The sequence below is a fragment of the Hyla sarda genome, chromosome 5 (assembly GCF_029499605.1).
Source record: "Hyla sarda isolate aHylSar1 chromosome 5, aHylSar1.hap1, whole genome shotgun sequence".
NCBI lineage: Eukaryota > Metazoa > Chordata > Amphibia > Anura > Hylidae > Hyla > Hyla sarda.
Window position 1 is genome coordinate 297,077,891 of NC_079193.1, and position 1,153,433 is coordinate 298,231,323.

General features: G+C 43.3%; 4 protein-coding genes and 1 long non-coding RNA gene across 10 annotated transcripts; 1 reads left to right on the forward strand and 4 right to left on the reverse strand.

Moving 5' to 3' along the window:
• Positions 1 to 1,197: 1,197 nt before the first annotated feature.
• Positions 1,198 to 194,857, reverse strand: ASPH (aspartate beta-hydroxylase). Of its 5 annotated transcripts, XM_056522027.1 has the most exons (28): positions 194,638 to 194,857; positions 182,924 to 182,973; positions 144,565 to 144,708; positions 144,188 to 144,232; positions 136,754 to 136,822; positions 113,080 to 113,148; positions 109,013 to 109,078; positions 106,939 to 106,986; positions 106,041 to 106,112; positions 104,038 to 104,550; positions 102,414 to 102,467; positions 101,374 to 101,439; positions 96,938 to 96,973; positions 94,873 to 94,899; positions 93,776 to 93,814; positions 92,457 to 92,498; positions 90,417 to 90,461; positions 56,954 to 57,039; positions 50,984 to 51,070; positions 44,081 to 44,231; positions 39,218 to 39,354; positions 37,175 to 37,273; positions 33,718 to 33,807; positions 32,849 to 32,986; positions 17,369 to 17,504; positions 14,445 to 14,536; positions 12,780 to 12,913; positions 1,198 to 2,069 (listed from the first exon to the last, which is right to left on the reverse strand). In XM_056522027.1, the coding sequence occupies exons 3-28, from the start codon at positions 144,641 to 144,643 to the stop codon at positions 1,919 to 1,921; spliced, it is 2,571 nt and encodes an 856-aa protein (XP_056378002.1). In that variant the 5' UTR covers positions 144,644 to 144,708; positions 182,924 to 182,973; positions 194,638 to 194,857; the 3' UTR covers positions 1,198 to 1,918. The 5 variants fall into 5 exon arrangements, with proteins under 5 accessions (XP_056378002.1, XP_056377999.1, XP_056378000.1 ...); XM_056522024.1 differs by lacking the exons at positions 182,924 to 182,973; positions 194,638 to 194,857 and adding an exon at positions 161,134 to 161,289; XM_056522023.1 differs by lacking the exon at positions 182,924 to 182,973 and having other exon boundaries at positions 1,201 to 2,069; positions 194,638 to 194,853.
• Positions 194,858 to 278,277: 83,420 nt separating this feature from the next.
• Positions 278,278 to 962,599, forward strand: NKAIN3 (sodium/potassium transporting ATPase interacting 3). Its single transcript, XM_056522028.1, has 6 exons — positions 278,278 to 278,674; positions 676,832 to 676,969; positions 680,291 to 680,371; positions 793,575 to 793,772; positions 879,496 to 879,556; positions 961,423 to 962,599. Exons 1-6 carry the CDS (start codon positions 278,621 to 278,623, stop codon positions 961,434 to 961,436), a joined length of 546 nt encoding a protein of 181 aa, XP_056378003.1. The 5' UTR covers positions 278,278 to 278,620; the 3' UTR covers positions 961,437 to 962,599.
• Positions 681,035 to 682,845, reverse strand: LOC130274112 (uncharacterized). The gene is made up of 3 exons (XR_008844245.1): positions 682,718 to 682,845; positions 681,284 to 681,392; positions 681,035 to 681,191 (listed from the first exon to the last, which is right to left on the reverse strand). It is a non-coding gene; the product is annotated as an uncharacterized LOC130274112 (long non-coding RNA).
• A 30,810-nt stretch (positions 962,600 to 993,409) lies between the features above and the next one.
• Positions 993,410 to 1,025,667, reverse strand: GGH (gamma-glutamyl hydrolase). The gene is made up of 9 exons (XM_056522030.1): positions 1,025,357 to 1,025,667; positions 1,015,811 to 1,015,925; positions 1,014,880 to 1,014,930; positions 1,010,941 to 1,011,025; positions 1,009,572 to 1,009,710; positions 1,004,656 to 1,004,762; positions 1,001,703 to 1,001,793; positions 998,814 to 998,951; positions 993,410 to 993,785 (listed from the first exon to the last, which is right to left on the reverse strand). The coding sequence occupies exons 1-9, from the start codon at positions 1,025,631 to 1,025,633 to the stop codon at positions 993,667 to 993,669; spliced, it is 1,122 nt and encodes a 373-aa protein (XP_056378005.1). The 5' UTR covers positions 1,025,634 to 1,025,667; the 3' UTR covers positions 993,410 to 993,666.
• A 47,450-nt stretch (positions 1,025,668 to 1,073,117) lies between these two features.
• Positions 1,073,118 to 1,126,555, reverse strand: TTPA (alpha tocopherol transfer protein). Of its 2 annotated transcripts, XR_008844246.1 has the most exons (6): positions 1,126,247 to 1,126,555; positions 1,090,177 to 1,090,330; positions 1,087,338 to 1,087,531; positions 1,083,047 to 1,083,157; positions 1,079,844 to 1,080,094; positions 1,073,118 to 1,073,445 (listed from the first exon to the last, which is right to left on the reverse strand). XR_008844246.1 is itself a non-coding variant. In XM_056522031.1 (5 exons), exons 1-5 carry the CDS (start codon positions 1,126,448 to 1,126,450, stop codon positions 1,079,900 to 1,079,902), a joined length of 858 nt encoding a protein of 285 aa, XP_056378006.1. In that variant the 5' UTR covers positions 1,126,451 to 1,126,555; the 3' UTR covers positions 1,077,473 to 1,079,899. The 2 variants fall into 2 exon arrangements, 1 of the variants encoding a protein (XP_056378006.1); XM_056522031.1 differs by lacking the exon at positions 1,073,118 to 1,073,445 and having other exon boundaries at positions 1,077,473 to 1,080,094.
• Positions 1,126,556 to 1,153,433: the final 26,878 nt, after the last annotated feature.

Sequence of the window (1,153,433 nt, forward strand, 5' to 3'; positions counted from 1 at the left end):
TTGAACTTTAATTTTTAAAGACTTTAGGAGCCTACATCTTTTAAGTGGTTTGATATCAAAAGCTTTCGTATCCTCTAATACATAAGCGCTAGTTTTAATTTTGCCCATTTTATACAGTCATTCGCCAAATGTATTAAAATGTTGACGCTATATTATTTTACAGTGTGATGCTGTATTATTTTACAGTGCCCCTACACTGCTCGTGTGGAAGTTCTCCATTAGGATCACTCTTTTAATTTTTACAAAATTTCCCATAAAACCATTCATTTCAACCATTTCTCCTCTCGATTAATAATAAATAAACATTTAGGGAGATATTTATCAAAACCTGTGTAGAGGAAGAGTGGTGCAGTTGCCTATGGCAACCAATCAGAGGCCTGTGAAAAATGAAAGAAGCAATCTGATTGGTTGCCATGGACAACGGCACCACTCTTCCTCTACACAGGTTTTCATAAATCTCCTCCTTAGGGTCTATTCACACGTACAGTATCCTGGGCAGATTTGATGCGCAGGATTTCAAGCTGTGTTCAGTTTACATTGAAATCTGCAGCAGAAAATCCTGCGCATCAAATCTACGCAGAATACTGCACGTGCAAATAGACCATGAAACAGTATTTGCAGTTCACATCACCTTAGATTCATCAATGTATAAAGAGCTTCATTACAAAGTCCATATAAAACTGAGGGTAAAGGCACTTTTACATGGCAGGATTTTGGTCCATATTTTGAATCAGCCAAAACTAGAAGTGGCACTTTTTCAAAGAAAAAGTGTAATGGAAGTTTGGACTTACTTATACTGATGTTAAATACAAAAAATACATCAGAAAGTGTCATTAAAGGAGATATCCAGTGCTAAAAAACGTATCCCCTATCCTAAGGATAGGGGATAAGTTTCAGATCCTCGGGGGCCGACCGCTGGGGCCCCCCGCGATCTCCTGTACGGCGCCCCAGCAGCCTGCGGGAAGGGGGCGTGTTGACCACTACACGAAGCGGCAGCTGACACGCCCCTTCAATACATCGCTATGGCAGAGCGCTATGGCTCTGCCATAGCGATGTATTGAGGGGGCGTGTCAGCCGCCGATTCGTGTGGTGATCGACATCCGGTATCTGTCCAGCGAGCCGGGGCCCGTACAGGAGATCGTGGGGGGGGGGCAGCGGTTGGCCCCACGCGATCTGAAAGTTTTTCAGCACTGGACTACTCCTTTAATCAAAAGTAACATCAAGAGAAAAATGCCAGTAGTACTAAAAAAAAATTCAACATTTGTAATGTTAACGATAAAATAAACTGGAGAGGTGACAGCCATTTTGTATCTGCATCAATATTTTATACGAATAAACTGCACTGTAGGGTCAGGCATTGTGGCACATAATTTTCAAGGCATCCAACGGAATTGCACCAAGTTTAGAGTGAAGCTGCACTTTCCATTATTACATTCAAGAAGTTTTAACTGTTTTATGATATGTATGTATATATATATATATATATATATATATATATAAACAAGGACTGTGCATTATTCACTATAAAACAAAACAGCACTCACAGAAAGAAAGGAAAGATAGATTCATCCATTACATAATAAGCCACAGTAAATATTGGTGGTGGGTGTCAGGGTAAGTATGAAAGGGGTGCGGCTACTTTGTACAACACGGTTTAAATACGAAATATATTTCTAGAAAACAATTATAAACAATTATAGTGGTTTTTCTTGTTTCACCAAAACAAAATAAGAGAGTGTGAAATATATGAAACTCCTTCACTTAGTCTTTATACTAACATAAATCAGTTACATCTTGTATATTAAGTATAAAAGAAATAAATCTCATACAAATAGGCAGCAATAACAAGGGGAAAAGGTGTCGGGCTGTAGACGGTAAGCCTTCTCCTTCACATATTGGACTAGATAGCCTAGATAGCCTAGATAGCTGGCAGTGTCCGCCGTTGATGCTGTGTGAGCTCCGGATGCCATACGTCCACAATAAAAATCAGGCGGTAAGAATCAGCTTTCTGCCAAACTTCATGCTCAAAAGAATCATCAAAGATGAGCACTTTGCCTTCTTCCCATGACCTGTAAAAATAATGGTGAACCTACTTAGAACATACTCAGGACATCTCCTGTTTACACTGGTGCGTATGGACATTGTAATAAGGAGGGAAGGGGAAAGAGGGGGTTCTCCTAAGAGCTGCATTAAGGTTGGTGAAGAAAAGGTTGATGGCCACTTTCCACACTATGGTACCCAAAGCCCATCTGACCAACCACCACACGTGCATGGCCCTCTCAACAGAAGTCTATGTGACTTATGAAGACGACCAAGCCAGTGATGCCCCTAGAGCTGTTCTTGGATGAAAAGGGTTACAAAATTACCATCTATCAAATGACCTCTATGTAGCCATGCCATTCCTTTGTCTAATCGGAGGCTTTATTCTGCAAAAAAACATTTTTTATCCAGTATTGAATAGTTGGAGAGGCATGGCCCAGGGTTTTTAATGGCACGCCCCTCTTGAACAACACCACAGCACCGGCCCTGTGCTCCTCCACGCATGTGTCATCTCCCACCATTATGCCACATGCTATAGGCAGAGAGTGAGCTCCCTGCCTCTATTGGTTCACGACGGCGCATACACTGAGGAGCTGTATGTTGCTCGCACAGGGCCAGTGCTGTTCAAGAGAGAAGTGGAACTGTGGACCCCCGGCCATGTCTCTCCGACTTTTCATGGAGAATTTTTTTTTTAGCATCATAATCCTCTGATTAGGCAAAAAAGATACGGCTGCATTACTGTGCTACACAGCTTTTACATACTGTGCATAGCTTTAGGTGGTAAATCCTAGGGACGGCTGCTGTATACTACAGAGGAAGTTCTTTTCTTTTTGAATTTCCATTCTGTCTGACCACAGTGCTCTCTGCTGACACCTCTGTCCATTAAAGGAACTGTCCAGAGTAGGAGCGAATTCCCATAGCAAACCTCTCCTGCTCTGGACAGTTCCTGACATGGACAGAGGTGTCAGCAGAGAGCACTGTGGTCAGACAGAAAAGAGCTATACAACTTCCTGATAAGCATGTCGTTGAGTGCAAGGATAAGGCAGACAGCTGAGGAAGGCTCCCACACCGAAACGCGTCCTTGTACTACACTATGACATAATAAATCTTCACTGTGCATTACTGGTGAGTGCTGGGTATCATCTTTCTTCTACCTGTGGCTTTACCCTACCTTGTACACCAGGGCAGATTCCACGGAAGTGCCGACATATCCCTATATTGAATCGGCATAATATGCTGACACTAGGACCGCACGGCAATGTGTTGTCTCATAGACGGCTATGCATTCCGTGCGGAGTCTGCAGAAAGAATGAACATGTTCATTCTTAATGTGGACACGGAAATTTCCATACTGGAACCATCTGGTGCTGAATTCACATCTGGTGCACAGTGCAGCAGAATCCTGTTGAATCCAATGGGACTATGCTGCAGCGGAATCTCCATGCGGAATTCTACATGAAAATTCTGAGGTGTGAACATAGCCTTAGAGTAGCTCACAAATAATGGGGATAAACACAACATTCTGAGAGGCTCGAGGTAACAGAATTTATTCAATTCCAAAATTGCCTACCCTTGACCTCTATTAAAGCCTCACAAGTTCATTACGTTCTTAAAGGGGTACTCCACTGGAAAAAAAAAAAAACATTTTAAATCAACTGATGACAGAAAGTTAAACAGATTTGTAAATTACTTCTATTAAAAATTCTTAATCCTTCTAGTACTAATAAGCTTCTGTATGCTCCACAGGAAGTTCTTTTCTTTTTGAATTTCTGTTCTGTCTGACCACAGTGCTCTTTGCTGACACCTCTGTCCGTGTCAGGAACTGTCCAGAGCAGTATAGATTTTCTATGGGGTTCCTAAAATGGATAGAGGTGTCAACAGAGACCACTGTGGTCAGACAGAAAGGAAGTTTAAAAAGAAAAGAACTTCCTGTGGAGCATACAGAAGCTTATAAATACTAGAAGGATTAAGATTTTTTAATAGAAATCATTTACAAATCTGTTTAACTTTCTGGCACCAGTTGAATAAACTAAAAAAAAGTGTTTTCCAGCGGAGTACTTTAAATGTAGTTTGTTAAAGGGTGTCCAAACTATATAAAGGTGCATTGTATGTGGAGTGTTACCAGTGGAAATATCACTAGGAGCACTTGTTATATCCTCTCTTACACATTTATACTCTTTTATAGGAACAAAAACCTGATAAACCACTAGGGCAGTGGTCTCCAACCTGCGGACCTCCAGATGTTGCAAAACTACAACTCCCAGCATGCCCGGACAGCCAACGGCTGTCCGGGCATGCAGGGAGTTGTAGTTTTGCAACATCTGGAGGTCCGCAGGTTGGAGACCACTGCACTAGGGAAATAAAAGATTAGCTGAGATAGCATGTCATTGAGTGCAAGGATTAATACAATAAAATCTCGGCCTAATTGGAAGCCTTAAAGGGGTACTCCCGTTGAAAACTGTATTTTTTTTTTTTTTTTTAATCAACTGATGCCAGAAAGTTAAACAGATTTGTAAATCACTTCTATTAAAAAAAAATCTTAATCCTTCCAGTACTTTTTAGGGGCTGTATGCTCAAGAGAAATCCAAAAAATAAATGCATTTCCTCTGATGTCATGACCATAGTGCTCTCTGCTGTCCATTTTAGGAACTGTCCAGAGCAGCATAGGTTTGCTATGGAGATTTTTTCCTGTTCTGGACAGTTCCTAAAATGGACAGCAGAGGTCAGCAGAGAGCACTGTGGTCATGACATCAGAGGAAATGCATTTCTTTTTTGGATTTCTCTTTAGTATACAGCCCCTAAAAAGTACTGGAAGCATTAAGATTTTGTAATAGAAGTGATTTACAAATCTGTTTAACTTTCTGGCAGCAGTTGATTTAAAAAATAAATAAATAAATAAGGTTTCCACGGGAGTACCCCTTTAAGGAGAGCTTTGATGCTGTCAGCAGTGTTTACTTATTCATAGGGTACATGCTTCACTTAAGCCGGCTACAACCGTGCTGGAGAAGACAGCCCTTTACACATGCATCTGCATGGCTGGCTAGACATTAGAAAATTTATTCTAATTTCTTCAGAAAATAAACTAAAATGCAGAACTCAATTTTATATATATATATATATATATATATATATATATATATATATATATATAAAGAGAATATCCACAGCACACATCCAATGGGTGAAAAATCAAAAGTGGTTTATTCCATCAAACAGAGTGTCCAGAACAACGTTTCAACCAGCTCTCCTGGTCTTTTTCAAGCTTGAAAAAGACCAGGAGAGCTGGTTGAAACGTTGTTCTGGACACTCTGTTTGATGGAATAAACCACTTTTGATTTTTCACCCATTGGATGTGTGCTGTGGATATTCTCTTTTTATCTAAAATGGATCCCTGACCCGGGTCTGGACCTGCGAGCACCATAATACATTTAATATAATTTTTTTGGATGTGCTGTTTTCCTACAACTTATATATATATATATATATATATATAAATGTAATTGTTAAGATCAAAAAAGGAAGAATTTGTCCTTCAGACCCTACTTCTCTACAGGTTATATTGTTCTCCTGTACACAAATTTGCGGGACTGACAGAACGTCTATAGCAGAGCTGTCAGATGAATGCTCATTCAGTCAACAAGTATTCTTCCCCAATGCTCATTCAGTCAACAAGTATTCTTCCCCAATGCTCATTCAGTCAACAAGTATTCTTCCCAATGCTCATTCAGTCAACAAGTATTCTTCCCCGTTCCACCACAAACACATCAATAAAAGCACATATAAGAACAGAGCACTGTGATGCCAGGCAGATACTGTTATCCTAATCTCTGTTATTACCGAGGCTCATAGATATCGTGCTGATGAATAAAAGCAGTCATCATAGAATGGGATTGTTCGGGAGCTGTATATAGTAAAATAACAGATCTGTATATAGGAGGGTGAGACATACAAATGTACAATTACAGGACATGGCCCACCACATCTGTGTCAGTTTGCTTTAGTCTGCCCAATGCTCCTTGCTTTGGTGCGTCTTAAAGGGGTACTCCGCCCCTAGACATCTTATCCCCTATCCAAAGGATAGGGGATAAGATGTCAGATCGCCGCGGTGCCGCTGCTGGGAAGCCCAGGGATCCCCGCTGCGGCACTGCGCTATCATTACAGCACAGAGCGAGTTCGCTCTGTGCGTAATGACGGGCGATACAGGGGACGGAGCCGCGTGATGTCATGGCTCCGCCCCTTGTGACATGATGGCCCGCCCCTTTCAATACAAGTCTATGGGAGGGGGCGCGGCGGTGGTCACGCCCCCTGCCATAGACTTGCATTAAGGGGACGGGCCGTGATGTCACGAGGGGCGGAGCCATGACGTCATGCGGCTTCGTCCCCTGTATCGCCCGTCATTACGCACAGAGTGAACTCGCTCTGTGCTGTAATAATAGCGCAGTGCCGCAGCGGGGATCCCCGGGCTCCCCAGCAGCGGCACCGCGGCGATCTGACATCTTATCCCCTATCCTTTGGATAGGGGATAAGATGTCTAGGGGCGGAGTACCCCTTTAAAGGGGTACTCCGGGGGAAAACCTTTTTTCTTTAAATCAACTGGCGCCAGAAAGTTAAACAGATTTGTCAATTAATTCTATAAAAAAATTCTTAATCCTTCCAGTACTTATTAGTTGCTGAATACTACAGAGGAAATTCTTAGCTTTTTGGAACAAAGTGATCTCTGCTGACATCAGGAGCACAGTGCTCTCGGATGACATCTCTGTCCATTTTAGGAACGGTCCAGAGCAGCATATGTTTGCTATGGGGATTTTCTCCTATTCTGGACAGTTCTTAACCCCTTAAGGACTCAGGGTTTTTCCGTTTTTGCACTTTCGTTTTTTCCTCCTTACCTTTTAAAAATAATAACCCTTTCAATTTTCCACCTAAAAATCCATATTATGGCTTATTTTTTGCGTCGCCAATTCTACTTTGCAGTGACATTAGTCATTTTACCCAAAAATGCACGGCGAAACGGAAGAAAAAATCATTGTGCGACAAAATCGAAAAAAACGCCATTTTGTAACTTTTGGGGGCTTCCGTTTCTACGCAGTGAATATTTCGGTAAAAATTACACCTTATCATTATTCTGTAGATCCATACGGTTAAAATGATACCCTATTTATATAGGTTTGATTTTGTCGCACTTCTGGAAAAAATCATAACTACATGCAGGAAAATTTATACGTTTAAAAATGTCATCTTCTGACCCCTATAACTTTTTTGTTTTTCCACGTACAGGGCGGTATGAGGACTCATTTTTTGCGCCGTGATCTGAAGTTTTTATTGGTATGATTTTTGTTTTGATCTGACTTTTTGATCACTTTTTATTCATTTTTTTAATGGTATAAAAAGTGACCAAAATACGCTTTTTTGGACTTTGGAATTTTTTTGCGGGTACGCCATTGACCGTGCGGTTTAATTAATTATATATTTTTATAGTTCGGACATTTACGCACGCGGTGATACCACATATGTTTATTTTTTTTACACTGTTTTATTTTTTTATGGGAAAAGGGGGGTGATTCAAACTTTTATTAGGGAAGGGGTTAAATGACCTTTATTAACACTTTTTTTAAACATTTTTTTGCAGTGTTATAGGTCCCATAGGGACCTATAACACTGCACACACTGATCTCCTATGCTGATCACTGGCGTGTATTAACACGCCTGTGATCAGCATTATCGGCGCTTGACTGCTCCTGCCTGGATCTCAGGCACGGAGCAGTCATTCGTCGATCGGACACCGAGGAGGCAGGTAAGGGCCCTCCCGGTGTCCGATCAGCTGTTCGGGACGCCGTCGGTCCCGAACAGCCCGACTGAGCAGCCGGGATACTTTCAGTTTCACTTTAGAAGCGGCGGTCAGCTTTGACCGCCGCTTCTAAAGGGTTAATACCGCACATCGCCGCGATCGGCGATGTGTGGTATTAGCCGCGGGTCCCGGCCGTTGATAAGCACCGGGACCAAAGCGATATGATGCAGGATCGCGGCGCGATCCCGCTTCATATCACGGGAGCCGGCGCAGGACGTAAATATACGTCCTGCGTCGTTAAGGGGTTAAAATGGACAGAGATGTCAGCAGAGAGCACTGTGCTCGTGATTCAGCAGAGAGCTCTGTGTTCCAAAAAGAAAAGAATTTCCTCTGTAGTATTCAGCAGCTACTAAGTACTGGAAGGATTGAGATTTTTTAATAGAAGTAATTTACAAACCTGTTTAACTTTCTGGCACCAATTGATTTAAGAAAAAAAAAAGTTTTCCACCGGAGTACCCCTTTGAAACACAAGCTTATTCTCATCTGCCACTGAAAGGCCCATAGGTTAAGTATATTACAAACTGCTAAGGGTGTTTTCCCACAATTACAAGTTATCTACTCTGCCTAGGAATTGCAAAGAATTGTAAGAACAACACTGCACAGGATCCAGTTCTGTCCTTATTATTTCTATTTACAGAGCAGATTACATAACTACAGCTACAATTGTACCTACCATTGTAGGTGTGGGGTACTGCATGTGGGGAAAAACGGGGAAGACATGCATGGCATAGATTGGGTATTGGGGACAGACATTAAATATTGTCACAGAAAGAGGCCAAACACAATGCCTATGAGGGGTGTTAAAGAGGTACTCCACAGGAAAACATAAGTCGAGTTTTTCAGCACGATTTTTCGTGCTGAAAACACCCCCCTCGGCTTATACTCGAGTGAACTCTCCACCCTCAGTGGTCTTCAACCTGCGGACCTCCAGAGGTTTCAAAACTACAACTCCCAGCAAGCCCGGGCAGCCATCGGCTTGCTGGGAGTTGCAGTTTTGAAACCTCTGGAGGTCCGCAGGTTGAAGACCACTGCGGCCTTCGACATCATCCAGCCCCCTCTCACCCCCTTTAGTTCTGTACTCTTCTCGCCTCTTCTCCGCGCTTCGGGCCCGGCCCCAGAATAGTCACGTTGCCTTGACGACGACGCAGAGGTACGTTCATTACCAACGTCCCTCTGCGTCATCGTCAAGGCAACGCCTCTATTCCGGGCCCGAAGCGCGGAGAAGAGGCGCCCCCGGTGAAGATAGCAGCCCGGAACCACTATCCCACCGGATGACCTCCCCACCGGACAGTCCTGCAGCACCGGACCAGCGCCGAGCGGAGGTGAGTACAGAACTAAAGGGGGTGAGAGGGGTCTGGATGATGTCGAAGGCCGCAGTGGTCTTCAACCTGCGGACCTCCAGAGGTTTCAAAATTACAACTCCCAGCAAGCCCAGACAGCCGATGGCTGTCCGGGCTTGCTGGGAGTTGTAGTTTTGAAACCTCTGGAGGTCCGCAGGTTGAAGACCACTGAGGGCGGAGAGTTCACAAGAGGATGATGACAAGGGGATGATGACAAGGGGATGATGAAGGGGGGTGGGGATGATGACAAGGGGATGATGACAAGGGGATGATGAAGGGGGGGTGTGGAATGATGATAGGCGGTGATGATGAAGGGGGGATGATGACAGGGTGATGATGATGAGGGTCTGGATGATGACAGGGGGGGATGATGTATTTCCCACCCTAGGCTTATACTCGAGTCAATAACTTTTCCTGGGATTTTGGGATGAAATTAGGGGCCTCGGCTTATATTCGGGTCGGCTTATACTCGAGTATATACGGTATGCAGGACTTTTCTTGCAATTCTTTACCAGCAACAATTTAATCAAAATCTACAGGTGAAAAAAGAGACTGTTTATAGAGTTTACAGTGTATTAACAATTTACCTGGATAGGTCTCTATAGGTTTAGTGGCGGAAGAGAACACGCACATGTTGGGATATACAAAAGTAAGAAGCATTGGGAATACTTCAACATACTGCCGCCTGGTATGGTGAGCCATTCTCTGTAAAAAATGTATAGTGCTACCTTCCAGAATCAGAGTTCTAGACTTTTTAACTATAGTCCAGCAAAGTCTGCAGCCCCTTTTGTTTTGCTGTAATAATAAAAAAATTGACAGACCCCAGTATAAGTCACAGGGCCCATCAAGTTTGGCATGATTCGCCACAAAACAGATGCTTATAAACTGCAGCCATGAGGCTAATGTGAACATAATCTAATATATTCAAATGTGCTTTACCAGTATTCGTCTCTTCCTCCAAAATTGGGCTTTACCAATATCGCACAAAAATTAAAACACTTGGTAGAATGTGTAGAAATATAAGTACCGTATATACTCGAGTATAAGCCGAGTGTTTCAGCACGATTTTTCATGCTGAAAACGCCCCCCTCGGCTTATACTCGAGTGAACTCTCCGCCTGTCAACCCCTTCATCAGTGGTCTTCAACCTGAGGGCTTCCAGATGTTGCAAAACTACAACTCCCAGCATGCCCGGAAAGCCATCGGCTGTCCGGGCATGCTGGGTGTTGTAGTTTTAAAACCTCTGGAGGTTCGCAGGTTGAAGACCACTGCGGCCTTCGTCATCATCCAGCCCCCCTCCCCCTTTTGATTTGTACTCACCTCCCCTCGGTGGGAAGTTAGGGTGAGCTGATCCGGGCCATCTATGCTGCAGGGACCGTCCGGTGGGGAGGGTTAGTCATTGCGGGCTGTTCATTTTAACCAGGGGGGCCTCCTCTCTGCGCTTCGGGCCCGACCCCGGAGTAGTGACGTTGCCTTGACAACGACGCACAGGGACGTTCATGCGCAACGTCCCTGTGCGTCGTCTTCAAGGCAACGTCACTAGTCCGGGCCTGAAGCGCGGAGAAGAGGCCCCCCCGGTGAAAATGGACAGCCTGCAACGACTAATCCTCCCCACCGGACGGACCAGCTCACCCTAACTGAGAACAAAACAAAAGGGGGGGGGGGGGCTGGATGATGACGAAGGCAGCAGTGGTCTTCAACCTGTGGACCTCCAGAGGTTTCAAAACTACAACACCCAGCATGCCCGGACAGCCGATGGCCACTGATGAAGGGATTGACAGGAGGTGATGATGAAGGGGGGGGGGGGATGATGACGGGGGTCTGGATGATGACGGGGGTCTGGATGATTACATGGGGGGATGTTGTATTTCCCACCCTAGGCTTATAGTCGAGTCAATAACTTTTCCTGGGTTTTTGGGGTAAAATTAGGGGCCTCGGCTTATATTCGGGTCGGCTTATACTTGAGTATATACGGTAAATAGATATGGGTAGCTCACAGAAAAAATATACGAGGTTAACTGAGATATTCTCACACCCAAAGAGAATCAATGAAGAAAAGGTTATGCAAAAAATGGATTACTCAGTCCTCAGCATAACCACTCCAAAAAAGACTGTACAGTGGATATGTGGTCTAGTATGGAAAAGAATTGTAAACTTCCAGGCCGATATAATAATTAAAATAGTTTAATACTAAAAGATTAGACAATACTAGACAATGTTAAAATTGTGAAAAATAAATCAAAAGAAATGCAGCCGCAGGGCCCTACAGCTGCTTATTAATTTACATAGAAATGATTGTATAAATGTTATCACCGATTGAACCTTGGAAAGTATAACTATATGGATAGTAGTATCTTCACTATAATCGATCATGTAAACAGTGTTTGAGTATGCATATGCTACACAATGTAACAAAATAAAAATGTAACAGAAAAACATAGCAATATGTCTAGATGAATAGTTCAAACAACTGTAGCAGTGATAGACCTGTAAAGGAAAAAAGTCCTGTCCTCTGTAGATATCAGCGTCCGCTCCGGAGGGATAGAAATAAAATTAAATTGAATAAATAATGAATGTAATGTCCAACAATGTGGATTCTGTGCGGGGGATATTGAGCACCTGTGGCAAGATGGCAAATAACTGGAAGTGTGGCCGTGTGATTCATCTGATCAGCTGACTGCCAGACACGTGACCACCCACCTGCAACATCAGACGCCGGGAGCTCGCGGCCGTGGTTCCACTTGCCGGTGCTCCAGCCATTCTTAGCTAGAGCAGAACGATCATCGGTCCGGTTCCATCGTGGAGTGGGCACATCAGTGCCTGTGTCTTTCTTTACATCCCGGCACAGCAGGTCCTCCCGGCCACACTTCCAGTTATTTGCCATCTTGCCACAGGTGGTCAATATCCCCCGCACAGAATCCACATTGTTGGACATTACATTCATTATTTATTCCATTTTATTTTATTTCTATCCCTCCGGAGCGGACGCTGATATCTACAGAGGACATGACTTTTTTCCTTTACAGGTCTATCACTGCTACAGTTGTTTGAACTATTCATCTAGACATATTGCTATGCTTTTCTGTTACATTTTTATTTTGTTACATTGTGTAGCATATGCATACTCAAACACTGTTTACATGATCGATTATAGTGAAGATACTACTATCCATATAGTTATACTTTCCAAGGTTCAATCGGTGGTAACATTTATACAATCATTTCTATGTAAATTAATACGCAGCTGTAGGGCCCTGCGGATGCATTTCTTTTGATTTATTTTTCACAATTTTAACATTGTCTCGTATTGTCTAATCTTTTAGTATTCAACAATTGTAATTATTATATTGGTCTGGAAGTTTACAATTCTTTTCCATACTAGACCACATATCCACTGTACAGTCTTTTTTGGAGTGGTTATGCTGAGGACTGAGCAATCCATTTTTTGCAGAATGTGTAGAAATACTAGAAAATATTACAGAAGCAAAGTGTAACAACAAAAATAATTACATGTACAAGATGTATTATACAGTATATGCTACTGGTGAAACATACCGGGTATCATTGGCGCATCTTATCCTGCAGCCTTGGCTTGGTATAACTAAACCCAAGTGCATCCGTAGCCTACAATTTGTTGGTCCTGTGTGAGGCCACACGTGAGTCCCTGGGTGCATTACAGAATATTTGATCTGTGGGAGATAAGGAAAAGACGTCATTAAACAAAGGAACGAGAGGACAGATGCACCTAGAGTATTATTGACAGAACACTAAATAGTCAGCAGACAAGTGAAAGTTATCCCACCCCATTACCCCCATTGCATAGTTGAATGCTCAATATATCCTATGTACCGTATATACTAATCAACCAAAAAACAATAAATAAACTAAAAATTATATACACACAACATGCATGTTAGATAGGCAACACTCATTGCCATCTATGACGGAGCTTTTCTTGTTAAAAGGGTACTCCCAATGAAAACTGTTTTATTTTTATTTTTTTTAAATCAACTGGTCCCAGAAAGTTAAACAGATTTGTAAATTACTTCTATTAAAAAAATCTTAATCTTTCCAGTACTTTTTAGGGGCTGTATACTACAGAGGAAATGCTTTTCTTTTTGGATTTCTCTTCTGTCACAACCCCAGTTCTCTCTGCTGACCTCGGCTGCCATTTTAGGAACTGTCCAGAGCAGCATATATATTTGCTATGGGGATTTTCTCCTGCTTTGCACAGTTCCTAAAATGGACAGAGAGGTCAGCAGAGAGCACTGTGATGGTGACAGAAGAGAAAACCAAAAAGAAAAGCATTTCCTCTGTAGTATACAACCCCTAAAAAGTACTGGAAGGATTAAGATTTCTTAATAGAAGTAATTTACAAATCTGTTTAACTTCTGGTACCAGTTGATTAAAAAAAAAAAAAAAAAGTTTTCCACGGGAGTACCCCTTTAAATAAACTGAGTTGTCGGAGAATCTGGGCTAAGCTTCCTTCAGTATAACCACTTTTGATTGTTATCTAAAATCCAAATCACCCAAAACTAGGAAACTACTTCTTATAACCAATAAGAAATGCTCTTCAAAATATTCACTTGTAAAAAGGGTCTACTAAGGTAAATCCACAGTTTCCCAATATATTTTGATTTTTACAACTGTCCTAGTAACAGTATGAATCCTATTTCCAACTGTTCCCTAAAAATATGTCCACAGACCGGACTACTTGTCAGCTTCTATATGTGCATTTTATAAGAAATTGAACATTTAAATTTTTTATTTAATTTTATTTTTTTACTAAACAGACTTTTACTAGATAACATGAGCACTGATGGTATTGGCATATTACTCTGGAATGAAAGGGAAGGTCACAAGAAGTATAATTTCGGCATAGCATTTGTATATCAGGGAATCACTTATATTAATTAAAGGGGTACTCCGCTGCTCAGCGTTTGGAACAAACTGTTCTGAACGCTGGAGCCGGGAACTCGTGACATCACAGCCCCGCCCCCTTGTGATGTCACGCCCCGCCCCCTCAATGCAAGTCTATGGGAGGGGGCGTGACAGCCGTCAGGGGGCAGGGTGTGACGTCATGAGGAGGCGGGGATATGACATCACGAGCTCCCGACGCCGGCTCCAGCGTTTGGAACTGTTTGTTCCAAACGCTGAGCAGCGGAGGACCCCTTTAACCTAACAAAGCCATGAACCCATTTATCAAAAACCATCCCGTACCTGTCCTCTGCGGCATCCAGTGGACTCGGGGAACCTTTCTAACAAAGCACATGTCTTAGGTGCTGCTTTACAGGACTTCTCATTTTTTCGTCCTATCACAAAGAAAAATATATTAAAATTAAATAGGAACAGTGGGAAAAACCTGCAAACATTTCTACCTTCTTCTGACATGTAAGATTACTGATGGCAAATTGGAGCAAAAAATCATATTTAGGGGGCTTAGAATTATTTCCATAAACAATGTGATTCCTGTCCGAGGACTTACCATATTTTTTGGCATTGGCATGCAGACCTATAAGAGCATGACGGCTAAAATACACAATAACATTTCCATCTTATTTTGATGTTGATTTTCAAATGTCCCATTGATTTCAACTGGAGAATCCATTGATTTCAGTCAGTAGGTAATGCAGTATAGGACCCTCAGTAGGTTCCCCTCAAATAGGGCAGGATAAACCAAAGGACAGATTCTCTCTAAATTGAATAGGCCTAATTTGCAATAGTAATGCAGGCAGGGCTGTTAAAGGAAGTCTCTGGGATAGAAAATCCTGGGCGATCTCCTGTACAGTGCCCCACTATCTTTGTACCCCATATACCACACTATACCATCAATTTTTGTGTCCCAACAGTCTTGGAGGGATCTATCCATTGTGGGTTAGTGTCGGACCAATAGTGGTGGTTTTGTTTGTTAACTTCCCCATTCACATAAAAGTTTGCTTCATCACTGAACAAAATCTTCTGCGTAAACTGAGGGTCCTGTTCCAATTTTTGTTTTGCCCATTCTGCAGCACCTGAAACTACGGATACTGGAAGCCTGTGCTAGCATTTCTCCTGTGGTGTTGCTATCAGTGTGTGAAGAGTGGGAGATGAGGGTTGCATTGACAATCCAACACAATGGGCAGCACATTGAACACAATTTATAAGTGGTCAGAAACTTGTAAATAACTCATGAAAGAATAAAGTTACGTTAAAACCAAGCACATCATTGTTTTTCTTGTGAAATTCCCAATAAGTTTGACGTGTCACATGACCCTCTTCCTATTGAAAAAACAAAAGTTGGATTCAAAATGGCCAACTTCAAAATGGCCGCCATGGTCACCACCCATCTTGAAAAGTTTCCCCCCTCACATATACTAATGTGCCACAAACAGGAAGTTAATATCACCAACCATTCCCATTTTATTAAGGTGAATCCATATAAATGGCCCACCCTGTAGTTCATAATATAGTGTCTGTACCTGTGTGTGATGGCTGGTCTCCCAATTCTTATGTGATCTTTGCCCCGATGTTCACTTTTATCAGCATACAAAATTTGTTTTGTCTCAGCTTTTCTCAGGTTGCAGTGCGGCCCAAGACATTACATCACTAGTCAGGTGTTTAAAGAGAGAGTGTCTGTGCTTCAATGGGTAGAACAACAGCTGGGAGGAGGGGGGTCATTCTCCACAGGGCTGCAGCTGTACTGCAATGGGTGGGGTGGCCGATGTGTAGGAGGAAGAAAAATGACCCCACACTTACAAACAAGGGATCCTGGGACTTGCAGAAGGAGGGAAGGAACTCCAACAGGAAAAAGCCATCTCCCAAAAAAAAAAAAAACTGCAGTGCATGATGGACTCAGCTATTTATCCCCAAGACGAGCGCATATCCTTCCTAAGCATGTTCATTACTGTCTGGCAGGTAAGTACTAAAGTCACCTTATAGTGGATAACCCCTTTAAGGGTACGTTCACACGAGCGGATCCACAGTGTATATTATGCTGCGGAACCGCCGCTGAAGGACCGCTGTATGGTGCCTTTACATGTGCCTGCTCGAAGCGGCAATCCACCGATATGAGCAGACACACTGAAGCGATGTGCGAGTCGCCGCGCATGTGCGGTGTACACTCAAACACATCGCGGCCACCCCCCCTGTTCTATGAGCTAAGCCGAGAGCTGCCGCGATGTGCGAGTATACAGTGGTCCCTCAAGTTACACAATTAATCGGTTCCAGGACGACCATTGTATGTTGAAACCATTGTATGATGAGACCTTAACTCTAAGGAAACCTGGTAATTGGTTCTAAAGATCCAAAATGTCATCCATAAATAGGAAAAAGTGAGGATTAAAGAAAAATAAGTAGATAACTAATATAGATAAAGCAAATCCTTACATATAAAAGTAAGAAAGATCTGCTGGGAGCTGTAATCACTGTCTATGTCAGTGTTTTCCAAGCAGGGAGCCTTCAGCTGTTGCAAAACTACAGCTCCCAGCATGCCCGGACAGCCAAAGGCTGTCCGGGCATGCTGGGAGCTGTAGTTTTGCAACAGCTGGGGGCACCCTGCTTGGGAAACACTGGTCTATGTAGAGGACAGGATCTTCTTCAGGGTCCTGTACAGTACATGCAATGTCCTAAAAAAGTAACATGGAGTCGCCCTCACCTGGTGTCCAAAGGAGCAGGTAACCCTGGTCCAAAGAGTAGTACAGAACATGTAATACCTTCTTGTACTGTAGGGGGCGCTACCAGACATCAGTCAGTGCATACGCTTCAGTAATACAGGTGTTTACCAGTGAATGCCCATTCTGATTGGTCAGTTCTTCCGGGTATTGACAGGTTTCACAGATCTGGACTGTCTGTAGTATTGTATGTTGAGTCTGGTTTCAACTGGGTCCAGAAAAGACCATTGTATGTTGAGTCAGGTTTCAAGTTAAAATGGTCCATAAAAGACCATTGTATGTTGAAACTATTGTATGTTGAGGCCATTGTAAGTTGAGGGATCACTGTACTGCGCATGCAGTGTGTCTGCTCGTAGCGGTGTATGTATACACTGTGGATCCGCTCGTGTGAACGTACCCTAATACAGCAGGAATCCTGGGATAGATTTGGTTGTTTTATCACCTTGTTGATAGGGCCTTCTGTATAGGTCCATAAGCATTGAACTAAAGGGTTACCTTGCTGCCACAATGTATATTGGCTCCAGTCTCCCTTTTCTCTGAGGTTTTCATCTTCAGGAACAAAAAGGCCTTTGCTTTTATCCATGACGGCAAGGCCCTCATCGCGGATCGTCTTCCAGTTGGCTTCCAAAGACTTCATGGGGGGGGAAAATGAAAAACAAGATCATTACGGTATCACACAGAACATCCCCACAAGCCTAATAAGCAGACTGATCCTTATATATAGGTGCGATCCAGTCAACTAAAAATAACAGGTGTCCAGCAGTTATCCAAGCATCAAACCTCAAAGAAGGCCTCTGCCAGCGAGGAACCCTTTCGTTATCTGGTGTTAGTGCGGATGTACAGCAGGTAACTAGATGCGGATAAGAAAACAATAGACATCTGCCTGGATGCAGTTTCCTCAGCTGGGCTCATTGGTATGCAGAACGCATCTCACCTAAGGAGAAGTCTTATCACTGCCTAGAAATATTAAAATCGCTGTAGGAGAAAGGGAAAGACCATTTACATACTTTATTGGAAAAAAAAAAGATCGGCAATATATTTCAGATCCTTGTCGCTGTAACGGAGCGCTAATCCACAAATCTAAGTGTGCCGCTTGTAATAGAGACGCTGGCATTAACCCATGTTTATGCTCCTGGGGGTGAGGAGATAGGAGGGATAACGTAGCGATGGCGTGATGGCAGTCATTTTAGGCTTACTCTCTGTAATTCTGAATACTACACTCATTCTCTTGCCAGGCTGAAATGGCTGGTTACACAGAGAAGATTGCGTTCATGGCAAGGGGGGGGGGGGTAATACGGTGTAGAGCAGTGGGGTCTGCCTTTTGGGAAGCACAATAATGATTATCTTCCTTCAGGAGCATGGCCATACCTCCAAATCTATTATTATTGTCATCTACGATATACCAAGACAGTGTTTCCAGTGCAGGGTGCCTCCAGCTGTTGCAAAACTACAACTTCCAGCATGCCCGGACAGCCAAAGGCTGTCCGGGCATGCTGGAAGTTGTAGTTTTGCAACAGCTGGAGACACCTTGGTTGGGAAATCCTGTACTAAGACCTAGTAATGTTGCCGAATTGTAGTGTTCATAGTGGACTGCCATGGTGGCATATCTATCCTATAGGGCACATGACCACCATAGGCATTATGGTTGCACCTGAATTCCATATCATGTCATAGAGGCTAACCGCGGCCATCACTACATGAAGCTTATTTGTTTAAGTGATGATTGAGTATGTTTGGCAGGGATTTCAGTGGGACCCATTCTGAGATATGCTATAAGGGTCCGAGATGCCTGTCCCCTTTGTAACCCATTGTGCGCACACAGAAATATCCAGATTTATTTGTACCCAACACACATAACTACTTCAAACCATAACTTGTAGCTTCCGGGCCCGGATGCAAAATTTGCAACAGGGCTCCATGTGCCAATTATAATACTGGTCTCTTATGGCGCAAATGTGCTTTGGGGCCCCCTTAGGAACCAGGGCTCCGGTGCAACTGCTACCTCTGCACCCCCTATAGCTACACCCCTGCTTCTAACTACCTAGACCATGCCTGAGGCTAGGGACAGAAAGCTCTAGGAACAGCAGTGGGTAGCCCTTTTTAAAGATAGAGAAAGCATTAGGAACAGCTGAGCATGCATTGTCGGCTCGTCTATGTCATTCCCTGCTACTGCACGTACTCAGTACAACTCAAATAGCAAATCTACCTATCTATCTCATATCTATCTATCTATCTATCTCATATCTATCTATCTATCTATCGCATATCTATCTATCTATGTATCTCATATATATCAATCTATCTCATATTTATCAATCTATCTATCTATCTATCTATCTATCTCATATTTATCTATCTCATATCTATCTATCATCTATCTATCTATTTCATATCTATCTATCTCATATCTATCTATCTATCATCTATCTCATATCTATCTCATATCTATCTATCTATTGCATATCTATCTATCTATGTATCTCATATATACCAATCTATCTCATATTTATCAATCTATCTCATATCTATCTATCCATCTCATATCTATCTATCTCATATTTATCTATCTCATATCTATCTATCTATATATCTCATATCTATCTCATATCTATCTATCTATCTATCTATCTATCATCTATCTATCTATTTCATATCTATCTATCTCTCTCATATCTATCTATCATCTATCATCTATCTATCTCATATCTATCTATCTATCTCATATCTATCTATCATCTATCTATCTCATATCTATCTATCTCATATCTATCATCTATCTCATATCTATCTATCTCATATCTATCTATCATCTATCTATCTCATATCTATCTATCTATCTATCTATCTCATATCTATCTATCTCTCTATCTCTCTATCTCATGTCTATCAATCTATCTATCTCATATTATCGGGGTATACCACGCACCGGCCTATAACACGCACCCTCATTTTACCAAGGATATTTTGGTAAAAAAAGTTTTTTACCCAAATATCCTTGGTAAAATGAGGGTGCATGTGTGTGCGTGTGTATACCCCGATACACTGTTTCTGACCCCGCAGAAGCCCCCAGGAAAGGCAGGGGGAGAGAGGCCGTCGCTGCCCGCTTCTCTCCCCCTGCCTTTCCTGGGGTCTAGAGCCCTGCAGCTGCCGCTTCTCTCCTGCTGGCTATCAGCGCCTGCGCCGCTTCTCTCCCCCTGGCCATAGGCGCCGGCAAGGGGGAGACGCAGGGGACGCCACACCGGAGGCCAGAAGCAGCGTGGACCCGACCCCAGCAACAGGTAATTATACAACGGGGGATGGGAGAGGCAACGGGGCAGCGGCGCCGGCAATGGGTGCCGGTGCCGCTGCCCCTTCTCTCCCCATGGCTATCGGCACCGCTGCCCCATTGCCGGCACCGCTTCTCTCCCCCTGGCTATCGGCGCCGGCAATGGGGCAGCGGCACCGATAGCCAGGGGGAGAGAAGGGGCAGCGCTGATAGCAAGGGGGAGAGAAGCGGCAGAAGCAGGGCTCTAGACCCCAGGAAAGGCAGGGGGAGAGAAGCCGGCAGGTCTCTGCACCTGCAAAAGCCGCTGCAGTTCATTGATTTAAAGCGCCCGCTTTAAATCATTGAACTGCAGCGGCTTATCGGCGTCTAACACACAGATCGACTTTAGGCTAAAAATTTTAGCATTATAGCATATAAATATAGAATTAAATGTACATGGTATAGTGTGCCACAAGTAAATACCGATCCACTGCCTCTTGGTCACAGATGAAGTAGTCATATATAGTAGCCTAAGGAGAAAAGGAGAGCGCTCCATAGCGTGAAACCGCCTTCAGGTAATCTAGTATAATAACTAGGAACTCTTACCATCGGTGGTTGCGTAACCCCACACACAACAATGGTAAGCGTGGAGGGGTAATGATGTCCAGTCTGTAGCCTTCCCAATCACAGAGCTAAAATGGAGAAAGGACTTCCAAGGGATGAATGGCTTTGAACGGCGCTGACCAGCGCCGTTCAAAGCCATTCATCCCTTGGAAGTCCTTTCTCCATGTATAGTAGCCTGGCACACGGCTGCCTTCATGGTATATAGAGAAATAGAAAAAAGAACTCCAAAGATAGCGCCATCTTTGGAGTTCTTTTCTTCTTCTTTTCTCTCTTCTTCTTTCTTTTTTCTATTTCTCCATTTACCTACCACTGGATCCGGTACCAGAGTTTCTGGTCAAGCTCCCATGGCCTGCAATTCCTAGGCTACCCGACATTCAGAGGTGATATGCATAACCTCAAGGTTACACCAGGTGAGAGTCCATAATCCAGACCCTCGCAGAATTTTCCTTGCACCCACGGGATTACACAAGGCGCTGTCCTTGCTTTTTTTTGCATCCTTTCTTATTATATTCAAGGTATATAGGTGACAGATTCATTTATACACGGTAATTGGCATGCTTTGACTGTAGATGAAAAGGCTCCGATTGTCGTCTGCGAAGTGATAGCATGACAGAGCCTTTGTCTCCAAGGAGCTAATGAGCTTTATGTTATGACAGTACTGCGTGTCCCCAAAGCAGTTTTACACCTACGCTGAACTTGGACTAACGTTCATTACTGCACAGACATACAATGAAAATGAAGGATTATAAAGAGTTCGCAAATACAAAATGTTATCCTCCAGTCACATAAACAGTCACTTCTGATGCACGGCGATAATGATAATGCTGCAAAATTCCATTTTACCACCCCTGCCTGTCATGTCACATGACATTTTATTATGAAAGTCCTAGAACAAAAAGCAATAAAAAGTGAAGAGTTTAAAAAGAACAGACATGTAAAGTCATTGTTACTGATCGTAAAACACTTATGTGAATTCAAAGGATCCCACCACTACATTGACTAGCAGCTGACTTTTCTGTAGAATAAGGGTGCGTTCACACTGAGTAATTCCTCTTGAATTCTCCGCTCCAAATTAATGCACATCTTCTCTGCCCATTGACTTTAATGTTATTTCTGCTGTCCTGTTCACATTGCGGAAATTCTGCTAGCATAATTCCGACGCTGAATTCCTTTCCGCTTGAAGAAAGAGCATGTTTATTCTTCAAGCGGAATCCACGAGCAGAATCCAATAGAAGTCAATGGTAAAAAAAAAATCCGCCCTACATCGTTTTCTAGCGGAATTCGAGCGGAATTCAAGCAGAATTCCTCTTCATTTCCCCATGGAAATTCTGCTCCAATTCCGCTTGAATTCTGCTTGATGGAGAAGGCAACAATTTCCTGACCGAACTTATTCCTCGTGAATTCCTCTTGAATTATTCCACACTAACAGTTACCGGTAGGCTGGGTTCACACTGTGGAATTTCTGGGCAGAATTTCTGCCGGAGATCGAGCCATCGGCACTAGGACCGCGCGGACTGCATTGCCATCCCCATAGGCGGCAATGCATTTCTGGGTGGATCTTTTGGGAGATCTGCTCAGAAATGCATTGACATCTATGGCGACGGCAATGTAGTCTGCACGGTCCTAGTGCCGCCGGCTTGATCTCTGGCAGAAATTCTGCCCAGAAATTCCACAGTGTGAACCCAGGCTTAAAGCCCCTTTATATGGGCTGAGTATTGGGCACATAGGTTCTCAAGGAATGCTCATTCTCATTAATTTATCCATGTAAAAATGCCTGTAATCAACCACCGAACAAGAAACGCTCGCGCCCATCAGCTGATCACATAACAGTTATCAGCCACATGTTGCCCTGTGCAGCTTACAATGATAAAGAATAAGGGCCGCACAAATGATTCTACGACCATTCTTGCAGCCAGGCCATGTAAAGTCACAGTGAACGCTGTCCGTCACTGGGATCGGCGCTTGTTATCGAGCTCCTACTGGTCTTCAGCCTTGCCATACGCAATAGAGAATGGTCAGTTCTCTCTCCCAATCCCAACATAAACACGCCTGCTCAGCTCCCAGAGTGTCCACATATTCTGAATGGGGTGGAGAGTTGTAAACTGCTGCCAGACACTTATTGCAGTGGCTTATAATCTGATAGAGAGAAGCCCTTCAATCAAGCCTGACTGACAAGAAGGGGGCACTGCAAATGTGATTGGAACCATTGCTTCCCTTCCTCCATGACTGAGGAAAACAATGAGATATCTCTGTTCTTCTCACCTGTCAGGTCCTGGGGCTGGTATGTGAGGCCCCGGGGACTTAACAGGTTCTCGTTCATGTATTTTCATGTATCTTTTATGTACCACTTAGAGCAAGATCTTGGTTGACTACTATTAGAATAATGTAATGACACAGAACATTTCTGGTCTTAAAGGGGTACTCCACTCCTGTCAGACATCTTTCATATCTATGGCCTGCTGCTCACGTCCAGGGATATTGCTGGTTAGACTGATGCTTCTTCTGATCCCAGCGTATTGACTCTTCCTTTTTTCATCATAATGCAAGTCTTAAAGGGGTACTCTGCTGCTCAGCGTTTGGAACAAACACCCTTAAAGGGGTACTCTGCTGTTCAGCGTTTGGAACAAACCATTCCGAACGCTGAAGGCAGGAGCTCGTTACATCATAACCCCGGTTATGATGTAACGAGCTCCTGCCTTCAGCGTTCGGAATGGTTTGTTCCAAACGCTGAACAGCAGAGTACCCCTTTAAGGGTGTTTGTTCCAAACGCTGAGCAGCAGAGTACCCCTTTAAGACTTGCATTGTGGGGGCGGGTGTGACGTCATGAGGGGGCGGGGCTATGATGTAACGAGCTCCCGGCTTCAGCGTTCGGAACAGTTTGTTCCAAACGCTGAGCAGCAGAGTACCCCTTTAAGGGTGTTTGTTCCAAACGCTGAGCAGCAGAGTACCCCTTTAAGGGTGTAGGGGGTCGGGTTATGGGAATTTTCCAGTAAAGCAAATAAAACTTCTTCAGAAATATTACAAAGAAGTCTAACATTTACTGTACTAACCATGACAAATGGTCGGATACTTAAGGTTATAAAATGATGATAAAAGGAAGAGTCAATACGCTGGGATCAGAAGAAGCATCCGTCTAACCAGCAATATCCCTGGACGTGAGCAGCAGGCCATAGATATGAAAGATGTCTGACAGTACCTGCTCTCTGTATGTTCTTTACAGTGACATGAGATTTGATGCAGTAAACAGGTAACAGGGTTATGCTTGGCCTCGTATCTGGAATCCATCATCAGGAAAGACAGCGCCTCATCTGTACGTTGTTATTTCCCAGCAGAAATGCTTTGATGAATTGTTTGCTAAAGGGCAACTAAAGAATAATAATGTTCATTTTGAGTGGACAATCTGAGGGCTTTTGTGCCCCATCCATTATTTCCGAGCATTTTCAACTTTCCTAAACTCTTTACACAAATTCTCTCCCATTAGAGATGGTTATGGCTGCAGGTAAACCAGTAGGATCTACATTAAAGGGGTTATCCAGGAAAAAACTTTTATATATATATATATATATATATATATATATATATATATATATGTATATATCAACTGACTCCAGAAAGTTAAACAGATTTGTAAATTACTTCTATTAAAAAATCTTAATCCTTTCAGTACTTATGAGCTGCTGAAGTTGAGTTGTTCTTTTCTATCTAAGTGCTCTCTGATGACACGTGTCTCGGGAACCGCCCAGTTTAGAAGCAAATCCCCATAGCAAACCTCTTCTACTATGTGCAGTTCCCGAGACAAGCAGAGATGTCAGCAGTGAGCACTGTTGCCAGACAGAAAACAACAACTCAACTTCAGCAGCTGATAATTATTGAAAGCATAAAGATTTTTTAATAGAAGTAATTTACAAATCTGTTTAACATTCTGGAGCAAGTTGATATATATTAAAAAAAAAGTTTTTTTTTCCTGGAATACCCCTTTAATATATATGTTAAACCACATGTTCTATGTGATTAAGTGAGATGTTTGTCACCCAAGTGGAACTTCATATATTACCTATTCTCATAGGACATGAAAACCGCATAGATGCAATGAAGGGTTTGTGGAGAGGGACAACTCCTTTAAGGATTTCACACCTAGAACCTATATCACAGCTATGAGAGTACACTGCACAATCTCATTATACATAGAAACTAGTAATAAAATATATTGAAACTCAGTGCAGTGTATCAAATGCATAGTCCCAGAACACAGAGAAGAATACTGTGAAGAAGTGACTGGCTGCTAATCAATCTGATGAATACGAAGTTGTTCATTATTCGTGGCCAATGTTTCAGAGTGATAAATGTCTATTTTACTGGTATTTTAAGGGTCTATAGAGAATGTGATAAGTATGGCGTACTACATCGTTCTCCAGCTGGCTTCCCATTGAGGCACAGAACAATACCATTCTGATTACAAAAATCTCACATTCTTGTATGAACGAATCACAGAGGGTATCATTAGACTTTTAATAGTTCAAATCTTCGACAGAGAGAGTAAATAAACGTAAGGCATTCTCTACATGGAAACAAATGGAACCTGATCACTATCTAAAACTTAACCTTTATTAATTATTAAAAGAATCAACTAATTAGACCGAAATAATTATTATATATATAAATATTAATTATTATATAAAATAAATATCTGGATCATCTAGACCAGTGCTGGCGAACCTTTTTGAGCCCAAGTGCCCAAACCGTAACGCATGGCAACTTGTTTCCCCTCAAAGTGTCAGCCCAGCAATTAAATCAGAATACTGAGGCTTTAGTTTAGAAAAAACAACTCCTACAATTGCCATAACTAATTAACATCTTTTGTTTTAAAAGAAGAACACAACAACAGAGTTCAATGACCCAAACTTGTTTTTTGTAATTGATAGTTTATAGTTCCCCCACATTAGGTTGTAGTTCCCCCACATTAGATTGGCAGCACAGTCCCCCCCCCCCCCCCATATTAGGTGTGCAGTACAGTTCCCCCACACCAGGTTGGAAGTATAGTTCCCCCACATTAGGTTGGCAGTGTAGTTCCCCCACATTAGGTTGGCAGTATAGTTCCCCCACATTAGGCTGGCAGTATAGTTCCCCCACATTAGGTTGGCAGTATAGTTTCCCATATTAGGTTAGCAATATAGTTCCCCCACATTAGGTTGGCAGTATAGTTCCCCACATTAGATTGGCAGCACAGTTCCCCCACATTAGGATGGCAGTATAAGTCCCCCCACATTAGGTGTGCAGTACAGTTCCCCCACATTAGGTTGGAAGTATAGTTCCCCCACATTAGGTTGGCAGTATAGTTCCCCCACATTAGGTTGGCAGTATAGTTCCCCCACATTAGGTTAGCAATATAGTTCCCCCACATTAGGTTGGCAGTATAGTTCCCTCACATTAGGCTGGCAGCACAGTTCCCCCACATTAGGCTGGCAGTATAACTCCCCCCACATTAGGTGTGCAGTACAGTTCACCCACATTAGTTTGGAAGTATAGTTACCCCACATTAGGCTGGCAGTATAGTTCCCCCACATTTGGTTAGCAATATAGTTCCCCCACATTAGGCTGGCAGTATAGCTTCCCCACATTAGGTTAGCAGTATAGTTCCCTCACATTAGGTTGTCAGTATAGTTCCCCCACATTAGGTTGGCAGTATAGTTCCCCCACATTAGGTTGGCAGTATAGTTCCCCCACATTAGGTGCAGTATAGTTCCCCCACATTAGGTGCAGTATAGTTCCCCCCCATTAGGTGCAGTATAGTTCCCCCACATTAGGTTGGCAGTATAGTTCCCCCACATTAGGTTGGCAGTATAGTTCCCCCCACATTAGGTGCAGTATAGCTCCCCCACATTAGGTGCACTATAGTTCCACCACAGGTGCAGTATAGTTTCCCACATTGGGTGCAGTATAGTTCCCCCAATTAGGTGCAGTACAGTTCCCCCACATTAGGTGCAGTATAGTTCCCCACATTAGGTGCAGTATAGTTCCCCCACATTAGGTTGGCAGTATAGTTCCCTCACATTAGGTTGTCAGTATAGTTCCCCCACATTAGGTTGGCAGCACAGTTCCCCCACATTAGGCTGGCAGTATAAGTCCCCCCACATTAGGTGTGCAGTACAGTTCACCCACATTAGTTTGGAAGTATAGTTACCCCACATTAGGCTGGCAGTATAGTTCCCCCACATTTGGTTAACAATATAGTTCCCCCACATTAGGCTGGCAGTATAGTTTCCCCACATTAGGTTAGCAGTATAGTTCCCTCACATTAGGTTGTCTGTATAGTTCCCCCACATTAGGTTGGCAGTATAGTTCCCCCACATTAGGTTGGCAGTATAGTTCCCCCACATTAGGTGCAGTATAGTTCCCCCACATTAGGTGCAGTATAGTTCCCCCACATTAGGTGCAGTATAGTTCCCCCACATTAGGTTGGCAGTATAGTTCCCCCACATTAGGTTGGCAGTATAGTTCCCCCCACTTTAGGTGCAGTATAGTTCCCCCACATGACGTGCAGTATAGTTCCCCCACATTAGGTATAGTATAGTTCCCCACATTAGGTGCAGTAGAGTTCCCCCACATTAGGTTGGGAGTATAGTTCCCCCCACATTAGGTTGGCAGTATAGTTCCCCCCACATTAAGTTGGCAGTATAGTTCCCCCACATTAGGTGCAGTATAGTTCCCCCACATTAGGTACAGTATAGCTCCCCCCCCATTAGGTTGGCAGTATAGTTCCCCCACATTAGGTGCAGTATAGCTCCCCCACATTAGGTGCAGTATAGTTCCACCACAGGTGCAGTATAGTTTCCCACATTGGGTGCAGTATAGTTCCCCCCATTAGGTGCAGTACAGTTCCCCCACATTAGGTGCAGTATAGTTCCCCACATTAGGTGCAGTATAGTTCCCCACATTAGGTGCAGTACAGTTCCCCACATTAGGTGCAGTATAGTTCCCCCCACATTAGGTGCAGTATATTTCCCCCACATTAGAGTCAGTATAGTTCCCCACATTATGTGCAATATTGTTCCCCACATTAGGTGCAGTATAGTTCCCCAAATTAGGTGTAGTATAGTTCCCCACATTAGGTGCAGTATAGCTCCCCCACATTAGGTGCAGTATAGTTCCCCCACATTAGGTGCAGTATAGTTCCCCCACATTAGGTGCAGTATAGTTCCCCCACATTAGGTGCAGTATAGTTCCCCCTCATTAGGTGCAGTATAGTTCCCCCACATTAGGTGCAGTATAGTTCCAAACATTCGAGTCAGTATAGTTCCCCACATTAGGTGCAATACAGTTCCCCACATTAGGTGCAGTATAGCTCCCCACATTAGGTGCAGTATAGCTCCCCCACATTAGGTGCAGTATAGCTCCCCGCATTAGGTGCAGTATAGTTCCCCCGCATTAGGTGCAGTATAGTTCCCCCACGTTAGGTACAGTATAGTTCCCCACATTAGGTTGGCAGTATAGTTCCCCCACAGACATACAGCCTTCAGCCATATACTGTGTATGGCTGGAGGCTGTATGCCTGTGTACTGCCTCACAGTTCTCCGTCCACCGCTCCTCCGGTCAGGGATCACGATCTACTGCTATTGCCTACAGGTGTTGCATGGATTTTTTTGTATGATTAATTTTTTAATAAAGCTATTATGTAAAGTCATTGTGTGCCTGGAGGAAAGTGCTTCTTTAAAACCAGGTGGTTAAGCGTTACAGTAGCTCTACAAGGATTGACACCCCACATATATTTTATGCTGCTGAGGAAAGAACCTAGGAGGTTCTGAAACGCGTCCAGCCCACATTATCATACTCTTGGGATCACTACCATCCATACTCCTGCCTCCAATATCTAAGTTTTACAGTGACTGCCACCTGTCAATCTTAATTGCTCCCAGTGCGCGCTGGAAAGACACGAGGAGAGGACCGGAACCACCATCCAAGCGGTGCAGCCGCAGCGCTGCAGTCCCCTGATTCCAGGCCCACTACAATATTCACTGCTCGTACCGGGAGACGGGCGAGTCTCCGAGCGGTCAGCTCTCCTGCTAAGAGAGCCGGCACGGAGACTGCCAGGAGGAGCCACGCGGAGATCATATACAGGTACCGGAGACATCACTGCATTAGCCGGAGAGTCCATCACGGCACCCGTGCAGCAGACGCCCGGACCGGTGAGCATACCTTATCCATTCATATCACGCAGAGCCGTGAATCATTATCTGTGCAAGCTGTATATTATTACAGAACATTCTATTCCAACTGAGACAAAGTAGCTTGGTTTGATTTGTTACTTTGGAGAACTTGTTACGTAACACTGCTGAGAAAAAATTGATTGGTATTGCTATCTCTTGCTTGAGATACCTACAAGAGACTGAATTTTCTGCTATACTAGGTGCATTGCTAGAGGCTGATTTGGAGTTTTTTTTGTCCATTGATTTTGACCATATACTTGGATGAACTGTTGTGAACTTTAGGTCAAATTTTGGTGTTGATCCACACCGACAATATTTATTTCTACTATTTATTGGAGTGATTCCAGAGGTCTTCATCATTTATGTTTTTTATGATATTTTTATATGATTGTCTAACATTTTATATATGATCCCTGTACACCTGGAAGGGCCCTGTGGGTAGCCAGTCATCAATTATTATTTGACAAATTTTTATACCATTTATTCTATTAAATAACCATTACTCCATATATCCATGACCTTGAGCCCCATTTTTTATATTTTATTATGTAAAGTCATTGTGTGCCTGGAGGAAAGTGCTTCTTTAAAACCAGGTGGTTAAGCATTACAGTAGCTCTATAAGGATTAACACCCCACAGATTTAAAAGGGGCAGTATACTGACGCACACTTGCTTAGTCCATTTCTTATTTCGGTCAGAGAAGACTACAGTGTCCTCCAACCAGCCCATGAGCAAGTTGGCATAGCTGAGGCACATGGGCTCCCCTTTTCCGTGCCCCCAAGCTAGTGGTAGAAGACCGAGTCGCCCACAAAATAATTGTGTGTGAAAATGTACGCAAGTAATTCTAGAATAACGTCATTGTGTGCCTGGAGGAAAGTGCTTCTAGTGCTAAGGTAGTATGCTACTGCTTTATGTCCAATGTCATGGAGGATTGAACGGTATAAAGCCTCTACATCAATCAAGGCCAACCAATCAACCAATGGGATTTGTCCAATTACATTTCTTCTACCTTTCAAGAGATCCATGGTATCTCTGAGATACAAAAGAAGTGCAGTAACAAATGATATCAGTCTCTGTGTCTAATTTTGTGAAAGGTAATTAACCCCCTGAAAAGATAGGTTTACATTTGAGTCCATAAAAAGCTGAGGACCTGACAAAGAGGGTGGAGCATTCAACGTGTTGTCCGGATAAATCTCTATTATTTTACTTCTATATTTTGTCTATTCATTTTGGGTATAGATAGACCAGAAGAACTGTCTCTGGACATCCAATTTTTGTCAGGCTCTTGAGGATCTTCTGGTTCCCTGCAGTTTCTCAGAGGGTTGACTTGCTCAATTTCTATCGCCAGTGCAAGGACCTTGAATTGGAGAAGGTCGGCTGGTCCTGGCATCCCTGCTTATTGTGCACCCTCTTGTTGTAAGGCGCATACTAATGTTGTGCTCACAGCACAACATAATAAGGTAAGCAAGCATTTTGCTCACCTCTAACTCAAATCACCTGGATAACCGATCTTGGAGTGCCTCTCCTGTGTTCTCTTTTATTTTGGTTTTCTACTTGATGTATGTGCATGTGTTATTAACCCCTTAAGGACGCAGCTCAATTACAGCTTAAGGACACAGCCCTTTTTGTAAATCTGACCCCTGTCACTTTATGCATTAATAACTTTGGGATGCTTTTACCTTTTTCGTGACATATTCTACTTTAACATAGTGGTAAATTTTCATCGTTACTTGCATCCTTTCTTGGTAAAAAATCCCAAAATGTCATGAAAATTTAGCATTTTTCTATCTTTGAAACTCTCTGCTTGTAAGGAAAATGGATATTCCAAATAAATTATATATTGATTCACAAATACAATATGTCTACTTTATGTTTGCATCATAAAGTTGACATGTTTTTACTTTTTGAAGACATTAGATGGTTTCACGAAAATTTCAAAATCAGAATTTTTCAGGGGCCAGTTAAGTTTGAAGTGGATTTGAGGGGCCTTTCTTTGAGAAATACCCCATAAATTACCCCATTATAGAAACTGCACCCCTCAAAGTATTTAAAATGACATTCAGAAAGTTTGTTAACCCTTTAGGTGTTTCACAAGAAGAGCAGCAAAGTGAAGGAGAAAAATGTAAATCTGCATTTTTTTTTACACTAACATGTTCTTGTAGCCCCATTTTTTTCATTTTTAAAAGTGGTATATTTTTTTTACATTTACACATCCGAATTTAACGAAAACTCGTCAAACACGTATGGGGTGTTAAGGCTCACTGTACCCCTTGTTATGTTCCTTGAGGGGTGTAGTTTCCAAAACAGTATGCAATGGGGGGGGGGATTTTTTGCCGTTCTGGCACCATAGGGGCTTCCTAAATGCGACATGCCCCCCAAAAACCATTTCAGCAAAATTTGCTTTCCAAAAACCAAATGTGACTTCCATTGTGAGCATTGTAGTGCGTACGCAGAGCACTTGACATCCACATATGGGGTATTTCCATACTCAAGAGATATGAGGTTACAAATTTTGGAAAAAAATTTTCTCCTATTACCCCTTGTAAAAATGTAAAATTTGGGGAAAAACCAGCATTTTAGTGAAAATAAAAAATATATTTACACATCCAAACTTAACAAAAAGTTGTCAAACACCTGTGGGGTGTTAAGGCTCACTGGACCCCTTGTTACATTCCCTGAGGGGTGTAGTTTCCAAAATCGTAAGCCATGCGTTTTTTTTTTTTTGCTGTTCTGGCACCATTGGGGCTTCCTAAATGTGACATGCCGCCCAAAAACCATTTCAGCAAAACTCACTCTCCAAAATCCCATTGTCGCTCCTTCCCTTCTGAGCCTTGTAGTGCACCCACAGAGCACTTGACATACACATATGAGATATTTCCTTACTCAAGAGAAATTGGGTTACAAATTTTATGGTGACTTCTCTACTTTTTACCCCTTGTAAAAATTCAAAAACTGGGTCGACAAGAACATACGGGTGTAAAAAATTAAGATTTAGAATTTTCTCCTTCACTTTGCTGCTATTCCTGTGAAACAGGAAGTGTTAACACACTTACTGAATGTCATTTTGAATACTTTGAGGGGTGCAGTTTTTATAATGGGGTCATTTATGGGGTATTTCTTATATGAAGGCCCCTCAAATCCACTTTAAAACTGAACTGGTCCCTGAAAAATTCTGATTTTGAAAATTTTGTGAAAAATTGGAAAATTGCTGCTGAACTTTGAAGCCCTCTGATGTCTTCCAAAAGTAAAAACATGTTAACTTTATGATGCAAACAGAAAGTAGACATATTGTATATGTGAATCAATAAATAATTTATTTGGAATATCCATTTTCCTTATAAGCAGAGAGCTTCAAAGTAAAAAAAAAATCCAAAATGTTCTAATTTTTCATAAAATTTGGGAATTTTTCACCAAGAAATGATGCAAGTATCAACATAATTTTACCACTAACATAAAGTAGAATATGTCACGAAAAAAACAATCTTGGAATCAGAATGAAAAGTAAAAGCATCTAAGAGTTATTAATGCTTAAAGTAACAGCGGTCAGATGTGCAAAAAATGGCCGGGTCCTTAAGGTGAAAATAGGCTGGGTCCTTAAGGGGTTAAGGACTCAGAATGCAGTGCGTTACAACCAATAAAATGCCCATTCTGATTGGTTAGTTCTTCCAGCCATTGACAGTTCGCAGATCCGGTCCTTAGTATTGTATACCGAGTTTGGTTTCAAGTTACAATGGTCCAGAAATAACCATTGTATATTGAAAAAATATAAAAGTTCTGCTAAGCAGTTGATGCATTTGCCTCTATTGTAACACATAGTGTACTGGAATCACAGAAAAAAATGACAATTGATTCTGCTATGTACGATGCCCAATAGTTTTTATAGAAATATGAATTTTAGGCTTACCCTCACTAGGTCTGAGTACCCAGTTTCTTTAGCAGTCCACCATGGCTGGGCTTTGAGTCCATCCACATTGTAAAGTGACCGCTGCCAGACAGAGGCAAAATGTCCCTTCTTGTGGCCAATCTCGTACCACGTGTATGCCTGAAAAATATTATAACATTTAAGATTTCTGAAACTCTTTTGTTAGGGATAAGCAAGAACAAGTAGAATTCTGTTGGCATTCAGGTACTTTAGAAAGACAGATGAAATTTTAAAATACTGAATGTAGCGCTGAAAGGTGGAGTCCAAAGAACTTTCGTACTGTTATTAACAACCAAATAGTGAGAAAACTACACCTAGACACAGGCAATTTTTTTGATTTCCTGGCTGTCAAAAAGTTCATAGGTACACTATTGGCAATGAATGGAGACAGTCAACTAATGGCACTGTAGGCCCATGGCTTCTTTTGGTATTACAGTCATGAGATAATGCAGTTGGCACCACTCCACCTCACATTGGAGCATGTGCATTTCAAAGGATTGGAGCCCCCGATCCATGGGCACAGCAGATCGTTTGGTGCCGGTGTACGCAAACAGAAATGTGAACAGTACCTTGTAAGGGAGAAATGACACGGCACCCGGAACACTTCTTTATTTCTGATAATGGTGCATACAAATGAGGATTCACTACACCAACAATGCGTTGGTGTAGTGCATCCTCATTGTTGGTGTAGTGCAACAGTTCCCTGTAGCACCAGTCTTAGGTTGTCCCGTAGCATGTAAATTCACATCACTTTTTATGGTGACTAAATTGTCCATTAAGTAGATGTCATGTTGCCTCAGAACGGTTGCATTATGGCAGCTGTTCACAATTTCTCTTCTATTGCACTCTACCTCTTTGTCTCCAGCTCTTTGCAGGGCATCCCCCAAGTGAAAGTAGAACCGACCATCATCAGTACCGGGCTCACCAGACAACAGGCCTTCCTGAAATATAAATATTATTGTGATTTTTTTTCCCTCCTGGCCACAGTATGACAGTAGCAGCTACATTAAAAGTATATATTATTTATCACTTAGGTGCTGCTCACCTTAACCGCTTCCCTCTTTGGCAATTTTTCATTTTATAATTTTTAGCGGCTTCCGTTTCTACGCAGTGCAAATTTCGGTAAACATTTCCCCTTATATTTATTCTCTAGGTCCATACAGTCGCAAGGATACCCAATTTATATAGGTTTTATTTTATTTTACTACAAAAAAATCATAACTACATGCATCAAAATTAATAAGTTGAAAAATGTCCTCTTCTGACCCCTATAACTTTTTTATTTTTCTGAATAAGGGGCGATATGGTAGCTAATTTTTTGTGGCATCATCTAAAGTTTTTATTGGTACCATTTTTGTTTTGATCAGACATTTTGTTCACTTTTTATAAAAATTTTTATGGTATAAAAAGTGAATAAAAATACGCTATTTTGGACTTTGGAATTTTTTTACATTTACGCCATTGACCGTGCGGTTTAATTAATTATATATTATTATTTTATAAGTTCGGACATTTACGCACGCGGCAATACCACATATGTTTATTTTTATTTACACAGTTTTTTTTTTTTAAATGGGAAAAGGCGGTGATTCTGACTTTTATTAGGGAAGGGGTTAAATCACATTTATGAACACTATGCATACACTGATCTCTTACACTGTTCACTGCCATGCAATAGGATGACATTGATCAGTGTTATCGCTAGTGAAGAGGCAGGTAGGGATCCTCCTCACGTCCTGCAAGCTGTTCGGGACCGAACAGCACCATTGAGCTAACTGGCAATTTTTAATTTCGTCTAAAGGGTCACGTCTAAAGGGTTAATGCGGGACATCAGCCCGATCGGCGATGTCCGGCATCAGCCGTGGGTTCTGGTTGCTTATAGCAAGCAGGACCCACCAGGTATGATGCGCGCTCAGCTGCTGAGCGAGCGTCATACCTCGGGAGCCGCAAATGGACGTGAATGTACGTCCATTTGCGGCAAGGGGTTAAAGGGTACTCCACTGCCCCAGCGTTTGGAACATTTTGTTCCAAACGCTGTGTGCGGGCAGCCGTCATGCCCCCTCCCATAGACTTGCATTGATGGGACGTGGCGTGACATCACGAGAGGCTTGGTCGTGTTGCCATGACCCCCGCAGACCGCACCCAGCGTTCAGAACAAAATGTTCCAAACGCTGAGGTACCTCTTTAACCCCTTAAGGACCGGGGGTTTTTCCGTTTTTGCATTTTCGTTTTTTGCTCCTTGCCTTTAAAAAATCATAACTCTTTCAATTTTGCACCTAAAAATCCATATGATGGCTTATTTTTTGCGCCACCAATTCTAATTTGTAATGACGTCAGTCATTTTGCCCAAAAATCTACGGTGAAATGGAAAAAAAAATCATTGTGCGTCAAAATTGAAAAAAAAAACCCAGTTTTGTAACTTTTGGGGGCTTCCGTTTCTACGTAGTACATTTTTCGGTAAAAATGACACCTTATCTTTATTCTGTAGGTCCATACAATTAAAATGATCCCCTACTTATATAGATTTGATTTTTTTGGACTTCTGGAAAAAATCATAACTACATGCAGGAAAATTAATACGTTTAAAATTGTCATCTTCTGACCCCTATAACTTTTTTATTTTTCTGTGTATGGGGCGGTATGAGGGCTCATTTTTTGTGCCGTGATCTGAAGTTTTTAACGGTACAATTTTTGCATTGATAGGACTTATTGATCGCTTTTTATTCATTTTTAAATGATATAAAAAGTGACCAAAAATGCACTATTTTGGACTTTGGAATTTTTTGGGAATTTCATTGACCGAGCGGTTTAATTAATGATATATGTTTATAATTCGGACATTTCCGCACGCGGTGATACCATATATGTTCATTTTATTTTTTATTTACACTGTGTTTTTTTTTTTTTATTGGAAAAGGGGGGTGATTCAAACTTTTAATAGGGGAGGAGTTAAATGATCTTTATTCACTTTTTTTTTTCACTTTTTTTTTGCAGTGTTATAGGTCCCATAGGGACCTATAACACTGCACACACTGATCTTCTATGCTGATCACTGGTTTCTCATAAGAAACCAGTGATCAACGATTCTGCCGCATGACTGCTCATGCCTGGATCTCAGGCACTGAGCAGTCATTCGGCGATCGGACAGCGAGGAGGCAGGTAGGGGCCCTCCCGCTGTCCTGTCAGCTGTTCGGGATGCCGCGATTAGCCGCGGCTATCCCGAACAGCCAGACTGAGCTAGCCGGCCACTTTCGGTTTCACTTTTAGCCGCGCGGCTCAGCTCTGAGCGCGCGGCTAAAGGGTTAATAGCGCGCGGTGCCGCGATCGGCACTGCGCGCTATTAGAGGCGGGTCCCGGCTTCACTATGACGCCGGGCCCGCCTTGATATGACGCGGGGTTACTGTGTAACCCCGCGTTATATCAGGAGAGCAGGTCCAAGGGCGTACCTGTACGCCCTTGGTCCTTAAGGGGTTAAAAAGTACCTGTCACCAAATAAACTTTTCAAAACTAGCTCAGGCTATGTTTCTTAACTTCTTTTAACACTTTTCCCACCCTTAAAAATTTTTTCAGAGCTTTAAAAAGTTGTGTATCTTACAGTTCTTCTTGCTCACATAGTAAAATCTCCCTGCAGGAGAAAGTGGCGGTTTCAAGCAGGCATGACATCACTGAAGCCTGCTGGGGGACCACTTCCGCCCTCACACCTTTGCAGTGCTGTGATGAATTAGAAGACCGCAAGCTCTATGCATGTTTCAGTGAGGCTCTATTCATCTTTCAATGAGGCTCTGTGCATGTTTCAGTGAGGCTCTGTGCAGCTGTAAATCAGGCTCAGTGCAGAGAAGCACTTCCTCAGTTTGGTCTCCAGCCAGGCCGGGAGGAGACCAAACTCACTGTATTAATTGTGGCAGGGAACAGAACAGAGCCATCTAGTGGCTGTTTTTCTTTACATTTTAAACATATTTATAGAGCATCAAGTAAAGAAAAACACTGCAACTCACCACCTTCAAGCTTGGGACTGTTCGAGCACCTGCCCGATGGGGTTAATTCCGAAGGATACGCTGTGCCTGGCCTGTCCTCTCTTGCTTATTCAGATTAAACATATTTATGTTGATAATTTTAAAATTTTGAATGGGAAAGTGTCTGCTAATTACACAAGGGACACTATATTAAAAGTTTTATTTGGTGACAGGTATTCTTTAACACTGCTGTCCTAGGCACATGCCCACAGGTGCCTAATGGCAAATACAGCCCTGTCCTAAAAAACTAAACTGTGACCAAACTTTTTTTTTTTTTTTGCAGTTAGTGGTTTACCTTTAGGTATGGAATACTTTCAATAATTTTATTTTCTGCTTTGAGGATGAACCCATAATGTACTTTGGCAAAACCATTATTGGGGTCCATTGATAAAACCTGAAAATAGAAAAGAAAACATTTACCTTAACATGCTTTCAAATTGGTCTTTTATATGAGGTTACCAACAAGTTAATCTCTGATTTAACATGTCTCTAGCTAAGACTCTGTTCACACTTGCTTCATTGTTACTGTTTAAAACAGATAAAACAATGCACAGCTGGATCCATTGCACAGTGAATACCACTGGCAATTGACAGACACCACTGAGTTACAGTCGGGTCCATTAAGTGTCAGTGGTATTAAAGGGGTATTCCAGTGAAAAACAATTTTTTCATATCAACTGCCTCCAGAAAGTTAAAATGATTTGTAAATTACTTCTAATAAAAAAATCTTAATACTTCCAGTAGGTATCAGCTGCTGAAGTTGAGTTGTTTTCTGTCTGACAACAGTGCTCTCTGCTGACACCTCTGTCTGTCTCAGGAACCGTCCAGAGCAGGATAGGTTTGCTATGGGGATTTGCTCCTACTCTGGACAGTTCCTGAGACAGACAGAGGTGTCAGCAGAGAGCACTGTGTTCAGACAGAAAAGAACAACTCAACTTCAGCAGCTGATAAGTACTGGAAGGATTAAACATTTTTAATAGAAGTTATTTACAAATCTGTTTAACTTTCTGGAGCCAGTTGATATGAAAAAAAAAAATTCGCTGGAATATTCTTTCAATTCAAATGTAAACAGAGTCTAATAACAGAGTTTAGTGCAGTGGAACAAATAAGGCTTGGCCAGAGTTGAATGTACCTATGGTCGCACTAAGCCTATATAAGTTCAAGAAGCACTCCTGATTTGTTTTGCCTTTATCATGCACAATCACTGTCCCCAGTCTAACAGCACCATTTTTTTGTATAACAGCACAGCTGCAGCTATATGTTTTACTACAGTAACTTGGTCATGTGACCCCCAGTCTGACTCTTCAAATCTTCCAGTGCTTAATGTGTCAGAGCAGGATGTCAGTTAAGGGTTCTGACTTCCTGTGAACTACATGATGACATCCTCACCTACCAGATCCCCCCCTCCCAGCTCCATCTGCTACCTTTATGGGATAAGGATGTGGCTGCATTCACACGGTGTGTTCCTTGCAACAGTTTTTATGTTTTTGCCATGATTTTCCCAAAATCACATCAGCCAAAATATATAAAAAATGCTATAAAATTCTTCCTGGGACCATGACCTAAAACACATTAATTGTGATTATAGGTCAAATCACTTTAGTCTGATGGCAATATTTCTCTCTTTTAATAAAAACATGCATAAAAACGGCATGCAGTTGACCCCAACCCATTTTTTCAGTCTTAGGAGTTAACCTGGGTGACCTCCAGCACTAGCAGTCTGACTAAACAGGTGCAATGATCAAACACCCCACCCTATGCCAGGAGATTCAAGGGAAATGTAAGCTGCATTATCAAGTAATTTCAGTAATAGATTTGCAATTAGAAATGGCTAAAAACCTTGCCTGCCACATCAGCTAAAACAGGTAAGCAGAAGGCTTATGCCAGAACATATTATTCTCTAATTATTGCCTATGCTGCACTATATAAGCAAAAAATAAAAAAACACTGATGGCCTATCCTTAGAAACTCCAATATTGTGTAATCTGAGTGGGTCTGATTCCTTGGACCCAGCAATAGGCAGAGCAATGAAGCTGTGGGGCTTCACAGTAGAGAGTAAAGTAAGGCACAAAGTCATGTCATTCACACACAGACACATGGATGAGACTATCAGGTAATGATGTCCAATAGGAGCTGATTGGTGAGGGTGCAAATGGTCACTTCCCACCCAGTCACATATTAATGGGTCACTCTATCATAAAAAAGGTGCACTTAAAATCAGTGTCTCCATTATTTAGGAGCCGTCACATCTGAAAGTAGTCTGTTGATCTATATCAAAGTCCCAACATTCTAAATGTTCTAAACATGTAAAGCACACTGGACATCATATTTGATTTACCTCTTCATATACTTCTTTGGCTTTTTGATTATCTCCAATCAGAAGGTAGCCAACACCAAGATCATTTCTGAGTGATATATCTTCAGGGTAGAGCTGTACTAACTTCTGAAGAGTAAGTATAGATCCTCGCATGCGGCCTGGGGTGTCAAAACAGAGCTGAGAAGTTCATATATAAAATAGTTTTTCTTATAAACGGAGACAGCAGGTCAGTGGTTTATTTAAAGAAACAGTGTCTTCAGAAAAGGCTTCCTGCATTATAAGTCTATATGGTCAATGTCCTATAAAAACCCTACTAGTTGTAACAACTGTGTGCACTGAAAGTGTACCTATACTTTTAAAACAATTGCATAAACCTGCATATTTTTGTTACATTAACCCTTTAGAGTGTCGACAAGATTATTTAAATGTTTTCACTGAGCCCCTAAAAGTCCTGACCATGGTGCACAACCATTTCTCACTTTCACCATTTCAGGGAAACGAAAGCCGGACTGTTTGCCAGTAGTACACACAAAGAAGACTTCCTTTTCCTTACTTGTCTGCCCAATCATAGCACAGCACCTATGCCTCTCTGCTATAGCAAGACAAAGTGCTGATTATTGGGCTGAACAGACTGGCACTGAGCTGGTGGATGACAATCCTGTAGTCTAGAGAGAGATGGGAGGGGAGATTACATTCAGGAGGCAGCATTGTGGGCATACATAGGAGCACTGGTATTTACACAAGGGACAGCTATCTTTATGGGTGGTCAAAGATGAGAAGAAAGCCTTGATTTACTTTACATGTACAGAATGGGTCCTCTGGACGTGGCAGACAGTTTCACAGATTGAAGTTATACACTCCAAGCTCTCTCCATCTCTTCTGCAGGCACCAAGACATACAGGAGGTGGGAGTGGGACTTAGCTATTGCTTTGTGCAATTAGTGATGGAGAGAGCCTGAGGTGTCTATCTGCAGTCTGTGAGTCTGTCTGAGCCTAACAAAAGGCTAATGGCCAAGACTTTAGGGCTTTTCTTCTGGCTTAAACAGCCATTATTGGTAAATGAAGTAATTTACAAATATATTAGGAATCACATACAGTATCAAATGGAGAGAAGTTGTTGGAAATCACAGAAACCATGCAAAGTTAACAATGTTATTGTTAATAAATTATAAAGCTTAAATAAGGGGGAGTGTAAAGTTTATTACTTGGCACCAAAACAAGTAAACCACTGAAAGGGTGTTGGGTTAGCAGATGAACCATAAGTATCATTTGTTCATTCCAGTATTGTTTCACTGCAGAGCAGAAGATACCATTTCATTGCTATGCATCTTAATCGCAGATCTCTCTCTGGCTGCATAAATGAGAATGGCTACAGGTGATAATGGAAATGTTTTGTTCCAGTAAGTTTGTCATTTTCATTACAGTACTGTGTTATTAATGTATGCATGGAAGGAACAGCAAGTCCACAGAGTAATCAGGCTGTGCCACTTGTCCTGTCATTGGCGTGGCGGCATGGCATAAACACTTCCCTCCAGTCTATGTCACTTGGTAATTACGGAGTTCAGAACTTCACAGCATTCGCCCCAATGAATTCTAATTTTCAATCTGTACAGAGACGGACGGTTTCATGGGCTTTTAAGTGTCCCCTAAGCTGCCACTGTAGGTACACATCACTAAAAGCAATTTACACAACTTCAATTGTTGCTGAGTATCCAGTCACTAACTATCCATGAACAGCAGTGAATAATACATGTATAATTCATGTCAATGGAGAATCACTACTGACATGTATGTAAATAATCACCAGCCTCAGAACAGTAATCAGCTATATAACCCTACAGAGGCTTCGCTCGAGACCTTCATACCAATAGTGATTGACAAGTCTCCTAGGGGGGGATCTCTGATATAGACCTGCAGATTCCCTATAAACTCCTTGGGGGAGATTTATCAAAACCTGTCCAGAGGAAAAGTTGCTGAGTTGTCCATAGCAACCAATCAGATTGTTTCTTTCATTTTGCAGAGGCCTTTTCAGAAATTAAAGAAGCGAGCTGATTGGTTGCTATGGGCAACTCAGCAACTTTTCCTCTGGACAGGTTTTGATAAATCTCCCTCCTTGTATTTAAATGAGGTTCTGCATAAGTTGCAATACAGAAGAAAGTTTTAGGCATCTGGAGTTAAAAGTGGACAAACTGGGCTGAAACAGAACCTACTGTGATCACCACTGCTGCGCTGTTCTGGTGTTGCTCTGTCCCTCTGCTTACAACTACTGGCTGGACGATCTGACCAATCAGAATAAGCATTTCACTGGTAAATCACCTGCATTACTGAAGTGCATGCACTGACTGGCTGTCTGGTAGCGCCTTCTACAGTACAGAGAGGTACTACATGTTCTGTACTATTCTTTGCTATGGTTAGCTGCTCCTTTGGACAACAGTGTAATAAAGAAAACTGTGTCCCTGTAACGGAATGTGACCCTTCGCACAGGGACACCATTTTTTGCTTTACAGCCAGCTCCCTCTCATTCCATTGCCACTACCCTCTTTCAGGGAGACAGGGACACAGTTTCTCTGCACATCTCCCACCCACCAGCGCAGCACATCCACTATCTGCCCGGTAGCTGTTGCAAGACTACAACCCTAAGCTTATCCTCACTGTAATGCTGTGGGAGTTATAGTCTTGCAACAGGAAGCAGGCCAACGGTAGATGTGCGGTACAGGTGGGTGATAGATGTGCAGGTGGGTGAAAGGCTGCGGAGCGCTCCTCTGGCTGCTCCTCACAGTCTGTCTAAGTGGCAGGAAGATAGGGAAAAACTGTGTCCCCGTCCCCCTGAGAGAGGGTACTGGGGGATGAAAGTGAGGAAGAAAGCTGTAAAGAAGAAAACTGTGTCCCTGTGCGGAGGGTCACATTCAGCTACAGGGACACATTTTTCTTCATTACACCGGCTCCACTTTACTTTTTTAGGACACTGTGTACTGTACAGGACCCTGAAGAAGCTTCTGTCCTCTACATAGACAGTGATTTACAGCTTCCGGCAGCTTTCTTACTTCAATATGTAAGGACTTTCCTTATCTGTATTAGTTATCTTAGTTTTCTTTAACCCCTTAAGGACCGGGGTTTTTTCCGTTTTTGCATTTTCGTTTTTTGCTCCTTGCCTTTAAAAAATCATAACTTTTTCAATTTTGCACCTAAAAATCCATATGATGGCTTATTTTTTGCGCCACCAATTCTACTTTGTAATGTCGTCAGGTATTTTGCCCAAAAATCTACGGTGAAACGGGAAAAAAAATCATTGTGCGACAAAATTTAAAAAAAAACGCCGTTTTGTAACTTTTGGGGGCTTCCGTTTCTACGTAGTACATTTTTCGGTAAAAATGACACCTTATCTTTATTCTGTAGGTCCATATGATTAAAATGATACCCTACTTATATAGGTTTGATTTTGTCGTACGTCTGGAAAAAATCATAACTACATGCAGGAAAATTAATACGTTTAAAATTGTCATATTCTGACCCCTATAACTTTATGGGGCGGTATCAGGGCTCATTTTTTGCGCCGTGATCTGAAGTTTTTAACGGCACCATTTTTGCATTGATAGGACTTATTGACTTTTTATTCATTTTTAAATGATATAAAAAGTGACCAAAAATGCACTATTTTGGATTTTGGAATTTTTTTGCGCGCACGCCATTGACCGAGCGGTTTAATTAATGATATATTTTTATAAATCGGACATTTCCGCACGCGGTGATACCATATATTTTATTTTTATTTACACTGTGGTTTTTTTTTTATTGGAAAAGGGGGGTGATTCAAACTTTTAATAGGGGAGGCGTTAAATGATCTTTATTCACTTTTTTTTTCCACTTTTTTTTTGCAGTGTTATAGGTTCCATAGGGACCTATAACACTGCACACACTGATCTCTTATACTGATCATTGTTATCCAATAGGGACCTATAACTCTGCACACACTGATCTTCATCATTGATCACTGGTTTCTCATAGGAAACCAGTGATCGACGATTCTGCCGCATGACTGCTCATGCCTGGATCTCAGGCACTAAGCAGTCATTCGGCGATCGGACAGCGAGGAGGCAGGTAGGGGCCCTCCCGCTGTCCTGTAAGCTGTTCGGGATGCCGCGATTAGCCGCGGCTATCCCGAACAGCCCTACTGAGCTAGCCGGCAACTTTTACTTTTGCTTTTAGCCGCGCGGCTCAGCTCTGAGCGCGCGGCTAAAGGGTTAATAGCGTGCGGCGCCACGATCGGCGCTGCGCGCTATTAGAGGCGGGTCCCGGCTTCACTATGATGCCGGGCCCGCCGTGATATGACGCGGGGTTACACAGTAGGGGCCCTCCCGCTGTCCTGTAAGCTGTTCGGGATGCCGCGATTAGCCGCGGCTATCCCGAACAGCCCTACTGAGCTAGCCGGCAACTTTTACTTTTGCTTTTAGCCGCGCGGCTCAGCTCTGAGCGCGCGGCTAAAGGGTTAATAGCGTGCGGCGCCACGATCGGCGCTGCGCGCTATTAGAGGCGGGTCCCGGCTTCACTATGACGCCGGGCCCGCCGTGATATGACGCGGGGTTACTGTGTAACCCCGCGTTATATCAGGAGAGCAGGACCAAGGACGTACCGGTACGTCCTTGGTCCTTAAGGGGTTAATCCTGACTTTTTCCTATTTTTGGATGACATTGTGGGACTTTAGAAACAATTAACAGGTTTCCATTGAGTTATGGTTTCAACATACAATGTTCTCAAAATACAATGGTTGTCCTGGAACCAATAAATACTGTATTGTAACTTAAGGGACCACTGTTAAGTGGTCCTGCCCATCTATATACAAAGAAAAATCAGATAGAATTTTCATGGCTTTTCTAAACCATCTTACCAAGAAATTGCTGGCGATTGGCTCTTCTCTTGAGTGCGAGTTTTACTAGATCTGAAGGAACATTGGACAAGCCAGTCACTTCTTCATAAGTGCCAATGGCGCGCAACAGAATCTCATTGCTCCTCATCTTCTCAGCCACGTCATCTTCAGACTGCAAGGACAATCATGGGTGGAAGGAGTTTGTTAAAAATAAAATATTATTAACCTGACATGTCTATGTTAGGCCCTATTCATATCTGTGGTATACGGTAGCAGCGGTTTATGAACAATGTTTGATGGCAATAACACTGTATGCTATGCTATTCTTGCAATCAAAAGTGACAGCTGATCGATGGGACAATGACATAAGGCTCCAAAGCAGATCTGAACAGAGCCTTATAATCTAGATATACTTTTTTTTTACTCCTGTTAGTAAAAAAATACAAAACATCAAAACAACAAAACAACATTCTTAATACGCCTTTTGTTTTTTTGAAATTCCAGCAAAAAAGGGTAATTTTTCTATTTAAGAATGTGATGACAATAAATAACCATTTGTCCATTCTTTATACTTCTGCTTTCCTCTCTATTTAACTTTCCCACTCCTCAATGATTTCTCTTTATTTCTAGTTTCATAAAATAAACATTATTTATTATGTAATGCAAAATTAGAAAAAAAAATTCCAATATACTTTCTTTATCAATCCTTCATGGCTCTTAAGATCTCTTCTTGCAGCCACTCAGTAGGATCTTTCCTTTTAATGTGGCTGTACACATTAGATCACTGTTTTCCATGCTGGGAGTTGTAGTTTTGCAACAGCTGGAGACACACTGTTTGAAAAACACTGCATTAGATTAAAGGGGAACTGACAGGTTGTTCAACTGCACTTAACCAATACACTGGGTTATCGTGAGGGTGAACAGATTTAAAATGAAGGATCACTTACACAAGATGGTCCAGTGGATTAAAAGCTATCCCTCCTGGTAGCGGCATTGCTATTCCTGCCAATCTGATACATATAATATATATAATATTATATAAATTATAATATTTATCACATGGGCGGGCATAGCTCTGTGTATAGAGTAGGCAGGGGAGCTTGGCAAGCCAGCTCCCCGCCTCCATCCCGCACAACAGTACAATACAGATACCAGGAGTACAATATACAGATACTCATTTTAAATCTGTTCCCCTGCACTATAACCCAGTGTATTGGGTTTAGTGCAGCTGAACAGCCTGTGGGTGTTCCCTTAATGTTACTCGAAGATCTCAGTAAACTTCATTGTGTTACTGTAATAATGTGAGTGGTATTACAAAAAAGTGGAATAATTTAGGAACCACATAAAAGATACTAAACCAGACGATTAATGCTGAGGTGGTGTAAGAACCCGAAGGTTTAATCTGCACTGAGGTCTTTTGTTATTCTGGTTACTGTGGAAATGCCCTGTTCTCTGGATGGTCAGCTGACCTCGTTGGCTTTTCACCTGCTTAGCTCCCTATTTAAACCCTCAGTATTCATCTAGGCGTCGCCTGTGAAAGAGCTCATACTCCTAGCTAGCGTTTGTATTGTATATTTGTATCTTGTATTACTGGCATATTTGACCCATTGGCTCTGCTCTCCGAATCCTTTCCTGTTTCTGCGATTTGGTTTTTCTGTTATCTCTTGGTACTGACTCGGCTTGTGGACTGTGACATATTGTGTGTTTGTTTAGTTATTATTTCTGTTAGTGTGTGTGTGGTTCCATACTGTGTGCTGACCTCCATCTGTATTGTAAGTATATTTTGTTGATGTTTTACTCCCTGCACTTATTCAGGCAGGGACTGTCGCAGTGGTTGTGGACCCGTCGCCTAGGGCGGGTATGCAAGTAGGCAGGGCAAGTGGGAGCAAGTGAGGTCAGGGCTTCACTATTCCCTGCCCAAACCTGACATTTTTGCAGGCCCACAAACCTGCATTTGCCTTGCTCCTGCTATGGAAGCTATGTCTGCTTTGGTAGAGCAGGACTTGACTCAGCTGATTCAGGATTTAGCTGAAAGACTTCAGCAGTGTGAGTCTTCTCTGTCACATTCAGCATCAGTTCCGACCTTGACTCAGAAACTGCAAGATCAGGAGCAGTTAATCCAGAGTTTACTAGCTAGAATCCAGGAGTTGGAGTCTGCCCGTACCCAGGTGTCATCTGGTTCTGTCCCAGTTCCAGTGGAGCCGCAAGTTAGTCTCCTGGATTATTTTTCGTGTAACCGAAAAATGTTTAAGACCTTCAGTGAAAGTTGTAAGTTATATTTTTGTGTGAGACCTTACTGAGATGGCAAGCAAAGATCTTAAAAAGGGCATGGAATTTATATAAAAAGTATATTTAAAAATAGGAAGTTAACACTGTATGAACAATAACCTATTTTGTTAAAAACCCAAATACTGCTCTAGTACACTGCCATTACAGGATATCAAAGGCAATCATAGGTTGGCTAAAAATTCTACCTTCAAAAAGCCCAACAGCTGTGAATAGACATTCGCGTACAGTTCCCATGCAGTGTTAGTTCAAGCATTTTCTATAGTAAGATAACAAAGGATTTGGTCATTGTGAGCTTGTTATGATTGCCGATGCTCGCTATATTTGCAGCAGAAGACAAGTCAGGCAAATATCGGAGATTCCCTCAACAATCAGTGATGAAGAAATTGCATTGGACGACCTTCTGAGGCTTTAGTATTCTGCCAGCCTGTCAAGCAATGACATTTTTCTAAAATAAACTTTTGTGCTACAATCCTATACAGAAGACTAAACCGCTCAGATACAAACAAATCTACATTGTGGAATATATCACCTACCCAAATCAGACTATTCAGTGAGGATGAGCCAAAAGAAGAGAATCAAACATTAGACATACCGTAATGGAAATAAACATACTACATACAGTACAATAAGCTGATAGTATGAGCTATTAGGATGTGTTTAATCTTTAAACTGCCTAGTAGGCAAATGATTTGCAGACTGGAACACATAAATTTATAATAAGTGGTTTACATACAACTGCAAGTTCAGTGATCCCTTAACTTACAATGGCCTCAGGTTACAATATTTTCTACATACAATGGTCTTTTCTGGACCATTGTAACTTGAAACCAGACTCAACATACAATGCTACAGACAGTCCAGATCTGCAAAACCTGTCATTGGCTGGAAGATCTGACCAATCAGAATGGTCATTCACTGGTAAAACCCCTGTATTACTGAAGTGCATGCACTGACTGGCTGTCTTGTAGCGCCTCCTACAGTATAGGGAGGTACTACATGTTCTGTACTACTCTTTACCTGTGCCAGGGTTAGTTACTCCTTTGGACACCAGGTGAGGGCAGCTCCATTTTACTTTTTTAAGACACTATGGGGGAGATTTATCAAAGGATTTAGACTGTTTTTTCCTGTCTAAATTTGTCGCACAGAAAGTCGCAGTCTAAATATGTGTGACTTTTCTGCGACTTTTGCTGTAGAGGATTTTTAGAACATGATGCATGCAAGTCTATTTTAGATGGAAATGCATTGGAAAATGCATTGGTGCTGAATTTATCAAGTGCGACTTTTGTGCGACAAGTCGCATCTGCCCAACATACGCTGAAATGTCAGACCATGTTGGAGCAGGTCTAAATGCAGTTTAAGCTGTAGACCCTGAAGTCTGAGCACAGAATTTATCAAGGGCTGTGAGACCTTTGATAAATTAGGAGCACAATAGACAGGAGACTACCACATACGCTGGTCTATAAGCATACCCAGAATAGACTAGATTAGTAAATGTCCCCTATGTGTACTGTACAGGACCCTGAAGAAGCTCCTGTCCTCTACATAGACAGTGATTACAGCTCCCAGCAGACCTTTATTACTTTTATATGTTAGGATTTGCTTTATCTGTATTAGTTATCTACATATTTTTCTTTAATCCTATTTTTTTCCTATCTTTGGATGACATTTTGGGGCTTCAGAACCAATTACCAAGTTTTCATAGAGTTATGGTCTGAACATAACTTAAAATGGTCATCCTGGAACCAATTAATATTGTAATTTGAGGGACCAATGTACATTGCTGCATAGTCTTACAGTGCACTGGTCATGAGACAAACTATACACGCACAAAAAGTGAAAGCCCAAACAGGTCAATGCCCACTCTGCTTTCTCTATGCTTTATTGGAACTTTTTTGTATCCAAAAAATAAAACACTGTACAGTGTTAAAGGGTAATGTGGTTCATGGAAAATGCATCCAATGTATGGGAAAAGGAAGCACAGATGGAAAGCAAGAAACACATGCTGGAATGTGGTGTTAGCAGAAAAGAATAGAAGGGACATATATTTTTTTTAGCTTAGCTTCCTAAAATAACTATGAAAACATTAATACCAAGTTATAGACCCTAGAATTATGCAATAATGTAGCAAAAGTCAGGGGTTTTTATTACTTCTATGCTTGTAGGATGGAAAAGGAAAAAAGGGCAGAAAAACTCAAAAGAATAAGGCAAAGTGAGTTTATTTACCCATGTCAAAAAAAGATCAAGTTCAATCAAAGTAATACAGTGTAGACACATAGAAGTACTTACGTCAATTAAGTGGAATAAGAACAAGGGGAAAGATGGGTTAAGGTAGATATAGGACAACTTCTAGTAGAGGCGATAGATGAAGCAGGCATGATATTGGTGGGGGTAGGTATTACTAGTGTAGGTAGATTTAGAAAATCCTCGATGTTATCATTTGTTTTGCAGCTCAACATTCTGTGCTGTTATGTCAGGTAACTTTTCAGGATTAGCTCTTGTATGTTACATGAGGAGTTGTACTAGTTCTGTTCATTAAATGAAGGACATTATAAGGCTGCACTGAGCAGCATAAGCTGTGAATCCATCACTAAAGTGAGAGTGTAAAACACTTTACTACAGCCTGCAGCACCTGTTTGTCTCTCTACCTCTGTCAGCTCCCTTCTCCTTAGATTTCTATGGGCAACATGTAACAGGATCCCTCAGTGAGCTGATTACAAAGTTTCTTATCTTTGTTTGTACAATTGATTTGTGGAAAGGAAATGCCCAGTAATGTTATCTTTGTAGCAGTCAAGGTTCCTTTTTAATATAGAACACAAAATCCCCTTCAGTGGCATAAGATTAAATTATAACATTCTGTCTGCCTGCTACTTAGTAGCCACTAGAGAGAGCCTTGGAGCACATACTTCATTCAGATTTATTATTTATTTTAATGTATCATTTGTATGAGGTAAGCTCCCTCTAGTGGTGGCAGCAGGAAGACAAAAACCTATAATGAACTCTGTATCTATGCTGTACATTTGAAGGAATGTTTTAGAAAAAATGAACTGCACAGAGTTTTAGAACTATTTAGATTTAAAAAAAAAAAATGGCATTCAAATATTGTAATGAAAAATAGGTAAAAAATCCATACTTTATTATTGCATATTAAAAAGCATACAAACATTACCACACAAGGAATGCATCACACCAGCACATTTCAAACTTTCAGTTCTTTCTCAAGGTTTGTATGCAGATTTTGACCTTTGTATGAATTATAATATGCAATGATTAACTACTTTGGCACTTGGATTTTCTCTTGAATGGGATTATGAACCAGATTTATCAAAGAATGTCTACGGTGGAGCTATTTTCCCACGTTTATTTGAGTGGTGGGTTTGACTAGCGTGCATCTTATTTATCAAGAAGGTGCAGCAGGATGATGAATTTTGCGCAGCTCTGCTGTGGTGGAAAAAGCTCTACCACATACACTTTTTCTAGACGCTTGTGAGGGAGGGAAGTAGACACTTTCCCGGGTCCTGAATTTGGCAGGTTAGGTGTTTTTACTTTCACAGAGCTGCCGGGACATTTTTACTTGCATTTTAGACGCTACAATCAAATTTGATTGCGGTATCTAAGGGGTTAAAGCCGGGCATCACTGTGATCATTGATGTCTGGTATTAGAGATGGGTCCTGGTTGTAGATAGCCACCAGGACCACCCAGCTATGACCCGCGCTCAGCTCCTGAGCACGTGTCATAGAAGGGGAGTGGGATGCTGTCGTCCACAAGAGGTTAAAATTGTGGAAGGTAGAGATTATACTCACGCCTACTGGTAGGTGGTGTAGCTTTGCGCACAAAATAGGGACTTTTTGCAAAAGTCGCAAATGATAAATACTTGACCACAGCATGGTCAAAAAGAAAAAGTTCTACGGGAAGTCAAAAAGAGTAAAACTGTCTATATCAAAAGGCGCATAAAAGTCTCAAAATATGCTGCCTGCGTCTAAACATAGACCTTGTCTAGTCAATGGCCCAGAGACAAAAATCCTACACATTTTGGTCTCGAACAGATTGGTAAATCTGGCCATTGACTTGACCAGCTCCACATACCTTAAAGGGGTACTCCACCCCTAGACATCTTATCCTCTATCCAAAGGAGAGGGGATAAGATGTCTGATCGCGGGGGCCCACCGCTGCTGGGGATACCCACTATCTCGGCTCTGGTAAACGGAGCGGCTGTCACGTCCCCTCCCATAGACTTGCATTGAGGGGCGTGGCCGTGACGTCATGAGCAGGGCGTGGCCGTAACGTCACGAGCCTCTGGAGCTGCACTCGACGCTCTCAAAGAACGCCAGGTGCAGCAGGGAGATCGCGGGGGTCCCCAGCAGCAGGACACCTTTGGATAGAGGATAAGATGTCTAGGGGCGGAGTACTCCTTTAATAGGTTAAAAATCCATACTTTGTTATTTTAAATTATAATCCATACAAAAGTTCAAAACCTGTATGCAAACCTTGAAACGCGTGGGTTTGATGCAGTCCTCGTGTGATTATTACCATTGCACTGTTGAAAGTACAGACCTGCTTGCAAGTGTTACTGGATAGGAAGCTTAGACTGTACAGACAAACTAACAAAACATTATGATTTCTATGGAATAACATACCTGAGCTTTTCCGTATCTGGCTCTTGGACTCTGGGGATATTTAGTCACCAGAAGTTCAAAAGCTTTTAAAGCGTCTTCCACCTTTCCCTGTGATCATAAAGAAGGTAACAATTACTGTCAATAATAAAAGTAAAGCACAAAGGAAAACAAGTCATATAACCACCCCGGCAAAACACACTAATAAAGCTTCATGGCAGAATAAAAGAACGAGTGGGCAGAGGCAAGTGAGCAGTGCCTGGTATACAGATGACTAAAATGACAGTGTGGTAACGGGGTGTGATGAGGGCAGATATTGTTACCCTAGGGGCAGATGGCATTAACCTCTTGTATTCGTGACACCAGGGCATGGTTTGTCCTCGATACCACCCGAAGGTATACTGCTGGATCCTGGGCTAGGCACGAGGGCAATAATGACTCTGATGCCAAGTTACGGATAACGGTAGCTTTACTGAGGGTAGACAGATGGTAAAGTCTATACAGTTCAGCCAGGGCCCATGGAGGGGTTCAGTGACTCAGAGACCTTAAGGGCTTGCTGGGACTTGTAGTAGGACTGAACAATGTAATGCAGGCAACGCTGACTTGACAGATGTCAGGGACTGACTTGACTAACGACTGACAAAGCTATGACTGTAGATTACTTGCATTTGATGGTGGCTGCAGGACTTGACTTTGAGGCCTCCAACACTCCGGACCCACACAAGGTACAACTGACCTCAGCAAAGACTTATCTCCAAAGAGAGAGAGAGCTAGCTCCACCCAGGGCTTATATGGGGGAGACTAGCAGGGAGCCCATAGGTCACTCTTGGAGTCACCTGGTCAATGGTACCTCCTGGGTAACAATCACATGACACATCACATGGTACAACTCTTAAAGCAACAAGACATTTTATAGTACATTACAATGCAGAATATATGTACAGGGGGGGGGGGGGGGGGACAAGTACAAGGGAGCCCAGGGGGCACTGAAGGGAGGCTACCGGACAGGGCAGCAAGGGTACGGGGTAACACCTCCTGTACTGGGCCACCACAACAGCCTCACAGGTGAATGCTGCAGATAAACCTCCCCGCATTACAGTCACTTGACTGCTGCTGCTAAATATGGAGCTTGATATAAAATTCACCCTGAGTTCTCCATCTCTGTACAAATCAAATTATTCCACATCACCAGAGGTGGGTTAGCGGTGTGACCTTGCATTGGTATCATTCAGAATCCCAGGTGCCGCTGAATAAACCAGTAGTGGAAGTAAAAGATATGATTTAAGCCTGCTATAAATAGAGCAATAATTCTCAGGAAAAAGTCTATTAAAACCTCAGAGCTTGGAAAGAACAGGTTACAGTTCATTTACAGAGCACAAAATACAAGAGGCATAGATTAAGTATTTATTAAGCTATACAGCATGATTTATTTACATACCGGCAATATTAAAAATACAGGAATGGGAAGCAGAGCTGCGGCACTACGACCTACACCTCTGCTGATAAAGACAATTTCCAAATAAACACATGCCCATGAATGTTCTTTTTCTATTAATGTATATGCAGGGCTGGCTCTACCTATAGGCAAAATAGGCAGCCGCCTAGGGCGCCCTCTTGAGGGGGGGCACTGCTTTGCCCACTGCAAGAAACTTAGTCGGCCAGCATCTGAACCACCTGCCCACAGCCAGCACCACTCCCACTGAACCGACATCCTGACAGCGTGCGCACAATACAATCTACTAGTGTTCTCTTTCTTGAGTCTGGTACCATCTTTGTGTAAAAATAAATAAAAATAAGTACATTCAGGGAAAAAGATGAAACATTGTCACTAGTACAGTTATTACCAAGCATGTATGTCACTGTATCCTGGAATACATTTTTGTCAGCATCCCAGAGTATAAAGCCCCTTTCAATTCGGATTTGAAAGGGGTTTTAGATTCTAAGGGAAGTAGGTAATTTGATAAGCAGAAAATTATTTTTGATATTTGGAGGGGTATATACATGGAATAGGGAATAACTAGCTGATCAGGGAGTCCAACCGCTGGGACACCCATAGGTCACAAGGACAGAGGTCAATTGCCAATTGAGGGAACGGAGCTTATTGAGTGCTCCACTTGAAAGCTCCATAGAATGAAGCCATAGCCAAGCATGCACGTTGCTGCCCTCATCACTCGGAGGGCAATGCCACTCTTCAGATGGGGTGAGGGTCCCAGTGGTCAGACACCCACCAATCGGCTAGTTATCCCATGCTCTGTGGATGTAAGACAATATTTAAAATAAAGCTGTCAACTGTAATTCACATCCAAAACTATTGTTAGATGCTGTTAGGACAATGAGACACATGGCACCTTTCACATATCTGTCTATGCTTCCATGATATAGAAACATGCTTTTATTCTATGGTGCTAAGTGTCAAAGAGGTGTCCCCAAGCCCCTGAAGTGCTGAGGGCTGTAATGGGAGCTTCCTTATTTGCCCCAACAAATTTGCAAGGAATTGCAATGGGGCAGGCAGGATGACCAGTAAGTGGTTAACACTGGTCCCAAAAGAGGACTTCCTCTTACAAACTAGGTAGAAACAAGGAGGGTGGACTCCCATTAAATGACCATGACAGCTTTTATTCTTATATGCTGGAAGGAGCAACTACCCCATCCCTTATCCCAGGCCATACTTGGGGGACAGATGCCCTATTCCAAGAACAGGAAACCAGTGAGGAAAAGTAGGTGTCTCTGCCCTTTTATCTCTGCGGGTATTCTGCCCTTGGCAGGTGGATCCTCAGTCCTGGTGCAGTCATGGGTGATGGGAAAAGGCATTTTACTTGCTCTCAGACTTATTCAATACACAAAGCCCACCTATTTCAAGCTTGTGTGCTGGGAATACTTGAGTTCTGTCTATCATTTAGGACAAGATTATGAGCAATGCTTGGGCAGGTTTATGGAGGAATGTGATTAGTTGACTGGATCTACTATGGTGGCCCTGTGATCAAGGAGACTTTGCTATGGTAGTACTTATAAGTAGAGGGGCTCTGTTATTGTGTCACTGTTACTAAAGTGTCCTGAGGGTAATGTTACAAGAAGGCACCAGCTGTAGCTGCCACATTTAAAGGCCTAAAAATAAAACACAAGAAGGCGCTCCATAGTGAAAAACCACCAGCAGATATCCCCGGTGAGGGAAAATTGTGCTTACCGCAGGTGGTTGTGTGGACACACACACAACAATGGGTTAAGTGAGTGAAGATAAGGGTTCTGTCCGAGGCCTTCCTGCTGAATGGTAACAGACAAATAGAAGACTTCTAACGGGAGCTACAAGGTAATAAATTGGCGCTGTCTGGAACAACCACAGGTAAGAAGGACAATTTATTCTAAAACAATGCAACGTGTTTCACCGCGCATGCGTGGTGAAACACGTTGCATTGTTTTAGATCAAATCGTCCTTCTTACCTGTCGTCATTCCAGCCAGTGACAATTTTTTACCCTGCAGCTCCCGTTAGAAGTCTTCTATTTGATATTTAAAGGCCCAGCAATTAATGCTGCCAGTGTTAGAAGAACCAGCAAGCTAAATATTAGTATAGCCGTAATACAGGCTATTTGGAGGGGCTGTTCAGTAGATGGGGGAACACTTCCTATGTAACCTGTTTGTACCTCTAATTCCTTGATGCCGGTATTTCATACTGTCTGACATAGTTAAGCAAGGAATATACCGTACTATTCTTACCCAGTGACAGAATGGTAGATAAAAAAGAACATTATTGCCAGAACTGTTGATATGCAAAGAGAGTAAGTGATGTATTACTTGTGTATGAGAGTGAGCACTGTGGAAATGAGAAATGCAATAACTATGACAAGATAACTCGCTCACTGCGCTGTTATTAAGCGGCACAGCTGTTGCTTGGAGAATGACACATTCAGCTGATATACTGCTGCTAAATTCAGCCTGGAGCAAAGGCCTCCATGAAGGGAAAACGAATGCAGCTTTATTTCCACTTATGTTGGCTGGGTATGACTTAGAGATGGTCAAATAGGATTACACGGTGTGCGATGTAAAGTGATCACTTAATCCAAGATCCCAGAAGAGGGAGGCTGCAGTAATGCCTTTGTTTACCTTAATGTATTCCGGAATATTCAGCAATAAATCAGTCTGCTGTATAGAGTTGTATCATGCACGATACCTGTCAAATGTTCATGCAACAAATGTCCCCCTTCTTTTTAATAAAATGGGGAAGAATTCGTTTTTGCAGGAATGAATGGGATCACTTATGTTCTTGTTGTGACGCAATATACAGAAATCTCCTGAGCGCTAACTTAGACCAACATTGGTGGATAGCTCTGGCAGATGTGTACATATGGAGGAACCCTACTTACATGAGTCCCCAAACACGTGTGCAATGTCCCTGAAGTGTCCTCAAAAGAAAAATGTACATGTATACCCCACACGAAAAGTGTACCCCTGTCCACAGCTAAAGGAATAATAAGCTGATTGGTGGGGGATCTGATTGCTGGGACCCTCAATGATCATGAAAATGGAATAAAAATGTCTTCAAAGAGAATTTAGAGCATCACAGTTGCAAGGCCAGTGCTCCATTTATTCATTGTAGGGATGAGGCATAAGCAGGCCCATCGCTACAGGACAGGCAAACCAAGCAATTGCTAGGGGCCCCGAGCTGGCCAGGGGCCCGGAGCAGAGCCGGTGCTTGCCCGTCCTGTAGTGACGGGGCAATTCCCCCCCATCACTATCAAGGACATCCCTGTGTCCCGAAAGATGTTTTCAGGACACAGGGTTGCCCCCGTTAACTCTCTGCGGCCCTGCGTTAAGTTTAAAAATGCAGGGGCCGCCGTTAGATAGCACACGCCAGGACATCACTGACGTCCAGTGCGTGCAGCCATAACAACGGAGGCGCAGAAGGCCGGAGCATCGAGGAGGAGGAAGACGTGGGCTGGCCAGCTTGGTAAGTGACCAGCGGGACGTCATCTTTGGTGTTCCGACCACCACTTCTTCGGTCACGGGAACTAATGCTATGGCCGGACCGGAGGAGTGGTGGTCGGAGCACTGAAGTGGGGAAGTACACAGGCATACAGCCTCCAGCCATATACTGTATATGGCTGGAGGCTGTATGTCTGTGGGGAACACTGCCTACCTAATGTGGGGGAACACTGCCAGCCTAATGTGGGGGAACACAACCAGCCTAATGTGGGCGAACACTGCCAGCCTAATGTGGGGGGAACACTGCCTACCTAACGTGGGGGGGGGGGGAATACTTCCAGCCTAATGTGGGGGGGGGGACTGCCTACCTAATGTGGGGGGAACACTGCCAACCTAATGTGGGGGGAACACTGCCAACCTAATGTGGGGGGACACTGCCAACCTAATGTGGGGGGAACTATGCTGCACCTAATGTGGGGGAACTCTGCTGCACCCAATGTGGGGGGGGGGAACTCTGCTGCACCCAATGTGGGGGGGGGAACTCTGCTGCACCTTATGTGGGGGGAACTCTGCTGCACCTTATGTGGGGGGAACTCTGCTGCACCTAATGTGGGGGGAACTATGCTGCCCCTAATGTGGGGGGAACTATGCTGCACCTAATGTGGGGGGGAACTCTGCTGCACCTAATCTGGGGGGGAACTCTGCTGCACCTAATGTGGGGGGGAACTCTGCTGCACCTAATTTGGGGGGTACTCTGCTGCACCTAATGTGGGGGGTACTCTGCTGCACCTAATGTGGGGGCCTCGTATGGACGTTCGCTCACGTCGCGCTCCCAGAATTCAAGGGCCGGCCCTAGAGCGTGACGTGCGTGAACATCAAGGGGGGGGGGGGGGAAGGCTACATGTCCATTTTGCTTGGGGCCCCCAAATTCCTTCAAACGGCCCTGGGCATAAGATCTGTGCAACTCTCAGAACATCCTATCAGACAGATATTCCCTTACAGTGCACCAGCAATGTTTGGCCCCATAATCCTGGTGGGGAGGTGGGTTTTGTATAAGAAATGTCATAACGACTTGCCTTTTTCCGTAGTTTTTCAGCAGCATCGAGTTCAGCCTTTATTGTTTTATCAAACTTGTTTAATAGTTTGGGCTTCTTTTTCTTGGCTGTAAAGAGACATATACAATCTATGAATCATTTCAGGTTCAACATACAAGTAATACACAGATAGCTCCATGCTTAAAGTGATCCACAATCCCATTCTGATTCATTTCTTAGTATATGTTAAATGGGATTAAAGTGTCTTTTGTCCAATACAGAGCTCCAACCCTTTTCTCAAATGCAAATATGCAGAGTTATAACATACAGTTCTGCCTGTTTGCAGTGACCACTAGAAATAGATTGTTTTATGTTCAAACAGTAAAACATTTATGTACAAACTATAAACAATGCTACAATATAACTTTCACTTGTGATATTTAAAAGATAATTATCAAAAAGAGACAAAAACAAACGGGGAGATAAATACGTACACTGCTAAAAAAATAAAAAATAAAGGGAACACTAAGATATCACATCCTATATCTGAATGAATGAACTAATCGTATGAAATACTTTCGTCTTTACATAGTTGAATGTGCTGACAACAAAATCACACAAAAAATGATCAATGGAAATCAAATTTATCAACCCATGGAGGTCTGGATATGGAGTCACACTCAAAATCAAAGTGGAAAACCACACTACAGGCTGATCCAGTCAAAATGAGGTTCAGTAGTGTGTGTGGCCTCCACGTGCCCGTATGACCTCCCTACAAGGCCTGGGCATGCTCCTGATGAGTTGGCGGATGGTCTCCTGAGGGATGTCCTCCCAGACCTGGACTAAGGAATCCGCCAGCTCCTGGACAGTCTGTGGTGCAACATGGCGTTGGTGGATAGAGCGAGACATGATGTCCCAAATGTGCTCAATTGGATTCAGGTCTGGGGAATGGGCGGGCCAGTCCATAGCATCAATGTCTTCCTCTTGCAGGAACTGCTGACACACTCCAGCAACATGAGGTCTAGCATTGTCTTGTATTAGGAGGAACCCAGGGCCAACCGCACCAGCATATGGTCTCACAAGGGGTCTGAGGATCTCATCTTGGTACCTAATGGCAGTCAGGCTACCTCTGGCAAGCACATTGAGGGCTGTGCGGCCCCCCAAAGAAATGCCACCCCAGACCATTACTGACCCACCGCCAAACCGGTCATGCTGGAGGATGTTGCAGGCAGCAGAACGTTCTCCACGTTGTCTCCAGACTCTGTCATGTCTGTCACATGCTCAGTGTGAACCTGCTTTCATCTGTGAAGAGCACAGGGTGCCAGTGGCGAATTTGCCAATCTTGGTGTTCTCTGGCAAATGCCAAACGTCCTGCACGATGTTGGGCTGCAAGCACATCCCCCACCTGTGGACGTCGGGCCCTCATACCACCCTGATGGAGTCTGATTCTGACCGTTTGAGTGGACACATGCACATTTGTGGCCTGCTGGAGGTCATTTTGCAGGGCTCTGGCAGTGCTCCTCCTGCTTCTCCTTGCACAAAGGCGGAGGTAGTGGTCCTGCTGCTGAGTTGTTGCCCTCCTACAGCCTCCTCCACGTCTAATGATGTACTGGCCTGTCTCCTGGTAGCGCCTCCATGCTCTGGACACTACGCTGACAGACACAGCAAACCTTCTTGCCACAGCTCGCATTGATGTGCCATCCTGGATGAGCTGCACTACCTGAACCACTTGTGTGGGTCATAGACTCCGTCTCATGCTACCACTAGAGTGAAAGCACCGCCAGCATTCAACAGTGACCAAAACATCAGCCAGGAAGCATAGGAACTGAGAAGTGGTCTGTGGATACCACCTGCCGAACCACTCCTTTATTGGGGATGTCTTGCTGATTGCCTATAATTTCCACCTGTTGTCTGTTCCATTTGCACAACAGCATGTGAAATTGATTGTCAATCAGCGTTGCTTCCTGAGTGGACAGTGTGATTTCACAGAAGTGTGATTGATTGGAGTTACATTGTGTTGTTTAAGTGTTCCCTTTATTTTTTTGAGCAGTGTATGATGCACCACCCTGTATGTGCACAGTGCAGACACACACTAAAATGTTCTCCATATAATATGTTCACATTGGCATCAGAGGCTCAATTCCTCCTGCATATTCTGTCAGATTTAATGATAACAAAACTGCTATTAATTTTGTCAAAAAAAATGGACACCACGGCAGAACCCGAATGGACCCCACTGTAAATCAATACCGGTAAAATTGTATCCTGTATTTTTCAAGAAAAATCTATAACCTTTACTTAAATCTATCTACACTTGTAGCCATAACAAAATAAAGGTGGAGCAAGACCCATTACTTTACAGCTCAGATGTTAAATGGGCACTGCCATAGTTACATAGTAAGTACGGTAGAAAAAAGACATGTCCATCAAGGTAAAGGTAAAAGTTATGGGTAAATGAAGGGAAGAGGATTCTATATTTATTCATGTGCATTAATAATTTTTTGTTCTAAGAATGTATCTGTCCTAGGATATGTCGTAAAGACATATCAAAAGTTTTTCTGTTTGGGTCTGAGGGTTCAGACCCCGAATGATCAAGAGAGCTGGGAGAAGTGTCAAGTGACCAGGATAGACTCATAATGTATGTCTATGGGAACATTCTGGTCTCACAGACACAGAGAGGGATGAGAAGCGTGCGGCTACGCACTTCTTGCGCTGATCATTCTTGTGATCAGTCGGTATCTGAACACTCAGACCTAACCGATAAAATCTTGTCTCTCAGACATCTAAAGGTCTTAATAAAATATGTCCAGCATCCACCTTGGGACTTGTGAATTTATTCCAGCAAAGACATTGTACAATAGCTAATGTAGAGCCCAAATTTATCAAAGAATGTCTACGGTAGAGCTATTTCCCCACGTTTATTTGGGTGGTGGGTTTGACTAGCGCGCATCTTATTTATCAAGAAGGTGCAGCAGGATGATGAATTTTGCGCAGCTCTGCTGTGGTGGGAAAAGCTCTTCAACATACACTTTTTCTAGATGCTTGTGAGGGAGGGAAGTAGACACTTTCATGGGTCCTGGATTTGGCAGGTTAGGTGTTTTTACTTACTTTCACAGAGATGCTGGGACATTTTTACTTGCATTTTGGATGCTACAATCAAATTTGATTGTTGTGTCTAAGGGGTTAAAGCCGGCATCACCGTGATCGGTGATGTCTGGCATTAGAGATGGGTCCTGGTGGCAGATAGCCGACAGGACCACCCAGCTATGACCTGCGTTCAGCTCCTGAGCGCGTCATAGAAGGGGAGTGGAACGCTGTCGTCCACAAGAGGTTGAAGGTTGAATTGCGGAAGGTAGAAATTATTCTCAAGCCTACTGGTAGGTGGTTTAGCTTTGCGCCTAAAAAAGTACCTTTGCGCACAAAATAGCGACTTTTGACAAAAGTCGCAAATGATCAAAACGTGGCCACTGCACGGTCAAAAAGAAAAAGTTCTACGGGTAGGCCAAAAGAGTGAAACTGTCTATATCAAAAGATACATAAAAGTCACTAAATATGATGCTCCCCCTATGTGTTTTTTAAGTGGATGCTGGACATATTCTGTTTAAACATTTAGAAATCTGCTGGGACTTTGTCCTCCTGGTCAGTCTGTGCATCTAACAGTCTCATTGGAACCCTTTGCATTGAATGTCCCAAGAACATGTCAACATTTTTCTTTAATGACAGGTACACTGTATTAAAGTAATGATTTAAAACTTTTTGATGAAACTGCATTTCCTCCAACTGCAAATAGTTAGCACATGTTTATTGTGTGGTCTGCAAAAACAACAACCTATCACCTTAGTACTGATAGTAGTCATTTACATATTTGTATAAATATATCCTATCCCCCCTCAGCTTTCTCTTCACCAGGGTGAATACATTTAGTTTTGACAGCCTGTTTTTATAACTAAGATCTTGCATATTTCATATTCATTTGGATGCCCTTCTGAAAACTTTGTAGTATGTGTGGGAGGTAGGAATCCCGGCAAGGGTCTCCTATCCTTCCCGTGGGTAACAATTTCGGCACTGCAGCGCTTCACCGGCGGGATGAAATTAGCAATCGGAGATAGTTCAGAGGATGGTGATAACTTTTTAGTGTATAGTCATAAAAAGAATCAGTGTCAGATGGACAACGCGTTTCGGAGGGGCTCCCTCCTTCGTTAGGTCTGCCTATTGCAAAAATATCACTCCAAGCATGCCTGGATAGTCAAAGGATGCCTGGGCATGCTGGGAGTTGTAGGTTTGCAAAAGCTATAGGCACACAGCTGAAGGCAACACAGCTGCAAACACTGTACCTCCAACTATTCCAAAACTATAAGTCCCAGCATTACAGGACTGGCAAAGAATGATACACATGAATGACATAGAAAACCACTTCTTAGCACTAAACATTTGCATTAATTTAGTAAAATGTAAGTTATACACTCACCATATTGTCTTTGGTGGTAGAGTACAGGCAATCTCCAATAATCATTGTGTGTGTGTGTGTGTGTTTACAGCATAAAACCAGAGAGGAAAGTGTTACAGAGCAGGGCTGCCAGACACCTCCAAGAGAAGTGAGTCAGCAGAGTGAGGGGGGGGGGGGGGGGAGAAGTCATCACAGTGCATGCCCCCTCCCTTTGACAAGATCAAAAAGACATTGAGCAGTTATAATATGCAATTTCTTAGTGAAATGAGATGCATAAAAATTACATGTACATGATCAGGATAAGGTACTGAGTAACATGTAACAGTTTTTTTTTTTTTTTTGGGGGGGGGGGGGGGATCTGACAGGTATGCTTTAAAGGCAGGGAGAATAACCAAGTGCTCCCCTCCCCCTCCCAGGGCAGTTAAAGGTAATGTGTCACCTAGATTTTTAGCCAGATACTGAAACATTTTTTTTGTAATCTGTTTCTACTTTCTGATTGTAAATTTTATTACATCACTACAGAGGTTGCCATGCTGCCTAGGCAATTTCTAACTGCATTAAGTAATATGCTTTACAGCAAGTCCCATGGGCATACACACAATGAACATCTACAGACTCTTTTCTTTGTATGGAGCAGGCTTGTAACCGATGAAGCGCACGCATGTGCTTGAAACGCGCATGACAGTGGAGTGATTGTTTTTACTGTGTGAAGTCTTTTGATACGGAACCAAATAAAGCTGCAAGTTTGTGTTAAGTGCCCGATCACCTTTCCTTGCTCCTGTTCTTGCTAGCACCTTGCCGGGTGCAGGTCCACGCACCACAGTCTGGAAGGTGAGCTGAACATTACATTAATTTATACCAAGCATGCTCTTTGACCTGTGCAGATGTCATTCTATGGGGAGGGGCGGCTAATCTGCTACTGTCTTTTCTGTACACTTGTGACACCTTTCGCTGTAATTCTTTACAAATCACTTTCCAGCAGCCTTCTCCTTATCATCACATACAGTACAGGAAGCCTCAGCTTAGTTGTAGGCCTAGTGGCCATTCTGAAAATGGCAGGGATTACTTTATAATATAGACAATAAAATGAAAAATTAGAAAAAATAAATAAATTAAAAGTCATAAAGAATATATTTAACATAAAAACTTGATCTAAACAATAGTTCATTGTCTGTTTACACATTCCCTGTCCATGACTTATCTAATACTAGATGAGTACCCAGCTTTGCCCGGTTTTTCCTACCTAATTGCTGTGGGGGAGGAAAAGCAACATTGGAGGAAGTACTTGTCCTCATATCCCGACCTCACATCTAATACTTATATTACGTCCTCAGGTGGGGCTGAGTTGTGATGAAGAGATTGTAGGCAGAAAATAGAAGGAGGTGTGGTTTTGTGGAAGTGGGCATGACTTGCAAACCGGACCAATGCACAAAAAAGGTAGAAAATAAAACCAGTGTGGCTTAAATGGTGGGTGTGGCTTTGTGAGATGGGGTGTGGCATGCAGAAGGGGTGTGGCCTGACTGACTAACCAGGAGATGCAGAGCAGAGCTTGGAGTAAGGTACTGGAAGTCCTATATACTTGCATGGGACCTATGACAAAAACCCCATCAACATTGTGCCATGACTGGTGAAAGCACAGATATCGCTGCTAATGTAACTTACCAAGTGCTGCGAGACTGTCTATGTGCAATATGAAATAAGGAAAATAAAGCCGGAAGAATCTTCCGGAAAAAAAATGTGAGTTATTGCAAACATTTTTTACTCACGACAAATACTGTTTAAATGTTGGCGTGCTGCTAGCACCTCTATAGCCCTACACACATGTTTACTCAGTAAAAACCCCATCATTCACATAAGGGGGTAGGTTAGGGTTAATTTGACTATCATATTTTTATTTGACATAAAAGTAACATGTGTACTAGGTTTAATCAAAATATCTCTGGGCATTTGGAAGTTATGCTTGAACATACATTTCCCAAAGACTTGCATGGGACTTTAAACAAAAACCCCGACCGTCGCAAATGAGGGTGGGTAAGGATATGTTCACACTGAGGAATTGGAGAGGAATTTCCAAGAGTAATTCCGCTCGCTTTTTCCTCTCCAATTCATTCAGCAGTGCCAAACCCCATTGATTTGAATTGAATTCCGCTCCTGTCTTCACACTGATGAATTTCCGCATGCGAAATTCCGATGATAAATTCCGTTCCGCATGAAGAACGAACATGTTCGTTCTTCATGCAAAATCCGCGTGTAAATCCCCATAGACCACAATGTTATTTTTATTTTTTTCGCCGAAAAAATAAAAAAAATTAAAAAAATTAAAAAAGGGAAATTCTAAATTGTGGGAAAGCAAAAAATATAAAAAATAAATAAAAAATAACAGTTTCCTCCTACATTTTCCACACGGAGTTCCGTGCAGGAAAAAAAAAAGGAAATTCAATGGCGGAATTTTTAAGCGAGAATTCCTCCCCAATTCTTCAGTGTTAACCTTAGGGTTAATTTTTCTACCCTGAGAGGTGCCGCCTGCATCAGAACCCCTGCTGAAGTGACAGGAGGGAACCTCTGTGTGGGGGAACTCCTGCCCACCTTATGTGGGGGCACTGCTGCCCACCTTATGTGGGGGAACTGCTGCGTACCTGGGGGACTATCTACCACTTTCCTGCCCAGCTAATATGGGGATTTACTACCATGCTAATAGGGGGGCTACCTACTATCTACATAGCTTATATAGGGGTTTTCATACAGTGGACAGCTTTCTGGCGGATTTACCTACAGGGGCAACTCTCTTCGGAGGGTCTTACCTACTCGTGTCACCTATTATTACGGTTTGGGGCATTATAAGTCATGGAAAAATGCGGAGCCTGAAATTGTTTTTTCCGACAGGTTCTGCAGAGAGGAGTCGTAGCCAGAAAAAATCATCATGATGGTCTGAGCAGGATGGAGAAGAAAAAGTATTACTTAACTCCCAGGATGCCCGGACAGAGTAGGGAGTTCGCCATTCACACTGGATGTTTGACGTTTATAAACGTCCATAAGTGGCTCCCGAGGTATGACACACGCTCAGCAGGTGAGCACGCATCATACCCGGTGGGTCTCGGTTGCTATAAGCAACCAGGACCCGTGGCTAATGCCAGACATCCACAATCGGGCTGATGTCTGGAATTAACTCTTTAGATGCGGCAATCAAAGTTGATCGCTCGTCTAAAGTGAAGGTAAAAGCTTCCCTGCAGCTCAGTCGGGCTGATCGGGACCACCACAGTGAAATCGCGATGTCCCGATCAGCTAGAATGCAATAGGAGGGTGCCTTACCTGCCTCATGCACGTCCGATCGGCGATTGATTGCTCAAAGCATGAAATCCAGGCTTGAGCAATCAATCGCCGATAACACTGATCCCTGCCATTGCAATGCAATGGCTGTGATTAGTATATTGAATTAATGTACTGTATGTTATAGTCCTCTATGGGGGCTATAACATTGCAAAAAAAAGTGAAAAAAAAAGTTAATAAAGATGATTTAACCCCCTTCCTTAATAAAAGTTTGAATTACCCCCCTTTTCCCAATAAAAAAAACTGTAAATAAAAATAAACATATGTAGTATTGCCGCGTGCGTAAATATCAGAACTATAAAAATATATAATTAATTAAACCGCCTGGTCAATGGCGTATGTGCAAAAAAATTCCAAAGTCCAAAATAGCGTATTTTTGGTCACTTTTTATACCATAAAAAATGAATAAAAAGGGATTAAAAAGTCTGATCAAAACAAAAAATACTTCAGATCATAGTGCAAAAAAATGAGCCCTCATACCGCCCTGTACATGGAAAAATAAAAAAAAGTTATAGGGGTCAGAATAGGACAATTTTAAACGTATAAATTTTACTGCATGTAGTTATGATTTTTTTTCAGAAGTAATACAAAATCCAACCTATATAAGTAGGGTATCATTTTAACCGTATGGACCTACAGAATAAAGATAATGTGTAATTTTTATCGAAAAATGTACTGTGTAGAAACGGAAGCCCCCAAAACTTACAAAATGGCATTTTCTCTTCCATTTTGCCATAGACTTTGGGGTAAAATGACTGATGTCATTAAAAATTTGAATTGGTGGCGCAATAAATAAGCCATCATATGGATTTTTAGATGCAACATTGAAAGTGTTATTTTTAGAAGGAAAAAAACAAAATGCAAAAACTGAAAAACCCTGCGTTCTTAAAGGGTTAATCTAATGTATACAGCCAATAGAGAATCTTAAAGTCACTGGATGCACAAAATAAGTTTAACAAATCCCATGCCAGTTTAATTACCATTTTGTCTCATTAAGACAATTGATAAGAATTCTTAAAGAACAGAGTAACGCTCTTTGTAATCTAATTTATTATTATTAGGCCTAATTAGCAAAAAACGTGAAAAAGCTGATAATTTCCATGTCATTAAATATTGATTTTCTTTCAGCAATGGATTAATCCAGCGCATGCTAATTTCTTCATTCCCAGTAATTCAACATTTATCTAGAATTATGTAAATAGCTCATTAGCGAGGTGTAATTAAGTGTTTAGTGGGTAATGGCTGGGATGGTAAACCTCATCCGACACACAATGTGCCAGCCAATGGATCCACCCATTCATGAAGTAGACGGCATAAACAATACACAACCCGGGTGAGAAGATGAGCAAGATGTGATTATATAATTCCCAAGACTCAAATATATAGCAAAAGCTAAACTGTCCGTTTCTAAAGGCATAACTAAAAAAAATCTCTCCATAAAATAATCTTTGTATGCATAGGTCTAGTGTATGTTTGTTGACTAGGTGCTATATGGGTACAGCCGAGAGGATAATCCTGCACAATCCACAGATAAAACCCATGCAAAATCATAGAATGTTGCCGAATCCTGTAATACCTTTTTTATTGGACTTGGGCTAGAATTACATATGTCCGGAGTACGGGATTTGAACACACAGCCTAAATCTTGACGCAACTGATGCCAACATGCATCAGTTGTGTAGCATCCGGCGTCCATTTTTCTGAACGTCGGACAGGAGATTGCAGCAAGATGCGTTCCCCTGTCCTGTGCCAGTACGGCGAGTCCAACCAACCGACGTCCAAACTGAGACACTGGATGATTTTGAACTGTCCCATTCATATTAATGGGATCAGTTTAAGCATCAGTTTCCATCCGTCGTAGGGCTGGGCGGTATGACCAAATCTGCGTATCACGGTATTTTTGTAACTTTAGGTGGTTCCACGGTATATAACGGTATTTCCACCTCCCCCCTACAAATTAACTATCAGCCCAGCGCTGTGATATTCTGCCCCCCCAACAAAAATTAATTATCAGCCCAGCGCTATTCTGCCCCCCCCCCCCCCCCCCCAAACAAAAATTTATTATCAGCACAGCGCTGCCCCCATCGGGGTAAATACTCACATGTCACCTGCTGCCCTCCCCGTGCTGTTTGTTGCCGCCACCGGCGCAGACACAAGGTAAACAAAATAAACACACATGTTCCGACGTCGGCCTTACGCTAGGGGCAGGAACGTCGGAGAGCCGTCAGCCTTTCACCGACCGCAGTGATGTTCCGTATCGGCCGCTGATAGGCTGAGCCCACTGTCATGTAAGAAGCTCTGGGCGGCTTCTTACATGACAGTGGGGTCAGCCTATCAGCGGCCGAGGTGGAACATCGCTGCGGCCGGTGATAGGCTGACGGTTGTCCGACGTTCCATACACTAGGAAGCAGATGAGGCCGGTACCGGATCAAAGGGAGGTGAGTTAAAGTTTATTTTGTTTATTTTTTGCAGCCCGGGCATAGGGATACTGCACAATATAGAGCAGTGGTCTTCAACCTGCCGACCTCCGGATGTTGCAAAACTACAACTCCCAGCATGCCCGGACAGTGCAGGGCTGATAATTAATTGGGGGGCAGAACAGCGCTCGCGGGTGACTTGTGATTAGTTCCCCGATGTGGGGCCAACGCAGCGCTGGGCTCATTCATTCATTCCCGAAGGGGAGGGGCCCAACCGGTATTGCGGTATGGGTTAAAATTCATATCATGCAGCACAAAAATGTCGGTATTCGGTATGAAAAGATGCCAAAAGACGCATATACAGTATGTAAACCCAGTCTAACAGTATTTTGTAGAGACAAGCTTTCGGAAGTTCTCCCTTTATCAAGTCAAAATCATTTCTCTTGATAAAGGGAGGACTCATGAAAGCTTGGCTCTAGAAAATACTGTCCAATAAAAAGTTCTATAAGATATTACGAGATTCTGCAGCATTCTATGATTTAGCATCTTCATCACTGGATTAAAGGGGTATTCCAGCCATAGACATCTTATCCTCTATCCAAAGAATAGGGTATAAGATGTCTGATCGCAGGGGGCCCGCGGCGATCTCCGTGCAGCACCTGCCATTCTCTGCCAGGATGCTGCTCCAGTCTCGGACACCTCCGTGTTTCCGGGACTGGAGACGTGACGTCACGCCACACCCCTTCATTAATGTCTATGGGAGGGGGTGTGACAACCGATAGGGGATAAGATGCCTATGGCCAGAATACCCCATGAATTCGCCTACTCGTAACTGCTGAAAATTCATCAAATTAAAGAATAATCTTTAAAAAATCTCATAAAAAGCTTAATTATAGAATTATTTTAAATGTAAAATTCTTAATTTTATACACTTGGATTTTATCTATGGATTATGCTAGACTATCTTCTTTTCAATGCTGTTAGGTTATGTTTACATGAAGAATATGAAATAATAGTCCAAGTTATGTAAAAAAAAATGAAGATAAAATGATAATATAGAACCATTAATGAACCATTTATTTGTTTAATGGTCCACATTTCACTGGGCATAATAAATGTGTAGATAATGATGATTACTAGCGCATCCAGCGCCTATGAGCTCGCGAGCACTGATTTATATATAGGCATATAATGTTATTGCAAGTATCTTCTGGTTATGCTGACATTGTATGCCTATATATAAATCAGTGCACGCGAGCTCATAGTAATCATCATTATTATTATCTAGATACATTATTTATGCCCAGTGAAATGTGAACTATAAATCAGAACTGACTTTTGTGCCAACATCTTTCATATATCTAGAGCATATAAGATCGTTGACCCTTAATAAAAAAAAGTTCACACACACACACTACATTTTTATTATTGTCAGCTACATTTTTATATCCCCGCCCGCCCACATAAATTGATCCCTGTTTTAAAAATTTATAAAAATGTTGTTATAAAAAAGATTTTTTCCTTCACTACTGTATCCTTTTTATTTTTTTCTGGTACCCTATGAAATTTCATTAAAAAAGGTATCTCCATCACTTTTTTGGATCGCTAAAGTCCGGAAAAAAAAAACACAGTTTTTCTTGGCGTTTTTTCACTTCCATAGACTTCTATGGGAGAAAAACGCCACGATTTTGACTAAAAAAAATCTCCAGTGGCTCAACATGCTGCGATTTTGGAAAACCACCAAGGAGCTGAAAATCGCCAAAAAATTGTGAAAAAACGGCAAAGGGATAGTAAAAAAAAAAACGCCAAAGTGAAAAACACCAAGTGGAATAAGAGTTTTGTGATTTCTCATTGATTTACAGCTAACATCTGGCAGCAGCGTTTTTTGGGCTGAAAAAAGGCCATGTGGCAGAATTGGCATCCCCCCCAAAAAAAAAAAAAAAAGTAGAAACTTAGCCTAGACTAGTCCATTTTTTACATTTTTTTTTTGCACAGTACATGCACAGTTCAGCTTATCTTTTTCTTTTTTTTTGCGCAAGATGGACTTTGAACTGGTTGGAGCACAAATGATTCCCGATGGATCCCACTGACTTGAATAGGGCCCGTCAGAAGATAATTTACAAGAGGAGAGCAGAGAAAAAAAAATAGAACATGCACTATTTTTTTCTCTGCTCAACTCGAGTCCTTCCATTGACTGACGGATGGAGCTCCCTTTATGGAAGCATGCCCACAGTGTGAACAAGCTCTAATGCTGTGATCATTTATAAAACACTTACTGTATAAAAAATATATTGAAAAAAAGTCTACTTGTGTTAAAGGGGTACTTCGCTGCTCAGCGTTTGGAACAAACTGTTCCGAACGCTGGAGCCGGGAGCTCGTGACGCCATAGCCCCGCCCCCTCAAGTCATCAAGCCCCGCCCCCTCAATGCAAATCTATGGGAGGGGACATGGCATCTATCTCGCCTCCTCCCATAGACTTGTATTGAGGGGGTGGGACGTGATGTCATGATGGGGCGGGGCTATGAAGTCACGAGCTCCCAAGGCCGGCTCCAGCGTTCGGAACAGTTTGTTCCAAACGCTGAGCAGCAGAGTGCCCTTTAATGATATCTTCTCACTGATAAGCCCACCCCCTCCTTCCCAGTGATGGGTTGAAGACCTGGCACATCTGAAAAAGAACATATCACAAATATATTGTGTGACTGGATGTGATTAATTTTTTCATCACAATGTGTGCGCGCAATTTCTGCTCAGCAACTTTTGTGGGAAAAATAAGAAAGCAACTCAAATTTACAAAGCATGAATTATGTACATGCAGGTAAAGACCGCTGAGGCCAGCAGTGTTACATGGGAAACGTATGTCATTGCAGCACTTCGGCTGCTGGGGACGCTGGAGTGGTAGCAGTGCTAAAGCAGCAGCACAAGTACAGTGTGTTTTTTTTTGTTTTGTTTTACCATGTTCCCACACAGAAGGATTTTTCTTTTAAACAGGCATTTGGATAAGGCAGACAGATTTTCCTAATTATTCTTATCAGATATGCAAAGTGCACAAAATCCTAACATTTATTTGCAATGCATATGCAAAAGGCGTAGGTGGAAGGAATAAAAAGCAGATGGATCCACTGTAGTTACAAAGCACCTGAAAAATGTTCCATAAGGAAACGGCACACAGAAAACTGGATTCCTGTGGCCACCTACTGGACACTTTAGGAACAGATTAACCCTCAGTGCCTTTTTATTAGATATGGTATTACTGTATTCTCAAATAACAATAGATAGGCTGTTTACAAATCCTAATAAACCCTGTCAATAATAAAGTGGACAATATAACCTCAGAGACAATACAATCATCAAAAGTAACCTCAAATGTAAAACTGGCGGGCACCTTTGCAGCACTTTTCTATCAGCGAATCACCTATAAGCCACTTGTAAAGTTGTTTAAAGCTAATGGTCCCCATTCACTGTTAAAATCCCCATTGGTTGTTTTAGACCCTTAAAATCAGTGATAACAAAGGGGTTGTCCACTGAAAGATAATTTATCCACCAACCACATATATGTCTGATTGTGGCAAGGGTGGGGGGGGTTCTGACTGCTGGGACCCCCTCTGATCTCCAGAGCCAGTGCCGTGGTTAGGGGATAAGACATTTTTTCCCTTAAAAGAAATTCTTTTAACAAATATTAAGGATGCACCAAGCAATTTGTTTCAGTTGGTGCTACTAATGAGTATTGCCAATCAGCCAAGCCAGACGGCATCGTAACTCGTATGACATACAGTCATGGCCGTAAATGTTGGCACCCCTGACATTTTTCCAGAAAATTAAGTATTTCTCACAGAAAAGCATTGCAGTAACACATGTTTTGCTATACACATGTTTATTCCCTTTGTGTGTATTGGAACTAAATCAAAAAAGGGAGGAAAAAAAGCAAATTGGACATAATGTCACACCAAACTCCAAAAATGGGCTGGACAAAATTATTGGCACCCTTTCAAAATTCTGAAAAGCATGTAATGCTCCTTTTTAACTCACCTGGGGCAAGTAACAGGTGTGGGTAATCGAAAAATCTCACCCGAAAGCAGATAAAAATGAGACGTTCACTTAGTCTTTGCATTGTGTGCCACACTAAGCAGGGACAACAGAAAGAGGAGAAGAGGACTGCCTGAGGACTTGAGAACCAAAATTGTGGAAAAATATCAACAATATCAAGGTTACAAGTCCATCTCCAGAGATCTAAATTTGCCTTTGTCCACAGTGCGCAACATTATCAAGAAGTTTGCAACCCCATGGCACTGTAGCTAATCTCCCTGGGCATGAAAATTGATGAAAGGTGTCAATGCAGGTTAGTCCGGATGGTGGATAAGCAGCCCCAAACTAGTTCCAAAAGATATTAAAGATGTCCTGCAGGCTCAGGGAGAATCAGTGTCAGCGCAAACTATCCAATGACATTTAAATGAAATGGCAGGAGACCCAGGAGGACCCCACTGCTGACACAGAGACCTAAAAAAGCAAGACTACATTTTGCCAAAAGAACTTGAGTAAGCCAAAATCCTTCTGGGAAAACGTCTTGTGGACAGTTGAGACCAAGATAGAGCTTTTTGGTAAAGCACATCATTCTACTGTTTACCAAAAATGAAATGAGGCCTACAAAGAACACCGTGAAATATGGTGGAGGTTCAATGATGTTTTTGGGTTGCTTTGCTGCCTCTGGCACTGGGTGCCTTGAATGTGTGCAAGGCATCATGAAATCTGAGGATGACTAACAGATTTTGTGTCACACTGTACAGCCCAGTGTTAGAAAGCTGGGTTTACATCCAAGATCAGGACAATGACCCCAAACATACGTCAAAAAGCACCCAGAAATAGATGGAAACAAAGCGCTAGAGAGTTCTGAAGTGGCCAGCAATGAGTCCAAATCTAAATCCCATTGAACACCTGTGGAGAGATCTTAAAATTGCTGTTGGGAAAAGGCGCCTTCCAATAAGAGAGACCTGGAGCAGTTTGCAAAGGAATAGTGGTGCAACATTCCAGCTGAGAGGTGTAAGGAGCTTATTGATGGTTATAGGAAGAGACTGATTTCAGTTATTTTTTCCAAAGGGTGTACAACCAAATATTAAGTTAAGGGTGCCAATAATTTTGTCCAGACCATTTTTGGAGTTTGGTGTGACATTATGTCCAATTTCCTTTTTTCCCTCCCTTTTTTTGTTTATATCCAACACACAAAGGGAATAAGCATGTGTATAGCAAAACATGTGTTCATGCAATCCTTTTCTGTGAGAAATACTTCATTTTCTTGAAAAATCTGAAGGGTGCCAATATTTACGGCCATGACTGTATGCTTTTCAACAACTCCTGGTATGGACACAACATCTCTGAAACACATTGTTATGAGCATCCGTTAGATGCAAATTTTTTTTATTAACCCCTTAACAACGTAGGACGTATATTTATGTCCTGCACTGGCTCCCGCGATATAACGCGGGGTCACACGGTGATGCCCGGTATTAACCCTTCTGACATGGCGATAAAAGTTGATCGCCGTGTCTAGTTAAAAAAAAAAGCATTCCCGGCAGCTCAGTCGGGCTGATCGGGACCACCGCAGTGTCCCATTCAGCTGTACGAACACGAGGAGGGTGCCTACATTGCAAAAAAAAAAGAGGAAAAAAAAAAAAAAGTTGATAAAGATGATTTAACCTCTCCCCTAATAAAAGTTTGAATCACCCCCCTTTTCCCATTTAAAAAAGTGTAAATAAATATAAAACATATGTGGTATCGCTGCGTGCCTAAATGTCCAAACTATAAAAATATATCATTAATTAACCCCTTAAGGACCGGGGGTTTTTCCGTTTTTGCATTTTCGTTTTTTGCTCCTTGCCTTTAAAAAATCATAACTCTTTCAATTTTGCACCTAAAAATCCATATGATGGCTTATTTTTTGCACCACCAATTCTACTTTGTAATGACGTCAGTCATTGTGCCCAAAAATCTACGGTGAAACGGGAAAAAAAATCATTGTGAGACAAAATTGAAAAAAAAAACGCCATTTTGTAACTTTTGGGGGCTTCCGTTTCTACGTAGTACATTTTTCGGTAAAAATGACACCTTACCTTTATTCTGTAGGTCCATATGATTAAAATGATACCCTACTTATACAGGTTTGAATTTGTCGCACTTCTGGAAAAAATCATAACTTCATGCATTCCGTGTATGGGGCGGTATGAGGGCTCATTTTTTGCGCCGTGATCTGAAGTTTTTAACGGTATCATTTTTGCATTGATAGGACTTATTGATCGCTTTTTATTCATTTTTTCATGATATAGAAAGTGACCAAAAATGCACTATTTTGGACTTTGGAATTTTTTTGCGCGCACGCCATTGACCGTGCGGTTTAATTAACGATATATTTTTATAATTCGGACATTTCCGCACGCGGCGATACCATTTATGTTTATTTTTATTTACACTGTGTTTTTTCTTTTATGGGAAAAGGGGGGGTGATTCAAACTTTTAATAGGGAAGGGGTTAAATGATGTTTATTCACTTTTTTTTTGCACTTTTTTTTTGCAGTGTTATAGGTCCCATAGGGACCTATAACACTGCACACACTGATCTTTTACATTGATCACTGGTTTCTCATAAGAAACCAGTGATCGATGATTCTGCCGCATGACTGCTCATGCCTGGATCTCAGGCACTGAGCAGTCATTCGGCGATCGGACAGCGAGGAGGCAGGTAGGGGCCCTCCCGCTGTCCTGTCAGCTGTTCGGGATGCCGCGATTTCACCGCGGCTATCCCGAACAGCCCACTGAGCTAGCCGGCATGCTTTCGGTTTCACTTTAGACGCGGCGTTCAACTTTGAACGCCGCGTCTAAAGGGTTAATAGCGCGCGGCACAGCGATCAATGCCGCGCGCTATTAGCCACGGGTCCCGGCCGTTGTTAGAGGCCGGGCCCGAACCGCTATGACGCGGGGCCACGCCGTGGCCCCGCGTTATAGATCGGGAGTGGACACATGACGTTCCAGTACGTCATGTGTCCTTAAGGGGTTAAACTGCACGGTCAAGGGCGTACACGTAAAAAAAATTCCAAAGTCCAAAATATCGTATTTTTGGTCACTTTTTATACCATTAAAAAAAATGAATAAAAAGCGATAAAAAAAGTTTGATCAAAACAGAAATGGTACTGATAAAAACTTCAGATCATGGTGCAAAAAAATTAGTTTCCTGCCATCCTCATATGCAGAAAAATAAAAAAGTTATAGGGGTCAGAAAAGGAAATTTTTAAACATATTCATTTTCCTGCATGTAGTTATGATTTTTTCCAGAAGTACGACAAAATCAAACCTATATAAGTTGGGTATCATTTTAATCGTATGGACCTACAGAATAAAGAGAAGGTGTCATATTTACAACAAAAAAAATGCACTGCGTGGAAAAATTTACAAAATGGTGTTTTTTTGTTTTCAATTTTGTCACACAAATTCTTTAAAAATCAGACTGTGATTTTATGTATTATTTCATAGTTGAGGTATACCTATCATGACAATTACAGGCCTCTCTCATGTTTTTAAGTGGGAGAACTTGCACAATTGGTGGCTGAATAAATACTTTTTTGCCCCACTGTCTCATATCCCTTATGATCAGTCCTTATCTAAGGCCTGGATGCAATTATTGTAAGATGGAAATCATTTGTACACATATAAACCCATAGAACTGAAAGGAACTTTCACATCAAAATGTAAATTTGTGGAGAAAATAAAACTGACGTTTCACGTGGAAGGAAAAACATACTTCATGTAAATTACTAGGCTGTTTACCATGAAACTACAAGAAATGGATCCATGTACAGTATGGTGCAATCTGTGATTATGTGTTATTTGTCATTCCACACATTTTAAGAACATAAGTGGAGAAAACAAATACATTATTCATGAAAAAAGGGTCTACCTCCTTCATTTTTCTCTCTACGAGAAAGAAAAAAACTAAAAATATCACAAGAGGATTATAAAGATAACCTGAATAGGGCAAAAATCACAAATCTTCATTTCTACTCTATGTGAACTCCTGAATATATGAAAAACTGTACTGAGAAGAGAAGCACTTGGCTGAGTGCTTCTCCCTGCTCATGCTAGTGAAGGTCTCAGCACCCAAAGGTTGACCTATCAAAACTTTTGACATGTTACTGGAACATATCAAGTTTTTTTTTTTTTTTTATGACAGTGACACTTTATGGAAGCACAGACAGATATGTGATATGTACCATGTGTCTCTTGCCTCCATGTTAAAAAGGCTTTTATGCTCCAGTGGCAAGTGTCAAAGAGTGGTTCCCAAGGCGCGGAAATGCTGAGGGCTGAAACCTCTCTGCACCCCATCCATTTGATTGATAATCTGCTGCAAGGCGAGCCATTTTAAATCTCGTACCTGGGCTGTGCATACAAATCTTGTGCAGGTGCGAGACTTTGAAACAGGGCTCTGCTTCCTGCTCACTGTCAATCAACGAGTGACAGGGATGAAAGAGGGAGCGAAAGGGTGTTCCACTATGTATAGAGAATGTCTACCTGCTATTTTCTTAATGTTTGCTGACCGAGCTCCATTTGGGCAGAGTTGTGATACAATTTACCTACAGGGACACCTGCAGTGGTCTGAGAAACTCCCCGTTTCATCATTGGTTTAGAACGTTGCTCCCTGTCCCCTACCCCCACTACTACAGCTATGCCTCTTTATATAAGCTGCTACTCACTAGAAAGTCTGTTGGCGTACCCCACCAAAATAAGCAGGATCTGGCAACTTCAATCTAATGTGTCAACCTGAAGTGATTCATATAGCTCCTCAGGTATATGTTTAATCAAAATAGCCAGGGCTATGATCATTTTTATTCCCTCACTAGGGCTTGTTTTTTTGAGGACCAATTGTACTTTGTAACCACACCTCATTTTACCATAAAATGTACGGCAAAATAGTAAAGTTTATTGTAAAACTAGCATGTTGTTAAGTTAGTGTGATTACATCAATAAACAAGGTACAAAGCTGGTTTTATTTTACTAAACTTTTTTTTTCCATATACGGGGCTGTATATGGGCTCATTTTTATTGGACGAGTGGCTTTTTTATTTATAAATGGATTAATGCAATGCTGAGGAAGGCTGTATTAGCAGATCTCATTATGACATTGCTGATGTCAGTCTATAAAGTGAGCTTAGCTCCAGCAGGACATACGTGTACAGCACGGAGCACCAAAACACAGGCGGCTGTGCCAAACATGCATGTCATGCGTTGTCAAGTGACATTTTTGAAGTAATGCAATTTACCTTTCAACAAAGGATAAGGAGTCATGCACATGAGAAGTTGTGTTATATGCTATTTTCTCCAGTTTTATGCCATGAAGGCTCCAACTCTAAATATCATTTGTACCTGAGCTAGTGAATGGAAACTATTTCCTCTGATGTCTCCTATACACACCCCAGAAAAAAAAGAAAATACTCTCTCTATAGCACTCTATTAGAAGCACAACAACATGGAGCATATTGTAGAGCAACAGTGAGCAGTGTAAGCTGTGAATCAAGCACTGGGTAAAGATTTAACACATACTAGGACTTTCAGAATATCCGTTTGAGGAACATGACTGACGTGGGGCTATTTACCAGCAATATTCATACTGGTACTACCTTTTCCTTACTTGTTTGGCCAATCATGGGAAAGCACCTACTGTACACTCTTCCCTCTTAAGCCATGACATAGTGCTGAAGAAAGTATGGTGGAAGCAGGGCTGATAAATGGCAATACTGTACTATAAATAGAATGTGAGGGTGGGGAATGGGTTGAGAAGGAGTTATTGATGCACTAAGTTTGCAAAGATCTAGGTCAGCAGAATGGAAAAACTTTAGTAGGATTTAGCAAAGGAAGAGGTTCCATCACAAAGGCCCCTAATCTAAGCAATAACTTCTTGTGATGACAAGCTAAAGGGAAGGGGATTACATTCAGGGGGTAGCACTATTTACATATTAAGAACACAGTTTTACCCAAGGGAAAGATGCCAAGAACGTTATGGGAGATAAAGAGATAACAAGAAAGCCTTTATTTACCTTTCCAGCACACAGTGTAAACCCTCTGGATCAGTGGATCCTTTGAAGGAGACAGACCGGCTTAGACTGCATGCACACAGTCTCTCTTTCCAGCAGAGCACTGGCTAAGCTCTGCTCCCACTTTCTGTACCCATCTTGCTCTCTCCGCTTCTACAGACAGATTTCCCTCCAACAACAGGCAGTGGACAGTAGACTTCCAGGAATTTTTTTCTGGGGTATGGAGTCACTTTTAGTAAATGGAGAGATTTACAAAAATGTTCGGAATCATATAGGAGTGGAATTGTTTGAATGGGCAGTGACCAGAGAACCTTAAATATTAACTACATTATGCTGTATTCCAATAATGACACACAGAACTGGTTAAATTTCTGTATTTTATTTCAGACAAAAATTACGAAAGAGGATTACTGTACATTATCTTAAAAATCCTATAAACCTCATCAAGGTTGGCAAACTTTCATAAAACACCAAGCTTTAAAAAATAAAAAAAATCAGTATGGGATAAACAAACTCCAAGTAAAAGTAATCTCACAGCATAATGCATTCCTAACATCAGCAGCAACCTATGAGTATTATCACAGACAGACAATTATTACACGCTATCATTCATTGGAAAAAGGAATCTCTATATAATGCATTAGGCAAGAATGTAAACCCCGTTTTATATTTTTTCTTTTTTTATTGAAGACATAAAAATAAGCAACTGCAAATCCTATCTTAGATCCCTCTCATAAAATATGGCTCTGTTAAAAACACATTAGTAAATTACAAAATAAAGTTGACTTCATTTTTTTTTTTTTTACAATACATAATAGAAAAAGAAAAAAAAAAAAGAAAAAATCACATCTTTGGAAGATTATTGCTCGTCCACCCTACCCTGGAGTGATACATATGGAAGTAAAGTTGCACCCTCTTTGTAAGAACATGTTTTAAGGATTATGGTCTACAGTAAGTACAGTTAAATACACAATAGTGTAGTTGGTGAGTAAACAGTTAGTGGTGAACACCCCCTTTAAATCTGCTTTAGCAGACTTGAGAGAGTATCGGGTATCTGCGTCAGCCATTATTGAGGCCAGGAAAATATGGCCTAACAAGCATCTTAGGGGTTGTGACATCATGTAGCATTTTATATTCCAAGCCTAATTTATATCCTGAAGGAACTAGGTTACTTTGCATGATTTTTCTTCCCCGGTGGAGAATTGTCTATATGAACCCACGTGCTTTTTTTGGTGCTCTACTAAAGGAGAAAAGCTTATCGCTTGAGTTTCCAAACTTGACAATCCACTCTTAACAATTGTCATGTTTTTACGGAAATAGCCCAACCAATTTAACAGCATATCCTTAAAACATATCATGGCAGTACTTCTCAAGAGGGTCTTCAATAATTGGCGAGTGGAAACCAACATCTTATAGATTATAAAAAAAGGCAAAACAAGAAATTCAGCTATTGTGCTAACTGTGACACCAAATTTAGTTTGTTCAAGTTTTAGTTTCTACAAATACCACATTTTTTAAGATCTTCATGTTCCCCTACACCTGGCAGAACATGACTGAGCCACATTTACAGGACACAATGCCAGTGTACATACATCTATAGCTTATGTTGTCCAAAATGAACATCGTGCCAATGTCCAGACATCCACAGCCCCGGGACAAGGCAATGAACCCAGAACACTTTTCACAGTTGCCAAGGAGAACGTCATCCACTTTGAAGGTCTACACTGTGCTGTTAATATTGGCTCAACGTCAGAACATAATACTCACACCATGTATGTGTCCTTTACCCCTGAGCACTGACCAGCCTGACAAAGGAAGAGATCAGTAGAAAAATACTATAAATCTGAGAATCCACCTCAGAACACAGTTGCTATATCATCAATAAGCAGTGATTGTCTATGCATAGCACAAGAAGATCCCTAAAGGTGCAATCATTTGATACTCGATCACTAGTATGAGGAAGTAGAACAAACCATGGGTCAATGTTTAGTGCAGATCACACCATTAATTCCCATGTTGTAGTGTATTATAGCCTAAATGCCATCGTAGCACACAAACACCTGTCAAAATTGTGCTAGTAAAACACAAAAACAAGAGATCACAAATTTTCCTACATAAAAACAATGAGCTTTACTTTGTTAGTGTTCCAAATAATATCCATTTAGTCATTATAAATTACACAAGCTTGCACGCAGCTCATGCAAAGCCTACAAAATGGTCTAGGTTTGTACCCACAACATAAGTTATATATTAACATCTAAAAAAAACAGACCCACTGCTTCTACCTCATAAATAGATAATTAATACGGTCCATTAAGACGGGGAGGTGGGACGAACAAATGCAACAACACAACAGAAACACACAAGAAAAACCCACAAAAGATCTTGGCTAATTGGAATGAAATTAAAATCTACAAAACAATTATCTAAAGCTTTAAAAAGATAGTCAAACATAAAAAGTGTACCCTAAATTTTTTTTAAAATAAAGTCTAATGTGATAATGTTCTCTCCCAGAGACTCAGGAACTGCTGCTTTGTAATATACTTCATGGGTTCCAATGAACCCTCTGTTCCCTTGAGAAGTATTTGGTTAGGGCTGGTCCTCTTGATGTAGGGGCTGGCTTTTTGAACTTCTTAAGTATCTGTAAAAATAAGGGGAGATCTAAATTAAAGGACCAACCAAATACATGTGAATTAATGATTTTGCTGCATCAGTCAATAAAAAATAAAAAATCATATGGCAAACGTATTTACTGATATGCCTGGATACAATGCTTGAAAAAGACTTGAGATGTGTTGGGTGTCGGCACCTTATTTGGGGTGAAACGGGACAAAAACACAATTCCAACCTCCAGCTACCATACTTGTAGAACTATTCTGAGGTCCAACACCTTGTCATGCTACTTAAAAACCTGACTCTAGCATTTTGAACAAGCCCAACAAAACTACAAAAGACCAATGTCTATTCTGCACTTGTCCACAAATCGATTGGCTGTCCCTTGGAAAACACATGTCTATACTAATAAAAAAAGAAATGTGAAAGTCAATCATAAGGGATACCTGACATGACAATTAACATAATACTAAATAATCTGGAGTCTCTTAGAATCATACTGTATAAATGTGTCATATAGTATAGTAGGATAGTAAAGTGAAAAAAATACGTAAAAATTCTGCAGCAGTTAATTCTGGATTAAGAACCCATTTAGTAATCAAATACATACGACTTGTAATCTTACTTTTAAGAAAGGCATCCGGGCCCTTTTTCAACCATTAGATAGATCTCCGTATTGACCTTTGATGAACCATATCAATAGACAAATATATTTTGCACACTTCTGCAAGGTAAGTATTGGCCCACAGGGCCCTCTCAGACTTTATGAAAAAACATAACTTCATATAAACTATACCCAGTAAGTAATAAAAAAATATTCCTCTGCCTTATTTTACATATAAAATAGCTCAGGGTAAGATGATTAACCCCTTAAGGACCAAGCCCATTTTGACCTTAAGGACCAGAGCATTTTTTGCACATCTGACCACTGTCACTTTAAGCATTAATAACTTATGAATTTGATTCAGAGATTGTTTTTCGTGACATATACTACTTTATCATAGTGGTAAATTTTTGTCGATAGTTGCATCATTTCGTCGATAGTTGCGTTCAAAAATTTCATGAAAAATTAGAAAATTTTACATTTTTCTAACTTTGAAGCTCTCTGCTTATGAGAAAATAGACATACCAAATAAATGATATATTGAATAACATATACAATATGTCTACTTTATGTTTGCATCATAAAGTTGACATGTTTTCCAAAAGTAAAAACAAAGAGCTTCAAAGTTCAGCAGCAATTTTCAAATTTTTCCCAAAATTTCTGAAGTGGACTTGAGGGGCCCCATGATACCCCATGAATGACCCTATTATAAAAATTGCACCCCTCAAAATTATATTCAGAAAGTTTGTTAACCCTTTAGGTGTTTCACAGGAATAGCAGCAACATGGAGAAAATTCAAAATCTTAATTTTTTACACTAACATGCTCTTGTAGACCCAGTTTTTGAATTTTTACAAGGGGTAAAAGGAGAAAATGTCCCCAAAAATGTGTAACCCAATTTCTCTCGAGTAAGGAAATACCTCATATGTGTATGTTAAGTGCTCTGTGGGTGCACTAGAGGGCTCAGTGACAATGGGATTTTGGAGAGTAAATTTTGCTGAAATGGTTTTTGGGGGGCATGTCGCATTTAGGAAGCCCCTATGGTTCCAGAAAAGCAAAAAAAAAAAAAAAAACCATGGCATACTATTTTGGAAACTACACTCCTCAAGGCACGTAACAAGGGGTACAGTGAGCCTTAACAACCCACAGGTGTTTAACGACCTTTCGTTAAAGTCGGATGTGTAAATTATTATTTTTTTTCCACAAAAAAATTTTTTCCCCAAATTTACTATTTTCACAAGAGGTTATAGGAGAAAATGCCCCCCAAAATTTGTAAACCCATTACATCCCATGCGTGGATATAAAGTGCTCTGTGGGCGAACTACAATGCTCACAAGAGAAGGAGCTTTTGGAGACAGAATTTGTTTGGAATGGAAGTCGGGGGCCATGCGTTTAATAAGCCCCCATGGTGCCAGAACAGTGGAACCCCCCCATGTGACCTCATTTTGGAAACTACACCCCTCACAGAATGTAATAAGGGGTGCAGTGAGCATTTAAACCCCACTGGTGTTTGACAGACTTTTGGAACAGTGGGCTGTGCATATGAAAATATTTTTTTTTTATTTTCATGGACCACTGTTGCAAAAATCAGACATCTGTGGGGTGTAAATGCTCACTGCACCCCTTATTAAATTCTGTGAGGGGTGTAGTTTCCAAAATGGCGTCAAGTGTGTGTGTGTGTGTGTGTGAGGGGGGGGAGGGGTTCCACTGTTCTGGCACCATGGGGGCTTTGTAAACGAACATGGCCTTCAATTCCAGACATATTCTCTCCAAAAGCCCAATGGCACTCCTCCTCTTGTGTGCCCGACAGTGTGCCAGCAGAGCTCTTTACATCCACATATGGGGTATTTAAATACTCAGAAGAAATGGTGTTACAAATTTTGGGGGGCTTTTTTCCTATTACCACTTGTGAAAATGAAAAATTTGGGATAGCACCAGCATTTTAGTGAAAAAATATAATTTTTTCATTTTCCACAAAAATTCTTCAAACACCTGTGCGTAGTTAAGGCTCACTATACCCTTTGTTACGTTCCTTAAGGGCTGTAGTTTCCAAAATTGGGTCACATGTGGGTGTTTTTTTTTTTGGTTATTGCAGAACCGTTGTAACGATCAGACACACCTATGCAAATCACCTCAAATGTTCACGGAGCTCTCACTCCTGAGCCTTGTTGTCTGCCCGCAGAGCATTTTACGTCCACATATGGGGTATTTCCGTACTCAAGAGAATTGCGTTAAAAATTTTGGGGGTCTTTTTTTCCCTTTTTCCTCTTGTAAAAAGTATGGGGCAACACCAACAATAACATGCTGTAGTAGACCCCAACTTTACCTTTTCATAAGGGGTGAAAGGAAAAAAAAAACTCCCAAAATTTGTTAGGCAATTTTTCCCGAGTACGGAAATATCCCATATGTGACCCTAAATTGTTGCCTTGAAATACGACAGGGCTCCGAAGTGAGAGAGCACCATGCGCATTTGAGGCCTTAATTAGGGATTTGCATAGGGGTGGACATTGGGAATCACTGGCGTCGAATGCCCCTAACAGGGTGCCTCCAGCTGTTGCAAAACTCCCAGCATGCCTGGACAGTCAATGGCTGTCTGGCAATGATGGGAGTTGTTGATTTGCAACATCTGGAGGCTCTGTTTTGGAAACCGTGTCGTACCAGATGTTTTTCATTTCTATTGGGGAGGGTGGGGGGGTGAGGGAGGGGACTGTGTAGGGGTATGTGTATATGTAGTGTTTTACTCTTTATTTTGTGCAGGTGTAGTGTAGTGTTGTGTTTTTAGGGTACATTCACATGGGCAAAGGTTCACAGCGAGTTTCCTGCTGGGAGTTTGAGCTGCAGCGGAAAATTTGCTGCATCTCAAAGTTGTAGTGAGAAACTCGCTATAAACCCCCGCCCGTGTGAATGTACTCTGTACCCATTCACATTGGATGGGGGGGGGGGGGGGGGGGGGGGGATCCTCCAGCTGTTGAAAAACTACAACTCTCAGCATGCAGTGACAGCAGAAGGGCATGCTGGGACTTGTAATTATGCAACAGCTGGAGGCATACTACTACAATTTCCAGCATGCCCTTTGGCTGTCCGTGCATGCTGGGGGTTGTAGTTATACAACAGCTGGAGGCACACTGGTTGCAAAACACAGAGTTTGTAACTTAAAGAGGTACTCCGGACTCCGGTGGAATATTTTTTTTTTTTTTTAAATAAACTGGTGCAAGAAAGTTAAACAGATTTGTAAATTACTTCTATTTAAAAATCTTAATCCTTCCAGTACATATTAGCTGCTGAATAATGCAGAGGAATTTATTTTCTTTTTGGAACACATAGCTCTCTTCTGACATCATGAGCACAGTGCTCTCTGCTGACATCTCTGTCCATTTTAGGAACTGTCCAGAGCAGCATATGTTTGCTATGGGGATTTTCTCCTACTCTGGACAGTTCTTAAAATGGACAGAGATTTCAGCAGAGAGCACTGTGGTCGTGATGTCAGCAGAGAGCTCTGTGTTCCACAAAGAAAAGAATTTACTCTGTAGTATTCAGCAGCTAATAAGTACTGGAAGGATTAAGATTTTTAATAGAAGTAATTTACAAATATGTTTAACTTTCTGGCCACAGTTAAGTTATAAAAAAAAAAAAAAAAAAAAAAGTTTTCCACCGGAGTACCCCTTTATCTGTTTCCCAACCAGTGTGCCTCCATCTTTTGCTAAACTACAACTCCCAGCATCAGTGCATGCTGGGAGTTATAGTTTTGCAACAGCTGAAGGAACACAGGATGGAAAACAGATGGGAAAGCCAAAGGCTGTCTGGGCATGCTGGGAGTTGTGGTTTTGAAACTCCTAGAAGCAGCAGTGAAGATCACTTTACTGCGATCTTCACTGCTGCCTCTGATGCCGCGGCCTCCTCCACTTGCCTGCCGCTGGTCCCCACCCCCACCCCCCGCAGCTCGCTCTCGGGGTCATCTACCCCCGCTCTGCCCGGACTTCTAGGTCTGACCTTTCACCCACCCCCCCAGTCAGCTGAGACACTGTGATTGGACCAATCACAGTGTCTCAGCTGACTGGGACCATTCACAGATGGTCCTGGGGGGACTTGCAGAAGTTGTCTGTTACCAGCGGGACTTCTGCCTGTTAACCCGTGAAAAGCCGCGCAACGCCAGGTTAACTGAATGACTTATATAAACGTCAGGATGCGCAAACTAGCATAACCTGCATTTTATATACCGGTAAGTCATTTAAGTCATTCTGCGGGAAGAGGTTAAGGAAAAAAGAAAAGAAAAAAACCTGTACTCCGACACTGCTGGTCCCTGCTGCCAATTCCCAATGCTTCTCCATTTGACACAACTGAAATGCCCATTCAGCCAATGCAAAGCTTAGGCAAGTCCCCGTTATGGTCAGTGATTGACTGATTAAGCATTTCGTTCATGTTGAGAGAAGAGTAGGAAGCACTCGGCAGCAATGTACTGGCACCAGTATGAGGATCAGTATAGTTGTTTTTTTTTTTTGTTTTGTTTTTTTTTGACATTCGGAAATGGATCAAATGTAGTCAGTGACTGGTAGACTACTGCCTACTAAACTGATCAGGCATGATGTGGTATCTATCTGCATACTTTTCTGTATGCCAATGTATACCACACACAGAGCAATTTTTATATGAATCCTGCCCTAATAAATCACTCCACAATTAATGGCAAGTACTTTGGTTTAGTTTGAAATAGTCACTGTCAGAATCCAAAACTTTCTGTCTGTTGTACATCTTGGAAAAACCTTGACTTCTCTAATATTCTTCATTAAAAAAAATGTATCTTCTTTTTACAAATCATGGCTTATTAAAAAGCCCACTAGAGGTCCCCATATCGTCCAGAGCATAATCCTGTCTAGCTGCAGCAACATCTTTGTCGCAGCCAAAGCACAGGCATGGACAAAGTTCAGGAAGTGAGAGTGGGACTAGCACTCCTCTGTGTTCACTCCTGTTCTATTAGACTGCAGCATGAAAAAAAGAGAGGAGGGGGTTACAGAGCAGCTTGCAGTGATTGGATGAAGAGACCCAGCACAGCATACTAAGGGAGGGAGTGAATGCATGGTGAATGCACAGGCTCACTGCTTGCATGGGACACACCTCTTCCTCAACAGGTGATGTCAGAATAAGTGAGCAGCAGAAAAGAGGGATTTGTGAGCTAAATACAAAAGCTAGACACATAAGACAGACATGTAAAGCATCTGCATGACCTAGTGAGTAACATGTAAGCATTATTTTGTTTCGGCAATATGACAGGTACGCTTTAAGGCATCATACGTGGCAGGTTATGCTTTTCTCATTCTTTATGCAGTATTGTCATGTCTGCCTTGGTCTGTGTTCACACACAGCCATTGGATTTGCTTGTGTGTGAACAGTTTTATGTTCCCCGGTCAGGGAATAGTTTAAGCCTTAGGCTTGCTATCCAATAGCTCCTAGGGTGTGTCTATTTAAATTCAGCCCAGTCTAGCCACTGGGCTGGTGATTGAGATCATTACATATTGACTTCCTGAGATCCTGACGTGCTGCTTTGGAGCTCTTGGTGAAACACTCTTTATTTGAACTTTTAATCTACAATTTTGCTTTAGCATGCACTTTGTATTTTCTGGTTTTAACCATGGTTAGATGGCATGCTTATAGTAGATTTTAAACTGTGTTTGTATAGTTGGTTTTAGGACTTTTATATCCTTTCTGCTATGTGTCTGTTCACACTGTGTTTTCTCTTGTATCTGTTTTCTGTGTTATTGCTCCATGGGGACATTTCTGTGTCTACTGGAGGTTCTGATCTAGATATCCCTGTTACCTGTCCATGGGGACTCCGTGTCTACTGGAGGTTTTCTGAGGGATTGCGATTTTTCCTGTCTTGTGTTCAGTGTGAACAGTGTTCTATAATTATATCCTGTTGTATCGAGGCATCCCTGTTACCTATCCATGGGACTTTGTGTCTACTGGAGGTTCTGGGGGATTATGCTATATTCCTGTCTGTTTAGACTCATCCGTTTTCCTGTCTGGTGTTTTGAACTCTATTTGTTTATTAGTTCTTTATTCAGATCTTTGGAGTTTTTGTACATGCACTTATCTTAGAGTACATGATCACTTAGCTAGTGTTTTCCTCTGTGCTTTACCATAGGTCTATAGTGTCCTCTGTGCTGCTCACTGATCTTAATCTGTTATAGAGTTCTATGTTCCTGTTATGTTTCTGGTTTGTGACCGATGGTTTATTAGTATGTGTTTTTAAACCCAGCTGTCGATCCACAGTTTAGGGTGGATGGGCAAGTAGGCAGGGAGAGCAGTTTTAGGGTCAGTTTAGGGCTCACTCTCCATGTCCCCTGGCGGTTCCCGAACAAGTATCCTTCAGACCCTTAAATACAATAATACTGCTTATCTTGTACCAAAAAGTAAAACTAACCATACTATAACCTGCCACTGTACCATCACCGGAGTTATGCTTTGGAAATGTACAATATGCCCTGCAGATAAACAATGATCACAACAAGTCCAATTCTATTTACTAGAAAATTGCAGATTTTAGATTTTTTTTCCTGATCATATCTACTAGAAAAGGTTAATTATTTGTGATAATGGCACTAAATGTTATTTGGTGAGTTCTGGATAAGAAATATAGAGAACACGCATCTACTGCATATCACATGCTTGCAGACAAACCATAAATTGGGTAATTCTCATGTACTTCTTTACAGATCGCAGGCATACTGCTATAAGTCACTTGGTTTTATTTTGGCATACAATGCTGAAGTCTGTGAGCCCCGTGTCGGCTGCTAATCCTTCCTCAGTGTAACCACATTAAGGACCTCTGGGACAGGAAGCCATGCCAAATTAGGTTTCCTTGGGGACAGACAACCTGTATTTTCGATCCTTTGGGCGAGCACCAGCCTCATTATCCATCAGAGAACAACACAGCAACGCAAAATTCATCTGTATCTCTAAGGCCCGCCAGAGACGGCGGATTTATCCCCTTGGCGACATCAGCAGATTAGTTTTAGATTCCTGCCTACAAAATACTTCAAATTGATTTAGGTTTTTAGTTTTGGAAGACATCAGAATTGCCTTCACTTACTGTATCTAATGACATACGTTGCATAATGTTCTGAGCCTGCTGTCCTTCAGGCACATTTAAAAAAAAAAAAAAAAAAAAAAGGATTTGTGGACTCCTGGGAAAAAAAGAAATCGTGCATTGTCATTTCTATGAGCAGCCACTGCTCCATGGATTATGGATTTTTCAGGGCCTTTTCATTAGAGACCACAGGTCCTCTTTAAAGGAAAACTGTCACCCATTCACCCAGACTGAACCTAATACGCCTCCAGTGCACAATTCAGTGTAGATAGTAGAGGATTCTTCAGAGGGACCAGGCGCCGAACTGCCGGTATATATTAGTCTAAGACCCCGCATCGGTCTCTTGTTCAACCACACTATATCCCGATTTATTGGGTTTAATGTGGGTTAACAGGATGACCGTTTTCCTTTAACCCCTTAAGGACCACAGGTTTTTCTGTTCTCATAACCTTTTAAAAATCATAACCCTTTACATTTTGCACCTACAAATCCATATAATGGCTTATTTCTTGTGCCACCAATTCTACTTTGCAGTGACATATATCATTTTACCCAAAAATCGACGCCAAAACGGGAAAAAAATCATTGTGCGATGAAATTGAAGAAAGTAACTTTTGGGGGCTTCCGTTTCTACACAGTACATTTTTCAGTAAAAATGACATCTAATCTTTATTCTGTAGGTCCATACGATTAAAATGATACCCTACTTATATAGGTTTGATTTTTTCGTACTTCTGGAAAAAATCATAACTACATGCAGGAAAATGTATACGTTTAAAATTGTCATCTTCTGACCCCTATAACTTTTTATTTTTCTGCGTATGGGGCGGTATGAGGGCTCATTCTTTGCGCCGTGATCTGAAGTTTTTAATCGGTACCATTTTTGTATTGATCAGACTTTTTGATCGCTTTTTATTCATTTTTTCATGATATAAAAAAAGTGACCAAAAATACGCTATTTTGGACTTTGGAATTTTTTTTGCACATAAGCCATTGACCCTGTGGTTTAATTATTGATATTTTTTATAGTTTGGACATTTACCGTACGCTCGCGGCGATACCACATATGTTTATATTTATTTCTATTTACATGTTTTTTTTTAAATGGTAAAAGGGGGGTGATTTGGACTTTTATTAGGGAAAGGGTTAAATCACATTTATTAACTTTTTTTTTTTACACTTTTTTTTTTGCAATGTTATAACCCCTATAGGGGGCTATAACATTGCATACACTGATTGCCAGCAATGTTCCCTGCAAAGCCATAGCTTTGCATTGATCAGTGTTATCGGCGGTCGATTGCTCAAGCCTGAATCTCAGGCTTGGAGCAATCAATCACTGATCGGACGTGCCGGAGGAAGGTGAGTGACCCTCCGCTCGCGTCCTATCTGATCGGGACACCGTATTTTCCCTGCGGTTGTCCCGATCAGCCCCACTGAGCAGCCGGGAAGGTTTTACGTTTGTTTTAGACAAAGTTGAACGCCACGTTTAAAAGGGTTAATAGTGTGCTGCACCGCGATCGTTGCCGCGCGCTATTAGCCCCGGGTCCCGGCTTCAGTTACATGCCAAAACCGACCCGATATGACCCAAAACCGCCTGCAATTTATAACGCGGGAACCGGCCACGGACATAAATATACGCCCATGGTCGTTAAGGAGTTAAAAGGGGATCTCAAGAAGTCATGGTTCCTGTTTATAACTGAAGCCACAACATAAGGCTGGCCTCGCAGCATGACACATACTACTGGCATTCATTGCAGCCCAGTGTCTTACAAAGTGGTCTGCCATGCAGAGCTATTCTTCTTGTTAAATCTGTCAATCTTTGATGGAAGTGCCCAAATAGATGTAAACAGTTTTCGGCTGCATATACATCATATTTGGGGCATACGGCACACGGGGCCAGCGGGAGTTTGCAAACCGGCCACTGCCGTTTACTCACCAGACACAAGCCATACTCCATTCATTTCAATGACCACGAAAAAAAGCTAGTGACTTCCTGTTGGATCATTTTTGGACCAAATATGTTTCTGTTACCAGACTGAAAATAGAGGTCTGCCGGGGTACAGCTGGAGTTCGGCAGCAGCCATGTTTTTAATTCTCCCGCCAGATACGGCTGCTGTATGCCCCAAACGTGAATGCAGACTTACATATATTTAAAAATAGCGATACATACAAAAAAATAATACAATTAGCATGAGTAGCTTACCTGTTTATTTCCACTGATCATAAGCTAAAGTGATATCCAATTTTTCCTTGTTGCAGTTGTCAGACACAATCCTAACAGCATAGTGGCCATAATGTTATAAGACTGTTTCTCCTCCATAGGATTACTGTACAAGGCCTTGTGTAAAGACTATATTACTCAGACTGTAAATAACCAGAGGATGACCTGTACAGACATGCTGAGCAGCAAAACATGCTGGGAAATCTCAGCACTCAGCAGTGCCAATTTATGGACAATCATACAGAGTTTTTCCATAGATCCACATCCCCTCTCTCTACAGCCATATAGTTAAAGGATAAAATTCTCTCTGCCTGCAGCCATCAGTACGGGGATCTCCCATTGATCTCAATGATCACTCCATCGTCAGCAAGCTTCCAAGCACCCCCTGGTGGTGCTTGACAAAAATAAAAAGTCATTTTGACAAATTTTTATTATGTTGCTAAACTGATCTCGTAAGTCAGGTAGAATGGTCAGTACATGGGTTGAAATGCAAGGTCTCATAGGTTTGTAATACAGTTTGAAAAGTAAAACAAAAATAGTGTTACTTCTCATCTGGCAATTGCTGTCAGCCATATGTCGTAATGAAGTCCAGAGTTCAGACAAAATGGACATGCTGCATAGCACATCCATAGAGAAATGGAGGGCGATGGGATAAGAGTCATCTTCAAAAAAGCAATTCACTACTTCACATCAAGCAACAGAAATCGGCAGAAAGTTTATTTACCTGCATGTTCTCCTTGCTGACTCTCCAAAGTTTCTGATTTTTGTTCTGGGGAAAAAAATTACTTTTATGAAAATCTGGGCAAATACAACACTGCATCAATAACAAAAAGCACATCTTTATATCTTAGTTCTATTAGAACACTTCTGTAGTATCGCCAACTTCCCACATTAAAAGGGGTATTCCAGGAAAAAAAATGTATATATCAACTGGCTCCAGAAAGTTAAACAGATTTGTAAATTACTTCTATTAAAAAAATCTTAATCCTACTAATAATTATCAGCTGCTGAAGTTGAGTTGTTGTTTTCTGTCTGGCAACAGTGCTCTCTGCTGACATCTCTGCTTGTCTTGGGAACTGCATAGAGTAGAAGAGGTTTGCTATGCGGATTTGCTTCTACTCTGGACAGTTCCCAAGACACGTGTCATCAGAGAGCACTTAGACAGAAAAGAACAACTCAACTTCAGCAGATCATAAGTACTGAAAGGATTAAGATTTTTTAATAGAAGTAATTTACAAATCTGTTTAACTTTCTGGAGCAGGTTGATTATATATAAGTTTTTTCCTAGATAACCCCTTTAAAATGCAGAATGCCTGTGTTCTTGTCTTTTCTGCCTCATGTACACAATGGAAAAGGAACTGCTCTGCGTGGTCTAAAAATACTGAACAAAGTAAGGTGTATAGAGAATTTACTAGTTTATTTAGTATGCAGCTTGAAAATTAAGAGGGAAAAAAAAGAAAACCGGTGGAATAAAACCAATAGAAAAGATCACTAGCACACAAGGTTAGGAATATGGAAAGTTGAAGTTAAAGAAGTTGTATGGTTTGGGCAAAACCTTTTTAATTTTAAAGATACCCCCAAACAATGCCATACTGCTCATCTGTCAGCCCCAAGTTCCATATATACAGAGCATGTCTACTTTTAGGTTATGTTCATGCATGCAGTGCCATTTTACCATATTATATATATTTAAATACATATTTGTGAATCTACTTATAAGAAATGTCGCTGGCAGCAAACAATGGGCACTAAATCAGCTCCAAATTGGTTGCTTTTGTGCTAGATCAGTCACTGTTTTAGAACCTAAAACACACACACACACTCTGGAGGATCCCTTACTATTCTAACAGGCCAGTCCAACCCTGCCACCATTTTTACAATCTCCTGAAGTAAAGCAGATAGCAATTTTTAGTAAGTGTACTAGCACCATATTTGTCACGTCATACAACCATTTAATACATTTCCAACACCACAAATTAAAGGAGTAGAAAAATTGTCCACCTACAACACCCTTGATAAACTCCCACCTATATCCTTAAAGGGGTACTCCGCACCACTAGACATCTTATCCCCTATCCAAAGGATAGGGGATAAGATGTCAGATCCCGGGATCTCGGCTTCTGCACCCACCTGTACGGCTTCCACCTCCCACCGGCAACGCTGGAGGCTCTGGATCCCGACCACAATGGCGGAAGAGCATGACGTCACACCCGCCCCCTTCATGCAAGTCTATGGGAAGTCTGTCACACCCCCACCCATAGACTTGCATTGAGGGGGCGGGGCGTGAGGTCACATGGGGCGGAGTCGTGACGTCACGCTCGTCTGCCATTGTGGTCTAGATCCGAGGCCTCCAGCGTTGCCGGTGTGAGGTGAAAGCCGTACAGGTGGGTGCAGCAGCGGGACCCCGGCAATCTGACATCTTATCCCCATCCCCTAGATGTCTAGGGGTGAGGAGTACCCCTTTAAAGGGGTCATCCAGGAATAGAAAAACTAATTTCTTTAAAAAATGGCTCCCCATCTGTCTCAAGGTTGGGTGTGGTTCTGCAGCTCAGTTCCATTGAAGTGAATGAAGCCAAGTTGTAATACCACATGCAACCTGGGGACAGATGCGGAGCTGTTTTTTGAAAGAAATTAGCTGTTTTTTTGTTTTTTTATCTGCATAACAGTTTTAAAGCAGCAGACACAGAGATGACCCACTGACCAGGATATAAAAGTGCGCAGAACACCTTTGTGTAAGAGATGACCAATTCCAAAAATGACATACCTTGCGCCCTTTCACTTGGCTTGTCGTCCACAACTGGATTTTCTGCAAAAACAAATAAAAAGTTTTAAAAGAGACATTTTAAAGATGAAAGTAGTAGCCAAAATATATCAACATGTGTAAAAGAAAAAGTGTCTGATTTTGCCCATAACAACCAATCACAGCTCAGCTTTCATATCTTAACAAGCTATTTCGAAGTGAAAGTTAAACCGTGATTGGTTGTTATGAGCAAAACCTGTTTTGGTTTTAGGCAGATTGATAAATCTGGTCCATTGTGTTTCTTTTCTACACTGGGCTATAGCTGCACACAGCGATTATCATATAGATTCCAGCTATTATTATTATTAAGCATTTCAACTGGTAGGAACATCCGAAATATATACATATATATTATATATGTACACTTATTTTACTATACTTCCATAAAAAGGAAAATGTGTGGAGTCTGACAGACCATTCAGACAAATAATTGGTAACACTAACTGGTAAGTAAGGCTAGGTTCACACTGCACTTGTGTTAACGCTCAACATATATGTTTTAAAGAACAAAAACGTATATGTCAACAGATGCTAAAACTAGATTATGCTGTATTCAATACAGAAAAAATGTGAAACGCAGTCTGAACATGGCCTAACAAAACTATCGGGACCTAAAGTTCATATGGACAAAATTGGTACAGGCATTGAGATTCTGAGACACTTCGATATACTGTGATACACTCAGGCATTTTAAAATAATCATAGTCTAAAACTACCACCAGGACCCAACAATCCCTTTCATATATATATATATATATATATATATATATATATATATATATATATGTATGTATAGGGCTGGATAGGCTGTATTACACATCAGGCATGCGCAGTGGTTCCCACAGCCACCAGAGCCAGAAAGGCTGAGCGGGCCGGGCACAGAAGTAATGGAGTGAGGTGGGAAAACCACTTTAAACAATCTAAGACTTGAATTGCATCAAACATTATTTCCGCTTGTAGTATTCGATCAGTATTTTTAGCCAAAACCAGGAGTGGGTCAAAAACGCACACAAAAAAGAAAGTTTTAGCTTTAAAGCGGACCAGTCAAAAGAATTCCAGCAGCACACCCCCAAGAAATGTGGTAAAACTCAGTGATGCTTTATTGACCCATTGTCACTTTTGACTGGATTTATCGGTCTGTGACTGGGACTGTACTTGCCTGCCTGCACCCCGGAACTACATGCTACTAACTTTTAGGGTTGTGCTGCCTACCTATTGGATTGGTACAATGCTGACCAAATACTGTGTGTGCAAGAGGCCTTAAAGTAACATTTTACCCTTACCAGGTATTTCATTCTGTTCTACTTCAACGTGCTCATGAGCTAAAAGAAAAAGCAAACCGTATTGCAGCAGGGGAATCAATACAAAGCAACGTAAGCAATGGTGAAAAGGAATTAATGAGGGTCTGCTGGAAGAGATGAGAGAGGGTGGGGTCATTTGTGAGGGTCTGGCAGGAGTTTGGAGGCATTAGAGAGGATGGGAGGTGGGTGGTGAGGCTGGAGGCATTTGGGGGGGGAGGGGTCTGGAAGCACTTGAAAGGGAGGGTTAGGTTGGATGCATTGTGTGGGGGGGGGCAGGCTGGAGGCATTGCGTGTGGGAGAGGCTAAAGGCCTCGCGTGTGGAAGAGGCTGGAGGCATTGCGTGTGGAAGAGGCTGGAGGCATTGCGCGTGTGTGTGTGTGTGTGTGTGTGCTTGACAGGCTGGAGACATTTGGGGGAAGGCTGGAGGTATTGTGTGTGGGAGAGGCTAAAGGCCTCGCGTGTGGAAGAGGCTGGAGGCATTGCGTGTGGAAAAGGCTGGAGGCATTGCGTGTGCGTGTGTGTGCGCTTGACAGGCTGGAGACATTTGGGGGAAGGCTGGAGGTATTGTATGTGTGTGCAGGAGGTTTGAAGCATTTGTGGGGATAAGGGAAGAATAATGCTGGAAAAGTGTGGAGCCTAATAACTTTGTGTTGCAGGCTTTGCAGGAAAGTATTGTGGCTGGAAGAAATAGTCATGATGGCCACGGCCAGATGGAGAATAAAAGGGAAAGTAAACAACTCTGATCAGAGAAGACATTATCTGTGTTGTTGTAATATATATATATATATATATATATATATATACACACACACACATATATATATATGCACACACACACACACACACACATATACACATACACACACAATTGTGCAGTGCTTCTTTTTAGCTGTTTTTTTATCTTATGTCGAAAATTATTCGGTAGGGGTACTCTGCAAATGTTTTTTTTCCCCCAGAGGGGCACCCCAAGCAGAAAAAGGTTGGGTAACAATGCTATATAGGAATACCCCTCTACCGCCCTTTTTCAGTATATTGAGATTTTTGGGGACGAGCACAGAGAGGTCGGCATCAATACTTACGACTCGCCGGCTCCTCATTTTGAGCTTCTGCAAAAGAAAAAAAAAAAAAGACATATTCAATGCATGTGTAAGGTGACATACGGCACTTATTCCAAAACAAAACAAAAAATATTGCTGGCCTATAGTCAAGCTAGGACAACAAAATCTCAATACCCAGCACCCCCACCCATCAGCTGTTCGCCAGAGCTGCGATATCCACAATACACAGTGAAGCAGGGTGTAGGCAGAAAGTTCAGTACATTGTGTGGTGGCTATCCTCAGGCCGATCAGCTGTCTTGCAGGGCTGCTGCGGCTGGATCAGGTAAGTATAAGTCAGCATCATCTACTAATTGGCCCATTTAAGCCACACCTATTTGTGGGGATATTAATCCCAATTGTCAATCGAGACACAAAGGGGGACATTTGTTCACAAGTTCTGAAGGCATTTTTTTTCTTCTTTAATTTTGCTTACGTGCTACATATTTATCATACTTATCATATCATACTATCACAGGGGGGTGGATACATGGAGTATATAAGCAAAACAAAAAAGTCGCAGCCGAGACTTTTGTGAGACGTTAAATTTGCTTACGTACAGGAATTTTGTACTCCAGGTCAGACCTGGAGCAGATTTGCCACTTTTTGTAAGGGGTTTGAGACTTTTTTTTGCCTACGTGCGACTTTCGCACATCATAAACACCTGACCACTGCGAAGTGAAAAGTGAAATTTACTTAGGTCAGGCTGTTTGTAACTTTTTGCTTACCCACAAAAGTCGCACAAAAAAGTGCTTAGGCGCATGTGCAACTTTTTGTGCGCCCGGAGTAAGCTCTAAAGTAAAGGCTCTAAATACCTTGATAAATGTCCCCCAGAGTGTTTAATAGGTGCCTAAATCACATTGAAAATACGGCACAAGTCGTAAAAGTTTGTAGCACAAATAGTTGGCAGCTTTATGTATGCATGGATTCCGTCACCTAGATTACAAACTCTGATCATGGCTGACACCTATTATAGCCCAGTGCCTTAAATCTGCCACCAAATTTGACATATGACCGACGGATAAAATGACAGTCTTCGTACACCCCCCTCCACAGTGTTCACCAATCTGCCTCGTTGAATCTAGAGCATGTGAAAACGGTCTGCTTTTACTGTGTAGGGCCTGTGTGTGAACAGATACCTGTCATTTCAAGTGGTCAGAGAATAAGTGATATGTCTACAATGCTAATGAAGAATTACTAGGTTCAGCAATGTTCCTTTATGTATAATTCATAGGTTTGACACCAGTTTTTTTTTTTTTACTGCGGGGCACACCTACCCCCCCCCCCCCCCCCTGTTGTCCCTGTGGATAGCAATGTGCACAGACTCCAGAAGTGTGCACTAATTTATCCCCCCCCCCCAATGGATAGCAGTGTGCACCTATTTATTCCCACCACCACCACCCCCCCATGGATAGCAGTGTGCACTAATTTATTCCCCCCCCCCCTATGGATAGCAGTGTGCACTTATTTATTCCCCCCCCCCCCCCCCCCCATGGATAGCAGTGTGCACTAATTTATTCCCCCCCCCCCCCCCATGGATAGCAGTGTGCACTAATTTATTCCCCCCCCCCCCCCCCCCATGGATAGCAGTGTGCACCTATTTATTCCCACCACCACCCCCCCCCCCCCCCATGGATAGCAGTGTGCACTAATTTATTCCCCCCCCCCTATGGATAGCAGTGTGCACTTATTTATTCCCCCCACCGTCCCCATGGATAGCAGTGTGCACTAATTCCCCCCCCCCTATGGATAGCAATGTGCACCTAACCTACTCCCCCAAGGATAGCCATGTGCACTTATTAACCCTACATGATAGCAATGTGTCTGTCCCCTCCCTAATGTCCCCTTATTGTTCACTTATTAACCTTATTTATTTGCCGACATATCGAGTTTTCACTTTGTAACTTGCACAAAATCCACAGAACATGCATTTCTAAATGAATTGCTTACTAAGGAATTGTACTTACACTACACATTATATATTGGAACACTAAGGGGCTGGCTCATATGAAAGCATCATGTTTATTACACTGACTAAAGCAATTCTTACCATTAACCTCTTCTCCGCCACCAGTGACAATTTCCTCTGTAATTAGAAAGTAAAGAAAAAAAAAATCTTATTGAAAGAGAAATATAACAAGTAGGATTGCTGAAACAACACATAGTAGTATGTAATGCCCTGATCTCATTACTAAGACAAGTTATAATAATAAGCGCAAAGACAAAAATCACAACTCAACACTTTAACAAAGCTAATTGAAACTTGGCATGGATTCCTGCAAGGTCGGCATGAAGAAAGCAGACCGTCTAAACAAGTGACTATTCCATCATCCGCACAGTGATGAGAGTCATAATAAAGCATCAGGATTATTGTAGATGTACATCAGTGTCACAGGACTACTACATGATTAAAAGTCACATACAGGGAGGTGATATCAGCAAAGTGCTCTGTGTTCCAAAAAGAAAAGAATTTCCTCTGTAATATTCAGCAGCTAATAAGTACTGGAAGGATTAAGATTTTTTAATAGAAGTAATTTACAAATCCATTTAACTTTCTGCCACCAGTTAGTTAAAAATAAAAAAAATGTTTTCCACTGGAGTACCCCTTTAACCCCTTAAGGACTGAGCCCTTTTTCACCTTAAGGACTCGGCCATTTTTTGCAATTCTGACCACATTTTTCTAACTTTGAAGCTCTCTGCTTGTAAGGAAAATGGATATTCCAAATAATTATTTTTTTTATTCACATATACAATATGTCTACTTTATGTTTGCATCATAAAGTTGACATGTTTTTGACTTTTGGAAGACACCAGAGGGCTTCAAAGTTCAGCAGCAATTTTCCAATTTTTCACAAAATTTTGAAACTCGCTTTTTTTTCAGGGACCAGTTCAGGTTTGAAGTGGATTTGAAGGGTCTTCATATTAGAAATACCCCATAAAAGACCCCATTATAAAAACTGCACCCCACAAAGTATTCAAAATGACATTCAGTCAGCGTTTTAACCCTTTAGGTGTTTCACAGGAATAGCAGCAAAGTGAAGGAGAAAATTCAAAATCTTCATTTTTTTACACTCTCATGTTCTTGTAGACCCAATTTTTGCAAGGGGTAAAAGGAGAAAATGTTTACTTCTATTTGAAACTAAATTTCTCTCGAGTAAGCACATACCTCATATGTCTATGTTAATTGTTCAGCGGGCGCAGTAGAGGGCTCAGAAGGGAAGGAGCGACAAATGGTTTTTGGGGGGCATGTCACCTTTAGGAAGCCCCTATGGTGCCAGAACAGCAAAGAAAAACACATGGCATACCATTTTGGAAACTAGACCCCTCGGGGAACGTAACAAGGGGTAAAGTGAACCTTAATACCCCACAGGTGATTCACGACTTTTGCATATGTAAAAATAAATAAAAAAATTCCCTAAAATGCTTGGTTTCCCTAAAGTTTTACATTTTTAAAAAGGGTAATAGCAGAAAATACCCCCCAAAATTTGAAGCCCAATTTCTCCCGATTCAGAAAACACCCCATATGGGGATGAAAGGTGCTCTGCTAGAGCACTACAGGTCTCAGAAGAGAAGGAGTCACATTTGGCTTTTTGAAAGCAAATTTTGCTCTGAGGGCATGCCGCATTTAGGAAGCCCCTATGGTGCCAGAACAGCAAAAAAAAAAAAAAAAAACACATGGCGTACCATTTTGGAAACTAGACCCTTCGGGGAACGTAACAAGGGGTTAAGTGAACCTTTATACCCTACAGGTGTTTCACGACTTTTGCATATGTAAAATAAAAAAAAAATGTTTTACCTAAAATGCTTATTTTCCCAAAAATTTTACATTTTTAAAAAGGGTAAAAGCAGAAAATACCCCCCAAAATTTGTAACACAATTTCTCCCGAGTACGGCGATACCCCATATGTGACCCTAAACTGTTTCCTTGAAATACGACAGGACTCCAAAGTGATAGCGCCATGCGCATTTGAGGCCTAAATTAGGGACTTGCATAGGGGTGGACATAGGGGTACTCTATGCCAGTGATTCCCAAACAGGGTGCCTCCAGCTGTTGTAAAACTCCCAGCATGCCTGGACAGTCAGTGGCTGTCTGGTAATACTGGGAGTAGTTGTTTTGCAAAGGGGAGGGGGGCTGTGTAGGGGTATGTGTATATGTAGTGTTTTTTACTTTTTATTACATTTTTTGTTAGTGTAGTGTTTTTAGGGTACAGTCACACGGGCGGGGGTACACAGTAGTTTCTCGCTGGCAGTTTGAGCTGCGGCAGAAAATTTGCCGCAGCTCAAACTTGCAGCCAGATACTTACTGTAAATCTCCGCCCATGTGAGTGTACCCTGTACGTTCACATTGGGGGGGGGAGAAAATACAGCTGTTGCAAAACTACAACTCCCAGCATGTACGGTCTATCAGTGCATGCTGGGAGTTGTAGTTTTGCAACAGCTGGAGGCACACTGGTTGTGAAACACCGAGTTTGGTAACAAACTCAGTGTTTTGCAACCAGTGTGCCTTAAGCTGTTGCAAAAGCTACAACACCCAGCATGTACGGACAGCGGAAGGGCATGCTGGGTCTTGTAGTTATGCAACAGCTGGAGGCATACTACTTTGGCTGAGGATGCTGGGGATTGTAGTTATGCAACAGCTGGAGACACACTGGTTTGCTACTTAACTCAGTGTGCCTTCAGCTGTTGCAAAACTACAACTCTCAGCAGTCACCGACAGCCAACGGGCATGCTGGGAGTTGTAGTTATGCAACCAGCAGTTGCAACCACTACAACTCCCAGCATGCACTTTAGCTGTTTGTGCAAGCTGGGAGTTGTAGTTACACAACAGCTGAAGGTACACTTTTCCATAGAAAAAATGTGCCTCCAGCTGTTGCAAAACTATAAGTCCCCAGCATGCCCATAAGGGCTTGCTGGAAGTTGTGGTGGTCTGCCTCCTGCTGTTGCATAACTACAGCTCCCAGCATGCCCTTTTTTGCAGGAGGCTGTCACTCACCTCCAACGATCCACGCCGCATCAAGTCAGTCCCCTCGTCGTCACCGCTGCTGCTCCTGGGGCCCCGATCCCAACATTGACGCCAGGGATCGGGGTCCCCAGCTCCCGGGGTGCATGTCCCCGCACCAGCTCACGTCCTCCGGAAGAGGGGCGGAGCGGGTTGCGGGAGTGACACCCGCAGCAGGCGCCCTGATTGGTCGGCCGGGAAACCAGTGCCACCTCACCCCTGCTGGCTATGCCTGTTCGGGGCCGTCAGAGACCGGAAAATAGGGCTGATCGGAGTTGTCAGCAACAGCCCCCGATCAGCCTAAAGGATAGGAGTGAGGTCGCAAAGCTGCAATCTACTCCTATCCCCCTGCCATTACTCAGAACGGAGTTCTGACCAATGGCAGCTCAGGACAGGGGGTTGCCATGGCAACCCCCGCCGTTCTGCCCGCCCCTGGATGTCGAGGGGCTCTGGAAAGAAGATGGAGGCCGTACCTGCAGGAGAAGATGCCTGGGGACCTGGGATCTTCGCTGGAGCCTGCAGGATCCTGATCAGGTAGGGAATCAACAGTGGGGGGGGGGGGGGGGGGGGGGGGGATTGAAAGTGAAAGTAAATCGATCTTTACTGTGGCAACCACTAGGGGGGCCAAACTGCAACTCCTAGCATGCCCAGAGAGCCAAAGGCTGTCTGGGCATGCTGGGAGTTGTAGTTTTGCAACATCTAGAGGGTCACAGTTTGGAGACCACTGTTACAGTGGTGCCCAAACAGTAGCCCTCCAGATGTTGCCAAACTACAACTCTCAGCATGCCTCGACTGCCCAGGCATGCTGGGAGTTGTAGTTCTGTAACATCTGTCCCTTCAGATTTAGCAATTTTCATGACATTTTTGAAAATTGTTGCTCTACTTTGAAGTCCTCTAATTTTTTCAAAACGCAAAAATATGTCCATTTTATGATGCCAACATAAAGTGGACATTTTGTGTTTGTGAAGAAAAATAAAATTTATTTGGAATATCCATTTTCCTTACAATTAGAGAGCTTCAAAGTTAGAAAAATGCTAAATTTTCTAAATTTTCATGAAATTTTGGGATTTTTCACCAAAAAAGGATGCAATTAACGCCGAAAATTTACCACCAAAATAAAGTAGAATATGTCACGAAAAAACAATCTCAGAATCAGAATATTCGGTAAAAGCGTTTTCGCGTTATTAATTTGTAAAGTGACGGTGGTCATAATTGCGAAAAAGGGCTCAGTCCTTAAGGTGAAAAAGGGCTGCGTCCTTAAGGGGTTAAGGACTCGGAAAAGGGGCCGTTTGAGTACCTCCCGCATCCTTAAGGGGTTAAAGTCTGCTGTGCTGTTCTATATAATTAAAAGACAAGCTAGAATTGTATAGGGAATGCAAATCCACTACACCAGGTAGACTTGGGGATATAATATATATCATTTTTGTTTTTTTAAGCTTTAAAAGTATAGAGGTTGTAGGCTTATATTTTACAAAATAAAAAGTTACCCGTTGTTTCTGTAGGATATTCCTCTGTTTGTTCCGGCACAATTTCCTCATCTGGTTCTGGAACATCTAGAAAGCACAAGAGAATAGAATGTTAATAAAACATAACAGAAGAGCTTTACTATTCCTTATATCTTGTAGTGGACAAATGTCTACAATTGTTTCACTGTACAGACTAGAGCCCTTCTCCGGGATTGGGATCCGGTGGGTGGGAATGAGGTTGTTGTGGGCAGAAGCAGGCAGTCTCAGAACTTAGAGGGAGTGCCACAAACCGATGGAATGGCTCACGGGGGGCTGATGGAATGGCTCACGGGGGGGCTGATGGAATGGCTCACGGGGGGGCTGATGGAATGGCTCACGGGGGGGGCTGATGGAATGGCTCACGGGGGGGCTGATGGAATGGCTCACGGGGGGCTGATGGAATGGCTCACGGGGGGGCTGATGGAATGGCTCACGGGGGGGCTGATGGAATGGCTCACGGGGGGGCTGATGGAATGGCTCACGGGGGGGGGGTCTGATGGAATGGCTCACGGGGGGGGGGTCTGATGGAATGGCTCACGGGGGGGGGGGGGTCTGATGGAATGGCTCACGGGGGGGTGGTGGTTGCTGATGGAATGGCTCACGGGGGGGCTGATGGAATGGCTCACAGGGGGGGCTGATGGAATGGCTCACGGGGGGGCTGATGGAATGGCTCCCAGGGGGGCTGATGGAATGGCTCACAGGGGGGGCTGATGGAATGGCTCACGGGGGGGCTGATGGAATGGCTCACAGGGGGGGCTGATGGAATGGCTCACGGGGGGGCTGATGGAATGGCTCACGGGGGGGCTGATGGAATGGCTCACAGAGGGGGCTGATGGAATGGCTCACGGGGGGGGGGCTGATGGAATGGCTCACGGGGGGGCTGATGGAATGGCTCACGGGGTACTATTTCTTAAAGCTGTGAAAAAATGTTTGCAGGAGCGTGAAGTATTGGTCAGAAATGGTCAGGGCTCTAGTACAGACTAAGTTTTTAAGGTGTCTACATATAATAAAAGCGTCCAAACCTTGTAATTCAGCTGGCTCTTCCTCTTCTAGCTCTGTCTGAGTATATTCATTAACTGAAAGCAAAACAGAAATATATAATAGTGTACACAAAATAATGATCTGCAACGGCAATGTAAAGCTTATGGCTAATTCAATTACTGCCAATAGGATTGTGTAATGTTTATGAAGAAAACAATACTGACATCTTGTGGTGCACTCCTAATATTCTACCATAAAATTCTGCCACATAAAAAAGGGGCTTACGTGATCCCAGTGACATTACTTTACATCAATGTACACAAAATTAACTAATAAGTGACTTCTAATGGATAAGATCCTGGTGAATTAAACAGATACTAAACCATTTCCATCTGAAGGGCTGAATATAGTGTTAGTCAATGGATAACAGAAAATTCTGAAAAATATCTGTTGGCCTTTGGCTGTCCGGGCATGATGGGAGTTGTAGTTTTTCAACTGCTGGAGGCACACTGGTTGGAAAACACGGTCGAAGAGACAAATCAAAACTATTCATAGGTCAGGGTCTGATCTTTCAGACAATGACCAATCGCTAGCTGGAGTGAGGAGAAGTGCATGCTAAACCACGTGACTATGAGTCGGTAACATAATGCAAGTCCTTGTACCATAGACAGAGGGGGGAAGCATTTAATATCATGTGATTCGCTCCCAGATAGTTTTAGTGATCGGTCTTGGTCAAAACAAACCCCAATTGATTGAGACTTTTGACATGTCTCTAGGACATATCAAAAGTTTTTGCTAATGCTGGTACAATTTAAGTGAATAAGATAATAGTTTTCCAGGAATAAACATTGATGGCCGACCCTTATGAGTGGTTGGTTAATCTTTAAAATTAACCAAAATATAAGGGGACAAACTGCAGTGAAAACTCATGTACTGACAAGTCGATCAGCTGATAGATATCAGACTAGCTGAGGTTATATTCTGCAGCAGGTCTATTCCCACTATACATATTTGATGCGCAGGATTTGAAGCTGAGTTCAGTCATTTAGGTGCACCCAGCTGCAGATTTCAATGTAAACTAAAAGACGGAACTCAGCTTCAAATCCTGCACATCAAATATGTATACGTGTGAACAGACCCTAAAGGGGTTATTCAGTTTTTTACAAAGGTACCCCCTATCCACAGGAAAGTGGGTAAGTGTATGAATACAGGGAGTCTAACCTCTGACACTTCCCCCTGCAATCTCAATAACAGGCCCTGACTCTCACCACTGAAGACATACTCCTGACAGCCCACTCAGTGAACTCTCTGGCAAAAAAAAAAGACACCCCCAGAATAGGGGATATGTTTTTGACAGCTAGAAAACCCCTTTAATCCCTGCCATGTTTACATCCCCCCCTCTTTTTTGTATGTTTTTTTTACATTTTCTATTTATTTGATTTAAATACCGTAGCTACAATTCTTCTCATAAAAATATCCTAGGAAGCCCAATGGAAAGGTAACCACTTACTCTATTGAAGTCTATAGGAACTATTGCTGCTCTTCTATCTGCCTACGTGAGGTTGTAAACAGGATGAAAATCCAGTCTATTACTTTTTCATCTCATTGAGGTCATTTTTATTTCATTATAATTATTATTTATTTTTTAACTTGCTCATAAAATACCTTCATCGTATGACTCCGTTCCATCCTCTGACGGCTCTTCTCCCGTCAAAACAGGTTCTTCATGAGTTTCATATTCCTCCCGATTTTCTGGCTCTTCGGCCTCATCCTGGGGATCTTGTTCCTCTGTTGCTATCTCTGCTTCGTAGTCTTCATCTGCTACCGGTTCTGGTGTTTCTTCTGCCTCTTCAGCAGCAAACGGCTCTGCCTCAAACTCTACATCTACAGGCTCTTCTATTTCTGTGTTCGGAGCATTCAGAAATTCAGTTTCTGTCTCCTCTACCTCTTGTTCATATACTGGCTCCGGTTCTTGATGTTCTTCCACTTCGTGTTCATCATTGTGCGTGAATGTTTCTTCCTCCACATCATCAGTAGTAGCAGCAGGTTCATGTGCCAAAACCTGCTCAGTAACTTCATCAATGACTTCCTCTTCAGCTGCGGGTTCTTCTTCAACATCCACTTGTTCCTCTACTACTTGTTCTTCTATCGCTGGTTCTTCCTCCGGCTCTTTTATTTCTAAGAGTATTACAACAGTAAATAAAGGGTTTATTTCATGTCTGGCAACAGTCACAGAACGGAAACTATTGCTAGGCATTTTAGGAAAATATGACTGACAGGGATCTTTTAAAAGCACCACTTTAAAGAATGTCTCTTAATGGTATACAGTGGTCCCTCAACATACGATGGTAAACCATTCCAAATGGACCATCGTTTGTTGAAACCATCGTATGTTGAGGGATCCGTGCAATGTAAAGTATAGGACAGCGGTCTACAACCTGCGGACCTCCAGATGTTGCAAAACTACAACTCCCAGCATGCCCGGACAGCCAACGGCTGTCCGGGCATAGTGGGAGTTGTAGTTTTGCAACATCTGGAGGTCCGCAGGTTGAAGACCATTGGCATTGGAGGTTATACTCACGTGTCCCTGCCGCTACGGACCGTCACCGCTGCCCTGGATGTTGCCTTCCATCGCTGTCGCCGTGTCCCCGACGCTCCGGCAAGGCCTCTGCTTCCCCGGCATCCCCGCTCTCCGTCGCCGCCATCACGTTGTTACGCACGCCGCTCCTATTGTATGACGGGACGGCGTGCGCAGCAACATGATGACGACGATCGAGAGCGCCGACGATGCAGGGGATCCCGAAGATGAGGCACCGGAGCCCCGAGGACAGGTAAGTGATCATCAGTGGACCACACGGGGCACCGTAAATGGCTATCCGGTGGCAGCTGAAGCAGTCTGCGCTGCCGGATAGCAGTTTATGCGATGGCCCCGATGTACAAAAGCATCGTATGTTGATGCTGCCTTCAACATGCGATGGCCACTGAGAGGCCATCGTATGTTGAAATTATCGCATGTCGGGGCCATCGTAGGTTGGGGGGTTATTGTATTGATACGTTTAGTGAGGGGTCCTAGAGGTCAGACCCCCACCAATCATGAGATTGAAAGGGCTGGTGTACTGCTGTGTGCCCTTCTGATTTATTTTCCTGTACAGCACCTTCCAGGCCACCTAACCAGCTGTGTGGAGATTTCAGCTGGCCCATATGGGGCAAGGGGCCACTGCACAGAGGGAAAGCCGACACTGGGATGCAGAGCTTAAGCAGTGGTGAATTCCCATTCATTTTCATGATTGGTGGGGGTCCCTGAGGTAAGACTGCCATGGATCAAAATTGTATGGCATACACCCTATTGATGGGAATACCCCTAAAACTCCATTGGACATAAATAACACAAAAACATGTTGCCCTACTTTCTGCATTTCTGATGTATCAACCTAAAGCTCTACTTAATGTTACAAAATAAAAAACTTGTAGTGGTGGGATATTTACTGACAAGACAGAAGCAGACAATAGATTATCGGAGACATTTTTACTAGCTACAATAGATTACCAAGGACATTTTTACTTCCACCAATGAATCAAGAGCACGAGGCACATTGTAAAATAGAACAGAGACCAACTCATGTGATATCTCATGGCATTTTACTAAACTACATTGGTTTTTATCATACCTGGTTCTGTGTGAACGGTTTCATAAACATTGGGCTCCAAAGCATCTTCTAAGGAGAATTCACTAGCTGCATCTAAGAGAAACAAAAAAAGTCTGTAAAAAGCATGTAGTCAATACCTGCATTGTGGTAATCGGGGGCACGGCACACTACTGTGTAGTAACCCCTGGTAAATAATCAGGAAAACTATTGCCCCTTAATCCCAAAAGATGTACAACCATACTGTACACTGACATAAAAAAATAATAATATTTTTGACTTCCAGTGACTACAAGAACCTTTCACCACATTCACGGAGTCTCTTGGCCTGCTGAGATGAACCTTGGTTGTGAGGTACGCCCCTCTTCTCTGCTTGGTCCTATGCTTCCCCCTATTCTCTGCCCTTTTCTCCCCTGGTTCCCCCTACTCTTCCTCCCCCCCCCCCTCTTTTCTTTTCCTCTCCCCTCTCTTCAGTCTTTCCCACCTTTTCTGCCTGACTTGTCTTAAAATTGTTGTCTTTTATTTTTTGAGCATACTTTGCTACTGTTTCTGTTTTATGCCATGTTTTTTTTCATTGGTTTTATCTTAATATGACTAGTTGCATTGTCATTGACTGTTCCCAGCGAGACGCTAACCGCACTCTGTGCCTACATGCTTGTTACTTGCCACCCCACGAAAGGATTATAACCCGCTACCACCATGTTTGTATCCTTGTCGCACTGTTTTCGCTTACCCGGGACTTTCGTGCGGAGACGCCCCCGTGGCAAGTCTTGTTTCTCAACGATATCTCGCAGTCATATTTTCTGATTATTAGTCATGGCTTTGTGAAGGTCTGTGATTGCTCTTTTGCTTTGTTATTGTATTGAAAACTTAATAAAACTTTATTTAAAAAAAAAAAAAAGGAAAAAAAATTAATATTTACCATCTTGTGTGTCATGGTCATCCAGGGCATCTTCTATGTCATACACATCTGAAAAGAATATGGATTTTTATAATTACACCCAAGGATTAGAACAGAAAGCATTTACAAAAGAGGGTGCCCCATTAAAGAGGTATTCCCTTCTGGACAATTATACCATATTAGCAGGATGGGACCTCGGGCCTGCTTGTGGCTTTCAGAAGTAGTGGTAGTAGTCGAAAACAGCCAAAGGTTGTTTTAAACAGATTACTTAACTCCCATAGAGGTTAATGGGTGGTGACTTTAAACAGTGTAACACCATTATCTAGACTGTTTCCACAACTCAATGAAAGTCACCAAACTGCATAAAACAGTTGCCTTGGCTGTTTTTGACTTCGTGACCACCTGCGGCAGAGGCAAGCATTGCGGATGGGGCTGGAAGGCCGCCAATCTCAAGATAGGTGCAGGTACCAGAAGTGGGACTGGCATCAAACATTCATGGCATATCCTGTTCATAGGTCAAAAGTGTCCAGATGGGAATTCCGGCTTTATACATCTTCTCCCCTATCCAAAGGCTGTAAGGCCCCCTCCCATAGACCTGAATGGAGGGGGCATGGCCGTGAAGTCACATCCCCGTCTCAGAGGCAGTGCCCGGCACAGAATGCCGGGGGCTGCACTGAGATCGCAGGGGTCCCCAGTGGTGGGACCCCATGTGATCATACATCTTATCCCTTATTACTTTGGATTGGGGATAAGATGTATAAAGCCGGACTACCCCTTTAAATGGAAGGAGAGAATAAGATTTGTTGCTTGTTTTGGGTAGGTGCCCAAGTATATGTTTAAACACTTGATTCTCTTTTAGTTGGATGACGTGTCTACAACCAATGCAAACTTTATATATTATCTAGCACAATGCCACCTTGAAGGATTTGTCTAGTTAGGACAACTCTAGGTTATTTGCTGGGCACATTGCACTAGGTGAATGGGTTTTGCAATATTCATCCATGCTGTTCGCTAAAGATGAGAGTCACAGCTATAGCTTTTATTGCCTAAAGAAAATACTTGGTGCATATTCATATCAATGGTTATCCTGTATGGTTTTTAGACCATTCTTGGGTTTTCCAGTAGTCAGCGTTTCCCACCCCTGATCCCCCAAGATCACATTGTCTAAATCAAATTTATAAACTTTTAACATACCGTATATGCTCGAGTATAAGCCGACCCGAATATAAGCCGAGGCCCCTAATTTCACCCCAAAACACCAGTAAAAGTTATTGACTCGACTATAAGCCTAGGGTGGGAAATACATCATCCCACCATGTCATCATCCCGTCATCATCCAGACCCTCATCATTAACACCCCCGTCATCATACCCCCCCCCTTCATCATCACCACCTGTCAATCCCTTCATCTGTGTGGTCTTCAACCTGCAGACCTCCAGATGTTGCAAAACTACAACTCCCAGCATGCCCGAACAGCTGTACGGGCATGCTGGGAGTTGTAGTTTTGCAAAATCTGGAGGTCCGCAGGTTGAAGACCACTGCGGCCTTCGTCATCGTCATTCACGCGCAGGGACATCACGGACATCTGCTGCGCCCAGACGTCCCTGTGCGTCGCCGTCAAGGCAACGTCACGAGTCCAGGGCCGGCCCGGAGCTGAGAAGAGGGCCTCCCGGTGAAGATGGACAGCCCAGAATGACTAAGCCTCCCCACTGGACGGTCCCCACAGCATAGATGGCCCGGACCAGCTCACCCTAACTTCCCACCGAGGGGAGGGGAGTAGAAAAGTAAACGGGGGTCTGAATGATGACGAAGGCTGCAGTGGTCTTCAACCTGCGGACCTCCAGATGTTTCAAAACTACAACTCCCAGCATGCCCGGACAGCCGATAGCTGTCCGGGCATGCTGGGAGTTGTAGTTTTGCAATATCTGGAGGTCCGCAGGTTGAAGACCAATGAGAAGGGATTGACAGGCGGAGAGTTCACTCGAGTATAAGCCGAGGGGGGCGTTTTCAGCACGAAAAATCGTGCTGAAAAACTCTGGTTATGCTCGAGTATATACGGTAAGTGTTTTATCAAAATAATGCTGGAATTTCTTACCATGATCAGACTGTGGGGAATCCTTTAAGGCATTTACAACATCCTCTAAATCTAGATCAGAGATTTCTGGAAGAAGAAATTACAGTAAAACAATAGAATATTCTTTCTGTAACTGAGTAACCGTGACCTTTACACAAGATTAGCGTGTCTTAATAAGGTCACCGTATATAATTACATAGACTATGTACACAACCACGCTGGATTCATTAATGTAACCATGACGCACAGGATATGAACATTTACATTTCTGCTTAGAAACCATGGAGGAAAGTTCACACAGGCTGAAGAGAGAGGAGAGAGCAGATACATGGCAGTCGGCTATAAAGACTCATAGAGACTGCAAATAGTAAGAAAAATAGAGTTCATAAAGCACATTGTGGCATCTGTACAAGCTGAAATAAGGGAGAATATTATTGTTTGCACCATATTGAGTGTAAAGTGGATATAAAAATGCTTTTTAAAGATGTCCATAAAAAAAAAACAAAAAAATTTATATATATATATAATCCAACCAGTATTGGCGCAGCACTCCAAAGTTGAAAAAAAACGTGAATTTATTCACCACTTGTAACAGACAGCAACGTTTCAGCTCAACACTAGAGCCTTTTTCAAGCATACTTGAAAAAGGCTCTAGTGTTGAGTTGAAATGTTACTGTCTGTTACATGTGGTGAATAAATTCACGTTTTTTTTCAACTTTGGAGTGCTGGGCCATCACTGGTTGGATTATCTAAACGGGTCAAGATCAGACCCAGGACGCCGGGCACCCGCATGCTTCATTTGGTGGTGCTGCAACTATCTTGGTGTATATATTAAAAATACAAATAAAAGCAGCACATCAAGCAATAATAAATCTAGGTAGATTCGGGGTGCTCGCATAGTTGGAGCCTGGGTCCACCGGTTCCTTAATCCAAATACAAAAAATAGGATGCAGCACACCACAAATTGCAATCAGGAGTGTAGGTTTATTCCATAACGTGCAGAGGACAACGTTTCGCCAGCCTCACGCTGGCTTTCTCAATATATATGGCCACAAGAGACGACCCCCCTTCCCGCAAACACTTTTTTTTTTTTAAATGGGTACTCCGCCCCTAGACATCTTATCCCCTATTCAAAGGATAGGGGATAAGATGTCTGATCGTGGGGGTCTCGCTGCTGGGGACACGCACGACCTCGGCTGCGGCACCCCAGACATCCGATGCATGGAGCAAACTTCGCTCGGATGTCTGGTAATGCGGGGGCAGAGGCTTGTGACGTCATGGTCATGCCCTGCTCGTGAGGTCACGGCCACAACCCCTCAATGCAAGTCTATGGGAGGGGGCGTGACATCCCATCGGTCAGACATAGGAGATAAGATGTCTAGGGCGGAGTACCTCTTTAAAACTGGACAAACTCTCTCAGAAACAAGATTTCTAAATCTACAACTAATCCAATTCAGGGATTCTAGGCACCTCAGCTGTTCAAAAGGGGCTATGGCACTTATTCAGCCCCTTCAATGTGTATATCAGCAGCAGGCCAGTCCATACTTGCACATACCGTACCTAATTGTAACATAGGTTCAAGTCCTGCAACATTTTCTGATCACTTGATTAGGACAACTCTCCACACTTCTGCAAATAGTATAGCGTTTGCAAGTCCTAACTGGACTGCAGCCGATATAAACAATTAAAAGTCCTGCAGGAGAGCCACAGCCTTGTCAAAAGGAGTCTGACAGCACCTATGTAATGGTATACTGAGAATAGGCCATCATTTTTTTTCAAGGCTGGATAACCCCTTCTAAGAAAAAAATTTTTGGCTTTAAAGCATCCAGCTTTTTGTTTCTGATCCTCTGCATTGCGGAAAGAAAGAAAAATGATGCATTACTTTTGTATGTATTCATTTGTATTATGTTTTTGCTTTTAACTAATCTCAATATTTTTATATCTATGATTTTACATAAAGCACTTATCACCTAATAAGCATCATAAACAGACAGGTACCATGTCTTAATGAGCCCAGAGATTTCTACCCATGTAGAGTATGGATAAAGATTGCTTCACAGAGCATCCCTCAAAAATGCCATCAAAGGAGGATTCTTTCTATGCTGCAACCAGGCTTGCTTTGTTGCAGTTGTTTTGATTAGATCAGGAATGTGGCTATGTATTCCAGTCAAAATCCTGATAGTATGGCGCAGGTGTCTTGAGGATTTCAGGTAAAAAAAACAAAAAAAAACAACAACACACAATATGAAAAAAATGCATTGGGGACACTCATTGAATAAAAAAATGGTTGTCCAGTGAATATTTTTTTTTTCTCCCTGCTAAATAATGTGCTTATATTGCCTAATAAAATCTTCCTCGTAGCCTCCGATACTAGGCCCTCCTGTCTGGAGCCAGTGGCTCTGCTTTTTCCTAGAGCTGCAGATAGTAGTGTCTGCAACCCGTGGCACTCAGCTGCTCGACAATTAGAGTCATGGCACCAGTGCGGCCAGTGATCGGAGGAGCGCCATTTTCTGATGTAACATTCAGGCTCTGGGAAGCAAAGTCCACAGGAGACTGGCCGCAGACAGGGCTTCCTTAATCTGGAGGAGAGGAGGGAGCAAGGGTGAAGAGTAAAAAGTTTTATTAGGCGGCAGGGGTACTTTAAAAAATAAAAATAAAAAAATCAACGGACAACCCGTATAAGGGCTTTCATTTATTCCCATTAAAGGGGTACTCCAGCCCTAAGACATCTTATCTCATATCCAAAGGATAGGGTATAAGATGTCTGATCGCGGAGGTCCTGCCGCTGCGGTTCCCCACAAACTTTCATGCAGCACCCACCTGTGTGAACTGCATGCCAGCACTGGGGGCTCAGAGTCTGAAGACTCATGACTACGGGGCCGGAGTATTGTGAAGTCATGACTCCGCCCCCGTGTGGCGTCACAACCCACCACCTCAATGCAAGTCTATGGGAGGGGGTGTGACGGCCTTCTCACCCCCTCCCATGGACTACCCCTTATATCCTTTAGAATACCAAAACATTTTGAACAATTGTTATTTCCAACTTTGTGGGAACAGTTTGGATTTTTCCCTTTTCTGTTCCAGCATGACTGTGCCCCAGTGCACGAAGAAAGATTGATGTGGAAGAACTTGACACAGAGCTCTGTCATTAACCCAGGCTGTGTCATTCATCATCAGTCTCTGGCCTTAAAAATGTTCTTCTGGATGAGCGAACTTACATTGATTCGATTCATCACGAACTTCGGCAGTTGCTGACTTGAACCTGAATAAATGAGTTCAGCTTTCAGGTGCTCCGGTGGGCTGGAAAAGGTGGACACAGTCCTAGGAGAGACTCTCCAGCCCACCGGAGCACCTGAAAGCTGAACTAATTTATGCAGGCTAAAGACCGCAACTGCCGAGCCGAGAAGTGCATGACGAATTGAATCACTGTAACTTTCCTCATCTCTATTCTGGATGAATGGGCAAAAATGTCCACAGGCACCCTTTGAAAGATGGACTGTAGAGTGGAAGCTGTTAAGACAGCAAAACGGGGCCAACATATTAATGCCTATGGATTTAGAGTCGGGTGCCCCAATACTTGTCGTCTATATACTATATGCATGTATATGTATGAAACATTCCCTTTACAGATTATTCAACCTTGTGGTATGGCGATACAAGTTTGGGTTAAGAGTGGAAGAAGAGGAAAGAGAGGCAGAAGCATAAGGGTACGTTCACATGAGCAGATTTACAGCGTATTTTACGCTGCGGATCCGCTGGTGAAGGCCCGCTCTATGCTGTCTTTACATGTGCCTGCTCGTAGCGGCAATACGTCGCTACGAGCAGACACACTGCGATGCAAGAGTCACAGTATACTCGCACATCGCGGGAGCTCTCTGCCTAGTTCAGAGCAGGGAGAGTGGCCGTGATGTGCAAGTATGCCGCGCACATCGCTGCAGTGTGTCTGCTCGTTGCGGCATATTGCCGCTACGAGCAGGCACATGTAAAGACAGCATAGAACGGGCCTTCACCAGCGGATCCGCAGCGTAAGATACGCTGTAAATCCGCTCGTGTCAACGTACCCTTACACTGGCCAGAATATGACTTACCGGATGCAGTTGAATCTGTCTCATCAAGGTCTTCAGAAATTTTCTCAGACACAGATCTTTCTTTCAGTCCTGCATTTTCCAGTTATAAAGTTTATTAAAATACTGACTATATGCAAAGATGAATATGAAAATAACACAAATATTTCACTTATGTTTGCTCATGTCACCAAAATCTTACTGCTGTGTTCACCAGGGAATTTTTTTAATTTTATTTTTACAGGATTATTACTTTACAGACTAAAGCAACATACAAGGCTACACTTGCCAATGGGGGCAATACAATCCTCAAAGAACTATGCCACCATCACACCTCCACTAGGAGAGCCCTAATGAGAAACAAAAATCCATAAATTCCCATTGTCTGATTTTTAAACAGTTTATTTGCAAATTATGGTGGAAAATAAGTATTTGGTCAATAACAAAAGTTAATCTCAATACTTTGTTATATACCCTTTGTTGGCAATGACAGAGGTCAAACGTTTTCTGTAAGTCTTCACAAGCTTTTCACACACTGTTGCTGGTATTTTGGCCCATTCCTCCATGCAGATCTTCTCTAGAGCAGTGATGTTTTGGTCGCTGGGCAACACGGAATCATTGTCATGCTGAAAGACCCAGCCACATTTTATCTTCAATGCCCTTGCTGATGGAAGGTTTTCACTCAAAATCTCACGATACATGGCCCCATTCATTCTTTCATTTACACCGATCAGTCCACCTGGTCCCTTGGCAGAAAAACATCCCCAAAGCATGATGTTTCCACCCCCATGCTTCACAGTGGGTATGATGTTCTTTGGATGTAACTGAGCATTTTCTCCTCCAAACACGACGAGTTGAGTTTTTACCAAAAAGTACTTTGGTTTCATCTGACCATATGACATTTTCCAAATACTCTTCTTGATCATCCAAATGCTCTCTAGCAAACTTCAGACAGGCCCGGACATGTATCGGGTTAAGCAGGGGGACACGTCTGGCACTGTAAGATTTGAGTCCCTGGCTGTGTAGTGTGTTACTGATGGTAGCCTTTGTTACTTTGGTCCCAGCTCTCCGCAGGTCATTCACTAGGTCCCCCTGTGTTGTTCTGAGAATTTTTTCTCACCGCTCTTGTGATCATTTTTACACCACAGGGTGAGCTCTTGCCTGGAGCCCCAGATCAAAGGAGATTATCAGGGGTTTTGTATGTCTTAAATTTTCTAATAATTGCTCCTACAGTGGATTTATTCACTCCAAGCTGCTTGCCTATTGCAGATTCAGTCTTTCCAGCCTGTTGCAGGTCTACAATTTTATTTCTGGTGTCCTTCCACAGCTCTTTGGTCTTGGCTAAAATGGAGTATGGAGTGTGACTGTTTGAGGTTGTGGACAGGTGTCTTTTATACTGATAACAAGTTCAAAGAGGTGCCATTAATACAGGTAACGAGCGGAGGACAGAGGAGACTCGTAAAGGAGAAGTTTCAGGTCTGTGAGAGCCAGAAATCTTGCTTGTTTGTAGGTGACCAAATACTTATTTTCCACCATAATTTGCAAATGAATTCTTTAAAAATCAGAGCATGTGACTTTATGGATTTTTTTTTCCTCATTAGTCTCTCATAGTTGAGGTATACCTATGATGAACATTACAGGCCTCTCTCATCTTTTTAAGTGGGAGAACTTTCACAATTGGTGGCTGATTAAATACTTTTTTTTACCCACTGTACTTAAAGAGATTGCATTTATGCAATTGTGTATAAAAGTATGTAGTGCAAGCATGTAGGTCATATTTGAAAATTCTTGTGCGCAGTCTGTCTAGATTTAGAGAAAATATAAAGTAACTTGTTGAATTACTGAAACACCACAGCAACATATAATAATATTAATATAGAAATAATATACAATCCTCATGGAGATGCAAAATTAGTAGATGCTCTGCTGTAATACACTTACGAACCTGTTTAGACACCTGTACAGCAGGATATTTCTGTGAACTGTTACACTGTATTTGATAGGATATGACCAGGTCTTCCGTGTGTTTTATGTCTCAGTGTTTCTTATTACGTGTCATCAGACTAAAAGCTTACTTTTGGAGAGCAACTAAAATAAACAGATCTTCCATTAGGGAAAATATGGCCTTGAGAAGTGTTGAGTTGAACCCTTACTCCAGGAAGCATCACAGTTAAAAGGAATTTAGACGACCGTTTGATTCCTGAACTAGAATAAAAATAAGAACAGTAGATTCATTTATGACTCAAGTGATTTACTTACCTCCATTCTAAACCATCAATGGCTCCTAAAACTCTAAGCATAAGCCGAATTCTGATCATCATTTTACAGATGACACCTAGCTATAAATCCACATATAATGTTGAGTAACTTTGTAAACATTTCAGTTATCTCAAACTGTCCTATAGTTCATTGTCATCTAGAACTTCAATGTAGAGTTTGTTATTATGGCTTCCATTTATCTCTGCTGGTTTGGTGCCGGTACAACGTTTGTGCTGTCTGCTCGACTTCTGAGAGTTGCAGCCTTTACAATATGCAATACAGTTTAATATATATAGTTAGGAGTATAAGGAGAAAAATTTGGATAGCGCTCACTTCCTCCGTGCAAGTGCAGTCAGTCCTCCTTCACCGTCTTTAAAGTAAATGTCCAAAAGATTCACAGCACTGGTAAAACCATTTCTTTATTGGAAAACCATTAAAAATACGTAAGCTACAAACAGGTGCACACCGGCAAGTTAGAGGTAAAAAAAAAAAAAAAACTCTCCCTTTGATGGGTTTCCGCCCGGTAGGGCGGAAACGCATCAGAGGGGGAGGTTTTCTTTACCTCTATCTTGCCGGTGTGCACCTGTTTGTATCTTAAAGATAAAGAAATGTTACCAGTGCGGTAGGGCGGAAACGCATCAGAGGGGGAGGTTTTCTTTACTTCTATCTTGCCGGTGTGCACCTGTTTGTATCTTAAAGATAAAGAAATGTTACCAGTGCGGTAGGGCGGAAACGCATCAGAGGGGGAGGTTTTCTTTACCTCTAACTTGCCGGTGTGCACCTGTTTGTATCTTAAAGATAAAGAAATGTTACCAGTGCGGTAGGGCGGAAACGCGTCAGAGGGGGAGGTTTTCTTTACCTTTAACTTGCCGGTGTGCACCTGTTTGTATCTTAAAGATAAAGAAATGTTACCAGTGCGGTAGGGCGGAAACACGTCAGAGGGGGAGGTTTTCTTTACCTTTAACTTGCCGGTGTGCATCTGTTTGTATCTTAAAGATAAAGAAATGTTACCAGTGCGGTAGGGCGGAAACACGTCAGAGGGAGAGGTTTTTTTTTTTTTTTTACCTCTAACTTGCCGGTGTGCACCTGTTTGTATCTTACGGATTTTTAATGGATTTCCAATAAAGAAATGGTTTTACCAGTGCTGTGAATCTTTTGGACATATAGTAAGGAGTATCAGTATTGGTCCAGTGATTCAAATGCAAAATCATAGGATGCAGAATCTTGTCATACCCTTCTTTATTGGACTAACCGTATTTAGTAATCCCGAAAGCTTGTCTTTACAAAATACTGTTAGTCCAATAAAAAAAAGGTATCAAAAGGTTCTGCAACATCCTATTATTTTGCATATGCATTATATATATATATATATATATATATATATATATATTATATATATTTATATTAGTCTCTGATTTAGCAAAATAAAACCCTTCTAGAATGTACTGCAATAAGTTAAATTGATGTATAGCATAAGGAGGATGAGATATATTGTGTGTCACAAAAATCTAGAGCAATCTGCAAAAACTGGCTAGAGCCATGTTCACACAGACAAGAAAATCAGCTGTTATAAGAGCCCATTGCAAGTTTAAACAATCGTATGTCAAGGTCCACTGTATAAAAATTTTAAATAAACACGGACGTAAAATGTTTATTTTTTTTTAAACTCGAAATTTAACAAAAATTGCTCATTTGGGCTACAAAAACAGCAAAGAAAAAAAAAAAGTGTGAACATAGCCTTAGAAGGCTCGCACCACATTTTCAATGTTTTTTTGTGAAATGGTTGCGGCATTGCCGAAAGTGGTGTGGTTTTGTTGCAAACACTGTGTGCTAGAAATATGCAAAAATTTGGGTGTGAAGTATGTTAAAGGGGTATTCCAGGCAAAATCTTTTTTTATATACGGTATATATCAACTGGCTCCGGAAAGTTAAACAGATTTGTAAATTACTTCTATTAAAAAATCTTAATCCTTCCAATAGTTATTAGCTTCTGAAGTTTTCTGTCTAACTGCTCAATGATGATGTCACGTCCCGGGAGCTGTGCATGATGGGAGAATATCCCCATAGGAACTGCACAGCTCCCGGGACGCGAGTCATCAGAAAGCAGTTAGACAGAAAACAACAACTCAACTTCAGAAGCTAACAACTATTGGAAGGATTAAGATTTTCTAATAGAAGTAATTTAGAAGTAATTTACAAATCTGCTCTTTCCGGAGCCAGTTGATATATAAAAAAAAAGTTTTGGCCTGGAATACCCCTGTAAGTCAACAAATAAGTGATCTAAGCTTGGACTAAACAGTCTGAGGAGGCACAGATTTTAAGACAGCCTGAGGCACTGATGAATCTATAGCATTTTAGACTGTTTGGTCTAGGTTTATACTCTAAGAAATTGCACAGTTTGTTCTTATCTGCCCCAATATTTTCCCCAATGTAAATAACTAAATAAATAGTATAAGACGAGCGATGCCCAGACGCATAAGAAAACACAAGCTTTAAAACAACTGTATTTATTGAAATCCCTAACCTTCTAGTCAGCGCTTGCAAAAAAAGTACAACCATTATCTCCGTTCCATCCTCAATATTACTATATCAGGAACTACCACTGATGTTAAGGGCATATCAGAGAACGCAAGCAAAAAAGACAAAAATAAATCTAACATTTGGCTGATAGCTGGATGTTCCTATGGAGCGCTGAAGTACCACCGAATCATTCACAAACTAATTTACAGTCCTCATTGCATTTTATAGCACATTCAATTCAGTAGTTTTACATTATTACAAATCCAAAGTACTACTTAAGCAGTCAGAGCAAAATGGTACTCTGCTATTTAACAGCTTCTGCAGAACGCTGATCTATTCCTTCTAGGCTATCTCTGGACAGAGAATCATTTTTCTTCTTCTTTTATTTTGTCCGCCCTTTTCTCAGCCTTTTTCCCTCGGTCTCCATCTGATGTTCTGCCGCTTGTAGTCCTCCTTTTTGTCTCCCTGGGTTTATCATCATCTTTTCTCCTCCTCGATTCGCTCTTCTCTACTCCTTTTTGTTCTTTTGACTCTTTGGTGGGTTTCTCCCTTGGTTGGTCTTTGCCATGATCTAGATATTTTTCTTGTACCTTTTTAAGTTGCTCTTTAATACCATCTTTAACTTGCATTGTAAAGAATAGAAAAGTCAGTTACCCGGCCATTTATCAATTTCAGTCAATTTCACAGCACATGTAACCCCACATGGAGCAAAAATATGGAATCCCTAATCTGTGTGTGTGTGTGTATATATTATATATATATAAAAAACTCAATGGCCCTCATTTACTAAAGGAGAACCGACGGTTTTTCTTGGTTAGTGCGCCCAAAATCCTACATTTTCAAAAACACTCGGAGAGTTTAATTTAACCAACAAATTGGGCGTGGTTTACTAAAAAATGGGCGTTAACCCGACAAAATGGAAAAATCACTGAGTAATTGTGAAATCACTCTGGAAAAAGTGTGATTTCTCAACTCTGAAAAACCGACAGCCCAGGGGTCGAGTGAAAATGGAAAAATTTAGTGTTTTTGAGGAAGGGACAGCTGACCATTGTGGTTCATGATTAAATTACTTGTTTTATACTTTAAAAGCATTTTTAACCCCTCAACGCTTTTATGATTAAATTATGTAATAGATTTTTTTTTTTATTTATTTATATATATATATATATATATATATATATATATATATATACACACACATATACATATATATATATATATATATATATATATATATATATATTTTTTTTTTTACTTTTGGGTTGTTAACCCATTAACAATCATGAATGTAAAGTTACATCCTTGTGCAGAGTAACTTTACTTTACTTGGTTTAATTTTTATTTTTCCAGTGCAACACTTCTTATTCCCGAGCGAGAGAATTTAATATCGTGCAACACAAAAAACCGACACATGCGACAGATTAGTAAATCACAAGGAAAAAAAACACGAGTACACTGAAAAAAAAAAAAAACCTAACCGACACTCCAGTCCAAAGTGTGTGTATGTTCCAGCATCACGTCCAAACAGCTAAAGATATTAACATGAAACTTCGCACACGTTACTTATACGTCAACAACAAACATAGGATAGGTAATTTAACCCTTACTCACCCCCATTTGCGAGGGGCGGGGTTTATGTTTAAAGTCCCATACAAGTCAATGGGAAATATATGTTACTGCATAACTTCCAAACGGCTGGAGATATTTCGATAATACTTGGTCAAGTTACTTATATGTCCACTAAAAATATAGGATACATAAATTAACTCTTAACTACCCCCATTTGTGAGGGTCGGGGTTTTTGTTTAAAGTCCAATGCAAATCTAGGGGAAATGTATGTTCTCACATAACTTCTGTACGGCTGGAGATATTCGATAATACTTGGTCACATTTTACTTATATGTCAAATAAAATATATGCTTGTTAAATTAACCCTTACCTACACCCTTATATAAAAGATGGGTTTTTATTTCAAGTCCCATACAAGTATATAGGAGTTCCAGTATCTTACTCCACAAGCTCCGCTCTGCATCTCCTAGTAAATGTGTCAGTCTGGCTTGCAAGCCACACCCACCACGCCTCATCTCACAAAGATATGCCCACTGTTTAAACCGCACCCCTTTTATTTTCTACCCTTTTTGGGCAATGGTCTGGGTTTGTAAATCACGCCCAGTCCAACAAAGCCACATCCCCTTCTGTTTTTGGCTTACAATGTCTTCATCCCAACTCAGTCCCACATGAGGACGGGACATGAGGATGGCACATGAAGTCAAAAGCTTCCTCCTTTGTTGATTTTCCTCCCCAACAAGGATTAGGAAGGAAAAACCGGGCAGCACCAGGTACTCAGCTAGTAAGACAAGACAGGAGCCCAGACACTTTACAAGAAACAGCTCTTACACACAAAAGGGTATGCTATAAAGAAAATAGATCGACATCTTACAAAACTATTGAGCCAAAAAAGTATAACAGCTCTAGTGCTCCCCTGGATAGTATGTAATTTGACGCAGGGGAGCTCTAGTATTGTCACTGAAAGGCAAAGGGGAGAGCTTACCAAATGCTCAGGACACTACACTAGCTAAGGAACACCCAATGGACACTAGCCGCAGCAACTGTGTAGGCCAGTCATTGGCTAAGCAGGTGAGTCCTGCTCTAAGCTGTTTTATCGGAATCAGGAATATGACACGAGCATGGGAGAGCAAATGAAGCCAAACAAGAGCTGCAGGGGACCAGCAGGTAGGTAAGATTATTATTATTATTTTAGTTTATTTATTTAATTTCTTATTTTTTATGGTCCAAGCAATTTAGGATTCTTTCAAAATGTTGGAATATTCAAGTATTTAAAGTTATAACAAGGTAAAGCCCCTTGATTGTACTAGATGTTCTACAATGACCTCCATATGGGGTTGTGTTATTTTTCACTCGCACACCATGCAAAAATAAAATCTGTTGACTTTATTTAACCAATGGGAGAATTGCACAGCATTATATCAACCAACCAGAAAGGGCCCAGGTACACTGAGGAAATTCAGCAAGAAAATGTCTTTACTCAATTTTCTCAGTAGAATCTAGGTCTTAAAAAAAAGAGAGGGAAAGAGGGGGAGGGGAAAGAGAGAGAAAGATCATTCTTTCGGTGGTGTAAAATTTCATTGTGTGCACTGTGCAGCAGAATTCCATTGACAGCAATGGGGTTTTGCGCCACAGATATTTCCAAGTGGAATTTTAAAACTGAATTCCGCTCAAAAATTCTGTGGTGTGAATCTAGCCCTAAAGAAATTGAGATAGATTTTGTCAGAATTTCTATGTGCAAATTTCGCTGGCATCAATCCTAATTGATGTTAATGGAAGGTCCTGATGAGGATTCTTTTCTTCGATTGACATGTCCATTCTTAAAGCAGAAAATAATCCTGGTCGGGACCTTACATTAACATCAATGGGGCATTAATTCCACGAGGATTCCAGGCAGAAATGTCACATAAAAATTCAGCTTTATTTTGCATCAAATCACCTGTGTGTAGAAGTAATTTAGTGAGGAAATTCAGCAGTGTGAATGAGCCCTTTATGTGCTCTAATTTCTGCATAGAGAAGTAGACGATTTTAGCTTTTTCTCATCATTTTTCTCGTCATTTCTTCAGTGAGAACAGACCAAGATTCCAGAAAGGAAATTTTGTGAGGAATTTCCCCACTCAGTGTGCATGGCCCCTAAAAATTACATGTCAAATAACTGATAGGACTTCACTGCTTTGTGAGTAAAATGATTCATTCATTCTTAGGCTTTATGTCATTTAGTCATAATGATTTAGTCTCCAAAGTGCCCCTATTACCTATATATGCCTGGCATGTCATTACAAAAGGTACAAAGAGTAAAACAGGATTTCTCAGATGAAAAAAAACTACAATGCAAGGTAGGTACACTTAAAAGGGGTACTCCGGTGGAAATTTTATTTCTACTTAACTGGGGCCAGAAAGTTAAACAGATTTGTAAAATACTTCTATATAAAAAATCTTAATCCTTCCAGTACTTATCAGCTGCTGTATGCTCCAGAGGAAGTTGTATAGTTCTTTCCCGTCTGACCACAGTGCTCTCTGCTGACACCTCTGTCCAGAGCAGGATAGGTTTGCTATGGGGATTTGCTCCTGCTCTGGACAGTTTCTGACATGGACAGATGTGTCAGCAGAGAGCATTGTGGTCAGACGGGAAATAACTATACAACTTCCTCTGTAGTATACAGCAGCTGATAAGTACTGGAATGATTAAGATTTTTAAATAGAAGTAATTTACAAATCTGTTTAACTTTTTGGCACCAGTTGATTTGAATTTTTATTTTTCCCCACCAGAGTACTCCTCATTAAGAGAAATAAAAATTAAACAATAGCGTTTGCTGGGACACATTGGTGCCCAGTTTTACTGCCCTTTACTAGGCACTGTACTAAGAAGAAAGAAAAAAAATACAGTTTAAAAAGGTTAGAATGAAAATTGATAATTCACTTAGGGCAAATTCACACACAAATTGGAACCGCACCCAGTTTTTACATGGCATACTTTTTTTTTATCCACAAGCATATCTGTAATAAATTTTTCTGCTCATATTTGCTACACTGTATCCATTTCATATCTGTAAATATTCTTAGATACTATGCAAAATATAATCCTCTGTGTTAAAACCGAATTCAGCAGGTTAGCGTTAGACAATCAAAACGGATGTGATTATTTTGATTGTTTGTTGACTTCCAAGTCGGCATCCGATGATGCAAGCAGCGTTTTTTGGCTTTCAATTCTGCATGGGTCCAAGAAGAACAATACAGTTGGAGGTGTTTCACTGAGCCAGGGAGGAGACAGTACTGAACATATCGCACCGACAAACAGTTGTGTGAATTAACCCTTTGTGTTTTTTTTCTGCATTCAGTAAAATCGAGATTAGCAAATAATCTTTACAAACATGCACCAACCAGCAGAACCACAAAGGATGCAAAATACCTTCTGTTTTGGTTTTTGTCTTTGTTACGCCTCCTGTTAAATCTGAGTTTAGAGTGGGAAAATATTAGAATAAAAATAGAAAAATAAAAAAAGGAATACGCCAATAGAGAAGACATAGGAAAAATAAAAAAAATCAGTCAGACTTGCCAGCAATACACCAAAAGTCTGCCACTCCAACAATGGATAAGAGCCAGTGGGGAAGCTAAAAACCAGATAAGGAAAGGCTATGGTCACACATTTTAGTGCAGACTTTTAACAGACAGAACATGCCGGCCCTAGGACCAGTTTGAAATGCGCCATCTCATAGACAGCAATGCATTTCCGTGTGAACGTCGCAGAAAGAAAAGACATGAGTGTTCTTTCTGCGGATGCCGGAATCTAAATTTCTGGCAGAGATTCTTCCATCTGAACAGTGTAGCAGAATCCCATTGAAATCAATGGGACTCTGCTGCGGCATGTCCGTGCAAAATTCTTCTGCGGAATTCTGCACGGAAATTCCATTGTGTGAACATAGCCTTAAGTCTTAGCATAACATATCCATAATTCTGCATAAGAAAATTAGGTTGCATGTGTCACTCAGACATCATAGAACATGGTCTCCATAGAGGGCAATGGGTCTCCATGTGGATTGAGCTGAAAGAATGAACATGTTCATTCTTTCTGTGGAGTCCGGAATTAGAATTTCCGTGGCAGATTTTTCTACTGCAGAAATTCTTGCTATGTTCACTGTGCAGCAGAATCCCATTAAAAACAATGAGAAAAAAAAATTTCTACTGGATTTCCTACAGAACGGACCCTTAGAGGATGGTTACTTATCGTAGCTCTTTTACTCTATAGCAAATACAAGAATCAAAGAGATGCCCCAAACTGTGTTTAATAGCTGAACATAGACTGAATTAAAGACAAAAACAAATGAAAATAAATTCTTTTAATTAATGTCGTTTTTCTCCATGTCAGTTAATGAAAAATAATGGTGATCCCCATTGATAGAATTGAAATCCAACACGGAGGGCGACAAAATAGGTTGTTCCCTGTACAATGTAGTGAAAGTATGAACAAAATGGGAAAGTTATAAAAAGTTAAACATATGGGTAGATCAAGGAAATCATAGCAATTTGAGGGTGCGTTCCCACCTGGCGTATACGCAGTGTATTTCACGCTGTGCAAAATTTATGGCAGCAGCGGGAAATATGCTGCGTATTCCTTGTTCACTATACACACAGGGCTTTCCGGCGGCAGCTCTATGCGTGTAGTGAGTTTTAGAGGCGGGGCCGTGTGTTGGTGTGACTGTGATGCGTGGCTCCGCCTCCAAAACTCACAGCATACATAGGGCTGCCACCGGAAAGCCCTGTGTGTATAGTGAGCAAGGAATACGCAATGTATTTCCCGCTGCTGCCGTAAATTTTGCGCAGCGTGAAATACACTGTGCATACGCCGCGGGGGAACGCACCCTAAAGGGGTATTCCGGGCAAAAACCTTTTATCCAAAGGATAGGGGATAAGATGTCTGATCGTGGGGGGGCCCGCCGCTGGAACCCCCCGCGATCTCCCTGCAGCACTCGCATTCTATGCGGGAGCTGCGTCTCCAGTTTCGGAAACCTCCGGGTTTCCGGGACTGGGGATGTGACGTCAATCCACGCCCCCTCCATTCATGTCTATTGTAGGGGGCGTAGAATGTGCAGAATGTGGGTGCTGCAGGAGATCATGCGGGGTCATAGCGGCGGGCCCCCCGTGATCAGTTATCTTATCCCCTATTAGGGGATAAAATGTTTTTGCCTGGAATACCCCTTTAAGTTCTAAGCAATATACCTTGAAAATAAAAGTCAGTGATTGTGACTATTAGAAATCAGCTAGGGTTGCATACAAATGCCAAATAAAAACCAACACTTAGAGCATAACAGAAAGGGGGGGGGGAGAGAAGAGGTTACAGTGGGCAAAACGGGCTAGCGCCGTAGCAGGGCGGGGGGGGGGGGGGGGAACGGGCTAGCGCCGTAGCGCCACTTGTAACTAACTAATTAGTTTATCTACACAGGGTGCCTCCAGCTGTTTCAATACTACAACTCCCAGCATGCTCTGACAGCCAATAGATGTCAGGGCAAGCTGGGAGTTGTAGTGGTGAAACAGCTGGAGGCACCCTGTGTAGATGAACTAAGGGCAGAAGTCCCCCCCAGCAGGCATCAGTGACGTGGTGCCTGCTGGGGAAGTCTGCCTGGTAGTGAGCACACTGCCAGGCAGACAAAAGTTATTTTTAATATAGTAAAAATAAAAATTAAAAGCAGTGAGGGGGTAAGGGATAGATTGGCAATAGGCAGGGACAGAAAAAAAAAATAGGATGGTGGGAGCTACCCTTTAAACTTCTGGGGGGGGGGGGGGGGGAGTGGCAAAATCCAGCAAATTGTGCAATTTTGTTACTTTGTGCTAGCACGGGGAATGATAACTTCCCACCATAAACTTATTCCTGACAACAAGAGTGCATTTAAAGGGGTATTCCAGGCAAAAACTTTTTTATATATATATATATATATATATATCAACTGGCTCCGGAAAGTTAAACAGATTTGTAAATTACTTCTATTAAAAAATCTTAATCCTTCCAATAGTTATTAGCTTCTGAAGTTTTCTGTCTAACTGCTCAATGATGATGTCACGTCCCGGGAGCTGTGCATGATGGGAAAATATCCCCATAGGAGCTGGACAGCTCCTGGGACGTGAGTCATCAGAAAGCAGTTAGATAGAAAACAGAAACTCAACTTCAGAAGCTAATAACTATTGGAAGGATTAAGATTTTTTAATAGAAGTAATTTACAAATCTGTTTAACTTTCCAGAGCCAGTTCATATATAAAAAAAAGTTTGGGCCTGGAATACCCCTTTAATACACTATTAAATTCTCACATATGAAGATCAAGCATTATTATTGGCAACCCACCCAATCATGCTGACAGCAGCGCCAATGTTTCCTGTTGCAGCAGTCAGAATAGAACAATGCTGTAAGGCAATAGTCTCCATCCTGTGGCCCTTCAGATGTTACAAAACTACAACTCCCAGCATGCCCGGACAGCCAACGGCTGGAGGGCCACAGTTTGGAGACCACTGCAGTAAGGGATAGCCCTCCCTGCAACGAGCACGCATTTGCTGCAAACAGTCTGACTTCACATACATTACTGCACCATGATACAAAAGACTAATAGAATCAGTAAGAGATGGGACCTGAAGAAATCATCATCCAGCAAGACTAAGCATGCACCATTAACAACCTGCCCGAAGGAGTTCAGGTTCTACAGCTCGAAGTAGAAATCTTATAAAGCTGCAATAAACTGCAGGGAGCCATGTAGTGCTTCAGGAAATCATTTACCCTAATATACAGAATTGTCCTGAGTATATTTCATGCTTATCCAACCAAAGCATGCAAGGATTAATAGTAATACCGAAACCATCTGCAGCAGTTATAGAAAGCCAAAGTACCTGGTGCCTTGGTAGCTTTCTCCGTTTTTGGAGACTGTGCAAATCCTGAGGTTTATAAAATAAAATGTGGTTAGAAACAGAATCTATAAAAAACAATATGGAATGTTTTGCTACTGTAACCTTATTGCACTGTTAGATGCACCATGTAAATACAGCTTAAAAAGGAGAAATCCGGCAAAAATTATATTTTGATCACAGGGGATCAGAGTGCTGGGAGGAGCGCGTGCTGCCAGTGAGGAGCGCGTGCTGCCAGTGAGGAGCGCATGCTGCCAGTGAGGAGCGCTTGCTGCCAGTGAGGAGCGCGTGCTGCCAGTGAGGAGCGCGTGCTGCCAGTGAGGATCGTGTGCTGTCTACCAGTAGATGACACGCACTCCTCACAGAAAGAGACCGAGTCCCAGCACTCTGAGCCCCCACGATCAGCTATCCTGTGGATAGGGGATACGTTTATTTTCGCCTGAATTCTCCTTTAACCACTGTATAAAAATCTCTGCATAATATCGAGTTTTAGGTTCTTTCTATCACCAGATCTCCTCTCACCATCAGCATGTTCACGGCCAACCATACATTTTCCCTGCATGAGCTCCCTGTTCTGGCTCATTGAGAAGGGTCCCAAGGAGTGGATTCCCACCCATCCCCTGATGAGCCTTTATATGACACACTGTAAGGTATGGTCTTAAAGGAGTACTCCGCTGCCCCAGCGTTTGGAACATTTTGTTCCTAATGTTTGGAGCGGGCGGCGGCGGTCGTGACGTCACGGTCACGCCCCTCGTGATATCATGCCACACCCCCTCGATGCAAGTCTATGGGAGGGGGCGTGGCGACCACCAGACAAGCCTCCCATAGACTTGCATTGAGGGGGCGTGACATGATGTCACGAGGGGCATGGCCGTGAAGTCACGACTCCCGCTGCTCACACCCAGCATTCTAAAACGAACACTGGGTGCTGCACAGAGATTGCGCCCACAATCAGACATCTTATCCCCTATCCTTTGGATGACCCCTTTAAGTGTATTCCAGTTCTCTCAGGATAGGTTTACTACCCCTGGATGCCATTCCTAAACAGATCTGAATATTACCACCCTGTATAAGATTCATTAATACAAAATCTAAAAGTGATCTGATGTTTCATTTTATACTCACAAAGAGGATCACCCACAACCCCTACGCCGTTTCGCTACCCGCTTCGCCGTTTCGCTACCCGCTTCGCCGAAACGGCGTAGGGGTTGTGGGTGATCCTCTTTTAGAGTATAACGTGGTGATTGTGGATGTCTTGTGGGAGCCTGGCTAAAAAACTCTTTCCTACTTCCCCTCAGTGGGAATGGCTTACATTGTTGCCTCTTGGTTCCCAAGCTCCCATAGTACACCTTGTGATCATCTGTTTACGCTGTCTCTATCCTCCTAGCTCTAATCATGTTAGATTTGCCTTTTCCATGTATGCACACTGTGGCAGTGATTCCACTACCTTATATGCTTTACTGATAGTGGCAATTTTCTAGGAATATATCATATTGTATCCTCACATATTTTTCTGGCTAGTGCTGATCTTACTATTTATGTATTTTATTTATTATATATGTTCAATAAAATTTGTTACTTTATTAACTTTTTTGTTTGGCGCAATTTTTGATAGGAGACCATGTCTATACCAGGCCTACAACAGGAAATGTAATCCTCCCAACCACTGGCAAGCGTGAGACGACTGTCTCAGTCTTAAACAGTAAAGATCACATGCTACAGAAAACAGGAAGTATTAACATATTGACCGCTGTAGTGGTCAGCCTAAAAAATAAAATAGGTCATGATTTCTTAAAAAAATTATTATTATTATATATTTTTTTTTTTTTTAAGAAATCATGAAAAAATAAATATCTGAAAACAACAAACAAAACTTGATTTGGATAATATGCCATTTTCTGATGATACATTCCCTTTTAACGTCGGCACATCAAGGCTACAATATTAGTTGTTGAGGTTGAGCCATTTCCTCCCAGAAACCTTCTGCAGGGAAGTGGAATCGTGCATGAAGGACATGTTTAGTTATGTTAAAGCCTTTCAGTTATCTGATGTAATTTATTCACCACAGTAATGCAAATATCAGGAACACAGATCCGGAGGAGTCAAAAAAAATAAATAAAAAAAAAAGGGAACCGATGTCTTCATAAAAAAAAAAAAAAAAACCCCTCACAAACAATATCGCTACATTTTACAGTAGATTACATCTGTTTAGTGGTCACTTACCCATTAATTAAAGGGGTTATACAGGAATAGAAAAACAGAGTTAATTTCTTTCAAAAACCGCTCCCCATCTGTCTCCAGGTTGAGTGTGGTATTACAACTTGGCTCCATTCACTTGAATGGAACGGAGCTGCAGAACCACACCCATCCAGGAGACAGACGGGGGCTTTTTTTTTTTTTTTTTTTTTAATTTTTTTTACACAAATTTAGCTCTGTTTTTCTATTCCTGGATAACCTCTTAAATATAAAACATTACATTTCACATGTATATTATACTCAAATATTGAAGGTTGTCACAGAATCCAGGGGTTCTTTTCCCTCATATGAAAAGGTTACAAGAGTGCAGAACATATAATGTGTCCACACACATTTTAAGCTTTTAATAGATGTTCTTGCACTCAACACACATCATACACAGGCACAAATACAATCCTGGACTGGTTTCATTTAAAAAATAATCCAACTCCAAATTAGAAGGGTTGTCTCGGCAAGAAACTTCTTATTAACCTTAATCGCCAAAAGGTATGGCTTCTTAAAAAGACTGAAATAACATTTCCCCAGAAATAAATATGCAGCCATGTAACACATGGATGAGACCTCCACAACTAAAGAGTTTTGTTACCGGTAGTCCTACATGGCTTACAGAAGGAGGCCCTCTGCTAAAAGAGCATATGAAAAAGAAGTATATAGAAAAAGTGTTTAGGAGTATTGCTTTACATGGGTATCAGGTGCTCACTTAGTAAAAATGCCTTCTTGTCAGCTTGGATCACACCCAAATATTTTCATATTAAAGGGATACTCCGGCCCTAAGACATCTTATCCCCTATCCAAAGGATAGGGGATAAGATGTCTGATCGTGGGGGCCCACCACTGGGAACCACCGCAAACTCACATGCAGCCCCCACCTGTGTCCACTGCACAGCGATGATCGCTCCGTGTCTGAAGGGTCACGACTACGGGGCCGGAGTATCGTGACGTCACGACTCTGCCATCATGTGCAGCGGACAAAGGTGGGTGCTGCATGCGAGATCGCAAGGGTTCCCAGAGATGGGACCCCCAAGATCAGACATCTTCTCCCCGGAGTACCCCTTTAAAGAGTTAGTCATTTCAGACATGTCAAAAGTGTAGCTCGCTCAGGGTCTCAGTCCTGGAACCCCCCCTCTGATCGTTAGGTATAGCCAGGAGAAATGTGCAGCATTATAGTCTATGGTGCCCATCTTCTGCAGTGAGGGTGAAGTGTGCAGTAGTTCGCTTTACCTGCCTATTTTAAATTATTGGAGTGTGTGTGGAGGGGGTGGGGGGGTGGGGGGAGGCATCACAGAATTGAGACCCTGATTGATTATAACTTTTGACATGTCTGACGCCAACCAATCTAGCAAATGTATAATAAAAAGTAGAAAAAATGATATAATTTCTGTGAATAGGAAAACCAATCCTCTAGTCTGCTTAAAAGCCACATTGCAAGGCAACTTCTGTGCAGATTTTTCCCCCACCTCTGATAATCCATAAAACATAAATACAATAAAAAGGTGCTGTCCAGCTGATGCCAGTGATTGGCTTAGCAGACACTTTCTTCCATAGAAACCTAACCAGAAAATGGTCAGCAGCAGGGAACGGGCACCATGAATGGTCAGCAGCAGGGAACGGGCACCATGAATGGTCAGCAGCAGGGAACGGGCACCATGAATGGGCAGCAGCAGGGGATTGCAATGAGCACAGCTTTTTCCACTTTTACAGTAACAACAACTATATTAATATAATGGGAACCTGTGCTGGTATCAGGTTGCCTATAAATGGATTGTGATATGGAGTAAATAAAGTAATTTCAAATATGTAACAAAATACATTTAGGGCAGGATCACGCACAGTGTATAGGCAGCGTATTCCAGGGTGCGCAATATCCGCTGCACAGTGGGAAATACACTGTTTATTCTCCTATGGGCAGACACACAGGGCTACCCGCGGCAGCCCTGTGTGCAGTAAGGATGGGAGACGGGTCCCTTGGGCGGTCCCGCATTCAAACCTCACTGCACACACAGTGACCGACAGAGCTTTGATCCTGCAGCATCAAATGCACAGGATACTGCATGTGTGAATAGACCCTTAAAATCTAAAAGCAAGTAACAGATTTTGACCTTAATAAGACAGACACTGACAAAATTACTATACAGAACATATTGGGAAACATTTTATTTGCATCAAAAACTTCTCTCAAAAAAAAAAAAAAAAAATATGAATAGAACCTTCACTTATAACAAAAAACAAATAGAAGAAACAGGTTTTTATTCGTACAGTTTACAGAACTCCTGGTCAACACTTAGGAAGCAGTCTTAAGACATTGAAAGTCACACAGCCAAGCAAACGTTATGACCCGAGAATTGTGCCATAAATTTGCTACAGCCAAGCAAGTGCAAGGTTAGATCGCCTGTGTTCCGGTCATTGTTGTTAGGAACAGACAAAGCTCTGCAAGCAGGGACAGTCCTTCCTTGCCAGGCGTAATGGACATATTAGAGGCTATTAGGACAGATGAAGATGGAAAAACGTTGAGTGTAACTCTACCTTAGTCTCTCTGCATTTGGTGCCTCATGGCTTTAAAGGATATGGAATGTTGCAATCTGTCAGGAAGCATGTGGCATATGCCAGTGAGAAATGGTAAAATGCCAGAAGTAACAACTTCAGTGCTTCCTACACCATGAAAGGGTCATAGTGCAAAGCATAATGGGGAAAAAAAAAATGTAAATTGATGCAAAAAACACACAAGACCTGAACTGCAGAAATCTTCTTAAGACCAACCCATACTATTATTCACTCTACTGTGTACAGAATCTGCCAAGACTCTCAGCTATGTGGGCACCACATGGCTCCTTCAATCCAGACTGTCCACTAAAGAAGTGGGAGATCCCGTATCTTGTGGCTTTACTTATGAGAGAAAAACAAAACCACAGAGAGAAATTAGTATCTGGTCTGTAAAGAGAGGTTATTGGTTCTGCAAATCCAGTATGATACAGGTCTTTTTTCCCTGAACCCCTTCGTTCTGTGACGTACCATCAACATCGTCTGAGGGATCGTTTTCTTCTTCTTCTACCATTTCAAAAGGAGTCATTACATCATAAAGAAAGGAGAGGAAGCCATAAAACCAATCAGAGCTTTCCTCTGCTAAAATATTAAGGACTTCCTCTAGAGAATCAATATTCACACTACTGCCATCTTTGGTGAGGCCTACACAAGAGTAAAGGAAAGAAAAAGGGAAAGAAAGAGAAGAGAGGAGCAGTTAAGTAGACACAAGGGCCGTGAAGAGCTGGGATGTGCAAATGGCTTCACCCACTCACTCCTCTAGGACAATGAATGTTTGACATATAGAGGAAGAGTGAACAATGGTTTGATGAAGAGTGTGGGGAGATAAGTCATGCAGATATTTAACATGCAACAAGGGAACACTCCATCCACAACAACATAAAGGAGGGGGTAAAATGCAAGCAAGGACAAGCAAAATTTAGCAAACAAATATCGTTCTTGGTCCCTTTTGGACATGGATTACTTGTAAATTCCGAATTGCCGGTGAGCTGCCTCTGCCTGTGATTGGCTGAATGAGCAATCACTAGTGCTGGACATCCCCGTCATACTAGATTTTTTAATCAAAGACTTTTTTAGAAAATACCTTTTTTAGATCTTCACAGTGATCAACCAACCAACTAAAAACACTGAAGATTTTAAGTGTACATGTCCCTCATGAAAGTACCTTTTAACTACCCGTATTTTTCGCTGTATAAGACGCACTTTTTCTTCCCCAAAACTGGGGCGGGAAAAGTTGGTGGTGGTGGCATATACACATTAAAACCGGCGGTCCCTGCGGCCATCAACGGCCGGGACCCGCGGCTAATACAGGACATCACCGATCGCGGTGATGCTCTGTATTAACCCTTCAGACGAGGCGATCAAAGCTGACCGCCGTGTCTGAAGTGAAAGTGACACTAACCCGGCTCAGTCGGGCTGTTCGGGACCACCGCGGTGAAATCGCGGCGTCCCGAACAGCTTACAGGGACACCGGGAGGGACCTTACCTGCCTCCTTGGTGTCTGCTCCGTGCCGGGATCCCCTGCATGGCCAGCGCTCTCCTTCGTCGTCATCACGTCGTCCTGTCATCCAATAGGAGCGGGGTGCATAGCGACGTGATGGAGGCGACGGAGAGCGAGGATACCGGGCAGCAGAGACGTTCCAGAGCGTCGGGGACACAGAGATGGAGGGTGACATCCAGGGCAGCGGTGACGGGTCCGGAGTGGCGGGGACACGTGAGTACTACCTCCTATACCAGTGGTCTTCAACCTGGGGACCTCCAGATGTTGCAAAACTACAACTCCCAGCATGAAGTTTTGCAAGATCTGAAGGTCCGCAGGTTGAAGACCACTGTCCTATACTTTACATTGAATTTGGTTCAGAATCTTTATTTTCTAGATTTTTATGCTTTAAAATTGGGTGCATCTTATATGCCGGAGTGTCTTATATGACGAAAAATACGGTATATTACAGATCCAATTTTTTATTTTTTTTAAACAATAAACAGCAAAAACTTTAAAAGGTGTTCAATTAAAAAAAAATCCTCGTAAGTTTCTTGTAAGACGTTGGGCTCCAACAACCATACCATTGACCCAGATATATGCTTTTGGGTCACTGAGTTTGGGGTCAAATTACCCGCAGCTGCCATCACCAATGTTAATAGTCAATACAAAATTCTGAGAGTGAATGGCTTTTTAAAGGCGAAAATGTCTCCAGAGACCATGGGATATATTTTATATGCAGTAAATTCTAAGGACATACATTTGTTTGTAGTCCACAATCGAAAAGAATATCCCTCAGAATTACTTTACATATCACCTTCAATATAAAGGTTACATCTAATGGGGGCATCTTTATATCTATTTATAAAGTGCAATTCTGAATTGTATGGTAACTTTCGCTACAAAGGGGGGATATTTATCAAAACCTGTCCAGAGGAAAAGTTGCCCACCTGCCCATAGCAACCAGATCGCCTTTCATTTTTAACAAGGCCTCTGAAAATTGAAAGAACCGATCTGATTGGTTGCTATGGGCAACTGGACAACTTTTCCTCTGCACTGGGTTTTAATAAATCTCCCCCAAAAAGTTTGATATATAGTTATCAGCAAGACACAATATAAAAAGTGTATTTTAGGTAAAATTAGGTAAGGACATCTCACATGTTATATAGAAAATTGGAAAAAGTATGTAAAAGTTACAGGGATTAGTGTTAAAGGGGTATTCCAGGCAAAAACTTTTTTTTATATATCAACTGGCTCCAGAAAGTTAAACAGATTTGTAAATTACTTCTATTAAAAAATCTTAATCCTTCCAATAGTTATTAGCTTCTGAAGTTTTCTGTCTAACTGCTCAATGATGAGGTCACGTCCCGGGAGCTGTGCATGATGGGAGAATATCCCTTGCATGATGGGAAAATATCCCCATAGGAGCTGGACAGCTCCCGGGACGTGAGTAATCAGAAAGCAGTTAGACAGAAAACAGCAACTCAACTTCAGAAGCTAATAACTATTGGAAGGATTAAGATTTATAAAAAAAAGTTTTTGCCTGGAATACCCTTAATATGACTAGTTAAAGGGGTACTCCGCTGCTCACCAAGAGCTTGTGAAGTCATAGCCCCACCCCTCATGATATCACGCCCCCTCCCATAGACTTGCATTGAGGGGTAGGGTGTGATGTCATGAGGGGGCGGGGCTATGACATCACAAGCTCCTGGTGACAACTCCAGTGTTTGCTAGAGCAGCGGACTACCCCTTTAAACAACTTTTACAAAAGAGAGTTTCAATGTTTAAAATGATTATCCCTATAGATACCTGGCATACAGAGTGTAATAAGAAAGTACAGTGTACCCAGTAATAAGGTCTCAAGGAGCGTACAATCTAATTCATGTTTTATATGACATCGGTTACATAGCCCCAAGTTCTAAGTATTATTGAACATCCAAGCGTACATAAGGTCTTATTTACTGAGCAATACAATTGAAAAGTGAATTGTTGAATTGTGGCACTGTTGACAAATGGCACCTAACAATGCTAAGTAAACAGAACAAGATGATACACCCTTCTTTTGTACAGAGATTGGCCAACTCCCCTGTTTGACTAAGGACATTACACTTTAATGCTGGAGAGCAATGAAAAGAGTTCGGCAATGAAAAGTAGGTTACATTTTAAAATCATTCAAAAGACAGCTTAGTTTTTGTGGGATTTAAAAGTATATATAAAATTTAGATTTACCGTAAGTGTTTTCGAAAGCAGAAAAATACTATAAAAACAAACAGGGATCAAAATATTTTTCAAAAAAAGATAAAAAAAAAAAAAAAAAAAAACTTTCATCCACTGGATGAATCAATGATCGCATATGCCAAGTGAATAACCAGATATATAAACAATAAATATTGTTTGAATTCGGGTAGAAAAACAGACATGGTGCACATCTACAATCTTGTATAATGATCTGATTGCTTCTCAGCATAATTTCAAAAACTAACAGGTTGTTAGTATACATTTTTGATCAAAAAGTACAAGCCCACTCGCCACGTCAAGGCCACCTAGCATAAAATGGCGCAGCACCTGGCGGCGACCACCACCGCCGCGACGCCAATGCCCACAGGGGGGAACGGCCCACCGGCAGAGCGGCCCCAATGCGACTCAAACCAGTCTATGGGCCGCACCCCCCCCCCGCAGACACGGCGCCACGGCAGCAACGGACACCGCACAGCACCACACCAGTGTGAACAGGGATGTAATAGCTCACTTACCATGCTCTCCCAGTCAGACTATTAAATATTGTTTATTTGCCATATTAACCAACTGTATACCATAAAAAGGGGTCGGCATAGGTACATTCGACTATATAAATAGGCTATTTAGTTGAATGTCCCTACCACATGATGCACTGAAATGCTTTTTGTTACGTCCTCCACATTTTTAGAAGAGATTTTGAGATGCCCATATGAACACAACCCCATCACAATTAAGGAACAATATAGGATTATGATAAAATATTGCAGTGATGGCATTTCCTTTATAGCTATATAAATCTCAAACAAATGAATTAAATATTTTTTGACCACATACAAAATACAAATTAGGACACTATTATAAAAAAAAAAAAAAATTATTTGTATTATGAGAAGGGTTACGTATACTCCGCTGAACAAACTGTTCCGAACGCTGGAGTCGGGAGCTCGTAATGTCATAACCCCGCCCCCTGATGACATCATGCCCCGCCCCCTCAATGCAAGTCTATGGGAGGGGGCGTGACAGCCCTCACGCCCCCTCCCATAGACTTGCATTGAGGGAGCGGGTCGTCACGTAATGAGGGAGCGGGGCTATGACGTCACAAGCTCCCGGCGCCGGCTCCAGCGTTCGGAACAGTTTGTTCCAAACGCTGAGCAGAGGAGTACCCCTTTAAGACTGCTCTGCAAAATTAGGCATTTCTAAAATATTATTGCATGAATTGGCCGTTATGTAAGCAGCTAAAATTTTATCATCACAAAGTCGTCTATTATAAGGACAATGGTATGAGCAAAGATACCATGAAGTGAAAAAAAAACACATTGAAAATACATAATCCAGTTCAACAGAAAGCACTGGATTCAGGAGCATATAAAAATGTATGAATAAATTAATAAATAAATAAAATCTTTCCTTCAAGACTTGTCCCTATATTCCTTTTTCCCATGTGATAAAATCTTATGTGAGTTACAGCTCATTATATAGTAAGGTGTCGATCACACACAAGTGTCATCCAATACATAGCAGGGGACCCAAACAGATGTGAAGAATTAAGAATTCTAATATGTTTAGAATTGTATTATTTTAGCAATTTATGCTTATTTTTGTTATCCAACAAAATGGAAATAATGCAGATTTATTCCCAATTCATTAAGCTGTGTCTATTCAAAGACAAAAAAAAGATGAATTCATAACAGGTGGATGGGTAAATGCATGCGTGGCGTAAAACACATAACAGGCAAACAAATTCATCTGCCAATAAAAACATACATTGCGGTATAAAATAAACTGACAATTTGTTGCTGTATTTTGTGTAGGATGCTCCTAACAGAGACATTTTATTTTAGGACATGAGCAAACATAATGAAGGCAAGCAATATAGTAAACTGCTTTCTGAACGAGGTCTGTGCAAATCAATCGACACAAACAACAAATAAAAAGTGGAAAGGTACGGTACTTGCCTAGCAAAACTTTGGCATCATCCACGTCAAAATCTCCATCGCCGTCAGCATCGTAATCGCCTAGTTTTCCTAGTTACAAAATTCAGAATGAATTTAGAATTAGCAGCAAAAGGTTTGCATTCATTTACTACTGACACAAATATAAGAAGTTATAAGAACAGAAAAAAAATGTAGAAAAAAAAAAAACAACCCAACGAATACACACACACACACACACATATACATATATATATATATATATATATATATATATATATATATATATATATATATATACATATACACACACATACACATATATCCATACTGGGCAGATTTCCATCAGCAGGATCGGGTGAATTAAACGTACTGTAGGGTCGGCTTTAATGAGGATCGCACCAGGCAAAATGTATTGATGATCTATTAGCAGGAAACGGTTTACAATATTTGATCGTTCTGGTGCCAACACCCAGCTCCCCCTTTTTATCAGCTGTTTGCCAAAACAGGAAGCAGATACCTCCGTACATTGTGATGTGGTCGTGCTGGGATAGGCTTCTTTCACACTGCTGTGGAACCCCGGAGAATAGCGGGAGGTCATGCAACAGTTTTTCTTCCCGCTACTCCCGTCAAAAAACAGCACCCGACATACCCCATAATAGTAAATGGGATCTGTCAGGACCCATTGTTTCCCCATCAAAAAGAAGGTTAAGGCACACACAAAAAAGTGTGCCTGACTGATGTTTGCCGGCGGGGCACAACGTCAGTGTGAAAGGGGCCTTACTGCACATTAGTTATCATTCACTTCAATGGGAGCCAAGCTGCAGTAACCCATAATGGCCACTACACGTTCTATCTGCTTCCTGTGCAGTTCATTGTGTAAGCAAGCACTGTGGCTCTGGCTTATTGACAGGGGTGCTGGGTGCCGGCATCCCACCATTTGATATTGAAGACCGATTATCAATACATTTTTCCCAAAAAAGCTGGCCATGGGCAGATTATTATCGAACTAATTTGCCAAAATAGCGTTTATAGTTGCCTTACAACTCTCCTCCAATGGCAGAGAAGGATCAGACAAATTGATTTCAATATGCCCAATCCTTTTGTTCTCATGGCAGATAAGCTTTCACCAGGTGTCTGGCAGCAGCCATTTCCCCTCAAACCCATACAGAACGCATGCTCGCTTGGCCAAGCTCAGTGAGCCAGCGTGTAGGAAAGTAGGAGAGATAACCGGTCAGACAAACGCTTATACAGCCAACAGCTACCTGACGTCTATAGTCCGCTTTAGGGAAATTCCGGCAGCAACCTATTAGATTGCTATGGACAAATCTTTAGTTTTTCCCTTGCCAAAGTTTTGATAGAACTCCCCTAATATCCTCATACATCCCCCAGAGTTTAGTAGGTACTAAAGATAATAATTTAGGGGTGTATAAAACGTGAGGTGAATAGAAGACATTCTAAAAGGATTATTTGCTATACTAAGATACTCCACCACAGAGGTGTAAAGCACTTTTAGTAAGGTGTAGTTTATAAGCAGTTACACTATCAGCAATGTAGTTTATGATGCAGTGTGCTATTAGAAACCACCGGGAATGCTGGTCATGTCTGCATGCTGCTGGGTTTCTTTTCAAGGAACGGGCTCCGCAACAACAATACGTACCCATAATAATACATTACAGCAGTGATTGTCAACCCGGGTGCCTCCAGCTGTTGCAACCCAGCCTCCAGCTGTAGTTTTGCAACAGCTGGAGGCTGCTCGGTTAGGAAATACTGCACTACACGTTTGTCGGGGATCAACATGCAGAACAGCATATTAGCCCCAGCATGGTATCCTTCACAAAAAGAAACACATGGACCCCCAACACCCCCTTTACATGCATCCATAGTTTACAGTGAACTATTGTTATTCCTAAAACATATTTAGATTAAGCTATATAAGGCTGGGGTTCACATTACGTTTTGGGCTTACAAAAAAAAAAAAAAAGGCATCTGCAAAAGTTTGGGCACCCTGCAGAATTTTTAGCATGCACTGCCCCCTTTGCAAAGCTGAGACCTGCCAGTGTCATGGATTGTTCTCAATAATCATCTGGGAAGACCAGGTGATGTCAATCTCAAAGGTTTTAAATGCCCAGACTCATCTGACCTTGCCCCAACAATCAGCACCATGGGTTCTTCTAAGCAGTTGTCTAGAAATCTGAAACTGAAAATAGTTGACGCTCACAAAGCTTGAGAAGGCTATAAGAAGATAGCAAAAAAGTTTTCAGATGTCAATATCCTCTGTGCAGAATGTAATTAAGAAATGGCAGTCATCAGGAACAGTGGAAGTTAAAGCAAGATCTGGAAGACCAAGAAAAATATCAGACAGAACAGCTCACAGGATTGTGAGAAAAACTATTTAAAACCCATGTTTGACTGCACAATCTCTCCAGAAAGATCTGACAGACACTGGAGTTGTGGTACACTATTCCACTATAAAAAGAGATACTTGTACAAATATTGTCTTCATGGAAGAGTCATCAGAAGAAAACCTCTTCTATGTCCTCACCACAAAAATCAGCGTTTGAACTTTGCAAATGAACATATAGACAAGCCTGATGCATTTTGGAAACCAGTTCTGTGGACTGATGAGGTTAAAATTGAATTTTTTGGCTGGAATGAGGTACGTTTGGAGAAGAAGGGGAAAATAATTTAATGAAAAGAACCTCTGTCCAACTGTTAAGCATGGGGGTGGATCAATCATGCTTAGGGGTTGTATTGCAGCCAGTGGCACAGGGAACATCTTACGAGTAGAAGGAAAAATGGATTCAATAAAATTTCAGCAAATTTGGATGCTAACTGTGAAAAAGCTGTGAAAAAGCTGAAGAGAGGATGGCTTCTACAAATGGCTAATGATCCTAAACACACCTCGAAATCCACGGGGGATTACATCAAGAGGTGTAAACTGAAGGTTTTGCCATGGCCTTCACAATCTCGTGAAATCCAACATAATTGAAAATCTATGGAGACCTTAAAAGAGCAGTGCGTGACAGACAGCCCAGAAATATCAAAGAACTGGAAGACTTTTGTAAGGAAGAATGGGCAAAGATACCTCAACCAAGAATTGAAAGACTCTTGGCTGGCTACAAAAGAAGTGTTTACAAGCTGTGATACTTGCCAAAGGTGGCAGTACAAGATATTAACTCTGCAGGGTGCCCAAACTTTTGCAGACGCCATTTTTTTTTCTGTTATTTTTTAAAGTGTAAATTATGGAAATAAAATTTAACTTTTGTTGACATAAGAATGTCTAATCTGTAATTTGAGGCCTTTTGGAGATTTTTCCCATCTTTCCTTGGCTTCTTTATCCACTTTAATAAACATTTTTACCTGGGGTGCCCAAACATTTGATCCCCACTGGAGGGATACGGGAGTGCCCGTGTTTCACTCCCCATAGCCAGATCAGGTTCAAAATGTAATTTAAACACACCCTAAGCCCACTTACCACTTAATGGTGACCTCTTCATTGGTCATAGTATGAAGTGCAGTACTGCCCACTGATCTGTGCTGCTGCAAAACAGAACGTGCAGGGGGGCAGCCCAGAAGCTCAACAGCACCCTTGCGGTTAGGGTAAGCCCCTCTGCAATGGGCTACACCAAAGAAAAAATGGCCACTACACACAACACCACCGCCAAGGGAACATATCAAGTTGTGGCCTGAAACTTAATTCAAAAGGAGGTACAGTCATGGCTGTAAATGTTGGCACCCCTTAAATTTTTCTAGAAAATGTATTTCTCACAGAAAAGGATTGCAGTAGCAAATGTTTTTGCTATACACATGTTTATTTCCTTTGTGTGTATTGGAACTAAACCAAAAAAAGGAGGGAAAAAAAAGCTAATTGGACATAATTTCACACCAAACTCCAAAAATGGGCTAGACAAAATTATTGCCACCCTTAATATTTGGTTGCAAACCCTTTGGAAAAAATAACTGAAATCAGTCACTTTCTATAACCATCAATAAGCTTCTTACACCTCTCATTCGGAATGTTGGACCACTCTTTCTTTGCAAACTGCTCCAGGTCTCTCTTATTGGAAGGGCGACTTTTCCCAACAGCAATTTAAAGAAATCTCCACAGGTGTTCAATGGGATTTAGATCTGGACTCATTGCTGGCCACTTCAGAACTCTCCAGCGCTTTGTTGCGATCCATTTCTAGGTGATGTATGTTTGGGGTTACTGGAAGACCAAAGATCTTGGATGCAAACCCAGCTTTCTGACACTGGGCTGTACAGTGTGACCCAAAATCTGTTGGTAATCCTCAGATTTCATGATGCCTTGCACACATTCAAGACAACCAGTACCAGAGGCAGCAAAACATCATTGAACATCCACCATATTTCACTGCACCATATTTCTGTTCTTTTCTTTGTAGGCCTCATTCCGTTTTCGGTAAACAGTAGAATGATGTGCTTTATTTACCAAAAAGCTCTATCTTGGTCTCATCTGTCCACAAAACGTTTTCCAAGAAGGATTTTGGCTTACTCAAGTTCATTTTGGCAAAAATGTAGCCTTGCTTTTTATGTCTCTGTGTCAGCAGTGGGGTACTCCTGGGTCTCCTGCCATAGCGTTTCATTTCATTTAAGTGTCGACTGATAGTTCGTGCTGACACTGATGCTCCCTGAGCCTTCAGAACAGCTTGAATATCTTTGGAACTTGTTTGGGGCTGCTTATCCACCATCCGACCTATCTTGCATTTACACCTTTCATCGATTTTTCTCTTCCGTCCACGCCAAGGGAGATTAGTTACAGTGCCATAGGTTGCAAACTTATTGATAATGTTGTGCACTGTGGACAAAGGCAAATCTAGATCTCTTGAGATGGACTTGTAACTTTGAGATCATTAATAGATTTCCACAATTTTGGTTCTCAAGTCATCAGTTCTAGTCTCCTCTTTCTGTTGTCCATGCTTAGTGTGGCACACACAGACACACAATGCAAAGACTAAGTGAACTGCTCTCCTTTTTATCTACTTTCAGGTGTGATTTTTATATTGCCCACACCTGTTACTTGTCCCAGGTGAGTTAAAAGGAGCAACACATGCTTGAAACAATCTTATTTTTTCCACAATTTTGAAAGGGTGCCAATAATTTTATCAAGCCCATTTTTGGAGTTTGGTGTGACATTATGTCCAATTTGCTTTTTTCCCCTCCTTTTTTGGTTTAGTTTCAATACACACAAAGGAAATAAACATGTGTATAGCAAAACATGTGTTACTGCAATCCTTTTCTGTGAGAAATACATTTTCTAGAAAAATTTCAGAGGTGCCAACATTTACGGCCATGACTGTATTTAACTAAGTTACCCCTCATTGGACTCCTGTACACCCACACTATAACCCAGTGTATTGGGTTTAGTGTGGGTGAACAGGCTGACAGTTTTCCATTAAGGCGAATAATCCCACTGCTGGACCATCTTCTTTTCAAATGGATTACAAGGCTATCCGTGCACGTCTGAGCCTGAGAGGGGCAAGAGCTGGTTTTTATATTACTATAAAACACTTACTGAAAACTTTTTTTTATTTTTCTATTTTTAAGTTACTATTGAGAGACATATTTGGAGTCTTCATCAGTGGGGTGCCGAGTGCCCAGACCCTCACCAACTGCTAAAATATATGGGGAGAAGTGCTCAACTGAGCACTGTCTTCCTACTCACTTGCAGAAAAATGGCTCTACAGGAAGTCTATAATTCAGTCATGAGAGAACAACACTTGGCTCTGCTTTACAGAAAAAAAGAACCAAATTATAAAATTTAAAATGGAATGCAGAAAATTAAACAAAAATGATGTAGTAATTTAGCTGCCATCTTGTTAGAAATGGTAAAAAAATCAAAAAAAATATTTTTGGGAGCGGAACAAAAATAAAGGTTTGGTTCTAAAGCAGGCCTGTAAGTCTACTTAAAAGGAAAAAAAAAAAGAATACAAAAAAGTACATACCGTATATACTCGAGTATAAGCCGACCCGAGTATAAGCCGAGACCCCTAATTTCAACCCAAAATCCCAGGAAAAGTTATTGACTCGAGTATAAGCCTAGGGTGGGAAATACCTCATCCCCCCCTGTCATCATCCAGACCCGTCATTAACATCCTCATCATCCCCTTGTCATCATCCCACACATCCCCCCTTCATCATCCCCTTGTCATCATCCCACACATCCCCTTATCATCCCACACATCCCCCCTTCATCATCCCCTTGTCATCATCCCACACATCCCCTTATCCCACACATCCCCCCTTCATCATCCCCTTGTCATCATCCCACACATCCCCTTGTCATCATCCCACACATCCCCTTATCATCCCACACATCCCCCCTTCATCATCCCCTTGTCATCATCCCACACATCCCCTTATCATCCCACACATCCCCCCTTCATCATCCCCTTGTAATCATCCCACACCCCCCCCCCTTCATCATCCCCACCCCCCTTCATCATCCCCACACCCCCCCCCCCCTTCATCATCCTCTTCTCATCATTCGCCCTCAGTGGTCTTCAACCTGCGGACCTCCAGAGGTTTCAAAACTACAACTCCCAGCAAGCCCGGGCAGCCATCGGCTGTCCGGGCTTGCTGGGAGTTGTAGTTTTGAAACCTCCGGAGGTCCGCAGGTTGAAGACCACTGCGGCCTTCAACATGCGGACCTCCAGAGGTTTCAAAACTACAACTCCCAGCAAGCCCGGGCAGCCATCGGCTGTCCGGGCTTGCTGGGAGTTGTAGTTTTGAAACCTCCGGAGGTCCGCAGGTTGAAGACCACTGCGGCCTTCAACATCATCCAGCCCCCTCTCACCCCCTTTAGTTCTGAGTACTCACCTCCGCTCGGCGCTGGTCCGGTCCTGCAGGGCTGTCCGGTGAGGAGGTGGTCCGGTGAGGAGGTGGTCCGGGCTGCTATCTTCACCGGGGGCGCCTCTTCTCCGCGCTTCCGGCCCGGAATAGAGCCGTTGCCTAGACAACGACGCATCTGCGTCGTTGTCAAGGCAACGTGACTATTCTGAGGCCGGGCCCGAAGCGCTTAGAAGAGGCCTCCCCGGTGAAGATAGCAGCCCGGAACACTATCCCACCGGACCACCTCCTCACCGGACAGTCCTGCAGGACCGGACCAGCGCCGAGCGGAGGTGAGTACTCAGAACTAAAGGGGGTGAGAGGGGGCTGGATGATGTTGAAGGCCGCAGTGGTCTTCAACCTGCGGACCTCCGTAGGGTTTCAAAACTACAACTCCCAGCAAGCCCGGACAGCCGATGGCTGCCCGGGCTTGCTGGGAGTTGTAGTTTTGAAACCTCTGGAGGTCCGCAGGTTGAAGACCACTGCGGGTGGGGGAGTTCACTCGAGTATAAGCCGAGGGGGGTGTTTTCAGCACGAAAAATCGTGCTGAAAAACTCGGCTTATACTCGAGTATATACGGTATATGGCGTTCTCGCTAAGCAATCCTACCTTGTAGAGCCTCTGACAAGTTATAACGGAAATCCTTTGCCTTGGCTGCATGCGTGATAAAAATATAGAAATATGTATATACAGTACATATAACCAGAGAGAAATCATCAACTTTACCTAAATATTAGATATTAAATTGTGTATTATTGCATGGGCATGCTAAATGGAATGACACATAAATAACACTAACTCCCACAGCACCAACAAACTAAGAGTAGTAAAACATTAAACATTATACACTAAAATAGTAATTTAACAATAAATCAAAATTTATATAAGTTCACTGACATGTTGGTCATTATTTTTTAAGTTCATTATCTGATAAAAAAAATAAAAATGGAAAAATGATAAAAGAACCAAATAGCCAGCAATCTTACCAAGAAATTCTTCATAGTCTACGAGGTCAAACCACACAACAGCGACTGATGTCCAAACCCCAAGCAGAGCGATAACCATGAACCAGGTGAAGAAGGAGCTGCCAGACAGGCCTCCCTTTTTCCCGTTCTTGCCATGTTTTTGGTCTGTTAAAAAAATAAAACAAAACACGTTAATAAAAACTGTTAGGATGGTCTTGTTGGGATAGAGTTCTGATTCTTTAGAATGTGCTTTTGCCGTGTTCAATGACTGTTTAATTATTGGGTAACAAATTTAACGGTGTTAAATATATATGTATGGAACAAAATAACTGAACACACAACCTATTGTAATTAAATGTAAACTTTTGATGTGTTAAAGAGACATGTAAAAAATTCGGATCAGTTTGGGTCTGAACGATCGCTAGAATGAGTCAGGAGAAGAGCCAAACATATATATATATATAAGTCAGCGAGACAAAAGTCTATGGGGTTAAAACTTTTAAACTTGGTCGTGAGGAGAGTTTTTTTTTTTTTATAGTTTTTTTGTATGTTTTTTTAAAGTCAGGTACACTTTAAACGGGTACTCCACTGGCCTGCGTGGAACTAAGTTTTCCATACGCTGTTTTCGCGCTGCGGTGTTCACGCCCCCGCCATAAACTTGCATTGAGGGAGTGTGGCTGTGATGTCACGAGGGGGCGTGGACGATCCCCGCAGCGCAAACAGCGTTCAGAACATTTAGTTCCATGCTGGCCAGTGGAGTACCCCTTTAAGTAGAACTAAAGGGGTGACTTCTCAAAACCTGTGTAGAGGATGAGTGGTGAAGTTGTCCATAGCAACCAGATTGTTTCTTCTATTTCTCGGGGGCATTTAAAAAAAATTGAAGTGGGGGCGTGGCCTGGGTGCAGAGGCGGATGGTCATGCGCTAGAGGAGCTCTGCATGCCAGCCTGGTAAAGCGACCTTTATCCAGCTTACTGCTGAACGATTCTCCGCTGCTTGGTCCCTAAACGTCTGCTCACCATGCTGGTGAAACGGCGAAAGCCTGGGCGCCATGGATCATTGACAAAAATTCAGCTTTGCCCCCAGCCCTGCTGCTTTCCAAAATGTTGCCGGCACTTCTTCATCAGCCCCGTCTCCCTGCAACCAGCCGCAGCTCTTCCTCACCAGCTGCCTGCCACAGCTCTACATCAGACCCGGAGTTACATCTCTCCCAGGTAAAGCACAACGCCGATGACCTTTCCGGTGCTGCAACTCTGCTACAGCGGGCTGATGAACAAGGAGACTTCCACAGCCATCATGATAACCGATCCTCCCCAGGGGCGTCTTCTTATTCACAGGCAAGCTCGCCATTTTCTGCCTCGCCACTACTACCACAAAGAAGGGCCTCTGCCACTCCAGACATGGAGGTAAGACAAGATGAATTACTTACCTTACTCTCCATGACAAAAGGAGACTTACTAGCTGACCTCACTGTCACTGTTCAGCAACTAACAGATGCTACAATGAAAGATATGCTACTGCAATCCACATTTCTTCATGATATGCAACAGGTGGTTAACCCCTTACAGTCTGCTGTTACTGAGCTGGGAGATAGAATGGATCATCTTGAAGTGAAATTTGGGGAATTTGCCGATTCCTACAACTCCTTTGTAGACTCTCACAATAACATATTATTACCGCCCTTAACCCCTTAAGGCCCATGGTTTTTTCCCTTTTTGCACTTTCATTTTTTCATCCTTACCTTAAAAATCCTAACTCTTTCAATGTTTGCCCCTAAAAATCCATATTATGGCTTATTTTTTGTGCCATCAATTTTACTTTGTAATGCCATCAGTCATTTTACCCAAAAATCTACGATGAAAAGGGAAAAAAAAAAAAATCATTGTGTGACAAAATTGAAAAAAAACCCCACAATTTTGTAATTTTTGGGGGATTCCGTTTCTACGTAGTACATTTTTCGCTAAATTACACCTTATCTTTATTCTGTAGGTCCATACGATTAAAATGATACCCTACTTATATAGGTTTGATTTTGTCGTACTTCTGGAAAAAAACATAACTACATGCAGGAAAATTTATATGTTTAAAATTGTTATGTTCTGACCATTATAACTTTTTTATCTTTTCACATACAGGGCGGTATGAGGGCTAATTTTTTGCGCCATAATCTGAAGTACCATTTTTGTATTGATCAAACTTTTTGATCGCTTTTTATTCATATAAACTATATATTTTTATAATTCGGACATTTCCGCATGCGGCAATACCACATACCGTATGTTTATTTTTATTTACACAGTTTTTGTTTTGTTTTTTAAATGGGAAAAGGGGGGTGATTCAAACTTTTATTAGGGAAGGGCTTAAATGATCTTTATTAACTTTTTTCCCACTAGGGGACTATAACACTGCACACACTGATGTTTTACATTGATCAATGGTTTTTCATAGGAAACCATTGATCGATGATTCTGCCGCTTGACTGCTTATGCCTGGATTTCAGGCACTGAGCAGTCATTCGGCGATCGGACACCAGGAGGCAGGTAAAGGGACCCTCCTCGAGTCCTACAGCTGTTCGGAATTCCGCGATTTCACCGCGGCGGTCTCAAACAGCCCCCTGAGCTAGCCAGGGGGTAGTTTAGTTTCACTAAAGGGTTAATAGCGCACGGCCTTGGTCCTTGACAAGTTAAAGCAAAAGTGGCAGATTTGGAGGACAGGAGCCACCGTAATAATGTAAAACTAAGTGGCATCCCTGAATCAGTGGCTCCCACTGATATCCCAGATTATGTGCGCTCCCTGCTTAAAGCTGCCCTCCCCTCATGCACACACCGAGATCTGGAAATAGACCGGGCGCAACGGATTCCACGTCCGAAACATCTGGAGGACTCTGACTCTGTTTGACATCAAGGAGCGATTGATGGAGTACACCAGGTATAATGATGGACTCCCTGCACTATTTCACCACATAACAGTGTATGCAGATCGCTCCGCAGCTACACTTCAAGCATGCAGGACAACTGCCTGTCACCACAGCTCTACACTGACCGAAAAATCCCTTTTCGCTGGGGTTTCACTGTGCACCTATTAATCCGGCATGAGGACTCTCTGCATGTAGTGCACTTCCCTGAAGAAGGAGTCTCCCTGCTCAAATCGTGGGGCATCTCATTTCCGTAACAACCCCACCAATCTCATCTGGAGAAGGACTGGTCTGTAGCTTGACTCCTTTAATGGCAGTTACACCTCTTTCCTGTCCGTGCGGGCTCTGACATGGTGGCGTTACGCCTTCAGAGTGGACACTGACCCCCATACGTGGATGGGTGATTCTAAATCCTGTGCGTTATCATTTTCCTTGGTTCTATTTATGTTTTTAGTTCTTTATGCACAAGTGATAATGTCCTCTATGTGAAATATCTGGTGCATTATCTATTTCAGTAAGACAGGCGCATGCTGGCTGGGAGGTGCGCCCTTTCTTCCTCAACTTGGTTACTATCTACTGTATGCAGCAATTTTTTTTATTTTATTTAGTAAGTCATAGTAATTACCATACCTAGCATAAATGTGAATGGCTTGAACGCTCCACACAATTGCTCGCATCTCTGGAGGGAAGCACAGTCATTGGGTTGCGATATTTTATTCGCCCAAGAGACTCCTCTTCTAGCTAAAGATGCTCACAGGATCAATCACACTGTTTATCAAAATGTCTTTCATTCTCATTTTAGCACAAAATCCAGGGGGGTTCTGATCGCTGTTCATTTGCCCAACAGGAAATCATAGCACACACGCAAGGTCGGTATGTAATTCTACGCTGCACCATCAACAACACAGGCCTAAGCATCTCTGATTGCAACTCTACCTCCTGCTTACCTTCCTCTTCACCTTCTTATGGTAAGAAGGTCTCTACGATATCTGGAGAATTCATCACACATCTGAGAGGGAATACACATTTATCTCTGGAGTTCACACCACATACTCCTGGATCGACATGTTCCTGATTGATAAGTATATCCGTGCCTCACTCCGTCAAATCCACCATCGAACCTATCAAACGGTCGGACCATGCGGCCGTAACGCTACAATTCAATGACAACACATCTTTTCCCCTTTCCTACACATGGTGTAGCAACTCATTTCTTTGGTCTCACTCCACATATGCTAAACAACTGACTACTGACCTAACCGAATACTTTGCCATAAATAGTGATTCAGTCACTGACCCCCGTCCTCCTCTGAAATTGCCACAAGGCAGTTATAAGAGGCTGTTGTATCAAGTACAGATCGATTCTGAAAAAATAGCAAATGCAGCTAATGGAAGATACTTCGAAAAATCTTCATCAAGCTGAGCAACTCAATCAATTTGCCCCTTCCTCTGCCCACACAGCTGCCGTCTCTGCCGTTTGGCGTGACTTACAATGTCTCTTACTCTCGTCTTATGAGAAATCATATCACAAACTACAAGCAAAATACTATTCCCAAAACAATAAAGCCGAAAAACTCCTTGCCAATGGTCTGAAAAAAACACCAACTTCGGTCTCAAATCCCATACTTTATGCACCCTATAACAAATGACAGTCTCTACACCCCAACAGATATTGCAAACGGGTCTAAAACATTTTTCACGCACCTTTATAACCTTCGAGACACTGTCCCCACCCGCCCGATCTTCCCACCATCACCCAGGAATACTTAACCCGATTACATCTCCCAACCTTATCTCCAGAGCAACTCTCTCACTTAAATGAACATGTTACGCTCGAAGAAGTCCTCCACACTATTAACTCATTTCCCTCAGACAAGGCCCCAGGCCCTGACGGCTTTGTTAACACTTATAAAACAATTTAGGGAATTATTGGCACCCCACCTTCGAGATTTTTGTCAGGCGGCTATTTCCCCAGGCTCCCTCCCTGCTGAAAATCTCCAAGCCACTATAGTTACCCTAAGCCGGGTAAATCACCTGACTTACCGCAAAATTACCGACATCTTTTTTAAACCAAGACATATTTTTGCAAAACGCATAGCAACCCGCCTCTCCCTGGTTCTTCCCTCGCTAATCAACATGGATCAGGCTGGGTTTGTTGCCGGATACCAAGCTTCAGACAACACTAGCTGCCTGTTGAATGTGATGTCCCACCTTGAACTAAATAATCTTCCCGCCTCGTTGGTAGCGCTGGAGGCCAAGAAGGCGTTCAATCTCCTCCAGTGGTCTTATGCTTTCTCGGTCCTCAGCCACATGGGTTTTGTCGGGGCCTTCTCTGCCTTTTACTCCTACCCATCTGCCCGTGTGCTGGCTAATAGTTCATTATCTGACCTTTTTTTGATAAACGGATCCCGACAGGGATGCCCCCTATCCCCCTTGCGGTATATATTGTCCATGGAACCTCTGGCACAACTTATCCGCTCAGATCCTAAAATTTCCGTCGTAAACATAGGTGGCAGATCTCACGTTATCTCTCTTTATGCAGACAACGCGATCCTGTCACTTACTGACCCCCTTACTTCATTACTTGTGGTGATGGACAATTTCTTGCAGTTTGGCAAACTCTCTTATTATCATCTCAACGAAATGAAAACACAAGCCCTTCCAGTTAACCTCCTTCTACATACACTAAAGTCTCTAAAAACAGCATACCCCTTTGACTGGAGGTCTGACCATCTGCAGTATTTGGGCATTATGCTCTCGTATCCACATAAATCTCTGTATGAGGCAAATTATGAACCTCTACTGACACCCATAACTGCAGAGTTCCCAGAATGGCATCTTCAGATATCTCTTGGGTTGGCAGAGTGGCATCTTTCAAGATTTTTTTTGCTTCCTAAATTTCTGTACCTCTTCCGCACCCTTCCTATCTCCCTTACTCCTACCTTTTTTTCTAAAGCTAACTCTCTCCTTTCCTCGTTGATATGGGTAGGTGGACGACCGAGACTATCCACAAGCATGCTTACCAAAACAAAATTCAATGATGGCTTGGGTTCCGCCTATTTTCTATTTTTATTACATTGCAACACCGGTTTCAATGCTAAAGGCATTGGTGGGGCAGCTCTCCCGACCTATCTTGGGTAGACATAGAAAACTCCTCCATGTCCCCTTACTTTTGCTAAAGACCTCATATCTTCCATTTTGGAAGATCTCTACCCCACATATTCATAGTTCCTTATACAGGCTTCTTACGCTGCCTGGGTTACTTATGTTAAAAACACACTACCCTCGGGCATTGCTCTCAGTGAAGACCTTCCGTTCTTCTTGCGAGCTTCGGTACCAGACCTAGATGTGAGATTTTGGATCTCACAAGGCATTACAAAACTGAAAGATCTATACTCCGACCATACCTTGAATACATTCCAAACGATATCCATAACTTACCACCTCCCTTCCACAGACTTTTACAAATACTTGCAGATCAGTCATTTTCTACATAAATTACAATTATCAAATGACCCTCTGAACTATTCAGCAATTCGGCTGTTAGCTTCCCCACTTAAAGGTCTAAAACCTTGGTATAACAACCTACTGAGGTCTAATTCTTTCACCAAATCCTATCCACTGAGACACTGGGAAAGAGATTTGGGTCTAGAATTCTCAACTGAAGATTGGCAACGGGCATTTAAAACTCTGCACGCCTCTTTTCAATGCTCCTCTCACATAGCATCTGTGTTTAAAACCACGCTGTGCTGGTATTACACCCCAGATAAATTGTCGGATATTTACCCGGGTACCTCTCACCTATGCTGACAAAGCTGTGGCTCACAAGGTTCCTTTGATCACATTTCATGGATGTGTCAGGCGGCGATCAGACCCTTCTGGACTTCTTATTAAAAATGACTGTGTGACCTCTTGGGCTGTGACCCCACTTCCGCCCCCCACCTCGCGGTCGCCGCATTCTGTCTTATTATTCATCCACCTACACACACTTCCACGTCATCTGAAATTTATTGTATAGTGTGCATCCTAGCAAAAATAGCTATAGATAGCAATTGGAAGTCCACTGATGTTCCCATTATTGATCACCTAATAGCTAAGATCAACACTACCTATTCTTAGGAAAAAGTTATGACATTGGGAGCTGGTAGTTACCAATTTTTCCAAAACCGTTGGCAGCGCTGGATTCAATCAAAACACTGCAAAGACATATAAACCTTTTCTTGCTTTCTGTCCCTGATTGTTACATACTCATACCCACTTTAGCTTCACTTGCTCAGTCTCTCACTTATCTCCAACCACATCCGAATTCACCCACTCACAATGCTAGGTTACGGACTTCCACATGACCATATTTCTCTGCGCAGATATAGTACCTCCCCTACACATAGCTTTTGCTTCCAAATAGGAAATATGACAAACTTGATATTGGTTTCGCCTTTAAGGCATAGGAAGTATGCTTACCACTATGATGTTTTACGTTGTTATCCATTATAAAGTTACCCCTTCCCTTTTTATGTTTTTCTCGGGATGCTATCATTGGTCATGTAACCTCATGACTAATCAAGAAGTGTTTATGATTTGTGTCGCCTCTCACCGAGGCTTTTCATGCTTGTATCCCTGTTATTACTTGAAAAACTTTAATATAAAACTATTTAAAAAAAATAATAATTAAAAAAAAAAAAAATGGGAGAAGCAATCTGATTGGATGCTATGGGCAACTGCACCAATCTTCCCCTACAGGTTTTGATGGGTCTCCCCCTCTGTCAGCAGTGATCGGACTGTGTAAGACAATAAGTCCAATTTTCATTACAGCAGTGTTTTCCAACCAGTATGCCTCCAGCTGCTGCAAAACTACAACTCCCAGCATGCCCAGACAGCCTTTGGCTGTCTGGGCATGCTGGGAGTTGTAGTTTTGCAACAGCTGGAGGCACACTGGTTGGGAAAGCCTGCATTACAGGGATAAAAATTAACACATCTGCATTGTTTTTCTGGAAGACAATACATCACCATATGTGGCAGTATCCCAGCTCTCACAGAGACCCAGCTTCCCTCATAACAATGCAGACAATACAAGTCCTAAACACAATGAAGCATTTCTCTCCCAGACAGCTATAGCCGACAGCAATATATGCTTTCCCACAAAGCAAGGACACCACATAACAATTCACATTACTTTTCTGTAAGCGGTAGAAGCTGTGCAAATGAAGATATTTTAAAACAACTCACAATTACACAAGGACAAAAAAAATATATATATGTTAGAATATAAACACAGATGTGCCATATAGGGGTTTCTAGGGAAAACTCGTTGATGGCCTATCCTTAACAGATCGGCGGGGGCAGACAACTGGAATCCCCGACGATCAGCTGCTCTAATCAGCAGAGATGTCTGATGTAAATTATGTATGGGGCCAGAAGCCTTAGCTCCATACACTGTATAGTGGTGGCACTGTTACTACACTATATGGGGGTGCAGCCCTTATTGAAATAAATGGGAGCAGAGCTATTGGTGGCCTATCCTGAGGCTAGGCCATTAATGGGTTTTCACTGGAAAACACCATTTAAGGGGTTTTCCCCTATAGGGTGATTTTAATAGTACGTACATGCCAGAACTGGGTATTTCCTGTTGAATTTCGTTCTCTAAACTACACATCCCATAGTTCCATAGTTTGTAAGTATGAGGTCACTTTTCCTCCCTCCCATTGTAATACAGCTGTGATCCCTTCAATGCAATACACCAGTGTTTTCTTATCAGGGTGCCTACAGCTGTTGCAAAATGATCTCTCTCACCCAGCGGTCGCTCCACCCATTGGAGCAGGACAGACTCCCTCTGATCGTCTGACTAGTGATGTCACTAGAGTAATTTTGTATGCTGTTAAAGATAAATATTGGGTCGAAAAATCACAGAATTGTGAGAAAACTGTCACACACAGGTACAGACACTATAGTATGAACTACACTAACTTTACAGCCCCTGTAGCATAGTCAAATAAAAAATAAATCCTGGAATACCCCTTTAACCTGTTAAGGACCCAGGGCGTAAACTTACGCCCTGAGTCCCGGTCCTGCGATATAACGCTGGGTCACACGGTGACCGACCCCGCATCATATCGCGGCGGGCCCGCCGCTAATAGCTGAGCCGCACGGCTAAAAACTAAAGTAAAAGTGCCCGGCTAGCTCAGGGAGCTGTTCGGGATCGCCGCGGCATCCCGAACGGCTGTAGCTCTTACCTCCCTTCCTGCAGTCCGATGACCGAATGAATGCTTCAAGCCTGAGATCCAGGCTTGAGCAATCAATCGCTGAAAACACTGATTGATCCATTCCTATGGGGATGCATCAATCAGTGTTAAAGATCAGTAAATGCAATGTTATAGCCCCCCCCCCCCCCCTGGGGGCTATAATATGGCATAAGAAAAGTGTAAAAAAAAAAAAATCATTAACCCTTTCAATTATCCCTTCCCCTAATAAAAGTGTGAATCAACCGGCATTTCCAAGAATTAAAAAAAAACTGTGTAAATAAAAATAAACATATGTGGTATCGCCGCTTGCAGAAATGTCCGAATTATAAAAAATATACTGCTTTATAAACCGCACGTTCAATGGCATACGCGCAAAAAAATTCCAAAGTCCAAAATAGCGCATTTTTGATCACTTTTTATACCACTTTTTATACCATGAATAAAAAGTGATCAAAAAGTCTGATCAGAACAAAAATGGTACCGCTAAAACGTCAGATCACGGCGCAAAAAATGAGCCCTCATAGCGCCCTGAACACAGAAAAATAAAAAGTTAAAATGACAATTTTAAACGTATACATTTTCCTGCATGTATTCATGATTTTTTCTGAAGTAATACAAAATCAAACCTATATAAGTAGGGTATCATTCTAACTGTATGGACCTACAGAATAAAGATAAGGTGCCATTTTTGCCGAAAAATGTACTGCATAAAAACGGGAGCCCCCAAAACTTATAAAGTAGTGTTTTTTCATCAATTTTGTCGCACATTGATTTTTTTTCCCGTTTCACCGTAGATTTTTGGGTAAAATGACTAATGTCATTACAAAGTATAATTAGTTAAAAAAGTGTAAAAACATACAAATCACCCAAGGTTGACAATCTGGACCCACCAGACACTCCTCATTATGCCGGATAATTACAAACATACCGACAGATGAAGGGCTGCTGGGCAGTGAGAAGGGCTGAAGGGAAGTGAGAAGAATTGAAAGATGCCCGATCATTCTAAAATCAGATTTTCAATGGATCTTTTGGAGATGATACTAACAATATTTTTTTTTTTTTTTTCGTTTTGGTGAGGATTATTATTTACAGTTACAAGGTACATCGATGGGGTCCTCAGTGGCCTCCCAGTTTTGCTAACATTTTTATGACTAAATTTGAAGAGTTATTTGTTTTCTCTTTCCCATCCAGTATCCATGATGTCACCACATGGGTAAGATATGTGGATGATGGTTTTGTGTTGTGGACAGGCCCACGTGAGGAGTTGGATGAATACGTGGAGGCATTAAATCAATGCCACAAATTAGTTGAGTTTTCGATCTCCAAAGGATCCATTATCTGGACGTAAAAGGTATATAAAGAGGGTACTACGTTGGCATCTACTCTGTATAAGAAAGAGGCTGATAGAAATAATTATTAAGACAGAGTTGTCATGCACCTCAGACATACAAAGGTATCCCTAAAAGTCAATTTATAAGAGCCTGAAGGATATGCAGTCTAGTGGAGGAGTATGTGAAAAATAAAGAAATGCTCATCAAGAAGTTAGTGGAAAGAGGATATAGGGAAGATGTAGTTAGGAGGGTAGGTGATGAAGTACAGGAGAACAGTTGAGAGGAAAAAAAGAGAAAAGGGGAAAGAAAAAAGAAATGAGGACTTTGTTTACCTGTCTACATATGATAAACATGCCCAATTAGTTAAAAATACGGTGATGAAGTATTGGGGGTTATTGAAAGACCTCCTCGTTTTATATATAAGAAAGGTAAATCTTTGGCCAATATAGTCTCGTGAGGGCAGATTTATAGAAAAAAGAAAGTATCTAAACAAATTTTTATGAAAATCGATAAAGAAAGGGACATTCCCATGTCTATCCTGCCAAAACTGCTCTAGTATTAATCCCTTAAGGACGCAGGGTTTTTTCAGTTTCTGCATTTTCGTTTTTCCTCATCACCTTCTAAAAATCATAATTCTTTAAATTTTGCACCTACAGACCCATATGAGGGCTTATTTTTTGCACCACTAATTGTACTTTATAATGACAACAATCATTTACCGTATATACTCGAGTATAAGCCGACCCGAGTATAAGCCGAGACCCCTAATTTCAACCCAAAATCCCAGGAAAAGTTATTGACTCGAGTATAAGCCTAGGGTGGGAAATACCTCATCCCCCCCTGTCATCATCCAGACCCGTCATTAACATCCTCATCATCATCCCCTTGTCATCATCCCACACATCCCCCCTTCATCATCCCCTTATCATCCCACACATCCCCCCCTTCATCATCCCCTTGTCATCATCCCACACATCCCCCCTTCATCATCCCCTTATCATCCCACACATCCCCCTTCATCATCCCCTTGTAATCATCCCACACATCCCCCCTTCATCATCCCCTTATCATCCCACACATCCCCCCTTCATCATCCCCTTATCATCCCACACATCCCCCCTTCATCATCCCCTTGTAATCATCCCACACCCCCCCTTCATCATCCCCTTGTCATCATCCCCACCCCCCTTCATCATCCCCACACCCCCCCTTCATCATCCCCACACCCCCCCTTCATCATCCTCTTCTCATCATTCGCCCTCAGTGGTCTTCAACCTGCGGACCTCCAGAGGTTTCAAAACTACAACTCCCAGCAACTACAACCTCCGCTCGGCGCTGGTCCGGTCCTGCAGGGCTGTCCGGTGAGGAGGTGGTCCAGTGGGATAGTGGTTCCGGGCTGCTATCTTCACCGGGGGCGCCTCTTCTCCGCGCTTCCGGCCCGGAATAGAGCCGTTGCCTTGACAACGACGCATCTGCGTCGTTGTCAAGGCAACGTGACTATTCTGAGGCCGGGCCCGAAGCGCTTAGAAGAGGCCTCCCCGGTGAAGATAGCAGCCCGGAACCACTATCCCACCGGACGACCTCCTCACCGGACAGCCCTGCAGGACCGGACCAGCGCCGAGCGGAGGTGAGTACTCAGAACTAAAGGGGGTGAGAGGGGGCTGGATGATGTTGAAGGCCGCAGTGGTCTTCAACCTGCGGACCTCCGGAGGTTTCAAAACTACAACTCCCAGCAAGCCCGGACAGCCGATGGCTGCCCTGGCTTGCTGGGAGTTGTAGTTTTGAAACCTCTGGAAGTCCGCAGGTTGAAGACCACTGCGGGTGGGGGAGTTCACTCGAGTATAAGCCGAGGGGGGTGTTTTCAGCACGAAAAATCGTGCTGAAAAACCCGGCTTATACTCGAGTATATACGGTAACCACAACATTTACGGCAAAAACTGAAAAAAAAATATTTGTGGGGAAAATAAATAAAAAATTTTGGAGGCTTACAATTCTATGCAGTACACTTTTCGGTAACAATGACACCTTATCTTTATTCTGTAGGTCCATACGGTTACAAGGATACCTAATTTATATAGGTTTTATTTTATTTTATTACTTTAAAAAAAATTACAACTACATGCACCAAAATTAGTATGTGTAAAATTGTCATCTTCTGACCCCTATAACTTTTTTATTTTTCCATATATGGGTATATATGAGGGCTCATTTTTTGCGCCACAGCTGTCACGCCCCTCCCATAAGCTTGCATTGAGGGGGAGGAGCGTGATGTCACACAGGGGCGGGGTCATGACATCACAATACTCCGTCCCTGTGAACGGCAGTCATCAGACCCGAAGTGAACATGCTCCGGGGGCTGATGGTAAAGGGGTGTTGCGTGAAAGATAACGGGGGTCCCCAGCGGCGGGACCCTCACCATAAGGCATCTTATCCCCTATCCTTTGGATTGGGGATAAGATGTCTTAGCACCGGAGTACACCTTTAAACAGATTTGTAAATTACTTCTATTAAATAATCTTAATCCTTCCAGTACTTAGTAGCTACTGAATACTACAGAGGAAATTATTTTCTTTTTGAAACACAGAGCTCTCTGTTGAATCACGAGCACAGTGCTCTCTGCTGATATCTCTGTCCATTTTAAGAACTGTCCAGAGTAGGAGAAAATCCCCATAGCAAACATAAGCTGCTCTGGACAGTTCCTAAAATGGACAGAGATGTCAGCAGAGCGCACTGGGCTCGTGATGTCAGCAGAGAGCTCTGTGTTCCAAAAATAAAATAATTTCCTCTGTAGTATTCAGCAGCTAATAAGTGCTGGAAGGATTAAGATTTTTAATAGAAGTAATTTACAAATCTGTTTAACTTTCTGGCACCAGTTGATTTAAAAAAAAAAAAAAAAAAAAAAAAAAAGGTTTTCCACCGGAGTACCCCTTTAACTGCAATTCTAGTAAGTATTCATGTTTTACTGCATTCTGAGACTGTTCTTTATTCACCAAGAATACAGGTCCTTCTGCTGCAAAGTATATACTCCCCTGAATGGAAATTACAACAGCAAGATCTCTACAGACTGAACAAGGCTAGAATTGAACTCGCAGCCTGCAGAACTATGATTTCTGCTCTGGAAACTCCTGGTGGGACTTAACTGTTCATCCAATTTATATCTATGTATTAAAATTGATTAAATGTGATAAGAAGCAAAACAAGTTAGGCAGTAAGCCCAAAAGAAGAGCCTGGCAAAAATGTGTATACACAGAAATGGACCAGGTGTGAACATAGCCTAAGACTTCCAGCTCTGCTTATTTTGCTGGTAACAAAGGATCGAGCCTGTTACAATCCATCCAGCCCAATTCTTATCGCCCAATCACAGACATGAATGTCCAATGGGCAGGCACTGCAAACATGAGATCATTGTTAGATTTGTGCCAAAATGTCATATCCATAGCTGTCTCTACAGTTTAGTCAGCAGTTATTGGACACCCCCCAACAAACAGATCAGCCATTGGCTACACATGTATACAAATACCTTTAATGACATTTTTTCGTTGAAAACCTGACAATTTCTGTGTTCGACCTATGAAGTTTCACATTTGGAAAAGCTCGTTTGAGCAGAATTCCAATTGACTGTACATTATTACCGAAAATTTTAACATAGAAAAAAGTCTGCAATCAAAATAAAACAAACAAAAAAAGGGGGAAAAGAAGCAGAGGTACCCAATATGGTGAAAAGCATCAGCTAGTGGGAGGGAAAAAACTAAAACGTCTCTAGGACACAACAAGAGTTTTTAAAAAACAACAGCAGCCTTTGTTGGTGTCCATTTAACCAACATTTATCAATTTCTACACTTATTGCTTTTTTTGTGCAATACGGTGCTGTACGCTGGCACTCAAACAAACAATATGCTGTGAATTCTAGTCGTAATTGCAGTATTAAAAACTAGTGACTATATGATACATTTCCCAGCCAAAGGAGAAGATTGGTCAGAACAAATAATTCTTATAAAAAATAACAATTACCAATCCTAAAAATAGCTGGGACCATTACTGCTAACTACGATGCCTACGGCTGTGCTCAGACACGGCAATTAAAGGAGATCTGTAGTGCAATAAAACTTATCCCCTATCCGAAGGCGCTGGGGCCCCCGTGGGATCTCCTGGACGGGGCCGCAGCAGTATGCTGGAAAGGGGGCACTCTGTCCCCGCATGACGGGGCGGCCGACACGGACGCTCCATGTACCCCATAGAGATACATGGAGGGGGCGTGTCTGCCGGGACTTTCTACTGGGGACGAAACTTCACTTCCTGCAGAAGTGAAGGAGATCCCGGGGGGATACATTATTTTGCACTGGAATACTCCTTTAAATAGTGGTACAGTGTTGTGGTCCCACTGAATTCACTGTAAAAAAATAAAAATAAAAAATAAATAAAAAAAGGTGCAGCTATGCTGTGATTTTGGAAAATGGTTGTAAAATATCTAACCACCGTATTTTTCGCCGTATAAGACGCACTTTTTCTTCCCCAAAACTGGGGGGGGGGGGGGGGAAAGTTGGTGCGTCTTATAAGGTGAATACACACCTATGGCGGCGGTCCCAGCGGCCATCAACGGCCGGGACCCGCGGCTAATACAGGGCATCACCGATTGTGGTGATGCCCTGCATCAACCCTTCAGATGCGGCGATCAAAGCTGACCGCCGCGTCTGAAGCGACAATAACACTAACCCGACTTCAGTCGGGCTGTTCGGGACCGCCGCGGTGAAATTGTGGTGTCCCGAACAGCTTACAGGACACCGGGAGATATCTTTCCTGCCTCCTCGGTGTCTGCTCCGTGCCAGGATCCCCTACATGGCCGGCACTCTCCTTAGTCATCATCACGTCGTCGCACACGCCGTCCCGTCATCCAATAGGAGGGGCGTGCATAGCGGCGCGCGTAGCGACGTCATGGCGGCGACGGAGAGCACCGGCCATGCAGGGGATCACGGCATGGAGCAGACACCGAGGAGGCAGGTAAGGTCCCTCCCGGGGACGCGGCGACAGCGATGGAGGGCGACATCTAGGGCAGCGGTGACGAGAGGTGACGGGTCCGGAGCGGCGGTCCTATACCAGTGGTCTTCAACCTGCGGACCTCCAGATGTTACAAAACTACAACTCCCAACATGCCTCCGGGCATGCTGGGAGTTGTAGTTTTGCAACATCTGATGGTCTGCAGGTTGAAGATAACTGTCCTATACTTTACATTGTATTTGGTTCAGTATCTTTATTTTCTAGATTTTTATCCTATAAAATTAGGTGCGTCTTATATGCCGAAAAATACGGTAAATATTGTGTGTTAACATGGTCTATGGACAACATAGTATTATTTCTTTATTAACACCCAAACTTATTAGACATCCTACAAATTGTAGCAGCCAGTAAACGCATAGGGGAAAGAAAGGTCATGTTTTGAATTTCTTCTGCCCCTTACATATAAAGAATGGTTTCCTCGCACTGCATTTTGCTGACTGATCTCAAACGCTCTCCTTTCGTGATGCTATTTTGACATAAGCAGCCAATCTGCCAACAAATGTGACACCACAAGAGACGTTCTAATTTTACTTTTCTTCTAGTCCCACATGAACTAAAGAGTATGCAAGATGTATATGAATTAATGTTATGCAAATCAGTTCTACTTATCGACAGCTGAAGATTCCTTAGTAGAAACAACTTTGATGTTCATTGCTGCACATATAGTGGTGCCCAATGCTACGGCGCAGGCTATGTCCCGGAATGTGCCCAAGGCGCGACCTATACCCTTCATACATAAACAAGAGCGCATACTGTAATAGAAGACATTCAAATGAACCTAAAACAGGTGTAACTTGTGTGTCTGGGCAAGAGGGGGGCACCGCCAAGACGACCCCTCTACATTTTTGTAAATTGTAGACAGAAGCGTTTACTCTAACTTTATCTTCTCCGACACTGAATAGGATATGTACATCAAAACTACACGTCCGTTAACTGTAATGTGTAGCACATAGTATACAACAGGCTGGTCTACTCTTATTCTCATATATTTTGTATATTTATTATATTTTAATCTAAACTGGCAAGAATACATAAATCCATAATATTACTTACCGATATCCTCAATCATTATTTCTGCAATCTTTGCCCATGAATATCAACAAAACTATTGTTTGCAAAAATTCCTCCGTTTCTTCCAACCAATAACACCCAAGACCCAAGAAGAGAACCAGTATCCCCCATCCGGTAGGGGTGAAATGGCTGTGCAAAGTTAAGGCAGCTAGATTCCCAAAACTAGACCTGCCCAGCAAAGCTGCTGAATATCTATTAATAGTCCTGCCTTCCAGAGCCAAACTCTTGCAGGCACTCATATGGAAATTCTGCGCTATGTAACAAGTCCCCTGTCTTAACTCTTGCATAACCACAGAAAAGGGCTGAGTCGGCGACATCAAGGCAAAGCATGCCCTGTCCTCCACGTACCTTGTAGTAGACGATGACAAACATGTTCTATCAGCTCCGCACCGTATAATCCATAACTATTTGGAGAGTGAATTAGAGCAGACTGCTGTACAGCTGGCTCCTGACCACATATATTCCATCAATCCATTTACTGTTGCGGTGCGTCGACTAAAGAGCAGCTGAGGAACCTGCCCAGAATTTAATGCTCTGCTGGCATTTTCTTTTGCCAGTCTAAACAATCATTCAACAATGGAAGATATTAAAGGAAAATACACACTCTTTAAGGCCAGTTTCCCCTATAATTTAGAAGGGGTATCCCAAGATTACAAATTAGGGTAGTATAACTTCACAAAATAGGGTAGTATAACTCAGGGACGTGGAAATCCTATCGCCCGACGCCCGGGACATGTCGTTTCTGGGCGCCGGGCAGGTGAATTTTTAATAGATTTAGCCCTGTATCGGGCAAGCAAAGTTGGACCGACCTCCCCCCCCCCCTTTTTTTTTTTTCATAATGACGATGTGAGGTGTGGGAGCAGATGCAGACTTGCATGGGACGGCAAAAAAAAAAAAGGGAAACCCCAAAATTTGCATTGTTTTTAATTTCACCTCACAAATAATTTTTTTTTGTTTCAGAGCATAAGTTATGGAAAAATGAAAGGTGTCATTACAAAGTATACTTTCCCGCAAAAAAAACAAGCCTCATATGGGTCTGTAGATGGAAAAATAAGAGTTATGGTATTATAGGGCAAGGAGGAAAAACTAAGTGCAGAAACTAAAGACCTTATTTTTGTACTATTTTGGTTGAATTTATTTTATCTACCAGGACAAGTGATCATCAGGGACAAGAAGATTGTGTTCCGCTTTAGTCCCTTGGACAAAGTAGTTTTTTTTTTTTTTTGTTTTTTTTTATTTCCACACCCCTGATAACTGGTACACAGATGAGGCTCCGAACACTGGGACCTTCACAGATCATAAGAACAGAGGTCAACAACCCACAAGTGAATGGTGTGGCAGCTCATGAATGGGGCATGTCGAGCAACGCACAAAGCGATGGCCGACACGCCCCCTACATGCAGCTCTATGGGAGAGCCGGAGGGTTGCAGTCAACACTCCCCATTCAGGAGGAGAGCCGGGGTCCAATACAGGAAATTACGGGGTCCCAACAGTTGGTCCCCCTCGATCTGGAACCTATCTCCTATCCTTAGGCTAGGGTAGAAGTTTTTATATCCTGAAGTTCTCCTTTAATTCACTGTAAATTGTATTATACGCTGACGTCACACTGCAGTCTGCGTATCGCCAGCCACAGCAATGTCTGCCTTGGCCAGTGATAGGCTCAGCGCACTGTCATGTACGGAGAGTGTAAAAACAAGAGAGCGCTCCATAACGTAAAACCACCCGGGTGGAAGTGGCAAAGAAATTTTTTGTTAAAGCCTCTTACCCCAGGTGGTTGTGTGAGCTCACACACTACAAAGGTCAGCGTGGGTGAGTGATAAGGCCCGCTCTGCTGCCTCCCAACCAAGCGAATAGCAGTAGGGATCGACTTCCAAGGGATGGTGGGTCTCCACGGCGCTGACCAGGGACAGACACGTCAGGTCGGTATAAAGGGATTTTATTAAAGTAATGCAACGCATTTCACCGCGCTTGTGTGGCTTCATCAACGCGTTGCATTACTTTAATAAAAATCCCTTTATACCGACCTGACATGTCTGTCCCTGGTCAGCGCCATGGAGACCCACCATCCCTTGGAAGTAGATCCTTACTACTGATGTAAGGAGAGTCGGCAGGCTCCTTACATGACAGTGCACTCAGCCTACCACCGGCCAAGGCAGGACATTGCAGTGTGACGTTCCGAGCCTAAGAAGCAGGAAGCCAAGCAGCGCCAAAGGAACGGGATGCCGATACTGGCTCAATGGGGAATGTAGGAAGGAGAGTTAAAGTTTTTTTATTTATTTATTTTTTTTAGTTTTTGCAGCCCAGGAGCAGGGAAACTTAAAAGTTTAGCACCACATTTCTCCTATAAAACAACAGGCAAAATTTTTACAGGTGACTAATTTATTAGTGGTGACTGGAGGAGTATGTGTACCAATTTCTTCCCTTTATACAGCTTCTAATTTTTTTTTTTCCACCTGGGTCACACCGACCATGCAAGAATTTCCTCTGGAGCATACAGCAGCTGATAAGTACTGGAAGGATTAAGATTTTTAAATAGAAGTATATTACAAATCTATATAACTTTTTGGCACAAGTTGTTTTAAAAAATATATAATTTTTTTTCCCCACTGGAGTACCCCTTTAAGTCTGGATGGCCTGCCACCCATCCGTGATAGTCTAGTGAAGTATTCACTGCCCTCCAGGATGTAATCACACATATTCAGGCATTATTAGGCATGACTGACAGGCCGGATTCAGCCCGAACTTATGGTGGCAAAACCCTCCTGCTGCAGTTCTAACAGTACCTGGATCATGGTAAGGTCTTGGCTGGCAGGACATGCACACTCAACCTATAACTAGCCAAAGTCTGACCCCTTATACATATGTTCTTGTGCCGCACAACCCCTTTGAGAGACTGTAGTAGTAATAGTTGACATTTGAATATTTCAGACATAAACCATTCCGCCAATGTTGTTCCTCGCAGCAAGAGCTTTATAACATGTAACACACTATGAAAGCCATGTGGAATGTGGAATCCATTACAGTCTCATGTATTTGACAGCTGTCTGAGGACAAGGACAAAAATTATTTAAACTTCCAACCACAGGCAAATCGTAAACATCACAGACCTATTCTACAAAGACAAAACTGAGAAAAAGCAAGTTGGCCAACCTGTCTGATTGAGGGGTGTTTCCAATGGTCGGATCCTGTGATCCCCTGTGGATAGGGTACAAGTTTTTCGGGTCCGATCATGCGGGTAGATTACCTGCAGAATTACTGCAGCATAATTGTTGCAGAAAATTTGCAGCAGATTTTGCTGCCATTGACTTCAATGTCCGAAGGAAAATCTGAAAATCTGCCTCTAGTGTGGATTTTCTGCTGACCCTTAGAAGTTAATGGTAGCAAAATTGCTGCGGATATTCCGCAGCAAACACGTGAAATTAATGTAGTAATTCAGTGGAAAAAAATGCTTTTAAAATCAACTGGTGCCCGAAAGTTATAAGTTATTGTAAATTACTTCTATTTAAAAATCTTAATCCTTCCAGTACTTATCAGCTTCTGTATGCTCCAGAGGAAGCACTGTGGTCAGACTGGAAAGGGCTACACAACTTCCTCTGTAGTATTTCACCAGTTGATATGAAAACATTAGTACTCCACAAGAGCAGGGCTGTGGAGTCGGTGGATAAATGTTCCAACTCCGACTCCACAGTTTTTTGTACTTCAGACTCCGACTCCTCTGTATTAATATGCAAATGTATTTATAAACCCTTACAGCTGAATCCAAGAAGCTGTTCCACCAAGTTCTTCTAAGCTCTTCTAGCAGAGAGAGGTAGGTGGGCAGAAGCTGCTGCCTTCTCCTTTTTGTGTGCTGATCTGCTGCTGAAGATAGGGCAGTGGGAGGCTCACGGAAGGGGCATTTATTATAAAACATGATTTCCCTAGTAGAATCCCATAGTCGTGTTTAAAGTTTAAGCTAACAATCAGAGTTTACAAGTTTTTATAGCCTTAGCTAAATGGCAGCAGTTTTTCCAATGGTTTACAGCTTCAGTCGAACTATTGAACCTCCATTCTCTTCTCTTATACAACAAGTGTCTCTTGTCCTGCAAAAAACATATTTACTTAAAGGGGTTATCCAGGAAATGTATTTTTTTTATATATCAACTGGCTCCAGAAAGTTAAGATTTTTTTTTAATAGAAGTAATTTAAAAATCTGTTTAATCCTTTCAGTACTTATGAGCTTCTGAAGTTAAGGTTGTTCTTTTTTGTCTAAGCGATCTCTGATGACACGTGTCTCAGGAACCACCCAGTTTAGAAGAGGTTTGCTATGGGGATTTGCTTCTAAACTGGGCGGTTCCCAAGACACGTGTCATCAGAGAGCACTTAGACAGAAAAGAACAACCTTAACTTCAGAAGCTCATAAGTACTGAAAGGATTAAGATTTTTTTTAATAGAAGTAATTTACAAATCTGTTTAACTTTCTGGAGCCAGATTTTATTTATATATATATAAAAAAAAAAAAAAAAAAATGAGGTTTTTCCTGGATAACCCCATTAATTGCTTATCAGTGAGAGGCTAGGTTACCCACGGGTTCCCTGTAACAGCAGTATGGAAAGTATAAGTATTGCCGCTCCTAATTGTGCGTTGCGTGCCATATAGTGAAGCACATGAAAAGCTTCTTCACAGTCACTTAACGTGTTCGTTTTGCGGTTACGTGAGTCACTGCATGCATTGGTCTTTATTCTTACAGTAGAGAAGTCATTAATTATAACTTTGTGAATTGGGACATTTAAACTTGCTTTTTTTTTTATTCCAATCTAAATTTAGTAGGAGTCTGAGACGATGCATTGTTTGCCGACTCGAGGTACCCAAAATTTCATCCGACTCCTCGACTCACACTCAACAGCCCTGCACAAGAGTACCCTTTAACTTCAATATGGATGTCAATCTGCAGCATTCAGTCCCTTGCAAACATACATAAACTATGGCAGTATTTTCCAAATGTGCGCCTTCAGCTGTTGCAAAACAACAACTCCCAGCATGCCCAGACAGTCAACGGCTGTCTGAGCATGTTGGGAGTTGTTGTTTTGCTACAGCTGGAAACACACTGTTTCACACCAATGAACTATGAGAACAGTATACTCCTAAAAGTATCTTTTCAAGGAGATTTCAAATATAATTATATACACACACACACACACACACACACACTATACATATATACACACACATACATACATACATACATATACACATACGCAAACCTCAAATATGAGAGATATAATGAGGGGGAAAAAAAATCCATAAAATCATTGGCTGATTTTTAAAGAATGCATTTGCAAATTATGGTGTTAAATAAGTATTTGGTCAAGAACAAAAGCTAATCTCAATACTTTGTTATATACCCTTTGTTGGTGACGACAGAGGTCAAACGTTTTCTGTAAGTCTTCACAAGGTCTTCACACACTGTTGCTGGTATTTTGGCCCATTCATCCATGCAGATCTCCTCTAGAGCAGTGATGTTTTGGGGCTGTCGATGGGCAAGATGGACTTTCAACTCCCTCCAAAGGTTTTCTATGGGGTTGAGATCTGGAGACTGGCTAGGCCACTCCGGGACCTTGAAATGCTTCTTACGAAGCCACCGCTTCGTTGGCCGGGCGGTGTGTTTGGGATCATTGTCATGCTGAAAGGCCCAGCCACATTTCATCTTCAATGCCCTTGCTGATGGAAAGAGGTTTTCACTCAAAATCTCATGATGCATGGCCCTTTTCATTCTTTCCTTTACACAGATCAGTCGCCCTGGTTCCTTTGCTGAAAAACAGCCCATAAGCATGATGTTTCCACCCCCATGCTTCACAGTAGGTATGGTGTTCTTTGGATGCAACTCCGCATTCTTTCTCCTCCAAGTATGAAGAGTTGAGTTTTTACCAAAAAGTTCTACTTTTGTTTTATCTGACCATTTGACATGCTCCCAATCCTTTTCTGAATCATCCAAATGCTCTCTAGAAAACTTTAGACAGGCCCAGACATGTACTGGCTTAAGCAGGGGGACACATCTGGCACTGCATGATTTGAGTCCCTGGCGACATAGTGTGTTACTGATGGTAGCCTTTGTTACTTTGGTTCCAACTCTCTCCAGATCATTCACTTGGTGTGTGTGTGTGTTCCCGTGTGGTTTTGGGATTTTTGCTCAACGTTCTTGTGATCATTTGAACACCACGGGGTGAGATCTTTCGTGGAGCCCAAGATCAAGGGAGATTATCAGTGGTGTTGTATGTCTTCCATTGTCTAATAATTGCTACCACATTTGATTTCTTCACACCAAGCTGCTTGCCTAGTGCAGATTCAGTCTCCCAGCCTGGTGCAGGTCTACAATTTTGTTTCTGGCATCCTTCGACAGCACTTTGGTTTCGGCAATAGTGCAGTTTGGAGTGTGACTGAGGTTGTGGACAGGTGTCTTTCATACTGATAACAAGTTCAGACAGTTGCCATTAATACAGGTAACGAGTGGAGGACAGAGGAGACTCTTAAAGAAGTAGTTACAGGTCTGGGAGAGCCAGAAATCTTGCTTGTTTGTAGGTGACCAAACATTTATTTTACCGAGGAATTTACCAATTAAATTCATTAGAAATCCTACAATGTGATTTCCTGTATTCTTTCCCCCCATTCGGTCTCTCATAGTTGAAGTGTACCTATGATGAAAATTACAGGCCTCTCTCGTCTTTTTAAGTGGGAGAACATGCACAATTGGTGGCTGACAATACTTTTTTTCACTAAGTATGTATGTGTTTATATTATACACACACACACATACATACATACATACACACACACCTCAAAAAGGGAACACTAAGATAAATCTTAGATCTGAATGAACTAATACTTTTGTTTTTACATAGTGGAATGTGTTGACAACAAAATCACACAAAAATTATCAATGGAAATCAAATTTATCAACCCATGGAGGTCTGGATATGGAGTCACACTCAAAATCTAAGTGGAAAACCACACTACAGGCTGATCCAACTTTATGTAATGTCCTTAAAACAAGTCAAAATGAGGCTCAGTAGTGTGTGTGGCCTGGACAGTCTCCAGACAGACGTGGTGTTGGTGGATGTCACAGATGTGCTCAATCAGATTCAGGTCTGCGGAAGGGTGGGCCAGTCCAAAGCATCAATGCCTTCCTCTTGCAGGAACTGCTGAGACACTCCGGCCACATGAGGTCTAGCATTGTCTTGCATTAGGAGGAACCCAGGGCCAACCGCACCAGCATATGGTCTCACAAGGGGTCTGAGGATCTCATCTCGGTATCTAATGGCAGTCAGGCTACCTCTGGCAAGTACATGGAGGGATGTGCAGCCCCCCCAAAGAAATGCCACATCACACCATTACTGACCCATCGCCAAACAGGTCGAGCTGGAGGATGTTGGGTCGAGCTGGAGGCAGTAGAACGTAGGGCTGGGCGGTATACAGATTCATACAGAAAACCAAAAATTTTTCCCTGCACAATATGAATTTTCCCCATACCGCAATACCAGTAGGGCCCCTCCTCCAATGAATGAATTATAAGCTGCAGATGAGTTGCGTTGGCGCTTTAAATGAATGAGTTTGCAGCCGACGGCGCTTTATATGAATGACTTGCCGGCCGTGGCGCTTTAAATGAATGACTTGCGGGCCGCGGCGCTGGAAACGATTAAAGGAAAACTGTCAGATATTTTCTCCCACACTATCCACAGGTACTGATGGATAGTGCGGGAGACGCTGATTAAAACGAGCCCTACCTTACCCGGATCCGCCTGGCCGTTCGCCCGCGATTGTGGTTTTATTCTATGTCTATATCTTGCTGTAACTGGCACGGGCGGGGCTTCTGCAGGTTAACTGCCACTGACGTCAGCCCGCAAGTAATTCATTTAAAGCGCAGACGGCCCGCAAGTCATTCATTTTAAAGTGCCGCGGCCTGGAGGGGGGGGGGGGTGTTCGAGAAATATAGCAGCGCCTGGGGGTCATATATGATTAGTTCCTCAGATGGGGGGGGGGGAAATACCGTGGAAACGCCATAACTTGCAAAAATACTATGATATGCATTTTTGGTCACACCGCCCACCTCTAGTAGAACATTCTCCACGGCGTCTCCAGACTCCGTCACGTCTGTCACATGTGCTCAGTATGAACCTGCTTTCATCTGTGAAGAGCACAGTGGCGAATTTGCCAATCTTGGTGTTCTCTGGCAAATGCCAAATGCCCTGCACGGTGTTGGGCTGTAAGCACATCCCCCTCCTGTGGACGTCGTGCCCTCATACCACCCCCATGGAGTCTGTTTCTGACCATTTGAGTGGACACATGCACATTTGTGGCCTGCTGGAGCTAATTTTGCAAGGCTCTGGCAGTGCTCCTCCGTCTCATGCTACCACTAGAGTGAAAGCACCGCCAGCATTCAAGTGATCAAAACATCAGCCAGGAAGCACAGGAACTGAGAAGTGGCCTGTGGTCACCACCTGCAGAACCACTCCTTTATTGGTGGTGTCTTGCTAATTGCCTATAATTTCCACCTGTTGTCTGTTCCATTGGCACAACAGCATGTGAAATTGATTGTCAATCAGTGTTGATTCCTGAGTGGACAGTGTGATTTCACAGAAGTGTCAATGACTTGGATTTACATTGTGTTGTTTAAGAGTTCCCTTTATTTTTATTGAGCAGTGTATATATATATAATACATATTCCCACACACATAGAAAATGGCAACCAGAATAAACCATCCATAACATTGCTGAAGGAATTGTGAAACAGAGTGCAGGCTGGTAGAATAAGCTTTATATCACATAGTCCCCCCCTTTACTCCATTACTTAACAGTTTTATTAATAAATAGCTTGGCAGCTCTACTTCTACTAGTTATGTCCGCTGGTAGAAATTCAGCATGCTGGGAAACTGCCTCTCTGAACAAAGAAAGCTAGGAATTCTTTGGGTTTCAGAATGCTTCTATTATGAAACAAAGCTCCATATGTTTATCGTCTTGTGGAAATCAATACCACAAAAAAGTAAGATTGAATCATACAATGCCTGCCTTCTGTGTAATTCCTTATACAGCTCGCCCCCTGCTGGTGCGCTAAAGACTGACAACAAGTGAGCCTGGCACTGAACGCATGCCCTGGTGTAACGTTACATATTACTAAACACCAACACTTGACCTGTAAACAGAATATAGACAGATATGTATACAGAGACATGAAATCACAGGAAACCCTAAATGTTACTCTGCCTTTCTACTTAACAGGTTGTTTAGGGTGACGCAGCCATCCGCCCCCGACTGTCATGAAGGGTCAGTGCGCTCGGCTCCCTGAACTAAGACGGATTATCTGTGACAGGTAGTCTGTTTAGGTGCCTCCGTTACGGAGAAAGACAACCACAACCAGACTGGAGGCATAAGATTAAAAGGCTATAAGTTTCCACTTTTGGATAATAAGGTAGTAGCTCATATACTGCAAACGTCTTTGGTTTTTGCTGCTTTGGTTCCTGGTAAAATGGGAACTATTTGAACCAAAAACCTCCTATTATCTAGGTGCACATCAGCAACCCATCAAGGCTGTTTTCCTATGTATTGTTCACCATATAAAGGGTGAAAATCTATAAAAAAAAAAAAAAAAAAAAAAAAAAGATTCTGAACCTTCAACCTGCGGACCTCCAGATGTTGCAAAACTACAACTCCCAGCAAGCCTGGACAGCCATTGGCTGTCCGGGCATGCCAGGAGTTGTAGTTTTGCAACATCTGGAGGTTCGCAGGTTGAAGACCACTGGTATAGGAGGTAATACTGACGTGTCCCTGCCGCTCTGGACCGTCACCGCTCATCACCGCCGCCCTGGATGTCGCCCTCCATCGCTATCGCCGCGTCCCCGTCGCTCCGGAACGTCTCTGCTGCCGGGTATCCTCGCTCTCCGTCGCCACCATCACGCCGCTACGCACGCCGCTCCTATTGGATGAGGGGACAGCATGCGCGACTACGTGATGACGACAAAGGAGAGCGCCGGCCATGCAGGGGATCCCGGCACGGAGCAGACACTGAGGAGACAGGTAAGGTCCCTCCCGGTGTCCTGTAAGCTGCACGGGACGCCGCGATTTCACCGCGGCGGTCCCGAACAGCCCGACTGAGCAGCCAGGTTAGTGTCACTTTCGCTTCAGACGCGGCGGTCAGCTTTGATCGTCTGAAGGGTTAATACAGGGCATCACCGCGATCGGTAATGTCCTGTATTAGCCCCGGGTCCCGGCCGTTGATGGCCGCAGGGACTGCCGCGATAGGACAGGGTTTAATGTGTATTTGCCGTACAAATACGGTATATCACCCCTTCTTTCAACAGGTCTACTGATATAAAATATTCAGTTTTTCCTTTTTTTTTTATTTTTGTTATAATTTTTTTTTTATTTTTTATTTTTATAATTATATAATTATTACCCCTTAAGGAGGACACAGTCAGATTCATTTTTGCCTCTTTGTTTTACCCTATCACCCATGACAGCACCCCTGGAGAGGACCTCCCACCGTGGGACAGGAATCCTGAAGATAAATGTAACCTCCTTCCTGTCCCACAGATAGGAGGCCTGGGATTTTTACCTTCTTTCTCCTCTGGTGAGGTGCAGGTTCCCTGTAGCCTACGGTTGTGTGGTGTCATCCGGGCAGCCCATGTCTCCTTCCGGAACTGCAACCAGTCTGTTGCAGTGTCTCCTGCCTCCCACCAACTACAGCAGCCAGGTCCTAGCTTCTCTGACCGGCATTGTGGAAGCGATGGTGACCGGTATCCGCCGAGGACCTTCGCCAGCATGTCTGAGACTGGAAAGGAAGGTGGACGTACTAAATCTGAAAGCTCCAGTCCAGTAGTTCAGCTTCTTGGTGAGACCTTTCTACGTTATGATATATATGGTCTAATGGGGGTCTGTTGTAGGTTTTGTTTTAGGGGGATAAAGACCCAGCTGAAGCCCCTAGAAAAGTTTATTCTAAGTCCCATAACTTAGAATGTTCCCAGTGTAAAAAGAAAAACAAAAAAAAAACCTTAGAGCCTTTTTACAAAAGAACCCTCTGCCAGTCATGTGTGGATATTTTAGCTGCACAGGGATCTTCTTCTTTAGCTTTAACTATTAAGAAAATGATTAAGGAATAACTTAAAAGTTATTTGGGCCTTAGGAAAAAAACTACATCTGCCCCAGTCCCGACCGCCCACTCCCCACCCAGAGTCTAGTTTGGGTGAAGAGGGAGAAATTATTTCCTCTGATGAAGAGGCTGAGGATTCAGGTAATGTTTCTTCAATTACCCGTGAAGATACTGAACAGCTTATTAAAGATATCTGCATGACTATGAACCTGGAGGATGTTAAGGAACCAGTGTCAGCGGAGGATGCCCTTTATGAGGGCTTCGGGCCTAAAGAAAGGCATACCTTTAACCTTAAATAAGAAAACATGGGAGGAAGCAGCAGGTTCCCTTAAGACCTCTGTAGCCTCTGTTTGTGTTGCCCATTCCCTTAGGGTTTGGCTATCACAATTAAAAACTCACATTGAAGACAAGACCCCTAGGCAAGACATCCTAGACACGTAGTGTGAAAATACCCTAAACAGGAAGCTAAATTTTACTCCCCGATTACTCGAGATCATCCATCAGCTGTGGACGCCTTCTCTCAATCCTGGGAGAGGGGCGTGAGGTATGCCTTCCCCCCATTCCGCTTCATTTCAAGTGTTCTGAGGACGATTCAGCAAGATCATACCCAAGTGTTACTAACAGCACCCAATCGCAGGGGATAGGAGGAGGTGGCACCCTGCCACTTCACTCCTATCCTTCAGGATGATTGGGGCTGTCTGACAGCTCCGATCATCCGTATTTTCCAGGCTATCGGGTCATCAGCAACACAATTTCAGTAGGCATCCCGGTCCAATCCATGTCCGGCTAGCAGCGGGGATCGAAATTTCCACAGGCGTACGCCCATGGTCCTTAAGTACCAGGGTGCGAGGGCGTACCCATATGCCCATGGTCCCCAACAGGTTAAAAAAATCTTAATCTTTTCAGTACTTATCAGCTGTATGCTACAGAGGAAATTCTTTTCTTTTTTTTTTCTTTTTTGTGTTGTCCACAGTGCTCTCTGCTGACACCTCTGTTTGTCTCAGGAACTGTCCAGAGCAGCATAGGTTTCCAATGGGGATTTTCTCCTGCACTGGAGAGTTCCTGATACGGCATCAGGTGTCAGCAGAGAGCACTGTGGACAAGACAAAAAAGACATTCAAAAAGGAAAGCATTTCCTCTGTCACATACAGCTGCTAAAAAGTACTGGAAGGGTAAAGATGTTTTAATAGAAGTAATTTACAAACCTGTTTAACTTTCTGGCACCAGTTGATTTACAAAAAATTTTTTCCACCAAAGTACCCCTTTAAGGGTGCCAATAATTTTGTCCAGCCCATTTTGGAGTTTGGTGTGACATTATGTCCAATTTGCTTTTATTCCTCCTTTTTTGGTTTAGTTTCAATACACACAAAGGGAATAAACATGTGTATAGCAAAATATGTGTTACTGCAATCCTTTTCTGTGAGAAATAAAATTCAGGGGTGCCAACATTTACGGCCATGACTGTGTGTGTGTATATACAATGTACATATATTGCTGCACCGACTGTGTGCGAGTGCGTTCCCTGTACTTGCTCACAGGTCGTGCCCGCTCCTGCATAGCAGCCCGGGCAGCTGCGACCTGCTACACTGTATTATATAGTATAATACAGTATATTGTAATATATAGTAAGTTGTCTGTCTGGAGAAAGACGACCCCTAGTGGCTGCAATTTTTTATAATTTTTTTCAAAGAACAAGTATCAAGTTAAAAAACAAGATATCCCTATCTGAAGGATAGGGCATATGTTTTAGCTCGAGGGGTGTCCGAGCGCTGGGGCCCCCCGCAATCTCCTGTATAGAGCCCTGGCTCTCCTATACAGTGGAACGTCACAACTCCTGACCGAAGAAGGGGCCGCCACACCACTCTAGATAATTCTATGGGAGAGACGAAGATCGTCGAGTGGCTCTCCCATAGAGCTATATGGAGGGGGCATGGTGGCCCCGGCTTTGGGCGGGGGTTGTGACGCGCCGCTGTATAGGAGAGACGGGGGTCTAAACAGGAGATCGCAGGGGGCCTCTGCACTCGGACCCCCCACGATCTAAAACTTATCCTTTTTTTTTTTTTTTTTTTTTTTTTTTAACATGATACTTGTACTTTAAAGGTAAAAGTGACTTTTTTAACAACAATCTATTTAAAAAAGTAATTTCATCATTAGGTCTACAAAATATAAATGTTAATCTACTTCTAGTCAAGCATAATTCACCCTTTAGCTCAGTCCACACCCCCCCAGACACTGCAGTCACTACAGAACCAGTGTTTACTAAAATATATAAAAAATAAATCAATCAAAGTTTCATACTGATCAGTTAAATCTAATAAAGAGAAGAGCTAAATCTTTACAAATTCTTAGAGGCTTTTCTGAATGTTTGAGTTTTGGAAGGATCAAGGGTTGCACATCTCAAACTAAGCAAATTATTAGCCCACTGTCACATGGGTCGGATACACCGTGGACTTTCAGCAGCAGATCTGGATCCGGAAAATCTTTAACATATCACAGTACCAGTATTGTGAATAAGAAATAAACACTACATGAAAATTAAAAGGGTACTCCGGTGAAAACTTATTTTTATTTTATTTTTAAATCAACTGGTGCCAGAAAGTTAAACAGATTTGTAAGTTACCGTATATACTCGAGTATAAGCCGACCCGAGTATAAGCCGAGACCCCTAATTTCAACCCAAAATCCCAGGAAAAGTTATTGACTCGAGTATAAGCCTAGGGTGGGAAATACCTCATCCCCCCCTGTCATCATCCAGACCCGTCATTAACATCCTCATCATCATCATCATCCCCTTGTCATCATCCCACACATCCCCCCTTCATCATCCCCTTATCATCCCACACATCCCCCCTTCATCATCCCCTTATCATCCCACACATCCCCCCTTCATCATCCCCTTATCATCCCACACATCCCCCCTTCATCATCCCCTTATCATCCCACACATCCCCCCTTCATCATCCCCTTATCCCACACCCCCCTTCATCATCCCCACACCCCCCCCTTCATCATCCTCTTCTCATCATTCGCCCTCAGTGGTCTTCAACCTGCGGACCTCCAGAGGTTTCAAAACTACAACTCCCAGCAAGCCCGGGCAGCCATCGGCTGTCCGGGCTTGCTGGGAGTTGTAGTTTTGAAACCTCCGGAGGTCCGCAGGTTGAAGACCACTGCGGCCTTCAACATCATCCAGCCCCCCTCTCACCCCCTTTAGTTCTGAGTACTCACCTCCGCTCGGCGCTGGTCCGGTCCTGCAGGGCTGTCCGGTGAGGAGGTGGTCCGGGCTGCTATCTTCACCGGGGGCGCCTCTTCTCCGCGCTTCCGGCCCGGAATAGAGGCGTTGCCTTGACAATGGCGCAGAAGTACGTTGGCAATGAACGCACCTCTGCGTCGTTGTCACGGCAACGTGACTATTCTGAGGCCGGGCCCGAAGCGCTTAGAAGAGGCCTCCCCGGTGAAGATAGCAGCCCGGAACCAGTATCCCACCGGACCACCTCCTCACCGGACAGTCCTGCAGGACCGGACCAGCGCCGAGCGGAGGTGAGTACTCAGAACTAAAGGGGGTGAGAGGGGGCTGGATGATGTTGAAGGCCGCAGTGGTCTTCAACCTGCGGACCTCCGGAGGTTTCAAAACTACAACTCCCAGCAAGCCCGGACAGCCGATGGCTGCCCGGGCTTGCTGGGAGTTGTAGTTTTGAAACCTCTGGAGGTCCGCAGGTTGAAGACCACTGCGGGTGGGGGAGTTCACTCGAGTATAAGCCGAGGGGGGGTGTTTTCAGCATGAAAAATCGTGCTGAAAAACTCGGCCTATACTCGAGTATATACGGTACTTCTATTAAAAAATCTTAATCCTTCCTGTACTTATTAGCTGCTGAATACTACAGTGAAAATTTGTTTGAAAGTTTGAAACACAGAGCTCTCTGCTGACATCATGAGCACAGTGTTCTCTGCTGACATCTCTGTCCATTTTAGGAACTGTCCAGAGTAAAAGGAAATCCCCATAGCAAACATATGCTGTTCTGGACAGTTCCTAAAATGGACAGAGATGTCAGCAGAGAACACTGTGCTCGTGATGTCAGCAGACAGCTCTGTATTTCAAAAAGAAAATAATTTCCGTTGTAGTATTCAGCAGCTAAGAGGTTTTCACCAGAGTACCCCTTTGATCATTGTGTCAATTTATATCACTGATTTCCTGAAGATTTCTTGCAGATTTTCTTGCATGATTTCAATGGGAAAGAGAAAAAAAATCCACCATAAGTCTACAGTGCTGGGGATTTTGCTGCAATAACTCTGTTAGGTTTAAAATCTTTTTTCTTTACAAGGGAAACTGACAGCAGGGTCACTCCCACACTATCTACCTGTATATTCTGGTTAGTTTACGTGACCCTGCTGTCAGTTTCCCATAAACTAACATTTATTTTCCATACTAAAGGTAAGGTTAGAAGAAGGGCATCTGCAGCGTATTCATGTTGCAGATGTGCCGACAGCAATCACAAGGGCGAACTGCAGCTGGGTAGCTCTGTGTGTCCGCTCATAGCAGTGAATTTCCCACAGGACATCCACTACGAGCAGACACACAGAATGACCCAGCCGCAGCAGGGAGCTCGCTTTTGTGACTGCCGTCTGCACATATACAGCATGAAATAAGCTGAGGATGCGCTCCGTGTGACCTTACCCTAAAGGTACATTCACACGTAAATAACCTGCAGCAGATTTCCCGTTTGCAGATTATGTTGCTTTCCATTCACTCCAGTGGATCTGAAGCAAATCAGCTGCAGATTATGGACATGTGAAAGTACCCTAAATCTGCAGCAAAAGAGCCACATCAAATCAATCCTAAAATCAACATAACTAGGTGCTGATCTGCCACTGCAGATTTACATGCCAGAATGCTGCAGATTTTGTGTGCATTTGGTGAGGATATTTCTGTCAGTCTAGTGTATGTTTACCCTTAGGACAGGGATGTCAAACAAATTTTCACCGAGGGCAACCTGATGGGTGCAGCACAGGGAGCGGGTGCGAGCTCCGAAATGTGTCCGGACTTCATGGCACAAATAAAATGACGTGAAGGGCCACATTTGTCCCTGGGGCCTTGAGCTTGACACATGTGCCTTAGGGTGTATTCAATCACTGTTTTTGTAGAAATCTTTACACCCTTAGGCTGGAATTCCACTTTTTTTTTTTTTTTGGTGGGGGGGGGGGGGGGGGGGGGACACACCATGTGGGTTTTAACTTTGGCGTTTCTGCAGGCAGTGATGGCCGCCATGCCCCCTCCCACAGGCTTGTATTGAGAGGGCGGGCCGTGATGTCACGATGGGCGGAGCCGTGACGTAACTATGCTCCGGTCCCTGTATTGCCCGTCATTACGCACAGAGCGAGTGTGCTCTGTGCAGTAATGATAGCGGGGTGCAACAGCGGAGATCCCGGGGGACCCCAGCAGCAGGACCCCGGCGATCTGACATCTTATCCCCTATCCTTTGGATACGGGATAAGATGTCTAGGGGCGGAGTACCCCTTTAAAGACAGATCACAGTGGGTTTCACTCCTGAGACTCAATGCGATTGTCCTATCTATTGCAGGGATGTGGAGCGGCTTTCTCCTGCACTCCGCATTTCTGCTCTGTACTCCGGCCAGCCAGTGATATGAATAGAACATCACTCCTTCATATTTCCCGCTGAGAGCTGCGATTGGCTGCAACTAGAGATGAGCGAAGTTACAGTGATTCGATTAGTCACAAAGTTCAGCTTTCAGGTGCTCCGGTGGGCTGGAGACTCTCTCCTAGGACTGTATCCACCTTTTCCAGCCCACCGGAGCACCTGAAAGATGAACTAATTTATGCAGGAAAAGTCATCAACTGTTGAGCCAAGCAGTTTGTGACGAATCGAATCACTGTAACTTCACTCATCTCTAGCTGCAACCATCCGGCCAATCCCCACTCTGGGCGGAAATTATGAATGAGTGATGTTCTATTCACATCACTGGCCGGAGTATAGTGCAGAGATGCGAGCACAGTATAGAGCCGCTCCGCATCTCTGCTATATTATGGGCGATCGCATCGGGCGATATGTATTAGTACAGGTACTACTCCCATCATGGAACATCCATGCTGGGAGTAGTAGTACTACCTTAAAAAAAAATGAAAAAAATAGAGAAAGAGAAATAAAGTGAAAACACACACACACACTATTAAAAATTGTAAATACATTTTTTCCCATCCCTACTGCATCCTTTTTTTTTCTTTTTCTTTTTTTGGTACCCAACAAATTTTTTTTTTTAAATGCCAAATGGGCCAAAAATGCAGAAAAAACGTCAGATGCAGGAAATTGCACTGGCGTTTTTTCTGGAGTTTTTTCTGTTAAAAAAAAACAAAAACAAAAAAAAAAGTGGAATCCTAGCCATAGGGTGCATTTTTTTTCCTTCAGAAAGGAGAGAATACCTACTACAAGAGCCCACTGACATAAGCCTTTAACATTGTAAGTTACCAGCAGACACTGTTATATACTGGGATATGCCTAGGCTGGTTACTGGGAGGAGCAGGTCAGGTTAGTGAGGGTTATGCAAGCTGGTAGAAACTTCTGTCTCTCTATATATACTGTCTAGCAGTGGATATAATCAGGTTTTGGAGCCAACAACACATTTCCATAGGGCTTGGCACGCCCAAGAAATGCACTGCAATATATATGTAGGATTCTGGCCTTGTCAGGAGGTTTTCAGCCTAGTCTGTCACTGAAGGTTTTGCATGGTGCCCTCTACTGGCAGGAAGTTACATATGAGCAGCCAACAACATTGCACACATCATGTTGTCATCAGTTGTATAGCCTCCGGCATCCATTTTTCTGAACGCCGGACAGGGGAACGCAGTAAGATGCATTCCCCTGTCCGGTGCCGGCCCGGTGAGTCCAATCATACGGCGTCCAAACTGAGACACCGGATGATTGTGAACTGGGACAGTTCACAATCATCCGGTGTCTCAGTTTGGACACCGTATGAAAACATGAATTAGATCAGCTCTGCTATTAGTATCCCTCCGGTGCACGCTGGAGGGAAACGCAGCTGGACAACTGATATATGTAAAAGAGGTCTGTCAGGCCCAAGGCCCGATTATGGAAACATACATGTGTTTTATAATTGCATCTGTGTATAAACTAAGATCTGGGGGGTGAGGGGTCATTCAGACGGTGTATCCTTTGTTTTTGTGTATTGCAGTCAATTGGGGCCTTTCTGCTGTTTTCCTTTTTTGAAGTCAAAGGCCCTTTGAAGCAGCAGGATGTAAGGGGTCTCTGGTCCCATATATGAGATAAGAGATGCCCCCACCTGGTGGGATCAGAGGGGAGGGGGGAATGGAGTCCCTCCAAAAAGGAGATAGATATATATTTAAAACAATGCTAGACTCAGGGTGCTCAATGCTGTGGAACAAGCTGACAAGAACATCCTAAGAACAGCTGGAACCTCACTCTCTCTCATGGACTGCTAATATCATCGTGCTGTAAGAACTTCATTTTTGCTTTCTGAACTTGTCTTGCTAAACTCTTATATATATTCTTATACTTGTATGTCATTTGTTTATTTTTATGCATAGCACAGTGATACCTTTTATCAGATTAAATGTTTAATTAATCAGCTCTGGTCTTTGATCTCTAAATATATGAGCTCACCTTTCTGAAGGCAGCTCGGGTGAAACACGTTCATCTAAGGGTTAATTTGGTGATTTGCGGGGACTAGTAGTGGATACCCATATGTCTGGCGGCTTTAACCCTTGCACCATCACACTCTCTCTAGCGTCTCGGCTGGACCCATAGGGTGTGATCGTGACAAGGTCTAACACAGTATTTTCCAAACAGTGTGGCTCCAGCTGTTGCAAACCTACAACTCCCAGCATGCCCGGACAGCCTCTGGCTGTCTGGGCATGCTGGGTGTTGTAGTTGTGCAACTACATGGACTGAATCAATAGACAGACATGCATTTCTGAGTGCCATCTGCAGAAACAATGAACTTGTTCATAGTTTCTGCAGGCACAGAAATCAGGATTTCCACTTTCCTGTGGTGGAAATTCCATCATGTGCACAGTGCGGCAGAATCCCATTGAAATCAAAAGGGACTCTGCTGCAGTGGAATTCTGTCAGAAACATTCCACTCACAAATTCCTCTGCAGCAGAGTCCCATTGATTTCAATGGGACTCTGCTGCACTGTGAACACTGTGGAATTTTGGCGTCTGCAGAAACAATAAACAGGTTCATTGTTTCTGCAGATTCCACTTGGAAATGCATTGCCAATTACTGAGAGGTCGTAGCATCGGCGGAACTTGCAAATGTGCGGCATGTCTGCCCGTGTTTTCCAGGGAGAAATTCCGCACATTTTCCTCCGTGAGAACATAGCCTAATAATACAGGCAGCTATAAAGCAACTTTGAGGACTGTGTCTACACAATAGCATTGTATATAGAGAAATGCTATTCATTCCATCACTAACCTGCCAAGACAGAACAACATTCTTTCTACTCCCAATATCCTCTGGCACTAAAACCTGTAAACAACCCTCTAAGAAATAACGCTACACTGCCTGACACCATCCCACACGCTAGGTCATCTGTGACTACATATACTTCACCTGTCCATGCTAGAGGATGCCTCACACTCAGCAGTGCTTTATCCTTTTTTATTTGTGGAGTAAATAGTTGGGGAATGAAATACGGCAATATCATGGTATTCTGATGGTGCGGCCTGTTGACTAGAACATCATTTAAAAGGAGAAGCATCATGGAAGAAAACTTATAGGGGATAAGTTTTAGGTCGCTGGGGGTCCGAGCGGTAGGGCTGTTCGGCAATCTCCAGCTCTCCCGTAGAGCTATATAGAGGGGGCGTGGAAGCCCCCACTTCGGGCGGTGGTCGTGACGCGCCACTGAGAAGGAGAACCGGGGCTACAAACAGGAGATCGCTGGGGGCCCCAGCGCTCGGACCCCCCTCTTCTTTAAAGGGGTACTCTGGTGGAAAAATATATATTTTTAACTAACTGATGCCAGAAAGTTAAAACAGATTTGTAAATTACTTCTACTTAAAAATCTTAATCCTTCCAGTATATATCAGCTGCTGTATGCTCCATAAGAGGTACAGTTCTTTGTTGTTCTTTTCTGCCTGACTACAGTGCTCTCTGCTGACAACTCTGTCCGTGTCAGGAACTGTCCAGAGCAGGAGCAAATCCTCACAGCAAACCTTTCCTGCTCTGGACAGTTTCTGACACGGACAGAGGTGTCAGCAGAGAGCACTGTGGTCAGACAGAAAATAAATTCAAAAAGAAAAGAACATCCTCTGGAGCAAACGGCAGCTGATAAGTACAGGAAGGATTAATATTTTTAAACAGAAGTAATTTACAAATCTGTTTAACTTTCTGGCACCAGTTGATTTAAAAAACTATACAAGTGACTGTTTACAGTAGTCCATGTCAAGAACATATACCTTTAATTTGCTGAAGTAAAAAAAGGTGTAGTCTGCATAAAAAGGCATACATTTGTCAAAATAAAAAATATACAAACAGGAAATGGACTTAGCTTATTCACTAGCAGATTCAATTTGGTCAGTTAAAGAAGTACTCCGGCAAAAACTAACTTCTCCCCTATCCACAGGATAATGAAAAAGTAGCTGATCGCGGGGGTCCGATCGCTGGGGCCCCCCACGTTCACCAGGACAGGACCCCAGCGCTCTCAGTAAGGAGCGTGTGTTGTCTGCCAGTAGACATAATAGGCTCCATTTATTCCTATGGGAATTCCCATAGGAATAAATGGAGCACGTGCCCGCTGCAGTACATGCTCCTTACTGAGCACCGGGTCCTGTCCTGGTGATCGTGGGGGCCCCCCCAGCAGACAGACTCCCTGTGATCAGCTGCTTATTACACAGGATAGGGGATAAGTTATTTTCCGCCAGAGATCTCCTTTAAATCGATTAGGTCTGTCGTGGTTTATACACCAACATACCTTTTTGCCAGTATCCCGACACAGATCAGCAACACAGCCCAAAGCAGTGTGGGCTAAAAATGTTTCCACATGTGAATTCACCCTCATAGTACAGAGAATATAAAAATGTAAATAAAAATTCAAATTTATACCGTTCTGTGTCACTTCAATATGAATGCATGCTGCTAGTTTGTAGAACTGCATGCACATATGTAAAGCAAATGTAGCAAATCACGGCACTAAATTCTATTGCGATTTCAAGGTGAATATGAACATTGAGCAGACATCCCATTTAAAGGGGTTTTCCAGGACTGACATAATAAATAGGGCTGGAAGCAGAAGGCTCGCTTTACTGTGTAGTGGTGATTGTGGGTTACTGCAGTGCAGCCCCCATTCATTCCATTTCCCAGATTACCCTTTTAATGCCAATATTGGTTGAATTCACTCCATTAATATGTTTAATGATCTCCATGAAGGATTTGTTTAATGATCTCCATGATTTTGTAGGCCACACAATGTGAATATGGAATAGCAAATGTAACAAAATAAAAAATTATCTATATCGGTTGCATGTTTTGTCACTCCATGCATTGTTAACCAGCAAATGCAGATGAAACACTCAAAAGATATTACAGACATCATGCAAATATCAATACAACAGAGCACACGTATGGCATCTACCAAGAGGCACAACACCGAGGCCACACAATTACCAGGCGGGTCTCTCCGTCATGACAAGTGTCTTCTGACTTGAGAACAACATCTAAAGTTGAGAGACAACCCAACAAAGGACAAAATTAACTGCACAAAATGTCATTGCGTTGTAATAAAACAGGACATACATAATGTTACTTAGATGGTTCTCTGCAGGTATTTAGATGGGTACAAAATATACGAGAAAGAAGCTCTCTGCATACAAAAAGGGCTCTAAGGTGTCCTGGGTCCACTGATACACTATAAAGGTTTTCAGGCCCTATTAAATGAGGTTATTATTAGCCAAACAGGGCAATATTTCCCAGCATAATAGGCTCAGCCATTAGCCAACGAACAGGAATTTGCAATGTGGCATCACATAGTCGACAAGATCAGCACTTGTATCAAGGCAGCATTGGGCCTGTCTAGAAGGACTCTTGGCCTCTGTCCACACTGCCCCTCCTCTCCCCAACAACAGCAGAGAAAGAACGCGCACAGTTCAGAAGAGTTCATTCTCTGCACACAAGCAGGCATGGCGGCCCTGTGATCAGAGGAATAGACAGGAATGTGGGCACCAAATGGGTACAGAATGGAACTCTGAGAACTATATGGCAAAGCACTAAATGGGGCACAACCTGGACTATGTGAATACACTCTGCCTTAAAAAGGAGTATTCCGCTTCTGAAACTGTTCCAAACGCTGGAGCCGGGAGCATGTGACATCATAGCCCCGCCCCCTCATGTCACACACCGCCCCCTCAATGCAAGTCTATGGGAGGGGGCGTGACATATGTCACGCCCCCTCCCATGGACTTGCATTGAGGGGGCGGGGTGTGATGTCATGAGGGGGCGGGACTATGATAAGAGCTCTTGGCGCCGACGCCAGCATTCGGAACAGTTTGTTCCAAACACTGAGCAGCGGAGTACCCCTTTAAGAGAAAGTACAGCACTCTGAGCACTGTTCAGCACTACTTGGCTACTAAATGGCACTATGTTGGCCAAGTAAGATCCTACTTTTGTACATTTGATACAGCAAGGTGGTTTAGAGTTGTACTCATAAAGCAGTGCCCATGATCAGAGCAAAGACATCAGGAAAGAATGCGGCAGCATCAAATCTGCTGCACAAAACCACAGCTGATGGTACATGTGAATATGCCACTAAAGGGGTTGTCTTTTTATTAGAAAAACAAACACACATGCCCAGGACACCTGCTTAAATAAAATGAAAAAAATCTATACTTACCTCACTCAGTCCTAGTAGCCTCCAGTATTGCTGCACCCCTACACTCCATTTCCTGGTGAGAAGGTCACCATGTCAAAGTGTGAGTTATTGGGCCCCAGCAACATGAAGAAGAGTTCACCAGAGACTGGGTCAGCATGAGAAATTGCTACTTGCTGGCCGCAGAGCTGTCCTGACTCCGCCAGTTATTGCTCTAGCGGCACTCTGACGTATTGACCCCTGACACCAGAAAGTGGAATCCGGTACAGAGGTAAGGGCAGTACTGCTTTTTGTTTTGTTTAAGAAGGCAGCCTGGGCACGTTTTTTTTAGAAAAACTATTGGTCGTTGGACAACCCCTTCAAGACAACACTGGAGTGGGAGGTTTAGGTCTCATGCACAAGGCAGAGGAGTGTGCACCTTAATTGTGCTGCTCCAAAGACACTCCTTGTGCCTTAATACATTATCCTCACCTAGAAAATATACCACTGTAATATGACGCTCAGATTACTCAAAATGACCGCAACATGGTATAGTGCATGAACCCTGAAGCTCTATGGCCCTCATTTACTTAGAAAATCGGGTTGTAAGTCTATGTTGCTTTCTTACCCGACTGCTTTTTCCCCCTGGTATTTATTATTATTATGTCGCATCCTGTTTGTCGCACGTGGGTTTTGTAGGTTTTGGTTTCCAACTCCTCTGAGTTGTCGGGAAAAAATCCACAACAATTCAACAAATTCGGGTTGGAAACCTTTATAAATACGTGGGAAAGCTCAGAAATGTCGGGTTACGCCCCTTTTTCAGGTTTGGGAGAATCCACATCGGGTCCGTCGGGAAAAAATGTTGCATCGTGTCGCAGACTGGCGCACGATGTCTGCCACATGGCACAGACAAAGATGCGACAAAAAAAACTGACAAAACAAGTCAGGTTTAGAATAGTAAATTAGGGCCACTATCTGATAAGTATGATAAAAACGCATTGACAATCTCATAACTAATATTATCAGAAGAATTCATCTGGAAGATCTGACACACCTTGAACCAGAATGACTCAGACGGCTGTCAGCTCTAAGCAGTTCACGTACATGACAACCATGTGAACCTTAAAGGGGTAACTCATTCAAATTTATTTTTGCTATTGCACTCCTTATGGTAAATAAAAAATATTTCTAATATACTTTGTTTAAAAAAAATGACGTTTTCTATGTTTTATTTGTGCTTAAAAAAGCTCAAGAGCACATTTTCCCCCCCATCTTATACACAGACTTAGGACCGAGGTCCAAACACAAAGTGCAGCCTGGAGTGCTGAGGGGGGCGTGTCTAGCCTCATCCAACCATAGCTCCTCTCACACTTAACTGCCATGTGCTGTTTGTTGGACCCCCACCACCGCCCCTCAGCACTCCAGGCTGCACTTCCTGTGTTTGTGCTTCGGTCCTAATTCTGTGTGTAAGATGGGGGGGGGGGGGGGGAATGTGTTCTTGAGCTTTTTTTAAGCACAAATAAAACATAGAAAACTTTATTTTTTTTAAACAAAGTATATTAGAAATCTTTTTTATTTACCATAAGGAGTACAATAGCAAAAATACATTTTAATGAGAGTGCCCATTTAGAGGGGTAGTCCAGGGTTTAAAAAAAAATAAAAAAAATAAAAATAAACTTTCCCCTTTCCACAGAATAAGTGTCTGATTGTGGGTGGGGATAGAGAGAGATTTCCCCACAGCAACCAATCACAGCTCAGCTAACAAGCTCTGGTAAAGTGAAACCTGAGCTGTGATTGGTTGCTGTGGGGAAATCACTTCACAATTTCTCTCACACAGTTTGATAAATCTGGGCCTATGTCTGCAATGTTGAAAAACTACAACTCCCAGCATGCTGGGAGTTGTAGTTTTGCAAAAGCTAAAGGCACACTGTTTAGAAAACACTGCCCGAGGGTCTATTCACACGTACAGTATTCCGTGCAGATTTGATGCGCAGGATTTCAAGCTGTGTTCAGTCAGTTTACATTAAAATCTGCGGCAGAAAATCCTGCGCATCAAATCTGAGCAGAAAACTGTACGTGTGAATAGACCATTAGGCTGCCAATACGATAGGGGAGGTTTGAGTGCAGTATAATACAACAAGAGTCCTGTTACAATACCACAAACAACCTAAGGACAGGTGTGGCGCTGTTAGCGGAAGAAAGCAACTATGGATTTCTAATCCTGGATAACATCTTTGGGGCTCGTTCACACAGGCAGATTTAATTGCAAACTCGCATTGTGCGAGCATGAATGAGGACGGGATGTGCCTGGCAGATTTTCAACAACGGAATTTCCGCCATAGACCTCATTGTAGTTAGAGATGAGTGAACTTACAGTAAATTTGATTCGTCACGAACTTCTCGGCTCGGCAGTTGATGACTTTTCCTGCGTAAATTAGTTCAGCCTTCAGGTGCTCCGGTGGGCTGGAAAAGGTGGATACATTCCTAGGAAAGAGTCTCCTAGGACTGTATCCACCTTTTCCAGCCCACTGGAGCACAGGAAAGCTGAACTAATTTATGCAGGAAAAGTCATCAACTGCTGAGCCGAGAAGTTCGTGACGAATCAAATTTACTGGAAGTTCGCTCATCTCTAATTGTAGTCAATGGGGGTCTTTCAATAACAACCCAACTGTTTAGAATTACTGAATGTTCACAGTCTATTGTAGCGTTTTCCAAACAGTGTGTCTTCAGCTGTTGCAAAACTACAACTCCCAGCGTACCCGGACAGCCTTTGGCTGTCCGGGTACGCTGGGAGTTGTAGTTTTGCAACAGCTGGAGACACACTGTTTGGAAAACACTGGTTTATTGGATTACTTACTTACTAGCCATTTCCTCACGCTTCTCTATTGGTTTTTATTTAACAATCCACTGAGGATTTCCTTTATGGGTCAATGCAAACTGTGAAACTATTGCAACCGAGTCCGCAGGGCAGGTCCCACCCAACATTGCAATTCCACCATTTATTGAGAATTCAGGGCGCAATTGTACTATTATTGCTTGTTCTATTCCACAGGGAGAGGTTAAGATAAGCAGTTTGGTCTTGGAGCTCTTCCATTAACAACATCTCACTATAAAAGGCATAGTAAATACCAGTTAGCCTACTGCCGTACCATAGATATTAGGGATCGACCGATATCGTTTTTTTAGGGCCGATACCGATAATCGGTGTAGGTTAGGGCCGATAGCCGATAACTTATACCAATATTCCGGTATAAGTTATCGGCTATTTAACCCCCTGCAACACCGCTGCAGATCATTGATTTAAAGCGGGTGCTTTAAATCAATGATCTGCAGTGGCTCTTGCGGGGCCATAGGCCGCCGCCGCCACCACCCGCTTCTCTCCCCTACTTGTCAGGGTGGTCCGGGCCATCCATCCATCGTTCCTGTAGCGTCCGGGGGCGTTCCGGGTGGTCCGGTCCGGGCTGTCCTTCTTCTGCGGCGGTCATCTTCTCCACTCCGGACAGGCTCCGGCCTAGTACGCTGCATAGACGTCGCTGCGCAGTGACGCCCGTGCGCAGCGACGCACCTGACGTCACGGCGTAGCGGCGTCTATGCAGCGTACTAGGCCGGAGCCTGCCCGGAGTGGAGAAGAAGACCGTGGGAGAAGAAGGACAGCCCGGACCGGACCACCCTCCACCCGGAACGCCCCTGGACGCTACAGGAACGATGGATGGATGGCCCGGACCACCCCCATTACGGGTAAGTTTAATTTTTTTATTGACTGGGAGGGTGGGGGAGGGGCCTGACCGGTATAGCGGTATGGGAAAAAATCCATACCGGTATACCGCCTAGCATCACGGTGGGGGGTGCGGTGGGTCGGCGGTGCGGTGCGGCGGGTCGAGGGGGTGGCGGTCGCGGTGCGGGCGGTGCGGGGCGTGGGGCATTATCGGCTTATCGGCAAGATAATTGCTGATACCGATAATGCCCAAAATCGTGATTATCGGCCGATAATATCGGCCATACCGATAATCGGTCGATCCCTAATAGATATGTGCAAAAGGGAAATCAACCTGGAAAAGGAAACACCAGTCATTAAAGCACAGGCCTTCAACATGTGGCTCTCAAGCTTTGAAACCCTCATAATGACTGTTAGGGCATGCTGGGAGTTGTAGTTTCAACACAGCTGGAGCGTAACATGTAGAAAATCTCGGCAAAGCGGGAGTCCTGATTTTTATTAATTTTTTTCGTCCTCCTTAGCCAAGAAAGAGTTAAATATGTTATTCAAAGAAGGAATGTCCTATGTTCTCTTCCAGCTCAGATTCGGCTGATTCAGCTCTTGTACATGAAGCTGTTTTGTGATGCACTGAACCACACATCACTGTATTACTGCCACCTTACTGAGTCCGGCTCTCGTTCCAACAGCGAATGACTGTGATGCCAGCGATGGAGGAAAGGGGAGTGCGGACAGGAGATGCTTTCATGTAAAATAGATGGAGAGAAGCCAGAAGGCGGTTACATGGATGTCCACCATGCTAAAATCATTCCTCAGAACCAAAGTATCTTCAAATGGCCAAAAAATTATTACCTTGTATCGCACCAAATGGAAAACATGCTGGAGAAATACATTACTTGACCATCCGATCCCTTGGTAGTGTTATTCCAAAGACCACAGGGTCCCTGCACCACTGCTTGGTCCTATCTCAAGGCTGGAAATGACCACTCAGCAAATCACTGTCTTGGTTCAATGGGTGTTTCCTGTGTGTCAGATGGGGACATCAGCGGGGCCCTGGTGAGTGTTGGAACAAGACAAGTAGAGGGATCGGGTAGAAGAATAAGGATTCTTTTTTTCTTTAAAGTGTTACTATCAGTTAAAATCTTCTCTAATGTCATCCAGACAAGTCATAAGTTTGGTCGGTCGGTGACCCAGTGCCGAGTTCCCCCTCCAAATCTCTAGATATAGCATGGAAAAGTGTGCCCAGCTCACCACCCGATTGGACCCTTTCGAGAAGACGGCTCCATAGACTCACAGTAGAGTTTGTCTCCTGCAAAGAGTCATGCAGTGAAACGCACAACAATGGGCTTCTCCTGGCTACACCTAGCGATTGGTGGGGGTCTTAACACAAAGACTGCGAACTGATCAAAACTTTTGATCAAACTGTATCTTTTTCCAGCTGATGGTGGAAACCAAACCTATTAAATCACCTTTATATTTCTTAGCCAAGTGTAAAGGAGGCGATTATGAAAGTTTGCCAATCACCATCAGCTCCAGTAAAAGTACAGTTTGCTTTTATACCCTAACAGGGTGTGTAGCTCTTGGCAGCAAATACAGTTGACAGATTCTATTTAAATGGTATTTCTTCATCATGCCGCCCATTTAAAGGAGATATCCGAGGAAATAACCTTATCCCCTATCCACAGGAAATTGAATGATTGTTTAATCACGGGGAGGTCTGACTGCTGGGACCCCGACTATTTACTCACCAGTCCACCAATTTCAGAGCCCAGTGTAAATGGCGGCCCTGCTTAGGTAATCACAGACAGGGTCCCAACTCAGCCAATGATTGGCTGAGCGGGACAGCTCTCCTGCTCATCTTTAAAAGGTGGGTGGTGAATTGCTCCGGTTATTAGTGAGTAGAGCGGAGAAACCAGCCCCATACAAGAGATTGTGGAGGGGTCCTAGCAGTTGGTTCCCATTCAGACACTTATCCCCTATTGTGGGGATCAATTTATTACCCTTGATAACCCCTTCAATGTATGCATCATGAGTTTTTTACAACATACATGTTAAATGGTGCATTTACAATCTGAGGGTCAGATGCCAATGTACACTATGGATGACTAATACCATTTGTTAGGCATCTGTCCCCCACAGTGTTTGTGGTCAGGGCTCCAAACCTGAACAGGCTGCTTGAGACTAATAAAAAAAAAAAAAATAATAAAACAACCACCACCACCACCACCACCCAACAAATAACAACAGACAACAACACCTAGTAATGCTAACAACAATAGTAATGAAGATTATAGTAATAATGATCATAAAAAACCAATGACAATTAAATATAACAATAATAACGAGCTGTACAAAAATGGTACAAAGTATGGGATGTCCCAATACTGGACATTTGCACGAGTACTTGTACCATGTATCACGGAGTTGCAGTAAGCCACCTGCACTCTCCGCATGGATCAACTCCTAAAGGACGCAGGGCGTAAGTTTACGCCCTGTGCCCACTCCCAAGCTATGCGGTGCGCTCAGCAGCTGCGCGTGTCATAGCCGGGACCCGCATTAACCTTTTAGAAGCTGCGATCAAAGTTAATCATGGCATCTAAAAGTCCTAACTACCGGATAGCTCAGGGATGCTGATCTGGATCACAGCGGGTGAAATTGCACAGGTGAAATTGCGGTGTCCCGATCAGCTGAGAGGACAGCCGAAGGTCCTTTACCATGCCGTCTGATCGTTGCTCCTTTAATGCAGCCATCCATGGCAGGCAGTGTTAAAGGAGCGCCAATAACACTGATCAACGCTACGCTATAGCATAGCATTGTTCAGTGTAAGCAATCTACAGATTGCAAATAATAGTCCCCTATTGGGACAAAAAAAAAAAATATAGTGAAAGAAATGTGAAATAAATAATACAAATACTACAAAGTTGCATGAAGATGCCAGTAAAATTGTTTGCAACAAAGTTGCAGGAAGAAATGTCACCGTATCCCCCTTGCCTAAGAGTATGTAACAGTGATCACAAACCTGTGGCCCTCCAGCTGTTGCAAAACAAAAAAAAGGCAAAAAAGCTATTGACACACAACAGGTTTTGTTGCATACAACAATAAAAGTAAACAACAAACCTAAAAGTAAACAATAAACATATTGTGAACAGGCCCTAACACGTATGCAATTGTATTGGTAAATAAGAAAAAGGTTAAATAATGTAATAGTCAATAGAAATAAAGTTCTTCCTGAACAGGAATGTGCAAAATAATGAAGCAAGAAAACCTCAGAGGTCAGAGATGGAAGTGATAAGAAGTGGATGAAGGGTGAAGGCTTGAAGCCTGGTCAATATACAATGGTGTCTATCACTTCTCCTGGTTAACCTGTAACTAGAAGGAACATGATGTCAGGAGGATCAGGACTCCGCCGCCGTCTATGTCCTCAGTCACTGAAACATCTGGATCCCGGCTTAGTGCTACCGGCTCTACTACATAGCAGGGAGGTGCAGAGCCCAGACATCTGCTTTCCCCATAACTCCTCCTCTGGTCTCTCCTAAGACCCAGAGTGACACGTGAGCAGGGCCGGAGAGCCAAATGGGAAGGATTTCCTCTCCACCTGAGGGCACAGCACTCCCATTCATTCTTTACACCTCACAGGAACGCTGGCCTCTCGCAGATCTGGAAACAATTGACCTCCTGCCTTCTAGTTGGGGCACCTTGGGAGCAGATCTGTACTATGAGTAAGTGTGAAACGTAGGCGCCACCTGGACCATCCCAGAACTTCCATAGACCTCTACAGAAAATAACCTATTGCTGGGAGAAATCTAACCCTGACCTTACAATCATTTATCTATGCGGGGCAAATTCCACATGACCATTCACCAGGCAAGACTGGCGAATGCCCCAGAGTCCATACTGCCCATGAGGCTACACATCCTACGGCCCCAAAGACCGTACTACCCACGAGGCTACACAACCTACGCCCCAAAGACCGTACTGCCCACGAGGCTACACATCCTACGGCCCCAAAGACCGTACTACCCACGAAGCTACACAACCTACGCCCCAAAGACCGTACTGCCCACGAGGCTACACATCCTACGGCCCCAAAGACCGTACTACCCACGAGGCTACACATCCTACTGCCCCAAAGACCATACTACCCACGAGGCTACACATCCTACTGCCCCAAAGACCGTACTACCCACGAAGCTACACAACCTACGCCCCAAAGACCGTACTGCCCACGAGGCTACACAACCTACGCCCCAAAGACCGTACTGCCCACGAGGCTACACATCCTACGGCCCCAAAGACCGTACTACCCACGAGGCTACACAACCTACGCCCCAAAGACCGTACTGCCCACGAGGCTACACATCCTACGGCCCCAAAGACCGTACTACCCACGAGGCTACACATCCTACTGCCCCAAAGACCGTATTACCCACGAGGCTACACATCCTACGGCCCTAAAGACCCTACTACCTATGAGGCTATACATTCTATGGCCCCAGAGACCGTACTACCCACGAGGCTACACATCCTCCTGCCCCAGAGACCGTACTACCCACGAGGCTACACATCCTACGGCCCCAGAGACCGTACTACCAACGAGGCTACACATCCTACGGCCCCAAAGACCATACTACCCACGAGGCTACACATCCTACAGCCCCAGAGACCATACTATCCCACGAGGCTACACACCCTACGGCCCCAGAGACCGTACTGCCCACGAGGCTACACATCCTACGGCCCCAAAGACCGTACTACCCACGAGGCTACACATCCTACGGCCCCAGAGACCGTACTACCCACGAGGCTACACATCCTACGGCCCCAGAGACCGTACTACCCACGAGGCTACACATCCTACGGCCCCAAAGACCATACTACCCACGAGGCTACACATCCTACGGCCCCAAAGACCATACTACCCACGAGGCTACACATCCTACGGCCCCAAAGACCATACTACCCACGAGGCTACACATCCTACGGCCCCAAAGACCATACTACCCACGGGGCTATACATCCTACAGCCCCAGAGACCGTACTACCCATGAGGCTACACATCCCACTGCTCCAGAGACCAGATCGCACACAAGGCAGCGCAGCCCGCCGCCACAGAATCCACGAAGCCCGCCACCACAGAGACCACGCAGCCTGCCGCCAGAGACCACGCAGCCCGCCACCAGAGAGACCACACAGCCCGCCGCCAGAGAGACCATCCTGCCTGCCGCCACAGAGACCACACAGCAGCTCTTATGCTCTAACCCAGATCCCTACTACGCACTATGACAACCGCACCCCTCTGCAACTTTTGCACCCCAATCCTGGAGCCTTAATCAGAGTTTCCCAACCAGTGTGATGTCCGGGCATACTGAAAGTTGTTGTTTTGTAAAAGCTAGGGGCATACTGGTTGGGAATCACCGACCTTGATTATTTTGTCATAAACACACCCCCTGCCCCTGATAGCAACCCTCTTGCAACTTTACAATTGCAAAGTGATTCATTCATTCATTTATTTCTATGGGGAAAATGTAAAGGCCAATGGGGCTGCAAAGAGAGCAAAGCAAGTTATGTAAGACCAGGTGGGATGTGTAGTATACGGGTGGGTGGATGTGTAGTATACGGGTGGGTGGATGTGTAGTATACGGGTGGGTGGATGTGTAGTATACGGGTGGGTGGATGTGTAGTATACGGGTGGGTGGATGTGTAGTATACGGGTGGGTGGATGTGTAGTATACGGGTGGGTGGATGTGTAGTATACGGGTGGGTGGATGTGTAGTATACGGGTGGGTGGATGTGTAGTATACGGGTGGGTGGATGTGTAGTATACGGGTGGGTGGATGTGTAGTATACGGGTGGGTGGATGTGTAGTATACGGGTGGGTGGATGTGTAGTATACGGGTGGGTGGGTGTGTAGTATACGGGTGGGTGGGTGTGTAGTATACGGGTGGGTGGGTGTGTAGTATACGGGTGGGTGGGTGTGTAGTATACGGGTGGGTAGGTGTGTAGTATACGGGTGGGTAGGTGTGTAGTATACGGGTGGGTAGGTGTGTAGTATACGGGTGGGTAGGTGTGTAGTATACGGGTGGGTAGGTGTGTAGTATACGGGTGGGTAGGTGTGTAGTATACGGGTGGGTAGGTGTGTAGTATACTGGTGGGTAGATGTGTAGTATACGGGTGGGTAGATGTGTAGTATACGGGTGGGTAGATGTGTAGTATACGGGTGGGTAGATGTGTAGTATACGGGTGGGTAGATGTGTAGTATACGGGTGGGTAGATGTGTAGTATACGGGTGGGTAGATGTGTAGTATACGGGTGGGTAGGTGTGTAGTATACGGGTGGGTAGATGTGTAGTATACGGGTGGGTGGATGTGTAGTATACGGGTGGGTGGGCACATGTACTACCTGACAAGTGGCAGCTTCATGTTGTACCCATACAAGAGCAACAATGTTGCAAGAAGACACTAGTGGAATTTCTTAAAACTAAAAGGAAGACATGTCATCACACCCCCCTTGCCTAAGACTATGCAACAGTGAACTGTGGCTATCCAGCTGTTGCAAAACTACAACTCCCAGCATGCACTGCCAGCCTTCGGCTGTCAGTGCATGCTGGGAGTTGTAGTTTTGCAACAGCTACTATACCAGAATTAGGATTATTGTTATGCAACCTATACATTACAGTGATGGATAGAAATGCCTTCAGTGGCAGCATTCATTTATATACGGAAGTAGTAGGACTACACATCCCATAATGCCCTGCGGCTTATGGCTCCATTTGAGAAGCTGACTATCTGGCGGCAGTGGAAGTTAGAGCCCCCCCCATTTACTGACCTCTTTTCATTGTTTTGCCTTTCTTGGGAGCCATGATTGTTTAGTGTAGGTGATAGAGGTAAAAGGAAGCGCAGGCAAGGAAGCCAACAAACAATCGCGTCTAGACACTGGGAAGTGATGCGCTGACAGCAGCCGCGGCGTCTGAATCCTGGCTTACAGAATACACCGAGCCACGCTTCGTTACGTGACCACCGTATCACCGGCACGCCTCATTTCCTGAACGACGGAGAATCCGGCCAATAGAAGCTAGAGGTAGGTGTGGTTTAGCGAGTGGACACGCCCCCTGGATACGCACGTTCACTAAGCTCTGACCCCGATAGAGCACAATAGTAGGCGTGGCTTGACCTGGAGATGTGATTTTTTTTTCTTGCGCGGTCTCGCTGCGTTCCAAGAACGTTGAACGTGGCAACATGGGGCAGATCTCGCGAGAGTTTATGGGAAACTGTGATAGACGTTCTCGCCTTATCAGTCTGGAGTATGGGGTGGGGTGGGATGAGTGAGTAGGTTGGACACGTATATAGATAGATAGATATAAATATATAGATAGATAGATAGATATAAATATATAGATAGATATAAATATATAGATAGATAGATATAAAGAGATAGATAGATATAAATATATAGATAGATAGATATAAAGAGATAGATAGATATAAATATATAGATAGATAGATAGATATAAATATATAGATAGATAGATATATAGATAGATATAAATATATAGATAGATAGATAGATATAAAGAGATAGATAGATATAAATATATAGATAGATAGATAGATATAAATATATAGATAGATAGATAGATATAAATATATAGATAGATAGATAGATATAAAGAGATAGATAGATAGATAGATATAAAGAGATGGATAGATATAAATATATAGATAGATATAAATATATAGATAGATAGATAGATATAAAGAGATAGATAGATATAAATAGATATAGATACAGTACATAGATACTGTACTATTTTTACGCACACACACATTATATACATATATATATATATATATATATATATATATATATATATATATATATAGATATGCTGTGTATGTATATATAATATATAAATATATTTTTTATATATATATATATATATATATATATATATATATCCTCAGAAAAGTGGAAGCGGCACTCCAAAGTCACATCAAATAGTGGTTTATTCACTCATCTGTGCAAGCGACGTTTCGGCTTATCAATAAAGCCTTTCTCAAGCATAAATCAACAGTGCAAAATGGTGTATATATTGGTGTATGGTATATATACACCATTTTGCACTGTTGATTTATGCTTGAGAAAGGCTTTATTGATAAGCCGAAACGTCGCTTGCACAGATGAGTGAATAAACCACTATTTGATGTGACTTTGGAGTGCCGCTTCCACTTTTCTGAGGATATTACGTTGGGGGTCGGTCTGCCCCTGAAGCTGAGCACCCAGACGGATCTAGAATCCTGCATCACGGTGCTTCTTCTTTGTTTTCCCTTTATATATATATATATATATATATATATATATATATATATATATATGCATTTAACCCCTTAAGGACCAGGCCAATTTTAATTTTTGCACTTTCGTTTTTTCCTCCTCCCTTTCTAAAAATCATAACGCTTTAAATTTTGCGCCTACAGACCCTTATGAGGTCTTGTTTTTGCGTCCCCAATTGTACTTTAATGACATCAATCATTTAATAAGAAAATCTACGGCAAAACCAAAATATTTTTTTTTTTTTGGGGGGGGGGGGGTGAAATAATACAAAAAAAGCCATTTTGTAACTTTAGGCGGACTAACGTTTCCACACAGTGCACTTTTCAGTAACATTGACACCTTATCTTTATTCTGTAGGTCCATACAGTTACAAGGATACCCAATTTATATAGGTTTTATTTTATTTTACTCCTTTAAAAAAATTATATCTACATGCACCAAAATTACTATGTTTAAAGGGGTATTCCAGGAAAAAAACTTTTTTTTATAAAAAAAAAAAAGTTAAACAGATTTGTAAATTACTTCTATTAACCCCTTCACGAAGAGTTACGTACATGTACGGCGCCGTGAAGTGTCACTTGGCGCGTAGCGACGTACATGTGCGTCACGGGGTTCCGGGGGCGCCGCGTCACCGGTAGCGGTGATCGGGCTCGGATGACTGCTGTTATCTAACAGCAGGCATCCCGGCACATCGCCAAGGGGGGTCCTGAGACCTCCCCATGACCGCGATGGGCGCAAATCGCAGGTCAATTTTGGTGACCCGGAAAATAATAGGGATCGGGGGTGTCCGAGACACCCTCGATCCCCCTGAAGGGATAGGAGTTTGGTGGCAGGGGTGCCACCCCTCCTATCCCTGCTATTGGTCGGCCGAGCAACTGACCGATAGCAGACCGGGGGAGGGGGGGTTAAAGTTCGGTTCCCCCGCTTTGCTCACCTATCGGTGTCCGGGCAAAACGGGGGAACTGTCCAGGGACCGGCGCCGAAGGTCCCTTACCTGGATCCCGGAGCGCGATCCTCCATTCGGGGATCCTCCACGTGCGGCGGCGTCAGCAATTCTTCCGGGTCCTGCCAGGCGAGTTGTTGCCTGGAAACATCCGGAGGGCCACAGTTTACAGTGGTCTCTAAACCGTGGCCCTCCAGATGTTGCAAAACTACAACTCCCAGCATGCCCAGACAGCTTTTTGCTGTTTGGGCATGCTGGGACTTGTAGTTCTGCAATATTTAGAGGGGTTCAGGTTGTAGATCACTATGCAGGGGTCTCAAACTGTAGCCCTCCAGATGTTGCATAACTACAACTCTCAGCATGCACAGACAGCAGTTTGCTGTCTGGGCATGCTGCGAGTTGTAGTTTTGCAACATCTGGAGGGCCACAGTTTTGAGACCACTGGACAGTGATTTACAACCTGAACCCCTCTAAATCTTGCAAAACTACAACTCCCAGCATTCAGGAACAGCATAAGGCTGTCTAGGCATGCTGGTAGTTGTACTTGCGTGCCTCCAGCCATTGCATAACTACATCTCCCAGCATGCCCTTCCGCAATCACTACATGCTGGGAGTTGTAGTTTTGCAATAGTTGGAGGCACACTGGTTGGAAAATACTGAGTTAGCTCATAGAACCTAACTCAAGGATTTCCAACCAGTGTGCCTCCAGCTGTTGCAAAACTACAACTCCCAGCATGCATGGTCTGTCAGTGCATGCTGGGAGTTGTAATTTTGACCCCCCTCCCATGTGAATGTACAGGCTACATTCACACTGGTGGCAGATTACAGTGAGTTCCCAGCTTCAAGTTTGAGCTGCGGCAAATTTTCCGCCGCAGCTCAAACTCCTAGCGGGAGACTCAGTGTAATCTGCCGCCAGTGTGAATGTAACCTAAAAACACTACACTAACATAAAATAAAGAGTAAAACACTAAGTATACACACGTACACTGCCCCCCCTACCACCCCCCTTCCGCAATAAAAATGAAAAACGTATTGTACGGTAGTGTTTCTAAGATGGAGCCTCCAGCTGTTGCAAAACAAATACTCCCAGCATTTTTGGACAGCAATTGACTGTCCAAGCATGCTGGGAGTTTTACAACCCTGTTTGGGAATCACTGGTGTAGAATACCCCTATGTCCACCCCTATGCAAGTCCCTAATTCAGGCCTCAAATGCGCATGGCGCTCTCACTTTGGAGCCCTGTTGTATTTCAAGGCAACAGTTTAGGGTCACATATGGGGTATCGCCGTACTCGGGAGAAATTGCCTAACAAATTTTGGGGGGCTTTTTCTCCTTTTACCCCTTATGAAAAGGAACAGTTGGGGTCTACACCAGCATGTTAGTGTAAAAAAATAAACATTTTTACACTAACATGCTGGTGTTGCCCTATACTTTTCATTTTCACAAGAGGTAAAAGGAACCCCCCCCCCCCCACAAAATTTGTAATGCAATTTCTCCCGAGTACGGGGATACCCCATATGTGGGCGCAAAGTGCTCTGGGGGCGCACAACAAGGCCCAGAAGGGAGAGTGCGCCATGTACATTTGAGGTGATTTGCACAGGGGTGGCTGATTGTTACAGCGGTTCTGACAGACGCAAAAAAAAAAAAAAAAACACACCCACATGTGACCCCATTTTGGAAACTACAACCCTCACGGAATGTAATAAGGGGTGCAGTGAGAATTTATACCCCACTGGTGTCTGACGGATCTTTGGAACAGTGGTCCGTGAAAATGAAAAATGTTGCACAGCCCACTGTTCCAAAGATCTGTCAGACACCAGTGGGGGGTAAATGCTCACTGTACCCCTTATTACATTCCGTGAGGGGTCTAGTTTCCAAAATGGTATGCCATGTGTTTTTTTTTTTTTTTTTTGCTGTCCTGGCACCATAGGGGCTTCCTAAATGCGACAGCCCCCCCCCCCCCCCCCCGCCCCCCGAGCAAAATTTGCTCTCAAAAAGCCAAATATAACTCCTTCTCTTCTGAGCATTGTAGTTCGCCCGTAGTGCACTTCAGGTCCACTTATGGGGTACCTCCATACTCAGAAGAGATGGGGTTACAAATTTTGGGGGGTCCTTTCTTCTATTAACCCTTGCAAAAATTAGATATTTGGGGGGAAACCCACATTTTAGTGAAAAAAAAATTTTTTTTTTACATATGCAAAAGTCGTGAAACACCTGTGGGGTATTAAGGCTCACTTTATCCCTTGTTATGTTCCTCAAGGGGTCTAGTTTCTAGACATGTGCAGAACCAAAAATGTTGTTTCTTTTCATTTCCTTCGTTTTCGTTTAAAAAAAAAATTGGTTCTGTGAATATTCGGAATGCTGTTAATTCGTTATATTCGGTCTTCGGATGCATAGGCTAAATTTTTTTTTCGTTTTCGGATGCATTCGTTAATAACATCGAATGCATTCGTTAATTCGGATCTTTTGTTATATCTGTAAAATTCGTTAAATTTAGCATTCGTTACTAAACGAAATGCACATTAGTTTCACTTGCTGATCCTCTTTTGTAATAAATAGCAGGTGTTACCTTAGGATTCTTGTTGTTTTCACCTTTTTTTGCAGTTTTCTCTGTGTAGGAAGGCAAGTTTTCCTCAGATAAACCCAATGAAAAAAATCTAATTCATTCCTTACATTCGGTTTACTGATAACGAATGCATTTGTTATTCGTTAACATACATTATTTGTTATGCATTATTTAACGAATGCATTCGTTAACTGTATATTCGTATTCGTTTTCTTTTTCGGAAATATTGGATTTTTTTTTCGTGCATTCGGATTGTAACGAACACGCGAAAACGGGAAAATTCGTTAAGTTTAGTATTTGTTCCGAAATGAATTGCACATGTCTACTAGTTTCCAAAATGGTATGCCATGTGGTTTTCTTTTGCTGTTCTGGCACCATAAGGGCTTCCTATATGCGACATTCCCCCGAGCAAAATTTGCTCTCAAAAAGCCAAATATGACTCCTCTTCTGAGCATTGTAGTTTGTCAGCAGTGCACTTCAGGTCCACTTATGGGGTACTTCCATACTCAGAAGAGATGGGGTTACTAATTTTGGGGGGTCTTTTCTGCTATTAACCCTTTAAAAATGTGAAATTTGGGGGAAAACCAACATTTTAGTGAAAACATTTTTTTTTTTTTTACATATGCAAAAGTCGTGAAACCCCTGTGGGGTATTAAGGCTCACTTTATTCCTTGTTATGTTCCTCAAGGGGTCTAGTTTCCAAAATGGTATGCCATGTGTTTTTTTTCTTTCTTTTGCTGTTCTGGCACCATAGGGGCTTCCTAAATGCGACATGCCCCCCAAAAACCATTTCAGAAAAACATACTCTCCAAAATCCCCTTGTCGCTCCTTCTGAGCCCTCTACTGCGCCCACCGAACACTTTACATAGACATATGAGGTATGTGCTTACTCGAGAGAAATTGGGATACAAATATACGTATACATTTTCTCCTTTTACCCCTTGTAAAAATGCATAAATTGGGTCTACAAGAACATGCGAGTGTAAAAAATGAAGATTGTGAATTTTCTCCTTCACTTTGCTGCTTTTCCTGTGAAACACCTAAAGGGTTAAAACATTTACTGAATGTCATTTTGAATACTTTGGGGGGTGCAGTTTTTATAATGGGGTATTTCTAATATGAAGACCCTTCAAATCCACTTCAAACCTAAACTGGTCCCTGAAAAATAGTGAGTTTGAAAATTTTGTGAAAAATTGGAAAATTGCTGCTGAACTTTGAAGCCCTCTGGTGTCTTCCAAAAGTAAAAACTTGTCAATTTTATGATGCAATCATAAAGTAGACATATTGTATGTTTGAATCAAAAAAATTTGGGGGGAATATCCATTTTCCTTACAAGCAGAGAGCTTCAAAGTTAGAAAAATGCAAATTTTGGGGATTTTTCACCAAGAAAGGATGCAAGTTACCACAAAAATTTACCACTATGTTAAAGTAGAATATGTCACGAAAAAACTATCTTGGAATCAAATTGATAATTAAAAGCATCCCAAAGTTATTAATGTTTAAAGTGACAGTGGTCAGATTTGCAAAAAAGGGCTTTAAAGGGGTTAAAAAATCTTAATCCTCACACGGGGCGGAGGCGTGACATCACACACTGCCGGCCCTGTAGTCGCCCGGAATCAGACCCGGAGAAAACACACTCCGGGGACTGATTACAAACGGGGTGCCGAGTGCATGATCACGGGCGTCCCCAGCTGCGGGACTCCCACGATCAGGCATCTTATCCCCTATCCTTTGGATAGGGGATAAGATGTGTAAGGACCGGAGAACCCCTTTAAGGTCCAAGCCCATTTTCACCTTAAGGACCGGAGCGTTGTTTGCTCATCTGACCACTTTCACTTTAAGCATTAATAAATCTGGAATGCTTTTACTTATAAATCTGATTCCGAGATTGTTTTTTCGGGACATATTATACTTTAACATAGTGGTAAATTTTCGCCGATACTTGCCTCATTTCTTGGTGAAAAATTCCAAAATTTCATGAAAAATTTTCTAACTGTGAAGCTCTCTGCTTGTAAGGAAAATAGACATACCAAATAAATGATATATTGATTCACATATACAATATGTCTACAGTACTTTATGTTGGGATCATAAAGTTGACATTTACTCTAAACAAAGGAAGCACTAAAAAAAGATTCCGTGTTGGAAGGGCAGATGTTGTTAACCCTTAGGGCAGATGGTTTTAACCCTTTGTGTTCATGATGCCTGGGCGTGGTTATCCTCTACACCACCCGAGTTATGGCCTCTGGTTTCTGGGCCAGGCACAGGGCAAATAATCACTCTGATGCAAGGTTACGGAACAATGGCACTTTACTGAGGCAGACAGATGTTAAAGTCTTTACAGCTCAGATCAGGCCCAAGGAGATGGTCAATGTGCTTCAGGAGGGTTGTTGGCTCCCTGGGACTTGTAGTGGACTTGGACTCAATTATGCAACCCACGCTGACTTTAGACATGACAGGCTTGACTATGCTGACTAGACTTCTCCCCTGTATTTGTGCTTACCAAGCTTTGACTTTCACCTGCAGGGGGTTCCACTGGTAATGGCTGCAAGACTAGGCCTTGGTCTCGCTCAGGAACACCAGACACTCTCAGGTCTTTATTTGACTGCAGCTCCGAACTAATCTGACTAGGCTAGCTCCTCCCAGCTATAAACAGGAGCAATTGGGAGGGGGTCCCATAGGTCACCAACAAGTCACCTGGTCACTTACACCTTCCTTGGTTACACAGGGCTTAACAACAAAGATTTAAAGGCACACATGCCTCAAAAGAATAACCAGCTTATAACATAAGACATTATTAACACTTGAAAGTCCATGACAGGGGCATGGACCCAGGGGGATAGGTGTACAGGAGGACAACTCCTGTACTGTGCCACCACACTAATACACATGAAATATGCAGACACTGAAAACATGCATGAAAATATGCTTAAAAAATGCAAATAAAAAACACTTCTAAAATACATGCATAAATGCTTAAAGGGGTACTCCACTATCTCAGCGTTTGTTAAAAAACGCTGAGTGCAGGTGTCGAGGCTGGTGACGTCACGACCACACACCCTCAATGCAAGTCTATGGGAGGGGGCGTGATGGTCACCACGCCCCTCCCATAGACATTCATTTTGGGGCGCGGGGAGTGACATCACGAGCCCTGGTGCCTGCACTCAGCGTACAGAACAAAATGTTCCGAACACTGAGGCAGTGGAGTACCCCTTTAATATTTCAGAGGTATTTATTTTTGCATTGAAATGCATGTGTAATGTTCTGCTTATATTTTTATGCCATATAAAGCTATTCTTAGATACATTGAATGTGAAAAGATGGTTACTACAATGAAGCATGGAGTAGGGGGTGTGATGGCCCGGGGAAGGGGGGTACTTTACTGGTGATTCTAATGGGGATTCATGTGATAATGACCCAAAACACAAATTCATGGGATAATGACCCAAAACACATATTCAGACTATGTAAAAGCTACTTGACAATAAAGTGTTGGTTGGAGCTCTTTGTCAGATGCCCAAGCCTTCATTTTGTTACCTCAACTAGGTAGTAATGGTTTGGGTTGAATTGGACAAGGGGGGGAATCAGGGAAAAGCAGTCATCAAGTACTCAACATACATGCATAGGATTTCTTCAAGACTTCTGGAAACAAATCCCTGGTGGCTACCTCAAAATATTAACCTGAAGGTATTACCTATTTTTTTTCTTTTTTAAAAGTTAGAGCTAGATACTGAAACATAATCTTGGTTTCTAATCTGTTTCAGTTTCGTGATTGTCGTTTATTGTATATTATTGTGGGGGCAGAGCAGAGCTATGAGCAACTGCTAATGGGAATGGTGTCATCAATACATTTGGGTCACCTTTCACTGTATCCTGTCTGTGATGGATAGGAGGACACTGTCTGGAAAGTTCTCTATACAGAAAAGAAAATGTCAGCTAGCATAAAGGGGTAGTCCAGTGGTGAAAAACTTTTTCGGTTACGTTTGAAATCGCAGGGGTTCCGACCGCTGGGGCCCCCTGCGATCTCTCTGTACGGGGGCCAGGCTCTCCGGCCAGATAGCGGGTTTCGACCTCCGCACGAAGCGGCGGCCGACACGCCCCCTCAATACATCTCTATGGCAGAGCCGGAGATTGCCAAAGGCAGCGCTTCGGCTCTGCCATAGAGTTGTATTGAGGGGGCGTGTCGGCCGCCGCTTCATGCGGAGGACGACACGCCCCCTTCCCGCAGGCTGTCGGGGCTCCGTACAGGAGATCGCAGGGGGCCCCAGCGGTCGGACCCCCCGCGATCTCAAACTTATCCCCTGTCCATAGGATAGGGGATAAGTTGTTCACCACTGGGTTCACCACTGGACTACTCCTTTAAACGGGTACTCTGGGGAACTAAACCCATAGCCCATCCTTTCCCTCTCACCAACCTATGTATTTGTCTAACTATCATTCATTAGCTATATAGAGCAGTTTCCTTCTTTCAGCTGTCACTTACATGCAGGAAGTGAAAGTAAAACATCATATTCAGGTCCTGCTTGTCTCCTCAGTGAGACCTAGGCCCCTTGCTTCAAGACAACACCACCTGATGATTTCTGTCTTGTCTAGAGCTCTGGCTTCACAGCCACACACCACCCCCTCCCCTCCCTGTGTGAGGAGATTGTGAGATTCTCAATTATAAACTGCACTTTTCCTGTGTAGATATAATCACTGACTGCTGCCAATCAGTGCACAGCATGATTTATTGCTGGAGGAAGGATATTCTGAAAGAAAAGACCTGTACACACAGCATAAGCATGCACACAGATAGGGAAAGTAGTTGGCTGGCAGCCATTATACAGAGCTGCACTGACTTCTAGAAGTTGTAGTCTGTGCTGTTAGCAAGGAAAAATTATATTTAGGAGACATCAGGGGCCAATGGAGCTGCCAAAACCACATGGATAACTACAGGGGACACAGAACAAGTATTGTGGTGGCTTTGGGGCATTTACATTTTTCTTAACTTCCCTGGAGTACTCCTTTAACCCATTCAGGACACTGGGCGGTGATCGGAGCGGGATGCCTGCTGAAATCGTTCAGCAGGAATCCCGTGTGATCACCAAGGGATCACCTGAGACTCCCCCATGTTTTGGCTATACTCTGGGTTATCATTCTGGGAACATAATTGGCATATCAGTAGGAAAATTTCAATTATCGTTTTTTACAAACTACACTTCATCCATTCCTGGAAAATAAATTTAGAGAACACCCATCTGTTCCAAAATGTCCACTTCCCCCCTATACACCTTCCATAGAGGTAGTACTTTCTGGAATGGTGTCACATGTGGGTGTTCCTTTTTTTTATTTTCCTCTGAATGTAAGTAACCGTCAGCTACTGATATGTCAGTAAGCAACATAGGCCTCAAATGCAAACGGATATATTTCCAGGCAACAATTTTGGGTGACATGTTGGCTGTTCCCAAAATGATGAAGCAGAGCATAGGGTTTGTGGCGGGCACAAGTTATAATTTTGGCAATGCCCTGGATCATCATTCTGGGTACCTAATTGGCAAATTAGGAAGAATGTCCAGCGCACACACGTATAAAACCGAGCTGCTTTATTGCATAGTTGCAATAGGAAACATCGGACACTCAGGTAACGTGACGCGTTTCGGCCAGCAAGGCCTTAGTCATGTATGACTAAGGCCTTGCTGGCCGAAACGCGTCACGTTACCTGAGTGTCCGATGTTTCCTATGGCAACTATGCAATAAAGCAGCTCGGTTTTATACGTGTGTGCGCTGGACATTCTTCCTTTCTTGCACATATTTGGACCCAGTCCTGGTCCTGTCCGTGCGCTGAAGCCTGGGGTGGAGCTGGTTCGACTTGTTTGTACCTTCTAATTGGCAAAGTAGTATGAAAATTGCAATTTTCATTTTGCACACAATGCACTTCACTCATTCCTTCACCCTATTCTTTGTTTTATTTTCCTCAGAATGTATTCTTTGTTTTATTTTCCTCAGAATGTATGTCATAGGTCTGAAATGCAAACAGACCTCTCCTGAGCCTTGTTGTGCGCCCGCCCAGTACGTTACCCCATATGTGGATGTATTTCCATTCTCAGGAGAAAAAGCCCTAAAAAATTTGTAACCCAGTTTCTCTGATTACCCCTTGTGAAAATTGGGGTGACACCTGCATTTTAGTGTAAAAAATTTATTTTTTTCTTTTAACGGTCCACTGTTCAAAAAACCTGTGAGATGTAAACACTCACTGTTCCCCTTGTTATGTTCCTTCAGGGGTGTAGTTTCAAAATTGTGGTCACTTGCTGTTGTTTTTTTTAGATTTTTTTAGATTTATTTTATAAAAATTTGGGGTAACACCAGCAATTCAGTGTAAAAATTCAAATTTTTCATTTTTACGGCCCACTGTTCAAAAAACCTGTGAGGTGTAAGTACACACTGTACGCCGTGCTACATTCCTTGAGAGGTGTAGTTTCCAAAATGGTGTCATATGTGGGGGTTTCTGCTGTTCTAGCTTCATGGGGCTTTGCAAATGCACATGGCCCCCAACTTCATTTCCAGCCAAATTCTCTCTCCAAAAGCCCAATGGCGCACCTTCCTTTCTGAGATCTGTATTGCGCCCGCAGAGCACTTTACGTCCACATATGGGGTATTTCCTTACTCGGAAAAAATTGGGCGCCAAATGGGGGGCTTTTTCTCCTATTACCCCTTGTGAAAATGAAAAATTTGAGGTAACACCAGCATTATAGTGTTAAAAATGTTATTTATAATTTTCACATCCAACTTTAACGAAAAGTCGTCAAACATCTGTGAGGTGTTAAGACTCACTATACACCTAGTTATTTTCCTTGAGGGGTGTGGTTTTCAAAATAGTGTGCCATGGGGAATTTTTGTGCTGTTCTGGCACCATGGGGGCTTTCTAAATGCGACATGCCCCCTAAAAAATTTCAGCGAAATTCTCTCTCCAAAATCCCAAAATTGCTCTCTCCCTCCTAAGCCATGTTGTGCACCCGCAGAGCACTTTACATCCACATATGAGGTAATTTCATACTCAAGAGAAATTGGCTTACAAATTTTGGGGGGCTTTTTTTTCCTTTTACCCCTTGTAAAAATGAAAAAAAAAATGGGTCTACAAGAATATGTTTGTGTAAAAATTTAGATTTTCAGTTTTCTCCTCCTTTTTGCTGTTATTCCTGTGAAACACCTAAAGGGTTCACAAACTTTCTGAATGTCATTTGGAATACTTTTGAGGGGTGCAGTTTCTATAATGGGGTAATTTATGGGGAATTTCTTACAGAAAGGACCCTTAAATCCACTTAAATTCAGATATTGAGTTCTTTGTAAAAATTTGGAAAATTGCTGCTGAACTTTGAAGCCCTATAATGTCTTCAAAAAGTAAAAACATATCAACTTTATGATGCCAACAACAGTTGTTTTTGTGAATCAATATATAATTTATTTGGCATGTCCATTTTCCTTATTACAAGCACAGAATTTCAAAGTTAGAAAAATGTTAAATTTTAAAAATGTTCATGAAATTGCACTATGAGCCAGAAGAAAGGTATGATACACAGTTTTTTTTAAAGCTCCAAAATTGTTTTTAAGGGCAGGAGGGGTGTTAGAAGTAGTTAGAGAACATAGCCTGAGGTAGTTGTGAACAGTCTATCTGGTGGCATGTACTTTTATGGTCAAAATAGGCTATAGAGTCCTTAAGGGGTTAATTTTAGTTCAAAATTTTAGGATATGTTTAAAATATAGATATTAAAAAGAAATTTATGTTTATTTTTATTTTTTTATTTGAGGTAAATGATAAGTAAATTTCTGATGATGCATTCCCGTTAGGGAGGGCCAAGCTGGTAGACAAAGGGTGACTAGTTTAAAGGATCTGAAATATAAATTGCATTACAAATTGCGGTAACTTTATAGTTCTATTTGTATCAGTTTCTTTATACAGAAAAAACATTGTTAGAATACAGAGTGGCCTATAAGAAATGAGTATAGCACAGCAAAGACCTGGGAAAAATACAACATATGTAAAGGGTTATTCTGGCTTTATACATCTTATCCCCTATCCAAAGCATAGGGGATAAGATGTATGATCGCAGGGGTCCCGCCACTGGGGACCCCTGCGATCTTGGTGCAGCCTCCGGAATTCTGTGCTGCCTTTTGGTGCTGCCTCCGAGACGGGGAAGTGATGCCAGGCCACGCTCCCTCCATTCATGTCTATGGGAGGGGGCGTGACTTGAATGGAGGGGGTGGGACCCCTGTGATCATACATCTTTTCCCCTATCCTTTGGATAGGGGATAAGGTGTATAAAGCTGGAATATCCCTTTAAGAACAGATATAATGTAAAAGTAAATCCAGAAATAGGACCAAGAACATTCAGACAGAAGACATTTTTACTAGGGAATAAGACTGATGGAAGTCATAATACTCAAGCACTGGTTGGATTTTCATACATTTCTGAATGATGTATGTTCACTGAAGACAATTTAAGGATTATGTGCAAACTCACATTCTGCTTTACTGCTCCAAACTTTAGTTTGTGCTATTCACTGTGCTTGGCTCCCTAGTCCTCTCCATACCTCTTAAAGGGGTACTCCGGCGCTAAGACATCTTATCTCCTATCCAAAGGATAGGGGATAAGATGCCTGATCACGGGGGTCCCACCGCCGGGGACCATCGTGATCTTGCACGCAGCACCCTCTTATAATCAGTCCCCGGAGCATGTTCGCTCAGGGTCTGATTACTGGCGACCGCGGGGCCGGAGCATTGTGACGTCACGGCTCCGCCCTCATGTGACATCATGCTCCGCCCCCTCAATGCAAGCCTATAGGAGGGGGCGTAACCCAAAAATGACCCCATTATAAATATTGCACCCCTTAAAGTATTCAAAATGACAGTAAATTCAGTAAGTAATTCATTAAATGTGTTAACCCTTTAGCTGTTTCACAGGAATAGCTGCAAAGGGAAGCAGAAAATTCAACATCTTCATTTTTTAGACTCGTATGTTCCTGTTGACCCATTTTTTGAATTTTTACAAGGGGTAAAAGGAGAGAAATAACCCTTAAATTTGCAACCCAATTTTAGAATAAGGAAATACCTCATATGTGGATATAAAGTGCTCTGTGGGTGCACTAGAGGGCTCAGAAGGGAAGGAGCGACAATGGGGATTTTGGAGAGTGAATCTTTCGGAAATGGTTTTTGGGGGGCCTGTCACATTTAGGAAGCCCCTATGATGCCAAAACAGCAAAGAAAAACCAACATGGCATACTATTTTGGAAACTACACCCCTCAAGGAACGTAACAAGGGGTACTGGAGCCTTAACACCCCACAAGTGTTTGACAACATTTCGTTAAAGTTGGATGTGTAAATGATATTTTTTTTTCATTAGCATGCTGTTTTTTTCCCCAAATGTTACTTTTTACAAGGGGTAATTGGAGAAAATGTCCCCCAAAATTTGTCACCCCATCTCTTCTGAGTATGGAAATACTCCATGTGTGGACGTCAAGTGCACTGCGGGCACACTACAATGCTCAGAAGAGAAGGAGTCACATTTTACTTTTGAAAAGCAAATTTTGATTAAATGGTTTTTAGGGGGCATGTCGCATTTAGGAAGCCCCTATGGTGCCAGAACAACTCCCCCCCCCCACATGGCACACTATTTTGAAACTACACCCCTCAAGGAACGTAACAAGGGATACAGTAAGCCTTAACACCCCACAGGTGTTTGACGACTTTTCGTTAAAGTCAGATGTGTAAATGAAAAAAAAAATGCAGTTTTTTTCCCAAAATTTTAATTTTTTACAAGGGGTAGTAGGAGAAAATGCCCCCCAAAATTTGTAACCCCATTTCTTCTGTGTATGGGAATACCCCATGTGTGGATGTCAAGTGCTCTGCTGGCGCACTACAATGCTCAGAAGAGGAGTGAGCTTTTGGAGAGAGAATTTGGTTGGAATGGAAGTCGGAGGCCATGTGCGTTTACAAAGTCCCCCTTGGTGCCAGAACAATAGACCCCCCCACATGTGACCCCATTTTGGAAACTGTAATAAGGGGCACAGTGAGCATTTACACCTCATTGGCGTTTAACAGATCTTTGGAACAGTGGGCTGTGCAAATGAAGAATTACATTCTCCCAGCATGCTGTTTGCTGTTCGTGCATGCTGGGAGTTGTAGTTTTGCAAGATCTAGAGGGCCACAGTTTAGAGACTACTGCACAGTGATCTCCAAACTATGGCCCTCCAGCTGTTGCAAAACTACAAATTCCAGCATGCCCAAACAGCAAACAGCTGTCTGGGCATGCTGGGAGTTGCAGTTCTGCAACATCTGGAGGGCTACAGTTTAGAGACCACTGTATAATGGTCTCCAAACTGTAGCCCTCCAGATTTTGCTAGACAACAACTCACCGACTTCCGTAGTCTGGAACATGCTGCACCAAGGAGAGGATCGCCGCCCGCCGCCACCGATTGCCACTGGTAAGGGACCTCCACTGCCGCCGCCGGTCACACTACAGTTTCCCCGTTCTGCCCTGACTAAAATGGGTAGGCAGAACTGGGGAACCGAACTTTAACCCCCCCTGCACCTTCGATCTAATATTGGTCAGTCGCTTCTGACCGACCAATAGCAGGGATATGAGGGGTGGCACCCCTGCCACCTCATTCCTAACCCTTCAGGGGGATCGGGGGTGTCTTGGACATCCCCGATCCCCCTTATTTTCCGGGTCACCGGACCCATATGACCTGGAATCGCAGCAGATTGTCGGTCTGAATTGACAAGCGATTTGCAGCGAACATGCCCCCCCCCCAGGGGTTTGCATGGGGTGCCTGCTGAACGATTTCAGCAGGCATCCCAGTCCGGTCCCCGTCCGGCGTGCAGCGGGGACCGGAATACCCACGGGCATACAGGTACACCCTGGTTCCTTAAGTACCAAGGAGCCAGGGCGTACCCATACGCCCTGGGTCTTTAAGGGTTTAATATACCATACAGATATGACCAGAAACAGGTATAATAAATCTTTATTAAACTGCTGGAAAGTTGCAGGAACATTGCAAAGTCCAAAAGATATGAATATTTACAAACAGTGTCTTCCATCCAGCGCCTGGTTTAATAAAAAAAAAAAAAAATACCCTGGAAGATCTAATTTAGTGCAGATCTTTACTTGATTAACTCTATTCAGAAATAGAAACACGTGTTCCTAAGCATTTTTTTTTTGTGACTTTGGTACTTTCTTGGGGGTACGCAGAAAGTATAAACAATCTTACTTAACCCCTTAAGGACCGGGGTTTTTTCCGTTTTTGCATTTTCGTTTTTTGCTCTTTGCCTTTAAAAAATCATAACTCTTTCAATTTTGCACCTAAAAATCCATATGATGGCTTATTTTTAGCGCCACCAATTCTACTTTGTAATGACATCAGTCATTTTGCCCAAAAATCTACGGTGAAGCGGGAAAAAAATCATTGTGCGACAAAATTGAAAAAAAAAACGCTGTTTTGTAACTTTTGGGGGCTTCCGTTTCTATGTAGTACATTTTTCGGTAAAAATGACACCTGATATGTATTCTGTAGGTCCATATGATTAAAATGATACCCTACTTATATAGGTTTGATTTTGTCGGACTTCTGGAAAAAATCATAACTACATGCAGGAAAATTAATACGTTTAAAATTGTCATCTTCTGACCCCTATAACTTTTTTATTTTTCCGTGTATGGGGCGGTATGAGGACTAATTTTTTGCGCCGTGATCTGAAGTTTTTAACGGTACCATTTTTGCATTGATAGGAGTTATTGATTTTTAAATGATATAAAAAGTGACCAAAAATGCACTATTTTGGACTCTGGAATTTTTTTGCGCGCACGCCATTGACCAAGCGGTTTAATTAATGATATATTTTTATAATTCGGACATTTCTGCACGCGGTGATACCATATATGTTTATTTTTATTTTTATTTACACTGTGTTTTTTTTTTTATTGGAAAAGGGGGGTGATTCAAACTTTTAATAGGGGAGGAGTTAAATGATCTTTATTCACTTTTTTTTTTCACTTTTTTTTTGCAGTGTTATAGGTCCCATAGGGACCTATAACACTGCACACATTGATCTTCTATGTTGATCACTGGTTTCTCATAAGAAACCAGTGATCAACGATTCTGCCGCATGACTGCTCATGCCTGGATCTCAGGCACTGAGCAGTCATTCGGCGATCGGACAGCGAGGAGGCAGGAAGGGGCCCTCCCGCTGTCCTGTCAGCTGTTCGGGATGCCGCGATTAGCCGCGGCTATCCCGAACAGCCCGACTGAGCTAGCCGGGAACTTTCACTTTCAGCCGCGCGGCTCAGCTCTGAGCGCGCGGCTAAAGGGTTAATAGCGCGCGGCGCCGCGATCGGCGCTGCACGCTATTAGAGGCGGGTCCCGGCTTCACTGTGACGCCGGGCCCGCCGTGATATGACGCGGGGTTACTGTGTAACCCCACGTTATATCAGAAGAGCAGGACCGAGGACGTACCGGTACGTCCTTGGTTCTTAAGGGGTTAAAGAGCACCTTACTTAAAGGCCTGATTTTGGAAACATACATGTGTTTTATAATTGCATCTATGTATAAACTAAGACCTGGTGGGTGAGGGGTCATTCAGACGGTGTATCCTGTGTCTTTTGTGTATTGCAGTTTATTGGGGGTCTGGCTGTGTGTTTACATCTTCTTTGAAGTCATGCACTCTGGTCCCATCATATAATCAAACAGATAAGGGGCCAGGGAGAGAGAAGACCCCCTGGTGGGATCAGAGGGTAGGGGGGAATGGAGTCTCCCTCCCAAGAAAGCAGTTATGATATATTTAAACAATGCTAGACTAAAAGTTAGGTGTTCAATGCTGTGGAACAAGCTGACAAGACCATCCTAAGAACAGCTGGAACCTCACTTTCTCTCATGGACTGCTATATCATCATGCTGTAAGAACATAATTTTTGCAAAACTGTTATATATATTCTTATACCTGTATGTCTTTTGTTTATTTTTATGCATAGCACTGTGATACCTTTTATCAGATTACATGTTTAATTAATCAGCTCTGTTATTTGATCTCTAAATATATGAGCTCCCCTTTCTGAAGGCAGCTCTGGTGGAAACACGTTTATCTGCGGGTTAATTTGGTGATTTGCTGGGACTAGTAGTGGATACCCAGAGGTCTGGCGGCTTTAACCCTTGCACCATCACACTCTCTCTAGCGTCTTGGCTGGACCGATAGGGTGTGATCGTGACAATCTTGTTAAATGCTATAATCTTTCCAGTTCACTGCCCCATCATGATAAACCACCCCCTGCCTTTATTTTTATTATTTTAGTGTTCTACCTTGATATTGCTCTGTATTTTCTGCTCAGTCTTTGTCAGAGTCATAGACTGGGAAGGGGCGCTACCCAACAAGCTGTGATATCATCTAAAGCCATACAGGGGAGAACCTCTTCCCTCACTCTGCCACACATAGCTCAGAGCAGTTCATTGTGAGATGAGCTATGATTGGCTAAGGCTGCACACAAACCCCAGCACTCCAGACTGAATTTCCTGATTTGGGACCTCTGCCAGGATAGCAGGAGTCCAAAGTCTGTGCAAGAGATAGGGGGGGATGTGAAGTAGGGAGACACCTAGTGGTAGCTTTTTTAACCCCTTAAAGGGGTATTCCAGGCAAAAACTTTTTTTATATATCAACTGGCTCCGGAAAGTTAAACAGATTTGTAAATTACTTCTAATAAAAAATCTTAATCCTTCCAATAGTTATTAGCTTCTGAAGTTTTCTGTCTAATGATGATGTCACGTCCCGGGAGCTGTGCATGATGGGAAAATATCCCCATAGAAGCTGCACAGCTCCTGGGATGTGAGTCATCAGAAAGCAGTTAGACAGAAAACAGCAACTCAACTTCAGAAACTAATAACTATTGGAAGGATTAAGATTTTTTAATAGAAGTAATTCACAAATCTGTTTAACTTTCCAGAGCCAGTTGATATATAAAAAAAAGTTTTGGCCTGGAATACCCCTTTAACCCCTTAAGGACCAGGCGTTTTTCGTTTTTTGCACTTTCTTTTTTTCTTCCTTACTTTTAAAAAATCACAACTCTTTCAATATTGCACCAAAAAATCTCTATTATGGCGTATTTTTTTTCGCCACCAATTCTACTTTGTAATGACATCAGTCATTGTACCCAACAATCTACGCCAAAACGGAAAAAAAATCATTGTGCGACAAAATTGAAAAAAAAAAAAAGCCATTTTGTAACTTTTGGGGGCTTCCGTTTCTACGTAGTACATTTTTTTGTTGCAAATGACACCTTTTCTTTATTCTCTAGGTCCATACGGTTAAAATGATACCCTACTTGTATAGGTTTGATTTTGTATTACTACTGAAAAAAAAAATCATAAATACATTTACGTTTAAAATTGTCATTTTCTGAGCCCTATAACTTTTTTTTATTTTTCAGTGTTCAGGGGGCTATGAGGGCTCATTTTGCATTGATCGGACTTTTTGATCGCTTTTTATTCATCTTTTCATGATATAAAAAGTGACCAAAAATACGCTATTTTGGACTTTGGAATTTTTTTGCGTGTACGCCATTGAACGTGCGGTTTAAAAAGGGCTATATTTTTATAATTCGGACATTTCCACATGGGCGATACCACATATGTTTATTTTTATTTTTATTTATACTGTTATTTTTTATTCTTGGAAATGCCGGGTGATTCAAACTTTTATTAGGGGAAGGGATCATTAAAAGGGTTAATGATTTTTTTACACTTTTCTTATGCAATATTATAGCTCCTATAGGTGGCTATAACAATGCATCTCAGGCTTGAAGCATTCATTCGGTGATCGGACAGCGCAGGAGAAGGTAGGAAGACCTCCTCCTGTGCTACAGCTGTTTGGGATGCTGCAATTATACCGCGGCGATCCCGAACAGCTCCCTGAGCTAGCCGGGCACTTTTACTTTTGTTTTTAGCCGCGCGGCTGAGCTTCACTATGACGCCGGGCCTGCCGCGATATGATGCAGGGTTACCGTGTAACCCTGCGTTATATCATGGGAGCGGGACTAGGGGCATAAGTTTACGCCCTTGGTCCTTAACAGGTTAAGGACCAGGCCAATTTTCAGTGTAGGACCAGGCCATTTTTTGCACATCTGACCACTGTCACTTCAAGCATTAATAACTCTGGGATGCTTTTACCTTTCATTCTGATTCCGAAATAGTTTTTTCGTGACATATTCTACTTTATGTTATTGGTAAAATTTTGTCGATACTTGCACCATTTCTTGAAAATTTGGCATTTTTCTAACTTTGAAGCTCTCTGCTTGTAAGGAAAATAAAAATTCTAAATAAATGATATATTGATTCATATATACAATATGTCTACTTTATGCTTGCATCATAAAGTTGACATGTTTTTACTTTTGGAAGACATCAGAGGGCTTCAAAGTTCAGCAGCAATTTTCCAATTTTTCACCAAATTTTCAAAATCGGAATTTTTCATGGACCAGTTCAGGTTTGAAGTGGATTTATAAAAATGACACCCCTCAAAGTATTAAAAATGACATTCAGTAAGTGTGTTAACCCTTTAGGTGTTTCACAAGAATAGCAGCAAAGTGAAGGAGAGAATTCTAAATCTTCATTTTTTACACTCTCATGTTCTTGTAGACCCAGTTTTTGAATTTTTACAAGAGTAGATCCAAAGAAAGGGCAAAATAATACCAATATATTTCAAGTCGAGTGTGTTGGTAACTAACAAGAAATCCTATATACACACTAGGACACCAATTCTATACATAAGTAATAAACTTTATTGAGAACATCATTAAATAAAAGCAATTAAAAAGGACAGTATAGCCAGACAAAAAGGAGTTGGTAAGGCAGGTAATATATCATTAGTTAGTATAAATGCAAAAATGCAAAACATGACATAGTTATTCCTAACTAAAGAGTAGGGCCACCAGTATAACAAAAATTATAAGTTACACATGCCATTCATGTAAAAATTGCACAAAAAACAACACTAACCCAAGTAAGGAGGTCACTGAATAAATGGCCTCCAGCGAGTGGTCAGGAGAAAGGGGAAAAGCAAATAATAGTGTGCAAATGGAGCACAGTATAGTAGCATTACCATGAAGCTTCCCCACTCACAGAGCACAGGCTAGGAGACATAAACAGTGTACCTACCTACACAACACCAGCACCCCAACGTCGTTTCGCCGTTTGGCTTCCTCAGGGAGTATCAAATGGCGAAACGACGAAACGACGTTGGGGTGCTGGTGTTGTGTAGGTAGGTACACTGTTTATGTCTCCTAGCCTGTGCTCTGTGAGTGGGGAAGCTTCATGGTAATGCTGCTATTCTGTGCTCCATTTGCACACTATTATTTGCTTTTCCCCTTTCTCCTGACCACTCACTGGAGGCCATTTATTCAGTGACCTCCTTACTTGGGTTAGTGTTGTTTTTTGTGCAATTTTTACATGACTGTCATGTGTAACTTATAATTTTTGTTATACTGGTGGCCCTACTCTTTAGTTAGGAATAACTATGTCATGTTTTGCATTTTTGCATTTATACTAACTAATGATATATTACCGGCCTTACCAACTCCTTTTTGTCTGGCTATACTGTCCTTTTTAATTGCTTTTATTTAATGATGTTCTCAATAAAGTTTATTACTTATGTATAGAATTGGTGTCCTAGTGTATCTAATTTTTACAAGAGGTAAAAGGAAAAAAATCCTCTCAAAATTTGTAACCCAATTTCTCTCGAGTAAGAAAAGACCTCATATGTGTATGTCAAGTGTTTGGCGGGCGCTGTAAAGGGCCCAGAAGGGAGGGAGCCACAATGGGATTTTGGAGAGTGAGTTTTTCTGAAATGGTTTTTGGGGGGCATGTCACATTTAGGAAGCCCCTATGGTGCCAGAACAGCAACAAAAAAAAAAACACATGGCATACTATTTTGGAAACTACACCCCTCAAGCAATGTAACGAGGGGTACAGGGAGCCTTAACACCTCACAGGTATTTCACGACTTTTTGTTAAATCGGATGTGTAAATGAAAAAAATTTTTTTTCACTAAAATGCGTATTTTTCCCCAAATTTTACATTTTTACAAGGGGTAATAGGAGAAAATTACCCACAAAATTTGTAACCCCATTTCTTCTGAGTATGGAAATACCCTATGTGTGGCTGTCAAGTGCTCTGCTGGCGCACTACAATGCTCAGAAGAGAAGGAGCGCCATTAAGCTTTTGAAAAGGGTATTTGTTTGAAATGGAAGTCAGGGGCTATGTGTGTTTACAAAGCCCCCCATGGTGCCAGAACAGTGGACACCCCACACATGTGACCCCATTTTGGAAACTACACCCCTCACAGAATTTAATAAGGGGTGCAGGGAGCATTTACACCCCACTGGCGTTTGACAGATCTTTGGAACAGTGGGCTGTGCAAATGAAAAATTACAATTTTCATTTTCACGGATCACTGTTCCAAAAATCTGTCAGACCCCAGTGGGGCGTAAATGCTCACTGTACCCCTTATTACATTACATGAGGGGTGTAGTTTCCAAAATGGGGTCACATGTGGGTATTTATTTTTTTGCATTTATGTCAGAACCGCTGTAAAATCAGCCACCCCTGTGCAAATCACCAATTTAGGCCTCAAATGTACATAATGCGCTCTCACTCTTGAGCCTTGTTGTGTGCCCGCCATGCGCATTTGAGGACTAAATTAGGGATTGCATAGGGGTGGACATAGGGGTATTCTACGCCAGTGATTCCCAAACAGGGTGCCTCCAGCTGTTGCTAAACTCCCAGAATGCCTGTACAGTCAGTGGCTCTCCGGAAATGCTGGGAGTTGTTGCTTTGCAACAGCTGGAGGCTCCGTTTTGGAAACTCTGCCGTACAATACGTTTTTCATTTTTATTGGGGGGACAGTGTAAGGGGGTGTATATGTTGGGTTTTACCCTTTAGTATGTGTTAGTGTAGTGTAGTGTAGTGTTTTTAGGGTACATTCACACTGGCGAAGGTTTACAGTGAGCTTACCGCTAGGAGAATGCGCTGCGGCGAAAAATTTGCCGCAGCTCATATTTGAAGCAGGAAACTTACTGTAAACCTGCCCGTGTGAATGTACCCTGTACATTCACATGGGGGGAGGCAAACCTCCAGCTGTTTCAAAACTACAACTCCCAGCATGCACTGACAGACAGTGCATGCTGGGAGTTGTACTTTTGCAACAGCTGGAGGCACACTGGTTGGAAAACCTTCAGTTAGGTTCTGTTACCTAACTCTCAGTATTTTCCAACCAGTGTGCCTCCAGTTGTTGCAAAACTACAACTCCCAGCATGTACTGATCGCCGAAGGGCATGCTGGGAGATGTAGTTATGCAACAGCTGGAGGTACACAACTACAACTCCCAGCATGCTGAGACAGCTGTTTGCTGCTAGGGCATGCAGGGATTTGCAGTTTTGCAACATCTGGAGGGCTACAATTTAGAGATCTCCAAACTGTGGACCTCCAGCTGTTGCAAAACTACAAATCCCAGCATGCCCTGACAGCAAACGGCCAGTGATCTCCAAACTGGGGCCCTCAAGCGGTTGCAAAACTACAAATCCCTGCATGCCCTAACAGCTGTCTGGGCATGCTGGGAGTTGTATTTTTGCAACATCTGGAGGGTTACAGTTTAGAGACCACTGTATAGTGGTCTCAAACTGTACCCTCCAAATGTTGCTAGGCAACTTACTGGTTTGCGTCGGATCCAGGGAGCCAGCCGCACGACATCGCCGGACTCCGATCTCCTCCACCGATGGTCGCCTGCAGCCTCGCCCGAAGGGTAAGTGATCTTTGGCGCTTGTCCTCTGTCGGTTCCCCGTTCTGCCCCGCCTATTGTAGGTGGGCAGAACGGGGAAACCGAAAGTAAAGCCCCCCGTCCCCGATCTGCTATTAGTGTGGTCGTGTCTAGACCACCAATAGCAGGGATAGGAGGGGTGGCACCCCTGCCATCTCTTTCCTATGCCTTCAGGGGGAACGTGGGTGTCATTCCTGCGGGCATACAGGTACGCCCTTGGTCCTTATGTTCCAGAGAGCAAAGGCGTACGCCCTTGGTCCTTAAGGGGTTAAACACACAAAAAAAATAGATAACTAAAATTTTTTTTAATAAACTACATTAGAAAGATTTTTTTTATTTTACCATAAGGAGTGCAATAGCAAAAATTTTTTATGAGAGTGCCCATTTAAGCAACTTTCAGTTTTCTCTTTGCAATGGTCGTGAATTTATGTTGCACGTAGGCATTAAAAAGTCGCAAATCCCCTCAAAAGAGTCACAAACCTGGTCATACTTGGCTTACTAAACTGCCTCTAGAGAGCACTGTGACTTTCTGTACAAAATGCTTCGCTACCTAGCCACCCCCACTGGCACGCTATCTGGCAGGTGGTAGATGCGGGCGGATGGCCGGAGAGCGGAGCCAGCCAGCTCCCAAGAATAGGAAATCACAGCACTGTAATTTGATATTTCCCAGCTGGAGCCGTGATTGTCTGGGACCAATCACGGCTCGGGCTGGGAAATATGAAATTACAGTGAAATTATTCCATATTCCTAGGAACTGGCCGGCCAGGGAGCTGGACACAATGCCACCCGCTTCCCCAGCTTTCATTTTAACACCAGTGTACCTCTAGCTGTTGCTACACTAAGATTCCCATCATGGGAGCGGTAGTTTAGGAACAGCGAGCCTCCAGCTGTTACTAAACTACAATTCCCATCATAGGAGTTGTAGTTTAGAAACAAGGCACCTCAAGCTGTTGCTAAACTACAACTCCTATGATGGGAGTTGTAATGTAGGAATGGTGAGCCTACAGCTGTTGCAAAACTAGAGGCTCGCTATTGCTAAATTACAACTCCCATCATTCTCAGACAGCCAGGCTGGCTAGAAACGATGGGGGTTGTAGTTTAGCAACAGCTGGAGGCTCCATGTTTGGAAACACTGCTTTATGGGCGTTCTCCCCAGGTGAGAGCACCATAAAATGTACTGAACAATTTTCTGTGTTTTTTTCTTATCATTTCAGATCCATTTATCCTGTATCCAGAAATGGTTAACATGGGCTTGTGGAGGAGTATTTTTTGGAATAAAAGTTTTTAAAAAGTGTTGTGTTTTTTATTTACTCTACTGGCTTAGTAGTGGAAACTGTCTTATAGACGGAATCCATTACTAAGCCGGGGCTTAGCGTTATCCCCAAAAACTGCTAGTGCTAACCCCCAGTTATTACCCTGGTACCCACCGCCACAGGGGTGCCGGGAAGAGCCGGTTCCAACTGGCCTGGAGCTTCAAAAATGGTGCTCCTGGGCCTATGCTGTGACAGGTTGGCAACAGTTTGCCTTTAAATTTATGTTTGTTTCTATTCAGCATTCCCACTGTATATTAGGTCCTTAGTTCTGTTTGTTGGTTATTGTGCTCACCCCTTGTGTTCTTGACATATACCCCGACTGTACAGTTCCGTTTATTATATTGACTCTGACATCCCAGCACATTGTATGGACTGTCTTCATGGTTGTAGATCCGTCGCATAGGGCAGATATGCAATAGGAAGGGTGAACTTCTTCCCTGTCCTATGTGACAATCAATCATGTCAACAGGAGTTGCTTAAGGATAACTCTGTGTGACCCAGCCAGAGTCCTGACTAGACCCCAATCGAACATCTCTAGAGAGACCTGAAAATGGCTTTCACTGAAAGTCCCCATCCAATCTGGTAGAGCTTTAGGGGATCTGCAGAGAAAAAGGACAAAATATCCCCAAATCCAGGTGTGCAACCCTTTTGGTATAATCCTCAAGAAGATTGGCAGCCGTAATCACTTCCAAAAATGCTTTAATTAAGTGCTGAGTAAAGGGTCTGAATACTTATGTCAATTCAATATTTAAGTTTTTCCTTTTCAGTAAACTAGCAAAGTTTTCTCATTTTGCTTTGTCTTTGTTGGGTATTGAGTCCAGAATGATGGGGGAAACTTGTATTTTATATAGTTTAGCACAAGCCAGCTACATAACAAAATGTAGAAAAAGGGAAATGGTCTGAAGACTTTCCGATTGTATTGCATATATTATTTATGCACCATCAGAGGCAGAGCGATGAAATAATTTAGTTCAAACATTTTAAAAGGATATTTTCTGGTGAAATTGATAAAAGTTAAAGGAGTATTCCAGGCCAAAACTTTTTTTATATATCAACTGGCTCCGGAAAGTTAAACAGATTTGTAAATTACTTCTATTAAAAATCTTAATCCTTCCAATAGTTATTTGCTTCTGAATTTGAGTTGCTGTTTTCTGTCTAACTGCTTTCTGATGACTCATGTCCCGGGAGCTGTCCAGCTCCTATGGGGATATTCTCCCTTCATGCACAGCTCCCGGGACGTGACATCATCATTGAGCAGTTAGACAAAAAACTTCAGAAGCTAATAACTATTGGAAGGATTAAGATTCTTTAATAGAAGAAATGTACAAATCTGTTTAACTTTCCGGAGCCAGTTGATACATAAAAAAAAGTTTTTGCCTGGAATACCCCTTTAACCTCTTAAGGACCCAGGGCGTATGGATACGCCCTCACACCCTGGGCCTTAAGGACCCAGGGCGTATCCATACGCCCTGGCGTTTTCCAGTCTCTGCCGCGCGCTTTCCAGTCTCTCGTCGATTGCAGCAAATCGCAAGGGAAATCGCCCTTGCGATCTGCGGCGATACCGGGCTGATCAGGTCTCTGGGACCCAACCGCCCGGTAATTTCGCATGATCGCGGCTGTCACAGACAGCCAGGACCATGCTAACGTATAGGAGCGAGGTGGCAAGCCTGCCACCTCCTCCAATCCCCTGTGGCCCTTCAGATGTTGCAGAACTACAACTCCCAGCATGCCTGGACAGTAAGGGTATACTGGGAGTTGTAGTTTTGCAACATCTGGAAGGGCACAGATTGGGAACCACTGTATTAGTGGTCTGCAAACTGTAGTCCTCCAGGTGTTACAAAACTACAACTCCAAGCATGCTGGGAGTTGTAGTTCGGCAACATCTGGCTCTAAAGATGTTGCCGAACTACTACTTCCAGCATGCCTGAGAATGTTTGGGATTAGTGGTTTTGCAACAACTGGAGGCACACAGGTTGGGAAACATTGTCTGTTTCCTAACTCAGTGTTTCCCAACCCGTGTGCCTCCAGCTGTTGCAAAACTATAACTACCAGCATGCACTGATAGACAGTGCATGCTGAGAGTTGTAGTTTTGCAACAGCTGGAGGTCCCCCCCCCCCCTGTGAATGTACAGGGTACATTCACATGGGCAGGGGCTTACAGTGAGTATCAGGCTGCAAGTTTGCGATGCAGCAAATTTTGCGCGGCAGCTCAATCTCGCAGCAGGAAACTCGCTGTAACCCCCGCCCATGTGACTCTACCCTAAAAACACTACACTACACTAACACAAAATAAAATAAAAAACACTACATATACACATACCCCTACACAACCCCCCTCCCCAATAAAAATGAAAAACGTCTGGTACGCCACTGTTTCCAAAATGGAGCCTCCAGCTGTTACAAAACAACAACTCCCAGTATTGCTGGACAGCCGTTGACTGTCCAAGCATGCTGGGAGTTTTGCAACAGCTGGAGGCTCCCTGTTTGGGAATCACTGGCGTAGAATACCCCTATGTCCACCCCTATGCAAATCCCTAATTCAAGCCTCAAATGCGCATGGCGCTCTCACTTTGGAGCCCTGTTGTATTTCAAGGCAACAGTTTAGGGTCACATATGGGGTATCGCCGTACTCGGGAGAAATTGCCTAATAAATTTTGGGGGGCTTTTTCTCCTTTCACCCCTTATGAAAATGTGAAGTTGGGGTCTACACCAGCACGTTAGTGTAAAAAAATAAATTGTTTACACTAACATGCTGGTGTTGCCCTATACTTTTCATTTTGACAAGAGGTAAAAGGGAAAAAAGCCCCCCAAAATTTGTAATGCAATTTCTCCCGACTACGGAGATACCCCATATGTGGGAGCAAAGTGCTCTGGGGGCGCACAACAAGACCTAGAAGGGAGAGTGCGCCATGTACATTTGAGGTGATTTGCACAGGGGTGGCTGATTGTTACAGCGGTTTTGACAAACGCAAAAAAAAAAAAAAAACACATGTGACCCCATTTCGGAAACTACACCCCTCACGGAATGTATTGAGGGGTGCAGTGAGAATTTACACCCCACTGGTGTCTGAAAAATTAAAAATTTCGTACAGCCCACTGTTCCAAAGATCTGACAGACACCAGTGGGGGTAAATGCTCACTGTACCCCTTGTTACTTTCCTCAAGGGGTCTAGTTTCCAAAATGGTATGCCATGTGTTTTTTTTTGCTGTTCTGGCCCCATAGGGGCTTCCAAAATGCGACATGCCCCCCGAGCAAAATTTGCTCTCAAAAAGCCAAATATGACTCCTTCTCTTCTAAGCATTGTAGTTCGCTCGTAGTGCACTTCAGGTCAACTTATGGGGTACTTCCATACTCAGAAGAGATGGGGTTTCAAATTTTGGGGGGTATTTTTTGCTATTAACCCTTGCAAAAATTTGAAATTTGGGGGGAAACACCCATTTTAGTGAATTGTTTTTTTCTTTTTTACGTATGCAAAAGTCATGAAACCCCTGTGGGGTATTAAGGCTCACTTTATTCCTTGTTACGTTCCTCAATGGGTCTATTTTCCAAAATGGTATGCCATGTGTTTTTTTTTTGCTCTCCTGGCACCATAGGGGCTTCCTAAATGCGACATGCCGCCGAGCAAAATTTGCTCTCAAAAAGCCAAATATGACTGCTTCTCTTCTGAGCATTGTAGCTCGCCCGTAGTGCACTACAGGCCAACTTATGGGGTACCTTCATACTCAGAAGAGATGGGGTTACAAATTTTGGGGGGTATTTTCTGTTATTAACCCTTGCAAAAATGTGAAATTTGGGGGGGAAACACACATTTTAGTGAAATTTTATTTTATTTTTTTTACATATGCAAAAGTCTTGAAACACCTGTGGGGTATTAAGGCTCACTTAATTCCTTGTTACATTCCTCAAGGGGTCTAGTTTCCAAAATGGTATGCCATGTGTTTTTTGTTTGCTGTTCTGGAACCATAAGGGCTTCCTAAATGCAATATGCCCCCCAAAAACCGTTTCAGAAAAACGTACTCTCCAAAATCCCCTTGTCGCTCCTTCGGTTCTGGGCCCTCTACTGCGCCCGCCGAACACTTTACATAGATATATGAGGTATCTGCTTACTCGAGAGAAATTGGGCTACAAATATAAGTATACATTTTCTCCTTTTACCCCTCGTAAAAATTCAAAAATTGGGTCTACAAGAACATGCGAGTGTAAAAAATGAAGATTGTGAATTTTCTCCTTCACTTTCCTGCTATTCCTGTGAAACACCTAAAGGGTTAAAAGGCTGACCGAATTTAATATTGAATACTTTGGAGAGTGCAGTTTTTATAATGGGGTCATTTGTGGGGTATTTCTAAGATGAAGACCCTTCAAATCCACTTCAAACCTGAACTGGTCCCTGAAAAATAGTGAGTTTGGAAATTTTGTGAAAAATTGGAAAATTGCTGCTGAAATTTGAAGCCCTCTGGTGTCTTCCAAAAGTAAAAAGACGTCAATTTTATGATGCAAACATAAAGTAGACATATTGTATATGTGAAAAAAAATATATATTTTGAATATCCATTTTCCTTACAAGCAGAGAGCTTTAAAGTTAGAAAAATGCAAAATTTTCACATTTTTCATAACATTTTCAAATTTTTCACCAAGAAAGCATGCAAGTTACAAATTTTTCTTACCACTATGTTAAAGTAGAATATGTCACGAAAAAACAATCTCGGAATCAGAATGATAACTAAAAGCATTCCAGAGTTATTAATGTTTAAAGTGACAGTGGTCAAATGTTCAAAAAATGGCCGGGTGCTAAGGTGTAAAATGGCTGGGTCCTTAAGAGGTTAAGTAAACAATGACTTTTCTGGTGGCTCTAAAAATCTTAGGGCGTTCCCTGAAGAATATGGACAATGAATATGCACAACTATAGAACAAATATTTTTATATAAGTCATAGTAGTGGATCATATGCATTTTGCATTCATCATTAATAATATTTCTGTTTGCAAACACTAGATGTCACACTAACAGTATTTTACACAGCCAGATTTAATTCTTTAGCTCACACTAATATTTTATATATATTTATGATCTACTATTGATGAACTATGATCTACATATTATTAACTGTATAATTTTATTATAATTCACTAAAGTGTAATGCCTTGTAAACATTGGCGCAAACATTTAAGCTGTAGGGTTAAACCTTTTCTATCAGGCAAACTATATGTCACAGTTTAAGGAACATTATTTCCAAACACATTTCTGTATAACACCAGGATTAAAAAGTCCTCAATTGTGAAATGACAAACGTCTATTCAGTAACATGTACTGCTTGCAACTTTCAATCAATTGGTTGTACCACCAGGAAACTAAAAATAAAACCATCGCTGTGCAGCAATATCTTTAAATTGTTCCACCATTCATTGTTCCATCTTAACTTTGTACTTATTAAACACACACATATATATTATAAATAAAAGAATAAATAAATATGACTCTCTCTTTCTTTCTCTCTCTCTCTCTCTCTCTCTCTACACACATATATATATATATATATATATATATATATATATATATATGTGTGTGTGTGTGTGTGTGTGTGTGTGTGTGTGAAATAAACAATGGGGACTCTTCTTATATTGAGGCAAGGAACATTGAACAAGTCCCAAGATGTGGTTGGAATTGGAGACGTTTGTAACACCTGCGCTCCGGCCGGACACGCCGGCCGTGAGCGCTCTGTGCTTATGTCCCCGCTGCTGGTGGGGCTGGGATTTTCATCGCGGGAGCCGCCCGCATGCAAATCCCAGCCCGTCACTCACCTCCCTCACCTTCCGCCTCTCCGTGCGCTCGCAGCCCCGGCGCATGTGCCTCTGCCTCCTAGGGCACACAAGTGCCGGAGCTCTTACTCTTATAGGGCCAGTGCTCTATTAATCAATTGTCTACACCTGCACCCTGTCCTTAAATATCAGCTCCTCCCTTGGTTCCCTGCCAGATCTTGATTGCCTAGTGCCATAGTGTAAGTCCTCTGTCCCCGTTACCATGTACCTGTTCCTTGCTACCTTACCCTGCACCTGTGTTACCTGCCCTGATCTACTGCCATCTTGCCATGTCCTGCCAGGGGTAGTGACCTGTGTGCCGCCTGTCGCAGCAAGACCATCCCGCTCTGGTGAAAACCAGGGGCACCTTAGACTCCGCTCCCTGGCATTGCTCACGTCATCATCCACACAGGACCAGAGGATCCACCACCTGCCATGACCTGTTACAACCTGTTACAGTGCCTTTTCCAGATGTCTCGGATCTTCCCACCGTCGTGGCTCAACAGTCGCAGCAGTTAGCCCGTCAGGCAGCAACAACAGCAGCAGCCACCTGTTCCTGAGCCTCCTCCTGTGTCTGCAGCTTCTCCTGGGACCAAGCTTCGTTTGTCCTTGCCTTCTAAGTATGACGGAGATCCTAAGCTGTGTAGAGGCTTTGTGACACAGTGTTCTATCCACCTAGAACTCATGTCGGATCTGTTCCCGACGAAGCGTGCTAAAGTGGCCTTTGTGTTCAGTCTACTGTCTGGAAAAGCTTTGGCCTGGGCTACTCCTCTCTGGGATTGTGGAGATCCTGTTTCCTTGAACCTGTCAGCCTTCCTTGCAGAATTCCACCATGCATTTGAAGAACCCACGCGAGCCTCCTCTGCCGAGATGGATCTACTGAACCTCTGCCAAGGGAACTTCTCCGTTGGGACTATGCGTTCAGTTCCGCACTCTTGCCTCTGAACTCTCTTGGAACGGCGAGGCCTTGTGTGCAACCTTTAGAAAAGGACTGCCCTCTCGAATCAAGGATGCTCTCGCTGCATGAGATTCTAAGCAAACTTATTCATTTAGCCACTCAAATTGGTGTGCGTTTTGCCGAGAGGCAGGAGAAACTTCCTTTGGATAAACAACCTGCCCGAACATGGCGTTTACCTCGTCTGGCCCCCGTATTTCAAAATCCACCCCAACTCTCTACCTTTCCTCTTGCTGAAGAGGCTAAGGAAGTAGACCATAGTAACATAGTTCATAAGGTTGAAAAAAGACCAGAGTCCATCAAGTTCAACCTATAACCCTAATAAGTCCCTGTTGAGTTGAGTTGATCCAGAGGAAGGCAAAAAACCCTCATACTAGAGGTAAAAATTCCTTCCTGACTCCAAATATGGCAGTCAGAATAAATCCCTGGATCAACCTTCTGTCCCTATAAATCTAGTATACATAACCAGCAATGTTATCACTCTCCAAAAATGCATCCAGCCACTTTTTGAACTCTATTACAGAGTTCACCATGACCACCTCCTCCGGGAGAGAATTCCACAGTCTCACTGCTCTTACAGTAAATCTGTGCTGGTGTAGAAACCTTCTTTCCTCTAGATGTAGAGGATGCCCCCTTGTTATTGATACAGTCCTGGGTATAAATAGATCATGGGAGAGATCTCTGTACTGTCCCCTGATATATTTATACATAGTTATTAGGTCTCCCCTAAGCCTTCTTTTTTCAAAACGAAATAACCCTAATTCTGATAATCTTTCAAGGTACTGTAGTCCTCCCATTCCCCGTATTACTCTGGTTGCCCGTCTTTGAACCCTCTCCAGCTCTACTATATCTTTCTTGTACACTGGTGCCCAGTACTGTACACAGTATTCTATGTGTGGTCTGACTAGTGATTTGTACAGCGGTAGAATTATTTCCTTGTCGTGGGCATCTATGCCCCTATTGATGCACCCAATTATTTTATTTGCCTTGGCAGCAGCTACCCGACACTGATCACTACAGCTAAATTTACTGTTAACTAAGACTCCTAAGACTCCTTAGTCCTTTTCCATGTCAGTCGTCCCAAGTGTTCTCCCATTTAATACATAATCCCAGCCCGTATTTTTCTTCCCCATGTGCATTACCTTACATTTATCAGTGTTGAACCTCATCTGCCACTTCCCAGCCCAAACCTCCAACCTATCCAGATCCATTTGTAACAGTTCACTGTCCTCTAATGTGTTTACCGCTTTACAGAGTTTAGTGTCATCTGCAAAGATTGCTACTTTACTATTCAATCCCTCTGCAAAGTCATTAATGAATATATTAAATAGGACAGGACCCAAGACGGACCCTTGTGGTACCGCACTAGTAACAGTCACCCAAACAGAATAAGTACCATTAATAACCACCCTCTGTTTCCTATCATTGAGCCAGTTACTTACCCACTTGCACACATTCTCCCCCAGCCCAAACCTTCTCATTTTATGCACCAACCTTTTATGTGGAACCGTATCAAATGCTTTGGAAAAATCCAGATATACGACATCCAGCGATTGCCCCTGGTCCAGTCTGGAGCTCACCTCCTGGTAAAAGCTGAACAGGTTAGTTTGACAGGACCGATCCCTCATAAATCCATGCTGATACGGGGTCATACATTTATTTTTATCAAGATATTCCAAAATAGCATCTCTTAGGAAACCCTCAAACAATTTACATAAAACTGAGGTTAAACTAACATGTCTATAATTCCCGGGATCACCTTTTGACCCCTTCTTAAATATTGGCACCACATTTGCCATGCGCCAGTCCTGGGGAACAGTCCCTGTCACTATAGAGTCCCTGAATATAAAAAATAGGGGTCTGTCTATTACATTACTTAATTCCTTTAGAACACGGGGGTGAATGCCATCTGGACCTGGTGATTTGTCTATTTTGATTTTTTGTAGGCGGCACTGTACTTCTTCCTGGGTTAGACAGGTGACTGGACTGGAGAGTTTACCTTATCACACTGTATTTCACCTGGCATTTCATTTTCCTCAGTGAATACAGTGGAGAAGAATTTGTTTAATATATTTGCTTTTTCCTGATCCCCGTTTATAATTTCTTCCTCATCATTCTTCCTCATCATTTCTTCCTGATCATTTTCACTTAACGCAGCAGGAAAAATCCTTTGAGAATTTGTGCCTATCTTGTGCCAGTCTGGAGCACTTTCTCAAAGACTGTTCTATATGTCCTCCGCGTCCGGGAGAACGCTCTCAACTTGGACAAGTAGGAGTGGCTTCCCTAGATCTTAATATTACCTCTCTTCGCTTGACCACCCCAGTTCAAGTATTTTCCTCTGCCAAGACGTCTTATCATCGCTTTTGCTCTTCAGGACTCCGGTACCGCTGTTAACTATATTGGTGCCTCCCAGGTCCATAAACACCGTCTTCCAGTGTCTTGTCTTGCCAAGCTCTTCTACATCTCTTCTGTTAATGGACAAAATCTGAACTGTAAGGTGCAATTTTGCACAAAACCCCTCGTCATGCAAGTAGGAAATTTACATAAGGAAAAAATTTAGTTCTATGTGCTACCACATTGTACTTCGGAGCTTCTTCTTGATCTTCCTTGGCTTCAACGTCATTCTCCACAACTTGACTGGAAATCTGGTGAAATCACTTGTTGGGGACAATATTGCCAAGATCATTGTCCCATTTCACCTGTGATATCTTCTGTGCCTCTTAAACCTCAGACGTAAAGTCTTGAATAGGGGACATTCCTACTTGCCAGTTGGTTACCTTAGAAGACGGAAGACTCCACGACAGAAGCCTGCAAGTTCCTTACAGCCTTTGCCCATTCCAAGGGGAGACCAAAGGGGGGTTACTGTAACACCTGTGCTCCGGCCAGACACGCCAGCGAGTGAGCGCTATCTGCTTATGTCCCCACTGCCGGCGGGGCTGGGATTCGCATCGTGGGGCGTGCCCACATGCGAATCCCAGCCCGTCACTCACCTCCCTCACTTTCCGCCTCTCCGCGTCCTCGCAGACCCTCCTAGGGCGCATGCGTGCCGGAGCTCTTACTCTTATAGGGCCAGTGCTCTTTTAATCAATTGTCTACACCTGCAACCTGTCCTTAAATATCAGCTCTTCCCTTGGTTCCCTGCCAGATCATTGGTTGCCTAGTGTCATAGTGTAAGTTCTGTGTCCCTGTTACTTTGTACCTGTTCCTTGCTATTCTTCCCCTGCACCTGTGTTACCTGCCCTGATCTACTGCCATCTTGCCATGTCCTGCCAGTTTCCTTCTGTGCCACGCCATCTCCCAGCTACCTGTGTGGACGAGTCTTGCCAGGGGTAGTGACCTGGGTGACGCCTGCCGCAGCAAGACCATCCCGCTATGTGGCCGGCTCTGGTGAAAACCAATGGCACCTTAGACTCCGCTCACTGGCACGCCTCACGTCATCATCAACACAGGCCCAGAGGATCCACCACCTGCCATTACCTGTTACAACCTTCTTTGTTCAACAGAGAAGATCTAATGATTGAACACTAGGTTATTGTGCCTTTTGAATTTTAGCTCAGACTTCGCTGGCTCCAGCCACAATGAAAAGATTGCCTTGACGTGGAATAAAGTTGCAGCGTTTTTAAGGTAGATGCGTCTATTTATGCGCCCTTTTGCTAAAGAGCACACATAAGAAATAACGTCCACTGCATCTGAAACAGCACACTGCTGGATTTTACAGTCATTTTGCAACAAGGGTATATATTAAAAAGGCACACAAAAAAGGTGCAATTACCCCCTCCCACAGACATGAATGGAGGGGGTGTGGCATAATGTTATGTTTCCAGTCCCGGAAACACAGAAGTTTCCGAGACTGTAGCAGCATCCTGGCATAGAATGCGGGTGCTGTGTGGAGATCAGACATCTTATCCCCTATCTTTTGGATTGAGGATAAGATTTCTATGGCTGGAATTCCCCTTTAAGAACCATATCAATTTGAAACATGTTGGTGTTTAATTTGCGTGTCTAGGATCCTTTGTCATTACCCTGTTTTTAATTATGCTTAAATTAATTTTGGATGTCTTAATTATCCCTGGAAGCTGGAGACACCTTGCCTTTTTGTATAGCATCTTGTAAGTCAAAAATACAATCTCACTGCGAGTTTTAGTTCATTATATTTTAATTAACAAGGCTTAGGATGTGTTCACATTCATCAAGCAGGAGATTACTTCCTTCTGCCCTGCTCTTGACGCCCACACAGCCCTCAATGCAAGTCTATAGGAGGGGGCGTGACGGCAGGGGGGTCCCCAGTGGTGGAACCCCCATGATCAGACATCTTATCCCCTATCCAAAGGATAGGGGATAAGATGTCTGAGGGCTGAAGTAACCCTTTAAGGCCAAAATTGGCTGCGTCCTTACTTGTTAAAAACTAGCATAAAACATGACTTGCTGTCATCCAGAGATTAAAGGGGTACTCCCCCCCTAGACATCTTATTCCCCATCCAAAGGATAGGGGATAAGATGTCAGATCGCCGGTGTCCCACTGCTGGGGACCCCCGGGATCTCCGCTGCGGCACCCCGCTATCATTACTGCACAGAGTAAACTCCTGGGGACCCCCCTGCCGTCACGCCTCCTCCTATAGACTTGCATTGAGGGCTGTGTGGGCGTTACAAGTGGGGCATGGCTGTGATGTCACAATCCTCCGATGCTGCAGCCGGCACTCTAAAGGAATGTCAGGTGCAGCAGGGAGATCGCAGGGGTCCCCAGCGGAGGGACTCCCGCAATCAGACATCTTATCCCCTATCCTTTGAATAAGGGATTAAGATGTCTAGGGGTGGAGTACCCCTTTAACCCCTTAACGACGCAGGGCGTATATTTACGTCCTGCGCCGGCTCCCGCGATATGAAGCGGGATCGCGCCGCGATCCCACATCATATTGCGTCGGTCCCGGCGCTCATCAACGGCCGGGACCCGCGGCTAATACCACACATTGCCGATCGCGGCGATGTGCGGTATTAACCCTTTAGAAGCGGAGGTCAAAGCTGACCGCCGCTTCTAAAGTGAAAGTGACCTGGCTGCTCAGTCGGGCTGTTCGGGACCGCCGCGGTGAAATCGCGGCGTCCCGAACAGCTGACCGGACACCGGGAGGGCCCTTACCTGCTTCCTCGGTGTCCGATCGGCGAATGACTGCTCCGTGCCTGAGATCCAGGCAGGAGCAGTCAAGCGCCGATAACACTGATCACAGGCATGTTAATACACGCCTGTGATCTGTGTAAAAGATCAGTGTGTGCAGTGTTATAGGTCCCTATGGGACCTATAACACTGCAAAAAAAAAAATGTAAAAAAAAAGTGTTAATAAAGGTCATTTAACCCGTTCCATAATAAAAGTTAGAATCACCCCCCTTTTCCCATAAAAAAAATAAAACAGTGTAAAAAAAAAAATAAATAAACATATGTGGTATCGCCACGTGCGTAAATGTCCAAACTGTAAAAATATATAATTAATTAAACCGCACGGTCAATGGCGTACGCGCAAAAAAATTCCAAAGTCCAAAAAAGCGTATTTTGGTCACTTTTTATACCATTAAAAAATGAATAAAAAGTGATCAAAAAGTCTGATCAAATCAAAAATCATACTGATAAAAACTTCAGATCACGGCACAAAAAATTAGTCCTCATACCGCCCTGTACGTGGAAAAATAAATAAGTTATAGGGGTCAGAAGATGACATTTTTAAACGTATAAATTTTCCTGCATGTAGTTATGATTTTTTTACAGAAGTGCGACAAAATCAAATCTATATAACTAGGGTATCATTTTAACCGTATGGACCTACAGAATAATGATAAGTGTAATTTTTACCGATATATGGACTGCGTAGAAACGGAAGCCCCCAAAAGTTACAAAATGGCATTTTTTTTTCGATTTTGTCGCACAATGATTTTTTTTTACGTTTCGCCGTGCAATTTTGGGTAAAATGACTAATGTCACTGCAAAGTAGAATTGGCGACGCAAAAAATAAGCCATAATATGGATTTTTAGGTGGATAATTGAAAGGGTTATGATTTTTAAAAGGTAAGGAGGAAAAAATGAAAGTGCCATTTAAGAACCATAATTCTTTTATTTTTCAACCTACAGGCCCATATGAGGGCTTGTTTTTTTGTGCGAACAATTGTGCTTTGTAATGACATATTTTATTCTACCACAAAATGTACAGCAAAACCAAAACAATCATTATTTGGGGGCGGACATTTATAAGAAAAGTGCAATTCTGCAAATTTTGGGGGGTTTGCTTTTTACACAGTGCACTTTATGGTGAAAATTCTACATTATCGCTATTCTGCAGGTCAATGCCATTAAAACAATACCCAAGTTATATAGTTTTACTATTATTGTGCAAGAAATGCAAACATTCTTTAACAATTGGTATGCATAAGTTTTTTCTGATATATGATGTGATTAAAAATCAGTATTTTTGTTGTTTGGTATTTTTTGTACCACGGAATCATAAAGATTATATGTCAGTAGTTTGGATATTTACGCACACAGTGATACCAAACATGTAAATTGTTCTGATTTTTTATTTTTTTGAAGAATGGGAAAATAATGATTTGATTTTTTATTAGGGGAGAGGTTTTTATATAATTTTTAAGACATTTTTTTTATTTTATATTTTTTAAGTCCTGATAGATTGTTTAGATTGCATTTACTGTATAACGCTATGCCTATAGCATTACACAGTATGATCTGTGATTTACTGATATAGCCTAGCTAACCATTTTAGCTCACTGTATCCCTTTGATCATATCGCAGGGGTTTGGTGAGCTCCACTGAGCTACCGGAAACTTTTACTTTCATTTTAGACAATGTGATTGCTATTGATTACAACGTCTAAAGGGTTAAATGATGAGCAGGGGTGGGATCAAGTCTCTGTTGGATGCACTCAGGCAACAGGACATTCCGTACAGGTGGAATGTCTAATTGCCCTTGCAACAGCAAGCACGCCTGCAAAGATGAGAAATCTGCTGATTTCCGGTGCCTAGCAGAACTCCTGTACATGTTGGGGACTTTTCACCTTCCTATGATTTCTCTGCTGGACTGGGCCACTCCTCCATTACAAATAGATGAAGCCTCAAGCTCTACTTCTGCTTGGTGGGTAGTGGGTCAGAGGAAGTAACAGAAGAAAACCTTGGAGGATGTCTCCACTTTTGCTCCACCCTGACATCACTGCCTGTCAGTTGTAGTGCTGATGGGGATAACTCTTTAAAGAGTATCTGTCATTTCAGATAACTTTTCAGGATAAGCTATCATGTGTGTTGATGAGGAGTAGCACTGTTAACTTTTTCACAACCCCCTAAATTTTAATTTGTGGGTTAGGTTTTCCTCCTCACTTTCTATGAATTTTAAAGAGTACCTGGCACCAAACTAACTATACTAAACTAACTCACACTATGTCCCCTAACTACACCTAACACCCCCCTTTTTAGAGCTTTCAAAAGCTCTGTTTCTTACCAGTCTTCTTGCTCACATAGTGTGAGCTGCCACAGGAGGATGTGGACATGCCCCAGAAGGTGCAACATCACTGAAGCCTGCTGGGGGGACCGCTTCCGCCCTCACTTAATCTCTGCTGCGCTCCGTGTCGGGAGCGCACAGAGATGATTAGCCTATAGCTTGGCAGGCTGCTCTGGGGTCTTCTCTTCCTTGTTTAGCACTGCACGTGCTTTACAGGGTGGAGGAGTATAGGAGCGAAACTTGCTGTGCGAGCCACGCTGCTTGTTATTATAAAAAAAATGATTGAAGACACGGCCAGCTGGGCTGCGGGCACAGTGTACACTCCCGTCTGTCTGATTGACAGGCAGGGAGCTGCGCTGTGCTCGTCACTTGTCGCAGCTGCAGCATAACATTTTGGACATTTTGGATGCCAGGCCAGCATGAGTTCCAAATCTATAAGAGACTTGCGGCCGGGACATGTAGTGAGACCCCTAGTAGTGGGTTTTTCAAACAGTAAATAAACCTAGAATTTTTTTTTTTTTTTATATAACATGCATTTAGTAAGTTGTTAGGCATACATTACTATACAATAAATCAAAAGTTTTTTTCATGACAGCTACTCTTTAACTTATTTTTCTACTGACAAAGTTGTGTTATTGTTTTTTTTTTTCCAGGATAAGTTGCACTTTTCATTGCCACAGTTTATTTTATCATATCATGCTTACAAAGCCATAAAAAATGTAGGGAAAAATAGAGACCACTAGACCACAGGGATGGCCAGCATTTAATTTTAACATGCCTAGATTGCTATGGATTGCTACGTTTAAACAGTTAAATGGTGGACCTTGGAGCAATCTACAATGTCCATCATTACCGGCAGATGTCTGCTGCTTACTGTGAAGACCCGACTCCCGAGCCCCTGCTATATTCCCAGGGCTGCCATCAGAAATTTTGGGGCCCCTTACACTGCTCAAGGTCTGAGCTCCCCCTTCCACCCCATGGCCAGCCCCATATCTGCCCCCATGGCCTGTCCCCAATTTTTTTTATTTTTTATTATATATTTCTAGTTAGATTATAGCAGAGTGCAGCGCAGTAAGACATTGTGCTGCTAAGTATTTTACTACACTGCACTCTGCTATATTCTAATATACCCTAATCTGGTTACTGTGAAACTGGCCTAAAAATGTCCTAGAGCCCATAGACCAGGCCATGCCCCTAACCACACCTTCAGTTACCCCCCTAACCACACCCCCAGTTACGCCCCTTACCAGACCCTCATCCACGCCCAATTGCATCCAGCTCCTCATCCAATATACTCACTACTACCAGCGGACAACTATACAGTATGGTTTCAGCAATCACACTCCTATCACCATATACTGTAACTTACAAAATCCTGTATACTGAGACCAATATTACCAATAATACCAGTATACAAGGAGGAATATTCTCCCCATACATAATTCCAATCATACTGTTACTGACCAAATCCTGTTTACTGAGACCAAAATTACCAATAATACCGTGCAAAAAACAAAAATTGTCAGCATCTTCAAACAATATGAAATTTGTGCACAGATGCACATTTCTAGTTGTATGTTACCAGTAAAGTACAAAAAATACTGCCATACAATGACCAACACCACCATTATCACTGTCTTATACCTCTATAGTGTTACAAAAAAAAAAATCCACTGTATAACAGACCAATATCCCTACATTCATTTACTTTATAGAGTGATCATATATAGGACCATATAGATGTATATACCAGTTGTACAGAGGATCTGTATTCGATATACAGTAAGCAATTATAAACAGGACCATATAGAGGTAAATACCAGCTGTAAGCTGTGTACACAGATCTGTATACCGTATAAGGGAATATATACAGCACCATAGAGAGGTAGATTCCGGCTGTACACAGGATCTGCATACCATATAAATGATTATGGTTACCTCCAGGTAATGTCTTTTCTGATCAGCGGCATCCTCTTTGCTTTTTTTCTCTGTCTAGAGTAGACTACCATGACAACTTCTTCCACCCAAAACTCATTTCTTCAGCATCTGCTATACATGTTAGACTCTGCATTTTTCCAGTGCCCTACCCTCATTTACAATCTCCCCTTCTATAGTCCCCCAAACTGTAATACACTGATCAAAAAATAAAGGGAACACTAAGACAACACATCCTAGATCTGAATGAATGAACTAATACTTTACATAGTTGAACGTGCTGACAACAAAATCCCACAAAAATGATCAATGGAAATCAAATTTATCAACCCATGGAGGTCTGGATATGGAGTCACACCCCAAATCAAAATGGAAAACCACACTACAGGCTGATCCAACTTTGTAATGTCCTTAAAACAAGTCAAAATTAGGTTCAGTAGTGTGTGTGGCCTCCACGTGCTCGCATGACCTCCCCAGAATGCCTAGGCATGCTCCTGATGAGGTGGCGGATGGTCTCCTGAGTGATGTCATCCTAGACCAGGGCTAAAGCATCCGCCAACTCCTGGACAGTCTGTAGTGCAACGTGGTGTTGGTGGATGGAGCGAGATATGATGTCCCAGATGTGCTCAATTGGACTCAGGTCTGGGGAACGGGCGGGCCAGTCCATAGCATCAATGCCTTCAACTTGCAGGAACTGCTGACACACTCCAACCACATGAGGTCTAGCATTGTCTTGCATTAAGAGAAACCAAGGGCCAACAGCACCAGCATATGGTCTCACAAGGGGTCTGAGGATCTCATCTCGGTACCTAATGGCAGTCAGGCTACCTCTGGCAAGCACATGGAGGGCTGTGCGGCCCCCCAAAGAAATGTCACGCCACACCATTACTGACCTACCGCCAAACCGGTCATGTTGGAGGATGTTGCAGGCAGCAGAACATTCTCCACGGCGTCTCCAGACTCTGTCACGTCTGTCACATGTGCTCAGTGTGAACCTGCTTTCATCTGTGAAGAGCGGAGGGCACCAGTGGCAAATTTGCCAATCTTGGCATTCTCTGGCAAATGCCAAACTTCTTGCACTGTGTTGGGCTGTAAGCACAACCCCCATCTGTGGATGTCAGGCCTTCATACCACCCTCAAGGAGTCTGTTTCTGACCGTTTGAGTGGACACATGCACATTTTTGGCCTGCTGGAGGTCATTTTGCAGGGCTCTGGCAGTGCTACTCCTGCTCCTCCTTGCACAAAGGTGGAGGTAGCGGTCCTCCTGCTGGTTGTTGCCCTCCTACGGCCTCCTCCACGTCTCCTGATGTACTGGCCTGTCTCCTGGTAGCACCTCCATTCTCTGGACACTACACTGACAGACACAGCAAACCTTCTTGCCACAGCTTGCATTGATGTGCCATCCTGTATGAGCTGCACTACCTGAGCCACTTGTATGGGTTGTAGACTCCGTCTCATGCTACTATTAGAGTGAAAGCACCACCAGCATTCAAAAATGACCAAAACATCAGCCAGGAAGCATAGGAACTGAAAAGTGGTCTGTGGTCACCACCTGCAGAACCACTCCTTTATTGGCGGTGTCTTGCTAATTGCCTATAATTTCCACCTGTTGTCTGTTCCATTTGCACAACAGCATGTGAAATTGATTGTCAATCAGTGTTGCTTCCTGAGTGGACAGTGTGATTGACTTGCAGTAACATTGAGTTGTTTAAGTGTCCCCTTTAATTTTTTTTGAGGAGTGTACTTCCCTTTTTGGTGTCCTGCACAGTAAAAGGACAGGTAGGTAGCCAGGTAAATAGTCAGGTAGACCAGGAAGCCAGATATGTAGGTAGGTGACTAGCAAGGAAGGTAGGTATGTGGCTAGCTAGGTAGTTAGGCAGCCATGTATGAAGGCCAGGTATGTACATAGTTAGGTAGCCAGGTATGTAAGCAGTTAGCAAGATATGTAGGTAGGTAGTCCCCCCCACAGTAGGTGTAGGCAGCAGGATACCCACACAGTAGGTGTAGGCAGCAGGGTCCACCCACAGTAGGTGTAGGCAGCAGGGTCCCCCCACTGCAGGTCTAGGCAGCAGGGTTCCCCCTCTGTAGGTGTAGGCAGCAGGGTTCCCCCACAGTAGTTGTAGGCAGCAGGATCCCCCGACAGTAGGTGTAGGCCGCAGGATCCCACCACAGTGGATGTCGGCAGCATCGTTCCCCACAGTAGGTGTAGGCAACAGAATCCCCCCCAGAGTAGGTATAGGCAGCAGGGTCCCCCCACAGTAGGTGTAGGCAGCAGAGTTTTTTCCTCTCGCCCCAGTGGGTGTAGGCAGCAGAGTTTTTCCCCCTCCCTAGGTTGTCCCACTGTTCTAAAGATCTGTTGAACGCCAGTGGGGTTTAAACGCTCACTACACCCCTTATTAAATTCTGTGAGGGATTTAGTTTCCAAAATGGGTTCACATGTTGGGGGTGGGGATGATCCACTGTTCTGGCATCATGGGAGCTGTGTAAACGCACATGGCCCTCGACTTTTATTCCAACCAAATTCTCTCTCCAAAAGCTCAGTGGCGCTCCTTCTCTTCTGAGCATTGTTGTTCGCCTGCTGAGCACTTTACATCCACATATGGGGTATTTCTTTACTCAGAAGAAATGGTGTTACACATTTTGGGAGGCTTTTTCTCCTATTACCCCTTGTGAAAATGAAAAATTTGAAGTAACCCCAGCATTTTTGTGAAAAAAATCTAATTTTTCATTTTCACGTCGAACTTTAGCGGACATTTGTCAAACACCTTTGTTGTGTACAAGCTCACTGTACCCCTTGTTATGTGCCTTGAGAAGTGTAGTTTCCAAAATAGTGTGCCATGTGTTTATTTTTTTTTCCTGTTCTAGCACTATAGGGCTTCCTAAATGCGACATTCCTATCAAAAACCATTTCAGCTAAACTTGCTTTCGAAAAGCCACATGTGACTCCTTCTCTTCTGAGCATTGTAGTGTACCCGCAGTGTACTTGATGTCCACACATGGGACATTTCCAAGAGATGGGGTTACACATTTTGGGGGGCATTTTCTCCTGTTACCCCTTGTAAAAATGTAAAATTTGTGAAAAAAACAGCATTTTAGTGAAAAAAAAAATCATTTACACATCCAAATTTAATGAAAAGTCATCAAACAACTGTGGGTGTCAAGGCTCAGTGTACCCCTTATTACATTCCTTGAGGGGTGTATTTCCCAAAATAGTATGCCATGTGTTTGTTTGTTTTGTTTTTTTTGCTATTCTGGCACCATAGGGGCTTCCTAAATTTGACATGCCCCCCAAAAACCATTTCAGAAAAACTCACTCTCCAAAATCCCATTGTCGCTTCTTCCCTTCTGAGCTGTCTAGTGCACCCACAGAGCACTTAACATCCACATATTAGCTATTTACTTACTCGAGAGAAATTGGGTTACAAATTTTAGGGGGATTTCTCTCCTTTTACCCCTTGTAAAAATTCAAAAACTGGGTCTACAAGAACATGCAAGTGTAAAAAATGAAGATTTAGAATTTTTCATTTTGCTGCTATTCCTGTGAAACACCTAAAGGGTTAACACACTTTCTTAATGTAATTTTGAATACTTTTAGGGGTGTAGTTTTTATAATGGGGTCATTTATGGGGTATTTCTAATATGAAGGCCCTTCAAATCCACTTCAAACTGAACTTATCCTTGAAAAATTCTGATTTTGAAATATTTGTGAAAGATTGGAAAATTGCTGCTGAACATTGAAGTAAAAACATGTCAACTTTATGATGCAAACATAAAGGAGACATATTGTTTATATGAATCAATATATACTTTATTTGGGCTGTCCATTTTCCTTATAGGTAGAGAGTTTCAAAGTTGAAAAAATGCTAAAAAGTATCGACAAAATTTACCACTAACAAAGTAGAATATGTCACGAAAAAACAATCTCGTACTCAGAATGAAAGTAAAAGCATCCCAGAGTTATTAATGCTTAAAGGGACAGTGGTCAGATGTGCAAAAAAGGCTCGGGTTCTTAAGGTAAAAATGGGCTGGGTCCTTAAGGGGTTAAAAAGACAACCTTTTTTTTAAACAAAATAAATATATTAAAATTTGACATATTCTGACCCCCGATAACTTACAGATTTTTGTCCATACAGGGCTGTATGGGGGCTCATTATTTGCACTGTGATTTGTCATCTGTATTGGTACCATTTTTTGTTATAATGTGTAATATTTTGATCGCTTTTTATTTAAAAAAAAAAAAATTTCTGACCTGTTGTGACCAAAGATCTGCAATTTTGGTGTTTGGAATATTTTTACATTTACGCTGTTCACCGTGCAGGATAATAAACATCATATTTTATTTTTTATTTATTTTTTTAAATACCAAATATGTACCGATTTTTTTTAATTAAATTTTTTTATTAAAAAAGGGGATAATTTATATTTTTATATGGGGGCTTAACATTTAAAAAAAAAAAAATTTTATATTTATTTTACACTTTTTAAAAGCCCTCATAGGGGTCTTTTAATTGCAATCATTAGCTTGCTGTGTACTGTTCAGAACTATGCAATATCATAGTACTGTTCAATACTATCAGCGATCTTCTTGTATAGCTTGGATCTCCAGGCTGCATAAGAAGCTTTGCGATCCTGCACTCCAGAGGGAGTTAACAGACCTCTGATGGCCATTTGCACTGTTCAGACCCCCATTATTACACAGTGGGGGACTGATAAGACCACCAGAACCTCGCTGATGTCTGTCTTTATTGGTGAGGCCCCAGATGCAGGTAGACGACAGAGCTTACCTGCTGTTTAGGGAGCGCAGTTCCTGTGCTCACTCCAAAACCGCGCCGTTAATGTAAGTTAACGTGAAGTTACTAGTTGCATTTACAGCGCATGTCCTTAAAGGGGTATTCCAGGCAAAAACTCTTTTTGATATATCAACTGGCTCTGGAAAGTTAATTAAAAAATCTTAATCCTTCCAATAGTTATTAGCTTCTGAAGTTGAGTTGCTGTTTTCTGTCTAACTGCTTTCTGATGACTCACGTCCCGGGAGCTGTCCAGCTCCTATGGGGATATTTTCCCATCATGCAAGGGATATTCTCCCATCATGCACAGCTCCCGGGACGTGACATCATCATTGAGCAGTTAGACAGAAAACTTCAGAAGCTAATAACTATTGGAAGGATTAAGATTTTTTAATAGAAGTAATTTACAAATCTGTTTAACTTTCCGGAGCCAGTTGATATATATAAAAAAAGATTTTGCCTGGAATACCCCTTTAAGGGGTTAATCAGAGAACCTAATAATAAATGTATTTGTTTCATTCAGATCACTACTGGTCAATGCTGCTACAGTATATGGTACAATATTTAGTTAAAACTAGCTGAGTACCTGGCGTTGCTTGTTTTTTCCTTCCTAATCCTTGTTGGGGAGGAAAATCAACAAAGGAGGAAGCTTTTGACTTTATATCGCGTCCTCATATATTGTTCTCATATCTCAACCTCATATCCCATCCTCATGTCCTAACCTCATATCCCGTCCTCATTTCCCGTCCTGATTTCCCGTCCTGATTTCCCGTCCTCATATCCCGACCTCCTATCCTGACCTCCTATCTTGACCTCCTATCCTGTCCTCATATCCCGACCTCCTATCCCGACCTCCTATCCCGACCTCATATCCCGTCCTCATATCCCGTCCTCATATCCCAACCTCATATCCCATCCTCATATCTCTACCTCCTATCCCGTCCTCACATCTCAACCTCATATCCCATCCTCATATCCCGTCCTCATATCCCGACCTCCTATCTCAACCTCATTTTCTGTCCTCCTATCTCGACCTCATATCCCGTTCTCATATTCCATCCTCATATGCCGGCCTCACATCCCGTCTTCATATCCCTACCTCATATCCCATCCTCATATCCCGTCCTCATATCCCAACCTCATATCCCCTCCTTATGTCCCATCCTCATATCCTGTCCGCAGGTGGGACTTATTTATGATGAAGATATTGTAAGCTGAAAATAGAAGGGGATGTGGCTTTGTGGGACTGGGCGTGATTTGCAAGCCAGACCGATGCACAAAAAAAGTAGATAATAAAAGGGAAGGGGCTTAAACAGTGAGCATATCTTTGTGAGATGGGGTGTGGCTTCCAAGCCAGACTGACACATTCACCAGGAGATGCAGAGCGGAGCTTGTGGAGTAAGGTAATGGAAGTCCCATATATTTGCATGGGACTTGAAACAAAAACCTATCTTTTGTATAAGGGTGTAGGTAAGGGTTAATTTAACTATCATATCTTTTTATTTGACATATAAGTAATATGTGTACCAGGTATTATTGAAATATCTCCAACCGTAAAGAAGTTATGTGGGAACATACATTTCCCATTGATTTGCATGGGACCTTAAAAAAAAAAAAAAAAAAAAAACAGACCCTCACAAATGGAGGTAGTTAAGGGTTAAATTAACTATCCTATATTTTAAGTGGACATATATGTAATATGTGACCAAGTATTATCGAGATATCTCCAGCCGTTTGGAAGTTATGCAGTAACATATTTTTCCCATAGACTTGTATGGGACTTTAAACAAAAACCCTGACCCTGGCAAATGGGGGTGAGTAAGGGTTAAATTACCTATCCTATGTTTGTTGTTGACATATAAGTAACATGTGTACCAAGTTTCATGTTAATATCTTTAGCCGTTTGGACGTGATGCTGGAGCACACACACACACACACACACACACACATATTGAATTTTATATATATAGACTAGCTAATTTGAGATTCAGTATTGCAACATTTATAATGAACATTAGTTAGGAGTGGAATAATTATGTTTATCCTTCTTTGAAAATGTAGAACAACAATTAAAAAACAAAATATTTATAATTCATCAGAAGATTATGCAAACAAAACCTTTCAACATTTGCATGGCGCTGTTTTGACATTTCTACTAATAAAGATACTTTAAACATTACTTTAATTATCATACATTATGAAATGTCTTGAACTGCTCTTTTAACTTAGGAAAACAGAATTTAAAGTATTTAAATATATGACCCGTCAAAAATGAAATCTAAGGATCTGACATGGTCACTAACCTTTCAAGAAGCTTCGTATAAATCAATAGTACATGTGAATATTATTAGAAACCTTGTGATATATCTTATTAGGGAAACATGTATCTTTCTATACTTATTGGGCTCCTTACTTATCTTCATCATTTACTCTAACTTGCTGCTAAAAACCCCTCTCCCCCTCTCATAGACATGAATGGGGGGGGGGGGGGGGCGTGGTGTGACATCGTGTCTCTGCCTCGAATGCTGCGTACAGCTGTGGCTGCGGACCCCCATGATCAGACATCTAATCCCCTATTATTTGGATAGAGGATAGGATGTCTAAGGCCGGGATACCCCTTTAAGAATGATCATCCCACTGAAGGATCTGGTTACAAGATGCCCATAGACAGTACACAGGGGAGGAGATGCAGAGTAAGTTAGAGAGACATAAAGACATTTTCTTAGTAAGTGTTATAACGCACCCTAATGCTTACAGATATCAACCAAATACCCCTAGAGTGGGTTAGGGTCAATTATAATGAAAACACTGTTGACCTTGGGCCAAGCCCATAGCCAAAAATACCCTTCTTAAATCACCACCCATAAAACTTAACTTTTATTAAGTGCTATCAAATAAGAAAAAATACATTGTGAGTCACACTTCTTAAATCATGGGCCCTGCATGTACTATTACTATATTCAATAATTATAGATGTGTATAACATCATAAACCAGTGGCCTTCAATACCACTGTACACCAAACACACAGGGCTCTGCTGTGAAAACAACAGATATGCCCCCTCAACATGTTTCGTTGCTACTGTAACATCATCAAGAGGGAAACATGTAGAGGGGGCATATCTGTTGTTTGATGTACAGTGGTACTACAGGCCACTGATTTATGGTGTCATATACATTTGGTACATTGCTATGCTATGCAGTGATTAATATGATCTATAAATATTGAATCTAGTAATAGTACATGCAGGACCCATAATTTTAAAGGTGGGACTCACAATGTATTTTTTCTTATTTGATAGCATTAATAAAAGTTACGTTTTAGGGGTGGGAATTTAAGAAGGGTATTTGGGGCGCTGAGCTCTTGGCCTAAGGTCAAAGGAGTTTTCTTTCTAATGTTTAGAGCTTACACTGCTCTATAGTGTCCTCCATGGTAGCGCTACTGCTTTTGAGGGTCTGCTGTACAGATATAGAAGAGTCGGATGTTCTCTTGTGTGTGTGCAATGTATAGAAGACACCATAGCAGCTAAAATTCACACACAAGTTCAGGAACAACTGGAGCCTACAGAGGAGAACACTGTTTAAAACATTGTATACAAGTTATATAATGGACTGAACCAATGCACTTGTACATATATATGACAGCTTATCCTGAAAAGTTTGTTGAACATTTATTTGCACTTTTTTTTACTGGATACAATAGTAAAGTGTATACCATTCTGAACACCAGAGCCAATAGAAACTTGATGAAATGGTGGCTTACTGAGGCCAACTCATGATTTTGGTAATGCCAGGATGTTGTAACGGCTGGTGGTGTGGATCCGCTGTACCTGTGTGGACGATGACGTGAAACGCACCAGGGAGCGGAGTCTAAGGAGCCGCTCGTTTTGCTGCAGCAGGCGGCTCCCAGGTCGCTATCCGTGGCATGACTCGTCCACAAAGGCATCCGAGGTGATGCACGGTACAGAAGGAAGAGACGCAACTCAGAGTCAGGGACAGGAAGGTAGGTCAGGGCTGGTGGTAATGAACTGTGGTCAGGAAACGTAGCAAGAGAACTGGTATACGAAATAGCAGATAACACAGCAGGGATGTGGAATTCCTATCGCCCGACGCCCGGGACTAGCAGTTTTGGGCGCCAGGCAGGGGAATTTGTCCGGCCCTTAGCCCGGCTTCGGGCAAGCAGGGCCGGACCTAACAAGTGCGGCAGCGATCTGCAGTCTGTATGGAGCAGGCTCCCGACTCCTGCCGGCTCCATACTCTGCAGCCCCCGGCTATAAAAACCTGTGTCCTCCGAAGCAGAGCAGGGGAGATGAGAAGCTGTGTATTTGTCTTCTCTCCCCTGTTCTGCAGACATGCAGGGTGGATGAGGGGGCATGGCTTCTTGCTCCCCGTGCAGACCTGCGTCCTCTGCCTTCACTCCCCCCAGCTGTAGCTTCGGAGAGCTGAGGAGGAGGCACGTCTGCACGGGGAGATGCATGCGGCGCTCACAGGGGAGTATGGAGCGGGCTCCGGATTCCTGCCCGCTCCATACTCTGCAGCCCCCGGCTGTTCTCAGTAGCCGGGGCCGCCGCTAATAGCCAGCATGCGGCGATCGCCGCGGCTGGCTATTAACCCTTTTGATCACCGCTGTCAAAGCTGACAGCGGCGTCTAAAGGGACATTTGAATGCTCCCTGGTGGGCTAGTGGGGTGGATCGCCCTCCCCCGCAGCGCGATCGCAGGGGGGCGATCCACTATAGAGGTAGCCAGAGGGCTTACCTCTGTTCCCTCCTGTCCCGGCTCTGTCATTGATAGATCCTGGCTGGACCAGGCTCTATCAATGGATCACAGAGCACACAGATTAATAGAGTTCAATAGAACTCTATTCATCTGTATGAGGAATCTAATGATTCCTCATAAGTCTAATAAAGTGTAAAAAAAAAAAAAAGTTTTAATAAAAGTTTGAAAGACACACATTAACCCAGTGGTCTTCAAACTGTGCCCCTCCAGATGTTACAAAACTACAATTCCCAGCATGCCAGGACAGCCGTTGGCTGTTCGGGCATGCTGGGAGTTGTAGTTTTGCAACATCTGGAGGGCTACAGTTTGAAGACCGCTGCATTAACCCCTTCCATGTTAAAAGTTCAAATCAACCCCTTTTTCTATATAAAAACATGCAAACATAATAAAAATAAATATATTTGGTATTGCTTCATACGTAATTGTACAACCTATTAAAATATAACATTATGTATCCCGTACGGTAAATGTAAAAAAAATACCAAACCACAGATTTGCAATTTTTATAATATCCCAGAAAAAAAAGTTAAAAAGCGATTAAAAAGTCAGATCAATACCAAAATGGTACCGATTCAAAAAACAGATTATGGCGCAAAAAATGAGCCCTCATACAGCCTGGTATGTGGCAAAAAAAATAAAGCTACAGGGGTTAAAAAATGACAATTAAAATTTTTTGAAAAAGTTCAGAATTAGTAAAACATGATGTAAACGATATAAATCTGATATTGCTGTAATCAGGCGGCCTAAAGTATAAAACTAACATGTTACCTCAACCACAAGGTTATGGCGCAGAAAAGAAAACCACCACATCTGCAAAATTATACTTTACTATTTCAATTTCACTTCCCTTAATATATATATATATATATATATATATATTTTTTTTTTTTTTTTTTTTTTTCTTCAGAGAATATGTTATTGAAAAATTGAAAGGTAACATTATAGTAGGTAGTTATGGCTATTATAGGGCGGAGAGGAAAAAATTAGAGCGTAAAAGTGAAAATTGGCCCGGACAAGTGGATCGTCATGAGGGACAAGTAGATTTTGCTCCATTTTAGTCCCGTGGACAAGTAGTTTTTTATAAAATTTCCACACCCCTGCACAGGGAATGCTTTCTCTAAGGCAACAAGGCACAAAGATCCAGCAGGGAACGGTAGAAAGTGCGGGGTTAAATAGGGTCAGTTCCAGGGAAACACCAATCAGTGGTGCACTGGCCTTTTAAATCTCCAGCAGCGCTACATGTAACAGTACCCCCCTTAGATCTCCCCCTTTTTTTAGGCTGCAGGAACCTACGCACAAGATCTCTGTCCAGAATGTTTTCATTGGGTTCCCAAGATCTCTCTTCTGGCCCGAACCCCTTCCAATCAACCAGAAAGAACCATCTTCCTCTGACAGTCTTGGTGGCCAGAATCTCCTTCACCTCAAACATATCAGAAGTACCGGACACCAGAGAAGGTGAAACATCCCCCTGGGAAAACGGTTAAGAACAAGAGGCTAAAGGAGGGAGACATGAAAGGAGTTTGGAAATGTGAAAGGAAGAAGGCAGGCAGAGTTTGTAAGACACCAGGTTAATACGGCATATAATTTTGTAGTGACCAAGGAACTGAGGACCTAGCTTGTAACTGGGAATCTTTAAACTAACATATTTGGCAGACAGCCAGACTTTATTACCAGGAGAAAAGAACAGATTGGTCTTCTTTTATCAGCCTGTGACTTCATGAGGGTTGAGGCGTGTACTAAGGAATGCCGGGTTTCCTGCCAAATAGCCATAAAGTCCTGGACCTGAAGATCCATGGCAGGTACCCCAGAGGAAGCTGGTAGAGGAAGAGGAGGGTGAGGATGGAGGCTGTAAACTATAAAGAATGGTGATTTTCTAGTAGCCTCAGAATCACAGTGATTGTAAGAAAACTCAGCCCAAGGAAGTAGGTTGGCCCAATTGTCCTTTCATGCAGAAACAAAGTGGCGGAAATAGTCTCCCAAAATTTGGTTCACTCTCTCTACCTGGCCATTGGTCTGCGGGTGGTATGCAGAAGAAAAGTCCAACTTGACTTTGAGGCGAGAACCGAGGGCCCCCCAGAACTTGGAGACAAACTGGACCCCTCGGTCAGAGACAACGTGTAATGGTAAACCATGTAAATGGAAAATATGCCGGAAGAATTCAACCGCCAGCTGTGGAGTAGAGTGAAGTCCAGGCAAAGGAACAAAATGGGACATTTTGGAGAAATGATCTGTGACAACCCAGATGACCGTGTTGTTAGAGGAGGGTTGTAGATCCATTAACCCCTTCCATGTTAAAAGTTCAAATCACCCCCTTTTTCTATATAAAAACATGCAAACATAATAAAAATAAACATATTTGGTATTGCTTCGTACGTAATTGTACAACCTATTAAAATATAACATTATGTATCCCGTACGGTAAATGTAAAAAAATACCAAACTACAGATTTGCAATTTTTATAATATCCCAGAAAAAAAAGTTAAAAAGCGATTAAAAAGTCAGATCAATACCAAAATGGTACCGATAAAAAAACAGATTATGGCGCAAAAAATGAGCCCTCATACAGCCTGGTATGCGGAAAAAAAATAAAGCTACAGGGGTTAAAAAATGACAATTAAAATTTTTTGAAAAAGTTCAGAATTAGTAAAACATGATGTAAACGATATAAATCTGATATTGCTGTAATCAGGCGGCCTAAAGTATAAAACTAACATGTTACCTCAACCACAAGGTTATGGCGCAGAAAAGAAAACCACCACATCTGCAAAATTATACTTTACTATTTCAATTTCACTTCCCTTAATATATATATATATATATATATATATATATATATATATATATATATTTTTTTTTTTTTTTTTTTTCTTCAGAGAATATGTTATTGAAAAATTAAAAGGTAACATTATAGTAGGTAGTTATGGCTATTATAGGGCGAAGAGGAAAAAATTAGAGCGTAAAAGTGAAAATTGGCCCGGACAAGTGGATCGTCATGAGGGACAAGTAGATTTTGCTCCATTTTAGTCCCGTGGACAAGTAGTTTTTTATAAAATTTCCACACCCCTGCACAGGGAATGCTTTCTCTAAGGCAACAAGGCACAAAGATCCAGCAGGGAACGGTAGAAAGTGCGGGGTTAAATAGGGTCAGTTCCAGGGAAACACCAGTGGTGCACTGACCTTTTAAATCTCTGAGAACTGGCACGTGCGCCCTTGGAGGCAGGTATGCACGCGCCGGCTACCAGTAAGGACAGAGGCGGGGCAGGTGAGAACCGGCAGACCGTGCGTTATCGCATCATGCGAAGCGCATTGCGGTCCATGCGGGGAGTAGGGCAGAGAGTACGCCCACGGCCAGCAGCGCTACATGTAACAGTACCCCCCTTAGATCTCCCCCTTTTTTTAGGCTGCAGGAACCTACGCACAAGATCTCTGTCCAGGATGTTTTCATTGGGTTCCCAAGATCTCTCTTCTGGCCCGAACCCCTTCCAATCAACCAGAAAGAACCATCTTCCTCTGAGAGTCTTGGTGGCCAGAATCTCCTTCACCTCAAACATATCAGAAGTACCGGACACCAGAGAAGGTGAAACATCCCCCTGGGAAAACGGTTAAGAACAAGAGGCTAAAGGAGGGAGACATGAAAGGAGTTTGGAAATGTGAAAGGAAGAAGGCAGGCAGAGTTTGTAAGACACCAGGTTAATACGGCATATAATTTTGTAGTGACCAAGGAACTGAGGACCTAGCTTGTAACTGGGAATCTTTAAACTAACATATTTGGCAGACAGCCAGACTTTATTACCAGGAGAAAAGAACAGATTGGTCTTCTTTTATCAGCCTGTGACTTCATGAGGGTTGAGGCGTGTACTAAGGAATGCCGGGTTTCCTGCCAAATAGCCATAAAGTCCTGGACCTGAAGATCCATGGCAGGTACCCCAGAGGAAGCTGGTAGAGGAAGAGGAGGGTGAGGATGGAGGCTGTAAACTATAAAGAATGGTGATTTTCTAGTAGCCTCAGAATCACAGTGATTGTAAGAAAACTCAGCCCAAGGAAGTAGGTTGGCCCAATTGTCCTTTCATGCAGAAACAAAGTGGCGGAAATAGTCTCCCAAAATTTGGTTCACTCTCTCTACCTGGCCATTGGTCTGCGGGTGGTATGCAGAAGAAAAGTCCAACTTGACTTTGAGGCGAGAACCGAGGGCCCCCCAGAACTTGGAGACAAACTGGACCCCTCGGTCAGAGACAACGTGTAATGGTAAACCATGTAAATGGAAAATATGCCGGAAGAATTCAACCGCCAGCTGTGGAGTAGAGTGAAGTCCAGGCAAAGGAACAAAATGGGACATTTTGGAGAAATGATCTGTGACAACCCAGATGACCGTGTTGTTAGAGGAGGGTTGTAGATCCATTAACCCCTTCCATGTTAAAAGTTCAAATCACCCCCTTTTTCTATATAAAAACATGCAAACATAATAAAAATAAACATATTTGGTATTGCTTCGTACGTAATTGTACAACATGTTAAAATATAACATTATGTATCCCGTACGGTAAATGTAAAAAAATACCAAACTACAGATTTGCAATTTTTATAATATCCCAGAAAAAAAAGTTAAAAAGCGATTAAAAAGTCAGATCAATACCAAAATGGTACCGATAAAAAAACAGATTATGGCGCAAAAAATGAGCCCTCATACAGCCTGGTATGCGGAAAAAAAATAAAGCTACAGGGGTTAAAAAATGACAATTAAAATTTTTTGAAAAAGTTCAGAATTAGTAAAACATGATGTAAACGATATAAATCTGATATTGCTGTAATCAGGCGGCCTAAAGTATAAAACTAACATGTTACCTCAACCACAAGGTTATGGCGCAGAAAAGAAAACCACCACATCTGCAAAATTATACTTTACTATTTCAATTTCACTTCCCTTAATATATATATATATATATATATATATATATATATATATTTTTTTTTTTTTTTTTTTTTCTTCAGAGAATATGTTATTGAAAAATTAAAAGGTAACATTATAGTAGGTAGTTATGGCTATTATAGGGCGAAGAGGAAAAAATTAGAGCGTAAAAGTGAAAATTGGCCCGGACAAGTGGATCGTCATGAGGGACAAGTAGATTTTGCTCCATTTTAGTCCCGTGGACAAGTAGTTTTTTATAAAATTTCCACACCCCTGCACAGGGAATGCTTTCTCTAAGGCAACAAGGCACAAAGATCCAGCAGGGAACGGTAGAAAGTGCGGGGTTAAATAGGGTCAGTTCCAGGGAAACACCAGTGGTGCACTGACCTTTTAAATCTCTGAGAACTGGCACGTGCGCCCTTGGAGGCAGGTATGCACGCGCCGGCTACCAGTAAGGACAGAGGCGGGGCAGGTGAGAACCGGCAGACCGTGCGTTATCGCATCATGCGAAGCGCATTGCGGTCCATGCGGGGAGTAGGGCAGAGAGTACGCCCACGGCCAGCAGCGCTACATGTAACAGTACCCCCCTTAGATCTCCCCCTTTTTTTAGGCTGCAGGAACCTACGCACAAGATCTCTGTCCAGGATGTTTTCATTGGGTTCCCAAGATCTCTCTTCTGGCCCGAACCCCTTCCAATCAACCAGAAAGAACCATCTTCCTCTGAGAGTCTTGGTGGCCAGAATCTCCTTCACCTCAAACATATCAGAAGTACCGGACACCAGAGAAGGTGAAACATCCCCCTGGGAAAACGGTTAAGAACAAGAGGCTAAAGGAGGGAGACATGAAAGGAGTTCGGAAATGTGAAAGGAAGAAGGCAGGCAGAGTTTGTAAGACATCAGGTTAATACAGCATAGAATTTTGTAGTGACCAATGAACTGAGGACCTAGCTTGTAACTGGGAATCTTTAAACTAACATATTTGGCAGACAGCCAGACTTTATTACCAGGAGAAAAGAACAGGTTGGTCTTCTTTTATCAGCCTGTGACTTCATGAGAGTTGAGGAGTATACTAAGGAATGCCGGGTTTCCTGCCAAATAGCCATAAAGTCCTGGACCTGAAGATCCATAGCAGGTACCCCAGAGGAAGCTGGTAGAGGAAGAGGAGGGTGAGGATGGAGGCTGTAAACTATAAAGAATGGTGATTTTCTAGTAGCCTCAGAATCACAGTGATTGTAAGAAAACTCAGCCCAAGGAAGTAGGTTGGCCCAATTGTCCTTTCATGCAGAAACAAAGTGGCGGAGATAGTCTCCCAAAATTTGGTTCACTCTCTCTACCTGGCCATTGGTCTGCGGGTGGTATGCAGAAGAAAAGTCCAACTTGACTTTGAGGCGAGAACCGAGGGCCCCCCAGAACTTGGAGAGGAGGGTTGTAGATCAGTGATGAAGTCCATGGCAATGTGTGTCCAAGGACACTCCTGAATGGGCAGAGGTTGTAGTAGACCCGCAGGTCTAAGTCGAGGCGTCTTGTCACGGTCACAGGTAACACAGGAACAGACAAAATCTGAAACATCTCGCTCCAAATTTGGCCTCCAATAATGTCGCGAGATGAGCTGAGTGGACTTTCATATTCCCGGATGCCCGGCCAGTTACACAAGAGTGTCCCCAATTCATCCTTAATTCTAAGGCGAGATGGCACAAAAGACTTTCCTGGTGGAACTTGGTGTAGGTCGAGAGGAGCGACTGAGATCAAACATTCGGGAAACATGATGTGCCGAGGGGAGGAGTCCAGACTCACCACATCAGAAGCCCTGGAGAGAGCATCGGCCTTAATGTTCTTATCCACGGGCCAAAAATGAATAAGAAAATTTAATCTGGAGAAGAAGAGAGACTACCTGGCCTGCCGGGGATACAGACGCTGAGCAAACTGAAGATACAAATGATTCTTATGATCTGTGCAGATACTGACTGGATGAGAATATCCTTCCAGTAGATGATGCCATTCTTCCAGGGCGAGCTTAATGGCCAAAAGTTCACGGTCTCCAATTGAACAATTCCTCTCGGCAGGCAAAAAGGTCTTGGAGAAAAACCCACAAGTCATGGTTTTACCCCTGGAAGTCTTTTGGGTCGGTATTGCTCTGGCTCCTACAGAAGAGGCATCTACTTCGAGGAAGAAGGGTTTTTCTGGATAGGGTTTCGACAAAATTGGTGCAGAGGCAAATGACGATTTCAGTCGGGAAAATGCTTCTTTGGCCTCAGGAGGCCAGGATTTGGGGTTACCATTCTTCTTAAAGAGAGCCACAGTCGGTGCAACCAATGAGGATAAGTGTGGTATAAACTATTGATAATAATTGGCGATCCCCAGAAAGTGTTGTATAGCCCGCAGGCCAGAAGGTCGAGGCCAGTTAAGAACCGAAGACAGCTTATCAGGGTCCATCTGGAGGCCTTGGTTGGAGACAATATATCCAAGAAACGGAAGACTTGTCTTCTTGAAGAGACATTTCTCGAGTTTGGCATAAAGGCGATTATGCCATAGGCGTTTGAGGACCTGACGCACATGTGTGCGATGGATCTCCAAGTTGGGAGAGAAGATCAGGATATCATCCAAATACACCACAACACAAGTGTAGAGAAGATCACGGAAGATGTTATTGACGAATTCTTGAAAAACGGCCAGGGCATACATAGACCAAATGGCATCACAAGGTTCTCGAAGTGCCCATCATGGGTATTAAAGGATCCATTCATCTCCTTCTTGTATTCTGATGAGGTTGTACGCTCCTCGCAGATCAGGTTTGGAGAAGACCTTGGCACCCCGAAGGCGATCAAAGAGCTCAGAAATCAAAGATAAGGGGTACTGATTCATGATAGTGATCTTGTTAAGTCCCCGGTGATCAATACAAGGGCGGAGAGACCCATCCTTCTTTTCCACAAAGAAGAATCCTGCAAAGGCAGGGGAGGAGGACTTCTGGATGAAGCCCTTCTGGAGATTCTCCTTGATGTATTGAGTCATGGATTGCATCTGGGGAACAGACAAGGGGTAGATTCTTCCCCCGAGGAGGCGAAGTCCCTGGCAGAAGGTCAATCGGGCAGTCATAGATATGGTGCGGAGGAAGACTTTCAGCCTGCTTTTCACAGAACACGTCTGCAAAGTCCTGGTAAGCGACAGGCAAACCCGGCATAGATGAAGGAGGTAGAGAATACTTAGGCTGTGGTGATGCAAGACAGCGGTTTTGGCAGACAGGTCCCCAGGGAATGACTTCAGCAGTTTGCCAGTCGAGTATCGGGGAGTGACGTTGAAGCCAGGGAAGACTGAGAAGAAGCTCCGAAGTACAATGAGGAAGCACATAGAACTCAATCTTCTCTTTGAGTAAAGCACCCACTTGCAAAAAAAGTGGTTCAGTGTGGAAGTGCACTGCGTATTTCAAGCATTCACCATTGATGGAGGAAATGTATAAAGGCTTGATGAGCCGTATCACTGGAAGATGGTGCTTGAAGACCAGGGAAACATTGATAAAATTTCCTGCAGAACCCTAATCCAGAGGCTTGGTTAGTACGAAGCTCCTGCAGAGGAGAGTAATAGAACTGGCATAGCCTCTCCCACGTGCCCTAGGTGCGTGCGTTTCCCGAATGGGGTGGCCGTAGAGGACAATTTCTGAGGAAATGTTCCGTGCTGGCACAATACAGACACAAGTTCTCTTCATGACGGCGGGACCTCTCTTGTTGGGACAAGTGGGCACGGTCCACCTGCAGAAGACTCTTCAGCAGGAGGCAAGGTTGGTGGACGAGGTGGCGCTGGAACACTGGCACCAATCGTGGAAAAGTACGCATCCAAACTGGTTCGCGTTCTTGGCGAAGTTCCTCCTGCCTCTCGACAAAACTCACATTGATGCAAGGGGACAAGAGAATGAGCTCACTCAGAGAAGATGGAGGATTTTGTGCGGTGAGAGCATCCTTAACTTTACTGGAAAGTCCTTTTTTAAAGGTAGCACACAGAGCCTCATCAATCCAGGCCAATTCGGAGGCAAGAGTGCGGAACTGGACCACGTAGTCACCAACAGTAGAATGCCCTTGGCGGAGGTTCAGTAGTGCGGTTTCGGCCGCACTTCTTTTCAAAGACACTGTGGAATTCTGAAAGGAAGGCTTGCAGATTGGAGGACACTGGATCATTTCTGTCCCAGAGAGGTGTGGCCCAGGCCAGGGCTTTCCTGGAAAGAAGACTGACCATGAACGCCACCTTGGCATGCTCCGTCGGGAACTGATCAGTCATAAGTTCCAAATGCATAAAACATTGGGTCACAAACCCCCTGCACAATTTTGGGTCCTCTTCGAACTTCATCAGCAGAGACAGACGTAACTTGGAGCCAACGGAAGCCATGGAAGCTGCAGACACCGGAGGAGCCACTGTAGCAGGTGGAGGCTGCTGCAGCTGTTGAGCGGAGAGGAGTTGCTGCATCATTACTGATAGCTGATTCAGCTGTTGCGCATGTTGCTCAATCTGAAAAGATTGTTGTGCCACTATGGCAGATAGATCAGCGACATTCGGCACTGGCACCTTGGCTGGATCCATGGCCGGATCTTTCTGTAACGGCTGGTGGTGTGGATCTGCTGTACCTGTGTGGACAATGATGTGAGCTGCACCAGGGAGTAGAGTCTAAGGAGCCGCTGGTTTTCACCAGAGCCCGCCACAAAGAGGGATGGACTTGCTGTCGCTGGCGGCTTCCAGGTCGCTGCCCCTGGCACGACTCGTCCACAAAGGCAGCTGAGGTGATGCATGGCACAGAAGGAAAAGACATACTCAGAGTTGGGGACAGGCAGGTAGGTCAGGGTTGGCATCAAGGAACTGTGGTCAGGAAATGCAGCAAGAGAACTGGTACACGGAATAGCAGATAACACAGGGAACGCTTTATCTAAGGCAACAGGGCACAAAGATCCAGCAGGGAATGGGAGGAAGTGTGGGGTTAAATAGGGTCAGTTCCAGGGAAACACCAATCAGTGGTGCACTGGCCCTTTAAATCTCTGAGAACCGGTGCATGCGTGCCCTAGGAGGCGGGTTTGTGTGCGCCGGCCACCAGGTAGGACAAAGGAAGCAGGAAGATGGAGGGGCAGGTGAGAACCGGTGGACCGTGAGCTATCGCATCGCATCATGCGAAGCACATTGCAGTCCGTGCGGGGAGTAGAGTAGAGAGTGCACCCACGGCCAGCGGTGCTACACGTAACAGATGTTACATTGTCATCTCCTCCCTTGCAGCTTTAACAATGTACATTATGTCCATACATTGCAAGGGAAGGGTTCCCCACTCTAAGACAGACATAAAGAAGAAACATTTTCTGTGTAATCTATTGGTGTAGAGAATGGGAGTTTGGAAATCTACTCACTGAGCTCTGGTGTCAGATCTGCTCTTCTATTTTCTTTTCACAATTATTTTTTATTAGCGATACAAGAACATCAATATACAGAAGTTATTGTCAGCAGTTTGCAATGAGATGAACAAAGATTAAGACTGTGTTATGTAAGTGCTGAGCTAATACAATATAGGTTCTAGTTATGAAGTTACAGGATCGAAGAGTAACTGGAGTGTAGGATGGGAAATAGAACTTTACATAAGGTGCAGCCATTCCTTAGAGCTCTGCTTATCTCTAAAGGACACAGTATGGAAGGATACACTGTATTTTATAAATAAAAGTTTTGACTTAATGAATATGGGAACTAATTATCTTGGACAGCCCGTGCCAACTGCATGATTACATGTCACAACTGCATAACTGTGCATAAAGATCAATCAAAGTTTGAAGATATGTCCAATAATTTCCAGAGGAATCTGGTTATTTATATAATCAGTGGCCATTAACCATAGACATGTACTTTACTTTAATATATTATATGAGTTGTCCCCCATACCTTGGAGTAAATGTATTAATATCTATCTATATTAACTTCAACCCCTAGACAACACAGAGTGTAAATGTACGCCCTTGTCATCTGCGACTTAACGCACTAAGGTATAAATGTACGCCCTGGAGCATTGAATGACTATGAAGCGAGTGAAGGAGCCGTACTCACTTCATAGTGGTGAGTGACGGCTACTGGCTATGGCTACGGCATGATCTCCCCGATCCCATCATGACCTAGAATGCCGAGGTCACAGAGCATGCTTACAAGCCTGCCCCATACATAGAATAGGGTCTAAAATGTTTATTGGGTGTATTTCCATGGGTTTTGCAGTAAAGCAAACAAATAAATACTGTTTAAAACAAAGATACGAAAAAATGGTACGGAGCTCAAGGAACAACTGGATACACAGTCTAAAATTAATAGATATTTATTAGTCAAAATTGGGAAAGGTACTCAAATAGTAAAATAAAATAAATAACACTCTCTGTGAGGTCACAGGGCCTTGTGACTCACTTTGGGCTGGTAGTAAAACAGGGTCTTAAACTTAGCATTTAAATACCACTAATAAATATAGGATATACTAAAAGACATGTGGTAAGCTGTAGGGGTGTAGGGTGAACAGGGGTGTTGCAGGGTGTAGCATTAACCCTTGATTGTCGTGACGCCAGGGTACGGGCTTCCTCTATGTATATATCCTACCGCCACCTGTCCCAGGAACGATAGGGAGGAATAAAGGATTGTCCACTGCAGAAGTTGTAGTAAACTAGAAATAACTTTACTGCAGATTTTATGCATATAACAAACAGTCTTTTACAAGAGGACCAGGATACAGGCTCCTCACAGGTTGGCTGGGACTTTTTCATGAAATAAGCTTTGATTTTGCTGTACGCTGTTCCACTGAATTTAGGGGTATGTTTAGGTTCAGAAGTCACGTAGGATTGGTAAGATTGGACTTGGATTAACTCACGTTTAGAAGGCTGCTGAAGTTGAAGGCTTCAGGCCTAACTTGACTTGAAGAATGATACGGAGTAGGTGCTTGCTTTCATATCCCGAGGGAAAGAGAAAAGAGGAGATTATTGGATACAGCGCCTTTATATACTGAAGGGGCAGGATCAAAGCTTATTGGTTCCCAGAACTGTCGGTCCTGACCCAAAGCATTATGGTCACATCACATCCCCTAAGGTCCTGTACATTTATTACACTATGATAAAATATATTAAATATATATATTTTTGAATAGTATTATGAGGCGACTAGGGGTTAACCCACCAGGAAAGCCCCGAAAGCATGGAGGAACTCTGACTGTGGGGACTTACGACAAAGGTACGGGACCAAGTCCAGTACCGGGATACCACAGACATATAATACCCCAATAAATAGTTCTGTTGCTATTGTATTCTCAATTGGATCTGTATAGCCTGTAGTTCATTATATGGGCATGCTGTGACTAGTAGTCCTGATAAGGATTAGAATCCCAATATAGTCACAAATCCTGGTGCCAGTAATGCAACGCCAATGGGTAAATATAGTCAAGTTAATTGTGCTTCTGTGTGATAAAAGTATATGCCAGTTCCTCCGTATTACAGTCAGTCTATGAGATAGATAGCAGAAGCAAAGTGGTGGACTACACCTCTCACCTTTTGAAGATATCTCCGGTCTGGAGAAAGCAAAGCCACTCCGGTCTGATACTTACACCTGCTGGAGTTGACAACGCTACTCTGAGGTAGAAGGGAGCGCTGTGCCGACAAGTCAAATCAGTCGGCCGGCGATGCTTGCATTCACCGGGTACTTCTCACAGAGCTGTTAGAGGTAAAGTGTGCTGTGGGCAAGGACGGGGAATAGGCCAGGCGTCCTTGTGTGAATCAGGCGCAAAGTGCTGTTTGATTGACAGGTCCAGTGCAGTAAAGTTCACAGAAGCAGGTGATAGAATAGTTACTATTCTATCATCCACTGTTGAAGAAAGGACCTAGGGTGGCCCTGAAATGCATTTAGCTTATTAATATATCATTTTAGAACATCCACTGTTGCTTTTGCTACGAAATATGTATCATTTTTACAACATTGCGGGTATAAGTGTTAAACGGATTGCTCGGTTCTAGGTGTTCCAAATCCCAGTGTTTCAATATGTTTCAGTATCTGGCTCTAAACTGTAAAAGAAATCTAAATGTCTCTTTTATGAGTTGGATATTGACTTATAGTGTAGCTACCTCCTATAGATGGCACTATAGAAATAATTTATAGAAATAATTTACATACATTTTTCTGGGGGAGCATTTTCTGATCTATAAGACTCCTTACTTAAGCTTGGCAGTCTCCACAAGTAGACACATTTTCTCTTGAAGGAGTATTTAAAAGACATCCATCTGTAAGTTGCTTTTGCAGTTTTCAGGTCACTAAGCCTAATATTATTATTATTAATGATAATAATAATAAAAAATGGACATTGTGTAGATTACTTTCAGCATTCTTCTTCTTATCACAGACACGGTTACAGTGATGATGGCACCAGTATACAGATAAGATGGGATCAGGCCATTCACAACAAAGCTCAGCACCCCTCTTCCCTACACATTGCCCTGCACAGGTCACAGACCATGCCTAGAAAACTCTGCTATATAAGACAGGGTGAATAGGGTCAGATCCAGTCTAAAAATTAAATAATAATAACAACAAATAATAATAATAATAATAAAAATGAAATTCAGTAAAAAAGAAATAGATTAGAAAAAACAACATGAGGTATCTGGCTCCTACCAGTAAAATAAAATCTAGGTGACACATTCCCTTTAACTATAGTAAAGTATTGGTTTCTAATTCAATCCTGAATCTTTTAATAGACTAGATTTCTACAGCAATTTAAGGTGCAATATAAATTGTAAATATAAAAGTAAATTCAGTAAAGTGTATTAATATGATAGACTCAGGTGCCAAGGCAGCATTCGTAAGGAAATATGGAAAACACTATTCAACGTTGCATGGTTTGTGATGGAAAGCTAGTGACTTTAGAATGTAAGTGAACTCTAGAAATGTTCATACATCGGTAATATATGCCAATAGGGTTATAAACTATTTTCAAGCCATTCAGTTGCCGTTTATATGGCTCTATAAATCTATCGGTAGCTAGGAGCTTTCCATTGGTTTTCTTCCGAGCTGGTGATAAAAAATATTTATTTAAAGTGTATCACCTCTTTATCATCTTGAGGTCAACAGACGTAGTTGGAAAGCTACATAACTCATTTGCAGCTGCAGGTTAGATTCCATCTACAGTGTAAGAATTCATTATATTTTGTTATAGAAAACGTTTCTTATCTAAACTTCAATTATCAGTTCGATCCTCTTTCTAGCTATGTAAATATATCATTGCATAGTAAAGCAACAATTCATTGGCTACAAGACAACATTATTACAGAAAGAATAAAATTATCTTAATATTGAATCAGAAGAAGTGAGCTTAACAATTAAAGAAGATTTTGGTCAGGTCTTGGTAATAAATACACTATGAGGTGAAAGTATGCGGACACTATATGGCGAAAGTATGTGGACATTCAAATTATTGAATTCAAGTGCTTTCAACACACTCAGTGCCAACATCAAGCACACAGCCATGCACTAACATGCAAAGAATAACATTGGAAGTGGCATGGAATAGAAAAATGATAGTAGCACTCACCCTTCTGTGTCTTTATTACACAGAGGTTTCCGAGACTGGAGAAGCAGCCCCGCATAGAATGTGGGTGCTGCACAGAAAACGCGGGGGGGCTGGGGGATGGGGGTCCCACCGGCCGGCCCCCCGTGATCAGTCATCTTATCCCCTATCCAAGGGATAGGGGATAAGATGCCTGTGGCCGGAGTATCCCTTTAAATATATGGTTTGATGACTTTAGTGTGGAGAAACTTAAAGGGGTACTCCAGCCCTGAGACATCTTAGCCCCTATCCAAAGGATACACCCCCTCCCATAGACTTGCATAGCGGGGACGGGGGGTTACATCACACAGGGGCGGAGTCGTGACATCATGATTCTCCGGCCCCATGGTCGCCACCCGGCTGTTTGTGAGCTGGCACCGTGGCGTGCAGCTCAATCAGGTGGGTGGCGCATACAAGATTGCGGGGGTCCCCAGCGGGATAGGGGATAAGATGTCTCAGGGCTTGAGTACCCCTTTAAATGGGCACTGTCAGATTCAAAAACATTTTATATGTTGTACATCTTGGAAAAACATTAACCTTTCTAATATACTTCCAATATGTAGTGGAGTGTAGTTCCAATACATAGCCTTATTCACAACGTGTGTGCAGATGAAGACATAATGCACATGCGGGGATGAAGAGGAGACACTCTGCACGAAGGCTACTAGCTTCACGTCATGAAGACGCTTCTTCTGGCCCAGGAAAACGCCTACCTATAGTGGTAAGTATCCTTATATACACCAGGGAAGGGAAAACCAGGAGTGGAGGAAGAACAAATCAGGGAACAAAACATCAAAAGGAAAAAGTGCAAATAAGGTACAAAGTGTATAACAAATTTAAAACCACATAGATACAAAATAACTCACAAGGAACAGGAGAGGTCGCTTCTTTCATTCAATCCTAATGGACCCATAGCTTCTAGTTTCAAGATCCATAGTGCTTCTCTACGGAGTAGCAGCACATTGCGATACTCTCCCAAAGAAGTAGACTCTATTCGCTCCAGGCCAGCAAATTTAAGACCTGTAGGACTGCCTCCATGATGTATAATCATATGGGAGACAAAACATGGGGCATCTTTGCCCGTTCGTAGGAAATAGAGGTGCTCTTTTATGTGTGTACACAATTTTCGTTTGGTTTTTCCAACGTAGAAAAATTGACATGATCCATAGAGAAGCACTATGGATCTTGAAACTGGACGCTATGGGTCCATTAGGATTGAATGAAAGAAGCGACCTCTCCTGTTTCTTGTGAGTTATTTTGTATCTATGTGGTTTTACATTTGTTGTACACTTTGTACCTTATTTGCACCTTTTCCTTTGATGTTCTGTTCCCTGATTTGTTCTCCCTCCACTCCTGGTTTTCCCTTCCCTGGTGTATATAAGGATACTTACCACTATAGGTAGGTGTGTACCTGGGCCGGAAGAAGCGTCTTCATGACGTGAAACTAATAGCCTTCTGTGGTATACCCCCGTGTCTAAGAGTGTCTCCTCTCCCTCCCCGCCGGTGCATTATGTATTCATCTGCACACATGCTTTTAATAAAGCTACGTATTGGAATTCCACTACAGTCGGGTGAGTCGACTTATTTCTTCTGTACTTTGAAGTAATTGAGACTGGAATCAACACAAAAGAAACTTTGACCAGCATAGAAGTTTTCAGGAAATGATTAGCCAAACCTTATGACACAGCATGTATTGTTCTTAACATAATGGCCATGATTTACTTAGAGTGTTGTGTAGGTTTCTTTGTGGGTTTTAATTCCCTGCAATTTTTCCACTGTATTTATTGAGGTTTCCCTACAATTTCTACTTTCCCTACATTTTGCTTTTTTTTTTACACATGCTCTGATCTGTCTGGTTTTCCTCAGCTGAAATCCACCCCATTTTCTGTGGAAACCTTTTGTGAAAAAGTCGGGAACACGCCCCTTTTATGTGACCGCGCCCCTTTTCTCGACACCCATGCCCCTTTTTCATGTTTTCTTAGTAAAATGGAGAGTTAGTCGGGTTTATTCAATTCTGGCGCAAATTCTGGTGCAAATTCTGGCGCAGACAGAATTTCTGGCACAATGCACCAGAATCTGGCGCACGACCCGACAATACATGTCGGGTTTGCAATAGTAAAGGAGGGCCAATGTCCTCGAACAGCCATAGCAGACCCAACAGAACACTGGATATTGTGCATTCTAAACATTGCTGGCATATATTACGTTGTCACATTATAATGTTAGGACACAGCCAGGTAATTAGGATAAGGCGTTCAAATCAATATATGTCAATTCAATCAGTTTCAATGTGCAACATGTAATGCTTCATTTATATTAAGAAAACATTTACAACAAAAGATTTCAGTCTCCAGTTGAGCTTGCCAGCTTATTATAGGTGGTCCCTGTGGTAGGAACCCAAAGATCAGCTGATCGCTGAATAACTTACATTCCAAATGAGGATTTTCCAAACAGATTAACTCACTGTATGGTCTTGTTTTAAAGTGTAATGTCTATTTTTAGAGAAACCTAAATGAAAGTATAATAGAATTGCTTCAGTTGCTCCAGTTTTATAATAACATTTTTATAATCAATTCCCCACCATTACCCTGCAAACCCATCAGCAAAGGAAGGCCGTTTCACTGTAGCTTGAAGCTTATTGGCAGACTTCATGCTGTAGTGAATCTCTTACAGCCCAGATTACTTCTGCTAAAGGAAGATATTTCATGACGATATTATAGTATAATTATCATTCAGGCTGTTCCCTAATATATCAAAGTTGAGTCTTTACTATTAAGCAAACAAATTAGATAAAATCACAATTCTTTCTTATGATCCATAGTGGCATTTACCTGATAATCCCCTTTTTGCTCATTAAAATGATTTTCTATTTTATTTACTTATTTTTTTTTTTTTTTAAGAAAATCCATAAATGTTATAAAATAACATAAAAACCCTACACACCTCTCCAATCCCCACTGGTCCAGCGTAGATGTTCCATTGGTCTTTACTTGTAGTCTGTCAGCAATGATGTGCCATGGCTGCATGTGACAGATACAGCCAATAAGTGGCCTCAAAGGTCATGTGCTAAACTAATGTAATCACTGCTCAGCATTGAGCCATATAGCCAGGGAGTATGGCATGTGACCACTGAGGCCAGTGGTGGATTGCAACGTTGTTGCTGAACTGCTAAAGTAACTGCTATGGGTCAAAGAGGTGAGGACAGGTTTTTTTCTTTTATAACATTTGCAATTTTTTTTTCCAGAAACAAGACAACCTATTTTGAAGTGATTTTCCACCATAATAAGTGCTGACATATTGCTTGACTATGCCACCATGACCTCACTGCCAGGACCCCTAATTGTCTCTAGAATGAAGAGTCTGTAATATTAACTAGACTGGCAGCATCTTCTTAGTGTTTACCCTCATATAGATATTCCCTCCCCACCTACACATTGATGAAAGTCAGACAACTATCTGCTGTGTATGGCAATGGTCTGACCCTACACCAACAGCAGGAGATAAGGCACTGCACAAGGAGTTTGACAGTGGCTTCTTACCCTTTTGCCATTGAAAACTCCTATACATTTGGCCCCAGTTGGAAGGGATAGATTGTTGCACCAATGGCTATTGTTAGTGCAATATATAGATCTCATCATTCATCTTTGACTGTCTGCTTAGACTATGTTAATCTGCGTTTGAGGCTATGCTGCACTTTCTGTTACAAATAAACAAACAAACAACATTGCAAACAGTGTTTTTGTTCAGTAAAGTCCAGTATGATGACGGACACCAGACAGAAACCCGATAGATCCCATCCCCATTATAGTTATTGAGGTCAGTCAGGCTCTGTTGGTGTCTGCTGTTGTGCAACAGATCCACCAGCTCCATTTTTACATCTGCTCCATTGACCATATGGCGCTTCCATCCTAAACATGGCAGCTGATGGAGGATCATGTGTGTTTCCTATGCAGTAGGCTAAGGATCTGTCTGTCACCTGCCCCTCTATTTTAGGACAATGGTGGAGCAAGGACTGTGAAGAGGGCTTTAGTATCAAGGTCTGGCACTCACAATGTGTGAGATTAGTGCAATATGTGTAATAAATTTATATTATAAAATTGCATACATTGCTTTTTCCAACCTAGTAGTCACCCTAAAGCGGCCACCCAGGTAAACCTGCCCTTTATCTCAAATAACCGCTTTTACTTGCCTGTTTGTGCTGCTAATTGGTTCTGTAAGCAATATAGTAGTGATAAATGCATACTATTCTATGGGAAGGCGGATTGATAGCTGAGGATCATGAATAGAAGCCTAGAATTACTGAGCTATTATAAAGAAAACAGGGAAATAAGCTAATTCTATTTATAAAGAGGAACAAATCACAATGTAGCTTTACTCTTACTCATAAGTCTAATAAACTGGTATGAGATATTGGAAATTTACATATTTTTTACAGCTCACATTATGCTACATGTTTGCCTTAGGGATGTATACGAATTGTAATGATTTTTCAGTAAACTAAATGAGTTTAGGTCTCGTACCTTGATAGAAGTAAATTACAAACTATTAGGGTTTATAAGCAGTTTACAAAAGCAATCTAGCAGAGATTCTTAATGAAATGTCTTGAAATATTTGTAGATTCTGTCCTTTCTTTGGTTTTGAGGTTATAAATTTCTGTGCATAAAAAGAAGTCTTAAGATAATGTGAGTCCTCCTCACAAATATCACTTTACTGGTGATATAGGGATAAATCAGAAGCAGAAAAACATAGTGCTGCCTAACAAAATAAACCTTCTGTCCCATTTGCAATAACACATAATATGCCTATACAGACATGGTGTGAGCATAGATAGCTGTGAATGTAACCCTTACCCAAGGAGGACATTTTAACCTCTTCAGGACGCCAGAGGGGGTCCTGAGACCCCCTCATATCGGAGATCGCCGCTGTTCGCCGGTAAATACTCATGCTCGTGCTGCTTTTAAAAAAAAAAAGTATTAAAGAAGTGCCCCCTTGCCCCATTTCTGTGGCCCCTTGGCACCGAAAGCAGTCAGGGAAAGCTTTAGATTAGGCAGGGACATTTAGGAGTTAAAAAAAAGTTATTTTTTCTTCAGCGTACCATCCGTAGGTGTCTGCGGGTCCGCAGCACCTTTAGCTGCGTGACCTTGGCCCTACTTGGTCGCTGCTGTATGCTGCCAGCGTTTTTTTCTTGCTAAACATGTGGCCGGACCCTCTGCCGCTGATCAGTCCCGTAATACTGATCAATGTATTTTTTTGTGGTGCAGGCACTTTTTCAGGTTATAGCGGCTTTTTTATTTTATTTTTTGCACCTATTGGCGGTCCGTGCCACCAATAGAAGGCCTGTGCTGTGTGGACGGACCGTACTTCTGTGTGCGGTCCGTCACTGATCAGCATTTTTTTTTGGGGGGGTTCAGGTGCGTGCATTTTTTCGTGGTTAAGCGTAGTATCGCACCACATCACACACAGCACATACACAAATAAAGTTTCCCCCCCCACACATATACACTTCACCCTCCCATTAGAGTAGGGAAATGGCTCGCAGGGCGTTTTCAGCAGAGGAGGCATATGCCATACTTGCCTCCGACACTGAAAGCGCCTCAGAGGACGAGGAAGACCCCAGCTTCCTTATTTCCTCGTCCTCCTCATCATCTAGTTCTGATGATGAGCCACCAAGGTGGCGGAGACGCCACCATGCGAGGCCACAAGCCTCCTCTGCTCCTGACCCTGTGCCCCATGCTAGTATGAGTCCCCCTGGCGCTCATACTAATCAAGCCCCCCAGCCAAGTTCACTGGTGCCCCGTACCGGAGAACTTGTCTGGACTGAGCCAGCAGACCACGAGCGCGTGATTCCTGAGTTTATTGGCAACTCAGGAATCAAGATTGACATTGTCGGGTTCACTGAAATTGACTATTTAGGTTTTTGTTTTTCAGTGACGGCTTTGTCAATCTGATGGTTGACCAGACGAACCTGTACGCCGAACAGTTTGTGGCTGCAAACCCGGGCTCACTTTTGGCTAGGCCCAATGGCTGGTTCCCAGTTGATGCAGCCGAAATTAGGACATTTTGGGGCCTCGTGCTGCATATGGGCCTGGTCAAAAAACCCAGTGTCAGGCAATGCTGTAATGGGGACGTCATTTACCAGACCCCGCTCTACAATATGGCCATGGCACATCCCCGGCTCGAGGCCATTCGGAAATGTTTGCATTATGCTGATAATGCGGCATGCCCCCCCCCGAACTGATCCCGCGTATGACCGCCTGTATAAACTCAGGCCGTCATCAATCACTTTGGGGCCAAATTTTGGGAGGCCTATGTCCCTGGAAGGGAGGTCGCTATTGATGGGAGGCCTATGTCCCTGGAGGCCTATGTCCCTGGAAGGGAGGTCGCTATTGATGAGCTCGGTATGGCATGAAGATGTATAAACTTTGGGAGAGTACATCAGGGTACACTTGCAAGTTTATGGTGTATGAGGGACGAGATTCCCGTATTGAACCCCAAGAATGTCCCCCCACTCTGGGTGTTAGCAGGAAAATTGTTTGGGGCCTTTTGCACTAATTGCTAGATAAAGGTTACCACCTTTATGTGGATAACTTTTATACTAGTATCCTTCTTTTCACATCCCTCGCAACCAGATCCTCGCTCGCTTGTGGGACAGTCTGGATGAATCAAGGAGGCCTTCCTTCCTATCCCCTGCAGACTCCTATCCCCCGGGGTGAGTCCCGTGCCTTTTCCCATGAAAACCTGTTGCTGGTCCGGTATAAGAACAAGAGGAATGTCCTTATGCTGTCCACAATTCATGGGAATGGCAGCACCCCTGTCCCTGTGCGAGATACCGAGGGACCGGTCCTCAAGCCTGATTGTATTCTGAACTACAATCAGTTTATGGGGGGGAGTTGATCTTTCTGATCAAGTCCTCAAGCCATATAATGCCACAAGCAAAACATGGGCATGGTACAAAAAAGTTGCGGTCTACATGGTACAGGTTGCCATGTATAACTCTTTTGTACTTTTCCAGCGCGCTGGCAACACAGGGACATTCTTGCAGTTAAAAGAGGAAGTTCTAAAGGCTCTCCTCTTTGGTGACCACTGAAGAACGGGTCAGAGCACCTCTGGAACTGTGGGTCCCCAGATCATTCCCGGCCAACACTTTCCAGGGGAGGTCCCCCATACTGGAAAGAAGGGCCGATCCGAGAAAAAATGCAGAGTGTGTCGCAAGAGGGGGATTCGGAATGACACCACCACTCAGTGCGACACCTGCCCTGATCATCCGGGCCACTGCATTAAAAAATGCTTCAGGGAGTATCACACTTCCATAGAGTTCTAAATTTTTAATCCTTTCACCTGATTTCCATTCCCAAGAATTCGACTCCAATGTACCAGTCCAGAGTACATTGTTTTCCACATTTAAAACCAAAACACCCCGCCTAAAAAAAAAACTAAAAAAAAAACACTTTGCCAATACCCCCGATATTTTGTTCCCCCCCCCTCAAATGCACAGCGCTCTCTCCCCACCTGAGCGAAGTGCACATTTGAGGTAACAAAATAGGGATGGCCACACACATCACATTCCCAGAATGATGATTCAGAGCATAGGGGTGGGCATAATTTTTACTTTCGGCTATACTCTGGGTCATCATTCTCGGAATTGACATATCAGTATTAAAATTGCATTTTTCATTCCCCCCCATAGTACACTTCATCCATTCCTGGAAATTAATTTTAGGGAACACCCGTCTGTTCCAAATCTCCACTTCACCACTATACACCTTCCCTAGGGGGTGTACTGTTTGTAATAGGCTCACATGTGGGTGTTCCTTTCTTGCATTTTCCTCTGAATGTATGTAACTGTTAGGTCCGTAAGAAACATCGGCCTCAAATGCCAAGAATTCTTGCTCATGAGCTAGGTCGTATTTCCAGGCGACAATTTGGAGTCCCATGATAGTTGTTCCCAGAAAGATGAAGCAGAGTATAGGTTGAAAATTGCGATTTTCAAAAGCTACCCTTCATCCATTCCTGGAAAATAAATTTAAGAAACACCTGTGCATTCTCAGTGTCCTCTTTACCCCTATACCCATTCCTCAGAGTGGGTACTTTCTGTAAATGTGTCACATGTGGGTGTTTCATTCTTGTATTTTCCTCTGAATGTATGTAACCGTCAGCTACTGAGATGCCATAGGCCTCAAATGCAAACAGACCTCTATAACTTCTGAGCCTTGTTTTGCGCCCGCCCAGCATGTTACCTCATATGTGGATGTATTTCCATAGTCAGGGGAAAAAGCCATCCAAAATATGTAACCCAATTTTTCCCATAACCCCTTGTGAAAATGTAAAAAATTGTGTAACCCCAGCATTTTAGTGTAAAAAATTTAATTTTTCAATTTATGGCCCACTTTTCAAAAAAACCTGTGAGATGTAAGTACTCACTATACCCCTTGTTACCTTCCTTGAGGGGTGTAGTTTCAAAATTGTTGTCACTTTCTGTTTTTTTTAAAAAGATTTTATGTTAGAACCTCAACCATTGCAGTGCGAAGCACCACTTTAGGCCTCAAATCTCATCGGTGCTGTCTCATTCCTAAACCCTGTTTTGCACCCGCATAGTGCTTTACGGCCTTAGTTGGGGTATTTCCTTATTCTGGAGAAATTGGGCTACAGATTTTGTGGAGCTTTTTTTCTCTTGCTACTTGTGAAACTAAAAATGTTTTGCTTAATACCAGCATTTCAGTGTTAAAAATCAATTCTTCCACTATTACGGCCCGCTGTTCAAATAACATGTGAGGTATAAGTACTCACTATAATTCTTGTTACGTTCCTTGAGGGGTGTAGTTTCTAAAATGGTGTCACATGTGTGGCGTTACTGCTGTTCTTGCACAATGGGGGCTTTGTAAGCGCACATGGCCCCCAACTTCAATTCCAACAAACTTTTCACTCCAAAAGCCCAATGGCGCTCCCTCTATTCTGAGCATTGCAGTGCACCCGCAGACCACTTTACATCCACATATGGGGTATTTTCTTTCCCCTGTGAAATTGCACTACAAATTTTGGGGGCCTTTTGCCCTATTACCCCATGTGAAAATGAAACATTTGGAGTAACATTATCAAATTTTTCACTTTTACGGCCCACTGTTCAAAAAACCTGTGAGGGTTAAGTACTCACTGTAACCCTTGTTACGTTCCTGGAGGGTTGTAGTTTCCAAAATGGTGTCACATGTGAGGGGTTTCTGCTGTTTTGGCACCATGGGAGGTTTGTAAATGCACATAACCCCCGACTTCAATTTCAGAAAAATTATCTCTCCAAAAGTCCAATGGCGCTCCTTCTGTTCTGAGACCTGTAGAGCGCCAGCAGAGCACTTAACTTCCACATATGGGGTGTTTTCTTAATCGGGAGAAATTGTGCTTTAAATTTTGGGGTCCATTTGCTCCTATTACTCCTTGTGAAAAATAAAAAAGTTTGGCTAACACCATCATTTTAGTATTAAAAATCTAATTTTCCATTTTCACGTCCAACTTAAACGCAATGTCGTCAAACACCTGTGAGGTGTTAAGGCTCAATATACCCCTTTTTGCTTCCTAAATGCAACATGGCCCCCAAAAACCATGACAGCAAAATTTGTTTTGAAAAATCCCACAGTTGCTCTTTCCCTCTTGAGTCATGTTTTGAGCCTGCAGAGCACTTGATGTCAGCATATGAGGTATTTCCATACTAGAGAGAAATACGTCTAATGAGAGGCAAAACGCAGTCTAAACTGAGCCCAGGTCTAGGTCAGAAAGTAATGCATAATTTTATGGAACGTTTAAAGTGTACGTGTTGTTTGCAAAAATGTTTTATATAATGTAGATTATACCATTATATGTATATTTGTAATATACATTGGTTAAAAAGTTTGTATCTTTTTTGGTGAAAAAATGCCGCTCCTTTAGCTATTGCTTGTGTGTTTCTGCATGGAGACAAAATTCAAGTGAGGACAGGACAAGCAGGGCTCTGTGCAGGCTCCTAGCTTGTCATTCATCTTGCATTGTCCTCAGTGCACAGAACCCTGCATGTCCTCAGAAGTGTTGAGCGCGAATATTCAAAATGTGAATTTTTATGGCGAATATCGAGAACGAACAAAGCGAATATGCAGATTTTGCGAATATACAATGAATTATATATATATATATATATATATATATATATATTTGCTAAATATTGCGAATTTGAATATGGCCTATGCTGCTCATCACTAGCCCTACTTGTCCTCAGTGCACAGAGCCCTTCTTGTCCTCAGTGTAAAGAGCCCTGCATGTCCTCCATGTACAGAACCCTGCTTGTCCTCAGTGTACAGAGCCCTGCTTGTCCTCAGTGCACAGAGCCCTGCTTGTCCTCAGTGTACAGAGCCCTGCTTGTCCTCAGTGTACAGAGCCCTGTTTGTCCTCAGTGCACAGAGCCCTGCTTGCTCTCAGTGCACAGAGCCCTGCTTGTCCTCATTGCACAGAGCCCTGCTTGTCCTCAGTGCACAGAGCCCTGCTTGTCCTCAGTGTACAGAGCCCTGCTTGTCCTCAGTGTACAGAGCCCTGTTTGTCCTCAGTGCACAGAGCCCTGCTTGCTCTCAGTGCACAGAGCCCTGCTTGTCCTCATTGCACAGAGCCCTGCTTGTCCTCAGTGCACAGAGCCCTGCTTGTCCTCAGTGCAGAGAGCCCTGCTTGTCCTCAGTGCACAGAGCCCTTCTTGTCCTCACTGCACAGAGCTCTACTTATTCTCACTGCACAGAGCCCTGCTTGTCCTCAGTGTACAGAGCCCTTCTTGTCCTCAGTGCACAGAGCCCTGCTTGTCCTCAGTGTACAGAGCCCTGCTTGTCCTCAGTGTACAGAACCCTGCTTGTCCTCAGTGTACAGAGCCCTTCTTGCCCTCACTGCACAGAGCCCTGCTTGTCCTCACTACACAGAGTCCTTCTTGTCCTCACTGCAGAGAGCCCTGCTTGTCCTCAGTGCAGAGAGCCCTGCTTGTCCTCAGTGCACAGAGCCCTTCTTGTCCTCAGTGCACAGAGCCTTGCTTGTCCTCACTGCACAGAGCTCTACTTGTCCTCAGTGTACAGAGCCCTGCTTGTCCTCTGTGCACAGAGCCCTGCTTGTCCTCAGTGCACAGAGCCCTGCTTGTCCTCAGTGCACAGAGCCCTGCTTGTCCTCAGTGTACAGAGCCCTGCTTGTCCTCAGTGTACAGACCCCTGCTTGTTTTCAGTGTGCAGAGTCCTGCTTGTCATCAGTGTGCAGAGCCCTGCTTGTCCTCAGTGCACAGAGCCCTGTTTGTCCTCAGTGCACAGAGCCCTGCTTGTCCTCACTGCACAGAGCCCTGCTTGTCCTCAGTGTACAGAGCCCTGCTTGCCCTCAGTGTACAGAGCCCTTCTTGTCCTCAGTGTAAAGAGCCCTGCTTGTTCTCAGTGTACAGAACCCTGCTTGTCCTCAGTGTACAGAACCCTGCTTGTCCTCAGTGTACAGAGCCCTGCTTGTCCTCAGTGTACAGAACCCTGCTTGTCCTCAGTGTACAGAGCCCTGCTTGTCCTCACTGCACAGAGTCCTGCTTGTCCTCAGTGCACAGAGCCCTGCTTGTCCTTAGTGCACAGAGCCCTGCTTGTCCTCAGTGTACAGAGCCCTGCTTGTCCTTAGTGTACAGAGCCCTGCTTGTCCTCAGTGTACAGAGCCCTGCTTGTCCTAGGTGTACAGAGCCCTGCTTGTCCTCAGTGTACAGAGCCCTGCAGAGATAAAATTGGAGAGGCTCTTGTCTGACTAGTCACCACAAAGACCTGAGATGCCCAACTGACACCTATACCCACGGTGTCCAGAAATTATAGAAAAAAATATACGGATTTGGGGCTCAAGGTCATGAATATTATTTATATTTCAATAAAATAACATTGGTATATACCATACAAGTAAAATAAGGAGAGGTATACAGTGTAAAATACAATAGATTTGCTTCTCAAATTAAAGCCAGATATTTATTATAGTAAAATTACATAGTAAAATTCCCTTGGGTATGTCGCAGGGCCCTTGTGGCTACCCTCCTGCTACTTACAGTAAATTAATGAAAATAAAAAAGAATATAATAATACTGCTGCTAGTGATGAAAAGTGAATAGTGATATTCACAGATGATTAGAAAGGCATTATGTCCCTTGTAGTTAGTTGAAAGTAAATGTTTGTCTTTATAAGGAAGCATAGGACTTGTAGCTGTTAATCACTCTAATGCATATTGTAATCCTATGATAGTGCAGATGTAGTTGTAGATACTAAAGTATTGCATGTAGATCCTTAATAGAATGAATTTGCTACTCACTTCTTCACATATACAGCAAGATAATGGTGCGCTGCACCTCTCACCTATCCCGGTAGTGTTTGCAGCCCGAGAGATAGCAGTTTAGTGAGGCTCCGCTTTGGAGCTGGTCCTAGAATTGTCTGCGCAACTCACACTAGATTGTATTGTCCTGAAACTTCTTGTGAAGCGGGCACATGTGATGTAGCGGGGATGAGTAGTTGCGATGTCCTCGTGTATCCATGTAGGAAGTTGTTTGATTGACAGGGCACTGACAATCAATATAGACAATATCAAAGCAGCAGTATAGGATTATACCTATATTCAGGTATAGGCTGGACGCGTTTCAAGACCTCCGTAGGTCTTTTCTTCAGTAACTCATTCAGTAATGGTTTTAGGGGTCATTTTGAAAAATACATATTAACTTAACCCCTCCCCTAAACACTGACATCACATCCATTGTTAAATAGTGCAAATCTGCAACAGTCTACTTGTTTTCTGTCTCTAGTTGATAAGGCTTTATATCAGTGTTTCCCAACCACAACTCCCAGCATGCCTATTCAGGCATTCTGGGAGCTGCAGCCCCGCAATACCCGGAGGCACCCCGGACAGGAAACACTGCTTTATACTCAAAGTTAGCACGTACGTCAACTGTGCCCGCTTCACAAGAAGTTTCCATCAGGATAGCCGCCGGCAGAACGATTTCTGCACGTATCTCCTTCCGGAGCGGCAGGCTGTCGGCTTGTCACAGTACAATCCACTGTAAGTTGCGCTGCCAACTCTAGGACCAGCGCCAAGCGGAGCCTCACTAATCTGCTATATCCCGAGCTGCGAACACTACTAGGAACCTGGACCATTTGATTTTCATTATCTTGCTGTATATGCGGAGGAGTGAGTGCCTAATTCATTCTATTAACCCCTTAAGGATGCAGGGTTTTTCCGTTTTTCCGCATTTTCCTTTTTTCCTCATCACCTTCTAAAAATCATAACGCTTTCAATTTTGCACATAAAATTCCATATGATGGCTTATTTTTTACGCCACCAATTCTACTTTTGCAGTGACATTAGTAATTTTACCAAAAAATCCACGGCGAAACTGAAAAAAATTCATTGTGCGACAAAATTGAAGAAAAAATTTCATTTTGTAAATTTTGGGGGCTTTCGTTTCTACGCAGTGCATTTTTTGGTAAAAAGGACACCTTCTCTTTATTCTGTAGGTCCATGCGGTTAAAATGATGCCCTACTTATATAGGTTGGATATTGTGTTGTACTTCTGAAAAAAAATCATAACTACATGCAGGGAAATTTATACGTTAAAAATTCTCATCTTCTAACACCTATAACTTTTTATTTTTCCACTTATGGGTCGGTATGAGGGCCTGTATGAGGGTGATCTGAAGTTTGTATCGGTACCATATTTGTATTGATTGGACTTTTTGATCGCTTTTTATTAATTTTTTCATGATATAAAAAGTGACCAAAATACGCTATATTGAACTTTGGAATTTGCACGTACGCCATTGACCGTGCGGTTTAATTAACAATATATTTTTATAGTTTGGACATTTCCGCACGCAGAGATACCACATATGTTTATTTATATTTACACTGTTTGTTTTTTTTTTTAATAGGAAAAGGGGGTGATTCAAACTTTTATTGGGGAAGCGTTTACTTTCACTTTCAGACGCGGTGGTCAATTTTGATCGCCGCATCTGAAGGGTTAATAGCACGCGTCACAACGATCGGTGTGACCCCGTTTTAAACACCGGGACCGGGCGTAGGGTGTACAGGTACGCCCTATGTCCTTAACAGGTTAAGGATCTACGTGCAATACTTTAGCATCTAAAACTACATCTGCACTACCATATTATTACAATATGCATATGAGTGATTAACTACTACAATGACTACAAGCCCCATACTGCCTTATAAAGACAAGCATTAAAGGGGTTATCCAACATAAGGTGATTTTAGTACGTACCTGGCAGACAGTAATGGACATGCTTAGGAAGGATCTGCGCTTGTCTTGGGGCTAAATGGCTATGTTGTGAGATACCATAACACTGTGGCTAGCTTTTTGTGAACTGGTATTTCCTGTTTTCAGTTTTCTTGTTTGCCTACAAATCCCATGATTCCATTTTCCTCCTTCCCACACATCAGCCACCCCACCCATTGAAACATAAATGAGCTGCAGACCTGTGGTTGTCAATCAGGGTGCCTCCAGCTGTTGCATTACTTGCAGATTGCTCTCTCCACCCATTGCAGCAGACAGGCTCCCTCTCATCAGCTGACTAGTGAGTCAGGTCTCGGCCACATTGCAAGCTGGGAAAAATCTGAGACCACAGTCATTTTGTATGCTGGTAAAAATAAATATTGGGGTGAAAATCACAGAAGAATTGTGAGAAAACCGTCACACACAGGTACAGACATTATATTATGAACTACACTAACTTTACAGCCCCTGTAGCATAGTCAAATAAAAAAATTCCTGGAATACCCCTTTAACTTTCAGCTATCTACACTAAATGCCTTTCTAGTCATCTGTGAATATCACTATGCACTTTTGATCACTAGCAGCAGTATTATTATATTATTTTTAATAATTTTACTGTAAGTAGCAGGAGAGTGGTCACAAGGGCCCTATGACATACCCAAGGGAATTTTACTATATAATTTTACAATAATAAATATCTGGCTTTAATTTGAGAAGCAAATCTATTATATTTTATACTATATCCCTCTCCTTATTTTACTTGTATGGTATATTACAAATATACATATAATGTTATTATCTACATTATATAAAAGCTTTTTGCAAAGGACAGGTACACTTTAATAAAGGATTTGTTATGAAACTCCCACCAGGCTGGACATCTTCATTTTGCATGTTGTGTTTGGGCTGGAAATCAAGTCCTGTCTGTTCCTGGGAAGGAGATAGAAGAAGGCAGAAGAGCAGGAGTCGTGGTGCCGCTGTGCACACCTGTTTTTTCTAACCTTGAAAGGAACTGAGCTGCAATAGCACAGACAACCCGAGGACAGGTATGGTACAGTTTTCAAAAGAAATCAGCTCAGTTTTTCATTTCCTGGATAACCCTCTTTAATCTAAATATGAATGACATTGTTTTTCTTTTATTGTATTTATTAATGACTTTATTTCCCATTGCTTACAGTGGGGCAAAAAAATATTTAGTCAGCCACCAATTGTGCAAGTTCTCCCACTTAAAAAGATGAGAGAGGCCTGTAATTTTCATCATAGGTATACCTCAACTATGAGAGACCGAATGAGAAAAAAAATCCATAAAATCACATTGTCTGATTTTTAAAGAATTTATTAGTAAATTATGGTGGAAAATAAGTATTTGGTCAATAGCAAAAGTTAATCTCAATACTTTGTTATGTACCCTTTGTTGGCAATGACAAAGGTAAAATGTTTTCTGTAAGTCTTCACAAGGTTTTCACACACTGTTGCTGGTATTTTGGCCCATTCCTCCATGCAGATCTCCTCTAGAGCAGTGATGTTTTGGGGCTGTTGCTGGGCAACACAGACTTTCAACTCACTCCAAAGGTCTTCCTTGGGGTTGAGATCTGGAGACTGGCTAGTCCACTCCAGGACCTTGAAATGCTTCTTACGAAGCCACTCCTTTGTTGCCTGGCTGGTGTGTTTGGGATCATTGTTATGCTAAAAGACCCAGCCACGTTTAATCTTCAATGCCCTTGCTGATGGAAGGAGGTTTTCACTCAAAATCTCACGATACTTGGCCCTATTCATTCTTTCCTTTACACAGATCAGTCATCCTGGTCCCTTTGCTGAAAAACAGCTCCAAAGCATGATGTTTCCACCCCCATGCTTCATAGTAGGTATGTGTTCTTTGGCTGCAACTCAGCATTCTTTCTCCTCCAAACATGACGAGTTGAGTTTTTACCAAAAAGTTCTACTTTGGTTTTATCTGACCATATGACACTCTCCCAGTCTTCTTCTGGATCATCCAAATGCTCTTTAGCAAACTTCAGACGGGCCCAGACATGTAATGGCTTAAGTAGGATGACATGTTTGCATGATTTGAGTCCCTGGCAGCATAATGTGTTACTGATGGTAGCTTTTGTTCCTTTGGTCCATTGAAGATTTTTGCTTAGCGTTCTTTTGATAATTTTGACACCATTTTGATCTTACGTGGAGCCCCAGATTGATGGAGATTATCAGTGGTCTTGTATGTCTTCCATTTTCTAATAATTGTTCCCACAGTTGATTTCTTCACACCAAGCTGCTTGCCTATTGCAGATTTAGTCTTTCCAGCCTGATGCAGGTCTACAATGTTGTTTCTGGTGTCCTTTGGTCTTGGCCATAGTGGAGTTTGGAGTGTGAGTGTTTGAGGTTGTGGACAGGTGTCTTTTATACTGATAACAAGTTTAAACAGGTTCTATTAATACACGTAACGAGTGGAGGACAGAGGAGACTTTTAAAGAAAAAGTAACAGGTCTGTGAGTGACCAAATACTTATTTCCCCCCCATAATTTGCAAATAAATTCTTTCAAAATCAGACAATGTGATCTTATGGATTTTTTTTCTCATTATTTCTCTCATAGTTGAGGTATACCTATGATTAACAATACAGGCCTCTCATCTTTTAAAGTGGGAGAACCTGCCCAATTGGTGGCTAACTGAATACTTTTATGCCTCACTGTATATACCGCCAACATGTTTCACAGCACTGTACAAATTGTCATCCCATGCATTACATTACAGCATACGTCACCGATTGATTGATATATAATACAAATCTCTGTATGCAATTGGTGTTATAATATGATACCGTATATCTATAGTAACAGTATTGCATAAGTCATAGATTTATTGATATATAATAAAAATCTCTATATGTAGCTGGTGTTATACTATGATACATTGTATGTCTATGACATGACATTACTGCACAAGTCACTGATTCATATATATTACAAATCTCTCCAAATATGCAGTTGGTGTTATACTAAACATTATGTCTATAGCATTACATTACTACACAAGTCACTGATCCGTTGATATGTAATACAAATCTCTATATGCAGTTGGTGTTATAAAATGATACATTATGACTATGGCATTACATTATAGTGACTCCCCGACCTACGATGGCCCCGACATACGATCATTTCAACATACGATGGCCTCTCAGAGACTATCGCATGTTGAAGGCAGCATCAACATACGATGCTTTTGTATGTCGGGGCCATCGCATAAACGGCTATCCGGCAGCGCAGACTGCTTAAGCTGCCACCGGATAGCCGTTTAGGTGCCCCGTGTGGTCCGCTGACGATCACTCACCTGTCCTCGGGGCTCTGGAGCGTCCTCTTCGGGATCCCCTGCATCGTTGGCGCTCTCCATCTTCGTCATCACGGGGACGCGGCGACAGCAATGGAAGGCGACATCCAGGGCATCGGTGACAAGCGGTGATGGTCCGGAGCGGCGGGGACACGTGAGTATAACCTCCAATACCAGTGGTCTTCAACCTGTGGACCTCCAGATGTTGCAAAACTACAACTCCCAGCATGCCCGGACAGCCGTTGGCTGTCCGGGCATGCTGGGTGTTGTAGTTTTGCAACATCTGGAGGTCTGCAGGTTGTAGACCACTGTCCTATACTTTACATTGCACGGATCCCTCAACATACGATGGTTTCAACAAACGATGGTCCATTTGGAACGGATTACCATCGTATGTTGAGGGACCACTGTACGGCATACGTCACTCATTTATTGATGTATAATACAAATCTCTATATGTTTTCGGTGTTATACTTTGATACATTAATTATTATTATTAATTATTATTATTATTATTATTGTATGTTACATGATTCTCCAGCCATCCCTATAATCCAGATGGCCATGAACCTGTTGAGGCCATGCCCCCTCTGTCCTCTAGATGGCATCAGAGAGCCTCTATCCGCCCCTACAGCAATCAAAAGTCAAATGTAAAAGAGAAGAAAGGAAGGAGAGCTCTGGATTCTGGAGCTCAGCGCTTTCCTTGGTTGGTGTTTGGGATTTATCTGTGGTCGCTGTGTGCGATCCCTGCTCAGCTTTTGGGATTAGGGGAGCAGGATCGCAGCTTTGCACATGTGGAGAGGCTGCTGAATGAAGGCATTGGGGATACCAGCACTACTACTACTACTACTACTGCTACTACTACACAGGGATCTATAGTACTGCAGGTGCTGAATCTCAAGGCAGCCCTAAGAAAGTGCAGCTACGCCTTAAGGAGCTGTCCAGCTACTCTCCTCCAGAGCCTGTCTCCGCAGGACACTACAGTGTGAGGCTTAGATCTCACCATGGGCTGCTGCACAGGAAGGTGCACGCTGATTTTCATCTGCACTTTACAGATGGTGAGTAAACCCCTATGCATGCTCTTTCCTATCAACCTATTGCTGTAAGGGTGAGACATCAACTTGCATCCAATTTCCTGGTGTCTGTGGTTGCGCCTGGTCTCCTGGCTCATGTAGTTATGTTCTAATGGACCGAAAATAGCAGTGGTCTCCAAATTGTGGAGCTCCAGCTGTTGCAGAACTACAGCTCCCAGCATGCTCGGACAGCCAACGGCTGTCCGGGCTTGCTGGGAGTTGTAGTTTTGCAACAGCTGGAGGTCCACAGTTTGGAGACCACTGGTCTTTGGCATCACATGAAATGATACCAACGGCTGTCCGGGCTTGCTGGGAGTTGTAGTTTTGCAACAGCCGGAGGTCCACAGTTTGGAGGCCACTGGTCTTTGGCATCACATGAAATGGTACCAACGGCTGTCCGGGCTTGCTGGGAGTTGTAGTTTTGCAACAGCCGGAGGTCCACAGTTTGGAGGCCACTGGTCTTTGGCATCACATGAAATGGTACCAACGGCTGTCCGGGCTTGCTGGGAGTTGTAGTTTTGCAACAGCCGAAGGTCCACAGTTTGGAGGCCACTGGTCTTTGGCATCACATGAAATGGTACCAACGGCTGTCCGGGCTTGCTGGGAGTTGTAGTTTTGCAACAGCCGGAGGTCCGTAGTTTGGAGACCGCTGTAATATAGGAACTCGTGACATGCTGTCAGATGAATGTTCATTCCGTAGGATAGCGAAACGCTGATCTACCGTATCTAATCTGGCCACAGAAGTGGTTTAAGGTTCCATGTGACTATGCACAGAGGTTATCCCGAGCATCCCTATCTGAAACCCATCCAATGACTTGGACTCGGGCTTTCTCTTTCTGTCTGTATAGCCAGCCGTACGCTAAAGTCTGACAAAGTCTGACAACCGGTATGAACATATTGATTGCATTGTCCATTACCAGTGATGCCATAAATCAGTGGTCTCCAAACTGTGGACCTCCGGCTGTTGCAAAACTACAACTCCCAGCATGCCCTGACAGCCCAGTGTAACTGCTAACAACCGGTATTGACTGCATTGTCCTTTACCAGACATGCCATAGACCAGTGGTCTTCAAACTGCAGACCTCCAGCTGTTGCAAAACTACAACTCCCAGCATGCCCTGACAGCCCAGTGTAGCTGCTAACAACCGGTATTGACTGCATTGTCCTTTACCAGAGATGCCATAGACCAGTGGTCTCCAAACTGCAGACCTCCAGCTGTTGCAAAACTACAACTCCCAGCATGCCCGGACAGCCGTTGGCTGTCCGGGCACGCTGGGAGTTGTAGTTTTGCAACAGCCGAAGGTCAAACAGTTTGGCAATCACTGCCATAGACACACGTGTGGTCTAAAATAAAGACTTTCAGGCGAGATTTCTCTACCTTTGTAACCAGAACGTGATCATCTTAATATATGGCATATGTCAGCCAGCAACATTACGGTCAAAAAATGTGCAATTTTCGGCTGCTTTCTGAAAACCGCCACTTGGATTGTACGAAATTCTTACAGAGCATTGGGCGTCACATGTGGTTCATATAATATGTATGGGATTGCGACGATCAATACCATAATGGTAATTTTGGGTCACTCCATGACCTGTCTGTCCCTGGTCTGTCTGCTATGCCAGGTCTGTCTACCAATGGGTAGATGTGTATACATGGCCCATTATTTGTCAGAGCTGAAGGATGCAGCTGCCGGGGGAAGGAGCTGTCACTTTTGTGATTGTGTTGTATCATTTTCTCTCTGTCAACCCCGTAGTTTGCATAAACCTAACAAAAGAGAGATGTCAATTTTTTCCCCCCGGCTGCTGCTGTTCGGGGCTGCATTGTGTGCAGGCTGCACTAGAATACTCCTGAAATTGCTTTACAATTGTCTGATTGTTCATTTAACCAAAAAAGGAGAATGAGTAGGACGTTTTTTTTATTTACGTAGTGCCAATGTATTTAGGGCCTTTTTATCCTGCAGGCAGCAATGGCTTTGTCACATAGCACAACATCCAGGCTGGTCATAGCCATCTTAGTTTATCTGCCATCCAAGTCTTAATGAATAGATCAAATTATATAAAGTGCAATATGGTGCATGTCTTAAAAAAGTGTTGTACCTGAGGCGATCTGTATTGATGTTAGTAAAGAGCTTTGATTATTTATTGTCTTATAAAAATAAATTAGAATTGGTGGGAATCCATCCAAATTTAAAGAGTACCTGTCACCAAATAAAACTTTTAATATAGTGTTCCTTGTGTAATTAGCAGACACTTTCCCATTCACTTGCTTTTAAAATTATCAACATAAATATGTTTAAAATGTAATCGAAAAATGGCCCGTAGGTGGCTCTGTTCTGTTCCCTGCCACAATTAATACAGTGAATTTGGTCTCCTCCTGGCATGGCAGGAGACCAAATTTAGGAAGGGCTTCTCTCCACTGAGCTTGATTAACAGCTACACAGAGCCTCACTGAAAGCTGCAAAGAGCCTCACTGAAAGCTGCAAAGAGCCTCACTGAAACATGTATAGAGCCTCACTGAAAGATGCACAGAGCCTGAGGTCTTCTATTCATCACAGCACTTCAATCGCGTGTGGGTAAAAGTGGTCCCCCAGCATGCTTCAGTGATGTCATGCCTACTGGGAAAGGCCCACTTTCTCCTGCTGGGAGATTTCACTATGTGAGCAAGAATAAAGGTATGATACACAGCTTTATAAAGCTCTGACATTTTTTTAAAGGTTGGAGGAGTGTTAGGAGTAGTTGGGGAACATAGCCTGAGTTAGTTTAGAAAAGTTTATTTGGTGACAGGTCCTTTTTAAAGAAATGACAAATGTAATGGAGTGCAGCCTGACGAAGCGCCAAGCAGCGTGATACGGTCAGTGACCAGCGTCTGAACTCCCCCGGTTCTATCTCCCGCACCGGTCCAAAGTGGAAGATTGTGTGGGTCCGAAATTCCTGCTGTCCGGGTGAGTGCTCCGTTACATTTGTCACCTACTATATAATCTCAGTGTTTTAGATCAACACATTGCATGTATGTCTACAGTGTCGGCTTCTCTTCTTCCTTCTTGCTATTTATTTGAAACTTTTTAAAGAATTTCCTGGTGAAATCCATAGTGATAACTCTGCTTTGACACAGCGGACATATACTATGTGCACAAAAGTATTGGGCGCCCCTCTATGTTACACTTAGGCTGGCTTCACATATGTCCAGCGTCCGACTCAGCCTAAATTTGCCGCAACTGATGCCACAACTGATGACAAGTGTGTATCAGTTGTTCAGGATCCAGCATTCATTATTGTGCATGCCAGACAGGAAGATGCGTTTCTCTGTCTGGAGCCCATGCGGTGTGTTCCCTCATCTGGCTTCTAACTTGAGACGTCAGATGAATGTGAACTGTCCCATTCAAATGATATCAGTACTACAATCTGTTTCCCTCGGCTTTTTCTACAGCTCCGGAGGCAAACGCTGTTGGACTATAGGCAAAATATGCAGCTGCCTAGAGCACCCTCTTGATGGGGTTGCCACTCTGCATGCTGCAAGAAAGTTAGTTACCCGCCAGCATTTGAAGCACCCACCACTCATCCAAAGCACTCGCCCAGCCAGAACCACTGTCGCGTAAGGAGGGGGTTTGTTGCAGTTTGTCACTACAGTAGTAGGTGGTTACATGAGGAATAGGTTTGTTACAGTGTGTCACCCCAGTAGTAAGGTGGTTGTGTCAAAGGGCGGGGTCAAGGGGTGGCAAAATTAGCTTTAGCTTAGGGTGGCAAAAATCCTTGCACCAGTCCTGTGTAAAGGTGGCTTTACAGGAGTTTTCAGACCCATCCTTAAACTATAGGCATTAATATGGAGTTGGCCCCCACTTTGCAGTAATGACAGCTCCCCCTGTTCTCTGAAGACTTTCTACAGGATTTTAGAGGTGTCTGTTGGAAGAGCATTTGTGATGTGAAACCACAATCTAAGTTCTAGGTCATCCCAAAGTTGTTGGATGCAGGCAAGTCAAGGCTCTTTGTGGACCAGTCAAGTTCTTCCCCCCCAAACTCACCCAACCATGACTTTATGGACCATGCTTGTGCACTGGGGCACAGTCATGCTGAAACAGAAAAGGGCTGATCCCAAACTGTTCTCAATAAGGCTTCTTTCACACTGCCATTAGCACACAGCAGTGTGACGGCTGGAGCCCGGGGAAATAGCGGGAGAAATATTCCTGCATGCGCCATCTTTTTATCCTGCTATTCCCGTCAAAAAATAATGGTGCCTGGCAGCCCCCATAAAAGTGAACAACATCGTGTAAGGGGCCTAAGTTGGAAGCATACGACTGCTTAAAATGTCTTTGATTGTTAAGATATTAACATTTACCTTTACTGAAACTAAGGAGCTTAGGCTAATCCATGAAAAACAACCCCATATTATTATCTTTCCTTTACCAAACTTTACAGCTGGTACAATGCATTCAGGTAGATAACGTTCTCCTGGCATTCCCTAAATACAAACTTGTACATCAGATGCCAGGTAGAGAAACATGATCCGTCATTCCACAGGACACATTTCCAATGCTCCAGAGTCCAGTGGTGACATGCTTTACACCACTCTGTTTGATGCTTGGCATTGTGCTCAGTGATTTAAGGCTTACATGCCCCAAGATGGAATCCCATGCCATTATGCTCCTGTCAGGGCACAGTTTCTTTACTGGTCTTAATGCCAGATGAAGTCTATAGGTAGCAGAGAATTGGCAACTTTTAGGCACTATAGGACTCAGCACTGCAGTGTTGCAGTGGTTCCTGAAATCATAAAAGAACATTCAGAAGGGAACCACTCATTAACCGATTTGTTGCAGTAGTAGCTACTATTACAGTACCACTCGGAATCCAGTGGACTCTTTTAAAATATCCCATTCTTTCATAAATATTTGTTAAGGTAGACTGCATCGTTAGGGTCTGGATTCTTAGTTGTTAGATGGCGGGCCCAATACTTTTCTCCAAACAGTGTATATGAGACAGTGGTGATGGTAAGGACCCTCAGCAATCCTAACTCAGCACATAAAAGGATAAGAATACTGATTTATTCTTCCCTCCAGTGTAGATTGCCATATGAATTATTGAGAAACATGAATCATTTCCTACTGCAAAATATGTACAGGGGTTTTACAAATTTATTCCATCATGCTAGGGGCAGTAATTGGTATCACACATTATTGTTTCAGCAATGTAAACAGAAATCAGTGGGGAACCATTGAACCACCCCTGGAGTACGTTTGGTCTTTAAAGGGGTGTTCCGCCCCAAGACCTCTTATCCCCTATCCAAAGGATAGAGGATAACATGTCTCATCCCGTAATCTCGGTTGCTGCATCCCAGACATCCGATGGACAGAGCGAACTTCGCTCTGTGGCGGATGACTTGTGATGCAGGGCAGAGGCTCACTGCATCACGGTCACCCCCTGCTCGTGACATCAAGGGCATGCCCCCTCAATGCAAGTCTATGGGAGGGGGCGTGATGGCCCCCTCCCATAGACTTGCATTGAGGGGGCGTGGCCATGAAGTCACAAACACGGTGCGGCCAAGAAGCCACGAGCCTCTGGCGCTGCACCCGGCGCTCTAAACGAACGCTGGATTCAGCAGGGAGATCGCGGCGGTCCCCAGCGGCAGGACCTCCGAGATCAGACATCTTATCCCCTGTCCTTTCGATAGGGGGTAAGATGTCTAGGGGTGGAGTACCCCTTTAAAGAGTGTATACGCACCTATTTACTATTTCACACCATTAACAGCTCCCAAAAAAATCAGAAATTCCTTTTTGCCTTTGACAACACCTCTGTTTAGCACTCCATACGGCACTCCATACGGCACTTCTTCTGCCGGACAGCTATTTTGCATATTTTTTTTCTGTGTAGCATTGCATGGCCTTGAAGACTTCAATGCCAGCTTGGCAGTGTTCCCAAGTAGACACATTACAACTTTAGATCCTCCATTTTTACAAATGATAATGAGTAGAAATTACCCATATAACCTTGTGGATGGTGCACCACTAGCATTTACACCAGTATAATGCAGTTATATATTGTGTTTATAGCTCATCCCATTAAAGTCTATGAGATATAAATGCTATAAACACCAGGGAAAGCACATGTTGCAGACTAAAACATCTTAAAAATTAATTTCTGCTGCATGTAAATGGAATTCAGGACTCCATATTGTTATGTATGCAAGCTACTGGTGTATATGGCAGGGGTTCCCAACCGGTGGTACGTGTACCCCTAGGGGTACGCAACCGGTTGTGCGTGGGTACGCCGATGCACTGACAAATACAGACCATGCATTTGCCAGTATTTGTCAGCGCAGTGTGGGGAATGGCCGCAGCAGCTCTCTGTAAAGTACCGTGGCTCCGGCTGCGGCTACTTTACGGGAGCTGCGTGGTTGCCAGGCAGATATGTGACGTCCCCTGACATTGCACGGCGGTGCCGCACAGCGCAGGAGGACGTCATTCATCAGTGCGGCCCTCCAAAATGAGACTCCAAGAATGGGACGTGCTGTTTACCTGAACAGGCTGGATAATGCAAAAAAATATAAAAATAAGGAAAAGCTAAGTGTATGGGAGGGAGGGATGTTATTGTATGTATTTTATTTATCTGATAATGGCAAAGGGGAGCAGAGGGAGGGGGGAATAATGGCACAAGGGCATTAAGAGGGAGGGGAGAGGGGGGGGGGTGATATTTATACCCCTCCATCTTAATAACCCTTGTGCTATTGTTCCCTCCTTCATCTTTATCCCCTTGTGCCCTTATTTCCCCCTCCCTCTGATCCCCTTTTGCCAAATTGGATAATAATGGCACAAGGGGATTAAGATGGAGGGGGAATAATGACAAAAGGGGATCAGAGGGAGGGAGGAATAATGGCACAAGGGGATTAAGTATTGCATTAGTATAAAGGTAAGCATACGCCATAATGAAAATAAGTAATTTTATGACTTAGTTTGTCTGCGGGTACCCCTCGTGCGTAAGTTCTGCATGAGGGGTACCCACGGACATACTTTCACCCTTTGGGGATACAGACACAAAAAAGGTTGAGAACCACTGGTATATGGTATCTGATCACACGGCAGCAATGATTCCCCATATGTCTTCTTGTTGGAAGGTCCCTGCCTATGATGACTTCTACCTCAGAAATCACACCTCTTCATATCCTGAAAGCACTTTGTGGTGATCTTTATAAATAATCTCCCAGCGGCCCTAGGAGAGTAGGATCTAGATGACCATATTGCCTACTTTACCTTGTATTCTTATAGAAGCCAGCACTTATGAATCCCACAGACCTTTTCATGTTCCGTTGTGGAGCTCAGTGATTAATACCTTGTACCGTAACTCTGACTTACTGCATTGAACTATAAAGTAAGGTCATGATATTTTAGAGGCAAGCTGGAGATTTATACTCTTTTACTTGAGGTCATTTGAGTTCTAGCTGGAAAGTGCTTATTGCCAAATCACATCCACTCTTTTTAGTGTCATTAAGAAAAATGTATACCCCTTCCATCCACTGCAGGACTTAGGCTGCTTTAACACTATACCTTTGCTCTGTTAAAAGATCCGCTATATACTTCTGTTAGAAGACCCTTAAAAACGGCCGTTAAACGGCCATTACAAATTCCCATTCATGTCTATGGAATTTTTTGAATATCCGTTATTACCCGTTATAGCCCGTTATGAATAACGAATGTTAATTGTGATGAAGAAAAAACATGCACTAATTTTCTCTGCTGCTCATCTCCATACCCAACGGAGATGAGCAGCAGAGAATAGACACGTCCCGGCAGTGTGCTGATTGCGCTAGGAGCAGGGCAGCAGCAGGGACATCGGGCGGGACATGAGGGCTTCATTCATTCACCGCTGTCTGTTCCAGACATGTCCCGCTGCTGCCTGCTCCAAGAACATGAGGAGAAGGCAGTGGGAGTGGAAATAAGGACACTGGGGGGGGGGTAAACGCACTGGGGTCAATGAATTATTATAAATAAACATGGGGGCATACATTTGGGGGTCAAATTAGTAGTTTAAAAACCCTGCAAGGAGCCCTGAATGGCTCCTTGGTGCTGGTCATTCAGGGCTCCCGGTGGGGAATTTAAAAGGGAAAGTAAAAATACACCGTACATCGCAGGGGAGCGGAACAATGCACCCGTTCCCCTGTTTAATAACTGATCGCATCGGGTCTCAGAAGTGAGACCTGGTGCAATCAATCCCTCAGCCCCTGTACTATAACCCCCATCATGGAACAGAGTCTGTTCCATGATGGGGGTAGTAGTACAAACACTAATTGAGCCTCCCCAGCCACCGGCAGACACCTGCATCCGGGAAACTACTACTCCCATCATGAAAACAAGTCTGTTCAATGATGGGAGTTGTAGTCCCGGCTGTGGGAGTCTGTAGGCAGAGGTGTTAAAACAGCCATAAAACAACTGTACATGACTGATGTTATAACAGGTCTTAACGGACGAATATGCCCGTTATTTTGACGGACGTTATTCAGCCGTTAGCACCTGTTATTTCATCCGTTTTTTTATGATTAGTTAATACAGATAACGGATGGACAATAACTGGTGAATACACTGCAATGCGAAAGCAGCCTTAATCTTACTATTGTAATGGAATTACTAGAAAGTTTGAATATGCAATGTTACTATATTTCTTGTTATACAGTATATGTATTGTGATGACTCGCTCTTGCAGATGGTGCGGTTGCAGTATAGAGGCAAGGAAACAGTACTTTTCAAATCAAAGTTCAGTGTTTTATTCACACTTGGCAAACAGCAAACACAGTCTTAGATGCAGTTCAAAGAAAAAGTAACAAAGTCCACCTGCGTTCCTTAGGTGCTAGTTCACACCTGAGTCCATGCCATACGGCAATAAGCTAGTCTTTTCCAGGCCTCCAGGCAGTCTTCTCAACAACTTCCAAACTTGGAGCAAACGCAGGGAAGATTCCACCTCACCACTCTGGCAGAGTGAGCTCCAACATGCAAATCCCTCGCAGCTGGTGAAGCAAGCTGCCTTTAAGGCCAACAAAAGGCGGCCTGGATTGTGAGGAATGGCCCCCACCCAACACTTGACCATTCCCAGTAAGAGCCGTCCCTACAGCTTCAGTGTCAGTCTGGAAAAATTATTGGCTCTCACTTCACCAAGGCCAGGAACCTCGGTGACACATATCAACCGTCCACTATTATCCCCTTCACCTTCTCACAGTATCCATAATCTATTGTCTATTCTTTCATTTTGATCAAAATGTTCCCAATTTCTGTTCTACATTCATGTATAGCTTTGTTTACGTGAAAGTCTCCCTTAATCTACCCTTTGGGTAATATCTAAGATCTTTGCAATATAGTTGCATACTATTTTTGTTGAATTTGAACTATTTTCTGTTATTTATTGGGCTGTTCTCACTATGTTTTGTGCACACCTTGTGCCTATTTGTTGGTATACATCAGCAACGTGTCAAAAAGTTTGCCAATGTATGTTGTGATGTGTTCTTGGGGACTTTATTGACTTTAATAGACTAAACATAATCACATACTGACAACGTTTTGTCCAGTCTCCAAACACATACTGTTTCTGTGTGGTCTGCTTCAACTGGGATTCACGGACAAAGGGGGAGATTTATTAAAACCCATGTAGAAGAAGAGTGGTGCAGTTTACCATAGCAACCAATCAGATTTCTTCTTTCTTTTTCCACAGGCCTCTTTAAAAATGAAAGAAGAGATCTGATTGCTTGCTATGGGAAACTGCATCACTCGTCCTTTGCACAGGTTTTGATAAAGCTCCCCCAAAGTATCCAGAAAATGGATTAAAATTACTAAGGGTGCATTCTCACCACGTTTTTGCAATACAGTTCCTGTATACGTTTTCAATGGGAAAACCGCATGGAACCGTATTGAAAACTGTATGCATTGACTTTCCATTGAAAACCGTATGCTAAAAGATGCATCAGGTTGTGTCCGTTTTGCACCCTGTACAGTTTTGTAGCCTACCACAGTTTTTGATCCGGGTGAAAAACTATATTAAACCGTATACTTCTTTTTTTTTAACATGGGAGTCAATGGGAACCGAACAGAACTGTATGCGTACGGTTCCATTTGGTTTTTGACTTTACACAGTTTTTTTTCTTGGAATTTCAATCAAACAAGTGAAACTTTATTCATAATGGAGTGAAAATTTAAAAACATATACGTTTTGTTTCTTAAAAAACGGATGCAACCGGACATCATTTTTTAAAACGTATACGGTTTTTAACTGTATATGGGTTAAAATTTGTACTCACATTTTGATACAGTTTAGTCCGGTTTTGACAAATCAGTTTTTCATCAAAAACCTGATACGGGAACTGTATTACAAAAACGTGGTGTGAATGCAGCCTTATTTTAGGTTGACCTTGTTGGCCTCTTGTCTTTTTTTAACCTTATCAATTTTGTAGCTATATGTAAACATTTTACTATGTTCAGTCCATTAAGGTCTCTGCGCCTGCTGGGAACACATTGTATTGTTTTTTTGGCAAATCCTTTTGTCAAATTGTTGATGGATTCCTGCAACAAGTGCGCAAATCATAATGTAAGTGGGGCCTGAATTTATTATTGTCTTATTTAACATGGTTAAATTAAAGGTACATTACAGACACAATCGTTGAATGAATGACAGGGCCTAAACAAAACGTATTTAGCTTTTTGCCCAAAATGACCGTGACCTTTTATGGATTACTTATGTTCACTGTCTGGGGTACTATAATGTGTCAATACATTTGACCAAGAGCTCATTGACAATAGGATGAAATGATGACAGGATCACATATCTTGGTTATCACACCTTGGTTGTGGTTTCCAGGTAGCAACAGGTACTGAGGACTTTACATTTGCAGGGTATTATTCAATTATTCATATGTTAATGGGGCTACTGGGAATCAAAAAAATGTGTATATGGCTGGGGATGGGTTAATAATAAAAAACGATCTACTCACTTACCTGGTCCCCCGCAGCAGCCACATCGACACTCCTGGTGTGCGGTCCTTCTTCCCGATGTTGTCTTGTGTAGGTATAAAGTGCCTGCTCAGCCAATCACTAGCAGAGGTTGGAGACCGCTACGATGAGTGACTTGGTGAGTGGGGAATTTCCTGCTGAGACAACACATCATCGGGAAGGAGGGAGTAGCTGTTAGGACAAGACCCTGGGAGTATATGTTGTTTTTTTAATTAATAATCCACTCAGACAACAACTGTAATAGGTGGACAATATTATGAATACACCCATACCATCTCCATGGACGAACATTAACTGTTTATTGGATTGCACTGTGGGGTTGCAGAATGACTTTAAACATAGAAAAAAATGTTAGGTCACATAAGTGTGCCTTCTACACAGGACAGCCATAACATCCATTTTTTGATCACCCATTTGCCATGAAAACAACTCTGACCAATGAAATCATGACCTTTCAAGATCTCCTGTCCTCATGACCTCATGTGTCCTGTTGAATATGCCACCAAGATGTTAGCAGCAGATCCTTTATATCGTACAAGTTGTCAGATGAGACCTCTATCAAGCAGACATGTTTTTCCAGACCATATTGACCTTGTCATGGTGAAGCTAAGAGTGTATGGAGCGGGCTCCTGACTTGAATCCACACCATACCCAGCGATCCCCAACTGATTTCAGTTGCTGAGGGCCACTGCCAGTAGCAAACATGTGGCGATCGCCATGGCCAGCTATTAATGCGTTGAATGTCACTGTCAAAGTTGACAGCGGCATTAAAATGCATGTTAGAGGTTTTGCTGAAGCTGGAGTGCTGTGCATTTTGGATCTCCTGGCTGAGGCGGTTGGTTTATGCAGTAATATCAGGAAGTATTACTTTACTGAGAATGTAGTGGATGCATGGAATAGCCTTCCTGCAGAAGTGGTGGCCTCAAATACAGAGTTTAAGCACGCATGGGATAGGCATAAGGTTATCCTTGATATAAGATAGGGATAGGTAGCCATTAAGGCCATCATTCATATAAGATAGGGACAAGGACTATTGATCGTATTCAGATTGGGCAGACCAGATGGGCCGAGTGGTTCTTATCTATCGGCCCATTCTGTGTTTCTTTTTCTTTTGAAATCTGTTGCTCTTGCAGCCGGAGTGCTTACCAGAGCCTCTATGGCTGCTGATCTGCTCCTATTGATAGAGCCTGTCTGCGGTAGGCTCTACCAATACAGTGCTGATATTCTTGATCAATGGAGTACATAGGTACTGCATTGATATGTATGAGCCATCTAGTGATGGTTCATACAGATTCCCAACGGGGACTAATAAAATGTAAAACAAACAAACAAAAAAACAAAAACAAAAAAAGCAGACAAACACAAATATAAACATATTTGATATAATGTAACAAAATACCATAAGAAGCGTGCATTTTAGTTTTTTTTAAACATCCAAGAAAAATAGAATAAAAAGAGATCAAAAAGTTTGATCAATACCAAAATTGGTAGAAATAAAAGCTGAACATCACGGCAAAAAAAAATTAGCCCTCAAACAGCCCGGTATATGGAAAAATAAAAAAAGTAATAGGGGTAAGAAAATGGCTGGAAGGATTAAGTTTTTTAAATAGAAGTAATTTACAAATCTGTTTAACTTTCTGGCACCAGTTGATTTTTTTTATTTTAATTTTTTTTAAAGTTGTTTTCCACTGGAGTACCCCTTGCAGCTCACTGCCCAGGACCATTATGTAAATGCCCAGACCAAGGCAAAGAGTAGTTGTTTGCCTGACTGTGATAAATATATATATGGGGGTTGCTTTGGTCTAATAACACATTGTAAAATGTCTTTTCTGCTGTTTGTTTTTTTGTTAGTGTTGTATAAATATAATATCAGTTTACCTTTATCTCTGTACGTTATTTCTGTACATTGTGGCTGTTTATATTAGAATATGACTATATCAGGTAAATTTTACTGCCGTTTGCTGAGACCCCGCTGAATCATTTGTAGTGATAGGAGTAACATATGTATGAGTAATTCATAGTGATGATCACCTGCATACTGTAAACCTACAACATGAATATTTATGTCTTCAGCCAAATGGAAGTGCAGAAGTGATCAGGCCGTATTACAGCACAGCGGGCTCTTAACCAGCTCCCGTCACTCACTGCACTGTCACCATCTGTTTCCTGCAATGTGCGATGACATCAGAGATACTAAACCTTCAGTGCAGATAAATATATGTTCATTCAAACTAAAACCTATAGACACATAGGGGGACATTTATCATTGGCTTTACGCCACTTCCATGTTCTAAATGTCCCTGCAAATTTTGCGCAATTGCATTTTTTTGTGCAACTTTTTGCGCAATTTTCTGTAGGACATCTTTCAAAGTTGTCTACTGTTTGGTGCACCGTACCCCACTTTATGCAGTGGAGATGTATTTATTATTTACGCAAATAAAATTTAGAAGTGTTTATTTTTTTGCGCACATGCCTACTTTTTTTTTTTTTTGGGCGCAAATCTACACCATCTAATAGGACACATACCAAGGTGTCAGATGTTAGAGCCCAAAGCTTAAACCAATCTCTGCCGCCCTCTGGTTTCTATAGTTGAGCAAAATTTATCAAGTCCTGTGCACCTTTTTAGTACATTTTGAGCAACTGTGCAAACAGTACACCAAGCAAGCAGGGGTAAAGGGGGGTATTTATCAATTTTGCCTGTTGACAGTTTCTTTTTACCCTTTTTTTTCCCCACTTTTCGTGGACATGCACCAAATTTATCATTTGGTGCAAGTTAGTAATTTTGTCTCAAATGTTGAAATCAGCTGTTCCCAGCGCCTTTTACACAGAAGTTACCACTACAGAGGACGCGTATTTTACCCTGTAGAGCAGCCATTTCGGATTCCCTCCTGCAGTATATCAGCAAGCGACGTGAGTTATTTTCTTTTGTGGGATTTATAGCCACCATGTGAAATGGATTTTATTTTCAACTTGAGTATTTTTTTTTGGTTACGTTAGTGCTGTGGTCTTCAACCTGCGAACCTCCAGATGTTGCAGAACTACAATTCCCAGCATGCCCGGACAGCCGTTGGCTGTCCGGGCATGCTGGGAGTTGTAGTTTTGCAACATCTGGAGGTCCGCAGGTTGGAGACCACTGCTTTAGTGCTTACCTTTCCTGAACCTGTGTGGCCATGTCCAATGCTGGCTCAACTATGTCGCAGGATAGTATTGAGCAGCCCTGGAGGCATCGCTGCTTTCATGCAAAAAATTTTTTTTTATGTATTTTGACGCCTTTACATTTTCTGACATTGCTAAGTGTGTTTTCCACGTGCAAAATTTCTTGGTTTGATTTGCGCCCAAAAAAAAAGCCCTAAAGGTGCAAAATTGCGCCAAAGATAGATTGGTGCAAATTATGAATTACTGACTAAAGTTAAAATCACACACCGGACTGTGTGATTTTGAGAAAGTTGTAAAAATTACAGTGGAGAAGATGCGCCAAACTTTGGCGCAAAAAGACACTGCACCAAAGTATTGCGCCAAAGTTACGTGAAAAAAACACATAAATCCTTTGATAAATACCCCCCAAAATCTTTACTACCTTACACCAACATTGATAAATATCCCCCATACTGTATATCTGCGCATCTGTTTATAGCTTTATATTATTTTGATATTTGGCGTGGATATGGGAATACTAAATGTCACGTGATTGTAAGCACTGTTACCATGCTGTGAGGGCACAATAGAGACACTACATATTTTTAAAGGGCCACTCTAGAGCAATGTTAGATTCCCCTCCCAGCAGAAGCATATAAAGGGTAAATGGCTGTCTGCTTCCTCCTCTTACCTGGTGCTTCATTTTCCAGGTAGAATAACGTTTCTGGTCCCCACTGCTCTCCATTGTGACCAGGCGATTCACACGGGGGAATGTGTGTGGACCAGAAGTCATTTTCTTATTGTAACTTTATGAGACTCACTGACCATTTTACCAGTGTAGAGTTGACCATTCTACTTCCGATTCATACAGCATCCTCTTGTGAAAACAGAGCGCCCGATAAGGAGGGGTCATCTGTTTGCAATCACCATGCTTACGGTGGGAGAGGAATATTGCGGTGTGCTGCATTAAGAGTTTTTGGTGATGTTTCTTCAAATTTTCTATTTTACTGTCTGTATATTAAAATAATTCTGAAATCTTGCAGTTTCCATTCTGGCCACTAGACCTAACATGAAGCTCATACTTTCTGTTCCAGAAGTCTTCTCCTTATAATCACAGAAAGAATTACAGTGAAAGGCAACCCTAGTATATAGATAACACAGAATCTACCAATGTTCTACACCATGACTACAGCATGTCTAGAAACCTCTCCATAAGTGAATAGGGTCATCTCCAGACTATATGGGGGAGATTTATCAAAATCTGTCCAGAGGAAAAGTTGCCCAGTTGCCCATAGCAACCAATCAGATCGCTCCTTTCATTTTCCAAAATGAAAGAAGCAATCTGCTTGGTTGCTCTGGGCAACTGGGCAACTTTTCCTCTAGACAGGTTTTGATAAATCTCCCCCATTGTGCCTATGGGTCGTGCTGTAATCCATGCATCTAAATGCTGTTAAAAACAGCACACGCAAGCTGGCTACCCCCACAACAATGTACTAAAAGTAAAATAAAATAAACACTACCATTAAAAAATAGAAAAAAGATTAGATTAGAATAGAACAACATTTTATCTAGCTCCAATCTGTAAAACAAAATCGATACTATGGGCTCTGAAATAATGAAAGACACAATCTGATTCTGGTTGTGTGGTATCCCGATACCGCATCCTATACGGTACCTGTATATAGGTAGGACGTCAGGGTCCTTCTTATTTAGTCCACCCTTTGTCACCTCTCATCTAGATATTAGTTATCTTACAGTTTACTCAGGATTTATATAAATATAATTGTACAAATGTATATGAGTGGTTAATTACCTGTACGGAGCGTAGTGGGACCTGCGGGTCACGTGGTCAGGTAAACTCTATGGTTTTTGCTTAAGGACCTTTGGAGGTCCCTGTGACGTATTGCACCCATCATTCTTTGTGACAGTGAGTGACAGATATTCGGACCAATCAGAACAACCCCGCCGCTGCCCATATAAGGGAGCGGCGGCCATTGTTAGCTCTCTTTCCTCGTGGGCTGTTGACAGGGAAGGATCTGCGCTGCTGTCATCAGTGAATTTAGGCCTGAGCCTTGCGGCGACGGCTGATCTCTTCTTAACCGTGAGTGTATCAATCCCTAAGCACTCTGCAAGATCACCGGACCTTATCTATCCCCTAAATCCGGATGGATCTTCAAAATTAAGCCTGAATTCAGAGACTTATAATACAATTCAAGGTCCGCAACAACTGTCAGTCGCTGAACTATATAGAGACTGTTTGAATGAGACTGTTATTGTTCATTGGATGTACCGCAAGCCTTTAAGTAAAGTTATCCAAGTTCAAGTTCAACTATCTTGTGGACCTTCAGTCATTATTTGCATGCACCTATCGTTACTGGGAAGGGCTGCGATAGGCCGGAGAATTACCTCAGCATACTAGCCCTCAGCCTGGCGTCACAAACTATAGGGTTAACCTTATCCCCTGATATACTGAAGCAAAACCCTGACTACACTACCACTACCCTAGAGGCTTACCACAGTTGCTTTCGGCAATTCAGCAACTTTTCCTCTGGACAGGTTTTGATAAATCTCCCCTAAAGGGGAGATTTATCAAAATCTGTCCAGAGGAAAAGTTGCTCTAAAGGGGAGATTTATCAAAACATGTCCAGAGGAAAAGTTTCTGAGTTGCCCATAGCAACCAATCAGATTGCTGCTTTCATTATTTCAGAGGCCTTTTCAAAAATGAAAGAAGCGATTTGATTGGTTGCTATGGGAACTCAGCAACTTTACCTCTGAAAGGTCTTGATAAATCTCTCCAATTGTTCGCTTAATGCCCCTACAGTTGCACAACTGTGCCCATAGTATGGATTTTGGACTGCTGTGAAGACACTATTGGAAAAATACAGCAGCAGATTCCCAGCTGGACTCCCTGATTCTGCCAGAGCTATATGCAGCTTTCACTTCAACCATCTAGGAGGGAGATTTAGCAAGGGATTTAAGCAGCTTTTTTTGCTTACAAAAGTCGCGCAAAAAGTCGCATGTGCGCCTAAGCAAGTTTTGTGGGTAATCAAAAAATACCAATCAGCCCTACCTAAGCAATTTCAGTTTTTACTTTGCAGTGGTCCAGGATTTATCATTGCGAAGGTCGCACGCAAGCAACAAAAAGTCGCAAAATCCCCTTCAAAAAGGCTCAAGTGTAAGCAAGGTCAGACCTGGCTTACAAACTTGCCTATGACAGCATTTTCAAAAATTGAGACTTTTTGTGTGACTTTTTTTACTTTCATTTTCACAGGCATGGTGGGACAAGCGGGTAGGAAATGTACAGGAGGGTGACAAGCTTGTCACCCACCTGCACATCTCCCGCCCACACAACACTACTACAGCTCCCAGCATGTCCTCACTGTAAGGACATGCTGGGAATTTTAGTTGTGTGGCACGGGGGAGTGTGTTAGATGGGTGCCGCATGACTAGAACTTCCAGCGTGTCTTTACTGTAAGGGCATGCTGGGAGTTGTAGTCATGCATTGGGGGCAGGTGACAAGCTTGTCACCCGCTTGCACATCTCCCCTCAGCCCTGCTGCATGACTACAACTCCCATTATGTCCTTACTGTGAGAGCATGCTGGGAGTTGTAGTCATGCAGTGTGGTGCAGGCGGGAAATGTGCAGGTGGGTTACAATAAATGTACTAACCTATTTTCCTTGTTTTTTTTTCTTCTTTTTTCAGATCTGTGTATTCTGTGGACATTGTTTAATGTTAATGAGGACATTGTTTAATGTTAATGAGGGCTTGTAGGGGGAGTGTTTTTTTGGAATAAAAGTTTATTTTTTATTTACTTTACAGGCTTAGTAGTGGAAGCCATCTTATAGACAGAATCCATTACTAAGCCAGGGCTTAGTGTTAGCACCAAAAAAAGCTAGCACTAACCCCCAATTATTACCCTGTTACCCAATGCCACAGGGGTGCCGGGAATAGCTGCTACCATCAGGCCTGGAGCGTCAAATATGGCACTCCTGGGCCTAGATGGTAACAGGCTGGGATTATTTAGGCTGGGGAGGGTCAGTAACAATGGTCCTCGCCCACCCTGGTACCGTCAGGCTGTTGCTGCTTGGTTGATATTTGGCTGAGAATGATAATACGGGGAACCCTATGCATTTTTTCCCCATAAATAATTAAATAAAATAAAAACAGGGTTACCTGTATTTTTATTCTCAGCCAGATACCAACCAAATAGCAACAGCCTAACATTACCAGGGTGGGTTAGGACCATTGTTACTGGCCCTCCCTAGCCTAAATAATGCCAGCCTGTTACCGCCTAGGCTCAGGAACATAATTTTTTAAACACTGCAGGCCTGTTGGTAGCGTCTCTTCCTGGCAGCCCTGTGGCGGCGGGTACCGCGGTAATAATCGGGGGTTAGCGCTAGCTGTTTTTGGGGCTAAGCCCCAACTTAGTAATGGACTCATTTATAAGACTGCTTCTACTACTAAGCCTGTAAAGTAAATAAATAAAAAAAAAAAAACACAAGCCCTCGTTACCAAATTTTATTAATATTAAACAAAAAAACGCTGGACATCTTAGTCCACCAAATCTGAAGTAGCCCACAGGATAGACGGATCTGAAATGAGAACAAAAAATGGGTTAGGTACATTTAGGGGGAAAAAAGTGGTAAAAAAAATTTAATAAACACACGTACATTTTTTTTTTTTTGCTTATGTGTGCTAAAAAAAATGGTATTCTAAAGGGATTTTATTTGTTTTTGCTTATGTAAGCCAAATTTATCAGCCCCCTGTGATAGTATAATAAATATGTCATACATAAGCAAACCCAAAGCAAAAAAAATGCCTACAGAACTCGCTTACCAAAGCAAACAATGATAAATGTCCCCCATTATCTTTGGCTCTATTATGGAGGTTTAGTCAGGTTTTCTTTACTATAATTGTTGCAAAATTGTCGCAACTGCGACTACACGATTTTTCGTGCGACATTTTGCCTGGAAAGCGAGAAAAGCAAGTTTTCCAAAAATGAACAATGTAGTAATAATTTTAAAATGGACTACGGGTAGTCAGGTATTTATTAACTGCGACAGTCGCAACTGCGCAAAGAAAAGTCGCAACAGCGTTAAAAATTTACTAAATTTACTCCAGCTCAAACATGGAGCAGAAAAAGCTACTACCAAAGTAAAAAAGGAAAAATTGCTTACGTGAAAGAAAATTATCAACAGGCTGAAACCAGTTGATAAATAAGTCACACATAAGCAAAAAAAAAGTAAGGAAAAAATTACTAAAAAAAAAGAATACATAAGCAAACATTGATAAATGTCCCTCTATATGAGGGAAATTTATCAAAAGCTGTGTAGAGGAAGAGTGGAGTCGTTTCCAAAGCAACCAATCAGGATCGCTTCTTTTTAAAAAGGCCTTTGAAACATGAATCTGATTGGCTTTCACTGCAATCCAACCTGACATAGAGCCTGTAGTCACAAGAGAGTACTGCTGTATCGCAAGGTAGAATATTATTATTTGTTTGCTCTTCCCCGGGCCTTCATGTTTTCCTTTTATAACCTTCCAATTTTGCTTATACTTGCACCAAATTGTACACACACAGCTGACTGGGAACAACCAACATCTGTTGCCGCACTCCATGTGGAATTTTCTATACTTGTTTCAGTTGACAATTCTCTTGCTGGGGTTATGTTTTATTTTAGCCACAGTTTGGTAAGGGCTACATGCACTTTCCTTTTTCTCTTTTAACTGCAAACTAATTTGTATTTTTAGATTTGTATCAGGATTTTTTTTAAACATGACAAGGTAATTCTATATTTTTTCCCCTGCTTAATGTTAAAATACATGCCATTAACTAAAATAATTCCATTTAATAACATTGTGTCATATCAGTGATTTCTGCATTTGGTATAAATAAAAAAAAAAAAAGCTGGATAAATATATGCTAAGTGTGGCAATTCGATAATTTATCCCAGAGGTTGTTGTATATACATATAGAAGGACGGTGACATTTAGATGATTGTTTCAAGGAGAGAGACTGATTGCTGGCGGTGAGATTATTGTCAGTGTTTCTATGAAGGAATGTACAGGGCCCAGGAGGGCAACAGAGGGGCCACATGGGATGTGCCCCCTCTGCCCTCTTTTAGTGAGATGCAAGGTATTCTGCTTAGAGCTGTTAGCATGGCAAGGGTTAATATTATTATTGGTACAATGAAAAAGAAAAAAGTGAATGCACTCACTCAGGTAATCTTGCCAGACGAAATCTTTATTCCAAATACATAAAACTCAGGTATAGCGGGCAGACGCAGAGGAGCAGCCTCGCAGCAGGCTGCGAGGCTGCTCCTCTGCGTCTGCCCGCTATACCTGAGTTTTATGTATTTGGAATAAAGATTTCGTCTGGCAAGATTACCTGAGTGAGTGCATTCACTTTTTTCTTTTTCATTGTACCAGTCATTGCCTATTTAGGAGTGCCCCCTCAGAATAGCCCCACTGGTTTATGTGCCGGTTCGTGCTGTCCGTGACGGGACATTAGGTGGATTGCAGTGCCGGACTTACCTTTCCTTTGCTTGTGCATTAATATTATTATTGTTGTTTATTCATGGTGGTGCCGAGATCTCTTACAGGGCCAGCTGGGCTGGGCAGATCGGGAAAGATGCTGATTGGCTGATGTCGGTTCGGTGGGAATTCTGTAAGTGATATATAACAGTGCATTCCAGCTGCTTGGATCATTCCTGTGAAGACAAGAACAGGATCCAATCGCCCTCCCCCTCCCTTGGCACGGCCGTTTTGAGGGGTGTCGCCCAATTCTGGTCGGACAGCTAAGTATTTATTATGGTTGGGGTCACCCAGAATGTTCTGGGTGGACAGCTGGTGGTTCTATGATATAAAAGTTTGATATAAAGGTTTTTTTTATATTCAAGTAATGGAGTTATTAGTTAATATACATTTATGGTTTTATCTGGTACATTATTTAATAAATTATTTATTTATTTATCTATTTATTAAATCCCCTCAATAAAACAGCCGTGGCCTTTGTCTGTCTGTCTTTATTTATTATGGGTTTGTAGGAGTGGGCTGTGGGGGGGGGGGGGGGGGTCGGTCTCTATCCCATGTATTGTCACTGGGTATAGTAATGGAGCAGGAACAGAAATGCTTATCCATTCATGTGGAGATGAGCATCTGGCTGCTGGTATGGCCAAATAAAATCCAAATGAGCTTGTTAACGATGCATACAAATCATTTAAATAAAGATGTTCTGTTTTACTGGCACAGCCCAGGTGTAATATATTGTCTGCACTGTAATGGTAATATGTCACGTGGTTACATTCTGTAGTAAATTGCTGTTTACATATGTAAAGTATCTTATTATTATAGAGAGCATTCTATAAGAGCCATGCTCTTTGCAGCCATTTTTTTTTCTTTATAATACCTAAATCTTATTTGCTGTCTTTATGGGTCTGAAAATGGCACTTTCTTAAAGTTTAGTCACTTTGATTCCTTGTCTTTGTTCTTCATTTCTATTTCACATAACAATGTATTTCAGGCTGTATGTGTTACGCCGAGCGCTCCGGGTCCCTGCTCCTCCCCGGAGCGCTCGCGGCGTCCCTCTCTCTGCAGCGCCCCGGTCAGACCCGTTGACCGGGAGCGCTGCACTGACATTGCCGGCGGGGATGCGATTCGCATAGCTGGACGCGCCCGCTCGCGAATCGCATCCCAAGTAACTCACCTGTCCCGGTCCCCAGCTGTCACGTCCTGGCGCGCGCGGCTCCGCTCCTTAGGGGGCGCGCGCGCCAGCTCTCTGAGATTTAAAGGGCCAGTGCACCAATGCTAATTAGCCTAATTAGCCTAATTAGCTTCCACCTGTTCCCTGGCTATATTACCTCACTTCCCCTGCACTTCCTTGCCGGATCTTGCTGCCATTGTGCCAGTGAAAGCCTTTCCTTGTGTGTTCCTAGCTTGTGTTCCAGACCTCCTTGCCGTTGCCCCTGACTACGATCCTTGCTGCCTGCCCTGACCTTCTGCTACGTCCGACCTTGCTCTTGCCTTATCCCTTGTACCATGCCTATCTCAGCAGTCAGAGAGGTTGAGCCGTTGCCGGTGGATACGACCTGGTTGCTACCGCTGCTGCAAGACCATCCTGCTTTGCGGCGGGCTCTGGTGAAAACCAGTAGCAACTTAGAACCGGTCCACCGACACGGTCCACGCCAATCCCTCTCTGACACAGAGGATCCACCTCCAGCCTGCCGAATCCTAACAGTATGTAGATAAGATTTGTATAATGCATGTCTGCTTTTCTATTTCTGCCATTCTTCAACTTTATTTTGTGTTGCTAAATGTGTAAAATTTTGGCTACAGTCAAGCTGATATTTCTTTGCATGCAGGGCTCAAGTCCTGCAGGAACGCATGGGAACTAAATTCCTGCACTTTTTTCACAGCAGGAACACTGTTCCCATTAGCAAGAGCAGCACTTGAGAGGAAATCTTGAGTGAGTTCCTGCACTTTTTTTCCCTCGGAGAACCCAGAGCAAAAATTCACATGTCATAGCAAATATGTGTTTTTCCTTTTTGCAAAACGTTCTAATATTCTTTTTAAATTTTTATCATTTGTGGTCGGGACTACAGACGTGAATGACCTGTCTGAAATTAACAATACATAATAACGTGAATGACCTGTCTGAAATTAACAATACATAATAATGGTAACAACAATAATAGTAGTAATGATTAATAGTGATAACGATCACAGTGATAACAATCATAGCAATATGTGCAGTGTAAATGCTGAGTGTACATTCAGTGTAAATGCTATGAGTGTACAAGCAGTGTAAATTCTATGAGCGTATGTGCAGTGTAAATGCTATGTTCATCAGTTCAGTGTAAATGCTATGAACGTACGTGCAGTGTAAATGCTATGAGCGTCCATGCATTGTAAATGCTATAAACATACGTGCAGTGTAAATGCTATGAGCGTACGTGCAGTGTAAATGCTATGAGCACCAGTTCAGTGTAAATGCTATAAACGTACGTGCAGTGTAAATGCTATAAGCGTATGTGCAGTGTAAATGCTATGAGCGTACGTGCAGTGTAAATGCTATGAGCGTACGTGCAGTGTAATTGCTATGAGCGTACGTGCAGTGTAAATGCTATGAGCGTACGTGCAGTGTAAATGCTACAAACGTACGTGCAGTGTAAATGCTATGAGCATACGTGCAGTGTAAATGCTATGAGCGCCAGTTCAGTGTAAATGCTATAAACGTACATGCAGTGTAAATGCTATAAGAGTATGTGCAGTGTAAATTCTATGAGCGTACGCGCAGTGTAAATGCTATGAGCGTACGCGCAGTGTAAATGCTATGAGTGTACATGCAGTGTAAATGCTATGATTGTACGTTCAGTGTAAATTCTATGAGCGTATGTGCAGTGTAAATGCTATAAACGTACGTGCAGTGTAAATGCTATGAGCATACGTGCAGTGTAAATGCTATGAGCGCCAGTTCAGTGTAAATGCTATAAACGTACATGCAGTGTAAATGCTATAAGAGTATGTGCAGTGTAAATTCTATGAGCGTACGTGCAGTGTAAATGCTATGAGCGTACGCGCAGTGTAAATGCTATGAGTGTACATGCAGTGTAAATGCTATGAGTGTACGTTCAGTGTAAATTCTATGAGCGTACGTGCAGTGTAAATGCTATGAGCGTATGCGCAGTGTAAATGCTATGAGTGTACATGCAGTGTAAATGCTATGAGTGTACGTTCAGTGTAAATTCTATGAGCGTATGTGCAGTGTAAATGCTATGAGCGTGAGTTCAGTGTAAATGCTATGAACGTACGTGCAGTGTAAATGCTATGAGCGTCCATGCGTTGTAAATGCTATCAACGTACGTGCAGTGTAAATGCTATGAGCGTACATGCAGTGTAAATGCTATGAGCGTACGTGCAGTGTAAATGCTATGAGCTTACATGCAGTGTAAATGCTATGAGCGTACGTGCAGTGTAAATAATATGAGCGCCAGTTCAGTGTAAATGCTATAGACGTACGCGCAGTGTAAATGCTATAAGCGTATGTGCAGTGTAAATGCTATGAGCGTACGTGCAGTGAAAATGCTATGAGCATACGTGCAGTGTAAATGCTATGAGCGTATGTGCAGTGTAAATGCTGTGAAGGTACGTGCAGTGTAAATACTGTGAGCGTACGTGCAGTGTAAATGCTATGAGCGTACGTGCAGTGTAAATTCTATGAGCGTACGTGCAGTGTAAATGCTATGAGCGTCAGTTCAGTGTAAATGCTATGAGCGTCAGTTCAGTATAAATGCTATGAGCGTTCGTGCATTGTAAATGCTATAAACGTACGTGCAGTGTAAATGCTATGAGCGTACATGCAGTGTAAATGCTATAAGCATGCGTGCAGCGTAAATCCTATGAGCGTACGTGCAGTGTAAATGCTATGAGTGCCAGTTCAGTGTAAATGCTATAAACGTACGTGCAGTGTAAATGCTATAAGCGTATATGCAGTGTAAATGCCATGAGCGTACGTGCAGTGTAAATGCAATGAGCGTACGTGCAGTGTAAATGCTGTGAGCGTACGTGCAGTGTAAATGCTATGAGTGTACGTGCAGTGTAAATGCTGAGCGTACGTGCAGTGTAAATGCTATGAACGTATGTGCAGTGTAATTATTATAAGCGTACTTGCAGTGTAAATGCTATGAACGTACATGCAGTGTAAATGCTATGAGCGTCTGTGCATTGTAAATGCTATAAGCGTACGTGCAGTGTAAATGCTATGAGCATACATGCAGTTTAAATGCTATGAGTGTAAGTGCAGTGTTAATGCTATAAGCGTGTGTGCAGTGTAAATGCTATGAGCGTATGTGCAGTTTAAATGCTATGAGTGCCAGTTCAGTGTAAATACTATGAGCGTACATGCAGCGTAAATGTTAGAAGCGTATGTGCAGTGAAAAAGCTATGAGTGTACATGCAGTGTAAATGCTATAAGCATGCGTGCAGTGTAAATGCTATAAGCGTACGTGCAGTGTAAATGCTATAAGCGTATATGCAGTGTAAATGCCATGAGCGTACGTGCAGTGTAAATGCAATGAGCGTACGTGCAGTGTAAATGCTGTGAGCGTACGTGCAGTGTAAATGCTATGAGTGTACGTGCAGTGTAAATGCTGAGCGTACGTGCAGTGTAAATGCTATGAACGTATGTGCAGTGTAATTATTATAAGCGTACTTGCAGTGTAAATGCTATGAACGTACATGCAGTGTAAATGCTATGAGCGTCTGTGCATTGTAAATGCTATAAGCGTACGTGCAGTGTAAATGCTATGAGCATACATGCAGTTTAAATGCTATGAGTGTATGTGCAGTGTTAATGCTATAAGCGTGTGTGCAGTGTAAATGCTATGAGCGTATGTGCAGTTTAAATGCTATGAGTGCCAGTTCAGTGTAAATACTATGAGCGTACATGCAGCGTAAATGTTAGAAGCGTATGTGCAGTGAAAAAGCTATGAGTGTACATGCAGTGTAAATGCTATAAGCATGCGTGCAGTGTAAATGTTATGAGCGTACGTGCAGTGTAAATGCTATGAGCGTACGTACAGTGTAAATGCTATGAGCGTACGTGCAGTGTAAATGCTATGAGAATACATGCAGTTTAAATGCTATGAGTGTACGTGCAGTGTAAATGCTAAAAGCGTGCGTGCAGTGTAAATGCTATGAGCGCAAATGCAGTTTAAATGCTATGAGTGCCAGTTCAGTGTAAATACTATGAGCGTACATGCAGTGTAAATGCTAAAAGCGTATGTGCAGTGTAAATGCTATGAGTGTACGTGCAGTGTAAATGCTATAAGCATGCGTGCGGTGTAAATGCTATGAGCGTACGTGCAGTGTAAAGCTATGAGCGTACGTGCAGTGTAAAGCTATGAGCGTATGTGCAGTGTAAATGCTATGAGCATACGTGCAGTGTAAATTCTATGAGTGTACGTGCAGTGTAAATTCTATGAGTGTTCGTGCAGTGTAAATTCTATGAGCGTACGTGCAGTGTAAATTCTATGAGCGGACGTGCAGTGTAAATGCTATGAGCGTACGTGCAGTATAAATGCTATGAGCGTACGTGCAGTGTAAATTCTATGAGCGTACGTGCAGTGTAAATGCTATGAGCGTCAGTTCAGTGTAAATGCTATGAGCGTCAGTTCAGTGTAAATGCTATGAGCATATGTGCAGTGTAAATTCTATGAGCGTACGTGCAGTGTAAATGCTATGAGCGTCAGTTCAGTGTAAATGCTATGAGCGTCAGTTCAGTATAAATGCTATGAGCGTTCGTGCATTGTAAATGCTATAAACGTACGTGCAGTGTAAATGCTATGAGCGTACATGCAGTGTAAATGCTATGAGGGTACGTGCAGTGTAAATGCTATAAGCATGCGTGCAGCGTAAATCCTATGAGCGTACCTGCAGTGTAAATGCTATGAGTGCCAGTTCAGTGTAAATGCTATAAACGTACGTGCAGTGTAAATGCTATAAGCGTATATGCAGTGTAAATGCCATGAGCGTACGTGCAGTGTAAATGCAATGAGCGTACGTGCAGTGTAAATGCTGTGAGCGTACGTGCAGTGTAAATGCTATGAGTGTACGTGCAGTGTAAATGCTATAAGCATGCGTGCGGTGTAAATGCTATGAGCGTACGTGCAGTGTAAAGCTATGAGCGTACGTGCAGTGTAAAGCTATGAGCGTATGTGCAGTGTAAATGCTATGAGCATACGTGCAGTGTAAATGCTATGAGTGTACGTGCAGTGTAAATTCTATGAGTGTACGTGCAGTGTAAATTCTATGAGCGTACGTGCAATGTAAATGCTATGAGCGTATGTGCAGTGTAAATTCTATGAGCGTCAGTTCAGTGTAAATGCTATGAGCGTCAGTTCAGTGTAAATGCTATGAGCGTCAGTTCAGTGTAAATGCTATGAGCGTCCGTGCATTGTAAATGCTATAAACGTACGTGCAGTGTAAATGCTACGAGCGTACATGCAGTGTAAATGCTATGAGGGTACGTGCAGTGTAAATGCTATAAGCATGCGTGCAGCGTAAATCCTATGAGCGTACGTGCAGTGTAAATGCAATGAGTGTACATGCAGTGTAAATGCTGAGCGTACGTGCAGTGTAAATGCTATGAACGTATGTGCAGTGTAATTATTATAAGTGTACTTGCAGTGTAAATGCTATGACCGTACGTGCAGTGTAAATGCTATGAGCGTCTGTGCATTGTAAATGCTATAAGCGTACGTGCAGTGTAAATGCTATGAGCATACATGCAGTTTAAACGCTATGAGTGTATGTGCAGTGTAAATGCTATAAGCGTGTGTGAAGCGTAAATGCTATGAGCGTATGTGCAGTTTAAATGCTATGAGTGTACATGCAGTGTAAATGCTATAAGCATGCGTGCAGTGTAAATGCTATGAGCGTACGTGCAGTGTAAATGCTATGAGCGTACGTGCAGTGTAAATGCTATGAGCATACGTGCAGTGTAAATGCTATGAGTGTACGTGCAGTGTAAAAGCTATGAGTGTACATGCAGTGTAAATGCTATAAGCATGCGTGCAGTGTAAATGCTATGAGCGTACGTGCAGTGTAAATGCTATGAGCGTACGTGCAGTGTAAATGCTATGAGCGTACGTGCAGTGTAAATGCTATGAGCATACGTGCAGTGTAAATGCTATGAGTGTACGTGCAGTGTAAATGTTATGAGCATCTGTGCATTGTAAATGCTATAAGCGTACGTGCAGTGTAAATACTATGAGCATACATGCAGTTTAAATGCTATAAGTGTACGTGCAGTGTAAATGCTAAAAGCGTGCGTGCAGTGTAAATGCTATGAGCGCACGTGCAGTTTAAATGCTATGAGTGCCAGTTCAGTGTAAATACTATGAGCGTACGTGCAGTGTAAATGCTAGAAGCGTATGTGCAGTGTAAATGCTATGAGTGAACGTGCAGTGTAAATGCTACAAGCATGCGTGCAGTGTAAATGCTATGAGCGTACGTGCAGTGTAAAGCTATGAGCGTACGTGCAGTGTAAATGCTATGAGCATACGTGCAGTGTAAATGCTATGAGTGTACGTGCAGTGTAAATTCTATGAGTGTTCGTGCAGTGTAAATTCTATGAGCGGACGTGCAGTGTAAATGCTATGAGCGTACGTGCAGTGTAAATTCTATGAGCGTCAGTTCAGTGTAAATGCTATGAGCGTCAGTTCAGTGTAAATGCTATGAGCGTCAGTTCAGTGTAAATGCTATGAGCATATGTGCAGTGTAAATTCTATGAGCGTACGTGCAGTGTAAATGATATGAGCGTCAGTTCAGTGTAAATGCTATGAGCGTCAGTTCAGTGTAAATGCTATGAGCGTCCGTGCATTGTAAATGCTATAAACGTACGTGCAGTGTAAATGCTATGAGCATACATGCAGTGTAAATGCTATGAGGGTATGTGCAGTGTAAATGCTATAAGCATGCGTGCAGCGTAAATCCTATGAGCGTACGTGCAGTGTAAATGCTATGAGTGCCAGTTCAGTGTAAATGCTATAAACGTACGTGCAGTGTAAATGCTATAAGCGTATATGCAGTGTAAATGCTATGAGCGTACGTGCAGTGTAAATGCTGTGAGTGTACGTGCAGTGTAAATGCTATGAACGTATGTGCAGTGTAATTATTATAAGCGTACTTGCAGTGTAAATGCTATGAACGTACGTGCAGTGTAAATGCTATGAGCGTCTGTGCATTGTAAATGCTATAAGCGTACGTGCAGTGTAAATGCTATGAGCATACATGCAATTTAAATGCTATGAGTGTATGTGCAGTGTAAATGCTATAAGCGTGTGTGCAGCGTAAATGCTATGAGCGTATGTGCAGTTTAAATGCTATGAGTGCCAGTTCAGTGTAAATACTATGAGCGTACGTGCAGTGTAAATGCTAGAAGCGTATGTGCAGTGTAAATGCTATGAGCGTACGTGCAGTGTAAATGCTATGAGCATACGTGCAGTGTAAATGCTTTGAGTGTACGTGCAGTGTAAATGTTATGAGCGTCTGTGCATTGTAAATGCTATAAGCGTACGTGCAGTGTAAATACTATGAGCATACATGCAGTTTAAATGCTATGAGTGCCAGTTCAGTGTAAATACTATGAGCGTACGTGCAGTGTAAATGCTAGAAGCGTATGTGCAGTTTAAATGCTATGAGTGTACGTGCAGTGTAAATGCTATAAGCATGCGTGCAGTGTAAATGCTATGAGCGTACGTGCAGTGTAAAGCTATGAGCGTACGTGCAGTGTAAATGCTATGATCATACGTGCAGTGTAAATGCTATGAGTGTACGTGCAGTGTAAATTCTATGAGTGTTCGTGCAGTGTAAATTCTATGAGCGTACGTGCAGTGTAAATTCTATGAGCGGACGTGCAGTGTAAATGCTATGAGCGTCAGTTCAGTGTAAATGCTATGAGCATATGTGCAGTGTAAATTCTATGAGCGTACGTGCAGTGTAAATGCTATGAGCGTCAGTTCAGTGTAAATGCTATGAGCGTCCGTGCATTGTAAATGCTATAAACGTACGTGCAGTGTAAATGCTATGAGCATACATGCAGTGTAAATGCTATGAGGGTATGTGCAGTGTAAATGCTATAAGCATGCGTGCAGCGTAAATCCTATGAGCGTACGTGCAGTGTAAATGCTATGAGTGCCAGTTCAGTGTAAATGCTATGAGCGTACGTGCAGTGTAAAGCTATGAGCGTACGTGCAGTGTAAATGCTATGAGCATACGTGCAGTGTAAATGCTATGAGTGTACGTGCAGTGTAAATTCTATGAGTGTTCGTGCAGTGTAAATTCTATGAGCGTACGTGCAGTGTAAATTCTATGAGCGTACGTGCAGTGTAAATGCTATGAGCGTACGTGCAGTGTAAATTCTATGAGCGTCAGTTCAGTGTAAATGCTATGAGCGTCAGTTCAGTGTAAATGCTATGAGCGTCAGTTCAGTGTAAATGCTATGAGCATATGTGCAGTGTAAATTCTATGAGCGTACGTGCAGTGTAAATGCTATGAGCGTCAGTTCAGTGTAAATGCTATGAGCGTCCGTGCATTGTGAATGCTATAAACGTACGTGCAGTGTAAATGCTATGAGCATACATGCAGTGTAAATGCTATGAGGGTATGTGCAGTGTAAATGCTATAAGCATGCGTGCAGCGTAAATCCTATGAGCGTACGTGCAGTGTAAATGCTATGAGTGCCAGTTCAGTGTAAATGCTATAAACGTACGTGCAGTGTAAATGCTATAAGCGTATATGCAGTGTAAATGCTATGAGCGTACGTGCAGTGTAAATGCAATGAGCGTACGTGCAGTGTAAATGCTGTGAGCGTACGTGCAGTGTAAATGCTATGAACGTATGTGCAGTGTAATTATTATAAGCGTACTTGCAGTGTAAATGCTATGAACGTACGTGCAGTGTAAATGCTATGAGCGTCTGTGCATTGTAAATGCTATAAGCGTACGTGCAGTGTAAATGCTATGAGCATACATGCAATTTAAATGCTATGAGTGTATGTGCAGTGTAAATGCTATAAGCGTGTGTGCAGCGTAAATGCTATGAGCGTAAGTGCAGTTTAAATGCTATGAGTGCCAGTTCAGTGTAAATACTATGAGCGTACGTGCAGTGTAAATGCTAGAAGCGTATGTGCAGTGTAAATGCTATGAGTGTACGTGCAGTGTAAATGCTATAAGCATGCGTGCAGTGTAAATGCTATGAGCGTACGTGCAGTGTAAATGCTATGAGCGTACATGCAGTGTAAAGCTATGAGCGTACGTGCAGTGTAAATGCTATGATCATACGTGCAGTGTAAATGCTATGAGTGTACGTGCAGTGTAAATTCTATGAGTGTTCGTGCAGTGTAAATTCTATGAGCGTACGTGCAGTGTAAATTCTATGAGCGGACGTGCAGTGTAAATGCTATGAGCGTACGTGCAGTGTAAATTCTATGAGCGTACGTGCAGTGTAAATGCTATGAGCGTCAGTTCAGTGTAAATGCTATGAGTGTCAGTTCAGTGTAAATGCTATGAGCATATGTGCAGTGTAAATTCTATGAGCGTCCGTGCAGTGTAAATGCTATGAGCGTCAGTTCAATGTAAATGCTATGAGCGTCAGTTCAGTGTAAATGCTATGAGCGTCCGTGCATTGTAAATGCTATAAACGTACTTACAGTGTAAATGCTATGAGCATACATGCAGTGTAAATGCTATGAGGGTATGTGCAGTGTAAATGCTATAAGCATGCGTGCAGCGTAAATCCTATGAGCGTACGTGCAGTGTAAATGCTATGAGTGCCAGTTCAGTGTAAATGCTATAAACGTACGTGCAGTGTAAATGCTATAAGCGTATATGCAGTGTAAATGCTATGAGCGTACGTGCAGTGTAAATGCAATGAGCGTACGTGCAGTGTAAATGCTGTGAGTGTACGTGCAGTGTAAATGCTATGAACGTACGTGCAGTGTTATTATTATAAGCGTACTTGCAGTGTAAATGCTATGAACGTACGTGCAGTGTAAATGCTATGAGCGTCTGTGCATTGTAAATGCTATAAGCGTACGTGCAGTGTAAATGCTATGAGCATACATGCAGTTTAAATGCTATGAGTGTATGTGCAGTGTAAATGCTATAAGCGTGTGTGCAGCGTAAATGCTATGAGCGTGTGTGCAGTTTAAATGCTATGAGTGCCAGTTCAGTGTAAATACTATGAGCGTACGTGCAGCGTAAATGTTAGAAGCGTATGTGCAGTGTAAAAGCTATGAGTGTACATGCAGTGTAAATGCTATAAGCATGCGTGCAGTATAAATGCTATGAGCGTACGTGCAGTGTAAATTCTATGAGCGTACGTGCAGTGTAAATGCTATGAGCATACGTGCAGTGTAAATGTTATGAGCGCCTGTGCATTGTAAATGCTATAAGCGTACGTGCAGTGTAAATACTATGAGCATACATGCAGTTTAAATGCTATGAGTGTACGTGCAGTGTAAATGCTAAAAGCGTGCGTGCAGTGTAAATGCTATGAGCGCACATGCAGTTTAAATGCTATGAGTGCCAGTTCAGTGTAAATACTATGAGCGTACGTGCAGTGTAAATGCTAGAAGCGTATGTGCAGTGTAAATGCTATGAGTGTACGTGCAGTGTAAATGCTATAAGCATGCGTGCAGTGTACATGCTATGAGCGTACGTGCAGTGTAAAGCTGTGAGCGTACGTGCAGTGTAAATGCTATGAGCATACGTGCAGTGTAAATGCTATGAGTGTACGTGCAGTGTAAATTCTATGAGTGTACGTGCAGTGTAAATTCTATGAGCGTACGTGCAGTGTAAATGCTATGAGCGTCAGTTCAGTGTAAATGCTGAGCGTAAGTGCAGTGTAAATGCTATGAACGTATGTGCAGTGTAATTGCTATAAGCGTACTTGAAGTGTAAAGGCTATGAACGTACATGCAGTGTAAATGTTATGAGCGTCTGTGCATTGTAAATGCTATAAGCGTACGTGCAGTGTAAATGCTATGAGCATACATGCAGTTTAAATGCTATGAGTGTATGTGTAGTATAAATGCTATAAGCGTGCGTGCAGTGTAAATGCTATGAGCGTACGTGCAGTTTAAATGCTATGAGTGCCAGTTCAGTGTAAATACTGTGAGCGTATGTGCAGTGTAAATGCTAGAAGCGTATGTGCAGTGTAAAAGCTATGAGCGTACGTGCAGTTTAAATGCTATGAGCGTATGTGCAATGTAAATGCTATAAGCATGCGTGCAGTGTTAATGCTATGAGCGTACGTGCAGTTTAAATGCTATGAGTGCCAGTTCAGGGTAAATACTATGAGCGTATGTGCAGTGTAAATGCTAGAAGCTTATGTGCAGTGTAAAAGCTATGAGTGTACGTGCAGTGTAAATGCTATGAGCGTATGTGCAGTGTAAATGCTATGAGCGTACGTGCAGTGTAAATGCTATGAGCATACGTGCAGTGTAAATGCTATGAGTGCCAGTTCAGGGTAAATACTATGAGCGTATGTGCAGTGTAAATGCTAGAAGCTTATGTGCAGTGTAAAAGCTATGAGTGTACGTGCAGTGTAAATGCTATGAGCGTATGTGCAGTGTAAATTCTATGAGCGGACGTGCAGTGTAAATGCTATGAGTGTACGTGCAGTGTAAATGTTATGAGCGTCTGTGCATTGTAAATGCTATGAGCATACATGCACTTTAAATGCTATGAGTGTATGTGCAGTGTAAATGCTATAAGCGTACGTGCAGTGTAAATGCTATGAGCGTACGTGCAGTTTAAATGCTATGAGTGCCAGTTCAGTGTAAATGCTAGAAGCGTATGTGCAGTGTAAATGCTATGAGTGTACATGCAGTGTAAATGCTATAAGCATGCATGCAGTGTAAATGCTATGAGCGTACGTGCAGTGTAAATGCTATGAGCGTACGTGCAGTGTAAATGCTATGAGCATACGTGCAATGTAAATGCTATGAGTGTACGTGCAGTGTAAATTTTATGAGCGGACGTGCAGTGTAAATGCTATGAGCATACGTGCAGTGTAAATGCTATGAGTGTACGTGCAGTGTGAATGCTATGATTATACGTGCAGTGTAAATGCTATGAGCGTACGTGCAGTGTAAATGCTATGAGTGTACGTGCAGTGTAAATGCTATGAGCATACCTGCAGTATAAATGTACAATGCACATGGACTAGTATAAATGTACAATGTACATGGACTAGCTTCATCTGGTGTTAGAGTAAATGCCATGATGTAGAACTGTAGCTCTGCACGGAGTGTCCCTGATAAGTCCTATATGCAGTGATCCCAGCGGGAAACCCTGACTCTTGCCTTTCTAGGAGCTGCAGCTGGGCTAAAGCCGTGCCGATCACGTGGGCTAGATGGAAATCAGCCACGCTGTACTTCCGACAGTGAACTGCATGTAGTGTATAACCAGCACATAGTGCTTCAGCTGGGGCACAGGTGACCAGCCGCACAAAGTATTGGTCACTGCACAGAGGTAGCCCCGCAGAAAACTATTTTAACATCTTAAAGGGGTTCTCCAGCATAAGGTGATTTTAGTACGTACCTGGCAGACAGTTATGGACATGCTTAGGAAGGATCTGTGCTTGTCTTGGGCTAAATGGCTATGCTGTGTGATTACCATAACACTGTGGCTAGCTTTTTGTGAACTTGTATTTCCTGTTTTCAGTTTTCTTGTTTGCCTACAAATCCCATGATTCCATTTTCCTCCTTCCCACACATCAGCCACCCCACCCATTGAAACATAAATGAGCTGCACACCTGTGGTTTTCAATCAGGGTACCTCCAGCTGTTGCATTACTTGCAGATTGCTATCTCCACCCATTGAAGCAGACAGGCTCCCTGTCATCAGCTGACTAGTAAGTCAGGTCTCGACTGCATTGCAAGCTGGTAAAAATCCCAGACAGGAGTCATTTTGTATGCTGTTAAAAAAAAATTTTGGGGGTGAAATTCACATAAGAATTGTGAGAAAACCGTCAAACACAGGTACAGACACTATATTAGGAACTACACTAACTTTACAGCCCCTGTAGCATAGTCAAATAAAAAAAAATCCTGGAATACCCCTTTAACATTACCTCGGAGAGCCAGGGCGTGACCTCCACTTGCTGACTCCCGGATCCCACCCCTGCTGCGGGCAGAGCCAGCCAATGCACACCTGCCGCAAAACACTCGACACACCCTGACCTGTATGCAGGGGGCGTTACATGTTTTTATTTTTTATTTTTTTTATTTTAGCCTTTATTAAGGCCTCAATATAACAAAATCTGAAAAAAGTAAACTTGGAAACTCCATGCTTTTTAACTATAGTGTATCCACCAATAGTGTACAGCATAGTGCATCCACTCATTCTATTCTTCAGGGCACCCACTGGGTATACTGCACTGTAGTATACTGCACTTATTGATAGTATTTTAGAGTATTCTGCATCTTGGTTTTATTTTTCAGTGCATCCACTGATTGGGTCCTACAGTAAAGTACACCCAGTGATTGTGTTCTTCATTTAACGTACTGATTGGGTACTATAGTATAGTGCACCCATTTACTGTGTTCTTCATTGCACTCACTAATTGAGTTGTTCAGTGTGCCGTCATTGTTGGTACTAGTAAGCAGTCATTGAATCTGTATAATATCTGTGCATCCACGGCTTTTTACAATAAGATACGGTATTAATGTACAGTAGTGCATACACTGCTTGCCTGATATGGAGTACCCTCTGTTTACTTCACTGCACCTGCTGCTTGTGTACTGTAGTGCTCCTACTATGTGTATTATAGTGCAACTGTGGTGTGCATACCAACATGTTATATGTTATTATAGTGCATTCATTATGTGTATTATAATATGCCTACATAGGAGTCTGAAATGAAGGTCTCGGTCCACATTTGGTGAGCATGGGTCTTACTTCTCTCTAACTTCTGTACCAATTGTGGTGTTTATATGTTTTTTATTGACTTGCACTTATAAGTTCTTTATAACAGTTTCTTTACATATTTGTAGTTTTTGGCAATTAGTGTAATGTTGGTATTTCTATTCCCCATAAACTGCTTATTTAATACATTTTTTTGTTACAGTGGTCCCTCAACATAGGATTGTAATCTGTTCCAAATGAACCATCGTTTGTTGAAACCATCGCATGTTGAGGGATCCGTGCAATGTAATGTATAGGACAGTGGTCTACAACCTGCCGTTGGCTGTCCGGGCATGCTGGGTGTTGTAGTTTAGCAACATCTGGAGATCCGCAGGTTGTAGACCATTGTTAGAGGAAGTTGTACTCACGTGTCCCCGCCGCTCCGGACCGTCACTGCTCTTCACCGCTGCCCGGGATGTCACCGTCCATCGCTGTCGCCGCGTCCCCGGGTGTCCCCGACGCTTCAGCAAGGCCTCTTCTTCCCCGGCATCCTCGCTCTCCGACGCCGCCATCACGTCGCTACGCACGCTGCTCCTATTGGATGACGGGACGGCGTGCGCAGCGACGTGATGACGACGATGGAGAGCGCTGACAATGCAGGGGATCCCGAAGAGGATGCGCCGGAGCCCCGAGGACAGGTAAGAGATATCACCGGAGCACACGGGGCACCGTAAACGGCTATCCAGTGGCAGCTGAAGCAGTCTGCGCTGCCGGATAGCTGTTTATGCGGTGGCCCCGACATACAAAAGCATCGTATGTTGATGCTACCTTCAACATGCGATGACCTCTGAGAGGCCATCGCATGTTGAAATTATCGTATGTCGGGGCTATCGTAGGTCGAGGGGTCACTGTATGTGGGCCTTGACCTTTTTTAATCATTATGTGGGCATTATAGTGCCTCCAATGTTCCAATATGGGACAGACATCACTGGTTTTTGTAGGATAGTGCCTTTTTGACCTATAATACACCTCTGCTTGAGCACCATGCTATGCCTAATGTTTGTATCCAATAGTGCACTCAATGGCTGTTGTGACAATGCCGTACCCAATGTTTGTGCGTTATACAACACTAATTACTGTTCACTGTTTGCACCACTGTTTGTGTACTATACTGAACTCTTTTTATGGGCTGCATTTCTCTGCATTTCCTAGCAACAATGGCAGATGCTTTTACTGTTTCAGTTTTATCAATTTCTATAATGTAGAAGATGGAAATGTAGGAGCATTCATGAGTTGTCAGCAGATCCATAAATCTGTTTTACCTAAAGGTCACACAACATAAAGTTTAAGCATTGAGCCTTATATGGAATCCTGCAGTACGGAAATTGAAATGTATTTCTGTTTTGGCAGTGGAAATATGAATCGGGCTCAGCATGTGTTGGAACTTATCAAATTGTGAATGCATATTACCATGTATTTAGAATGACAGACTGGTTTAGCTTCAAAATCATGGTATGGCTTTATACACATTTATTAACAGAACATAATCTCATATCTGCAGATAGTTTAAAAGCACTTGGAGGTTTGAATATATTCAGAGACAAATTCATTGTATTGCTTTAAGAAATGATCAAAATACAGCTTATAGGTAGGGTCAACATACAGCTTAAGGGTCACATGTGCCGTATTTTACTGCATATTTGTTACTGCGTATTTTCCTACCCATTGACTTCAAAGGAACGGACACAATTATTGACCAATATGCATGTTGTGCTTTTTTCTTTCCTTATCCCATATGTCTAACCACACACATTACCTGCCCAGACTACCATGAATACCTCTTCCAGCCCAGACCACCATGAAGACTTATTTTAAGTCCCTCACTGTCCCCCAGACAGTTGTTATTCACGCCTTTGTGCAAGTTTTTAGTGTCCTCTTACATGTATTAGTGCCCACTCTGTGCCCCTACTCATTTATAATGTCCCCTGTATGATCCCACACAGATATGGGTGCTACTGCCTGTGCTCCCATACAAATGTATTGCCCCCTCGGTGCCCCATACATAAAAATTAACCTGGAACTTCTCTCCAGGCCTAAATCCTTATTAAATCTGCTGCCATTCCACATCCAATGCACGTCAATAGGTGTTTCATACTACTGTACATATACATTTAGTGAAAAACACCTGCACAATGGAATGACCACATTGTGGATATTAAAAGCTGCAGCCTCTTAATTATTGCATGGATTCCACATACAAGAGCCACGATGACAATGGGGCTAAATTTCATACCAGTCTGTGGGCACATCCGCAGCCGAAATCTGAGTGTAAACCTTGGTTTTGTGACTCTCTGAGGGTACTGCATGTTCATAGAGGATAAATACGGAAATTGATGCACAAATGTAACCTGACTTTAGGCTTTATCTTACCAACATATTTCTACTGTGTAATAGTAGGACCTGGGCTTGGTGTTAAGTGGTCTTATCCTTTAAAAAGAGATCTTACTTCTATTAAAAAACCTTAATCCTTCCAGTACTTATCAGATGCTGTAAGTTCCACAGGACGTTGTATTTCTTTCTGGAGTTCTTTTCAGTCTGACTACAGTGCTCTCTGCTGACACCTCTGTCTGTATCAGAAACTGTCCAGAGCAGGATAGGTTTGCTATTGGGATTTGCTTGTACTCTGGACAGTTCCTGATATGGACAGAAGTGTCAGCAGATAGCCTTGTGCTCAGACAAAAAGAAATACAAGAAATACAACTTCCTGTGAAGCATACAGCAGCTGATAAGTACTGGAAGGATTAAGATTTTTATATATAAGTTATTTATAAATTTGTTTAACTTTCTGGAACCAGTTGATTTGAGAAAAATTTGTTTTCCACATGAGTAGCCCTTTGCTGTCATTTCAGGTAACTTCAAGCTGCCCTGTGTTTGTACATGAGAAGCAGCACTATTTCTGGCTATTATATAACTTGTAAATTGTATTTTTCACCAGATTTCTGCTCTGCAGGATTCATCTCTAACTTTCGGTTGTTCCTGAGTCAGTGAATATAAACTAGCTGCTATAATGTCTTCTATACACTGCACACATACAGAAGAGATCTTGTAATTCCATGTCTATATATAGTAGACCCTAAGAGATAAAAGCAGCATAGATCATTATGGAGCAATTCTGAGCAGTCTAAACTGCAAATTAAGCACTTAGGTAAGATTTATACTGACAATACACAGTTCTCTCTCTACACTTTCTATGTCTGACTCCTGGTCTGTCCAACTACCCCCTCTTCCCAGAGGGAAAGGCAGTATGTAACTGGATCCCTCAACTGGATCCCTCAACTAGCTGCTAGCCCATAATGTAAGCACAACACGGACCTAATCTGTTTTTCTCAGTGAATGATGAGTTTGGTGGGGAGGGGGGAGCAGAAAAAAGGAGTTTGATAAAAAGAGAAAGAGGCATTGCCCGGGCAATAACCCTGAATTTTTTTTTTTCTTTTTTGTAGAATGTTATTTTTAGCCTTGCATGATTTCATTATATTTACTGTGCACATGCTGGGAAAAATAAAGAAAGTTTTGATCATCTTCACATTCACATGATTTGGGTGAATTTAATAGTAAATAGGTTGGGTAGTACTGGAATCACCTTTTTCTGGATTTTTCCATGACTGTCTCGGGTTTATTTGGTATGTGCGTTAATTTTAGCGTCCATTATTTTCCTGCATTGACCAGAAATGATCCCTATTAGGTGCTTAAGCGATGTCCCATTGACAGACAGGGCTTCTTTGGCCTTGCTGGACGTTCCATCGCGGAATCCCATTTCCTCTTTGAAATTCGAATCCTCCATAGTGTGCATGAGCCCTAACAGTGTTTTCATTTGCTGACAGTAAGACAAGATCTTAAAATTATGAACTGAAATGCAATAATATATTACAATATTGCATACGTTTTCATTACACAGTATAAGCTTTGTTTACGTGAAGCTGGACAACCCCTTTAAGCACATACCTGGGATTGCGTTCTCCGTTTTCAGCACTTATCAGATCATTACAGGCCGGGGTCTCCAGCATCCAGCACTGTGGTCCATGCACGGCTTTATACTCATTGTGATACAGATTAAGTTTGAAGCCTGCAGAATGAATGGCAAGTCTCTCATCTATCTGACTCATGGAGTATTTATCCCGAAAATGAACCTTCACACTCCCGTTCCCAGAGCTAAAAGCTGTTAACCTCAAAGTTACATTTTAATATAGCCCTGTCTCTGCAAATGTGCCTTCAACATTCTGCACTTCCAATACATCATCTCAATGTAATTCCAATGACAAATAATATGCAGAGCCACAGTATATGAATATATGGGGATATCTACAGGCAGGACAGACCTTGGAATCATTTAGGATATAGCAAGCAGAATAATTGACTTGTCAAGCACTAAGCACAATGACTTTATAAAAAAAGACGTAAATAAATCAAGAATGGAATATTTTATTTAACCTTTTGCATTGGTCTTCTTCGTACCCTGCCATGGCAATGTGTGCGTATATCTTACTAGTATTTGCCATTGCTCTTGTCACTAAATATCATATTCTGGAGGTATGACCATTTTTAGGCCGCATAAATAGTAAAATCTGCGATGGCCTTCTTTATGCATTATATCCCACCTGGAAGAAATGGTAACTACTATTCTTTGAAATATATATATATATAAAAAAGGTATAAATCTGTAAATTCTCCAGGTTGGCCTTAAAGGGGTACTCCATTGCTCAGCGTTTGGAACAAACTGTTACGAACGCTGGAGCTGGGAGCTTGTGATGTCATAGCCCTGCCCCCTCATGATGTCACTCCCCGCCCCCTCAATGCAAGTCTATGGGAGGGGGCGTGTCACACCCCTCCCATAGACTTGCATTGAGGGGGCGGGGCTATGATGTCACGATCTCCCGGCTCCAGCGTTCGGAACAGTTTGTTCCAAACGCTGAGCAGCGGAGTACCCCTTTAAATGGGCCCTGTCACTTTACTGTCATACTTTTCACATCTTGAAAACACAGGGAGAACAGAGTTTTCATTGTAAATATTGTACTCTGTGGAATTTGAACCTAGGACCCTTGAAGGGGTACTCCACCCCGAGACATCTTATCCCCTATCCAAAGGATAAGTGATAAGATGTCTGATTGTGGGGGTCCCGCCGCGGGACCCATGCTATCAGACATCTTATTCCCTTTAAAGGGGTTGTCTATTATAAGGAAAACACAGATATTTATTTTTTTCAAAAACAGCACCACTCCTGCCAACAGGTTATGTCTGGTATTGCAGCTTAGCCCCATTGAAGGGAATGGGGATAAGCTTCTGTACTACACACAAACTGTGAACAGGAGTGGGGCTGTTTTTGCAAAAAAAGAAAAAAAAATGAAGTTTTTTTTTCTAATACTGGACAACCCCTTTAAATCCCCTGCATACTCCCAGGTGATTCCCAGTGTGGGTGATGGCAATATTTCGGCAGGTTTGTACTCGTGTCTCTCTCCATCTGACCGAGGTATGCTGTTTAACATGTTGCACATTGAATATTGGGACTTATATGTCTTAATACATGCATGAATATATTGTGAAGATTCATTGAATAAATATGTGAAGGATTTGATATCTGAACATCAGTATGGACATTATGCTTTATTAACCTGTCTGCAGTAGGAACGCCATGATCTGTTGAGCTTATACATGATGGCAATATTTGTACAGTGTTGTGGAATATGTTGGCGCTACATAAATAAAGGATTTATTATATTATTACTTTCCTAATAAATTAAAATAACATAAATCTTTGCCTACTGATCTATGTAGGTCGTATTGAGTTCAGTGGGAGCGTTATTAATCCATATGCAGTGAGCCCCTCAGTAGACTAACAGGATGCTATTACCGTAAATCTTTCTATAATTGTGTGGAAGAGGCAGAAGACTGAAGCTCTGATGTTGGATAAAGATATATACTTTATTTTTTATTTTATTTATTTATTTTTGCAATATTAGAGAAAATTGAGAATTATAAAAACTTTTAAATAATTAAAAAAATCTCAAGATCAGTAGCCAAAAAATATAATTACCCTGCAATGAAGCCTGTTGAATTGTTTTATCTCAGTAATTTGCTTACAGTAGCCTCATATTGCTTTTACCATTTATAGCTGAATATTCCAAAGCTATTGCACAATTTTCTTCCATTCCATGCTGACACATTAGGCTATGGCTCTATGACTTATGATCACGTGACCTCAATACTTTCCTTCTAGTGGACAAAGATGATTTGTGTCGATCTTAACAATTTACAACCATGTCCAACTTTCTACCCATAGAAAAACAATGAGGTAGTGTCATTGTCACAATAACCTACGCTTTTACCACGACCGTTGTCATGGAGCCGTAATTTACTATTAGAGTGCGCTGTACGGATGTGTCACTGTATTTTTGATTTTTACTATAAATGCTGTATGTTCGAGAGTTTGAAGCTCCAGGATCTAACTACAAAAAATGTTCTTGCTGAAAAAGATACTTTTAGATACTTTAAGATTTTTTGGGAATAAATGTCCAGCTTTGTTTATTGTTCAAGACTTAAACATATTACGGAATTACATTATTTAAAATGCCCTAAAGGAAGCTGAAATTCACCCGGCCGCCTGCTTGATATTTGGCTTATTTTAGTAATGGCAAGAAGGTACTATACGAAATAACCTCTTATAGTGCTGGGTGTTCAAAATAAATATATATATTCTTTTTTTTTTTTTTATCAGATAATTTTTATTACATTTTTGAAAACAGAAATAAACCCCTACATCCCATACCCTTCCACTCCCTCCTCGTCTAAACCTACCCCCCCATACAAAAACCCCCACCAAATTTGCTTTGCAATGAATCCGAATATTGCCACAATTCGATCACACGAATCGCTTAATTAAACTCCATTTAGTGTGGTCCAGGCTTCAGGGCATCTAGGATGGCGTCTCCACATGTCAGGACATGGGCAAGGAACTCTGGGAAGGCGGTAATACGGGTAGGCGGGATGACCCTGAATCACATGCAGCCTATCAGCAGCCAGCCACCCCTTTGATGTCAATGCCCTATATAATCGGCAGCCATCTTGCGGCAAGTCACATCAGCGTTCTATTGCAGAGAAAGAGGGACAGAGAGCAGTGTGTTGCACAGAAAAGCTTTTTTACAGCAGAGATTAACCTCAAGGCCAAATTACAGACTAGAAGAACTGATAGGGAAGGGAGAGAGATTGAGAGAGAAAGTTCAATTTTGGGTGTACTACACAGCGACTGTGTGCTGCAGCACTGGTGTGTACAACAATTGAAAAGCTAAAAGTAGCCAGCCAGTTAGGGGGAGCACTAAAAGCCATAATCACCTGCTATTAGTGCCTAATACAGGTTGGGTGGTGGATTGTCCTCTATTAAGTGCAACCTGTGCAGACATGGGCAGTGTACGATTTTGTTCCTGTTAAAGTCTTAAGGGCCTTCTTACTGTGAAAGGCCAGCCAAAAGTACACACCTGCTGCTGTTGTAGACAAATACTGTTTTAAGTGTAGTGGAGCATATTGTACTCCCTTATAAGTGCATACCATGTACGTACATCTACGTGGTGTACCATTTTATTCCTGTTAAAGTCTTAAGGGCCTACTTACTGTGAAAGGCCAGCCAAAAGTACACACCTGCTGCTGTTGTAGACAAATACTGTTTTAAGTGTAGTGGAGCGTATTGCACTCCCTTATAAGTGCAATACCACGTACATACATCTACATGGTGTACCATTTTGTTCCTGTTAAATTCTTAAGGGCCTACTTACTGTGAAAGGCCAGCCAATGGAACACACCTGCTGCTGTTCTAGACAAATACTATTTTAAGTGTAGTGGAGCGTATTGTACTCACCTCATATTCGCATTAATCATGTCAGGCAGAGAAGTGCCAGGACGTGCACAGAGGGTGGCAAAGGCCTAAATTCATCAGGCGCAGGTATAGGTTGCAGCAGACTAGGGGTGGGTGGCAGCAGGAGTGACAGCGAGAGGCCTAAGCTCCCGGTATCAGCGATCGTTTCTGTGATTTCTACACTAGCAAAAAGCTGGTGTAAAATTTTTGAAAAAAAAAGGACTCTCACCCCTTTGAAAATATCACGTAAAACATGAAATTTACATAGCCACGACCACTTTTGCAAACATGGTGTTACTAGTGTAAACCTTGGATAATTCTCATGTAAGACACTTTTAATATCTGATGCAAACTTTTACAGACCAAAATTTTGTCAGGAAACGCAACATTTTTGATGTCAAGAGTTTTCAATATGACTATAGATGAGCGAATTTTAAAAAAAGTCGATTCGGCTGATTCGCCGAATTTTTTGGAAAAATTTGGTTCGCTGGTCCAGTAGCCGTGGTAATTCCAGCTCCAATAGTGTATAATTGCTGCAGTGTAAACTATGGCAAAGCTCCTAGTTGTATCTTAAAATCGAGCTGGTGGTCCGCCGCAAGGCCAGCTACCGCCTGTCCCAGACCCTGCCTCTCAGCGCACCCCCATGTTTTGAGTGTCCACTTGAAAAGGAAGGTACTGCAGCACCAGCAACCCAGACAGGAGCCCATTGAGCTAGAAATGGTTGCAGTGAAAAAGCTCATACTTGTATCTTAAAATCGAGCTGGCGGCCCTCCGCGAGGCGAACTTCCTCCTGTTCCAGCTCCTGCCTCTCAGACCAACACCGACCCTCCCCCCCCCCCCTCCCCCAACTGTGAAAGTGCAAATTTTTCATTTAATCAGTTATGGTTCATTGTTATCACTCCAACCTGTTTCATTGGATTCTTGTGGTAATTCCACAGGCAATATATGATGTCGACGACCATAGGGCCTCAGTCTTGAAAAGATTTACATTGATTTTTTTAAATTTAAATTTAAGATTTTAATTAGATTCACAAGTTCAATGTCCCAGGTGCCTGAAACGTTTACTTTCAACTAATACTGTATGACCACAAAACCCAATATAACAAGGAGTCACATGGCGGCACAATGACAGAACCTAGAGGTGGCAGCAACCCGACGAGACCATAGGGCCTCACAATAGAAAAAATTAAAGATATTTTGTAAAATTTAAATTGAGGATTTTAAATAGATAAAAATTTTAAGTTTGATTTAAAGTGCCAACAGCATGAAGAGACCATATGGTGGCACAATGACACAGCCCAGAGGTGGCAGCAGCATGAGGAGACCATAATGTGGCAGAATGACACAGCCTGGAATTGGCGGCAGCAAGAGGAGACCATATAGTGGCAGAATTACCAAGCCTGGAAGTGGCAGCAGCGTGACAAGACAATAGGGCCTCACAATTGAAAAGATTAAATATATATTTTACATTTTAAATTGAAGATTTGAAATTTAAAAAGATTAACATGAAAATGTTTATGTAATATACCAGCAGCATGAGGAGACCACATGGTGGCACAATGACATAGCCTGGAGGTGGCACCAGCATGAGGAGACCACAATATGGCAGAATGACCAAGCCTGGAGGTGGCAGCAGCAAGAGGAGACCATATGGTGACAGAATGACACAGCCCTGAGGTGGCGGCATCCTGACGAGACCATAGGGCCTCACAATTGAAAAGATTAAAGATATTTTTTTTAAATTGCATGTGGCCATGTTAACATCCCCTGGATACTTGATGAAAAACTGCCACACCGCAGAGTAGCTGATTTTCCACCCAACAGTCTGCACTAACTGACTGCTACTGCCACCGACTCCAGGGACCCCTGTTCCACTACCTCCTGGGCAGGTAGGCTGCTGCAAAGCAGGTGGTCTACCCCGGGCACGTTTGGCACCAGATTCTCCACTTCTGCCACCTTGCTGACTGCCAACCTTGCTACCACCTTGCTGGCTCAGCTACTGCCTCACAGACAATCTGCAACCCTCTTCTCCTAATAATGATGAAGCCCCTTCTGCATCCGGCTACCAAGTGCGGTCAGCTTCATCATCATTGAGTTGTGTCTGTACATCACTGATGTCCTCCTCAGGTTCCTCAACAGTGTCTGCTTCAGGAGCCTGAACGCTCGCAACACCACCTCCCATGCCACTCTCCTTATCACTACTTGCCTGTCTAGCGGAGGAAGCGGCCGATGTTTCCTCCACTTCTTGGCTTGGCAGTAGCTGCTGACTGTCCTCTAGTAGATCGTCCTCACTAAATAGTGGAGCTGAACCCACAGCATAAGATACTTCTTTAGGGGAAGGAACAGCATAGGACAGAGGCAATGGGAGGACAGGGACTGCTCCCAGGCCATGCCAACTAAGGGTTGTGTCTGAGGAACCCACCGACTGTTGACTGGGGGTGTCAGATTTCACTTGTGATGAAGTGGATTACTGAGTTAACCAATAGATGACGGCAGATGGGTTGCTTGTCAAGACACGGCCGCTAGCTGATACCGGGAGCTTAGGCCTCACGCTGTCACTCCTGCTGCCACTCGCCCCTAGTCTGCTGCGACCTATACCTGCACCTGATGAATTTAGGCCTTTGCCACTCCTCTGTGCACGTCCTGGCACTTCTCTGCCTGACATAATTAATGCGAATATGAGGTGAGTACAATACACTCCACTACACTTAAAACAGTATTTGTCTAGAACAGCAGCAGGTGTGTTCTGTTGACTGGCCTTTCACAGTAAGTAGGCCCTTAAGACTTTAACAGGAACAAAATGGTACACCACGTAGATGTATGTACGTGGTATGCACTTATAAGGGAGTACAATATGCTCCACTACACTTAAAACAGTATTTGTCTACAACAGCAGCAGGTGTGTACTTTTGGCTAGCCTTTCACAGTAAGTAGGCCCTTAAGACTTTAACAGGAACAAAATGGTACACCACGTAGATGTACGTACATGGTATGCACTTATAAGGGAGTACAATATGCTCCACTACGCTTAAAACAGTATTTGTCTACAACAGCAGCAGGTGTGTACTTTGGCTGGCCTTTCACAGTAAGTAGGACCTTAAGAATTTAACTGGAACAAAATCGTTCACTGCCCAAGTCTGCACAGGTTGCACTTAATAGAGTTCCTTGCCCATGTCCTCACATGTGGAGACGCCATCTTAGATGCCCTGGAGCCTGGACCACACTAAATGGAGTTTAATTAAGCGATTTGTGTGATCGAATTGTGGCAATATTCGGATTCGTTGCAAAGCAAATTTTTCATGAAATTCGTAACGAATTCAAATTCGTCAGATTCGATTTGCTCATCCCTAAATATGACCCCCAAAATTTCTAATTTTATCCGATCAGACCAAAATACAGATTTCCACTGGTCTAATGTTAATTATTTGTGTTTCTTGGCCCAATCAATTTTCTTCTACTTCTTGTACCTCTGTAATGGCAGCAGTTCCACCATAAAGGCCTGACTCGCACAGTCTCCTCCGAACTGTTGTTGTTAAGAAGTGTCTGATGCTTGATATCTGTGAAGCATTTATGTAGACTCTAATGTGAGGTGGTACTTACCCAGGCCCGCTTCTTCACTGCTGCAGCAAATGCCTGCTCAGCATAGCCAGCATAGACATTCAGTGGAGAAGATAATGGCGGGAAACCTGCAGATACAAAGGAGCATTTACCTGTTTATTATGTTCTCTGCAGCTCAGGCCACAGAAATCTGTCTCAGACCTGACAACCCCTTTAATTTGTGGTTTCTGGTAACTCTAGTGACCTTATCTTGATCTTTTCCTAGGGCAGTCCTCATAAAAGCCAGTTTCATCACAGATTCTAATGGTTTTCATGACTGCACTAGAGCATACCATAAAAGTTCTGGCAATTTTCTGGATTGACTGACCTTCATCAGCCGGGAGCTCGCTCTGCAGTCCCTCTGTGACTGCTGTCGGCACATGGATGCGCCTCATGTGACCCTGCCCTAAGAAGGAAGATTCTGCACTGTTCATCCTACTTGATTGATGGCTTTAAAGGGGACCCGTCTCCAGGACATATTCCAATAACTTAGAACCCTAAAATGCTGCATGTACCCCTTCATGCACCAGGCAGCCCCCAATCTATAATTCTGGGCACCATTAAAAAGCAAACCGTGTATGGTAATTGAGCATCCCTGTTGGCAAATTGGTTCAACATTACCATGTGGCTGCAGTCAATGCACTTTAGTATGTGTGATCTGGTAACACTCTGGACACTTAAAGTTGTGTAGTTGAATGTTGCGAGTTTGAATGGAGTGGGGATCGGGCATGTGCAGGGTCTACCAAAGGGTACTCTGGTGGTCCTAGATATGAAGTGATAGTTTGCTGCAGCAGGGGTTTACACATTTTTTAGGGATTTTTGCACAAATACTGTCATTCTTATGCAATACAGGGGCATGCAATTGTTCTGTATAGGCAGACAATAAACCCCCTAAAATCATTTTATCTGGTGGGCCCAATGTATTCTAGGTAAAAACTAGGAATAAGGACTCTACTTTGGATACAGAATTGTATATTCCTTTGCACGTTGCTTCCTATGCAGTTTAGCAATGTGTTGTCGTCTGATACTATTGAAACAAGCTTCTCAGGGATGTTAGACACCAAGCCTCTAGAAAGCGGATGTGCATTGATTTGAGGCTGGATTACTGACTAAGCTGAGATCACTATTTTTTACCATTAGATGATAAACCTAAGCAGCGGTTTTATCAAAGATGAAAGCTTCTGCTACATGATATATTTTCTTAGTGAAATGATCCCCTATGCTTAATGTGATTTAGCAGGATTTTCTCAGCATGACAACTTTCTGGCCTTGTAGTATGTTAGACAAAGCAGTACTGAAGTTCTGACATCAGACAATGCAGCCATTGAGACTTATGGAGTACAGTGAGATGTCACTTACAAAAGACAGACCCTTAGAAAAGAGCATTCATTCCTAATTCCAAGTTCCCAAGAGATTCCTTATGAAAGATTACAAAACATGATTTATAATACAACAAATTAAATGATAGAAAAATCTGAGCTTTCCCAGAAAATACATTTCTGAAATCTCCATTGGATAATTGGATTTTTTTCCCCTTTCTCCTTATTTTGGCTGTTATGTTATATTAGACAAAACTTTATGCTATATGTTTGTATAAATTCTGAAAATTTCCAATAAAAACCATTTGAACCTAAATGTATCTTATAGACCTAAGAACTAACTAAGAATCACGAACCAGTTCACACCAGATCAGTCAAATGATTGTTTGCCCATGTTCACATGTAGCAGCATTTTGCCTCCTCGCCTTTTTTTAGTTAATATGTGTTAAACATTTATTTCATACTTAAAAAAATCTGTAACAATAACATCCAATTTTCTTGCAATAAGAGAAAATATCTCCCCTAATTTCAATGGCCGTTAAATGAAACATTTTCATATTTTTTTTGCCCTCTATTTCCAGCCATTTAAAAAAAAAAAAAAAAAAAAAAGCCACAGTACAGTACAGTAGTCCCTCAAGTTACAATATTAATTGGTTCCAGGATGACCATTGTATGTTGAAACCATTGTATGTTGAGACCAGAACTCTATGGAAACCTGGTAATTGGTTCTGAAGCCACCAAAATGTCATCCAAAAATAGGAAAAAGTGAGGATTAAAGAGATTAAAGAAAAATAAGTAGATAACTAATGCAGATAAAGCAAATCCTTACATATAAAAGTAATAAAGATCTGCTGGAAGCTGTAAATAACTGTTTATGTCAGTGTTTTCCAACAAGGGTACCTCCAGATGTTGCAAAACGACAACTCCCAGCATGCCCGGACAGCCGAAGGCTGTCCAGGCATGCTGGGAATTGTAGTTTTGCAACAGATGGAGGTACCCTCTTTGAGAAACACTGGTCTATGTAGAGGACAGAAGCTTCTGGGTCCTGTACAGAACACGCAATTTCCTAAAAAAAAGGAAAATGGAACCGCCCTCACCTGGTGTCCAAAGGAGCAGCTAACCCTGGCACAGGTAAAGAGTACAGAACATGTAATCCCTCCCTGCACCGTAGGAGGCGCTACCAGACACCAGTCAGTGCATACACTTCAGTAATACAGGGGTATTACCAGTGAAATATCCATTCTGATTGGTGGGTTCTTCCAGCCATTGACACGTTTCGCAGATTCCATAGTATTGTATGTTGAGTCTGGTTTCAAGTTATAATGGTCCAGAAAAGACCATTGTATGTTGAAACTATTGTATGTTGAAGCCATTGTAAGTTGAGGGATCACTATACAACATTTCACCAGAAAGATAAGACCCAGATTTATCAATCTGCCTGAAACCAAAATTATGTGGTTTTGCCCATACCAACCAATCACAGCTCAGGTTTCATTTTACCAGAGCTTGTCAAGAGCCGTAATTGGTTGGTATGGGCAAAACCATACAGTTGTGCTTTCAGACAGATTGATAAATCTGAGCAAAACTTTAAGGATCACACTACACTTTCTCTGTCCGGAAAAAGTTCTGTCCAGTGATTCTGAGTGAGGCCGGCCCCGAATGAACAGATGGCATGGGCATTGTTGTCTCCATAGAGAGCAATGTAGTCAGCAATGTACTCTGAGTACAGAGTGGATTCTGACAAAAGAATGACCAAGATAATTATTTTAGCAGTGGAAATTCCGCTGTGTGGATCGTGCAGCGGAATCCCATTGACAGCAATAGGACTCATTGGAATTTCCGAGTGTAATTTCCAAGTGTGATTTCACTTGGACATTTTGCAGTGTGAACCTAAAGCATAGTATCCAAATGTTACACTTTGCTGCATTAGGGCCTGGCAGTTCACTTTCATAGAAGCCACAATTAATTATTAATTGTGTCACAGCCTCCTAAAGGGGTACTCTGGTGGAATTATTATATATTTTTTTTAAATCTACTGGTGCCAGAAAGTTAAACAGGTTTGTAAATTACTTCTATTAAAAATCTTAATACTTTTAGCACTAATCAGCTGCTGTATGCTACAGAGGAAGTTTTTTTGTTTTTGCATTTCTATTTTGTCTGACCACAGTGCTCTCTGCTGACACCTCTGCCCATGTAAGGAACTGTCTGGAATAGGATAAAATCCCCATAGCAATCCTATCCTGCTCTGGACAGTTCCTGACATGGACAGAGGTGTCAGCAGAGAGCACTGTGGTCAGACAGAAAAGAAATTCAAAAAGAAAAGAACTTCCTCTGTAGTATACAGCACCTGATAAGTACTGGAAGGATTACGATTTTTAAATAGAAGTAATTTACAAATCTGTTTAACTTTCTGGAACCAGTTGATTTAAAAAAAAATAAAAAATCCACTGGAGTACCCCTTTAACCTCTTGGGGACGTAGGGCGTACCTGTACATCCAGCGCCCGCTCCCGCGATATAACGCGGGATCACGCGGTGACCCCGCATCATATCGGGTTGGTTCCGGCGGATAACGCTGCGATCATAGTTGATCGCCATGTCTAAATAAAAAAAAAAAAGCTCAGTCAGGCTGATCAGGACCACCACGGTGAAACCGTGGTGGTCCCGATCAGCTGAGGACACACGAGAAGGGTCCCTCTCTTCCTCCTCGGCATCTGATCGGCAATTGATTGCTCCAAGCCTGAGATCCGGGCTTGGAGCAATCGACCGCCGATAACACTGATCAATGCAATGCTATGGCATAGCATTGAACAGTGCTGGCAATCAATGTACTGCATGCTATAGTCCCCCTATGGGGCTATAACATTGCAAAAAAAAGTGTAAAAAAAAAGAGTAAATAAATGTGATTTAACCCCTTCCCTAATAAAAGTTTGAATCACCCCCCTTTTCCCATTTAAAAAAATAAACTGTGTAAATAAAAATAAATATAAACTTATGTGGTATCGCCGCGTGCGTAAATGTCCGAACTATAAAAATATATTGTTAATTGAACTGCATGGTCAATGGCGTACACGTAAAATAAATACAAAATAGCGTATTTATGGTCACTTTTTATACTATAAAAAAATTTATAAAAAGCGATCAAAAAGTCTGATCAAAACAAAAATGGTACCAATAAGATCACAGCACAAAAAAAATAGCCCTCATACATCCCTGTATGCGGAAAAATAAAAAGTTATAGGGGTCAGAAGTAGACACTTTTTAAACGTATTAATTTTCATGCATGTAGTTATGATTTTTTTTCCAGAAGACAAAATCAAATCTATATAAATAGGATATCATTTTAATCATATGGACCTACAGAATAAAGAGAAGGTGTCATTTTTACCCAAAAAATATACACTGTAGAGAAACGGAAGCCCTCAAAAAAATTTTCCCCCAATTTTGTTTGGTGTTTGGTTTTGTTGTAGATTTTTTTTTTCCCCCAATTTTGTTTGGTTTTTGGTTTTGTTGTAGATTTTTAGGGAAAATTACTAATGTCTATACAAAGTAGAATTGGTGGTGCAAAAAAAGCCATCATATGAGTCTGTAGGTGCAATATTATTTTGTTGCGTCTTATGCTGCACATATCTGCAGCTGATTTTGATTTGACTTCAAGGGGAAGGAAAATATGCAGCAGCAAATACACATCAAAATACGGCTTGTGTGACCCTAACCTGATGACAGAATACCCATTTAGGGAAGGGTAACTCAAGTCGTATTTTGATGAATAATGCAATAAACAATGCAATATACTTCTGCAGCATTTTTTTGTCTGCCTTAGTTTTGAAATCACCAAAAATCCATTAGTTTTGTAGGTACATAATCCTTACCCTACCATATTTCTCATTAACTCTTGGCTGAGCAGTCGCACAGAACTTTTCCCTGCTTCATACATTCCCTATCTGTCTTCCCTCAGCACAAGGCAGCATGCTGTAAACACACCTCATTCTTTTCTATATTTCCCAATAAATAAATATATGTATATATGTATGGGGTATGGTTATGTGGGCTATGGGGGCTACTCAGTGGTGGAGACATCAGAGGTTTGAGTTTCAGCTAGATTTAGGCACATATCCTAAGACAAAGATGAGCAGAAGATCATACGTCTTATCTGGGAGTCAACACCACAGTGAAAATGAGAGGACTTCAAAACTTCCTGTCAGGGGTAAAGCAAGCAAAAGAATAATAAAGCCAGTACAATTTGTGAAAAGTTTATATTAGTAACTTATATATCTTGGTGTGTTAGTTTTATTTACATACAATGTTTTAATACTGGAATACTCTTTTAGGAATGTCCACTTAATCTGTATTGTTTTGTGCTGTCTCTGTACTTTTGTTTCTGTACATTTGTCAGAGCTTTAGGTGTTTTTGTCTGGAATATAAAAAAATCGAACAAAGATTAATACTGGGAAGAAGGGTCCAGTAAAGAATAGATTGTGTTGCAAAATCTACTGAGGATTTGTTGAATAAAAGTGATAGAAGTTTCTTAGAGAGTCAGAAAAGTCAAAGTCTAGGTCTAAATCCCATTGAGATGCTGTAGGAGCGATTTGAAACGGGCATCTCAAGCATTGTACAGCCGAAAAAATCTACATGACAGTAGAGCGGAAGAAATGTCTCTCAGCTGAAATAAGAGACTCGTAGAAATGCCTTGGAGCCATTAACAGGTATCACATATACACTGCTCAAAAAATAAAGGGAACACTTAAACAACACAATGTAACTCCAAGTCAATCACACTTCTGTGAAATCACACTGTCCACTCAGGAAGCAACACTGATTGACAATCAATTTCACATGCTGTTGTGCAACTGGAACAGACAACATGTAGAAATTATAGGCAATTAGCAAGACACTCCCAATAAAGGAGTGGTTCTGTAGGTGGTGACCACAGACCACTTCTTAGTTGCTATGCTTCCTGGTTGATGTTTTGGTCACTTTTGAATACTGGCAGTGCTTTCACTCTAGTGATAGCATGAGTGACACAAGTGGCTCAGGTAGTGCAGCTCATCCAGGATGGCACATCAATCCGAGCTGTGTCAAAAAAGTTTGCTGTGTCTGTCAGCGTAGTGTCCAGAGCATGGAGGCGCTACCAGGAGACAGGCCAGTACATCAGGAGACATGGAGGAGGCCGTAGGAGGACAACAACCCAGCAGCAGGACTGCTACCTCCGCCTATGTGCAAGGAGGAGCAGGAGGAGCACTGCCAGAGCCCTGCAAAATGACCTCCAGCAGGCCAAAAATGTGCATATGTCCACTCAAATGGTCAGAAATGGACTCCATGAGGGTGGTATGAGGGCCCGACGTCCACAGGTGGGGGATGTGCTCACAGCCCAACACCGTGCAGGATGTTTGGCATTTGCCTACACTAAGATTGGCAAATTCGCCACTGGTGCCCTGTGCTCTTCACAGATGAAAGCAGGTTCACACTGAGCACATGTGACAGATGTGACAGAATCTGGAGCTGCTGTGGAGAATGTTCTGCTGCCTGCAACATCCTCCAGTATGAACGGTTTGGCGGTGGGTCAGTAATGGTGTGGGGTGGCATTTCTTTGGGGGGCTGCACAGCCCTCCATGTGCTAGCCAGAGGTAGCCTGACTGCCTTTAGGTACTGAGATCAGATCCTCAGACCCATTGTGAGACCATATGCTGGTGTGGTTGGCCCTGGGTTCCTCCTAATGCAAAACAATGCTAGACCTCATGTGGCTGGAGTGTGTCAGCAGTTCCTGCAAGAGGAAGGCATTGATGCTATGGACTGTCCCACCTATTCCCCAGACCTTAATCCGATTGAGCACATCTGTGACATCATGTCTCACTCCATCCACCAATGCCACGTTGCACCACAGACTGTCCAGGAGTTGGCGGATGCTTTAGTTCAGGTCTGGGAAGACATCCCTCAGGAGACCATCCCCCACCTCATCAGGAGCATGCCCAGGCGTTGTAGGGAGGTTAAACGGGCACGTGGAGGCCACACACACTACTGAGCCTTATTTTGACTTGTTTTAAAGGGGTACTCCGGTGGAAAGCTTTTTTTTTTTTTTTAAATAAACTGGTGCCAGAAAGTTAAACAGATTTGTAAATTACTTCTATTAAAAAATCTAAATCCTTCCAGTACTTATTAGCTGCTCAATACTACAGAGGAAATTGTTTTCTTTTTGGAACACAGAGCTCTTTGCTGACATCATGAGCACAGTGCTCTCTGCTGGCATCTCTGTCCATTTTAGGAACTGTCCAGAGCAGCATATGTTTGCTATGGGAATTTTCTCCAACTCTGGACAGTTTCTGAAATGGACAGAGATGTCAGCAGAGAACACTGTGCTCGTGATGTCAGCAGAGAGCTCTGCATTCTAAAAAGAATAGAATTTCCTCTGTAATACTGAGCAGCTAATATTGGATTAAGATTTTTTTATAGAAGTAATTTACAAATCTGTTTAACTTTCTGGCACCAGTTGATTGGAAAAAAAATGGACATTACATCAAAGTTGGATCATCCTGTAGTGTGGTTTTCCACTGTGATTTTGAGGGTGACTCCATATCCAGACCTCTATGGGTTGATAAATTAGATTTCCATTGATAATTTTTGTGTGATTTTGTTGTCAGCACATTCATCTATGTAAAGACGAAAGTATTTCATACGATTAGTTCATTCATTCAGATCTAGGATGTGTTATCTTAGTGTTCCCTTTATTTTTTTTGAGCAGTGTAGTTCTACACAGGGAAATGACATACCTGTGTTTTTTTTTTTTTTGTAAATTACTCCAAATTCCATTTTTCTTATCCATAACTTTTATCTATTGTATATGTAGTTTTATTGAAAGTAAGTATTGATCTTTATATATTAAAATATAAAAAATAAGCATAAAAAATATTAATGGATGTCCTTATTTCATTCACTGTATTCAATTTATGTACAGAATACAGTATGAGCTTTGTACACATTTTTAAGGACTACTTTCACATACCGATTTCAAAGAAAAAACTTATGGTCTTACTGTATGTACAATATTTATTGTAGATGGATATCATTCTAGTCTCTTCCGTAATATTTCATTAACATCATCTTTAACTATGAGTTTCTTTCTGTAAAATATATAGTGTTTCTTTTCACTGGAAAACTTGGATAGAAAACTTTAAAACAGAACACCAGCCGCTACCGTTTAGAGCTCTCCAGCTAAAAATAGCATTCATTTTGTCAATGCCTTAAAAACAGGTGTAGAAGATTAGCACAGTAGAGCCAGGCAAATAGTGGTAAGACAACAGTAGTCAGAGACAGTGACACAGACATTTAATTCAAACAGAGATTTACCTGTTTTTATTTTTAGCACAAAACAAAATATAAGAAAAAGTAGGAATGTCCAGCGTGGGTAAAGAGCAAAATGCTCTCTGTCTATATTGGTTAAAAGCCAGCATAACATGAAAAACGGTGACGTGTTTCAAGTGCCAATCTGCACCCTTAATCACACATCAGGTATGATTAAGGATGCAGATTGGCACTTGAAACACGTCACAGTTTTTTCTGTTATGCTGGCTTTTAACCAATATAGACGGAGATCATTTTGCACTTTACCTGCGCTGGACATTCCTACTTTTTCTTGTTCAGTTCGGTGCTTGCCATAGCACTTTCCAAGCTGCGGGCAGGACACACGCAGCCCTAAATTGGTACTGGGAAGGGGAGAGCTTACATACCTCTGCTCTCAATTACTGTATACATTTTGCATGACTGAGAAGTCATGAAAGCCCCATCTTCTGAATAGTCAGTAAGACGAGATCTTACCCTGACCTTCCTGTAGTAAGAGGTGTGAAGGTGGTCCAGGTGTGAAACTCCTGCCACTCCAGCTCTGCTTGGATCACGGGGTGATGGGATGCCAAAGTGTTTGGATGTAATCCAAAAATAAACCTACTCAGCAAGTCATACAGGTGTGTGCTCTGTTCTTTTCTCTTCTATGCACTGTATACAGATATCTACCTTAGGTGTAGAACCGCTCTGGAACTGTGCATGCACCCCCAAGTGTTACAGAGACATTCTGTTCTATTTTTATCCATCTGCTTATTATGCAAGCAGTGCTTGGTTTTCTTTTCTCTTGCTGACTTCCTGTAGTAAGAACCTCACCTCCTCTACCTTTCACCATAGTAGATTGTCAGATCTAGCTGTTTCTGACTGGAAGCTAGAGCTGCCAGCCATTGGTGAGAGACAAGGCTGGGGAGGCCTTCATTACAGGTAGCTTGGGGGAAGATCCCACCCCTACAACTTTTCAGCAGTTGGCAGATGGAACTTAAAAAGCAGTTTTCTTGGTCTTGCAAAGTGCATGAATGAGAGCAGATGAATGTATGCTCTCTCCTCAATGCCTATTTAGGGCTGACAGCAGTTTCGATAGCAGAAAAACACTGATAGTTTCCCTTTAAAACAATCTCCACATGTTAGAAATACAGAAAGTTACCAGACACCATAGATGCTTTTGTGATGTCCCGGTACAGGACATGGTTCTGTATCCTTCCTAAGCTAAGTCCCCTCAGGAAGAGTCCCTACAGACCATAAGGCTCTCCTGCAGGGCTCCCCCCCCCCTTGCTCATCAGTTCTTGCTCCATATAAATTCATTGTAAGTGTATTGTACATATTGTTCAGTATGTATAAAGGTTGTACAAATGTATAAAATGTATAGGACCTTCCTGGGTCATGGGATCTACAGTTATGTGATGTACCCAGAGTTCCCTGGGTACAGGACCTCCAGGCTTTGCAACCAATGGGCTTTAGTCCAGCCACCCTGGTATAAAAAGGGGACATAGGCTCTAAATTCTTCTCTTCCTGCTGGACACAAACTGGCCCACGACCTTCCTGCTGGCCATTCAACTGGCGCACGACGACCAATCCACTTTCCAGAAAACTGTTTATCTAGGAATGCTCGGACCGGACACCCATAATGTGGTGGTGCACCATCTTGCTGGAAAAACTCAGGGAACGTGCCAGCTTCAGTGCATAAAGAGGGAAACTCATCATCATGTAGCAATTTGGCATATCCAGTGGCCTACATGATGATGTGTTTCCCTCTTTATGCACTGAAGCTGGCACGTTCCCTGAGTTTTTCCAGCAAGATGGTGCGCCACCACATTATGGGTGTCCGGTCCGAGCATTCCTAGATAAACAGTTTCCTGGAAAGTGGATTGGTCGTCGTGGGCCAGTTGAATGGCCCCCAAAGTCTCCCGATTTGACCCCCTTAGACTTTTATCTTTGGGGTCATCTGAAGGCAATTGTCTATGCTGTGAAGATACGAGATGTGCAGCACCTGAAACTACGGATACTGGAAGCCTGTGCTAGCATTTCTCCTGCGGTGTTGCTATCAGTGTGGGAAGAGTGGGAGAAGAGGGTTGCATTGACAATCCAACACAATGGGCAGCACATTGAACACATTTTATAAGTGGTCAGAAACTTGTAAATAACTCATGAAAGAATAAAGTTATGTTAAAACCAAGCACATCATTGTTTTTCTTGTGAAAATCCCAATAAGTTTGATGTGTCACATGACCCTCTTTCTATTGAAAAAACTAAAGTTGGATTCAAAATGGCCGACTTCAAAATGACCACCATGGTCACCACCCATCTTGAAAAGTTTCCCCCCTTACATATACTAATGTGCCACAAACAGGAAGTTAATATCACCAACCATTCCCATTTTATTAAGGTGTATCCATATAAATGACCCACCCTGTACTATGCACTTCTATTTAAAAATCGTCACCCTTCTAGTACTTATCAGCTGCTGTATACAACAGATATACAGTACTACAGAGAAATTTGTGAAGTTCTTTCCAGCCTTACAACAGTGTTCTCTGCTGACACCTCTGTCTGTGTCAGGAACTGTCCAGAGCAGGAGAGGTTTTCTATGGGGATATTATTCTAATCTGGACAGTTCCTGACACGGACAGAGGTGTCAGTATAGAACACTGTTGTCAGACAGAAAAGAAATTCACAAATTTCTCTGTTTTTTACAGCAGCTGATAAGTACTGGAAGGATCAAGATTTTTTAATAGAAATAATTTACAAATTACTGTTTAACTTTCAGGCACCAGTTGATTTGAAAACATTTGTTTTCTACTTGTTTCCACTGGAGTTCCCCTTTAATGATCTGGGGGCTACATGTACACCCTGGTCTGTTAAAGGGGTACTCCGCCCCTGGCATCTTATCCCCTATCCAAAGGATAGGGGATAAGATGTCAGATCGCCGCCGTCACGCTGCTGGGGACCCCGGGGATCGCCGCTGCGGCACCCCGCCATCATTACTGCACAGAGCAAGTTCGCTCTGTGCGTAATGACCGGCAATACAGGGGCCGGAGCAGCGTGACGTCATGGCTCCGCCCCTCATGACATCACGGCCCGTCCCTTTAATGCAAGTCTATGGCAGGGGGCGTGACGACCGCCACGCCCCTCCCATAGACTTGTATTGACGGGGGCGGGGTGTGACATCACAAGGGGCGGAGCCGTGACGTAACGATGCTCCAGCCCCTGTATTGCCCGTCATTACGTGCAGAGCAATCTCGCTCTGTGCTGTAATGATAGCGGGGTGCTGCAGCAGCGATCCCCAGCAGCGGGACCCCAGCGATCTGACATCTTATCCCCTATGCTTTGGATAGGGGATAAGATGTCTAGGGGCGGAGTACCCCTTTAAGTCCCAGACAGTAAATATGCTTTTTGTTGTCTAGGGAAAATACATACACCAGTGCTGACCAGAATGAAGGGGTTCACACATTCTAGGTAAAGTTTTGTGCATGGCAGGTAGTGATGGTATCAGGAGGCAGTGATGGTACAATGCTTCTTTTTATATGTAAAGTTTTCAGTGCCTTTTTAAAATGTTTTTTTTTTTTTTTTTTACAAAGTATGCTTTATTAAGGGTTTTACAAAAAGCAACCAAGAATCAATCAAGAGAGTATCACAGGGTTTAACACAATACATGAGTATCACGCGGTAACCGTATACGGTTTTCCGCATAAAAATGTATACGACCGTATCCGAAACCATATGCATAGAGAATGCATTGTAAACCGTATTCCAAAAATTGTGTACGGTTGCATCCGTTTTGCCTTGGATACGGTTTTGCCGATTTTTCAACCGTAGGCAAAAACGCTGTCGACCATGTCTATGAGAACCGTACACAGAATTTCAGAATACGGTTGCACACGGTTTTTCTAATCCGTTTTTGGAGTTGACACATGCGCAGATTGGAATTTCAATAGAACAATAATAACTTTATTAAATTGCTGGAAAACTAATTCCAACAAAATAGCAAAACCGTTGGCAAAAACTGATGCAAACGGATAGAACCGTACGGGGAAAACCGTATACGGTTTAATTTGGAGTCTTACGGTTGTATACGGTTTTTGCCATACGTTTTTTAGCGGAAAACCGTATACGGTAACCGTATTTTAAAAACGTGGTGTGAACCCAGCTTTAGGGACCTAGATGGACACCATTTCCTAACACCTCTGTAGTCTGGTCACATAACAAGGAGTAGACTAATAAATCAGGCAAGCAAAGGGGCCTAAAACTCCACAGTGATATACAGTTCAACGTACCAACGGTGCAACCCATACGTGGCAAGTGTAACCAGACATAAAAAGTCAACATTTTAAATTGCTATAATAAGAAGAGAGAAAGGGGTCCTATCCAAATCTCAAGTGGTATCACACAGCGAGTAAACGTGACATCGGGTGGTGATAAGGGGAGTGATACTTAGGTGAAAGAAGTGGAAAGAAAGACAGTAGAGTAGTAGCAAAGTGAGGGTTCAGAGAAAAGGAGAGGTCAGTATTAAAATGTTGTTTTTTATTATTATTTGTTCTCAATAAAGTTTTTAGTTTTTTTGCATTCATTTCTGTGACAGGTGTTTTGTATGGAATAATGTATTGCTACTACCCTGCACAGGCATTCTCTCAAATTGTGATGTTATTGTCGCCTGTGTTTTTTATAGGTTTATTTTCAATATACTGTATTAGAAATCTTTGCTAACATTCTCTTCTGTAGTCAGCATTAGTTTAATTTCCATATTTTTATTTGTGATCTATTATCTGTCAATTTGTCCACATCTTTTATCTCCATCTTTTTGCTTCTTCCTTTCTATTTTTTCCTTTTTTTTTTCCACTCTTTTCAATATCCTTGAGGACTGGTCATATAATTTCTTCATTATATTTATCTACAATATTCTCTTCTCCCTTTGTCATTATGGGGTATTGAGTGCAGATTCATGGGAGAAACTTTTTTTTTTTTTTTTTATATGTCAGCACAAGGCCGAAACATAACCGAATGTGAAAAAAGCCAAAGTATTTAAAGACTTTCTGCACTGTATACAGTATATGGGAGTGCGCATGACCCAAGGGCTGACCCATATCTGGTTAATGTGATATAATAACTGGACAATTTGAATCTAAATCAGCAGCCATAGCGTTTCTCTGTGTCAATTCATATAGGGGGAGATTTATCAAAACTTGTGTAGAGAAAGAGTGGTGCAGTTGCCCATAGCAACCAATCAGATTGCTTCTTTCATTTTTGAAAAGGCCTGTGAAAAATGAAAGAAGCAATCTGATTGGTTGCTATGGGCAGCTGAGCAACTTTTCCTCTAGACAGGTTTTGATCAATCTCCCCCCATAGAGTCCTAAAGTCCTAAACTGGGAATCGATATTGACAAAAAAAAAAAAATTAAAGGGGTACTGCAGGATAGGACACTTTATCCCCTTATCCAAAAATAGGGAATAAGTGTCTGATCGCTCTGGGACCCCTCTCCCGATCTCCTGCATGGCACTTCAGCTCTTCTCGCGCACAGAGCGGGGTTCAGAACGCACCCTCCATTCATCTTTATGGGAGAGCCTGAGATACAAGAGTACAGCGCTTGGGTATCTCCGGTTCTCCCATGGACATGAATGGAGGGTGCGTTCTGAACCCCGCTCTGTGCGTGTACCATGCAGGAGATCATGGTGGGGGGGGTCCCAGACACATCCCCTAGGGCAGTGGTCTTCAACCTGCGGACCTCCAGATGTTGCAAAACTACAATTCCCAGCATGCCCGGACAGCCAACGGCTGTCCGGGCATGCTGGGAGTTGTAGTTTTGCAACATCTGGAGGTCCGCAGGTTGAAGACCACTGCCCTAGGGGATACATTGTCCCGTACTGCAGTACTCTTTTAATAATTTCCTGTTCTATTTCGATAAGTTGTAAATAAAAAAAATAAAAAATGCCCTAAAATCCCATGAGCCTAGTCTGATCATTTCTGTGCTAAAATAATATTCAAAAACCATTTATTTGAAGGGTTAAGGTGTGTGCGCATTGCCAGAAGGGATTAGGATTATGTTTTTGAGAGAAGCCGGGCTCCTGCCTGTGTGATGGGTATTGTTGGTATTCTGGATGTCATCCAGGAGGCAATACTATTGGGTTTAACGTTTGAACCTTGCACAGACTCCAACACCACGCTGGCTGTCTATACCATGTATTATTAACAACTCGGCTTTATGCTGAACTAAATTGCCTTCCAATCTTTCTGAATGTACATCTCCCTGCTAAATCCTGAACTGGGAGTCAGTGACAAGGAGCATATTTCTTCATAGCCGTGTGTTCTCTCCTAACTGCTCTTTATTGCCAGTGCTTACAGTTTATTCATTTATTTATTATGAGAAGAGTGGGTAATCTATGGTTTGCTGGGGTTTCTAATGATAATTATTATACAGCAATTTAATGGCCATGCTTCAGAGCGTGAGACATTTGCATCAAGTTAGAAAAAAGAATAATTCATAAATCTTTGTAGCGCCCCCTCCAGTTCAGGCTGAAGAAGACTTTCTTTTACAGATATTTTTTTTTTGTTTTAAATCAGCCTAGTCCCTTCCATCAGAACAATTGTAAATTCTGTGGCTGGTATGTATATATTTTATTATGACATACTACCATCATTTTCGCTAGCAATACACTGTTTTTCTACTTAACATTTTGACACTTTTTACTGATGAATTCACCAGCCATTATACTCAGTCGTGGACATATCAAAACTAAGAACTTTGTCTATTCGGCCTGTTGGAAATGTAACCCCCATTGCGTTCTGTCGCTTAATATTTCAATAGGGTTATTTGTGTCGGCCACAATTCTTTCTTTATCAAAAATAGTTTTTTTCTAATAGCAAGTATCCCTGGCATTAATGGCTTGTTCTATGACATCATTTGTACTATAATAAGCCCTGAACAGCTACGTCCTGAATCCCAACAGCAGCCAGGGTCCTGCCAGTAATGGCAGACATGAGAGATCACGCTAATGCCATTATCCCTTCAGATGCTGGGATCAATACCGATGATGGCATTGAAGTATTAGAGGGCGCACAGAGCCTCATAGGACTACCTGTGGCACAATCGCGGGGGTCCAATGAGTCAAAATAGTGGCTGGAGGTCTGCCCACCTGCCTCCAAGGCCGCTCAGGCCCGAGAAGTAGATTGAAGATAACACTGATCAGTGCTATGCCTATGCATAGCACTGATCAGTATTTGCAATCAAAGGATTGCTATAAATATAAAAAAAAGGTTTATGTGTAAAAAGTAAATCTCCCTCTTTTCTCATTTTACAAATAAAAATGTAAAAAAATGAAATAAAGCAACACATTTGATATCATCGTGGGCGTAAATATCCAAATTACTAAAATAGAATGTTAATAATCCCGTAAGGTGAACGGCGCAAACGTTAAAAAAATACCAATGTCCAAAACAAACAAGCCCTTATGTCATTTCTTTGTCTTAAAGGGGAACTCCGATACATTACATCTCATCCCCAGGATAGGGGATAAGTGTCTCATTGTGGGGGATCTGACAGCTGGGACCCCTCGTGTTCTCCTTCCCGGCACCCTGGTATTCTGAAGCTTTGTTTTCAGAACAACAGCTCTTCTCTTGCTTGAAGTGGCCGTGGTGGACATGCCCCCCCCCCCCCCATGCATCTCTATGGGAGAGTCGGAAGTACCGTGCTCCTGTATCTCTGGCTCTCCCATAGAGATACATGGAGGGGGTGAGCCCACCACAGCTTTGTGCGGTGATCAACAGTTGGGAGTGTAGGTTGGCAGGGAGTTTAGGTTGCTCTGTGCATGAGGAGAGCAGGGTAAAGTAAAAGGGGAACCTTGGTACATTACATCTTATCCCCTATACACTGGGTAGGGGATAAGATCCAATGTTCCCGAGTTCCCCTTTTACCTCTTGGGGGCAAAGGGCGTACCTGTATGCACTTGTCCCGCTACTCTTTTATGACGCACGCTCAGGATCTGAGTGTGGGGTGGTCCCGGCGGCTATCTGCTGTTGGGACCAGTGCCTAATGCCAAACATCAACAATCGTTGTGATGCCCGGCATTATCCCCTTAGACATTGCGATCAAAGTTGATGTCTAAAATACTTTAAAAAAGGCTTGCCGGCAGCTCAGCTGAGCTGATCGGGACCACCACGGAACGGGCCGGTATGAGGGCTCATTTTTTGTGCCGTGATCTGAAGTTTTTATCAGTACCATTTTTGCTTTGATTGGACTTTTTGATCGCTTTTTGTTAATTTCTTTGTTCTATAAAAAGTGAACAAAAATACGCTATTTTGGACTTTGAAATTTATTTTACATGTACGTCATTGACCCTGCGGTTTAATTAACTATATATTTTCATAGATCGGACATTTCTGCACACGGTGATACCACATATGTTTATTTTTCTTTTTATTTACACATTTTTATTTTTTTTTAATGGGAAAAGGGGGTGATTCTTAGTTTTATTAGGGAAGGGGTTAATTCATCATTAGTAACTTTTTTTCCACTTTTCCTTTTTGCTATGTTCTAGCCCCCTCTAGAGGCTATAACATGCATTACATTGATTCCTAGCACTGATCATCGGCATAGAACTACATGTGGATGATCAGTGTTATTGGGGCTTGACTTCTCCTGCCTGGATCTAAGGCATGGATAAGTCAATCGGATGCAGAGGAAGCAGGCAGGGGACCCTCCTTCAGCGTCCTAGCTGATCGGGACACTGCGGTTTCAATGCGGTGTTCTCGATCAGCCCGACTGAGCTGCTGAGATGCAATTTTTTTCAACTTTAGATGCGGTGATCAACTTTGATTGTCGCGTCTAAAAGGTTAATAGTGTGCGGCACAACGATCGGTGCCGCACGCTATTAGCCCAGGGTCCTGGTTTTCTTTAGCCGCCAGGACTGACCCACTATAGCGCTGGATCACGTGACCCCACGTTATAGACCAGGACCGGGCACAGGGCATACAGCTACGCCCTACGTCCTTAAGAGTTTAAGAGTCAAAACATATTGGGCCTCATTTACTAAGGCTTTTCCGAGTAGATTTTGTAGGGTTTTATTGTGTCACAATGTCGCGTGTCTGAATTTCTGACAAAAAATCCAAAAAACTCTACTAACTCTCCACTTTACTCAAAAAAAAACTACAAATGGGTGTGCCCATCCATGAAAAGGGGTAAGAAACCTACAAATTTACTAAGGTTTTCACATAAAATGTGGTAGATTTGAGCTCTGGACAGTTGTAAAAAAAAAAAAAAAAAGCTAATTTTAGGGAAAAATGCCAAATGCCAGATACAATAGTAAATACCGTAGAAAAATACCTGTCAAAAGCAAAAACCCACAAAGAAAATGACACTCCATTCTTAGTAAATGAGGCTCACTGTGTACAAGCCTAATCGAAAAATATGAAGACCTTACGACAAATGTTTCCTAGAGGTAGATAGCTGCGTTCGCTTACCTTCCTACTCTCGGCAGTCTCAGAAAGGCACTTTATAATATAATTCACAGTACATCCTAGCGTTCTTCAGAATGAAGAGCCCAATAAATACCTAAAAGCTTTTACCACTAAGTCTCATTTTCCTGCCTGTAAAATAAGAGCGATGAAATGGATATCTTCAGAGTCTTCTCCCGCTCGCATGTAGCTCTCAGTGGTCAGAAAGACTTCACCTTTGGAGAATCTGATCTACTTTTCTAGGGCATGCCCAGATACATTTTAGTGTCATCCGGTCACTATCGATTAACCACACCATGTCCTATATTAAAGCTTGGATATTGATTCGCCAGATAAATATTGTTAATTAGCCGCGTGATACGACGTACAACGAGTAGATGAAATTTATATTCATTGTGACCTTTTACAAAGTCAGTCTATTGTTGACGGGAGGATAAATTGTGTAATATCTTGTAATGTTACCTGATGTGACGGCAGCACATAATCGCACAGAAGGAACCGTTGCTTTCCTACTTTATTCCATCTTCTTTATTAGTATCTTCCACTGCGGTCTCCCCTGGGCTGGATTTTAGTTATTCTTTTGTAATATATTGTGTTGACTGTAGCAGTCTACAGTTTAATGTAATGAAAAAAAAAATATATATATATATAGATAGATAGATAGATATAGATATAACATCCAATGATATATATATATATATATATATATATATATATATATATATATATATATATATATAAATAAAACTGAATAACCTCTCTACTGGTGTGATATCCGCAGAGAATTAGAAAGGTTGATATCGGAGAACTGAGATTGGCTTTACAGCTTCTGCGCCTCTTCTTGCTGCAGGAGAGTTCAGATGCAATTTTCATAGCATAAATATCGGAATATCAGGATTTGGGATAACTAAAACACGTGTGTCCGTGGACAGGGATCCCTGGTCAGACTCTTTTTACATACTTGCCAGTATTCCGGATTTTGATAGGACAATTCTGTGTATTTTTTAACGGTTTAGATAAGAGTTTCCCAACCAGGCTGCCTCCAGCTGTTGCAAAACTACAACTCCCAGCATGCCAGGACAGCCAAAGGCTGTCCTGGCATGCTGGAAGTTGTAGTTTTGCAACAGCTGGAGGAGTCCTGATTGGGAAATGCTATATTAAACTATAGTCATAATTACGAAGGCCTGGTTCACATTGCTGTCGGACTCCGCTATTCAGAGTTCCGTCGGCAATCCGTCCAGAAGGACGGGAGCACTATTGTAAACACAATTTTTTTCTCCGCTAAATTCCTGTAAAAGTACCGGATCATCGACGGACCCCATGCTAGTGAATGGAGTCAGTCGAGACCCGGTAGTAGCCGTTGCATAAAATACGCTGTGGATCCGCCCTTGTGAACGAGCCCTTTTTTTTGAGCCGATCAGACCCTAAAACAGATCAGATGCGAATGGCAATGTAAACCCAGCCTAAGGGCTCGTTCACACGGGCGGATCCGCAGCGTATTATATGCTGCGGATCTGCCGATGATGGACCCACACAGTGTGTCTCAGATGTGCCTGGTCGGAGCGGCAATCCACCGCTATGAGCAGACACACTGCGACGATGTGCGAGTCGCTCCCCCTGTTCTCTGAGCTAGGCCGAGAGCAGCCGCGATGTGTGCGAGTATACTGCGCATCGCAGTGCGTCTGCTCGTAGTGGGGGATTGCTGCTCTGAGCAGGCACATCTGAGACACACTGTAGGGTGTCCATCATCGACGGATCCGCAGCATAAAATACACTGTGGATCCCAGGGCTGCCATCAGAAATTTTGGGGCCCCTTACCCAACTCAAGGCCCGGGGCCCCCACTCAAGGCCCACTATTTTCCCCACTATGAAAAACAAGAGCCATTTAGTTCACCGAGGAAGAAAGGAGGAAATATACATATTACCATCATACTGTTACTGGTTAAATCCTGTATACTGACACCAATATTACCAATAATATAAGGACACAAGGTAGAATAGTATCTCCACACCATGACCACTACCTTTACCACCACATAGTGACTGTATAAAAATCACTGAACATAGACCAATATTCCCCATACAAAGCCCATATAGCAGTGACCCCGGCTCTACACAGGGCCTGCAGACCGTATAAGTGATTACAGTGCAATTACATTTGCTGACTCACGGTGGCATCTTCTTGGAGTCGTTCTTTTCCCTTTTCTTCTCTGTTTTGATCTGATCGCCATAAAGTCTTCTTCCAACCATGAGTTGTCTCCACAGAATCTGCCAGACAACGAACAGGTTCTGCACTTTTTCTGCACATTCCCCACCTTTTTTCTACACTCAGTGCCCCAAATAATGCCCCCCCGGGTCCCTGAGAGGGAGTAAGTGTGTTGGGGGAAAGAGTAGGGAGATTGGATGGTGGGTAGTTAATTTCCTCTCCCCTATTAGGTAGTGCCCTCAGAAGGTAGGTAGGAAATGTACCCTATGAGATGGAAACCCCCCAGTAGGTCTTTAATGCCCCCAGTAGGTAGGTAGTAGGCAATACCCCCATTAGGTAGCTTGCAAGAGATGCCCCCAGTAGTTAGTAGGTAATGTCCCCAGATAGGTCAGTAATAGGTAATGTCCCCTGTAGGTAGTGCCCATCCCAGGGAAGTAATGCCCCCTGTAGTGGTACCCCCAGGTAGGTAGGGCCTCCAGGTAGGTAGATATTGGCTACCCTTGGCAGCCCCTGTGCTGATTTTAAAGAGCCTGTAGATTGTCCCAGCGTCTGAGTCATAGTAGGCTAAAGGTAGATTGAAAAATAAAATAAAGGAGCTGGCAGCTGTGGGCCCCTCTCAGGCCCGAGTCCTAGGGCAGTTCCTGGGTGCCTGACCTGTCAGTCTGTCCCTGGATATGACATAGATATTAGATAGATAGATATAAAATACCATATTTATTGGGGTAAACCACGCACCGGCCTATAACACGCACCCTTATTTTTCCAAGGAAATTTGGGTAAAAAAGTTTTATTACCCAAATATCCTTCATAAAATGCTGGTGCATGCAGTTACATTATTTAAAGCGGCCAGAGTTTATCGGCATATAACACGCAGAGTTTTTAAATGCTATGAAAATTTTAGCTTAAAAAATGTGGTAGATAGATAGATATAAAATAGATAGATGTAAGATAGATAGATATAAAATAGATAGAAAGATATTAGATAGATATGAGATTGGTCAGTGTTTCCCAACCAGAGTGCCTCCAGCTCTTGCAAAACTACAACTCCCAGCATGCCCGGACAGTTGTAGTTTTGTAAAAACAGGAGGCACTAGGAAACACTAAGGTAATGCCTCCCAAACTGACCTCCACAAAAAGTACCCTACTTGATGGGCAGAATCAGTGGTGGACTGGTCCCCTTTTTCCGGCGGTGCAAGCGGGTCTTTGAATCCATTGAATCCATCATGTGCCTCCTCCACCAATAAGGCTGCACACAGAGGACAGTGGGGAGGTGGAGGAGCGTCCCTCTCCTCACAGAAAGTCAGCGCGGCCGCAGCCCCTGTTCTGACTTTAAAGGGACTGCAGACTGAAATAAAAAAAAAAGAAAGAAAGAAAAGAAAATGGTGCTGGAAGCAGCGGTCCCCATCTAAGGATTGAGTGCCCCATAGTCAGTCCAACCCTTCTTTGATGTGGCTGCTGCAGAGGGGTGCAGCGGGGGTCCGGGCCTCCTGGAAGCTTGAGCCCCTTACTGGAGTACCACGGTACCCACCTGATGGCAGCCCTGGTGGATCCGCCTGTGTGAACGAGCCCTAAGGATGCGTTTACATGTGCATATTTTTGCTGCACATTTGCCGCTGCAGATTTTGCTGCTCATTGACTTCAGTAGGTTACTAAATCTGCAGCAGATCTGCAGAAGAAAATACGCACGGTTGAACGCACCCTAACTTTGCAAAAGTGTCTAAGCATGTAAGCCTAAGGGCAGGTTCATACTTGCGAAGGGCTGGACAGAAAACTTCCGCCTGGAGCTTCCAAGTGTGGCCAGCTGAATCAATTGGCTAAAGGTCCCCACAGGCAATGCCGTCCCCATAAAAGGCAATGAGCAGATTCGCCAGAACATTGAGCAGGTTCAGTGCTCTGGCCGAATTTTCAAATCAGAATGTTCTGCCAGAAAATTCTGACCAGAAAATTTAGCAGCGTGAATGGGTTCACGGAAAACCCATTCACCTGCATGTTAACCTAAATGCAGCAGAATTTCCCACCAAAACTCCTGAGCGAAATTCTGGTTAGAAATTCTGTAGTGTGAACCTAAGAGCCTATTCTCAGGCAGAATTCTGTGAGCAGCAGGTGCTAGGACCGCTTCGTCTGAAATTGACGGCAATGCATTTCCTACAAGATTCTGCTGAAAGAATTTGAATTTCCTTAGCAGAGTTTTCCTCCGCGTAAATTCTGCCCTGTGCATGGTAAAAACAATGGGCGGCTGCTGCACCAGAATTTCCAAGCTGAACATTTATGCTAAAAAGTCACACAGAAATGTTAGTGTGAATGGACCCTAAGGACTCATACACACTACATATTTCCTGAGCGGAATCCCTGTCTGGAATTTCGCTTGAAAAATAGGGTACAGCTGCACCATTCACGCTACAGATTCTGCTGCACCATTCACACTACAGAATTTACACAGCAGAAATTCCAGACCCCAGACTCTACCAAAAGGATAAACATGTACATTTTTTCGGCAGAATCTGCTGAGAAATGCAGTGCAGTTTATCGAGACAGCCCATCTCTAAGTGGTCCTAGCGTCTGCTTGTTTTGCCGATGCCCGCTCCAGACGGAATCTTCGGTAGAGATTCCGTAGCGTGAACGAGCCCTAATTGTCCCAGTATATACTTATATATTGATTGAATAAATATACAGAATATAGCCTCTATATGGGATAGCTATACATTGAGCTTTTATATGGTGTCCTATTCACCAAAGTGATTATATTGGATATGATGATCCTTTGTGATCTGTAATAAAATCACAACGTGCCAGATTACAGAACCTTGGAGGGGCGTTTATCATTGTCTTTAGAGCTGCTTTTGTGTGTAGATTTGTCTCTATTTTGGCACAGCACCGCACCTCAGGCTATTAGTTGGGACTTTTTGGTTTACACCTTTTTTTTTTTAAAGTGCACAGACCAGTTGTTAAAGGGGTACTCCGGTGGAAAACTTCTTTTTTAAATTAACTGGTGCTAGAAAGTTAAACAGATTTGTAAATTACTTCTATTAAAAAATCTTAATCCTTCCAGTACTTATTAGCTGCTGAATACTACAGAGGAAAATTTTTTCTTTTTGGAACATAGTGCTCTCTGCTGACATCATGAGCGCAGTGCTCTCTGCTGACATCTCTGTCCATTTTAGGAACTGTCCAGAACAGCATATGTTTTCTATGAGGATTTACTTCTACTCTGGGCAGTACTTAAAATGGACAGAGATGTCAGCAGAGAGCACTGTGCTCGTGATGTCAGCGGAGAGCTCTGTGTTCCAAAAAGAAAAGAATCTCCTCTGTAGTATTCAGCAGCAGATAAGTACTGGAAGGATTAAGATTTTTTAATAGAAGTAATTTACAAATCTGTTTAACTTTCTGGCTCCAGTTGTTTTAAAAAAAAAAAAAAAAGTTTTCCACCAGAGTACCCCTTTAACAACTGGTAGATAGAACACTGCGGCATGTTGTTCTGTTCTACGTGTCACAAAACAACAAACCAATGCAAATTTGAACAGAGTCTTATTTTGGTTCATAAAGCAACATAGTTTATAGATAATTAAGGCTTTATTTCTTGATGTCTTAGACGCATACTACTGATAACTTAAAGCTTATCGACAGTGATCTCAGACTATTCACTTCAGTATGTAATTTTGTGTTTCTAATCTAAAATGAAAGAAAACAAGTACCGTATGCTGTTTCTTAGTATCATTGATTTGCAGCCTGCACAGTCCATTCATTTCAATATAGTCCAGATTAGTGGGAGACTTGAATTTACTCCCTCATTGCTGGTTTTAGCTAATCAAGCAGATAGCTAGATAGAGAGATGGAAAAATGATCTTAAAGGGTACTTCTCGTTTCATTGCGGTGGAAGAATGCGAGTCCAAACTCCCGGCAAATCTGTAGCCTGCTGCTAAAATGAGCGGTATATGGAATTTGTCGAAAGTGTATTGCAATGCAAGTGTATGGGATTTTCAGCAATTCCATATACTGCTCACTTTTGCAGCAGGCTATGGGGTTGCTAGGAGTTTTGACCTGTATCCTACCATTGCAGCAAAATGAGAGGTAACCTTTGAAGGGGTTTTTACCTATCCAATAGAAACTGATATCCTGTTCACCCACAATAAACCCAATACAATGGGTTATAGTGCAGATAAACAGCATTAAAATGAGGGGTCATTTATAAAATTCTGTCCAGCAGATTAAAAGTTATCCCTCCGGTAGTGACCTTGCTACAGCACTGCTGTGTGCAATGGAGGCGGTGAGCCGGCAAGCTGGCTCCCCCCCTCAATTGCACACAGCAACACTATAGCAATTTTGCCTTTAGTTGGGATAACTTTATATCCACTACACCGATTAAGTGACCCCTGTAATGCTGTTCACCCACACTATAACCCAATGTATTGGGTTTAGTGCAGGTGAAATAGGTGATAGGTATCTTATGAGTGGGTGTCCGACCACGAAAGCACCAACTAATTATGAAAATGTGTCCCCAAGTGCCGCTGTGTGAACAGAATGGTGGTCTAGTAGGCTCACTGCCGGGCTGTTCCAACTGGATAAGATAATCGAGCACTGTACATGACTATCTTCGGAAGTCTCATAGAGCTTAAAGGGGTACTCCAAAGGATAGGGGATAAGATGCCTAATCGCGGGGGTCCGCTGGGGACCCCCGTGATCGTGCACGCTGCACCCTGTTAAAATCAGTCCCCGGAGCGTGTTCTCTCCAGGTCTGATTACTGACGATCACGGGGCCGGAGCATTGTGACGTCACGGCCCCGCCCCCGTGTGACATCATGCTGTCACGCCCCCTCCCATAGACTAGCATTGAGTGGGCGGGGCATGATGTCACACGGCACACGGGGCGGAGTCGTGATGTCACGATCTTCCGTTCCCGTGGTTGGGAGCCAGAACCTCCAGTGCTGCCGGAAGCAGATGCAGGTGGGTGCTGCATGCTATATTGCGGGGGTCCCCAGTGGTGGGACCCTCGCGATCAGACATCTTATCCCCTATCCTTTGGATAGGGGATAAGATGTCTTGGGGTGGAGTACCCCTTTAAATGGAACATAAATTGAATACATTAAGGAGTACTGCAGCCATAGAACACTTATCCTCTATTCGCAGGTTAGAGGATAAGTGTCTGATCACGGTTTGTCCGACCGCTGGGACCTCCCATGATCTCCTGTATGGGGCCCAACTCTGCCGCGGCTCTCCCCATGCAGGAGGCGTGTTGGCCGCAGCATGACACCATGGCCGACACGCCCCCTCCATGTGTCTCTGTGAGAGAGGCGGAGATGCAACGTTTGTGCATCCCCACCTCTCCCATAGAGCTGGATGAGGGGGCGTGTTTGTCGACCTCTTAGTGACGTCAATAACACATACATTAGCCAAGCAGTGGCAGTTCTGGGGCCCAGCACGGGAGATCTTGGGGGGTCCCAGCGATAAAACACTTGGGGGTCACCGTGATCAGACACTTATCCCCTATCCTGCAGAGATAAGTGTTCTATGGCTGCAGTACTCCTTTAACCGCTGCTTCATTTTAATGGGAACACTTGGGACTCCTATTTTCATGAATTGTGAGGTCCCGGCGGTCACACCTTCAGCATTCAAACACTTATGACCTATCCTGTGGAGAGGTGACAAAGTGTCATTATGGAACAATCCCTTTAAATATGTTTGTAACCTGGTATTACAGAATGTGTAAGTCCTGTGATCACAGCAGCATCTGCACTGATTCTAGCAGGCAGTCTCTGCAGTGTAAAAGGGATGAAGAGAGAAGGATAAAGGAATGGCAAATGTAATGTGGATTGTCTTACAGGAACCATCTTCACACTCTAGAAAGCACACAAGAAAGAGACACAGTAAGCTCAACTATCAGCACCGACCCTGGTTGCTAGGCAACTGCCAGAATGCGACTACTACCTAGCAAGACAAACACCTAAAAATTATTCATGAAGAAGTCAGAAGGACTCACAACTAAATAATTACCATTACAAGAATTTCCTTTTGATAGATATCATCACTTGTTGATATAGATGACAATTATTTTTCTTACTGATGGCATTAATTTAGGATGATGTGACAAGCAGCCACAAAGCAATATCACCTGATCAAAGAAACTCATGATTCGGATCACTGTACGTAACACATAGCAAATCAGATGAAAGATTTATCATAATTGAAATTACTGGTTGTTGTCAACAGGTTTTACTATATACTTCAAAATATGGCATTGCTAGTCATTTCTGCCATGGAGCTGTCAGCACTGTCTATTACCTTTTAGCAGCTATTTGGTTTGGGGTCAAATTAAATAAAATGAGAATACACGGCACATTTTCTGCCATTACCCATTACATAACTGCATAGACAACATAATGAGAGATACTCAGGACAGGATTTTCATAGAGATAAAGTCATGTTTGCCCTTTATTGAACCATTATTTGGATATAGTACAAATCATAAGGTATGTTTGAAGGCCTATAAGCACTATTTTTCAGTTGATGCATTGATATAATGTATGTATAAGTTAAATAACATAAGTACTATACTCATAGTTTTACACTGTTGCTGAGTCACTGACTGTTTTATAGCCCAGAGCTGCTTTCACAATCCTTTTGGTTGTTACTGTAAGCGGTAGACAAGCTTGTCAAAAGAGAATATAAATGTCAACTTAGGTGAACTAACAGATTACCGTATTTTTCACCGTATAAGACGCACTTTTTCTTCCCCAAAACTGTGGGGGGGGAGTTAGTGCATCTTATAAGGCGAATACACACCTATCGCAGCGGTCCCTGCGCCATCAACGGCCGGGACCCGCGCTAATACAGGACATCACCGATTGCGGTGATACCCTGTATTAACCCTTCAGACGTGGCAATCAAAGCTGACCACCGCGTCTGAAGCGAAAATAACACTAACCCGGCTGTTCAGTTGGGCTGTTCGGGACCTCCGCAGTGAAATCACGGCGTCCCGAACAGCTTACAGGACACCGGGAGGGAGGGACCTTACCTGACTCCTCGTTGTCTGCTCCGTGCCGGGATCACGTGCATGGCTGGCGCTCTCCTTCGTTGTCATCATGTCATCGCGCATGCCGTCACGTCATCCAATAGGAGCGGCGTGCGTAGCGACGTCATGGCGGCAATGGAGAGCGAGGATACCAGGCAGCAGAGGCATTCCAGAGCGACGGGGACACCCCGGGGACGCGGCGACAGCGATGAAGGGCAACATCCAGGGCAGCGGTGACAAGCGGTGACAGGTCCTGAGCGGCGGGGACATGAGAGTACTACCTACTATACCAGTGGTCTTCAACCAGCGGACCTCCAGATGTTGCAAAACGATAACTCCCAGCATGCCCGGACAGCCAACGGCTGAAGGTCCGCAGGTTGAAGATCACTGTCCTATACTTTACATTGTATTTGGTTCAGAATCTTTATTTTCTAGATTTTTATCCTATAAAATTAGGTGCTTCTTATATGCCGGAGCTGACAAAAAATACGATACATATCACCAGAGGAATGACAAGTGTTTTGTATGTAAGTAAAATATTTTTATAAATAAAAATAATACACAGAATGTAAATAATAAATAGAATTCAAATTTATGCAACCGGAAGCTAGAAATAACATAAGGTACTGCGCTCAAATTATAAAAAGGCTTTCGCTGCATGTGGGGGGACTCAGTCGTTAAACTCTCACCAATCAGCTTGTTGTCCCATATTCAGCATTTTTTGGTATTTTTTATGTTTATGCCAAACACCATGAGATTTCATTAAAGGAGTGCTGCTGAGTAAAAAAACTTTTTGATAATTAAACAGATTAGTAAATTACTTTTATTAAAAAATAATTCCAGCACTCTTCCAGTACTTATCAGCTGCTGTATGCTACAGAGAAAGTTGTTTTCTTTTTTTTATTTCTTTTCTGTCTGACCACAGTGCTCTCTGCTGACACCTCTGTCCATGTCAGGAACTGTCCAGAGCAGAAGCCAATACCCATAGCACTGGACAGTTCCTGACATGGACAGAGGTGTCAGCAGAGAGCACTGTGTCATTTTTAAAACCTTGAGTTTAAAAGCAAGGAGGAAAATAAGTAAAAAGCAAAAATGAAAATTGTTTGCCTCCCCAAGACCAAAACAAGGCTGTGTTAATAAAGGGATACGTTTATTAAAATCCTCCTACCTATTTTTAGTGAGTACAACTTCTTTAAGGGTCTTTTCACATCTATAGTTTCTGCAGCTTCGAATCCTGCACATCAAATATACCCAGGATACTGTACATGTGAACAGACTCTAGAGGGACACCGACATCCTGTTAACATCATGCATGTTTGCATTAAACTCAATACACTGGGCTATAGTGTTGGTGAACAGCATTAAAACAAGGGTTTGCTTACATAATTCTGTCCAGCAGATGAAAAGGTATTCCTCCATGTAGCAGTATTGCTATAGTGCTGCTGTGGGCCACGGAGGCGGGGAACCAAGCTCCCCTGCCTCCTCAGTAAGCAGCACTATGCGCGCCTCTGATATCAAAAAGGTAATTTCTTCGCTCTCATGTCACTAGGACATGAGTGAAGAAATTAGAATATTCAATGGGGAGGTTGCAGCTGTGCTTGGGGAGAAGATGGCTAGAAGGGTGGAGGAGTGTTTAAACTAGGGACAGGGGGGGAGGGAACCTACAACATAGAGGGGGAAGATAGTGTAGATAGAGTGGGTGGACTTATTAATGTACCAGGGGGTGGAGCGGAGGGAGGGGTTAGAATAGTTAATAGGGATAGGCTTCAAGGGAAAAAAAAACATACACCATTGAATTGCATGTTGACTAATGCCAGAAGTCTGTCTAATAAAACTGACGAACTGGAGTTGATAATGTCTGCGGAGAATTATGACATAGTGGGTATAACAGAGACTTGGTTGGATGATAGCTATGACTGGGCGGTCAACATACAGGGTTATAGTCTATTCAGTAAGGATCGGACAAAACGGAAAGGGGGAGGGGTTTGTCTTTATGTAAAGTCCAGTCTGAAGGCCGCAATGCAGGAGGATATATGGGAGGGAAACGATAATGTGGAGTCATTATGGGTAGAAATATATGGAGATGAAAATAAAACAATTCTGGTAGGGGTTTGCTATAAGCCACCAAACATAATGGAAGAGGCAGAAGATCAATTATTGAGGCAAATAAAAAAGGCAGCAAATCAGAATGACATAAACTTAACTATCCTGATATAAACTGGGAGACTGAGTCCTGTGAATCTCATAAAGGAAACAGGTTTCTGACTATAGCTAAAGGCAATTATCTGTCCCAAATGGTGCAGGGCCCGATCAGAGGGGGCTCCCCTACTAAACTTAACCCCTTAAGGACCCGGGGTTTTTCCGTTTTTACATTTTCGTTTTTTTCCTCCTTACCTTTAAAAAATCATAACTTTTTCAATTTTGCACCTAAAAATCCATAAGATGGCTTATTTTTTGCACCACCAATTCTACTTTGTAATGACATCAGTCATTTACCCAAAAATCTACAGCAAAGTGGAAAAAAAATAATTGTGAGACAAAATTGAAAAAAAAAACACGCCATTTTGTAACTTTTGGGGGCTTCTGTTTCTACACAGTAAATTTTTCGGTAAAAATGACACCTTCTCTTTATTCTGTAGGTCCTACAATTAAAATGATACCCTACTTATGTAGGTTTGATTTTATCATACGTCTGGAAAAAATACATCCAGGAAAATGTATTTGTTTAATATTGTCATCTTCTAACCCTTATAACTTTTTTATTTTTCCGTGTATGGGGAGGTATGAGGGCTCAATTTTTGCACTGTGACCTGAAGATTTTAGAGGTATTTTTGCATTGATAGGACTTATTGATAGCTTTTTATTCATTTTTTCATGGTATGAAAAGTGACCAAAAATGCACTATTTTGGACTTTGGAATTTTTTGCGCGTACGCCAATGACCTTGCCGCTGAATTAATGATATATTTTTATAATCCTGCATTTCTGCATACGCCGATACCACATATGTTTATTTTTATTTTCACAGTTTTTTTTATGGGAAAAGGGGGGTGATTCAAACTTTTTTTTTAGGGGAGGTGTTAAATGATATTTATTCTCTTTTTTTCCACTTTTTTTTTTTTTGCAATGTTATAGCTCCCATAGGGGACTACAACACTGCACACACTTATCTTTTACTTTGATCAGTGGTTTCTCATAAGAAACCACTGATCTATGATTCTGCCGCTTGACTGCTCATGTCTGGATGTCAGGCACTGAGCAGTCATTCAGTGATCGGACAGCATGGAGGCAGGTAGGGATCCTCCGGCTGTAATGTAAGCTGTTCGGGATGCCGCGGCGATCCCGAACAGCTCCCTGAGCTAACCAGCATGGTTTTACTTTCACTTTAGATGCAATTTTCAATAATCAGTGCTGCGTGCTATTAGCCATCGGTCCTGGCCGTTGTTAGAGGCCGGGCCCGACCCGCTATGACGCGGGGGCATGCCGTGGCCCCGTGTTATAGATCGGGACCGGACTCATGACGTACCGGTACGTCATGGGTCCTTAAGAGGTTAGTATTAACCAACAGAACTGATAGAGTAACTAACGTGCAAGTAGAAGGACACCTAGAAAATAGTGATCATAATATAATACATTATAACTTGTTCTTTAATAAGGGAATCTTTCCAGGGGCCACAAAAACAATGAACTTTAGGAAGACAAAGTTTGATAAACTCAGAGAAGCCCTTAACAATATAAAATGAGATAATGTCCTCAAAAACAACAATACTGACACTAAATGGGATACTTTTAAAAATATCTTAAATTCTCACTGTAACATGTATATATACCTTTGGGGAATAAAAGGGGCAGGAATAAAAGAAATCCAATATGGATGAATAAAAATGTTAAGGGGGCAATAAATGACAAAAATAAAGCATTTAAACTACTAAAACAGGTCGACAGGGAAGAAGCATTAAAAAGCTATAGAGAAAAATTTAAAATGTGTAAAAAAAATTGAAAAAAAAACTAAATAGAGACAGAAAGGCTCATTGCCAAAGAGAGTAAAACTAACCCCAAAATGTTCTTTAACTATATAAATAGCAAAAAAAATGAATGTGTAGGCCCTTTAAAAAATGATGAGGAAGAAATTATAAACGGGGATCAGGAAAAAGCAAATATACAAATTGTTCTCCACTGTATTCACTGAGGAAAATGAAATTCCAGGTGAAATACAGCGAGATAAGGTAAACTCCCCAGTACAGGTCACCTGTCTAACCCAGGAAGAAGTACAGTGCCGCCTACAAAAAATCTAAATAGACAAATCACCAGGACCGGAAGGCATTCACCCCTGTGTTCTAAAGGAACTAAGTATTGCAATAGACAGACCCCTATTTTTAACCCCTTAAGGACCCTGGCTTTTTCCATTTTTTCATTTTCAATTTTTCCTCTTTAACTTTAAAAAATCATAACTCTTTAAAATTTTCACCTAAAATTCTATATGATGGCTTATTTTTTGCGTCACTAATTCTACTTTGTAATGACACTAGTCATTTTACCCAAAAATCTACGGTGAAATGGGAAAAAAATCAATGTGCGACAAAATTGTTGAAAAAACACTATTTTGTAAGTTTTGGGGGGCTTCCGTTTTTACGCAGTACACTTTTCGGCAAAAATTATACCATATCTTTATTCTGTAGGTCCATACGGTTAAAATGATACCCTACTTATATAGGTTTGATTTTGTATCACTTCAGAAAAAAATCATGAATACATGCAGGAAAATTTATACGTTTAAAATGGTCATATTCTGACCCCTATAACTTTTTTATTTTTCTGTGTTCAGGGCGCTATGAGGGCTAATATTTTGCGCCGTGATCTGAAGTTTTTAGTGGTACCATTTCTGTTCTGATCAGACTTTTTGATCACTTTTTATTCACTTTTTTGTGATCAAAAATGCGCTATTTTGGACTTTGGAATTTTTTTTCGCGTATGCCATTGAACGCGCGGTTTAAAAAGCGGTGTATTTTTATAATTCGGACATTTCCGCAGGTGGCGATACCACATATATTTATTTTTATTTTTATTTACACTGTGTTTTTTTTATTCTTGGAAATGCCGGGTGATTCAAACTTTTATTAGGGGAAGGGATAATTGAAAGGGTTAATGATTTTTTTACACTTTTTTAATGCAATATTATAGCTCCTATGGGGGGCTATAACATTGCATTAACTGATCTTTAACACTGATTGATTCATCTCCATAGGAATGGATCAATCAGTGTTTTCGGCGATTGAATGCTCAAGCCTGGATCTCAGGCTTGAAGCATTCAATCGGCGATCGGACTGCAGGAAGGAAGGTAAGAGACCTTCCTCCTGTGCTACAGCTGTTCGGGATGCCGCGATTATACCGCGGTGATCCCGAACAGCTCCCTGAGCTAACCGGCACTTTTTACTTTCACTTTTAGCCGCGTGGCTCAGCTTTGAGCGCGCGGCTAAAGGGTTAATAGCGCGCGGCACCGCGATCAGTGCCGCGCGCTATTAGAGGCGGGTCCCGGCTTCACTATGACGTCCTGGGTCCTTAAGAGGTTAATATTCAGGGACTTAATAGTAACAGGGACTGTTCCCCAGGACTGGTGCATGGCAAATGTGGTACCAATATTTAAAAAGGGGTCAAAAGGTGACCCCGGGAATTATAGACCTGTTAGTTTAACCACTGTTGTATGTAAATTGTTTGAGGGTTTTCTAAGAGATGCTATTTTGGAGTATCTTGATAAAAATAAATGTATGACTCCATATCAGCATGGCTTTATGAGGGATCGGTCCTGTCAAACTAACCTGATCAGCTTTTTTGAGGAGGTGAACTTCAGACTTGACCAGGAGGAATTGCTGGATGTTGTAAATATGGATTTTCCCAAAGTATTTGATACGGTGCCACATAAAAGATTGATGCATAAAATGAGAAGGATGGGGCTGGGGGAGAATGTGTGTAAGTGGGTAAGTAACTGGCTCAGTGATAGGAAACAGAGGGTGGTTATTAATGGTACTTATTCTGATTGGGTTACTGTTACTTGTGAGTAGTGTTGAGCGCCATATTCGAATTCGCGAATATTCACGAATATATGTACGAATATTCGTCATATTCGCGAATATTCACATATTCGTAATATTCTCGTTTTATTTTCGCATATGCGAATATTCGCGTGTGCGAAAATTAACATATGCACAAATTCGCATATGCGAAAACTAGCATGTGCAAATTTTCGTATATGCGAAAATTCGCGCGCCAGTCTCACACAGTAGTATTAGAGCCTTCTTACACCACATAAGCTGGAAGCAGAGAGGGATGATCACTGTGATGTGTACTGTGAAAAAAAAAACAAAAAAAACCCGAATATTCGTAATTACGAATATATAGCGCTATATTCGCGAATATTCGCGAATTCGCGAATATGCGATATTCGCGAATAAAATTCGAATTGCGAATATTCGCGAGCAACACTACTTGTGAGGTACCACAGTGTTCAGTATTGGGTCCTATTCTATTTAATATATTCATTAATGACCTTATAGAGGGATTGAATAGTAAAGTAGCATCTTTGCAGATGATGCTAAACTCTGTAAAGCGGTAAACACTACAGAGGACAGTGCACTGTTACAAATGGATCTGGATAGGTTGGAGGTTTGGGCTGTAAAGTGGCAGATGAGGTTCAACACTCATAAATGTACGGTAATGCACATGGGGAAGAAAAATCCGGGCTGGGATTATGTATTAAATGGGAGCACACTTGGGGCGACTGACGTAGAAAAGGACTTGGGAGTCTTAGTTAACAGTAAATTTTGCTGTAGTCACCAGTGTCGGGCAGCTGCTGCCAAGGCAAATAAAATCATGGGGTGCATCAATAGGGGGCATAGATGCCCATGACAAGGAAACAATTCTACCGCTGTACAAATCACTAGTCAGACTACACATAGAATACTGTGTACAGTACTGGGCACCAGTGTACAAGAAAGATATAGGGGAGCTGGAGAGGTTTCGAAGACGGGCAACAAGGGTAATACAGGGAATGGGAGGACTACAGTACCCAGAAAGATTATCAGAATTAGGGTTATTTAGGGTACAGAGATCTCTCCCATAATCTATTTATACCCAGGACTGTATCTATAACAAGAGGGCATCCTCTATTTTTAGAGCAAAGAAGGTTTCTACACCAGCACAGATGGGGGTTCTTTACTGTAAGAGCAGTGAAGACTGTGGAATTCTCTGCCTGAGGAGATGGTCATGGTGAACTCTGTAAAATAATTTAAAAGGGGTCTGGATGCATTTTTGGAGAATAATAACATCGCTGGTTATGTATATTAGATTTATAGGGACAGAACATTGATTCAGGGATTTATTCTGATGCCATATTTGGAGTCGGGAAGGAATTTTTTTCCTCTAGTATGAGGGTTTTTTGCCTTCCTCTGGATCAACTCAGTAGTAACTCATTAGGGAGATAGGTTGAACTTGATGGACACTGGTCTTTTTTTTAACATTATGAATTATTAACTTATAAGATAGGCGGGTATAGTGATGTGTATAGAAGGGGCAGGGGAGCTTGGCAAGATGGCACACAGCAGCACTATAGCAATGCTACCGCTACCGGGAAGAATACCTTTTTATCTGCTGGACAGAATTATGTAATTTTATAGCGCGGGTGAACAGGAAGTCAGTTTCCCTTTAATAAATGTATCAATGAACCTGGAATCAGATTTTTCGCATCTACATTTATTTGCTGTGGCTCACTCATTTTTTTATAGCAGCAATTTAACACATAATAATTACAATTTTTATTATCAAATCCATGAAACCTATGGGTATCTCATAGTAAAATGCAGCATAAGACTGCCAAGTCTATAAGAGGAGAGATACCGACTTTATTTATAGCCATTGATTGAATGTAATGTATAAGGGGCTTTTTCCTTTTCAAGTAAAACCTTTAACTTGATTAGTTATTTCTATAAAAGCTCTAAGTGACCGTCATACATTCAGCGGCAAGCGAATCATATCATTCTGTAAAAGCTGTTTTGTCATAGTAACATTTACACTCTACTATCACTTTTTTTTTCTTTTAAGGTGTCCAGCAGCATGTTTTTAGGGGGTCTTCTATAGGAATATATTAATAGACCTAAATAAATTTACATTAGACATGTTCTAATTCTAACTGTGATAAAACTGATTTCAGTGTCAGTCTTCAGTTTAGGAGGTGGCTGTTTTCTTAGACTGACTCCTTAAAAGGGGAACTCCAAAGAAAAAGAAATGTTTTCAAATCATCTGGTGCCAGATAAACAGATTTGTAAATGACTTCTATTGAAAAATCTTAATCCTTCCAGTACTTATCAGCTGCTGTATGCTCCAGAGGAAATTGTGTAGTTCACCTCAGTCAGTCTCAGGAACTGTTCATAGCGTGTACTATGGGCATTTACACCTTATCTGGGCAGTTCCTGACAGGGACACAGAGATGGCAGCAGAGAGCACTGTGGTCAGACTGGAAAGCACTACACAACTTCCCCTGGAGCATACAGCAGCTGATAAGTACAGTAAGGGTTAAGATTTCAAAATATATGTAATTTACAAATCTGTTTAACTTTCTGGCACCAGTTAATTTGAAAACACCATGAAAGTTACACATTGCTTTTATAACAGTTATGCAACAGTGTCTGCAGCTGTTAGCAGCCAATACAGCTGACTGATTCCCTTTATAGGAGAAGTTCGATGGGAGTTTTTTTTTAATTATAATTATGACCATTTTGTGAGATATAAAAAAAAAAACATTAACCTTTAGTGACCTCCAGTTTTTTGCTCTGGTTCCACCGCAGTGATTGTCTTCCTGAAGCTGCAACGTGACCGCCATCACCGGAAACACCCGGGTCCAATGTATCATACTGCAGATCATCAAATCAATGGCTGCAGCTAGTCCCGCCTTCTTCTTTAATATTGTGTAGGTCCCCTTTCTGCTGTCAAAATAGATCTGTCTCATCGATACATGGACTCTACAAGACCTCTGAAGGGTGTGTTTCCCACATCAGGATGTAAGCAGCAGATCCTTTGAGTATGGGGGACTTTTATCAAAGCATTTAGTTGGTTTTTTTTTGCTTAAAATTGTTGCAAAAAAGTCGCACTTGCGACTACTCTCTTTTTTTTCTGTGACTTTTTGATTGTGCCGTGTCCTAAGCAAAAAATAAAAATCTTGCTTACCAAAGCAAAAAGTGATTTTTGACTTGCAGTGGTCAGAGACTTATCAAGTCGCAAAAAAGTCACATTACATGAAAAAACCTACTAAATTTACTCCAGCTCAGACATGGAGCAGAAAAAGCCACGACCAAAGCAAAAAAAGAAAAATTGCTTACATGAAAGAAATTTATCAACAGGCTGAAAGCAGTTGATAAATAACTTGCATATAAAAAAATTGTAAGAAAAAAAGAACTAAAAAAAGGAATACATAAGCAAACATTGATAAATGTCCCCCTATGTGTTCTGACTTCTTTGACCACTGTTGCTTGGTATTAAAGTGTACCGTTAACTTACAAAAACTATTTGTGCATTGAATACAAGCAGGGCTCTGTACACTGAGGACAAACAGGGCTCTGTGCACTGAGGACAAGCAGGGCTCTGTACACTGAGGACAAACAGGGCTCTGAACTCTGAGGAAAAGCAGGGCTTTGTGCACTGAGGACAAGCAGGGCTCTGTACACTGAGGACAAACAGGCCTCTGTACACTGAGGACAAGCAGGGCTCTGTGCACTGAGGACAATCAGGGCTCTGTACACTGAGGACAAACAGGGATCTGTACACTCAGGACAAGCAGGGATCTGTACACTGAGGACAAGCAGGGATCTGTGCACTGAGGACAAACAGGGCTCTGTACACTGAGGACAAGCAGGGCTCTGTGCACTGAGGACAAGCAGGGCTCTGTACACTGAGGACAAGCAGAGCTCTGTACACTGAGGACAAGAAGGGTTCTGTGCACTGAGGGCAAGCCAGGCTCTGTGCCCTGAGAACAAGCAGGGTTCTGTGCAGTGAGGACAAGCAGGGCTCTGTGCACTAAGGACAAGCAGGGCTCTGTACACTGAGGACAAGCAGGACTCTGTACACTGAGGACAAGCAGGGTTCTATGCACCGAGGGCAAGCCAGGCTTTATGCCTTGAGAACAAGTAGGGCTCTGTGCACTGAGGACAAGCAGGGCTCTGGTTCAAATAATTTTTTATTGAATTTTTCAAGAAAATGTTTTCACAAAACGGAATTGGCCAATAGATAACAAACACGGCCAAAAGAACAATACAGAAATAAATAGAACAGAATCAAACAAATTCTTTAGAAATGATCACTCAATTTAGATACACTTTAAAAAAAAAATTATAATAATTAATCAGATCCATCGGATATTGTATGAGCATATCCGGAATGTGTTGGAAAAATCTATAAGATTTACCATTAATTAAATGAACAGATAACTAATAACTTTACCATACTTGAAGTAGTCCATCAGCAAGTAAATTTATGCAGGATCCCGCAGTCCTCCCCTCTCTCGCCACAGGCAGCCATATAAAGTATGTGGAGAATATCACATACATCATGTAATGACCTATGTACATGTGTACGTAGCCCTTGGTATATTCTACACACCAAAACGGTACTATGAACACTGGAACACAAGTGACGCCATTTAAGTGTGAAACGTGCAATAGTTAGGACTGTGGATAATGTTTCGTCCAGCTGCACCATCTAGACTCGCAGTCATCTCTGGTATTTAACTTCCATGCGTACGTTGTTTCGTAGAAACAGTTGGTCTTGACAGCGTCAATAATGTCAGCAGTAGCCGGTACAGATGGAGTCTTCCACCTGGCTGCAATGTGTGTCCTGTAAGCTATTAAAATGTGGCAGATATGTGTCCTAAATCTAACATCTACAGCATGCAGGCCTATATTTAAAAGTGCTAGTTTGCTAGACAAAGAAACTGATTTACTTGATATTAGTTTTATTAACTCATCAATGCCCTTTTTCAAGTTATGTAGCGTAGGACATGTCCAAAAGACATGGCTAATAGTGCCTACCAGCCCACATCCTCGTCAGCATAACTGGGAGCAAGTGGGTATCATAGAATGAAGCTTAGCAGGGGTGTGATACCATCTGGATGTCATTTTGAAAAATTGCTCCTTATGTCCAATACAAGATGTAGCCTTCTTTAATGTCAGATAAGCTTGAGCCCATTCGTAATTAGAAATAATAATGTTTAATTCTTTTTCCCACTTGGGAGTGTTGTGGACTATTATTTATGTATATATCATTATTGCAAAACTGGTAAATTGGTCTAGTTGTTAATTTGGAAATGGAGTCTGAGGATAGGCCCATCAAGTTGGTCAGATTTTGAGGTATTAGCACATTAGGTTTAGGGAATTTCTTAAGGTGCTTAACCCCTTAACGACGCAGGACGTATATTTACGTCCTGCGCCGGCTCCCGCGATATGAAGTGGGATTGCGCCACGATCCCGCATCATATCACGTCGGTCCCGGCGCTCATCAACGGCCAGGACCCGCGGCTAATACCACACATCGCCGATCGCGGCGATGTGAGGTATTTACCCTTTAGAAGCGGCGGTCAAAGCTTTGACCGCCGCTTCTAAAGTGAAAGTCACCCGGCTGCTCAGTAGGGCTGTTCGGGACCGCCGCGGTGAAATCGCGGCATCCCGAACAGCTTGCAGGACACTGGGAGGGCCCTTACCTGCCTCCTCGGTGTCCAATCGGCGAATGACTGCTCCGTGCCTGAGATCCAGGCAGGAGCAGTCAAGCGCCGATAACACTGATCACAGGCGTGTTAATACACGCCTGTGATCTGTGTAAAAGATCAGTTTGTGCAGTGTTATAGGTCCCTATGGGACCTATAACACTGCAAAAAAAAAGTTAAAAAAAAGTGTTAATAAAGGTCATTTAACCCCTTCCCTAATAAAAGTTTGAATCACCCCCTTTTCCCATAAAAAAAATAAAACAGTGTAAAAAAAATAATAATAAACATATGTGGTATCACCGCGTGCGTAAATGTCCGAACTATAAAAATATATCCTTAATTAATTTATTTTTTTATGGGAAAAGGGGGGTGATTCAAACTTTTATTAGGGAAGGGGTTAAATGACCTTTATTAACACTTTTTAAAAAAAAAAATTTGCAGTGTTATAGGTCCCATAGGGACCTATAACACTGCACACACTGATCTTTTACACATATCACAGGCGTGTATTAACACGCCTGTGATCAGTGTTATCGGCGCTTGACTGCTCCTGCCTGGATCTCAGGCACGGAGCAGTCATTCGCCGATCGGACACCGAGGAGGTAGGTAAGAGCCCTCCCGGTGTCCTGTCAGCTGTTCGAGACGCCGCAATTTCACCGCGGCGGTCCCGAAAAGCCCGACTGAGCAGCCGGGTCACTTTCACTTTCCGCTTCTAAAGGGTTAATACTGCACATCGCCGCGATCGGCGATGTGTGGTATTAGCCGCGGGTCCTGGCCGTTGATGAGCGCCAGGACCGACGCGATATGATGCGGGATCGCGGCGCGATCCCGCTTCATATCACGGGAGACGGCGCAGGACGTAAATATACGTCCTGCGTCGTTAAGGGGTTAACCATAATGTCATATGTTTTCCTCTCAGAGTCCGGTAAATGATGTGTATTTTGTAATTCCTCAAAGGATAAAAGCTTATCATCTTTGTATGAGTGGGTCAATAAAGTAATGTCTTTCTCTACCCATACGTCAAGGTTAGAAATCGTAGTGAAATGCCTGACAGATGGCAAGGTCAAATTGACAAGTGTGTTACTGGCGGAATCGGAGCTGCTGTTAGGCCTAATGTTCCATACCTTAATATTGTCTGAAACCATTTTGTTCAATCTAAGAGTGGATTTGTAAATTTTATGGGAATTAATTTGTAAAGTTTTCCAATCTTGTATACCGCACAATGATCCCACCAGGAGTACCCAAGGTTTCCTGTCAGCTAAAGGCTTCAGCCATTCTAGTGATTGTTTCAGCATGGTGGCCTGTGAGTAAGCTGACAAGTTGGGGAGACCAGCACCTCCATTTTCAGGTCTTTTTGTCATTAGTTCTGCGGATATTCTGGGCCGAGATTTTTGCCAAACAAAGTCTGACATTTGTCTGCGAAGTTTTGTTAATAGACTCTTGGGCAATGCTAGAGGGATCGTCCGCATAAGATACAAAAGTTTTGGCAGTATGAACATTAGTGTAAACACTAATCCTCCCAAACCAGCTCCAATAAAATTTACCAAATGAAGCTAAATCTTTTTGTATTGAGGTGTATAGATTATGGAAGTTCTCAGGGATCAAGTTATTCATGTCTACTGTTAAATTGATTCCTAAATAAGGTAGGGATGATTTTTCCCACTTATATGGGAATGTTGAATTTGTGTAGCAATGGGTTTTGTCAGCCAGATCTTTAATATATTAGACTTTGTTACGTTAACTTTATAATATGATATTCTACTATAAGCCTGTAGTTCCAGAGAGATTTCTGAGAGGGATTGTTGTGGAGTAGAAAGCATTAGCAGGATGTCATCTGCAAACAAACTAATTTTATTGTTTCCATGTGAAGGGGCTAATCCGGAAATATTGGCATTCTGTCTAATTTTTATGGCCAAGGGTTCTATAGCTAATACGAACAAGAGTGGGGAAAGAGGACATCCTTGCCTCGTTCCATTAGATATAGAAAAGGGGTCAGAGAAGTGGTTATTTAGAAACACTCTGGCGGATGGGGACGCATATAGGGAAAAAACTGATGAGATGAATTCTTCAGGAAAGCCATTATGATAAAGGACCCTCCTCATATACAACCAGTTGACCCTGTCGAATGCCTTCTCTGCATCTAGAGATAATAGCAGAGAAGGCACTCTATGGCTCCTAGCCCGTGATATGAGATCAATCACTCTCTTGGTACCATCGCAAGCTTGACGTTCAGGAGTAAACCCTACTTGATCGGGGTGAAGTAAATTTGGAAGCATTTGTTGTATGCGAGTGGCCAACATTTTTGCATAAATCTTCATGTCTATATTTGTCAGGAAAATGGGACGAAAATTAACCGGTGTAGTTGGATCCTTTCCTTTCCTGGTTTTGGTAGCGTGATAATGTTTGCGGTTAACATGTCATGTGAAAATGATCCTGTGGTGGCTGCTTGATTAAACATATTGCATAAATGGGGTGATAATATGTCTATATATGAACTATAGTATTCTGCTGAATACCCATCCGGTCCAGGGGCTTTTCTAAGTTTCAGATGTTTTATGACATGTTCAATCTCCTCAATAGTAATTGGCCTTTTAAGATCAGAAATGTCTTCTGGATTTAATTTAGGAAGAGCACAAGAAGACAAGTACTTATCTATATCTTCAATTTTTGGTTGAAATGTACTAGAGTCATCTTTTAGATTATACAGTGTTTTATAGAAGTTGGCTATTTCGTTAGCGATATGTTTAGGATGTGTAATCTTCGTGTTATCTCTACTATTTATTAGATAGGGTACTCTACATTTCCCTCTAGGGCCTTTGGCAAGTAAGGCTGTAAGCCTAGTGGGCTTGTTTAGTTGGTGATATCCATTGCATTGTAGTTTCCTGAAATGTCTATCAAATTCGTCAGAAAGAAGATTACATAGCAATGTCCTTTTTTCCCTAAGTGTCTGCAAAGTAAGTAAATCTTTAAATTTCTTGTGGTGTTTTTCTAAAGAAGCTATTTTCTGTAGAAGTTGTTGTGATTCCTTAAGCTTTTTCTTTCTGTGCCTAGAGGCTTGTTGAATGAGCATACCTCTAATGTAGGCTTTGTGAGAAGCCCATAAAATGGTCAGATTAAAAGTAGATGGTGAGTTTAAAGCAAAAAACTCAGCTATGTCTGTTTAATTTTTTTGTTTGTATTCCGCTTTGGACACGAAAAAGGGGTCAAGCTTCCATTGGAAATTGCCCAGCATACCAATTCGAGAAGCTATATGCAAAGTCAAAGGGGCATGGTCAGTCCATGTAATCTGGCCTATATCACATTGAGATGTCTCTAATATTTGGTCGCTATGAACTAAAAACATGTCCATTCTTGTGTAGGTGTTATGGGAACTGGAGTAAAAAGTGTAGTCCCTCTCTGTGCTATGTAGACACCTCCATACATCGCAGAGGTTATTATTATGCAACCAGTCAGAGAGTTCAGTCCTGTGACCTGGGGTAGTGTTTGTGGTGTCCATGGTAATGTCAGCGATCGCATTAAAGTCGCCTCCTATCACTAATGTACCTACTTTTATTTCATCAATTTTCTTCAATAGTTTATTAAGGAAATGTTCTTGTCTAGTAAGAGGGGCATATATGTTAACTAATGTGAATTTTTTGTTGTTTATTGAGCAAATGATGAGCAAATATCTCCCATTAACGTCTGAAATATGTTTGTGTCCTTCTAGTGTAATGGTATCCCTAAATGCTATCACCACTCCAGCATGTTTAGTGTCCGAGTTAGCTAAGTACACATGTGGGAAATTTTTGTGAGTAAGGTTAGGATGAGCATTTTCCTTAAAATGAGATTCCTGTAAAAATACAATCTCCGCTTTTTCTTTAAGGGCCTCTTTCCACATGTATGCCCTACGTTTAGGACTATTAAGTCCTCTACAATTTAAGCTAAAAATCTTGTGAGACATCTTGCTTTTGTTCCTGTCTGTGGATTAAGACAGCAGTCTCTGTCCACAGAAAGGAAGTGGGATAGTGAATGTGTCGATTACTTCAATACCTGCGTGTAGACGAGAGAAGGGAATCTTCCGGGTCCATATATTGGAGTAATTCAATAAAGTCTGTGTGATTAACTCTTATCTAAATTTAAAAAAAAGGAAACAAAATAAACAAATTATAACAAAGAAAATATTACAGAAATGATTGCAATAAAATATAGTAAAACCACAAGAAAAGGGGAAAACTCTAGGTAGAATACTACCTGACAGAATTGGTAACAGAATAGTTAAATAATGCAGCACAATGCCACACGAACTTGGGGGAATAGTTCGTACAGAGAATAGGAAAACAGGAAAGCTCATGCCAACTTCAGGTCCGCCCCCCACAAGCAGGGCTCTGTACACTTAGGACAAGCAAGGCTCTGTACACTGAGGACAAGCAGGGCTCTGTGCAGTGAGGATAAACAAGGCTCTGTACACTGAGGACAAGCAGGGCTCTGTACACTGAGTACAAGCAGGGCTCTGTACACTGAGGACAAGCAGGGCTCTGTACACTGAGGACAAGCAGGGCTCTGTACACTGAGAACAAGCAGGGCACTGTACACTGAGGACAAACAGGGCTCTGAACACTGAGGACAAGCGGGGCTCTGTACACTGAGGACAAGCAGGGATCTGTGCACTGAGGATAAGCAGGGTTCTATGAACACAGAAGACAAGCCGGGCTCTGTGCGCTGTGGAAAAGCAGGGCTCTGTACACTGAGGACAAGCAGGGCTCTGTACACTGAGTACAAACAGGGCTGTGAACACTGAGGACAAGCAGGGCTCTTTACACTGAGGACAAGCAGGGCTTTGTACACTGAGGACAAGCAGGGCTCTGTACACTGAGGACAAACAGGGCTCTGAACACTGAGGACAAGCAGGGCTCTGTACACTGAGGATAAGCAGGGATCTGTGCACTGAGGATAAGCAGGGTTCTATGAACACAGAAGACAAGTCGGGCTCTGTGCTCTGTGGAAAAGCAGGGCTCTGTACACTGAGGACAAGCAGGGCTCTGTACACTGAGTACAAACAAGGCTCTTTACACTGAGGACAAGCAGGGCTCTGTACACTGAGGACAAGCAGGGCTCTGTCCACTGAAGACAAGCAGGGCTTTGTACACTAAGGACAAACAGGGCACTGTGCACTGTTGACAAGCAGGGCTCTTTACCTGTGCCAGGAGTGTTGCTCCTTTGGGCACCAGGTAAGGACAACTCCATTTTACATTTTTGGGACACTCTATACACTGTACAGGACCCTGAAGAAGATCCTGTCCTCTACATCAACAGCGATTTACAGCTTGCAGCAGATCTTTCTTACTTTTATATGCAAGGATAGGCTTTACGTATATTAGTTATCTGTTTTTATTTTTTAATTTTTTTTGTATCCCTAACTTTCCATAGTTTTTGGGCTTCAGAACCAATTACCAGTTTTCCATACAGTTACAATCCCAAGATACAATGTTTTTTTATTTTTTTTTATTACAATGATCGTCCTAGAACCAGTTAATATTGTAACTTGAGGTAGCACTGTATAAAAGTATGTCAAGGTGGTCCCATTGACCTATGACTCCTTACATACATAAACGTTCTATATTCACTACTATACTATCATATCATCACGTACAGTATCTAAATGTAGCATGGTTTTCCCTATGTTTGTTAGCATGTTATTTAATGTGGATAGTTCTATCTATTGCACATTGCTTCCATGATTGGGGGCACACAAGTAACATAATAGAATGACAAATATTTATCAATGTTGCAGCTGATTAGTTATGCCCTTTTAGTGTAAACATTTTTGATGCTGTCAATATTTTTGGTAACTTATTTTATAAAGATACTTTTTGTTGGGAGTTTTTATTACCTGATAACATAAATAAATATCTGCACATGTAATGGAAAAAAAAGGGAGGGAGAGACAGACGGGGGGCGCAACCTGTGCCGTTACTCTGATGGCAATCGATGCCGTAATGCAAATAGAACGGTGCTCACCTGGTGGTGTTGTACACAGAGTACAACACCTTGTAGCGTATGTCACCCAATTGCAGGGTAGAAGACCGGGAGCTGCCGGAGGTAATCCCGTGTCGGAGGTTGTCTCTGACCGGTGCTGGATAGCTTGAGTTGTCCCGTGGAAGCAGGAGAAAAGATCCTCGTAGTGGCGCTCACTCGGTGGTTACTGGCAGTAGCCGGGAAAGGTATGTGGAGCCTCGGTCGGCAATAAGCGATAGCGGACAGGTGAAATAATAAATCAAAAGTATTAATGGAGGTCCCTGCATTAAAACTTTTGATTTATTATTTCACCTGTCCGCTATCGCTTATTGCCGACCGAGGCTTCACATACCTCTCCCGGCTACTGCCAGTAACCACAGAGTGAGCGCCACTACGAGGATCTTTTCTCCTGCTTCCACGGGACAACTCAAAATAAATAAATATCTGTGATTCTTGACTACAATCCGTGTAATAGCTGGGTCTGCATATCTGGTCATATTATCCCAATTTCCTGTAATTTGGAGATCTGCTTAAATAATATCTTGTATTTCGCTCTGAGCCATCTGATTAATACCTACTGTACACGTATTCCTTAACTAGAAATGTAAATTTTGCCTTGGAATAGACATTAATTCCAGCTTCTTTCCCGTTCTACATCTACATTTAATGAACATATTCGGAGCAGTCATTGGTATATCGCACCCCACTGTAATTTGTAACAATATTAGAAGCCACAGGAACTCCATATAAAAGCATAATATGGCAGACCAACTTCTTTTTAAACTCTAAATTTGAAATATAACATCTAATAAATCCACTGTATTCTCTATCCGACATACAATATATTGTTGGATTTCACAGGGCTGGTTTTATAGAAAATGAGTATCGGAAACAAGCAAAGTCTCTCTCCCTGCTGCTGGCCATTATCCAGAACAGCGAAGGGCAGGAGATTTAATAGCCATGGAGTTCTCTTTGTAGTCCGGCATCGTGCTCGCTGTAAATGTGCTTATTCTGGCTACTAGAGCTGACAGTGAAGCAGCGTCTTTTTCTGCTCCGAATATTTCTAATAACGTTCTCATCCCTGGGCAATTCCTAGTTTGCCAACCTCTAAAATGGCCCTCAATATTCTGTGTAACAATCACAATGTTGATGTAGGATCTGCCGAATATTTACTCTTAGATTATGATGCTTGCGTTGTTTTTTTCGTAAAAAATGGAAAAATCTAAGAAGCACCTCCTATCCTATTCTTCGGCATCTATTGGATGTCATAAGTTAAATTAGTCCAGTTACCAGGAACAATTAATATATTATTCTTAGCATATGTAGCCCCTTCTTAGGCCATGTTAATTTGGTAGAATTTCTAAATGGAATCCAGCAAAAAATTATTTTACAGCATAGTCCCATTGTTTTCAGTGGGATTCTGCTGTGAAAACATCTGCTTCAGAAATCCCATTCGATCTTTACAGAAAGAATTGACTTGTCAGTTCTTTCTGCTGAATCCACTCGGAAATGCTTTGCCGTCTATCGAGATGCATTTCTGGCGGACGTTCTGCAAAAATTCAGCAAAAAAAGGGTATATTTAGACAGGAGAAAAACTATCTGAAGAATCTGCTATGTGGACTTTGATCCTGATTTTCATGAGGTTTTTTATTTTTTTATTTATTTTATTAAAGCTCACATTGATTTTCCGAAAGGAACCACACTGAAAAGAAGTTACATAGCACAATTTTCTGCATGGAAAACAATTGAGCATTTTTGAACATTCCCCTGAACATGGAAATTAGTGGGAGATGATAAAACTGCATGGCTTTTAATTTGAAAATCAGTGTGGTTTCCACATCAAAAACCAAGGCTTGGGCCCAGGAGGTTTACATGTTGGTTTAGCTGTACATTTTTTCCGCAACTCACCCATTGCAAAGTGTGTAATTGGGGGCATAACACAAGGATAGTAAGAGGAGGGCACTAACTGCAGCAATGTCTTCTTTTAGTTTTATTCCTTTATCTGGAACAGCGGGGTAGCGTGCATAGATGCCGGCATGGTAACTGCTTCTGAGCGGCCCACTGGTGTCTATGCACGCTACCCCGCTGTTCCGGATCAAGGAATGAAACTAAAAAAAGACATTGCTATGGTTAGTGTCCTCCTCTTACAATCTTTTTCTTATGTTATGGATTTTTGTCTTGCATCTAGAGGACTGAGCACCCGATATGTGTCCCTAATTTTGTTTTTCATTGGCCATTGCCCTGTTGTAGCTCTACTAATGTAACAGGATGTGGGGTAATGTTTCATTCCTCGACATTGATGTGTAGTTGGTGGTCTTTAATACAAAAAGGTAACAATCTGACTCTGCTGCATGTAAATGTACAACAATGACCTTATTCCCAATTTGTGAGCTTAACCTCAGATATCTTAAGGTGGCATTTTATGTGGCTTTTTAGACGAGTTCAGGGCTATATAGCTATATACAACCTGAACAGCTATTCCTTAAAGGGGTACTCCACTACCCCAGTGCTCAGAACATTTTGTTCTGAACACTGGGTGCGGGCTGCGGGGTCGTGACATCACGGCCATGCCCCCTCAATGCAAGTCTATGGGAGGGGGCGTGGCAGCTGCCACGCCCCCTCAAATAGACTTGCATTGAGGGGGCATTGCCGTGACATCACGACCACCGAAGCCCGCTCCCAGCGTTAGGAACAAAATGTTCCAAACCCTGGAGCAGTGGAGTACCCCTTTAATGGGATTGCAATGGTAATTGCAGGGATAGTCATGGGTATGAATATGGTTGTAGTCTGACACACTCCCTACACTATTCTAACCCTCTCTTATACTTTCTTCTCTCTATTACAGTTATTTTTTTCAATGTCTAATAGTAAATAACGCCATACAAGTAAGGTTTCATTGTACTGTATTCAGCAGGCTTCTATTCTCTGAATGTTTATGTAAATTATTACCAGTAACCTGCACTGGGGATTCCAGCATAGTGATGTTTTGTGCGTAATTTTTTTTTAAATATGTATTATTTTTCCTTCAGCTAATTCTAGGAAGATTCCATCATTGCCATACCTCCATCCTTCCTGTTTGTCCTTTTTTCTCGCACTGGCTATAAGTATCAGTCTGTTCTGTGAGGATTATGGACTTACTTCAGTCTTATAATTGTCTTATTGTGAGAAAAATCTAATTAAGATCGGGAACCTAATGGTGGAAGGTGGAAAAAAATCCCATTGTGGTATAGTACGTGATATAATGCTACTTTCACAACCATTGCTTTTAGTGTAATGCATTTAGAAAGTATCATTGCATCAATAGATGAAATAGGCTGGACTTTCTGAATTGCAATTATATCAGCACATGAACTGTTGTATATCATAGAGTGTCATGTATAGCTTTCAAGGTATGGGTTTGGAGGTTGGGGTATGCACTTAATTCTGGAGAAAAATATTAAATCAAAATATACTCTCAATAGCGTAATTAAAACACCAAAAAGGAAAAAAGGAAAAGTTGTGAAATTATGGAAATCACAGGTAAGATAGAAATGGTAACGATATGCAAATTATAAAAAATGAAAACTAAATATTCAAAACATTTCGATTTATTCCCTGTCGAGTATAAACTGCATGAACAGCATGAACAATACACACATTTGAACGCCTTGGCATACTGTCAGTGAGGTTATTAATGGTTGTCTAAGGAATCTTCTGCCAGCTGAATGTACTTAGGCATGCAAATGATTAAGATCTGCTGCTGGCCCTTCCCTTTGCACTTGCCAACCAATGATGTCCCAGATATCTTTGATGGGAGATGCTACAGGCCATGGTAACACATTTAGGCTTTGCAGGCTGCTTACAGCATCAAAGGGCCTGATGTTGTCATGTTAAATAAAATGGCTCAAAGGACACTTTGGAGACATAGCCGTAACACTGGTCCCATGACCAGATCAATATAATGCTGAACTGTTAGTGTACTTGAAATGAAGTCTAGAAGGGTCCAGCTACTGCACATTATGCCACCCCACACCAAAATCCCATTATCCTGGAAGTTGGACAGCTGTGATGTTCCCTAGTGAAGGCTTCTTTATAATGTTACCCCCTGGTCTCCAGACCAATCTCCAGCTATCAGTAACTCTGAGAAAAAAGCAATACTCATCGCTGAGGAGGATAGCTCTCCATTCTAGTCTCCATTGCCATCTTGCTCTGCACCATAGTAGCATTTGGGAGCAGTGGTGTGAGGTCAATGGAACACCTGTAGCTCCCAGCCGGACATCATGCAAGCACCTTCTGCTTGATGCCCTAGGCTTGGTATCTGCCCCCCTAAGGAAGTTGTCTATAGGCAATGGAATGTGTGGGGTTTCACAGTGGGACACTCACTCCCTCATTCATTTTTTTCATGTCCCCCCCCATCTGGTCCGTGTCCAATCACTATAATCCCTAATACTGGAGAGGTTGTATACCATAACATTTACATTTATGTATTTATGGTTTGACTAATTGTTGTGATCACAGTTCTTTTGGAAGGTTTTTATTTATTGCAGTACTTGGTAATTTAATGGTGAGTGCTCCTCACCATTAAATTACCAAGCACTGCAATAAATAAATTTGCCTCTTCTTTTTGCGTATGTTATTTTTGTGTATCTCAATAAAGATTTAGTTTTTTCTTCATTATATTTTTGGTATGTGGGCTTGGTATGTGATGTTAAGTTTCACTCACAGTCCAGAATTTATCGCTATGCACCATTCTTTTAATGTGACAGTCCGATCATGTAAAGGTTCGCCTCTGTGCACTTCATGCTGTCATTCTCGATCATCATTGGTCTTCCAACCACTGTGACACATAATATTGAATGGTACTTACAACTTGGCTTACACATATATCGCCTCACCCAAAATGATAAACCAAGGTCCCTCAGTTCAAAAATTTTATCCCTCTCAGTTTGTGATAAGTAACAATAGCAAGCATATCGACGCACAGTCATCACACAATCGTTCTCTACTGACTTTGTCTGATTTCTGAGGTTTCATGTACCTGAAAAAAAAATCTTTCAATATGAATTTCATACCATTAAAGCCCCTCCCACAGAACACAGATTGGATATAGGTGCTTGAATCATATGTGACTAAAGCAGAGATGTAGAACACAAAAGCAATGCTATCCTGTTCTGCCCCCATGGGACCAAAATATTTGGGGACTTCTCTGTGTTCTCCTTCTCTCTGGAGTACCAAGAGGAGAGCAGGGGACCATCATGCACCAGATATGTGAGAGTCTCATATTCCTAAAATATCTGAGTTTTATTGCAAGCCTTTGGAGTGGAACAAGTTGGCAATGTGAGCAATGTGGGCAACAACAATAATAAAGATAGTAACAATAATAATACATGATATAAAAAAGAACCAATAAATTATCCAGCACTTAACAATACATGTATTTCCGATATCCGCAGCTTTTTCTATAAAACTTTACTACCTGCTTTGTTGCTATTACTAGGGACATCTGTATATGGCAAAGCCAATAGGTGGTATTATTATGGAAGTCATATAATTTTATCCCTCATTGTTATTTATTTAGCTTTTTCATCTAGCACCAACATACAAATAAAGGAATATACAGTGGGGCAAGAAATGTATTTAGTCAGACACCAATTTTGCTAGTTCTCTCACTTAAAAAGATGAGAGAGGCCTGTAATTTTCATCATAGGTACACCTCAACTATGAGAGACATAATGAGAAAAAAAATCCATAAAATCACATTGATTTCTGAAGAATTTATTTGCATATTATGGTGGAAAATAAGTATTTGTTCACTGACAAATAAGCAAGATTTCTGGCTCTCACAGACCTGTAACTTCTTTTTTAAGAGTCTCCTCTGTCCTCCATTCGTTACCTGTATTAATGGCACCTGTTTTAACTTGTTATCAGTATAAAAGACACCTGTCCACAACCTCAAACAGTCACACTCCAAACTCCACTATGGCCAAGGCCAAAGAGCTGTCGGAGGACACCAGAAACACAATTGTAGACCTGCACCGGGCTGGGAAGACTGAATCTGCAATAGACAAGCAGATTGGTGTGATGAAATCATCTGTGGGAGCAATTATTAGAAAATGGAAGACATACAAGACCACTGAAATTCTCCCTCGATCTGGGGCTCCACGCATGATATCACCCCGTGGTGTCAAAATGATCACGAGAACGGTAAGCAAAAATTCCAGAACCACACGGGGGGGACCTAGTGAATAACCTGCAGAGAGCTGGGACCAAAGTAGCAAAGGCTACCATCAGTAACACACTACGCTGCCAGGGAATCAAACCATGCAGTGCCAGACGTGTCCCCCTGCTTAAGCCAGTACATGTCCAGGCCCGTCTGAAGTTTGCTAGAGAGCATTTGGATGATCCAGAAGAGTATTGGGAGAATGTCATATGAACAGATGAAACCAAAGTAGAACTTTTTGCTAAGAACTCAACTCGTCGTGTTTAGAGGAGAAAGAATGCTCAGTTGCATCCAAAGAACACCATACCTGGTGGGGGTGGAAACATCATGCTTTGGGGCTGTTATTCTGCTAAGGGACCAGGACGACTGCTCTGTGTAAAGGAAAGAATGAATGGGGCCATGTATTGTGAGATTTTGAGTGAAAACCTCCTTCCATCAGCAAGGTCATTGAAGATGAAACGTGGCTGGGTCTTTCAGCATGACAATGATCCCAAACACACCGCCTGGGCAACAAAGGAGTGGATTCATAAGAAGCATTTAAAGGTCCTGGAGTGGCCTAGCCAGTCTCGACCCCATAGAAAATCTTTGGAGGGAGTTGGAAGTCTGTGTTGCCCAGCAACAGACCCAAAACGTCACTGCTCTAGAGGAGATCTGCATGGAGGAATGGGCCAAAATACCAGCAACAGTGAGTGAAAACCTTGTGAAGACTTACAGAAAATGTTTTACCTCTGCCATTGCCAACAAAGGGTATATAACGAAGTATTGAGATGAACTTTTGTAATTGACCAAATACTTATTTTCCACCATAATTTGCAAATAAATGTGATTTTATGGATTTATTTTTCTCATTATGTCTCTCATACTTGAGGTATACCTATGATGAAAATTACAGGCCTCTCTCATCTTTTTAAGTGGGAGAACTTGCACAATTGGTTGCTGACTAAATACTTTTTTTGCCCCACTGTAAAGTATTTAGACATAATAAGGAGACAATTAATATATCTAAAAGTTTTACAAGTGTTAGAACCCAAGAAGAGTGGCCCTGCTCTCTAGAGAATACAATCTAAAGTGGAAAGAGTGGGGTGTTATAGTACAAAGAATGTCTTGTTTAGTACAGAAATCCCAAGTGGTTAATAGATTATGCCAAATGACCGAAGATGAAGAGCTTGGCATAGAGAAAGGAGGATCCCAACACAGAGGCTTTTAGCAGTAAAGATGTGGCGGTAAGAAGTGTGAAAATCAAGGACTGCAAACTGGAATTTAGCTTTAGTTGTTTTGTTTTAAAATGTGAGATAAGAAAAACTAAAAGGATGTGTTTTCAGGGGAAACATTTATTTCAGAGTGCAGGTCCAGAACAGGAGAAGCACCTAAAGGGGTATTAAAGGGATATCCCATCTGAAGAATTTATCATTTATCCTTAGGATAGGGTAACAAGCTGATCAGTGGGGGTCCAACCAGAAAATTGCTCCAGAAATGAATAGTGTACATCACACATGCCCTGGCAGCGCTTCATTTATTAATTTACTCTCTATGGGGCCTCAAGCATTCAGACTCCCACAGATTAGTTTGTTATGCTCTACCTTGTGGTAGGAGATTACTTTTTCAGTTGGAATTACTCCTTAAGGGTGTATTCACACGTACAGTATTATGCACAGATTTGATGCGCAGGATTTCACGCTGTGTTCAATCAGTTTATATTGAAATCTGCAGCAGAAAATCCTGTGCATCAAATCTGCGCATAATACTGTACGTGTGAATAGACCCTTAGGGCACGTTCACGCATACAGGATCCTGCGCAGATTTGATGCGCAGGATTTGTAACTGCAGATTAGAAGATGTGCTCAGTCATTTAGTTTACATTGAAATCTAAAGCAGAAAATCCTGCGCATCAAATTCTGTGCATCAAATCTGCGTACGTGTGAACGTACCCTTAAAGCAAGTTTGTGAGGCACCAAATAACCATCAGTATGACAAGGAACCCACACAAATGCAGATTTGTGGGGTCATATAGAGCCCTACTCAATATGAACAGACGAAAGAAGCAACAAATTTGATGGGTGGGGAGAATGATGAGTCTGGACTTTAAATAGTCACCAGCCAAAAGAAGGCAGTACCAGCACAGCACAAGGTTCAAACTCTATGGCTACCCTGAGCCTGCCTAGCCCAATTAGATATATTGCACTTCTCTCTCCTTAATGCTTTTGGCTACAGAAAGAAGGAGTCCAGGTGGTAACAATACAGATTCGGTATCTGTTGTCCACAGCCAGCCCAAGCCTATGAATGTACCTGCAAAGCAGGCTGAGGCCACCAACAGAACAAAGGATGACCGCCTACCACAGACACACACTAAACAGCAGCACGGCCAGTAAGTAGGCACGGCACCAGATGAGCAGGCAGCAGCCACTAGTTATAACAACATAAGTTCCTCCAGTCTGTGGTTAGTCTGTAGCCATCTACTACTACCAATAAGTTATGTGATATCAACTAAAAAAGGCAACCTTTAAAGGGGTTCTCCGGTGCTTAAACATCTTATCCCCTATCCAAAGGATAGGGGATGAGATGCCTGATGGCGGGAGTCCCGAAGCTGGGGACGCCCGGGATCATGCACGCGGCACCCCGTTTATAATCAGTGCCCGGAGCGTGGGGGCGGAGGCATGACGTCACACGCCGCCGGCCCGGCGGTCGCCGGTAATCAGTCCCGGAGCGAACACGCTCCGGGCACTGATTACAAACGGGGTGCCGCGTGCATGATCCCGGGCATCCCCAGCTGCGGGACTCCCGCGATCAGGCATCTTATCCCCTATCCTTTGGATAGGGGATAAGATGTTTAAGCACCGGAGAACCCCTTTAAGTCAAAGTATTGCAGAGCCTAGAAAAAAAAAGATGGCAGTCTCTGACGGAGAAGGGGGCCATAGTGAGCTGTCTGTATGCTTTTTGCCCCCCCCCCTTCATATTTTTCCTGATGTCCTCTCTCATAGCAAACAAGGTTATATATTTAACTATGGCCAATTCACTATGAAAGCATGGCCTAGTATATTGCTTAGTGTCAAACTGAACCATGTGAGCGGTGTAGATTGATTTGCTCACATTGCTTTAATTTGCACCCTAAACCAGACTGTTACAGTGCGGACATCCCTTAATCTACAGCCCCCCCTCACTCCACCATTACCAACCAATATAATTGAACATAAATTTGAATATAGATATGACTAAAATGTTAAAGTCTGAATTGTTCTCTGACTTGAATAAACATCAAGTGATAAGAATGTTATGAGTTGGCATGGCTTTTGGACAGACAATTCTTTCTTCTTGCTGCTTTTTGGGATCAATTGAAGGGAACGCACTTTAGTTTAGAGAACACCAGATGTAAGTTGTAATAGTCATGAGGAGAGATGATAAAAAATGAATTACAATGGGGATACAGCTTGGTATTTATGTCACTGTTGCACATGGTGATAGAGACATCAGATGTTGGCATTTAAGAGGCCATAGAGCATGAGCTCCATCTTGAGATGCTGAGGATCAGGTACAGACAGGATATAACAGAGGAGACAGCTGAAAATATATGCAATATACTGTATTTTTTGCCCTATAGGACGCACCGGCATATAAGACGCACCCTATTTTAAAGGTCCAAAATCTAGAAAAAAAAGATTCTGAACCCAACAGTGATCTTCAACCTGCGAACATCCAGTTGTTGCAAAACTACAACTCCCAGCATGCCCGGACAGCCAACGGCTGTCCGGGCATGCTGGGAGTTGTAGTTTTGCAACAGCTGGAGGTCCGCAGGTTGAAGACCACTGGTATAGGAGGTAATACTCACAGGTCCCCGCCGCTCCGGACCCATCACCGCTGCCCTGGATGTCGCTCCATTGCTGTCACCGCGTCCCCGTGGTGTCCCCGACGATCCGGACGTCTTCTTCCCCGGGATCCACGCTCTCCATCGCCGTCATCACGTCGCTATGCACGCCACTCCTATTGGATGACGGGACGGCGTGCGCGACGACGTGATGACATCGAAGGAGAGCGCCGGCCATGCAGGGGATCCCGGCACAGAGCGGACACCGAGGAGGCAGGTAAGGTCCCTCCCGGTGTCCTGTAAGCTGTTTGGGGCGCCGTGATTTCACCGCCGCGGTCCCGAACAGCCCGACTGAGTCAGCCAGGTTAGTGTTATTTTCGCTTCAGATGGGGCGGTCAGCTTTGATTGCCGCGTCTGAAGGGTTAATACAGGGCATCACCTCGATCGGTGATGTCCTGTATTAGCCGTGGGTCCCGGCTGTTGATGGCCGCAGGTATTTGCCGTATAAGACGCACCAACTTTCCCCTCCCCCCCCCCCCCCCCCAGTTTTGGGGAAGAAAAAGTACATCTTATACGGCAAAAAATACGCTAATATTCTGAAGACCTGGAGAAATCCCATGACAGTGTGGGTCTTCAAAGGAGCAAGTTCAGATGGCTCACCTCTGCTGGTGCACAGTACTTCAATCCCAAGAACCACAGAAGATAAGTAAATAAGAGCAGCAGTCTTCCAGTAGATAACATTTCAATAATCCTTTGTTTAGACATTTTAAAATACTTGACATGTATAGATAGGGTAAGAACATGCATCATATTGAAAAAGAAAAGACACGCTTGGAGCTGTTACAGCTCTAACTTATGGTTGACAATTGAACATCATGCCTATAGTGAGAAAACCAAGAGCTTTGTTGGTCCCTGTTGGACTTTGCTTACTGTAGCAGTGATATCATGTACATTCCTGTGACCGTGGTGGGGAATTTAACTGGTATGGCTCGACACCACTGTGTATGTCGCTCGCTATGATGTTACATACACATACTATACTATTTTTAATACACTAAAGGAGAAGTCTCATGGAAAAAAATGTATCCCTTATCAGCAGGATAAGTTTTAGATCGCGGGTGGTCTGACCACTGGGGCTCTCCTCCACATCGGCGCATCACAACCCCTGCCCGTCATGACCCCCGCCATGCCCCCTCCATATAGCTCCATGGGAGAACCAAAGATAGCCGAACAGCTCTCCCACAAAGCTATATGCGGCAGTCAGACCCCCCGCGATCTTAAACTTATCCAATATTTTGCGGAGAGGGGATACATTTTTTCTATGAGACTTCTCCTTTTAAGGGGTACTCTGCCCCTAGTCATCTTATCTCCTATCCAAATGATAGGTGATAAGATGTCTTATTGGGGGGGGGGACCCCAGCGATCAAACATCTTATTCCTTATCCTTTGGATAGGGGATAAGATGTCTAAGGGGCAGAGTACCTCTTTAATATCCATATATGTGTGCATTGCTTTGGATCAGAAATGTCAAGCGTTTTTTGCTTCCAGTCAGGAGGACTATTTAGTTTGAGTTTTAATTTTTTTCCCTTTTCGTTGCAGCTGTTCTAGGAAGCCTTTCAGAAATTTCCAATATATGTTTCCCTTCTGGTGTCTGAGCCGGTTCCCTTAACAGTACAGACACTAATGATGCCGAAGATTAGATATCGCCTTTAGCTCAGCCACTTCTGAAATGACAAACACTGCAAATGTACATACAATGTCAGTCTATAATATAGAAGGTCACTGTCACGTGTCTGTACAGATAAAAGAACATCACACACAACGCTCCCTGTTTATCAGCGGGTGCACAATTATACTGGCCCCTAAAGCTTGTCATTATGGATCTATTATATTGTACAGAACTATGAACAGCCTGACAATCTGATGAGATTTTCTAAATGTGTTATTTTATGTTGGGTTTTATACAAGTTCTTAGCATCACATGAATATTTTATGAATAAAGATGTTTCTGTTTACCTGTGTTCCATGTTCTGTTACAAATGTATCCTGTCGTCATTACACTCAAGTCATTTATATAGGGCCGACATGTTCTGCGGCATTGTACACAGATCATAGCACTATATACCCGGCCGAGCGAATGTGTACAGTGGCCCGGAGGTGGGTTGTATGCCCAGCAAATGGTGAAGTGTTACTGTCATTTAACCCCTTGATGGTGCAGGAGATTTTAACTTGTGGGTTCTTCTGTCCCCCCCCCCCCCTTCTAAGAGCCATTATGCTGTTTTTGTGCTGAGAAGTGGCAGATGATGTTCAACACTGATAAATGTAAGGTAATGCCCATGGGGAGGAAAAATCCGGGCTGGGATTATGTATTAAATGGGAGAACACTTAGGATGACTGATGTGGAAAAGGACTTGGGAGTCTTAGCTAACGGCAAATTTACCTGTAGCGAACAGTGTTGGGCAGCTGCTGCCAAGGCACATAAAATAAGGGGGGGGGGGGCATCTGCATGGACAGGCAACCAGACTAATAAGGGAAATGGAAGGATTACAGTACCCAGAATGATTATCAGAATTGGGGTTATTTAGTTTAGAAAAAAGAAGACTTAGGGGCGACCCTAATAACTATGTATAAATATATCAGGGGGAAGTACAGAGATCTCTCCCATTATCCATTTATACCCAGGACTGTATCTATAACAAGGGGGCATCCTCTACGTCTAGAGGAAAGAAGGTTTCTACACCAGCACAGACAGAGGTTCTTTACTGTAAAAGCAGTGAGACTGTGAAACTCTCTGCCTGAGGAGGTGGTCATGGTGAACTCTGTAAAAGAGTTCAAATGGGGTCTGGATGCATTTTTGGAGAATAATAACATCGCTGGTTATGGATTCTACATTTATAGGGACAGAACGTTGATCCAGGGATTTATTCTGATGACATATTTGGAATTTTTACCTCTAGTATGAGTTTTTTTTGCCTTCCTCTGGATCAACTCACTAGGGACTCAATAGGGATATAGGTTGAACTTGATGGACTCTGGTCTTTTTTCAACCTTATGAACTATGTTACTATGTTACTATTTTTCCATCTACAGAGCTATGTGATGGCTTGTTTGTTGCAAGACCAATTGTACTTTGTAATGACATCCTTCATGTTATTGTATAATGTGCAGCAAAACAGAAAAGATGTTTGTGAGGTCAAATAAGTTTCAGTTAGTTTAGTTTAGGTTTAGCTTTTTGACTGTGTGTAAAACAATTACATTGATACCCAATTTGTATAGTTGTATCAGTTGTAACTACTATTGAAAAAAAAAATAATTGTAGAAAGGGATAAAGAAATCAGAAAATGTCCATTTAAATATAAATTTATAGCTTTCTGTCTATGAAGCAGTGTGGGTACTCCTTTTTTGCACTATAGTCAGTAGTCTTTAATATATATATATATATATATATATATATATATATATATATATGTATATATATATATATATATATATATATATTATAGTATAATTTCAGCATAGACTTTCTGATGATTTTTATGCCATTTTTTTGTGGGGTTTGTTGTGACCAAAGCTCCCCCACAGATTTGAAATTTGGTATTTTTTTTATGTTTGCCACATGGTTTTATCAATTTTTGTCCGCACATCAAACATGTTGATTTTTTTTTTTCATTTGAATTTTTTTATTTTGGAGGGGAATGTGTATATATATATATATATATATATATATATATATATATATATATATATATAATTTAAAAAAAAAATGTTTTACACTTAATAAGGAATAAGTTACAAGCTGTAAGAGGAAATTCTTTATGGCAACCATGAGGGCCTTTAGAAGACCTTAGGCTGCTATGACAATGCCTCAGCTCCCTACAATCTTATTGTGAGGAGCTGATCTGACCCCTATTCCACCAATGATGTGCAGCCATACTGCTTAAATGCTCTTGTCAGTTTTGACAGTGGCATCTAAACAGTCAAAATAGCCTGGAAAGGTGGTCGATCTGTGCTGGCTATTGTCAGCTGCCCTTTGTATTCTCATCTTGAAGTCATCACCACTCTGTATTCTCATCTTGAAATCATCACCCCTCTGTATTCTCATCTTGAAGTCATCAGCCCTCTGTATTCTCATCTTGAAATCATCACCCCTCTGTATTCTCATCTTGGAGTCAGCACGCTTTAGTATTCTCATCTTGAAGTCATCAGCCCTCTGTATACTCATCTTGAAGTCATCAGCCCTCTGTATACTCATCTTGAAGTCATCAGCCCTCTGCATTCTCATCTTGAAGTCATCACCCCTCTGTATACTCATCTTGAAGTCATCACCCCTCTGTATTCTTATCTTGAAATCATCAGCCCTCTGTATACTCATCTTGAAATCATCAGCCCTCTGTATACTCATCTTGAAATCATCAGCCCTCTGCATTCTCATCTTGAAGTCATCAGCCCTCTGTATTCTCATCTTGAAATCATCAGCCCTCGGTATACTCATCTTGAAGCCATCAGCCCTCTGTATACTCATCTTGAAGTCATCAGCCCTCTGTATACTCATCTTGAAGTCATCAGCCCTCTGTATACTCATCTTGAAGTCATCAGCATTAAATGGGCACTGTCAGATACAAAAACTTTTGATATGTTGTAAAGCATGCAAAACCAATACGTTTTGCAATTGCATTCATTAGAAATCATACTGAAAAAGCCAGTCAAACAACTGCCCCCTGCCTGCTTGGACACATACTAGTCCTGCTTTGTCCATGCATCATCACCTATGTCATGGACAAACTTCCTTGATTGACAGCTGTGAGCGCAGGGCTCACAGCTGGAGGAAAAATCCTCCCACTGTCAACTTGTGTCCCACTACTGTCAGTGAGGACAAGCTGGGAGTTGTAGTTTTGCTAATGCTAGGGGAGATGTGAGCAGACAGCATACTGAGGAAGGGGGGGGGGGGTGCGTATACCTGCACAGTGAGGCCACGCCCCTTCCCTTTGAGAGGAATTCAGACTAGTGAGCTAAATTTAAAAAATGTAATAAAAAAATAAATAAAGATGCTAGACATGGTCAGGATTAGGTACTGAGTGATATGTTAAAAAAAGTGTTTTTTTTTTTGATCTGACGGGTACGCTTTAAATAAGCTTTTGATATGTCGCACAGATATGTCAAGAGTCTTGATCCACTCCTACCCCCTCCTATCATGAGATATAGCAGGGTGAAGCACATGGAAGTGCACTTAACTCCTTAAAGGGCTCTATACATTTATAATGGAGTCTGTCATATGCAATTAGTCAGATTAAACACCAAACTGGGTAGGGAAGCCCTGAGCCACATGCTTCCCCGGGCTATATCTGATGATTAAAGGAGGTCTCATTATTGAAACCCCAACCAATCGAATTTTTTTGCCATGACTATGTGACTAATCAAAAGTTTATTTAAATGACATTAAAACATTAAATGAGGGACTAGGTATACAATATTGTGAGAATGGCTTTGATAGTCCTTTGTTCCTGTACTTTTCTTAATGCTACAAAAAGAATACTGCTCCATTCATCATTGGTTATGGTTGCATCTGTACTTGCGAATGCCATAAACACCAGGACCATCTAACTGTTTCAGGCTGGTTCATGCTTGCAGATGCTATACGTTTCATAGCGGCAGTTCAAGACATTGCAGTGTCCTTCCATCCCTGACAGACAGGGGTGCTGGGAGTTGGACCCCCAATGATCTAATATTTATGGTCTTTTCCAAGGATAGACCATCAATTTAAAAGACCGGATAACCTTTTTAATGTGTATGGCCAGGATACGTTTTAAAGACTGTTAGATTTGAAAACTGCATTGTGTTTAGGTGGTTAATTAAATACACTGTTCCCTCAACTTACAATGGCCTCAACATACAATAGTTTCAACATACAATGTTTGTTTCTTGGCCATTGTAACTTGAAACCAGACTCAACATACAATACTACAGACAGTCCAGCTCTGTGAAACATGTCACAACTGGAGGAACTGACCAATCAGAATGGTCATTTTACTGGTAAATCACCTGTATTACTGAAGTGTATGCACTGACTGGCTGTCTGGTAGCGCTCCCTACAGTACAGGGAGGAACTACAAGTTCTGTATTACTCCTTACCTGTGCCAGGCTTAGCTGTTCCTTTGGACACCAAGTAAGGGTGGCTCCATTTGGAACACTGTGTGTACTGTATAGGATCCTGAAGAAGCTCCTGTCCTCTACATAAACCATTGTTTCCCAACCAGGGTGCCTCCAGCTGTTGCAAAACTAAAACTCCCAGCATGCCCGGACAGCCAACGGCTGTCCGGGCATGCTGGGAGTTGTAGTTTTGCAACAGCTGGAGGCACCCTGGTTGGGAAACACTGACATAGACAGTAATTTACAGCTCCCAGCAGATCTTTATTACTTTCATAATTAAGGATTTGCTTTATCTCTATTAGTTATCTACATATTTTTCTTTAATCTTCACTTTTTCCTATTTGTGACATTTTGTGGCTTCAGAACCAATTACCAGGTTTCCATAGAGTTATGGTCTCAACATACAATGGTTTCAACTAGAGATGAGCGAACTTACAGTAAATTCGATTCGTCACAAACTTCTCGACTCGGCAGTTGATGACTTATCCTGCGTAAATTAGTTCAGCCTTCAGGTGCTCCGGTGGGCTGGAAAAGGTGGATACAGTCCTAGGAAAGAGTCTCCTAGGACTGTATCCACCTTTTCCAGCCCACCGGAGCACCGGAAAGCTGAACTAATTTATGCAGGAAAAGACATCAACTGCCGAGCCGAGAAGTTCGTGACGAATCGGATTTACTGTAAGTTCGCTCATCTCTAGTTTCAACATACAATGGTCGTCCTGGAACCAATAAATATTGTAACTTGAGGGACCACTGTACATATAATGGCTTCTCATTAACCCTACAATGAAATCCCTGATTTCTGAATCCTGTCACTAGTGTTGTGATGTGATGTGGCTCTTGGTGCCTCTCTGTCTCCCTGCCTCTTCTGATAATCTCTGCTCGCTGCAACAAGCATTGTATTCTGTCCTGACACTGTCATTCTCAATATCTATGTGGGTTTTCAAGAACTTGTCATGCTGGGTCCACATGTTGCTATAAGGATGTGATCTCTGTCTATGTAATGCTTAGATATAATTCATTTCTTTCACACTATGTCATCCTCTAGGGCTTAAAAACTGTAAATTACATGCAGCATAAAATTGGGTAGTCACTTGATGGGCCTGGGTGTCCTGTCATCAATTGGTCTGTCTGGCAACTGATGTCTTTTAAATCTGTAAATGCCTTTTTATTAGTTACTACAGCAAAGTTTACTTATTCTAGGAGAAAATATTCAGACCTAGGAGCCAGATTCAAAAGTTAGGAGCACAACCCTTATGAGCAATTGCTACATAAAAAGTCCAGTAGGCACACTGTATTTGGGTCTTACAAATCACTTAAAGGGGTATTCCAGAGCACTTAGACAGAAAAGAACAACTCAACTTCAGCAGCTCATAAGTACTGAAAGGATTAAGATTTTTTTAATAGAAGTAATTTACAAATCTGTTTAACTTTCTGGAGCCTATATATATATATATATATATATATATATATATATATATATATAAAAACATTTTTTCCTCGATAATCCCTTTAAGGTCCCCCCTTCCCCAGTCAGAATATAGTTTCCTTTTCATAGTAGCCACAGCACTGAACCACTCATATAGTAGTAAAAACTGTGTTCTTTACTCTTCCCTTAGTTTCCCCAGTTACGAAGGCATACATGCTAGCAGTTACAGTACCACTGCATCATTTTCTCCAGTCACATCAGCACCCTGTCGAAATCAATACAGCTTCTTTCCCATAGTAGTCACAGTAGCTCCCTTTCTCACTTGTTAGTACAGTTTTTACCCTCACCGTCATTAAAGCCTACCTGTGCTTTCATAAGATTTTAAAAAACAAAAAAAACAGCATGGTTTTGTTACATTTTACCTTGTAGAGTGGAGACAAGGTTAATTTAGTGCCCTCACTGGTGTTATTGAGACCATAAGATGCCCCTCCATGGTGCACAGCTATTTATCATTTTCTCCATTTCAGGGGGTATGTCCAAAACTGTACTGTTTGCCAGCAGTACACACACAGGCACTTCCTTTCCCATCTGTACGGAGGTTCCATTCATACCTACTAATGTTACTAATGCACTAGCTTTGCTAGATGCTGTGTAAATGGACATGAAAGAAATTATAAGGACAGTAAGAAAGGGGCACACTGAGCACTGAACTGCTGCTTCTGCTGACGGCAATGATGATAAGCCTGAAAATTAAGGGAGAGAAGAGAGGAGTTACATTCAGGAGGCAGCACTGTGTACATACTGTACAGCTGTCCAGAGCTTTATGGATGGAAAATTAGGGACAGTGAGAGTCCTCTGGAGGAAGCAGACAGCCTCAAAGATTACAGGTACACAAACCAGGCTCTCTCCTTCCCTCCTGTACATTGCACAAACTAAGCCCGGTATCTCTGTCTCTGGTGTCTGTCCTGGTGTATCTGTTACTAGAGATAGACTGAGCCTAACAACAGGCAGCAGACAGCAGTTTGCAGAGAGGTAAGACACCTAAAGGCCAATGTGGCTTTCTGGAGTAAGAAGTCATTTTTGGTAGATAAAGGGCTTTACAAATATGTTCAGTATCACATGGAGGAAAGTTGTTTGACACAAGAGACTATTTAAATGTGAATATGTGTGACCACTTCTGCTTGGAGAGATGGAGTAAGATAATATCAGATATGGAATTCAGCCTTTCGCATTTGGCACAGATCAGAAGCACCTGACTGTCCAGTGAAAGAAAAGTAGAAGGCAAAATCCAGTTACTAGGGCCACTTTTCTAATCATCGTGGCAACCTGGTGACCAAGTTTTGTCCAGTCCTGACTCCATATCATAAACCAGTATATTTGTTCATCTCACCCTTTTCCTAACCTTGGGTGCTGCTTACAATTCATGTCATGAATAGACACCACTTTGCTGTATCATGAGTAGTAATATGTGCTGCCCAGAATAACTAATGACCATGGATATTTTATTACATGCGTAGCCAGAGTGGTCATAGATATAAGGAGTTATTTACAGCTGCGGAGTAGGAGGCATCAGTACAAAAGCAAGGAAGAATTCAAGCGTAAAAGACATAGCAGGCGGTTACAAGCCATTTTATAGCTATTAGATCACAGAAAAGTACTTTTCACACAGTAGCTAGACTGTGACTTCTTAGTAATTTATTCCAATCTCCTGTCATGAGACTTTGCATATGCGTCCTACAATGCGAATATAAACAGTGTATGTAGAAAATGTACTTGCGAATAAATCAGCAATGGTAATCTGCCGAAACTGTTCTACTTATCTTGTCCATACCTGCTGTGAGATTGCAGACAATGCATACTGCAAACCTGTTTATAAAAGCATCAGACAACACTAACATGTTTTTTCCATGCTGCAGTACATCTTTTTTTTTTTGCTCTCGCCTTTAAAGGGGTACTCCTCCCCTAGCCATCTTATACCCTATCCAAAGGATCTCCATCTCCGAGAACAGAGTAATAATTTCTCCATATAGAAAGGATACAGCAACCAATTCCTTTTTGAAAGCGTCCTCGTGCCAGTTAAAGGGTTACTGCACACCTAGACATCTTGTTGCTTAGTGGTGTGCTGTATGACAAAAAGGTTTGCCTAATGAACACTTACGCTCCTACGGACTCTCCCTTACCCTTCTTTCAAAGTATGTGTGACCTACTTGACATCCTGACATATGACGTTTTACTGTGGGCTGGGGATTTTAATATGGTCCTTAATGGCAAGCTGGACAGTTCTAGCCTAGCTCCATTCCGTAGATCTGGGTCGCAGCAACAACAGCTTTTCTCTTTATTCTCATCATACTCTCTAGTGGATGTCTGGCGTGAATTTAATGGCTCCGCCAGAGGCTACTCTTACTATTCCCCAGCTCAGGGGCATTACACGCGCATTGACTGGCTCCTCACTAACGCTACGACTCTACGCCTTCTGCTATATGCCCGTCATGTGGTTACCCCTTGGTCGGATCACGATGTGGTCCTGGCGGATTTTAATTTCATGGACCCTCTCCGATGCCCCTTTAGGTGGCGCCTTAATGAGGCGCTTCTTACCATGCCTAGGGTTAGGCAACAGCTAACTGAGGACCTATCGTCATACTTCGCAACTAATGCTACAGCAACTGCAGATGGGAAGTGGGCCTGGCTGGCGCATAAGCCTTATGTTAGGGGCCGTATTATGTCTTTAGCGACAGGCATCAAGCGGGACAGGACACACACGCAGGCTGCACTCGAGACTAAACTGCATAGACTTACCTTTGCACACCAGCAGGACCCATCCCCCTATCTGTACAGGGAGTTGCGCGACACCAGGGTGCAGTTAGACGCACTTTTGTCCAATAATGTGGAAAAGGCGCTGAGGAAGGCGTCTTATTATAGCTATGCCAACAAACCCGATCGTCTGTTAGCCTCCATGCTGAAGCGCACCACTACATTCAACAGAGTACATAGCATACAGCTACGCCCTGGTGTCCGCACGTCTCACCAGACAAGATAGCCTCTGCATTTCATACCTTTTATTCTGCTCTTTACACTGAACCCCCCCATCCCTCTTCTTACCCCGACTCACTTCGCTCTTTTCTCTCTTCTGTTTCTCTCCCGATCCTTTCTTCTGACGTTAGAGAGACATTGAATGCCCCTATATCGGTGGAGGAACTTGAGTCTGCTATTTCTCGTCTCAAAGCTGGCAAATCACCGGGTCCTGATGGACTGATGGCGGCCTATTATAAAAAGTTTAGCTCTGTACTGATACCACATTTACAAGCGCTGCATAATTCCCTAATGTCCTCTTCCCCTCTTCCCCCCGAGTTCCTGGATGCTTTAATAACGGATCTTCCCAAACCCCATAAGGATCACCTGAATGTCATGAATTACAGACCGATTTCTCTGTTGAATATCGACTTGAAATTACTGATGTCCATTTTGGCAACCCGCCTGAATAGCTATCTGCCGAGTCCAATCCACTCAGATCAAGTGGGTTTTCTCCCAGGCCATCAGGCCCCTGATAATATCAGGAAGATTATCTCCCTCATTCACTGGTCTAACACCCAGTCGGCCCCTATGTCAGTGTTATTACTGGACATAGAAAAAGCCTTCGATTGTGTCTCTTGGCAATATCTATTTGCGGTTTTGTCCAAATTCGGCTTCTCTGGTCCTTTTGTACGAATGTTGTCTCATCTCTATTCTACCCCTAAGGCTTTCCTTAAACTTCCCTCAACCTCTGCACCTCCTACCTCAATTGGTCGAGGCACCCGCCAGGGGTGTCCACTGTCACCGGCTCTCTATGCCCTGGCTATGGAACCCCTGGCGGCCAAAATTAGAGCCCACCCTGACATTCGAGGCGTCACCATTGCATCCTCAGAATATAAAACCTCCTTGTTTGCAGATGACCTGCTTTTGACAATCACTGAGCCTATGGTGTCCTTGCCGAACCTCTTTTCCCTTCTTGATTCTTTTTCCTCCTGCTCTGGTCTCCGTGTGAATGTGTCCAAGTCTGAAATTCTTCACTGTAATGTAGCCGACCCCTGAAGGATCTCATAGCCCACAACTTTCATTTCCAGGACTCTTCACGTGGCCTGTCCTATCTAGGCGTGAAACTCACTCCTGCTGTTCCCTCTCTATACCGTTGATACTACACCCCTTTATTTGCTTCTATTCGTTCAGACTTAGCTAAGTGGAACTTTCCCTATATCTCGTGGACGGGGCAAATCAATGTGATCAAAATGGAGATTTTACCCAGGCTGCTCTACTTGTTTCGCTCCCTCCCTATCCCTATAGTGAAACGTGATATCCTTGCATTGCAAAAAGATGTGTTTGCTTACATATGGGCTTACAGGCGCCCTCGTATTGCGCACTCTATGATGTATTTCAACAGGAAAGTCGGGGGCTTGTCAGTCCCCAATTTCCTCAAGTATTATTATGCAGCCAGGATAGCACAGCTTGCTCTTATTAACCTACCTGCAGGTGCTCCATGCTGGGTCGCCTTGGAAAACTCCCTCCTTTATCCATATTCCTATTGTGTGTTCATGTTGACCGCCTGTCCTCTAGCTGCCCTCCTCCCCTCCTCGGCGTTGGTGGTTCTCTATTCGCTGTCTCTGGCGTCAGGTACGCTTTAAGTTCTCCCTTCAATCCCCCGTGTCCCCTCTCCTTCCTATCCTTTCCAATCCCCTGTTTCCTCCTGGCCTTTCTACTCACAACTTCTCTTGGTGGGCACAGCACAAACTACTCTGTCTTCAGGTCTTGCTAGTCAGACGCCAGCTGCCCACATTAGAAGTCTTTAACACCACACACCTCCCACCTTCTACTGAATTTCTACGCTCCAGACAGGTTTTCTCCTTTCTCCGCTCACAACTGCCCACTTCCGCACCCTCCAACCCTACCTTTCTCGAGGCTTGCATGATCTATTCACCTGATAGACTTGGTATGCTTTCCTTGTTGTACTCACATCTGAATGCCCCCCCTACTGACAGTAAACTACGCTTTATGGAGGATTGGGAACAAGACCTGGGTACCGCCCTGACGCTGTCGCAATGGGGGGATTGTTGTACCACCCTAAGCCGAGGCAGTTGGCAGGTGTCCTTAATGGAGACTGCACTGAAAGTGCTGCATAGAACTTACTTTGTCCTGGCTAAACTTCATGCCATTTACCCATTAGTCTCACCTATGTGCTTCCGAAACTGTGGGGTGCGGGGGACGATGTATCACGTATGGTGGGCATACCCTGTAGTGGCTAAATTGTGGGAGGACATTTTACGTCTTCTTACTTCTTTATTTTCCTGTCAAATCCCTAGGACACCTGCCTTCTGCTTGCTAGGTTTTAAACCCACTAGAATGAAATTTAGAACATTTCGCTTAGTACAACTGATTCTGTTAGCTGCCCGAATCCACATAGCCTCACAGTGGAGAAACCCAGTATTACAATTTACCACTTTTATACAAAAAATTAACCTTATTATGCTATGTGAGAAAATTGCTGCTATACGAGAGGATTCGGTGGAGCGTTTTGAGGCAGTCTGGGAGCCGTGGCTTTCGTCTATTCATTGTCCCAACATGCAACACTGCTTCTCTCCTTATTAACATGCTGGGTCCCCTGGGGCCTACCCGGGTGAGCACTTCTGTACATGTCTTATTGATGTGTCTTTTTAGGATGCTTGTGTTAGTCTTACATATCATTACTTATATGTACACCACTTCTTGTTGTTCTCCTTGTATTTGGCCTTGTTGGCCGATTCCTTTGATGTATGACTAGCTACTGTCATGTATTTTCTGCTTATATTTTCTCAATAAAAGCTTCATGGTTTGACCTTAAAAAAAGTAATTTACTTCTGGTGGAAAAGATGGTCTCCTACTTATCTGGTATAATGCCATCAAGACAGATCAAAGTGCAACTGGAACCCCACAATCCTCGCAATAGACCTTCTTTCAGTCCTGGTCAGTGATTTCCATGAATCGATCATCTTGGAAATCTCTTAAAACACTGATTTTCCATACGGCCCTATTACTTCGGTCGATTATTGGCCGATATTACCATGTGTAATAGGACAATACAAAACGAAATTGTAAGAAAGTACTGTCAGTAGGGTTGCCACCTTTCTTGACAAAAAATATCTGCCATGCTAATTTACATAATTAAATGGGCACTCTCATTAAAACTAACTTTTGCTATTGTACTCCTTATGGTAAATAAAAAATCTTTTTAAAGTACTTTGCTTAAAAAAAAAAATGTTTTCTGTGTTTTATTCGTGTTTACAAAAGGTGCCATTAGGTGCCTTCTTACTTGTCCAGAGCACATTTCCCACCCATCTTTTGTACAGACTTTGGACTTCTGCTGGCCTGGCAGTTCCCAAAATCAGGAAATGCAGTCTAGAGTGCTGAGGGGGGGGGGGGGGGGGGGGGGGGGTGCAGCCTTAGACAATTATGGCTCATCTCACACTGAACTGCTCTGGGTTGTGTGTAGCAGAGTGAGGGAGGAAGTTCTCCCCTGTATTGCTTCAAATGATGTCACACCTGCTGGGGAACGCCCCTTCCCAGTCTGTGAATCTGACTGAGACTGAGCAGAAAATACAGAGCATTATCAAGGTAGAAAATGAAAAAAATAATAAAAATAAAGGCAGGGGGTGGTTTATCATGATGGGGGCAGTGAACTGGGAGGATTATAACATTTAACAAGATCATGAGAGGTACTTTTTAATTGTATATGCATAACATCACAGGTTACACATATGCAAGGGAAATTTTGTCCTATTCTGACCCCCATAACCTTTTTATTTCTCCTTATAAGGGCCTGTATGAGGGCTCATTTTTGTGCCACGATCTGTACTTTTTAACAGTACCATTTTTGTTTTGACCTTTTGATCGTTTTTTTTTAATTAAATTCGGGATATTACTAACTACAACTCCCAGCATGCTCTGATACAGCCTGTGGCTAAGCAGCTGCCCCAAACCAAAACTACAACTCCCAGCATGTTGGACTATATAGTAGTATATAGGATAGGTCAGTGTTTCCCAACCAGGGGTGCCTCCAGCTGTTGCAAAACTATAACTCCCAGTATGTTGGACTATATAGTAGTATATAGTAGGGATGTCCCTATACCGATACTGGCATCGGGGCCGATACTAGCCATTTGCATGGTATCGGGGACTCGTTTAATGTCCCCGATACCATGTCCGATACCTGGTGCCGCTCCGCTGCCCCGTTCTCCCGTCCGCATCATAGTGTTCCATGGAGGAGCAAGTGACACACACGTCACTCCACCTCCTCCCCTGTGCCCAGCGGTAACACTACGGAGGAAGCAGCGTGTCGTATATGTCACATGCTCCTCCATAGGACGTCATCGGGAGGACGGGAGAACGGGGCAGTGGAGCGGCAGCACCCGACAGAGGACAGCCACAGGTGAGCTGTCTGCAAGGAGGGGGCTGCTACTAATGTCTACAGGGGGGGGGGGCTGCTGTTGCTGTCTAAAGGGGGGCCCTATTGTCTACAGGGGGAGGGAGGGAGGGGGGGGCTGCTGTCTAAACGGGGGGCCCTGCTGCTGCTGTCTAAAGGGGGGGCCTGCTGTCTACAGGGGGAGGGAGGGGGGCTGCTGTCTAAACAGGAAGGCCCTGCTGCTGCTGTCCAAATGGGGGCCCTGCTGCTGCTGTCTAAAGGGGGGCCCTGCTGTCTACGGAGGGGGGGAGGGGGGTCTGCTGTCTAAACGGGGGGCCCTGCTGCTGTCTAAACGGGGGGCCCTGCTTCTGCTGTCTAAAGGGGGGCCCTGCTGTCTACAGGGAAAGGAGGGGGGGCTGCTGTCTAAACGGGGGGCCCTGCTGCTGCTGTCTAAATGGGGGGCCCTGCTGCTGCTGTCTAAAGGGGGGGGGGGGCTGCTGCTACTGTCTAAAGAGGGCCCTGCTGCTGCTGTCTAAAGGGGGGGGGGCTGCTGCTGTCTTAAGAGGGCCCTGCTGCTGCTGTCCAAAGAGGGCCCTGCTGCTGCTGTCTAAAGGGGGGCCCTGCTTCTGCTGTATAAAGAGGCCCCTGCTGCTGCTGTCTAAAGGTGGGGCCTGCTGCTGTTTAAATGGGGGCCCACTGTCTAAAGGGGGGCTGTGGTCTACAGGGGGGCTGCTACTAATGTCTACAAGGGGGGGGGGAGCACTGCAGTCTACAGGGGGCTGCTGTTTACAAGAAGGGCTGCTGTCTACAGGGGGGGGGGGGGTGCTACTAATGACTGCCAGGGGGCTGCTGCTAATGTCTGCAAGGGGATACTACCTACTATTAAAGACAATCTTACAGCAGAGTCACCTGCCCTAACTTGAATTGATAGGTAGATGCAGGTGCCGGTTTCTATCGCTGCTCACCATGTGGTCATAGGTCTCGCCGCCAATACAAATTCCCTGTTCTGTCCAATGGAGAAGAGAGAAATCTTGGCTCATACTACAGCAGCCGCCTCCATTGTACACAACAAGGAACCTACATATCAGCACGGTAAATAGCGCCAGAAACCGGGTCACCATGCTGTCAGATTCCCTTTAAAATAAAAGTACTCTTACTTGGTATCAGCAAGTACTAGAATTAAAGTATCGGTACTCATACTTGGTCTTAAAAAAATGGTATCGGGGCATCCCTAGTATATAGTATAGGCCAGTGTTTCCCAACCAGAGGTGCCTCCAGCTGTTGCAAAACTACAACTCCCAGTATGTTGGACTATATAATAGTATATAGTATAGGCCAGTGTTTCCCAACCAGGGGGGCCTGCAGCTGTTGCAAAACTACAACTCCTAGTATGTTGGACTATATAGTAGTATATAGTATAGGTCAGTGTTTCCCAACCAGGGTGCCTCCAGCTTTGCAAAACTACAACTACAACTACAACTCAGCCAACGGCTGTCTGGGCATGCTGGGAGTTGTAGTTTTGCAACAGTTGGAGGCGCTCTGGTTGGGAAACACTGGTATAGGTTATGGTGCAACATTCCGGGAGTTGGAGGATTGGTTGGATAAATACCGGCCGGTATATAGAATTAAAGAACACCGGAAGGGTGGCCAAAATATCGTCTGTGCTTTTAAAATACCGGCCAGGTGGCAGCAGTAACTGTCAGCACTGCTGTGGGTGTGAACTGAGAGTATATGGGCTACTGCAGAGAGGGGTACATTCATGCAAAATTTGAGCTTAGGTGGTGCTCAGCTGAAATAACAAGTATAAATAGATAGACCTAGTCACTGGCTGATGCGGAACCATCTATCATTTTTGACCTACACCCTGTGGCATAGGGCCAGTTATCTGCCAATGATCATTCAAAAGCTGATCTCCCTGTGTAATGAGTGAAGTGCGGCCGATGGCAGGAAACGGATCGCACTTGGTGAATCTCCGAGATCGGCACTCCTTTACAGCACGGCATGGTATCTAATAAAACCTATCTCCTGTGGATTATTTAAATTTAATGCAGTATTCTGCATCAAATGAACTTCTTAAATTATTGTGACATATGGATAATACTTAGAATCATAAGGGACTAAACTGCCATGGTCCTATAGTAAGTAATGGTAAACCGCATGCGATTACCATGGCTTAGTGGCGCCACATGCAAACAGCCTCAGTGTATTCCCTGACAATACTGTAAGCTAATTGACTTAATTCTGGCTTGCAAAGTCTAGAAAAAAACTTAGCGACTAATTATATCACAATTAAAATGGAATTGTGCTGACATAAGATTACATCAGCACAATACATAGTTGCTTATACCAGAATAGCTTTTATAATGTGCTGAAGCTTCAACATTATTCTACACAAGGTGATTTAAATATTGGCAGTATCCTTGGTGGATCTCATTAATCACCGGCTGTGTATGTGTGAATGATGACGAATGACAGAACTGTCAAAGAACAGATATACTAGTCATATTTAAGCCATACTTTTAGGTGACTATTCAGGACATGCTGTCATTTGCGTTCATCAGGATTGACACTATTTTCTTATTGAATTTTTGACCCTCTGCAGGCTCCATCTCTAATATTTAGTTGTTCCTGCTCAGACACACACAGACGGGGAGATCCTGCTGCCTTATATTTCAAATTAACACCCTCAGAAGAAGCAGCAGCATGAATGGCATTATAGAACAGTATTGAGTATTGTAAGCTGTCAATTAAACACTGTGGTGAAATATAACACTTACCTACAGCTGCAGCAGCTTTCCTGTTCCTTTTGTCTCACTCTGCTGCTAAATCCTTTACAACATGCCCTCACCATAGACTCCTATGGGCAGCACATGTCTAGAGATAGATTTTATCAGTTTATTGGGGAGATGGAAAAGACCTTGATAAGTGGAATAAAAGGCCCTTTTCTCTAATAATCTATGTAAGTTTCTTATATTGACTTGAAGAATTGTTACTTTGATAACAGTGCACAATAAGATGGTATTTCCAGGATTTAAATATTTTAATGTTGACGATCTGTTCTTAAGACACAACATAAATGCCACATTGGTGCATGTCAAATTTTTAACATTCTGCTGATCATTTGACTGAAGGGGCCATTGCATTTACTTCATTGTTTGCCAGGTGCATTACAGTACTTTTGGATGTAACTGTGCCTAGTATTGCAGCTCAGTACCAGTCACTTGAACAAAAATAAGCTGCAGTGGGCTGCAGTACCAGGCTTAGCCACTAAACAAATGAAGGGGGTGGTGCCATGACCCTGTCAGGCAGCTGATCGATAGGTGTGTCAAAAGTCAAACCCCCAACATTCTTATATGGATGACCTATCCTAAGAGAAGGCCATACACATGGCAGGACAGAGGCACAAAGAGTCCTATTTATTATGAAGCCATAGGCACTTCATGTGGCACCATATTGTGCTTCTATTCTGTGTTTTTCTTTTAAACAAAGATAAGGTAGAAGCAGCTCTAAATTGAAGTAAAAAAACATGGGGGAGATTTATCAAAACCTGTGCAGAGGAAGAGTGGTGCAGTTACCCATAGCAACCAATCAGATTGCTTCTTTCATTTTCCACAGGCCTCTAAAGAGGCCTGTGGAAAATGAAAGAAGCAATCTGATTGGTTGCTATGGGCAACTGCACCACTCTTCCTCTGCACAGGTTTTGATAAATCTCCCCCATGGTATTTATTCACACATTAGTGCAAAGCTACATTTTGGCTCGACAATAGAGCCTTTCTCAAGTATTGTCGAGCAGAAATGTAGCTTTGCACTGATGTGTGAATAAATACCACGTTTTTTTACTTCAATTTGGAGTGCCGCTTCTACCTTATCTTTGATATAATGTTGGGGGTTGGTCTGCTCCTGAAGCTGAGCACCCAGACGGATCTGGAATCCTACACACGGTGCTTCTCCTTGACTTTTCTTCTGTGTTTTGTTAATATGGAGATATTTTTTACTGAAGGGGATTATAGCTCCATAATACAACATTTGACAACATGGAAAAACCGGCATTTGCCTTCGTATAAAATCAAAGGTATACAGAAATATCTAATAGTAAAAAAGAAACAACAGTGGCACCGATACCTTTAGCCTCCTAAGACCACGAGAGGGAGATGGCGTCTCGCTAGTCTGGAAATCCACCCTGGCAGCGGAGGTGCTAGGACAATAAAGACCGTAGTCACCAAATAATAGAAAATGAAGAACAAAGGTGCCCTGCACTCACCGCTTCAGTCCAGGTAATCCTGCTTCCATCTCGGGTCACGACTCGAACATGGAGGACATGGATAGTGGAGCGCTCAGAGGCGACTGCCGGCAGTCGCCTCTGAGCGCTCCACTATCCATGTCCTCCGTGTTCGAGTCGTGACCCGAGATGGGAGCAGGATTACCTGGACTGAAGCGGTGAGTGCAGGGCACCTTTGTTCTTCATTTACTAGTATACAGAAATATAGTGAAGCACCACAGAAGTCAATGGGTGCTGTATTATGGCACAGTACAGCTCTTTGTATATAGATCCAGTAGGGACATGTACAAAAAAAGAAGTAGACAATGTTTGATGTTTGCTTAAAAACTATTAAACTATGGAGTAATTGATAAATTAGTGCCACCCTGTATACAGGTCGCCTCAGCAAACAGATATCTTGAATACAGTGAGGAATTGATAGGTACGGTAGAAAATTGTATAACTTCTAATTATTTGTTATATATGATGGAGCTATGACACCACAAAGAGTATTTCACAGTGTTATACTATTAAAGGGAAATTGACAGAGCCAATTCACCTGCACTAAACACAATACATAAGGTTAAAGTGGATGAACCAGATTAAATTGATGTATAACTTACCTGGATCCACGATCCCTGTCCAGAGACAGACCCATAATTAGCCAGCATTTCTAGTATGTTAATTAGCAGCTTTGTACAATAGAGGCGGCACCTGGCATAGAGGTCGCCATTGCGCAAAACTGACAATTAAAGGGGCTATCCAGGAATAGAAAAACACAGCTAATTTTATTTCAAAAACAGCTCCAAGTCTGTCTCCAGATTGGGTGTGGTAATACAACTTGGCTCCATTCACTTCAATGGAACTGAGCAGCAGAACCACACCCAACCTGGAGACAGACAGGGAGCTGTTTTTGAAAGAAAGTAGCTGTGTTTTTCTATTCCTGGATAACCCCTTTAACATATTAGCAATGCTGGCTAATAATGTGTATATCTTCGGATTCTGGCTAGAATTTGGTTCACCCGCATTATAACCCCGTGTATTGGGTTTAGTGCTGTGAGCCGCCTGTCCGTTTCACTTTAAATATCTAATTTGTCAGTAAATCTAATTCTATACAATACTAACAGAGTATGTTCCAATACCTGGAGAGCAATTGTAAGGTAAGAAGTGACTGTAGACAAACATTCTTAAGAAACAGCAGGTATATTTTCCAGTTGGGAATTTTGCATTGACAGTTTTCTGTTACTTTTCCGTAGCCTTTTTTTATCTGTAGCAGTGGTCAGAGCTGCATTTGCCATTGGCACATTTTGTCTCGTAGGCAATTTCCTGCTGTACAAGCCCTGCACTCAATCTTCTCAGATGTGGAGACAAAGTGAATAGGCTTTTCCATTCAGGCAGACAGCAGACAGCTCCTCATGCTGTTATATTTGGTTGTTGTGAAAAACGCTCTAAAGGTCACACATTTAATTTGTTTCTTGATGTTACAGGGATACATTTTCTTGGCTTCATTTACTTTGAGACTCACTAGACCTGAAACCATTAACTCATAACTGAACATAAATGTTACAATAAGCTTTTATGGCAGTCTGCAATATGGAAGACTCTTGGAGGCAAAAGGTTTACAATTACAGATGACAATGTGCTTCTTTAGAATAGAATATTTAAATTCAAACTTACAAAATATTGGACTCAAAGGGAGTTGGTCACATGAGAAACATGAGATAGCTATAGCTAGCCATACACATAAAATAGCTATAGCTGACCATACACATGAGATAGATACAGCTGACCATACACATGAGATAGATACAGCTGACCATACACATGAGATAGATACAGCTGACCATACAAATGAGATAGATACAGCTGACCATACACATGAGATAGATACAGCTGACCATACACACAAGATAGATACAGCTGACCATACACATGAGATAGATACAGCTGACCATACACATGAGATAGATACAGCTGACCATACAAATGAGATAGATACAGCTGACCATACACATGAGATAGCTATAGCTAGCCATACACATAAAATAGTATAGCTGACCATACACATGAGATAGATACAGCTGACCATACACATAAAATAGCTATAGCTGACCATACACATGAGATAGATACAGCTGACCATACACATGAGATAGATACAGCTGACCATACACATGAGATAGATACAGCTGACCATACACATGAGATAGATACAGCTGACCATACACATGAGATAGATACAGCTGACCATACACATGAGATAGATACAGCTGACCATACACATAAAATAGCTATAGCTGACCATACACATAAAATAGCTATAGCTGACCATACATATGAGATAGATACAGCTGACCATACACATGAGATAGATACAGCTGACCATACACATAAAATAGCTATAGCTGACCATACACACGAGATAGATACAGCTGACCATACACATGAGATAGATACAGCTGACCATACACATGAGATAGATACAGCTGACCATATACATTAAATAGCTGTAGCTGACCATACACATGAGATAGATACAGCTGACCATACACATGAGATAGATACAGCTGACCATACACATGAGATAGATACAGCTGAACATACACATGAGATAGATACAGCTGACCATACACATGAGATAGATACAGCTGACCATATACATTAAATAGCCATAGCTGACCATACACATGAGATAGATACAGCTGACCATACACATTAAATAGCTGTAGCTGACCATACACATGAGATAGATACAGCTGACCATACAAATGAGATAGATACAGCTGACCATACACATGAGATAGATACAGCTGACCATACACACAAGATAGATACAGCTGACCATACACATGAGATAGATACAGCTGACCATACACATGAGATAGATACAGCTGACCATACAAATGAGATAGATACAGCTGACCATACACATGAGATAGCTATAGCTAGCCATACACATAAAATAGTATAGCTGACCATACACATGAGATAGATACAGCTGACCATACACATAAAATAGCTATAGCTGACCATACACATGAGATAGATACAGCTGACCATACACATGAGATAGATACAGCTGACCATACACATGAGATAGATACAGCTGACCATACACATGAGATAGATACAGCTGACCATACACATGAGATAGATACAGCTGACCATACACATGAGATAGATACAGCTGACCATACACATGAGATAGATACAGCTGACCATACACATGAGATAGATACAGCTGACCATACACATAAAATAGCTATAGCTGACCATACACATAAAATAGCTATAGCTGACCATACATATGAGATAGATACAGCTGACCATACACATGAGATAGATACAGCTGACCATACACATAAAATAGCTATAGCTGACCATACACATGAGATAGATACAGCTGACCATACACATGAGATAGATACAGCTGACCATACACATGAGATAGATACAGCTGACCATATACATTAAATAGCTGTAGCTGACCATACACATGAGATAGATACAGCTGACCATACACATGAGATAGATACAGCTGACCATACACACGAGATAGATACAGCTGCCCATACACATGAGATAGATACAGCTGACCATACACATGAGATAGATACAGCTGACCATATACATTAAATAGCCATAGCTGACCATACACATGAGATAGATACAGCTGACCATACACATTAAATAGCTGTAGCTGACCATACACATGAGATAGATACAGCTGACCATACACATGAGATAGATACAGCTGACCATACACACGAGATAGATACAGCTGCCCATACACATGAGATAGATACAGCTGACCATACACATGAGATAGATACAGCTGACCATATACATTAAATAGCCATAGCTGACCATACACATGAGATAGATACAGCTGACCATACACATGAGATAGATACAGCTGACCATATACAATAAATAGCTATAGCTGACCATACACATGAGATAGATACAGCTGACCATACACATGAGATAGATACAGCTGACCATACACATGAGATAGATACAGCTGACCATATACATTAAATAGCTATAGCTGACCATACACATGAGATAGATACAGCTGACTATATACATGAGATAGATACAGCTGACCATACACATGAGATAGATACAGCTGACCATACACATGAGATAGATACAGCTGACCATACACATGAGATAGATACAGCTGACCATACACATGAGATAGATACAGCTGACCATATATATTAAATAGCTGTAGCTGACCATATATATTAAATAGCTGTAGCTGACCATACACATGAGATAGTTATAGTTGGCCATACACATGAGATAGATACAGCTGACCATACACATGAGATAGATACAGCTGACCATACACATGAGATAGATACAGCTGACCATACACATTAAATAGCTGTAGCTGACCATACACATGAGATAGTTATAGTTGGCCATACACATGAGATAGATACAGCTGACCATACACATGAGATAGATACAGCTGACCATACACATGAGATAGATACAGCTGACCATACACATTAAATAGCTGTAGCTGACCATACACATGAGATAGTTATAGTTGGCCATACACATGAGATAGATACAGCTGACCATACAGAAGATATAGGTTTAGCTTCCCATATACAACACATAGAACAGCTATAGATGCCATACACAAGATATAGCTATAGTTAATACTCAAAATGCAATGGCATTTTGGAAGTCAAGTGATACCGTATATACAGCCGATGGCTGCCTGGGCTTGCTGGGAGTTGTAGTTTTTAAAATCTGGAGGTCCGCAGGTTGAAGACCACTGTATCAGACATTGACAAGCGGTGATGATGAAGGGGGGGCTGATGACATGTGGTGATGATGACAAGGGGATGATGAAGGGGGGGGGTGGGATGATGACAGGGAGATGATGAAGGGGGGTGTGGGATGATGACAAGAGGATGATGAAGGGGAGGTGTGAGATGATGACAAGGGGATGATGAAGGGGTGTGTGGGATGATGACAAGGGGATGATGAAGGGGGTGTGTGGGAAGATAACAAGGGTATGATGAAGGGGGGTGTGGGATGATGACAAGGGTATGATGAAGGGGTGGTGTGGGATGATGACAAGGGGATGATGACAGGCGGTGATGATGAAGGGGGGATGATGACAGGCGGTGATGATGAAGGGGGGATGATGACAGGCGGTGATGATGAAGGGGGGATGATGACAGGGTGATGATGATGAGGGTGTTAATGACGGGGGTCTGGATGATGACAGGGGGGATGATGTATTTCTCACCCTAGGCTTATACTCGAATCAATAGCTTTTCCTGGGATTTTGGGGTGAAATTAGGGGCCTCGGCTTATATTCGGGTCGGCTTATACTCGAGTATATACGGTAAGCTGTTCCACAGGGACTGGAATGAAGACTGTCCTCCCTGAACAATATCTTTAAGTGATTGTTTACTGAAAATAACTTGTTATAGAAAGGTTCTTGAGATTCCTTATTGCTCACAATAATAGAGAGAAATTGATGTTGTATCCTCTTTGAAACAACTTTACTCTGTGTTATAGCCAATGTAATTCCTAATATATTTGTTCAAGTGTTACTGTTGTAACTAAAGATTTTCACCAAAGGTCTGTACTGTAAATACAGTCTAAATCCATTTGGTAAACTTGTGTTTTGTACTTTTTATCCTTCATACACCTCCTCTTTGAACACAAGAAATAGGGGTAAGGCTCAGTTAGTGCTTTGCGCAGAAGAGAGCCTTGCAATCTTTGAGGCTGTTTGCCTTCTCCAGGTGGCCCACTGTCAAGAAAGGGGGAAGGGAGAAGGGAATAGTGATAACCTAAGGCTGTCCCTATAAACCACTCTACCTGCCTACTTGCCCATCCACTCTAAACAACGGATCGACAACTTGGAGCCGATCCCTTCCTTACATTAAAGTGCATGGGCGTTGAAGTAAACAAAACATACAGATATAAAAATACAAACAAGGCAGGAAATAACATACTAACATACAGTTCAGGAACCAGAATCAAGATTAATGGCAGATATGATAATATAAACAAGACTAGATATGAGGATAAGGTTACAACAGACAAAACCAGGAGATGCAGAGAATGAACAGGTAACTGAATGCCAGAACACTAAATGGATTGGGAAATCAAGAGCACTGTCCACACTGGACTCAGAACAAGGAGCACACTAGACACCCCACTCCAAGCATGGAGGGACATCAATTCCAAAGCCAAATCAGCTCCTAGCTAGCAGGCACACTCCACCATGTGCTCCTAGGAAAGGTGGATATCTGGCTCCCAATGAATGAGTAAAATCCAACTTTAATGAAGAAATTGTTAAAAACATACAGGTGGAAAATGATGAAAAAAACAACAAAAAGTAAAAGCACAAATGAAACGCTGGCGGGAATGAAGTGAGTACAGATCCTGCGCTCGTATCACGGGCGCGCCGTAAATGTACGGCGCTGTGCGCTAAGAGGCGCTATGCAGTGCCGTACATTTATGGCGCATTTCCTTAAGGGGTTAAAAATAAATGGATTAGAGCTCATGCAGAATAAGAAAGGGAAGCAAGTATCGATCAATGATGAAACAATAATTCACGGCGGACATTCAGACCCGATGGGGCACGCGTCCCCAATGTGAATTGCCAGAATGCCTCTCTATCAGAAAGCTTTTTGCGTAAGCAACCCTTTCTTATTCCAGCATTTACATGTTCAATAGCATAGATCTTAAATGCATTAACATTGCCTCCATGTACAGTATGGAAATGTGCCGAGGCGGCCGACTTTTGACAAACAGCAGTAGTACTACTATCATTGAGATGTTTTAGTGCTCGTGTTTTTAATTTGCGTGTGGTGTAACCCACGTATTTCAAATTGCATGAAGTACATTCAATGATGTAGACTACATTGCTGTAATTACAATTGATGTCGTTTTTTTTATATAGAATATTTTGGTACCATCCGCATTTTCAGATTGTTTAGTGGGCTTAGCATGATGACAAGTGCAACAGATTTTATGGTCACATTTATAAAATGCCCTTCTAGGCTACCCACCTGCTGCTAGAGTTTGTTTACGGTACTTGGTGATAACTGACCTCCCAAGGTGGATGTCCTCTTAGAGACCACATGGCACCCTTCACGTAATAAGTTAGACAGCACCTCATCTTGTTTCTTGCTATATTTTTCACACTATAAGGAGAAAACCTAAGTGCAAGAATAGGTTTTTGAAACCAAGCTCTGTTTGTATGTGAGGGATAAATAAACTTATTTCTATCCTTTCCAGCCACAATGTGATTAGCTCTTTTTAACATGTGTGAGGAATAGTGTTGAGCGGCATAGGCCATATTCGAATTCGCGAATATTCGCGAATATATGGACGAATATTCGTCATATATTTGCGAATATTCGCATATTCATTATATTCTTGCTTTATTTTCGTATTTGCAAAATTTCACGTATGCGAAAATTAACATATGTGAATATTCGCATATGCGAAAATTAGCATACACGAGAATTCTCATATGCGAATTTTCGTATATGCGAATTTTCGCAAGCCAGTCTCACACAGTAGTATTACAGCCTTCTTTACACCACACAAGCTGGAAGCAGAGAGGGGTGATCACTGTGATGTGTACTGTGAAAAAAAACAAAAAAAAAAAACGAATATTCGTAATTACGAATATATAGCGCTATATTCGCGAAATTCGTGAATTCGCGAATATGCGATATTCGCGAATAATATTCGAATTGCGAATATTCGTGACCAACACTAGTGAGGAATAACCCCTACATTTGAGTCTTTGTGCTAACTCACTAACTTGTTTCATTATTGATCGATACTTGCTTCCCTTTCTTATTCTGCATGTGCTCTAATCCATTTAGTTTTAACTTTGTTGATTTTATGTATTTTAACATATTGCTACACTGTTAATCAGTTGGTCATATTTCCGGTGAGGTTGGAGGTATTTGGAGTGTATTTACTCCGCCCAGCAAACAGGTATTCAATCCTCACATGAGTTCAGACTGACGTCACAGAGGAAGCGCGCATGTGCTCGAACGAAACGCATCTTATGGTATAGTTGTTTCATGTGTGTGTTGTGATTTTCCATAAAGCTGCATTTTCATGAAGTGCTGGACCATCTCCTACTTTCAAGCAAACATGGGCATAGGCATAAAACTCACTCACTCCTAGATAGACGGATTAGCACAAGGCTCAGAACAGGATTCTATCCTAGGAGTTGCAGGATCAAACAGGAATGACAAAACGCACAGTGTGAATACAGACTAAGGGAACACAAAGCAAATGCAGAACGAATACAAAAATACTAAAATCCAGCAAAGTAAACAAACAAAGCAGGCTAAAATCTATATATCAAACAGTACCAGGAGTGGGACAGCTGAAGCGCGTGCCAGGGATCAGGGATACCGTTGTACCTTGTACAAATGCAGCCCTGTATGTATTTTTGGACCTCTTACACAATTGTGGAAACTTTGGGCAATCTGCGCTTTTTTGACATGGCCGACGGGAGCTCAGTGTATTCGAGGCGCGTGCGCTGCTACACTCACATTTTGTGAACTGTATGCGCGAGCACGAGCGATCATGTGACAATAAGCCAGTCACATGACTTCAGCCGCCCAGCTCCACCGGAAGCTGCACTGGCGTCCGGAAGGTGCATCCCGACATGGCACTGTATGTATTCATCTTTATTTCATGATTGGGTGAGTGACTCCCCTACAGTGCGACTCCTCCTACACTTCTCACGCCCACTGATAAGAATGATGATATTTTGTATCACTTTTAATGTAACTCTATATAATCTTTGCCCATAAGGTGTCTTAAATGCACTAAACAGTATGATGTGATTTTATATGAGTGTGAACACTAGAGATTACATTATATCTGAATATGTTGTACGCTGTTATTATAATTATGTAGCATAATGAGATGTAATGATGTCATGGAGATACACCCTATTTAAGCAACCACTTGTGCACTTGTTACTTGCTTGACAAAGACCATGAGAGACGGTCGAAACGTTGTGTACTGCACCTGATGAATAAAGCCTAACTCCACTTTTTTCATCCACAACAGTGTGCTGCTGAATTTTTTTGTTTATATTTGGGGACCCTGCCCGGGTTGGACCAGCTTGCACCCGTAATCCACATGGGAGTGCGGTTCCCCAACAGGACTGTATATATCAAACAGGACAGATAACCATGTTATGTCCACACACATAGTGAACATCCTGCCAACATAGTCAGAGTACAGGTCTAATTACCAGCCCAAACAACACCAGAAGAGGCCTTTTATATCCTCTCAGTGCTAAAATCATCCCAGGGAGAATTAACACAGAAACTGTCCAGACACAAACAATGTCTCAACAGGACCCAAAACAGAAAATACAAAATACAGATAAATGGACATTACACCCACACTGTAAATAAAATGTAAATTAAGGCTTCCTTTTCATCATACAGTTCTTTAAAACTGACATTTGTACAAATAACAGTGTTTATACTACTGTATGTACGTATACCTGCCTCAGCAGCAGCAGTTTGTTGCTTCATGTACTTCCTTGCTCAGCTGCTGCCGTTTTTTACTTTTCTGCTCACAAAGCACCATGCAAACCAAGTTCATTAATAATCTTCTTCTCCCCTCCACATCACATGCCATCTATAGTATTGTAATGTAAATGAACCCCTATTTAAGTCCAGTGCACTTTGACCAGTAGAGAGAAGTTGGTGCTTTCGTGTGATTTTGTCAGACAAATAAGGTAAAAAGTGCCAGTGTGAGTACTGCTGGAAAACAACTCAGCTCTGGTGATGCCCCCTGAAATAGAAAGAATGAGATATAGCACCATGGAGGTGACTCTCGGGGGCTTAGTGAAAGCACTAAAATCACCTTGACACCATTCAGAAGGATTGATGTAACCAAACCATGCAAGTTTAATAAAATCTTTTGATAGTACAGGCACATTCTAAACAAGGGGGGATAGGACTAAGTGATTGTATATTAGAAATGATTATTTGTTATTTGTGCTGTAGAAGATGATTATTCCTTTTGCTAATGTTATATATTACCATAAAAACATTCTCTAATAAGATTTCATTTAAAATACAAAATTGTTTTATTGATACATTTCTTGTACACACATTTTAAGTAAAAAGTGCCCTCTCTTCCTTTAAGCTATTCACAGCGTGATCGATTGTCAATGTTTTATGTCATAAAGCCTAGTCATGACAGTAGATGTAAAACTTGTGTCTGTTTTATATATGTATGTTTTGTAAGCATTAGAGGCAGTGTTCAAATTGAGTTTTTTTCACATCACCTTAATCTTTTTCAGCGACAGTATTATATATTTGCTTCACTGTTAATTACAAAGGATTAGACAAAGTCTGTTGCTAAGAAGCAGATACATTTTGTGGGTTTCCTTTAAAACTCCATTTATTGATGTTGTTTCGTATATAGTGTATACAAATTCATTGTAATGTAAAATAGTGCTGCACCTTATTAAAGTACCATTATATGATGTCCATTCAATTGAAATGCCAACTATATAGCATATGGACAGCCAAGACCCCCACAGCTCTCTGCTCTGACTCATAGAGGGACATTTATCAATGTTTGCTTATGTATTCTTTTTTTTAGTAATGTTTTCCTTACTTTTTTTTTGCTTATGTGTGACTTATTTATCAACTGGTTTCAGCCTGTTGATAATTTTATTTCACGTAAGCAATTTTTCCTTTTTTACTTTGGTAGTAGCTTTTTCTGCTCCATGTTTGAGCTGGAGTAAATTTAGTCAATTTTTAACACTGTTGCGACTGTCGCAGTTAATAAATACCTGACTACCCGTAGTCCATTTTAAAATTATTACTACATAATTAATTTTTGGAAAACATGCTTTTCTCGCTTTCCAGTCAAAATGTTGCACGAAAAATCGTGTAGTCGCAGTTGCGACAATTTTGTGACAATTATAGTAAAGAAAACCTGACTAAACCCATTGATAAATGTCCATAATAGTTCCCAAGTGGAAGAGCCCACAAGACAACACTTTTAAAGGAAATCTGTCCTGTTGGTACAGATAAATAGTGCAGGTGACACTGTTGACAACCATACTTACCCCATTCCGTGCTTTGGTTCTTCCGCAATCTTCTGCCGTATCTTCTGTTGGATCATGGGCTTAGCTTCTTCTTCTATTTGCTATCAGCGTAACTCAGCAAAGAAGCAGCAGCAGGGATGTCACTAAGCTCCATCATGCACCAAGTCAGCCACAGAACTGAAGATACGGTGGAAGATTGCGGGAGAACCAAAGCACAGAACGGGACCAGGTAAGTATCGTTGCCATCAGTGTCACCTGCATTACCTGTCTTTACCAAAAGCTTATTGCCTGTTAAACTGATGACAGATTTCCTTTAAAGGGTACCTTCATACTTTAATGTTGCCTGAACCATGAGTCACTGGGGTGGTCCCTACTGGCTTCTCCCTTCCCCTCCAGCCTTGGTTATTGGGAAAGACATAGCAATCAAGGCCGGCTGGGCTGTCAGAAGCCACCAGGGCCCGCCCTGATGAACTGTGGTTCGGGCAGCATAAAAAGGGGTACTCCGGTGGAAAAGTTTTTATTTTTTTTTTTAAATCAACTGGTGCCAGAAAGTTAACCCCTTAAGGACGCAGGGTTTTTCAGTTTTTGCATTTCCGTTCTTTCCACCTAAAAATCCATATTATGGCTTATTTTTTGCATCACCAATTCTACTTTGCAGTGACATTAGTCATTTTACCCAAAAATCCACGGCGAAACGGGAAAAAAAATCATTGTGCAACAAAATGTAAAAAAAAATGCCATTTTGTAACTTGTGGGGGTTTCCGTTTCTACGCAATGCATATTTCGGTAAAAATGACACCTTATCTTTATTCTGTAGGTCCATATGGTTAAAATGGTACCATATTTTTATAGGTTTAATTTTGTCGTACTTCCGGAAAAAACATAACTACATGCAGGAAAATGTATACATTTAAAAATGTCATCTTCTGACCCCTATAACTTTTTTATTTTTCCACGTACAGGGCGATATGAGGACTCATTTTTTGCGCCGTGATCTGAAGTTTTATCGGTACCATGTTTGTTTTGATCGGACTTTTAATCACTTTTTATTCATTTTTTAATGGTATAAAAAGTGACCAAAATACGCTTTTTTGGACTTTGGAAATGACTGTGCAGTTTAATTTACAATATATTTTTATAGTTCGGACATTTACGCACGTGGCGATACCACATATGTTTATTTTTATTTACACAGTTTTATTTTTTTTAATGGGAAAAGGGGGGTGATTCAAACTTTTATTAGGGAAGGGGTTAAATGATCTTTATCAACACTTTTTTTTTGCAATGTTATAGCCCCCATAGGGGCCTATAACATTACATACACTGATCTTTTACACAAATCACTGGCATGTATTAACACGCCTGTGATCAGTGTTATCGGCGCTTGACTGCTCCTGCCTGGATCTCAGGCACAGAGCAGTCATTCGCCCATCGGACACTGAGGAGGCAAGTAGGGTCCCTCCCGGTGTCCTGTAAACTATTCGGGATGCCGCGATTTCACTGCGGCGGTCCCGAACAGCCCGACTGAGCGGCCGGGATAGTTTCACTTTCGCTTCAGACGCTGCGGTCAGCTTTGATCGCCGCGTCTGAAGGGTTAATACAGGACATCACCATGATCGGTGATGTCCTGTATTAGCCACGGGTCCTGGGCGTTGATGGCCGCCGGGACCGACCCGATATGACGCGTAGTCACTGCGTGACCCCGCGGCATATCGCGGGAGCCGGCACAGAACGTAAATATCCATCCTTCGTCGTTAAGGAATTAAACAGATTTTTTAAATTACTTCTATAAAAAAAATCTTCCAGTACTTTTTAGGGGCTGAATACCACAGAGGAAATGCTTTTCTTTTGGGATTTCTCTTCTGTCATGACCACAGTGCTCTCTGCTGACCTCTGCTGTCCATTTTAGGAACTGTCCAGAGCAGCATATGTTAGCTTTGGGGATTTTCTCCTGCTCTGAACAGTTCCTAAATTAAACAGCAGAGGTCAGCAGAAAGCATTGTGGTCGTGACAGAAGAGAAATCCAAAAAGAAAAGCATTTTCATCTGTAGTATACAGCTGCTAATAAGTACTGGAAGGATTAAGATTTTTTTTTTTATAGAAGTAATATACTTCTGGCATCAATTGATTTAAAAAAAAAAAAAAAAAAAAAAGGTTTCACCGGAGAACCCCTTTAAGGGCTCACATGCCAGCCCTGGAACCTGACAAGTTAGGAGAACAGCACTTTTACACTTTTCTACTTAGCTCTCTGCAATGTCACAGTAAGTTTGGTCACCTCTGGACATGCCTGTCTTCCAGTCACAGTGGAGGGGATGCAGTGGTTTCCAGTCATTCTTGAGGCGACCCCTCCCACCAGTCAGGCTGGAATGACAGTCAGTGTGGAGAGCTTCTCCAGAGTAGGAGCAAATCTCCATAGCAAATCTCTTTTGCTCTGGACAGTTCCTGACATAGACAAAGGAGGCAGCAGAGAGCAATGTGGTTGGACTGAAAAGAATAACAACAAAGAACTCAACTTCCTGTGGAGCATACAGTAGCTGATAAGTACTGAACGGATTAAGATTTTTTAATAGAAGTAATTTACAAATCTGTTTAACTTTCTGGAACCAGTTGATTAGAATTTTTTTTCCACTGGAGTACCCCTTTAAATCCATGCACACCTATGAAATGAATTTCTCAGTTGTAGACATTTGTAAAATTAATTTGCCATTTGTAAGCTTAGCTTTAAAGAGCTAATCCAAGTTAAAATATTTATCTACAGGATAAGGGATAGTTGTGGGATTGCAGGAGGTCTGACTGCCGGGACCCTTCATTATATCATGAATGGGGTTCCACGTTTTGTTTAGGAACTGAGCAGCAAGTTGTGCACATGCCCTTGTGCTCCATTTGTTGTCGATGGAGCTGCTGGAGATGTAAATATGTTATTACTTATTGTATAAATGCTATGTTTCTTGCTCCAGTAATATTATTTGTTGTATACAACAGTATACAGTATATTATCAGTATTTAGTTGTACATTACTATGTTTTTCCTAGTTTTATGAATCCTATGAATCTTACAATATTAGTCCCAGTATTATAAATACTATGTATCTTGCTACATTATTACTAGTTGTATAAATTGTATGTATCCTACTACGTTATTCCTAGTTGTATGAATCCTATGTATCTTACTATATTAGTCCTAGTTTTATAAACTATTATTTTATACTATGTATCTTGCTGTATTATTACTAGTCGTTTCAATACTTTAATTCAAAAATAATAATATATTTCATTGTACTAGATCTAACTATCTTCTTATCTTGTATACCTTTAAGGACTGGTCACATATAATTTATATATATATACATATATTTATATATATCATATTATTATTTTTGTACAAATTTCTGGCCTTTTTTGGTGGCATCAATAATTTTGTTGCTAAGTGAGCTACACGATTTTTTCTGTCCATTTTAATACTTTGCAGTAGCAGTTGCATTAATACATTTTTGGCATATTACCTGTATATTTTTACGCCCAAGGGATACTGAAGTTTAATCTGTACTGTGTAATGCTGTGTGCACGTTGGGAGAGGATGAATCATGGATTAGTCATGTTCTCTGGTCCCTTAATTTCTCTGGTGTGTTGAGGGAATGAGGGGATGGGGCGAGCGTTATGATGTGAAAGGTTCTGATTAAATGTCTGTCTGGGAGATGCTATGCCTCACTGGGCTGCAGACGTCCCCTGTGTTTGGCTGTTAAACATTATAAAGGTTTTTAGCTTTTACTCATGGTTCCATTCTGACACAGCCCCCAGTTGTTTTTCTCATTGATAGTTTTCTAAAAAAAAAAAAAAAATACAATGCCATGAAATTATTATTATTTGTCATTTTATGGGTTTCATAGGGTTAAAGGCCCATGAATTCCTAGTAAATTCAGAAGAATTTTCTCTGCAGATCAATGCCACCCAGAGTCCAGGTTATTTTTATGCTGAATTTTCTGCCATAATTAACCCTTGCAATTTAAAGTTCCATTGACTGGATTTTGTTAAAAGAATGAACATGCTCATTCTTATGATGGAATCTGGATCTGCATCAGTAAATTGGAAATTCTGTAGTGTGTACAGTACAGCAGCATCCCATCAAATACAATAGGAGGCTGCCACAAGCAGATTGTGCTCAGAATGTCCTCTTGGAGATGGTGGCTTTTCTGGCAATTTTTCATATATTTTTTTTGCCAAATCCAGAAGTGGATAAAGTGAGAAGGAGAAGCATAAGTCCTTCCTTATTCTGCCCCTAGACATCTTATCCCCTATCCAAACTGGGCTGCAGCAACCCAGACATCTGGTGCACGGAGCAAACTTCGCTCTGTGCCGGATGATTGGCAATGTGGGGTGGAGGCTCGTGACGTCACGTGATGTCCCTCAATGCAAGTCTATGGGAGGGGGCGTGACTTTCATTGAGGGGCGTGGCCGTGACATCATGAGCAGAGCGTGGCCGTGATGTCATGAGCCTCCTGCGCTGCACCCGACGCTCTAAAGGAACACCTGGTGCAGCAAGGAGATCGCGGGCATCACATGTGGGAGGACTCCCGTGATTAGACATCGTATCCACTATCCCTTGGATAACCCAATTCTGGCTTTAAAAAAAATAATAAAAACTTGCTACAAAACACTGTTTGTAAACCCCCTAAAGTAGTTGTCCTATTTAGTTGTCCTTTTTGTTGGTATCAACTGACTGCTGCAGGTTCACCAGCTGAGACATCTTTTCAGCACCTCAAGTTGGAATAATAACATTTGTTAGATAGCCGGCAGAGATCTAATATGGATATGGGACTAAAAACACCTAATTGAGACATTGTCCTACTACCCATACCTACCTGTGGTATCTCACCTAAAGGCTCTATTATATGGACTGATTATCAGTGGAGCAGGCCCAGAACAAGTAAACACTTGTTTGTTGGTTTATTGTATAGTTTTAGCAGGCTAAGAAACCATTGTGTGTCAACCACACATCCCCTCATGTAATAGAATCGTTACGCCTTGTTAAGGCTGTCTGAACAAGCGACGGATTACCAGATTGATGCTTGTTTAAGGAATTGGGTCGGCCTGTCTCTTTTTCTTGTGGTTGCAAAACATCTTTCTTTATATATGTTAGCAATTCCGGGGTCAGCTGTGCCTTATGCCACTGGAGGAAAGCGGCAGTCTGAAGTCACAGCGACATCAGTTGTCATGACTACTGCTGGCATCATGTTTCCAGCCTTTAGCGGCAAGTAGGGCTGAATATAGCTGTTGATTCAGGACATTACTGTATATCCAGAAAGTTGCTTCAAAGATATACAGTAACTCATTCTAATGCCAAGGACAAAACATTAAAAAAAAATATCATAATAACATTTTGTTGCATTATTTCCTGCTTCAAATACTTGTAAATTGATGTTTTCAAAAGACCGTGGAATGTGTATTTAAAACTTGGAGAATAGTGACCATAAATTAATCACTTTTGACTGCTATAGGGCAGAAACATTTAATAATAAAAAATGAAAAAATCCCCAAGATTTAGCCTATGAACCTATCAATTGGGAATCTGAACAAAGACACCAGTAACAATGGGAACCAGGTATAACTAAAATAAATGTAAACAAAAATGTATTTTTTTAAATTCAGCAGGTATAAGAAGGTAATCAAATTGGCTAAAGTCAGGGCTGCGACAAGGTATTTTGTTGCCCAAGTCTGAGATCTAATGGAGATGACGATCTTGGCAAAATATGTTGGACAAACATTATGGGGGACATTTCTAAAAACATTGAGTAGTTTTTTTTTTTTGCTTATATTTATCTCTCAAATGTCTCATGTGTGACTAGGCACTTTTCTGTGTGACTTTTAACAGACCGAGCGAGAAGAGCAAGAAAATTCTGTTTGGCTTATGTAAGCAAATTTTCTAAAATGACTTGCAGGGGTCAGAGATTTGTAATGTGTGACTGTCGCAAAAAAGTCACACACCATCAAAAAATGGCATACATTTACTCCAGTTCAAATCTGGCTTGCTTACATGAGAAAATCTCAAAATGGAAAACAGAATGGAGGAAAAAAGCAGATTTGTCACAAATTTATAAAGGCCATATGACTTGTTAATAAATTTGTTGCACGTAAGCAAAAAATTAAGTTAAAAAAAAACAAAAAACATAAGCAAGCTTTAATAAATGTCCCCCTATAGGTTTCTCACTTTTTCAGCACCATTCTTATCTTTTTGCTGCCCATAGTGCTGCCAAGGTAGTAATGTTATCCATGGTGCCCTGCACAGTTAGAGTAGGTGAGTAAGTGGTTTGGTGTGGGTTGGTAGGTGTTCCTTATAATGTAGGTGTACCCCATTAGATTCATCTACCTCATTAGGTAGGTTTCCGTAGTAGCTAAGGTCTTCCCAATAGGAAGGCAGGTATCCCAGATAGTAGGTATGTCCTCCCCCAGGGGGCCCCCTGCAGGCAGCTAAATTGTTTGCGGCTCAGGGAATGTGTGGGAGTTCAGCCAGCACCATTTAGAAGTGAGCCTCGCTGCTTCTTAAAAGCTCTCAGCAGAAGCCATTCATGTAGTGCTGGCAGGGAGAAGAATGGCTCCTTTAACAAATTTGTCAGGGGCGCATGGAACTCCATCACACCACCCTCACCACCTTAGGATCAGGCGCAATGGTGGTGGTGTCCTCTGCCACAAAGAACAGTGGCTGCTTGTAGTGGTGATGGGTAGCAGGCATGCCATGTCATACCATGCACTGGTTCAGAACCTCAATATTACAACGCCATTTTTAAAAGTTGGGGGCATCTGTTACTACGCAGTGCACCTTTTGGTAAAAATGACACACTATCTCTATTTTGTAGGTCCATACACAACAATACCCAATTGATATCATTTTTATTTTTTTACTACTATAGTTTTTGTACAAAAATGAGTATGCTTTAACTCTTTTATTTTTCTGTATATGGGGATGTGTGAGGGTAATTTTTTGCGCTGTGATTTGTAGTTTTTATCAGTACCATTTTATTTTGATGGGACTTTTCGATAGCTTTTTAGATATTTTTTATGGTATTTGAAGTGATCAAAAATGTGCAAATCTGGTTAGTGCACTATTATGACTTGTGGGGCCCCAATTTTAATTTTGCCCAGGGCCACGCTAAGCCTAAAACCGGCCCTGTAGACAGTTCTCCCACAGTAGTTAGTTTCCACCATTAAGTACATATGCCTCCCTTCTCTCTTCTCTTATGCTGAGTAACAGGTTCTTCTTCCTCCTCCACTATGGTGTGTGTCCATACTAGGGAACATAAGTCCTAAGTCTCTCCCAGGCTCTGGTAAGCCACAAACCTAAATTAGTCTGTAGATTTAGGCTTGTGGCTTACTAGATTAAGGGAGGGGGCAGAAGCCAATGGCTCTTTGCTCCCTAACAGCTACATACGCACTTACAGTTGAAAGTGCCCTGAATTCCTTGGAGCTGCAGTTCTGCTTCCCTGGGCTGGGAAGGTGGTAGCACCCTAGCTAGGCACCTACCCTCATACTTACCCATCATCCCAGCCCTGACTAAAGTAGAATATACAGTAGAAAAATAATTTAAAGAGCAGAACAAATCCTGAAATAAGTTTTGAAAATTTTAACAGTAAAAAGCTTGTAGTAAAAATGTCATTCCCATAAACAATTCAGAAGGTAATTTGGTCACAGGTGACACTGAGAAGCCAGAGCTATTAAACACATTTTCTCATCAGTTTTCTTTGCTGGGGATGTGTTTTACAATAAAACTAATGCCATAATAACAAATGACTTGTCATGGCTGAGTGAAATAATGATCCAAAAAGATTTAAAAAAAGATTGAAGATGTGCATGAAGCACCCAGATGATTTGTATCTGTATAATCTTAGATTCTTGGCTCTGTAATTGCCAAAACCATTATTCTTTAGTATTAAAGGACTCTTACAATGTAGATAAGAAACCAGTAGGCCAGTAAAAAGTAAAATTTCTTACTATATTCAAAAAGAGTTTGAAGGCGAAGTACAATAACTAAATCACTTTTATGTAAAAATAATAAGGGGGCAGTCGGACCAACCCCCACCCACCCCCCCGATCAGACACTTATCCCCTATTCTTTGGATAGGGGATGAGTTGTCCTGCACCACATAACACCTTTAGGGTAGGGTAAATGATCGCAAGCGTATTTTACAATGCGTATCTGCCGATGACTGACCCTAGAGTGAACCGCCTTCCAGTCCGCCTGTCCGCTTGTAGCATGCGCAGTTTACTCACATACATCGCGGCCGCTCACCTGAGCTTGGTACCTGAGCTTGGTACCTGAGCTTGGTAAAGAGTGGCCGCAAAGTTTGAGTAAACTGCCCATGCACGCACAGTTTACAACAGTCGCACTGATCCCTATGTGTGTGCTCTTAACAGCGGATTGCTGCTACAAGCGCACACACAAGCACAGGCAGGAGGCTCACTCTAGGGTCAGTCATTGGCGGATATGTAGCTTAAAATACGCTGCGGATCCCTTACGTGTGACCCTACCCTTAATATGGATGCAAAAATGTGTTTGATATATTTACTTTCTGTTTTTAGGAAGTGGAGTTCTTGAGGTTCTGGTTGTTTATTTAGTTGGAGTTGTGAGTAGGAATATAGACAAATGACTAGTAATAAGAACTTCAGAATTTATAGCAAAAACATGTGTGGTTTACTGCAGATGTTAAAGGATATGTTGGCCCCTAAAACACTTTTAAAGGGGTATTCCGGTGGAAAATATTTTTTAAATCAACTAGTGCCAGAAAGTTAAACAGATTTGTAAATTACTTCTATGTAAAAATCTTAACCCTTCCAGTATCAGCTGCTGTATGCTCCACAGGAAGTTCTTTTCTTTTTGAATTTCTTTTCTGTCTGACACCTCTGCCCATGTCAGGAACTGTTCAGAGCAGGATAAGTTTGCTATGAGGATTTTCTCCTACTCTGGACAGTTCCTGACATGGACAGAGGTGTCAGAAGAGAGCACTGTGGTTAGACAGAAAAGAAATGTAAAAAGAAAATAACTTTCTGTGGAGCATACAGCAGCTGGTAAGTACTGGAAGGGTTAAGATTTTTAAATAGAAGTAATTTACAAATCTGTTTAACTTTCTGACACTCTAAGTTTCAGTTGATTTAATAGAAAAAATGTTTTCGACCCGAGTACCCCTTTAAAGTCTATGCCTAGACTTCAGACTTCATGGTATGCATAAAAGACAAAAGATTGTGCGCCCCTAGTGTGGAACAGGGGAAAAAAGAATGTCCAGCACATGTGTGCAGGTAAAAACTCAGTTCATAGCCATTATTCTGTAAAACGGATTACAGACAGGATACGTTAAGATCAGCAGTTACGTATTTGAGGGATATCCACACTCAGGTATGACTAAGAGTGCTGACAGTACTCGAAATGCGTCATAGTTATGTTATTCTTACTATATCCTGTCTGTAATGTGTTTTTGTTAGCAAACTATTTAAAATAAAAGACTAGGATCATGTGAATGAATCCCATACAAAATGTTACCCATGTCTTATTTCATGGGTAAACCTGTAGTCTATAGAAGCCCCAGTCAAATAGTTTGATACTGATTTAATATGGGCCTATTATATTGGGTGATTATCTTGCATCCCTTTACTACCATCATTGTTGCCCCTTAACTTCCATGCTCTATAACAGGCAAATGTGTGGTCGATGAATGATTGTTTCTAGATGGAATCGATTGATTGATAAGAATTTGCTTGTTCTTTGGCTGATCGCTCAGTCTATTAGATTAATAATCGCACAAAATAAAAGGACCTTAGCTAATGAGGATTACATAGAAGATCCAAGCGAGAAGAAACATATGTGCTTGACTTGGTGCTTGAAGTAGTGCCAACTGCTGTATCTTTCCTACTGAAAACCATAGTAGTGACTGCAACAATGACCCCATATCAGTGTCAGCCTTAAAGGACAACTGCAGCCATAACAACTTATCCCCTATCCACAGGGGGTCTGTGCGAGTGGCTAATGCGCATAGCGTCGACCTCAGTGAGGTCAACAGTACGCCCCCTCCACTCCCCCTACCCTCTATGGCTCTACAGCTTTTTGGGATAGGCGGGGAGGCACGAACGCTGCCTCCCTGCCTCTCCCATAGAACTACATGGAGGTGTGTCGGCTGTGGCATCATGCAGTCGGACCCCCCGCAATCAGACACTTATACCCTATCCTGCAGATAGGGGATAAGTTGTTAGGGCTGCATATTTCCTTTAAAGAATAAAGACATATGCTTTATTGTCCCAGGCTCTGATGGGTGTGAGTATTTTAGCAAACCCGGTGGTGCTCACTCTCCAGTAAAAACAAGTAGGCATAGACATCAAGTAAATAAATGAGAGACACTCACCATTAGATGTGCTGATCATATTTTTATTCAATTTATTCATGCAGATAAAAAGGTATCCTTAGCAAGGCAGGTACGGACGCCAAAAGCTCCACTTGTGGCGTCTGTACTGGCCTTGCTAAGGATATATTTTTATCTTCACGAAGATATGGAATAAAAATATAATCAGCACATCTGATGTTGAGTGCCTCTTATTTACTTACTTGACGTCTACTACTACTACTTTGGTCTTGTTTCAAGTGCAGCGATTATGACTGGCATACATTTTCTTGCGTCTGTGTGTGTATATCTCTGCCTGCATGCACATATGTCTTTTTGCAAAACACCACTTGACAAAATCCCGCACACCCCTCTGCTATTTGCAGGATGTTAGTCGCTGGCCAATCCCTAGCCAGCCAACATATTGTTTAATGTTCCACTTCAAAGATCCAAGTTTCTGTCTCACCCACTCATTTCTGACTCACAAGGATTACGGTATAACAACCTCATTCATGCAGACCCAGACTTTCTTTTCTACTAGATTTATACGTAATTCATTTTCATTACAACTTCATTGGATATATCATTTAATGTACAGACAAAGAAGACATTTTCTGGATGTAGCAAACCAATAACCAAGCATGCCCGAAAATGTTCACTGTGGCTTTTTATTTCACCTTGTGGACTGTTACAGTCAGCATATGGAAGCATAGTCTGCTTCGAACTGTGTTAGTTGGGGGGGGGGGGGGGGATTCAGTGGGTTCTACAGAAGTTGAACTTTCACTACTTACTTTTTACTTAGGCTTTAACTCTTATTGGTCCAAATTTACAAAGTCAGTTGTGCCAGAATTTTTATTTTTAAATGTCAAAATTTATGAATAAATTTGATGAATCTGGCACATTTGAAAACTGTCTGCACTCTTTTAAAATTAGATAGTATAGTAAATTCCCATTTTGTTGTCTAGGAATTTTAACCTGTTCAGCCATACTCTAAAAGACCAAGTAAGATCACAGAGCAGGATTCCATGTGCAGCAACCCATGGGGAGTATGTGTTATGCATGCCCAGCTGGATGGTTCTCTGCTTAGCATGATGCATGAAATAGTTCCTTGTCAAGGTCTGGTCATGGTGTTATTGGTGAGTGGGGTCTTTTCAACAGAACTTCCACACTCCTTGGGTTGGCACAGTGATGACGGAGGTACATTTAAAAATTATGGTGGAAATTGTTTCCTAGGGTCACTCTTTGAGTGTCTCCTGGATGATGTAAGGTGATGTTACCTTGATGTTGAAATGCAAATAGGAGACTTGGTTAACATGATAACTGAATGCTTCCAACACAAGAGTGAGGCACAAGTATTTGTTTACACTGTTCCAAAACTAGGCTTATTTAGGGTTCCACTGGTTGTTCCTGGGGTACATAGTAAGCATATGCTCAAAAGGCAATTCCTCTCCAGTTTGTTTCCTCAAGTGCAACTCCCAGCTGTGGGGTACACAACATCAGTACTGCAATTCCCAACTGCAGGGTGCAGATCTTTCAAACATAGGCATTATATTAAGCTGCCCAAAGTATGCCAGCCCATGCTAAGGGGCTTAGACAAAAGCTGTAAGGACCTTGGTCTGCACAGACTAAACACAGCTCACACACTGGCCAACTACAAGTCCATACTTCTCTTCTTCTCTTCCTGAGCTTCATTCACTGACTGGCTACACTGAACTGTACAGAGGTCAGGCAAAGAGGTTAAGCTCTGACTTTCTCTCGGAGAGGGCTCAGTTTTGGTACTGGGAGACCTGTTCCAGATATGGCAATGCCTGTGTAAAAATATTGCAGGCACAGTGTATAACATAACATTAATAACAAATATGAAGATGCCTAGAGGGTCACTACACATGCATAAATACAAATGGCATCAGATGTATTGTGAAACATACTGGCATTTGGGTCTAGAGCAGTGGAAATGTATTCTCTGAAGTACTGAATCATGCTCAACCATCTGGCAGTCCAAAAGATGTAATGGGTCTAGGCATATGTCAGACTTTATACCACTAACCACAGAAGTGGTCACTAATCCATCCATAGGCCCATTTTGGTTTTTGTAGACATATGTCAGAACACCACTATCATACCCATCCCTAACCGTCGGTGGTCTGGATTGCTCTTTATGTTTGGCCGGTGGCTTTGTTTCAATTAAGAAAAGAAACTACAGTGCTGTTTATCTAAAATGTCATTCTTTATTGTTCTGTCAAAGTACTTACAGGAATAAGAAGCAATGTTTGGCCTCACAGTACCTTTCTTAAGTGAGGCTGAAATAACACTTTCTTTATTTCTACTATAAACTATAGAAACAATAAAGAATGGCACTTTAGATAACCAGCGTTGTGGATCTCTCTTCTTCTATGATTTATGGAGCTAAGGTGTTGCTTTCCGAGTGAGCACAGTCTTTCTGAATTACAGTGATACTTGGATTCTTTATACTTTTACCATTAGTTCCAATGAAAAGATGACATTTTAAACAATTCTTTGTACTTCAAACTGCATGGCAAAAGCTCAAGGAAGATCATGTCCTGTACCAGCAGAAACCTTGACCCCTTAAAGGGGTACTCCGGCCCTAAGACATTTTATCCCCTATCCAAAGGATAGGGGATAAGATGTTTGATCGCGTGATGCCCCCTCCCATGGGCTTGCATTGAGGGGGCGGGGTGTGACGTCACAAGGGGGCGGAATCATGACATCACGATACTCCGGACCCGTGGTCGTGAGGGTTTAGATACGGAGCTAGTGTCGCTCTGTGCAGCTGAGACAGGTGGGTCCAGCTGCGGGACCCCCGTGATCAGACATCTTAAGATCCTAAGATGTCTTAGGGCCGGAGTACCCCTTTAAAGGGTTTTTTTTAGATCAAAAAAACTTTTCCATTGGGGGAGAAATGAAATAATAATCCACTTGTTACCCACCTGACTTGCCTGGCTACCTATGTGATAAGACCAGTGATTGGCTGCAGCAGTCATTTGGGAAAACAACATCATTGTTGTAGCACTGGTTTTGTTTAGTGTGCTGCACCCCTGATGAAACCGAGTGAATGCAAAACATGAAGGGTGTAGACTTAAGGGTGTAGGTGAAGGGTGTAAAAACATGAAGGGTGTAGAGAAGGGTGTAAAACATAGCCAGGCTTGGATAGATTTTTTTTTAGTAGCATTTTTGTGTGTTTTCAAAGTGTCCCTGTCATTTGAAAAAAAAAAAAAAAACTTTTACATGTCAGACAGACATGCCAAAAATTTTCATAGCTCTATGAATGTTCAGACAGTGACCGGTCTCTAGATACCGTCTAGAGAAGCATACAGTAGCACACTTCACTCTGGCTGGCTCCATTATAAGTCCGTAAAGCCCATCCAGTGCAGTTGGACTGAGATAGCAGCTAGCTGGGAATATATAGAGATCAATCGGGGTCTGTAAATTCAAACCCCAAGTGATGTCTGACATGTCAAAAGTTTTTTTTTTTTAAATGACAGAGACACTTTATGTGCTTGTCTGTGTATATGTTTGTCTTTTTAGAAATCCTAAAACTTTTTTTGAGTTACCTTAGACCTTGTTGTGAGGTGCAGCTTGTTTACAGTACTAGTGATAAGCGGCATAGGCCATATTCGAATTTGCGATATTTTTTTTTGCACAAACCTACACCCCCTAATAGGACACATACAAATGTGTTAGATGCCAGAGCACAAAGCTCGTACCTAGCTGTCATGACCAGGGGGCATAATAAATGATGGATCGACAATTGGGCACTGGTCCCTTTCTGCGCTAAAGTTCAATAGTCTCAACATCAACAAAACAAAACTGCACTGTAGTCAGACAGAAAAGAAATTTAAAAAGAAAAGAACTTCCTCTGTAGCATACAGCAGCGGATAAGTACTAGAAGGATTACGATTGTTAAATAGAAGTAATGTACAAATCTGTTTAACTTTCTGGCACCAGTTGATTTGAAAAAAATGTGTTTTCCACCGGAGTACCCCTTTAAGGAATGCTATTTGCAATGCTACACACAACCTGAGGACAGGTGTGATGCTGTTTTATAAGAAAGTGGCTATGTTTTTCTTATCCTAGATAACCCTTGGATGTTTCCAAAGTCAGCTCCAGTAAGATTGTTTTTTGCTGACCCTTTCTGGTGCCAGAAAGTTAAAGGGGTACTCCGGCGCTAAGACATCTTATCCCCTATCCAAAGGATAGGGGATAAGATGCCTGATTGCAGGGGTCCCACCGCTGGGGACCCCCGTGATCTTCCACGCCGCACCCTGTTAGCTGTCACGCCCACTCCATAGGCTTACATTGAGGGGGCAGAGCGTGACGTCACACGGGCGGAGCTGTGATGTCACTATGCTCCGTCCCCGTGATCGCCAGTAATCAGACCAGGGGCGAGCACGCTGCGGGACCCCCGCGATCAGGCATCTTATCCCCTATCCTTTGGATAGTGGATAAGATGTCTTAGCGCCGGAGTACCCCTTTAACTTAATTTGTAACTTAATTCTATAAAAAAAAATCTTAATCCTTCCTGTACTTATAAACTGCTTTATGCTACAAAGTTCTTTTCTTTTTGAATTTCTTTCCTGTTTGACCAGAGTGCTCTCTGCTGACACCTCTGTGTCAGGAACTGTCCAGAGCAGGATAGGTTTGCTTTGGGGATTTGCTCCTACTCTGGACATTTCCTGACATGGACAGAGAAGTCAGCAGAGAGCACCATGGACAGACAGAAAATAAATTTAAAAAGAAATAACTTTCTCTGTAGCATACAGCAGTTGATAAGTAGAAGAAGGATTAAAGGGTACCTCTCATCTAAAAAACTTTTGATATATTATAGATTAATGTATGCAGAATAACTTTACAATTGCATGTTATTAAAAACATGCTTCTTTCTATTTAATTTTCCACTTTGAAGAAATGACCACTAGGGGTCTCCCTACCAGTCCTGGCAGCAAGCATTTCAGACTCATGCTGGAGTCCTAAACACTACGAGCTGCCAGTCTGCTTTGTTCACAAAGGAGAACACTCAGAGCTGCCAGCCTGCTTTGTTCACAGCCTGTTTGGCTGTGAACAAAGCAGACTGGCAGCTCTGAGTGTTTAGGACTCCAGCATGAGTCAGAAATGCTTGCTGACAGGACTGATCGGGAAAAATACAATAGAAAGAAGTATATTTTTCATTAACATGCTATTGGAAAGTTATTCAACATTCATTAATCTAAAATATATCAAAAGTTTATTTGATGAGAGGTACCCTTTAAGATTTTTCAATAGAAAATAGAAGTATTTAACAAATCTGTATAACTTTCGGCACCAGTTGATTTAAAATAAATTTTTTCCACTGGAGTACCCCTTTAAGGAATGCTATTTGCAATGCTGTCGGGCATGCTAAGAGATGAAGTTTTGCAACACATGGAGGGCCACAGTTTGAGACCACTGCAGTAGAGGATCTTCAGGTACTCTAGTGGACCAGTATGACCCTGACTGCTTTGATCAGCTTATATGCACATAAAGAATAACTTTCATTCAAAGCCATTTTCATTTGCTCATGTCTCAAGGTTCCTTCACAAAAGGTCTATTATTTCGGTATATCTTGGAGGGTGTGTATTATTACTATTATGCTATTTTTATACAGTCATAATAAGGCATACTCATCTTCAAGCACTTTCTATTTCTGCCTTTTTCCATTTCCTGTTGTTTAGAACCGGACTTCACTGAAAAGTGGAGTTGGGATGACGCAGATCTGCATGTCATACTTCAGTGAGGAAATAACCATGGAAAATGCATTTATAAAATAGCAACGAATGGGCAGAAGAGAGCAGGGAGCAGAGCACTTTGTTTCAACCACACTGTTTCAATTCCATCACTTGAAATGCGTTTCAGACACATCAATTATATACTTGGACAAAGCCTCAGCTATAATACGTGATATTTTCTGCACATTAACCCTCACTTACTCTCAGCCTCATGAATTTGTTAATGAGGCTGAATGTTACCTGGGATTGAAAATGACTTTAATGATGGAGATACATTCAGTGGGAAATACTTCTCCACTGAAATGACTCCATACATTTTGCCGGTAGAAGGTAAAGTGTCTTCAGCTTATGTCTTGAAGTACATAATGCATGTGCAAGCCTTTGCCTCTGACCGAAATGATAAAATGAATGAGGGTTTTCATTACGACCGCTGGATTGTAGATTGTTTGTGTCAGGCGCGTTGCGGCTTCTGTATTTTTCAAAAGGTTTCACGCTATAAAAGTTTGGCTTTACACAGGCAGCTCTATTGTTGGATCTAAAATAAAGAAATAAGATACAGACAAAGGCTGGTGTATCTTTATTTATTTGATTTTTTTTACCAATTGGAAAATTTAGATTTTTTTAACACTATGACTTAGATATGCAGATGTGCCACAGGAGTACTCCAATGGAAAACATTTTTTTTTTTTTATGAACTAGTGCCAGAAAGTTAAACTAATTTGTAAATTACTTCTATTTAAAAATCTTAATCCTTCCAGTACTTATCAGCTGCTGTATGCTCCAGAGGAAGTTATTTTCTTTTTAAATTTCTTCTCTGTCTGACCACAGCCTTCAGTGTGAATCTACAATTTTCATAGTCATGACAATAAAGAAAACTCTTTGAATGAGAAAGTGTGTCCAGACTTTTCGTCTGTACTGTATATATATATATATATATATATATATATAAAATATATGCAGCATCTCACAAGTGGACATGTCAGGAACTGTCCAGAGCAGGAGCAAACCCCATAGAAAACCTATTCTGCTCTGGACAGTTCCTGACATGGACAGAGGTGTCAGCAGAGAGCACTATGGTCAGACAAAAAGAAATTCAAAAAGAAAAGAACTTCCTGTGGAGCATACAGCAGATGATAAGTACTGGTAGGAATAAGATTTTTAAATACACCGGAGTACCCCTTTAAGGTACTTTCATATCTCCTTTACTGAGGATGGCCTTCTTTCTGGTCACTCTGGCATAAAGCCCAGATTGGTATAGTGGTGCAGTGAAGCGTGACCTTGTGGAAGTTTCTCCGATCTGCACACAGGATCTAGCCAGAGTAACCATTGGGTTCTTGGTCACTGCTCTTACCAGGGCCCTTCTCCCCCAACTACTAGGTTTGGTGAAGCAACAATCTCTAGGGAGAGTCCTGGTTGTTCCAACCTTCTTTGATTTAAGAATTATTGATGCCAGTGTGCTCTTGGGAACTTTCAGTGCAGCAGAAATGTTTTTGGCTCCACCCATACCTGTCTGAGTTCTACACCCAGTTCTTTCCCCCTCATGGTTTGATTTTTGCTCTGTTTAGCATTTTTATATAGACAGGGCTGTGCCTTTCCAAATCCTGTCCAGTCACCTAAATTTACCACAGGTGACTGCAATCAAGGTGTAGAAACATCTTAAAGATTTTGAAGAAAAACAGGAGATCCCCACAGCTAGATTTCAAGTATCATAGCAAAGGGTCTCACTATTACTGTACATTGAGATTGTATTTTCCTTTTAACCACTTAAGGACCTAGGGCGTATGGGTACGCCTTGACGTCCTGGTACTTAAGGACCCAGGGCGTATCCATACGGGCGGGGACCGGGCCGCGGTGACTGCTGATATCAATCAGCAGGCACCCCGTGCAAATGCCCAGGGGGGTCATCAGACCCCCCCCCCCCCCCCCGTCGGCGATCGGCGCAAATCGCAAGTGAATTCAGAGGGTTGTCTAAGACACCCACGATCCCCCTGTAGGCATAGGAGTGAGGTGGCAGGGTTGCCACCCCTCCTATCCCTGCTATTGGTCTGCTATTGATCATCAGAGGCGACGACCAATAGCAGACCGGGGGCGGGGGGGGTTAACTTTCGTTTTCCCTGTCCTGCCCACCCACAGTAGGCGGGGCAGAACGGGGAACCGAAGGGGACCGGGCGCCGACATCCACTTACCCGTCCGGAGGCTGCGGCGACGTTGATCGGCGGGCGGCGTCACGTGCGTCTGAAGAGGACGGCTGCCAGGATCCTATGGAAGCCGGTAAGTAGATCTGGAGGGCTACAGTCTGAGACCATGGTCTCTAACTGTAGCCCTCCAGATGTTGCAAAACTACAACTCCCAGCATGCCCAGACAGCTGTTTGGGCATGCTGGAATATGTAGTTTTGCAACAGCTGGAGGGCTGCAGTTTGAGACCACTATACAGTGGTCTCTAAACTATATCCCTCCAGATGTTGCAAAACTACAACTCCTAGCATGCCCACATAGCTGTTTGTTGTCTGGACATGCTGGGAGTTGTAGTTTTGCAACATCTGGAGGTCCACAGTTTGGAGATCACTGTGCAGTGGTCTAAAAACTGTAGCTCTCCAGATGTTGCAAAACTGCAATTCCCAGCATGCCCAGAAAGCAAACAGCTGTCTCGGCATGCTGGGAGTTGTAGTTGGGTACCTCCAGCTGTTGCATAACTACATCTCCCAGCATGCCCTTTGGTGATTAGTACATGCTGGGAGTTGTAGTTTTGCAACAGCTGGAGGCACACTGGTTGGAAAATATTGAGTTAGGTAACAGAACCTAACTGAAGGTTTTCCAACAGTGTGCCTCCAGCTGTTGCAAAACTACAACTCCCAGCATGCACGGTCTGTCAGTACATGCTGGGAGTTGTAGTTTTGAAACAGCTGGAGGTTTGCCCCCCCCATGTTGAACGTACAGGGTACATTCACATAGGCGGGTTTACAGTAAATTTCCTGCTTCAAGTTTGGGCTGCGGCAAATTTTTTGCCGCAGTGCAAACTCCTAGCGGGAAATTCACCGCAACCCGCCAGTGTGAATGTACCCTAAAAACACTACACTACACTAACACCTAATAAAGGGTAAAACACTACATATACACCCCTTACACTGTCCCCCCCCCAATAAACAATTTAAAACGTCTTGTACGGCAGGGTTTCCAAAACGGAGCCTCCAGCTGTTGCAAAACAACAACTCCCAGCATTTCTGGACAGCCACTGACTGTCCAGGCATGCTGGGAGTTTAGCAACAGCTGGAGGCACCCTGTTTGGGAATCACTGGCGTAGAATACCCCTATGTCCACCCCTATGCAATCCCTAATTTAGTCCTCAAATGCGCATGGTGCTCTCTTACTTCGGAGCCCTGTCGTATTTCAAGGAAACAGTTTAGGGCCATATGGGGTATCTCCGTACTCGGGAGAAATTACGCTACAAATTTTGGGGGTCTTTTTTTCCTTTTACCGCTTGTGAAAAGGAAAAGTTGGGGGCTACACAAGCCTGTTAGATTTTACAGCGGTTCTGACAAACGCAAAAAAAAAAAAATACCCACATGTGACCCCATTTTGGAAACTACACCCCTCACCGAACGTGACAAGGGGTATAGTGAGCCTGAACACCCCACAGGTGTTTGACGAATTTTCATTAAAGTTGGATGGGAAAAGGAAAAAAATTATATTTTTTCACTAAAATGCTGGTGTTACCCTAAATTTTTCATTTTCACATCGGGAAATAGGAAAAAAGCCCCCCAAATTTGTAAACCCATCTCTTTTGAGTAAGAACATACCCCATATGTGAATTTAAAGTGCTCTGCGGGCGAACTACAATGCTCAGAAGAGAAGGAGCGCCATTGGGATTTTGTAGAGAAAATTTGTCCGGAATTGAAGGCCACATGTGTTTACAAAGCCCCCATAGTGCCAGAACAATGGACCCCCGACACATGTGACCACATTTTGGAAACTACACCCCTCACGTAATGTAATAAGGGGTACATTGAGAATTTACGCCCCACAGGTGTCTGACAGATTTTTGGAACAGTGGTCCGTAAAAATGAAAAATTAAATTTTTCATTTGCACAGCCCACTGTTCCAAAGATCTGTGGGGTGTGAATACTCACTGCACCCCTTATTAAATTCTGTGAGGGGTGTAGTTTCCAAAATGGGGTCACATGTGGGGGGGTTCCACTGTTCTGGCACCACGGGGTGCTTTGTAAACGCACATGGCCCCTGACTACCATTCCAAACCAATTCTCTTTCCAAAAGCTCAATGGCGCTCCTCCTCTTCTGAGCATTGTAGTTCGCCAGCAGTGCATTTTACATCCTAACATGGGGTATTTCCATACTCAGAAGAAATGGAGTTACACATTTTGGAGGTCATTTTCTCCTATTACCCCTTGTAAAAATGTAAAATTTAGGGGAAAAACTAAATTTTAGTCAAAAAAAATTTTTTTTCATTTACACATCCAACTTTAACGAAAAGTCGTCAAACACCTGTGGGGTGTTAAGGCTCAGCGGACCCCTTGTTACGTTCCTTCAGGGGTGTAGTTTCCAAAATAGTATGCCATGTGGGTATTTTTTGCTGTTCTGGCACCACAGGGGCTTCCTAAATGCGACATGCCCCCCAAAAAACATTTCAGCAAAAGTTGCTTTCAAAAAGCCAAATGTGACTCCTTCTCTTCTGAGCATTGTAGTTCGCCCGCAAAGCATTTTATGTCCTAACATGTATTATTTCCTTACTCAGAAGAGAGGGGGTTACAAATTTGGGGGGAGGGGCATTTTCTCCCATTACCCTTTGTAAAAATGGTAAATTTGGGGGAAAAATTGCACTTTAGTGAAAATTTTTTTTTTTTCATTTACACATCCGACTTTAACGAAAAGTCGTCAAACACCTGTGGGGTGTTAAGGCTCACTGGACGCCTTGTTACGTGCCTTGAGGGATCTAGTTTCCAAAATGGTATGCCATGTTGGGGTTTTCTGCTGTTCTGGCACCATAGGGGCTTCCTAAATGTGACATGCCCCCCAAAAACCATTTCAGCAAAATTCCCTCTCCAAAATCCTGTTGTCGCTCCTTCCCTTCTGAGCCTTCTAGTGCACCCGCCGAACACTTGACATACACATATGAGGTATTTCCTTACTCGAGAGAAATTGGGTTACAAATTTTGCTAGGATTTTTCATCTATTACCCCTTGTAAAAATTCAAAAACTGGGTCTACAAGAACATGCGAGTGTTAAAAATGAAGATTTTGAATTTTCTCCTTCACTTTGCTGCTATTCCTGTGAAACACCTAAAGGGTTAACACACTTACTGAATGTCATTTTGAATATGAATATTTTGAGGGGTGCAGTTTTTATAATGGGGTCACTTGTGGGGTATTTCTAATATGAAGGCCCTTCAAATCCACTTCAAAACTGAACTGGTCCCTGAAAAATTCCGATTTTGAAAATTTTGTGAAAAATTGGAAAATTGCTTCTGAACTTTGAAGCCCTCTGATGTCTTCCAAAAGTAAAAACACGTCAATTTTATGATGCAAACATAAAGTAGACATATTGTTTATGTGAATCAATGTATAATTTATTTGGAATATCCATTTTCCTTACAAGCAGTGAGTTTCAAAGTAAAAAAAAATGCAAAATTTTCATTTTTTTCATAAAATTTGGGAATTTTTCACCAAGAAATGATGCAAGTATCGACAAAATGTTACCACTAACATAAAGTAGAATATGTCACGAAAAAACAATCTCAGAATCAGAATGAAAGGTAAAAGCATCCCAGAGTTATTAAGGCTTGAAGTGACAGTGGTCAGATGTTCAAAAAATGGCCGGGTCCTTAAGGTATATTTGGGCTGGGTCCTTAAGGGGTTAAATAAATGTGCAAAATTTTCTAAAACTCTGTTTTCACATTCTCATTGTGGTACTCTAACCCTAGGCATCTTATTCCCTATGCAAAGTATAGGGGATAAGATGTTTGATCGCGGGAGTCTGGTCGCAGAACTCTGGGCCCGGAAAGCTGTGGTCATGATGCCACATCATGCCCCCTTGTGACGTCACACCACGTCACGCCCCCTCCATTCATGTCTATGGGAGGGGGCGTAAAGGACATAATGTTCAGAACATCGGGTGCCTGCACGGAGATTGTGGGGTCCCAGCGGCCGGACCCCCGTGATAAAACAGCTTAGGGGATAAGATGTCTAGAGGCGGAGTACCCCTTTAAGTGCAAATCAATGGGGGAAACATTTTTATTTTACACAATGCCGCAACAAAAGTTTGCAATTGAATATGAATAATTTTTATTTTTGCAGTCCTAACTGGACCTTCATCAGAATATTACTGGGCTGTTGCGGAGGTAAATATAGAGTAGGAAACGGCCAGGTGCTGTGCACGAGATGAATAGCATCACTGAATAGTATCAGTGACCATAGCTACAATAGAGATGAAATTGACCGAAATGTAAATTTTGTATATGAGGCAATAATAAAAATGATTCATATTTAATTGCAAGCTGGGTGCCATGTTTTACTTTGAAGCTATTATAAGGATTGGGATTCCTACTTGGGCATCAGGCAGAAAGAAGTGCCATATTTATCCAATTCTCTACATTGTAGGTACATTATTGGTAACTAAAAATCCTAATAGACTCAATGCTGCAGGAGTGGAGATGGAAATTCCAGCATGGAAGAAAAGATAAGGCAATGTGTGATAATAGCCAGAGGGAAATGGCCTAACCATAAGGGGTGCAGGGGTAACAGTCACAACCATGTCCTGGCATCTGAGAGGGCACAAAGGCCTCTCTGATATATAAGGAGACAGTGACACCAATATTGGGGCCCTGTTACACATTTTGCACTAGGACTCCTCAATTTATACAATGTTCAGATAGGCTACTTGCACACTGCTGTTGTGCCCTGTCCTTAGACGGCCGCTAGGTTCCTTTTTTCCCCCCAGTCTTTAACAGCCATTATCGGGACACAGCGCAACGGGCAATAATGCGTCCCGATGGATCCCATTTACTATACCATCAGGCACCTTTATTTTAAAGTGGGAGTAGCGGGAGAAAAAAACGGCGCAAGCTGTATTTTTTCCCCGAGGGCTGTCACACTGCTGTGTCCTAAAGGCAGCGTAAAAGAAACCTTAGATGAAAATGTAGTTAAAAAAATGTCCAGGTAGATGGAAATAAGTAAATCTATGTAGTAGTAGTCATGAGAAAGCATTTTCTTTCAACCATGTGTGGTGGCCCAGTACAGGAGTTATACCCCTGTACCCTTGCTGCCCTCTCAGGCAGCCTCCCTGGACAACTATATAAAAGTATATAGCCATGGGTATCATTTTAATCTTAATGACCCACAGAATAAGGAACACATATCATTTTTACCGTAAATTGTACAGTGTGAAAATGAACCCCTCCAAAATGTGCAAAATTTTGTTTTTCATTAAAATTTCCTCCCTAAAATTTTTTTGGGGGGGTTCGCCGTACATTTTATGGTAAAATGAGAGGTTTCATTACAAAGTACAATTGGTCACGCAAAAAACAAGCCCTTATATGGGTCTGTAGATGGAAATATAAAAGAGTTATGGATTATAGAAGGCGAGGAGGGAAAAACGAAAACGCTAAAATTAAATTGGCCTGGTCTTTAAGGTGAAAATGGGCTTGGTCATTAAGGGGTTAATGGTATAGGGAACTTTGACTAGTGCATTAACTCTGTGATTTTTTGCCCATTGAAACTAATAGGCCCATTGTGGTCTATTGGGATCTCATGGCATGTAAAACTGTAAGCTAAGCAGGACTGTCTTGGCAGCACAGTGAATGGGAGACCACCACAGGTTTGAGTCCTGGGGAGTGGCAGAGTGTTACAGTGCTGTGGTTTAAATTTACTTTCCTGGAAAAGCAGCTAAGTTGCCAATAGCAACCAATCAGATTGCTTCTTTAATTTTTCACAAGGCCGCTGCAAAATGAAGGAAGCTATCTGATTGTTTGCTATGGGCAACTCAGAAACTTTTCCTCTGGACAGATTTTGATAAATCTCCCCAATCAGATCGCTTTTTTCATTTTGCAGAGGCCTTGTGAAAAATTAAAGAAGCAATCTGATTGGTTGCTAGGGGCAACTCAGCAGCTTTTCCAGGAAAGTTAAGTTAAACCACAACACTGTAACACTCTGTCTCATCCCAGGACTCAAACCCATGGTGGTCTCCCATCCAATGTGCTGCCAAGTTGGTCCTGCTTATCTTACTGTTTTACATGCCATGAGATCCCCATAGACCACAATGGGCCTGTTGCTTTTGTGAATATGCAATATTCGTGATTAAAATTTGAATCGCGAATATTCGCAAACAACACTAATATTCAGTAAGAAAATGGGCGAGGCCCAACAGAGGCAACAAGAAGATTACAGTTGTCACACCTCCGCCAAACCACTTCAATTGGGCGATAAAGTCTGGCTACGGAAGTTCTCAAGAACTAACAAATTGGACTCCATCTGGGAGACAGAGCCATATACGGTGACGGCCATACCTTATCCCGAATCTGATGCATACGAAGTACAGAAAACCCGAGTCTGAGCCACAAGTCGTCCACCAGAATCGAATCAAGTTATGGCTCAAAGAAGATCTACCAGTGCTCCCAGCACCGTCTCCTCCAGCTGTCAGACCTTTGAGAGAGTAAGTCCTGGTTGAGGGAATCCATCCATCTATTGATTTCCCCATGTTTTCTCCAAATCAGCCTGCGATCTTCTGTGTTTCACCTACCCCGGGGATGGTTCAACCCACACTAGTCTCTACGCTAGTTTCAGTCTTGTCACCGTTGGCTCCGGCCTATACACCAGGCTCCAGAGTGCCAACACTGTTTCCAGCCTCTCCAGCACAGATGCCAGCAACTCTGGGTCCAGCTAGTCCTGAACTAATACCAGGTTTTGAGTTCGCTGAGGAAGAGCCAGCTGCAGCTCCAGAAATCTCAATAGTTCCAGACTCACCAGAAATCCCAAAACTCGACACAAGCTAAGTACCGTGAATAATAGTACCCTATAAAAGTTGTCAGCATAGTGTGTCATCTATTTCAGTCAGTCTAGCATAGTCAAATGCTAATGTCATGTAAATAAGTGTATTGTGTATAAACTAGCCCAGTATAATAGCTAGTTTGGACTGTAGCCAGGATGTATATTAACAGTCCACAATTGTCTAATGTACACGTGTCTAATCATTTTTCTTGTCCCCGTGTACAGGGTCTCTACTGACCAGAGGGTTTCCCTGAGATATGAGTAAGGCACATATAGTGGCAGAGTTGCTGTATATAGGTAACAGTGGTATGTTGTATAAAAACATGTATAGAGTTCTGGGGAGAAGTAGCTAGTGCCAATGGGCCCCAGCAGCTAAGGCATTGGGTAGAGAGCCTCTGGCAGCCCAATCCACACCAAATGTGTTTAAATATGCTTAATTGTATTGAGTCTGCAGTTGCAAGGTTTATAAATTCCCTGCACCCCCGACAGCTGTCCCCTTATGTGGATATATTTTCTGCCATGTGTTATACTGTAAAATGTATATGAGTGTTATTGCTTTAAGAAATGTGTTTGTGTGTTGTTATAAAATATATACATTTTGTTAAATAAAAATGTTTCCATCACTGCTGCATCTTTTTTTTTTTTTTTTTTTGGTACGCAACAAATTTTTTTTTTGGTACCCAACAGGAAATTGCACTGGCTTTTTTCAGGCTTTTTTTCAACCCAAAAAAGGCAGGACAAAAAACCAAGTAGAAACTTAGCCTAAGTTTGGTCTCCTGCCAGGCCGAGAGAAGACCAAACTCACTGTATTAATTGTGGCAGGGAACCGAACAGAGCCACCGTGTGGCCGTTTTTTCTAATACATCTTAAACATATTTATGCTGATAATTTTAAAAGAAAGTGAATGGAAAAGTTTCTGCTAATTACACAAGGAACATTTTATTAAAAGTTTTATTTGGTGAATTTTATTCGCGAATATCACATATTCGTGAATTCGCGAATATTCGCGAATATAGCACTATATATTCGCAATTTCGAATATTCGTTTTTGTTTTTTCACAGTCCACATCACAGTGATCATCCCTCTCTGCTTCCAGCTTGTGTGGTGTAAAGACGGCTCTAATACTACTGTGTGAGACCGCTGGGCGAATTTTCGTATATGCAAATTTTTTATATGCTAATTTTTGCATATGTAAATTTAAAAATAAATCGTGGATATTACGAATATGCGAATTTAGCGAATAAATTACAAATGTTTGTCCATATATTCGTGAAATATCGCAAATTCGAATATTGCCTATGCCGCTCAACACTAGTGACAGGTACTCCTTAAGGTTTGTTCAAGTCTAGATGCCCATTCACACTACAGAAATTCCACTTGGAATTGGACATCTTGACATCTCTGCGAATGAAGTGAGGAAATGTAGAACTGTATATGTCTAATACCCAGGCTGCACAACACAATGTAGAAGCTGAAGACGTAATAGTTAACCCCTGATGGTTTTTGGTGTTGCACTTTGGGGAGCAATGACTTGACAGACACAGTACTTCTAAAAACCCAAAGTAGGTTTTACTCAATATAGCACTTCAGGGTTGCTATTTGCATTAACCTATATACAGGTGCACAGTTCTTGACAGTTCTCCTTGGAGGCTCTTTAAGCTAAGATTAACATATAAAAAGAAGTGCACAGTTTTTATTGAACAGTTTCAGGCTACTTGTACTCAGTCTCTATTCCTGCACCAATGGTGTACTATGTCCACAGTCTCAGTCCCTTGACACAGGAATGCCTTTACTGACTGACTACTCGTTAACTAGTCTTCAGGCCTCACTTAAAGGGGTACTCCAGTGAAAACCTTTTTTTTTTTTTTTTTTAAATCAACTGGTTAAACAGATTTGTAATTTACTTCTATTAAAAAAAAAAAATCTCAATCCTTCCAGTACTTATTAGTGGCTGTATACTACAGAGGAAATTCTTTTCTTTTTGGATTTATTTTCAGTCACAACCACAGTGCTCTCTGCACACACCTCTGTCAATAGCAGGAACTGTCCAGAGCATGGACAGAGGTGTCAGCAGAGATCACTGTGGTCGTGACAGAAAAGAAATCCAAAAAGAAAAGAACTTCCTTTGTAGCAGAGAGCCGCTAATAAGTACTGGAAGGATTAAGATTTTTTTAATAGAAGTAATTTACAAATCTGTTTAACTTTCTGGCCACGCCCCCCCCCCCATAGACTTGCATTGAGAGGGCATGATGTGACATCACGAGGAGGCCTGGCAAGCTCCGCAACACACACACAGAGTTCAGAACTAAATGTTCCGAACACTGGCCAGTGGAGTACCCCTTTAAGCAACCAATCAGATAGCTTCTTTTACTTTTCAGATGCCTTTTTGAAAATGAAACAGGCAATCTGATTGGTTGCTATGGACAACTTTTCTTCTGCTCTGGTTTTGATAAATCTCCCCCTATGTGTCTTATAGTACTCTTCATTGTACTCTTCTCACAGTACTGTCTGTTTTATGAAGGCATAAGGTACCCACCCTTTACCAATCACAGTCTACATTGGCGCTTGCCATGCTGATTTCACAGCAACATGGCGCCCAGGATACAGATCCCTGGGACCATATTGCCAAATTACAGTATAATCGCAGCAAACACAATAACACTAGCACAATGAATAAAGGTAGAATGAAACATTTTTGAGGCACAGTTCAAGTTCCTCCACATATGTCTCCACCGTCATAATATTATGACCAGAGGTAATACAAGCACCGCCTGTAAAATCTACTACATACCCTTACATGAGAAGTAACTTAGATAATGAATATAGTTTTATTACTTTTCTATAAATGAAGATAGGACTCTGCACACACCATTAATTCTCCTCGGAGGTTGCACTCGTTTTATGTTTAATTAGTTTCTGCACCAAAGAGCCATTTTTCAGCCGCAATACAAAGTGAGCAGAATTAGGCTGAAACCGGGTTCATATTTGCTTCATGTTTTACAAATTAATTGCTCATTAGAGAATGGATAAATCATTGATCCATACATTCTTCATTCTGCCGTCTTCATACACAGATAGAAATTGTTACCACGTTCTCCCACGGGCCATTTCATACTACAGAATATTAATGGCTTAAAAATTGTTGTACTTATAAAAGAGGCTAGACAATGACATTATTACTAAGATAATAGAGACCCATTATGTCATGTGTCAGTGGCAATGATAGCCTGTTTGGCCATGCTCCCTCTGTTTATTGACCATACCTTCAGCTTTAAGGCCCCTTTCACACTACAAAATTACTCAGTTGTAAAGATCCGTACGAAGTTCCGTCTGAAAATCAGCTGAAAACGGCAGTTACAAAATCCTATACGGCCGTTAGAAAATTAACCCGTTATAGCCCGTTATTAATAACGGCCGTTATTTTGTGACGGAAGATAGTAACGGGAGAAATAGTGCAGCTCAGGTAGTGCAGCTCATACAGGATGGCACATCAATGCCAGCTGTGGCAAGAGGGTTTGCTGTGTCTGTCAGCTTAGTGTGCAGAGCATGGAGGCGCTACCAGGAGACAGGCCAGTACATCAGGAGACTTGGAGGAGGCTGTAGGAGGGCAACAACCCAGCAGCAGGACCGCTACCTCTGCCTTTGTGCAAGGAGGAGAAGGAGGAGCACTGCCAGAGCCCTGCAAAATGACCTCAAGCAGGCCACAAATGCACATGTGACAGACGTAACAAAGCCTGGAGACGCCGTGGAGAACGCTCTGCTGCCTGCAAAATCCTCCAGCAGGACCGGTTTGACACTGGGTCAGTAATGGTGTGGGGTGGCATTTCTTTGGGGGGGGGGGGGGGGGCACACAGACCTCCATGTGCTTGCCAGAGGTAGCCTTACTGCCATAAGGTAATGAGATGAGATCCGCAGACCCCTTGTGAGACCATATGTTGGTGCGGTTGGCCCTGTGTTCCTCCTAATGCAAGACAATGCTAGACCTCATGTGGCTGGAGTGTGTCAGCAGTTCCTGCAAGAGGAAGGCATTGATGCTATGGACTAGCCCGCCCGTTCCCCAGACCTGAATCCGATTGAGCACATCTGGGACATCATGTCTCGCTCCATCCACCAATGCCACATTGCACCACAGACTGTCCAGGAGCTGGTCACCTCATCAGGAGCATGCCCAGGTGTTGTAAGGAGGTCATACGGGCATGTGGAGGCCACACACACTACTGAGCCTCATTTTGACTTGTTTTAAGAACATTACATGAAATTGGATCAGCCTGTAGTGTGGTTTTCCATTTTGATTTTGAGTGTGACTCCATATCCAGACCTCCATGGGTTGATAAATTTGATTTCCATTGATAATTTTTGTATGATTTTGTTGTCAGCACATAGTTGTCAGCACAAGTATTTCATATGATTAGTTCATTCATTCAGATCTAGGATGTGTTATCTTAGTGTTCCCTTTATTTTTCTGAGCAGTGTAATATAAGGTGATTGAGCTGAATGTTTTCAGCACAATTATATTGATAAATCCATTGCTGCAGTTAAATTTTTTTGAATTAGCTCTCAACATCAAAATTCAGCAAATTATTTAAATCCAGAAGATGATCAAATTTTCCATCCTTGACAAATTATTTTTTTTCAGAAAAATGTAAGATATTTATACACAAAGTACATAATGCAAGAAAATCACAGGACCCTCTCAGTAAAAGGACTGAAAATAATCTTAGTAAGTACACTAAAGATGGTGATGAAGAGAGTCTAAGTGAGTACACTAAAGATGGTGATGAAAAGTCTTAGTACAGTAAATACACTAAAGATGATAAAAAGAGTCTAAATGAGTACACAAAATATGGTGACTAAGAGAGTATTAGTACAGTAAGTACACTAAAGATGGTGATGAAGAGAGTCTAAGTGAGTACACTAAAGATGGTGATGAAAAGTCTTAGTACAGTAAATACACTAAAGATGATAAAAAGAGTCTAAATGAGTACACAAAATATGGTGACTAAGAGAGTATTAGTACAGTAAGTACACAAAAGATGGTAATGAAGAAAGTCTAAGTGAGTACTCTGAAGATGGTGAAGTAAGACCATTCATTCTATTGACAGTTTCTGCATTTAACTCCTTAATGACCACAGACGTATATTTACGTTCTTGGCTGGCTTTCGCGACATAGCGCTCGGTCACGTGGTGACTGCGTGTCATATCGGGTCGGTCCCAGCATGTAACTGAAGCCGGGACCGACTAGCGGTGTAGCGCGCTATTAACCCTTTAGATGTGGCATTCAAAGTTGAACGCTGCATCTTAAATGAAACTAAAACCTTCCCGGCTGCTCAGTGGGGCTGATCGGGACCACCGCAGTGAAAATGCGTTGTCCCGATCAGCTAGGATCATATGGGGGCTATAAAGTTGCAAAAAAAAAGTGTAACAAAAAAAGTTAATAAATGTGATTTATCAGTTTCCCTAATAAAAGTCCAAATCACCCCCCTTTTCCCATTTAAAAAAAAAAAAAAAACATGTAAATAAAAATAAATATGAACATATTTAAATGTCCGAACTATAAAAAAATATAATTAATTAAACCACAGGGTCAATGGCGTACGCACAAAAAAATTCCAAACTCCAAAATAGTGTATTTTTGGTCACTTTTTAAATCATGAAAAAATTAATAAAAAGCTATCAAAAAGTCTGATCAATACAAATAAAATTCAATCAATACCAATCAAAACTTCAGATCACAAAAAATTTGACCTACTGCCCTATACGCAGAAAAAGAAAAAAGTTATAGGGGTCAGACGATGACAACTTCAAACGTATACATTTTCCTGCATGTAGTTATGATTTTTTCCAGAAGTACGACAAAATCAAACCTATATAAGTAGGGTATCATTTTAATCGTATGGACCTACAGAATAATGATAAGGTGTCATTTTTACTGAAAAATGTACTGTGTAGAAACAGAAGCCCCCAAAAGTTACAAAATGGCGTTTTTTCTTCTTTTTCGTCGCACAATGATTCTTTTTCCTGTTTCGCTATAGATTTTTGGGTAAAATTACTGATGTCACTGCAAAGTAGAATTGGTGGCACAGAAATGAAGCCATAATATGGATTTTTAGGTGTAAAATTGAAAGGGTTTTGATTTTTAAAAGGTGAAGAGGAAAAAACGAAAGTGCAAAAACGGAAAAACCCGTGGTCCTTAAGGGGTTAAAACACAGCTGCCATTTTCACAGTAAAGTTGACCCATCCATAAGGGGCCCAGTGGCTAATGGAGAAACATAGGCTGTATTTTTAACTGAATTACTAATATAATTCTCTATAAGGCGACAAGCGCATTACAGGCTCAAGTTCCAGCCCAACTGTAGGTCTAATGACCCAAGATGAAAGCAACATAGGAATCTTATCTGATCTAAATGTCTCTAGTTGGGGCCCTACTAGAGTGAGGAGAAAGGAACGGAGGCACTCCTAAGATACAGGTGGAGCATATCATCTAGTGACTATTCAGTGCTGCCCTCTGGTTGAAAATTAGGCTAATGACATTACTATTAGGGTCTATTCACACGGCGGAATTTCCGCTTGTTGAATTCTGCCTCAAATGAAAGCCCGAAGACTTCCATGGAATTCCGCACTCCCATTAACATTTCTGAAATTCTGCTTGTGAAATTTCAGAAGTGTGAATCGGAGTGCGGAATCCCATAGAAGTCTATGGGCTTTAATTTGAGGCAGTATTCCGGAAAGCAGAAATTGTAGTGTAGAGCAAATTGTAGAGTAGTGTAGAGCAGAGCATTGTAGTGTAGTGTAGAGTAGTGTAATGTAGAGCATGGACCCCTAATGAGATAGTGTAGAATTATATTACAGTGGTCCCTCAAGTTACAATATTAATTGGTTCCAGGACGACCATTGTATGTTGAAACCATTGTATGTTGAGACCATAACTCTATGGAAACCTGGTAATTGGTTCTGAAGCCCCAAAATGTCATCCAAAAATAGGAAAAGGTGAGGATTAAAGATAAATAAGTAGAAAACGAATACAGATAAAGCAAATCCTTACATATAAAAGTAAGAAAGATCTGCTGGGAGCTGTAAATCACTGTCTATGTCAGTGTTTCCCAACCAGGGTGCCTCCAGCTGTTGCAAAACTACAACTACCAGCATGCCCGGACAGCTAACGGCTGTCCGGGCATGCTGGAAGTTGTAGTTTTGCAACAGCTGGAGGCACCCTGGTTGGGAAACAATGGTTTATGTAGAGTAGGGGGGCTTCTTCAGGGTCCTATACAGTAAAAACAGTGTCCCAAATGGAGCCACACTTACTTGGTGTCCAAAAGAGCAGCTAACCCTGGCACAGGTAAGGAGTAGTACAGAACATGTAATACCTCCCTGTACTGTAAGAGGCGCTACCAGACAGCCAGTCAGTGCAGGCACTTCAGTAATACAGGTGATTTACCAGTAAAATGCCCATTCTTATCGGTCAGTTCCTCCAGTTGTGACACGTTTCACATATCTGGACTGTCTGTACATTGTATGTTGAGTCTGGTTTCAAGTTACGATTGTCCAGAAAAATCATTGTATGTTGAAACTATTGTATGTTGATGTCACGATGCCGGCTGGCAGGTAGTGGATCCTCTGTGCCAGAGAGGGATGGCGAGGACCGCGCTAGTGGACCGGTTCTAAGCCACTACAGGTTTTCACCAGAGCCCGCCGCAAAGCGGGATGGTCTTGCTGCGGCGGTAGTGACCAGGTCGTATCCACTAGCAACGGCTTACCTCTCTGGCTGCTGAAGATGCTGAAGATAGGCGAGGTACAAGGGAGTAGGCAGAAGCAAGGTCGGACGTAGCAGAAGGTCGAGGCAGGCAGCAAGGATCGTAGTCAGGGGCAACGGCAGGAGGTCAGGAACACGGGCTAGGAACAGACAAGGGAATGCTTTCACTAGGCACTAAGGCAACAAGATCCGGCAAGGGAGTGAAGGGGAAGTGAGGAGATATAGGGAAGTGCACAGGTGTAAACACTAATTGGAACCACTGCGCCAATCAGCGGCGCAGTGGCCCTTTAAATCACAGAGACCCGGCGCGCGCGCGCCCTAGGGAGCGGGGCCGCGCGCGCCGGGACAGAACAGACGGAGAGCGAGTCAGGTAGGGGGGCCGGGGTGCGCATCGCGAGCGGGCGCTACCCGCATCGCGAAACGCAACCCGGCTGGCAGCGGAATCGCAGCGCCCCGGGTCAGAGGACGTGACCGGAGCGCTGCCGCAGGGAGAGTGAAGCGAGCGCTCCGGGGAGGAGCGGGGACCCGGAGCGCTCGGCGTAACAGTACCCCCCCCCTTGGGTCTCCCCCTCTTCTTGGGGCCAAAGAACCTGAGGAAAAAAAAGTCAGTTTTTCCGTGATGAGGTCCGATGCACATTAGGAGGGGTTCTGTGCGGAAACGCATGAGACAGTCCAATCTTTTATTGTAAAAACAATAGATGTAGAGGGGTCTGGCGAGACTGGTCACAGGAACGTAGAACCTGTTGATGAGAGAGGCCAAAAAAAATTTTCCTGCAGATCCGGAATCCAAGAAGAGCATAGTAGAGAAGGAGAAGGTAGAGGCAGATATCCGCAAAGGCACAGTAAGGCGTGGAGAAGCAGAGTTGACATCAAGAACTGTGTCACCTTTGTGCGGAGTCAGCGTACGTCTTTCCAGGCGGGGAGGACGGATAGGACAATCCTTCAGGAAGTGTTCGGTACCGGCATAGTACAGGCAAAGATTCTCCATGCGGCGTCGTGTCCTCTCTTGAGGTGTCAAGCAAGACCGGTCAACTTGCATAGCCTCCGCGGCGGGAAGCACAGGAACAGATTGCAGAGGACCAGAGGAGAGAGGAGCTGGAGAGAAAAAACGCTTTGTGCGAACAAAGTCCATATCCAGGCGGAGCTCCAGACGCCATCCGGAAGAACGCATGTCAATGCGAGTGGCTAGATGAATGAGTTCATGTAGGTCAGCAGGAGTCTCTCGTGCGGCCAGAACATCTTTAATGTTGCTGGATAGGCCTTTTTTAAAGGTCGCGCAGAGAACCTCACTATTCCAAGACAACTCGTAAGCAAGAGCACGGAACTGAATGGCGTACTCGCCAACGGAAGAAACACCCTGGGCCAGGTTCAGCAGGGCAATCTCGGCTGAAGAAGCTCGGGCAGGTTCCTCAAAGACACTTCGAATTTCCGAGAAGAAGGAGTGTACAGAGGCAGTGACGGGGTCATTGCGGTCCCAGAGCGGTGCGGCCCATGACAGGGCTTTTCCAGACAGAAGGCTGACTACGAAAGCCACCTTAGACCTTTCAGTAGGAAACTGGTCCGACATCATCTCCAAGTGCTGGGAACATTGCGAAAGAAAGCCACGGCAATACTTAGAGTCCCCATTAAATTTGTCCGGCAAGGACAGGCAGAGGCTAGGAGTGGCCACTCGCTGCGGAGGAGGTGCAGGAGCTGGCGGAGGAGAAGATTGCTGGAGAAGTTGCGACTGAAGTTGGTGCGAAATGGTGGACATTTCCGACAGCTGACGGGTTAGAAGGGCGATCAGTCGGGCTTGCTGGGCGGCCACCGTGGTGAGGTCAGCGACAACTGACAGAGGAACTTCAGCGGGATCCATGGCCGGATCTACTGTCACGATGCCGGCTGGCAGGTAGTGGATCCTCTGTGCCAGAGAGGGATGGCGAGGACCGCGCTAGTGGACCGGTTCTAAGCCACTACAGGTTTTCACCAGAGCCCGCCGCAAAGCGGGATGGTCTTGCTGCGGCGGTAGTGACCAGGTCGTATCCACTAGCAACGGCTTACCTCTCTGGCTGCTGAAGATGCTGAAGATAGGCGAGGTACAAGGGAGTAGGCAGAAGCAAGGTCGGACGTAGCAGAAGGTCGAGGCAGGCAGCAAGGATCGTAGTCAGGGGCAACGGCAGGAGGTCAGGAACACGGGCTAGGAACAGACAAGGGAATGCTTTCACTAGGCACTAAGGCAACAAGATCCGGCAAGGGAGTGAAGGGGAAGTGAGGAGATATAGGGAAGTGCACAGGTGTAAACACTAATTGGAACCACTGCGCCAATCAGCGGCGCAGTGGCCCTTTAAATCACAGAGACCCGGCGCGCGCGCGCCCTAGGGAGCGGGGCCGCGCGCGCCGGGACAGAACAGACGGAGAGCGAGTCAGGTAGGGGGGCCGGGGTGCGCATCGCGAGCGGGCGCTACCCGCATCGCGAAACGCAACCCGGCTGGCAGCGGAATCGCAGCGCCCCGGGTCAGAGGACGTGACCGGAGCGCTGCCGCAGGGAGAGTGAAGCGAGCGCTCCGGGGAGGAGCGGGGACCCGGAGCGCTCGGCGTAACAGTTGAGGCCATTGTAAGTTGAGGGATCACTATATATATACCACATAAATTCTATGGGCTTTAATTTGAGGCAGTATTCTGCAAGCATAAATTCTGCCATGTGAGTAGACCCTTAGCATGGTTCTTGCTACAGAAAATTTATATATATTTTTTGATTTCAAAAATATTTCATCCTGAGCTGACAGACATTTGGAGCATTTGTCATAACTCTGTACACTATACATATAGCTGGCATTAAAACACCAATAAATCTGTATTGCAGATTAGTCGTGGGGACTGCTGTGCCCTCTAATAGAACCAGATGAGATTGTGCAATCTGATTTGGGCCCCTTCTTATAATAGAAGACTGTATGGTCTAGACTGCCCGGTGCCTCATTCCTGGATAAGTAAGCTGCGCTGTAGTGTAGAGCATGGACCCCTAATGAGATAGTATGGAATTATATATATATATATATATATATATATATATATATATATACATATATATATATACCACAGACTTTAATAGACATACAGTAACCATAGTTAAGGGGTACTCCGGTGAAAACCTTTTTTCTTTTAAATCAACTGGTGGCAGAAAGTTAAACATATTTGTAAATTACTTCTATTAAAAAATCTTAATCCTTCCTGTACTTATTAGCTGCTGAATACTACAGAGGAAATTCTTTTCTTTTTGGAATGCTCTCTGATGACATCACGAGCACAGTTTTCTCTGCTGACGTTATTATAATAATAATGCATTATTTATTGTTGTCCTTAGCGGGATTTGAACCCAAGTCCCCAGCACTGCTAACCACTGAGCCCCCATGCTGCCCTTAGCATACATCTGCTATGCACTGTTGCCAAAAGGGACAGAGATGTCAGCAGAGAGCACTGTGCTCGTGATGTCATCAATGTTCCAAAAAGAAAGGAATTCCCTCTGTAGCATTCAGCAGCTAATAAGTACTGGAAGTATTACAATTTTTTAATAGAAGTAATTTACAAATATGTTTAACTTTCTGCCACCAGTTGATTTAAAAGAAAAAAGGTTTTCACCGGAGTACCCCTTTAAGAGATCAGAGCTAAAAATCTGCAGAAAGTAAATAGCAGGGAATTATTATTATTTTTTGAGTTTGGGATAACCTTTGGTTTTGAAGCCCACAGCTAAATATCAGCTTTATTTTTTTCCATGAAAACTCCAGAATGCTTCAAAGTAGTAGAAAGTTGACTCTAGACAGAAAAGAATGCCGTATTACACAGAGTCTGTCACTTGTCAGTGCAGAAATCTTGATATTTGTGCAGCATGAGTACAGAGGGATTTGATTCTGTCAGTGTTTTTGTATTGTGCTTTGAGTGTAACAAACAGGTATGATTGCTTTCTCAAGATTTACCGAACTGTCAGAAAGAAGAGAAGAACACTTTTTTCATATGTCTCGGTAATTGTAATCTCAATGTTTGTACAGCATGACACAACTTTAATCTAAATTGTGGCGTACTACAGCATGCCAGTCTGCCAGCTAAATGGTTGATACGTTTTCTTTTTTTTTATAAAGCAGAAAAAGTCTAAAGGAATTACTTGAAGATAAGTTCCCCTAGCAGGTTTACATGCTATAATATACACCTGTATGTGTTTTAAAGGAGAACTGCGGCATACATTTTTAAGTACCTCTGCGCCCTGGCTGGAAAAAACATAAAAAAAAAAACTTTAACTCACCTTCCTATGTTCCCCCATTGTGGAGATATCGGCCTCCCATTTCTCTGGTGCTGCTGGCTTCTGGCTTTTTAGGCTCGAAACGTCACAGTGCAGGCAGCGTATCTCTGCAACGGTCGGCAGCGCATCCACAGCGTAAAATGCACTGTGGATTTGCTACCCTACCTGTGTGACCCTACCCATAAAGTGATTTTCCTAACTGCAAAACTCCTTTTTTAGAATAAAATTGCACCATCAGGTCTTGTAAGCTCATAATAAATATGACCAGTGTAACACCCAGCTATCAATTTATTCATATATTTCTAGGAGGAGAAAAATAAAGCTCACAACAGTGACAGCAGTGGGTTAATAGAAGCTAAAAAGAAAACATTGCCATTGGACAAGTTTCCACTATAATAACCATTGCACTTAAAATGAGATTCATTTGAGAGATTGGCGCATCCAGGATTTGCGTTTCATTTTTAAACGGATAAAGGAAACTAATTGAAGTTTTTTGGTTTCATGCTCCACAGACTTAAAGTTTCGCAGATAATTAGACCTTCCCGCACTTTACAGCCAAGATCTAAGATGGTAAGATACTCCCCAGCACCGCGGGTCAGTTGCACATTATTGTTGGCGATATTCAGTGTGCCTCAATGACAAGTGATAAGGTGTAAAATGGAATATAAGCTGAATCTTGTTTTCCCATTAGCATTCAGAGATGACACAGATAGGCTCCCATTTGCATTATACCTGTATTTTATTACAGACATTTGTCTGCTTTGTGATGAAATCTTTAGTTTGGGTGACAGGAGATGCTGATAGCAGCAACTTCTAATTCTTCCATATGTCTCCAAAGTAGAAGAAGAACTGACTGATAGCCTTGTCCCTTCCCGATTCCTTGTAATACATTGACAGCAGTTACCATAGACAGAGCTGGGTTTTGTGATCAAGTTGAAATGTTATACCTGATAGTGGGGAAATGTTTTAAGAAATTGTGAAGATCTTTTATCGGAATTCTTCAGCTTTATGTATATTATAGCTCTGCAAAAAGATTGAAAAATTGAGACAGGAGAAGCGAAATATTTTGGTAAAGGAATCTTTCACGGTTCACCTTAATATCTTCTGCCCTTATACCATCAAGACCTACCCCGTCAGCCAGTGAGGTGAGCCTCTTGAAATAGTGGCTTCTGCTATGGCAGACTATTTGGGCACCATGTAAGATATGCCACGCTGACTCTACTAGCATCAGGTTGATATCAAACCAACTGGATTCCAGGGTAGTTTCATCCTGAGAAGGATTTAAAGGGGTACTCAGGTGGAAAACTATTTTAAATCAACTGGTTCCCGAAAGTTAGATAGATTTGAAAATTACTTATATTTACTTTATTTTTACTTAATCCTTACAGTACTTATCAGCTGCTGTGTGTTCCAGGGGAAGTTCTTTTTGAATTTCCTTTCTTTCTGACCACACTGCTCTCTGCTGACACCTCTGGCCATGTCAGGAACTGTCCAGAGCAGGAGAGGTTTGCTATGGGGATTTGCTCCTGTTCTGAGAGCACTGTGGGCAAACAGAAAGGAAATTCAAAAAGAAAAAGAACTTCCTCTGGAGCATACAGCAGCTGATATGTACTTGAAAGATTAAGATTTTTAAATAGAAGTAATTTACAAATCTGTTTAACTTTCTGGCACCAGTTGATTTTAGAAAATAAATTGTTTTCCACCGTAGTACCCCTTTAATTGAGACAACATTATAAGAGTTAAAAGATGTATCCCAAAGTGTAAAGTTATTCTGTGGATAGTTGATTGATGGGAAGTCTGACCACTGGGACCTCCACTGCTATCGCAAAAGGAGTGTGTCTATGGAGCTTTTGTCTGTTTAAACTCAGGATCAGTGAGGGTCCCCGTTGTCAGACTTCCACCAATTAGCTAGTTAGGCTTCTTTCACACTGCCGTTAGCACACGGCAGTGTGGCGGCCTTCGGGGGAAAGAGCGGAAGAAAAATTACTGCACGTGCCGTCTTTTTCTCGCAATAGTCCCATCAAAAAATAACAGTGCCTGACAGCCCCCATTATAGTAAATGGGAGCCGTCGGGACCCATTGTTGCCCGTTGCTCCCCGTCATGAGAACGTCACACAAAAAAAAGAGACCTTAATGTCCGTTCTCGACGGGGAGCAACGGCAGTGTGAAAGGGGCCTTAGTCCTTATCTTGTGGATAGATAACAACATTACACCTTGGGATAACCACTCTTAAACATGGCTAAGGCTGGTCCTACACAATGCTGTTACCAATTGTTGTAGGCTTGTGCTGTATCTTCATTTTATCTGTACCGTGTTTGTTGTTGCCACAGTACGCTGGACTACTGCCATTTTCCACAGGTTACAGTGAATTGCAGAGGATTTGCAGCAACTACAAATAAAGTTCACATGAAATACAGAATTGTGTTGGGCCAACCTGTGTTGGTCACCAAGGGAAATTTCCGACACTTGGACTTTCACCTCTGGAAATATATGGCCATCTTGTCTCTCTGTCAGTGGCATTTGTTCTCTTTTGTCTTGTTCAATAAAGATTTTCCTGATCTTTGTACAATTTGGGCTTCAAAAAGGTTTTTTTCAGAGATCAAAAAAAATACTTACAATAGACTGGCTAGAAATAAGGATTGGTAGAGGACAAGCATTGGAACGGTGCAAGTAAGGAGATTAAGTCTTTTTTTCCACAGCTATTTGTGAAAAATAGAAATGTTAAAAAAAATAGTGAAATTGAATAGCTGAACATCCCATTTATGAAATTGGATATTGTAAGAAAATATTTAAACAAATGGTAAACTTAAAGGGGTTATGCAGGAATAGAAAACCAGAGCTAACTTCTGTGAGAACCCGAAGGGTTAATCTGCACTGAGGTCTTTTGTTATTCTGGTTACTGTGGAAATGCCCTGTTCTCTGGATGGTCAGCTGACCTCGTTGGCTTTTCACCTGCTTAACTCCCTATTTAAACCTTCAGTATTCATCTAGGCGTCGCCTGTGAAAGAGCTCATACTCCTAGCTAGCGTTTGTACTGCATCTTGTATTTTTGGCTCTGCTCTCTGAGTCCTCTCCTGTTTCTGCGATTTGGCTTTTCTGTAATCTCTTGCCACTGACTCGGCTTGGGGACTGTGACAAATTGTGTGTTTATTTAGTTATTATTTCTGTTAGTGTGTGGTTCCATACAGTGTCCCGACCTCCGTCTGTATTGTAAGTTTATTTTGTTGACATTTCACACCCTGCACTTATTCAGGCAGGGACTGTCACCGTGGTTGTAGACCCATCGTCTAGGGCGGGTACATAAGTAGGCAGGGCAAGTGGAAGCGAGTGAGTTCAGGGCTTCACTTTTCCTTGCCCATACGTGACAATTTCTTTCAAAAACAGCTCCATGTCTGTCCCTAAGTTGTGTGTGATATTACAACTTGATTCCATTTACTTTAATGGAACTGAACTGCACAACCACACCCAACCTGGAGGCAGATGGGGAGCGGTCTTTGAAAGAAATGATCTCAGTTTTTCTATTCTTGGATAACCCCTTTAATCCTACAATCCTCAGAAGGCAACTTCTTGGTTTGTTGTACAGATTGATTTAGACGGACATCATAGTAGACAAATGTTATAAGCTTATGCTAAGAAAAACTTACAACAACAAAAGACTCTCTTTTTAACTCTGACTGTTATGAGTAGATAATGGCCAAGTACCATTTTAGTCAGTTGTCTGACCTCCCAACATATAATTGTGGCTTTGCCTCACAGGGAGCCTTATTCTTGTATTTTATCTTTTAGCTCTTTGCTTCTGTAGAACTGTGATTTACAGGTGGGTGGATCAGGGAAAGCACACGTTGAGCCTTGCCAGCTCTTATCCATTACTAATAAACTATGAGTAAGCACCGGCAAGGCTTAAAATGCATAAGATGTCTTCTGCATGCTTTTATGGTTGCTAACATGATGGAATAAAGTTCTATCTTTTAGACGAGACACCTGGCTTCATGACATTGACTGCCATTCATCTTTTGTTGTCCGACAAGCAGTGCCGCCTCTTCTTACATACCAGAATGTAGACACAGGTGAATATATCACTGCCATGTATGAGCTAAATTAACACTTTTTTCTTCTGATATTTAAAGGGGTATTCCAGCTTTATACATCTTGTATAGATGTATGATCGCGGGGGTCCCCCATTCTGTGTTGGGTGCTGCCTCAGAGAGGGGGCGTGACATCACGGCAACGCCCCTAGTGATGTCAGGTTACGCCCCCTCCATTAATGTCTATGGGAGGAGCATAAATGGAGGGGGTGTGGCCCAGTGGCAGGACCCCTGCAATCACACAACTTATGCCCTGCCCTTTGGATAGGGGATAAGATGTATAAAGCTGGAATACCCCTTTAACTTATGATTTAAAATAGGTAACTTTTCATCCTTCCTGCAACATGAGACAATTTATGGGTCGGCGCCTATTAGCTTTAAGGTGACTTCATAAACATAGTAGTTATACAGAGATATGAGCATGCATTAGCTGGTTATAGTATTCAACCCGATCATTATCGTTGGACAATAGTAACATTGAGATCTGCTTTCACATCTGAAATATCAGAGATAAAGGAAGAGTAAAACCCAAAGACGTAGACTCTTTGTCATTTATGGGGGGAAAAAATATAGATCCATGGATCTTTATCATATCCTACCCTTTAACCCCTTGGGGACCGTGCCCATTTTGACCCTAAGGACCAGAGCATTTTTTGCACATCTGACCACTGTCACTTTAAGAATTAATAACCCTGGGATGCTTGTACTTATGAATTTGATTCCAAGAATGTTTCTTCGTGATATATTCTACTTTATGTTAGTGGTAAGTTTTCTTCGATACTTGCATCATTTCTTGGTGAAAAATTTGAAAATTTCATGAAAAATTTGAAAATGTATCATTTTTATAACTTTGAAGCTCTCTGCTTGTAAGAAAAATAGACATACCAAATAAATTATATGTTGATTCACATATACAATATGTCTACTTTATGTTTGCATCATAAAGTTGACATGTTTTTACTTTTTGAAGACATCAGAGGGCTTCGAAGTAAAGCAGCAATTTTCCAATTTTTCAAGTACCGCACTTTTTAGGCTAAAATTTTTAGCCTAAAGTCTACCTGCGTGTTATACGCCGATAAGCTGCTGCAGTTCAATGATTTAAAGCGGGCACTTTAAATCAATGAACTGCAGCGGCTTTGCTGGTGCAGAGACCTGCTGTCCCTTCCGGCTTCTCTGCCCCTGCCTTTCCTAGGGTCTAGAGCCCTGCTGCCGGCCCTTCTCTCCCCCTTGCTATCGGTGCCGCTGCCCGTTCTCTCCCCCTGGCTATCGGTGCCACTGCCCGTTCTCTCCCCCTGGCTCTTGGTGCCGGCGCCGATAGCCAGGGGGAGAGAAGCGGCGCCGGCAATGGGGCAGCGGCGCCGACAGACAGGGGGAGAGAAGGGGCAGCGGCGCCGGCAATGGGTGCCTCCCCCATCCCCGGTTGTATAATTACCTGTTGCCGGGGTCGGGTCCGCGCTGCTTCAGGCCTCCGGTGTGCGTCCCCTGCGTCGTTGCTATGCGCTGCGAGACGCAATGACGTCACTCGTCATTGCGCCGTGCAGTGCATAGCAACGACGCATGGGATGCACACCAAAGGCCTGAAGCAGCGCGGACCCGACCCCAGCAACAGAGAACGGGCAGCGGCGCAGATAGCCAGCGGGAGAGAAGCGGCGGCAGCAGGGCTCTAGACCCCAGGAAAGGCAGGGGGAGAGAAGCGGGCAGCGACGGCCTCTCTCCCCCTGCCTTTCCTGGGGGTGTATCGGGGTAAACGCATGCACACATACGCACCCTCATTTTACCAAGGATATTTGGGTAAAAAACTTTTTTTACCCAAATATCCTTAGTAAAATGAGGGTGCGTGTTATAGGCCGGTGCGTTGTATACCCCGATAAATACGGTACATTTCAAAATCTGAATTTTTCTGGGACTAGTTCAGTTTTGAAGTGAATTTGAGGGTCTTTATGTTAGAAATATCCAATTATGGACCCCATTATGAAACTGCACCCCTAAGGAATAATGACATTCAGAAAGTTTGTTAACCCTTTAGGTGTTTCACCTGAATAGCAGCAAAGTGGAGGCAAAAATTCAAAATCTTTATTTTTTACACTAACATGTTCTTGTAGACCCATATTTTTTATTTTTACAAGGGGTAAAAGGAGAAAAAGCCCTCCAAAATATGTAACCCAATTTCTCTCGAGTAAGGAAATATCTCAGATGTGGATGTAAAGTGTTCTGCAGGCGCACTAGAGGGCGGAAGGGAAGGAGCGACATTGGGATTTTGGAGGGCAAATTTTGCTGAAATGGTTTTTGGGGGCATGTTGCATTTAGGAATGGTATACTACATGGTATACTATTTGGTAAACTACACCCCTCAAGGATCGTAACAAGTGGTACAGTGAGCCTTAACACTCCACAGGTGTTTGACAAATTTTCAATAAAGTTGGATGTGAAAATGAAAAATGTTAATTTTTTTACTAAAATGCTGATGTTACCCCAAATTTTTCATTTTCACAAGGCGTAATAGGTTAAAATGTTCCCCAAAATTTGAAACCCCATTTCTCTCGAGTAAGGAAATACCTCATATGTGGATGTAAAGTTATCTGTGGGTGCACTAGAGGGCTCAGAAGGGAAGGAGCGACAATGGGATTTTGGAAAGCGAATTTTGCTGAAATGTTTTTTTGGGGGCATTTCACATTTAGGAAGCCCCTATGGTGCCAGGACAGAGAAAAACACCCCACTTGACATACTGTTTGGGAAACTACACCCCCTCAAGGAACGTAACAAGGGGTGCAGTGATCATTCACACCTTACTGGTGTTTGACAGATCTTTGTAACAGTGGGCTGTGCAAATGAAAAATGACATTCTTCATTTTCACGGACCAGTGTTTCAAAAATCTGTCCGTCACCTGTGGGGTGTTCAGGCTCACTATACCCCTTGTTACATTCCGTGAGGGGTGTAGTTTCCAAAATGGGGTCACATGTGGGTTTTTCCTTTTTTGCGTTTATGTCAGAACCGCTGTAACCAGCAGCCACCCCTGTGCAAATCATCACATTTGGGGTATTTCCGTACTTGGGAGAAATTGTGTTACAAATTTTGTGGGTCTTTATTTCCTTTTACCTGTTATAAAAATGAAAAGTATGGGGCAACACCAGCATGTTAGAGTAAAAAATAAAAAACAATTTACACTAACATGCTGGTGTAGACCCCAACTTTACCTTTTCATGAGGGGTAAAAGGAGAAAAAGCCCTGCCAAGTTTATTGCACAATTTCTCCCGAGTACAGAGATACCCCATATGTGGCCCTAAACTTTTGCCTTGAAATATGACAGGGCTCTGAATTGAAAGAGCACCATGTGCATTTTAGGCCTAAATTTGGGATTTTCATAAGGGTGTACCTGGATGCAAGCGTTACACTTGCCTCCTCCACCAAAAATGCTGTACGTTTGTTTTCCCTAAACAGGGTACCTCCAGCTATTGCAAAACTCCCAACATGCCTGGACAGTCAATAATTGTCCGGCAATACTGGGAGTTGTTATATTGCAACAGCTGGAGGCTCTGACGTACAAGACATTTTGTACTGACGTACAAAACATCTTAAATTTTTATTGGGGGGGGGGGCGGCGACAGTGTAAGGGTGGGTTAATGTAGTGTAGTGTTTTTAGGGTACATTCACACGGGCGGGGGTTTACAGTGAGTTTCCTGCTGCAACGGAAAATTTGCCGCATCTCAAACTTGAAGAGGGAAGCTTGCTGTAAACCCCCGCCCATGTGAATGTACCCTGCACATTCGGCAAAACTTTAACTCCCAGCATGCACTGACAGACTGTGCATGCTGGGAGTTGTAGTTATGCAACAGCTGGAGGCACACTGGTTGGGATAGGGAAACACTGAGTAAGGTAACAGACTACCGCAGTGTTTCCGAGCCACTGTCTGTTTCCTAACTCAGTGTCTCCCATCCCATGTGCCTCCAGCTGTTGCACAACTACAACTCCCAGCATGCATTGTCTGTCAGTGCATGCTGGGAGTTATAGTTTTGCAAGAGCAGAAGGAACACAGGTTGGGAAACACTGAGTTAGGAAAAAGACAATGTTTCCCAACCAGTGTGCCTCCAGTTGTTGCAATACTACAACTCCCAGCCTGCCCAGATACCCAAAGGGCATGTTGGGAGTTGTAGTTATGCAACAGCCGGAGAAGAACAGTTTGGAGACCACTGTGTAGTGGTCTCCAAACTGTAGCCCTCCAGATATTGCAAGACTTCAACTCCAAGCATGCCCAGACTGCCCAGGCATGCTTGGAGTTGTAGTTTGGCAACATCTGAAGGGCCAGATGTTGCCGAACTACAACTCCCAGAGGGCCTGGACAGTCTCAGGATGCTTTGAATTGACATCTGGAGCTCTACCTTTTGCCAGATGTTGAAGGGTCAGATGTTACAGAACTACAACTCCCAGCATGCCTGGACAGTCTGGGCATGCTGAGAGTTGTAGTTTTGCAACATCTGGAAGGACAGTGGTCTCCAAACTATGGCCCTCCAGATGTTGCAAAACTACAACTTCCCAGCATGCCCAGACAGCCAAAGGCTGTCTGGGCATGCTGGGAGTTGTAGATTTGAAACTCTTAGATACAGCACTGAAGAACACTTTACGGCAATCTTCACTGCTGCATCTGGGAAACTGCCGCTGCCTCCACTTGCCTGCCGCCTCCTATTAGCCGCCAGTCCTGGTCCCCGCGCCGCACCGTGATCGAGGTAATGGCTGCCGTTCGCCGCACATCGCCGGCATCTTCCTCCGCTCTGCCCCGACATCCAGGGGCGAGCAGAGCGGGGGATCTCAACTGACACCCCGCGCCCTGCAATTTGGCGATCAGTACTGATCATCCAATCGCAGGGGATAGGAGGAGGTGGCACACCTTGCTCCTATCCTTTAGGATGATCAGGGCTGTCTCTGACAGCTTCGATCATACCTATTTTCTGGGCTATCAGGTCATCAGAGACCCAATCAGCCCGGAATCGCCACGCATCACCAATCTAAATTGATCAGCGATTTGGTCTCAGGACCCCCCCCCCCCCCCAAGCATTTGCACGGGATGCCTGCTGAATGATTTCCGCAGGCTTCCCGTTCCGATCCCTGTCCGGCTAGCGGTGGGGATCGATATTCCAGTACCAGGACGCAAGAGTGTCCCCAACAGCTTAAATAGTCATGTGGTTTGTCTTTATTTACTGTATTTGCATATTATATCCTATTTGAACCAATAACAGTCTTAACTATTTTTCATTTTTACCTGTATAAAAAAATAATCCTGTAACCTTGCAGTTTTAATTCTGGCCACTAGATCTAATGATAAGCTTACACGTCCTGTTCTGTACAGATCACTTTCCAGCAGTCTCCTCCTTTTAGCACATAAAGGGTACCAGTGAAATGTTACATCAGTTTTTACATATACTAAGATCAGACCATTCACAACAGAGCTCAGCTTTCCTCTTCCCTGCACAATGACCTATGCATAGGTCACAGAGCATGCCTAGTCTAGCATGCTCGAGTTACAGACATGGACAGAATTGTTGGTACCCTTCTATAATAGACTGAAAAAAAGCAGCAATGTTTATCTCTCTGCTTCATTATAAGTCTATGAAGCAGTGAGACAACGATCGCTACAAGATGGGGAGGGAAAAGAAAAGCAATGCTGCATGCTTCTCCCTTCTTGTTCTCCTGATCGGTATGGGTCTTAGCACTAAGACCCAGACTGATTAAAATTTTGACACGTCCCTGTGACATGGCAAAAGTTTTTCTAAGTCATAGTGCCCATTAGACTTGTGCACTAGAAAAATTTTCGTTTAATTTCGTTTCGTTTTTTCGTTTTGGAAAAAAATTTCGGTTCGGCAATATTTTCGGTTTAGATTTTTCGGATACATTCGGTATTCGGGTATTCGTGTTGTTTTTTTCGGATACATTCGGTATTCGGGTACATTCGGTAAATCTTTTTAGTCTTTTTTTGGACTTTAGCGATCCTAATAAATGATGGAGATACCTTTTTTATTAAAATTTCGCAGGGTATCATAAAAAAATCATAATAAAAAATATACAGTGGTGATGAAAAAAATTGTATCTAACGAAATGTATCTTTTTTATTATGAAATGTTTATTCATTTTTAAACAGGGATCAATTTATATGAGCGGGTAAAGCACTAAAAATGTAGCCGACAATAATGAAAATGTAGTGTGTGCGTGTTTTTCACTTTTTTTTAAAACATTTTTTAGGTAGTACTACTACTCCCAGCATGGAACACACTCTTCCATGATGGGAGTAGTAGTTACCTGTACTAATTGACAGATTGCAGGGGTCCCTTGCGATCCCCCTGTATAATGTACAGATGCGGCGGCTGCTCTTCTATGGTCCCCTGCACTCACGTATATGTACACATATTCATATTTCCCGCAGAGCTGTGATTGGCCAGATGGTTCCAGCCAATCACAGCTCTCTTTGAGAAATAGGAATATGTGTATATATACGGCCATGCAGGGGACCATAGGAGAGCGGCCGCCGCATTCATACATTATACTGGAGGATCGCAGCGGGCGTCAGGAGTGATACCTGCAGTGATCTTTCCTTTACTACAAGTACTAATACTCCCAACATGGAGCACACTCTGCTCCATGCTGGGAACTGTAGTACCTGTATTAATAGACAGATCGCAGCGGTTACACTCGCTGCCATATGTCTATTAATGCAGGTACTACAGCTCCCAGCATGGAGCAGAGTGTGCTCCATGTTGGGAGTATTAGTACCTGCAGTAAGGGACAGATCCCAGGGATGTCACTCCTCCTGACACCAGCTGCCATCGTCCTTATGTGAATGTCGGGATCAGCTGTTCTCAGGGCTACAGAGCCGGGAGAACAGCTGACGCTGAGCCGTAGGTATACATCGTATATCTACTGCCCAGCAAGAACTTACAGTGAGCCTGCAATGTGTATATACAGTATACACATTGCTGGCTCACTTAACCCCTTGCTTAGCTGTGAGCTATGCGCAAGCCCAGCAAGGGAAGAGTTAACTTACACTGCTGGACAGTGTAGGTTAACCCTTTGTGCAGTATACACTTTATACAGCTATCTATAGATAGCTGTATACAGTATATACAGAAGACGAAGTCCAGCTTACTTCCCTCGAGTCCCGGGCCGTGTTCGTGTAGCCCCGCCCCTTAGTGATGACGTCATTAGGGGGCGGAGCTACAGAAGGGAACAAGGCTAGTTTATCTGAAGCTCTGTTCACATTGTACGTTTTGTATAATGTGAACAGACCCTTCTGGCAGTGTCCACCCAGACAGGGAGACTCCAGCTGTTGCTAAACTACAACTCCCAGCATGCCCAGACAGCCAAAGGCTGTCTGGGCATGCTGGGAGTTGTAGTTTTGCACCAATTGGTGGCTCCCTGTTTGGGTAGACATTGCATCATGGGTGCTCTCCCCAGCGGACAGCGGCAAAAATGTCATAACCAATTTTTTGTGTTTTTTTTTTCTTCTCGTTTCAGATCCGTGTATGCAGAGGATTACTGCGGATTCAATGGATTACGGCGGATTATTTTTTTCCCCTTTAATAAAATGGTTAACGAGGGCTGTGGGGGAGTGTTTTTTTAAATAAAATAATTTTTCCAATGTGTTGTGTTTTATTTTTTTATTTTTATTGAATTTTCAGGGTTAGTAGCGGAAGCTGTCTTATTGACGGAATCCATTACTAGGCCAGGGCTTAGTGCTAGCCCCAAAAACAGCTAGCGCTAACCCCCAATTATTACCCCGGTACCCACCGCCACAGGGGTGCCGGGAAGAGCCGGTACCAACAGGCCCAGAGCGTCAAAAATGGCGCTCCTGGACCTAGGCGGTAACAGGCTGGCGTTATTTAGGCTGGGGAGGGCCAGTAACAATGGTCCTCACCCACCCTGGTAACGTCAGGCTGTTGCTGTTTGGTTGGTATTGTGCTGAGAATGAAAATACGGGGAACCCTATGCGTTTTTTTTTTTTTATTTAAATAAAAAAAAAAAAACGCATAGGGTTCCCCGTATTTTCATTCTCAGCCAGATACCAACCAAACAGCAACAGCCTGACATTACCAGGGTGGGCAAGGACCATTGTTACTGGCCCTCCCCAGCCGAAATAACGCCAGCCTGTTACCGCCTAGGCCCAGGAGCGCCATTTTGACGCTCCGGGCCTGTTGGTACCGGCTCTTCCCGGCACCCCTGTGGCGGTGGGTACCGGGGTAATAATTGGGGGTTAGCGCTAGCTGTTTTTGGGGCTGGCACTAAGCCCTGGCCTAGTAATGGATTCCGTCAATAAGACAGCGTCCACTACTAACCTTGAAAATTCAATAAAAAAAAAAAACACAACACATTGGAAAAATTATTTTATTTAAAAAAACACTCCCCCACAGCCCTCGTTAACCATTTTATTAAAGGAAAAAATAAATAATCCGCCGTAATCCATCGAATCCGCAGTAATCCTCTGCATACACGGATCTGAAACGAGAAGAAAAAAACACAAAAAATTGGTTATGACATTTTTGGCGCTGTCCGCTGGGGAGAGCACCCATGATGCAATGTCTACCCAAACAGGGAGCCACCAATTGGTGCAAAACTATAACTCCCAGCATGCCCAGACAGCCTTTGGCTGTCTGGGCATGCTGGGAGTTGTAGTTTAGCAACAGCTGGAGTCTCCCTGTCTGGGTAGACACTGCCAGAAGGGTCTGTTCACATTATACAAAACGTACAATGTGAACAGAGCTTCAGATTAATTAGCCTTGTTCCCTTCTGTAGCTCCGCCCCCTAATGACGTCATCACTAGGGGGCGGAACTACACGAACCCCGCCCGGGACTCGAGGGAAGTAAGCTGGACTTCGTCTTCTGTATACACTGTATACAGCTATCTATAGATAGCTGTATATAGTGTATACCACCCAAAGGGTTAACCTACACTGTCCAGCAGTGTAAGTTAACTCTTCCCTTGCTGGGCTTGCGCATAGCGCACAGCTCAGCAAGGGGTTAAGTGAGCCAGCAATGTGTATACTGTATACACATTGCAAGCTCACTGTAAGTTCTTGCTGGGCAGTAGATATACGATGTATACCTACGGCTCAGCGTCAGCTGTTCTCCTGGCTCTGTAGCCCTGAGAACAGCTGATCCCGACATTCACATCAGGAGGATCGCAGCGGATGTCAGGGGAAGTGACATCCCTGGGATCTGTCCCTTACTGCAGGTACTAATACTCCCAACATGGAGCACACTCTGCTCCATGCTGGGAGCTGTAGTACCTGCATTAATAGACATATGGCAGCGAGTGTTACCGCTGCAATCTGTCTATTAATACAGGTACTACAGTTCCCAGCATGGAGCAGAGTGTACTCCATGTTGGGAGTATTAGTACTTGTAGTAAAGGAAAGATCACTGCGGGTATCACTCCTGACGCCCGCTGCGATCCTCCAGTATAATGTATGAATGCGGCGGCCGCTCTCCTATGGTCCCCTGCACGGCCGTATATATACACATATTCCTATTTCTCACAGAGAGCTGTGATTGGCTGGAACCATCTGGCCAATCACAGCTCTGCGGGAAATATGAATATGTGTACATATACGTGAGTGCAGGGGACCATAGAAGAGCAGCCGCCGCATCTATACATTGTACAAGATGATCGCAAGGGACCCCTGCAATCTGTCAATTAGTACAGGTAACTACTACTCCCATCATGGAAGAGTGTGTTCCATGCTGGGAGTAGTAGTACTACCTAAAAAATGTTTATAAAAAAAAGTGAAAAACAAGCACACACTACATTTTCATTATTGTCGGCTACATTTTTAGTGCTTTACCCGCTCACATAAATTGATCCCTGTTTAAAAATGAATAAACATTTCATAATAAAAAAGATACGTTTCATTAGATACAATTTTTTTCATCACCACTGTATCTTTTTTATTATGATTTTTTTATGATACCCTACGAATTTTTTATAAAAAAGGTATCTCCATAATTTTTTTAGGATCGCTAAAGTCCAAAAAAAGAATAAAAAGATTTACCGAATGTACCCGAATACCGAATGTATCCGAAAAATCAAACTATCTATATCCTTTTTATTATATTTGTTATCAGAATGAATTCTTCACGTTCGTTTACAGATAACGAATGCATTCGTTATTTACAGCATTATGGATGGGAAATAACGAATGTATTCGTTACTTTACTATTCGTATTATCGTGGCTATTCGGGAATGTTCAAAATATGTTTTCGTGCATTCGGATCGGTCCGAATGCACGAAAACGGTAAAATTCGTTAATTTAGACATTCGTGTCGAACCGAATTGCACATGTCTAGTGCCCATTTAACATTGTCTTTATCTTACAACATACCTGTCAGAACGTATAGGGTTAAACTGTTCTGACTGGTTCTTTGTTTATTTTTGTTGCCTCGTTACACTTAGCTGTCTGGCTGGTCAGCTGACCTTTTGATGAGAGCACCTGTGGGGTTTCCAATTTAACCTGTCAGTTTGCTCTCATTCAATTAATGTGAAAGGGTCCAACACTAGTAGCTAGCGATTTACCCTGTTTATTCTTGTTTACCCAGCATCTGTGACTTTTGGCTTATCTTCTCGACTTCTCTCTGGTATAAGCAATTTTGTACTTTGACAACTCCTGGTTTTTGACGCGGATAGTGGACTTTTACTTATTGTGTGAGTGTGTTAGTTTTGCTTCTGTTAATCTGTCTGCTCCCTACTGTACCTTGACCTGTGTCTGTATTATTGTATTTTATTTTTTTGACAGTTATGCCCCTCACTTGTCTAGGGAGGGACTCTCACCATGGTTACGGACCCGTCGCCTAGGGTGGTTATGTAAGTTGGTAGGGACAGGGGAGTGGGCGAGAATAGTGTGTATTCCTTCCCTGCCCATACGTGACATTTTCACAGGCCACACACATGCATTTGCTAAAATGGAAGCAATGATGGCTTTAGTAGAGCAAATGCAGGGATTAACACATTCAGTAGAGTCCCTTGCTGAAAAGGTTCAGGCTCAGGAAATAGCTAATGCTCAGCCAGTGATCAGTCCTCCAGCTGTTTTGAGTGAACCAAAAATGTATCTTCCTGACCGCTTTTCTGGTGATCGAAAGAGATTTGTTGTGTTAAGGGAGAGTTTTAAGCTGTATTTTTTTCCTAAGACCAGAGTCAACTAGTTAAGAGGTTCAGAGAGTAGGACTTGTAATGTCATTGCTGCAAGGGGATCCCCAGGAGTGGGCATTCTCTTTACCTTCCTCAGCCTCCTGAATTAAGTTCTGTGGATTTTTTTATTTTCTGCTTTGGGACTTCTTTATGATGAACCCGACTGAGCAGCCTTTGCAGAGTCTCAGCTGGTTAATCTAAAGCAGTGGCAAAGAACGGCTGAGGAGTACTGTGCTGATTTTCGGAAATGGTGTACTGCGTTTGGTTGTAATGATCCGGCCTTTAGATGTCAGTTCAGTCTAGGATTATCTGAAGCTGTTAAAGATGTCCTGGTGAGCTATCCACCATCACCTGATTCATTAGAACAGTACATGACTTTATCAGTACGCTTTGACAGACATTTGAGAGAGAGAAGTCGTGAACGGTCCGTTTCTTCTGTCTCTCACTCTCCTTCCTCCATGTTTTCCTACCTCTTATGCCTCTTCTGAGGAACCCATGCAGATAGGGAGATTGTCCTCCTAGGAGAGAAGATCCATTCGGAGGAAAAGCAACTCATGTTTCTTTTGTGGAGAGAAGGGACATCGGGTCTAGAATTACCCCAAATGCCAGCAGCCGGGAAAACGCCAGCGCCTAAGTGACAATTGGAGAGGTCATTTTTGGGCACACAGGTATCTCCAAAATTATCTTCTAAACTTTTGTTGACAGTTCAAATATTTTTTTCTTGAAAAAAAGTATTTTGTAAAGCATTTGTTGATTCTGGTTCTGCTGCAAATTTTGTTGTTCTGAATTTTATTAAAGGGGTATTCCAGGATTTTTTTTTTATTTGACTATGCTACAGGGGCTGTAAAGTTAGTGTAGTTCATAATATAGTGTCTTTACCTGTGTGTGATGGTTTTCTCACAATTCTTATGTGATTTTCATCCCAATATTTATTTTTAACAGCATACAAAATGACTGCTTTCTCGGATTTTTCCCAGCTTGCAATGCAGTCGAGACCTGACTCACTAGTCAGCTGATGCCAGGGAGCCTGTCTGTTTCAATGGGTGGAGAGAGCAATCTGCAAGTAATGCAACAGCTGGAGGCACCCTGATTGAAAACCACAGGTCTGCAGCTAATTTATGTTTCGATGGGTGGGGTGGCTCATGTGTGGGAAGAAGGAAAATGGTATCATGGAATTTGTAGGCAAACAAGAAAACTGAAAACAGGAAATACAAGTTCACAGAAAGCTAGCCACAGTGTTCTGGTAATCTCTCAGCATAGCCATTTAGCCCAAGACAAGCGCAGATCCATCCTAAGCATCTCCATTACTGTCTGCCAGGTACGTACTAAAATCACCTTATGCTGGATAACCCATTTAAGTCTTTGAATTTACCCTTGAAATTGTTGGAAAGTCCCATCCCCATAGCTGGAGTGGATTATACACATTTGTCAGGGGGTGGTGTCTGTTCTTTCACTCCAGAGGTGGGATTACTGGTGGGTTCTCTGCATTTTGGGAAAAAAATATATATAGTTTTTTGTTCTGGAAAATTTGTTGGTAAATGTGATTTTGGGATCACCTTGGTTAAGAAAACATAATCCTGACCTTTATTGGTCCTCTGGGGAACTCATCAAGTGGGGTCCGAATGTATGAATAAATGCATTCTTACATGCGCTTCAACTCTCGGTGTGGCCCAAAATAATCTACCCAAATTTTTTTCAGATTTTTGTGAAGTTTTTTCTGAGGAGGCCTCCTCTGCTTTGCCCCCACACCGAGATTATGACTGTGCTATTGAACTTGTACCTGATGCCAAGTATCCTAAGGGGCGAATTTATAATTTGTCTGGTCCTGAAAGAGAAACTATGAAGGGTTATATTCAGTCAAGTTTGCAAAAGGGTCATATTCGTCCTTCTGTATCTCCTATGGGAGCAGGGTTTTTCTATGTGGCAAAGAAGGATGGAGGGTTAAGGCCTTGTATTGATTATCGGGGTCTGAACAAGATTACTGTCACGTATGGGCAGGGAAGGAGTGCACACTAATCTCGCCCGCTCCCCTATCCCTGCCTTCTTACGCACCTGCCCTAAACGACAGGTCCGTAACCACAAAGACAGTCACTTCCTGTATACATGAGGGGTGTAATTGTCCAAATAATAAACTACAATGACATTGACTAGGTCCGGAGACAGTGGGATAACAGACAGACTAACAAAATACAACTACACACTCACACAATAGTCCAGAGTCAACTAACCGCGTCAAAACCAGGAGAAGTCAAAGTACCAAGTCGCTAATACCAGAAAGAAGTCGAGATGAAGGCCAAAAGTCAAAGATGCTGGGTAATACAGGAGAAACAGGGAATACACGCTAGCTACTGGAGCAAAAAGACTCTTTCACAGGCGCTGACTGAGAGCCAACTGCCAGGATAAATAGGCAACTCACAGGTGCTCTCATCAAGTGGTCAGCCGACCAGCTAGAATGCTAGGTGTAACCTGGCAACAAAAGCAAACAAAGAACCTGTCAGAACTTTTAACCCTATAGCTTCTGACAATTACAGTCAAAAATGCATATCCAGATTTGTTTAATCAAATTCAGGGGGCATGTTGTTTCTCTAAACTGGACCTTCGAGGGGCTTATAACTTAATCAGGATAAAAGAGGGTCATGAATGGAAATCTGTTTTTACTGAGGGTGATTTTGAGTATCTGGTAATGCCTTTTGGTCTCAGTAATGTCACAGCAGTTTTTTAGAATTTGGTCAACGATATTTTTTGTGAATTTTTGGGTAAATTCTTAGTAGTTTATCTAGATGATATTCTGATTTTCTCTCGACATTGGTCATCTCATGTTGACCATGTACGTTCTGTTCTTCAGGTACTGCATCGAAACAAATTGTTTGTTAAACAGGAGAAGTGTGTCTTTGGAGTCAAAGCGGTACAATTTTTGGGGTTCATCTTAAAATGGATCCTGAGAAAGTTAAGGCTGTTTCACCTTAAAGCGTACCCGTCAGATCCAACAAAAAATTTGTATTTTTTAATATATCACTCAGTACCTAATCATGACCATGTACATCTAATTTTTATGTGTTTAGCACCTTTATTTTTTTTATTACCCTTTTAATTTAGCTCACTAGTCTGAATTCCTCTCAGAGGGAGGGGGGGGTGGCCTCACTGTGCAGGTCTCCACCCCCTCCCTCGATATGCTGTCTGCTCACATCTCCCCTAGCATTAGCAAAACTACAACTCCCAGCTTGTCCTCACTGACAATAGCGGGACTCAAGCTGACAGTGGGAGGATTTTTCCTCTAGCTATGAGCCCTGCGCTCACAGCTGTCAATCAAGGAAGTGTGTCCATGACATAGGTGATGATGCATGGACACAACAGGACTAGTATGTGTCCAAGCAGGCAGGGGGGCAGTTGTTTGACTGGCTTTTTTAGGATGAAAAACTGAACATTTTCTAATGAAAGCAATTACAAAACCTATTGGTTATACATGCTTTACAACATATCAAAAGTTTTTGTATCTGACAGTGCCCATTTAAGGACCAGAGCATTTTTGCACATCTGTCTAGAGTTACTTTAAGCATTAATAACTCTGGGATGCTTTTACTTTTCATTCTGATTCTGAGAAAGTTTTTTCGTGACATATTCTAGTTTATGTTAGTGGTAAATTTTAAATGATACTTGCATCATTTCTTGGTGAAAAATTCCCAAATTTTATGAAAAAATAGAAAGTTTGCATTTTTCTAACTTTGAAGCTCTCTGCTTGTAAGTAAAATAAACATTCCAAATAATTATATATTGGTTCACACATACAATATGTCTTCTTTATGTTTGCATCATAAAGTTGACATGTTTTTACTTTTGGAAGACATCAGAGGGCTTCAAAGTTCAGCAGCAATTTTCCAATTTTCAAATTATTCTTTGACCAGTTCAGTTTTGAAGTGGATTTGAAGGGCCTTCATATAAGAAATACCCCATAAATGACCTCATTATAGAAACTGCACCCTCAAAGTATTCAAAATTACATTCAGACACCTTTAGGTGTTTCACAAAAATAGCAGCAAAGTGAAGGAAAAAATTCAAAAACTTCATTTTTTTACACTTGCATGTTCTTGTAGACCCAGTTTTTGAATTTTTACAAGGGGAAATAGGAGAAAAAGCCCCCAAAATTTGTAACCCAATTTCTCTCGAGTAAGGAAATACCTCAAATGTGTATATTAAGTGTTCGGCGGGCGCAGTAGAGGGCTCAGAAGGGAAGGAGCAACAATGGGATTTTGGAGAGTGAATTTTACTGAAACGGTTTTTGAGGGGAATATCACATTTAGGAAGCTCCTATTGTGCCAGAACAGCAAAAAAAAAAAAAAAAACACATGACATAATATTTTGGAAACTACACACCTCAAGGCACATAACAAGGGGTCCAGTGAGCCTTAACACCCCACAGGTGTCTGACGACTTTTCTTTAAAGTCGGATGTGTAAATGAAAAAAAAAAAAGAATTTCACTAAAGTGCAGTTTTTTCCCCAAAATTTACCATTTTTACAAAGGGTAATGGGAGAAAATTCCCCACAAAATTTGTAACCCCATCTCTTCTGAGTATGGAAATGCCCCATGTTAGGATGTAAAATGCTCTGTGGACGAACTACAATTCTCAGAAGAGAAGGAGTCACATTTGGCTTTTTGTTTTTGGGGTGAATGTTGCATTTAGGAAGCCCCTATGGTGCCAGAACAGCAAAAATAACAAAAAACCCACATAGCCTACTATTTTTGAAACTACTCCCCTCAAGGAATGTAACAAGGGGTACAGTGAATCTTAACACACCACAGGTGTTTGACGATTTTTTGTTAAAGTCGGATGTGTAAATGAAAAAAAACATATTTTTTCACTAAAATTCAGTTTTTTCACCCAATTTTTATTTTTTACAAGGGGTAATAGAAGAAAATGCCCCCCAAAATTTGTAACCCCATTTCTTCTGAGTATGGAAATACCCCATGTGTGGATGTCAAGTGCTCTGCTGGTGCACTACAATGCTCAGAAGTGGAGGAGGGCCATTGAGCTTTTGGAGATTTGTTTGGAATGGAAGTAAGGGACCATGTTCGTTTACAAAGCCCCCCATGGTGCCAGAACAGTGGACCCCCCACATGTGACCCCATTTGGGAAACTACACCTCTCCAGCATGTAATAAGGGGTGCAGTGAGCATTTATACACCATTGGCTTTTGACAGATCTTTGGAACAGTGGGCTGTGCAAATGAAAAATGACCACTGTACCCCTTATTATATTACATGAGGGGTGTAGTTTCCAAAATGCAGTCACATGTGTGAGGGGGGGGGGTCCATTGTTCTGGCACTATGGGGTCTTTGTAAAAACTTGTGGCCTTCAATTCTGGACACATTTTCTCTCCAAAAGCCCAATCGCACTCCTTCTCTTTTGAGCATTGTAGTTCGCCAGCAGAGCACTTTACATCCACATATGGGTTATGTTCTTACTGGGGTCACAAATTTTGGGGGGCGTTTTTTCCTATTTTCCCTGAAACACCAGCATTTTAGTGAGAACATTTTTTTTTTCATTTTCCCATCCAACTTTAGCGAAAAATTCGTCAAACACCTGTGGGGTGTTAAGGCTCACTGTACCCCTTTTTACGTTCCGTGAGGGGTGTATTTTCCAAAATCTGGTCACACGTGGGTATTTATTTTTTTGCATTTATGTCAGAACCGCTGTAAAATCATCCACCCCTGTGCACATCACCAATTTAGGCCTCAAATGTACATAGTGCGCTCTCACTCCTGAGCCTTGTTGTGCGTCCGCAGAGCATTTTAAGCCCACTTATGGGGTATTTCCGTACTCAGGAGAAATCGCGTTACATTAATTTTGGGGGTCTTTTTTTCCTTTTACCTCTTGTGAAAATAAAAAGTATGGGGCAACACAAGCATGTTAGTGTTAAAATTTAAAAAATGTTAACAGGCTGGTGTAGACCCCAACTTTTCCTTTTCATAAGGTTAAAAGGAGAAGAAGCCCCCCAAAATTTGTAACACAATTGCTCCCGAGTACGGAAATACCCCATATGTGGCCCTAAACTGTTTCCTTGAAATACGACAGGGCTCCGAAGTGAGAGAGTGCCATGCGCATTTGAGGACTAAATTAGGGATTGCATAGGGGTGGACATAGGGGTATTCTATACCAGTGATTGCCAAACAGGGTGCCTCCAGCTGTTGCTAAACTCTTAGCATGCCTGGACAGTCAGTGTAAGGGGGTGTATATGTGGTGTTTTACGCTTTATTTTGTGTTAGTGTAGTGTAGTGTTTTACGGTACATTCGCAGTGGCAGGGTTTATGGTTAGTTTCCCGCTAGGAGTTTGCGCTGAAAATTTGCAGAAAATTTGCCGCAGCTCAAACTTGAAACAGGAAACTCACTGTAAACCCGCCCGTGTGATTGTACCTAGCTGGCAAACCTCCAGCTGTTGCAAAATTACAACTCCCAGCATGCACTGACAGACCGTGCATGCTGGGAATTGTACTTTTGCAACAGCAGGAGGCACACTGTTTGGAAAACCTTCAGTTAGGTTCTGTTACCCAACTCAGTATTTTAAAACCAGTGTGCCTCCAGCTGTTGCAAAACTACAACTCCCAGCATGTACTGATCACCGAAGGGCATGCTGGAAGATGTAGTTATGCAACAGCTGGAGGTACGCAACTAGAACTCCCAACATGCCGAGACTGTTTGGACATGCTGGGAGTTGTAGTTGTGCAAGATCTAAAGGGCCACAGTTTAGAGATCACTGCAAAATGATCTCCAAACTATGGCCCTCCAGATGTTGCAAAACTGCAAATGCCAGCATGCTCAAACAGCAAAAAGCGCTCTGGGAATGCTGGGAGTTGCTGTTTTGCAACATCTGGAGGGCTACAGTTTAGAGACTTCTGCATAGTGGTCTCAAAACTATAGCCCTCCAGATGTTGCTAGGCAATTACTCACCGGCTTCCATAGGATTGCCGCACCAGGGAGCCGCACGTCATCGCTGCACCAGGGAGCCGCATCGCCGTCCTCTGCTGCCCGCCGCTGATCGCCAATGATAAATGGACCTCCGGCACCAGTCACCGTTGGTTTCGCCGTTCTGCCCAGACTACTGTGGGTGGGCAAAATGGGGGAACCAAACTTTAATCCCCCCCACCCCCCGATCTGCTATTGGTCAGTCGCTTCTGACCAACCAATAGCAGGGATAGGAGGGGTGGCACCCCTGCCACCTCACTCCTATCCCTTCAGGGGGATCGTGGGTGTCTTGGACAACCCTGATCCCTCTTATTTTCCGGGTCACCAGAGACCCGTATGACCCAAAATTGTCGCAAATCGCCAGTGTGTATTCACCGGCGATTTGCGGCAATCGCCAACATGGGAGGGCGTGGGCACAGGATGCCTGCTCACAGATATCAGCAGTCATCCCGGTCCGGTCCCCGCCCGGCGCACAGTGGGGATTGAAATTCCCACCGACGTGCAGGTATGCCCTGGATCCTTAAGTACCAAGGCGTCAGGGCATACCTGTACACCTGTGGTCCCTAAGTGGTTAAAGGCATTACCAGGTTTTTTTGGCTTTGCAAACTACTACAGAAAATGCATTTATAAATGTTCTATTGTCCCAAAACCATTGACAGATTTGACTCATAAAGGGGCAGATCTAGTTAACTGGTCTCTGGAGGCGGAGGTAGCTTTTGAACATCTTAAGGGATGCTTCATCTCCGCTCCGATTTTAGTTCAATCAGATCAGACCAAGCCTTTTATTGTTGAAGTTGATGCTTCTGAAGTTGGTGCTCAGTTTGATTTTGTTATTACTTACCGACCGGGTACTATGAATGTCAAGGCTGATGCCTTATCTCTGAGTTTCAGTGCTTCTCAACCTATATAGAGTCTAATCCAGAGACTATTCTTCCAGAAGGTATGGTTATGTCTGCAGTGTCTGCTGATTTAACTTCTCAGATATTGGGGGAGATTTATCAAACCTGTCAAGAGGAAAAGTTGCCCAGTTGCCCATAGCAACCAATCAGATTACTTCTTTCATTTTTGAAAAGGCATCTGCAAAATGAAAGAAGCGATCTGATTGGTTGCTATGGGCAACTGGACAACTTTTCCTTTGCACAGGGTTTGATAAATCTCCCTCATTGAGTAATCAAGGCTTGGTCCCTCCAGAGACTCCTAGAGGCAAGATCTTTGTACCTAGTCAATTTCACCTCCATATTATTGAGGAGTCTCATTGTTACCCATTAGCGGGTCATCCTGGCATTCTGGTTACAAGGAAATTGCTTCAAAAGGAAGTTCTGGTGGCCAACTCTCAGTAGGGATGTGGAGGCTTTTGTTGCTTCTTGTGAAAGTTGTGCTTGAGTAACAACTCCTTAGACACGTCCTGCAGGAGAGTTGTGTCCATTGGTCATTCCTAAAAAGGCCCTGGACCATTTTATGATCGATCTACCTCCATCTGAGGGGAAAACTTTTCGATGAATGGTGGTGGACAGGTTCAGTAAACAGTGTCATCTCATTCCTTTGAAAAATCTCCCTTTGGCCAAAGTTCTTGCTGATTTATTTTGAAGACATGTTGTTAGGTACCAGGGGGTTCCGGAAAATATTGTATCTGATCGAGAGGTACAATTTGTTTAAAAAATTTGGCAAGATTTTTGTAAACAGTTGGGTGTTGAGTTGTCTGTCTTTTTCATCTGCTTATCATCCTCAATCTAACGGTCAAAGAGAAAGAATGAATAAAAATGTTGAACAATACCTTAGATGTTGTGTAGCAGATAGACAGGATGAATGGGTATCTTTTCTGTCTCTTGCTGAGTTTGCCTTGAATAATCAAGAAAATTCTACTGGTATGTCACCATTCTATTGTGTTTGTGGATTTAATCAGCGGTTTTCTTCCTGTACCAATACTGATAATGATAACCCTGAAGTTGTGACTACCATCAGTAAACTGTGCACAGTTTGGGCCCAGGTTTGGAAGAACCTGAGAAATGCCCAAGAACTACAAAGAAAATCTGCCAGCAAAATGTAAAGTTGGTGATAATGTGTGGTTATCTACAAAAAAAGTTCCATCTAAAAAGTTAGCTTCGAGGTTCATTGGACCTTATGAGGTCATTGAAGTTATTAAAGGGGTATTCCAGGCAAAAACTTTTTTATATATATATATGTATCAACTGGCTCCAGAAAGTTAAACAGATTTGTAAATTACTTCTATTAAAAAATCTTAATCCTTTCAGTACTTATGAGCTTCTGAATTTAAGGTTGTTCTTTTCGGTCTAAGTGCTCTCTGATGACACCTGTCTCTGGAAACGCCCAGTTTAGAAGAGGTTTGCTATGGGGATATACTTCTAAACTGGGCGTTTCCCGAGAGAGGTGTCATCAGAGAGGACTTAGACAGAAAAGAACAACCTTAACTTCAGAAGCTCATAAGTACTGAAAGGAAAGTCATTTACAAATCTGTTTAACTTTCTGGAGCCAGTTTATATATATATATATATATATATATATATATATATATATATATATATATATATATAACTCCAAAAAAGGAAAGCGGCACTCCAATGGCAGAAAAAAGGTGTATTTATTCACCCATCAAGTCAAATGCCTTTTGACTTGACTTGATGGGTGAATAAATACACCTTTTTTCTGCCATTGGAGTGCCGCTTTCCTTTTTTGGAGTTGTTTAAGAAGGGTTTGGAGTTTGAACCTGCGAAGGCTGAGCACCCGATCTGGACTTTAAGTCCCATTGTACAGTGCCGGTTCCCTCAATTTTTCTTTATATATATATATATATATATATATATATATATATATATATATATATATATAAATGTTTTTTTCCTGGATAACCCCTTTAATCCTGTCTGTTACAGATTAAAAAGATCTCCTTCATTTAAGGTTCATAATGTATTCCACTGCTCTTTGTGAAACTACTCAGTCTCCAGTCTCGGTGCCACCTCCTCCAGTTGAGATCGATGGAGAACTGGAGTATGAGGTCTCCAAAATACTGGACAATCGAAGGGCACACAATTCTGTCCAGTATTTGGTTCACTGGAAAGGTTATGGTCCGGAGGAGAGGTCGTGGGTTCCAGCCTCTTCTATTCATGCTTCCACTGTGGTAAAAAGGTTCCACGATTCTCATCCGGACAAACCTAAACCCAAATTTAAGGGTCCAGTTGCTCCTCTTAAAAGGGGGGTACTGTCAGAACCTATAGGGTTAAAAGGTTCTGACAGGTTCTTTGTTTGTTTTTGTTGTCTGGTTGATCAGCTGACCTTTTGATGAGCGCATCTGCTGGGTTGCCTATTTAACCTGTCAGTTTGCTCTCATTAAATGCCTGTGAAAGAGTCCAACTCCAGTGGCTAGCGATTTATCCCGTTTATTCTTGTTTACCCGGCTTCTTTGACTTTTGGCTTATCTGCCCGACTTATCACTGGTATTAGCAATTTTGTACTTTGACAACTCCTGGTTTTTGACACGGATAGTGGACATTGACTTATTGTGTGTGTTAGTTTTGCTTCTATTAGTCTGTCTGCTCCCTACTGTACCTTGACCTGTGTAGGTATTATTGTATCAAAATTTTTTGACAGTTACACCCCTCACTTGTCTAGGGAGGGACTGTCGCCATGGTTATGGACCTGTCGCCTAGGGCAGGGAACGTAAGTAGGCAGGGATAGGAGAGTGGGCGAGAATAGTGTGCACTCCTTTCCTGATTTTCTATTTCTTCGATTTTTCAAAGCCAGAACAGCAGCACATAGAGGTTGCATGGTTCCTTACTAGGTATCTTCTATAGCCTCCATTCCATTCCATACAACTTTTGTGTAGTGTTTTTTATTACTTTAAAAAATCTGTCTCCTCATTTTGCAAACGCCAATTTAAAGTGCACATTTCATGTTTATTTTGTTTTGGCCTTTTTTTCTCCCCTAGAAGACTGGGGGGGGGGGTCTGCCAAAGTTACCTGAAGAAACACAATACCCTCAACATGCTGTGATTTTGAAAAACTAGCCCTGAGCCTAAAAATTGCCACAAAATGATGAAACCATGACATTTCATATTTACCTATTGACTCCAAGCTAACATCTGACTACAGCATTTTGTGCTTTAAAAATGCCATACAGCGCATATGGTGTTTTTTTGGCAATTTTTTTGGGCTAAAAAGCCAATTGGAGTCTTAGCCCCAAAGCTCTTTTACACTGGCCGCTTGACAGCTGAATGAGCGTTTATATGATGGCTCCTTCTCAATAATTGACCCATATGTAAGATCCTGCCATCACCCAGTCATTACAATCATGCAGCAGAAATAGTAATGATCTCATGTAATGAAGGTAATTGTATTTCTCCCTTAAACCTTAATCAGACACTTACATTGTAATTAATTACATTACTGATAATTACAGTAACTTCACACACATTGTAATCAGCATAATCTTGTCTTATATATTGGAAGAATATTTCTGCTGCTCCATAAATGAAAAATTTGACTACTTTGGTGTCTGTGGTGTAACTACCATTTTCCCAGATTTTGAAGAAGGTGACAGACAGAACCTAAGATAAAGAAAAGGCCATATATATATATATATATATATATATATATATATATATATATATATATACATATATGAATATTTTCAGCTATGTAGGTTTCAAAGGTGTAGTCAAGGAAGTTGCATATGATTCCTAACATTACATGTGCTCGTGTAGAGGATGTTCATCATGGAGGGCCATGGCATCACACAGCTCATTGAATTCACACTATGTTCCATCTCAGCATCATCATCGTCAATGAAGAGGAAAGACGGCAGAGCTAAAAATTCACGGAACCTCCTAAATGGGCTGTCAGGGGTGAAAATTTAACTTTTCTTTGAAAATTCCAAAAAATCAATAATGTCATGTAGAGTGTTTTATCGATTTTGTTTTGGTCCATTGCGTTTTGAATGTAAAAGTTAGGGCAAAGAAAAAGCAAGGGTCTGAGGAAGCTGTGTCCCTGATTTATTTATAAAAAAGAACTTTGTGATTCATTTAGTCGTAAGAAGGTTAACAGTGAATGCTTGCTACTCTGCTTCTGCTATACTTTGCTGATCTCAGTATGAAGTTTAGCACTTCTACACATAATGGCAGCAACTGCAATGAGGAAAATGAAGGGATCGGGCTAGAATGAAAAATGGGAAGCAGGTGCATCATTGACAAAGTTTTTTTTTACAAAAAGAAGTGTATAGAAATATCATTTAAAGCAATACTCAGGTTCTCCGTAAAAATTTTCTCCTTTTTTATCTTGTCCTTGTCTTATTTAAATACCAGGTATTTTACATTAACATTAAGCATTTAATGTGAAATTTTTATGGAGAACTAAAGGGTCGCTTTATTGCAAATTACAAAATAGATTTCTAAGTTTCTATAGAACTGTAGAACAGATGGCCCAAAACTTTTTCTTGTTGCAAGCCACTTACAGATAGAACAGGAGGCGTTAAAGGACATCTGCAGCAAAATACAACTTATCTCATCTGCCGTGGCTCTCCTTTGCAGGAGGCGTGCCGGCCGCAGCGTGACGTCACGGCCGGCACACCTCCTCCATGTAGTTCTATGGGAGAGGCGGGGATGCAGCGTTCGTACCTCCCCACCTCTCCCATAGAACTGTATGGGGAGGGGGCGTACCGTCAACCTCAGAGAGGTCAATGCTACGCGCATTAGCTGCTCACATAGAGCGTCAATGCGGGGGCTCCGTTTGGGAGATCACGGGGGGTCCCAGCGGTCGGACCCCCCGCGATCAGACACTTATTCCTTATCCTGTGGATAGGGGATAAGTTGTATTTTGCTGCAGATGTCCTTTAGGCCACACTAGACATTAAAAGAGAAATGTCTATTAAAGGGATTGCTCCACAAATACACTGCTGGAAAAAATAAAGGGAACACTAAGATAACACATCCTAGATCTGAATGAATGAACTAATCGTATGAAATACTTTCGTCTTTACATAGTTAAATGTGCTGACAACAAAATCACACAAAAATGATTCACGTGCCCGTATGACCTCCCTACAACGCCTGGGCATGCTCCTGATGAGGTGACGGACATCCGCTGCTTCCTCAGCTAGGTGAGCAAGTAGTGATGAGGAGAGTGGTGTGGGAGGTGGTGTTGCGAGCATTCAGGCTCCTGTAACAGACACAATTGAGGAACTTGAGGATGACATCAGTGACGTGCAGACACAACTCGATGATGATGAAGCTTAGGGTGGCAGGTTGTCCGTGAGGCAGCAGCTGAGCCAGCAAGGTGGTTGCATGGTTGGGAGTCAGCATGATGGCAGCAGTTGGAAGTCTGGAGCCAAACGTGCATGGGGTAGACCAGCTGCTTCGCGGCAGCCTATCTTCCCGGGAGGTAGTGGAGCAGGGGTTCCCAGAGTCCATGTCAGTAGCAGTCAGTCAGTGCAGACTGTTGGGGGGAAAATCAGCTACTTGGCAATTTTATGTCAAGCATCCGGAGGAGGTTTACATGGCCACATGTAAGATATGTCGGCAGAAGGTGAAGTGTGGCTAGGGTCCCAATGTTGGCATGACGACGGCCCTGCATCAACATGTATCACGTCACCATAAAGCGACCTGGAAAACTGTAGCTCTGAAAATGGGAACCACTTTGACCGACAATGGGAAGAACATCTTGTCTGCGCAGGAAGCCTGAGCCATGCGCCTTGCATGGTACATGTGTTCATTCTGGTTGTCAAGTGGTTTCTAAAGTGTTCCACCCATCTGCAAGACATCCTAACAATGGCCAGGAAACTTTGCATTCACTTCAGCAACTTGTACACCACAAAGCACACCCTCCTTGATCTGCAGCATCAGAACGGCATCCCCCAACATAGTCTAATATGCGATGATTCCACCCGTTAGATTTCCACACTGCATATTTTGGACCGACTATTAAAACAGAGAAAGGCTATTAACGATTACTTGATGATCCAAGCGGATAAGGGTACTCCCCTGTGTAACGTTGATGTCAACCAGTGGCAACTCATACATGACACCTGCTGTTTGCTCAGGCCCTTTGAGGAAGCCACATTATTTGTCAGTCGCCAGGATTATGGGATGAACAACGTCATTCCACTGCTTCATTTCCTACAACAGATGGTGGAAACAATGGCTGTTCAGGGCACTGGAGCCGTGGCGCCTACATCATTCGGCCACAAGAGTCTTGTGGGGGTGGAACTGGAAGAGGAGGAGGAGGAGGGGGACAGTGGAGCACAGGCAATGTGTAGCAAAATGGAGGGGTTTTATACTTAGCTGACAGGAGAGGAGGAGCAGGAGCAGCCAGAGGAGCTACAGGGTGATGAGGAAGACGAGACAGAGGACCTAGACACACAATGTGGCAGTATGCAGTGGAGATGGAGGCAGGGAGTCCCTACGAGTCACTTGCACAAATGGCACAATGCATGCTCTCTTGCTTGCGTAGTGACTGTCGAATTGTCACCATTCGGCAGCGGGATTACTTCTGGCCCTCCACCTTGTTGGACCCTTGCTCCTGACACAAAATGGGGGCCTTTTTTAAACCCACTGAGAGGGAGGACAAACTGACCTACTACAGAGAAATCCTACTTAGTCAGTTGGCCGATGTCTATCTGCGCCATCGTCCATCCTCTCAAATGTCTGACAGGAGGGGCCCTCTGCGCTCACATTCCATTGCCATGGCTGCTGGGGAGGGGTGGGGTGGCAGGAGCAATACCATCTCCATCAGCAGCAGCCTGAGTCTACAGTCGCTGATGAATAGCTTTCTTCACCCGCATAGTGAAGCAACTAAGCAGCAGGTAGACCTAGAGCAGGACCTGAACCAGCAGATGGTTGCATACTTGGACATGACCCGGCTAATCCACATTGAATATCCGCTGGACTTCTTGGCAGCCAAACTGGATTTGTGGCCGCAACTAGCAGAGTTTGCCCTGGAAAAGCTGTGCTGTCCGGCCAGCAGTGTGCCATCATAGCGGGTGTTTAGTGTGGCGGGGGCCATAGTAACCCCAAGGAGAACTCGCCTGTCCACCAAAAATGTGGCGATACTGACCTTTGTGAAGATGAATCAGGCATGGATCAGCCATGATTTCCACCCACCAATGCCTGATGCATCAGACTAGATTATCCATGGTGCCACACCAACACTTTGACAAAATATAACGTTTTCTTCTGCCTACCTGCCTTAGCTACTATTCTGATCCTGCCAACCGCCTGATGCCACACATCTGATGCCAAGTGCTCCCTCTTTCACCCACCTTCGTCAGTGGGTACTGGAATTGCCTCACACCGCTCCACTCTGTCACTGGGTCACTTTCAGGACACCTGATGCTGCTGCTGCCACCTCCAGGCTCTCTCATTGTGCTGCCATATGATCTCCTCATGCTGCTGCTGGCACCTCCAGGCTCTGTCATTGTGCTGCCATATGGTATCCTCATGCTTCTGCTACCTCCAGACTCTTGCCACCCTATGGTCTCATCATGCTGCTGCCACCTCTAGGCTCTGTAATTGAGCCGCCCTATGGTCTCGTCATGCTGCTGCCACCTCCAGGCTCTGTCATTGTGCCGCTCGGGGTCCTACATAGGCTGCCGCAACCCTCAAGGCTATGTCATTGTGCCGCCGTGTGATCTCCTCATGCTGCTGGCACATTAAACTTGTTAATCTCTTCAAAATCTTCAATTAACATTTAAAAATCTCTTTAATCTCTTCAATTGTGAGGCCCTATGGTATCATCAGGCTTCTGCCACATCCAAGCTCCAAGGAAAAGGGTTGGAGCAATAAAAAGAAACCATAACATGGCACACGTGTTCAATCTGGTTGTCAAGCGATTCCTTGAGTCTTCCACCCATCTGGAAGACATCCTAAAAATGGCCAGGAAACTTTGCATGCTCTTTAGCCACTGGTACACCGCAAAGCACACCCTCCTTAAAGGGGTATTCCAGGCAAAAACTTTTTTTTATATATATCAACTGGCTCCGGAAAGTTAAACAGATTTGTAAATTACTTCTATAAAAAAAATCTTAATCCTTTCAATAGTTATTAGCTTCTGAAGTTTTCTGTCTAACTTCTCAATGATGGTGTCACGTCACGGGAGCTGTGCATGATGGGAGAATATCCCTTGCATGATGGGAGAATATCCCCATAGGAGCTGGACAGCTCCCGGGACGTGAGTCATCAGAAAGCAGTTAGACAGAAAACAGCAACTCAACTTCAGAAGCTAATAGCTATTGGAAGGATTAAGATTTTTTATTAGAAGTAATTTACAAATCTGTTTAACTTTCCGGAGCCAGTTGATATATAAAAAAAAGTTTTTGCCTGGAATACCCCTTTAAGCTGCTCGTCATCATATATTAGCTCTGGAATTTCCACAAGAATCAAAGGAAACAGGTTGGAGTGATAAAAATAAACCATAACTGATTAACTGACACATTGGCAGTTTCATACGCAGTTTCACAGTACCAGCCGTGTTTACTTATACATGCGTGGTTTAATATTTTAGACAAGCATGTGATACTGGCAGGATCTACCCAGTAGCCACTGAGAGGGAGGACAAACTGACACACTACTCTGTCATTGTGTTGCTCTGTGGCCTACATAGGCTCCAGACTGTGTCATTGTGCCGCCATATGATCTCATGCTGCTGGTGGCACATTAAACTTGTCATAGCGGGTCGGGCCCGGCCTATAAAAACGGCCGGGACCCTTGGCTAATAGCGCGCGGCACTGATCGTGGTGCCGCACTCAATTAACCTTTTAGACATGGTGTTCAAAGTTGATTGCCGCATCTAAAATGAAACTAAACTACTGCTTAGCTTAGGGGGCTGTTCGGGATTGCCGTGGCGAAATTGCGGCATCCCGAACAGCTGTAGGACACGAGGAGGGTCCCTTTACCTGCCTCCTGGTGTCTGATCGCCGAATGACTGCTCAGTGCCTGAGATCCAGGCATGAGCAATCAAATGGCAGAATCATTGATCTATGCTATCCTATGGGATAATAATGATAGCCCCCTATGGGGGCTACACCATTGCAAAAAAAAAAAGTGAAAAAGAAAGATAATAAAGATCCTTTAACCCCTTCGTTAATAAAAGTTTGACTCACCCCCCTTTTCCAATAAAAAAAAAAAAAAGCGCAAAAAAAATTCCAAAGTCCAAAATAGCATGTTTTTGGTCACTTTTGATATAATGAAAAAATGAATAAAAGTGATCAAAAAGTCCAATCAATACAAACATGGTACCGTTATAAACTTCAGATCATGGCACAAAATTATGAGCCCTCATATCACCCCATACACAGAAAAATAAAACGTTATAGGGGTCAGAAGAGGACAATTTTTAACGTATAAATTTTCCTGCATGTAGTTATGATTTTTCCATAAGTACGACAAAATCAAACCTATATAAGTAGAGTATTATTTTAATCATATGGACTTACAGAATAAAGATAAGTTTTCATTTTACCTAAAAATGCACTGTGTAGAAACGGAAGGCCCCAAAAGTAACAAATGGCGTTTTTTCTTCAATTTTGTCGCACAATGATTTTTTTTTTTTCCATTTCGCTGTAGATTTTTGGGTAAAATGACTGATGTAATTTCAAAGTAGAATTGGTGGTGCAAAAAAATAAGCCTTCATATGGATTTTTAGGTGCAAAATTGAAAGGGTTATGATGTTTAAAAGGTAAGGAGGAAAAAAAGTGCAAAAACTGAAAAACGCTCGGTCCTTAAGGGTTTAATCTCTCTAAACTCTTCAAATTACATCTCAAAAATCTCTTTAATCTCGTCAATTGTGACGCCATAGGGTCTCAACCCTGTGTGCCACTCGACCCTGCTGCCACATGCAGACTCTGTCATTGTGCCGCTCTGCGGCAGTGATTCTAATAGCGATGCCTGTAATCTGCATGTCATACAATTACAGTATTATTTCACTACCCCAGCACACTCCCTATGCATGTTACAGCAAGGCAAAGTGTTCACACCCCTATTGAGGATCTCTGTAGCCCAGAAATATCAGTTTTTAATAGCAATTTGCCGCAAAATATGCAGATCAAATCAATTTTTTTCAGAAAATTCGGTAAATTGGCTGAATAGAATTTTGGAAAAATGTGCCCATGTCTAATGATACTGTTCATTTTAAGGTTTGTTATTTGGATGCAGGATATCTTTTTTTAATCTCCTGGCAACTTTTGAGCCCCAGACTTAGGATACCGATTTACTAAAAGTCCTTTGACTTTTGGCAAATCCATATCTTTATTGCTGCAGTCTCAGGCCAGTACTTATCAGACCAGTACTTATCAGCTGCTGAAGTTGAGTTGTTCTTTTCTGTCTGACAACAGTGCTCTCTGCTGACACCTCGGTCTGTCTCAGGAACTGTCCAGAGCAGGAGAAGTTTGCTAAGGGGATTTGCTTGTACTCTGGACAGTTCCTGAGACAGACTTACTATGGATCTTCCAAGACCTGCAATTACATCATCAGGAGTTCTAGCCTATAGGATTCATTGCAGGTCCAAGAAGGTCCATAATAAGTCTATTAGTGCTATATATGGACTGATTGCAGCCTGGACAGCTTTAGGGCTATACCTACACTACCAATACTGCATTTTGCAAAAAAATGCAGTAAAATCGCAGTGTTTTTGCCATGATTTTGAGCAAATAGCAGCAAAACACTGCAATTTTACAGCGATTTTGCGCAAAATGCAGTATTGTTAGTAATGCCCTAAAGCTTTTCAGGGGCCACCTTTTGGATGGGGGACCTGGGCAACTGCCTGGATTGCCCCACCCTAACGCCGGCCCTGTTCAGTACTGCTAAGTAATGACGTTTGTGTGATTGATTTAATAAAAAAAAGGGTTAATGCCGGGTATCAGCCCGATCGGCGGTGCCCGGCATTAGCCGTGGGTCCTGGCTGCCTGTAGCAACCGGGATTTAGCGGGTTTAACCCGTTCTCCTGCATCCTTAAGGGTTTAAAAGCAATACAAAAATAGAAAATCATATAATATGGGGATCATTCAAGTACAATAGATGGTGCAAAGAAACAAGTACCATATGGGTCTGTGGATGGAAAAATATAAGAGTTATGGCAAAAATCCTAGGGTTAAACTCTTAATTCAGCTCTACAATATCTGTCAGTGGTTCCACACTGGTTACAGCAATATATGTGCTGTAATTGCATATTTAATACCCCCCACATACTCCCCCCCCCCCCCCATTACCTTCTTTTTTATTCAATGCACATAGCTCATACATACACAGCACAGGCTTACTATGGATCTTCCAAGACCTGCAATTACATCATCAGGAGTTCTAGCCTATAGGATTCATTGCAGGTCCTAGAAGGTCCATAATAAGTCTATTAGTGCTATCTATGGACTGATTGCAGCCTGGACAGCTTTAGGGCTATACCTACACTACCAATACTGCATTTTGCAAAAAATTGCAGTAAAATCGCAGTGTTTTTGCCATGATTTTGAGCAAATAGCAGCAAAACACTGCAATTTTACAGCGATTTTGCGCAAAATGCAGTATTGTTAGTAATGCCCTAAAGCTTTTCAGGGGCCACCTTTTGGATGGGGGACCTGGGCAACTGCCTGGGTTGCCCCACCCTAACGCTGGCCCTGTTCAGTACTGCTAAGTAATGACATTTGTGTGATTGATTTAAAAAAAAATATATATATATATAATTAATATATTTCATACCGGAGAGATGCCTGTGTCAAACAATACTAGTTAATAATTTCCCAGAAACATCAGGGGATCCTAACTTTGTGGTTATGCTGTTACTATGACAGTTCTATAGATGTAACACCAATCACCAACAATTATTTTAAATATAAGCACAAGACACTCAGCAGGGTAATATCTTTTTCCTGTTGGGGCTATTTATGTATGATGCTTAACCCCTTAAGGACCGGAGGTTTTTCCGTTTTTGCATTTTCGTTTTTTGCTCCTTGCCTTTAAAAAATCATAACTCTTTCAAATTTACACCTAAAAATCCATATGATGGCTTATTTTTTGCGCCACCAATTCTACTTTGTAATGACGTCAGTCATTTTGCCCAAAAATCTATGGTGAAGCGGGAAAAAAATCATTGTGCGACAAAATTGAAAAAAAAAACGCTGTTTTGTAAATTTTGGGGGCTTCCGTTTCTACGTAGTACATTTTTCGGTAAAAATGACACCTGATATGTATTCTGTAGGTCCATACGATTAAAATGATACCCTACTTATATAGGTTTGATTTTGTCGGACTTCTGGAAAAAATCATAACTACATGCAGGAAAATTAATACGTTTAAAATTGTCATCTTCTGACCCCTATAACTTTTTTATTTTTTTGTGTATGGGGCGGTATGAGAGCTCATTTTTTGCGCCGTGATCTGAAATTTTTAACGGTACCATTTTTGCATTGATAGGACTTATTGATCACTTTTTATTCATTTTTAAATGATATAAAAAGTGACCAAAAATGCACTATTTTGGATTTGGAATTTTTTTGCGCGCACGCCATTGACCGAGCGGTTTAATTAATGATATATTTTTATAATTCGGACATTTCCGCACGCGGTGATACCACATATGTTTATTTTTATTTTTATTTACACTGTGTTTTTTTTTTTATTGGAAAAGGGGGTTGATTCAAACTTTTAATAGGGGAGGAGTTAAATGATCTTTATTCACTTTTTTTTTTCACTTTTTTTTTGCAGTGTTATAGGTTCCATAGGGACCTATAACACTGCACACACTGATCTTCTATGTTGATCACTGGTTTCTCATAAGAAACCAGTGATCAACGATTCTGCCGCATGACTGCTCATGCCTGGATCTCAGGCACTGAGCAGTCATTCGGCGATCGGACAGCGAGGAGGCAGGAAGCGGCCCTCCCGCTGTCCTGTCAGCTGTTCGGGATGCCGCGATTAGCCGCGGCTATCCCGAACAGCTCGACTGAGCTAGTCGGGAACTTTCACTTTTAGCCGCGCGGCTCAGCTCTGAGCGCGCGGCTAAAGGGTTAATAGCGTGCGGCGCCGCGATCGGCGCTGCGCGCTATTAGAGGCGGGTCCCGGCTTCACTATGACGCCGGGCCCGCCGTGATATATCAGAAGAGCAGGACCAAGGACGTAACGGTACGTCCTTGGTCCTTAAGGGGTTAAAAGGGGTAGTTTTCACATCAACTGGCTCCAGAAAGTCAAACAGATAAGCCTGTGCTGTGTGTGTATGGGCTATGTGCAATGAATAAAAAAGAAGGTAATGGGGGGGGGGGGGGGAGTATGTGGGGGGTATTAAATATTCAATTACAGCACATATATTGCTGTCACCAGTGTGGAACCACTGACAGATATTGTAGAGCTGAATTAAGAGTTTAACCCTAGGATTTTTGCCATAACTCTTATATTTTTCCATCCACAGACCCATATGGTACTTGTTTTTTTGCACCATCTATTGTACTTGAATGATTCCCATATTATATGATTTTCTATTTTTGTATTGCTTTTAACCCCTTAAGGATGCAGGAGAACGGGTTAAACCCGCTAAATCTCGGTTGCTACAGGCAGCCAGGACCCACGGCTAATGCCGGGCACCGCCGATCGGGCTGATGCCCGGCATTAACCCTTTGTCACGCCCCCTCCCATAGACTTGCATTGAGGGGGCGGGGTGTGACGTCACACGGGGGCAGAGTCATTACATCACGATCTTCCGTCCCCGTGGTCGGGATGGTATTAGCCTGAGGGCCTCCAGCGGTTCGGGAAGCCGTTACAAGGATGGCTTCTACAAATGGATAATGATCCTAAACACACCTCGAAATCCACCAGGGATTACATCAAGAGGCGCAAACTGAAGGTTTTGCCATGGCCTTCACAATCTCCTGACCTCAACATAATTGAAAATCTATGGATAGACCTTAAAGAGCAGTGCGTGACAGACAGCCCAGAAATCTCAAAGAACTGGAAGACTTTTGTAAGGAAGAATGGGCAAAGATACCTCAAACAAGAATTGATAGACTCTTGGCTGGCTACAAAAAGCATTTACAAGCTGTGATACTTGCCAAAGGGGGCAGTACAAGATATTAACTCTGCAAGGTGCCCAAACTTTTGCAGACACCATTTTTTTGCTTTCTGTTTTTTTTGAAAGTGTAAATGCTGGAAATAAAATCTAACTTTTGTTGACATATTATAAGAATGTCTAATCTGTAATTAGATTTTTCCATCTTTCCTTGGCTTATTTATGCACACTAATACAAATTTTTACCTGGGGTGCCCAAACTTTTAATCCCCATTGTACCATAAAAATATTTTAAAAAGCGATCAAAAAATCCCATTAAAAAAAAAATGATACCGATAAAAACTAAAGAAAACAGTGCAAAAATTAGCCCAAATTGCCCTGTATGTGGAAAAATAAAAAAGTTATAGGGGATCAGAAGATGCCAATTTTGAACATACTAATTTTAGTGCATGTAGTTTATAATTTTTTTAAGTATTAAAATAAAATAAAACCCATCTAAATTGGGTATCGTTGTAACCGTATGGATCTACAGACTAAAGATAAGCTGTCAATTTTACCGAAAAATTTACCTCGTAGAAACGGGAGCCCCCCAAAGTTACAAAATTGTGTGTTTAATTTTTTTATTTCACCCCACAAATATTTTTTTGGGGTTTCGCTGCAGATTATATCATAAAATAAGTGAGTGACAATTGGTGATGCAAAAAAAAATTTTTAGAAGGGAAGGAGAAAAAAAATGAAAATGCAAAAATGAAAATTTGCTGAGTCCTTAAAGGGGTTCTCCGGTGCTTACACATCTTATCCCCTATCCAAAGGATAGGGGATAAGATGCCTGATCGCGGGAGTTCCGCAGCTGGGGACGCCCGCGATCATGCACGCGGCACCCCGTTTTTGCTCCGGGTCTGATTACGGGTGACTACAGGGCCGGCGGCGTGTGACATTACGCCTCCGCCCCCATGTGACGTCACGCTCGTCCCCTCAATGCAAGCCGACGGGAGGGGGCGTGATAGCTATGGGTCCTTAAGGGTTTAAAAAAACTCAGACTTTTTAACAAAATAAGTTTGTTTAAAATTGCCCTATCATTTTTACATATACAGGGCTGCATGAGGGTCATTTTTTGGGGGGCTGTGATCTGTAGTATAGTAAGGAGCATGAAGGTGGGCTTTATTACACAGTAAGGAGCAGAAAAGGGGCATTTGTACAGTGTGGGGCATTAAGAGGAAAACTATTACTGTGTAAAGAATAAAATGAGAGCTATTACTGACAGGCAGCACTGAGACAATCACGGTTATAGTATATGTGGGCACTATTACTGACAGGCAGCACTGAGAAGATCACTGTTAGGGAAGGCTCACACATAACGGATCCGTTAATGGAATTATTACGTTGTCATGTTGTAGTCACAGCCATTTGTAGTTTGCAGCACAATCTCATTTACTCACATTAGTCGAGATGCAGCACAATTGAGGGGGCGCAAGATAGTGAACTTAGGTCACGCAATCTAGGGGTCCCATTTTTCATTTTTGCCCAGGGCCACACTTAGTCTAAAACCGGCCCTGGTACTGAATGAGTCACCTTTTGCTTTATCTGAGGAATGGTCTGCCACTTGCAAGAGTCTATACTATGGGAACGTCATATTTTCTTTTTTAAAGCTCCCAGTTTATTTTTAAAGGGGTACTCTGGCCCTAATACATCTTATCCCCTATGCAAATGATAGGGGATAAGATGTCTGATTGCGGGGGTCCCGCCTCTGGGGACCCACGCAATCTGTCATTCAGCACCCATCTTTGCGAGCTCTCGGCAGCGGAGTATCGTGACATCACGACTCCGCCCCATGTGACATCACTCCCCGCCCCCTCAATGCAAGTCATGCTGCACACTTGGAGCCTCCAGCGCTGCGGAGAGCTCGCAAAGGTAGGTGCTGAATGACAGATTGCAAGGGTCCCCAGCGGCAGGACCCCCACGATCAGACATCTTATCCCCTATCCTTTGGATGTATTAGGGCCGGAGTACCCCTTTAAGTCTGTGTAGGCTTCAGCAAAGCAGTGAAATCCTCTTAGCTCATCCATGTGTATCTAGCAGATAAGGAAGAAACTTTCAGTCTCGAGTCACGCTGTGAAAAGGCCACCCGTGTCTGTTTCTTATTCACTGACAGATCTGTAGAGCTAAAGTCACCAAGAAGCGTAAAGGTTGGATTGTGAAATTATAGATAGCATTCTATTAATCTCTTGAAAAGGGGAAAAAAATATCCTGACAACTGACATCTTTAGTGTGAAGAATGGACAAATAATCTGTGCATTAAACTGACTCCTCCAGTAACAATATGTTGAAAAATTAGACTCCAATATAGTGAGGATAGAAATGCGTACAGTACATAATCAGGGAAATACCCATGCTCTAAGCTTTATAGACTAATAGACAATTTAAAGAATCGGTAGACAACATATCCCCATAAGTGTCTGATTGCAGGGGGTCCGACCACCGGGACCCCCCCCATGATCTACCGTATAGGGCCATGGCTTGGTCCCGGTTCGGCTCCCAGAAGTGACATTTCGCACCCAGCAGTGATGCTGGTCGAAACATGCCCCCTCCATTCATTTCTATGGGAGAGGCAGAAGAAACACTGTGTCTCTGTCTCTCACATAGAAATGAATATAGGGGGCATGTTTCTACTACATCAGACTGGGTGTGACAGTCAAGCTAGCGATGCAGACCAAGGGCCCTGTACGTTTTTTGGATTTTTTGTTGCAAATCATGGTGCACGACACATTACATGAAAACCCTATAAGATCTACCCAGAAAAGCCTCAGTAAATGCCGCCCAATGTGTTTTAAGATAGGTGACAAGACAAAAAGATCAATCCGATATCGAAATGCTTTGCAACTTCAAATAAGAAGACATTTCATTTAATATTCAGTGAACAGTGCTTTTGATACCAGCTTCCCTCTCCTTGAATTGATACTGAAAATTGCCCTGGACCAATGCTGGAGGAGTTGCAGTTACTTTAACATAGAAGGTGTTAAAGGGGTACTCTGCTGCTCAGCATTTAGAACAAACTGTTCCGAACTCTGGGGCCGGCATCGGGAGCTCATGATGTCATAGCCCCGCCCCCTCATTACGGTTGTCACACCCCTTCCCATAGACTTGCATTGAGGGGTGGGGCATGACATAATGAGAGGGCCGGGCTTTGACGTCACAAGCTCCCGGCGCTGGCTCCAGCGTTCGGAACAGTTTGTTCCAAACGCTGAGCAGCGGAATACCCCTTTAAATTGTCAAGATAACCTAAAAAGGTGAACAAGGTACATTTACACCTCTTTAGCCCTTCACTCCTTTCACTGGCGTTTGCTCTACAATGATCTTTGCACCTTGTATTTTCCTTTTCAAAATTTGATGTACAATATTTTAAGTAGGAATCGACGGATTATCGGTTTGGCCGATATTATCGGCCGATAATCACGATTTTAGGCATTATCGGTATCGGCAATTACCTTGCCGATAAGCCGTTAATGCCCCGCCACACCACGAGCGCCCCCCCCCGCACTGCCCCGGCCCCATTGCCTCCCCCATCCCCGGTTTTCTAATTACCTGTTCACGGTGATAGGACTCAGGACCCCCGGAAAGGCAGGGGGAGAGAAGCGGGTGGCGGCGGCGGTCTATGGCACCGCAAAAGCCACTGCAGTTCATTGATTTAAAGCGCCCGCTTTAAATCAATGATCTGCAGAGGTGCTGTGGGGGGATAAATAGCCGATAACTTATACCGGAATATCGGTATAAGTTATCGGCTATCGGCCCTAACCTCCACCGATTATCGGTATCAACCCAAAAAAACGATAAGGTTACCCAGATGTCTCCTGGACTGTCTGATGAATTTGCAAGTCTCATTTAAATTGTCGTGGCAGCCATCCCCGGGATGATGCTGTGTATGTATTTATATTGCTTCCATTGACTCCTATAGTAGCACTATGAATAGGTAAGCAGAGAGCTCTACTTCTGGTTGTTGCAAGCAAACAAAATATTATTCTGGTAGTGTTTCTGAAGAGGAGTTTGAGTAGGTCACTTTGTTGCTTTTATAGGTTTTAGGCTTTCTGATGGCACTGTCTATAGGGAAGGCACTAACTATGGAGATCACTTTACCTGTCATCATGGAGGTGTGGTTGTAACATATGAGGGGGTTGTGTTCACAGGAAAACATGTTTCTAAAATGTCTTAAAGGGGTACTCCACCCCTAGACATCTTATCCCTTATCCAAAGAATAGGGGATAAGATGTCTGATCGCGGGGGTCCCGCCGCTGGGGACCCCCTCCGATAGACTTGCATTGAGGGGACGGGGCATGACGTCACACCAGGGGCGGAGTCGTGACGTCATGGACTTCCGTTCCGGTGGTTGGGACCCAGACCCTCCAGCGCTTCCGGAGCAGAAACAGGTGGGCGCCGCATGTTATATTGCGGGGGACCCCCGCGATCAGACATCTTATCCCCTATCCTTTGGATAGGGGATAAGATGTCTGGGGGTGGAGTACCCCTTTAAGAACATTCTATGTTAAGTTTATATGTGCTGTAGATAAGTAGAATTTTACACTCTAAAACTAAATATAAATAAGCCTGAACGTTTTAGAGTGTAGATTCATAAAAAAAAAAATAAATAAAATAAGCTTTATCTGCTAAAAATGATGACATTTTTCGACAGTTCTTTATTACTATAAAAACCTTCCTAATGAACCTTCACAAGCTGGTTTACCACAAGCGAAATCATTAGCAAAATTTCCATTTATGTCTGAAAATGTGTGATTCCCAGTAAAGCAAGTAGGTAATTCAATAAGAGAAGGTTAACAGTTTTAAAAAGGAAAGTGTTGGGAAAATGAATGGCTTATGATTAAATCATTTTGCACTTGATGGCAGTTTAGTAGGAAAGCTTACAATACGGTAATTGTATTTCAGGAGATGGGATATTTTGTACGGTGCTTGTTGGAGACATTGCTTAAAATAAGAAATCAAGGAGATTGAACATGATTAGACTTGGCACTTCCATCTAACGCTCAGAGATATTTCAGATTAATTATTTCACTTAGCAGATTTCTCTTTTTTCTTGATTAATCGTCAGAGGACAATGATTAATGCAGATGGTGGCACTGGGTGGCAACAGGGTGGCAGCTAAACTGGCTTAATTATTGAAGGACGGCATTGCTGCATTAAATGCCGATGTATTTACAATTCTATGGAATGAAGAGAAAATACCTTTGCTATCTCAAAAGACCTTTGCAAAGCAAATAAAATAAAAAAAAAATGAAAAAAAAATGTAATCTGTGAGAGCATTCCTATATGTTAATAATATAAAAAATAAAATGCACAAAAGGAGCTATAGCATGCACTCACCGAACTGCTGGTGTCTAATTGTCCGGAGGTCCGGGGCACCGGGAGGGCGTCAGGCTGGAAGCGAAGCGCTCTGAGCGCTTCGCTTCCAGCCTGACGCCCTCCCGGTGCCCCGGACCTCCGGACACTTAGACACCAGCAGTGCGGTGAGTGCATGCTATCGCTCCTTTTGTGCATTCTATTGTTACTTCAGCTTTGTTACGTGCACCCCGCAGGTGTCAAGCATTTGCAAGATTCCTAGCCTCCTCCGCCCACGTATCTCCCCAGCATTAGTTACATAGGACGTTGTGCTCTCCCCTTTGTTCTTCTGTTCTATTCCATACTATTATAAAAAATAAACCACCATTATTTACATGAATCATCTGCTTGAATTCAGTTCTGTTCAGCTGGACATTGCTTTATATAACTCTGTATATGTTCAAGACAAGAAAATGACAATATATGCCTATGGAGAGCAAATTAAAACCAACAAAGGAGATCACTATATTTCTATCCACCATAGAAACGTGGTGAGGGTGTGATGAGGGCAGATGGAATTACCCTAGTATACCCAGATGTAATTATCCTAGTATACCCAGATGGCATTAACCCCTTGTGTTCGTGATGCCAGGGCGTGGTTTTACCTCTACACCACCTGAAGGTATACCGCTGGATCCTGGGCTAGGCACGGGGGCAAATAATGACAAGTGCTGAGCGCGAATATTCGAAATGTGAATTTTTACCGTGAATATTGGCACTTCGCGATTTAGCGAATATTTAGTATATAGTGATATATATTCGTAATGACAAATATACATTTTTTTTTCTTTGCCAATATGGGAATATGCAAATATTTGCAAATATCGGCCCTTCCAGTCAGAGGACACTGATCCCTCCCTTATTTTAGGTGAAAGATATATTTGCGCATGCGCACTATGCAAATTTAATTACGAATTTTTGCATGAAAAAAAAAAAGAGAACCAACACAGGAACATAGGACGAATATTCGTCCATATATTTGCAAAATGGTGTGAATTTGAATATGGCCCCTGCCGCTCATCACTAATTAGGACTCCAACGCCAAGTTACGGAACAACGGTAGCTTTACTGAGTCAGACAGGTGTAACAGTCTATACAGCTTGGCTAGGCCCAAGGAGGTAACCAGTGACTTCAGAGACCACAGGGCTTGCTGGGACTTATAGTGGACTTGGACAATTTGATGCAGGGCCCCGCTGACTTGAGACAGACTTGACTTGGACTGACTTGACTGAGACTGACTATGACAGACTTCACCCCATTTGTAGCTTACCAGGCTTTGACTTGGACCTGGGGTAGTGGACTTGTGGATCCGTGGCTGCTTGGTAGACTTTACGCCTCTTGAGGACACCAGACTTGACCTCACTGCAACTCAGCACTAAAGAGACTGAGGAAGCTCCTCTCAGGGCTTATATGGGGGAGACTCAGGAGAGGTCCCATAGGTCACCCTATAGTTCACATGGTCACTGGTTATGACAACCACACTTAAAGGTATATAACAATATTTGTACATTACACCATATAACATAGGCCCCCAGGGGAACACACAAGACACAAGTACAGGGGGGGACCCAGGGGCCATGGAATGGAGTCTGCCGGACAGGGCAGCAAAGTTACAGGGGTGCAACTCCTGTACTGGGCCACCACCGAGATATAGAAATATAACTTTTAATAAAACTATTTAAAAAAAAACAATTACCCTCACATATTGGGGATATTCCCTATCACCAGAGATATGCTATACTGAACACGACTTCCTCTTAAAGAGGCCCTGTATATTAAAAATGTGTCATTAAATAGCTTAAGGTGCCCTATTCCCAACATATATAGTTTGTCTGACAATTCAGGGCATCAGTCAGATGGGCATGAACCTAATTTTAATAATGAGCATGGATATTTGCTGATAAGGGGGATTATGCTGCCAGAGGGTGTAATATATATATATATATATATATATATATATATATATATATATATATATATATATAAACAGTAAAAAAAAAAGTGATAGTAACACGTGTTTTTTTAGGGGTGGGGGGAGCAGGGGTTTGCCTCAAACAGGTGGGGGAGTGCAAGGTCTCTATCATCCAACAGCTCTGATATGTCATCATGGTGGAGTAGAAAAGAACCCCTGTGGCAACCTGTGAAGCTCTGGTGAACTCCATGCCCAAGAGGTTTAAAGGGGTACTCCTTTGGATAGGGGATAAGATGTCTGATCATGGCGGTCCCGCTGTTGGGGCCCCACGCGATATCCCGCAGCACCCGGTGTTCTAAATAAACGCCAGGTTCCTGCGGCAGCGGTTGTGATGTCACGGCTGACACATCCCTTCCTATAGACATGAATGGAGGGTGCGTGGTGATATGTCACGAGGGATGTGGCTGTGACGTCACGATCATGGCCTCGGATTCGAGCGTTTTGAACAAAGTGTTTAGAATGCTGGAGCACCAGAGAACCCAGGCAGTACTGGAAAATAATGTTGGCTACACAAAATATTGACACTTTGGGACCAATTTCAATATTTTCACTTAGAGGTGTACTCACTTTTGTGCCAAGGTTTAGACATTAAAGGAAAAATGTCAGCTTGTTCACCCACACTAAACCCAAATCACTGGGTTATAGTGTGCATGAACAGGATTCAAACAAGGGGTGACTTACTTATTTTTGTCAACTAGCTGCCGAGATATATGCTTCTAAAGTTCCAGGATTTCTATAAAGAATAAGCGCACTGAAGGTGTCTTGCCCACCCACGGGTCGCCTCTCTCTCCAGGAGTAAAGCTCCTAAGCCCGCCCTCCGTTTTGCAAATTCATTAGCTTCAACAGCTCACATGATTGCAGCGCTCTGTCTAAAGAGTGCATGCGCCGCTATATGTTCCCCAGCTCTGACGTCATCAGGACAGCAGTGGGAAGCGCTCTGCTCTGGGGGCACAAGGGAGCAAGAAGGGGAGCACAACAACTGGTTGCACTCTGTGAGGGAACCAATCATTGAGTATTGGTAGGAGGGGACGGGAGAGGGAGAGCGGGCTTAGGTGTGAGGTCTTTCCTGCAAAGCATTCGGGGCGGTGAAGCGAGGGATCGGCGCAGAGCGCAACGATTATGTGAGCTGTTGAAGCTAATGAATATGCAAAGCAGAGTGGCGAGCTTAGGAGCTTTACTCTGGGAGAGAGAAGTGGCCAGTGGGTAGGCGAGGCACATATACAGTATATACAGTATCTCGGCAGCCAGTTGAATAAAATAAGTAAGTGACCCCTTGTTTGAATCCAGTTCACCCACACTATAACCCAGTGTATTGGGTTTAGTGTGGGTGAACAAGCTGGCAGTTTTCCCTTAATTGCTGTGTGTTAAGTTATTTTGAGAGGTCACAACATTTAACACTTAACATTGTAGCAAAGCGTCATTTCTAAAGTGTTGTCACATGAAAAGATATAATAAAATGTGATACTGTAAAAACACACTTAAAAACAATTTACACATTATAAATTTGCTCATAAAAACGGCATTGCACATAACCTTATATATAAGCAATTGTTACGCCGAGCGCTCCGGGTCCCCGCTCCTCCCCGGAGCGCTCGCTTCACTCTCCCCGCGGCAGCGCTCCGGTCACGTCCTCTGACCCGGGGCGCTGCGATTCCGCTGCCAGCCGGGATGCGATTCGCGATGCGGGTAGCGCCCGCTCGCGATGCGCACCCCGGCTCCCCTACCTGACTCGCTCTCCGTCTGTTCTGTCCCGGCGCGCGCGGCCCCGCTCCCTAGGGCGCGCGCGCGCCGGGTCTCTGCGATTTAAAGGGCCACTGCGCCGCTGATTGGCGCAGTGGTTCCAATTAGTGTGTTCACCTGTGCACTTCCCTATATCACCTCACTTCCCCTGCACTCCCTTGCCGGATCTTGTTGCCTTAGTGTCAGTGAAAGCGTTCCTTGTGTGTTCCTTGCCTGTGTTTCCAGACCTTCTGCCGTTGCCCCTGACTACGATCCTTGCTGCCTGCCCCGACCTTCTGCTACGTCCGACCTTGCTTTTGCCTACTCCCTTGTACCGCGCCTATCTTCAGCAGCCAGAGAGGTGAGCCGTTGCTAGTGGATACGACCTGGTCACTACCGCCGCAGCAAGACCATCCCGCTTTGCGGCGGGCTCTGGTGAAAACCAGTAGTGGCTTAGAACCGGTCCACTAGCACGGTCCACGCCAATCCCTCTCTGGCACAGAGGATCCACTACCTGCCAGCCGGCATCGTGACAGCAATACTATATAATTAATATAATAAATGCCATATCATTACTACAGATGTGGACAAAATTGTTGGTACCCTGACAAAAGTAATAATAAATAAAAATGTACTGAAATTAACTGATGAAAATCAGTCATTGATTTTAAATTGTGGTTCAACAAAATAATTTTAAAAAACAAAATAAAAAAACTGTACTGGGCAAAAATAATGTTGTTTGAACTTAATATTTTGTTGCACAACCTTGAGGCAGCCACTGCAATCAAGTGATATCTGTAACTCTCAAAAAAGAGAAAGATTTCCAAAAACAAAAAACTGAAAGACAACAAATACCAGAGGAAAATTATATAAGAAACAAGTAAAAAGGTTGGGAAACTGAAACAGAAGGTCTATACCTGTCATGATCTTGTTACATTTTATAATCCTCAGTTTACTGTCCCCATCTTGATAAACCACCCCCTGCCTTTCTTTATTTTTATAATTTTTTTTTTCTACCTTGATATTGCTCTGTATTTTTTGCTCAGTCTCAGTCAGATTCACAGGCTGGGAAGGGGTGTTCCCCAGCAGGCGTGACATCATTTGAAACTATAGAGGGGAGAACTTCCTCCCTCACTCTGCTAAACACAGCCCAGAGCAGTTCAGTGTGAAATGAGCTATGATTGGCTAAGGCTGCCTAACCTCAGCAATCCAGACTGCATTTCCTGATTTTGGACTTCTTCCAGGCAAGCAGGAGTCCAAAGACTGTGCAAGATGTGGGGGGAAATGTGCTCTGGACAAGTAGGGAGACACCTAGTGGCAGATTTTTTAAACACAAATACAGTGGTCCCTCAAGTTACAATATTAATTGGTTCCAGGATGACCATTGTATGTTGAAACCATTGTATGTTGAGACCATAACTCTATGGAAACCTGGTAATTGGTTCTGAAGACCACAAAATGTCATCCAAAAATAGGAAAAAGTGAGGATTAAAGAAAAAAAAGTAGATAACTAATATAGATAAAGCAAATCTTTACATATATAAGTAAGAAAGATCTGCTGGGAGCTGTAATCACTGTCTATGCAGAGGACAGGAGCTTCTTCAGGGTCCTGTACAGAACACAGTGTCCTAAAAAAGTAATGGAGCCACCCTCACCTGGTGTCCAAAGGAGCAGCTAACCGTGGCACAGGCAAATAGTACAGAACATGTAGTACCTTTCTGTACTGTAGGGGGCGCTACCAGACAGACAGTCACTGCATGCACTTCAGTAATACAGGTGATTTACCAGTGAAATGTCCATTCTGATTGGTCAGTTCTTCCAGCCATTGACATGTTTCACAGATGTGGACTGTCTGTAGCATTGTATGTTGAGTCTGGTTTCAAGTTACAATGGTCCAGAAAAGACCATTGTATGTTGAAACTATTGTATGTTGAGGCCATTGTAAGTTGAGGGATCACTGTAAAACATAGAAAACAAAGTACATTAAAAAGATTTTTTATTTAATAAGGAGTGCCATAGCAAAAAAAAATGTTAATGACCGTGCCCATTTAAATGAAGAAAGATGAACCTAGAGCTAACGAGAAGAAGTTTGAATAATGCTTCACCTCCAAATACAATCAGAATCGATGGAGATATAAAAATCATGAAAAAAAAACAAACTTGAATTATATTAATTAAAAGGAGAGGTAGGGTCTAACCCTAAGATGACCAATAAGATGGCCAAAATGTTAAAAGACATCATAAATCCTACCCAAAATTAAAAAAAGAGAAAGAGTAAGTTGGTAAAGGAAAATCAGATAGAGGAGAGAAAAGTCTTTAATGTAGAGAATGGTGATGCAAGTACTATTTAAATATAATACATAAAAGCAAAGAATGTACCTTTAGAACATTAAATGAGAAATGTGAAATGAAGCAGAAGTGATCATGCAGTAGCAGGTACTTTATCTACATTCTAGAGTGTCCTTGTGAATGATGTTAGTAAATGTAAGACGAGAGCCCTTGTGGCCTTCACTATGTAGGTCGCACGACTTAAACATTAAGAGAGCGTATCTGGTAACATTGCTTTAACATGAAAGATACATTCATGTACTACAGTGTGTCTAAGTACTTAACATTATACCATCAAGGACATATAGAACATTTTAACATAATAATAATGATAATAATAAAAACAACTTTGCAGGCGTGAGATGCGCTAATTATTTTGTTTACATAGCCTGGTTAAATGAGGCCTTGGAAAATGTTACTAGATAAAAGGGTATTCCGGGCAAAAACTTTTTATCCCGTATCCAAAGTATAGGGGATAAGATGTTTTATCGCGGGGGGGCCCGCTGCTGGGACCCCCCGTGATCTCCCTGCAGCACCTGCATTCTATGCGGGAGCTGCGTCTTCAGTTTCGGAAACCTCCGGGTTTCCAGGACTGGGGACGTCATGTCACGCCACGCCCCCTCCATTCATGTCTATGGGAGGGGGCGTGACGGCCATCACGCCCCCTGCCATAGACATGAATGGAGGGGGCGTGGCGTGACGTCACATCCCCAGTCCCAGAAACCTGGAGGTTTCCGAAACTGGAGATTCAGCATCGGCATAGAATACGGGTGCTGCAGGGAGATCACGGGGGGTCCCAGCAGCGCCCCCCCCCCCCCCCGCAATCAAACATCTTATCCCGTATCCTTTGGATAGGGGATAAAATGTTTTTGCCCAGAATACCCCTTTAAGAAGCAGAAAAGCTTTCTAGGATAGCTGTAGTCGATGGGTAATAATAATTAAATAAAAAAGCAAAGAAATGCTGCACTCACCATCAATAGTAGGTTTTTCTTCTTTTATTGAAGCATGTAGAAGCTAAAATACATTCTTGCTGTCAGGTGCCAAGGGGGCGTACCACAGAGACGAGCGTTGCATCATGAGAACGCTTCTTCCTTTCAGGTGCACCTGACTCATACTCGTACTTACATGCTATCACCCCACTGTAGCTTCAACCCAGACGACTGGCTTTAAGTGGAAGTAACCATGGTGTGATAGCAGTGCAGTGCAGTTTTCTTTCAACTTCTGTTCATTCTAAAATAATAATAATTATGTGGGATTGTTTATTTAAGGTTATTGTAAATGCCTTTTTATGTACAAATTGTATGTGTAATGTGTTTTACTGTGTAATGTTTTCCTATGTGAAGAGAGGAGGGGTTAAATTCCTCTGTAAGAGCATTTGGTTTGCTGAAAGGTAACTTGAAAGTGATATCGTGAGCACCAGTGTGTCTGTATAGCAGTGTTCAGTATAGGATACCTCTAATAAAAGGGAATATCCTGGATATGTGTGAGGGTCTATAGTTTTTAATAGGTTTATTAAAATGTATCTTTACTTTAGTGGTTTGTATTAGTAAATAAAAGGGGTACTCCTTCCCTAGACATCTTATCCCCTATCTAAAGGATAGGTCCGGCCATTGGAAGCCCCATGATCTCCGGGCCGACACCATTTACCGGTATGTTCAAAATGCCGGCTTCAGACGGCCATCCCTCTGCACCCCATTCATTCATGTCTATGGGAGGGGGTGTGATGGCTGTGGTCGCTCTTCACACACCCTCCCATAGACATCAATTTAGGGGGCATAGCTTGTGCCGAGAATGTTGGGGGTATCCCAGAGGGCCAGAGATTGCGGGTATCCCAGAGGCCGAACTACCCGCGTTTAGACATCTTATCCTGTATGCTTTCGATAGGGGATAAGATGTTGTGGGGCGGAGTACCCCTTTAAGTAAACAACTTTAGGAGAGTTTGAAGCAACAGGCTGGGATGTCTCAAGAGAAGTGTACTACCGAGATCAGCCTGATATCGGTGTGAGGAGGGGTTTGCAGTGGTTTCCTCAAAAGTTTAAGCACCTTATTTTATGTTTCTGTACCTCTATGGTGGATTTAACTTGTTAATGTCGGGCTGGATGTGTTCATATGCTGGACAAATATGAAATGATCTCCTTTGTTGGTTGAAATTCGCTCTTCAAAGGCTTATATTTCCATTTTACTTTTTTTGCTGTCTTGCCTATAAGACCCTTACAGAAACACAAGAGGTGCCCAGTACCTAGAGAACTTTTGCAATGTCGCATGATGTCTCCATTGGCTAAATCTGATGAGTGCAGCTGCTTAGAATTCCCTCTTTTAGGCAAGGTGTAGATGTAGAGAGGTACAGCACGGTGGAGAGCTTTTTGTGTAAGAATGAGTTTAATTGGTGTTTTATAGTGAATTGGCTACAAGTTCAATGCTGTCACACCCCCTCCCATAGGCTTGCATTGAGGGGCGGAGCGTGACATCACACGGGGGCAGAGCCGTGACGTCACAAGCTCCGGCCCCGTGATCGACAGTAATCAGACCCGAACACGCTCCGGGGACTGATTTTAACAGGGTGCTCCGTGCAAGATCACGGGGTCCCCAGCGGTGGGACCCCCGTGATCAGGCATCTTATCCCCTATCGTTGGGATAAGATGTCTAAGCACAGGAGTACCCCTTTAATGTCCTTTTCTGCGAACGTATGTACTTTCTGTAAGCCAGGTTGGACCTGATATACATATGCGACTTTTAAATGGAGATGCGCTTTTTTTTTCTCTTCATAAATGGCGACTATCGTATTTGATTAATACATGACCGCAGAAAAGTAAAAAAAAAAAAACGACGTGAGCGGATTTCAGAAATGTGCTTTGGAATAAGCAAAAAATCTAAAAGTCGCAGCATGTCTAAAAAAAAGTCGCACTTGCGCAAGTATGTGCAAATTTTTTTACGTAAAAATAATCTACTATGGAGCTTGATAAATCTCCTTCAAGAAGTTTATGTTGGCTGAGGCTTTAGCATATGTGGTGTCCCAGTACCGCATTCTATACGGTACTTGTTTATTTATGGGTCCCCATAGCCAGAGTCCCTAGGACGTAGGGATCCCTGTAATCTAGTCTACCCCTAATCGCCTCTATTCTAATGTATAGTCAGTGATTTGTGCATAGGTTAATGTAAATAGCATAGTATATGTGAATAAATGGTTAATTACTTATTTCCATTAGCGTTGCAGGACCTGCGGGTCATGTGACAAGGTGAACTCTATGGTATTTGGCTTAAGGACCTTAGGAGGCCCTGTGAAGTAAGCAATCCCATCACACCATGTAAGGTGAATGGCAGACGTTCGGACCAATCAGATTCGCCACGCCCCCTGCCCATATAAGGGAGCGGCGGCCATGTTTCTCTCTCTTACCTCGTGGACTGTCAAGCAAGCAAGACCTGTACAGCAGTAATCGCAGTGAGTTAGGCCCGAGCCTTGCGGCAACGGCTGAACAATTATAATTATAGAGTGTATCACGTATATATGTATATATATATATATATATATATATATATATATATATATATGTATCGCACGTGCGCAAGTATGTGCAAATTTTACTAGGCATTATTTTCCCTTGTGATGCTGCCTATTTCTTCTTGTGGGACTTATCACTGTTTTAACTAATTGGTTGTTCATACTAATAAAGATTACATTTTAATATCAATGCTGTTTCTACACTCATCTTTGCTGTAGGTTTTCCAATGATTTTCCCAATATGAGTTTTAAATCAAGTAGGGTTGTTGGTTAAAGGGGTACTCCGCCCCTAGACATCTTATCCCCTATCCAAGGATAAGATCTCTCCTGCAGCCCCCCATCATCTGCAGCTGGAGCCAAAGTTTGCTCCGTGCCTGATGACTCGTGATAGAGGGGCCCGAGGTTTGTGAAATCCCTTGTGATATCACTTCCCACCCCCTTAATGCATGTCCATGGGAGGGGGTTTGACAGAGGCCATGCCCCCTCCAATAGACTTTCATTAAGGGGGCGGGGTCGTTACATCACGCACCCCCGGCCCCTGTATTGTGAGTCATTTGGAACAGAGCATGGAGCATAAGATGTCTAGGGGCGGAGTACCCCTTTAAGGTGTTGTACAGGATTACAAAAACATGGCTGCTCCTTTCCAAAAATAGTTCCACAAACTGTGTGTGATACTGCGGCTAAGTCCCTTTCACTTTAAAGTAAAAATCCGGTACTTAACTACTTATGCCCTATCCACAGGATAGGGAATAAGTGTGTTATCGCTGGGAGCCGACCACTGGGAATTTGTGAACGGAAAATCTGCTTGGAAATTTCCACCTGAAGAATGGCGTTGCTCTTTCTTCAGGCGGAAGTACTCGCGGAACACATTGCAGTCTATTGGAGACTGATTCAGTCGGCGCTGGCCACACTTGGAATCTCCGGGCGGAAATTTTCTGCCCGGAGATTCCGTAGTCTGAACCTAGCCTAACAGTTAGGCTAGATTCACACTGTTGAATTTCTGCCGGAGATCGAGCCGGCGGCACTAGGACCACGTAGACTACATTGCTATCCCCATAGATTGCAATGCTTTTCTGAGCAGATCTCCCAAAAGATCCACCCAAAAATGCATTACAGTCTATGGGGGGCAGCAATGCAGTCTGCTTGGTCCTAGCGCCGCCGGCTCGATCTCCGGCAGAAATTCTGCCCAGAAATTCTGCAGTGTGAACCCAGCCTTAGGGTCTAGTCACACGGCAGAAATTCTGCTTCAAATTAAAGCCCATAGACTTCTATGGAATTTCACACTCCCATTCACACTTCTGAATATACGCTTGCGGAATTCCGCAAGCGGAAATTCAGAAGTGTGAATGGGAGTGCAAAATCACATAGAAGTCTATGGCCTTTAATTTGAGGCAGAATTCTGCAAGCAGAAATCCTGCCGTGTAAATAGACACAAAATTTCTGCCCGGAGATTCTGAGTGCGGCCAGCGCCGGCTGAATTAGTCGACATTAGGACTGCACGGACACTGCAGTCTCCAATAGACTGCAATGTGTTCCGCGAGTATCTCCGCCTGAAGAATGAGCAACGCCATTCCGAAGTAGGAATTCGTGAACGGAAACCCATACACTACACTATACATTTTAGTAAGAGAGCTTTGTTTAGTTTGCTGAATATTGACAGAAATCCTTATACTTTTCTGAACACATATCATTGGGCTATAGCTAGTCAATGAACCATCACTAAACGGACCTATTTATAAATAACACAATGTCATATTTGTATCATCTATAGTGAACTCAGCATCAGAATTACGTTTTGCCAGGGGCACAGCCATTGGCATCAGGATTGAACTCCACAAACACTATTCAGTAGAAAAATGAAAGTGCATTGAGTGCCTGTGGGCATTTAGAAGGTCATAAAAGAGCTGAAGAATCACTCTCTAACCATTGGTTTGTGCTTGTTATGAAATGGGAAATGTTATTTATGCTGATTTATTATGGTGTAACTAATTTAAGCTTTCGACAGTATATTTATTTAGTTGTTTCAGCTTTGTTACTTTATTAACCCATTCCCAGTATGTGTTCCTCATATCCTCAGTGGATATCTCATACTAAGACTTGACCATGTATCTGTGTGATGACAGCGCTCTGTAACACGCAGTCCTTACAGCTACCATCACATTGACACCCTGGTTGTATGAAAGGCTTGTGCACAAGGCTGTATACATCTGACTTCATAGGGTTCCTGCTTACGTATGATAAAATTGTGCCACTTATTATCATATGCTGTATTACGGAGGTATTTTCCTTCAAAGCATTGCTACTTAAAGGGGAACTCCAGTGAAAAAAAATCATCTGGTGCAAGAAAGTTAAACAGACTTGTAAATCACTTCTATTTAACAATCTTAACCCTTCTATCAGCTGCTGCTCACTAGAGATATAGTATAGAGAAATTTGTGAAGTTCTTTCCAGTCTGACAACAGTGTTCTCTGCTGACACTCTTTTTTTATTATAAAAGTACAAAACAAGTTCATTTCACTGTAACAAAATTAACAAAACTGAACATAAAAACAAACTATTCATCTCAAAGTGACAACTTAAACCTCCCTAACCGGCCAGCCCAGATAAACCAAAAATAAATAAATAAATCATTACCTACTATAGTCCAACACACGCACACACACACACACATACCTAATGAACATAAATAAAGCTTTCCTCGCTGGGAAAACTAAAAATATCCAAACTAGGAAACATAACCACACTGCCCCCCCCCCCCCCCCCCTAATAACAAAACAAAAAAAAAAAAAAAATATGGCTAGCTGCCCTAACAAAAATAATCCAACTTGGATAACAAAATATATATTATTTTTTTATACATCTATATATTTTTTTTCCTTTTTTACACACTATATATATATATATATATATATATATATATATATATATACATATATATATATATATATATACATATATATATATATATACACACACATATATATATCCACATACATACACATACACACATACATACATATATACATACACACATTTTTTCTTTTTTTCTTTTTCTTTTTTGTTATTTAACTTCCCCTACCATTCTCCCCCCCCCCCACCCAAACACACATACATATACCCACAAACAAAAACTAATCCACACTGGGACACAAACATAAACATAAACACATACATAAATATAGTGTACTCTTAACACTATGCTATAATAACTGAAAACTGGTCCGACTGCCTTTCTCACAAAATAATTAAGAACATTTTTTTTATAATTTATACATAAAATCATACAGAATATACATAACAAACAACTTAATAACACAGAAAAACAACCTATACTAAACTATCCCATCACCCACCACTCCCTCTGGACATGGGTCAGAGTCCATAGGTCACAGTTTTTGTCCACAACTGACCCATACTAGACCCCCAAAATAGTCCCACTGCAACAGTCCAGTCCTGGGTACACACCACCACCACCCCCCAAAACCCCCCCACCCAACCTAAAATACACCCCTACCCACCTAATGTAAACAGAACAATATATACAAAACAATATATACATATTCTACAACAAAGCAATATTAACAATACAATACACCAAAACCACAAGGCCCAAGTTTGGTTGCCTGCAAGCCCTTTACAATCCATCCATAGAAAACAAAACAAAAGGCTAAGGTGACATGCATAGCCCCCCACCAGGAAGAAGGATGGCAATCCTGATAAAATTAAATTTAAATTCCTCTCCCTTTCAACCTCTAACCCTATCACTATCCCTTCATGAAACTGACCCTATACTCACCCTAAGATATATACACTATCCCTGGCCAAAATAAGGTACTTCACCTTAAGGGCCTAGTACCTAGGGCACATCAAAAGAAAACCCTCTCCATAGGAGAGAAGCCCTACTGGTACCAAGACTGCCATACTCCAAAGACCTGATCTTCCCAAGGTCACCGGTGATATTCCTACAGACCTCCACCTCGGAGAGGATTTTCTGTTGGGTCGACACTAAACACTGTGCGTTCCACGTGTAGTACCTAACCACTAAACTAACTAAGAATAAAGTGCCCCGGTCTCGGCCACCCAGGGACCTGAATGCCCCATAAGCCCACTCCGGATAGGTAAGGCCGGCAAGTTGACTCCAGCCGATGGAAGCGCCCACCCGGTTGTAAACCCCTATATTAAAGGGACAATGAAGCAGGAAGTGGTCCATGCTTTCCAGCGTGTCCCCACACTCTTCTCGGGGACATCCCCGGTCATCAGAGTTTCTACACTTCAGGTTGTCCCTTACATATAGCTTCCCCTGAAAGCAGCGCCAGGCCAAGTCCCAAAACTTCTGGGGGATCCTTTTCATGTTCAAAAGATACAACCCCACCCTCATATCCCGACCTGGGCAGTCCCTGAGCGCCAGAGGCTTCTGGAAGTGGGTCAACAGAACCCGTTTGTCAAGGAACTGCCTTGACTGGGTCCTGATCTCCCACACTCCCAGACCCCACCGACGTATCGCCTTCAGAGTCGGGGTAGCGTAAGCCGGAAGATATCCATGGGGCGTACGGAGGTCCTTCACTTGCCCTCCTGTCTCCCATTCCTGGAAGAAAGGCCGAAACCATTCCCTGCAGGAGAGTACCCACGGAGAAGCCCTCTCTGACCAGAGGTTTGCGATGTTGGCTTTCAAGAAGGTGTTCGTAAAGAACACCACAGGGTTTACCATAGATAAACCCCCTAGTCTCCTCGTGCGGTACATAACCTCCCTCTTGACTAGGTTCATCCTGTTCCCCCATAACAGTTGGAAAAACAGGCTGTAGATCCTAGTGTAGTAAGCCTCTGGCAAGATACATACACTGCCCAGATAGATAAACAAGGGGAGCAGGTACGATTTGATCAGGTGTACCCTTTCCCTGAGGGTCATAGACCAACCCTTCCACTGGCCCACCTTCTGAGCGGCATCCTGGAGCTTACCATCCCAGTTTTTGGTGGGATAATCATCCTGGCCGAATGTGATGCCTAAGACTTTTGCTGATTCTTGGGGCCCTGGAAGGGTGTCCGGGAGATCAAACATGGGATCCCCCCCTCCCAGCCAGAGACTTTCACACTTATCCCGGTTGATCTTAGACCCGGATGCCTCCGAGTAGCGGTCCACCTCCGACATCACCACACCGACCTCCTCTCTCGTGGAGACGAAAATAGTGACATCGTCAGCGTACGCCACCACTCTCTGGGTGACAGCCGGCTCCGCCAGACTCATCCCGACTCCCGCCAACGGCCCACAATCTACCCTCCGGATGAAGGGATCGATTGCGAACACGTATAAAAGCGGGCTCAAAGGACAACCCTGACGGACTCCGGACCCCACCTCAAAAGAGCGGCCAGACCACCCGTTCACCAGCGGGAAACTCTCTGCCCCTGCATACAAGATCTTAAGCCAATTAACAAAAGTAGTTGGTAAGCCATATCTCAGGAGGACGGACCATAGGTACTCGTGGTTTACCCGATCAAATGCTTTGGCCTGATCCAAGGACAGCAAGTACCCCTTCCAAAGACCTGCACTACTCCTCTCCACTGCCTCCCTGACACTAAGGACCGCACTTAAGGTGCTTCGGCCTGGAACAGAGCAGTGCTGAGCCCCCGAAAGGAGCCGGGGTACAAACTTCACCAGACGATTAAACAGTATCTTGGCCAGAAGCTTCCTGTCCGTATTGAGAAGAGCTATGGGCCTCCAATTCTCAATCTGGCTAGGATCTTTACCCTTTGACAGAAGAATCAGGGCTGACCTCCTCATTGACTTCGGCAGAGTACCAGAGGAGAGACACTCATTGAATACCTCAGTCAAGAGGGGAGCTAAAGACTCCTTAAAGGTCCTGTACCACTCGGATGTTAAGCCATCCGGACCTGGCGACTTCTTGGGGGCGAGCCCCTCGATCGCCAGTCTCACTTCCTCTTCCCTGATTTCTTCTGCCAAAACATCAAGAGAGGGGTCTACCCCTGGCTCAGGAATGGTTTCAGTCAGGAAAACCGACATCCTGTCTCGATCTAGATCCTTCCTCCCCAAGAGGTGCGAGTAGAAGGATCTGACGACCTCCAAGATCCCTGATCTGGACCGATTCAGAGATCCTGTACTATCAATCAGTCCTGAAATGACTTTACTACTCACTGACATCTTACAGTTTCTGTAAGGGTCGGGCGAGCGGTACTTCCCGTAATCCCTCTCAAAAACCAAAGATGCGTGCCTATCGTACTGACACCTCATCAGCAAGGATTTCACTCTGGAGATATCCTCTCGGCTACCTCCAGTCGAGACAAGAAGCTCGAGTTTCCTCCTCAGACCCTGATACAAGTGATACCTGTTCAGGGACCTGAGGCTCGAGAGCTGGCGGAAGAACCCCGCAACCCGCTTCTTGAATATCTCCCACCACTCTGACTTACTACTACATAGGTCCAGTAAAGGTACCTGACTCTGAAGAAAATCCTCAAAGGACTGTCTTATCTCCGCTTCCTCCAGGAGGGACGAATTCAGCTTCCAATAACCTTTTCCCATCCGGGGGGTCTCTGAAACATTCAGGGAAAACAAAATCATACAGTGATCGGAGAACTCCACCTCAACCACGGACACTGCAGAAGAGACGGCTTCCTCCTTTAAATAAAACCTATCTATCCTAGACCTGCGACTACCGTGATGATAGGTGAAACCCGCGTGGCCCGAGGGGCTCCGGATGTGGGCGTCCTCTAGGCGAGCTTCTCTAGTTATGCTAATCAGTGCCACACTATCACAAGTCAGCGGACCATTGGAGCCTCTCCGATCTTGGGACCTCGTGACATTATTGAAGTCCCCTCCAAAGATCACTTGCCGACTCGTAAAAAGAAAGGGCTTAATCCTCATAAAGAGATCTTTACGGCCCCGCTTAGTTTGCGGGGCGTAGATGTTAATGAGCCGGAGCTCTTGTCCCTTCATGAAGACATCTAAGATCAGGCACCTCCCCATTTCTAATTCAATAACCCGTCGGCATTCAACAGGAGCGGTAAAAAGGACCGCCACCCCACTATACGGCTCAGCCGCAAGAGACCAGTGGGAGGGACCGCGCCTCCACTCTCTTCTGGCTTTTACCAGAGAGGCTAGATCTGACAACCTGGTCTCCTGTAAAAAGAAAATGTCGGCTTCAACACGGCCGAGAAAATCAAAGGCTGCGAATCTAGCCGTATCAGATTTTATGCTGGCACAATTAATAGATGCCAGCGTCAATGGGGTGAGTGCCGCCATACAGGGTGATTAAATTAGACGGCCACACCCTTTACTTTTTCTTTCCCTTCTTTTTAGCCCCCTCATCCCCTGAAGAAGATGAGAGGGCAGGACCACTCTTAGTTCTTTTTTTTGATTCAGTTTGGTCCATTTGATCCCCGTCTACGTCCGGCCCCGGTCTAGCCCTGCCCTCCAAGGAAGAAGCCTCAATAGGACAGGGCCCAGTTCCCCCCAGAGGCTCCTTCTCCCTAGGCACCCCGCCCTCACCTTCACCCTCCAAGGAGGGGGAGGAGATGGTATCGAGGACGAGGTACCGGTTTGACAGGTCAATCAGAGGGGGGGCAATCAGGCTTCCGTTTTGGATCTGGCCCGTAGTACAGGGAACAGAGGGCTCTGACCTCTTCTTTCTCCCTTTCCTTTTGCCCTTGTCTTTCTTTTTAGGCCTCTCTCCACTCTCCTCATCCACACTTTCATAGTGGGAGGAATAGGAAGTGTCGGCCATATTGCCCTCCTCTTTGCGCAGCTTCCTGACCTCCTCATCCAGCACGTCCTCCTCCAGGGCTTCAGTGGTTACAGGGCCAGCTTCTGGAGCAGGGGCTGGAGCTACCCCCACCACCTGGGCACTCTCCAGCTCCCTACTCCTCCTCCGATTTTCCTCCCGCCTTAGTTTGGCGGGGCCCTTTTTCCTCCTCACTAGCCCTGTTGCGCCCCCATCCCTGCCCGTGCCCTCCCCAGCCGAGGCAACTTCACAGCTCTCCTCAGCCGGAGCGGCCGCTGCACGGGCGAAGGCGCTAGGACAACGGCTGAAAGGGTGTCCGAGGACACCACACAGGTGGCACCGGATCTGCCGACAGGATGCGGCCAGATGACCCACCCCACCACACAAAGCGCAGACCTGCACAGTACAGGCTGCGCTAAAGTGGGTGGGGCTGCCACACCTGTGACAGACCTTAGGCTGCCCCTGGTAGAAGACCTGGATCCTGTCACGTCCAAGGAAGGCAGCTGACGGAATGTGGGCAACTGTACTCCCTGAACGCTTGAGTTTGACGGAAAACGTCCAGGCCCCGGACCAGATCCCGTGCTCATCAAAGTTTTTCTTGGGCATGTCCGTCACATCCCCATACCGTCCGAGCCAGATCATGATGTCATAACAAGAAAGCGACTCGTTACGGGTCAAAACGGTCACTTTCTTGACAGAGTTCTGACGGGAAATCGCCTTTACGGCGAAATCCCGCCGGCCGGGCTCGTTCTTCGCCACTTCGTAGTTCGACCAGAAGAGTTCAAGACCCTCCGGCCGAACGAAACTGACGTCAAACTCAGACGAACCATAGGGGTGAATCAGAGCAAAGATGTCATTCGCCCTGAATTCCATCTGCAGGAGGAGCTCAACCACTTTTGCGCGAGGTGGGCCCGCATCCTCGCCCCTCCAAATCAGACGGACCACATTCCTACGGTTATTGTCCTGCCCGGATGTCGGGAGGGACCAGACCACCCCCCCATTCCTCTCTCGGAAAGCCCCCAAACCATGCCTCTCTATCCAGAAAGACAGGTCGACCTCACCCCTTCCCTCTACCTGGATCGACCTGTCACCCCTGCGTAGAGCCTCCAGGAGGCGCTGTTGCAAATGGCCCCCAGGGCCGGACGGAGACGAGGACCCCCCTGAACCCCCGGCAGTGACATTAGCATAGCTCCTAGGAGCAGTCACCGCCGGGGGGGCAGCCGGGCCAGACCCAGAACCAGAACCATCAGCATAACCACTCACAACACTACTCCCATCTTTATTTCCATCCATACCAGACCTCCCATTCATACCACAACTACTCCCACCATCCTTCACTCCACTGACACTCCTCTTTTCCACAACACTTCCACACTCATTCTCACATCCTGCACTCTTATGCTGACTAACAGATTCTGGGCTGGCTGGGACTTGTAGTGTTGCAGGTTTTATTACACTTTTCTTTTCTGGCTTAGCTGCCGGGGTCGATGCTGATAGTTCCTTCTCCTTGGCTGAAGTCACTTCCGGAGTCCGGGGCTGCATCTCCGGGCACACCCCAGCTCCTCCCACAGTGCCAGCACCTGCTTTGCCCGACTGCACGGGCTCTGTGGATGATGCCGGCGCCTGGACACTCCCCCCCCTCACAGAGGAGTGCCCCGCAGCGCCCACAGAATACACAGTACTTGGAGGACCGCCCCCCGAGCACACAGACCTACCACTCTCCTCCACCGGCACCCGGACACTCCCCCCCCTCACAGGGAAGTGCCCCGCAGTGCCGGTAATGCCCACAGCACTCGGGGAACCGCCCCCCGAGCACACGGCAGCATAGCTTACCCCGCCACTGCCCACCATGAGCCCATCCTGCCCCTCCCTACCGGCAAGATGGGTGGGCTTCATATCTATTGCGTCCGCAGCCTTTTCTGACGCCATGCTGTATCCCCTATGCTGGCTCCGTTCCACCACAGAAACAGAGTCTGGCAGTCTGGGGGACCCAGCAGCCTGAACCAGCTTTGCAGCTGGCCCAGACTGCTGGAAAGGAACAAACACGTACTGCACTGTTTCCTGGGTCTTTTGTTTCTTTGCCTTACGTTTCACCACCACATCCTCACACTGGTCGTCTCCAAAGGTAAAGTTCTGGAGGTGGGCTGGGGACTCCTGCATAACAATCGCCCTTAATAGACCCCCAGCCGCACTCTCCACATCATCCTCCTCACTATCACTTGATGGTAGTGCCACCTGTGCTGGCTCGATGTAGCTGTCTTGGGTGTCACAGGGAGTAGCTACAGGAACAGCATCCATCTCCACCACTTGTGAATTTTCTTCCACCTCCTTTACACCTTCACCACCATCCTCACTTTCTTCACCGCCACTTCTCTCCCCATCATCCACCTCCTCCTTACCTGGGGATTTCATGGCGGCAAACCGGTCTCCATTCACCAGCTTCTCCTTTAAGAGACCGCTCCCCTCAAGTATCTCTGCTCTCCTCTCGTCCAGCTTTGCAATCTCACTCTTCAGAGCCGTAATCCTCTTTTTCAGCTCTGGCCTATTCTTTTTGGATGCTGTGTTCGCCAGGTTCTGAGCAACACGAAGATCCTCTCTGGCCATCCTCATCTCCTTGCCACACTGGTCATATTCCGCAAACCGTGCGGCCATGCGGGAGCAGTATATTGCGCTCGATTCCTTGGGCCCTCTCTCAGCCCACATTTCCAAGCTTTTCCTCCGTGCCTTCCTTCCACCAGATTTCTGGCTTGCACCCGTTGCCGGGGGAGCAGAGCCTGCATTACTGCAGACTCTGCCAGATCTTCTCCCCCGGGCCGGAATGGCTGTTGCTGTTTGCTCTCCACCCCCCGCCAGCCTTGAAGAACGGGAGGTGGAGGCCCTGGGCTCCATGCAGGGAGGCTCTCCCCAGGAGCCTGACACACTCCTGGGAAGGCGGATGGATCACCTGCTCTGGTCTGATCTGCTGGAAGTTTGTGGAGCTCAACAAGGGACACACCCGCACGCTGCTCACACTGAACTGTTGTGTTCACAGGAAGTGCTCTCTGCTGACACCTCTGTCCGTGTCAGGAACTGTCCAGAGAAGGAGAGGTTTTCTATGGGGATATTATTCTAATCTGGACAGTTCCTGACACGGACAGAGGTGTCAGTAGAGAGCACTGTTGTCAGACAGAAAAGAAATTCACAAATTTCTCTGTTTTACACAGCAGCAAATAAGTACTGGAAGGATCAAGATTTTTTTTATAGAAGTAATGTACAAATCTGTTTAACTGTCAGGCACCAGTTGATTTGAAAACATTTGTTTTCGACTTGTTTCCACCGTAGTTCCCCATTAAAGGGGTTTTCCACCAAAAGTGATTTTAGTACATACCTGCCAGAACTGGGTATTTCCTGTTGGATTTTGTTCTCTAAACTACACATCCCATAGTTCCATGCTTGTAAGCATGAGATCACTTTCCTCCCTTCCACACATCTGCTACCCCACCATTTGAAACACAGTGTTTTCTAACCAGGGAGCACTTGTTCAACTTATCCCTTCTGGTTTTAGATAATTATTTCCCTCTCTGAGGCAAATATGAAGTTTAAAGATGCTGTGAAGATTCCACCATGCACATCCCAGGGAAGATCTCTACCGTTTCTCTCCTTAAATGTTGCTGCAGATTATTCTAAAGTTCTAGCTCCTTGTGAAGAGAAAATACTAGAAATCTTGTTAAAATGTAAGCTCTACAAACAGTTGTTTTTGCTCCGATGTACATTGTCGGCTAATATATTTTATATAGACAGGGGTGTGTCTTTTTAAATCTCGCCCAATCAACTGAATTTACCACAGGTGACACCGATCGAGGTACAGAAACATCTCAAAAATGATCAAGAGAAATGGGGAATCATGGGGTATTGAGTGCAGATTGATGGGGAATCATTTTTTTATTTTTATTTTAGCAAAGGGGCCTTAACAGGACAAAATGTGAATAAAATAAATAAATAAAAGGGTCTGAATACTTTCCTAATGTACTGCACAACACATTTGTACCATATGTATCTGTAAAATCATGTACAATCCAAGAGAATCAGTCATCTACATGCACAGATGTTGTAGTGCTCAAACAACAAAATACTTCAAAAATCAAAGTAGTAGTATATAGCTAGATTATAAGCACTGATGACATGTCAGAAGTGTAGAAAAATTATAGGTATCCTGTAAAGAGGTTTTCCAGAAGTTTTATATTATATTGATGGCCTATACTGTTACATCGTATTGATAGTCTTCCTAATCCCGGAAGCCTTAGAATTCTTATGTTTCCATGTGTCTCTGATAATGAATCTATAACATGTTCTTATCTTTTCTCCTGTTTTCAATGGATACTGAGATTATTGATAGGAATGAATATTCAGTAGGTGTTTAAAGGGGTACTCAACTTCCCCAGCGTCTGGAACATTTAGTTCCGAATGCTGGGTGCATGCTGCAGGCGTCATGATGTCACGGCCACGCCCCTCGTGACGTCACACTATGCCCCCTCAATGCAAGTCTATGGGAGGGGGCGTGACGGATGTTACGCCCCCTCCCATAGACTTGCATTGAGGGGGGCGTGATGTGATATGAAGAGGGACGTGGGCCATGATGTCATGACCCCCGCAGCCAGCACCCAACATTCTGTATGTCACGCCCCCTCCCATAGACTTGCATTGAGGGGGCGTGATGTGATATCAAGAGGGGCGTGGCCATGACGTCATGACCCCAGCAGCCAGCACCCAACATTCAGAACTAAATGTTCCGGATGCTGGGGCAGTGGAGTACCCCTTTAAATTCTTGCAGTAAAATGCAGCCAGCATCCCTGCCTCCTCCCCCACCTCTGTTGACCTGGATAACTGTTGAAGTCACATACACTATGTGAGCTGGAATGGGATTGCTACGTCTATTATCTATATAGAGTGGTGACGGGAAGTACAGTCATCCTGGTCTGTGCTGGAGGTACTCATCTCTAATTGTATTTTTAGTATAGCGGATCTTCAGCAGTGAATGGCAAATTTTTTTTTAATTTTTTTTGCATACTTATTCATAACATACAAAGGACACAAGATTATTACCTGCAGATAGAAGAGATTTAATTTCCTGCATCCAAATGGACTCTCTCCTCTCGTATTCATAAATCAGGAATGATCTGTCTCAGGAGCGAATATAAGAAAGTAGACATATTGCTGCACTGATTTTATTCACTTGGTATCGGTATCAGATGCTGTTATGTGTCGATTTTTGCCCTATTGACATCAATAGAAAAGATAAAGTGAAACCTCCCAAAAAGACCACCCCTTGAGAAGACCATGCAACTTTTAGACCACTTCTTTTTTAAGACTGTATTTTCTCCCTTTATAGTCTGTGGAAGCTGCCCCTCTGTAAGCAGATCACCCTTTTACCCGACGTAAGAACACTTTTTTTAAACCATTTTTTAAGTTTGTCCAAACATGGACTTAATTGCACTCAGTGCCTGAATGAATGGATGAAGTACTAGGAACACTGAAATGATGTTAGGGTAGCCCAGCATACCTTGCAGCTAGCAGCAAGATCACATGACCCCAGGTTATTCAATCATTCCTTGCTTCATGTGACATACAGCTCGAAGAATCCTTAAATACTCCTTTACTCATATTCAATATATATGTTTTTTCTTTGAGAGGACCACTCCCATAAAAGAGCACTTTTGAGCCCAAATTTGGGTGGTCAGCTCAAAGAGGTTTCAGTGTATGCAAAATAATATGAAATTTCAGCCCTTTAAGGCTTCTTTCACACTGCTGTTGTGACCCGCCCGTAATGGGTCTGTTAGGCTCTTTTTTTTTCGTTTTCTTTTTTTGGCCTTTAACAGCCGTTATTGTGACGGGTCACAAAGGTTACCGCCGGATCCATTTGATTATAATGGGGTCCGTTGTTTTAGAGGAATATAGCAGGAGAAAAAGACGGTGCATGCAGTAATTTTTCTCCCGCTATACTCCTGTCATTTTACAATAGCCGATGTATTGCCGGGACATAATGGCAGTGTAAAAGTAGCCTAAAGCTGATAACTTTGCTATATAAATGTTCTTGTACTGTTCTAGATTACAATTAAAATAACAAATTTACAAAAACAAAAATCCAAAATAAAAATGGATGTAAAAACTGCATACTGTAATTTCCTAGAACTACTTAGGCTCTACTATTATCCATTCAAAACCCTACCTTTGCCGTATATACCATGATACCATGTTTGAATGTAAGACAAGGGCAGCAAAGTTAGTCTAATTACTAATATACTTTACTTACCTGTGTTTAGTAACTGGTATTGAATTTCTTTGTCTTTCTTTTTCTCGGAAGTTCATTTTCTGCAGCCTACAAAATTAGTGTTGTCTCGGACCTTTCCCAGCTTGCTGTGCAGTCTGAGACAATACATCACAAGTCAGGGGCTGAAAGGGGACTTAGCTGCTTCATCTGTTGTGTGTGAAGCCAGCCCCCTGATGACATTACCGGAGCACATATACATGCACCTATCATCACACAGATCCATAGCTTGTGTGTCAGGGTGTGCTGTGCTGCAATGGGTGGGGCAACCGATGTGTGGGAGGGAAATAAGTCACCTCTCACTATGAAACAAAGGATCCTGTGGATTATAGTCTGTGGGAGGCCACAGAAACAGGAAGTAGTGAGTTTCTAAAGACAAGCCAGCAGCGTGTTGGGGACACAGGACACAGCCATTTACCACCAACACAAGCACAGATCCTTGGTAAGCATTTATATTACTCTATGACACTCAATTACTAAACTCATCTTTTGTTTGATAACCCTTTTAATCTTATCCATAGGGCTACATTTGCCAGAAATATGCCAAAAATATTGTTTTGACATCTGTTGGGCTGGTATACATTGGAATACCACATTTGTACTGTATAGTACATTGTAGTAGCCTTTGGTATTTTATGTAGAGGCATAGTGACATCAAGCAAAAAAATGAAAAATAAAAACAAATAAAACAAAACACATAGTATATTATTTTAACACGGAAGCCTATGTTTGACATGTTGGTGCCTTCTATCAGAGAAATATATTGGTTGTTACGCCGAGCGCTCCGGGTCCCCGCTCCTCCCCGGAGCGCTCGCTTCACTCTCCCCGCTGCAGCGCTCCGTTCAGATCCACTGACCCGGGGCGCTGCGATTCCGCTTCCAGCCGGGATGCGATTCGCGATGCGGGTAGCGCCCGCTCGCGATGCGCACCCCGGCTCCCGTACCTGACTCGCTCTCCCTCGGTCCTGTCCCGGCGCGCGCGGCCCCGCTCCCTAGGGCGCGCGCGCGCCGGGTCTTTGCGATTTAAAGGGCCACTGCGCCGCTGATTGGCGCAGTGATTCCAATTAGTGTCTTCACCTGTGCACTTCCCTATATATCCTCACTTCCCCTGCACTTCCTTGCCGGATCTTGTTGCCATTGTGCCAGTGAAAGCGTTCCTTGTGTGTTCCTAGCCTGTGTTCCAGACCTCCTGCCGTTGCCCCTGACTACGATCCTTGCTGCCTGCCCCGACCTTCTGCTACGTCTGACCTTGCTTCTGTCTACTCCCTTGTACCGCGCCTATCTTCAGCAGTCAGAGAGGTTGAGCCGTTGCTAGTGGATACGACCTGGTCACTACCGCCGCAGCAAGACCATCCCGCTTTGCGGCGGGCTCTGGTGAAAACCAGTAGTGACTTAGAACCGATCCACTAGCACGGTCCACGCCAATCCCTCTCTGGCACAGAGGATCCACTACCTGCCAGCCGGCATCGTGACAGTAGATCCGGCCATGGATCCCGCTGAAGTTCCTCTGCCAGTTGTCGCAACAAGGCCAACAGCTGTCTCAACTGACCGTTATGCTACAGCAGTTACTACCACAGCTTCAGCAGTCATCTCCTCCGCCAGCTCCTGCACCTCCTCCGCAGCGAGTGGCCGCTCCTGGTCTACGCCTATCCTTGCCGGATAAATTTGATGGGGACTCTAAGTTTTGCCGTGGCTTTCTTTCCCAATGTTCCCTGCATCTGGAGATGATGTCGGACCTGTTTCCCACTGAAAGGTCTAAGGTGGCTTTCGTAGTCAGCCTTCTGTCTGGAAAAGCCCTGTCTTGGGCCACACCGCTCTGGGACCGCAATGACACCGTCACTGCCTCTGTACACTCCTTCTTCTCGGAAATCCGAAGTGTCTTTGAGGAACCTGCCCGAGCCTCTTCTGCTGAGACTGCCCTGTTGAACCTGGTCCAGGGTAATTCTTCCGTTGGCGAGTATGCCGTACAATTCCGTACTCTTGCTTCAGAATTATCCTGGAATAATGAGGCCCTCTGCGCGACCTTTAAAAAAGGCCTATCCAGCAACATTAAAGATGTTCTGGCCGCACGAGAAATTCCTGCTAATCTACATGAACTTATTCACCTAGCCACTCGCATTGACATGCGTTTTTCCGAAAGGCGTCAGGAGCTCCGCCAAGATATGGACTCTGTTCGCACGAGGCGTTTCTTCTCCTCGGCTCCTCTCTCCTCTGGTCCCCTGCAATCTGTTCCTGTGCCTCCCGCCGTGGAGGCTATGCAGGTCGACCGGTCTCGCCTGACACCTCAAGAGAGGACACGACGCCGCATGGAGAACCTCTGCCTGTACTGTGCTAGTACCGAACACTTCCTGAGGGATTGTCCTATCCGTCCTCCCCGCCTGGAAAAACGTACGCTGACTCCGCACAAAGGTGAGACAGTCCTTGATGTCTACTCTGCTTCTCCACGTCTTACTGTGCCTGTGCGGATGTCTGCCTCTGCCTTCTCCTTCTCTACTGTGGCCTTCTTGGACTCCGGATCTGCAGGAAATTTTATTTTGGCCTCCCTCGTCAACAGGTTCAACATCCCAGTGACCAGTCTCGCCAGACCCCTTTACATCAATTGTGTAAACAATGAAAGATTGGACTGTACCATACGTTTCCGCACGGAGCCCTTTCTTATGAGCATCGGATCTCATCACGAGAGGATTGAACTTTTGGTCCTCCCCAATTGCACCTCGGAAATTCTCCTTGGACTTCCCTGGCTTCAACTTCATTCCCCAACCCTGGATTGGTCCACTGGGGAGATCAAGAGTTGGGGGCCCTCTTGTTCCAAGGACTGTCTAAAACCGGTTCCCAGTAACCCTTGCCGTGACTCTGTGGTTCCTCCAGTAGCCGGTCTCCCTAAGGCCTATATGGACTTCGCAGATGTTTTCTGCAAAAAACAAGCTGAGACTCTACCTCCTCACAGGCCTTATGATTGTCCTATCGACCTCCTCCCGGGCACTACTCCACCCCGGGGCAGAATTTATCCTCTCTCTGCCCCAGAGACTCTTGCCATGTCGGAATACGTCCAGGAAAATTTAAAAAAGGGCTTTATCCGTAAATCCTCCTCTCCTGCCGGAGCCGGATTTTTCTTTGTGTCCAAAAAAGATGGCTCCCTACGTCCTTGCATTGACTACCGCGGTCTTAATAAAATCACGGTTAAGAACCGCTATCCCCTACCCCTCATCTCTGAACTCTTTGATCGCCTCCAAGGTGCCCACATCTTTACTAAATTGGACTTAAGAGGCGCCTATAACCTCATCCGCATCAGAGAGGGTGATGAGTGGAAAACGGCATTTAACACCAGGGATGGACACTTTGAGTATCTGGTCATGCCCTTTGGCCTGTGCAACGCCCCTGCTGTCTTCCAAGACTTTGTTAATGAAATTTTTCGTGATCTGTTATACTCCTGTGTTGTTGTATATCTGGACGATATCCTAATTTTTTCTGCCAATCTAGAAGAACACCGCCAGCATGTCCGTATGGTTCTTCAGAGACTTCGTGACAATCAACTCTATGCCAAAATTGAGAAATGTCTGTTTGAATGCCAATCTCTTCCTTTTCTAGGATATTTGGTCTCTGGCCAGGGACTACAAATGGATCCAGACAAACTCTCTGCCGTCTTAGATTGGCCACGCCCCTCCGGACTCTGTGCTATCCAACGCTTTTTGGGGTTCGCCAATTATTACAGGCAATTTATTCCACATTTTTCTACCGTTGTGGCTCCTATCGTGGCTTTAACCAAAAAAAATGCCGATCCCAAGTCTTGGCCTCCTCAAGCGGAAGACGCCTTTAAACGACTCAAGTCTGCCTTTTCTTCGGCTCCCGTGCTCTCCAGACCTGACCCTTCCAAACCCTTCCTATTGGAGGTTGATGCCTCCTCAGTGGGAGCTGGAGCTGTTCTTCTACAAAAAAATTCTTCCGGGCATGCTGTCACTTGTGGTTTTTTTTCTAGGACCTTCTCTCCGGCGGAGAGGAACTACTCCATCGGGGATCGAGAGCTTCTAGCCATTAAATTAGCACTTGAGGAATGGAGGCATCTGCTGGAGGGATCAAGATTTCCAGTTATTATTTACACCGACCACAAGAACCTCTCCTACCTCCAGTCTGCCCAACGGCTGAATCCTCGCCAGGCCCGGTGGTCTCTGTTCTTTGCCCGATTTAATTTTGAGATTCACTTTCGTCCTGCCGATAAGAACATTAGGGCCGATGCTCTCTCTCGTTCCTCGGATGCCTCAGAGGTTGAACTCTCTCCGCAACACATCATTCCACCTGACTGCCTGATCTCCACTTCTCCTGCCTCCATCAGGCAAACTCCTCCAGGAAAGACCTTTGTTTCTCCACGCCAACGCCTCGGAATCCTCAAATGGGGTCACTCCTCCCATCTCGCAGGTCATGTGGGCATCAAGAAATCTGTGCAACTCATCTCCCGCTTCTATTGGTGGCCGACTCTGGAGACGGATGTTGTGGACTTTGTGCGAGCCTGCACTATCTGTGCCCGGGATAAGACTCCTCGCCAGAAGCCCGCTGGTTTTCTTCATCCCCTGCCTGTCCCCGAACAGCCTTGGTCTCTGATTGGTATGGATTTTATTACTGATTTACCCCCTTCCCGTGGCAACACTGTTATTTGGGTGGTCGTTGATCGATTCTCCAAAATGGCACATTTCATCCCTCTTCCTGGTCTTCCTTCAGCGCCTCAGTTGGCTAAACAATTTTTTGTACACATTTTTCGTCTTCACGGGTTGCCTACGCAGATCGTCTCGGATAGAGGCGTCCAATTCGTGTCTAAATTCTGGAGGGCTCTCTGTAAACAACTCAAGATTAAATTAAATTTTTCTTCTGCATATCATCCTCAATCCAATGGACAAGTAGAAAGAATTAACCAGGTCTTGGGTGATTATTTGCGACATTTTGTTTCCTCCCGCCAGGATGACTGGGCAGATCTCCTTCCATGGGCCGAATTCTCGTATAACTTCAGAGTCTCTGAATCTTCCTCCAAATCCCCATTTTTCGTGGTGTACGGCCGTCACCCTCTCCCCCCCCTCCCTACCCCCTTGCCCTCTGGTCTGCCCGCTGTGGATGAAATATCTCGTGACCTTTCCATCATATGGAGAGAGACCCAAAATTCTCTCTTACAGGCTTCATCACGCATGAAGAGGTTCGCGGATAAGAAAAGAAGAGCTCCTCCCGTTTTTTCCCCTGGGGACAAGGTATGGCTCTCCGCTAAATATGTCCGCTTCCGTGTCCCTAGCTACAAGTTGGGACCACGCTATCTAAATTTTGTGTCAAATTAATCCTGTCTCTTACAAACTTCTTCTTCCTCCTTCTCTTCGTATCCCTAATGCCTTTCACGTCTCTCTTCTTAAACCACTCATCCTCAACCGTTTCTCTCCCAAATCTGTTCCTCCCACTCCTGTTTCCGGCTCCTCGGACATCTTCTCTGTCAAAGAGATCTTAGCTTCCAAAAAGGTCAGAGGGAAAACTTTTTTTTTAGTGGACTGGGAGGGTTGTGGTCCTGAAGAGAGATCCTGGGAACCTGAGGACAACATCCTAGACAAAAGTCTGCTCCTCAGGTTCTCAGGCTCTAAGAAGAGGGGGAGACCCAAGGGGGGGGGTACTGTTACGCCGAGCGCTCCGGGTCCCCGCTCCTCCCCGGAGCGCTCGCTTCACTCTCCCCACTGCAGCGCTCCGGTCAGATCCACTGACCCGGGGCGCTGCGATTCCGCTTCCAGCCGGGATGCGATTCGCGATGCGGGTAGCGCCAGCTCGCGATGCGCACCCCGGCTCCCGTACCTGACTCGCTCTCCCTCGGTCCTGTCCCGGCGCGCGCGGCCCCGCTCCCTAGGGCGCGCGCGCGCCGGGTCTTTGCGATTTAAAGGGCCACTGCGCCGCTGATTGGCGCAGTGATTCCAATTAGTGTCTTCACCTGTGCACTTCCCTATATATCCTTACTTCCCCTGCACTTCCTTGCCGGATCTTGTTGCCATTGTGCCAGTGAAAGCGTTCCTTGTGTGTTCCTAGCCTGTGTTCCAGACCTCCTGCCGTTGCCCCTGACTACGATCCTTGCTGCCTGCCCCGACCTTCTGCTACGTCCGACCTTGCTTCTGTCTACTCCCTTGTACCGCGCCTATCTTCAGCAGTCAGAGAGGTTGAGCCGTTGCTAGTGGATACGACCTGGTCACTACCGCCGCAGCAAGACCATCCCGCTTTGCGGCGGGCTCTGGTGAAAACCAGTAGTGACTTAGAACCGATCCACTAGCACGGTCCACGCCAATCCCTCTCTGGCACAGAGGATCCACTACCTGCCAGCCGGCATCGTGACATTGGTAAATGCTTAAGGTGTATACCCTCAGTAGTAGGCTCAAATGTGATATGAATGAGGTCTTAATGTGACCCACTGTATAGACCCAGCAGCCTCACTGCTTTATAAATAATAGCTTCACTTCATGTAAGATATGGTATTCTATTTGTTCTCTTAGCTTTAAACTTTTACCAAACACGTAGAGAAACATCAAGTGTTGACAGCCTGCAGTTAATGGGTTAATATGAAATTGTGGGATTCCTTTGAGTTTCATCTCATGGTACAAGCCTCTTCTTTACAATTAGCTCTAGGTTACAGTATGCACGTAGATGTGTATGTCTGAGATAAGGAAATTAGATTGTGAGCCCCAGTGGAGACAGGGACTGATGTGAGTGATAACATCCGCTCTCCACTGCAGTGTTGTCTTAAAACACAGATGCGGGTTGTAACTACATGTAAAATAATGTGCACGCGTGCGAGAGCCATCATGTTTAATTAACACATGTTGTTTCATTTAATTATAGTTGTTGCTTTTTTATACTGAAAGACAGATGATTTTCATTAAATGTAACATGTTGCTTTCCCTGATTTAATATGCTGCATTATACCCAGTGCATATTTTATTATACAGACCAGATCCCACTATTTATATTACAGTAATCTTTAGTTAAAGATTATCCATCACCATATTGTTCGCCCTCCTTCCTTTTTACGTGTTTGTACAAATCATTTTTTTAATTGTTTTTTTGAAAAGTAAAAAACATCGGCAATACATACCAGGAAAAAGATAAGGCAACAATAGGCCTCATTTACTAAGCTGAAACTGACTGGTTTTTGTCTGGTTATTTTGGTGCAGAGTGTCTGAGACATGTCTGCGCCAGTGTGCGACAGTGTGCGCCTGGAAAATCCGACAAACCCTACACTGCGAAAAGCCAAAAGGGCGTGGTCTGTCACAAAGTGGGCGTGGCCGACCCGAAAAGAGACGTGGTTTCACAACCCAACCGATTTACTATTGAATTCACAGAAAACCCTATGGATAAATGGCAGGAAATATCGACCTAGAAAAAGCTGGTCAGAAAATGTTCCCGACTTTTCCCAATAGTAAATAGAGAGGAATCCTGCAGGTCTGAAACAACTTTTCCCACTAGCAAAAACCCGACACTCTTTGTAAATAAGGCCCAATATGTACACTGTACAAGATATCAAAAATGGGTAGGGTACATGAATCATCCACATTGCCTACGACAGTAGCAAGACCATACAGGTTACGGTACAGCAATCCTGGAGGGGTATAGCCAAAGAAATATGAAATAAACAAAAAGCAAAAGGAAAACAAACACAATGATAGAAAAACATAAAACACATGACAGTCTGATGCTGCAAAAGTCACACTGAAATATACGGAAAAGACATTCCCACTCAGGGCCGTGCAGGTGAGCCCTATAAAAATACATAAGCAGGTAAAGATATGGAAGTCTACAAGACTGGGGCAGTCAATGCCCTTACATCACGGAGGGAACACTGAGTGAGAGGACACCAAGGGCCCCATACGTTCTCAAGCTTTGCCAGGCAATTCCTATGCTAAAAGACAATATGGGAGAAGGGAACAATCACATTAAAGGGGTTATCCACCATAACATAATTTTAGTATGTACCTGTCAGACAGTAATGGACATGCTTAGGAAGGATCTGCGCTTGTCATAGGGCTAAATGGCTATGTTGTGAGATTACCATAATACTTTGGCTAGCTTTTTGTGAACTGGTATTTCATGTTTGACTTTTCTTTTTTTGACTACAAATCCCACAATTCCATTTTCCTCCCTCCCACACATCAGCCACCCCACCCATTGAAACATAAATGAGCTGCATCCATTCAAAAGACCTGTGGTTTTCAATCAGGGGGCCTACAGCTGTTGCATTAGTTGCAGATTGATCACTCTCCCTCCAAGCGATCCCTCCACCCATTGAAGCAGACAGGCTCCCTGTCATCAGCTGACTAGTGAGTCAGGTCTCGGCCACATTGCAAGCTGGGAAAAATCTGAGACAACAGTAATTTTGTATGCTGTGAAAAATAAACGGAGTGAAAGTCACTGAAGAATTGTGAGAAAACCGTCTCACACAGATACAGACACTATATTATGGGCTACACTAACTTTACACCCCCTGTAGCATAGTCATATAAAAAAAAATCCTGGAATACCCCTTTAACTAGGCATTTCCATTTTGAGCAAATGTGTGTGCGTGTGTGTGTGTGTGTGTGTGTGTGTGGGGGGGGGGGGGGGGTCTCGCACCCATCCTTCTGAGGGCCACAACTTTCCAAGCCATGAATAGAGAGTCACATAGGAAAACACGAGTGTGCTGAGGCCACACTTCCTTATCCAGAATTCCAAGTAAACAAGCCAGAAGCTTGTACAAATCATTATTAAATGAAATACTAAATATCTTCTACATTATGAGAAGGTTATAAAGTGATCCTAATGAGTTTCTGTCTGGCAAACATCACGGCTCCTTAATACAAGTAATCAGTGAGAATACCAGGGGTCAAACATACACAAGTCATCCATTGATGAAGGACTATCTCTATTATTATGTGCCAAATGGAACTAGCCAAGGTGCCAGCTTCTTTAATGAGGGTAGTGGGCACAAGAACTTGTCACTGCTGTTTAGCTGCTTGTTTTTGAGTGAGAGCAAGTTGACGGGCAGCAGAGCAGGAGTAACTGTACAAGTGACACCTGTATAATGGCTTCCCTGGCTTGTCTAGGTATCACTGTAATGAGTCCTGGTGTAGATGCATAGGACACAGCATGGATGCATCCAAAACTAAAGAGAAGCTAGAAGGGTAATTATAGGGTCTGGTCTTGGGTCTGATTATGTGTTTTTTAAGGATTTATGCTTTCTATTTGAAGGAGGATGATCTGGAGTATAAAAATTTAAGACACAAAATCTGACTTATTAAAGGGTCTGATTTCTGATAAATTAAGGAATCTGCTCTGAGGCCTGGTTAACTTAAGGGGCCTGGTCTGGAGTCTTATTTCATTTAGGGGGTCTGGGATCTGAAATCTGAATTTCTGTTTGGTAGAGATTAGGGTAAAGAGAACATAGATGTATTTGTTGTGTATTCTGGCTCTCTTGTATAGTCTGCAGTGTGATAATACTTTGCCAACTGCCATACTGCCTTGTAAAACTGTTATGTGACTATTATATGGTCACTGTACTATTGGTTATATTGGTGTTTAGATTTTATAGTCGTAGTGTACACTTATCTCTGCCTAAGAACTCATGTGTTTCTTGGCGGGTTGATGGTATTTCTCACATATTTATTTATGTCTTATATCTTGTATATTTAGATTTTCCCATGCAGAGACATGAACAAGCCTTACTTTATGGTTAGGAAGAAAGGGCACCTTTTTAATATTTGCTATATCAGTAAATTCCATAAAAACTGGCCTGCAATGTCCTATCCTATAACAATATAGGCCCAGATTTATCAAACTTTGTAAGAGAAAAACTGGAGGGATTTTTCCACAGCAACCAATCACAGCTCAGCTAACAAGATCTGGTAAAGTGAAACCTGAGCTCTGATTGGTTGGGAAAATATCTCCACTTTTACTCTCACATGCTGTACTTTGATAAATCTGGTCCATAGACTATTGGATTCATTGATGGCTAAGAACAGTTTCAGACGAGAATAATACTGGTAGTATTTCTACTTCCATATTAAAGGGGTACTCCGATGGGAAAACCCATTTTTAAAATCAACTGGTACCAGAAAGTTATACAGATTTGTAAATTACTTCTATTTAAGAATCGTAATCCTTCCAGTACTCATCAGCTGCTGTATGCTCCTCAGGAAGTTGTATTTTTTTCTGGAGTTCTTTTCAGTCTGAACACAGTGCTCTCCGCTGAGACCTCTGTCCGTATCAGGAACTGCCCAAAGCAGGGGAGGTTTGCTATGGGGATTTGCTTGTACTCTGGACAATTCCTGACATGCACAGAGGTGTCAGTAGAGAGCACTGTGGTCAGACTGAAAGGAATTCCAGAAAGAAATACAACTTCTTGTGGCGCATACAGCAGCTAATAAGTACTGGAAGGATTAAGATTTTTAAATAGAAGTAAACACATTTTTTGTTTTCCACCAGAGTACCCCTTTAACCTCTTAAAGGAGAACTCCAGAATATAAAAATTGTCCTCCATACTGCCGGCTTAAAAAAAAATAAAGATGTGCATACCTTCCTTTGCTCCCCCAGGGCCTCCGGTAACCGAGTTTGGTCTCCGCCGCAATCCTCTTCCTGGTTGCCGGTGGTCGGCGAGTCATACTGCACTCAGTCAATCACCGGCAGCAGCGAAGTCCCGACTCGGCCGGCGATAGGCTGAGCAGCAGTGAGAGAACGCTTCAGGACACACAATTCTTCACTACACCGACACCTGCTGCCGGGGCCGAAAACGTCACACTGTCGCTCAGCCTATCATACTTTTTTTACTTTTATTTTTACACTTTAATAGTCCCCATAGGGGACTATTTAAAGCAATCATTCGATTGCTAATACTGTTCAGTGCTATGCATAGGGCATAGCACTGATCAGTGTTATCGGTCATCTTCTACTCTGGTCTGCTCGATCTCAGACCAGTGTCACGATTCGGCTTACAGGTAGTGGATCCTCTGTGTCAGCGAGGGATTGGCGTGGACCGTGCTGGTGGACCGGTTCTAAGAGGCTACTGGTGTTCACCAGAGCCCGCCGCAAAGCGGGATGGTCTTGCTGCGGCAGTAGCAACCAGGTCATATCCACTAGCAACGGCTCAACCTCGCTGACTGCTGAGAAGGCGTGGGACAGAAGGACTAGGCAGAGGCAAGGTCAGACGTAGCAGAAGGTCGGGGGCAGGCGGCAAGGTTCGTAGTCAAGATGGATAGCAAGGGTTCAGGTAACACAGGCTTGGACAACACTAAACGCTTTCACTGGCACAAGGCAACAAGATCCGGCAAGGGAGTGCAGGGGAAGTGATCAGATATAGCCAGGGAGCAGGTGGAAGCCAATTAAGCTAATTGGGCCAGGCACCAATCATTGGTGCACTGGCCCTTTAAGTCTCAGAGAGCTGGCGCGCGCGCGCCCTAGAGAGCGCAGCCGCGCGCGCCAGCACATGACAGCAGGGGACCGGGACTGGTAAGTGACCTGGGATGCGATTCGCGAGCGGGCGCGTCCCGCTGTGCGAATCGCATCCCCGACGGCCATGACAGTGCAGCGCTCCCGGTCAGCGGGACTGACCGGGGCGCTGCAGGGAGAGAGACGCCGTGAGCGCTCCGGGGAGGAGCAGGGACCCGGAGCGCTCAGCGTAACAACCAGAGAAGAAGACCCGGGGAAGGCAGCTGAAGCATGTGAGGGGACCTCTGTCTGCCGTTCTGCGCTGTGGGCGATCCGATCATCCATTTTAGTGACCGCACTGCCCCAGATGCCGAGATCTGTATTGATCACGGCATTTGAGGGGTTAATGGCGGACATCCGGCGGATCGCAGATGTCGGCCATTACCGGCGGGTCCCTAGCTGCTATCAGCAGCCGGGACCTGCCGCGCATGACCCCAGCATCGCTCCAATGCTCACGGTTATGTACAGGATGTAAATGTACGTCCTGGTGCAATAAGTACCACCTCACCAGGACGTACATTTACGTCCTGCGTCGTTAAGGGGTTAAAGGAGAACTATCATGTAAAAAAAACTTATCATCTTTTCAAAGGTACCCCCAGTGCTCTCCTGCACAGGACCCTGGCTCTCCCCTCAATAGGACATGTTGACCTCCGCTTACACGCCCTCCTCCATGTATCTCTATGAGAGTGCCGGAGATAGCAGAAGGAGTCCCGTGCAGGAGGTCGCAGGATGCCATTTTGTACATGATACATTTCTTTTAAGTCCTGTTCTGACTTCTGGTCTAATGACCCAAAGAGAAAACATCATATATGCCCCTAGATCATAGTGGTCCCAATAGATGTCAATACAAAAGTACCTCTATAATTTCCAGCCACAGCCCTTATTATAATTGCCAACCACAGTAATATCCATATAATATCCAGTCACAGTCCCTCCCAGCTACAGTCTACCACCATATTTGTCAGCCACAGCTCCTCATATTCTCTTCAAACCACAGCTGCCCCATGAGCCCCCAGACAGAATACACATTACCACTACAATACACAAAGTATTCCCATAGATCTGTTTTCCTCACAACTAAGACAATAGTTCTCAGAGACCCGTACACTCTTCATCATGTGGGCTACATAACCATGTTGACAATACATATAAAATGTAAAACACATAGAGAAAAAGAAACACAGTCGCACATCCACCATTTGCATTTTCATCTACTTGCTTCTCAGCATAAATTCAAACACTAACAGGTTGTTAGTATACATTTTGATCAAAAAGTACAAGCCCACGCGCCACTGCCGGGCGGCGGTCACTACCACCGCAACACCATGCCCACAGGGGGAGCGACCCAGTGGCCAGGCAGCCCCACTGCTACCCGACCAAGCCCCTGACTCCGGGCCACACCACTCCACAGACAAAGCATCACAGAAACAATGACCACCACAGTGCAACCAATGTGAATACCTACCAAATGCTCTCTGTCAGAGGGCTGTAAGAATGCTAGGAGGAAACCCTTATGCAGTCTCCTGCTAATTAAAAATGCCTGGGCTGAATGGGTGGAGCAGAGTGCTGGCTATAATATTGCTGCTGTGATGCCTTGTCTGTGGGGGGGGGGGCTGGTCGGGCAGCAGTGGGGTTGCCTGGCCACTGGGTTGCTCCCCCTGTGGGCTGCGGTGGTGGTGGCCGCCCGGCACTACGCCAATGTTGAGTTAGGGACCCACTCTGACTAGGTGACCTTGACGTGGCAAATGGGCTTATACTTTTTGATCAAAATGTATATTAACAACCTGTTAATGTTTGAATTTATGCTGAGAAGCAAGTAGATCAAAATGCAAACTGTGGATGTGTGGCTGTGCTTACTTTTCTCTTTGTGTGTTACATATAAAGTGTAGTGAAGTTGTGTATTCCATCCTGAGCTGGTAGAGACAAGCTCCATCGCTGTTTGATCTTCACCCTTTTAGTTCAGACAGGGAAGGAGGGAGCATACTCAGTTCTCACTGTTACGCCGAGCGCCCCGGGTCCCTGCTCCTCCCCGGAGCGCTCGCGGCGTTCCTCTCTCTGCAGCGCCCCGGTCAGACCCGCTGACCGGGAGCGCTGCACTGACATTGCCGGCGGGGATGCGATTCGCATAGCGGGACGCGCCCGCTCGCGAATCGCATCCCAAGTCACTCAGCTGCCCCGGCCCCCGGCTGTCATGTCCTGGCGCGCGCGGCTCCGCTCCTTAGGGCGCGCGCGCGCCAGCTCTCTAAGATTTCAAGGGCCAGTGCACCAGTGCCTGGCCCAATAAGCCTAATTAGCTCCCACCTGCTCCCTGGCTATATTACCTCACTTCCCCTGCACTTCCTTGACGGATCTTGTTGCCTTGTGCCAGTGAAAGCGTTTAGTGTTGTCCAAAGCCTGTGTTTCCAAATCTTCTGCTATCCACATTGACTACGAACCTTGCCGCCTGCCCCGACCTTCTGCTACGTCTGACCTTGCCTCTGCCTAGTCCTTCTGTCCCACGCCTTCTCAGCAGTCAGCGAGGTTGAGCCGTTGCCGGTGGATACCAGTAGCATCTTAGAACCGGTCCACCGACACGGTCCACGCCAATCCCTCGCTGACACAGAGGATCCACATCCAGCTAGCCGAATCGTGACAGTAGATCCGGCCATGGATCCCGCTGAGGTGCCGCTGCCAAGTCTCGCTGACCTACCCACGGTGGTCGCCCAGCAATCACAGCAAATTGCCCAACAAGGATAGCAGCTGTCGCAGCTGACCGCCACGTTACAGCAACTTCTGCCACTGCTACAGCAGCAACCATCTCCTCCGCCAGCTCCTGCACCTCCTCCGCAGCGAGTGGCCGCTCCTAGCCTCCGCTTGTCCCTGCCGGACAAGTTTGATGGGGACTCCCGACTCTGCCGTGGCTTCTTGTCTCAATGTTCCCTGCATATGGAGATGTTGTCGGACCAATTTCCTTCAGAACGGTCTAAGGTGGCGTTCGTAGTGAGTCTTCTATCTGGAAAGGCTTTGTCTTGGGCCACACCGCTCTGGGACCGCAATGATCCTGCCACAGCCACAGTCCAGTCCTTCTTCGCTGAAGTCCGTAGTGTCTTTGAGGAACCAGCCCGAGCTTCTTCTGCCGAGACTGCCCTGCTGAACCTGGTCCAGGGTAATTCTTCAGTAGGCGAGTACGCCATCCAATTTCGTACTCTCGCTTCCGAATTATCTTGGAATAACGAGGCTCTCTGCGCGACCTTTAAAAAAGGCCTATCCAGTAACATCAAGGATGTGCTGGCCGCACGAGAGATTCCTGACAACCTGCAAGAACTTATCCATTTGGCCACCCGCATTGACATGCGTTTTTCTGAGAGACACCAAGAGCTCCGCCAGGAAAAAGACCTAGATCTCTGGGCACCTCTCCCACAGTATCCTTTGCAATCTACGCCTGTTCCTCCCGCCGAGGAGGCTATGCAAGTGGATCGGTCTCGCCTGACCCAGGAAGAGAGGACTCGCCGTAGGGAAGAAAATCATTGTCTGTACTGTCCAGTACCGAACATTTCTTGGTGGATTGCCCTATTCGTCCTCCACGTCTGGGAAACGCACGCACCCAGCTCACGTGGGTGTGGCGTCTCTTGGTACGAAGTCTGCTTCTCCACGTCTCACGGTGCCCGTGCGGATTTCTCCTTCTGCCAACTCCTCCCTCTCAGCCGTGGCCTGCTTGGACTCTGGTGCCTCTGGAAATTTTATTCTGGACTCTTTGGTGAATAAGTTCTGCATCCCGGTGACCCGTCTCGTCAAGCTGCTCTACATTTCCTCGGTCAACGGAGTTAAATTGGATTGCACCGTGCGTTACCGCACAAAACCCCTCTTAATGTGCATTGGACCCCATCACGAAAAGATTGAATTGTTTGTCCTTCCCAACTGCACCTCTGAAGTCCTCCTCGGTCTGCCATGGCTCCAGCATCATTCTCCCACTCTTGACTGGACCACCGGGGAGATCAAGAATTGGGGCCCTGCTTGCCGCAAGAAATGCCTTACGTCTCCTCCCAGTCCCGTCAGGCAAGCCTCGGTGCCTCCTCCTACACCTGATCTCCCCAAAGCCTATCAGGACTATGCTTTGCCTCCTCATATCCCCTGTCCTGGTAACACTCTGCCCCGTGCCCAGCTTCACCCTCTGCCCTCCCTCCCCATTCCCACTCCTGCAGAACTGCCTGCATTTGATGAGGAAACCCTACAATCGCTCCCAGTGTCCTCGTCCCACGGGAAGCTATTGCCGGACAAAAAAGGGTGAGACCTAAGGGGGGGGGTACTGTTACGCCGAGCGCCCCGGGTCCCTGCTCCTCCCCGGAGCGCTTGCGGCATTCCTCTTTCTGCAGCGCCCCGGTCAGACCCGCTGACCGGGAGCGCTGCACTGACATTGCCGGCGGGGATGCGATTCGCATAGCGGGACGCGCCCGCTCGCGAATTGCGCCCGCTCGCGAGTCGCATCCCAAGTGACTCACCTGTCCCGGCCCCCGGCTGTCATGTCCTGGCGCGCGCGGCTCCACTCCTTAGGGCGCGCGCGCGCCAGCTCTCTAAGATTTAAAGGGCCAGTGCACCAATGATTGGTGCCTGACCCAATTAGCCTAATTAGCTCCCACCTGCTCCCTGGCTATATTACATCACTTCCCCTGCACTTCCTTGTCGGATCTTGTTGCCTTGTGCCAGTGAAAGCGTTTAGTGTTGTCCAAAGCCTGTGTTTCCAGATCTTCTGCTATCCACATTGACTACGAACCTTGCCGCCTGCCCCGACCTTCTGCTACGTCTGACCTTGCCTCTGCCTAGTCCTTCTGTCCCACGCCTTCTCAGCAGTCAGCGAGGTTGCGCCATTGCCGGTGGATACGACCTGGTTGCTACCGCCGCAGCAAGACCATCCCGCTTTGCGGCGGGCTCTGGTGAATACCAGTAGCATCTTAGAACCGGTCCACTGACACGGTCCACGCCAATCCCTCGCTGACACAGAGGATCCACATCCAGCTAGCCGAATCGTGACACTCACTGCTATATAAGACAGTGAGGTTGGTTCCCTTATTAAACCTATGCCTATATCTACAAAGCAATAATTTCCAACTGGAAGATGGCTGCCCCATATAATTAATATGGATACATTAAATTATGTAGTATATTTATAATCAGCAAACAAAAGTTACTGAAAATAAAATGTAACATTAAATAGGATTTTAATTACTATTTTAAACAACACAATAATACATTCCCCTTAAACCATAACAATGTCATCGATTAAGCGATAAAATTATCGAGAGGTCCTGTTTGTCTAGCACTATTGATCCTCAAACTGATACAAAGCTGTAATGATGGATTTATCAATTGGGTCCCATAAGCAACAAAATTCTTCTTCATTGAGAATAATAGCTCTCTGATTTGTTCCCGGATCAATGCTGTCCAGGTGTTTACCATTCAGTGCATACTCTTCCTAACAATGCTGTACAGATTATTCTGAAAAATATGATCACAGCCTAATTTCCTGAGAAAAGCAGAACTCTATGCAACAGAGACTATAAAGTGGAATTATTTTATATCTTTTGGACAGCAGATGGCTTTCTATGGTGGATCGAAGAGTGAATGTGCTTAGCATTGATTGTATGAGCTCAGTAATTGTCTTCTTTTTCACATTTGTTAAGAGTTCTTCACTACATTTTTAGCAATTTCTCTGGAATATATGTTTTAGCAGGATCATTTATCCCAGCACCTATTCTTACTATTGTAAGGATTTATTCTTCCTTCTGTTTCTGTCACCAAAGTGGGAATAGAACAAGAAACTATTATTTCATGGTGTTTCAATCATCATCTGCATAAGTACCGTATTTATCGGCGTATAACACACACTTTTTAGGCTAAAATTTTTTTGTGCGTGTTATACGCCAATACACCCCCAGGAAAGGCAGGGGGAGAGAGGCCGTCGCTGCCCGCTTCTCTCCCCCTGCCTTTCCTGGGGTCTAGAGCCCTGCTGCCGGCCCTTCTCTCCCCCTGGCTATCGGCGCCGCTGCCCTTTCTGTCCCTCTGACTATCGGTGCCGGCGCCGATAGCCAGGGGGAGAGAAGCGGCGCCGACAGCCAGGGGGAGAGAAGGGGCAGCGGCACCCATTGCTGGCGCCACTGCCCCGCTGCCTCCCCCCATCCCCGGTGGCCTAATTACCTGGGTCGGGTCCGCGCTGCTGCAGGCCTCCGGCGTGCGTCCCCTGCGTCGTTGCTATGCACGGCGCAGCGTACTGACGTCATGCGCCGCGTCGTGCAGCGCATAACAACGACGCAGGGGACGCACGCCGGAGGCCTGCAGCAGCGCGGACCCGACCCCGGCAACAGGTAATTATGCCACCGGGGATGGGGGGAGGCAACGGGGCAGCGGCGCCGGCAATGGCTGCCGCTGTCCCTTCTCTCCCCCTGGCTGTCGGCGCCGCTTCTCTCCCCCGGCACGATAGTCAGGGGGACAGAACGGGCAGCGGCGCCGATAGGCAGGGGGAGTGAAGGGCCGGCAGCAGGGCTCTAGACCCCAGGAAAGGCAGGGGGAGAGAAGCGGGCAGCAACGGCCTCTCTCCCCCTGCCTTTCCTGGGGGTGTATCGGGGTATACACGCGCACACACGCACCCTCATTTTACCATGGATATTTGGGTAAAAAACTTTTTTTACCCAAATATCCTTGGTAAAATGAGGGTGCGTGTTATAGGCCGGTGCGTGGTATGCCCCGATAAATACGGTAACTACATCATACAGTATTTTGCTGGGATGGGAGCAGAAATGTGTATATATGAAAATATTGATGTGTTTCATAATATATTTTCCTTTTTTCATAATGGTTATATATTTTTTTGTTTGTTTTTTACTTTGGACCAAGCCCATTTTAACCTTAAAGGGGTAGTCCCGTGGAAAACTTTTTTTTTTTTAAGATCAACTGGTGCCAGAAAGTTAAACAGATTTGTAAATTATAGCAAAGACAAGTTCTATTTGGCACCGCTCACACAGGTGGATCTCTTAATGGCATAAGCTGGATCCTATACACCTTCAGACAAGCTGACCCCTGTTGGCTTAGAATAGCAGTGCTTCAAGTGTCAAAAGTGGAGTAATCGGCACATATATACTTCCATAGAAAGAAAACCGGAGCACATACCAGTTATGTTGAAAGCCGTTGATTCTTTATTGCATAGCTTCAATTTCGGGGTAAGCGGTAGAGGGAGAGGGAGGGTGGACCCGCAGCGGGGAGGTGAACGTCAGGCAACGGTCTGTGTGACGCTGGAATGCGCTTCGTCAGGCCCTTTCAATATAGCAAAGACAAGTTCTATTCGGCACCGCTCACACAGGTGGGTCTCTTAATGGCATAAGCTGGATCCTATACACCTATGGTCCATGTCACGCTGGAATGCGCTTCCTCAAGCCTGACGAAGCACATTGCACCCCTTATTACATTCTGTGAGGGGTGTAAATTCCAAGAATGGGTCACATGTGGGGGGGTTCCGGTGTTCTGGCAACATGGGGGGCTTTCTAAACGCACATGGCCTTCAATTCCAGCCAAATTCTCTCTCCAAAAGCCCAATGGCGCTCCTTCTCTTCTGAGCCCTGTAGTGCACAAGCAGAGCATTTTACGTCCACATATAGGGTATTTATATACTCAGAAGAATTGGGGTTACAAACTGTGTAGGGGTATGCGTATATGTAGTGTTTTTTTTACCTTTTATTAAGTGTTAGTGTAGTGTAGTCTAGTGTAGTGTATTTAGGGTATATTCACACAGGCAGAGGTTCACAGCGAGTTTTCCGCTGGGAGTTTTAGCTGCAGCGGAAAATTTGCTGCATCTCAAACTTGCAGCGAGAAACCCACTGTAAACCCCCGCCCATGTGAATGTACCCTGTACATTCCCATGGGGGGGGGGGGAATTTTCAAGCTGTTGCAAAACTACAACTCCCAGCATGCCCTTTGGCTGTCCGTGCATGCTGGGGGTTGTAGTTATGCAACAGCTTGAGGCACACTGTTTGCGAAACACTGAGCTAGGTAACAAACTCTGTGTTTCACAACCACTGTGCCTTCAGCTGTTGCAAAACTAAAACTCTCAGCATGCACTGACAGCCGAAGGGCATGTTGAGTGTTGTAGTTTTGCAACAGCTGGAGGCATACTACTACAGGTCCCAGCATGCCTTTGGCTGTCCATGCATGGTGGGAGTTGTAATTATGCAACAGCTAGAGGCCCAGTAACTACATAACTACAACTCCCAGCATGCCCTGACAGCCAAAGAGAATGCTAGGAGTTGCGGTAGTGCCTTCAGCTGTTGCAAAACTACAACTCCCAGCATGCCCTTTGTCTGTGCATGCTGGGAGTTGTTGCTGGGCAACAGCAGGAGACAAACAGCACTTACCTCCTGCTGTTAGATCCTACAGCCGAAGACCACCAGGACCGCCGCCACTGGGGACCACGCCGCAGCTCGTGACCGCCACCGCTCGTGACCACCGCCGCTCTGGACCCCGGGTAAGCCTCCCACACACCCCCACCGCTGAAAACCCCCTCCCTCCACCGCCGATGCCCTCGGATGCCGCCCAGCAGAATGGGTGATTGGTTGGCCGGTCCGGCCGACTAATCATGCCGATCATGAGGTGGCACCGGTGTCACCTCATTCCTGTTGGTAAAGGGTGATAGGTGGCATCTTGGACACCACCTATCACCCTTTTCTTTCTGGGTCACCGGAGACCCAATTGACCGTGAATTGCCGCTAATCGCTGCTCTGAAATGACTCTGGACCCCCTTAGGGCCGTGGGGACCGGAATTCCCCCGGGCATACAGGTACGCCCTGGGTCCTTAAGTACCAGGGAGTCAGAGTGTACCCATATGCCCTAGGTCCTTAAGGGGTGAAACATGAAAATCTTTAATTTTGCCTATGCCATTTTGATGCAAGTTCGAAAAATGAGCAGGATGAAGTCAAGCCAGGAGTAAGTTAAAAAATGAAGAATGAGCGGGATGACACTGTAGTTCCTAGCACTGTCACTGCTAAAATTATGATGAGTTCACGGAACACAGCGCATGTAAATATTAAAGAGACTGCAGCACTTGATGATGATGATTAGGGGGTAGGTGCTCGGAGTTAGACCCTGCTGATCTAATATTTCTTACGTATCCTGAGGATAGGTCGTCACTCGACAACTTTCAAAAGTTGTATAACCCCTTTAAAGCGTACCTCAAATGGATAGTCCCAGCAACAGGATGTCTGTTTACAATTTGTGGCAACTTCCGAGCCTGAGACTTTCCTCAAACTATTGCGATCTGGAGACCTATTTGCTGAAAGTTCAATGAAAGTCTGTAGGACTTCCAGCAAGTCCGTCTCCAGATCATGATAATCTGAGAGCAAGTCTCTGTCTCAGAAGTTGCTGCACATTTTAAACAGATATCCTACTGACAGAACCATAATTAGAGGTACGTTTTAACTTTAAAGACTACATAAAAACTGTAAGAAAATAGCATGTGTTAATGAGTTAAGGCACTTTTAAAGAGTACCTGTCATATCCCACAAAAAAATATTATATGTTACTCAGTACCTAATCCTGATTATGTTCATATAATTTTTATGTGCCTAGCACCTTTATTTCTCTCACAAATAGACTCATCTTCCTCCCTTTTTCCTTTTTTTTTTTTTTTTTTATAAGCGATGATTTAAATATTAGGAAATCATTTTTTTTTATGAAGTATATGTGGTAATGGCGGGGTGTGTGGTGCAGGGCAGCTATTGTTACCCTAGGGGCAGATGGTATTAACCCCTTATGTTCGTGATTCCAGGGCTTGGTTTAGCCTTAACCACCCGAAGGTATACCGCTGGATCCTGGGCTAGGCATGGGGCAATGAAGACACTGACACCAAGTTACGGACAATGGTAGCTTTACTGAGGGTACACAGTTGTTACAGTCTATGCAGAACAGCCAGGGCCCAAGGAGGTGACCAGTGACACACCGACCTCGCAGATTTGCTGGGACTTGTAGCAGACAGGAGAATTTAGTGCATTCCACGTTGGATAGACAACAGACTTGACTTGACTGGCAGGGCTGTGACTTTAGCTTACTGTGCATTTGACTTGTGGCTGCAGGACTTGACTTGTGGCTGCAGGACTTGACTTATGGCCTCCAATGTTCTGGACACACACTAAGACGACTTGACTGCACTGGACCTCAGGAACAAGAGAGAGAAGCTAGCTCCACCCAGGGTTTATATGGGGGAGACTAGCAGGGAGCCCATAGGTCACCTTTGGGGTCAGCTGGTCACTAGTACCTCCTATTGTACAACACACAATATAATACACAACATATTTACGTGGGGGAAACAACTGCAGGGGTCCTGGGGACACTGAGGGACACTTCCTGACAGGGCAGGAAAGGTAAGGGGAAACATCATCCCGTACTGGGCAACCACATATATGAAAAGAGGTTAATCTTTTGCCAAGATACACAATATATAAAAAGTTTTTGAATCTGACAGTTCCTATTTAAAGATGTACTCCGGCCCTCAAAAAACGTATCCCATACCCAAAGGACGTCCCACTGGTCGTCACACTTCACACTGGGAGCCTCCAGTGCTGCGGAGACACAAAGGTGGGTACGGAATGACAGATTGCGGGGGTCACCAGCGGCAGGACCCCCGCGATTATACATCTTATCCCCTATCCTTTGGATAGGAGATAAGATGTATTAGGGCCAGAGTACCCCTTTAAATGTGTGCTTTTTATGATGATGATGTTGTTGCAGAATCCCATATACAAATCGAAATAGGGTTCTTCCCCTGAAGCTGCTTTGCATATTATGCACAAGTGTATATGGTATACAGAGGAACCTGAACCTGGCACTTTTTTCACATACCAACATGTTAACCGCAAACCTCAGTGGGAAGTAGAAAGTGAACTTAGACATCTTATCCTTTGGATAAGATTTCTAATCGCGGGGGTCCCGCCGCTGGGGACCACCACGATCTCCCTGCTGCAACCGGCGTTCGTTTAGAGCGTCAGATGCATGACCATCCCTCGCTTGTGATGTCACAGCCACGCCCCTCAATTCAAGTCTATGGGAGGGGGTGTGACGGCCGTCACACCCCTTCCCATAGACTTGCATTGAGGGGTGTGTGGCAGTGACGTCATGAGTGGAGCGTGGCCTTGACGTCATGAGCCTCCGCCCCGCCAGTGCACCGGAAGTCTGGGCGGAAGTCCCCAGCCGCAGACCCCCGCAATCAGACATCTTATCCCCTATCCTTTAAGATGGGCCTCCTCCTACCTGGGTCCCATAGCAGTGTATGCAGTATCTAAATCCTTGTACTGCTAGATGCTCACCCTTGAGATATTTAGCGCTGTAAGGGTTACATAGAATACAGCTGCCTTCCACCTTAGGGTATGTTCACATGATGGAATTTCCACAATTCCACTGACATTGCATTGCAGCATTTTGACAGAATTGTGGCTGAATTCGTGTAGAATTTCGGCAGGATTTCTGTGTTCTCAAAACTCAAGCTCCATTGACTTCAATTGGATTCTAGTATGGAATTCCACAAAATATAAGACTGATCTGAATAGGACAGCGGAATTCCATTGTAGTCGATGGGCAGTAAATTACGGCAGAATTTCCGGCAAAATTCTCTGGCGGAATTTCCACCGTGTTAACCCCTAAACCTGCATTATTGAAAGCTGGGAAGCTAGAGCTGGGATACAGTCTTCAGGCCAGTGTTTTCCAAACAGTGTGTCTTCAGCTGTTGCAAAACTACAATTTCCAGCATGCTTTGCAACAACTGGAGACACACTGTTTGGAAAACACCGTTCTAGACAATGATTTATAGCAGCTATTCGGATTTTCCACACAAGTTCTATCAGTCTCAGTCAAACTCACTTTTACTAATGGTAGTAAAGGCCATGGGATAATTGATGTATCAAAGACTGTGTTCACATGTTCAGGTTTTTAATTGCAGTGATTGAATACAAAGCCAGGAATGGGTTTGAGAAGAGATGTCTCAGTCTTCCCTTTATAAGTGCCCTCTATTTATTATCTGTTCCTGGGTGAGCATTCATTAAAGGGGTACTCTGGCCTTATATATCTTATCCCCTATCCAAAGTATAGGGGATAAGATGTCTGATCGCAGGGGTCCCGCCACTGGGGACTTCTGTGATTTCATCTGCGGCACCCCAGACATACGGTGCACGAAGCAAACTTCGCTCCATGCAGGATGAATAGCGATGCCGGACGGAGGCTCATGACGCCACAGCCATGCCCCCTCAATGCAAGTCTATGGGAGGGGGCGTGACGGACGCCACGCCCCCTCCAATAGACTTGCATTGAGGGGGCGTGGTCACGACATCACCAGCTGTGATGTCACGAGCCTCCAGACGCTCTAAACGAACGATGGGTGCAGCCGGTAGATCGCGGGAGTCCCCAGCGGCGATCAGACATCTTGGGGATAAATTGCCCAGGGGCAGAGTACCCCTTTAATGTAATAAATTATTATGCATTGAAAAACCTGAAGGTGTGAACATACTCTTATAACAAGTAAATATGTAGGCAACTACATTATAAGAATGCTAGAAGGCAGCTTATTCGGTAACAGGTTTTCAGGCGGCTTACATTAGATGACTGTGCTAGTGTGGGTGCTTTTAGATTCTTACGAACATGTGATTAAAATGAAATATATAGAAACAAGACTTTTATGTATGGAGTATTTATCCCCAAGCAATGAAATGCTCCAGAATTTGCATTTAATACCCAATTGGCCCATCAGGTCACCTTCATTAGCTTTATTGCTTTACATTAGTTACACCTTTATTGCTGTAGTATCATGAGATACATTAATGTATGTTTTCCCGGCTTCCCGTACCATATACATTAGTCTTTGAAGCTCTTTCCTTTACAGCAGGTGTTACGTCCCGCGGTGGCTTCTTAGCGGCAGTTCTGCTAACACTAATACTGAGAAGCTTTGAATAGTATTATTGTGCATGTAAAAAAAAGACTCGGCATCAACCTCAGGACACACTTGCTGTGAAGGAATATACAGCTCGGGATCTACTGGATGCCCTAAAAACACTTGCCTAGTGCAGTGTTTCCCAATCCCAATGTGAGCCTCCAGCTGTTGCAAACTATAACTCCCAGCAGGCCCGGACAGCCAAACTTTTGAGCTGCAGCTACTGTCTAAAAGAATATATGAAGTAGTACGCAATTTTGTAGTCTGCACCTGCCACTCAAGAGTTAAAGTTATACTCCAGAAAAAAAAAATATATATATATATTCAAATCAACTAATGCTAAAAAGTTATACAGGTTTGTAATGTACTTCTATATAAATAGTGATGAGCGGCTGGGGTCATTTCGTGAATATATGTTCGCGAAATTCACGTATCCGCTTTCATCATTCTCATTTTTTTTTCCAATGCGAAAATTCCTAATGAAATTTGCATAGTGCGCATGCACAATTATATCTTTTACCTAAAAGAAGGGAGGGATCAGTGTCCAGTCTGGAAGTGGCGATATTTGCATAAATTTGCATAAAAATGAATATTCGTCATTACGAATATATAGCACTATATTCTATATATTTGCAAAATCGCGAAGTGCCGATATTCTCGTAAAAAATTAGCATTTTTAATATTCGTGCTCAGCACTATACATAAACAAATCTTAATTCTTCCAGTACTTATCAGCTGCTGTATACTACAGAGGCAGTTGTGCAGTTCTTTTAATCCTACACAGTGCTCTCGGCTGCCACCTCTGTCCATGTCAGGAACTGTCCAGAGAAGGAGAGGTTTGCTATGGGGAATGTTTCCTGCTCTGGACAGTTCCTGACATGGACAGAGGTGTCAGCAGAGAGCACTGTGGTCAGACTGGAATAAACTACACAACTTCCTCTGTAGTATACAACAGCTAATAAGTACTGGAAGGATTAAGGTTTAAAATTAAAGTAAATTACAAAGACCTGAAAAACTACAAATCCCAGAATGCCCGGACAGCCAAAGGTTGTAGTTGTAGTTTTGTAACAGCTGGAGGCAGGCTGATTGGGAAATACTGGCCTAAGAGGTGCAATAGATCTCACTGAATGGTCGGTCCCTTATAATCCTAGTCCCTAACAAAAATCTCTGTTGTGAGTAAGAAGCCTTGGAATTCATTAGTTAACACCCAGTATATTGGTTGTTTATTGTAACCACTCTGGACTTTGGGGAAAATTTATCAAAACCTGTGTAGAGGAAGAGTGGTGCAGTTGCCCATAGCAACCAATCAGATTGTTCCTTTCATTTTTCAGAGGCCTTTTTAAGAATAAAAGAGGCAATCTTATCGGTTGCTATGGGCAACTGCACCCTTCCTTTGCACAGGTTTTGGTAAATCCCCCCTCTGTCTCTGCAGCACTGCTCAGCCATTTCACTGAACATTTTAAGCCACACTGCGAGCTTTAGTAGTGCTTCTAACTGACTTTAATGGAGAACTCCGAAGAAAATATTTTATGTCAAATCAACTGGTGCCAGGAAGTTAAACAGATTTGTAAATTACTTCTATTTAACCCCTTAAGGACTCAACCCATTTGGGCCTTAAGGACGCAGACAATTACATTTTTCCGTTTTAGTTTTTTCCTCCTCGCCTTCAAAAAATCATAACTCTTTTATATTTTCATCCACAGACTAGTATGAGGGCTTGTTTTTTGCGCAATCAGTTTTCCGTTGTAATGCCATCACTCACTTTACCATAAAATGTATGGCACAACCAAAAAAATACTATTTGTGTGGTCAAATAAAAAAGAAAATCGCAATTTTGCTAATTTTGGAAGGTTTTGTTTTCACGCCGTACAATTTACGGTAAAAATGACATGTGTTCTTTATTCTTTGGGTCAATACAATTAAAATGATACCCATGATAACACACTTTTCTATTACTGTTGCGCTTAATAAAAATCACAAACTTTTTAACCAAATTAGTAAGTTTAAAATCCCCCTATTTTGAAGACCTATAACTTTTTCATTTTTCCGTAGACGCTGCGGTATGAGGGCTCATTTTGCGCCATGATCTGAACTTTTTATTGATACCATATTTGCTTATATAGAACTTTTAATCCATTTTTTATTCATTTTTTTGGGAATAAAATGTTTTAAAAAAGCATCTATTTTGGAATTTTTTATTTTTACGTTCACACCGTTCACTGTACGGTATCATTAACATTTTATTTTAATAGCTCAGATATTTATGCACGCGGCGATACCAAATATGTATATAAAATATTTTTTTAACACTTTTTGGGAGTGAAATAGGGAAAATGGGACAATTTACGTTTTTATTGGGGGAGGGGTTTTTTCACATTTTATTGTACCTTATTTTTTTAAAGCAGAGACTGCTTTGTATGCTTTGTGCATACTTATATTAGCTGATGTGGCAGGCATGTATTGTCTACCACCATGATTCCTGTTTCCTCTTTGATATAGTTTCTTAGTGTTATCTACATATTCCATAATGCCTTTGGCTTTGCAGAGAGTGGGGGTGTAGTCTAATCACTGCACTTGCTCTAACTTCTGACATCTGAGTGCAGTAAGTGACATAGATCTTCTTTCCACTTACACTATAGAGTATTGTATGTGATTCAGCAGCGGCTGTATCCCACCTGTCTCCTTTCATATATACAGGAGAGAGCAATGTCAGACTGCATCACCCTGGACACACTACAGAGTCTACACATAGGAGACACAGCCAGTGTGATCAGTTGTATAACTCTGCAGGTAATCAGTGTCCTCACCTACTGTCACTTTTTCAGCAGCATAAAAGTAGAGATAAACATGGTAGCTGGGCTGAATGGGAAGGATCTGAGCTCCAGGGGGAAATCTGATAGATGAAGATGTTATCCTATAGTTTATAGGAAATCAGGGGACACAGGACAGATCACTTCCTGTGGCACATTAAGCCATCTAATTTTCTAGTTGTCAGACTGTTGGTCACATGACCAAGCGACAGTACAGAAGTGTATGGATATAGCAGAGCTGGGAGGAAACAGATGAAACTGGAGCTGAGTTAGCATCATATGGGCAAAAAAAAATAAAAAAACACAGTGTGCTTTTTCAAAAGTGTTTGTCTATAAAAACTATAAATATTAAAATTTTCCATATTAGCTGTTTTTCAGCAATATAGTCCAATCAAAGCGAGAGGGAAAAATACTGATCTCCAGTTTACACTTATAAACTGCACTTGCTTATATAGATTTCTATTTTAATGGAAACCCTGGCAGACCATAATTAGAAACAAATGAACTGTGTCTCCATATATCCAGCTGACCCAGATGGCCGGCCTATGTAGTGTTAATCAATACACACAATAATATGTGGGCGTAGACTCAGGCGCTATCTGAGTCTCCATAATGAACCCTTCATTGAACACTAAGTCACTTTGTAATAAATCACATAATAAAGCCGGTGAGCATTGTGAGTTTCCTCTCACACAGTATTCCGGGATGTTGAATGCCTAATGGGCCAAATATAACTTTTAAACTTCATTTCCATTGTTCCATGCCTAAAATAAAAATGTCAAATAGAAGTCTCTTTATCATCCTCTTATGTGAAATATTACGTTTTTATGTAAGTCTTCATCTTCATACTACATAGATACAACTGTATCATTGACACTGCTATGTTATGTTAAAGGGGTGCTCCGGGAAGGTTAAGAAAAAGAAAAATGCCCTAAAGTCACCACAATACCTGTTCTGTGTCCCCTGTAGTTATCCATGTGATATTGCCAGCTCCTGTGGCCCCTGTTGTCTCCTGAATTTTATTGTTCCTTGCTTGCAGCCCTGACTACAACTCCCAGCATTTTCTTTCAAACCACGCTTCTCCCCAGCAATAAATCATGCTATGCTCTGAATGGCAGCAGTCATTGATTAGATCTACAGCAGGCAAAGAGCAAAGTTATGTGCTGAGGAGACACTGGGCTGTTTATATCCTAGCAAGGGAGGGAAGGTGTGGCTGTTAAGCCAGACAAGACAGAAATCATGTGGTGTTTCTCTTCGAGGAGGGGTGGAGGCTAGTCTCAGTGAGGGCTTTGCACAAAGACAAGGTGGATCTAGTAATGACGTCTTTCTCTCCCTCCCTGCAAGTAAGTGACAGCTAAAAGAGGGAATCTGCTGTATATAGCTAATAACTTATATTCAGACAAATAAATAGGTTGGTGAGAGGGAAAGGATGGGCTATGGTTTTAGTTCCCCGGAGTACCCCTTTAGGCCAATGTATCAAACCAATAATGTTTCATGATGTCTCAGAGAATCTCACTGCATTACATTAACTGTTAAACACATTTTTCAACAACAACCATTAAATTTAATCATATAGTACTCATGTAATACTGTCATACAGTACGCAATTAGTACTGCTGTACATGACCACATAGTACTAACATACAGAGAACCTGTCACCATGCTCAGGCAGTCTAATGTGTATCATGTATCATGTTATAGAGGAGGGGGATCTGAACAGCTTGATGTATATTGATAAAGGAAAACATTCAGGATAGCATGTAATGTAATGAATGTATTCCATGCTTATTCAGGGCTTACGAGTACAGTGGGTGGTCCTAATCAGTGAATGACAGCTACCTCTATATACGTGCACACATAGTGAAGACTGTCAATCATTGAGTGAGACCGCCCACTGGACTCCTAAGTTCAGACCAAGCAGGAATTTCTTTCATTAAGCTATAAATTATTCTGGATATTTGCCTGCAACATTATATATATCTGCTTTGATCCTCCTGCTCTATAACATGATGATGATAGATTGGAAAGCATTATCATAGTGACAGGTGCCCTCCAAATAATAAAACCGTACAGTGTGTAAGTAAAACTGCCATCCACAGCACAAATGATACCACTGGTGCCCATAAAATACGGACCATACATTGCTTAGTGTACACATTTCCTAAATGCTGCTTATACTGTGTAAATGAATAAAAAAATAAATACATTAATTAATTAAATAATTAATTAAACAGATAAAAATCAATATTTAATTTCAAAGATAATTTTTGAAGTACAGTATGTACCGGCAATCACCTGGGGTCAGTGGTGGAGGCAGGGAAGAATTCTGTATTTCAGCAAACCTGCGGAATGTCCTTCCCCACTAGGACTTGCATACTGTATAATATAATTAGTGTTGGGCGCGAACATTCGCATTTTGATTTTTTATCATGGTGATCACAAATTCGCGAATTGGCGAATATTGCGATTATATTCGTTATATGTTCGAAATTAAGAATATTTACTTTTTTATGCATATGCACATATTCGCATATTCCTTCTTTTCACTTGTGGGCCAATTAGAATGATGCAAATACACTTGTCAGAGGTTATCAACAACATCCCTAGCAACCAATAGTAAAGTTGCCCACCCACTCACTGTTTTCTTCCTCAAATATGCGAATATGCGAATATAACGAATACGCGAAATTCGTGAATATATGACAAATATTCATCTATATGGTCGCAAAATATTGCGAATTCGAATATGGGCAATGCCGCTCACCACTAAATATAATAACATACGATTTTCTGTTACCATAAAAATTTTGCGTGTACCCTGTAGCAGGCAGAATATAAAGAATATATGATATTGCAAGGTTTTATTATCTTTCCTGATTGGATTTGTTTTCGGGGCACATAAATGTATATATACTTACAATATAAGGGTGCGTTCCCACAGGGCGTATACGCAGCGTATTTGATGCTGCGCAAATTTTACGGCAGCAGCGGGAAATACACTGCGTATCCCTTGCTCACTATACACACAGGGCTTTCCGGTGGCAGCCCTATGTGTGTAGGGAGTTTTGGAGGCGGGGCCATGTGCCGGCGTGTCTGTGACACGCGGCCCCTCCTCCAAAACTCACTACACACATAGGGCTGCCGCCGGAAAGCCCTGTGTGTATAGTGAGCAAGGGATACGCAGCGTATTTCCTGCTGCTGCCGTAAAATTTGCGCAGCTTCAAATACGCTGCGTTTACGCCCTGTGGGAACGCACCCTAAGAGTGAAAGGATACATGTATTGTGGAAAACTGTACAAATAAGAGGAGGCTCTAGTACTTTGTTGTGCCACCTCGATACAAGATGAGTTACAATCGGGCATGGAGGTATACAGGGTCAGCATGGCCTCCTGCTTCACATTTGCCCACAGATGTTGCAGCTGGGCCTGTAGATCCCGCACACTCATAACTTGCTGAAGCTGATTTGCTGCTTTGATAAATCTGGTAACCAGGCAAGCCTAGGAATTGGTGCAATTTGGTGGAGAAATTCCTTAGAGGCACACTACCCAACAGTAGCCTCTGAGAGCCCTTTTATAGGGCAGCTTGGAAAGAACTTTTGCCCTCTCTTATGGCAAGACCCAGTGTCTAATTGGCCCACACCTGTAATCATTTTCATATTTACCTGAGACATAACTACATGCTGAGCTTTGCAGCAATCTGACATTTTTATTTGGGTAAATGTTTTTTTTTGGCCATGAGTGTGCTTAAAGGGGTACTCCATTGCCCCAGCGTTCGGAACATTTTGTTCCGAATGCTGAGTGCGGACTGCGGAGGGTTGTGATGTCGCGGCCACACTCCCTTGTGACGTCACGCCACACCCCCTCACTGCAAGTCTATGGGAGGGGGCGTGGCTGTTGCCACGCCTCCTCCCATAGACTTGCATTGAGGGGCAGTGGCGTGAAGAACTGGAATGTAAAGTAATGTAAAACAACCCTGGGGCAGTGGAGTACCCCTTTAAAGCTGGGTGAACAAAGGGAGATATCTCTTTGACTGTTATGATTTGGCTTTTGTGAGGGAGATTGCAGCATGTTGCATTCTTTTACTGTGGTTTCTGAATGCTATTGTTGGTGCATTTCTTAACAGTATTCAACATCTCTGTGTGAACTGGGCCTTAGACTTTTAATGTTATTTTTAGGCAGCTCATAATTGCTTTGATAGCATTTTCACAGCATGTAAAGCACTCATAGTGTATGTTATGATGTGGCAATTCATCCCAGTTTATTGAAATAATAAGTGGTGAGTGGTGGATAAAACAGTATAAAAATACAGTGGTCCCTCAACATACGATGTTTATCCGTTCTAAATGCACCATCGTTTGTTGAAACCATCGTATGTTGAGGGATCCGTGCAATGTAAAGTATAGGACAGTGGTCTTCAACCTGCGGACCTCCAAATGTTGCAAAACTACAACACCCAGCATGCCCGGACAGCCAACGGCTGTCCGGGCATGCTGGGTGTTGTAGTTTTGCAACATCTGGAGGTCCGCAGGTTGAAGACCACTGTTAGAGGAAGTTGTACTCACCTGTCCCTGCCGCTCCGGACCGTCAGCGCTCATCACCGCTGCCCGGGATGTCGCCGTCCATCGCTGTCGCCGCATCCCCAGGGTGTCCCCGACGCTTCGGCAAGGCCTCTGCTTCCCCGGCAGCCGCGCTCTCCGTCGCCGCCATCACGTCGCTACGCACGCCGCTCCTATTGTATGACGGGACGGCGTGCGCAGCGACGTGATGACGTCGATGAAGAGCGCGGCCGATGCAGGGGATCCCGAAGAGGACGCACCGGAGCCCCGAGGACAGGTAAGTGACCATCACTGGAGCACACGGGGCACCGTAAACGGCTATCCGGTGGCAGCTGAAGCAGTCTGCGCTGCCGGATAGCCGTTTATGCGATGGCCCCGACATACAAAAGCATGTTGAAATTATTGTATGTCAGGCCATCGCAGGTCAAGGGGTCACTGTTTAGTGCGGAGATAAAGAAAAGCTGGTTGTTTTAATTCTAGGGGATAAGTGTTTGATCTAAGGGGGTCTGACCGCTAGGACCCTCCGCGATCTGCTGATGCTTTGGTTGTCCTCATGCATGGAGCAAAAACCGTTCTGGTGATCGACAAGCCCCCTTCATGCATCTCTATGGGAGAGCAGGAGACACATCACTCGTACATCTCCAGCTCTCCCATAGAGATGCATGGAGGGAGCATGTCGACCTAAGCTCCATGCACAGGGTGGTTGTTGATCCATGCATGTGAGGATAGCGCGGCTGCTTGGCAGGAGATGGCATTTATCCCCTAATCTGTCATTCCTCTCTAAAGGGGTACTCTGGGGGAAAACAATTTTTTTTTTAAATCAACTGGTGCCAAAAAGTTAAACAGAGCAGGAGCAAATCCTCACGGCAAACCTATCCTGCTCTGGACAGTTCTTGACATGGAAAGAGGTGTCAGCAGAGAGCACTGTGGTCAGACAGAAAAGAAATTCTAAATGAAAATAACTTCCTCTGTAGTATTCAGCAGCTGATAAGTATTGGAAGGATTACAATTTGTACATTTACAAATCTGTTTAACTTTCTGGCACCAGTTGATTTAAAATAAATTGTTTCCCACCCGAGTACTCCTTTAAAGGGGTTCTCCCATTGAAAATTTTTTTTTTTTAAATCAACTGGTGCCAGAAAGTTAAACAGATTTGTAAATTACTTCTATTAAAAAATCTTAATCCTTCCAATACATTTTATGGGCTGTATAGTACAGAGGAAATGCTTTTCTTTTTGAATTCCTCTGATGTCATGACCACAGTGTTCTCTGCTGACCTCTCTGTCCATTTTAGGAACTGTCCAGAACAGCACATGTTTGCTATGTGGATTTTCTCCTGCTCTGGACAGTTCCAAAAATGGACAGAGAGGTCAGCGGGGAGCACTGTGGAGAAATCCAAAAAGAAAAGCATTTCTTCTGTAGTATATAGTCCCTAAAAAGTACTGGAAGGATTAAGATTTTTTTTATAGAAGTAATTAAAAAATATGTTTAACTTTCTGGCACCAGTTGATTTAAAACAAAAAAAAAAGTTTTCCACGGGAGCACCCCTTCAAATGTATCTGCTAAGACAGAACCTGGTCATGGTCTTCTTAGGTCCCTGGATAAAAGAGTATTTGTTGACCTCATATTTTTTTTTATTATAAAAAAAGGAATGACAGATTATGCAAAGCATAGGTAAAGGTAGCTACTGTACTACCATAGCACATTGTATTCAAGAAGATTCATCATCATACATGAAATGGATAAGGTAAGGATTTGGGAAGATGTTGCAGAAAAATCTGAATTTAAACCAATTGCCCAGGTAAACCAAAGATAAGCCAAGAATGCAGTGTATTTGCTGTTTACATCGGGTGCCATCTGGCATTTACTATGACAAACAACGGTGAAAAGGTCAGAATTGTGGCTGTGGACTTGGGCTTGATCCAGAGATTAATTCCAACATGTGTAAACTGAGATCAGCAAAGATCAGTAAGTGTATTGGGCAGCTTCACATAGGAAACCCAGATAAGAATTATCAATATGAAGCTACTTTGCCCCTGACATGACACAAATGTTTTATTCATGGTTTTCCGTTGCAATGAAAATTATAGTTGATAAAATTATTTAGTACTTATTTTTCTTTTATCTGAGTACCGTATATACTAGAGTATAAGCCGAGTTTTTCAGCATGATTTTTCAGCTTATACTCGAGTTAACTCTCTGCCTGTCAATCCCTTTCAGTGGTATTCAACCTGCGGACCTCCAGATGTTTCAAAACTACAACTCCTAGTATGCCCAGAAAGCCATCGGCTGTCCGAGCATGCTGGGAGTTGTAGTTTTGAAACATATGGAGGTCCGCAGGTTGAAGACCACTGCGGCCTTCGTCATCATCCAGACCCCCCTTTAGTTTTCTACTCACCTCCCCTTTAGGGTGAGCTGGTCCGGGCCATCCATGCTGCAAGGACCGTCCGGTGGGGAGGGTTAGTTGTTCCGGGCTGTCCATTTTCACCGAGAGGCCCTCTTCTCCGCACCGGGCTGGCCCCGGACTAGTGACGTTGCCTTGACGACAACGCACAGGGACGTCCGTGCGCAGCAGACATCCCTGCGCATGAACGTCCCTCTGCGTCGCCATCAAGGCAACGTCACTAGTCCGGGGCCGGCCCGGAGCGGAGAAGAGGGCCTCTCGGTGAAAATGGACAGCCCGGAACAACTAACCCTCCCCACCGGACAGTCCCTGCAGCATAGATGGCCCGGACCAGCTCACCCTTCCTTCCCACCGAGGGGAGGCGAGTAGAAAACTAAAAGGGGGGTCTGGATGATGACCAAGGCCGCAGTGGTCTTCAACCTGCGGACCTCCAGATGTTTCAAAACTACAACTCCGGGCATGCTGGGAGTCGTAGTTTTACGACATCTGGAGGTTCGGAGGTTGAAGACCACTGACATTGAAGGGATGGACAGGCGGTGATGATGAAGAGGCGGGGATGATGACGAGGGGGGTGATGACAGGGTGATGATGACGGGGGTGAAAATGACAGGGTGATGATGATGAGGGTGTTAATGACAGGGGTCTGGATGATGACAGGGGGGGATGATGACATGGGGGGATGATGTATTTCCCACCCTAGGCTTATAGTCAAGTCAATAACTTTTTCTGGGTTTTTGGGGTGAAATTAGGGGCCTCGGCTTATATTCGGGTCGGCTTATACTCGAGTATATACGGTATAATGATTTAGTGTAGCTGCCAGACACATTCCTAAACATGACAGATGGCTGTAGTTTAATAGTGTTACATTTGCTGATCTTTTTTTGAACCTGATAAAAAGAGAAGTAGTCTTCTGAAAACGTGTTGTTCCCACCTTATTTCCAAATAAACATTGCTGCTTCTACATCTCTGATGCTCTGCAGTTTTTATTCGGTGAGTGCTTAGAGCCCTGAGTCAGATTTCAGGGGGGATTCCCTGCCAGGAACACCCCACCAACCCCTATACTTCTGATCTTTTTATGAGTAGATGTGGGTCCATATCTGTAAATCCTCAAATCTACAATATAAACTACATTATTTTTAAAGTTCAATTTCTTGTAGCTTTGAAGGGTAGCCAAACTGCATCATGCGTTCAAATCCTGAAATGTAAATGTTACTGTGCGATTCAAGGGAATGACCTATTGTTTAGAACATTACTGTCATTTAGATAAACCTTTGACATGTCACACGGACATGCCAACAATTTTGATCGATTGGGGTCTTAGTGCTGAGACCCCCTTTGATCTCTAGAAAAAAATTGCAGAAGATTGGCTCCATAGACTTATACTGGAGCCTGGGTCTTGCAATCAATCGGGCTGAGTGCGGAGGCAGGAAGTGATGCGCACTGCCTAGAAAATACTAGGATACTTTGCTTTAAAACATCTACTTAAATTATTCTATTTTTAATTTTTTTTATTGAGCCATTGGCCTTCAAAGAGACATCCTTTTATGGTTAAAAGTGTCCATTTGTGTCAATTTTGACAAGTTTTCATCAGACAAATATAAGAGTATTATTTTAAAAGACAATGGTCAACATCTTAGGGAAACAAATGTAAGAAAAATTCTAATGATATTCTGATGGCTGGATATCTGTTTAAAGGGGTACCCTGGTGTAAACTATTTTTATTTTTTATTTTATTTTTTTCAAATCAACTGATGCCAGAAAGTTAAACAGATGTGTAAATGACTTCTATTAAAAAAAATCTTAATCCTTCCAGTACTTAGCTGCTGTAAACTACAGAGGAAGTTGACTTATTCTTTTCTGTCCGACCACAGTGCTCTCTGCTGACACCGGTCCATTTTAGGAACTGTCCAGAGCAGGAGCAAATCCCCTTAGCAAACCTCTCCTTTTCCGGACAGTTCCTGGCATGGACAGAGGTGTCAGCAGAAAGCACTGTGGCCAGACTGAAAATAACAATTTAACTTCCTCTAGAGCATACAGTAGCCTATAAGTACTGGAAGGATTAAGATCTTTTAATCAAAGTAATTTACAAATCTGTTTAACTTTCTGGTATCTGGTGATTTGAAAAACATTGTATTTTCACCAGAGTACCCCTTTAAAGTGACTAGGATACAGATTTACCAAAAGTTATATAGACTTGCATGGGACTTCAGGCAAGTCTTGGGAAAGTCATGGGCTACAAAGTTGTCAAAAGATTCAAAAAATACACCTTGCAGCCAGAGCATCATCAAAGTTAGGCTTTAAGAGTGTATTCACACGCACAGTATCCTGCGCATATTTCATGTGCAGGATTTAATGCTGCATATTTCAATGTAAATAAATGACTGAACACCGCTTCAAAATCCTGTGCATCAAATCCTGCACATCAAATATATGCAGGATACTGTACGTGTGAATACACCCTAAAGATGGCCGGGAAAAACCCAAAAATAGTTCAACAGCATGCAAAAATGTGATGCGAACCTAGCTTAAAGTGGTATTCCAGGAAAAAACATTTTTTTATATATCAACTGGGCCCTGAACGTTAAACAGATTTGTAAATTGCTTCTATTAAAAAATCTTAATCCTTCAATAGTTATCAGCTGCTGAAGTTGAGTTGTTGTTTTCTGTCTGGCAACAGTGCTCTCTGCTAACATCTCTGCTTGTTTCGGGAACTGCACAGAGTAGAATAGGTTTGCTATGGGGATTTGCTTCTAAACTGGGAGGTTCCCGAGACACGTGTCATCAGAGAGCATTTAGACACAAAAGAACAACTCAACTTCAGAAGCTCATAAGTACTGAAAGGATGAAGATTTTTTAATAGAAGTAATTTACAAATCTGCTTAACTTTCTGGAGCCAGTTGATATATAAAAAAAAGTTTTTTCCTGGATAACCCCTTTAACCCTTTCCCGACCTATGACATACCTGTACGTCATGGGTGGCAAGGTGTTCCCGACCCATGACATACAGGTACGTCATGAACATTTTTGCAGCTACTCGCAGCACCCCGCAGCGCCCGGAAAGATGGTGGCTATCACTGATAACCAGCCATCTTACCATGCGACCACGGGGGGTTTCATCCCCCCCCCCCCCCCCAGCTGCTATCAGCTGGTCAAATCTGACTAGCTGATAGCAGCGTTTCGCTATAAAAATACTTAGCAGCGCGGTGTGTGAGTCCCGATCACGGGGATCGGGACACACACCGCTCTGCTAAGTGTCCCTGACCCGTCCCCCGGCGTCACTTACCCGTCCGAGCGGTGTCCCGAGCGGTCCCGGCGCGAGCGACGTCCTCCATGCGGTCCCGGCGCCGCTGCGTCACGGAGGTGAGTTTCCGGCAGCAGTGCGGCATCTTCATTGGCAGCAGTGAGATCGCCGTAAAGCGATCTCACTGCTGCCTCTGAGAGTTTCAAAACTGCAACTCCCAGCATGCTCAGACAGCCTTTGGCTTTCTGGGCATGCTGGGAGTTGTAGTTTTGCAACATCTGGAGGTCCTCAGTTTGGAGACCACTGTATAATGGTCTCCAATCTGTGCTCTTCCAGATGTTGCAAAACTACAAATCTCAGCATGCTCAGTCTGTCCAGGCATGCTGGGAGTTGTAGTTCTCTAACATCTGGAAGAGCACAGATTGGAGACCATTATACAGTGGTCGCCAAACTGTGGACCTCCAGATGTTGCAAAACTAAAACTCCCAGCATGCCCAGACTGCCCAAGCATGCTGGAAGTTGTAGTTCGGCAACATCTGATCCTTCAGATATTGCTGAACTACAACTTCCAGCATGCCTGGGCAGTCTGGGCATGCTGGGAGTTGTAGTTTTGCAACAACTGGAGGCACACTAGTTGGGAAACATTGTCCGTTTCCTACCTCAGTGCCTCCAGCTGTTGCAATTGTTGCAAAACTATAACTCCCAGCATGCACTGATAGACCATGCATGCTGGGAGTTGTAGTTTTGCAACAGCTGGAGGCACACTGGTTTGGAAACACTAAGTTTGGTTGCAAAACACTTGAAAGATTATTACTTAACTTAGTGTTTCCAAACCAGTGTTCCTCCAGCTGTTGCAAAACTACAACTCCCAGCATGCACGGACAGCCAAAGGGCATGCTCGGAGTTTGCAACAGCTGGATGTTTGCCCCCTCCCCCCAATGTGAATGTACAGGGTACACTCACATGGGCGGAGGTTTACAGTGAGTGCTGCAAGTTTGAGATGGCGCAAATTTTGCGCTGCAGCTCAAACTTCCAGCGGCAAACTTGCTGTGAACCTCTGCCCATGTGACTGTACCCTAAAAACACTACACTACACTAATACTAACCTAAAATGAAAAGTAAAAAACACTACATATACACATATCCCTACACAGCCCCCCCCTCCCCAAAAAAATGAAAAACGTCTGGTACGCTACTGTTTCCAAAACGGAGCCTCCAGCTGTTGCAAAATAATAACTCCCAGTATTGCCGGACAGCCATTGACTGTCCAGGCATGCTGGGAGTTTTTCAACAGCTGGAGGCACCCTGTTTGGGAATCATTGGCATAGAATACCCCTATGTCCACCAATATGCAAATCCCTAATTCAGGCCTCAAATGCGCATGGCGCTCTCTCACTTTGGAGCCCTGTCGTATTTCAGGGCAACAGTTTTGGGACACATATGGGGTATCGCCGTACTCGGGAGAAATTGCCTTACAAATTTTGGGGGGCTTTTTCTTCTTTAACCCCTTATGAAAAGGTGAAGTTGGGGTCTACACCAGCATGTTAGTGTAAAAAAATAAATTTTTTACACTGACATGTTGGTGTTGCCCTATACTTTTCATTTTCACAAGAGGTAAAAGGGAAAAAAGACCCTCTAAATTTGTAATGCAATTTCTCCCGAGTACGGAGATACCCCATATGTGGGCGCAAAGTGCTCTGGGGGCGCACAACAAGGCCCAGAAGGGAGAGTGCGCCATGTACATTTGAGGCGATTTGCACAGGGGTGGCTGATTGTTACAGCAGTTCTGACAACCGCAAAACAATAAATATCCATATGTGACCCCATTTTGGAAACTACACCCCTCGCGGAATGTAATAAGGGGTGCAGTTAGCATTTACACCCCACTGGTGTATGACAGATTTTTGGAACAGTGGTCTGTGAAAATGAAAAATAAAATTTTTGAATTGCACAGTCCACTGTTTCAAATATCTGTCAAACGCCAGTGGGGTGTAAATGCTCACTGCACCCCTTATTAAATTCCATGAGGGGTATAGTTTCCAAAATGGGGTCACATGTGGGGGGGTCCACTGTTCTGGCACCATAGGGGCTTCCTAAATGGGACATGCCCCCCAAAAACCCTTTCAGAAAAACTCACTCTCCAAAATCCCATTGTCGCTCCTTCCCTTCTGAGCTCTCTACTGCGCCCGCCGAACACTTTACATACGCATATGAGGTATTTCCTTACTCGAGAGAAATTGGGTTACAAATTTTAGGGTGATTTCTCTCCTTTTACCCCTTGTAAAAATTCAAAAATTGGGTCTACAAGAAAATGCGAGTGTAAAAAATGAAGATTTAGAATTTTCTCCTTCACTTTGCTGCTATTCCTGTGAAACACCTAAAGGGTTAAAACACTTACTGAATGGCATTTTGAATACTTTGGGGGGTGCAGTTTTTATAATGGGGTCATTTATGGGGTATTTCTAATATGAAGACCCTTAAAATCCACTTCCAACCTGAACTGGGCCCTGAAAAATTACGATTTTGAAAATCTTGAGAAAAATTGGAAAATTGCTGCTGAACTTTGAAGCCCTCTGGTGTCTTTCAAAAGTAAAAACTTGTCAATTTTTTTATGCAAACATAAAGTAGACATATTGTATATGTGAATCAATATGTAATTTATTTGGAATATCCATTTTCCTTTCAAGCAGAGACTTTCAAAGTCAGAAAAATGCTAAATTTTCAATTTACCAAGAAAGGATGCAAATATCAGTGAAATTTTACCAATAACATAAAGTAGAATATGTCACGAAAAAGCTATCTCGGAATCAGAATGATAAGTAAAAGCATTCCAGAGTTATTAATGTTTAAAGTGACAGTGGTCAGATTTTCAAAAAAATGCCCAGGTCCTGAAGGTGAAAATGGGCTGGGTCATGAAGGGGTTAAGTGTGTACGGGTCACATGTCTATGCTTTTTGCTCTATCATTGCTGCATACAGTCTTCTGCAATTTTCCAATGTGATTGTCTCTTGTATCCTTGTATGAATTTCATTTGAATTTCCTATTGTATATCTATCTGCAAATTCACAGTAGGCAGCAAGATGTCTTAACTATACATGATATTCCTCAGTGCTTTCTCTTGGTGACTGTTTTGACTAAATTTGAAAACTTCAGATGTTACATTTGTGGAGAGAAGTGCTGACTTGCATCGCTCACAGCCAATGTTCTCTCCTGTTTTAGGCAGAGTTGTGAAAATGTCATATCATCCCTGGCATAACACAGATTATTTTTTTTGCATTGTCAGTAAGTTCACAGAAATACCCTAAGGTGTTTTAGCCATTTATTTAAAAGGACATTCCGGCTTTATACTTCTTATCCCCTATCCAAAGGATAGGGCATAAGATGTATGATCGCAGGGGTCCCGCCGCTGGGGATTCCCGAGATCTGGATGCCGCCCCCGGCATTCTGTGCAGGGTGCTGCCTCTGAGAAGGGACATGACGTCACGACCACGCCACTAGTGACGTGACGCCACGCCCCCTCCATTCATGTCTATGGTAGGGGGCGTGACGGCCGTCATGCCCCCTACCATAGACATGAATGGAGGGGGTGTGGCGTCCCTAGTATGCCCCCCAGATTTGTTTGCGAGTGGTGCACACTGAACATACTACAGTTTGTTGTATTATTGTTATATTTTGAAATACCTTTCAGATCACTTTAATCATCACTGTAAGTTGTAATGTGGTAGGATTACAGGTGACATGAAAGGAACCCAATTTGGACTGCAGGCTCAGAGAGTTTTTCTTCCATGTCCTTCTTTACTGCTCTTTCTGTAGCATCTGTAACAAGTCCATCTGCCCCTCCTTCCTAATATCTCACTCATCCTAGACAGAACATGCAAATAAATGAAGAGCGAACAGCAAAATCACACAACAGTTCTAACAACATCACAACAGCGTCATGGTCTGATGATTACCACAACTGTCAAAACCCGTCAGACCCAGTTATATGTTTACACAGACAGTCCAAAGTGTAGAAATGAAAGTCTCACTTTATTTATTTATAAATAGACACGGAGAACCTCTGACATGTTTCACGCTGTAGCGCTTAGTCATATAAAAAAATGGACAAACTCATTAAAATACTTTGGCACTGGGTCACATGATTGAGACGCAACCACATTTATTAAAACAAACAGATGGCAAATCTGATCTGGACTCAGACCCTTCCATGTGTTTGTCCTGGTAATGTTAACATTCTTTTAACCTGGCAGAATAAAGCAAGTAGTTTTATCGGATTATGTTGTCTGCTGGACCTCTTTCTTCTTTTTTAGCATACTTCAGTAGTTGGGTGACATGGCTACGGTCATTCACCTAACACATAATCCAAGACAGGGTGAGAGCTGAGTTTTTAAAACAGCTGAACAGTTCGAACAACATCAGATGCATTTAAAGACGTCAAATTGGGGGATGTTTATCAAAGCCTGTGTAGAGGAAATTGGGGCAGTTTCCCATAGCAACCAATCAGATTGCTTCTTTTACTTTTTAGAGGCCTTTTAAAAAAAATTAAAGAAATAATCTTATTGGTTGCTATGGGCAACTGGCCAACTTTTCCTCGGCACCGGTTTTGATAAATCTCAACCTTTGACTTTAGGCACCAGAACTGGGCAATAGTCAGATCACCAGTAATGGATGTTATTTATACAAAAGCCCTGATCTTGCCAAAAAAATAACATATCTGTAGATCGAGTCACTAGTTACAACTCAACTCGTAGTTACATGATGTAGATGGCGTGGAATCAGGAGCGGTGCTTGTGCGGTCTGTAGTGGAATCTAACTGTAACTTACTACTGGGACTATTCCTGGCTCAAGAGCCCAATGGGAATGAAACTGATTATAAATCAGTTTTTCCCACAAATATCAAGTCTTCATAAGTTAAATGAAGAATAAAAAAGTTATGTCTCTTGAATGCAATGATACAGTGGGGCAAAAAAAGTATTTAGTCAGCCACCAATTGTGTAAGTTCTCCCACTTAAGGAGATGAGAGAGGCCTGTAATTTTAATCATATGTATACCTCAACTATGAGAGACAGAATGAGAAAAAAGAATCCATAATATCACATTGTCTGATTTTTAAAGAATTTATTTGCAAATTATGGTGGAAAATAAGTATTTGGTCACCTACAAACAAGCAAGATTTCTGGCTCTCATAGACCTGTAACTTCTTCTTTAAGAGTCTCCTCTGTCCTCCACTCTCTACCTGTATTAATGGCACCTGTTTGATCTTGTTATCAGTATAAAAGACACCTGTCCACAACCTCAAACAGTCACACTCCAAACTCCACTATGGCCAAAACCAAAGAGCCGTCGAAGGACACCAGAAACAAAATTGAAGACCTGTACCAGGCTGGGAAGACTGAGTCTGCAATATGCAAGCAGCTTGATGTGAAGAAATCAAATGTGGGAGCAATTATTAGAAAATGGAAGACATACAAGACCTCTGATAATCTCCCTCGATCTTGGGCTCCATGCAAGATCTCACCCAGTGATGTCAAAATGATCACAAGAACAGTATTCAAAAATCCCAGAACCAGACGGAGGGACCTAGTGATTGACCTGCAGAGAGCTGGGACCAAAGTAACAAAGGCTACCATCAGTAACACACTACGCCACCAGGGACTCAAATCATGCAGTGCCAGACATGTCCCCCTGCTTAAGCCAGTACATGTCCGGGCCCATCTGAAGTTTGCTAGAGAGCATTTGGATGATCCAGAAGAGTATTGGGAGAATGTCATATGGTCAGATGACACCAAAGTAGAACTTTTTGGTAAAAACTGAACTCGTCGTGTTTGGAGGAAATAGATTGCTGAGTTGCACCCAAAGAACACCATACCTACTGTGAAGCATGGGGGTGGGGGTGGAAACATCATGCTTTGGGGCTGTTTTTTTTGCAAAGGGACCAGGACGACTAATCTGTGTAAAGGAAAGAATTAATGGGGCTGTGTATCGTGAGATTTTGAGTTTTAACCTCCTTCCATCAGCAAGGGCATTGAAGATGAAACGTGGCTGGGTCTTTCAGCATGACAATGAGCCCAAACTCACCACCCGGACAAAAAAGGAGTGGCTTCATAAGAAGCATTTCAAGGTCCTGGAGTGGTCTAGCCAGTCTCCAGATCTCAACCCCATAGAAAACTTTTGGAGGGAGTTAAAATTCTGTGTTGCCCAGCGACAGCCCCAAAACATCACTGCTCTAGAGGAGATCTGCATGGAAGAATTGGCCAAAATATAAGCAACAGTGTGTGAAAACCTTGTGAAGACTTACAGAAAATGTTTGACCTCTGTCATTGCCAACAAAGGGTATATAACAAAGTATTGAGATTAACTATTGTTATTGACCAAATACTCATTTTCCACCATAATTATCAAATCAATTCTTTAAAAATCAAACTGTGATTTTATGGATTTGGTTTCTCATTATGTCTCTCATAGTTGAGGTATACCTATGATAAAAATTACAGGTCTTTCTCATCTTTTTAAGTGGGAGAACTTGCACAATTGGTGGCTGACTAAATACTTTTTTGCCCCACTGTATTAAAATTAAAATAAAAAACTGATCTGTCCTAAGGGCCAAAATGGACTGTATCCTGAAGAGGTAAATGGGTGTCCCAAGGTCTGAAACCAATTGGCTAAAGTGGGAAAATAGCACATCACAAAAAAAAATTGTACAGGACAAGAAGTCTAGTAAAAGACAGTGTGTCTGGTTAATATTATACAAAGTGTGAACTTTGTATGCTATACACCAGGTACACTGTATATTTTCTTGTTCTGTTGTGTTTTCATCACATGTGAGATCATTTTATTGCAATATTAGGAATTGTTTTTGTCACAGCCATTTGTTACATGCAGCTATCCCATGCCACATAAAATGGGATGCAACATATACTATGGCATACAGCAGCAGGCAATATCCATTTCAGAGGCCCCAATGTAGTCACCGTGTGGGGGTATACACTTATTTAACGGAACTCATTCTTGTGGTCTGCTGCGTTTTTGAGTCCTATTAAATAAGCGTAAGACAACAGAAAGCAGATCAAAGTCACATAGTACAGGACATTGAAATGAATGGTGCCTGCTGCTGTGCACCACACTATACCACAGTATCCTGTTAATGGATGGTTGCTGGTGGATACCTATGACAAATGGCAAGAACATAATGTGAGCCTAACCTAATAGGGAAATTAGTACAATGCAAGGTATTAAGTGCAACAAAGTCAAATACCTTGAATGTCCATTGTGTGCACAGATGTATAAAGAAATAAATGCCTAAATTGGCACCATGGTAACCCACTATGCAGCAGGAACATTAAAGCAAGGGTGTTGGGTGGCAGGGGATTTATCAGGTAAGAGATATTATTTTATAGTATATATCTTCCCTTTAGCCGATTTCTTTCAGATTCGGCAATATAGAAATGGGCAGATGCTGCAATATCCAAATAAAAACATAGGTAAAAGATGGAATTTTGAGGATCGCATGACATTGTCAGTTTAATTGGCTCTTCTGTTAACCCCTTAAGGACCGAGCCCATTTCAACCTTAAAGACCAGGCCAATTTTATTTTTGCGTTTTTGTTTTTTCCTCCTCACCTTTTAAAATCCATTACTCTTTTATATTTCCATCTACATAGCCATAGAAGGGCATGTTTTTTTGCGTTACCAATTGTACTTTGTAATGAAACCTCTAATTTTACCATAAAATGTACAGCAAACCCAAAAAATATTTTTTTTAGGGAGGGAATTTAAATGAACACCACAATTTTGCACATTTTGGAGGGTTTTGTTTTCACACTGTACACTTTACGGTAAAAATGACATGTGTTCTTCATTCTTTGGGTCAATACGATTAAAATGATACCCATGGCTAGATACTTTTATATTTTTGTACCACTTTAAAAAAAATCTAAAACTTTTTGTACAAAATCAGTAATCTAAAATTGCCAATCGTCATCTGTACTTTTTATCAATACCACATTTGCCTATATAAAACTTTTTATAAATTTTTTTGGAATAAAATGGGATAAAAAGGCAGCATTTTTGGACTTTTTAAAAATTTTTACGTTGACGCTGTTCACCGTACGGGATCATTAACATTTTATTTTGATAGTTCAGACATTTACGCACGCGGCGATACCAAATATGTTTATAAAAAAAAAACTTTTTGACACTTTTGGGGGGTAAAATGGGAAAAACTGACAATTTACATTTTTATTGGGATTTTTCACTTTTTTTTACTTTTTATTTTTCCATTTTTCAACTTTTTTTTTACACGTTTTATGTCTCCATAGAGGACTATATATAGCAATCATTTGATTGCTAATACTGTTCAGTGCTATGCATAGGACATAGCACTGATCAGTATTCACGGCTATCTCTTGCTCTGGTCTGTTCGATCTCAGACCAGAGCAAAGGATGCCGGGAGACAGATGATTACAGACACCACTACAGATGATCGGATCGCCGCGGCAGCGCTGCGGGCGATCCGATCATCCATTTTAACTTACGCATTACTGCAGATGCCATGATCTGTACTGATCACAGCATCTGAGGGGCTAATGGTGGACATCCGCGCAATCACAGATGTTGGCCATTACCAGCGGGTCCCCGGCTGCTGATAGCAGCCGGAACCTGCCGTGTATGACGCGAGCACCGCTACGATGCTTGCAGTCATACACAGGGCGTAAATGGTGCGCGAAGTACCGCCAAACCAAGACATACATTTACGTCCGTGGTCGTTAAGGGGTTAGGATCTGTATCAAAGCGGACACTTCCTATTTGGCCATTCTTAGACTGAATGTTACTGAATAATAGACAGGGGATATGGTCTATAAGATTTAAAAGTCCCTTGGGTCTTTTTATTTCTGGAAGACAAAGTCTTTTTACAGTGACTGTTATGGTGTTACAAATCTATCAGTAATGGCTTTTCGTGTCATTAAAATTATAATAAAGCACAAGGCATTGTGGAGGATTTCAGGAAGCCATGTGCAGTTTTATTAACTTGTGCCTTCCACCCATAACACAGAGGTTGATTTAATGTCTAAAAATACAGGTTTATAGAACAGGAAAAGTTTAACAACATTTACATTTGGTGTTTTAAATATAGCGCATAAAATTACACCCTCTAACAGGTGAAATGAATTGATCTTCTTACAATGGCATCTATTAGGGTAAGGACACATGATCAGGTTGTGTTGCAGATACGTTGCAATAATACTGTAATTTATACAGTACTGAAATGAATCCATTACTTACTATTGAAAACTGACATGATGGAGTTAAAAACTACAATGCAACTGTGACCACCTTAATGTTCTCAAGTTAGACTCTGTTCCTAGTTCTCATGGGGAACTCTATGCCCCATTATAAGGTTCCAGTAGTTGGAACCCCAATGATCAGATAGATTAGGCTAGGCAATAACTTGGATTTATGTGCAAACCCACTTTAGCGGTATTATGAAGCCAGAAAAAAATTGAGTTATGCAATTTCTTTTGCATTCACCATACAATAAAACTCATGCTTAACTTATTCTAGGTGTCAGTATGACTAATAGGATACCAAATGAAGGCTAATGTGTAATAACAATACACATTTGGATCTCCAAAATGGCAAGTCTAGTGGGGTGTTTAGTACTTACCAAAAGGACCCAAGGAAATAAAACCAGTGAAGCAGTGACATTGTAATGGGCACCCAGTCAAGGGTGGACTCTTGCTCTGTGATTCACACTATAGACGCACTGGTTGTGTGCAAGCTACTAGCACTTTGCATTACTCACTGACACAGTACAGCTTGCACACAAGCATCATTTCAGTGATTATGTTTACATAAAAATAGGGTTCCCGACCGATAACATCCTGCTCTGTGCAGTGATAGGGTATGATGTCGGCAGCAGCCAGACCACTGCTTCCAGAGTGAAGAGGTGGTCTGTAACCTAGACAACAAGCAGCAAACAAGGGGCAGAAAGGTTAAGCTGTAATCTGAAAAAGTGTATATGCCTTACAATTTAAAAACTGATTATGGAGATAAAAATACCCCTTCAACTTAATATGAAAATGTATATTCTAGCTACATTAAAAACTCAGGGTACCTTTGCTCTGTAGTCCCAAATTTTTGAATTAGCGCGTTTCCCCTCTAAGTCTAGGTTAGCTTGCTACATTTCCCAGTTATGGCTCTTAGAAATTGAATAAGTATAATAGCTGAATGAAATGTGTCAGGCAGAAGGACACTATAAAGACTTGCATGAATATTTACTGAAAATGATCCTTAATATGTAAAAATGATATATCTTTCTAAAAGCAATTGTTACTTTTACTCATTTACTTCATTCTTTCCCCCATGTTGTAAAGCAGAATGTGTCAGCTTGTCACCTTGCCTTCCCCTACAACTAAGCACCGAGAAAAATAATTGTGTTACATAGGTCCCAGGATAGCGTATTGACCTCAGATCACTGGAGGCAAAATGCAGGAGATTAGCTCGAGCACTGCTCCTGTAAATCTATTAGGGACAACAGCCTAGTTAAGGTGGAGGAGCATTTAGAATTATATTGCCATTGTGTTTTGCTTCAAGGAGTAAAACAAAATGATATTTCCAAGTAATAAGATGCCCGGAAGAATGTGCTGCCATCGGAGCAGCCCCTGTCACCTACCGTAACATGCTTATTTTCAATTATCTTTTATGATGCTGTGTTTGTTTTATATTGACATTGCATCAGTGTGTTGAATTGTTTGATTCTGCTGATGTCAGGACTAGTAAAATAAGCCTTTGAGCAATGTGCGCCAAAATTGCACATTTACATCAACATCTGCTTACTCTGCAGAACACGGCCACAGATATTTTAGTGGATGGTTTGTCATGTACTAGTAGTGTATATCTAAATACAGAGCAGAACTTCTCATAGGGTGATACATTTCAACTCTTGGTGAACTAGTAGAAAGATTATACAGGTAACTGCTCACCTTTTGTTGTGTGCAAGGCATAACAGCTTATAGAGGCATATGAATAAAACAGTGGTTCTGAATTGGTCTGAAGGTGCGAACCTGGCCAATGGTTGCAAATGGAGATTGAAAAATAAAATAATAAAATGACCTGGTCTTCCACAGCGCTAGCCACTGCAACTAAAACCTGGAAGCACATTCCCTTTATTTGAGTTTGGAACCCAGTGGCAGGAACCAATTAAACTAGCAAATGAACATTAACAATGAATTCCAGAACACAGTACCTGCAAGGGCAGAGAAGAAAAGGTCAGTCCAAATCTAAGGTCAGGACAGGTAGCACAAGTGCATGGTCAGACAAATCCAGAGGGTCCAATACAAGGGCATGAGAGGCAGGAACAGGGAAAATGGAAATAACAGTTTAGTCTCTGTGTACAATAAGCAGAATAACCCTTCACTGAACTAGAGCACTGGCTGGGTTTTAAAGCCCACAGGAGCCAGGAATTCCCTTGTTGATGAGACAACACAGGTGTGGCTGGTTCTACGGGATTGTCTGCGTGTGGAGGTTTTTCCCTTAGACAATCCTCATGTCTACAGGTACAGATAACATGCTCTGTAAGTCATATGTGAATACACATGTTGGTTCGGGCTTCTCTGGCTCTGTGTTAGGCATGTGCATGTTGGTGCACAGGTCCTTGACCGCCATGAGAGGGATGGAGAGAAGATGAGATGGTGCTCGTTGCAGATTTTGGCTGCGCCCAGAAAAGGGAGTCCCTCTAGCTCCATGACAGGAACTTAGTCAGCCAGTTTTTTTCAAATGTCCAAGATAGATTTTATCCACCAGTAACAGGAGCATAGCCTCTCAACTACACAGGTTAAGAAACACGTATGTCTCTTCATCAGTGCAAATAGAACCGCAAAAACAGCAATACTGATACAAAAAAACAAATACAAAAGTCTTGCCACCACTTCCTGCAACATGAAAAAAATGCCTAAATGACCTCAAAGAAAAATGCTATGCACATGAGTTTTCCTCCTATACCGTTAAACTGGGAAGGAAGAGTAAGGACCTAGGTAAGAACCAATACAAACAATGTAAAGGTTGTAGTAGTTGTGAGTAATGTAACTATTGGGAATGCAATAGCAGCAGATGCTACCTGGTCCCTACCCCTAGGGGGCCTAAAAGGCCATAATGCTACCTAAGAGATCAACTGAACAATTGATAGGTGATGTGGAGATGTAATGACAATTTAAATTATATAAATAATTTAGGAAAAAGCAACGGTGGATCCGGCTTCACAGCAAAGGTACTGCTAAAATCCAATCTTTAATAGTGTAAATTAAAACATGGAGAAAAAATGTGTAAGATAAAAAAACACGCCGACGCGTATTGGGCTTAGTACAAGCCCTTAGTCATCGCAATGACTAAGGGCTTGTACTAAGCCTGAAACGTGTCGGCATGTCCTTTATCTTACAGTTTTTTTCTCCATGTTTTAATTTACACTATTAAAGATTGGATTTTAGCAGTACCTTTGCTGTGAAGTCAGATCCACCGTTGCTTTTTCCCATGTCTACATGGGCAGGTGGCCTTCTTCTTCCGAGCTCCAGCGGTGCAAAATTGAGAGCAAGCCTTTACACTACTGGTCCTTGTGGTGAGTGAGCTGAGTTGCTTACCCTTTCTTTCTGTGTACATATAAATAATAAACACTGTGAAAAAAGCACAAATAAAGGGGTATTTCTGTAATAAAGGGATTGTATGGGAATAAAAATATTTTCAGAAAGTGCCTTTGGTGCTGCCAATTAAAAATAAATAAATGATACTCACCTGCTATAATCCCCTGTCTCTGAAGTCCTGCCGTTTCCTGATCCCCAGTGCTCTCGGCTTTACCCTGCTTTCTGTGATATGCTGGAACTGCCCACTCAGCCAATTACTAGCTCAGGCTGATCTCTGCAGGCTGAGCGAGCTGTTTCTGCATGGACACCATATCACAGTAAGCAGTAAGAAACCAGGAACACATGGGACCAGGAACCCACAAGAATTTGGATGTGGGGGATCAGGGCAGGTGAGTTTGCTTTATTTTTTATTTTTCAACATCCTGGCTTCTTTCTAAAAATATTTTTGTCTCTTGACAGTCCCTTTAAGAGTTATCTGATAGGTAGTGGCCCTACCTCTTATTGTGATCTCTGATTACCAACTCACAGCCCCCAAAGTCTCAATAGATTCAAATGGGAACGTAAAGTCAATGGAAGTTACAGAAACTGACTAGCAAGCAGCATTGATAATGGGTTATTCAAGGCTTTACAAGCAGGGAAAATCAATGGCTTATATTTACAGGTATTGTTCTTATATTTAGTTGTACTGCACTCACTGTTTACTAATACCGTAAATAATATGATTTATCTATAGCTCTGTGTTGTTCTTGCTTGTTATTACCGCCTTTTTTAATGAGAACATATTGATACAATAGATTCTTTGTTGCAGAGTTCCAAAGTCACCGATAATTAGAAGGGCCTCAGTATTCCCATAGTTTCTAATATAATATATAAATAATGATAATGGGTGTTAATGAGTTTAATTTATTATGGCTAGTCTTCTAACCTGCTACTGCAGATGGCATTTCATGTCCATTAACTCCCAAATTAATTCTGCCATTACCAGTGCCAAGTCCTGGGACAGAAGCTTCTAAAACAAGGATACAAAGCAAGATCCTTGTTAATGTAAAATTTAATGTACTGCAACAAGGGTGACAGGTAATTTGCTTAATAGCGCAATAGATTTTCCAATAAAGCTGATAGCATAAAACATTACTTTGTCATTATTTATACTCGGCATTCTGGCTTGTGTTGAAATTCATATCCATCCACAAAGAAGAGCAGAAAGCCATTAGTAATTGTGATCACAGCTTGGTACATCTTTTATTCTTCTCACTATAAATCATGATTTGATGTAACTGTGACATGGATCTCAAACTACTTTACATTGGTTTGAGAAATATCAAATTTGGAGAAATCAAGATTTTTAGTAATATCAACAATTTAATTTTGTCAACAGCGAGTATTGTAGTCTTAACAGCACTTCAATTGGCACCGCAGCAGTTTGTGCTTCAGAGCTGCGCTTCTGACTAAATGTAAAGCTAATTTGATAGTTCTAGACTAGAGTGCACTAGTCACTTGGTTACCCACCTACATTTAAGTTTACACAGACACCACTCATCCCTTCACTAATTTCTGGTGTTCATTCATTTCTAAGGGGTTATGGGCCAAAAACATTGTATCCCCTATCCAAAGGATTGTGTGGTGACCTACGGGTGTAGCGGTGTGAGTGGTGGGATAGATGGTATTAACCCCAGGGGCAAGATGTCGTTAACCCCTAGTGTTCGTGACGCCAGTGTGGTTTTAGGGTTCCGGAACACCACAATCCCGGTTCCTCCGATATCCCAGTTGCTAGTAGTGAAATGAGAGTCCCCAACCAGTTATGGTCACACGGAGGCTTTACTGAGTATAAGACAGATGGAATTATCTTCACAGCTAAAGCCAGATTTCCCAGAGAAGTGGCCAGGACCCAGAAGGACCTCGCACCTTGCTGGACCAATATACTTGTAATTAACTTGACTCAAGATTGGACTTGACTTGACTATACGCAGGACTTGACTAGTTTCATTGACAGCAGACATAGACTTGAGACTTACTGGAATGACTGCAGCCTTTGGGGTCCTCCAGATGCTGATCACTTGCACTGAGATCTCTGGTGGTTGCTGGTCTCAATAAAGACTGATGGAATCTCAAAGAGGAAGAGTGAATTGTAATGGCCATCCCTTTATATACTGGGGGGCTGGACTAAAAGCTCATTGGTCAAGCTGCGCGTAATAGGTTAAGCTGGTGCTCTCTGGGAGAACATGTGACAACAAATCATGTGACTGCATAACATAACATGTGACAGACTTACACAGGTCCTTTGTACTACCTATACATAAGGTTAGTGTCTAGGCATTAAAGTGATATACACAACATTCTGGAAACAACAGGGGGAGACCTTGCAGGGGAGCCCCTAGTTCACTGAGGGTCTCAACCTGACAGGGCCTAAGGGTAATGCAGGACCATGTTCTGATACATCACAATAGCGAATAAGATGTCTAATTGTGGGGGGCCTGTCACTGTGACCCCCTGTGATCTCTGTGCAGCACCCACATTCTATGCAGGGCTGTGTCTCCAGTCTTGGAAAGCTCTTTGTTTCTGGGACTGGGGACATGACGTAACGCCACACTCCCTCATGACGTCACGTCACGTCCCTCCATTCATGTCTATGGAATGGAGGGACGTGGTGTAACATCACGAGGGGGTGTGGCATTATGTCACGTCCCAAGTCCTGGAAACAAGGAGCTTTCCAAAACTGGTGCTGCTCTTTGGTTGGATAATGCCTTTAAGGACCTCAGGACACAGGAGACCATGCTTCTCTTGCTCATTTTCAGCCACTTTTTTTTAGAAAGTGGTGTAAGCAGTGCAAAAGAAAAAAAAAAGAAAAAAATTTGCAACTATGTGCACCCAAAAACTTTTAAGCGTGAGATCCCCATAGACCACAATGGGCCTATTGGTTTCAATGGGCAAAAAATCACAGAGTTCATGCACTAGTCATAGTTCCCTTTACCATTAAATAAGGGATGACTCAATATTCGCGAATATGCGCATATGCGGAAAACCAGTGTAGAGGAAGAGTTGTGCATTTGAAAAGGCCTCTGAAAAATGAAAGAAGCGATCTGATTGGTTGCTATGGGCAACTCAGAAACGTTTCCTCTGGACAGGTATTGATAAATCTCCCTCTATGGGGGAGATTCATCAAAACCAGTGTAGAGGAAGAGTTGTGCAGTTGCCCATAGCAACCAATCAGATTGCTTCTTTCATTTTTGAAAAGGCCTCTGAAAAATGAAGGAAGCAATCTGGTTGCTATGGGCAACTCAGAAACTTTTCCAGGAAAAGTTTCTGAGTTGCCCATAGCAACCAATCAGATCGCTTCTTTCATTTTGCAGAGGCCTTGTGAAAAATGAAAGAAGCGATCTGATTGGTTGCTATGGGCAACTCAGTTGCTTTTCCAGGAAAGTAAAGTTTAACCACAACACGGTAACACTCTGTCCCACCCCATCCACTGTGCTGCCGAGATGGTCCTGCCTAGCTTACTGTTTCACATGCCATGAGATTCCCATAGACCACAATGGGCCTATGGGTTTTAATAGGCAAAAAATCACAGAGTTAATTCACTAGTCATAGTTCCCTATACCGTTAAAGAAGGGAGGGCTCAATATTCGCGAATATGCGCATATGCGAAAAAAATAAATATAACGAATATGTGAATTTCGCGAATATATGACGAATATTCGTTAATATATTCACGAAATATTGCGAATTCGAATATGGCCTATGCCGCTCATCAATAGATGTTACGAAACGTAGGTTGGAGTGGTGCTGTCCCGGTCTCTGCCATTTGCTGCTATACTTTGGTATACTTTTATATTGATCTGTATCCCTGCAATGTTATTTTTGTTATCATGCACACTGGACTTTACCTGGTATGCAATATTTCTGCTCTCACTGTGAGATTTGTACTCTTTATATGCTGCTAACCATCTGGATTGTGCAATTTAGTGTGCTAGTTTACCGTATCATTGGTTATTCTATTGTGGTGGACCCAGTAAATATTATACTATATATACCTCAGCTTCTATTGCAGAGTCGGTGATACCACCTTTTTAGCCGTATTCCTCTATGCCGCTCATAACAATTTTTATTACCTTTATGTATTTACATTCTACGGAATTAATAAAATTATGTATGCTTTATAAGTGACTCCGTTTTTTTCTCTTTTGGTGCTTGCTAAATTCCAACACATATAATTTGAAATTTACCTTTTAGAGTATGTTCATACAGGATCCTGCGCAGATTTGATGCGCAGGATTTGTAACTGGCAATTAGAAGCTGCGCTCAGTCATTTAGTTAACATTGAAATCTGCAGCAGAAAATCCTGCGCATCAAATCTGCGTATGTGTGAACGTACCCTCAATGTGGATTTAGTTACAGGTTGCTTCCTAGACCAAAAACTATCAGGAATACTTGGGCAAAATATCCAGACGATAACATTTAGAAAACCAATTTCAGGAAATACAGTGCTATGGGCAGACAGCAATCACCCCCCACAGACCATTCGTGCCATACCTGTCGGAGAATTAACAAGACTTAAAGGGGTACTCCGGTGAAAACCTTTTTTCTTTTAAATCAACTGGTGGCAGAAAGTTAAACATATTTGTAAATTACTTCTATTAAAAAATCTTAATCCTTCCTGTACTTATTAGCTGCTGAATACTACAGAGGAAATTATTTTCTTTTTGGAATGCTCTCTGATGACATCACGACCACAGTTCTCTCTGCTGACGTTATTATAATAACAATAATGCTTTTTTTATTGTTGTCCTTAGTGGGATTTGTACCTAAGTCCCCCAGCACTGCAAGGCAGCAGTGCTAACCCCTGAGCCACCATGCTGCCCTTAGCATCCATCTGCTATGCATCTGCTATGCACGGTTGCTAAAATGGACAGAAATGTCAGCAGAGAGCACTGTGTTCGTGATGTCATCAGTGTTCCAAAAAGAAAGGAATTTCCTCTGTAGCATTCAGCAGCTAATAAGTACTGGAAGGATTAAGATTTTTTAATAGAAGTAATATACAAATATGTTTAACTTTTTGCCACCAGTTGATTTAAAAGAAAAAAGGTTTTCACTGGAGTACCTCTTTAAGGGGTTAAGCATAATTGCACTTCGCAATCCACTTACTTAGATGAGGCACAATTCCTAGAGGACCGATTGTCCAAAAGAGGTTACAGTCGAGGACAGATGAATCGAGCTAGGGGGATTGTGAACTGCAAAAATCGTCAGGGTTTATTGACACCCAAAGAGAATAGGTTAAAAAATCCCTTCAGAAAGTGTCCTAATAAAACAGTTCTGGCCATTACACACAGTCCACAATTTAAAACCATTCTCAAGATAGTGTACAAACACCTACATCTACTCAAAGGAGATGACAAACTATCAAACATCCCAGCGCATGGAGTTGCTATAGTAACAAAAAGAGCTATCACACTCAGAGATAGGCTATATACGAGTCTGGTAGTCTCACAGACACAGTGGGGGAGATTCTCAAAAACTACTGTCATTCTTCACACCTTTTTTTTCTCCTCACATTGTCAAAGGTCTCTTGTGCTGCTTTGAGAATATGAAGATATGTGAAATAAATTTTTGCGCCACTTTTAGTTTTTTTTGCGACAATTTTTTTTTTTTTGCTCAAAATTTTACATCCCAGAAAATTCTGGCAGAAACATCTCACGAAATATTCCATGGTTACTTGTGCCCAGACAAGCGATAACTGTATAAGTAAAACATTTCTGAGCTTAAATGTGAGCGCAGGTGCAGTGACCAAGTAAAAAAATAAAATATTAGTTTTTTTTAATAACGTTTTTCATTAATAATTATTTCTTTTTTTTATAATTACTTAAATAACACCTTCCCCCCCCCCAAAAAAAAAAAAGAAGAAAAAAAAATATATAAAACTACAACCATTTCTGTGATTTCTACACTATCAAAAAGCTGGTGTGAAATTTTGATGTAAACTGGCCTCTCACCCCTTCGAAGATATGATGTAAAGCAGACAATATACGTGGACACGCCCACTTTTCCAAAACTGACTTGAACAGTTTGAACTGCGGCACAAAGCTCTTTGAAAATGTGGTCGATACTTTTCGCGACAAAATTTGGGCGAGAAATAGATTTTTTGGGGTGCAAAATTCTTTCAGAATCTCCCCCAGTGTGTGAACACGTGGCTAACAAATGCTGGCTTCTACAGGTGTGTGAAGATTTGTGGTGAAGATTTGCAAAGAATTCACGGACGCTGCAAACAATCAGGTACACAAGATAAAATAGATTAATTGTAATTCTACGAATGTTGTGTACATGGTTGAATGCATAGCCTGCGATTTGAAACATGTAGCTAAAAACAAGGATTAGGGAACATCTTAATGATGCCACTAAACCGGATGGAAATAGAAATAAATCAGGGACATCATTACAGTTCTCTGAAGTACACGGTGGCTGTATCAATAATTTTATAATGTATGCAATTGAAAAAGTCCAGATGGCAATACATGGAGGTAACCTGCATTGTAAACTGTTAAAGGGGTATTCCAGGCAAAAACTTTTTTTTTATATATCAACTGGCTCCGCAAAGTTAAACAGATTTGTAAATTTCTTCTATTAAAAAATCTTAATCCTTCAAATAGTTATTAGCTTCTGAAGTTGAGTTGCTGTTTTCTGTCTAACTGCTTTCTGATGACTCACGTCCCGGGAGCTGTCCAGCTCCTATGGGGATATTCTCCCATCATACAAGGGATATTCTCCCATCATGCACAGCTCCCGTGATGTGACATCATCATTGAGCAGTTAGACAGAAAACTTCAGAAGCTAATAACTATTGGAAGGATTAAGATTTTTTAATAGAAGTAATTTACAAATCTGTTTAACTTTCCGGAGCCAGTTGATATATATAAAAAAGTTTTTGCCTGGAATACCCCTTTAAGTTGAGAAGCATACTGGCACTTTACACTCCAGACAAAAGCCCCATATGGGTTAAATAAAGAAAGGAACTTATGTTTCACTATTAAATGTATATGAATGATTGTGTTCTGATATACATCTTGATAATATTCCATAGTTTTTGGAAGAAACATACCATTATGTAGTATGTACAGGAATTATGGTGTGCACACCTGCATATTAAAGGGGTATTCCAGGCCAAAACTTTTTTTTTATATATATCAACTGGCTCCGGAAAGTTAAACAGATTTGTATATTACTTCTATTAAAAAATCTTAATCCTTCCAATAGTTATTAGCTTCTGAAGTTGAGTTGTTGTTTTCTGTCTAACTGCTCTCTGATGACTCATGTCCCTGGAGCTGTGCAGTTCCTATGGGGATATTCTCCCAGCATGCACAGCTCCCGGGACGTGACATCATCATTGAGCAGTTAGACAGAAAACTTCAGAAGCTAATAACTAATGGAAGGATTAAGATTTTTTTAATAGAAGTCATTTACAAATCTGTTTAACTTTCCGGAGCCAGTTGAGATATATATATATATATATATATATATATATATATATATTTATATAAAAAGGTTTTGCCTGGAATACCCCTTTAATACGAAATAAACACTTAGTCAGCATGTACATGAAAAATGTATAATAGTATGCAAATCTGCACACCAAATTCTTCGTTGATTGAATCATGCAGCAGTACTTTGAGCCTGTTATGTGTTTTAAATTGTATATGTATTTTATATTCACAAATATAGACTCCTCCCTCTGGGTCACGTACTTAGAGGACGAGGTTTGCACAGCTGTTCTGGTGACAAGAGCGCGCATGTGCTTGAAACGCGTCCATAGGGAGTGTGTTATCGGCTAGGTGGTGTGATGTGTGTTTATCCTGCAACTTTTAATCATTTGGAATAAAGCATTGGAGTTTTAAAGGAATTGCTGGATCATCCATTCTTTTCTAAGCCTTCAGAACCTGTTTGGATTTGGATAGCACATCGCGGAAAGTCTACTCTAAATGAGGAAGGAACACCAACCAACATGGAAGTCAAGATGTGTTCTAGATACCCTTAGAATGATCTTTGGGATTCTCTTAAATCAGCTGAAATCAACTATAAAACTGTAATAATACTTGTTTCTTTATCATTTCATTTGTATAATATATAATTTACTATAATTTGGTGGATTGTGCTACTGAAGTCCCTTTGAGGACTGACTTTTCCGACAGACTTCTGTTAGGTTATTAGTACTCTGCTGGTCGAACATTGTTATAACAAGGAGGATAGATGTTATCTCTTCTGCTGAGTAAATAGTCTTTGTTAATAAAGAGGTGAAACTTTACTTTCAATGTAACTTCAATTTATTAAAACATCTTCCACCTAAGGAAAGCAGAATGTTCAACAAAGTGCACAGGGTCCTAAAGGAGATGGAACAAACATTGCAAATCACACATGTCATTGTAAAAAGGGACATCCCTGACCGGTAGATATAAGACTTCGAAGTAATCCATATGCTATGAACACCATGTTATGTCTATGATCCAGGCTAAATGTCTTCTCCTGTTGACATTACTGGTGAAAGTTAATCACTGACTAAACATCGGTCAGTGTCATTATAGATGCTCTATGGAGACTCCAAGGTCTGGACACAGTTCATGCCATGTCTGACGTGTGTTAATATTTACTGGAACGCGGGGTCATCTGCAGAAGATAATTTATAAGCTGCATTATTTGCTGCCATCTAGTGATCCCAAACAGATGTCAGTACTGACTGAATTGTGTGACTTGTCTCTAAGGCTTGGTTCACTTCACTATTTTACCATCTGATTAACAGCCAGTAAAATCGGACAAAAACTGATTCCCTGAAATCGTATTCAATCGTATTCTAAATAATTGTTTGGCATCCAATGTAAAAGCGTAACCAAAAAGTGTATGGTAGCAAAATTAAGGTTGGGTTCACATCATGGTTTCAGCCTCCGATGCACAGATACGACTTCTATGGGGCAGTGGACCCGACTGTAGTCAGCTAGTAACTACGATCAGGTCATTTTCTGAATGCATCCGACTTGGACTGAAAATCGTGGTCTGCCAGGAATTGTGATCTGAACCTGGCTTAAGAAGTCAAGGTTGTAGAACTCCTGTGAATACCTAAGCAATTGTATGTTCTTGCTATTAGGAGTCCAGGTATTACATCTGTAGACCGCATACTTGCAATTTTTTTTTATTTTCTGTAACATTTTAACCTCTTAACGACGCAGGGCGTATCTGTACGCCCGCTTCCGCGATATAACGCGAGGTCTAGTGGTGACCCCCCGTCATATCGGGTTGGTCCCGGTGGCTAATGGTAGCCGGAACCCAGGGCTAACACCGGACATCACCAAACACAGTGATGTCCAGTATTAACCCTTTAGACACGGCGATCAACTTTGAGTCTAAAATTTTAAAGAAGCATTCCCATAAGCTCAGTCAGGCTGATTGGGACCACTGCAGTGAAACCGCAGTGTCCTGATCAGCTAGGATGCACCAGGAGGGTCCCTTGCCTACCTCCAGCACATCTGATCGGCTATTGATTGCTCCAAGCCTGAGATCCAGGCTTGAGCAGTCGAATGCCGATAACACTGATCAATGCAATGCTATGGCATAGCATTAATCAATATATTGAATCAATGTACTGCATGTTATAGCCCCCTATGGGATAGGAGGTCGGGATAGGAGGTTGAGATAGGAGGTCGGGATAGGAGGTCGAGATAGGAGGTCGAGATATGAGGACGGGATAGGAGGTCAGGATAGGAGGTTGGGATAGGAGGTGTGGATAGGAGGTCGGGATAGGAGGTGGAGATAGGAGGACAGGATAGGAGGTCGAGATAGGGATAGGAGGTCGGGATAGGAGGACAGGATAGGAGGACAGGATAGGAGGTTGGGATAGGAGGTCGGGATAGGAGTTCGAGATAGGAGGTTGGGATATGACAACAATATATGAGGACGGGATATGAAGTCAAAAGCATTCTCTGTTGATTTTCCTCCACAACAAGGATTAACCAGGCAACGCCGGGTACTCAGCTAGTTATTATATAGTAATCATTATCATCATGCTTGGTCATTAAGGGGTTAAAAAGTTTATTTGGGTGTGTAGGTGACAAAATAAAAGCTTTCGGACTAAGAGAATGAGTGCTGCAAAAAAGAATAATGTACAATTAATAAAAAAATTACAATAAATTCGTCCTTAAGGGCAAAATTATATAAGTAATGAAGGGGTTAAACTGCTTTAAATACAGTGATCCCTCAACTTACAATGGCCTCAACATACAATAGTTTCAACATACAGTGGACTTTTCTGGACCATTGTAACTTGAAACCAGACTCAACAGTCCAGATCTGTGAAACTTGTCAATGGCGGGAAGAACTGACCAATCAGAATGGGCATTCACTGGTAAAACACCTGTATTACTGAAGTGCATGCACTGACTGGCTGTCTGGTAGCGCCCCCTACAGTACAGGGTTGTACTACATGTTGTGTACTACTCTTTACCTGTGCCACAGTTAGCTGCTCCTAAGGGCGTAAGGGCGGCTCAATTTGACTTTTTTGGACATTGTGTGTACTGTACAGGACCCTGAAGAAGCTTCTGTCCTCTACATAGACAGTGATTACAGCTCCCAGCAGATCTTTCTTACTTTTATATGTAAGAACTTGCTTTATCTATATTAGTTATCTACTTATTTTTCTTTAATCCTCACTTTTTCCTATGTTTGGATGACATTTTGATGGCTTCAGAACCAATTACCAGGTTTCCATAGAGTTATGGTCTCAACATACAATGGTTTCAACATACAATGGTCGTTCTGGAACCAATTTATATTGTAACTCGAGGGACCACTGTAGTTATATACAGCTATATATTGTCTAGGCTTTTAACATAACATTTAGTACAAAAAAAAATAAAAGAAAAATCATATAGGTTTTACACCACCTAAGAGCTGGTGTGAATTTTATATGATATTTTTCAAGTAAATTGTCTACACAGCCTTTGAAAATTTATAGCAAATTCTCAAATTACGTTGACACGCCCACTTTAGTAGTTTTGACGTGAATCGGGAAAACCTTGCATAAAATCACCGTACACAGTTTTGAATATGTATTAGGAATTTTTTACACCAAAATTTTGGGACAGAAATGTATTTTTTTACTGCAACGAGCTTTGAATATCCCCCTCAATGTTTCTAAATTTTTCATACACATTTTGTTAAATTACATCTGGGAAAGGATCCTATGGTAAATCTCATTTACAAACACATGTGAATTTAACAGTTTGTATTAAAAGGAATCTGTCAGTGTAACCCACACTAACCTATTGGCATAAGCTTGTAATGTGGGTGATACTGATAAAAAATTATACTTTGCGCTCCCAAATCTATGCTTTTTTTAAGGAAGCCCTTCCTTTCCCTGTGCAGAGGCTCATATGCTGCAGAATGGAGCTCTCTCACAAAAATAGAGATTTTACATCATGCCTGCTGCAAATGCGGAGGAGAGACGTTATGCTGCAGAGCGGAGCTCTATTCTGCAGCACAGCTGCCTCAGCACATGGGGAGGAAAGACTGAAAACTGACGTTGCTGTGAAGAGGAGGTGCTTGAGAATATCCCCCTTGTGCACCAATCTCTTCAACAGCATATGAAGAAAAAGAAGAAGGTCCTAGGAACTAAATCACAGATCAGGGAATGGTAAATGTCATTTTTATCAGTATCACCCTCTATACAAGCCTATGTCAATAGATTAGATGACAGATTCCCTTAGAAACTGCAACATACAGAATCTAGAAATCATTTAGATTAAAATAATGAAAAAAATTACTTAAAAACTATTATATATATGATAATATATACTATATATTATATTTAAAATATAGTTTAGCTTAGTTCAAGAAGAATAAAACATGTTTAAACTAATCACATACATTTCCCTTTAGGCAAAAAAAACCTCAGACCCTGTTTTCGTGGATATAACCTGCTTATAAGACGTTCCAATAAAGCTCCCCCGCTTCTCTGTATGCAAGCCCCTCCTCCTTGATTAATACCCGCCCCTGAGCAATCTACATGGCAAAAATGAAATAGACCAGAGGGAAAACAAAACTTGTGTACTTTTTGAAAGACTGACTCAGAATCACAAGTAAAACCTACAGACTGAGAAACAATGAGGGACAAATTGTCTTCGCTTTACTCTAGCTTTCTTGATTTTTTTCATAAAGTGAAGTAGCTGCCCGAAACAACCAATACTATGCTATAATTCTTCTAGTGATGATTAGAAAATGAAAAAGATAATCTGATAAATTGATATGAACAATTACAATTTTTTTTATAAGAGCTCTATCTTTGTAAAGGCATTTTGTACCACACAGAAAAGAAAAGCAAATGTATTTAGTTCATAAAAATATTCATTAATATTTTTTATTTCAAAGACACATTTATTTTAATCTGCAATGTCCTGAGATGAAGTTTATGAATATTTTAGTAATTACCACACATTTAGCCCATTAATTTCACGCGGGTATAAATATAAATGATTTTGTTTACATCTCAGATTCTGACAGTGGGAAGTAGATTAATTGAAAAACCATTGAGGAGTTGGATGCTGCATTAATTTAATTAGTCAAAACTAATAAAAAGGATTAAAGAATAAACGCTGGGAGATGAATATTATATTTTGTAATATGGAATACAGTCCCAATTTATACATTAGAATTCTGCGCACTATAAATGTGACTTCTAAGTGAGTTGACGGTAACAGAATATGCAGAGGGATTTTTTTCTCTCACAGCTTAATTATTTATGCTTCACTTTTTTTGCATTAAACTTCCAATCTCCTGGTACATAAAATGATTCTAATCTCATTAGACAGGCATCTCCTCTGCTGCCTTGTAATATTTCAGATCGCGCCTGCTTTTACGCCATAAAAATGTTGCCTTCCGAAAAAGAAAAAAAAAAAACTCCTTTGATGGAATGGAATTTCATTTTTCCTAGGGTAGAAGAAACATTTGATCCATGTTTTTCCCAACTATGACTTAACTTCACATATAAAATTCCAATCCAGGCAAAAAAAAAATCTGCAGATTATTGTTTAAATAGGATCCAGGCAACAGACATCTATAAATTGGTTAATCTGCAATTAAAAAGACATTTAATTACTATAGGATACACTATGTAAAGTGGCATTCAAACACTGAATTCACTGTGTCCTAGGACTGTATTCAGCATCACTGGATACAATACTTGGAGAGCTCATAATCTTATATCGGAACACTATGAATACAGCTGTCACGCTAAAGCCTAAATTGGGTCTACGTAGGCCAATACTTTATTGAGTATAATTATGTTATAAAAGTAATATTGGCCATTGTTCCTCTTCCTGATGTCTTGCCTTTCAAGACCCTGTCTTTTGTGTCCAGTGTGTATATACCCTTTTGTAGTGCAGGACAAAGTCATACCTTCGAGGAACAAAGTCGTATCCGCTTCTGCAAAACAGAAAAAGTTAACATCATCCTAAACTGTCCTTAGCTACTTTTCTTTTTCCAACAACCTCTCACAGAGAGTTATTTTCCCATAGAGATGCAGGCCTAAAACACTAACATATCCTCTTAACAGAGGGGACACATTATAAGTGATTTCTCCCTTCTTCTCATTAGAGAGGCTGGACCAGAGCCCTAGTTGTGTGCATGTGTTAACTCTAAATGTGCTCAGCCATTTCTGTATATCACAGTTTGAACAGTAGAAAACAGTAGAAAAAGTTGTAAAACTCAGCAAATTTGTAAAACACACCACATCAGGCATAAGGCATATATCAGGCAACATCCAACCTAAGTCCTCTCAGGGATCCCAGTGGGACACTGCATACTGTATACAAAGTTGCACTGCCTGCAAGATGGTAAGCTCTTGAGCTCCTCCTATTAGAGGCTGCATGCAGTCACAATTCATAATCAGTGAGGTCAGTGGAGTTTTGCTTTATAGCGCCAAAAGATCAATTATGAAATCTATCAGCAAGAATTTTGACTGATGAATTTTTGGACCTTTGCTATACATTAGAAATGTGGGAAGATGCTTCAAGAAAAGAGTTTAATATATATACTGTATGTATCGTTCTTGTGTTTTATTCTTCAAGGGACACGTATCCATTCTAAATGCTGAGAGCAGAAGTGTTACTATATCCATTAGAGTGGAAGATAAACCTGGCAGCTCTTAATGGAATCCATTTGATTAACGCAAAGTTCCCCAAATCTGTTCCCATAGAATCCCGACCAACCATGTCTTGAAGATTTCCCATGGAGAAAACACATTTGCTAATTAATGGTTTAATGAGACTAGTTACATCATTAAGGAAATCCTCAAGACATTGACATTGAGGAATCTTTGTGGGCATGTTTGGAAAGCATTGGGTATTGTCGCTATTATGGCCAAGATTAATGATTTAATGGTTGGACTGTTGCATTGTGGCAAGGTGTTACAATATGGTGAGGGACTGGATACAAGGAATACAGGATAGATTTGGGCAACCAGGATGGTAGCATAAAGGACAAAAATGAAAACATCTGTTTACATTTCTGTACAAATAATTTTAAATGCAGATTTTTTTAATGCAAAGGTAATCTTTTGGGAATTTAGCTGCTCTTTTTCTGCTTTGGAAGTTCCGTTATGGATTAAAATTGTATTCCAGTAGGAGATTGGTATTGATATATTTTTATTTATTTTTTATTTTATTTTTTATTTTTGTGGGGAATGCTTTTGTTAGGGCATTCATGGTGTCTAGCATTTGATAAGCACTGGAGAAAAGTAAAAACAAAACACCAATAAAAACACCATTTAAATTGATGCAGTTTTTTAAACAAATAAAAATTAGAACTATGTTTGTTGGAGGCCTAAAAGTCTTATTTTCCAATGAGTCCTGCAGTTATGTCAGCAGGAAATGAACAGAACAATGTTTGTATATTCGGTGTCAGCAAGTGCAACTGTTGATATACATTATAAAACGAATGATAAGTGGAGATAGTATTATTTTGTTATTAAGATCACTAAACGTACCTACAGTACAGACCAAAAGTTTGGACACACCTTCTCATTCAAAGAGTTTTCTTTATTTTCATGACTATGAAAATTGTAGATTCACACTGAATCAAAACTATGAATTAACACATGTGGAATTATATACATAACAAAAAGTGTAAAACAATTGAAAATATGTCATATTCTAGGTTCTTCAAAGTAGCCACCTTTTGCTTTGATTACTGCTTTGCACACTCTTGGCATTCTCTTGATGAGCTTCAAGAGGTAGTCACCTGAAATGGTCTTCCAACAGTCTTGAAGGAGTTCCCAGAGATGCTTAGCACTTGTTGGCCCTTTTGCCTTCATTGGGTTCAGGTCTGGTGACTGTGGAGGCCAGGTCATCTGGTGCAGCACCCCATCACTCTCCTTCTTGGTCAAATAGCCCTTACAAAGCCTGGAGGTGTGTTTGGGGTCATTGTCCTGTTGTAAAATAAATGATGGTCCAACTAAACGCAAACCGGATGGAATAGCATGGCGCTGCAAGATTCTGTGGTAGCCATACTGGTTCAGTATGCCTTCAATTTTGAATAAATCCCCAACAGTGTCACCAGCAAAGCACCCCCACACCATCACACCTCCTCCTCCATGCTTCATGGTGGGAACCAGGCATGTAGAGTCCATCCGTTCACCTTTTCTGCATCGCACAAAGACACGGTGGTTGGAACCAAAGAACTCACATTTGGACTCATCAGACCAAAGCACAGATTTCCACTGGTCTCATTCCTTGTGTTCTTTAGCCCAAACAAGTCTCTTCTGCTTGTTGCCTGTCCTTAGCAGTGGTTTCCTAGCAGATATTCTACCATGAAGGCCTGATTCACACAGTCTCTTCGTAACAGTTGTTCTAGAGATGTGTCTGCTGCTAGAACTGTGTGGCATTGACCTGGTCTCTAATCTGAGCGGCTGTTAACCTGCAATTTCTGAGGATGAACTTATCCTCCGCAGCAGAGGTGACTCTTGGTCTTCCTTTCCTGGGGCGGTCCGCATGTGAGCCAGTTTAATTGTAGCTCTTGATAGTTTTTGTGACTGCACTTGGGGACACTTTCCACCTAGAATATGACATATTTTCTGTTGTTTTACACTTTTTTTGTTATATCTATAATTCCACATGTGTTAATTCATAGTTTTGATGCCTTCAGTGTGATTCTACAATTGTGATTCTACAATTTTGATGTCATGAAAATAAAGAAAATCCTTTGAATGAGAAGGTGTGTCCAAACTTTTGGTCTGTACTGTATTATACCTATTGTTCAGAGAATTAAAGGGGTATTCCAGGAAATAACTTTTTTTTTTTTATATCAACTGGCTCCAGAAAGTTAAACAGATTTGTAAATTACTTCTATTAAAAAATCTTAATCCTTCCAATAATTATAAGCTGCTGAAGTTGAGTTGTTCTTTTCTGTCTGGCAACAGTGCTCTCTGCTGACATCTCTGCTTGTCTTGGGAACTACACAGAGTAGAAAAGGTTTGCTATTGGGATTTTCTTCTGCTCTGGACAGTTTCCGAGACAGGTGTCATCAGAGAGCACTTAGACAGAAAATAACTACTCAACTTAAGCAGCTCATAAATTCTGAAAGGATTAAGATTTTTTAATAGAAGTAATTTACAAATCTGTTTAACTTTCTGGAGCCAGTTGATATATATATATATAGATCTTCCTCCACAAGGAAACAGCACCCAACACAAGGTCCAGGTAAAGTGCAAGCTACAGGGTCTTTATTGCAGCAATGCTTTGTTTCTCTTGATGCAATAAAGACCCTGTAGCTTGCACTTTACCTGGACCTTCTGTTGGGTGCTGTTTCCTTGTGGAGGAAGATCTATGTGGATCCTGTGTGGCACACTGGGGGTTACACTGCACCACACCTGAGCAGTCCTGTGCTGGAGTTTCCATAGTGACTAATATATATATATATATATATATATATATATAAGTTTTTTTTTTTCCTGGATAACCCCTTTAATGCAGAGCAAACGCACTTGGAGCAACAGTAACTCTTCCTGTCTGCTTCTCAGTGGAAACATGCCAAGGGTGATTCGAAGTCACAAGTAACCCAATTTCATTGCTCTTCCCGGCAGTGCAGAATTGATGTCTCAGCACTCCTTAAGGATCATGTATTTTTAAAGATTTTGCAAATATAACACAACAGGAGAGCTGGATGTCACACCGAGATATATTTAGAGGCTCCATCCAGTGATGACTGATGACGTACGGTGGGATATGGCTATAGCTTCTGTGCTTTGGGTCACCTGAATAAATTCCTACTGTATCACGTACTGCTGTGGTATAGTATACTGTCCCCATAGCAACAATACATTAACTTGTAATGCAGAAAACTCAGCACTGAGTTATTTTTTGCATACATCTTTAAAGCTGACATTTTCTACATCTTAATGCATGTGGAAATGTAGGAGTAAAAATGCCTGCAGGGCGGATACCCTGGGCTGTACCGTACATTGTTAACATGTGGATAATTCTGCACTTTTCTAGCCCATGACAGGGAGAGCAAAGGTTTAACTTAACGCTCCTGGATGCCAATGCTAAAATTTAAGATGGTTCCTGCCTACCATGCATCATTTATAAAACTGAAGAAAGTCGTGCAGAGCAGTTGTCCTGCATTCTGCTCACCTCTGTGTTGTCTTGAAAAGCGAAATCCTGAAACACTAATTTATACGGACCATAGCCTCAAGGTTGAGGTTTTTTTTTTTTTCCGTCCTATACAATCCTCCTATCTATGCTTTTTCTTGACTATCTAGAATTAGGATGTACAACCTGACCCCAAGGCTGTATGTGGCTTGCAATGCTATTCTGTGTGGGCCCCGACTAGCATGATAAAGCAAAGATGGTCTCAACCTACAGTGCATAACTATAGATCTTAAAATAACACAACTGAGGATGTTAATTCTCACCCATCCATAAAGTACAATAGAGAAAACTAAGAGGAAGGATGAGCCAGCGTGGAAATGGCAGAAGGTCCCTTTATTGTTGTAAAAACGAAAAACAGGTACAGGAATACATAATGACGCGTTTCAGGCGTGAACCACTAAGGGTGGTTCACGCCTGAAATGCGTCATTATATATTCCTGTACCTGTGTTTCATTTTTACAACAATAAAGGGACCTTCTGCCATTTCCACGCTGGCTCATCCTTCCTCTTATCTATTGTTTGGTGTTGCTGCACACCTGCCGCACTGTGGACTGGACGTACAATTGGGAGCTGATGTCACGTGTGGGCCGTGATGTCACGAGTGGGTTGTGGCCGTGACGTCATGAGCCTCCACCCCACATCACCAGTCATCCAGCATGGAGGGAGGTTTGCTCCGTGCACCGGATGTCTGGGGTGCCGCAGCTGAGATAACATGGGGTCCCCAGCAGACGCTTGTTCCCTACAGTATCCTGTGTATTAGTGATAAGTGTTGATTCTGGTATAACCCTTTTAGTTCAGACCACAGTGCTACTTTTGCATTGCTTTGTATTATTTAAAAGTCATTAGTTTTATGCTCATGTCTCTGGGTTACTTTATGTATATATTTTATGAGCAGTTGGCCAGACTTTGCCTGCTAAATCTTTTTTTAAAATGTATTTGCTCTGTGGAGTAAGCAAGCTATAATTCCTTCTTAAATTACCTAGGGTAGCATAGGTGTGTGCAGAGCGTGTTATTTTTGCTTTGCCTATATTCTATATCCTAACTGGCTGTTAACACCAATGTGCTTTACAGTCAGGGCAGCTTTAGATATACAGGGACACATTTAAGAGTGAATTACAGTGTCATTTTGGGAAATCTATCTTTGCAATTTACCCTGGAAACTTGCCTGCATTGGAGTAATATTGTTTTATTGCTGCATTGTGGCTGGAGGCATCACTGGGAAGCTTTGCTCATTTCAGTCCCGGACATCAGTACTATATGACAATTCTTGCACTGTTATTAGAGGGACACATAGCCAGGAGCCATATATTTCCTTGGTATTATATGTTACGTAGTAGGACGGAATAGAAGTAAAAATAAGTGACTGCAGCATATTCCTGAATTTCTTAAAAATTATGTTAACAATTATGTATAAAAATAAAATATTAATTAAATGTTAAATTATGAGCAATTTTACATCTTTAAGGATGTTCTAATTTGTAAACATTTTAGGTTGTTTATATTCTAACACAGCCCTATTTAGACCCTTGTTGATAAATAATATTTTAAAATGACCATTTATTGATATGCATTAAAATGTAAACAAATTGTGAACACTCGTGATTACCAAAAAGAAAAAATGTTGAGGTGACGGACCACCGGTCAATCAATACCTGCTATAGCAAATAAGAAATAAAGTCAACAATGACTAATATTTGTGATAATAATGTAAATGGTGAGAAAGTGATGTATCACCGTCCCCCAGGTTATACGGACGGAAAGGGCATCACACTCCAATTCACACTCAGTTGCCAATAAATACATAGCGTGGTACAGTTCTCTATAACACAACGCCCTACCTAATGTGTGTATAACCCTATATAATGCTTGGCAACATGGGGTTAAACTCACCACTAGTATAGGGATAATTAATCCACAATCACCTCATGTGCAATAATAGTGAATTTAGAATATTAAAAGCTACATTACAGTTTATGATCCATTAGTACCGACGCGTTTCTCCCCTCAATGACGGGGTTTATCAAGGAACATACATAGGAAAGTCCAAAAGATAAGGACTGGTGTCAGGAGTTACGGCTGGCTCACAATGAGCATTAGTCTGCCTTACTCCTTAAGACTGTATGGGATACCGATAGCGGTGCCAGATGTGCGCCCCGGTTGGCTGTAGGTCCGCACACACCTATTCTCATCCCTGGGTCTTTAATGAAATGATACAAGCATTGCATTTATCAGTCAAGGAGATCCCTACAATGTGCTCAGTTTTTAAAACAGTTTAAAAAAAAAGACGAATATTCGTAATAGCGAATTTTAATCACGAAATTTGTAATATTCGCGAATTTGCAAATATGCGATATTTGCGACGAATATTCAAATTGCGAATATTCGTGAGCAACACTAGTCAGCACAAGCTCCATGCATTGTCAATGGAAGTGCCAATGATCCCTGAATAATATATATATGGGTATCTCTAGTGCTCCCTTAGAAAGGGCAGCATTGGGGACCCATTCTGGAGATTTCGAACAGCGACAAAAATACTAATATCAGATTCAAGGACCCCCATTATTTCCCTTGTGGCATTTGTAAAATGGAAGAACTGTTTGGATGGCAGTGCAGATGCCATGACAAGTTCTTAGAAGCATGAAAGCCCTGATCTCCCTCCCGCACCCAGTACCAGCAGGTTGTTATGGATAACCCTGGTGTCAAATTCTTTTTAAATGGAATATATATATATATATATATATATATATATATATATATATTGGGCAGACTAGATGGGCCAAATGGTTCTTATCTGCCGACACATTCTATGTTTCTATGAATCTATATTTATTTTAGGTCTTCATGCCTTTCTTCATGTTTTCCTTTAGGACAATAACTGTGTGATCATCTTTGTTCAGATTTTCTTCTTTCAATAAAAAGAAATTGCTTAAAAAAAATTAATATATGATCTAGTGATATGGTTCCCTGTTGCTTTCGATTTGGTAACAAAGGTGAAAACCGTGTGCGACTGCGGTGCTGGTAGAACCCTGTCCTTAAAAGGCACAGAGAGCGGCCGTGCAGAGCCTCAACCCTGCGGTCTGCGGGCAACAGCTTGTCATTGTATGAATGCATAATCATTTGTTCATAAGGTTTCGTTTTTTAATTGTTTTTTAATGAGGATAATGACGGTCCCCTCAGACATCCAGGTGGTGGAGGCCCCAAGGCAGGTGCCCTATTTGCCCTTCCTATAATCCAGCTCTGAATACCAAGTTGAATTGCTCTTTTAATCTAATCCGCCTGCGCCTGTGCTCAAGAACAGACAATACATTAACAAAACAGTTTTTATGTTTCTTCTGTGTTCTTGACAAAAAGCACAATTGAACGTATCCTGCGGTTCATAATTCTGCCGTTTGAAACCTAAACCAAACTTATAATTTAACCATGCAGGAGAAGAATACAATCTCTGAGTTATATACATGACTTATTGTTGAACCCTGTGGTTTCATAATTTTACATAAGATGATCCTCAATCAAAGTAGTTACAGTAATGATTTTTGTGGCAGACAAATAGCTCTGTGTGTTATCTATGGACCCGGCTGCTGGATTCACTGAGGAGCTTTAAACAGGGATTTAAGTAGTTCTTTTTTTTTTATTATTTAGTTTTTATTGTTTTGTACAATGCCTTTTTCATTGCTTAATGTTAATTATATAATTGAATCACAGGGAAATATAACTCACCCCACTAGGGCCAAATTTACTACATGGCAGCTGATGGAAGGTGCCTAGGGTGGCACTGTTTTTGTAGCTATAGTTTGCAGTTGACATTTCCTTTAAACGTGGCATCTCCAGAGAAGTGGTGACGGGGTGTGCTTTAGGCTGTTGCTAAGCAAATCAGAAACAGTCTGTAACAATATTACTGTGGAGTATACAGAATGACTGCCTCTGCATAGTACATGGAGGTGCGTGGTGGAGTGATGTGTACTACAGAGAGCAACTGCAGTGATTCCAAAAAGGGGTGTTTAATGTTCCATCCTACAAAGGTAAATATGTTTAGGACATCTTAGGCTAAGTCTGTTGTGCAGTGGATTAGTTTGGCTGTGTTTTTTGGCATCGAACTGACCCTAAACAGGACAGAGCACAACTGTGGTGTGTACCCAACCTTACCTCCTGTGAACATGGTAGATGATGTTAATGCTTGTAGAAGAGTGGGTATTGCAGGGGCACAAGGTTAATTGGACTGAAGAAAAGTTTATTCAGGTAAAGCTTAGTGGGCTATACATCCCTGCAATCGAGGATGCACATTTAAGCAGACTACTGAAAAAGAAAACAAAATATAGTAGTCTCCAAATATCTGCATAGTGGTCAGGATCACAGAGAATCAGGAAGGTCAGGAATCTGTGCAAAAGGAGGAACATGTTCCTGCACCTTATAGGGAGGTGTAAGTTGGTACAAGTGTCATGTTAGTCATATGGGGGTGCAGAGCTCTGGTCTCCAACCTGTGGCTCCTCACACTGTAATGTAGCCGGCAATGAAGTTTGTCCTACGATCCTACGAAAACCTGATGCCAACATATTATACGAAGAATTCCCCCATCTCATTACTCTGCTTCTGTGTATATACTTATTTATATCCAGGATGTTTTGCAGCTCAGTGCTCAATCTCCTCACCCTTAAAGGGGTACCTCTGCCCTAAGACATCTTATCCCCTATCCAAAGGATAGGGGATGAGATGTCTGACCGCAGGGGTCCTGCCGCTGGTGAACCCCGCAATCTTGCATTCGGCACCCACCTCTTTGAGCTGCACGCCGCGCTGCCAGCTCACAAACTGCCGGGTGCTGACCACGGGGCTGGAGTAACGTGACATCAAGACTCCGCCCCCGTGTGATATCACCCTCTAATAGACTTGCATAGCGGGGGCGGGGCGGGATGTCACACGAGTCATGATGTCACGATACTCCGGCCACGTGGTCGGCATCCGTCAGTTTGTGAGCTGGCAGCGCGGCCTGCAGCTCAAAGAGGTGGGTACCGAATGCAAGATTGCGGGGGTCCCCAGCGGCGGGACCCCCGCGGTCAGACATCTTATCCCCTATCCTTTGGATAGGGGATAAGATGTCTTTGGGCCAGAGTACCCCTTTAATACCATAACCTTTTGCTAGCCCTAATCGGGGTACGTGTGCCAGGGCAGAGCACTCAGCATTAGTCCTGTCATCATAGATAGAAGCTCTATAATTGCTCCTCTGTAGGATCAACAGGATTTCCTGTACATTTGATCCTTATGTTTATGGTAGTTACAATAGGATTTGTCTTTTTCATTTCTTCAGTTCAAAGATTAGGGTAGAGTATTGTATATGATAGAGTCAATTTGATGTGTGATGAAGGGGTCAAGAATTGCATTGTAAAGTGTAACATCTGCAGTTTAAATTTAAATTAAATTAAATTTCTTTGCATGGATTTTCTAGTGCTACAAGCAGATGGGGTAATGAAATCTACACCACAAATCTACAAAATACCCCCATTTTTGGACCTAGCCTTTGAGTGAATATACACAGGTTGGAATTGCTCTGAATGTTACCTGTAAATTTGTTCCTTCTGCATCCTCTGGATCATTTGTGTCGTATTTTCTGTGTGTTTGTTCTGTTGCCCTGTTTACATATCCTGCTTTACGTATCAAGAAGCATTGTTGCATACTCTTACTTGTGTTTTTTTTTTTTTTAAGCTTTTTCTTATTGGGTGAGGATATAATCATCATATGAATAGTTTTCTTACTATAAGTATTATTGCAGTCCTCCATAGATATTTGACTAGTCAGGGTCTGATTACTGAGATCCTGAGACTAGGGTTCCCATTCCTCCTGCTTACAGCAGAGAGGTATCTACATGCATAGATGCAGACAAAATACAGTATTTAATGTGCAGCCCCAAATGAAGCTGAACATTAAAGGGGTATTCTAGCCCTTTTCAATAAAAGTATAATATGGTGATGAGAAGGGAGGTAAATAGAAAAGAAAAGCATACTTACCTTGCCCCTCTCCTGCAGTTCCCAATCGTCTCTAGTCCTGCCTTCTTCTTCCTACTTCTGAGACAAACGCTGAGCAGGACCTGCCAGCTATGTCAACCACTGGTTGCAGCCATGTCTTGTCTTGGCCAGTGATTGGTTCTCCACTGAGTGTTCCTCTCAGAAGCAGAGAGAAGATTGGGGAACAAACAGGGCCAAATGGGAAATGCGGGGGACCTGGGCTAGATAAGTATTTTTTTTCAGGGTTATTTACCCTTGTCACTGCAGAGAAAGGTACTGGCTAGCTACCAGAGAGGGCTTTGTCATATCAACAAGGGGTAAAAAGCATGCTGAGAGTTATAGTTTTGCAACAGCTGAAGGGCCACAGTTTGGAGACCACTGTTCCAAAGGATAGAAGACAGAAACTCACCTTATGCCATTGCTGTAAGATCTTGAGGAGAAAAACAGATCTCCCTCCTTAATAGGACTACCAAAGTAGTGTGTTTTAGGCTAGGTCTGTCCTTCTAATCTTCTATTATTTTCATTTTAAAACACAAGTAAATTTAGGAGTTGTGGACAGGTTGTGAAAACAGATGTCTATATGGCACTTTGTATAATTAATCTTTAGTGACAAGGCTTCTGAACCTCCATGGCTCAGCTGGGGACTAGCCCGTCCGGAAGATTTGTGAACTCTTTGGTTTGCATTTTTTAAAGTGTGGACCTAAAAAAATATATTTAAGTAGCGCACACAGATTCCGCAGCGCTGTACACTCAGATTGGTTCCTATCCCCATTGGGGCTCATAATCTAAACCAGTATGTTTTAGAATGGGGGAGGAAACCCACACAAACATGGAGAGAACATACAAACTCTTGTCAGATGACTGGCGATGCGGGGTGGAGGCTCGTGACTTCACAGTCACGCCCCACTCTTGATGTCACGGCCATGCCCCCTCAATGCAAGTCTATGGGAGGGGGCGTGATGGCTGTCACGCCCCCTCCTATAGACTTTCATTGTGGGGGCATGGCCGTGATATCACTAGCCTCTGGAGTTCCTGCGCTGCACCCGGCGGGACCCCCACGATCAGACCTCTTATCCCCTATCTTTTAGATAGGGGATAAGATGTCTATGGGCGGAGTACCACTTTAACTGCAATACCAGACAGAACCCATAGAAAGGTTGATGCACGATCATAGGTTGCTCTGTTTCCTTTTATTTTTCTGTTGTGCGTGCCGAGTTGCTCTGGGAATTGGGTGCTGGCGATGATGTCACTATTCTGAGTTCCATTTGCCTTGGTCACAGACCCAAACCAATAATTCTAGAAGCCTATTTTACCAATGTTCTTCTAACCCTTATTTGAATATTGGTTATCCTCCATTAACTAGCCCTTTGAATTTTTTCCCCTTTATAGTATTTCACCAGTTTTGACCTCTGGACTTGACTTTGCCATAATTTTTCTATGATGGATTTGTTGCTCCTGGTTGATCTTCTGATTTTAACCTATAGCTCCATCTGGACCTTGGCTTTGACTACTCTCTGCTTCTATCATTGCAGCCATGTCTCACAATCATGTAATGACTGGTTAAAGGGTACTCCACTACCCCAGTGTTCGGAACATTTTGTTATCAACGATTGGAGCAGCCGGTGGAGGGGGGGGGGGGTTGTGATGTCACGACCAAGCCCCTTGTGGCATCACGTCACGCCCCCTCAATGCAAGTCTATGGGAGGGGTGCCACCCCACCTCCCTTAGACTTGCATTGATGGGGCGTGGCATGATATCACTACGAGGCGTGGCCATGACATCGCAACCCCTGCACCGAGCACTCTAAACAAACGCCAGGTGCTGCACAGAGATGGGGGGTCCCAGCTGCAGGACCCCCGTGATCAGACATCTTATCCCCTATCCTTTGGATGGGGGATAAGATGTCTAGGGGTGGAGTACCCCTTTAAGCCTCTGGTGAAGAATAGGAAGATCCCTGAGACAAAGGACCTTACTCACCTTACTTTATTCAGTGCCAGATGGATGGAAGCCCCACGGTTCCACTTTCAAGCCACAAACCTTAAAATAGGACAGATTCAAGGTATTTTGGATTTCCAGATATTATCGCAACAATTCTCTAATGTCTATGGGAAGAATCACTCTGGCTTTAATATTAAAGAGGACAGCTGGGGTTAGTTTAAATTCCCAGTAGCTTCCCTTGTCTATCAGCAAGTTATAGATGGTTTCACAACAGTCCTTTGTCTTAATCCTATTTGCAGAATATACAACAACAGCAGCTTATAATTGGCAGACAGGATCTCAATGCATCTCTAATTTATTGTTGTTAATGGAATCACACTCATTGCCATCAGAAGAGAGCTGGATAAACAGCAGGACAGGAGAGAGGAATTTCAATTCCCCGCAGTTGTTCTAGGCTCACATCACCATTCTTCAGCTTATTAGACAAATGTATTGCACACTATAGACTGCTGTAAAATAATCTAAAGCTTGGTGGACAGCACTCGGGGAAGAGACAGGTCATTAACATTTTGGTCTACAACCCGAATACCTTTGCAGTAGTGACTCTGTTAAGGATGACATATGAAGGAAGTGTTAATAAGAGTCGTTATTAACCAAACCATGTGTGGTGAGTGGAGAAACTCCAACAACATCAAGATAGATGTTGTCATATGATCCAATGGCTACAAAGTAGAAAAATTACAGCTGTATGTATGAGAGAAATATTGTGTTTGTATGTTTGTTACATTACAGCTCTTCAATTTATATTTTTAAAAAGTGATTATGGGGCAGCCATACTGGAGCCACTTCCTTCCTATGTTGTCTGTACAGCCAATGGAGCAGGATGTATACATTATGGCAGCCACAATAAATGGGAGTCAATTGACAGTAATTATTAAAGGGGTACTCTGGCGAAAAACATCTTATCTCCTTATAGCCATCACGCCCCCTCCCATAGATGTGAATGGAGGGGGCTTGGCGTGATGTCACGAACAAGGAAGCTCTACGCTTTCGTGTTCTGCATGCCGCTGCTTGTCCAGAGATTGCCGGGGTACCCAGTGGCGGGATCCCCGGGATCAGACATCTTATCCCCTACCCATTGGATAGGGGATAAGATGTTTTTTGCCAGAGAACTCCTTTCAGGTCTGCAGGTAGTTATGAAGAAGTTCACCTCCCACAGAGACCAAGGGGCCCCAAATGAGAGACTTGTATGTCATGTTACTATCCTGCCCTATCTAGGCCTCCAGCAGTACAACAGAGATGTCTTTTATTTCCCTGCCCCCTTTTAATCCTGTCCCAGTCTACACAGCAAAGCTGACAAGTATGTGTGTGTGTTTTCATTAAAATGTGAACCATTGAATATTATATAAGGGCAATGAATGAATAATTTTGAGTTTAGTTGGTGGAACATTACTTCTGCCCACTGACACCAAAATTAACATATTACAGGATTACAAAAACATGTTGTCTCAAAATAAAAAATAATGTCACATATGTCCACAGTTTGTTTAAGGGGTACTCTGGTGCTCCGGCATTCGGAACGTTTTGTTCAGAACGCTCGGAGCCTGTGGCAGTGTTAGTGATGTCACGGCCACACCCCCTCACGATGTCACACTACACCCCCTCCATTCATGTCTATGGGAGGGGGCATGTCGGACGACACGCCCCCTTCCATAGACATGAATGGAGGGCACGCGGCATGATGGCACGAGTTGCCGTGGCCGTGATGTCACAATCACTACCGCAGGAACACAGTGTTTGTTTAGAACGCTGGGTGCTGCGAGAGAGCGCGGGGGCTTCTAGTACATCTTATCCCTTAACTCCTTAAGGACTCAGCCCATTTGGGCCTTAAGGACTCAGACAATTTTATTTTTACGTTTTAGTTTTTTTCTCCTCGCATTCCAAAAATCATAACTGTTTTATATTTTCATCCACAGACTAGTATGAAGGCTTGATTTTTGCGCGACCAGTTGTCCGTTGTAATTCCATCACTCAATTTACCATAAAATGTATGGCGCAACCAAAAAAATACTATTTGTGTGGGGAAATTAAAAAGAAAACCGCAATTTTGCTAATTTTAGAAGGTTTTGTTTTCACGCCGTACAATTTACGGTAAAAATGACATGTGTTCTTTATTCTTTGGGTCAATACGATTAAAATGATACCCATGATAATATACTTTTCTATTACTGTTGCGCTTAAAAAAATTGCAAACTGTTTTAACCAAATTAGTACGTATAAAATCCTCTACTTTGAAGACCTATCACTTTTTCATTTTTCCATATAAGGTGGTATGAGGGCCAAATTTTTGTGCCATGATCTGTACTTTTTTTTGATACCATATTAGCTTATATAAAACTTTTAATGCTTTTTTTTATTCTTTTTTTTTGGAATAAAATGTTATAAAAAAAAGCAGCTATTTTGGACTTTTTTTTTAATATGTTCACACTGTTCACTGTACGGTATCATTAACATTTTATTTTAATAGTTGGGATATTTACGCACACGGCGATACCAAACATGTATCTAAAAAATTTTTTACACTTTTTGGGGGTGAAATAGGGAAAATGAGACAATTTACGTTTTTATTTCGGGAGGGGTTTTTTCACATTTTTTTTACTTTTATTTTTTATTTTTTTACTTTTATTTTTACCCTGTAAGACTATTTATAGCAATCATTCAATTGCTAATACTGTTCAGCGCTATGCATAGGACATAGCACTGCTCAGTATTATCGGTGATCTTCTGCTCTGGTCTGCTCGATTGCACACCAGAGCAGAAGACCCCGGGAGACGGCCGGAGCAAGGTGAGGGGACCTCCGGCCGTCATGCTGGACGATCGGATCGCCGCGGCAGCGCTGCAGGCGATCCGATCATCCATTCAAAGTACCGCGATGATGCAGATGCCATGATCTATATTGATCACGGTATCTGAGGGGTTAATGGCGGACATCCGCATGATCGCGGATGTCCACCATTACGGGCGGGTCCCTGGCTGCTATCAGCAGCCGGGACCTGCAGCGCATGACGCGAGCATCACTCCGATGCTCACGGTTATGCATAGGACATAAATGTATGTCCCGGTGCGTTAAGTACCAGCTCACCAGGACGTACGTTTATGTCCTGCGTCGTTAAGGGGTTAACCTTTCGATAGGGGATTAGATGTCTAGCAGTGGAGTACCCCTTAAATATTATTTTGGCTCAGTGAAATTTACTTTGAAGATGCCGAGCTGCAATATCAGACACAACCCACAGACAGATGTGGTGCTGTTTCAAGAAGAAACCAGACATCCCTTACTAATCTTGCACAAACCCTTTAAAAGGGATATCCAGGAATAGAAAAACAGCTTTTTTTTTCTCCAAAAACAGCGCCACGACTGTTCTCAGTTTGTGGGTGGTATTACAATTTGGCTCTAATCACTTTAGTGAAACTGAGCTGCAATGCCACACACATCCTGAGGACAGGTGTGGCGCTGTTCTTTGAAGAAATCCGCTCTGTGCTTTTTTTTTATTTTATCCTATTTAGAAAACTATTTCTAAACCCTGCTCAGGACTGTTCTTACAAACATTGTAAATGTTTGTGATACTTTTTTTTTTTTATCATCCTGCGGCACTAAGGTGTAACCTATCATTATCTCCTATCATTATGATAATGAATACAGATGAGGCCTGCAGTACATAAGATTTAGAGAAGTAGACAGTTTTCACGCTGTGTATTATAATGGAATGGCGGTCTATGAGAGCTCAGTGTGGGCAAACCCAATTATCATTTTTGCTCTAGAGGAAAAGAAAATCTATGGAATGAAAACTAATGGAGCATTTTAACGTTATTACAGAGAATAAAGTAATAAAAAATGTAAAAAGAAGATGTACCAGGGATAAGTGTACCCACCCAGGAAGACCTTCTACCATGGCCAAGAGGCAATCTTATATTGTGAAAAGCAAAAAGACAAACAAGTCCAAAGTGTAAATATAACCTAAAGAATACAATAGTCTTCTTGGACATTGTATGCTTCTTTATTTTTAAAATCCTTTTTAAACAAGTAGAAATAAATATCAGACATAATATGAGATGTTAATATATACCATATTCCCTGATAATAAGACAACCCTGAATATAAGACATAACCTGAAACGTATGATCTTTTTGAAAGAAATAAAGGGCCTGACTGTAAAACTACTTTATGGGAGGGAAATCAAAACAATCCCCTCAGTTTCATATCCAATCCCCTCAATTTCATGTTCAACCCCCTCTATACATACTACATCCACTGTATTAATCTCTATACATACTACATCCACTGCATTAATCTCTATACATACTACATCCACTGCATTAATCTCTATACATACTATGGCCCAGATTTATCAAACTGTGTGAGAGAAAAACTGGAGTGATTTTCCCACAACAACCAATCACAGCTCAGCTAACGAGCTGATGTAAAGTGAAACCTGAGCTGTGATTGGTTGTTGTGGGAAAATCACTCCAGTTTTTCCTCTCACACAGTTTGATAAATCTGGGCCAATATGTACTGCACTACTCTGTATACATACTATATGTACTGCACTACTCTCTATACATACTATGTGTACTGCACTACTCTCTATACATACTATGTGTACTGCACTACTCTCTATACATACTATATGTACTGCACTACTCTCTATACATACTATATGTACTGCACTACGCTCTAGAGATATTCCAACCAATGCATTAATCTCTATACATACTACACGCACTGCATTAATCTCTATACATACTACATGCACTGCATTAATCTCTATACATATTTGTACTGCACTTCTCTCTATACATACTATATGTGTACTCTCCACACATACTACCTACACTGCATTAATCGCTAAACCTACTACATGCACTGCATTAATCTCTACACATACTACATGCACTGCATTAATCTCTACACATACTACATGCACTGCATTAATCTCTATACATACTACATACACTGCATTAATCTCTATACATACTACATACACTGCATTAATCTCTATACATACTGTATATACTGCACTACTCTCTACACATACAGTGGGGATCAAACGTTTGGGCACCCCAGGTAAAAATGTGTATTAATGTGCATAAAGAAGCCAAGGAAAGATGGAAAAATCTCCAAAAGGCATCAAATTACAGATTAGGCATTCTTATAATATGTCAACAAAAGTTAGAATTTATTTCCATCATTTACACTTTCAAAATAACAGAAAACAAAAAAATGGCATCTGCAAAAGTTTGGGCACCCTGCAGAATTTATAGCATGCACTGCCCCCTTTGCAAAGCTGAGACCTGCCAGTGTCATGGATTGTTCTCAATCATCATCTGGGAAGACCAGGTGATGTCAATCTCAAAGGTTTTAAATGCCCAGACTCATCTGACCTTGCCCCAACAATCAGCACCATGGGTTCTTCTAAGCAGTTGTCTAGAAATCTGAAACTGAACATAGTTGACGCTCACAAAGCTGGAGAAGGCTATAAGAAGATAGCAAAACGTTTCCAGATGTCACTATCTTCTGTTCAGAATGTAATTAAGAAATGGCAGTCATCAGCAACAGTGGAAGTTAAAGCAAGATCTGGAAGACCAAGAAAAATATCAGACAGATATTGTGAGAAAAACAATTCAAAACCCATGTTTGACTGCACAATCCCTCCAGAAGGATCTGGTAGACACTGGAGTTGTGGTACACTATTCCACTATTAAGATATACTTGTACAAATATGGTCTTCATGGAAGAGTCATCAGAAGAAAATCTCTTCTACATTCTCACCACAAAAATCAGTGTTTGAACTTTGCAAATGAACATATAAACAATCCTGATGCATTTTGGAAACAAGTTATGTGGACCGATGAGGTTAAAATTTAACTTTTTGGCCAGAATGAGGAAAGGTACATTTGGAGAAGAAGGGGAACAGAATTTAATGAAAATAACTTCTGTCCAACTGTTAAGCATGGGGGTGGATCAATCATGCTTTGAGGTTGTATTGCAGCCAGTGGCACAGGGAACATCTCACGAGTAGAAGGAAAAATGGATTCAATAACATTTCTGCAAATTTTGGATGCTTACTTGATGCCATCTGTGAAAAAGCTGAAGTTAAAGAGAGGATGGCTTCTACAAATGGATAATGATCCTAAACACACCTCAAAATCCATGGGGGATTAGATCAAGAGGCATAAACTGAAGGTTTTGCCATGGCCTTCACAATCTCCTTACCTCAACATAATTGAAAATCTATGGATAGACGTTAAAAGAGCAGTGCGTGACAGACAGCCCAGAAATCTCAAAGAACTGGAAGACTTTTGTGAGAATGGGCAAAGATGCTTCAAACAAGAATTGAAAGACTCTTGGCTGGCTACAAAAAGTGTTTACAAGCTGTGATACTTGCCAAAGGGGGCAGTACAAGATATTAACTCTGTAGGGTGCCCAAACTTTAGCAGACACCATTTTTTTTCTGTTATTTTGAAAGTAAATGATGGAAATAAAATCTAACTAATATGATGACATATTATAAGAATGTCTAATCTGTAATTTGATGCCTTTTGGAGATTTTTTTTTTTTGCAAATTACTTCTATATAAAAATTGTAATCCTTCCAGTACTTACCAGCTGCTGTGTACTACAAAGGAAGTTGTGTAGTTATTTTCAGTCTGACCTCAGTGCTCTCTGCTGACACCTCTGTTTGTGTCAGGAGAAAATCCCCATAGCAAACCTCTCCTGCTCTGTATAGTTCCTGACCTGGACAGAGGTGTCAGCAGAGAGCACTGTGGTAAGACAGAAAACAACTACACAACTTCCTCTGTAGTGTAGCCAGCAGCTGATAAGTACTGGAAGGATTAAGATTTTTAAATGGAAGAAATTTACAAATCTGTTTAACTTTCCACCGGAGTACCCCTTTAAGGCACCTTGATTGGAAAACACTGTCCTAGAGAATACCTTTAACAACACAGATAATTATGATTTATATGCAAGGAGGACCGACAATGTTTAATACTTTGAAAATAAATTAATATCCATATGTCATCTTTGTAAACAGACGATGTGCTTGGTGTGTTTGGGATATGACACATTTTAATCATTATTATTACTCTTCTGCACTCACTATAAGTAATTTGCCTTCTGCACAAATCAATATGTTATTTTTTCCGTCAATGGGAATAGAATGAATAATTTTTTGACACATATATGTATGGATTTCCTATGAAGCTATTGTTCTTAGAATGATAGAAATCATCATGATGTCATTAAATGTTAAACTTGGCAGTATTATCCTTTATTAACAGCACATTCTCCCATCATCCACGACTACGATGTTAATACAGCCATAAAGAGATATTCCATTTCAAGTCTAATTTATACTAAGTAAATAAAAACTTTGAGGCTCATTGAGCATATAATGTATCAACATTCATTGCTCCGGTCTAGTTAATCCTGGTCTTATAGAAAAGTCAAAGCAGTAAAATACAACTGGAAGTCTACTTAAAAATATTATTTGGGGGAACATTGGATTTTTCCCCCCTGTTTTGATATACATTTATACATATGGTGATATGGTGTAAATCCTTAGTTTTATAATATAACTTAACTGGTTAACGACCAAGGACGTGTATACACTTGTGACTAGTGTTGGGCGTGAATATTCGCATTTCGAATTTTTATTGCAAATTTGCCATATTCGCAAGAAAAAATTTGAAATGTGAATATTCGCGCCCAACACTAGTCATTCGCGAATATTGCAAATATATTTGCTATATATTCGAAATTACCAATATGCACTTTTTTCCGCATATGTGAATATTCGCATATGCGCATATTCGCATTTGTCAATATTCACATATTCCTTCTTTTCACTTGTGGGCCAACAAAATGATGCAAATACACTTGTCAGAGGTTATCAACAACGTCCCTAGCAATCAATAGTAAAGTTGCCCACCCCCTCACTGTTTTCTTGCGAATATAACAAATGTGTGAAATTTGCGTATATAGGACGCATATATATTCACAAACTATCGCATATTTGAATATGGGCAATGCCGATCATCACTACTTGTGAGGTTAACAGTGTATGGCGTGGTCTCCCGACCCGAGCCTGCGCCATACCAGGCGGCCCTAAGCTGATTCTTGTATCTGAGGGCCGCTGTTAATAGCCGACATGTGGCTGGCTATTAACCCTTTAGATTGCCACTATCATGTCCTGTGAGTCAAAATGGAGAAGTTGGACGAAGCATTACCATGTGAAATAAATATCTCCAGCTGTTTACCTACATCGTTGTCATTGCAATGTACCTGAGTTTTATGTTTTTACCAAGGTCCCTGAAAATATCGTACTATATATGATATTCCATTGAGAGTTACAAGCTTACTGTGTGCCATTATTTGTACTCACACTTATATTTATTCTTACATATACTTGCTTATATTCATTTATAATTGGTACATTCATTATGTGATACATTCCACAAACAATTCCATGGAACATGACGAGATGAGAGAGGGGAGGACCACAAGATCCGGATCCATAATAATAGACCAATTGCTGACGCATCGTAAGTAGGATAATATAATACTTAATGATTATGATTATACTCAAATTAATTTATATCATTTAACCGGATGTGACTATACAATATCCTTATAATTTTGTGTTTCAATTTTTTAGATAGACAAACCTATAATACTACTGAGTGTTTGTTCGATTCAAACGCTATACGAATATGATACATTGTTTTGTAATGTTCTTTTGGCCGTGTTTTGTTTTCTTTGGCCAACATTTCTTGTTGTAAAAATTTTCTAAAAAACAATGACAATCATTTAAACCAAAACTCACAGCGGCATCTAAAGGGACCTTTAACCAGTCCCTGGGGGTCCAGTGGAGTGGATGCCCCCCCCCCCCCGCATCATGATCGGCAGGACAGATACATTCTAAAGGTAGCCAGAGGCAAGCCCTCATATGGGTCTGTGGGTGGAAAATTGAAAGCGTTATGATTTTTACAAGGTGAGGTGAAAAATTAAAGTGCAAAAAAGAAAAAACCTGTAGTCCTTTAGGGGTTAAATTTGCCTTACTTGTCCAATCTATGACTGATTTGTTAAGCTTTGTTTACACAAGGGAATTTGATTTCAATGGGATTCTGCTGCGCTGTTCACATAGAAGAATTTCAAATTCTGGTGTCCGCAGGAAGAATATGCATGTCTATTCTTTCCACAGATTATGCACTGAATGCATTGCCATCTATGAGATGGACATTCCTGAGCGATCCTAGTGCCAGCATGTTATACCGACGCTCCGCTGTCAGGGGCGTGTGAACATGGCCATACTGTCTGAAAACTGTCAACAGGTAGGGATGCAGTGTTTGGAGGTGTTACAAAGTTGTTCATATCACTTTCTTGTCTCCTTCAAGTCAACTTGAATATGTCTCTTAATAATTTGTTAGCCAAATAATATCTTTATATAGCCAGATTGATCTTTGTAACGGATTTACCTCTGTAAGGATTTGTAATGCAGGCGGTTAACCCCATTAGTGTGCTGTCACGCCAGCACTCAATGTTGCTGGGTTTCCATCCATTACTGGCTCTCTCTCTTTCTGGCCACCTCTATGTTGCTTTTTCTCCTGCTGGGATTCCTGGTCTAGCCCGAAGGATGCACAATATTGCTCTCTTGCTACTTAAAGGACCAGTATACATAATGATCCCCTTTCTATCCCTGCCCAGCACTACCCATTTCAGGCTACTCCACATGCTCACCTGTACCTTAGCAATATTGTAGTTTATCACCTAGTGATTCTATGAAGCTGAACAGTAATCCAGTGTCTTACCCATGTCAGACATCTTCACCCTGCCTGGCCATATTGTTTTTCCACTGCTTGACCTTTGATCCTGCATCTACGGTGCCTGACCATCACCTATGCTTGAACCCTAATTTGCCTTTTGCTGACCCCTTGATGCCTCGTACCAATGTCGTCTAGTCCTCTGGGCCAGCTGCTACCCACACCACTTTTGGTTAATGACCTGATGTGCCTTCTAACAGCTAAGTCCAGCTTCCACAAACTCCAGAGGGTACTTAGACTCCGCTCCTAAGTTTGGCCGGTCAGGTAGCACAGCAGGTCTACATTGTGTTACAGGGCTCATACACGCAGCCATAATATAGCTTTGTAGACGTTTATAGTTGTACAGTAACGATGCACTAACCATTTCTTATAGGTCTAGTCTATGATACCATAAGGCCCATCAGTGTGCCATTATTTTGAAATGAAATCTTACTGAAAACATCTGACATATTTCATCAGATACTTATAATTGGCATGGTTATTACAGTAATATTCTTCTTTTAACAATACCACAAGTCAGCACATAGAGTTCCTGTGACTCTATGTCCAAGTCTGTTCACCGGACAGTGCCTTACCTCTGTCCCTATGACCAATCTTTTCTAGGTACTTGGTAACATCATAACTAACAAATTACTGGCATGAAAAAGATTTATTAGTAGACGATATATTTGTTAAACTGTTTTTCTATTACATTAGCTTTTGCATCTTGAAAAATTGGAAAGGAGGTTACCTATTTTTATGGGTTCTTGGAGTAAAACCTCTTCTTTCTATGATTTATGGTATTTTGCATTCAAGTACTTTAGGATTACATTAACATCATGTTGACGTGATTTACAGGATAGCAAGGATTTTCCTGCAAGCTAAAGACACTAGGTGTTTGCCAGTGATTTGTATAATACTCTCAACAATCTGCTGAGTTGGGAAATATACCTTAGTGAGCGCCATAAAAATGTTCAATGATAGATGATTAACATATCCATAAAGTGGAACATTCTGAATCTGAACGAATGCTGGAATGGCTTACCAAAGTAAAATACATGAATTTATGAGGCCCATTACTCCTGACAAATCATGGCAGTTCCAGTATGTGTGATATTGTGCCAAATTGTAGCATTTCACACTATGTTGAGGTGTGTGTGAGATTTTACCACATGTCATGATATTCAGCTTTAGCAGAAGAGTGGACTTCTTAAACTCAAGAGAAGTGTCCAGGACCCTTTCTCATCTCCATAAAAAGTTACACAAACGAGGGTGTGGGGCAAAGCAATAGGGGTGGTAGAGGAAGCTGGCATACCCCTGCCCGGGGGCCTGAGAGAGGCCAAAGACCCTTCTGTCACATAAGAAGACACCAATGGTATAAAAAAAAACACATAATACACCTGCAGATCCTAATCTATGGGGACCATTAATGTTAGACTATGGGGCTTGGATGGGCACCTTCAGATAAATATTATATTTTACCACTTTTATACATAGCAGATCAGATTTTACATTTCAACTGGCAGAAGAATGTGTTTTCAAATTGACAGGATATGATTCCCCTTCTCTACTGTCTTGTATTTGGAGGTGTAACATGTCTTATCCAGAAGACAATGTTGTGATACATCTAAAAGATTTTGCATGCCCTTTTTCTCACCATCTGAAAAACATTGCAATATCGTGGCTCTTAAATACCAGGTTGTACAACCCACAGATTGGATTTTACAGAATACAGTCATTAGTACATACGCAACATATGTGCAGTTCACTTAATACATTGACTCATTTTATATTCTTGTGGTTATGGAGGAAAACAGTCAATTTCTTAACATAATTGATAGATTTTTTTTAATGACATTTTCGCATTCTTTTGGCAACATGTGTGTTTTTATAGATGTATATATCATGCTCATGGAGATAAGACTCCTTATGGAAACAGATCTGTAACAATTCTTCAAGCGAGTGAAGAGCTTGTAAAGGAGGAATATGATCTAGTTATCAAAATATATATGTGGCCCTTACAAAATAGATGGGGAAAAACTGTTCCAGCTAAGAAAAAACTCAAAAGACAAGGGGCAGTCTCTCTGTCTAGAGAAGAAAATGTATAAACTTCAGGGGCGACAAGCCTTAATTATCATAAGAACTGTGAATTTGTGGAACAATCTACCTCAGGAACTGGTCACAGCAAAAAGAGTTGAGGGCTTCAAAAAAAGGCTTAGGAACTTTCGTAGAACAAAATACCATTAATGCATATATAGAAATATAGAATCACATCCCCTCCTCTTCATGCAACCATACCACTCCTCTTCATTCATGTATCTTCTCACATGATTGGTTGAACTTGATCAACATGTCTTTTTTGAACTGTACTATGTAACTTTATAAGATAAGGCCTCATGGCAACATCAGAGTGGTAGTCCAGAGGAAGATCGGTGTAGTCCAGCACTAATTCAAAATCTTAAAACATTTGGGTAAACTTTGCCTAGATCGATAGCACAAATGAATATAACAAACGTACTTATATATCTTTCTACTTTATGAAACTTTTATCCTCTGTCCCCACCTCCTGCTGTTGAAATCATCATCTCTGAAATTCAGCTCAGCTGTGTCTTGTTTCTGCAAGACAAGCAATACAAGTCTATGGAGGAGGGAGGGGGGGGGGTACTTTCCCCCACCAGCTCTGGGAGAATTGCAAAAACTGCAGAGCAGAAATATGTTGAAAAATACCATATGAAAGGTATATGATGGCTGAATATTGTGCTTTAAACACTTTAAACTTTTAAACTTTGTTTAAAACATTACAGTGTGACAGCCCCCAGGTCAGACATAAATATGGTATATGGGACTATATGGGACTATATGGGTATATGGGAAAAGATTATGGTCAAGGCTCAAAAAAGCAAGACCTTGCAGGAAAAAGTAATGGAATAAAAAGCAAATGAAATAAAGCTACATAAAAAAATCAAGGAAAAAGTAAAAATAAAAATTGTCATGGACATGAATGAAGGATGGTCTCATCATACAGCTGATATGCAGCTATACCACTTACATCTGTTTATAACCAAACAACCTAAAACCAGCCTTGCACCTCGTTACGTCTTTTTAGTGTTGAATGTAGAACTTGAGTTACCTTCTAGGGGAGAATATCTCTGTAATGCTGTGTACAATGGATCATGCTGTGATTATTGGCTGTTGTGTTCTGTATGAATTTGAGACAAAACAACCTGTAAATCCTGTATACCTCTGTTGGAATTTGAAGGCATCGAGAGAAAGAGAATAGACTCATAGACTGTTATACAACCATGGAGGCCTTATGTCTCATGCATGTGGTCATACTACAGCCCCCCTAAGAAGCAAATCAATCCAACTGCTTACATATCCGATTCTTGCACCTGCGTTCAGACTGGCCAACAGCGTCTCTGGCAAAATGGAATAGGGTCTAAGAAAAGAATATCGATCATATAGGTGTATTATAAAAGGAATACTTTATTGGATCATTTGCAGAACATAGCATTAACTGCAACACATTTTGGATTCCCTTGGACCCTTAGTCATGGCAAAGAGATCAAGTAAAATACATAAATATATATAGTTATAACAATTCAAAAGATGCTCCAAAAAAGTGGTGTAAAATCTGCACATGAAACGAGACAAAAAAAAAAGAGATAACATATATATATATATATATATATATATATATATATATATATATAAATATAACCAAAGGATAAATTGGCCAGCACTATTGATCCAAACTATTGTAAAAACCTGGCTTGCAGGTGCAGGCTGTTACGCCTAGCGCTCCGGGTCCCCGCTCCTCCCCGGAGCGCTCACGGCGTCTTTTTCCCTGCAGCGCCCCGGTCAGTCCCGCTGACCGGGAGCGCTGCACTGTCATGGCCGTTGGGGATGCGATTCGCACAGCGGGACGCGCCCGCTCGCGAATCGCATCCCAGGTCACTTACCCGTCCCGGTCCCCTGCTGTCATGTGCTGGCGCGCGCGGCTCCGCTCTCTAGGGCGCGCGCGCGCCAGCTCTCTGAGACTTAAAGGGCCAGTGCACCAATGATTGGTGCCTGGCCCAATTAGCTTAATTGGCTTCCATCTGCTCCCTGCCTTTATCTGACCTCCTCCCATGCACTCCCTTGCCGGATCTTGTTGCCTTGTGCCAGTGAAAGCGTTTAGTGTGTCCAAAGCCTGTGTACCTGAACTTCTGCTACCCATCCTGACTACGAACCTTGCCGCCTGCCCCCGACCTTCTGCTACGTCTGACCTTGCCTCTGCCTAGTCCTTCTGTCCCACGCCTTCACAGCAGTCAGCGAGGTAGAGCCGTTGCTAGTGGATACGACCTGGTTGCTACTGCCGCAGCAAGACCATCCCGCTTTGCGGCGGGCTCTGGTGAAAACCAGTAGCCTCTTAGAACCGGTCCACTAGCACGGTCCACGCCAATCCCTCGCTGACACAGAGGATCCACTACCTGGAAGCCGAATCGTGACAGTAGATCCGGCCATGGATCCCGCTGAGGTGCCACTGCCAAGTCTCGCTGATCTTCCCACGGTGGTCGCTCAGCAATCGCAGCAAATTGCTCAACAAGGACAGCAGCTGTCGCAGTTGACCGCCATGTTACAGCAACTTCTGCCTCTGCTACAGCAGCAACCATCTCCTCCGCCTGCTCCTGCACCTCCTCCGCAGCGAGTGGCCGCTCCTAACCTCCGCTTGTCCCTGCCGGACAAATTTGATGGGGACTCTAAACTCTGCCGTGGATTTTTGTCTCAGTGTTCCCTGCATATGGAGATGTTGTCGGACTTGTTTCCTTCAGAACGGTCTAAGGTGGCGTTCGTAGTAAGCCTTCTTTCAGGAAAGGCCTTGTCTTGGGCCACACCGCTCTGGGACCGCAATGATCCTGCCACAGCCACAGTCCAGGCCTTCTTCGCTGAACTCCGGAGTGTCTTCGAGGAGCCAGCCCGAGCTTCTTCTGCCGAGACTGCCCTGTTGAACCTGGTCCAGGGTAATTCTTCCGTTGGCGAGTACGCCATACAATTCCGTACTTTTGCTTCTGAACTATCCTGGAATAATGAGGCTCTCTGCGCGACCTTTAAAAAAGGCCTATCCAGTCGCATCAAGGATGTGCTGGCCGCACGAGAGATTCCTGCCAACCTCCAAGAACTCATCCATTTGGCTACCCGCATTGACATGCGTTTTTCTGAGCGACACCAAGAGCTCCGCCAGGAAAAAGACTTAGATCTCTGGGCACCTCTCCCACAGTATCCGTTGCAATCTACGCCTGGGCCTCCCGCCGAGGAGGCCATGCAAGTGGATCGGTCTCGCCTGACCCAGGAAGAGAGGAATCGCCGTAGAGAAGAAAATCTCTGTCTTTACTGTGCCAGTACCGAGCATTTCTTGGTGGATTGCCCTATCCGTCCTCCACGCCTGGGAAACGCACGCACGCACCCAGCTCACGTGGGTGTGGCGTCTCTTGGTTCCAAGTCTGCTCCTCCACGTCTCACGGTACCCGTGCGGATTTCTTCTTCAGCCAACTCCTCCCTCTCAGCCGTGGCCTGCTTGGACTCCGGTGCCTCTGGAAATTTTATTTTGGAGTCGTTTGTTAATAAATTCAGCATCCCGGTGACCCGTCTCGTCAAGCCGCTCTACATTTCCGCGGTCAACGGAGCCAGATTGGACTGCACCGTGCGCTACCGCACAGAGCCCCTCCTCATGTCTATTGGACCCCACCTTGAGAGGATTGAGTTCTTCATTCTCCCCAACTGTACCTCTGAGGTCCTCCTCGGTCTGCCTTGGCTCCGGCTTCATTCCCCCACCATTGATTGGACCACCGGGGAGATCAGGAACTGGGACTCTGCCTGCCACAGGAAGTGCCTCTCCCCCCCTCCCAGTCCCGTCAGGCAAGCCTCTGTGCCTCCCCATGGCCCCCGTCCTGGTGTCACACTGCCCTGTGCCAGGCCTCGCCCTCTGCCCTCCCTCCCCATCCCCACTCCTGCTGTACTGCCTGCCATTGAGGAAACCCTTCATTCTTTCCCGGTGTCCTCATCCCAGGGGAGGCAGTTACCGGACAAAGAGAAGGGGAGACCTAAGGGGGGGGGGTACTGTTACGCCTAGCGCTCCGGGTCCCCGCTCCTCCCCGGAGCGCTCACGGCGTCTTTTTCCCTGCAGCGCCCCGGTCAGTCCCGCTGACCGGGAGCGCTGCACTGTCATGGCCGTTGGGGATGCGATTCGCACAGCGGGACGCGCCCGCTCGCGAATCGCATCCCAGGTCACTTACCCGTCCCGGTCCCCTGCTGTCATGTGCTGGCGCGCGCGGCTCCGCTCTCTAGGGCGCGCGCGCGCCAGCTCTCTGAGACTTAAAGGGCCAGTGCACCAATGATTGGTGCCTGGCCCAATTAGCTTAATTGGCTTCCATCTGCTCCCTGCCTTTATCTGACCTCCTCCCATGCACTCCCTTGCCGGATCTTGTTGCCTTGTGCCAGTGAAAGCGTTTAGTGTGTCCAAAGCCTGTGTACCTGAACTTCTGCTACCCATCCTGACTACGAACCTTGCCGCCTGCCCCCGACCTTCTGCTACGTCTGACCTTGCCTCTGCCTAGTCCTTCTGTCCCACGCCTTCTCAGCAGTCAGCGAGGTAGAGCCGTTGCTAGTGGATACGACCTGGTTGCTACTGCCGCAGCAAGACCATCCCGCTTTGCGGCGGGCTCTGGTGAAAACCAGTAGCCTCTTAGAACCGGTCCACTAGCACGGTCCACGCCAATCCCTCGCTGACACAGAGGATCCACTACCTGGAAGCCGAATCGTGACACAGGCTGCTGGGCTAAATATACAGCAACAGGAGAATACAGCAGCACACTGCCAGCACAAAGATATAGATGAAACATGAGTATATAGATAAAACATGAGTATATAGATAGAACATGAAAAGCTATACAGCTGTAATGCAATAAATGAAGATATGAAACTATGAAAATATGAGGTACTTAGCTTGCAAATTTGGCGCCAAATAGCGTGGACCGTCCCACCACGGTAAGGTGATCTCATTCTGGGACGAACCCTACACTGTGAATATGCCTCTGTTTGAACAGTACAGCAGGCATGCAAGGTCTGAAACATCCAAGGCACCTTATATACACCTAATAGAGGTGGGTATTATAAACAAGGAAATTGTAAGTAAGGATAATAGACAAAATAACATCTACTGCACTTATAATATATTTAAAGGGGTACCTTGGTGGAAAACACATTTTTTCATATCAACTGGCTCCAGTCTTGACATCTCCTTGATCTCTTTTCAATCTGCCAATGAAAAAGAGATAGAGCAGATCTCAAAATGCGTCTAGGCTCCATACTCAATCTTATGGCATCTCTGTCAGCATAAAGTCCCAGACATATGTGGACAACATCCATATCACATGTAGAGGATGCCACCAGCTTCTCGATGGCATCCACTCCCAGGCCGGCATCAGATCTTTCCCTCCCCAGGTCCGCAGATGCTGACGACTTGCAGCGCCAGGAGCGATTATGCAATCCTGCTAGAAGCCACAGAAGGTAAGTGTAAGAGTGCAATGAGATCCCTTCTGGACTGGTTAGAGTTACACTAGAAACAAATTCTATTAATCTTTCACCAGAATACTGCTATACATAGTATCCACTGCAGCCTTACCAGTCTTCTCAGAAGACCCCTTTTGAAACAATACATAGTATCAATTTGTGACTAAAAGTCTTCACAGAAGACTCCATAACTGGTGCACAGCAGCTCACTGGGATTGTCATTATACAAGGACATCTACCTATAAGCATATCGTGGACAGTATTCACCACCTATAAATATATCGCTGATATTACCTTACGTATCAGACATTGCTACCAACTGCATATTTATCTGTCTATTCAACCTTGCAACAAACTATGGTTTTTGCCTACATATGAGCGTTCTTGCCGAAATGTTACTGCTGTATATATTTTAATATATTTTATATTGATTTATATGTATTTACATTTTAAATATTATAGATTTTATTTCTCTTGTAATAACACCCTTTCTATGCCACTGACACAGAGTGACGAAACCTCACCCTCATAAATGTCTTTAAAGTGTTTGGACAGTGCTAATATGAATTGAATTATAAACTAAAAATGAAAATATGTCTCTAGGCGGCGATATTGTAGGAGATGGGATGAGGAACAAAAGAGGTTTTGGCGCTATTGCAATAGGACAAGGAGAACATACAAACTCATTTCAGGTGAATCAAAGAAATAAAGGCTAGTCTATTTGCTGTGCTGTATGTGGGGGGATAATGTTCATGTCGCTGGTTGTAGTTACAGTTATATTTATTATAGAGCAATGGACCAAATCTAGGATCTCAGCTCATATTTACAGGACTGTAGTCTATGAAGTGCAGTGTCAATGTATTTATTGAAGATCCAAATAGATTTGTCAGTAACAAGTCCCAGAGTCCTTGACTGATCATTGATCTGATACCAGAATGGTGTTATATAAAATTAGATGTAAAGCCATCTCTCTGTATATAGCTGATGGTGTTTGATTACTTGTATTCTCTTCCCCATCTGTAGTTAGCATGAGATCAATTACACATTAAATAACACTTGGAAAGTGCCAAGTTCATACACCATTACACATGGCAATTTGCATTTTGTTGTGCCTAGGGATAATAAGAATAGCATTTGAATAAATGATGCTGTCCTTTCCATATGCCACTCAATAGTTTTGAAAAACTCATCCTCCTAAATGACTGGTACACTAGGAGGGAAGGCATACTGCTAACACAGATGTACCAATCATTAGTTCACTACAAAATACCCCTTAAAACTCCCAAAGAGAATAGACAATGGTTTTCGATACTTATGTGGAATTTATACTACAATTAACCTTCAAATTTATAATGCCACCGAGCCATCTGAATGAATAACAATATGTCCAGGGCTTGATTTACATTTCACTGTCCTATTTTTCGCTCCTTATTACCACATGAGTGCTATTATAATGAAATCCCAAGACTTAGGGCTTAGATTAGTAAACTTTTTCTTCAAAAAGATGCAAAATAGAAATTAGCAGTGACAGAAAATGAACATGTTTAACCACCAATGAGCAATGAATTGGCTAAGGTGACCTTTAGTGATGCATCTGTACTATTTCTTATACAGGCTTCGCTTAGCATTATTTGGAAGATACAGTATAAACAACTTAAAATGACCTGCGGCCAAGCTCAAAAAATATGATTGCATTATCATTAAATAGCTTAGGGGGCCCTGATCACATGCCTTTTTTTTTTTTTTTTACAGTTTCTTGATACACACTTCCGTTTCTGAGATAAAGAGGTGGTAATTTGCCTGACAATTCAGAAAATAAGTAAGTTGGGTGGGCAGCTTCATTTTAATAAAGGGAGTGACCATAAGTTGATGGGCAGGATTATATGGTCAGGGAATGTGTATTAGGCATACACACCCCAACATTTATACCCCTGACTTTATAATCCCCCCCCCATCATCCTATGGTCACTCCCAGTATTTTGCGCATAAGTTGAGTATAGATAGAATAGTCAATCAGTGAGTAGGACCGCCCAACTGACTACTTGGCCCAAAAGGAGAAGAGATTTCCATCAATAATTTACTAGTTATTCTGAAACTTTTCCCACAAAACGATGTATCAGTCTACTCAGCTCCTCCTGCTCTATAACATGATGCCTGCAAGTTGGATTGCATTTTCAATGTGACAGGTTCCCTGTAAGTATACAGAATAGCTCTTTCCACAGCAGCTGGCTTGTGCTGCATGTGCGAAGAGTTTACTTAACCACTTGCCACAAAACGCCATTTATAAACAGTGCTGCGGCATGCAGGGTTATCAAGCGAGTTCAGGGGCTGAGCTCGCATCATACCCGCACGGTCCTGGCTGCTAACATTGCAAAAAAAAAAGTGGAAAAAAAAAAGTAATAAAAAAAACAACAAATGTGTAAATAAAAATAAACATATGTGGTAGTTCCGTGTGCGTAAATGTCCGAACTATAAAAATATATTGTTAATTAAGCTGCACGGTTAAAGTCCAAAATAGCGTATTTTTGGTCACTTTTTATACCATAACAAAAGGAATAAAAAGTGATCAAAAAGTCAGATCAAAATAAAAATCATAACAATAAAAATTTCAGATCATGGCGCAAAAAAATGAGCCATCATACCGCCCGTACGCAGAAAAATAAAAAAGTTATAGGGGTCAGAAGATGACAATTTTAAACATATTCATTTTTGTGCATGTAGTTATGATTTGTTCCAGAAGTATGACAAAATTAAACCTATATAAGTAGGATATTATTTTAATTGTATGGACCTACAGAATAAATATAAGGTGTAATTTTTACGGAAAAATGTACTGCATAGAAACAGAAGCCCCCAAAACTTACAAAATGGCGTTTTTTCTTCAATTTTGTCTCACAATGATTAATTTTTTTTTGTTTCACCGTAGATTTTTGGGTAAAATGACTGATGTCATTATAAAGTAGAATTGTTATCACAAAAATAAGACATCATATGGATTTTTAGGTGCAAAATTGAAAGGGTTATGACTTTTAAAAAGTAAGGAGGAAAAAACGAAAGTGCAAGAACAGAAAAAAGCTTGGTCCTTAAGGGGTTAAGATACTTTAGCATTGACTGCATATTTACTGCAATGTCAATATCTTCAGCAGGTATAGCAGTTGATGATTTATGCCACTAAAACCACCCTAACAACTTGTATGTAAAATCAATAGTGCTTCCATTGCTGCTCCTTGCCATCCTTGCTATTTATTTATTTATTTTAGTTTGTTATATTTATGAAGTTTATTACCTATTGAAAAATTTGAAGCATCAAGGCAAGGGTGCACATCCTATAAAGGTAGACCGTTCAGCTGTTATGAAGCCCTTTGAGAGAGAGGGTAGTGCTCTGGTTCGTTCTTTACTACTGGGTGTTAAAAACTTGTGATGTACACTTTTCTTCAGAAGACCTGTATAGAACCAAACAACTAGGTGGTGTCACGTCTGGGCAGAAAAGGAGTGCACATTATTCTCGCCCACTCCCCAATCCCTGCCTACTTACGTACCTGCCCTAGGTGATGGGTCTGTAACCACGTTAGCAGTCCCTCCCTAGAAAAGTGAGGGGAGTCAATTGTCAAAATAATAAAATGCAATAATACAGACACAGGCCAAGGTACAGTAGGGAGCAGACAGACTAACTGAAGCAAAACTAACAAACACACACACAAAGAGTCAAAGTCCGGTATCACCATAAAAAAACAGGAGTACAAAATCGCTAATACCAGAGAAGAGTCAGAGAGCGGAGACTGGGAGTAAAATAGATATAGAGTGGGTGCAGCTCACTTTTTCTGTATATAGCCGAGGTTACTGAAATAGGTTCCCACACCCCGGGAGTGTATGTAGACAAAGAAAAAGCAATAGGTATTTCAGTCATCTAGGCAATATAGATGAGGGAAATGATAGGATAGGATTCTCCTATAAATGACAGGATATATGTACTTTTAAATATTATTAGGAACCAAGATAATTATTTATATTTATATGTTATGGTGTATCTACCTGTTTCATTTCATCCTGTCTAATTTTATGATAGTTTCAATAAATTTACCCGATAGTGTCAATAAGCAGACATCAAAATTTACATTTCAGGGCATGAAACCTACATTTTTCTTACTGATATAAATATTTTAAAAGGGGAGATTTATCATAACCTGTGCAGAGGAAAATTGACCAGTTGCCCATAGCAACCAATCAGATTGCTTCTTTCATTTAAAAAAACAAAAGGCCTTTATTGCTATATAGAGGGTAGGATAAGTGATTGTCAGACATGTTGAGCACTGCTATTTCAATGGAAAATTGAACGTTAAATGTCTAATTCTCATGTTCCCCAACAATGGATAATAAAGGGAACCAAGCAGTAGATGCAACGCATTATGTTTGGTAAAATCTTAATGCTTACTATCCCTGGGGGATGTTTTTGTCCCCCGGGGATGTTGAGGATATGAAGTTATAAAGTCCTTCCCAGCCACCCCATAAGTAGTCCCCTAGGGGGAGCTATACTTACCATGTCCCGTAGCTCTGGCCATAGTGATGCTGCCTTGGCCTGATTGACGTCCCACTCAGCTCCGTCTGCTTAGGCTGTCAATTACAACCCGCTAGGACTGGAGCGACCTGGTAAGTATAACTCCCCCGTCCAGGGACTTTATAACTTTATATCCTCACCATCACTGGAGGCAAAATCGTCCCCCGGGTGAGAATAAAAATGGTACCATATATGACGCGTTGCCAAGCATTATGTATGGTACAATCTACTGCTTGGTTCCCTTTAAGGTACAGTCTGTTTCCTCATACACCTTAGATATTTTGCAAATCTCAAAATTCTTTATCTTTCATAATGTGTATGGCCAGCTTTACTTTTGGCTTCTGGTGCTTAAATAACCATAAATATTAATCTGTCTTTGTACAGATGCATGGATATGCTACAAATAAACAAATTCTTCAGATTGTTAAAGGTCGAGTTTTGTGAGCACTATCCAAAGTTTTGCCATTATATCTTTGTCCATCAGATAAAATTCTACTGTGATGTTCAAATCCCTTAGGAAGCTCTCTATCACGGCACTGTTAACACAATACATTTGTCCTTGCAACAGAAATGTACCTGAGTGACAGGGCTTTAACTTGTGCCTTCACCTTTTCTGCTATTGGTAATGTCAAGTTACATCTCCGAGGAGCAGGGAGCAGCGATCCTACAATTATTTCCCCACCATTACCTTCATAGGAGAGACCACACATCAGAAGAGAGGAAATGAAATGTGACTTTTTGTTCTTTTCGGTGTTTTCAGACATTGCTATACTACCATGTCTGCTTTAAATTGGTCACAAGATGAAATGCCTATCCAAGAGAGATTTGTTAATAAACATACTAGAAACTGTTTCAGACAAAGAGAAAACATTTCTATGGACATGTAAGCGCTACTGACAAATATGTACTAATATCTAATGTAACTAAATAAAACACTATACATAAGGCAGTGCTTTCCAAACGTTTCATGTTGGTGACACCCATTTTAGACATGCATATTTTGGTGACACACCCCCTTGCTGTACCGCCAATTGCACATATTGCATTGCACGGCCTACGACGCATAACATGATATTAAAAGCCAGTATCAGCATTACAAATGTGGCTGCTACCCACCTGTGCCATTTCATTCCCCCCTTTATCCCCCCCCCATGTACCACATCATTTTCCCTCTGGATTCCCGCTTTGCCATTACGTATTTCTCCGCCCCTTGAACCCCCCTTATGCTACATAATTTCCCCCCTTTTATTACTCCCTGTGCCATATCATTTCTCCCTTATTATCTCCTGTGCCATTTTAGTCCCCCCTTGATCACCCCCTGTGCCTATTAATTGCTGCCCTTTATCACCCCTGTGCCACATCTTTCCCCCTCACAATCCTCCCCTATACCATTTCTTCCCCCCCCCCCTCTTGACCACACCCTGAGCCACAATATTACAACTCCTTGAAACCCCTGGGCCATTGCTTTCTCACTTGGCCTATGTCTCTTGGTGTGTTTTGCAGGCCCAGGTGAAGGCCTGGCATCTCATTGGGTCTGACGTCCTCCTGTGCGGCTACTTAGGGCAGTGTCTGGGGTGCCACTCGTCAGTCCTGACTGCCACCACGGCTCACTGATTTAAAGTGGCTGCAGCTCCAGCTGCCTTTTGAAGAGTTGTGTCCAGTTAAAGGGGTATTTCAGGATTTTTTTTCTTTATTTGACTATGCTACAGGGACAGTAAAGTTAGTTTAGTTCATAATATAGTGTCTGTACCTGTGTGTGACGGTTTTCTCACAATTCTTCTGTGATTTTCACCTCAATATTTATTTTTACCAGCATACAAAATGACTGTTGTCTCAGATTTTTCCCAGGTTGCAATGCGGCCGAGACCTGACTCACTAGTCAGCTGATGACAGGGGGCCTGTCTGCTTCAATGGGTGGAGCGATCACTTGGTGGGAGAGGGATCAATCGGCAACTAATGCAACAGCTGTAGGCACCCTGATTGAAAACCACAGGTCTTTTGAATGGATGCAGCTCATTTATGTGTCAATGGGTGGGATGCCTGACGTGTGGGGGAGAGGAAAATGGAAATATGGGACTTGTGGGCAATGAAGAAAACTCAAAAAGGAAATACCAGTTCACAAAAAGCTAGCCACAGTGTTATAGTAATCTCACAACATGGCCATTTAGCCCCAAGACAAGCGCAGATCCTTCCTAAGCATGTCCATTACTGTCTGCCAGGTACGTACTAAAATCACCTTATGCTGGATAACCCCTTTAATAACAGCAAACAGTTACTAATGTGTCATGGCACCCGGTTTAGAAAGCCCTGACATAAGGATTTGCTGTATACAAATAGCACAGACAGCTGCACTTTTCCATAAAGCAGTATACATTTTTTAAACATCGGTGCCTATGTTTTATCCATTACTGGACTTATCTGGGGTATACATAGAATGATCCGTCCCATATATAGCTTGGATGGACATAGCAATGTGTAATGTGAAAATGACCTTATATAAAGTTGCTCCCTTATTTTTTGAAAGCAATATAAAACCAATATAACAATCTCTGTTGCTTTTAAGTATTGTAACTTATTACCCTTACCATATACAAAAATAATTAATGATTCTTAAGCCCCAAAATGTAACCCAAAATAAAGAAATAATAACATGAAAGGGGTTGTTGTGCAATTCAATATTACATTTATATGAGTAGAAAAATGAAATAGTTTCTACTGGAAACACTTTAATATATGCTAATGTATAGTCATTGCTAATTATGCTATTGCTATGCTCTCCACCAAGCTGTTTAGATTTTCCCTAAAAGACTCACTCACTCTCGTTTCCACTACTAAATACAAATACTCTGTTGTGAATAAGGGAGCTGGCCACAGATTGCTTGGTCCATTGAGTCTACTGACAGTAAGATTGCGATGCAAAAGCATCACTGGCTTACTGCACAGTTTTATAGCCGGGACTCCTTTGCTTGAAGAGGAGTCCTTGCTCGTTAAAATAGTTTGGGTGGTTCTCTATAGGGATGAGCGAATCTAATCTGACAAATCTGAATTTGTTACGAATTTTAGGAAAAATTTGCTTTGCAACGAATCCGAATATCGCCACAATTCGATCACACAAATTGCTTAATTAAACTCCATTTAGTGTGGTCAGGGCTCCAGGGCATCTAAAATGGCAGATCCACATGTGAGGACATGGGGCAAGGAACTCTGGGAAGGTGGTAGGAGGGATGACCCTGAATCACATGCAGCCTATCAGCAGCCAGCCATCCCTGTGATATCACAGCCCTATATTATCAGCAGCCATCTTGCGGCCAACGTTTTATTTCAGAGAGAACGTTTCACTGCAGGGAGAGATGGAGCATTTTGTGTGTTGCACAGAAAAACAGCTTCACAGCAACGATTCGCCACAAGCCCAAATCACTGCATAAAAGTACTGACAAAGAGAGAAAGAAAGTACACTTTTGGGTGTAATACACAGCGATTCCACTGCTGCAATTAGCAATTCTAAAGCTCATAGGGGTCAGTTAGGCAGAGCACTAAAAGCCATTGTCACCTGCTATTAGTGCCTAATAATACTGTGAGGAAAAATCAGAAAGGAAAAAATCCAGCTCCCGGTGAAAAACAAGGATCCATAAAACTTAACATTTAATAGTGCACATTTAAAATCTAAAAAGGGATGCCACAGCAAGTGATATGTCACTCTAAAATGGGAAGTAAACGCAGACGCGTTTCGAGCAGTCACTCTTAGTCAATAATACTGTACTTGGCTCTACTACACAGCGATTCTGCACTGCTGCAGTTGGTTGTACAACAACTGCAAAGCTAACAGGGGCTAGTTGGGGGTGAGCATGAAAAGCCATAGTCACCTGATTGCAGTGCCTAATACAGGTTGCGTAGCGGAGCTTCTTGTCCTCTCATAAGTGTAACCTATGCTTACATAGGTGGTGTCCGTTTTTTCCCCCTCAAAATCCAATTTTGGCCAAGTTACTGTGAAAAACAAGCCAAAGCTACACACTTGTTTCTGCAGCCTTATACAGTTTTAAGCTAAGCATATTGTCCAGCTTTCATAAGTGTAAAGTGTAGGTACACCTATGTGGTGTACGTTTCTTTTTCCCAAAACCTAATTCGGGCCTAGTTACTGTGAAAGGCCAGCCAAAGCTACACCCTTGTTTCTGTAGCCTTATACAGTTTTAAGCTGAGCGTATTGTGCAGTTCTCGTAAATGTAAACTGTAGGTAGACCTCGTGGTGTAAGTTTTTTTTTCCCAAAAAACTAATTTGGGCCTAGTTACTGTGAAAGGCCAGCCAAAGATACCCACTTGTTTCTGCAGGCTTATACAATTTGTAGTGGAGCGCATAGTCCTCCTCTCATAAGTTTAAACTGTACGTACACCTACGTGGTGTCCTTTATATATTTATCTGTTAAACTAATTTGGGCCTAGTTATTGTGAAAGGTCAGACAAAGCTACACACTTGTTTTTGGAGCCTTATACAGTTTGTAGTGGAGTGTATTGTTCACCTCTCATAAGTGTAAACTGCACGTACATCTATGTCGTGTCCTTTATATATTTTCCTGTTAAACTAATTTGGGCCTAGTTACTGTGAATGGCCAGCCAAAACTACACTGTTTCTGTAATCTAGTACAGTTTTAAGGGTAGTGTAGCGTATTGTCCTTCTCTCATAAGTGTAACATATTCACACTCAGCTGGTGTATAAGTATGTCAGGCAGAGAAGTTCCAGGATGTGCACAGAGGAGTGGCAGGGGCCTAAATTCATCAGGCAGAGGTCGCAGCAGACTAGGAATGAGTGGCAGCAGGAGTCGCAGCAAGAGGCCTGAGCTCCCGGTGTTAGCTAGCGGTCGTGTCTCGACCAACAACCCATCTGCCGTCATCGATTGGTTAACTCGGTAAAAAAATTTGTTCACAGTACACATCATAGTGATTATCTCTCCCTGCTTCCAGCTTGTGGTGTAAACTAGGCTCCAATACTAGTTGCTGTGTCAGACTGGCGAGCGCCCGAAAATTCTCATATGCGAATATTCGCATATCCGAATTTTCATGCATATTGATCCCTCTCTTCTTTTAGTTCTTTAATCACGCGATGTTGCGCATGCAAATTTTAAGGTGAATGTGCATGCAAATTTTATGGCGCATAGTAAAAAAAAGGCGGCAAATATGCAAATTTTTCGAATATATGACGAATATTCGTCAATATATTAGCGGAACATCGTGAATTCGAATATGCCCTATGCCGCTCAACACTAGACATCAGAGACGTGCAGACACAACTCGTCTGCGCTGTGACAAGGAAGCCTGGGCCATGCGCCCTGCATGGCACACATGTTCAATCTGGTTGTCAAGCGGTTCCCGAAGTGTTCCCCCACTGTGTTCAGCCACTCGTACACCGCAAAGCACACCCTCCTTGAGCTGCAGCATCAGAACGGTATCCCCCAACATAGTCTGATTTGTGACGTTGCCACATGTTGAATACCACCCTCCATATGTTGGACCGACTATACGAACAGAGAAAAGCCATCACCAATTTTTTTATGATTCAAGCAGATAGGAGTACTCCCCTGTGTAACTTCAATGTCAACCAGTGGCAGCTCATAAGTGACACCTGCCGTTTGCTCAGGCCCTTTGAGGAAGACACATTATTAGCCAGTCACCAGGATTATGGAATTAATAACATCAATCCACTGCTTCATTTCCTGCAACACATGTTGGAAACGATGGCTGGTCAGGGCACTGGAGATGTGGGGCCTACATGAGGCAACAGGAGCCCTGTGAGGGCTTAACTGGAAGAGGAGGAGGAGGGGGAGGCGAACAGTGGAGCACAGTTTAGGTTTCGCGAAATGGGTGCTTTTTATTTTCATCTGACAGGAGTGGGGGAGCATGAGCAGCCAGAGGAGCTAGAGGGTTATGAGGAAGATGAGACAGAGGACACAGACACACTGTGGCAGTATGCAGTGGAGATGTCATGGAGTTCCTCTGAGTCACTTGCACAAATGGCACAATGCATGTTCACTTGCTTGCCTAGTGACCGCCGAATTGTCACCATTTGGCAGCTTGATGACTTCCTGCTCTCCACCTTATTAGACCCTCGCAACCGGCACAAAATGGGGGCCTTTTTTACACCCACTGAGAGGGTGGACAAACTGACCTACCACAGAGACATCCCACGTAGTCAGTTGGCCGATGCCTATCGGCGCCATTATCCATCCTCCCAGGTTTGACTCGGGGGGCCCTCTGTGTTCACCTTCCACTGCCATGGCTGCTGGGGAGGGGTTGGGTCCACAAAAAAATGTGTAGAGACTGACCTTTGTGAAGATGAATCAGGCATGGATCAGCCAGGATTTCCACCCACCAATGCCTGATTCATCAGAGTAGATTTACCATGGTGCCACACCAACACTTCACAAATATGGATAGTGCAAAACAGATTTATGGTGCTGCTTCCCAGCTACAGAAATTCCTCCGCATCAGACCACAAGTAAGTATTGAGGATATGCATTAGCTAAAACTTAACTTTTCTTAGGATAAAATATATGGACCCCAATTATTATTTTTTATATCTAAGAAAAGGAAAGGTGTGCAAAAAACACCGTGATTTAGGTGGAAATAGGGAGAGTAAAACTTGCCAAGAGGGAATTAATAGTGTATAATAGTGTATAATATTAGTAGCTAGGATGATCTAAGTATCTAGATATAACCTATTCAATTTATTCATCTTACATATTTTAAAGGACTTTTCTGGTTAAACCAACCTTTCCTTAAATTGCAAGTCACCCTCAGACCCGATCGCACAGTGTCTTACTGGTGTGAACTTCCACAATTATCTGCTATCTATAGGGCATTGTAATCTAGATACTTGTTTCCTCTGTTTTTCTGAAACAAATCATGAAAAGGTGCCCACTAAAATCAATAAACACCCACGAAATCCATTGATTTTTCCATCAGCGTCCTGTGGTCCTCCAAGGTGAACCTTCGCTTTAAGTAGTTCTTTTTATTCCTCTGCAGTCACAAGTCAGCTACATTCAATGTGATACAGTTAGAAAGTGTCCATTAAATGGCATTATATGAATGTGTTTACAGCATGTATTTGATTTACTATGTGACTCTGCTCTGCTGTGTTTAAATGGCAATGCCGTAATGGTTCTTAAGTGTTTTATGAGAGTTCCTTGAATATAAGATGCACTTGAGCTTTATTTTTACTGTATTTTCAATAGACCTTTTTATCAGTTCTACATTTAATGGATAAGTACTTTATTATGGTGAGATAATTTTTGTGGTATGGCTTATGTATTTAAAAAAGTGCTTTTTTATTTTGTGGTATAGAAAAAGTAACAAGCCATGTCTCATTGCAGCATTTGTATCTCATTAATTAAAAACATAAAATACATTTATACAATATACTAAAATAAGAATTCTATAGCTACAGTGTGGGAAGATGCACGGCACATGGGCAGCAGCAATGCCAAGTTCAAAATGCATATTTGTTGCTTCAAATTACATAGCTATAGTTACATAGTATGGTTGAAAAAAAGACACATGTCCATCAAGTTAAACCAAGAAGGGGAGGAGATGGATGAAGGGAAAGGGTATAGGAAAATGAAGGAGAGGGGATGTGATTCTTTATTTTTACATATGCATTGATGTTATTTGAATGCATCTAAGCCTGTGTTGAAGCTCTCAACTGTTTTTGCTATAACCAGTTCCTGAGGTAGACTTTTCCATACAATTACCTTTCTTATGGTAAAGAAGGCTTTCCACCTCTCTTTTTTCCCGATATTTTTGGTATAGTCCATTTATATATTCCCCCTCAAAACTCAAAACTAAAGAAATGTAATTATTTTAATCTTTCCTCATAGCTAAGATGTTCCATGCCCCTTATTAGTTTAGTTGCTATCTTTGTACCTTATCAAGCTCCAGGACGTCCTTTCTATGAACTGGTTACTAGAACTGAACAACATATTTGTCACGATGCCGGCTGGCAGGTAGTGGATCCTCTGTGCCAGAGAGGGATTGGCGTGGACCGTGCTAGTGGATCGGTTCTAAGTCACTACTGGTTTTCACCAGAGCCCGCCGCAAAGCGGGATGGTCTTGCTGCGGCGGTAGTGACCAGGTCGTATCCACTAGCAACGGCTCAACCTCTCTGACTGCTGAAGATAGGCGCGGTACAAGGGAGTAGACAGAAGCAAGGTCGGACGTAGCAGAAGGTCGGGGCAGGCAGCAAGGATCGTAGTCGGGGGCAACGGCAGGAGGTCTGGAACACAGGCTAGGAACACACAAGGAAACGCTTTCACTGGCACAATGGCAACAAGATCCGGCGAGGGAGTGAAGGGGAAGTGAGGTATAAATAGGGAGTGCACAGGTGAACACACTAATTGGAACCACTGCGCCAATCAGCGGCGCAGTGGCCCTTTAAATCGCAGAGACCCGGCGCGCGCGCGCCCTAGGGAGCGGGGCCGCGCGCGCCGGGACAGGACAGACGGGGAGCGAGTCAGGTACGGGAGCCGGGATGCGCATCGCGAGCGGGCGCTACCCGCATCGCGAATCGCATCCCGGCTGGAGACGGTATCGCAGCGCACCGGGTCAGTGGAGCTGCCCGGAGTGCTGCGGTAGCGAGAGAGAAGCAAGCGCTCCGGGGAGGAGCGGGGACCCGGAGCGCTCGGCGTAACAATATTTCAGGTGAGGTTGCCCCAATGCTTTATAAAGCGGTAGTATTATGTCCCTGTCCCATGAGTCCATGCCTCTTATGAAACAGGAAAATATCCTGCTGGCCTTAGAAGCAGCTGCCTGACATTGCACGATGTTCCGTAGTCTATAATCTACATGTACACCCAAATCCTTCTCTACCAGTGACTCTCCTAGTTTTACTAGGGCATATGATGCATGCAGGTTATTACTCCCCTGAGGACATATGATCTATGCTGGTTGGTTAGTACCCTTATGCATAACTTTACATTTGTCCACATTGAACATTGAACCTCATTTGCCAAGTGGATGCCTTAACACTCCATGGATCCAAGTTGGCTTGTAACTTATGCACATCTCCTATAGACTGTACTGTGCTAAAAGGTTTGGTGTCATCTGCAGTTTACTCATGTGCTGTTTACTATTACAGTCATGGCTGTAAATGTTGGCACCCTTGAAATTTTTCTAGAAATGTAAGTATTTCTCAAAGAGAAGGATTGCAGTAACACATGTTTTGCTATACACATGTTTATTCCCTTTGTGTGTATTGGAACTAAATCAAAAAAGGGAGGAAAAAAAGCAAATTGGACATAATGTCACACCAAACTCCAAGAATGGGCTGGACAAAATTATTGGCACCCTTTTAAAATTGTGGAAAAATAAAATTGTTTCAAGCATGTGATGCTCCTTTAAACTCACCTGGGGCAAGTTACAGGTGTGGGCAATATAAAAATCGCACCTGAAAGCGGTAAAAAGGAGAGAAGTTCACTTAGTCTTTGCATTGTGTATCTGTATGTGCCACACTAAGCATGGACAACAGAAAGAGGAGAAGAGAACTGTCTGAGGACTTGACCAAAATTGCAGGAAAATATCAACAATCTCAAGGTTACAAGTCCATCTCCAGAGATCTAGATTTGTCTTTGTCCACAGTGTGCAACATTATCAAGAAGTTTGCAACCCATGGCACTGTAGCTAATCTCCCTGGGCGTGGACAGAAGAGAAAAATTGATGAAAGGTGTCAACGCAGGATAGTCCGGATGGTGGATAAGTGTTACGCCGAGCGCTCCGGGTCCCCGCTCCTCCCCGGAGCGCTCGCTACACTCTCTCCGCTGCAGCGCTCCGGTCAGATCCACTGAACCGGGGCGCTGCGATTCTGCTGCCAGCCGGGATGCGATTCACGATGCGGGTAGCGCCCGCTCGCGATGCGCACCCCGGCTCCCGTACCTGACTCGCTCTCCCTCGGTCCTGTCCCGGCGCGCGCGGCCCCGCTCCCTAGGGCGCGCGCGCGCCGGGTCTTTGCGATTTAAAGGGCCACTGCGCCGCTGATTGGCGCAGTGATTCCAATTAGTGTCTTCACCTGTGCACTTCCCTATATCACCTCACTTCCCCTGCACTTCCCTGCCGGATCTTGTTGCCATTGTGCCAGTGAAAGCGTTCCTTGTATGTTCCTAGCCTGTGTTCCAGACCTCCTGCCGTTGCCCCTGACTACGATCCTTGCTGCCTGCCCCGACCTTCTGCTACGTCCGACCTTGCTTCTGTCTACTCCCTTGTACCGCGACTATCTTCAGCAGCCAGAGAGGTTGAGCCGTTGCTAGTGGATACGACCTGGTCACTACCGCCGCAGCAAGACCATCCCGCTTTGCGGCGGGCTCTGGTGAAAACCAGTAGTGACTTAGAACCGATCCACTAGCACGGTCCACGCCAATCCCTCTCTGGCACAGAGGATCCACTACCTGCCAGCCGGCATCGTGACAGTAGATCCGGCCATGGATCCCGCTGAAGTTCCTCTGCCAGTTGTCGCTGACCTCACCACGGTGGTCGCCCAGCAGTCACAACAGATAGCGCAACAAGGCCAACAGCTGTCTCAACTGACCGTTATGCTACAACAGTTACTACCACAGCTTCAGCAGTCATCTCCTCCGCCAGCTCCTGCACCTCCTCCGCAGCGAGTGGCCGCTCCTGGGCTACGCCTATCCTTGCCGGATAAATTTGATGGGGACTCTAAGTTTTGCCGTGGCTTTCTTTCCCAATGTTCCCTGCATCTGGAGATGATGTCGGACCTGTTTCCCACTGAAAGGTCTAAGGTGGCTTTCGTAGTCAGCCTTCTGTCCGGAAAAGCCCTGTCATGGGCCACACCGCTCTGGGACCGCAATGATCCTGTCACTGCCTCTGTACACTCCTTCTTCTCGGAAGTCCGAAGTGTCTTTGAGGAACCTGCCCGAGCCTCTTCTGCTGAGACTGTCCTGTTGAACCTGGTCCAGGGTAATTCTTCCGTTGGCGAGTATGCCGTACAATTCCGTACTCTTGCTTCAGAATTGTCCTGGAATAATGAGGCCCTCTGCGCGACCTTTAAAAAAGGCCTATCCAGCAACATTAAAGATGTTCTGGCCGCACGAGAAATTCCTGCTAATCTACATGAACTTATTCACCTAGCCACTCGCATTGACATGCGTTTTTCCGAAAGGCGTCAGGAGCTCCGCCAAGATATGGACTCTGTTCGCATTTCTTCTCCTCGGCTCCTCTCTCCTCTGGTCCCCTGCAATCTGTTCCTGTGCCTCCCGCCGTGGAGGCTATGCAGGTCGACCGGTCTCGCCTGACACCTCAAGAGAGGACACGACGCCGCATGGAGAACCTCTGCCTGTACTGTGCTAGTACCGAACACTTCCTGAGGGATTGTCCTATCCGTCCTCCCCGCCTGGAAAGACGTCCGCTGACTCCGCACAAAGGAGAGACAGTCCTTGATGTCTACTCTGCTTCTCCACGTCTTACTGTGCCTGTGCGGATGTCTGCCTCTGCCTTCTCCTTCTCTACCGTGGCCTTCTTGGACTCTGGATCTGCAGGAAATTTTATTTTGGCCTCTCTCGTCAACAGGTTCAACATCCCAGTGACCAGTCTCGCCAGACCCCTTTACATCAATTGTGTAAACAATGAAAGATTGGACTGTACCATACGCTTCCGCACGGAGCCCCTTCTAATGAGCATCGGATCTCATCACGAGAGGATTGAACTTTTGGTCCTCCCCAATTGCACCTCGGAAATTCTCCTTGGACTTCCCTGGCTTCAACTTCATTCCCCAACCCTGGATTGGTCCACTGGGGAGATCAAGAGTTGGGGGCCCTCTTGTTCCAAGGACTGTCTAAGACCGGTTCCCAGTAACCCTTGCCGTGACTCTGTGGTTCCCTCAGTAACCGGTCTCCCTAAGGCCTATATGGACTTCGCGGATGTTTTCTGCAAAAAACAAGCTGAGACTCTACCTCCTCACAGGCCTTATGATTGCCCTATCGACCTCCTCCCGGGTACTACTCCACCCCGGGGCAGAATTTATCCTCTCTCTGCCCCAGAGACTCTTGCCATGTCTGAGTATGTCCAGGAAAATTTAAAAAAGGGCTTTATCCGTAAATCCTCCTCTCCTGCCGGAGCTGGATTTTTCTTTGTGTCCAAAAAAGATGGCTCCCTACGTCCTTGCATTGACTACCGCGGTCTTAATAAAATCACGGTTAAGAACCGCTACCCCCTACCCCTCATCTCTGAACTCTTTGATCGCCTCCAAGGTGCCCACATCTTTACTAAATTGGACTTAAGAGGCGCCTATAACCTCATCCGCATCAGAGAGGGGGATGAGTGGAAAACGGCGTTTAACACCAGAGATGGACACTTTGAGTATCTGGTCATGCCCTTTGGCCTGTGCAACGCCCCTGCTGTCTTCCAAGACTTTGTCAATGAAATTTTTCGTGATCTGTTATACTCCTGTGTTGTTGTATATCTGGACGATATCCTAATTTTTTCTGCCAATCTAGAAGAACACCGCCAGCATGTCCGTATGGTTCTTCAGAGACTTCGTGACAATCAACTCTATGCCAAAATTGAGAAATGTCTGTTTGAATGCCAATCTCTTCCTTTTCTAGGATATTTGGTCTCTGGCCAGGGACTACAAATGGATCCAGACAAACTCTCTGCCATCTTAGATTGGCCACGCCCCTCCGGACTCCGTGCTATCCAACGCTTTTTGGGGTTCGCCAATTATTACAGGCAATTTATTCCACATTTTTCTACCGTTGTGGCTCCTATCGTGGCTTTAACCAAAAAAAATGCCGATCCCAAGTCGTGGCCTCCTCAAGCGGAAGACGCCTTTAAACGACTCAAGTCTGCCTTTTCTTCGGCTCCCGTGCTCTCCAGACCTGACCCTTCCAAACCCTTCCTATTGGAGGTTGATGCCTCCTCAGTGGGAGCTGGAGCTGTTCTTTTACAAAAAAATTCTTCCGGGCATGCTGTCACTTGTGGTTTTTTTTCTAGGACCTTCTCTCCGGCGGAGAGGAACTACTCCATCGGGGATCGAGAGCTTCTAGCCATTAAATTAGCACTTGAGGAATGGAGGCATCTGCTGGAGGGATCAAGATTTCCAGTTATTATTTACACCGACCACAAGAACCTCTCCTACCTCCAGTCTGCCCAACGGCTGAATCCTCGCCAGGCCCGGTGGTCTCTGTTCTTTGCCCGATTTAATTTTGAGATTCACTTTCGTCCTGCCGATAAGAACATTAGGGCCGATGCTCTCTCTCGTTCCTCGGATGCCTCAGAAGTTGAACTCTCTCCGCAACACATCATTCCACCTGACTGCCTGATCTCCACTTCTCCAGCCTCCATCAGGCAAACTCCTCCAGGAAAGACCTTTGTTTCTCCACGCCAACGCCTCGGAATCCTCAAATGGGGTCACTCCTCCCATCTCGCTGGTCATGGGGGCATCAAGAAATCTGTGCAACTCATCTCCCGCTTCTATTGGTGGCCGACTCTGGAGACGGATGTTGTGGACTTTGTGCGAGCCTGCACTATCTGTGCCCGGGATAAGACTCCTCGCCAGAAGCCCGCTGGTTTTCTTCATCCCCTGCCTGTCCCCGAACAGCCTTGGTCTCTGATTGGTATGGATTTTATTACTGATTTACCCCCTTCCCGTGGCAACACTGTTATTTGGGTGGTCGTTGATCGATTCTCCAAAATGGCACATTTCATCCCTCTTCCTGGTCTTCCTTCAGCGCCTCAGTTGGCTAAACAATTTTTTGTACACATTTTTCGTCTTCACGGGTTGCCTACGCAGATCGTCTCGGATAGAGGCGTCCAATTTGTGTCTAAATTCTGGAGGGCTCTCTGTAAACAACTCAAGATTAAATTAAATTTTTCTTCTGCATATCATCCCCAGTCCAATGGACAACTAGAAAGAATTAACCAAGTCTTGGGTGATTATTTGCGACATTTTGTTTCCTCCCGCCAGGATGACTGGGCAGATCTCCTTCCATGGGCCGAATTCTCGTATAACTTCAGAGTCTCTGAATCTTCCTCCAAATCCCCATTTTTCGTGGTGTACGGCCGTCACCCTCTTCCCCCCCTCCCTACCCCCTTGCCCTCTGGTCTGCCCGCTGTGGATGAAATTTCTCGTGACCTTTCCATTATATGGAGAGAGACCCAAAATTCTCTCTTACAGGCTTCTTCACGCATGAAGAGGTTCGCGGATAAGAAAAGAAGAGCTCCTCCCGTTTTTTCCCCTGGAGACAAGGTATGGCTCTCCGCTAAATATGTCCGCTTCCGTGTCCCTAGCTACAAGTTGGGACCACGCTATCTTGGTCCTTTCAAAATTTTGTGTCAAATTAATCCTGTCTCTTACAAACTTCTTCTTCCTCCTTCTCTTCGTATCCCTAATGCCTTTCACGTCTCTCTTCTTAAACCACTCATCCTCAACCGTTTTTCTCCCAAATCTGTTCCTCCCACTCCTGTTTCCGGCTCCTCGGACATCTTCTCTGTCAAAGAGATCTTAGCCTCTAAAAAGGTCAGAGGGAAAACTTTTTTTTTAGTGGACTGGGAGGGTTGTGGTCCTGAAGAGAGATCCTGGGAACCTGAGGACAACATCCTAGATAAAAGTCTGCTCCTCAGGTTCTCAGGCCCTAAAAAGAGGGGGAGACCCAAGGGGGGGGGTACTGTTACGCCGAGCGCTCCGGGTCCCCGCTCCTCCCCGGAGCGCTCGCTACACTCTCTCCGCTGCAGCGCTCCGGTCAGATCCACTGAACCGGGGCGCTGCGATTCTGCTGCCAGCCGGGATGCGATTCACGATGCGGGTAGCGCCCGCTCGCGATGCGCACCCCGGCTCCCGTACCTGACTCGCTCTCCCTCGGTCCTGTCCCGGCGCGCGCGGCCCCGCTCCCTAGGGCGCGCGCGCGCCGGGTCTTTGCGATTTAAAGGGCCACTGCGCCGCTGATTGGCGCAGTGATTCCAATTAGTGTCTTCACCTGTGCACTTCCCTATATCACCTCACTTCCCCTGCACTTCCCTGCCGGATCTTGTTGCCATTGTGCCAGTGAAAGCGTTCCTTGTATGTTCCTAGCCTGTGTTCCAGACCTCCTGCCGTTGCCCCTGACTACGATCCTTGCTGCCTGCCCCGACCTTCTGCTACGTCCGACCTTGCTTCTGTCTACTCCCTTGTACCGCGACTATCTTCAGCAGCCAGAGAGGTTGAGCCGTTGCTAGTGGATACGACCTGGTCACTACCGCCGCAGCAAGACCATCCCGCTTTGCGGCGGGCTCTGGTGAAAACCAGTAGTGACTTAGAACCGATCCACTAGCACGGTCCACGCCAATCCCTCTCTGGCACAGAGGATCCACTACCTGCCAGCCGGCATCGTGACAATAAGCATCCCCAAACAAGTTCCAAAGATATTCAAGGTGTCTTGAAGGCTCAGGGAGCATCAGTGTTAGCGCGAACTATCTGTCGACATTTAAATGAAACGCTATGGCAGGATTCCCAGGAGGACCCCACTGCTGACACAGAGACATAAAAAAGCAAGACTACATTTTGCCAAAATGAAATTGAGCAACCCAAAATCCTTCTGGGAAAACGTCTTGTGGACAGATGAGACCAAGATAGAGCTTTTTGGTAAAGCACATCATTCTACTGTTTACCGAAAACGGAATGAGGCCTACAAAGAAAAGAACACAGAACCTACAGTGAAATATGGTGGAGGTTCAATGATGTTTTGGGGTTGTTTCGCTGCCTCTGGCACTGGGTGCCCTGAATGTGTGCAAGGCATCATGAAATCTGAGGATTACCAACGGATTTTAGATCGTACTGTATAGCCCAGTGTCAGAAAGCTGGGTTTGCATCCGAGATCTTGGGTCTTCCAGCAGGACAATGACCCCAAACATACATTAAAAAGCACCCAGAAATGGATGGCAACAAAGCGCTGGAGAGTTCTGAAGTGGCCATCAATGAGTTCAGATCTAAATCCCACTGAACACCTGTGGAGAGATCCTAAAATTGCTGTTGGGAAAAGGCGCCCTTCCAATAAGAGAGACCTGGAGCAGTTTGCAAAGGAAGAGTGATCCAACATTCCGGATGAGAGGTGTAAGAAGCTTATTGATGGTTATAGGAAGTGACTGATTTCAGTTATTTTTTCCAAAGGGTGTGCAACCAAATATTAAGTTAAGGGTGCCAATAATTTTGTCCAGCCCATTTTTGGAGTTTGGCGTGACATTATGTCCAATTTGATTTTTTTCCTCCCTTTTTTGGTTTAGTTCCAATACACAAAGAGGGAATAAACATGTGTATAGCAGAACATGTGTTACTGCAATCCTCTTCTGTGAGAAATACTTAATTTTCTCGAAAAATTTCAGGGGTGCCAACATATTGGCCATGACTGTATATCCTTATATATCTGTTAACCCATTAATGACTACGGATGTATATATTTACGTTCGCGGCTGGCTCCCATTATGTGAAGTGAGCTCAGTAGCTTAGAGCGCTTCGTACGTGCTGGGTCCCGGTTGCTTTCAGCAACCAGGACCCGCGGCTATTACTGGACATCGCCGATCGGGCTGATGTCCGGTATTAACCCTTTAGACGCTGCGATCAAAGTTAATTGTGGCGTCTAAACCTGGAGAAATCCCTGCCTCTTAGCTCAGCTGAGCTGTTCTGGACCGCCGCGGTACGTCCCGAACAACTGAGAGGACAGCGGGAAGCTCCTTACCTTGCTTCTTGCTGTCCAATCAACATTTAATTGATCCAAGCCTGAGATCCAGGCTTGAGCAATCGAGCACAGATAACACTGATCAATGCTATGCTAAGGCATAGCATTGTTCAGTGTATGCAATCAAAGGATTGCATATAATAGTCCCCTATGGGGGCTAAAAGAAAGTGTAAAAAAAGTAAAAAAATAAAAAATAAAAAAAGGAATAAATGTGATTTAACCCCTTCTGGAATAAAAGTTTGAATCACCCCCCTTTTCCCATAAATAAATAAAATAAAATAAAATAAATATGTAAACAAAAATGAAATTAAACATGTGTGGTATCACCGTGTGCGTAAATGTCCGAACTATAAAAATATAATGTTAATTAACTGCATGGTCAATGGTGTACACGTAAAAAAATCCAAATGTGATTTAACCCCTTCCGGAATAAAAGGTTGAATCACCCCCCTTTTCCCATAAAAAATAAAAATAAAAAAATGTGTAAACAAAAATGAAATTAAACATATGTGGTATCACCGTGGGCATAAATGTCCGAACTATAAAAAGATAATGTTAATTAACTGCATGGTCAATGGTGTACACGTAAAAAAAATCCAAAGTCCAAAATTGCGTATTTTTGGTCACTTTGTATACCTTAAAAAATGTAGAAAAAGCGAACAAAAAGTCCCGTCAAAACAATTATGGTACCAATAAAAAACTACAGATAACAGTGTAAAAAATGAGCCCTCATACCACCCCGTATACAGAAAAATAAAAAAGTTATAGGGGTCAGAAGATGACTAATTTTGGTGAATGTAGTTATAATTTTTTAAAGTAGTAAAATAAAAAAAATAAAAAAATATATACTATATAATATAATATGTATATATATATATATATATATATATATATATATATATATATATATAGTATAAAGTTGGTATAATTGTAACTGTACAGAGTAAATATATGGTGTCATTTTTACCGAAAAGGGCACATCGTAGAATCGGAAGCCCCCAAAAGTTACAAAATAGCGTTTTCTTTTCCAATTCTGCCCCACAAATAATTTTTTTCGGGTTTTGGCATAACATTTTTGGGTGAAATTATTAATGTCATTACAAAGTACAATTGGGGACGCAAACAACAAGCCCTCATATGGGTCTGTAGGTGCTAAATTGAAAGTGTTCTAATTTATTTTTCCTTTGATCCTTAAAGTGCTTGTTGGCAAGGGGCTCAAAGGTGTGAGGCACAAAAATCTTAGCCAGCTCACAGCTGACATAAATTTCTGCCACAATTTATGCATGTGTGCAGGTGTAAACTTTAATAAATGTAGTATGTGTGGAAGCCATGCCCCCTTTTTATGGAGCTGCTCCACCCTTACCGCCCCATGGTGTAAATGGCACAGACTGCATAAATCCTAGTAAGCACATAAATAAATTCCGTTCATTGTAATTAAACATTCCTGAAAAAAATATGTATAAATTTAAGAAACAGGCAGAACGTAGTCACTTAAATACTTTATTTGGCATATTAAAGTTAATGGTCTAACCTGAGATAACCTACAGTATACATCAGAATACCCAAAAATGTGTCCCCCGCACTACAAGCTTATATCAACAGGTTAGTGTGGGTGATGCTGATGACAGATTTCCTTTAAATGGTACCTGTCACCATCAATTAAATTTAATATATATATATATATATATATATATATATATATATGAGAAGCCTATTTTAATTACTTTTTTAATGTACTTCTTAAAGGAGTACTCTAGTGCCAATTATTCGTCCTCCATTGTGCCTGAGCTGAAAAAGAAAATGAAAAAAACTGAATAAACTTTCAATTACCTTACTGCGTTCCCCCGAAGCGCTGCTACAGCTGATCGGTCCTCTGGTCTTGCACGGATCATCACATGGAGCTCAGCCTATCACCAGCCGCAGCGTTGTCCCGCCTCGGCCGATGATAGGCTGTGTGACAATTCGTGCACAGGAAGAAGGCAGAAGATGGGACCGGAGGACCGATCACCTCTAGCAGCGCTACGGGGAACGCAGGGAGGTAAGTGAAAGTTTATTTTCCTTTTTTTTTTCAGTCCAGGCACAATGGAGGAGGAATAGTTGGCACTACTCCTTTAACTCCTTAAGGACTCAGCCCATTATGGCATTAAAGGAGTACTCCCGTGGAAAACTATTTTTTTTAAATCAGCTGGTGCCAAAAAGTTAAACAGATTTGTAAATTCCTTCTATTAAAAAATCATAATCCTTCCAGTACTTTTTAAGGGCTGTATACTACAGAAGAAATGATTTTCTTTTTGGATATATCTTCTATCATCATGACCACAGTGCTCTCTGCTGACCTCTACCATCAATTTTAGGAACTGAAGACCAATGGGGATGGTCGTAGGCAGGTGAGGGGGCCTCCAGCCGCCATGCTGGATGATTGGATCCCCACGGGCAATCCGATCATCAATTTTAGTGACCGCACTGCAGCAGATGCCGTGATCTGTATTGATCACAGCATCTTAGGGGTTAAGGCACACATCAGCGCAATCGCTCATGTGCGCCATTACTGGCAGGTCCCTGGCTGCTGATAGCAGCCGGGACCTGCCATGCATGACCCGAGCATCGTTCCGATGCTTATGGTCATGTACAGGACTTAAATGTTCACCCTGGTGCGCTAAGTACCACCGCAACAGGACATACATTTACATCCTGCGTTGTTAAGGGGTTAATAAAACTTTTTAACTTTATGTGGTAAATAAACGCCTAAATGTTTGGGCACTAGGGGTCCTTCCTCTTGTCCTGCTTGCAGACCTGCTTGCAGATTGTCTCCTGCAGCAGCCTGGCAGAAACAAAAGTCAGGCAGGTGGGACCTCAGCTCAGCACAGTGTATAGAGTATATAGAGCTGAATATTTCCTGAATATTTCAGCTTCCTTCCCCTTTTAGCTGAGCTGTACTATAGAGCAGGGTTTCCCAACCAGGCCACCTCCAGCCTCCAGGGTTTCCCAACCAGCCTCCAGGGTTTCCCAACCAGGCTGCCTGCAGCTGTTGCAAATGTGATGGGGGTGTGATGAGGGCAGATGGCCTTAACCCCTTGTATTCGTGATGCCAGGGCGTGGTTAACCTCTGCACCACCCAAGGTATGGCCGCTGAATCCTGGCTAGGCACAGGGCAAATAATGACTTCAACGACAAGTTACGGAACAATGGCAGCTTTATTGAGGCAGACAGATGGAATAGTCTTTACAGCTCAGTTAGGCCCAAGGAGGTGAACAGTGACTTTAGAGACTTGCGGGCTTGCTGGGACTTGTAGTGGACTTGGACAGGATGCTGAAGAACCATGCTGAATTTTGATAGATTTGACTGACTTGACTAGGACTGACTAGACTTCACCCCTAGTGTAGCCTACCAGGCTTTGATGTTCACCTGTGGAGCACTTGGTTGGTGGAAGCATGACTGCGTGGTTAGGCCTTGGGTCTTCTCAGGACACCAGACACTCTCAGTTCTTGACTGTTCCTCAGCATGCTCTAAACTGCTCTGTCTAGCTCCTCCCTTGGTATTTATGGGGGAGATTTTTGAGGGGTCCTATAGGTCACCCACAAGTCACCTGGTCACTGACACCTTCCCTGGTTACACAGGCTTAGCAACAACATTTAAAGTCAGACATGACTCAAAAGATTATCCAACACATAACATAACAATACACATAATATTGCATATTTAACACTTGACAGTTCATTAGAGGAATGTGGACCCAGGGGACACTGCAATAAAGTTTGCCAGACAGGACAGCAAGAGTACAGGGGTGCAACTCCTGTACTGGGCCACCACACAAACCTACAACTTCCAGCATGCTGGGAGTTTTAGTTTTGCAGCAGCTGGTGGCCCCATGGTTTGGAAACACTGCTGTAGAGTCATGAAGCCTTCAGTGCAGAGTGCTAAATATTGTGCTAAACATTTCTTCTGGGCAAAGTAGAGTTCAGTCTATAGAGCTGAGGGTGTGCGGTCTCAACCAATCACATGCCATCTCACAATGAACTGCTCTGGGCTATGTGTTCAAGGCAGCACAGCAGAGTGAGGGAGGAAGTTCTGTAGATGATATCATGTCTGCTGGGGAACGCCCCTTCCCATTTTGTGGAGCTGACTGAGACAGAGCATAATATACAGCACAATATTAAGGTAGAAAACTAAAATAAGAATAAGGAAAATAATCTGTATATTTTTCTACTGATTGACTTCAATCGGTAGGAAAATATGCAGCACCAAATATGCAGCAATACAACACTAATCTGCTTATACTGGTTAATAGTGTGTGTGTGTGTGTGTGTGGGGGGGGGGTTGCGTGTGCCAATTCCAATGCCAGTTGCATGAAGAGGTGTGTGTGTGTGTCATATGGCTAGAGTGGGCGGGCAGAATGGTGCACAAAGGTGTAAGGAAATGCCAGTAAGTGCACCAGTAAGCGTATTTACACATTAGTATTTTTTTCAATAACTTTGAAAAGACAGAAAAGATCTGAAAAAGGCAACTTACTTTGGAATCAGCATCACCCACATTATCAGCCTGTATAAGCAGGTTAGTGCAGCTAATCCTCCTGTCAGTTTCCCTTTAAGTTCTGACTGCTGATTTTTTGCATGTATCCTTGCTACCCTTTTCACCCATCTTATGGTTTATTTTAATTTTACCACCCTTGCATTACCACCCTTGCTCATTGTCTTAGGCTTCATTCCACTTTGCAATATTGTTTTATAATTTAATTTGTTTGTAAGTAAAAATGTATTTTATAGTCCCAGTACATTTAAGCATAAAGAAAAGATAGTTTTATCCAGCATTTGCAATTACAGACCTAGAATGTAAAGATATTTAATTTACATAGCTCTTCCCAGTTATAGATGGTGCTTAAATGCTCCGAAGGGAGATAAATAAACTGAAAGCTGTCTCTGAGATCACAATTTAAGTGCAGATATAGCCCAATGCAGTAGTTTAGTGGGAGGATGATAAAATGCAGTATATTATTGTAAACAGAAAGTCTTCCCTTTTCCCCTTGCTTATATATTATGTTCAACTATTCCATAGTTAACATTTTTGAACTTTCACTAAAAATACTAAAAAAAAAAAAAAATAAAAAAGAAGAATCATAAAGTCTTTGTTTATAGCCCTTAACAGCAGCGATCAGCGATACAGGCAGTCGATTGGTGCTTGTTCACTTTATTTTTTATAGGACGGAGGAATTAGAACAAATGATCGTTCACTCACAATCTTCTGTCCACAAATGTATCTTGTTTGGTGGCAGCACGTGTCCTGTTTATACAGGGAGATGTTTTTTCTGTCTTACACAATCCTAAGGTCCACATGAAAGATGCGATCAAACATTTTTTTTTTTTTTTTCACCCTATAACCATATGTTGTGGTTCATGGCTTGGGGTAAGCCTCAGGGGTTAACAAAATGTCTGCCAACCACCTGGTGAGTGTAGACATAAAATGTCCGACTAAACCATGTGGTCAGTGAATACATTATTACAAAGCCCAGGTAAATTAGACACTTTAACCCCTTAAGGACCGGGGGTTTTTCCGTTTTTGCATTTTCGTTTTTTGCTCCTTGCCTTTAAAAAATCATAACCCTTTCAATTTTGCACCTAAAAATCCATATAATGGCTTATTTTTGCGCCACCAATTCTACTTTGTAATGACGTCAGTCATTTTGCCCAAAAATCTACGGTGAAACGGAAAAAAATCATTGTGAGACAAAATTGAAAAAAAAACGCCGTTTTGTAAATTTTGGGGGCTTCCGTTTCTACGTAGTACATTTTTCGGTAAAAAATTACACCCTATCTTTATTCTGTAGGTCCATACGATTAAAATGATATCCTACTTATATAGATTTGATTTTGTCGGACTTCTGGAAAAAATCATAACTACATGCAGGAAAATTTATACGTTTAAAATTGTCATCTTCTGACCCCTATAACTTTTTTATTTTTCCGTTTATGGGGCAGTATGAGGGCTAATTTTTTTGCGCCGTGATCTGAAGTTTTTAACGGTACCATTTTTGCATTGATAGGACTTATTCATTTTAAATGATATAAAAAGTGACCAAAAATGCACTATTTTGGACTTTGGAATTTTTTTGCGCGCACGCCATTGACCGAGCGGTTTCATTAATGATATATTTTTATAATTTTATAATTCGGACATTTCCGCACGCGGTGATACCACATATGTTTATTTTTATTTTTATTTACACTGTGTTTTTTTTTATTATTGGAAAAGGGAGTGATTCAAACTTTTAATAGGGGAGGAGTTAAATTATCTTTATTCACTTTTTTTTTTTCACTTTTTTTTGCAGTGTTATAGCTCCCATAGGGACCTATAACACTGCACACACTGATCTTCATCATTGATCACTGGTTTCTCATAAGAAACCAGTGATCAACGATTCTGCCGCATGACTGCTCATGCCTGGATCTCAGGCACTGAGCAGTCATTCGGCGATCGGACAGCGAGGAGGCAGGTAGGGGCCCTCCCGCTGTCCTGTCAGCTGTTCGGGATGCCGCGATTAGCCGCGGCTATCCCGAACAGCCCAACTGAGCTAGCCGGCCACTTTCACTTTCACTTTTAGCCGCGTGGCTCAGCTCTGAGCGCGCGGCTAAAGGGTTAATAGCGCGCGACGCTGCAATCGGCGCTGCGCGCTATTAGAGTCGGGTCCCGGCTTCACTATGACGCCGGGCCCGCCGTGATATGACGCGGGGTTTCTGTGTAACCCCGCGTTATATCGGGAGAGCAGGACCAAGGACGTACCGGTACGTCCTTGGTCCTTAAGGGGTTAAGCAGAATTACTGGAGCCTAAATGTGTTCATAAGCACCCAAAGCCAACCTATTAATTTATGGAATTCTGGCAGAGTTATATCCAAACAGTTAACAAACAATAATGACAATCACTCGGAATGCAGCAAAAGATAATAATGTTTAATAAGATAATAAACATATTCTAGTTAAACACTTGTACCATATTTTTCGCCCTATAGGACGCACCGGCGTATAAGACGCACCCAATTTATAGGTGCAAAATCTAAAAAAATAAAGATTTTGAACCCAATAGTGGTCTTCAACCTGCGGGCCTCCAGATGTTGCAAAACTACAACTCCCAGCATGCCCGGACAGCCGTTGGCTCTCTGGGCATACTGGGAGTTGTAGTTTTGCAACATCTGGAGGTCCGCAGATTTTAGACCACTGCATAGGAGGTAATACTCATGTGTCCCCGCCGCTCCGGACCCGTCACTGCTGCCCTGGATGTCGCTCCATCGCTGTCGCCGTGTCCTTGTCGCTCCGGAACATCTCTGCTGCCGGCCGGGTATCTACGTTCTCCGTCGCCGCCATCATGTCATTACGCATGCCGACGCACGTACGCGATGATGTGATGACGAGGAAGGAGAGCGCCGGCCATACAGGGGATCCCTGAACGGAGAAGACACCGAGGAGGCAGGTAAGGTCCCTCCCGGTGTCCTGTAAGCACTAACCCGGCTATTCAGTCGGGCTGTTCGGGACCGCCGCGGTGAAATCGCGGCGGTCCCGAACAGCCCGACTGAACAGCCAGGTTAGTGTCACTTTCCCTTCAGACGCGGCAGTCAGCTTTGATCGCCGCGTCTGAAAGGTTAATACAGGGCATCACCGCGATCGGTGATGTCCTGTATTAGCCGCGGGTCCCGGCCGTTGATGGCCGCAGGGACCGCCACGATAGGGGTGTATTCGCCGTATAAGACACACCGACTTTTCCCCCCCAGTTTTGGGGAAGAAAAAGTGCGTCTTATACGGCAAAAAATACGGTAATTCTAACTAGACAATTATCTATGCCAGTGGTTCTTAACCTTGTTGGAGATACTGAACCCCACCAGTTTCATATGGTCATTCACCGAACCCCTCTTAATTGGAAAAAAATATATATGGTTTTTTCAAATTCAAAACATAGGAGGTATATATTTAAGTATATATTTATACATAGGTGCGCAAAATGAACAAAACCATTAAGAACAAAGAACAAAACCATGAAAACATGATTTTCACACAAAAACATAATGAATATTTACTGCAAATCAGTGTGACTTCTGCTGTTGTCTTTCAGAGACCAGTTCAGAAATGCGCGGCTTTACCTTGGCAAGTGCCACTCTCATGTCATTTTCGCAACAATGGCAGTGTTCCCCCCACATTAGGCAGGCAGTGTTCCCCCACATTAGACAGGCAGAGTTCCCCCACATTAGGCAGACAGAGTTCCCCCACATTAGACAGGCAGTGTTCCCCCACATTAGGCAGGCAGTGTCCCCCCCCACATTAGGCAGGCAGTGTTCTCCCCACATTAGGCAGGCAATGTTCCCCCACATTAGGCAGACAGAGTTCCCCCACATTAGGCAGGCAGTGTTCCCCCACATTAGGTAGGCAGTGTTCCCCCACATTAGGCAGACAGTGTTCCCCCACATTATGTAGGCCAGTGGTCTTCAACCTGCGGACCTCCAGAAGTTGCAAAACTTGTAGTTTTGCAACATCTGGAGGTCCGCAGGTTGCAGACCACTGATGTAGGCATTGTTCCCCCACCGACATACAGCCTCCAGCCATATACAGTGTATGGCTGGAGGCTGTATGCCTGTGTACTGCCCACTTCAGTGCTCCGACCACTGCTCCGGCTATAGCAGTAGGTCTGGGGACCGGTGGTCGGAGCTACGAAGATGATGTGCCGCTGGTCACTTACCAAGCTGGCCAGCGCACATCTTTCTCCTTCTCTATCCTCCGGTCCTTGGCGCCTTCATTTCCATGGGTGCACGCACGGGAAGTCAGTGATGTCCCGGCTTGCACTATGTCCCGGCGGCCCTGTATTTTTAAACTTAACGCGGGGCCGCAGGGAGTTAATAGTGATGGTGGGAATTGCCCCGTTGCTACAGGGGCCCTGGGCCAGCCTGGGGCCCTAAGCAATTGCTTGGTTTGCCTGTCCTGTTGCGACCTCCCCCGCCGAACCCCCAGGACTGACTCACCGAACCCCTGGGGTTTGATCGAACCCAAGTTAAGAACCACTGATCTATGCAGTACTAAGTACATATCACATGATGGCCATAAAGGCAGATCAAGGCTATCCAAGTAATTTCATCTAGACAAATAGAAAATGCACAGAAATGATACAGTTTTATACTTAGCATCCCAGGATCTTAGATGAAAAAATGTAGATGGAAGTTTCAGATGTTCTGGTGGATGGATCGGCCTTTGTTGACCCATGAGGCCCTGTAAACTTGAGGCCTACATCTTGGAAAATGTTCCAGCCACAGCCAGAGGTGGGAAGGGAAAAAGAGACCCCTCAACAATGAACAACAAAGTCTTTTATCTAAAAAATCCTACACCCTCCAAGTTTTTTCCTATCCATAAAACACCTCCTAGAAGCAGTCGGGCAGGTCTATAACAAAAGACAGGATGTTACATTGAAACGAACCCTTCCTGTGTTGAAAAGGTGGCATTTAACTCTGTGAAGCTTATGGGCATAAAAACACAAATATAGCAAATAAAATGTATGTCATATTCATATCAATAACACCATACTATGTTAAAGAGCTTTTTTTTTTTTTAAATGGACCTTGATATAAATGAAAACACACTAGGCTAGGAGAAAGGTGGGTAGGGACTATAACTCAATTATAATTTCCCAGAGTGAGGTCAAATAGATATACAGTCCATAGAGAGCTACAAGAACAATGAGGGTGCAAAAACCTGGCGTCTGATAAGATTCCAAAAACAACAAAAGTAGCAGGATAAATATGCAAGATGCACTCACCCATTAGTAATAACAATTAATTTTTCATTGAAGTCCATTAAAAACTAGCCCGGTGGGGAGACAAGTCCATGGTCAGCATAAAGCTGAATGAATGGTCGGAGGCTGATTCGCAGTTTGCCCCGGGGATCAAGAAAGAATGGGCGTGATAAAAGCGGGGACTCTCTGACTAAGGGTGGCTTCAATCCCTCCCCAGTGACTTGGGAAGACAATCCACATGTGTCGAATGCTCTTTACACATTGTTGGATAAGAGGTTCCCATAATGCCTCTGCTATCATATATTGTCACTATACCTTAATAACAACATTAAAAGCCTTAAACAGGAATTACAGGGTACTAGCTTTTCTTTTTTAACTGGTGCCCAGACAGGTGCCAAAAAAACTAAAAGAAAAGCATGTACTCACCTTCCCTCTTAGTACAGATCTTTGGTCCCGCTGTGCTTCCAGGTTTTGGGTTGGCATGTGGTATTGTCTACTCAGCCAAAGAGCAGTTGAAGCAGGACACCACTGCAGCTGCTTATTGGCTGAGTGAGCAATACTATGTGTCAACCCCAAACCCAAGTGTGCAGTGCAGCGTGACTGGACCACTACTTACCATAATGCATTACCATATTTTACCACAAGTGATAATGACTATTTGATAAATTATTTGTGTTCGTCTGGTTCCTAGGGATCCTCTGCCTAACAACCACAGTGCTTGTCAATGATGTTTTCCGATATCACGCCTTTCACTGAACTAATTGATTAGAAGGACCAAAGAGGTCTGGATGGAGTTAAAAGGATTTGTGGTGGCTAAGGGTGGTATGTATGTAGACTGATGGGTGTTGTGACTATGGTAAGAGTTTTATGCAAGAAAAAGGACAAGCGCTCTACCTATATTATGGTTCAATACTCAGGGGTGCTACTCACAGCAATGTTAAACGAAATGTTACGAACAAGAGAAAAAAAAGGGTTCGCTGCATATAGTGCACACCCAAAACATATTAATCATATGTCAACTTTATTATAGAAACCATATGTAAACAAAGAAGACACATACGTTTAAAACCAATTAAAAAGGCTCAACATGGAGCCAGGCACAACCACTAGGGGAGGGGCCATGAACCCCCTACCCCAAGCCTGCCCTGAATGTGATAACCCTAAATAACTATTGCTCCACAATCAATAGAATAAACACTATATAGTAATATACATAATCAAATGGAAAACATGCTATTGAATATTGCACATGGATAGAAAGTAACAAGTAAACATGCAAACCACAGACGGAGGAGCAGTTTTGAAGATGGCAGCAGGGCAGGGAGAAACCGTAACCCCACGCGTTTCGTCACTCTTGGGTGACTTCCTCAGGGGTGAAGAGTTTGTGACACCCGGATTGTTAAGTATCACACTCCAAGGACAAAGCGGTTGCCGGTGCCAAGCGCTGGGTAAGGAATACCACAAATGCAAGGTTAGGGAGACCACTTGTGAACTTTACTTCAGGAATTGTAACAGGGAAATACACACAGAACCGTTCAATTTCTGTGCAATTTTGCTGAAAAATGCTGTAGAGAACCGCAGTTGCTGTATTGGCACCCAGGGACTTGTAGTCCTCCGCGACTAAGATGTGACTTGACTGGTCTGAACTTGACGTGGACAGACGACTGCACTAGCCTTGACGTGACTAGATTTACTGACTGAGACTTGACTGGAATTAGACTTGACTTGGCTTGGGAGCTGACTATCACTGACTCTTGCAACTTCACTTGTGTAATCCAGTGTAAGGGCTTACTGCCAGGGTGGACTTGTATGGACAAGAGTGGCCAGAGGATCTTTACTCACATTATTCTTGCTTTGGCTATGGGGACCAACGGCTCGATTGGCACTCGTTCCCAAAGCTGACTGGAACTTGACAGACGGACGACCTGGTCAGCGTGATCCTGGTGGGTGATGTCACTCAGGAACTGGAATCTTTGCAGCTACTGGGTCTTTGGGCCTGTCCTCATATGGTGAGGTACAGGTCAAACAGCAGAGGTCTGGACTGGACCTCCACTCACTTTTCTCTCCTTTGCACAACTAACTAACTCCTCCCCATCTAGACAGACCTGGGGAGCAGGGCAGGAGGCCCTGATTGACCAAAGTGTTCATGTGATTCCCTATGCATCCTCCTACACAGTTACAGTTAACACTTTCATGACAATAGAAAATATAAGTGCATTTAACTGTAGAAATAACATAGAAAATTATAATACACATGACATGTAACCTGGAGCAGTGGGCCAGAGCAGACACAATGGCCCTGATAAGAGTGGAGTGTTTATTCCCGAGTGTTTTCAATATGACTCGTCTTTTTTTTTAGGCTTATTTACTATTCTGTCACACATGTCGGTTATTTTGTGTTACACTAGACAATTGTGTCGCACAAACACCGAGCTAAAGAAATTAGTTGTGTCAGTCAAAATGGTTTAGACTTGTTTGTTTAACCCCTTAAGGACCAAGGGTTTTTCCGTTTTTGCATTTTCGTTTTTTCCTCCTTGCCTTTGAAAAATCATAACTCTTTCAATTTTGCACCTAAAAATCCATATTATTGCTTATTTTTTGCGCCACCAATTCTACTTTGTAATGACGTCAGTCATTTTGCCCAAAAATCTACGGCAAAACGGAAAAAAAAATCATTGTGAGACAAAATTGAAAAAAACATTTTTCGGTAAAAATGACACCTTATCTTTATTCTGTAGGTCCATATGCGTTATAGATCGGGAGCGGACACAGTACGTCATGTGTCCTTAAGGGGTTAAAAATGTTTTAATGAATCAAAAGTATTCATGTGTTAGAATTGTCCAAACATTACAACAATTATCCTTGTTTATCAGCTTGGGTGTTTAAATTGATTTAAACCTGATATTGCAAATGTGTTAAAAATAAAAATAAAATATAGAAACATTAACTATCATAAAATCATTCAATATTTTATTCATAAAAGTGTTGAACTGTACAAAATGTGTTCAGATTATAAAACAAGTTACTTTCACACAAAACACAATGGCAAACAGTCCCTTGTTAGAAATCACTCCATTTTTGGAATTTCACTCGGCATCTTGGCTTTCGGTTATTGTGAGAGGCATACTCGAGTGATTTTGAAAGTACTCCGAGTATTTTTTTTTGTTTTTTTCGGTAAACGCCCATTTTTGCATAAAACCCGCCCATTTCAGAGTGGGAAAAAAAACACTCCGAGTGTTTTCTGAAGTGTCGGTTGTGCGAATAAAATTTGGTCGCATAAATAGTCACATAGACTAAAATTTAGGCGCAACAACCGAGAAAAAGAGTCGTTTGGACTCTAGTAAATGAGGGCCAATAACGTGACATCCTCCTGACAGGGCAGGTGGACAAGTGTGTTCCGACAGGGACACCACAGAAAAATGTGTTTTCATTCCGGAAGCAACTGGATGGTAAAATTAAAATATTGTCCAAGTATTGTGCCTGGTCTACCAGTTTTATTTAAAGGAGATGTCCGGTGCTCACTTTTCTTATTTTATCCGTTCCGGGCTGAAAAATAAAAGAAAACTAATTTTCTCTTACCTGCCTAGGCTCCCCCGGAGCTCCGGTACAGGTGTTCGGTCCCCAGGCTGTATTCTTCTTACTTCCTGTTAGCCCGGCATGTCACACGGAGCTTCAGCCTATCACTGGCCGCAGCGATGTCCCGCCTCAGCCGGTGATAGGCTGAAGCTCCGTGTGACATGCCGGGCTAACAGGAAGTAAGAAGGATACAGCCCGGGGACCGAACGCCTGTACCGAAGCACCGGGGGAGCCTAGGCAGGCAAGAGAAAGCTTATTTTCTTTTTGCAGCCCAGAACGGATACAATAAGAAAAGTGAGCACCGGACATGTCCTTTAATTGAAGTGAATGGGTTGTCCCTGACTTGATCAGTTGCTGTACTGGATATGACCGCAGGTTGTTGACCCCATTTATTCACCTCAACATAACCTCAGCGTAATTCAGTTCTTATTTTTCTTTTATAGAAATGTTGCTTGCATTTCACAGCATATATCATTTTCTATTAAATACATAAGTCTCTTCATATCAAACAATTTTACATGAAAGCATTTTGTACAGTTTTAAAATGTGACTCAAATACCTTGACAAATTGTAATTAAATGGAGTGATGCGGAAGCTTTAAAGTATACATTTAATTAATTCTAGCTTGGAGACTTTCTGTTTATTTAGGCCCTGACTGGGCTTATCCACCCTCCATAGCAGGGATGAAGGACAATTTTGGGACATGTGATAAGAGCCACTCAATATACTTGTCAGGATGGTTCTCATGGGGACAGCTGATGTATTTCTTTTAAATTATTAACACTCGATCATGTACCATTCTAAAAATGTCTGCAAGACTAAATATTACAACACTTCTTAAGGGGCACTGTGTATAATACAGGCCACTGTCATCCTGTGCATTGAGCGAGTGAATACATAGGAATATATTTTATTCAATATCATAGTGAGACAACTCTGCATCATTTTCAACTTTAACCCCTTAACCCCTTAAGGACTCAGCCCATTTGGGCCTTAAAGGAGTACTCCAGAATAGGAAAATTGTACTCCATACTGCCAGTAACCCGCTCCGGTCTCCGCCACGATTCTCTTCCTGGTTGCCGGTGGTCGGTGAGTCATACTGCACTCAGCCAATCACCGGCCGCAGCGAAGTCCCGACGCGGCCGGCGATAGGCTGGGGAGGAAAACGTCACACAGCCGCTCTGCTTATCGCGAGTCGAGACTTCGCTGCGGCCAGTGATTGGCTGAGCGCAGTATGACTCGCCGACCACCAGCAACCAGGAAGAGGATCGTGGCGGAGACCGGAGCGGGTTACGGGAGGCACCTGGGGAGCGAAGGATGGTATGTACCTCTTTATTTTTTTACTGCTGGCAGTATGGAGTACAATTTTCCTATTCTAGAGTACTCCTTTAAGGACTCAGACAATTTTATTTTTACGTTTTCGTTTTTTCCTCCTCGCCTTCAAAAAATCATAACTCTTTTATATTTTCATCCACAGACTAGTATGAGGGCTTCTTTTTTTGCCAATTGTCCGTTGTAATGCCATCGCTCACTTTACCATAAAATGTATGGTGCAACCAAAAAAATACTATTTGTGTGAGGAAATTAAAAAGAAAACCGCAATTTTGCAAATTTTGGAAGGTTTCGTTTTAACACCGTACAATTTACGGGAAACATTACGTGTTCTTTATTCTTTGGGTCAATATGATTAAAATGATACCCATGATAACATAATTTTCTATTACTGTTGCACAAACTTTTTAACCAAATTAGTACGTTTAAAATCCCCCTATTTTGAAGACCTATAACTTTTTCATTTTTCCATATAAGGCGGTATGAGGGCTTAATTTTTATTGATACCATAGTTGCTTATATAAAACTTTTACTGCATTTTTTATAAATTTGTTTGGGAATAAAATGTTATAAAAAAAAAAGCAGCTATTTTGGACTTTTTTTTTTTTTTTTTACGTTCACGCCGTTCACTATACAGCATCATTAACATTTTATTTTAATAGTTAGGAAATATACACACACGGTGATACCAAATATGTATATCAAATATATTTTTTTACACTTTTTGGGGGTGAAATAGGGAAAATGGAACAATTTTTCAAATTTTTTTTTACTTTTTTTTTTTTTTTCACTTTTTTTACTTTTTTTTTTTTACACTTTAATAGTCCCCATAGGGGACTATTTATAGCAATCATTCAATTGCTAATACTGTTCAGTGCTATGCATAGGTCATAGCACTGGTCAGTATTATGGGTCTTCTTCTGCCCTGGTCTGCTCGATCTCAGACCAGAGCAGAAGACACGTGAGGGGACCTCCGTCTGCCGTTCTGGATGATCGGATCGCCAAGGCAGTGCTGCGGGCGATCCGATCATCCATTTTAGTGACCACAATGCTGCAGATGCCGTGATCTGTATGGATCACAGCATCTGAGGGGTTAATGTTGGACATCTGCGTGATCGTGGATGTCCGCCATTACCGGCGGGTCCCTGGCTGCTATCAACAGCCGAGACCTGCCGCGCATGACCCGAGCATCGCTTCGATGTTCGCGGTTATGTACAGGACGTAAATGTACTTCCTGGTGCGTTAAGTACCAGCTCACCAGGACGTACATTTACGTCCAGCGTCATTAAGGGGTTAAGGACCAATACAAGTAAATCTGTACGCGACTGAAAGATCCAGCCTGTTTTTTCTAATCGGGGACGTCTGACTTTATTAGAGAATAACTCTGGTAACGTTTTGCCAATCACAATAATTCTGACTTCATTTTTTGTCACAAGTTGTCCTTCATGTACATAATAAAAGTAAGCCGATATCATTCGTAGTTTTTTTTACAATGCAAAAAAATCATGATTTTTTTTTTTATAACTATTTTTTTTTAAAGATTTTAACACTAATAGGTTGCTTTTATTTATACTTTCTGACCAAATAGTTTATGAAACTTCGGTCCCGGCAGTGTGGCAGGGTCCCGGCTGTTTGTTACTGCCGACTCCCTGCCGCGATCTCGTGGGTGCACGTGTATAATCGTCCTGGTGCAGGAACGTGCATCCTGCCTGGACGTGTATACACGTCCATGGTCGTTAAGGGGTTAAAAAGAGAATCAATTATTTAGATGACTAAAAAGCTTCAAAATATATTGAAAAAAGAGCATGGCTATTTTTTAAAAGGGTAGCCCCTTCTTATAAAGTAAGGACATATCACTACTATATGACATCATCTTACAACTTAAAGGGGTACTCCGCTGAACAACAAATGTTTTCAAGTCAACTGGTGAAAGAAAGTTATACAGATTTGTAAAGTACAATACAGGAATTTAGGTGCCCTACTGTGGTAGATGTATACAATGACATTGGCTATCCCTCAACACTGATGTTAAAATTGAGACGTTTGCCAGCATATCCTTGTATGAAGGACATACCAGAGCCCGCACACCAACGCCAAGGTTTCTCAAGTGGCACGGGACCTAACACTAACCTACCTGTGCGTGATAAGCAAAAACCAGGGGCCAGTGGGCAATTACAGCAGCATTAGGCCGACTCGCACCCTGCTCCCAGTTACCTCCAGTGTAACTGGGCACACATACAATGGGAGGAGGGAGAGACAGGCTACAAGCCCCACCTAAGTTGGCTGATATGTGTGCCGGCCTCACAGGTGAACCTTAATGCTGCCTTATTAGTGATCAAGGCGCATTACATGTGGAGTTTATACACCTCCAAGTTTAAGATTTAAAAAACAACAAAGACGTGGTCTCAAATGGCAGGAGGTGCTCAACCCCAAATGCAGTTGTGCATATATACTGGGGGAGCAGATCCTGCCCTTGTGGTCTGTTGCTAAGGGTGATCCCCAGCATAAAAATGCATACAATGGAGGATGCCTGCAACAGACTACAAGTGCCACAATAGAATCCTACACCAGATAAACAGAGTGGATGTGCATAAATACTTGGTGGTGTAGGTGGCAAATGGTGTTTTTTGCACACCTTTCCTTTTTTAGATTTAAAAAAAATGTTGGGTCCATATATTTTATCCTAAGAAAAGTTTAGTTTTAGCTAATGCATAACCTCAATACTTATTTGTGCACATCAACACTTTGCCAAAAGAGACCGTTTTCTTCTGCCTACCTGCCTCAACTACTATTCTGATGCTGCCACCCACCTGATGCCACACATCTGATGCCAAGTTCTCCTTCTTTCACCCACCTTCATCATCGGGTACTGGTATTAACACCCACCACCTGACTCTAACAAAGTGTACCAAAGTGTATGGCAATGCCAGCGTGTGGAGCTGTAACTATGGTCAGGGACAATACATGTCCTTTATGGCCCACTGGGTGAATGTGGCTCCTGCACAGCCACAACAGCAACTTGGACAGGTTACGCCGATTCCGTCTCCACGCTCTCAGGCTGTTGGTCCTACGACAGTGTGCGACTCCACCTCCTCATGCTCCACCGTGTCCTCAGCCTCCACTGCACGGACAAGTCTCAGTGCCCCTCCAGCATACCATGTGTGCTGGGCACAGCGGTGTCACGTTGTTCTTCACATGGTTTGCCTAGGCGAACAGAGTGACACAGGGGAGGAACTGCTAAAAGTCATTCATCAATAAATCGAATAACGGCTTACATCACGAAAACTGGAAATGGGAACAATGGTGACCGACAACGGGAAGAACATCTTGTCTGAGCTGCGTCAAGGAAACCTGAGCCATGCGCCCCCTGCATGGCACACGTGTTCAATCTGGTTTTCAAGCGATTCCTGAAGTGTTCCCCCATCTGCAAGACATCCTAACAATTGGAAGAAAACTTTGCATGCACTTCAGCCACTCGTACACCACAAAGCACACCCTATTTGAACTGCAGCATCAGAACGGTATCCCCAAACATAGTCTGATTTGCAACATTTCCACACGTTGGAATTCCACCCTCCAATGTTGGACTATATGAACAGAGAAAAGCCATTACCGATTTCTTGATAATCAAAGCAGATAGGGGGACTCCCCTGTGTAACTTCAATGTGAACCAGTGGCAGCTCATACGTGACACCTGCCATTTGCTAAGGCCCTTTGAGGAAGCCACGGTATTAGTCAGTCGCCAGGATTATGGGATGAATAACGTCATTCCACTGCTTCATATCCTACAACACGTGTTGGGAACAATGGCTGGTCAGGGCACTGGAGACATGGCGCCTACATCTCGAGGCCACATGAGCCCTGTGGAAGCTGAACTGCAGGAGGGTGGGGGGGGCAGTGGAGTACAGGCAAGGTTTTGTGAAATTGGTGGTTTTTATAGTCATCTGACAGGAGAGGAAGAGCAGGAGCAGGCTGTGGAGCTAGAGGGTGATGAGGAAGACAAGACAGAGGACCCAGACACCCTGTGGCAATGTGGTCTCCTCATGCTGTTGGCCCATTAAATAAAACTTTATCTTAATCTATTTTAAATCTTCAATTTAAATTTTACAAAATATCTTTAATCTTTTCAATTGTGAGGCCCTATGGTCTTGTCATGCTGCTGCCACCTCCAGGCTGTGTCATTGTGCCTCATGCTGTTGGCACGTTAAATTAATTTCAATCTATATATAATCTTCAATTTAAATTTAAAAAAAATCTCTTCAATCTTTTCAATTGTGAGGCCCTATGGTCGTCGTGATATATTACCTGTGGAATTACCACAAGAATCCAGTGAAATAGGTTGGAGCGATAACAATAAACCATAACTGATTAAATGAAGCATTCCCACTTTCACAGTCAAGGGGCGCTGAGAGGCAGGGGCTGGAACAGGTGGTAGCTTACCGCCAGCTCGATGCTCACCAGAATGGGTCCCCAAAAAGGATTTTAAAAAATTTAAATAAATTAAAATTAAATTAAATAAAAATTCAACCCTCTTAAAGGGGTACTCTGGTGGTTAATTTTTTTGACTATATGGCATCTTCTTTGTAAGTTTAGTTCTTTTGCAATATACATGTGTTATATGTTTTGGCAGCATGTGTGTGTTTTTCTTACCTGTTTGTTGGGCAGAAAGTTCTGTAGTTCAGATGATTTTCTTTTACTGTTGTCCACAGTTCTGAGTCTGTTGTGGACAAGATGTCACAGCTTTCTTTTTTCCTCTGTCTGCATGAGAAAAATAAGCCACGCCCCCTCATCTCATTAAGCCGAGTACAAAGCTCCTCTCCTCCCCTCCCCCCTGCTCTGTATTCTAAGGACGCAGGTCTGCACAGGAGAAAGAACACAGAGAAGAGAAGTGTTATCTGAAGGGGAGGATGAGAAGGTGCACGGGCTGGGGATGTATGGACTGCAGGGGAATACATGTCATACTGGGAATGATCTCTGTATGTGAATGGGGGGGGGGGGGGACTCCTGAATGACACATGCTGGCAGTTGTAGTCCCTGTTGTGTGTGTGTATGCTAGTGTTTACAAACCAGTGTGCCTCCAGCTGTTGCAAAACTACAACTCCCAGCATGCCCTGACAGACTTTGGGCATGCTGGAAGTTGTAGATTTGCAACAGCTGGCGGTACACTGGTTGGGAAACACTGTTCTAGCCTATTCAGCATACACATCATGTTACACCAGTGTTTCCCAACCAGTGTGCCTCCAGCTGCTGTAAAACTACAACTCCTAGCATGCCCAAAGGCTGTCAGGGCATGCTGGGAGTTGTAGTTTTGCAACACCTGAAGGCACCCTGGTTGGGAAACACTGGTGTATGCCCTACAGAGGTGTGGTGAACTACAACCCCCAGGAGACTACAGAGGCTGCATGCTGGTGTTATACCATAGACTGAAGACTCCTGAATGACACATGCTGGGAGTTGTGGTCCCTTTTGTGTGTGTATGACAGTGTATCCCAACCAGGGCTGATTATATTAGTGTGCTGTGTATAAGGGGGCCGACCCGGGAAAATAGTAGGATGGGTAAAGGGGGGAACAAACAAACAAAAAAAAAAGGAGCCGCCCCAAACCAGCAAGGCATGTGGCATGCTGGGATTTGTAGTTTTCAGCACAGCAAGAAACAGCAAATAGAAGCAAAGATAGGAAAAGAAAGTGGGGGATAAAATGACAACAAAGAACGGAAATAGAGTAGACTAAACAACAAGAATAGAAATGAAACAAAACAAATAGGGTAAGTCAGAAACGTAAAAACACGTTGACCACCGGAGTACCCCTTTAAGGACCACAGGTTTTTTGGTTCACTTTCATTTCTTTTCTCATCACCTTCTAAAAATCATAACACTTTCAGTTTTGCACCTACAGACTCATTTGAGGGCTTATTTTTTTTGCGCCACCAATTGTACATTGTAATGATATCAATCATTTCAGCACAAAATTTACAGTAAACCCAGAAAAAAATTATTTGTGGGGCAAAAAAAAACAACTGAACGCCATTTTGTAACTTTTGGGGGCTTACGATTCTACGCAGTGCACTTTTTCAGTAAAAATGACACCATATATTTATTCTGTAGGTCCATACGGTTACAATGATACCCAATTTATATAGGTTTACTTTATTTTACTACTTATAACTACATGCACCAAAATGAGTACAGTATGTTTAAAATTGTCATATTCTGACCCCTACAACTTTTTTATTTTTCGGTTAACAAGGTGTTATGAGGCCTCATTTTTTGCACCACAATCTGAAGTTTTTATCAGTACCATGATTATTTTGATCGGACTTTTTCATCACTTTTTATAAAAAAATTTTAGGGTATACAAAGTGACCAAAAATATGCAATTTTGGACTTTGAATTTTTTTTACGTGTACGCCATTGACCGTGCGGTTTAATTATCCTTACATTTTTATAGTTTGGACATTTACGCATGAGTCTTTTATGCGGAATTTGGGAAAAGGAGGGTGATTTGAACTTTTAATAAGGAAGGGGTTAATGTGTGTTTTTAAACTTTTTTTTTTTTACACTTTTAGTCTCCTGCTCTGCCACGCTTTATCATTGTCAGAGCCGCAGCCAGCACAGGACGTGAGGTAAGCCCTCTGGCTACTTCAGCAGTGGATTGCCCCCCCCCCCCCAACGATCACGCTGCAGGGGGCGATCCAACCCATTGGACCACCAGGGAGGTACCTTTAGATGCCGCTGTCAGCTTTGACAGTGGCGATCTAAAGGGTTAATAGCTGGTCGCATGTCGGATATTAACGCTGGCCCTCAGCTACACGTTCCTTAACCACCACGGACAGTATACATGTCCATGGTGGTTAAGGGTTTAGTTTAAAAATCTCTTTAATCTCTTCAATTGTGACCCTATATGGTCTCCCGACCCTGCTGCCACATCCAGACACTCTGCGGCAGTAATTCTAATAGTGATGCCTGTAATCTGCATGTTATACTGAATAACAGTATTATTTCACTAACACAGCACACTCCCTATGCGTGTTACGACAAGGCAAAGTTCTACACCTTTATTGAGGCTCTCTGTAGCCCAGAAATAGCCATTTTTAATAGCGATTCGCTTTGAATAAATTCGGACCGAACCCCATTTTTTCAGAAAATTCTGTGAATCGGCCGAATCAAATTTTTCAAAAAATTTGCTCATCTCTAATCACGACCCCTGCAGCCCACACCCAGCGTTTGGAACAAAATGTTCCGAATGCTGGAGCAGTGGAGTACCCCTTTAATCCTGAGTGGCCAGTGTTGTAACCTACCAGTCTGCAGAAGTATTAGAGGGCAGGTTACACATCATCCTTTTTGTCAAGACCAACTCCAAGCAGGAGTGAAAATCATCCTTATTCATAGGGCGTAGAATTTCATTAGCTTTTGCTTACTTAACATTTTCAACTAAGTTTTCTTGGTGAGTAGTTAAAGTAGTTAAAGTGACATTTTCGGCTCCAAGCTAGAAATGTGCTTAAAGCAGCTGTGACCTTCCTACCACCAACACTAGGAAGGGAACACAACTATTAGCCTAAAAGCGTGACCGTGGGAAAATTAATTTCATAGTGACAAACTTTGTCACATAAAAATGTTTTGATTAGTTATGGTAAAATAGATTTTGACATAAATTGTGTGATATTATAAAAACAGAGTTTTATTAATATGAAAATGTGATGGCTGGAATGGTTCCAATACCCGTAATGTGGCCACCATCTACAGTATAGTAGAGATGTGTTGTTAGGGCATAAGGTTTATGAGCAGCACTCCTTCCTTTTGTAAGAGGCAGTCCCTTAGTCCCATTGCTAGATGTAGAGTTATAATTAAAGGGATGAATTGGTACATCTAGTAGGCCTCAGGCAATAATAAAAAAAAATGCTTATTAAAAAAACATCCAAACAGATTTTTGCAGTTACTCTCACAGAATAGTACTTGGCTGCTGTAGGTAGCATTAACTACAGAGCCTAATGTCTCCTATAAAAAGTTTTCTTTAAATATTTTGGCCTTTTACTTTGGCTATTAGAAATTGCAAAAGTACTGCCATCTGTGGAGGTGTACCTGAAGCCAGTTATTCCAAACCGGGGTGTTACAACAATCTTCCAGTGTGTATATCTAGCAGAAACGCTACATTAAAGTAACATTTAGGAGATGTAATCCCCAGGATACAGGGCGCTATCTTCCAAAAATCTCATCTTCTGCCCCACTTCAAGCTAAATCTGGCAAAAAGGGATGCCAGTGCAATACCTGGTGTTTTGCTTATAGGCCTATTGACCTAAATGAGCAGAATGTAGTCATATTGGGGGAGATTTATCAAAACTCTTCAGCGGAAAAGTTGCTGAGTTGCCCATAGCAACCAATCAGATTGCTTCTTTCATTTTTGAAAAGGCCTTTGAGAAATGAAAGAATAAATCTGATCGGTTGCTATGGGCAACTCAGCAACTTTTCCCCTGGACAGGTTTTTATAAATCTCACCCTTTGTGACTATGTTCTGGTAGTTTACAAAACATGTGTTTTTTATGTGTGGGACTAAAAGGCATGGTCTACCACATCGGCATCCATTTTTGACAAGTTTATGATGTAGAGAACAGAAGATGAGCCAGCCGAATTTAGCCTTATGTTTGCTGACATATACTATAGTGTACTCCCAATGGACCCATTAAGTATGATAGGCCAATGTAGCCAACTACTATGTACAGTCTAATTTTCAAATGTATCTGTTAATTTTACATTACTCTATCTGCTACATTGTTAAAGGGGTACTCCACCGCACACATCTTATCCCCTATCCCAATGATAGGGGATAAGATGTTAGATCGCGGGGGTCCCACTGCTATGGACCCCATGATCTCCGGGCTGGCAGGTGCAGCATCTGGAACAAGGAATCTTGCAGCTTCCGCTTTCGGGCCATCACGCCACGCCCCCTCCATTCATGCCTATGGGAGGGGGCATGACAGCTAGTTCAGATCCATCATGCCTCCTCCCATAGACTTGAATTGAGGGGGCGTGGTGGCCTGCATCGCCAGTCATTGGGCACGGGGCGGTGTTCGGTCCATGACCGCAATGACAGGGGTGAGGGCCCGGAAATCCGCCACTGGGGATCCCCGCGATCAAACATCTCATCTCCTTTCCTTTGGATAGGGGATAAGTTGTGTACGATGGAGTACCCCTTAGGGGTTCTCCTAGGAAAAAGTTATTCTCAAGGCTGAAAAAATTCAGAACAGTGCAAAATATACAAATCCAGCTAACCTGTTGCATGCACAGTATTTTTTATTTTTTTGTGAACAATGAATATTTCTTACAGAATACAAACACCACTTTGTCTAGTTAAATAAAAACATCACATCCTTTATTCCAGAGACTCTTTAAAATTCCAAACTCACTGAATGGCATACACCATATAGGAGACATGGAGTCAAGCCAGGTCATCAGACGCATTTCAGGTCTGAAACACACCATTTGGGACCTGGATTTATTTTATGTCTTCTATCTGATACATGCCATTCTGTGACTATGAAACATGAAGAGTTTTGGGAATGTGATTTCTAACTGGATGAAGTGGAGCTGGTAATCTGTAATAAGTTTGGGAAACACTGCCCAAAGCATACAGATAACATTTTAGTTGCAATATCAGCTGCAAAATAATGTCCCATCAGAAAAACGATTCATTCTGGACAGTAAGTAATAATTCATAAAAATCTATATCCAGTGCACAACTGTTTGGATTCTAGGTCCTAAAGAGATCCCAGAAATGTCCTTCTAAAGGATAGAAGCAAGCAGATTGTGTCTTACATAGGATATAAAGAAGAATTTATTGGCGGTCATACGTTAGTTCACTGGTCAGAATGATGATGTATTAATAAAGCTAACAAATAAAACCAGTCAGCGTGAATTGTCCTCGTTATAAGAAAATGAGGTATAAAGGCTCTTGGGCACATACACGCAGTAAAGGTGAGAAAACATATTATTAGTCACAGGTTAGTCACTATGTAAGGAAAAAATATTAAATATAGTAGGAACATATTAATGTAAAAAAGAATCATGAAATTGTCATGCAATGACTGAAAAATTTGCACATAATAGGAAACTTAGTTCTTGACTTATTTAGTAATAAATGTGCTGTATCTACTGTAAAGTTGCAATATTTTCCTCATTAAGAATTAGCCTGGTAATATTATAATTCAGTATGTGCCAGATGAAGAATAAAGCTTGTGACTAAAAGGGGTACTCCGGTGGAAAACAATTATTTTTAAATCAACTGGTGCCAGAAAGTTAAACATATTTCTAAATTACTTCTATTTAAAAATATTAATCCTTCCAGTACTTATCAGCTGCTGTATGCTCCAGAGGAAGTTATTTTCTTTTTGAATTTATTTTCTGTCTGAACACAGTGCTCTCTGCTGATACCTCTGTCCATGTCAGGAACTGTCCAGAGAAGGATGGGTGTCACGATTCGGCTGGCTGGAGGTGGATCCTCTGTGCCAGAGAGGGATTGGCGTGGACCGTGTCGGTGGACCGGTTCTAAGTTGCTACTGGTTTTCACCAGAGCCCGCCGCAAAGCGGGATGGTCTTGCAGCGGCGGTAGCAACCAGGTCGTATCCACCGGCAACGGCTCAACCTCTCTGACTGCTGAGATAAGCGCGGTACAAGTAGACAAGAGCAAGGTCGGACGTAGCAGAAGGTCAGGGCAGGCAGCAAGGATCGTAGTCAGGGGCAACGGCAGGAGGTCTGGAACACAGGCTAGGAACACACAAGGAAACACTTTCACTGGCACAATGGCAACAAGATCCGGCAAGAAAGTGCAGGGGAAGTGAGGTATAAATAGGGAAGTGCACAGGTGAAGATACTGATTAAAACCCATGCGCCAATCAGTGGCGCACCGGCCCTATAAATCGCAAAGAGTCGGCGCGCGCGCGCCCTAGGGAGCTGGGCCGCGCGCCGGGACAGCACAAACGGGGAACGAGTCTGGTAAGCAGGTCGGGATGCGCATCGCGAGCGGGCGCGTCCCGCATCGCGAATCGCATCCCGGCTGGGGACATTATCGCAGCACATCCGGTCAGCAGGTCTGACCGGGGCGCTGCGAACAGGAGAATGCTGCGAGTTTTCTCCTGCTCTGGACAGTTCCTGACAGTTTATCTTGTTGATATGCTATAAATGTCCAGATGGGAATACACCTTTAAAGCGTACCTGTCATATCCAACAAAAATTTTTTTTTTTAAATATATAACTTAGTACCTAATCCTGACCATGTACATCTAATTTGTATGTGTCTAGCACCTTTATTTTTTTTTATTACACTTTGAATTTAGCACTCTACTCTAAATTCCTCTCAAAGGGAGGAGGCATGGCCTCACTGTGCAGGTCTCCGCCCCCTCCCTCAGTATGCTGTCTGCTCACATCTCCCCTAGCATTAGCAAAACTACAACTCCCAGCCTTTCCTCACTGACAGTAACGGGACACAAGCTGACAGTGGGAGGATTTTTCCTCCAGCTGTGAGCCCTGCGCTCACAGCTGTCAATCAAGGAAGTGTGTCCATGACATAGGTGATGACGCATGGACACAGCAGGACTAGTATGTGTCCAAGCAGGTAGGGGGGGCAGTTGTTTGACTAGCTTTTGTAGTATGAAATACTGAAAATTTTCTAATGAAAGCAATTAAAAACCCTATTGGTTTTGCATGCTTTACAACATATCAAAAGTTTTTGTATTTGACAGTGCCCATTTAAGAAAAGAAATAAAAAAAAAAATGTTGGCATTACTTGGCATATTTTTATTTTTTTTGCAAATAGGAGACTTTCACACATTAGTCATTATTATTTTCTTAGGTTTGTAAGGAGAGAAATGTGGAGAATTAGTCCTTCTTTTCTGTGATTTTTCTTTGCTTGTTGCTTATCTTGACATGTTATCAGATAAACTAGGATCAATAGTCTTCCCATGTCCGTTCCAGTTAAAGTAATTGTAGTTTTACAAGCCTATCTCTCTGGAGCCTGTCATACGTTGATTGGTCAAGACAGGTTCTTAACAAAGATGTGTAGCGAAGCAAATGACTCTGCTTTTTAAATGCCACAGGCTGGTCTGCTAACTAACCTGTGAAATGCTCCGACTGGCTGAGGATCATGTTTAATGCTCCCTGGTGCCCCATTGATCCCAAGACAGTTCTGCTACTAGCCACAGGAAATCTTAATTTACGATGTCTATTTTTTGCCGATATTTTCGTTTCTTTAAAGCAAACGTCTATCTTTTAACATACTATAGCTGAACAGAAATGTAAAGATGAGTAACTGCAAATTCATCTCTTTACTTTTTTCCCACAGATTTTAAGATACTTAAAGGGAACCTGCCATAAGATTTTACCACACATAATACATGGCAATGCAATATAAATTGTAAAATCCTCTTCCTCACCATCCCTGGGAGATGTTCCGGCCTGCAGAGATGGTGAGAATATGAAGTGTGAAGTTTCCCCCACTGGCCCCATAAGTAATCACCTGGGTGGGAAGCTTTACTTAGGCTGGGTCCACACTACGTTTTGTCCCATACGGGAGCGCATCCGGCAGGAGGGAGCTAAAACCTCGCGCTCCCGTATGTGACCGTATGCGCTCCCGTATGCCATTCACTTCAATGAGCCGACCGGAGTGAAAAGTTCGGTCCGGTCGGCCCATTTTTGCGCCGTATGCGCTTTTACAACCGGACCTAAAACCGTGGTTAACCACGGTTTTAGGTCCGGTTGTAAAAGCGCATACGGCGCAAAAATGAGCCGACCGGACCGAACGTTTCACTCCGGTCAGCTCATTGAAGTGAATGGCATACGGGAGCGCATACGGTCACATACGGGAGCGCGAGGTTTTAGCTCCCTCCTGCCGTATGCGCTCCCGTATGGGACAAAACGTAGTGTGGACCCAGCCTTACCTAGTCCCATCTGCTGCACTGTAATCACACCCCATTCAGTGAGACAGACAGCCTTCTAAGCAGACAGAGTAGAGCGATGATGTTGGGCATCCTCGGGCTGTCAATCACACCGAGGGGGCATAATTACAGGAAGAGAAGACAAGATTACTTATGGGGCCAGCAGTGAGCACTTTCTAACATCATATCCTCACCATCCCTGGGGGGCAGGAATGTTTCCTGGGGCTGGAGAACAGTCTTTGCAAGATCACTGGTCCATAGATGGCTGATGGGGACCAACACTCCTTGAGTAAGCAGACTGAACAAGTGTTAGACAAGAAGAAATCCATGGATCCCAGGAGGCTGCAAACTCATCATGGGTTCCGTAGGCCCAGCAAGTTAGCTCTTCTAATCTGCAAATTTGGTTGATTCTATTAATCTATTGGTAAATGGACGAGGAGGTATTGAGCCATAAGAGCGGTATGAGCAACTTGGCAGCTGTGATTATATGGGTGCATAGGGATTGTTTTAGAGGGACATAGCAAGGGCGTGGGGAGCACCAATGCTACAAGGGGCAGGTTTAATGTAATATTAGAGGAGCTTACCTGATTATTTCCTCTACTTCTTTCCAAAAGCATTGAATCACACAGCAATCCCACCAAATGTGTGACTAAGTACCTGTTTCCTTCTGACAGCATCAGCACAGTTTCGAGTTAGATAGTCCCATGTGATATAGACATTCAGGGGTTTTAAACCAATGGGAGATATGCTTAAAATGATTTTCTTGGGTTTTTATGTACCTTGAGAATCTGCTGCATAGAACGAAACTTCGGAGTTCCCCCAAAGTAGCTACAGGCACCCGAATTCCCCCACAGTGGCTTCAGGCATCAGAGATCCCCCACAGTAGCTAATTGCACCGGAGTTCCCCCTCCGTTGGCACAGGCACCTGAGTTTCCCCACAGCAGCTGCAGGCACCCGAGTTCCCCCACAGTAGCTTCAGGCATCAGAGTTCCCCCACAGTAGCTACAGGCATCAGAGTTCCCCCACAGCAGCTACAGGCATCAGAATTCCCCCACAGTAGGTACAGGCATCAAAGTTCATCCACAGCAGCTACAAGCATCAGAGTTCCCCCACAGCAGCTACAGGCATCAGAGTTCCCCAACAGTAGGTACAGGCATCGGAGTTCCCCACAGTAAGCACAGGCATCAGAGTTCCCCCACAGTAGGTACAGGAATCGGCGTTCCCCCACAGTAGGTTAAGGCATCGGAGTTCCCCCCAGTAGGTACAGGCATCAGAGTTCCCCCACAGCAGCTACAGGCATCAGAGTTCCTCCACAGTAGGTACAGGCATCGAAGTTCCCCCACAGTAGGAACAGGCACCTGAGTTCCCCCACAGCAGCTACAGGCATCAGAGTTCCACCACAGCAGCTACAAGCATCAGAGTTTCCCCACAGCAGCTACAGGCATCTGAGTTCCCCCACAGTAGGTACAGGAATTGGAGTTCCCCCACAGCAGCTACAGGCATCAGAGTTCCTCCACAACAGTTACAGGCATCAGAGTTCCCCCACAGTAGGTACAGGCATTGGAGTTCCTCCACAGCAGCTACAGGCATCAGAGTTCCCCCATGGCAGCTACAGGCATTAGAGTTCCCAAACAGCAGCTACAGGCACCAGAGCTCCCCCACAGCAGCTACAGGCATCAGAGTTCCCCCACAGTAGGTACAGGCATCTGATTTCCCCCACAGCAGCAACAGGCATCAGAGTTCCCCCACAGTAAGTACAGGCATCGGAGTTCCCCCACAGCAGCTACAGGCATCAGATTTCCCCCACAGCAGCTACAGGCATCAGAGTTCCCCCACAGCAGCTACAGGCATCAGAGTTTCCCCACTGTAGGTACAGGCATCGGAGTTCCCCCACAGCAGCTACAGGCATCAGAGTTCCCCCACAGAAGCTACAAGCATCGGATTTCCCCCACAGCAGCTACAGGCATCAGAGTTCCCCCACAGTAGGTACAGGCACAAGAGTTTCCCCACAGTAGACACAGGCACCTGAGTTCCCCCACAGTTTGCACAGGCACCTGTTTCCTCACAGCAGCTACAGGCATCAGAGTTCCCCCACAGTAGGTACAGGCATTGGAGTTCCTCCACAGTAGGTGCAGGCATCAGAGTCCCCCCACAGTAGGTAGAGGCATCTAGTAGGTAGAAGCATCTGGGTTCCCCCACAGTAGCTACAGGCATCAGAGTTCACCCACAGTAGCTATATGCATCAGCGTTCCCCCACAGAAGGCACAGGCATTAGAATTCCCCACAGTAGGTACATGCACCAGAGTTACCCCACAGTAGGGACAGGCACCAGAGTTCCCCCACAGTAGCTACAGGCACCTGAGTTCCCCCACAGTAACATCAGGCATCAGAGTTCCCCCACAGTAACACAGTTTCCCCAGATTAGGTAGCAGTTCCCCCCCAATTAGGAAGCAGTTCACCCACATTATCATAGTTTCCCCCACATTAGCATAGTTTCCCCCACATTAGAATAGTTTCCCACACATTAGCAGTTCCCCCACATTAGGAAGCAGTTCCCCACATTAGGTAGCAGTTCCCCTACATTAGCAGTTCCCCCACATTAGGTAGCAGTTCCACCACATTAGGTAGCAGTCTCCTAACCCCCCTAACAGACACAGACAGAAACAGAGACATACACAGATACATACACAGAGACACACACACACAGAAAGACATACAGACACACTCATCTGTCCTGCACAGTGCTTCTTCTCCCCGGCGGTGGCCTGACGAGTGCTGTCAATGATATCCTCCTGCACGCTGGCACTGCTGAAGACCGGTACTTGGTGAAGGAGGTAATGAGGTGCTATCGGACGGGGAGGGGAGGAGGGTTCTATTGGACAGGATCAGGTGCAGCTGAAGGGGGGGTGTTGTTTGCTGGGATTCTGTAAGGGGTTTGACGGCTCCCCTTCTTTTTTTACACTCCGGGATTACTCCGCACTGCCTGTGTGTGCGCAGTCCTTGTGCTCGTTCACAGGCAGTGCGTGCCCATGCATAAACTGTATGGCATACTGCAGAAATCAGCTAAACTGGATTCCAGCACGCTGTACGGCCGGTATCTGGTATGCTGCAAAATCAAGACTAGTCTGTCTGGCTAAAGACAGACGCCCCCTAGTGGTGGCTATTCTTAGATTTAATTTCTGAGGAAAATTGACATTTTTTAAAATAAATTTATATTGAAAAAAGCCATCATATGATTAGTTCTAAATATATAAAAAGTTTTCAACAATGACAGTGCCTCATTAAGTCTTTCAATTATAAAAGGTGCAAGTCTTTCAATTTTCCATGTCGGTTCCACTCCTGGTTTTGGTTAAAAAATACTGAGCAAAATCTTGACCAAAATACTATATGTGAACACAGCCTTAAGGAGAAAGTTTAAGCTGGAAAAATGGAGTGAAAAGATACAATGAAAAAAATTAAAAATAAAATGCATGTTTTTATTGGTTTTATTTTTCATGTTTTGAAAGCAAAGATTAGAAAGTGTTTATCCATACCCCATAATTCAGAAGTTAGTGGCCCCTTAATTTACAATGGCCTCAGGTTACAATATTTTCTACATACAGTGGTCTTTTCTGGACCATTGTAACTTGAAACCAAACTCAACATACAATTCTACAGACAGTCCAGATCTACAAAATGTGTCAATCGCTGGAAGAACTAACCAATCAGAATGGGCATTTCACTGGTAAACCCCTGTTGCACTGACTGGCTGTCTGGTACTGGGATACTACGGTTTTAGGTCCGGTCACAAAACCGAATACGGGGCGGAAATTAGCTCACCGGAGTCATTGATTGATTACGGTTGGCTCATTAAAGTGAATGTATTTCAGAGCCGGTCCAGCTGGTGTACGGGAGCATCCAGTTTTCCCCACCCCCAACCGGATCCGGCAACGGTAGGCTGCAATCGTGGTGTGAATGCAGCCTAACTTGACCAACCACTGTATCTAACAATTCGGCACTAGTATTGATGCTACTTATTGTGATAATAATTGTGTTTTTGCCACCAATCATCATCTTGCTTTTTTCCCTCTGTTGCCTAATATAAGCCATGAATAGTAATAACAAAAGTGACATCTGTGCCTTGTAACAATGTACTTTTAATTGATACATGAGTTCATAGCCACAATGTGATTTTCATACATTTGAAATTTGCTGCTAAAGTTTTGTGCCGATACCAGGAGTCAAAGCAACTTTTTAGAAAGTATTTTGTTCAATGACAGTCGCCAGCAGAAGTTATGAACACCCTTTAATGCCATCTGTTAAATGGGAACATCAGATGTTTCCCTACCATTCTGTGACTACATGATTAACATCTGGATGGCAAGGGATTTGAGGCTGTGGAATTGTGCAGACAAAGTGGCATATACTTCACTTCTGATCTGTCCTTTATTATACACCGTTGTCTCGCATATCATGTTCCCTGTTTACAACATTATATACTGCTTAAATCTCACTTGGTAGTTTTATGCTTTCGGTCTGCCCTAGAAAGCAATAAGCAGAATGTAATATTTTGCATGACTATGTGCCAGCACCATGTAACTTTAATATGTCACCTTGAGCACTCTGGCATAAGGCCCATGCCACACGACGACTGCCAAGCATCTGTGCACAGCTTAGTGCCCACGTTGTAGTGCTGTCGGTCAGCTGCAGCTGTCTGTAAATTATCCATTGTATCACAGCCAGGACAACAATCGACATGGAGGTCCCCAAGCTGCACAGCAGCGCCTCAAGTCTGGGCATTTTCATGACAAAACTTTCACTTAAAATAAACATATTTAATTATGTTATTTATATTGTCATTTGTAAAAGCATTGGTCCAGTTTGATAGAATGTATCAATGTTGGCAATCCTCTGATAGCAAATCAAATCCCATTCCTGTCCTCACTTCAGGCTGCCAGATCCTATCTACACTGATACATAGTAGCTGCAGGTCGAAGGTCAAAATTGTGTTAGGTCTATATGGGCTTTTTCCAGGGTTTAGAACAGGAATTTTTCTATCCACTGATAGCAAGCAAAAGTGTAAGAAATTGTGAGGAACTGAAACCCAAAGGGAACATTTACTATGTGCGTAGTTTTCGTACGCAGCATGTATGTAAAGCTCCACCCATATTCAGTTTCCCGGCTTTGAGTTGGTGTAGGTTTTTGTGACTTTTGGTGTTTGTTTATTTTTTTTTTTTTATAAATCCCTTTTAGCAATATTTGGGTAACTCAAATGATTGTACATTGGAAAAAGAATGATATTTGTTTATTTGTGGATCCCCACAAAGTACTGGCTACATTTACTTTGTATATATCTGTGCTCTTTTATCCCATGGTGTCCAGTTATAATATTGTGCATTATGCTTCTAATACCTATGTGTGCCGCTTTGTCCTGTTTTCATGCATGATACCCACATGGGACCCACACCCATACATGTCATAAGTCACATGGTCTCCAGGGGGCATGGCTATGCTGCAGTGAGTGGGTGAATAGCATTGCTTCAGTAACTCTCTTCCACCCTGCTATCCATCCACCCACTGGAGACCATGGGGGAAATTTATCAAACCCTGTTCAGAGGAAAACAGGGTTTGATAAAACCAATTAACTTGCTTCTTTCATTTTTAACAAGGCCTCTGCAAAATAAAAAAGAAGAAATCTGATTGGTTGCTATGGGCAACTTTTCCTTTGCACATGTTTTGGTAAATTTCCCCCAATATGACTTTTGACATCTTGTCTATGGCCACATAGAATGCTCGGAAAAGTCAGAGACAACAGAATAGTAAAAAGTCTTGCTCTAGAGCACTTTCGGGTGTGAGTCTCTTGCATGGAAACTAGACAAAGTGTACACAAAGGTGATAGAAGCAAATTACACAGTATTGTAACTTTATACATACTCGAGGGTCTATTCACATGTACAGGATCCTGCACAGATTTGATCCGCAGATTTGATGCGCAGGATTCCAAGCTGTGATCAGTCATTCCGTTTACATTGAAATCTGCAGTAGAAAATCTTGCGCATCAAATCTGTGCAGAATACTGTACGTGTGAATAGACCATGAAGGTGTATTTACACATACAGTATCCTTCGCATATTTGATGCGCAGGATTTGAAGTTACAGATTTGAAGGTGTGTTCAGTCATTGAAATCTGCAGCATAAAATCTGCATCTTTAAATCCCGCTCATCAAATATGCGGAGGATACTGTACAGTGAATACCACCTTATGGTCTACTCACACGTACAGTATTCTACGCAGATTTGATGCGCAGGATTTTCAGCTGCAAATTTCAATGTAAACTGAACACAGCTTGAAATTCTGAGCATCAAATCTGCACAGAATACTGTACGTGTGAATAGACCCTTAGGGTGTATTCACGCAGGAGCACATCCGCAGCGTATTTGATGCCATGGATGCGCTACCAGCTACTGCTGCTTCCGTAGCTCTGTGTGTGTCCGCTTGTGACTGTGGATTTCCTGCGGGCAGTCACGAGCGGACACACACAGAGCAGGGAGGTCGCTCTGCCGTGACTCTGTGCTGGCAGCACATCTGTGGATGCACTCCAGTGTGAATACACCCTGAAAGCGTTAATGTCATTTAAAGTGTCCCTGTCTTTAATAGAAAATAAAAACTGTTACAGAGACATACCACAAGGTTTCAATCCATTTGTGTCTGGGTGTTCAGACCCTGATCATTGGAATAAGCTGGAAGAAGCGTGCAGTTATTAGTGTTGAGCGGCATAGGCCATATTCGAATTCGCGAATATTCGCGATTATATGGACGAATATTCGTCATATATTCGCGAATATTCGCATATTCGTAATATTCACGTTTTATTTTCGCATAAGCGAAAATGCGCGAATGCGAAAATTAACATATGCAAAAATTAACATATACAAAGTTAGTATAAGCGAAAAATCGCATATGCGAAAATTCGCATATACAAAGTTTCGCATATGCGAAAAATCGCACAGTAGTATTAGAGTCTTCTTTACACCACACAAGCTGGAAGCAGAGAGGGATGATCACTGTGATGTGTACTGTGAAAAAAAAATTACAAAAAAAATAAAAAATTACAAAAAAAATTAAACGAATATTCGCAATTATGAATGTATAGTGCTATATTCGCGAATATTCGCGAATTCGCGAATATGCGATATTCGCGAATAAAATTCGCATTGCGAATATTCGCGAGCAACACTAGCGATTATGTGCTTCACTCCCCTGCTTACTGTGACTTAGGGAGTGAAGCACACAACCATTTGCTTCTTCCTGCTCATTCTAATGATTGGCTGGGTGGAATTAGCACTGAGACCCTATCAAACATTTTTCCAAGGACAGGGACACTTTAAGCACCCATCCATGCCTCTTCTCAGACATTCCCATATCTGTGTGGATTGGTTTTGTGTTTGGATTTTATCTTCTATTTGTATTTCTATATACATTTTTATAGATCATTACATTCAAGTGATTTATTTTATTTTATCCTTTATCTTTTGGTCCTTGATGCATTTGGTCCTTTGGCAGTGTTTAGAGTTTGTTTGCACTTGTCTATGGGCATTTCTGTTGGATGCCTGTGCCAGATATACAGTACTTAGCTGTGTAAAAGACCTGCTGTAAATTTGCAACTGATCTAAATGTTTGCATTGCAGATGGGGCACGCTGCCGCGGCTTGAAGAATTGGCAGCTTGGCCTCAAAACTATTTGGTATTTTCCAGCATGTGAATTCTCAAGTGAGGAATCAGCAGCGAGACTCTGTAATACATACGCCATGTGTGCCTGCAGCCTCCATAAGACCAATCATTTTATATTTATTTTAAGAGAGGTCTAGTGTAAGAAATCTGAAAAAAATCCTATAAAAATTTGACAGTATCTGGTACTGGTTATATTTAAGTAAAGACTATATTTTAGGTAGAACAATAGGTCAGAATACAAATAATATGGCTGTATTACCAGTTTACACATGGCTGCACACTCGTTCCTGTGTCTGCAATGACCCTTTTATGAAAAGCAGACCAAAATGCTGAGGCAGCATCATTTTAATGTTTGCTTTCCTTTAGTAACTGCATTTTATTTGAAAGGTGTTTGTAACAATTTGTCTTCTTTTAAATTTTTTTTTTTTTTTTTTACTGCGCTCGTTTCTATTAAGATGATTAAAAAAAAGGCCTGTAAAATGAAGGGCCCTTCAGAGCAGACATTTATATCTTTTTATGGGTCTGTGTTTACCATGTGGTTTAGTAGAGATTTACCCTATATAATACTTTGTTATTTGTTTTATGTGTGGGTATGAAACCATCAGTGATATAAAGTAGTTAGCATTTTTAAATTATGATACTAAGGGTATGTTCACACTACAAAATGTCCATGCGCAATTCCGCATGAATATTCCACATGGACATTCCACAGCAGCCCCCAGCAGTCCCATTGATTTCAAAGGGATTCTGCTGCTCTGTTCATATAGCAGAATTTCTGCGCCAGATGTTTCTGACGCAGAAATTCAGATTCCGGCAACGGAAGAAAAATATTCATGTCTATCCTTTCTTCCAAGTCTACACGGAAATTCATTGCCATCTATGAGATGGCTCATTTCCGAGCGGTCCTAGGGCCGACATGTTCTGCCGGCGCTCCACTGTCCGTGCAATGTCCGCACGGAAATTTTCAGGGCGAACATTTGTAGTGTCCCCAAAGTCAGAGTTCCTCTATACTGATTGGATGCTCTTAGTGGGATAACCCCTTGTCGCCTCTTCATTCTTTAATTTTGTGTGTATAGGACTGGCAGGTGTATGTGTATTAGGACTGGAAGGTCTGGGGGACCAATAAGCTTGAAGCCTGCCCCTTTAGATATAATGGCGCTGTTACCCAATGATCGCTCTTTCCCTTGGGATATGACAGCGAGCGGAGCTCTGTGTATACCTGCAAGACAAATCTAGGCCTGAAGCCTGCTAAGGCTGGGTTCACACTACGTTTTCTCCCATACGGGAGCGCATACGGCAGGGGGGAGCTAAAACCTCGTGCTCCCGTATGCCTTTGTATGCGCTCCCGTATGTCATTCATTTCAATGAGCCGGCCGGAGTGAAACGTTTCGTCCGGTCGGCTCATTTTTGCGCCGTATGCGCTTTCACAACCGGACCTAAAACTGTGGTCAAACTCGGTTTGAGGTCCGGTTGTAAAAGCGCATACGGCGCAAAAATGAGCCGACCGGACCGAAGGTTTCACTCCGGCCGGCTCATTGAAATGAATGACATACGGGAGCGCATACGAAGGCATACAGGAGCGCGAGGTTTTAGCTCCCCCCTGCCGTATGCGCTCCCGTATGGGAGAAAACGTAGTGTGAACCCAGCCTTACTTCAGCCGAATACAAAACCGTGAGTTCAATCTAACTCAATCCTAATCCTACGTGACTGCTGGACCTAAACAATTCCCCTAAATCCAGTGGAACAGCGTAAAGCAAATCCTTCAAGCTTATTCCCTATAAGGTCCCAACCAAACCTGTGAGGAGCCTAAAAGTCCGGTCCTCTGTAAAGACTGTTACTACCTGCATGAAATCTGCAGTAAAGTTATCTTCAGTTTAGTAAAACCCCGGTTGTGGACAATCCTTTATTCCTGCCTATCGTTCCTGGGATGGGTGGCAGCAGGATATATATACAGATACGCAAACCTCCTGCGTTCTTCCGGGGTACGAACGGACCCTATCTACATAGGTTCATCCTCAGATTTAGAGACAGGAGAGGAATCAAGCAGAACAGGAGAGACAGAGGATGAAGAAAACTCCTGTTTGCATTCTCACAAACGTCTATTTAAACGCACAGCTAAAGTCATGGCTTGGTCAAGGGTGTCAGGAGAGAGATACGCTACTTGCATGTCCTTTTAAGGTGTCAGATAACCCTAGTTGACTCTCAGCATAAGCAGCACAGTCCGATCCAGCATACAAGAGACCCAATCCGGCAAATAAGGTGTCCACTGTGGAAAATTACGGAGCATCTGGACCAAGGGAAAATACCCATTCATGGGGACCCCCTTGCAAAAGAGACATAATAATGCCCACTCTCTTGGCCTCAGTACCAGATGTGTAAGGCCTTAAACTAAAGTACAATTTGCAACTCTCACAAAAGGTTTTGAACATTTTGTGGTTACCAGAAAATCAGTCAGGGAGACTAACTTGTGGCTACACAGGAGCTGAAGAAGGAACAGATGATACCTGAGTTCGGGCAGACTCCAGCTCCTGAATTCTGGCTAGCAAGCTCTGAACTAACAGCTCCTGATCCTCTAAGTCAAGGTCTGGACTAATGCTGACTGAGACTGAGAATACTCATATTGCTAAAGTTTTTCATCTGAATCATGGACAAGCTGAGGAAAGCCCTGCATTTGCTCCTCCAAAGTAGACATTGCTTCCCTAATGCAGGAACAAGGCAAATGCAGGTATATAGGCCTGCTAAAATGTCATGTCTGGGCAGGGAAAGAGTGCAGCCCTTAACACAGCCTCTGTCCCTGCCTACTTACATACCCGCCCAAGGCAGTGGGTCCGTAAACACGCTGCCGGTCCCTTCCTATATAAGTGATAGCCGTACAGTCAACACAATAAACTGCAATAATACAGACACAGGTCAGGGTACAGTAGGGAGCATACAGACTAACAGAAGCGAAGCAAACACACAATAAGTCAAAGTCCACTATCCTCGTCAAAACCAGGAGTTGTCAAATATCAGAGAAGAGTCCGAGAGTTGAGCCAAAGGGTTAAAATGCCTGATATCACAGATACAGTATAAAGCTAGCTAGGAGTAAACAGAGCTCTTTAGCAGGCAAGAATTGGGAGTAGGCTGCCAGCTTAAATAGGCCCAGACCAGGGGTTCACATCAAGGTCAGCTGACCAGTCTCAGCAGACAGGTGTAACCATAGCAACAAGACCAAACAAAAGCTCTCAGTGCAAATTAACCCTTCAAACGCTTACAATTTATTTTTCTTCACTGTAGATTGGACTTCTGAACTTCTCAAGTCAACAGAGTAGCGTAGATTACAGAATACCCAGTGTTATCATTTTTTTTTTTTTAAAGAAATCAATATTATTAATTATTTGGAGTGTTTCTGCTTGATATGGTCATTTTGCTCTAATAATGTTGTCAATAGATCCTCTAAGTAATTACAGTTTCACATAATAATAAATCAGTACAGTAATACAGGCACATTGCTGCATCCATATTACATCTACATGTCACATTATGTCACATGATACGTTTAGATACTTTTCTTGCTATCTATAACTATTCTTTTTTGAGTGAGAAGAGCATTTTTTTCCTTATCAAGTAGCTACTGTATAATCTTGTAAGTATAAACCTATTGTGTATGCCATGCCTTCATTCTGTGTATATTACAAGGGATCTAAAGTATGTCATATTAGAAGTAGTGAGCTGAAACTATTGTTGCTTCTTTGGACATATCACTTCTGGTTTTCTGCCAAAGCGCTCATGTAGAAGTTTCTCAAATATAAGTGGACATGAGTGGCTGTAATAAGAACCAATGAACCTAGTGACAGATGCATTTTTTTGGGTAGCTCACTAGCTTTTTGCTTTCAAAGAGAATGCTTATAATTTTCATGTGACTGAACTGAGACAATGAGGATCATGCAAAAACCAAATAGCCTTTTTTCATATCCAATTATGTCTGCTCATGTTATCAATGGTAGAAATGAGCAAATCTAATTGGATAAAGTGGAATTCGTTCCAAATTGCATGAAAAATTTTATTTGGACCAAATCAGAACTTCGACTCGATTCGAAATAACAAATTTCTTCATTAGTGACACCCGCTGCGATCATCCTGTATAATGTATGGATGTTAGCGGCTTTCTCCTGCGCTCGCATCTTTGCAATAGATAGGATGATTGTAGCAGGTGTCAGGAGTAACACCCGGGGCGATCTGTCTATACTACCTAAAAAATGTAAAAAATAGAGAAAAAAGTGAAACACACACACACATTACTAAAAAAAAATAAAAAATGTATTATAAAAAAGATGTTATTTTTACATTTAAACTGACCCTGTCTACATTTTTACTATTGCCGGCTACATTTTTAGGTCCCTGCCAACCCACATAAATTGATCCCTGTTTAAATATTAACATTAAAGGGGTATTCCGGGCAAAAACATTTTATCCCCTATCCAAAGGATAGGGGATAAGAGGTCTGATTGCGGGGGGCCTGCCGCTGGGACCTGAGTTAGACATGAATGGAGGGGGCGTGGCATAATGTCACATCCCCAGTCCCGGAAACCCAGAGGTTTCCGAAACTGAAGAAGCATAGAATGCGGGTGCTGCAGGGAGATCCCTGGGGGTCCCAGCGGCAGGCCCCCCACGATCAGACATCTTATCCCCTATCCTTTGGATAGGGGATAAAATGTTTTTGCCCGGAATACCCCTTTAACAATTTTATCTTTTTTGTCTTTCAATTTTCAGGAGCGGGCAGGGACCAGAAAATTCAGCGCTCAATATTAAATATGAATGAGGAGTGCATTTCATAATATTTTTTCTAGTTTTTGTTAAAAATAATAATTTTTTTTAATTTTCACTTTACTTTTTTAGCCCCATTTATTAATTTTTTTCAGGCATTTAGATGTGCTGCGATGAAAAATTGTGGGGGCAGAGACAAGCCGAGGACAGGGACATCAGTAATATGTATAATACAGTAGGCAAAAAAAAGGCTGAGTTCCCTAATTTACCAAAAATCCATAAATTTACAGAGGTCTTCTATCAGAAATCAAAGATACTTCAAATTGTATTTTGCAGAGGCAGATGGCCTGGACAATAATGTATGCATGTATTTAATGTAATTGTGAAGGACGATGTCATTGTAATGATACAGTATGAGCTGGTTTTAAATGACAAATTACTGCAAAAATCTTCTTGTAATGTCAATGTCTCTGTATATGCAGGAAGATATGGATGGGCGCTTTAATTTCAGTAGGATGGAAAGGACGTTTTTGTTGCTGTAAACTGTAGAAGGGAATATGTAACCATGGATGTCGATGTGGGATTACCTTTTTATATACGTGAAAAATCTGCTATTTTTATGTAGGGGATGATGGGAGTTGTAATTCTTGAATTCCAGTTGTCCCCGCTTGCAATCACAGTAGTTGCAGTGGGGACTGGCAGGGAGTCACTGGGACCGTATGAATGGAAGAAAGTTTTGAAATATACAGTAGCTGCTCTAATTGGAGCAAATTAAGGTTAATTGAATATTGAGACCACAGCCAATTAAGTTCAAATAGGTAATAGAACATCAAAGGAATGTGGGTCAAGTGGTTTGACCTTAATTGGCTGTGGTTTCATTGTTTAATTAGGGTCTTTCCCTCCTATTTCCTTTTCTTCATTCATCTGCCTGCTGTGTGATAAAAAAAAAAATATATATATATATATATATATATATATATATATATATATATATATATGACAAATACATATATATATATATATATATATATATATATAATCGAATGTAAAAGTTTGCATCTACACACATCTACAGTATATATTATTACATATTATCCATCTGGTACATATATATATATATATATATATATATATATATATATATATACAATAAGATAGGAAAGCAGCACTCCGAGTAGAACGAAATGTAGATAGTGGGTGCACACAGCCAGAGTCCCAGGTCACGGGAATCACAACTTGGATATAGAGAAAGAGGACTGTAGCACTCCTAAATGGTGAAAAAGCAGTGGCGTTTATTCCAGCTCATGAGGCTAGATGAACAAACGACAATTCCTCATTAAGCCCATGAGGTGGAAAAATTACAAATTTTATATCCATCTACTTCATGTTGGAGAAGGAGTCTGCTCAAATCTTCACTGTGGTGAGGCCTGGATGTCTTTAACTCTCACAAACATAAGTTAACTCTAGTCACCCGGATGGTGAGTGTTCATATGATTCGCAACCAGACTTTCCCTTTTATTCCTAATCTCTCCAAAGTGCTTTAACATCCTTTACCTAAACTCCCAGATTGTCTTCCACACATATTTTTTTGCACTAGAACATGTGGCTATATAAATTATGCCCCTGGTGCTGAAATTGATGAAGTTCATTAACCAATATTATTGGTCAGTGTCCAAATCCTCCAGGAAGTTAGCCATCGTGATGTTACTATAGGTCCTGCAATGTCCGCAATGAAAACAGTCAAGAACAGGGGTTCTATTCAACCATGTCAATTGTGTAGAAGGTTTTGGTGTAAGATGACTGTATGTTAGCACATTCTACAAACTATGACTGAAAGTGTTGGCAGGGGAACCTCTAATGACATCAGACAAGCTGGGATGCAAAAAAGATGTTCCCCTGACTTCCCCCAATGTAAATTTGTATTCAGGTTAAAAGACACAGTCATCCCTTTGTTTGGATCAAGGCCTTAAAGGAGTACTCCGCCCTTAGACATCTTATCCCCTATTTAAAGCATAGGGGATATGATGTCTGATTGCGTAGGTCCTGCCGCTGAGCCCTGGCGATCTCTGTGCAGCACCCAGCATTAGTTTCGGATGCTGGGTGCTGGCAGCTGGGGGTCACAGCCACACCTCTTGTGATGTCATGCCACACACCCTCAATGCAAGTCTATGGGAGGGGGTGCATCACGCCCCCTCCCATAGACTTGCATTGAGGGGGCATGGTGAGACGTCACAAGGGGCCTTGCCATCCATACCAAGCATTTGGAGCAAAATGTTTAGAACGCTGGGACAGCGGTGTACCCCCTTAAGTCTTGCGATTGCTGGATAAGGTATTTTATTTTCTGAACAATTCCTTCGGAGAAGGAGATACTGCCCCATCTGGACCCCCCTTTCAGGGGGCCCAGGTGGCAGCTCTCCCATCTCAGGAGGCTTTTTGTGGAGGTTTCCTTCCTGCACACTAGCCTTCTGGCCTCCTGAACCATCTTTTGGGATGAACACATCTGGAAATTCTAGACCCTCCATATGAGTTTTTGTTGTAAAGAAAATGCCAATTTCATTTCTATTTAGAGACTCAATGAATCTATGACTTATTATCGGTAGATAAATTGATTGTGAGTCTGTAGATGAAGACTTCTGGAGGAAAGATAGTAGGACATGGCACGTATACCCATGAAATGGGGTATGGTGGAATAAATTGCCTCCACGTCAATGAAAGCCAGTATAGTATCCTTCTCAACTGACAAGCCCTTCAGTTTGGTATAAAGATCTAATGTCTTTTGGGTAAAGAGGGCAATGAAAGCGGTGTGCACATAGAAAGTGTTGTGCACATTTGCACTTACGTAGTATTCAGCCCTTATACTCCAGTTAGTGAGGATCGGTGTACTTTGGAATTTCTGCACCTCACATTGTCCACGTCAGTATAGCGGCACAATTATCCTTGCTGCAGGTTTTCATTGTGCCAAGACATTAGGAGCATTTATTGTCTGTGTAGCATATACCCCATGATAGCTTTTTTTTTTTTTTTAAATAGCACTCTTTATTCCGCTAAAGACGTCCCCATGCTATTATATACCTTACATGTGGATACTGGTATTTTTGGTATTTTTGCTGGTATTTTATCAAGACCCAGAATTTGGACCATATTTTGTACTTGGATATTGTTTTCTTCCCTTTTCTTGGTTTTGCTCCTGGTGGTAAGGGAATTGGTATTTAAAGGGGTACTCCACCCCTAGACATCCTATCCTCTATCCAAAGGATAGGGATAAGATGTCTGATCACGAGGGTCCTGCCGCTGGGGACCCCGGCGATCTCGGCTATGGCACCCCAGACATCTGGTGCACGGAGCGAACTTCGGATGACTGGTGATGCGGGGGAGGAGGCTCGTGACGTCACAGTCACGCCTCACTTGTGACATCATGGCAGCACCTCCTCAATACAAGTCTATGGGAGGGGGCGTAGACTTGTATTGGGGGGCGTGGCCATGACATCACGGGCTGAGAGCGACTGTGACGTCACGAGCCTGCTCTAAACAACCGCCGAGTGCAGCAGGGGGATCGCGGTGGTCCCAGCGGTGGCACCACAGCGATCAGACATCTTATCCCCTATCCTTTGGATAGGGGATAAGATATCTAGGGGCAGAATACCCCTTTAAGAACAGTAAATGTATGGCCCAATAAGTGATGGTCAGAGCTCAGCTTCCCCTACATCTGCACAGTGACCTCTACGCAGGCAACAGATCAAGGCTAAAAATCTATCCCAGAGAAGTAAATAGGGTCTGCTCTAGTCTATTGTGCCTATGTATATGGAACTTGCTGTAAAGCATATATCTAAATGCTGTTAAAAACAGCTCTGGCAAGATGGCTACCCCAATAATAATTTTATAAAAATTACAATCAGAAAATAGAAACAGATTACAAAAAAAGAACATTTCAGTATTTGCCTCTAATCAGTAAAAATCCTAGATGACACATTCACTAAAAATGACAAAAAATATTTTATAATATGGCAAACTTCAGCCACAGTGGATTTTAAAGACATAATTGCTAACTAATGGTACTAACAGCTACCGAGCAAAGAAATTATTATGATATTTTTTTTTCTGAATGTAAAATGTGTCCCTTCCTGTATTTCTCACATACTGATAGAAATGGGCAGGGTGACATTGCTGTGTATGCGGCACATAATTGCTATTCATGAGTTTAGTTCCTTCTTTGAAAACATGTTTTTGATAAGAGATGCAGAGTTTTCCTTTTGACTGATTAAGCAGCTCATTATAGGCAAAGCCGCGAGACTGAGCAAATGATACATTAGCGTTAGAGAGCGTAATTAACATTTACATTGTCCCTATATTATGGCGTGCTGACTTTCATGCTGCTGACTAATGCTATATTTTCATTTTACAAACTCTCTGGGGAATAGAGAGGTTTGAGGGGCCACATCTCAAATGGATGGGAAAAAAAGACATTATTTTTCATTATATTACTTATCTGTGCGAAACTGAAGGGACGAGCATTTTTTTTTACAAGATACTGCAAAATGCTGCTTTTTTAATAGAGTAGTTTAAAGGGCTACTCCGCTGTAAACATCTTATCCCCTATAAGGATATCCGCACATCCCTCTATGTGCTTGCCAGAGGTAGCCTGACTGCCATTAGGTATTGGGATGAGATCCTCAGACCCCTTGTGAGACCATATGCTGGTGCGGTTGGCCCTGGGTTCCTACTAATACAAGACAATGCTAGACCTCATGTGGCTGGAGTGTGTCAGCAGGTCCTGCAAGAGGAAGGCATTGATGCTATGGACTGGCCCGCCCGTTCCCCAGACCTGAATCCGATTGAGCACATCTGGGACATCATGTCTTACTCCATCCACCAACGCCACGTTGCACCACAGACTGTCCAGGAGTTGGCGGATGCTTTAGTCCAGGTCTAGGAGGACATCCCTCAGGAGACCATCCGCCAACTCATCAGGAGCATGCCCTGGCATTGTAGGGAGGTCATACGGGCACATGGAGACCACACACACTACTGAGCCTCATTTTGACTGGATCAGCCTGTAGTGTGGTTTTCCACTTTGATTTTGAGTGTGACTCCATATCCAGACCTCCATGGGTTGAATAATTTGATTTCCATTGATAATTTTTGTGTGATTTTGTTGTCAGCACATTCAACTATGTAAAGACGAAAGTATTTCATACAATTAGTTAATTCATTCAGATCAAGAATGTGTTATCTTAGTGTTCCCTTTATTTTTTGAGCAGTGTATTTAACTTTTAGCCTCTCCTTGTCTTTGGTCTCTGCTGGGACTCAGGATCTGCTGTATGGGAGAAAAAAACACTAAGGGTACGTTCACACGCACGCAGATTTGATGCACATGATATTCTGCTTTAGATTTCAATGTAAACTAAATGACTGAGCACAGCTTATAATCTGCAGTTACAAATCCTGTGCATCAAATCTGCGCAGGATCCTGTATGTGTGAACGTACCCTTACAGCAAGTTCAGACTACATTGTTGTCTGTGAGAGGCATTTTTCTGACTATAGACTACAATAGTATTATTCTCCACAGGCAGAGCATGCTGGTGTTTACAAATTTAGTCCTACTTCCTAGTACATTAGAGGTGAATAAAGAATAAACAATGAAATGGTGCAAAATAAAATGACAATAGAACACTATTACATTGTAAAAAATAAAACAAAAACTGTAAATAAAAGACAGATATGGTATCCCAGTAACTGTAACAACTCATATTACTCACTGATCACATTATTGTGCCATTTAGTTATTGTTGTAATTAAATATGAAGTTATTGTTTTTCATCTGCATTTAACACATAAAAGATAATATATATTAACCCCTTAACGACGAAGGACGTATATTTACGTCCTGCACCGGCTCCCGCCATATGCCGCGTCATATGGGGTCGGTCCCAGCGGCCATCAACGGCCAGGACCCACGGCTAATACAGGACATCACCGATCGCGGTGATGCCCTGTATTAACCCTTCAGACGCGGCGATCAAAGCTGATCACCACGTCTGAACCGAAAGTGAAACTATCCCGGCGACTCAGTCGGGCTGTTCGGGACCGCCGCGGTGAAATTGCGGTGTCCCGAACAGCTTACAGGACACCGGGAGGGCCCTTACCTGCCTCCTCGGTGTCCGATCTTGGAATGACTGCTCCGTGCCTGAGATCCAGGCAGGAGCAGTCTAGCGCCGATAACACTGATCACAGGCGTGTTAATACATGCCAGTGATCTGTGTAAAAGATCAGTGTGTGCAGTGTTATAGGTCCCTATGGGAGCTATAACATTTAAAAAAAAAAGTTAAAAAAAGCGTTAATAAAGATCATTTAACCCCTTCCCTAATAAAAGTTTGAATCACCCCACTTTTCCCATTAAAAAAATAAAACAGTGTAAATAAAAATAAACATATGTGGTATCGCCTTGTGTGTAAATGTCCAAACTATAAAAATATATCATTAATTAAACCGCACGGTCAATGATGTACACGTAAAAAAATTAAAAAGTCCAAAAAAGCTTATTTTTGGTCACTTTCTATACCATTAAAAAATGAATAAAAAGTGATCAAAAAGTCAGATCAAAACAAAAATTATACCGATAAAAACTTCAGATAACGGCGCAAAAATATTGTGGAAAAATAATAAGTTATAGGGGTCAGAAGATGACATTTTTAAACGTATACATTTCCGTCTTGTAGTTATGTTTTTTTTCCAGAAGTACGACAAAATCAAACCTATATAAGTAGGGTATCATTTTAACCGTATGGACCTACAAAATAAAGATAAGGTGTCATTTTTACCGAAATATGAACTGTGTAGAAACGGAAGCCCCCAAAAATTACAAAATGGCGTTTTTTCTTTGATTTTGTTTCACAATGATTTTTTTTCCGTTTCGCCGTGGATTTTTGGGTAAAATGTCTAATGTCACTGCAAAGTAGAATTGGTGACACAAAAAATAAGCCATAATATGGATTTTTAGGTGGAAAATTGAAAGGGTTATGATTTTTAAAAGGTAAGGAGGATAAAGCAAAAATGCAGAAACTGAAAAACCGTGTCCTTAAGGGGTTAAAGGGGTACATAAAAAACGCCTCAATTTTTTTAAAATCTACCTGTGCCAGTAAATTGAAAATATTTGTAAATTACTTCTATTAGAAAATCTTAATCCTTCCAGTACTTATCAGCTGCTGTTATGATCCACAGGAAGTTCTTTACTCTTTGCATTTCCTTTCTGCCTGACGACAGTGCTCTCTGTTGACACCACTGTCCATTTTAGGAACTGTCCAGAGCAGAATAGGTTTTCTTTGGGGATTTGCTCCTACTCTGGAGAGTTCCAAAATGGACAGAGGTGTCAGCAGAGAGCACTGTGGTCAGGCAGAAAGAGTAAAGAACTTCCTGTGGATCATAACAGCAGCTCATAAGTACTGGAAGGATTAAGATTTTTTTAATAGAAGTAATTTACAAATCTGTTTAAATTTCTGGCCAGTTGATATATAAAAAAAAGTTTTTGCCTGGAATACCCCTTTAACATTTTTAGGGGGTTGAACACAGGTCCTCTTCAAAGGGCTTAGTGCAATATTAACTTAAATTCTATCCATGGTATAGTGGATCAATAAATGATCAGTGGGAATCATTCCACTGGGACCCCCACCAATCCCCAGAAATTAGGTCAAAGGTTGCCCCCAAATTAATGTAGCAGCAGTGCAAGTACACAGACAGCATTCCGTGAAATCTCTATAGTGCTTTCAAACTGAGTGTTGAATTTTTCAATTGTAAATCTGTCATACAATGTACAAAACAATATACAAACCTTCATTCTAATAACAAATCCCTTCTTAATGAAGAGCAGTACAGTCTTCGGCTGTCCAGGCATGCTGGGAGTTGTAGTTTTGCAACAGCTGGAGGCACCCTGATTGGGAAACACTGGTCTAAACCATAGAAGTTGAATGGTGCAGAAAACCTTCCTAGTTATGTATCCGCCTTATTGTGCAATGTGTAGCGGACAGTTATCTACCATTCTTTTTATTATTTTACTTTATTTCCTATCACTATGTATAACACAAGTTAGCATCCTGGGGAGTGTTCCTTAATTGAATCTTTTTTGTTTCCTTACAGCTGGCAGCATTGGAGAGGCAAATATTTGACTTTCTTGGATACCAATGGGCACCAATCCTTTCAAATTTTCTTCATATTATTGTCGTTATATTGGGATTGTTTGGCACTATACAGTATAGACCGCGATACATAGTAGTGGTAAGTACCATTTTTTTTTTACTATATTATATTAATATTATTATATTAAAGTGTACCCGTTGTTTCAAAAGATTATTATTATTTTTTAAATCTGCCTGGTTTTGTTAGAATAATCCTTCAAAGTGGGAATGAGGGTAAGTGTTCAGAACGCCGGGGTGCCAGCCCAGAATTTGTCTGGGGGCAGAGTTCTCCTTTAAAGGGAATATCCAAGATATGAAAAACAGAGTTTATTTCTTCCAAAAACAGTACCACACCTGTCCAAAACCAGCACCACACCTGTTGTGTGGTATTGCAGCTCAGTTCCATTGAAGTGAATGGAGTCAAGTTGTAATCCCACACACAATCTGAGGACAGTGCTGTTTTTGGAAGAAGTTTACTCTGTTTTTCTATTCCTGGGTAACCTCTTCAAGGGATGGGACCAAATCTGGGCAATTTTCCAGTAGTACACGCATAAGGCTTCCTTTCCCTTACTTCTCTGGGCAATCACAGGGCTGGACTGAACAGGCTGTATGGTCCTGGGGGAAAAGGTACACAGTATAATACTAAAAAGGCATGTGTGGGAGGGGATACTGATGCACTGACCTAGCAAACTGGGTGTTTTATGTTTAGAACATATTCCAGATGGGGATTTTGGTTCTCTATTCATCTTTACTCACCTTGTACATTTGCCGGGAGCCCAGGGAAAAAAACTCAGTCCCTGCTTGTTTATGTTCCTTCTGTGGTGTGCAATGGCAGTAGCCTAGCTTGCATGGAAACAACATTGCAACCCACCAATGCTGTTGGTACCTTCTACAATTGTACTGTAAATGTCTTGCACATAGAGAACTACTGTATATGCACTTTATGATTAGTGTTGAGCGGCATAGGCCATATTCGAATTTGCGAATATTCGCGAATATATGGACGAATATTCGTCATATATTCGTGAATATTCGCATATTCGTAATATTCTCGCTTTATTTTCGCACATGTGAAAATTCGCGAATGTGAAAATTAGCATATACAAAATTAGCATAAGGGAAAATTTGCATATGCGAAAATTTGCATATGCAAATTTTCGTATATGCGAAAATTCGCACACCAGTCTCACACAGTAGTATTAGAGCCTTCTTTACACCACACAAGCTGGAAGCAGAGAGGGATGATCACTGTGATGTGTACTGTGAAAAAAAAAAAAATGAATATTCGTAATTACGAATATATAGTGCTATATTCGCGAATATTCGCGAATTCGCGAATATGCGATATTCGCGAATAAAATTCGCATTGCGAATCTTCGCGAGCAACACTATTTATGATATTGCTCTTGCATCGACTAAAGTAAATCAGTGCTTGCTTATATCACTAGATTTTTTAACCACTAACCACTAAAGTCAATAGTCAATAACTCTAATAACTCTAAATAACAATTTTTGTTGCTACAGAAAAATGGCTACGTGAACAATTCTGTTAAAAGATGTAAATCCCATCCTGTCGCTAAGGAAACATGACAAACATCACATGAAAAATGTGCAAATTTGTACTTCTAAACTTCTAAAACACTAAAGTGACCTGAATGCAAAAATGATTTAATGGTACAAAAAATTAATCTCTGTTAGTCATGGAAAAAAAGCTGGAATTATTTTGACTGAACAATTAAAAAATGATAGGCATACAAGGAATCTGGTCTTAAAAGGGCTTAAACAGAAAGGCTGGCTAGGAATGTGACTGTACCGTCATTCATAATAACTCTAATTATCAAATGATATCTGTATGAACCACAATGGGAAATAACATTAGCAATTGTCAATTAGGTAGAATTAAATATTTCATTTAAATAAAGTGATTTTCATTTGCTCTGATGTTATATGAAAAGATCTCTACTTTAAAACAGATTAAGGAATCTCCTATGGAATCTTGTTTAATAAAATCATCTAACAAATAATAACATATCTTACTCTCCTTACAAAAAAAGGAATATAATGATCATAACCTATTTCTCTCTCCATTCCTAAATAATTTACCTTATGTAACAGCACAAACCGATTTACCCATGTCTGACACATATATGTCAGCATTTGGTTAAAATGGGATGTACACATACGGTACTTGCAGCAGCCCCATTTACTAGTGACTATGCCCTGGGCATTTTCCACACGTATAAATTTACTTTACGGGATTTGAAAGCATGGTGTGCTTTTAAATCCTGCTAAATAAATAAATATGAGTGGGAAATGGTCCGAGTGTAGTCACTAGTTGACTACATTGAAGGAGTAGTCCAGTCCTGAAAAACTTATCCCCTATCCTAAGAATAGGGGATAAGTTTCAGATCGTAGGGGGGGTCCGACCGATGGGGCCCCCCGCAATCTCCTGTACGGAGCCCCAGCAGCCTGTGGGAAGGGGGCGTGTTGACCACCACACGAAGCGGAGGCTGACACACCCCTCAATACAACTCTATGGCAGAGCCGGATCACTGCCATCAGCAATCTCTGGCTCTGCCATAGCGCGGTATTGAGGGGGGGTATCTACCGCCGCTTTGCGCGGCGGTCAACACGCCCACTTCCCACGGACTGCCGTGGGGGGGGGGGGCCAGCGGTAAGACCCCCGCAATCTAAAACTTATCCCCTATCCTTAGGATAGGGGTTAAGTTTTTCAGGACTGGCCTACTCCTTTAAGGCCATTTATGTGAATGGGAGCCACTGGCTGTACACACCTTCATCTGTTGTTATTCCATTCTGACAGGTTTGTATATGTCTAATTTATGGGGAATTGTAAGGTGATTGTGCCCTAAGAAACAAATTCAGGCTCATGTTGACTGGGGAGTAAGGTATGTATTTCTAGGCTATATCCAAACCTCTCGCATCCCAACTTCTTCAGCTTTCATCTACTGCCAACTACTTATGTAAGTGTAATTATATTGCATAGTGGCACAAAACTGGAAACCCCATAGAAAGGGCCACTGTAAATCTTATACTTTTATATATATATATATATATATATATATATATATATATATATATATATGTGTTTTAAAGTTATTTAGACTGTAAATCCCTACTATAAGGTCACTATACCTCATTTACATATGTTAATATGTAAGATAATGTGATTTATTGGTGTTTTATCGTCAAGGCATCTGGTATATTTGGTAGCAAAAATAGTTCTAAGAGTTCAATCAAGATGTTCTGGTAACAGTTACAGAAGCCTTGACATTAGTGTAACATGTACCTAAGCCAATATCTGCAGTCCAAGTGGTCATCACTTATAGAATAATAGATATCATGGTATTTACTATGGCTTAGGTTTATATTGAGAATGTCCATAACTCTTTTTTCTCCTCAGTACACAGTCTGGACAGCATTTTGGGTAGCGTGGAATGTATTTGTCATCTGTTTCTATTTGGAAGTAGGAGGACTCTCTAAGGTAAGCTGGAAAAAGTTATTTTTGATTATTTCTGCCCATTAATAGTGAGAAACAATTTAGTAAATTTTGTTCTATTTAGTCACATGTATGGACATTTATCAACGGGTTTAGTCAGGTTTCCTTTACTATAATTGTCGCAAAATTGTCGCAACTGCGACTACACGATTTTTCGTGCGACATTTTGACTGGAAAGCGAGAAAAGCAAGTTTTCCTAAAATTTATTATGTAGTAATAATTTTAAAATGGACTACGGGTAGTCAGGTATTTATTAACTGTGACAGTCGCAACTGCGCAAAAAAAAGTCGCAACAGCGTTAAAAATTGACTACATTTACTCCAGCTCAAACATGGAGCAGAAAAAGCTATTAACAAAGTAAAAAAGGAAAAATTGCTTACGTGAAAGAAAATTATCAACAAGCTGAAACCAGTTGATAAATACGTCGCACATAAGCAAAAAAAAAGTAAGGAAAAAATTACTAAAAAAAAGAATACATAAGCAAACATTGATAAATGTCCCTCATGGAGATTTTTTTTTTTTTGATCATAGAATGGACTGGAGAGATGAGACTAACTTTAAAATAAGCATTTGTCACCTTATACACTCACTGGCCACTTTATTAGGTACTCCTTGTTATTACCGGGTTAAACCCCCGTTTTTCATTTTTGGGGGCATTCTTTCTACGAGGTGCTGGATTTTGGTGTATATGGACACGATGGAATTACGCAGTTGCCGAAGATTTATTAGTTGCACATCCATGAGGCGGATGTCTGTTTCCACCAAAGGTGCTCTATTGAATTGAGATCAGATGACTGTGGAGGCACTTGAGTACAGGGAAGAAAATTGTTTCAAGCAATAAAAAAAATTTAAATAAATTGTACCAGTGTTAAATATATCAAATATTGAAGTACATACCTAATTTGGCCTATTTACATCATGGGGAACAGTTGCCATCTCGTTCTCTTGTCATTGTAGCTCCAATGATGATGGTATGGAGCAGTATGTGATAGACAGGTTTGAGTCTCTGGAACAGAATTTTATCTGTAAGCTAATAGTAGTAGCAGAGTTAGGCCAGGTTAACACTGTGGAATCACTGGACAGAATTTCTGCCAGAGATCCCGCAGGCGGCTCTAGGACCACGTAGACTGCATTCCCGTTCCCACAAATGTATTTTTTAGCGGGTCCGCCGAAAGATCCATTGAAAAATGCATTGCTGTCTATGGGAACGGCAATGCAGTCTGCATGGTTCTAGTGCCGCCCGTTGGATTTCTGGTGGAAATTACCATCCGGAGATTCCACAGTGTGAAACCAGCCTTGGGGTCTATACACACGGCAGAATATCCGCTTGCAGAATTCCGTCTCAAATTAAAGCCCATAGACTTCTATGGGATTCCACACTCCCATTCTTACTTCTGAATTTCTGCTTGCGTGTGAAAAGACCCTTAGTTCACCAGGTTTGAGATTTACCGCTAACCATAGAGAAGCACATTTTGGAGAATCACTGGAGAAGATAATCTATAAAGATCCTCATTTGTAGTTGTTTGATAAGCAATGAAAGGATGAAAGCAAATAACTGGCAATTGTTAATGTATAAAAAGTATATGTAGAGTGGTAATCGGCATTATATTATAAAGTTGGTAAATAATGGATCTACCTATATTTCAGATCTAGTTGACCAATATTGCTACCGATGTGAGCTACTGAGAGGACACTCTTGAATTTATCATAGCAGGCAACCCCTGATTGATGACAATAAAGATCAGTTAAAAGGCTATTCTCTTCTTTTAATGGAGTAACAAGGAACCATTATTTAAAGTCAATATTTGGGGAGATTTATCAAAACCTGTACAAAGAGAAAGTTGCCCAGTTGCCCACAGCAACCAATCATATTGCTTCTTTCATTTTGCAGAGGCCTTGTTAAAAATGAAAGAAGCAAGCTGATTGGTTGCTATGGGCAACTGGGCAACTTTTCTTCTGGACAGGTTTTTATAAATCTCCCCCAATGAGGTCCATCAGGGGGCAATAAGATTTGTTGCATGACGGATCCAGAACAGTGTTGTGGCTTACTCTAAGTATTGCACAGAAGATACCGTATATACTCGAGTATAAGCCGAGTTTTTCAGCACGATTTTTCGTGCTGAAAACGCCCCCCCCTCTGCTTATACTCGAGTGAACTCTCCGCCTCTCAATCCCTTCTCAGTGGTCTTCAACCTGCGGACCTCCAGATGTTGCAAAACTACAACTCCCAGCATGCTGGGATTTGTAGTTTTGAAAACTCTGGAGGTCCACAGGTTGAAGACCACTGCGGCCTTCATCATCATCCAGACCCCCATTTTGTTTTGTACTCACCTCCCCTCGGCGGGAAGTTAGAGTGAGCTGGTCCGGGCCATCTACACTGCAGGGACCATCCGGTGGGGAGGGTTAGTCGTTGTGGGCTCTCCCTTTTAACCGGGGGGCCCTCTTCTCCGCGCTTCGGGCCTTCCCCGGACTAGTGACGTTGTCTTGACGACGACGCACAGGGACGTTCATGCGCAACGTCCCTGTGCATCGTCGTCAAGGCAATGTCACTAGTCTGGGGCAGGTCCGAAGCGTGGAGAAGAGGGCCCCCTGGTGAAAATGGAGAGCCCACAACGACTAACCCTCCCCACCGGACGGTCCCTGCAGCATAGATGGCCCGGACCAGCTCACTCTAACTTCCCGCCGAGGGGAGGTGAGTACAAAACAAAAGGGGGGTCTGGATTATGACGAAGGCCGCAGTGGTCTTCAACTTGCGGACCTCCAGAGGTTTCTAAACTACAACTCCCAGCATGCCCGGACAGCCGATGGCTGTCCGGGCATGCTGGGAGTTGTAGTTTTGCAACATCTGGAGGTCCGCAGGTTTAAGACCACTGATTAAGGGATTGACAGGTGGTGATGATGAAGGGTGGGGGGGATGATGATGGGGGTCTGGATGATTACATGGGGGATGATGTATTTCCCACCCTAGGCTTATAGTCGAGTCAATAACTTTTCCTTTGTTTTTGGGGTGAAATTAGGGGACTCTGCTTATATTCGGGTCGGCTTATACTCGAGTATATATGGTAATCGATAGATTTGAACATAGCCTAGAAGGATTTGTGACTTTTGACTGGTAAACAAAGTTGGGTTATAGTTTACTTGTTGGCAGTATCTTATATTGTTTGTTGTTGTTTAAAGGTTAGGCTGGTTTTTATTTTTATTTTTTTAATGAACTTTAGACAGTGTGGCTAAATACTATTAGAACGTAAAACTAAAATTTTAAAGGAAAGACATTGCCCACGCTGGGCAGTCAAGTTGCAACCAAATGAGACCAAGCGAGTATTTGTTAGAGAAGGGTTTGGGCAGAGAACTTGCTGGACTGCATTTGGTTGCCTCAGCAACAAGGCCGCCATGCGTCTCACCACGTCAAACCTTTGCAGAAGAGGAAGTTGAGCAACTCTGAAATCGAGCACTAGATAAGGCCATTTACAATGTAATAACTTTAGGACCCTTAAAGCACTGCCATTACCTCTACATGACTCAAACTGTAGGACACGTCTAATGAATTGTTCAGATTTTTCTCTTGTCATCCTAAGGTTGATTGAATTTCTACAGATTGTTCATTCTTATCAGAAATGGCGTGTTTTCTGCTCATGAATCTGCAGACGGGGTCTCGGTGAAATCAATGCCTGTCAAACTGCATAAAGTCTGAATAATATACATGAATTATTTAAGAGATGGTTAAGTTGTAAAAGTCAGGTTATCCTTGCAGTGTCCCTCGTCAGCAATCCACTGTGTATTTCAATACCACAGGCAGCAATTTACGGAAAATATTAGACCAGTTTCCTTACATAACTGGCATGTGTTCTGATACCAGGTGTCAGGAGGACATATAATATAATGCATTATTTTATTCATAAGGAAGACACCTGAGTCTCAATTCAGCATATTTTTTAATCTAAAAGACTGATAAAACATGGTCTTTGTCACGTACACACATCTTCAGCACATGACGTGTGTCACGATGCCGGCTGGCAGGTAGTGGACCCTCTGTGCCAGAGAGGGATTGGCGTGGACCGTGCTAGTGGAGCGGTTCTAAGCCACTACTGGTTTTCACCAGAGCCCGCCGCAAAGCGGGATGGTCTTGCTGCGGCGGTAGTGACCAGGTCGTATCCACTAGCAACGGCTCACCTCTCTGGCTGCTGAAGATAGGCGCGGTACAAGGGAGTAGGCAGAAGCAAGGTCGGACGTAGCAGAAGGTCGGGGCAGGCAGCAAGGATCGTAGTCAGGGGCAACGGCAGAAGGTCTGGAAACACAGGCAAGGAACACACAAGGAACGCTTTCACTGGCACTAAGGCAACAAGATCCGGCAAGGGAGTGCAAGGGAAGTGAGGTAATATAGGGAAGTGCACAGGTGAAAACCCTAATTGGAACCACTGCGCCAATCAGCGGCGCAGTGGCCCTTTAAATCGCAGAGACCCGGCGCGCGCGCGCCCTAGGGAGCGGGGCCGCGCGCGCCGGGACAGAACAGACGGGGAGCGAGTCAGGTAGGGAAGCCGGGGTGCGCATCGCGAGCGGGCGCTACCCGCATCGCGAATCGCATCCCGGCTGGCAGCAGGATCGCAGCGCCCCGGGTCAGAGGACGTGACCGGAGCGCTGCAGCGGAGGGAGTGAAGCGAGCGCTCCGGGGAGGAGCGGGGACCCGGAGCGCTCGGCGTAACAGTACCCCCCCCCCTTGGGTCTCCCCCTCTTCTTGGAGCCTGAGAACCTGAGGAGCAGACTTTTGTCAAGGATGTTGTCCTCAGGTTCCCAGGATCTCTCTTCAGGACCACAACCCTCCCAGTCAACTAAAAAAAAATTTTTCCCTCTGACCTTTTTGGCAGCCAAAATTTCCTTGACCGAGAAGACGTCCGAGGAGCCGGAAACAGGAGTGGGAGGAACAGATTTGGGAGAAAAACGGTTGAGGATGAGTGGTTTGAGAAGAGAGACGTGAAAGGCATTAGGGATACGAAGAGAAGGAGGAAGAAGAAGTTTATAAGAGACAGGATTAATTTGACACAAAATTTTGAAAGGACCAAGATAGCGTGGTCCCAACTTGTAGCTAGGGACACGGAAGCGGACATATTTAGCGGAGAGCCATACCTTGTCTCCAGGGGAAAAAACGGGGGGAGCTCTTCTCTTCTTATCCGCGAACCTCTTCATGCGTGAAGAAGCCTGTAAAAGAGAATTTTGGGTCTCTCTCCATATAATGGAAAGGTCACGAGAAATTTCATCCACAGCGGGCAGACCAGAGGGCAAGGGGGTAGGGAGGGGGGGAAGAGGGTGACGGCCGTACACCACGAAAAATGGGGATTTGGAGGAAGATTCAGAGACCCTGAAGTTATACGAAAATTCGGCCCATGGAAGGAGATCTGCCCAGTCATCCTGGCGGGAGGAAACAAAATGTCGCAAATAATCACCCAGGATCTGGTTAATTCTTTCTACTTGTCCATTGGACTGGGGATGATATGCAGAGGAAAAATTTAATTTAATCTTGAGTTGTTTACAGAGAGCCCTCCAGAATTTAGACACGAATTGGACCCCTCTATCCGAGACAATCTGCGTAGGCAACCCGTGAAGACGAAAAATGTGTACAAAAAATTGTTTAGCCAACTGAGGCGCAGAAGGAAGACCAGGAAGAGGGATGAAATGTGCCATTTTGGAGAATCGATCAACGACCACCCAAATAACGGTGTTGCCACGGGAAGGGGGTAAATCAGTAATAAAATCCATACCAATCAGAGACCAAGGCTGTTCGGGGACAGGCAGAGGATGAAGAAAACCAGCGGGCTTCTGGCGAGGAGTCTTATCCCGGGCACAGATAGTGCAGGCTCGCACAAAGTCCCCAACATCCGTCTCCAGAGTCGGCCACCAATAGAAGCGGGAGATGAGTTGCACAGATTTCTTGATGCCCGCATGACCTGCGAGATGGGAGGAGTGACCCCATTTGAGGATTCCGAGGCGTTGGCGTGGAGAAACAAAGGTCTTTCCTGGAGGAGTCTGCCTGATGGAGGCTGGAGAAGTGGAGATCAGGCAGTCAGGTGGAATGATGTGTTGCGGAGGGAGATCAACTTCTGAGGCATCCGAGGAACGAGAGAGAGCATCGGCCCTAATGTTCTTATCGGCAGGACGAAAGTGAATCTCAAAATTAAATCGGGCAAAGAACAGAGACCACCGGGCCTGGCGAGGATTCAGCCGTTGGGCCGACTGGAGGTAGGAGAGGTTCTTGTGGTCGGTGTAGATAATAACAGGAAATCTTGATCCCTCCAGCAGATGCCTCCATTCCTCAAGTGCTAATTTAATGGCTAGAAGCTCTCGATCCCCGATGGAGTAGTTCCTCTCCGCTGGAGAGAAGGTCCTAGAGAAAAAACCACAAGTGACAGCATGCCCGGAAGGATTTTTTTGTAGAAGAACAGCTCCAGCTCCTACTGAGGAGGCATCAACCTCCAATAGGAAGGGTTTGGAAGGGTCAGGTCTGGAGAGCACGGGAGCCGAAGAAAAGGCAGACTTGAGTCGTTTAAAGGAGTCTTCTGCTTGAGGAGGCCAGGACTTGGAATCAGCATTTTTCTTGGTTAAAGCCACGATAGGAGCCACAATGGTAGAAAAATGTGGAATAAATTGCCTGTAATAATTGGCGAACCCCAAAAAGCGTTGGATAGCACGGAGTCCGGAGGGGCGTGGCCAATTTAAGACGGCAGAGAGTTTGTCTGGATCCATCTGTAGTCCCTGGCCAGAGACCAAATATCCTAGAAAAGGAAGAGATTGGCATTCAAACAGACATTTCTCAATTTTGGCATAGAGTTGGTTGTCACGAAGTCTCTGAAGAACCATACGGACATGCTGGCGGTGTTCTTCTAGATTGGCAGAAAAAATTAGGATATCGTCCAGATATACCACAACACAGGAGTATAATAGATCACGAAAAATTTCATTGACAAAGTCTTGGAAGACGGCAGGGGCATTACACAGTCCAAAGGGCATGACCAGATACTCAAAGTGTCCATCTCTGGTGTTAAATGCCGTTTTCCACTCGTCCCCCTCTCTGATGCGGATGAGGTTATAGGCGCCTCTTAAGTCCAATTTAGTGAAGATGTGGGCACCTTGGAGGCGATCAAAGAGTTCAGAGATGAGGGGTAAGGGGTAGCGGTTCTTAACCGTGATTTTATTAAGACCGCGGTAGTCAATGCAAGGACGTAGGGAGCCATCTTTTTTGGACACAAAGAAAAATCCGGCTCCGGCAGGAGAGGAGGATTTACGGATAAAGCCCTTTTTTAGATTCTCCTGGACGTATTCGGACATGGCAAGAGTCTCTGGGGCAGAGAGAGGATAAATTCTGCCCCGGGGTGGAGTAGTACCCGGGAGGAGGTCGATAGGGCAATCATAAGGCCTGTGAGGAGGTAGAGTCTCAGCTTGTTTTTTGCAGAAAACATCCGCGAAGTCCATATAGGCCTTAGGGAGACCGGTTACTGGAGGAACCACAGAGTTACGGCAAGGGTTACTGGGAACCGGTTTTAGACAGTTCTTGGAACAAGAGGACCCCCAACTCTTGATCTCCCCAGTGGACCAATCCAGGGTTGGGGAATGAAGTTGAAGCCAGGGAAGTCCAAGGAGAATCTCCGAGGTGCAATTGGGGAGGACCAAAAGTTCAATCCTCTCATGATGAGATCCGATGCTCATAAGAAGGGGCTCCGTGCGGAAACGTATGGTACAGTCCAATCTTTCATTATTTACACAATTGATGTAGAGGGGTCTGGCGAGACCGGTCACTGGGATGTTGAACCTGTTGACGAGAGAGGCTAAAATAAAATTTCCTGCAGATCCAGAGTCCAAGAAAGCCACTGTAGAGAAGGAGAAGGCAGAGGCAGACAACCGCACAGGCACAGTAAGACGTGGAGAAGCAGAGTAGACATCAAGGACTGTCTCATCTTTGTGCGGAGTCAGCGTACGTCTTTCCAGGCGGGGAGGACGGATAGGACAATCCCTCAGGAAGTGTTCGGTACTAGCACAGTACAGGCAGAGGTTCTCCATACGGCGTCGTGTCCTCTCTTGGGGTGTCAGGCGAGACCGGTCGACCTGCATAGCCTCCACGGCGGGGGGCACAGGAACAGATTGCAGGGGACCAGAGGAGAGAGGAGCCGAGGAGACGAAACGCCTCGTGCGAACAGAGTCCATATCTTGGCGGAGTTCCTGACGCCTTTCAGAAAAACGCATGTCAATGCGAGTGGCTAGGTGAATAAGTTCATGTAGATTAGCAGGAATTTCTCGTGCGGCCAGAACATCTTTAATGTTGCTGGATAGGCCTTTTTTGAAGGTCGCGCAGAGGGCCTCATTATTCCAGGACAATTCTGAAGCAAGTGTACGGAATTGTACGGCGTACTCGCCAACGGAAGAATTACCCTGGACCAGGTTCAACAGGGCAGTCTCAGCAGAAGAGGCTCGGGCAGGTTCCTCAAAGACACTTCGGATTTCCGAGAAGAAGGAGTGTACAGAGGCAGTGACGGGGTCATTGCGGTCCCAGAGCGGTGTGGCCCATGACAGGGCTTTTCCGGACAGAAGACTGACTACGAAAGCCACCTTAGACCTTTCAGTGGGAAACAGGTCCGACATCATCTCCAGATGCAGGGAACATTGGGAGAGAAAGCCACGGCAAAACTTAGAGTCCCCATCAAATTTATCAGGCAAGGATAAGCGTATCCCAGGAGCGGCCACTCGCTGCGGAGGAGGTGCAGGAGCTGGCGGAGGAGATGACTGCTGAAGCTGTGGTAGCAACTGTTGTAGCATAACGGTCAGTTGAGACAGCTGTTGGCCTTGTTGCGCTATCTGTTGTGACTGCTGGGCGACCACCGTGGTGAGGTCAGCGACAACTGGCAGAGGAACTTCAGCGGGATCCATGGCCGGATCTACTGTCACGATGCCGGCTGGCAGGTAGTGGACCCTCTGTGCCAGAGAGGGATTGGCGTGGACCGTGCTAGTGGAGCGGTTCTAAGCCACTACTGGTTTTCACCAGAGCCCGCCGCAAAGCGGGATGGTCTTGCTGCGGCGGTAGTGACCAGGTCGTATCCACTAGCAACGGCTCACCTCTCTGGCTGCTGAAGATAGGCGCGGTACAAGGGAGTAGGCAGAAGCAAGGTCGGACGTAGCAGAAGGTCGGGGCAGGCAGCAAGGATCGTAGTCAGGGGCAACGGCAGAAGGTCTGGAAACACAGGCAAGGAACACACAAGGAACGCTTTCACTGGCACTAAGGCAACAAGATCCGGCAAGGGAGTGCAAGGGAAGTGAGGTAATATAGGGAAGTGCACAGGTGAAAACCCTAATTGGAACCACTGCGCCAATCAGCGGCGCAGTGGCCCTTTAAATCGCAGAGACCCGGCGCGCGCGCGCCCTAGGGAGCGGGGCCGCGCGCGCCGGGACAGAACAGACGGGGAGCGAGTCAGGTAGGGAAGCCGGGGTGCGCATCGCGAGCGGGCGCTACCCGCATCGCGAATCGCATCCCGGCTGGCAGCAGGATCGCAGCGCCCCGGGTCAGAGGACGTGACCGGAGCGCTGCAGCGGAGGGAGTGAAGCGAGCGCTCCGGGGAGGAGCGGGGACCCGGAGCGCTCGGCGTAACAACGTGCGTGCGACTGCAAGGTATTCATCTATTTCCACTTGTTCAATCTTACAATTATCTTCCACCTGCAATGCAAATACACTCCACCACCACTTACTGATTATGGGTTATATATCCTCAACACACATAAACACACACACATACACACATATATAGTCATTGCCATAAATGTTGGCAACCCTGACATTTTTCAAGAAAAGGATTGCAGTAACACATGTTTTGCTATACACATGTTTATTCCCTTTGTGTGTATTGGAACTAAACCAAAAAAGGGAGGAAAAAAAGCAAATTGGACATAATGTCACACCAAACTCCAAAAAGGGGCTGAACAAAATTATTGGCACCCTTTCAAAGATTGTTTCAAGCATGTGATGCTCCTTTAAACTCACCTGGGGCAAGTAAAAGGTGTGGGCAATATAAAAAAAATCAGACCAGAAAACAGATAAAAAGGAGAGAAGTTCACTTAGTCTTTGCATTGTGTGTCTGTGTGTGCTACACTAAGCATGGACAACAGAAAGAGAAGAGAACTGTCTGAGGACTTGAGAACCAAAATTGCAGAAAAATATCAACAATCTCAAGGTTGTCCATCTCCAGAGATCTAGATTTGCCTTTGTCCACAGTACACAACATTATCAAGAAGTTTGCCACCCACAGCACTGTAGCTAATCTCCCTGGGCATGGACAGAAGAGAAACATTTATGAAAGGTGTCAACACAGGATAGTCCAGATGGTGGATAAGCAGCCCCAAGCAAGTTCCAAGGATATTCAGGCTGTCGTGCAGGGAGTGTCAGTGTCAGCGCAAACTGTGCGTCAACATTTAAATGAAATGAAATGCTATGGCAGGAGACCCAGGAGGACCCAGTATGGAAGTTGTTACCCCATACCCTTGCAGCCCTCTCAGGCAGCCACCCTGTAGTGTCTCCTGGGCCCCCTTACACCCGTCCCCTCATGTACATATGTTTTGCCATTTATTATGCTGTAAAGTGTGTAGAGAAGTGTTAAAACTTTAAGAAATGTTCCCATGGGATCTTCAATTGTCATGTGAGTTATCATGTGATTGTTACCCATCAGGTATCAGTGACCAGGTGACTTAAGGGTGACCAATGGGACCAATGGAGTCTCCCACATAAAAGCCCTGGGAGGAGTCTCTTCTCTCTCTTTCTGCTAAGCTGAGGTCCAGTGCGGTCGAGTCTAGGAGTGTGTCTGGAGTCATAGGAGGCCTCAAGTCAAGTCTGTAGCCACAAGCTACAAGTAAGCCACAGCATTGTCAGTCACAAGTCAGTCAAGTCAAGTCATCTGTCAAGTCAGCGTGACCTGCACTAAATTGTCCCGTTCTACTACATGTCCCAGCAAGCCCTTAAGGTCTCTGAAGTCACTGGTCACCTCCGTGGGCCCGGCTACACTGTATAGACTGTACCATCTGAACTCAATAAAGCTACCATTGTCCATAACTTGGCGTCTGAGTCATTATTGCTCCGAATGCCTTGCCCAGGATCCAGCGGTATACCTTTGGGGGGTATTGAGGATAAACCATGCCCTGGCATCATGAATACAAGGGGTTAATGCCATCTGCCCCTAGGTTAATTCCATCTGCCCTGCATATCACACCCCATACCACAGAGACATAAAAAAGCAAGACTACATTTTGTCAAATTGAAAATGAGTAAGCCAAAATCCTTCTGGGAAAACGTCTTGTGGACAGATGAGACCAAGAGAGACATCATTCTTCTGTTTACCAAAAAAGGAATGAGGCTTACAAAGAAAAGAAGACAATACCTACAGTGAAATATGGTGGAGGTTCAATAATGAAATCTAAGGACTTACCAACCGATTTTGGGTCACACTTTACATCCCAGTGTCAGAAAGTTGGGTTTGCGTCCGAGATCTTGAGTCTTCCAGCAGGACGATGGCCCCAAACATACGTTAAAAAGCACTCAGAAATAGATGGCAACAAAGCACTGGAGAGTTCTGAAGTGGACAGCAATGAGTCCAGATCTAAATCCCATTGAACACCGGTGGAGAGTTCTTAAAGGGGTATTCCAGGAAAAAACTTTTTTTTTTTTTTTTATATCAACTGGCTCCAGAAAGTTAAACAGATTTGTAAATTATTTCTATTAAAAAATCTTAATCCTTTCAATAATTATCAGCTGTTGAAGTTGAGTTGTTGTTTTCTGTCTGGCAACAGTGCTCTCTGCTGACATCTCTGCTTGTCTCAGGAACTGCACAGAGTAGAAGAGGATTGCTATGGGGATTTGCTTCAAAACTGGGCAGTTCCCGGGACACGTGTCATCAGAGAGCACTTAGACAGAAAAGAACAACTCAACTTCAGCATCTCATAAGTACCGAAAGGATTAAGATTTTTTAATAGAAGTAATTTACAAATCTGTTTACCTTTCTGGAGCCAGTTGATATATATATATATAAAAAAGTTTTTTCCTGGATAACCCCTTTAAAATTGCCGTTGGGAAAAGGTGCCCTTCCAATAAGAGAGACCTGGAGCAGTTTGCAAAGGAAGAGTGGTCCAACATTCTGGCTGAGAGGTGTAAGAAGCTTATTGATGGTTATAGGAAGCGACTGATTTCAGTTATTTTTTCCAAAGGGTGTGCAACCAAATATTAAGTTAAGGGTGCCTATAATTTTGTCCAGCCCATTTTTGGAGTTTGGTGTGACATTATGTCCAATTTACTTTTTTTCCTCCTTTTTATTGGTTTAGTTCCAATACACACAGAGGGAATAAACATGTGTATAGCAAAACATGTGTTACTGAAATTCTTTTTTGTGAAAAATATTAAATTTTCTTGAAAATTTTTAGGGGTGCCAACATTTACAGCTATGACTGTACATACACAAACATACATACACACCCATTTCCACATACGTACACATATACACATGCACACATACACACACACATACACACATATACACACATATACACACACATATACACACATATACACACATACACACATATACACACACACATATACACACACACATATATACACATACATACACATTTACACACACACACACACATATACACACATACACACACATATACACACATACACTGTCACGATTCGGCTTACGGGTTGTGGATCCGCTGTGTCAGCGAGGGATTGGCGTGGACCGTGCTAGTGGACCGGTTCTAAGAGGCTACTAGTTTTCACCAGAGCCCGCCGCAAAGCGGGATAGTCTTGCTGCGGCAGTAGCAACCAGGTCGTATCCACTAGCAACGGCTCAACCTCGCTGACTGCTGAGAAGGCGTGGGACAGAAGGACTAGGCAGAGGCAAGGTCAGACGTAGCAGAAGGTCGGGGGCAGGCGGCAAGGTTCGTAGTCAGGATGGATAGCAGAAGTTCAGGTACACAGGCTTTGGACACACTAAACGCTTTCACTGGCACAAGGGCAACAAGATCCGGCAAGGGAGTGCAAGGGAGGAGATCAGATATAGCCAGGGAGCAGGTGGAAGCCAATTAAGCTAATTGGGCCAGGCACCAATCATTGGTGCACTGGCCCTTTAAGTCTCAGAGAGCTGGCGCGCGCGCGCCCTAGAGAGCGGAGCCGCGCACGCCAGCACATGACAGCAGGGGACCGGGACGGGTAAGTGACCTGGGATGCGATTCGCGAGCGGGCGCGTCCCGCTGTGCGAATCGCATCCCCAACGGCCATGACAGTGCAGCGCTCCCGGTCAGCGGGACTGACCGGGGCGCTGCAGGGAGAAAGACGCCGTGAGCGCTCCGGGGAGGAGCGGGGACCCGGAGCGCTAGGCGTAACAGTACCCCCCCCCTTAGGTCTCCCCTTTTTTTTGTCCGGTAACTGCCTCCCCTGGGATGAGGACACCGGGAAAGAATGGAGGGTTTCCTCAACGGAAGGCAGTACAGCAGGAGTTGGAATGGGGAGGGAGGGCAGAGGGTGAAGCTTGGCACGGGGCAGGGAGACACAAGGACGGGAGCCATGAGGAGGCACTGAGGCTTGCCTGACGGGACTGGGAGGGGGGGAGAGGCACTTCCTGTGGCAGGCAGAGTCCCAGTTCCTGATCTCCCCGGTGGTCCAATCAAGGGTGGCAGAATGAAGCCGGAGCCATGGCAGACCGAGGAGGACCTCAGAGGTACAATTGGGGAGAACGAAGAGCTCAATCCTTTCGTGGTGGGGTCCAATAGACATCAGGAGGGGTTCTGTGCGGTAACGCACGGTGCAATCCAATCTGACTCCGTTGACCGCGGAGATGTAGAGCGGCTTGACGAGACGGGTCACCGGGATGCTGAATTTATACACAAAGGACTCCAAAATAAAATTCCCAGAGGCACCAGAGTCCAAGCAGGCCATGGCTGAAAGGGAGGAGTTGGCTGAAGAAGAAATCCGCACGGGCACCGTGAGACGTGAAGAAGCAGACTTAGAACCAAGAGACGCCACACCCACGTAAGCTGGGTGCGTGCGTGCGTTTCCCAGGCGTGGAGGACGGATAGGGCAATCCACCAAGAAATGCTCGGTACTGGCACAGTACAGACAGAGATTTTCTTCTCTACGGCGATTCCTCTCTTCCTGGGTCAGGCGAGACCGATCCACTTGCATGGCCTCCTCGGCGGGAGGCCCAGGCGTAGACTGCAAAGGATGCTGTGGGAGAGGTGCCCAGAGATCTAAGTCTTTTTCCTGGCGGAGCTCTTGGTGTCGCTCAGAAAAACGCATGTCAATGCGGGTAGCCAAATGGATGAGTTCTTGGAGGTTGGCAGGAATCTCTCGTGCGGCCAGCACATCCTTGATGCGACTGGATAGGCCTTTTTTAAAGGTCGCGCAGAGAGCCTCGTTATTCCATGATAACTCGGAAGCAAGAGTACGGAATTGGATGGCGTACTCGCCCACTGAAGAATTACCCTGGACCAGGTTCAACAGGGCAGTCTCGGCAGAGGAAGCTCGGGCTGGCTCCTCGAAGACACTCCGGACTTCAGCGAAGAAGGACTGGACTGTGGCTGTGGCAGGATCATTGCGGTCCCAGAGCGGTGTGGCCCAAGACAAGGCCTTTCCTGAAAGAAGGCTTACTACGAACGCCACCTTAGACCGTTCTGTAGGAAACAAGTCCGACAACATCTCCATATGCAGGGAACACTGAGACAAAAATCCACGGCAGAGTCTAGAGTCCCCATCAAATTTGTCCGGCAGGGACAAGCGTAGGTTAGGAGCGGCCACTCGCTGCGGAGGAGGTGCAGGAGCTGGCGGAGGAGATGGTTGCTGCTGTAGCAGAGGCAGAAGTTGCTGTAACATGGCGGTCAACTGCGACAGCTGCTGTCCTTGTTGGGCAATCTGCTGCGATTGCTGAGCGACCACCGTGGGAAGATCAGCGAGACTTGGCAGCGGCACCTCAGCGGGATCCATGGCCGGATCTACTGTCACGATTCGGCTTACGGGTTGTGGATCCGCTGTGTCAGCGAGGGATTGGCGTGGACCGTGCTAGTGGACCGGTTCTAAGAGGCTACTGGTTTTCACCAGAGCCCGCCGCAAAGCGGGATGGTCTTGCTGCGGCAGTAGCAACCAGGTCGTATCCACTAGCAACGGCTCAACCTCGCTGACTGCTGAGAAGGCGTGGGACAGAAGGACTAGGCAGAGGCAAGGTCAGACGTAGCAGAAGGTCGGGGGCAGGCGGCAAGGTTCGTAGTCAGGATGGATAGCAGAAGTTCAGGTACACAGGCTTTGGACACACTAAACGCTTTCACTGGCACAAGGGCAACAAGATCCGGCAAGGGAGTGCAAGGGAGGAGATCAGATATAGCCAGGGAGCAGGTGGAAGCCAATTAAGCTAATTGGGCCAGGCACCAATCATTGGTGCACTGGCCCTTTAAGTCTCAGAGAGCTGGCGCGCGCGCGCCCTAGAGAGCGGAGCCGCGCGCGCCAGCACATGACAGCAGGGGACCGGGACGGGTAAATGATCTGGGATGCGATTCGCGAGCGGGCGCGTCCCGCTGTGCGAATCGCATCCCCAACGGCCATGACAGTGCAGCGCTCCCGGTCAGCGGGACTGACCGGGGCGCTGCAGGGAGAAAGACGCCGTGAGCGCTCCGGGGAGGAGCGGGGACCCGGAGCGCTAGGCGTAACATACACACATACATACACATTTACACACACACATATACACACATACATACACATATATTTTTTAATATCATTACTAATGCCATCTCTGGCTCAAGTTTGATTACTGTACATAAGTTTATTAGAGACATGGCTTATTTCTGAATGGACGATGAGGTAATAAGGGGAGAAGTACAGGAAGTATTTAATTCTTCGTTTGATTTCCTCACTATAGGGATGGAGGATGTTCAGTTTGAATAACTAGATGTCCATCTGACCAGGGCCAGATTAAGACTGCCTGGAAGACGGAGCACTTCATTATGATGCCCCCCCCCCGGGCCCCCCCCTCCACCCGATAGTCCCCCTTCCCTTCCACTGAGACTTGTTGCGGGCCTGTCAAGTCAGGAACAGACTGAGACCAAAAATAGGCCTGGGCATATTAGACTATGTCCCCTTTTGTTTTGGTGGGTGTCACAGGAGTCAGGCCCCCGTTAAAATAAAATGGGCTGCATGGTCTAAAATGACCTCAGTTCAAGTCACTCTTTCCAGCTGTTGCAAAGCTACAACACCCATTATGTCTGGAGAGCTTCAGGCATTATAGGAGTTGTAGCTTTGTAACAGCTGGAGCCTCAAATTGGGGTACAGTGTCATCCCTTATTACTGCAAAACTTAGAAGTGACAAGAGATCTAATGGGACAGTCAGGAGAATACACAAACATAAAATGACTCACAGGAGACGTCTTCTCTGTTGTCTTTCCTTTCCTTTTCTTCTTCATCTGGTCCAGATGCCATGTCTTCTTCCAGCTCCATCTTCCTCTGTAATGTTTGACGCCTGGACATCATTGGTTCCTCACTTTGCCAGCCGATCCTCATCCTCTGTATAAAGACAACAATCATTATAACCCTTCAAGAGACTGTGCTTCCTAAATATAATACTGCCAAACCCTGTGTACCCTGTATATCATACTGCCAAACCCTGTGTACCCTGTATATTATACTGCCAAACCCTGTGTACTCTGTATATTATACTGCCAAACATCACGCCCTCTAAAAATAATACTACCACACACTGTCTTCCGTAGTGTGCACAGAGCAGCAGCATCCCATTGAAATAAGCAAAATTCTGCTGGCGGAAGTTCGTAGTGTGGACAAGCCCTAATTCCCCTCTGCCCCCCCAGACCCCTAAGTCCTCCTCCAGACTCCTGCTCCCAGAGACCCCTAAGGCTAGGTTTCCCCTTTTTTTTTACCTGCAAAAACACGGAAAAACTGCTACTGCTTTTTCCTGTGTTATGGTAATTTTTTGGCATTTTTTTTCTTGTGCTTTTGCCTTCTCTGGAAACTTAGCCTTAGTCCTCCCCTGGTCCTTAAAGGGGTACTCCACCCCTAGACATCTTATCCCCTATCCAAAGGATAGGGGATAAGATGTCTAGGGGTGGAGTACCCCTTTAAGTCCCCTCTTCAACACTCCTGGTCCTTCTCCACTATTCCACTTTTCTGCACCCCCTACCCCCCTCAGTCCCCTTCACACTCCTCTGCCCCCTTTACCAAACCCACGCTTACCTTACCTCACCCCCCACCCCACCCCCCCCAAACAACCTCACTTCAGCCCCCCATGCCCTCCTGGTCCTTCTCCACTACACTTTCCTTCACCAACCCCACCCCCAGTTTCCCCACATTAGGTTGTAGTTCCCCCACAGTAGGATGCAGTTCCCGCGCATTAGGTTGTAGTCCCCCCACATTAGGTTGGCAGTGTCCCCCACAGACACACAGCCTCCAGTCATATAAGTGTGTGGCTGGAGAACTGTATGTCTGTGTACTGCCCCACTTCAGTGCTCCGACCACCGCTCCTCTGGTCCGGGGTCATGATCTACTGCTATGGCCTAGGGGCCATAGCAGTAGGTCCCGGGACCGGAGAAGCAGTGGTCCGAGCACTGAAGATGGCGTGTAGGTAACTTACCATGCGTGCATCCTCGTTGCTCCGCTCCTATGGGTACACGCACGGGACGTCAGTGATGTCCCTGCGTGCGCTACCTCCCGGCGGCCCCTGCGTTTTTAAAGTTATTGCGGGGCCACAGAAAGGTAATCGGGACCCCCCTGCTCATCATTACTCTCCCCTTGCTCATCATTACCCCCCCCCCGCTCATCATTACCCCCGCTCATCATTACCCCCACTGCTCATCATTACCCCCCCTGCTCATCATTACCCCCCGCTCATCATTACCCCTGTCAATCATTCCCCCCCATGCTCATCATTACCCCCCTCTGCCTCATCATCCTCCACCCCTCATAATCCTCCCCTGCTCATTGCTCCCCCTCCTCCTCCTTTTTCTATTTTTCATATTTCCTTACCTGGCCGCGCTTGGCAGGCTCAGGTGATGCGTCGGGTCTTGTGGGCTGTGACGAGTGACATCTCCTGCGGCTCCTCTGCACGGCATCAGGGATGTCACTCGTCATTTCCTGCAGCGCTGGGGTGTAATGAAGAAAACTGTGCCCTGTAGTGGCTGTGGCTGCAGGAAATGATGAGTGATGTCCCTGGCGCCGTGCAGAGGAGCTGCAGGAGACGTCATTTGTCACAGCCCACATGACCCAACGCATTACCTGAGCCTGTCGAGCGTGGCAGGTAAAGAAATATGAAAAATAGAAAAAGCAGGAGGAGTCCAGGCCCACAGGAGCCTCCGCTGGTCACTGTTTTAAAGTGGCCGCGGTCGGGCTACTGATCTTTAACAAGCAGCCGGCGCTGCGGCCAGCTTACACCAGTCCCCGATCCGCTACTGAGCAGCCCGCAGGGATGTCCCAAATGTGACGGGGTCCCCTGCGGGCCCGGGGCCCGGAGCAGGTGCTCCATGAGCGCCAATGATGATCCGGCCCTGCATCTGACCATCTTATGAAGTCAGCACAGGCCAGGCACAATATGCCAGATGTGACACTATTCTTAAATAAATAATCACCCTAACTTTGGTATCCCTGCTACCCCTATGATCCAACCTGTAATAAAAGTTTTTAGTCAGTTCAATGTTTTATTCTCCTTATAATGTTGACTATGGGACCCTCATATATACAATTGTGTTCCTTTTTTTCATTACTCCCAGGGTGGTTTGGTTTGTGCATGGTTTACTTGCCATCTACCAAAAACATCACCACCTCTGGTTTTCTTTGGTGATACAGAACATCTGCATTACTATCCTGAATACTGTTTTTATGCTTTATTGGCAAATCATATTGCTGTAATACGCAAACCGAAAAAAGGTAACAAAAGTCACTATTCCAAAATCTGCTAATAATACACATTAGCCCTCTGGTTCTTGGTCCACTACCACATCAATAGACGAGGGAATGTCAACCTTAGAGGGCATGTGTGCATGTACCTTGCGGTTAGGTCAGTGCTGGGGTACCCTTGTTAGTTTCTATTTTGTGTTGTAGAAAGCCTGAAGCCTGTGTCGTCTTCTCACTCACTCAGAGAAATTGTGTAATCTTTAACCCTTCCTCTGTTATGCATTCAGTGAAGGATTTCTGTGACCAGCAGGTGACAACTCATGACCAGTCCTGCACTGAAGAAGCCTATGAAGAATTTCATGAGCTTCTCGCAGTAACTGTTCATTGAATGGGGAACAACTTATCATTTTCACAGTCCCATTACTTTTTGTGTGTCCGGGAAAATAGTCTCTGTATACAGCTTCCCCTGGACCCAGTACACTCTTTCTTTGTCAGACGCAGCAGGAGGATTGTCTGCAAGGCATCTTAGCTTCTCTTAGCATCTATTAGCCGGGCTCTTTAAGGGCTCTATCAGTCTACGAGTGATGGCCTGAAGGAAGTGTCACAGCAAGAATAGATGCTTGGTCCTTTAAGTGCTATGAGATCCAGGTAAAACTGTCATGTTAGGATGTTCTGTTGTAATATCTGATCCGTCCCCTGCTGACTTATCAACATGTACACAGGTATGAAGCTTAGTTAAAAGCATTCTGAATACAAGTCACAGCAACAACATATAAACATTCCTTGACTTTATGCAGGTCAGTTTCAATAACCAGTAAGACATCATTTCTCAATCCTCCCTTGAAATCAGTACATATCTCCAAATCATCAGTAGTACCTTTGGAGAGTTAAAATAAGAAAAAAGACAAGTGGCGACCCAAAAGGTACAAAAAGGTACGACTCAGGCTGGAAACCAGGTATGCCAGGTGCGGTGGTGCTAGGACAGATATGTAGCAATCAATATAGTGACAATTGAAGACAAAAACAGGCGTCCTGCACTCACCGTTTCAGCTTTGGTTATACGGCTCCCATCTCGGGCTGCTCCTCTGTATCAGTGGACAAAGGTCAGCCAAAAACAGGCTTCCTGCACTCACCACTTCAGCTCTGGTTATACGGCTCCCATCTCGGGCTGCTCCTCCAGATCGGTGGACAAAGGTGGCGTGGGGCACTCAGAGGCGCCTGCTGGCCGGCAGTCGCCTCTGAGTGCCCCACGCCACCTTTGTCCACCGATCCGGAGGAGCAGCCCGAGATGGGAGCCGTATAACCAGAGCTGAAGCGGTGAGTGCAGGATGCCTATTTTTGTCTTCTATTGACACCTTTGGAAAGTTATCTTGTTTCATTTGTCGCTTTAGCATTCGTTTTGGTTTCAGGGACATATTAAAGGGGTACTACACTAGAAAACAATTTTTTTTAATCTTTTTTTTTTTTCGTAGTAAAGGTTTTTATTGGTATTATCAATAATAGTAACATTACAGCAAAAAGTAAATTGCAGAACAGCCTACAGATATGCAAACAGAATAGGCAAGTTGCAACACTTCCACAAATGTGAAATATAACATCAATGCATGTGTAAGAATACATGTGGAAACTCACGGTCGACCGTTGTCGTTTAAAACTTTTTTTAACAATTTTTTTTTTATTTATTTAAACGAAAATCATTATTTAGCAAATTTGGGGGGTTTCGTTTTCGTGCTGTACACTTTTATAGTAAAAATTACATGTTTTCTTTATTTTCTGGGTCAATATGATTTAAAATGATACCCATGGTTACATACATTTCTATTATTTTACTGCTTTTAAAAAATCAGTGTCTTTAAAATTGCCCTATTTTGACCACCTCTTACGTTCTTATTTTTCCGTATTCAGGGATATGTGAGGGCTCATTTTTTAGTTTGTTTTGGTACCACATTTGCATATATGTGACTTTTTATAGTTCGGACATTTACACACGTAACAATACCAAATATGTTTTATAATTTATTGTTTTTTTTATGCTTTTTTGTATTAATATGGGGAAAAGGGGTGATTTAAAACTTTATTGGGAGGGGCTTTTTCACATTTTTTTTCACTTTTTTTTTAAACTTTTTTTTTACATTTATTTTCAACTTTTTTAAATTCCCATAGGGGACTATTTATAGCAATCATTAGATTGCTAATACTGTTCAGTGCTATGCATAGGGCATAGCACTGATCCGCATTATCGCGATCTTCTGCTCTGGTCTGCTGGAAGGCAGATCAGTGCAGAAGACCCCGGGAGTCGGACGGAGGCAGGTGAGGGGACCACTGTCTGCTATCTTGGCTGATCTGATCTGTATTGATCACGGCACCTGAGGGGTTAATGGCAGACATCAACGCTGATGTCTGCCATTAACGGCAGGTCTGCGGCTGCTGACAGCCGCCGGGACCCGCTGGGAATGAAGCGAATGCAGCTCCTGCGCTCGTGTCACAGCCGCACTGTAAATGTACATCGCTGTGCGCTAAGTGATGCTATGTCCTTAAGGGGTTAAGAGGACAACCTGCCCACATAGGTGCCCAACAAAACAATGGTAAAGATTGTGTTAAATACTCCCACTTTATTCAATCCTCTCTCTGCTTTCAAATCCAGTTGCCCACCATCCATGAGTACAGGAGCTCTGAACGCCCCCCACCTCCCAGGCCTATTAGATTTACCATTCACCATCTCTAAAAGTAATTCTGCTGCAGAGCCAGAGCCTATGGTAACCGAATAAAAGTCATCATTATTCTTCATTACTCTTTTATTCAGTCTCAATTATACATAGGACAAAGAGAGATGCCCCAGATAGCTTTGGAGAAGTAGTGGGGCCTTTCTTGTCAGGAAAAGTAACAATAACATTCCTGATCTTGTTTTGCATTAAACATGGCATTCAGTACACTGCTGGCAGCATAGGGTCTGCAGTCTGTCATTCATTAAAGGGGTATTCTGGGCAAAAACATTTTATCCCCTATCCAAAGTATAGGGGATAAGATGTCTGATCGCAGGGGGCCCGCTGCTGAGACCCCCGCGATCTCCCTGTAGCACCCGCATTCTATGCGGATGCTGAATCTCCAGTTTCGGAAACATCCGGGTTTCCGGAACTGGGGACGTGACGTCACGCCACGCCCCCTCCATTCATGTCTATAGGAGGGGGCGTGACGGCCGTCACGCCCCCTCCCATAGACATTAATGGAGGGGGCTTGGCGTGACGTCACGTCCCCAGTTCCGGAAACCCGGAGGTTTCCGAAACTGGAGATTCAGCACCCGCATAGAATGCGGGTGCTACAGGGAGATCGCGGGGGTCTCAGCAGCAGGCCCCCTGCGATCAGACATCTTATCCCCTATACTTTGGATAGGGGATAAAATGTTTTTGCCCGGAATACCCATTTAAGTATATGTTTATTATACTTAATTTTGTCTTCTTTGCTGTGTACTTAACTGTGTACTTAACTGATTATTGTTATGTAAATTGCCCTCGAATTGGCGCTATGAACCACTCTATTAAAGTAGCTCTCATTCTGGGGAACTGAGGGCATTCATGTTTTACATAGATAGCCTGTCATCTGAATGGCTACCAAGTAATATTACAATTCTTCCGCAACAAAAGATCTTACTAGCTGCACCTTCCCCCCAGCAGAAATAATCTCTTTGCTGTGTTGATCAGCTGATCCCTGAAGGCATTAAAGGGGTACTCCTCTGGGTAATATATATATATATATATATTTTATATCAACTGGTGCCAGAAAGTTAAACAGACTTGTAAATGACTTCTATTTAAAAATCTTAATCCTTCCAGTACTTATCAGCTGCTGTATGTTGCAGGAAGTTCTTTTCTTTTTGAATTTCCTTTCTGTCTGACCACAGTGATCTCTGCTGACACCTCTGTCCATTTTAGAAACTGTCCGGAGTAGGAACAAATCCCAATAGCAAACCTATCCTGCTCTGGACAGTTCCTAAAATGGACAGAGGTGTCAACAGAGAGCACTGTGGTCAGACAGAAAGGAAATTCAAAAAGGAAAGCACTTCCTGTGCAACATACAGCAGCTGACAAGTACTGGAAGGATTAAGATTTTTAAATAGAAGTAATTTACAAATCTGTTTAACTTTCTGGCATCTGTTAATTAAAACAATAATATTTTCCAGAGGAGTACCCCTTTAATTGTAAAAGTGGTGGTTTCTGATAAGATTCCGGACTGACAGTGACTACCTGGGGCTTTTTTCTTGTACAACCTCGGTACTGCGTTTTCTATACACTTCTGTACAAAGTTAATACAATGACAATTTCATTTGGAATGTACATACATTTGCCATGAAAGTCTGACAAGTGAGGGAGTGACGTTTGGGTCCCCCACTGATTCTTAGAATGGGGATGCCCACCCCCATTCTTGGCAAAACAAATTTAGCTGTGTAGTCTTTAAATAAGATACATAGGGGGAAATATATCACAGTGCATTTAAATGGACACATTTTTTAAACTAACTTACCAGTCCCATGTTATGTGTACCTGCGCCTAACTTACCAAAAGTCACACGTGATGTGATAAATTTGGCACACATGCACATGTGTGGAATTTTTGCTAAAATGTTTAATTAATTTAGTATTTAATATAAGGGGTCATATGCAATGATTTGTACCCAAACTTTCCATTTACATATTGAATTTTTAATATGTATGTATTATAAAATGTAATGTAATAATATATTATAAAATAACAATATAATGACTGTGGACCTTAATGACACTGAACCTATATGTACGTCCTGGTGCCTTGGTACTCAACGTACCAGGACGTACATTTACTTCCTAAGCGGCATCCCAACTATGAAGTTATCCCACTGATATCTGTCATTCACCCTTTAGGTGCCATGATTAATACTGATCACAGCATCAAAAGCAGTTGCAGTGCTTAGATACACTCATAGGACCACCCGCAGCATGATCATGGGTGTCCGATGAATGAAGATGAAACATTTTCGCCCCTTTTTCCCAATTTACAAAAGTGCAAAAAAAACAACAAAAAAAAACATGGTATTGCCACATGCATAAATATCCAAACTATTAAAATATAATGTTAATGACTACATACAGTGAACAGTCTTTAAAAAATAAATAAATTACATATTACATTATTACATGCAAGAACAAATTAAATAAAAAGGGGTCAAAAAGTCACATAGTGTATATACTCGAATATAAGCCGAGTTTTTCAGCACGATTCAGCAACGCCGAAGGCTGTCCGGGCATACTGGGAGTTGTAGTTTTGCAACAGCTGGAGGCACCCTCTTTGGTAAACTTCATGGTCCTGTACAGAACACGCAATGTCCTAAAAAATAAATAAATAAATAAATAAATAAAATGGAGCTGCCCTCACCTAGTGTCCAAAGGAGCAGCTAACCCTGGCACAGGTAAAGAGTACAGAACATGTAATACCTCCCTGTACTGTAGGGAGGCGCTACCAGACACCAGACAGTGCATACACTTTAGGACTACAAGGGTTTTAACAGTGAATGCCCATTCTGATCGGTCGATTCTTCCAGCCATTGACATGTTTTGCAGATTCCATAGCATTGTATGTTGTCTAGTTTCAAGTTAAAATGGTGCAGAAAAGACCATTGTATGTTGAAACTATTGTATGTTGAGACCATTGTAAGTTGAGGGATCACTGTGTTGTTAAAGGAGTACTCCACCCCTAGACATCTTATTCTTTATCCAAAGGATAGGGGATAACATGTCTGATCATGGTGGCCCCACAGCTGGGACCCCTGCGATTTCTGTGCAGCACCCAGAGTTCATTAAGAACGCAGGGTGCGGGCGGCGGGGGTCGTGATGTCATGGCCTCGCCCCTTATGACAGCACGTCACGCCCCCACAATGCAAGTCTATGGCAGCCGCCACGCCCCCTCACATAGACTTGCATTGAAGTGGTGTGATGTGACATCACAAGGGACATGCCCGTGATGTCATAACCTCCTGCCGCCCACTCCAAGCGTTTGAAACAAAATGTTCCGAACACTGGGGCAGCAGAGTACCCCTTTAAAATGTACACCACTGCAGCCAACTTGTTTTTTAACCTAAGCAATTTAGCAATAAGTGGTCTGCAGACCAGGGTTGGCTAACAAGGGAGATCGTGCTTCTCTGCAACGGTGTCAAGGACCTGATGAAGGAATCACGCCAAAATGTGTTATCTGTTTGTTAGTCTTATTATCTACAAGTGGTTCTATTATACTGTATATAGGTTAAAGTAGTGTTTGGTGGTATACCAGTTCATACCAAATACCGGTATGTTTTTTTCTGTACGACATGAATTTTTCCTATACCGCAATACCGGTCGGGCCCCTCCCCCCTTCGAATGAATGAATTTTCAGCTGCAGCACTGAGCTGTCCCTCACATCGGCGAACTAATCATGTTACCTGTAGGCGCTGCTCTCCCTGTCCTCCTGTGAGCCGTCAACGCTTTAAATGATTGAGTTGCGGGCTGCGGCATTGGAAATGTTTAAAGGACATCTGTATTGCATGCATTTTATCTATTCCTGCACCTGGGATGCAAAAATAAACAAAATAAACTTTGACTCACCTTCCTACATTCCTCTGTTGCTCCGGTAATGGCCTCACGGTCCTCTGCTGCGATCGGCCTGCTCCTTACATGACAGTGCGCTCAGCCTATCACCGGCTGAGGCGGGACATCGCTGCGGCCGGTGATACGCTGACGGCTCTGTGACGTTCCCGTCTCTAGGAAGCAGCATGAGGATCGCAGTGGAGGACTGTAAGGCCATTACCGGAGCCACCGGGAATGTAGGAAGGTGAGTCAAAGTTTATCTTGTTTATTTTTGCACCCCATGCAAATTCATGCAGTACAGATGACCTTTAATCATTTCCAATGCCGCGGCCAGCAACTCATTAATTTAAAGTGCCAGCAGCTTACAGGAGGATGGGGAGAGAAGCACCTGCGGGTAAAATATTAGTTCCCCGATGTGGGGGACAGCGCACCACTGTGGCTGATAATTAATTAGTTGGGTTAAAGTAGCAGAGCAGCGCGGGGGGTAGTAGTTCCCCAGCGTGGGGGGGGGGGTACCGTTAAATTTCGTGGAACCGCCATAACTTACAAAAATACTGATATGCATTTTTGGTCATACCGCCCAGCACTAGGTTAAAGCTCTATTTTCCTGTGAAGTAGTGGTGTACGCAGCAGCCACCAGGTGACATCTCAAGACAGTTTTGGAGTGAAATATTGGGTTGTTTCTTTCTACATATGTAGTTAAATCAATGGAAAATAAAATTAAATGTTTCCAAATGTAAAATGAAGCACTAAGTATATTATTGACAGTTCTGTGTTAGTTAGTAGAAGAGAAGGATTTAGGGATAGTGATTTCTAACAGCCTTAAAATGAGTCAACAGTGCGGTCAGGCAGTAGGGACAGCAAGTGGAATGCATGGCTGCCTATCTGCAAGTATAACCAGTAAGAAGAGGGAGATTGTCAGCCTTCTATGTTTAGAAAAAAAAACATTTGTTTAAAAATAAATTGGTTGTGAAGGTTCATACAGTCCTTAAACTAAATATATAGTACTTATGGAGAAAGAAAGGTGACAAGGTTTTCTGGATCAGGGCAGAAATTGTTTCTTGCTCAGCCTCAGCAACTAAATGCAGAATGACATCTATATGTATATATATATATATATATATATATATATATATATATATATATATATATAAAGAGAAGGCCTGACTCACTGACTCATCAACGCCCAGCCTAAAGCCTTGGACCTAGAAAGCTGAATTTTTTCACAGGTGCTGTTTTCAAGGGGGTGAAAAAGGGATTGAAAGTTTGTATGGAAGTCGGTCATTTTTGAAGCTAGAAGCATGAAACTTTGTTTTTAGGCTAACAATTAGAGATACAGAAACACGTGTTTTAGAGTTTTCTAAAATTCCACCCCTTAAGGGGTGAAACAGGGGTTCAAAGTTTGTATGAATTAACCCCTTGCCGCAGAACACTGTGGCACGGGAGGGTTATGAAGCAAGCTCGGGAGCTGAGCTCGCATCATACCCGCACGGTCCCGGCTGCTATCAGCAGCCAGGACCCGTGGCTAATGCTGGACATCGCCATTCCAACAGATGTCCAGCAGTAACTCTTTAGATTCGGCGATCAAAGTTGAAAGAATTCGGTTTGTTTGGATGCCCGTAGACTTTACACCGAGTGGCCTCATTACTATAGGATCGTAAAAAGTAGATCTATTTTACCCCAAATTTAACGTGAGCGAAGCCGCGGGCAAAAGCTAGTATTCTATACTTGTGGTAGAGGTTGCATTGGCTGTTTATATGGGGGAGGATAGTCTTTTATGATAGAATGCGAGGTATTGTAAATTCCTCCAGTGACCTCACAGTATGAAGGTCAAGTGACCCATGAGTATTAGTTGTGAGGCTTCTATGTAGTAATTACTGCATACTTTTTTCCCACCATATTATCTATGTAAAGGGTAAGCAGGCACCCGGGGAGTGATTTGTAATAAGTTGTTTAACATCAAAAGCAGTTTATTGGAAAATTATGTAACTGGCATATTGATCTTCATAAAACGTCCTTCTCTGCTGCTTTAAGGAAACATTTCAGTATTGACCTCCCACTGTCTGAAGTCATGCATACAAAAATTGAAGTCGATCTAACTAGCAGACGTGTAATTCTCACAATTAGAATATGGCAACTTCCCAAAGATAGGGAATGAAATTGAGAGCCTTCCATGTATTGATTAAGTAATGTATTGAAGTACTCATTTGTGGCTAAGAAGCCAATACATCTTTGATCATTGCCCATTTTTCTTTGATGCTTTTCAATTGCTTCAATTGAGGTGAGCTCTGAAAGCTATAAAGAAGAACAATTAATTGTCTGAATGTTTAGTAAGGTTAGAATAGTTCATGAACTTATAGAAGTTTGAATAAGAATGTCAGTTTGGTGGAGTTTTTACATAATGATTTTCGGAATGGATAGAAAGAGGTTCTATGAACTCTCCATATCAGCTGAGCTGTCTGGGTTGTAGCTGTGATGTCCCTACACACTCTGAAAGCACATTTCCCTCCCTGCTCTCCCCTTCCCTCCTTCCCTGCTAAGTACAAGACCATTTATGTGAAAGGTGAGCTCATATTACTGCTCAGTAGATTAAGGCAGCAGTGTGCTTGTTCTGATTGAAACTACTGTGTCTGAAAAAGGCTTCCTACTGCCTTAAAATCTAATGAGCAGTAATATGTCCCCCCCCCCCTTCACATTACTCGTCTCTCCCTGAAGAGACAGGAGGGAATGGAGCATGACATGATGTCACAGAAAGAAGCGAGAGAGTACAACTAAAATGGAGAGATCTTTGCAGTATCACTAATAACATTACATTAGTAAGTTGCTTTATTATACTTTTTGACACCATACACAGGTTTTCATTTGCTGGACAACCCCTTTTATATGACATGCAGCTGAAATGGAATTTGGGAAAGTGCTTTGTTCTTAGCCAGTTAGGTTTGCTGAGAACACTTTACTGAGCCTATTATAAGGTATGACAATTGCGTTTTTGCAGTCCTTTGGTGCAATCATTTGTTGACAACACATCCCCTATTAAATAGGCAGATGGTCTTCCAATAACCAAATATTTCTCATCAAATTAGGACACTGAGATTAGCTAATCACTCTGTGTCATAGGGCCCCCTACATGCAGTGCCTAAATATGATCACACTATGCCAATGATTTGAGACAACTTGACATCCAAGAAGTTTAAATAAAGCTGTATGTTATGGAGATGCCCTATTTTCTATATTATAATCTAGCCCTCCTATAAATACATCTAAAACACCACAGTCTAGTTTGTGAACTCAAAAGAGAGAGCTAAAACATTGGGATGAGATCAATTAAAGCTGATCTATGTAGCTGCAAGGTATTTCATCTGTATTCTTGTCTGTAAAATTTATGGACCTTGTGAAACCTTTATTGCAACCCTATTACAGAAAATGTTCATGTGCCCTATATGATAAAGTTCAGTGCTGCATGACTAAAAAAACATCAAACTGTAAGAACAGGTGCACACATAGATATTTTATGTTCCACTATGGAGATGGCCTCGTTCATCGTACAGCATGCATATTACAAAACATAGTTTACTGCAAATATTAACCTTATGGAATATTACCCTTATGTGGAGAATTTGCAGTAAATCTAGAATAAATTTGCAACCCATTGGGCATTATAATTCCACAAGGTGTATTTGGTCACAGCAAAGAACGCCAAAGATCCGGTATTAAAAAGAAGGCTTCAAAATTTATTTTTCCATTTGTTCGGCAAAGGCACTTTTGGTGCAAATAAATTTTGAAGCCTTCTTTTCATTACCGAATCTCTGGCGTTTTTTGCTGAGACCAGACACACCTTGTGGAATTGTTAGGCTGCATTCACACCACGATTTGAGTGTCTGCTACACAGATATGATTTCAGAAGCTCAAATCGGCTTAAATCATATCTGTGCACGGACATGTACGGGACCATTAACTATTATCGAGCTGCGGCAGACCACGATTTTCAGTCCGTGTCAAAAATCTGACATGCTGAGAAAGGGACCAGATCGTAGTCACTAGCAGACTACAATCGGGTCCGCAGCCCCATAATAGTGAATGCAGCCTTACTCCAGCGGTGGCATGCTGGTGGGTCACCTTGCATGAGCAATAGGTAGTTTTGTGCTGACTCCCTTCTTAGAGTCCCTTCTAGTTTCTTAAATTATACTGTACTTTGTAGCAGATTTTAGAGTCAAACCCAAAACTGGACATGGCCCTAATGGAGTCCAGGTCCTTTTGCCTTGTTATGAAAGCCCTATGGCCAGATAGTAAGCATAAGCTCTGTGTATTTATAGCTTTCATCTTACCAGTTGAGACTTCCATCCTAATGTGAAATTGTAGTTTGAAGTGTACAGCGGCTCATTATTTTGCCAACAAAGAGGTTAACTGCTTTGTGATGAAGCTCCTGCCTCTCCATGCTTTATTAATGATTCTCCTGTTTGTTGTTTGGCAAGGCAAAACAAACTGTATTATTATACGGAAACAAACCTCGCCGCTTTGGAAAAAAATAATAGAGGGAAAAACAAATTTATTTTCTGCACACATTTTTCCTCCAGGCAATCCCTTTAATGACTGTTATGTATTTTAATCATAGTGCAACCAGGAAACATATAACACCTTTAAAATAAATTACCTACCTATCTATCTGTCTGTCTATCTATCTTATTTATTTATTTATCTATCTATCTATCCATTTGTCTATTATCTATCTATCTATCTATTTTTTTTTTTTATCTATCTATCTTCATTAAACAATAAGAAATCTTTGGTATTTGTGGAGCAGGTAGTTATAAATCGAATCTAATTGCATAGGACTTGTACAGTTTTTACTCATTAAAAGACTAAGCTCAAAGATCCAATGTGTGAGCTTCTATGCTTCTTGTTACAACTCAAGGTGAAAGTTCATTTGCTAGAAAATGTTCTTCTCTACCTTTTAAAATGTACAAACCATGTTCTGCATTATGCAACGTTTAACATATTTGTTGTACAGAAGCTGAGTTGAACTGATTTTCCATTCTTAGAATGTCATAGATTTTATATACAGCTCGGGAAAAAGTTAAGAGACCACTGCAAAATGTTTCTGGTTTTACTTTTCCTAGGGATGTGTTTGAGTAAAAGGAACAGTTTTGTTTTATCCTATAAACCACTGACATTACTCCCAAATAAAAATATTGTCATTAGAGATGGGTGAATCGTGAATCGAAGCTAACGAAGTCGAATTCGTTCAGAATTTCATGAATAATTCAATTCTGAACTAATCCGAATTTCCTCGCGCTTCGTGGTAACAAATCGCTTCATTCACTACATTTTGTACGAGCCGGGAGGCTAAAATGAGGACATGGGGCTAGGAAGGGGCCCTACTTCCTTAAGAGGTTAAGGCTAGGTTCACACCAATGAATTTCAGCCTGCAATTCCACTTTGAAATTGCTTACTAAAATGTACATGTGAGTCAATGGGTTTTCCGTGCACCCATTCACACTTTGGAATTTTTGAAGCGGAATTTGTGAGTGGAATTTTCGCTTTCAAATTTCTGCCTGAAGAATAATGATGCTATTTCTTCAGGCGGATTTTCGCCGCAGAATCCCATTGACTTTAATAGGACTCTCATTTAAAGGCAGATTTCTACCCAACGCGGAATGGAGGCAGATTGGAAGCGGATTGCAGATGGAATTTCCGTACAGAGTTTAGTTGGAATTTAGATTGGGTCAGCCCACTGGTTCTTGGAGTAGCCCACAGCTTACTTTCTAAGCCAAGCATGAAAAAGTGGGATGACCTGGTTCTGGTCATGTGACCAAATGGTCTAAAGGGGGCCGAACTTTGGTCCTTAGTACACTCCCACTATTTTCTGGGAGTGAAAAATCCGTCCAGAATAGGGGGCCGAAAACTCGTGGAAATAATAAAATTCCGCCTACAACAGAAAATAGGCTTTGGAGGCGGAAGTTACTCTACCAAACTTTTGCAAGCATGCAGGCGGAATTTCAGTAGTGTGAACCTAGCCTTAGAGTCTATTCACATGGGCGGAATTTCCACATCAATTCAGCTTCCTTGGGTGGTTTCAGGCTTGTGCGGATTTTGTGTGGAATCGGTGCGGAAATTCAGAAGTGTGGAGTCCCATAGAAGTCTATTGGGCTTTCATATGAGGCGGAATTCCGCAATCGGAAATTTGGCTGTGTGAATAGATCCTAAGTCACTGTTCACTTGCTGTCTACTGCATAGCCCACATTTTGAAGGGTGTCATTGTAACAAGACAGGTGTTGTTTATTTCACCTGTCAGTGGTTTCAGCATTGTGCAGTATATCTATTATAGTATAGACCCCCTTTAAAAGTCCTAGATCTAAAAAGGACCAGTGTCATCCCCACTCTGCTAAAAGTGGAATCTCCAGATATCCTTTAGACAGTCCCTAAATGTTTTTGTTTGAATGTTTCTTTAAGGGGTACTCCGGTGCTTAGACATCTTATCCCTTATCCAAAGGATAGGGGATAAGATGCCTGACCGCGGGAGTCCCGCCGCTGGGGATCCCCGTGATCTTGTAAGCGGCACCCCGTTTGTAATCAGTCCCCGGAGCGTGTTCGCTCCGGCGCTGATTACGGGCAATCACAGGGCGGGTGGCACGTGATGTCACGCCTGCGCCCCCGTGTGATGTCAGGCTCCGCCCCTCAATGCAGGAGGGGACGTGATAGCTGTCACAGGCCGCCCACCCTGTGATGTCTAAGCACCGGAGTACCCCTTTAAATATCAGTTGAAACTAGAACAATCCTTTCAAAAGTCATGTGCTGTATTATTAGAAAATTCTTCTTGCTAAACAGAGTTTCCATTGTTTGTGCATTTTATCTGTAAGGTTTCTTTGTAGCAGAAAGGCTTTATGAGGAGGGTTGTACGGAAAACGTAATACCCGATCCTCATGAATATGGGGGTTATGATCAAATGTTCTGTCAACATTACTCACTCTCCTTGGTTTGTGATGTGAGGAACTGGATCAATGCCATCCTTTGTGGCTACATCTAGTTGTCTGCAGTTACCGTTATTGCTGCACATGACGGTTATAGATACTTTATTAGAGCAGCAATAACCTCGGGCTTGTCATTCATATTTTATGTGGTATTAGACTGTCACACTGCAACCTGCTTCTTCAAATCTTATTTAAATGAGTGAAAACAATTTACTGTGGTATTTGTACATGGTGATGAATATCCCCCGTCCTCTCCTTTAACTTCCATGACTGTGAATTCATTCCGAGCTTCGAGCTTTGAAAGCAGCAGGTGAGAGTTCACATCTCCTGAAGATGTAATTAAACGGAGCCATTGTCTAAAATTCACTTTATTGTGTGAAAAGCTATGTATTCTTCATCTAATCTACGTTAACCTCCGTCTCATCATGGTTTAACCGGTCTTCAAAAACAGGGACATAAATAATGGACAGCATTTTGATTGGGCTCTTATGTTACGAGCAGTTTAGTATATAAAGGACACAAAACACTGTTTTTACATTTCATTACCTTTTAAAGTGGTTATCCAGGACTTAAAAGGGTTGTCCAGGCAGCATGTAGAGGCCTCTGAGAGGCCGTCGTATATTGAAATGATCGTATGTCGGGGCCATCGTAGGTCTGGGGGTCACTGTATACATATATATATATATATATATATATATATATATATATCTGCCCTGGGGGGTAATTAAAAAAAGAACAATCCTTGCTCCCACACCACTGCCGCTATTAGTATAGCCTTATCCCTCCTAAGTACAAGTGCACATACCAGCATGGCCTTGCATCTCTAATATATGTGCATATGCATGCGTTTTTTAGTTTTTTTTTTCAAATTCAAAAAAAAGTTTATTAAGGACCAAAAGAAATACAAAAAAAGTAATCCGCCAAAAATAAACAACATCTGACAGAACACTCAGGGGAAGAACAGATACAAAGACCAGAAACAAAAACAGCAGCTCAACAAACGGCCGCAAAATTGAACTAGATATATTGCACGAGGCTAAGCTCAGGCAAGGAGAAATCCTGCCTCAACCTATTGGGGGCAATATGGAGACAGAATCATCACAACAGGAAGGAAAACACCAGAGAAGAAAGAGGAGCCTCAGTGACCGACACGGGGAGAGAGGGCAGTAAAAAGGAGAGAGAGGTAGCAGAGGAGAGGTTAAGTATAGGAGGAAAACAACCAGACAATGGCTACAGCTGGGCCATATGGGCCTGTTTCATCAGCACCTAGAAAAAAAAATAATCCCAATGAGACAGCAGAAATAGCATTTGACCGCAAAGCACACAGGCATTACCATGACATCAGAGTACAGACAGACAGGAATCAACCCTCTCGGAAACCTCCCGGCCTCTCCATAGAGCCAGATCTGCTGCGACGGCGGCGTCGGGAGTGTTGGGGCCGCGGGGAGAACCTCTCAGATTGGGAGGAGCGCAGCCTAGGCTGGGGCGGAAGGAGGGAGGAGGGGTCAGCGGACAGTTCCTCCCATCCCGGGAGTGACACAGGTGGGAGTCCAAATGTCCAGAGAAAATAGGGGAGGTCCTCCAAGGTGCGCAAGGTAGCAGACTTGTCTTGGTGATGAGCATGCAGGGTAAACGGGAAGCACCAGCGGTACACGATGTGGCGGGATTGCAGTTCGTGCAAGAGGGGCTTCAGGGCCGCTCGTAGGCGGAGCGTGTGTCTTGATAAATCCGGAAAAAGCTGCAGCTTAGCCCCATCAAAGTCAATGGGGGGTATGTATGAAGCTTTTTACCCTGTTTTTTTTGTCTGTGATTTGTCGCAATTTTTCCTTGTGTACGACAATTGATAATTTGGGCGCAAATATGCTCCATTTGACGCAAAAAAACATACATAAAATCACACATTGCTACACCATTATTGATACATGTCCCCCAATGTCCCTGAGCTGTCGGGCCTTTTGCATAATTTCTTCTTTCACAGAGAAATAGTGAATGCGACAGATAATGTCCCGCGGCTTGGCAGGGTCTGAGCTGGGAGGGCGGAGAGCCCTGTGCGCCCGGTCAATAGCAATGGGGACTGAGCCGGGCGGCCCAGAATAGAATTGAAGATGTCTGTTAATGTAGGCAGAAGACCATCTGATCGAGTCGCCTCAGGGAGACCCCGCAGTCTGATATTATTGCGGCAGTTGTGGTTTTCCTGATCGTCCATATGAGAGTGCAACAGCTTCTGATTAACCGCTTGTTTAGACACTGCAGTCCTAAGCTCAGCAATAGATTCCTGGGTGTCAGAGCGAAAGGATTCCAGAGTCCCAACTGTAGCGGAGAGGGTGTCCACCTCAGACTGCACCCCCTGGAGGTCCCGTCTCCAGGCTGAACGCAAGTCCTCCTTGAGGGCCACAATATCAGCCTTAGTAGGTAAAAAGGATAACAACGCCTGGAGCTCAGGGTGGGATTGTAGTATTTGAGCTGCAGTAGAGCTTGGTGGGGCAGGGTCCAGGACAGGTGCAGGAGCAGGCAGTTGTGGGGGCCTCTGTGAGTGCTGTGGGGGGCAGTGTACCATAGCCTAAGTCACAAAGTCACCAGCCGGGTCTGTAGGGGCCAAGGGCTACCCCCAAAGGAGGACCAGGAGGGGGCCGGTGAGGAAGGAGGTCGTACCCCCTCAGGAGCCTGGGGATGTGGGCCCAGGGGCGGAGGTGATGAGGGGGCCGCCACAGCAGAGTAGAGCAAGGGGGAACCTGCGATCCAGGACAGGCCGCCATTGCAGGAGTGATGTCCCCAGCCAAGACGGGGACCCCAGGTGGCAGATGGGGCCACCGCACTCCCAGCACCTCAGGTGGTGTGGGCAGGGGCTCAGCAGCCCAGGTAATGTCTGGTCTAGGGCTGGATAGGGGAGCTGAGGGCTGGTATGGTCGGGACTGCAGTAGCGTGTGGAGAATGGCCGCCGCAGCACCCGTCGGTTCCGGGAGTAGAGGGGAGCCCCGTGGAGTCTGAGCAGCTGGGGCAGGTGAGCACAGTTCCCCGACGGGCAGATCAATCAGCAGCGGGACGGGGGGGTCTCTCCTCCGGGCCCGCACACTCACAGGAAGCCTGGCGTCCTTCTTTTCCTCTGCACCGGAGGACCGAGATGGCGCCTGCTGTGAGGAGCCGTGTGCAGTGGAGGGCGGGGCTTCGCGCTGCTGTGAGGGAGCTGAAGATGGCCGCGACCCTGGGGGGACTGCGTCCAAGGAGTCCTGGAGCCTGGCCAGAGGGGTAAAATAATTAGATATCGGTGCTGGGGGAGCCCGGGAGCTTCCCACGCCTTTGGGGCCTTTTAGCTTCATCCTCCGCACCATTATTCAGGTAATGTGGGCCTCTCTCTCCCGTGCAGTCACGGAGCTCACAGAAAGTACAGCTACACGGCAAGCATAGCAGGCCACGCCCCTCGCATATGTATGTGTTTATTTTTATCAATACACTCCATTTATTTATCTATTTTTTCCATCTCATGATTTATATTTAAGTTGCATTAATGTCTATATTCCATTAAGGAGGATGATAATGAGATTAGGACATTTCTGCTACATTTCTGCTACATTTTTATATCATTAGATTTTTAAATATTCAAATATTTTTATATAAGTTTGATATTATCTGTACAAAATTTGAATAGAACCCTCCTTATGACATAGTTTGTGGGCTTTATGACACATGTATATAGAGGAGTATTTTCACACAGTGTTGCGCATATGGATTTCCTGGTAACACATTTATATTTAGCCACATTTCCACATAGTGGTTTTATTTCTATTGAATACATGTGTGCTCATATAGTATGTGCTATTAAAGGGGTACTCCACCCTCAGACATCTTATCCCCTATCCAAAAGATAGGGGCTAAGATGCCTGATCGAGGGGGTCCTGCCGCTGGGGACCCCGCGATCTCGGCTGCGGCACCCCAGACATCCAGTGACTGGCAAAGTGGGGAGGAGGCTCATGATGTCACAGCCACACCCGCTCATGCCATCACGGCCACGCCCCCTCAATGCAAGTCTATGGGAGGGGGCTTGGCGGCTGTCACACCCCTCCTATAGACTTGCCTTGAGGGGGCATGGCCGTGACGTCACGATCAGAGCATGGCTGAGACGTCACGAGCCTCCGGTGCTGCATCCGATGCTCTAGATGAATGCCGGGTGCAGCAGGGATAGGGGATAAGATGTCTAGGGGCAGAGTACCCCTTTAATGTTAATTGCTTTCATTGATTTTCATTGTTTTCATCATTCGGCTGTTTATACTATGCTCTATATATTTGTAGTGCTTATATGTCCATAGCATTATGTGTATACTCATGTAAAGGGCTGTATTCACACATAACATTTCCCCCTTTGTGTAAGACCATTTCATGTGGTCTAAGAGAGATAACACTGGCACACATGAGGTTAATTCTCAGCTTCACACTAGAGTAAGTGGGTTGGTTTTCACAAAGGATGTGGTACGTACCATGTTAGATTTGGCATTTTTTTTTTTTTCCTGGGTTATATCTTTAAGCACCTTGACAATTACTATTTTACTGCATGGATTAAAAGTTATTTTTTACATTTTGCTGCAACTGGAGTGCTGGATTATTTTCTTTTCCCAAGGACTATACTTACCCTGCTGTCCTAACAACCCCAAAAATGTCAGTATTTATATTTCCTGATAACATGGTCCAATATATTTTAATCTCAATATTGTTATTTGCAGCCTTGAACTTTTGTTGATGGCTAAGCTCTGTATAAATGTGTTTGATCACATGGTGAATGTGTTTTAATGCTGCCTATGGCCAGTTTATTACAAATGGCCAAATTATTGTGTCTATATTACGACCTTAAGTCCTGGTCCAACTGCGGGTTGAATGTATTAAACTGAAAACATCATATGGATCTAGGATATTTTCCATTTAGGTCTTTAGACAGGGTGCCACATCAGAACTTGTAACCATAAGGCTGGGATTCCACAAAAATTAATGGGCAAAAATGCTACAGAACTATAAAACAAAGCAAAAACAAACAAAACAACAGGAAACTTAAACATCAGTGGCATATGGCATTTTTTTATTTTGGTGCTTTTTCCCCTTTATGTCGCGTTTTTAGGGTTTTCCACAATTGCAGGGTGTTATGGGAAATCTTGGCATGCTAAAACCCACTATTTTTGAAAAATAACCCCACTTAAAACTGTATCATGAGAGTGCAAAATTAAAGGACACTTGTTTGTGCATTTCTTTCCAAAAAAAAATAAAAAATCCACATAAACATTGTGTGGAATAACAGCCTAATATGCCTAATAGGGAATCTGACTGAAACATCACCAGCACTAACTAACTACAAGGTTATAGTGCGGGTGATGCTAGTTCAAACTCAATTTACCTTATAAAAATCTGTGCTGCCACTTTGTTGTAATCCTTAGAAAAGGAAATATGCAAATCAGCCTTTCGAAGCAATGGAGGCATTCTTTATGCTGTACAAGCAATGCTTCTCATGCCTGCTCAGGCCAATAACTCTACATATGTGTTATCTAACCACTTTACTGTATGGGACACCAATGGAGGTATTATTACTGTTTGGGGGACTATAGGTGCTGGAAAAATGCAGTTTCTAAAATGTTTGTCTGGCAGGTTCTGTCCAGTCGAGTCATGGCAGAAAAGAATCGTCATGATGGTCTGGATGGATAAGAAAAGGTAAGTAAACACCTCTATCAAAGGAGACATCATTTGTGAATCACCAGATGTAACTGCACTGTAATCCCTTATATGGTTTATTCTGGTAATAATAGTGGTTTTGGTTTGGCGGTATTATTCTGACAGTATATAGAAGCATCACTGGATATAATTGCACTGTAATTACTTATATGGTCCATAGTGGTAATGATAGTGGTTATGGTATGGTTGTTATTATTTAGACGTATAGGGGCATCACTGGATATGGATGCGCTGTAATCACTTATTTGGTCTGTTGTGGTAATGACAGCTGTTACTGTCAGTCTGTCTGTATAGAAGGTCCTCCTAAACTCAGGTGACAGGTTTATAACATTATTACTGTTAAAGAGTTATTGACACAATTTAAAATGATCGCCTATCCACAGGATATGGGATAACTAGGTGATCAGTGGGGATCTGACTGCTGGGCCACCAATCACCAGAATGGAAGTGAAATGTGCTCTAAAATTTAAGGAGTGGACCAGCACTTTACTGTTCCATAAACAGTAAATGTTGGGCACATATGTGCGGTGTGTTATTGAACAGCAGTGAAGGAATATTAAATACTTGAAGGAGTATGGGTGTGGTTAAGGGGGTGTGCCTGAGGATGCAGTTAAGGGTGTGGCTAAGAGTGGGGTTAGGGACATGGTTTTTAGGTGCACATCCTAATACAATAGTCTGCACACGTCTATGGTAACACCAAGGGGTCAAGTCCTGGGAAAAGAAAGTGCGGGGATTCCTGTTAATGGGAACAGTTTTTTGCTGTAAAAGTTCAGGAACTCAGTTACCATGCATTACTGCAGGACATGAGCCCTGGTAACACCTCAACACCTCAAGTACTTTACTTACAGCACAGGCAATTTAATAAATAATAATAAACGTATTATTCAGACAAACATCCCATGCTAACTTATAAAATTAGTATTAAGTGATGAAATGCTGTCAGGTTCCCTTTAAATGAATGGAGTCGAGCCTGATTTTTAACTGACTTTACAGAATGTGATATGAAGAGTTCTTGTTCAGCTATATAATGGCTAATAAAAGTATATGTGAAGCGTGAAGACAAATTAGTTACTGAGCTTTAAAATGACATTGCAGGGTTAAAAAAAAAATAATCAACCATTTGTCAGTCCCTAAACTCTTCTATAGCCTTACATGGACTGGTATTTTTTTTTTAAATTATATTTATTTTTATTTAGTTTAAATTCCCTTTGGAACATTGAACGTTTTCACCACAAATTAACATGAATAAAATATAACTTGGCATCCCCACCTATCTCTCCCACCCTGCAAAATATGCAGAACTTCATATCATAGTTAATTCATAGTTTCATTAAATAATTGTTTACTGGGCACTGTCATTTCCCAAAACTTTTTAGATAATGTAGATAATAACATGATATGTATATTTGTAATAATCATTGGTTGAAAAATGTGTAAATTTTTGGGTGAAAAAATGCTGTCCCTGCAGATATTGCCTGTGTGTCTGGGCTGGAACAAAAGGAGGGATCTGTACACTGAGGACAAGCAGGGCTCTGTGGAGAAGCATGGCTCTGTACACTGAGGACAAGCAGGGCTCTGTACACTGAGGACAAGCAGGGCTCTGTACACTGAGGACAAGCAGGGCCCTGTACACTGAGGACAAGCAGGACTCTGTACACTGAGGACAAGCAGGGCCCTGTACACTGAGGACAAGCAGGACTCTGTACACTGAGGACAAGCAGGGCTCTGTACACTGAGGACAAGCAGGGATCTGTACACTGAGGACATGCAGGGATCTGTCAACTGAGGACAAGCAGGGCTCTGTGCTCTGAGGACAAGCATGGCTCTGTACACTGAGGACAAGCAGGACTCTGTACACTGAGGACAAGCAGGGCTTTGTACACTGAGGACAAGCAGGGCTCTGTGCACTGAGGACATGCAGGACTCTGTACACTGAGGACAATCAGGACTCTGTACACTGAGGACAAGCAGGGCTCTGTACACTGAGGATAAGCAGGGATCTGTACACTGAGGACAAGCAGGGCTCTGTGCTCTGAGGACAAGCATGGCTCTGTACACTGAGGACAAGCAGGGCTCTGTACACTGAGGACAAGCAGGGCTCTGTACACTGAGGACAAGCAGGGCTCTGTGCACTGAGGACAAGCAGGGCTCTGTGCACTGAGGATAAGCAGGGCTCTGTACACTGAGGACAAGCAGGGCTCTGTGCACTGAGGACAAGCAGGGCTCTGTGCACTGAGGACAAGCAGGGCTCTGTACACTGAGGACAAGCAAGGCTCTGTACACTGAGGACAAGTGGGGCTCTGTGCACTGAGGACATGCAGGACTCTGTACACTGAGGACAAGTGGGGCTCTGTGCACTGAGGACATGCAGGACTCTGTACACTGAGGACAAGCAGGACTATGTACACTGAGGACAAGCAGGGCTCTGTACACTGAGGACAAGCAGGGCTCTGTACACTGAGGACAAGCAGGGCTCTGTGCACTGAGGACAAGCAGGGCTCTGTGCACTGAGGATAAGCAGGGCTCTGTACACTGAGGACAAGCAGGGCTCTGTGCACTGAGGACAAGCAGGGCCCTGTACACTGAGGACAAGCAGGGCTCTGTGCACTGAGGACAAGCAGGGCCCTGTACACTGAGGACAAGCAGGACTCTGTACACTGAGGGAAAGCAGGGCTCTGTACACTGAGGACAAGCAGGGATCTGTACACTGAGGACAAGCAGGGCTCTGTACACTGAGGACAAGCAGGGCTCTGTACACTGAGGACAAGCAGGGCTCTGTGCACTGAGGACAAGCAGGGACCTGTACACTGAGGACAAGCAGGGCTCTGTACATTGAGGACATGCAGGGCCCTGTACACTGAGGACAAGCAGGGCTCTGTACACTGAGGACAAGCAGGGCTTTGTACACTGAGGACAAGCTAGGGCTCTGTACACTGAGGACAAGCAGGGCTCTGTACACTGAGGACAAGCAGGGCCCTGTACACTGAGGACAAGCAGGGCCCCGTACACTGAGGACAAGCAGGGCTCTGTACATTGAGGACAAGCAGGGCTCTGTGCACTTAGGACAAGAAGGGCTCTGTACACTGAGGACAAGCAGGGCTCTGTGCAGTGAGGTCAAGCAGGGCTCTGTGCAGAGAGGACAAGCAGGGCTCTGTACACTGAGGACAAACAAGGCTCTGTACACTGAGGACAAGTGGGGCTCTGTGCACTGAGGACAAGCAGGGCCCCGTACACTGAAGACAAGCAAGGCTCTGTACACTGAGGACAAGCAGGGCTCTGTGCACTGAGGACAAGCAGGGCTCTGTGCAGTGAGGACAAGCAGGGCTCTGTACACTGAGGACAAGCAAGGCTCTGTACACTGAGGACAAGTGGGGCTCTGTGCACTGAGGACATGCAGGACTCTGCTGTACACTGAGGACAAGCAGGGCTCTGTACACTGAGGACAAGCAGGGCTTTGTACACTGAGGACAAGCAGGGCTCTGTGCACTGAGGACAAGCAGGGCTCTGTGCACTGAGGACAAGCAGGGCTCTGTGCATTAAGGACAAGCAGGGCTCTGTGCACTGAGGAAAAGCAGGGCTCTGTGCAGTGAGGACAAGCAGGGCTCTGTACACTGAGGACAAGCAAGGCTCTGTACACTGAGGACAAGTGGGGCTCTGTACACTGAGGACAAGCAGGGCTCTGTACACTGAGGACAAGCAGGGCTCTGTGCACTGAGGACAAGTAGGGCTCTGTGCACTGAGGACAAGCAGGGCTCTGGGCACTGAGGAAAAGCAGGGCTCTGGGCACTGAGGACAAGCAAGGCTCTGGGCACTGAGGACAAGCAGGGCTCTGGGCACTGAGGACAAGCAGGCCTCTGGGCACTGAGGAAAAGCAGGCCCATTGCTCACACAACAGGCTATTTGACAAGCCAAGAGCCTGCACAGAGCCCTTTGCAGGCTCTTAGCCTGTCCATCAGCCTTCTGTGGACTGATGAGAGTGGTGGTGAGTGTGAAAGATGGGTAGGTAGGTTTTTCTTTTATTTTAATGTTTGTATGTTTTTTGTAAATTTTACCCATATGCAGATTATAATGGAGGTTTTCTGCCAAATGTTCGCTGCTTTTAAACCCTTGCCTTAAAGGAGATCTGTAGTGCAATATAACTTATCTCTTATCCGAAGGATAGGGGATAAGTTATCCGAAGGATAGGGGATAAGTTATAGAGTGCTGGGGCCCCTCGGGATCTCGTGGACGGGGCCCTGCAATGTACAGGAAAGGGGGCGTTCCGTCCCCGCATGACGTGGCAGCCGACACGCCCCCTCCATGTACCCCATAGAGATACATGGAGGGGGCGTGTCTGCCGTGGCTTTCTGCTGGGGGCGAAGCTTCATTTCCTGCAGACCCAGGAGAGCCTGGGGGGCCCCGGCGCTCGGACCCCCCGCAATCTATAACTTATCCCCTATCCTTTGGATAGGGGATAAGTTATTTTGCGCTGGGATACTCCTTTAAGTAGCAATGTTTGGCTTTTTTTTTTTTTTTTTTTTTTTTGTAGGATAAGTTATATGTTATTTTGTCATGTTATCATGTGATGTTTTGAAGAAAACAATATTATTATGGGATGCACCTCTTTCTGTTCTTCAGTTCACCTTGTGGTACACCTGTAACAATACCGAATTTGCATACAATGGCTTTTGTTATCTTTATTTATTTATATATTCATTTTTAATGTGCCATTATGAAACATATCCTTTCTTTATTACAGTTTTGTTTGCAGGATGAATGCTAGTTTTTATTGTTGCTTATACTACCTTGGGGTTTTATATGACTTTTTGATCACGTTTTAAGTAATTTTTTTTTTAAATTATTTCCCCTCTTGATACCTCCAATGCCACTTCATTCCCCCTTTATCCCTCTTTAATACTTTATTCCCCCTGTGCCAAATTATCCCCCCTTACCCCTAGGTGCCACATCATTTCCCATGATTTCCCCTGTGCCATTTAATTCCCCCTTTATTTCACTCTTTGCAAATGCATCACCCCCTGTACCATTTCCTTCTCCCCCTTTATCCCTGTGCCATTTCATTTCCCCTTTATACCCCTGTGCCATATGTCAAATCATCCCCCCTTCCCTCCTCCCACCTGTTGTTTTTCTTACCTGGCCAGCAGGCTCAGGTGCAGGGGCTCTCAGCGGGTTTGACGTTTTCCTGACGTCCTCTGTGCTGCATTCACTGAGAGGCTGTGAGCAGCATCTGCTGTCACTAGTGATGCTCCTGACATCACTTATGAGTGCCAGCAGCCGCCGCTGCTCCTCTCAATAAGCACAGGGCGGATAAAATGGCACAGAGAGTAGTAAAGAGGGGATGATGAATTTGCAGAGAGGGTAATAAGGGGGAATTAAAATGGACAGGGGGATCAAGAAGAAATTATGTGGCACAGGGGGTATTAGAGGGGGGATGATTTGGCACAGGAGGAATAAAGTGGCATGGGGGGCTTCAGAGGTGGGGTCAAATGATGTGGCAGGAGGATGTACTAAAGCAGCAGACCACTGTTTAAACTGCGATTTTCTTCTGTGCTGGGACTGCTGCAGGGGGGTGCAGCGGGGCAGGGGCCCGCTGTGAGCCTGGGCCCCTTACTGAGATATTGGCTATACCCACCTGACAGTAGTCCTGTGTACAAGGCAGGGCTGGCGCACATAAGCCTAGTTGTCCCTTACTGGGTGTGTTTTGTCCCCTATTGGGTGTGTTTTGTCCCCTATTGGATGTGTTTTGTCCCCTATTTGGAATGTTTTGTCCCCTATTTGGAGTGTTTTGTCCTCTGTTGGGTGTATCTTCATCCGCTATTTGGAGGGGGAAAATACATTAAGTCTTATGGGACTCTGCCAGGGAATAAAAAACTGTCCGCTATTGGGAGGTGTTCACTAAGGGAGATTTTACTGTACTTCTCTTACCTGTGTATGGTGGCTGGCATTGAATTTCTTTGTCTTTCTTTTACCCAGAAGTTCATTTTCTGAAACCTACCAAATCAGTGTTGTCTTGGACCTTTCCCAGCTTGCTGTGCGGTCTGAGACAATACATTGCAAGTCAGGCTGCTTCATCTGTTGTGTGTGAAGCTGTGCGTGCATTTATCACACAGATCCACAGCTTGTGTGTTAGATGATGTTGGGCAAGTCATGTGATCAAAGGGAGCAGGGCTGTGCTGCAATGGGTGGTGAAACCAATGTGAAGGAGGAAAATAAGTCACTTCCCACCCTAAAAATAAAGGATCCTGTGAATTGTTATCTGAGGGAGTCCATGGAAACCGAAAGTAGCCATTTCCCAAAAACAAACCAACACAGGACATTTTTCACCAACACAAGCACAGATCCTTGGTAAGCATGTCCATTGTTGTATGACCTTTAACCTCTTGGGGATGCAGGGCGTATGCATATGCCCTGCATCCCCGATCCTTAAGGACTCAGGCGTATGTCCCGGTGTTTAAAACGGGGACACGCCGTGACCCCGCATCACAACGGGTCGGTCCCGGCTGCCATTCATAGCCGGGACCCTGGGCTAACAGCGCGGGGCACCGATCGTTGTGCCGCGCGCTATTAACCCTTCAGACGCGGCGGTCAAAGTTGACTGCCGCGTCTGAAAGTGAAAGTAAACGCTCCCCGGCAGCTCAATCGGGCTGATCGGGACATCGCGATATAATTAAGATGTTCTGATCAGATGGGATGCAGGCGGAGGTCTCCTTACCTGTCTCCTCAGCATCAAATCGGGGTTTGAATGCTCCAAACCTGAGCTACAGGCTTGAGCAATCGAGCCCCTATCTCACTGGTCCGTGCAAAGCTATGGCTTCCCTATGGGAACTATAGCACTGCAAAAAAAAGTGAAAAAAAAAGTGATCAAAGGTCATTTAACCCCTTCCCTAATAAAAGTTTGAATCACCCCCCTTTTCCCATAAAAAAAACTGTGTAAATAAAGATAAAAATAAACATATGTGGTATCGCCGCGTTCAGAAATGTCAGAACTATAAAAATATATTGTTAATTAAATCGCACGGTCAATGGCGTACGCGCAAAAAAATTCCAAAGTCCACAATTGTGTATTTTTGGTCACTTTTTATATCATGAAAAAATGAATAAAAAGCGATAAAATAGTCTGATCAATACAAAAATGGTACCGATAAAAACTTCAGAACACTGTGCAAAAAAATTAGCCCTCAAAAGGCTGTGTACATGAAAAAATAAAAAAGTTATTGGGATCAGAAGAGGAGAATTTAAACGTGTATGTCACGATTCGGCTTGCAGGTAGTGGATCCTCTGTGCCAGAGAGGGATTGGCGTGGACCGTGCTAGTGGACCGGTTCTAAGCCACTACTGGTTTTCACCAGAGCCCGCCGCAAAGCGGGATGGTCTTGCTGCGGCGGTAGTGACCAGGTCGTATCCACTAGCAACGGCTCACCTCTCTGGCTGCTGAAGATAGGCGCGGTACAAGGGAGTAGGCAGAAGCAAGGTCAGACGTAGCAGAAGGTCGGGGGCAGGCGGCAAGGTTCGTAGTCAGGATGGGTAGCAGAAGTTCAGGTACACAGGCTTTGGACACACTAAACGCTTTCACTGGCACAAGGCAACAAGATCCGGCAAGGGAGTGCATGGGAGGAGGTCAGATAAAGGCAGGGAGCAGATGGGAGCCAATTAAGCTAATTGGGCCAGGCACCAATCATTGGTGCGCTGGCCCTTTAAGTCGCAGAGAGCTGGCGCGCGCGCGCCCTAGAGAGCGGAGCCGCGCGCGCCAGCAGATGACAGCAGGGGACCGGGACGGGTAAGTGACCTGGGATGCGATTCGCGAGCGGGCGCGTCCCGCTGTGCGAACCGCATCCCCGACGGCCATGACAGTGCAGCGCTCCCGGTCAGCGGGACTGACCGGGGCGCTGCGGGGAGAGAGACGCCGTGAGCGCTCTGGGGAGGAGCGGGGACCCGGAGCGCTAGGCGTAACAGTACCCCCCCCCTTAGGTCTCCCCTTTTCTTTGACCGGCAACTGCCTCCCCTGGGATGAGGACACCGGGAAAAAATGGAGGGTTTCCTCAACGGCAGGCAGTACAGCAGGAGTGGGAATGGGGAGGGAGGGCAGAGGGCGAAGCCTGGCACGGGGCAGTGTGACACCAGGACGGGGGCCATGAGGAGGCACAGAGGTTTGCCTGACGGGACTGGGAGGGGGGGAGAGGCACTTCCTATGGCAGGCAGAGTCCCAGTTCTTTATCTCCCCGGTGGTCCAATCAAGGGTGGGGGAATGAAGCCGGAGCCATGGCAGACCGAGGAGGACCTCAGAGGTACAACTGGGGAGGATGAAGAACTCAATCCTTTCGTGGTGGGGTCCGATAGACATCAGGAGGGGTTCTGTGCGGTAACGCACGGTGCAGTCCAATCTGGCTCCGTTGACCGCGGAAATGTAGAGCGGTTTGGCGAGACGGGTCACCGGGATGCTGAATTTATTAACAAAGGACTCCAACATAAAATTCCCGGAGGCACCAGAGTCCAAGCAGGCCACGGCTGAGATGGAGGAGTTGGCTGTAGGGGAAATCCGCACGGGCACCGTGAGACGTGGAGAAGAAGACTTAGAAGCAAAAGATGCCACACCCACGTGAGCTGGGTGCGTGCGTGCGTTTCCCAGGCGTGGAGGACGGATAGGGCAATCCACCAAGAAATGCTCAGTACTGGCACAGTACAGACAGAGATTTTCTTCTCTACGGCGATTCCTCTCTTCCTGGGTCAGGCGAGACCGATCCACTTGCATGGCCTCCTCGGCGGGAGGCCCAGGCGAAGACTGCAAAGGATGCTGTGGGAGAGGTGCCCAGAGATCTAAGTCTTTTTCCTGGCGGAGCTCTTGGTGTCGCTCAGAAAAACGCATGTCAATGCGGGTAGCCAAATGGATGAGTTCTTGGAGGTTGGCAGGAATCTCTCGTGCGGCCAGCACATCCTTGATGCGACTGGATAGGCCTTTTTTAAAGGTCGCGCAGAGAGCCTCATTATTCCAGGATAGTTCAGAAGCAAAAGTACGGAATTGTATGGCGTACTCGCCAACGGAAGAATTACCCTGGACCAGGTTCAGCAAGGCAGTCTCAGCAGAAGAGGCTCGGGCAGGTTCCTCAAAGACACTTCGGACTTCAGCAAAGAAGGACTGGACTGTGGCTGTGGCAGGATCATTGCGGTCCCAGAGCGGTGTGGCCCAAGACAAGGCCTTTCCTGAAAGAAGACTTACTACGAACGCCACCTTAGACCGTTCTGTAGGAAACAAGTCTGACAACATCTCCATATGCAGGGAACACTGAGACAAAAATCCACGGCAGAGTCTGGAGTCCCCATCAAATTTGTCCGGCAGGGACAAGCGGAGGTTAGGAGCGGCCACTCGCTGCGGAGGAGGTGCAGGAGCTGGCGGAGGAGATGGTTGCTGCTGTAGCAGAGGCAGAATTTGCTGTAACATGGCGGTCAACTGCGACAGCTGCTGTCCTTGTTGGGCAATCTGCTGCGATTGCTGAGCGACCACCGTGGGAAGATCAGCGAGACTTGGCAGCGGCACCTCAGCGGGATCCATGGCCGGATCTACTGTCACGATTCGGCTTGCAGGTAGTGGATCCTCTGTGCCAGAGAGGGATTGGCGTGGACCGTGCTAGTGGACCGGTTCTAAGCCACTACTGGTTTTCACCAGAGCCCGCCGCAAAGCGGGATGGTCTTGCTGCGGCGGTAGTGACCAGGTCGTATCCACTAGCAACGGCTCACCTCTCTGGCTGCTGAAGATAGGCGCGGTACAAGGGAGTAGGCAGAAGCAAGGTCAGACGTAGCAGAAGGTCGGGGGCAGGCGGCAAGGTTCGTAGTCAGGATGGGTAGCAGAAGTTCAGGTACACAGGCTTTGGACACACTAAACGCTTTCACTGGCACAAGGCAACAAGATCCGGCAAGGGAGTGCATGGGAGGAGGTCAGATAAAGGCAGGGAGCAGATGGGAGCCAATTAAGCTAATTGGGCCAGGCACCAATCATTGGTGCGCTGGCCCTTTAAGTCGCAGAGAGCTGGCGCGCGCGCGCCCTAGAGAGCGGAGCCGCGCGCGCCAGCAGATGACAGCAGGGGACCGGGACGGGTAAGTGACCTGGGATGCGATTCGCGAGCGGGCGCGTCCCGCTGTGCGAACCGCATCCCCGACGGCCATGACAGTGCAGCGCTCCCGGTCAGCGGGACTGACCGGGGCGCTGCGGGGAGAGAGACGCCGTGAGCGCTCCGGGGAGGAGCGGGGACCCGGAGCGCTAGGCGTAACAGTGTACATTTTCCTGCATGTAGTTATAATTTTTTTCAGAAATAATACAAAATCAAGCCTATATAAGTAGGGTATCATTTTAATCGTATGGATTTACAAAAAAAAGATAAGGTGTCATTTTGACCAAAAAATGTACTACGTAAAAACATGAGCCCCCAAAACGTTACAAAATGGTGTTTGTTTTTTTCCATTTTGTCGCACAATGATTTTTTTCCATTTCATCATAGATTTTTGGGTAAAATGACTGATATCATTACCAAGTAGAATAGGTGGCGCAAAAAATAAGCTATCATATGGATTTTTTTGTTGCAAAATTGAAAGTGTTATGACTTTTAAAAGGTAAGGAGGAAGAAACAAAAGTGCAAAAATGAGACATCGCCAAAGAAAGAAGGGGTTAATTACTAAAGTCACCTTATGTTGGATAACCCCTTAAGTATTTTTTTAATATGAAAAATAGGAAAAGGGGGAGGTTTGAAAATGTTATATTTGTTTTTTATTTAGTAGAATTTAACATTTTTTGTTTGGTCTCCTAAACTGATTTGAAATTGAAATCGCTTGATCAATAGTGCTAGAAGCTACAATAATTTTGAATGCAGTGTATTGTGCTATGACAGCCTGGTAAAGCAGGGTATACTACAGGCCCTAAGATGGCAGGCGTAGAAGGCATTTTGTTGTAGAGGGGGCCCCTACTCTGCTTAACCATTTAGATGCCGAAATCAGTATTAATCACTGCATCTAGGAGCTTAAACTGTTGGAGTAGGAGTTCTCTTCAATCATGACCACTGATGTCACTCCACGCTCCCTTCCCTAATATCTTGACATACATGTTGGATCAGGAGATGTTGAGGAGAGGTTGAAAGAGCTATGAAGATGTATTAATGCAACCACCATACTTAGGGTCTATTCACACAGCAGAATTTCCACTTGCTCAAATTAAAGCCCATAGACTTCTATGGGATTTCGCCCTCCCATTCACACTTCTGAATTTCTGCTTGTGGAATTCAGCTTCAATTAAAGGCCATAGACTTCTATCAGATTCTGAACTTCCATTCACACTTCTGAACTACCGCTTGTGGAATTCAGCTTCAATTAAAGGCCATAGACTTCTATCAGATTCTGAACTCCCATTCACAATTCTGAATTTCCGCTTGCGAAATTCCGTAAGCGGAATTTCAGAAGTGTGAATGGGAGTGCGGAATCCCATAGAAGTCTATGGGCTTTAATTTGAAGCTGAATTTCGCAATGTGGAAATTCAACCATGTGAATTGACGCTAATTGATTACTTTATAGGATTCCTAGTGGATGTTAGTGTTGGGCGCGAATATTCGCATTTTTTTATTTTTTTTGCGAATATCGCAAATGTACACATTCACAAATATTGCGATTATATTAGCTATACATTTGAAATTGTGAATATTCATTTTTCCGCATATGCGCATAGTTGCATATGTGAATATTCGTATATGCGCATATTCACATATGTGAATGTTCGCATATGGGTATATTTGCATATGTGAATATTCGCATATTCCTTTTTTTCACTTGTGAGCCAATTAGAATGATGCAAATACACTTGTCAGAGGTTATCAACAACATCCCTAGCAACCAATAGTAAAGTTGCCCACCCCCTCACTCTTTTCTTCCTCGAATATGCGAATATTCACATATGCGAATATAACAAAGTCACGAAATTCGTGAATATAGGACGAATATTCGTCTATATATTCGCTAAATGTCACAAATTCAAATATGGCCAATGCCGCTCATCACTAGTGGATGTATTTGCTTCACAGTTCTTTATCTGAACCTATGTTGGTACTTACTGGGCCCACACATATATGCCGGCATTTATCATTGTAGGTGTAAGTGAAGCATTGTTCTACACCTTTTTTTGTGTCCTGGTAATGTGTATTAGCACCAAATTTATTAAATGATCACAGAGCATTTGATAAATTTTGTGCAGGCCACATTTTCAGAAATTTCTCTCTTCACATACACCAAAAAGCTAAGCTAAGTCTAAGCTGGTGTAGTTTTAGAGACTTTTCAGTGGCTTTGAGCCTTTTTTGCGCCTTTTCACAAAAAGGCGCAGTTCATAAATCCCTTCTATATCATGTGTATTGTCAAAATCAGTGGATTGCAACTCAAAATCAGCAGAAATGTGTAAACCAAAAGGCGCAAATAAACCCTGCTTGTGCCTTTTTTGTGCCTTTACTAGACACAAAAAAACTGTCTAAAGACAATAAATGAGTATATACCATATTTTTCGTCCTATAGGACGCACCGGCGTATAAGACGCACCCAATTTATAGGTGTAAAATCTAAAAAAATAAAGATTTTGAACCCAATAGTGTTCTTCAACCTGCGGACCTCCAGATGTTGCAAAACTACAACTCCCAGCATGCCCGGACAGCCGTTGGCTGTCTGAGCATACTGGGAGTTGTAGTTTTGCAACATCTGGAGGTCCGCAGATTGAAGACCACTGCATAGGAGGTAATACTCACGTGTCCCCGCCGCTCCGGACCCGTCACCGATGCCCTGGATGTCGCTCCATCGCTGTCGCCGTGTCCCCGTCGCTCCGGAACGTCTCTGCTGCCGGCCGGGTATCCTCGCTCTCCGTCGCTGTCGTCACGTCGTTATGCACGCCGACGCACGTACGCGACAACATGATGACGAGGAAGGAGAGCGCCGGCCATACAAGGGATTCCTGAACGGAGAAGACACCGAGGAGGCAGGTAAGGTCCCTCCCTATGTCCTGTAAGCACTAACCCGGCTATTCAGTCGGGCTGTTCGGCACCGCCGGGGTGAAATTGCGGCGGTCCCGAACAGCCCGACTGAACAGCCGGGTTAGTGTCACTTTCCCTTCAGACGCGGCGGTCAGCTTTGATTGCCGCGTCTGAAGGGTTAATACAGGGCATCACCGCGATCGGTGATGTCCTGTATTAGCCGCAGGTCCCGGCCGTTGATGGCCGCAGGGACCGCCGCGATAGGGGTGTATTCGCCGTATAAGACGCACCGACTTTTCCCCCCCAGTCTTGGGGAAGAAAAAGTGCGTCTTATACGGCGAAAAATACGGTAGTTGATCTCCAACAATAGAATTAAGTACGGACTATTAAATTGAAAATTCCTAAAAGTAAAATTCAGCTATAACAAACTATACTGCAATATCTATGATCCGTTCACTCTGTACATTTAACAATGCCTATAAAAGAAATCTACACATCATTATACACTTTAGTAGGGAAATGAAACATGTGACACACAATTAAAGTGAATTCTGTTCAAACGTCTGTCATCTGGAGTGATTGAATTTTCTTATTCAAATTAGAAAAACACAATGATAAGTAACATAACCTCATCCGCTGCTGGATTTAAATAACTTTGGTGCTTTATATGTGCAATGCTTTTCTCAGTACTGCTATAAATATATTGTGTTCATACTGCATTTCATCATTAGCTGTCAGAGGGAAGTGATCAATTGCTGCTTCATTCTTTTCAAAGCAAAACTACACTGGATAGTAACTATTCTGGGGCTTTAAGATAATATAACATATATCCCATTACTAACTCTTGTTTTTTTTAAGACCCTGTTCACACAAAGGAATCTTTATATGGATTCTGGCACAGACTTTGTATCAAAATGTGCATGAAAACTACCGGGAATTCATGTCCTTTTTTGGGGGGTTATGCCTTTTCTATATCAAGCAGCTGTGATTCTGTTGCAGATTCTGTGGTGGGTAAGAATATGTTCACACGGCAGAATTTCCCCACGTTATTCCGCAGAAGAATTCCGCCTGAAATTCTGCAGTAATTTACTGCCTATTGATTTGAATGTTATTCCGCAGTCCCAAAACCAATCTTATATTTTGCAGAATTCCATGGCAGAAACCCATTGAAGTCAATGAGACTTAAATTTCAGTAGAATTCTGTGTTCTGAGAATACAGACAAAATTGGGAGAGATGAAAAAAGAAAAGCAGGGGGTGCTTCCTTGTAAGGTATATCGACTTGGTGTGAACCCTCCACCGCAGCTTCATGATATAATCACCTATAGGGTTATGGCGATCTGATCTACAGCTTTTGAAGGTCGTGGTTGACAGGGTACTGAAGGTATTGTAAAATTGGGGCGGCTGCACTCAGACTGATTCTGGATTCCCAATGGGAGACCAGTGTAGAAATGCAAGTAATAGTAGGACAAAGGCGGTCTTGGAGGTGCTGCTGAAAGGTGTTCACAGTAAGACAGACTCAGGCCAGCACAAGACAATACATATTTTATTTCACAATACGAACAATGCATTATGGCACATACACAGTGCTTTCCTCAGGTCCAATTTGACAGTACTAAAAAAACAGATATAGTACTATTTACGATATGGGTACAAAGTTCAATACATATGATCATGAAGACTGGACTGGATTAATAAAGAAGCGCTGGCCTCCCAATAAACCCGGCACATCTGTGGTACACCAGTTACTGGAGTAAATTATATTACATGTGGTGGGCCATCTCTGCTGGTGCATGGGACCACTGCAGCCAATCACTGGACACAGTGACCATGTATAACAAGTACATACACATGGCTGCTACGGCCATTGATTGGCTGCAGCAGTCCTATGCAGTATAAGGTGACAGGGACTCTGGAGCACTGGACAGGAGCAACAAGAGGGATATGTTTTTTTATTTAACCTCTCAATCCATGCACCTTGGTAATTTTTTGTAAAGCTGGAAACCCCCTTTAACATAACTGGTCAATAATCATTATGACCTCTCACATGAACAGATTGTAACTCTCATTATAACAAACATACCATAGTGAAATGTCAGAAGTGTGAACTGATGGGGGTCAGGGTGCTGAGACCTCCACTGATCACTAAAATGAAGAGGCAGATATACTTGGCTGCATATGCTTTGCCCTCTCATCTCCATTCTGCACATCTAAAGCAAGCAGCATATTTGTACAATGGAAGTCTACAGGACGTCTGGTATATAGAATTGCCAGAAGTCCCATAGACTTTCATTGAAAATCTGATTTATAGCTGTGCAGAGCAGAGAAAAGAGGCACAATGTTTACAGCTGCGTACTTTTGACCCTTCATTCAAGCGATTGGTGGAAGTCAGCACTTAGACACGACTGATGCAAACTTCTGACATGTCAATTTGACATTAATACTTCATCACTGTGACATGTCGGAAGTTCGTTATAATGACAGTTACACTTTAGGATCGGGTCATACAAAGTGCATTGGCAGCGAACTTCATGCTGTGAAAAATCGGCTGCACATTTTGCTATGAGCAGACTCACAGGGCTTCCCCATTGCAGTCCTGTTTGTGCAGTAAGGTTTGGAAGCAGGCCCGCGTGTCAGTTTTGTTGGTGTGCCCATCTGTCTCCAAACCTTACTGCACGCACAGGACTGCGGTGGGGAAGCGCTGTGTGTCTGCTCATAGCGTATTTCCCATTGCCAGGTGGATTTCTCGCAGCGTGAGGCACGCTGTATATGCATTGTGAGTGATCCCTACCCTTAAAGTGATTGCGCAGCGCCTCCCTCTTCTGTCTTATCTGACAATGGACATGATTAAATGTTCATGCACATAGCCTACAGCCACCACAGAACCTGGCTGGCACTGTACACATCCTAATTATAAGACATGTACATAATACATGTGCCAGGGCCAGGTTACTTGGCACTGTGCCACATTGTGTAAGATCAGGCAGAAGAAAGAGGCGTTGCACAACCCCTTAAAGGAGAACTGAAGCATAAATGTTATAAGTCCCCCTGTGCCCGGGCTGCAAAAACATAAAAAACAAACTTTAACTCACCTTCCTATGTTCCCCTGTTGTGGAGATATCGGCGTCCCATTCCGCCGATGCTTCTGGCTTCTTAGGCTCGAAATGTCACAGTGCAGGCAGTGTATCTCCAGCTGCAATGATGTCCCGCCTCGGCCAGTGATGTAAGGAGCTCAGGCAGCAGGGAGAAGGCGGGGCCCATGCTCCTTACCTAATAGTGTGCTCAGGCTATCACTGGCCGAGGCGGGACATCGCTATGGCCAGAGATACACTGACGGCACTGTGATGTTTCGAGCCTAAGAGGCCAGAAGCCAGCAGCACCAGAGGTACGGGACGTCGACATCTCCACAACGGGGTAACGTAGGTAGGTGAGTTAAAGTTTGTTTTTTATGTTTTTGCAGCCCCGCCACAGGGGGACTTATAAAAAAAAAAGTATGCCGCAGTTCTCCTTTAAATACCACAATATATTAAAAAGTAGAATGTAACATACCACATACATAAAAACTATATATATATATATATGTGCTAGGGTCCCATCCTAAATGAGGCCACCTCCCCGTGGTGGATGGGGGACACGTTTTGATCAAAAAGTGCGCTAAGAGCCTCAATTTTTTGACCAATGTGTGCTGCTGCAATCCTCTTTTTTTGTATACTCTCTCTCTCTCTCTCTCTCTCTCTCAAAAATAGAGGCAAGGCAAAAGAGTAACTGCAGCACTCAAAATTATTGAAGAAAATGTGAGTAGCTTTATTCCATACCAAAGTTACAGATTCAATGTTTCTGCTGCCTGTGCAGCATAATGTTTGAGAGAGCAGCAAAAACAATGCATCTGTAACTTTGGTATGGAATAAAGCTACTCCCATTTTCTTCACTAATTTTGAGTGCTGCAGTTACTCTTTCTCTCATAAACACACATTACACATGTAAATAAAGTGCAGCACACACCAAACATATATGCATGTAACACATTACATCTACACACACAGATATAATTACACTTACATTTCTCTAAAGCTAGCCAAGTGCAGGGGAGGATTCAGGAGCTTTATTTTCATGGCAGGGGCAGGACTTCATGGGACTTCTCGACTCCCTCCCTGTCCTCTTCATTCTGACTGCTGAGAGCTGCTGTGTAATATTAAACCACAGCAGGAAGACGGAAGAGATATCCCTGTAAAGAGGAGCTGGAGGGGGTGTTAAAGAAACCCAGCATTATAGCAGCATATGTGACTGAGCCTCTGTGGTGAGTCTCAGTCCTAGATAAGTGCAGGCAGCTGCCGCAGCCTCTCTGCTTCTGCCGCTGACATGGTAGCAGCCGCAAGGGGCCCCCTGGATGATGGGGGCCCTGGGCAGCTGCCCTGTTTGCCCCTGCCTAATGCCGACCCTGATTGGGGGTTAATGCTAGCGGGTTTGGGGCGCTAAACAGCCTCGGCTTAGTAATGGATTTTGTCTAAAAGACGGCTTCCACTACTAAGCCTGTAAAGTAAATTTTAAAAAACACTACACGTTTAGAAAACTTTTACTTAAAAAAAGCACTCCCCCACAAAACCTCGGTAACCATTTTATTAATATTAAACAAAATAAAAAAGTCTGGTCATCGTAGTAGTCCACCAAATCTGAAGTAGTCCACAGGATACACAGATCTGAAAGGAGAAGAAAAAATTAATTGAGTTAGTACATTTAGGGGGGAAAATTGTAAAAAAAAATAATAAACACACACACATATATATATGTATGTATATATATATATATATATATATATATATATATATATATATTGCACATTGTTTTTTTCACAGCTGTGACTTGAGGTGGGTTTACAATTTATTAGTTTTTGCTTATGCGTGCTAAAAAAAAATGCTATTCAAAAGTTCTTTATTGTTTTTTTCTTATGTGTGCCAAATTTATCAACCCCTGTGATAGTATGATAAATCTGTCACACATAAGCAAAACCAAAGATAGAAATAATGACTACAGATCTCGCTTACCAAAGCAATGATGATAAATGTCCTACTATATGTTCTGTTTAGTGATTTTTACATATTAGTAAATAGAAAGAAGTGTCTTATTCCCTGTTGGACAAAACATTGTTTACCTGGTCAGTGAGCCTGTCTCCTACTAAATCATAAATCCTCATTATCGTGCGTTGGAAATGTGGACGCTTGCATTTTCTTGGGGAAGCCGCAAATCTCATGGTTTGATACAAACTGCTGATGACTTCGATGCAAATGACTTTTTTTTTTAGGCATTATTCAAACTTGGGATTTCAATAACAATGCTTTTACATTTATCTTCATTACAAGAGAACATTATCTTGTATGAGATAGATCCCATCTGTAAGGTGGAACACTAGGTTATCTTTAAATCAATATTGCACACTTTTGTCATAGAAAAAAAAGATTTGAAGACATGCATCTGTGTAGGGAGAGGTGTAAGTGTCATCGTGTCGTTGGCCAATTTTTGCATAGCTTTTTTGGACATTGACATCTGAAGCATCTTACTCTCCATTGATCTCTTCAGTCTTGTAGCCCGGGTGGCTATATTTTTTCTTCTCTTTCGTCCATTGGCATGACTGTGCAAGCTATGATAGGTCTGCATAGGAGCTTTAGACATAAAACGGTATATATCCATCAAAATCTAGCTTTTTTTTATACATTTTTATTAAACATTTTCAAAAACAAAATATAACAAACTCTGAAGAGAACAAAAGAGAAAACAAAATCAAGATCGCCAAAAAGAAGGTAAATGACATCCCGACTATAACAGCAATCCCCCCCCCCCCCCCCCACACACACACAAGTAAACATTCCTGTATGCAGTTGCAAGAGAAAAAGCAGTAGATAGAGCTCCCAACGATGCTACAGTCCCCAGCACGTAACAGTCCGTGGCGGGCTTGTCAGTAGGTTCCGATGGTCGGCAGTAACCACAGCATGCTCCCCCGTCCCCCATATGTATCAACTGAGTACTGAACACCATCCCCTGATCAGGGGACCGCCCTTAAACTCTGCAGTACCTCCATTGACTTCCAGGGCATCCAACCACAGAAAAAAACAAAAAGAAAAAGGGATATGCACCCCTAGTATAATATGTCAGATGAATAAAATGCAGATGATAGGTGAAATTGTACTCACCAAGTAAGGTTGCGCTAAGAGCACAACATCTCAAAAGGCATCAAATGTAATGGTAGTTTGGATCTGCAGCCATGGCTCGTCCGGTGTCACCGGTGTCAGCGACGCTGATCCGGTAGAAAGATACTCAGAAAAGTGCACCTTGCCTAACAATGGGTCCATTACGGGACCAAAAACGCATTGCTGTGGTGCAAATAAATCTGATTTTAGGACAATAACCGTGTGCCCGCACCATTTCTACTGCTGGATCAGCGCCTGGAAGCTTGAATTTTGTCTATTTTTAGGGGGATCCAACCAGGAATAAAAGCTCCAAAAAAAAGAGGGTAGACAAACTAGTGTAAGCATCAGGCAAATGCAGTGCCCCAAAGAACCTATTACAGATTGCACACTATGCCAAGTGGTATATCAAAAAGGCCGTACAATGTCAGCGATTCCCTGAGAGTCATAATGAGTCACAATAAAGGATTTCCAGTTTAAAAACAAAATCTACCTTTCATACACCAATTCAATGCTCTATTAGCATATCGACTTAAAAGACATAATATAAATTAATCTACTGGGACATATTTATTAATACTTGTGCACTGCCATATGGATCACCAATATTCTTTTTCCATAAGATTTGGTCTTATGAATATTAAAGGAGTACTCCGGGATAAGAAAACTTATCGTCTATAATAAGGAAAGGGGATGAGTTTCAGATCGTGGGGAAGTCCTACCGCTGGGGCCCTAGCGATCTCCCGCCCCTGCCATACAACATGCAAATGTATTGAGGGGGCGTGTTGGCTGCCGCATCATGCGGTGGTGGAAATGCACTATTTCGTCAAAGAGCCTAGGGCCCCGTACGGGAGATGGCTGGGGGGGGGGGGGCAGTGGTCGGACCTTCTGTGATCTGAAACTTATTCCCTATCTGTAGGATAGGAGATAAGTTAACGTATCCCGTAGTACTCCTTTAAAGAGGTTGAAAGGCAGTTATTTTTCTTAATTACCAGTCTTTTAAAGAACAAAATAAGCATTGCTCACTTCAATAATACATGCCATCGCTGTTCTACCTGGGTTCCCATCTATATTTTCTGTTCCTGCTCTGACTAACAGGAGATAGCTGGGAATGTCCACAGTTTTAAGGTGTTTTTACAGACAAATGTATGTTTTATGTAGAAAAAAAAACAACAAAGACTGCCTACTCACTTCCCTTGTTTCATTGGCGGCTGTCATTCTAATTCCATTGGGCTGATGCTGCGTTTTTTTTTTTTACTACTTCCGATAATGTTTTGTGTGAGCAGGAACTGCCTACTCAGCTAGTCACTGAGGTGAACAGTCATTTCCTTCCTGCCCAAAATGTCATCGAAAGAAGGAAGAAGAGCCCAGCTGAAGGGACCAGATCGGCAGCAGCAGGGAACTAGGCAGGTATGCAATCTTTGTTTTTTTTAACTGCACAGAGAGACATAGAAAAATATTTTGGCCTGGATGACCCCTTTAACCCCTTAAGGATGCAGGACGTAAATGTACGTCCTGGTGAGCTGGTACTAAACTCACCAGGACGTACATTTACGTCCTAAGCATAACCGCGAGCATCGGAGCGATGCCCGGATCATGTGCGGCAGGACCCGGCTGCTGATCGCAGCCAGGGACCCGCCCGTAATGGCGGACATCCACAATCCCGCGGATGTCCGCCATTAACCCCTCAGATGCCGTGATCAATACAGATCACGGCATCTGCAGCATCGCAGTCACGAAAATGGATGATTGGATCGGCTGCAGCGCTGCCACGGCGATCCGATCATCCAGCACGGCAGCCGGAGGTCCCCTCACCTGCCACCGCTGCCTTCCGGGAGTCTTCTGCTCTGATCTGCCTTCCCGCAGACCAGAGCAGAAGATGACCGATAACGCTGATCAGTGCAATGTCCTATACATAGCACTGACCAGCATTGGCAATCAAAAGATTGCTATAAATAGTCCCCTATGGGGACTATTAAAGTGTAAGAATAAAAGTAAAAAGATTAAAAAAATTAAGTAAAAAAAATGTGAAAAACCCCCTCGCCCAATAAAAATGTAAATTGTCCCATTTTCCCTATTTCACCCCCAAAAAGTGTTAAAAAAATATTTTATATACATATTTGGTATCAACGCATGTGTAAATATGTGAAATATTAAAATAAAATGTTACTGATACCGTACGGTGAACGGCGTGAACGTAAAAAAAAAAAAGCCCAAATTGCTGCTTTTTTATAAAATTTTATTCCAAATAAAATTATAAAAAAATAGATTAAAAGTTTTATATAAGCAAATTTGGTATCACAGATCACAGCGCAAAAAATTCCGCTTATACGGAAAAATGAAAAGTTATAGGTCTTTAAAATAGGGGGATTTTAAACGTACTAATTTGGTTAAAAAGTTTGCGATTTTTTTTAAGCGCAACAGTTATAGAAAAGTATGGTAAGTATCATATAATATTTGTTTGGTTGCGCCATACATTTTATGGTAAAGTAAGTGATGGCCTTACAACTGACAACTGGTTGCGCAAAAAACAAGCCCTCATACTAGTCTGTGGATGAAAATATAAAAGAGTTATGATTTTTTGAAGGCGAGGAGGAAAAAACTAAAACATAAAAATAAGGTCCAAATGGGCTGAGTCCTTAAGGGGTTAAGCAGGTCACTGCTTCACCTTTTGAAAAGCCGAGCAGGCATATCCTGTGTTTTGACACGGTATCAGAAAGTGGAGATCAGCAGGGACCTGGGCAGAAAAGGAATAAGAGCAGAGGGTGGTTGGTAGGGTAAGTACCTTAATCTTTATTTTATTATTTTATTATTCATCATCACACTGAGCAACCCCTTTCAATTATTGACGTTTAGTACATTCAGTATCAACACAACTTTTGTAATGCATTATAGACAGAAAATTGGCACAGTTGCACTGCTGAATTTGCACCACTATCTGTGAAATAGTTATAGGTGGTGTAGAAGTAGCAGATGTACCCAGACCTTGGCACCTTAAAGGGGTACTCCACTGCTATACATCTTATCCCCTATCCAAAGGACAGGGGATAAGATGTCTGATTGCGGGGCTCCCACTGCTGGGGCCCCTGTGATTTTCCGCAGCACCCGGTGATGTAAGCAAATGCTGGGTTTCTGCGGCAGTGGTTGTGACATCACGACCATGCCCCCTCGTGATGTCATCCCATGCCCCCTCCATTCATGTTTATGGGAGGAGGCGTGTCGGCCGACACACCCTCTCCTGTGGCCGTGATGTCCCTGCCTCCGGCTCTGAGCATTCTGAACAAAATTTTCAGAACGCTGGAGCACTGGAGTACCCCTTTAAGGGACTCAGAGGCTTCTTTGCTACATAAGATGGCATAAATTGCACAAGGTATGGAGCCTTTTCCAGCTATTGCATTAGGGTGCAGAACTTTGTCTTATGCTTCTGATGAGTTGAATGAGCAAATCTGGGTCAGGCTCTCTGTCTATATGTGGCTTTCTTTTACATTTAGGACCAATAAAGAAAGCTGCCTCCTTTTCTTCATGATGGACCGCTCTGAGTGGGTGGCTCCCCTGTGTCTAGGCATTGATCTATGTGTACACAGGTGTGTTGGCCCTTCTTTTTTGTTGGAATCTAGTAGTGAATATATCTTTTTTCCAGACCTAAAGTAGAGTTTAGCCTTTATTGTAAACCTCAGTATTTAGATTAATTTTTGTCATAAAATTGTCAAGAGCTAGCACACAGACGGAGCAGACACAGTCGGCATGTCAGAGACTTTTAGCTTTTCTGCTTTGTCATTATTTCATTTCTCCATCGGGTCTTTGGACCAAGTCACAATCTCTCTGCTACTTTGATTTCCAATAATTTCTACTTCTTAAACGTAATTTGCATATCAATACCTTTCTTGATTTTCTCCCAACATATGATGAAAATTGTATCTGTTTCAAAGGCACCAAGAATACATTTGCAAACGTAATTTCCCTGGGGTGCGAGAGTCTTTTTAACACAACTTTGATTTTGCTTTTTACTGTTCCTATCTTGTCAATGTATTTTTATTCATACTTTCTACTTTTATTTGCATAACAAGGGGCTGAGTGTGCTCTTGTGTGCCTCTGTATCCAAAGCTTGAAAGGCAGAATTGCAACTTAAACTAAATTTGACAGAGAGCAAAAAAGTGCCTAAAACAATCCCTATTGATGTGACACTTTTCAGCACTGACAACATAATTATTATCCACATTACAGAGGATGCCATATGCCACATTTCTGGTACAGTGCCCTATTAGCCTGACGACAACAGTGAAGAGGCTTAATGTATAGTTTTATCAATTCCTATTTATACAATAAAATTGTAGATCAGTGGTATCTTTACCAATATTGCATCAATACTCTAATAAAATAAACCAAACATTTTATAATCCTACAAATCACATATTAAACCTGCATGCACAGTATCATGGCTCATTGTGACTACTCTGTGATATGTATCAACATACCTTGCCAGTATACCATTGTATGCCTCAGTTCTAAGCCAGAACGTGATGTAAGCCAGACCATAAATGTTTAAAGGGGTCATCCAAGAATAGAAAACAGAACTAATTTCTTTCAAAAACCTCTCCTCGTCTGTCTCCAGGTTGGGTGTGGTTCTGCAGCTCAGTTCCATTGAAGTGAATGGAGCCAAGTTGTAATACCATACTCAACTTGCTGTTTTTGAAAGAAATTAGCTGTTTTCCTATTCCTGGATAACCCCTTTAATGACAGTTCTGTATAAGATAAATGGAGAATCATACTGTAATAGATATCTCCTGACAGGAACATGTTTTGTCATTGTAGATATCTTAGGCTACAAAAAGGGACATAAAGTAAAGCTTCTGCAACTTTGTAATACTTTAGGAAAGTTAACAAACATTTACGTCAGATTTGTGGCATAAAAAAGTGCTAGCTTTTACAGAGTTCACAGCACGCAGGCCATATTAGAAAAATGTCTGCCAGCAGGATTTTACTTTAAAGAAGCAAATGGCGTAAAAACAGCAGTCAGGAATGGTGACACAGCAATTTTGTTTAAAACTCTCCTATTCTTTATTTGCAGCTCAAAATACAGCCTTTACATACAGACAAGAAAATACCAAATACATCCTGATCATCAAAGCGCTAGCTAAACATATTATTCCCTTGCTATACAGGTGACTTCCTACTAGTCACCTGTAACATAGTAACATAGTTCATAAGGTCGAAAAAAGACCATAGTCCATCAAGTTCAACCTATAACCCGAATGCGTCCCTACTGAGTTGATATAGATCTAGAATCCATAACCTGTAATGTTATTATTCTCCAAAAATGCATCCAGACCCCTTTTAAATTCTTTTACAGAGTTCACCATGACCACTTCCTCTGATAGAGAATTCCACAGTCTCACTGATCTTACAGTAAAGAACCCCGTCTGTGCTGGATTAGAAACCTTCTTTCCTCTAGACGTAGAGGATGCCCCATTATGACAGATACAGTCCTGGGCATAAATAGATCATGGGTGAGATCTCTTTACGGTCCCCTGATATATTTATACGTAGTTATTAGGCCGCCCCTAAGCCTTCTTTTTTCTAAACTAAATAACCCTAATTCTGATAACCTTTCTGGGTACTGTAGTCCTCCAATTCCCCGTATTATTCTGGTTGCCCGTCTTTGAACCCTCTCCAGCTCCCCTATATCTTTCTTGTACACTGGTGCCCAGTACTGTACACAGTATTCTATGTGTGGTCTGACTAGTGATTTGTACAGTGGTAGAATTATTTCCTTGTCACGGGCATCTATGCCCCTACTGATGCACCCCATGATTTTATTTGCCTCGGCAGCGGCTGCCCGACACTGGTCCCTACAGCTAAATTTACTGTTAACTAAGACTCTTAAGTCCACGTCAGTCGTCCCAAGTGTTCTCCCATTTAATACATAATCCCAGCCTGGATTTTTCTTCCCCATGTGCATTACTTTACATTTATCAGTGTTGAACCTCAGCTGCCCCTTCCCAGCCCAAACCTCCAACCTATCCAGATCCATTTGTAACAGTGCACTGTCCTCTATTGTGTTTACTGCTTTACAGAGTTTAGTATCATCTGCAAAGATTGCTACTTTACTATTCAACCCCTCTACAAGGTCATTAATGAATATATTGAATAGAACAGGACCCAAGACTGACCCCTTTGGTACCCCACTAGTAACAGTCACCCAATCAGAATAGTTACCATTAACTGGTTAATGACCATGGACGTGTATACTCGTACAATGGCCGTTAACCGGGTATGATGCCAGCTCCAGGCTCCAGACGTTGACAGCAGCATCTAAAGAACCCTGAGAACACTCCCTGGAGTGTCCTATGGAGGTAGCTGGAGGGCTTACATCTGCTGCTGCTGCTGTCCCGGCTCTCGCATTGATAAAGCCTGGCAGGAACAAGCTTTATCAATGGAGTGCGGATCACACAGATCAATGTGATTCTATGGAAACACATTGATCTGTATGAGGAATCAAATGATTCCTCCCAAAAGTCCCCTAAGGGGACTAATAAAGTGTAAAAAAAAGTTTAATAAAAGTAAAAAAAAAAAAAATACACATTAACCCCTTCCTTAACCCCTTGGTCCTTGGTCCTGCTCCCATGATATAACACGGGGTTACACGGTAACCCAGCATCATATCACGTCGGGCCCGCCGTCATAGTGAAGCCGGGACCCGCCGCTAATAGCGCGCGGTGCCGATTGCGGCGCCGCACGCTATTAACTCTTTAGCCACGCGCTCAGAGCTGAGCCACGCGGCTAAAAGTGAAAGTAAAAACTGCCGGTTGACTCAGTGGGCTGTTCGGGATAGCTGTGGCGAAATCGCGGCATCCCGAACAGCTTACAGGACAGCGGGAGTGTCCCTACCTACCTCCTCGCTGTCCGATCGCCGAATGACTGCTCAGTGCCTGAGATCCAGGCATGAGCAGTCAAGCGGCAGAATCATCGATCACTGGTTTCCTATGAGAAACCAGTGATCAATGATAAAGATCAGTGTGTGCAGTGTTATAGGTCCATATGGGAGCTATAACACTGCAAAAAAAAGTGGGAAAAAAAGTGAATAAAGATCATTTAACCCCTCCCCTATTAAAAGTTTGAATCACCCCCCTTTTCCCATAAAAAAAATAAAAACACAGTGTAAATAAAAATAAAAATAAACATATATGGTATCACCGCGTCCAAATTATAAAAATATATCGTTAAATAAACAGCTCGGTCAATGGCGTACGCACAAAAAAAAAAACAAAGTCCAAAATAGTGCATTTTTGGTCACTTTTTATATCATTTAAAAATGAATAAAAAGCGATCAATAAGTCCTATCAATGCAAAAATGGTACCGTTAAAAACTTCAGATCACGGCGCAAAAAATGAGCCCTCATACCGCCCCATATATGGAAAAATAAAAAAGTTATAGGGGTCAGAAGATGACAATTTTAAACATATTAATTTTCCTGCATGTAGTTATGATTTTTTCCAGAAGTACGACAAAATCAAACCTGTATAAGTAGGATATTATTTTAATCGTATGGACCTACAGAATAAAGATAAGGTGTCATTTTTACCGAAAAATTTACTACGTAGAAACGGAAGCCCCCAAAAGTTACAAAATGGTTTTTTTTTTTTCAATTTTGTCGCACAATGATTTTTTTTTACCGTTTCACTGTAGATTTTTGGGCAAAATGACTGATGTCATTACAAAGTAGAATTAATGGTGCAAAAAATAAGCAATCATATGGATTTTTAGGTGCAAAATTGAAAGAGTTATGATTTTTTAAAGGCAAGGAGCAAAAAACGAAAATGCAAAAACGGAAAAACCCCCGGTCCTTAAGGGGATAATAAAAGTTTAAAACACCCCCTTTTCCAAAATTCCATATAAAAAATATAAAAACATTTTAAAAATAAAACATATGTGGTATTGCCGCGTGTTTAAATGTCCGAACTATAAAAATACATCATAAATTAAACCGCACGATCAATGGCGTACGTGAACAAAAATTTCCAAATTCAAAAATAGGTCATTTTGGTCATTTTTTATACCATAAAAAATGAATAAAAAGCGATCAAAAAGTCCAATCAAAACAAAAATGGTACTGATTAAAAATTCAGACCACGGCACAAAATATGAGCCCTCATACCACCCTGTACGCGAAAAAATTAAAAAGATATAGGGGTCAGAAGAGAACAATTTTAAATGTATAAATTTTTGTGCATGTAGTTATGATTTTTTCTAAATGTATTACAAAATCAAACCTATATAAGTAGGGTATCATTTTAAGCGTATGCACCTACAGAATAAAAATAAGGTATAATTTTTACCGAAAAATTTACTGCGTAGAAACGGAAGCCCCAAAATTACAGAACTGTGTTTTTTCTTCAATTTTGTCGCACAATGTTTTTTTTCCCGTTTTGCCATAGATTTTTTGGTAAAATGACTGATATCATTAAAAAGTAGAATTGGTGGTGCAAAAAATAAGCCATCATATGGATTTTTAGGTGCAAAATTGAAAGGGTCATGATTTTTAAAATGTAAGGAGGAAAAAACAAAAGTGCAAAAACAGTACAAGAACGCTTGGTCCTTAAGGCGTTAATAACCACCCTCTATTTCCTATCACTGAGACAGTTACTTACCCACTTGCACACATTTTTCCCCAGTCCACGCATTCTCATTTTATGCACCAACCTTTTATGTGGCACCGTATCAAATGCTAAAAATCCAGATATACGACATCCAGCGATTCCCCCTGGTCCAGTATGGAGATCACCTCCTCATAAAATCTGATCAGGTTAGTTTGACAGGACCGATCCCTCATAAAGCCATGCTGATATGGAGTCATACATTTTTTCCTTTTTTTATCAAGATACTCCAAATAGCATCCCTTAGAAAACCCTCAAAAATTTACATACAACGGAGGTTAAACTAACATGTCTATAATTCCCGGGGTCATCTTTTGACCCCTTTTTAAAGATTGGCACCACATTTTCCATGCGCCAGTCCTGGAGAAAAGTCCCTGTTACAATGGAGTCCCTGAATATAAAAAATAGGAGTCTGTCTATTACATTACTTAATTCCTTTAGAACACTGAGGTGAATGCTATCTGGACCTGGTGATTTGTCTATTTTGATTTTTTGTAGGTGGCACTGTACTTCTTCCTGGGGAGTTTACCTTTTCTCGCTGTATTTCACCTGGCATTTCATTTTCCTCGGTGAATACAGTGGAGAAGAATTTGTTTAATATATTTGCTTTTTCCTGATCCCCATTTATAATTTCTTCCTCATCATTTTTTAAAGGGCCAACACTTTCATTTTTAACATTTTTGCTATTTATATAGTTAAAAACATTTTGGGGTTAATTTTACACTCTTTGGCAATAAGTCTTTCTGTCTCTATTTTTGCGGCTTTTATCTGTTTTTTTTACATATTTTACATTTTTCTCTTTTCACTTTTTAATGCTTCTTCACTGCCATCCTGTTTAAGTAGTTGAAATGCTTTATTTTTGTCATTTATTGCCCATTAACATTTTTATTCATCCATATTGGTTTTCTTTTATTTCTGACCCTTTTATTCCAAAACAATAGATATGAAGATGCCTCACACCAGTTACAAGAGTTCAACAAGAAACTACAAACTGACTCACATTAGAGTTTCACTTTTCTTACAGCCTCCCAGTACATTATGCTTGAAACCTTTCATAAGACATAGGCCAAACTAAGAGCCTGGACTATAGGAAAGGAATGACAGGTCCCACAACTAACCAGCCTGTCATTCCATAAAAATCAAGAGCTGACTTAAGGAAACCATACACATGAATTCATTATATAAGAAGAAAACATGTAATAATGGTGGTTGTATCGCAGACCTGCTGGAAGGTAACAGTATGTTACCAAAGCTACTGAGAAAGGGACCTATGGGGATCCCGAAACATACATAGCCCACCTATAGACTACCTTAATCGATCCATAGGCATTTATTGCAATTCCATACTGCAGAGATTTTAAAATGCCCTCTTTTAACCAATCAGCTATTTATCTACTAGGATTCGCACAGTTCTCCCTCTTGATTGTAAGGTCGGCCTGTTGGCAAGCAGGATCAAGCAGTGGCCCCAGACAGAGTGGAGGTTGAGGAGAGCTGGCAGGTGAAGAAGGTGAGGGGCACTATGTGCCATTATCCCCACAGGATTCACTGACTTAGCTAATGGTGCATAGCCCATGCTCTACCAAATGTGTATAGCACCAAGGATTACAAAAACAGTTCAGGAACAGAATTTATTTCCTTACAGAACCCTTTAGAGGATCACTAATTGCATGAGTTTTTCTTGTACGTAAGTATATTTCACTTCATTTATTTTCCTTTCAAAGCTATATTGAATTTCAGACCGAGTTGGAACAAAATTTCCATGATCAGTTTGTTGTATTTTAAATTGTGGGGAAAAAAAAAACCCTCCCCTGCCTTTTCCCCAATGTCTCCGGTATCCCGCTCCCAGACTCTGCTGAGGTCTTCTTCCTGGTGTCGGGCTTAATACATCACACTGCACAATGACCGGCCAATTGGGGACATTACTGCAGACAGGTATTAGCTGGGCCACAGTGTGACGAGCTGACTACAAGAACCAGGAAGAAGACTGCCATGGAGGCCAGGAATGTGATATCGGGAGTTCGTCAGAAGGTCAGTCAGTTGTTTTTTTGTTTTTTTTTAAAGCCAGCATTCTGGGAACCCCTTTAAATAGGCAACATCCTGTCCCCACTTTCTGCAGTCTTTCTTTGTGTTTCTGTTACTCAATGCTGACTGAGCCTAACAACATGCAATACACAGCAAATTCAGAGTGAGACATCTATTGATTAAAACTTTAGAAGAACTTTAGAAACATTTTTAGTGAGAAATATTTTTAACAACCTATAATGTACATTTTCATAATGCTGTCTATCCCTTGACACATCATGACAAAAATGAATGTTATGCAGTGATAAAGCAAGCTCTTAAGCTGAGCTTGGTTCATAGAGGTATAGACGTGAATTGATAGGAGCGGTGCCTGTCAGGAGTCCGATCGGCACATCCACAACATATTAGCAGAATGGAAATCAGTTATCATAGCTGTTGGAGCTCTTCTAAAGGCTAATGTGCCTCAGGCAGGCTGTACCTGAATGAAAGTGTTGGCCCTTTAAAAAATGATGAGAAAGAAATTATAAATGGGGATCAGGAAAAAGCAAATATATTAAACAAATTCTTCTACACTGTATTTGCCAAGGAAAATGAAATGCCAGGTGAAATACAGCGCGATAAGGTAAACTCCCTAGTACAGGTCACCTGTCTAACCCAGGAAGAAGTACAGTGCCGCCTACAAAAAATCAAAATAGACAAATCAACAGGTCAAGATGGCATTCACCCCCGTGTTCTAAAGGAATTAAGTAATGTAATAGACAGATCCCTATTTTTAATATTCAGGGACTCTATAGTAACAGTGACTGTTCCCCAGGACTGGTGCATGGCAAATGTGGTGCCAACATTTAAAAAGGGGTCAAAAGGTGACCCTGGGAATTATAGGCCTGCTAGTTTAACCTCCGTTGTATGTAAATTGTTTGAGGGTTTTCTAAGGGATGCTATTTTAGAGTATCTTGATATAAATAAATGCATGACTCCATATCAGCAAGCTTTATGAGGGATTGGTCCTGTCAAACTAAATTGATCAGCTTTTATGAGGAGTTGAGCTCCAGACTGGACCAGGGGCAATCGCTGGATGTTATATATCTGGATTTTTCCAAAGCATTTGATACGGTGCCACATAAAAGTTTGGTGCATAAAATGAGAATGCTTGGACTGGGGGAGAATGTGTGCAAGTGGGTAAGTAACTGGCTCAGTGATAGGAAACAGAGGGTGGTTATTAATGGTACTTATTCTGACTGGGTGACTGTTAGTTGTGGGGTACCACAAGGGTCCGTCTTGGGTTCTTTCCTATTTAAGATATTCATTAATGACCTTGTAGAGGGGTTGAATAGAAAAGTAGCAATCTGTGCTGATGATACTAAACTCTGTAAAGTGGTAAACACAATAGAAGACAGTGAACTGTTACAAATGGATCTGGATAGGTTGGAGGTTTGGGCTGGGAAGTGGCAGATGAGGTTCAACACTGATAAATGTAAGGTAATGCACCTGGGGAAGAAAAATCCGGGCTGGGATTATGTATTAAATGTCAGAACACTTTGGAAGATTGACGTGGAAAAGTACTTAGAAGTCTTAGTTAATAGTAAATTTAGCTGCAGTGACCAGTGTCGGGCAGCTGCTGCCAAGGCAAATAAAATTATGGGGAGCATCAATAGGGTCATAGATGTCCACGACAAGGGAATAATGCTACCACTGTACAAATCACTAGTCAGGCCACACTTGGAATACTGTGTATAGTACTGATCACCAGTGTACAAGAAAGATATAGTGGAGCTGGAGAGGGTTCAAAGACAGGCAACCAAGGTAGTACGGGGAATGGGAGAACTACAGTACCCAGAAAGATTAGCCGAATTAGGGTTATTTAGTTTAGAAAAAAGAAGTCTTAGGGGTGACCTAATAACTATGTATAAATATATCAAAGGGCAGTACAGATATCTTTCCCATTATCCATTTATACACAGGACTGTATCTATAATAAGGGGGCATCCTCTACGTCTAGAGGAAAGAAGGTTTCTACATCAGCACAGATGGGGGTTCTTTACTGTAAGAGCAGCAAGACAGTGGAATTCTCTGCCTGAGGAGGTGGCCATGGTGAACTCTGTAAAATAATTTAAAAAGTGTCTGGATCCATTTTTGGAGAATAATAACATTACAGATTATGGATTCTAGATCAATCAACTCAGTAGGGAGATAGGTTGAACTTGATGGACTCTGTTTTTTTTTCGACCTAATGAACTACGTTACTATCCTACTATGTTACCTGCAGAACCCTCATCTAACTGATCAAGGCTATGCTTTACAAGGTTTACACCAAAAATTCTAGTCAAGGTTTATACCACCTATGTGTTAGCTTAATTTGCACATCTTGTGCCAAAATCCTGTTGCAATTTGGTACATGGTTTTGCATTTTAAGTCATGCCCTTTTTCCAAAGTAAGGCCTGCCTGAGGAAGCTGACCATGCGCAGTGAAACGCGTTGAATGTTGGTCCAATAAGCTCATTTGTGGTCTACACCTTTGAATGTCCTGTGTAGTGCCGTGTGTATCCTGTCATCATTTTGGTGAAGTTTTAGTTGGTTTGTGTCTATTGCTGTGGGTGGGAAGGCGGCAACCAGAACTGATTCCACTTAAACATACATTTCCCCTTGTTGTCTATGGGTTTGCACAACTCATCATGGTAAGGAGCTTCTTATATATCTCCATTACTCCCTTGGTAATATTTCACAATGGAGTGCTATTCTTTTATTCTATACCTTTATGAGACGTGGTAGAAAAGGTTTAAAAATGCATAATAAATATAATGCACAGCATGTACACTAATTATTGGTGTCATTTATGCTGAACTATGACAGATTTTTAATAATACGTATTTGCCCAATAATTTGCCTGTGAGCATAACCTGTAATATTGTCCATTTGATTTTTATGTACAATGACGTCAAAAATTGTTTCCAATTTGTGCCAATAATTTCACCACTTATTAACCCCTTAAGGACTCAGGGTTTTTCCGTTTTTGCACTTTCGTTTTTTCCTCCTTACCTTTTAAACCTCATAACCCTTTAAATTTTCCACCTAAAAATCCATATTATGGCTTATTTTTTGCATCACCAATTCTACTTTGCAGTGACATTAGTTATTTTACCCAAAAATTCACGACGAAACGGAAAAAAAAATCATTGTGTGACAAAATCGAAGAAAAAACACCATTTTGTAAATTTTGGGGGCTTCCGTTTCTACGCAGTGCATATTTCGGTAAAAATGACACCTTATCATTTTTCTGTAGGTCCATACGGTTAAAATGATACCCTACTTATATAGGTTTGATTTTGTCGTACTTCTGGAAAAAATCATAACTACATGCAGGAAAATTTATACGTTTAAAAATGTCCTCTTCTGACCCCTATAACTTTTTTATTTTTCCACGTACAGGGCGGTATGAGGACTCATTGTTTGCACCGTGATCTGAAGTTTTTACTGGTATGATTTTTGTTTTGATCGGACTTTTTGATCACTTTTTATTAATTTTTGAATGGTATAAAAAGTGACCAAAATATGCTTTTTTGGACTATGGAATTTTTTTGCGTGTAAGCCATTGACCGTGCGGTTTAATTAAGGATATATTTTTATAGTTCAGACATTTACACACGCAGCGATACCACATATGTTTATTTTTATTTCCACTGTTTTATTTTTTTTATGGGAAAAGGGGGGTGATTTAAACTTTTATTAGGGAATGGGTTAAATGACCTTTATTAACACTTTTTTTTTTAACTTTTTTTGCAGTATTATAGGTCCCATAGGGACCTATAACACTGCACACACTGATCTCCTATGCTGATCACTGGCGTGTATTAACACGCCTGTGATCAGCGTTATCGGCGCTTGACTGCTCCTGCCTGGATCTCAGGCACGGAGCAGTCATTCATCGATAGGACACCGAGGAGGCAGGTAAGGGCCCTCCCGGTGTCCTGCAAGCTGTTCGGGACACCGCAATTTCACCGCAGCGGTCCCGAACAGCCCGACTGACTAGCCGGGATACTTTCGCTTTAGAAGCGGCGGTCAGCTTTGTTCGGGACCGATGCGGTGAAATCGTGGGTTAATACTGCACATCGCCGTGATCGGCGATGTGTGGTATTAGCCGCGGGTCCCGGCCGTTGATGAGCGCGACCCCGCTTCATATCGCGGGAGCCGGCGCAGGACGGAAATATACGTCCTGCGTCGTTAAAGGGGTACTCCGTAGGAAAACTTCTTTTTTTTTTTTTTTTTATAAACTGATGCCAGAAAGTTAAACTGATTTGTAAATAACTTCTATTAAGAAATCTTAATCCTTTTAGTACTTTTTAGCAGTTTTATGCTACAGAGGAAATTCTTTACTTTTTGAATTTCTTTTTTGTCTTGTCCACAGTGCTCTCTGCTGACACCTCTGTCTGTGTCAGGAACTGTCCAGAGCAGCATATGTTTGCTATGGGGATTTTCTCCTGCTCTGGATAGTTCCTGATATGGGCATCAGGTGTCAGCAAAGAGCACTGTGGACAACGCAAAAAATAAATAAAAAAATAAAGATTTACCTCTGTAGCAGATGGCTGCTAAAAAGTACTGAAAGGATTAAGATTTTGTAATAGAAGTAATTTACAAATCTGTTTAACTTTCTGGCACCAATTCATAAAAATAAAAAAATAAAAAGTTTTCCACCGGAGTACCTTTTTAAGACCATTTGCCTTCCAATATTAAAACACAATCGTGTACATATGTCATACAGCTGCTTTCATGCAATGACAACAAATAATATATCCTATTCTTTAGATGTCAACTAGAGAGAAAGTGGAAAGAAACACAAGAAAGACAGAAACGCAAAGGTAGGATTGGAAATAGGAATGCCCGAGAGACTTTGGTCTGGTTTTTACAAGGCTAAAAGTTATTCTGTATTCCAGAAAGATCCAACTTTATGTTATATGTTCACGAGCAGATGGCGGGCAACAAGGAAAACATCCTGAAACTGTGTCTGTGTTCTCTCTTGGCAAGATAGGAAATGCCCAGTCATGTAAATGTGGTCACCCAGTGTATCTAATCCAGGGAGATAGGATGTTAACATTTTTTAATTAAACTATAAAATATTCACGATGTGTTTAAAAAAAGAAAAAAAAAGAAAGAAAAAACTAAATGTAAGTCTATCTGGTGTATTTTTTTTAATTAAAACATTTCAGCTAAACATTGTATTGCAACGTGAAATTAATTTCGTGGCAAGTTGCTGCGCTTAAAAATTTGGATCCATAATGTAATAATAACCGATGATGGACAAGAGCCAACATATAGTCTTCTTATGCGTAAAACTGTTTTTTTTTTTTTCTACTGAGATCTGCTTGCTTAATATCAAACGGCTAATCGGCAGCTCCACTTACCTCTCGCCCTACTGTGGATAGGCTCAAATGTTATATTAAGCTTTTATAAAATGTATTTGCTTCAAATCCAGTAAATGATAGAATCTCAGTAACATCATATTTTATTGATGACAGACAAAACTTGCAGTACTGCTCAAAGAGTGCGCTCACATCAGCCTATATATACAGAGGGACTTACAATTAGTTGTGCAATCTTAAGATAAGTCCACATGTTGCAAAATGTACTGATTTCATTTTTAGCACCGATTTTTATCTGTAATCAGCAAAAAAGGCCTTTTTTTTAACGGATGTTTATTTGACGATTGCGTCTTATACGTCTTACGATGTGTGAACTTAGCCTTAGGAAAGCACATATATGGGTGAAAACCCATGATTCTTGTGTTGCATTGTGGTTGGCCATATAGTTACATAGTTACATAGTTAGTATGGTTGAAAAAAGACATACGTCCATCAAGTCCAACCAGGGAATTGAAGGGAAGGGTGTAAGGGGATAAGGGAAAGGGATGTAGTTTTATAAGCATTAATGTTATTTTGTTCCAGGAATGTATCTAACCCTGTTTTAAAGCTGTTAATTGTTCCTCCTGTGACCAGTTCCTGAGGTAGACCGTTCCATAAATTCACAGTCCTCACGGTAAAGAAGGCGTGTCGCCCCTTTAGACTAAACCTTTTCTTCTCCAGACGGAGGGAGTGCCCCCTCGTCCTTTGGGGGGGTTTAACCTGGAACAGTTTTTCTCCATATTTTTTGTATGGGCCATTTATATACTTATATACGTTTATCATATCCCCCCTTAAACGTCTCTTCTCAAGACTAAACAATTGTAACTCCTTTAATCACTCCTCATAGCTAAGATGTTCCATGCCCCATATTAGTTTAGTCACGCGTCTCTGCACCCTTTCCAACTCCACAGTGTCCCTTTTATGAACAGGCGACCAAAACTGAACAGCATATTCCAGGTGAGGCCGTACCAATGCTTTATAAAGGGGGAGGATTATGTCCCTGTCCCTTGAGTCCATGCCTCTTTTGATACATGACAATATCCTGCCGGCTTTGGAAGCAGCAGCCTGACATTGCATGCTATTTTGTAGTCTGTGATCTACAAGTACACCCAGATCCTTCTCTACCAGTGACTCTGACAGTTTAATCCCCCCTAAGACATACTATGCATGCAGGTTATTAGTACCCAGATGCATAACTTTACATTTATCCACATTGAACCTCATTTGCCAAGTGGATGCCCAGACACTTAGTCTATCCAAGTCATCTTGTAACTTATGCACATCCTCTATAGACTGTACCGTGCTACAAAGCTTGGTGTCATCTGCAAAGATAGAAACAGAGCTGTTAATACCATCCTCTATATCATTGATAAATAAATTAAACAGCAGCGGGCCCAGTACTGAACCTTGGGGTACACCACTAATAACCGGGGACCAATCAGAGTACGAATCATTGACCACCACTCTCTGGGTACGGTCCATGAGCCAGTGTTCAATCCAGTTACAAACTAAAGTTTCCAAGCCCAAGGACCTTAACTTACCTGTCAGACGTCTGTGAGGGACAGTATCAAACGCTTTGGCAAAATCCAGAAACACTATATCCACAGCCATTCCTCTGTCAAGGCTTCTACTCACCTCTTCATAAAAGCAAATTAGATTGGTTTGACAACTTCTATCCTTAGTAAACCCATGCTGGCTATCACTTATAATACTATTATCCCCTATGTATTCCTGTATGTAATCCCTTATAAGTCCTTCAAACAATTTACCCACAATGCACGTTAGACTTACCGGTCTATAATTGCCTGGCGAAGACCCTTCTTGAAGATTGGTACCACATTCGCCTTGTGCCAGTCCCTTGGCACAATACCAGACACCAGAGAATCTCTAAATATCATGAACAAGGGTACAGATATTACTGAACTTACCTCTCTAAGAACTCTTGGGTGTAGTCCATCCGGCCCTGGAGATTTGCTTACATTTACTTTACTTAACCTGCCTTGTACCATCTCTACATTAAGCCAGTTCAATACATTATATGATGTGTTACCAGCACTGACCTGGCCAATGTCAGCTCCTTTTTCCATAGTGTATACAGAACTAAAGAACCCATTCAGTAGCTCCGCCTTCTCTTGATTGCCCGTGACAACCTCCCCAGTAAATAGTTCTGAAATGCTGCTTTTAACCTGCATTATTTTAAATCCATGTGTTCAAAACAGTGTGCCACCTGCTATTGCAAAACTACAACCCTCAGCATGTCTGGACAGACAAAGGCTGTCTGGACATGCTGGGAGTTGTAGTCTTGCAACAGCTGGAGACACACTGTTTGGAAAAAACTCTTTTGAATACTTAAATATGAGACAAGTGATGTGAAAGGGGGGAGTTCATATTACTGCTCATTAAATTTCCAGGCTGATGAAGCCTTTCTGAGATAATACATTCTTAGGCTGTCTGGGCATGCTGGGAATTGTAGTTTAGCAACAGCTGGAGGCACACTGTTTGGAAAACAATGTTTTAAATATCTTAATACGAGACAAATTATGTGAAAGGGGCAGCTCATATTACTACTCATTAGATTTCAAGGCTGTAGGAAGCCTCTCTCAGATAATACAGCCTTAGGGTACGTTCACACGTGCATATTTACAGCGTATTTTACGCTGCAGATCCACTGCTGAAGGACCTCTGCATGATGCCCTTAACCCCTTATTGACGCAGGACGTATATTTACGTCCTGCGCCGGCTCCCGCGATATGAAGCGGGATTGCGCCGCGATCCCGCATCATATCGCGTCGGTCCCGGCGTTCATCAACGGCCGGGACCCGCGGCTAATACCACACATCGCCGATCGCGGCGATGTGCGGTATTAACCCTTTAGAAGCGGCGGTCAAAGCTGACCACCGCTTCTAAAGTGAAAGTGACCCGGCTGCTCAGTCGGGCTGTTCGGGACCGCCGCGGTGAAATCGCGGCGTCCCGAACAGCTGACAGGACACCGGGAGGGCCCTTACCTGTCTCCGATCGGCGAATGACTGCTCCGTGCCTGAGATGCAGGCAGAAGCAGTCAAGCGCCGATAACACTGATCACAGGCGTGTTAATACACGCCTGTGATCAGGATGAGAGATCAGTGTGTGCAGTGTTATAGGTCCCTATGGGACCTATAACACTGCAAAAAAAAAAAAATTTAAAAAAAGTATTAATAAAGGTCATTTAACCTCTTCCCTAATAAAAGTTTGAATCACCCCCTTTTCCCATAAAAAAAATAAAACAGTGTAAAAAAAATGAAAATAAACATATGTGGTATCGCCGCGTGCGTAAATGACAGAACTTTCTCAGATAATACAGCCTTTAGGCTGTCTGAGTATGCTGGGAGTTGTAGTTTTGCAACAGATGGAGGCACACTGTTTTGAAAACAATGTTTTAAATACCTTAATACGAGACAATTGATGTGAAAGGGGGGAGCTCATATTACAGATCACTGGGTTTCAAAGCTGCAGGAAGCCTTTTTCCAATAATATAACCTTTGGCTGTCTGGGCATTCTGGGAGTTGTAGTTTTGCTGGATGCACACTGTTTGGAAAACACTGTCTTAAATATAAGACAAGTAATGTGAAGGAGGAAGTTCATATTACTGCTCTGATAATACAGTAGTGAGCCTGTTCTGAATAAAACTTGTGTGACTGAGAAAAGCTTCCTGCTGCCTTAAAATATAATGAGCAGTTATAGGAGCTTTCCCTCTTGACATCAATGGTCTTACCCTGAGCAGACTGGAAGAGACGGTGAAGCAGTGACATGAGCTCCGGTTTGTAGCTGTGATATCACTGTGAAAGCAGATAGCTCAGCTGATAACAAAAGATCTGTGCAGTATGGCTAATAACATTGTATTAGACAGTTGCTGTATTAAACTTTTTGACACCATACACAGGTTGTTTATTTTGCTGGAAAACCCATTTAATAATGCTTGAAGACTTATATTCCATAAATTCCCATGTGTAAAGGCATTTTCACCTACATATCAGCAAATTACTGGATTAGAACATAACCAAGCCTAATATTAGAATGTGTAGACTGTATAGGGTATATCAAAATAGAATGAGGTCTAAAAATATCTAACCTTCATCATCAACTGCACTGTCTTCCTTCCTATATAGCAGCGTTGCCACACTTTATATTCTCCAACACATAAAAATAACCTTTGGTATAAATTGCATATTGTACCAGGGTCAGTGCCATCTGGAGATTACTGTCACAGTTTTTCTACACGTAGAGTTGGAATGTGACCTTGAGTATGCTATTTTGTTGGTAAATGCAAACAAGTTCCTCATTACTGGATGATGGTTGCCATTCATCTGCATGATGTTTATGTAGATTTTGTGACCCTAGAGCCGCAATTGTCTAAAAAACACACATGTTCTGAAAAGCTTTAAAAATGGAAGTCCTTCTATCTTGTAGAACTACTCCAAGGCCACTGCTTATAATTCTAAAGTAATAACGGTGTTTAATGCATTCTTTTTAAGTATTTTATGGGAAAGACTTTCAGTATTCAACAAACCAGCCAAACTTTTTCCCCCCCAAAAGTTAAAGGGGTACTCTGATGGGAAAAAAAAAATATTCAGATCAATTGGTGGCACAATGTTATACAGATTTGTAAATTACTTGAATATAAAAGTCTTAAGCCATCCAGTACTTAACAGCTGCTGTATGCTCCAAAGGAAGTTGTGTAGTTCTTCCTTTGCTCTCTGCTGCCAACTGTGTCCGTGTCAGGAACTGTCCAGAGCAGGAAAGATTTGCTATGGGGATTCTTATGCTCTGGCCAGTTCCTGGTCCTGGCAGGAGAGTTAGTTTTTTTTTGTTAATTGGCTGAAGCATCATGTGTTTCTGGAATGACGTCTAAGCCAATCACATCTGGTCTCAGCCTCCATGTCCTTATTAGGTTGATATAAGTTACCATGCTGCCTGTCAGTCCCTGCTTGTGTTTGAATCTGTCTGCACTAGCTCTTATACTGCTCCTAGCTTGTTCTATTCTCTGTATTCTGACCTAGACCTGTTACACATTTTTTCTCTGCTGTATCTCGGTTTGGATCTGACTTGTTGACCACACTTTCTTTGTCTGTTTTCTCCCTTTGTTTTGTATCTTGTGCTTTGTCTGTTAACCCTTTGTGTCCTGACCTGTTTCCCTGACCACCATACAGTTGTTTATTGTTTTGGACCTTGTTTTGCCCCTGCACTTACTGAGAACAGGGACCGCCACCCAGTTGAGGACCCGTCACTTAGGGCAAATACTCAAGTAGGCAGGGATAATGGCTGTGGGTGAGCTTAGAGCTGCACATATGCAAGCCCTTTTATGACAGTTTATGAATTTTTTTCATTATTGTTTTTGAAATGTCACAAATATTTATTTGTAAATTTTGAGTTGTTTGTCACTTTGATAGATGCAAATATACAAGTAAGATGGTAAAATTCAAATATTTCATTTAGTTGCATAATAATTCTGAACACTAATAGTTGCTTAATTGTGTACACATAGATATTCTACAATTTAGAAACCCTACTGTTACTTTCTTAAATATTCAGAATTCTTTCATAAATACACAAACTTAACTATTTAACAATTCTAAGATAAAAGCGTGAACGTTTGTATACATTTTTGTATCCAATATATATATTTTTTTATATCCTGTTAGTGGTTGAGTAATATGTATTTTTCATTTATCACAATGTGAATACAAAGAATTACATTAGCCTCTGCTTGAACTACATTGATTGCCTTTCATTTGATGCATTTAAGGTATATGCTCTAAATGATGTTTTTCAAGCTTTTAGAGCTACATTCAAATGAATAAATCTTAAAAGTGAATGCAGGAAATCAGCTTTGCTAATTTGCAGAAGCAGAATTTTCGCTAAGCCATGCATATTAGCAAAATGGAAGTGTGAGGTGAACAAAAAAGGTGCATGTAATATTACTGTGGAAGAATATTGGAAAAGTGAGAAATCATTATTATTGTGTAATATATCATATATAATTATTAATGTATAATATATCAGATATCATTATTATTGTATAATATATCTGTCCTGTTAAACAATCTAAATAAATATGTTTTACTATGTCCCACTTGTCAAGGGTTTTCCTATCTCAAGAAGTGATGTCCTAGAGGATTTGCCATCACTTCATGATCAATAGGGGTCGAGCCTTTGGATATCTCTGGTGTAGAGCTGCTTCCCATGCTGAGTTTCTGAACCTAGGGATCCACACTGATCATGAGGATGAATGGGATGCAGCACTGGTGTAGTTGTGTCCCCTTTACTGTTTTTCCATCTGTACAGTAGCCCCCTGTTTCATGGCTGCAAGGGAACTGTTAGGGGGCACTGCTGGGCAGGGCAAAACTAAAAGAAAACTTGAAAAAAGGCCGATAAATCCCATTAAAGGGTTTTCCCGCAAAGTTGTTAAAATCAGATGTGTACCACATAACTATATGTAAAAGAATTCCACTCGGGCTGTTTTTGGGTACAATGACCTACATCCCTGTACACAGTGCAATATTGTGAGATTAGGTTGACATGCCCTGTGTATTATGGCCAGCAAGCAGCTGATGAACAAGCAAACATTGGTTCACTGGCTGATCTGGCTTTTTTGACAGGTTAAAAAATAATTGTTCGCACATCTCCCCGAAAAGCCAATGGTGACTACAGCAAGGGGCCACACAAACAATCCAGTGATCACTCCCTCCCCACATGATTACGGAGCAGTGTAACAGGCTCTATAAACAAGTGGGATTTAGATCTGCACTCATTGCTGGCCACTTCAGGGCTTTCCAGCGCTTTGCTGCCATCCATTTCTGGGTGCTTTTTGACGTATGTTTGGGGTCATTGTCCTGATGAAAGACCCAAGATCTCGGACGCTTTCTGACACTGGGCTGTACAGTGCGACCCAAAATCTGTTGGTAATCCTCAGATGTCATGATGCCTTGCACACATTCAAGGCACCCAGTGCCAGAGGCAGCAAAACAAACCCAAAACATAACTGAACCTCCACCATATTTCCCTGTAGGTACTGTGTTCTTTTCTTTGTAGGCCTCATTCAGTTTTTTTGTAAACAGTAGAATGATGTGCTTTACCAAAAAGCTCTTTCTTGGTCTCATCTGTCCACAAGACGTTTTCCCAGAAGGATTTTGGCTTACTCCTGGGTCTCCTGCCATAGTGTTTCATTTCAATTAAATGTTGACGCTATGGTTCGCGCTAACACTGATGCTCCCTGAGCCTGCAGGACAGCTTTAATATCTATGAAACTTGTTTGGGGCTGCTTATCCACAATCCGGACTATCCTGCGTTGACGCCTTTCATCAATTTTTCTCCTCCGTCCATGCCCAGGGAGATTAGCTACTGTGCCATGGCTTGCAAACTTCTTGATAATGTTGCGCACTGTGGACAAAGGCAAATCTAGATCCCTGGAGATGGACTTGTCACCTTGAGATTGTTCATATTTTCCCACAATTTTGGTTCTTAAGTCCTCAGACAGTTCTCTTCTCCTCTTTCTGTTGCCCATGCTTAGTGTGGCACACACAGACACACAATGCAAAGACTAAGTGAACGTCTCTCATTTTTATCTGCTTTCAGGTGTGATTTTTATATTGCCCACACCAGTTACTTGCCCCAGGTGAGTTTAAAGTAGCATCACATGCTTGAAAAAATCTTATTTTTCCTCAATTTTGAAAGGATGCCAATAATTTTGTCTAGCTCATTTTTGGAATTTAGTGTGACATTATGTCCAATCTGCTTTTTTTTCTCCCTTTTATTGGTTTAGTTCCAATACATACAAAGGGAATAAACATGTATTTGTGGTCGGGTTAACATAACGTGTTCAGGATAAGTAATGCGACCCCTTCCTTAATAACTAAGCCTGAGGTGTGCCTGGCTGGCTGATTGAGGTAGCCTATGAAGAAGGGGGCCACCCTAGGGAATAATAATAAGAGGGGAAATCTAAAATTAAGGGAGGGAGGGTGGGGACACGTAGCCTGATCGGGAGCAGATACTCTGTGCCGTAAGTTTCAGGAGATATGAAGGTACCCAACCCCTCCCACAAATTCAATTAACTGTGCAAGCTAATTACCACTTGTGGTCGGGTTAAAATAACGTGTTCAGGATAAGTAATGCGACCCCTTCCTTAATAACTAAGCCTGAGGTGTGCCTGGCTGGCTGATTGAAGTAGCCTATGAAGAAGGGGGCAAAACCCAAACTGGTAGGAATAGATTTTATTAAAGATATGCACATATTAAACATCAGCCAGATGACTAAAAGCATTAGCCATCTCGGATTGTGGGTCGGGTATATATCTTTGGAAACAGGGGGAGTTCCAACGTCCCAACTTTTTAATGACATGTGACGGAACGGCATGTCTTGAGGCAGAGGATGCTGCTCCCATCCTAAAGGAATGTCCTGTAATTATTGCTGGGTCAATGCCGATGGTACGGGCCAAAATGCGAACATGTCTGATGAAGTCTTTCGATGACAATGGTAGGACCGGGAACGGTAGCAAAGATGAGTTGCTGGGGTGACCCTGTAACAGGCTCAATAACTCTTTGAAAATTCTCACCGGGCACCAAGCATTACCAGTGGAAAAAAACCTAATTGACACCGGACTCAGCTGATGAGTTTTAGAATGCTCTAAGGTTAGCTCAAATCCAGTGCCTAATGGCGACAAATGTTTGACTAGCAGGACATGTGAACTATACTGGGTTTTCGTGAACTCACCCGGTCTGAGGAAGCCATAATACGCTAAGTATATGGCGGCTTTAATAACCAAACTAGAGGGCACCCCGAAAGGGGCGCTGTCTAGTATGCCACTGAAGCGTTGAAAATTCTCTGCAGTCAAAGGTACCCTAGAAGGGGGTCTAGGCTTTTCTATCTTCTGAATACCTTTCAACGCAGCCTTGACCGGATGAGCACAAAAAAGGGAGGGAAGGCTAGGGAAACATAATGAATGGTAATGCTGTACACCTGCTAGATACAGGCGTATGGAACTGTGTGATAATTTTAATGATGTGTGGCAAAATGACACGAATGCCAGGATGTATGGAATATCAAAGGGGGATTGACTAGGGTAGATTGCCTGAAATTTCTGAAATGCTCTCCAAGCTAGATTATATGACCTGGCCGTATTGTGAGATAATGACTGACTGATAAGACCTACTGCCTCCAAATAGAAACTATTCAGTCCAGTGTCAGAGAACTGATGGCAGGAACCGGAGTTGGAGTTTCGTCCGCTTCCGGCATTGCTTCGCGAAATACCTGTAAGTTAAAACGTGAAAGCGCATCAGCAGCCACATTCCTAGCCCCCTCAATATGCACACACTCAATATGAAACTTTCTGATCAAGGCTGTGAACGTTAATCTCCGAAGAAATGACATAATGGTGAGAGACCTCGATCTCCCTTTGTTAATAATATCCCGGGTGGCTGTGTTGTCCGTGTAGAAAACTACCGTCTGCCCGTGCCACAGGTGACCCCAGGTAATGGCTGCGGCCACAATGGGGATGATCTCGAACAGGGCGGATGTAGTAGAAAACTCCGGCAGCGCTAGGCACTCCGCTGGCCATGGCGCAGCGAACCAGTGTGATGCTGAAATAGCAGCGAAACCTGTGGAAGCTGCTGCATCGGTAATGACGACAGGTGAGTATTCACAAGCTTTGGGAATGAACATTGACACCCCATTCCACTCGGCTAGGAAGTGATCCCACATGATAAGATCTGCTTTGGCTGTTTGATCAAAGACCACCGGGGACTCGGCCTCAGGGGCTGTTGGTAAAAGAGCCAGGAGCCTAGAAACGAACGCCCTGCCCTGAGGTATGATTCGCATAGCAAAATTAAGCATGCCTAATAAACTCTGTAACTGACGTCTACTTGAGACCGGGGAACGAATCACTCCGTGAATGGTCGCCCGGATACGATCCAGTTTGTCACTTGGTAACCTAGCTTCCAGACTAACTGAATCCAGAATAATGCCTAGGAATGTAATGGTCGTGGCGGGACCTTCCACCTTCTTGTCTGCCACGGGAATGTTTAGATTGCGAAAAACTGCGAAAAGCGTATCCAAATCCTTGGGCAGGCTGCTCGGGCTCTCAAGGAGTAGAAAATCATCCAAGTAGTGTAACACGTTCGAGCAAGACCAATGATTTTGCAGGATCCATTTGAGTGCTGCAGCGAACGTGTCAAACAACCACGGACTGCTCTTTGACCCGAATGTGAGCTTGGTAGCAAAATAGTATTGACCATACCACTTTATGCCGTGCCATTGCCATAGCTCTGGTCGAATTGGCAATAACTTGAAAGCGTCGGATATGTCCGCTTTTGACAGCCAAGTGCCCGGCCCAAGGAGTAGGATACGTTGAATAGCCATGTCTACTGAAGTATATTTCAGTGTGAATTCCTCCGAGGGAATTAGAGAATTTATGCTGGGAACAGTGGAAGAATGGGGGGCAGACAAGTCATAAATTAATCTGAATTTATTAGAAAACTTCCCACAGGCGACTCCTATGGGGCTGATCCTCCATTGATTAAACGGTGCTTTAGGAAAAGGTCCGATGACAAAACCCTTTCTAACTTCATCCCTCAGTAACTCGGACACCACTTGCAGCTGACTGTAAATTGTGACATTCAAAGGTTTCTTGAGGTAGACATACAAGCCCGGTACTGAACCATTTCTTTTTTTTTTTTTTTCTTTTTTCGCCGTAATTCTGGGTATGGTCCAGGTCCTAAGAGACTGGACACTCCCCTGCTCGGAGGACCTAGCTGGTGACAGGGGACCAGCTGCCTCTTCAATATTCTCCGAAATATGCGACATCACCTAAAACAAAGAATAACAGCCATCAGGCCCTGACCTGTATACCCCTATCTCAATAACACCACGAGAGAGACCAACAGGAGGTGCGTGGATTGACTAGCAATCTGCCTCAAAAGTACTCATGAACAAGACAGGTGACTAATCCATAACTTATAAATAACGAGCCGGACTACGAGGCGCGGGGTTGGCGGCCAACCCACCTCTACCGGTGACCCTTCTGCTACATAAGAACCTGAACTGAGGACTGAGGACTCGAGGATTAACCCGGTAATCCGCCTCACATCCTGTGAGAGATCTAAGAAAGGAAAACAAATTACTGCTCCCACCATTACACCACGAGAGAGACCAACAGAAAGGCGCGTGGATTGCCTAGCAATCTGCCTCAAAAGTGCTCATGAACAAGACAGGTGACTAATCCATAACTTATAAATAACGAGCCGAACTACGAGGCGCGGGGTTGGCGGCCAACCCACTTCTACCAGGGTCCCTTCTGATACATAAGAACCTGAACTGAGGACTGAGGACTCGAGGATTAACCCGGTAATCCGCCTCACATCCTGTGAGAGATCTAAGAAAGGAAAACAAATTACTGCTCCCACCATTACACCACGAGAGAGACCAACAGAAAGGCGAGTGGATTGCCTAGCAATCTGCCTCAAAAGTGCTCATGAACGAGACAGGTGATTAACACATAACTTATCAAAAGCGAGCCGGATTACGAGGTGCAGAGTTGACGGGCACACCACCTCTACCGGCAATCCTTTTGCTACCTAAAAGCCTGAACTGTGGACTGAGGAATCGAGGATTAACCCGGTAATTCGCCTCATATCCTGTGAGAAAGTCTAAGAAATATAGAACGAACTAACGCTCCCATCGACCAATTGTGCCTTAAGTTGTCTAAATACCAATATTTATATGTGTATATACGTGTTTTTTTTTTTTTTTTTTTACTCACGGTGACTGAGCCGAAGTACAACTGAAAGAAACATGAGAAGCTACCATTAACTACCGTGTGCTGACGCTCCAACCAACCTAAGTATAAAAATGAAATAACGACACGCTACCTCAAGGCTTACGGCTTGCTGTAAAACAACTTGCTGTAGGAAAACGCTAGGGTAACACTAACCTAAGATGATAATGACATGACACATACATGAGATACTAAAGCCCGAGCCAACATTACAACAATAAAATAATAAAAATAAAAAAAATAAAAAAATTATGAAAACCCAAAGACCCCTACCACGGTAGTGTATAACCAAAGGATAAGGAATGGAGCACCAGATTCGTCAACCGGATCTAAAGAAACATGACATAAACACACATCAAGCTAACATTCATGATGACTCCTACACCTACTTAAGACATTGCGAAGTACAGCCGGACAGATTCGTTGCTAGGCACCAGAATCGTTCCTGCACCTAGCTATCTACCCCCCCCGTACTAGATTATTGAAGTGGTGCTACCTATTAACTGAGAAAAAACCCTTGCACCCTGCCAGACCGGGTACGGGGGCTTGCATGACACTTGACTTCCCCCTTTCCTCCTTTTTTATTTTATTTTATTTATTTATTTATTTTTTTGGAAGCTATACACCCTAAGACGCATAGACTGACCCCCTATAACAAGGAAAGGGAGAAAGAGCACCCCTCTCTTTCCCTATCATGCTGTACTCCTCAGAACTATGGAGCCCTCTACCAGCTCTGCCACCCTGCGTCGCTCTGCTGTTGTCATGGAGACCACTAGAAAAGTGGATCGGCACGCCAACCGCCAGAGCCGGCCGTAACAGGAGCACATGCCTTAAAAAAAAAAGAACCCTGCTGATCCCCCCCCCCTCTTTTAAGCAAACAATCAACAGCCCCGGAGGATTGAGAACTTACATGCAGTGAGCATGCTAAATAAGCCCGTCACCGACACCCGCAGAAGAGACACATCCCGGAGCGCACACGCTGGTTTCTGACGTACAGCTCCGGGATGCCACGTGGCCTGTAGGGTAAACAAAGGACACGTGCAGACGCCGCTCTGCGCGTGTAGCCGCCCGTCGCTAGCAGCAAGTGATCCTATATGCGGCCGTCTAAAGGGAGCCCAGTACGGCTGTGGAGCCCCCTTTTTCGGCGCCAACCTAGCTTAGTGACATGGCAGAGCTAAGCACTTACCTGCCCTGAGACTTCCCTGGACGACAGGAGCCGGAACCGGAAGTGGAATCTGACACGTAGCCTGATCGGGAGCAGATACTCTGTGCCGTAAGTTGCAGGAGATCTGAAAGTACCCAACCTCTCCCACAAATTCAATTAACTGTGCCAGCTAATTACCACATAGCAAAATATGTGTTACTGCAATCCTTTTCTGTGAGAAATACTTTATTCATAATATTATTAACAGCTCCCTTTAACACTGTAACATTGTAACTGAACCCTACACTAAGGCTGGGTTCACATTTGACCGGTATCTAGCATAGATGAACTCAACCTAGATCTTGACGCAACTGATGCCACAACTGATGACAATGTGAATCAGTTGTCATCAGTTGTATGGCATCCGGCGTGCATTGTTTCTGGATGCTGGACAGGGGAATACAGCAAGCTGCGTTCCCCTTTCCGGTGCTGTCTGGTGTGTACAACCATCCAACAACAAAATTAATGGGATCAGTTTTATCCTTCAAGTTCTCTCTGGTGTACACGCTGGACGCCAGACACGTGTGAACCCAGCCTAATACATACCTTGTTCTTACCCATTTTTCCTCACACATATAACACTAGTGTAGGTTGGCACCAGACGTGGCACCGCCGTGCAAGTTTTAGAATCCCAAGACAAAATTAATTATTACCCTTCAAATCAGAGGACCTCACATTGTGTTGTATGCGTTTATAATGTGTCCAAGGAATACAGAGCTTGCTGCGCATAATGATCATATTCGCTTACCTCTCCCCTTTCCAAGAAGACAAATGACTCTGTGTTTAACGTGACTTATTGGTTTTTACCTCCCTAGTATTCCATGTACTATGATATATCATGTATCATTATTTATCAAGTAATAAAGTCAAACAATGACGTTTGCAAGATTCTATTGATGTCACTGCTGACACTGCTTTGTGCAAAACTACGCATTTTGCCTCTCCATGTTGCCCTGCAATTGGAAAAACTCACTTTTGCTAGAATTCTAATTAAATCCCATCGAATGACATAGATTCTAATCTCTATCAGGATAGTTAATTTGCCTCTCACAAATGGGGGCATCTAAGTTGGCATCCATGCATAGTACCATCTATCTATACGATGTGAACCAATTATTTTACCCTGTGTGTCTATGTAAATCAAGCAATTACAGACATTCTGATAAGTTAAGATAATAGCATAGTAATTAGTATTGCTAATTTGCTCTATAATTGTTATAATGTTCTATCATTGTCCAATTTTTGGTATCTTTTAAAAAGAGATTCTGTAAATAATTTTGGAATATCTCCATGCCTGACAATAAATTACCCAGGGAGAAGCATGGTTTCAAACACACAGCCATATTAAGGTTCTGCTTTATATGGCAAGGAGTATGAGTCCATATAGCATCTCCATATGCCTTCTAATTCATACGGAGATATACTGGTTTGGTTACAGTCTCAATTACACAACATATTAAGGGGATATTTAACTGTATCTGTGTCCTCTAGGAGTGGCTTTATTTGAATACAATGGTGGAGCAGGGAGCAACCGGTTTCTTTTTACAGCTTTTTTCTCTAGTTGGTCTCATGTCTGCAGCTAAGAGGATGTCTACTGGCCTTTTACATAGAATTTGGAGTAGCTCTGTTAGATGTAGAAATGGAGCAAGTTGAGTATTAGGTTTCATTATTTTTGACATCATGTAGTCCACAATTATTGTGTCGGGACACAAGAGGGTGATACAAGGGGAAATTGTGTGGGGCAAACAATTTGTGGTGGTAACAAAGGAGGCACTATCACTTTGTGAGGGGGCACTATTATTTTATGGGGAGGTTACACTATTACTGTGGAGACACTGATGAGGCTGCAGTACATATTCTGTTCACATGGTTTTACATTAGTTAGTTAAAGGGGTATTCCAAGATTTTTTTTTTATTTGACTATGCTACAGGAGCTGTAAAGTTAGTGTAGTTCATAATATAGTGTCTGTACCTTTGTGTGACGGTTTCCTCACAATTCTTCTGTGGTTTTCTCTCCAAATGACTGTTGTCTCAGATTTTTCCCAGGTTGCAATGTGGCCGAGACCTGACTCACTAGTCAGCTGATGACAGGGAGCCTGTCTGCTTCAATGGGTGGAGTGATTGCTTGGTGGGAGAGAGATCAATCTGCAACAGCTGTAGGCACCCTGATTGAAAACCACAGGTCTTTTGAATGGATGCAGCTCATTTATGTTTCAATGGGTAGGGTGAGGTGTGGGAGGGAGGAAAATTGAATTATGGGATTTGTAAGCAAAAAAAAAAAAGAAAAGTCAAACAAGAAATACCAGTTCACAAAAAGCAAGACACAGTGTTATGGTAATCTCACAACATAGCCATTAAGCCCCAAGACAAGCGCAGATCCTTCCTAAGCATGTCCATTACTGTCTGCCAGGTACGTACTAAAATCACCTTATGGTGGAGAGCCCCTTTAAACAGATTCGTAAATGACTTCTATTTCAAAATTGTAATCCTTCCAGTAATAATAAGCTGCTGTATGCTACAGAGGAAATTCTTTTCTTTTTGATTTTCTTTTCTGACTGACCACAGTGCTCTCTGCTGACACCTCTGTCCATGTCTGGAACTGTCCAGAGCAGGAGTGGTTTGCTATGGGCATTTGCTCATGCTGTGGACATTTCCTGACATGGACAGAGGTGTCAGCAGAGAGCACTGTGGTCAGACACAAAATAAATATTCAAAAGAAAAGTACTTCATGTGGAGCACACAGCAGCTAATAAATACTGGAAGGATTAAGTATTTTAAATAGAAGTAATTTACTAATCTGTTTTACTTTCTGCCACCAGTTGAAAAAAAAAATTCAACTTGAGTACCACTTTATGCAGTATTAAAAAAAAAACAGTGCTTATTGCTTCCAAAACAGGTCCACACCTGTCCTCAGGTTTAGAGATGAGCGAAGTTACAGTGATTCGATTCGTCACGAACTTCTCGGCCCGGCAGTTGCTGACTTTAGCCTGCATAAATTAGTTCAGCTTTCAGGTGCTTCGGTGGGCTGGAAAAGGTGGATACAGTCCTAGGAGAGAGTCTCCAGCCCACCGGAGCACCTGAAGGCTGAACTAATTTATGCAGGATAAAGTCAGCAACCGGCGACCCGAGAAGTTCGTGAGGAATGGAATCACTGTAACTTTGCTCATCTCTACTGTGTGTTATATTACAGTTCTGTTCCACGTGAATAGAGCTAAGTTGGAATGCCATGCACAACCTAAAGAACTGGTGTGGCACTGTTTTTGGAAGAAATTAGCTCTGTTTTTCTATTCCTAGATAACCCCTTTAAAGCCTTAGCTTGACGTTAGCCACTTTATCAGCCACAAGCCACATGCGCAGATGATCAGAAGATGGTACATGCACTTTTAATAGGATCTTATAAATATTTATTGATCATGAATATATTAGAACATTGAAGCTGAAACTTCTCATTGAACCCTTTATTGAATAAATATAATTTTAATATTTTAGTTAAAATCACTGGAATCCTGTTAAAATCCTGTAATATTGTGGCTGCAGTAGTTAAACCATGTTAAATAAACACTACAGAGAGAATTTCATTCATAAGGTTTTGAAATTTAAAAAAAAGTTAAGGGCCTCGATGGAATCTTAGCCCAAATGATAAAATGCACCCTCAATACAGAAATATAGTGGTATGAATTCATGCTGGCTGGTTACAAGGAACCTTGGTCCCAAATGTGGCTGCCATATGCTGAGCTGGGCAGTGTCCAACTAGCCCTTACATTCTATAAGGATGGATTATTCTTCTGGGCCAACCTACATTGTAGCAGCCCCCTTTTTCTATAATTATGAAGCCTCACTATACCAAGCGGTCCCAGGCAAATGGGGCACCATGAACCAATTGATCCAGGCTCGACCTGACTGAGCAGCAGAGGCTCTCAAAAGCCGAAATTAACATAAATCATATCAGTCAGTGGAATAATGACTGAAGAACATCTTGTAAACTAACAATATACCAAAGAGTTTACAAAGAGTAAAAACTAGCACCATATCTGGAAAAAAACAGCAAGAAAAGACAGTGATATCCTGAGCTTGTATAGAATGACACAGACAGAACTACAAGCCCAGGTCGAGCAGTCTGTGCCAATATTGCAACCGGGAGGCCTTGGGGAATGAGGCTGCAATGCTCTAAATCAGTGGTCTCTAAACTGTGGACCTCCAAATGTTGGAAAACTACAACTTTCAGCATGCTGGGAGTTGTAGATTTTCAACAGCTGAAGGTTCACAGTTTGGAGACATAAACCCTAAATACTCAGCAGTAGGGGACACTTTAAGAGACTTTCTGATCTCTTTTTAGACTTTAGTTCCATGGACAAGGAATAGAAATCATACATCCTGCTGGGTAAAGGGGAATGCACAGTGGCCATAGAAAAATGTCTATGTGCATGCCATAGACTGAGAGTAACATGAAATCCCTACACTTTTTCTTCCTCCTATTCCCACTTGTTAAGGCAATATTATTGTGTATTTAAATTCATATGAAGAAAAGAAAAGCCGGCCACTCACCATAGTCCATCTTCTTGCTTTTATTGCAGCATAAAAATACTCACAAGTATACAAAGGGAGAGGGAGGGAGCAGGGGGGTACAAAGGCAACAAGCTCTGTTCTGGCTCCCTCCCTCTCCCTTTGTATTCTTGTGAGTATTTTCATGCTGCAATAAAAGCAAGAAGATGGACTATGGTGAGTGGCCGGTTTTTCTTTTCTTCATATGAATTTCACTGCTACATATTACTTATAGCCAGAGCACCGCCACTATCTATTTGCAAGAACCACTTTAGCCCGGGGATCGGTTTTCCTATATTGCCGCAGTGCCGTAGGTGCATTTCTATCGCTTAGAGACTTAATGTGTATTGAGCTGATACTTAAAGGGGTACTCCGGTGGAAAAAATGTTTTTTCATATCAACTGGCTTCAGAAAGTTAAACAGATTTGTAAACTACTTCTATTAAAAAATCTCAATCCTTCCGGTACTTATCAGCTGCTGTATGCTCCACTGGACGTTCAGTTATTCTTTTATGTCTGACCATAGTGCTCTCTGCTGACACCTCTGTCCATGTCAAGAACTGACCAGAGTAGGAGCAAATCCCCATAGCAAACCTCTCCTGCTCTGGACAGTTCCTAACACGGAAAGAGGTGTCAGCAGAGAGCACTGTGGTCAGACAGAAAAGAACAACTCTATTTCCTGTGGAGCATAAGTACTGGAAGGATTAAGATTTTTTAATAGAAGTAATTTACAAATCTTTTTAACTTTCTGGCGGCAGTTGATTTGAAAAAAATAGTTTTCCACCGAAGTACCCCTTTAAGCACATCTGAATTAGATAGTTATATCTACAATAGATAGGATAGTTATATAGACAATCATAGATGCACTCAAAGTGACTTTTTGCACCTTTAATGTCATGATAGAATCGGTTCTTTCTCCATGTCTGTGGAATGTGATCACAATATAACTTGCACACATAACTATTAGGAAGACTCATGTGGCTTTCCTAGGCAAGCACAGCAGGTACAGGGTGAGAGTGACAGGAGTGACAAATAAATGAGACATATAGCCAGGGGATGAAGACAAAAGGCTGAAGCTTAGAATAACAAATATACTCAGAATGATGTGATATTTGGATTATATCTAAAAATAGGGGAATCGGAAAGAAGATGTAGACAAAACATATGATATATTATTTAATATATAAGGGAATTACGAAACAATTATTTCAGAAATACCAGTGGACCTTCCCAGTTGAGTATTCTTTGGAAAAGGAATATTAAAGTACACCTCCATAAGACCAGTGCACTTTAATGAAAAATGGTGGCTTAAATCACTGGGATAATTGGTTATCATCCAACCAAGGGAAACATCAATTTGGAGTATGTATATACACCCCACGTTTACATTTCTCCAGGCCTCCAGGCCTCCCATACTACAAAAATATACTGACATTAGATTGTGAGCCCTGTGGAATAGGTCAGTGCTCGAGTTGAGCAAACCTTTCAAAAAAGTTTGGTTCGTGGTGAACAGGTTCTCCATGAATAGGCCATTTTTAATAAGCCATGTATAACACTGCCTAAGAGCTATACAGCCTTGCATGGAGTGGCCTACCCTCTTCACCCTAGTTACCCAAAATAAGGGTGACTAAGTATGTGCCACCTAAGCTGGGCACACCCAATTAGTTGCCTAAAGGCAATGGAGTCAACAAGATGGTACAGTCATGCCTGTGCCACCAACAACTTGGCCAGGCACCACAACAGGGTGACTGGGCTAATACTGTTGTCTATATGACATAGATTCCCTAATAGATAACTGATGGGATGGAGGAGAAAGACACAACAGTGATGAGGATAAGACAGAGATTGTGCTGCCTGTGGACAAGGCCTGGCCGCTAGACAATCAAGACGGATTTGAAGAAGCAGCAGCAGGGGCAAGGTTTTCTCACTGTGGGGTGTCACAACTGTCCCAAGCGGCCTTGTGATGCTGCTCCATGTGCCTACGTAGAGACATATTTCCTTTATTTGTACCCTGGTCATGGCTCACTTCTTCATCTAATAAGATAGAAAAGAATTTCCACATTGCAGAACACTGGACAGGTACACCCCCACCTGACTGTGCCCCTCCTCTGGAAGTTTTTTTTTCCCTCAAGCCCACAGATGCAGCAGCATCGTTGCTGAGATGAACAGCGGAACTACTTCTGGCATGTTTGACAGATGTCCTGGCCTTATCTAGACTACTCTCTTCTTCGCTGACCGCACCACTACTCTCCTGCTTTGAACACGCCTGCTCCTTTGTCTCCTGGTTTCCACCTCCTGTCCAACACATCATCATTATCAAACTTCTCCTCATCATTACCATCATTCCTCTCAGCATAAACTTCCGATGTCCAATCATAGGCTCTTTGCTCCCCCTTGGCATATCCAGCAGGATGCCTTACAGTATGACCACCATGTCTACCACCACCAGTCCCACTAGTGCTATGCTCGATCACTGCTTCCACTTTTATCACCTCTACAACAGACTCCAGAGATGATGGAACAAACCATCTAGAATGGAGATTTTCACTGCACCATGGATCTGTAGAAGATGAGGAATCCATTGACACGTGGCTCAATGTCATGTCATCAGACTCTTTCTCCTCCTGAAAAGACCTCATACTAGTCAGAGTATGCTGGGCTCCCCTGATGTCAACTTAAGTGTTCCCAGTACTTCCTATATTCATTCACGTGCAAAAATGCCATATGTTCCTCATCCCTTCTGCTAATAATAGTGCTGTTGTCAGGATCGTGCAAGGGGAACTGTCAGAAAGTGTGTGATCTGTTGCCTGGAAATCAGAAAGTGATTAGATCCATGGCAGAATTTTTTTTTTTACAGGGTTGTAGGTCATTGTACCAGAATCTCTACACGGAAATATTCTAGGTGAAAAATGTGCCTGCAGCTGGGTGCACCGAAATCCATTTGCGCTAGGACATTCTCCGTCACCATTAACGCAGTCTGCGTAGATTTCTGCTGAAAGAAAGAAAATTTCATTCTTTTGGTTGAGTCCAAAATTTCTACAGTGTACACTGTGCAGCAGAATCTCATTTAAGACAATGGGAGGCTGCAGCACCTGAATTCTGTCATGTGTGAATGTGCCCCAAGAGTTATCAAGGGGATAAAAAGGGCCTAATAATAAATAGTCATAAATGAGGACAGTCAAAGAGAATAAAAAAGCAAGAGAAAATAGAAAACTTAAATTGTAAAATGCAACAAAGTTCAAAAAGGACTCTTCCTTTACACCTTACTACCTTATATGATGTCATTGCTGTTGGGGTCCCTAACTCAGGACCCAGTCCATTGAGTTAAGAGCAGAGAATTGTGAACATAGAAAGCATGTAATACTATGTCGTGGCTGCTGCATTAAAAATATATGGCCAGTCACAGTGATAACAAAAGAACATGAAACTTTTTTGAAGCTAGACTCACTGGAATGAACTGATGACTGAACCAACTTCTATTTCAAATGGATTGTTATTGTCTGACCATGACATATTGATCCAAATAATAGATTATTCATTTAAAACAGTGGGATTGCCCATTTAGGACCTTGTACTCTATAGAAAATTCCAATAGTGGCTCTTCCAGTCTAAGTCTAGTACTAAGTAATACGGATCGACCGATTATCGGTTTGGCCGATATTATCAGCCGATATTCTCGATTTTGGACGTTATCGGTATCGGCAATTGCCTTGCCGATAATCTGATAGTGCCCCCCCGCGCTCCGCATCGCCCCGCACCGCACCGTCTGGCCCAGCAAAAGCCGCTGCAGTTCATTGATTTAAAGCGCCCGCTTTAAATCAATGTTCTGCAGCGGCTTCTTCGGGGTCGGTGGGTGGAGAACTAGCCGATAACTTATACCGGAATATCGGTATAAGTTATCGGCTATCGGCCTGAAAGGCCACAGATTATCGGTATCGGCCCTAAAAAATCGATATCAGTCGATCCCTACTAAGTAATTCATGGTTTGTTAATCTCATTTTAGAGGGTCTGCAAACATTCACAATTAAGGGGGAATTTAGTTATTCTAGAACAGGGGTCCTCAAACTTTTTAAACGGGGGGACAGTTCACAGTCCCTCAGACCGTTGGAGGGCCGGACCTTAGATAACAAAACATGAACAAATTCCTATACACACTTATATATCTTATTAGTGGACTATCACTTTAAGTACACAGCACAGTTCCCACCACATTAGGTTGGCAGTATAGATCCCCCCACATTAGGTTGTAGTTCCCACACATTAGGGTTGGCAGTACAGTTCCCCCATATTAGGTTCAGTACAATTCCCCCACATTAGGTGCAGTACAGTTCCCCCACATTAGGTGCAGTACAGTTCCCCCACATTAGGTGCAGTACAGTTCCCCCACATTAGGTGCAGTACAGTTCCACAACATTAGGTGCAGTACATTCCCCCACATTAGGTGCAGTACAGTTCCCCCACATTAGGTGCAGTACAATTCCCCCACATTAGGGGAAGAACAGTTCCCCCACATTAGGTGCAGTACAGTTCCCCCACATTAAGTGCAGTACAGTTCCCCAACATTAGGTGCAGTACAGTTCCCCCACATTAGGTGCAGTACAATTCCCCCACATTAGGTGCAGTACAATTCCCCCACATTAGGTGCAGTACAGTTCCTCCAGATTAGGTGCAGTACAGTTCCCCCACATTAGGTGCAGTACAGTTCCCCCACATTAGGTGCAGTACAGTTCCCCAACATTAGGTGCAGTACAGTCCCCCCACATTAGGTGCAGTACAATTCCCCCACATTAGGTGCAGTACAATTCCCCCACATTAGGTGCAGTACAATTCCCCCACATTAGATGCAGTACAATTCCCCACATTAGGTGCAGTACAGTTCCCCCACATTAGGTGCAGTACAGTTCCCCCACATTAGGCGCAGTATAATGTTCCCCCACATTAGGCGCAGTATAATGTTCCTCAACATTAGGTGCAGTATAATGTTCCCCAACATTAGGTGCAGTATAATGTTCCCCCACATTAGGTGCAGTATAATGTTCCCCCACATTAAGTGCAATATAGCTCCCCACATTAGGTGCAGTATAATGTTCCCCCACATTAGGTGCAGTATAATGTTCCCCCACATTAGGTGCAGTATAATGTTCCCCCACATTAGGTGCAGGATAATGTTCCCCCACATTAGGTACAGGATAATGTTCCCCCACATTAGGTGCAGTATAGATCCCCCAAATTAGGTGCAGTATAGATCCCCAAAATTAGGTGCAGTATAGATATCCCACATTAGGTGCAGTATAGATCTCCCACATTAGGTGCAATATAGCTCCCCCACATTAGGTGCAGTATAGCTCCCCCACATTAGGTGCAGTATAGATCTCCCCACATTAGGTGCAATATAGTTCTCCCCACATTAGGTGCAGTATAGCTCCCCCACATTAGGTGCAGTATAGATCTCCCACATTAGGTGCAGTATAGATCCCCCAACTTAGGTGCAGTATAGCTCCCCACATTAGGTGCAGTATATCACCCCACATTAGGTGCAGCATGTTCCCCCACATTAGGTGCAGTATAGATCCCCCACATTAGGTGCAGTATAGATCCCCCAAATTAGGTGCAGTATAGCTCCCCACATTAGGTGCAGTGTTCCCCCACATTAGGTGCAGTATGTTCCCCCACAGACATTCAGCCTCCAGCCATACAGTGTGTGGCTGGAAGCTGTATGCTTGTGTTCTGCCCCATTTCAGTGCTCCGACCACCGCTCCTCCGGTCCGGACATAGCAGTAAGTGCCGGTACCGAAGGAGCGGTGGTCGGAGCACTGAAGCTGACGTGCCGCTGGTAACACGTAGCTGGCCAGCGCACATCCTCATCGCTGCCCCGCTCCTCCGCGCTCCGTTACTATGGGCGCACGCACGGCGTCAGTGACGTCCCTGCGTGCGCCACCTTCCCGGCGGCCCCTGCATTTTTAAAGTAAACACGGGGTCTCCGAGAGCGCATCCCTGTGTCCCGAAAACATCTTTCGGGACACAGGGATGTCCCAGGCAGCCGCGGGCCGGATAAATGTCCTCGGCGGGCGGCATGTGGCCCGCGGGCCGTAGTTTGAGGACCCCTGTTCTAGAACCTTCAATCTTATTGTGATACATGAAAATACAATTGATGTTATATAACAAGCATCGCTGTGTTTTTAGTTGCTTGGTTTAATTGAGTTGTCTGAACCAGGTTTCCTCCATAATGTGTTAACGATAGTCCAGAGGTTATAACCTCTCAGAATTACTTATTATACTACTTATCTGTCATTCCACCTTTATGAGAGGTTTGTACCAATTTCCCATTAACTTTTGTGCAGATTTCTTGGAAAAATGTTCCTGTAAATGATAATAAATTCATGTGGTAATAGATTTCTTGATGGCATCTTACTGTACAGAACTACGCAGAGGTTTCCAAGAAGTTAAAGGGAAGGCAAGCTCTGGTTCTTGCACCAGATTGATTTCAATGTACACAGGTATTGATTTGTGGCTAAGCTTTTATCGGCAGACAGAATACTAGTAATGCTATTACGTTAAGCCAGACGTTAGAGGTCAAGTACGTGGAGTGAACACTTTAATTTGAAGATTGTAAATGTGGAATAATTTAGTTTAATGACAACAGTGAGATAATTAATGGTAATAAATAGTGAAATTAAAAAGTAAGGGGAATTTTGTAATGAATAGGACACCTTTTTAAATGAAGACAGCATGTTATTCAACTGAGCAAAGCATTACTGGCTTATCTAATCCTCAGCAATAAAGATTTATTTATTTTTTTTAAAGTTTGGTTCACCAAACTCTGGTGAAAAGTTTGGTTCTTCTGAGTAAAGTTCGGTCTGAACATGTACTTCACCAATAGCCCAAAAATATGTGTATAGCACTTTCTTAGAGTCCTTAAAATACTGTATAACACTCTTAGGTCACCCTTACTGCACTACACTTTTTATGCTTTTAAAATGGTGGCAGATGCCTGTTGGTGTTTATACGCACACAGAGCTATCGGCAAAGGCAATGGCCGGCATTTATCATTGTAGGTGTAAGTGAAGCATTTTTCGACACCTTTTTTTGTGTGCTGGTAAAGTGTAGGAGCACCAAATTTATTAAATAGTCACAGAGTATTTGATAAATTTTGTGCAGGTCACATTTTCTGAAATTTCTCTCTTCACATACACCAAAAAGATAAGCTAAGTCTGGGCTGGTGTAGTTTTAGAGACTTTTTAGTGGCTTTGTGCCTTTTTTGTGCCTTTTCACAAAATGGCGCAGTTCATAAATCCCTTCTATATCATGTGTATTGCCAAAATCAGTGGATTGCAACTCAAAATCAGCAGAAATGTGTAAACCAAAAGGCGCAAGTAAACCCTGCTTGTGCCTTTTTTTGCGCCTTTTGTAGACACAAAAAATTGTCTAAAGACAATGATAAATGTCAGCCCATGAGTTTTTCCAACTGTTCCAAAGTTTATCTCTTTTTTTGGAGTAGCATCAGGTTTTGTACCTGGAAAGTGAAAAAGCTATGTATTTTACAGCACTCAAAAAATCTGCCATAAGTATAATCTGCAGGTATCGTGTTATAGGAGGTGCTGATCTACAGGAATTAATGGAAAGTTATCATGAAACTTTCCCCGCAATACTATATAGCAGCAGGATATATGTTAAAAGGACATATTGTTAATAATCAGTTTTGCTGTTCTTCAACATTAGAAAACACAACAAAACTCAAAAATGTTACACCAGTTTAAACAAAGTAAAGAGGAACATTGTTACCATATTTTTGGTAACTAATATCTGGACAATTTAACATTTTAGCTGTTGGCTTAAAGATATTAGCAAACAGTGGGACTGAATAATTGCTTTAGAGAGTCTGTGGCTGTGTTCACATGTTGCAGTGTTATTGCAGTTCTGTTACGGTATTGTCATGGTACTGCATATTCACAGTAAAAGCACTGCAGAACTGAAACAGTACTGGAGTAAAACTGTAATGCAACTGCAATGTGTGAACATGGCCTAGGTTGGACGAAGGGACTTCCTAATGACTAATTGCAATGGGAAACACCAGTCCTTGTAAGATATTGGACCCTTTCACATCACGGCTTCAGTGTAGGGTAACTGTAAGTAGCCCTATTATGAGCCTTCTCATCAGTCCTTTATGGCCAATGTTGTTTTGATGCATTTTAGTTTATTTTGTCCATTATCCACATGTGTTTGTGGTTGAGTTACATTGGAGGTTCCGTTTGCTACAGTTTTGTCCCCTGAAGATCCTGGCATCTACCGGATGAAACATGCTGGAGCATGTACATGTGCTTTTGTAGTGGTATTCTAGTTGTTTTTTTATACTAATCTTTACATGCTCCAATCATTAGTTGTCATTGTCCACACTTGACTATACCTGGTACCTGTCAGAGGTAATTCTGTGAGATATACACTTGATCTTTCTACAACATTGGGCATGTTTTGGTGCACTGCATTGACCCACCCATTATACATTATCTGGCTCCTGTGAGTTATATATGTAGTCCCTTTTATAATCTCCATTTACATTTGTACACTTAGTTTCTTTCTGGAGGGCTTTTTTCTTCTGTGAGTTTTTATAGAGTAATTTATTAAAAGTTATGTTTTAGGGTTAGTGCGACAGTGACTTCTTTCATGTGTGATATTCACATGATAAATATTTTTTTTTGGGGGGGGCACTTGATGTTTCAGATATACCTTATTTTTCTAGATGCAGCATGGCATACCTATCATACCTATCTTGTCTTCAGGTCAGACTCTTCATACCCATCACACCTTCAGTTTCCTTACTTCATTGCATGCCAATGTTACATGTCATGCTTTCCAGTTAGTTGCATCATTCATATCTGATATCTCTGACACGTCTTCAGGTTGGCGGTGAAAATTTTGTTCTTGCATATACCTTTTTATTGAATGATAACATTTTATGTGTATGATACTTGTTTTTCTGTCTAAGAGCTTTCACATCTACAGGCACAATTCCGGTTTCAAATTTAACATGTCTTCAGGCAGGCACGTCATCGAATTCTGTCAATGCTTAAGGCTCGGTCAAAGCACATATCTGATAACATAATATGTCTTATCTAGTGGTACAGTAGCTTCACTGAGCCCATCACACGTTTAGGTTCAGTCATAACCAAGTCTGTCAAGGTTCAGGTTCAATCATAAGGAATAAGGAATTAACACACTGATTCCCGGAGTATCCCGCAGTGTCATTCAAGGCCATATCAGTTACCTACTTGCTCCTAATTTTTGCAACTAAGGTAAAAGGCCATCACATGACACTATCATTTATAACTAGCAGGCATCCATATTTTTCTATCATTAGAATAGGCAAGTATCATCAGATGTCATTGTCACATTCTAAGCCGTAAGTAAGTAGTTTGGCAGGTGTCTGGTTACGTACGAGTTGCTGGTGCCTGGTGCTAGAAGTTGCTGTTACTGGGAGTTTCTGGTGCCGTACAAGTTGTTGGGGTACTGACGGAGTCACCACCTGATAGACCATTGTCATCCTTTTCTGAGCCATCAGTCATGATATTGTGTTCAATGATAGAGAAAAAGTGGTCCGGCACTACAAAACTAAGGCTGCAGTTGGACAGGTGACTGATGTGGATAGCGTGAGGATTCCCAGAGTATAGTGTTGGATAAGGCGGTGCATAAATCAAATAAGGTGCGTAAACAATGTTGAAAAGAAGACAAGGATTGCACTCACCGTCCTTACAGTGTTTTATTGATAGTAGTCAGGCATAACGAGCTGGTACAAGAGCAGAGGCGGGGGACGTAACCTGGACAGACTGTTTCACGTTTAGTAATGCTTCTTCCAGCTGGTATGCCGGCTGGAAGAAGCGTTACTCAACGTGAAACAGTCTGTCCCGGTTACGTCCCCAGCCTCCGCTCTTTTACCAGCTCGTTATGCCTGACTACTATCGATAAAACACTGTACGGTCGGTGAGTGCAATCCTTTTCTTCTTTTCAAAATTCAGTCATGATATTGTAGTTTAAAAAATACGTTCCATATGTCACTATCCACTTAGGAATGATCTCTATAGCTGCATCAGTTCATTCTACTACATAGGGACAGGCCAGTTACCTCCAATCCGCATGTTCCGGCAGGTTATTCAGGAAGCTCCATTGATGAAATCCTTTCTGTTTCTGCGACATCTCAATTCCACTCGAAAGTATGGTAGCAGTTTGCACATTCTTGTTATGGGAATAATGAGGGTTCATGTTTGAGGTATAAATAATGTGTATACCTATCCTATCTGTTAGATTTTTGCCCTCTTTAGACATATTCATCCTATGTTGGCTAATGCACAACTCAAGCCGCTTTACTCAATTCATAGGGTAAGTTATGCTCGGTTGCTATGGTTGGTTGCCATGATCACAAGCATGGAGGCTGATCTGGCAGGCTGTATTTGTGGGAAGGGCTTCACTTCCTTGTGACGTTTGTCACTATGTGCACCACCCTACCCACCATTTTTTAATTTTCTTCTTGTATACTTACCTTTTCACAGGGTATGCCTTATTTAGGCACATTGGGGGAGATTTATCAAAACCTGTCTAGAGGAAAAGTTGCTGAGTTGCCCATAGCATCCAATCAGATTGCTTCTTTCATTTTTCTGAGGCCTTTTCAAAATGAAAGAAGCAATCTGATTGGTTGCTATGGGCAACTCAGCAACTTTTCCTTTGGACAGGTTTTGATAAATCTCCCCCATTTACCCTAAAGTGGCTAAGGCACAACTCAGGCTACTTTGATTGATACATAGAGTAAGTTACCCTCAGTCACTACAGTTTCTAGTTGCCATGAAACAAAGAAAATTTGCAAGCATACTTCAAGGTGGCTGAGCTATTCTGTTTTCGTATAAAAGTTGTCAAACAAACTTTTGAGTCCCACGAAAAACAGTATGGTGGAGATTCATCAAAACCTGTCCAGAGGAGAAGTTGCTGAGTTGCCCATAGCAACCAATCAGATTGCTTCTTTCATCTTTAACAAGGCCTCTGCAAAATTAAAGAGGCGATCTGATTGGTTGCTATGGGCAACCCAGCAACTTTTCCTCTGGACAGGTTTTGATAAACCTCCCTCTATATGTTTACAAATTTGTCAGAAAAAGTTAATTGTAGACAATTGTAGAGATGAATTGATCTGGCAGGGGCACACTGTGGTATATATCAGCATCCTGTTCACCTGAATTGGAAATGTATAACATAAAAGTTGCTTTACAGGAAGTGTAAACCAAGCAGAAGAAAATAGGAAATTATCAGCTCAATTTATTTCTTAAAGAGGTACTCTGGCACTAAGACATCTTATCCCCTATCCAAAGGATAGGGGATAAGATGTCTGATCATGGGGGCCCGGTCGCTGGGGACCCCCGCAATCTCTCATGCAGACACCCACCTGTGGCAGCTGCACAGAGTGATGTTCACTCCATGTCTGTCGGAGTTTCGTTGCATCATGAATCCACCCCTTTGTGGTGTCCCGCCCCACCCCCTCAATCCAAGTCTATGGGAGGGGGTGTGACAGCCATCACACTCCTCCCATAGACTTGCATTCAGGGGGTGGGGAGTGATGTCACAAGGGGGGCGGGGTCGTGCTACACTCTGTATTGCTATATAGTGAAGTAGGTATATACAGGTTGCACACAACACGTAATATATATGCCCCAGTACAAATGGATCTGGACAATACTATTCTGAAAGTGCAAGTAAACATCAGGTATTAAATCAAAAGTGCATTAGTACAAAAGGTGTAAACTGCAAAAATACCCACACATACAATGTAAAATGCGCAGCCAGTAGACGTCCACCCCTACGACCGTTTCGGACAGGAGTCCTTCTTCTGGGAGGCAAACATTTCACGAGACATTTTAGTCTAATTTGCACTAAAATGCAAATTTTTTTCATATAATTTGAGCTTTTCTCAAGCACACCTAAATCCGTAGTAAATCCAACTTTAGGACTTGAAATTAAATTGCTTTCTCGCAGGTAAACTTAATCTAGAAGTGGAGGAGAAAAAAAATTGCTATCAAACACCGGAATAATGATTTTCAAGCTGCTAATGACGCTTAAGGCACTTTTGAATATAGGCCGACATTTATCATGGTCTTTAGACAGTTTTTTCGGTCTAAATGAGGCACAAAAAGGCGCAAGTAGGGCTTGTTTGCGCCTTTTTTGCGCCTTTTTGTTTACACATTTCTGCTGATTTTGCGTTGCAATCCACTGATTTTGAGTTGCAATCCACCGATTTTGGCAATACACATGATATAGACGGGATTTATGAACTGCGCCTTTTTGTAAAAAGGCGCAAAAAAGGCGCAAAGCCACTGAAAAGCCTCTAAAACTACACCATCCCAGACTTGGCGTAGCTTTTTAGTGTATGTGAAGAGAGAAATTTGAGAAAATGTGTACCTGCTCTGTGAACATTTAATAAATTTGGTGCTCCTACACATTACCAGCACACAAAAAAAAGGTGTAAAAAAATGCTTCACTTACACCTACAATGATAAATGTGGGCCATAGTCTTTCAAAAATGTGTGACAACAACTGGTTAGTCAGAGCTATGTGAAATATTTATCAATGACTAAAAATAGAATATAAAAGGGGTCGAAGCTTGTGTCTGATTTATTATGAGCTCTGTGACATTCTGCCTAATATGACAAAGCCAGGACTGAATTTAAAGGGAGATATAGACATCAAAGTCTGGCTTCCCTATTGGACTTTAAAACTGTTGAGAAAAAGGCATTAAGGGGGAGATTTATTGTTGTTGTCTTTAGAGAATGTGTTTTAGATTAGTTTTCTTGCTTTGGTTTTGCTTATGTGCAACAAATTTATCATAATATCACGGGGCAGGGGGGGGGGGGGCGATAAATTTGCGGCATATAAGAAAAAAATAAATTACAATCACTACCAAAGAAAAAGAAGATCGGAGCACTCGGTTTTGTGCAGCTGATCACCGACGGGGTATACGTCTTCGGCAGGGAAGCAGTGGATGGAACAGAGGGAGCTCAGACATGTGCACACATGCCTCTTGACAAAGCCACTTAGGTGGTGAAACGTTGAGGGGGGCATTGTTAATGGTTTTAATTTGCTGTGTGCAATAGTAGTAGATAAGGGACATTGTTTGCATAAATGTCCGCTACAACCTAAAAACCAATAATGGAGCCAGTAGAACCCACATCCCTTGCAATTATGGTGATTATTTGCACACAGTGGCCCTCATTTACTATTGTAAACCCAACATTTTTTGTCGGGTTGTGTGCCAGATTCTGTCGCATTGCACCAGAAATTCTGTCTGCGTCAGATTTTGCGCCAGAATTTGCGCCAGAATTGAAAAAACCCAAACTAACTCTCCATTTTGCTAAGAAAACCAGAAACGGGGGCGTGGCCGCCGGGAAAAGGGGGCGTGGTCTCTGAAAACCCAACATATTTACTAAGGTTTCCACATAAAATGTGGTGGATTTGAACTGAGGAGAACCCTACAAATCAGAGCATGTGTAAAAAAAAGCAAAGTGTAGGGAAAGTGGATAATGTAGGGAAACCTTAGTAAATACCATGGAAAATAAATTGTAGGAAAATAAAACCCACAAAGAAACCTAAACTCCACTCTTAATAAATGATGGCCAGTGTTTTTAATGTGTGTTTTTCATCTTTCATTTTTCACATTCTAATTGCGTCAGTTATTATTATTATTATTTCTGTTCTGGACCCTCCTAATAAAATCCTGTAAATAGTTGATGGTTGGGAACCCAAGGGTATTTTTGGACCACCTTTGGTGGTCTATTAGTTGTAAGTTATAATACCACACACAACCATCTGTTGTTAAAGTAATTAGCTCTGTTTTTCTATTCCTTGATAACTCTTTTAAAGCCTTAGATTTTATAATATAAAATAAATATAGAATAGAATAAAGCTCTTAGACTTTGCCTGTGAAAGAGCTTGTCTCTAAAGCTTGCATTACCTGCATCTGCATCTGATTCTGTTTTCCTGGTTTTGTCACTCTGAATTTGGTTAACCCTTTTATACTCGATTCTGTACTTTTGTAGTCCTCTTGGCTTTCTGATCCATCTTGCTGACAATCCTTTCTGTTTGTTTGTTTGTACTTGTAGATCACAGACTACAAAATAGCATGCAATGTCAGGCTGCTGCTTCCAAAGCCGGCAGGATATTGTCATGTATAAAAAGAGGCATGGACTCGAGGGGCAGGGACATAATACTCCCCCTTTATAAAGCATTGGTACGGCCTCACCTGGAATATGCTGTTCAGTTTTGGTCGCCTGTTCATAAAAGGGACACTGCGGAGTTGGAAAGGGTGCAGAGACGCGCGACTAAACTAATATGGGGCATGGAACATCTTAGCTATGAGGAGCGATTAAAGGAGTTACAATTGTTTAGTCTTGAGAAGAGACGTTTAAGGGGGGATATGATAAACGTATATAAGTATATAAATGGCCCATACAAAAAATATGGAGAAAAACTGTTCCAGGTTAAACCCCCACAAAGGACGAGGGGGCACTCCCTCCGTCTGGAGAAGAAAAGGTTTAGTCTAAAGGGGCGGCACGCCTTCTTTACCGTGAGGACTGTGAATTTATGGAACGGTCTACCTCAGGAACTGGTCACAGCAGGAACAATTAACAGCTTTAAAGCAGGGTTAGATACATTCCTGGAACAAAATAACATTAATGCTTATGCAGAATTATAAAACTACATCCCTTTCCCTTATCCCCTTACATCCTTCCCTTCAATCCCCTGGTTGGACTTGATGGACGTATGTCTCTTTTCAACCATACTAACTATGTAACTATGTAACTATGTAACTATGTCTCCCTGTTAGTATTGTATATTGTGCGTGTTAACCCATTGTGTTCTGATTGCATTTCCCTGACCTTACTGTACTTTCATGTTTTGATCTGTGACATCCCTGCACTTATTCAGAGTAGGGATTGTCTTCTAGTTGTGGAGTTGCCATTTAGGGTGACTATGTAATAGGCATGGACAGGGGTTCTCGGTGAGAACTAGAGAGAGTTAAATACCTGCCCATATATGACAACTTGGTCACCGATTCTTATAAGTTCTTCACTTGTGTTGCTGGGAAAATGAGCAGCAAGAGTTGGACTTCATATGTTCAGCTGATCTACAAGGAGGCTACATTTTAGCTTGGTTATCCCCAGTCATGTGTTAAGGTTCTTAAAGGAGTTATCCCTGACTTGCAGAAAAGCTACCTCCAATCAACACCACCAGAGAGCAAGCTCTTTTACTTTTGGGACTGAGCTACTTTGTTTATGCCAAAAAGCCCAGTGGAGAATGAATGGCCTATAATTCTCCACATGCTTTTAAGTACTCTCTCATGGAAAATCTTAGGCCCATCTGTTCCATTTTATTATAGACACTCTAATAATGCTGCATTGGACCTCCTTGGCTTTTAGAACTGCAAGCAATTCCTTGTAGCAATGATTTTACTAGGTGATTAAATTCCACAGTAATATTAGCCCATGTGGTCATAATAACTTCTTGTTATTCTGACATTATTCTTAGTTATTCTGACATACTATGACAGTTCTACCTCGACCAAGAGATGTTGTATGGGATAAAGATCTGGGGACTATGAGGAACAGGGAAGTGAGAAAAACTTTCTGTCATTGTATTGGAACCAACAACACTTGTGGAATGGTAGATAGTCCCATTGAAAGTGTCCTTCTACCATAGGGTAAACAGCTGCCATAAAGGGATAAACTTGGTTTGAAGCAATGCCAAACATCAATCCACAGGCGTCAGAGGACTGAGGGTGTGTCAAGAAAACATTCCCCACATCATTGCATTACCTCCACCAGCCTAAACTGTTGATACCTAAAGGGGACATTGATTCATGCTGCTTATACCAAATTCTGCCTCTCCCATTCTTGATTCTTCTGGCTATGCAATGTTTTTTCTCAGTGATCCAGTTTTTGCCTTCTTTTACACATGGAAGTCTTGCCATTCTGTTTCCAGTACATAGTGATGGCACTGGTACTGGTTGCTTGCCCATTATAATACATTTTTGCAAAGAAATTGTAACATGCCAACCAGTGTGGACGAACTTTGCCACTTACCAGTTTGGCTTTGGGTCAAACATGGGAGCGGAGTCTAAGTATTCCCCTAAGTCTTCACCCTTTATCCCTCCCCAAGATGCGGAGGTGGGTGTCAGCGGCAGGGGAAATGCAAAATACCAGGTCACTACATTAAGAGTGGTCCCAGTTTGTTGGCACCTGGCCAGTTAAGTGGCAGCTGGCTTCCAATCATCGGGTATACTGGCAGGAGAGACAAGCTGATGCTGAAGATGGTATTAGTGCAGCAAATAGAGTCTGCTGCTGCAGAGCTCAGATGGTGTTTGCAGCAGAGCTGAGTGGCTCACAAGCAGCCAGGTGGTGTCTACCAAGCTTAGAGTATAGAGGTGTCGTCAACAATATGGGTCCTTGGCTGTGGAAAACTACAGTGTTACTCAGTCACCACAGGAAGGAAGAAGTGCTCTCATATAGGTAGTGTCTGGCAGGGACTGGAGAAGGAGAGGACTTAGGGACAGGCACAGACCCTAAAAGAAACAGCCTGTGCATGCGTGAAGCTCCTACTGGGTGGGCCAGAAACTGTCCGGAGTCTGCAGTGGGGAGAAGGAGCCGAAGGTTCACTTGGCCAAGGTAAGCAGCATAATGTGCTGCATGCCAGTGGCTGCCTACTGCCGTTGTTACAGGAATGATGAGTTATGCATTAAGATACTTTATTTGGAGTGCCAGCTTTGTACTCTTGTAACCCCTTTGGTTGATAACTTGTTCCCTTCCACAGTATCCCTTTTCACTGGATGTTTTTCTTCGAACTGTTATGATATACTATTTACACCACTGTATGAGAAAACTCCACAAACAGGTAGTCTAGCACCAATGATCTCTGATTTTTTTTCATTCTAATCATTCATTTTTAATGATTATTTGTTTTCCCTTAGTCCTAACAGCAGCACAGATGGGGTCTTCCACCCCCCGCGAACTGGTAGGACCGATGGCATTTTTATTGAATAATAAATTGAATTAAAGTGAAACCACACCCACATTAGCCCCTATAAAGGAGGGGAAAACCTTCAGTCCCTTGTGTAATATACAAGAGAAAAAATAAACTTAATAATAAGAAACAATAATTATAGTAAATATAACTAAGGGAGGGATATTTGTGTACTGCTGTTAGAACTAAGGGAAAACAAATTATTGTTGGAAATTAACAATTCCTTTATGTCCTACCAGCAGCATGGATGGGTATATGGAAAACAGAAACCCTAGGAGGTAGGGCGTTGTGACAGATAATACTGTACACCCAAATGAAGAATAATCTGCAACTATGGTATTCAGTCTTTAGTGGGTGATGAATGTGAAGTGAGAACTTCAAGATGCTGATTTACAGATATGTTCCAAAGGAACTAAATTCCTTGCCGCAAAGGAAGTAGATGCAGACCTGGTTGAGTGAGTTCTTACCAAGAGCAAGGTGGTTCTAGATTCTGAGAAATTAAGGATTCTTGAATTACTTCTTTTACCCATTGGCTGATGGAGGGTTTTGAGGCTTTGTGGTCTTCCTGGCCCTTGAAAAGAGTAATAGAAGATTCTCTCCCTTGCCAAACTCCCTTGATCTATCTAGGTAGATCAAGAGAAATCTCAAAATATCAAGGCAATTCAGACCTCTTTCTTCATCCGAGGATGGATGTGGAACAAAAACTGGAAGTAAAATTACTTGGTTGATGTTATGGAATGTTGGCACTTTAGGGATGAATGATGGCATGAATCTCAGCAGGACTCGGTTAGGCTCGGTCATGCTCGTAAGGTTCGTAAGCGGACAAAGCTTGCAATTCCCCAATTCTTTTTGCAGATGTAATTGCTAGGCAGTTATCTTGATAGTAACATACTTCATGTCCATATCCTCCGTAAACTCAAATGGGGAGATGATAATCCCTTTAGCACAACAGAAATGTCCTCTCAAGAATCTTTATTGTAAGAGCAGGGACCAAGCAGAGAGGTAAGGGAAGGAACATCACTGGTTAGTGACACCACTTCTGAAAAAAGGCGTCGGCCAGTACAGGACGTGCAACCCCCGGCTCGGCGTAGCCGAGGTAAGCTGATAAGCTACCGTCAGTCAAGCAACTGACAGGAAAACAAAGCTGCCACCAATGGAGCATAGCTATACAGTCAAATTACAGAGCCACCAGACGCATGTACACATAGAAGCTCCAACCTGCAGGTAAATCCAGCAGGAGGAAAAGACATATCAACAGGAGCTCAGCATTATAGACCTGCTAGAACAAGGAGGTCTTAATATAAAACTAAAAAAAACAACTTCCACTGGTAAAAAATGAGGATGCATTCCCTATAAAATAAGGGAAAAAAGATTGGAATGAAAAAATGCAGGTTTCCAAGAATAGAAATAAAAATACTGCAGAAGATCCCCAAAAAAGAGGGGATCACCATCAGTCCTATGGGTGATGGTGTTCCCTTACTTAACAGGGGCTAATGTGGGTGTGGTTTCACTTTAATTCAATTTATTATTCTATAACAATTCCATCAGTCCTACCAGGTGGAACCCCATCTGTGCTGCTGTTAGAACATAAGGGAATGTAGATTCACACTAACACCGATCCACAAAAAACCTGCTCAGTTAATTTTGCGCACTCCTATGTCACATGTCTACTTTCCATCAATCATGAAAGAAAATATGTTTTAATAAAGTGGTCATTCAGTGTGAGTGTAACCTTTGTATTAAAAAACCATCTGTATTTTTTATTTAAATGCAACTCATTTTTTTTTATTAAACTTAACTTTTTATTTTGTAATGTTAATGCACTGATATAGCTACAGTAAGTTCCTTGGCCTTTTATATGTGTTAGAGCATAGCTTCTCCTCTGTCAGTCTGCAGTTGGTATTGATTGCGGCATTACAAGGGATACATTGTCAGGATCTGAGCTTTCTCTAATCCAAAGCGGGGTGGTGGCTGTCAATCACAACCATCCCGGCCTGTCTCCAATGATTGATCATGTGGGCAAAATCAATCACAGCGTACATCACTGAGAGTTAAAGGGATTATCCCAAAATTTACATCAATCCCTTATCCATGCGGTGAGATAAAAAAGGGTGCACAGGATTCCCATTCTCCTGATCAACGTAAAGGGGTATTTAGGGGGCTTTATACATCTTATCCTCTATCCAAAGGACAGGGGATAAAATGTGTGATCGCAGGGGTCCCGGCACTGGGACCTCCGCAATCCCGGTGCAGCCCCCAGCATTCTGCAGCCCCCAGGAATTTCCCATAGACATGAATGGTGGGGGTGTGGCTGTGACGTAATGTCTCAGGCTCGAAGGCAGCGCCGGACCCCTGCAATCATACATCTTATCCCCTGACCTTTGGATAGGGCAGAAGATGTATAAAGCCGGAATACCCCTTTAACCCCCAGCAATCGGTTATCCTGTTAATAAATGTAGATTTTTGGAAAACCCCTTTGAATGCTTGATTCCACACATTTACAGCACAAGGCAGGAAGGGGTTAAGACTAGTTTTTACGCAGCGAGAGGAAAGTCAAGTATTAATAGAATCGCCCCTCTGATATCTGTCCCTGAGCTCTAGCAATGACAGATACCGCGCTGTAAGCTCTGTTAGACGGGGAAGTTATGTCTGGTAAAACATATGCGCGGCGAGCAGGATAAATGCCTCTGTGTGCCCCACTACTGCTGCGAGACTGGAGGGTCTGTGGGAGATATCGGGAAACTCATACATATGGGAGACAGAGGCACTGGCGGGTTGTAGAAATTTTTTTTTTTTTTAGCAGGAACAATATTGCTATAAACATTTTACATTTACTAGATACGTAATCTCCTTTAGGAACACAAGTGATAAAGGGGAACATAATACACTCTGTTGTGTAGTAACAGGTTCCTCTGCTGCAGGCCGTGCTCCATAAAAAGTAGCATATTGTGTTTCTCAACGGCTCAATTACCCCACATGTGAGGTTATAGTCTTAGTAATAAAAAACAACAAATTACCTATTTTTTCTGGTGATCTGAAAGCCCCATATGCAGAGTAATATAAAAAATCACTTTCTTTTACTGATTATAACACTGCTTTATTTGCTCCAGTTCAGTGCCCTGGAGCTGGAGGTTTTGAGAGACTGTACTAAAAAAAGGTATATTTCAGGCCACTGTACTTCCTGAGTATTTGGGTCAATCCTCATGCAAAGTATGACTTGACATCTAAAGAGGTTGCTTCTAGGGCAGTGATGCCACAGTCCAGATAGACTTGGTACAACCATAATCTGAAGGCATCAGTGCCTTCCATTTCATCAGTGTTTCCGGCTGTTGCTCTGTCTCTCCACCATACTTTACTATGCAGTTCTACTTGCTCAGATTCGGTACTGTGTACATGCAAAAGACTATGAGAAGCTCACCAGAAAATAATGCATGGAGTGACAGGCAGAGTAAAAAATAAAAATCACACATTATACACATGTAAACACCTTATAGACAGATTGTTCTGTTGGATATGATTTGCAGAAATCTGGCAGCATGTGCTTTCTGAGCACGGTGGACTTAGGTGTAGTTTTTGGGCATGGAATAGTCCCATAATCTGAGACAGGTTACTTAAAGGGGTTATCCAGGAATAGAGCTAATTTGTTTCCAAAACTGCACATTTCTGTCCCCAGGTTGTGTGTGGTATTACAACTTGGCTCCATTCACTTCAATGGAACCGAGCTGCAGAGCCACACCCAACCTGGAGACAGACATGGAGCATTTTTTTAAAATAAATTATCTCTGTTTATCTATTCCTGGATAACCCCTTTAATTCTTCCTTGAAGTTCAATAGTTGAAACTATTATATCTTAAGACCAAAACTCTATTGAAAACTGGAAATTGGTTCTGAAGAGGGTAGGAGCTTCTTTAGGGTCCAAATACAACATGGGTCCACCTTCATCTGGTGTCTAAGGGATCAGCGCATTCTGGCACAGGTAGAGGGCAGTGTAGAACATGTAGTACTGCACTGTACCATAGAAAGATATTACTGAGTGCATGCACTGTAGTAAAACGGGTGTTTTAGCAGTAAAGTGGCCAAACTGATTGGTTAGTGCCACAGGTCTAGAATGTTTCTGGTTTCAAATTACAATGGTCCAGGAAATTATGACATACAAAAGAAAAAGAGGGAACAAAGGGGGTGCAATCTATGTGCCGTTTCTGAAGTGGTGGAATGAGAGAAGGAGGAAGACAAGGTGGGATGAGTAAGCTCACCTTCTTTTGTTGCGCATCAGGCACAACACTGGTTTAAGCATAAAAGTGTGTTAAACACTATAGATGAATCTCCCGTGGCTGACGTGCATCACCCCCGATCATCGGCGATGTTGGTCTGGTCAGACTAGCTGGTGCTGGAAGTAGACCACAATGTCTTTGATCCAGCAGGACAAAATGGATGCAGGTCAGGGTGCAGGGGTCTTGTATCCCAAGGTCAGGATGCCAGAGTGAGGAAGTGGAGGCATTTTGGATAAAAGGCTTCCTTTTATCCAAAAGCGAGGGGCCCTTCGCAAAACGTGTAGTCTCTTTTAGTCTAATAAAGAAGGAAGCCTTTTATCCAAACGCCTCCGCTTCCTCACTCTGGCATCCCGACCTTGGGATATAAGACCCTTCACCCAGGCGCCTGACCTACATCCATTTTTTCCTGCTGGATCAAAGACATTGTGGTCTACTTCCAGCAAGAGCCATAATGGTCCAGGAAAGACCACTGAAAATATTGTAACTTGGGGGACCAATGTATATTCCGATTTCATGTCAAAATCAGCAAAAAAAATCAACCATGTAAATGGGACCTAATATTCCACCACATTTTTTAAGCCATAGTCTAGACAACAACCTTTCAGAGAACTTCAATACACCAAAGCTTTCATGACCCTCATATCTCTACCAAACCATAGTAAATAAAGACAATAGAAAGCCATTGTACACCACATTCTAAAGCAAGTTTTCTTATGATAACTGATTTTATTGAACTTTCCATAAAATAATAAATTACAATTATGTGCATGCTGTACATATTATACAGCTTTAGGGAAAATAATATTGGAATGTGTTTTTGTATTTGTTCTGTTCAGTTTTAGCGTAATATTTTGATATTCTACTAGTAGAAAACAATATATCCTGCAGGCTATGTATTAATTCCCTGTACTTCTTCTTGTAGGAGACAGATCTTATGACATTTAACATTTCCATTCATCGCTCATGGTGGAGAGAACATGGGCCCGGCTGTGTGCGACGGGTGGTGCCTCCTCCAGCCAGCAGGGACCTTGGAGATCACTCGTTCATCTCGGTGACAGGATGCATCATTGAGTTTCAGTACCTAGAGGTCATCCACAGTGCTTTTCAGATACTCCTGTCTGTAAGTCACTTTCTTATACAGTTTTCCTTCTGTAGATGCACTGTATAGGCTCTGCTTGCTAATGTTTAAAAAGGACTAGCCACTTCTGTGTTATTAGTTTGGAGTGAACTCATGAATTTTGACTTTATTTTAGGTCATGTGATCATAATTCAGGCTCCTGCACACAACAGGGCCCTGTAAATGGAGCCTGTATGACACAGTGCACAGAGGTTGTACAGGTCCCTGGAATGAATCCATATAGGTTTAGATTGAACAAAACCTGCATAGAGGAAGAATGGTGCAGTTGCCCATAGCAACCAATCAGAGTGCTTCTTTAACTTTTAACCCCTTAAGAACCAGGCCAATTTTATTTTTGCATTTTCGTTTTTTTCCTCCTCGCCTTCTAAAATCCATAACTCTTTTATATTTCCATCCCAGACCCATATAAGGGCTTGATTTTTGTGTGACCAATTGTACTTTGTAATGAAACCTCTAATTTTACCTTAAAATGTATGGCAAACTCCCAAAAATATTTTTTTAGTGAGGAAATTTAACCAATTTTGGAGGGTTTCGTTTTCACACTGTAAACGTTACCGTAAAAATGACATGCTTTCTTTATTCTGTGGGTCAATATGATTAAAATGATACCCATTTTTCTATTGTTGTACTGCTTTTAAAACACTTTTTGTACAAAATCAGTATGTTTAAAAGCGCCCTATTTTGACCACCTATAACTTTTTCATTTTTCCGTATACGCGGTTGTATGAGGGGTCATTTTGTTCGCCGTGATTTGTACTTTTTAATAATACTACATTTGCGTATATGAAACTTTTATATCACTTTTTATTGATTGTGACAAAAAAGAGTTTTTTACTTTTTCAAATGTTTATGTTTACGCCGTTCACCGTAGAGGATCATTAACATTATGTTTTGATAGTTCAGACCTTTGCGCCCACAGTGATACCAAATATGTTTAATACATTTTTTTTACGCTTTTTGTGGGTGAAATGGGAAAAAGGGACAATTTACATTTTTATTGGGGGAGGGGATTTTTCAAATTTTTTTTAGACTTTTTATATCTCCATAGTGGACTATCTATAGCAATCATTTGATTGCTAATACTGTCCAATGCTATGCATAGGGCATAGCACTGATTAGTGCTATCAGCGATCTTCTGCTCTGGTCTTCTCAATCTCAGACCCGAGCAGAAGACCCCTGGAGACGGTCAGAGGCAGGTGAGGGACCTACGGCTACCATTTTTGGTGATCGGATCCTCACGGCAGCGCCTCGGGCAATCCGATTATCCATTTAAACATGCACATTGCCGCAGATGCTGTGATCTGTATTGATCTCGGCATCTGAATGGTTAATGGCAGACATCAGCACGATCAATGAAGTCTGCCATTACCGGCGGGTCCCTGGCTGCTATCAGTGCATGATGCGAGCACCGCTTCGATGCTCGCAATCATGTACAGGACGTACATCCTGGTGCACAAAGTAACTCCATATCAGGACATACATTTACGTCCGTGGTCGTTAAGGGGTTAAAGAGGCGATCTGATTGGCTGCTATGGAAAACTGCACCATTCTTCCTCTGCACAGGTTTTGATAAATCTCCCTCTGTGTGTATGGACAGTACTTGTGTACAAACAGCTGTAAAAAACAAAAACAACCCTCCTAGTACCTCAATACCAAATAAGAGGCATGCACAGCTAAATAGAAGCCTATGGTAGCCCTATTTTGGCTCAGTACAAATTGGAAATGAAACTCATACATTTGTCTGAACTCCAGAAGTGCAAGGCAAGAGTTAAAGGGGAACTCCAGTACAGAACATCTTCTCTTCTATGCTTAGGATAGGGGATAAGTGTCTGATCGCAGGGGGTCTGACCTCTGACACCAATCTCTGGTTGACAGTCTCCTTGCACGGATTGCTCTATGCATAAAGAGAGCCAGGGTGCTGGGCAGGAGATAGCAGGGGGTCCCAGTGGTCAGACGCCCGTGGTCAGACACTTATCCCATATCCAGATGTACCGGAGTTCCCATTTAAAGTGAAGGAGCAGTGTGAAGCTTTCATGGGTGTGGATATGCAGGAGAAAATATGCAGCAAAATACAGCCAATGTGACCCTACCTTTAGGGTGTATTTACACACACCGCATGTGCTGCAGATCTGAGGATTTTACAACTTAAAATTTGCAGCGGATCCTGTGTAAATACTCTGGCATTACATTATGTCACAAGGTGGGCATTTAAAAATCTACACTGGAAAATACCAGTGCCATAGTCCATAGTGTGAACTACAGTGGGAATTCACATTTCAAACAAAAGGGATCAGATTCCATGCAGATTTTATGTTGATTCTGACACAGAATAGGCATTTGAATCTGTAGTAAAGGGGTATTCCAGTGTTTTTTCCCTTCAGCATTTGAGCCCATGATGCTAAGTTAAAACAATGTGTAATAAATATTCTTCTATTACCTCCTTGCACCACTTTGTCTCGTGTTTATGTATGAGACCCACACTCGGAAGTGCTGTAGTGCAAGTCTTTTATTGTTACTGTTGTCTCTGACCTTTTCCAGCATTCCACGCGGTAAGAGACATTGGCCCTGATTTACTATTGTAACCTCGATCTGCTTTTGTCAATTGGGCTTCATCACATATTGTGTCACAATGCGGCATAATAAACCTACTTACTTGACAAACTCAAAAAAAGGTAAAGATGGCCTGTGGATAACTATATTATCGGGGTTGGTCCGACCACTGAAGCCACTTTCAATCTCGAGAACAGGGTTCTGAGTCTCCCCTTAGAGCGCAGCGGCAGTGGGGCATATGCGAGAGCTACTGGAGAGATCCACACATGCCTGACCTGACATGCCACTACTTCATTCTAATGAGAGACTCCGGTCCCTGTTCTCGAAATCACAGGGGGCCCCAGCAATTGGACACCCCTCCTTCACAATCAAAAAGTATAGGGGATAACTTTACAAATTTGCAAAACCCCTTTAACAGTACCAAAAAAATACTATTGAAAAATACAACTTGACTCATAAAAACAATCCTGCGTAAAAAGTAATAAGAATAAATGTTGCATCTTGAAGACAAAAATAGGGGTAGTCCTAAGGGGTTAAGTGAACACCTCTAAACAAGGAGCTAGTGGCCTAGCTTTTCTTTTTCCTAGAACTCCTTTTAATGCATAAATACTTTGTCCTCCTAGCATTTTCACTACAGAATATAGAATTATTATAGATATGGAACTGTTTTTCAGTTACTTACAGTATTAGCCCAATTGTTTGGCGTACAGTGTCTCTGCTAAAGCCGTTAGCAGAAGGTATTTTGTGTAATACCAAATATCCCAACCATTCTTCAAGACTCCACAACATTCAGCCTGTGGCAATAAGGCACATCTGAGGCACAGCCACTACTTCTCTCAATGTATGTGTTATTCTTTATCGTCATGTCAAATTGTAAAACTGATTTCTTTGCCTATAATGCTTGCTCAATGGTCAAAAAATATAACATTTTTAGAGGAGTAGAGAAGATTGAAAATGTGATTTGGGGGAAAAATTGGATTTATTGTATGGCATAAAAATAGTAAATGCAAAAAGACAGAAATATTGCAAGGTACATGGCAGATGTCTGTGGACACTTAGCTGTTGGGGTGATATTTACAGTTGATCTCAATGACACATTATTGGGCAGCCCAGAGGCATTATGGCAGTAACTTGATGAGACCCAATCACTTTCACAGTACATCTGCATTGAGCTTGTATATTCTCCCCATGTTTGCATGAGTTTTCTTCCACACTCCAAAAACATCCAGCTGTAGCCACTGTCAACTTTATAGTTGGTGCACTACAACTGTTGCAAAGCACTCTCTGCTATCCGCATAGCACTTTTTGAAAGGAGCAGGGACAATTGTCTTTGACTGGAGTACATGCTCTTTTGTGTACTTTCCATGCCACGCTACACATAGCATCACTTCTTACTTCTGACATGCCAGACAAATTCATTGGGCATAGCGCAGAAAGCCCAACCTAGCAAATATACTGACAGTAAGCCAGCAATGCATAACACATTGCTGACTTATTATTCAGTCCAAGGAGCAAGAGTCTCCAGTCAGAAAAAAGGTTATTTGTGTACGGCATCACAGAAACTAGTTGGCAAATGACCAGTAGTGTGTACGCATTATATTTATGCCAAGGCAGACTTCCTAGAAAGGGAGCTAAATACATGATCTATTGCATATTTGGAATGGTGCGGTATAAATATTTATAGCCTACAAGGAAAACTTGCACTCTTCAATACACTTCCTATACCAGATGCATGCGTTAAAGGAATAGCACCTTTGTAGATTGTGGCTCTTCTGTTGTAAAAGTAGGTTAGTATTTTATGGAAGGGGGCACTGTCCAACCAGCCCAACTTTTTTGGCACATGTTGTCTTGGAATCATTCTAGTTTGGGACCAAGGTTTGGACGGATGTTTACTTCTTTAAACAATTCATATGTATTTTGCAGAGCAAGAAGAGCATTGTGTACCTAACACAAAGCTCTGGGAATCAACAGACAATCTGATATTGTATTCATCTCACGAGCTGCCAGTTTTATGTCTAAGAATAGACAATACAGAACATAACTTATATGGGACAAAGTATGTATTGATAGCTGAGGGATTATGGAGCAAAAGTAACTGACTTTAAGCAAAGATTTTCCGTCTGTCCTTTGTGTTGTCTGTTCCCTCTATCACTAAAGATAAATATCTCTTTGCTTTTTCTGTAATTCCTCTGACTGTAATTCCTCTGACTTTGAATACAGTGATATCAATACTGCCATTTTTTTCTTTATAGTGAAGGACTTTTGATCTCCTTTTAGCCCATCTTGTTACAATTGCAAAATATAAACTGTCTGGGCTTTCCCTAAGTTCAATACCATTGCGCCTACTGAGCCATATTTTACATTAATGATCTGTAGCAAGATCAAAATCGGCATTCAGTGTGCTATATGGATTTAGCCCCTTGTATGAACCCAACATACCAGAAACACAAGCACCAATTACCTTTGCCCAAATGTGGTAAAGAAAGGTGATTACTTGATGAAAAGTAGAAAGTCTCATTGTGTTAAATGGGCACTGTCAGATTCAAAAATGTTTTATATGTTGTGACTGATAAAAGACATTTTGTAATATGGTTGTTTAAATTTGTTGAATATTTAATATAGAAAACGGCCCCTGAAAATCCTACCACTAGGGGTCCCCATACCTACTGGGACACTAACCAGTCCTGCAGCATTTCAGGCTTGTCCATGAGTCATGGAAAAAAGATGAGCAGACACGCCAATTACCTCCCACCACCACATGGGAGGGATATGCCCCTCTTCCCCTGAAGGATTTCCAACACTGTAGCTCTTATTTACTAAGAGTGGAGTGTAGGTTTCTTTGTGGGTTTTAATTCCCTACAATTTATTTTACATGGTATTTACTAAGGTTTCCCTACATTTTCCACTTTCCCTACACTTTTTTTTTTACACATGCTCTGATCTGTCTGGTTTTCCTCTGCTCAAATCCACCACATTTTCTGTGGAAACCTTAGTAAATATGTTGTTTTTTTGTGAAAAAGTCAGGAACACGCCCCTTTTCAGAGACCACTCCCCCTTTTCTGGAGGCCACGCCCCTTTTGGGTTTTCTTAGCAAAATGGAGAGTTAGTCGGGGCTTTTTCAATTCTGTCGCAAATTCTGGGGCAAAATCTGGCGCAGAAAGAATTTCTGGCGCAATGTGACAGAATCTGGCTCACAAACTGACAAAACATGTCGGGTTTGCAATAGTAAATGAGGGCCTGTGAGCGAATAAAGTTGGCAGATTTATGCATGCGGCAATACCAAATATGTTTATTAATTTTTCTTAACGCTTTTTGGGGCTAAATGGGGAAAAGGGGCCATTTAAGTCCCCACTGGGGATTATTTTTTGCAATCTTCAGATTGCAGATACCGATCAGTGCTACGCATATGCATAGCACTGATCAGTGTTATCGGTGATCTACTTCTCTGGTTTGCTGGAAAGCAGACCAGAGAAGAAGACGCCAGAAAGACAAACAGAGGCAGGTGAAGGGACCTCCGTCCGCCATCTTGAATGATCGAAACCCCATGACAGTGCCACGGGCGATCCGATCATCCATTCAAAGTGCCGCATTGCCGCGTATGCTGTGATCTGTATTGATCATGGCATCTGAGGGTTTAATGGCGGACATCAGCATGATCGCTGATGTCCGCCATTACCGGCGGGTCATCAGCAGCCGGGACCTGCCATGCATGACATTCCAGTGCTTGCATCATGTATAGGACGTAAATGTATGTCCTGGTTTGTTAAGTATCAGGGCACCTCGACAGTTTTTGATATTATGCTGAGAAGCAATCAGATCATTATACAAGATTGTAGATGTGCGCCATGTCTGTTTTCTACCCGAATTCGCACCTGGACATTCATTTACGTCGTATGTCGTTAAGGGCTTAAGTGATGGGAATAAATAAGGGCAAGCTAATTAAGGTACATGAGTCATCTTTGCTAACATGTACATGGTGTCTACTACGACATTTGATATAGAAATGGAATAGGGTACCTATATGTATGACATATCTACAACTTTATGGGCTTTTTTCTGCATGCATCAGAATGAATAAAATACTAGCTATGCTGACTCCCTGATTCTTTTCCCTCAAAACTACATGTCATTCTACACAGCCCCTCCTGCTCTATAACATTATGCCCCACAGATCATGCTGCATGTTTTTCTAGATAGGCTTCATTTAATGTCTCCTTATCTCTTGTCAGTCTGGACCGAATGAAGATATTTCACATTTCTTGAGAAGGGTGTCTGTCTATTTTCACAGTACACAAGCAGAAAGAGCTTACACAAGTGACCTTTCATATTCAGAGCCAAAAGAGACAAATCTGCAGCCCTACTTCTTGGATAGTAATGAGAGGACGGAAGGAATTGTCAGGGTTTTGGAAATAGATTGCTTATTCATCGTCTAGGTCTGGCTTCTACTTTATACTGGACGTGGTTGTCTAGGAAGGGGTTACATTTAACTGACCTTTCTCTGAAAGAGTTTTTCCCATCTATAGACACAGTTTTCACAGTTGCTTTGTGCTATATTCCTATATGAATTCAATAAGGTACACAAAAAGTTGGCAAAATCATTACAATTATATCAGAAAGTTTCAGTACATTACCTTATATACTCCAGTATAAGCCGACCCGAATATAAGCCGAGGCCCCTAATTTTACTCCAAAAACCCAGGAAAAGTTATTGACTTCATAACTGGGAAATACTTCATCCCCCCCCCCCCCCCCGTCATCATCCAGACCCCCGTCATCATCCCCCCCCTTCATCATCACCTCCTGTCAATCCCTTCATCAGTGGTCTTCAACCTGCGGAACTCTGGATGTTGCAAAATTACAACTCCCAGCATGCCCGGACAGCCTCTGGAGGTCCGCAGGTTGAAGACCACTGCGGCCTTCGTCATCGTCCACCCCCCCCTTCATCATCACCGCCTGTCAATCCTTTCATCAGTTGTCTTCAACCTGCAGACCTCCAGAGGTTTCAAAACTACAACTCCCAGCATGCCCGGACAGCCTCTGGAGGTCCGCAGGTTGAAGACCACTGCGGCCTTCGTCATCGCCCAGACCCCCCCCCCCCCCCTTTTGTTTTGTACTCACCTCCCCTCGGCGGGACGTTAGGGTGAGCTGGTCCGGGCCATCTATGCTGCAGGGACCGTCCGTTGGGGATGGTTAGTCGTTGCAAGCTGTCCATTTTCACCGGGGGACCTCTTCTCCGCACTTCGACCCCGGCCCCGGAGTAGTGACGTTGCCTTGACGACGACGCAAAGGAACGTTGCGCATGAACTTCCCTGTGCGTCGTCGTCAAGGAAACGTCACTACTCCGGTGCCAGGGCCGAAGCACGGAGAAGAGGCCCCCCTGGTGAAAATGGACAGCCCACAACGACTAACCATTCCCACCGGATGGTCCCTGCAGCATAGATGGCCCGGACCAGCTCACACTAACGTCCCGCCGAGGGCAGGTGAGTACAATACAAAAGGGGGGGGGTCTGGACGATGACGTAGGCCGCAGTGGTCTACAACCTGCGGACCCCCAGAGGTTTCAAAACTACAACACCCAGCATGCCCGGACAGCCTATGGCTGTCCGGGCTTGCTGGGAGTTGTAGTTTTGCAACATCTGGAGGTCCGCAGGTTGAAGACCACTGATGAAGGGGTTGACAGGTGGAGTTCACTCGAGTATAAGCCGAGTGGGGCGTTTTCAGCACGAAAAATCGTGCTGAAAAACTCGGCTTATACTCGAGTATATACGGTATATTCCCTGTCTTAATAAGCTCTTCAATAAAAGAGATAGCATTACCCTGTAGGTTCAGAATTGCATGTGAGCACATCAGATGAATGTTGCTTGGGCCCCCAAGAAGAAATGACGCACCTTTCTAGCATGTGACCTGGGTCTTTTCTGATTGGACTTCAGTGTTTAGTGCTCAGTGTGGCCTATGTCTCCCATGCTGGAATTGAAGTCCGCACGGGCCACACAACTCAGTGGGGGATATTTATCAAAACTTGCCCAGAGGAAACGTTTCTGAGTTGCCCATAGCAACCAATCAGATCGCTTCTTTCATTTTTCACAGGCCTCTTTATAAATGAAAGAAGCGATCTGATTGGTTACTATGGGCAACTCTGCAACTTTTTCTCTCCACAGGTTTTCATAAATCTCCCCCACTGTCATTACCTATCTACTTCTGTCTTGAAACGCATCAACATGCACACATATACACACACATATACACACACATATACACAACTTCACACTGCTGTACAGGCAAAGATTTAACCTACTTCAAAGGCTATGGATTGTTCTGAGCATACAAGAACCAAACTTTAATATAAAAAGGTATAATGCTTATAAGAATGCAAAATAGACACAAAATAAATAAAAAAATAGGGAAGAACAAGGGTTGTAAACCATAGATTTGGATCTGACCACAACAATGTGAACCTCTTTTATTGTTAAAGACATTTTTATCAAAAAATTTTTAAAATAAAAACAGTCTCTGTTACCCATAATATGTTACTGATCATTTAAAGCATACCTGATGTGTCCTGGGTTTGTTACATTAACCCTTCAGAGTGATGACAAAGTGATGTTTGGGCTCCCATTGCTGTTATTGAGCCCCTGAGAGTCCCCTCCATGGTGCAGAAGAACTTCCCATTCTCTCATTTTCAGTGGGCTAGACCAGAGCTGGGCTGTTTGCCAGTAGTTCCTTACTTCCTTTCTTAGTTGCCTGTCCAATCACATCATAGCACATACACCTCAATGCTGTTCTATGACAAAGTGCTAAGGAAAGATTAAAGCGCAATTGTGATGAATTTTCTCCCCCATAAACGAATCCCAGGTTGACAAAGTGGTTACCAATTACAACTCAGGCATTGCTTTTGCTGCGTTCTAGCAGCTTTTATCATGCTTAAAAATGCTTTTCATTAGAGTCAGCAACAGTTGGATAGGCGTGGCTATGCCCCCCGGCCACCACGCCTATCCCCTGTATGTCATCACTGGGACCACTATGTGATTGACAGACAGGTCCCAGCGATACATGCCTTTATGTGCAGGCGGCAAAAATGCAAGTTTATAAGAAAAACCAGTGTGCTTTCCTTACTTCATAAAGTGCCGGCGCTGCACTCTGGGCAGCAAGTTTTCATAGCAAGTACTCGCTCCTGCTAGATGCTAGAGGCAGACCATTGCACCGTGCACTAGGGGCTCGGGAGTGAGCGCTTGCTAAGAAAACTCGCCACCCGTAGCATTTGCCAGCACTATAAGAAGACAGGAGAACGGGCACTGTTGGGGGAATATGCTGTCAAGCAAACGCTCGCTCCCAATGCCCCTAGTGCACGGCGCAATGCTCTGCCTCTAACATTACACTGTGGGACCATCGGGAGCGAGCGCCTGCACTTTATCAAGTAATGAAAACAGACACTGGTTTTACTTATAAACGTGCATTTTCATCGCCCGCATATAAAGATAATAAGGTGTCTATGTGCTGGGACCTGTGTGTCAATCACACAGCGGTCCCAGCGCTGACATACAGGGGATAGGCATAGGTTACCGATGCACTAATTTTGCAAGGTGCTATTTGTACAAAAAAAAGAAACAGCAGCACAGCAAGAGAGGGATTACACTAAGCACTGTGCTGCTGCTGAAAACAAGCCTGCAGACTAAAGGGAGAGGAGCAGATTAGCTACAGGAGGCAGCATTGCAGCATTGAGTACATCATACAGTAGCACAGCAAGGAAAAAGTTAACCTAAGCACTGAAAATACTGCTGCTAAGATAAGAGAGACAAGCCTTGATATATTTTTGAGAGACAGTGAGGATCCACTGGAGAATGGACGCAGATGCAGGTACACTTTCTCGCCCACTGTCCTGCGCAAAAAAACATGCTAAGCCCTGCCTCCACTTCCTTTCTTTTATCTTGTGTATGTTACGAGAGACAGGCAGAGAACAGCAAATTGCAAAGAAGGGAGACATCTAGGGGGAGGAGTATTTTTGCGTTAACAAACTGATTTGTAGAAATCACAAAGATCACTTACGCTATCAAAATGGAGGGAAGCTGTTTTAAATGACAGCGTTAACCGTAAAAAAATATATATTTTACTAAATAAACGTTATTATTTATCAATGCTTGTTTTGTCAATGGGGTTATGTATATTTCCACTTTACCACAGACTCCACCCATGCTAGCACACAGCAGGACTGGTTCCGTTAGGACACATCATGGAACAGACATCAGCCTTTCTCTGTTGGCTACTAATTAGTGTGTATACTTCAATATGGTGGGATATACAGTGACCCCCCGACCTATGATGGCCCCGACATACGATCATTTCAACATACCATGGCCTCTCAGAGGCCATCGCATGATGAAGGCAGCATCAACATATGATGCTTTTGTATGTCGGGGCCATTGCATAAACGGCTATCCGGCAGTGCAGACTGCTTCAGCTGCCACCGGATAGCCGTTTACGGTGCCCCGTGTGGTCCGCTGACGATCACTTACCTTTCCTCAGGGCTCCGGCGCGTCCTCTTCGGGTTCCCCTGCATCGTCGGCGCACTCCATTGTCGTCATCACGTCGCTGCGCACGCCGTCCCATCATCCAGTAGGAGCGGCGTGCATAGCGACGTGATGGCGGCGATGGAGAGCGGCGACGGAGAGCGAGGATGCCGGGGAAGCAGAGGCCTTGCCGGAGCATCGGGGACACCCGGGGATGTGGCTACAGCGATAGAAGGCGACATCCCGGGCAGCGGGGACGGTCCAGAGCAGCAGGGACAGGTGAGTACAACTTCCTTTACCAGTTGCAAAACTACAACTCCCAGCACAACTTCCTCTACCAGTTGCAAAACTACAACTCCCAGCACAACTTCCTCTACCAGTTGCAAAACTACAACTCCCAGCATGCGCGGACAGCCGTTGGCTGTCCGGACATGCTGGGCAGGGGCGGACATACCATATGTGCAGCCTGTTCAGCTGCACAGGGGCCCAGGAGCCAGGGGGGCCCAGCCGGAACTGAAACTATTAGCGAGTCAGTGAGTGACAGTCACTCACTGACCGCTGGGGCCAGGCCCGTCTTTAACGCGGGGCAAAAGGGGCAGCTCCCCCAGGCCCTCTCATTCCTGGGGGCCCAAAAGCAGCTAGCCCCTTTTGCCCCACACGGGGCTCTGGTCATGACAGGCGGGCTGGGAAACAGGCGGGCCAGGCTTAAAAATTTTTGACTGAGGGAGGGGGCCCACCACCACCGCCGCTCGCTACCTTTTTTTTAACTCATTGCTGCCGCCTCCGCCGTCAATCTTCCACAGGCAGCCACTATCCCAGGACCGCTGTGGCTGCCTGGGAAATAGTCACGCCCGCTGACGTGACGTGCGACGTCACGGCGGGCCGCGGGCATCATAGAGATGAAAGGAGCGGAGCAGAGAGGAGTCCTCCACTCCTCTCTATCAGTGATTTACAGCCCCCACACGGCCTCCAGGCTGCAGCGTCACTCACCGCCAGACCGGTATATCATCTGGATTACATGTGAGTTGAGGGGTAGGGGGTTGTTTGGCAGGGGGGTGGGGTGAGGATTGGGGGGATTGCGATTGTGTGTGGGGTGGGAGGAAGAAATTATGCATGTGAGTGGAGGATAATAATGATTATTATAATCCTCCCCTCACATGTATGTAACATCTCCCCCTCACATGTATAGTCTGATAACCCCCTCACATGTAATCTTATTAGGAGATTATATTTGTGAGGGGACTATAAATGTGAGGAGGGGATTATCAGATTATACATGTAAGGGGGAGATAATACATATATGTGAGGGGAGGATTATAATAATCCCCTCCTCACCTGTATAATCCCCTCACATATACTCTGATTATGATATTATATATGTGAGGGGATTAAAAATGTGAGGAGGGGATTATCAGATTATACATGTGAGGGGAAGATTATAATAATCCTCTAACGTGTATAATCCCCTCCTGACATGTATAATCCCCTCCTCACATGTATATAATCCCCCCTCACATGTGTATAGTCCCCTCCTCACATGTATAATCCCCCCTCACATGTGTATAGTCCCCTCCTCACATGTATAATCCCCCCTCACATGTGTATAGTCCCCTCCTCACATGTGTATAATCCCCTCCTCACATGTGTATAGTCCCCTCCTCACATGTATATAATCCCCTCCTCACATGTATATAATCCCCTCCTCACATGTATATAATCCCCTCCTCACATGTATATAATCCCCTCCTCACATGTATAATCCCTCCTCACATGTATAGTCCCCTCCTCACATGTATAGTCCCCTCCTCACATGTATAGTCCCCTCCTCACATGTATAGTCCCCTCCTCACATGTATTATCCCCTCCTCACATGTATAATCCCCTCCTCACATGTATAGTCCCCTCTTCACATGTATAATCCCCCCTCACATGTGTATAATCCCCTCCTCACATGTATAATCTGATTTTGCGATTATAAATGTGAGGAGGAGATTATTAGATTATACATGTGATGGGGAGATGTTACATATATGTGAGTGGAGGATTATAATAATCCCCTGCTCACATGTATAATTCCCTTCTCACATGTATAAGGCTTGGTTCACATTGATGAATCTCCAGAAGCTAGCCCTTTGGGCGGCGCTAGGACCGTGCAGATCTTTTTGCTGATCCGCTCAGAAATGCATTGCTGTCTGGAGAGTTTTCAGTGTGAACCTAGTAATTATAATAGTTATATCCTGTATTATATTCCAGAGCTGTACTCACTATTCTGCTGGTGAGGTCACTGTGTACAGACATTACATTACTTATCCTGCACTGATCCTGAGTTATATCCTGTATTATATTCCAGAGCTGTACTCACTATTCTGCTGGTGAGGTCACTGTGTACATACATTACATTACTTATCCTGTACTGATCCTGAGTTATATCCTGTATTATACTCCAGAGCTGTACTCACTATTCTGCTGGGGAGGTCACTGTGTACATACATTACATTACTTATCCTGTACTGATCCTGAGTTATATCCTGTATTATACTCCAGAGCTGTACTCACTATTCTGCTGGTGAGGTCACTGTGTACATACATTACATTACTTATCCTGTACTGATCCTGAGTTATATCCTGTATTATACTCCAGAGTTGTACTCACTATTCTGCTGGTGAGGTCACTGTGTACATTACATTATTTATCCTGTACTGATCCTAAGTTATATCCTGTATTATACTCCAGAGCTGTACTCACTATTCTGCTGGTGAGATTACTGTGTACATACATTACATTACTTATCCTGTACTGATCCTGAGTTATATCCTGTATTATACTCCAGAGCCGCCATTCATATAACAGAACCTGAGGAGCATCACAACAGTCGAATCTAAAAGTTTCCTTAGGAGACGTGGTGAGTGACCTGCTGCTTCCACCATAAGTAATGTAAAGTGAGCCTTCATTTATTGCAATAGTTAGATTTTGCACAATGGGTGCCACCCGTTGTACAAGATGTCACTATTGCGGTGAATGTAGGGTCACTTTACATTACTTATGTACTGATTTATATCCTGTATTATACTCCAGAGCTGTACTCACTATTCACTAGACTGTCCGGGAATGCTGGGAGTTGTAGTTTTGGACCACCTGGAGAAACACTGTTTTGAAAACACCTCCTTAGTCAGTATTTTCCAACCTGGGCTCCTCCAGCTGTTGCAAAACTACAACTTCTAGCATTCCCCGGATAGTCTTTAGCTGTCCAGGCATGCTGGGAGTTTTAGTTCTGCAACAGCTGGAGGCACTCAGGTTTGGTAGGTAGGTCCTTAGTCCATTGTTTCCCAACCTGGGTGCCTCCAGCTGTTGCAAAACTATAACTCCCAGCATGCCCAAACAGCCAAAGCCTGTTTGGAAAACACTGGACTAAGGGCCTACCCACCAAATGTTATGTGGCTACCCACCTACCAACCAAACTTATACCTGCCTACCTACCTACCTACCTAGCACCAAACCTTTTACCTGCCTCCCTACCAACTGAACTTACTAACTGCCTATATGTTTTGAAAATTTACTACTTGCCTACCTACTTAGAAAATGTTCTACATACCTAACTAGCAAATGTACTACTTGCAAACGTACTACCCACTTACCTAGCAAACATATTACCTGGGGGGGGGGGGGGGGGGCCAGGCATATTCTTTGCACAGGGGCCCTCTGCTGTCTGTGTCCGCCCCTGATGCTGGGTGTTTTAGTTTTGCATCATCTGAAGGTCCGCAGGTTGCAGACCACTGTCCTATACTTTACATTACACGGATCCCTCAACATACGATGGTTTCAACAAACGATGGTCCATTTGGAACGGATTACCATCGTATGTTGAGGGACCACTGTATGTAGGTTGCTGAATGATGTCTACATTTATCCCAATATTAAAAACTCTTTACTTACACTATATTATGCCATACAACTCTGCTGTGTTTGTGTGTTTCCCAACATAATACTTCTGCTGTGTCTGTGGTGGTCCACCGCTAGATAAAATTGAAGGCCAGACTCAACTGAAGTACAGGTGGACAAAGTGGAGGCTGTCATGGGTAATATACACTTCTCAAAAAAATAAAGGGAACACTTAAACAAGACAATGTAACTCCAAGTCAATCACACTTCTGTGAAATCACACTGTCCACTCAGGAAGCAACACTGATTGACAATCAATTTCACATGCTATTGTGCAAATGGAACAGACAACAGGTGGAAATTATAGGCAATTAGCAAGACATCCCCAATAAAGGAGTGGTTCTGCAGGTGGTGACTACAGACCACTTCTCAGTTCCTATGCTTCCTGGCTGATGTTTTGGTCACTTTTGAATGCTGGCGGTGCTTTCCCTTTAGTGGTAGCATGAGACAGAGTCTACAACCCACACAAGTGGCTCAGGTAGTGTAGCTCATCCGGTATGGCACATCAATGTGAGCTGTGGCAAGAAGGTTTGCTGTGTCTGTCAGCGTAGTGTCCAGAGCATGTAGGTGCTACCAGGAGACAGACCAGTACATCAGGAGACGTGGAGGACTCCGTAGGAGGGCAACAACCCAGCAGCAGGACCACTACCTCCGCCTTTATGCAAGGAGGAGCAGGAGGAGCACTGCCAGAGCCCTGCAAAATGACCTCCAGCAGGCCAAAAATGTGCATGTGTCCACTCAAACGGTTAGAAACAGACTCCATGAGGGTGGTATGAGGGCCCGACGTCCACAGGTAGGGGTTGTGTTTACAGCCCAACACCGTGCAGGATGTTTGGCATTTTTCAGAGAACACCAAGATTGGCAAATTCGCTACTGGCCCCCTGTGCTCTTCACAGATGAAAGCAGGTTCACACTGAGCACATGTGACAGATGTTACAGAGGCTGGAGACACCGTGGAGAATGTTGTTCTGCCTGCAACATCCTCCAGCATGACCAGTTTGGCGGTGGGTCAGTAATGGTGGGGGATGACATTTCTTTGGGGAGGCCGCACAGCTCTCCATGTGCTTGCCAGAGGTAGCCTGACTGCCATTAGGTACCGAGATGAGATCCTCAGACCCCTTGTGAGACCATATGCTGGTGCGGTTGGCCCTGGGTTTCTCTTAATACAAGACAATGCTAGACCTCATGTGGCTGGAGTGTGTCAGCAGTTCCTGCAAGAGGAAGGCATTGATGCTATGGACTGGCCCGCCCATTCCCCAGACCTGAATCCGATTTGAGCACATCTGGGACATCATGTCTCGCTCCATCCACCAATGCCACATGCACCACAGACTGTCCAGGAGCTGGCAGTAGCTTTAGTCCAGTTCTGGGAGGACATCCCTCAGGAGACCATCTTATCAGGAGTATGCCCAGACATTGTAGGGAGGTCATACGGGCACATGGAGGCCACACACACTACTGAGCCTCATTGTGACCTGTTTTAAGGACATTACATAAAGTTGGGTCAGCCTGTAGTGTGGTTTTCCACTTTGATTTTGAGAGTGACTCCATATCCAGACCTCCATGGGTTGATACATTTGATTTCCATTGATAATTTTTGTGTGATTTTGTTGTCAGCACATTCAGCTATGTAAAGACGAAAGTATTTCATACGATTAGTTCATTCATTCAGATCTAGGATATGTTATCTTAGTGTTCCCTTTATTTTTTTGAGCAGCGTAGTTTCTTAACAGTCTGCACACTATCTTCCTTTGCATCAGACATTATATAGCAGTGAAGTTTCCTAGAAACAGCTGAAGTGAGTAAAGCTGGCACCTCTGCTGTTATTAAATTGTGTCTGCGTGCTTTCCACTGCTACATACAGGTGGGGGGTGGCCACCTTTCTTGCAAAAAAATACCGGCCGTGCTAATTTGCATAAATAATTATATATACGTGACATCACAGGATACACATATGCTGGGAAAATGTTGTCTTATTCTGGCCTCTATAACTTTTTATTTCTCCTTATGAGGGCTAATTTTTTGCACCCCGATGTGTAGCTTTTATTAGTACCATTTTTGTTTAAAGAGTACCTGTCATCATCTAAACTTTCCCTGATCCCCCTTCCCATCTGTCCCTTTCTCTAACTATGCCTATCCCTGTGTTTATTGAGATTTAAAATGCTGTGGAAATACCTTTTTTCATCCCTCTTCATTAGCTCAGGAGCACTGTCTTTCTGAGGGGTGGAAGGAGGCGGGTCCTGGCAGGCATGATGTCACATGAAGCCTGGCTGGGACTCTGCTTCTGCCAGTCTTCCTGTATGCTGCTCTCCCTCTGCAGCAGTGTTTCCCAACCAGGGCACCTCCAGCTGTTGCAAAACTACAACTCCCAGCATGCCCAGACAGCCAACAGCTGTCCAGACATGCTGGGAGTTGTAGTTTTGCAACAGCTGGAGGCACCCTGGTTGGGAAACACTGCTCTGCAGTGTGCATACAGACTAAGTACAGGTGAGGGATGGCAGCCTGTCTCTCTCTCTCCTGTGTCTCTCTGCACTAAAAAGTCAATGCTGAGAACCAGGGGCTGAGGGAGCAATTACACAGAGCAGGGAGTGCAGTGAGATAATACAATGTATAAGATAACGTGTGGTGAGGAGCAGGGGGGAGGGGGAGGTGACTGGCTGTTATTTGAGAGGCATGTGCAGGCTTGTACAGTGTACAGTGAGCTGAGAGTACTGAACTTCCGGTGGAAGGACCAGAGCCCTTCAGCATTAGTCCTAAAAGCTGTACACTTACTATGAAAAGCATAAGATGCTGCTTGCAGACCAGGCATAGAAGAGTGACCCCTAGTGGCCAAAAGTATAAAATGAAAAACCTGGTATAAATATTAATATTTTTTAATGAAGATATATTACAATATCTCTTCATTAATGATTATGAACAACATATTAAAAGATTTTGTTGATGACAGGTACTCTTTAAATATCTTTTTTTATTAAATTTGGGAGTTGCAGTTAGTTACTAACTACAACTCCCAGCATGTCCTGATACAGCTTGTGGCTCAGCAGCTGCCCCAAACGAAAACTACAACTCCCAGCATGCTGGACTATATAGTAGTATATAGTATAGGTCAGTATTTCCCTACCAAGGATGCCTCCAGCTGTTGCAAAACTACAACTCCCAGCATGTTGGACTATATAGTAGTTTAAGGTATAGGTCAGTGTTTCCCAACCAAGGGTGCCTCCAGCTGTTGCAAAACTACAACTCCCAGCATGCCCAGACAGCCGTTGGCTGTCCAGGCATGCTGGGAGTTGTAGTTTTGCAACAGTTGGAGGTGCTCTGGTTGGGAAACACTGGTGTAGGTTATGATGCAACATTCTGGGATTTGGAGGATTGCCGGAATTTTCAATATAAAAATACTGTCAGGGTGGCCAAAATACCCGCTGTGCCAGTAAAATACCGGCCAGGGGACAACCCTACATACAGGAGGCACATAGACCAGTGAGCTGATATATAGAGGATATATTAGGAGAAATGTAGGAAGCATCAGAATGCCCCTATAAACATTAGACAATCATCTGCTCCCACCAATTCTGTGAGTTCAGCTGACCTTTTTCTATAGGGTGGCCTTTAGACCTTACTACATGTCCTATGTGGGAGAGAGAAGAATTGGGCATATTAAACTTCAATGTCTGATACTTCTGTTCATAGAGACATAGGCCACCACCAGAGTCTAAGGCTGGGTTCACACTGTGGAATTTCTGGGCAGAATTTCTGCCGGAGATCAAGCCGGCGGCACTAGAACCGTGCAGACTGCATTGTCGTCCCCATAGATGTCAATGCATTTCTGAGCAGATCTCCCAAAAGATCCACCCGGAAATGCATTGCCGTCTATGGGGAAGGCAATGCAGTCCGTGCGGTCTTAGTGCCACTGGCTAAATCTCCGGCAGAAATTCTGCCCAGAAATTCCATAGTGTGAACCCAGCCTAACAGTGGCTTACCTCTCCTCTATTCTGCACACCTAAAGGGGTACACTGCTGCCCTATGGTTCAGAACATTTTGTTCTGAACGCTTGAAACAGGCGGCAGGTGTCGTGACGTCACAGCCACGCCCCTCGTGACGTCACACCACGCCCCCTCAATGCAAGTCTATGGAAGGGGTGTGGCCATGACATCACAACACCTGCAGCCCCCACCCTGCATTCTAAACGAATGCCGGGTGCTGCACCCCTGCAATCAGACATCTTATCCCCTATCCTTTGGATAGGGAAGAAGATGTCTAGGGGTGTAGTACCCCTTTAAATGCTGATCTAGGGGTCCTCTAGATGGCCAGTCCCACCCTGCTATTGCACAGTGAGGAAACAGAGGAGAAGCTCAGTCTCTAGTAAAATATATGCCTCAGTTCAACAACTCAGTTCACCAAATGTATTCAAAGTCATGCACCAAAAATATTGGTCCATCTCGTAATTATAGGAATAATACCATAAGACAATCCAAGTAATAATTGGTTACAATAATAGAACATGATAATGCAGCTTATCTGAGCTCTGTTTTTGTAATAAATTCTGTAAGGTCAACATCTATGCGTGTTTTAGCAACGCACTGATAAAAGTCCAAAGGTTCCTTTGGTTCAAGGTAACTAAAATGTCTGTACAGCTTTCTACTGTACTTTTATTTGAATGTTTCTCATTCCAGGGGTCTTAGTCTTCTCTGCAGTTATAGTTGTGATTAAACCTTGGTTTCTTTTCCAGAATTGCTTGCATATATATCTCATACTTGAATAATCATGATAACTGGTAATGCTGTTTGATATGGTAAAATATGTCTGCATATGTATTACTAACTGTTCAGGGTACAGATGTTTCCACCCTTACCTATCTTAAATTTTGTTAAGGATGAGAATTTTTTACTATACATGTTCAATACATTATCACAACATTCTAGCAAAATTGTCAGCCTGCAATCCACATTACAAATCACTAAAATCTGGTAATAAGGGCCAGAGAATGTTGGACACCTAAATAACGGTAATGGGGAGTTAATTATTGTCACTCGAGAGAAGGCTGAGCAACTAAATGAGTTTTTACTTCTATATATACAGGAAAAGAGGGAGGAGCTGTAGCTGGTCATATATCATGTAAGTTAAATAAACAGAATGTGAGCAAGACTCCAGGACCAGATGACGTACACCCAAGAGCTCAGTTGGTTATTATTGCACCCTTGTTTATATTATTAGACATTCTCTGGTGAATGGTATTGGATCGGGAAAATGTAAAAGGCAAATATGGTGCCAATCTTCAAAGAGGGCTCTAGATCTTCCCCAAGTAACTATAGACCGGTAAGTTTAAAGGGGTACTCCGCCCCTAGACATCTCATCCCCTATCCCAAGGATAGGGGATAAGATGTCTGATTGCGGGGGGGTCTCGCCGCTGGGCACCCTCTGCTGCGGCACCCCAGTCATCCGGTGCACGCAGCGAACTTCGCTCCGCGCTGGATGACTAGTGATGCAGGGCCGGAGGCTCCCTCCCTCTTAATGCAAGTCTATGGGAGGCGACCGCCATGCCACCTCCCATAGATTTGCATTGAGGGGGCATGGAGTGATGTCACGAGGACATCACGAGCCTCCGGTGTTTGTAACAACACCAGGTGCTGCAGGGAGATCGCGGTCAGACATCTTTCCCCTAACCTTTGGATGGGGGATAAGATGTCTAGGAGCGGAGTACCCCTTTAAAGTCTATTGTGGGGAAACTTTTTGAGGAGAACATCATATGGGACTTTTTACAGGTAATAAGTGATAGCCAGCAGGACAGAGGTAAAGTAAATGCTACAGGTGTTAAGTTTTACCTGGATGGTTATGGAAGAGAGCTTTTTTTTTTATATAATAAATAATACAATATCATAAAAAAGCATGGACAAAATAAAGTACAAGTGCATGAAAAAAAGAAAGCTGTACAGCTTTATATTGGACATTTAATTATTGGTTTCTCATTCCAGGGGTCTTGGTCTTCTTTACAATTACCAGGCTACAGCTGCTTGGGTTTAGCCTGGCTGGTTATGGAATAGAAGGAAACCCCACAGCTTTTTTTTTTTTATAAATAATACAATATTATAAAAAAAAAAAAAAATATTGACAAAATAAAGTACCAGTACAAAAAAAGAATACAAAAGAATATAGTATGTAATACATGTGCATAACATAATTTCTGTATAAAAAAAAACACCTAAAGTCAAAAGACAGTTCTACAAAAAAAAGAAAAAAAAACAGGACAAAGCACAGTGATAATTCAAAAGTGATTGACTGTTATATTACCCAAAGATAACGCACCCCAACATATGTCCTTCTTTTCTAAATGGTACATTGGGGTGCATTTGGGATGAGTCTATAAAGTAGAAGAGACATAATTAGTAGTGTATTACTGTCATGTTTATTATTATCTATAAAAGATCTACATACTCATGGTTGCCTTTGCACCAATCCAAAAAAGTGGCAGTCTGTAGCTTGAAATAAGTGTTCCACACATGATGGCATGCCTGTCTTTAGCAGATCATTCTGGCTAGTCAGCAGCCCCATGAGGGTTGTTTGTCAGCATTGCGCCATGCATTTGACACATTCAAAATCTTTTCCTTCAGGAACATGGGAATCTCCTATGAACAAACTAATTAAAATAGGAGGTCTCGCTGAAGAATGGCAATCCACTACATGTATTCTACATCATATGTGATACCATGTTCTTCCAATCTCAGATTGACACTTTAATACTAGCACATTTACAATCGCATATCATGCTCCTTCTCCGATAAGTCTTCTAGGCAATGAAATGCAGTATGTAAATATGTCCCAGACCTCACTATCATAATACTGTTAGCTATATGCGGTTTAATTAACATTATATTTTAATAGTTCAGACATTAACGGACGTGGTGACACCACACATGTTTATTTTTGTTTGCAATATTATATTTAAAAAATAAGAAAAGGAGGGTGATTCAAACTTTTATTCGGGAAGGGGTTAATTCACATTTATTAACTTATTTTTTTCAACTTTATTTTAACTTTTTTTAAGTCCCCATAGGGGACTATTACATGTAGACATTGAATTGCATTACTGTTTATTGCTACGCCAGTACACAGCATTGATCAGTGTTATGGGTGCTCCATTGCTGTAAGACTCACGGTTAGTAGACTGGAATGTTGGAGGTAGTAGATCCACTGGACCTGTGTGGGTGATGATGCGGGCTGTGCCAGGGAGCTAAATCTAAGGTTCTAAAGTTTTCACCAGAGCCCGCCTCAAAGCGGGATGGTCTTGCTGCGGAGCGACCAGAGAAGGAAATGGGGAATAAATTGACGATAATAATTGTCAAATCCCAGAAAGTCCAGTAGGGCGAGGCCAATTCAATACCGCAGTCAGCTTTTCAGGGTCCATCTGCAGGCACAGATGGGAAACAATGTAAATGGGAGACTAGATTTCTCAAATAGGCATTTCTCCAGTTTGGCGTAGAGATGATTCCTCCGGAGGCACTGTAGAACCAGAGGAACATGGGTACGATGTTCCTCTAAATTAGTAGAGAAGATCAAGATGCCATCTAGGTACACGACAACACAGGTGTAGAGAAGATCTCGGAAGATATCATTGACAAATTCTTGAAAAACATCTTTTGGCATTGCAGAGGCCGAAAGGCAACATTAGATACTCAAAATGTCCATCACGGGTATGAAAGGCCATTTTCCAACTTATCTTCCAACATAGAGAAGATCTTGGCTCCCCAGAGATGGTCAAAAAGTTCAGAGATCTTGTTAAGTCCCCTGTAGTCAATACATGGATGGAGAGAACCATCCTTCTTCCCAACAAAGAAGAAACCTGCTCCGGCAGTAAAGGAGGACTTTCCGATAAATACCTTTTGGAGATTCTCCTGGATATATTTTGCCATGGCTTGGGCCTCAGGAACTGATAACGGACAAATTCTTCCACAAGGAGGTGTGGTTCCACACTGTAAATTAATGGGACAATCGTAAGGACAATGTGGAGGTAGAGTCTCAGCCTGCTTCTCGCAGAATACATCTGAAAAATCTTGGTAAGGAAGAGGCAGACCAGGCATAGGAGGAAGGAAAGAAACAGCTTTAGTCCGGACTGGCTCGAGACAGTGATTTTGACAGAACTGTCCCCAGAGTGTAATCTTTCCAGATCTCCAGTCAAGTTGCGGAGATGGCCGTTGACGCCAAGGAAGAACGAGAAGAAGCTCCGAAGTACAGTGAAGAAGCACGTTTCAATCTTTTCTTTATGCAAGGCTCCTACTTCCAGTACGAGAGGCTCTGTGTAGAGTAGCACCTTGCAGTCCAGATTTTGTCCATTTACAGTGGAAATGAACAAAGGCTTAGCAAGCCTAGATACAGAGATATGATATTTATGGACCAAGGAGACATCTATGAAGTCACTAGCAGATCCTGAGTCCAAGAAAGCATAAGTGCAGAAAGAGGACTTGGCAGAAGCATAAATTTTAACAGAAATGGTCAAACGAGGAGAGGAAATATTCACACCTAGGGACGCCTCTCTCACGTGTCCTAGGTGCAAGCATTTCCCAGATGCTGTGAACGAACAGGACAGTCTTTGAGAAAGTGCCCGGGCTGACACAATATAGGCAGAAATTCTCACTGCATCGTCGAGATCTTTTCTGTTGCGTTAAGCGAGAACAATCCACTTGCATGGCCTCTTCGGCAAGAGGTAAAGAAGACTGTAGAGGAGGACGTTTGAACACAGGTGCCAAGCAAGGAAATCACTGTGTTCGGGCAGGTTCTCTCTCCATTCGAAGTTCTTCCCGCCTCTCAGCAAAATGTATATCAATGCGTTAAGTGAGAATGATCCACTTGCATGGGCTCTTCGGCAAGAGGTGTTACGCCGAGCGCTCCGGGTCCCCGCTCCTCCCCGGAGCGCTCGCTACACTTCCCTCGCCGGATCTTGTTGCCCTAGTGCCAGTGAAAGCGTTCCTTGTGTGTTCCTTGCCTGTGATTCCAGACCTTCTGCCGTTGCCCCTGACTACGATCCTTGCTGCCTGCCCCGACCTTCTGCTACGTCCGACCTTGCTTCTGTCTACTCCCTTGTACCGCGCCTATCTTCAGCAGCCAGAGAGGTTGAGCCGTTGCTAGGGGATACGACCTGGTCACTACCGCCGCAGCAAGACCATCCCGCTTTGCGGCGGGCTCTGGTGAAAACCAGTAGTGACTTAGAACCGATCCTCTAGCACGGTCCACGCCAATCCCTCTCTGGCACAGAGGATCCACCACCTGCCAGCCGGCATCGTGACAGTAGATCCGGCCATGGATCCCGCTGAAGTTCCTCTGCCAGTTGTCGCTGACCTCACCACGGTGGTCGCCCAGCAGTCACAACAGATTGCGCAACAAGGCCAACAGCTGTCTCAACTGACTGTTATGCTACAACAGTTACTACCACAGCTCCAGCAATCATCTCCTCCGCCAGCTCCTGTACCTCCTCCGCAGCGAGTGGCCGCTTCTGGAATACGACTATCCTTGCCGGATAAATTTGATGGGGACTCTAAGTTTTGCCGTGGCTTTCTTTCCCAATGTTCATTACACTTGGAGATGATGTCGGACCAGTTCCCCACTGAAAGGTCTAAGGTGGCTTTCGTAGTCAGCCTGCTGTCTGGAAAAGCCCTGGCTTGGGCCACACCGCTCTGGGACCGCAATGACCCCGTCACTGCCTCTGTACACTCCTTCTTCTCGGAAATTCGAAGTGTCTTTGAGGAACCTGCCCGAGCCTCTTCTGCTGAGACTGCCCTGTTGAACCTGGTCCAGGGTAATTCTTCCGTTGGCGAGTATGCCGTACAGTTCCGTACCCTTGCTTCAGAATTATCCTGGAATAATGAGGCACTCTGCGCGACCTTTAAAAAAGGCCTATCCAGCAACATTAAAGATGTTCTGGCCGCACGAGAAATCCCTGCTAACCTACATGAACTCATCCATCTTGCCACTCGCATTGACATGCGTTTTTCCGAACGGCGTCAGGAGCTCCGCCAGGATATGGACTCTGTTCGCACGAGGCGTTTCTTCTCCCCGGCTCCTCTCTCCTCTGGTCCCCTGCAATCTGTTCCTGTGCCTCCCGCCGTGGAGGCTATGCAGGTCGACCGGTCTCGCCTGACACCCCAAGAGAGGACACGACGCCGCATGGAGAATCTCTGCCTGTACTGTGCTAGTACCGAACACTTCCTGAAGGATTGTCCTATCCGTCCTCCCCGCCTGGAAAGACGTCCGCTGACTCCGCACAAAAGTGAGACAGTCCTTGATGTCTACTCTGCTTCTCCACGTCTTACTGTACCTGTGCGGATGTCTGCCTCTGCCTTCTCCTTCTCTGCTGTGGCCTTCTTGGACTCTGGATCTGCAGGAAATTTTATCTTAGCCTCTCTCGTCAACAGGTTCAACATCCCGGTGACCAGTCTCGCCAGACCCCTCTACATCAATTGTGTAAACAATGAAAGATTGGACTGTACTATACGTTTCCGCACGGAGCCCCTTCTAATGTGCATCGGATCTCATCACGAGAGGATTGAACTGTTGGTCCTCCCCAATTGCACTTCTGAAATCCTTCTTGGACTTCCCTGGCTTCAACTCCATTCCCCAATCCTGGATTGGTCCACTGGGGAGATCAAGAGTTGGGGGCCCTCTTGTTCCAAGGACTGCTTAAAACCGGTTCCCAGTAAACCTTGCCGTGTCCCTGTGCTTCCTCATGTAACCGGTCTCCCTAAGGCCTATATGGACTTTGCGGACGTTTTTTGCAAAAAACAAGCTGAGACTCTACCTCCTCACAGGCCTTATGATTGTCCCATTGACCTCCTCCCGGGCACTACTCCACCCCGGGGCAGAATCTATCCTCTGTCCGTCCCAGAGACTCTTGCCATGTCTGAATACGTCCAAGAAAATTTAAAAAAGGGCTTTATCCGTAAATCCTCCTCTCCTGCCGGAGCCGGATTTTTCTTTGTGTCCAAAAAAGATGGCTCTCTACGTCCTTGCATTGACTACCGCGGTCTTAATAAAATCACGGTTAAGAACCGCTACCCCCTACCCCTCATCTCTGAACTCTTTGATCGTCTCCAAGGTGCCCATATTTTTACCAAACTGGACTTAAGAGGTGCTTATAATCTCATCCGCATCAGAGAGGGGGATGAATGGAAAACGGCATTTAACACCAGAGATGGACACTTTGAGTATCTGGTCATGCCCTTTGGTCTATGCAACGCCCCTGCCGTCTTCCAAGACTTTGTTAATGAAATTTTTCGTGATCTCCTATACTCCTGTGTTGTTGTATATCTGGACGATATCCTGATTTTTTCTGCCAATCTTGAAGAACACCGCCAGCATGTCCGTATGGTTCTTCAGAGACTTCGTGATAATCAACTCTATGCCAAAATAGAGAAATGTCTGTTTGAATGCCAATCTCTTCCTTTTCTAGGATACTTGGTCTCTGGCCAGGGACTACAAATGGACCCAGATAAACTCTCTGCCGTCTTAGATTGGCCACGCCCCTCCGGACTCCGTGCCATCCAACGTTTTTTGGGGTTCGCCAATTATTACAGGCAATTTATTCCACATTTTTCTACCATTGTGGCTCCTATTGTGGCTTTAACAAAAAAAAATGCCGATCCCAAGTCTTGGCCTCCTCAAGCGGAAGACGCCTTTAAACGACTCAAGTCTGCCTTTTCTTCGGCTCCCGTGCTCTCCAGACCTGACCCATCTAAACCCTTCCTATTGGAGGTTGATGCCTCCTCAGTGGGAGCTGGAGCTGTCCTTCTACAAAAAAACTCTTCCGGGCATGCTGTTACTTGTGGTTTTTTTTCCAGGACCTTCTCTCCGGCGGAGAGGAACTACTCCATCGGGGATCGAGAGCTTCTAGCCATTAAATTAGCACTTGAGGAATGGAGGCATCTGCTGGAGGGATCAAGATTTCCAGTTATTATTTACACCGATCACAAGAACCTCTCCTACCTCCAGTCTGCCCAACGGCTGAATCCTCGTCAGGCCAGGTGGTCTCTGTTCTTTGCCCGATTTAATTTTGAAATTCACTTTCGGCCTGCTGATAAGAACATTAGGGCCGATGCTCTCTCTCGTTCCTCAGATGCCTCTGAAATTGAACTCTCTCCTCAACACATCATTCCTCCTGACTGCCTGATTTCCACTTCTCCAGCCTCCATCAGGCAAACTCCTCCAGGAAAGACCTTTGTTTCTCCACGCCAACGCCTTGGGATCCTCAAATGGGGTCACTCCTCCCATCTCGCAGGTCATGCGGGCATCAAGAAATCTGTGCAACTCATCTCTCGCTTCTATTGGTGGCCGACTCTAGAGACTGATGTGGTGGACTTTGTGCGAGCCTGCACTATCTGTGCCCGGGATAAGACTCCTCGCCAGAAGCCCGCTGGTTTTCTTCATCCTCTACCTGTCCCCGAACAACCTTGGTCTCTGATTGGTATGGATTTTATTACTGACTTACCCCCATCCCATGGCAACACTGTTATTTGGGTGGTCGTTGATCGATTCTCCAAAATGGCACATTTCATCCCTCTTCCTGGTCTTCCTTCAGCGCCTCAGTTGGCTAAACAATTTTTTGTACACATTTTTCGTCTTCACGGGTTGCCTACACAGATCGTCTCGGATAGAGGCGTCCAATTTGTGTCTAAATTCTGGAGGGCTCTCTGTAAACAACTCAAGATTAAATTAAATTTTTCTTCTGCATACCATCCTCAATCCAATGGACAAGTAGAGAGAATTAACCAGATCTTGGGTGACTATTTACGACATTTTGTTTCCTCCCGCCAGGATGACTGGGCAGATCTTCTACCTTGGGCCGAATTCTCGTATAATTTCAGAATCTCTGAATCTTCCTCCAAATCTCCGTTTTTCGTGGTGTACGGCCGTCACCCTCTTCCCCCCCTCCCTACCCCCTTGCCCTCTGGTCTGCCCGCTGTGGATGAAATTTCTCGTGATCTTTCCACCATATGGAAAGAGACCCAAAATTCTCTCTTACAGGCTTCTTCTCGCATGAAGAGATTCGCAGATAAGAAAAGAAGAGCTCCTCCCATTTTTTCCCCTGGAGACAAGGTATGGCTCTCCGCTAAATATGTCCGTTTCCGTGTCCCGAGCTATAAGTTGGGACCACGCTATCTTGGTCCTTTTAAAGTTTTGTGTCAAATTAATCCTGTCTCTTACAAACTTCTTCTTCCTCCTTCTCTTCGTATCCCTAATGCCTTTCACGTCTCTCTTCTTAAACCTCTCATCCTCAACCGTTTTTCTCCTAAATCTGTTCCTCCCACTCCTGTTTCCGGCTCCTCGGACATCTTCTCTGTCAAAGAGATTTTGGCCTCTAAAAAGGTCAGGGGAAGAACTTTTTTTTTAGTGGATTGGGAGGGTTGTGGTCCAGAAGAGAGGTCCTGGGAACCTGAGGACAATATCCTGGACAAAAGTCTGATCCTCAGGTTCTCAGGCCCCAAGAAGAGGGGGAGACCCAAGGGGGGGGGTACTGTTACGCCGAGCGCTCCGGGTCCCCGCTCCTCCCCGGAGCGCTCGCTACACTTCCCTCGCCGGATCTTGTTGCCCTAGTGCCAGTGAAAGCGTTCCTTGTGTGTTCCTTGCCTGTGATTCCAGACCTTCTGCCGTTGCCCCTGACTACGATCCTTGCTGCCTGCCCCGACCTTCTGCTACGTCCGACCTTGCTTCTGTCTACTCCCTTGTACCGCGCCTATCTTCAGCAGCCAGAGAGGTTGAGCCGTTGCTAGGGGATACGACCTGGTCACTACCGCCGCAGCAAGACCATCCCGCTTTGCGGCGGGCTCTGGTGAAAACCAGTAGTGACTTAGAACCGATCCTCTAGCACGGTCCACGCCAATCCCTCTCTGGCACAGAGGATCCACCACCTGCCAGCCGGCATCGTGACAAGAGGTAAGGAAGACTGTAGAGGAAGGACGTTGGAACACGGGTGCCAAGCAAGGAAATCGCCGTGTTCGGGCAGTTCTCTCTCCATTCGAAGTTCTTCCCGACTCTCTGCAAAATGTATATCAATATGTGTGGCTAGATGAATTAGTTCACACAGGGAAGACAGAGGATCTCGTGCAGTGAGAGCATCTTTTATTCTGCTAGACAGTCCTTTTTTAAATTAAGCACACAAGGCCTCATCATTCCATGCCAGTTCAGAGGTGAGTGTGCAAAATTGAACCGCGTAGTCACCAACGGAGGAATTCCCTTGGCAGAGGTTCAGTTGAGCCGTTTCGGCAGAGGAGGCACGTGCGGGTTCCTCAAATACTCTGCGAAATTCAGCAAGTAAAGCCGTCATGTTAGAGGTCACATGGTCAATGCAATCCCAGAGAGGAGTAGCTCAGGCCAGGGCTTTTCCGGACAAAAGACTGACGACAAAGGCCCACTTAGCTCGTTCCGACGGGAACTGATCCGCCATGAGCTCCAGATGCATGGAGCACTGTGGCATGAAGCCTCTGCACAACTTAGGATCTCCATCAAACTTTGTGGATAATGGTAAATGTAACTTGGGCCAAGAAGACGCTGTAGGAACAGGTGGAGAGTCTGGAGCAGGTTGCGGCTGCTGCTGCATGGCTAGTAGCTGTTGCATTATGGCAGACAATTGACTTAGTTGCTGCGCTTGATGGGCAAACTGCTGAGACTGACGAACCACAACTGAGGGAAGATCCGAGAATCCATGGCTGGATCTTACTGTAAGACTCATGGTTAGTAGACTGGAACGCTGGAAGTATTATATCCGCTGGACCTGTGTGGCTGATGACGCGGACCATGTCAGAGAGTGGAATCTAAGGTGCTGCTGGTTTTCACCAGAGCCCACCGCAAAGCGGGATGGTCTTGCTGCGGCAGGCGGCACCAGGGTTGCTACCCCTGGCACGACTTGACCACACAGGCGGCTGAGGAGTTTCAAGGCACAGGAAGGATACGGCAACTCGTGGTCAGGATAGCAGAAGGGCAGGGCAGGCAGCACAGGTGCGTAGTCAGGGTCAAAGCAGGAGATCAGTAGGAGCAAGCAGGAGATCAGCACAGGAGCAAGGTCCGGTCATGGAACAAAGATCAGAAACACAGCAAGTCAAGACTAAATTACGCTTTCTCTCAGGCACTAGGGCAACAAAGATCCGGCAGGGGTCTGTGGGAGGTGCAGGAACTTATAACTGTGGAACAGGTGAAAACCATAAATTTAGGAACACTGGCCATTTGAATCTTAGAGCTCCAGAACGCGCGTGCCCTAGGAGGCGGAGGCATGCGCGCCAGAGCTGAGAGAGAGAAGAAGCAGCAGAGGATGGAGGTGAGTGACGGGCTGATATTTGCATGCAGGCGTGTCCCGCAATGCGAATCCCTGCGTGTCTGGCCGGAGCGCAAAGTGTAACAATTGCTCCAGCCTGCCATGGCTGACTGGAGCCTTGCAGCATCAATCAGATGGCCAGAAGCCAGGTAAGAGACCTCCCTCTTTCCTCTCAGCTGATCTCGATGCCGCGATTTCATTGCGGTGATCCCAATCAGCCCACTGAGCTAGCTGGGAATTGTTTTCTCACATTTTAGATGATGCAATTAACTTAGATCGCAGCGTCTAAAGGGTTAAAGGAGTACTCTAGTGCAGAGTATTCCTGCTCCGTCCTGCCTGGGCTGCAAAATAAATGAAAATGAACCATCACTCACCTCCCTGGGTTCCCGTGGAGCGCCACTACAGCTAATCGGTCCTCCGGTCCATCTCCTTCATACTTCCGGGTGTAACGAAGCGTCACATGGGGCTCAGCCTATCACCGGCCGCCACGATGTTCAGCCTCGGCCGGCAATAGGCTGAGCGCCATGTGACGCTTCATTACACCCGGAAGTATGAAGGAGATGGACCGTAGGACCGATCAGCTGTAGTGGCGCTCCGCGGGAACCCAGGAAGGGGAGTGATGGTTCATTTTCATTTATTTTGCAGCCCGGGCAGGACGGAGCAGGGATACTCTGCACTAGAGTACTCCTTTAATGGTGGACATCAGTCTGATCGGCGATTTCCGGCATTAGCCACGGGACCTGGTAGCAACCGGGACCCACCTGTATGAACTCGCTTCGTAAAGTGGACGCAGGCAATGGACGTAAATATTCGTCCATTTTCATTAAGCGGTCATACCCAAACAAGGAAAGATCTATCAGTCAAGGCTGGTGGAGTGAGGAGCAGCTTCTGGGATTGCCCTGATTATTTGTGGTTCAGGCAGCATGAAAGAGACAACACGTTCCCTATAACAGATTAATGCCCTTCTGCCATATTCACTTATATGTACATGTTTGCATACAAATTTCATTTATTTTGTAACTGACATTACATTCTTACCTTGGATAAAAGTTGTATCATTGTTCATCAAGTATTTTTATCAATTCTGCTTCATTAAAACAGACCTGTCTCCAAAGCTTAGCATGGTGATTTGATCATCCAGTAAAGTCAGCCTTTCTGTCCTGCTAGTTATTTGATCATTTACATTTCCTAGCAGCCAGTGCAGCAGGATGTGACTTTAAACACTCAGAGAATATGAGTAAAGATGACAAGAATTTCTATTTAATTACATTTAATGTAGGGAATTCTTGTAAAATAATTTGCGTGAGGGCAGATATATTTTTCAGAATTTTTAATGAAAGGACACATACAATGTGTTTGTGCTTTGCCGAGTTACATTTCAATCACATCAAATTCAAACAGCCCTTTTTTTTATCTGTGTTATAAGTCTCTGATGAATCCAAAATGCTCGCGCCTGCTGCCGAAATCTAAAATCTAACTTTATACTTCTCTAAGTGATAGAAAAGTGAGCAGGCCAAGAGAATAGCATCCATTTACCTCAGTGACATGAAATATAAAAAGGAACAATGCTCCAATTGTGATACAAGAACTTTTTATTTTTGGAAATTCTGTGGACTAGACCATGTCCATAAATGTGACACCTGTGTAAATAAAGGTCTTAAAGGGGTACTCCGGTGGAAATTTTTTTTTTCAAATCAACTGGTGCCAGAAAGTTAAACAGATTTGTATATTACTTCTATTAAAAAATCTTAATCCTTCCCGTACTTATCAACTGCTGTATGCTCCACAGGAAGTTGTGTAGTTCTTTCCAGTCTGACCACAGTGCTCTCTGATGCCCCCTCTGTCCATGTCAGGAACTGTCCGGAGCAGGAGAGGTTTGCTATGGGGATTTGCTACTTCTCTGGACAGTTCCTGACATGGACAGAGGTGTCAGCAGAGAGCTCTGTGATCAGACATAAAGGAAATTCAAGAGTACCCCTTTAAGGGTCTGTGTTGCAATATGTTACTTTATGCCACTGAATTGCGGTTATCCTTGAGATAATCATTAACCAATGCTCTGAACAAAGCGTTTCCTGTCCTCAAAGGCTAAAGCCACTTTAGTTGAAAGTCTTGGGCGCAAAGTTAACACAGCATTTTCTGAAAATCACATTAAAGGAGTAGTACAGTATAAAAAAACTTAGCCCCTATCTGTAGGAAATCCCATCGTAATTTACCATACATTCATTTCAATGGGATTCCGCTGTCCCAAATTCTGCTTTGCACACTCAGCAAAAATATAAGATCAGTCTTATATTTTGTGGAATTCCATTGAAGTCAATTGGGGCTTAAATTTCAGTGGAATTTTGTGTCCTGAAAACACAGAAATTCCACCAAAATTCTGCCGCAATTCTGCTACAATTCTAGCAGAATTTCGCAATTTTTCAACGTTTGCTGAACGGAATTTCTGCAGTACTGTGGAAATTCGACAATCTGAACATACTCTTAGACTTTGGGGTGTATTAACTCCGACTCCCTTATAAGAAGAAATGTTCTACTTTTTTGCATATTGGAGTTGTGGAGCAGTTATCCTGTTATTTCAGAGTGGTGCATACACAACCCTGGGTAACCAAAGAGCCTAAGCAATTTAAGGTGCCGCCACATATGTCCGGTGATCAGGTTCAGTACTGAGCTGGATCATCGGCCAAAACTGATGACAAAGTGCATCAGGTGTGGCATGGTCCAGTGCCCGGTTATTTCTGCAAGCCAGAGGAAGGAACACTGAAAGATGCGGTCCCCCATCCAGCTTGTTCAGAGATATGACATCCCAGTTAAGTTGCTGGATTAATGTGAACTGTCCTGTTCAAATGAATGGAATCAGTTCCAGTGCTTTGTGGGGTGCACATATAAGATATTAGGCAGCCCACCTGGTCAAATAGCATTGGCGGTCACTAATACTGTAGGTTCGCTGAAAGAATTTTCGGTGGAATTCTGAGCTTACTGCATTGCAATGGTGACAGTACATGTCAGTGCCGTCCAATAGTTAATGGATTTCTGCATAATATTCTGTGGAATATCTCCGGGCAGAGATTCTGTAGTGCGAATGGGCCCTGCTGACATCAAAATGTGATAATTAAATATTATAAAATGTCAATTATAATGATAAAAATATTAGTAGCAATATTAATGGAACCAAAAGTGTAAAATATAATTTGCTTCTACAGGGTTAAAGCTCTCCAACATGTCCCCCTTAAAATGATTACAGCTGATGCCTTAGTTAGGCTTGTAAGAAATGGGTATCCTAATAATTTAATGTCTCATACATAACAACTAAAACCTTGTCAAAGGAATTTCAGATACATGAGAGAGATTCTAAAAACATAAGCTGCTGCCACAATACTCAACTCATTTTCTGCCGACTTCTGGGTCATTATTGATCTGTAAGCGCAGTTGGTAAGAATGAAATGTTCGTCACCGGATCGGCATTTGGACAGGCTCTAATTATACTTTGTAATGTACAGTGTATGTATGAGGACGACTTCAGAACGCGCCTAACATTTACTGCAAATATAGAATGCAATACATTCAAGATGCTGAAACATTGCTGCTTCTCTATTTTTGGGGTGGACTCCCAATCATATACTAGATATCGTATTGTAGGTCGTTTTATATGTGGTTCTCTAATAAAGGGCCCATACACTATGGCACAGAGCATATGGTAGTGCTCAAAGCCTTTACAGCTCTTTAGTATAAAGCCCCACAGCTTTTGTGTGTACATTAAGAAACCATACTTATATGGGAAAATAGAAGGGGCTCCTGCACATTTCCGGCAGCCACAGCTCCATATAAATTGAGCCGTAATACAGCCCATGTGTATGAACCCTTACTTTTATTAGAGGAACCTATTCATGTGTAAGTTCCTCTGTTGAACCTGTAAGCATTATGGTTTCCAGATACCTAAAACAGAACATCGGCAGCTGCAGTGTGCGTTATCTGCATGAAAGCAGCAGTGGGGATCAGCATTATGGAATTATAGCGACAAATGGGGACATCTCATAACAGTTATGTGGACTTTCTATGAACTGGTCAGAGACAAAGGCAATTTTTGTAGGTGGTATATGTGATATCTGGGCCATTTACATATACTTGTGACTAGTATTGGAAGTATGAGTAATTTATCCGTTTTTTGAGGGAACATCTATATATCTGGAAACCTTTCTTAAGAGGAATACTGTCTATCTGGCTTCTATGAATGATTTTGCATGTCTTTTTGACTCCTCCTCTGATATCATACACTAGTCCATTGACTGTTGGGAGGATCAGCAGCTGTCAAGACACTTCAAGCTATTTGTCCAGCTATATACCTGTGACTTGTGGTCTGCAAAGTGGCATCTTTACATATGTCCTGTTCTGAGACCCTGTTGTTTCTTTTGTATTGTTTATTGTTGATTATTCCATGTATATATTGCTGTTTCTCAATGTATTTTCCCCCTCCTGTATATTAATTCTGTTTGTGATCCCCTGATGAACCGCTGTATATAAGATACACAGGAAAATGCGTTGGGATATACAGGTGTTCATCTCAGGAGAACTGTTGGTGTATTTAATTGAAGAATATTGTTGTACGTAATTGATACTTGATCTAATAGGGTTTTAATGATATGTATAAAGTGATGTGTTTTAGCTCACTGTGGGTAGTGTTTAAGTTTTACATAACCTGAGCTATCTGACAATTGATTTTTTTGATAACTGATGAAGAACTGGAGTAGGGAGAACATAGACGACCAGGTAGTTCCTAGAAGTAGCAAGTATCCCATAGATTATCAGCCAGGTCAAGATCCACCAGCTTAAAACTTCAATAAACTTTAGTATTCATCATTAGAACTGACTAGAATAACAAAAATAAAGTATCAATCCTACGTGTTTCGAGCTATTGACGTTATGAGTAAAAAGTATATGGGGAAATATACCAGTTTCTCACCCACACCACATCTGTTTGCTAACTTTTTGCTAATGTTTGCTAATTTTATTAGATTTCTAAATTAAAAAGTAATGACCTCTATACATGGTCTTCTAGCTCTAAGATACTCTCCAATGGCTAAATTACTTGTTACCTGTTTAGGGTGACAAATGTTGCCATGTAATACTGAATTTGAGATTATTGGTTTCCTGTGTAACTGAAATATAAAACAATGCTTAAAGCGTACCAGTCAGATCCAACAACATTTTTTTTAAATATATCACTCAGTACTTAATCCTGACCATGTACATCTAATTTTTATGTGTCTAGCACCTTTATTTATTTTATTGCACTTTTAAATTTAGCTCACTAGTCTGAATTCCTGTCAAAGGGAGGGGGCGTGGCCTCACGGTGCAGGTCTCCGCCCCCTCCCTCAGTATGCTGTCTGCTCACATCTCCCCTAGCACTAGAAAACTACAACTCCCAGCGTGTCCTCACTGACAGCAGTGGGACACAAGCTGACAGTGGGAGGATTTTTCCTCTAGCTGTGAGCCCTGTGCTTACAGCTGTCAATCAAGGAAGTGTGTCCATGACATAGGTGATGACGCATGGACACAGCAGGAGTAGTATGTGTCCAAGCAGGCAGGGGGGGCACTTGTTATACTGGCTTTTTCGGTATGAAATACTGAATATTTTCTAATGAAAGCAATTGCAAAACCTATTGATTTTGCATGCTTTACAACATATAAAAAATGTTTGTATCTGACAGTGTCCATTTAAGACAATCACCTGTAGGTGTAAGATCTAAAAACATAATGGTGGTTCCATTTTGTAAAGTAAAATGAAGCTGCAAATCTTTATTATTGATGTAGGAGATGAAAGCTGGTATGGACACATGTATGATCACAAAACGCGCCGAAACGCATCCCCTGTGCACCGTCCATGTCTTTTTGATTGTTTAAAATAATGACGCATTGCATTGAGACTGCGCTGGATATATTTCCCTTGTTGTCCCACAGGATTTAAGTCCGTTCCTGTCCAAGTCACATAAGAGGCAATGGGGTGAGCTGATTGGTGTGCTTGTTGTCTTTAATAGCATATAATTGCTGTGTAATAATTTTTGCAGTCATGTGCTAATATATAGCAATTGCAATATGTTGATGTATTTCATGGTTGCCAGCAAGTGTACATCACATTATCAGTGATGGGGGAGAACATTATCTGTGATGGGGGAGAACATTATCTGTGATGGGGGAGAACATTATCTGTGATGGGGGAGAACATTTATAGGAATCAGATAGATACGGTAAATGTGAATTAAGGCCCATCAACAACTAACTACACTGACACCCGTTTCCTGCAGTGCCCCTAGAGACAAAAATGCGTATTGCATTCTTATTGTTACGCCGAGCGCTCCGGGTCCCCGCTCCTCCCCGGAGCGCTCGCTTCACTCTCCCCGCGGCAGCGCTCCGGTCACGTCCTCTGACCCGGGGCGCTGCGATTCCGCTGCCAGCCGGGATGTGATTCGCGATGCGGGTAGCGCCCGCTCGCGATGCGCACCCCGGCTTCCCTACCTGACTCGCTCTCCGTCTGTTCTGTCCCGGCGCGCGCGGCCCCGCTCCCTAGGGCGCGCGCGCGCCGGGTCTCTGCGATTTAAAGGGCCACTGCGCCGCTGATTGGCGCAGTGGTCCCAATTAGTGTGTTCACCTGTGCACTTCCCTATATCACCTCACTTCCCCTGCACTCCCTTGCCGGATCTTGTTGCCTTAGTGCCAGTGAAAGCGTTCCTTGTGTGTTCCTTGCCTGTGTTTCCAGACCTTCTGCCGTTGCCCCTGACTACGATCCTTGCTGCCTGCCCCGACCTTCTGCTACGTCCGACCTTGCTTTTGCCTACTCCCTTGTACCGCGCCTATCTTCAGCAGCCAGAGAGGTGAGCCGTTGCTAGTGGATACGACCTGGTCACTACCGCCGCAGCAAGACCATCCCGCTTTGCGGCGGGCTCTGGTGAAAACCAGTAGTGGCTTAGAACCGGTCCACTAGCACGGTCCACGCCAATCCCTCTCTGGCACAGAGGATCCACTACCTGCCAGCCGGCATCGTGACAGTAGATCCGGCCATGGATCCCGCTGAAGTTCCTCTGCCAGTTGTCGCTGACCTCACCACGGTGGTCGCCCAGCAGTCACAACAGATAGCGCAACAAGGCCAACAGCTGTCTCAACTGACCATTATGCTACAACAGTTACTACCACAGCTTCAGCAGTCATCTCCTCCGCCAGCTCCTGCACCTCCTCCGCAGCGAGTGGCCGCTCCTGGGATACGCTTATCCTTGCCGGATAAATTTGATGGGGACTCTAAGTTTTGCCGTGGCTTTCTTTCCCAATGTTCCCTGCATCTGGAGATGATGTCGGACCTGTTTCCCACTGAAAGGTCTAAGGTGGCTTTCGTAGTCAGCCTTCTGTCCGGAAAAGCCCTGTCATGGGCCACACCGCTCTGGGACCGCAATGACCCCGTCACTGCCTCTGTACACTCCTTCTTCTCGGAAATCCGAAGTGTCTTTGAGGAACCTGCCCGAGCCTCTTCTGCTGAGACTGCCCTGTTGAACCTGGTCCAGGGTAATTCTTCCGTTGGCGAGTATGCCGTACAATTCCGTACTCTTGCTTCTGAATTGTCCTGGAATAATGAGGCCCTCTGCGCGACCTTCAAAAAAGGCCTATCCAGCAACATTAAAGATGTTCTGGCCGCACGAGAAATTCCTGCTAATCTACATGAACTTATTCACCTAGCCACTCGCATTGACATGCGTTTTTCCGAAAGGCGTCAGGAACTCCGCCAAGATATGGACTCTGTTCGCACGAGGCGTTTCTTCTCCTCGGCTCCTCTCTCCTCTGGTCCCCTGCAATCTGTTCCTGTGCCTCCCGCCGTGGAGGCTATGCAGGTCGACCGGTCTCGCCTGACACCTCAAGAGAGGACACGACGCCGTATGGAGAACCTCTGCCTGTACTGTGCTAGTACCGAACACTTCCTGAGAGATTGTCCTATCCGTCCTCCTCGCCTGGAAAGACGTACGCTGACTCCGCACAATGGTGAGACAGTCCTTGATGTCTACTCTGCTTCTCCACGTCTTACTGTGCCTGTGCGGATGTCTGCCTCTGCCTTCTCCTTCTCTACAGTGGCCTTCTTGGACTCAGGATCTGCAGGAAATTTTATTTTGGCCTCTCTCGTCAACAGGTTCAACATCCCGGTGACCAGTCTCGCCAGACCCCTCTACATCAATTGTGTAAATAATGAAAGATTGGACTGTACCATACGTTTCCGCACGGAGCCCCTTCTTATGAGCATCGGATCTCATCATGAGAGGATTGAACTTTTGGTCCTCCCCAATTGCACCTCGGAAATTCTCCTTGGACTTCCCTGGCTTCAACTTCATTCCCCTACCCTGGATTGGTCCACTGGGGAGATCAAGAGTTGGGGGTCCTCTTGTACCAAGAACTGTCTAAAACCGGTTCCCAGTAACCCTTGCCGTAACTCTGTGGTTCCTCCAGTAACCGGTCTCCCTAAGGCCTATATGGACTTCGCGGATGTTTTCTGCAAAAAACAAGCTGAGACTCTACCTCCTCACAGGCCTTATGATTGCCCTATCGACCTCCTCCCGGGTACTACTCCACCCCGGGGCAGAATTTATCCTCTCTCTGCCCCAGAGACTCTTGCCATGTCCGAATACGTCCAGGAGAATCTAAAAAAGGGCTTTATCCGTAAATCCTCCTCTCCTGCCGGAGCCGGATTTTTCTTTGTGTCCAAAAAAGATGGCTCCCTACGTCCTTGCATTGACTACCGCGGTCTTAATAAAATCACGGTTAAGAACCGCTACCCCTTACCCCTCATCTCTGAACTCTTTGATCGCCTCCAAGGTGCCCACATCTTCACTAAATTGGACTTAAGAGGCGCCTATAACCTCATCCGCATCAGAGAGGGGGACGAGTGGAAAACGGCATTTAACACCAGAGATGGACACTTTGAGTATCTGGTCATGCCCTTTGGACTGTGCAACGCCCCTGCCGTCTTCCAAGACTTTGTCAATGAAATTTTTCGTGATTTGTTATACTCCTGTGTTGTTGTATATCTGGACGATATCCTAATTTTTTCTGCCAATCTAGAAGAACACCGCCAGCATGTCCGTATGGTTCTTCAGAGACTTCGTGACAACCAACTCTATGCCAAAATTGAGAAATGTCTGTTTGAATGCCAATCTCTTCCTTTTCTAGGATATTTGGTCTCTGGCCAGGGACTACAGATGGATCCAGACAAACTCTCTGCCGTCTTAGATTGGCCACGCCCCTCCGGACTCCGTGCTATCCAACGCTTTTTGGGGTTCGCCAATTATTACAGGCAATTTATTCCACATTTTTCTACCATTGTGGCTCCTATCGTGGCTTTAACCAAAAAAAATGCTGATCCCAAGTCCTGGCCTCCTCAAGCAGAAGACGCCTTTAAACGACTCAAGTCTGCCTTTTCTTCGGCTCCCGTCCTCTCCAGACCTGACCCTTCAAAACCCTTCCTATTGGAGGTTGATGCCTCCTCAGTGGGAGCTGGAGCTGTTCTTCTACAAAAAAATTCTTCCGGGCATGCTGTCACTTGTGGTTTTTTCTCTAGGACCTTCTCTCCAGCGGAGAGGAACTACTCCATCGGGGATCGAGAGCTTCTAGCCATCAAATTAGCACTTGAGGAATGGAGGCATCTGCTGGAGGGATCAAGTTCTCCTGTTATTATCTACACCGACCACAAGAACCTCTCCTACCTCCAGTCTGCCCAACGGCTGAATCCTCGCCAGGCCCGGTGGTCTCTGTTCTTTGCCCGATTTAATTTTGAGATTCACTTTCGTCCTGCCGATAAGAACATTAGGGCCGATGCTCTCTCTCGTTCCTCGGATGCCTCAGAAGTTGAACTCTCTCCGCAACACATCATTCCACCTGACTGCCTGATCTCCACTTCTCCTGCCTCCATCAGGCAGACTCCTCCAGGAAAGACCTTTGTTTCTCCTCGCCAACGCCTCGGAATCCTCAAATGGGGTCACTCCTCCCATCTCGCAGGTCATGCGGGTATCAAGAAATCTGTGCAACTCATCTCCCGCTTCTATTGGTGGCCGACTCTGGAGACGGATGTTGTGGACTTTGTGCGAGCCTGCACTATCTGTGCCCGGGATAAGACTCCTCGCCAGAAGCCCGCTGGTTTTCTTCATCCTCTGCCTGTCCCCGAACAGCCTTGGTCTCTGATTGGTATGGATTTTATTACTGATTTACCCCCTTCCCGTGGCAACACTGTTATTTGGGTGGTCGTTGATCGATTCTCCAAAATGGCACATTTCATCCCTCTTCCTGGTCTTCCTTCTGCGCCTCAGTTGGCTAAACAATTTTTTGTACACATTTTTCGTCTTCACGGGTTGCCTACGCAGATTGTCTCGGATAGAGGCGTCCAATTCGTGTCTAAATTCTGGAGGGCTCTCTGTAAACAACTCAAGATTAAATTAAATTTTTCTTCTGCATATCATCCCCAGTCCAATGGACAAGTAGAAAGGATTAACCAGATCTTGGGTGATTATTTGCGACATTTTGTTTCCTCCCGCCAGGATGACTGGGCAGATCTCCTCCCATGGGCCGAATTCTCGTATAACTTCAGGGTCTCTGAGTCTTCCTCCAAATCCCCATTTTTCGTGGTGTACGGCCGTCACCCTCTTCCCCCCCTCCCTACTCCCTTGCCCTCTGGTCTGCCCGCTGTGGATGAAATTTCTCGTGACCTTTCCATCATATGGAGAGAGACCCAAAATTCTCTCTTACAGGCTTCATCACGCATGAAGAAGTTCGCGGATAAGAAAAGAAGAGCTCCCCCCGTTTTTTCCCCTGGAGACAAGGTATGGCTCTCCGCTAAATATGTCCGCTTCCGTGTCCCTAGCTACAAGTTGGGACCACGCTATCTTGGTCCTTTCAAAATTTTGTGTCAAATTAATCCTGTCTCTTATAAACTTCTTCTTCCTCCCTCTCTTCGTATCCCTAATGCCTTTCACGTCTCTCTTCTCAAACCACTCATCCTCAACCGTTTTTCTCCCAAATCTGTTCCTCCCACTCCTGTTTCTGGCTCCTCGGACATCTTCTCGGTCAAAGAAATTTTAGCTGCCAAAAAGGTCAGAGGAAAAAATTTTTTTTTAGTGGACTGGGAGGGTTGTGGTCCTGAAGAGAGATCCTGGGAACCTGAGGACAACATCCTAGACAAAAGTCTGCTCCTCAGGTTCTCAGGCTCCAAGAAGAGGGGGAGACCCAAGGGGGGGGGTACTGTTACGCCGAGCGCTCCGGGTCCCCGCTCCTCCCCGGAGCGCTCGCTTCACTCTCCCCGCGGCAGCGCTCCGGTCACGTCCTCTGACCCGGGGCGCTGCGATTCCGCTGCCAGCCGGGATGCGATTCGCGATGCGGGTAGCGCCCGCTCGCGATGCGCACCCCGGCTTCCCTACCTGACTCGCTCTCCGTCTGTTCTGTCCCGGCGCGCGCGGCCCCGCTCCCTAGGGCGCGCGCGCGCCGGGTCTCTGCGATTTAAAGGGCCACTGCGCCGCTGATTGGCGCAGTGGTCCCAATTAGTGTGTTCACCTGTGCACTTCCCTATATCACCTCACTTCCCCTGCACTCCCTTGCCGGATCTTGTTGCCTTAGTGCCAGTGAAAGCGTTCCTTGTGTGTTCCTTGCCTGTGTTTCCAGACCTTCTGCCGTTGCCCCTGACTACGATCCTTGCTGCCTGCCCCGACCTTCTGCTACGTCCGACCTTGCTTTTGCCTACTCCCTTGTACCGCGCCTATCTTCAGCAGCCAGAGAGGTGAGCCGTTGCTAGTGGATACGACCTGGTCACTACCGCCGCAGCAAGACCATCCCGCTTTGCGGCGGGCTCTGGTGAAAACCAGTAGTGGCTTAGAACCGGTCCACTAGCACGGTCCACGACAATCCCTCTCTGGCACAGAGGATCCACTACCTGCCAGCCGGCATCGTGACACTTATTATTTGAATTGTATTCCAGGCTTTGCTTGTCTTCAGGTAAGACTGGAGAACTTACAAAGATTCTCAGATGTCTTTCATTATAAAAGAACATACTTTTGGGGAGATTTATCAAAACCTATGCAGAAGAAAAGTTGCCCAGTTGCCCATATCAACCAATCAGCTCGCTTCTTTCATTTTTCAGGAAGGCCTGTGAAAAACGAAAGAAGCAATCTGATTGGTTGCTATAGGCAACCAGACAACTTTTCCTCTGCACAGGTTTTGATAAATCTCCCTATTCCCTCCCTTTTTTTCATCTCTATTTAGAATGGAGAGTTATAAAAGCCAAAAGCATGGAGGCAGTGGCTGGGGTACAGGGACATGGCTTGTGATCAGCAAGGAAAGTTTATCACAGTCTGTAGCTTACCCACGGCTAAGTGCCTATACACATTATAATTTTTTTTTACCAAAACGGTCGGGCATCAGATGAAATTAAAAAAAAAAAAAAAAAAAAAAACAATTGTTTTAGCCGGCTGATGGTAGACTGTTGTTTGAAAAGTGGTTGGACATGTTTAAATAGTTTTGGCAGAAATGCAGAGGCGAAGGCTTCAGGGGTGCAGGAATACAGGCGCTGACCAAGAAGGGGACCAGTGGAGCCAGGTAGATATCAAACAGCTTTAATCCAATGCGACGCGTTTCACCGCGCTTGCACGGTTTCATCAGGCATAGCAAAGAGATGCGATATCGCATAATGTATATTGTGCCCAGGGTCAAACATGTTTTTATAAATTTTAATACATTTTTTTATAATATACATTATGCGATATCGCAACTCTTAGACTCAGTTGCACTTTACTTCTATAGCGGCAGGCGACTCATGCATTACGATGGCTTGCAGTCTGTGATTCCAATTGGTCATAAATCTGTTTTTTTAGTGAATGTTTGGTCTTGTTTTAAGGCCGCACATTTGTTAATGTTGCAATGTTGTATTTTTGTGCTTTTTTTTTATTTTTTTTATTATATGGATATATTTTTTTTGTGTTTTTTTATTAAGGTAAAAAAATTTTGTATTTTGTTAATCTCACCAAGTCAGGCAGGGGTTAATACCTGTGTGTATATAAACCCCTTCCGGCGAAGTGTTTGCTATGCCTGATGAAACCGCGCAAGCGCGGTGAAACGCGTCGCATTGGATTAAAGCTGTTTGATATCTACCTGGCTCCACTGGTCCCCTTCTTGGTCAGCGCCTGTATTCCTGCACCCCTGAAGCTTTCACCTCTGCATTTCTGTCGATTCCAGGAAGGCTGCAGACCCAGTTCTCTATACTACAAACGCAGATCCTTGTTGTGTGGGAATTTGCACAACCTGGCAGGGTGAGCCTTCATTTTTACCCTCCCTTCTCACGCACCTGTGATCCCGTTGAGTCTCCACAAGGGAGCGCCTGTTCTTCTTTTGTTTTATAAATAGTTTTGGGGAATACTTTATCCATGAATATTCCCAGTTGTCTGCACAGATGTGAGAGGTGGAAATCCTTGCAGAGGTTTCCTTTTTCTTCCACTGAAGATGATATACACTGTAACCTGGACCTGAGGAAGGAGGGAGCCCCTCCGAAACACATAGACCAACCCTGTATGTCACTTTTTATGATTACCAACAAAAGTACTACTACTTTACATCCGACTTCTGTGTCATCACGCCGGTGTAGCACTACAGTGACACAGTCGGATCTTCACTGGAAGGAAAAGGAAACCCCTGCCAGGATTTCCACCTCCCACATCTGTACTCCTGCATTCTTCACCGTCCTAGACGGGACCAACGACCAGCTGCTCCCAACACACCAGTGACCAGCGACCTGACCAAAATGTTTATCAGTGTTGTGCCTATAATTTAGCGCAACCTGCGAAGGTGAGCAAGGCCTTTAGTTTTCTGTTCTACTTTCCGCAAATACCATGGATTACCGGCACTATAAGGCGCCATCTCTATCTTTTTTTTCTCCTATATTTCCTACAGATAGATTGTCCGTCCTTCTCCTGATATCATTGATCATGTATGGTCAGTTTGAACAACTGTAATGGCCAATATAGACTAAAAAGTATACGGCTGTGCCTGTGAAGTGTTATGTCAGTAGTTCCTCCATACACAATAGACATGTACATTTCTAGCTGTATTGTATTGACTTACCGACATACTGTACTTCTTGGAGGCAATCCAATGTAAGTGCATAATTCCTAATGTGTAAACTGGAATCTATGAAACTAGCAGCAGTAATAAAATACACAGCTGAAAAAACTGCCAAAAACCATTTAATAAGGTTTCTATGCCCCATAAAAATCTATATTTAATTTGCGATGTGTAAAAACATTAGAGGACCCTCACTGAAACCTCTATAAAGGGGCTCTCAACCCTGGCCAATGTTCCCGTACTCTTTAAGAACTAATATATCTATAGTTATTACATGTCCCAATATATTTAATTCAGCATTTCCTCACATTTTTCTACATCTCTGCATGCAGTCATACATTATAAAACTTTAATATTTAATTCTGAAGAATACAATCGGTAATAATGACCCATGTCTATTAATATTAATGATATCCGTTTTTACTACTATATTACATACTTTCAAAATAGATTACAATTGGGAACATAGTATATTCCAGGATAAACACTGTATTTCTTATATGCAGTGTAATGTCCCTTGTGAAGGCTGTTTCATTTATCAGTATGTGTGATAGCTTTCTGGAAACACAGGCCCAGAAGAGTCATAAATGTCTTCTTGGTGGTCTGCCAGGTGGCTCATAAAATACATTTTCACCTGTATTAAGAACAAAGGTTTACAGTTCTTTGTCAGTAATACGATCTAGAATTGTTGATATATCTTGAATAATGCTTTTAGAAAAAATAAAGTTAGCATTAGGACACAAAGATACATGGATCACATTGCCTTAAAGGGGTAATCTGCCCCTAGACATCTTATCCACTATCCAAAGGATACGGCCGTGCCCTGCTTGTGACGTCATGGCCACGCTCTCTCAATGCAAGTCTAAGGCCGTCACGCCACCTCCCATAGACTTGCATTGAGGGGGCATGACCGTGACATCACGGGCCTCCAGCCTGCATCGCCTAGTCCTCCGGCACGGAGCAAAGTCTGGGGTATAGCAGCCGAGATCACGGGGGTCCCCAGCGGCAGGACTCCTGCGATCAGACATCTTTTCCCCTTGGATAGGGGATAAGATGTTTAGGGGCGGAGTACCCCTTTAAGGTAAATCCAGGTCCAATATTTTGTGCTCATTCATTTCTTTATATATATGGGGTACAGGGGACATTTTTTTGACACACAGCTCAATGTCTCCTTCATAGACAAACATTTATAGGGGTTGTCTGATAAAGACAATGACTTTTTCATTACCCACAATGATCAGTGGTTATAGCTGTAGCAGGACCATTTATCGTCTAGTGCTCTTTGTAGGAGAAATGTAGCATTACATGGAGGCCATTTTTGTTTAAATAACCATTGTCCAACGGAGTGTTCCATACTCTCTCACTGCGGAGGTCCTTAAATTGTTCTGTGATATTAATTTACCCTAAGGCCTCCCCACCAAGTATGGAGAAGGTTCCGTTCTCTTTTTCCGATCAACCTTGTCATCTTAGTACTTGCAGTACACCCAGGCTGTACTAACAGAACGACTGTATGGAAATATACTTTAATACATTTGTACCTTAGGTGACTAGAAATATGTGTAAAAAAAAAAAAGTGAAAAATGTGTTTAAAAACTAAAATAATTCAAGGAATATATATACATATATATATATATATATATATATATATATATATATATATATATATATATGAGCTTTCGTTATTATTTGTAGCCAACGAATATAATCCATGAGGAAGGTTTTATACAAAGTATCAAAATTGAAAACATATTCGTAAACAGAGGTCAAAGGTTATAAGCATTTGGAGCAGATTCTCTAATGTATTCGCCCTTGCTATCTGCTTGACATTTAGTGTTATAGAATGGCTGTGTGATAATAGGGTTTTAATTCCCATTTGTGAAACCATGGAGATGAAGAAATATGATAATGTGATTTAATAGTATGTAATGTTTCTTACTTAATCAGCCATACAAGTATGATTAGCAAATGTGTGGTTAGTATTTAATACACTATTTAGCAATGCAAACCCATTGTTTATTGATTCTTATAAAGGCTTAATAAAATGTTTTAGAAAATAAAGATAATTATAGCACTAAATGTACATGTTGTATAGATTTGAATAAGGTATTAATGATTTAATTAGAAAGAGATATGGAGACAATAAAACAGATTGATCACTGTAGTCTTTAAATTTTTCATAATATTGTTCTAAACAGTATTCAAATAAATTGAAGAAAATGGAAAATACAAGAAGGGATTGCACAAGTCATTGCATTTAAATGACTGTTATTAGATAGATTACAATAGACATACAATAATAGATTACAATAGACATACACACCAGGCCCTGTCTTGCTATAACTTGCTTGCAGTGAAGCTGTGATATATATCGAGAATATATAGTACAAGGTTCAGCACCTTGCAAGTGTTACTCATTAGAATGTTATAATGTTATGTTATTTTATGCAAGGCTTTACTTACAAAGAATGTTTTCTCCAGAGTGTAGAGCTGATGGTAGGGGTCTCTTTAGCGGTAGTGGGCGGCAGGTGACTGACAAAAGAGCTGTGGGGGTGAGGCTTTGGTGTTCCATGGTTGTGTCTACACAACTGGACTGCCTTGACCTTCTTAGTATTTCTTTGAGAGAGCTGGTGTGGTTGGTATATGGGGGCATGCTTAAAGGGGTGCTCCAGCCCTGAGACATCTTATCCCCTATCCAAAGGATAGGGGATAAAGATGTCTGATTGCAGGGGTCCAGCCGCTGGGGACCCCTGCAATCTTGTATTCGCCACCCACCTGTTTGAGCTGCATGCCACGCTGCCAGCTCGCAAACAGCCGGGTGGTGACCACTGGGCCGGAGTATCGTGACATCACGACTCCGCCCCTGTGTGACATCACCCCCGCTCCCGCTATGCAAGTCTATGGGAGGGGGCGTGATGGCAAAATAACCGCACCACGGCATGAAGCTCAAACAGGTGGGTGGCGAATACAAGATTGCGGGGGTTCCCAGCGGCGGGACCCCGCGGTCAGACATCTTATCTCCTATACTTTGGATGCGGGATAAGATGTCTCAGGGCCGGATTACCCCTTTAACCCCTTAAGGACTCAGCCCATTTTGGCCTTAAGGACTCAGACAATTAAATTTTTACGTTTTCATTTTTTCCTCCTCGCCTTCTAAAAATCATAACTCTTTTATATTTTCATCCACAGACTAGTATGAGGGCTTGTTTTTTGCGTGACCAGTTGTCCTTTGTAATGACATAACTCATTATATCATAAAATGTATGACGCAACCAAAAAACACTATTTTTGTGGGGAAATGAAAACGAAAAACGCAATTTTGCTAATTTTGGAAGGTTTCGTTTTCACGCCGTACAATTTATGGTAAAAATGACGTGTGTTCTTTATTCTGAGGGTCAATATAATTAAAATGATACCCATTATTACATACTTTTCTATTATTGTTGCGCTTAAAAAAAATCACAAACTTTTTAACCAAATTAGTACGTGTTACGCCAAGCGCTCCGGGTCCCCGCTCCTCCCCGGAGCGCTCACGGCGTCTCTCTCCCTGCAGCGCCCCGGTCAGTCCCGCTGACCGGGAGCGCTGCACTGACATGGCCGTCGGGGATGCGATTCGCACAGCGGGACGCGCCCGCTCGCGAATCGCATCCCAAGTCACTTACCCGTCCCGGTCCCCTGCTGTCATGTGCTGGCGCGCGCGGCTCCGCTCTCTAGGGCGCGCGCGCGCCAGCTCTCTGAGACTTAAAGGGCCAGTGCACCAATGATTGGTGCCTGGCCCAATTAGCTTAATTGGCTTCCATCTGCTCCCAGGCTATATCTGCTCACTGCCCCTGCACTCCCTGGCCGGATCTTGTTGCCTTGTGCCAGTGAAAGCGTTTAGTGTTGTCCAAGCCTGTGTTACCTGAACTCCTGCTATCCATCTTGACTACGAACCTTGCCGCCTGCCCCGACCTTCTGCTACGTCTGACCTTGCCTCTGCCTAGTCCTTCTGTCCCACGCCTTCTCAGCAGTCAGCGAGGTTGAGCCGTTGCTAGTGGATACGACCTGGTTGCTACTGCCGCAGCAAGACCATCCCGCTTTGCGGCGGGCTCTGGTGAACACCAGTAGCCTCTTAGAATCGGTCCACCAGCACGGTCCACGCCAATCCCTCGCTGACACAGTGGATCCACAACCTGTAAGCCGAATCGTGACAGTAGATCCGGCCATGGATCCCGCTGAGGTGCCGCTGCCAAGTCTCGCTGACCTTCCCACGGTGGTCGCTCAGCAATCGCAGCAGATTGCCCAACAAGGACAGCAGCTGTCGCAGTTGACCGCCATGTTACAGCAACTTCTGCCTCTGCTACAGCAGCAACCATCTCCTCCGCCAGCTCCTGCACCTCCTCCACAGCGAGTGGCCGCTCCTAGCCTCCGCTTGTCCCTGCCGGACAAATTTGATGGGGACTCTAGACTCTGCCGTGGATTTCTGTCTCAGTGTTCCTTGCATATGGAGATGTTGTCGGAATTGTCTTGGGCCACACCGCTCTGGGACCGCAATGATCCTGCCACAGCCACAGTCCAGTCCTTCTTCGCTAAGGTCCGTAGTGTCTTCGAGGAGCCAGCCCGAGCTTCTTCTGCTGAGACTGCCCTGCTGAACCTGGTCCAGGGTAATTCTTCAGTGGGCGAGTACGCCATCCAATTTCGTACTCTTGCTTCCGAATTATCATGGAATAACGAGGCTCTCTGCGCGACCTTTAAAAAAGGCCTATCCAGTAGCATCAAGGATGTGCTGGCCGCACGAGAGATTCCTGCCAACCTGCAAGAACTTATCCATTTGGCCACCCGCATTGACATGCGTTTTTCTGAGAGACATCAGGAGCTCCGCCAGGAAAAAGACTTAGATCTCTGGGCACCTCTCCCACAGTATCCTTTGCAATCTACACCTGGGTCTCCCGCCGAGGAGGCCATGCAAGTGGATCGGTCTCGCCTGACCCAGGAAGAGAGGAATCGCCGTAGGGAAGAAAATCTTTGTCTGTACTGTGCCAGTACCGAGCATTTCTTGGTGGATTGCCCTATTCATCCTCCACGTCTGGGAAACGCACGCACGCACCCAGCTCACGTGGGTGTGGCGTCTCTTGGTTCAAAGTCTGCTTCTCCACGTCTCACGGTGCCCGTGCGGATTTCTCCTTCAGCCAACTCCTCCCTCTCAGCCGTGGCCTGCTTCGACTCTGGTGCCTCTGGGAATTTCATTTTGGATTCTTTGGTGAATAAATTCTGCATTCCGGTGACCCGTCTCGTCAAGCCGCTCTACATTTCCGCGGTCAACGGAGTTAGATTGGATTGCACCGTGCGTTACCGCACAAAACCCCTCTTAATGTGCATTGGACCCCACCACGAAAGGATAGAATTTTTCGTCCTTCCCAACTGCACCTCTGAGATCCTCCTCGGTCTGCCATGGCTCCAGCTTCATTCTCCCACCCTTGACTGGACCACCGGGGAGATCAAGAACTGGGACTCTGCTTGCCACAAGAAATGCCTCTCCCCCCCTCCCAGTCCCGTCAGGCAGGCCTCAGTGCCTCCTCATGGCCCCCGTCCTGGTGTCACCCTGCCCCGTGCCAAGCTTCACCCTCTGCCCTCCCTCCCCATTCCCACTCCTGTTGTACGGCCTGCCTTTGAGGAAACCCTTCAATCATTCCCGGTGTCCTCATCCCATGGGAAGCAGTTACCGGACAAAGAAAGGGGGAGACCTAAGGGGGGGGTACTGTTACGCCAAGCGCTCCGGGTCCCCGCTCCTCCCCGGAGCGCTCACGGCGTCTCTCTCCCTGCAGCGCCCCGGTCAGTCCCGCTGACCGGGAGCGCTGCACTGACATGGCCGTCGGGGATGCGATTCGCACAGCGGGACGCGCCCGCTCGCGAATCGCATCCCAAGTCACTTACCCGTCCCGGTCCCCTGCTGTCATGTGCTGGCGCGCGCGGCTCCGCTCTCTAGGGCGCGCGCGTGCCAGCTCTCTGAGACTTAACGGGCCAGTGCACCAATGATTGGTGCCTGGCCCAATTAGCTTAATTGGCTTCCATCTGCTCCCAGGCTATATCTGCTCACTGCCCCTGCACTCCCTGGCCGGATCTTGCTGCCTTGTGCCAGTGAAAGCGTTTAGTGTTGTCCAAGCCTGTGTTACCTGAACTCCTGCTATCCATCTTGACTACGAACCTTGCCGCCTGCCCCGACCTTCTGCTACGTCTGACCTTGCCTCTGCCTAGTCCTTCTGTCCCACGCCTTCTCAGCAGTCAGCGAGGTTGAGCCGTTGCTAGTGGATACGACCTGGTTGCTACTGCCGCAGCAAGACCATCCCGCTTTGCGGCGGGCTCTGGTGAACACCAGTAGCCTCTTAGAACCGGTCCACCAGCACGGTCCACGCCAATCCCTCGCTGACACAGTGGATCCACAACCTGTGAGCCGAATCGTGACAGTACGTTTATAATCCCTTTATTTTGATGACCTCTAACTTTTTTATTTTTCTGTATAAGCGGCAATATGGGGGCTAATTTTTTGCGCCATGATCTTTACTTTTTTTTTATACCACATTTGCATATAAAAAACTTTTAATACATTTTTAATAAAAAATTTTTTTTAATAAAATGTATTAAAAAAGTAGCAATTTTGGACTTTTTTTTTTTTTGTTCACGCCGTTCACCGTACGGGATCATTAACATTTTATTTTAATAGTTTGGACATTTACGCACGCGGCAATACCAAATATGTCTATAAAATTTATTTTTTACGCTTTTTGGGGGTAAAATAGGAAAAAACTGACGTTTTACTTTTTTATTGGGGGAGGGGATTTTTCACTTTTTTTTTACTTTTAATTTTACATTTTTTTTACATTTTTTTTACACTTGAATAGTCCCCATAGGGGACTATTCATAGCAATACCATGATTGCTAATACTGATCTGTTCTATGTATAGGACATAGAACAGATCAGTGTTATCGGCGATCTTCTGCTCTGGTCTGCTCGATCTCAGACCAGAGCAGGAGACGCCGGGCGTTCCGAATGATCGGATCCCCGCATCAGCGCTGCGGGCGATCTGATCATTCATTCAAATCGCGCACTGCCGCAGATGCCGGGATCTGTATTGATCCCGGCACCTGAGGGGTTAATGGCAGACGCCCGCGAGATCGTGGGCGTCGGCCATTGCCGCAGGGCCCCTGGCTGCGATCAGCAGCCGGGATCAGCCGCGCATGACACGGGCATCGCTCCGATGCCCGCGGTTATGCACAGGACGTAAATGTACGTCCTGGTGCGTTAAGTACCACCGCACCAGGACGTACATTTATGTCCTGCGTCCTTAAGGGGTTAAAGAAGTTGTCTTATCAATTAACATAAATTAAGTAAAACCACCAATTAACTAAATACCACTGGTTTTGTTCCAAAAACCACCCAATAATAGCAGACGATACATATTTCCATACAGAGCAACAGCTTCTCTTCTCTAGAAGTCTCCATTCTGGTTAATAAAGGGGGATGGGTAGTGGGCATAAAACCCATCTTAAAGGGAAACTGACAGTCTGTTCACCAGCACTAAACCTAATATATTGGGTTACAGAACAGGTGAACAGCTTTAAAAAAGAAAAAGTTGTCACTTACATTAATCTATTTAGTAGTTTCTGAGGTAATTCTCTCATTTTATTGCACCGCTGCGCACAATGGAAGTGGGGAGTCAGCTTGCCAAGCTTCCTCAGAGCCTGTCTTGGTGAGTGCTCTCCTCTCTGAGCAGAGTGCAGGTGCCGCTGACCCACTACACTCCAGGAGTAGAGTGCTCACCCCGGGCAGGCTCTAACACCCTAGTAAAGATATCTGCATATTCATAATGAGCAAGACAGTGAATATTGAGGAAGCAGGGGAGCTCATTGAGACAGCTGTCCACCTCCATTGTGCACAACAGCACAATAGGAGTAAAGGATTAACCTGGCATAACTCGGAAAATACTAAACAGATTAGTGATGACAGTGATGACTTTTTTTTAAAGCTGTACACCCTCACTATAACCCAGCATTTTGAGTTTAGTGCGGGTGAACAGCCTGTTAGATTTTTTTATCATCAAACTAGCGCTTGCTTAATAGACAGAGCATATATTAGTTACAGGGGCATATATTAGTTACAGGGCACAAGTACATTTATGTCCATTAATGTCCTTAAGGGGTTAATAGTGATGCCAAGACTGAGGGCCATCAAGTGACCTTCTGACTGTTGCAAATTTTCTTTATCAAACATTTTACAATAGTTGTAGTTTTTTGCCAGGTTTCTCCTTATATAAAGCTATACAAGGGGTTTTCAGATGGCTTATGCTGGCTAAATCCAAAAAAAATAATAGCTTCTCAGTTGGCTCATCCACTACTATTGATCCCCAACAATCATTGGTTTTGGGTGTAAATATGCCCATGGATAGATAGAGCTAGTTATAAGGATCCCAGGCATATCTTTTTATTTAAATAGCTCTTTCTATCACCAAGATATGCCAATAATGCTTAAAGGGGTACTCCGGTGGTTAGGCTGTCCAGGCATGCTGGTAGTAGTAGTTTTGCAACACCTGGAGGCACCCTGGTTGGGAAACACTGGTGCATGCCCTATAGATGTGTGGTCAGGGCTCAAGTCCTGCAGGAACTCATGGGAACAGAGTTCCTGCACTTTTTCCACAGCAGGAATGCAGCCCTTAAAGGGGTACTCCACCCCTAGACATCTTATGCCCTATCCAAAGGATAGGGGATAAGATATCTAATCGCGTGGGTCCCGCTGCTCAGGACCCCCGCAATCTCGGCTGTGGCACCTCAGACATCCGGTGCATGGAGTGAACTTCGCTCCATGCCGAATGACTGGCGAAGGGAGGCAGAGTCTCGTGACATCACGACCATGCCTCCTCAATGCAAGTCTATGGGAGGGGGCATGACGGCCATCATGCCCCCTCCCATAGACTTGCATTGAGGGGCTGTGGCCGTGACGTCACGAGCTTCCGGCGCTGCACCCAAAGCTCTAAACGAATGCCGGGTGCAGCAGGGAGAATGCGGGGGTCCCCAGCGGCGGGCCCCCTGCAATCAAACATCTTATCCCCTATCCTTTGGAGCGGAGTACCCCTTTAAGTGGAAATCTTGGGTGAGTTCCCACACTTTTTTTCCCAGGACTTTACCCCTGGGTGTGGTGAACTACAACCCCCAGGAGCCTACAGAGGCAGCATGCTGGTGTTTTACCACAGACTGAAGACTCCTGAATGACACATGCTGGGAGTTGTAGTCCCTTTTGTGTGTGTATACCACTGTATCCCAACCAGGGCTAATTATATTAGTGTGCTGTGTATAAGGGGGCCGACCCAGGAAAATAGTAGGATGGGTAAAGGGCTGAACAAACAGAAAAAAAAAAAAAAAGGAGCTGCCCCAAACCAGCACGGCATGTGGCATGCTGGGATTTGTAGTTTTCAGCACAGCAAGAAACAGGAAATAGAAGCAAAGATAGGAAAACAAAGTGGGGGATAAAAAGACAACAAAGAACAGAAATATAGTAGCCTAAACAACAAGAATAGAAATGAAACAAAACAAATAGGGTAAGTCAAAAACGGATAAACACATTGACCACCGGAGTACCCCTTTAAGTGTCCAGCCCATTTCCTTTTTATCCCTGGTTACGGGACCACTTTCATCTGCCTACCCTGTTTGAATAACAGCCATTAGATTAAGAGGACATGGACTGGACTAGCCTGAGCTCTTGTAATGCTGGGGAACACCCCCTGGGCACGTGAGCCTCATTAGCATATTCAAAAGGCTAATATCTCAGATCTCAGTAATGGGGAGAGCTAATGAAATAAAAAGATATGCCCAGATTACTGGTGACTAGCCCTATCTATCCATGGACTTGTTTACACCCCTATTTTGCTGCTGACAGGTTTGCTGCTGACCCCTCATTTGCAAAAGTGTTTTATATAAAGTAGATAATAACATTATATGTATATATGTAATATAAATAGGCTAAAAAATTTGAGTATTTTTGGGTGAAAAAATCCTGACTTGTTCCTGCAGCTATTGCCTGTGTGTCTCTGGGCAGAGACCAAAAACAGGAAGTGTGAGCGGCCAAGCAGGGCTCTCTACACTGAGGACAAGCAGGGCTCTCTACACTGAGGACAAGCAGGGCTCTCTAGACTGGGGACAAGCAGGGCTCTCTACACTGAGGACAAGCAGGGCTCTCTACACTGAGGAAAAGCAGGGCTCTGTACACTGAGGACAAGTAGGGCTCTGTACACTGAGGACAAGAAGGGCTCTGTGCAGTGAGGACAAGCAGGGCTCTGTACACTGAGGACAAGCAGGGCTCTGTACACTGAGGACAAGTAGGGCTCTGTACACTGAGGACAAGCAGGGCTCTGTACATTGAGGACAAGCAGGGCTCTGTACACTGAGGACAAGTAGGGCTCTGTACACTGAGGACAAGCAGGGCTCTGTTCACTGAGGACAAGCAGGGCTCTGTGCACTGAGGACAAGCAGAGCTCTGTGCACTGAGGACAAGCAGGGCTCTGTGCACTGAGGACAAGCAGGGCTCTGTGCACTGAGGACAAGCAGGGCTCTGTGCACTGAGGACAAGCAGGGCTCTGTACACTGGACAAGCAGGGCTCTGTACACTGAGGACAAGCAGGGCTCTGTACACTGAGGACAAGCAGGGCTCTGTACACTGAGGACAAGCAGGGCTCTGTACACCGAGGACAAGCAGGGCTTGTCCAGTGAGGACAAGCAGAGCTCTGTACATTGAGGACAAGCAAGGCTTTGTGCACTGAGGACAAGCAGGTGTCTGTACACTGAGGACAAGCAGGGCTCTGTGCACTGAGGACAAGCAGGGCTCTGTACACTGAGGACAAGCAGGGCTCTGTACACTGAGGACAAGTAGGGCCTTGTACACTCAGGACAAGCAGGGCTCTGTGCACTGAGGACAAGCAGGGCTCTGTACACTGAGGACAAGCATGGCTCTGTACACTGAAGACAAGCAGGGTTCTGTGCACTGAGGACAAGTAGGGCTCTGTACACTGAGGACAAGCAGGGCTTGTCCAGTGAGGACAAGCAGAGCTCTGTACATTGAGGACAAGCAAGGCTTTATGCACTGAGGACAAGCAGGTGTCTGTACACTGAGGACAAGCAGGGCTCTGTACACTGAGGACAAGCAGGGCTCTGTACACTGAGGACAAGCAGGGCTCTGTACACTGAGGACAAGTAGGGCCTTGTACACTCAGGACAAGCAGGGCTCTGTGCACTGAGGACAAGCAGGGCTCTGTACACTGAGGACAAGCATGGCTCTGTACACTGAAGACAAGCAGGGCTCTGTGCACTGAGGACAAGCAGGGCTCTGTACACTGAGGACAAGCAGGGCTTGTCCAGTGAGGACAAGCAGAGCTCTCTACATTGAGGACAAGCAGGGCTCTGTACACTGAGGACAAGCAGGGCTCTGTACACTGAGGACAAGCAGGGCTCTGTACACTAAGGACAAGCAGGGCTCTGTACACTGAGGACAAGTAGGGCCTTGTACACTCAGGACAAGCAGGGCTCTGTGCACTGAGGACAAGCAGGGCTCTGTACACTGAGGACAAGCATGGCTCTGTACACTGAAGACAAGCAGGGTTCTGTGCACTGAGGACAAGCAGGGCTCTGTACACTCAGGACAAACAGGGCATCATATAGTGAGGACAAGCAGGGCTCTGTGCAGTGAGGCTCTATGACATGCCCCCGGCTCACACAGCAGGATGATTTACAAGCCAGGAGCCTGCACAGATCCCTGCTTGTCTTGCCCTCACTTCCTGTATTTGAATTCTGCATAGAGACACACAGGCAATAAATGCAGGGACAGGATTTTTTTCACCTAAAATATACAAATTGTTCAACCAATATATATCACAAATGTACATATAATGGCATTATCTACATTATAGAAAAAGTTTTTTTAAATGACAGTTACACTCTAAAGTTGCCTTCCAAACATTTTCATACTGTGATTTATGTCACTTTGGAGCCTAAGCCTTAAATACCATTTCATAGTATTAAAGTGGATGCATTGTATATGCGTGAACTTTATATATTTATATCTTTGTAAAAGCATTTTGAAAATGTTGATTTATGTAAAGCGTTCCCATAGCTAAAATCCCACACGCAGTCATTACAATAAATGTACAAATCGTGTTCACTAGTTTTACACAAAAGCAATTTTGCTGAAAAAAATAAATAAATCTTTTCATTTTCACCTCCACACGGGGAAAAAAATCCCTCCGATTACATCTCTTTTTAAAGCGTCTACATCTGTAGAAATGAATATCCCCTTATGTGTAAGTCAGCAGCAAGCGCACTCTTACTACTGTAGAGGACGTCAGATTGAGGGGGGCTCCTGATTGCCGAACAGACTTTGATTGCCGCTACCTTAGAATAAATGACAGAGTATTGTGGTAATCTTCTTGTTTTGGAACATATTTAAAGACTGTTGCTGGAATGCATTGGAAGTCGCTACTTTACAAGACCGAGGAAGCTAAACAGGCTGCCAGAAAATTTCTACAACCACTCTTGAAAAATAGATTACCATCTGCCGTCAGCTCGGCAAAAAAATGAAGAAGCACTGTGTGTTTGTATTTTAATAGGAATTTTTATACTTGGATTTTATGCGGAACGTTCTTTTTAAGAGCCATAACATGCATATGGGGAAAGAAGAATAGCTTACATAAACTTTGCATAGACAACTCCGTAACTTTTTGTTGTTGCGCTATTCTTTCAATATATATGCCCTTAAGGAGAACCTGTCGCTTTCCATTCTTTATCTTAAAAGGCTGTTAGGATTGCTCACAGCTTTGTATAAGAAAACATTATGCATTTTCTATTATATATATTTGCTGTATCAATTCCTCTCCATTTCCAAGACCTCGGCTTGAAGTCATTGAATGAGAAATATTATTTTTGTGCTTTCACAGGATTACAACCTGTCTCGGGCATACTTGGACATGCAGGTGCATGGCTTGTTACAAAAAAAAACATTTCATAACAATACTGCATGTTTCCTTATTACATGGCCAGGAGACAGTTCAATTTAAAGCGGTACTCCAGTAAAGAATATATATATATATATATATATATATATATATATATATATATACACACACTCCAAATCAGCTCCCAGTTATCAGCACCAAAGAGAGCATGATTCATCAATACAGGACAGAAAGCACATGGTCTGTGTCTCTCAGGAGGGTGGGGGCTGCTTTCAGAAAGGGATTTGGACAGATACAGAGGGGAAACAGCTCTATATAGCTATTAAATAGGTTGATGAGAGGGGAAAGTAAGGGCTTTGGGTTTAGCTCCCTGGAGTAACCCTTTAAGGGTACATTAGAGCCACGATTTGGGCATACGGAAGCAGGATCTGGCTGCTGTATGTGCAAATTATGGTGCAAATACACCCTTAAAAATTGATTTTGAAACCAGTATGGGAGTGGTATGGTCAGTATTTTTAAAAACTGCATAAGTTTTCATTCACTAATCATTTTCTTACACTATAGTGCTGCAATACTGAATGTAAAAAATTTTATTGGAAAAAGGGCATTAAAAACCTCTGTTCTAGTACCCTGTCAAAAAAAATAAAATAAAAAAAAAAACCATGGGAAAAAAGAGAAAAAAAGACACGAAAGCGCCCCTGGTGAAGTATGTCAGGCACAGATGTGGTATTGCAGGATAGAAACACTCGCCCTGTGGTGTTGTGCTGAGATCACAATATCTGTTAGCGTATGTAAAGTGCAGTAGAGTCCTGCAGCTTGTTTCCCCAATCCCAGAGGTCTTCTGGTACGTTAGTGGAGTAGCAGGCAAAAGCAAAGAAAATGTCACTTTTTCAAAGCGCCAGACCCCATCAGGTAGTAAGTCCAACAAGTGTAGACCAAATGGATAAAAATGGCATTTATTCAGAGCACATATCAACGCGTTTCTGGTCCGGAATGGGCCTTTTGTCAGGACAAGGTGCTGATACAGAGGTAGTGAGACACAGACATTAAATACCTACAAAGATTCTTTGCACACAGCAGTTACATCAATTTGGATTAAGATATTCACAGAACACTGTTAAGTGAGTGACGTAGCCACTCTAGATACAAAACATATAAACGACAGAGCAATGATATAAAAAACACACCGTTAGTCATCTCAATGATATCCATATCTAAAAAGGTGTTAAAGGCTGAAATGTTTTCCTTTTTATTAAAATATTCATTTGGCTTTCTTAGAGACATTATATCAGATCACGTGGGATGGAAACCAGGGTCATCTGCATTATTGACTGCGCTCCGGTGAAGAGCGCTATATGGCTGTAGCAGAGGACGAGAGGTGGAGCTAGAGTGATGCTCCGTATTGTGGTGCTGTTGGTCACTGCAATTCCGAGTGCTATAGAGCCGGGGCGGGGTCAAAAGGGGCAGGGCTCGGTTCTTGCTACGTATGGATTTTGTTACTGTACTGTTTGCTGCTGCTCTTGTGCACTTGTGGTTGTGGAGCACTACAAGGTAGCAGCGGAGGTACACATGGCCAGGTGTGAGCATTGCCCTAAGATTCTGGAGATAATGGAGCGCTACAGAGTAGTAGCGATGGTGCAAATGGGCAGGGTAAAATTGTGAATGGCCAGAGATGACTTGATCGCTAGGGGTTATCACCATAGGCACTATGATGGAGAGCGCTGTGTGGGGGGGGGCTAGAGGCATGAATAGGGGAGTCAGAATGACACTCTGGAGATATGGTATTATTGTTGTGAAAATATGTATATAATTAGGAACAGAAAAAGGATGCTGTAATTGCTGAAAATAGGGATAGGCAAGAGGGGGGTAAGGGGGGGGGGGAATGTGAGGTGGTGTCAAGGACGGCTGAGAATTCTAGATAGTGACATAAGTGCATGAATGGGTCCTACATAAAGAACCAGTTGGCCGATTGGTGTGAACAATTACTGTTGGGATAGACAGGACTAGAGAATTATGAGTACATAGTGACAGAGAACTTTACCAGCCTGTTTTCTGTCACTAAGTATCCTCTAGTCCCTTCCTCTATGAGCTGGAGTGCTCTGTAAGGGCTGTTAAATAGGGCAATTATCAGCCAAACAGGTCAATAGTTGCCTGGTATAATAGCCCCTACTCAGGACCTTCCTCTATGAGCTGGAGTGCACTGCAAGGGCTGTTAAATAGGGCAATTATTAGCCAAACAAGTCAATAGTTGTCTGGTATAATAGCCCCAGCGATCAGCTGACAAACAAAAAACATTCATTCAGATTGCAAAAAATGTACAATCTATTACTTGTGAATGGGGTTTTCTGCTCATGTAGTGAAGTATGCTGCAGATTTTATTTATGTTACAAAAAAAACCTCTATATGCAGCATGCAAATATTATGCAGATTTGTTGCAGATTTGTTGCAAAATCTACAAGGTAAAATATGGACCATATAAGGCTTTAGCCTGAGAGTGGTATTACACAGCCAGACTGTTACTGGATGCGAAAGGCGATCAAGTAGATCAGCAGTTGTTTAAAGGGGTACTCCGGCGCTTAGACATCTTATCCCTTATCCAAAGGATAGGGGATAAGATGCCTGATCGCGGGGGTCCCGCCACTGGGGACCCCCATGATCTTGCATGCCGCACCCCGTAAAAATCTGTCCCCGGAGCATAGGCTTGCATATAGGGGGCGGCAGTAATCGGACCCGGAGCGAACACGCTCTGGGGACTGATTTTAAGGGGGTGCGGCGTGCGAGATCACGGGGGTCCCCAGCGGTCGGACCCCCTCGATCAGGCATCTTATCCCCTATCCTTTGGATAGGGGCTAAGTTGTCAAAGCGCCGGACTATCCCTTTAAGGAGCCAATTATGTGGCTCGACTATTGTGTGGCCAGTGCTGTACAAAAGATCCCTTCACTGATCTGCGGCCCTTTACTTCCATCCCTGTTGACCATTCATCCCCAATTACAGGGGGAGATGTGCAAAAAATTGTCCCATATGATAGGGCCATAAAGCTGTATTCAACGGAATTTTATGGTATTTTTACAAGTGAAATAATACAAAAGTTAAAAAGTCAATAATAAAGTCATAGTGTTACCTGAAAGAAGAGATCATTTACTCCAGCTAATGTAGCTTATCTCTGGCAGTTCATGTATCGTGGGTATATTATTATTGTTACATTGTATTACACTGTTCTGATCTATTGTGTGGATTCGTAGGGATATTTCTTCATCACACAAAAAGCCCAGCATAGCAGTATCTACTATGGTACTGGATACAATAGCACAAAGGATTTTTGGAAGACTTGGGGTATTTGACCTCCCTATTATCTAGAAACATTGCTATATCTCTCATAGACCAGAAAAAAAGGGAAAGGAAGATGAAGTTCTCAGAATCCCATTTGGAATTTTGTTATTAGCTTCTGTAACTTATACATCAAAAATCATATCGTCCCATGTGACAGTCACAATATTTTTATAGGACTGTGAATAGAAAAATGTTATTGAAAGGCACAATGCTCTCCCATGTCACCTTAGGAAACATGCGTTCTTTGTTGATGTATTTTTAGCAAGGTTTCCTTTTGTAGTGGAATGGTGAGGTGCGGTGAATGGCGGCAGACAAAAGGCCGATCTTGTTTAAAGAGGGAATATAACAGTGCTTTTCATTGTAACATTTACGCCTAGTAATATGACATCTTTCAGTTCTACATTTCAGACAGTATTGAAATGGACATTGATATAAGAAATGATTCAGTTTAATGATATATAACGTTATTTTCCCAACCTGCAGTAATAATAAATACATTAAAATGGTTTTGCTGTACTTTTTGTCTGCACTAGTTTTTGTTTGTATTCATGTTGCTCATTATATACTTATGCATGGAGATCTCCTTACCATTACTTAGAAGGAGCCTGTCATGTTGAACATACAGTCTAATCTTACAGCATCATAGAAAAGAGCAGGAGGAGCAGAGTCATTTAATTTATAGTCTTGTGGGATTTATTGGTAGAAATGCCTGCTTATTCTGGATTTAGGAGTCTAGGGGGCAGTCCTAATCAGTGATTTTTGGCCAGTTCTGTATGTGTGCAGATATATATATATATATATATATATATATATATATATATATATATACACCGTATTTTTCGCCCTATAGGACGCATCGGCATATAAGACACACCCAATTTAAAGGTGCAAAATCTAGAAAAAAAAAGATTCTGCAGCCGTTGGCTGTCTGGGCATGCTGGGAGTTGCAGTTTTGCAACATCTGGAGGTCCGCAGGTTGAAGACCACTGGATAGGAGGTAGTACTCATGTGTCCCCGCTGCTCCGGACCCGTCACTGCTGCCCTGGATGTCGCTCCATCGCTGTCGCCACGTCCCCGGGGTGTCCCCGACGCTCCGGACATCTTCTTCCCCGGGATCCACGCTCTCCGTCGCCGTCATCACATGGCCATGCACGCCGCTCCTATTGGATGATGGGACGGCGTGCATGATGACGTTGAAGGAGAGCGCCGCCATGCAGGGGATCCCGGCACGGAGCAGACACCGAGGAGGCAGGTAAGGTCCCTCCCGGTGTCCTGTAAGCTGTTCGGGACGCCGTGATCTCACCACGGCGGGGCCGAACAGCCCAACTTTCGCTTCAGACGCGGCGGTCAGCTTTGATCGCCGCGTCTGAATGGTTAATACAGGGCATCACCGCGATCAGTGATGTCCTGTATTAGCCGCGGGTCCCGGCCGTTGATGGCCACAGGGACCAACCCGATAGGTGTGTATTCGCCGTATAAGACGCACCAACTTTTCCCCCCCATATATATATATATGTCATTAAATGAACTCCTGAGCCAAGAATAATCAGATATCTCAACAAATAAATTACAATATATATAAAAAAAAAAGTATAAATCTGCTCAGCTCCTTCTATTCTTTAAAGGTTGTAGATTGAACAACAAATTCTCAGGGACATATTACCTTTAATATTTATGTGAGTGATTTTGAAGTGCAGAAGTAATTCTGCAAAAAAAGGTACCTACCCCCCCCCCCTCCTCCACACTAAACTGTCAATTCCTTCTAGTGTTTACAAGGGTGGGGGGGGGCGAGGGGAGGGGGATCAGTGGAGACACTTGAAGTTGCAGACAAGCAGCAAAGTGATTGCCCAAGAGCTACTGTAAGCAACAGCTTAGACTGTTCACTAGAACACTATAATGTTCTCCATGCTGCTGCTTCCTAGGGTGTATATAAAGCCATAAAAGAGCAGGGTCTCCTCTTCGGTTTGTGCAGTGTATGGGAGACATCCTAGGGGCTAGGCTTTACTTTCTAGTTCAGAGACAACTGATAATTACAGATGGAGCTGTAGAACAGAAGTCTGATGAAAATTTCATATACAAGTTACATAATCCTGTTTTGGTTACAAGTTATAATGCTGCCCCCCATGACAGCTTATCCTGAAAAGTCACCTGGCAGTTGTGCTTTAAATGATTATAGAGGGACTATACAAGACTATCAATGTCATATCAGTTAGGGTTAGATTCCTGCCACCTCTGAGAGCAGGCGAGCAGCTCCTTCAGTACTTACCAGGCACAATAGCTCTAGTTGTAGCTGTGCCTAGTATTGCAGCTCATTCATGTTCTTTAGTTGTAATAGTGTATATAGTTTTATAGTTTTACAATCTTTTTACAGTGAACAGAAGTTGGCTCCATTCACTGGTAGTGCTAGCGCCATGTTACAGCAGCTCAGCTCCCATTCCATGCAGTAACAAGGTTGAGCCACTACAGAGTGAATGGAGCCAACTGCTTCGGGCCCTATTCACAGTGTAGTGCAGGTGTGCCGAACAGGGGATGCTGGGTGTTATCATCAAACCATTTAGCAATTGATGGAGAGGCCATTAACTGTATAAGCTCAGAAAATCTCTTTGATTTAAGGGTAGATTTCTGTAATGTTAAAAATAGAAAATCTGAAAGTTCGGTTGAATCATCGGTTCCATCTGTGTCTGAATGTGCAAAGGAGAAGAGGTGATTAAAATAATATACTGTTTTATTTAATGTAAAATAAACAGCTACTTCAACAAGAACCGGATATAAACCATTGCTGTGAAGCCTGTTGCCTCTTCCTGGCTTTCGAGATAAAACATTTGTTTTCGTTACAAATGGCTAATCTCTAAATTTCCCGGCAACATTTTCAACCATATTGTATCTGTTTTGTAGCGCACATTTTCATACAATTTCTATTCCAAACACTTCATACTGATAAGCACCGCAATACATAATAAATGATGCCATGGACACTAGTACAAGTACATTGAGAACAAGCTGTGAACACTAGAGAGAATGTAACAGTTATTCTTAGAATTCATTGAAAAGAAAGAGCCTGCGCCTGGTGCCCTAGTTGCATAAATCAGAATTATGGTAATTATACAGGTTTTATGGTTACAATTACCTACGGACACTAAACCCATTATCCACTGCAGTATGTTGTAAATTAAGGGGGAACTTGACAAAAGTAATATGCAGGCTTTTAAAATGTCTGCTATGCAGGAAAAGGCTTTTCTAGTGTGCATTATGTGGGCTGTACTCCATTCAGCTCTGTGTTAGTTGAAAGCGAAAGATCTACTAGAAACTCATTACCTAATATAGTCTTTTAGTTCTTGGTTTAGTCCAAATGTATTGCAATACATAGATATCAGAATTTCCCTACATTTCTCTACAGCCCTTTTAACAGTTGTTTAGAAGATGTTGAAAAATACAATAAATCTCTCAGTGGTTCGCACTGTTGCCTATAGTTTAAATCCAGCCAAGGGACAACATCTGAATGGAGTTTATGTTCTCCACATGTTTGCTTGGGTACAGTGGCGTTGCTAGGGTTGGTGTCACCCGGTGCGGTAGAAAATGGTGTCACCCCATACCTACCCCTCCCCCCCCCCCCCACATAATAAAGTTTTTAGCCTGTTGTGACGGATGGTGTAGCGCATTGTGAAAAATTCTAGTATAATAATTAAATATACCAATTGCCACAGAATGGAAAAGCGCTAAAGAGGTTTTCACCATTTAAAACTACAACTCCCAGAATTACTTAAAGGGGTACTCCACTGGAAATTATTTTCTTTTGAATCAACTGGTGCCAGGAAGTTAAAATCTGAATCCTTCAAGAAGTAAGTAATTTACAAACCTGTTTCACTTTCTGGCACCTGTTGATTCAAAAGAAAATGTTTTGCAGCTGAGTACCCCTTTAAGCAGTGGTGAGGTTATGCTGGGAGTTAAGTTTCACTCATCTTAACTGCAGAACTTACAAGTGACTACAGCTCTGATAGGACATAATGAGGAGAACACACAATAATATCAGTGACTACAGGTGACATCTTCTCTATAGTGAAGAGAATACACAATGATATCAGTGATTACAGGTGACGTCTTCTCTATAGTGAGGAGAATACACAATGATATCAGTGACTACAGGTGATGTCTTCTCTATAGTGAGGATAATACACAATGATATCAGTGATTACAGGTGACATTTTCTCTATAGTGAGGAGAATACACAATGATATCAGTGATTACAGGTGACGTCTTCTCTATAGTAAGGAGAATACACAATGATATCAGTGATTACAGGTGATGTCTTCTCTATAGTGAGGATAATACGCAATTATATCAGTGATTACAGGTGACGTCTTCTTTATAGTGAGGAGAATACTAATGATATCAGTGATTACAGGTGATGTCTTCTCCATAGTGAGGAGAATACACAATGTTATCAGTGACTATAGGTGATGTCCTCTCTATAGTGAGGAGAATACACAATGATATCAGTGATTACAGGTGATGTCTACTCTATAGTGAGAAGACACAATGATATCAGTGACTACAGGTGATGTCTTCTCTATAGTGAGGAGAATACACAATGATATCAGTGATTACAGGTGATGTCTTCTCTATAGTGAGGAGAATACACAATGATATCAGTGATTAAAGGTGATGTCTTCTCTATAGTGAGGAGAATACACAATTATATCAGTGATTACAGGTGACGTCTTCTCTATAGTGAGGAGAATACACAATGATATCAGTGATTACAGGTGACATCTTATCTATAATAAGGAGAATACACAATGATATCAGTAACTACAGGTGACATCTTCTCTATAGTGAGGAGAATACACAATGATATCAGTAACTACAGGTGACGTCTTCTCTATAGTGAGGAGAATACACAATGATATCAGTCATTACAGGTGACCTCTTTTCTATAGTAAGGAGAATACACAGTGATATCAGTAACTACAGGTGACGTCTTCTCTATAGTCTTTCCTTATCTAATTCAGATGGAACATACCACCGGGTCCAGCTAAATGTTCTCTCTGCAGAACGTGACGCCCAGACGGCTCCTCACTATGTCAGCGCATTCTGATCCTCTATATGAAAATAATAATTATTATAAACCTGCCAGACACTGTTTCCTCTAAATATAATAAACTAGTATACACTAGGGCTGCACGATATATCGCAAAAACAATTGAATCGCGATTTTTGCTTTTTGCCATATATTGATATGGCCCCTGGGAAAATTTGCGATTATCTGCCCGGGCGGATCCCGTGTGCGGCTGCAGCGCGGGCCGGCTAGGGCAGATAAAAACAAATTTAAATATTAAAAGTCTGTGTTTCCCAACCAGGGTGCCTCCAGCTGTTATGAAACTACAACTCCCAGCATGACCGGACAGCCAAAAGCTGTTAGGAAACACTGATCTAAGTAAAGGGCACAGGGATAAAAAATTATAAAAACATTATGCTCACCTCTTCCCGGTCCCTGCAGCTGTGCACCTCCGTGCGGTCCTGGTGTCTCTATATAAGCTGTAGGACCTTTACCTTTTCAGCCAATCACTGGCTGCAGCGTTGTCACATGTCAAGCCAGTGATTGGATGAAAGGTAAAAGTCCTCAAAGGTCTGCAAACACACACAAACCTAGCGTGTGTGCTGCCAGGGAGGAGGAATGTGACAGGAATATGTGACAAGGGGTGGAGGGGGCAGAATGTTAAAGGGGGGAGGGGGGCAGAATGTTAATGGGGGAAAGGGGGAATGTGACGGGTGGGCAGATTGTGACGGGGGGCAGAATGTGACAAGGGGGGGCAGAATGTGACAAGAGTGGGGAAATATGTGACAGGGGGAGCAGAATGTAACAAGGGGGGGGCAGAATGTGACAAGGGGGAGGGGGAATGTGACAAGGAGGGGGAATATGTAACAAGGGGGGGGGGGGGGGCAGAATGTGACATGGGGAGGGGGAATGTGACAAGGGGGGAGGGGGAATATGTAACAAGGGGGAGAAGAATGTGACAAGGGGAGGGGGAATGTGACAAGAGGGGGAGGGGCAGAATGTGACAAGAGGGGGGGATGTGACAAGAGGGGGAGGGGCAGAATGTGACAAGAGGAGGGGAATGTGAAGGGGGGAGATAGAAATTAAATGGTGAGATGTGAAATGGGCGGTGGGCATAAAATGGGTGAATAGTTGTAAAATTGAGGAGATTGGACATGAAATAAGGGGATTTCACTATTTATTTATTACATTGCATCACATTTCGAAAACACAATATTTAGGCCCATAATCGCAATCGCACATTTTTCCCATATGGTGCAGCCCTAGTATACACTACACTCTATGAATATAAACCTCACCACCTCCCCCCAGAAATAGCACCCCCATCATCCACCAGCATCCCCCCCTTCTGGATGATGGTGGTGCTACTGCTGGGGGGGGCTGCTGGTGGATGATGGGGTGCAGCCTCATCATCCACCAGCAACACCTCCCCCCAGAAATAGCACCCCCATCATCCACAGTGACCAGCAACACCTCCCCCCAGAAATAGCACCCCATCATCCACCGTGACCAGCAACACCTCCCCCCAGAGATAGCACCCCAATCATCCACCAGCACCCCCCCTTCCGGATGATGGTGGTGCTACTGCTGGGGGGGTGCTGGTGGATGATGGGGTGCAGCCTCATCATCCACCAGCAACACCTCCCCCCAGAAATAGCACCCCCATCATCCACCAGCACCTCCCCCTGCTGGATGATGGTGATGCTACTGCTGGGGGGTGCTGGTGGATGATGGGGTGCAGCCTCATCATCCACCAGCAACACCTCCCCCCCAGAGATAGCACCCCCATCATCCACCAGCACCCCCCCTTGCTGGATGATGGTGGTGCCATTGCTGGGGGTTGCTGGTGGATGATGGGGTGCAGCCTCATCATCTGCCATCAACACCCCCCCCTCCCAGAAATAGTCAGAAATAGCACACCGATCAACCACCAGCACCCCCCCCCCCCCTTCTGGATGATGGTAGTGCTACTGCTGGGGGGTGCTAGTGGATGATGGGGTGCAGAGTGGTGTCACCGCATCAGCCTGGTGTCACCTGGTGCGGTCCGCCCCCCCGCACCCCGGTCACAACGCCACTGCTTGGGTATCTTCCCACATTCCACTGGTAAGTTAATGTGGAATTTAGATTGTGAGCCCCAATGGGGACAGCGATGATAATGAGGTTTGTAAAGCAATTATTATTATCTATAACTGTGAATATTATCTGTGAATGACCATTGAAGCTCCTGGGCCCTAATGCAAATTCCCAGGGAATTGCTGAAGAGCTGGATGTGTCAGCGGCACCTACCGGCAGCGGACAGGTTAAAACAAGGATTTCAATTGTCTAATTATTGGGGGATTAAGTCCCTCAAAATGCGTGGTCCATCAATAAATTACTTTGTTGTTTTAAAATGGCCACTGATCGTTAATGATATCTGGCGGTGAGTGCCACTGACACATATCATACCTCTCCTGCTGGGGATCCCAGTGCATGTTTGATGCTCCTAACAAAGAGAGGAATTCTACTTGATATGTTTGTACATCTGTCTTGTGCTCGGAGCGCAACACAAGTAGGTGAGCACATCATTTTTAGGCCTGCATTGGTTTTGATTGTAAATTCCATATATGTTGGATTATGAGGCCCATATGAGGAGCACATTATATTGTCTTTGATTAGGTCATAAAGTGCCCATGTATTTCTCTGATGACGGTAAGATTAATTCACCTGTTGCTTCCCCTCAATGACATATCTCCCTGTCTTTGAAGTCCTGTGTATTTATATCTCTTGGAGATACAGGGCAGCTTCATATCTCAAGCAGATTCACAGATACCCACAAAGGTGTTCTATTGTCCCAGAGATATGTCATTTGTAGTAAATGAAGTGGTATTTAGGTATGCCATATGTCAAAAAAACATATTGCAGGGAGGATCAATCCTAAAATATATTTAAAACTAGCAGGTCCCAAGCGCCTGGAGAAGACCAAATATGATATGTCTGACATGGCGGAAGGAGGAGTTATTCAGTTGTGGCATTGCACGTGTCTCAGACTAGTCATATTTGATCAGTCACTGACCGGCTGATATCCAGGAATATGATAAGCTGGGTGAAGTAATTGTGCCATGCACAGAAGGATGATATCAACCATTTTCTGTTCTATCCCCAGCCCCCAGAGTGGCATTATTACTTTATCCACAAATGCCTACAACTCAAGTAACAGGTATCTTTGGTACACATATTGTTAGTTTATTGCGTTGGAGGGTATTTAAGGTGCCCATATAATAGCCTAACATAATGATTTATACTTGAGTTTGGGCTATATTGACTTATTGCACACCCATACTTCTGTATTCATGATCTGACCATATAGCCGCCCGTGACAACCGCCTTATTTGCATTATACGGTCTTCACACATAGGATAATGGCACAAACTAGCAACTTCGTTTCTTATTTATTTCCTTTTTTTATTCATTTTTTTTTTACATATTTCACAGATCTAATGCAAAATCTGCAACATTGCCCCTTTCTGCTATGTGCCATTTATAATATATGCATCTTTTATAGTTACCAAGTATCAGGTATGACTGCTACCTCTGAAGCCCCTATAGCTACGCCTCAGAATGAATACTTTTTTATCACAATATAACTATTTAGAAAGCTGTTCTGAAAGCCTTTTGTTAACATATACCATTGTAAGGAAATCTTGCAAGCACTTGCCAAAAAGAACAGCTTTCGCCTAGACAGCTAGTTATAATGCACTTTATGTAAATGAATGACGTGCCGCGGAGCAGATATGGAGTTCAGCTGTCTCCTTATTTAGTGAAATCATCTTAATGGAATGGGAATTATCTGTTAAATGAATGCATCATTCTTTTTTTTCTAGCAAAGGAGCCAAGTGTGATGTGAAATACAATTCTATGTTCAATTGAGAACACGTATGGCGTAGGCGCTGATAAAGCTTTATATACTAAACACAGTCACTCACCCGATCACAAAACGGTGTTCTTTAGGCCTTCATTGGTGTGGTAAACATTTGTATGCTTTATTTTTTAAGTCAACTATGCTGTTTTGTGTAGTGTACAATTTATTTTCTCTGTACTCATAGTCTGGTTTTATTGTGGTCACAGAGGTTGGAGTTTTTCTACTAGACCTTTCTCATTCCTTGGACAGTTGCAGTGAACAGGGGGTTACACTAAGGATGATGGTGATAGTAGTCCTCTGGGGCACACTCTGTGGGTAAACGTCTCCTGGCTGGTGTTGGTTAACAAGCCCTTGATGGTAGTGTGCAAATAACTAGCCAGAAACAGAGGTAACTTGAGAAATGCTAACTCAAAGTTCTCGTCGTCAAACAGATAACAGTTCCAAGATGGAGGCACCGTCTTTAACATGTTCTTTCTTTCTCTTTTGTTCTTTTTTTCTCTTTCTGAAGTCAACGTATTCTTGCAGGAAAGTTGGTGCTTGTCTTTTTTTCAACCTTTCAAACTATTTTACTATGTAACAAGTGAACTAGACCTGTGGGTCCTAGTATTGAGTTGTGAGGTCCTTGCACAACGTCTTCTCTCAGGCTAGTCTTCTCTTTGCGCTTCTACCTCCAACACTCAAACTTAGACTCCTCTAAACTGAGTCTAACTTCCTTTCGAAGAGAGACTGGGCTACAATGGTCTGCTTTCCTTTTACAAGGTTTCTGCTCTGCTTTCCTTTTACAAGGTTTCCTTTTACAATGTTTCTGCCCTGCTTTCCTTTTACAAGGTTTCTAAGAATCAAAAGTAAACTGTAGAACAATCTGCAGCATAAAACAAATGTAAAACAGTATTAAATGTATAGGCACATGAAACACCTAACCAAAACTTTAGTAGTAGACCTTAGGGGACATTGTAGTTTCTCCTCTGCTTCCAAAAACAATTACAGAGCATGCCCACAAAACCCTTCAATATAACTTTCCCTAGTTTTCTCATTTGTAGGGGCCTGCTGTAAAGCAAATGACTGCAGTTACTGTTACCTTTGTAATTACGTGAAAAAAGGCAAAAATTATATTCAGATAAAAATCTGTTGTGTGCTTCAGTATTAAAGCAGAGGAATATGTTGGCACAATATTATCCCTATGCACTAGAACAGGAGCACTATACATAATACCCCTGTGTGCATCAGGCTGTAGTTGTTCTCCAGTCGCATGCATTTATATAACTTGAATGACAGCACCTTCTAGGAAGCAAAGAAAAAGCAATGTCTTCTGCCATGAGTGGAATTGTAGGTAATACTTTGATAAAACGATATTGTCTGTGATCGCCATTTCCCGCACTGTAAACTTCACATCTGACTTTGATGCTTATTCTGAACACTCTTTTAAAAGCTGCAATAACTAATAGAAGATTGGTGCTGGATCTCTGCGCTGTGTATCCTGACACTTTTATTGGCACACATGCTGCACCGTATTTCTCGCTATACGCTATTTGTTCAGGAGCACAGCTTATGTTTTCTGTTGTAGAATCCTGTGGTTTGTATTTCAGAATATTATTTGGAGGATAGATTAGTGCAGTTTGCCAAAAGGTTGATCTAAATTTAATTCTATGGCTTCTTGGGAAATGACTGAACAATTTCCATAACATATGGTATCATTTTATGCCCGTCCCACATCCTGCTGTGAAATATGCATTTATTTATTTGCAAGTAATTTCTTCTCAGAAGCAAAATCATTATAGTATTACTTTCTATTATGTCAGATATTATTCATTATACTAACTAAAACTATATACAAAGTCACAAACCTATACAAAAGATGTTAAATATGGGGTAAAAAAATTGCATTTAGCCAATTAGTTTCAACCTTTTTTTCTCATCTCTACTTTAAGTTAAAAAAGAAAATAGTGACTAGTGAAAATGTTATTAAAATGAATATTCATGTATTTTGTTTTAGTTTCATTAATAGGATGTAAAATAAGTAATTCTAAGAAAAAATTTTATAAAGCAAAAAAATAACAATTACTCATTGAATTACCCTGTTTCTCCACTATTGCAGCTTTGGTGGTCCCCGCTGCTCCTGTAGCAATGACAAACATTTGCTGCAGTGGTCACATTAATGATGTTTGTGGTCGGAGCTCCTGCTAATCAATGTACCTAACCTATCTAAAATACACAAACCAAATTTACCATGTAAGCATATTCCCTATCTAATAGGACAGTCAGAGTAATGCCATATACTGCCGCGTAGGAGTACAACTGAAAAGAGGGCATACCCTGGTTAAATGTATAACATTATGTTTAAATTAATAAGGGAGGGTTGGGTGGGTTGTGACACACCCACGGCATGGAGGACTGGAACAGCCGCGGGTTCTTAAAGGTACATCTGCCCCTCCCTCAAATACAGGCTAATTAATTAGCCTTCTCACTTGTGGTCGGAGCTCCTGCGAATCAATGTACTTAACCCATCTAAATTACAGAAACCACATTTACCATGTAACCATATCCCCTATCTAATAGCCGCATAGGAGCACACCTGAAAAGAGGGCAAAACTCAGAGATCAGAACAAGAACGCTTAATTTAACATGTTTCATTACAAGTGACTGGAAAGCATTAGTTCTTTCCACATTAAAGGAGATATCCAGTGGTGAAAAACGTCCCTATCCTAAGGATAGGGGATACGTTTCAGATCGCGGGGGGTCCAACCGCTGGGGCCCCCTGCCATCTCCTGTACGGGGCCCCCACAGCCCACAGGAAGGGGGCATGTTGACCACTGCTCAAAGCAGCGGCTGACACGCCCCCTCAACACAACTCTATGGCAGAGCTGGAGTGCTGCCTTCGGCAATCTCCGGCTCTGCCATAGAGTTGTATTGAGGGGGCATGTCGGCCGCCGCTTCGTGCAGTGGTCAACACATGCTATCTGGCCAGTGAGCCGGGGCCCCATACAGGAGATAGCGGGGGGCCCCAGCGGTCGGACCCCCCACGATCTGAAACTTATCCCCTATCCTTATGATAGGGGATACGTTTTTCACTATTGGACTACCACTTTAAGACTTAATATACATCGCAAGTAAGTACTGGAGTTCTAGTGACCCATTTTCCTGATTACGTGAGCAGGAACACCGTGACTAGATGCTGAGGCTGCCGCAACAATCCAAAATGAAGGACCAGAGAGACCTGTGGGGTCACCGCCTAAGGATTTGACTAATACATGTAAGAATTTGACAAAGAAACTGTTGTGAGAGCAATACCATTAACAATAGTAACGGACTATCCAGACAAGACCCTGCTCATGCTGCTGATAACTGATGGAGGACCCCTACTGGACACCGATTATGAAACGTGGCGAAATGGCGTATCCCCTACTACTTGTTCTGGCAAAAGATGTTTTAGTGTGATTCAAACATAACACATAGTAAATGGATTTCCGGCATGGCTGGTGTACCTTCACAAAACTTTACTTTGGCTGTCTTACAGTTGAACTCACCAGGTCTCAAGAACCCACAATAACCGAGAAATAGTGCTGCTTTCAAGGTCAGACTATCGTTGAGGCCAAAGGGGGATCTATCAAGAACATTGGACAACTGTCTAAAAGGGTTTGCCTGGTGGGACACTCACAAACCTGACCCTTCTGAACCCTTTCAACGCTTTGACAGCATGGGATGAGACGATAGATACCCTAACGGGATGCGGAAAATTAAAAAATACAGGAAATGTTGTATACCTACTAAGTAAATAGTTTTAGTTTTAAAGGCCAGTTAAAGTAAAGAGTGGCAAAACCTGATAAAAGCTAATAGGAAAGAGATGGAATATGGGTCTCCCACTGGATATCTGGATATTTTTTTTTTTATGTAAACCAGGCTGTCTTGTACACTCTGTGTGTGCTAACAGATAAATAACTGTTAATCAGTTCCCTGGCTACCGTTAAACGCTGATTTCGTCCATGATAAGAGCCCAATTGGGTGGAACTGGAACCACTGCCATGTCGGCTTCTGGCATGACTTTTTTTTGATATATAGAACTAAACATTGTCGCCAACAAGAAGCCGTGTCAAGTTGTAGTCGTAATCGAACTGTAGACATGACCCAATCAATACCGTATTTATCAGCGTACAACACGCACTGGCGTATATCATGCACCCCCATTTTAAGAGGGAAATTTAAGTAAAAAAGAAAATACATATAAGATAAATGAACGACTAAATGCCATATCATCCCTCTAACTTTGATTTTGCCTGAACTTCAGCTTGGTCCCCCCTTCCAGTGCTACATCATTCCTCCCCTTTTATCAGCCCCTGTGCCACATTTACACCCATTCCCCCTTTACCCTATCATCATTCCCCCACTGTCTTATCATTCCCCCACCCCTGTCTCCTCATGCCCCCCTCTCATCATGCCCCTTCTCATCATATCCCCTCTTATCATGCCCCCCCTCTCATCATGCCCCCTTCTCATTATGCCCCCTCTTATCATGCCCCCCTCTCATCATGCCCCCTCTCATCATGCCCCTTTTCATCATGTCCCCTTCTCATCCTGCCCCCTTCTCATCATGCCCCCCTCTCATCATGCCCCCTTTCATCATGTCCCCTTTTCATCATGCTCCCTTCTCATCATGCCCCCTTCTCATCATGCCCCCCTCTCAGCATCCCCTTTCCCCCCCCTGCGGTCAGTGAAGCTGGATGAGTGACGTCCTCTGCCGGCTGCACAGCATCAGGGACGTCACTCATCATTTGCTGCAGCCACCGCTGGTTGGTGTGGCCACAGCGCTGGCTGCTTGTTTAACTTCAGCAGCCCAACCGCAGCCACCTTAGAATAATCACCGCAGCAGCATTGAATGATGAGTGACTAGCAGAGGACGTCACTCATCCTGCTTCCCTGACCGCAGCCCGCAAGACCCGACACCGGACCTGGCCTGCCAGGTGCGGCTAGGTGAGAAAGATAAAAAATAAAAAAAACAATACAATAAAAAGCAGGGGGGAAAGGGAGGAAAATCTAATAAAAAGCAAAGCGGGAGCCGCGCGCTGGTCACTGATTTAAAGTGGCCGCGGCCAGGCTGCCAATCCTTAACAAGCAGCCGCTGCTGCGGCCACTTTAAATCAGTGACAAAAAGATTTATCATCGTATAACACGCAGGCAGACTTTTTGCCTTGAATTTAAGTTTTAAAAGTGCGTGTTATACGAAGATAAATACGGTATATATCATAACATTATCGCCAACCTGAAGCCTTGTCAGATTGTAACCATAATTGACCTGTGGATGTGACAGGCCTAGCCGAAAACAAACCCCCATATCCAGCAATCATGGCCATGAAACTCAACCAATGTATATAACTGATAATATCTCGTCGTCAACCCAAAGCCATGACAGGCTGTAACCATAACCGTAAATGACCTGTGGACATGACAGGCCTAGCTGAAAAAGAAGCCACATATCCAGCAATCATGACCACAAGACTCAACCAATATGTATAACTAATAATATCAACGTCAACCTGAAGCCGTGACAGGTTGTAATTATTGACCGGTAGACGTGACAAGTCTCAACAGAAAACCAAGCTATATCCCTGTATGCCCAACCCAAATGCTAAATAAACAAGCTGACCCACCAAAGAAAACGCTAAAACATGTGCCCAGACTAAATGCTATAACGTTTCCAGACTATAACGCTACGCTACACATATGCATGGAATAATACTAACATACACACCAGACGCTTAACGTATGCACAGAACAAATGTTACATCTGTGCGCATACTAACACAATGCCATGAGATGCATGTGCAGTGTCAACAAAATGAACATATAGTGTAAACACCATGAAACATAAGTACAGTAAAGCACCATGAAACGCATATACCGTATGAAGAAATGAATGTGTACCGAGTATAGACGCGATAAACGTATGCATAGCATAAACTCCTTGAAACGTATGCAGAGCATGACAAAATGAACGTATGCCCAGCATAATTGCCATATGCACAGCACAAACACCATGACCACATGCCCAAAACGAGCACCATGACCGTATGCACCGATCAAACTATGAGTGTATGGCTGGAACAAACTATGTGAGAGTATGAGCATATGCACAGAACAAACTGTGCATATGGCCAGAGCAAACTATATGAATGTATACCCAGGACAAACTATGACTGTATGCACAGAACTAACTACATGAGTGAATGCACAGAGCAACTATATCAGCATATGCACCGAACTACTATATAAGCGCATGCACAGAACAAAGTATCTGAGCAAATGCACATACACAAAACTAATAACATGAGCGAATGCCCAGAAAAAACTATATGAATGTATGCCCAGAACAAACTATATGAGCGTATGCCCAGAACAAACTAAATGAGTGTATGCCCAGAACAAAAAATATGAGTGTATGGCCAGAACAAATAATATGGACATATGGCCAGGACAAACCATATGGGCGCATGCACCAAACAACTTTATAAGCGTATGCACAGAACAAACTATCTGAGCATACAGCCAGAACAAACTATATTAGTGTATGCCCAGGGCAACTATGACTTTATCCACAGAACCAATTATATGAGCAGAAGCGCAGAACAGACTATATAGATGTATGCACAACAACAATATGAGCGTAGGCACCGAACAACTATATGATTGAATGCACAAAGCAAACTATATAGCATATGCACAGAACAAACTATGTGAGCATATGCACAAAACAAACTATGAGCATATAAGCATATGCACAGAATGAACTATATGAGCGTATGCCAGAGCGAACTATGACTGTGCACGAAACCAACTATGTGAGCGTATGCACAGAACAAACTATATGAGTGTATTCACAGAACAAACTATATGGGCATACACACACAACAAACTATATGAGCGTATGCATAGAACCACTACATGAGCATATGCACAGAACAAACTATGAGTGTATAAGCATATGCACGGAACCAACTATATGAACGTATGCACAGAACAAACTATATGAGTGTACGCATAGAATAACTATAAGAGCATATGCATAGAACAGACTATGTGAGTGTATGCACAAAACTATAGGAGCTTATGCACCAAACAACAATATGAGCATGCACAGAACAAACTATCTGAACGTATGCACATAACAAACTATGAGCATATGATCATGTGCACCGAATAACCTATATGAACGTATGCACCAAACAAACTATGAGTGTATGTTCAGAATAACTATATGAGCGTGTGTTTAAAACAAATTGATCTGAGCATATGAACATATGCAGGGAACCAACTAAATGAGTGTATGCTCAGACTAACTATATAAGCATATGCACAGAACAAACTTCAAGCACGTATGCACAAAACAAACTGTAAACGTAAGAGCATATGTACAGAACAAACTAAATGAGCATTTGCACAAACCAACTATATGAACGTATGCACAGAACAAACTCTATGAGCGTGTGCACAGAATAACCTACATGCATCTATGCACAGAACAAACTATATGAGCGTATGTACAGAACAAACTATATGAGCTTATGTTCAGAACAAACTATATGAGCGTATGCACAGAACAAACTATATGAGCGTATGTCCAGAACAAACTATATGAGCGAATGCACAGAACAAACTATATAAGCGGATGAACAGAACAGCTATATGAGCATATGCACAGAAAAAAACTATATGAGCATATGCACAGAAAAACTATATGAGTGTATGCACAGAACAAACTATATGAGCGTATGCACAGAACAAACTATATGAGCGTATGCACAGAACAAACTATATGAGCTTATGTCAGAACAAACTATATGAGAGTATGTCCAGAAAAAAACAATATGAGCGTATGCACAGAACAAACTATATGATCGTATGTCCAGAACAAACTATATGAGCTCGTGTCCAGAACAAACTATATGAGCGAATGCACAGGACAAACAATGTAAGCGTATGCACAAAACAAATTATGAAGGAGATGTATCGAGTTCAGTAGTAGTTTTTTTTTGCGTAAAAAAGTTACACGTACTTGCGCACGTCCGACTTTTCTATACATGCTGCGACTTTTAGATTTTTGCTTATTCCAAAGCACATTTCTGAAATCTGCTCACGTACTAATTTAAAAAAATTTTTTTTTACTTTGCAGTGGTCATGTATTTATCAAATGCGATAGTCACCATGAAGGAAAAAAGTCCCATCTCCATTTAAAAGTCTCATATGTATTCCAGATCCAACCTGGCTTACAGAGTGCATACATCCGCAGAAAAGGACATTAACACCCACTTTAACAACTGTTCTTGTTCTGCATCATGAAACAAAGCTACTACATTAATGTTAAAGTTAATTATAAAAAAAAATTAATTATATAACTAATAACTCTATTAATTTAAAGGTTGAAAATACACACTGCACACCTTGTTAATTTTAGGACACGTACATGCTGGCATACCCACTACATTTTAAAATTAATGTTGTGTTAAAATAGAATAAGGTAAGAATTTTTACAGACTACATAAATAACCCAAATGTGGCACTAAAATTTTTCCTTAAAAAAAAAGAAACATCCATAGTAATACAGCTTCATGCACATTTTGGGGTGGGTAACGTACCAAGCGTTTTTTTTTTTTTTTTGTGTGTGTGTGATTTCACTATTGTCTATGTGCCTGCTAGTGCTGCGCTGTCTTCTTTCCTGATGTAAACTCCAGCCTCAGCGCAGAAACGCAAGACTCCGCCAACCAATGTCACAAAATATGGGCTAAAAATTAAACAAAAAAGGCTTCCAGAGTACAGATACTCATGGTGCGGCATAGTATGTTTTTAATATTTTTCAATTTCTGAGGAGGGTGGATGGGTTGTTGCGGGATAGTTGGAGTGCAGCTATTTAGTGCCAGTCAGGCCAGACAGGGTGTCACCCGATGCAGTACACACCCCCCCCCCCCCCCCCCCTCCCCGTTAGTCTCTAGCAATAAAGGGTAGATAAAGAACTTTGGCTATTAACATAAGGGAAAACTTTTCTGCTTTAAAAAATGCTTTTGTATACGGGTTTCCTGGGTTTTGCTTACATGAGTTTTATTTATCAAGGTCGTGCGACTATTATCATATAAAAGTCTTACGTTTGAAAAGAATGATAAATCTCCTTCTATATGAGCGAATGTACAGAAGAACTATGAGTGTATGCATAGAACAACTATATGAGCGTATGCACAGAATAAATGCTTGTCCAGCATAACTGCTATGGGCGTATGTACAGTATAGACTCTATGGGGGGAAGATTCATCAAAACCTGTCCAGAGGAAAAGTTGCTGAGTTGCCCATAGCAACCAATCAGATCGCTTCTTTCATTTCTCAGAGGACTCTTCAAAAATGAAAGAGCGATCTAATTGGCTGCTATGGGCAACTCAGCAACTTTTCCTCTATGATATCCCTCTATGGGCGTAAGAACAACATTAATGTTATGAGCATATGTACAACATAAATGCTACGGGCGTATGTACAATATAAATGCTACAAGCGGATGCACGGTATAAATGCTACGAACGTATGTACATTAAATGCTTTGAGTGTATGTACAGTATAAATGCTAGGAGCGTGTGTAAAGTATAAAAGCTACGAGTGCACGTACAGTACAAAAGCTACCAGTGCACGTACAGCACCAACGCTACAAACGCACAGCACGAACACTTCAAGACACAGCAAAAATGCAAGACACTCCCTTCCTGAAAGCAGGAGGGCCATGTCATATCTCCAAATAAACTAAGAGAATATGCACCGAATAACTATATGACCGTATACATGGAACAAACTATGGACATATGCACAAAATCAACTCTCATAGCTTTTCCCGAGTATGTCATGAACTAAGAATTCCATATCCATGACAATAAGTGCGTGGTAAGCCTGAATAGATAGTCACTCCTCTTTTGCAGGGGATTGATGCTACTGCTGCGAAGATGAAAGTGACATAATGTATAACACACAAAATTGAGGGTATAAAAATGACGATACCAACCCCCTGCGATCCTGTAATATCTTGACAATAAGCTATAAAGGAGCAATGTGTACGTCAGAACGCTTAACCCCTGACACAGACATAGACGGGACGGAGCCAGTCTTGCCCATGAACAGTGCTGGCGACAGCATAGACCCATAGGGATACGTGGCGGATCTGCACCGCCGCCGCCCCGGACCCAGCCCTTTAACCCCAATAATCACATGCTCGTCCATACCACCTAACCTTTGCCTGCACCAGCTCCGGAATGCGTTGTTGAATACATCCGCCCCGCTCCTGGTCTCCACCGCAACTCATACTTACCACCCGATGATAGGAGTTACGGGAACCGGGAGCGCAGACAGGAATACTCACCACCGGGACAGATGCCACTTCCGGTCGGCTGACTTGCTAACATCATGTGACGAACCCACGGCGTAGAGGACTGGAACAGCCGTGGGTTCTTAAAGGTACATCCGCCACTCCCTCAAATAATTGGTTTTTCATGCTACCACAATGTAGTCGTATCAAAATTCTATCCAGACGTCGAGATCCAACTTTGACTTGAGAAGGTGGTGGTGGCTCCATTCCAATAACAACTATATGCACGTATTCAGTGGTTTTGCTTATCCAAAAAGAAATGTAAAAAGGTCTTGCATTACTTCACTATTCATGTGGATGGTGTATGTCAGTAAAACCTGGAACATCATGTCAAAGTGGTACTTCGCCCCTAGACATCTTATCCCCTATCCAAAGAATGGGGGATAAGATGTCTGATCGCGGGGGTCCCGCTGCTGGGGACCTCCACGATCTCCCTGCTGCACCCAGCATTCGTTTAGAGCGTCGGGTGCAGCGCTGGATACTTGTGATGTCACGACCGCACCCCCCTCTCATGACATCATGGCCACGCCCCTCAATACAAGTCTATGGGAGGGGGCGTGAAGGCCATCACACCCCCTCCCATAAACTTGCATTGAGAGGGCATGGCCGTGATGTCACGAGCCTCTGCCCCGCAGCGCCAGTCATCCGGCATAGAGTGAAAGAGTAGAGAACTGAGTGCAGCCATTCACATCCTTAAGGGATTAAACATCCTCTAGGCTAAATAGGCTCACCAACATGTCATATAACATGTAGTTGTGCTGCCATGTCCTTTGTTTTTACTTTTGTGTTACATTTGTATTCTGTCCTCTTATTTTGTTTTTTTTGGTTCCATCATCATTCGACCTAGGTGTTTTTTTTATTAGCAGGAAACATCATAAGGGTTAATATGCGCTCAGGGCTGATGCAGGCGGCCGGACCACAGGGCATAACAACAGTACACACCATTGTGATGTGTACTGTGGGGAAAAAAACGAATATTCGTCATAATGAATATATTTTGTAATATTCGCAAAATTGCGAAGTGCTGATATTCAGGATACAAATTTGCGCTCAACACTAGTGATAAAGGAAAAACACTGCTAGCTTGCAGTAAGAGCTGATAAGAGATGTGAGCAGTATATTTCTCTGCTGCCTGTTTACAAAAAACATTTGCAAGTATGTTTGGGATTGTGTAAATGTAACCTGATCAACTTATTAATATGCATGGAGCTGACAGGTGTCATCTGCATATTTAATGTGAATGTAAATGAGCTGTTGCACACCAAACTCGCTTACATTGAATTGAGGAAGCCACCTGCTGATAGTTACATGAAATATGATGCTCCAGATTTACCATTAACATCTGAACGTCCAGTATATATTAAGGTGGACTCTTGCTTTATCTGATAGTATTAAAGCATACCCATCATCACATCAAAAACCACAATATTTCTTAGGCAATTGTAGGTATATATATATATTTATATGACGGCCACAAGACCCTGTATAACCGTGAGTTCGATGACATAAACTGACAGCTGTCCATGGAAGGTATTAGGTAGTTGGCAGGGGCTGGCACGGGGAACCCGCTATGTGACTAGGCTTGCCACCTGGCCAATATTTTACCGGAAAAGCCGGTATTTTGGCCACCCTGTCAGTATTTTTATATTAAAAATACCGTCAATGCAATGGCCGGTATTTATCCAACCAATCCTCCAACTCCCAGAACGTTGCACCATAACCTATACCAGTGTTTCCTAACCAGAGCTCCTCCAGATGTTGCAAAACTACAACTCCCAGCATGCCCGGACAGCCAACGGCTGTGCGGGCATACTGGGAGTTGTAGTTTTGCAACAGCTGGAGGAAACACTTACCTATACTATATACTACTATATAGTCCAACATGCTGGGAGTTGTAGTTTTGCAACAGCTGGAGGAAACACTTACCTATACTATATACTACTATATAGTTCAACATTCTGGGAATTGTAGTTTTCAATTGGGGCAGCTGCTGAGCCATAGGCTGTATCAGGGCATGCTGGAAGTTGTAGTTAGTAACTAACTGCAACTCCCGAATTTAATAAAAAATAATAAAGCGATCAAAAAGTCACATCAAAACAAAAATGGTACTATTAAAAACTACACATTTGGGCGCATAAAATGAGCCCGTCTAAGGAGAAAAAAATAATAATTATAGGGGTCAGAAAAAGACAAAATTTTCCCCCGCATATGTGTATCCTGTGATACAGCTCAGTGGTGTGAGAGATAAATGTCTTCTGGAGCACCAGACAGCAGTAAGGGTCCTAGATGGGACAAGTAGTGTGGAAAGCTGTGGCTGCAGAGAGGTCACATGCATAGACTGAAGTAGAGTTAAAGGGGTACTCCACTGGAAAACATATATATATATATATATATATATATATATATTTTTTTTTTTTTTTTTTTTTTTTTAAATCAACTGGTGCCAGAAAGTTAAACAGATTTGTAAATTACTTCTTTTAAAAAATCTTAATCCTTCCAGTACTTATCAGCTGCTGTTATGATCCACAGGAAATTCTTTATTTTTTTAATTTCCTTTCTGCCTGACCACAGTGCTCTCTGCTGACACCTCTGTTCATTTTAGGAACTGTTCAGAGTGGGAGCAAATCCCCATAGCAAACCTCTCCTGCTCCAGACAGTTCCTTAAATGAACAGTGGAGTCAGCAGAGAGCGCTGTGGTCAAGGAAGAAAGGAAATTCAAAAAGAAAAGAACTTCCTGCAGAGCATAACAGCAGCTGATAAGTACTGGAAAGATTATGATTTTTTTTTTAATTGAAGTAATTTACAAATCTGCTTAACTTTCTGGCACTAGTTGATAAAAAATATTTTTTTTTCCAGTGGAGAACCCCTTTAACCCTAAAGCAGGGTCATCTAAGTAGAGACGGAGTACCATCTTATTCTTGGCTCAGGGGACTGAGACTAATCATAGCGATGTGAAGACAAAGAGCGACATACCACCTTTGTTAATAACTGCAAGAATCACCATCTGGTGGTGTGCTGGTATGCTTTTACTGTTTAGCCATCTTGATAGTGTGGAAAAGCAGGATTTGGAGTTTTTTTTTTGCATAGAAATATATTATCGACACTACCTCCCAAATGGGCTCATAAGACATGTACTGTTTCCCACTCTGCATCTAGAAGAGAACAGCTGCGTGTACGTGATAAAAGTTCAGAAACTTCTTCTTTGTAATTAAGAACATAATTAAGAAAACTTCCAACAGGGAGACACCGTTCAGTACTGCAATGTGGAAAAACAAAAACTCTGTGGGCACTGATGGCATCTTTTCTTGAAAATTGAGGGTGCTTAGTATGGATGCACCAGGACCATTTTTTTTAGGACTAAATATGAGTACCACAGGAAGAGAGACAGGGAAAGTTGGGTACATCAGGGCTGCTGTATACAATGTACAGCATCTGCAGGCCCACACTCTCGCCAAGAGTTGCCCAAACATGTCACCAACCCACACTCTCGCCAAGAGTTGCCCAAACATGTCACCAAGGGCACATTGCATATCAGAACTGTAAACCCGAAATAGTTATCAAGACAATTGCATGGGCGGAAGTTCTCATGCGAATGTTCAGTATTGACACTGACACGGGTATCGGTGCATCACTAGTTCTCAGTAATGCAGGTTAGCAGCAAGTTAAAGGATTATTCTGGCCCTAAGACGTCTTATGCCCTATCCAAATGATAGGCTGTCATGCCCCTGCCTTAGACTTGTATTGAGGGGGCGGGGCATTACATCACAAGGGGTGGGGTAGTGACGTCATGATACTCTGGCCCCGTGGTCGTGAGGCTTTAGACACGGAGCCTCCAGCGCTGCGTGCAGCTGAGACAGATGGGTGCTGCATGAGAGATTGCAGGGGTCCCCAATGGCGGGACCCCCACGATCAGGCATCTTATTCCCTATCCTTTGGATAGGGGATAAGATGTCTTAGGGCTGGAGTACCCCTTTAATAGTGTAGGCTTACCACATTGGTATGTACAAGAGCATGCAGATCAAATATGACCATCTCAATTGGTTGGGTGTGTTTGGTCCAGGCTATTTGGCTTATTTGAGTGCTAGTAAGCAAGAATAATGCTTTTATTATCTGCATTAAAAATGCTTTAATTACCTCACCCAGTTTTTGTACCATTTTCAGTACAGAGATTCATACATAGTAACATAGTTTGTAAGGTTAAAAAAAGACAAGAGTCCATCGAGTCCAACCTAGAACCCTACTGTGTTGACCCAGAGAAAGGCAATAACCCCCATGAGGCTGATGCCAATTGCCCCATGACAGAGAAAAAATTCCTTCCCAACCCCAGTATGGCGATCAGAATAAATCCCTGGATCAACGTTCTATCCACATAAGTCTCCCTTGCAAAAAGACTACAAATTTCTTTGCTGCCACTTCAAGCACCTGTCACTTTTTTAACCCCTTATCAACCCAGGAAATATTCATTTTGGAGTTTTCATTTTTCCCTCCTCACCTTTAATTACTCCTTTTCTATCAACAGAGGGCTTGATTTTTTGCAGAACCAATGGTATTTTGTAATGACATCTTTCATCTTATCATAAAATATACTGCAACATGGAAAAACATTAGCTATTTGTTAAAATAAAAAGTATTTTTTTTTTGTGGGGGGGGTTGGGGTAATGTCATTCATATTATCTGTATTCTACAGGTCAATAAAATTACTACAACACCAATAACCCAATTTGTATAGTTATGTTTTACTACTTTTACAAAATTTAAAACAAAAAGAAACCTATACACTATATTCTGACCACTATAACATTTTTCTTATCAATGGAACTTGGGGGTAAATTTTTGGGGCTTTTGTGTATTTTCTGTATTCTGGCATTTGTTTTTTGTTTTTTTCCATTCACTCTATTTCCTGTGCAGGATTAGGAACAATATATTTTACTCGTTCTTTTTTGTTTACCTTTTTTATTTCAGGAATGGGAAAAGAGGTGATTAGAATTTTATTTTTAGTTTTTTTTTAATGAAAATTTTTAAAGTTATTTATACACATAAAAATAGAGAAAGTGCAGTCTATCAGCAGCTATAAGAATGTCGTAATTGTTAAAGCACCAGAAAGTTCCTCACCAGCTATAACTTCCGAGATGGAGGTTGTTGGTATGCGGGCATAATCATTCAATGCGGGCAGAACCACTCCACCATTCCATGGACAATGGCCACACGGTGTTGTCACAACATTGAACACCCATTGGCCACAAAATGTGGGTGAAACCATCACAATAGGCTATCCTCTCACCCCCATGAACAGTATACCGGAAGCTAGAAAAGTGAATACCTTTCCTGCTCCCTGTAAAGCCCCTTTAGGCTAAATGTATATAACATTGCTACTATTATTGTTGTTTTACTTTAACAGCCAAATGCTATTTCATGTATCTATTTTATGTCACGTTCTTTATTATATTCAATGATGATGAGAACAAGTGACCTCTTTGGCTAAATCTGCTTTTTTAAGTAATGATGGAGGTTAATTATAGAGCGACCATTCTTTCCTTAAGGATGTGTAATGAGATAATACTACTTTTTTATTCATATTAACAATGCTGACACTCTCCGCCTTGTGAATTCCATTTTATAATTGCCCTATTAACAGAGATTTCCTTTTGCTTTCTCTTTGCAGCTCATCGGTTTTGTCTATGCCTGTTATGTGATCAGTGTTTTCACAGATGAAGAAGACAGCTGTAAGTACCAATAGACAGTATTAGAGGAATACTACATGTACCAGTGCATTAGGGAACAGCTTTAAATACCAGTGTAATGTGGGGAAAGTGTAAGTACCAGTGTAATTCATGTTTGTTTTAGTTTTTATTAAATTTAACAGGGTAGCATTACCATTTCATGCTTATAATAATTCACATATGAGAATATGACTTAGTTACCTAAGTAAGTACATAAGAACACTGTACAAAACTGGGAAAAACAGTAATAAACAATATAGTGATAAACAGATCCTCACTGTGCAAATATACAGCTATGGACGTGTAAATAAAATTGGGACAAAGTGAGCTGGAACAGAAGTAGAGCCTGCATCACTTTACATAAACCAACTTGACCACCAGTAGTACAGGAGAGGAGTGGATGTGTGTGGGGTGGGGTTATGGGGTTGGTGGCATATGTTTGTCTAATTTAGGGTATAATACATCTTATATCTATGAAGGAAGGTCCGATGTAGGGTTTTGGGGAATGGTAAGAAATTCCTAAAGGTAATCCAGAGTGACCAAATGTTACTAAATTTAGCATGTGAACGATGTTCCCAAGCAGCCAATTCTTCAAGTCTGTATATCTGGTCAGCTCTAGATATCCACTCGTTTAGAGTGGGGGTTGATTGTGCCTTCCCGGATCTGGAGAGAAGGATTCTTGCTACAGAAAGAAGAATTCTGACCAGAAGCAAAGACATGGCTGGTATACTGCTTGGGAAGACATGCAATAACATTGCAGTCGGTTAAAGGGGTACATTCAGGCTACAGATATGGTTGATAGTTTTATGAATAACGGACAAGTAGTTCTGAAACAATGGACAGTGCCTTTAGGGGGTGTAATACTCATGTTTCAGAAGACAGGAACCCCGGTGGATGTGAAACCGCTGGACCTGTGTGGCAGATGACTCAGACCATACCAGGGAGTGGAGTCTAAGGTGCCGCTGGTTTTCACCAGAGCCAGCCGCAAAGTGGGATAGACTTGCTGCTGCAGGCAGCACCCAGGTCGCTACCCCTGGCAGGGCTCGACCACACAGGCAGCTGAGGAGATGCGAGGCACAGGAGGGATAACAGAAGGTCAGGGCAGGTGACACAGTAACGTAGTCAGGAACGTAGCAAATGGTCAGTAGGCAGGAGGCAAGGAGCAAGGTCAGTCATGGAGCAAAGGATCAGATACACAGTAAGGCAATAACAGTAATGCTTTCTCTCAGGCTCAAGGCATCAAAGATCCAGCAGGGAAGTGAGGAGGGTGAAGGAATTTATCAATGAGCCACAGGTGAATTACACTAATGTGCGTACTGGCCCTTTAAATCTTCAAGCTCCGGCACCGGCGGTGCCCTAGGGTACGGGGACACGGGTACTGGAGCAGAGAGGCAGAGGCGGTTGCAGGAGAAGCACCAGGTCAGTGATGGACTGGGGCTCGCATGCGGGCACGTCCCGCGATGCAAGTCCCAGCCCCGCCAGCAGCAGGTAACAGGACCATGCACTCATGGCCAGCGTTTGCAGCCGGATGTGCATAATGTAACCAGGGGTCAATGCTGTAAAAGGAACTTTTCAAACCATAAAGGTGGAACAGATCTGTCATGGTGTTTAATGATTAATCTTAGAGGGTTGGTTTCACGATTCATAGAACTTCTCATGAATTTTGTTTCTTCGTGTAGTCTCAATGGTATCTTCTAGCAAGGTGAAAAGGTAACTTGAGTTCACCAAGACTGAATAAGGTCTATGAAGAGAGTTACACCCCTCTGGAGTTATTGCCCCCACTTGACAGCTAATTCTTAGGCGACGGTCTCTAAACTGTAAGGCAACAGAGGGTAATGGGAGTAGTGGTGTGTGTTCTTAATTCAATGACCAAACCTTCCAGTTAGGACTGGTTAATATACTCCTGAAGCGTGGGTTACAGGTCATGGGGGGATAATATGAGAGAACATAAAGGGCTAAGGGTAAATTCATCTTTTATCTGTCTGCATAATTTGTGGGCTGGTTTTCAAATCCAGTCAATTACTTTACTTAAATGAACAGCTTCATAGTATGAGGAAGGATCTGGTAGCCCTATGCCTCCATTGCCTTCTGATTTTATTAGGGTGGAAAAGGCGATTCTGGGATGCTTCGAATGACAAAAATTTTTAGAGAGTAATCTCCTGACCGTAGTGAAAAAGGATCCAAGGACTTTAATAGGGAGAGTTTGTAGGACATATAGAAGTTTGGGCACTATTATACATTGTAGTAGGTTATTTTGCCCCAGCCACAAGACAAATGGAACTCTCCAGAATTTAATAGTGTTGTCGATCTTTTTAATTAGTGGGGTAAAATTGAGTTTGTATAGTTCTTTTAGGTTATGGGAGATAGTGAGCCCAAAGTATTTAATATGTTTTTTAGCCCAATCAAAGTGTGCGTTTGTTGAACATGAAACTGCCTCTAAATTTGGGAGAGAAATGTTCAGTACGTGATTTGTTTTTGTTTACGGTATTTTAAATTTAGGACAGCTGTAAGTACCAATGTATTATAAGACAGCTGGAAGTACCAATATACAGTATTAGAGGAATAGCTGTAAGTACTAATGTATTACTGGGCAGCTGTAAATATCAGTGTATGAACCACTGGGAGTACCAATGCATTAGAAAACATCTGTAAGTAACAATGTATTAAATGGCATTCATCTATCTATCTATCTATCTATCTATCTATATGTATGTATATATATATATATATATATATATATATATATATATATATATATATATAAAACTCTATGAGATATTTCCGTTTATGTGTTCTACCCCCTTTCTACCCAGTATACTGAAGATAAAAATCTTACTGCTGTTCATCTTTTACTCTTAGCACTGTGAATACATAATAATATAATATTGTGAAGCTGTTTTCTGTCTGGTTGGCTCATTACCACTGTAATTCCACATGCAACCTACTCATTAAAGGGGTATTCCAGGAAAAAAACTTTTTTTTATATCAACTGGCTCCAGAAAGTTAAACAGATTTGTAAATTACTTCTATTAAAAAATCTTATTCCTTCCAATAATTATCAGCTGCTGAAGTTGAGTTGTTCTTTTCTGTCTGGCAACAGTGCTCTCTGCTGACATCTCTGCTTGTCTCTGTAACTGCACAGAGTAGAAGAGGTATGCTATGGGGATTTGCTTCTACTCTGGACAGTTCCCGAGACAGGTGTCATCAGAGAGCATTTAGATTGAAAAGAACAACTCAACTTCAGCAGCTCATAAGTACTGAAAGGATTAAGATTTTTTAATAGAAGTAATTTACAAATCTGTTTAACTTTCTGCAGCCAGTTGTATACTACCACAGGTGACTCTTTTGATATACACAAGATCACTGAGACATTTAGCATATGCGCTGAACATAAGCAAAAAAAAAAGTCAAATGGATCAGGCAGCACATCTTCTCTTGTGTAGGCCAAGAGTCAGACCGTGGGGGCACAACTCTAATCCATGTCATGTACAAACTATAAAGTTATAATCACCGTCACCTGACAATTAGGTCGCTAATTGAATATACAACATAAAGCAATATAGCAGTGCACATTAAAACATAACTTTTATTATAAATACTAGCCCGGTATTGCCCGGATTTTCTTCCTAATCCTTGTTGGGGAGGAAAATCAACAAAGGAGGAAGTTTTTGACTTCATATCCCGTCCTCATATATTGTTGTCATATCTCAACCCCATATCCCGTCCTCATATCTCAACCTCATTTCCAGTCCTCATATCCCGACCTCATATCCTGTCCTTCTATCCTGTCCTCATAGCCTGACCTCCTATCTTGACCTCATATCCAGTCCTCATATCCCGACCTCCTATTCCATCCTCCTATCTCAACCTCATATCCTGTCCTCATATCCTGCCCTCATATTTTGACCTCCTATCCCGACCTCCTATCCAGTCCTCATATCCTGACCTCCTATCCCGTCCTCCTATCTTGACCTCATATCCCGTCCTCATATCTCGACCTCCTATCCCAATCTCCTCTATTTGTGAGATGAGGTGTGGGTTGCAAGCCGGATTGACACATTCACCAGGAGATGCAGGGCAGAGCTTGTGGAGTAAGGTACTTGAAGTCCTATATACTTGCTTGGGACTTGAAACAAAAACCCATCTTTTATGTAAGGGTGTAGGTAAGGGTTAATTTAACTATAATATCTTTTTATTTGACATATAAGTAATATGTGTACCAGGTATTATTGAAATATCTCCAGCCATACGGAAGTTATGTGGGAACATATATATATTTCCCATAGACTTGTATGGGACTTTAAACAAAAACCCTGACCCTGGCAAATAGGGGTGAATAAGGGTTAAATCACCTATCTTATGTTTGTTGTTGACATATAAGTCAAATATCTTCAGCCGTTTGGACTTGATGCTGGAACATATACACACATAGGCCTTCATTTACTATTGCAAACCCGACATGTTTTGTCGGGTTGTGCGCCAGATTCTGTCGCAGTGCGCCAGAAATTCTGCCTGCACCAGATTTTGCACCAGAATTTGCGCCAGAATTGAAAAAACCCCGACTAACTCTCCATTTTGCCATGAAAACGGAAAAAAGGTAGTGGCCGCCGGGGTAAAGGGGGCGTGGTCTCCAAAAAGGGGCGTGTTCACAAAAAACCAACATATTTACTAAGGTTTCCACAGAAAATGTGGTGGATTTCAGTTGAGGAAAACCAGACAGATCAGAGCATGTGTAAAAAAAAGCAAAGTGTAGGGAAAGTGGAAAATGTAGGGAAACCTTATTAAATACCGTGGAAAGTAAATTGCAAGGAATTAAAATCCACAAAGAAACCTACAAAACACTCTTAGTAAATAAGGACCATTGAGTTGTTTTTTTTATTATTTAAAAACACACACACAAAAAAAAAAAATGAAGCCCCAGAAAATGAAGCAAAAAATATAAATTGGTTTTCTTAATGCGGTATGACTGTGTGGGGACACTGAGAAGGAATGTACCTTTCCCTGGTTTCTCACCCAGTATGCCTTTCTTGGCAAGTGTTGCATCACCAAGTGTATTCCAGGCCAAAACTTTTTTTATATATCAACTGGCTCCGGAAAGTTAAACAGATTTGTAAATTACTTACAAAAATCTTAATCCTTGCAATAGTTATTAGCTTCTGAAGTTGAGTTGTTTTTTTGTGTCTAACTGCTTTCTGATGACTCACGTCCCGGGAGCTGTGCAGTTCCTATGGGGATATTTTCCCCATCATGCACAGCTCCCGGGACGTGACTTCATCATTGAGCAGTTAGACAGAAAACTTCAGAAGCTAATAACTATTGAAAGGATTAAGATTTTTTAATAGAAGTAATTTACAAATCTGTTTAACTTTCCGGAGCCAGTTGATATATATAAAAAAGTTTTTGCCTGGAATACCCATTTAACCCCTTCCCGACCTATGACATACCTGTACGTCATGAGTGGGAAGGTGTTCCCGCCCCATGACATACAGGTACGTCATGAACATTTTTGCCGCTACTCGCGGCATCCCGCAGCGCCCGGTAAGATGGTGGCTATCACTGATAGCCAGCCATCTTACCATGCGACCACGGGGGGGTTTCATCCCCCACCCCCAGCGATCGCTGCTATCAGCTAGTCAAATCTGACTAGCTGATAGCAGCGCGGTGTGTGAGTCCCGATCACGGTGATCGGGACACACACCGCTCTGCTAAGTGTCCCTGACCCGTCCCCCGACATCACTTACCCGGCCATGCGGTGTCCCGAGCGGTCCCGGTGCGAGCAGCGTCCTCCATGCGGTCCTGGCTGCGCTGCGTCCCGGAGGTGAGTTTCCGGCAGCAGGGCGGCATCTTCATTGGCAGCAGTGAGATCGCCGTAAAGCGATTTCACTGCTGCCTCTGGGAGTTTCAAAACTGCAACTCCCAGCATGCCCAGACAGCCTTTGGCTTTCTGGGCATGTTGGGAGTTGTAGTTTTGCAACATCTGGATGTCCACAGTTTGTAGACCACTGTATAATGGTCTCCAATCTTTTTCCAAACATTGTCCGTTTCCTACCTCAGTGCCTCCAGCTGTTGCAATTGTTGCAAAACTATAACTCCCAGCATGCACTGACAGACCATGCATGCTGGGAATTGTAGTTTTGCAACAGCTGGAGGCACACTGGTTTGGAAACACTAAGTTTGGTTGCAAAACACTTGAAAGTTTATTACTTAACTTAGTGTTTCCAAACCAGTGTGCCTCCAGCTGTTGAAAAACTACAACTCCCAGCATGCACGGACAGCCAAAGGGCATGCTCGGAGTTTGCAACAGCTGGATGTTTGCCCCTTCCCCCCAATGTGAATGTACAGGGTACACTCACATGGGCGGAGGTTTACAGTGAGTGCTGCAAGTTTGAGATGGCGCAAATTTTGCGCTGCAGCTCAAACTTCCAGCGGCAAACTTGCTGTGAACCTCTGCCCATGTGACTGTACCCTAAAAACACTACACTAACACTAACCTAAAATAAAAAGTAAAAAACACTACATATACACATACCCCTACACAGCCCCCCCCCTCCCCCAAAAAAATGAAAAACGTCTGGTACGCTACTGTTTCCAAAATGGAGCCTCCAGCTGTTGCAAAATAACAACTCCCAGTATTGCCGGACAGCCATTGACTGTCCAGGCATGCTGGGAGTTTTGCAACAGCTGGAGGCACCCTGTTTGGGAATCACTGGCTTAGAATACCCCTATGTCCACCCCTATGCAAATCCCTAATTCAGGCCTCAAATGCGCATGGCGCTCTCTCACTTTGGAGCCCTGTCATATTTCAGGGCAACAGTTTTGGGACACATATGGGGTATCGCCGTACTCGGGAGAAATTGCCTTACAAATTTTGGGGGGCTTTTTCTTCTTTAACCCCTTATGAAAAGGTGAAGTTGGGGTCTACACCAGCATGTTAGTGTAAAAAAATAAATTTTTTACACTGACATGCTGGTGTTGCCCTATACTTTTCATTTTCATAAGAGGTAAAAGGGAAAAAAGACCCTCTAAATTTGTAATGCAATTTCTCCCGAGCACAGAAATGCCCCATATGTGGGCGCAAAGTGCTCTGGGGGCGTTCAACAAGGCTCAGGAGTGAGAGTGCGCCATGTACATTTGAGGTGATTTGCACAGGGGTGGCTGATTGTTACAGCAGTTCTGACAAACGCAAAACAATAAATACCCATATGTGATCCCATTTTGGAAACTACACCCCACACGGAATGTAATAAGGGGTGCAGTGAGAATTTACACCCCACTGGCGTATGACAGATTTTTGGAACAGTGGTCTGTGAAAATGAAAAATAAAATTTTTCATTTGCACAGTCCACTGTTTCAAATATCTGTCAAACGCCAGTGGGGTGTAAATGTTCATTGCACCCCTTATTAAATTCCATGAGGGGTGTAGTTTCCAAAATGGGGTCACATGTGGGGGGGTCCACTGTTCTGGCACCATAGGGGCTTCCTAAATGGGACATGCCCCCCAAAAACCTTTTCAGAAAAACTCACTCTTCAAAATCCCATTGTGGCTCCTTCCCTTCTGAGCCCTCTACTGCGCCCGCCGAACAATTTACATATGCATATGAGGTATTTTCTTACTCGAGAGAAATTGGGTTACAAATTTTAGGGTGATTTCTCTCCTTTTACCCCTTGTAAAAATTCAAAAATTGGGTCTACAAGAACATGCGAGTGTAAAAAATGAAGATTTTGAATTTTCTCCTTCACTTTGCTGCTATTCCTGTGAAACACCTAAAGGGTTAAAACACTTACTGAATGTCATTTTGAATACTTTGGGGGGTGCAGTTTTTATAATGGGGTCATTTATGGGGTATTTCTAATATGAAGACCCTTAAAATCCACTTCCAACCTGAACTGGGCCCTGAAAAAGTACGATTTTGAAAATCTTGAGAAAAATTGGAAAATTGCTGCGGAACTTTGAAGCCCTCTGGTGTCTTCCAAAAGTAAAAACTTGTCAATTTTTTTATGCAAACATAAAGTAGACATATTGTATATGTGAATCAATATGTAATTTATTTGGAATATCCATTTTCCAAGTTAGAAAAATGCTAAATTTTCAAAATTTTCATGAAATTTTTAGATTTTTTACCAAGAAAGAATGCAAATATCAGTGAAAATTTTACCTATAACATAAAGTAGAATATGTCACGAAAAAACAATCTTGGAATCAGAATGATAAGTAAAAGCATTCCAGAGTTATTAATGTTTAAAGTGACAGTGGTCAGATTTTCAAAAAATGCCCAGGTCCTGAAGGTGAAAATGGGCTGGGTCATGAAGGGGTTAATAGGGCAGCCCCAACACAGGAACCTTTTCTTATTACACTAAGGATCACCTGACTGACTAGCCTACCATCTCTCCTACCTCTAATGGCGGGGTCATCTGAGTACACTTATCGAGGGTTTAGAGTAAAATAGAGATTATTTAACTAATAACACAGTATATCCAGAGACATTATCAAAGCAAAATTGATACACCAAAATCACAGCACACATAGTTAAAGCACCCCAAATATTGGGTTAAGGCATCCCATCTATTCTTTGGTTCCCGCTTGAATGCTACCAGGTCACAATTGGATGCCGTATGAACATTTACAGTAGTTACCAATGTTTATTTTCTGTGACAACCATTATCTATATGCTCCTAAACTCCAATTAAATGCACAATTGTGACCATCACCATCAATGCTAGACTACGGTGCAGACTACAATGGCCACTATGGCCACTAAGGGCTGCACATTTTTCCCCTAATGTGCTTTTTAACTCTGAAGAGTCTCTATTTTCTTGGCCAAATAACTTTGTAGAGGATTCCTTTTTCCTCCATATGACTTTTACTGTACATGCAGGTGGACTTAAGTTTGCACCTTGACCCCACCAAACAGCTTATTTGCTTCTTATCTCAGATGTAGCCGCTGTCAAAAATAATAAAAATATGTACAGGAGCAGGGATACCTTTCATTTGCTGACTCGTGGCCAGTGTAGGTACAGTATTGTAGCGAGCAGTGATAAACACAGTATTGGATGCATCACCGCTCACTGTACATTCATTGGGCATTGTGGGAGAGCGCTCAGCCTAGGGAATAGGTGGCAATGCACACCATACAGCATATGCATTGCCGGCAGGGAGCAGGAGCAAGGGTTGCAGTGCAGTACCATAATGTTCCCACTAGTGACTGAAAATGAACCTCTTCTCAGTGTGTCCCATTGGTTGGATATAGACCAGTAAATAGGCCCATATTGCACCAATATATTATGAATATTTTATTAGATACTACATTTGGGTTAAGCTAAGATAGTAAAAATTTACTTTTTCCCCTATATAAAGTTTTTACAATAAAATATTTAATGTTTAGTCTCTTGCCCATGGTAAATTGCATAATAACTATAACAATAATAACAACCATAATATTAGACAGTATGATAGTAATAAGCTAAGCTGCATGACCATCTTGAACTCTTATTATCTGCAAAGCTGAAAATGAATAAAATAGCAATACAACTACATTATTAATACATGTCCAATCATAAAGGAAGCTTACAAGATATTATAGAAGGAATCTAAGTCATTTCCTATGGAATGCTAAACAGCACATTTCCATTTTAAGGACATGGATTTAAAAGGCAATATCATTTTATGTTACTATAAAAGTATAATTTTCAAAAATATAAATACAACAGGATATCATTTTTGACTTTGGGCAGATCTACAGTAAGCATATACTCTAGTTACTTATAAATATAAGGCCTGAATCACTGGCTTGACTGTGTTTTACACCTTGGAGGGGATTTTTAGAAATGAGGATAGAGGAGAAATAAAGGGGCCCATAACAAACAAGTCACTGCTTTCATATTCTGCTATGGCCCATTTCTACAATGTTCCTTTGTACAAGTTTTTTATTAATCCATCAAGGGAATTTAAAGTGTACCTGTCATTTGCATAACATTTTTATATAATGTAGATAATATCATTATATGTATATTTTGTAATATATATTGGTTAAAAAAAATGTGTATATTTTGTGTGAAAAGCAGGAATCTGTGCACTGAGGACAAGAAGGGCTCTGTATACTGAGGACAAGCAGGGCTCTGTACACTGAGGACAAGCAGGGCTCTGTACACTGAGGACAAGCAGAGCTCTGTACATTGAGGACAAGCTGGGCTCTGTACACTGAGGACAAGCAAGGCTCTGTACACTGAGGACAAGCAGGGCTCTGTGCAATGAGGACAAGCAGGGCTCTGTACACTGAGGACAACCTCAAGCAGGGCTCTGTGCACTAAGGCAAGCAGGGCTCTGTACACTGAGGACAAGCAGGGCTCTGTACACTGAGGACAAGCAGGGCTCTGTACACTAAGGACAAGCAGGGCTCTGTACACTGAGGACAAGCAGGGCTCTGTACACTGAGGACAAGCAGGGCTCTGTACACTGAGAACAATCAGGGCTCTGTACACTGGGGACAAGCAGGGCTCTGTACACTGAGGACAAGCAGGGCTCTGTATACTGAGTACAAGCAGGGCTCTGTGCAGTGAGGACAAGCAGGGCTCTCTGCAGTGAGGACAAGCAGGGCTCTGGGCACTGAGGACAAGCAGGGCTCTGGGCACTGAGGACAAACAGGGCTCTGTGCAGTGAGGCTCTATAACATGCCCCCAGCTCACACAGCAGGATGATTGCCAATCCAAGAGCCTGTAGAGAGCCCTGCTTGTCCTCAGTGTACAGAGCCCTGCTTGTCCTCAGTGTACAGAGCCCTGCTTGTCCTTAGTGCACAGAGCCCTGCTTGAGGTTGTCCTCAGTGTACAGAGCCCTGCTTGTCCTCAGTGTACAGAGTCCTGCTTGTCCTCTGTGTACAGAGCCCTGCTTGTCCTCAGTGTACAGAGCCCTGCTTGTCCTCAGTGTACAGAGCCCTGCTTGTCCTCAGTGTACAGAGCCCTGTTTGTCCTCACTGCACAGAGCCCTGCTTGTCCGCCCACACTTCCTGTATTTTGTCTCCCCACAGGCAATAGCTGCAGGGACAGCATTTTGCACTCATAAATATGAAAAAATATTAACCAAAAAAAAAAAATATATATATATATATATATATATATATTTATAATGTTATTTCTCACATTATACTAAATGTTTTTGCAAACCACAGGAACACTTTAAGAATGATTTAATACTTATGGGGGATGTACAGGAGTATGGACTAGGAATGGTAACTTTTTTGAAGTATAAAATGAGTAATTGTGCTCAATTGCCCCAATGTGCTAGTACTATTCTGTACTAGTACAATGCTGTGGCAGTGTATAACTTGCACATCATTGCTGGATGTTGTGACACCATGAATGTTATGTGACGATGTAGAACCATGGATTTTGCAGAGGTAATGGATTTAGGCACCATGGGGGAGATTTATCAAAACCTGTCCAGAGGAAAAGTTGTTGAGTTGTCCATAGCAACCAATCAGATCGCTTCTTTCATTTTTCACAGGCCTCTTTAAAAATGAAAGAAGCGATCAGATTGGTTGCTATGGGTAACTCAGCAACTTTTCCTCTGGACAGGTTTTGATAAATCTCCCCCCATATGTTTTACCTTTGCATCATATCTCCCTCCCCTAACTAATATTTATACTTTAACAATGAAATCATAATAATTACAAACTCAGAGGAATAAATTCAATTTCACCTGCGCTAACCTGTGCATAGGTAGTGCAGGTGACACTGATGACAACCATACTTACCTGATGCCTCTCCGTGTTCTGGTTCTCACGCTATCTTTTTCGGTATCTTATGTTTCCGGGCCAACCTGGAGCATCGGCAGAGCTTTGTGACATCACTGCTGCTGTTTGCTAGCAGCGGGACCCATCAGAGAACCAAGCTCCACCCATGCTCCAAGTCGGCCCCGGAAAGGAAGATACCGAAAAAGACAGAGGGAGAACCCAAGTACGGAGCGGGATCAGGTAAGTATCACTGTCACCTGCACTACCTGTCTGTACCGACAGGTCAGTGCAGGTGAAACTGATGACAGATTTCCTTTAAATAAGAATGACATAATAAGCCAAAAGCAATTCTCTTGTCGAAAAAGTTTCATCTTCAGGTCAAAATCCCTGTATCTTGCTCTATTGCAGAGGTTGTTGCAGGATTTAGTCAGTAACAGATTACTGACCATGACATAGATGTGTGTGAATAAGCATGCACGCGTGCTTACGTATTGGTATTGCATTGTGCTCTCCAAATAAAGTCTGTGTGCCGATCACACTAATACTAAAAGGGGATCTCTCAGCTCATTCTGACCAAATAAACTGCATAGTGAAAGTATTCGGCCCCCTTGAACTTTTCGACCTTTTGCCACATTTCAGGCTTCAAACATAAAGATATAAAACTGTAATTTTTATTTGTGAAGAATCAACAACAAGTGGGACACAATCATGAAGTGGAACGAAATTTATTGGATATTTCAAACTTTTTTAACAAATAAAAAACTGAAAAATTGGGTGTGCAAAATTATTCAGCCCCCTTAAGTTAATACTTTGTAGCGCCACTTTTTGCTGCGATTACAGCTGTAAGACGCTTGGGGTAGGTCGCTATCAGTTTTGCACATCGAGAGACTGAAATGTTTGCCAATTCCTCATTGCAAAACAGCTCGAGCTCAGTAAGGTTGGGTGGAGAGTGTTTGTGAACAGCAGTTTTCAGTTCTTTCCACAGATTCTCGATTGGATTCAGGTCTGGACTTTGACTTGGCCATTCTAACATCTGGATATGTTTATTTGTGTACCATTCCATTGTAGATTTTGCTTTATGTTTTGGATCATTGTCTTGTTGGAAGACAAATCTCCATCTCAGTCTCAGGTCTTTTGCAGACTCCATCAGGTTTTCTTCCAGAATGGTCCTGTATTTGGCTCCATCCATCTTCCCATCAATTTTAACCATCTTCCCTGTCCCTGCTGAAGAAATGCAGGCCCAAACCATGATGCTGCCACCACCATGTCTGACAGTGGGGATGGTGTGTTCAGGGTGATGAGCTGTGTTGCTTTTACGCCAAACATAACATTTTGCATTGTTGCCAAAAAGTTTGATTTTGGTTTTATCTGACCAGAGCACCTTCTTCCACATGTTTGGTGTGTCTCCCAGGTGGCTTGTAGCAAACTTTAAACAACACTTTTTATGGATATCTTTAAGAAATGGCTTTCTTCTTGCCACTCTTCCATAAAGGCCAGATTTGTGCAGTATACGACTGATTGTTGTCCTATGGACAGAGTTTCCCACCTCAGCTGTAGATCTCTGCAGTTCATCCAGAGTGATCATGGGCCTCTTGGCTGCATCTCTGATCAGTCTTCTCCTTGTATGAGCTGAAATTTTAGAGGGACGGCCAGGTCTTCGTAGATTTGCAGTGGTCTGATACTCCTTCCATTTCAATATTATCGCTTGCACAGTGCTCCTTGGGATGTTTAAAGCTTGGGAAATCTTTTTGTATCCAAATCCGGCTTTAAACTTCTCCAAAACAGTATCTCAGACCTGCCTGGTGTGTTCCTTGTTCTTCATGATGCTCTCTGCTCTTTAAACGGACCTCTGAAACGATCACAGTGCAGGTGCATTTATATGGAGACTTGATTACACACAGGTGGATTCTATTTATCAGCATTAGTCATTTAGGTCAACATTGGATCATTCAGAGATCCTCAGTGAACTTCTGGAGAGAGTTTGCTGCACTGAAAGTAAAGGGGCTGAATAATTTTGCACGCCTAATTTTTCAGTTTTTTATTTGTTAACAAAGTTTGAAATATCCAATAAATTTCATTCCCCTTCATGATTGTATCCCACTTGTTGTTGATTCTTAACAAAAAATTACAGTTTTATATCTTTATGTTTGAAGCCTGAAATGTGGCAAAAGGTCGAAAAGTTCAAGGGGGCCGAATTCTTTCACTATGCACTGTAAATTGCAACTCATCTTCCATTGTCTCTTCCTTCTATCGTCACCCTCCCTCCCTGCTCAGCATGATTGGCATATAGTCCAATAGCCAGCAAAAGGAATATAGAAGCGGCACTCACTGATAGCAGAAACTTTCTTCTTTATTCTTAATATCAGTATATATTACAAACAATGTAAGAAGTAATACAGATGGCAGGGGCATCCTAAAAATGGCTATATTTTTAATGTAATATTGTGCTTTATGAATTTTTTTTTAAGTGGCTGTCAATACACACACTGTTAAAAAAATGAAGGTAATTCTTGACTTTATGGTGTGTAAAAGCAGCCTAGATGTTTGAAGAATTATTGTTAAAGGGGTACTTCACTGGCCAGCGTTTGGAACATTTAGTTCCAAACACTGTGTGCGCACTGCAAGGGTCAGTCACGCTCACTTGTGATGCCATGTCACGCCACGCCCCCTCAATGCAAGTCTATGGAAGGAGACGTGACGATGCCACACCCCCTCCCATAGACTTGCATTGAGGGGGCATGGCTTGATGTCACGAGGGGGCGTGGCTGGCGAGTGAAATACCCCTTTAAATCAAAAATGTTACTTATTGCTATTTTCTGTTAAGATGCCAGAATTGCAATACAATAATTTTGCTTCATACATGCGAGCATATGTGCATATGTGGCATATGTGGAACATGCGAGCATATGTGCATATGAGCATATGTGGAACTGAAAATTGTCACTTGATAAGTGTCCATCATGTGCTTGTGTGTTTCCATGAATGTCAGTACTTTATAAACATTAAAAACAAAGAAATAAAATGAACAGAAATCTCTGCGGATGGCTAAATGTCAGAATGCAATATCCTTCTGCAATAGATGAATGCTGCTTATACTTGTCTGAATAATTTCATGCCAATATTTAATGATCTGCTTTAGAGGACTCGGATGCAGATTAAGAATTTCATCGGTCAAGTGAAATAAAATCTTATGGTCCAGCTAGAAGCTGATGAACCATAACATATTTATAAACACTTTCTCCATTTTATGCCAGATGGTGTAAGATTGTTCTTGTTCTCAGAACTCTACACTTCATTCCAAATATGCCACTAAAAATCTTGAGCATTTTCTTAATATATGTAAAGGAGGGATGTATATATGATATATATACAAAAACCAGTCCTCAAGAGCACTGAGGGTAGGAATGAGGAAAAGAAAGAAAAGTTTAGGATCCAATAAAAGTATATTTATTATAATAAAAATACGACCGATCGCCCTGCAGGGCCCTTGCAAAAGCGAAAGGTGTATGTGATATTAGGTAAATAAATGTAGCACTAATCAAACGATAATAAATATATATATATCCACTATAACAAGTTGTGTTGGTACAAATAGATATATGATTCACAGTTCGTCACAACCAACAATATTGTAGAAAAGTAGTAGCAATAAATTCCAATAGTACTGAAATTATATCAGAGTCTCCAGTAGCATAAATCGTGCCGTTTGTGACTGTATTGCGATGCGCAGTTGTATCAATAAATCCAGAAGTAAAGTTTGTAACCTTGTTGCAGTTTTGAGATAGTTATAACATAACTGTATCAGCGGTGTTTGTAAAGGTAATGTTCGTAACGGAACGGTGCACAGCACCACTCACCCTCCTCGGCAGATCTCGGATGCAGGCTTGGTACGGCAGTATCTTAAGGTAGCGATGTCTGTCTGTACTTGCGGTGCCTTGTTGAGGTGCAGTCTGGGTGAGTGGCTCTCCGGTGGGCTAAGAAGTTCCCGGGTTGGCACGGAATGGCGTCCGGCCTCGTGGGGTGATGTCTGGGAGTTCCGCCGCCCGGGGCTGTGATGGAAGATTACAGGAAGCAGGTGCAAATCTGAATAGGGCGCTAGTAGTTCGCGCGTCACAGTGGTCCCAATGATAGGGGCATCCAGCAGTTGCAAATTAAAAATAGTGGATATAGTCTATTTTCAAGTGATGTACACTTGATAGAGTAGTGCTTGATCACGGGTCAGACGCGTTTCAAGGCCGCGGGCCTTTTCTTCAGTGACAAGAAATATAAATACCTGGTGAAAAGGTCTGTATTTATGTAGTCTACATTTAGTGATGTCATAATGATTAAGGTAACAAGTAAAACATGGGTAAGAGAAACTCAAAGTTTATTGCAAAATAAGGGATGGATCCAATAAGATAGGATAAAAAGTAGATTGAAGAGAGAGAGAGAAAGGAAGAAAGAAAGAAAGGAAAAGAAGATGTATACAATATACTAGACATGACAATGAAGGTATGTTCATTCATGTGATATATAAATAGATTACACTAAAAGCGAAAATTAAAATATGAATTAAAATATGAAAAAGTAAGTTTAAATAGGTACTCATGTGAAGGTATGCAATGGTAAGAATTATGTAATATTATATATTATAAAAAATACATAGAATATAGAATATATGTAATAGGCATATGATAAAGCTATATAAATTAGTGTGAACAATATGAGAATATAGTTGAATAAATATGGGTATATAAGTAAATGATGAAACTATAAAAATGTGCAAATTATGAAAAAATATAGAAAAATTTAAAAAATGTAAAAATATAAAAAAAATATAAAAAATATGAAAAATATGGGAAATATGGAAGGGAGGGAAGGGAAAGGATCTGGACAAACAACCGAAGGAGGCTTGACAGTAGAGAGTTCTTATATCATATATACATCCCTCCTTTACATATATTTCTTAGGCCTATTGGTTGAAGGCATCACCTTTAACCTCGAGCACCCCCCTCCCCTCTTCTTCCCCATATCCTAAGTGAGCTACACATTTTTGATAAATTTTCTTAATATGTTGTCGCCAAAATGTAATAATATCAAAACTAAGCAGAAATTATTCTCGCACATTATTCCTTACTAAACAAAATAAATTGTCAATTCCATAGTATCTGACACATGAGAAATGACACTACCAAGTACAGTGTAGAGTGTAAATGTATGTCATGCAGATACTGGACGCTACTCGTGGCATCCCGCCGCCCCTGGTAAGATGGTGGCTATCACTAATAGCCAGCCATCTTTCTTTCTTCCTTTCTCTCTCTCTCTTCAATCTACTTTTTATCCTATCTTATTGGATCCATCCCTTATTTTGCAATAAACTTTGAGTTTCTCTTACCCATGTTTTACTTGTTACCTTAATCATTATGACATCACTAAATGTAGACTACATAAATACAGACCTTTTCACCAGGTATTTATATTTCTTGTCACTGAAGAAAAGGCCCGCGGCCTTGAAACGCGTCTGACCCGTGATCAAGCACTACTCTATCAAGTGTACATCACTTGAAAATAGACTATATCCACTATTTTTAATTTGCAACTGCTGGATGCCCCTATCATTGGGACCACTGTGACGCGCGAACTACTAGCGCCCTATTCAGATTTGCACCTGCTTCCTGTAATCTTCCATCACAGCCCCGGGCGGCGGAACTCCCGGACATCACCCCACGAGGCCGGACGCCATTCCGTGCCAACCCGGGAACTTCTTAGCCCACCGGAGAGCCACTCACCCAGACTGCACCTCAACAAGGCACCGCAAGTACAGACAGACATCGCTACTTTAAGATACTGCCGTACCAAGCCTGCATCCGAGATCTGCTGAGGAGGGTGAGTGGTGCTGTGCACCGTTCCGTTACGAACATTACCTTTACAAACACCGCTGATACAGTTATGTTATAACTATCTCAAAACTGCAACAAGGTTACAAACTTTACTTCTGGATTTATTGATACAACTGCGCATCGCAATACAGGGGGGCTTGCCCCCCCCCCCCCCCCTCACCGCGAATGCTACTATCAGCTTTTCAAATCTGACTAGCCGATGGCAGCGTTTCACAATGAAAATCCTGAGCAGAGCAGTGTATGTGCTCTGATAAGTGTCCTGTCCCCCTTCCCCAATGTCCCTTACCCGTCCCGAGCTCCCGCAGCTGTGCCCTCCTGCATGCTTCACTCAGGGCCGGCCTTAGGTGTTCAGGCGCCCTGTGCGAGCTAACCTTGTGGCACCCCCCTCCCTCCTATTACCCCATAAACATACACAAAGAGGAAAAAAATCTTTGTATTAAAAATTCTTAATCCTTCCATTACCTGTTAGCTGCTGTATACCACAGAGGAAATTCTCTTCTATTTGGGATTTCTTTTCTGTCTTGACCAAAGTGCTCTCTGCTGACACCTCTGTCAATTTTGGGAAATGTCCAGAGCAGCATATGTTTGCTATGGGGATTTCCTAAAATGGACAGAAGTGTCAGCAGAGAGCACTGTGGTCGTGACAGAAAAAAAAATCCCAAATAGAAAAGAATTTGTTCTGTAGTATACAGCTGCTAATTAGTAATTTACATATCTGTTTAACTTTCTGGCACCAGTGCCTTTCACCGCTCACTACATGATGGCACAGTCAGATATATATAACTCATGTCTCTGACTGAGCCATCATATAGTGAGATATAAGTTATATTTTACATATAACTTAAAACTCAGACTGTGCCATCATGTAGGGAGCGGTGAAAGGCAGGTAGAAGATACATGCAACTATACAATTCATAAGCCACCCATCTGCCTGGCTAGGCTAGCCTGTTTATGTGTCCATGCAGATGCCGACTGAGAAAGTTGGCAGAGCTCAGGGCACTTCTTCAGCAGGGCTCTGTACACCGAGGACAAGCAGGGCTCTGTACACCGAGGACAAGCAGGGCTCTGTACACTGAGGACAAGCAGGGCTCTGTACACTGAGGACAAGCAGGGCTCTGTACACCGAGGACAAGCAGGGCTCTGTACATTGAGGAGCACCCGGGCTCTGTACACTGAGGACAAGCAGGGCTCTGTACACCGAGGAAAAGCAGGGCTCTGTACATTGAGGAGCACCCGGGTTCTGTACACTGAGGACAAGCAGGGCTCTGTACACTGAGGACAAGCAGGGCTCTGTATACTGAGGACAGGCAGGGCTCTGTACACTGAGGACAGGCAGGGCTCTGTACACTGAGGACAGGTGGGGCTCTGTACACTGAGGACAGGCAGGGCTCCGTACACTGATGTGGTGTACCGGTACCATATTGCATACGTACCTTGTGTGGTGGTCCTCAAAGTCAGAGTTACTACGTTCAGGTAGGGTTCCCCCAGGTGGGACAGCCCCTAGTCGCCTCTCTTCTTGTCTAATTTTATAATGTTTATGTGTATATATTCAATAATGTGTATATTTAATATAATATCATGTGACTATGTTAATTCCTCTATGGTATGTTGGAGGACCTTTGAAGGTCCTTGGGTCACATGTTTACCATTAATTCTATGTAAAGGTGATTGACAGAAGTATTGGACCAATTAGCTCTAGTCCAGCCCCTGCCCATATAAGGGAGCTGTAGCCAATCATCGCTCTCTTGGGTTGCTGCTCTCGTGGATGCCGGACTAGCAGGACGAATCTGCACAACTTTCAAAGACATGCTAGGCCAGAAACCTACCGGCATCAGCCTAAACTAAACCGTGAGTTCGAAACTAATCCCTGCTAAAGCTAGCGTGACTACTGGACCGCAACTAAATCCCCTAAATCTAGTGGAACAGCGCATATAAGTCTACGGACTCTAAAACGCTTAAGGTCCCAACCACTGTCAATCTCTAAGGGACTTTGCATGTATAGAGACTGTTCCAGTTATGAAGCTTGCATAAAATCTTCAGTAAAGTTCGGGCTGTTTTCAGCAAACTCTCCGGTTGTGGACATTCAATTATTCTATACCTCCCTATCGCTCTTGGGAAGGGTGGCGGTAGGACAAGCATTATAGAGGAGCCCTCACCCTGGCATCATGAATAGAAAGGGTTAACCAGACACCTTTTAGTCACCGCATAGCTACACCCCATATACCCTACTCCTCCAGGCTATCACATAGCTTTTTGGCGTCCCACGAACAGGATACGGGTTTGTGCCTACAGCTGTTGCCACCAATCAAAGTGTACTCCCCCTATGTAAAGGACTGTATTTAGGTACTATGAAGCTCATTCAAGACTACAAGACTGTGCAGTTGCAAGGGCCTGCATTAGAGGAGGTACGCACCTGGCCACCGGCCGACAAGGCTACAGTAGAGAACATTTTTGAGGGGCTCAATCAAGTGTTCGAGTCTCACTCCCCCTCTTAGGTATGTCTGAGACTGTATGAGCAGCGTCAGAAGCCAGGTGAGACTCTTCGAGCTTATGCAGTAGCCCTACAGAACGCTTTAGAAGCAGTACAAAAGCTACATGGTATTACACCCGACCAGGGTAATAGGGTGTTGATGGACAGGTTCATAGATGGGGCACAGAATAAGTGGGATACGGCCCAAATTAGGATGTTAGCAGCACACAGAACCTCGACATGACTTTCCCCACCTTCAAGAGGTTAGCCATCAAAGTCATTGAGTCAGGGCCCGAGGCGGAAGAAGTTAGGCCCCCCTCTGCAGACTCATTGGGAGCCCCGACCCCGACCGTAACCACGCCTCAATCTCGACTCCTTCTAGTCCCTGGGCTAATGACTTACAACATGTATGGCAGGACATTGATCAGTTGACCAAAGCTTTTAAAGAGATGGTAGGCAGGACTAACTCACCTTCACCTAAAGAGCCTGCCCCTCGCCCTGCCAGACCACCTACTACTCCTCCTGTGAGGCCACCTGGGACTCCACGACCTGTCTGTAGTCATTGTAATAAGACTGGACAATGGAAGAGCCAATGTTGGGCTTTAACCCCTTAAGGACCCAGCCCAAATATACCTTAAGGACCCGGCCATTTTTTGAACATCTGACCACTGTCGCTTCAAGCATTAATAACTCTGGGATGCTTTTACCTTTCATTCTGATTCCGAGATATTTTTTCGTGACATATTCTAGTTTATGTTAGTGGTAAAATTTAGTCGATACTTGAATCATTTCTTGGTGAAAAATTGAAATGAAAATTTTAATTTGAAGCTCTCTGCTTATAAGGAAAATGGATATTCCATGTTTGCATCATAAAGTTGACATGTTTTTACTTTTGGAAGACACCAGAGGGCTTCAAAGTTCAGCGGCAATTTTCCAATTTTTCACAAAATTTTCAAAATCGGAATTTTTCAGGGACCACTTCAGTTTTGAAGTGGATTTGAAGGGCTTTCTTATTACAAAATACCCAACAAATGACCCCATTATAAAAACTGCACCCCTCAAAGTATTCAAAATTACATTCAGAAAGTTTGTTAACCCTTTAGGTGTTTCACAGGAATAGCAGCAAAGTGAAGGAGAAAATTCAAAATCTTAATTTTTTACACTTGCATGTTCTTGTAGACCCAGTTTTTGAATTTTTACAAGGGGTAATAGATGAAAAATCCCCCCAAAATTTGTAACCCAATTTCTCTCGAGTAAGGAAATACCTCATATGTGGATGTCAAGTGTTCGGCGGGCGCAGTAGAGGGCTCAGAAGGGAAGGAGCGACAATGGGATTTTGGAGAGTGAATCTTGCTGAAATGGTTTCTGGGGGGCATGCCACATTTAGGAAGCCCCTATGGTGCCAGAACAGCAGAAAACCCCCACATGGCATACCATTTTGGAAACTACACCCCTCAAGGCACGTAACAAGGGGTCCAGTGAGCCTTAACACCCCATAGGTGTTTGACGACTTTTCGTTAAAGTCGGATGTGTAAATGAAAAAAAAGGGCAGTTTTTTCCCCAAATTTATCCTTTTTACAAAGGGTAATGGGAGGAAATGCCCCCCAAAATTTGTAACCCCATCTCTTCTGAGTATATAAATACCCCATGTTAGGACGTAAAATGCTCTGCGAGCGAACTACAATGCTCAGAAGAGGAGTCACATTTAGCTTTTGGAAAGCAAATTTTGCTGAAATGGTGTTTGGGGGGCATGTCGCATTTAGGAAACACCTAGGGTGCCAGAACAGCAAAAAAAAAAACACATGGCATACTATTTTGGAAACTACTCCCCTCAAGGAACGTAACAAGGGGTACAGTGAGCCTTAACACCTCACAGGTATTTCACAACTTTTTGTGAAAGTTGGATGTGTAAATGAAAAAAAAATTTTCACTAAAATGCTGTGTTTTCCCAAAATTTTACATTTTTACAAGGGGTAATAGAAGAAATGGGGTACAAATTTTGGTGGTCATTTTCTCCTGAGTGTGGAAATACCCCATGTGTGGACATCAAGGGCTCTGCTGGCGCACTACAATGCTCAAAAGAGGAGGCGCGCCATTGAACTTTTTGAAAGAGAATTTGTTTGGAATGGAAGTCGGGGGCCATGTGCGTTTACAAAGCCCCCCGTGGTGCCAGAACAGTCGACCACCCCACATGTGACCCCATTTTGGAAACTACACCCCTCACAGAATTTAATAAGGGGTGCAGTGAGTATTTACACCCCACTGGCGTTTGACAGATCTTTGAAACAGTGGGCTGTGCAAATGAAAAATTTTATCTTTCATTTTCACGGATCACTGTTCCAAAAATCTGTCAGACACCTGTGGGGCGTAAATGCTCACTGTTCCCCTTATTACATTACGTGAGGGGTGTAGTTTCCAAAATGAGGTCACATGTGGGGGGGGGGGGTCCATTGTTCTGGCACTATGGGGGCTTTGTAAACACACGTGGCCTTCAATTCCGGACAAATTTTCTCTTCAAAATCCCAATGGCGCTCCTTCTCTTCTGAGCATTGTAGTGCACCCGCAGAGCACTTTACATACACATATGGGGTATGTTCTTACTCAGAAGAAATGGGGTTATACATTTTGAGGGGCTTTTTTCCTATTTTCCCTTGTGAAAATGAAAAATTTAGGGTAACGCCAGCATTTTAGCAAAAACATTTTTTTTTCTCATTTTCCCATCCAACTATTTTGTCAAACACCTGTGGGGCGTAAATGCTCACTATACCCCTTGTTCCGTACCATGAGGGGTGTAGTTTCCAAAATGGGGTAACATGTGGGTATTTATTTTTTTGTGTTTATGGCAGAACCGCTGTAAAATCAGCCACTCCTGTGCAAATCACCAATTTAGGCCTCAAATGTGCATAGTGCGCTCTCACTCCTGAGCCTTGCTGTGCGTCCGCAGAACATTTTACACCCACATTTGGGGTATTTCCGTACTCAGGAGAAATTGCGTTACAAATTTTGGGGGTCTTTTTTTGCTTTTACCACTTTTCAAAATAAAAAGTATGGGGCAAAACCAGCATGTTAGTTTAAAAAATAAAAATATTTTTACACTAACAGGCTGGTGTAGACCCCAACTTTTCCTTTTCATAAGGGGTAAAAGAAAAAAAAGCCCCCCAAATTTGTAGTGCAATTTCTCCCGAGTTCGGAAATACCCCATATGTGACCCTAAACTGTTTCCTTGAAATATGACAGGGCTCTGAAGTGAGAGAGTGCCATGCGCATTTGAGGACTTCATGGGGATTGCATAGGGGTGGACATAGGGGTATTCTATGCCAGTGATTCCCAAACAGGGCGCCTCCAGCTGTTGCAAAACCACAATTCCCAGTGTTGCCGGACAGCCATAGACTGTCCTGGCAGGCTGGGAGTCTTGCAACAGCTGGAGGCACCCTGTTTGGGAAACACTGCTGTAGGGTTTTGGTGGAGACAAGCCCCATCCCTGTAACCGGGTCCACCCCTATTGCAAATTCCTAATTTAGGCCTCAAATGCGCATGGTGCTCTCTCACTTCAGAGCCCTGTCGTATTTCAAGCCAACAGTTTAGTGCCACATATGGGGTATCTCCGTACTCTGGAGAAATTGCATTACAAATTTTGGGGGGATTTTTCTCCCATTACCCTTTGTAGAAATGGTAAATTTGGGGAAGAAAACTGCACTTAAGTGAAAAACATTTTTTTTCATTTACACATCCAAATTTAACAAAAAGTCGTCAATCACCTGTGGGGTATAAAGGCTCAGCGGACCCCTTGTTACGTGCCTTGAGGGGTGTAGTTTCCAAAATAGTATGCCATAGTTTTTTTTTTTTTTGCTCTTCTGGCACCATAGGGGCTTCCTAAATGTGACATGCCCCCAAAAACCATTTCAGCTAAATTCACTCTCCAAAATCCCATTGTCGCTCCTTCCCTTCTGAGCCCTCTACTGCGCCCGCCGAACACTTGACATACACATATGAGGTATTTCCTTACTCGAGAGAAATTGGTTTACAAATTTTGGGGGGCTTTTTCTCCTATTACCACTTGTAAATTTTCAAAAACTGGGCCTACAAGAACATGCGAGTGTAAAAAATGAAGATTTTAAATTTTCTCCTTCACTTTGCTGCTATTCCTGTGAAACACCTAAAGGGTTAGCAAACTTTCTGAATGTCATTTTGAATACTTTGAGGGGTGCCGTTTTTATAATGGGGTAATTTATGGGGAATTTCTAATATGAAGGCCCTTCAAATCCACTTCAAAACTGAACTGGTCCCTGAAAATTTCCGATTTTGAAAATGTTTTGAAAAATTGGAAAATTGCTTCTGAACTTTGAAGCCCTTTGATGTTTTCCAAAAGTAAAAACATGTCAACGTTATGATGCAAATATAAAGTAGACATATTGTATTTGAGAATCAGTATATCATTTATTTAGAATGTCAGTTTTCCTTACAAGCAGAGAGCTTCAAAGTTAGAAAAATACAAAATTTTCTATTTTTTCATCAAATCTTTGAATTTTTCACCAAGTAATGATGCAAGTATCGACAAAAATTTACCACTAACATAAAGTAGAATATGTCATGAAAAAAAAATCTCGGAATCAGAATGAAAATTAAAAGCATCCCAGAGTTATTAATGCTTAAAGTGACAGTGGTCAGAATTGCAAAAAAAGCTCCCGTCCTTAGGGTTATAATGGGCTCCGTCCCCAAGGAGTTAATGCCTATCACGACCAGTCGGGACACTTTGGGGTCCACAAGACCGAGGCTACCATCAGAAGAAGGTTCTATTGGGTGGGAATGCGTGGAGATATTGAGAAGTGGTGTGCTGAATGCACCATCTGCAATGTCACCAAGAATCCTCGTAAGGACACAAGAGCACCTCTACACCCCATCCATAGCCTAACCAACTGGTTGCTCTGGACCACGTTAAGTTATCCCCTACCTGATCGGGATATGCCTATGCCCTGACCATGGTGGACCATTATTCCAAGTGGGTGGTCGTTGTGCCCGTCAAGGATCTTACAGCCAGAACAGCTACCCAGGTCTTCTACAGCCAATGGGTCCAACCTTTGGGGTGTCCTGAATAGGTCCTCATTGATCGAGGGACTGCGTTCGAGGCTCAGTTATTTCGAGAACTCTGCCAGTTCCATGATTGCAAGAAGCTTCGGACCACCGCATATCACCCTCAGGGGAATGGGTTGTGCGAAAGGATTAATCAGGTATTCACCCACATGCTAAGGGCAGCATCTGTGTCAAAACACGACGAGTGGCCCCGACTTCTGCCTGAACTGTTGGAGATCTACAACAATACTATCCACTGCTCCACAGGATACACTACTTTCTTTCTTATGATGGGCCGACATGGCTAACTGCCCAAGGATAGAGCCTTTGGGTTACAAACGCCTTTCAACAATTCCCCTCAAACCTCTCAAGACTGGGTTTCTGCGCATCGAAGGAGGATTGAAGAAGCTAAGGTTATTGTAGGAAAGAAAATGGGCGAGGCTCAGTACAGGCAGCAAAAGGATTACAATCGGCATGCCTCCGCTCAGCCACTGCAACTTGGAGACAAAGTGTGGCACAGAAAATTCCCTCAGTCACATAAGCAGGATTCTCTGTGGGAGACGGAGCCTTACACTTTTATGGCAATGCCATATCCTGACACGCAGGTTTATAAAGTACAGAAGGAGGGGTTTCAGCCACAAGTGGTTCACCGAAATAGGATAAAACAGTGTGTGAAGGAAGACTTGCCAGAGCCGCCTCCTCCTGCTTCCCCAGAAGCAAGGCCAATGAGAGAATATGTTCCAGGAGAGAGAATCCATCCTACAATGGACGTTCCACTGTTCTCCCCTCATCAGCCTGCAATGTTCTATGGCGTACCGTGTCCAGCTTTAGCCCAACCGTCCTTGATCTCCTCGCCCAGCATCATTTGCACTCCAGTGACAGCTCCAAGTACTCCAGTGACAGCTCCAAGTACTCCAGGACTCTCCTCACCAAGCCTCATGGGTCACACCAGTCCTGCAGAAGATATGACTCCTGTTTCCAGCCCTCATGTTGGTCCCTCGGGGACTGAAGTTTCTGGAGAATTGTCTTTTGATGAGGTTCCTGAAAGTCAAGAAGTGGTGTTGCGTCGGTCTCAAAGGTCTACACAAGGGAAACTACCCTTTAGTTACAGTTACATAGTTAGTATGGTTGAAAAAAGACATACGTCCATCAAGTCCAATCAGGGAATTGAAGGGAAGGGTGTAAGGGGATAAGGGGAAGGGATGTAGTTTTATAATTCTGCATAAGCATTAATGTTATTTTGTTCCAGGAATGTATCTAACCCTGTTTTAAAGCTATTAATTGTTCCATAAATTCACAGTTCTTATGGTAAAGAAAGCGTGTTGCCCCTTTAGACTAAACCTTTTCTTCTCCAGACGGAGGGAGTGCCCCCTCATCCTTTGGGGGGTTTAACCTGGAACAGTTTTTCTCCATAGACTGACCTTTCACGTGTTACCAAGACTGACCTTTCACGTGTTACTGTACACATAGTACCTCAAACTAATCACTTAAGTGTACTTACCTCACTTAAACTTAGTACAACAAACAAAAAAAATATATCACACTCAAGTAAACACTTTAGGAATTGTAGCCTATTTCATTTTCCAATTCCTGTCACTGTTATGTACACTAAATGTTCTTCTTTCTCTTACGTGTGCGAGATGCCCTGCCCGGCCAATAGGTGCTCTTGCGAGCTAAAAATAATACACGTAATCAAAAAGGTAACTTAGGTAAGGTTTATCTGTTGTGTTCTAGGGATAAGAGCGTGTAGCCAATCGATCCCAGTAGCCAGTTTATTGGTAGAAAGCCTCAGGCAAACCAGTAAAACCCTCAGTGTACTAAACAGGTAACTAGTGTGGCAAAAATGTCTAGTGAGATTCAAAAAATGTCTCGTGAGATTCAAAAATATCTAGTGAAAATTCAAAAATATAAGTAGGATGTATCTCATGTATAAAAAATATCATCCTGTTACTAAATTCATGAACCAATTAATCCTGTTCATGAGTTTACCCATGCATATGTATGTACCTCAAAAAAGTTAAATAACCTTATAGTGTTTATACAGCCTGACTAATGGACATTTGAAAAGTTATGCCCAGGACTGTAATAAAGCAACCTTCACTTCGTCCCTCTGTCTTAGGGGACAGATGTCGAGGCCGACTTATTTTAAGTAAGGGGGTTTGTTGTGTCCCGGTACCGAATTGCATACCGTACCTTGTCTGGTGGTCCCCAAAGTCAGAGTTACTACGTTCAGGTAGGGTTCCCCCAGGTGGGACAGCCCCTATTCGCCTCTCTTCTTTTCTAATTTTATAATGTTTATGTGTATATATTCAATAATGTGTAGTATACTTACCTTGTTAGCGTCGCAGGACCTTCGGTCATGTGACTATGTTAATTCCTCTATGGTATGTTGGAGGACCTTTGGAGGTCCTTGGGTCACATGTTAACCCATAATTCTATGTAAAGGTGATTGACAGAAGTATTGAACCAATTAGCTGTAGTCCAGCCACTGCCCATATAAGGGAGCTGTAGCCAATTATCGCTCTCTTGCGTTGCTGCTCTCGTGGATGCCGGACTAGCAGGACGGATCTGCGCAACTTTCAAAGAAACCTACCGGCCTCAGCCTAAACTAAACCGTGAGTTCTAAACTAATCCCTGCTAAAGCTAGCGTGACTACTGGACCGCAACTAAATCCCCTAAATCCAGTGGAACAGCGCATATCAGTCTACGGACTCTAAAGCGCTTAAGGTCCCAACCACTGTCAATCTCTAAGAGACTTTGCATGTATAGAGACTGTTCCGGTTGTGAAGCTTGCATAAAATCTTCAGAAAAGTTCTGACTGTTTTCAGCAAACTCTCCAGTTGTGGACATTCAATTATTCTATACCTCCCTATCGCTCTTGGGAAGGGTGGCAGTAGGACAAGCATTACTGAAGAGCCCTCACCCTGGTGTCACGAATAGAAAGGGTTAACCAGACACCCTTTAATCACCGCACACCTACACCCCATATACCCTACTCCCCCAGGCTATCACACTGAGGACAGGCAGGGCACCGTACACTGAGGACAGGCAAGGCTCTGTACACTGAGGACAGGCAGGGCTCTGTACACTGAGGACAAGCAGGGCTCTGTAGACTGAGGACAAGCAGGGCTCCGTACACTGAGGACAAGCAGGGCTCCCACTGAGGACAAACAGGGCTCCGTACACTGAGGACAAGTAGGGCTCTGTATGCTGAGGACAAGCAGGGCTCTGCACACTGAGGAAAAGCAGGGCTTTGTACACTGAGGACAAGAAGGGCTCTGTACACTGGGGACAAGCAGGGCTCTGTACACTGAGGACAAGCAGGGTTCTGTACACTGAGGACAAGCAGGGCTCCGTTCAGTGAGGACAAGCAGGGCCCTGTACACTGAGGACAAGCAGATTTATGTACACTGAGGACAAGCAAGGCTCTGTATACTGAGGACAAGCAGGGTTCTGTACACTGAGGACAAGCAGGGCTCTGTACACTGAGGACAAGCAGGGCCCTGTACACTGAGGACAAGCAGGGCTCTGTACACTGAGAACAAGCAGGGTTCTGTACACTGAGGACAAGAAGGGCTCTGTGCACTCAGGAAAAGCAGTGATCTGTACACTGTGGACAAGCAGGGCTCCGTACACTGAGGACATGCAGGGCTCCGTACACTGAGGACAAGCAGGGCTCCATACACTGACAACAAGCAGGGCTTTTTAATTGAGGACAAGCAGGGCTCTGTACACTGAGGACAAGCAGGGTTCAGTACACTGAGGACAAGCAGGGCTCTGTAGACTGAGGACAAGCAGGGCTCCGTACACTGAGGACAAGCAGGGCTCCCACTGAGGACAAACAGGGCTCCATATACTGAGGACAAGTAGGGCTCTGTACGCTGAGGACAAGCAGGGCTCTGCACACTGAGGATAAGCAGGGCTTTGTACACTGAGGACAAGAAGTGCTCTGTACACTGGGGACAAGCAGGGCTCTGTACACTGAGGACAAGCAAGGTTCTGTACACTGAGGACAAGCAGGGCTCTGTGCAGTAAGGACAAGCAGGGCCCTGTACACTGAGGACAAGCAGATTTATGTACACTGAGGACAAGCAAGGCTCTGTATACTGAGGACAAGCAGGGTTCTGTACACTGAGGACAAGCAGGGCTCTGTACACTGAGGACAAGCAGGGCCCTGTACACTGAGGACAAGCAGGGCTCTGTACACTGAGAACAAGCAGGGTTCTGTACACTGAGGACAAGAAGGGCTCTGTGCACTCAGGAAAAGCAGGGCTCTGTACACTGAGGACAAGCAGGGCTCCGTACACTGAGGACAAGCAGGGCTCCGTACACTGAGGACAAGCAGGGCTCCATACACTGACAAAAAGCAGGGCTTTTTAACCCCTTAAGGACCAAGGGCGTACAGGTACGCCTTTGCTCCCTGGTACTTAAGGACCAAGGGCGTACCTGTACGCCCGTGGGAATTTCGGTCCCCGCCGCGCGCCGGGCGGGGATCGCGCCGGGGTGACTGCTGATATCTATCAGCAGGCACCCCGCGCAAATGCCCAGGGGGGTCATTAGACCCCCCCATGTCGGCGATTGGCGCAAATCGCAAGTGAATTCACACTTGCGATTTGCGCCGATTCCGGGTCATACGGGTATATGATGACCCGGTGACCCGGAATAGAAGGGGGATCGCGGGTGTCCTAGACACCCACGATCCCCCTGTAGCGATAGGAGTGAGGTGGCAGAGTTGCCACCCCTCCTATCTCTGCTATTGGTGGTCTAGACACGACCACCAATAGCAGATCGGGGGCGGAGGGGTTTACTTTCGGTTTCCCCGTCCTGCCCTCCCACAATAGGCGGGGCAGGACAGGGAAACCGACAGGGACCGGCGCCGAAGATCCACTTACCCATCGGCGACGGCAGCGGCGACGATCAGCGGCGGCAGCGGGCGACGATCGGCGGAAGAAGAGGACCGCGACGCAGCTCCCTGGATCCAACGGAAGCCGGTGAGTTACTTAGCAACATCTGGAGGGCTACAGTCTGAGACCACTATAGTGGTCTCTAAACTGTAACCCTCCAGATCTTGCAAAACTACAACTCCCAGCATGCCCAGACAGCAGTTTGCTGTCTGGGCATGCTGGGAGTTGTAGTTTTGCAACATCTGGAGGTCCACAGTTTGGAGACCACTATGCAGTGGTCTCTAAACTATAGCTCTACAGATGTTGCAAAACTGCAACTCCCAGCAAGCCTAAACAGCAAACAGCTGTCTCTGCATACTGGGAGTTGTAGTTGCGATCCCTCCAGCTGTTGCATAACTACATCTCCCAGCATGCCTTTCGGCGATCAGTACATGCTGGGAGTTGAAGTTTTGCAACAGCTGGAGGCACACTGGTTGGAAAAACTGAGTTAGGTAACAGAACCTAACTGAAGGTTTTCCAACCAGTGTGCCTCCAGCTGTTGCAAAAGTACAACTCCCAGCATGCACGGTCTGTCAGTACATGCTGGGAGTTGTAGTTTTGAAACAGCTGGAGGTTTGCCCCCCCCCATGTGAACGTACAGGGTACATTCACACTGGCGGGTTTACAGTAAGTTTTCTGCTTCAAGTTTGGGCTGTGGCAAATTTTTCACCGCAGCGCAAACTCCTAGCGGTAAATTCACTGTAAACCCGCCAGTGTGAATGTACCCTAAAAACACTACACTTACACATAATAAAGAGTAAAATACTACATATACACCCCCTTACACTGTCCCCCTAATAAAAAATAAAAAACGTATTGTACGGCAGTGTTTCCAAAACAGAGCCTCCAGCTGTTGCAAAACAACAACTCCCAGCATTTCTGGACAGCCACTGACTGTCCAGGCATGCTGGGAGTTTAGCAACAGCTGGAGGCACCCTGTTTGGGAATCACTGGCGTAGAATACCCCTATGTCCACCCCTGTGCAATCCCTAATTTAGTCCTCAAATGCGCATAGCGCTCTCTCACTTCAGAGCCCTGTCGTATTTCAAGGAAACAGTTTAGTGCCACATATGGGGTATCTCCGTACTCGGGAGAAATTGCGTTACTAATTTTGGGGGCTTTTTTTCCTTTTACCCCTTATGAAAAAGAAAAGTTGGGGTCTACACCAGCCTGTTAGTGTAAAAAACATTTTTTTTTTACATTAACATGCTATTGTTGTCCTTTACTTTTTATTTTCACGGGAGGTAAAAGGAAAAAAAGACCCCAAAAATTTGTAACGCAATTTCTCCTGAGTACGGAGATACCCCATATGTGGGCGTAAAATGCTCTGCGGACGCACAACAAGGCTCAGGAGGGAGAGCGCACCATGTACATTTGAGGCCTAAATTGGTGATTTGCACAGGGGTGGCTGATTTTACAGCGGTTCTGACATAAGCGCAAAACAATAAATACAGACATGTGACCCCATTTTGGAAACGACACCCCTCACGGAACGTAAGGGGTATAGTGAGCTTGAACACCCCACAGGTGTTTGACAAATTTTCATTAAAGTTGGATGGGAAAATGAAAAAAAAAAAAATTTTCACTAAAATGCTGGTGTCACCCTAAATTTTTCATTTTCACAAGGGAAAATAAAAAAAGCCCCCCAAAATTTGTAACCCAATTTCTTCTGAGTAAGAGCATACCCCATATGTGGATGTAAAGTGCTCTATGGGTGCACTACAATGCTCAGAAGAGAGGGAGCGCCATTCGGATTTTGAAGAGAAAATTTGTCCGGAATTGAAGGCCACTTGTGTTTACAAAGCCCCCATGGTACCAGAACAATGGACCCCCCCCATATGTGACCCCATTTTGGAAACTACACCCCTCATGTAATGTAATAAGGGGCGCAGTGAGCATTTATGCCCCACAGGTGTCTGACAGATTTTTGGAACAGTGATCCGTGAAAATGAAAATTTTTATTTTCCATTTGCACAGCCCACTGTCCCAAAGATCTGTCAAACGCCAGTGGGGTGTAAATGCTCACTGCACCACTTATTAAATTCTGTGAGGGGGGTAGTTTCCAAAATGGGGTCACATGTGGGGGGGGGTCCACTGTTCTGGCACCACGGGGGGCTTTGTAAATGCACATGGCCCCTGACTACCATTCCAAACGAATTCTCTTTCCAAAAGCTCAATGGTGCTCCTCCTCTTCTGAGCATTGTAGTTCGCACGTAGTGCACTTCAGGTCAACTTATGGGGTACCTCCATACTCAGAAGAGATGGGGTTACAAATTTTGGGGGGTATTTTCTGCTATTAACCCTTGCAAAAATGTGAAATTTGGGGGGAAACACACATTTTAGTGAAAAAAATATATATATTTTTTTACATATGCAAAAGTCGTGAAACCCGTGTGGGGTATTAAGGCTCACTTTATTCCTTGTAACGTTCCTTAAGGGGTCTAGTTTCCAAAATGGTATGCCATGTGTTTTTTTTTTCTGCTGTTCTGGCACCATAGGGGCTTCCTAAATGCGACATGCCCCCCGAGCAAAATTTGCTCTCAAAAAGTCAAATATCACTCCTTCTCTTCGGAGTATTGTAGTTCGCCCGTAATGCACTTCATGCCAACTTATGGGGTGCCTCCATACTCAGAAGAGATGGGGTTACAAATTTTGTGTGGTATTTTCTGCTATTAACCCTTGCAAAAATGCGAAATTTGGGGGGAAACACACATTTTAGTGAAAAAAAAATTATTTTTTTTACATATGCAAAAGTCGTGAAACACCTGTGGGGTATTAAGGCTCACTTTATTCCTTGTTACATTCCCCAAAGGGTCTAGTTTCCAAAATGGTATGCCATGTGGGCTATTTTTGCTGTTCTGGCACCATAGGGGCTTCCTAAATGCAACATGCCCCCCAAAAACCATTTCTGAAAAACGTACTCTCCAAAATCCCCTTGTTGCTCCTTCGCTTCTGAGCCCTCTACTGCGCCCGCCGAACACTTTACATAGACATATGAGGTATGTGCTTACTCGAGAGAAATTGGGCTACAAATATAAGTATACATTTTCTCCTTTTACCCCTTGTAAAAATTCAAAAATTGGGTTTACAAGAACATGCGAGTGTAAAAAATAAAGATTGTGAATTTTCTCCTTCACTTTGCTGCTATTCCTGTGAAACACCTAAAGAGTTAAAACACTTACTGATTGTCATTTTGAATACTTTGGGGGGTTTAGTTTTTATAATGGGGTCATTTGTGGGGTATTTCTAATGGGAAGACCCTTCAAATCCACTTCAAACCTGAACTGGTCTCTGAAAAAAAGCGAGGTTCAAAATTTTGTGAAAAATTGGAAAAGTGCTGCTGAACTTTGAAGCCCTCTGGTGTCTTCCAAAAGTAAAAACACATCAATTTTATGATGCAAATATAAAGTAGACATATTGGAAATGTGAATAAAATAAAAAAATATTTTGAATATCCATTTTCCTTACAAACAGAGAGCTTCAAAGTTAGAAAAATGCAAAATTTTCAAATTACCACAAAAGTTACCACAAAAAATTACCATTATGTTAAAGTAGAATATGTCACGAAAAAACAATCTCAGAATCAGATTGATAACTAAAAGCATTCCAGAGTTATTAATGTTTAAAGTGACAGTGGTCAGATGTGCAAAAAACGCTCTGGTCCTAAGGTGTAAAATGGCCTGGTCCTTAAGGGGTTAATTGAGGACAAGCAGGGCTCTGTACACTGAGGACAAGCAGGGTTCTGTACACTGAGGACAAGCAGGGCTCCGTGCAGTGAGGACAAGCAGGGCCCTGTACACTGAGGACAAGCAGAGTTCTGTACACTGAGGACAAACAGGGCTCTGTATACTGAGGACAAGCAGGATTCTCTACACTGAGGACAAGCAGGGCTCTGTACACTGAGGACAAGCAGGGTTCTGTACACTGAGGACAAGCAGGGCTCCGTGCAGTGAGGACAAGCAGGGCCCTGTACACTGAGGACAAGCAGAGTTCTGTACACTGAGGACAAGCAGGGCTCTGTACACTGAGGACAAGCAGGGCTCTGTACACTGAGGACAAGCAGGGCCCTGTACACTGAGAACAAGCAGGGCTCTGTACACTGAGAACAAGCAGGGTTCTGTACACTGAGGACAAGAAGGGCTCTGTACATTGAGGACAAGCAGGGCTCCGTGCAGTGAGGACAAGCAGGGCCCTGTACACTGAGGACAAGCAGAGTTCTGTACACTGAGGACAAGCAGGGCTCTGTACACTGAGGACAAGCAGGGCTCTGTACACTGAGGACAAGCAGGGCCCTGTACACTGAGAACAAGCAGGGCTCTGTACAATGAGGACAAGCAGGGCTCCGTACACTGAGGACAAGCAGGGCTCCTTACACTGAGGACAAGCAGTGCTCCGTACACTGAAAACAAGCAGGGCTTTTTAATTGAGGACAAGAAGGGCTCTGTATACTGAGGACAGGCAGGGCTCTGTACACTGAGGACAAGCAGGGCTCTGTACACTGAAGACAAGCAGGGCTCTGTGCACTGAGGACAAGCAGAGCTCTGTACACTGAGAACAAGCAGGGCTCTGTACACTGAGGACAAGCAGGGCTCCGTACACTGAGGACAAGTTGGGCTCTGTACACTGATAACAAGCAGGGCTCTTTACATTGAGGACAGGCAGGGCTCTGTACACTGAGGACAAGCAGGGCTCTGTACACTGAGGACAAGCAGGGCTCTGTGCACTGAGGACAAGCAGAGCTCTGTACACTGAGAACAAGCAGGGCTCTGTACACTGAGGACAAGCAGGGCTCCGTACACTGAGGACAAGCAGGGCTCCGTACACTGACAACAAGCAGGGCTCTTTACATTGAAACAAGCAGGACTCCCGTACACTGAAGGCAAGCGGGGCTCTTTACACTGAGGACAAGCAGGCCGGGTGCACTGGTCTTCGGCGGCAGCAGTGAACTCCGGCACTGTCGCACTTAGACGTGAAGTTCACATGACCTAAGCGCTGCTCCCAGGCAGCCACTGCAGTTCTCTTAAAGGGCCGCCGCTACAGTGGCTGTCTGGGAGTGGAATAACTGTAACAGCTCCGGGCCCGGCACAGGGAAAGGGCCCGCCGCGGCCGCTAGGTCGTGGCCGGGCCGACTATTTAAAAATAATAAATACATTTTTTATTTTTATATGACAGGCGGTGGACAGCGGGCCCAGAGGATGAATTCCAAAAACCAATAACGTCTTCATAGAGTCAATATTCACTACTCTCATCAAATCAGTGGGTCCTATCTCCTGGAGTCCAATATTTAGTTTTGCTCGGATTAATGGATGCTGGGACTGAAAGCACAACAGTGTGCAAAATATTTAGGGTATCGTGATTCTATGTATAGTACTGAACCTTTAAAGAAAGGCTGCGAAGGAAAAACCTTTGTTCAACCCATTGGTGGCCTGGCTTTTCAGTCGAAAGATCCATTTTGCCTCTTCCTTTAATAAATACGTGTCATTATTACCCTTCCTTGGGCCCAGCTTTTTCTGACATAAACCATAAAATTTGAGATCCTGTAGTCTCCCACTGGGTATCCCTCTCATATGTCTTGATAAAGGAGTGTCCGAACTTGTACGAATCGCACTAAGGTGTTGCGACATTCGCCTACGGAACTCCTGTGTCGTTTTTCCGACATAAAGTTTCGGACAGGTGCATTTGACGATGTATATGATGTTTTTTGTTCCACAATTAATGAATTATCTAATGTCATATCTCCTTTGGTCCACTGGATTCACAATTTCTCGTGCTTTGGGTATATATTAGCAAAAGCCACAATGTCCGCACGGATATGAACCCGTAGTCTTATGTGTCAGCTAAGTCGTACTGGTGGTTCGACTCTCAAGATGGCTATGCACAAGGAGATCTTTTAGGTTTTGACCTCGCCTGTATGTAATGCTAGGTCTCTCACTAATTACCTTGCTTAAGTCTGGATCCCTTGTTAGGAGATGCCAGTGTCTTCGCATAATTGCCATAACTGTCATAGGTACAACCGTCATGCACCTTACTTGCCCCTTTTTGTCTTTATCCCGTTTTTCTGAAAGTAGTTGGTTCCTGTCACTGTTGTATGCCCATGGGGAACGCAGTTTTCAGATGTTTTCGAGGGTACCCCATCTGTTTAAATCTCTGAAATAGATTTTTGCTCTCTTGGAGGAATCTATCATCTTCCGAACAGTTCCTCCTAGCCCTGAGGTACTGGACCACCGGGATACTCTTTTTAAGAGACCCCGGGTGCCAGCTCTCCCAGTGCAGGAGGGAATTGGTCGACGTTGGCTTACGGTAAATATCCGTTTGAATGGCGCCCTCATCATCAATGTAAATCTGCAGATCCAAGAAGTTTATTGTCTGTCCACCAAAATCGGAGGTGAAAATCATACCAATATTATTCGTATTCAGTGTTTTAACAAAATCATCAAAAAGTGCTCGTGACCCATCCCATAAGATGAGGACGTCATCAATGTAACGTCCCCAAAATAAAATGTGCTCCGTGAAAAAACTCAAATCCTCAGAAAAAACAATCGTGTCCTCCCACCACCCCAAAAAAAGATTAGCAAAATTAGGTGCACATGAAGTGCCTTGTATCTGATGATAAAAAGTGCCATCAAATAAGAAATAATTATGCGTGAGGATAAACTAAAGTAGTGCCAAAATAAAGGAATTGTGTTCTTGAAATATAGTGCTTTTAGTGCTTAGAAAGTGAGAGACAGCAAAGACACCTAGATCATGACGTATATTGCTATACAGACTTTCAATGTCCAAACTCGCTAGTTTGGTGTCTGTGTTAACTATAATGTCTGATAGTTTCAGAACGGTGTCCTTGGTGTCCCGCAAGTATGAAGGAAGTGTGATAACAAATTGTGCCAGTGCTCTGTCAATGTACATACTGCCACCCTGTGTTAAACTGTCGTTACCCGAAACAATAGGTCTCCCTCGTATTGGGGTAGTGGCTTTGTGGGTTTTAGGGAGGGCATAAAATGTCGCAAGTGTGGGGTGAGGATTATATATAAACTTAAATTCATCCTCCGTCAATAGGCCTTTCTCTTTGGCCTAAGTCAGTAAGATCTTATATTTGTGTAAATATTTACTCGTCGGATCTGCAGATAACACTTCATATTTGGTGGTGTCCGATAGAAGGGTAAGTACCATTTTTTTGTAGTCAGTTCTGTCCATCAGGACGATATTTCCCCCCTTTGTCACTAGCTTTGATTACTATTTCCTTATTCTGACAGAGACGATTCAGAGCTTCTTGTTCATCCTTATCTAAATTCGAACCTATGATGCCCTACTTGGTGCGAATGGTCCCCAGTTCTTTGCATACTATATCCACAAAAATCTCGATATTTGGATATTGTGAGAAAACTGGTGTCATTTTTGATTTAGGTCTGAAATCCGTAAGTGGGGCCTCGAACATGACTTCTATCCCTGCATTCTCATCCAATTATTCCTGCAGTGCATGTCTCGCTGTCTCCTCCCTTTGTAGGAGGGAACGAGAGTCCCTATCTCTCTCTAGATGGTACTTTTGGTCCCCCTGTAGGGGCAAATTGTAAGAAGGAGGGACCAGAGTATTGAGAGGACGGTATTACCGATTGTCCCTGTGGTTGCCATCCCTGTGTCGTGGGTGTTCTATTATAAGGTGTCTGTCGTGGATTTGGCCCTCGTTTGGCTTGGGGTTGTTGTTGTGCTCTATGGGTCTTGTATTTTCTTTTGGGGTAAGCTTTACGTGTACTTCCCGTGTTCCGATACAAAACCGTCAGTACCTGACGTTTCGGATTCCGACCAGTCTGCTTGTCTGGATGTCTCCTGTCCCCCTTGATTGGTGGGTCTAAATTGTCCTCTCTGTTGATATTGGCCCCGATGCGTATATACTTGATCTTGGGCAAAATCCGTACAATCCCTTATATATGTTTTATGTTTTTTCTCCTTGATTTCGTTTTTAAACTCTTCCAAGTGTTTTTGTAATTTGAGTTCCAACGTATTGAACTCTGAGTGGTTGGAGAACAACAGGATATCTTTTAATTGGGTATCCAATTCCACACCTACTTTATGAAGGTGTTGTCTCTCATATGTCAGTAAATAATTTATCATACGTAGGGAATTGTCAGTCAAAATGTTTCCCATCCCTTAATGAATTAACTGTCTTCACAGTGTGAATTGGGTATAATCGGTATACCAAGCCCACGATAGACTATCTGCTGTTGTGAATATGTCTTAAGGCTAGTCACCTCCCACCAGGACCTAATGTATTTTTTATAGGTTTTAGACAACTCTCTGAAAGCCTGTTGTATATTGGTCTGTTCTGGGGGTAGACTAGCCATGGAAAAAACTTGCGAGGCTTCTGCTGAAAAGCTATCAAGGTTACATTTTTGTGAAAGAAAACCCGCCATCACTTAACGGGTGTAAGCTGGGTAGACAGTGAGTGTCAGTGGATGGAGGACGTGAGTGGATGACAGCTCACTGACATGTGTGAATGTTCATTATTGGATAAGGATCGCGGGCGAGGGTGGATGAGATCATCACCCAGGGATATAAATATAGGTGCTGAGCGGGACTGGCAGCCATTTGCCAGATACTAGCCTCTTGTACAAATGTGCAATTCGTTTCGTAACGAACATGGAACTAAACAAATTTTCCCGTTTTCGGATGTTCGTTACGAAAAGAATGCACAAAAAAAAAATTCACAAATCCCGAAAAAGCATACGAATACGAATATACAGTTAACGAATATGCATGTTAACGAACAACGAATGCATTCGTTATCAGTATACCGAATGTCGGGGCCATGCATCAACTGTTATCCGGCAGCGCATAATGCTTAAGCTGCTGCCGGATAGCAGTTGAAGCAGCCCGGGCAGGTTCACTCACCTTTCCGCACTGCTCCGGGCCTTCCTCCGGTGGGTCCTGGGCTGGTCCAGGGCCTTCATACGGGTCTTCCTCTGACGTGATGACGTCGCTATGGAGGCCCAGTAAGGCCTTGCGTCAGACAACGGAGGACCAGAGAAGACCAGGAGAGCCCAGCAGAGTACCGAAGAGGACTAGGAAAGCCCAGCGGAGGCCCGGAGACACCATCGAGAGCAGCGGGGACAGGTGAGTAGGACTTTACTTTTTTACAGTGCACAAATCCCTCAACATACGAATTACCATCGTATGTTGAGGGATCACTAGACATGTGCAGAACCAAAAATCAGAATTAACGAATGCATGCGTTGTTAATGCATCAGTATTATCGGTCATCTCCAGCTCTGGTCTGCTCGATCACAGACCAGAGCAGGAGACGCCGGGAGCCGGACGGAGGAAGGAGAGGGGACCTCCGTGCGGCGATATGAATGATCGGATCCCCGCAGCAGCGCTGCGGGCGATCCGATCGTTCATTTAAATCGCGAACTGCCGCAGATGCCGGGATCTGTATTGATTCCGGCACCTGAGGGGTTAATGGCGGACGCCCGCGAGATCGCGGGCGTCGGCCATTGCCGGCGGGTCCCTGGCTGCGATCAGCAGCCGGGATCAGCCGCGCATGACACGGGCATCGCTCCGATGCCCGCGGTTATGCTTAGGACGTAAATGTACGTCCTGGTGCGTTAAGTACCACCTCTCCAGGACGTACATTTACGTCCTGCGTCCTTAAGGGGTTAAAGGGGTACTCCCGTGGAAAACTTTTTTGTTTTTTTTTAAATCAATTGGTGCCAGAAAGTTAAACAGATTTATAAATCACTTCTATTAAAAAATCTCAATCCTTCCAGTACTTTTTAGGGGCTGTATACTAAAGAGAAATCCAAAAAAGAAATGCATTTCCTCTGATGTCATGACCACAGTGCTCTCTGCTGACTTCTGCTGTCCATTTTAGGAACTGTCCAGAGCAGCATATGTTTGCTATGGGGATTTTCTCCTGCTCTGGATTTCCTGAAATGGACAGCAGAGGTCAGCAGAGAGCACTGTGGTCATGACATCAGAGGAAATGCATGTCTTTTTTGGATTTCTCTTTAGTATACAGCCCCTAAAAAAGTACTGGAAGGATTAAGATTTAAGAAGTGATTTTCAAATCTGTTTAACTTTCTGGCACCAGTTGATTTAAAAAAAAAAAAAAAATATAGTTTTCCATGGGGGTACCCCTTTAACCCCTTAAGGACAATGGACGTACTCCTACGCCCCCGTTTCCGAGTCCTTAAGGAACGAGGACGTAGGAGTACATCCTGTCTATTCCCGCCCACCCCCCCCCCCCCCCCCCGCTAGCCGGAGGGGAGCCAGTGCCCGATGCCTGCTGAAATCGTTCAGCAGGCATCGCGGCATATCGCCCAGGGAGGTCATGATGACCCCCCATGTCAGCGATGGCTGCAGATCACTGGACAATTCAGCCCAGCGATCTGCAGCGGTTTCCGGGTCAATCGGGTCTCCAGTAACCCGGTGACCCGGAATTACTGGCTGACCGGGGCCGTCTCTGAAGGCCCCGAACAGCCATAGCCAGCAGGGGTGAGGTGGCACTGGTGCCACCTCACGATCGGCCTGATTCATCGGCCGGTTTACCGGCCGACCAATCAGGGCACCTGGTGCGGGTGTCACTCCCGCAACCCGCTCCGCCCCTCTTCCGGAGGACGTGAGTGGGTGCGGGAAGAAGACCCCAGGAGCTGGGGACCCCGATCCCCGGCGTCAATGTTGGGATCGGGGCCCCAGGAGCGGCGGCGGCGAGGGACTGACCTGCAGCGGAGCAGCAGTTGGAGGTGATAGACAGCCTTCTGCTGTTGCTTAGCAACAGCTCCCAGCATGCAGAAAGGGCATGCTGGGAGTTGTAGTTATGCAACAGCAGGAGGCAGACCACCAAAACTCCCAGAATTCCCTTATGGGCATGCTGGGACTTATAGTTTTGCAACAGCTGGAGGCACATTTTTTCTATGGAAAAGTGTACCTTCAGCTGTTGTATAACTACAACTCCCAGCTTGCACAATCAGCTAAAAGTGCATGCTGGGAGTTGTAGTGGTGCATCTGCTGGTTGCATAACTACAACTGTTGAGAGTTGTAGTTTTGCAACAGCTGAAGGCACACTGGTTGTGAAACACTGAGTTAAGTAGCAAACCAGTGTGTCTCCAGCTGTTGCATAACTACAATCCCCAGCCAAAGTAGTATGCCTCCAGCTGTTGCATAACTACAAGTCCCAGCATGCCATTCCGCTGTTCCGTACATGCTGGGGGTTGTAGCTTTTGCAACAGCTGAAGGCACACTGGTTACAAAACACTGAGTTTGTTACCAAATTCAGTGTTTCACAACCAGTGTGCCTTCAGCTGTTGCAAAACTACAACTCCCAGCATGCACTGATAGACCGTACATGCTGGGAGTTGTAGTTTTGCAACAGCTGGATGTTTCTCCCCCCCCCCCTCCCCCCAATGTGAATGTACAGGGTACACTCACATGGGCGGAGGTTTACAGTAAGTATCCGGCTGCAAGTTTGAGCTGTGGCAAATTTTCTGACGCAGCTCAAACTGCCAGCGAGAAACTACTGTGAACCCCCGCCCGTGTGACTGTACCCTAAAAACACTACATTACACTAACACAAAATAAAATGAAAAGTAAAAAACACTACATATACACATACACCTACACAGCCCCCCTCCCCAATAAAAATGAAAAACGTCTGATACGCCATTGTTTCCAAAACGGAGCCTCCAGCTGTTGTAAAACAACTACTCCCAGTATTGCCAGATAGCCACTGACTGTCCAGGCATGCTGGGAGTTTTACAACAGCTGGAGGCACCCTGTTTGGGAATCACTGGCGTAGAATACCCCTATGTCCACCCCTATGCAAGTCCCTAATTTAGGCCTCAAATGCGCATGGCGCTCTCACTTTGGAGCCCTGTCGTATTTCAAGGCAACAGTTTAGGGTCACATATGGGGTATCGCCATACTCGGGAGAAATTGTGTTACAAGGTTTGGGGGGTATTTTCTGCTATTACCCTTTTTAAAAATGTTACATTTTTGGGAAACCAAGCATTTTAGGTAAAAAAAGAATTTTTTTTTACATATGCAAAAGTCGTGAAACACCTGTGGGGTATAAAGGTTCTCATTACCCCTTGTTACGTTCCCCGAGGGGTCTAGTTTCCAAAATGGTATGCCATGTGGAGGTTTTTTGCTGTCCTGGCACCATAGGGGCTCCTAAATGCAGCATGCCCCCAGAGCAAAATTTGCTTTCAAAAAGCCAAATGTGACTCCTTCTCTTTTGAGACCTGTAGTGCGCCAGCAGAGCACTTTTCACCCCCATATGGGGTGTTTTCTGAATCGGGAGAAATTGGGCTTCAAATTTTGGGGGGTATTTTCTGCTATTACCCTTTTTTAAAAATGTAAAATTTTTGGGAAACCAAGCATTTTAGGTAAAAAAAACTTTTTTTTTTTTACATATGCAAAAGTCGTGAATCACCTGTGGGGTATTAAGGTTCACTTTACCCCTTGTTATGTTCCCCGAGGGGTCTAGTTTCTAAAATGGTATGCCATGTGTGTTTTTTTTTTGCTGTCCTGGCACCATAGGGGCTTCCTAAAGGTGACATGTTCCCCAAAAACCATTTGTCGCTCCTTCCCTTCTGAGCCCTCTACTGCGCCCGCCGAACAATTAACATAGACATATGAGGTATGTCCTTACTCGAGAGAAATTGGGTTTCAAATACAAGAAAAAAATTTCTCCTTTTTACCCCTTGCAAAAATTCAAAAATTGGGTCTACAAGAACATGCGAGTGTAAAAAATGAAGATTTTGAATTTTCTCCTTCACTTTGCTGCTATTCCTGTAGAAACATCTAAAGGGTTAAAACACTTACTGAATGTCATTTTGAATACTTTGGGGGGTGCAGTTTTTATAATGGGGTCATTTGTGGGGTATTTCTTAGAAGAAGACCCTTCAAATCCACTTCAAAACTGAACTGGTCACTGAAAAATAGTGAGTTTGAAAATTTTGTGAAAAATGTCAAAATTGCTGCTGAACTTTGAAGCCCTCTGGTGTCTTCCAAAAGTAAAAACACGTCAATTTTATGATGCAAACATAAAGTAGACATATTGTATATGTGAACCAAAAAAAATGTATTTTGAATATCCATTTTTCTTACAAGCAGAGAGCTTCAAAGTTAGAAAAATGCAAAATTTTCATTTTTTTCATCAAATTTGGGGATTTTTCACCAAGAAAGGATGCAAGTTACCACAATAATTTACCACTATGTTAAAGTAGAATATGTCACGAAAAACAATCTCGGAATCAGAATGATAAGTAAAAGCATTCCAGAGTTATTAATGTTTAAAGTGACAGTGGTCAGATTTGCAAAAAACGCTCTGGTCCTTAAGGTGTAAAATGGCCTGGTCCTTAAGGGGTTAAAGAGACACATGTCAGATTTGAAAAAACGGACTGGGTCATAAAGGCCAAAACTAGTTGGGTCATGAAGGGGTTAATGATTAAACAGTATATTTAAACATACATATTTCTTTTGATGCATATACTATTTGTTGCAGTTTATTGCTTTATTGTGCATACAAATATTAGACCTTGCAGCCTTTGTTTTTTTTTTTTTTTTGCTTTTTTTTATTAGACGCTGGGAACATTACGAGGGGAAACACAAAAGGACAGCTTAAGATGCATGGGCCCTGGTGCAGCAATTTATTTGGGCCCTCTCTTCTCCATCATCATGGCCACTTATGACTTATGGAAAAGTCAAAATGTCATCATTTAATGTAACTTGTGAATATAGTTAAAATACCAGATTGATAATAGTCCCATCCACCCGCCCCCCCACCCCCCCCCCACCCCCACCCCCACAATCCAATTCTGGCAGTCCTGCTGTGCTGCAACAATGACAGTCACTGTATTGGAGATTGTATTGTATTGGAGAGTAGGTGTCACATGATGAAACATCTTGGCTGCTGCAATGTAAACAATAAACCTAAAGCAGTAGGGGGGCACAGCAGCATCAGCACTGGATTGTGGGGGATTGGGGCTGCGTGTGAATGGGGAGAGCAAGAGAGATAGTTGCCGGACAGAAACAATTAAATGGGTATTCCAGGAAAAAACTTTTTTTTTTTATATCAACTGGCTCCAGAAAGATTTGTAAATTACTGCTATTAAAAAAGCTTAATCCTTCCAATAATTATTAGCGTTAGCCACAAAAACAGCTAGCGCTAACCCCAATTATTACCCCAGTACTCAGCGCCACAGGGGTGCCAGGAGGAGCAGATACCAACAGGCCCAGAGCGTCAAAAATGGCGCTCCTGTGGCTAGGCGGTAACAGGCTGGCGTTATTTAGGCTGGGGAGGGCCAGTAACAATGGTCCTCGCCCACCCTGGTAACGTCGGGCTGTTGCTGCTTGGTTGGTATTTGGCTGAGAATAAAAATAGGGGGAACCTTATGCTTTTTTTGCATAAATAATTACCGTATTTATTGGGGTATACCACGCACCGGCCTATAACACGCACCCTCATTTTACCAAGGATATTTGGGGGAAAAAATTTTTTTACCCAAATATCCTTGGTAAAATGAGGGTGCGTGTGTGTGCATGTGTATACCCCGATACACTGTTTCTGAACCCACAGAAGCTCCCAGGAAAGGCAGGGGGAGAGCCCTGCTGCCATCGCTTCTCTCCCCCTTCTATCGGCGCCGCTGCCCCATTGCCGGCGCCGCTGCTCCATTGCCTCCCCCATCCCCGGTTTTATAACTACCTGTTGCCGGGGTCGGGTCCGCGCTGCTTCTGGCTCCGATGCCGATTTCCTGCGTCGTACCTATGCGCTGCGAGGCGCAATGACGAGAGACATCTTCAATGCGATGTCACTCATCATTGCTTCTCGCAGCACATAGCAACAACGCAGGAGACCTGCACCGGAGCCAGAAGCAGCGCGGACCCGACCCCGGCAACAGGTAATTATAAAACCGGGGATGGGGGGAGGCAATGGGACAGCGGTGCCGGCAGTCTCTGGACCCCAGGATAGGCAGGGGCAGAGAAGCCGGCAGCGACGGCAGGTCTCTGGACCTGCAAAAGCCGCTGCAGTTCATTGATTTAAAGAACCCGCTTTAAATAATTGAACTGCAGCGGCTTATCGGTGTATAACACGCAAATAGACTTTAGGCTAAAAATTTTAGCCTAAAAAATGCGTGTTATACGCCAATAAATACGGTAAATATAAAAAAAAAAAACGCATAGGGTTCCCCCTATTTTTATTTTCAGCCAAATACCAACCAAGGAGCAACAGCCTGACGTTACCAGGGTGGGCAAGGACCATTGTAACTGACCCTCCCGAGCCTAAATAATGCCAGCCTGTTACCGCCTAGGCCTAGGAGCGCCATATTTGACGCTCCGGCCCTGTTGGTACTGGCTATTCCCAGCACCCCTGTGATGTGAGTACCGGGGTAATAATTGGAGGTTAGCTCTAGCTGTTTTTAGGGGCTGATGCTAAGCCCGGCTTAGTAATGAACTCCATCTATTAGACAGCTTCCAATACTAAGCCAAGTAAATAAAGTTTAAAAAACACAACACGTTTAAAATAAATTTATTCCAAAAAAGAACACTCATCCACAAGCCCTCGTTAACCAATTTATTAACATTAAACAGAAAGAAAGAAGAAATGCTAGTCATCGACGCAGTCCACTGAATCCAAAGTAGTCCACAGGATACACGGATCTGAAATTAGAAGAAAAAAAAAAAACAAGAAAAATAGGTTAACACATTTATTGTCACCCGCCCATGCATTTCCCGTGCCGCACGACTACAACTCCCAGCATGCCCTTACAGTAAGTACATGCTGAGAGTTGTAGTCATGTGGTGCGTGAGAGTGACAAGCTTGTCACCTATCTCCCGCTGCATGACTACAACTCCCAGCATACCCTTACTGTAAGAGCATGCTGTGAGTTATAGTTGTGCAGCGGGGACGGGTGACAAGCTTGTCACCTTCCTCCTGCCACACCACTACAACTCCCAGCAGGCCCTTACTGTAAGGACATGCTGGGTGTTGTAGTTGGGGGGCAGGTGACAAACTTGTCACCTGCCCCCGCTGCACAACTACAACTCCCAGCATGCTCTTACAGTAAGGGCATGCTGGGAGTTGTAGTTGTGTAGCAGAGGGCAGGTGACAAGCCTGTCATACGCCCCACAACTACAATTCCCAGCATGGACATGCTGGGAGTTGTAGTCATGCAAGCCAGGGAAGCGAGCGGTAATGCGCTCCGCTCCCTGGCCAGGGGTGATAAGAAAATCACTGTAATTTTATATTTCCTGCCGGGTCCCGTGACACTGATCCTGGTGGGAAATTTGAAATTACAGTAAAGTCCGCGGCGCCGTGGTAAGGAGGATGTAAAGCAGTGCCCCCATCATTATGTTAGGGTAGCAGGGTTAGAATCAGTCAGAGCCCGGGCAGTTGCAGAGTGAGGCCAGCCCGGGCTCCTTTGTACAGTTGTAATATCATATTTCCCGCTGGAGCCGGGAAATATAAAAGTTCTCCAAAGCTGTTTTGTAAGCAAGCTCCAGGCTGGCTTACATTTACGCAGTTTTGGAGGGCTTGTGACTTTTTGTGCGACTTTCGCACTTGATAAATCGCTGACCACTGCAAAGTGAAAAATAAAATTCACTTTCGTAAGCTCTTTTGTAGCACAAAAATTTGCTTAGGTGCTAATGCGACTTTTCGTGTGACTTTTGTAAGCAAAAAAAGAGCTCTAAATGCCTTGATAAATGTCCCCCCATATTCCAAACCAGCACTGGCACATCTGTCTACCGTCATTAGTAGACGGCATATAGGACTGATACATTACACACGTACAGAATAAGGATCAAATTGGTGCGGTCAAATATGAATTTTGAAGATCGTGAACAAAGTTCTAAGTTTTATTAGGGCTTTGGGAAGAGGGTAAATATTTTGCTTCAAGGCAACTGGAATGCTGTATATCAATCTTCTCAGCTCTTCCTGCTCTTTAATTTGATGTCTGAAGATTGGAATACATTTTCAATCTGACAGGTTCTCTTTATATCCACACCTTAAAGGATTTGTCTGGGGACATTTAGGCAAAAAAAATATGTCTATCGGCTGGTCCTCACTGTTCACCACTTCCTGGTGTTGTCTTGACACAAGGAAGTAGTCACTCTACTATAATGGTAGCCCCCCTATCCCACTGATCGGCTGAGCGGACTTTCATTGTGTCAAGACTGAGACCACGGAGTGCTAATTCACAAGACTGGGCAACAGTGGAATGGTGTTTGCTCAGCACTTGGCCCGGTTCATAAATATTAATATCATCCCTCTGCCACCCCGCTCTGCATATGCACATCACAGCCGCAGTCATCTTGGACCTTGGGCATGAAACAGATCGGGGAAGCAGAGGAATAATATGAATATCTATGAGCTGGGGCGAGTGCTGAGCAAACAGTGCTGACGTCATCATGCCCGAAGGAGAGATAGTAACCCCGACCGCGCCCAGCTGCTAATTAGCATAATTACAAAAAGAAAAATAAGTAGCAGAGCCACGGGAACCACTCGAGGTAGGAATCATTTTAAAGGGGTTACCCAGGGAAAAAAATGTTTTAAATATACCAACTGGCTCCAGAAAGTTAAACAGATTTGTAAATAACTTCTATTAAAAAATCTTAATCCTTTCAGTACTTATGAGCTGCTGAAGTTGAGTTGTTCTTTTCTATCTAAGTGCTCTCGGGAACCGCCCAGTTTACAAGCAAATCCCCATAGCAAACTTCTTCTACTCTGTGCAGTTCCCGAGACAAGCAGAGATGTCAGCAGAGAGCCCTGTTGCCAGACAGAAAACAACAACTCCACTTCAGCTGCTGATAATTATTGAAAGGATTAAGATTTTTTAATAGAAGTAATTTGCAAATCTGTTTAACTTTCTGGAGCCAGTTGATATAAGAAAATAGTTTTTTCCTGGAATACCCCTTTAATCAGTGTCATCCACACTACCAGCCAGTACCACTGGTTAGTGCAGGTGACACTTGCAACAGTTTTATTTAAAGTGTCATAGCAAAGTGTCCGAATACTTATGTTTATGTGAAAGTTTAGTTTTTAATAAAAAAAAAAAAAAATTGGCAAGAAATTCTAAAACTCTATTTTCACAAAATGATTATGGAGTAGGGCAGGGCTTTGATAAAAAAAATTGAGTTTTTTTTCATAATTTAAGCACTAGGCCACAACAAATGCATGTAAAGCCTTTTGTGAAAGAAGCCTTAAAGGGGTATTCCGGCAAAAACTTTTTTATATATAAGAAACAGATTTGTAAATTACTTCTATTAAAAAATCTTAATCCTTTCAGTACTTCTGAGCTTCTGAAGTTAAGGTTGTTCTTTTCTGTCTAAGTGCTCTCTGATGACACCTGTCTCGGGAAACGCCCAGTTTAGAAGAGGTTTGCTATGGGGATTTGCTTCTAAAATGGGCGTTTCCCGTGACAGGTGTCATCAGAAAAGAACAACCTTAACTTCAGAAGCTCATAAGTACTGAAAGGATTGAGATTTTTTAATAGAAGTAATCTACAAATCTGTTTTACTTTCTGGAGCCAGTTGATATATATAAAAAAGTTTTTGCCTGGAATACCCCTTTAACGTCTAATAGTGTTCTAGTTTCACTCACAAAAGATAATGTTCCCTAATGATGTAGTCACACCTACGCTTGCCCTAAGAAGCGCACTCTCTGAAGCGCGCCTGAGAAGCTAAGATATAATGATAGTGGCACTTACTAGAAATGAATGACGAGTCTTCCCAGGGCTGGTATGCTAGATGCCAAATTGATGACAAATGTGCCATGAGTGCAATACATTTTAATGGTTAGCTAACATAAAAAAGCTTTCAAGGCCATGGTGTCCTTTCATTAAGCTTACACCTCAAATGATGTTGAGATTAAAAAGGAAATAAATAGTTGTACATAAAAGGCATTGCTGCACAAGGTCACTCCTCTTTTTGGCAGTCCTGAATACTGTACTTCAAATATCCTCACCGTTTGTATAACTAAAAAACACCATAAAATGCTGCAGACCATATAGTTCTGAAGACCCAAACTACAAGGGATGGCAAACTTATGACGTATGGGAACGCTGGCACTAACAATTGCTAGTAGTCTGCCCTAGAGATGAGCGAATTTACAGTAAATTCGATTCGTCACAAACTTCTCGGCTCAGCAGTTGATGACTTATCCTGCATAAAGTAGTTCAGCTTTCAGGTGCTCCCGTGGGCTGGAAAAGGTGGATACAGTCCTAGGAGACTCTTTCCTAGGACTGTATCCACCTTTTCCAGCCCACCGTAGCACCTGAAAGCTGAACTACTTTATGCAGGATAAGTCATCAACTGCCGAGCCGAGAAGTTTGTGACGAATCGAATTTACTGTGAATTCGCTCATCTCTAGTCTGCCCCTTACAGACGACTCAATAGGCTGCGAAAAGAAAAAAAGAAAACCACTGTGTTAGGAACTGTGCAGATTTGCTATGCCCGTGTCTGCATATCAGTACAGTGGTCCCATGGTAATCCGTTCCAAATGGACCATCGTTTGTTGAAACCATCGTATGTTGAGGGATCCGTGCAATGTAAAGTATAGGACAGTGGTCTCCAACCTGCGGACCTCCAGATGTTGCAAAACTACAACACCCAGCATGCCCGGACAGCCAACGGCTGTCCGGGCATGCTGGGAGTTGTAGTTTTGCAACATCTGGAGGTCCGCAGGTTGAAGACCACTGGTATTGGAGGTTGTACTCACCTGCCCCCGCCGCTCCGGACCGTCACCGCTCGTCACCGCTGCCCTGGATGTCACCTTCCATCGCTGTCGCCGCTTCCCCGGGGTGTCCCCGACGCTCCGGCAAGGCCTCTGCTTCCCCGGCATCCTCGCTCTCCGTCGCCGCCATCACGTTGCTACGCACCCGCTCCTATTGGATGACGGGACGGCGTGCGCAGCGGCGTGATGACGGCGATGGAGAGCGCCGACGATGCAGGGGATCCCGAAGAGGACGCGCCGGAGCCCCGAGGACAGGTAAGTGATGGTCAGCGGACCACACGGGGCACCGTAAACGGCTATCCGGTGTCAGCTGAAGAAGTCTGCGCTGCCCGATAGCCGTTTATGCGATGGCCCCGACATACAAAAGCATCGTATGTTGATGCTGCCTTCAACATGCGATGGCCTCTCAGAGGCCATCGTATGTTGAAATGATCGTATGTCGGGGCCATCGTAGGTCGGGGGGGTCACTGTATATATACCAGTATAGATATAGATCAGAAGTATTGTATATGCACAATTTAATCAAGAATATGTTTTGGGTGACGTAGTCAGATCCGCAATACAAAATGGCTGCCTTCTTTCAAAATAGTGCCACTCCTGTCTCCTGGTTGTGTGTGGTATTACATCTTGGCCTTGTTTACTTCACATCAATGATCAAGAGCATGCATGTGCTTGAAACGCGTCCAAATAGGATGATGTTTGTGTAGCACGGGGGGGGGGGTGTCTTTGTTGTGGAATTAGTTTAAAGGATTGCAATACAACTTTAACCTTTTAGCAGTGCTGGATCAGAATCTAAACTTCTTATTGTTTCCCACATTCATCACTGGGCCAGGTGAGGATCCGAGCACGCATTGAAGGCGGTGACCTGAAGTTTCTACTTTCTATTCACTGAAATGAATTGCAATACCACACACAAACTGAGGACAAGAGTGGCGCTGTTCCTGGAAGAAAGTAGCTATATTTTTTAAAATTCTGGATAACACCTGTGAGAACAGCTTCTGATAACTTACTGTAGGTGCTAAAAAGAGGAACTGCTGAACAAAACCAATGGCTGTAGCTCTGTTTATGTCCACCCTGTCAGTAACTTCTCTGCTCACCCCTATTCTATGGTTTGCCAAAGGAAGTTTTTATGATAAGTCACGATAAATAGAGCTGTGATAGGAGAGCAGTATACCCCAACAGAGCAGATCAGACTCCTCTACGCACATAAGACATAATGCACGGTAGCTAGTTTGTCACGTAGAACAGCCGCTCTATATCGGAGTCAGACACAATGGCCCTGATTTACTAAGAGTGTTGTGTAGGTTTCTTTGTGGGTTTTAATTCCCAACATTTTGTACTTTTCCCTACACTTTGCTTTTTCTTACACATGCTCTGATCTGTCTGGTTTTCCTCAGCTCAAATCCACCACATTTCATGTGGAAACCTTAGTAAATGGTCCTCATTTACCATTGCAAACCTGATATGTTTTGTCAGGTTGTGCGCCAGATTCTGCACCAGATTTTGCACCAGAATCTGTGCCAGGATTTGCGCCAGAATTGAAAAAAACCTGACTAAGGCTGGGTCCACACTACGTTTTGTCCCATATGGGAGCGCATACGGCAGGGGGGAGCTAAAACCTCGCGCTCCCGTATGTGACCGTATGCGCTCCCGTATGCCATTCACTTCAATGAGCCGACCGGAGTGAAACGTTCGGTCCGGTCGGCTCATTTTTGCGCCGTATGCGCTTTTACAACCGGACCTAAAACCGTGGTCAACCACGGTTTTAGGTCCGGTTGTAAAAGCGCATACGGCGCAAAAATGAGCCGACCGGACCGAACGTTTCACTCCGGTCGGCTCATTGAAGTGAATGGCATACGGGAGCGCATACGGTGACATACGGGAGCGCGAGGTTTTAGCTCCCTCCTGCCGTATGCGCTCCCGTATGGGACAAAACGTAGTGTGGACCCAGCCTAACTCTCCATTTTACTAAGAAAACCCAGGGCGTGGCCGTCGGCAAAAGGGGGCGTGGTCACTGAAAAGGGGCGTGTTCCTGACATTTTCACAAAAACCCAACATATTTACTAAGGTTTCCACAGAAAATGTGTTGGATTTAAGCTGAGAAAAACCCGACAGATCAGAGCATGTGTAAAAAAAAAAAAAGCAAAATGTAGAGAAAGTGGAAAATGTAGGGAAAGCTTAGTAAATACAGTGGAAAAAAAATTGTAGGGAATTAAAACCCACAAAGAAACCTACACAACACTCTTAGTAAATAAGGGGCAATATGTTGTTTTTGTGAAAATTTGGTGAACACGCCCCTTATCTGTGACAACGCCCTTTTCCCCCCGATGGACACATCCCTTTTTCGGGTTTTCTGAGTAAAATGGAGAGTTGGTCGAGTTTTTCCATTTCTGGCGTGAGACAGAATTATGGTGCAATGAGACAGAATTCTGGTCCACAACTCGACAAAACATGTCAGGTTTACAATAGTAAATCAGGGCCACTGGCCCTGATTTGCTATTGTAAGCGTGATATGCTTTGTCGGGTTGTGCGCTAGAAACTGGCACATTGCGCCAGAATTTTAGACAAAATTCTGTCTCATTGCACCAGAATTCTGTCTGCACCAGAAATGAAAAACCTGACCAACTTTCCATTTTACTGAGAAAACCTGTAAAAGGGGCGTGTCTGATGGGAAAAGGGGCATGGTCACAGAAAAGGGGCGTGTTCCCGTCATTTTCACAAAAACCCTACATATTTACTAAGGTTTCCATAGAAAATGTGGTGGATTTCAGCTGAGGAAAACCCTACAGATCAGAGCATGTGTAAAAAAATAATAAAAAAATGTAGGGAAAAGTGAAAAATGTAGGGAAACCTTAGTAAATACTGGGGAAAAAATGTAGGGAATTAAAACCTACAAAGAAACCTACACTGCACTCTTAGTAAATCAGGGCCAATGCCTCCATAACAAATCCATTTACATTGCCCATCTGAAATGTCAATCACAATATCCTTTTTGCAGAGCCAGCCACAGTCAATAACAAGTCAAGTGTGCTGCTCCTCTTTCAGCTTTGGCCACACAGTGTTCACATTACAATAACAGCAATAGCGCTTATACACATTCAGCAAACTTCATCAGTAAATGTCAAATTCAGGCCACACCTCCAGCCTGCAATATGACAAGAGTGAGAACAAAGCTGCAAAATAAAAAAAAAGTCAGGAAGTAAAGAAAACTTCTGTGCACTTATCCTGGCTCATTCTCCTGATCGGTGGGGGTCTCAGCACTGGGATCTTGACCAATCAAAACTCTTGACACATTTATAGTGTTTGAGAGAGAGTGTCCATTTAAATTGCATTTTGTACTGACCAATCAAAACTCTTGACAAATTTATAGTGTTTTAGTGATAGTGTCATTCAGTGGTGTACCAAGGGGGGGGGGGGGGGGGGGCGGTCCGCCCTGGGTGCCACTCTCAAGGGGGGTGCCAGGGGCGGACTGACCCGCCGCCGCCGCTGCTGAGGTCCGGGATACTCGTGCCAGATCCCCAGCAGACAGCGCTACATTTTCCTGTATGTGCGATACACGCACATTCAGGAGAAGGTGTCTCCTCTGTGTGAGCCGCATCTGCAGCTACACAGAGGAGACGTGACCTCCGCCCCCACGCAGCACGCAGTACAGGCACCAGTGACGTCACTCATCGGCGCCTGTACTGTGGAGGGGAGAAGACGCGGGCCCTGCAGCTGAGAAGATCGCTGCGTGGGATATCAGGTGAGCATCCTTTTTTATTTTTATTTTTTGCTCTACATTTACCTATGGGGAAGGGGGGGGGAGAGGGAGAGGGGTTACTCTACATATACCTAGAGGGAGGGGGGGTGCTCGGCATTTACCTATAGGGAAGGGGGGGGGAGGGGGGGCTGCTCTGCATTTACCTATAGGGAAGGGGGGGGGAGGGGGGGTGCTCTGCATTTACCTATAGGGAAGGGGGAGAGAGCGGGGTGCTCTGCATTTACCTATAGGGAAGGGGGGGTGCTCTGCTTTTACCTATAGGGAAGGGGGGGAGAGGGAGGGGGGGTGCTCTGCATTTACCTATAGGGAAGGGGGGGGGAGAGGGGTGCTCTGCATTTACCTATGGGGGAGAGGGGGGAAGCTTTGCATATACCTATAGAGAAGGGGGAGGGGGGTGCTCTGCATATACCTATAGGGAAGGGGGGAGAGGGGGGGGTGCTCTGCATTTACCTATAGGGAAGGGGGGAGAGGGGGGTGCTCTGCATTTACCTATAGGGAAGGGGGGAGGGGGGGTGCTCTGCATATACCTCTAGGGAAGGGGGGGAGAGGGGGGTGTTCTGCATATACCTAGGGATGGGCGGTATGACCATATATGTGTATCACGGTATTTTTTTAACTTACAGTGGTTCCACGGTATATAACGCTATTCCCCTCCCCCCCCAAAATCATGTGACCCCCCCCCCCCCCCGGCCCCTATCATGTGACCCGCACGTGGTGTTCGGCTTCCCCCCCCAAATCATGTGACCCGCCAGCACTGTTCTGCTCCCCCCTATTAATGATCAGCCCAGCGGGGTACTGCTCACATATGTCATGCACTGCCCTCCTCCTCTTTGTTGGGGGCAGCCGGCGATGGAACTCACTGTACGCCAGTGGTCTCCAACCTGCGGACCTCCAGTTGTTGCAAAACTACAACTCCCAGCATGCCCGGACAGCCAACGGCTGTCCGGGCATGCTGAGAGTTGTAGTTTTGCAACAGCTGGAGGTCCGCAGGTTTGAGACCACTGCTGTACGCTGTATACGGCTTCATACATGACAGTGGGCTCAGCCTATCACTGCCAGGGGCGGGGCATCGCTCTGGCCGGTGATAGGCTGATGGCTGTCCGGCGTTCCCGTCCCCAGCGACGTGGGTGAGTTAAACGCTTATTTTCTGTATCTTTTGCAGCCCGAGCATAGGTATACAGCGTACAGCAGTGGTCTCAAACCTGCGGAACTCCAGCTGTTGCAAAACTACAACTCCCAGTATGCCCGGACAGACGTTGGCTGTCCTGGCATGCTGGGAGTTGTAGTTTTGCAACAACTGGAGGTCCGCAGGGTGGAGACCACTGGCGAACAGAGAGTTCCATCGCCGGCTGTCCGGGCATGCTGGGAGTTGTACTTTTGCAACAACTGGAGGTCCGCAGAGTGGAGACCATTGGCGTACAGAGAGTTCCATCGCTGGCTGTCCGGGCATGCTGGGAGTTGTAGTTTTGCAAAAACTGGAGGTCTGCAGGTTGGAGACCACTGGCGTACAGTATAGAGTTCCAGCGCCCGGCGGCTCCCAACAAAGAGGAGGAGGGCAGTGCTTGACATATGTGAGTAGTACCCAGCTGGGCTGATCATTAATTGGGGGAGCAGAACAGTGCTGGCGGGTAACATAGGATTAGTTCCCCGATGTGGGGACAGCGCTGTATTAGGCTGATAATACATTCCCGAGGGGGAGGGGCCCAACCGGTATTGCGGTATGGGGGAAAATCCATATTGTGCAGCCCAAAAAATGTGGTATTCGGTATGAACCGGTATACCGCCCAGCCCTAGATATACCTATGGGAAAGAGGAGGGGTGTAGCTCTGCATATACCTATGGGAAAGAGGGGGGGGTGTAACTCTGCATATACCTATGGGAAAGAGGGGGGGTGTAGCATAGCTCTGCATATACCTATGGGAAAGAGAGGGGGTGTAACTCTGCATATACCTATAGGAAAGGGGGGTGTGTAACTCTGCATATACCTATGGGAAAGAGGGGGTTACCTGACTACCTACCTACCTGCCCTTTTACTGTGCAGGACACCAAGGAGGGCGTTATTACAGTTTGTGGGCCTATAGATGGGAAGATTGTGTAGAGGAGGGGAGGGCACTGAAAATATGCAGAGTCTGACATGTTTTTCCTGCAGATGTTAAGAGATCCACATGGCGGTCTTATCCGGACGGAGAAGAAAAGGAAAGAGGACGCCGCTGATCAGAAAAGACGTAATTGTGAGTCCCAAAATGTAACTGTAATCACTTATATGGTATACACATCCTGTGTACAGCTGATATCTACCGCCATATGGTCCTGTATATAATCACTTATATTGTGTACAGATCCTTTATAGTATACTGGTCTGTATATAGTGGTTTTATACGGTATGGCGGTATTATCCAGCTATTGTGTGGTGGTATATATTTACTCCTTGTATACCAGTATTATTGGTTATAGAAATTTACCTACGTTAAAGTGTTTCTTACATATATAAATTTTAGTTTATTGTGTGTGGGATTTGGGTGGAATAGGAGTGTGGCAGAAGATTGACGAGCTGCGGGGGCCCTTGCTTTTTTTTTGGTCCGGGGGCCCTGAGTGTTGTCAGTCTGCTCCTGGGGGGGAGGGGAGGGAGGGGGTGTAATTAAGGGGGGGGTGCGTGTGTGTGTGTGTGTGTGTGTGTGGGGGGGGCAAACAAAGGGTCCGCCCCGGGTGCCAAATGCTCTAGGTACGCCCCTGGTGTCATTTAAATTGCATTTTGTACTATTATCATTTGACCTGCAAAATAATCATTTATGCAACAAACTTTGTTAGAATAAGGTAGTCTAAAAAAAAAAGTTTATGTTAGAAAATATCTTATCAGGGAAAAATGCTACTTTCTCCATTTATGAGGCTCCTTACTTCCACCACTTCCCCAAACTCATGAAAACTGCTAAAATCTTAAGACAGATCATTTCACTGAGGGATCAGTTTACGTGCTCCCCATAGAAGTCTATAAAGGGGTGAGGCAGGGAAGAAATAAATAAATGCAAAGAGAGAGGCACAGATGCTACTGAAAACTTTAGCAAGTGTTATATCTTCGTCCATTGCTTGAAGGAAAAGTGTCATATATTTTCTCCCGCACTATCCACAGGTACCGTTGGATAGTGCGGGAGACGCTGAACATTTTGAGTCCTACCTTGCCCAGATGCGCTGCGCCGTTCGCCCATTATAGCAGTTTTTCTGTATATTTTAATTAGCTGCTAACTGGCACGGGCAGGGTTACTGCCTTCATCTGGCACTGTGACGTAACCGCCGCCCGACCCGCAGCACTGCCCGGCTAATGTCTTACACTCTCCTTCTCATCCAGGCCGATACTGAGCATGTGCGGAATTTCCTACTTTACCCGGAAGCGGTCTTCAGCGCTGCTTCATTAGTCCGGAGCAGCGCTGGAGTAAGGTTGTAGGCATCTATTAGCAATATAATGAAGCAACGCTGAAGACCGATTCCGGGTATAGTAGGAAATCCAGCACATGCGCAGTATCGGCCAGGATGAGAAGGAGAGTGTAAGACATTATATGAATATTCATTAGCTGGGCAGTGCTGTGGGCTGGGCGTCGGTTACGTCACAGTGCCAGATGAGGGCAGTAACCCCACCCATGCCAGTTAGCAGCTGATTTAAATATACCGAAAACTGCTATAACGGGCGGGCGGCGCAGCAAAGCCGGGCAAGGTAGGACTCAAAATGTTCAGCGTCTCCCATACTATCCATCGGTACCTGTGGATAGTGCAGGAGAAAACATATGACAGTTTTCCTTTAAGGTATAGATTACACTATTCAGTATTGCTCTATAATGTCATCCATGCTTCTTCTGCAGTTTGGCTTTAGTTCTGGGAGCGGGAGCATCTGTGTGTATATAGCATATAGAACATAAAAATTAGTGCTTGGATCTGCAGAGGGAAAGACTGGTGAAAAATGCCATATACTAGTTACAGTATATAATGGATAGAAATAGTCCTCATGTTCACCCATGAATGCTTGAAAAGTAACCTAAAACCAGGTATGCTTTGAATCACTATGAATTCTTCTTATTTGTTCATTAGCTATTCAATTATACATTTTCTATGAGATTATTAACTGCAGTGGGAAGATATTTCATGGAAATTACCACACATTGCCTCATTTTAAAGGGGGTTATCCTGCCAAAGAGTCTCCAGAATTGGTAAGCTCTTCGTTTCCATGACTGGGGATGTGACGTAACACCATTCCCCTCATTTAAAAGGGTCATTCATGTCTATGGGAGGGGGCATGGCATGACATCAAGAGGGGGCATGACATTACGAGGGGGCATGGCATTTTGAAGCTCCAGGGCTCCAATGCCCAATCTATTACTGCACTCCTCCCCATCTACAGTGTCATACATACCTGTTAGTGTAATAATAATATCACATCCATCATTCTTAAAAAATTTACAGCTATAACATAAACCTTACGTTTACTTTGTTCAATAGCAGCAGCAGTAAACATTCATAAAGCTCAAAACAAGATATATTGGTGAGATTTCTCTAAAATAGGAAATGTGTGTGCACATATTCTACACTATTTATTGTGCATTTACTGGTTAGAAATCTTGCCTTTCCCCGTAATGCGGCTAGAATTACTGACAGTAATATATCTATGTCTGCATAGGCAGTAGGATATTCTGAATTTTCTTGGGGAGCAGCATATCTGTGGAGTGAATCTGCACAATAAATCACAGCTCCATAGACATGGCTGTATAAGCCACCAATTACCTACTGGGATTAAAGTTGACAATATGGAACCCACACAGAAATCATTCAGTGCGGACTATTTGTATGGCAGGAAGATTGCACATTACGTGAAACTGGGCGACTGCCAAACTTTTTATACCAGCAGTGGAAACAAGAATAAACACCATATGTTATGCGGAGTACCTCATGGCGACCTCACAAGACCGTTCTCAATGCTTCATCAACACCTGGAGCCATGGTCAACAAGAGTCCACTATGGGCCTGCATAGCATCTATAACGCAGTAGTTCTAGTGACAGCCTCCAAGACGCATAGTCATAAAATATATCTCTCGGCTATATTTCCTAGTTTCAGTCTTTGTCGCTGTCTTTTTCTGCACAACTTATTAGTTTATCTAGCATTTTCCAGCTTTGGTATTGCCCCTAGTATTTAGAGTCCACCCACAATTGGTTCTTCTGTTTTCGTATATATGTTCTTTTCTTGCAAGTTGCACATGGGTTACTTTGCCCTCCACTATTATTTTTGTTATTACATTTGGAGTTGGTAAAAAAAAAAAAGAAAAGAAAGCAAAATCTAAAATATAAATAACTTGATTATGTAGGCCCTTAAAGGGGCACTCTGCCGGGAAAAATCTTATCTCCTATCTAAAGGATAGGGGATAAGATGTTTAATCACGGGGGTCTCGCAGCTGGGGAACCACACGATCTCTGGGCCGGCAGTCCGGAACACGGAAGTAGGAGAAAATCCTCATAGCAAACCTTTTCTGCTCTGGACAGTTCCTGACACGGACAGAGGTGTCAGCAGAGAGCACTGTGGTCAGACAGAAAAGAAATGCACAACTTCCTCTGTAGTAAACAGCAGCTGAAAAGTACTGGAAGGATTAAGATTTTTAAACAGAAGTCATTTACAAACCTTTTTAACTTTTTGGGACCAGTTGATTTAAAAAAATAATAATTTGCACCGGAGTACCCCTTTAACGCCACTTATAACACAGTTTGTTCCCGATACTAAAATGTATAGCCTAGGTGGAATGTATGGCCGGAAGAAGCGTCAGCTGACGCGAAACTAGTTGCCACCTGTGGTGTGCCCCTGCGTCTGAGAGCGGCCTCTCTCACTCCCCGATCCATGGATCTTATGTTCCTGTAATAGCTGCATCATATTCCGTGGAATAAAAGATTTCATTACCTGGGACATCTAACGTGGTGAGTGCGATTCATTTTCGTCTTATGGTCTTCCTGTATATATGAAGAACACACATAATGCAATACCCCAATACACACGTCCTGCAGGGATCACAGTTGGATATACACTGCATCATTCTAGATTGATACCTGTATAATTTTTTCCCTACGAAAACTATCCTGATAATATTTTTAATATGATTTAGGTGGGGCCTGCAGAAAACATGCAATGTTACTTTTTCTTGCCCCAACAAAATGTGTTTTCTTTTGCAAAATAGCTTACAGTATTCATTTAGAACGATAAATGTGCTGATGCATCATAGTAGCATCTGGGTTATTGCACTGGGACATACCACTTGGCAACCACATGCAGTTTCAGTGACAATGTACTCAGTGTTTGCCGGTAGTATGCATTCAGACTGCACAAACTAAAAAGACATCTGTGTACTACAAAATGATGTACATGGGAACATCAGAATTATCACCTGGGAGCTCTGAGCAAAAGGAAACCATGTTGCCAAATGATATCATAGAATTAACATACTGTCACGATGCCGGCTGGCAGGAGGTGGATCCTCTGTGCCAGAGAGGGATTGGCGTGGACCGTGCTAGTGGACCGGTTCTAAGTCACTACTGGTTTTCACCAGAGCCCGCCGCAAAGCGGGATGGTCTTGCTGCGGCGGTAGTGACCAGGTCGTATCCACTAGCAACGGCTCAACCTCTCTGACTGCTGAAGATAGGCGCGGTACAAGGGAGTAGACAGAAGCAAGGTCGGACGTAGCAGAAGGTCGGGGCAGGCAGCAAGGATCGTAGTCAGGGGCAACGGCAGGAGGTCTGGAACACAGGCTAGGAACACACAAGGAAACGCTTTCACTGGCACAATGGCAACAAGATCCGGCGAGGGAGTGCAGGGGAAGTGAGGTATAAATAGGGAGTGCACAGGTGAACACACTAATTAGAACCACTGCGCCAATCAGCGGCGCAGTGGCCCTTTAAATCGCAGAGACCCGGCGCGCGCGCGCCCTAGGGAGCGGGGCCGCGCGCGCCGGGACAGGACCGACGGAGAGCGAGTCAGGTACGGGAGCCGGGGTGCGCATCGCGAGCGGGCGCCACCCGCATCGCGAATCGCATCCCGGCTGGAGGCGGTATCGCAGCGCACCGGGTCAGTGGATCTGACCGGAGCGCTGCAGTAGCGAGAGTGTAGCGAGCGCTCCGGGGAGGAGCGGGGACCCGGAGCGCTCGGCGTAACACATACTTAACCCCTTTGGGACTCAGCCTATTTTCACCTTAAGGACTCAGCCCTTTTTTGCAATTCTGACCACTGTCACTTTAAGCGTTAATAACTAATGGGATGCTTTCACCTTTTATTCTGATTCCAAGATCGTTTTTTCGTGACATATTCTACTTCATGTTAGTGGTAAATTTTCGTCGTTACTTGCATCCTTTCTTGGTGAAAAATCCCAAAATTTCATGAAAATTTTGAAAATGTAGCATTTTTCTAACTTTGAAACTTTCTGCCTGTAAAGAAAATGGATATTCCAAATAAATTATATATTGATTCGCACATACAATATGTCTACTTTATGTTGGCATCAGAAAGTTGACATGTTTTTACTTTTGGAAGACATCAGAGATCTTCACATTTCAGCAGCGATTTTCCAATTTTTCAAATAATTTTCAAAATCTGAATTTTTCAGGGACCAGCTCAGTTTTGAAGTAGATTTGAGGGGCCTTCATATTAGAAATAACCCATAAATATCCATAAATACCCCATAAATTACCCCATTATAAAAACTGCAACCCCCCCCAAAGTATTCAAAATGACATTCAGAATGTGTGTTAACCCTTTAGGTGTTTCACAGGAATAGCAGCAAGGTGAAGGAGAAAATTCAAAATCTTAATTTTTTACACTCGCATGTTCTTGTAGACCCAGTTTTTGAAATTTTTACAAGGGGTAAAAGAAGAAAAAGCCCCCCGAAATTTGTAACCCAATTTCTCTAGAGTAAGAAAATATCTCATATGTGGATGTCAAATGCTCTGTGGGTGGACTACAAGGCTCAGAAGGGAAGGAGCAACAATGGGATTTTGGAGAGTGAGTTTTTCTGAAATGGCTTTTGGGGGGCATGTCACATTTAGGAAGCCCCTATGGTGCCAGAACAGCAAAAAAAAAAAAAAAAAACAATATGGCATACTATTTTGGAAACTACACCCCTCAAGGAATGTAACAAGGGGTCTGCTGAGCCTTAACACCCCACAGGTGTTTGATGACTTTTTGTTAAAGTCGGATGTGTAAATGAATTTTTTTCACTAAAATGCTGGTTTTCCCCCAAATTGTACATTTTTACAAGCGGTTATAGGAGAAAATGCCCCCCAGAATTTTTAACCCCATCTCTTCTGAGTATGGAAATACCCCATGTGTGGATGTCAAGTGCACTGCGGGCGAACTACAATGCTCAGAAAAGGAGGAGTCACATTTGGCTTTTGGAAAGCAAATTTAGCTGAAATGGTTTTTGGGGGGCATGTCGCATTTAGGAAGCCCCTATGGTGCCAGAACAGCAAAAAAACAAAAAAAAACAAATGGCATACTATTTTGGAAACTACACCCCTCAAGGGGTACAGTGAGCCGTGACAGGTTCTTGACACATTTCCGCTAAAGTTGGACGTGAAAATTAAAAATTTGTTTTTTTTTTTCACTAAAATGCTGGTGTTACCCCAAATTTTTCATTTTCACAAGGGGTAATTGGAGAAAAAGCCTCCCAAAATTTGTAACCCCATTTCTTCTGAGTATGGAAATACCCCATATGTGGATGTAAAGTGCTCTGCGGGCAAACTACAATGCTCAGCAGAGAAGAAGCGCCATTGAGCTTTTAGTGAGAGAATTTGGTTGGAATAGAAGTGGGAGGCCATGTGCATTTACAAAGCCTCCCCGTGGTGCCAGAACAGTGGACCCCCCCACATGTGACCCCATTTTGGAAACTATACCCCTCACAGAATTTAATAAGGGATGCAGTGAGTATTTACACCCCACTGGCGTTTGACAGATCTTTGGAGCAGTGGGCAGTTGAAATGAAAAATTAAATTTTCCATTTTCACAGACCACTGTTCCAAAAATCTGTCAGACACCTGTGGGGTGTAAATGCTCACTGTACCCCTTATTACATTACATGAGGGGTTTAGTTTCCAAAATGGGGTCACATGTGGGGGATGTCCACTGTTCTGGCACTATGGGGGCTTTGTAAACACACATGACCTTCAATTTCAGACACATTCTCTTGCCAAAAGCCCAATGGCGCTCCTTCTCTTCTGAGCATTGTAGTTTGCCCGCAGAGCACTTTACATCCACATATGGGGTATGTTCTTACTCAGAAGAAATGGGACTGCAAATTTGGGGGGGCTTTTTTCCTATTCTCCCTTGTAAAAATGAAAAATGTAGGGTAACACCAGCATTTTCTTTTTTACCGCTTTTGAAAATAAAAAGTATGGGACAACACCAGCATGTTAGTGTAAATTATTTTTTTTGTTTTTTTTACACTAACATGCTGGTGTAGACCCCAACTTTACCTTTTCATAAGGGGTAAAAGGAGAAAAAGCCCCCCAAATTTTTTAACGCAATTTCTCCCGAGTACGGAGATACCCCATATGTGGCCCTAAACTGTTTCATTGACATACGACAGGGCTCTGAAGTGAGAGAGCGCCATGCGCATTTGAGGCCTAAATTGGGTATTTGAATCCACCACAAAAATACCCTACGGCAGTGTTTCACAAACAGGGCGTCTCCAGCTGTTGCAAAACTCCCAGCATGCCTGGACAGTCAGTGGATGTCCAGCAATACTGGGAGTTATTGTTTTTCAACAGCTCGAGGCTCAGTTTTGGAAACAGTGCCGTACAAGACGTTTTTTTCCCTTCAATTGGGGGTAGGGGGGGACTGTGTAGGGGTATATGTAGTGTTTTACTTTTTATTTGGTGTAGTGTAGTGTTTTTAGGGTATATTTACACGGGCGGGTTTACAATTAGTTTCTCGCTGGGAGTTTGAGCTGCGGCGGAAAATTTATGCATCTCAACCTTGCAGCAGAAAACTTGCTGTAAACCCGCCCGTGTGGATGTACCCTGTACATTCACATGGGAGGGGCAAACCTCCAGCTGTTGCAAAACTACTTCTCCAAGCATGTACTGACAGACCGTGCATGCTGGGAGTTGTAGTTATGCAACAGCTGGAGGCAACTTGGTTGTGAAACACAGAGTTTGTTACTTTTCCCGGGTCGGCCGCCATATACACAGCACACTAATATAAATCAGCTCTGTTTGGGATACACTATCATACACACACAAAAGGGACTACAACTCCCAGCATGTGTCATTCAGGAGTCTTCAGTATAACACCAGCATGCTGCCTCCTGGGGCTTGTAGTTCTCCACACCTCTGTAGGGCATAGACCAGTGTTTCGCAACCAGTGTGCCTCTAGCTGTCGCAAAACTAGAACTCCCAGCATGTACAGTCTCTCAATACATGCTAGGAGTTGTATTTTTGCAACAGCTGGAGGTACAAACTCAGTTTCACAATCAATATGTCTCCAGCTGTTGCAAAACTGCAACAATCAGCATGCATTGACAGTCAAAGGGCATGCTGAGAGTTGTAGTTTTGAAACAGCTGGAGGCACACTGCTACAACTCCCAGCATGCCCTTTGGAAGTCTGTGCATGTTGGGAGTTGTAGTTATGCAACAGCTGGATGCACACTTTTTCATAGAAAAAATGTGACTCCAGCTGTTGCATAACTACAACCCCCCAGCATGCACAGACTACCAAAGTGCATGCTGGGAGTTGTAGTTGGAACTCCAGCTGTTGCAAAACTACAACTCCCAGCATGCCCTTTGGCTTTGCATGCTGCGAGTTGTTGCTAAGCAACAGCAGGAGGTGAACAGGCCTCACCTCCTGCTGTATCCTGCCGCCGGGATTGCCGCCGCTGTATCCTGCCACTGGGACCGATCCTGCTGCTCATTTCGCCGCCATCGAACATGAGGGGACCCCCTCCCGGACCAGGGCAAGGTAGGAGACCCCCGCCCGCCCCGATCGCCGCCATCTTCACCGTCCCGATCGCCGCCCAGCAGGGTCGTGATTGGTCGGTCGTTCTGACCGATCAATCACGTGATCGTGAGGCGGCACCTGTGCCACCTCACTCCTGCTGGGAAAGGGTGAATGCGGCTGTCTCAGACAGCCCCATTCACCCTTTTTTTCCGGGTCATCAGAGACCCAATTGACCCGGAATAGCTGCAAATGGCCGGTCTGAATTGACCGGTGATTTGAGTTGATCGCCGACATGGGTTGATCGCCGGCATCCCGGTCCAGTCCCCACCCGGTGAGCGAGGGGGACCGGAAATGCTCAGGGCGTACAGGTACGCACTGAGTCCTTAAGGATCGGGGATGCAGGGCTTTTGCATACGCCCTGTGTCCCCAAGAGGTTAAAGGGGTACTCCGGTGAAAAACTATTTTTTGTAAATCAACTGGTGCCAGAACGTTAAACAGATTTGTAAATTACTTCTATTAAAAAATCTTAATCCTTCCAGTACTTATCAGCTGCTGTATGCTCCAGAGGTTCTTTTCTTTTTGAATTTCCTTTCTGTCTGACCACAGTGCTCTCTGCTGACACCTCTGTCCGTATCAGGAACTATCATGCTCTTAACAGTTCCTGAGACAGACAGAGGTGTCAGTAGAGAGCACTGTGGTCAGACTGAAAAGAAATTTAAAAAGAAAATAACTTCCTCTGTGGTATACAGCAGCTGATAAGTACTAAAAGGATTAAGATTTTTTTATAGAAGTCATTTGCAAATCTGTTTAACTTTCTATCACCAGTTGATTTAAAAAAAATTGTTTTTCACCGGAGTACCCCTTTAACACACTTCAGTCAGTAATGCTATAACCACAGGTCTGTGTATCTACTATGTAAGTACTATGTAATCTTAGAAACTGCAAACATAGTGGCGGCAATTGTTTATATGCACAATTCCATATCATCTATGTATTTAGTGATGAAAAATATAGGATTACCAGCCTTTCACAATATCATCTGATTTTCTGCCATTGCAGGAGTTTTTCAGGGTTTTCACTCCAGACATAGGACAGATTTACTGCGGACCTTGTGTAGCTGTGAAATAGTTCCGTTTAGGAACTTCCGTCACAAGTTCCGTCACTATATCGGCGAAACCCGGCCGTGACTAAATTGCATTGCAGCCTATGGGGTTTTGTAACTGCCCGTTTGCACCGGTATATGCCCGTAATTCATTACGGGCGTTATACAGTAACGGGACATCGTGGTGGAAAATTTTACTGCATGCAGTAATTTTTCCGCCACAATGTCCCGTCACTATATAACGGCCATAATGAATTACGGGCATATACGGGTGCAAACGGGCAGTTACAAAACCCCATAGGCTGCAATGCGATTTAGTCACAGCCGTCAAGGGTTTTGTATCAGCCGTGTTTCACTGATATAGTGATGGAACTTGTGACGGAAGTTCCTAAACGGAACTATTTCATAGTGTGAAAGGAACCTTAGAACATGCAGCGTAAATGTACGGCACTGCTAAAAGTATCTCAGGATCACCACGTCTCCAGATGCAGTGATTGGGCTGGGATGGCGACTATTATCTAACAGCAGCCACCCCGGCATATTGCCCAGGGGGTCCTGAGACACCCCCCCCCCCCCCGCCCTTGTCAGGGAGTAATATACCTTGGCATCATGGGCTCCTGGATGAAGAAAACAAATCCTGAAAATACTCCTTTAAAAATACATGTATTTCTTTAATATTCTTATGATATGCATTGATGTACTGTATTTTTTGCCGTATAAGACGCACTTTTTCTTCCCCAAAACTGGGGGGGGGAAAGTCGGTGCGTCTTACACGGCGAATACACCCCTATCGTGGCGGTCCCTGCGGCCATCAACGATTGCAGTGATGCCCTGTATTAACCCTTCAGAAGCGGCGATCAATGCTTCAGTCACGGCGGTCCCGAACAACCTGAATGAATAGCCGGGTTAGTGCTTACAGGACACCGGGGGGGACCTTACCTGCCTCCTCGGTTTCTTCTCCGTTCAGGAATCCCTTGTCCTTCCTCGTCATCACGTTGTCGCGTACGTGCGTCGGCGTGCGTAACGACGTGATGGCGGCAACAGAGAGCGTAGATACCCGGCCGGCAGCAGAGACGTTCCGGAGCGACAGGGACACGGCGACAGCGATGGAGCGACATCCAGGGCAGCGGTGACGGGTCCGGAGCGGCGGGGACACGTGAGTATTACCTCCTATGCAGTGGTCTTCAATCTGCGGACCTCCAGATGTTGCAAAACTACAACTCCCAGCATGCCCGGACAGCCAACGGCTGTCCGGGCATGCTGGGAGTTGTAGTTTTGCAACATCTGGAGGTCCGAGGGTTGAAGACCACTATTGGGTTCAAAATCTTTATTTTTTTAGATGTTGCACCTATAAATTGGGTGCGCCTTATACGCCGGTGCGTCCTATAGGGTGAAAAATACGGTACTATCCCTGGTATCACAATGAGTTATGTCAGATGACAAATGCAGGTCAGCGTTATAGCTGCATAACTGGGTCCTCATGAGCCATCACATAGAGGTCTGTTTTTGCTTGTTTAGTCTTACTTTGTGTTGGAGTCAGATGCGCTTCAGGCCTTTTCACAGTTAAAATAATAAAGCATTTAGATTTATATTGTTCTTCCCCATTCTGTCATAGGTAGAAGTGAAGGAAACAGAGATGCCTCATTCTGCAGAGCAGTAATGATTGTTCCGCTCCCGGCATTAAGTGCTTTTAAATGTTAATGTTAGAAGGAAGGAAACATTTACACTTTTTCAAATATTGAAACTGATATAAAGAAAACTATTACAGTATACATTGTACGGATGGATGTTATGGCTTATTGTTTCTGGTTGTGCAATGTCCAAGTTCTAAGACTGTAAATCAACTCTGAGGTCTGCGGAGTATATTATTGTTTATGTTTGGCGCTAAAATATGATCAATCTCCAAGATAAGATAAAGTCTTAATGTACAGTGTATATGCGGTATGTGCTGTAAGACAAAGATCATTTCTAACCATATACAGTACATTACTGTAATGTAAAATAACAGCTCTACATCACTTACAGCAAGAGAAGCGAAGCTTGTTATTACACTTAACTGGTCAAAAACTGCAACGAGTGTAGGTTGACGTTGAGCCAAACATATATATAGTATACATATATATCAGTCAAACATATATACCTGTTTCCTTATATACGTCTAACATCAGTAATGGCAAATTTTTCGTCCCAGAGTAAGAATACACCATCTGTATATCCAGAGGGCTGTGGAAAAAAAAGTCTATAGGGGCGCACGCGGCTCCTCTTTTTTCACAGTCCTCTTGATACAGTGGGGATCAAAAGTTTGGGCACCCCAGGTAAAAATGTGTATTAATGTGCATAAAAAAGCCAAGGAAAGATGGAAAAATCTCCAAAAGGCATCAAATTACAGATAAGACATTTTTATAATAGGTCAACAAAAGTTAGATTTGATTTCCATCATTTACACTTTCAAAATAACAGAAAACAAAAAAATGGCGTCTGCAAAAGTTTGGGCACCCTGCAGAATTTATAGCATGCACTGACCCCTTTGCAAAGCTGAGACCTGTCAGTGTCATGGATTGTTCTCAATCATCATCTGGAAAGACCAGGTGATGTCAATCTCAAAGGTTTTGGGTTCTTCTAAGCAGTTGTCTAGAAATCTGAAACTGAAAATAGTTGACGCTCACAAAGCTGGAGAAGGCTATAAGAAGATAGCAAAACATGTTCAGATGTCAATATCCTCTGTTCGGAATGTAATTAAGAAATGGCAGTCATCATGGACTGGTGGAAGTTAAAGCAAGATCTGGAAGACCAAGAAAAATATCAGACAGAACAGCTCACAGGATTGTGAGAAAAACAATTCAAAACCCACGTTTGACTGCACAATCCCTCCTGATAGATCTGGCAGACACTGGAGTTGTGTTACACTATTCCACTATAAAGAGATACTTGTACAAATATGGTCTTCGTGGAAGAGTCATCAGAAGAAAACCTCTTCTACGTCCTCACCATAAAAATCAGCGTTTGAACTTTGCAAATAAACATATAGACACGCCTGATGCATTTTGGAAACGAGTTCTGTGGACCGATGAGGTTAAAATTTAACTTTTTGGCCGGTATGAGCAAATGTACATTTGGGGAAGAAGGGGAACAGAATTTAATGAAAAGAACCTCTGTCCAACTGTTAAGCATGGGGGTGGATTAATCCTGCTTTGGGGTTGTATTGCAGCCAGTGGCACAGGGAACATCTCACAAGTAGAAGGAAAAATGGATTCAATAAAATTTCAACAAATTTTGGATGCTAACTTGATGCCATCTGTGAAAAAGCGGAAGTTAAAGAGAGGATGGCTTCTACAAAAGGATAATGATCCTAAACACACCTTGAAATCCATGGGGGATTACATCAAGAGGCATAAACTGAAGGTTTTGCCATGGCCTTCACAATCTCCTGACCTCAACATAATTAAAAATCTATGGATAGACCTTAAAAGAGCAGTACGTGACAGACAGACCAGAAATCACAAAGAACTGGAAGACTTTTGTAAGGAAGAATGGGCAAAGATACCTCAAACAAGAATTGAAAGACTCTTGGCTGGCTACAAAAAGCGTTTACAAGCTGTGATACTTGCCAAAGGGGGCAATACAAGATATTAACTCTGCAGGGTGCACAAACTTTTGCAGATGCCATTTTTTGTTTTCTTTTATTTTCAAAGTGTAAATGATGGAAATAAAATCTAACTTTTGTTGACATATTATAAGAATGTCTAATCTGTAATTTGATGCCTTTTGGAGATTTTTCCATCTTTACTTGGCTTCTTTATGCACATTAATACAAATTTTTACCTGGGGTGCCCAAACTTTTGATCCTCACTGTATATAGATGGTGGATTCTTACTTTGCATTGGACCTTAACCTGATGGTTCCGGGTCGGTGGTAACCATGGCACATCTTTAACAACTGCATTCATAGATGTTGAATTTTGAGCCCAACATCACCAGGCAAGTGATCTTCCTATTAACCCTTTACCATTTAATGTTGGGATAACGGCACCAGGCAGCGCCTCTTTTGCATCTCCTTCAACCTATACATTTTCCTTTCCTGCAATAGTTGTATTAAAAAACCTTGTCATAAAAGGGATAGCAATGAGATAGCACTTCCACTAGATTTTAGCAGCGTTAGGTGAGGTCCTTCTGATACACCTAGTGCAGTAATCCAAGGGGAAGGTGTGGGATAGATGCCAGTGGGAATGTCTGGATGATGAGGGTTGTAGCCCTTGGATCTCACTGTCTGGTCACAGTAGGGTTCATAATGATCACAGTAACTGGGGTTCTTCCACCAAATGTCCATGCGCCCTGGGCTAACTCATTGATGAGGAGATTGCATTGGGATATGATGGTGGGGGAGTAGTATTCCCTTGGGCACTCTTGGTGTGAATGTCTCCTGGCTGATGTAAACGGGGATGCCCTTGCTTGTGAGGGGCATAAAATTAGAAGACTGGGGTAACCTGAAAACAGCAAAACTCAATGCTGTCTGGCAAACATATGGTTCAACACTTCAACTTCAAGATGGAAGCACAAGGTGTTTGTATTAAAGAAATTGTTTGCTCCAGTATGTTAAACCCTGATCATCGCCTGCCAGTATAACTTCACATCGCAACAGCAATAATGCCACTAGTATGGCACATGCTATGTACTGTAAATAAAGCATTGGTGCTGGAGATATTGGGGTACAAAACAGGTAGAAAATTATTGTTTCTTTTTCCACTACTGGACCACCATTTCAATTTAGGGGTCTATGTTATCCAATGGCATAGTGTAGGAATTATAAGTGTATAAATAGGGTTCTAGTGTAGTCTTCATAATTTAAGGCTAAATATTCTGGCTTCATAAAACATACAGTACAGAGCAAAAGTTTGGACACACCTTCTCATTCAGATTTTCCTTTGTTTTCATGACTATGAAAATTGTAGATTCACACTGAAGGCATCAAAACGATGAATTAACACATGTGGAATTAAATACATAACAAAAAAGTGTAAAAATATGTCATATTCTAGGTTCTAGCCACCTTTTGCTTTGATTACTGCTTTGCACACTCCTGGCATTCTCTTGATGAGCTCCAAGAGGTAGTCACCTGAAATGGTCTTCCAACAGTCCTGAAGGAGTTCCCAGAGATGCTTAGCACTTGTTGGCCCTTTTTGCCTTCACTCTGCGGTCCAGCTCACCCCAAACCATCTTCTTGGTCAAATAGCCCTTACACAGCCTGGAGGTGTGTTTGGGGTCATTGTCCTGTTGAAAAATAAATGATGGTCCAACTAAACGCAAACCAGATGGAATAGCATGTCGCTGCAAGATGCTGTGGTAGCCATGCTGGTTCAGTATGCCTTCAATTTTGAATAAATCCCCAACAGGGTCACCAGCAAAGCACCCCCCACACCATCACACCTCCTCCTCCACACCAGCACACCTGTGAAGTGAAAACCATTTCAGGTGACTTCCTCTTGAAGCTCAACAAGAGAATGCCAAAAGTGTGCAAAGCAGTAATCAAAGCAAAAGGTGGCTACTTTGAAGAACCTAGAATATGACATATTTTCAGTTGTTTTACACTTTTTTGCTATGTATATAATTCCACATGTGTTAATTCATCGTTTTAATGCCTTCAATGTGAATCTACAATTTCCATAGTCATGAAAATAAAGAAAACTCTGAATGAGAATGAGAACTCTGTATTTCAAACAACTCAAAGGGTTTATTTTAATTAATTGCAAATGTTTTGTTCCAGTTGAAGTAGAGGAAAACATTTTGGAATCCTCTATTACATTTCTAAGACAAACACAGTCATTAGACTAAAAATAGAAATTTGGACCGTATCACATGCTAATGTGCAATATAATGAGTACCTTGTAGATCGGCCTATTACAAGGGTCCACCATTGTGCAGGAAGGGCCACACTGATGATCGCTGGATTGTTCATGCTGCCCTCTGCTCCAATCATTCATTGGCCGCAGATCCCCTATTACACAGGGAGACGAAGATATTTTAAGCAGGTCATAACAAAGTGACCAACAACTGATGAAAGAGTGTTTGCTTGTTGCTCTTCAATCATTCGTCTGCTTATTGCTGGCTTATGTTCAGCCAATAATCGGCCCCAGTATGTAGTTAAAATGGAAATAGCTCACAGTTTGAGAAGGCAAAGTGCTCATAAATTGAAAGCAAGCATGGCCCCTACAATTGGTGTCAGTTTACACAACTGAGAGGATTATTAAACTCCTTAAGGGTATCGCCCCAAATAATGCTTACGCACCATATGTCATGCTTTCAAGCATACACACAGGGCTTTTCCATCGCAGCCCTGTGTGCAGTCAGGTTTGGAGGCAGGCCATGCGTCACAGTCATGCCGGCGTGCGGACCTGCCTCCAAACCTCTCTGAATACACAGGGCTGAACACACAGGGCTGCTCATCTGAGAATATGCAGCATATTTCCCGTTGTGCAGTAGATTTTGAAATACATTACGTAACTGCTACGTGGAACTATACCCTAAATTTGGAAAAAGAGAGTGTGTAAAAAAGATGTTGGTTGTTCCCATTCATTTGCTTGTAAACATTTTTGCAAATATAAACAAAATAGGAAGGTTATAAAAGGATCTTTTAATCATGGTGATTCAATAATTTTTGACAAAAATTGCATGCTGTGTCCACTGTAATAATTATTAGAAAAATCTGTAGTTTGCACAATATACAGTTTGGATACTGACAAAGAGCATGAAGCAGTTTCTACATATGGGTGTCAATGGTTTGTCTGATACTCCTGGACACTTTTCAAGTTTCAATAATTGTTTAGATCAGTATTTCCCTGGTTGTAAAATACTGGTTTAGACATTGCCTGGGTAGCTACCTATAGGTGGCACCTTTTCTCTTCCTTCTGGAGAGGCCCTATTATATATACACCTTTTGGGCCATCATATTTTTTTAATCATTAAGATAAGCAAGATTTTGTGAATATTCCAGTTTCATTGGTTCACAATATAGTTTGCCATTCACTGGCTGTTAACCCCTTAAGGACGCAGCCCATTTTCACCTCTAGGACGAAGCCCTTATTTGCAAATCTGACCACTGTCACTTTAAACATTAATAACTCTGGAATGCTTTTAGTTATGATTCCAAGATTGTTTTTTCGTGACATATTCTACACTTTAACATAGTGGTAAATTTTTGTGGAAACTTGCATCCTTTCTTGGTGAAAAATCCCCAAATTTGATGAAAAAATAAAAAATTTGGCATTTTTCTAACTTTGAAGCTCTCTGGTTGTAAGGAAAATGGATATTCCAAATAATTTTTTTTATTCACCTATACAATATGTCTACTTTATGATTGCATCATAAAATTGACATGTTTTTACACCAGAGGGCTTCAAAGTTCAGCAGCAATTTTCCAATTTTTCACAAAATTTTCAAACTCACTATTCTTCAGGGACCAGTTCAGGTTTGAAGTGGATTTGAAGGGTCTTCATATTAGAAATACCCCATGAATTACCCCCATTATAAAAACTGCACCCCCCAAAGTATTCAAAATGACATTCAGTAAATGTTTTAACCCTTTAGGTGTTTCACAGGAAAAGCAGAAAAGTGAAGGTGAAAATTCAAAATCTTCATTTTTTTACACTCGCATGTTCTTGTAGACCCCACTTTTGAATTTTTACAAGGGGTAAAAGGAGAAAATGTATACTTGTATGTGCAACCCAATTTCTCTCGAGTAAGCACATACCTCATATGTCTATGTAAATTGTTCGGCGGGCGCAGTAGAGGGCTCAGAAGCGAAGGAGCGACAAGGGGATTTTGGAGAGTACGTTTTTCTGAAATGGTTTTTGGGGGGGCATGTCGCATTTAGGAAGCCCCTATGGTGCCAGAACAGCAAAAAAAAAAAAAAAAAACACATGGCATACCATTTTGGAAACTAGACCCCTTGAGAACATAACAATGAATAAAGTGAGCCTTAATACCCCACAGGTGTTTCACGACTTTTGCATTTGTAAAAAAAAAACAAATTTTTTTTCACTAAAATGTTGGTTTTTTTAAAGGGTTAATAGCAGAAAAGACCCCCCAAAATTAGTAACACCATCTCTTCTGTAACCCCATCTCTTCTGAGTATGGAAGTACCCCATTAGTGGACCTGAAGTGCACTGCGGACAAACTACAATGCTCAGAAGAGAGGGAGTCATATTTGGCTTTTTGAGAGCAAATTTTGCTCAGGGGGCATGTTGCATTTAGGAAGCCCCTATGGTGCCAGGACAGCAAAAAAAAAAACACATGGCATACTATTTTGGAAACTAGACCCCTTGAGGAACATAACAAGGGATAAAATGAGCCTTAATACCCCACAGGTGTTTCACGACTTTTGCAAATGTAAAAAAAAAAAAAAAATGTTTCACTAAAATGTGGGTTTCCCCCCAAATTTCACATTTTTGCAAGGGTTAATAGCAGAAAATACCCCCCAACATTTGTAACCCCATCTCTTCTGAGTATGGAGGTACCCCATAAGTGGACCTGAAGTGCACTGCGGGCGAACTACAATGCTCAGAAGAGAAGGTGTCATACTTGGCTTTTTGAGAGCAAATTTTGCTCTGGGGGCATGTCGCATTTAGGAGGCCCCTATTGTGCCAGGACAGCAAAAAAAAAAAACACATGGCATACCATTTTGGAAACTAGACCCCTCACAGAATGTAATGAGGGGGTACAGTGAGCATTTACCCCCCACTGGTGTCTGACAGATCTTTGGAACAGTGGGCTGTGCAACATTTTTCATTTTCACGAACCACTGTTCCAAAGATCCATCAGACACCAGTGGGGTGTAAATTCTCACTGTACCCCTTATTACATTCCGTGAGGGGTTTAGTTTCCAAAATGGGGTCACATGTGGGTGTGTTTTTTTTTTTTTGCGTTTGTCAGAACTGCTGTAACAATCAGCCACCCCGTGCAAATCACCTCAAATGTACATGGCGCACTCTCCCTTCTGGTCCTTGTTGTGCGCCCCCAGAGCACTTTGCGCCCACATATGGGGTATCTCCGTACTCGGGAGAAATTGTGTTACAAATTTTGGGGGGCATTTTTCCCTTTTACCTCTTGTGAAAATGAAAAGTATAGGGCAACACCAGCATGTTAGTGTAAAAATGTTTATTTTTTTACACTAACATGCTGGTGTAGACCCCAACTGTTCCTTTTCATAAGGGGTAAAAGGAGAAAAAGCCCCCCAAAATTTGTTAGGCAATTTCTACCGAGTACGGCAATACCCCATATGTGACCCTATACTGTTGCCTTGAAATACGACAGGGCTCTGAAGTGAGAGCACCATGCGCATTTGAGGCCTGAATCAGGGACTTGCATAGGGGTGGACATACGGGTATTTTATGCCAGTGATTCCCAAACAGGGTGCCTCCAGCTGTTGCTAAACTCCCAGCATGCTTGGACAGTCAATTGCTGTCCAGAAATGCTGGGAGTATTTGTTTTGCAACAGCTGGAGGCTCCATCTTAGAAACACTGCCGTACAATACGTTTTTCATTTTTATTGGAGAAGTGGGGTGGTAGGGGGGGCAGTGTACATGTGTATATGTAGTGTTTTACTCTTTATTTTATGTTAGTGTAGTGTTTTACTCTTTATTTTATGTTAGTGTAGTGTAGTGTTTTACTCTTTATTTTATGTTAGTGTAGTGCAGTGTTTTTAGGTTACATTCACACTGGAGGCAGATTACACTGAGTCTCCCGCTAGGAGTTTTAGCTGCGGCGGAAAATTTGCCGCAGCTCAAACTTGAAGCGGGGAACTCACTGTAGTCTGCCGCAAGTGTGAATGTAGCCTGTACATTCACATGGGAGGGGGATCAAAACTACATCTCCCAGCATGCATTGACAGACCATGCATGCTGGGAGTTGTAGTTTTGCAACAGCTGGAGGCACACTGGTTGGAAATCCTTGAATTAGGTTCTATGACCTAACTCAGTATTTTCCAACCAGTGTGCCACCAGCTGTTGCAAAACTACAACTCCCAGCATGTACTGATTGCGGAAGGGCATGCTGGGAGATGTAGTTATGCAACGGCTGGAGGCACGTAAGTACAACTCCCAGAATGCCAAGACAGCCTTATGCTGTTCCTGAATGCTGGGAGTTGTAGTTTTGCAAGATTTAGAGGGGCTCAGGTTGTAAATCACTGTCCAGTGGTCTCAAAACTGTGGCCCTCCAGGTGTTGCAAAACTACAACTCGCAGCATGCCCAGACAGCAAACTGCTGTCTGGGCATGCTGAGAGTTGTAGTTTTGTAACATCTGGAGGGCTACAGTTTGAGACCACTGCATAGTGATCTACAACTTGAACCCCTCTAAATATTGCAAAACTACAAGTCCCAGCATGCCCACGCAGCAAACAGCTGTCTGGGCATGCTGGGAGTTGTAGTTTTGCAACATCTGGAGGGCCAGGGTTTAGAGACCACTATAAACTGTGGCCCTCCGGATGTTGCTAGGCAACAACTCGCCTGGCAGGATAAATTGCTGCCGCCGCCGCCGTACGTGGGGGATCCCCGCATGGAGGATCGCACTCCGGGATCCAGGTAAGGGACCTTCAGCGCCGGTCCCTGGACAGTTCCCCCATTTTGCCCGGACACCAATAGGTGAGCAAAGCGGGGGAACCGAACTTTAACCCCCCCCTCCCCCGGTCTGCTATCAGTCGGTCGCTCGGCCGACCAATAGCAGGGATAGGAGGGGTGGCACCCCTGCCACTAAACTCCTATCCCTTCAGGGGGATCGAGGGTATCTCGGACACCCCCGATCCCTCTTATTTTCCGGGTCACCGGGTCACCAGTGACCCGTATGACCCAGAATTGCACAGATCGCAGGTCTGAATTGACCTGTGATTTGCGCCCATCGCGGTCATGGGGGGGTCTCAGGACCCCACTCGGCGATGTGCCGGGATGCCTGCTGTTAGATACATGCCGTACATGTACATCGCTCGTCGTGAAGGGGTTAAAGGGGTATTCCGGTGGAACACGTTTATTTTTTTTATTTTTGATTTTTTAAATCAACTGAAGCCATAAAGTTAAAAAGATTTATAAATTACTTCTATTAAAAAATCATAATCCTTCCAGTACTTATTAGCAGCTGTATACTACAGGGGAAATTATCACGTCCCCTCCCGTAGGCTTGCATTGAGGGGCGGAGCATGATGTCACACGGGGGCGGAGGCGTGACGTCACACGCCGCCGGCCCTGTAGTCGCCCGTAATCAGACCCGGAGCGAACACGCTCCGGGGACTGATTACAAACGGGATGCCGCGTGCATGATCACGGGCGTCCCCAGCTGCGGGACTCCCACGATCAGGCATCTTATCCCTTATACTTTGGTTAGGGGATAAGATGTGTAAGCACCGGAGAACCCCTTTAATTTAATAGGAAAATCGAATCCCAAATGATTTTCTATGGACTGGTAAATGTGGGTATTAGGCAAATCAGACAAAATGATGCCTCCATTTCTAATCATCACACCTCACATAAAAATGAGATTTGAGATTTTAGGACTATTTACCGAAATCTTAAATCGAGAGTTTTCACTGCACATGCTAAAGACCTATTCCGGTGATACCATACAAACTGCACATTTGCATGTAAATGACTATATCTCACATGCCTCTGCGTCTCCCACCTTCAGCGCAAGCTGTTCCTAAAATCAAAATGGCAAAGAGCAGGAGTTTGTTGATGGATAGTAATATAGTAAGGTTAAACTACAATAGTCTAAAACAAGACACAGACAGCCCCCTGTAGTGTGATACCATTTAGGCGACCAGAATAGATAAAATACATGTGGCGCTTACCACATGGAGTTAGACACAACCAAGTGTAACTATGGAAGAGAGTGATGTTAAGGGTGCCTGCAGCCGCTCCACGTCAACTTCAAATATAAAAGCACACATTCCTCCACCATAGTGACGGGATTGAGAGGTGCTGGACACACAGATTGAAAGGGATCTCAAGTTTATTCACCCATGATGCAATGCATTTCACAGTCAGACTGCTTCATCAGGGCTATGGGCAACTGCACCACTTTTCCACTGCACAGGTTTTGATAAATCTTCCCCCAAAACTTCACCTTTCTTAGTTTAAAGATCTGCCAGAACATATCAGTCTGCTATTTGGCCATCACTGCCACATTATGGTTTAGTTTTCCATAAAATCAATCCCAGGATTGTTCCCTCAAGCTGAGTCTTTAAAGGGGTAGTCCGGCCCTAAGACATCTTATCCCCTATCCGCTGGGGACCCCCGCAATCTTGCATTCGGCACCCCCCTCTTTGAGCTGAACGCCGCACTGCCAGCTCACAAACTGCTGGATGCCGACCACGGGGCCGAAGTATCGTGATGTCATGACTCCGCCCGTGTGACGTTACGCCCCGCCCCTACTATGCAAGTCAGTCTATGGGAGGGGGCGTGACTGTCACACGGGGGCGGAGTCGGTCAGACATCTTATCCCCCTATCCTTTGGATAGGGGATAAGATGTCTTAGGGCCGGAGTGCCCCTTTAAAGGAGAACTCTGGCAAAAAATCTTATTTTGCCATTCTGCCTGGCTGTCGAAATTAAAATATTAAACCTTAATTTTAGCTTCCGCCGCTCTCCCGATGCTGCCGATAACTCTCCCCCATGCTCCGGTACCACCTTCTTCCTGCTTTTGGTGCTGACACAACACACTTTGCTAAGCTAATACTTGGCCACAGCGATGTCCACCTCAGACAGTGATAGGCTGAGTGGCATTGTGATGTATTGAGCCCAGGCCCAGCCTTCTTCCTGGGGCTTGGGCCTATTACATCACACTGCCGCTCAGCCTATCAGGCAGACATCGCTGCAGCTGACGATTACCTCAGCAAAGTGTACCGTGTCTGACACCAAAAGCAAGAGGAAGACCAAGGTCGGAGGACGGGGGAACTAGATTCTTGTAGAATGATCTCCAACCCAGCGGTCGCTCACCCATTGAAGAAGACAGATTCCCTGTTGACAAGTGATGTAATGTCTTGGGTCGCATTGCAACCTGGGAAAACCTGAGATGTCACTCATTTTGTATGCTGCTAAAAGTAAACATTGAGGCAAAAATCACAGAAGAATTGCAAGACCATCATCACACACAGGTACAGACACTATATTATGAACTACACTATCTTTACAGCCCCTGTAGCATAGCCAAATAAAAAAAAAATACTGAAATACCCCTATAATTGGTGCATGGGGTTCATTCCCCCGCAATCTCCCTGTAGCACCGGCATTCTATGTGGGGACTGCGTCTCTAGTTTCCGAAACTGGAGATTCAGCAGGGTGCTACAGGGAGATCGGGGGGGGGGGGGGGGGGGGGTCGAGGCTGCGGGGACTCAGCAGCGGGCCCCCCGCAATCAGACATCTTATCCCCTATCCTTTGGATAGGAAATGAAATGTTTTTGCCCAGAATACCCCTTTAACCATATAGTGACATTAAGAACCCTAGGGACTATGTGTGTCATTGTACTGGCTTTGCAGCGTGCATTTAGGGAAGCCCTTATTTAGGGAAAAACTGCATTTGTGGGGTTAGAAAGTTCAAACCCTTACTGAAGTATTTTTCTCCTTATGCCATAGACTGTAGCTCACAGACAGTTTCTAGAAGAATTGCTGAAAGATTGCACATGGTTATTAGAAATCCCCTACAGTTTCTTATACTGGAAGATGTATCTGGCTCTACAGGAAAAACACATTCCTCAAGTGAATCAATAAATCAGTAAAAGTCCTTCATAGTGTAATATCCTAAAATAAGCACATAAATCCAAGCAGCCAGAAGCTGGGGCACTGCTCAGTAATACCATCATGTACTCAAAAATACCAAGTCTGTAATCAATAGAGGGAACAACGTATGATCGGTCTGGGAAGATAGCAGAAATATGGCATAAAACAGCACAAAGCAACTTTATATTATACTTAGCTACTTTTTCCCTATTCATTTTCTGCTTGAAATAGCAAAAACAAAAAATTGGCTGTAAAATGTGTATATTTCTATCCATTTCTAAGGAACAGGAGAACATTTGGATTTTGTTTCTTCTTCTTATTTTTCCATCTGCAGTATATTTAAATCATGACATCCTTTAAAGGGTTACTCTGGCCCTAAGACATTGTATCCCCTATCAAAAGGATAGGGGATAAGATCTCTGATAGTAGGGGGCCCGCCGCTGGGGACCTCCGCAATCTCTCACGCAGCACTCACCTGTCACAAGGGGGCAGGCTCACGATGTCACGATACTCCGGCACAGTGGTCATGAGGCTCCAGACTCGGAGCCTCCAGTGCTGCATGCAGCTGAGATAGGTGGGTGCTGCGGCGGGACCCAGAGGCGGGACCCCCACGATCAGACATCTTATCCCCTATCCTTTGGTTAGGGGATAAGATGTCTTAGGGCCGGAGTACCCCTTTAATGGAATCAGGGGCAAAGCAAATACTCATTTCACATCTGATACAGCCGGGAACTTAGAAGTACAGTAACATTTTTTAAAATGTATCAGTCATTTCAATACACTTTTCATAAATCAATTATACAAGAAACTGTGTAATGTATCCTATGAGAGATACATGCCTCTTTTTACATTTGTAATGACTGAAAATGTGCAGAATGTCCACCCGGAAAACACGATCGGACATTTGCCCGATCCGGCGGGCACTAGGACCGCTCAGAAATGTGACTTCTCATAGATAGCAATGCATTTCCGAGCGGTAGAATGGAAAAGTTCAGAAACATCTGCTGCAGAAATTTCTCCATGTGTAGAGTGCAGCAGAATCCTATTGAGATCAATGGGACTCTGCTGCAGCAGAATGTCTGTGTGGAATATTCTGGCGTCATTCCGCACAGACATTCCGCCATGTGAATATACCCTCGGGCTGCTTTCCTACACTCCCTCCCCCTTACATCTTATCTGCTCATCACTAGTTTTTTTTCCCCCCTGTTTTTTCTGTAAAAAATGCAGAATGGAGTAGTTTTACAGATTCAAAATTATTTCAATGCTGGATGTTGGTCTCACTATTTTACAGAAAGGAGAAAAATTAAAACTAATTTACTGGGGGGAGAACATTGAGGGGGTTGTCCGGAGAAATCTTTTTTCTTCACTATTGCATCCAGGCTGCCCAATGAAACCATAAAACCTTTGACTCACGTTTCCGGAGGCTACAAGGGAGTGAGGAAGGTGAATTAAAGCTTGTATTGGACAGCCTGGGCACACTAGTGAAATAAAAAATGTTATGAGGCTACCCTTTCAATAGTAATCAGAGAGGACATCAACTACTGTAATACTAACAAGATGGAGCCCCAGCCACAACCAAACTGAACTGAATCCTTTTTCCCTGCAGCGCCCCTAGAGACAGAAATGTATATTGCTCTTCTTTAAAAATTGCATTTTCAGTATTTGAATTGTATTTCATGATCTACTGGTCTTCAGATGAGACTGGAGAACTTGCTATGATTCTCAGGTGTCTTTCATAAAGGTCTAAATTATATATACTTTACATACCATGTTACACATTGTTTATCAGTATTAAATAATATATCCCATACTCTTTTTTTGTGTTTTTATTCCCTCAATTTTTTCAGTCCTTCTCATCTCTACTCATCACTAAGTAAAAATCCATCCATATCAGAGTAATGACATATCCAGCAGGGGCTGAGGCGAAAGTATGGGGAGGGGAGGAGTGGAAGTGCAGGCACGCAGACACAGACTTTGCAGGCTTACTGTTTCATAGAAAGAACTGGATCCACAGGATTGCTCTCTATGCTCTCAGGGGTAAATATATATATATATATATATATATATATATATTTATTTATTAAGGATATTAAGAATACTTTACTCTGTAATAATCTCTTAGGCCTCTATCCCCTCTTTTCTCCATTGGGTTAACTCTCTCAAGCAAACATCCTTTTCCTGTTAATATGGAATTAAAGTGTTCCCGTAATCAAATATACAGCTAATCGTTTCGCCAATGTAGTAAAATCCGAATGGGCACAATAGGACGCGAGTTACAAATGAGTTTTATTCGGCCCCTTTGAGGATGAGCAGCGAAAACCAAAGGAAATTCCTCTGATACGAAATCTGTCATGACTCATAGATTGTGACTGCATAGTCCAAAATACCTGATAATTCAGCACCTGCAGGTGCCATTGATGCCAGAATAAAAGGATTTTACTGTCACAGTGACTTCGTTATGTATCTAACATCCTTAATGGTTTTCTTCCCCTTAGGTCGGCATAAGTGATGTGGAAAGAATTTCAAAGATTTGGCGCTCTTATCCTACCAACCACGGAAGATAATGGAGGAACAGTCACCGATTTTTCATTGTGAATGGGAACATTTTATTCAGGAGATTGACTTCTGACAATGCAACAATACAAGCCGTTACCGTCTTTATAAGTGATGGTTATGATTTCTAGTATTATTTGAGTTACCCGGACACTTGGAGACACTTGTACATTTTTTTCTCTATTCTTTGTAGCATGAAAACAATGGATCTGTTGAAAAGTGGTGTTTTCAGTATGGATGGTGGGTATTTTTTTTTACCTCCACAGACATACAGGTAATGTGATGAACCAAGAGTGTACGCAACTATTATTTTGATTTTGATGTGAAGGAAGACATATACTTTCAGAATGTACTATACATTAAAAAAATAATCGAAAAAAAAAAATCAAATGTACTGTACAACTACACAGAATAGTAGGGTTATCTGTATGCTGAGTAAAGTGGTGCATTTTATTTCTTACACAAGTTTACATGTTTTTAATACTCTATTATTCAGCATCTGTGATAAATGCATAGCTGTAAATAATAAAATAAATAGAAACTGCTTTCCTGTATTTTACTTGAGAATATGTGAATTATTGATTAATGTGTTTTTATAATTTTTGTGTTAAAATTTGTAGATATTTATACTTTACATAAAAAATTCACCCAGGTATTTGAGGCGCACATTTCCTTTAGATATTATCAATATAGACTGTCCAGTAGTATATGCCCTCTGTATGGCAGCTGCAAAGACCAGAATACTGTCTTCAGGAAAAGATGGAGAACTAACCCTACCTCTTAGACAAGTAAGTGGCAGAGGAAATGTATGTCTTATGCAGAATCTTTTTTAAAGTATATAGTCCTCCAATCTTCCCTTATACCTGTGATCAAATAAGATTACTCTGAGATGACTCTGATCATGCCCCAGTCTGTGGAGTAGATGAGGATGAGGGTTTCCCTGGCAGGGATGCCCTTGTCTGTAAAAATCCAACTTCTGGATTTCATCAAAAGAAGACACAATTCTTGTTTTCTTTTAGTGTTGTTATTTTAACACACACGAAAGAAGCAAAGGTGGTTGCAAAGGACAACACGTTTCAAAGGGTCAATTCATCAGGTCAATTATGCTCCAGTCTGCACAGCAAAGCTCATAAGTGAACTTTAGGAAATATGACATGTCACCTGATGGAGATAAAGTCACTTCCATACTCCAGTTCTGGAGTGTGTGTTGGAGTCCTGAACCTGATCTCACAGATGTGTAAGCACTGACAGAGCAGAAGAGTTGTTTTGAAGCAGAATAGCTTGTCTGTGGTATGCTGGAGACTGATACACAACTCATGAAAAAAAAAAAAAGACTGACTTTGGGACCGAACGTGCTGAGATTTGGTTGCAAAGCTCAGAAGTTTATATTTATGTAAAGAACTTCATGTGAAGGATGTTTAAGTATCTGTTGTACCGCATTCATTGGAATTCATTGCTGTATGTGAATTTTTACAATAAACCCAGGACTACTGAACTGTGACACCTGCCTGTTTGGGACTGTTTGCATGTTGGCAAGACTGTTTGAAGGGTGCCATTCTATATATGATGGAGGATGCGGGGGGAAGTCTCCAAACTGCCAAGCGGCAAATTTTCGGGAAAAAAGCCGCAGCACTAAAATAGGCCACAATTGTAATGGAGGAGCTGTTAAAGCATTTCATGCAAGCCAGCCTACAGCAGGCCCAGACAATGCAACAACAGTACCAGGCCTCACAGCAGCAGTCCCAGGCCTCACAGCAGCAGTCTCAGGACTCACAGCAGCAGTCCCAGGCCTCACAGCAGCAGTCCCAGGCCTCACAGCAGCAGTCCCAGGCCTCACAGCAGAAGTCCCAGGCTCAGGTAGAAGCTTTGCAACAGCAGACCCAGGCAATATCCCAGGCCATGCTTGGTCCAGGCCTTGCAACAGCAATACCATGCCATGCAAGAGCAAATGGCTGCACTTAGAGAAGCAGTGACGGTGCAGCGAGTTGTAACTGTAGACTACAACTCTAAAGACTACAGCAAGTTAATGGCTGAAATTCTTGCTCACTTGGGATCCGTATAGCATTCCAGGCCAACGGACTTTCTGCAAGGATATATTGATGTTTGATCTGCTCCACATAGTGCAGGAGTAGTTGCAACCAGATTCCTTTACCACAGAGCAGATGGTAGAGAGAGCGGTGGTGTATTGCTATAGCTGTGCTCTACCTATGCCAGTACAGCGCTGGTTTGCTAAGGGAGATCTATATAATGCAGATGTCCTAAAAAGCTGATAACCAGCTGATAACCTTCTCTCTGGGGCTGATAAAACAAAATTCTTGGGGTCCCAAGGCCTGTGCTAAACCCAATAAAAGCTCATGATATCAAAGGGGAGGCTGGAGACCAATGGCTGTGAACAAGAAATGGGAGAGCTGAATAATTTGTTGGAGGTGTCATGATCCTGTGCACATACTGTAGCAGAACATTGTTCCATGGTGGCAAAGCTCATGTGATGTGACTCGATGATGCTCTTTTTTGCATACCCAGTCTGCAGTGCAGAGCCACACCAAACAGGAGGACCTCAGTTGAGCCAGGTGACTGTCAATGGCATTTTGACTGCATTTGACTGCACCTCTGGACTAAGGAAGCCTGGTTACCCTGCTTATAGACATTTTTACTCCTGGAGAAGGCGTGGGGGTAGTGTGTACATGGTGATGTAAAAGACATGTTGCTTAAGACACTGAGTGTGGTCATTTATCCCACCAATTGGGCATTGTCAAAAACTAAATGCAGGCAATAATAATAGGATGTGAATTTCCCTTGTTTCTTGGAGCTTTGAAGTAAAGCCACATCTCCCAGGTTATCACAGTCACAGATATGCCTTATGTGTGTGAATCTTTGAATAATGGTCTGCCCACCAAATGTGCCATTTTTTACCACAGCATTGCAAAATCACTGCAGAAATGTGTGATAAATGTGTATCAGTCTAATGAGTTCACCTGGGTAAGCTACAGCCTGATTAAGTGAATAAGTGCAGTGATCAAACACCTGACCCTTAGCTAGTAGGCTGCATTTCAGTGACAGATTTCCAATCAAAACCCATGCCTGCCACATCAGCTAAGGGTAGGAACACACTATGTTTTGGCCCATTAATCGTTTCCGTCGGCATCCCGCAGAAAACAGGATGCTGACATATACTGTTAACGTGCGCAGTGGACCCCATTCAATTCTATAGCCGAAAGGAGTCACCTAGTGACTCCTTTCGGGACGTGTGTGCTATTTCAAAAGCAAACAGCCCCTGTCATGAGTCCACTTAAAATAGCGCATATGTCCCGAACTGAGTCACTAGAGGTGACTCCGTTCGGCAGCAGAAGTAAATGGAGTGCGCTGCTCCTGTTAACAGTATACATTGGCTTCCTGTTTTCGGCGGGAATGCCGACAGATACGATTAACGGGGCAAGAACGTTGTGTGTTCCTACCCTTAAACAGGTAAGCACAAAGCATACACAAAAACCTCTATATTATTCTCAAATAATAGCCTATGCTCCACTATAAAAACAAACAAAACAAAAAAATATATTCAGAGTGCTTCTTTAAAGTTGTGGCTGATTGTCATGTACCATTCACTATGAGTCAATAGCAGATTATCAAACTGTATAGACATGCAGATACATAATTCTATGACACACATGTGGTGGCACGGCTTGTGTACATGTGCGTCAAATATAATACATTGAACCTGGCATTTAAAGTAGTATTCTGAGTTAGTGAAATTTATCCCCAATCCTAAGGATAGGGGATAAGTGTCAGATCGTGGGGGGTTTGACCACTGGAGCCCCCGCAATCTCTTGTACGGTGCACCCCCCCTCCCCATGTGAGAGAGGGGTACACCTAAGTACAGTGCTCCGGCTTTGTGCGGTGGTCAACACAGTTCTTTTCATGCAATTGCCCAGGGTTCCAATCCCCCAGGGGGCCCACTCTGGGCTGCTCAGTGGCGGATCCAGGGGGGATCTGCCACTGAGCAGCCCACAGGGAGTCCCGTCACTTTCAGGACATCCCTGTGTCCCGAAATCTTTTCGGGACACAAGGATGTCCCGATTACCTTTCTGCAACCCCACGTTAACTTTAAAAACACAGGGGCCGCCGGGAGGTAGCGCACGCAGGGACGTCACTGACGTCCCGTGTGTTTGCCCATAGGAACAGAGGAGCGGAGCATCGCACCATCGAGGAGGACGCGTGCTGGCCGGCATGGTAAGAGACCAGCGGCACATCTTCAGTGCTCCAACCACCGCTCCACCGGTCTCAGGACCTACTGCTATGGCCTATACCGGAGGAGCGGTGGACGGAGCACTGAAGTGGGGCAGTACACAGGCATACAGCCTCCAGCCATACACTGTATATGGCTGAAGGCTGTATGTCTGTGGGGGAACTATACTGCACCTAATCTGGGGAACTATACTTCACCTAATGTGAGGGAACTATACTGCAATTAATGTGGGGGAACTAAACTGCACCTAATGTGGGGAAACTATACTGCGCCTAATGTGGGGGAACTATACTGTGCCTAATGTGGGGGAACTGTACTGCACCTAATGTGAGAGAACTATTCTGTGCCTAATGTGGGGGAGCTACAACATAATGTGGGGGAACTATACTGCACCTAATGTGGGGGAGCTATACTGCACCTAATGTGGGGGAACTATACTGCACCTAATGTGTGGGTAACTATACTGCTCCTAATGTGGGGGAACTATACTGCCCCTAATGTGGGGGAACTATACTTCGCCTAATGTGGGGGAACTATACTGCACCTAATGTGGGGGGAACTATACTGCACCTAATGTGGGGGAACTATACTGCACCTAATGTGGGGGGAACTATACTGCACCTAATGTGGGGGGAACTATACTGCACCTAATGGGGGGAACTATACTGCACCTAATGGGGGGGAACTATACTGCACCTAACGTGGGGGGAACTATACTGCACCTAACGTGGGGGGAGCTATACTCCACCTAACGTGGGGGGAACTATACTGCACCTAATGGGGGGGACTATACTGCACCTAATGTGGGGGGAACTATACTGCACCTAACGTGGGGGGAACTATACTGCACCTAACGTGGGGGGAACTATACTGCATCTAAAGTGGGGGAACTATACTGCACCTAATGTAGGGGAACTATACTGCACCAAATGTGGGGAACTATCCTGCACCTAATGTGGGGGAACTACAACCAAATGTGGGGAACTATACTGCACCTAATGGGGGAGCTATACTGCACCTAATGTGGGGGAACTATACTGCACCTAATGTGGGGGGGGGAACTATACTGCTCCTAATGTGGGGGAACTATACTGCCCCTAATGTGGGGGAACTATACTGCGCCTAATGTGGGGGAACTACAACCTAATTTGGGGAACTATACTGCACCTAATGTGGGGGGAACTATACTGCACCTAATGTGGGGGAACTATACTGGACCTAATGTGGGGGGAACTATACGGCACCTAATGGGGGGGGACTATACTGCACCTAAAGGGGGGGAACTATACTGCACCTAACGTAGGGGGAACTATACTGCTCCTAACGTGGGGGGAACTATACTCCACCTAACGTGGGGGGAACTATACTGCACCTAATGGGGGGGAACTATACTGCACCTAACGTGGGGGGAACTATACTGCACCTAATGTGGGGGGAACTATACTGCACCTAATGTAGGGGAACTATACTGCACCAAATGTGGGGAACTATCCTGCACCTAACGTGGGGGAACTACAACCAAATGTGGGGAACTATACTGCACCTAAAGGGGGGGAACTATACTGCACCTAATGTGGGGAACTATAATGCACCTAATGTGGGGGAACTATACTGCACCTAATGTGGGGGGAACTATACTGCACCTAATGTGGGGGAACTATACTGCACCTAATGTGGGGGGAACTATACTGCACCTAATGTGGGGGGAACTATACTGCATCTAATGGGGGGAACTATACTGCACCTAATGGGGGGGAACTATACTGCACCTAACGTGGGGGGAACTATACTGCACCTAACGTGGGGGGAACTATACTCCACCTAACGTGGGGGGAACTATACTGCACCTAATGGGGGGGACTATACTGCACCTAATGTGGGTGGAACTATACTGCACCTAACGTGGGGGGAACTATACTGCACCTAACGTGGGGGGAACTATACTGCATCTAAAGTGGGGGAACTATACTGCACCTAATGTAGGGGAACTATACTGCACCAAATGTGGGGAACTATCCTGCACCTAACGTGGGGGAACTACAACCAAATGTGGGGAACTATACTGCACCTAATGGGGGGAGCTATACTGCACCTAATGTGGGGGAACTATACTGCACCTAATGTGGGGGGGAACTATACTGCTCCTAATGTGGGGGAACTATACTGCCCTAATGTGGGGGAACTATACTGCGCCTAATGTGGGGGAACTACAACCTAATTTGGGGAACTATACTGCACCTAATGTGGGGGGAACTATACTGCACCTAATGTGGGGGAACTATACTGGACCTAATGTGGGGGGAACTATACGGCACCTAATGGGGGGGACTATACTGCACCTAATGGGGGGGAACTATACTGCACCTAACGTAGGGGGAACTATACTGCTCCTAACGTGGGGGGAACTATACTCCACCTAACGTGGGGGGAACTATACTGCACCTAATGGGGGGGGAACTATACTGCACCTAACGTGGGGGGAACTATACTGCACCTAATGTGGGGGGAACTATACTGCACCTAATGTAGGGGAACTATACTGCACCAAATGTGGGGAACTATCCTGCACCTAACGTGGGGGAACTACAACCAAATGTGGGGAACTATACTGCACCTAATGTAGGGGAACTATACTGCACCAAATGTGGGGAACTATCCTGCACCTAACGTGGGGGAACTACAACCAAATGTGGGGAACTATACTGCACCTAAAGGGGAGGAACTATACTGCACCTAATGTGGGGAACTATAATGCACCTAATGTGGGGGAACTATACTGCACCTAATGTGGGGGAACTATACTGCACCTAATGTGGGGAACTATACTGCACCTAATGTGGGGGAACTACAACCAAATGTGGGGAACTATACTGCACCTAATGTGGGGGAACTACAACCAAATGTGGGGAAGTATACTGCACCTAATGTGGGGTAACTATACTGCACCTAATGTGGGGGAACTATACTGTACCTAATGTGGGAAACTATTCTGCACCTAATGTGGGGGAACTACAACCAAATGTGGGGAACTATACAAAAATATAAAATTGTACTGATCCTATAACTCTCTTATTTTTCTGTAAATGGGGATATGAGGCTCATTTTTTGCGCTTTGATTTGTAGTTTTTATCGGTACCATTTTTGTTTCGATGGGACTTTTCAATTGCTTTTTAAATATTTTTTATGGTATTTGAAGTGACCAAAAATGTGCAAATCTGGTTGGGGAACTATTACGACTATTGATTTTGCCCAGGGCCACTCTAAGCCTAAAACCGACCCTGGCGCCACATAGCAGGGCTTCCAGCGGTCGGATCACCTACGATCTGACACTTATCCCCCATCTTTAGGATAGGGTATAAATTTCCCTAATCCGGAGTACTCCTTTAAAAGGGCTGAACTTGATGGACTTGATTCCGTGTAGCAGTTATAAGTAAAGTATTTATCCGCATCTGCTGCTAAGTTAAAGGCTAGACTAAGATGCCTTTTGTATAAGACTTTTATTAATTATAATCCTAATATATAAAGTCTCAAGGTATAAGAGACATTCCTAAAACTGAAGGGAGGGGCCAAAAATCGCTTAAGAATTAACCAGCACGTCACATCACTAAAGAGATTTTCAGTAGACATCTGATTTTATAAAGCAGTGTTTTCCAAACAGTGTGTCTCGGGCTGTTGCAAAACTACAACTCCCAGCATGCCACATTAGCAAAAAGAGGTAAACAAAAATGCATACACAAGTAGCTTTTCATTAATTTATAGCCTATGATGCACTATATAAGCAAAAAAAAAATTTAAATGCAGGAATGCTTCTTGTACTTGAACGAAAGGGTGCCTCAGCTGTTGCAAAACTACAATTCCCAGCATGACCGGACAGCCGAAGGCATGCTGGGAGTTGTAGATTTACAACAGCTGGAGACACACAGTTTCAAAAACAGTGTAAGGGTAGGTTCACACAAGCGGATCCGCTGCCGAAGGACCCCTACAGGGTGCCTTTAGATGTGCCTGCTCAGAGCGGCAATACGCCGCTACGAGCAGACACACTGTTGCGAATGCGCGGGGTACTCACACACATCGCGGCCGCTCCCCTGCTCCCTGAGCTAGGCCGAGAGCAGCCGCGATGTGCTAGTATACTGTAGCGTGTTTGCTCATAGCGGCGTATTGCTGCTCCGAGCAGGCACATCTAAAGGCAGCCTGTAGCGGTCCTTCGGCTGCGGTCCTTCAGCTGTGGATCTGCTCGTCTGAATGTACCCCCATAAGGTGAAACAATTAAAAATCTTAGCTAAAGGGGTACTCCGCCCCTATACATTTTATCCCCTATCCAAAGGGGTTCGGCTGCGGGGACCCACGCGATCTCCGGGCCCGCGCTGCAGCGTTTCGGTCACAGAAGCCTGAGACTTCAGTGATCGTGACGCCATGCCATGCCCCCTCCATGCCGGGACAAGGCATGATGGCTAGTACACAGCTGCCACGCCTCCTTCCATAGACATGAATGGAGGGGGTGTGGTGGTTGTGTTCGCCAGTCATACGGCACTGCACACTCCAGTTCACTCTGTGCACCGGATGACTGGGGTGCTGCAGCAGAGATTGCAGGGTCCCCAGTGGCTAAACCCCCCTATCAGCAGCAGAGTACCCCTTTAAGACTGAGCCAATATATAAAAAAAACTGTTGAAAAAAAAAAAAAAAAGACTGAGCCAATATGTCAGATCAATTGTTCTGTATACAGTGTGTATATGGAGAATTCACATACCAGTTGTACACGGGCTGCGCACATTTCAGAAAGACGAATAAAAGGCCTATTTGGAGGCGTAGTGTTCAGCGCTAGAACATACGACTTGTAAGATGCTTTTTTTTTTTTTTTTTTAAACATATTTTATTGATATTTTCAACAAACAACCACAATATAAAAACTTGCGATGTCTTGCAGGATCGTAAAGTCATCAACTCAGATTAGACAGAGTAACATTAGATATCTCGCCCTTTACAAACTAAATCGTTGTTAAGTCAAGATTGAAGTCTGGGAGGGAGGTGGGGGGAGCAAGGGGATTTGACATGCCGAGTCGTGGAGTATTTGTGGTCCCATTTATGAATGAGGCAGGCGTAGGGTACCCAAGGTATCCCCTATAGATTGTACACAGTACCACTCTGTGAGGCTGAAGGGTTGGACTATGTCTGCTATTTCAGGGGTCGTATAATGGTTAACAATAAAATGTTCCCATTTGTCAAAAAATTTCTGAGTCTTAGTGTTTTTGTGTCGTTCCGTGTCAAGCCGATCTACATTACAGAACAGTTTCATTTGCTGGATTACCATTGATAACGTGGGAATCGAGTTAGACAACCATGCAGTGAAAAGGCAGCGCAAGGCTACCAGTAAGATGACATGAATCAGTGAGGGTACCTTCGAGTGTTCTGTCTGGGAAATTTCAGGGAGTCTCAGTTGGTGAAAGAGGAAAACCTGAGGTTGAAGGGGTAAGGTCAAGTTCCAAGTGTCTCTAAGATAATTCTGAATCATCGCCCAATATTCCTGAGTAGAACCACACGCCCACACACCATGCCAAAGGTCAGTAAGCGGTGATGCACATTTGGGGCAGGCCGTTATTCTGTCGGGGAAGTCTGGGGAAGGGAGGATATTGAATCCATAGATAGCTCTGTGTGCCAATTTAAAATAAGTCTCTCTCCAGCGCTCATTGATTACACATGTGAGTAGTTTTTGCCATCCCTTCAGAAAACTATCTGAGATATTGTCATCAAGGATCCACTTTCCCCAGGACGCAAACAGAGAAGAAGGGTCTGTTTTCAGGAGAGTTTGTCTAAATGCTGGATAAAGGTCCGAGATCGACAGGCTGCGTTGGCCCGAACCTATGAGGTCGTCCATGGGATGCGTGTTCGCCTCTCTGGACAGATCGCGCAATCGGTGTTTTAGGAAGGAGTAGATTTGATTGAGAGAATAAATGTGAGACGTCGGTAAGTGAAATTTATCCGCTAGTTGCTCAGGTGTGAGCCAGGTATGCTCCTGTACGTTCATCAGATCGTTAGCTGTACGGATGCCATGATCTGACCATATAGTTAGAGTCCTTGCCGTGATGCCATCCGGAAGTTCAGGCAGGCCAGCAAGAGGAAGGTATTTCGATACTAAATAGGGAAGACGGTACAGCTTACGGGTCACTTTCCATGTCACGATGGTATCCCTAAGCAAGGAGGAGTGCTTGATCAACGGGGGCAGTCTGGAAAACGGCGTATGTAGCAGTGCCGCCAGACTCCATGGGGCTGCTAAGTCCCTTTCCAGGCCAAAGTTGACATGGAAAGAGGTACCGTGGAGCCAGTCCACCACAAAGCGGAAGAGACATGCTAAATTGTAACCCCTAATATTTGGGAAATTAAGGCCTCCCTCTTTTTTTGGTATGGTCAATTTTTGAAGCGCTATGCGTGGGCGTTTCCCACCCCAAATAAATTTGGTAAAGGCTGATTGCAGGGAGCGTATGTCCATGTGTCGTAATAATAAGGGGAGGGTCTTCAAGGGGTACAAGAGGCGCGCAAAACTAACCATTTTTATCAAATGACATCTGCCCATGAATGTGAGAGGTATTCCTGCCCACTTTTTCAGTTCTGTTTGTATTTTCAATATCAAGGGGGGATAATTAAGGCGGTACAAGGAGTCAGGGGTGCGTCCTATTTTAATGCCTAGGTAAGTTATAGAACTTGAGGCTAGACGTATCCCTAGGTTCGCTACGTCCGGCAACCAGCGAGGTGGAGAAGCTCCCACCGGCAGTAATTCGGATTTATCTACGTTAATTTTGTAACCAGAAAATTCACCGAACATTCGCAGCGAGGTCAGCACAGTAGGCAAAGACACAGCTGGTTTGTCGAGAAACAAGAGGATGTCATCTGCAAACATGGTAAGTTTGATCGCGGACGCCCCCACCCGTATGCCCGAGAAAACAGCCGAATCGAGAAGATGTTTGGCCAGGGGTTCTAGGGCCAAGTCAAAGAGTAATGGGGAAAGTGGGCATCCTTGGCGTGTCCCCCTATAGAGACGGATGGGTTGGGAGAGGATACCCGGTGTGTATACTCTTGCGACAGGTGAACTATATACCCCATGTAGAAAATCTCTGAATCGACCATGAATACCGAACTTATCAAGCACCAGCCACAACCAGTTCCATCGCACATTGTCAAATGCTTTCTCAGCATCCAGGGAAAGCAAGGCTGGTTGTTCGCCCACTTGTGGCTGGTGTTGGACACGATCCAAAACTGCTAAAACCGTTCGGATATTCATGGTCGCCGAGCGCCTCCGTATAAACCCCACTTGGTGCGTTCCCACTAATTCTGGCATTAGTCTAGATAGCCTGTCCGCCATTATTTTGGACAAGATCTTGATGTCCTGGTTTATTAAAGATATCGGCCTGTATGATCCGGGGTCAGACAGGTCTTTCCCTGGTTTGGGCAGAACTTTGAGATAGGCAATCGATGCCTCTTTAGAAATCTGGCCCGAGGATATGAATTCATTAAACAGATCTTTTAGGATCGGAGAGACCTGTGGCAGGAGTGCTTTATAGAACTCCCCTGTATATCCGTCAGGTCCCGGGGCTTTACCGTTTTGTAGGGATTTTATGGTGTACTGAATTTCCTCCTCCGTAACCTGTGCATTAAGGAGTTCCCTCTGACTCTCTACCAAGCGCGGAAGCTCCAAAGAATCTAGGAACGTCCTACCTGAGGAAGGGTCAGAGGGTGAGTCCTCATAAAGGTCCTTATAGAATTGTGCGAAAATTTTGTTAATTTGGTGAGGGTCACTTTGAAGCATACCCATTCCGTCCTTCAATTTAGTTGGAAGGGACAGTCCAAGGCGACCTCTTGCTAGCCTGGCCATCAGGCGGCCTGCTTTGTTACCATGGCGGAATAAATCCGCTTCAAAATGGGAGCGATGAAATCGTTCCTTCCTATCCAGCCATAATTCGAATTGTGTACGGGCTTTGAGCCAATCCTCTCTGTTTGCATCCGTAGGGGTACGTAGATATCCGGCATAGGCACGTTGTAGATCAGCACTAGCCTCGGGGAATTTGGTGGAAGCAGTACGTTTAAGGGTCGAGAAATGAGCTATCAATCTCCCCCTCAGTACTGATTTTCCAGTTTCCCAATATAGCCCTGCGTTAGAGCGGTGGGACCTGTTATCGTTTGCAAACTCTAGCCACCATGCCTGAAGAAGTTCTATAAAGGATTCATCTTTAGACATAAATGTTGGGAAGCGCCAGAGGATATCAGTGCCCTTCGGATATGTGGGAAGTAGGGAAAGGATCACCGGGGCATGGTCAGAAATCACTAAGTCACTAATGGTCACCTTATCAATGCGTTCGCTCAGTCGTCGGTCTATTAGGATATAATCTATTCGGGACCAGGACTGGTGGACGCACGAATAGTGTGTAAATTCCCTATCGTCTGGGTGGGAAAGTCGCCAGGCGTCAGTCAGGGCTAGGCTTATCAGGAAGTCGGGTAGCACACAGTCACGTTGTCTAGGGGTTGATTGTATCTGGGAGCGACCCTTTCTATCTGTCAGGGGATCTAGAACCGTGTTCAAATCCCCCCCCAATAACCTATGAGGTGTGTCATCAGTCAACATCATATCTCGAAGACCCTCAAAAAATGTCTTATTTTCCCCATTAGGAGCATAAACATTATACAGACTATAAACCTCCCCATTATGGTCAATCTGTAAGTGGGAGAGCCTACCCTCCTCGTTGGCAGTCTGAGAGAGTAGTGTATGAGTGAAAGATTTATGCATTAAAGTGAGCACGCCAGCCTTGCCGTCAATTGCAGGAGAACCATAAACTTGTCCGACCCACTGCTGCTGCATCCTGAAAAAGTCTTGCTGAGACAAGTGAGTCTCTTGTAACATGACTATGTCAGGGCGATGTTTTTTGAGATAACGTAGCAAGAGCCTTCGTTTGTGGGGGGAACGAAGACCCTTGACGTTCCATGAGATGAGTGTAATCATGGTACCTTAAATAAGTCGATCGGATTGCAGGCGTAGAATAACTGGAGTATGTGGTGGGCGCATATATCAGGTGCAGCAGCATTGGAGCGGACCCCCCGGACTTCATATCTTGCATGCCATGGGCGAGATACATGTGAAAAAAACAGTAACAAAACAGTATAAATAACGCATAACATAACAATCATAGGTACTATAGAGGAAAAAATAAACCCTGAGTGTGCCACCCGGGCAAGTAGGGCACATTCCAATAGGGTAATGGACTCCCTTTTTTCAGGCGGTGCAGGTTCAAACATTATACGATATATAAGCGGTAAGAGAATGAGAAGCGACTTCCATTCAAGCATCTCCCCTCCCACGGCCCCATCTGGCTGCTAGGTAAAGCAGCTACCTACTGCCCTCGGTACAAGTAGATATTACAGTGAGACACGTATATGAGCGGGGTGAAATAAAGGAGAAAGGAATAGAGTGAACACGAGGGAGGGGGGTGGGGGAGGTAGGTGGGTTAGGGGGGGGGAGGAAGGGAGGGAGACGGTAGACACATACGGGTAACTAGTAGGAAAATGAGGGAGAAGGGTGAGGAGAGGGGGGGGGGGTTGATGTAGAAAATCATCATCCAGAGAAATAATTACTATTCGCCAGACAACCACATTTGGAGACCACATCAGACATAATATGCATTAGAGCGACCTGGTCAATGAAAGCATGTCAATGCTCGTCGCAGAGTCACTCAAATATCCAGCACCTCCAAGATCAGTCTGGGGATGGTTGTCTGTCTCCTCTGCGCCGTCTGGGTGAGCGTGGACGTTTCCTTCGTCCTGTTGGGTCAGGTGAGTAAGAGTCGTTCCTGGCTGGTCCCTTGGGGATCCTGTCTCCTCTGGGTGAGCGAGAACGGCTGCCCGATTTCCTTGGTTGCGGGGTACGGCCCCTGGAGGGGGAACCCGGTAAGTTCAGGGAGGCTTCGGCTGCCTCCGGGGTATTAAAGACTGAAGAGGAGCCATCGGTATTAAACACTCTCAGGACAGCCGGGTACTGCAATTGGAAGCGGCGATTACGTCTGTGGAGGGACGTGCAGATAGCGCTAAACGCCCTTCGTTTTTTAGCGACTTCCACTGAAAAGTCTTTAAATAATAATAGGCGCATACCTTGAACTACTAGCGGTTGTGACAGACGCCTATATGCCCGCAGCAGGTCGACTTTGTCATTAAAGTCCAGAAGACGGAGTATCACTTGGCGTGGGCGATGAGCTAGGGGGTCAATGTCCCTTTGAGATGATATAGGAGCCAGTCCAATTCGGTGGGCGCGTTCCACCCTACAGGGGTGAGGCAAGCCCAGAGTTTTTGGCAGGTCCCTCTCACAGAATCGTTGGAGATCTTGCTGTAACACTGACTCTTTGACCCCTACAATGCGTAAATTATTACGGCGGGACCTATTTTCTAGGTCCTCAACTTTATCAGATAGTCGAGTAATTTCCAGCTCAGCAGAGCGCATCCTGTTGGAGACTGTAGTGTCACTGTCCTCTAGGGAGGAGACCCTCCGTTCAACTTCCCCCAGTCGAGCGGTATGATCAGACAGTTCTAGTTGCAGGTGCTGAAGTGCATTTTTTAGGGCATCCTCCACTATAGCTTTCATGCTGGGTGCCATCTGTTGGGACATCTCTAGGGCCAGGCGCTGATAGTCTATGTTTATAGAGCCAGAGTAGGTATCACTGCGAACACTGACCTGCTGCTCGGTTTGTTTCTGCCCTGAGGAGGCCGGAGAGGATCCTGAGGATACATCCTGAAGTGGAGTGTCAGCTGTGTCCATTTCCATTGCGGCTGCATCACCCTGAGTGGCGGTCACCGGTAAGTCAGCTGGTAATTGTGCTTGGGACAGAGGTGAGGGTACTATAGCCTTCTCCGGCACTCGAGGGCACAGCGCGTGTGGCTCCTGAGGCGGCGTTGATGCTGCGGCGGCCATCTTGGGCGCGCTGTTGCTGCGTAATGCGGGCGGCTCCAGCGGTTGTCCAGCGGACATTCCTCCCCTCTGAAGGTATCGGTCCATTCACCGGGCGTGTGGTAGTCCGGGGGGTGAGTGGTGAGGTCCCCTATGCAGCCGGATCGTGCGGGTAAGAGGCAGGTATGGGCCGCGGGACGGGAGCTCCTTCTCTACGCGTCCTGCATCTCCTGCGCCGGAACCGGAAGTCGTAAGATGCTTTTTAAGGAAGGGAATGCTTCCAGAAACACAAATGTAACGCCTGTCGGAAACGGAAGCGTTTTCCCCGCATAAGTGGAGTAAGAAATAAGGCGCGATAAAAGTGTTGCTAAAGATGCATTTTGCGTCACCAACTCTTTATTCTCAGCCACGTTATTAGATTTTCTCAGCCAATCTAAATAATTAATACTTTTTGGTGTTCTGTGCATTCAATGGGCCTGGTAGGGAAACATACTGAAAGTAGGCAAAGCAACACTGCCACCTGGTGTTCACTGTTATTATTACATACATGTTTTTACTATAACCATGATGCAAGCAGAGTGAAGAGGAAAATGTAGGATATTGATTTAGTCGGTTTTTAGATTTGCAGATTTAGGCCGTGTTCACACAGCATAAAATTCGCTGACGCATATAATTTTATATGTGCTTTCTCGCCCATAATAGAGAATAAATCCAGCAGTTTTTTCCCCCAATTACGTCTGAAAAAAATGCGTAAAATTTAATACGTCTGCAAATTCTGCGCTGTGAGAACCCGTCCTTATTGTATTGAGAAGGATCAGATTATAATATGTATTTATTTACTATAATGGGACCAAAATAAAATAGAAATCTATAATGCCACATTATGGGCAATTGATCACCATTTATAACTACAGTGATAACAAGGAATTGAATGTAATTAAATGAAATAAACATCAAATTGATCTGTCATATCCAAATATAACTCTAGCTTGTCTCTATATTGCTGTTGTGTTACTTTGCATGCGCGAGATTTCGCTGCAGGCTCTTGTTGCGGAGAGGAGGAGAGGGGAGGGGCCTAGCAGTGCTCCAAATGTGAAGGCACCGCCTCCAGTGCACCGTCTCTCTAATTTGCACATTGAATAAAAAAGTATTCCTTGTGATTGACATCCTTTAACATCTTTGAACCATGTTTCCCAACCAGGGAGCCTCCAGTTTTTGCAAAACTATAACTCCCAGCCTTTGGCTGTCCAGGCATGCTGGGAGTGCTGTTTTTATGCATACTACTACCCCCATCATTGCACACCATACCCTGATTGGGGATGGACTAATTGGTTTGCCGAATTTTGTAATAAGGATGTTCTTGATACATAAGGGCATTGTTTCCCAGCATTTTTTGGGTTGTGTTTTAGGCTGATTTAGTCATAAAAACTGTAATATTTTAAACTGTACTGCAATTCTACAAGTTTTGCCTATAGTTCTCATATCACATCATTATGGGAATATTTTATAAGAAATAAATATTACCCCTTTTGCACTGGACATATACATAGCATTAAAAAGGACCTGTGGTCATGTCACTCATTATCGCTGCCTGCACCAGGTGAAGAAGGACTACTATCTGCCTACTGGAGGGGACTAATCTAGGGCCTACCTGTGTACTAGGCAGGGGCAACCAGGCTAATAGGGGGGACTACTTGTCTATGGGAAAAAAAACACCAAGCCCTTGGGGCCAGTCGGCCCCCAGGACAACAACCCCTATTTGCTAAGGACAGCCCCCCCCCCCCCCACAAAATTCTAAAATAGCTACAAGAGAGATTGACAGAGCGGGGAGCCAATGGCTCTTTGCTCTGTCAATCAGCGCCGCATTTAGCTATAGACCTGTCTGTAAGATGCGCTTTTAGTAAAATGTGTTTCGGACCGACTGGCTCAGCATAGTGGCAATGTGTGCATTGTATGCATCGCCACTCACTCAGGGGGTATGAGTTAGGCGGCTGCATGGCCCCCTCAAGCGCAAAGCCTTACGATTTTTAATATATTTCAATTAAAGGGTACCTCTCATCAAAAAAAACTTTTGATATATTATAGATTAATGTATGCAGAATAACTTTACAATTGCATGTTATTAAAAAATATGCTTCTTTTTATTTAATTTTCCACTTTGAAGAAATGACCACTAGGGGTCTCCCTACCAGTCCTGGCAGCAAGCATTTCAGACTCATGCTGGAGTCCTAAACATTACGAGCTGCCAGTCTGCTTTGTTCACAAAGGAGAACACTCAGAGCTGCCAGCCTGCTTTGTTCACAGCCTGTTTGGCTGTGAACAAAGCAGGCTGGCAGCTCTGAGTGTTTAGGACTCCAGCATGAGTCAGAAATGCTTGTTGACAGGACTGATCGGGAAAAATACAATAGAAAGAAGCATATTTTTCATTAACATGCTATTGGAAAGTTATTCAACATTCATTAATCTAAAATATATCAAAAGTTTATTTGATGAGAGGTACCCTTTAAGTCTATACACAGAGGTGAATCTTTCATTAGGCGCTGCCTTAGGCAGCGCCTAATGAAAGATCCACCTCTGTGTATAGACTTAATTGGAATATATTCAAAATCGTACCAAAGTGCTCTTTCAAATGTGTATTAAAAACCACAGAGGGGGAGATTTATCAAAACCCGTCCAGAGGAAGAGTTTCTGAGTTGCCCATAACAACCAATCAGATCGCTTCTTTCATTTGCAGGGGCCTTTTCAAAAATAAAAGAAGAATTTTGATTGGTTGCTATGGGCAACTTATCCTCCGGAGAGGTTTTGATAAATCTCCCCATAGTGTGTGAACTCCTGCGGTTCTATGTACTTTTATGGGTTATCAGATACAGATCACTGCTGGTTTACCAAATCTTGTGTTATAGTGCTACAGCCTAGAGAACCTATTCACAACCTGTATTCTCCACATTATTCCCTATATAAGTCACACATTCTTCTCCGCACAATCTCCGAACCTTCCCGACATATTGCCCAGCAAACTAGAGCCTTTTATGAACTATGATGGGGAACGTCATCTATCTGCGCATCAAAAGGACCAATGAGCAGTGTTTTTAATACACATGTATGAGAGCATTTTGGAATGATTTGTAATAGATATCAATAAAGTATTTACATTTTAGAATTTGGGGAATTTCTAAGCGAATATGGGTTGTTTCCATGGGGGCAAGCTGACCCTTAGGGGTTGGTGTGTTTGTAATATTTACCCTAGGACCCTCTAGAACTGCCTGCCTACTGGGGGGGGGGGGCATTGGGGCAACCTGGCTAATGAGAAATATGGCCTGCCTAATGGGGAGTGGAGGGGATTCCTTCCTACTGGGGGGGGGGGGGGGAGTGGTACCTGGCTAATGGGAAAAATGACCTTGCTACTAGGGGGGGGGGACTACCTTCTTAATAGGGGAACTAACTAACTGCTTTGGGAGACATACTTAACCCCTTAAGGACGCAGGGTTTTTCCGTTTTTGCATTTTCATTTTTTCCTCATCACCTTCAGAAAATCATAACACTTTCAATGTTGCACATAAAACTCCATATGATGGCTTATTTTTTGCGCCACCAATTCTACTTTGCAGTGACATTAGTCATTTTACCCAAAAATCCACGACGAAATGGAAAAAAAATTAATTGTGCGACAAAATTGAAGAAAAAATTTCATTTAGTAACTTTTGGGAGCTTCCATTTCTACACAGTGCATTTTTTGGTAAAAATTAACACCTTATGTTTATTCAGTAGGTCCATACGGTTAAAATGATACCCTACTTATATAGGTTGGATATTGTCATACTTCGGAAAAAAATCATAATTATATGCAGGAAAATTTATATGTTAAAAATTCTCATTTTCTAACCCCTATAACTTTTTTAATTTTCTGCATATGGTCCAGTATGAGGGCTCATTTTTTGCGCCGTGTTATGAAGTTTTTATCGGTACCATTTTTGTATTGATCTGACTTTTTGATCGCTTTTTATTCATTTTTTCATTATATAAAAAGTGACCAAAAATAAGGCTATTTTGGACTTTGGAATTTTTTTGCGCGTACGCCATTGACCGTGCAATTTAATTAACAATATATTTTAATAGTTTGGACATTTCCGCACGCGGCGATACCACATATGTTTATAAAATTTTTTATTTACACAGGTTTTTTTATGGGAAAAGGGGGTGATTCAAACTTTTATTAGGGAAGGGGTTAAATGACCTTTGTTAACTTTTTTTTCCCCTTTTTTTTTGCAGTGTTATAGCTCCCATAGGGACCTATAACACTGCACACACTGATCTCTTATGCTGATCCCTGCAAAGCCGTAGCTTTGCATGGATCAGCGAGATAGGGGCTCGATTGCTCAAGCCTGTAGCTTAGGCTTAGAGCAATCAAACCCCAATCGTCGCGGCGGAGACAGGTAAGAGGACCTCCTCTTGCGTCCTAGCTGATCGGAACATAGCGATTTTATTGTGATGTCCCGATCAACCCGACTGAGCTGCCGGGAAGCGTTTACTTTCACTTTCAATACAGCAAAAAGAACAGATGGGCACCGCTGGTATTAAACTGTGGGTGCAGACACGGTTGTCGAAATTTGACAATGCAAGAAAAAAAAAAAGGAGAAAAAAGTTGCCAACCTAAGTGAATGCACACCAACCACTGTATAAATGTAATACAATATATATAATCTATATTGAAATACACAAAAGGGGAGTACAGACACCATTAAAACCACTTAAAAACATACAACAAGATACATAGAGCCTAAGAATATAATCCTGTCTCTATCCCCTGACTCGTGCAAAATAAGCAAAGAGGGTGAATCTGTTAAATGCAAATACATAAGCAACCATATATGCACGCCAGAACCTCAAAATATGTTGTAGCAATAAGTAGTAATATAAAGTGCCCAGTGCACCCAATAAATTAACCTAGCAACAAATACCAAAATAGAAAGTAATGTGAGCAACATCCACAAAATATGAGTGCATAAAAATCCCTAACCCCAAAAAAGTGTAGAAAATGATGATGAGCTCTGGCTGCAAATAGGTAGTGATTGCTTAAAGGGGTTCTCCGGTGCTTATACATCTCATCTCCTATCCAAAGGATAGGGTATAAGATGCCTGATTGCGGGAGTCCCGCCGCTGGGGACCCCCGTGATCTTGCACGCGGCACCCCGTTTGTAATCAGTCTCCAGAGCGTGTTCGCTCCGGGTCTGATTACCGGCAACCACAGGGCCGACGGCGTGTGACATCACACCTCCGCTCCCATGTGACGTCATGCTCCGCCCCTCAATGCAAGTCTACGGGAGGGGGCGTGATAGCTGTCACACCCCCTCCCATAGACTTGCATTGAGGGGCGGAACATGAGGTCACACGCCGTCGGCCCTGTGGTCGCCCGTGATCAGACCCGGAGCGAACACGCTCCGGAGACTGATTACAAATGGGGTGCCGCATGCATGATCCCGGGGGTCCCCAGCGGCGGGACTCCCGCGATCAGGCATCTTATCCCCTATCCTTTGGATAGGGGATAAGATGTCTAAGCACCGGAGAACCCCTTTAAGCAATCACTACCTATTTGCAGCCAGAGCTCATCATCATTTTCTACACTTTTTTGGGGTTAGGGATTTTTATGCACTCATATTTTGTGGATGTTGCTCACATTACTTTCTATTTTGGTATATGTTGCTAGGTTAATTTATTGGGTGCACTGGGCACTTTATATTACTACTTATTGCTACAACATATTTTGAGGTTCTGGCGTGCATATATGGTTGCTTATGTATTTGCATTTAGCAGATTCACCCTCTTTGCTTATTTTGCACGAGTCAGGGGATAGAGGCAGGATTATATTCCTAGGCTCTATGTATCTTGTTGTATGTTTTTAAGTGGTTTTAATGGTGTCTGTACTCCCCTTTTGTGTATTTCAATAAAGATTATATATATTGTGTTACATTTATACAGTGGTTGGTGTGCATTCACTTAGGTTGGCAACTTTTTTCTCCTTTTTTTGTACTTTCACTTTCAGAAGCGACTGTCAACTTTGATCGTCGCATCTGAAGGGTTAATAGCGTGCGGCACAACGATCGGTGCCGCGTGCTATTAGCCCAGGGTCCTGGCTATGAATAGCAGCCGGGACCGACCCGATGTGATGCGGGGGTCACTTTGTGACCCCGTTTTAAACACCGGGACGGGTGTAGGGCGTACATGTACACCCTACGTCCTTAAGAGGTTAACCTCTTAAGGACCCAGGACGTATGGGTACGTCCTGGGTCCCGGTCCTGCGATATAACGCGGGGTCACATGGTGACCCCGCATCATATCGCGGCGGGCCCGGCGTCATAGTTAAGCCGGGACCCGCCTCTAATAGCGCACGGCCCTGATCGTGGTGCCGCGCGCTATTAACCCTTTAGCTGCGCACTCAAAGCTGAGCCGCGCGGCTAATAACAAAAGTAAAAGTGCCCGGCTAGCTCAGGGAGCTGTTCGGGATCGCCCCGGTATAATCGCGGCATCCCGAACAGCTGTAGCACAGGAGGAGGTCTTCTTACCTTCTCCTGTGCTGTCCGATCGCCGAATGAATGCTTCAAGCCTGAGATCCAGGCTTGAGCATTCAATCGCCGAAAACACTGATAGATCCATTCCTATGGAGATGCATCAATCAGTGTTAAAGATCAGTTAATGCAATGTTATAGCCCCCCCCTGGGGGCTATAATATGGCATAAGAAAAGTGTAAAAAAAATCATTAACCCTTTCAATTATCCCTTCCCCTAATAAAAGTTTGAATGACCCAGGATTTCCTAGAATAAAAAAAACAGTGTAAATAAAAATAAACATATGTGGTATCGGCGCGTTCAGAAAAGTCTGAATTATAAAAATATACCGCTTTTTAAACCGCACATTCAATGGAGTACGCACAAAAAAAATTCAAAGCCCAAAATAGCGCATTTTTGATCAAAATACAAAGTGATCAAAAAGTCTGATCAGAACATAAATGGTACTGCTAAAAACTTCAGATCACAGCGCAACAAATGAGCCCTCATAGCGCCCTGAACACAGAAAAATAAAAAAGTTATAGTGGTCAGAAGATGACCATTTTAAACGTATAAATTTTCCTGCATGTATTCATGATTTTTTTCTGAAGTGATACAAAATCAAACCTATATAAATAGGGTATCATTTTAATCGTATGGACCTACAGAATAAAGATTAGGTGTCATTTTTGCCGAAAAATGTACTTCGTAAAAACGGAAGCCCCCAAAACTTACAAAATAGTGTTTTTTTCATCAATTTTGTTGCACATTGACTTTTTTTCCCGTTTCACCGTAGATTTTTGGGTAAAATTACTAATGTCATTACAAAGTAGAATTAGTGACGCAAAAAATAAGCCATCATATAGAATTTTAGGTGAAAATTTTTAAGAGTTATGATTTTTTAAAGTTAAGGAGGAAAAATTGAAAATGAAAAAACGGAAAAAGCCCGGGTCCTTAAGGGGTGCTCTGGTGGAAAACTTTTTTTTATTTTTTAAATCAACCTGTGCCAGAAAGTTAAACAGATTTGTAAATTTCTTCTATTAAAAAAAATCTTAATCCTTCCAGTACTTATTAGCTGCTGAATACTACAGAGAAAATGATTTTCTCTTTGGAACACAGAGCTCTCTGCTGACATCTCTGTCCATTTTAAGAACTGTCCAGAGTAGGAGAAAATCCCCATAGCAAACATATGCTGCTCTGGACAGTTCCTAAAATGGACAGATATGTCAGCAGAGAGCTCTGTGTTCCAAAAAGAAAAGAGTTTCCTCTGTAGTCTTCAGCAGCTAATTTTAATTGAAGTAATTTACAAATCTGTTTAACTTTCTGGCACCAGTTTATTTAAACAAAAAAAAAAAGTTTTCTACCGGAGTACCCCTTTAATGGGAAACCTACCTATGTACTTGTTTTGTGTGGTGCACCAAGGGGGGCATTATTACCATTTGGGGACTATGATGAGGAGTTTCAGAGTGGTCTTCAGAAAAGATGAGTGATTTTGGATGAAATGTAGGGAACACGCATCTTTTCCCGAAAACCGCGCCCATTTTGTAGGTTTTTTATTTTTCACTAATGTTTCTGATTCTGTCGGGTTTTTTCTGTCGTACATTTAGATTTTACACAGAATTTAGGCGCTCAACCCGACAAAAAGAGTCGAAATGCTGTTAGTAAATGAGGCCCTGTATCATTACTACTGGTGCTACGCTCGGACCTTCACCTGACAACAGACCCAGGTAAGTGGACCCTCAAAAAGTAGTTGAGTACCCCTGCCCTACTAAGACTTGGTATCACAGGACTCAGCTGGGCAATGAGCTGAGATGTTCTGCTGCTGGCACTGTTTCATTGGCCATCCCAGTCTCTAACACACAGTGCCCACCGCACATGACTGGTAGCTCAAGCTCTGCCTCCTTCATAGGCCACAGGAGATGGATGGTGGTCTTGCTATGTGGCACCATTAATTCAATGTACGCTCCTGTACATGCCATGATTTCTTGCTTTGCAGTTTGTGATCTGTTCATATCCATAATAAATTTTAGGGTTTGGACTCAACAGCCTACACCATATATATGTACTTACCTATAGATTAATAGGGTGAGCATAGGTTTGTTTGCTTTTGTTGTGCCAACTGAATGTTGTTTTCACTCTTATTCTCTTGCCTATTTGCCAAAACTTTCAATAAATGAGACCTACTGTGTCTAAAGCAATGTGCCTCCAGCTGTTGCAGAACTACAACTTACACTATGCCCGCAGAGCCTTTGGTTGTCCGAGCATGCTGGAAGTTGTAGTTTTGCAACAGCTGGAGTCACCCTGGTTGGGAACCGCTGATCTTAAAAGATCCCACATAGGGGAGGAGGGTGGTACTAAGATTTGCATTTCACACCCCAGTCCTAAGTAAAATTGTGTTCTGATTCCCATTATTGATTAGGAGAAGCATGCTGTGGTGCCAGTAGCTGGCATTCTGGCTTCATCAATTTCTGACAATGTTTTTGTTTTTTTTAGCAATGGCTAACCAAATTTAATCTTACCTAAAGATTAGTAACAGAAAAGGCAAAAATAAAGATAGTCAGAAAATAATTAAACTTCTATTCTACCTGGACAATTTGGAAAAATTCTTTATCCCTATAAATTGTTATAAACAGTATTATTTTAATGTACATAATTATCCCATGTACAAGGAAATATATGCAGCTCTGATATTTAGACCATACATAAGGGGTCTCAAACTCCCGGCCCGCAGAACGAAATTTTGCGACCCGCACTAAGGATGGGTAATTTGTATTGCCTGACGCCTGGGACATGCAGTTCCGGGCGACAAACGGGTGACTTATTCAGGCATTTAGCCCTGCTTCGGGCTAAGCAGCGCTAAGTGCCGGAAGACTTCACCCTTGCCCTGTCCAATAGAGCACATTGCCTTCACTTACCCCGCCCTCCTCCTCCCCATCTCCGGTTGGCTGGCCGTCCCGAGTCTGATGAGGGATGTCGTGCACGTGACGTTCCTCCGCAGACCCGCGCAGGAGGACGTCAGTGACGTCACAAGTCAGGCTGCCGCCAGAGAGGAGAAGCACAGCGCAGGACAGGTAATTGTGTCTATGTGTGTGTGCGTCTATGTGTGTGCGCCTGTGTGTGTATGTGTGTGTATATGTGTGTGTCGGGGGGGGGGGGGGGCACACAATGCTACCTAATGTGGGGAACAGGCTACCTTACTAATGTGGGGAACAGGCTACCTTACTAATGTGGAGAACTTACTAATGTGGGGAACAGGCTACCTTACCAATGTGGAGAACTTACTAATGTGGGGAACAGGCTACCTTACTAATGTGGGGAACAGGCTACCTTTCTAATGAGGGGAACAGGCTAACTTACGAATGTGGGGAATACGCTACCTTACTAATGTGGGGAACAGACTACCTTCCTAATGTGGGGAACAGGCTACCTTCCTAATGTGGGGAACAGGCTACCTTTCTAATGTGGGGAAACTGCTGCCTACCTAATGCTCCCCCCCCCCCCCCCACCAGAAGTAGCAGCCCCAGGGGCAGACTGACCGACCGGTCCATTCGGCCGTGGACCGAAGGCCCGGCCGGGAAAAGGGCTGGCTGTCCGCCGCCTGTCATATCAAATCTTTAAAAAAAAAATGTATATTTGTCTTTTTAAAGACAGCCCGGAGCTGTTACAGTTATTCCGCTCCCAGACAGCCACTGTAGCGGCAGAGAACCGCAGTAGCTGCCTGGGAGCGGCGCTTAGGTCACGTGAACTTCACATCCGGCAGTGCCAGAGTTTACTGCTGCCGCCGAAGACAAGTGCACCCGGCCTGCTCGTCCTCTGTGTACGGAGCCCTGCTTGTCCTATATATCCGGGAGCCATGCTTGTCCTCAGTGTCCGGGAGCCCAGCATGTCCTCAGTGTACGGGAGTCCTGCTTGTCCTCAGTGTACAGTGCCCTGCTTGTCCTCAGTGTCCGGGAGCCCTGTTTGTCCTCAGTGTACAGAGCCCTGCTTGTCCTCAGTGTCCAGAGCCCTGCTTGTCCTCAGTGTCCGGGATCCCTGCTTGTCCTCAGTGTCCGGGAGCCCTGCTTGTCCTCAGTGTCCGGGAGCCCTGCTTGTCCTCAGTGTCCAGAGCCCTGCTTGTCCTCAGTGTGCAGAACCCTGGACATTTCCCAAAATGAACAGAGGTGTCAGCAGAGAGCACTGTGGTTGTGACAGAAAAGAAATCCCAAATAGAAGAGAATTTCTTCTGTAGTATACAGCAGCTAATAGGTACTGGAAGGATTAAGAATTTTTAATAGAAGTCATTTACAAATCTGTTTAACTTTCTTAAAAAAATGTTTTCCACCGGAGTATCCCTTTAAGGTGAGTAGAGGCAGGAGCCAAGTTGGACTGGGTATCACAGACAGAGATCCCAAGTTGGCACAAAAAGTAGGAGTTCAGTGTTTTAAGGCACTTGGTGTAGTTAAGGTGATTGGCATTGCCATCCCTCAAAGTACCCCATAGCCTAGAGCGCACTGCACCCCCTATTCCTTTCTATGGCAAATATACATACGCATACTGGGCGGGAATAGGGGCGGGGCAGAGGTGGAGTCTTACTGGGAGCCCTTGCTTTATTTGGTCTGGGGGCCCTGAGTGGTGTCAGTCCGCCCCTGAGCAGCTCCCATCATCCTTCAGCTCATGCAATTACCACAGGGGGGTAGAGGGAATGGGGAGGGGGGTTGCTGGTGGATGATAGGGGTGCTACTGCTGGTGGGGGTGTTGCTGGTGGATGATGAGGGGCATTATATATGAGGGGCGCATGATGGGGGGCATTATATGTGAAGAGCGCATGATGGGGGCATTATATGTGAGGGGCGCATGCAGCCCAGCCTCACCCAGCCACTACCTCCAGTGGCCCCCAGATAATATGAGTTTGAGACCCCTGCCATACAGGATCACTGTGAAGTTAGGTAATAAACTACCAACAGGTGGCGATATTCAGCTATCACAGAAATACTGGGAAAAATACAAATCTGCAAAATGCTTTTCCTTGTTCGCATGCAGTATATTTTTGTGGTGTTTTTATTGGCGTTTATTAACTGTGGCCTTTTCTTTCCTCTTTTCCCATAGACCATCATAGCTTACTTCCTGCTTAAAAAAATAAATAAATAAATAAATAAATAAAAAAAGCCTGGGTAAATTAATTTAGGGTTTTTTTCTCTTTTTTTTCTGTGTGCATTTTTTCCCCACCACAGATTATAGGATTCAAAAAGAAATAATTGAACTGCGAAAAATAGCACTGAAAAAATAAACTGGAACTCTATTTTACAAAACTTTCACAGAAAAAAATAAACTTTTAAAGGAGGTGTATACAAAATACTGACCGTGACCTGCATTTCTAGTTGATCATTAATCTTTACGGGAAAGCACTTTGGTGTGGTTTTATAAAACACAAAACTGCTGCAACTTCAGAAGTCCTGGTCTGTTCTTAACCCCTTAAGGACGCAGGGTTTTTCCGTTTTTGCATTTTCATTTTTTCCTCATCACCTTCTAAAAATCATAACGCTTTAAATTTTACACCTAAAATGCCATATGATGGCTTATTTTTTGCACCACCAATTCTACTTTGCAGTGACATTAGTCATTTTACCAAAATATCCACGGCGAAGCAGAAAAAAAATTCATTGTGCGACATTTAAGAAAAAAATGCAATTTTGTAACTTTTGGGGGCTTCCGTTTCTACGCAGTGCATTTTTCTGTAAAAATGACATCTTATCTTTATTATCTAGGTCCATACGGTTAAAATGATACCCTACTTATATAGGTTTAATTTTGTCTTACTTCAAAAAAAAAAAAAAAAAAATCATAACTACATGCTGGAAAGTGTATACATTTTAAATTGTCATCTTCTAACCCCTATAACTTTTTTATTCTTCCGCGTACGGGCCGGTATATATTTTTTGTGCCGTGATCTGAAGTTTTTGTCGGTACCATTTTTATATTGATCGGCCTATTTGGTCGCTTTTTATAAATTTTTCATGATATAAAAAGTGACCAAAAATACGCTATTTTGGAATTTCGAATTTTTTCGCGTGTACGCCATTGACCGTGCGGTTTAATTCATGATATATTTTTATAGATCGGACATTTCCACACGCGGCGATACCACATATGTTTATTTTTATTTACACAGTGCCCAGTTGCCCATAGCTACCAATCAGATAATTTCTTTCATTTTGCAGAGGCCTTGTTGAAAATGAAAGAAGCGGACACATGTGGAGGTACACTGTAGGATCCATCTTCGGCAGATTCGCAACGTAAAATACACTGTGGATCCGTCCGTGGGAAGGAGCCCTAAGGGTAGATTTGAACAGGGTTTGCTGTAGACTTGATGCTGTATAAAGCAATGTAACAAAATGACTGAACGCAATATCAGATTCACAGCAAACACTGTATCTGCGCATGTACCAAAGTGTGGGTTCACGTGGCAGATTTTTTGCAGAAAATTTTGAAGAAACATTTAGGACGGTGCTATGAAATTCGAAGTCTCTGTAGCCAACAAAGCATTTAAGAGTGGAATCCACAGGAAGAATTCACATGTCTATTCTCTCTACAGAGGCCGAAATTGAAATTTCTAGACTGGCGTTTCTGCCCGGAAAATCCCGCCGTGTGGACAGTGCAGCAGAATCCCATTAAAAACAATGGGGGAGATTTATCAAAACCTGTGCAGAAGGAAAGTTGCCCAGTTGACCATAGCAACCAATCAGATCGCTTCTTTCATTTTAAGCAAGGCCTCTGCAAAATGAAAGTAGCAACCTGATTGGTTACTATGGGCAACTGCACCACTCTTCCTCTTCACAGGTTTTGATAAATCTCCCCCAATGGGACTCTGCTGCAACAGAAATTCAGAGCAGAATGTTTCTGCTGGATTCTGCCATGTAAACAAAGACTAAGGCTAGGTTCACACTGCGGAATCTCCCGGCAGAAAATTTCCACCCGGAGATTCCGAGTGCGGCCAGCGCCGGCTGAATCAGTCGGCGCTAGGGCCGCGTGGACACTGCAGTCTCCAATAGACTGCAATGTGTTCCGCAAGTATTTCCGCCTGAAGAATGAGCAACGCCATTCTTCAGGTGGAAATTTTCAAGCGGATTTTCCGTTCACAAATTCCACTTCACAAATTCCGAAATGTGAATTTATGAACGGAAACCCATTCACTATACAGTATATTTTAGCAAGCGGAATTTCTGCCTGCCATTTCAAAGCGAAATTGCAGCCGGAAATTCCGTCATGTGAACCTAGCCTAAAGGTGGAGCAGATAAAGCAGAATTACACACACCTGTCTACGAAAGTTCTCCAAAAAGGCTACCAAACTGGAAAATTGAATATTGTTATATTGTCGGCATCAATTTGTGGGGTAACTTTATTGTCTAGGTTGAAAAAGGATTGTTCCCTGTTTAAAAAGATGTCACAATTGCTAAATCTGGAAAGAGACATCAGTAAAGAAATCAAAGTGTGTGGCATGACCGCTTGGAGCACTTGCTGCAATACCAGAAATAGACACAAGATGGCAGAGGTTGACCTTTGCCACTATAGAGCAGATAAGAGAAATGTTTGCACAATGTTTGTCTTGAAGTAATAAGTCATGGTTAGAAAATCTACTGACTGTGGTTGTAATTGTTCTATTCCGTTTATCCAGCATCCCCATAGTTTTGAACGCACATTTTTATCACAAAACTGGTGCATGTTTTATGGGCATTGGATCTTGGCTTTAGCACCGATGTGCAAGATCTATCTAGGGCTGCACGATTTGGGGAAAATGTGCAATTGCAATTATGGTGGTAATTACTGCGATTACAAAATAACAAACAAATGGTTAAATCCCCCAATTTTATGTCTAACCCTCCCCATTTCATTTCTGTCCCCCAATTTTATATTCCCCACATTTCCCATCCGCATCATGTCAATCCCCCAGTGTCACATGCCCCCCATTAATTTCGTACCTGGGCACTGGGAAACCTAAAAAAAAAAAACCTGATGCTTACCTAGTCCTAGTCCCCTGTAGGTCTGCCGCAGATCCCATTCTCCTCCATACAGTCCGTGGGTCTTATTGGACTAACATGACCTTCCTGCTCAGCCAATCACTGGCCTGACACATGACACCACTGACACCATTGATTGGCTGAGCAGAAAAGGTCCTGGGACCTGCTGGTTGTCTGGAGCACAAAAAAGACATTGGGACACCACGCAGGAGAACAGGATCTGCGGCAGACTTACAGGGACCGGGGCTAGATGAGCATCAGCTTTTTCTATGTTTCCCCCGTGCCCCTATTATTACTTACAACAGTGTTTCCATATCAGGGTGCCTCCAGCTGTTGCAAAACTACAACTCCCAGCATGCCCGGACAGCCAACGGCTGTCCGGGCATGCTGGGAGTTGTAGTTTTGCAACAGCTAGAGGCACCCTGGTTGGGAAATACTGATTAGCATTTGTATTTCGGTGGCCAAGCCCCAGACCCTGTGTGTGTTATGTGTGCAATATGGTGCCGGGCCGCCACTGCAGGTAATTGCAAATTTTCCCAGGAGGACATATCACAAAAATTGCCATGCGATTGTGATATATATCGTACAGTCCTCTTCTAAACCTCATCCTGAACACGCATTGTCTGAGCGAACACATCAGCGCTGGTAATGAAGGTCCATGCTTTCAGGAACAAAATTGCAGCTGGATAGCTATAACTGTCTGGTTAAATCCTGCGCCAATGCCAACTAGCATTATTATATCATCAATTGATCGGTAATGCCCATTAACCTATTTCGGGGAGAACCCATGATGAACTGAACATAGAAGACTAAGGCTGGGTTCACACCACATTTTTGCAATACAGTCCCTGTATACTTTTTCAATTTGAAAACCGTATGCCAAAGGATGCATCAGGTTGTGTCCGTTTTGCATCCTGTACAGTTTTGTCAGTTTTTTTTTTTTTCCTGTACCCAAAACCGTAGCCTACCACGGTTTTTGATCCGGGTGAAAAACCGTATTGAAACTAGGGATTGACCGATATCGATTTTTTAGGGCCGATACCGATAATCTGTGGAGGTTAAGGCCGAAAGCCGATAATTTATACCGGATTATCGGTATAAGTTATCGGCTATTTATCTCCCCACCCCCGGCAACACCGCTGCAGATCATTGATTTAAAGCGGGCGCTTTAAATCAATGAACTGCAGTGGCTTTTGCTGTGCCAAAGACCGCCACCACCACCCGCTTCTCTCACCCTGCCTATACTGGGGTCCTCCTGAGACCTACCACCGCTGCCCCCCCCCCCTACCTATCCTCTGTCCAGAGACCGCCGCCGCCCCCTTCTCTCCCCCTGCCGGTCCTTAGTCCAACCACCACCGTTGCCCCATTGCCTCCCCCATTCCCGATTTTGTAATTACCTGTTCCCAGGGCCCGGGGTCTGCGCTACTTCTGGCTCCGGCGGCGTCTTAAGCTGTCATTGTGCGCACTGACGGTGACGTCGCATTGAGGACGTCACTCGTCATTGCGCAGCGCAGAGCATAACACAGGAAGCTGGAGACTCCAGAAGTAGCGCGGACCCCGGGAACAGGTAATTATAAAACCGGGGATGGGGGCGGCAATGGGGCAGCAACAGTCTCTGGCTTGGTGCTGTGGGTTGGTGCGGTGCGGTAGGGGATGGGGGCGGTGGGGGGTGCGCTGCGGTGCGGTGGGGGAGGTGCGGGGGGCGGGCCAATTATCGGATTATCGGCAAGGTAATTGCCGATACCGATAACATCCAAAATCGTGAATATCGGCTGATAATATCGACCAAACCGATAATCGGTCAATCCCTAATTGAAACGTATACTTTTTTTTTTTAACATGGGAGTCAATTTTGAACCGTACAGAATCGTATGGTTCCATACGGTTTTCACCATACGGTTTTTGACTTTGCACAGTTTTTTTTCTTGGAATTTCAATCAAACAAGTGAAACTTTATTTACAATGGAGTGAAAAGTTAAAAAAAGTATACATTTTTTTCTTAAAAAACGGATGCAACCGGACATCATTTTTCAAACCATATATGGTTTTCAACCGTATACGGATTAAAATTTGTACATGTTTTGATACAGTTTAGTCAGGTTTTGAGGAATCCGTTTTTTTTTTTTTTAATCAAAAACCTGATATGGGAACTGTATTGCAAAAACGTGGTGTGAACCCAGCCTTAGAACCCAGAACTGTCAAGTCCACATTTAATCATACGCAGTTACCAGGTGCGAACAACAGAATAAGTTTTATAGGAAACACGGCCCCTCCCCCAGTGCATGGATTAAGTACAGATTTACATTCAGTGTTACTATTACATTCCAGTAACACATACATTAATATGTGTCCAGATATGTGAATGCAGATTGGACTGAGAACGAAAACCATTGTATGTCCTCACGTTAGCTGCAAACAATACAACGTGCATACAGAACATATCGTCTCACAATGGATTGCATCACATGAAGAACAGCCTTAAAATGTCTTCAGAAAAAATACATTTGCTCAAAGACAGAAATATTCCCTGTGTACGTCGGGCAATAGTTATATATCAGCGGATGGTCTGCTTGTGCTTGAGGAGTGAACTGATGCTGACTCTTCCTGGCTGCAACGACAAAAAAAATAAAATAACAATGACAATGTATTAGAAAGGGAGATACATCTGCAATCTACATTCACAAATAAAGGCACGTATAGAAGAAAAAGGCCAAAATAATTACCGTATTTTTCGCCGTATAAGACGCACTTTTTCTTCCCCAAAACTGGGGGGAAAAAGTCGGTGCGTCTTATACGGCGAATACACCCCTATCGCGGCGGTCCCTGTGGCCATCAACAGCCGGGACCCGTGGCTAATACAGGACATCACCGATCGCGGTGATGCCCTGTATTAACCCTTCAGACGCGCCGATCAAAGCTGACCGCCACGTCTGAAGGGAAAGTGACACTAACCCGGCTGTTCAGTCGGGCTGTTCGGGACCGCCGCGGTGAAATCCCGAACAGCCCGACTGAATAGCCGGGTTAGTGCTTACAGGACACCGGGAGGGACCTTACCTACCTCCTCGGTGTCTTCTCCGTTCAGGGATCCCCTGTATGGTCGGCGCTCTCCTTCCTCGTCATCACGTCGTCGCGTACGTGCGTCGGCGTGCGTAACAACGTGATGGCCGCGACGGAGAGCGAGGATACCCGGCCGGCAGCAGAGACGTTCCAGAGCGACGGCGACAGCGATGGAGCGACATCCAGGGCAGCGGTGACGGGTCCGAAGCGGCAGGGACACGTGAGTATTACCTCCTATGCAGTGGGCTTCAATCTGCGGACCTCCAGATGTTGCAAAACTACAACTCCCAGCATGCCCGGACAGCCAACGGCTGTCCGGGCATGCTGGGAGTTGTAGTTTTGCAACATCTGGAGGTCCGCAGGTTGAAGACCACTATTGGGTTCAAAATCTTTATTTTTTTAGATTTTGCACATATAAATTGGGTGCGTCTTATGCGCTGGTGCGTTCTATAGGACGAAAAATACGGTAATCATTTTCTATTATGGACACTGGAGGACTATAAGGCCATGTTTACACTACAGAGATTCTGCTTTCAGCAGCCTCTCGCTGATTTTAACCCCTTAAGGACATAGCATTTTTCCGTTTTTGCACTTTCATTTTTTCCTACTTACTTTTTAAAAATCCTAACCCTTTCAATTTTGAACCTAAAAATCCATATGATGGCTTCTTCTTTGCAGTGACATTAGTCATTTTACCCAAAAATCTACGGCGAAACAGAAAAAAAAAAAAAATAATGTGTGCAACAAAATGAAAGAAAAAATGCAATTTTGTAAATTTTGGGGGCTTCTGTTTCTACGTAGTACATTTTTCATTAAAAAAAGACACCTTATCTTTCTTCTGTAGGTCCATACGATTAAAATAATACCCTACTTATATAAGTTTGATTTTTATTAGTTCGAAAAAAAATCATAACTACATGCAGGAAAATGTATATGTTTAAAATTGTCATCTTCTGACCACTATAACTTTTTTATTGTTCCATGTTCGGGGCGGTATGTGGGCTCATTTTTTTGCGCTGTGATCTGAAGTTTTTATTGGTACCATTTTTGTTTTGATCGGACTTTTTGATCGTTTTTTATTCATTTTTTTATGTTATAAAAAGTGACCAACAATACGCTATTTTGGACTTTGAAATTTTTTTGCACATAAGCCATGGACCCTGCAGTTCAATTAACAATATATTTTTATAGTTCGGACATTTACGCACGCGGCGATACCACATATGTTTGTTTTTATTTACACAGCATTTACACAGTTTTTTTTTTTTTTTTTAATGGATTCAAACTTTTACTAGGGAAGGGGTTAAATGATCTTTATGAACTTTTTTTTTCCACTTTTTTTTTTGCAGTGTTATAGCTCCCATAGGGGGCTATAACACTGCACACACTGATATTTTACATAGTTCACTGCAAAGCCATAGCTTTGCATTGATCAGTGTTATCGGTGGTTGATTGCTCAAGCCTGGATTTCAGGCTTGTAGCAATCAATCATTGTTCAGACGCGCAGGAGGCAGGGTGAGGCACCCTCCTGATGCGTCCTAGCTGATCAACTCGGGATGTCCTGATCAGCCCGACTGAGCTGCCGGGATGCTTTTACTTTCACTTTTAGACGCGTCTAAAGAGTTAATGCTGGACATCTGCCGGAATGGTGATGTCCGGCATTAGCCATGGGTCCTGGCTGCTGATAGCAGCCGGGACTGTGCGGGTATGATACGAGTTCAGCTCCTGAGCTCTCTTCATAACCCTCCCGTGCTGCAGCACCGTATAAACCCAGCGTTTTGCGGCAAGGAGTTAAAGGGGTTATCCATGAATAAAAAAACAAAGCTACTTTCTATCAAAAACCGCTCCCCGTCTTTCTCCAGGTTGGGTGTGGTTCTGCAGCTCTGTTCCATTGAAGTGAAAGGAGCCAAGTTGTAAAATCTCAGACAAACTGGGGACAGATGTGGTGGAGCTGTTTTTTTTCCTGGAAAACCCTTTAATGGGAGTTCTGCTGCACAGTTTATATGTCAGAAGTTCCAGGACAGAACTTCTGGTGGAGAATTGGATTCTGGCAGAAGATTGAACATATTTAATCTTCTGGTGGAATCTGAAGTGACTTGGACAAGGTGAGCATGGAAGACCTAAGAATGACAACTACATACAATGCACTTGGAAAATCTTATGGCCCTTTCACAATTATGTCATGGTCTCATGTGCTTAAAAATAAATATATAAATAAAAATAATAAAAATCAAGTTTTCTTCCCAAAATTCTGCTCTCAATACCCAGTGTAGAAATGTATCAAAATTGGACATTATTCAGAAAATTACAACCCTGTCTATAAGGTCTCACAGCTGACAATGCATATAAGAGCAAAATCCAAGCCATGAGGTGGAAATAACTGCTTGTTGAGCTCAGAGACAGGATTGTATGGAGACACAGATCTGGAAAAGGGGACAAAAACGTATCTGCTGCACCGAAAGTTCCCCGGAGCAGAGTGGCCTCAATAATTCTTAAAATAATGAAATTTGGAGCAAAGACTCTTCGTAGAGATTGCTGCTTCACCAAACTAAGTAATCGGGGGGGGGGGGGGGGGGGGGGAGAAAGGCCTTGGGTAAGAGTGGGGACAAAGAACCCAATGGTCACTCTGGACAAAAAACTGCAGGAAGGACACTGGAGGTATAAGCGTATATATTCATTTATATATTTATGTTGTAAGTCATATAACACCTTAGGTTCTAAAGACAACTGATCAATGTCTCCAGCACTTCTACACAATAACAGTGCAAAGTAAAAGAAGGTCAGCCATCTAAGATGAATGGACAGTTGATTGCCGCATCTAAAGTGAAAGTGAAAGCTTCGCGGCAGCTTAGTCGGGCTGACAGGGACCATCGTGGTAAAATTGTGATGTCCCGATCAGCTAGGACGCATCAGGAGCGTGCCTTACCTGCCTCCTGCACGTCCAATTGGCAATTGATTGCTCCAAGCCTGAAATCCAGGCTTGAGCAATCAACCCGCCGATAACACTGATCAATGCAATGGCACTGATCAGTGTATTGAATCAATGTACTGCATGTTATAGTCCCCTATGGGGGCTATAAGATTGCAAAAAAAAGTGTAAAAAAAATGATAGTTAATAAAGGTGATTTAACCTCTTCCCTAATAAAAGTTTGAATCACCCCCTTTTCCCATTAAAAAAAAAAAAAAAAACTGTGTAAATAAAAATAAACATGTGGTATCGCCGCGTGTGTAAATGTCCGAACTATAAAAATATATAATTAATTAAACAACACGGTCAATTGCATAGGCGGAAAAATTCCAAAGTCCAAAATAGTGTATTTTTGGTCACTGTTTATACCATTAAAAAAAATTATAAAAAGCGATCAAAAGTCCAATCAATACAAAAATCGTACAGCTAAAAACTTCAGATCACGACGCAAAAAAAATGAGCCCTTATACTGCCCCGTAAACGGAAAAATAAAAAAGTTATAGGGGTCAGAAGATGACAATTTTAAACATATACATTTTCCTGCATGTAGTTATGATTTTTTTCAGAAGTGCGACAAAATCAAACCTATATAAGTAGGGTATTAATTTAATCGTATGGACCTACAGAATAAAGAGAAGGTGTCATATTTACTGAAAAATGTACTGCGTAAAAACAGAAGCCCCCAATATTACAAAATGGCGTAATTTCTTCCACTTTGTTGCACAATGATTTTTTTTTCCCGTTTCGCCGTAGATTTTTGGGTAAAAGTGACTGATGTTATTACAAAGTAGAATTGGTGGCACAAAAAATAAGCCATCATAGGGATTTTTAAAATTGAAAGGAGGGAAATAGTAGACCAAATCCAGCTCACCATGCAGTCGCCCCTCGCTCGGACCGTTCCGTTGCAGGCACACAATGCAATGTAGCAAACAAATGAAGTTGTTTAGTGAGGAATTAGTCTTCTTTATTGTATAAAAGCCGGCAAACAGGAATAAAGTAACTCGTTTCAGGTGTCCACATGCACCCCTAGTCGTACGAGTAAGGGTGCATATGGACACCTGAAACGCGTTACTTTATTCCTGTTTGCCGGCTTTTTATACAATAAAGAAGATTTTGGGCACTAATTCCTTGCTGGACAACTTCATTTGTTTGCAAAATTGAAAGGGTTATGACTTCTAAAAGGTAAGGAGGAAAAAACGAAAGTGCAAAAACGGAAAAACGCTGAGTCCTTAAGGGGTTAAATATCAGTGCAACTATAAAACCCATACACTAGTGTTTTTCAAACAGTGTGACTCCAGCTGTTGCAAAACTACAACTTCCAGCATGCCCGGACAGCCAAAGGCTGTCCGGGCATACTGGGAGTTGTAGTTTTGCAACAGCTGGAGACACACTGTTTGGAAAACACTCCCATACACCAAGTCTGTAGTCCTAAAAAACATGTTTTTTTTTTCCCCCTAATGGAAGTAAAGAGGTGCCACTAAAACTCATGAGTCATTTTTACATGCCAAGCTGTAGAAGTTCGCAAAACTATAGCAGGAAATACAAAATAATAAATTTCTATTCACAGTGAAGCTTCATAGACAAGGAATGACCTTTTTATGATGTCCTTACCTTCCTTAACAAAAAAGTCAGCCATATAAAAAGCCACATGCACAGCTTCTGGAGTATGTGATATATCTGAGGTTATTCTCCATTCAAAGGGATTTTTTTCTGGATGCCACTGGACTCCATAGATAGGGTAATCATAAGCTACAGGGAGGCAAAAGACACAATACATTAAAGGAGACACAATCACAAAGGTAGTACTTACTTCTGTATAAGATGTTTGCTTTGAATTGACTAGTATGTATATATATATATATATATATATATATATATATATACACATTTTTTTTTAAATATAAATAGTGTAACACAGTTTTATAGAATGTCAGGAGTATTAGGCTACAAATAGAGCAAAAGGGGCTCCACATGCAATAGTACAGACGACACAGGTTATCATATACACACCGACCAGCCATAAATCTACAACCACTGGCAGGTGAATTACATTGTATTGTGACAGGGTGAAATATATATATTAGGGATCGACCGATTATCGGCTTGGCCAATATTATTGGCCGATATTCACGATTTTGGATGTTATCGGCAATTACTTTGCCGATAATCCGATAATGCACCGCCCCCCGCCGCACACCCACCCCCCCCACTGCACCGCACCGCCCACAGCACCAGCCAGAGACCGCCGCTGCCGCTGCCCCATTGCCGGGAATGGGGGAGTCAATGGGGCAGGTGCAGTGGTGGGGGGGGGAGTTTGGATGGTAGGACTCAGGAGGACCCCAGGACAGGCAGGGGGAGAGAAGCGGGTGGCCGCTTTAAATCAATGATCTGCTGCAGTGTCGCCGGGGGGGAGGGGTGGTTTCGGGTATAAATAGCCGATAACTTATAATTATATTCCGGTATAAATTATCGGCTATCGGCCCTAACCTCCACAGATTATCGGTATCGGCCCTAAAAAAATAGATATCGGTCGATCCCTAATATATATATATATATATGTATGTAGAGGCAGCATGTGAATAGTCAGTTTTAAAAGTTGATGAATTGGAAGCAGGAAAAATGGGCAGCTCTAAGACACCTTTCCTCCCCACCACCTCTGCTCTTGCCCCACCCCCTCTGCATGTCCCCCAACATAGACTTGTTGCTCAGGAATGAGGTGATATAGTAGGTGAGTCCATACATTGATCAGCTGCAGTAAGAAACTCTTCCTAACACACTGCCCATCTCTGCTATGTGCACAATCTCCAGTGTGTTCCTATAAAATGCAGCTTCACACTGCTCTCCCTAACCCCTGCTTGTAAAAGATGAAAGGGAGAAACCATTTTCAAGACACACTGAAGCTGCATCACATAGGAATATGCTGAGGCTCTGCCTGCAAGTCTAGGTCGCTGATCAAGAACATGTTGCCATTAGATAGGTCTTTAAGAAGAGAATATACTGCATGATAAGAGACTGCCCTCCATCTCTGCATAGCGTAATGGCTCTTCAGCTATTCTTTAAAGGGGTATTCCGCCACTAGACATTTTATCCCCTATCCAAAGGATAGGGGATAAAATGTCAGATCGCTGCGGTCCCGCTGCTGGGGATCCCCGCTGCGGCACTGCGCTATCATTACAGCACAGAGCGAGTTCGCTCTGTGCGTAATGACGGGTGATACAGGGGACGGAGCAGCGTGACGTCATGGCTCCGCCCCTCGTGACATCACGGCCCGTCCCCTTAATGTAAGTCTATGGGAGGGGGCGTGGCGACCGCCACGCCCCCTCCCGTAGACTTGTATTGAAAGGGGCGGGCCGTGACATCACGAGGGGCGGAGCCGTGACGTAATGATGCTCCGGCCCCTGTACCGCCCATCATTACGTGTAGAGCGAACTCGCTCTGTGCTGTAATGATAGCGCGGTGCCGCAGCGGGGATCCCAGGGGTCCCCAGCAGCGGGACTGCGGCGATCTGACATCTTATCCCCTATCCTTTGGATAGGGGATAAAATGTCTAGGGGCGGAATACCCCTTTAATAATGGCCTATGGTGCACTATAATAAGCAAAAAAAATTTAATGCTTCTTCAATGTTATACCTGAACTATATACATACATATACACACACACACAAACTAGAGATACTTACCATGTGCTCCTCAGCCCAGGCCTATTTAAAGTGTCAGGAAACTGCATAGGGCCCTGTTTTTTTCTGGCAGTTTCTCAGTCTTTGACTGGGAGCACATGGTAAGTGTGTGTAGTCACCTGTTCACACTGGTGCTGTGCTTTGTGGAGGAAATTGATGCCGTGGTGCTGTTTCTGTGGGGAGGCACGTCCCTGGGTCTGATTGGGTGGCAATGGGGCTGCTCTGCCAGTGGGTCGGTCCCCCTGTGGTGGCACTGGTGGTCACTGCTCAGTGCGGCACTATTTTATGCTAGGGATGTTAGGAACCCGCTACCTACAGGTGGCCATGACGTGGCTAGTGGGCTTGGACTTCATTATCATTAAGTACACTAACGACCTGTTCGTTTAATACATTTTGCTGAGAAGCCTTAGATCACTGTGCAAGTTGTAGATGTGCGACCATATCTGTTTTTTTCCCTACTTGAATTCCCGTTATGTACAAGATACATACAAACTGTTGCACAATTTAAGAAGATATTCAGACCAGTAGACTACCAACTATTATACTTTTTATACACTTGAATTTCCAAACTGCTGTTTACATTATAGGAGAGTTAATACATTTAGCACACCCAAGATGTAACATTAAAAACTCAGACATGTAAATCATAGATGTGCATTTTATGATAAAAAAAAAAAAAAAAGTTATAGACAACCCATTTTGTACATCATTCAGGGCATGTAACAGTGGTGTCATATCACTAGAAGACCACAAAGCTCACTCTGAGGTAAATGTCTTATTTGGATGGTGAAAGCACTTTGGTGAAAAAGTCACCAGTCAATACCTTCAAACGTAGAGATAAATTCCAGAACACCATCAGAGTTGGTGGACAGGACATTGTAGAATTTTCTTAGCTTTTCATTTGCTGTAAAGTTCTGCAAACAGAAGAAAAAAAAATATATATATTTAAATGCATAAATCATATAAACATTAGAAGCTTTATTTGGACAGAAAAAGCAATTTCATACAGAAACCATGCAGATTTGAGTTGCCCAAAATTAAAAGGTATCCCTTATCTATAGGAAAGTGGTCTCCAACCTGTGGACCTCCAGATGTTGCAAAACTACAACTCCCAGCATGCCCGGACAGCCGTTGGCTGTCCGGGCATGCTGGGAGTTGTAGTTTTGCAACATCTGGAGGTCCGCAGGTTGGAGACTAGAGATGAGCGAACTTACAGTAAATTCGATTCGTCACGAACTTCTCGGCTCGGCAGTTGATGGCTTTCCTTGCATAAATTAGTTCAGCTTTAAGGTGCTCCGATGGGCTGGAAAAGGTGGATACAGTCCTAGGAGACTCTTTCCTAGGAATGTATCCACCTTTTCCAGCCCACCGGAGCACCTGAAGGCTGAACTAATTTACGCAGGATAAGTCATCAACTGCCGAGCCGAGAAGTTTGTGACGAATCGAATTTACTGTAAGTTCGCTCATCTCTATTGTAGACCACTGCTATAGGATATCTCAGAGGAAGGAGCACCACCAATCAGCTTCATAACCTATAATATTGGGAATACCCCTTTGGGGTAGCCAGACTCCTACAAGGAGGTACACTGGTCAGGACCTTCTATTTAGGTGGGACCATTTAACCATCTAATGTGTAAGGAGGCATCCCAATTCTTCTCCTGATGGCAGAGGTCTCAGGAAAAAAGCATCTGAACAGGTAGATATTTTCACAGGAGATAAGCCCGCACCATAGGAGGAGTCTGACAGTGGCTATTCCCCCTCTCCAAACTGCAAACATATATATCAGGTGATGTGGAACAAATAGCAGTCAGCCCAATGAGTCTTTAGCCAACAACTAAGTCATATGGCCACCTTAAACAGGCACCAACATTTTAACAGGCTTTACATAGATCAACAGTACAAGCAAATAGAAGAAGCTTTGGAACATAACTTATTACGCAAAAAAACTCATTTCTCCTGTTATCAATCCTCTTTCCTCCCCCCTAATGCTAGACTGTCTTCCCCTTTGGAAATCAGCTCTGTTTTGTCCCGTGTCTCCTCAGTTTTTGTTCTGCAGCTCAGTCAGGGATCAAATTATAAGCAATGCAAGTCTATGGAGGAGGGGGGACTGAGTGGAGGATGTACCTGTGAAGATACGCTGTAGAGACAATTCTGTAAGGCAGGGTTCACATCACGTTTTCTCCCATACGGGAGCACATACGACAAGGGGGGAGCTAAAACCTTGCGCTCCCGTATGCCTTCGTATGCGCTCCCGTATGTAATTCATTTTAATGAGCCGGCCGGAGTGAAACAATCGGTCCGGTCGGGTCATTTTTGCACCGTATGCGCTTTTACAACCGGACCTAAAACCGTGGTTGACCACAGTTTTAGGTCCGGGGAAAAAGTGCATACGGCGCAAAAATGAGCCGACCAAACGTTTCACTCCGGCCGGCTCATTGAAATGAATGACATACGGGAGCGCATACGAAGGCATACGGGAGCGCAAGGTTTTAGCTCCCCCTTGTCGTATGCGCTCCCGTATGGGAGAAAACGTGATGTGAACCCAGCCTAAGTAAGAGATCTCACCCCATACACAGTTTAGACTGTGCACTGCTTTTCTTTTCTTATCTTACCTTACATGATGTGGCTAAAACATGCCATATACTAGGTATATAATGGACAGAGATAGTGCTGCTTCACATATACACACAACAGCTTATCCTGAAAAGTTCACTGGATCACCAGCAAATCTAATGAGTGTGCAACTATTATTATACAAGTATCAAAGAGTCAATGAAAGGCAGTGCTTTCAAAATATATATCAGTTCCACATGTTGATTGGGTGAAGGTAAGTGTCTTAAAGGAGTAGTCCAGTGGTGAACAACTTATCCCCTATCCTAAGGATAGGGGATAAGTTTGAGATCGCGGGGTGTCAGACCCCTGGGGCCCCCTGCGATCTCCTGTACGGAGCCCCGGCAGCCCGCAGGAAGGGGGCGTGTTGACCTCCGCACGAAGCGGCGGCCGACACGCCCCCTCAATACAACTCTATGGCAGAGCTGAAGCGCTGCCTTCGGCAATCTCCGGCTCTGCCATAGAGATGTATTGAGGGGTGTGTCTGCCGCCGCTTCGTGCGGAGGTCGATACCCGCTATCTGGCCGGAGAGCCTGGCCCCCGTACAGAGAGATCGCAGGGGGCCCCAGCAGTCGGACCCCCCGCGATCTCAAACTTATCCCCTATCCTTAGGATAGGGGATACGTTTTTCACCACTGGACTACCCCTTTAAAGGGCTCGTAGTTCACAAATAAATAAAATGATAATAAACAGGACATGAAAATGAGACACAAACACCACAGTAATAAAAGAAAAGATTCCCCTGCGCTCCAATGATGAAGATCAAATATTTATTGACATTAGACAGTAGCCTTATAACGCATTTTGGGGATCCCCTTCATGCCTGAATCATTTGATGAAGGGGAATCCTGAAATACGTCACCATTAAGCTACCGGCCTAGTTTCCCTTCATTGCTGTAGGATAATGCTGGAGGGAAACAGATGGCAGAACTAAACCCATTAATTTCAATGGGACAGTTCACATTTATCTGGAGACCTCAATTTGGACACTGGACATGCCGCATGGGGGAATAGGTCTTGCAACGTTCACTGAGGCGGATGTGTGTGAACCCATCCTTATAGGTTATGATAACAGGTTTCTGATCAAACTGTAAACCAAAAAGTATTAGAAACAATTCATCTGAATAACCGCAATGACATAATAAGGCATTATCTAGAATATGTACCTGCATAGATAGGCTCCAGTCATGGAAGTTTGCAGTTATAGGCTTGTTGGAGAGGGCTTTATATAATAATTGTGGAATGTTCCGGAATAATTTGCTGTTTAATACATCTAGAAAATAAAAGCTTGGGGTAAACAAACAATTTCCTTGTTTATCATCTAAATCTAAAAGCAGACCTATCAGATCACTCATGCTGCTGTATGTGAAAGTGGCATACAACAATGGCGCAGACCGCTCTACATACAGGCCTGATCCTACAGGGTGAAAACACACCATCCAGTTGTGCTGCAGTTGGACTTATGCAGTAACTGATTCTACAATGCTGCTGTTATCCTGTTATGTCAGTTTTACCTATTTAAACATAAAAATGGGTAATCTGGTGAAATAAATTTTACTAGTCTACAGCTGGGGGAACTGATAGTACTGCTCCCCATTTACTGGCCGAAGCTCCACACACACAGGGCTGCAACCAGTTAGCCATGTGTGTCTCCTCAAAGGGGAATATGCAGCATATCTGCCACCATGCAGAGAATTTCGCACAGCATTTGACCCAACCCTTAAGGTGCAATTGCCTAAAAACTGGTAAGTATTTAAAAAAAACACTGATTAAAAGCAACATTTCAGAAGTACTTGCTGCAACACAACCGCAATGTGTGCTTTTACCCTTTAGTCTCCCTGGGAAAGGGCGTCAGCATAGAAAAATAAATCTGAAATAAGTAGAGCCAATCAATGAGCATTGGGATGTCCCAATACCGATACTGGACAATTGCACGAGGACTTGTACTCGTGCAAATGTCTCCGATACCTAATCCGATACATGCCGGCGGGAGTCCAGCGGACAGGTATCATGGAGGTGCGGTAAGCCGCCTGCACTCTCTGCTCCCGAGCTATGCAGTGCGCTCAGCAGCTGAGCGCACATCGTATCCGGGACCCGCATTAACCCTTTAGATGCCGCAATCAAAGTTGATTGTGGTGTCTAAAAGTCCTGAGATGTACTGCCGGTTAGCTCAAGGATGGTGATCAAGATCACCGTGGTGAAATCGCGGTTTCCCGATCAGCTGTGAGGGCGGCCGGAGGTCCCTTACCCTGTTCCGTGCATCCGATCGTCGCTTCTTTACTGTTGCCAGCCATGGCAGGCAGTAGTGAAGGAGCACCAATAACACTGATAACTGCTATGCTATGGCATAGCATTGATCAGTGTATGCACTCTACAGATTGCATGTAATAGTCCTAAAAAAAATACGAAAAAAGTGAAAAAAAAAATTTGTAAATAAATGTAAATTAACCACTTCCCAAAAAAGTTAAAATAAAAAATATACTTTATTTAACCCCTTAACGAAAGAGGACATAAATGTACGTCCTGGCGAGGTGGTACTTAACTCACCAGGACGTACATTTACGTCCTAAGCATAACCGCGGGCATCGGAGCGATGCCCGGATCATGCGCGGCAGGTCCCGGGTGTGGATCGCAGCCAGGGAGACCCTCCGGTAATGGCGGACACCCGCGATCCTGCCAATGTCCGCCATTAACCCCTCAGATGCCGTGATCAATACAGTTCACGGCATCTGCAGCATTGCGGTCACTTAAATGGATGATCGGATTGCCCGCGGTGATCCGATCATCCAGAACGGCAGACGGAGGTCCCCTCACCTGGCTCCGCTGCCTCCCGGGAGTCTTCTGCTCTGATCTGCCTTCCCACAGACCAGAGCAGAAGATGACCGATAATACTGATCAGTGCTATGTCCTATACATAGCACTGAACAGGATTAGCAATCGAATGATTGCTATAAATAGTCCACTATGGGGACTATTAAAGTGTAAAAATAAAAGTAAAAAAATTAAGTAAAAAAAAAAATGTAAAAAAACCCCTCCCCCAATAAAAACGTAAATTGTCCCATTTTCCCTATTTCACCCCCAAAAAGTGTCAAAGAAATATTTTATATACAAATTTGGTATTGCCGCATGCGTAAATATCTGAACTATTAAAATAAAATGTTAATGATACCGTACGGTGAACGGCGTGAACGTAAAAAAACAAAAAAAGTCCAAAATAGATGCTTTTTTATAATATTTTATTCCAAAAAAAAAATAATAAAAAATTTATTAAAAGTTTTATATCAGCAAATATGGTATCAATAAAAAGTAAAGATCACGGCGCAAAAAATTTACCCTCATACTGCCGCTTATATAGACAAATGAAAAAGTTATAGGTCTTCAAAATAGGGGGATCTTAAACGTACTAATTTGGTTAAAAAGTTTGTGATTTTTTTCTTAAGCGCAACAGTAATAGAAAAGTATGTTATCATGGGTATCATTTTAATCGTATTGACCCAAAGAATAAAGAACACATGTCATTTTTACCGTAAATTGTACAGCGTGAAAACGAAACCTTCCACAATTAGCAAAATTGCGGTTTTCTTTTTAATTTCCCCACACAAATAGTATTTTTTTGGTTGCGCCATACATTTTATGGTAAAGTGAGTGATGGCATTACAACGGACAACTGGTCGCGCAAAAAACAAGCCTTCATACTAGTCTGTGGATGAAAATATAAAAGAGTTATGATTTTTTGAAGGCGAGGAGGAAAAAACTAAGACGTAAAAATAAAATTGTCTGCGTCCTTATGGCCCAAATGGACTGCCTCCTTAAGGGGTTAAAGCACAAATGTCACGAGGTTTGGGGCATATAAGCTAACCACAGTGTGTGTATGGTGTGTAAAATATGTCTGCAGCCTTACTTTTATCAATCTTATTATGGCTTTTATTAGCTCAAAAACACTTTTACATGCAGCCATTGACGGTCGGATAGGCATGGCCAGGGGTTTGCTATGCCCCACGGCCGCCACGTCTATCCCCTGTACACCAGCGCTGGGACCACTGTGTGATTGTGCCCCTTTCATATGTAAGCGCCGACCAACATTTCTTTACAAAGCGAGCGCTCTGTCTGACAACTCCGTGAGCCCGGGCAATACCGGAGGCAGAGAATGAGCGCTCTCTGCCTCTAATGAAAGCAGACGAGCCCAGCACCTCTCCCGCACGGGGAGGAGTAAAAGGAGAAGGCGCACAGAGGCGTCAGACAGTTGAAGTGAGTGCTCACGCTCTGTAAAGAAATGTCGGCGCTTACATATGAAAGATAAGGGGCGCATGCGCTGGGACCTGTGTGTCAATCACACAGCGGTCCCAGCGCATGTGTACAGGGGATAGGCATTGTTTGGTAAAAATGACACCTTATCTTTATTCTGTAGGTCCATACGATTAAAATGATACCCTACTTATATAGGTTTGATTTTGTCGCACTTCTGGAAAGAATCATAACTACATGCAGGAATATTTATATGTTTAAAATTGTCATCTTCTGACCCCTATAACTTTATTTTTCCACGTTTGGGGCAGTATTTTTGCGCCGTGATCTGAAGATTTTATCGGTACCATTTTTGCATTGATAGGACTTATTGATCACTTTTTATTCACTATGACCAAAAATACACTATTTCGGACTTTTTTTTGCGCATAGGCCATTGACCGTGCGGTTTAATTCATGATATATTTTTATAATTCGGACATTTCCGCACGCGGCGATACCACATGTTTATTTTTATTTACACTGGTTTTCTTTTAAATGGGAAAAGGGGGCGGGGGTAATTCAAACTTTTATCAGGGAAGGGGTTAAATGATCTTTATTCACTTTTTTTTGCAGTGTTATAGCTCCCATAGGGGGCTATAACACTGCACACACTGATCTTTTAGATTGATCAGTGGTTTCTCATAGGAAACCAGTGATCAATGATTCTGCCGCTTGACTGTTCACGTCTGGATCTCAGGTACTGAGCAGTCATTCTGCAATTGGACACCAGGAGGCAATGTAAGGGACCCTTCTGCTGTGTCACAGCTGTTCGGGATGCGCGATTTCACCACGGACATCCCGAACAGCTCCCTGAGCTAACCTGCAACGATTTACTTTCACTTTAGATGCGGCATTCAACTTTGAACGCCGCATCTAAAGGGTTAATAGCACGCGGCACCGCAATCAGTGCCGCATGCTATTAGCCGCGGTCCCGCGTTATAGAACGGCAGTGGACTCATGACGTACCGGTACATCATGGGTCCTGTAAGGGTTAAGGGTACATTCACACAGGCACATCCACAGTATATTTATGCTGTGAATCCGCCGCTGAAGGACCGCTACATGCTGCCCATAGATGTGCCTGCCAATACACCGCTATGAGCAGACACAATGAAGCGATGTGCGAGTCAATGCACATGTGCGGTGTACTCGCACACATCGTGGCCGCTACCCCTGCTCCATGAGCTAGGCCGAGAGTAGCTGTGATGTGTGAGTACACTGCGCATGCGCGCTGCGACTCACACATCGCTGTGTGCCTGCTCGTAGCACCATATTGCCGCTCCGAGCAGGCACATTTAAAGGCAGCATGTAGTGGTCCTTCAGTGGCGGATCTGCAGCGTAAAATATGCTGTGGATCCACCCGTGTAAACGTACTCTTAAGGAAAAAAAAAAAACACCCTGTCACATGACATTGAAAAAAGTATCGGTAATTGATATCGGCGAGTACTTAAGAAAAAGTATCGGTACTCGGTCTTCAAAAAATGGTATTGGGACATCCCTAATTGCTAATGTTTACTTCCAGCGACTACTTCAGATTTTTTATATGTAAGGGTTTGCATTATATAAATCAGTAAACAATCTTAATTTGTGTTATGAAATTACATTTTCGGAGCTTCAGAATCAATGAGTAATAGAGTTGTAACTTCAAGTTACAATAATCACTCTTAGACTAATGAATAATGTTATTTTACCTATCATTGTGTGTCAAATTTGTTTTGAGACCAATGCTGAATCTGCAATGATGCAATGAATGTACAAGCTCAAGCATTTGGCATATACCACCCAATATACCTACTTTCTGTGAAGTTTAGAGGCAGTGAAATGTTCTCTGTTTTGGTCAGTGTTAGCAAGAGTTCTCCACTTGTCAGTACAGTCAGTTCCTCAAATCCTAAACAGGTTCCCCAGATTGGAAAGTAGTCACCTTTATTATTAGCCTGAGAGAAGAAGAAAAAACAAGACATTAATATCCTTTTCAAAAGGAACCCTCTACTCATTCTGGGCTAAGTAGTCATGTGGGTGGTCCTACTCAGTGATTGACAGCTCTCTCAACATGTACACTAAACAGAGCACTGTCAATCACTGAGCAGGACCACCCACATGACTACTTAGCCAGTAGGAGCAGACATTTACATGAATAAATTACCTTTTCACTGCTAGCCACTAGATAAAGAGGACATAGGCTCCATTTACTTGGGTTCTCACTTTGCTAGGCATATCTCGGGGGGGGGGGGGGGGGGGGGTGTAGGAAAGAAACTCCGGTGAACACCCATATATACAGGTCTGGTTTCTTTTAATGGTCCAATGTGCTTCTTTACTGTATATGTTCCTTCACGGGAAATTTGACCAACCCATAAATATAGCAATGGGCCATTAAGCCATCTCTGCCAAACTATCTACCAGGCAATTTGTATTTTTATAGTATCCAGTAAACCCAGAGTTATTTCAACCCAGACAGATTGTGAAGTATGATTCATCTTTCGTGAGAACTTGTATTTCACTGTTCCTGATCTGTAAACAGGCGCACTTGGCACTCTAAATGGTGATCTCAGATTTGTGGAAGAATACTTGCCCATGAAATCCCATTCTAACTGCATTTCCCATGAAATATCAATTCTGGAGCATCTTGGATTAAAACTCTGTGTTGTGTCAATTCAACTGTTGTTCTTCCTAGAAACCTATAAATAAATTGAAAAACTATTTTCCTTGTGATCAGGGTGCATCTCTCTGACACTAGCATCAGTAGTTCGACAATGACAAACTGTGTTGAAACAGACCTAAATAAAAAGAGGAATGATAATGCCCAGATGTCAATGTATTCATCCATTTTCAGGAGGAATAACAGGAACAGTACAGAATAGCACAATTGTTCAACACCGAGCACTTTCCCCTCATCTATTAAGCCAGTCTGGTACGGAGTAGGGGGCGGCAAACGTGAAGCCACTGCATCTACTCCCTTGTGACTGGCTACCAGTTGTTTGAATACTGCATGAGTGCCACTCAAAGCATTTTATTTATTTTTTGCTGTCTGTAATACAGTGTCAGGTACTGGAACCTAGGAATATGTAATAATGATGTCAAGAACATATATGCGTAATAAAAATATATAGTTCTAGAATTTACAAAAATCTAGTTATATTATTTATATTAAAAAAAAATAGAATTACCTCTAGAGCCAAATTATAGAATATCTTGGATACTCTGGCATATTCAGAATATCTAAGGTCAACACCTCCCCCAGGAAGCAGGATTCTGGAATACAAAACAAAGAATCTGATTAGTAACATGGTATGTCAGGTTGGGAAAAAAAAACAAAAGTAGAAAAAAAAAAGACATACATCCAGAGGAAGGCAAAAAGAAAACAAGCCAATTGTCCACACATTAAGGAGCACAAAAAAACAAATCCTTCCCAACTCCAAATCTGGTAGTCAGGCTATATCCCAGAATCAGGAAATGGGTGGGAAATTTATCAAAACCTGTGAAGAGGAAGAGTCGGGCAGTTGCTCCTTTTATTTTTTTTCTTTTATTTTTAAAAAGAAGGAAGAAAGCTAATTGGTTACTATGGGCAACTGCACCACTCTTCCTTTACACAGGTTTTGCTAAATCTCCCCCTAGATCTTTAAAGCCTATCTGTCATAGTAAGAAAAAAGTGATGTTACTCAGTACCTAATCCTGATTATGTACATATCATTTTTATGTGTCAAGGACCCATATATCCCTAACAAATAACATTTATATCTTGCTCACTTGCTTTGTCTTGCCTTGTGGAGGAAACATGTCCGTCTTTCCCCCTCACTGTAGAGGACTCATTTGCTCTGAGTCTAGGAGCAGCCTGGCAGTCTGCAAATCGCTGCGAAGTAGTTTTTATTCATACATTTTCTATCTGTTCCTAGTAAAGCTGGATGCTAAATCAACATAGCTGTCACTTTGCGTGTCATTCATCTTTCACAGACTCCTGAATGTGTGATCAGCTTCTTTGTCATTCAGGAGTCAGAGAAAGTTTTGGCTGTTCAAGCATGCTGGGAGTTGTAGTTTTGACACAGCTGGAGCTGCCGTGTTTATAAAGCACTGTTAAAGTGTTGCCTTTAGCTGTTGCAAAACTAAAACTTCCAGCATGCCCACTCATCCTTTGCCTGTAGTTTTGCAAGAGCTGGAGGCACACATCTGGAGAATACACAGCTCTAAAACAGAGTTTTATAAAGATTGTACCCCCAGCTGTTGTAAAACTACAACTTCCATCATGGGAGTTGTAGTGTAGGAACAGCTGAAGGCTGTAGTGGTGCAATGGTGATCTCCTATACTGGATACCAACACACTTTACGGCCGGTATTCAGTATGCTGCAAAATACAGGAGTAGTCTGTCTGCATAAAGATAGATGACCCCCAAGTGGTGGCTATTTTCATTTTTTAGTAAAAATAAAATTTTTGTTTTAAATATATGCATATTTAAAAGAGTCATCTTATCAGTAATACTACAGAATATAAAAAGTTTTTCATAATGACAATGCCTCTTTAAACTCGTTTGGAGAGTTCTTCATGGATAACCACTTAAGAGCCGATGTAGAAAGCTTCTTTCTATTAGACATAGAACATCTTGCTATACAGTTCTAGGTATAAATAGATTGAGATCTAATAGTGAGAGATCGCTGTACTGCCCCCTGATATAGTCACACAAAGTTATTAGGTCACCCCTTAGCTGTCTTTCTTCTAAACTAAATAACCTGAATTATTATATTTGTGGGTACTGTAGACCTTCCATTCCCCTTATTACTCTGGTTTCCAGTCTTTAAATCCACTCAAGTACAACTATGTTTTTTTTTCTTTTATATTGGTGCCCAAAATTGTACATTCCGAGGGTGGATAACTTTTGGTTATGCAAGTCACAAGACCACAAATTACACTTTGTTTAAAGGGGTTATCCAGGAAAAAACTTTTTTTTATATATCAACTTATGAGCTTCTGAAGTTAAGGTTGTTCTTTTCTGTTTAAGCGCTCTCTGATGACATGTGTCTCGGGAACCGCCCAGTTTAGAAGAGGTTTGCTATGGGGATTTGCTTCTAAACTGGGCGATTACCGAGACCCGTGTCATCAGACAGCAAAAAAACAACCTTAACTTCAGAAGCTCATAAGTACTGAAAGGATTAAGATTTTTTAATAGAAGTAATTTACAAATCTAGAAGAAGAAATGTATAACCAATCCTCAAGGATTTTACCCCAAAAGGTACATAATGATATTCAAATAAAATAGGTTTGCTTTAGTTAACAATTTTATTAAATATATAAAATCAATGTAATAAATTGCACTATTTAGTACTCTGGCACAGTGGTAATAATCACCTATAAAAATAACAAAAAATATAAAAAAATATGTATTAAAAAAAAAAAAAAAAATTAATATATTTATATATATATATATATATATATATATATATATATATATATATATATAGATATAACGTTCCGTAATCTGGCAACTTTATATGCAAGTATAGTTTGCTGAATAGTTCCGGTCTATAAGAGTTATTGACCTCCAAGAGGCGCTGTGCCAAGCGCATACCCACTAAAGTCCATCTCTGCAGGAACAACAGCCTTGCTAATGCCGTCGGTACGTGGTGAACGGAGAGGATATCGCATACAGAGTCCCATAGGAGCGGGTGAGATACAATGTTACCAGCAGTGTTCTATAGGGCTTAACAAAGAGACTATAATACTTAGAGAAAGACACAAGTTACAACACTTGTGTTACATCATTTGCTACAATATTTATTGTAAAGACTCTAATAACAGTCACATATAAGAGGACTTTCAATAACTCTTATAGACCGGAACTATTCAGCAAACTATACTTACATATAAAGTTGCCAGATTAAGGAACATTATATATATATATATATATTTTTTTTTATATATACATATTTTTTGATATTTTTTGTTATTTTTATAGGTGATTATTACCACTAGGGCCCAGTGGTTTTTTCACCCCCTTTTATTACATCTGTGCCAGAGTACTAAATAGTGCAATTTATTACATTGATTTTATATATTTAATAAAATTGTTAACTAAAGCAAACCTATTTTATTTGAATATCATTATGTACCTTTTGGGGGTAAAATCCTTGAGGATTGGTTATACATTTCTTTTTCTATATTTATTCTCGGCTGTTGGGTTTCGGCATATAACCAAATATATCCTCTGATTGTGGTTTGTGAGATGCACACACATTGTTTTTTGTAATTTACAAATCTGTTTAACTTTCTGGAGCCAGTTGATATATATATAAAAAAAAAAAAAAAAGTTTTTTCCTGGATAACCCCTTTAATGTCCAGGCCCCTACTAAGGTAAAGGTCCATGAAAATGGTTAGGCGCATAGAGCTCCAGTATTGGGGTTACCTGGCTCTTACTCTAGAACAGTGGTCTCCAACCTGCGGACCTCCAGATGTTGAAAAACTACAACTCCCAGCATGCACGGACAGCCAACGGCTGTCCGTGCATGCTGGGAGTTGTAGTTTTGCAACATCTGGAGGTCTGCAGGTTGGAGACCACTGCTCTAGAACATCCAATCAGGAGACCAATGGAGCTGTCAATCATAGCTGAGAGAAGAGGGCGAGAATTTCTCAGCACATGTTTTTTTGTACTTTCCATGTGTTCTGCTTTTTTTCAGTGGAAAAACCTTATTTTTTTTTAACCTCAGCATGTGACTAGAAAACAATGGGAGCCTAACGTACCGGCTTGACGTAGCAGTCATACCGTACCAGACATGGCTTGTGTATTTAGTGGGAGCGCGAAGTGAACGGAACATTATTGACATTTCCTTAGGCTTCACCTTTAGATAGTTGAAGCAATGGTGTACAATACAATGTTACAAATTGTTTACTGAGGGGAAACAGAACAACATGAAGGCCCTATAAATGAAAACATTCAGAACTTATAGTTTGTTGTTGGCTGTCCTGGTTTACACATATATTAAATCCTCTAAAATACAATGACTCAAATGATTTTACATATAAATCTCATGATCTGCTACCGGCCAAACCGGATTAAAGGATGATTTATATATTTATATGCTGCTTATTCTATTTCACAATCTGGCAGGGTTATTACGTACCCATTAATGGAGTTGAAGATCTTCACATACTCTGCATCAGAAAGATTGATCCTGAAAAGGCAAAATACATAGTTAGTTATATATATATATATATATATATATATATATATATATATATATATCTATATCAGTTATGCAGATTCTACCTCGAAGCAACTTTCCATAATAGTAAATAAGTAAAAGTAAACATTTCTGAATGAAGATCTTTTTTATTTTTGCCCCTTGAAGGGGTTATCCAGGAAGATAACTTTTTTTAATATATCAACTGGCTCCAGTAAGTTAAACAGATATGCAAATGACTTCTATTAAAAAATCTTAATCCTTTCAGTACTTATGAGCTTCTGAAATTGAGTTGTTCTTTTCTGTCTAAGTGCTCTCTGATGACACCTGTCTCGGGAACCGCCCAGTTTAGAAGCAAATCCCCATAGCAAACCTCTTCTAAACTGGGCGGTTCCCGAGACACGTGTCATCAGAGAGCACTTAGACAGAAAAGAACAACTCAACTTCAGAAGCTCATAAGTACTGAAAGGATTAAGATTTTTTAATAGAAGTATTTTACAAATCGGTTTAACTTTCTGGAGCCAGTTGATATATAAAAAACAAAGTTTTTTCCTGGATAACCCCTTTAAGAGTTTAAAAGGGTCACTGAGTTTTCAGAAAACATTTTCAGATATCTCCTAGGAACATGCGAAGTGTTTTGATCCGTCGGAATCTGAGTGTCCAGACCCAGTCCAATCACTAAAATGAGCCTGAAAAGTTCATCACTAAGCATGTTCTCTCCCACCTGTGTGCCAGGTGATCTAGTTGATTTTATAATGTAAGTGTAGCTGCACGCTTCTCCTGACTAGTTCTAAAGATAGGTCAGGGTGAAAGATAACCACAATTACAGAATATGGCATAAAGAGAAGACCACTCTCTACCTCTCAGTTACCTTATTGGGATAACTCTCGCTCCAGCTGATTCAAGCGTCTTCACGTAAGAAGCAGCAATGTAGGAATGGCCTAAAGGTATCAGTTCATCAAAGTGCGTCTCCTGGGCCAAGACACCTGCAAGCATAAAACACCATTATATCAACCCACCTTTATAATATATATATATCATCAATGTTATTTCATACACGTGATTATGTTGGGTGTTTATTCAGAATGTTAGGTAACTATTTAATATATTCATCAATGACCTTGTAGAGGGTTGAATAGTAAAGTAGCAATCTTTGCAGATGATACTAAACTCTGTAAAACGGTAAACACAATAGAGGACAGTGCACTGTTACAAATGGATCCGATTAGGTTGAAGGTTTGGGCTGGGAAGTGGCAGATGAGGTTCAACACTGATAAATGTAAGGTAATGCACATGGGGAGGAAAAATCCGGGCTGGGATTATGTATTAAATGGGAGAACACTTGGGACAACAGATGTGGAAAAGGACTTAGGAGTCTTAGTTAATAGTAAATGTATCTGTAGTGACCAGTGTCGGTTAGCTGCTGCAAAGGCAAATAAAATCAACTTGCTTACGTTTATACAAGGCATTAGAATGGGCAAGAAAAGGGATTTAAGAGACTTTGAACGTGGCATGGTTGTTACTGCTACACTGGCTGGTCTGAGTATTTCAGAAACTGCTGATTTATTGGGATTTTCAAGAACAACCATCCATAGAATTTACAGAGAATGGTCAGGAAAAAAAATATTGGAGGAAAATTAGCAGACTGGTTTGAGATAACAGAAAGTCAACAGTAACTCAAATGATCACTGGATACAACCAGATAATGCAGAATACCATCTCTGAATACAAAACATGTCCAACTTTTAAGCAGATGGGCTACAGCAGCAGAAGACACTGATTGCCACTCCTGTCAGCTAACAGGAAATTGAGGCTACAATTCGCACAGCTAAATTTGATAATGGAAGACTGAAGGAACATTCTCTGGTCTAAGGAGTCTTGATTCCAGCAGTGACATTCAGTTGAAGGGTCAAAAGGTTTCTTTAACATTGCAATGAGTTCCCTGTACTCCAATGGCCTACACAGTCACCAGATTTCAATCCAATAGATCACCTTTGGGATGTGGTTAAATGGGAGATTTGCATCAGGTATGTGATGCCATCATGTCCATATGGACCAAAATCTGTAAGGAATGATTCCAGCACCTTAAAGAAAGTATGAATAAAGGCAAAGGGTCCAACTGTGTACTAGCAAGGTGTATCTAATAAAGTGGCCGGTGGATGTATAGATTAGCAATCCACAAAAGTAGTTAGGTCGGCACTGTAGACTCAAGTGGGTGCCAGGGATATGGTATGTCACCAAATTTCTGCTGAAAAAGTATTTATTTTATTCAGGCAAAATATGTATACATAAACGCAGCACGCATTCCGGTAAATACCGTTATATACGTGGAACCGCCAAAAGTTACAAAAATACAGTGAAACACACATTTGGTCATACCGCCCAGCCCTATTATACTCTGTAAAATAGAACTATTGTTGCATTGGTAATGCATGTTGTATGCATACTGTTTCTTGTTTAAATCTGGCAGTAGGGGGTTAAAACCTCCCTGCCCGATTTAAACGCCCTCAGTGACATACCTGACCAACGTCACTGAATAGGTGTGATCTGGAAGAAGCGCAGGGAGCGGTGCAAAATAGCTATTACCAACATGACCTGTACCTGGTCCGGCGTGGCATCTGCCCAGCGGTCCCGCTGCTGTAAAACCCTCTAAAAAAAGGACGGAATGGAAGAAGACTTGTGAGTGCTCCTTCAGTTTCTTTCTTGTTGATATAAATGTAAAGTTATGCATCTGGGTACTAATAACCTGCATGCATCGTATGTCTTAGGGGGGATTAAACTGGCAGAGTCACTGGTAGAGAAGGATTTGGGTGTACTTGTAGATCACAGACTACAGAATAACATGCAATGTCAGGCTGCTGCTTCCAAAGCCGGCAGGATATTGTCATGTATCAAAAGAGGCATGGACTCAAGGGACAGGGACATAATACTCCCCCTTTATAAAGCATTGGTACGGCCTCACCTGGAATATGCTGTTCAGTTTTGGTCACCTGTCCATAAAAGGGACACTGCGGAGTTGGAAAGGGTGCAGAGACGCGCGACTAAACTAATATGGGGCATGGAACATCTTAGCTATGAGGAGCGATTAAAGGAGTTACAATTGTTTAGTCTTGAGAAGAGACGTTTAAGGGGGGATATGATAAACGTATATAAGTATATTAATGGCCCATACAAAAAATATGGAGAAAAACTGTTCCAGGTTAAACCCCCCCAAAGGACGAGGGGGCACTCCCTCCGTCTGGAGAAAAAAAAGTTTAGTCTCAAGGGGCGACACGCCTTCTTTACCGTGAGGACTGTGAATTTATGGAACGGTCTACCTCAGGAACTGGTCACAGCAGGAACAATTAACAGCTTTAAAACAGGATTAGATACATTCCTGGAACAAAATAAGATTAATGCTTATGAAGAAATATAAAATCTCATCCCTTCCCCAATATCGCGCCACACCCCTACCCCTTAATTCCCTGGTTGAACTTGATGGACATATGTCTTTTTTCGACCGTACTAACTATGTAACTATGTAACTATGTAACTATATTGTTGCCACTTTAGCCTCTATAGAGGGAGAGCACCTCAGGACACTTTCAGGACTATATCCACATCATAGCGCTGATTATTCTTACACTGTGCATCGCCTATGCTTGATTCTTAAGCCACCTGTGCCGGCAGCTTTTCTTTTTGTACGCATGCTGCGTTTACGTATGCATATTTTGCCTGAATAAAAGAAATACTTTTTCAGCAGGAATTTGGTGTGCTGGGATTTCTTCACCTCTGATGTATAGATTAGGACCCGCTTGAGAATGCATCCATGGCAATGCTGGGTGACTAAAGTGCCCAAGGCCTCTTCACAGGAAACAGATTCATTCAGGACATCTATAAAGAAGCATTTATTTTTACATAATTCTGTATAACAATATGATAAAGTACAAATTCCAGCCCAAAAGATGAAGATAGGTAAATATACCCCTATGCTGGGAACATGGGAAATACTAGAAGAGATTTGTATGTGTAGCCGGGCTGAGCTGTTTGTACAGATGAAGAATGAGTAAGCTAACAATTCTCAGGTTAGTTTGTTCCAACACTTTAGCTGAAGCTACATATGCCAAGCCATATAATTCATGGAAAAATAAACATGTCTACGGAGAGCCAACATTCAATGCCAGCAGATGATTTATGGGTGAACCTAACATACTCATGCAGTGTTCTGGTACAAAGCCCTTTTAAGGCTTAAAAGGGGAAACAGATTTGTAAATGACTTCTATAAAAAAAAAAAAAAAAAAAATCTTAATCCTTCCAGTACTTATCAACTGCTGTATGATCCACAGGAAGTTCTTTTCTTTTTGCATTTCCTTTCTGCTGACCACAGTGCTCTCTGCTGACACCTCTGTCCACATCAGGAACTGTCCAGAGCAGGATAGGATTTCAAGGGGGATTTTCTCCTACTCTGGAAAGTTCCTTAAATGGACAGAGGTGTCAGTAGAGAGCACTGTGGTCATACAGAAAGAGAATTCAAAAAGAAAATAACTTTCTGCCATCATACATACAGAAGCTTATAAGTACTGGAAGGATTAAGATTTTTTTAATAGAAGTCATTTACAAATCTGTTTAACTTTGTGGCACCAGTTGACTTAAAAAAAAAAAAAAATTTCCAGTGCAGTACCCCTTTAATTCCGAGTCACATACACTGATCAGTTACAACAACAATACCACTGACTGGTAAAATGAATTACACTGAATGTCTCCTGACCATGGCCCCTGTCAAGGGGAGGGATATTTCAAGCAGCAAGTCTAGGTCTGATGTGTTAGAAGCAAGAATAATGGGCAAGTGTAAGGATGTGATGGCTAGACAACTGGGCAAGAGTATCTAAAAAACAGCCGGTCTTGTTGAGTGTTTCTGATGTGCTTGGTCAGTACGTAAAAGTGGTCAAAAAAATACAAAAAGGTGAAAGGGTCAGGAGCGCCCAAAGTTCAGTAATGTTCATGGGGAGAGAAGGATAGCCCAGCTGGTCCGAAGCCACAGAAGGGTTACTGTAGCACAAATTGCTGCAAACGTTAATGCTGGCTATGGTATAAAAAGGTCGGGATAAACAATGCATTGCAGCTTGCTATGAATGGGGCTCTGTATTAGCAAACTATTCAGAGTGGCCATGCTGACCCCAGTCCACCGCAAAATGCACCTAACAATGGGCACAAGAGCATTGGGACTGGATCGGGGACCAGCATCTGAAGAAGGTGGCCTAATATGAAGAATCATACATCATGTGGATGGCTGAGTATGTCTGCTTCACTTACCTGGGAAAGAGATGAAAACAGGATGCACTAAGTAGGGATGTGGAAATCCTATAGCCCGACACCCGGGACATGCAGTTTTGGGCACCGGGAGGTGAATTTTTCATGCATTTGGCACTGCTTTGGGCAAGCAGGGCCGGACCGACAACACTCTCCGATTTTCATATGGTAGCGCTCAGGGTTTATGGAGCGGCCTCCTGACTCTAATCTGCTCCATAACTGGTGGCCCACAACTAATTTCAGTAGCTGGGGGCTGCTGCTAAAAGCCGTCATGCAGGAATCGCTGCAGCAGTCTATTAACCCTTTAGAGATTTCTTAAAAATCTAAGAAACTTTTTTCTTTTTACATTTTTTTTTAAAAGGGGTACTCCGCTGCTCAGCGTTTGGTACACACTGTTCCGAACGCTGGAGCTGGCGCCGGGAGCTCGTGACGTCATAGCCACGTCTCCTCATGACGTCACACCCGCCCCCTCCCATAGACTTGCATTGAGGGGGCGTGACATCATGAGGGGACGAGGCTACGACATCACGAGCTCCCGGCGTCGGCTCCAGCGTTCAGAACAGTTTGTTCCTAAGGCTGAGCAGCGGAGTACTGCTTTAAAAGTAAAAATTAGCACAAAAGTCCACAATAGCTTTCTCTACTATAAAGACTCAAAGCAATTAGTTTCCGCTGCTTGGCCACCTTTATTGCTGCTTAAGGGTAAGGTCACATGTACAGGATCTGCTGCATATTTTGCGCAGCTGATTTTGAGACCCATTAAAGTTAATGGATAGCATAATTAGCTGCACAAAATATGCAGCAGATCCTGTATGTGTGAACGTACCCTATAAGCTATATTTGGCTATGGTTTTTTAAGAGCCTTTTTGTGACTTCTCTCTTACTAAAACCATAAGGCCATATTTTTTGTGACCCCATTCAGAAGAGATGTAATGATGAAATCATGGATAAATCTACTGCGACATTTATTTAAGGCCACGTTGCAAATAGTTATCAACAAGGTAACAGTGATGAAAAGAAAGCGTCATCGAGAGAAGTCCTGAAACCTGTTCTACTTGTTTCCACTATCATCAATGATATTAAGTCAATGAAGTGAGTCAATGATATTTAGTTCTAGCTGATGTGGAACTTCTAGTAAGGCTTTTCTGAACCCTGCAATAATACCATTGATTTCTACTGAAAATGCACAAATAAAAGTCCAAGGCCGGTTTTACACATTGTACTTTGGTCAAAAGTTGGTGACTATTTTTAGCCAAAATAGGGAGTAAAACTTTTTCCTGTATTCTGGACCTACTCCTGGTTTTGGCTAAATATATTGACCAAAATACGATTGCATACACAACTCAAAGTACTATGTACTGTATTTTTCGCCGTATAAGACGCACTTTTTGTTCCCCAAAACTTGGGGCGGAAAAGTTGGTGCATCTTATACGGAACATACACATTAAAACCCTGTCATATCTGGTCTGTCCCAGCGGCCATCAACGGTCGGGACCCGCGGCTTATACAGGACATTACCGATCGCGGTGATGCCCTGTATTAACCCTTCAGACGCGGCGATCAAAGCTGACCGCCGCGTCTGAAGCGAAAGTGGAACTAACCCGGCTGATCAGTCGGGCTGTTCGGGACCGCCGCGGTGAAATGGCGACGTCCCGAACAGCTTACAGGACACCGGGAGGGACCTTACCTGCCTCCTCGGTGTCTGCTCTGTGCCGGGATCCCCTGCATGGCCGGCGCTCTCCTTCGTCGTCATCACGTCGTCGCGCATGCCGTCGTGTCATCCAATAGGAGCCGCGTGTGTAGCAGTGTGCGTAGCGACGTCATGGCGGCGACGGAGAGTGAGGATCCCGGGCAGCAGAGACGCTCCGGAGCGACGGGGACACCCCGGGGACTCGGCGACATCCAGAGCAGCGGTGACGGGTCCGGAGCTGCAGGGACACGCGAGTATTACCTCCTATACCAGTGGCCTTAAACCTGCGGACCTCCAGATGTTGCAAAACTACAACTCCTGGCATGCCAACGACTGTCCGGGTATGCTGGGAGTTGTAGTTTTGCAACATCTGGAGGTCTGCAGGTTGAAGATCACTGTCCTTTGGTTCTGAATATTTTTTTTTCTAGATTTACCTCCTTTAAAATTGGGTGCGTCTTATATGCCGGAGCATCTTATATGCCAGAGCGTCTTATATGGCGAAAAATACGGTTATATAAAAAAAAGTCTCCTGTCATTTACTAGTTGTTTATGACCAGAGGGACACACACATACCATTACTGGGGGAACAAGTTTTCTCAACCTTTCTACAAGTGACTAAAGAGACAACCAAGTGTGAGGACTTTATTTAGCTGTAGTCGGCCAAATGCCCATGAGATACCTGATAAATAAACAGATGACTGATCTTTTAGGACACATTATACTGACTATACTATAGACCCAACACAGAACATCTGGTGATTCTACAGGACTGGATTAAGGTCACTATACTACATCTATAGAAAACATTGTCCCTATACAGTAAAGGATAACACATTGTCCCTATACAGTAAATAAGGATAACACATTGTCCCTATACAGTAAATAAGGATAACACATTGTCCCTATACAGTAAATAAGAATAATACATTGTCCCTATACAGTAAATAAGGATAATACATTCTCCCTATACAGTAAATAAGGATAAAACATTCTCCCTATACAGTAAATAAGGATAACACATTGTTCCTATACAGTAAATAAGGATAAATCATTGTCCCTATACAGTAAATAAGGATAACACATTGTCCCTATACAGTAAATAAGGATAATACATTGTCCCTATACAGTAAATAAGGATAACACATTGTCCCTATACAGTAAATAAGGATAACACATTGTCCCTATACAGTAAATAAGGATAACACATTGTCCCTATACAGTAAATAAGGATAATACATTGTCCCTATACAGTAAATAAGGATAATACATTGTCCCTATACAGTAAATAAGGATAACACATTGTCCCTATACAGTAAATAAAGATAATACATTGTCCCTATACAGTAAATAAAGATAATACATTGTCCCTATACAGTAAATAAAGCTAATACATTGTCCCTATACAGTAAATAAGGATAATACATTGTCCCTATACAGTAAATAAGGATAATACATTGTCCCTATACAGTAAATAAGGATAATACATTGTCCCTATACAGTAAATAAGGATAATACATTGTCCCTATACAGTAAAGATAACACATTGCCCCTATACAGTAAATAAGGATAATACATTGTCCCTATACAGTAAATAAGGATAACACATTGTCCCTATACAGTAAATAAGGATAACACATTGTCCCTATACAGTAAATAAGGATAATACATTGTCCCTATACAGTAAATAAGAATAACACATTGTCCCTATACAGTAAATAAGGATAATACATTGTCACCATACAGTAAATAAGGATAATACATTGTCACCATACAGTAAATAAGGATAATACATTGTCCCTATACAGTAAATAAGGATAACACATTGTCCCCATACAGTAAATAAGGATAACACATTGTCCCTATACAGTAAATAAGGATAACACATTGTCCCTATACAGTAAATAAGGATAACACATTGTCCCTATACAGTAAATAAGGATAATACATTGTCCCTATACAGTAAATAAGGATAATACATTGTCACCATACAGTAAATAAGGATAATACATTGTCCCTATACAGTAAATAAGGATAACACATTGTCCCCATACAGTAAATAAGGATAACACATTGTCCCTATACAGTAAATAAGGATAACACATTGTCCCTATACAGTAAATAAGGATAACACATTGTCCCTATACAGTAAATAAAGATAACACATTGTCCCTATACAGTAAATAAGGATAACACATTGTCCCCATACAGTAAATAAGGATAACACATTGTCCCTATACAGTAAATAAGGATAACACATTGTCCCCATACAGTAAATAAGGATAACACATTGTCCCTATACAGTAAATAAGGATAAAACATTGTCCCTATACAGTAAATAAGGATAACACATTGTCCCTATACAGTAAATAAAGATAACACATTGTCCCTATACAGTAAATAAGGATAACACATTGTCCCCATACAGTAAATAAGGATAACACATTGTCCCTATACAGTAAATAAGGATAAATCATTCTCCCTATACAGTAAATAAGGATAACACATTGTCCCTATACAGTAAATAAAGATAACACATTGTCCCTATACAGTAAATAAGGATAACACATTGTCCCTATACAGTAAATAAGGATAATACATTGTCCCTATACAGTAAATAAGGATAACACATTGTCCCTATACAGTAAATAAAGATAACACATTGTCCCTATACAGTAAATAAGGATAATACATTGTCCCTATACAGTAAATAAGGATAACACATTGTCCCTATACAGTAAATAAGGATAACACATTGTCCCTATACAGTAAATAAAGATAACACATTGTCCCTATACAGTAAATAAGGATAATACATTGTCCCTATACAGTAAATAAGGATAATACATTGTCCCTATACAGTAAATAAAGATAATACATTGTCCCTATACAGTAAATAAGGATAATACATTGTCCCTATACAGTAAATAAGGATAATACATTGTCCCTATACAGTAAATAAGGATAACACATTGTCCCTATACAGTAAATAAGGATAACACATTGTCCCTATACAGTAAATAAGGATAATACATTGTCCCTATACAGTAAATATTGATGATAACTTCTAGTAAATAAAACCTCAGATAGTTAACATATAAACATCTGTCCCCTTGTAGGAATAACATGATAATAGGTGACATGATGTGACGCAGAGAACTTGTCATTGTGGTTATATACAGTATATAATATATATATATATATATATATATATATATATATATATATATATATATATATATATATATATATATACTGTATAGAGATGAGTTGGTGCCCTAGAAATCTGTGCCCCTCCCTATAATGTATACACAGGGGGCAATGTCTGGACACTCCAGAACCTCATATACCATACAATGGAGAACTAGAAATACCAGCATGCCCACACCACCAGCCCGTACGTGTTTACCCCACGTGACATAAGCCCCGGTCCCCATGTCTCACCTATGACCGGCCTGTCATTGTTGGTGGGCGGGGGTCTGTGTACGGAGGAACCCCATGTCCGGCCGGTGAGGAGCAGAAGAACGGCCAGCAGCCCCAGCCCCGCAGCCGTGCCCATGACAGCAGTACAGCGCCTGAGTAGCCTCTGCTTCCTGCTCCCGGGCAGACACAATCTCCAGGGGAGGGGGCGGCAGCCGAGCGGAGTCCGGAGCCCGGCAACCAGCCTGCGGCAACCCCGGCCCCTCCTCCCGCAGTCACAGCTCAAAAGCCCGCATTGCATCAGCGGCCCCGTCCTGTCAGCAAGGAGGAAGAGAAGACACGGGCACTTCCTCCATGTGAGGGGCGAGACGGTAGTGTGCCCACCCCCGGGACATGAGCCCACCCACCATACCTATAACATGATCTACAGTACATATAACATTATCTACAGTACATATAACATTATCTACAGTACATATACTACCCTCTATATCACATATACCACCATCTACAGTACATATAACATTATCTACAGTACATATACTACCCTCTATATCACATATACCACCATCTACAGTACATATAACATTATCTACAGTACATATACTGCCCTCTATATCACATATACCACCATCTACAGTACATATAACATTATCTACAGTACATATACTGCCCAATATATCACATATACCACCATCTACAGTACATATACTGCCCAATATATCACATATACCACCATCTACAGTACATATAACATTATCTACAGTACATATACTGCCCAATATATCACATATACCACCATCTACAGTACATATACTGCCCAATATATCACATATACCACCATCTACAGTACATATAACATTATCTACAGTACATATACTGCCCAATATATCACATATACCACCATCTACAGTACATATAACATTATCTACAGTACATATACTGCCCAATATGTCACATATACCACCATCTACAGTACATATACTGCCCAATATATCACATATACCACCATCTACAGTACATATAACATTATCTACAGTACATATACTGCCCAATATATCACATATACCACCATCTACAGTACATATACTGCCCAATATATCACATATACCACCATCTACAGTACATATAACATTATCTACAGTACATATACTGCCCAATATATCACATATACCACCATCTACAGTACATATACTGCCCAATATATCACATATACCACCATCTACAGTACATATAACATTATCTACAGTACATATACTGCCCAATATATCACATATACCACCATCTACAGTACATATACTGCCCAATATATCACATATACCACCATCTACAGTACATATAACATTATCTACAGTACATATACTGCCCAATATATCACATATACCACCATCTACAGTACATATAACATTATCTACAGTACATATACTGCCCAATATATCACATATACCACCATCTACAGTACATATACTGCCCAATATATCACATATACCACCATCTACAGTACATATAACATTATCTACAGTACATATACTGCCCAATATATCACATATACCACCATCTACAGTACATATAACATTATCTACAGTACATATAACATTATCTACAGTACATATAACATTATCTACAGTACATATACTGCCCAATATATCACATATACCACAATCTACAGTACATATAACATTATCTACAGTACATATACTGCCCAATATATCACATATACCACAATCTACACTACATATAACATTATCTAAAGTACATATACTGCCCAATATATCACATATACCACCATCTACAGTACATATAACATTATCTACAGTACATATACTGCCCAATATATCACATATACCACTATCTACAGTACATATAACATTATCTACAGTACATATACTGCCCAATATATCACATATACCACCATCTACAGTACATATAACATTATCTACAGTACATATACTGCCCAACATATCACATATACCACAATCTACAGTACATATAACATTATCTACAGTACATATACTGCCCAATATATCACATATACCACCATCTACAGTACATATAACATTATCTACACTACATATACTGCCCAATATATCACATATACCACCATCTACAGTACATATAACATTATCTACAGTACATATACTGCCCAATATATCACATATACCACCATCTACAGTACATATATAACATTATCCACAGTACATATACTGCCCAACATATCACATATACCACAATCTACAGTACATATAACATTATCTACAGTACATATACTGCCCAATATATCACATATACCACCATCTACAGTACATATACTGCCCAATATATCACATATACCACCATCTACAGTACATATACTGCCCAATATATCACATATACCACCATCTACAGTACATATATAACATTATCTACAGTACATATACTGCCCAATATATCACATATACCACCATCTACAGTACATATAACATTATCTACAGTACATATACTGCCCAATATATCACATATACCACCATCTACAGTACATATAACATTATCTACAGTACATATACTACCCTCTATATCACATATACCACCATCTACAGTACATATACTGCCCAATATGTCACATATACCACCATCTACAGTACATATAACATTATCTACAGTACATATACTACCCTCTATATCACATATACCACAATCTACAGTACATATACTGCCCAATATATCACATATACCACCATCTACAGTACATATAACATTATCTACAGTACATATACTACCCTCTATATCACATATACCACCATCTAGAGTACATATAACATTATCTACAGTACATATACTGCCCAATATATCACAAAAACCACCATCTACAGTACATATAACATTATCTACAGTACATATACTACCCTCTATATCACATATACCACCATCTACAGTACATATAACATTATCTACAGTACATATACTACCCTCTATATCACATATACCACCATCTACAGTACATATAACATTATCTACAGTACATATACTGCCCAATATATCACATATACCACCATCTACAGTACATATAACATTATCTACAGTACATATACTACCCTCTATATCACATATACCACCATCTACAGTACATATAACATTATCTACATTACATATACTGCCCAATATATCACATATACCACCATCTACAGTACATATAACATTATCTACAGTACATATACTGCCCAATATATCACATATACCACCATCTACAGTACATATAACATTATCTACAGTACATATACTGCCCTCTATATCACATATACCACCATCTACAGTACATATAACATTATCTACATTACATATACTGCCCAATATATCACATATACCACCATCTACAGTACATATAACATTATCTACAGTACATATACTGCCCAATATATCACATATACCACCATCTACAGTACATATACTGCCCAATATATCACATATACCACCATCTACAGTACATATACTGCCCAATATATCACATATACCACCATCTACAGTACATATAACATTATCTACAGTACATATACTACCCTCTATATCACATATACCACCATCTACAGTACATATACTACCCTCTATATCACACATACCACCATCTACAGTACATATAACATTATCTACAGTACATATACTACCCTCTATATCACATATACCACCATCTACAGTACATATACTGCCCAATATATCACATATACCATCATCTACAGTACATATAACATTATCTACAGTACATATACTGCCCAATATATCACATATACCACCATCTACAGTACATATAACATTATCTACAGTACATATACTACCCTCTATATCACACATACCACCATCTATTTTACTTATAACACAATCTACAGTACATATACTACCCAATATATCACATATACCACCATCTACAGTACATATAACATTATCTACAGTACATATACTGCCCAATATATCACATATACCACCATCTACAGTACATATAACATTATCTACAGTACATATACTGCCCAATATATCACATATACCACCATCTACAGTACATATAACATTATCTACAGTACATATACTGCCCAATATATCACATATACCACCATCTACAGTACATATAACATTATCTACAGTACATATACTGCCCAATATATCACATATACCACCATCTACAGTACATATAACATTATCTACAGTACATATACTGCCCAATATATCACATATACCACCATCTACAGTACATATAACATTATCTACAGTACATATACTACCCTCTATATCACATATACCACCATCTACAGTACATATACTACCCTCTATATCACACATACCACCATCTACAGTACATATAACATTATCTACAGTACATATACTACCCTCTATATCACATATACCACCATCTACAGTACATATACTGCCCAATATATCACATATACCATCATCTACAGTACATATAACATTATCTACAGTACATATACTACCCTCTATATTACACATACCACCCTCTATTTTACTTATTACACCATCTACAGTACATATACTACCCAATATATCACATATGCCACCCAATATATCACATATACCACCCAATATATCACATATACCACCCTCTATATTACATATACCACCCTCTTTATTACACATACCACCCTCAAAATTACACTTAACACCCTTTTTATTACATATAACAGTCTACAGTACATAAACTACCCAATGTATCACATAAAGCACCCTCCACATTACATATAATACCATCTACAGTACATGTAACATTATCTACAGTACATATACTGCCATAATAAGAATAATTTTATTTATATAGCACCAACAGATTCTGCAGCACTTTACAATTACAAATACAAGTATCAGACATGTCAATATAACACTGACTATTCAAACAGGAGGAGTGAGGGCCCTGCTCCTGAGAGTTTACAGACTACGAGGAATGGGGTTGAGACAGAAGACATGAAGTGCTTTTATTCGTACAATGGTCCAGCCATATTTCATAAATAGGAAAGGTTACCACCCTTTATATCACACATACAACCCTCTGAATTACATATACCACCCTCTAAATTACACAGTACACCCTTTATATTACATATAACACCATCTACAGTACATATACTACCCTCTATATCACACATACCACCCTCTATATTACATATAACACCATCTACAGTACATATACTACCCTCTATATCACACATACCACCCTCTATATTACATATAACACCATCTACAGTACATATACTACCCTCTATATCACACATACCACCCTTGTCACGATGCCGGCTGGCAGGTAGTGGATCCTCTGTGCCAGAGAGGGGTGGCGAGGACCGCGCTAGTGGACCGGTTCTAAGCCACTACAGGTTTTCACCAGAGCCCGCCGCAAAGCGGGATGGTCTTGCTGCGGCGGTAGTGACCAGGTCGTATCCACTAGCAACGGCTCACCTCTCTGGCTGCTGAAGATGCTGAAGATAGGCGCGGTACAAGGGAGTAGGCAGAAGCAAGGTCGGACGTAGCAGAAGGTCGGGGGCAGGCGGCAAGGATCGTAGTCAGGGGCAACGGCAGGAGGTCAGGAACACGGACTAGGAACAGACAAGGGAACGCTTTCACTAGGCACAAGTGCAACAAGATCCGGCAAGGGAGTGCAGGGGAAGTGACTAGATATAGGGGAGTGCACAGGTGGGAGCCAATTAAGCTAATTGGGAAGATTGGGCCAGGCACCATCATTGGTGCACTGGCCCTTTAAATCGCAGAGACCCGGCGCGCGCGCGCCCTAGGGAGCGGGGCCGCGCGCGCCGGGACAGGACCGAGGGAGAGCGAGTCAGGTACGGGGGCCGGGGTGCGCATCGCGAGCGGGCGCTATCCGCATCGCGAATCGCATCCCGGCTGAAGGCGGGACCGCAGCGCACCCGGTCAGTGGATCTGACCGGGGCGCTGCAACAACGAAGATGAGGCGAGCGCTCCGGGGAGGAACGGGGACCCGGAGCGCTCGGCGTAACAGTACCCCCCCCCTTGGGTCTCCCCCTCTTCTTGGGGCCAAAGAACCTGAGGAAAAAAAACTCAATTTTTCCGTGATGAGGTCCGATGTACATTAGGAGGGGTTCTGTGTGGAAACGTACGAGACAGTCCAATCTTTTATTGTAAAAACAATAGATGTAGAGGGGTCTGGCGAGACTGGTCACAGGAACGTAGAACCTGTTGATGAGAGAGGCCAAAAAAATTTTTCCTGCAGATCCGGAATCCAAGAAGAGCATAGTAGAGAAGGAGAAGGTAGAGGCTGATATCCGCACAGGCACAGTAAGGCGTGGAGAAGCAGAGTTGACATCAAGAACTGTGTCACCTTTGTGCGGAGTCAGCGTACGTCTTTCCAGGCGGGGAGGACGGATAGGACAATCCTTCAGGAAGTGTTCGGTACCGGCATAGTACAGGCAAAGATTCTCCATGCGGCGTCGTGTCCTCTCTTGAGGTGTCAAGCGAGACCGGTCAACTTGCATAGCCTCCGCGGCGGGAAGCACAGGAACAGATTGCAGAGGACCAGAGGAGAGAGGAGCCGGGGAGAAAAAACGCTTCGTGCGAACAAAGTCCATATCCAGGCGAAGCTCCAGACGCCATCCGGAAGAACGCATGTCAATGCGAGTGGCAAGATGAATGAGTTCATGTAGGTCAGCAGGAGTCTCTCGTGCGGCCAGAACATCTTTAATGTTGCTGGATAGGCCTTTTTTAAAGGTCGCGCAGAGAACCTCACTATTCCAGGACAACTCGTAAGCAAGAGCACGGAACTGAATGGCGTACTCGCCAACGGAAGAAACACCCTGGGCCAGGTTCAGCAGGGCAATCTCGGCTGAAGAAGCTCGGGCAGGTTCCTCAAAGACACTTCGAATTTCCGAGAAGAAGGAGTGTACAGAGGCAGTGACGGGGTCATTGCGGTCCCAGAGCGGTGCGGCCCATGACAGGGCTTTTCCAGACAGAAGGCAGAACACGAAAGCCACCTTAGACCTTTCAGTAGGAAACTGGTCCGACATCATCTCCAAGTGCTGGGAACATTGCGAAAGAAAGCCACGGCAATACTTAGAGTCCCCATCAAATTTGTCCGGCAAGGACAGGCAGAGGCTAGGAGTGGCCACTCGCTGCGGAGGAGGTGCAGGAGCTGGCGGAGGAGAAGATTGCTGGAGAAGTTGCGACTGAAGTTGGTGCGAAATGGTGGACATTTCCGACAGCTGACGGGTTAGAAGGGCGATCTGTCGGGCTTGCTGGGCGGCCACCGTGGTTAGGTCAGCGACAACTGACAGAGGAACTTCAGCGGGATCCATGGCCGGATCTACTGTCACGATGCCGGCTGGCAGGTAGTGGATCCTCTGTGCCAGAGAGGGGTGGCGAGGACCGCGCTAGTGGACCGGTTCTAAGCCACTACAGGTTTTCACCAGAGCCCGCCGCAAAGCGGGATGGTCTTGCTGCGGCGGTAGTGACCAGGTCGTATCCACTAGCAACGGCTCACCTCTCTGGCTGCTGAAGATGCTGAAGATAGGCGCGGTACAAGGGAGTAGGCAGAAGCAAGGTCGGACGTAGCAGAAGGTCGGGGGCAGGCGGCAAGGATCGTAGTCAGGGGCAACGGCAGGAGGTCAGGAACACGGACTAGGAACAGACAAGGGAACGCTTTCACTAGGCACAAGTGCAACAAGATCCGGCAAGGGAGTGCAGGGGAAGTGACTAGATATAGGGGAGTGCACAGGTGGGAGCCAATTAAGCTAATTGGGAAGATTGGGCCAGGCACCATCATTGGTGCACTGGCCCTTTAAATCGCAGAGACCCGGCGCGCGCGCGCCCTAGGGAGCGGGGCCGCGCGCGCCGGGACAGGACCGAGGGAGAGCGAGTCAGGTACGGGGGCCGGGGTGCGCATCGCGAGCGGGCGCTATCCGCATCGCGAATCGCATCCCGGCTGAAGGCGGGACCGCAGCGCACCCGGTCAGTGGATCTGACCGGGGCGCTGCAACAACGAAGATGAGGCGAGCGCTCCGGGGAGGAACGGGGACCCGGAGCGCTCGGCGTAACAACCCTCTATATTACATATAACACCATCTACAGTACATATACTACCCACTATGTTACATATACCACTCTCTAAATTACAGGTATACCACCCTCTGCATTACATATACCAACCAGTAGATTAAATATACTACCCTCTGTATTCATAAACCACCCTCTAAATTACATATACTAGCCTCTATATACAGGCCTCTACATTACATATACCACCAACTACATTACTGATACACCACCCACTGTATTAAATATTCCACCCTCTGTATTCATAAACCACCCTCTAAATTACATATACTACCCTCTATACTATATATACAGGCCTGTACATTACATATACCACCAACTACATTACTGATACACCACCCACTGTATTAAATATTCCACCGTCTGTATTCATAAACCACCCTCTAAATTACATATACTACCCTCTATATATACTGCCCTCTACATTACATATACCACCCACTACATTACTGATACACCACCTGCTATATTAACTATTCCACCCTCTTCTTTACATATACCAATCAATACATTACATATACTACCCTCTGTATTACATATGCCACTCTCTGTATTACACATACCACCTCCTACATTGCAAATACCACCCACTACATATCATATAATACCCTCTATATTACATATACCACCCTCTACATTATATATACCACCCTCTACATTACATATACCTCCCTCTACAATACATATACAAACCTCTACATTACATACACCTCCCTCTACAATACATATACAAACCTCTACATTACATATACCACACTCTGTATTACATATACCACCCTCTACATTACATATACCACCTTCTAAATTACACATAGGTATTACATATGTGGTAAGCTTGGGGGATGTAGGGTGAACAGGGGTGTTGCAGGGTGTAGCATTAACCCTTGATTGTCGTGATGCCAGGGTGCAGGCTTCCTCTAGATATATAAATGTCCTACCGCCACCCGTCCCAAGAACGATAGGGAGGAATAAAGGATTGTCCACAGCAGGAGTAGTAATAAACTGGAAATAACTTTACTGAAGATTTTATGCAGATGATGATAACAAACAGTCTTTCATAAGAGGACCGGGACTTAGGCTCCTCACAGGTTGGCTGGGACTTTGAGGTAAAATAAGCTTTGATTTTGCTGTACGCTGTTCCACTGAATTTAGGGGTATGTATAGATTCAGTAGTCACGTAGGATTGGTGAGATTTGAGTCTGATTAACTCACGGTTTAGAATGCGCTGAAGTGGAAGGCTTCAGGCCTAGCTTGTCTTGAAGCTGTGATCACAGATCTGCTTTATTTCACATCCAGGATACAAGAGAGAGATTAAGTGGATACAGCGCCCTTATATACAGAAGGGGCAGGATCAAAGCTTATTGGTCCCCAAACCTGTCAGTCCTAAACCAAGGCATTATGGTTACATCACATGACCTAATCACATGGCCTAAAGGTCCTTGAACCTTAGCTTAACACAATTATTAACGATCACATGACCTAAGGTCCTGTACATGTATTTACACTATAGCAAAATATTTTAAATATATACATTTCTTAATAGAACTATAAGGCTACTAGGGGTTAACCCACCAGGAAAGCCCTACCAGCATGGAGGAACTCTGACTGTGGGGACTTACGGCAAAGGTACCAAGTCCAGAACCGGGACACCACAAACCCCCTTACTAAACATGAGTCGGCCTCGACGATGGTCCCCTAAGACAGAGGGACGAAATGCTGAGAGTCCATGAGCTGTCCTGGGCATAGTTATAATGTCCTTTAGTCAGGCTGTAGAGAACACACAAAGCAAAGAGTCCTTGCGCATAATAAAATGTCCTTGCAAGCTCCAAAATTTTCTTTCTATATATATATATATATATATATATATATATATCAGCAGGATTATATTACATCAAATAACAGGATTGGAAGTACTAGTGAACTCACTAGTAGGGTTGTAGTACCCATGAATTTACGAACAGGGTTCCATGAACAGGAATGTAGAAAGTTATGAATACTCAAACAAAATAGTGTATGATATCAATAACGTAAGAATAGGTATAGGCGGTCTTACGTAGGCCACCAGATTGATGCCAAAATCATCCAGCAATATAAATGAAAACATTTTTGGAGAAGAATTCTCAGGATGTGCACATAAAACGTAACTTTTACTATTATATATATCTTAAAAGGTATATTTATAGTGTAGGTAATTGATATTTGCACGGTGGCAAAGCAAAAATAATAGAGTATACACTGACTCGGTGTGGCTGGGCCCAGCCACACACGGTACCGCAATTGACTGCTAAAAAAAGAACAGTATCAAAAGCTCATGGAATTATACCACCAACGCGTTTCTACCACCAATCTCGGTGGTGTCATCAGGGAGGCATATATAATATACACAATCGTAACTCATCAAGTAGCCCACATGTCGTACAATGGAACCACAATATATAGAAATAAGCAACAGCACTACCAACATATTATTCAACAATATTGGGAAGCCTGATTAGTATTGCTTCCAGTGGTTGCTTTATATATCATTGCCCAAGGACCTAGAGACAGAAACATGTATCATGCCAGTAATAAGGCTAAGTCTGCACTGTAATGGTCCTGTAGAGAAAAAAACAATAGAAGCACATGGGCATTTTCTCCTTGGGCTGGCTTGTTCAGGCGCCACTGGTATAAGTCACGGTTATTGCAGTTATACAACAGAGCGACGTGAGACACCTGCATCCAGCAGGGAGCCGGGGATTACCGGCTCTTTCGCGGGTTCCAGCGAGCGTGTGGCGTTTGACGTCAACAGTCCACCTGTGCTAAGAGTCCATTAGCAAACACGGCTACCACATACGCCAGGCACACACTTACGAATCTCCTCAGAACCAGGAGTCTCTCGGCCATGGGCCGGGCAAAGCTTGACGGTTACATTACACAACAGGAACTTTTCGTGGCACAGTCTTGCCAGGCACTTTTTTTAAACAGGTTGCATCCATAACAGTCTGTAGAAGACAAGAAAAAAAACACTGGATACCCAAATAGTTAATAAAGGCTCTATCGGAAAACTCTTCGTTTTCTTGACTGGATTTTTACCCCTCTGGGACTCAGAGCGGGGTGAGGACCCCTTGACAGGGTTAATGGTGGTATCCCAGGCAACATTCGTGAGCCTGGACTTGGATACGGATGGGTTCACATTAACCATGAAGTTAACAGCCGCTGCTGGGGTCACTGGAACAATGGTTGGTGCCGGTTGATTTAGCCTCACCTCCATGGTAGGAGTAGGCCACGGCACTTTTGTAGGTGCCTGGTGGTCAGGCCAAACCTCCGGGCACGGAGTAGGCCTAGGCACAGTGGTCAGTGCCCGCAGTTTAGGCCAAACCTCCTCAGTGGGAGTAGGCCTGGACACATTTGCAGACATGGAGACATTATGGTGGGACCTTGGTTGATGCAGAAGATCCCCGTCGTGGGAACTGAAGCTTGGCTTTTCTCTGCAGGCTGTTGTAGAATGCCTTGTCGGCCCGAGTCCAAATGGATCCGCTTCCCAGTCATCAGAGGGGAAATATTTGAATGGGAGCTGTGTGGGGTTTTTGGACCTTGTGACCGCTGCAGCCCACTCAACCCGCAGACTTTTAACTGGAGAGTATCCAGAAAGAAAAATAAACACGCAAAACAGCGCACACCCATAAATATCAAAAAAAGTACTCTTTATTAATACATGAATCAAAAAGACAGACAAGATTCTTAAAAACATTTAAAACAGGCCTAAAGCAGCCAAAGCACAAGACAGGGTGAGCCCCCTCAACAAAGGAACCCCACCCAGGGCACCTGCCTATTACAGTACATCAATATCGTCCCTATGTCATACAAATAAGCTACCGCATAACACTAAATTCATCACAACAGCCCATATACAACCTGTATTCTCATGTAGCAAGTAGTGGTGAAGTGACACAGGACGGTTAATGGAGGTGTTACCAGGCAAGTGCCCCCCTAAAGACCCCACGCGTTCCGTTGCCCGTCGGCAACTTCCTCAGGGGTGTTGTGCTTCTATTTCCTTACATCTGTCTTATATATATTCCATAATCAACTTAATTGCAAAGGTCTGTTTGACCAGAAGGAGATACCTGTGAGTCTCTGTGGTTTCATGTCCGAACTCCACTTCCGGGTCTCCTACCCGAGCGCTGTCACTCGCTTGAACTTCCGGATCACACCCGTAGCTTCACATATCAACCACGCATGCACACTCCATACTGCAGACTTCCGGATCACATCCGCAGCTCCGAAACATCATCCACGCATGCGCGCTCCATACTACAAAATTCATTGCTTGCGCTTGCGCAGTGCGCTCCAGAATACACTCCGTCATTCATTCATTCTTGGGCTACGTCCTGACATACCCCAATGTGTATCACTTGTAGCTGTGCGCTCTACCACTATGGTCACAAGCTAATTCATCCATCCCCCTCACTATGAACCATAGTCTTTCAAATAGTGGTCCCTCAATACTATGTATTTCAATAAACCGATCTTATATTATAGACAAAAAATATATATATATATATACACATAGAAGATTTTATAGACAATTTAAGATCATTATCCTAAGCTAGTAAAAAATATATATATATACAGAATAAATAGCATACCATATAAACTCTGTGTGATACAGCCAATATTTAACATACCAGTTCAGACCTTATATAGAGAGGGCTGGCTAATATCCCACACATCAGTATGAGACATGGTTATTATTATTGATATCCAGCATACAAGGATAGCAACCCACGTGAGCACACCCATAAACATAGCCATGGGCGTATATATAGAATATTTTATCACCTAATCTACCTATGTGCACATCAGAACACACCTACATATATCCAAAGAAAAAAAAATATATATAAAAATATAATTAATAAATAATAATAATAAAATGAAATATATTATAATAATGGTAAATAGTTAAATAGCAATATATATATAATCCATATCCCTAAATAAATTCATACACTATTCCCTAGATGAATTCATCATAATACATCCAAGTGATTATGACTCCCAGTGAGTATAAATTAACATAAATACAAAATCACAAAAGTTACATATAGTGTTAAAAAGCAATAAAGATAATAATAGTATAGTGTTAAAAAGCAATAAAAAGGGGGGGCGTGGCTAGCCATGCACGGAGAAGGTCACTAGCTCGCTGAGCTCCGTCTCCACGGCCCGAACAACGGGGGTAATAATCGCTCCACATGCGCCAAAAGAGGTCTGGACAGAACCAGAGGTCAGGGGGACCTACCCTGCAACCACCGATCCCGATTTCTAACTTCTTCGGCCCACTCCGGAGTCTTCGAGAGCCCGGGAACCAGATGACGGTGCTTTCCAAGATGGCGCCGACCCCTTCTCCTAAGACCGCGCTGCTGCATTCCCCACCCGTCACTCGCAGAAGCGCGGCCGGAGCCGCTACACGAGGTGGACAACTGAAGGCGTTACTCGACTTACCGGCGAGGACCCCGACTGTGCAAGACAAGGTTCCTGCGGTCGAGCGCCACTGCACGGGTGCCCCGACCGGACGCGGTAGGCCGCAGCCTCCGGCCTGCGCCGGACTTGAAGGAGACGCCACGAGACTCCCCTCACGCACGGGACCTCAGCGCACCTCATCACGGTCCTCCCTCTCAGACCACCACGAGGGATGGATGGACCACAGCTACCGACCTCCTAGGGGTGAGCCCCAGCAACCAGAAGCGGGTCCGCCTTCCGACACCGGGAACCCGACCCCAGAGAGTCTCCGGCGGCCCTCCTTGCTCCCCGGCTTGGGAGGTGAACTTAGAGGACAGAGACTTGGCTCCTCCATGGCCACTGAAGACGAGGTAGGACCAGAGGGAGAGATTGATCCCACATCTTCCCCCTACTGCTCCCCTCCACGTGCCCTTGGTCCTCCAGAGGAGGCGGCTGCTTCCCCTTCCCAAAGCATCCCCTCCATTCTTCGAAGCCCTAGAGACTCCCTGTGCTCCCAGTTGTCCCGCTCGGATGCTGATGAGGGTGAAGCTCTGCGCCCCGCTACCTTGACTGCCGGCCCATACCCCTCGGGGTCTGCCCCTGGGACTGCTTGGAACCTTGCTGGCCCGAAACTGGCCCACAACCATGCACCAGGCACCCCAGGACCCCACGAAGTGCATCCTGGGACGACTGTAGGCCTCCCACCAACTGGGCCTCCTGCAGTTCACCCACAGCTCCAGCATTGCCTCGCCCCACTACAAAACCTTGGGGACCCACTTTCCTCTACACTGCCACCCCCGGCCCAAGCGGTCGCCTTGTTAAAGGGGCACCCCGAACTGCAAGCGCTCCTGGCCCTCCTGCCTACCAAAAGTGATCTGTCAGCCTTGGCACTCGACCTGAAACACGCCTGGCGCCAGGACCTACACCCTGTCCAGCAAGATGTCTCTGACCTACAGGAAAGGGTGACAGCCCTAGAGACCTTCCAGGCTACGGCGTTGGACACTATAAGAGGCTTGCAGTCCTCCTTATCTACTCAATCTTCTACACAGCTGGCGATGGCAGACCATCTCGACGACGTAGAGAACAGAAGTCGCCGGAACAATATTCGTATCCGGGGCCTCCCCGAGGCTACAAGAAACCAAGAATTATTCCCCACTGTAACTGGGATCTTCAACTTACTACTGGGGCGCCCCCCGGATACCCACATTGAACTCGACAGAGTACACAGAGCACTCCGGGCGCCAAGTACAGACCCCACGCGCCCACGAGATGTAATATGCAGAGTCCACGAATATGCCCTGAAAGAACAGATCATGACAAAAGTAAGACAGCGAGGAGATGTGGACTTTGACGGAGCAACCTTACAGCTGTACCCTGACCTGTCCAGACGCACCCTGCGTCAGAGAGCGATTCTACGACCACTTCTGCGAGAACTTCAGAATCGAAATCTACCCTACAGATGGGGCTTCCCTTTTGCCCTGCACGTTACAGCCGGGGAGGTATCGGCCTCCCTGCGGGAACCAGGGGACTTACCGCTCTTCCTTTCCTCGTTGGGCTTACCGCCCTTGACCTTGCCGGATTGGGTCAATTTCCTGAGAGATCCGTATGCTGTGCCTCCAGTTTCCAGACCCTCCCTGAGACCCCCAGCGAGACGTCCCAACCCAGGCTGGCCGCAGCCACAGCGACAGAGGAGATCCAGACGTTCTTCCTTAGGACCCACCCCTGAGGACTGATTGACTAGCTTACTTGTTTGTTGTTGGTCTATGACCTGCTCATCTGGATTAGCAAGCGGAGTAATGTGAAGTACCTGGCTGTCCACCTCCCCACCCTTGTATACCCCCCCCTTACCACATGTCCCTCCCTTTTTCTCCTCGCCCTCCTCCCTCCCCCCTATACCCCCCTAGACCTTCCCACCACTCCCACTGCCAACCGACTCCCTCCTCTGTACCTTTGCCCCAATTGCCCTGCCCGTGCTCCCTCCCACCCCCCCCTCCCTCGTCCACCGGGATACTAATCGCCCTCCCCATTAATGATCTTACAGAGTCCCCCCCCCCCCCCCACCCAATCCTCCTCTCCAGGTCCTGATTTCTTACCCCCCCCCTCTCTCCCCCCCTTTTCCCTTTCTTTCCCCGCCCACCTTGATCACATTCCCCCTCCCTCACCCTCCCCTTTACATGCTCGCCCCTCTCCCCCCCCCTCCCCCCTGTCCTCCGACCCTCCTGGACATTCCCGTCAGGGGACCATCTACGCTTACTCCTCCTTTTCTGCTCTATACCCAGACCTTTGGTGACCTTACTTACACACATCCCCCTATCTAATGCCTACCGTGGCCCTCCTGAGGGTCGCTTTCATCGTCCCACCATGGCCGTGGACGGACGCTTTCCACATACTTTAATTTTGACACACCTCAGAGTAGCTGAGCTGAGAGCCCTCCCACTGCTGGCTTAGCACTACCCCACATAGGGTCGGTGTAGGTACTCTACACCCGTTTGGCAGACGATTTTTTCTGCCACTAGTTTTACCTTGCAGGCACTTGAGCTTGCTTTTTTGGTTGGTTGTTCCCTCTTTATTTTATTTTTGAGTGTTTTGTTTTACTGATCCTATTCCTTGTCCCTTTCCTTTTCTCTTTCTTATTTTCAGATTCTCTGGTGTGACTCGCCTCCCATCGGGGTCCCTCCACAGTGTCCTATTATTCTACGTTCTGCGGCAGGCAGTCAGAACACTCCATGGCAGAGGTGAAGATGGCCACCCTGAACGTTCAGGGATTCAACATTCCGGAGAAGAGGTCACAAATACTCTACCATATGCACAAAAATAAGGTCAGACTTTTATGCTTGCAGGAGACCCACTTTAAATCAGGCCATATCCCGGATAGATTGGGCAGATACTTCACCACCTGGTTCCATAGCTCCAACCCGGACTCCCGCTCGAAGGGAGTGTCCATTGGTATACACCGTTCGCTTCCATTCAGTGTACAGGCTGTCCGGGTAGATCCAAACGCTCGCTATCTTTTTATCCGTGGAGCCTTGCTGGACCAGGTGGTGACGGTAGCGACGGTTTATGCCCCTAATAGTGGACAAGTGCCCTTTTTAATAGCGACTCTGGAAGAACTCTCTCACTTTGCCCAGGGTATGATACTGCTGGGGGGGGATTTCAATATCCCGCTACACCCACTGCTTGATGCGTCCACACGTCGATCGGCTATCTCCTACCGCCAATTGAGTAGACTTAAGAAGCAATTGCACTCTCTTCAGCTGTGCGACGTGTGGCGCCTCCAACATCCGAGTGACCGGGACTATACGCACTTTTCTTCCCCTCATAACTCATATAGCAGGCTAGATTACGTCTTTCTTTCACACTTCCACCTCCCTAGATTATCCTCCTCACAAGTTGGCCACATGTACTTATCCGACCACGCTCCGGTGTACTGCACTGTGACGATTCCTTCCTTGACCACCCCGCGGTTTTCGTGGCGGCTTAACGAGTCCCTCCTACTGGACACCCTTTGCCTGTCAGACTTGAGGACTGCAATCGCACACTTTCAGTCTGATCATGCAAACGATCAGACATCTCAGCCGATCCAATGGGAGGCTCTCAAGAGTGTACTGAGGGGAATTCTGATCAGCCACGGCTCCCGGCTTAAGAGGGAGAAGGCGGCCAAGCTGAAGCGCCTCCTTGAGACGCTCCGTAGTTTGGAAGCCTTGCACAAACAGACCTTACTTGAGTCCACGCTGAGGGAACTCACCAAAACTCGCCATGAGATCCGCTCCCTCCTAGACACCTCCCTGAGACAGTATAGTCAGAAATGCGCCTCAACATTTTACGAATGGGGTAACAAGCCAGGCAGACAGTTGGCAAGAGCTCTCCGTGAGAAGAGGTCAGCGCTATTCATCCCATCCATAAACACATCGTCAGGTAGCAAATCGTTCATCACGGCCGACATACTTAAGGCTTTTGAGAAATACTACCATGACCTTTACAATATCCCCACCCCGTCAACACCCCCTCATTCTCCTCTTCCCCCATTATCCCTGCATGACTACATTCAGAATACATCCCTCCCTCGTCTATCTGAGGAGGATATAGAGGCCCTTGAGTCCCCGTTCTCGGAAGAGGAGATCGCCCAGGCAATATCACACCTACCTACTGGTAAAAGCCCGGGACCAGACGGGTACACGGCCAGGTTCTTCAAAACCCTAAAGGATAGCCTACTTCCCATTCTTTGCAAGACATTCAATAGCATCGCCCCGAACCTGGGTTTTCCCACTGCATCGCTCAGTGCCTATATTACAGTAATTCCCAAAGAGGGCCGCGACCCGGGTCTTTGCTCCAGCTACCGACCCATATCTCTTCTGAATGTAGACCTTAAACTGTTTGCCAAATTGCTGGCAGACCGTCTAGCGTTGGTCCTCGGCCCCCTAGTCCACCCTGACCAGTCCGGGTTCATGCGCTCCCGAGAGGCGAGAGATAACACTGTTCGAGCCTTCTCGGTAATTAATAGAGCTACTACACTCAAAAAGCCATTACTGCTCCTCTCTCTTGACGCCGAGAAGGCGTTCGACAGGGTGGACTGGGGATTCCTTAGAGCAACGCTGGAGCAGATAGGCCTCGGTCCTGCTATGATGGGACGCGTAATGGCCCTGTATCGAGACCCCCAGGCACGGGTGAGAGTCAACGGGTCCCTGTCTTCCCCATTTCCCATCCGAAACGGAACGCGCCAGGGGTGCCCGCTTTCCCCCCTCCTCTACATCTTATGCATGGAGCATTTATTGACTGCCCTGAGATCTGATCCGGGCGTTCAGGGATTCACCCTGGGGGGGAGCGGGCACCTCTGCTCTGCTTTCGCGGATGATCTCCTACTCTACCTAGCCTCTCCATGCACCTCCCTACCGGCAGCATTGTCGGTCATACGGCAGTACTCCCACTATAGCAACCATAGGATCAACATGTCCAAAAGTGTGGCCTTACCAATAGCCCTCCCGATAGCCACCATAGAGGGTCTTAAGAGGGAACACCCTTTTCATTGGACTACTGAGTCCTTTAAATACTTGGGCGTACACATTCCCTTAAACCCGAGAGCTACCTTTGCCCTTAACTTCCAGACTCTGTCAGCGACACTAGACAGGGATCTGCGTAAATGGACAACTGGTACCTTCTCATGGCTGGGGCGAGCTAATATAATTAAAATGAACTTCCTACCCCGACTGCTATACCTATTCCAAGCGATCCCACTGGCGCTCCCGCGCTCCTACTTCAAAAAACTGGACCAAATGATACGCTCCTTCATATGGGCGGGACGACCGTCTAGGATATCTAGCAGGGTTCTGGTCAGGAGGAAGCGGGCAGGTGGCCTGGCGGTACCGGACTGTCAGGCTTATTATGTAGCAGCTACCTTGACCCGACTCCTGGATTTCATACACGGTCGGGGTTCTAAACAATGGGTGGCGCTGGAAGAACACGGGACTGCTACAGATATAGCCCTGTACCCTTGGCTACCATCGAACACATTCTCTCCTCGGGTGCTAGAGTCCCTCCCCTGGGTGTCCAGGGAACTGATCGTTTCCCTGGACAGATACTTGAAGAGGTCCCAGATCATGGCGGCCGATGGCCCTCTGACCCCGATCCTTGGTAACCCTAGCTTCCCACCGGGTATGATGACTGAATCCTTCCTAGGTCATCACTCGCCTCTACCCATCAGATGTTTCCTCAGCGGTACTCAACTGAAACCATACACGGAACTGGTACCGCCACACCTCAGGACGCCTCTAAGTCAGATGCAGTACTTTCAGCTGAGCCACTTTGTTAACACTACAGGACGCTCCTTAAGGCTTGCCCGACCCCTCCTACCCTTTGAAGAGCTGTGTGTTTCTGCCTCCCCGGTTTATAAAGCAGTTTCTCAAATGTACAGCCTTCTCATGGAAGAAGCGGCTTGTGAACCCCCCAAATTCGAAACGGCCTGGGAGGAGGAACTACACACCACCATCGCTCGCTCTGACTGGCTGACAGCCTATGTAATGTGCCACAAGATGTCTATATCATGTAGGGCGCAAGAAACTAACTACAAGATTTTAGCTAGGTGGTATAGGGTTCCGGTCTTGTTACACAAATTCTACCCTACAGTGTCTGACCTGTGTTGGCGCTGCGGCACAGAGACGGGGACCATGTCCCATATCTGGTGGTCCTGCCCCTCCCTCACGACCTTTTGGTCTACAGTAATCGACCGAATCGCCCTAGTGACAGGGGTGACATACCCCAACGACCCGAAGGGACTCCTCCTATCTATTATACCCACCTCCAGGAAATCGCCTGCTAGACTCTTAGCCAACATGATGCTCATGGCTGCCAGGTCAGTGATACCCAAGAAATGGAAAAACTGTGCCCCCCCAACGATAACTGACTGGTACACAGAGATTCTATTTGTGAGCCGCATGGAGGAACTCCTGGCCGACTCGAGTGACCGCTCCGCTAGATACACAACGATATGGGGCCCATGGTTGCACTTCCTTAATTCCCGACTCTATAGAGAGGACTAGTGAACCAGACTACACCCCTCCCCCTCCCCCCCCCCTCTTACTTAGAGTGACCTCTCCCCTGGAGTTGGCTGTCGTGTCGCAGAGCTATGAGGATATTCCGAGATTGGGGACCCTGGCGGTGACTGCGACTCCGACCTCAAGTAAGTGCTACGACTGCAACCTTGAGGTGTCCTCCTCACACCGACCACAGCTATGCTGAAGCTGACCCTTTTCTTTTTTCTTTTCTCTTTTACTCCTATTTCTAGTATTCCCCACTTTTTTCTCCCCCTCCCCCTACCTTTATACTTACGTGTTCTTCCTCCAGTTATTACCTGGTTTCATTATTATTGATGCAATGTTGTGTCTTACTGCTCAGATTCATCTAATTAGCCGCGGCATCCCTATTCCGATGACAAATTGTTGTAGGAGCGAAGGTGTTGACTTGAACTCCACGCTTTTATACCGCTATTATTGTCTTAATTACCGTGGCTTGTCTATCTATGTTTTTCTTAATAAAGCATTGCTTTGATTAAAAAAAAAAAAAAAAAAAAAAAAAAAAAAAGCAATAAAAATAATAGTAAATATCAACTAGAGCAATTTATATTATAATCATAAACAATTTTTGTGCCATTATTATTATGTATCATCAATAGAAACCATTTGTTTGTTATTTCAAATGTTGCCATACTCAATACAGGCGTAACCATAGTGACAAGTACGCGCTAAAGAGCCCATAAAATGGGGCCCAGTATCTTTTTATAACCCAGATGAGGTACCTATTTTCTCTCATATAGTACAATAGAGTACATGGTTAGGCCAAGGGGAGCGCACCCCCACATATCCCAATAAAAACCGCAACATACATCCACCCACATTGCTTCATCATACCATACCACATGTGCACATTATACATACAGTACCACACAGTTATTCTTCATCTTCTACCTACTAAACCACAGGTATCTCCTTCGAACTCAGTGTATTGTCATGTAACTACATTTTATTGAACAGACTAGTTATTTATAACCAATTAATCAAAGACTAATGTCATATATATATGCAATACACATAGTGCGGCCAACCATAGCCCCCACCAGCTCACCTTACCCTACTATGTTTCTGGTGGTTCTTGCTTTGGAGGGCAAAAACATTTCCAAAAGCAAGACCTATCGTCCATTATGTCCTGTGTCCCCCATCAATATGGGCACATTCCGAATTATTCCCAGACATAGCGTATCTTAGTGTTCCCCATCAATATGAGCACATTCCTCATAGCTTCTACACATAACATATCCTAGGGAGTCCAAGTCTCCTCCGTGGCCAGGATCGTATCTCATAGGGTCGGATGTCCTCTGATAGCATTTAGATGTCCTCATCACTCCAGTTACTTCACACTCTCCAATCCTTATCTGCCTCAATATATGGGTGTTACACGAACAGGTAATCCCAAGAAGCCTGTAAACAGGAGTTCTTCATTGAGACCTCGTGGTGTCTCTGTCCCCAAGTCATAGATCCACTTTGACTCTGCCTGTAGGAGTTTCCTTGTCACTGAGCCACCCCTAATGTTAGTAGTTACTTTTTCAAGGCCAACCACTCGTAGCCCAATAGATTTTCCTGCATGATACTTCAAAAAATGCCCTGGGTGGTCTTGCAGTTGATGTAATCTCTCAGGGGAAACTCCTGTCCGTTAGTCCAATTGACGAACTTCTCCGTGGGTGTCATATGTTGACACACACTACAGCTTCCACATGGGAAGGAACCCTTCAGTTTTCTTCCTCTCCCCAGGCTTCTTGTCGGTCTCTGGAAATGACTTTTTGTGAGTATATCTTTTAAGTTAGGAGCTCTCTTCGCTACCACCAGAGGTGACTTGGGAATAATCCCACGAATCCTATTGTCCGACTGTAGTATACTCCAGTTGTCTTGCAGAATCCTCCTCAAACCTGACCATTGGTTATTGAACGTCGTCACAAACCTCAGGGAATCATCCTTTCTTTTCTTGTCTTTTCTGTTGGTTTTAAGTAACATCTGGCGGTCAGAGCTATTGGCCCTCTGGTATGCCTTGGAAATCACCTTTTTCGGGTAGCCTCGTTCACGGAATCTGGAAGTCAAGTTTGGCTTCCAGATTCCGTGAACGAGGCTACCCGAAAAAGGTGATTTCCAAGGCATACCAGAGGGCCAATAGCTCTGACCGCCAGATGTTACTTAAAACCAACAGAAAAGACAAGAAAAGAAAGGATGATTCCCTGAGGTTTGTGACGACGTTCAATAACCAATGGTCAGGTTTGAGGAGGATTCTGCAAGACAACTGGAGTATACTACAGTCGGACAATAGGATTCGTGGGATTATTCCCAAGTCACCTCTGGTGGTAGCGAAGAGAGCTCCTAACTTAAAAGATATACTCACAAAAAGTCATTTCCAGAGACCGACAAGAAGCCTGGGGAGAGGAAGAAAACTGAAGGGTTCCTTCCCATGTGGAAGCTGTAGTGTGTGTCAACATATGACACCCACGGAGAAGTTCGTCAATCGAACTAACGGACAGGAGTTTCCCCTGAGAGATTACATCAACTGCAAGACCACCCAGGGCATTTTTTGAAGTATCATGCAGGAAAATCTATTGGGCTACGAGTGGTTGGCCTTGAAAAAGTAACTACTAACATTAGGGGTGGCTCAGTGACAAGGAAACTCCTACAGGCAGAGTCAAAGTGGATCTATGACTTGGGGACAGAGACACCACGAGGTCTCAATGAAGAACTCCTGTTTACAGGCTTCTTGGGATTACCTGTTCGTGTAACACCCATATATTGAGGCAGATAAGGATTGGAGAGTGTGAAGTAACTGGAGTGATGAGGACATCTAAATGCTATCAGAGGACATCCGACCCTATGAGATACGATCCTGGCCACGGAGGAGACTTGGACTCCCTAGGATATGTTATGTGTAGAAGCTATGAGGAATGTGCTCATATTGATGGGGAACACTAAGATACGCTATGTCTGGGAATAATTCGGAATGTGCCCATATTTATGGGGGACACAGGACATAATGGACGATAGGTCTTGCTTTTGGAAATGTTTTTGCCCTCCAAAGCAAGAACCACCAGAAACATAGTAGGGTAAGGTGAGCTGGTGGGGGCTATGGTTGGCCGCACTATGTGTATTGCATATATATATGACATTAGTCTTTGATTAATTGGTTATAAATAACTAGTCTGTTCAATAAAATGTAGTTACATGACAATACATTGAGTTCGAAGGAGATACCTGTGGTTTAGTAGGTAGAAGATGAAGAATAACTGTGTGGTACTGTATGTATAATGTGCACATGTGGTATGGTATGATGAAGCAATGTGGGTGGATGTATGTTGCGGTTTTTATTGGGATATGTGGGGGTGCGCTCCCCTTGGCCTAACCATGTACTCTATTGTACTATATGAGAGAAAATAGGTACCTCATCTGGGTTATAAAAAGATACTGGGCCCCATTTTATGGGCTCTTTAGCGCGTACTTGTCACTATGGTTACGCCTGTATTGAGTATGGCAACATTTGAAATAACAAACAAATGGTTTCTATTGATGATACATAATAATAATGGCACAAAAATTGTTTATGATTATAATATAAATTGCTCTAGTTGATATTTACTATTATTTTTATTGCTTTTTAACACTATACTATTATTATCTTTATTGCTTTTTAACACTATATGTAACTTTTGTGATTTTGTATTTATGTTAATTTATACTCACTGGGAGTCATAATCACTTGGATGTATTATGATGAATTCATCTAGGGAATAGTGTATGAATTTATTTAGGGATATGGATTATATATATATTGCTATTTAACTATTTACCATTATTATAATATATTTCATTTTATTATTATTATTTATTAATTATATTTTTATATATATTTTTTTTTCTTTGGATATATGTAGGTGTGTTCTGATGTGCACATAGGTAGATTAGGTGATAAAATATTCTATATATACGCCCATGGCTATGTTTATGGGTGTGCTCACGTGGGTTGCTATCCTTGTATGCTGGATATCAATAATAATAACCATGTCTCATACTGATGTGTGGGATATTAGCCAGCCCTCTCTATATAAGGTCTGAACTGGTATGTTAAATATTGGCTGTATCACACAGAGTTTATATGGTATGCTATTTATTCTGTATATATATATATTTTTTACTAGCTTAGGATAATGATCTTAAATTGTCTATAAAATCTTCTATGTGTATATATATATATATTTTTTGTCTATAATATAAGATCGGTTTATTGAAATACATAGTATTGAGGGACCACTATTTGAAAGACTATGGTTCATAGTGAGGGGGATGGATGAATTAGCTTGTGACCATAGTGGTAGAGCGCACAGCTACAAGTGATACACATAGGGGTATGTCAGGACGTAGCCCAAGAATGAATGAATGACGGAGTGTATTCTGGAGCGCACTGCGCAAGCGCAAGCAATGAATTTTGTAGTATGGAGCGCGCATGCGTGGATGATGTTTCGGAGCTGCGGATGTGATCCGGAAGTCTGCAGTATGGAGTGTGCATGCGTGGTTGATATGTGAAGCTACGGGTGTGATCCGGAAGTTCAAGCGAGTGACAGCGCTCGGGTAGGAGACCCGGAAGTGGAGTTCGGACATGAAACCACAGAGACTCACAGGTATCTCCTTCTGGTCAAACAGACCTTTGCAATTAAGTTGATTATGGAATATATATAAGACAGATGTAAGGAAATAGAAGCACAACACCCCTGAGGAAGTTGCCGACGGGCAACGGAACACGTGGGGTCTTTAGGGGGGCACTTGCCTGGTAACACCTCCATTAACCGTCCTGTGTCACTTCACCACTACTTGCTACATGAGAATACAGGTTGTATATGGGCTGTTGTGATGAATTTAGTGTTATGCGGTAGCTTATTTGTATGACATAGGGACGATATTGATGTACTGTAATAGGCATGTGCCCTGGGTGGGGATCCCTTTGTTGAGGGAGCTCACCCTGTCTTGTGCTTTGGCTGCTTTAGGCCTGTTTTAAATGTTTTTAAGAATCTTGTCTGTCTTTTTGATTCATGTATTAATAAAGAGTACTTTTTTTTATATTTATGGGTATGCGCTGTTTTGCGTGTTTCTTTTTCTTTCTGGATACTGTATTACATTGATACGTATAGCAGCACCCCTTTTCTAATTGATGTGGCTGAGCCCGCTCACATTGTAGTGATTTTAACTGGAGAGTACTCCACAATTTCTCCCTCTTCCAATGAGTGATATCTCTTAGGTAGATAGACCCTCTGGACGGCCCGTCGGTTCACCAGGATGGTACCCTGGGCCTGCAATCCTGGAGGGTACCATACGCCCTGGACTTAACGAATTTTATGACAGTAGCACGTCGGCGTATGACAGTAGCAGTCCCACATTCAAATGTAAAGGGCCTCCAGCTGTTTTGTGTCAATTTGCTGGTTAACCCTTTCCTCATAAGGGAGATGAATATCTTTTGGCCCATAAAGCTCCCTATGTCGTGCTTTCAGCTTCTCCATGACTGCGGCGGTTTCAGCCTCCCTACGGGCCCTCTCTCTCTTTGCTGTGGGGACCGGTGGATGTGGCTTCCCGGGCTGAGGTGGGACAGTGTCACGCATTAATTGAATCAGCTCCGGTTCATCCCCGAACACCCATTTTGGCAGAGGGGATGAGCGCGTGCGTGCACTCGGCAGGGAGACCCGGGACAAGGGGGACATCTGGCTGTGGGTTGGAGGAGGAGAAAAACGCGGCCTCCACCGGGGTACTCACACTGGATTCCTCCGTCAGGATCTAGGCCCAGGACCCCCATGTCCGGTGGTGAGGGGACAGTCTCACCGGTGATGCCGCTCTGGAAGTCCCTGGAGATTCCCCTGTCGGGGTAGCCGGCCAGGCGTCGTCATCAGGCAATGGAGGTAGATCACTGGTCCCGCTGCAGGCGGTCGGCCAAGTCCTGGAAAAGTTGCGCTGCGGTCGCGGCAACTTTTCGTTGTTCAGGCGCCATCTTGGAACTCACTCCACGTGGAACGCTGCTCTCCGCCATGTCTGTACTCTCTTCTTCCTCGTGCAGACTGAAGAAGTCACCCTGCAGTGCTCCTTTTATATGGGGCTTCTCCAAAATGGCTGCTGACCGGAAGGACGTCATCAGTGCAGCCCCGACTTCCGGTCCCCCAGCAAACAACAAGAATTAATTTAGGTTCCCTTTTGGCTGCGACACGTGTACTTGATGTCCACACCCAGGGGAGGGTCGTGGAGCAGTGCGGAACTTCTTCAAGCGCTTTCCAGGCAAGTAATTAACCCCTTCAGGGATGGATGGCCCAGAGGATTGTAGCATGGCTTCGCTACGCATTTTACACATCTTTGCAGCAAATACATTTTCGCCTCCCCCCTTTTCATGCGCACTTCTCACACACAGTATTATAAGCACAGTCATGTACACACGTGTGCGCACAATTATTCGCATCTTGCGAAATCTTTGCAGAGTTCAGTAATCACAGTTCTTAATGGGGGAGTTCTCTTTAATGGTGACAACAGCTGTAGGCACACACCCGTATCCTGTTCGTGACGCCAAAAAGCTATGTGGTGAGCTTGGGGGATGTAGGGTGAACAGGGGTGTTGCAGAATAGTGTTGCAGGGTGAAGCATTAACCCTTGATTGTCGTGACGTCAGGGTGAGGGCTTCCTCTAGATATATAAATGTCTTACCGTCACCCGTCCCAAGAACGATAGGGAGGAATAAAGGATTGTCCACAGCAGAAGTAGTAATAAACTGGAAATAACTTTACTGAAGATTTTATGCAGATGATGATAACAAACAGTCTTTCATAAGAGGACCGGGATTTAGGCTCCTCACAGGTTGGCTGGGACTTGGCTGTACATGTATTTACACTATAGCAAAATATATTAAATATATACATTTCTTAATAGAACTATGAGGCGACTAGGGTTAACCCACCAGGAAAGCCCTACCAGCATGGAGGAACTCTGACAAAGCTACGGGACCAAGTCCAGTACCAGGACAGCACACATATACTACCCATATTACATGTACTACATTCTACATTACATATACCACCCATATAATATTCTCTACATTACACATACCTCCTTTTACATTACATATACCACATTCTCCATTACATGTAGCTCCCTCTGCATTACACATACTACCCTCTATATTACATATATTTTCCTCTTCATGAATATAAAATTCTATATTACATATACTGTACCTTTTCTCCACATAACATATGCCACCCTTTAAACTACATATATCACCTCTATATTGCATATACTGCACTCTACATTACAAAAAACATCCATATTATATTCTCTGCATGACATATACCTCCCTTTACTTTACATTTACCACCATTTACATTACATATAACACATTCTATATTACATATAATATCCCTAATTTTATATATACTACCCTCTACATCACATATACTACTCTCTACATTACATATACCTCCCTATATATTACATATATCACTCTGTAATTTATATAAACCACCTCTACATTACATACAACTTCCCTCTACATTACTTTTACTTACCTCTTTATTACATATACCTCCGTCTATATTAAATATACTACTCTCTACATTACATACAACTTCCCTCTACATTACTTTTACTTACCTCTTTATTACATATACCTCCGTCTATATTAAATATACTACTCTCTACATTACATACAACTTCCCTCTACATTACTTTTACTTACCTCTTTATTACATATACCTCCCTCTATATTAAATATACTACTCTCTACATTACATATACTACTCTCTACACTACATATACCACCCTCTAAATTACATATACCTCCCACTACATTACATATACTACTCATTACATAAACCCCCTCTACATTTCATACACCTCCCTCTTCATTACATATACTACTCTCTATATTACATAAATCCCCTCTACATTACATATTCCTCCCTCTACATTACATATACCTCCCTCTACATTACATACACCTCCCTCTACATTACATATACCTCCTAACTAACACAAGCTAGAGGGCACTGCTGTGTGTCAGCATATACTGTGGAGGCTAGCGTTCTGTCACTGGCAACGCGGAGTCCTGATGCCTGCTGGGAACCAAGAAACTCGAAGTCACTCAATAGCATACATAGAAAGACAAAAAGGTACCCGCACTCACCGCGAGGAAACAGCAGACTGACTTCTATGGCATCTCAGACAGATTCGACTTCAGGCTGACAGCAGGGCGCTCAGAGTGGAGGCGACTGCCGGCAAAGTTTTGCGCAGATCGCGCTTCTTTTGGCCTCGTATCATATATACGAGGTTGGAAGAAGCGCGATCTGCGCGAAACTTTGCCGGCAGTCGCCTCCACTCTGAGCGCCCTGCTGTCAGCCTGAAGTCGAATCTGTCTGAGATGCCATAGAAGTCGGTCTGCTGTTTCCTCGCGGTGAGTCAGGTACCTTTTTACCTCCCTCTACATTACATATACTTCTCTCTATATTACATAAACCCCCCCTCTACATTACATATGCTACTCTCTATATTACATAAACTCCCTCTACATTACATATACCTCCCTCGACATTACATTTTTTACTCTCTGTATTACATAAACCCCGTCTACATTACATACACCTTTCCTCTACATTACATATACTACCCTCTTCCCTACATATACCCGCCTCTACATTACACATACCAGTAAGATCTCAGAGAGTACACCTTTTTTCTAAGGGCCCCATAGCAGTTGCATGGTCTGCCTCCGGTATGTACCAAGGTCAAGCACAGATGCCCTATGCTAGCTGCATCCATCCCTTCTACACTGTGCCAGCCGCAGGTGCCCCATAAAAGTGTACCAGACAAAAATGCCTCCAAAATCATGTACCATCCAAAAATAACCTAAAATGAAATGGTGACAACAACCACAGATTCCTTTATAACCTTGTACCAGCTACAGATTCCTCCAGTATGCCAGCCACATATTTGCCATAACTGTGCCAATTACAGGTGCCACATAACAGTGTGCCAGAAACTGTTGGTGTTTGTTTTCTTTTTTTTTTAATTCAGATTAAAAAGTTATAAGAGGGATAACATCTGGAAACTTTACTAGAAGAATTAGCTCACTTTGAGGATTCAGTGTTTTAAAGGGGTACTCCACCCCTAGACATCTTATCCCCTATCCAGCCGCCATAGACTCGCATTGAGGGGGCAGGCGTGACGTCACGTTACTCCGTCCCCTGCATCGCCCGCCCTGAGAAACGGGGGTACTGCAGGAGAGATCAGACTAACTCTCAAACCTGAAAAGGGGCGTGGCAGTTGGGAAAGGGCATGGCTATCGGGATATGAGGACAGGATATAAGGTCGAGATATGAGGTCGGGATATGAGGACTGGATATGAGTTTGGGTTATGAATTTGGGATATGAGGATGTGATATGAGGTCGGGATATGAGGATGGGATATGAGGACGGGATATGAGGTGGGAATATGAGGTCGGGATATGAGGTTGGGATATGAGGTCGAGATAGGAGGACGGGATATGAGGTCGGGATATGAGGCGAGATATGAGTTTGAGATATGAGGTTGAGCTATGAGGACGGGATATGAGGTCGAGAAATGAGGTAGGGATATGAGGTTGGGATATGAGGTCGGGATGTGAGGTCGGGATGTGAGGTCGGGATGTGGGCAATGTCTGGTACTCAGCTAGTTTAGAAATAAAGGGAGAGGGTTTATGTGGACTTAATTCCATTTATATAGAACCACTCAAAGGTGATCCTTATCTCATCTAAGGGGAAAGAGCTGCGTCCCCTTCAAAGGCAGGGAAGGGTCAGGCATGTTGGATTTCAACTGCTCAACCCTTTTGTTTGCCAAGTTGTAATCCACTTTCAGAGCAGTCTAGCAGCAGCTTACCGCTCTCCCCTCCATTTACATCACATGGACATTTGCCCTTGTTGAGCGTTTATGTGTATGGGGGGGATTGAGAGAGATAGCTGTCACCTGAATGATTGTTTCGCTAACATCTGTTTAGGAAAGAGGTGCACACAGATATGTTTGTGTCTTGATGGCTCAGTAGGAAACAACTTTCATAAGAAAACGACATTCTTCTGGTGTTGACAGTGAAGTGCTATCATGAGATCACATCAGAAACTCCATTCTCTCTACAGTGCATCAAGCATAGATGTCAGTGCAGGACTTGGAAGCTGCACTTGATGACCCTCTAGTGCAGTGGTGTCTAACCTGCGGACCTCCAGAGGTTGCAAAACTACAATACCCAGCATGCCCGGACAGCCAACGGCTGTCCGGTCATGCTGGGAGTTGTAGTTTTGCAACATCTGGAGGTCTGCAGGTTGAAGACCACTGCTCTAGTGGCTTCTCACATTTACATTACCTTTCATATAGAAGAGCAATGCTATAGCAGAGACGGGTAAGAGCTATTGGCTTTAAATCAGTAGGTTTGGCACCCCAGAAAATAGCAGATGAAGTGATTGATAGATATGCTGTATCTCAGATACCATAGAATCTGTCAGCTGGATTTACTTTTCATCCAAGGATGTGTGCTCACTCATAATTTTGCCGGAGAACACTGCCATGAATAAAGAATGAATCTAAACATCCACCTCCTCCATGAGCAACTTCTCCCAACGCTCCAGGAACTATTTGGTGAGAAAAATCATCAGCAGGAAATCTGCAGCAAAAAATGCATTGGTGAATACACCCTTAAAGTGGTGGTCCCCAAAGCATAGGGGATAAGATGTCTGATATTGGGGGTCCCACTATGCAGCACCCATTGCATCACGAGGGGGCATGGTATGACGTGACGTGCTGAGCGCGAATATTCAAAATGCAAAATTTTTTGCGAATATCGACACTTTGCGATTTTGCAAATATTTAGAATATGGTGATATAGTCGTAATGACAAATATTCTCTTTTTTTTATGAATGTATGCAAATATTCATGAATATGCAAATATTCAAGAATATCGGCACTTCTAGTCAGAGGACACTGATCCCTCCCTTCTTTTAGGTGAAAGATATAATTGCGCATGAGCACTTTGCGAATTTCACTACGAATTTAGGCATGAAAAAAAAAGAGAACAAACATAGCGAATATGCGAATTTCAAGAACATAGGACGAATATTCGTCCATATGTGGTATAGCGGCGGGGTGTGTGGTGCAGGGCAGATATTAGCACCCTAGGGGCAGATGGTATTAACCTCCTGTGTTCGTGATGCCAGGGCGTGGTTTAGCCTTATCCACCCGAAGGTATACCGCTGGATCCTGGGCCATTCACTGGGGCAATGAAGACATCAATGCCAATTTACGGACAACGCTAGCTTTACTGAGGGTAGACAGTTGTTACAGTCTATAAAGTACCGCCAGGGCCCAAGGAGGTGAACAGTGACACAGAGAGCATGCAGGTTTGCTGGGACTTGTAGTAGGCAGGATAATTTAGTGCAGGCCATGATGAGTAGACAGAAGACTTGACTTGACTGACAGGAAAGTAACTTCAGCTTACTTGCACTTGACTTGAGGCTGCAGAACTTGACTTGAGGCCTCCACTGCTCTGGACACACACTATAGGCGCTATTTGACTGGACTGGACCTCAGCACAAGGTACAATACACAATATAATACATAACCTAATATAGAGAGGAAGATAGCGCTAACCGCAAAAACCAGTTGATAAAGCTTAGTTATGCCAGATGAGTACTGATGTGTAAGGTCGCTTATCCTATGCGACCTGAAAATAATATTGAAAGTATGAGAAGAAATACTTTCCTCAAATCTGGTCTTTTGTATGCTCTGAAAAAATGGTGAGAGAGCGTATATAAAGAATTGTGTGTGTACACAGTTGGTACTGAAGTAAAAACAATATCTATTATATTGTATTAAAACAAATATATGTTTATTGATGTAATTGTCTATGGCAACTGCCTGCAGGGCCCTTGCAGTAGTGTCAATAGATACAAACAAATATAAAATTAATAATATAGAATATAAAAATTAAAGATTATTAAAAATTATTATGCAGATAAGTAAAAAAGGTCCATATTATGCAATCAAAAGGATAGGCAGCGATTTTGAATGCAATATTGTACAATTGTAATCCAGTGGATAAAGTTCCGTATAGCTTAGAGAGACTTCAACAATCTTATGTAATGATATTGAACAAAGTTTGGAAGTTGCAGGACAGTGTTGGCTTACCTGTCCTGGCGGGATCCCACGGCGCTCTCGATACTTACCCACAGCGGCTTCCGAACCGGACGCCTAGTCGCTCCTTGGAATGGCGAGTCGTCAGCGCCGGTGAGCCAGGGGAGGGAGAGGTCTGCTTGTCGGCATGGTGATGCAAATTTCTACGCGCTATGCGCATCAGAATTTCTACTTGCCGGCGTGGTGTTATGTAGCTTCATGCACTATGCGCACCAGGAGATCTGTTTGCCGGTGTAGTGATCTGAAGTTTTGTGCGCTGTGCGCACCAGTAAGGTTGACTTGTCTCTGTAGTATAGTTCATGCGCTGTGTGCATCGGGAGGTTAGAGGATGCTGCAAATACATATAGATTGGTATGGGTATAAAATCTAGACGCGTTTCGAGACCAGCTGGGTCTCTTTTTCAATAGCAGTGTGTTTGGACCTTTTTTACTTATCTGCATAATCATTTTTAATAATCTTTATTTTTTATATTCTATATTATTCATTTTATATTTGTTTGTATCTATTGACACTACTGCAAGGGCCCTGCAGGCAGTTGCCATAGACAATTACATCAATAAACATATATTTGTTTTAATACAATATAATAGATATTGTTTTTACTTCAGTACCAACTGTGTACACACACAATTCTTTATATACGCTCTCTCACCATTTTTTCAGAGCATACAAAAGACCAGATTTGAAGAAAGTATTTCTCCTCATAATACATAACCTATTTACATGGGAGGAACAACTGTAGGGGACACTGAGGGACACTGTCTGTCAGGGCAGGGAAGGTACGGGGAAACACCATCCCATACTAGGTCACCACACATATATTTGCAAAATATCGCAAATTCGAATATGGCCCCTTCCGCTAATCACTAGTCTCCAGCCGCCCAAACCCAGTTTTCTAAACATCCTTTTTAGAATGCTGAGTGTGGCACAGGTGCTGCACAGAGATCACGTGGGACCCCCACGATCAGACATCATATCTCCTATACCTTGCAGTAATGCCCGGCCACTATGCAGTGACCAGCACCCACTGCTTTAGGCCTCATTCACTGTGTGAAATTTGTATGTATAAAACAAATATTTTATTACATATTTTCAAATCCAATACACATCAGACAAAACATCTGCTCTATCCCAATATGTATATTATACGCTGACCCTAATGGCCTGACATAAGAGGATATGTATATATGCACTTTACCCAGACCAATAATGAGTATACAACCTGTACAATAGTGACCAATACAATGCTGGGAAAACAAAGGCCAGGGACAGCAGATGGAAGATAAATCCAGGCAGGTGCCCTCCTAGACCCTACCCCGTTGTGAGGTGGCTTTGTGCCCTTTAATTGATTTTGTTTTGTCTGATGTGTATTGGATATGAAAATATGTAATAAAATATTAGTTTTATACATACAAATTGGGTGTGCGCTGTATGTTGTATCTTTTTTTCTTTTCTTGGTGTACTCTATGTATACAGTTACCCCCCCCGACCTACGATGGCCCTGACATACGATCATTTCAACATGTGATGGCCTCTCAGAGGCCATCGCATGTTGAAGGCAGCATCAACATACAATGCTTTTGTATGTCGGGGCCATCGCATAAACAGCTATCCAGCAGCGCACACTGCTTCAGCTGCTGCCGGATAGCCGTTTACGGTGCCCCGTGTGCTGTGGTGATGATCACTCACCTGTCATCGGGGGTCCGAAGCGTCCTCTTTGGGATCCCCTGCATCGCCGGTGCTCTCCTTCGTGGTCATCACGTCGCCGCGCACGCCGTCCCGTCATCCAATAGGAGCGGCGTGCGTAGTGAAGTGATGGCGGCGACGGAGAGCGAGGATCCCGGGGAAGCAGAGACTTCCGGAGCGTCGGGGACACCCCGGGGACGCGGCGACACCGATGGAAGGCGACATCCAGGGCAGCGGTGACGAGTGGTGACGGGTCCGGAGCGGCGGAGACAGGTGAGTATAACTTCATATTCTTTCCATTGCACGGATCCCTCAACCTACGATGGTTTCAACAAACGATGGTTCATTTGGAATGGATTACCATCGTATGTTGAGGGATCACTGTACTGATACACATAGTAGCACCCCATGGTAGATTATTGAAGCTGAGTCCACTTTCTTGTGTATATGATTGATTAGCTGATCGGCGGGGGGGATGGGATGGGGGCCTTAGATCTTTTCCATCGATAGGCCATTAATCAAATTAGCTTGGAAAACCCAAGTTTTATTGCAGCCTTTTGGAGAAGTGCAATTTGACAGTATCTCTGCACCACCTAGTGAATGAGCAGTAAGTTGCTGCTTACCGAACCTATAGCTATGCAGGAGAAAAGCCTGTTCCTTCTAGTGCCCAGAAGGGGCCTTATTTATCTATGAAACAGAAAAAGTAAAAATTCTGGGATAAGCATCTCTGCGTATACGAATACTTATTGTTAGCTACTGTATATAAATCAATATATCTACATGCAATTACATCTACCTATACTAAGGATGCGTAACCTATTCTGATCCAAGGGTCACATTGTATATGCTCCTACTGCCTTGGAGAGCAGGTTTATTCACATATCACAAGCTGGCATAGTGTCCACAGTCTTCTGAAGCAGCACTGCTTTTGTGATACAGAACTGTTTCTAAAATGATTCACTACAGAAAACAGCTCTGAGCAAAATAGCTGAGGAATATCGCATCTAATCCTAGTATTTATGACTGTCCTTGGGAACAATAGACTAGTATTGTCTACCTTGAGAACTGATTATACAAAACTTCACTAAGTGTCCTTTTAGTAGATTACTGTTTACGTTTCTCAGAAGTAAGGTCCAGGTAGACAATTATATCTTTAGAATGTGTTACCTCAGTTCAGAAACAGCAATTCCATTGTTTTACGTATGTGTCCACAAAGCTGTCTGATACACAGATTCTGGGTACCTGCCACAAGGTCAGTTTATCTTCTGACATGGAAAGGAATCCACAAAAAGCTGGGTGAGATATGGGAAAACCAAGGAAAGACTTATAGCTTACCTGTCATAGCTCACAAAAAAAAAAACTAAAATGGTTATATTTTACTAAGTACCTCATCCTGATCATGTACTTTATGTCATTTTTATGACTCTATCACCCATATTTCACTAAAAAATTGATTGCTTATTATAGCTGCTCAATGTCTTTTTCATCTTGTCAAAGGGAGAGAGCATGTCCTTCTCTTGATGACTCCTCTTCCTCCCTCACTCTGTCTATGGCTTTTGCACAACTACAACTCCCAGCATGCCCAGACATCCTTTGACTGTCCAGGCATGCTTGGAGTTGTAGTTTTGCAACAGCTGGAGGCACATGTTTGGTAAAACTCTGTGTTACAGCAGTGTGGCTGCAGGTTGTGTTCCTCCTGCAGCCTTGTAAATCAGTCATCTCATGTCTATGACCCTTGGACACGCTCATGCTGCTGTGGGACTCATAAGTGTCCCAAGAAGTATGGGGACCCCTACTGGTGGGATTTTCAAAAACAGTTTTCTTTAATAAAATGTGATTTATTTTTTTTTTTTTTTTAAAGAAGTATATTAGAAAAACTATTGTTTTGCCAAGATGTACAACTTATAAAATGTTTTTATATCTGACAGTGCCCATCTAAATCTGTAGCAGACCATAGCTGCTAGGGACTACAGGTTCTCAAACGAATCCACAGCAGCACAGGTGCTGAAAACAGCTCATTACTGGTCTGTAAAACTAGAGCAGAGTCAGTCTGCCTCAGGAGGCTGAGAATACCCTGACCTTCCGATGGGAGTTGTACTGAAGCCTTAAAAAAACAGACTTTTGTGACAATTGCCAGACGTGTGAGGTCATACATTTAAAGTTTGTTTTGTCAGGTGGCGGGTAGTAAGCTCCCTGTATAGTGAGGGCAAGTTAAATTGCTTAGTTGTGTTTGTCTGTAATCTTCCCCCGTCCATTTATTACCTTACCACATGCCCATCTGTACACCCCATTTTGTTCTCTACTTGACCCTTTTTGGTAACCATGTACCCTACTCTCTCCCCTGTTCCATGTCCCTTATATTGTACTGCATCTGCCCAGTCCCTGATTTGGGACGCTCCACAAGCTGTATGTGAGTTTTTTATTCCTGTCAATAAAACTATTCTGTTTGACACTAAATTGCTAAGTTGGTGCTGGACAAGCAGGTTTTGTTTTGTGCCAGTTTGAATATGGCTGCATTTTGTGTTTGAGAATAAAGAGCAGGAGAAGCTCAGCATTTGAATGGTGTCCCTGTCTTAGACTGCTATTTACTGGTGGCCCATCTCACCCAGTTAAACCCCACATGTGGAGCTTCGGGTGCGGGCATATAAAACGCAGTCTTAAAGAAACACACACTAAAATGGCTTTATCAAGGGAGTGAGTTAGCCTCACTCCCTTGAAAACGTCAGCGGTAGCTATATAGTATATGTTTAATCAGCAGCCATTACTTACTGCCAGAGTGAACTCATCTATACTATTATCCGGAGTGGCCATCAGCTGGAACACAAGACTTGTTTAGTGATAGACTATTACTGGATGCTATAAGATTAGGGACTGAGCAGTGGCTGTGTTTTTAAAGTTACATTGACACCTGGTGGTTGCAATAGTTATTGCACTTTAAAGAGGAAAACAATGAAGATTTATTTTTTTAGGGGGGGAGGGGGGATTTCTAGTTTAGGGCTTGCCCCTTGGGGGGGGGGGGGGGGGCAGAAACCGCTAATGGTTGTTGGTCATATATATTGCCCTGGAATTTTTCAGGGTTTTTGGGGTTTGATTCTACAGCAGTGCCAGGCAGAGGCACAAGCAAATGCTTGGTAACAAGGAGCCTAACAAGCATTTACCCTGACCTTACTGCAACAGCAGCAAGAAACCTGGGCAGCGCTTCAGCAGCAGAACAAGGTACATAGGCTGTAGCAGCAAAAACAGGCAATGCAAGCACGTTAGGCATATAAGCTGCAGCAACAAAAACCTATGCCATGCTTCAACAGCAGCAAAACAAGGCCAACATGCTATTGGTGGAAAGGTTGGCCTCTGGCATACAAGGTACCTGAGGTGTGCAGCTACTCATAGGGGCCAGAATGCAATCTTCACCAAAAAAAAAAAAAAAATGATGCTCACAAATGATGTGGAGGCCTATCTGATGGTCTTTGAGAGAGTAGAGGTTCAATTCCTGACCAGAGAGGCACAAAAGGTGTACTACAACTTTAGTGAGCAAGATGCCAGAGATTACACCAAGCTTAAGGTCCTTGGCAGACTTGGGGTGAATGTGCATGTGCATGCAGGACAAGTGCACAACTGGATTTTTTTAGACAGTTTGCTGCAGATGTCACAGATGGATGACCATATACACCAGAAAAGAAATGACTACAGCCTAAAGAAACCACCCCAGGCCAAATGGTGGATAAGTTCATCAGATTGCTGCCACCTAGAATCCAGCACTGGGTTGCACAAGTGTGGCCTACAAACCTCTTGGAGAGGTACAGCACCAATGAGAAGCTTCTCCAGGCAACTCCCAGACATGCCAGAACTAGAGACAATAGATTGTCTAAACTATTGGTAATACTGCTCCAATTTATTAAGGGATGAGAAATGTTATAAAAGGAGGTAGCTCGGGGTGGAGCAAGCAGGGCCCAGGCCCATTGGGACATTCAGGCAACAACCTGGTTCTCAAGGCAATGTGTGTTGGCAATGCCATGAATCTGGGCATATAGCTGTTGTAATGTCCCAGTACAGACCATGGTTCTGTACTAAAACACAACATACATAAGTGCACTGATGTGGTGGATGTAACAATGACATTGACTAACCCTCAAAACTGATGTAAAATTGAGACATTAGCCAGTATATCCTTATATGAAGGACATACCTGAGCCCGCATACCAACGCCAAGGTTTCTCAAGTGATGCGTGACCTAGCCTAAACCTGCCTGTACATGATAAGCAAAACAGGGGCAAATGCGCAATTACAAAAGCTTTTGGTCCACCACATCAGTGCACTTATGTATGTTGTGTTTTTGTACTATTCTATGTTCACATCCACACACCCATTCATCGGGTAAGGATGATTTTGTTGGTCCTTGTGGTCAGTTGCAGACATCCTCCATTGTATGCGTTTTTTGCTGGGGATTGCCCTTAGCAACGGACCACAAGTGCAGGACTTGCTATTCCTTATAAATGGACATCAGCATTTGGGCTCGAGCACTTCCTGACATTTTAGACCACGTTCTTGTTGTGTTTGTATGGTTCTGTACTACCCTTAGGCCCTGTCAGCTTGAGTCCCTCAGTGACCTGGGGACTCTCCTTCAGTGTCTCCCAACTGTTATTATAAGTGTCATTTATTGTCATAGGATTATAGTCAGTGTATTAATGTATAGCTAGTCTAAAGGACCTGTGAGGTGTCTGAAGGACCTGTGGAATGTCACATGTTATGTTATGTTGTCACATGATGTTACCCAGAGAGCCCCAGCTTAACCTATGACCCACAGCTTGACCAAAGGGCTTTGGTTCAGCCCCCCTCTATATAAGGGGCCGGCCATTACCATTCTCTCTCTTGTACCATCAGTCTTTACTGAGACCAGCAAACACCAGATACCTCAGTGCTAGTGACTAGCACCTGGAAGTAGCAACGCTACAGTCATTCCAGTAATTCAAAAGTCTATGTATGCTGTCACTACCCATAGTCAAGTCTAGTCTAAAGTCAAGCCTAAAGATAATTATCAAAGTCAATTACAAGTCTAATTGGTCCCAGCAAGCTGCAAGATCTTTCTGTGTTTCTGGCCTAGCCGTGAAGATAATACCATCTATCTGAACTCAGTAAAGCCTCCATTAAACCATAACTGGTTGTGGACTCTTCTTTCACTAATTAGCCTTTGGAATAGCGGAAATATCATTCGCGTGGTTCTGGTACCCAAAAACCACTCTGGCATCAAGAACACCTTGCCCCACTGGTTAATACCATCTTACACCTACACCGCTACACCCCGTGGTCCCGCCATACACCATGGGTCACCACAACTTTGGCATCACGAACAGGATACAGGTGTGTGCCTTAACCACCAAGTCAAGTCAGGCCACCCATTAACAGTATGCGGGTGTGTGCCATGTGCAAGTTGCCGCAAGTCCTTTTCCCCAAGTCTGAACTGTGTCTAAACTGTCTAAAGTGTGTCTAAAATTGTATGCTGTCGCCAAAAAGTGTGCGCAAGCAAAGTGTACGGGACTGTGTCATTGAAATATTTTCCTATACTGGCGCTGAAGAAGTGGAGAGGGAGGGGAAAATTACAGTATTGTCGGTGGTAAAGAAGTCTGCAGAAGTTGGATTTACAATGTGCAAAGTCAGGCCGGAGGCCATGTTGCGCGCCAAAATGTCTGCTGTACCTGTAAGGGTTAACGTGATGGTCGAGAAGCGCACCAAAGTTTCCCACGAGAGCCAGCATCCCGCACCCGGGAGTGGAGATTATGTCGTGGGGTCCAGCCCAAAATGGAACTTGAAAGGTCCGCCCCTTGTTGCCAGGGGGGAGGATGAAGAGGATGCATCGCTGAGTCGCTTCCGGTCCCAGGCCCCGCTGATGACGTCCTTCCGGCTGGCGGCCATCTTGTTGGAGACCAATATAAAAGGCGAAGCAGAGCCCAACCTCTTCAGTCTACAGGAAGTGCTGGCAGAGAGCAGGAAGATGGTGGAGTCCGAGTGATCCACGTGGTGGAGTCCCAAGATGGAACCGGAGCCCTTTGCCGAGGGGACTAAAGCAGAAAGATTCCTGGACACAACCGTGCCACAAATTCCAGTGACTACGCCCGGCTCTGGAGGTTCCGGTCAAGTACCCGCTGCTGCGCAGACTCTGCCAGTGCCTGCGAAAAGTAAGTCGCTGATACCGGGGGGCCGCTGTATACACCCTTTAGTGCCCAGCAGCATCCCAAAAGAATTGCACCGTAAGGGGGAGGCACTAGAGCCTAGTGCAGTCCACGCCGCTGAAGCCCCAACAATCCAGGCCACTGCAGCCCCACACTAGGCCTCTTAAAGGGCCAGTAGCCTACAAGCCATCAAGGGGTATAGCCATAGGAAGAAAACGGTGGGCTAAAACGATAGGGAGGAATAAAGGATTGTCCACAGCCGGAATTGTAATAAACTTGAAATAACTTTACTGCAGATTTTATGCAGGATGCAATTAACAACAGTCTTTACAAGAGGACTGGGATTTAGGCTCCTCACAGGTAGGCTGGGACTTAGTAGGAAACAAGCTTTGATTTCTTTCTATACGCTGCTTTACTGGATTTAGGGGTAGGTTTTGGTCCAGCAGTCACATAGGATTAGCAGGATGGAGTTGGATTAAACTCACGGTTTAGAAAGGTGCAGAATTGGTAGGCTTCAGGCCTAGATTGTCTTGCAGAATTGTACGGAGCTGTTACTGCTTTCTCAGCGCAGGAACAAGAGAGCAAGAGAAAGATTATTGGCTAACAGTGCCCTTATATCTCAAGGGGCAGGATCAAAGCTTATTGGTTCCCTAAACCTGTCAGTCCTAGTACAAAGGATTCTGGTTACATCACATGACCTCATCACATGACCCAAAAGGTCCTTAACCTTAGCATAACGGAATTATTAAATATCACATGACCTAAGGTCCTGTACATTACTTCTACCATTAGAAAATATATTAACTATATAAATTTTTTAAGACATTATGAGGTGACTAAAGGTTAACCCACCAAAGAGAGCCCTATCAGCATGGAGGAACTCTGACTATGGGGACCTACGATTAAGGTACGGGACCAGGTCCAGTACCGGGACACCACATATTCATTTTCATTCTTCTATTATTTATACAGGGAAAAAGGGGGTGATTCTTACTTTTATTAGGGAAGAGGTTAAATGATCTTTATTAACTTTTTTTCAAACTTTTTTTTTGCAGTGTTATAGTCCCCTCTAGTGGCTATAGCACTGCACACACTGATCTGCTACACAGATCATCGCCGTGCATTAACATGGCAATGATCAGTGGTAACGGCGGTCGATTGCTCAAGCCTGGATTTCATGCTTGGAGCAATCAATCGCTAATCGGACGAGCAGGAGGCAGGTAAGGCACTTTTTTGCTGTGATTTCACCGCGATGTTCCCGATCAGCCCGACTGAGAGTGTATTTTTGTTACTTTAGACACAGCGATCAAATTTGAACTCTGTGTCCGCACACTATTATCCCAGGATCACAGCTTTCATTAGCCACGGGGACTGACCCGCTATGACCCGTTATAGACCGGGACCGGGCGCAGGGCGTACAGGTACGCCCTGCGTCCTTAAGAGGTTAACTACTAAGTCTTGTATTAAGTTTTTATTGTTTTTTTTCTTTCTCTTTTTTCTTTCTTGCTGAGTCTTTCTCGTCTGTTGTAGTTTACGATCCTTTGCTTTCTGTAGAACTCTTTGTTTTCCTTTCTTCTACTTTTGGTTTTCCTTTAGATGGTAGTTCACATTTATCTATATCTGATGAATCAGGTGTAGAAAATTGGATCGCTTCTAATTTGTCCTAATTGCCATCTTTCTTCAGCCTAAGTATACACTCGATTTTGTAGGTAATCCCTCATATCTCTTTCAATCTTTTATAGTTTATTTTGGAGGGCTGTGGTTTTTATTTTTTCCATATTTGCTGTGAGTTTACTTTGTATCTGTTCATACTCTACTGATGTTTTAAGCGTTTTTAGTTTTTCATTGATCTCTGCTATTTCCTTTTTCAAAGGATCGATAGCCAGTTGCAAATGTTGGACAGTTAGAAGTAGGGATCGACCGACTATCGGTTTGGCCGATATTATCGGCCGATATTCCCGATTTTGGGCGTTATCGGTATCAGCAATTACCTTGCCGATAATCCGATAATGCCCCGCCCCTCGCACCGCCCCCACCGCACCGTGCCGCACCACCAACTGCACCTCCCCCACCGACCCACCGCACCGCGTCGCACCCCCCCCCCCATCGCACCACCCCGGCCCCATTGCCTCCCCCATCCCCGGTTTTATAATTACCTGTTCCCAGGGGCCGGGGACCACGCTACTTCTGGCTCCGGGTGCATCTTGTGTTACGCTGTGCGCAATGACGAGTGACGTCCTCAACGCAACGTCACCGTCAGTGCGCACAGTGACAGCTCTGGAGGAAGCCATCGGCCCCGGGAACAGGTAATTATAAAACCGGGGATGGGAGAGGCAATGAGGTCTCGGTCGCGGTGATAGGACTCAGGAAGACCCCCACACAGGCAGGGGGGAGAGAAGCGGGTGGCAGCGGCGGCCTATGGTACCGCAAAAGCCGCTGCAGTTCATTGATTTAAAGCGCCCACTTTAAATCAATGATCTGCAGCGGTGTCGCGGGGGGGGATAAATAGGCGATAATTTATACTGGAATATCAGTATATCGGCCCTAAACTCCACACATTATCGGTATCGGCCCTAAAAAATCGATATATGGGTCGATCCCTAGTTAGAAGCATTAAATCAAGTGAATGTCTATTGTTCATGGCGTTCCATTTCTGGTGATATATTGCATCATCTGGCAACAGTGTGGTGGTCAATTTGCAACGTAGACCTCTTGGAATTCTTTGCATTTTTAAGTACTCAGTGAGGGTGGAAGCATGAAAAGCAATCTCCTTTCTAGAGAGATTTTGAAGCTTTTTAACATGGTCTGCTTTACATTGCTCTTTCAATAACGCTATTGAGATGCCGGCAGTAGTGGCTTGTGTGAGAATTCTATTTCGATCTCTTTCGGTAAAGAAGGCCTCTGCCTTATTTTCAGTCATTTTTATAACGTATTCGTTAATTAAACACACGGGTGAATTCACAAGTCCATTCACAGTAGGTGCAAATGTGTGTTAAAAGGTACAACCCATAGACGGAGTTTCACCTGGCTCCTTATAGTACTCTATTCAAGCATATGGGTAAAGGTGTATGCTTAGCGGCATTATTATGTATTTTATAAGGAAGCACTTATGATTCTGAAGTACCTTTCTTCATCTTTATTAGATGTTTTTTCATAGGTTTTTCACTTTTTTCGTAAGGTATAAACACATAAGTAGGTATAAACATTCATAACGGCTGGCAGACATCGATCACACCAAAAGATCACCAGGGGTCTGATGTGACATTTTGGGGTACGCCCCTTACTCATGCGTACTGGACCTTCCTACCTGATTGTATTAGTATACCCAGCACACCTGTTTTTAGAAAGGGTAATAAGGGTAATTAGCTGTAAGGTAACCATTATTTTCTTATGTGCACTAAATACCAGTACAATCTAGGTAAAACAGCTAAAGATAGATAAAAAATTACAAAAAGAAACGTACTACAGAATCAAAAGAGCCATGTGAAACTCCGTCTATGGGTTGTACCTTTTAACACACACTTGCACCTACTGTGAATTAGCTCGTAGTACACCACACATATCACATTCATCTTCGATCTCATACAAAAACATGCTCTAGGTGTGAAAAGGCCAGGGAGTATATTTTTGCACCATTTTTAGCCAGGGGTACAGTGCAGCGTTATTGTAAGTCATGTCCAGAGTGTCAACTAACTGCTCCTGTTGTCACTTTTTAGGACTCCTTAAATACCATTGCCCATTATAGAGGTACCTTTTGGGAGGAGGGCAATGGATTTGATTGGCCCTGTAGTGAGGTCCGCAGGTGTGCATCGCCAGACTACTGATCTGATGAAGCACACTTGCGTGTGTGTGAAACAGCTGTAACTAATTATCCTGCTGTGTTTAATTACACTATCCTTTGCTTTTTTTTTTTTTGTACTTAGATGGCATAAATAAAGCATTGAGATCATTTCATGTATTTGAGTGCCATTCTAATTCTTTTTGCTGTGGACACTTGAATTTGTAGCCTGAGTGATCTGTATATAATGTGTACTTTGTGTGACTAAAGCATGGGCAGTATCTGTTGTATAGATAAGTAGTACATGTTTGAAATGTGTCTTATTGGGTGTGCAGCATATTTCCTAAATGTCAGTGGTCCAGATGTGTTATGTGTCCTAAATGTGGGAGATGTCTGTATCCTATTTTTGGAAGTGGTTCATGAGTGGCTTGTGTCCTATGTATAGAGCATGTGTGGCAAATTTTATATGTGGCATGTGTCATATTAAACTTTTAGGGTGTATTTACACATCCAGTATCCTGCACATATTTGATGCTGCCAACTTCAATGTAAACTACATGATTTAACATAGCATTAAATCTGCAGCAATAAAGGGGTATTCCAAGATTTTTTATTTTATTTGACTATGCTACAGTGGCTGTAAAGTTAGTAGTTAATAATATAGTGTCTGTACCTGTGTTTGATGTCTGGTCTTGCAATTCTTATGTGATCTTGAGGTGCTGAAAGGGAGCGTGTCAGTGCTTCATTGGGTGAAGCGACCGATGGGTGGGAGGACGATCATTGTAGTTGGAGGGAGGGCACAAAAACAGGAAATAGCCAGTTTTATAAGGGAGGCTTCAATGAAACTTCCTGCTGAACCCGAGTCCAAGAAGGCCACAGCGGAGAAGGAAGTATTAGTATTAGGGGGTATGGCAATCCGCACAGGTATAGTCAGTCGTGGAGAGGAAGAATTCACACCTAGCAACGCCTCTCCTACGTTAACTAGATGTGAGCGTTTCCCTGACGCGGAGGACGAATAGGACAGTCTTTTAGGAAATGTTCGGTGCTTGCACAGTACAGGCACAGGTTTTCGTTCCTCCGGCGAATCCTCTCTTGTTGGGTCAGGCGAGACCGCTCCACTTGCATAGCCTCCTCGGCGGAAGGCACAGGAACAGATTGCAAAGGACGCTGGAAGAGAGGTGCCAGGGGAGGAAACCGCCTGGTGTGAACAAGATCCTTTTCCTGACGAAGCTCCTGGCGTCTTTCAGGGAAACGCATGTCGATGCAGGTGGCCAAATGGATGAGTTCAGACAGGGTTGCAGGAATCTCTCGTGCGGCCAGAACATCTTTGATGTGACTGGATAAGCCTTTTTTGAAGGTCGCGCAGAGGGCCTCATTATTCCAGGATAACTCAGAGGCAAGGGTGCGGAACTAAATGGCATATTCGCCCACTGAAGAACTCCCTTGGACTAGATTCAATAGGGCTGTCTTGGCTGAGGAAGCCCTGGCTGGCTCCTCAAAGACACTGTGTACTTCCGAGAAGAAGGACTGGACAGTAGCAGTGGCAGGATCGTTGCAGTCCCAAAGCGGTTTGGCCCAGGACAAGGCCTTTCCAGACAGCAGACTGACCACGAACGCCACCTTAGACCGTTCTGTAGGAAATTGGTCTGACATCATCTCCAGGTGTAGGGAACACTGGGACAGGAATCCACGGCACAGTTTAGAGTCCCCATCAAACTTGTCTGGTAGAGACAAGCGGAGTCTGGAAGCGGCCACTCGCTGCGGAGGTGATGCAGGAGCTGGCGGAGGAGATGGTTGCTGTTGTTGCGGCAGAAGCTGTTGCAGCATAGCAGTCAACTGAGTCAGCTGTTGTCCTTGTAGCGCTATCTGCTGTGATTGCTAGGCGACCACGGAGGTTAGGTCAGCAACACTGGGCAGCGGGACCTTAGCTGAATCCATGGCCGGATCTACTGTCAGGATCCGGAGTGGTATGCGGTTAGACACATGTAGTGGATCCTCTATGTCAGTGAGGTGATGGCGTGGGCCATACCAGGGGAACAGAATCTAAGGGGTTACCGGTTTTCACCAGAGCCCGCTGCAAAGCGGGATGGACTTGCAGCGCCAGGTAACCCCCAGGTCGTTCCACCCGATAGCGACTCAACCTCACTGACTGCTGAGTCAGGCGCGGTACAGAAGGACTAGGCAAAAGGCAAGGTCAGACGTAGAAGAAGGTCAGGGCAGGCAGCAACGGTTCGTAGTCAAGGGCAACAGCAAGGGTCTGGATACACAGGCAAAGGACACACGGGAACGCTTTCACTGGCACAAGATCCGGCAGGGACAGGAAGGGCAAGTGGGTTTTTATAGTGTTGGGAGTGCTTGGAACTAATTGGGCCAGGTACCAATTAATGGTGCACTGGCCCTTTAAATCTGAGAGACCCAGCGCGCGCGCGACCTTGAGAGCAGGTGAGAGACATGGGGCGCGATCCGATAGCGGGCACGTCACGTGCCTCGGATCGCGTCCCCTCGGGTGACACGGAAGCAGCACTCGCTGCATGTAGAGGCACGCCGTGAGCGCTCCGTGACAGTAAGCATGTCCATTACTGGTTGACAGGTAATCAGTGAAGTCACCTTATGTTGGATAATCCCTTTAATTATGTGCAGGATACTCTGTGTGAATAGACCCTTAATGTAGAAAGTAAAATATTCCTTCAAAATTGAACATCATTTAGTTTTAGACCCTAAAAATATTTACTGATTAATTGAATAGAATATAATAAGGGGGAAGGCTATTTAGGATACAGAGTTTCCCTTCATACAGCCATAGCATGAAGTAAAAATTTGGCTCCCTGGGAATGCATCCAATTAAGCAGCACAGAATATGTGAAAATAATACTAAGGGTACGTTCACACATGCAGGATCCTGCACAGATTTGATGCACAGGATTTGTAACTGCAGATTAGAAGCCGTGCTCAGTCATTTAGTTTACATTGAAATCTGCAGCAGAAAATCCTGTGCATCAAATCCTGCGCATCAAATCTGCTTACGTGTAAACGTACCCTTAAAAGGGTACTCCGGCGCTTAGACATCTTATCCCCTATCCAAAAGACCGCTGGGGACCCCTGTGATCTTGCACGCCGCACCCCATTAAAATCAGTCCCTGGAGCGTGTTCGTTCCGGGTCTGATTACTGGCGATCACGGGGCCGGAGCGTTGTGATTTCAAGGCTCCGCCCTGTGTGACGTCAGCTGTCATGCCCCTTCCCATAGGATTGCATTGCAGGGGGCGGAGCCTTGACGTCACAACACTCCGGCCCTGTGATCGCCAGTAATCAGACCCGGAGCGAACACGCTCCAAGGACTGATTTTAATGGGGTGCGGTGTGCAAGATCACGGGGGTCCCCAGGGTAGGGGAAAAGATGTCCTTTGGATAGGGGAAAAGATGTCTAAGCGCCGGAGTGCCCCTTTAAGGGGATCTCCGCTGGAAAAAAAAAATTTCAAATCAACTGGTGGTTCCATAAAGTTATACAGATTTGTAAATTACCTCTATTTAAAAAATCTTAATCCTTCTAGTATTTATCAGCTGCTGTATACTACAGCTATACTTCAGAGAAATTTGTGAAGTTCTTTCCAGTCTGACCACAGTGCTCTCTGCTGCTACCTCTGTTCATGTCAGGAACTGTCCAGAGCAGGATAGGTTTGCTATGGGGATTTGCTTCTACTCTGAACAGTTCCTGACACGGACAGAGGTGTCAGCAGAGAGCACTGTGGTCAGACTGGAAAGAACTTCACAAATTTCTCTGTAGTATACAGCAGCTGATAAGTACTGGAAGGCAAAGAGAGAAATATGGCACTCTCCAATCTTTTGGTGCACATGTAGGTTCCCAAACCATCTTGTCAAATAAGAGAAGAAAACTTGACACTCAAAGTAGTTGAAATGTGAATACATTTTTATTGGCAATCTTATATACAAAACCTGACGTTTCGGTCCTATTATCGGACCTTCCTCAGAGATACATTGCTGCGGAGGTGTGAAGTATAGAAGTACGGCTAACAGCCGGCAACGCGGTGCTGAGGAGCACGGTCTGTGACCGCTGAATGATGTGTCACTGGAGGCTTCAGATTTTGAAATAGAAGTAATTTACAAATCTGTTTAACTTTCTGGCACCATTTGTTTTCCACTTGTTTCCACAGGAGTTCCCGTTTAAGTGTTGGCGGAGACTTCACCTAGAGAATTTACACAAGATTTTCATCCAATGAATAAACAGCTATTTCTCCAGTGACTGACCATACAAAACGTGCCGCTACAAGACGTGCTGCAAAGGCTTACAATAAATAGGTGTAGCACACATAGTACAGTACACCATCCATCCCATCTGCCGCTCCATGGCCTCCCTATGAAGATGGGCCCCGACACTAACACTGTATTTGCGGAACAGGAGCTTTCCAGTGTAACCGACTTTATAGGGATACTCTGGAAATATATAAAATAGCATTTACATCGGGTTATATACCAGGGCACTGAATAAGCTCTAGCCTTCTGTAATCCTCACTGTTACCCCACATTCTCTTCTGTAGGTGGAGGCCGGTGTTTTCAATGCTAAGGAAGGTCACAGGAATTCTAGTGATCCGATATTTATCTACTCACAGAGAAACTCTTTAAGGATATGTTCACACGTGCATATTCTGCTGCATAATTTGCTACAGGTTTTTCGCAGCTGATTTTACTACCCATTGACTTAAATTGGGAGGAAAGTCTGCTGCAGAAAATCTGCAGCAAAATAAGCACGTGAACATAACCTAAGGGTACAGTCCCACGGAGAGCTTACGCAGTGTATTCTCCAATGAGCATTCAAAGAGGGCTTCCCCGCCACAGTAGTTTGTGTAATGAGGTCCCCGCGCAGGCATGACTGTGACACACTGAACACTCAGGGCTGCCCGCCTGGTAGCCCTCTCTGTATGCTCATCGAAAAATACGTAGCATATTTCCTGCAGCAGATTTTGCAAAGCATGGTGGGACCGTACCCTGACACTGGTTTTAGACTTTGCTTGTGAGGTTACTCACAACATTATAGCCAGGGGTCAAGTCCTGGGGAAAAAAGTATGGGAACTCACCCAAGATTTCCACTCAAGGGTTGGTCCTGTAGGACTTCTGCTAATCTGAATAGTGTTCCTGCAGTGGAAAAAAGTGCAGGAACTCAGTTCCCAGGACTTGAGCCCTGATTATAGCTTTGCAAAGGATCTCTAGACACAATAACATAGAAGTTTATATATTTTTTTTATTCTATAAAGATTATTTACAAAGTTGTTTCATGTTTTATTTCAGAAACAAAGGAGCAGTAATAAACTGTAGCAAAGGTAGACATCCCCTTTAAAGGGGTACTCCTGTGGAAAACTTTTTTTTTTTTAAATCAACTGGCACCACAAAGTTAAACAGATTTGTAAATTACTTCTATTAAAAAATCTTTATCCTTCCTGTACTTATTAGCTACTGAATACTACAGAGGAAAGGGTTTTCTTTTTGGAACACAGAGCTCTCTGCTGACATCATGACCACAGTGCTCTCTGCTGACATCTCTGTCCATTTTTAAGAACTGTCCAGAGTAGGAGAAAATCCCCATAGCATACATATCCTGCTCTGGACAGTTCCTACAATGGACAGAGATGTCAGCAGAGAGCACTGTGTTCCAAAAAGAAAACCATTTCCTCTGTAGTATTCAGCAGCTAATAAGTACTGGAAGGATTAAGATTTTTTAATAGAAATAATTTACTTTTAACTTTTAACTGTTTAACTTTCTGGCACCAGTTGATTTAAAAAAAAAAAAAAAAAAAATTTCCACGGGAGTACCCCTTTAAACAAAGTAGCCATATCAGCATTTATTTTCTGTAGGCTCTGTTCAAATATGAATTGTGTCTTCTATTTATATTAGCAGCCACAATACTGTGCCAGATCCATCGCATGACAGTCACCGGCGGTGTCCCGCAGACTCCAACCACTTAGGATAGAGTATGTCGGGTTTTGGCAAGGTGTTTGTCACTTTGACAGGAAAACTAGCACTGCACGAGCCTCTTACACAGATGTCTACAGAGCATTATTTCTATTTCATTTTTTTTCCATGAGCAACACTTATCTATGTAGATCAGTGTTTCCCAACCAGTGTGCCTCCAGCTGTTGCAAAACTACAACTCCCGGCATGCCCGGACAGCCAAAGGCTGTCCGGGCATGCTGGGAGTTGTAGTTTTGCAACAGCTGGAGGCACACTGGTTGGGAAACACTGATCTACATGATAAATGATACAGTACATAATAGCTTGAAGCACCACGACTTGGACCCACTTGAATGGCCTGACAGTATACTATGCACACTGCCATTACCTCTATGGAACTGACATACCCAAGTGATGGAACTTGCTATATACATCAGTCCTATATAGCTGAACGCAGCGGCAGCTCGTGATCTCTGGGAATCCCAGTCATTGGCCCTCCAGAGATTATATTATTGTCTATCCTATGCCTGGATAATAAAGTTATGTGTTGTTCAAAGAAAAACTATTTTAAATATTGTCACAGCATTAAAACCTTTTATTCCCCAAATGTATAAAAATACAGTATTTCTACAGATAGAAACAAGAAGAGAATGAGGTACAGACAAATAGTGAATCATTGGGGAGATTTATCTAAACCTGTGCAGAGGAAAAGTGGAGCAGTTGCCCATAGCAACCAATCAGATTTCTTCCTAAATTTTCGGAAGCATTTTTTAAAATGAAAAAAAGCGATCTGATTGGTTGCTATGGGCAACCTTTCCTCTGCACAGGTCTGATAAATCTCCCTACATATGGTTTTGCTATCTGACTTGTTTGTGTAATCCATACAGCAGAGGTCCCTAAACGTTTGTACCTTGTGGGCCACAGAAAAAATTTAAGAAATCATAAACTGTCAAAAACTGGACATATAAATTGTGCCACCGAAATTGGTGCTGTTCAGGGTCGGGCACTGCCATCTTACTGTTTGAAGTCATTTTCTATGGACATTGGCACAATATGTTTAAATGATATATATATATACATATACAAACAAGAAAGTTGCAACAGCACTCTAGGTCAAAAAATGGAGGCTCTCAGCGCACTTTTTGATCAAAATGTGTCCCCCCATCCACCACGCGGAGGTGGCCTCATATCGGATGGGACCCTAACATGATAACTCACCTCTGCTGTGCATATAGCCTCTGACTGTGTGACATGTTGGATCAGCCATTGACTAAACCACCTCCAGTCTGAGAGGGGTGGGGTGCACGGCTAAAGAGGGTGCCACACCCCCCAATTTATAAAGTAAAAACAAAAAGGAAAAATAGCCAGCACAACAACCTAATACACAGGTGCCCGCTGCTGTGGCAAATACAAAATGTACAAACAAGAAAGTTGCAACAGTGAGAGCCTCCATTTTTTGACCTAGAGTGCTGTTACAACTTTCTTGTTTGTACATTTTGTATTTGCCACAGCAGCGGGCACCTGTGTATTAGGTTGTTGTGCTGGCTATTTTTCCTTTTTGTTTTTACTTTATATATACATATATATATATATATATATATATATATATATATATATATATATATTTTGAGGCAGGTTTGAGGGCAATGAAAGGGTGTTTTTCGCAGTCCTTTCTCCTAGGTGAGGTAGCAGAGATGCTCATCAGGTGCCTAATTAATGAGGCCAGCAGAATTGTGGGAAGTGTAGTTATAAGGAAAGGAAACAGAATAGTCTGGGCTCTCCCCAGAAGACAGCAAGGTGGCTTTAGGGGGAGGCAGGGGTCCTGTGAGGAGCACACAGCCAGGGCTGTGAGTGACACCCACAACAGTGTAGTGGACAAGACAAGGAGTCTTAGCACACATAGCAAGAGGCTGCAAACGCTGTGTTTGAACAGTGAGTAAAAGGTTGCAGGAAACATATGTTTTAACTGGCAGGAAAAAGCCCACCAGTTGATAGACAGGGCATGCTGGGTTGTTTAGTTAGTGAATGGACGGTCTAGGATTTTGTTTGTTCCTGTGTTATGTTTTTATTTATCCTGCAACCTGTCTAATAAAGCTGGCGAGGAGCCAGACTTACATAAAGAACTGTTGTTTGCCTGCTGAATGAAGTAGAAACATGTCCTGTGGCTGTGTCAAGGACGATCCCAGAGCTATCCCAAGGGTGAAACCTTACAATATATATATATATATATATATATATATATATATATATATATATATATTATAAATGCTATATTTCCTATTAAGTTTCTTAGTTTTTTTTCTATTTACCATTAGTTCTTGATACCCAAAAGAAATTTACAGAGACCACTGCATCACAGTGTAGTCTGCCTTCATAAGTCCTTTTACACAAAAATCATGTGACACTAATATACATATAACTGACTAATGTGCACTTTGTTTTGTTGTCTTAACAGTAGTATTTAAAGCATTAGTGACTTAAACCCTTGTAAACTGAAATATGCTTTGTTAATGCATAGACAGTACATAAAAAGTGGTGTCATCATCCACCTGGTCCCATATATAAATACACTCACTGGATACTGTGATATCTCACAGACGGAGGACTAATTCATATAGGACAAGTTATATCTTGGCAGAATCCACAGAGATCCTTAGGTTAATACAGTCTTGCGTAAGCAAAGAACCCTCCAAAGCCTCAATACCTACTCAAAGACCTTACTGATAAGTTTTACAAGTATCCTTTTCCATTTAGAGTTTATGAATATATAATTTGGTCTTACATAGAAGTCATAAACATTTAAGAAATATTTAGCCCCCAAATAGGCACTCAAGCTGTCTAGGTATGTAGGGAGAAGGTTGGTATAACTAGGCAGACTTGCCATTAGGCGTAATGGGAAGCTGTAAGGGGCAAAAATACATTATCAGGAGGTCAAAAGGCATAATTGATTATGGGCATGACCTGCCAGTTCTTTCTATCACCTAAGAGGGGCTCAGGCTTTTAGTAATATTTGACTAATAAGGGTTGGAGCTCCATTCTTTTTTTCTACATATCTATGCACCAGGAAAAGAGGATAGGCTAGTGCTAGTGGCACTTCTCTCTTTAAATAAAGGTATCCATACTGGTTGTCACCTAGTTTTGCTGAGCTGTGATTAGTTTCTTAAGGTTAATTTCTTTTCGTTGTACCCTGTCCTGATAATATTCAGGACCCAGGGATCTGGAACAAACCTTGTCCAGGCATCCAGAAAAAAGTTAGACAGCCTCCCACAGGGGAAAAAATAAGGCAGTCTCCAAAGGGCATGTGCCACCATCTGTCTACCTGTCCAAAGGACAGAAAAAAACACAATGCTGTTGGGGAGGTGTCTCCTCTTATAGGTAGGAGGTGGAGAGATCATTAATGGTTTAAAGGACAGCTGCAGCCATAACAACTTATCCCCTATCCACAGATAAGTATTTGATAGTGGGGGTCTGAACACTGGGATCCCCCGCAATCTCCCAAATGGGCCCCGGCATTGCCGCTCTGTGAGGTCGACGGTACTCCCCCTTCCCATACAGCTCTATGGGAGAGGCGGGGATGCACGAATGCTGCCTCCCCGCCTCACCCATAGAACTACATGGAGTAGGTATTTCGGCTTCAGCTTGCACGCCTCCTGCATGGGAGAGCCGCGGCAGAGCCGAAGCTCCGTGCAGGAGATCGTGGGGTCCCAGTGGTCGGACCCCCCCCCACGATCAAATACTTATCCCCTATCCTATGAATAGGGGATAAGTTGTTATGGCTGCATATTTCCTTTAATTACTTTATGCTTAACTTCATTAACATTCTGTCTGTCCTACCAGTTCACATGGGCGGAATTACCCCACATGTGCTGCTGTTTAGGATGTAAGGGAATGATGTTCAGACGGTACCAGGAACTGTCAGGGTGGCACTGTGGGGAATCGAGGCATGGGAGTATAACTTTTTTAGTTTGAAGACCAGCCTGAGCCCATGACTAAAAATAGGGTAAGGCAGGACAACCCCTTTAAAGGAAAATGCCCAGTAAACCCCATTCACCCTATGATCTATAAAGGATTGATACTGACATTTATAATAACTGGTAAGTCTACATCTTCATATAAAGATCTACAATATTTGTAGTAGTTAATTATTGTTTTTTGAGATGATGATTAGTTCTTAGTATACCAAGTACAATGCCATAAATGAGATGTGTTTCTTCATTCTAAAATCCACAAAATCCTATTGTAGGCATAGGCAACCTTTGGCCCTGCAGATGATATAGACTACGTCTCCCATGATGCTCTTGTAGCCAAAATGCTGCCAAAGCATCACAAGAGATGTAGTCCAAAACATCTGATGTGTGGAAGGTTGCCTTTACCTGCCCTATTGAATATTGAGATGATTTAAAGGTACATAAATAAATACCTAAAAACACATGGCAGTAAATTCAATTGCAAACAATAAAAATGTTTCATATACTGAACTGATAACGTCTATTAATAAGTTTTCAGCCTTGTTTCCTAAGATACAATGGAATGATAATATTTGGTACAGTGGCTTCATGTGACGGAAATGTCCACCTCAGCCTTAGGAACATAAATCCACCAATGTGAATGTATTATTCCTCCTCTTCAGTAAAGCACCTGGAGGATGTGGTGTCATTCCATGTCTTCCTCTGAATCTTCACCCTGTATATCATTTATGGTGAAGAGGCCGAGAGTGTACCACTCTCAGATATACTGATCAGGTAGTCCTCAGAGTTCATGATGTGGTCAGTCCATTCTTTGCATAGATCATTCATAGGTGGTCCCGTCCCACCATACTCTGGAGGGAGAATATTCTCTGCAAAGTGCTGGTGAAGAGTTGGCACGTAGTTGCTACCATGTAGATGGACCTGAAAGAAAGCAGAAATAAATTCAATATGATACATAATGAGAAATGATGAAGGTAGAATTTATTTTATTTCTTATGTGGGGTCAGATGTTGCGAAAAATTCATCTCACAAATATTTCTGAGAATCTGCAGTTGCTCATTATCTAATAAAGTACTAAATCTTGGGGGGGGGGGGGGGGGGGGGAATATATTTTCACCTTTTTAGGCATTTTTTTCTCTCTAGTACACCACTAAGTAATTTTGCACCCTTTGGCACTGTCTCATAGGCCACAGGCTGGTGTGGTCAGTCTAAGAGAAACCTGGCATGTTAAGGAAATGAGCGGCATGACAAAAGTGGTAGTGTGCAGTGATGTCATCATGTGACTGGGGCGGGCCACTTATAGTCTGAGCACGCTCCCTGTGTACGGAGGCTGCAGGCCTAAACCAGTCTGTGCCCAATCTATTATGTTACAGTCCCACACAATGTACCACACTGCACAGGTTTTTAGAAAAATTAATTATAAAATAGTAATGTACAAAAATAAATAACCCCATAAAAACACAAAAAGACACATACAAAAAAATATGAGAGGGGGGAACAACGACTGCTATATAAAAATATAATAATATGTAACGTTCTTCAGAAATATCCCCAGGTCATGGCTCAATAAATCCACCATATATTGCACATATTCCCTTATGGGGTTCAGGGTACACCATAAACATCTAGGTTTTGTATTTCTTCTTTCTTTTTACAACTTATAAGCAGAACAATAAACTCCCATCTAAGATTTTTTGTAACTACTGCTCTTGTGGCCATAGTGGCTGCTATGGGGCCCATAATCTCAGGGGACAAGCTCTACTTTTTACTGTATCCAAGTTCTCAGGAGATAGATACAGCTAGAAATGGTGGTGGAGAAGATAGCCATTCGCTCCCTTCCCTGCTGTTTTTTCCTGCAGGGTTCTCCGGTGCTTAAACATCTTATCCCCTATCCAAAGGATAGGGCATAAGATGCCTGATCGCGGGAGTCCCGCCGCTGGGGACTCCCGGGATCATGCACGCGGCACCCCGTTTGTAATCAGTCCCCGGAGCGTGTTCTCTCCGGGACTGATTACTGGCGACTGCAGGGCGGGCGGCGTGTGACATCACGCCTGCGCCGGCGTGTGACGCCACGCTCCGCCCCTCAATGCAAGCCTACAGGCTATCACGCCCCCCCCCCCCCCCCCGTAGGCTTGAATTGCGGGGCGGAGCGTGACGTCACACGCCGGCGCAGGCGTGACGTCACACGCCGCCCGCCCTGTCGTCGCCCGTAATCAGTCCCGGAGCGAACACGCTCCGGGGACTGATTACAAACGGGGTGCCGCTTGCATGATCCCGGGGTCTCCAGCGGCGGGACTCCCGCAATCAGGCATCTTATCCCCTATCCTTTGGATAGGGGATAAAATGTTTAAGCACCGGAGAACCCCTTTAAATCAGGTTTACATTAAATCACTGTAACAATGTAAACCAGTTTGTGGCCTGCAGGAAAAAACAGCATGGAAGGGAGCTAATGGCTATCTTATCCACCAGTTGTAAAAAGAAAGAAGAAACATGAAACCTAGAAAAAAAAATAAAAAATTAAAACCTGACCATAGTTTGTCAGTCTGCAGGATTTTCTATATTGCTCCTGTAAGAAACAGCCTTTTAGAAATTCTGCAGAGAATACAGGATTTTCCGCTCAGTTTCTGTATTTTTGGTTGACCGCCAGATGACCTAGACAGCCAGATAGAAGTAGGCATTGTGTGAAACGGAGAGAAGAGTCATGGCTGATCTCATGGGACACTATACAAAATAATTCTATTTCTCAGCTTTTATTGTAATATGAGAGACTGCACAGTCATTGTGTCCTGTTACAGTACCAGTCATGGCACCCTTATATCCTGTGAATATAGGCTACATTGCATCCTATGAGGGAATCTACCGATTTGGAAATAGAAAGGAAGAATATCAGTAAAATATACCGTATTTTTTGCCGTATAAGACACACTTTTTCTTCCCCAAAACTTCCCCAAAAAAGTTAGTGTGTCTTATAAGGCGTATATGCACCTATCGCAGCAGTTCCTGTGGCCATCAACGGCCGGGACAACGGCTAATACAGGACATCGTGGCGTCCCCAACAGCTTGCAGGACACCAGGAGGGATCTTACCTGCCTCCTCGTTGTCTGCTCCGTGCCGGGATCCCCTGCATGACCGGCACTCTCCCTCGTCGTCATCACGTCGTCGCGCACACGCCGTCTCATCATCTCATTGGAGCGACGTGTGTAGCGGCGTGCATACCAACGTCATGGCGGCGACGGAGAGTGAGGATACCGGGCAGCAGAGATGTTCCGGAGCGACGGGGACACCTCGGGGACGCGGCGACATCGATGGAGGGCGACATCCAGGGCAGCAGTGACGGGTCTGGAGCGGCGGGGACACGTGAGTACTACCTCCTATACCAGTGGTCTTCAACCAGCGGACCTCCAGATGTTGCAAAACTACAACTCCCCGGCATGCTGGGAGTTGTAGTTTTGTAACATCTGAAGGTCCGCAGGTTGAAGATCACTGTCCTATACTTTACATTGTATTTGGTTCAGAATCTTTATTTTCTAGATTTTTTTCCTATAAAATTAGGTGCGTCTTATATGCCGGAGCGTCTTATATGACGAAAAATACGGTACATAACCTGTGACGAACTGTGTTGTCCATAAGGTATAACCAGTGGAACTATGCTGTCCTCATAACCTGTGACAGCCACAGAACATCCAAAATAGTGACAGCCACAATGTCCGTACAGTGTCACCTGCAGTAACCCCATAATCTATGAGTGCATTATAAGTGCCAGCAACAGTGCCCCCATTATATTAGAAACCCATAACCTCCCGTAACAATGCAATGCCTTTATAATAAGTGACAGCCACAAAGCATCCATCAGTGCCATTATATCTCACTCACCCTTTCCTTGATCTTTTCAGGAAGAAATGGCTTGATTAATGAATATACAGGATAGAAGAGAAGAGGCTCATTTATAAGATGTATCCCTCGGACTTTAAGTGGGAAAGAGTCCTGACAGAATAAATATATATAATAACAACCTGTTATCACCTTGTAAGCATATACATTTAGCATACAGCATATACATCATTAAGTGTTATATTTTTTTCAGGATTTAAAGAAGCGCTCCAGTTATTTTGCAAGGACAGAGGACTCTTCTGTGAGTCCTAAGTGCAGCAGATGATAGACCAGAGGCATAGAGCTAAGTCCCAGTGTATTCCTATGAGATGCAGCTTCAGCCTGTCTTCTTGTAATGGGCTTCTACCTGTTATCTTGGTTGGGTGATGAGTTATCATTATATGGTAAAAAAAAAAACTATTCAGGAGCACTTCTTTAAGGAAAAAAATAAACAATGTTATAATAGTAAAAATAAACACAAATAGGAACACATGTAAAGAGATTTATCAAAACCTGTATAGAGGAAAAATTAACAGGTTGCCCATAGCAACCAGATTAATTTTCAGAGGCCTATTTAAAAATTAAAAGAAACAATCTGATTGGTTGCTATGGGCAACTGGTCAACTTTTCCTCTGCACAGGTTTTGATAAATCTCCCCCATTGTTCATCAACAGTTTATCTATGGGAATACCAGATATGTATTGTGCTAATTAAGAATAGTAATTAGTAATAGTCATGTTTTATGGGTGTAAGAAAATACATGAAAGTTACATAGTTACATAGTTAGTACGGTCGAAAAAAGACATATGTCCATCAAGTTCAACCAGGGAATTAAGGGGTAGGGGTGTGGCGCGATATTGGGGAAGGGATGGGATTTTATATTTCTTCATAAGCATTAATCTTATTTTGTTCCATGAATGTATCTAATCCTGTTTTAAAGCTGTTAATTGTTCCTGCTGTGACCAGTTCCTGAGGTAGACCGTTCCATAAATTCACAGTTCTCATGGTAAAGAAGGCGTGTCGCCCCTTGAGACTAAACTTTTTCTTCTCCAGACGGAGGGAGTGCCCCCTCGTCCTTTGGGGGGGTTTAACCTGGAACAGTTTTTCTCCATATTTTTTGTATGGGCCATTAATATACTTATATACGTTTATCATATCCCCCCTTAAACGTCTCTTCTCAAGACTAAACAATTGTAATTGTAAAGTTGCTGAGCTTTCAGATTTATTTTATAAGTGTCCCTGTCTTTATACAAAACCTTTTGACACGATAAAAGGATATGTCAAAAGTTTTGATTGGTCAATGTCAGTGAATGTCCAGAGCCCAGCCATGGTACAATGCTTCACTTCCCAGCTGGCCACAATCTCCATCCAGTTGCAGGATACTTCCCCATAGACTTATAATAAAGCTGTGTCCTGCAACCGGACAAGGATCACGGACAGCAGAGGAGTGACACGTGCTACAAGATCGTAGGAGTCTCAACTCTCAGATACTGACTGATTAAAACTTTTGCAGAGGCGAAAGCTTCAGGGGTGCAGGAATACAGGTGCTGACCAAGAAGGGGACCAGTGGAGCCAGGTAGATATCAAACAGCTTTAATCCAATGCCTGATGAAACCGCGCAAGCGCGGTGAAACGCGTCGCATTGGATTAAAGCTGTTTGATATCTACCTGGCTCCACTGGTCCCCTTCTTGGTCAGCGCCTGTATTCCTGCACCCCTGAAGCTTTCGCCTCTGCATTTCTGTCGATTCCAGGAAGGCTGCAGACCCAGTTCTCTATACTACAAACGCAGATCCTTGATGTGTGGGAATTTGCACAACCTGGCAGGGTGAGCCTTCATTTTTACCCTCCCTTCTCACGCACCTGTGATCCCGTTAATTCTCCACAAGGGAGCGCCTGTTCTTCTTTTGTTTTACTGATTAAAACTTTTGACATGTCCCTGTAACATGTCAAAAGTTTTGCATAATGGCAGCATCACTTTAAAGGGGTACTCAGCTGCTAGACACCTTATTCCCTGATCGCAGGGGTCCTGCTGCTGGGACCCCGCTGCGGGGACCCCCCTCCACCCCCCCACCCCGAAGCGATCTCTCGCAGCACCCGGCATTCTAAAAAAACGCCGGGTTCCTGCAGCAGTGGTCGTGACGTCACGGCCACGGCCTCCGAGCGTTCTGAACAAAATGTTCAAAACACCGTAGTACCCCTTTAAGACAATGGAGCCTGCACAAACTGCCATTGCGTGGGCACGGTATATGTAATTTTTTCAAATAATTCCCACTGATTCTGTTTTTCCATTCTTTTTGAATAATGTGATTTAGTATTTTATCATGGGCCAGCCTCTTTTAACATTAAAATTTAATGTACCTCCAACAGCCACTAGGTGGAGTTTACGCCAACCTTATACAGCTCTCTTTGAGTTCCGTGGAAGCTGCACAGTACAGATCTACACACAGTTACCTTGCCCTCATGGGATTTTGGATCCATTCATTCTGGAATTGATACATGACATGAAAGTTCTTTTACATCTACAATGTTTATGATCTAAATTTGGCCACCCGGGACATTTCTTCCTTTAATGAAGTGTGGAATTTTTCAAAATCCTGTCTTTTACTATCTTCTATTCTGATATTCTTCAAATTATACTGTTTGTAAAAACCAAATGAACATACTCAAAGCAAAAAGTGGTGATAACTGGGATGGTGTGGGTAAGAAGGGAGAGGACTGGTAGAGCCGATGGAGGGATGTAAAAGGCTTATGTGCTGTGTACAGCTTATACCGAACACATCTGTGTCTATACTGCAACATCTGTCATCTCTAATACTATATTTGGAATCTACACAAATCCAGTAGCTTTCTAATTCGTATCAAATATCTTTAACTGCAATAGTACTGAATTGTATTTTTTCTTATGATGGATGAAAACATGAGCCGTAAGTACAGAAAATCCCTTTTTGTCCACAGTGTGAGGTTAAAATTTTTTGCTGTAAATTCCACTGCAAATATGCGTTATGTAGACACAGCCTATGAAAGCTTAACCCCTTAAGGACGCAGGGTTTTTCCACTTTAATTTTTACCTTCTAAAAATCATAATGCTTTCAATTTTGCACATACAGACCCATATGAGGGCTTATTTTTTGCGCCACCAATTGTACTTTATAATTGCATCAATCATTTCACTACAAAATTTACGGCAAAACCAGAAAAAAAAATATTTGTGGGGCAAATTTGGAAAAAAAGCGCCATTTTGTAAATTTTGGGGGTTACAAGGATACCTAATTTACATAGGTTTTATTTTATTTCGCTAATTAAAAAAACATAACTACATGCATCAAAATTAGTATGTGTAAAATTATCATCTTCGGACTCCCATAACTTTTTTATTTTTCCATATACAGGGATGTATGGGGCTCAATTTTTGCATTGTGATCTGAAGTTTTTATCGGTACCATTTTTGTTTTGATGGGATTTTTGATTGCTTTTTATAAAAAAAAATTAGGGTATACAAAGTGACCAAAAATGCGCAATTTTGGACTTTGGAATTTTTTTTTACATGTACGCCATTGATTGTGCGGTTTAATTAACATTACATTTTTATAGTTTAGACATTTACGCACGCGGTGATACCACATATGTTTATTTTTATTTACATTTTTTTTTATGGGAAAAGAGTGGTGATTCAAACTTTTATTACTTTTATTCACATGTCGCAAATATGTCGTAAATATACGTCCTGCATCGTTAAGGGGTATTCCAGTTTTTTATTTATTTATTTTTTATTTGACTATGCTACAGGGGCTGTAAAGTTAGTGTAGCTCATAATATAGTGTCTGTACCTGTGTTTCATGGTGGTCTTGCAATTCTTATGTGATCTTTGCCATAATGATTATTTTTAACAGCATACAAAATGAGTGTCGTCTCAGCTTTTCCCAGGTTGCAGTAAGACCCAAGACATTACATCACTAGTCAGGTAATGAAAGGGAGTCTGTGCTGCTTCAATGGGTGGAGCGACCGCTAGGTGGGAAAGAAATCATTCTGCAGTGAATTTTAGTTTTGCAACAGCTGGAGGCACCCTGGTTAGAAAACACTGGTCTATTCACAGCAAAGAATGGGTGAAAACGACCTCACACAAGGAAATAGCCATTTCACAAAAAGCATTATGGTGGACTTACAACATGGCCAGTTAACCCCAAGACAATCACAGATCCTAAGCATGTCCATTACTGTCTGGCAGGTAAGTACTAAAATCACCTTATATAACCCCTTTAATGAAATGTAATTAAAAAAAAAAGCTTCACCTACTGTCATGACTGCAGCAATCCTTTTGGCAATAGTTGGGCTGATCTGAAATGCGTGAACTAATCTCCATCCCTGTAAATCGAATATTGCCTTAATACCGTTCCTCTGAGACTCTGCTTCCTTCACTAGAAGCTCAGACGTTATGAGGCTCACTCGAAATACTTCATATACCGTAAACTGCTTTGGTTCCCATTTTTCTGAAAACAAGGAAAATATTGATGTAATAATATTACTATACACAGTGTTATATACACTTATTGTAAATTCAAAGAATATTAGAAGTACAATGCATCTCAAACAATGCATGCCAAAGATCCCATAATATTTCCAGTCAATGACAACCATACACAACGTCAAGGACCAGCAATAAATGCCCCTGGTAAAGTGCCATCTGCAGTACAACTACGTTTCCTCCATTTATAATCACAGTCTTCTTCCAGACAATACAGTGGTCACTCAACATACGATGGTAATCCGTTCCAAATGGACCATCGATTGTTGAAACCATCGTATGTTGAGTGCAATGTAAAGTATAGGACAGTGGTCTACAACCTGTGGACCTCCGGATGTTGCAAAACTACAACACCCAGCATGCCCGGACAGCCAACGGCTGTCCGGGCATGCTGGGAGTTGTAGTTTTGCAACATCTGGAGGTCCGCAGGTTGAAGACCACTGGTAGAGGAAGTTGTACTCACCTGTCCCCGCCGCTCCGGACCGTCACCGCTCGTCACCGCTGCCCTGGATGTCGCCTTCCATCGCTGTTGCCGCGTCCCCGGGGTGTCCCGGCAAGGCCTCTGCTTCCCCAGCATCCTCGCTCTCCGTCGCCGCCATCACGTCGCTACGCTCGCCGCTCCTATTGGATGACGGGACGGCGTGCGTGATGATGACGATGGAGAGCGCCGACCATGCAGAGGATCCCGAAGAGGACGTGCCGGAGCCCCGAGAACAGGTAAGTGATCGTCAGCGGACCACACGGGGCACCGTAAAACGGCTATCCGGTGGCAGCTGAAGCAGTCTGCGCTGCCGGATAGCCGTTTATGCGATGGCCCTGACATAAAAAAGCATCGTATGTTGATGCTGCCTTCAACATGGCATAAGGGGTAAAAGGAAAAAAAGCCCCCAAAATTAGTAGTGCAATTTCTCCCGAGTACGGAGATACCCCATATGTGGCCCTAAACTGTTTCCTTGAAATACGACAGGAATCTGAAGTGAGAGAGTGCCATGTGCATTTGAGGACTAAATTAGGGATTGCACAGGGGTGGACATAGGGGTATTCTACGCCACTGATTCCCAAACAGGGTGCCTCCAGCTGTTGCTAAGCTCCCAGCATGCCTGGACAGTCAGTGGCTATCCAGAAATGCTGTGAGTTGTTGTTTTGCAACAGCTGGAGGCTCTGTTTTGGAAACACTGCCATACAATACGTTTTTTATTTTTATTGAGGGGACAGTGTAAGGGGGTGTATATGTAGTGTTTTACCCTTTATAATGTGTTAGTGTAGTGTAGTGTAGTGTTTTTAGGGTACATTCACACTGGCAGAGGTTTACAGTGAATTTACCGCTAGGAGTTTGCTACTTACTGTAAACCCGCCAGTGTGAATCTACCCTGTACATTCACATGGGGGGGGGGGGGGAACCTCCAGCTGTTTCAAAACTACAACTCCCAGCATGTACTGACAGACCGTGCATGCTGTGAGTTGTACTTTTGCAACAGCTGTAGGCACACTGGTTGGAAAACCTTCAGTTAGGTTCTGTTACCTAACTCAGTATTTTCCAACCAGTGTGCCTCCAGCTGTTGCATAACTTCAACTCCCAGCATGTACTGATCGCCAAAAGGCATGCTGGGAGATGTAGTTATGCAACAGCTGGAGGTACGCAACTACAACTGCCAGCATGCCGAGACAGCTGTTTGCTGTTTAGGCATGCTGGGAGTTGCAGTTTTGCAACATCTGGAGAGCTATAGTTTAGAGACCACTGCACAGTGGTCTCCAAACTGTGGACCTCCAGATGTTGCAAAACTACAACTCCCAGCATACCCAGACAGCAAACTGCTGTGTGGGCATGCTATCAGTTGTAGTTTTGCAAGATCTGGAGGAGCACAGTATAGAGATCACTGTGCAGGGGTCTCAAACTGTAGACCTCCAGCTGTTGCAAAACTGCAACTCCCAGCATGCCTAAACAGCTCTCTGGGCATGCTGGGAGTTGCAGTTTTGCAACATCTGGAGGGTTACAGTTTAGAGACCACTATAGACCCGTATGACCCGGAATAGTCGCAAATCGCAAGTGTGAATTCACTTGCGATTTGCGGCGATCGCTGACATGGGGGGGTCTGATGACCCCCCTAGGCATTTGCGCGAGGTGCCTGCTGATAGATATCAGCAGTCACCCCGGTCTCGTCCCCGCCCGGCGCGCGTCGGGGACCGAAATTCCCATGGGCGTACGCCCTTGGTCCTTAAGGGGTTAAAACCTTTGCTCAGTTTCTCTAGCCTAAGGCTAAGTTTCCACTTGTTTTTTTTTCTGGCAGTTTTTGGAATTCTGCCACTGCAGTTTTTCAGCCAAAGCCAGAAGTGTATTGAAAAGGAATAGGACATATAAAGGAAGGACTTACACCTCTCCTCCCTTATGGATCCACTTCTGACTTTGGCTCAAAAACTGCAGCGACAGATTTCCAAAAACTGCCAGAAAAAAATCCAAGTGGAATCCTAGCCTAAAGGAGCTGATCTGATGGATCCCCACGACATGTCATAAATTCAATTAAAGGAGTAGTCTCATGGAAGTTTTAGATCGATTGAAATTATTCAATGCAAAGGTGTCCATGGCATTAACCTTATATGATTTATATTTACCAATTCTATAAATAAGAACTTTGCTTCCATACGCATCCCTTGACCTCAGTACGCCATGGTAGCCAGCAGCATAGAGTTTAAGGAGGGAAGATGGGCGTAAGTCGGCACTAATTTCTGGACACTCCTTCCTCCATTTGTGGTAGTTTTTCAATAGCTGAAAAAATATAAATCAAATTGTTAGTGTGAACGTTCTATGTAAAACACGGCAGATGGCTTTTGTGCATCGAGAAGATCCAGGATTCCATACATGAGCTGATCCACGGGTGTCAGCTGCTGCAGCTTATTACCCTCCTCCGTGTATGTATAATATTATATTACGGGTGTACGATTTATGCAGCTCCCTGATATGATCCAGAGGTAGGACCCCCAAGCAATCGCCTATCACAGTGTTTCCCAGCCAGGGTCCCTCCCGCTGTTGCAAAACTACAGCACCCAGCATGCCCGGAAAGCCTTTTTCCAGCCAGCGTGCCTCCAGCTGCTGCAAAACTACAACTCCCAGCATACCCGGACAGCCTTTGGCTGTCCGGGCATGCTGGGAGTTGTAGTTTTGCAACAGCTGGAGGCACCTTGGTTGGGAAACACTGATCTATCTTGATGTCTGGGATTGGAAGAAAGGATTTTTCCAGCGCCATCTTTGTACATGCGCCAGCTTTTTCCAGCGCCATCTTTGTACATGCGCAGCGTCTGGTATTGCAGCTGTTCCTCATTTACTTAAAAATATAAGTTCTTCCTTTTATAATTCGCTTTCCGTGTGAATGCACATAGCTTTGGCTCAAAAAAACTACATCTTTTATTTATTTTGCAGGTGGTAAATGACCATTAAAGTCTATAGAGATAAAGCCATATTTGATCAGAATTACATGTGTATTTCACATGCTGGGGTGCCTTATGGCCATGTTTACACGGCCAAAAATGGGCGGAAAATACAGGTGGACATTCCGCACATTTGCTTGATTCAGCGGCACTAGGGGCAGATTTATCAAAACCTGTCCAGAGGAAAAGTTGCTGAGTTGCCCATAGCAACCAATCAGATCGCTTCTTTCATTTTGCAGAGGCCTTGTTAAAAATGAAAGAAGAAATCTGATTGGTTGCTATGGGCAACTCAGCAACTTTTCCTCTGGACAGGTTTTGATAAATATCCTCCTAGGACCTCTCGGATATGCCTTTCCGAATTTTCAGAAACAATGAACAGGTTTGTTGTTCCTGCGGAGGCCCAAATCAGGATCTCTGCGGCAGAAACATTGCTGCAGCTGCAGGGACTTTGCTGCAGCTGCATCTCTGATCGGAATAACTCCACGGAATTTTGCTCGGAAATTCCACTGTGTGAATATGGTCTTAAGCTGGAATTCTACGCCACTTTTGTCTGGATTGTTTTTTTGGGCAGAAAAAAAAACACGACAAAAAAAACTGCCCCGTAGATTCTTACCAACAAGATGCAGTTTGTAAATTACTTTTTATTATTTTTTTTTTATTTATTTAGTAAATAGTGGGGAACATTTTATAAATGCCTGCACAGAGAAAAAGTGGAGCAGTTGCCTATAGCAACCAATCAGATCGCTTCTCTTGGTTTTCAGAGGCCTTTTTAAGAATCAAAAAAGCTATCTGGTTGCTATGGGCAACTGCGCCACTGTTTCCCTGCACAGGTTTGGAAAAATCCCCCCCAAGTGTTTTTTTTCTTTTTTTCTTTTCATTGCAAGTCATGTGATTCATCTGTGCAACTTATCATGTGACTCTATTTTATTGAAAAAGTAAAAAAAATAAAAACCCTGCTAGATAAAATGTCAATTTGAAATCCACATTTTTTTTATTTTTTTGCATTTTTACTTCTAAGTTTCCTGAAAAAAACGCCATATCCTCTGCGATTTTAGAAAAAGTCTAAAAACGCTACAAAAGGATGAAAAAAAAAAACACCACAAGAAATTCATTTATTTTTTTGTTAAAGGGGTACTACCGTGGAAAACTTTTTTATTTTTTTTTAATTTTTTAAAATCTACTGGTGCCAGAAAGTTAAACAGATTTGTAAATGACTTCTATTAAAAAATCTTAATCCTTCCAGTATTTTTTAGGGGCTGTAAACTAAAGAGAAATCCAAATAAGAAATGCATTTCCTGTGATGTCCTGACCACAGTGCTCTCTGCTGACCTCTGCTGTCCATTTTAGGAACTGGAGAAAATCCTCATAGCAAACATATGCTTCTCTGGACAGTTCCTAAAATGGACAGCAGAGAGCACTGTGGTCAGGACACTAGAGGAAATGCATTTCTTTTTGGATTTCTCTTTAGTATACAGCCACTAAAAAGTGCTGGAAGGATTAAGATTTTTTTTACAAGTGATTTACAAATCTGTTTAACTTTCTGGCACCAGTTGATTTAAAAAATAAAATAAAATATTCCACGGTAGTCCCCCTTTAAACCAAGTGGAATCCCAGCCTTATGAAGAAAGCAGACAGCATTTATAAAATTTTCTGCTATTACAACTGCTAAATACGCTCAACAGACACCTTGTACATAATATAGTCAGCCGCAGTCATGTGACAAAACATGTGACTACTGGGTGCCGTAGTGGCTCAAACAGAGCTCTGCAATGTAAGATGATGTATTGCCTGCCAGCCATCATTGCAGCATACATGATCATTCATGGAGAACATTGATCTGCTTCCAAGCTAATAATGCTCTAATGAATGGTTACGCTGCGTTGTCAGGTTACACCTATGGATCCTTTGGTTCTACAATAGTAAACTATAGCTGAGAATTAGGATCGTTTGTGCAAACCACAGCTCCACCTTTGTTTGTTGGCTTAACTGTAATATAAGTATTGTGTTTTTACTGCCAATACGCCACTCCTTCCAGCACGACTTGGAAGACTGAACTACTCAGTGTAAGACAAGACGTTCATCCATATCTGTGGGATACTACATAGCTTAAAGGGGTACTCCGGTGGAAAACAAATGTTTTCAAATATACTGGTGGCAGAAAGTTATACAGATTTGTAAATTACTTATATATAAAAATCTTAATCCTTCCAGTACTTATCAGCTGCTGTATTCTTCAGAGGGAGTTGAGTAGTTCTTTCTAGTCTGACCACAGTGCTCTCTGCTGCCACCTGTCCATGTCAGGAACTGTAAAGAGTTGTTGACATGACCACCACTATCCTCCTCACAGCGATTGATGGCTTGTATAGGAAGATACATAGCCATGAAACCCTAATTTTGTGTTTCCTAACCAGGGGGCCTCCAGCTGTTGCCAAACTACAACTCCAAGCATGCCCGGACAGCCATTTGGTTATTTTTTTTTGGCTGTACAAATTGTACTCATCCATTTACACATAACTTTCTGGTTTATGATAGCACAATGACTTTTGGACACTATTGCAAAACATTTAGTGCAGAAAAACAATTGTACAACATTCTTTCACAATTCCAGACTACACAGAATTGTAATCTCCTTTAGTAAAGATGGCGTTGGTGACCTATGCTATGGACTGTGAAAAAGGGAACAGACATTGCTCTTTATAAAAGGCATAACTTGAAGCACATGGGCTCTTGGTGGTATTTGCCATTAGGCACCTGTAGGCCTGTGCCTAGGGTAGCAGTGTTGGGGGGGGGACTTAGAGTGAGTACAAAAATGCTGAATACTTTTACCTGCTGCTGCCATGCTGTGGGTGAGCCCACATGGGTCAGAACTGCTGTGAATTTTACCTGCATATTTACAGCTGCTCATTGTGTAGTGGATTTGTTATCCACTATCTGTGTATGGAGGTGAGATCCACTGTGAATCTGTAGCAAAATCTGCATATAAAAAAGTTAAGACACTTATGGAATCCCTCTAAGGGTATTTCACAATGCGCCGCTGACTGTCACTAGCGTGATCTCCCTGCTGTGCCCGTGTGTCCTGCGTGTCTGTAGTGAACAGTGAGTGCATGCGCAGTTTACTCTCAGACATCATGGTCATTCTAGGCCTAGCTTAGGGAGCAGGGGAGCAAAAACAATGTCTGTGAGTAAACTGCCCATGCGCGCGCAGTTTACTACAGACTGGCAGATCTCTGTGTGTCTGCTCATAGCAGTGGATTGCTGCTAAGAGCAGACATGCAGGACACATTGATGGTCAGCGGCGCATCCGCAGCTTGAAATACCCTGCAGATGCGCTACATGTGACCCTACCCTAAGGACATGTTTACACAGTTATAAAAACCAGGGGCATAAATCGCCTTGAAAAACAGCCTCGGAAACTGAAATTTTTTTTAATGTGATTTTTCAAACTCCAATTGACTTCAATGTGAGCGCTGTTTTCATGTGTTGAGCATTGTCCATTGATGTCAATGAAAGCTGGAAACTGAGCTTTTTTAGGGTCTTTTTTGCCCATGTGTCCATACCCTAATGGAGTGTATTCAGTCCGAGTGCCTAGGTTAGCATGATCTGTGAAAACCCCCCTATGAGGGCACCAATATAAAATACATTACAGGACAAATGACAGAGGGTCTTATAGGTTCTCTGAAGCACTAGGGCTCATGGGGACTGCACCACCTATAGCTACGCCCTTGTTTATTTATTGCAGATCAGTCAATTCAGTATGCAATAATTTTACTTACACCTTGTGAAATGGTTAGGATAATATTAGAGATGCCTATATTTATTAGCTTCTAAACAAAATCACAAATTCAAGATCAGTATATAATTGGAATTAGACAGGTAATACCCCTGCAATCAAATATTCATGGCCTGTTCCAAGGACTGTGCAGATTTCGGTGCAGATTTGAAACTGTGCACAGGTGCAGGGACTCCTGTTACTCCCCGGACTTCCTGCTCCTGTACAAGTAGTGAGCAGTGATGCATACAGTACTGTATGAACCACCAATCACTACTGTACATGAGCAGGGAGTCAAGGGATGAACAGAACTAGGAAATCTGCAGCAAATTCACATCAAATCCTGTAAATTTTGGTACAAATCTGCCACTGCATAAAGAAGCATGGACTCTTGTTTATCCCGGACTCTCTGCTCCTGTACATTAGTGAGCGGTGATGCATACAGTACTGTACATTCACTTGTCTGGGTGTGAATGCAAAGTGAACTTTGAGGTATGCAGTATTATTTGCCTTTAGTGCTGTACAAAGGCAGGGAGCATAGGGATAAACAGGAGTCCCTGCTCTGGTATGTACAGGTCAAGTTAAAAAAGTAAATATATTTCATATCTGCAACAATTGGTATACCGCAGATTTCAAATATGCATTGCAGGTGATTGTGGATTTTTCCACTTAGTGGCACAGATTTATTATTGTTGTAGGTTTTCTCCCTATTTGAAATTTATCCAGCTGTTTTGTTTTTTTTTCACCATGTTTGGATAAAAAAATTATAATACAAAAAACCCTACATACACAATTTTGTTTCTGTCCAAATTAAAGATTTGGGATAAAAGAAAAAAAAATGCATTTTTTTTTTGTAGGTTTCAACAATAATCTCTTTATTGTAGTTTAGTTATGTTAAAAAAAATTGGACACCCCCACTTTATTGGGTAAAATGCAAATAGTGGAGTTATTTGTTTAAATTTTGGTACACAAAAACGTGCACCAAAATTTGTTGCAAAAGCCAACACTAAATTGTTGGGCTGTAAAGAGTAAATCTGGGCCTGTTTGGCTGGGATGTACAAAATCTGCACAAATCCACTTTGCTGATGCTGTAAATGCTGCAGATTATCTGTACTAAAACTCTGTGCAGAAGATCTGCAGCATTTTCGCTGCCTATGGCTGGAGCCCTAATAGTTTTTTATTTAATTGTATTTTTTTTTTTAACTAGTAATTTCCCGTAATGCAAAGATCACTCACTCATTTACTGGTGCAAAGAAAAAAGTATCAGTATCAAAATAGCCTATATCCCACCCAGTCCTATCACTGTGGTTTACACATTTGTCTTTACCACATTACTATATTAGGTTGGGTTCACACATAGTATTTTGTTCAGTAACCGAAACCATAATGGAAAGATTTTCACTTTTTTGTTTTCATTTCACCCTGCCTAATAATAAGAATTCACACATAGTTCAGTACAATCATTTCCTGCAAATGACAATGAAATATCTGGTTTTCACAACAATGCAACCAGGCCATGCCAATTTAAATATTTAAGTTAATTCTGCTACTGATCTACACTAATAGAAAATGATATATTTCTGACATTTGTGTTAATTATTCATATTTTTTTTTAGGTGGATTCCAAATTGGTGTAACATGAGCGCAAATCATAGCCCGGCCACAGATCTAATCCTCCAAGCAGCATTATAGAATCACTGGAATCCCAATCCATGCATCCATCATGTGTAATATAACAGAATAGAAAAACACATTTAGAAAAGAGAGAAAAATGGAAAAAAAAAATATAAAAACATCAAAAAGATATAGCTGAACAAACTGACTAGGAATGTAGCCCCAGGGTATTGAATATAGAAAAATATATATAACAATACACATATACATATAATTTTATGTCTGACTGGAGGCTCACAATATATGCAATTAACTTTCTTTACTTAACTCACAGCAGCGAAGTAGTTGATATCAGAGTTAACATGAGAGAAAAAAACTTTAAGGTGCAACCAAACATTATAGGTAACAGTAACGTCCAATCCTGTTAGAGTACAGGTGATATAAGGTTAGGCAGGTATAACTCCTCCCTCTTTCTTCGCTGCTCATTGCAAGAGATACGTATTGTTGTTTATTCCTCCCAGTATTTTGATATATTGTACTCCCATATAATAATAGGTTATCATTATAATAACTTGCTATAATCCTATATCGCCTATATATCACACATACACTACCCATTTTCATATTCTGCCCCTCTCCCGTTCACACCCGCCCCAGTCCCCTTTATATATCCACCGTTCTTGTGATATTTCTTATTTTATTTTCATTACTTTTCCCCACAGGCACTCCGTTCGCTTCCGCGCAGCCCATTCTCCTCAGCAGCGCTGACTGTCTCCCGCTCGCATACTCTGCAGGATATACAGTCCTTCTAATATTATCATAACTTACCTTATCCTATCCCAGGAAAGTTGGGTACTTTTCAGTACCGTTTCCTTAATATTAAATCTTTAATATTTCATACCATTTTTGTTACGCCGAGCGCTCCGGGTCCCCGCTCCTCCCCGGAGCGCTCGCAACATCCTCGCAACTGCAGCGCCCCGGTCAGATCTGTTGACCGGGTGCGCTGCGATACCGCCCCCAGCCGGGATGCGATTCGCGATGCGGGTGGCGCCCGCTCGCGATGCGCACCCCGGCTCCCGTACCTGACTCGCTCTCCGTCGGTCCTGTCCCGGCGCGCGCGGCCCCGCTCCCTAGGGCGTGCGCGCGCCGGGTCTCTGCGATTTAAAGGGCCACTGCGCCACTGATTGGCGCAGTTGGCTTAATTAGTGTGTTCACCTGTGCACTCCCTATGTATACCTCACTTCCCCTGCACTCCCTCGCCGGATCTTGTTGCCATTGTGCCAGTGAAAGCGTTTCCTTGTGTGTTCCTAGCCTGTGTTCCAGACCTCCTGCCGTTGCCCCTGACTACGATCCTTGCTGCCTGCCCCGACCTTCTGCTACGTCCGACTTTGCTCTTGTCTACTCCCTTGTACCGCGCCTATCTTCAGCAGTCAGAGAGGTTGAGCCGTTGCTAGTGGATACGACCTGGTTGCTACCGCCGCTGCAAGACCATCCCGCTTTGCGGCAGGCTCTGGTGAATACCAGTAGCAACTTAGAACCGGTCCACTAGCACGGTCCACGCCAATCCCTCTCTGGCACAGAGGATCCACCTCCTGCCAGCCGAATCGTGACAGTAGATCCGGCGCCAGCTCCTGCACCTCCTCCGCAGCGAGTGGCCGCTTCCGGCCTACGACTATCCTTGCCGGATAAATTTGATGGGGACTCTAAGTTTTGCCGTGGCTTTCTTTCACAATGTTCCCTGCACCTGGAGATGATGTCGGACCAGTTTCCTACTGAAAGGTCTAAGGTGGCTTTCGTAGTCAGCCTTCTGTCTGGGAAAGCTCTGTCATGGGCCACACCGCTCTGGGACCGCAATGACCCCGTCACTGCCTCTGTACACTCCTTCTTCTCGGAAATTCGAAGTGTCTTTGAGGAACCTGCCCGAGCCTCTTCTGCTGAGACTGCCCTGCTGAACCTGGTCCAGGGTAATTCTTCCGTTGGCGAGTACGCCATCCAATTCCGTACTCTTGCTTCCGAATTATCCTGGAATAATGAGGCCCTCTGCGCGACCTTTAAAAAAGGCCTATCCAGCAACATTAAAGATGTTCTGGCCGCACGAGAAATTCCTGCTAACCTGCATGAACTTATTCATCTAGCCACTCGCATTGACATGCGTTTTTCCGAAAGGCGTCAGGAGCTCCGCCAGAATATGGACTTTGTTCGCACTAGGCGTTTTTTCTCCCCGGTTCCTCTCTCCTCTGGTCCTCTGCAATCCGTTCCTGTGCCTCCCACCGTGGAGGCTATGCAAGTTGACCGGTCTCGCTTGACACCTCAAGAGAGGACACAACGCCGCATGGAGAATCTCTGCCTGTACTGTGCCAGTACCGAACACTTCCTGAAGGATTGTCCTATCCGTCCTCCCCGCCTGGAAAGACGTACGCTGACTCCGCACAAGGGTGAGACAGTTCTTGATGTCAACTTTGCTTCTCCACGCCTTACTGTGCCTGTGCGGATATCTGCCTCTACCTTCTCCTTCTCTACTATGGCCTTCTTGGATTCCGGATCTGCAGGAAATTTTATTTTGGCCTCTCTCATCAACAGGTTCAACATCCCGGTGACCAGTCTCGCCAGACCCCTCTACATTAATTGTGTTAACAATGAAAGATTGGACTGTACCGTGCGTTATCGCACGGAACCCCTCCTAATGTGCATCGGACCTCATCACGAAAAAATTGAGTTTTTGGTCCTCTCCAATTGCACTTCCGAAATTCTCCTTGGATTACCGTGGCTTCAACGCCATTCCCCAACCCTTGATTGGTCCACAGGAGAGATCAAGAGCTGGGGTACTTCTTGTTTCAAGGACTGTCTTAAACCGGTTCCCAGCACTCCCTGCCGTGACCCTGTGGTTCCCCCTGTAACCGGTCTCCCTAAGGCTTATATGGACTATGCTGACGTGTTTTGCAAAAAGCAAGCTGAGACTTTACCTCCTCACAGGCCTTATGACTGTCCTATTGACCTCCTCCCGGGCACTACTCCACCCCGGGGCAGAATTTATCCTCTGTCCGCCCCAGAGACTCTTGCTATGTCTGAATACATCCAGGAAAATTTAAAAAAGGGGTTTATCCGCAAATCCTCCTCTCCTGCCGGAGCTGGATTTTTTTTTGTGTCCAAAAAAGATGGCTCCCTACGTCCTTGCATTGATTACCGCGGACTTAATAAAATCACGGTAAAGAACCGCTACCCCCTACCTCTCATCTCAGAACTCTTTGACCGCCTTCAAGGTGCCCACATCTTTACCAAACTGGACTTAAGAGGTGCTTATAATCTCATCCGCATCAGGGAGGGGGACGAATGGAAAACTGCATTTAACACCAGAGATGGACACTTTGAGTATCTGGTCATGCCCTTTGGCCTGTGCAACGCCCCTGCTGTCTTCCAAGACTTTGTTAATGAAATTTTTCGTGATCTCTTATATTCCTGTGTTGTTGTGTATCTGGACGATATTCAGATTTTTTCTGCCAACTTAGAAGAACACCGCCAGCATGTCCGCATGGTTCTTCAGAGACTTCGAGACAATCAACCGTTTCTCTCCCAAACTTGTTTCTCCCACTCCTGTTTCCGGTTCTTCTGACATCTTCTCCGTGAAGGAGATACTGGCCTCCAAGACGGTCAGAGGAAAAAAATTTTTTTGGTTGATTGGGAGGGCTGTGGTCCTGAAGAGAGATCCTGGGAACCTGAGGACAACATCCTAGACAAAAGTCTGGTCCTCAGGTTCTCAGGCTCCAAGAAGAGGGGGAGACCCAAGGGGGGGGGTACTGTTACGCCGAGCGCTCCGGGTCCCCGCTCCTCCCCGGAGCGCTCGCAACATCCTCGCAACTGCAGCGCCCCGGTCAGATCTGCTGACCGGGTGCGCTGCGATACCGCCCCCAGCCGGGATGCGATTCGCGATGTGGGTGGCGCCCGCTCGCGATGCGCACCCCGGCTCCCGTACCTGACTCGCTCTCCGTCGGTCCTGTCCCGGCGCGCGCGGCCCCGCTCCCTAGGGCGCGCGCGCGCCGGGTCTCTGCGATTTAAAGGGCCACTGCGCCACTGATTGGTGCAGTTGGCTTAATTAGTGTGTTCACCTGTGCACTCCCTATGTATACCTCACTTCCCCTGCACTCCCTCGCCGGATCTTGTTGCCATTGTGTCAGTGAAAGCGTTTCCTTGTGTGTTCCTAGCCTGTGTTCCAGACCTCCTGCCGTTGCCCCTGACTACGATCCTTGCTGCCTGCCCCGACCTTCTGCTACGTCCGACCTTGCTCTTGTCTACTCCCTTGTACCGCGCCTATCTTCAGCAGTCAGAGAGGTTGAGCCGTTGCTAGTGGATACGACCTGGTTGCTACCGCCGCTGCAAGACCATCCCGCTTTGCGGCGGGCTCTGGTGAATACCAGTAGCAACTTAGAACCGGTCCACTAGCACGGTCCACGCCAATCCCTCTCTGGCACAGAGGATCCACCTCCTGCCAGCCGAATCGTGACAATTTTCATCTTATATTGTATAGTCCTCTTTATTATATAAAATAAGATGACTTCAGAGAATTATCACAGTAAAGTCACTAGAGAGGAAAATACCTCTACTATTATTAATGAGGGAGATATATTTAACTCCGAATTAATAAAAAATATAGTAGACCAATCTGTATCCAAATCTGTGCATTTAGCAGTTAAGTCTGCAATGTCTACCATACGTGATTCTATATCAGAATCTGTAGCTATGGCCATTTCTAACCCAAATCCAACTACTATTTACCCTTTTACTCCATCTGATAATTTTTGGTCAGCAGAAGAATGCACCACTGACCTAGCCAAGGGACATAGACATCAGGGAAAGTGCAAGCAAAAAAGACGTTTTTGCACCAATGACGACCAGCAAAACCCTTCTAAGCGAGTCGCTCGCACTGGGTTAGGTCAAGAAAATTCAGACAGACCAGCTCATGCTAGTCACCAGAATGATGCTAGTTGTTCGCATCACAGACCCTCTGACCGAGAGGAAGACAAATGTAGTAGGGCCAAGAGAGCTCAGAAAAGAGCAAAACCCGATTCTTATGTAGTCCCTTCTTCCTCTTTGTCAGACTCAGATTCTGACATATCAAATTTATCTGATGAGGACATCATTTCTGAATAAGGTGAAATTTCTGACAATAATAATGCTGACACTGGGGAAATTCGGCTATCTTAGATTGCCAAGGCACACCTTATTTCAATCCGGACTTTATTAAACACCCGAGATCTTCAGAGTGGCTACCTAACCCTCATCTAGCCAAATACTTATCTAACAGAATAAGAAAAGCTCTTGATAAAGCAACATGAAACAAATTAAGATCAGAGTGTCCAAGACCCACATTACCTGCTAAGGCAGAGTATACCTCCGAAATCGATCCCATACTGGTAAAATATATAAATAAATCGGGGAAGAATCCCAAGAAAGGCCTGGACAGGTCACTTAAAGCTTGTCAGGACAAGCTACTAGATGTTCTAGGTCCATTGACCAAAATATTAGAAATGTCCGAGACCTCTCTATCATCTGGACAACCTATTGATAATACTGTTATGCGTGGTTGGGCTCAAAGGGCTCTTTGCCTTCTTTGCAATGCCAACGCAGCCATGTCAGCAGAAAGACGACGCACAATTTTTTTTTTTTTTTTTTCAACAATCAATAGCATACAATAACTTTAGATATCATAATGCCACAAATCCATATTACTTAGTCCTTATCCATCCCCTTCCCCTCCCCCCCCGCCAATGCGAAAAAGTAAAAATAAAAATAAAAAAATAATTAGTTTCCTTTTCCTTGCTCTTTGTCTTCTCCTCCCTTTTACCACTTCTCCCATATTTTTTTTTATATCTCTGCATTTGTTTAGGTGAAGATTGAGCCTTCAAATGCTCATATTTTTTTTATTTTATCCACCAGATTTAACCATTCCAGTATACTTGGTACCCTGACAGAGAGCCATACCCTCAGAATCAATAATTTTGCACAAAACAGAACCTTGTTGCCAAGCAACATATGCAAACCCCCTTGTTCTGCCTCTTCCAGAATTACTAATCTGCCCATAAGGGCAATCAGAGTTCTCAATCTATTATTAATTTGATGCCCTACCTCTTCCCAATAAGTAGTTATTTTCCGACAATTCCATATAATATGTATTATGTCCACTTCACTCATCGCACATCTAGGACATGATGAACCTACATTGGTTCCCATCTTGGCCAGTGATTTCGGGGATAAATATGTATTGTACAGGATCCTTAATTGAGTAAAGCAAAAATTATTATTAATTGAGATATTGGGGATATTCCTCAAAATATTATCCCACTGGGACTCTGAAAATTCTCCCAGCCATTTTGCCCAAGTTGCGCTATACTTCAAATAAATTTTCTTCTTATTTTCTTTCAGTAATAAACCATATATTATAACCATTATTTTCTTACCATAAGTGTTCGTTTTTATCAACTCTAACAGACCATGTTTCTGAATTAGCAAATCATTCTTAGACTCTGTGCTCCGAAAAGCGTGACTCAATGAGAGAAACCTAAAATATTGATTCCTATTTAGTGCGTATCTATCAACTAAATTATCAAACGTGACCATCCTATCACCCTCCATTATTTGTGAGACATACTTAAGTCCATGGTTAATCCAAAATCTGGCATCTTCCATCTTCTCAAATTCAGCCAAATTGTAATTATACCATAGAGGTGTAAACTCTGTGCCCCCCTTAATCCCTATGTTTTTTTTTAAATAAACCCCAACCCTTCAAAATCATCCTTCCATATGAGAAGGAGGAATCTATTTGTTTTGCCTCTAAACTCTCCAATATTCCATAACCACCCCAAGGACTAATCAACCTGCAGTGTTGTAAACACAAACAATTATCTCTATCCAAAATATATTTAACTATACGGGCCAGGTAATACAATTTGAAGTTCGGGGCCGCACAGCCCCCCTCCCTGGATTTTGCACACAACACCTCATATTTTAATCTCGGCCTTTTCCTCCCCCAAATGAAGCGATTTAACTTCCTATGGAATTGATCAAACCAAAATTCTGGAATCCATATTGGGGCCGCATTTAACAAAAAAAGAAGCTGAGGTAAAATTATCATTTTTATCAGGGCTACCCTATGGGCCATAGAGAGAGGGAGTTTCCCCCAGACCTGCATCTTATTCTCCATTCTCTTTACTAGGGGATTCAGATTAACTTCCATAAATCTTTGCGGGTTGACTGTAATCTTGACTCCAAGATAATCCAAGCTCTGTTCCTCATTCACTATACTAAGTGGAACCTCCCCTGCCTTCAAGCTGAACCCGATAGGCATGATATAGGATTTTATCCATGATATAGGACTTAATCTCCAGCCCTGCATATTTCCCAAAGTTTGCAAATAATTCTATAATTTCTGGAAGAGCCACTCTCGGGTCCTGTACAAAAAGGAGGACATCCACATATAACGAAAGTCTATGTTCCTCACCATATAATCTAAATCCTTCTACAGTGGATAAAGCAGGAATCAGGTTAGCCAAGGGCTCAATGTACAATGCGAAAAGTAGGGGTGACAGAGGGCAGCCCTGACGAGTTCCTCTACTTAGTACAAATCCTCTAGATAGGTATTGACCCCATCTTATTCTAGCCGACGGGGATAGGTATAGTAATTTAATCTGAGTTATAAATCTTTCCCCAACCCCGACTGCTCTCAGTACTTCCCACAGGAAGCTCCACTCCACCCTGTCAAACGCCTTAGTGGCATCCAAAGACAGGATGGAGCGGAGCCTACCCTCACCCCTTTGAATGTTCTCATATGTCCTTTGGATATTAGTAAATAGGCTTCTCTGCGGTATAAATCCAGACTGATCCTTATTAAATAACTTACCAATAACTCGGCTGAATCTCATCACCAGGATCTTAGCAAAGATCTTCACATCAGAGTTCAGCAAAGATATTGGTCTATATGACTCTGCAAATAACAAATGTTTATTCTTTTTAGGGATTAATAAGATATGAGCTTCTAACATGGATTTGGGGAGTGACCCCCCTTTACAGGATTCATTAATTATATCTAAAATAATAGGGGCGAGCACATTAACAAATTTTCTATAGATTCCAAAGGGCAATCCATCTGGACCCGGGACTGATTTAGCTGGAGTAGAGTGAATTACTTCTCTCACCTCACTTCGTTCTATGGGGTGTCCAACTCCAAGCGCTCTTGATGTGTCACTCTAGGTAGATTAACCTGTTCCAGAAAGCGCCTACAGTCAGACTCCCCCACACAAATTTCCGAGGCATATATTTTCTTGAAGGCCTGCTCAAACACTTCCACTACCTTTTCAGGCTCATTCACCAAGTACCCATTAATATCATATATAAATCCATTAATCTGACTAGAACCCTGGGACTTAAGGAGACGAGCTAGCATGGTGTTCGGCTTACCTCCCTCACAGAAATATCTTTGACCCACAAAAAATACCTTATTCTGCGCTTTCTCCCTATGCCACATAGCCAGATTCCCTTGGGCCCCTTTTAGTTTATCCCAGTTAGTAGTGGTTTTATGTGTAAAAAAAATAATTTTCTGCTTCCCTGAGTTCATTAGCTCCTACTCTCTTTCCCTAAAAAGTTTTTTTTTCTTATTAATTTAAAAAAAACAGCAGCCCTCTAAAAAAGGCTTTAAACGCATCCCAAACTATTCCAATATCGTCCGAATTCTTACTTATTAACCAAAAGGCCTTAATTTCTTCCTCCAAGAATTCATCCTTCCCAAGAACTGTAAGCCAGTGAGAATTAATTCTTAGAGGAAGCCTGGGAACCCTACCTATCCCAGTCTCCAAGTACAAGACCATTGGGGTATAATTCGATACAGAGCAGGGATAACAAGAGATCTTTTTAACTCTATCCCTCACTTCACAATTACCTAAAAATAGATCAATATGGGAGGCTGCTTGATAAGAGGTGCTGAAACAAGTATATTTAGTGTAATCCCCATACAAAGCCCTCCATAGGTCCAACCAGCCAACTTCCTCCAAAAATTTACTAAGCATAGTCCTGTACGGAGTCATGGATGTTCTGCCCACCCTGTCTTTTATGGGGTCAATGACTGCATTTAAATCACCAGCAACAATAAGGGGAACCCCAGATCTAGCCTGGAGAAATCGGAGCAACTCACAAAAAACCTCCAATGAGAATGGCGGAGGGATATACAGAAAAACCAAAATCAATTCCACATTATCAAAAAGACCATGTAAGAAAATATATCTCCCCCTAACATCTATTTCCTTAGTAATAATCTCACATGTAATAGATCTATGAACATAGACAGATACCCCGGCCGAATAGTTTGAGAACACTGCGTGAAATTCCTTGCCCGTCCACCGTCTAGTAGCTTTAGATTTTGTTTCATGGGTCAAGTGAGTTTCAAGAAGGGCAACAATGGCAGGGAGAAAACGAGAAATTTGATCTGTAATGGCACATCTCTTCACCTTATCCGACATTCCCCTCACATTCCAAGAGTAAATCTTAATCATCTATGTAATAGACAGAGAGAAAAAAAACAAAAAAAAACAATGCATCGGCGGAGAGCCCACCCAACCCTAAACCCCACCCCCCCTTTCCCTCCCCTCCCCCCTTTCCCCCTACCTGAACTTACTTTGGTGAGATACATAAGGCCTCTCTAACTCACGCCCATTCCACTCCTCCCCCCACATTCCTCTCCCCCCGACGAAAGAGAAAAAAACTATTCATTAATGTGATTATACTCAGAGCTCCTGAAAATCCAACCAATCATTTGCTTGCCGGGGATCCAAAAAGAATAACACTTTCTCCTTAAAATTTACTCTCAGTTTCGCTGGGAAGAGAATTGAGAATCCTATATTAGCTTGATGCAGTCTCCTCCTGACCTCCCTAAAAGAGGCCCTAGCCAATTGGGTCTCCGTAGAGAAGTCAGGATATAAAGATATACGAGAATTGTTATACATCAACCCCGGTTGACCTCTTGCTAATCTCAACAAGGAGTCCCTATCTTCAGACAACAGAAATTTCATTAACATAGTCCTGGGTGGTGATCCCAGTGGGGGACGCTTCACAGGGACTCAAGCCCGCTCTATTTTGAATAGATTGGTAAACTTAATATCGCTAAATGTTTTCTTAATCCATAATTCACAAAATTCCACAGGAGAGTCCCCCTCTTCCCCCTCCGGGAGACCGATAAGTCTAATGTTTAAGCGTCTAGCTCTATCTTCCATATCTGTTCATTTCTTTTTCAGAAAAATGTTCTCCTCAGCAAGTTTATCCGTTGTTAATTTAACCAGATCAACTTTAGATTTCGTTTCGGGGACCTCTTTTTCAATTGCCATCACCCTCTCTCTGATTTTATTAAGGTCATCCCGAATAAATGACACTTCCGTGCAAGTATGTTTTGTAGCATCACATCACTAGGTTGCTTATCTCTCTCACTCTCTCCCTCCTCCCGCAACAGCACTTCATATCTTGAGCCCGTCCTATTGACTGAAGGAGAGGAACCTTTATTTCTATTAGTAGCAGATGGGGAGGACCACAGCTTATCCAACTTTCCCGTACTTGATTTTTCTTTATCTTTAAGGGGACTATTAGCTGGATTTCTTTTCGGTGCCATATCCCAAGAAAGCCACTCCACAGTAAAACAAAGCGAGGGGGATACAAGGGGAGAACATAATCAGAGGAGGGGGGCAGAGCTGGGCTATAGATAAACCTCAAAGTTCTCTTTAATCTTCCTTTACTCGAAATCCAGGAGGCATCACCTTAAGATAGTAAATTACAGACTCACATATCCTGTTGTAAGTTCCAAGTCGCCTACGGACCACCGGAGCCTGAAGCAGTGCAGTCTGAGTGAGCCTGGAAATCAAGTGGAGGGATAACTTTAAGCAGAGGTGGGGCAAAAACGGAGGGGAGGGTGAGGGGGCCATAATACATATACCTTCAAAGGGGGGGGGGCCTCCCTCCTCTCACTAGGAGAAACCACTAGTCAGAACAAACACAAAAAGGGAGGGGGGGAGAGAAGGCCCCCGACCTCCACCAAAGGGCATGCCCCTCCCCGCAAAACCAACCGCACAATGTCCGGAGTGGACCCCCTCCCCCTCTCCATACCCACAATGGCATTCAACCCCCATGTCCAGCCCAAGGACCATCCGTCCAGAAAGCACAGCTCATGTTCAAAAACAGCAGAGAGGAACAATAGGTGATGTGCCGGCACACAGATCATTCCAAGAAATCCTACCTCAGTCCAAGGGCTCTCTCTGCGGGTGCCCACATCAACGCAGCAGTCCTTCCACGAACAGGAGCGCCGAACGCCGTGCAGACTCTCACCACCACGTGACCGCCGCACGGCCCGGCGCGGACTCATGACCTCACCACCGGTCTCGCGAGAGTCTAGGAAGGCCGTCTATGTCCGTCCTCCTGGCAGGGAAGGAGGCCCCATACACCTTCAAGAAGGGGATCCAGTCCTCGGGGGCCACATCGGGGAATCGGGGCGGCCGCACACCCCAGGTGTCCATCCAATATGGGGTTCGTCGATCCAAGGAGCCGGGCAAAGCATTGGGAGGAGAGGTGAGGGAGGGAGGGCGGAGCAACGGCTAACGCGTCGTGCCGTTAAGGCGGTCCCCACCAATTTTAGATCACGATGCACTATTTTAATGAGAAGAACAAAGAGAGATGGATCCAGCTTGGTGCAGATAAAATTATTTTAATCCATAGGACAAGAAGGATACAAGTACAAGATACAACTTGTATCCTCCTTGTCCTATGGATTAAAATAATTTTATCTGCACCGAGCTGGATCCATCTCTCTTTGTTCTTCTGATTGGCTGGTGCCGTCCAGCACCTGGATCCGTGCTCTGCTGTCCGAGGCGGGGTGAGCTGGTCTTCACTTTACTTGCACTATTTTAATGAGGCTTGTTCCTCAGCTGGCTAATCTTGCCACAACCGAACTTGAGCAATCTTCCGAAGGTCTCTTATTCGGAGGTGCTTTTATAAAAGAAATTGGAAAGATTGTTGGCATATTCACTTCTCTGAACAAAGCACAAACCTCATTGAAAAAAAAGTGTTCCCACAAAAGATTTTTGGGAAGGCTGAGAAAGGAAGGGGCCGCTTTCCCAGCAGAGCCTCCTCTTCCAGGCAAGATTCCAGAGGCCCCATCCAGGACAGAAGCAGCTTCCAGCCTTCCTCTTACAATGCAGTCCCTTTCTTCCCAACCGGAGGATGCCCATGGAGAGCCAAAGGCAATCGCGGTTATCCCAGGACCAGACCCTCCTCAGGTAAGTCCGATTCCTCTATTTTCTTCTCTTCTTTCCTTGGGAGGAAGACTCCAACATTTTATCCAAGCTTGGTCTTCCATAACTGCAGATCTGTGGATACTGAACACGGTGTCAGGTTTTCTAATATAATTCATTTCACCTCTCAAACAACATTCTCATCCCCACTCGATTCAATTCTCACTTACAGATCAGAATCTTATAGACCTGGAGGTCAAAGACCTTATTGCCAAAGGAGCAATTACTCCTGTGTCAAATCACACCCCTGGTTTCCTCAGCAACATTTTTCTTGTAAAGAAAAAAGACGGAGGACACAGACCAGTCATCAATTAACGTCTCCTAAACAATTTCCTTCTCTATCAACATTTCAAGATGGAAGGGATCCACCTTCTCAGAGACATCTTAATACAAAATGACTGGTTAGTAAAGGTAGATCTAAAAGATACCTACCTTACAGTACCTATTCACCCTTCTCACCAACAATATCTTCAGTCCATTTGGAAAGACAAAAATGGCAGTTTACATGCCTACCGTTTGGCCTATCATCAGCCCCGTGGTGCTTCACAAAACTAATGAAGCCCATAGTATCCTTACTACGGAGCAGAGGTGTTCGTCTTATAATATACTTAGACGACATCCTCATCATGGCTTAATCCCATACTCTAATAATCCGTCATCTTCAATGGACACTATCTCTCCTCATTTCTTTAGGTTTTTCAATCAATTACAAAATATAAATATTGACCCCTTCAAGGGAAGTCAAATTTTTAGGTTTCATGTTAGATACTCAGAAGACTATTCTGAGTTTACCCCTCAAGAAACTCCAGACAATACGGAAAGAAATACGTTCTTCCTTAACCAAACATTGTCATTAAGAACTATTGCCCGGATAATAGGCCTGTTGTCAGCATCAATTCAGGCCATTTTTCCAGCCCCACTACATTATCGGGCTTTACAACGTCTCAAAATTCAGCATTTGAGACAAGGTATGGACTATTCAGATATGATAGTCATCTCTCACAAAACCAAAGAATAACTTCTTTGGTGGTTCCATCACATCAAAGCTTGGAATGGCAAGACCATTTTCCATTACTCTCCAGATCTCATAATAGAATCTGATGTCAGCCTTATAGGTTGGGGAGCCCGTTGCGGTCCACTTACCACAGGAGGGAAGTGGTCAGAGAAAGAAACCGGTCTCCACATCAATTGCTTGGAACTATTAGCAGGTTTCTTTGCTCTGAAGAGCTTCACAAAATACAGATCAAATTGCTGTATCTTGCTTCGAATGGACAATATCTCAACGGTTCAATACATCAACCGCTTTGGAGGAACTACATCCAAAACCTTGTCAGACATTGCGAAAGATTTTTGGCATTTCTGCCTAGAGAAGAACATCATTTTGAAAGCGGAATATTTACCTGGTCTAGCCAATTCTATCGCAGACTGGAATTCTCGTTTCCTTTCAGACTCCAGCGATTGGAAACTAGACTCTTCCGTTTTCTCCTCTCTCAATACCCTATGGGGTCCCCTTTATATGGACTTATTTGCTTCCCGGTTGAACAGTCAACTTCCCCTATTCTTCAGTTGGCGTCCGGATCCAGACGCCCTAGGATTAGATGCCTTTCTACAAATTTGGCCTCAAGAGACCCTATACGCTTTTCCTCCCTTCGCATTGATCCCAAGAGTTCTTTCCCAAGTAATAACTCAACAATCAACCATGGTGCTGATAACTCCATGGTGGCCATCCCAGACTTGGTTTCCCCAAATCCTCAGTTTGGCGATGGACATCTCGAGGATACTACCAGTTTTTCCTCTTCTTCTCCAAGACCCATCAGGGAATCCACACCCTCTCATTCTATCGGGCTCCCTATCTTTGACCGCATGGATGATCACGGGTCGTTCTCAATTGATTGCAAATTTTCACAATCGACTAGAGAAATCCTATCAGAAGCCTGGGCTCTGGGCACCCGTAAAGCTTACAGATCAGCCTGGAGACTTTAGGTTCATTGGTGCTCTCAACGATCTTTGGATCCCGTTCGAGCAACTATCCCTCATATTCTAAATTTCCTTTCAACATCGTTTGATTCAGGGAAGGCATATAGAACTATAAACCTCTATCGCTCAGCCATATCTGCTGAACATGAACATGTTAATTCCTTTCCAATTGGCAAACATCCTCTTGTATGCTGTTTACTTAAAGGAATTAGATTTAGGAGACCTCCTCGTCCAAAGTATACTTCCACTTGGGATGTTTCCCTTATTCTTAACATGTTCTCTTCCTGGGAAGACAGTGAATCCCTTTCATTAAATTCTTGTCTATAAAACTTACCATTCTTCTATGTTTAATTTCTGTTAAGGGGGTTTCTGACGTGAAAGCTCTAGATATTTCACGCAGATCTTTCCCCTCACTGAGTTTTGTTTACGATTTCTCGTCGTACCAAAACCAACATTCACTCAGTTTTTTATCCATTTTTACACATCATCCTAAACTATGTGTGGTAAGACGTCTTAAGTCTTATGAACTCAAGACTGATTCCCTTCGCAATCATTCTTTTCATCAATTACTCATTTCCTACTGTAAACCCCATCTTCCTGTTTCTTCCGCTACTTTAGCAAGATGGGTCAGACAAGCTATGCATATGGCTGGAATTGATGTTTCCAAATTTGGTGCTCACTCCACTCGAGGAGCAATGTCCACTAAAACTATTCAAAAAGGAGGGTCACTCAAAAGCGGCCGACTGGTCGTCTGAATCCACCTTCAAGACCTTTTACTTTAGACCAGATAATCACATTTCTATGTCTATTCTTTAACGCATGAATTATAGTATCATGTTATTATTATACAGCTTTAAACTTGCATATATTGTGAGCCTCCTGTCGGACATAAAATTGAAGATTTTCCTAGTTTTAATGACGGAAAATATAGATTTTATTAACGACAGGAGGTGAGCAATATCCCTCCCTATATGTATATTCCCTCCCTTATCATTATTATTATTATTAGTTATATCTTTTCCCTTATGTTTCAGCTTATTAAAATGTATCTTCTACACCTGCATCGGTTGTTTTCGTTCGATGATTACTTTGTTCAAGTCTTCCTGATATGATTTCAAGTCCTCGACCAAGGAACCTCCTGGATCTACAGGACACTATAGATGGACAATTCTCTTCATTACTAGTCTTTGAAGTTTAAACATTGATTCCATATATTGTAATTCTTGCATCTCAGAAAGAGGGAGGAGTTACACCTGCCTAACCTTATATCACCTGTACTCTAACAGGATTGGACGTTACTGTTACCTTTAATGTTTGGATGCACTTAATGTTTGGTTGCACCTTTAAAGTTTTTTTCTCTCATGTTAACTCTGAAATCAACTACTTCGCTGCTGTGAGTTAAGTAAAGAAAGTTAATTGCATATATTGCTCACCTCCTGTCGTTAATAAAATCTATATTTTCCGTCATTAAAACTAGGAAAATCTTAAATTTAGTTTTTAACCTCTTCAGGACATAGGGCGTATGGATACGCTCTGCATTCCGAGTCCTTAAGGACCGAGGGCGTATCCATACGCCGTGGGAATTCCGGTCCCCACCGCTAGCCGGTTGAGGACCGGAGCCGGATGCCTGCTGAAATCGTTCAGCAGGCATCCTGGCATATCGCCTAGGGGGGTCATTATGCCCCCCCATGTCGGCGATGGCCGCAGATCGCTGGACAATTCAGTCCAGCGATCTGCGGCGATTCCGGGTCAATCGGGTCTCTAGTGACCCGGTGACCCGGAATTACTGGCTGATCGGGGCCGTCTCTGATGGCCCCGAACAGCCCGAGCCTGCAGGGGTGAGGTGGCACTGGTGCCACCTCACGATTGCCCTGATTCGTCGGCCGGATTACCAGCCGACAAATCAGGGTGCCTGCTGCGGTTGTCACTCCAGCACCCGCTCCGCCCCTCTTCCGGAGGACGTGAGCGGGTGCGGGACATGTACCCCGGGTGCTGGGGACCCCGATCCCCGGCGTCCCTGTTGGGATCGGGGCCCAAGGAGCAGTGGCGGCGACGACGAGGGACTGACCTGCGCGGCGTGGATCGTTGGAGGTGAGTGACAGCCTCCTGCTGTTGCTTAGCAACAGCTCCCAGCATGCAAAAAGGGCATGCTGGGAGCTGTAGTTATGCAACAGCAGGAGGCAGACCACCACAACTCCCAGAATTCCCTTATGGGCATGCTGGGACTTATGGTTTTGCAATGGCTGGAGGCACATTTTTTCTATGGAAAAGTGGACCTTCAGCTGTTGTATAACTACAACTCCCAGCTTGCACAAACAGCTAAAGTGCATGCTGGGAGTTGTAGTGGTGCATCTGCTGGTTGCATAACTACAACTCCCAGCATGCCCGTTGGCTGTCGGTGACTGCTGAGAGTTGTAGTTTTGCAACAGCTGAAGGCACACTGGTTGTGAAACTTAAAGTTTTTTTTTTTTTACCTAACTCAGTGTTTCACGACCGGTGTGCCTCCAGCTGTTGCAAACTCCAACTCTCAGCAGTCAATGTACACCATGCACCGTACATGCTGGGAGTTATAGTTTTGCAACAGCTGGAGGCACACTGGTTGTGAAACACCGAGTTAGGTCACAAACTCAGTGATACATAACCAGTGTGCCTACAGCTGTTGCAAAACTAAAACTCTCAGCATGTACAGTCTGTCAGCACATGCTGGGAGTTGTAGTTTTGCAACAGCTGGATGTCCCCCCCCCCCCCCCATTGTGAACGTACAGGGTACACTCACATGGGCGGAGGTTTACAGCAAGTATCTGGCTGCAAGTTTGAGCTGCGGCAAATTTTCTGCCGCAGCTCAAACTGCCAGCGAGAAACTACTGTGAACCCCCGCCCGTGCGACTGTACCCTAAAAACACTACACTAAACTACACTACACTACCACAAAATAAAATAAAAAGTAAATAAACACTACATATACACATACCCCTACACAGCCCCCCTCCCCAATAAAAATGAAAGCGTCTGGTACGCCACTGTTTCCAAAACGGAGCTTCCAGCTGTTGCAAAACAACAACTCCCAATATTGTCGGACAGCCGTTAACTGTCCAGGCATGCTGGGAGTTTTGCTACAGCTGGAGGCACCCTGTTTGGGAATCACTGGCGTAGAATTCCCCTATGTCCACCCCTATGCAATCCCTAATTTAGGCCTCAAATGCGCATGGCGCTCTCACTTTGGAGCCCTGTCGTATTTCAAGGCAACAGTTAAGGGTCACAAATGGGGTATCGCCGTACTCAGGAGAAATTGTGTTACAAATTTTGGGGGGTATTTTCTGCTTTTACCCTTTTTAAAAATGTTAAATTTTTGGGAAAACAAGCATTTTAGGTAATTTTTTTTTTTTTTTTTACATTTGCAAAAGTCGTGAAACACCTGTGGGGTATAAAGGCTCACTTTATCCCATGTTACATTCCCCGAGGGGTCTAGTTTCCAAAATGGTATGCCATGTGTTTTTTTTTTTTTTGCTGTTCTGGCACCATAAGGGCTTCCTAAATGCAACATGCCCCCCAAAAACCATTTCAGAAAAACGTACTCTCCAAAATCCCCTTGTTGCTCCTTCCATTCTGAGCCCTCTACTGCGCCCACCGAATACTTTACATAGACATATGAGGTATGTGCTTACTCGAGAGAAATTGGGATACAAATACAAGTAAAAATTTTCTCCTTTTACCCCTTCAAAATTTGGGTCTACAAGAACATGTGAGTGTAAAAAATGAAGATTGTGAATTTTCTCCTTCACTTTGCTGCTATTCGTGTGAAACACCTAAAGGGTTAAAATGCTGACTGAATGTCATTTTGAATACTTTGGGGGGTGTAGTTTTTATAATGGGGTCATTTATGGGGTATTTCTAATATGAAGACCCTTAAAATCCACTTCAAACCTGAACTGGTCCCTGAAAAATACTGAGTTTGAAAATTTAGTGAAAAATCGGAAAATTGCTGCTGACCGTTGAAGCCCTCTGGTGTCTTCCAAAAGTAAAAACACGTCAATTTTATGATGCAAACATAAAGTAGACATATTGTATATGTGAACGAAAAAAAATGTATTCGTAATATCCATTTTCCTTACAAGCAGAAAGCTTCAAAGTTAGAAAAATGCTAAATTTTCAAATTTTTCATCAAATTTACGGATTTTTCACCAAGAATGCTAGTATCAACAACAATTTACCACTATGTTAAAGTAGAATATGTCACGAAAAAACATTCTCGGAATCAGAATGATAACTAAAAGCATCCCAGAGTTATTAATGTTTAAAGTGACAGTGGTCAGATGTGCAAAAAATCCTCCGGTCCTTAAGGCCAAAATGGGCTTGGTCCTGAAGGGGTTAAAGTGTACCTGTCATAGCACAGAAGAAAAATAATGGTTTATATATGTTACTCACTAGGTCATGCAGATGCTTTACATGTCTTTTTTATGTGTCCCATGTTCTGTGTGTCCAGAAAGGAACAGGAAGTAGAGATCAGAAGGGACCTGTTGAGTATTGGAATGGCAGCAGTATGTGATCTGTGACAGTCCTGTTGACCAATTGGGAAGTGGGGGAACTGGGCCAATCAGCTCATTGCTGGCATCCCTCCTGATGGCTGGATATTTATACCAGCAGTTGCGAATCTGCTACGACCATGATTGGTCTCTCTTTCGCCTTCACCATCGTTTTGTTTAATACTTAGCTTTTCCTGGATCCTCACAATTTGCCCGTTTCCTGACTCTCTTGCCTCTTGATTTTGAATTGATGTACCCTCCTGGTTTGACCCTTGCCTGTTTATTGGTCTGCCTTTGTCTTCTGACTTTGTACTGCGATGCCCTCCTGGGTTTGACCTGGCTTGTCCTCACTCTGTTTGTTCTGTCTGATTTTGTACTACACCTGCCTGTTGGTCACAAATCTGACCTCTCCAACTATTATGATGCCCCTGCACTTAGTCCTGCATTGCAATCATCGGCCAGTGGGGCCACCGTTTAAGGTAGATCATCTGGTATTTATTGACGATGGCTGGGGTGATCATTAGCGTGAACTATATTCCCTATCGCCGGACCTGACTATACAAGTATGATATCATATGGAGACCAGATTAGAACATAGCTCTGGCACATTAGATTCAGGCTTTAACCCCGTAAATGTACGTCCTGGTGATGTGGTACTTAACACACCAGGACGTACATTTACGGAGCGATGCCGGCATCATGCACGGCAGGTCCCAGCTGTGGATCGCAGCCAGGGACCCGCCGGTAATGGCGGACACCCATGATCCCGCGGATGTCCGCCATTAACCCCTCAGATGCCGTGATCAATACAGATCACGGCATCTTCAGCATCGCGGTCACTTAACAGGATGATCGGATCGCCTGCAGCTCTGCCGGGGCGATCCGATCATCCTACACGGCAGACGGCGGTCCCCTCACCTGGCTCCGCTGCCTTCCGGGAGTCTTGTGCTCTGATCTGCCTTCCCGCAGACCAGAGCAGAAGATGACCGATAATGCTGATCAGTGCTGTGTCCTATACATAGTACTGAACAGCATTAGCAATCGAATGGTTGCTATAAATAGTCCCCTATGGGGACTATAAGAGTGTAAAAATAAAAGTAAAAAAATAAAGTAAGAAAAATGTGAAAAACACCCTCCCCCAATAAAAACGTAAGTTGTCCCATTTTCCCTATTTTACCCCTAAGAAGTGTAAAAAAATTATTTTATATACATATTTGGTATCGCCACGTGCATAAATATCCAAACTATTAAAATAAAGTGTAAATGATTCCATACGGTGAACGGCGTGAACGTAAAAAAAAAATCCAAAATAGCTGCTTTTTTATAACATTTTATTCCAAAAAAATTTATAAAAAATGTAATAAAAGTTTCGTATAAGCAATTATGGTATTAATTTCCCCACACAAATAGTATTATTTTGGTTGCGCCATACATTTTATGGTAAAGTGAGTGATGGCATTACAACGGACAACTGGTCGCGCAAAAAACAAGCCCTCATACTAGTCTGTGGATGAAAATATAAAAGAGTTATGATTTTTTGAAGGGGAGGAGGAAAAAACGACAACGTAAAAATAAAATTGTCTTAGTCCTTAAGGTCCAAATGGGCTGAGTCCTTAAGGGGTTAACTGGCATTAGGTATTATGCCAAGGGCAAAGATCATTTGGCAATATACACCTCTTACATTTAGGGCTGGGGCATCGTGCTCAGTGGGTGTTAAGTCCAGTGATGGGGTCTTTAAGGTGGAAGTACCTCTAGTGGAGTCAATGTTGCTTGGGAAGTTCTGGTTTGGTGAGTGCTTTTTGAAGAGGAAGGCATCGTAGGTCAGTTTAGGAGGGTTATGTTAAAAAGGCTCAACTCCAACAGAAAGGTCTGGAGGTTATCTAGAGAGTATAAAGTTAAAGGACAACTGTAGTGCAAGACTTTAATATATTGCTGTGCCTGGGCTACAAAATAAACTTTAACATGCCTTCATATGTTCCCCCGTCAGTCCGGTACCGGCCTCATGGTCCAGCGGTGCTAACCTCATTCAACTTCCTGGGGATGGAGGCGTCACAGAGCCGTTGGCGTATCACCGGCCGCAGCGATGTCCTGCCCCGGCCGGTGATAGGCTGAGCCCACTGTCATGTATGGAGCCAGCCAGAGCTCCTTACATGACAGTGCGCTCAGCCTATCACCGGCCGGGGCAGGACATCGCTGCAGCCGGTGATACGCCAACAGCTCTGTGACGCCTCCATCCCCAGGAAGCTGAATGAGGTTAGACCACTGGACCGTCAGGCCGGTACCGGACCGACGGGGGAACGTAGGAAGGTATGTTAAAATTTATTTTGTTTATTTTTGCAGCTCGGGCACAGGAATATAGAAAAGTCTTGCACTACAGTTGTCCTTTAAGGACCTACCTCCATGGCCGATGGAGAGGATATAAGAAAAGCCCCTGTGGCATAGGATGCAGTGGTCCCTGAGTAAATCCAGGAGAGGCTTGAGCGCACACCATTGGGCAGGTGTATTGAGCCAGAGAGGCACTGGGGTGTTGATCATAGAAGCTAAGGCTATGTTCAGACAGTGGAATGTCTGCACAGAACATTTACGTGCAGATATTCCACTGACAGCGTAGTGTCGGCAGCACATGTCGGCGTTAGAACTGCTCAGAAATGTGCTGTCTCATAGATGGCAATGTGGTAACTTGGTGGGGGTAGAGGGTAGTTGGGGTGTTGTGGTTCTTGAATTATAAAGGGCGCTGTTAACCCTTGTCACTCGTGACGCCAGGGTGAGGGTTAAATACTGTAATGTTGCTGGGCCTATCGCCACCCTTCCCAAGAACGATAGGTAAATGTGTAATAAATGGATTGTCCACAACCACTGTCAACTGAAACTTGCAGGAACTTTTACTGAAGATTTTCTGAAGCAGACAATAGCAATAACAGTCAATGAACAAAGTCTATTTGTATCTGAACAGTGATTGACAGTTGGTTGAGATCAGGTAAGCTCAGTTTAGCTTTAGGAGGATTTCGTTGCATAGATCCGCTGGATTTAGGGGTGCGTTTAGGTCCAGTGATCTTGCGATGAGTATCGGGGAATTAGATATCTATAACCGCGGTGATGTAGGCCGAGGCCGCAAGGCTTTGGCCTAGTAAAATGTACTTGAAAGTTGCGGAGGTCCTACCTCATTCAGTGACAGCAACCCAAGAGAGAAGAGAGCGATTAATGGCCGCAGCTCCCTTATATGGGCCGGGGCTGAGCTGTTTTGGATTGGTCCAAAACAACTGTCACTCACCGTCACACGGCATTATGGGATAACACGTGACACAAGAACCACCTAAGGTCCTTCAACATACCATAGAGTTCTGAACCATGTCACATGAACCCGTAGGTCCTGCGATGCTAAAATAAGTGAGTAACACATATACAAATATTTACATAGATAATATTTATAAATACCAAGTTACTAAGGGGTGACTAGGGGTTAATTAGGGAAGCGAACCCCAACAGTCCCAGGGACTCTGACTTTGGGGACTAATAACTAAGGCACAGTATGAAATACGCTGCCGGGACACCACAGCAATGCATATTCTTTCTGCGGACTCCGAATTCAGGATTTCCAAGGCAGAAACATCTGCTGCAGAAATTCCACTGTGTGAACAGAGCAGCAGAACCCAACAGAACTCATTGGGATTCTGCTGCTGCAGAATGTCCGTGTGGAAGATTCATGTGGGATTTCACACGGACATTTGCAGTGTGAGCCCAAGAGGAAGCAGTGCCCTTTATGAGCTATATCAACTTCTAAATGATGGTTATGCTCACATGTCAGAATGTCCGCACTAGAAAAAATATCCATACAGACATTCTGCAGACTGCTAGGACCACTCAGGACAGTGTTGTCTCACAGATGGCAAGGCATTCCGTGTGGAGTCCGCAGGAAGAATGGATATGTTCATACTTTCTTCGGACACCGGAATTTGAATCACAGCGATGGAATTCTGTTATGTGCACAGCGCAACAGAATCGCTTTGAAATCTGCTGCTGCGGAATGTCTGTGCGGAATTGCACTGCAGAATTCTGGCGTGTGAACATAGCCTCAGGTGGACAACTCAGCAGTCTAATTAATACAGAGATTGAGATTCAGACAGTGGTTCAATGGGAATACCCCAGTGCAGTCTGACATAAGATGTAAACTTAGGGCAGTGTTTCCCAATTAGTGTTGCAATTGTTTCCCAATTAGCTGTTGCAAAACTACAACTCCCAGCATGCCCGGACAGCCATAGGTGGTATGCATCATTAGCCTTTTAAATGCTGCGATCGTCAAGACCAAAATGGGCTGTGTCCTTAAAGCCTACCTGTCAGATCTCACCAAAAAATAAAAATAATATGTTACTCAGTAGCTAACAGTGACAATGTACATCTAATGTTTATTCCTCTATCACCTATATTTATTACAAAAATACCTCTTTTCATTAGCTCACAGTGTTAGAACTCCTCTCAGGGGAAGGGGGCGTATTCCTCCCTTGTGGTGGTGGGAGGTGATTGGTGTGTGGTGGAAGGGGGCGTGTCCCTCCCTTATGGTGGTGGGAGGTGATTGTTGTGTCTGCTCATACAGCCTTGTCCATGAGTCATCTCTTGGACAAGCCTGATGCTACTTCAGAATTGGTTAATGTCCCAGTAGGTTTGCAGACTCCTGGTGGTGGGATTTTCAGAGGCCGTTTTCTTTATTAAATATTAAAAACATTTTAAACAACCATATTACAAAAGGTCTTTAATTTTCATTAGTAAAAACATATAATGTTTTTTTTTTAGATCTGAGAGTGGGCATTTAAGGGGTTAAATAAGGTGCCTAAATGACTATGCTAACTTCATGTGTGACACACTCCTTATACCTTGTGAAAATTGTTATGTCATTGTTAGATTTATACATGACTCTCACAGTAAAGAATCGTCCAGTATGAATATTCCTGTATCCAGTAGCCTCTATATAACAATATATCAAAATAGCGCTGGACTATCAGAAAAAAACATAGAGGGATGTTTTTTAAAACTTGTGCAAAGGAACAGTGAAGCAGGTGCAAGCAAAGATTCATCCCCTTAGTTTAGCTATAGCTACATCTGCATGGATTCTTACGTTTTCCACTTTTTAGTGTAGGTTTCCAGTGTTGTATGTTAGGGCTTGTTCACATTGCTGTCTGGCTCTGTTATATGGAGCTCTGTCGGTATGTCCGTTGGAATGGCGGCAGTTTAGAGGGGAAAAAAATATTGCATGCACTATTTTTTTTCCGGTAAATTACCGGATCCTTGACGGACCCCATTTTAGTCAATGGGATCTGTTAGGACACAGTGGAGTGTCCGATCTGTTTTTTGGGCACATTCGTCACAAAATAAGAGCCAAAAGGGCCCTTAACAGGACAGAGCACAACAGCAATTTTAACTCAGCATTAGATCTTCTGCTCACAGGAGAACACACAGTAGAGCAGAAAGTACACAACTAGTTTTTCTCAAAAAATTGAGCAAAGCAAATGCTTTAACACATCAGCTGCTGTGGCCTCTACAGCTGTTGTTGGATGAAGCGCTGTCAGATCTGTTACTGGAAAACCTGTTTTTGTTGTTTTTTTTGGGCGGGGGGGGGGTTGTTTGTTTTTAAATGCCTATTACGTTTAACCCATTTTTGAACACACGTTTCTGGTGGCGTTTTTTTTTTTTTTGTCATTGGTGCATGCATTTTTTTTTCCTGGTATTTTTAAAATCCTACAAACACACTAAAAACAGTACAAATCAAAATGTTTTCTATGTAGTGCATTTTATAACACTTCCATGAAAAAGCTGTCAAAAACACTACAACATAAATCCTATCTAAGGCTAAGTCTTTCCCCATTACTTTTGAATTATTTGTGGCTTCGACTTAAAAACTGCCAGTTTTCCAAAAAAACAGCAAGTGAAAATTTGTTTGGAAACCAAGTCTAACATATTTTTAACATATCCACTGAATGCACTGACACTAAGAAAATGTGAAATGTATAGTGTAGTACTGAAAGAAGCTACCCTACTCACACATACAATATACAAATTGTTCCCAACCCGTAGAGGTGGGTTTCAGCGGCGCTGACCAGGGATAGGCACGTCAGGTGCAATAGCACTCCATGACAATAGGGCTCTCCCTTAGGACTAACCCCTAGTCGCCTCATGTAAATGTTATTTAATGTACAAATAAATATATATTTAATATGTTAAATAGGAATACCTCTTTTCTAATTGTATTATGGTTCAAAGACCTTTGAGTCATGTGATACCCAGAGTTCACTGGGTTCATAACTGACAGGTTCTGCTGACCAATGAGCTTTGTCCCGCTCTCTTAATATATAAGTGGAGCCACTAGATTCTCTCTCTTAGCTCTTACTCTCTTCCTGCAGGACTAGCAAGCAGCACTAATCTCAGCACAATCATCAATTCAAGCTGGGCCTAAAGCCTAAGAATCCGCAGCCACTAAACGTGAGTTACTCTAGCTCAAATTACTGAATCCTGTGTGACTACTAGAAACTCAAATCTTCTAAAAATAGTAGCACACTGGCTAGCAAACAAAGCTCATTGATCCGGAGTCCCAGCATACCTGTGAGGAACCTGTATCCCGGTTCACTTGTAAAAAACTGTTGTGTTACATGCCGTTGCAAAAAATATACAGTAAAGTTACTTCAAGTTTACTTCAGAAAATCTGCAGTGGACATTCCGTTATTTCTCCCTGCTGTTTGTGGGACGGTTGGCGGTAGGACCATTACATTGGGGAAACCTCACCCTGGCGTCACAACAATTATTGGTTAATACCACCATACCCTACACTCTCACCTGCACCACCCAGTTACCACACCGCCATATGGTCTCCTCATGCTGATGTTACCACCTCCAGGCTCTCTCATTCTGCTGCCATGGATACTGCAAAACAGAATTAAGGTGCTGATCCCCAGTTACAGAAATTCCTCTGCATTAGACCACAAGTAAGTATTGAGGATATGCATTAGCTAAAACTTTACTTTACTTTTCTTAGGATAAAATATATGGACCCAATTATTATTATTTTTTTTAATCTAACATAAGGAAAGAGTTACATTGTGTTGTTTAAGTATTCCCTTAATTTTTTTGAGCAGTGTATGTACCTCAAATTTTTTTTTTTATAAAACATTTTATAAAACAAAAGGAAAGGTGTGCAAAAACACCATGTGCCACCTACACCACCAAGTATTGATGTGATGCAAAGACCTCTAAAAGATGGAAGGGAACAACGTATGGTTAATTGTAACAGGTGGGGGTAAAAACTTCCCCTGTAAGGCCCTACTATTGCACTTTTAATTCCCTTCTTGGCAAGTGTTACTCGTCCAAAAAAAGGCGGCCCCACACATGAACCTCTCCCTATTTCCAGCTAAAAACCCTGGGAAATGGCAGTGTTTTTATTTGGAAATAGGGAGAGGTTCCTGTGTGGGGCCGCCCTTTTTAGGACGAGTAACACCTGCCAAGAAGGGAATAAATAGTACGTGAGTAGGGCCTTACAGGAGAAGTTTATACCTCCACCTGTTACAATGGACCATACGTTGTTCCCTTCCACCTTTTAGAGGTCTTTGCATCGCATTAATACTTGGTGGTTTAGGTGGCACATGGTGTTTTTTGGACACCTTTCGGTTTGTTAGATTTAAAAAAAAAATTTGGGTCCGTATATTTTATCCTAAGAATGTTAAAAGTTAAGTTTTACAGAATGCATAAGCTCAATACTTTGCACACCAACACTTTGACAAAAGAGACCGCTTTATTCTGCCTACCTGCCTGAGCTACTATTCTGATCATGCCACCTGCCTGATGCCACAAATCTGATGCCAAGTTCTCCTTCTTTCACCCACCTTCGTCACCGGGAACTGGTACTAACACCCACCTACCCACTCTACGAAAGTGTACCAAAGTACACGGCAGTGCCGACGTGTGGAGCTGTAACTATGGTCAGGGACAATACATGTCCTTTACAGCCAACTGGGTAAATGTGGTTCCTGCACAGCCACAACAGCAACTTGGACCGGTCACGCTGCTTCCGTCTCCACGCTCTTAGGCCGTTGGTCCTGTGACAGTGTGAGATTCCGCCCCTCATCCTCTACAGTGTCTTATAGTCACCCCAAGGAGAACTCCTCTCTCCATGAAAAATGTGGAGAGACTGACCTTTGTGAAGATGAATCAGACATGGATCAGCCAGGATTTCCAACCACCAATGCCTGATGCATCAGAGTAGATTGACCATGGTGCCACACAAACACTTCACAAATATGGATAGTGACAAACAGATTTAAGGTGCTGCTCCCCAGTTACAAACATTCCTCCACATCAGACCTTTTTTGACCCACCTTCATCATCGGGTACTGGTATTGCCACCCACCGCACCACTCTGTCACCGGTTCACTTTCAGGACTCCTGATGCTGCTGCCACCTCCAGGTTGTCTTATTCTGCCACCATATGTTCTCCTCATGCTGCCACCACCTCCACGCTGTGCCATTCAGCCACTATATGTTCTCCTCATGCTGCTGCCAACTCCAGGCGGTGCCATTCAGACATTATATGGTCTCCTCATGCTGCCGCCACCTCCAAGTTGTGTCATTCAGCCACTATATGGTCTCCTCATGCTTCCTCCACCTCCAGGCTGTGTCATTCAGCCACTATATGGTTTGCTGATGCTGCTGGGCCTGGGACATTACCTAAAAAAAAAATTTATGGTAGCACTAGCTACCATAAATCTTCAATTTAAATTTGAAAATTCAGCTTTTAATCTTAGGGATTGTGAAGCTCTATTGTTTCCTCTTGCTGCCGCCAATTCCAGGCTGTGTCATTCTGACAGGTAATGGTCTGCTCATGCTGCTGCCACCTCTAGGCTCTGTCATTGTTCCACCATGTTACTCCTTGTTAGTTTGGGTTTTGTGGTCATACAGCATTAGTTCAAAGTAAACACCAGGACATTAAACTAGGGAATCTAATATAAATCTTAAATTTAAATAAAAAAAATCAATGTAATCTTTTCAAGACAGAGGCCTTATGGACGCTGATGTCATATTACATGTGGAATTATCATAAGAATCCAGTGAAACAGCTTGGAGCAATAACAATGAACCATTACTGATTAAATGAAACATTTGCACTTTCATATTCAGGGGGTGCTGAGAGGCAGGGGCTGGAACAGGTGGTATCTCGCCTGGCAGAGGACCGCCAGATCGATGCTCACCAGAATGGGTAATCAAAAAATTAAAATAAATTCAAATAAAAGAAATATGACATAAATAATCTGCCACATCCAGATGCTCTGCAGCAGTGATTCTAATAGCAATGCCTCTCATCTGCATGTCATACTGAATAACAGTATTATTTCACTAACACAGCACACACCTTATGCATGTTAGGACAAAGCAAAGTGTTCTAAACCCATATTGAGCCTCTCTGTAGGCCACAAATAGCTGTTTTTAATAGCGATTCGCCGCAAATACATTCGGTCCGAACTGAATTTTTGGGGAAAATGTGGCGAATCGGCCAAATCTGATCATTTATAACATGCTGATCTCATATAACAAACTGACTATATACTAACATATATAGGAGCTCTGGTCAGTAGCTCCACTCTTCAATACTATCCAAGAAACAGCCGCACACAAGGGAGTAGTGAAAATGGTGAAGATTTATTCCATCAATCCAGTGCAAAACAGAACAAAGTTTTTGCGACCTCACGTCGCCATTTTCAAGCTCGAGCTTGAAAATGGCGACGTGAGGTCGCAGAAACGTTGTTCTGTATTGCACTGGATTGATGGAACAAATCTTCACCATTTTCACTACTCCCTTGTGTGCTGCTGTTCCTTGGATAATATATATATATATATATATATATATATATATATATATATATATTTATATATAATATGACATAGCAGGAGCAGTGTTAGTAGCGTCAGAAGTTGTATCACTATATACACATCCACTGACAGCCTGCTCTATGCAGAATTTTTTGCCACTGAGGCACTATAGATAATAGTCTGATCGTATATAACAGACTGATCACATTGTAATAATCTGATCATATATAACAGACTGATCACATTGTAATAATCTGATCATATATAACAGACTGATCACATTGTAATAATCTGATCATATATAACAGACTGATCACATTGTAATAATCTGATCATATATAAAAGACTGATCACATTGCAATAATCTGATCATTTATAATAGACTGATCATATTGTAATAATCTGATCATACATAATAGACTGATCACATTGTAATAATCTGATCATATATAACAGACTGATCACATTGTAATAATCTGATCATATATAACAGACTGATCACATTGTAATAATCTGATCATATATAACAGACTGATCACATTGTAATAATCTGATCATATATAAAAGACTGATCACATTGCAATAATCTGATCATTTATAATAGACTGATCATATTGTAATAATCTGATCATATATAATAGACTGATAACATTGTAATAATCTGATCATTTATAATAGATTGATAATATTGTAATAATCTGATCATACATAATAGACTGATCACATTGTAATAATCTGATCATTTATAATAGATTGATAATATTGTAATAATCTGATCATACATAATAGACTGATCACATTGTAATAATCTGATCATATATAATAGATTGATAACATTGTAATAATATGATCATATATAATAGACTGATCATATTGTAATAATCTGATCATTTATAATAGACTGATAATATTGTAATAATCTGATCATATATAATAGACTGATAATATTGTAATAATCTGATCATTTATAATAGACTGATCACATTGTAATAATCTGATCATATATAACATATAATAGACTGATCATATTGTAATAATCTGATCATTTATAATAGACTGATAATATTGTAATAATCTGATCATTTATAATAGACTGATAATATTGTAATAATCTGATCATTTATAATAGACTGATCCCATTGTAATAATCTGATCATATATAACATATAATAGACTGATCATATTGTAATGATCTGATCATATATAACACTTACCCTTACAGCCTGCTCTATACAGAAGTCTCTGGCTCGGAGGAACCGCAGTAAGAAGTGATCGTGGAGCCCCAGGGGCCAGTGCCCGCTCTCCGCCTCTGCCCTCTTCCGGATGATCCCTATGGCTTCAGCCACCACCGGGGAGTTTTCGGGCAGCTCATTCAGCCGAGGGTTCCCCTTCTCAAAGTCCTCCAGAGTCGCAGACATGTTCCAGAAGAGCTCGAAGAAGTTTGGGGAATGTTCCTCCTCCTGCTGCGGGGAGGGAGGCAGCTCTGCTGGGCTGTGCCTGGGCTGCTACACGTGCGGCCAATGTTAAAGGGACAGAGAACTTCACACAAGCAGCAGAGCTGAGTACACTGGGGTGATATCAGTCAGCAGCCTCCTGTCATTACTGTCCATATACACAGTGCTTTGTACACAGGGGGTGATATCAGTCAGCAGCCTCCTGTCATTACTGTCCATATACACAATGCTGAGTACACTGGGGTGATATCAGTCAGCAGCCTCCTGTCATTACTGTCCATATACACAGTGCTGTGTACACTGGGGTGATATCAGTCAGCAGCCTCCTGTCATTACTGTCCATATACACAGTGCTGTGTACACTGGGGTGATATCAGTCAGCAGCCTCCTGTCATTACTGTCCATATACACAGTGCTGTGTACACTGGGGGTGATATCAGTCAGCAGCCTCCTGTCATTACTGTCCATATACACAGTGCTGTGTACACTGGGGGTGATATCAGTCAGCAGCCTCCTGTCATTACTGTCCATATACACAGTGCTGTGTACACTGGGGGTGATATCAGTCAGCAGCCTCCTGTCATTACTGTCCATATACACAGTGCTGTGTACACAGGGGGTGATATCAGTCAGCAGCCTCCTGTCATTACTGTCCATATACACAGTGCTGTGTACACTGGGGGTGATATCAGTCAGCAGCCTCCTGTCATTACTGTCCATATACACAGTGCTGTGTACACTGGGGGTGATATCAGTCAGCAGCCTCCTGTCATTACTGTCCATATACACAGTGCTGTGTACACAGGGGGTGATATCAGTCAGCAGCCTCCTGTCATTACTGTCCATATACACAGTGCTGTGTACACAGGGGGTGATATCAGTCAGCAGCCTCCTGTCATTACTGTCCATATACACAGTGCTGTGTACACTGGGGGTGATATCAGTCAGCAGCCTCCTGTCATTACTGTCCATATACACAGTGCTGTGTACACTGGGGGTGATATCAGTCAGCAGCCTCCTGTCATTACTGTCCATATACACAGTGCTGTGTACACTGGGGGTGATATCAGTCAGCAGCCTCCTGTCATTACTGTCCATATGCACAGTGCTGTGTACACAGGGGGTGATATCAGTCAGAAGCCTCCTGTCATTACTGTCCATATACACAGTGCTGTGTACACAGGGGGTGATATCAGTCAGCAGCCTCCTGTCATTACTGTCCATATACACAGTGCTGTGTACACAGGGGGTGATATCAGTCAGAAGCCTCCTGTCATTACTGTCCATATACACAGTGCTGTGTACACAGGGGGTGATATCAGTCAGCAGCCTCCTGTCATTACTGTCCATATACACAGTGCTGAGTACACTGGGGTGATATCAGTCAGCAGCCTCCTGTCATTACTGTCCATATAAACAGTGCTGTGTACACTGGGGGTGATATCAGTCAGCAGCCTCCTGTCATTACTGTCCATATACACAGTGCTGTGTACACAGGGGGTGATATCAGTCAGAAGCCTCCTGTCATTACTGTCCATATACACAGTGCTGTGTACACAGGGGGTGATATCAGTCAGCAGCCTCCTGTCATTACTGTCCATATACACAGTGCTGTGTACACTGGGGGTGATATCAGTCAGAAGCCTCCTGTCATTACTGTCCATATACACAGTGCTGTGTACACAGGGGGTGATATCAGTCAGCAGCCTCCTGTCATTACTGTCCATATACACAGTGCTGTGTACACTGGGGGTGATATCAGTCAGCAGCCTCCTGTCATTACTGTCCATATACACAGTGCTGTGTACACTGGGGGTGATATCAGTCAGCAGCCTCCTGTCATTACTGTCCATATACACAGTGCTGTGTACACTGGGGGTGATATCAGTCAGCAGCCTCCTGTCATTACTGTCCATATACACAGTGCTGTGTACACAGGGGGTGATATCAGTCAGCAGCCTCCTGTCATTACTGTCCATATACACAGTGCTGTGTACACAGGGGGTGATATCAGTCAGCAGCCTCCTGTCATTACTGTCCATATACACAGTGCTGTGTACACTGGGGGTGATATCAGTCAGCAGCCTCCTGTCATTACTGTCCATATACACAGTGCTGTGTACACTGGGGGTGATATCAGTCAGCAGCCTCCTGTCATTACTGTCCATATACACAGTGCTGTGTACACAGGGGGTGATATCAGTCAGCAGCCTCCTGTCATTACTGTCCATATACACAGTGCTGTGTACACAGGGGGTGATATCAGTCAGCAGCCTCCTGTCATTACTGTCCATATACACAGTGCTGTGTACACTGGGGGTGATATCAGTCAGCAGCCTCCTGTCATTACTGTCCATATACACAGTGCTGTGTACACTGGGGGTGATATCAGTCAGCAGCCTCCTGTCATTACTGTCCATATACACAGTGCTGTGTACACTGGGGGTGATATCAGTCAGCAGCCTCCTGTCATTACTGTCCATATACACAGTGCTGTGTACACTGGGGGTGATATCAGTCAGCAGCCTCCTGTCATTACTGTCCATATGCACAGTGCTGTGTACACAGGGGGTGATATCAGTCAGAAGCCTCCTGTCATTACTGTCCATATACACAGTGCTGAGTACACTGGGGGTGATATCAGTCAGCAGCCTCCTGTCATTACTGTCCATATACACAGTGCTGTGTACACAGGGGGTGATATCAGTCAGAAGCCTCCTGTCATTACTGTCCATATACACAGTGCTGTGTACACAGGGGGTGATATCAGTCAGCAGCCTCCTGTCATTACTGTCCATATACACAGTGCTGAGTACACTGGGGTGATATCAGTCAGCAGCCTCCTGTCATTACTGTCCATATAAACAGTGCTGTGTACACTGGGGGTGATATCAGTCAGCAGCCTCCTGTCATTACTGTCCATATACACAGTGCTGTGTACACAGGGGGTGATATCAGTCAGAAGCCTCCTGTCATTACTGTCCATATACACAGTGCTGTGTACACAGGGGGTGATATCAGTCAGCAGCCTCCTGTCATTACTGTCCATATACACAGTGCTGTGTACACTGGGGGTGATATCAGTCAGAAGCCTCCTGTCATTACTGTCCATATACACAGTGCTGTGTACACAGGGGGTGATATCAGTCAGCAGCCTCCTGTCATTACTGTCCATATACACAGTGCTGTGTACACAGGGGGTGATATCAGTCAGCAGCCTCCTGTCATTACTGTCCATATACACAGTGCTGTGTACACTGGGGGTGATATCAGTCAGCAGCCTCCAGTTATTACTGTCCATATACACAGTGTTGTGTACACAGGGGGTGATATCAGTCAGGAGCCTCCAGTCATTACTGTCCATATACACAGTGCTGTGTACACAGGGGGTTATATCAGTCAGAAGCCTCCTGTCATTATTGTCCATATACACAGTGCTGTGTACACTGGGGGTGATATCAGTCAGCAGCCTCCAGTTATTACTGTCCATATACACAGTGTTGTGTACACAGGGGGTGATATCAGTCAGGAGCCTCCAGTTATTACTGTCCATATACACAGTGCTGCGTACACAGGGGGTGATATCAGTCAGGAGTCTCCTGTCATTACTGTCCATATACACAGTGCTGTGTACACAGGGGGTGATATCAGTCAGGAGCCTCCAGATATTACTGTCCATATACACAGTGCTGTGTACACAGGGGTGATATCAGTCAGGGGCCTCCAGTCATTACTGTCCATATATACAGTGCTGTGTACACAGGGGGTGATATCAGTCAGGAGCCTCCTGTCATTACTGTCCATATACACAGTGCTGTGTACACAGGGGGTGATATCAATCAGAAGCCTCCTGTCATTATTGTCCATATACACAGTGCTGTGTACACTGGGGGTGATATCAGTCAGCAGCCTCCAGTCATTACTGTCCATATACACAGTGCTGTGTACACTGGGGGTGATATCAGTCAGAAGCCTCCTGTCATTATTGTCCATATACACAGTGCTGTGTACACTGGGGGTGATATCAGTCAGCAGCCTCCAGTTATTACTGTCCATATACACAGTGCTGTGTACACAGGGGGTGATATCAGTCAGGAGCCTCCAGTCATTACTGTCCATATACACAGTGCTGTGTACACAGGGGGTGATATCAGTCAGAAGTCTCCTGTCATTACTGTCCATATACACAGTGCTGTGTACACAGGGGGTGATATCAGTCAAGAGCCTCCAGATATTACTGTCCATATACACAGTGCTGTGTGCACAGGGGGTGATATCAGTCAGGAGCCTCCAGTCATTACTGTCCATATACACAGTGCTGTGTACACAGGGGGTGATATCCGTCAGGAGCCTCCAGTTATTACTGTCCATATACACAGTGCTGTGTACACAGGGGGTGATATCAGTCAGGAGCCTCCAGTCATTACTGTCCATATACACAGTGCTGTGTACACTGGGGGTGATATCAGTCAGGAGCCTATCATTACTGTCCATATACACAGTGCTGTGTATACACTGGGTGATATCAGTCAGCAGCCTCCAGTCATTACTGTCCATATACACAGTGCTGTGTACACTGGGGGTGATATCAGTCTGAAGCCTCCAGTCATTACTGTCCATATACACAGTGCTGTGTATACACTGGGTGATATCAGTCAGCAGCCTCCAGTCTTTACTGTCCATATACACAGTGCTGTGTACACAGGGGGTGATATCGGTCAGCAGCCTCCAGTCATTACTGTCCATATACACAGTGCTGTGTACACAGGGGGTGATATCAGTCAGGAGCCTCCAGATATTACTGTCCATATACACAGTGCTGTGTACACAGGGGGTGATATCAGTCAGGAGTCTCCTGTCATTACTGTCCATATACACAGTGCTGAGTACACTGGGGGTGATATCAGTCAGCAGCCTCCTGTCATTACTGTCCATATACACAGTGCTGTGTACACAGGGGGTGATATCAGTCAGGAGCCTCTAGTCATTACTGTCCATATACACAGTGCTGTGTACACAGGGGCGATATCAGTCAGGAGCCTCCAGTAATTACTGTCCATATACACAGTGCTGTGTACACGGGGGGTTATATCAGTCAGAAGCCTCCAGTCATTACTGTCCATATACACAGTGCTGTGTATACACTGGGTGATATCAGTCAGGAGCCTCCTGTCATTACTGTCCATATACACAGTGCAGTGTACACAGGGGGTGATATCAGTCAGCAGCCTCCAGTCATTACTGTCCATATACACAGTGCTGTGTATACACTGGGGGTGATATCAGTCAGCAGACTCCAGTCTTTACTGTCCATATACACAGTGCTGTGCCACTGGGGGTGATATCAGTTAGGAGCCTCCAGTCTTTACTGTTCATATACACAGTGCTGTGTACACAGGGGGTTATATCAGTCAGAAGCCTCCAGTCATTTCTGTCCATATACACAGTGCTGTGTACACTGGGGGTGATATCAGTCAGGAGCCTCTAGTCATTACTGTCCTTATACACAGTGCTGTGTACAAAGGGGTGATATCAGTCATGAGCCTCCAGTCATTTCTGTCCATATACACAGTGCTGTGTACACAGCGGGTGATATCAATCAGAAGCCTCCAGTCATTTCTGTCCATATACACAGTGGTGTGTACACAGGGGGTTATATCAGTCAGAAGCCTCCAGTCATTTCTGTCCATATACACAGTGCTGTGTACACAGAGGGGTTATATTAGTCAGAAGCCTCCAGTCATTTCTGTTCATATACACAGTGCTGTGTACACTGGGGGTGATATCAGTCAGGAGCCTCCAGTCATTACTGTCCATATACACAGTGCTGTGTACACTGGGGGTGATATCAGTCAGGAGCCTCCAGTCATTACTGTCCATATACACAGTGCTGTGTACACTGGGGGTGATATCAGTCAGAAGCCTCCTGTCATTATTGTCCATATACACAGTGCTGTGTACACTGGGGGTGATATCAGTCAGCAGCCTCCAGTTATTACTGTCCATATACACAGTGCTGTGTACACAGGGGGTGATATCAGTTAGGAGCCTCCAGTCATTACTGTCCATATACACAGTGCTGTGTACACAGGGGGTGATATCAGTCAGGAGTCTCCTGTCATTACTGTCCATATACACAGTGCTGTGTACACAGGGGGTGATATCAGTCAGGAGCCTCCAGATATTACTGTCCATATACACAGTGCTGTGTGCACAGGGGGTGATATCAGTCAGGAGCCTCCAGTCATTACTGTCCATATACACAGTGCTGTGTACACAGGGGGTGATATCAGTCAGGAGCCTCCAGTTATTACTGTCCATATACACAGTGCTGTGTACACAGGGGGTGATATCAGTCAGGAGCCTCCAGTCATTACTGTCCATATACATAGTGCTGTGTACACTGGGGGTGATATCAGTCAGGAGCCTATCATTACTGTCCATATACACAGTGCTTTGTATACACTGGGTGATATCAGTCAGCAGCCTCCAGTCTTTACTGTCCATATACACAGTGCTGTGTACACAGGGGGTGATATCAGTCAGCAGCCTCCAGTCATTACTGTCCATATACACAGTGCTGTGTACACAGGGGGTGGTATCAGTCAGGAGCCTCCAGATATTACTGTCCATATACACAGTGCTGTGTACACAGGGGGTGATATCAGTCAGGAGCCTCTAGTCATTACTGTCCATATAGACAGTGCTGTGTACACAGGGGCAATATCAGTCAAGAGCCTCCTTTCATTACTGTCCATATACACAGTGCTGTGTACATGGGGGGTTATATCAGTCAGAAGCCTCCAGTCATTACTGTCCATATACACAGTGCTGTGTATACACTGGGTGATATCAGTCAGAAGCCTCCTGTCATTACTGTGCATATACACAGTGCTGTGTACACAGGGGGTGATATCAGTCAGCAGCCTCCAGTCATTACTGTCCATATACACAGTGCTGTGTATACACTGGGGGTGATAACAGTCAGCAGACTCCAGTCTTTACTGTCCATATACACAGTGCTGTGTACACTGGGGGTGATATCAGTCAGCAGCCTCCAGTCTTTACTGTCCATATACACAGTGCTGTGTACACAGGGGGTTATATCAGTCAGAAGCCTCCAGTCATTTCTGTCCATATACACAGTGCTGTGTACACTGGGGGTGATATCAGTCAGTAGCCTCTAGTCATTACTGTCCATATACACAGTGCTGTGTACAAAGGGGTGATATCAGTCATGAGCCTCCAGTCATTACTGTCCATATACACAGTGCTGTGTACACTGGGGGTGATATCAGTCAGCAGCCTCCAGTCATTACTGTCCATATACACAGTGCTGTGTACACAGGGGGTGATATCAGTCAGAAGCCTCCAGTCATTTCTGTCCAAATACACAGTGCTGTGTACACAGGGGGTTATATTAGTCAGAAGCCTCCAGTCATTTCTGTTCATATACACAGTGCTGTGTACACAGGGGGTGATATCAGTCAGGAGCCTTCAGTCATTACTGTCCATATACACAGTGCTGTGTACAAAGGTGTGACATCAGTCTGAAGCCTCCAGTCATTACTGTCCATATACACAGTGCTTTGTACAATGACAGGAGTCTGTTGACTGATATCACCCCTGTGTACAAACCACTGTGTGTATGGGCAATAGCAAGGGTCTTCTGATTGATATTTCCTTAGGTATCGCAAACACTGCACTTTGGCGAACTTAAAGAGATCTGTATACCACACTTATTTTACTCATTGGCACCTGCACTGTGGAGCAAGAAGATGCAGCTAATCTGTGCTGTGACAGAGATTGCTTTGTGGGACAAGAGGTAAGCATGAGGTTTTTTTTTATCTTGGATTGGGCAAACTACCTACCTACCTGGCTAGCTTCCAGGCTACCTACCTGGCTGCTCTCCTACATAGCTACATCCTTTTCTATCTACCTGTTAACAGGCTTTCCTACCTAGCAATCTAGCTATATAGCTACCTACATAGCTACCAAACTACCTGTCTACTTACATAGCTACCTACCTGGCTACCTAACTACCTACATAGCTACAGACCTACTAACCTACCCACCTTTACTGTGCGGGACACCAAGGAGGGCATTATTACATTTTAGGGGCCTATAGATGGAGATAGGTTGTGTAGAGGAGGGGAGGTCATTGGAAAAATACAGACTCTAAGATGTTTGTCCTGCAGATGCTGAAGAGAAAAGTTTTGGCTGGATTATGTGTTTTGTTAAACTAGTCCTTAAGGGAGAACTCCAGCAAAAAATAACGTATCCCCTATCTACAGGATAGGGGATAAGTAGCTGATTGCAGGGGTCCAACCGCTGGGACTCCCTGCAGTCTCCAGAATGGGACCCCAACATGCTCTATTCATTTATATTGGAGCGCTGATGATGCCCAAGTGCTGTACTCTGGTCTCTTCGGTGCTCCCATAGAAATTAATCAATTGTGCACCGTCTATCGCAAGTGACTGGTCCAGAATTGCAGATTTTTGTTCACCTCACATCTCAAAAAACATGGAATAAAAAGCAATCACAAAGCCCAATCTAACCCAAAATGGTACCAATAAATGGTACCTGATCACACAGGAACTGAGACAGAAAATAGCCTCCCAGATCTCACTCTTCTTCAAGGAGAATAAAGGAACGGTGACTTCATTAACAGCTTTATGGTGTGCCTTTAAAGCTACAGTGAGAGGACAAATAATAAGCCAGATGGCATACCATAAAAAGAAGATGCAAAACATGAAATTAAAACTATTAACAGAACTGGCTGAATTGGAAATAGAGGAAATAAAATAATATATGACCCTCAGGTAGCAGCCTGTATAACAGCAGATGGACCTGTATAAATTCGACCTGGCACTGAGAGGTAACAAACTCTTACTGGTTAGCAAACAAACCTGGGGCCTTTTTGGCAAGACAGATTAAAAAGAGAGAGAATCAAAATAGGAAAGACTATTTAACATTATCATCAGGAGAGAGAGTATATGACCAAAGGGAATTTCGGAAGCGTTTGCTCCATATTAAGAAACTCCATACAATTTAAAAGAAGATCAGTCAATTCCCCAACCGTCAATACCATCTATAGATGCTTTTCTAGCCCAGGTTTCATTGCCAGCACTAACTGAACCCCAGATCGCTGCTTAAAAAAAAAATGTTCTCAGTGGAGGAAGTCATTAAGAATATCACCCTTCTTAAAGGGGTACTCCGGTGCTTAAACATCTTATCCCCTATCCAAAGGATAGGGGATAAGATACCTAATCGCACGAGTCCCGCCGCTGGGGACCCCCGTGATCTTGCACACGGCACCCCGTTTGTAGTCAGTCCCCGGAGCGTGTTCGCTCCGGGTCTGATTAGCGGCGACCACAGGGCCGACGGCGTGTGACGTCACGCCTCCGCCCCCGTGTGACATCACGCTCTGCCCCTCAATGCAAGTCTATGGGAGTTGCATTGAACGGCGGAGCGTGAGATCACACGGGGGCGGAAGCGTGACGTCACACGGGGGCGGAGGCGTGACGTCACACACCGCTGGCCCCGTGATCGACAGTAATCAGACCCCGAGCGAACACGCTCCGGGGACTGATTACAAACGGGGTGCAGTGTGCAAGATCACGGGGTCCCCAGCGGCGGGACTCCTGCGATCAGGCATCTTATCCCCTATCCTTTGGATAAGGGATAAGATGTTTAAGCACCGGAGTACCCCTTTAAAAATGCAAAATCTCCAGGGCCAGATGGGTTGACTAATGAATTTTGCAGGTTCCATACGAATAAGTTAGCTCCCCACCTCACAGAAATATTTAAAGGGGTATTCCAGGCAAAACCTTTTTTTATATATATCAACTGGCTCCGGAAAGTTAAACAGATTTGTAAATTACTTCTATTAACCCCTTAAGGACCAAGGACGTACCGGTACGTCCTTGGTCCTGCTCTTCTGATATAACGCGGGGTTACACAGTAACCCCGCATCATATCACGGCGGGCCCGGCGTCATAGTGAAGCCGGGACCCGCCTCTAATAGCGCGCAGCGCCGATCGCGGCACCGCGCGCTATTAACCCTTTAGCCGCGCGCTCAGAGCTGAGCCGCGCGGCTAAAAGTGAAAGTGAAAGTTCCCGGCTAGCTCAGTCGGGCTGTTCGGGATAGCCGCGGCTAATCGCGGCATCCCGAACAGCTGACAGGACAGCGGGAGGGCCCCTTCCTGCCTCCTCGCTGTCCGATCGCCGAATGACTGCTCTGTGCCTGAGATCCAGGCATGAGCAGTCATGCGGCAGAATCATTGATCACTGGTTTCTTATGAGAAACCAGTGATCAATGAATGATGAAGATCAGTGTGTGCAGGGTTATAGGCCCCTATGGGACCTATAACACTGCAAAAATAAAGTGGAAAAAAAAAGTGAATAAAGATCATTTAACTCCTCCCCTATTAAAAGTTTGAATCACCCCCCTTTTCCAATAAAAAAAAAACACAGTGTAAATAAAAATAAAAATAAACATATATGGTATCACCGCGTGCGGAAATGTCCGAATTATAAAAATATATCATTAATTAAACCGCTCGGTCAATGGCGTGCGCGCAAAAAAATTCAAAAGTCCAAAATAGTGCATTTTTGGTCACTTTTTATATCATTTAAAAATGAATAAAAAGCGATCAATAAGTCCTATCAATGCAAAAATAGTACCGTTAAAAACTTCAGATCATGGCACAAAAAATGAGCCCTCATACCGCCCCATACACGGAAAAATAAAAAAGTTATAGGGGTCAGAAGATGACAATTTTAAACATATTAATTTTCCTGCATGTAGTTATGATTTTTTCCAGAAGTCCGACAAAATCAAACCTAGATAAGTAGGGCATCATTTTAATCGTATGGACCTACAGAATAAATATCAGGTGTCATTTTTACCGAAAAATGTACAACGTAGAAACGGAAGCCCCCAAAATTACAAAACAGCGGTTTTTTTTTCAATTTTGTCGCACAATGATTTTTTTTCCCGTTGTACCGTAGATTTTTGGGCAAAATGACTGATGTCATTACAAAGTAGAATTGGTGGCGCAAAAAATAAGCCATCATATGGATTTTTAGGTGCAAAATTGAAAGAGTTATGATTTTTTAAAGGCAAGGAGCAAAAAACGGAAATGCAAAAACGGAAAAAACCCCGGTCCTTAAGGGGTTAAAAAATATTAATCCTTCCAATAGTTATTAGCTTCTGAAGTTTTCTGTCTAACTGCTCAATGATGATGTCATGTCCCGGGAGCTGTGCATGATGGGAGAATATCCCCATAGGAACTGCACAGCTCCCGGGACGTGAGTCATCAGAGTGCAGTTAGACAGAAAACAACAACTCAACTTCAGAAGCTAATAACTATTGGAAGGATTAAGATTTTTTTAATAGAAGTAATTTACAAATCTGTTTAAATTTCCGGAGCCAGTTGATATATAAAAAAAAGTTTTGGCCTGGAATACCCCTTTAATGAAATTTAATTTAAAGTTGCTAGAGGCAGCTGTAATAACACTACCAAAACCAGGGAAAAGTCCAACATCTCCCTCAAACTTTAGACCCATCTCTCTTTTAAATGGTGACTTAACCTCATATGGAGGAAGGGCATACAGGTACGCCCTGCATCCCTGGTCCTTAAGAACGGAGGGTGTACATGCCAATTGGGCAGATGCCCGGCATTTACCCCTTAGACGCCGCAAACAAAGTTGATCGCGGTGTCTAAAACTAAACTGAGCGGAGCTGATCGGGACTATCACGACAAAATCGTGACAAAAAAAGTGTATAAAAAAGTTAATAAAAGGGAATTAACCCCTTCCCTATTAAAAGTTTAAATCACCCCTTTTCCCATTTTTTTAATAAAATAATGTAATAAAGAATAAAAATAATCATATGTGGTATCACAGAGTACGTAAATATCTCAACTATTAAAATATAAGGTTAGCTAAACCGCACAGTCGATGGCGTACACGTAAAAAGAAAAAATCCAAAGTCCACAATTGTGCATTTTTGGTCACTTCATATACCATAAAAATATTAGTAAAAAGCTATCAAAATGTCCAATCAAAACAATGGTACCGATAAAAACTACAGATGATGGTGCAAAAAATGAGCCCTCATACCGCCCTGTACATGGAAAAATAAAAAAGTTATAGGGGTCAGAATATGACAATTTTAAAAATACAAATTTTGTGACGTGCCTGCTCGCGGGTCGCATCCCGTTCTGCTCACCTGCCCCGTCCTCCGTCTGCTCAGACCCGGAGCGCGCGGTCCCGCTCTCTAGGGCGCGCGCGCGCCGGGTCTCTCAGATTTAAAGGGCCAGTGCACCATTAATTGGTGTCTGGCCCAATCTGTTCCTAATCACTCCCAAACACTTATAAACCCACTTCCCCTTCCTGTCCTCGCCGGATCTTGTTGCCTTGTGCCAGTGAAAGCATTTATTGTGAGCCTATTGCCTGTGTATCCAGACCCTTGCTGTTGCCCCTGACTATGAACCGTTGCCACCTGCCCTGACCTACTGCTACGTCTGACCTTGCCTTGTCCTTGTGTCCCGCGCTAGTCTCAGCCGCCAGAGAGGTGGAACGACCTGGGGGTTACCTGCTGCAGCAAGTCCATCCCGCTTTGCGGCGGGCTCTGGTGAAAACCAGTAATCCCTTAGATTCCGTTCCCCTGGTACGGCCCACGCCATCGCCTGTCTGGCACAGAGGATCAACTACCCGTGTCCTCCCCGCATACCAGTCCGGATCCTGACAGTAGATCCGGCCATGGATCCCGCTGAGGTGCCGCTGCCCAGTATCGCTGACCTAACCACCGTGGTCGCCCAGCAATCTCAGCAGATTGCCCAACAAGGACAACAGCTGACTCAGTTGACTGCCATGCTACAACAGCTTTTGCCTCCACAGCAGCAACCATCTCCTCCGCCAGCTCCAGCTTCTCCTTGCCGCTTCTAGACTCCGCCTGTCCCTACCTGATAAGTTTGATGGGGACTCTAAACTGTGCCGTGGGTTCCTGTCCCAGTGTTCCCTACACCTGTCTACACGGTCTAAGGTGGCGTTCGTGGTCAGCCTGCTGTCTGGAAAGGCCTTGTCCTGGGCCACACCGCTTTATGACCGCAACGATCCTGCAACTGCTACTATTCAGTCCTTCTTCTCCGAAGTACGCAGTGTCTTTGAGGAGCCAGTCAGGGCTTCCTCAGCCGAGACAGCTCTATTGAATCTCGTCCAAGGGAGCTCTTCAGTGGGCGAATACGCCATACAGTTCCGCACCCTCGCCTCTAAGCTAACCTGGAACAATGAGGCCCTCTGCGCGACCCTCAAGAAAGGTTTATCCAACCACATCAAAGATGTTCTGGCCGCACGAGAGTTTCCTGCTACCTTGTCTGAACTCATTCATTTGGCCACCCGCATTGACATGCAAGCAGAGGTCTTACCACCACACAGACCCTACGACTGCCCTATTGACTTGCTTCCTGGTACCACACCGCCCCGTGGCAGGATTTACCCACTCTCCGCTCCAGAAACGCAAGCCATGACTGAATACATTCAGGAAAACCTAAAAAGAGGTTTTATCCGGAAATCTTCTTCTCCAGCTGGAGCTGGATTCTTCTTCGTTGCCAAAAAAGACGGATCTCTACGCCCTTGCATAGACTACCGCGGTCTTAATAAAATCACAGTGAAAAAACACTATCCTCTGCCACTTATCTCTGAACTCTTTGACCGACTGCGTGGAGCAAAAATTTTTACCAAACTTGATCTAAGGGGCGCATATAACCTCATTCGAATTCGTGAGGGTGACGAGTGGAAAACCACATTTAACACTAGAGATGGACACTTTGAATATCTCGTCATGCCGTTTGGACTTTGCAATGCCCCTGCAGTCTTTCAAGATTTTATTAATGAAATTTTTTGGGACTTGCTGTATACCTGCGTTGTAATCTACTTAGATGTCATTCTAATCTTTTCCTCCAACCTAGAGGAACACCGTCTCCATGTCCGTCAAGTGCTCCAGCGTCTTCGTGATAATCATCTGTACGGCAAATTTGAAAAATGTCTTTTTGAACGCAGCAGCCTTCCTTTCCTGGGATACTTAGTCTCTGGACAAGGTCTTCAAATGGATCCTGACAAAATCTCTGCGGTATTGGATTGGGCACGCCCCTCTGGATTCCGTGCTATCCAACGCTTTCTTGGATTCGCTAACTATTATCGTCAGTTCATTCCCCACTTCTCCACCATCGTTGCTCCTATTGTAGCACTGACTAAGAAAAATGCGAATCCAAGATCTTGGCCTCCCCAAGCGGATGAAGCTTTTAACCGACTCAAGGCCGCCTTCGCCTCAGCACCGGTCCTGTCCAGGCCTGATCCTAGCCTTTTTTCCTTGAGGTTGACGCCTCCTCGGTTGGAGCTGGAGCCATTCTTCTTCAAAAAACTGCTTCTGGAAAAAACATCACTTGCGGTTTTTTCTCCAAAACCTTTTCTCCTGCAGAAAAAAACTATTCTATTGGAGACCGTGAACTTTTGGCCATTAAGTTGGCGCTTGAGGAGTGGAGACATCTTTTGGAAGGATCCATTCGCCCCATCACCATCTACACGGACCATAAAAATTTATCTTACCTCCAGTCCGCCCAGCAGTTAAATCCTCGGCAGGCTAGATGGTCGTTGTTTTTTGCCCGCTTCAATTTTGAAATACACTCAGGGCTTATGCTCTATCACATTCCACCAATGCCTCCGAGTCTGAAGCTCCCCTACAGCACATTATACCACCTGAGTGCCTGATCTCCTCTGCCCCAGCCTCTCTGGTGCACATTCCTCCTGGAAAGACTTTTGTCCCTCAGCGTCTTCGCCTCAAGATCCTCAAATGGGGTCACTCCTCTCTTTTGGCTGGCCACGCTGGAATAAAAAAATCCATTCAGTTAATTTCCCGACTATATTGGTGGTCTTCCCTGGAGAAGGATGTGACTGATTTCATTCGGGCTTGTACAGTTTGTGCCTGTGATAAAACTCCTCGCCTGAAGCCTGCAGGTCTTCTCCTTCCTCTGCCAGTGCTCGAACAGCCATGGTCCCATATTTCTATAGACTTCATCACTAACCTTCCATCTTCTCACGGCAACACAGTCATTTCGGTGGTTGTTGATTGTTTTCTAAAATGGCTCATTTTGTCCCTCTGCCAGGTCTTCCCTTCCGCGCCACGATTGGCAAAACTATTTTTTCTTCAAATTTCTTGTCTTCACGGGCTTCCCACGCACATCGTCTCTGACAGAGGTGTTCAATTTGTTTTAAAATTCTGGAGGGCACTCTGCAGTCAATTAAAAATCTAATTCAATTCCTCATCTGCTTACCACCCACAATCCAACGGTCAAGTGGAAAGAGTGAACCAGATACTTGGTGACTACCTGCAACATTTTGTTTCATCCCGTCAAGATGATTGGGTCAACCTTCTGCCTTGGGCCGAATTTTCCTACAATTTTAAAAACTCTGAATCCTCTTCTAAGTCTCCATTTTTTGTGGTGTACGGCCATCACCCTCTTCCCCCCCTCCCCATGCCCACGTCTTCTGGAGTTCCTACCGTGGATGAGCTAACTCAAAATTTTTCCTCTATCTGGCGTGACACTCAAAAGTCTCTTCAAATGGCGTCTTCCCGTATGAAGAGACACGCCGACAAGAAGAGAAGGGTTCCTCCTGTTTTTTCCCCCCGTTGACAAGGTATGGCTTTCTGCTAAGTACATACGATTCCGGGTACCCAGTTACAAGTTGGGCCCTCGATTTTTAGGCCCATTCAAAGTCAAAAAACAAATCAACCCTGTCTCTTATCAACTTCATCTTCCTCCCTCTCTCCGTATCCCTAATTCTTTCCATGTTTCTTTGCTCAAGCCTGTTTTTTTTTACCGTTTTTCACCCAAGGTCACTGTTCCTGCTCCTGTCTCTGGCTCCTCCGATGTATTCTCTGTGAAGGAGATCCTTGCCTCTAAAGTTGTCCGAGGTAAAAGATTTTTTCTAATTGACTGGGAGAATTGTGGTCCTGAAGAGAGGTCCTGGAAGCCTGAGGCATATATTTTGGACAAGGAGCTTATGCACAAATTCCTTGGTTCCAAAAAGAGGGGGAGACCTAAGGGGGGGTACTGTAACGCCGAGCGCTCCGGGTCCCTCTCCTCCCCCGGAGCGCTCGTGGCATTCGGCTCCTGTTCACAGCGCCCCGTCAGACTCGCTGACCGGGAGCGCTGCTCTGATTCCCCCGGCGGGGATGCGATCCGCGCGGCGGGACGTGCCTGCCCGCGGGTCGCATCCCGTTCTGCTCACCTGCCCTGTCCTCCTTCTGCCCAGTACCGGCGCGTGTGGTCCCGCTCTCTAGGGCGCGCGTGCCGGGTCTCTCAGAATTAAAGGGCCAGTGCACCATTAATTCGTGTCTGGCCCAATCTGTTCCTAATCACTCACAAACACTTCTAAACCAACTTCCCCTTCCTGTCCTCGCCGGATCTTGTTGCCTTGTGCCAGTGAAAGCGTTTATTGTGAGCCTATTGCCTGTGTATCCAGACCCTTGCTGTTGCCCCTGACTACGAACCGTTGCCACCTGCCCTGACCTTCTGCTATGTCTGACCTTGCCTTTGCCTTGTCCTTGTGTCCCGCGCCAGTCTCAGCCGCCAGAGAGGTTGAGTCGCTACCGGGTGGAACGATCTGGGGGTTACCTGCTGCAGCAAGTCCTTCCCGCTTTGCGGCAGGCTCTGGTGAAAACCAGTAATCCCTTAGATTCCGTTCCCCTGGTACGACCTACGCCCTCGCCTCTCTGGCACAGAGGATCCACTACCCGTGTCCTCCCCGCATACCAGTCCGGATCCTGACAGTTTGGACCTACAGAATTAAGATAATGTGTCATTATTACCGAAAAGTGCTCTTCGTAGGAACGGGAGGCCCCAAAAATCACAAAACGGCGTGGTTTTTTTTTCATTGTGCCGCAGATTATATTATAAAATAAGTGACATAATTACAAAGTACAATTTGTGACATAAAAAATAAGACCTTATATGGGTCTGTAGGTGCAAAATTGAAAGTGTTATGATTTTTAGAAGGGGAGAATGAAAAAATGAAAATGCAAAAGTGAAAATTTGCGTCATCCTTAAGGTGAAAATGGGGAAGTCCTTAAGGGGTTAAAACTTTATGCCAAGTTAGTGGCAACGAGACTGAGTCAGAGTTTACCTGATTTGATTAATATCGATCAGTTGGGGTTCATCCGAGGAAGACAGTCCTCAAATGGAACCAGACAAATTATTAATGTGATTCAAAGGGCTGTGCAGGGCCGAGTGCCTTCTCTGTTTCTATCATTAGATGGAGAAGTTCGGCCTGCCATTTGTTACGGTGTCCGCAATTATGGCTCTATATTCCCACCCAACAGCAAGGGTTTGTACTGGAGGAACTATATTGAGACAATTTTCCATTACCAATGGCACCCGACAGGGATGCCCACTATCTCCACTGTTATTTGTGATGATTATGGAACCTTTAGCACAATATGTTCAAAACTCTCAAGAGATGGGGGGCATCCCTGTCGGACGACAGTTTGTTTGCGGACGACATACTTCTCTCGCTGGCGAAATTTTGTCTCTCATTAACAACCCTGATGAAGATATTAACACGCTTTAGCATAGTCAGCTATTATGAATTAAATCCTTATGATGTTCTCTCACAGTTAATCTAGAGATTCTAAATGCCCAACTGAAGGAGGACATAGCAACATTCTCGAAGGTGCCAATTTCCTGGATAGGTCACATGTTGATAATTAAAATGTTCCTTCTTCCGAAGATACTTTATTTATTTAGACATTTTCATATCAGAATCCATGGAGCAAATATACAGAAATTACAATCTCTATTGCTCTGGTACATTTGACAAAATAAAAAAGGCTAGGACATCAGCCAAAGATTTGTATAGGTCTGTTAAAGAGGGGGGCTAGGATGCCCGGACCTAGTATCTTATTACCGAGCCACTATACTCACACAGTTACAGCGATGGTGGCATAATGATGGGGAAGCACAATGGGTGAAGATGGAGACACAGATGAGTGGGGCACCTTCCCCAAGAGCAGTATTGTGGTCAGTCTCACTTGTAGGGAAAACATTTCATCAAGGTGGTTCAACTATGGAGGCAGCTCTGGAGATATGGAAGTATGTCTCTTCACATAGTTACATAGTTACATATAGTTAGTACGGTCGAAAAAAGACATATGTCCATCAAGTTCAACCAGGGAATTAAGGGGTAGGGGTGTGGCGCGATATTGGGGAAGGGATGGGATTTTATATTTCTTCATAAGCATTAATGTTATTTTGTTCCATAAATGTATCTAATCCTGTTTTAAAGCTGTTAATTGTTCCTACTGTGACCAGTTCCTGAGGTAGACCGTTCCATAAATTCACAGTCCTCACGGTAAAGAAGGCGTGTCGCCCCTTGAGACTAAACTTTTTCTTCTCCAGACGGAGGGAGTGCCCCCTCGTCCTTTGGGGGGGTTTAACCTGGAACAGTTTTTCTCCATATTTTTTGTATGGGCCATTAATATACTTATATACGTTTATCATATCCCCCCTTAAACGTCTCTTCTCAAGACTAAACAATTGTAACTCCTTTAATCGCTCCTCATAGCTAAGATGTTCCATGCCCCATATTAGTTTAGTCGCGCGTCTCTGCACCCTTTCCAACTCCGCAGTGTCCCTTTTATGGACAGGTGCCCAAAACTGAACAGCATATTCCTGGTGAGGCCGTACCAATGCTTTATAAAGGGGGAGTATTATGTCCCTGTCCCTTGAGTCCATGCCTCTTTTGATACATGACAATATCCTGCCGGCTTTGGAAGCAGCAGCCTGACATTGCATGCTATTCTGTAGTCTGTGATCTACAAGTACACCCAGATCCTTCTCTACCAGTGACTCTGCCAGTTTAATCCCCCCTAAGACATACGACGCATGCAGGTTATTAGTACCCAGATGCATAACTTTACATTTATCCACATTGAACCTCATTTGCCAAGTGGATGCCCAGACACTTAGTGTATCCAAGTCATCTTGTAACTTATGCACATCCTCTATAGACTGTACCGTGCTACAAAGCTTGGTGTCATCTGCAAAGATAGAAACAGAGCTGTTAATACCATCCTCTATATCATTGATAAATAAATTAAACAGCAGCGGGCCCAGTACTGAACCTTGGGGTACACCACTAATTACCGGGGACCAATCAGAGTACGAATCATTGACCACCACTCTCTGGGTACGATCCATGAGCCAGTGTTCAATCCAGTTGCAAACTAAAGTTTCCAAACCCAAAGACCTTAACTTACCTGTCAGACGTCTATGAGGGACAGTATCAAACGCTTTAGCAAAATCCAGAAACACTATATCCACAGCCATTCCTCTGTCAAGGCCTCTACTCACCTCTTCATAAAAGCAAATTAGATTGGTTTGACAACTTCTATCCTTAGTAAACCCATGCTGGCTATGACTTATAATACAATTATCCCCTATGTATTCCTGTATGTAATCCCTTATAAGTCCTTCAAACAATTTACCCACAATGCACGTTAAACTTACCGGTCTATAGTTTCCTGGGGAAGACCTAGAGCCCTTTTTGAAGATTGGGACCACATTCGCCTTGCGCCAGTCCCTTGGCACAATACCAGACACCATAGAATCTCTAAATATCATGAACAGGGGTACAGATATTACTGAACTTACCTCTCTAAGAACTCTTGGGTGTAGTCCATCCGGCCCTGGGGATTTGCTTACATTTATATCACTTAACTTACCTTGTACCATCTCTACATTAAGCCAGTTCAATACATTATATGATGTGTTACCAGCACTGACCTGGCCAATGTCAGCTCCTTTTTCCATAGTGTATACAGAACTAAAGAATCCATTCAGTAGCTCCGCCTTCTCTTGATCGCCCGTGACAACCTCACCATTATCATTATTAAGGGGTCCTACATGCTCTGTCCTTGTTTTTTTTTGCATTTATATATCTAAAAAAATATTTAGGATTAGTTTTGCTTTCTTTGGCCACCTGTCTCTCATTTTGAATTTTTGCTGTTTTTATTACATTTTTACAGATTTTATTAAGCTCTTTGTACTGTTTAAATGTTATCGCTGACCCATCAGATTTGTATTTTTTGAAGGCAATTTTTTTGTTGTTTATTGCTCTTTTAACCTCATTTGTCAGCCATGTAAGATTTAGTTTTAATTGTTTATATTTGTTCCCCTTTGGTATATATTTAGATGTATAGTTATTTAGAGTTGATTTAAAGATGTCCCATTTACCTTCTGTATCAGTATTTGACAACACCTCCCCCCAGTCTATGTCCTGTAGTGCAGCTCTCAGCCCAGGGAAATTTGCCTTTTTAAAGTTATATGTTTTTGCCTTCCCCGCCTGTCTTTGTTTTCTACATTTTAAGTCAAAAGTAACTATATTGTGGTCGCTATTACCAAGGTTTTCCCTCACAGTTACATTACCAATCAGCTCTGCGTTGTTGGAAATGATCAGATCCAACAAGGCATCACTTCTTGTTGGGTCCTCCACAAACTGGCCCATAAAATTATCCTGCAATAAATTTAGGAATTGTCCCCACTTTGTAGTTTTAGCCAACCCCGGACCCCAATCTATATCTGGATAGTTAAAATCTCCCATTATTACCACTGTACCTGCCCGGGCGGCCCTCTCTATTTGTTTATGAAGCCGAACATCTATCTCTTCAGTGATATTAGGGGGTCAGTAGATTACCCCAAATATTATTTTTTCAGTATTTCCCTCCTTTTGTAATTCTACCCACAGTGATTCCACCTCCTCAAAATCATCACACACTATGGCATCGTTCACACTGACTTTCATACCACTTCTTACATACAGACAGACTCCACCACCTTTTCTGTTCATTCTATCCTTGCGAAACAATGTAAACCCCTGCAGATTGACAGCCCAGTCATGCGAGGAGTCCAGCCATGTCTCAGTGACCCCAACTATATCAATATGTTCCTCCAGTATAAAGGCCTCAAGCTCCCCCATTTTATTTGCTAGGCTTCTGGCATTTGTGAACATACACTTTACATTTCCATCCTTTATGTTATTGGGGTTAATGGGATTCAAGGGTGTAAGTTTTATTTTCCTATGAAGCCTATTCCTATTAACTATTCTAACCCCTCCCTCCGCTCCACCCCCAGGTACATTTATAATTCCCACCTCTCTATCTACACTATCTTCCCTCTCTTTGCTGTAGGTTCCCTCCCCCCAAGTCCCTAGTTTAAACACTCCTCCACCCTTCTAGCCATCTTCTCCCCAAGCAAAGCTGCACCCTCCCCATTGAGGTGCAGCCCGTCCCTACGGAAGAGCCGTACTAAACCCTTTTAAATTCAAGAATATTTCCTTTGAAGTTGTACAATTTCTTATCCCAGATGTAAACTTTTGTAGATGGACGAGCATAGGTATAACTACTTTGGGGCATATTAGTAAGGAAGGACATTGGACACATTTGACATTTGAGGAAATTCAGGATAGACATAATATTCCCCATAGTGTTTTTTTTTAAATACTTACAGCTTTGCCATTGTTAAGCCGAGCGCTCCGGGTCCCTGCTCCTCCCCGGAGCGCTTGCGGCGTTCTTCTGTGTGCAGCGCCCCGGTCAGACCCGCTGACCGGGAGCGCTGCTCTGCTATCAACGGCGGGGATGCGATCGCCCGCAGGTCGCATCCCAATACTCTCACCTGTCCCATCCTCCTGATTTCCTGTCCCGGCGCGCGCAGCCCCGCTCTCTAGGGCGCACGCACGCCAGCTTTCTGAAATTTAAAGGGCCAGTGCACCACTAATTTGTGCCTGGCCCAATCAGTGCTAATCACTTCCTACACTATAAAAACCCACTTCCCCTTCCTGTCCTTGCCGGATCTTGTTGCCCTAGTGCCCTGAGAAAGCATTTTGTGTGTTCACTAGCCTGTGTATCCAGACCCTTTGCCGTTGCCCCTGACTATGAACCTTGCCGCCTGCCTTGACCTTTTGCTACGTCCGACCTTGCCTTCGCCTTGTCCTTGTGTACAACGCCTGTCTCAGCTGTCAGTGAGGTCGAGTCGCTATCAGGGGATACGACCTGGGAGTTACTGCTGCAGCAAGTCCATCCCGCTTTGCGGCGGGCTCTGGTGTAAACCAGTAACTTCTTAGAACCGGTCCCCTGGTACGGCCCACGTCATCGCCTCACTGACAAAGAGGATCCACTACCTGCATCCTAACCGCTTACCAGTCCGGTTCCTGACAGCCATTTTGTTTCAACCCTGACATGGGAGTCAAATAATTCTATATGCCAATGTGACCAATATGTTTTTGAGCTCAATAGGAACAAAAGGTGGAATATCGAGGGCATATAAAGCATTACAAAGTGTAAGGGAGATGCCCAAGATGAAATTTAAAGCAAAATGGGCAATTTTTTTTCTTGCTTATAAAGACATCTCATTGTGTATCAAACTTGGAGTCCTCAAAGAAAATGCTGTACCGTTGGAACCTAACACCAGCTAAGTTAGCAAAATATCTATCCTAATACAAACTATATATGCTGGCACTGTGAGCAGGAAAAATGTACACTAATGCATATATGGTGGGATTGCCAAGCGATACAGCACCAATGAAGAGGAATCCATTTAGTAATGATCAGAATCACTGAGGAACAGATACCATGGGGTCCAGAGGTAGCACGTTTCTCATTGGGATTGGAAAACTAATAAATTGCCTACTGTAGCCGAAATATATATCTCTCTAAAACACATATGTACTATGGAAAAGTGAGAAGAAGAAAAAAAAAGAAAAAGCAACACTGAAACATAGTAGCACACCAATTTATGTTCTATATAATCTTTATTACAAGAAAAGAAAAAGATCCTGTATACACACTATGAACATATAACAAGGACATATTAAAGCCAATTAAAATAATGGCTCACAGGAGCCTAAAGCACAACCAAGGAGAGGGGCCATGAACCCCCACACCTGAGATCTGGCACCCGTCCTCTAGACAACAATTGTATATAAAGATATACAATCAATTATTACTCACTCCAGACAAGTAGTACGATGGTTTCTAGGTATATGCTATAAAGTGATTAGGTAGTTGATACTCATAAACATTGGTATAAAATGACAAGTGCCTACATATAATATCATGCTCCAGCACAGAATACTCAAATAACCATATATAGAATAAAACTCATAATCAATCCCAGTGTAAAACACATATACCCAATGCAAATTCCAATATACTTGCATATACCAGTTCCTGAAATAGGAGGCAAGCATCTCAGACTGGAGAGGGAAGATAGGTTACACCATAAGTGAGAAGACAAGGCCACCGAGAACCCCATGCATTCCGTTGCCTAGCTGGCAACTTTCTCAGGGGTACGACAATGCAAATCAGAGGGAAAAAAAAAAGCCATGAGGTGGAAAGAACTGCCTGTAGAGCTCAGACAGGATTGTGTGGAGCTACAGACCTGGAAAAAGATACAAAAATAATTCTGCCACACTGATAGTTCCCAAGAGCACAGTGGCCTCCACTATAATCTCCAGGAATAGTCTCTTGTTTTGTAAAACGACACCCAATGCCCACCTGGAGTTTGCAAAAAATGGTCCAGCCAGAGCTCTGAAAATCCCAAAATCCAGGTGTGAAATTCTCGTGGCATCATACGCAAGAAGACTGGAGGTTGTAATCGCTGCCAAAGGGGCTTCAACTAAGTGCTGAGTAAAGGGTCGGAATGCTTTTGTCAATGCAATATTTTAGTTTTTTCTTTTCAATTAATTAACAAAGATTTCTAACATTCTGTTTTCACTTTGTCAATATGGGGTATTGCATGCAGTTTGATGGGGAAAAAAACTTGATAAGTTTTTATTTTAGCACAAGGCAGTAACATAACAAAATGTGAAAAAAGTGAAAGGGTCTGAAGACTTTCCAAATGCATTAAATATCTGCAGATCAAAGTTAACAGCAGTTTTACTCCTCGGAGTTGCAGAATTGGATGTTTTTCAATTCAACCCCTCAAATATTATTATTTTTAAAAGCATTTTAATAGTAAAATAAAGGGGGCCATTAAAAAGGACAGTTGATTCTGCCAAAAGTAAACCTTCCTGGCTCATTTATGGTCCTCAGAGGAGGTGGGGCTCTTAGAAGGTTAGAACTAAAAATAAAATAAAAAAACGAAAAGCAAACATTGGCTGCATCCTTAAAGGGGTATTCCGCCCCCTGATATCTTATCCCCTATCCAAAGGATAGGGAATAAGATGTCTGATCGCGTTGGTCCAAAGGATAGGGGATAAGATTTCTAGGGGCGGAGTACCACTGTAAGGGGTTAAGCTGTTCCTGCAGAGCCAAGAGTATAAACCTTTCAAAGACTCATTGTGAAAAATAAAAATAGCAGAATTCAATCCTGTAATATCATCTTTCTTATATAAAAGTCGATTCAATCAGGTGCATGGTAACAGGATCACTGACATCCACCTGACATGAATCACCGCTGCTGGGTAAAGGTATATTTATCTTTTAGGAATTTACTTCTGCAAACAACAGGGCAAACAAAACAAAAAAGTTTGAACTAACACAGATATAACCAGATATGCTGAGCCGATAAACTGCTCCGGGAGGGTCAGGTTATACCATAATATAGCCCTTAAAGGGGTACTCCGACTCTAAAACATCTTATACCCCATCCAAAGGATAGGGGATAAGATGCCTGATCGAGGGAGTCCGGCCACTGGGGATCGCGGGGGCAGGGCCGTGACGTCACAATGCTCCGGCCCCCGTGATCGTCAGTAATCAGACCCGGAGCACACATGCTCCTGGGACTGATTATAACGGGATGCTGCGTGCAAGAGCACGGGGGTCCCCAGTGGCCGGAAGTACCCCTTTAATCTCCTAAGATCCAGTAGAGTTCTCTTTATCAGGGGGAATTCACTTGCAAGAGATTTTGTTGCAGACATTTTTGCCGCTGTTGCGTTAAGCTGGAGTTTGCCAAAATCCATGTCCTTGCCACTAAGATCACCTCATTCAGGGGATGGAACTGATTTATAGCTGCAGAAACAAGGGTTTCCTTCAGCTTCTCTCTAACAGCTAGAACAGAAAATCTTGGAAATTTATTTTATTTAAAGGGGTACTCCGCCCCTAGACATTTTATTCCCTGTCCAAAGGATAGGGGATAAGATGTCTGATCGCGGGGATCCCACCATGCCCCCTCCCATAGACTTGCATTGAGGGGGCAGGGCGTGACATCTCGAGGGGACGGGGCCGTGATGTCACAAGCCTCCGGCCCCTGCATTGCCATTCTTCAGGCACGGAGTGAAGTTTGCTCCGTGCACAAGATGACAGGGGGTGCTGCAGGAGAGATTGCGGGTTTCCCTTTGGATAGGGGAAAAGATGTCTAGGGGTGGAGTACCCCTTTAATGTATTTTTATTTTATCAATTTATGATTCAGCACTTCAGCACTGTCATATGGTTTTTATAAAATTTTTCTTTCATGAGTGCATTTATGCAATTATGTTTTAAAGCAGGGGTGGAGAATGTCCAGCCTGCGCTTCATATACGGCCCACAATGTCATTTTGTACTTCCCGCCAGTGGTTCCCCACTGGAGTGCCATAAGAAACCACCAGGGGTGCAACAGCACTCCAACGGGGAACATAGGTACTAGACATGCTAGGATGCCTGTGGCATAGCACTGTCACAGATGTCCTAGCTTGTCCTAGGCTGTAAAGTCTCTACGCCACAGATATGACACTGCCTGCTGCCTAAAGACATCGCAGCCTATGACACTAGAGACCTGTTGCATCTCTCCTTCCTAAATATGCATAATGAGTGACATCATTGTGCGTGTGCCAATGGTAGAGATGCTCCCGGCCTCTAGTGACTGCAGAAAGAAGCTGCCTGTGGCCTAGAAGCAGGAGATGATGGCATGGACTGTGGGGAAGCCGAGAAGGTGAGTATGTGTTATTTTTTTTTTTTTTTAATCTTCAGTGAGGATCCTACATCCAGAGTGGAAGACTACCTACAGGAGGTCCATTATACAAAGGGCAAACTACCTACTGGGAGTCCCATATGCAGGGGGCAAATGACCTATGGGGGGTGGACCTACATACAGGAAGTATTCTACCTACCGGAGGGTCCTCCATGTAGGTGGAAAACTAACAACCAGGAGGATTCTCCATACGGGGCAAGCTACCTCCAGATTGACTGACACAAACCTTGAAAAGCGTTTTCAAGTAAAATCATCATCAATACCGGGGAAGTGTTGCCATGGGAGGGGGAGGTCATCGTAGTCAACACCTTTCCACAGCTGAAAATCCACTAAAAGATCCACACAAAATGCTTATTGCTTTGAAATGGCCAAGCATGCATGTTTATTGGCAGGGGTGGGGGATTTGGTTATCCCCTATCCAAAGGATAGGGGATAAGATGTCTGATCAAGGGGGGCCCGCTGCTGAGACCCCCCACGATCTCCCTGCAGCACCCGCATTCTATGCAGGGGCTGCATCTCTAGTTTCGGAAACCTTCAGGTTTCCGGGACTGGGGACGTGATGTCACGCCACGCCCCCTCCATTCATGTCTATGGGAGGGGCGTGATAAGGCATATTATAATTTTTGGTTATATGTTTTTATTATGCAAAAAAATGATTGTGTATTCTGTGAACTATAACTTATGTTTATTTAACCAACAGCTATGTATGCAGAACAAAGAAAACATCAAATGAGGAATCAGGATCTTGGTGTTTGAACTTCAGTTTTACCTGAAACAATGCCAAGCTCTTGACTTTAGTGTTGTTACATCAACTGGCTCAGAGTCTAGACATATGGTTTTGCATGAAATAATCCTGCAAATTTCTATAAAATATGACAAAAAATATTTTACAATATCACAGGTGTCTTAAAGTGTTTGTATGAGATTTAAAAAAAGCTAA

Coding starts and splice junctions, on each gene's coding strand:
- ASPH (XM_056522023.1), bottom strand. CDS start 194,671: ATGGCTCCCAAGAAAGGCAAAACAATGAAAAGAG. Junction 104,551..106,040: donor AACCGTTCACACAGAACCAG/GTATGATAAAAA, acceptor TAATACTCTTAG/AAATAAAAGAGCCGGAGGAA. Junction 90,462..92,456: donor GCCAAGTGAAAGGGCGCAAG/GTATGTCATTTT, acceptor TTTTTTCCCCAG/AACAAAAATCAGAAACTTTG.
- NKAIN3 (XM_056522028.1), top strand. CDS start 278,621: ATGGGCTGCTGCACAGGAAGGTGCACGCTGATTTTCATCTGCACTTTA. Junction 278,675..676,831: donor TCATCTGCACTTTACAGATG/GTGAGTAAACCC, acceptor GTTTCCTTACAG/CTGGCAGCATTGGAGAGGCA. Junction 680,372..793,574: donor AAGTAGGAGGACTCTCTAAG/GTAAGCTGGAAA, acceptor TTCTTCTTGTAG/GAGACAGATCTTATGACATT.
- GGH (XM_056522030.1), bottom strand. CDS start 1,025,633: ATGCAATGCGGGCTTTTGAGCTGTGACTGCGGGAGGAGGGGCCGGGGT. Junction 1,011,026..1,014,879: donor ATCTTCAACTCCATTAATGG/GTACGTAATAAC, acceptor TTTGTATTCCAG/AATCCTGCTTCCTGGGGGAG. Junction 1,001,794..1,004,655: donor ACTGGAGCCTATCTATGCAG/GTACATATTCTA, acceptor TTCTGTTTGCAG/AACTTTACAGCAAATGAAAA.
- TTPA (XM_056522031.1), bottom strand. CDS start 1,126,450: ATGTCTGCGACTCTGGAGGACTTTGAGAAGGGGAACCCTCGGCTGAAT. Junction 1,087,532..1,090,176: donor AGTTCTTATTTATAGAATTG/GTAAATATAAAT, acceptor CCTTGTTTTCAG/AAAAATGGGAACCAAAGCAG. Junction 1,083,158..1,087,337: donor GGATTGCTGCAGTCATGACA/GTAGGTGAAGCT, acceptor TTATTCTGTCAG/GACTCTTTCCCACTTAAAGT.